General features: G+C 41.0%; 6 protein-coding genes and 4 long non-coding RNA genes across 35 annotated transcripts in view; 2 read left to right on the forward strand and 8 right to left on the reverse strand.

The window, feature by feature from the left end:
* Positions 1-43,020: 43,020 nt before the first annotated feature.
* LOC309620846 lies at positions 43,021-632,704 on the reverse strand. The gene is made up of 2 exons (XR_014239694.1): positions 631,859-632,704; positions 43,021-56,877 (listed from the first exon to the last, which is right to left on the reverse strand). It is a non-coding gene; the product is annotated as an uncharacterized lncRNA (long non-coding RNA).
* Positions 140,393-230,075, reverse strand: GUCY2F (guanylate cyclase 2F, retinal; the record flags this gene model as incomplete). The annotated part of the gene is made up of 19 exons (XM_082377796.1): positions 140,393-151,653; positions 151,743-151,831; positions 157,082-157,176; positions 160,200-160,298; positions 163,656-163,830; positions 167,038-167,230; positions 168,031-168,194; positions 170,408-170,556; positions 174,019-174,168; positions 179,109-179,265; positions 181,588-181,764; positions 192,600-192,689; positions 197,945-198,076; positions 202,081-202,177; positions 205,999-206,083; positions 207,466-207,820; positions 219,456-219,757; positions 229,078-229,828; positions 230,010-230,075. 19 exons carry the CDS (start codon positions 230,073-230,075, stop codon positions 151,566-151,568), a joined length of 3,414 nt encoding a protein of 1,137 aa, XP_082233922.1. The 3' UTR covers positions 140,393-151,565.
* NXT2 (nuclear transport factor 2 like export factor 2) lies at positions 254,755-261,136 on the forward strand. 5 transcript variants are annotated; one of them, XM_082377610.1, is made up of 5 exons: positions 254,755-254,983; positions 255,106-255,190; positions 256,162-256,248; positions 257,853-257,997; positions 258,892-261,136. In XM_082377610.1, the coding sequence occupies exons 2-5, from the start codon at positions 255,176-255,178 to the stop codon at positions 259,071-259,073; spliced, it is 429 nt and encodes a 142-aa protein (XP_082233736.1). In that variant the 5' UTR covers positions 254,755-254,983; positions 255,106-255,175; the 3' UTR covers positions 259,074-261,136. The 5 variants fall into 5 exon arrangements, with proteins under 5 accessions (XP_082233736.1, XP_082233735.1, XP_082233739.1 ...); XM_082377609.1 differs by lacking the exon at positions 254,755-254,983 and having other exon boundaries at positions 255,009-255,190; XM_082377613.1 differs by lacking the exons at positions 254,755-254,983; positions 255,106-255,190 and adding an exon at positions 255,306-255,408.
* Positions 309,296-310,779, reverse strand: KCNE5 (potassium voltage-gated channel subfamily E regulatory subunit 5). Its single transcript, XM_082377607.1, has one exon. It carries the CDS (start codon positions 310,639-310,641, stop codon positions 310,204-310,206), a length of 438 nt encoding a protein of 145 aa, XP_082233733.1. The 5' UTR covers positions 310,642-310,779; the 3' UTR covers positions 309,296-310,203.
* On the reverse strand, positions 325,947-407,132 carry ACSL4 (acyl-CoA synthetase long chain family member 4). Of its 5 annotated transcripts, none has more exons than XM_082377172.1 (16): positions 406,900-407,125; positions 380,125-380,177; positions 366,766-367,182; positions 366,344-366,521; positions 365,836-365,945; positions 365,580-365,718; positions 361,453-361,603; positions 361,180-361,303; positions 359,077-359,148; positions 352,576-352,715; positions 351,614-351,786; positions 344,390-344,464; positions 340,074-340,265; positions 338,381-338,495; positions 334,827-334,984; positions 325,947-328,836 (listed from the first exon to the last, which is right to left on the reverse strand). In XM_082377172.1, exons 3-16 carry the CDS (start codon positions 367,114-367,116, stop codon positions 328,679-328,681), a joined length of 2,136 nt encoding a protein of 711 aa, XP_082233298.1. In that variant the 5' UTR covers positions 367,117-367,182; positions 380,125-380,177; positions 406,900-407,125; the 3' UTR covers positions 325,947-328,678. The 5 variants fall into 5 exon arrangements, with proteins under 5 accessions (XP_082233298.1, XP_082233297.1, XP_082233300.1 ...); XM_082377171.1 differs by having other exon boundaries at positions 366,766-367,296; XM_082377174.1 differs by having other exon boundaries at positions 366,766-367,002; positions 406,900-407,122.
* Positions 587,265-605,478, reverse strand: LOC309620805. Of its 2 annotated transcripts, none has more exons than XR_014239649.1 (3): positions 601,861-605,478; positions 593,827-594,026; positions 587,265-589,208 (listed from the first exon to the last, which is right to left on the reverse strand). It is a non-coding gene; the product is annotated as an uncharacterized lncRNA (long non-coding RNA). The 2 variants fall into 2 exon arrangements; XR_014239650.1 differs by lacking the exon at positions 601,861-605,478 and adding an exon at positions 601,478-601,623.
* Positions 589,882-592,405, reverse strand: LOC309620817. Its single transcript, XR_014239665.1, has 2 exons — positions 591,777-592,405; positions 589,882-591,474 (listed from the first exon to the last, which is right to left on the reverse strand). It is a non-coding gene; the product is annotated as an uncharacterized lncRNA (long non-coding RNA).
* A 33,112-nt stretch (positions 632,705-665,816) lies between the features above and the next one.
* On the forward strand, positions 665,817-826,685 carry TMEM164 (transmembrane protein 164). Of its 17 annotated transcripts, none has more exons than XM_082377479.1 (8): positions 665,820-665,958; positions 666,681-666,764; positions 667,069-667,350; positions 738,344-738,393; positions 764,027-764,093; positions 793,243-793,321; positions 820,568-820,668; positions 822,294-826,685. In XM_082377479.1, the coding sequence occupies exons 3-8, from the start codon at positions 667,342-667,344 to the stop codon at positions 822,498-822,500; spliced, it is 513 nt and encodes a 170-aa protein (XP_082233605.1). In that variant the 5' UTR covers positions 665,820-665,958; positions 666,681-666,764; positions 667,069-667,341; the 3' UTR covers positions 822,501-826,685. The 17 variants fall into 17 exon arrangements, with proteins under 17 accessions (XP_082233610.1, XP_082233605.1, XP_082233606.1 ...); XM_082377480.1 differs by having other exon boundaries at positions 667,072-667,350; XM_082377481.1 differs by lacking the exon at positions 665,820-665,958 and adding an exon at positions 666,256-666,347.
* LOC309620850 lies at positions 767,653-785,035 on the reverse strand. The gene is made up of 2 exons (XR_014239698.1): positions 780,950-785,035; positions 767,653-780,894 (listed from the first exon to the last, which is right to left on the reverse strand). It is a non-coding gene; the product is annotated as an uncharacterized lncRNA (long non-coding RNA).
* Positions 826,686-840,742: 14,057 nt separating the features above from the next.
* AMMECR1 (AMMECR nuclear protein 1) overlaps positions 840,743-909,101 on the reverse strand; it is a 121,857-nt gene continuing 53,498 nt past the window's right edge. The window contains 5 exon segments of the mRNA XM_082377519.1: positions 840,743-845,152; positions 847,507-847,603; positions 848,999-849,089; positions 862,596-862,710; positions 897,921-898,031. Coding sequence (XP_082233645.1) covers positions 845,038-845,152; positions 847,507-847,603; positions 848,999-849,089; positions 862,596-862,710; positions 897,921-898,031 — 529 coding nt within the window. The 3' untranslated portion in view covers positions 840,743-845,037.

A 909,101-nucleotide genomic window follows, 5' to 3' on the forward strand; every position in this document is an offset into this window, starting at 1 on the left:
AAGAGAAAATTATATTCTTTCCTGCCTTCAATACCAATCACTGAAGTCTAGAGGCGTCAGCTGTCCTGTGTTCATCTCAATTCAAAGTTAGGGACCAAGAAGATTTCCGGGGAAAGGATGTTGGATTCTGGTTCTCCAGCTTTGATTATTATGCTGATCCAACCTGCTCCTGATTCTATGCCTTTACTGGTCAAGATTCTGAGTGTCAAGCATTATCTCACTCAAATACACAGTCACTTCTTTAACTCAGCCCCGAGGGCAGGCCACAGCTTCCAGGACATTGATATAGTGGCTCTCCATCTTTTTCAGTCTGTGGACCTCTTCCAGTGGTAAAAGCTCTGTGGACCACCTGCAACTCCAACTCTCCCTTGTCACAGGCACAAAAACAAAACCCAAACTTAAAACTAATGAGAAGGCTGGCACTACTTTAAATGAGACACCAATGAGATGATGTCTGGTTTAAATGTCATAAGCAAATTATTTACTCATGCCAGAAACCAAACTATAGGACTTGCCATACTGCACATGTTAACACATACAAGACATCAGTCTATGGACCTGCTCAGGATAACTTTTGGAGACAGCAATAGTCTCATTTGGAGTCTCCATTTTGGGAAGTATTGCTTTCCAAGAGTATTGCATGCTCATTTGATCATTTAGTAAATTCACTTATAAATTTTCTTTTCATAAATTTTCTTTTCTTCTTTTTTGGTAGAGAGACAGCAGGGAATAGTGGAAAGAACGCCGAATTTTCAATCAGACAGAACTGAATTTGAACTCCTTCTGTGTTCATTACTTGTCGTTAGCTTCAGCAAGTTCTCTCAACCTCTCTGAGCTTCCGTTGTGTCCTCTGTATAATGGATATATTTATTCCATAAGATAGCGGTGAAGGCTAACTAAAATAATGTACTTTATGTAGCTAGGCCATAACATATTCATGGCCCTCTATTCATTTCTTTCCTTCCTCTTCCTAGGCCACAAAACTAAAGTAAAATAAACCAAGAAGAAGCCAATACTTTATCAGTATCACGTTTATAAATTTTAGAGGAAGAATTTGTCCAACACCGGGATCTCCAGGCTCTTTTATCTCATCAATCCTTTCCGTCTTGAGCCTGGACCACATAGTACTTCACTGAATCCTCTCTCTTGATGCACAATTTCCATGCCCTCCACTTCTTGTTTTTCTGACCTAACTACTTGGCTAAAAACTCCAGTCTTGGATCATTCTAACTGCCTGCTTCTCAACTGCTACAACCAATAATACCATCTACTGAGGACACCACATGGTTGTGCTCATTGGTGTTGCAGCAAATTTGTGTTCTCCAGTCTCAGCTTTATGGCCCTGATCAGTGCCTTAGTCCAAGCCCCAGAGTGAAAATTACAAAACTTCCTACCCTGCCATATTTCCACTCCCTTTAGAAGCTTATTTGAACTCTTATTTCTTAGAGAAAATTGAGACTATTACAGATGGACTCTTTCTATTTCCCACACTTAAGATTATCTTTATCTGTACCCACTCTCATTTTCCTCCCTCTGGTGTCAGAACTTTTCCTTCTCCTGTCCAAGTTTAATATCTCCATCTGGCTCTGGTGCCTATCTCTTAATATTTCTTCAAGAACTTCATTAGCTATTCTCTCTCTCCTTTGTATCTTTAATACATCTTCCCCCTTTCCACTGACATATAAACAAGTCCAGGTTGCTCTGATGCTGAAAATTCAGTAACCCTCTCTGGACTCTGCATTCCTCTCAAGCTACTACCCTCTCTCTTCTCTTTTCTTCTTTCACAAGCTTCTTGAAAAGTGATCCGCTCCACTGTCTCCAGTTCCTTCCTAATTTCCCATCCTTTCACCAGACCATTATAAACTGCTATCTACCCCTAAATCTCCATTGAGACTGCTCTTGCAAAGGACACTAATGATCTCCTAACAGTCAGAGCCAATAGACTCTTCTGATTCTCATATTACTTAAGTACTCTGGGTGAATTTGGCACTGTTTAAGATTCCCTTCTTGAAACTCTGTCCTACTTTGACTCCTTAGGCACTACTTTTAATCCCACCTCTTTGAGTGTTCTCCCTCAGGCTCCTTTGCTGACTTCTCTTCCTCTGTCTGTTTTTTAATGGTAGTTTTCCCTAAAGAATCATCCGTGGCCTTTTATCTTCTTAATCTATAACATATACCTGAGCAAGTTATTTTCATGCTTTTGACTACCACCCATAGAATTATTAAATCTCTATCACGAGTCAGCTCTCTCTACTGTGTTTCAACTCCCTATTGGTCTTCTCCATCCAGCTGAATGTTCTACAGATACCTCAGATGTAATTCAAAGGTTAAGAAATGAACTCATCTTAAACCTATTCTACTCTAATATCTCTTAGAGAATGACAACACTAACCAACCAGTTATTCAAGTCATAAAACTAGATTTTCTCTTATATGTTTCTTTCTTCCCTACTTTCTACCCACAGTGTGCCAGTCATAGACTTGTTTGCCCTTGGATCCATTCCTTACTTACCTTTCTTTGCTCTGCTCTTTTTTGCAGAGGGGTTGATCACTGCAAGCTGTGTTTCCCATTTTTCCATGTTAGGAGGCTCTGATTGGAGTCAACCAATAGGAAACACCAATAGGAAATTGGAGGATGGGATAAAAGGAGAATCCAGTGGTTTTTGGCAGCAGCTGTGTCTCCTCCATGTCTTCAGCTAACACTAGACAAGCTTGCAATGATTCCAGCTTCCATGGTGTGACCTCTGCTCTTGGTCTCTGGTAACAACATCTCTTCTTGTTGTCCTTTCAGCCTTGGGAGTGTCAGGGGATTCCTGCTGTTGCTAATCTCTGTGTAGCTTCAACATCCCCTGTGTGTCATCTCAGTTCTTCCATCATCAATGTTACCAATTGTATTTAATTTCCTTTGTGTTAAATGCTTACAGTGGTTTTTATTTTCTTGTTTGAACCATGGATTAGTGCACCCATTCACCAAGCATTATAAATGCTGTCTACTTAATAGCCTTCATATCTATCTGTTCTCCCCAGTCTTACTGCTACTGTTTTAGTTCAGATTTTACTGCAATACTCTCCTAACTAGCCCCCCTTTTTTATTTATCCTCCATGTTATAGGCAGATTGATCTTTCTAAACAATAAATCTTATAATTTTACCACCCCATCTAAAACCCTCCAATATCTCCCTTGTAGAACTCTTTCCCAAATATCAGTCATTTGTACATTACCCTCATAATTTTTTGCCATATCTGTGTACCATCTGTACTATTATTTAGGTAATATTTTTCTTTAAATTTATTCATTTAAAAAAATTTTAGCTCTGCCCTGAGCAATTACATCTGTGAAATCAAGAGTTTGAAGGTCTAATATTTTTCTAATACACATTAAAATAAATACTATTAAAAATAACAACATAACCCATATACCACCTTAAACATCCCTCATATGTATAAGCATACTTTGGGACACACTGGCCTATAGGATCAAGCAAAAAGGTTTTATTGAAATTTATAAGGTCTTTTATGATCTGGCTCTTGAGCCTTACTTTCCCATCTTCTCCATGGGTCCCCACTCACACTCTCTGTTCTGGCCACCCTCTCCTGCCTGTAGTTCAAACTGATCACTTACTCCTTCATAATCCCCTCTATGCCATATAGAGACATATTTTTTTGCACATACCTATTTACATGTCTTTTTATCCCTACTAAACTGGTTTAAGAAACTCATTGCTGACTGTTGTCCATAGTCTATATGCCTATGTCATTCAGGAATACTAGATGATAGTGAGCCATTTTTTCCAAATATGTAAGGTCTTCTTAAACAAGAATAACATCAATTTTTTTTTCTGAAAAAGATGCTGTTTTTTTGTTATCAAGACAACAATGAATCATCACAGTAAAGCAGTATTTTACTCTTTCTAGTTTCATCTAACATATGGACTCACTTTGGTAAAATTTGTTAGACTACTAAGCATAGAAGTTGGACAGGAGAATAGAAATTATAGTTGGCACCCACATTAATTCCAATACTTCTTTTTGTTTTCAAAGTATAATAAAAGGACCCAAAGGATAAAAAGCTATGTTGCTTTTTTCTTATGCAGCAGTATGGCTTGAACTGACTTTCGACTTTTTGATTTTCTGCTGAGGGCAAGGCTTGAAGTAAAGAAGAAAAAGGGTCAAGTTGCAAGTTTTTACAAGCAGCATCACAAACTCATAGAGCTAGATGGTACCTCAGAGATAATCTAGTCTAACCTCCTCGCTTTACAGATAGGAAGTGAATAAGGTCAAGAGAAAGGGAAATTCCAGTCTAAGTGAGGATTCTTCGGCAGAGCTGGGAAAAATACTACCATTTGGAGCTATCTTATTTATAAGCATACAATTCACATATACAATTGCTTTGACTATTTGTGCCAGGAAAGAGAGACCAATGCGTAGTCCTGGCATCACTCACAATCCCCACAGAAGACAGCAGAGTGACCTGTGCCCACATTGATGATGCATTTCTTTTTTTAATCAAATATGATCTTCAGTCATTATCAGTTTTTCTTCAAACTAACCCTAGAGTAGTCTGGAGGTATCCCTGTTTCACAGATTGGAAATTAGAGCCCGGGAGCAAAAAATTGCTCTGGAAGACAAAAGCAGTCCTAGCACTGAAACTGCCTACATAGGTAGTTTTGGACTCCAGAACTATATATCTAGAGGCTATATTTCACACATCTGATATGATTCTGGAGTTTTAAAAATTTTGACCTCTCCTTTGCTCTTTTGATTCCTGATTTGTGGTCCAATCTTAGTGATGAAACTCCAGAAATATCAGGAAGAAACTAAGGCTATCTAATGAGCCAACACAGACTACTCTTTTAGATCCAGTGACTGATTATTATATTAGTAGATAATACCTCTTCCCCTTGTTTCCCACTCTCCATTTTCCTGCTCATTAGACAGGGATAAGAAAGGAAGTGAAACAAATCTCTACATTTACTTAATTGTCAAGAGCTCTGATAAAACTCGTGATTAGGAAAGAGGTTGAAATTAATGGATAAAAATGAACTGTAGGACTTACCTGTGGAATTACACTTAATCCATACTTTGCCTGCTCCCCATAACCCCAGTTAATTAAGAATTGACTGCACTGCATAATGTTCTTTTCTGACAGAGGTGTCTGTCATGAGAGGGTATTGTGTTACCTCTATATTTGTCAGCCGAGAAAACATTTCTTTAGGAAAACATTCAGTATAATAGAAGATAAGTACTAACGCAGCAGTAGGAGGACCGATCTTAATTTTAAATTATCTCCAGTGACTGAGTTTTGGAAAATAAAATAAATGGCAGTATTTACTTAGAATGACATCCATATGGGCAATTTTTCTGCCAGATATAAAATGAAAGTAGGCTTGGGGAATTTTACATACAGAAAACTGGTTTATTTGGGCTGTCTACAAGTTACCTTTTTTGGAGAAGTGGCTGAAAAATGTCCAGGATCCTTTCAGAACTGTACTAAGTAGATACCAGAATGGGAGTTCTCAAGATATGCCTCTGACCTGCCTCTACAAACAGAAGCTAGAAACTAGTGTTGATTTCCATTAGCAGACTCCTTCAGCTCGCAAACCCATTTCCTCACCTCAATGGCAACTCCCTTTTGAAGGACTGGGCGTTTTTAATAAACATCTCATTTGGAGTTTGTTTGCCAAGGCATGGCTAGACTTTCAAGTGTATTTTCTTAAGCCACTGCATTATTTCTCACTTCTCATGCCTAAAAACTAAGTTCGTAAGAAGATAAGTATTTCGAAGGACAGTCAAAGACAGTTGTGACTCCGACTCAAAGGGAAAGGTTAGCGAACTGAAGTTTTTTAACCATGTTAAAGAAATTTTGAATGAAGGCAGGTGGTAATGATGTACTGGAAAACATGGTAATAAAAGAGACAACAGAGCAGCGACGTCTAAAAACAAAGTCATGTGTTGTAGAACAGGAATAATTAAATCTTAAAATTAAGGAGGTATTTTGATGATTCAACTAAAATAGCAGAAGATCTTTTCTTAGCAAAGAAATGACGATAGTTGTCAGTAATCACTTAAAATAGTTAAGTGCAATCAGCAATGCCTTGGGGTGCCACTGGGTGCCAGTGCTAGGCCTAAGGCTTGGGTAGGAGAAAAGGAGAAATAGAAACAAAAAAAAGAAAAAGAAAAAGAAAACTAGTAAGACAGTTGAAAATAAAGGAAGATGAAAAAGAAAGAAAGAGAAATACATAAGGAAGGAATAGCCAGCAACAATTCCTCTGATATAATCTTATAGTAGCAGGACCATATATAATGAGTTAAATTTTTAAATATAGGCAGTAAAGTAAAAACGTTGTTGATAAAACTATTGTTTATAAAAAAAACTTAAGACTTCATATATTCTGGAAGTAAAACCCTTACCCATGAAATGCTTATATGCTTTCTCATTGTTTTCATTCCTTTAAGTAACTGTGGTTGTATACTAAAATTAGTTTCAGAATAGTTTGGTAGCTATAAACATTTTTTAACAGTTTGTCCATTCTCTAGCTCAGTGGTACTCAATACTAACATTTTTATGGTTGTCAGGATGGCATTCTGTTTTTCTGTTTTAAAAAATCTGGGTGTTGGTACATTGTATAAACCCATTCTTTAATAAGACTATTAAATACTTTAACAGATTGCCTATATTACAAGAAAAAAAACAAATCCTTTACATAAAATAGGTCATAGGAGTTATCTTAAAGAGTCCAAAGTTAATCGGCCTGCTCCCTAAGATTCATATGCTAAGATACATTCATTTTCCCAAGGCCTGAGAAAAGCAATGGTATCCTTCTAAACATTGATGTTGGCACAGCATATGCCACTATCATTGCTACCCCTGCTTATCAAAGTTCCCTGTATCTATGACATGGAGTGAAGCCATGGCTTGAATTTGTGGAGTTTTGGAGAACTCACTGCTCTTCAGCATCATGCATTGTTGAGTGAATGAAACAAATGGAATGAATAGTCTAGTGAGGGCATTGTTACATTAGTTGCAGAGCTGTGCTGTCTCCCTTAAGACAGTTTTGAAGAACTCTTAGATAACATATCATAGAGTATATAGAGTATGCTCTCTCTATGTATAGAGTTTATTGTCAAATCCTTCAAAGTTACTCCTTTCTAAAACTTTAGAAAATTTTAGCAAAGTAATATGGTTAAATGCTTGGCTAAAAAAATCAAACAGCACAGAAGGGCTTATATGGAAAAAAAGGCAATTCTCTCCTGCCCACCTTCAATGTGGTTCCCCAGTGAGAATCACTTTTAATTCTTTCAAACATTTAAATTTTTTTCTGGTATTATCTCCATATCTCTTAAGTAATATGTTTATTATTTCTTAATCGATTTTAGGCATTGTCTATTGACATCCTGCTCTGCTAGATAAGCATGTGGTGACTTTATGTAAGTCCCCGCCCAACTGTCTTTCTTCCTATGTAATTTAGAGCCCTATTCTCATTTCTACCGCTAGTTACCTCTGAAATGTTAACTATATTTAACATTTAAATGGACTAATGTTCCATCTCTGGTTCCATGTTTCTTGATTCCCCACTTTGTAAGATGAAGACATTAACACTCCCACTCTTTTTTCACTGTTCCTCATCATCCCCTACCTTTTAACCATTTTCAGTTATACCTTTATTTTTACATTGTTAAGATTGATAACATTTACATTCTGTTATGTAACCATATTTAAGTGTACTGTAATTAGTCAGATTGATTTATTGATACTAAAAGTTGAATACCAGCAGGCAGTCTTTATAAGATTATAACTATAGTTCTCACTGTATAGCCAAATTGTGTGCTGGAATAGTAATTGCTTCTCTACAGGAATGATGTTATGTTCCTGTGCCATTCAGTGGAGAATATTTTGAAGATCAAGTTCAAATAGATTCTCCTATTTTTATACTCTACCAATTGCCTTGATCGTATCCTCAAGTTGTTTTAAACATTCAATCATGCTATCAATGCCCCTCACTTTTTTTTGCTGGGTACTATTGGTATACCAAGGGCAGGGCGGTGGGAGCAGTCACCATGACTCAACAATCACTGCAACAATTGTTTAGAACTTAGACTAACAAAAGATATTTTTAGGGAGGAATATTTATCACTGATAATTTTTACAATTTCTGGTACATGGTGGTAACAAAAAGCTGACCAACTTTATTCAGTTTCATTATAGTTTTAAATTCTCTATTAAAATGCATTTTCTTATTGCCTACACCCAGAGAAAATGACTCTTACTGCCCTGGCCCTTGGTACACCAATGCTAGTGACAGCTCTCCCAGAATTCTTTTCTATCTTGTCTTCAAATATGAGCTGCTGCACAGTGACTGTCCTAGGACTTCTCTTTCTTACTATTCTGATTTAGATCTACTTTTTCTTAAATCCCATGACTTCCTTTTTCTTTGCGCTTTCATTTTGCTGTAACAATCTTTAAGTAATGCCTAAGAGAGGATGCCTAGGAGGTCAACTTTCTCAGTCTTTCCATATCTGAAAATGTCTTTATTCTATCATCTTACTTAGTTGATATATTTGTTTGCTTTAAAAGTCTAGGCTCAAAATAATTATACCTCAGAACTCTGTAGGTATTGTTCTATCATCTTCTAGCATCTAGTATTGATAAACTCTATGTCAATCTGATGCTTGTTAATTTGAGGGTAAACTTTTTTTTTTCCACTAGAAATTTTTAGGATCTTCTTTTTATCCTTAGTGTTTTGGAATTTCATGATGCTGGTTGTTGTTTTGGAGTTATCTTCAGTTCCATATATTCTATTTCCTCAAAGAATATTTTTTATTAATTTGGTTTTTTTCTTTCAGGTTAGAGATTTTCCTCAGTTGTCCTGTGGCTGGTGATTGATTATCCATCATAGTTATGAGTAGGAAAATAGGAAAGCTGACTAGGAGCTCAGTATACGAGAGCAGGGCTTATGGTCTGGCAGGATTTGCTTTGGGTGAGCAGGCAGTGAATTAGCTGGTATGCCAGGGAACTCTAAATGCCAGGATGAGGAAGATTTTTATTCTGAGACACCAACTCCCACACTAGCTCATTAGGTTCTTTCCAGGCAGTCTTTGCCTAGGGGAAAATACTTTTTTTCATGGCATTCTATGTGGGGGAATGGAAACGTGTAGGGTAGGAGGTCAACATTTCCCTATACAGAACTGCTCCATTCCCCCATTTTCAGCTCACTTCTCACTCCTACCCTAAAGTTTTCATGAAAAGATTGCCCAACTCCATCTACTCTAGCTCCCCTCCTAATGTTTTCTAGGCTGTGGCTTTCTTTTTTCTACTTTACCAGTTACCATCCTTTCATCTGCTTTTTCAGCTTCCAGAAATTTGTTTGAAGTCTTTTATCTACTGCAACACATTCCATTTCCCTTTGCATTCTCTCCTCCCCCAACAAGTAGTTTTTGAGCACTTAGAGGACTCCACACCAGGTACTATTCTATGCACTAAAGACAAGATGAAAAGAAAAAGTGAAAGAGACAGGTATTGAGGACACAATAGAGAAAAGACAAGCAGTCTAGTAAGAATAAACAAGGCAACAAATAAACAAGGTAATCTCAGAGAATATTAAGTTCTATGAAGCAAATAAACAGAGTAATATGATATAGAGATCTGGTGAGAGGCAGTGAAGCTGCTCAGAGAAGGTATCTCATTTGACCCTAAAATCATGGAATCCTAAATTGGGGAAGATAGTTCTAATTTGAGCAAATAGAATGATGAGAAGCATTAGGTCTGGGGAAGGCCACTTCAGAAAAATGAAACAGCCTTAAGGCAGGAAAGCAACTAGCAAATCCAAGGGACCAAAACAAATGACCAAATAAAGGGACCAAACAGGGGCATATCAATGAAGAAATAGGAGGACAGTAGGAGATGAGATTGGAGAGGGAAGCAGAGGGTCTTGAAACCATGGTAAGAAGTGTGTATTTTATTGTAAATGTAAAGGAAGACCACTGGGGGATTTTTCCCAGGAAAGGACACAATTGGCTTTTTGTTTTATATTTTCTTTTTGTCCTTCATGATTATTTTAGTGGAATTTTAATGTCAGAGGTAGGAGAGTGTAGTTGTCAAGAACATGGAATTTGGATCCAGATTACTGGCTCTGCTACTGACCATCCTTTATACCTTGGGCAAGATAGTTTGTCTCTCTATGTCTCAATTTTCTCATCTGTAAAATGGAAATAATAATGACACCTACCTGATGGAGAATTACTATAATTAAGGTATGTAAAGTACTTAGAACAGTGCCTGATACATAGTAAGCACTGTATAAGTGTTAGCTATTACTAATATTATTGTTATTATTATTGTATGGGGAGAATATAAATATGTGTAGTCAATCTACTTTCTTGAACAAGAAGCCAAAAGGTGTTGATTTGCTTAAATGGAATAGAGTTTTACAAAGAGCTAAAGAAAGACTCCAATTGTCTATTAGATGCCATTACATGTCACAGAAATTAAATAAAAAGATTTTTAAAATCATTTTCTTTTTTTCTATATCTTTATTTCATATATTCTTCAAAGTATAAATGGAGATTACTTTCTTTATTTGTTGGAAATCTTCCTTTTCTGTAGTTAAAGAAAGGTATAATGTTTGTTTAGCAATGTATAATATGCACTGTTTTTCAAAATAATACATATGCTTTTTAAAAATAAAATACTATAGTCTTACAATGAAAAACAACCATTCTCTGCCCAATTTATCCCTATTCCCCCTTCCTCAGTTTCAATGGCCTTTGACTTTTTAGCTGTTTACCACATAGCTTTAAATAATAGACTATTATTTTTAATATTTTGGTTTTAGATAGTACCTATTTACTTCCAGATATGGCACATGAGGATTTAATTATCAATCTCTAGTGCTACTTCAGGTCCACAATCCTCCTACTATAGTTATAGCATTCTTTTTAGTTAAATTGATAAACAGTGCTTGCATTATTTTTGATACTCAAATGTTTTTCACTTCAGAGTCAAGTTAAGCAATGGGGTGGGCCTTGCAGGACATTTGGTCCTGTCCAAAAAGTCCATAAGACATTGGTCCACACCAAAAGGTCCTTGATATTAGTTAGATCTTTTTCAAAACCATTTGGCATGGATGAAATATGCTCATGGATGTTTCGTATAGGACCTTTAAATGTGAACCAAGTGTCTTATAGACATCTGGGACAGGACCAAATACCTGCCAACCCATTTTCTATTTCTGGGATTCAGAAATTTTGCAATTACAAGACTTAGTGTGTGTGTGTGTGTGTGTGTGTATGTGTGTGTTTCTTTTTTATTTGCTACGCTGGGAACTTGATGGGCCCTTTCAATTTGGTGATTAGTGTCTTGCAGTTCTAGGAAGTTTTCTTGCAAGGTTTCTTAAATAATTTTCTCTCCTCTATTTCTCTGTTCTTTCTGGAACTCCTGTTATCTATTGTCAGGTTATCTGGATTTATCCTCTGATTTATTTATTATTTAAAAAAAAATTAATATTCATTAAAATTGACTTTTTTCTGATTTATTTTAGTGTTTCAATCTTTTGAAATCTATTGATAATTGTTTTAAGACCTAGCATATGATCTATTTTAGTCAGTACCATTTCACTTGTAAAAGTGTGTATTTTACAGTCACTGAGTATAATATTCTCTCAATGCCAATTTGATCAAGTTATCCAAATCTTCCATAATCTTAATAATATTGTTTCTTCTTGTTCTGTCACTTACTGTGAGAAGAGTTTTTAAAATCTTCATCTATGATTGTGGATTTGTTGAATTTTTCTTTCAGTTATGTAAATTTTTGTTGGTTCATTTTGAACCTATGTTATTGGGTGCACAAACCTTTAGTATTTTCACATCTTTCTGATGAATTAAACCTTTTGTCACTATGACACAACTCTATTTCTAGTAATACTCCTTTCCTTGAACACTACTTTATCTGACATTAATATAGCCACACAGTTTTCTTACAATTAGTGTTTGTATTGTATATCTTTTTTTATCTTTATATTTTCAATATGTTAATGTCCTTGTATTTAAAGTGTGTCTCTTTTAAATAGCATATATCTGGGTCTTTAGAAAACCAATCTGACAAATTCTGTCTTTTAATTGAACATTTTAAGCTATTCATATTAGATATAGTTACTGATATGGTTGGCTTTAAGTCTATCATATTGCTATTTGCTTTATAATTGAACCATTTGTACTTATTACTTTATCCCTTCTTTCCAGTCTTCTTTTTAATTAATCATGGATGTTAGTAATTTGATTTATGTCCTCTGTTGGCTTTTTATTTATACACATTTGAACCAGTTTTTTCTAGGTTGTCCTAGAGATTGCAATATAAAACTCTAATTTACCACAGTCCATTCTGAATTTCTATTCTATCACTTAACAAACAATGTAAAAAAACTTTTAACACTATAATTCCATTTTTAACCCATCTAGCCCTTGGTGCTATTATTCTCACATATGTTTCTTCTACATATATTATAAAGCCCACCACATATTATTTTTGCTTTAAACAGTTGATAATCTTCTAGAAGCATTAAAAATAATATTTTATATTAACTGATATATTAACCATTTCTGGCACTATTCATTCCTTCCTGTAGATTTAGGCTTCCACCTTTTTCCTTTTCCTTTCACCCTGAAAATTTTCCTTTTGTATTTCTTGTAGTAAAATTTGTTGGTAACAAATCTCTCAGCTGTTGTTTGTCTGAAAGTGTTTTTATTCCTCCTTCATTTTTTATTTGGTTATGTGGTCTGCAGCATTTTTAAATGCCCCTCTCCCACGATTCCTGGCCCCTGGTTATTCAATCAAACACTAATTTAAGTGCTGCTATGAAAGGATTTTGCAAATGTAATTAAAGTCTCAAATCGGTTGGTTTTAATATATCTGGGTGGGTCTGACCTAATAACATCAGCTCTTTTAAAACAGATTTTTCTCTGGCTGGTAGCAGAAGGGGAAATCAGAGATATTTGAACTGTGAGAGGAATTCAATGTGAGGGAGATTCTCTGTTGCTGAGATGTAAGGGGCCATGGGGTAAGGAACTGAAAGTGGCCTCTAGATGCTAAGAACAGTCTCTGGCAGATAATCAGAAAAAAAAGGGGGGGGGGTTTCAACTCTACAACATCAATGAACTGGATTCAGCTAACAATAAGTTTGGAAGCATATTTTCCCCCAGAACCTTGAGCTGAGAACTCAACCCGGCGGACACCTTGATTTCAGCCTTGTGATATCTTTAGTTGAGAACCCATTCATGCTATACTGGACTTCTGACCTACAGAAACTGTGAAGTAATAAATGGGTATTTATTGGCGTAAAGTTGTTCATATTATCCTTTTATTATCATTATAAAACCTGTGTAATCCATAGGGATATCTCCTCTTTCATTCCTAACATTGATAATTTACGTTTTCATTTTTTTTCTTGATATATCTTGCTTTGTGTGTCTTCATGCTGTTAATCTTTTCAAAAAAAACACAACTTTTGGCTTTGTTGATAATCTCTACTATTTGTTTCTATTTTACTGATTTCACATTTATTTTTATTATTTTTCTTGTACTTACTTGGGTTTAATTGGCTCTTATTTATCTGACTTCTTGGGATGGAAACACGAATTATTGATTCTATATCTTCTTTTCTAATACAGGCATTCAAAGTTATAAAATTTCCTCTAAGGGGTGCTTCAGCTGTATCAGGCAACATTTGATATATTGTTTTATTATGATTCATTTAAAAATATTTTCTGATCTCCCTTGTGATTTCATTTTGACCCATGAGATTTTTAGTAGTATGTTACATAGTTTCAAAATATTTGGGGACTCTGTATATATCTTATTGTTATTGATTTCTATTTTAATACCTGGGTAATTGGAGAATATACTCTGAATGATGTCAATCCTTAGACTGGGACTTGTTTTATGACCCAACATGTGATCTATATTGGTGAGTGTTGTTTACGAAATGTGTATTTTACTATTAATGGGTCTGATGTTACATAAATGTCAATTAGGTCAAATGGTTGATGATGTTGTTTAAGATTTTTCTCTACATGTTCTATCAATTACTGAGAAAATGTTGTTAAAGCCTTCCTGCTTGTAGAATTGTCTATCCTTTATTTTCTAATAATTTTTTCTTCATATATTTAGGGACTTTTCATCAGATGCAACACATTTAGGATTGTTATCTCTTCTTGATTAACTAAACCTTTTATCATTATGAAATGTCTCACTTTATTTCTAGTATATCTCCTCATCATGAGCTACCTTGTCTGATAGTAATATAGCCATAACATCTCTTTTATGCTTAGGGTTTGCATGGCATATCTTTTTCCATCCTTTCAATTTCAGCTTCCTTGTGTCTCCATGTTTAATATATGTATCAACTAAGAAACATATGGTGGGGTCTTACTTTATCATCAAATTTGACAGTCTTGTATTTTAATTGGGGTGTTTAGTCTATTTACAAAATAAAATTGATATTTTACATTGAAGTCTACCATCTTGGTGTTTGATTTTTATTTATGTCATCTGCTTTTTGTTTTTCAGTTCCCACTTTCCTAACCTTTTTGGGGTTAATCAAATCTGTTAAGTATTGACCTTGCCTGCACTTGCCCAGAGCCAGTGGTTCTCCATACACCTGGCATCCAGTGAGACAATGGAGCAGACATGGGCAGAACAGGGTGGCCAGGCTCAGACTGGGGCTGCTCCTTTTGGTGCTACTCCTACCCATGCAGATTTATTCAAGTCAAACAACTGTTGTAACCCTTTCAAGTAACTCCTCCCAGAACACCTTGGCTACCTCAAATTCAGTTAACCCCACCACCAAGGCAAGTGGCAGTGCTCTGCAGTCAACAGCCAGTCTCTTTGTGATCTTGTTCTGCCTTTTACATCTCTACTGTTAAGAGACTCAGGCCAAGAAATATCTATACTTCCTCATCTTCTAAACCCAATCCAAATGGCATCTAGACATCTAGTGTGACAAGGGAAAGACAGGTCTTCATTGAATCTGCTAATTCTACACTTTATTTTACTGATACATAAAATGTTGAGAATCTCAAATTTGATTGGTTTGAAGGGGATTTGAAGGGTTTGACTAGCTCATGAATTCCAATACTAAATCTGCTCTTGTTGCATCTACGAAATGAAGAGAGACTGCATCCGAAATTAGTTGAGATGATATCCTTAAATGTGGCTTAAGTAGCATGGACACATAAATCTCTACCTTGAAAGTGAGAATAGATTTTATTTTATCTAGAGATAAAGGATTGGATGTGGAATAGAGATTAAGTTTTCATTTGGTATATTAACCCTATAAGGTCATAAAACAGGTAATACAAAATGCTTCCATGATTGTACTTATGTATACATTAGCAGAACTTCCAGGTGTTACTGTAAATCCTCAATGCATGTTTCAGGAGTACTAATTTAATGCTGACATACTCTAGATAAAGTTTTATATTGTTAAGCTAGTGTTACTGTAAATCCTCAATGCATTGCTTCAGCAGTACTAATTTAATGCTGATATATTCTAGATAAAGTTTTATATTGTTAAGCTATCACTGTTCTCTTGGGAACTGAATTTTTCTTCTGAGGCTTTGAATTTGACATTGCATTTTACTTTTTATATAGTAATTGACATATACCTGGGCAATTATGGATTGGAATCTACCCCAAATCCAAGCAAAGTGAGTCAATTTTGCTTATATACTTATCAGCTGTTCTTATTTAACAAGAGCGCTAGATTCATTTAGCTAAACTGATAACAAAGAGTAGAAGTACATTGATCTCAATTAATTTCAAACTGCTTTTTACCTCTGCATATGTTGAATACTTTTTATGATTTTAAAAATGATGTGTTTTAAAGGTAAAATTGACAAATCATGAAATTAGAAAGGAAAATACGTGGAAGAGCCAAAATGTAAATCAATCATCTGGAATGTGAAGACTGGAAGCTTATTTACATTAAATTCAGAAAAACTTTTATACTCTTTCTGTAAATACTTTAAAAAAAATCTCTGTGAGTCAGAATAGCAACATTTTGAACACTTTCTGTTATCAGTCAAGATTGTTAGATAGTTAGAATCTGGTCCTAAGTGTAAAGTAGGCTTCATTTTGGAAAGTAAATCTTTTCACAACTGCCTTGATGCACAGAAATCTTCTTAAAAATAGACACTCCCTAAAGTCTTTTGTCCACATGATCACACGCTGACGCTTAGATGTTCCAGTATCTAATATGGCCACAGTAGTCTTGATAGTCAAAGTCATTTTTTCCATTTTTAGAAACCTACACAAAAACAACCATATCCAACAGATCTGAAACTACTGTGCATATGAATGAACATTCCCTTTTGTTTAATGCCCCAATGCCATACATCTATTTCGGATTGTATATTGTGTTTGCATATTTATGTTTTGATTCATAGTAACTTCTCATGTTATGGAATTGATTTGCATTAACACAAACTATAAATAAAGAAATGGCTGAAAGAGCAAACAAAATTATTTAGTATTTTATTTGTTTAGTTACTTACTTATTTAGTCAAGTATTTTAGTGTATTTTCCCACTGATATTTTAGTTATTCCTCTATCATTTTTATGATATTTTACTTTTATGCTATTTCATCTTTAATGATTATTCTAGAGATTATAATATATCTATACATCTATTAAACATTCAAAATATACTATATTACTTCATGAACTATTTAATAATTTTATAACAGTATATTTCCAATGACTACTCTCCTACCCTTTGGGTTCTTGTCGTATATTTCATTTTCACATATGCTGTATTCTACACATTCCTTTATTGTTAGGTTTACATTAAATAGCCAACAATCTTTAAAAAGATTTAATATGATAATAAATAAATAATAAATAAATAATGAATACATATAATAATGATAATAAGATTAATGTTTAAAAGGCAATTTATATTTATTCACAAATTTACTCTTTCTGCTGGTTTTTAATTTGTTCCTGCAGAACTGTTTCTATCTGATTACATTTCCCTTCAGCCCACTTAATTTCTTTCAGTATTTCTTATAGTACAGGTCTGTGGGAGATGAAATCTTTCAGCTTTGTCTGCCAAAAATATCTTTATTTCACTTCCATTTTTAAAGGATACTTTAAAATTCTGATTTTATTATTTTTGATAAGAAAGGAGATATCGTTCTTATTATTGTTTTCTTGTAAAAAATGCTGCTTCTTTCTCTGGCTGCTTTCAAGATTTTCTATTTACTTTGGTCTTTGGACTTTGACTATGATTTCCCTAAATGTGTTCTGTGTATTTCTCTTGTTTGAGGTTTGCTGAGCTTCTTGGATTTATGGGCGAGTATCTTTTATCAATTTTCAAAAAAATTTTGGTCATATCTCTTCAAACACTTTTTAATGCTTCATTCCCTCTATCCTTTCCCCCAGGACTCCAATTACATATATACTAGACCATTTGATATTGCCTTACAAGTCTCAGATGTTCTGTTCTGGTTTATTTCTTCATTCTTTTTTTTTGTTGTCTCTTTACTTTGATTTGTATAATTTCTATTGACCTGTCTTTGAGTCCACCAATCCCTTTTGTTATGTTCAGTCTTCTTTCATTCCAATGAATTCTCTATTTTAGATATTGCATTTTTTAGTTCTAGAATTTCCACCTTATTCTTTTTAGAGTTTCTTTTTATATGCTGAATTTTCACATCTGTTTACAGTTTTTCCCCATTTTCTCTAATTTTTAAACCATACTTACAATAACTATTTCAAACTATTTTTTTCACCTATTAATTCCAGCAGCTGAATGATTTCTAAGTCTCCTTCTAATGAATTTTGTTTTTAGCATTATAATTCACATTTTCTTGCCTCTTTACATGTATGTTAAATTTTTTTATTGTCTACTGGACATTGTGAATATGTTGTAGAGACTCTGGATTATGTTGTCTTCTTCCAAAAATTATTAAGTTTAGTGCTGGAAGGCAGTTACATTACTGGAGATTCATCTTGATCCTGTCAAGGCCTGATTTTAGGTTTTGCTGGGGAAGGGTGGGGGGACAATTTCTATTTTGCCTCTAGTCTTAAGGTGCAGCCCCTACTCCTGGTTTGTGGTTCCTACTCCTAAAGTGTGGTCTTTCTCAGGTTTCAAGTGAGCACTTGATATGTTCACCAAGGACTCTTCACTCTGGATGGGTCAGAACTCTAATATATTCTCAGCACTATATGAGTTCTGAAGTCTCTGTTGAGCTGAGGATTTGGCCAAGAACCTAATGGGTACTCCTACACAGATTTCTGTATCTCCTTTTCCAGTAACTGTCCCACAAATTTCAGTGAACTTAGCAACTCATAACTCTCTCTCTTCCCTTCACTCCATGAGACTGCTACTTTCTGCTTGAGCTCCACTTCCCTGCACTACCGTTTCGAAATTGCCCACAGGCAGAAAGCCAGGGAGTATATGGGCTTCAACTTGAGTGCTTTTCCTCTCTTGAGTGTAGGAAACCTGCATGTACACTATCAAATGCTTAAAAACTACTGTTTTATATATTTTGTAAGGGAGGCATCTGAGTGGTGTAAAGCCCTCTTGATAAGAAATTGGTCCATACCCACGTGAATCAGTGTCAAAGACATTTATAAAATTAGAACATTTTAACTGAAGTAAGCTGTGAAACAGATTTCTCAAGATATTCTGTGAGAATCTGGGATCTTTTAGGAAGTATCCAGTGTTACTCAATGTAGTTCTAGCTATTGCACCAATTCACTATGCCTTTTACTCTAAATGTTAGAAAAGCAAGAAATTGATCATTTTGTTGAGTCCTTGCAACAGTTACAAATGCATGACTTGTGAGACTACAGACACTCTGAGTGCACTGTGAACAAGGCACTTACTCCCACCCCCACTATTGCAGCTAACTTTAGGAGTCAAGCAACTCCCTGATACTCTTGCTAGCAGGAAAGTCTCAGTAAAATGTCCTTGCCCAAGTGAATCCAGCATCAAGAGGTGATACAACTGCAGATACCCATAAAAGTATTCTCATGAAGGGGTCTTCTAAATTAAGTACCTGTCGTGAATTAAATTGTCATCTTCTTTGGAATTTTTCAGTGTTTTGTAAAGACTCTGCATCTGATGATTCCAGGTATGCTAACCTATTCCAATCATATCGGAGGGCATTATTTCAAGACTTGGTTAATTAAATCAAACAAAAGAAACAGGAAAGTAAAACTTCTGTTGTTTCAGTGTCACTTTCTTAGGCATGTGGCATTAGCCCTACCCCTTCCCACCTACCTACAGCAAGAGGAGATACAGGAGAGTCCTCTTCCTTAAAATATCAAGATCTGTAAGCCTCCCTGGGGGCAACACAATCTTTACTGTGTTTTTCTTCCACAAGTCAATAATTTCTGAGTCACTTCATTGTTTACTGAGAAAAAATTATGTTTTGGTTTATCAGCATATGGAATCTTTCCAAATCAAGTTAAGAAATTATTGGCTTCTCTGTATGTGCTAGAATGGTGGGATAAACATCAGCTACCTCTTCGTATTTGGGCTTAGTCCCCACAAGTTAAATAGCACTGACATTGTCACTTGCTTGCAACTCAAGAGCAGTATTACCTGTATATAAGAATTCTGCATAAATTGTCAAAGCAACCCTATTGTAATAGAAATCAGGAAAGAACCACAACTAGCTCCATGACTATTTCTTTACTATTTGTATTATTCTCAGCTCTGTGATGATTGCTTTTCAAATCAAGAGGAGATACACTCCGTATCATCCCTAGGTAGACAACATTGAAATTCCTAGCTGAGTTTCTAGGACCATACCCATTGAATGCTGATAATATCAGCTGCCTGCCCCTGCAGATTCTAGGTTATGTTGAGTCACCTCCATCGGAAATTTTGATGCTGAAAGATCTCCCAGATTCAGCTCTTTCGGCTGATCAAATTGCATAATTAAGTGCAAGAGATCTCAGATTAGCCTGGGTGTTGAACTGGATCAGGAGGGGGTATTCATAAGGGAATACCCAAAGAATTTAAGACCTTCAAAGCTGTCAAGATGAGTTACCTGTCCATAAGGAACGCCTTGTATGGGGGAATTGTAGCGTTTTTTCTAGAAGGCAGCTTTCTTGTTATCTTGGCCATGCTAAATGTAGCATATCCGGGGTCTGTTTGCATGAAAGCCTCAGACAGAAGCTATTTCTGATGTCCCGGAATTGGTTCTGATATTTAAAAGACTGTAAAAGAGTATAGCCTGTGACAAGCTACTTGAAATAACCAATTAAAGGTATTTACTTTTCTACTGGGCAGAGGGGTGGGTGGTGAGAGGGAATGGAGACGCCGAGGGATCAGAAGACATATAAGAATCCATATTAATTTTGGAGAGCCACTCTAAAGTAATGATTTCTTCATTGAGCTAGGCTCCCTTTCAAAATGTCCCAAAGGGGTCACAGTACTGCCTCCAATCTCTGTTGTGCCAATTGTTTTCAATATATGGAGTAACAGGAACTACTATTTCTGACAACGTGGCATACACATTGAGATTTTTAAACGTGTTGAACTACTTAGAAGATTAAAGTAACTCCAGAAAATTTAGAAAACACAGAGAAGTTGAAAAAAGGAAAAAAAAAATGACCATAAATCCCTACCCTCATCCACCCTTAGAAAATAATTACCATTAATATGTTGGTGTATTTCTTTCCTATTTTTCTAATTCATTAAAAAGCATTAAACTAGTTTTTTAAAATTAAATAACTTTGTACATGGTAAAACACTTTCAAGCAACTCAGAAGTGTCTAAAATAAAAAGTAAAATGAATACCCTCATCTCTATCCCCCAGTTGCCCTTGAGTCCCACAGATAAAGACCCCACTTAGGTTTTTATTCTTCAGGTGGTTTCCAATTTAGTATTAGACAATATGTTTACGCTTCTATTTCTTGGTGTTTCAAACAGCATCTATTGGTTCATTTCAATTCAGCAGTTAATAGCATAGATCCTGAAGCCAGACTGCCTGGGTTTGAATCCTGGCTCTGCCACTTCCTGGCTCTGTGACCTTGAGCAAGTTCCTTAATCTCTCTGGGCCTCCATTTTCTCATCAGTAAAAATAGAGATAATAGTAGTACTTACTTCACAGTGTTTTTGTGAAGATCACATGAGTTGATACATGTAAGATGTTTAGATAGTGCTTAGGACATAGTCAGTGTTCAGTAAATGTAATTATTTTTATTATCTTGAAAGATGAAAATTCTATCACATTTTCATGGCTTCCTGTTTCCATTCTACTCCCCCATATTTGTTATATTATTTTTAAGATTTTAAAAATAGATTTCAATAATGAATTAAGTCTATATTTCTTATTTTAACTTTAGACTGTATCTGTTGATCCTAAAAGGTGAGATGTGAAAGATAATGAAATTAGCACCTTTTTATTTATCTCCACCTTCCTACCATTTCCCACTTCCTAACTTATACCTTTACTTTCATTTGACCAAGTTGGCTAATATTTCCATTCTGTTTTGAAATGATAAGTCTTTTGTGATTCTTTTAGGTCCCGCTACTCAAAGTGTGGTGCTTCTACCAATAGCCTTGGAATTTGGGACCCTGGGGGCTTGGTAGAAATGCATAATCTCAGGCCCTACCTCAGACTTGCAGGAACAAAATGTGCATTTTAACAAGATCCCCAGGTGGTTCACATGTGCATTAGAGTTTAGGATGACTGCTTTAGAGCAGTTGTTTTCTACTTGACTCCTTCCTATGTGATTCTAATATGCAAGCAGAGTTGAGAATCATTGGTTCATGGCTATCTGTTGTGGGGATCTAAAGTTACCTCAAACTCTCTTCAAAACCCAACACCTTTGGATCCTCTCCACTCCAGGCAGGTATTTTACTCTCTTTATAATGCAGATGCAGTTTTCAGGTTTAATCCTGGGGGCAGGTCTAAACTGGCAGCCACTGTTTGCCTTGAATGGCAGGGAGGGCCGTGGGTAGGTGGAGCAATTCTACTGGCCTAGCAGTTTTGAATGCAGTTCCTTAATTACACTGAAAATTACCCCGTGGCCCACTTATGCTCCTGTATTTCCTGAGTCTGAGCATGGCACTTCTTGGAGCTCTCTTGCTCCAAGAAGAAAATACTCTTACTACCCTAGTTTTACGTTGCAGTTTTCCCTTCTCTATTACCTCCATTAATCAGATCCCATTTGCTTTACATCTTTAAGGACTTCCTCAAACTTTTGGGCTATTGCTGGATGCCTTTCTTATTTTTTAGCCCTGTTATGGTTTAATTATTTTGAAAATGTGTTTTCTAGCATTTCAGTGAGACTATGGAACGGAAGAGAAGTAAATACATGTACTCAGTCCACCATTTTTTGCCAGAACGCCTTCCCCAGCTGCGTCTATGAAATCTGTTGTCTGAAGCATTCTCCAAACTGTCACCATCACACCTCAACACCCTCAAGCAGATAGTCATGATCCAGGAATCATGCAGACAACTAAGAATGCACTGAAGTGGATTATTCAGGGAGACTGGCTGATACTTGCTAGGTCTTTAATTGGTTCTTTTGTCATTTCGTATTCAATGTAGTGAGGCAAGCTTGTTGATTTACTAACTGTATGACATCTCCAGCCTTGCCCTGATTGTGTCCACTCAGACTTCGATGAGGACTTAAAAGTTTAAATTCCAGATGCCACTCTCTTTACACCTAGAACAACATACTAACAGATGGTATGCATTTAATGAATAATTGTTAGATGATGAATGAATGCGTGCCTGTGCCTACATAGCACTCATTTGCACCATGAGACTTTGTCTCTGCTAGTAGGTTAGAAGCTAACCCAAGGTGGGTTTCTGCTCTCTAATTTAGGCAACAGACCCTGGGTCATATGAGTCCAGAGACAGATGGGCAGGTGTGGCATTAACATAATGATCAATAGTAAAGATCTTCCTAGGGAGATTTGTCAACAGCCAAACCCTTGGACTCATCTCTGCCAGAGCCATCTGTTGATGATTTTTTTAGCTACACGTCTGGAAGACACATCATAACAACAAAATGAAGAAAGCAGTAATTCTCCTCTAGCTCCTGAGATGACCAAAATGGAGTCACCTGGAATTTCTACTCTTTTACTAGAAGAGCACATCAGCTGATATCCACAAGGGAGCTCCTTTGTCAGTTTAGAGGCGATATTTTAGATAAGGGAGGATGTGGGTTATGTATGCCAGGAGGCACTGTGCCAGGCAGTGCTTTTGTTCCCCAGACTAAGTTATGATTGCAGACTTGTAGGGATTGGTTGGTGTGGCAGTGGAATTAAAATACAGTCTTGTTACAGACCAGACAGGATTTTAGTCAGGCTTTGCTTTGTGTAATACAACCTGACACAGTAGAAACAATTGCCTGGAGGAAAACCTGTCCTCTAGCCCTCTGAGCCTATGTAGCAAACGGCAATATTCTAAAGGAATTCTGCTGTCTGTTGGATGATGTTGCCTTTGCTCAAAACACATGCTGACCACCTGTGTCCTACATTTATCCCTTGTTGCTACTTCAGCGCCCATACTAAGAATGTTTTCTTAAAGTCTTTCCCCTTCAACTTTCCCCTAGTTTAGTTACGTGGTTTACTTTCTGCCTTTTTTTCCACTGAGAGCCCTTGCTTCACACTCTTCCCCACCAAAAAGAGGAAACAAGAGTCTGTTGACAAAAGAAAGATAAGTGTTTTAAGGCGCTAAAGTTGAAAAAAAAAAAAAACCCAATACGTGGAGGAGTTGGGCTCCCTAAGCAGAAGGGACATTGTTAGAACAGAAAACACTCTGTCATTTTGCCGGAGCTATAGCATATGGTACTTGGCGGTATGACTGTCCATATCCTGGAATTTCTTATAGGAAATAGCTACACTTCAAGTGGAAATTTTGCAAGGGACAGGGCCCTAGAGGAAAAACAATCAAAAGGATATGTGAAAACAGAGGGAGAAAAAGAAATATAAAGAGAAGAGGGAGAAGCACAAAGATAGCAATTGTGATTGAGTTGATGGAAAGCTGTTTATGCATAGAAATAGGAAACAGGCTTGAAAGCTGTATTCCTTAATGTCCTACAATCCTAGCTCTGAAGAAGGTAATCAAAGACAGACTCATAAGAGCAAAGTAACTTCCTCAGTAACCCTATAGGAATCCTCAGTGAAAAGCCACTTGAATAGAATTCTGTTTCATTAGAAAAGCTTCAGATTCACTGTAAGATTTTTGGGGGGACCTCTGAATATCTACATATTCAATTATCACAGTATAATGGAAAATACATCAAATTTGTAATCAGATGATTTGGGTTAAATATTAGATCTGTCACTCACTAAATGTATGAGCTTGGGCATGTTAGCAAAACTTCCTGAGCCTTGGTTTTCAGATATATAATATTTATCTCAGAAATATTTTTGACATGTATCAAAGGAGATCATATGTGAAAAGCACCTGCTTAAAAATCATTTATCATTATTGTCATTATTTCAGGGCATAAGTTTTCAGTTTATTAAAACAAAAAATTACATTCCTCCAGGGTACTTTCAAGTACAGGTCAAGGTTACCAGGCCATCTATATGGCCTTTATTGTGTTAGTTTGCAAATTCAACCCTGTAGTATTTACTCCTTCATGGTATTTTTGTTACTACAAGAGATTCTTTTTGGATTTTGGAGATACACACTTCTTCTCTGCAGAGAGAAAAAATTGGTCAAGGGTGGACTTTCCCAAAATAACTTGTGGGAATCCTTTACCCTTAGTATTGCTAAGAATTCACATTCAAGAACAACCAATTTGCAAAATACCTATCGATGGTGGCCATGCAGTCTAAATAAACTCTAGTTGTTCAACGTTCTGAATAAAAAACTTGAGGAAGAAAAATATGGCTAGTTACTAATGAAATTTGACCATAGTTTATTAAAGTGAGAAGAACATGGTGTCCAGTTTGATATTTTCTTGTTTACACCTGTGTGCTGAGATCAGACCACAGATGCAGCAGGTTAGGTGGTTCTGAGAAGGGTAATGAATTTTAATATTGAATAACAGTACCTAGAATTTACAGAACACCTGATATTCGAGTACTTCTCAGACATCATCTCATTAATTTTCAAGCCCATCCTGTGAAGCAGATGTTGTTTTTGGTATACTAATGGGAAAAACAAGTATCCAAAAGGTCAAAAGACAGGGTAAAACAAGTTAAAGATACAGCTAAGGATTAGAATCCAGGCTGATTGACTTCCACTCTGTTCCTTTTATTACTTTTCAAAATGTCAGAGGTGATAACTTAAGTCAAAAAAATGTTGTTTCAACCACATCAAGTTAACAAGAGGATTGTCATTGGGATGTCTCAAATTTGGGCTTGTGTTTGTTTGTTCACAGATAGTCTGGTGCCTTCCATAGCATAAAATTAGAACTAAATCAAAGAGGTTTCACAGCTGGAATGACCAGAAAGTCCTTACTATAACTCTTTCCTAGGTGTGCTTCCCCAATTTTTTTCATTATTACATCTCTTCTAAATAAATACATCCATGCTCATATGTTCATGAAAGAAGAAAATATTAATTAGAAGGCTGAATGCCTAGCTTTTTATCTCTAGATCATCGATTTGGCCACAGTTCAATAAGCAGTATCTAAAATATTTATTTTTCCTATTTACTGTATTGTAGGTCTTTTCATTTCCCATGTGAAATAAGTTATTGGCCATGTCCCAATACAATTTTAATCAAGTTATATCCATCAAGTAAGCCACAATCACTAGCTGGTTCTTGTTAAATCTCTCAAAAACTAGTAGGCTCTGGTTCTAAGGAACCTGACATTGAAAGGGTTCTTGGAGTCTTAGTTGCTCTTTCCTCCCTTCAAAATTGTGCACTTATAAGCTGTCAGGAAACCTACCGGGGTTGTGTCAAAAGGCTAGGAAAATGATGGAGTAACTGTTTCCTAACTCCAAGATTAGAATATAATAACTCAGTTTTAGATACATTTATCTATTAGTAGATATTATGTGTGGAGAGTATGCTATTTTCTATATCCCATCTATTACAGAATAGTAATCAGGGATAGTTTTAAGATCTTCTGTTCTTGATAATAAAGATTAGAGTAAGGTGGTTTCATGTTTCAACAGTCTTGATTTTTTTCCCCAAAGTTAGTTAACAATGATAATGATTATCTCCACCTTCTTACTTATTAGCTTAAATCAGAAGGGAAAGTAGAGCAGGTGATGGGGGGGAGACGCAATGTCTTCAGTCATCATGCCATAAGTACCAGATTTTATTAAGGAAATGATAGAAATTTATTCATATCAATAAAGTACGTTGTAAGAATGGGATATGGAGTCTGTCATCTTTGGCTAGTAGAGTTTTCTCTTCTCTACCCAAGGATTTCTGGCATTTCTCAAATTGCTTATTTTGGTGGTGGGGGGGGGGAATCATGTGGTTTCCCTTTGCATTATGTTCACCATTCTAGTCTTCATATTCACCTAGGAATTTTTCCATTTTCATTATATCCAGGCTCATTCACAAACATAGACATTCCTCTAGTACTCTGGAGCCATTGAAAAGACAGGTAGCGAATCTCTGTTCTCACTAATATGCGGGTCAAGACATAGCATATTACATCATAAAGTTACCAAGGTTTAAGGGTTTTAAATTTAAAAACACAAAATCAGCCTTGTTATTTTCAGTTAAATAGCCCTTTATTGAGCCATTACATTGGGTCAAACACTATGCTAGATGTTGGGATACAAAGATGAAAAGACATAGTTGCTGTCCTAAAGATGCTTCCAAGCTGATGGGAGAAACAGACATGGAAACATATAACTTCTCAACCAATTTGGTAAGTGCAGAGATATGCAAAAGATGTTAGAAGAGCAGTCTCTTATTCCAGACAAGACTCTGTTATGAAACCCAATGTATTCTTCCAACATCTACCAAAAAGTAGCTTCTGATGTCCTGGGAGATTGTTTGTGCAAAACCTCTACTATCGTCCCTCAAATCACCACCCCCGCCGCCTCATGCCTCTGCTATTAGATGTTGCTATGTTTTGTCTGATAACTACAGTTTCCCTTCCTTTCATGCTAGCTTGAAAGACCAAATTTAAGGCTCAAGCCCTAATCTGGATATACCTATCTATTTCAGGGAGGAAGGTTATGTCTTTCTTATTTTTCATCCCTGTGAAGTAAGTGCATTTCATGGATGAGAAAACTGAGACTCAATGAGTAAGACTTTCCCAAAGTCACACAGCTCATAAGTGGCAGAGCAGGGCATTAAAACATGGGAGAATTCTTAACCCTAACACAAATGTTTCCCAAATTTTAGTCTTTTGAGTACCACTTTCATGATTTTGCCACATCTATGTTAACATCTATACTATCATTTACTTAATTTAAAAAGTTACTCCTTTTTAGAAACCTTAGTCTTATCCTAGGCAATAGAATCTGAGTAATCACAGTTTTCTAATGTTAGCCATATGTGTGTGTGTGTGTGTGTGTGTGTGTGTGTGTGTGTGTGTATACCCATAAAATAAAATAAATATGTAACTATTATCATAAAAATATTAGTTTATGTATGACCTAAAATCATCTCACATATCACAAATAGTATGCATGCCATTCTTTGGAAACAGTGCCCTACTCTATACTGTTTGTATATGTAGCTAATGTATCATAGCTACAAATTTGGTAGTGGATATATTGATTAAAACTTGGGTCATTAGGTGCTGTCTCTTTTTACCTCCTCCAGAAGAATAAATTAATTTACAGAACAATGAGGAGCATCTGAAGAAGTGGTTATGGCCCAGATACAAGAGAAGGTGAGAGCTGACTGATGGAGCTATAACCAGGGGAAAAAATATTTTAGTAAGAAGAAAACTTGGGCTAAGGAGAGAACAGACTTCACTAGTAATCAGTTAAGGGGAGGAAGCTTGGACCAAGACACTGAGAAAATTGACAGTATTGAGGGACTCGGAGTTATGTACCAGTGATTGTAATGTGTAGATAGGTAAAGCAATACAAGCTTCTTTCACTCCAGTGTTGTCATAACTCACTTTGAGGAAATGTGTGTGAAATCAGGGTCATCAGTGTTTCTGACACTATTGCCACTCCACTTGAGAGACCCCCAGACCCTCAGGTGCTGACAGCATGAGTGAAGAATAAGCAGTTAGCTAGCTGCCTGCCTGTTATAAGGGCCAAGAAAACAGTTTGTATGTGCGAGCAGGCCTGAGTTGTTATTATCTTTACCTCTCTGGGATAAGGCAATGATTATGGATATTAATGAGAAGTGTTTACTTGAGCCCTGGTGGACTGTACTCAGCTTAAACACGAGTTGTTGCTGCTGTTGTTTTCAATTTGTACCATTAACAGAAAACATTTAAGAAGAAACCATAAGATTAAGGATAAAACCAGAAGGCTTGTGGTGAAACCCAATAACGTAGTATCCCCATTTTGTTCTAATTGGTTTTAACTAGCAATCAAAGAGGCCAGATGGCCTCCCCTGGGAAGGAGAGCACTATATTTTAGGGAAATATATGCTTGTCCTTCTTCATGAATATTCGTACTCTTGTTCTTGCCAACATCATCATTTTTCATTTTATCTCTTCAATAGCAACTCAGATTTCATTTGCAGTCTTTAAAAAATATGACATGGGTACTAAAATATCAATCTGTGGAATTTTTTTTCATTAAGGTGCTAGTTTTGTTAACCTGCATTTTGGTGTACTTTTATAAATTGGGGAAAACATCCCTCTTTGGGATATATTCAGGACAATTTAGAAACAAACTACAGAAATTAGTTTAGAATAAGATAGCAAATTTGTTTTTGAAATCTGGAGTCATTTCCAGCAAAGAAATGAAGTAAGAGCTGATGAATTAAATGTTAGATGTGGAGCTCGTCAACAAGATAGGATTTGGGGGATCTGGGAAACCTTGAGAAGTGAGAGAGAAAGGCAGAGGAGTTTGTAGAATGAGAGTTACACCCAAACTGTCAAACTGAGTTGTAAGTTTCAATATGTATTTCTGTTCTTATGCTCAAAAAATGAGATTTATCTTTCCATCTTCTAGGATCTTCTCTATTTTCTTCCATTTGGTTTATGTTAAAAGCTAACTTTGCCACTATGCCATCATCCAGTCTATGTGTTCCTTCTAGTTTTTGCAAGTTTTTTCTATTACACATACTATGTTCTGTTCAAAACAGCTCAGATGAGATTTACTACTATTTACATGCCTAGGTCATAAGTACCAGACTCAAGAGAACATGAATCATATTGACTATCAATGTAAAATATCCTTTAAACATCAGCTCTTTCCAAGGCACCAAATAGGGCTACAGATAGGACTACAAAGAAACTGTAGTCCCTGGCTCTTAGCGCTTGCAATCAAGCTGGACAGAAAAGAAATCAATCCCTGAAGAGACAACTAGTAAACACTCTAAAATATAGTCTATGCTTTTTAAAAAATTTCAGACAAATACATCATAATTTAGCAAAATTATTTCTCAAAACTTCAAAGTTGTTCCTTTGGAGTTTACAAACTTATTCTGAAGTGGCTACCACTGTTCAAAATGACCTTTGGAAATCCTCTTTGATAATGCCTTCAGAGCCTGTGATCCATTCTTTGGAATTTCCTCAGGGGCCAAAGCCATTTCTACTGAGAAGATGAAAATTGATTTCAGGGAACAGTTAAGAGTCATTTGGAGCCAAGGGTGGTAAATAATAAAGCCAAACAAGCTGAGTAATGCCACTTTTGGGTTGAATTGAGGTGTGCCCACAAATCAATAAGGCTGGTTTTCTTGGATGGTTAGGAAAATGATTTTGAATGCAATTTATCTATATGAGTTCCCAAGGGTATTTTTTCCCCAATGTTGGTGTCATTGGAATAGGTAGACAGCCTCCAAGCCATCAACAGGAAGTTCTCAATCTGGATATTATGTCTTTTAGCAAATCGTGAGAGAGCGAGAGAGAGAAAGAGAGAGAGAGAGAGAGAATTTCCCCATAGAAACAATGTCGTAAGTGGTAGTTTGATCTCCAGACCGGATAACAAAAGCTTTAAAAAAATGTAAAGGGCTTCCCTGGTGGTGCAGTGGTTGAGAATCTGCCTGCTAATTCAGGGGACACGGGTTCGAGCCCTGGTCTGGGAGGATCCCACATGCCGCGGAGCAACTGGGCCCGTGAGCCACAACTACTGAGCCTACGCGTCTGGAGCCTGTGCTCCGCAACAAGAGAGGCCACAATAGTGAGAGGCCTGCGCACCGCGATGAAGAGTGGCCCCTGCTTGCCGCAACTAGAGAAAGCCCTAGCACAGAAACGAAGACCCAACATAGCAATCAATCAATCAATCAATCCATCTTTAAAAAATAAAAGTATAGCTGAAGAGAGTAATACTGCTCTTTTAATCACACCTAGTCAGGATTTGAAGCCTTATTTCTATGGGGATTTGGTGTTCAAGTTCTCCCAAAATTCTTGCAGCAGAATCTAAGATTCCCTTATTTTCATGATGACATGGCTAGGAAGATCAGGTAGTATTCCAGTTGAAGGAATAGTGATACATACTACAGGTACCATTAATTTGTTCACTCTGTGTTTATAAAACAGTCATTTCTCAAGGGTTTTTGAAATGGTTCTCTCCTTTTCAACTCCTCCTAGTTCTTGCTCTATCAATTATCCTCTCTCTTGTGTTTTCTCTGCAGACTTATTCAATTTTTTTCTATTGAAACAAACAGGCTTCCATCCAACTTGGTATCACCCCCCCTAGACTCCATGCCCTCTTTCTCCTCTCCTTGTTGTCCAACCTTTCCAAGAGAATAGTCCATTTCTGTCTCCAATTCTTCACTGCCCATATGATGCTCAGTTTGCTACAAGTTGACTTCTGTCCACAGAATCCAGATTAATAAATTGATGATTAGAAAACTTCCTGAAAAATCCCTTTCGTTTGGTATGGACAGAAGCCTGATTACAGGGTATTAAATATTGTGTGGGCAGTGAAGCATTGAAGGCACAGATACCCAAAACTTCATGTGAAATTTAGCAATGAAAAAGAGGGGCGCTGGTGGGGAGCTAGCTGAGATAGGGTGGCAAGTGGGTGGAGTGTGAGGGGGAAGACTCAAGCAATAGTTTTTGTTTAGATAAGAAAGACCTATATATGACTGCAGCCATATGGAAAAGAGTCAATGGAGAAGGAGAATTTGGAGATGTTAAAGAGATATATTCTAAACAGAGGGTTTGAGCTTAGGAAAATAGGGACACCTCTTTCTGTGGACTGAAGGGAAAGATAAGAGGATGAGCATGGCTTAAAAGGCAATTGGGAAGTGTATTAGTTAGGGTTCTCCAGAGAAAGAGAGCCAATAGGTGATATCTATCTATCTATCTATCTATCTATCTATCTATATCTATCTATCTATCAATCTATCATCTATCTATCTATTTCTCTCTATCTATCTATTAGATATACATATAGATAGATAGATATGGCTCTATATGTATACCTAATAAACATAAAGATATATATTTTATTTGGCTCATGTGATTATGGAGGCTGACAAGTCCCAAGATCCGCAAGGTAAGTCATCAAGCTCAAGGTCCACAAGAGCCAACGGCGTAGTTCCAGTTTGAGTCTGAAGACGTGAGAACCAGGAGAGCTGATGGCATAGTTCTAGTCTGAAGTCCATCAAGTTCATGACCCTGGAAGAGCTGATATTTCAGTTTGAGTGCAAATACAGGAAAAAGCCAGTGTTCCAGTTTGAGAGCTGTAAGGCAAGAGCAATTCTGTTTTACTCGAGAGAGGGTCAGACTTCTTGTTCTATTCAGGCCTTCAACTGAGTGGATGAAGACCACTCACATTAGGGTGGGCAATCTGTTTTACTCAGTTTACTGATTTAACATTAATCTCATCCAAAAACACCCTCACAGAAACACCCAGAATAATGTTTAACCGAATATCTGGTCATCCATGACTCAATCAAGTTGACACATAAAATTAACCATCACAGGAAGTTAACCTAAAAGAAGTTAAAGTAGAATACTTCAATTTCATCTGAAAGCTCCAATTCAAGGCCACATTTGGTAAGAAAGTTACAAATTGAATTTAGGGTGCAAAAGCCACAAAAGATAGTGGAGCACTAAGGCAAATCATTTTAAAATTATACTATGCAAATTTGTGTCTCTCCTCTTCATAGTTCTGAAAAATCTTCATTTTTAACCATGTCCCCCATCAGCTTACCTCAGTATCCAAGCCTGAACGTGGGCAGACCCACTCCTAAGAGGTGACGAGGTTGGCCATGGCTATTATTATTGCTTTTTCAACCTTGATGTTCTTGTAAATATTACAAATAACTGCTGGCATTTTTCTAAAAGATCTCCATAGTCAAGCTTCCATTCAGCAGGACTTAAGAGCCCATTTCAGAGATGTGGATGATTATGAATAATGTCACTCATTTTAAATAAAAATTAACCAGCAGACCATGTGACCCTAGTAATAGACTCACTGTTTACTGCTAAAATATTGCTGAGAATCTCTAGGAGCACCCGGACAAATGGAATGTTTTTACATTTTCCAACCTGATTCAGTCTGTAACTTGGTTTTGAAAATGCCATTCTTCATGTCATGAAAAGTCTTCTTCAAATAACTACTCATTGGAGTCCTTCTATATTCCAGGGCCATTTTTGACTACTGCTTTCAATATTAGTCATGGTTTCTAGTGTCAGCTGACTGTATATATTGCTGAGGTCATCCTTCATTATGGCTGCCTGCACATAACATTCTCTAGCATACTGTTATTGGGAGATGTGTGTGCATTTGAAAATAACAATTCAGAATGGGTTATCAAGTATGGAATTGGTAGTAATGCGGAAGCATATAGCAAATACAAACTGTTCTTCAATTTGAGCAATCATGTATGGATCAGTCACCAGGGGCCATGTTAACAGGACAGGACAATTCCTGAATATTTTGTGTAGTTTCCAGGCTGAGTCTGGCAAGTGTTACAGAGTCAGAGGGGGGTTGCAGCCAGAAAAAGACAACCATACTTTCCCCATTAACCCCAGGCCAAAGAGAGTACACCAATCTAAGCCTGTCTCCAAATTTTCTGTGCAAGTTCAGGATCAGAGGGGGCTCAGAACCTATAGAGAACACTTGTGAATTCTTTGTTTACGTGTTGGTGTTCCCAAGAGCACTCTTCTTGGTTTAACTTAAGTATTATAAATTGTAAAATCTTCCAAAGCCTTATGGCTTCTCTTTAACTAGATCAGTGTAACTTGGCACTTCACTGGACCCCAGTGTGGGACTTTTCATGGTTACTTGACCACTTACTTAAAGTTTCCCCATACCAAGATGGTATAGGCGGAACCTGTATGGGCCATCGATCATCTTATTTTTAATATTAAGCCAGCTTTGCTTTCAATTTCCGTTCCCGACTAACATTTTGCACAATGTCTGTTGCAAAAATATCTAATACAGTTCCAGAAAGTAACCAACACAGAAGTGAAGCTAAGATCACTAAAATATTTGGTCTTGGCTGTGTACTTCTTCATCAAAGCCTATAGAGTAATCTGTATCCAATTAATATCATTTAGATTTGGGTGTAAAGATCCCTAAGTGCTTCTATGTACCATGCTTTCTGAGTTCTCCACAAAAGGTATTCTTTGCAAACATCAAAGGGAGCAGTGATGAATGACATGCACCTAATGCATAAAATCCCACTCCCACATCTATTTGAAGGCAGCCTGCTTTTCTTTCATGAACCCACACTATATCAATCTGGACAATTCAGGCTGAAAACAACCACATGATGATCCAAAGTAATTCATATAAAAGCAGAAGCTTTTTGCCTAAATTACCTTGGTAATGGTACATGTATAAAGAGGGTGCTAGGGACATTTTGTTTAGGTGAAAGACAATTAGATCATCCAATTTTATTGACTTTATTAATGTCATTAGAAATAAGATGTGCTTAATTCTCAAAAATGATTAATCATCCTTTTCTTTTATCTGTAAGAGGCCAGTCTTCACATTTCAACTTCCTGGAAAGGTAGCTGAAATGTAGAGCTCAGAGGAAATGTTTAGATGAAGAAAATAACAGAGATAATAATTGTTGCTTCTGGAAAACAGGGTGCAAAATAGGGTGCTTCTCATGATGTCATAACAATATGGATGTGAGTCAACATTTTGTTATGTAAAACAGTGTAAGGACCACAAGTATGCTATCTAGAGCCAAATGCTTCCAAAACTTATGTGTTTTCAAGGGCCAAAGACTGAACCAAGGGCAATGTCCAAAACAAGAAAATAATAGTAAATTCATTAATTCATTTTTTTCACATATTGTATCTATTACCCCAGGGCAGTTGTTTAAGTGAAGCTTTCTACTCTGATCAACACTGTGAATATCTAAGAGTGTGAGTCTGATGTTTTGGTATAAAATACAAAATTGTGAAATACAAATATACTTGAATTTCTAACATCTTGCTGAACATCCCCACAATATTTTTCCAGACTCTAATACTCAATATATCCAAAAAGAAATTGGCAACCTGCCACTCTGCCCCCTCCTTCTTCCTACCCACTAGTTTTACCTTGTTATACTAAGTTCAGAGGAGCTCCGATTAGTTTATTAGAGCAGAATTCTTCTTTTTTGAAGATTTTACTAAGATTCCTGTTCCTGCAGATACCAGAAGAGAAATGTGGGAAGTATTACACACACAACATTCACCTCGGGATTTGTTTTGTTTGATTTCAGTGATTTGGAAGGCTAGGTTTGGGGTGTGTGTGTGTGTGTGTGTGTGTGTGTGTGTGTGGTATTTTGGTGGGGAGATGATGGAGAAATATTTTAAGAATGCCACAAGAAGAGTAATTGAGTGGAAATTTCTACTTGATGCCTGGAAAAATGAGGATTAAAGAGACTATCTACAGTTCAGTTTAATTTTCTTCTCCTAAACATAGTGCAGATAGTACAGGATCAGGTATTTTTATTATAGAAAGAGGCTATTACATGTACAGGTAAGGGGAGAAGTGTCTTTTTGTACAGAGTCATCATTGCAGAGAATTTGTATAGTCAGTTGATAAACAAAGCAATATTACAATGGGTCATCTACCCAGGCACAGGAATGGTCTGTTACACTGAATGTTTCCCCATAGCCACATTCTGCCTGTAGAAGTTTTTACTAAAAGAAATAAGGAATGACCTTACTTATTGAGAGCAACAGAATTGCTCATTATTCTTTTCTCCCATCACTTACCTATGCATATATCATCTTTTCTGTTTAAAGACAGCCCTCCAGTAGTATTGCTATAGAGCCTGGAGGAATTAAGAGATTGATTAAATGGCCTTAGCAAGCAGTACCTATATGCAGACTTCCATTTAGTTTGCAATTTTATAAAATGAACCAGGGTAGGCTTCTACAAGTTGAAATTGCCTTTTGCACAGGGATGGACTAGAAGAAGGTTCTGGGAACAAGAGTTAACAGCTGGATTTATGAATTAATCACTGATTTTCTCCATAAGTGAAAGAAAGCAGAAGAAATACTTTCAAAATCAGAGACATTTTAAGGCAGGATTTGAAAATGGGGAGGGAAGAAGCTAGTTAGATAGATGAACAAAGGTTTAGCAGAGGATCAGGATAATAGTCTTCTAAATAACAGTGACATCCCAAAATAACAAATGAGAATGGCAATGTGAATTTGTCCAGAGTGGCATCTCCTTGAGTCTATGATAGAACCAGCTTCTCCTGGGATCCTAGTGCTAGGACTTTCCATTGAAAAAATCAGAGGATGGTGAGTGACTTCAGCTCACAGCCCTGGACTGCATATGTCACATACTGAGCCAACCCTTGTAGGAGAAGAAGAAATAAGAGGTAGAAGCAAAGTGTTGTGACAGTGAGCTTGTCAGATAGAAACAATAAAGTGCCATTCTTGATAGCAAGCTATTTGGGAGTCAGAGGTCTGAAGAGGGATTGAGTAAGGTGGCCATGGTTACAAGAATGGAGGAAAATTTTAACAGAAACATTTTGAGCCATTTCAGAGAGAGAGAAGATGGGCTGGATATGAAGGAGAAAAAACACAATGGAGAAAAAAATGATAAAAATATAGATCATGGTTTCAGCTGTCTAGATGAAGAAAGAATGGAGGTTAAGGAAACTGTGAAAAAAGACATTTAGATTTTGCAATAGCTTAAATATTAATTTTGCCTTAATAGTGCTTTATTGGTCATAGAACAGGATGAGATTCTTTAGGATTCCTCACTCTCTCTCCTCATCCCAGGGACCATTTAGAGCACTGGTTCTGAACCTGGGGTCTATGGCTGCCCCCAAAGAGTCCATAAAGATAATTCAGAGGCCCTGAATTTGTAAGGGAAAAACTTATATCTTTATTTTCACTAATCTCTGATTGAAATGTAGCATTTTCTTTAATTATGAATGTAGGCAACACACTACCATCCCTATAATTTTTTAACCTTCCCTGTAATTTTTCTGCAGTAATAATCACAGATATTTGCATACTATACTAAAATTCTACCAGATATTTTAAAATAGTTTATATTTATCACTATTTTGAATTTATGGCATTTATTAGACTTATCACTATATCTTAATATTTAATACATTAATTTAAAAGTACATATGTTAATATATCATAAGTGCATGTTAATGTTTTGAAAACTATATTTCAACATAATTAGTTTCCTTTGGAATTCCGTATATTTAATTTTATCTATTTGAAGAGATTTTTAGAGGAGATCGAATTCTGGCATGACTGTGAGGAGCTCCACTGACCTTCTCCCCAGTAAAAATGGAGATTATATATTATATAAAATTATATTTATTTATATATATTTAAATTATATCTATATGATATAAAGATATAGATATCCCCATTTAAAGTCTCTGGAAATGGTCATAAGGGCAAACAAGAAATGAAGAATCAGCTATTCTAGAAAATCTATGGAAATTTTTTAAGAAAGTCTGGTATTTGAACCAAAACCACTCTCTCCCTCTGCCCTCTCAGTTCAATGAGGAGATTCCACTCCAGATTGCTACAGCCAAGAACACAGGGCTCCCTCTTCCCCCAGCTTCCAGCTGGTGGGCTTTCTTCCCAGGAGGAGCAAGATGTCAGTGTTTCTCATCCTGCTCCCAGCTGCCTGTTGCTGAGGCTAAGCCCTCAGCAGTGCAGTCAAGAGGTGGGGATTCCCTTCTTCTGTCTAACCCCCACTTGTGAAACAGTGGCTCTACCTTGGCTATGGTACACTGAAAATACTTGGGTCTCAAGAGCCCTTGCCCCAGTTCATGAGGTGGTGTTTCCATACCAGGAGAAACAAGCTAAGAGGACCTCAGATACTGCCACCCCACTTCACTGAGCACTGAGCTCCTAGAATGGGGGTGTCACTCAAAGAGAAACTTACCATCGTCCCCACCACTAGATCTAGAGCCTAGGCCCAGAGAGTTTCCTGGGATGGGGGAGAGAAAGGTAGAAGTAGACCGTTAAGCAGATAGCTCCTGTTTTAGGAACAGACTTTCTTTGCAACAGAACATGGAGAAGTGTAAACCTGAAAAAAAGAGTGGAGATTGTGGTGAAGGGAATTGGGAAGAGAATTTAAAATCTAATAATACAGTCTACACTATAGGTCAGCTAGTTTGCAGGAGAAATCAGGGTAATAAGCGAGCTGGAGGAACCCTCATGAAGTCAGAACAGATACCAAGTAGTGACCTCAGAAGTTATTCTGATTAGATTAGCTTGTAGAGGAATTCATGCTTCAGGGCATTGTAGTAGCTAATAGAGCAATCAGCAGGCAAAGAGTGGAGCTTAACAGCTGGGTGTGGTCAGGGAAAGAGTAAAAGAGAGCCCTACTCTACCACTATGATCACAGGGTGACGGTGGGCATACCCAAAGCTGTGATTCCTTGAAGAACAATATCAAAGACTGAACACTGTGTAATGGGGGGAATAGACTTCATTAAAATATCCAGTCAGTAACTAACCAAATAAACACGCAAATAACAACAACAAGCTCCGAAGGAGAGGGACCACTACCCACAGTTGCTATAATATTATCTAAAATGTCCAGTTTCCAACAAAAGATTATGAGGCGTGCAAATAAATAGGAAAATATGACCCTTGTACCAGAAAAAAGCAAGTGACAGAAATTGCCAGAGAGAGGGACCAGATGTCAATTTAACTGGAAAAGATTTCAAAGTAGCCATTGTATTGATAAACACATTTACAGAACTAAAGGAAAGCTTTCTTAAAGTAGTAAAGGAAGATATGGTGCCAATGTTGCATCAGATAGAGAATATCAATAAAGAAATCGAAATTTTAAAGAAGAACTAAATGGAAAGTCTGGAGTTGAAATGTAGAATAACTAACATAAAAACACATTCTTTAGAGGGGCTTAACAGTATATTTGAACTAGCAGAAGAAAGAATTTGTGAACTTGAATATACATCAATTGTGAGTATGCAAGCCAAAACACAGAGTGAAGAGTAAAGAAAAAAGAACAAAGTCTCAGAGAAACATGGGACACCATGAAGCACACTAACATATATGTAATGTGAATACCAGAAGGAGAGGAGAGAGAGAGAAAGAAGAAAAAAAATTGAAGATATTATGACTGAAAACGTCCCAAATTGATTGAACAAACAATAACCTATATATCCAGGAAGCTCAGTGAACTCCAAGCAGAATAGATTCAAAGAGACCCACAAGCAGACACATCATAGTAAAAATGATGAAAGTCAAAGACAAGGAGAAAATCTTGAAAGCAGCAAAAGAAAAAAGACACCTCACTTTCAAGGCAACCTCAATAAAATTAACCTGACTTCTTAGCAAAAACAATGGAGGCCAGAAGATGGTGGGATAACATTCAACTGCTTAAAGAAAAAATGGTCAATTAGGATTCTCATACCCAAAAAAATTCCCATATCATTCAATAATGAGGGTGAAATAAAGACTTTCCCAGATAAACAAAAACTGAGAGAATTTGTTGCTAGCAGAGCCATCTTAAAAGAATCCTATAGAAAGTTCTTTAGGCTGAAAGAGTGACCTCAGATGGTAATCCAAATCCAAATGGACAAAGAGCACCAGTAAAGGTAATTACATAATTATAAAAGACAAAATTAATGCACCTTTCTCCTTTCTTCTCATAACTGATTTAAAAAGCAATTGTTTAAACTAATATGTATATAATATATTGTTGGACCTATAACTTATAAAAATGTAATATTGTGTACTATATTTACCAATAACAGCACAATGGAGTTGGGTTGAAGAAAAGCTGTAATGTTCTAAAGAAATGACAATAGATGGTAAAGTAACAATTATAACAATGTATGGGTGAGTTTGCACCATTGATAGCCATTGATAGATGTAATATGTATAACAATAATGTCATAAGAAGGGAGAAAATGGAATAGAACCATATAGGAGTGAAATTTCTCTATATTACTAGAATTAAGATAGTATAAATGGGAAGCTGATTCTTAAAATTTGAGATGCAACAACTAAAAAAAAACACAAAAAATAAGTGAAACTATCATTTATGAAATTAAAATGCCACAGTAGAAAACATTCACTTAATGCAAAAGAAAGCAGTAAAGCAGGAATGGGGGGGGGGGGGAAGACATGAGACATATGGAAAACTAAACATTTGATGACAGACCTAAATCTAATGATATCAATAATAACATTAAGTGTGAACAGATTAAACAGTTCAATCAAAAGGCAGAGATTGTCAGAATGGATTTTTTAAAAATGATCCAAATATATGTTATCCACATTGGACATACTTTAGCTTCAAAGACAAAATAGATTGAAAATGAAAGGATGGAAAATGATATATCATGCAAATAGTAACCACAGGAAAACTAGGGTGACTATACTAATATCAAACGAAATAGATTTTAAACATAAAAATGTTACTAGAGATAAAGAGGGACATTTTATAATGACAGAAGTGTCAATCCATTAGGCAGATATAACAATTATAAACATATGTGCACCAAATAACAGAGCATCAAAATACATGAAGCAGAAACTAACAGAAATGAAGGGAAAAAAGGACTATTCAACAATAATGGTTAGACACTTCTATACCCCACTTTCAATAACGGATAGAACAACAAGACAGGAGATCAATGAGGAAATAGAAGACTTGAACAACACTATAAAGCACTTAGACCTAATAGATATCTATAGAACAATCCACTAAACAATAGCCTAAAATACATTTTTCTCACATGCACATGGAACAATCTCTAGGAAAGACCATTGCTAGGCTATTAAAAAAAAAAACTAAAGAAATTTTAAAGGGTAGAAGTATTATAAAATATGTTCTCTGACAACAATGGAATGGAATTAGAAGTCAGTAAAAGGAATTTGGGGAAATTCATACATATGTGGAAATCAGCAGCACACTCCTAAATAACCAGTCAGTCAAAGAAGAAATCAAAAGGGAAATCAGAAAACACTTCAACATGAATGAAAATAAAGACACAAGCTACTATAATTTATGGAATCAGATAAAGCAGTTCTTAGAGGGAAATTTATAGCTGTCGATGATACATTAAGAAAGAAAAAAGATCTCATAACAGTAACCTAATCCACCACCTTAAGGCACTGAGAAAAGTTAAGGAAACTAAACCAAAAGCAAGCAGGAGGAAAGAAATAGAAAGATTAGAGCAGAAATTAGTGAAAGAGAAAAAATAATAGAGAAAATGAATAAAACCAAAAGCTGGAAATATCAACAAATTTGACAAAACTTTAGCTAGTTTGACCAAGAGGAAAAAAAGAAGACTCTACTAAATCAGAAGTGAAAGAGGGGATATTATTACTGACCTTATGGAAATAAAATAGATTATAAAGGAATACTATGAACAATTTTATGCCAACAAATTGAGTCACTTAGCTGAAATAGACAAATTCCTAGAGAGACACAAACTACTGAAACTGACTCAAGAAAAAATAAACAACCTGAATAGACTTATAAGTAACACAAGTGAAGGAGATTGGTCAACAATCAAAAAGTACTTATAAAGGAAAGCCTAGGCCCAGATGGCTTCACCACTGAATTCTAGCAAACAAGACTGTTTTAACATTCAACAATCAATTAATGTAATACATCACATAGAGTTTAAAAATTGCACTATCATCTCAGTAGACACAGAAAAAGCATCTGATAAAATGCAACACCCTTTCATGATAAAAACAATAAACTAAGAATAGAAAGAAACCCTCAACCTGAGAAAGGGGATCTATGAAACCCCCACAGCTAACATCATACTTAATGGTGAAAGACTGCATGCCTTTCCTCCTAAGAACAGAAATAAGAATATCCACTCTACATCTATTGACAGATGATATGGTCTTGTATGTAGAAAATACTAGGAAATCCACTAAAAAATGTATTAAAACTAATAAATGAGTTGAGCAAGGTTGTAGGGTACCAGATTAATATACAAAAATCAGTATATTTCTATACACTTGCAATGAACAATCCAAAAATAAAAATAAGAAGACAATTCCATTCACAGCAGCATCAAATAGGAAAACTTACTTAGGAATAAATTTAACAGTAAAAGTGCAAAACTTAAACACTACCAGGTGTTGCTGAAAGAAATTACAGAAGTTCTAAGTAAATGGAAAAATACCCCATGTTTATGGATTGGAAGATTTAACATTTTAAATTCAGCAACACTCCCCAAAATGATACACAGATTCAAAGCAATCTCTAGCAGAATCCCAGCAGAATTCTTTGCAGAAATTGATAAGCTAATTCTAAAATCTGGCGAGAGATCCAGAATAACCAAAACTATCATGTTAAAGAATAAAGTAGGAGGACTCACAATTCCCAATTTCAAATTTTACTCCAAAGCATCAGTAATCAAGACAGTGTGGTACTGGCACAAGGATAGAAATATAGGTCAATGGAAAAAAGTTGAAAGTCCAAAAATAAACCCATACATTTACCGTCAACTGATTTTCAGCAAGGGTGCCAAACCATTCAATGAGGAACAAAAGTCTTTTCAACAAATCACTGGAACAACTAGATAGAAACACGTAAAATAATGAATTTAGATGCTAACCTCACACCATATACAAAAATTAACCCAAAAGGACCGAAGATTTAAACGTAAGAGGAAAAACTATAAAACACTTAGATGAAAACATAGGAGTAAATCTTCATGACCTTGGATTTGGCAAAGGATTTTTAGATATAACATCAAAAGCATGAACAAAAAAAAAGAAAAGAAAAAGAAATTAGACCTCACCAAAACTTAAAACTCTTATGTCAAAGGATACCATCGGGAAAGTGAAAAGACAACCCACAGGATGGAAGTCCAAAAAGCATGATAACAGCAGGGTGATACTTCCTCTGAAACCTGTAGAGTTTAATTCTTCTTTTCCTCTTCTAGATTCTGGTGTTTGCAAGCAATCCTTGGCATTCCATGGCTTGCATCACTTCAATCACTACCTCGGTCGTCACATAGCTGTTTTACCTCTGGGTATCCCATCATGTTCCCTCTGTACCTATGTCCAAATTTTCCTCTTACAAGGACACCAGTCATATTGGATTAGGGGCCCACCCTACTCCAGTATGACCTCTTCTTAACTAATTATATCTGCAATGATCCTATTTCCAAATAGGGTCACATTCTGAGGCACTGGGGGCTAGGATTTCCTTTTGGGGTCACAATTCAACCCATAACAATGTGGAAATCCATAATAGGGAAATTTATAAAGACAGAAAGTAGATTAGTCATTGCTTAGGGTTAGGGACAGGGGTGGAGGGATAGGGAGATGATAGCTAAAGGATATGGGGTTTCTTCTTGAGGTGGTAAAAATGTTCTGACGTCGACTATAGTAATGGATGCATATATCTGTGAATATACTATAAACCACTGATTTACAAATATAAAAGGGTGAATTGTACAGTATGTGAATTATATTTCAATAAAGCTGTTTTCTAAAAGAAAGGGAAAGAAAAGATTTTAAAGAAATTGTCCAGTAGGTTTCACCAAACTTCCCAAGGGGTCCATGGCACTTCAAAAATGGATAAGAACACCTAATTCAAAGCTACTTTAGCAAGTAAAATTTAGTCCCCTAAGGCTGTGCTGTGGCTGTATGATAGTCACCCATGTGGCTATTTATATTTGTATTTAAATTAAATTAAAAATACAGTTCCTCATTCACACTAGGTACATTTCAAGTGCTCAATAGCCACATGTGGCTAGTGGCTACTGAGTTGGATAGTGCAGATACAGGACATTTCCATCACTGCAGAAAGTTTTACTAAACAGAGATGCTATTGCTCCACTCTGCCCAGAACCGACTACCACCAAATTAGGTGAAAGGACCAAATGGATTTCTTACAAAGCTGACATCAGTATCAATCATAATGCACCACTGTGGGACTTCCCTGGTGACTCAGTGGTTAAGAATCTGCCTGCCAGTGCAGGGGACATGGGTTCGATCCCTGGTCCAGGAAGATCCCACATGCCGTGGAGCAACTAAGCCCGTGCGCCACAGCTACTGAGCCTGCACTCTAGAGCCCGCGAGCCACAATGACTAAGCCCATGTGCCACAACTCCTAAGCCCGCGCACCTAGAACCTGTGCTCTGCAACAAGAGAAGCCACCGCAATAAGAAGCCCATGAACGGCAACTAAGAGTAGCCCCCGCTCGCCACAACTAGAGAAAGCCCGCGCACAGCAACGAAGACCCAACGCAGCCAAAAATAAATAATATAAATAAATAAGTCTTCTAAAAAAAATAAAGCACCACTGTGTTCTTGAAACTTTACATATTTCATCCAATCCTCCAACAACCGCATGGTGGGATATTTCCCATGTATAAATGAATTTCTGGAGCCAAGTAGACTTTAAATTGGAGCTAAAACCTCCCAACGCTTCAAGAGGTGGGATCAGTCATTAGGGTTCATAAGAAAGGACTTGGAGAGAGACTGGTGAAGTCCGTCAACCCCAAATTAAAAGCTGCCAGGTATTTCAGATCAGGTGAAATAAGCTTGGTTGGAATATCTGAGGCTGGATGCAAATTAGAAGATGAATATAAAATGTCTTTAATAGGAGCATAAAGAACACAAGCTGATTAACAAAATTGCCCTGCTTTGTCTTTCCACTGTATTTGGATCACTCTCATATTGTTTGGTTTGCAACTATAGCTATAACAATAGCAGCAACTACAACAACAGCACAACTATACAATTAGCCAAGATTTAATGAAAAGGCTGTCACTGGCTTGTCTGACTGCCAGACTGTGATTTTAAACTTGTATCCTGGCTTTTAGAAACAAATGCATTTCGCACCCTGAAGCCATCTTGTAGACATATTTTCTAGCTCTCTTTTTCTTTTTTACACTGAAATGTGCTCCTTGACATACATTACAATTTATAAATATTGGAAACAGCCAAAATATGAAACTAAAGTTAGGAGCAAACTTGACAATGTAAAGAAACTGCATCATTACAAGCTTCCAACAAGAAATGTTTATAGTGCATTTATCATTGTCATTTGGCTAACACTGGACTCTTCATAGTAACAGATATTTTCCTGTGAAAAAGTAGCATGGGGATTTTTTTTAGCAGTTCTTTAGTTAATAACACAAATGCCTGTTCAGACAAGTCATGATGACCTTTAACAATGATTTACTACATGACTCAGAGATGGACCACCAATGAGAGTCAGGTGTTCTGTTATTGCCAAAACAATTTTCCATTTTACTCTTTTGTTCTTTTTAAAAAGAGAATAGGAAATGACATATTATGCTTTTTCCTACCTGCAAAATGTCATTTTGAATTTATGATTTGAAAGAGCTTTACTGATGAGCTAATTTATATCAAAGGTGCTTCTAATATTGCTTCACGTAATACCTTGGTCATAAAGAAGGTGTATAATGGAGTGATTCTCATCTATAAGAATGAAAATAAAGAAGGGACTGAATTCAGCATTTCTTTTCTGAACCTAATGTAAACCAAGCGTTTGAGCAAGTGTTCTTATTAATCTCCATTTCTCTAGATCTTGAAAAAATTCTTTGCAATAAAGTGTCTAAAGTCCACTAATCTTGAATGCACAGCTCAAGTTCTTCCATATGTCTACACCCGTGTACCCAAGACCTAGATCAGGAGTCAGCAAACTTTTTTGTAAAGGCCAGAGAGTAAATATTTTAGGCTTTGCAAGCCGTATGGTCTCTGTCACAACTACTCAACTTTGCCTTTGTAGCACAAAAGCAGCCTTAGACAATATGTAAACAAATGGGTATGGCTGTGTGCCAATAAATATTTATTTACGGACACTGAAATGTGAATTTCATATACTTTTCATGTGCCATGAAATATTCTTTTTAATATTTTCCCCAACCATTTAACATATAAAAATTCTCCAGCACCAAAGAAATCTTCCTCAAGCCCCTTCCTAGTTAATACCCTCCCTGCAGAGGTAACTGTCATTCTGACTTCTATTACCATTCATGAGATTTACCTGTTCTTGAACTTCATATAAATGGAATCATATAATACGTACTCTTTTGTGTCTGACTTCTTTCACTTATAATTCCTGTCTGTGGGATTCAGCTATGTGAAATATATCAGTAATTCATTTATTATTGCTGTGTAGTATTCTGCTGTAGGAATACATAATTAATTATGCATTATTTATTTATTTGTTCTACTCTGTGCACTTGAGTTGTTTCCAGTTTGAAGCTATTATGAATAAAGCTGCTATGAACATTCTTGTACACATTTTTTGATAGACATAAGCATTGATTTCTCTCTCTCTCTCTCTCTCTCTGTGTCTCTCTCTGTGTCTCTCTCTGTGTCTCTCTCTGTGTCTCTTTCTCTCTCTCTTTGTCTGTGTGCGTGTGAGAAAAATGGCTCCAAACTATTAGATGTGATTGGTGGTCAGAACCACTTACAGCGTCTGATTTGTGAGACCATGCAAGTCTCTCCTTTTTTTCATTCTTACATGAGATCTATTACAGCATCCAGTGTTAGATGGCAGTGGGAAGATTCCTGGCGGAATAGGTAAGATGGTGAATTCCCTGCTGAAGTGAACACCACTCCCACCAAGAGCATAGAGAAAATCCTAAGACTGCAATGGGTGCCAGGCACACAGACATTGAAAATGGGCTACATCTTGCCTTACATGGGGCATACACCCAGAAAGCACATAGCACGGCATGGCTGCGGAGGGATGTGAATGTCTGGCACCGGGGATCTGGAAAAATGCTGGTCAATTCATCATGTTGATCCCCTGTCAGCCCTGGCTTCAGCTTTGGCTCCCATACTCCCATAATTGTGATTCCCAAACAATTACATTTGCTAACTAAAATGGGAATAAAACATATTTTCTATAGTTAGATGAAAATATTTGCCTCTGAGCAGCAGATACTGCTGCGAGCAGTTTGCCTCTAAATAGGAGATGATAGTAAAATTTAATTTCCAAGTTATATGGAACACAAAAGAAACAAACATTGAAGGTTTCCAATGAGGAAGAAAAAATGGGAGTGATTTCTCTCTTCCCCGATCACCATGCTTTTCCTCGTTCTCTGTCTCAGTTTTTCTCCATCACTCTCAGTCTCTCTCTCACTCCCTCTCAAGCGTTTTTCTTTAGTCTCCCTTTCTGTGTATCTTTGTAGATCTGTCTCTCACTCTGCTTCTTTGTGTGTGCCTCTCCCAATTTCTCAGTCTCAATCTTACCCTCTCTCAGTTTCACTTTGTGTATGTGTGTCACTGTTTTTGTTTTGCCATCTTTCTCTGTCACTGTCACTCACTGTGTCTCTTTCTTGTTTCTTTGTGTAAGTGTGTGTATCTCTCTGTATATGTGTGTGTGCCAGTCTGTGTTTCTCTTTCTTTGTACCTCTGTGTGTGTGTGTCTTTGTGTCAGTATTGTGTCTTTGTGTGTGTCTCTTTCCATGGGTGTCTCTGTCTCTCTCTCATACCACACATACTCACTCACTCACACACACACATGCCCACAGGCCTGTCTCCTAGCCATAGAGAAAACAAAGCAAAGTATTCTGGAACATTGCACCTATTCAGAAAGAAGTTCAGCAAAATGGAAACCCCTAAATAAGAGTGGGAGCACCTTTCACCCTCATTCTGCTTGTTCACATCTCAAGACCAAAATGGTCTAAATGCAAATTCCTGTTGAGGTTTTGTCTGAGGCCACTCTTTTTAAATGAACCAGCAGGGTTAGCCTTAAATATTGGGTAAATATGAGGTTGCCTATAGAGTGTGATTTGAGGAAGCCCACACACGGCAAAATTTGCCACAGTGCTGTCATGCTATCTTTAGTGATTCATTTCATTTGTTTCACCATTGCCGTCTTCCCACTTTTCTCTTTGGAAATGCAAATATTCCTGGAAGATAGAATGCAATAAAGACATTCACAGTGAGATGTTAGCAGCTTGTGAGAGGCAAGAGAAGCTTCTGCTGGCCACCTGGGATGGTGTGTGAGTTCGTGCATATGTGCATGTGTGTTTCTTTTACTAGAGGTGCAAGGGGGTAGAAAATGGAGGTGAGGAAGATGAAAGAAAATTAGGAGTGGAATTAACACTCTTACTTGTTGAGGGAACTTGGCCAAGTCACGTAGTTTCTGTAGACCTCAGCTTCCCCAGTCAGCAAATGTGGGAGAAGATGTGGCGAGGGAGTAGACTAGGTTTCAGACTGCTCGATCCCTACTTTAATTAGAGACTCTCCCTTTTACGAGGTTCCTATGTTGGGCTTTCAAGCAAGATTTTGACTGAAGAAACTTGAAGAAAAGAAATTTGAAAAAAAAATCACTGGGTAACCTCTAAAGTCCCTCTCTACTCCGAACATCTCTGATTCCAGCCCTAAAGCACAAAGGTGTGGGACTACCTCCAGAAATTAGATATGCCTCATTTAAGAACATGTGTACTAAAAGGGATGCCAAATAGTTTCATTAGTCAGTAAGTCTTCAATTTGTATATTTGGCTACTTTTGATGTACTCTTTTAAAGTCTTTTAAATCACCCTTGGTCATTTTACAGACTTATTCATGCAGACTCGTAAGCAGAAATTTGTAAACAAAATTCCATTTTCTCTTTGATTTACACTTTAGTGTCAAAACTGAATATATCCATAGAAAATATTAGAACGTCAATATGAACAAAAACACACTTCGAACGCAGCCCAGCTTCCTTTTAAACCACGGAACATAGAAGCGAGTACTTTTCTGAAAAATATTGGTTTCTGTCTATATTACACTAAACTTGATTGTGCTACCATTAAAATATTGTGTTAATTGGGCATTTGGGGAGATAAAGGGAGGCTCTTGGACCTTTTTATCATCCTAAAGTCCCAAATAGAAGTCATCATATTCTCACCTCCAACAGTTCCTAGAAATTTGCAGGCAAAGGCTTTCCTTTTAACTTTGCCTTGAAAGTTGCCAGGTATGGATCACTATTTGAATCCAGTAGCCTCGTCCCATTCAGTACACTCTGTTAATAATGAATTCCTGTTGCTCCTTTCCAAGCAGCACTATTCACAATAGCCAAGACCTGGAAACACCCTAAATGCCCATCAACAGATGAATGGATAAAGATGTGGCACATATATACCGTGGAATACTACTCAACCACAAAAAAGAATGAAATTCTGCCATTTGCAGCAACATGAATGGGCCTGGAGGGTATTATGCTCAGTGAAGTAAGTCACACAGAAAAAAAACAAATATTCTGTTTGCATGAACTCCAAAGCACAAAACTTCAGACTAGTTTGAAGTAGACCCATGACCTTGTTCAGCAAATTTAGTGACTTTCAAACAAACTTAATCCCTTCAAATGTACTCCTAATGGTTTGTAAACAAAAGCTCCTCCCTTATCTCACTAGTTTTGGCCTACTGAAGAATTTCAAGGACCCCTTCCATGAATCCTTTGGGTTAAAGCTGAAGAATTTCACAACTGTAAGAAGTAGTCCTTGATTTATGGTTTTTAGAAAAAGTTGTAGTTTTATATCAATTGACTCCCCTAGCAGTGGAAGAAATGCTCATATTATGTTTCCATAGCGAGACATGGAATATCTACAGTCTGAATGCCAAAGAAGTCCTCTGAGACTGCAAGGTAAAGTATGGTGGAATGTCCATTTTTACCAGTTACCCACTTATCTCCACACTATCAGGGACAGAAGGTCAGGATGCATGGGAATTCAAGGACCCTGGCCTCCTAATGATTCAGAGAGAACTTTGTAGAATTCAGCCCATGTTTCTTCCCATTCCTGCTTAATTGTACAGGAAGAAATTATTGTTGAGCTATGAAAATGTAGGATGGCGGGAGGCTAGTTTGAATTGATGGGAAGCCTTGATTATAAGCTATTCAAAAAGAAAATAAGTATGGTTGTTTGCTTCCACACACAATAAAGTAAAATAGGCCAAAGAGGGCTTCCTAGTAGGACTTCCTCAAGGGAGCTGCTTCCAGAAATTGGTAAGAAATTTAGCTAATTAACTTAACAATTATACATAAACGAAGGGAGTGCTATTCAAGTATTGAACACTGCATGGAAAATTGGTGTTTTAAGGAATTTTACAAATCTTTGCAGGAAAATCTTGTTTACTATTGTAATTAGCTTAGCAAATTGGCTTCTTGCAGCATAAAAATAAAGTAGGCTGGTTCCTCAATTTTCACCAGTTCTAAATTAGTAGATTTCAAACTAAGGCCATTTGAGGTTTGGCTCTGCTTGTGTCCATTCAGTTCTTTCCCCTACACTTCCTCATCCTCACCCCTAACTAATAAGAACAGAACAGGAATTTTTTTTCATTGACAGTAACTCTTGCATAGATGAGAAGCAGAAAAATGAGTATTTTTGTTATTATTCACCATTATTCCTTTTGGAGAATTGGCTGAACAAAGCACTCTTCCTACAGGCCATGTGACATAAGAAAGGGGGTCTGAAATGCTGGACCCTTCTAATGAGATTGTACCTGTGTCTATGATGAAAGAGCTCTTTTCACAAACTAATTGTGTAAACAAGGGAAATATTAGCCTACTTCAGTGCGTAGACCTCAGCAGCAGCATTTGTGTCTCCAAACTGAATGTCCTAATTATAAACGAGCCACGCTTATTTGTCAAACCACTTACAGATCTCTGAGACATATAGCTTTGCCTTTTATCCTCTTGTCTTAGTCATTGGGATTACTTTATGTACTTGAAAGTAATGAGATTGCATTTTCTCCCCCCAAATATCCTATCACTCATACTTTTCATTTAAGGCAGACTGACCTTTCCCCCCAATTAGAACAAATTAGTGACGTTTTACTTCATCTCAAAACCACTGAGCCATTGTAAGAGCAGAGTCAATGGTGGGGCCCTAATGGGGCCTTGAAAGCTGAGCAGAAGAGAAAGAAACAGAGAGAGCAGGAGGAGTAAAGGAAGTGGGGATGGTGACAGAGGGCGGGGTGGTGGTGGTGCCAGTGGTTAGGAATCAAAGGAAAGGAAGGGGAAATGAGAGTGAGGTGGCCCAGAGACAAGGGAGAAAAGCCTAGGGAGGGCAGAGGGGGCAGGGCGTCGAGACTGAAAAAGGAGCAAGAAAGAATGAACAGGAGACAGGTGTGAGGTGCATTGAGCCTCCGAATGGGGGAAGTGGGGAGGGTGATGAGGCGGGTGCCCCATCTGCTTTTAACTGACTCCCTTGCTCCTTCTCTATACAGGAAAGAGTTCTCACTTGCTCGCTGGCATTCAGTCTTTTCCTCTGTCCCAGGGCCCTTTCTCTTTCATAATGATAGGAATACATTAGGATACAAAGGTAGATGAGTGACTGCCTAGGGCACAATGATGTTGTAAAAAGAGGTTGGCATCTGAGTCAGACAGTGTTATATTCAATTCACTGTGAGGCCTGGCAAGCCATCTAATCCCTCTGGACCTCACTCTCCTGAAGCAAAAAATATTATTCTTTAATATGTGGTTGGTACCAAATGAAATTTTGTGCAGGCAAGTGCCCAGCACAGGGTCTGGCACATAGTAAGGGCTCAATAGGTTAGCACTGCATCCTGGAACCAACTTTTACAAATATACAGAACCATTTGTGGCCCTTTGTACAGAGTAGGCAAACCAATTCGTGGTATCAATTGAGACAGTGAGGGAAGGTTTGCCTTTGCAGGATTTTTTTCTTGCCGAGCTTGTTACAGTTTCTGAAATCACATACTAGAGACCAGAGAGTCTAATGACTGGACAGTCATTCTTGTTATCTAAAGCACTCTTTGCAGACAGTGCTCTTTCAAGTCTAACCATCTTACAGGTGGCAACAAGAAAAGCCTTTATTTAATTTCTGCTTTGTGCCATATACTTTCAATCCCAATGCCGTGCTTCTTAAACAGTGGACACTTAACGCTTGGAGGAAGGGAAAGCAACAAGACAGACATGGCACATCTTAGAGCTTTCCGTTTTACTTCCAGGTTTAGGGGAAAGCAGTGAAGTAATTCAATTAATGCATAATTGAAAACATTATTATTACATTCAAACAAACACAAAAACACCGTGAAATAGAAAGAAATCTGAGTGCATTTTCAAGATGAAGCATGAACATGAAATTTGCAAGTTACTTTCCACCGAAACCACTTTGGGCTGTGCTCTCAGACCCTCTAGATCAATCTTGTAATAGTTAAGCTAACCTGCCATAAATAGACCCCAAATTAAAATGCCTCAGCCACAAGAGAACTCTATTCTTTGTTTAGTATAAGGTGAGTATTCCTGGTCAGCAGGTAGTTTAATTCCATGTGGTGATTCAGGACCCAGGCTGCCCCCAGCTCAGGATTCCATTATCTCCCAAGCCAATGTTTCTCAAATTTTAATGTGCGTTTGCATTAACTGTGGAGCTTGTTAAAACACAGATTGTGATTCTGCAGCTCTGGGGTGGGGGCTGAGATTCTGCATTTCTAATGAGCTCCTAGGGAATCAGATGCTAGTGATCTAAGGAATGCACTTTGAGAATAAGGCCATAGAGCAATGGTTATCAAATCTGACTGCACATTTCAATGGCCTGATGAACTTTTTAAAAATCAATTTTATTGACATCATTTATAAAAAAATAAACTGCACCTATTTAAAATATGCATTTCCACGAGTTTTTAAAAGTGTGTTTACCCATATGGTTACCATTATCAAGATACAGAGCATTTCCATCACCGCAAAAAGTGTTCTGGTGCCCCTTTACAGTCAATGCTCTCCACCCCCATTCCAGGCAACAACTGATGTGCTTTATATCATCATAGATTACTTTGAATTTTCTAGAATTTCACATTAATGGAGTCATACATTCCTGGATTCATTCACTTAGCATAACATTTTTGAGATTTATCCATGTCATTGTATGTATCAGTAATTTGTCCTTTTTTATTGCTGAGTAGTATTTCATTGTATGAATATACAACAATTTATTTATTTATTCACCTAATTGTGTACCACTTAAAATCATCTCCCTTAATAGTATTTAAGTGGTACACAATTACACAAGTCAAATTGTGTGTGTGTATCACATCATGTGTATAATGCATATGTATATATTTTATATTTATACATATACATGTATATATCTTATATGTGTGTATATATATGAAATAAATATATATATAGTAGCTTAAGATGAGGTGATTTTAAAAAGTAAGGTGATAATAAGAGATGTATTAGGTAAATAGTAAGTATTAGTGTTATGTTGCTGTGACAAAAATAAGAACATGACATGTGAATGGCTGAAGTTTGGAAAACTTTAATAATGGGAGGGTAGAACTTGGGGTCTCTAACAGTCATTAACACCTTAGGAGTAATGCGCTAAACAGTGAGCAGAAATGGAGGCCGTAACCCAGGAAAGTGGGGGGTTTGTGGGAGAACCTATACTGTGCCTAGTAAATCAAATGAATAAATAAAAATTGTATTAATTGACAGTGGAATGTCAGCTTTGCCTATCAAACCACAACAGTGGTGCCTAGGTGCCCAGCAATTACTCCAACAAAGTCTTCCTCTAGATTCAACCACAAGACATGATTTCTTATTGCCAAGGCTCAGACGTCATAAAGCCTATCACTCATTGAAGGGAAATTAGAGCTAACTGTTTCTGGAAAAGGAGTTTTCCCCCTGACTCAAATAAGCAAAGAGAATTTTTTTTGTCTATTTTACTACCTTAATTTTTTGGAGGGTGTTAGTTTAATTTGTTTTGACTTTGAATTGCTCATTTTATGTATTTGTATATTTTTTGGTCTGTTTTCTATGTGTGTGAAGCAACATGTTCTAGAACTTAGCAAGAAGCCAGTAGCAGCAGATGGGGTATTAAGTGGGAGACAGGATCGTCTCCATTGTTTTTAGCCTTTATTGCACCTGCCAAATCAAGATAGATGATGAGTATGGGTTCTGCCCGCCCCCCAAGCTAAAGCATCTATGATTCTGTTTCCTGGCCCTGTCATCCATCAACTTGATCGAAGTTGAGTAAGTCCAAAAGCTAAACGTGCCACAACTCTCATCTGACTGCCTTTAAATGGGCTGAGGGTAGGGTAAGGAGAGGACAAGTTGAGAGAGAAAGAAAAAAGGTTGGGAAGAAGAGGTAGAGAGGGTAGGTAGTTTTCGTCCAATTTTCTTAGATCACATCTGCATTTTAAACAGAAAAGGTCTCTTGCATACTAACTTAAAATCTTCATCTAATGTCAATACTGACATTTTCAATCTCTTTTTACATTTGTCATATTATTGGGAAGTGACTTGGTGTGTCTGTGGACTCTCTGGAATCCTATAAGAATAAGATCACACAGTACAATGGCAACCCATCTAGTACAACTTGTATTAAAGCTCCTTGATTTTGAGAAGTCTCATTATCAACCAAAGCACAATATTAGTCTGTCAGGAGGCAAGTTAGACTGTTGATTAGCAACACTATGCACCAGCCACTGCATACTTTTTCTGTGATCTTTGTTGTAACCCATCTGGGCTGTGGCTTGTTATGTGTTCTGCATCATGCCATTTATTCTTTTTACCTGGACTTGTGCCGTGGATTTTTAAATGATTTTGTACAGTGAAACAACACAAGTCCAGCCATAGGCCATCTGTACCAAAAACTATCATTATCTTTGCCTCATATTCTGCCAATCCCAGAAAAGAATACCAACATGGGTTATAGTAGCTACACCAATTGGATAGTAGAAACTAAATACTGAATATTCATTCGTAAATATTACTCATTATAGAGACTAGTGGGACAAATAGCTCTCTCTCTCTCTCTCACTCTATCTCTCCCTCTCTCCTCCTTTGAATTCTTTTTTTTTTGTATTTTTTTTAAACATCTTTACTGGAGTATAATTGCTTTACAATGGTGTGTTAGTTTCTGCTTTATAACAAAGTGAATCAGTTATACATATACATATGTCCCATATCTCTTCCCTCTTGCATCTCCCTCCCTCCCACCCTCCCTATCCCACCCCTCTAGGTGGTCACAAAGCACCGAGCTGATCTCCCTGTGCTATGCGGTTGCTTCCCACTAGCTATTTTACGTTTGGTAGTGTATATATGTCCATGCCACTCTCTCACTTTGTCACATCTTACCCTTCCCGATTCTTTAAATGAATACATTCAACACAGTCTACTGCAAACATTTAGTAGAAGGCAGTAGTATGAGAATAGCCGAGATATGAATTCCTTCCCATTTGGATAATTTTTATCTCGGAAAAAACTTTTGAAAATGCACAGAACTGATGTCTCAACACTGCTTTTTGGATGCAAAAGAATGGAAATTGAATGGCATGACCACATGACCTAGTTACTATATGACCTAGTTACTAAGGCAGTCAGGTGACTGAACTACTGAAGAGACTTTTTTCTCAAGACCTGAAAAGTAGAAATGAGGAGGAGGAAGAAATATTTGTTTACAGACACTGAACAACAGAAAGTACAGTATTATTGTTCCTGAGAGAAAAGAAACAAATGAAGTTAACCTTGGCTTTCTACCTAGAGGTAATTCTAGACCATGGTGCAGGGCAGGGGAACCCAAGTAGAGCATAGTGGTTTCACCAAGTTGAGGGCAGAGAGATCAATATTCAGGAAGACTGAGGTAGCCAGGGAGGAGGAAGCTACACAGAGAAAGAACTCTAGAAATCTGCCTAGAGGTCCCCTGGAATTTGTTACTAAGTAAAAAGCCCCGAACGCATTAGGCAGAACTCTATGAAGCTGGGCAATGAATGATCGGAGAACTGTGAGTAGAGTGAAAAAATTCTCAGAGTTCACACAGAGCTGGGAGATATGTAAGTTCCTACCAGCCAGAGTAAAGTGGCCTCATGTAGCAACCAGGGCTTCCAATTGGATAGTAGGGAGCTAGGAAGGGTCATGCCTTGCTAGTAAGACTAAATTAGCCAAGAGTAAAGATTATCCTACATCCATCTCACAAACGTAAAATAGGCCTTGAAAGGATCAAACTGATATGCAAGTAAGTCAACTGTCTCCCAGAACAATGTCCAACAGTCCTTAAAGGAAGACAAGAAAATCCAGCACTCAAAGGTGTAGCAATCAAATTCCATCCTCCAATAAAAATAATCATCAGACATGCAAATGGGAAATGGGACCCATAACTGGGGAAAAATCAGTCCATAGAAATAGACCCAGAAATGAAAGAGGTGATAGAATTATCAGAGAAGGCATGCAAAACAGCTATTATAAATATGCTCAGGGTTTAAAGGTATACATGAACACAGAGAAAGTAAATGGACTTATTAAAAAATAAACACATGGAAATTCTAGAGCTGAAAAATACAATATCTGAAAAATTCACTGAATGGAAGTGAAATCAGATTAGTTACTACAGAAAAAAATAGTCAACCTGAATAGATAATGACAGAAACTTTTCAAAATGAAGCACAGAAAGAATAAAGACTAAAATTAGTAAAGATGAGTTCATAGACAGTCAAGCTGAAGGAAAAGTCTAAGCAAATGGCACAGCGGCTTTGAATTTGAGGATGAGGTGTTTGGGGAATAGTCATATTTCAATGTGGTTAGAGCATAGAGAGTATGAAGGAAAATGCTGGAAAATGATGTTATAAAATTGGGTTCAGTCCTACCAAGGATCTCATATACTATGCTAAAAATTTTGAACCTTATCCTATGGATGATGGAAAACAATCTGAGCTTTTGAAGTGAGTGCTTGACATGCTAGGATTTGTGGTTTCGAAGGTCAATTTTGATGAATGATGATTTGCAAGCAGGAGATATCAAAGTCAGGGAGATAAATTGTGCAGCTTTTGTAGAAGTCAAAATGAAATAGGACAAGCACCTGAGCTTGGGCAGTAGATAAAAAGAAGAAGGACAATTCACAAAATTTTTAAGTAGAACTGACATTATTTGGTGCTAGGGTTTTGAGGAATACAGGAAGAGGGAGAATGAGGACGTTAATCAATATTTTCTTTTATTGAAGTATAGTTGATTTACATGTTGTGTTAATTTCTACTGTACAGCAAAGTGATTCAGTTTTGTATACATATATATGTATACATATATACATTCTTTTAAAAATATTCTTTCCCATTATGGTTTATCATAGGATACTGAATATAGTTCTCTGTGCTATACAACAGGACCTTGTTGTTTATCCATTCTATATATAAAAGCTTATATCTGCTAACCCCAACCTCCCACTCCATCCTTCCCCCAACTCCCTCCCCCTTGTCAACCACCAGTCTGTTCTCTATGTCCATGATTCTGTTTCTGTTTTATAGATAGGTTCATTTGTGTCATATTTTAGATTCCACATATAAGTGATATCATATCGTATTTGTCTTGCTCTTTCTGACGTACTTCACTTAGTATGATAATCTCTAGTTGCATCCATGTTGCTGCAAATGGCATTTCATTCTTTTTTATGGTCGAGTAGTATTCCACTGTATATATGTACCACATCTTCTTTTTTTTTTTTTTTTTTTATAGGAGCTTTTCTTTCTTTCTTTTTTTTTTTTTTGAGAGAATGTTTTGCTTATCTCTTTTAAATTTTATTTATTTATTTATTTATTTATGGCTGTGTTGGGTCTTCGTTTCTGTGTGAGGGCTTTCTCCAGTTGTGGCAAGTGGGGGCCACTCTTCATCGCAGTGCGCGGGCCTCTCACTATCGCGGCCTCTCTTGTTGAGGAGCACAGGCTCCAGACGCGCAGGCTCAGTAATTGTGGCTCACGGGCCCAGCTGCTCCGCGGCATGTGGGATCTTCCGGGACCAGGGCTCGAACCCGTGTGCCCTGCATTGGCAGGCGGATTCTTAACCACTGCGCCACCAGGGAAGCCCCCACATCTTCTTTATCCATTCATCTTCTGATGGTCATTTAGGTTGTTTCCAAGTCTTGGCTATTGTGAATAGTGCTGCTATGGAACACAGGGGTGCATGTATCCTTTTGAATTATAGTTCTGTCCAGATATATGCCCAGGAGTGGGATTGCTGGATCATATGGTAATTCTATTTTTAGTTTTCTGAGGAACCTCCATACTCTTTTCCACAGTGGCAAGAATGAGGATGTTAAAGAAGAGGAGAATCATTTCTAGGTTTCTGGCTTGAACAAATGGGAAAACGTTGATATCATTCATTGAGACAGAGAATGCTGTAGGAACATCAACGTGGGGGACACAGTTTTGGACATACCGAGTTGAAGTTGCCAAGTCAGAATTTATTCACTCCTAATTTCAGGCGTTGCATGTCAATAATAAATTTCTCCACTTAGAAAATCTCTTTCTGTAAAACTAAACTGTTGTTGCATATGACGTTATTTTTTAAAGTTTTAAGACTAAGAAGCTGCATTTAAAATGAAATTATAAAACAGATTTAATGAGGTTCCTTTTATATTTTCTCTTTCTCTTTTTTTGCCATAAGTTCCCCCAAGTTCCTGTACAAATAAGTATACTCAAAGCTATGTTCAAGTCAATCTCAAACTCTTTGTGTCCCAGCCCCAACCATACTAGCTCCAGAATTGTTATTATCATAAACCACTGCTTATAGCTTGAGGCCTGAGTTAGGGCCACAAGGGACCAGAGATCATCCTCTGCTGGGTCTGAAGCTGCTTGATGTCAGGCGGATAAATGGTAGAGGAAGTGCAGGGTACTGGGAGAGCACAAAGCAGGGAGACCTCATCTAGGCTGTGACTCAGGAAAGAGCCTCCCTGAAATCTGAAGAGTGAGTAGGATATAGTGTGGAGGCCTAGAGCTGAAAGAGCATGTGGTATGTTTAAGAAACTGAACAAAATTCAGGGCAATTGGAGTATAGAGAACTAAGAGATAATGGTGTGAGAGGAGAGTGGAGAGGTGTACAAGGTACAAAGCTTGGAAGGTAAGTCAAGAAGAAGACATCCCTCTTAGTGGTATAGAATGCAAGCACAACACTTTAAGTTATATATTATTGGGAATTTCCTGGTGGTCCAGTGGTTAGGACTCCACACTTTCACTGCCGAAGGCCCAGGTTCGATCCCTGGTCAGGGACTAAGATCCCACAACCCGCAAACTGCGTGACGTGGCCAAAATAATAATAATAATAATAAATTATATATTATTTTGGCCAATAATAAACCAAATACTGTTCTAAATGTTTTACAGATATTAGCTTATCCACACTCTCTCTTATTCCCCATATAAGAGATGAGGAAACTGAGGAATAGAGTAGTTAAGTAACTTGTCCAAGATCACACGGTGACAAAACTGAGACTCAAACCCAATATGTCTGGCTCCAGAGTTTGTGTTCCTAAACACTCTACAATACTGTCTTATGCCAATGTAATGTGCCTTCTTGGGACAAGTAAATAAGATTTTCTTTAGAATTGTTAGAGGTACTAATTCAGAAGTAAGAAAAATTTTCAGTATAGAGGCATTGGACTCCAGGACACTCCATGGATGGCAGAAGCCCAGGAAAATCCACCAAAAGGAAAAAAGGCATGCGTTCATGTGCATGCACACACACACACACACACACACACACACAAATTAAGTTTTGTTAAAAGATATGTTTGATTACTTCTGATTGTGGGAAGATGGAGTAGATTTACTTTCTCCTATTCCTTCCAATTAAGTATAAGTAAAACCCTGGACATTATGTATGAAACAAACAAGAGAAGACTTAAAATTAGAAGGAAGAAAGCACCCTGGCTAGGAAATTTGGGACCCAAGGAATGACATGGTGGTGAGTTCCCTGGGTTTTCTTATTGCTTCATATATCACAGACATGGAACTGAAAGAAACCTTCAACTAGAAAATGCCTACAGGTGGAAACAAAAAGGTCCCCACAAAAGCCTCCTCTCTCTAGCTCAATGGCTAAGAAAGGGACAGCCTAACAAGATAGAAAACATTTTAGATAATACCTGTTCTACTCCAGCTAAACATTACAGATGAAATGGTGGCCCCATGCCCATCCATGCTAGTAAAGGACATCCAAGCCTACTACTCCCTGGAGTCTGTAACCAGGCAGCACAACACCCTCACAGAGAGGCTGAAGTCAGAGAAGGCAAAATAAGGAGTTGGGACTTTCATCACTGCCAGCTTGTAACAAGGTCACACCTTCACCCGCCACAGTGTCAGTGCAGACTACATGGGGAACCTGAACTTCCACCCGCTTTAGCAGTAATGAGGCACTTCACCCCCTCCCGGTTTGTGGTGGTATCAGAGGAGGCCTAGTGGAGAGTAAGAGCTTTCACTACTAGCCAGCACTCATAAGGCCACTCCACCTCATGGTGTCATTAGATGCCACGTGGAGAACAGTAGTGAGGTACTCTTACCCCTCCCAAGCAGGGATATATCAGTAGTAGGGAGCTAAAAGTGCCACCACTACCCAAAAATAATGACACCTCACTTGAGTGTCAAAAAAGGCTGAGTAGGGTTGTGTATACATGGGGAATATAGCCAATATTTTATAATAACTTAAAAAATGGTTAAGATTGTAAATTTTAAGTTATGTATATTTTAACACAGTAAAAATTTAGAAAAAGAGAGCTTGAGTAGGGAATCTGGAATCTACCTCCTGCTGGCAGTAACAAGGTGCATTCCTCTTCTCTGCTAGGACAGAGTCAGAAGAAGCCAGCTAAAGCAAAATTAAATAAGATCCAGAACCTCATATAATAATACCCAAAATATCCAAGTTTCAATAAAAAATTACTCATCATACCAAGAACCAAGAAAATCTCAATCTGAATGAAATGCTTTCACAGGTGTTTGCATATGTCCAAGCTCATAAAGTGTCCACATTAAATATGCACAGTCCTTTGTAAGTTAATTATACCTCAATAAAGCTGTTTTTAAAAAGACAGTCAATAGGTTCCAACACCAAGATGACAGAAATATTAAAATTATCTGACAAATATTCAAATCAACCCCATAAAAATACTTCAGCACACAATTACTTACATGCTTGAAACAAATGAAAAACTCTTAGCAAGGAAATAGAAAGCCTCAGCAAGAAATAGAAGATATAAAGAAGAACCAAATTAAAATTTGAGAACTGAAAATTTCAATTACCAAAAACAAGAAAAAAACCCCATCATGGATAATTCCCAGCAGAAAGAATCAGTGAACCTGAAGAGAGAAAAATAGAAATTGCCCAATCTGACAACAGAGAGAAAATAGCCAGGGAAAAAAGTGAACAGTCTCAGATCTAGTAGTCATGCCATTGGTGTCTCAGAGGAGAGAATAAAGATGGCAAGATGGAAAAAGTAATCAAAAAAATAACTTTTGAAACTTGCCAAATTTGGCAAAAGATACAAAACTACACATTCAAGAAGTGAAACTTCCTCCCCAAAAAAAGAAATCCACAGCAAGACACATTATAGACAAACTTCTAAAAACTTAAAGACAAAAAAAAAAAAAAAAAAGCATCTTCCAGAAGATGGTAGCATAGCTTTTTTCAAGTGCTGAAAGAAAAGAACTGTCAATCCAGATTCCTGTACCTGGTAGAAATAACCTTCAGGAATGAAAGGGAAATTAAAACATTCTAAGATGAAGAAACACTAAGAGAATTTGTTGCCAGCAGCCCTACCTTAAAAGAATGGCGAAAAGAAGTTCTGTAAACAAAGACATAACAAGAAAAGAAGGAATTTTTCAACTTCAAAGATAAAAAAAAAGAAAAAGCAAAATTATGAGTAAATAAAGTTGGCTTTCCTTTTCATCTTGAGTTTTCTAATTATGTTTGCTGTTTGAAGCAAATATTATAACACTGTCTAATGTGGATATAAATTTGTACTCCAGTAACCCAAAGTAAGGCAGGGAAAAGAAAACACAGAAAGGAAAAACAGAGAGAACAAACAGAAAACACAAAGGAACTAGGCAGACATAAGCTCTAACAAATCAATAATTACATTAATCGTAAATAATCTAAGTACACCAATTAAAATAAAGTGGAAGAGTGAATTTAAAAACATGACCCAACCATATGTTGTCTACAGAAGACTCACATAAGTTAAAGCAATTTACGGAGGCTGAAAGTTGAAGGATGGAAAAAGATATATCATGCTAACATTAGTCAAAGAGGCAAGAATGGCTATATTAATATCAGATAAAGTAGACTTCAGATCAAATAAAATTACCAACGACAGAGACATTACAAATGATAAAAAGGGTCAATCCACCAGTAAGACATAGAAATCTTAAATGTATATGCACCAAGAAACAGAACTGCAAATTGTGTGAAACAAAAACTTACAGAACTAAAAGAAGAAATAGACAAATACAGAATTGTAGTTTGAGATTTTAGCACCCCTCTCTCAACAACTGATAGAATAACTAGACCAAAAATTAACAAAAACGTAGAAGAATTCAATGACAGGGCCTAATTGGCATTTATAGAGCATTGCATACAATAATAGCGGAATACACATTCTAAATACATATTCTTTTCAAGATCCCACAGAACATTTTCCAAACTAGACCATATCCTGGGCCATAAATCAAACCTTAACAAATCCGAAAGAATTGAAATCATTTAGAGTATGCTCACTGACCACAATGAAATCAAACTAGAAAATTAACAGGAAAATTTTCAAACACATGGAAACTGAAGAGCACACTTCTAAATAACCCATGAGTCAAAGAAGAAGCTTCAAGGGAAATTTAAAAATACATTAAACTGAATGAAATGGAAACAAATATATCCAAATCCGTGGGACATAGCTAAAGCAATTCTGAGAGGAGAATTTATAGCACTAAATGCTTATATTTGCCAAGAGGCAAAGTCTCAAATCAATAATATAAGTCCTACTTCAAGAACCTAGTAAAACAATAGCAAAATAAATACAAAGGAAGCAGAAGGAAGGAAATAATAAACATAAAAGCAGAAATCAATACAATTAAAAAAAAGATAGAGAAAAATCAATGAAACAAAGACCTGGTTCTTAGAAAAGATCAATAAAATTGACAAACCTCTAGCAAGACTGACAAAGAAAAAAGAGATAAAACACAACTTACCAATATAAGGAATGAAACAGGGTATATTGCCGTAGATGCTGCAGGCATCAAAGGGATAATAAGAGAATGCTACAAATAACCCTACACGCTTAGATGAAACAGATTATTCCTTAAAAAATATAAATTACCACAACTAGCTAAATATTAAATAGATACTTTAAATAGCCCTATAAACTATTAAATAAATGTAATTCCTAGTTTTAAGCTCTCAAAAAGGAATCTCCAGACCCAAATTGTTTCACTGGAGAATTCTACCAAACACTAAGAATTAATTCCAATTCTACACAATCTCTTGCAGAAAATAGAGGCTAATATTATGAAGCTATTGTTACCTCAATACCAAAACCAAACAAAGACAGTACAAAAAGGAAAACTAAAAATATTCCTCGTGACTATAGATGCAACAATCCTTAACAAAATGTTAAGAATAGAATTCAGCAATATATAATGAGAATTATACCCCATAACCAACTGGGATTTATTACAGGGATGCAAGGCTGGTTCATATTAGAAAATCAATCAGTGTAGTCTACTATATTAATAGGCTAAAGAAGAAAAACCACAGGATCATATCAATCTATGCAGAAAAAGAATTTGACTAAGTTCAACATTCATTCATGATAATGTCTCTCTGAAAAATAGGTATGAAAGGGAACTTCCTCAAAATAAAGAGCATGTAAAGAAAAGAAAAAAAAGAAAAAAAAAAACCTAGAGCTAATATTATACTGAATGGTGAAAGAATGACTGCTTTCCCCCTAAGATCAAGGCAAGGATGTGCATTCTCACTGCTTTTATTAAACATAATACTAGAAGTTCTAACAAGTGCAATAAAGCCAGAAAAGGATATAAATGGCATATGGATTAGACGAAATAAAACTTTTCCTTTTTGAAGATGACATGATGGTCTACCTAAAAATTCCCAAGGAGTCTACAAAAAATATCCTAGAACTAATAAGCAAGTTCAGCAAGATCACTGGATACAAGACAAACATACTAAAATCAATTATTAGAGTTTCTATATATTAGCAATGAACCTGAGGTCACCAAAATTAAAAATACAGTACCTTTTACAATTGCTCAAAAATGAAATATTTAGGTGTAAATCTAACAAATATGTATAGAACTTGTATACTGAAAGCTACAAAAAGCTGATGAAAGAATTCAAAGAAGATCTAAATAAATGGAGAGGCATGGTTTGTTCATGGACTGAAAGAGTCAACATAGTAAAGATGTCAATTCTCCCCAAATTAATATGCAGGTCTAATATAATTCCTCTTAAAATTCTAGCAAGATTTCTTGTAGATATAGACAAGATTATTCTAAATTTTATTTGGAAAAATAATAGAACTAGAACAGCTAAAGCAATTTTGGAAAATAAGAATAAAGTGGGAGGAATCACTTTACCCAATTTCAAGACTTACTATTAGCTACAGTAATCAAGATTGTGATATTGAAAGAGTGATAGAATGATGAAACATAGAATGATGGAACAGAATTGAGAATCCAGAAATAGACCCACAGAGATATGTCCAACTGATTATTGACAAAGATGCAAAATCAATTCAATGGAGGAAGGATCCTTTTCAACAAATGGTATTGGAGAGAGTAGGCATCCATAGAAAAAAGTCATAATAAAGAACCTTGACCTAAGTCTTAGGTCTCATACAAAAATTAACTCTAAATGGTTCATGGACTTAAATGTACCCTGCAAAACTACAAAACTATTTAGGAAAACACATAGAAGAAAATCTTCAGAATCTAGGGCTTGGCAAAGAGTTTGTAGACATGACACTAAAAGCACAACTCAGAAAAGGAAAATTAATAAATTGGGCCTCACCAAATTAAAAATATTTTACTCTGAGAAAGACCCTGTGAAGAGGATGAAAGGACAAGTCACTGACTGGGAGAAAATATTTGCAAACCAAATATCGAACAAAGGACTCATATGCAGAACATGTATCAAATTCTCTAAATTCAACAGTAAACAAATAAATAAATAATCCAATTAGAAAATTGGCAAAAAAATAACACATGAAGAAACATTTAACTGAAGAGGATATGCTGATGGGATATAAGCACATGAAAAGATGTTCAACATCATTAGTCATGAGGAACCTGCAAATTGAAACCGCAATAAGATATCAACTACAAACCCACAATAATGGCTAAAACAGAAAATAATGACAACACCAAATGTTGGTAAGGATGCAGAGAAATTGGACCACTCATACATTGCTGCTGTAAAGTGGTACAGCCACTTGGAAAACAGTTTGGCAATTTCTTAAAAACTAAACATGCAACTACTATGCAATCCAGCAATCATGTCCTTGGGCTTCTACTCCAGAGAAATGAAAACTTATATTCATACAAATTCTGTACACAAATGTTCATTGCAGATTTATTTGTAACAGCCCCAAACTGGAAATAACCCAGATGCCCTTCATTGAGGTGAATGGATAAACAAACTGTGGTACATCCCTGCCATGGAATACTATTCATCAATTAAAAAAAAAGAACAAACTAGTGATACATGCAACAACCTGAATGAGCCTCCAGAGGATTTTGCTCAGTGAAAAAAAGCAAATCCCAAAAGGTTACATACTGTAAGGTGCCATTTACATATTCTTGAAATGGCAAAATTATATGAATGGAGATTAATGGTTGCCAGGAGTTACGGAAGGGGGGGCAGGAGGGAACTGGGTGAGGCAATAAACGGGCAATATAAGAAATCCTAGTAGTGATAGATATACCTTGCATCTTGCCTGTATCAATGTCAATATCCTGCAATACTGTACTATAGTGTTGCAAGATATTACCATTAAAGAAAACTGGATAAAATGTACTTTGGATCACTCTGTATTATTTCTTATTGCTGCATGATAATCTACAATTATCTCAAAATAAAAATTTTAGTTAAAAGAGATATTTGAAGTATTAGGAATATCAAAATGTATCCATAAATACAACAAGTATTTTAAAATATGTTATTGCCATTGCTGCTCTGCCCTTGGGCACTCTGTAATCTTCAAGGTGATACCTCTTATTACTTTCTTTTGAAATTCTGAGTAGCTGATTAATCACTATTATAGGTCTCTTAATCTTCCTTATCTTTAGATTTTCAATTTCCTGAAAAACGGACACATGAGAGCAAAATTTTCTCTAGGGTGCAGCAACAGGGATCAGAACAACACTGCTTTGAAAGCTAAGTATAATGGAAAAAAGGCTGAACCTGGAGCTTAAGAAACTGCATCTAGTCCCAGTTGTCATAATTAGCAGGGTAATCTAGGAAAATCTGCCTATTATCTCTGAGTCGCAGCCCCCTCATCTGTAGGAGAATGATCTCTAAGGAACCCTTTAGCTCTGACATCCTAGGAAATCAAAGGGAGGCTGCCCTTGGGAAGAGAATTTTCCCACCTGGATCTAATTGGACTAGCTGTGTGAATGCCACTCCAGTTCTTAGATACCTGTAATGACTACCTTTTCTCCAGAAGTCACTGTGGATTTAGGGCCTGTTCTGTCTCCTGAAGATAGTGAGTCTGAAGTTGCAGATGTGATATTTTGTGTAAATGTAAGGGAAAAAAATCTCGGAAAAATCCCAGGAAAGACAGTGAGGTAAGATAATTTCATGCCAAGCAAATGTGTGGTTGACTGTGAGCTCTGAGCCAATCACAATGGGAAGTTCAACTTAGTGACACTGGGAAGAGACTAGGTGCCTTGAAGCAGCACCAAAAGAAAAGTTTTCTGTGTGCCAAGATCAAGACATGCCTACTGAGCGGTGACTTCAACCTGAAACTGCTGAAATTGGACTTAGGACCCCAACAGATAAGAATCCTGCTTCATCGGTGACCCAGGGAATAGAGAAGTAGGTGGTGTGTGTGCATGTGCCGGTGTGTGGGGAGGAAAACCAACAGGGCAGAATGATCATACAAAATATACTACAACAGTTTTCTAATTGACCTCCCCAGTCTCTCCTTACTTCAATTCATCTTCCACATTGCCATCAAATTCATTTCCTAAATCCCATATCAGATTGTCTCTTCTTGTTTAAAAGTTTTCAACAGCTTCTCACTACATTCAGAATAAAGTCTTAACTATCTAGCATGGCTTTTGGCACCTTCCCAGATTTGACTCCAACCTATCTGATCCAACCTTACGTGCAGTTATAGGTTTACCATGTATTACATACTACTCTCCAACCCAACCACATGCTATTCCACAAACAAATCTCTTGGCACTCCCGACCTATACTTTGTTGGCTTCACATATTTCTTCCCCTATTGCAAATTGCCAACCCCTTCCTGTATGAAGTCTTACTTGACCACTCCAGTTAATGTGCATTTCCTTCCTCTCCTGAACTCCTACAGTACTTTGCATCTACTTTGGAAGGAGAGGAATTAATCATCACAACTGGCTTCAAACACTATCTCATCTTACAAATTATTTCTCCCAGTCTCATTACTCCACAGTGAAATCTTTGTTTTGCTTGACTTTCCAAAGGAGTATTTATCTCCTCAAGCTATGAAGGAAAAGGCAGACTCTCATACTATTTTGCATGCTCCATAGTGGTACCAATGCTATGCACTTAAGAGGCCCTCAAGTTTTACTGATTTTACATTGATGACTAGCTGTTCAATGGGTCCCTTCCTCTCCATCCTCCTTAACTCATGCCCTCCTCATCTCTGTCAGGAACCACTGCAACAGCCTCTTCAGTGGTTTCTACTGGGATGATTTGGCTTCTTAAATGTGAGCAAGACCCATTCCTCCTCTCAAATAAACCCACCCATGGCTCCTCATCTCCTAAAGAAAATGTTCAAGGCCTTTAAGGTGGTATGAAAAGAAATCCCACCAGAGCTTTTTAAGAGCAGGGGCCATGTCTTTCTGCCCTGCAAACCGGTTCATCTGTACCATTTTTCTAGGTTCCACATATATGCGTTAATATACGATATTTGTTTTTCTCTTTCTGACTTACTTCACTCTGCATGACAGTCTCTAGATCCATCCACGTCTCTACAAATGACCCAATTTCGTTTCTGTTTATGGCTGAGTAATAGTCCATTGTATCTATGTGCCACATCTTCTTTATCCATTCATCTATCGATGGACACTTAGGTTGCTTCCATGTCCTGGCTGTTGTAAATAGAGGTGCAATGAACATTGTGGTACGTGACTCTTTTTGAATTATGGTTTTCTCAGGAACTTTAGAGAGTATAGTTTTAGAGATGTAGTTCAACCCTCTTGATTTACAAATGAGGAAAACTAGTCTCAGTGAGTTTAACACTAAGCCAGTGTTCATCTCAACCCTCTGTACTGCACTGAACTTTGGTTAAATAATACAATGGGTCTCCTAAAGTGGAATGTGATGCTTATTCTCTGAACAATTTTAAATACAGAAAGCATGAAGCCTATAGGGATGGAACTCACTGGTCTTGGTTAACTCCGGAAAATTTTACAACTTGGCCCAGCACAGTGTGAAAAAACAGTGGTATTTCCCTCCTTCTTAGTAAAGCTTTTTAAAGGCCCAGTGTCATTTTCCCCAAATAAACTTAACAGAATGCAATGGAGGGGAAAAAAAAGACCATGTTTAAAAAAAGTAGCAAAAAATGGCTTGAAATGTTAGATGCAGACTAGCTTCTACTCAAAGGGCACTTTACCCTGACACCTACGGTTATGTTGCACACAACAGGCCAAGTCAGGAGTTGGCTCTCTACTGGAACCCTGATACAGAGGTCTCATACCTGCTCGTGTTTTCCAGAATGCCTAGCTTTGTAAGAATCCCACTCCAAACATAATAGTAACTTTGCCCTCCTCCTTTCAGTCAAGAGATACCTCTCTAAATGTCAGGGAGTCTTCAGATACCTCCCTCCGAAAGAACCAGGAATATTTGAAAAGCAGCATACATTCTCTAAGGTGCTCAAGAGACAGGAGTAGCTTTAGCAGGAAAGGGATATTATTTTGCCTAGATACACTCATGCTTTAGTGGCCACCCTTCTTCCTAGGGATATCGTGACTGCAGAGACTCCTCAAGGTGAAAGTAACCAGTGACTTAACAATTTAGAAAGGTGTACGTATGTTGGGAAGAGGTGGAGACCGTGACGATAGGAAGGTGAGGACCCTTCAAGTGTCAAGAACTCATTGAAGAGATACACTTTCCTGTGTCCTCAAACTCATTTTATATGGTATCAAAAGACAGTTGTTTGATAAAGTCCAGGAAAAGACTTTCTGGATTTACCATACCTTTTCAACTTATTAACCTTCAAAAATGACGGGTTTCTTTCTTGCTTCAAACATTATCTGGGTGTGACACCACTTCCTCGTGACCTAAAAAATATGTGTCTTAAAGTGGTTGTGTAGAAGCAACTACTTTGGAACTTGAGTATTTATGAACAGGGCTTGGTGTTGTGATAAAATACAGCTTGTAACTAATTAAGTTATTCTGATATATATTGAATCATCTGCATAGAAACAACTGTGCTTTATGGTCATGTGGAGGCATACTTTAGGAAGTCAATGTAAATGACTAATTCCTCAAACTTCGACATATAGCCAGATGAAATGCCTAGTTTTTCTTTTTGTCCCTAGACTTTGGGCTGCGGTACCAGGCATTTCCAACCCCTTCGTATCCTCTCAGAACCCTTGGCCTCCCTCCCTGATTACTCTCTGATGTTCCTGTTCTGAACGATCAGCCCTGGGTACCTAAGGGACTCCTAGCAGCACAAATTCTGGGCCATCTGGTTCAGCCTGACTGGTGTGGGGACCACAGAAGGGTCGGAGAAGGCATGGCAGGGGAAGGGGGGGCTCCGCTGTGTATGTATGCGGCTAGGAAAACCCAGATAGGTGAGGAGGTAAAAACCCAGGTGGAGTTTTCAATGGACTCTGGATCCACAGAACCTTCATGTTTTGAGGCAGATTGAGAACAAGCATTCTGATCGGGCTGTCAGTTCAGGCAAGAGCCAGAAAAGCAGGAAAGCCTCCAGTTTCCCAGGCTCCTTGGCTCCCAGCAGTCTCAGGGAATAAGTAGACAGGCACTGTGTTAATCCCTGCCAGAGGCTTATTGACTCTAAAGGATGGCAAACCCACAGCTGATCAATCTTGTCTCTGATAAGGAGAATTGAGGAAAAGAGCAGAAGGGAACTGGAGCATAGAAAACAATCATTGCTTATTTCACACTTAGATGTTGGATGTTGTTTTGACCTATTTACCACTAGAGCCTTCTAAGGGCTGGGACCATGTCTTATTCCCACTTGTATCTGAAATCCCTACCACATGCTCCTGCCCAGTGCAGTGTCTCACACATTGTAGATCCTTAATAAATATTTTCAAACAAAATCTAAAGATGTATGGAACTGGACAGGGGAGTGGAGATAGAGGAAGTATTTGAGGTTCTATCTAGCACTGGAAAACATGGCTGGGTTGTGAACTTTACTTGTTATATTTTCCCAAAGGGAAAGACTTGCAGTGATTTGAGACCTTAAAAACACTGCCTACTAATGCTTGAGCTGTATGGGTAAGTATTTGAATTGAACTATGAAGGCTGTACAATTCTAGGTATAAATATCAACAATTTAGCTACTTTATTTTTTTTTGCTGTTTTTTCCTTTATCTTTCCAACAGATTTATTGAGATATAATTAACATACAATAAACTGCACACGTATAAATACATATATATATATCTTATATATATGTATATATATACATATATATGTGTATGTATATATATACACATATATATGTATATATGTGTATATATATATATCTTATATATATGTGTATATATATGTATTTAAACTGCACACGTTTAAATACATATATATATGTATATATATATATATATATATATATATATATATATATATATATATATATCTTCATGAGAGCATCACAACAATGAAGATAGCGAGCATACCCATCATCCGCAAAAGTTTTATCTTAATCCTTTGTAATTTCTCCTTCCTGCTCCTCCTGCCACAGGCAACCATTGATCTGCTTTCTGTCACTACAGATTAGTTTACATTTTCTAGAGTTTTACATAAAGAGAATCATACACTATGTACTCTTTTTGGTCTGCCTTCTTTCCACTAAGCATAATTATTTTCAGATTCAAATATGTTGTGGCATGTATCAATAGCTCATTCATTTTTATTGCTATGTTGTATTCCATTGTATAGATACATTAGAATTTGTTTTTCCATGTACCTGTTGAGGGACACTTAGGTTGTTACCAGGTTTTTGGTTATTACCAATAATGCTACTATAAGCATTCACATACAAGTCTTTGCATGAACATAGGCTTTCATTTCTCATGGGTAAATAGTCAGGAGAGAAATGACTAGGTCATTACATGTACACTTAACTTTTTAAGAAACTGCCAGATTGTTTTCCAAGCAGGTCGAAGCATTTTACATCCCCACCTGGAGTATATGAGAATTTCAGTTCCCACACACCCTTTCTAACACTTGCTAGAGTCATTTAAAAAATTTTTAACTATCCTAATATTGTGTAGTGGTATCTCACTGTGGATTTTTTTTTGCTTTTATTTATTTTTTTCTTAACATCTTTACTGGAGTATAATTGCTTTACAATGGTGTGTTAGTTTCTGCTTTATAACAAAGTGAATCACTTATACATATACATATATCTCCATATCTCTTCCCTCTTGTGTCTCCCTCCCTCCCACCCTCCCTATCCCACCCCTCTAGGTGGTCACAAAGCACCGAGCTGATCTCCCTGTGCTATGCAGCTGCCTCCCACTAGCTATCTATTTTACATTTGGTACTGTCTATATGTCCATGCCACTCTCTCACTTTGTCCCAGCTTACCCTTCCCCCTCCCCGTGTCTTCAAGTTCATTCTCTAGTAGGTCTGTGTCTTTATTCCCGTCTTGCCCCTAGATTCTTCATGACCATTTTTTTTTTTAGATTCCATATATATGTGTTAGCATACAGTATTTGTTTTTCTCTTTCTGGCTTACTTCACTCTATGACAGACCCTAGGTCCATCCACCTCACTACAAATAACTCAATTTCATTTCTTTTTATGGCTGAGTAATATTCCATTGCATATATGTGCCACATCTTCTTTATCCATTCATCTATCGATGGACACTTAGGTTGCTTCCATGTCCTGGCTATTGTAAATAGAGCTGCAATGAACATTGTAGTACAGGACTCTTTTTGAATTATGGTTTTCGCAGGGTATATGCCCATTAGTGGAATTGCTGGGTCGTATGGTAGTTCTAGTTTTAGTTTTTTAAGAAACCTCCATACTGTTCTCCATAGTGGCTGTATCAATTTACATTCCCACCAACAGTGCAAGAGGGTTCCCTTTTCTCCACACCCTCTCCAGCACTTATTGTTTGTAGATTTTTTGATGATGGACATTCTGATTGGTGTGAAATGATATTTCATTGTAGTTTTGATTTGCATTTCTCTAATGATTAATGATGTTGAGCATCCTTTCATGTGTTTGTTGGCAATCTGTATATCTTCTTTGGAGAAGTGTCTATTTAGGTCTTCTGCCCATTTTTGGATTGGGTTGTTTGTTTCTTTGATATTGAGCTGTATGAGCTGCTTGTAAATTTTGGAGATTAATCCTTTGTCAGTTGCTTCATTTGCAAATATTTTCTCCCATTCTGAGGGCTGTCTTTTGGTCTTGTTTATGGTTTCCTTTGCTGTGCAAAAGCTTTGAAGTTTCATTAGGTCCCATTTGTTTATTTTTGTTTTTATTTCCATTTCTCTGGGAGGTGGGTCAAAAAGGATCTTGCTGTGATTTATGTCATAGAGTGTTCTGCCTATGTTTTCCTCTAAGAGTTTGATAGCGTCTGGCCTTACATTTAGGTCTTTAATCCATTTTGAGTTTATTTTTGTGTATGGTGTTAGGGAGTGTTCTAATTTCATTCTTTTACATGTAGCTGTCCAGTTTTCCTAGCACCACTTATTGAAGAGGCTGTCTTTTCTCCACTGTATATGCTTGCCTCCTTTATCAAAGATAAGGTGACCATATGTGCATGGGTTTATCTCTGGGCTTTCTATCCTGTTTCATTGATTTATATTTCTGTTTTTGTGCCAGTACCATACTGTCTTGATTACTGTAGCTTTCTAGTATATTCTGAAGTCAGGGAGCCTGATTCTTCCAGCTCCGTTTTTCTTTCTCAAGATTGCTTTAGCTATTCGGGGTCTTTTGTGTTTCCATACAAATTGTGAAATTTTTTGTTCTAGTTCTGTGAAAAATGCCAGTGGTAGTTTGATAGGGATTGCATTGAATCTGTAGATTGCTTTGGGTAGTAGAGTCATTTTCACAATGTTGATACTTCCAATCCAAGAACATAGTATATCTCTCCATCTGTTTGTATCATCTTTAGTTTCTTTCATCAGTGTCTTACAGTTTTCTACATACAGGTCTTTTGTCTCCTTAGGTAGGTTTATTCCTAGGTATTTTATTCTTTTTGTTGCAATGGTAAATGGGAGTGTTTTCTTAATTTCACTTTCAGATTTTTCATCATTCGTGTATAGGAATGCAAGAGGTTTCTGTGCATTAATTTTCTATCCTGCTACTTTACCAAATTCATTGATTAGTTCTAGTAGTTTTCTGGTAGCATCTTTAGGATTTTCTATGTATAGTATCATGTCATCTGAAAGCAGTGACAGCTTTATTTCTTCTTTTCCCATTTGGATTCCTTTTATTTCTTTTTCTTCTCTGATTGCTGTGGCTAAAACTTCCAAAACTACATTGTCTTGTTCCTGATCTTAGTGGAAATGGTTTCAGTTTTTCACCATTGAGGACGATGTTGGCTGTGGGTTTGTCATATATGGCCTTTATTATGTTGAGGTAAGTTACCTCTATACCTACTTTCTGGAGGGTTTTTATCATAAATGGTGTTGAATTTTGTCAAAAGCTTTCTCTGCATCTATTGAGGTGATCATATGATTTTTCTCCTTCAATTGGTTAATATGGTGTATCACATTGATTGATTTGCATATATTGAAGAATCCTTGCATTCCTGGGATAAACCCCACTTGATCATGTTGTATGATCCTTTTAATGTGCTGTTGGATTCTGTTTGCTAGTATTTTGTTGAGGATTTTTTCATCTATGTTCAATAGTGATATTGCCCTGTAGTTTTCTTTCTTTGTGACATCTTTGTCTGGTTTTGGTATCACGGTGATGGTGGCCTCGTAGAATGAGCTTGGGAGTGTTCCTCCCTCTGCTATATTTTGGAAGAGTTTGAGAAGGATAGGTGTTAGCTCTTCTTGAAATGTTTGATAGAATTCGCCTGTGAAGCCATCTGGTCCTGGGCTTTTGTTTGTTGGAAGATTTTTAATCACAGTTTCAATTTCAGTGCTTGTGATTGGTCTGTTCATATTTTCTATTTCTTCCTGAATCAGTCTCGGAAGGTTGTGCCTTTCTAAGAATTTGTCCATTTCTTCCAGGTTGTCCATTTTATTGGCATATAGTTGCTTGTAGTAATCTCTCATGATCTTTTGTATTTCTGCAGTGTCAGTTGTTACTTCTCCTTTTTCATTTCTAATTCTATTGATTTGAGTCTTCTCCCTTTTTTTCCTGATGAGTCTGGCTAATGGTTTATCAATTTTGTTTATCTTCTCAAAGAACCAGCTTGTAGTTTTATTGATCTTTGCTATTGTTTCCTTCATTTCTTTTTCATTTATTTCTGATCTAATCTTTATGATTTCTTTCCTTCTACTACCTTTGGGGGTTTTTTGTTCTTCTTTCTCTAATTTATTTAGGTGTAAGGTTAGGTTGTTTATTTGAGATGTTTCCTGTTTCTTAAGGTAGGATTGTATCGCTATAAACTTCCCTCTTAGAACTGCTTTTCCTGTGTCCCGTAGGTTTTGGGTCATCGTGTTTTCATTATCATTTGTTTCTAGGTATTTCTTGATTTCCTCTTTTATTTCTTCAGTGATCTCTTGGTTATTAAGTAGTGTATTGTTTAGCCTCCATGTGTTTGTATTTTTTACAGATTTTTTCCTGTAATTTATATCTAGTCTCATAGCGTTGTGGTTGGAAAAGATACTTGACACAATTTCAATTTTCTTAAATTTACCAAGGCTTGATTTGTGACCCAAGATATGACCTATTCTGGAGAATGTTCCATGAGCACTTGAGAAGAAACTGTATTCTGTTGTTTTTGGATGGAATGTCCTATAAATATCTATTAAGTCCATCTTGTTTAATGTATCATTTAAAGCTTTTGTTTCCTTATTTATTTTCATTTTGGATGATCTATCTATTGGTGAAAGTGGGGTGTTAAAGTCCCCTACTATGATTCTGTTACTGTTGATTTCCCCTTTTATGGCTGCTAGTATTTGCCTTATGTATTGAGGTGCTCCTATGTTGGGTGCATAAATATTTACAATTGTTATATCTTCTTCTTGGATTCATCCCTTGATCATTATGTAGTGTCTTTCTTTGTCTCTTGTAATAGTCTTTGTTTTAAAGTCTATTTTGTCTGATATGAGAATTGCTACTCCAGCTTTCTTTTGATTTCCATTTGCATGAAATAACTTTTTCCATCCCCTTACTTTCAGTCTTTATGTGTCCCTAGGTCTGAAGTGGGTCTCTTGTAGACAGCATATATACAGGTCTTGTTTTTGTCTCCATTCTGCCAGTCTATGTCTTTTGGTTGAAGCATTTAATCCATTTACATTTAAGGTAATTATCGATATGTATGTTCCTATTACCGTTTTCTTAATTGTTTTGGGTTTGTTATTGTAGGTCGTTTCTTTCTCTTGTGTTTCCTGCCTAGAGAAGTTCCTTTCGCGTTTTTTGTAAAGCTGGTTTGGTGGTGCTGAACTCTCTCAGCTTTTGCTTGTCTGTAAAGCTTTTAATTTCTCCATTAAAACTGAATGAGATCCTTGCTGGGTAGAGTCATCTTGGTTGTAGGTTTTTCCCTTTCATCACTTTAAATATGTCCTGCCACTCCCTTGTGGCTTGCAGAGTTTCTGCTGAAAGATCAGCTGTTAACCTTATGGGGATTCCCTTGTGTGTTATTTGTTGTTTTTCCCTTGCTGCTTTTAATATTTTTTCTTTGTACTTAATTATTGATAGTTTGGTTAATATGTGTCTTGGCATGTTTCTCCTTGGATTTATCCTGTATGGGACTCTCTGTGCTTCCTGGACTTGATTAACTATTTCCTTTCCCATATTAGGGAAATTTTCAACTATAATCTCTTCAAATATTTTCTCAGTCCCTTTCTTTTTCTCTTCTTCTTCTGGGACCCCTATAATTCGAATGTTGGTGACTTTAATGTTGTCCCAGAGGTCTCTGAGACTGTCCTCAATTCTTTTCATTCTTTTTCCTTTATTCTGCTCTGCAGTAGTTATTTCCACTATTTTATCTTCCAGGTCATTTATCCGTTCTTCTGCCTCAGTTATTCTGCTATTGATCCCGTCTAGAGAATTTTAAATTTCATTTGTTGTGTTGTTCATCATTGTTTTTTTGCTCTTAGTTCTTCTAGGTCCTTGTTAAATGTTTCTTGTATTTTCTCCATTCTATTTCCAGGATTTTGGATCATCTTTACTCTCATTATTCTGAATTCTTTTTCAGGTAGATTGCTTATTTCCTCTTCATTTGTTAGGTCTGGTGGGTTTTTACATTGCTCTTTCATCTGCTGTGTTTCTTTGTCTTCTCATTTTGCTTATCTTACTGTGTTTGGGGTCTCCTTTCAGCAGGCTGCAGGTTCATTGTTCCTGTTGCTTTTGGTGCCTGCCCCCAGTGGCTAAGGTTGGTTCAGTGGGTTGTGTAGGCCTCCTGGTGGAGGGGACTAGTGCCTGTGTTCTGGTGGATGAGGCTGGATCTTGTCTTTCTTGTGGGCAGGTCCACGTCTGGTAGTGTGTTTTGGGGTGTCTGTGACCTTATTATGATTTTAGGCAGCCTCTCTGCTAATGGGTGGGGTTGTGTTGCTGTTTTGCTATTTGTTTGGCATAGGGTGTCTACCACTGTGGCTTTCTGGTCATTGAGTGTACCTGGGTCTTGGCATTGAGATGGAGATCTCTGGGAGAGCTCTTGCCAATTGATATTACTTGGATCCAGGATGTCTCTGGTGGACCAATGTCCTGCGCTTGGCTCTCCCACCTCAGAGGCACAGCCCTGACGCCTTGGTGGAGCACCAAGAGCTTGTCATCCACACGGCTCAGAATAAAAGGGAGAAAAAAAGAAAGAATGAAAAAGATAAAATAAAATAAAGTTATTAAAATGAAAAATAATTATTAAAAAAATTTTTTTAAATAATAAAATAAAATAGAAAGAAAGAAGAGAGCAACCAAACCAAAAAAACAAATCCACCAATGATAACAAGTGCTAAAAACTCTAGTAAGAGAAAAAAAAAAGAACAGACGGCACCCAAAACAAATGGTAAAAGCAAAGCTATACAGACAAAATCACACACGGAAGCATACACATACACACCCAGAGAAAGAGAAAAAGGGAAAAATATATATATATCATTGCTCCCAAAGTCCACCTCCTCAATTTGGGATGATTCGTTGTCTATTCAGGTATTCCACAGATGCAGGTACATCAAGTTGATTGTGGAGATTTAATCCGCTGCTCCTGAAGCTGCTGGGAGAGATTTCCCTTTCTCTTCTTTCTTCGCACAGCTCCCGGTGTTCAGCTTTGGATTTGGCCCTGCCTCTGCATGTAGGTCGCCTGAGGGTGTCTGTTCCCACTCAGACAGGACGGGGTTAAAGAAGCAGCTGATTAGGGGGCTCTGGCTGACTCACGCCAGGGGGAGGGAGGGGTACGGAATGCAGGGCGAGCCTGTGGCGGCAGAGGCCACCATGACGTTGCACCAGCCTGATGCGCGCTGTGCTTTCTCCCGGGGAAGTTGTCCCTGGATCACGGGACCCTGGCAGTGACGGGCTGCACAGGCTCCCGGGAGGGGAGGTGTGGATAGTGACCTGTGCTCGCACACAGGCTTCTTGGTGGCGGCAGCAGCAGCCTTAGCGTCTCATGCCCGTCTCTGGTGTCCGTGCTGACAGCCACGGCTCACGCCCGTCTCTGGAGCTCCTTTAAGTGGCACTCTTAATCCTCTCTCCTCGCGCACCAGGAAACAAAGAGGCAGGAAAAAGTCTCTTGCCTCTTCAGCAGCTCCAGACCTTTTCCCGGAATCCCTCCCAGCTAGCTGTGGTGCACTAGCCCCCTTCAGGCTGTGTTCACGCAGCCAACCCCAGTCCTCTCCCTGGGATCCGAACTCCGAAGCCCGAGCCTCAGCTCCCAGCCCCCGCCCGACCCGGCGGGTGAGCAGACAAGCCTCTTGGGCTGGTGAGTGCTGGTCGGCACTGATCCTCTGTGCGGGAATCTCTCCGCTTTGCCCTCCGCACCCCTGTGGCTGTGCTCTCCTCCGTGGCTCCGAAGCTCCCCCCTCCGCCACCCGCAGTCTCCGCCCGCAAAGGGGCTTCCTAGTGTGTGGAAACCTTTCCTCCTTCACAGCTCCCTCCCACTGGTGCAGGTCCCGTCCCTATTCTTTTGTCTCTGTTATTTCTTTTTCCTTTTGCCCTACCCAGGTATGTGGGGAGTTTCTTGCCTTTTGGGAGGTCTGAGGTCTTCTGCCAGCGTTCAGTAGGTGTTCTGAAGGAGTTGTTCCACATGTAGATGTATTTCTGATGTATTTGTGGGGAGGAAGGTGATCTCCACGTCTTACTCTTCCGCCATCTTGAAGTTCCTCCCCCTCACTGTGGTTTTAATTTGCATTTCCCTAATGACTAATTAAGATGACCATCCTTTCATGTGCTTATTTGCCATCGCATATCTTCTTTGGTGAAATGCTGTTCAGACCTTTACCCATTTTTTAATTGAGTCGTTCATTTTCTTATTGTTGAATTTTGAGGGTTCTTTATGTATTCTGGATACTAGTTGTTTATCAGATATATGCATTGCAAAGATTTTCTCCAAGTTGGTGGCTTGCGTTTTCATTCCCTTAACAGTGCCTTTCACAGAACAGATTTTTACTTTTAATTTTGATGGCATCCAATTTATCATTTTGTTCTTTTACAAATTGCTTTTGTGTCGTATCTAAGAAATATTTGCATAACCCCAGGACAGGGTGATTTTATACTATGTTGCCATCTAGGAGTCTTATTGATTTTGATTTTTACATTTAGGTCTATGATCAATTTTGAGTTAATTTTTGTATACGGTTCAAGACACGAATCAAAGCTCATATTTTTGCATTTGCATATCCAATTGTTATAGCAATATTTGTTGAAAATATTCTTACTTCAACAAATTGCTTTTGTTACTTTGTCAAAAATTTGTTGTCCACATATGTGTGTGTGTATTTCTGGACTCTCTATTCTGTTACTTTAATTTATTGTCCAACTTTATAAAAATACCACACTGTCCTGATTATAGTATCTTTATAATAAGTCTTGAAATCAGATAGTGGTAGTCTCCCAACTTTGTTCTTCTTTTTATAAGTTGTTTTAGCTATTCTAGGACCTTTGTATTTCCATATGAATTTGAGAATCAGCTTGCCAATTTCTACAGAAAAGACTTTGTAGGTTTCAGTTGAGGGTTATTGAATCTATAGATGAACTTGGGAAGGATTGACATCTTAACAATGTTGAGTCTTCTAACCTTGTGAACAAGTCTTTTTTTTTTCCATTTATTTAAGTCTTTCATTTCTCTCAGCAATGTTTTGTGGTTTTCAGAGTGCAGGTCTAGTCCATCTTTTTTCACCTTTATCACAAAGTATTTAAAATTTTTATGTTATTGTAAGTTGTATTTTTTTACACTTTAATTTTCTATTCACCACTGCTAACACATAGAAGTATAATTGATTTTTTGTATTGATTTTGTATCCTGAAACCTGGCTGAACTCATTTATGAGTGCTAATAGTTCATTTGTGAATTCCTTGGGATTTTTCTATATACAAAATCATGTCATCTGTGAATGAAAACAAAGTTACTTCTTCTATTCCAGTATGAATACATTTTTATTTTTCTTGTTTTGTTGCACTGAGCAGAACCTCTTTTCATTGTTAAGTGGAAGTGTTGAGAGCAAACATCCATGTCTTATTCCTTATCTTAAAGGTAAAATATTCTCTTTCACCATCAAGTATGCTATTAGCTTGCTTTATTTTTTATAGAAGCCATTTATCAAATTGAGAATGTTCCCTTCTATTCCTAGCTTACTGAGTGTTTTTATCATGAGTGTTTATTGGATCTTGTCAAATGATTTTTCTGTGTCGCTTGATTGTCATGTGATTTTTGTTCTGTGTCCTCTTATCATGGTGTAGTACACTGATTGATTTTAGTATGTTGACCCAACCTTGCATTCTTGGGATAAATCCCACTCGTCATGTTGTATAGTTACTTTAAATGTGTTGGATTTCATTTGTTAGTATTTTATTGAGGATATTTGCATCTATATTCATGAGGGATATTGGTCTATAGTTTGTTTTTTTTTTTCTGGTTTCTGTATAAAAGTAACAATAGACCCATTGAATAAGTTGAGATGTATTCCCTCCTCCTTTATTTTTTGGAAAAGTTTACGAGCAGTTGATATTAATTCTTTTTGAATATTTGATAGAATTCAGAAGCAAAGCAATCTAAGCCTGAAGTTTTCTTTCTGGGAAAGTTTTTAACTACAAATTCAATTTCTTTAATAATTATAAGGGTAATTGTGTTATCTGTTTATTTTTGATTAAGCTTTGTTAGGTTGTGTCCTTCAAAGAATTTATTCATTTTATCTAAGTTGTCAAATTTATTGGCGTAAAATTGTTAAAATATTCCCTTAATAGCTTTTTAATATCTGTATATTCTGTAGTGATGTTACTTCTCCCATCCCCAATATTGGTTATTTATTTCTTCTTTCATCTTTTCCTGATAAGACAGGCTAGAGCTTTCTTAGTTTCATTAATCTTGCAAAGAATCAGCTTTTAGTTACATTGCTTTTTCTCTATTTTGTTTTCTATTCCATTGATTTTTGTTTTGATACTTATTATTTTCTTTCTTTTGCTTACTTTGGCTTACTTTGCTCTTCCGTTTAGAAAAAAATCAGTGGTCATTGGCATAAGAACTTGTTTCTTTCTAATATAGACTTTTGGTGCTATAAATTTTACCATAAGTAGTGCTTTAGTGTCATCCCAGGATTTCTGAGATGTGTTTTCATTTTCATTCATTTAAAACATTTAAAATTTCCCTTAATTTTCTTCTTTTACCCAATAGTTATTTAAAAGTTTGTTATTTAGTTTCCAAATATTTGGGGGTATTTTGTAGAGGGCATTCTGTTATTGATTTCAAATTTAATTGCATTGTGGTAAAAAAAATACTTAGTATGACTTAAAACTTTTAAAATATATTGAGATTTGTGTTGTGGCCCAGAATATAGGGTATCTTGGTATATGTTCTGTGAACATTTACACTTGAAAAGAATCTGTATTCTGCTGCTGTTGGGTGCAGTATTCTATAAATGTTAATTAGGTCAAGTTGTTTGATTGTGTTGTTCAAGTCTACTATATTCTTTCTAATTTTCACTGTATTTATTCTATTAATTATTGAGAAGGATATTGAAATCTTAGACTATAATTGTAGATTTTTCTATTTCTTCTTGCAGTCCTATCATTTTTTTCTTCATGTTTTTTGAGTCTTTCTTTTTAAGGACATAAACATTAAGGATTATTATGTGTTCTTGATGGATAGACCTCTTCATCATTACGAGCTAGACTTCTTTATTTCTGGTAATTTTCACCCACTGTTTCTTCAAATATCTGCCCCCTCCCACCTTCTTCTGCAATTACATGTATATTAAGTAGTCCCACAAATCACTAATTTTTTTTGTATTTGATTTTTTAATTCTCTTTTCTCCCTGAGTTTTATTTTTATTAGTTTTCATTGTTATGTCTTCAGGTTCACCAATGTTTTCTTCTGCAATAGCTAATCTGCCATTATTCCATCCAGTATATTTTTCATCTCAGAAATGGTATCTTTCATCTCTAGAAATTTTATTTGGCATACTTTACTTATATATCTTTACTTATCTTTTTGAACTTCTGGTGTATAGTTATAGTAATGGAATAGTGTTAAAATAACTATTTTAATATTCTTGTCTGCTAATTCTAATATCTGTATCAGTTCTGGATTTACTCTGATTGGTTGTTTTTTTAATTATGGATTGTATTTCCCTGTTTCTTTGTTTGCCCAATCTGATAGTTATTTTATTGGATGTACAATGTTGTGAATTTTACCTTGTTTTGTGCTAGATATTTTCTTTCAGTTTTAATAAGGTGTAATTGACACATAACATTGTATATATATTTAAAATTACATATGCACAACATGATGATTTAACATATGTTTACTTTGTGAAATGATTACCACAGTCTGGTTAATTAACACGTCCATCACCTCACATGGTTGCCATTTTGTGTGGTTGTAGTTGCTGAGAACACTTAAGGTCTACTCTCTTGGCAAATTTCAAGTACACATCACAGTATTATTAACTATAGTCATGATGCTGTACATTAGATACCCAGAGCTTATTCAACTAATAAATCAAGCCTTGTACCCTTTGAACAGCATCTCCCCATCTCCAAGCTCTGGTAACCACCATTCTGCTTTCTGATTCTATGAGTTTGGCTTTTTTCTTTTAAGATTCCACGTATAAGTGAGATCATATGATATTTGTCTTTCTCTAGCATGCTGTCCTCTAGGCTCATCAATATTGTTGCAAATGGCAAGATTTTATTCTTTCTTGTGGCTGAGTAATATTCCATTTATATTTATCTTCTTTATCCATTCATTCATCAATAGACATATAGATTTTTTCCAAATCTTGGCTATTGTGAATAATGCTGAAATGTACGTGGGAGTGCAGATATCTCTTTGAGATACTGATTTAGTTTCCTTTAGATATATACCCAGAAGTGGGTTTGCTGGATCATATGGTATTTCTGTGCTTAAATTTTTAATGACCTCCATACTGTTTTCCATAACTGCTGTACCAGTTTACATTCCCACCAACAGTGTACAAGGGTCCCCTTTTCTACACATGCTCACCAACAGTTGTTGCTTGTTGCATTTTTGATAAAAGCCATCCTATCAGGTGTGAGGTGATATCTTATTGTGCATTTGATTTGCATTTTTCTGATGATTAATGATATTGAGAACCTTTTCATGTACCTGTTGGCCATTTGCATGCCTTCTTTGGAAACATATCTCTTTAAGTCCTTAGCCTATTTTTAATTGGATTATTATTATTATTATTATTTTGCTATTGAGTTCTGTAAGTTCCTTATATATTTTGGGTATTAATTCCTTATCAGATATATGGTTTGCAAATATTTTCTCTCATTCCATAGGTTGCCTATTCGTTTTGTTGATTGTCGCCTTGGCTGTACAGAAGCTTTTTAGTTTGACATAGTCCTATTTGTTTATTTTTGCTTTTATTGCTGGTGCTTTTGGTGTTTTCTTTGGGAAAATGTCTATGCAGATCTTCTGTCCATTTTTTTTTTAACATCTTTATTGGAGTATAATTGCTTTACAATGGTGTGTTAGTTTCTGCTTTGTAACAAAGTGAATCAGTTATACATATACATATGTTCCCATATCTTTTCCCTCTTGCATCTCCCTCCCTCCCACCCTCCCTATCCCACCCCCTAGGTGATCACAAAGCACCAAGCTAATCTCCCTGTGCTATGCGGCTACTTCCCACTAGCTATCTATTTTACGTTTGGTAGTGTATATATGTCCATGCCACTCTCTCACTTTATCCCAGCTTACCCTTCCCCCTCCCTGTATCCTCAAGTCCATTTTCTAGTAGGTCTGCATCTTTATTCCCGTCTTGCCCCTAGGTTCCTCATGACTATTTTTTTTTAGATTCCATATATATGTGTTAGCATATGGTATTTGTTTTTCTCTTTCTGTCCATTTTTTTAATCAGATTGGTTTTTTGTTATTGAGTTGTATGAGTTCTTTATACATTTTGGGTATTAGCCCCTTGTCATATATATGATATGCAATTATTTTCTCCCATTCAGTAGGTTGCCTTTTCATTTTGTTTATGGTTTCCTTTGCTGTGCAGAAGCTTTTTATTTTGATGTAGCCCCACTTGTTTATTTTTGCTTTTGTTGCTTTTGCTTTTGGTGTCGGATTCAAAAAATCATTGCCAAGATCTATGTCAAGGAATACACTGTCTATGTTTGCTTTAGGTGTTTTACAGTTTCAGGCCTTACATTCAAGCTTTTAATCTATTTTGAGTTAATTTTTGTATATGGTGTAAGGTAGCAGTCCCATTTCATTCTTTTGCATGTGGCTGTCCAATTTTCCCTACACCATTAATTGAAGAGACTATCCCTTTCCCCATTGTATATTCTTGGCTTCTTTGTCATAAAGTAATTGACCATATATTCATGGGTTTATTTCTGGGATCTCTATTCTATCTCATTGATTTATGTGTCTGTTTTTATGCCAATACTATGCTGTTTTAATTGCTATAGCTTTGCAATGTTGTTTGAAATCTGGGAGCATGATGCTTTCAGCATTGTTCTTCTTTCTCAAGATTGCTATGGCTACTCAGGGTATTTTGTGGTTCCATACAAATTTTAGGATTGTTCATTCTATTTCTGTGAAAAATACTATTGGAATTTTGATAAGGATTGCATTGAATCTGTATATTGCTTTGGGTAGTATGGGCAGTTTAACAATATTAATTCTTCCAATCCATTAGCATGAAATATCTTTCCATTTATTTGTGTCTTCTTCAATTTTTTAAATTAATGTCTTGTAGTTTTAACCTCTTGGTTAAATTTATTCCTAGGTATTTTATTCCTTTTGATGCAATTAAAGATGGAATTGTTTTCTTATTTTCTCGTTCTGATAGTTCATTATTAGTGTAAAGAAACACAATAGATTTTTTGTATTGATTTTGTATCCTGCAACTTTACTGAATTTGTTTATTAATTCTAACAGTTTTCTCATGAAGTCTTCAGGCTCTTCTGTACATAATATCATGTCATCTGCAAAGACTGAGTTTTACTTCTTCCTTTCCAATTTGCATGTCTTTTATTTCTTTTTCTTACCTTGTTGCTTTGGCTAGAACTTCCAATACTATGTTGAATAAAAGTGCTGAGAGTCTTGTCCCTGATCTTAGAAGAAAAGCTTTCAGCTTTTCATTGTTGAGTATGATTTTAGCTGTCAGCTTATCATATTTGGCCTTTATTATGTTGAGGTATGTTCCCTCTATACCTGCTTTGTTAGGAACTTTTATCATAAATGGATGTTGGACTTTGTCAAATACTTTTTCTGCATCTATTGAGATGATCATTTGATATTTATCCTTCTTTTCATTAATGTGAGGTATCACATTGGCTGATTTGTGATGTTGAACCATTCTTGCATCCCTGGAATAAATTTCCACTTGATCATGGCTTATGATCTTTTAATGTATTGTTGAATTCAGTTTGCTAATATTTTGTTGAGGGTTTTTGCATCTATATTCATCAGGGTTATTGGCTTATAATTTTCTTTTTGTGTGGCATCCTTATTTGGTTTTGCTATCAGGGTAATGCTGGCCTTGTAAAATGTGTTTGGAAGAGTTCCCCTTGTTCTATTTTTTGACAAAACATATTTTTTATTATATCACATCCTTTATTCTAGTGACACCAGAAGAGTTCATTTTCTCTGACAGTCACTAAGACAGCTTCACACAAGACATGCCATCAGTTTCTAAGCTCAGTATTGCCAGAATCAGGTGGAATGTCTGTCCGAAGTTTTTTCTTGATTTCCTTGGACTGTAGTAAGTATACAAAAATATTTGGTAAAAGAAGGAAGGAAGGATGGGAGGGGGGAGGGAGGGAGGGAGGAAAGAAAGAAAGGAAGGAAGAAAGAAAGAAAGAAAGGAAGGAAGAAAGAAAGAAAGAAAGAAAGAAAGAAAGAGAGAAAGAAAGAAAGAAAGAAGAGAGAGAGATAGAAAGAAAGAAAGAAAAGAAGGAAGGAAGGAAGGAAGGAAGGAAGGAAGGAAGGAGGAAGGAAAAATGGAGGGGGAGGAAAGGAGGGAGGAAGGATAGATATAGATATTGTCCTCAAGGAGATCTAAATCTAGTAGAGAAAATAAATAAAAGAACAAATCATTTTTAATATAATCTGGATGATGGATTAAGTCTAGAAAGATGAGTGTGAGTCAAATAAAAAAGGTAGGAAGTGGATTCTAGGCAGAGAACTTATCTTCAGTAAAGATGTGATGAAATATAATAGAAGCCTTGATGTTAACCAGTTATTTTATTATCCCTTCTTGCCAGTTCTCTTCCTTTGGCTTTTACCCCCTTTCCATCCAATTCTGCATCTAGGTCCCTTCAGGCTGAGCCATTACACAGCCTCCCCCGTCTTCAAGTCTCCTCCTGGAACTTCTGTCTCACCTTCCTCCAATGTAGGGTGCATAGGTCACTAAGAATCTTTCTGGAGTGTTTTGATTTTCTTCTCTTGCTCAGATAATTACCACTCATAGAAAGTCCAAACTTCGCTGTCAAAGCCCTCTATAAAAATCTCCCCCTTGTTAAACTTCCTTCAGTTCTTGCTACTGTCTGACTTGAAATCATTGTTCCAGCCAAGTAATCTTATTTCCTGAGTGAGTGAATATGACTTGCTCACACCTGTCTCTGAACTGTCCTACATGCCCGGAATCCCCTCTCTTCCCCTTCCCTCATCCATGAACACAACTCTGGCAGGAGATCAAACTGATGACTGAAATAGAGCCCATTGCAGTACGCAAAATGCAAGTTAGCTCCCTGCATATCTGAAACAGGCAGAACAACTTTGTTTGGGAACTTGGGTCTCCATTTACCAATTCTAGGCCAGTTCTGATCCTGAGGTCCCCTGAGGACTCCTGGGAGAGAGAACTCAAGCATTTCTGATCTCACGAAGTTAGGTTCAAGGTTCTGAGGCTGCCCCGAATAAAACTGTGAGATTATCAAGTTTGTCTGTAGAGATCCCACTAGCTTCACTGTCTTCTTTTATATTTTTCCTCTTTTAAATCCTCTAATCCAGAACTCACCATCATTCCCCTTCATCCTGGCAAAAAGAAAAGGGGATCCAATAATTTTATTCATATTACAGTGTTGAGATTGAATCTGCTACGTCTCACAGGAGGATGTCAGGGGTTAGAAGGAACCTCTACCTCTTACTGGCTATGTGATCTTGGGCAAAGAGCTTGATCACTCTGTGCCTCAGTTTCCTTATCTGTAAAAGGGGGATAATAAGAGTGCTTACATCATTGTTAGATATAATTATTATCTGTCAATCCCCAATAAGGCAACCCCGCTTAGTAGTTAGGCAGCCTATGCTTCAGTGCCTGCAATGATGGGAGCACTCTGCCTCCCAGGACAGCCCATTTCTCTTGCAATTAAAAAGCTGTATCAGAGAGAAGGGATAGTATTTGCAGGAGAGGAGTGGGTCCCTCTCAGATTTCTAGCATAAAGATAATCCCCACCATGGATTTTGTGAGGCTGCTTCATTCCTTCTGAGGTCAATACTTGCATAATCCTAATTGTTGTAGAATGTTTATCGTAATAATAATTCATCTATTGAGCACGTACTATGTGCAGGCATTGTGCTAAGTATTTTATATGCATTATCTAAATCCTTGAAATAAGCCTATTATTATTATTATATTAAAACTAAATTTTAGATAGTGCTTATTATGAGCCAGGCACTTTTCTAAGTGTTTTAATTATATTAATGAATTAAATTATATAACAACCCTAAAAAATAGATATTATTATTTGCTCACTTTACATGTGAGAAAACTGTGGCACTACGAAGTTAAGTAATTTTCTCCTATTCATACAGCTGATTAGTGACAGAGATAGATTTTGAACCCAAGCAGTCTGGCTCCAGAAATACTCCTTAACCACTAAGTCATACTGCACACCTTATGATGTGGCAATTCTAATCAACACGGTCTCAGAGAGTATAACAACTGCCAACATTCTCTTTTTGCTCCTGCCCTCACCCCAGCCTCCTATGGGGAAACTTTGCTTTGCTTTTCATGTTACCTCAACTGTCCTCTTAGGGATCATTCCCACCTTCCCATCTTTGCTAGTGATGAACAGTGTGGCATAAGACAAATTGCGTGACGTCTTTAATTCTCAGTTTCCTCCCCTACAAAATAGAAATTATATCCACCTAGCAGGATTGTTATTACTGTCTGCCCCAGCCCATACCAACCAACTCCAGTCAACCCACCCACACGTTATTCAGCTAGCAGCCAATAAAGCCAAAAACCAGCCCTCAGGGCCTTTTTCATGGCCATCACCTTGAACCCACTCACTTTGCTCCTACTCTGGCTCTTCATTCACTCTAAACTGGTTCTTATGGGTACTTGCCTCCTGATCTTGGCTCTGCACCCTGTGTCTGTCTTCACACGGATCTCCCAGACTTGACCATTTCAGTGCTTCCTAGGCAAAGATTAGCACTCACCTTATGGTTCTGCCTGTTCCTGGTTATTCCAGTTACGTCCAGCCAAGCCCCAGACCTAACTCCCAATGAGGCAACCCTGGGCCACTGCCAAGGGCCATCAGACTAAACCTCTGCTAGTACTTGTTGTGCAGCAACATGACAGATTTTCCCAGTTTACTACCATTGAGTTCCCATTCAGGATTTTTTTTTACACGTTGAATGCACCCTTAACCTAGTCACTGCAATGACAATTTTCATCCTTGCCACTTTCCTGCATTACTAAGCACCATCCCAACCATGTAAATTCCAAGCACTTGGGGAGAAAATTCAGATAGCAGATCCCATCCAGTTTTCTTCCCAATAAAAATAAACATTACCATATATTAAACATTTACTATATGCCAGGCACAATGCTAAATATTTTACATGCATACACTCACATAAGCTGTTCAACAACCTTATGTGACAAATATTATTACCCTCATTTTCCAGCTGTAGAAACTGAGGCAAAGAAAGGTTGAGTGACTCACCTAGGATTACACAGCCATCACATGGCAGAGCTGGGATTTGAGTTCAGGTCTACATCCCACACTTTTGACCGCTGAACACTATTGCCTCCCAATTTACATCACCTCCACCCTTCTAAGTGCTTGAAGACCTTGCTGGAACTATTTATAATTCAATAAACTGTGAACCATTTGACTTCTCTTTTCTACTCACCCTGCCCATGTAATGGGTAGGTGGCTTCCAGCACTCTTGAATAAGCCCAACCTACCCATATCTCTCCATATGGCCCCATGTCCTTCCATGACAACCAGGGACTGGGGAAAGAGGAGGTGCTGAAACTCTCAGCTCCACAGTGCTAGTTGCGGGAGCTGGTGCAAGAGGAAGGCTGTGGATTAGCAGAGTGCTGGTGGGAACCAGCCTCCTACCTCAAGAATGCTCTGGAGCAAGTCACAACTTCTCACTGGGCAAACCAGGAGAAGTCCCGGCTCCATGCCATTATACTGGGCCAACTCACCCACACACTACACAGCAGATGGCCAAAGAAAATGAGTCACAAACCTCAGGCCCTCATTCGAGGCAATTACCTTGAACCCTCTCACTTCTCTGCTGCCCTTGCTCTTCATTTCCTGCTCTGTTCCTTTGCATACTTGGCTTCAAACCTTTTTGGAACTATCTCTTATTTGTAGCCCTGCATTCACCCCTTAGGCTTGCCATGCTCAGCTTTTGACCCTCTCAATGCTCTCTAAGAACAGGCTTGCCCTCATCCTCCAGCTCTTGCTGATCTTTAGTCCTAGGTCACTACCTTGGCCAATTCGAGCTCCTGTCCCTGGAACCTCTACCCTGGCACTGGCTCACCTGACCAGCGCCCCAGCCCTCAAGGTGGTGAGGGGTTGGGAGAACAGAAAGGGGGATCAGAAAGTGATGAGAGATCAATGAGAAAGATGCCTAGCCAGTGCCCCTACCCTACTGTAAACGCCTCGTTCATGGTATACTAAACCCTAATCCTCTTTCACTATTTGGAAACTTCCTGTGGCCAAATCATTTTCCCACAAAATAGACATGATCCAGGAAACTGAGAATGCACACAGCTGCCATATTCTTTAGACTATAAATTAGAATACATGAACTGATGCTACGAATGTACTTATGACAACAACACACGGAATGTTTGAATTCATTACTGCCCTGGAAAATCTTTGATGTGCCATAACCATGCTTATATAGTATGATGGAAGGGTACTACATGTGCTTGTGTGCTCAAACACAATGCCTATTCCCTAGGAATTGACATGTTGACATATACCCTACCACACACGGCTCATTCCTTGTACTCTGGCCACACTCATCTGCCTTCAGTTCATCATATTTGCACCACTCCCTCCTGCAACAAGGTGTAAGCTATTTCCTTTTCTGGCAAGTTCTTTCTCTCTTCTTGAAATTAACTCTCCATCATTTTCCAGATCTTACCTCCATCATCACTTCTCTGCAGGTGTTTTCCCTGCCTTCCTCATTAATAGTATCATGATCTTACCCATTGGATCCATTGTAGCACTTATGACAATTGCAATTTTGCATTTATTTGTATAATGTGATTAATTTCTGCCTCCACCATTAGAATGAAAGTTCCATGAGAACAGGGACCATGTCTTCTTGTTCACCACTATAACCTTGGCACTTGGAATGGCCAACACCAAGCAGATGTGGGTTTTTGTTCGTTTGTTTAATTATGCAACAAATGAGTGGATTGAACTGCTCACCAACCAAGTCTTCCAAAGATCTTTGGCTAAGTGCATGAATCCCATGGGAGGAGAAGGAGGGTCCTGGAGTACATTTGGGCTGGTTTTCTCCAATCAACAAATTGGTACCTACAAGTTTAACAGGTGAGTAAAATGCAGGCTCTTAGCAAATGGGATATAGGCTATGTACCTTTCTAGAATAGAGAAATTGTGATAGGCAGGACACAGAGAGGTAAGCAACATGTCCAAGTTCACTTAGCTAGTAGATAGAAGAGCCAGGATTTAAACCCCAGCTATCTGGTTCCACTTGATTAATCTTGCTGAAACTCTATTTTCTCATCTGTAAAATGGGAGCAATCAATGGTGCTAGCTTGCAGAGTTATAAGAATTAAATGTGATAATGTATGGAAAGAACTTGCACATAATAAGTATTCATTGTATGGTACCTATTACTATTAGTTTCCTTGAAAGTGAAGGGAAGGCAGAGAATCTATATGCTAAGATGTGGAGAAATAGCTGTCCTTCCATAAAGACCTCACCCACACTTGTCTTGTTCCCCCCTCTCCCTTTTCCCTTCTCTGTCCTTCCTTTCTCTCTCTCTCTCTCCAACTATAATCTCCAGAAGAGATGTTTTTAGGGCTTAATAAAGGAAGAGAGGGGAGCAGATGGAGAGAGATCAGACTTACGAAGAAAGAGGCTGAAAAGAACATTAGAAGGAGGAAGAAACAGAAGAAAGGTAGGAGAGAAGGGACAACACATGTAAGATGGTTACATTTTTCCTCTACTAAATAAAAGTATGGCTGCACACAGCTTTACTACAGGACTTTCTTTTTCTTTTTAAAAAGGGATGGAGAAAGGGGGAGCATATAGACACGGGCTTGGAAGGGTACTGGCTAAAAGCCCAATTTAATTTGTGGTCAGCTCTGCCCTAAATTTTTTGGAAAGGACAAAAGGCCTAGAAAAATTGCTTCAACTTATGTAGCTTTGAAACACACACACACACACACACACACACACACACACACCATTGTTCAGTGCTGTCCCTTTAGCATTTCCCAGTCATGTCGTTCATATTTGTGTGTTTGTTGGTTGAGCGTGTCCCTGGCCCTCATAGAACAGGAGCCCCAGGAGTCAAGGGAATGTATCTTTTCCTCTGCAACCAAGTGCTTAATGTTTGCTGGGAATTGTGATGAAAGATGGATGAGGGGAATGGCTCTTCTGATGGTGGTAACACAGGCAGCTCCCCTTTCCCTACTGGGTTTGTTTAGCTACGCCTCAGATACCAGCATGCCTGGGCCTCTTAGAAGACAAGGACCCAATTGAATAGATCCCCTGGAAGTCCAAGGGGCAGAGTGCAGTAGGAGAAGTGATTTTGGGGAGATTGCTAGGCCAACTTGGCAGACTGGAGACTTGGGAAACCTCTGGGGTACATATCCAAACCAAACTTGTGAAATACTGGCTCATCCCCAGGTCCTCTGTTAGGGTCTTTGGGGAAAGTCCTAAATGAAAGCCAGTCAAGTTGAACATTACACTATTTATAATTATAAGGCAGGAAAAAAAAGACAGGAAAAAGGGGAGGGGAGACAGAAAGCAGGAACATAATTAAGGCTTGGCTAGCAACAACTTGGATACAGTATCATTGAAAGTAAAGCATGCTTCTATAAATCAATGAATGAAAGCTTTTTTTTAAAAAAATTTGTTAGCAAGAAAGAAAATGAATGTGCAAAAGGAACCATTGTAGTTCTTTGCATTTCATAAAATGAAAAAGATACTTGTATTCAAAGGGAAATGTGCCATGGAAACACATAAGAGATGAAATGCTGCAGGATCTTAATCATGAACATATGCAAAGCATTATTATACTTAGCATTTTTACAATTCTATATGAAATATAATTTAGTTGGGGAGGGTGGAGCGGGGGCAAGCATTTTACATCTGATGAGTCACCATAATGCTACTTCCCTATTCCTGCTTATGGTGAACTGACCGTCTTTACATCAGTAATATGCAGAGTTGTCTAAGATTAGGAACAAGACAGTGGTGCCCACTCTCACCATTCCTATTCAACATATTACTAGAAGTCTTAGCTAGAGCAATCAGGCAAGAAAAAAATAAAAAGGTAGTAGAATTGAAATGGAAGAAGTAAAATTATCTCTATTTGCAAGTGACATGATTTTATATATAGAAAATCCTAAAAGCTCAACCAAAACACTGTTAGATCTGATCAATGAATTCAGTAAATTTGCAGGATACAAAATTAACATACAAAAATCATCAGTATCATTTGTATATACTAATGACTTTCCTGAAAAAGAAATAAAGAAACTGATCCCATTTACAATAACATCAAAAAAACCTTAGGAATACATTTAAGGAGGTGAATGATCTCTACTCTGAAAACTGCAAGACCTTGATGAAAGAAATCGAAGAAGACATGAACAAATGGGAATGTGTCTTATGTTCATGGATTGGAAGAATTAATATTGTTAAAATGTCAATACTACCAAAATCTATCTATAGATCCAATGCAATCCATTGTTTACAGGAGTAGAAAAAAACACTCCTAAAATTTATATGGAGCCACAAAAGACTCATAGCCAAAGAAATCCTGATAAAGAAGAACAAAGCAGAAGACGTCACACTTCCTGATTTCAAGCTATACTATGAAGCTATAGTCATCAAAACAGTATGGTATTGGCCAATAGACCAATGGAACAGAATTGAGAGCCCAGAAATAAACCCAAACATATACAGTCAACTAGTATTTCACAAGGGAGCCAAGAACATGCAAAGGAGAAAAAACAGTCTCTTTAACAAATGGTGCTGGAATAACTAGTATTCAGAATGAAGCTGGTAATTATTAGAGAAATGCAAACCAAAACTACAGTGAGGTATCACCTCACACCAGTCAGAATGACCATCATTAAAAAGTCTACAAATAACAAATGCTGGCGAGGGTGTGGAGAAAAGGGAACTCTCCTACACTGCTGGTGGGAATGTAAATTGGTTCAGTGACTATGGAAAACAGTATGGAGTTTCCTCAAAAAACTAAAAATACAGTTGCCATATCATCCAGCAATCCCACTCCTGGACATATATCCAGACAAAACTATAATTCCAAAAGATCCATGCACCTCTATGTTCATAGCAGCACTGTTTACAATAGCCAAGACATGGAAACAACCTAAATGCCCATCAACAGATGAATGGATAAAGAAGATGTGGTATATATATACAATGGAATATTACTCAGCCGTAAAAAAGAATGAAATAATGCCATTGGCAGCTACATGGATGGAGCTAGAGATTATCATACTAAGCGAAGTAAGTCAGAAAGAGAAAGACAAATACCATATGATATCACTTATATGTGGAATCTAAAATATGACACAAATGAACTTATCTACAAAACAGAAACAGACTCACAGACATAGAGAACAGACTTGTGGTTGCCAAGGGGGAGGGGGACGGGAGAGGGTTGGATTGGGAGTTTGGGACTAGCAGATGCAAACTATTATATATAGAATGGATAAAAAACAAGGTCTTATTATATAGCACAGGGAACTATATTCAGTATCCTGTAATAAACCATAATGGAAAAGAATATATATATATGTATGACTCAATCCCTTTTCTATACACCAGAAACTAACACAACATTATAAATCGACTATACTTCAATAAAGAAAAGAAAGAAAAAGAATGAAGCTGGACCCATATCTTATACCTCTCGTAAATACTAACTCAAAATGGATTAAAGACTTGTATGTAAGACCTGAAATCACAAAACACCTAGAAGAAAACATTGGAATAAATCTCCTGTACATGAGTCTTGGTAATGATTTTTTGGATAGGATACCAAAAGCACTTACAACAAAATAAAAAGATAAGTAAGTGGGACTACCTCAAACTAAAAAGCCTCTGCACAGCAAAAGAAACCATCAATAAAATGAAAAGAAAACTTATGGAAAGGTAAAAATATTTGCAAACTCTATATCTGATAAGGAGTTAATATCCAAAATATATAAAGAACTCACACAACTCAATAGCAGACAAATAACCCATTTAAAAAATGGGCAAAGGACAGTAATAGACATTTCTCCAAAAAAGATATACAAAAGGCCAACAGGTATGTGGAAAGATGCTCAGCATCACTAGTCATTAGGGAAATGCAAATTAAAACCAAATTAAAAACTCACACTTGTTACAATGGTCATCATCAAAAAAAAGATGCTGGTGTGGATGTGGAAAAAAGGGAATCCTCTTGCACAGTTAGTGGGATTGTAAATTGGTACAGCCACTATGAAAAATAGTATGGAGGATCCTCAAAAAATTAAAAAAAGAACTATCATGTGATCCAGCAATTCCACTTCTGGAATATATCCAAAGGAAATGAAAACACAAACTCAAAAATATATCTGCACCCCCATATTTATGGCAGCATTATTTATAAGATACAGAAGCAACCTAAATACCCATGAATAGATGAATGAATAAAGAAGTTGTGATTTTAAAAAATATACAATGGAATATTACTTAGCCATAAAAAAGAATGAAATCTTACCATTTGCAACATGGACGGACCTTGAAGGCATTATACTAAATGAAGTAAGTCAGACAGAAAAAGACAAATACTATATGATCTCACTTACATGTGGAATCTTTTTAAAAAACTCATAGAAAAAGAGATCAGATTTGTGGTTACCAGAGACACAGGGGGAATTGGAGGAAGTGGTCAAAAAGTACAAACTTCTAGTTACAAAATAAATAAGTACTAGGGATGTAATGTACAATGTGATGACTATAGCTAACACTGCTGTATGATATATAGGAAAGTTAAGAGAGTAAGTCCTGAGTTCTCATGATAAGGAAAAAGTATTTTTTTCTTTTTTTCTTTCTTTCCTTTTTATTATATCTATATGAGAAGATAGATGTTAGCTGAACCTATTATGGTAATCATTTCACAATATACGTAAATCAAACCATCATGCTGTATGCCTTAAACTTATACAGTAATGTATGTCAATTATTTCTAAATGAAACTGGAAAAAAACAGACAAATAAAACAATGATTTTTAAACATTGGACAACAAGGATCCCTGAGAGAAGGGAAACAAATAAGGTGAGCCCTACAATTGCCCTAGCTTCCTTCTGGGAAAGAGTTTCCAGGACATAATGCAGGAAATGAGAAACCGGAAAGAGTCTGGTATTCTCACTAAGTTGAGGAGACAGGATGGAGGATTTGAGGAGGCCAAGGTGTTAGAATATGCAGGGCAGAGTAATAGAGAGGAGAAGTCTACACAGAGTAAGAGCTCTGGAGACACCCAGAAGCTTCCCTTTCCAGTTTTCCAGTGAGCTCTGATCATGTATTGTGAGGAAACTACGCTCAGACCATCAGAAAGGAGCAGGCAGACCAATTCTTGGAGCTCAAACAGAGCTGTTGAGAGTTCACATTCCCAAAAGCCAAAGTCAAGAAATGTCCTAATGCATGGGACATCAGATAAAGTACACAGGAGGATGTTATCTCAGTAGAGAGGACAAATTAGCCCCAGACCAAAATATTCTGGTAGCTTCTGGTATCACCTAAAAACTCTTAAAAGCAAACCTCAAACTGATCGAGCTGTTTCCAAGTATCTTAATTGTGTCTGAGATCAAGGCTTTCAAAAAAAAAAGGAATTAAAAAGTGTCCAGCACCCAACAATGTAAAATTCACAATGTCTGGCATCCAGTCAAAAAGTACCAGGCATGCAAAGGAGTGGGAAAATACAACTCATAATGAGGAGGAAAATCAATCAATATAAACTCCCAAAAATGCACAGATAAGAGAATTAGTAGACAAAGGTATTAAAACAGCTGTTGGTAAATGTCCTCTACATGTTCATTGCCTACCCACAAGATCATAAATACACTCTTTTTTTCACCCACATGGGGTGAACTTTTGTGTATCTGCAAAATAGAAGGCAAGATTCACTTTTTTTTTTTTTTTACACTATGTGGATATCCAATTGACATCATTAATTGACAAAGAACATTCTTCCCTTGCAATGCAGATGTAACCTCTGTCACAAATAAAGTGTTCATATATGAAACAAAAATTGTTTTCAGAAAGAAAATGAATATGCAAAAGGAAACATTGTAGTACTTAGCATTTCATAAAATGAAAAAGATACTTATATTCAAAGGGAAATGTGCCATGGAAATATACAAGAGGTGAGATGTTGCAGGATCTTAATCATAAACATATGCAAAGTTAGCATTGTCACACTCTGTATGAAGTCCTTGGAAATACCATTTAGTCAGGGGTGGGGGGCGGGCATTTTGCATCTGATGAGTCACCATAATGCTACTTCCCTATTCCTGCTTATGGTGAATTGACCATCTTTATATTAGTAGTATGCAGAACTATTGAACAAATGGAATTTCCTTTCTCACCATTGTAACCAGGGGAATGAAAATTATTCTCTTAGTAAAACGAGAGTTAGACTATTTGAGTTATGTTCTTACCTTCCTCCTCATCCTACTATAGAAGCTCAATAAGTCACTTCACCTCTCTGAATCTCAAACTCTCCATCAGTCATTTAAATTTAATGCATGTTACAGATGGTGCTGGCTTTTGTCAAAAGGGTATTTTCTCCCAACATGTGCCATGGTTGTAGCTCCAATACAATGATTTGGGAAGTCCTGAAGATCAATACAGATCTATGTTTCTAGCCCCTCTCCAAGAAATCTGTATGAGCTTAATGAAAGCTAGCCAATGGCTTCAAACAATGTGACTTCCTTTCCCTTTGAAGTCAGTAAGAATTTCTTGAGCATCTACCATATGCACAGGAAGCTGAAGTAGTACATGTAGAATTTGGAGACCACTAAACTTTCTGGAGAGCTCTCAGAATGGCCTCTTTACCCTCATGCACTGACCCCACTACCTCTTTCTGATTTCTTTAACCACTAGGACTCTGCTTAGTTCAGGGGAGCCAACAGACTCCCCAGCCCTTTCCTTCTATTCATGCCAGATGAATTTCAGCAGCAGCAGAACTCTGGATGAAAGAGGCCAACTGAGCCTAGAAGACTCAGAGTCCCTTTGAGCCTCTGGGAGATACCTGACTTTTGAAGCATCTATGACAAAGTGTTTTCTACCTATTACTCCAATCTCCAGGAGGGGAGAAAAAAGGCTAGAGGCAGGGAGTCCTGCTCCCTACACCCCCTTCACAGTGGCCCTTTGGGTGCAAAGAAAGGCATGGTTCTCCTAACCTTCCATAATCTGTAAGGAGGTAACTCCTGATACAAAAACACCACCTCACCCCTATCCCACAGCAGCCTAGTATGATGGGGAGTGGGAGAAGGAGGTCACTATTGAGAAAGGAGGAAGGGCTGCTGAGATAGGTGAGATTCCTTCTGTGCTGTCATCTTCTTTGCTTGGATTGCTATCAAAGCTCCACCCCGTGCTGGAGAAGTTTTTATAGACTATTAGACAGGGTAATAGGGAATAGTCTGGATACCAAGGAGAAGTAGAGAAATTCTATTGTAACAGGTCACCCACAGCCAAAACAAATTATTCCCTCCAACTCCACTGGGAACCAGAGCCCAAACCAGTGAGCAGCTACCAGGGCTCCCTGTGCAGCTCTGGAAAAACACACAAAGCATACAGCTGCTCACCAGTAACTGATGAGCTGATAATTAACACCGTGTATGTAGACTTTGGGCGCAATATGTGACTTGATTTGTGAAAACAATGTCTGCCAGCAGCCTCTTTGGTTCTGAGGGACACCAGCTGGGACTGGGATGGGGCCAGAGGCAAAGGAAGACTAAAGAAGACCACTGGCATCCTTGAAACCCAGTCAGGGGAGAAGTCAGGGAGAGGAAGGAATTCCTAGGAGAATGGGAGCAAGAGAGGAGACAAATAAGGGAGAGGAAAGAAGGGAAGGACAAAGGAGAAAAAGAAATAAGCAAAACATTTCTCAGAGGGCCCCAGACAAGGTCTTTGATGTCATGGAGATTGCCATCCCTCCAACCCTCCCACTCCCCACTCACATTCACTGCACCTTTATTCTTGTTCCTCCTACCCTACTCTCTCCCCATACTCATTTTTGGGGGTAACCAAACCCACATATCTACAAACAGAAAGACATGTCAAATCCTTTTTTGCTTAAAAGCTAGTTTTCACCTACCTTTTTAGTGGCTGACAAAGAGGCCACATTACAAGTAGCTCTCTTTTGCTGCCAAATCTCTTGCTGCCATGCTACTCTCTGTAACTGTGTCACTCAGTTCTCTTGGGTGAGCCAGGAAAGCTGAAGGGTTCCTTTTCTAAGAGTCTCCTCTGTGCTCATCTCCTAGTACAGCAGGGCTGACTGTCTTTGGTATCCTTCCACCTGTCCTTTCAGCACCATTGTCCTCCTTGATCCTGATTCCCTCTATCCAGCCTCCTGGCTCAAGATCCCTCTACTAGATTCCTTATCCTAATCCCTCAGGGACCTGCTTTCCCTTCTGCCAAAGAGCAAATGAACTCCACTGAAGGTGTTACATGTAGTTGGTGGCTTAATGTGTCACTCTTCCCTTGTATGACTGTTGCATTTTCATAAGGGTTAAACCAAAGGAATAGCCCTCATATGGCAGAATAATAAGCACGATGATAGATAAGGAAATTTGGGGACAGGAGACCTCCTTATTCTTCTTCTGCAAAAGGCTGATCTTGGACATGAGGATAGCACTATCAGGTCACCAGGGTTATTTCCCAAAGCTGAAACATTGCCCTGTGGTTTTCTTAAATTGGTTAGAGGGAAGAGAGGGCAGAGCCAATGGAGGTGAGTTTTACTTCTTGCCCTGTTGCTCAAATTCTCAAGAGCGCTTACCTTCAGGAGTTCAACATAATGGCTGTCTCCTGCCATGGGATCTACTCAGCTGAATAAATTTTCTAAAGCCGTATTAATGACAAGGCCAACAACAGAAAAGATAGATTATCTTGGACCCAGGGTTACTCCCCAGAGTCATGCATAAACCATGGTTATTTCCAAGCTATGCTCTTGATTCAACCCACAGACTAGCTGGGCAAAGCAAGGTGATTTGCAGGCTGATCAACATTCACAGAGATAAAGAGAGAGGACTCAAGTCAAGTCCACTCTGGTTTAGCCCTAGGCTAGTCATATTGGCCTGCCTCTGCACTTTTTGGCCACACATCTCCTGTGCCTCTTGTTCCACAGTTCTGAGCCAAGCCAGAAAGGCAAGTATATCACTTCTTCCAAGTGAGATGGCAGAGTTCCAAGTGCAGGAAGGAAGCAATCTTATCAGACCTCTGGCCCATTGATAAAACCACAGAAGGAAATCACTGAGTTTCAAATTCAGAAAGGAAAGTCTTGGATAAAACTAGGAATTAATTGCCTAGGGAGTGTCCACTTTAAAGTCATTTTTTCCACATCAATAAAAAAAGCTTTTTATCATAGCTAGGGTAATGGTCTTAGAGCCGAAGTGCTGTCTGCCTGTTTAGAGCTGTTTATAAGGTCTTCAGTAAAAACTAGTCCCTTCCACCTGTCCCCCCAAAATAGCCATTCTTTTCTCCACCCCACTTCCTTTTTTAGATCCATCAGGCCTTTTCCTAGAGGCACTGGGTTCTTCTCTCAGATACTCTCTGAGGATTCCCAGTACTTAATTTAGGTTTCACAACAGAGCAAACTACCAGATGAGGCAAGGAGACTGGCTGTACCACATATCAGAAGAAATTATGGAATTGCTTTCATGTAAATATGTTCATGCAAAGGATTATCTATTACCCATCTGAGTCTGTCTAGACTATATTACTCCATTTCAAGGTCCTTTTTAACACAAAACTTTGGGAATTCTCTGTAGTGTTTTGGTTTTGTTAGTTAGCTAGCTTGTTTGTTTTTGTATTCAATGATATTTGGCCTGGAGTAAAGGATGAGGTGGGTATACACTGAGGCCAGAGAGACTTTTCAGATAGACACACACTTGAAAGGAACTTTTGTGCTAAGCAATGATCTTTAGCCTTCCTTGCTAACTTAAGCTGAATTCCTAAGGGACAGTGGCCTAAAGGCCTTTTCAAGAATGAAGGATACAATAAAGAACTAAGTTTTTCCCAAGTTTGGGAAATAATGCAGTATAGCGAGTTATGTCTGTTTTATAAATTCATTTTTAAATAGTTTTATCGAGATAATTTACATACCATGCAAGTGACTCATTTAAGGTATACAATTCAGTGGCTTTTAGTATATATCCACAGAGTTGTACAACCATCAACACTATCTAATTCTAGAATATTTTCATCACCCCAAAAAGAAACTTTATATCCACTAGCAGTCATTCCCCATTCCCTCCAAATCCTTCTCGCTATCTTTGGGCAACCAACCATTAACCTATGTTCTGTCTCTCAGATTACCTATTCTGGACACTTCATATAAACGGATTCATACAATATTTTTAACAGCTTTATTGAGGTATAATTGATATACAAAGAACAACACATATTTAATATGTACAATTTAATGAGTTTGGACATAAGCAAACATCCGTGATGACGTCCCCACAATCAAGGTAATAGACATACCCAACAACTCCCAGAGTTTCCTTGTGTTCCTTTCGGTTTGTTTGTTTGTTTTTGTGTGTGTGTGGTAAGAACACTTAACATGAGATCAGCCCTCTTAACAAATTTTGAAGTGCACGATACCATATGGTTACTACAGCAGATCTCTAGAACTTATTCATTTAGCATACATAGCTGAAACTTTATACACAGTGAACAACAACTCTCCATTTCTCCACCATCCACCCCCTGGCAACCACTACTGTATTTTCTGCTTCTACAAGTTTGACTTTTGATATACCTCATATAAGTGGAATCATGCAGTATTTGTCCTTCTATGACTGGTTTATTTCATTTAGCCTAATGTCCTCCAGGTTCATTCACGTTGTCACAAGTGGCAGGATTTCCTTCTTTTTTAAGGCTGAATCATATTCATATATATATATATATATATATATATATATATATATATATATATATATATATATATACACACACACAAGTCCCTTAGTAAATTCACTTAAAAAATAAACTAGAGTTTTCCTGGATCACTGTTTTATTTCCCACATTTCTTCCCAACACCTAACATAGTTAGACAATCTGCCTCCTGCTATTTATTGCTTTTAGGCTGCTGCCTCCTTTTCAGGGACACACTAACACCTCTGGCCACCAGTGATTTTTTGCAATGGATGACAGGCCCTACTTTTGGTATCTTGAGGTCAAGCTTACCCAAGACACTGGACGTCTTCACTGTCCTCTCTGCTTGCCTACTAAAAACTGTTTACAATTCAACCTTGAACTGTAAACAAACAAACAAGAAAAAAATATATAGCACCCCCATTCCTCTACCCAAATGACTGAACAACTAAAGAAGAACATACCAACCTCCAGCTAAGCTGATGGCTGACACCACAATGGTTCTAGTTCCTCTCAGACATTAATCAAATCAGACATTTCAGCACCTTGAGTCACCTCATGAAAATATCTTGCCCTACTTTCATTGATATCTCTTCCACAAGATGGTATCTTCTTCAAAGAAAACAGGGAGCCATCCAGGGTGACCATCTAAACTATCAGTCTTAAATGAAAAGGTTTACAGGGGCTCAGCAGGTAATCTGATGAGTAAAGCTGCCCAAGTGTAGGATGTGCTGAAAGCTTTGGGAAACTGGAAAGCAAGTACCAGTATAATGTGTAACCTGGCTCCAGCTGACTTTGCCATGCAGGATTGAAGGTCCCATGTTGCCAGATATTTTTTTTTAAAAGAAGCTGGAAAGTGGAAATTTTATGTGAAAAATTTCTTTTTAAATACTGGCAATAAATTTGATATTTTAGAAAACACTGTGCAGGTCAAACAAAACATGTGTGCTGGCTGGATCTAAGAGCCCATGGGCCACCAGTTTACAATCTCTGTTCAAAACACTACTTAATTCTTCCTCCTACATTCCCTGTCATTGGCAGCACCTACCTAGGATCCCATTGCTGCCCACATTCTTAAGTCTTTGTCCTTCAGATTGTTAGCCTTTTATTAAAAAACACTTTTCTTCTAGCTCTTTCTTCTCTGTGTGCACACTCAGCTGCGTCCATCCTTAAAGAGTAACTTAATACACTAATGAAGAGTATGAACTTTCACTGGAGTCAGTGAAATCTGTGTTCAATCCTAGCTCTGCCAACTACTAGCTATGTATCTTTGGGCAAGTTACTTTACCTCTCTGAGCCTCAGTTTCCTCATCACTAAAATGGGTACCATAATATCTAGTTCACAGGCTTGTTCTGAAGCAATATATTTAAAGAACCTGGAACAAAATAGATGCTTAATGCACATTATGGGTCATCCTTCGTCCTTACTTTTTCACTAACATAATCTAACATTTAAAACATTGACACATTTAACTGCATCTCTTTTCCCACTTTTAACATCAACTTCTTGTAGCAGCACTGTTTATACTCACATTGTGAAATCCACAAGCCCCAGCATTTATCTGGACCCTGTACACTGTCATTTGAGACCCCTGATCCCAACCCTAAGCTCCATCCCAAACTATGTGTAATTTTCCCATACATTTTTTTCATTGTTAAATCTAAATGACAGTTGTTTGTTTTCATGCTTGTCAATCTCTCTGAAGCCTCTGATAGAACAAACCGCATATACCCTCCCAAGCTCTTTGTTTGTTTTTTGTTTTTTTTAAATTTTTATTAGAGTATAGTTGATTTATAACGTTGTGTTAGTTTCTGCTGTACAGCAAAGTGTATCCGTTATACATGCACATATAGCCACTTATTTTTAGATTATTTTCCCATATAGGTCATTACAGAGTATTGAGAAGAGTTCCCTGTGCTATACAGTAGGTCCTGATTAGTTATCTATTTTATATATAGTAATGTGTATTTGTCAATCCCAGTCTCCCAATTTATCCCCCCCCACTTTCCCCCCTGCCTATCAAGCTCTTTGAATGGGCTTCCAGGATAACAGTCATCAGGCATCTTGGACTACCCAATGATCTCTATCTATTCAATTTTGTATCATACAGCTCTCTTGCTTTTGTCTTTATCCCTTAAGACCTAGATGGAATTCATTTGGTCACATGGAGTCTATTTCACAAAGGGTAGAAAGTGTAGAAGAGTTTCATCTAACTCCATTTGCAAGCAAGCAAACTCTGGCAGGATGATATACCATCAACTCAAGATAAACATCAAAATGAAAAGAGGGTGTTATACCTGGGAGAAGATCCCAGAGGCCATATGGGTCTCTCCACTTTTAATTAAGATGGCTCCATTTACTATATTGGTATAGGTGGTCACCTCTCCAGCTTACCAAGTGATCATTAAAGGTGGTGGCTAGGAAGCCATGAGTCATATTCCAGTCTTCAGATCCCTCTTACATTGCAGCTAGTTATTTCCACTTTCTCTCTTAAAGGAATGGGTGCAGTTTGCACTTTTGGCTCTGAAGTCTAGACCAGAAGAGAATATTCAAAGGTATGTTGGTCTTCATTAAGAATCTAGACTCTCAAGATGTCTGCTTTGAAGAGGACAACACTGCGGGGATGTACAGTACTGGTATGTTTGTATCAAAAGAAGTCACATTCATCACTTTATGGTTACACCTCATGTGTGAAGGCACACCTGTTTCAGGTTCCCTGCAGGCACATCTCACTCCCACCTCTGAACTTTTTCCAAAGCAATATATTCTCCCTGGAATACTTTTCCTTCAGGCAGTCAAATGGTCTTTCCCATCATTTAAACAGCTTCTGAAATCCCATCAATCCTCCAGTCTTCTAAGATAGATTGGCCAACAGACAGGTTTTTTGGTTCAGCCTGGACATGAAATACACACAACTATTCTCCCTTCCCTGATCATGTACTTAGCCCTCATTGCCTCACCTATACTAAAGTACATTTACCTTCTCTTTACATTGGTAGAATTTGTTCTGGCCAAAGATTGAAGAGAGAGTAATGTCTGCTGCACAAACGAATAGCTCATAAATCTGAAACTCAGAATTCTACCCATAATGCTATTGTACAATCCATTAATTTAGTAGCTTAAGTAAAATCCTAGGTTTTGGTTACAGATATTAGGGTATAAAAGTGTTGACAGAGGCTAGGTCCCTGTTGTGAAATACAAATGCAAAATTTAAATGCATATATGTGAATTAGAATACAGTAACATGTACTAATATTTACTAATGATCTTGATGAAGGTAGAAGAACACAGTAAAAATTAATAATATATTACATCTAACAATATAGGTGAAGCTAGGACTCACATATTGATCATTGTTTTTTTTCTCTGTCATATACATTAAATAGAGAGTAGCAAAGTAGTTCAATGAGAAGTCTACTTTGTAGACCACCAAGTAAAATTAGGTCGTTAAACTGCTTTCTGAGAAAGTAGAAGTTAGAGGAGAAGAAGACAGGGAGGAGAGGTAGAGGTGATTTCTTGCGACCCCTACTCCACCACACCTCCAGCGTGATTCATGCCCTTCTCTGGAACCTAGCAGCCCTTACGTCAAGGGAATGCCTATGGCATCTTGCATCATCACAGATGGTTGTGAGGCTTGTTGAAAACAAAAGTGAGCACCAGAAGAACTGGGTGAATATCGGCATATTATGAGAATTGGGAAGAAAACATTAATTAATTATATGCTATATCTTGAGAGGCCCAGAAAGCCTGAAGGGTCCCATATTACTGTTTAACGCCTACCATTTGAGAGTTATTTATTTTTAACAAGTTCCCCTTCGAAATGTATATTTATTTGGGGAAATAAACACATTAAGCCAGATATCATTCACATCTTAAATCAAGTTAATTTAATCAGAATGCTTCCTCCCTACCAAATAGATGGTCTCCACTGTGGACAAAATGGGAGATTGGCTCCAGCCATTGGCAGAGAGAAGACTAATTTCAGAATGTAGGGGCACTGCTTAAGTGTGGGGAGGAATTCATGAATCTGTCCCCAGGCCCTCTTTTAAAATGCCAAAACTCGTGGGAAAAGATAACCAGCACAGTTTATCATTGGTCTATCTGATCTGCTTTACTCCTAACGGCAATGAGGAGGGCTTAGCGTAAAGACTGCAAGATGGAGAGGAGAGAGAGAGGAAAGAGATGATCTTTTTGTATCTGGTCCCCACATCCAACCTAAGTACTTCATGTGGTCAATGCTTGCTAATGGGCTGTTGACTTGAAATTAAGGAAAGGCAGAAGGAGGAAGGCAACAATTGTTTGTCCTTAATGCCTCCCTCCCATCAGTGACAATTTAAGTTCCAGCAGAATACTCCTGGAGGTTCCCAAGACTCTTTGGAACTTGAGAATATAGGTTCACCCGGTGGGACGGAGCCTTGGCACTCTTTAATATTAGAGGGGTGCCACAAAGCTGGCTGCAAAGCTGTGTCTGCAGCACAGGGAAAAGCCCCACCAGACACAGGACCTAATGGTGGACTTTCAGGTTCTATGACAGGCCAGTGTGAGAACAATTTCTAGGTGGAGAGGACTTCATGGTTATTCTAAGATCAAACCACAAAGGTAAGCACCTGCCTCTCAGTTTGTCTCTGGTGATTCTCCAACCTTTACATTCTTCCTTTTATATGCTAATCTGCTTCTCCAACACACAGGGGCCCAAATTTGAGCTCCCACTGAATGAGTTCACAGAGTCAAGGACTGACTGCCATCCCACCTGCTTCAGGTGTTCCTCCCCCTGATGTTAATGGGGTGAAAAGTCAGTAAGGTTGTAGACAATGAAGGAAAGGGAAGGAAGGAGCAGGAAGAGAAAAAAGGAAGCAGGAGAAAGGAAGCAGCTAATTGTGGCTAAGGAGCTATTTGTTCTAACACACACGCATACTGGCAAATCCATAAAAGAAGGAAACAACCAAACCACCTCCACTACCTGGACTACCTAAACAAGGATGAAATCAAGGCCAAAGAATTTAAGGTATTGCTGGAAATGGACAAGTCATGCTTAAGGTGGTCTTCACAGCCTAGTTTGAGATCATGAACTACAGAAAGCACAGCGATATACATTCATTCATGCAGATATGGCATATCTCCTTCATACACACATAGACTCTCACTCAGTATATGCATAGATACAGCTGCATACCAAGACTACTGCACTCATACAGATGCAGAGAGAGATACATTTCACCAAATACTGAAATATACATCTATATGCCCAGGTAAGTACATGGATACAAAGTCAGATACGGACACCTGGAAAATCTAAGCATGGAGATATACACAAGAATACACAACTGCAAATAAGATATCTATGTAAAATGGAATAGCTACTATTTATCAGGAGTCTACTATGTCCCCGGCACTTTACATATGTTGGCTCATTAATCCTCACAAACACTCCTCTGAGAGGGGTATTATTAATCCCATTTTACAATTGAGGAACTAAAACTTAGAGGAGATGGTAACTTGCCAAGAGTCAGGCAGTTAGTGTGGCTTATGGTAGAGCAGGAACTCAAACAAGGTCATGCTACCTGAAAGGCTGCAAGTCTCCAACACCCTTACGCTGCAGCCTCTCGTGACAGCTCAGAGACAACCACAAACAGACACACATCCATTTACAGGTACTCGTGCTCCCTGGCAAAGAATGTGATTAGCATACTTCAGGGTCTGTTATCATCGTAATCATTTGTTTGAACTAAACAATGTGGAATTCCTTTGGGTCATTAGTACCCGTCAGTAAATTATCATGTGTTTAAATTACCTCTGGAGTACTTAAATTTAAACACTCTAGCATCTTGGTCCAGGGCCAGCCAATATTTTAAAATAATAACACTATAATTAAAGCTTAGGGTAAGCTTAGGATCTCATTCAAGTTAACAAAAGATTACTCTTCACAGTAGAATTAAAAACAAGATTCTAATTAATTAATGTGCTAATTGTTCTTCCTTTCTGCAATCAGCATGGCAATTTCATCTGAGAAGACACTGCAAAACACGAACACAAAACCCCCAGCTGATGCCCTGGTTGGATGCATGGCCCAGGGAGCTGTCTCATCTCCTTGTGTTGTCCTGGGCAACTGTGGGCACTCTGTGATGTCCAACATGGGCCTAGAGTAGGGCCCTCAACTGTGAATCCACACCATCAAGTTTTAGAGAGCTTTATCTCCAGGATAGGGAAACTAGCTTTTCTAGCTTGCTCAAGACAGTCCAGTTTACTCCTATTGACTTGATTCGGCAAAGAGCACTCTAAAGAATGTCTTGATTTGCATGATAACTTATGTAGGGACCCTACTTCAGATCGTTCATGGAACCATGAATCTTTCTAGCAGGGGAGGAGAATAGGAAGTGCTGTAGACTATTGTCTTTCTCTTTGAGCCTCCTACTAGCATTGGTATTTGTGCCACAGTGTGGATTTCCTGTCACCACTCCCTACTTTGTGCAATAATAACCACATACAGCCCCAGTTTCTAGGGGCTTCCTTCTCCCCCAGCACAGCCCAAATTATAGTGTTTCCTGAGAACTAGAGCCTTTTCTTTCTTCATGGTACATATAAATTTTAGCACCCTGAAACTGTGGTGATGGTGCTAAGGAATGGGCATGGGTAGAGCCTTGAAAAAATAGTTCCTCAGTGCTTCACAGTTCTCTCTGGCCTGGAATTGGAAGATGACAAGCCGATGTAACATATAGACTCTTCAGAAGAAAGAAAAGATTTGGAGAAAATTCCTGGAGAAAAGTATTCAGGGGAAGAAGATTGGAAACGCTAAAGCAAAACACACGGGATGTGTCAACAGAGAGCAATCCTGCCTGAACAAGCAAGGAGTTGACTGCTCTCCTGGACTTTTTTCAAGTCTAACTTCTAAGGATTTTTCTCCTGAAGAGACTGAAAGGAGAACAATGGGGGTCAAACTGCAAAACATACAGCCAGCAAAAGCAAATCTTTTTCATGAGATCTTTGAAAGACAGTGAGAAACAGTAACAACTTAGATTCCTACAACTTCCTTTTGAAAAGCTTGCTCATGGCTCCAGCATTTTCTATCGAATTCTCTTGACATTTGTATAGCATAGGCATGCAGAAATAGAGGAACTTTCCCTAGGTCTCACAAGCCAGTGCCAGGGCCAGAATCAGAACTCATCTTTCCTGACTTCAAGCTTAGGAGAGTTTTATGTTTTAATTAAACTCTGTGCCTATGGTAAGTTTACATTAGTATAGTGGCTAAATAAAAGGACTCTTGAGCTTGCCAAGGTTTGAATCCTAGCTCTACCACGTATCAGCTGTGTGACATTGGGCAAGATCCTTCACCTCTCTGTGTCTCAGTTTCTTCATCTATAAAATGTGATAATAGTAGTACCTCCTTCAGAAGGTTGTTGGGAGGATTATATATTACATATGAAACCTGTAGAGCAAAGCTTGACACATAGCAAGCACTCAATAAATGTTAGCTGTTATATATAAGACAGGTTTGAGAAACCATTTGGGGTCCTTTACTAAGCAAGTGGTTGGATAGTCATACATAAATAAATCTGATAATATCCATCAAATGATCAACCCAGGTTTGGGGTAAGCAAAGTGGATCAGATTAACTGTGAGACCATCAATTTGATGATTGGTCTCTTGATACAATCAGAGTTTAGGCATTTCTGTCGAACCACATTTTTCTGAGCTCTTTAGGCACCAAGAAAGGAGTCTCCATTATCTGGATATGTCGCAGGTTCCTTTCTAGAGACTTGAACAGGAAGGGAGTCTTCTTTAAAAGGTTTTTGGGGACCCAGGAATGAAACTTACCCTGAGCTAAATTGTAGGGAAAAAAAAAAAAAAAAAAACATGTTGGGAGGAACATGATGTGACTGAGTTTTCCTCCTGGTGATTTAAAGTATATGATGTTTTACACTCAGTTCTAATGCTTCTTTCCCAAGGAGCAGGTTGGAGAGGCAGGACAGTGTATAAGCGCCACTCTCTCTCTCCTCCCCAATCCTTGCCAGAGAACCCAGGTCTGGCAGCTTTGGGCTGTGTGGGCCCATCGTAGATGCAGTTGGGTGGTGGGTGGTATGCTGGAGTGTGCTTGCACCGCCCTTAAGGGCCATTTGTGTTCATCGCTTTCCAACTCCACATTTAGTGACGTCATGCTGTTAGCTTGCAATCAATCATGGTGGGAGTATTTTCACCATGGAAATTGGCAAACACAACAAATCAGGGCTTCTTCCCCCCCACAGAGCCAGTTGTTAAGCATTTACCAGCACATCTCTGGGCAGGATTAACTGTCATTGCGTCAGATACAGCTCCCTTCTATGCTCAGGTAAGGTGGGGCCCTTTCAGCTCTTGGCAAGTGTCAAGAGCCTTTTACCAACTGAAGAGCTTCACTGGGCTAGGACTAGACTGCTTTGGTTCAATTTCTCATTTTAGGTTTGTTTGCTGTGGCTGTCCTAACAACATATTCCCAAGGGGCACTGGATTACCCAGCCTCCTCAAACATAAGAGGTCTCAGCCCATCAGAGAGGAATTTGAGGCCTAAGATGCTGGACACTGCTGTAAAGAGAAAATCCAAAGGAAGGTAAATCTAGGGAAACTGAATACAATGAAGGAACAGTAACTAGCCTGCTTTCAAGTTTCCAACCATCATTTTGGGGAGTGAGATCGATTCTATTATTAAAGAAAGAAGGGGATTGTACACAAAGCCAGGAACCAATTTGAAATTTAATGACCAAAACAGAGAGAATTGGGTTAAAGCCAATTTATAGAACCAATGAAACGGATGGAAGTTGAAACAATACAGGCACAGAACAAACAGGCTTTAGGCCACGTGTAAATCTAGGCAAATAAAAAACACATGGTGTAGTCTCAGCACACAGGCCTTGCTCTTTGCCTCTCCCTCCCCCATACTCCTTCCCTTAAACTTGGTCAGTGACATATTGATAGTACTGGAAGAACAGAAAGTTAGCTATTGATACTCTAAGGTCAACATCCAGTTCTATCTCTGGCACTCCCATAGAATCTTCAAGTATGAGTGCTAGAAGAATATTGTCTACTGTAGTCCCCTCTTGTAACAACTTTGGAAACTGAGGCCCAGAAAAGTGAATTTCCCAAAGTCTCCAAGCTAGTTAGTGGCAGATCTGAGCCAAAAGCTCAGGACAAGTATGTTCTTATAAGCCACAAGTCAAGTGTTTCTTAAGGGTTTCCTCTTGTAACTGTCCCTGTAAAGATGAAGTATGTTCTTATTAAGTTGGGAAGACCCTGATCTTCTGGTTATTGCTCCTAACTTTCCTATTATAGCCCAAAGTCTATAGTTCTTTTTCCAGATCACAGAAGTATATACAAATTGAACTCACATGCAGACCAGAAATCTTGGCTTTAAAAAATTATTGATAGCAAATGCTTGACACAAGAACATCTGTGAACAAGGTGAAATTCTATCCATGTGTAGGGGGAAAAGCATGGCTGGGGTGGCTTTTCTGTATTCATATAAGAAAAAACTTCTACCTCCTGGTGGTACTTTTTCTGTCTGAAAAAACAATATTGGTTCAAAATGACTGAGTACTTGAGATATAATTTACCTCTGGATGTAGAATTCTATTACTGAGGCCTTCCTCTTTGCTCTTCCATTTCCCAGTTGCCAAGGTAGTCCCAGTGACTACCTTGAGGTAGCAAATCCTTTTGTACAGAATACCAACATGTCTGCAGAAAGTTCCCCGAGGACATTTAAGGTCACTCCAACCATTTTGACTTATACAATCACTTTTTATACCAACTCACCATGATGCCACATTTCAGCAGTTAGCTGACCATTGTTATCCTTGGGATTCTTTGACTCTTGAGGATTTTCCTGGGTTTCAACATCACAGGGTCAACTTGCAGATATCAGTTTGCAATTCTACTGCTGTAAGGAAGGAGAAAAGGGAATAAAGAGCAATGAACAACTATGTGCGGACAAGCTACAGATTGCCTGCAGCCTGGAGAATCATACTCTTTCCACAAGACTCAGAACAAGGGAGAGTCCTGGATCTGCTGGAGGAGAAAGAGCTAACGTTTGTTGAAAGCCTTCCATGTGATAGGGAAGTTAACTTGGAGTCTTCCCCAAAATTCCATGCAGTACAAGAAAACTGAGGCTAATAGAGGTCAAGTTACTCAGGTAGAAAGCAGAACCAGAGTGAGACTCCAGGTCCTTTGGATTTCAAAGTTCATGATCTTTCCATAAGATCTGCCTCCATAAAGGGAGGGAGGAACATCTGAGCTGAGTCCTAACCAAACTCTTGTCACAGCGCTTCTTGAAGAAAGGGATCTTCCTCGCTGTGTTTATAGGCTCATTTGCTCAAGTCTGGGTTTGGCAGCTGCCAGCCTAGAAACGGCATCAAAGGCAGCGGGAGATGGAGGCATCAGCCCTCCAGGTGGAGAACCCAGGCTGAACCCCTTGGCCTTGCTTTGGAGCATTCCCACCTGCTAACCTTTTACCTAGGACATATGAATAGCTCCTTGCAGATCTGGCTGTCTTCACTGTACCTCTCTGACATAAAGACCATTTGCCCCAGAAAAAAATTCTAATTATTCAGGCAACAGAGTGGGCAGTCAAGTCTTGTGCAAACTCTTGCTCACACCTGTGGAAAGGGAAATAAGCAAAAAATCATTTCACCTGCCTGTGGGTTTCTTTGCTGAGAGCACCAAATCTTGGCATTCACTCATGCAACCTACAAATAACGAGTTCCTAATATGTGCCAATTATTGTGTTAATCTCAGGGGATATGAAGACAAATGGCATGCTCCCTTCCTTCAAGGAACTCCTAGCTCTTAGTAAAACTGCAAGCTCTGAGAGGCAGTCTGGTTTGATGGCCAATAGCATGGACCCTAGAATCCAACTGTCAGGCCTAAGTCCTGACTCTGCCACTTACTATTTGTGTAGCCTTGGGCAGGTGACTTTTAACTTTTCTGTTCCTCAGTTTCCTCATCTCTGAAGTAAGGGTCGGTAAGATTAGTTAGCCCACGTAAAGCCCTTATAACAACGCCCAACAATTGTAAATCCCCCATAAATATCTATTATCATTATCACTACAAGCCAAAGCAAATTCTTCCAAAGCCTGCCATGTCGGAATGAGTGTATTCAGTGAATGAGGTAACTTTAGCTATCTAGAAAAATCACTCTCAATGTGTGGATAGAAATAGAAGCCAGAGGTGGGGTGGGGACGTGGTGATCTTCAAATGAGAGTAAAATGTATCTTCTCATCCAGTTTATTTTGAGAATGTGTGCCAATTAAAAGCAGGTAGTACTATTGACATTTTATAAACAATTAATTACCCTAACAGCCTCAGATATGTGGAGAATTTCCTTAAAACAACACAGCTTGGGCTGGACACTTCCCTTCTGTGGGCCTTTATTTCTCCATCTGTGGGTTAAGAGGGTTTGAGTGAGTTGATTACTAAAGGCCTTTCAGGCTCTGACACTCAACATTTCTCCTATTCTCAGTGCTCAGTTGTTATTCCTGGAGAAATAAAACATAAAAGGTTTGTTGGAAAGTTCCTGAAAAGTTTATTAGAAAAATTTCCTGTTGTGATAAGGTATATGGCTAGGGAAGAAAATTCTGATATAGCAACCATTGATCACTGATCAAAATATATGATGTTATTATAATTATATACCAGAATCATATGCAGTAATGTAAAAATTTGAAGAAAGCTTAAATTAGATCATCTAGACCAGGGTTCTCAACCTTGACACTATTGATGTTTTAGGCCAATATTCTTTGCTTGCTCTGCCCATTAGATCCCAGTAGCAACCCCCATCCCCAGTTGTGACAACCAAAAATGTCTTCAGACATTGCCACATGTCCCCTGGGGATAGGATTGCCAGATTTAGAAAATGTACTTTATCTGGCAACACTACTTGGTGAGGGGGGCAAAGTTGTCCCCAGATGAGAACCATCAAAGTTCTAGCCTCTTGCTACTCAAAGTTCAGTATGGGCATCACTTTGGAACTTGTCAGAAAAGCAGAATCTCAGGCCTCAACCCAGACCTACTGAATCATAAAGGGCAGGTATTTTAATAACGTCCCCAAGTGATTTTGTATGCATATTAAAGTTTGAGAAACCCTGATTTAGTCTTAACCATGTATACATATATCTGACTTACTGGTGATGCTTTAAAAAACTATAGATACTCACCATGATATACTCTAATTCAGTAGGTCAGGGGTGGGTACAGCCCTAGAATTAGTATTTTTAATTCTCACTGGTGCTTCTGCCCAGTGAGTCTAAGATGCAGCAAGATTTAGGAAACATTAATCTAGTTAGTCCAACCCCCTCATTTCACAAATGAAGCTGAGGCCCAAATGAGGCAAGTGATTTTCTCAGGTCACAACTCAGTTGAAGAACCATTGTTAAGCCTCAGAATTAGACCCCGGGCCCACTGACTTCTCAACTAGTATTCCTCTTCTTTTCCACTACTTCTTCCACTGTCATTAATGTTGTCCGCCAAAAGTTGACTCTTCCCAAGAGAAGACAAAGGAAGCAGAAGTGTTGCAAAATCATTGTTCATCAATAGATGAATGAATAAAGAAATTGTAATGTGCGTGCACGCACGCACGCACACACACACACACACACACACACACACAGTGGAATATTACTTGGCCATAAAAATGAATGAAATTTTGCCCTTTGTAGCATGGACCTGGAGTGTATTGTGCTAGTAAAATAAGTCAGACAGAGAAAGACAAATACCATATGATTTCACTTATATGTGAAATCTACAAAACAAAACAAACAGAAACAGACTCATAGATACAGAGAACAAACCAGTGGTTGCCAGCGGGGAGTGGGGTAGGGGGGCAGATGAAGTAGGTGAAGAGGATTAAGAGGTAAAAACTTCCATTCATACAATTAATAAGCCATGAGGATGTAAGTTACAGCACAGGGAATATAGTCAATAATATTGCAACAACTTTGTATGGTGATGGATGGTAACTAGACTTATTGTTGTGATCATTTCAGAACATATAAAAATATTGAATCACTATGTTGTGCACCTAAAACTAATACAATATTGTATGTTAGTTTTAACCAACAAATTTTTTTTAATAATTAATAAAAAAGGTTTTTTAATTTTTAAAAAGCAAAATCAAATGGACTGTCACTACTCCAAAAATGTTAGGAGTTACTGGCCTTGAAGACAGATAGCACCCTGGTAGGAATGCTGATTCTGGTCCCTATCATCAGCTGTAAGAAACGTTGCAATTAAAAGCAGGCTGACCTAAGGGAAATCCATATCTCAACTCAGTTCAGCAGAGAATATTGCAGAGGCTAATAGATTCAGGTGCATTTTGAAATGAAATGAGCAAGCAGAGAACATCTTAAACAGTAATGACAATGAGCCTGGATTCTACTTTAGGTCAGTTACAGCACTGAAAATCCACATGACTGGCCAGCGCTACTAGCAGGCCACCATCCCTGAGAAGGAAACCCTCTACATCCCAAGGTGTATAAGTATACCTTCTGAGTGGGATATGTAGGCTTGGCACAAGGTACCATGGGAGCCAATAGTCATCAGAAGAATTTAGGAAACACCTCACTTCCCAGTTTGTATTAGAATACTCTAGGATGAATTAGAATAGAGCAGTCTCTTGCTGGCTATTGGGACTCCCAAAAGTCACTGAAATTGGTAAAAAAAAAAAAAAAAAAACCAGCACACACCGGTATGTTCTTGACTGAAGGCCAGGGCTGGAGAATATACTGCCTCCAGAAATCAGCTTGAATTCTAATATCTTCATATTCCAGAAAGAATGCAACATTCACTGATTAGAAGGAGAAATCTGGGAAGGGCAAGGCATGAAGCAATCTTTGCAGGCTGTGCAGCCCACTGTAATCCACATAGCCCAGGGCAGAAGCAGATGAAAAAATTAATGTGTTCATTTGACAACTTTCCCCACCAAAGGCTAGGTCCTGTAATTCATTTTTTAAGCCCCTAAGTTATTCATCAGCAAGTGCGAAGAGTGCCCAAGGGACACTGCTGGATCAAATTTACCTTTATAGTTAAAATGATTTGTTAGGATTTATGAGTAATGTCCTTAACACCAGTTGATTATTGGGTTGTCTTAGAAAAACAGGAAAAAAAGCTCGTTTCTAACAGCTTCTGCTTGCCAATTTCCCCACCTGGAATCAATCAAAAAGTCATGCACTGTTTTGAGTGCCTACTATGTTCCCTGTGCTGTGCTGGGCATGATAGAAAATATAGGGTACAAAAGATAGGATATCATCCTCATTCTTAAAGAACTTACAAATAAATTCTATACACAAAGGACAGTCACACATTAAGCTGCGCGCATTCAGAGGTCAGAAAAAGAAATGGAGTTACCTGAGAAGAAAGACTTCATGGAAAAGGTGGAACTGGAGTGAGACTGTATAGGAAGTTGTGCCTTTATGCCTTCCCACATCATAAACCATTTCTAAAGCAAGTAGTAATCTATATGAGATCATTGGTTTAAAATATAATGTCCAATCACCAATTTGGGATTTATTGATATATAGCTTTTTTCAAATGTTATGACATACATTCAACAAATATTTATTGGCCCCATTGTTCTAGGAGCTGAACATATACCAGTAAACAAGGCAAGAAAGTCCCTGCTTTCCTGAAGAGTCCATTCTAACTGAGGAAAGAGACAATAAGCATATATTCAAATAATTATGAAACAGGATGAGAAGATAGACAGTAACAGAGGGTCTGACTTTATATAGGGAGAGCCAGGGAAGATCCCTCTGAGGAGGTGACATCATTACAAAATCAGCACTAAAACTATTGTAGACACTATTAATAATACAGGCTATTATTAATAGTGTCTAAAAGAGACATTATTATATAGACATTATTATAGAGGAAGAGGCCAGGTGGATATCTGGGGGGCAAGTATAGACTTGCTTCCCTGGTCACTCTTGCCTTGTGTGGGCATCAGCAAGCCTTTGTAACATCCTGCTCCCAAACTATACCTGTTGCCATTCGAGATGGCTGATTCCATCTGCTCCACTAATCCAGTGCACCTGCTTCTGTGCTAAAAAAAAAAAAAATATTCCATCACTCCTTTGAGCTGATGGATTCTTGTTACCAGCAAACATACTGGAAATTTTGGTGGGAGTTGGGTGATCATTTTAACTAATGTCAACTTTAGAGTAATGCTAGAAGATGTAAGTGGCTTAGTTTTGACCCAGGCAGTTTCATAACCACTGGATTCTTTATTTCTGCCAATCATTTAATAATCAGAACTAAAACTATTTTAGACACTACTATTAATCCAACTGTATTATTAGACTGACAATTCCTTTTATGAAAACAACTGGAAAATGTTTCTTAAACTTAAACTCAAAAAAGCCTTCTAACTTCTGTTTTGATCTTGAGAGTTTATTTTTAAGAGCACATTATATGTACTTTATTCTGTGAGTCTTATGAAGGCTTCAGACCAAAAACAATAAAATTCTGGACTGACCTAAATGCCTTCCTTCCCCTCTGTCTCTCCAATTCTTTTCCATGCCAAATCCTCATAACTCCATGAAGGCTGCTCAACCAGCCTCATATAAGGTTTGCCTCCTCAATAGACTATCCCAAGATAGGGGCTACATCTTACACTTTGTGACACTCTACTGTACCTAACAGAATGCTTTGCCCTCAGGTACTTTATAAATACTTATTTTTTGATCAACTAAATGTAAGGACTAATTGAGGTAAGCTTGGACAGAAGTCATAGTGCTATAGAAACTCTTTCCATGTTCTTTGTTGGTAAATTCAGTGATACACTCTCTGATAACTCAAGTCCTAGGGATAAAGGGAATGACTGACCCCATCAAAAAGGGTAGCTTATTGGTCAGACACTGAGTCACTGTATGGTAATCTCTCTGCCCAGGAAACCAAGTCATCTCTTACATACACAGGTCACTGCAGAGACATTGACTTTCTCTCCTTCTGGGAAATGCAGAGGCACTCATTTGGGAAACGGAATAATCATTCCAATATCTTATCTCTAACACAGGATTCAGTGTATTCCTAACTGTTTGGATCAGTGTCTAGCATGACTTGGGCATTTCATATAGAGCTATTATTAATCATGAATGGAGAAAAACTTTCACTTAGGCTGATGGAAGAGGGTATAGAGGTTGATGGACAGTGGCAGGAGACGTTTTGAAAGAACAGATTAGGTAATTGATAGGCTATGTGGATAAGGCATATGTTAAGTGATATGCTTCTAATATGGGGCCTGGGAGAATGCTGACGTCTTCCTTTACCTTAAGCACTGCCATCAGTTGTCAACCCTAAAGCTAAAAGGCCAGCAGAGCATGCATCTCTTCTCAAGTTACTACCATCGCCTCCAACGTTGGCCTCCAAGAAGGCTGCATTTAATGACACCTCTTCCAGCCTTCTGTTTATTGGTTTGAAAGTTAAGCTTGTTTAGTTATCATTGATCTGTTGTGGGGTTGTCAGATGTGATTTATCAGTAGCTTGTTCATGGTGACCTTAAAAATACAACCATGTTATAGCAGACATGCCATTTTCTCAGTATCAGAGAAATGACTCAGTTGACCTAGTCATGCTCTTTTACCACTTCCTAAATGCATGGGGTGCTGAACCCTTTCTGTTTGCTTCTGTTTCATTAGAACTTGGTAACATATTAGCTATATATTAATTAGTCAACATTTAGCCTTGAAAGTTAATGTGAACATTTTAGTTAGTCAAAATATCCATAACCACATTTCTCCAACAGGTTGGTGTTTGCTGTGGAGTCCACTAGCCTCTTCTTACTCTTGGAGAAGGCTGGAGCTCACTTGAGGGTTGGAGGTTTATAATTTCTTTCCCTTCTGCAGATGTCCTCATGTTTGTAAGGGAAGGGAACCATGAGAAGTATGATCACTGACTAAATATCACCAGCATTGCCTCCTGTACCACGAACTTCTAGGTACCCTGGTCAAGGGTATTTACCCCTGACAATGTAGGGATCATGGAGAGACTCATGATCACACCATTAATTCTACACTGAAAAATGTGGATGGCCCTTCTGGAAAACCGCAGCCTGTTGATCATGGTGCTGCTCAAATCATCATCCCTACAAGCACTGATACCACCAAGGTTGTGGGCAAGGTCATTCCTGAGCTAAATGGGAATCTCATTGGCCTCTGTGTCTCTACCCCTAACATGTCTCTCATAGATCTGACCTGCATTCTGGAGAAAGCAGACAAATATGATGACATCAAGGAGGTGTTAATCAGGCATCGGGCAGCCCCTTGAAGGACATCCTGGCCTACACAGAGGATCACGCTGTTTCCTGTGAGTTTAACAGTGATACCTAGTCCTCTATCTTTGTTGCTTGGGCCAGCATGGCTCTCAGTGACCATGTTGTCAATCTCACTTACTGGTATGGCAATAAATTTTGCTATAGGAGCCACATTGTGGACTTCACGTTTCACATGGGCTCTACGGAGTAAGGTCCCTGAACCAGTACTCCCAACAATAGCACAAGAGGAAGAGAGAGGCCTTAGTTCTTGGGAGTCCTGTCTCACATCTACCCCTCAGTAGGCTGAGAATCTTCTTCCTCAACATGATTCCAATCCCATGTTCATTAGAAGAAGAATACCATCAATATAATACCCTATACCTGGCAAAGGAAAATATAGGATGGTTTGCTATGAGTAAAACTTTGAAGCCAACTGTCAGTCAAAAAGTATGAGGCATTGCAAATAATAGCTTTACTGCAGGCACCATTTGGACATGGAGTAGAAATGGGCCTTAACTCACGGCCTCTAGGCGTGGCTGTTCAGATCCTGTGGAATATATTGAGATACTTTCCTCTTTCCTTCTTTATGTCATTCTATGCCATATTTTTTTCCTCTACTGACCTATTCATAGGGGTTAAAGTTGGCTGTACATGTCTCTTTAGCCACTAGCACCCCTGCAGCTGTGACATCATGAGTGTCACCTTTTTTTTTTTTTTTTTAGTTATTTATTTTATTTATTTATTTTTGGCTGCGTTGGGTCTTTGTTGCTGCACGTGGGCTTTCTCTAGTTGCGGTGAGCAGGGGCTACTCTTCGCTGTGGTGTGAGGGCTTCTCATTGCGGTGGCTTCTCTTGTTGCGGCACAGGGGCTTCAGTAGCCGTGGCACACGGACTCAGTAGTTGTGGCTCGCGGGCTCTAGAGCGCAGGCTCGGTAGTTGTGGCTCCTGGGCTTAGCTGCTCTGCGGCATGTGGGATCTTCCCAGACCAGGGCTCGAACCCGTGTCCCCTACATTGGCAGGCAGATTCTTAACCACTACGCCACCAGGGAAGCCCATGAGTGTCACCTTTTAACCGAGGAGACCATAATATATGTCACAAGGTGCAAAACCTAGTTACTCTAACACACTTAATAGAGGCAATTGGCCCCTTGAGGCAGAGGGAGGATATTTCCCATGTGGACTCTCTATGCTATAGGGGAGGCTTTTTGCATGTGTGTGTATAGAGGCAGGGGACTTCCTGTGGGCTCCAAGGGTGGTCTTGAGGTCTGGGAACCCTCAGGTCATATTTCTGTCCATGGTTTTATTTGTGCATCCATTAAGAAGAGATCTGAGTATGACCTAAGAATAGCTGTTCCTCAGCCCCTCACCAGGCATTGGCTCTGTGGGAGGTCTATAGCCAAGCACAAAAACTCTTTCCCAAGATGGAGTTTAGGAGACCTTGTGAGTATAAAATGGGAGCCCAAAGAAATGTGGGTCTCATATTAGAGGTTTTGGAGTTAGTCACCCAGGCTATGGACTCTGTGGGTCATGAAGAAGATCCTTAAGTCCTCGAATAACTCCCCATTGAATTATGTCACCAGGCTCTATTTTTGGGGTTTAAGCATGTGCCTGTCTGTCTCTCTGTGTCTCTGTCTCTCTCTGTGTCTCTGTCTCTGTCTCTCTCTCTGTCTCTGTCTCTCTCTCTCTCTCGTGTTGGGGGAAATGCTCTTTTAAAAAAATATAGCTAGAACAAGAAGGGAGTAAGTGGGAGTGCTGGAAGCTTGGGAGAGAGCCAGAAAATGTAAGTTTGGGCTGATGAGGTCAAAACTACCAACTCTGGGAAGGGCTGGCTCAGAGCTTGTTTGCCTGCTCTCTGTACTCAGTGTGAGGGCTTAGGGCAGTGAGCATCTATCAAACCCAAGGAGGCATAGAACCACAGATGCCCTTATATTTGTCTCTTCAGGATGAAGTTGAAAATTTGTTGAGCAGGAAACAGCTTGGTGCATAGAAAGAAGTAATTTGGGACTCCTCTTACAGAAGAAGAAAAGACCTGGGTAAGCTATGGGCTCCTGCTGGCCTGAACTGCAAGTATCTTTGGGCTTTTAGCACTGTGAAAGGGGGGAGCTCCTGGCAGGGGAGTGAGGGAAGGGAGTGGAGATCATATGTTGTTAATTAGAAAAGAAGGAATGAGAAGAATGCCACGCTTTAGCTTAAGCTCTCCTTGTAGGTTGATGACAAGCCACATATAAAGTTTAAGATGGGTATTTTTGAACTCATCCTTCTGCCCCACTGGAGCAGCTCCAGCTGTATGGTAAAGAAACAGATGTGGCAAAAGAACAGGATGTTTCAGGCTTTGGGTTTCGAAGGGCCAAATAGAAGTGGAGATCTGGTCCTTTGGTCTTCTGAACACTGAAGGTTGAAGGGTTTGTGGCTCTCTGGGGCTGTATTTCTCAGCCTGAGTAAGGGCCCTGTTTTTTCAGGTGTAACTATAGGACAGGGAAAAAAAAAAGAGAGAAATCAGGTTGAGTAGGCCCTGTGAGGGGAGAATCTGGGCTTTCTCAGGTACAAAGGCAGAGATAAGTGGCCATTCCTGGGTCTGCCAAGAATCCTTGGGTAGCTCACTGAAATTGTCACTCAAGATTCCCAAATGGAACAATCTGCAAGTCTCCAAACAGAGAGAAGGTATTTCCCTGTACTGAAGGCTGCTAGATTCCTAGATCTCCTCTGGATAGAAGGAAGAGGGAAGACGCTTGACTGGGTATGCCTTTGCCTGGGGAGAATATAAGGAATTTTAATGACTTCCTGTGTAAAGTCTTCAGGGGCCTTGTGTAGCCAGTATAAACAGGAGGCATTTCAGTTGATTGGATTTATGTTTCTGAAATCAGGAAACAGGCCAACATGGGCCTCTGTTTAACTCCGTTCCATGGGATTTTAAGTTGGAATGCAAGGAGATGCCGCCTAAGATTTCATCCTATAATCAGTGGCTACTCTGTCTACTTGGTTTTTATCTCAGCTACTTAAAAATATGTATGTGTGTGGGTACGTATGTGTATATGTATATGTATTTACAAACTATCTATCAATCTATATAGTTGCCTCCATTCTCAGGGAGGTTGGGGGCTGTAAGAGGGTCTGGCTTCCATGGTTGGAATGACTGAGTCACATAAGGATCTCCTTCAAGCCTGAGACAATATTTCTGTAAGGTGCAGGAATTGGACCAAATGGTCTTGCACATCCATTTCAGAAAATCCCTTGTGTAAGAAGCACAAAGGGCATTCAGGAGATTCTCTACTCCACTTGCTAGCCAAATCTCTAGAGTTCAGGCCACTTTATCTCACACTCATTTCTACCTTGTCTTGTGCAAAGAATTTGACACTTAAAGTTAGCTCTGGATTCCATGTCGGGCTTTGCCACCAGCTAGCTGTATAAACTAAACAATTCACTAAATAATGAATTGATTGATTGAATGCTTACTTACTACGTCAGCCCTATGCTAAGTGCCTTACATAGATGATCACATTTCATCCTCACAATAACCCTAGGAGGTAGAAACTATTATTATCCTCAGTTCAGGAGGATATTGTTCCTCTGTTGAGAAAACTGAAGTTTAGCAATTAACTCAAGGTCAATAGCTAATCAGTGGAAAGTCCAAATTGGAATCCAGAACTATCTCCAAAGCCCATGCTCCTGAATACTATGGTAGACTTCTTCCACCCCCATACACACTGTACTCTTTGTGTCCTGGGTCCTTGTAAAATAGGAATAATACCTTGATTAATACCTTGTCTGCCTTTTTACAAGGATGTTTCCAGGATAAAATGAGAGGTTAGCTATTCCATTCCATGAACATTTATTGAGTGTTATGGGTGAGGTGTTGTTCTAGGGTTTGGGTATTCAAAAGTGAATAAGATGGGGTTCCTTCCCTCCAGGAGATTATTATCTGATACGAAACTGCCTTGAAAAACATAAAGCATTATACAAGTGCCAGTTTCCTATGGTATAGTTTTATTGCATGTACAGCGAAGGGAAACTAATAGCCATAGGTACAGAACAAGCTAGGGTAAAAATCCCACATGGCTTTCAGCTGCTCCCTACAAAACTTGGCAACTAGCTGTTGCCAATCCCCATTGAGAACGAAAGGAGAGGAAACAGGCAATAATTTGAAATATGACCATAATGTAATTTGACTGCTGCTTTTTCACAAGCATATCAGGACGTGCACATCCAAAAGAGTGGTGTTCCCTTCAGACTAGCACCTTGGGAGGCTAAATCCCTGTACATTTAGTGCAATGATGTTGCCATTGCTCAAAACGTTTTTTGGAACTCCTCTTTAGTAATTGAGTTCAGAGCCTGCGGCACATTCTTTGGAATATCCTCAGTGGTGATAAATCTTTGTCCTTTGAGGGTGGATTTGATTTTAGCGAACAGCCAAAAGTCACACAGAGCCAAGTCTCGAGAATAAGGTGGGTGATCAAGCTCAGTGATAGAGTTTTTCATTAAAAAACAACCCACTCCCTCTCTTCGCCATTCCTTTCCCCAACTTACTTCATTCTACCTGCCCCTCTCTCCCTCTCTCCTGCCCTTCCTTCCAAGTATAACTGTGAACCTTTAAGACCATTTTTCTTGCGTGGTTCATCACCTAGTGCAAACAGAGATTAAATGACTTCTGCCAAGGTCACAAGTTTAGGTAAGAAGTGAGCTAGGACTAAACCCTATGTCTCCTGCAAATCAAAGCATGAAAAACTGCAGCTAACAGAAAAACTTGATGATGACAAAGGGGTCTAATTAATGGAAATGGATGAGCACAGGACCATAGGCTCTCCATTGCTCAAGGTCTTTCCAAATCCCTCACAGAGAACATAAATATAATGCTGCTTGATGGCAGGAGGAATGCCCTGTGAATTGGTGCTTCTCTTCATGCAAATCCAACTGGGGATAAGCCAACATCTCTGAAAACTGACTTTCCAATAAGGTATAATTAGAAGGAGGTAAGAACTCTCTACTTCCTTATCCACTCTGGAAACAAAACAACAACAAGAAGACTAGAAAATCCAGGGCTGTCCCCGAGTAAGATTGTAAGGCAGGAAAATATGCATCCTTGGCAACCACTTTTCCAAATCTGTACCCTTCCCCCATCACTTTCTCCCTATTTCTCTATCCTCCAGTTAGGGAGGAGTATGTCTGATTAGTGCATTCACGCAAAGGGGTTACACAGATCATCTGTGTTTTCGAAAATGACATTGGAGCTGTGAATATCCCAAAGGAAGGGAGACCAGACTAAGCAGAGGCTCTTGATGTATCAATGAGGGGATACTTTTAGGCAAGGCAAGGGTATGCCAAATCACCCCAGTGAAACAATATCCACTACTCCTGTGCATGAAGTTATCCCTGGAGTGAGCTTTCTCATAGGCTGCTTTCCCTCAAGTGTTGGCCACTGCCTAAAGAGCTGGACTTTGAATCACAGAATTTCAGAGCTGCCGAAGCCCTTAGAGCAGAGGCTGTTCCCTCATTTTGAAAACTGGGGCCCAGGGTAGATGGGAAAAAAGAAGCATGGGGAAGAGTAGCCTGCTCCCAGATCACACAAGGAATTCATGGCTCCGCTGGGGCTAGAGCCCAGGCCCCTAGCTTCCCACCACACCAGAGATCTCTTCAGTAAACGCCTGACCTTTCCCGGGCCTCCTCTGGCCAGCAGTTGTTGGCAGAAATGCCCAGCTTCTCATTCAGTGTACCCTGAAGGCTTTTTGAAGTAGATCACGGTTCCCATGTTGGCTTCCTCTTGCTATTGATACAAGAAGCTCTTGTGTTTCTCAGGGGAGGAGGGAGTGAGAGAAACATCAGAATTCTGTGCCCTTTCCAGAGGTGCAACATCTCTCTTTTGAGGACAAGCAATCCCCTTGGGAACCCAGGTGCCTTGCTTTTGAGCCCAGGCAGACAGCATCCCTTCCTCAGCACCGTGAGTTTGTATTTGCTGTTGAATCCCCAAGCTGAACTATTGGAGAAAGTATTCCACCAGTTATGTTTCCATGGGGCCCAGAGCACATGGTCTTGATTAGAACGAGCAAGAGCACAGCAGATTTCCCCCTGTGATGGTCTGAAAGCAACTTGAAATCCATCCAATGTTGTTTGAGCAGCCAATGCCTGGCTTCCAGCTGCTGCTTGGTGAGTTTTCCAAGCTCAGGGAGATGATACCTGGAGGGGTAGCTGGAGGTGCTGAAGGCCAAGCTAGGGAGGAAGAGAACCACAGGAGGACTGTGGTTAGAAGAGTTCTAGGTTATGGCTCCCCCCCCACCCCTCTGTCCCAGCTCCAAACCCCAATACACCCAGGCAGAGCTGATCGCCAACCCGTCGCAGTATGGGGCTCGATGGTGAGTCTCACTGGATACTAGGTCAATTCCCACGTCCTATACAAAGTCTTCCCAAGCTCTTCTAGCTCAGCCGGAAGCTTCCATGCCCTCTCGGCTCTTTCAGCAAGAAGGAGGTTGCTGGCAATTCTCTCTCCACCACTATATCCAGTTTTTCAGTCTCCAGTGAGTATGTTAGCCTCTTCCTCCTCAGCTCTGTTGTGAGATTCCTGAGCTCAGAACCTGTCTCCTCCTTCTTTGCACAACCCATAGTGCCTCCCTCAGTGAAGGCGCCACAGGTGATTGACCGCAGAGGAGACTCTGGACAGAGCACAGAAGCGCGAACAGCCCTCTCAGCTTTTGCTGACCTTTTCCATCCAGGTTGCCACTCTGACCTGCACAGCTATGCTGGCCAGGAAGAAATGGAGGAGAGGCCGGCCTCTGCAGGAGCCACCGGACAGAAGGCAGGCGGAGGACAGGTGCGTGCTTTAGTGGGATGTGACAGTGAGGCCAAGCAAGTTGGGCACAGGGCATGGAGAACATTAAGAAGAGGAGCCTAATAGCCCTATTTTTATCTAGGGATGACCTTGCCTGGAGGAACATCTGTGGGAGAGGAGAAGACTCTAACTTCCTTAATCCTGATGTTTGCTATTCCAGATATGAGCCCTATAGCTCTTATTTGGGTACATCTGGGAGGCCAAGCTTTGCTTCCGTGGCTGTTTATGTGTGTGTGTATGGGAGGGGTGCTAGGGAGAGGAGGTTAGAAAAGCCCAGAACCTTGTGGATGTGTGGATGTGTGTGCATGTGTCTATATATTTGCACTTTCCTTTGTTTTTCACACTGTGTCCCAGCTTGGATGCTGCTAGACAAACTAATGCTTCTGTCACCCCTCCTCTGAAATGTCACTAACAGGTCCCAATCCACACAGCTTCCACCACCAATAAGATGGCATGAGAATAATAGTTGACTGCCACATGCTAAGTGGAAACACGTGGCCTATCATTCAAACAAGAATCCATATTTCCTCTAAGGTGCAGAGCATTAATAGAAAGGGAGCCCCAAGCTACGTGCAGAGAACTGAAAATAACCCCTCTACAGACAAGCTGGAGAAAGAAGCTGCTTTCTCGTTTGGTTTTCTTTAGTTGTGCCAGGAATCTCTGAAGTGCCCAGGAAACAAAGAAGTGCTCTGGCTCTTGAGGACTCCTGCAGGACTACTCAGAAATAGCGAGAGCGAAGACGGTTCTGAACATTTCTTGGGCGAGTGTCATACATCTCAGTGGGATCCCCTTGCTAGTTCTTGCTAGCCTGGCCTGTCATTCCCTCAGACTGAGGCTCTGAGCTGTCCAAACTGCACCCAGATTCTCTATTAAGCGGAGAGGGTGACCACATCCTGGAGGATTTCCTCCTTTGTGTACCCCATAGTGCCTCACCCAGGACAGCCGACTCATTACTACCTACGTCATCACCCACAAACCGAGAAGTAAGTAGCACAAGGAACAGAAGTCAACCAAAAGGGAGCACTTACAAACAATAATTAAGGGAATTTGTCAAGAAATTTAAAAAATAGGGGTGCTGTGGCATCTGTCTGGGGTGGTTTAAATGTGACTCTATTTCTCAAAGTCCCTTCTTACGCTATGACCTTGTCACCTCAATGCCCTCCTTCTTTTTTTTTTTAAAGACACCAATTGTACTTGAACATTTGTTTTTTTTTTAAATTTATTTATTCATTTTTGGCTGTGTTGGGTCTTCGTTTCTGTGCGAGGGCTTTCTCTAGTTGCGGCGAGTGGGGGCCACTCTTCATTGTGGCGCGTGGGCCTCTCACTATCGCGGCCTCTCTTGTTGCAGAGCACAGGCTCCAGACGCGCAGGCTCAGTAGTTGTGGCTCACGGGCCCAGTTGCTCCGCGGCACGTGGGATCTTCCCAGACCAGGGCTCGAACCCGTGTCCCCTGCATTGGCAGGCAGATTCTCAACCACTGCGCCACCAGGGAAGCCCAATGCCCTCCTTCTTAAAGACCCAGAGGAAACACAACTTTAATCCAAGAGGGGCAATGCCCTACATCTCATTGTCCGCTTTCCTTCAGGCCATTTTGCTTACTTGCTTATTTCAGACAACTTTCAGCCCGGATGGCTTTGTTGACAGCACTTGTAAAAGGTCGGAGGCAACATAAAGAGCAATTTCAAGTGTGTGCTGGGGGGTACACTGGCTTCAGGAATCCCTAGAGTTCGAGCCTATCTAAGTGGGTGGGTTGAGGGTGATTGGGATGGGGGGCACCTTTAGGTGGGTCTCTATAACTCTTCAGGAATCTTTTGTCTTTGGAAAGAAATAGACACACACTTATAGAGACATGAGCACCTGCACATGCACGCATGCGCACGCACACGCACACACAGCATTCTCAAACAGGCTGACTACTACAGGGAAGCCGAACAGAACTATGCCCTTATCATGGAGGGCAAGAGTTCAAGGAAGCCAAGTTTAAATTTTTCTAAAGAAAAGTTTTTAAATGATAGTACTAATTACAGGATTTTGGAACTCAAAGAGATCTAGAAGAAAAAAAAATCACATCTGTTCCAGCACCCCTGCCCTCAGGTCTTCGGAGAATGTGCTTATTTCATCTCTATCCATTGAAGATGTACCTGCTACTTCCTTTCGGTGACACCAGAAACAACACAGTTCCTCATAATGTAGGCCTTAAAGTCTCCCCTGCTGTACTGAGTGTAATGGATACTGGGTTGCTGGTGTCTGGTGTTTCTCCTGCAACCTTAACGAGGTATCAGAGCTCCACAAAGCTGCTGCCAGAGGAAAACTATGGCTGGGTCCAACGTGGAGCCAGATAGCAGTTTGGGCCAATAGGAAAAACAGTGGGACTTGAGAAATCCAGTGGTCCATGCCCGGGCTGGGGTGCTGAGTTGCATGAGGGAAATTATCTAAGCACTTCTGTACATCCACCTGGACTCTATTACTTCACATCTGCTACGCTTTCTTGGAATTGTCCTAAAGTCCTTTCGGGTATGTTTAGATATCAGGAGAAGGCACACTAGGGCAGGGAGGGCCTCGTGGTTCTTAAGTTCCTGCCGTAATTGCAGAGCTCTGAATTTACCAGGCACACACATTCTGGTTGTCTAGCTATGTGCAGATGTAATCTCAACACGGCTCATTGTCATGGCCCAGAAACACTCAGAGGCAAGGTTTGCTTCCTTTTATTTCACTTCATTTCCCCTTCGCCCCCCTTCCTAGCTCCCTCTCTCATTCTTTCATCCTTTCTTTATATTTCATTTCAGTACCTCTTTTAGGATCAGAAACTAAAGGCAGTTCTTGGAAGTCTTCACTGCATGACTGTGTGGCCACCTGACTTGTCAGGTCAGGGAAGCCCTGCTGTTCTTGCACTCTGCCCTCCGTTGCTCTGGCTCAGCTCGAGGCAGAGCACAGTGGCTGGCCTTGTGTACTTTGGCAAGGCAGCACTGTTGTAATAGGCCAGGATGAGGTTTTCCTCAAGCCACTCTACAGTCCCCTGGGAGACTGTGGATGGCCCAACCTAGCTGAGAATTCACTTCCTCTTCAGACTTCATCAAGAACTTGTAAAATCTTCAATGACTTCCATAGACATTGGAAGGAATACAGCTGCTGTCAGGCTCGGAATACTCACCAAGGGAGGCTTTCCAAAAAGGGAAGTTTTCCTAGGTTAATGAAAGGCAGTTAACTCAGCATCCTAGGGGAGAAGCTAAGCTGGGTGGAGGCAATTAGCCAGAATGGGTAATAGGCATTCCCCATTTCTACTGACAACAGCACGAAAGGAAATGCTCTTAAACTGTAGCATGTGGGCTTTAGGGGAACTTTAAAGCAACAGCCTGGATTGCTGGCAGGCAATGGCCCAGGCTTAGGGGAAGACATGGACAGCTGCCCCAGCGTAGATCTTTGGCAGTTCAGGGGCTAGATGTGCATACCTGGCATGGCATGTAGAGACCACTATCCAGTGTAACATTTGGGGCCTCTGAGCAAGAGGACAACCTGAATGGGTTGGGCCATGGTACCCAGCCAGATGAGACTTCTTTTTGTCTATTCTTAGGACATAAAACAGGAAAATTCCTTTCTTCTAAGGAAGATTTAAGGGAAAATACACTAAATGATCTGCTTTTAGCTCAAGGGGTTGCTGAATATCAGCATCTGCTCAACCAGGATGCGATTAACGTGTGAGCCTAATCTAAGATATTGTGAATGTTCTCTCCCAGCATTGCTCTGTCTTTCTGGATGGGGGAGCAGCTTCAGCAAGAGCTGAAGATAAGGTTTCTTCTTACCTGAAGCAGGAAGCTTAGAGGGCTAGGCATCCTCAGGTTGTTTTGATCTTCACAAACCCCCTGCACTGGCTCCCCAACCTGTGTTACTCCCATCCGTGTTGTCGTTCATCTATTCCCCCATGCGTGAGAGGCCAAACCATTTCCCCTGTCATCTCTTTCTTTACCTACTCTTTTGAGTATGCATATATTTCTAACTATATATGACTGATATATACATTAGTCAGGATAAGATCAGCCATGCGACAATAACAAATAGACTCTTACATCTCAGTGACTTGGCACAACTAAAGTTTATTTCATATGGACATAAAATCTGATGAGAGTCATCAGGGGCTCTCCTCCAACTTGGGCAACGTGGGGATCCAAGCTCTTTCCATCTCAACATGGGGCTCCAAGCTCTTTGCGGCAGGGGAAGAGAGGGCTGAAGGTTCCTGTGAAATATTTTAAGGGCCAGCCTAGGGAGTAGTTTACATCACTTCTTCCACATACCACTGACCAAAACACAGTCACATGGGTCCCATCTAACTGCAAGGAAGGGTGGGAGATGTAACCTTCCTGTGAGCCCAGAAAGAGGAAAATTAAACAGGACTTGGTGAACACATAGGATTGCCTCTGCCCGTGTTTATGTCTGTGGTTTTGTGCCTCCTTTTTCATCTTGGTGTTTGGCCCCTAGGGAAGTGCCTTACCTCCTAACCCACACACACAGAAGGATGGATGTAACTAGCTAGCTGTGGACATGAACCTTACCTCAAAGCTAACGTAATAGGTAGAGCATGGCATCACCATGGCCACAGTAACATATGAAACTAATCTGTGCCTCTTTCTCTAATGGTAAAGTGCAGATGTAATGCTTATCTTACAGTGCTGTCAGGATTAAAAATACCATATGCCGTATTTGAAAGTTGCTAAGAGAGTAGATCTTAAAAGTTCTCATCACAAGAAAAAGAAAATTCTGTAACTATGTATGGTGAGGGATGTTAACTAGACTTATTGTGGTGATCATTTCGTAATACATACAAATACTGAATCATTATGATTATGTTGTATACCTGAAACTGATATAATGTTGTATGTCAATTAAACCTCAATGTAAAATTAATTAATTAATTAATTTTTAAAACACCATACGCCAGACATAGGTAGGAAATAGATACCCTTTCAATCTTCACTTTGCCCTGGTGAAGATTCGTGATCCCCGAAGGGGTTCCAGAAGCTTTCAGTCTGGCTTCCCCAGGATGTAGTGAGGCCTAGAGCATCTTACAGTGAGCTCTTCTCTGATACGTAGGCTGAAGATGTCTCCCTGCCTGTCACTGTCAGCCTGGGTGTATATATTTCACCTCTCTGAAGAGACTGGCCTGTTTTCTGATAGGCATGCCTAGCTAGGGAGACTAGCCAGCTCTGCCCAGCAGGGCAGTAAGGGTTTCATTAAATAGCAATAGAGAGCTCCACAGAGCTGCTTTAAGGAATTGCAAGAACTACCATTTATTGAGTGCTACTTTATATGTATATTCTCATCTAATCTGTATAAACATCCTCCCAACTTTACAATTGTGGGAAACTGAAGCTCAGAGGGGTTAAGAAAATTGCCCAGAGATCATGCAACGAATAAGTGACAGAGCTGGGGTGAAAATTCAGGCATGTCAGTGCCCCTTGGTGGGAGTACAGAGTGAGGGGGAAAATAATGCTTGGAAGAGTGGACCCTTCTGCTTCAACCACATTTTTTCCTTCCTCTGCTCCAGCTCTTTCCTCTGTTTGAACTCCCCCTTTCTCTACTCCTTTTGGTCTTGATAGCACAGCTCCAGCAATATCTAATGGAGGACGGCAATTAGGTTTAGAAGCAGCCTCCGGATCATAGAGTCATGCACTCTAAAAGGGTTTCTGGACCAAAGGCAATCTTGTCTATCACAAATGGACAAATTGGCCTATTAGAGAAAAAGCATATAGCCAGAGAGCCATGGACAATTAGTGAAGTGACCTTGGGTTCTCAGCTAATAGACCCCAGCATGAAGCACTCTTTGGTGGTATAATGCACAGCAGTAGGGGAAACGCAGTCCTGAGCCGACCTTGCTGAACTGGTAATGGGGCAGGAGAAGAGTAAGAACAGGGTGAGGAAGCCTCCACGACCAATCCAGCAGGGACCAGATAATAAACTTGCTGGTAAAAGAGGGATGAGCTACCAGGAAAGACTCCATCAACCCCAAACAAAGCAGCGGCCATGGAATAAACAGAGACCAGCTTGGGCAAGGGGTGGGGTAGTGTGGGGAGGATGACAGAGTTAGATGGGCCTACAGACATGTCTAGTCCAACTCCCTCATTATCCCCGTGAGGAAATCAAGGCTAATGGAGAGGAGGGAATTTGCCAGAAATCACACAACTGACTAGTATTAGAACCAGGACTGGAATTTGAGTGTTTGGACGCTAAGTAGAAGTCTCTTTCACTCTATCAATACATGATGCAGGCAGCCAGTATTTGGAAAAGAGGGGGCCTCCTAAGTGTGTGTACATTTGGAGGGGTGGGTAAAAGACCATGCTGTGGGAAGTCTGCTTGTGCTACCTTGCTGTATCCAGGAACTATACCGGTTTGTTACTGGAAAACCCTCGATTTGTCTACCCATAGGACATTCCTGCTTTTAGCACACCCTCAAGCCCCAGAAGGATAGTGAAAAGAACCATCCTTCCATCTTCCTGCCTTTTTTGGCCCAGAACTTTCTTACCCTTCCTCATACCTGTCTGTTCTTCTGGAAAACTAACCAGTGTCACTCCAGACCAGCAAGTAGGTGCCTCCATAAGGCTGAGATTGTTAGCTCTCATATAGACCAGAACTGTCCAAAAGCCAATGTGTGGACCAGTTCTAGTCTATAACTGTGTTTCTACTGGTCTGTGTTGAAATTAAATGAATCGGGACAATGCAGGGTTTTTTTTTATGAGTTAAATTTACTCTAAATTTATTCTGTCCTTCCTACCTTTTTGGAGTGAAAGTGTCATTGATTAATGAAGTGGTGGAAATTTTTGCTTATAGAGGTTTATCTTTTTTAACAAAATAAAAGCTGACCACCCTATGCCATTCCCAAATTAAATGATTTGTACTCTTCTATGAAATTCTAAATTCTGGGGAGCACTGGTGTAAGCTACCCATCCTGTTTCCAATAATATATCTAGCCCCTCACTCGCCTCATTTTCTCTGCTTGCTGCTTATTTTCTCGACTTTGCTTCCTGCCCTGAAAGGGCAGATGCCAGGAACACAGCCAGTGTCAGGTATTAGTGACGCTAATGCTAATCACTGCTCTATCAAACGCTTAACGAGATGCCTCGGGGAAGGCACACACACCAGGCCTGTTTGTTAATGGAACTGAAGGTAGCCACAGTATTATTAATAAATTAATTGCCTCGTGATGTGAACCTCACACACCCTTAGGCTCATCTTCCTAGCAACTGGCAAGATTAAAAGAAATAATATGTTCCACCGGGGACACCCCAAAGGGGAATTTGATGATAGCAAAGGGTGCGGTTAGAAAGTTGCTCAGGGTTTTTACGACCATTATCATCCTCCCAGCTCAATGTTCTAGTCTGAATAAAAGTAATTTCTTCTCATGATAGAGCTGGGAAGGAAGACAAATACAAAGCTCCTAGAGGAATGGAAACCTGAAAGCTGCAAGGCAAGAGAAGGACCCTTTCTAATGACTCAGAGCCCTCTGATCTCTGATAGGCCAGTGGTAGCCACAGGAGGGGATGGATGACATGCCTGTGGTCTGATGAGACCATGTGCCTTGCTGTTCCCAGGTCTAGGGTAAAATTAGGGAGATTATATTATGTTTGACCCCTTCCAGCTCTGCCGTTCTGTGGATCTATACATTATCAGCTGCAAACTGCAGTGAGCTTTAGACCTTCTGATTAGACTAGGACCTACCTGAACAAGGCAACATATTTCTTAAAACAGTGAGTTTTCTAACCTCCTGAGCTTTACAGACCCTAAGCCCAACCCTACCGGGCTGCTTGGTGGCTATCCACATTGGAGAAAGAGGCGTCACTTCCCACTGTGCAGCACTTTGAATGTAAGATAGAACAGCTGAGATTCTTAACTTCCTCAGGTCCTTGGTGAAATGAAATGAACGAGTGAACGAGTGAACACTTAGAAGCAAGCTAAAAATCTGACTCTACTGAACACAGTTCTGAGAAGCAGACATCAGGGTGTGCAACTCTTGGCTTCCAGTAGTTCTTTCTCCCATTGCTGGGGTTTCTGTAGTCCTTATCACAGGTTAAGTACCTGACCTCCACCCTTTCCCTGCTTCTTCACTGGTGACCCAAAGAGGACAACAGCTTATGGCATCTGTGAGGCTGTGAGGAGGTGGCAGGGAAAAGTGCTTGACGGTGAAAGATTGGAGGGGGCTCTGAATGAAGGACTAAATGTAAAGGTCTTAGACATTCCGAACATCTCTGACGCACACATCTTCATCCCTTCCACAGTAAACTGGCTTGGTTAACCCCTAACCATGAACCCATCATGTATGTATGTCACTTTTCTTGGTTGCGTCTGAGGCTCTTCTACTAAGAGCTTTCCATTGACTAAGTTGACTAAGTTGACTAAAGCTTTTTGTTTCTGGGAGAGGGGCCAGAGCAGAGCAAGCAGCAGTGTAAGAGGCACCCATTTAAAAAATCCATGTTTCATCAATATTTCACCTTCACCAAGAAGACATCTTATCTCTCAGGCTGGCATGGATGTTTGGCTTCAACCACAACCCAGAGTTTGCAGGGTAAGCTAAGAATGCTCAGCCTAGGTTCTAGGCTGCTTCAGTACAACTTCCTGAGGTATAGGTGTCCCACGTATGTCTCAGCAAGCACCTCATTAATGGACAGCCAACTAGTTATCCAACACATGCATTGCCACCCACCAGCAGGGGTCTCAAAGAGCCATGCCATGCTACACAGGACTTTTTCACCTTCCCTAATTATCCTGTGGGCTGTAGCATCTGGCATTACCAGAATTCAAAATTGAATTTCCCTGGAAATTTTAATGATCTGCTTGAATTGCCTGAACATAGAGTATATAGAAAATTGTCTGGAACTAAACGTACCAAGCCACTTATGGCATTTACCCCTGGGGTGGAGATTGGGGGATTAAAGGGGATCTTTCCCATTCTAGTTTATACACGTTGGTATTGGTTGAAAATTTGTCAACAAGTATGTTTGTCTTTTGTGATTTAAAATATTTAAAGTAACTTAATCTGTGAATGTAATTTTGGTGCCAATTTAAACTGGTTGAAGAAGGAGGGCAGGCTTAGGCCATAAGACACCTGCGAGGGAGACGTGCCAAGAGTACTTAGATCCCTGAGCCAGGGATGGGTGTGGTCAGCTGGAAGCAAAGCAATGAGGGCCCCTCCCAGGCTGGGCAGGGGCTAGGAGTTGCAGTTGAGGGGCACTGATGGATTTGTTTCATCATCACCACCCTACTCCCACCACCCCCAGAAACAAAAGACCAAAGGGATGAGTGGCTGAGGCAGAGCTGGAATGGGGTGGGTTGTGAGCAGGGAAAATAAGGAAGTCTATTTCCTGTCCCCTTTCCACTATCTCAGAACCTACCCTTAAGTTATCTTAGACTCAGAGGCCTTAGGGATCAGAAAACTCTTTAGATGTTCCTTTTTCTCTTTTATTCACAAGGCAACCTCAGCTTTTACCCACTCTGTCCACTCCACCGCCTTCAAAATCTCTTGCAGCATGAAGTAGTAAGTCTCATTTGGGGTATTAGCTAATGGCTGTGCAGTCGATTCATTTGAAACTTTGGGGAAAAGCAGATTTGTTTTCGTACTTCATCAAAGTAACCATGCCAGCCTGCGATCCCTAAAGGCATGCCCAGGTGATGGATGGAAAATGAATAAGAATCTTTGTATGTACAGACTATAGCACCTTTCACATAAATTTAATTCAGAGACTTCATCAACAGCTTGTTGTTTAGCTGTATTGGATTTGGGCTTGGAGCCGGTGAATACCTGCCAGGACACCAAGATATCTGGTGACTTCTGATGACTTGTTCAGTGTATGTCCATGGCAAGCCAGAGGAGGGCAGAACAGGATGCCAGGAAAGAAGTCAACTGCTTACTTCCTTGCGCCTGGTTGTCCTAGGCCATTTGAAAGACTGATGATTGACCAAATCCTGAAGGATTAAGGGGCCTCCAGCCTGGCACATGAGGTGGCTGAACCAAATAGGTCATTGCTCTGAGTCCCTGTGTCAAATGTGCAGCTCATTCCCAGGACCAGTGCAAGTTTTGGCAAAGAGAATCAGTTTGGATTCTGGCTTCAGTTAGACTGGCCTTTTGGCCTTTAGGCACACTCTGCCAAGGAGTAAGGCTGGCCAGGCCCACTGACTAGTAGCTTATTTGCTTTTTGTCCCCTGGAACTTACCTTAGTTTAGGAATATAAGAAGACAACATGACAACTGCCAGAGGTTAAACAAGTGAAAATGGCTCCTTGCAGAAGACCTGACCTCAACAGTCTGAAGGGAAACATACACAAGTCTAGTACCCTCTGCTTTTCCAAGGACTTCCATCTATATCATTTCTTTTGAATCTCACAACATCCCCATGAACTAGGTAAAGAAGAATCAAATAGTCCCACTCCACCAGAGAGGAAACATGATTTGTCCCAGACCACAAGTTAATGACAGAGCTTGGACTATATCTGAGGTCTTCTGACTCCCAGAGTTATGTTCATTGGACTATGCCATATTATCTTATGTCATATTTTTCTTTTTTCCCCAAATGTTTATTGAACACCTACCACCTTCTAGGCACTATTCAAAGAACTGGGGATAGGGCAGTGAACAAAACAGTCTTTGTTCTCATGGAGCTTACATTCTAGTGGTGGGAGAGAATAAACAACTAAAAATAAAAGTATAATTTTTCAACTAAAAATAGAACTACCATATGACCCAGCAATCCCACTACTGGGCCTATACCCTGAGAAAACCATAATTCAAAAAGAGTCATGTACCAAAATGTTCATTGCAGCTCTATTTACAATAGCCAGGACATGGAAGCAACCTAAATGTCCATCATCGGATGAATGGATAAAGAAGATGTGGCACATATATACAATAGAATATTACTCAGCCATAAAAAGAAACGAAATGGAGTTATTTGTAGTGAGGTGGATGGAGTTAGAGTCTGTCATACAGAGTGAAGTAAGTCAGAAAGAGAAAAACAAATACAGTATGCTAACACATATATATGGAATCTAAGGGATTAAAAAAAAAACAAAAAAAAAAGGTCATGAAGAACCTAGTGGCAGGACGGGAATAAAGACACAGACCTACTAGAGAATGGACTTGAGGATATGGGGAGGGGGAAGGGTAAGATGTGACAAAGTGAGAGAGTGGCATGGACATATATACACTACCAAACGTAAAATAGATAGCTAGTGGGAAGCAACCGCATAGCGCAGGGAGATCAGCTCTGTGCTTTGTGACCGCCTGGGGGGGGTGGAATGGGGAGGGTGGGAGGGAGGGAGATGCAGGAGGGAGGAGATGTGGGAACATATGTATATGTATGACTGATTCACTTTGTTATAGAGCAGAAACTAACACACCATTGTAAAGCAATTATACTCCAATAAAGATGTTTAAAAAAAAAAGTATAATTTTTCAAGTGGTGTTGGATGCTATAAAAAAAAAAGATGAAGAAGAAAAGTATGATGGGTGCTATTTTTGATGAGGTAATCGTAGAAAGCGTTCTCCATTAAGGTCACATTTGAGTAGAGACCTGAAAAAAAAAGGAAAGAGCAAAGCATGTGGAGGTAAAGTCTTCCAGGCACAGGGAACAGCATGTGCAAAGACCCAGGCAAGAATATACACGGTATGTTTAAGAAACAGCCCTGTGTGTTCATATCTTATAGTGACATTCACATGCATCCTATTGTATTTGAAAGGAGACAATTCCACCTTATTCTATTGCTCATACTCTCTCAGAACGTGGGTGAGTTTAGGGGTAACGTGACACAGGGGTCTTGACCGAGTTGCTCAGTCAAAGCAGAGCTGAGCTCTCTAAACACAGAGTAGGGCTCTAACTCTAGGATCTCAGCGGCATCATCAGTCAAGGACTGAAACTGACTGGACTAACATGTATATCAATTAAATTCAGGTTTAATATTAAGATTATGTACTTTGAAGTTCGGTGTTAGTTTGGGTTCAGTCACTTCAGAAAATATACAGCATTGGTTCCAGTTTGAATAAATACACTGTTTGTTAAGAAAAGAAAAACAATAACAACAAACTTTGGTTCAGGTCACAGTTCAGTGAGAATATTTGGCTTCAGTTGGTGAAGTACGGCTTAGCAAATGAGTGTGGCTAGTGCTGGCATTTGGTTCCTGGTTTGGTTTCATCCAAATTCCAGTATTCAGTATCCATCAGAGGCCCCTTCTGTAAGCAAAGGTAGACCGTCTTGAAGCATTGATGGTTTTAGTGATATAAAACTTTTTAAAAATTTTGATTCAGTAGATTGTTTTTCTTCTGACTAATGCTTTAAAACAAAACCTCTCTAACAGGCTGAAATTTCAGTTAAGAGCAATGTGGTTTAATGGTTTGTGTTTGCTTATTTTGTTTCACATTCTGAAGGAACTCATTTCTACCTACCCAGCCAGGCAAAACACAGGGAGCACACACTCTACCTCTGCTTGCTGAATATGCTTGCCCCCCACCCTTATGTGTTCTCCAGTAGCTGCCTCATCCATCAAGTATCTGTCGAACCATGCCTCAAAGCTAGGAAACTGTTCCCTCAAGTGGGAAATAAATTCCTAGAATTCAGAATTCCAAATAGTCCACTGCCTTGCAAAGTCTGCAGTGAAAATGTTATTTTGGTCTCCTTGGATAATTTTGCCTCATTTGAGTATAGTAGAATGTGAATCTGGTTTTGATTCCACTTGCCACTTACCACCTTTGTGGCCTTGGGCATTTGTTTACCCCCTCTGAGCCTGTTTCTTCATTTGAACATTGGAGTTAATAATAGCACCTGCCTCCCAGGACTGTTGTGAGGATCGGGAGAGATCACGTATGTACAGTTTCTGTCACATAGTAGGTACACAGTGATAGTGATGATTTGATTATGATGAGATTTTCTGCTAAAAGGAATAGATTAGCAATTTCCTGATCTGCAAATGACAGGTTATCTGGCTCTTCAGAAAGCTAATGATGCCTGGACTTAATAGCCACAGTTGATGTTTACTCCAAGGTTGATGAGCTAAAGCGGAAATACGCTTTGGAAACGATTTATCTGGTTTGGCTGTTTCTGCAGACCTGATGAACAGAGTATTTTCCCAGATCTCTTTGCCATATGTGTCATCCTTGCATTGATTCCTTGGCTCAGAGATGGGATTGGAAAAGAAGCGGAAAAGAAACTCCAACTATTGCCCATTTGCCAGTACCTCTTTGACACTATGATAAAAGAAAAAAATGACTGGAGAAACTTCCAAGCACTTTCTCAGGGTCACCAGGCTGTATGAATATCCAGCTGATCTCACAGGATACAGATTAACCAATGAGTTACTTTAACGAGTAACACCTTGGACAGAATCTAGACAACTGCCTATTCCAAATTGTTCTATTGCAGTCAGGTAAGCGAATGGTATATTAGACCTCTGGGTAATAGTCTGTTTACTGGTTAATATTCAATATGTTAAATCATGCTTCTGGAAGTTAAGTTTATATTTATAAGGGAAAAGAAGGACAGGTCAGAACTGCAGTTCCATTGAAGTTACTGTCGCCACTGCCTACAACTGACTTTGAATACATTCAATTCTCTCTTTCCCAGGATAGATAATACCACTCTGGTGAGTGTCATAATTAAGTGAATTAGAACTCACTGGCATAAATACAAGGTGGAATTTCAAAATCAGGTAACCTAATATCATGAAGGCATTATTTTAACAAGTTAGTCTGAAAAACTGTTATGTGGGAGATCTGGCAGCTCTTAGCAGATTCTTGTTCTAGTTGTAACCTTTCACAGTCAGAAGATTTGGGTTAGTGGATTTGGAAACTAATTGGTTGATATGTGATTCTAAACTGATCCATAGATTGGCAAATTCAAGCCTCTCTCCCATGGGGGAGGAGAACACTGAATAAATACATTATTCACATAAGTATGATTTACTTCCTTGTAAGGTCTAAAGACTAAGTCCATTTAGAAAGTATAAGTCAGGAAATTCTTAAGAGTGTAGACTAAATAATCAAAAGTTGAGGCCTTTCCTTTCTACTGATGTGATATAACTAACCAACTGAGCTCGTCCAAGAAATAGTTTGTGTAGCTTTTTCAATCGGTGCCAAAGACGAAGGGAGAAAATGCAAGATCATGGAGCAGGCTAGAAATGATAGTGCCATATGAAGACCTAATTAATCACTAATGATTCGTCTGCTTCATAATGGAAAGGGGTCAGAATATATTGAAGTGAAGTGCAGAAGTTATTGAGGACACTTGGTGGCTTTTCAATAGTGGATATTTTGCCGACAGCTAGTGTTTGAATTTAACAGTAACTATGCACCTGAAACAAGGAGAAAGGAAGTACTAGTCCCAGCTCTGCCACTAACCAGCTGTGCAAACTAAGAGAGGGTACTTTCTTCTCTGGGAATAGTTTACCAGTCTGTGAAATAAGAAGTTGAACTAAATGATCTTTGAGGTCCCTTCCTCCTTTGAAGTTACATGAGTCTATTTATTGGCACCATGAAAAAAAAAAACAAGGTATGAAAACTGAATATTGGGGAGTCTGTAGGCGAGATATTTGGGTAGGTGATTAAGGATAGATATCATTTTCATCACCGTTAAGCTTGACCTGCTTTTTCATTAATACATGCCAGAGCCTTTGCTAAGTGCTTTAGACATTGTGCCAATACTGGTATGAAATCAGAATGCATATCCCATCTGGTATCAGCATCCCATGACTTACATGAAATAGCAAGGTTAGAGTGACTACTAAAGTGATTTACATTGTTTTTTTGTTTTTTTTTTTTAAGGAAAAGCACTTTTATTTATTTATTTATTTATTTATTTTGGGCTGTGTTGGGTCTTCGTTTCTGTGCGAGGGCTTTTCTCTTGTTGCGGCAAGTGGGGGCCGCTCTTCATCGCGGTGCGCGGGCCTCTCACTATCGCGGCCTCTCTTGTTGCGGAGCACAGGCTCCAGATGCGCAGGGTCAGTAGTTGTGGCTCACGGGGCTAGCTGCTCCGTGGCATGTGGGATCTTCCCAGATCAGGGCTCGAACCCGTGTCCCCTGCATTGGCAGGCAGATTCTCAACCACTGCGCCACCAGGGAAGCCCCTACATTGTTAATCTGGGAAGAATCTTGAAGAAATCTATACATAGTGTATACTTCTTTACCTTTCTAAAATGTACAGAAGCTGGCATTTCTTTAACTCTGTAGCCAGTGTTTTAGAGCCATAAATGAGAGGATGAAGATGTTTTCTCCACACCTTTACGGTGCTTTCAACTCAATTTTCTTTCTCTTAGCCAGAATCTTTGCCAATAGGGAAGTATGGTGCTCGCTTCGGCAGCACATATACTAAAAAAATAGGGAAGTATGACTGGTGCAATCAGTTACCAAAATATTTACATTTGGCTTTAGAATTTGGGGTTGGATTTTTGTTTGAAGAGGTGTTCCTAATGCTTGGGGATTTCATACCACAAGTCAAATATTGAAGCTGCACTACAAAGGGAAGACATAGGAAGCATTGGGAAGTTTAGCCAACTCCTCCTTTCTCCTTCTACATGCTGAAGATGACATCTCTTGGAATGACGTATACAACCAGTCCAAGAGGAACCCCAGCCTTTCCACCAGGCTTGGTACCTTTTCTCACCTCATCCACAAGAAGGTTTTGTGATAATCAGCTATTGTTTCCGAAGGTTTTTGTTTCCAACTCTTGTGGGAAAATCTATTCTATAAGTTAGAGTGAAAAACAAGAGAAATTGGGTTAATAACAAAAGAGAGTTAAAGTGAGTTATTCTGATGATCCATCTGTCCATAATGAGGAACTGACTAAATTTCCATGTCATGGTGTGATGGAGTGAAAAATTATTCATGTGTATATGTTAACAATCTTCTCCCTCTCCCAGTGCATCAAGGAGAAGTTGAGTTTTATTTTCTCGGATTCTCGCTATTCCAACCTCTCCCTCCTATGTTTAGCAAAATTGATCTTTGGCCTTTTGTTACACACAATCAAGAAGAGAGAGCAAGAATACATGAGAGGCAGGGGGAAAGGATTTAGGCTGCATTTCTAAACCAATATACATAATAAAGTGCTTGGAGAGAGGAAAATATTGAGAAAAGAGAATTGCTCTGCCTGGAGGTCCAGGGAAAGTTGGGAGTGGGGTGGATAAATTGAAGAGAGAGACACTGGAGACCTGTGGAATATGATGCAAAAAAAAAAAAAAACACAGGAGAGAAAGGGGAATTTAACGAGTTGTTCTGAATCTCCTTCATGGTTTTTGGTTAGCACAAGAATTTGAATTGTTTTGAAATTACTTTTGGTTGCTAGACTATGTCTTTGAATAAGACCTACTCTGATACTGGACAACGAGGGTCCTTACTCTATCAAAGCGTCATTAAGTTCACAGAATCATCTTTCTGTGAGGTTGAATGCCTTGCCCCTGTCGATATGCAATGACATTTCATAGCAGATCTCACAAATTGGCTTTTCCCAGTAGCTAACTACCAAAGCCCTGCCAGAGGCCTAGGCCCTGGTGAGATGCAGTCTGGTGGCAATAGCACTATCCCTCATCCCTGACATTTGGTTAGATATTGTAACTTTCCCCAGTGCTTTGACATCAATTTTCTCCTCTTCCATCCTCACGGCATCCCTACTGGGTAGGTAGGACCAGGATGCATATCTCTATTGTCCTTTGCCAGCAAGTAATTGGCAAAGACCACAAACCTTTAGGCTCCTAATCTCAATCCTCCTTGAGAGGCCCCTCAGAGAATTCAACAATGAATTGTCTGTGATCCAAAGGATCACTTGATACAGGAGACACTTGAGAACAGATAAGGATCGTGTCAACTGTCCATTCTTCTAGGTTCTCTGTTCTGGGTCTCCATATTGAGGCAGATCAACAGAAAGCAACTTACCTTAACCATAATACCTTAGTGTTCCAACAGAAAAAGGCTCTTACCGGCTTAAGATTTCACAGCTTACACACATCCCCTTTTTTCGAAGGGGAAGAAAAGACATTTCCATTTGAAGATTATGTCTGTATCTCTTGTAAAACCACATTGTCCATTATAATAAACACTACCTATTATACAAGGAATTACATGATAAATTCCTCTTAGAATTCAGTGGCAGGGAAAAAAAGCTGGGCAGATGAACTCACAGGCTTTTTTTTTTTTTTTTTTTCTCAACAGAGAACCATGTGACTCAATTTTGTTGTTTTCTTCCATTTTTACCTTAACTGCCAAGAAACTCAGAGTAAAACTTAGTGGTCAAAGACAGTGATTTATCATAGGGCTGTCTGAACTTTCTAGTTCTATTTCCTGTAATTTTTTCTTCTGTTTTTAATTTGAATTGATCTGTTTTTATATGTTCTTAAAATTTGAAAACTGCCTAAGTCTATTTTAAGTAGGCATGTTAGAGAATCATAGACCAAGAGACTCTCAAAGTAGGAAGAGATCTTAAAAGATCATTTATTGCAACCCCCCTACAATCCTAGAAATATCATCTACTCTCTCCCCACCACATGGCCATTCAGCCTCTATCTGAATACCCCTAATAACAGAGAACTCACTGTCTTTGAGACCCAAACATTCATTTTTGGACTGCTCTGATTTCTAGGAAATTCTTCCTTATATTGACCTTATGTCTCTAGCTTCCATCATTTGATTCAGATCCTGTCTCCTGAGACCACATAAAACAAAGTGAAATCCTGCTCTTCATTGTAGCCTTTCACATATATCAAGACAGCTATCATGTCCCCCACTTAGTTCTTTAGTCTCCACTTTTCTTGGCTAAGTATTATAATTCCTAAAATTGGCTCCTCTCAATGCCTTAAGAGAAAACCATAGTAAACAATAATTGGATTCTTTTCAATGCATGAATGGAGACCATTTTTGCTATCAAAAGACAGTGGCTATCAAGATAAAAAAAGATTAAGCAACAATGGCATAATAGAAATGTGACTTAATTTACCTCTTGGAAATTTTATGAGGGGAATATAAAAACACTACTGCTTTTCAAATGAAAAGCAAGATATTTAACCTCAACTTAATAAACACAACAAATACAAAATATATTTTTTTATAATGGTTAATTAAATTATATATATATATATATGTATAAATTTATATAGAGATACAGATAGAGAAGGGTGGTGAGAGATAGACAGATGGATGGAAACACCGGAAAAACATTAAATAAAAAAGGAAAAGAGATGAAAATGCACAGAGGAAAGATATACAGAGAGGCATAGAAACATTCATTTATTCATTCACCAAATATTTATTGAGTGCCTTTTATATATGTCAGACACTGTGCAGAGTACAAAGATGAATTGAACATGGTTCCTGCCATAAAGAAGCTTGTAACATTTGTTTTTTTTCCTCTGTAGAATGAAGTATAGTAGAGACAACAAGACAAATATACAAATAGCTAGAAAACAAGTTAATATTATATAACCATTAAAGAAGTATAGGTACAATTATTACAGGACTTCAGAAATAGGGACATATCACTAGTGGGAACAAGGAAGGCTTTTTGGAGAAAGTGATATTTGACTAGACTTTGAAGGATTGGCCTCCTATGGTGGTATTCAGAGGGAATTTCAGGTAGAGGGAAAAGCATGAATAAAGGCATGGACTCAGAAAAGGTCAGGAGAAAGAGCAAGCACTAGGTTTGGGCTAGAGCATAAACTGTAGAAAGAGGATAGAGAAGATTATAAGATCTGAGCTTTAATCCCAGAAAGGTACACTGAAATATAGATAGAGATATACACAGAGAGGGAAAAAATTTACTTCTCTGGAGTAACATAACCATCTTTTGACACCCTTTTGGAACACTGTCACTACAAACCATTAAAGTAGTGTTGCACTTTATAGGCATAAATAAGGATATTTCATGTTAATATTTGTCCTTTGGGGACAAGAGACCAAGTCAACCTAAGTCTGACCTATGAGACAGGTTCTGCAGACTCACAACCATCCCAGTGAATTTAATCTGACCCTAGATTGCTCCTGGACCAAGGGATACCCAAAAGAACAAGCAGGTCTTGCTTCTTAGTCACATCAAATATGTCCCAATTAAGTTAATATACTGCCACTTATAAAGAACCTACCTCCATCAGCTAGTCCCCTAGAGGATTCTAAGCATTTGCTTGGAGCGATTGCTTTTCCTTTGATCTCTCATTCCAGAAAAGCATGGTCATGAGAAATTCACCTGGGACTACTTCCCATGCTGGGCTCAATCACCCTGAAGTAGCTGGAGCCAGTGAGTGCAGGGGCAAAGTCCCTCCCTGGCCAGACTATTCCCACTGGGTACAGAACTGTACCCACAACTCAGATTTCATGGCTCTGGAGGAGAAAGGTGTTGTCAACAATAATAATCAGAATTGGTTCTTATCTCGCTTTGAAGTTTGCAGGCTTGGTTCTCCTCTGACTTCCCTCCCCATATACTGGAGCTCTTATTTGGATGATGGGCACAGTGAAAATGTTCCTAAGATGTCCTCTGAAGTCAGGCCTCTTCTCAGGTATTTCTGAGACTTTAATTCTATAAATAGGACTAAGACCATGTGCTTTCAACTCACAAATGAATCCATAAGGCTGGGCAGAATTCGAGGTTTGTTTTCCATCCACTTGGGCCAAATCAACTTAGGAACATGTATGGTTCTGGATGAGATCCTGTCTGCATGATAAAGGTGATGTAATGACCAAGGAATCTGCATTTTTTTTTCTCTCTCTCTCGACTGTGATGTCAATACAGTCACCTAGCTCAAAACACCCCAAACCAAAGTATTCCTGCCAAGCTTATGCCCATACGTACACTTAGGGGTCTTTCCCCAGGATCTCTAAGGAGTGTTCCTAAGGGTCAAGGGTTGTCCTTGGTAACTCAGACCTCTTTTTGACTTAGTAAGAGCAGTTCCTCTTTTACTAACTAGATGGTGACTTTAGGAAGATGGCTTCTCCTCTCTGGACCCTAATATACTTTTCCACATTTCAACACGGTTGATGGTCTCCAGGGCCCTGCCAGGTCTATAACTCTATGTGCACACATTCATTTGCTTGGAATTAGGTCACCTTTGAAAAATCTTTAGTGGCATCTGGAGCCACTCTAATTTGCAGTGAGCCAAAGTTAGCATATAGATTAATAGTCACCTCTGCTCTCAGTGCCTCTTTGAAAGAGATCCACTATTGCTTGTCCTGCAGCAAATCCAAACTGGAAAGGAGGTAAGATAACACAGTTTTTACAAACCACTCCAGAGAAACCCAAACAACATACAAATAACAGGTGTATTGTAGGTTTTTAAAAGGTACCTTGTGTCTATGTCTGTAGTCTACCTATCAGTCATCTTGAGCTGAGAAGACGGCATGGACCAGAGAAGGGGTAAGAGAGAATCGTATTGCACAGATTCCATTATTTTAATGGGCTAGGAGTAACCAGCCAGGTGGGAAATGTGCTTGATTAAGTCGACTAGCTTTGGCTGAAGAGGAGGCTAAAATAAAAGGGCCGATCCATTGTGGCCTTTTGTCTAATTAATGCTTACTTGATTCAACTGAGTTTTCAAGTTACATCCAATTGTTTGATGTCACATAGATGTGACCACCCAGTGTACGAAGTATTACCATTTGGCCGTTTGCCACCTCCCACTCCTTGCAAGTTGATTCCACTTGGCTTAAAGACAAGAATGTGATGAGATGAGTAGCTTGGTAATAAAGTTGTTTATACTAAGTCTAAGACAAGGTAGGCAGAATGGGAGTCCTTGGAACAACACTTTTTGGTAGAGTAGTTTTGTGTAGTAAACAAAGTTACAGATGAGGTAGATAGCCATCTACTATCTCCTGCTGCTTAGCTACATCGAGTGAAATAAGGAATAAGTGGATCACTGAAAGCTGCCCACAATCTAAACAGATTCAGCCTCCGCCACCAGAAATATAAGTAACACTGCCAGCAATAAAATAAAATAAAAGTAAAGTGGACTAATTTGAGAATCAGGCTGACTTCAGGTATTCTTTGGCTGGATGGATGTTATAATAACATGCAATAATCTATGAAGTGAGCCCAAACAGGAAGGATAAAATAGAATAAATGATCTAAAGGGATTTTGAGCGATTTCAATTTCCTTTGTGCCTTTCTGTGTTTTCTAAATTTTCTACAATGAACATGTATTGCTGTTGAGATCAGTAAGGAAAAAAAATCTAAAGAGATTTAAATAATCCCCCATGGGATGACCATTCTGTTACATTACGTTTGTAGAGTACAGTCAAACCTCAAGTAAGCAGAACCCAACTTGAAGTTCATCAGCATTTGGCTTTCTTTTTCCAGTAATCCATTTTGAGTAGAGGCAAATCACAAGAAAACAAGCAGATATAAGGGATGTGGTGAAACTGATTTAAATAGCTGTTTGAAAACCTTGTTTAAATTGTTTTCTAAATATTTTGTTTTGCACAAAGAATATAGTTTACTTAGGAAAACATCATTTTGAAAAAATCATTTTGGTCCCTCTTAACCACCAACTCAAGCTCCTGTGTTATTAGTGACAGATGAGTAGAGAAATATAAGAATCAGGCTATACTCCACTAAATAAATCAAATGGTACATGAAAGTAGAGAGTGTTTTTCTTCTCCATAAATAATTAAAACACTAAGGCAAATTGAAGAAAGCTTAGTTTTGGTCAACGCAGAAGGCCTTAATGGAAAAGAATCCAAGAAAGGATGGATGATTTTAGATAGAGGTTCATGATAGAATCAAGCAAAGGAAGATGTGATCATGACCAAGACAGGACTAGCAGGCCAGACAAGGTAGGCTTGGTTGGCATGCTAGACTAGAGAAATACCAAAGAGGGAACTAGGGGGTAGGATTCGATACAGAGCTAGCCATCACACTCAGTGGATCTTAATGGCTCACTAAAAGACTTTGGCTGGTCAGTGGTCACTTTACAGGGCCAGCCCAGGGGCTAGACAGTCCCTGGGGTTAAAGCACTACACGATGTCTGGGAGAATCCTAATCCATGGCACCTACAGCTGCAGCCTCATTCCCCCTACCTTGCCCCCCCAAAATCCTTCCATATTCATATAAGAGGGCAGTACCACCTCCTCTAGGAGAAGTAAAGTCATGTTTTAAGTTGGTACCTTTCTTTGAAACATCCCTCAGGCTTTGCCTCTTTCTAGAAGTCTTAAAAGTTCAGCTTTTGACTGAACCTGGCCACCAGTAGAAGATGATATTTCATGTCTCCTCCTCCACTGCCATGTCTAGAAAAAGGGATTAGAAACTCAGTTCGAGGAGATTGAAAGGCAACTTGAGCCTTTTCTGCATCCTCTTGAACAGCTTTAGTATAGTAAATAGACCACCCTGAGGCTGAGAGAAGTGAGCTTCTGTGAAGAGAGTAGTCCAAGGGCGCTTTGACTGAAGATTGAGGGAAAAATGCTGGGAAGAGCTTGTGACTCTAAGCTCAGATTCAGGGTGAGCTGATAATGGAAAAATTAAATATTAGTGAGAAAGGTATCAAATTATACCTTAGGCATTTCTTTCTTTAAAAAGGCTTGTTCTAAAAGAATTAACTGCTTTACTGGCTGATATGTTTGGGTTCAGCTGTTTTAATAAAGAGATTATTTTTTATAATAAAAGAGAGGAAAAGCTTGCTTAACTATTTTAAACATGCCTGTGACTTAAGCCTTATTGCTTCGGTCCATGTGACTGTGGCAATCCACTGCCAATAACCCCTTGAAAGTAGGAAAACTAAAAGAATAAAGTAAAAGCAAATGTTCAAAGGGATTTAGTTTAAGGGCAGGGGTAGGGGCTTGAAAAGCAGGGTGGACAGGGGAAGGGAGGGAAAGTACCAAACTGCAAGGGAATTGCTCGAGTCAATCTACGACCGCTATATCTTTTACCCTAACAATATCTCTTACATCTCTTCCGTCATGTTCCGATTGTGACCCTGAGGCCCAGTGAGATACTCACCTAGCAAGGACAATTCAACTGTGTTGCCTAGATTCTCCTTACTCAGACAAGAAAAGAGACCATGACAGTTTTGGAAAGCTTTTGAGTAATAAGCAATCAGAAAACAAAGGAACTTCTTCTTAGCCCTCAGTTATCCAAACAACACAGTTAACCAGACTCTTCTCCCCCTTCCTCTTCCCTATGCATTCCAGCCAACTGAGGTCACAGTGCACTGGGATTCAGATGTATGTTTGCTGGAAGATGTTTTTTCCTGGCACTAATCTCACAGTATCTGAGTTATAAATTGTGCTCATTAAATACTTTCTAGAGATTCAAACGAAATGAAAAAGAAAACAAAGTGCCTCCTACTTTTTTTTTCTGTGAAAATAGAGAGCTTCTTATCTTAGTCCAAATAGGGTCTGCTCTTTTAGAATGACTAAACTTGGAGGTGGTTCTCTGCCCTTCCTTAGGGTTCACATCCATGGTAGTATACATTCAAATGGCCTTTTGGTGATAGCTGTGTAGTGAGCGAAGCTTATTAAAGTTACTTCCCAGGGGCCCCCTTACAGTGGAATTAGGCTTGAATAACCCTCGACATTGGTCATCATCCTCAGAGGTATAGTCATTCGCTAATTTCTTGCCCAGGCAGAACAATTTGTTGAACAGGAGTGAGCTTTTCCATTGCCTCACCAAGAGAAGATGTCAATCTTGGAGCCCTTTGTTCCTGGGTGGGAGAAAGAGAAAACAGTAAGTACACCTTCTCCATCCTAGGCCTTTCACAGGATTTCAATATGAATGATTCCAAGCCCTGCAACATCATGCTACTCCACCAGCAGTTTGCAAATTGCTAAACTTTCCTGGGTCGTTGAACAAATAAACATTATTACATTTGTCAGGATTCCATACTTACAATTGCATAATGTTGCTATTTACAAGGTTTTTATAGATTTAACAAAAAAAGAGTAGGCACATTAATACATTGGTAATTCTCAACTTACTAATGAGATGTGTCCTAAACATTTATAAGTCAATGACTTGGAGTTTGGAATGCCTTGCTGCAGAGAAACTGTGTTACATATGCGGTGGTCAGGTTTCTAGGCCAGTACGCAAAGGCTGATTTAACCCCCATGAAGCAGAGTTATATTAGCGCTCTGGCTGAGGTCCTAGGTCCTGAGAGCACAAGGAAAAGCATTCTTTCTTCCCATTCTTTGGGTCCAAGGAAAACCCAAAGCAAAAGTTTTAAAGTAGAGGAATCTAAACTGACTTTTCCACCCTCATACTTGTTTCACCCTTCACACACCTCCTAGGGATCCATTGCTCGTGTCTTGTCCCAAGCCTTCCACTATAATCCTTCATTCTTCAAAAGGGCCAACTTCTTCATTTCTCCTAGTCCTGATGAAAATGAAACTTCCCAGTCTTCCTGAGCATCTAGCTCAGTTCACCTTCATTATGATATTAGTGATGAATTGCCCCTTACCCTCCAAAATGTATACCTATGGTTGGAAGAGGAGGCTTGTCAACCCCAAATGAACCCCAGTTGGTGAAATTTAAGGGAAAGTGACAACCTCTAGGAAGTTTTAGGGAGCGGTAGATATTGGAGGACAGGAGGAAGGAGCTACTAGGTAGACAGCAGGGCGCAGCCTGAAAGGCAAGCCCTGCAGTCACTTCGCCAAAGCTATACCCCCTTTCACAGCATCTTTCCTTCCTCCCTGTCTGACACCACAATGCTCTCTCAAGGTTTCAAGTGTCTCCTCAATGGCTCTCTTGGTAGCAGCAGTGCGTGTGAGGCATTCCTAGATCTTGTGGGTATTTTAGAAGTTGAGTCTATCTCACTAAGAGTCAGCCTGAAAATTCATAGAAAGTTGGAAACATTTTGGAATAGGTGGTGTTAGTCGGTGGCATCAACATAGGACATTTAATGAAAGGTAAGTGAGATGTCTGGGAGCTCTTGGATTTAGGTCAAGCTTTCTGAAATTTGTTAAGGGGGCTCTTTTTGAGGACTTTTGTGATTTGTACAGCCTGCCAAGGCCATTGTGGTCAATTAACACGCTGGTTAAAGCACAAGTGCTGATGAGGCCAGGATCAGAGGTCAAATCCACTTTGGGGCCAATTGGCTTCAATCTGTTTCACAGATGCACAGCCCACGGAATCTTGTCCTCTATCAAGGGGATCCAGATGAGTGAGTGTAAATGGCCTCAGCTATATCCATCTCCAGTGCTGGGAAAGTGCTACCAAACACACAGCCAATGACGGCGAGTCAGCTGCAGTGTTTTCTGCTGCAAACTCCAACACATTCTTAGGAATGGATAGGTTCTTGTGAGGTACCCCCAGTGCCTGTGCCGCCCTGCCAGAGGGAAAACCCTTCAAGAGCTTCCAAACCCTTTCCTGCTGTGAGAGAGAGACAGAGGCAGAGACAGAGACTGACTGTGTGCTGTGTGTCTTGGGTGTTTCCTTCCCCACAGGAAAGAATGTCTTGGAGATTGGATGAATGTGTGTCCCAGTTGATTATCTGCTTGTATTGGTTAGGAGGAAAGAACAGAGCCAGGTCCCAGGTGGCAGGGTGGCAGAGGATGGTGCAGGGGGCCACATGCTCAGTACAGAAGCTTTCTGAAGCATAAATGTTATGACACATAGAGGGTACCTGTGATAGTCACAGAAATGAGGATGCATTGGGTTTTCTTAGGAGAAAAGCAGTCATCGAGAGCTGACAAAGTCAACAAAGGCTAGTGGAAATATAGGAAGAATGTGGATGCCTTTGGTAGCTGCTGTTGGAATTGTGATTATTCTGGAACATGTTAAAAAGACAAGGGAGCAGGAGTGTGTGGAGATGCCCTAATGTTTACTTTAGAATTGTGTGATTTCCAAGGATATGTGGAGAGAGCAATGGGCCTGAGGGTCAGTGTCTCCATGAAAGAGAGAATAAGAAAGCAAGATAAAGAAGAGAAGAGATACTGCCAGGAGCCCAATAAAGCAATGGATTCCTCAGAGATAAATACATGGGGAGAATTCTTGATAATTAGGCTGTTGTTGCTGCTTCGGAATGATACCCTTCTAGTAGGGGAGGAGGGATGAGGGAAATTGTCCTGAATTCAAGCCAGGCAGTCAAGGAGTTGCCAGTCTTATTTTGGTTGGCAATACCAACCTCAGAAGCAATTGGGCGGGGCCTGCAGAGGAAATGACATAAGCATCCCCTCGAAGACGATCTTGCCAATAGATCCTGGGAAAAGGGGGTCGTTGCAATATTGCTGTGCGGCTTAAATAGAGGTGAGTCTCTAAAGACCAGAGGTGGCTCACCGTGAGGCCCAAGTGCTCGACAATGAGACAGATGGGTGCACCTGCCTGATAACTGGATAACAAGGCCAGCCTCATTAACATTCAAATACGTTATCAGTGAGGAGGCGAAGATCTCTCTAAGGCCGGGGCAGCTGACCTCCCTCAGATGCAGCTTGCTCTGCAATAGGCCTCCCCACAAGGTTTTTGCACAACTCAGTGGAGCTTGGAAATTCACCAACTCCATCACACTCTGCCAACAGAATGTAGGCTGAGACTGGCACCCATGCCAAAGGGAGCCCCAGCTTTGAATATTTGGCCAGTTCCTGGGCTCTGTTTTCCTGCTGGCCATTACCTTACGGCTTGTTTCTCACCAGCTGCTTTTCTGCTTTTCTTCTTTGGAAGGCTGCGATCTCCACTGGTTGCAGGCCATGGCCCACTTGCCTGCGGGGCAGGAGAGACGCAAAAATAGTTAACGAAGAGAGTGTGGCAGAGAGGGGCATGGGAAGATGCTAAGTGTGATCTCCACTTACCCATCTTTGCCCACTGGTGGAGGCACGGGAAGGGGCTTCATGAAGCCTTTTTTTCCAACCAGCCAGAATGTCTCTTCTGTGCCTTTGCCCTTATTATAGAAAATACGGAAAATCTTAAACGTGCTATAACCAGTTTTCCTAAAGAAGTCCTTCTGGTCAATAGGGTGCAAATATTCCGTTTGGCTCAGAAACTGCCTCTACTTTCCCCTTATCACCACTCCCTGGAGTCTTCCTTCCTACACGGCTTCTTTGCCGTATATACCTAAGGCTCAGACAAGCTCCATAAGCTGCCACAGCGGCCAGATGAAGAGCGAACAGCATTTCAAGCTGTCATCCAGATGTTTTGTCTACCCGCTGCCACGCAGCTCCATATTTGGGAATACGTGGATGTTTCGCTTCATAGCAACCAAACATCTGTACGTTCAATCAAAGATTCCGTTTGTCATTTTTGCCATGATCTTTTGGAATTAGGCAACCCATTGTCTTTTGTATCTAGAGTACATACGTTCAGAGTCCACCTCCATCCCCAACACTCCACCATCCAATGGCCCTCACAAAACCCAAAAAGGGAATAGAAATGGAAAGCACGCCATGCAACTTTGATCTTAAGCCCAGGGCATCCTGACTGCTTTGAGAAGTCTGCATTTCTGCAATGTTCTTTTCTTCCTGCCAAGGGAGTCTTACAGAGAGACACCCCAGGGAGGCCTCCACCTACAGCCCCATTAGTTGACTGTCAAGAACCACAGGTCTGAGAAGAAGAAGGGAATGTAAACTCAAGCTCATTGCCCCAGAGCCTGAGTGATGACCTCAGAAGAGCCAAATTTTCTGCCTCTGCCCTGTCCTCCCCTCTTTCCAATCAACCCTCCTCAACAATGTGGTTCTCTCTCCTCCTTTCAATTCTCTTTTCTCTGTCCTCTCATTTTCCCCAATCCGTAAGGAAAAAATGTGTTTACTAAGACTGAGAAAAGTAATGGGATGTGTTTCCAACTCATTAATCTGAAATATGGTCTCACTCTCGGCAGATCTCATTTGGAACAGTTCTAAATAGTTTAACTTAGAAATTCCAATTAGGTTTGCCCCCTTTAAATATCAAATCCATTATTCTCTATTTTACATCACATATATCCATCCCTTAACAATCACGACAACAACCATAATAATAATTAGCACATTTAATTGGAGAATCACAAAGCATTTTGCAAATATTTGGTTCAAGGCTCTGAACGAGCCCTCCATGAGGCAAGTAGGAAGAGAATACCACAACAGCCCAACATCCATGAACAGGCAACCAACCCACCGTAAACCTAAACCTCAAATAATTGGACTGTTTGGGGCCACTCTGTTTTCAGAAGACGTGAGCAACTTGAAAATATGCTCCCATCACTCATTCTTACATTTATTCCACCCTTGTTGTGTCAGGGCTGGGAATACAGAGATGGCTCTGTCCTTAAGGAGCTCACAGTGTAATTAAATAAAAACAATTATCAGGCCATGTCTTGGGCCCTAAACAGAAGCCCAACCTTTCTGCCTCCTCAGCTCTTTGTTTTCCTTACAGAACCTAGTACAGTGTCTCGTACAGAACAGGTGCTCAGTAAATAGACTGTTCCATTAACTGGCACTCTCATTCCTTGAGTACTTGGAATACTCAAGGTGTCATTGGACCGCATTTTGGTAAAACATACTCTCAAAACTTGACCCCGACCCCCAGCCATAGTTGACTGTTTCTCTTGAGCTCTAGGGGCTATCAGGACCGCATGCCAATCCCCAAGGGAGATTTGCAGATGCCAGGATTGTCTAGATCTTTTGGTGAGTCCTGGGACATACTGGCATGCCAAAACTAATGGTTGCAAAATAGGATGGAAGTGTTATGGACTCAGGCAAGCTTCCAAATCAAAGAGTATGCTGGGGAGCTCCAGGGGTTCTCTGAGGTTTTGGAGCCCATCCAGGAGAATTCTTAGAATCCTAGCTCTCTGTTTACCCACCTTACTTTCAAAAGTCTGCTGAAGGTGGGGTGGGGGGGAACAAGTATGCAACAACTGAAGCCTAAAGCGAACTCTCTGACTCAGTATCAATCCCTAGGCAGTCCCAGAGACCTCCCAAATAATAGCACCTTACTTTGGCCTGACACTTTTAAGATACTTTGGCACCTCCTGTCTTATTTAATCCTCACAAAAACTGTGGAAAGTAGGTTTATTATTAACCTCATTCTGCAAATGGGGTCCCTGAGGTTTATGGTGATAAAGTGACTTGTCAATAAGCAGGCATAGCTGGGACTTGAACCCAACCCTACTAGACTACAAATTTTATTTATTTATTTTTTACTATGACTTTGCTATATTTTATTGAGGTAGAATTGACATACAACATTATATTAGTTTCATGTGTACAACATAATGATTCGATATTTGTATATATTGTGAAATGATCACAACAAGAAGTCTAGTTAACATCTTAGACTCCAAATTTTAAGTGTTCTTCCCTCTACACCATAAAGCTTTTCCAACACACTGGAGTCAAGGGGCAGGTCTAGAGGCCAAAAAGCAACTGCAGGGAATTTTAAAGCTTGTGATTAATGATCTTCCTGATAATCACAGGTCAGAAGAGGCCTCCATGTTGAGAAATGGAAGCACAGAGAAGATGAAGTTACTTGTCCAATGTCACACATTGAGTCATTGATGGGACAAGAATTACAGACCAGACCTTCTGACCTTCATGACTCTGTCAATCCAACTCATTACTTCTTAGCTCAGTTGCTGGTGTGTAAATGTCCACCTCTGGCAAGGACAACAGAAACCAGCTAAGAACAACCATTTGGGAAAATCTTTTCACAATGTCAACCTACCTAAAAGGCCCTGATATATGTGATAAACCTAGATATATACAAAGTCTCAGCAAGGAGCTTCAAACTTGTTAGGAAAACAGTAACTGAAACAAGACTCATTCATGTAAGAGAAGAGGTAATGAGACGACTTATCGCCAGGCCATTAGGAGAAAAATATTGAAAAAAGCAGAAATGGCCAGTTAAGCACTGATGATTCTGTGCCAGTATAGTACAAGAGGAGGTTGGAGTGGGCAGGGGAACAGCTTCCCAGAGAGTATGAGCTTCTTGTCTCCAAATGTGTCCTCCTCTAAACTTCCTCATTTTGGTCTCTTTCTTTGTACCCCCCTCCCACCCAATTACTCAACTTCTCTGTGTTCTCCTCTCTCAGCCAATCCAATCCACATCTTTGATCCCACTAAAAGAAACAACTTAAAGCGTCATCACTCCAGTGAAGGAAATGGGATGGGGGGTAGAGGGGGGAAGAGTGTTGTTGTTACTGGATCCAAGCCTTGAGCTGAAGAGAAGAGGCTCTGATGGAGGAATTTTAAGCCTCAGCCAGCTGGAAGGAGAGGATGTTTTTGGCCATCAGCTTTGAAATCACACCTGGCTGGCCATCAAATGTAGTCCTTCTGACCCAGGCACTAGAGCGATTCTTGCTTTCCAGCAGCAGTTTGGATGGGGGAGGAGGGGGCGGGGGGTGATGGAAATGTTGAATCAGAATTTCTAAAGTGTGCTGGTGATGTGGTCTTATTGGGGATATATTGCATGCCCTCAAAGGACAAGGAATCTTCTGTCCCCAAGTCCCTACTAGGTAATAGCCAACACCTGCCTCTGGCGGGGAGGTAGAGGTACAGAGACAGAAAAGATCTCCCCTCCTCTCCCTTCCTTTCTGTGGGTCTTACTTCCTATCCTTATCCTTCTTTTCATTGGCCTTTCCTTTCCCCTGGGGCACCCTCTGTTCTTCTCTCTCAGTATCTCCCTCTCAATCTCTCTTCCTCAGGAGGCCCCTGCCACCCCAATAACCAAGGCCTGACATGGCCTTAGGGGAAGCCTCTCCCAGCCTCTTCCCCCAAATTCCCTGGGGTAAGGGAAACTGTGAAGTTGCAGAGGGCCCTTTTGAAGTAGTCCTGCTTTTGTATGTGAACCACCCAAAGATGTGATTGCTCTTGACTGGTATTTGGGGGGTAATAAAAACCATGGGGATGGGGGTATATTTTTCCTTTTCAGTTTCAAAAGTGGCACCTCTTCAGCTCTTAAATTCTCTCTTAAATGCGGGAATCTGTGTCTAGTAATACAGGCAGGCAAGTGTTTCAGGAAACCAAGCCACCTTTGTCCTCTTCTGCTGAGAAATGACCAAATATATAGAGGGATCACAAACGCCTTGGGTGATTTGATTCATTGCCTAAGTAATATCGTCACCCACATCCTATCTTTGCGTTCTCTGCAGAGGTGGGAAAGAAACCTCTGTCCCCTAATAAGTGACCCATCTCCCCTGCTAGAAGATATTAAGGATCTATTGGAAGGGACAAACTAGGACTAGCCATAAAGGGAATTAATTGATCAACTAGAACCAGGCCTTCCAATCTTTGACTTCTGAAATCCTTTTATATGTAAATTGCCACTATTTGGGGTAGGCATGCAAATGACAGAAACAAATTGTGCATCATTCAGTGCCCGGATTTTGCTTTGCCCAAGAATAATCACTGAGGAAATAATTTTCATGGACAATGGTATCATAGAAAGACTACTGAATGGGAAGTCAGGCTTCCTGGGTTATGGCTTGACTCTGCTATCAACTGACTATATGACCCTAATCAAATTACTTCACCTTTTTGGGCCTTGGCTCTTCATCTGAAAATGGAGTTAAATTATCCAATCTCTAGAGTCTCTTACAGCTGGGACAACCAGGGGCCCTGGGGTACCCAGAGGAAGATGAAAAGAATCCAGTGGAAATGGTGAAAAAAGAAAAAGGAATATTACTATAATCCTGAATCCCAGATCAAGTGATAGTCTTAACAGAGAAAAGGCACTATAAAATGTTTGTCTTTCATCAGAACTGACTGGTCCTTGGGGAAAGACATAAAGCCTCTCTGTAAACAGGGGGTCAGTGTTGTGGATGAAAAATCAGAAAGGAGAGCCACCAAGCAGATGGACAGAAAACCCAAACTCCCCAATACTGTAGCACTGCCACATACTAAATGAAATGGAAGTTAGAAAATGTAAATAATAGTGCCGCTCACTGAAATGCCAAATTCTGGGCAATTTTTTAAGAGAGAAAAATGCAACTCCTAGTCAGAAAAATGCAGAGGGATTTTAACGATCCTTCTCACTGTAGCCATATTTTAAAGGAATGAAAAGTGAGGCAAAAAGGAACAGTCTTTTGGGAACCAGAAATGGAGCTGGAAATTCTGCCCAAATTATAGTCAGACACCCAGGTAAACTCTTTCAGCAGACCATGACCTCTCCAGGAGCAGGTGTGTCCAAGTGGTTTGACTCAAAAAACAAAAGGACATTATACCTTGAGCTCTGTCCTTCCTCGAAGCTCCACTTCATAGCCTTCACTCAGGGTTCGAAGAATTATCACCGTGCTGTGACTGACGTGAATGCGATAAGCTGTAAAAGCAAGAGAGGCATGACTTTGGATCTTTTCAGGTAAAATCAGTGAGAAAAATATTAATGTAATAAATGCCCCCACTTCTAAATGAACTAGACCCTAAACAAAGTCCCTGAGAGGGAGAGAGAGAGAGAGAGAGCTTTAGTTAGAGTTTCACAGGAGGAGGGGAGGGAGATGGATGGCCTTCCTCACCAGGCCAAACACCAAATAAAACATTAGCTGTAGCACCTATCAGCCTCCTAGACACTATCTCAGATGAAAGACCATGCAGTAGAAAGGTGTTCATTCAACTTGAGGTTTGAGATGAAGAAAAAAGCAACCACTACTTTGCTCTCAGCTGAAGCGTGACCTCCTCTGAGGGAAGTTAAGCTTCAGCAGCCACTCTCACAGGCTGCTGCCGGGACTGAACCCCCAAGGTTTGCACATCCTACTTAAGAGGCAAAAGGGTGTCTCTTCCATATACATCCATCCAACTGTCTTTCAATATTGCTGAACTTAAAATAAAACATCAGTGAGAAATGTCCCAAGACCTCTGCCAACACTCTGTGGTGACTACATCTATAGCTGTCCTTTGGGTGTGTGCCTCTAGCTGTGTACACACATGAATGGATTATTTTCCAACTAATAATCCCAACTTGGGATGAGAGCTTTATATGAGGAACTATGACTAAAACTTCTTTTTAGAAATTAAGTGTAATTCTTTGGTGAAGAACAATCATTGAACTGAGGTAGGGTCCTTAGCTGTCCTGAAAACTGTCATCCTGTGAAGTAAGACCTTGTTCAAGTTGTGTTCAATAAAAGTCCAAGACAGTCTCACACACACTTGAGAAAGTAACTCTTTTAGAATCTGAGTAGCAAGTCATGGCTGAAAAGAACTGCAAGAAATTTCTGCTGTGTTCTACAATGACTTTCCTTCTCTTGACAGCTCAGTATTGTTTGTATCTTCCTCACTACCTCATGGTCACCCAAAACCTCTGCTCCAAAAAGCTTGTCCCATCCTTAAAATTCACCTAGTGTGTCCCTAGCCAGCCCTATGTGTGACATTCCACTAGCATCTTGTTGTGAGGGAACATTTCAGTAGAATAATCCTACTGATGGGGAACGCACAGCTCAATACGGAGAGATGGCTCATTCCAACCACCGTCCAGTTGTGTGGCAAGGAAGGTCACTCCAGGGCTGGGTTACTAGTCACTTCCGCCCCAGAATCAGTAGATTCAACTGAGCATAGAGGAGGTATTGATGAAATTGATTTTTTAAAAAAATAGACCTATGACACGTCCTAGTCTCATATCCAACATGAAGTTAGTCTACCTCTTTACAGATCTTCACTCAGGAGTGGCGCTTAATGTCGTGTTTCAGTCACACACTGCTGTGCATGATTCACTCCATTTTCTCCTTCCTAGCCGATCACTGGACAAGGTGCTGCCCGAATCTGAAAATTCACTTTCTGCTCTCAACTCTGTATTTCCAACGTGACATGTGTGGAGTGGGTTTCCCTGGTGAAGACCAGAATATGACTTCAGTGTTCTACAAGCTTACAGCAGTCCAGAGTACGGTGCCAAATCTGCATTGCGTTTCCATGATCAATTTCACTTCATCTTGGGTTGCACTTCCAGAGCAAAGTTATATGCGTGCAGCAGTTCCTGGATGACTCCTTCCATGGCCTCTGCCATATCTGTGGAGTTCGAAGACTTTCCCAGATGTCAGAAAATTTATTCTGACAACAGCTTCTAAGAAGTTCCATGCTGCCTCCTTAATCATGGCTGCACAGGCTAGATTGACTAAGACTGGAGCCATTGTGCAAGGCTGTTTCCACACATGAGTGATGAGGAGGGGGGTCAGACAGGGCACCACCTACTGTGATATAGGCCACCATCATCAGGGACTTGTTTACGTATATTGCTGAAGTTTGGGAAGAGCTTGTCTTGCTTAGTAGCTGCCAGAGCCAGGGCTGCTAAGGGCTTAAGTGGGTTTTTTTAAATGTAAAATCCATGAAAACTATATATAGAATCTATTGTGGTTCTTGATGCTTTTTTTATACTAGCTTGAACGAATCGCTTTGCTCAACCATAATATAGGTAAAGCACATTTTGATTCTGACATTGCCTTAATAGTAGCAGGAAATAACCAAGGAAGAGTTGCCAGCAGTGCACAAATGACATAATGGTTTGTACAGTTTTCTTCTCAAAGAAGTAGGGAGAAATGGTATCTTTGATACCATGCCTGTTTTGGTAGAAGCTAAGAGTTTTATATACAGGCAAGTTGAAATTAATTATTTCAGAATTCCAAGCTCCTTAGATTGAGGGATTATTGCTAGCTAAACTTGAGGGCGCTATTTGATGAAGCCAGAACTCCTGGGGTCGTAATGAGTTCAAAAAGAGGACTAGAGCAGCAAACAGCAGCTGGCTGGGAGACAGCTGGGTCTGGGTGTGTCTCCACAAACTAGCTGAAAAACTGAAAAATGTCAGTCCCTTACCTATTTCCTTTTTCAATATGACGCTCCCAAACCCACCGGGTTGGCCAATTTGTTCCTTTACCCAAAGGATTTTTTTGAGTTGTTTTGATCAAATTGTCTGGCTGTTTCAGCGTCACCTAGCTACAGCTTCACGTCTAGAACAACATCATGTTCAATCCAACATCACCCCCTGCTGGTTTGCCATTAGAGACCAAAATAATGTGTGTTAAATCTTCATCTTCTCAAGTTATCTTTGATTTTTCTTTGAAACATTAAAACATCTCTCTGCTCTCTTTCCCCTCTCTTTTTTAAGAAAATATTTATTTATTTATTTATTTATTTTTATTTGGCTGTGCCGGGTCTTAGTTGTGGCTTGGGCGGTTTTTAGTTGCGGCATGTGGGATCTAGTTCCCTGACCAGGGATCGAACCTGGGCCCCCTGCATTGGGAGCGCGGAGTCTTAATCACTGGACCACCAGGGAAGTCCCTCTTTCCCCTCTCTTGAGGAAGAATCACTTTGTCAGTAACAGGAGGTTACCATCCCATCCATCCCTCTAGAAGTACTCACGTAACCCTGTTGATTCCATCCGAGAAGCTGTGTTCACAGTGTCTCCAAATAAGCAGTATCTGGGCATGGTGAGGCCCACCACTCCAGCAGCAACCGGCCCTGTAGAGTAGCAGGCAATTGGGAGTATAGTCAACAGGTATGCATCCAATGCTAATAGAGGAACACTGCCAAGGGAAGGAATGCAGCTGCATAAAAGAATAAAGTTGCCACTAAATAGCTCTGGGCATCTGAAGGAAGTCTTAGAGTGAGTAATGAACTCTTTGCCCTACCAGAAAGCAAATTTATAACGATGAAGAAATGATTACCCTTCTGATTTATACCTTTGTTCCAAGTAACAGTTACACCCAAGATGCTTATATCTGTCAACAGGGACAAATAAGCATTAAACCCAATCAGAAAAGCCTGGGCAGGGATTCAGGATCCAAACATGTTTGTTGCAAGGGAAAAAATGTGACTCTTTCTTGTGCCTTAGGGTTGGAAGGAGGGATCTCATAGGGCTGTCTCCCAAATTGTGTCTATAAAGAGAATTATTGCTAAGACAGTTGGAAAATCTGAAAAGAAGTAGAGTTGACATTCAACCATTTGTGTTAGGTGCATGGAAGAGTAGTATATAAAGATAATCTGAGAATATTTTCTATTTGCCCTTAGAATGGTTTTTGTTCTTACATTTTAATACGATCATGTTAAGTGTTCAGAGAGTGAACATTACTTGAAAAAATCTCAGCAACCATACTGAAAACCTAGTTCAAGATGATCTAGACATTTCTCTACCTTCACCTTTCTGGTCTCTGTTCTGTTTCTATGTGAAAAGTGTTCAGCATTATCTTTTTGCTGTTTCCTGAATTAGAGAAAATAATTAAGTGTTTTTGCTTCAAAAAGTTCTTTCTGAACATTAATTTTTAAGAATAAAAGTAAATAAAAGTTATGTTTCTCATTTTAATTCATTTCTCACCCATTAAGAAGCATTCATTAAGCCCTGAGCTAGGCACCAAGGGGAATGAAAAGTGTAGCACATGGTCTCAGTTCTCCAGGAGTTTATAATCTAATTGAAGAGAAGAGACTACCAAACTGGAAGCAATTAAGCAAAAACCCAAGACAATGTATGGCTGAGGCAAGATAAATGGCACGGGCAAAAGTGCTCTAATAGTTTAGAAAATGGGGGAGGGGTTGCTTATTAAGACCTGGTTCAGTCAAAAATGGCCCAATGGAGAAGGCAAGATTTGATTTGGATCTTGATGGGGGGTAGGATTTGAGTAGGAGAAAAGGGACATAAATCAAAGGTTTGTGGTTGGGACTGAGCATGGAATTTTGGGAAGCTCTTAGAGAAAGCAGTCTGCTTAGTTCAGGTGCCTAAGGAGAAACTAGAGACAAGTTTGGCTATTGGGTTGTACAAGATGGCGGACCTTGAATCATTAGAGAATTTTGAGCAGGGAATTACATGATGAAAATCCTTTTTCTTTTTTTTTTTCTCAGGTCAGTGTATAGAACGCATCGAAAGGGGAGAAAGTAAAACCAGGGAAAACTGTTAAGTGTAATAGCAGTAATTCAAGCACAAGGTTGTAAGTACTGGAAAGGAGGTGATGATGGACGGAGGGCAAAAAGGAGTGATAAAAGAGAGACATTATCAAAGGAGAAGTGTTGACTGTCTGATTGACAACCATGAGGAAATTGGCATGGGCTTATGAGCTTACACTGGTTTGTGGGAAAAGATGACTTGAAGCTTTAGATATGCAGAATTTGAAGTAATGGTGAATCATCCAAGAAGAGATGTGCTGAGGGGGGTTGTTGATGTGAAACTGAAGCACAAATGGGAGAGGAAGGCTTTTCTTTAAAAGAAAAATACTGAAAACCTGCTATGTGCTAAGCATTCAGGATACAAAAATGAGTAAGATCTGGTTCCTGCCATCAAGGAGCTTACAGTCTAATGGAAGGACAGGCAAGCAAACACAGATACGGTGATGACTATGAGAAGGATGGATAGAAAGAAGCAAGAGTGGAAGCAAGAAGATGCTATTGCAGTGATCCAGGCAAGAGATGCTGGTGGCCTAGACTTAAGTAGTGAGAGTCAAGAAGAGAAAGACAGAATCAAGAAATACTGAAAAGGTAAAACATTTAAGACTTAGTCATTGGTTGAATGGTGAAGGTCAGGGTGAGGGAGGAGTCAAGGAGGGTGACACTCAAGACTAACTGGAATAACTAGGTGAATGGTGGTGACACCAACTGAAATAGAAAATAAGTACAGGAAGAGGAAGCTGATTATGTGGGAAGAAAATCACTCTGTTTTGGATCTGTTGAGTCTGAGGTCTGTGTGGAACATTCAAGTGGAAATGTCAGTAGAAAGTCTGATATATAGGGCTGAAGCTTAAGGGAGAAGACCGGTGCTGAAGTTGTAGAGTTGGAAGTCATCAGCACACAAGTGGTAGTTAAACCATAGACATGGATGAGATGATGCAGAAGAGCATATAAGGGGAGAGAAACAGTGGATGAAAGACAGAAACCTGAGGCATATCAATATTTAAGGGACAGATAAAGACAGAAGAGATTATCAGACAATGGTAGAAATGGAAGCCAGGTTGGAGTGGGTTGAGAAATGAATTCGAGGTCAGGACATACAGAGAGCAAGGAGATCACAGCTCAGAGCTTTGCAGAAAATGTGGGAGCAGTTAGAGAGCAGGGATTGCTAAGAGAGCCAGTAAATGAAATGGAGAAGAAGAATTCAGAGAGTGACAAGCAGGTCATAAAAGCCAACTGAGGGAGAATCGTCAAGAATATCAAATGCTGCAGAGATAAGGGCAGACTAGGACTGGGAAAAGTGGTAAGGGCTAAAGCCAGATTGCAAAGGGGCTAAAGAGGCAATGGATAGTGAAGAAATGGCATGATAAATGTCAATCATTCTTCTACAACATTTGGTAGGAAAGGGATGAAAATGATGGGAGAAGAAAAGGAACCTAGAAGAACAAAGCAAAGATAAAGAGGAGGGGAGTAAAGAGGGGAGCAAGAGGCTAGTAGGTGAGAGACCTGTGAAGATACCTGTGAATGTGAAGATAGGTGGAAAGGGTACAGTGAAGGGGAGTCCTGAAGACGTTCAAGCAAGTGAAGAGGCGTGTGGGAGAAAAATACTCCAGGAGTTGAGATTTTAACGAATTAAAGGAATTATCCTAAATACCACATGTGCAGGTTGGTCTTGTATCATAGTCAAACATGGAACTGTTGTCTCTAACAAGAAAGGTAGACTGGAAGGGTTTGGTACCTAGAACAAGGGCTGCTGCCCACTGGGGTAGGACAGGTGCTGGGAAGAGCGTAAACTTGGGGAGACATAAAGGAATGATGTAGCACTAGACACCTGGATAATCCAGCTGCCAATAATCAGGGGAGAGCTACCCTCTTCCTCCCGTTTCTAGCCTTCCCTTGAGGTGCATGGGAATGTCTTCTCTTGCTTTAGCTGCTGGTTGTTACCTGAGTGCAGGCCTATTCGAATCCGGACTGGCACCTCTGGCATGTGCCGCATCCTGAAGGTACCCACGGAGCTGAGGATATCTAGGGACATGTTTGCAATCTCGGCTGCATGCCTCATGCCATTCCTCTTTGGGAGGCCTGAGGCCACCATGTAAGCGTCTCCAATGGTCTCTACCTGGAAATCAGGGGAAATAGAATTAGCAAGTAAATAACGTGTGTGTGTGTGTGTGTGTGTGTGTGTGTTTTCACAGAGCTTAAAGGGTATGATGGAGGCCAAGTGTTCTTCTTGTAAAGTGAGGAAGCCAGAGAGAGGCTGTCAGTGCTTCACAGGCCTGCCTGTGCATTAGAATCACTTAAGGAGCGTCACTTAAAAAAATACTGATGTCCCGGTCCCATACCTGTAGATTCTGCAGCTACTTCTCAGGTTCCTGTCTGACCCTAGAGAATTATCAGGCTCCAAATAATTCATCCTAGGAGAAGGTGCTTTCCCAGCAAGCATTTCTCTAGGTGATTTCGGGTCTATAAGCTAGAACAGCCTTAAGGAAAGTATAGGGAAAAGGAAAGGAAGGAGGTGAAAGATTCTGTTCCTTCTGCTTTGCCTCGCTAATATGATGGAGTTAGTTTTGCAGTCTCCTTGTGTGTGAGAACTCAGTCTTTTCCCACCAGCTCCCTCCTCCTGTCCTAGTGCTACCTCTCAAAGATGCAGCAATACTAGCCCTCAACTGCTTTGCAGGGACAGTTAGAGCTGGACACCTGTAAATAAAGGCGAATGAATCTGTGCTCCTCATCTTCCCCACAGAAGTGTACTCACTCTTTTAGGTGATTAGCAAGGTGAAACTTTTCAAGTAAATCCAAAAGATAAGTAAGCTGAGGGGACTTCTATGAAATGTGCCTGTCAGACTCTGCTAGTACAAGTTTGGATCCAGTTAAAATCTATGTTCTCCTAAAGAACTGAACTCACAGAGTGCCATAGTTAAGAGCATGAAATTCTGAAGTCATACAGCCTCGTTTAGAATTGCAGATGCACCATTTACAACCTGTGTGGCTTTAGTCACGTAATTTAACCTCTCTGTGCTTCAGTATCCTTACCTGTAAAATAGGGATAATGACAGCACCTACCTCCTAGAATTTTCTAAGTACTAAATAATATACGTCAAAGCACTGAAAACCTGTCTGGTGGACAATAAGTGCAAGCCATTAGCACCACCGCCATCATTATCACCACATCATCATCGTCAAACTGACGTGTCTTGAAACAAGTCATAGGATTGTGCCTATGACTCAGCTCCAGAGAAAATTTCCTAATTGGCAATAGGCCCCTCATCATGACTTCCTATGTAGCCAATAACAGTGATCCTTTGCACCTATGGTACTTTGTACCTCAGGATGCTTCCACTCAGGGCCTCCTATACCTGGTGCAATTTGAGAAAAGGATCCCTGCTCTCAGATAAGCATGCCTACCTGCACGGAGGAAGGCAACAGTACAATGCAAATACTATATGGGAGGGAGAAACTCACTGGCTGGCCGTTATCATTGACTGGTGGTTGACGCTTCAGCTTTAATGAGTCGGTCATCCAGGAGCCCCCAGGAATATGGATGAGAAAGTTAGAAAGGCACGGAGCACGGCCACTGCTTGGCCTTGGTGTGGGACTGCTGGGGGGAATTGTGGGTTGTATAAACCAGCCTAAGGACACAGAAAGGGAAGAGGAGGTATATAGAAAGGGGTCTGGCTGAGATGGAGTGGTAGTAGGAGAACTGAAACTGAAAACCAATCACTAACTTCATAATTTTGTAGCAGCCTTCTTACTTCCATTTCAGATTATCAAGTGCCAGGGGAGGTGATTCCAATTTTACAGGGAAGGAAAATGAAAACACAAACGGTTTTGGTAACTCGCTGCTGGTTCAATTTTTATTTCCTTTGCACTGTGTTGTTTTTATTAAAAATGACTGAAAACTTAGATTCCATTTTTGGATGTATATAGCCCTACTCTGTCCTGAAAACAGCCCACTAGCTTCTTACTGCAGCCGTGAAGTATCAAAATACCTAACAACCTCATTCCCAAGACCCCCAACAATTGTCTGAACAGTATCAGCTGGATTGATTAAACCAGAGGCTGTGTTACTGCCCACACCGAGTCATCTTTGATTTTAGTTTCAACTGAATTAGCTTTCAGTGATTTGTTTTTCTCTTCAGGCTGCTCGAGTTCAACAAGTTAAGACAGGTAGTCTGATTCCATGGATTTTTCCTCCACCGTGGTTTCCATGTGTGCTTCTTGATTAGTTTGCAGCTCCTGCTGATTGACAGGTATGATGTCTGTTTCTGAGCCCTATTTAGGCAGCTTGGCCTAGCCCCGAGGCTCTCTACTTGACCTGAAAGGGCCCTGTCTAATCTGAGATAAACACACTGCCCTGTGTGTGATTTGAGAGTTGGAACATTTCAGACTACTGTGAAGGATCCAATGAATGGAGCTACTCATTCTCCAGCTCTACTTGGGTTCCTGGGACAGAGGAGCTGTCTAAACTGTGGGATGCCTGGGGCATCTTTCTCCATCAATAAAACTAGTAACCATGTTGCAGACGTGGAAATGTTCCTGTGTAGCTATGAGATTTTTAGTCATTTTCTGCCTAGAGACAGGACGACACATACAATCAAGGGTAAAGAAGCATGGCACTGAAATGAGTGAATGTAGTCATCTGTTCTGTACTCATCTTCTGCAACCTTTGAAAGGAAGAGTGGAAATTGACAGGCTGGAGGGGTGGGGGGAAGTGGAAGCAGTGGGTCGCAACCTCACAATTAATCACTTCCCAAGACCTCAGACCACTAGGTGGGCTTTAGGTTACCCTATAGCAATCCCAGAGAGCCTCAGGTCCAATAGCTCTTTGACATGTATAATGCCAGAGTTCCCTCCTGTATAAAAACGCTACCTAAAGGAGGAAACCAAGTTTTAACAGCATGTATTAGATGTACACAAACTTTACCAGGATGAACTCTGTCATAGTTATCAACTATGGGCCAGACACCAGTACTTTCTGTATCCCCTTCCGTGTCTGCACTGTGGGTACTTGGAAACTGAAGTGCAATAATACTTTTTGGCCCCAACCTCTTCTTAGTCCCAGTTCTGGAAAATAGCTCAAAAGAAATCTGACCGGCAATCTCTTGCCAGGTTGAGATTGTTGTTTTGGAAAGTGTGAAATTCTATGCATTCTATTTGGCCTTCATTTCCAATGGGAGACCAATGGAAGTAGTGTACTATTTACATTTTAATTCCTAAATAACAGCATTCAATACAATTGCATCCTTCCTTCCATTTTGGAGTACACATAGGTGAGCCTCAAATCAAAATTTCTCTCTGGAATATATTGCTCTGCTAAGTAACGTACCTTGTAGACATCATGACTGCCAATGATGGCATCAAAGAGTGTGTACAGGTCATTGAGAAGATCCACCACCTCGATGGGCTCACTCATGGCTGAGATGGTGGTGAAGCCCACAATGTCGCTGAAGTACAAGGTGACCAAGTCAAAGCCCTCAGGTTCAACCGTGCAGCCCTTCTTGAGGGATTCAGCAACTGATCTGAAAACAGACACAGCTGTTCCTCAGAGGACACAGGTCTCCCTCCAGGCCACACAAAACATCTGCTAGAACACAACTTTTCCAAAAATCACTACCAAGTAAGTGATAAGGAAGAAAATGTCACCTGGATGCAAACACTCATTCTTTCATTTATTTTACAAATAGATATTGAGTGCTTACCATGTGCCAGGCACTGTACCAGGTGCTGGAATGCAGCATTGAGCAGAGAGCCCTGATCTGTACCTTTGTGGAGTTTTTTTCAACTCTCTATCCTTCCTCAGTACCCCCCCCCGACCAACTCTACCCCACCTGAGGGGGAAATGTTCCCAGGCAGCTGCCTTTGCATGAGACTAGTTTCCCCAATTATCTCCTAGAAGATCATGTTACAACATGATAAGGTGCCTTGGAAATTTTGGAAATTGTAGCAACACATAAGGCTTTCACCTAAGGAAGGAAAAGCGTAGAAAAACAACCCTGCTACTTTCCTCTAGGAGCTAAAAAAACTGCCTCCTTTTAATTGGTCAACTTCCAGGCAAAGTCATGAAGTGACACATAGAAAAACCGAGGCATCAAAAACTTAAATGACTAGCATGACCCACAAGCAGTGGAAAATTAGGAAGTGTGCTCTGCTCCCTTGGCTTTCCAATTCTTCTTTGATTTGAAGGTGTGACTCAAACCTACTGGGAGTAGAGAGTGTACAGGACAGGGGGAGGGAGCAGTTAGTTGATGGGAAATTTTTTTCTATTTTTAATAGAACACATTGTTACAAGCATTCACACTCCTCAGGTGTTCACACATACGGTGGTAGCATCTGTGTTAGAAGCTTTTCCGTTTTCTGTTTTTCAATTTCCAGCTCTTCAGTCCGCTCCCGGATCAAATCTTCCAGGTTGCTAGAATATTGCTCCAGCATCCGAAGCATAGAGTCAATAATATTAGTCTTCTTCCCTTTATTGAAAGTTTTAAACTGGAAGTAAACAGAAAGAGGAGCCAAGGAATTCTTACTTCTTAAACTTAGAGATGATGGAACAGGACCCCCTTATCATAAATCCCTTCCTCTAAAATGAAAAGGCAGGAGAGGTGAACCCAAGTATAAATAGGAAAAGTCACTACCCACCCTTATTGTCACCCTGGCCCACTCACAGGGCTCTTTTTCCCTGAGTAGTTCTTCCCCTACCCTTCTGGTTCTTTCAAGTCTAAGCAAAGGTGCTCTCCAGGCAGGATCCTTCAGTTCTGAGATGCTAGCACATGAATAGTTAGCCACTTCAAAGGCAGCAGGATTTGGTCTTGAGCTCAGGCCAGTTGTGAGTGGGGTCAGGGGAAGAGGGCAGGGAGTGCTCTGTTACTCTTCTAGATCATCAACCTATAAAATCATCCTTATCTTCTAACGCTACCATGTTGCCAGTTCTTGGACAGTGGGAGGTTCTTTGACCTCTTAAATATGACCCAAGATCGACATGGTAAGATCTACCCCTATTTCTTACCATGGGGTCCAAGAATAATGGTGTCTCCTAGCACTTGGCCTTCATGTCAGTCAGGGTCATGTAAAAATTCAACTGGTCTTGCCCCTGGTCCTTTAGAGGTGGCTGCATGCCACAGATTTTCAATAAGCCCTCCTGGGACCCTGTTCATTTACAGAGACAAGGAGCTTGGCATAGCGTTGGAATCACGAGGGGTAACCCCTCCTTACTGCTGTATTCAGCATGCAAAATGCTGGGTTGACAACAAGGGAAGACTGGTGGTAATTTTGCTCAGCACATGCCTAGGAATCTGTCCCGATGAACCCTTTTATACAGCTGAGCCACACGTGCTCTGTGTAGCACTCAATGCCCCAAGGCTAACACTAGGAGTTTCCTTCTGAGCCTGGTCCACATCTACGTGTCCACCAAGGTCCTACAGGTAATCTCAGTAGCCAGCTCAGATGCTTTGGGCTCCCCCTCTTGCCTAACCCAGGGAGCCTCCCTCTCTTCCTCTTCCCATTTCAGTTTTATTAGCTGCAGGGAGTTGGGAGGCTACCCTTGTCTTTCAGACAGTCCAAACTTCCACTGAAGCATTTCAGTGAGGGCAGCTCCAAGCAATCTTGTTTGAAGGTCGTATGATGTGCACTCCTTCTATCTATCACCGGCTTCCCCGCTGCCTTCTGAAATAACATCTCTAGCATCAACACCAGGGCAAATGCTTTTTCTCCTGCCTCATGGTAAGTTTTCAGAAATTTGACCTTCATGGCCCTTTGCCTTTTCCATACTATTGAATACCTGTTTGAGTGTCCTCAAAAAACTCAGCCGGGCTAATGGAGGCATTGTTACCTGGGGACACGGATGACTTCATATTCAGGGCCCCTCAGGCTTTCAGTCCAAGTCTTTCTTTTTTCCGCCTCAGATACCTGCCACTCACAAAGCATCGCAGTGCTGTACCCTAGCCAGGCTCAAAAGCCTCTCCGCCAGAGCTGACACAGCACTGGCTCTCCCAGAGAGCACCCTGAGCTTCGGTATCCTGTAGTTTGAACAAATCCCTCAACAGCATGCTCCAACAGAGGAACCACACCCTAGCAGGGCTCCCTTAGCAGGGCTCTCTCTGTCTGCTCCTCATTTTCCCCTTTTAATCCCCAACTCTAGGGAAAGCGTCAACCTCTTTAGAAACTCAGTATCTTAAGGAGAGAGCTTATCACTTTTCGTGCACTCCATTGCCTCAAGTCGTTCCCTAGAAACCTAAGGAGCCCCCTGCTTTTGTACTCCGCATTTGCACTTCCTTCCATCTGGAACACCGTTTCAAACACCCCATATTTTCCCTGACCCTCCAAAAACAATCTGGCTTCACTTAAATGGGATACTCATCAGAGTTCTCTGGAATTTCCAAAGCAAAGGGGGCTCTACGAGGATCCCCGTCTAGTCCAGGATCCATCTATTCCATCTTCTAATGGCCTCAATGCCATTGTCTTGCAAGTGCCTAGTGGTTCAACTCCATCTTTGAAAGGTTAGTTAGATCGGATTGTGGATGGTCTGGAACAGAGGTTCAGATAAAGAGCACAAAAACCTATCCTTGTGCTCTTGGAGGATGTGCTGGGGATGCTCCAGCACCAAAGGCCTTCAAATAGCCAATTCCACAGTATGATGAGAACCCAAGGACTTCATTTTAGGTAGGCTTCTGGGCTGTGAGTGTTAAGATTCACGGAGTCCTTACCTGGTTAAATATTTCATCGAAAGTTGGTCGCTGTTCTGCAGCCTCAGCCCAGCACTGCTTCATCAGCTGGAGACATTCTGGAGGGGCGTGCTCAGGAGGAACCACTGGTCTGTAGACAGGAGGAGGCTTCTTAAGTCTTTCTATGATTTCTGTCCAGAAGCAAGAAGAAAAAGGTCTACAGACTGTGGGGAAAGCAGCAAGATTTGGCAAAGATAATTGAGTTTTAGCCAAGAATAGCGTTGGTCAGGAGAAATTACAAAAAGGCCATGTCTTTTGCTTTCTCCTTAGGTGGCCTGAATATAAACTGTATCTGAACAAAAGCTACATCAATCAATTGAGGAAGGACTGAGAAACTAATCAATTGAGCTATTGGTATCATTTAATCACACCTTTATTCTGCTTCTGCTAGATATTATTTATGTTTTCATTGAAGTATAGTTGATTTACAATGTGTTAATTTCTGGTGTATGGCAAAATGATTCAGTTTATATATATATATATATATATATGTATATATATATGTATATATATATACATATATGTATTCTTTTTCATATTCTTTTAAATTATGGTTTATTACAGGATATTTAATATAGTTCCCTGTGCTATATATTAGGACTTTGTTGTTTATCCATTGTTTCAATGATCTGGCTCCTTTCACCCACCCCCAAATCATCTAAGCCTCTCAATCCCTACAGTAGACCCAATTAGCCCCCGCTGAAGACCCAGGTCCAGCCCAGCTCCAGGCTATGGGTCCTGCCTGGCACCTAAGGTAAGGGAATTAAGAACTCCAGTAAAGGGACTTCCCTGGTGGTGCAGTGGTTAAGAATCCACCTGCCAACACAGGGCACATGGGTTCGATCCCTGGTCTGGGAAGATCCCACATGCCGTGGAGCAACTAAGCCCGTGCTCCACAACTACTGAGCCTGCACTCTAGAGCCCACGAGCCACAACTACTGAAGCCCGCATGCCTAGAGCCCACACTCCGCAACAAGAGAAGCCACCGCAATGAGAAGCCCGTGCACCGCAACGAAGAGTAGCCCCCACTCGCCGCAACTAGAGAAAACCCGCGCACAACAATGAGGACCAAACATAGCCAAAAATAAATTAAAAATAAATAAAAAAAAAAAACTCCGGTAAATAGTTCAGGGCCTCATTGGGATCCTTCTGACTGCTGGTACTTGAACCCCACTTTCAGTGGAACATTAACTGTGTAGCAGACTATGGGCTGAGCACTTTGCATGGTCTCTCTGCTTCCAGCCTCGCCTTCAACAAACCATTCTGAAAACATGGATTTGGCCATGTCACTTTTTTGCTTAAAATCCCTTCATGGATTTTTATTACCCACAGGATAAAATCCAAGCCCTGACTATCTCTTCAGCTTCTTTCTTTTTTTTTTTTTTTTTCGGTTGAAGAAAGATTTTACTGCACATGGAAGTTGGAGCTTCCATTTTCAAATTTAATGTTCCACATTTCTCAGAATAGCTTTATTATTTATCAATTTTTTACTGGTGTATAGTTGCTTCAGCCCATTTCTTATCCCTAGCCCCCTCTCCACACCCTTGACTTTAATATCCTCATCATGAACCAAACCTTGCTTGCACCACCAGTGTGCCTTTCCCACCCCTGCCTTGGCTGTAACACTCCAACAGTACTGCTTTATACCATTATAAGTGTCCCCTTGCCTCCATGAAAGAATTTCAGTTGTTGCCTCTGACTTCTCAGCTCCTTGTGACACCACACCTTCTGCTCTGTTAACCCAGGTTGGCCCATACCAGTAATGGTTTCTCCATCACATCTCTCACCCTGCCCCCAGTGCAATAGATTCCATGGAAGTCGACCCCTTGGAGTGCAACTGCCCCATCCAACTCTCTGGTAGAGGGAGTCCCTTTCTCAGAACACCAGCGAGTGACATAGGTCACCTCTCTGCTTAGGCCCAGCATGATTCATGTCCTCGAGGAGCTCACAGTTCAATTGGGAAGATAAACAATGACCAGCAATATATGTGCTCTAGCAGATATATGCACAGGAGAGCACAGAGGGGACACCTGACCCACGCTGAAAAGGTCAGAGAAGGTTTCCCAGTGGAGGTGACATGAGTTGGATGAGGCAAGGTGGGGAGAAGGTAGGGGCAACACGTGTGGAGGCACAGAGGTGGGAGAGACTGTGGTGATTTCAGGGCACTGCCAGTCACATGGCTTAGCTGGAGTATGGGGAGTGGCAGAAGATAAGCCTAGAGAGGTGGCTAGGGACCAGATTGTGAAGGGCCTTGTACCTCATGTGAGGAGACTGGGCTTCATTTAACTTGTGATGAGGAACTGTTGGGGGGTTTTAAGTAGAGGAGTGAACTAAAACTCTGAGTGGGGCAAAAGACAACTAAGTATTTTAGGTTTGATTTGGTTTGATTTTGCATTTTTTAAATCTTTTATTTCGAAATAAATTTAGACTTCCAGAAAAGTTGTAAAAATAGTACAATAATTGCCTATATATCCTTCACTCAGTTTCCCCCTAATGTTAGCAACTTATTATTTTTTTTCTTTTTTGACCATGCCGTGGGGCATGTGGGATCTTAATTCCCTAACCAGGGACTGAACCCGCACACCCTGCAGTGGAAGCACGGAGTCTTAACCACTGGACCACCAGGGTTGTCCCCGAATGTTAGCAACTTAAAAAACTGCAGTACAAAGGAAGTTAATATTGGTACAATACTATTACTAATCTATAATCTTTATTTGAATTTCATCAATTTCCCCCTAATGTCCTTTTTCTGTTTCACAATCCAATTCAAGATCCCATATCGTACTTAATTGTTATGTCTCAGTCTCCTCCAATCTGTGATGGTTCCTCATTCCTTCTCCGTCTTTCAGGACTTTGACACTTCTAATGAGTACTGGCCAGTTATTTTGCACAATGCCTCTCAGCTGGGGTGTGTCTGAAGTTTTCTCATGGTTAGATTGAGGTTATGCATTTTGGGGCTAGAATACCACCAGGGTGGTATTGAGACCTTCTCAGTGCATCATGGCAGGGGTACATGATGTTGATGTACCTTGATCACTTGGTTAAGGTGGTGTCTGCAGGATCCTCCACTAATAAACTCACTCTTTTTCCATTTGTAATTAGTAAATATCTAGTGATTTCATACTTTTAGAATACGTAAACATCCTGCTTCCCCTCAAATTTTGCCTGGTCGCCAAAGATTCTGATGGGAGATAAGGATGAAAGACTATGGCATGTCACAGGGAAAGAATGGGAGGACTTTGACATCCAGGAGCATCATTGAGGGGGCACTGAAATATCTGGCAGGGGGTGTCTCAAAGGAGTAGTAGGGGGCTGCTAAAAAAAAGGACTAACATAAGTCCTGTAGGCCCTTGGCTTATGTCACAGTTTGGAAAAGGACCAGCTTCTTGGGTGAGGGTTATTTCTTCCAAATGCCTAAAGCTGTCTGGCTCCAAGTCCCACCTGCACACAACAAGGGCTGCTTGCAGACCAGCCGGCAATTAGCACAAACACGGAATCGTGTTCACTCTTCTGGCAAATCGCAGCAGCCTGGGTTGGCCTGATGATCTGGGTCATGGTGGGCTCCTGGTACCCTTTCCTCACCTCCCGCTTACCTTTGGCAGGCAGATCCATCATGCAGAATGGGGTGCCCCGGACCATCACTTCTTGCATGATGATGGCAAAGCTATAGACGTCTCCTGCAAAAGAACGTAACCTGCTGCCCCTCGGGGCTCTCAACAGTTCAGGGGCCATCCACAGCAACTCTGAAAAGAAAGCATTGTGTAATGAATACAGGGAGGATTAACTGACAGCATTTGCAATGCCCTCGAGGGCTCCAAGGGTGCTGTTTCATTGACTGCTTTATATTTTTATTAAGACAGACTGGCATGCTAGTGCCTCCGCGCCCCCCCACCTCCCCCTGGAGTCTGAATTTATGAATCTAAGGAATTACTCTCAGAGAAAGCATACTACTTTCCCCACACCAGGACCACGCAGGCAGACAGAGCGGAGGTGTGGGGAAGGGCAGAGAAGCTCGAAATAAAAAAACTATCAGGTGCTGACTTTCTTGCTCTCCTGAGTCTGCAAGTAGCAGTTGGCAGGCTTCCAGGGAAAGGCGAGTGCACTGCCTGACTGGTTGCCATGGATTTGCTGTGTGCCGAGATCTATATGTGTCTGATAATTTGACTGTGCTGGGGCTCGAGGAGTCACAAGTTGCTTTCTCCAGGTCTTATCTAAGAGGATTAGAGGATCCCCAAGTCTCCTCTGTTCCTTGCAGAGCAAAAGGGTGCAGCAATTCCCTCAACTCAGTTCTGCAAATATTTATTGAGGATTTACTATGTACCAGGCACTGTGCTAGGGACAGGGGCAGTGTCAGAGGTGAATTAGACCTTGCCTTTGCCCTTGCAGAGTTCACAGACCAGTGGGCAAGCCACACACGTGAACCCCTAACTGCAATACAACAGAGACAGTGATGAGGGCCACTATATAGTGTAAGGAAATGAATCTATTAAAAGCCAATATTGAGCACCCACTGTGTGCTCTGCTGCATTTCAGACCCCAACAGGGAAAAAAAAGATATTATTTCTGCTTTCAGAGAGTTATGGCAGAGACTGAGAAATTTGGGGCGAGGGCCCCTTAAGCAATATATAAAGAAATACCAGTTAATAATATAAATTGAGTAGTCAAAAGTTGGAGGGAATGCTTCATATTGAACCATATGAAATTCCATTTCTGTAGATCAAAAATGGTTCAATATTGGCAATTCCATGAGGTTCAAGCTAACAAAAACACTGAGCTGATCAAATTAATCCAGGAAGGCTTCCCGGAAAAGTTAAATCTTAAAGGAGTTTGTTAAGAAGGTCAAGGATGCAGTTTCCTAGAGCCGACGACAGGGTAAGGGCTTTGCAGGGAGAAAGAACAGTATGTGCAAAAGAACAAGAGGTAGAAAGGAGCAAATTGCGGATGGGGGTGCTGGTAAGCAGATTAGCTTGGCTGAAGAGAAGGGCTCTGTTAAGGAATAATGAGAAATGAGAAATGGGGTTGATGAAGTGGGGGAGGGAGGGTGGCTGGAAGAATGAGGGCAGAAGGTGAGAGGCCCTGAGAGCCAAATGAAGGCATTTGGAGCGAATACAAAAGGCAGTAGGGGTGCTGGAGCTGGAGAGGGATTTTATGAAAGCCGTGTTCGGGAAGATTAATCTGGCAACCTGCACAAACTGGATTGAAGAAGGAGAGAGGCTGGAAGCAGGGAGACCGGCTAGGAAGTTATTACAGTAAGAGCCAGAGGCGAGGTGAAAGGGGCCTGAATGGGGGCAGGGGCGACAGCAGCAGGATGGGGAACGAGATACATAGGTAGGCTACAATGGACAGGGAAGGGGCAGGGCTGGGGATAGGCTCGATACGCTCTTCCGAGGGGAGAGAGGTGGAGTAAACAGCAGGTTGATGTCCAGATAGGGAGGCTGGAAAAGAGTGCCTCCTGAGGGTGAGGGTATCCCCAGCCTTTGTCCCCCAACTCGCCTGCCCCACCACCCCTGTGAGAGTCTCTGATACACTCACTATAGTGGTTTTGCCCTTCTATCTCCTCGCCTAGGAGAACTGACATTTGCAAATAAAGCCAAAAAGATTGAATAATACTTTAGTCAAGGGAATACGTTTCTGACCATGGGATTTCAGGCATACGGTTTTGGGGGGAGGGAAAATGGTATGCAGCTGCTTCTTCCTGGCGTCCTCTCTCCCTGCACATTTAAAAGCACAAGAAGGAAAAAAAAAAAGCACAAGAAGGGAAAAGAGGACATGACTCTCTGGTAAAAAGCTGGGTTATTAAATACAATCACTACCAAATAGTATTTTCAGAGAGCACTTACATGTATGTTGTTAATGGCTAAAATGAGGCTTTATCTGCACTATACTTATGTAATTGGGAGTGGGCAGTAATGAATACACTTACAACCTGCCCCCATTTCCCATTCCCACTCCAGAGCCAAGTAAGAGCCACTACCTACCATTAGACTTGAACTCTCAGGAAAAAAAAAAAACCTAGAAAAATCACTTTGGCTTGTTTTGTGTTTGCTGGAGCTACTACTAACTCTTGAGCCCTGCTATGGTGATAAAATCAACCTTGGAGAGCCAGTGTGGTGTGGTACAAGAGAACACAGGGTGGAAGTCAGGAGACCTGGATTCACAATCTCAACTCGGTCACTAATCAGCTCACCTTTCTGAACCTCAGTTTCCCCATCCGTAAAATGGAAATTGAGCCAGATGATCTCCAAGGGCCTTCCAATTATAAGATTCTATTAGCCCTGTCATCTAAGGTAGGGAGCAGCAAATTTGTTTATTTTATTTTATTTTATTTCATCCATTCATTGATTCAACAAACATTTACTCCACCAAGTATTGTGAAAGGCACCGAGGGAGGCAAACCGGTTTCTCACCTTCACAAAACTTACAGTTTGGGGAGGGAGAGAAGACAGCTAATTAAACATGTAATACCAACAAAATGTGGTATTACAACAAAGTTCAAAGCCTTAAAGGATCATAAAGAGGAGAATTTAGCCAAGCCTAAGGGGTCATGGAAAGTCTCTTGAATCAGTGGTATTTAAGTTGAGCCCTGTGGGAGGAGGAGAATTTAGCCAGACTCAGATGAGTGGGTAACAGAGTAGGAAGGGAAGAGTGTCCCAAGCAATGGGCACAGCATGTGTGAAGTTCTGGAAGTAAGAGAGAGCCTGGTGCAAATAAACAAGTGGAAGGCAGTCAGCATTGCTGGAGCATAGAGACAGAGGAGGGAGTGATTAAGCACAAGAGGTCCTCACGGCCCAGACCATGAAGGGCTTGTAAGCCACGTAAGAGAGTTTGAACTTTATCCTAAGAGCAATGGGAAGCCATTCAATGAATTTTGGCACAGTTGTAACATGATCAGATTTGCAGTTTAGGAAACTCCCTCTGGCTGCAGTGTGCGAAGAATGGATTGAGCATCCAGATTGCCCTTGCAATTTGGAGAATGGAATGAAACGTGAAGAGGGAGAAACAGGGAAAGAGACAGACACAGTCCACCAAAAAATAAAATAAAATAACATAAAAATAAAAAACACCCACTGCAGCTATCCTTTCCTCACTCTAAAACCAGCATTTCTTAAGTTTGAAAGTAGCCAACCTGTGAATTCAATGGAATTCTGGGAAGCTGGACATTGTGTTTTATCTTTGATAGATGAGTAATTTTGACAGGAAGCTAAGTACTTCCCACTCTACAGCTGTCGTCCCAACATCCTAGCGCTAACACCAGGCAACTACTCCAAGCTTTCAAATTGGGATTAGCCAAATAATAACCATACGACTAAGTCGTCAACAAGAACAGGTCCACAGGGAGAAATAGAGGAAGAGAGAGACAGAGACGGAGAGAGAGAGACAGAGAAACAGAGACACAGAGGAAGACAATAGCACATGTTTCTATTGTGATTACCGGGAGCTTCAAGTCCTTCAAAGCATGGATGGGCAGAGAAAGAGGAAATTGTCATTAAATGTTTTAATTTAGCTGGGTGTAGGAGCTAGTCTTCAGAAGATCTGAACTGAATTCCTGGAACTGCTTGCTGCTAAGTAGCTGCACGATTTGGGCAAATCTTGAGACTCAGGTGTCTCATCTGTTAAATGAGCAAGTTGGACCAGACGACTCCCTAAAATTTCGTATTCCACTAGCTTTGTAAAGCTCAAAGATGATGCCACTGATGACTGACTGGACTGTGTCTCTATCCGTGCATGTGTCTCTCTGTGTCCTCCACTCTTCATTTCTCCTATAAAGTCAGCAATTTTAAACTTATTACACCAAAGATCATTTTAAGAATATCAGTATATGTTGTCATTTTGCATCTCTCCCTCTCTGTGTCTCTTCCGGGTTGTCTGTTTCTCTGTGTTTTTGTGTCATTTCTCTTCTTCCCCCTTGCAACACCGGTTAAAACTTTTAATGTGCAAATTTCCTATATGTATTTAACCTTATTCATTTTCTCTCCTTCTTACTCTTTCTCTTTCTTCCTCCCTCCCTTCCATCAATTCATTCCCTCATAGTTCTCAATCACCCACTCCCAAGTCCCATCTCAGATTTCTATTTCTTTGATCTGTTATGACCTCTACAGGCATTGTTTGGTGTTGCCACGGGTGCACTAAATAGAAGACAAAAACACAAAGTGGACATTACAGGCATGCCTACTGATTTACTAGAAGGCCATAGTTCGGTCTGAAGCCATCCCACACAACCCACAGAGCATTTACTTGCTGGCGACCCCCCCTCCTTGCTTCTTTCTCTCTGACAGAGACAGTGAGTGAGGGTAGGCTCTAGTGACATCCCATTCCAGAATGGGCTTTGTGGGAGTCCAGCTACCAAATTACCTTCCATTCAATCTGACAAGTATTTATTGAGCACCTACTGTGTGCCTAGCGCTCAGCAAGTTCCTCCAGGGACACCTGGGGTCTCCACACAATATAACCTAATCCTGCCACAGCAGGAACTCAACATTATTGCACTGGCTTTGTTCAGAAGGCTTGGCTGCGCTGAGATTACAGCCTGCAGACTTCATTCAACTCCTTTGGCTTGGAAATGAGGCTGCTTTTCAACAAAAGTGGGGAGTTGAATCAGCCTGAGGCTTTAATTCAGGGCATGTTCTCATTTGAACTTTGGAGTTACCTTGTGTGCATCAGAAGGGTACAATACATCGCTTACCTTCCGCAGAAGGTTCCTCTTGGGAGAGTCTTAGCCTTTCCAAGATGTCATTAAAGCCATAATCTGTCACTTTGAGTACAAAACGCCCATCTACCACACAGTTCCGAGACTTCAGCCTCCCATGAGCAAACTCTCTGTGATGTAAGTACTTCATGCCCTGCAGATGATACAAACAGGATTTATTTAGCAACTTATTTAACTATTTTGTGCTTTTAGAGCCACTTTCTGAGATTGTTAATGGCATGAGCTATTATGGTCTAGAATTCAGCCTTTTTCTCTTACACACAGGCAAAGCAAAACTTTGACAACAAGAATCGTTTCCAGGTCCCTTCTAGCGCTAAAATTTTACGTTTTGATGAAGAATCATATCTTGTGGGCATAAAGAACTGTGTGTTATTGGAAGATTTATTGACATTTCAAACACAGGACAGATCTATACATATAAAATTGCCAAGAATTTGAAAATTCTGATATTCCCCCAAAAGGTCTAGCCAAACTCTCATCTACTACTGGCAGGAATGGAAATTGGTACAGCCTTTTGGGTGGGTAATTTGGAAATAGCTATCAAAATTTAAAGTATGCGTACCCTGTGACCTAGGGATACTACTTCTCCAAAGAAATGCTTGAACATGTGCACATACACAAGAATGCTCCTTGCAACTCTGCTTTATATTATATAATTGGATGTATAATAAATATCTATCAAGAAGGGATGTCCAAATTGTGGTACATCCAACCTATGGAATATTCTGCAACAATTAAAGATAATAAGATCGATTTGTATGTACTGATAGGGAACCATATCTAAGCCATAAAGTAAGTGAAAAGGAGTAAGTTGCAGAACTATGTGACAGTATGTATTTTAAACAACAAACAAAATCTATAATGTATGTAAATACACAAAAACTGAATTGCAAGGCTAATCACCAAATTGTCAACAGTGATTAATTTGGGGGGAAGATATGAAGGAGGATTGAATAATTGTCAGTATTTTCCCAATATATTTATATCACTTGATTTCTAAACTTAATTGAATGCATTATTTTTATAACTAGAAATGTCTTATTTTTATAATTTATATAAAATATATTAAAATTATATAAAATATATACAATTTATTTTTTATATATTTTTTAATTAAAAATAGACAATAAAAAAGAAAGCTGAAAGCAAGAAAGCTGATACTGACTGCTACAGTTTGCTTGGCAACCTTGTATGACATTCAAATGTGATCTACCAGGACTTTACCAGATGGGTTTAATCATTCACATATAAATACATCCATTTTCTAGTGCAGTCATCTCGGGACTGTTTATGCTGAGTCCTTTTAAGTATCTGGCTCTATTTTGCAGCCTGACACCCCTTTGTATTTGTATGCTTTACATCTTGCACCCTAGGAAATTCTGTAGTCCCCAGTACTTCCAAGCAGAGTCTATAGTGGGGGAGATTTCTCCCTAGCTGTCTAATGCTTGGGTTTCATTCATCACGGGTCTGAGAGGACTCATTTAGAGGACTCTCTCTTAACTCATGGGACTTTGCTTACAGAGTGAGTGGAAAGAGTGTTAGACTAGGAATTAGGAGATTCAGATTCTATTATTAGCTCTGCCACTTAATAGCCAGCTGGTAAATGTTTATTGAGTATCTACTATGTCTGGTAGACACTATATAACAAAAACCTCATTTAGTTTCTCTGAGCCTCTGTAAAAGGAGGATAATCACACTTCTTTTATGGAAAATTGGAATGAGATAATGTCTATAAAGCTACCTTGAAAAGAGTTAGGCCACAATACAAGGGTCAAGACTGTGATTAATATACAGGAAGCTCAATGACTATTTGCTATCCAAATCAGCCCACTACAAGTGCACATAGACACAATTTTCATATCACTCTAGGGAGTTCATGGACTCCACTGAAGCCCATCCAAGGACCCATCTGTGAACCCCGTTGGCTGTTAATAGTCCTTGCCTCTGAGAATGGAGGTGCTGCCTGATAGAACCAATGGTCTTTTGGCTTTCTGGTCATGCTGAGTTCCACATCTATACCTATGGTATAGACCTATGCAAAGACCCATCACCTAGTTCTAGACTGAACCACCTTTTAGAACGTGAAAGCCAGGAGATGGGGCTAAGCAGAACCTAAGAGCCTGGGAATGCGCACTTTCCCACAACCAGAAGGCAGAGAAATGGGATGGAAGAAAAGATTGCTTAAGGCAGAAGAGTGCTCAATAGCTATAGGAAGTAAAGACAAATCTGGCCCTCAAACGGGGTGGGGGGGGCAGGTGAGGAGCAAGCAAATTCTTTCTGTATCAGGACCTTATAACATATGGACAAAGGAGCTATGAGAAGAAGTGAGGGCAGACACAGGGAAGGAAGGTGGAGGAGTGAGAGCATCACAATGACCCAAGGAAAGTGAAACATCCCAAAATATTGAAGTTCTAATCTACAGGGAAAACCTTGGCTTTTCAGTCTTTCCATTAACCTTGATGAGATCCAGCAGGAGTGATGATTTAAACATCCAATCTAGTTTCACATCCTGATTTGTCAGTATGTCTTCCAGGCTCCTTCGGGAACAGAATTCTGTCACAATGGCAAACATCCCCGAATCATAGAAGAAGCCCACTAAAGGGTTAATATTCTCATGATGTAGGTCCTTCATCTGGAAACAGAGAGAGACAAGAGAGTCACAGCTGTTCTGTCTCAACTGGAGCTGGGGCCTTCTTCCTGATTCTTTAGGGACACTGTGGAGTGGAGCTCAGTGACCCAGGAATACTAAAGAGGTTAGTACAGTAAGAGGTGGAATAGATTGTCTTTCCGTGAATATTCATCTATGCAGCATCTATTAAAATAAATAGCTTACATAAACATCAGGCCAAAGCTTACAAAATTTGTTTCAGAAGAAACACTTCGAATTTTGACTACATTTTACCTTTGTATCCATTCATTTTTTCCACTAATGTGAGAAGCATTTAGTGTGTCTCAACAATGTCCAAGGCATTGGACTGCATGCTAGTGATATAGAGATAAATAAAATGAAATCAATATCTTGAAAGAGCTCACATTCAAAGAAGGGTGATAGACAAACAAACTGACAGCTGTATTTCCCTGTGAAATGGTTTCTTATGGGAGAACGGGATGCTGGTAGAGTTCAGATGGTAAGTACCTAATTCAGCCTGGGAGATCTGGCTTCCCTAAGGAGGTAATGTCTAGACCATCATGAAGCGCGAGTAAGAGCTGACCATGTGAAGGTGACACGGTGGGAGGGGTTGAGAGTGAGAGCATGTTATGCTGAGGAAATTGCAACAGGTTTAGGGTGGCCAGAACACAGTGCAAAGGAAAGAATATGAGATACAAGTCTGGAGAGATAGTCTTCCCTGGTGGCGCAGTGGTTAAGAATCCGCCTGCCAATGCAGGAGACATGGGTTCGAGCCCTGGTCCGGGAAGATTCCACATGCTGTGGAGCAACAAAGCCTGTGCGCCACAACTACTAAGCCTGCGCTCTAGAGCCCATGTGCCACAACTATTGAGCCCACGTGCCACAACTACTGAAACCCGTGCACCTAGAGCCTGTGCTCTGGAACAAGAGAAGCCACCGCAGTGAGAAGTCTGTGCACCGCAACAAAGAGTAGCCTCCGCTCGACACAACTAAAGAAAGCCCGTGTGCAGCAATGAAGACCCAACGCAGCCAAAAATAAATAAATAAATAAATTTATAAAAGGCTGGAGAGATAGGCAGGAGTCACATCCTGTGCAGCTTTGAGAACCGTGCTATAGAATTTGAAATTAATATTACGGTCACTCAATAATTGTTATCTATTATTATTACTTTTTAATGGGGGATGAGAGAGAAAAGGGCTCCATTATTGCTTCTAGATTTCTACTTGGATTCCAGGGTAGATGGCAGTGATATACATCAATATAAGAAATTCAGGGATGTTTTAGTAGTGGATATGTTGGTGCCCCACCCATATCCCCTTTACAGTGCATCCTGTAGCTGCTGTAAATGTTGGCTGATAACTCACAGTTGCTCCATTCTCTGGAAAATTGTCCTAGAGGCTAAGCCAAAGGGGAGCTATCTTACTTGAAAGGTTAGGGCCCACCCACAGACCTCAGCTAATGATTGACTGACTGGGAAAGGTACAAAAGTTCAACTCCCTCACCTCAAAGTGGAACTCATGGTATAACTTGTGCTCCAGTATTTCTCCCATAAAATCATACTGAAGTTAGTCTCAAGCTGAGATCACATACTTGCCGAGCTTTTACTTCTGCCTTATCCTGCATCCTCACTCCTTTTCTCTTGAGAGCATTCTCTCAATGAGTAATTTGAACAAGAATCTCCATCTCAGGCTCAGCTTTTAGAGAATCTGACCTAAGACAGTGGGAAAGCAAATTTTGGGTGATGGGGACAGCTGATTAATTCAGTTTGAGACATATTAAGAATGAGGTGCCTGTGGAACATCAAGGTGGAACTATTCCAAGGAGATAGTGTGTTCTAGATAAATAGACTTGGGAATTGTAAACATGTAAATGGTAGATGAAATTAATGGGAGTGAATGAGATAACCCAAGGGAAGCATATAAAATAAAAAGAAAAGGGGGGGGGATATCAACATTTAAAAGATGGGGAAAGGAAGAACATCCTGCGTAAAGACTTAGAAATGAGGCTAGAGAAGTGGAGGAAGGCTTATTTAGAACAACATTATGAACACCACAGGAAGAGTTTCAGGGAAGTGAGATAAATGCCAGAAGGAATTTCAGGAAAATGTGATAAATACTAGAGAGGTCAGGTAAGATGAAGACAACTACACCTAGACACATCATAATTAAACTCCTAAAATCTAAAGATAAACTTTTGCAGGCAGTCAGAGAATATACAAAAACCTCTTCATGATTTAAAAAAATGCACAGAAAATCAGAAGTCAAAGGGACATGTGTGAAAAAACCTTCAGGTAACATCAAACCCAATAGTAAAACATTAAATTCTTTTCCTCTAGAGTCAAGAGCAAGACAAGGATGTCTTCCTTCACCACTTCTACTCAATATTGTATAATAGCATCAAAACATTGATGAGAAAAGTTAAAGAAAACTTAAATAAATGAAGATCTATACCACATTAATGGACTGGAAGATTCAGTATTGTTAAGATGTCCATTCTTCCTAAATTGATTTATAAATTCATATAACCCCCTATGAAAAATTCCAGAAGGCTTTATTGAAGTAATGGACAAGTTTATTCAAGAACTTATTGAAAATTAAAATGAACTACCCTATCCAAAACAATCTTGAAAAAGAACAATTTGCGGGAGCTTACACCACTTAACTATAGGAGTTACTCTGGGGCTGTGATAATCAAGATAGTGTGATATTGGCAGTAGGGTACACTAATGAGTTAGTGAAATAGAGTAGAGAGTCTAAAAATATACCCACACATATATAGCCAGTTAATTTTTCACCAAGTTGAAAAGTTAATTAAGTGGAGAAAGGAAAGCCTTTTTAAAATAATTGTTACTGGAACACTGGATATCGCTATGGAAAAAAAAATTAACCATGACCACTATCTCAGTCCATACACAAAAACTAATTCAAAATGGATCATAATCCTAAATCTAAAATCTTGGAATTGGCAAAGATTTTCGAGCCACAAAATAAAATCATAAATTGGATTTCCTCAAAATTAAAAATTTTGCTCATCAAAACCATTAAATAAACAAGCCACAGACTGAGAAAAAATATTGTAAAACGTATATCTGACCAAAGGAAGGTTATATAAAGAATGTCTACATTTCAACAATTAAAAGGCAAAACTCTCAATTTTTTTAAATGGGCAAAAACGTGAACAGATAATTCACAAAAGAAGATATACAAATGAATTATAAACACATGAAAAGATGCTCAATAACATTAGTCATCAAGAAAATGCAAATTAAAACCACAATAAGATAACATTTTATACACCATAGAAAGGCAAATATCAAAAAGACAAATGTTGCTGAGAATTTAAAGCAACTGGAACGTTTGTACATTTCTGACAGGAGTGTAAAATATTGTAACCAATTTGGAGACCTGTTTGGATGTTTCATATAAAGTTACACGTACATCTACTCTATGACTCAGTTTGTCTATTCTTAAGCATTTACCGAAGAGAAGTGAAAATATATGTTCACAAAAATATCAATACTTGGACAAAAATGTTTATAGTTGCCTATGAAGAAATACTCAACATACTAATCATCAGAGAAATGCAAATCAAAATTACAATATGATATCATCTCCCACCCATTAGGGTGGTTACTATGAATTAAAAAAAAACAGATAATAACAAGTGTTGGCAAGGATGTGGAGAAATTAGAACTCTTGTGTACTGTTGGTAGGATTGTAAAATGATGCAACTGCTATGGAAAACAGTATGGAGGTTCCTCAAAAAATTAAAAATAGAACTACAATATGATCCAGAAGTTCCACTCCTGCGTATATATCCAAAGAATTGAAAGCAGGATCTCAGAGAGATATTTGCACACCCATATACATAGCAACCCAAATGTCCATCAAGAAATGAATGAATAACATAAAATGGAATATTACTCAGCCTTTAAAAGGAAAGAAATCTATTCACACTTTACCACATGGATGGACCTTGAAGACATTATGCTAAGTGAAATATGCCAGTCACAAAAAGACAAATACTATATTATTCCATTTATATAAGGTGTCTAAACTAGTCATATTCATGGAAACAGAAGGTAGAATGGTGGTTAACCCAGAATAGGGGGAGGGGAAAAAAGTGAGCTGCTATTTAATGGGTACAGAGTTTTATATTTGCAAATTGAAAAAGTTCTGGCGATGTGTTTAACAACAATGCAAGTATATTTAACACTGCTGAATTGTACATTTAAAAATAAAGATGGTAAATTTTATGTTATGTGTTTTTTCATAATTAAACAAATATTTATAGTTGTCTTATTCATAATGCCAAAAAACAGGAAACCCAGCCAAATGTTCATCAACAGGAAAATTATAAACAAATTGTGATATATTCATAAAATGAAATACTACTCAGAAATTTTTTTTAATGAACTGCTACTGATACCTGTAAAAACGTGGATTTAATCTTAAAAATACTATGTTGAGAGAAGAAAGTCAGGCACAAAAGAGTATATAGTCTATCATTCCACTTATATGAAATCCAAGAACAGAAAAAATATTAATTCATGATGATAGATATCAGAACAATGATTGTCTCTGGGATAAAAGAAATGACTGAGAAGGGAAACAAGAGAACTTTCTGGAGTAATAGACATATTCTGTATCTTGTTTTGGGGAGTGGTTACACAGATATATGCAATATATGCAATTATCAAAATTCACTGAACAGATAATTCATTCATCAAATTATACATAAATAAAAAATGTCTTTTCGAAACACAATGAGACATTATACTAAGTGAAATAAGCCAGTGACAAAAAGAGGTATCTAAAGTAGTCAAATTCATAGAAACAGAAAATAGAATAGTGGTTATCAGGCATTGAGGGTGAGCAGGGAAAAGGAGAGTTTTGTTTAATGGGTACAGAGTTACAGCTTTGCAAGAGAAAAGCTGTGACAATCTGTTGCCAAAAAATGTGAATATACTCAACACTTAGAGATGGTAATTTCTGTCATTTTATCATAATTTAAAATTTAAAAAACACAATGAGATACCCATAGAAACCCACTAGAATACTAAAACCAAAAAGACTGACAAGACTACATCATTGGTGATGATGTAAAGGGAGCTCTCATAATTTGCATGTAGGAAATTAAAATAGGAAAGGTTTGATAGTATCTTATAAAGTTAAACATATACTATACTTTAACATAGAAATTCCACTCTTAGGTATTTACCCAAGAGAAATTAAAATATGTGTCCATAAAAAGACATAAAAAGCATATTCATATCAGTTTTATTCACAATAGCCAAAATTGGAACCAGCCTAAATGCCCATCAGCAGGAAAATAGATAATTACATTGTGTTATATTCATGCAATTGACTACTACTCAGCAATGAAAAGAACAAGCTATTTATACACACGATAACACGAATGAATCAGTCAGTATGCTGTATGATTCCACTTGTATGAGGTTATAGGATAAGCAAAATTAATGCAAGATAGACCAAAAACCCAGAACAGTGGTTTTCTTTGGTTGGTGGGGGGCGGGGGGGAGGGCGCAATAATTTACTAATGAACACAAGGGAACTTTCTTGAGAGAAAGAAATGTTTTATATCAGGGGTCAGCAATCCTCTTCTGTACATGTAGTAAATACTTTAGGCTTTGCCAATCATGTATAGTTTCTGTTGCATAATCTTTGTTTTCTTTTTTTACAACCCTTAAAAAATGTAAAAAACATTCTTAGCTCCCAGGATGTAAAAAACAGGCCAGGATGTAAAAACTTTGCCAACCCCTATTCTATATCATAATAGAAGTCTAGATTATATGGGCATATCTCTTCATCAATATTATATATCTATGATATGAGCATTTCAATGTGTGTAATTGTACCTCAGAAATACAGAACTGCAAAATAACAACAACAATAATAACCAAGTTAGAGATGTGAGAAGTGGGTGGAGGTAGAGATGAAATAATAATGGTAGAATGTTGATAATTGTTGAAGTTGGGTGACAGGCATATGGAGTTTGTTTATATCATTCTGTTTATTTTGTATGTGTTTGTTATTTTCCATAATAAAAGTTTTTTAAAAGAAAAGAAAAACTTCCAGGATGTAGCTGAAGCAGTACTTAAAGGGAGTTTTCTAGCTTTAAGTGACTGTATTGGAAACTAAGAAAGGTTAAAATCAACTATAAAAACTTCCAGCTCAAAAAACTAGAAAAAGAACAACAAATTAGAAGGAAAGAAAGAATCAGAATACAAATCAATGAAATAGAAAGCAGACATACAATAGAGAAAAATCAACAAAGCCAAAAGTTGATTTCTGGAAAGGATTAATAAAATTGATAATCTTCCAGCAAAACTGATCAAGAAAGAGAAAACAGAAATTATCAATATCAGAAATGAAAATGGGAGCATCACTACAGATCCTAAGGCTACTTAAAAGATTGCATGAGCATATTATGTACAACTTTATGCCAGTAAGTTCAACAACATATATGGAATGGACAACTTCCTTTTAAGTCATAACTTACTGAAACAGGTATAAGAAGAAATAGAAAGTTTGAATAGTCCAATATCTATTCAAGAAATTGGATCTGTAATTTAAAATCTCCACACAAAGAGAAGAACAATAGGAATCTAATTAAAGAGATTCAAGCAGAGAACTGACAAGATCAGGTTTGATTTTGATTCAGATTGCAATGTGGAGAAAAGATTTGACAGTGGTAAAAGTGGATATGTGTAAAGACAATTGCCAGTGGTTGCCAGGGTTTAGGGGGAGGAAGGTGTGACTAGGCAGAGCATAGAGGATTTTTAGGGCATTGAAACTATTCTGTATGTTACTATAATGGTAGATACATCATTATGCATTTGTCAAAATGCATAGGATGTACTACCCTCTGAACCCTAATGTAAGCTATGGACTTTGGGTGATAATGATGTGTCAACGTGTGCTCATGGATTATAACAAATGTACCACTCTGGCTCAGGATGTTGATAATGGGGGAGGCTCAATTTTGCTGTGAACCTAAAACTGCTCTAAAAACTAAACTGTCTCTTTAAAAAAAAAAACAACAGACAATTGCAGTAGCTCTAGTGGGTGATGATGGTGGCTTGGACCAGGATGGTAACAGTAAGAATAGAGGAAGAGAATATTGGACTTTTAAGGAAAATGGAGAAGCTCTGAAATACAGGTTGTAGAAAGTGAATTAACTAATGAAGTATTATAATGGACTTAAAGGACAATTTTAAGGGACATTTTAAGATGGAAACAATATACCTTGTTGCACGACTTTCTGCCATAATACTCAGCTGTTCAGATGCAGGCACAAAGAAAGTTAAGAGTTAGGGTCATCCTGAATATGAGTTGTATAAGTGTGTCCAAAAAGACAGAAATAAGAATGTGTTCAAACGGTCAATTATGAAATCTAAGGTGGGCATGAAAGAAGATAAAGGAAGGGCTTGTGGGATGGGAGAAAGTAGAGGGCAGTAGACAGGAAGACCCGATGTAAAATATAGGCACAGTTGAAAGAAGAGAAGGCTATAGTCAGAGAGTGTGATGTTTGAATCTATGATTTTGGAAGTGAAGCATTTTCAGTAGCAATTATAGATAATGACAAACCCCAAGGTATAACGATAGTAGTGGATGGCCAAAGTGAAATGGAAGAGAAGATGATTAGAGATTATATGGCAAGGAACTAAATAGCCAAGGTATTAGAAGGTACAGGCAGTATGCCACTCAGTTCCAGATGATGGGAAAGAACATGAGACTGGGAGATACATACAGCCTGATTTTCCTGCATACACCTTTGCAGAAGTTGGGACCCTAAAAGATGTTGGAAGTCATCAGTCCTTTGGCCTTCTGACTCCAGCTGTTTCCCTTTAAGGAATATCTATCTGACTGTACACGACTCCCTTCTATAGCTGGCTCACCAAGATGTGTTTTCCAGTCTGACCCCTGATACTCAGTCCCAAAATTTTAAAATTATGAAGGCACATAGGAGTCAAAGCAGTGCTGCACTCACAGTGATAGCATCGTCAGATCCACTTCCTGCTTCAGAAAAGTACTAGAAAGGAATTAGGGCCTTTCACATGGTAAATTCTGGAAAATTGGCCTTCACCCTAGAATTGAGTTACTATCTGCACCTGACATAGTAACACAAGTTAGTAAGGGGACACAAAAAGATGTCATGAGGATAATGGGAGCCAGTTTTCTAACTGGCTGGAGAAAGGAGTTACAAATATGGAAAGGGAAAGGATAGAATGAACTCTGTGGTATTCAATTACAATTGGAGGTATTAGATGGATGATAGATAGATAGATATAAATGATAGATAATTGAATAAAATTAAAACCACTGGTATAAATGTATGAATAAATAAATAAACAGTAGAGAAGGTAAGGCTCCTTCTTACAATACAGAGCCAACAAATAAACATAGAAAGAATGCTAGAGTTAGAGAATCATCAATGGATGCTAAAATTAGTAGGTAAAAGTTTGATTAGAAAAACAGGATATTTATACAGACTCAAAGTATCTCTCTACAAATTATGTATTAATTACAATGAGGAAAAAAATAACAGTAGCTCTACAGTGGCAAAATCTGGTAGATACCACCTAAACCAAGTGATAAGAGTTAATATCACTAAAAATGGGACAATCAACATTATGTGCTTCCTAATACAAAGCACTGAAAAGAACACTGCATCACTTTCGTAGCATTCTGGCTGAAGATGCATAAACTAAATCTAACCATGAAGAACATGGAAAAAACCCAAATTGAGGGACCATCTACAAAATAACTCACCTGCATTCTTCAAATAATGTCAAGATAAAGAAAAACTACAGCAACAAAAAGCTGAGGCTCTGTTTCAGATTAAAGGCAACTAAAAAGACATGACAACCAACTACAATGTGTGAACTTGCATTGGAAACTGGCCCAGGGAAAAATTAGCTATAATGTATTATGACTAATGATAAAATTAAAATATGAGCAGTAGTTTAGATAATATTACTGTATCAATGCTAAATTTTCTGATTTTGATGATTATACCATAGTTATATACAAGAATGTCTTTGTTTTTAGGAAATAAACACTGAAGTATTTAGAGGTAAAATGGCATGATGTCTACACCTTACTCTCAAATGGTTGAGAAAAAAAGAATATATAGTCATCCCTCAGTATCCACTGGGGATTGATTCCAAACCCCTGAGGATACCAAAATCCATGGACGCTGAAGTCCCTTATATAAAATGATACAGCAGTACTTCCCTTGAATTCTCCCTTGAAGTGGTTGTAATATCTTCCTGATTCCCTTATATATATAATGATTTAAACAAAACCTTTGACATGTATTCATTTTGTATTTGTGCGAGCATCATGATTTTATCCTTTAAAAAAATGATAGTTAACACATAATATTGGTTGTTATCAAACAATGTAATAAATACTTGTCAACTTAAAAAAAAACAAAAATAAAATAAAATAGTACAGTGGGCCCTCCATATCCGTGGGTTCTGCACCTGCGGATTCAACCAGTCTGAAGTTGGTTAAATCAAAGGGTGCGGAACACATGGATTCTGAAGGCCGACTGTACATAAATTTATAAATAGAGAATGAAAAGCACTAGGCAAAATGTAAACAATTGCTGAATCTGGGTAGGATATACAGCAGTTCCTTGAATTATTCTTGCAGCTTTGCTGCAAGTTTGAAATTACGTCAAAATTTTAAATTACCCCAAAAAAGGTATCATGGACACACTCTACCTTGGGTCTTCTTATTTCCATACTTCTAGTTTATCAGCTCCCCCAGGTTTGGCCTTGTTTGGCTCCATACTTTGGATCTAGCTCTCTGTTTAGCATCCCAGATCATCAAACCAGTGTGGAACTGCTTATTCTAGCTCTGACCTTAGTCCCCCTTCTGGATTCATCTCTCATTATTTTTCCTTCAGCTCCAGGCATCAAAACCACATGTAAGGAAAATACCAAATCATAACATCTCATTCTGATCCATGGGGCACATTGGGTCCCTCATGGGCTGCACCTCTTCCATTTCCCCATTTCCCTTGTTTTCTCACTTGTACAGCAGTCTGGATGTAGCAGGTGTCTCATTCAAACCTATTGGATTGATTTGAACTTGCCTGATTCATAAATGTGAAGAAATATATCATTATCTTCTAGAAATCCCACTTTCATGAGTCTGAAGGAACCAGAGACAGTCTCCATAAATCTTTTATGAACTCAAAGTTCAAGGAGGAGCCAATTTTAAATGGTTTAAGAGGAAACATCATCACCTCTGCCTTATGTACAGACTGCTTCCTTAAACAAACTATCCAAGGACTTTTTAAATATAATTGGTGGGATTGGGAAATCACCAATTTTCTTATGTAAATAGAAATTACCAGATGACTTTTCCAGGCCTGGCAAACGGAGATTTTGAATGATTATGGGATATGTACTTAATAATATTCAGATACCTACCATTTTACAAAGAAGTTATATGTCAGGAAACCTGCAAGGTGCTTTACATGTATTATCTCAACCCTGGGAGGTAGACATTAATATACTCCTTTTACAAATAAGGAGAGTAAAGCTCAGGGAGTTTAGGTGACTTTCCCAAGTTAATGTATCTCTTAAGTGGTAGCACTGAGAAGTGAATCCTTCATGTCTTTCTGACTCCAGAGCCCATACTTTTGCCATTGCATCATACGGTCATAATGAGTCAGTAGCCACCCTATAGTTTCCCTGCACTGATCTGTTAAAGGATCTTCCTAACAGCTGGTATTAGTTACTTTGGAGAAAGGATTGGTGGTTTCGGTGGGAATATATATAAGAGAGGGTTTCTCATACCATTTCAAACATATCACTTGCACTTGATTTGATGGATTTAATGTCTCCAAAATCTCCAGAGGGGAACTTTTTCAGCCACACCCAATCACCCTAGAAAGAAAAGGTAAAGATTGTTGGTGAGCCTTAGTTGCCAGCAGCTTTAGAGCAATGTCCCTTCCACATGAAGAGTTTAGACCATCAACCGAAACAAGCGTTGTTCCTCCTCTCTCACCCTCCACCCCATGGACATTCTGTATTCGGAGCTAAAAAGGAGGTCACACAGAGAAGTTAAAGTTTAAAATTCCAATTAACTAAGGCAGGGAAACAATTGCAGGGATGCAGATGCCAGAAAAGGAATGATACTGCTCTCTGCAACGACTTCCTTAACTAACTGCAGAAAGTGCTGGGTCATTTCACTCATTCATAGCTAAGTGATGTAGCACCAGGTTTCCTGCGATTAATGGTGATGGTTAGTGGTTGCAATTCTCACTGCCTTGAGGCGTCTATGTCGAGAGATGTAGGGCAGGAGATGTAGTGCAGCAAATGTTTCCTGCATTTACCTTGATCCTTTTTTCTCCTGTGGGACAGGCCATTTTGGGGGCCTGTTATGCTTTAATCATAAACTGATTGGCTTAAACATCGATTAACCATTTTTTATTTGGATGTACAAATGTACTACCATAGTAATAGAGTAATCTAGACTCTTTCAGAAGTCTATTTCTGACTTTTTAAGCACAAAACAGCTATTTCTAAGGCTGCTGTCAAGTCAAAAACAACAATTATTTTACTGTCTTCACTTTAACACCAGTGCCTGATAGATAATTTTCTTCTACGTGCATAGCCTCAAGGATTCATCAGTCACCAAGCCCTGTTTAGTTTCTGTCCAACCCAAATCTGAAAAAAGCAATACATAGATTCCTTTTTCTCTGTGATAATAATAATAATGCCTTACATTTGCACAGCGCTCTCTCCTCTTCAAAGTGCTTTCACGTCTATTACCTATAGCCTGGAGATTCCATTTCAGGCTGCACCAATTTGTCATCAAGTAGAGATAATAAAGCAGAGAGCTCTGTACAGTCAAATTCCGAGAATAAGAGAGTGTAGCCACTCTCTTATTATGGAATATATCCAGCTGTGGCACTACATCTGGAGACCAGCCGGAGGCAAAGGCTAATAATGGGAGCTGCAGGCATCTGAGTTACTCGCTCAGATGTGTGTTAGAGGGTATCTTCTGGCCAAGGAGCTCAAAACCCTTTAACTAGGAAATGGCTTCTAGAGGGCTTCAGCAGCTGAACAAAACTGTGCCAGCCAGGCTCACGCCCACAAAATTCAGAAAGGAAGTCCAGGACCAGTGCCTGCCTGTAGCAGAATGGTCAAAGTACCAAAGGCAGCTTTCCTGGTCTCTTGCCCAGCAATTCCCTGAGTGTGACCCTAGACCAGTTACATCATAGTCACTTAGGAACTGGTTAGAAAGGCCCATTGTAAGGCCCCACAAAATCTAAAGGATTTTGCCCTTTAGAGGGATCAAAGGCTGAGGTTTAATCTGAAAGAATAAACTCTAACTGGGAATTTACAAAGTCAGCCCACGTGTGGGTTATACACTGATGTGTATATAGTAAAGCCTTCCCAGCACCTTTGCAATTATATTACTTGGACCACGGTCACCGTTAGCCTCTATGGCACCTTTGTGCTAATTAGCAAAGGGTGCTTTCCCTCAAGTAAAAAAATAATGTGAGAATATTATTTTGCAGCCTGTGGCAGCCCTGTGATGTTGGGCAGCTGTATATATCTGTGCAGGTACCACACTCTCGTTGACTCATACATCCTCCAGACACCAGGGAAAACACTGCACTAGCAGCTTCAGTATTCTGCGGACCACCAAGCCCTGCCTGCCAGGTAAGGCCTCTTTGTCAGGTCCGCCACCTCATTCCAGAACTAGGCTGAGAGGCCAGAATCTCTTTGCTCACTCCTGCACCACTCTCGTATAAGTTACTATATGTCTACAATGTGAATAGTACCGTCTTAGAAGTGGTTCCCTTGTGCCGTGTACAGCCTGAATATCAGTACTGGCAGCCCTGGCTCTGCCTATAGCCAGTGCCTAATACCTTCTTCCTGGAATCCGCCCTATTGCAGATATGGGTCCGCTTTTTCTCTCTTGCTTATTAACTTTTACAAGTAGTTAAGCAGAGCTTTATTTCCTCCCAAATCACCAAATTTGAGGGCTTCATATTTAAAGAAATTGAAGCCTGAAGAGATTAAATGACTTGTCCAAGGTCAGAAGGTTAGGTAGTAACAGAGCCAAGGTCTTCCATCTCCCACTTTGTTGCTCTTTCCTCCCATGGGCTTTCTTTGGTTTGGGGGATTTGTGTGTGTTTGTTTAAAGATTTAAACAATTCTCATGAACTTTATAAGCAAATGTTTATTAAGTCTGTGTGTATCCTACTTTATGAGTAATGAGGAAAAGGGAGGATATGGGCAGGTTTTATCTTTACCGAGCATGCACTATTTGTTTTGTTTTTTCTTTTAAGAGAAAGAATGATAAAATATTTCACTCATCATTCACTTTTTAATTAAGAGGAAGAAACATCAAACTCTATCCACTAAAGTTTTTAGAAGTAATTTAAAGTCCATCAGTTTTGCACTAAGGCCATGTTGTATTAGCTAAGAGTCAAGAGAATTAAGTCCTAGACCTGGCTTTGCCTCAAATTCAGGGGTGGTCTTAGGGTAGCTACCTCATTGGCCTGAGCCTCAGTTTCCTCACTGATAGAGCTGGACGACTTAGATGATTTCTAAGGTCCTTTTCAGCTTTGATGATCCGATTCTGTGATGAGAGAGAAAAGATGGTTGGTGCAAAGGAGAGGAGTGGAGAGAGAGCTATATGGGATATAGAAGGTGGGAAGATAGAAAAAAAGGCTCTGGAAAAGACAGTTGAATGGGGAGGGTGTGGGGGGGAGAGACAGAAGTGAGACAGAGAAAAACACAGGGAGAGGTTGAGAGACAGAAGGAGTCAGAGAATAAAGAGGGAGGATCAGGTCAGTGGGTTCTCTCTGAGTGTGTCAGGGTTGCACTACTGCCCACCTCACCCCTCTCCCCTAGACTGTGGCTATTAGAACAGATCCTGACACATCCCCATTGCATCAGCCAGTCATAGCTCTTTCTCCCCAGCAGTCTGCTCAGCTGGCTTTCCTTTTACATCTCACAGAGTATCTCTGAGATAAGGGCTGATTTTCCTGTACAGTTCCGAAGGCTATGCATCTGTGTGTCCCATCAAAGTGTGAATCTGTGTCAGTGTATACAATGTTATGGCATGTCCTAAAGAAGCCTGTCCTTTGTTATTAGGTATCTGCTACTCCAGGCACATTGTCTGGAACTTCCACACCTTCCAGTAAAAATTCTTATGAAAATTCGGTTTATTCTAAACAGAAACTAGATAATGAATCTTTAAAACACTCCTAATAGAGGGCTGTTTCAGAAGGCACACTGGACCTCTTTGTTTGGTCTGTTGATTCGATTGACTACCGCTCTCTCCTGGAGTCCTCTTTAGCTCTAGCTAGGCAGTTTTCTAGCTTCAACTGTCTCCCTTTGCACCCTGCCATCAGCCTAATCTTGACCTCATGGTGTGATATTATTCTCACTAACACCTTCCTTTTGTGCAGATAAAGTCCCCCTTTGGCCCACACAATTCAGAAACACCCATGATCTGACTGACCAACAACAGTCATTATGGGAACTAACTCAACTGTCTGCTTCCTTCCAAAATGAGGAAATATCTGACAAATTCTTAAAGGCCAATTACATACAGATGTTTATTTTCTCCCTTCTTAATTCTACACTATCACCTTCCAGCTCCACCAAATAAAACATACCACAATTAAACACATAAATTCTTCTGCAGAATCAGAGAATCATAGCATATCTGAGCCAGAAGAAGCCTTACTCTTAGTTCAGCAATTCTCAACCCTGGCTGCACATATAGGGGAACTTTTAAAAGAAATACCAATGCCTGGGCCCACCCCATACCAAATGAATCAGAGTTACTATGCCTGGGCATAGGTATTTTTTCGTTTCCCACAGAGATTCTAATGAACAGCCAAGATTAAGAATTTAGTTCAACCCCTCAATTTACAGATGAAAAACCAAGAGACTGCCTTAGGTATTGAGATTTACTTCAGAATCTTAGAGATGTCAATATATTTGTAAAGCCATCAGCTCCATTCCATTTGACATTCATAAGATTATCTTGAGATTATCTTGCCTTTGGTCTTTGAGAGAGTAGAACTGTCAATTCCCCAATACCTCAAGTTTACATTTGAATCAAATCTCCTCTTTGATTAAATTAAGTTCAAGGCAAGATCCAGAGGTTTCCTGCTCCAAATTTAAGTCAACACACTTCAGGTACACTGAGAAAATATATGCCACGCTAATCTTGGCGTTTTTATGTAGTTATAAATTATTTATCCAATGAAGGAGAGCATTCACTCGGAAAATCCAATGGTGGACAACCTAAAAACTCATTCTGGCCTGTTTTGGACTTTCTTTGTAGTTACTATTGAAGTTGAGAGTGTTTGCTGCTTTTGGGAGTATCTTCAAACAAAACAAGGAAACCATACTGGGAAGGCCTTACTTAGGAGGGACAGAAAGGCAGTCTAGTTTCCCTTTTACCCCCTGCTTAACTCTTTCCTGCTGAGAAGAAACAGTTCGTCTCTCCAACTGATTCAAGATTTGTTCTGGTTGCCAAATTCCAGTATCTTAGAACAAGGGGTTGGGGGTGGTCTCTTAAAGCTTGAAAGACAGAAATTTAAGTGAAATAAAAAGGATTTCTATTTTAGACATCAGAAGGTAACCTTTTACTGCAAGAGGAAGTACAGGCTGAGAAAAGGAAAGAAATGAATAATTTTTTAAAGATTTCAGTAATATCAGAGAATAACAGGTAAAGGAAGAACAAGCAGTATTTGAAGGGAAGAGCTTGCCCCAAGCCTTACTCTATATAAGCATGTCTCTAGACATCCCATCACAAACAGTTCACTCAGGAAGTCATCTCTTCTATTATTATATCTATGTCTTCTGGAATGAGTGACATGGTTAAGTGTTTGGGCCTCACGAACTTTTTTCCGCATTCATAGTAAATACATGGTGTTGAAAGATCAATGAAGTTGGAAGTAAGTAGATTAGTTGCCGAGGAAAATCATCGTCAAAAATGTCAATCAAACAAGTCTGTAAGGGGATAATGGACAAAAAAACTTATCAAAAGGAAAGACTTACCAAAAGCCTCAATATTTTGGCACAAAGACTAAGTAAGTCCTACGTCACTGCCTCATTTTAAAACCCAAGAAGGCAGCAGATTAGATAGCTGTTGGATATCCTACCTCATAAATCGCTATGTTGGAGTTTTCATAGGTAGCTGGAGTTAGGCTCCCTGAAGAAAAGGAGAGCCTTGGGGACCTTCCACTTTGGACCTCTGACGTGATCTGGAAGCTTACACTGGCACGACTTCCTCTCTGTGAAAGGATTAGAAAAGAAAGTTTATGAACAAAATTACCGTGATTAAGGACAGAGCATTGAGCTATGGTATAGACACTGTGCTTACATGGTATTTTTTTCTTCTTTAATTCCTAAGAGAGTAACTCTATGAGTTGAGCTCTATAAACATGAGATTGATTAATTTTTCCTATCCCCAGCAGTTTTTTATGCTAGGGTTCGTTCTGTGCTTCACCTCCGTATACCACAATTCACCTCCATATACCACAAAAGAAAGGCAAAGCTTTGCAGATATTTCCATCTCCTAGAGAAGATTAGAGCCGTGGATTTTGGGGGACAAGAAAGAACGCCTGTCATAATTTAATTTGGGACCCTCATTTTATAGACAAAAATGAGAAAAAGATGAGAATCTAACATTTTGAAAAAATCAATAGAAAAATTAGGACAGAATCCCACTGTTCTGGCTCTTAGGCCTAGCTCTTTATGTTATACCATCTTGAATGGCATCCTTTTTTGTGCAGGCAAGATTAATGGCAGAAGATATCTCAGAAAGCTATAAGATGGTAGAGAGCGAGAAGATCATCTGCCCATGATTTATATGTCTGATGTTTAAATAGGCCAAATTTTTTATTTCTTTATTTGTTAATTAGTACACATAAACCTGGTAAGAGAGGGCTAGGAAGTGTACAGTTGAATGACAAAAGGAAGGGTTATCTCCAATCTGTGTTAACTTTTAAAATTGAACATCTTCAACTGAACTTAATATCTTCAACTGAACCAGCAGACGTACTTCATATGAAGAAATAATAAGTCAACAAGTTCCTCATATCCTTCTCCACGTCTCTAAATATGCCTTTCTTAAAATTATAGCAATTCAGAGTTAGCAGTTACATTTGGTATTGTCTAGTCCATTCCCCACCACCAACTCCAACACTCTCATTTTACAATGAAGAAACAGAGACCTAGAGAGGGACTTAGGGACTGGAAGAGGAATGTAGATGTTATATTTCCGGTCTTGTGTTCTTTGTACCACATCATGCTTTGTTTCACTCTTGCTTGCCAATAAAAATTAATCTTAAGCAGTTTCACACACTCTGCCCTTAACAATCTTTGATAAACTGAAGATCACCAGTTGATTTAGCCCCGAGTTCAGTTCATTCTACCAAGACAAGACTATCACAAAGCTCCAAGGCAATAGTAAACTATACTTAGCTCCTAATGTGTTGAAGTCCCAACAGCTCAAGATTCAGACAAGATGGAAAACTTGACTCTTCACATAACCCTTGCATCAACCTGAACTCTCCTCAACAGAGCAAGGCCAGAGAGGAATCCACTTCCCTTTCATTCTTTATTTTCATATCTCAGCAGGAGCACCTAGATCTGTATATTGAGATATAAACCTCTCCATGAAGGGCAAAGGAGAGAGCAAGAGAATCTGCCAAAATCCACATATATTTGGGCTTCAGCTTCACTTTCTTCTAAAAACTTCCTTTCCTGACCTGACTTCTACTGACCTGCCAATTTTTCTAGACTGAATTAATTTTTTATTCACCAAGAGTTTACACTTTCAGACATTCCATTTGGATGGAATTCTTGGCTTGGCTTCTTGACTGATTAGACACAGCCAGCTGCAAGTTCGTGACTACACAGCAGTTAAGGAAAATATATGCTCCCCTTATCTTCTTCCATCAGAACCCATGATACAAGCCAAGTGCCAAAAAGGATCTGGAGGCCAACGGCTATGTTCTTCTAGGTAATGCCATCCCTTTCCACCTGGGCCAATATAGTAAAGAAAAAAGGAGAAGAAGAAGAAGAAGAAGGAGAAGAAGGAGAAGCAGCCCTGTAAGGCTATCTATCCCTGTTGCTATTCATTTTTATCACTCATATGGTGAGAAGTGGTGATGATTGTATTTTTTAACTCTCATTATGTCAGAATTTATGCACAAGTGAAAGAAAAGATCTATTATCATGAACAAGATTTTAAAACCTTAGGCACTTTGCTCATCTGAAGGTAGCACTATTCTGTTATTTATGGTGATTTTGTGAGAACTGGTATGAAACCCAAATATATTTTGTGTCTCAGTAGGAAAGAGAGAAGGCATAGGTGGAAGAGGTTTTATATTTACTGGACTACTGCAAGGCCTATAAAAAGGAGAGGCTAATTCAGTCCAAAATTGAGCTACGTTTATTGTTTTGACACTTTAGACCCAAAACATCTAGTTATATTGAATATGACAAATCCAGACAAATTCCACCACTTGAGTTCCAGTGTCCTCTGGTGGCTTCAAAAATAGAGACTAACATCAATAAGTTTTGATGGCATAAGGGCAGAATGTAGCTTTCAGCCACAGTGATCATTTTGGCATTCAGCAGTACATTTCCAGGAACATGATATCAGCCTTACAAAAGGATCTGGTGATTTAAACAAGTAAGAGCTAGGGCTGTAATTGAGACTTAAAGCAAACAGCTGAACTTTTCATTTGATTCCAGATGCACAGGGTATTATCATGTAAATCCACTCTCACCCAGCCAACTAGTTAAAACATACCTTTTAGTGTCACATTTAGGCAAGTGATCAGTTCTGTCACAGAGATAATTAATTCTCAGATCTGGTATGCTGGTGTAGCAAAAGTAAATAGCACATAAGAACAATGTGAGGTGTGGGAATCCTCTCCGTACACCCTGCCACCACCATACTAGAATTTGCAAAGACTAATGTCTTATTTTGACCACATATACTGGGCACAAAGAGGCACAGTCTCCTACTACTAGCTGCATTGGACAAAACTCTTCCCTACACATTTTCTTTTCCAAGCTCTTGTTTGTGCTGTTTTCTCTGCCTAGGAGGCCTATAGGGGTGAGGCAGGTAATATAAATTGATGAAATAAGTTGAGTATAAGACAATAGAGAGTGATGGGAAATGTGTCAAACTGCAGACACCGTTTTTGCAAATTCTTCCGAAAATGGTGACTACTGAAGAGTTTCAGCCAGTTGCCACAATGATGCCCAAAGCTGATAGATCTTCCAACCTATAAAGAACATCCAGAAATCCAGGTTTTTATGTATAATCTCACAATTGCAAAATTCTGGCTACAATTTTTTAAAACCATAAAGGTCAGACAAAAGTGGTTACCAGTTTGTGACCTGGGACCTAGACAAATCCTCTCCCGCCTTCTTTAAGACCCAGATTCGGTGCTGGGTCTCTAAGAAGCCTTCCTCCACTGATCTATCTCCTCTTAAGTTCTACCATATTTCTAGTGTCCTCTGTGCAATATGGCATCTACCGACTCGTGTGGTATGATTTGTCTCTCTGACTTGACTGTAATCTCCATGAAGGCAGGGACTACATGCCATCTCTTACAAAGCCTAGCCCAAGGCCAGGACATAGTGGCAGGCACTCAGTGAAAATAGCCAATTACAACACAATCACAATCAGAAGAGAACCCCTGGTGACACTTAACTTTCTTTCACTAGTTGATTCATTCACCACTTTTAAGAGCACCTATTACACTATCAGCACCACATCAGGTGCTATGGGCTAACGTTAAAACAGAAAAGATGTACCTCCACCCTTGAGGAACTAGCAATCACATGTTGAGTCCAAATGTACAAAAAAAGGGCTATATGAAGTCAAAGCCACACTATTGTTCAAAGTGCGCTGCATCACTTTCTCAAAACTAAGACAGCACTATCCAATAGAAATGTAACATGAGCCACATATGTACTTTTAAGTTTTCTAGTAGTCACATTAAAAAAACCTAAAAAGAAACAGGTGAGGTTAATTTTAGTAATATACTTTATTTAACCCAATATATCTAAAGTATTATCATTTTGACATGTCATTAACATTTTTTAAAATTTTAATGAGATATTTTACATTTATACTGTCTTCTAAGTCCAACGTGTATTTTACTCTTACAGCACATCTCAGTTCAGGCTAGCTACATGCCAAGTGCCCAATAGTCACTTGTGGCGTGTGGAGACCAGCTTGGGCCGTGCAGTAAGAGAAAGGGATGTTCCTTACCTTACTGCCAAAGTGGGGTTTGATAAACGTCACATCCTCCAAAGTCAGTAGAATTCTGTTGGGTCCTTTAATCAACTGGATTTTATTTATACGACGTCTGAAACAAGCATACAATCAGAAGGTCACAGGGGGCGGGATGTTTTGCAAACCAGGGGTAAATTTGCCCTATGATAGAAGTTAAAAATATATACAAGATAATTGAGAGAATAACCACACATAGATGTTTACCACAGTATCCACAGCAAAGAGAGAGAACAAGCCTGGTCCTCATAACTTGCAATGTTACAAAGAGAAAAGTGAAAATGCTATTAAAGAGGTATCAAAAGGGAGAGTGCTGCATGGGGATGGTATCTCAGACTAATAAAACAGTGATTCCACATCAAGGGTACATTCAAAACAACACCTCTGAATACTTTTAAAGAACTCAACACCTTTTGTCATATGCCATAGTATATAGTCTGATAATACCAAGGCCAAGAATCATTAATCTCCATTTTATAAATACAAAAAACACATTAAAGAAACAAAACAAAATTAAGCAAATTATGTGAGATCCCATAGCCTGAGGCAGAGCTGGGACTTGAATCCTTGGTGTCTGGCTGTGGGCCCAGATTTCTGCCCACAAGACCACTTGTCTTGCAAAGTTGCATCTATACGTTGCCAAAGCAACAGGTTGAAAAGTGGAAAAATTCAATCAGTTGGTTGCTTTGTCTACATGATTCCAAACAAGTGGGCTGACTGAGTTTTTTTCCTTTGACTGAATTGGTCTCTTGTTTAAAGAGTCTTGTCTCACAGTTTAAACCTGATTCTCTCCAAACATGCCCATTAATTTGCGGTGAATGCAATTATTTCTTACAAATCAATTACTAGACACATAGGAGTTTATGATGTCTACCCACACAGCCAGGTGGGTCCTCAGTTGAGCTAACTGAGCAACCTGAGGACCTGAAGGGAACCTTGGATTAGTCCGTGTGGTTGTTTTGTTCTGTTTTGTCTTGGGGGCTCTGATAGCTACAGTTTGGCTTCACTTTTTCCATAACCCCTTAATGGTCACCCTGTGGAATGTATTAAAGCCGACAGCCAGAATGGGGAAAACAACCACTGAATGAAAATGCTTTGTCAAGTTGCTCTAAGAAGTCTACAGTGTCACTGTAGCTTTAAGTACCAGCAACCCAGACAGTTTTTCTCAGTGATTCTACTGATTTGTAAACAAACAATTAATGTGTTTCTAATTGTCTGCCAACAAATATGTCCCTTATCACTGTGGGAGCTGCTGCCCTGCAGAGAAAATTAAAAGAGCCCTGTAGTGAATTCTTGGGTAGAGCACATGAATCTTTTGGCAAAGTAAAGCATCACTCCCTAACTTATCTATTTCATATGCGCAGTGAATTGTCTTAAAACAGGCACACCTGTAAAAATAATCATGCTACAGAATACACTCTAGTAGAAAAAAAACTGGACTCTCAATCCAGAGACCTGGGGTGTAGTGTAGATTCTGTCATTAATTAGCCAGATTACCTTGGATAAATAATTTAACCTCTTCATGCCCCAGTGTCCTCATCTATCTAGCCAGATAATAGTCCTTGCATTACTCGCTTTATAGAGTTGTTTTGAAAATCAAATGAGATAATATATGTGAAAGTGCTCCGAAAAGCGCGAAGCACTATGAAAGTATAAGAGCTCATTATTTTCATTATCATCATTAGTATTACAAAGCACGGGAGAGCTTTATAGAAAGGCGAGGCAATCTGGTTCAGAGTAGGGAGAAAGGAGGAGTTCAAAGAATCCTTTGTTTTGGGGTGGTTGGGTTCTTTGCACGTCTTTCTTTCGGAAGAAAAAAAAACTTAAACAATAAAAACACAGAGAAAAGGAAGGAACAGAGAGCCACTCTCCTGCAAGTAATCACCATCTATTACAGAAACTCATCAGCCGCTCAGCTCTTCTGATTGCAGCCGCGGTGGGCAGAGAGAGGGAGGAAGGCAGCAGAGAGAGGGCATCTTTTGTGCTTTGTTAACTGAAGAACCAAGGCCCAAGTGACTCTGGGAAATGATGTGCCTCTCTCCCATCTCTGAGTTTTCTGTGACCACTTGAAGTACCAATTGTCTCAAACTCATTTTCCTCTCCAATCATTTTCCTCTCCAGTCTTCTTTGCCCTTCAGCCCACAAGATCCAAACAAACCCCCCCCCCATGACTTTGTTTTCTTTTTTTCCTTCCCTTCCTGAGAATTGCAGGTTGGGCTCACTCTAAGCCCAAAAAACCAGTCAATTCCATGAGAAAGACCAGTGAGATCAGTCATTTGGGGGAGAGTGTGTGTGGGGGGGAATTGACAAATAAACAGCTAAGTGACTCCATTTTCCACCTTGCCATGGCATCTTTTGGCATTGCGGAGCCAGAGCCTATTACTCTTCAAATCTCCCTAGAGGGGGAAGATTTTGATTGGAGGGCATTTATTTTCACTAAGTATCTCATGATGTTAATTAAATACTTTATTCTTTGGCAGCAGCTAAAGACATTAAATTTCTGTTCTGAGCAGAGATATGTCACAGTCATAGAAATTGAAAGAAAAACTTCCTTTGAACTACACTATTGTCTTTATCAAGTGTGCTTTAACAATGCATAAGCTACCTACTATTTTGTGTGGCTTTATCAAGTTTCTAATACTGGGGAGATGGATAATAGTGGTTTTTCACAGCGATGCTAACATTCTAACACTAAGAGTAACACCTGTTATAGTTTCAATCCAGGATTTTGCAGACTCATTAGAACATCAGAGCTGGAAGGGCTCTTAAAGATCATCTAATCCAATTCCTTCATTTTACAAATGAGAAAATTCTGGCCAAGAGAGATTTAGTGTCTTGTCCAAATTTACACAGCTACTTAATACACTCTAGACATGTTTTTTCTTGGAATTTTCCAAAATAGCTCCACTCCATTCCCTACCAAGTTCTTGTCATATTGTTGTTAGGACCACCCACAAAGAGATAACAAAGGTGTGGTTTGCAGGGTGGAAAGGGTAAAGTGGGAGGGGTATGGCTGATTTCATTTTTCATTTTTCCCAAATCATCCTAATGTGGGGAGGATCCAACTGTTAAAATCCAAAGATTATAAGAAAGGGGTGTCATATTAAGCCATCTTCAGCCATTTATCCCTGATCCTGAATTAGTTCATCAGAGTAGTTGGTCATGTATTAAATGATCTGAGGGAGAAAAACAAGGACTTGATGATGTTGATGATCATCTAGGATAGCTTTTGTCCAAGGAAAAAGGACAGTAAAAACCTGGAATATGATACCCTGGGCAAAAGAGATTACTGTCAAAGTGAGGATCCTGGGCTCCCAACAATCAGCAGGAGAGTCCCACGTGCTTGGGAAGGAGATGAGATTTACTGTTTCTTGAGCACCTACTGTGAGTCAGGTATTGTTCTAGGTACAATACTTGCTTCAGTTTATTTAATCCCTGCTACGGTCCTGTGAATTAATACCATTATTCCCAAATCTTAGGTTCTAGCCAAAGTCTGCCTAATTCTTGGAACTTGTTAAAATATCCCAGTCCATACCTACCACTCCATACCATTTGAGGAAGGAAGTGGTTATAGGAGACTCTGCCAGTGGAAAAGGGAGCACAGCTAGGGAGTAGGCAGGCCCTAAAGTACTAGTTCTCTTATTTCACGATAGTGTTGAGAGCCAGATCTGCTCACAGGCGACAACACTGACAACACAGCTGAGGAAGTTATTCTTGGCATCATGAAAACACTTCACTCTAAATGGGGCCGCTAGGGATGGTAAATCACTACGGAAAAAAGAAAATCAGTGGGTCATGTAATGAGGCAATTGTACTGAAACATGACTTCCCAGAAATCAATATTAACAAGGCTATAATGGGCTTGTGTTTTTATATACAAAAAGAAAAAAAATGTACCTTATAAAGTAAGCAAATCCATTAATAGACAGCAGGGCTATAAGCAAGGCAAGGCAGACCATCACAGGGAAGGCAGGGTCGATGCCTGCAGAGAGGAAGAGGAGGGGGAAGAATGGCATCAGAAAGAGGCTGTAAATAAAGGGCACCACTGAGCGACTCCTCGTGCTTTCTGGTGACTCTAAAATCAAGCTACATCTACCTAACTTAATTCTATTTTTCTCCAGCACAGTCTGTCTTGTTGACTTTATGGACACAGAAAGCAATTTCACTGTTCTGAAGCAAAACCACTCACCACTCTGACAACAACAAATCACATGAATTAAGGCTGACCTGGGTGTTTCCTTGGAGAAAAAAAGTCCACGAATGGAAAACTTTGAGTACTTTAATTTAAGTTGGACAGCAATAGAGTTCTTGAGAATAAATATGTTATCTCACCTGCGAAGGGTATTATGTTGGCTTCATAAAATAAAAGACCTTTTTAATTCACCTGAGCCCATAGACCTCGTGAGTTATAGGTGAAAAACGTAACACTTGTCCTTCAAGGGTCAGTCTGGTTTTAATAATTAGTGTTTTCACTAGGATGTAAATTGTCCTCTGTAAAATCTACGTCTTTGGATAGATTACTAAGATTTCAGAGGGAAATATATGATGAGGCAAGTAAAGAGGTAGCTGGGTATGTCACGCTAAAACAAAGTAGAAGTTGAAGTCTATTTCAAATAGATGCATTTGGTTTTAGAAGGGTGTGGGGTACACTTGCATAGGAATAGTATAGATCCTTCCAAATTTCCCCTCTGGCTCTCAGAGATTGGATGGAGTTTCCCCTCTTCCACAAACTAGAGGGGTTCCATCAGTCAATCAAATGCAAGTATTCATGGGATGCCAACAGTGTTGGTTGGTTGGAAGGTATAAGAATTATTAGCTCTGGTCCCTGCCCTCAAGGAGCAGTCCATTTGGGAGGAAGAGACACAATCAATACACAAGAAACAACTGAAAAGCAATTTTGTGCTAAGCTGTGAGGTACAGACTTTTAGTTCAACGGGAGTTCAGAGAGGAGAGGGTGGAAAATGGTATTTCTGTGGTGGAACCTGATTGAAAGGATTTGGATACATCAAGGGAAGGACAGGTGAATTTTCTAGCAGGGGGAACAGTCACAGATCACAGCCTACAAAAGACCAAGAAAAAGCATCATGCCTTCCTCTTATTAGAAAAACCTCTTTGGGAGTGGGATCCTTTTAAAAACAGGTAGGGGGGGCTTTTAAATTGTGGATGGTTATTCAAGGCTACAAAGTACCTATCATGGTCCTTATTATTTTAAATTAACTATGTAGAGTGCCAAGATGTTTATGTCACCTAAATGCAAATGATTGATTCTATGAGTGTCCCAATATTAAAATATGCCTTCTCCTAAGAGGTTCCCTGTAACCCAAGCTGAGCCAAATTGACTACCATTGATTTTCCATTCCTTACCTCCTTGGCAGATCTTCCCTTCTGCAAACCAGCATTTTGCATCTGCTTGAGGGGGCCTGCCACCAGGGAAGTGAATTGGGGTCTCTCTGAATCGTAGCAGCTCTGTTTCCATGTCCACAGTGTAAGTACTGTGGAGTTCCCATTCTTTCCAGTTGGTGTCCAGGATTACATAGTCTGAAATTCCATTTCCATTTGAATCTGTCCTTATCAACTGGTTGAATCCATTGAACTGCATGTTTCTGGAATGCTGAACCAGACTGGCAGCACTGGCCCGTCCATTTTCTTTCATAGCATTATTCATGGCTTGTGCGATAAAGTAAATTGAATTGTAGATGGTTCCAAACAACGGTGAAACCTATTTTTAAAAATTACAATTATCTTGAGCCCTAGTCACCCTAGAGCAATCTCAGAGTGTATTCCAAGCCTGTGTTCATTATTAAGGGCTGCACGTCTGAGTGGAGGTGAGCTATGAAGACCCAGAGGAAAAAAAAAAAAAACAATTGTTTCTCAGGACTTGCTTGGTTTCTCCCCTGAATTTTTCTGTTTTTCTCCCCCAGGCCTTCACATCTTTAAATACATCAAATATGACAATTTTATGAGCAAACCAAGTCATACACAATATATTTTTATGCTCCTAAACTAAGATAGTGATTTAGAGTTATAAAGGGCACTAAAAAAAAAAAAAAGTATGAAATAGACAAGAGGCACGCAAAGGAAATTTACCAGGTTAATTACTAGTGCATTATGCATGGTAAAATCATTTGCTTGACACTACTAGAGTGGTAGGTGTATGTGGTAAGACTATAAATAATGTGTCTCCACAGTCCAGGTCTGTGTCCCGACTTAGTTCAAAATGGCTATTCTCCTAGACACGTGCTCCCCAGAGAAAGTGAACAAGTTCAAAATGGCTATTCTCCTAGACACGTGCTCCCCAGAGAAAGTGAACACTAGAAAACAGTTTTAAACATATACCCCAACTCATACACATGCAGACATGCACACTGACACACACACCCACAAATACAGAGCCAAATGTTTTTGTGTATGGAGAAAGTAGGTTTTAATCAAGAAATCCCATAATCTATTGCTGTGCAAAGTGGCAAAGCTTTGGTGAGAAGCCACTGTAAAGCAACAAGGCTGCTACAATGGACAGCATGACTCTTCTTCTCATATAAATATGGTAAAAGCAACAGCATTTGTGTCCTGTGTCTGATACCCTGCTCATTAACCTTGTAAGTTTATTTTTGGAACAAACCTTGTATCCTTTTTCCAAAAAGGTGGGGAAGAAGAGCAAATGATCCCTCCATGCTTCCTCCCACACTGGCCATGGCTTCGTGGCTTTTCACAACATTTCACTTCTAGGATGGAGTTCAAGAAAGCTATGGTCATGCCATTTTACTAAGCTTCGGGGAAAGCTGATACTTGCTACTTCAGTTTCACAAGGTCTAGAAAGCTATCCTCCTGTAACAATCTGCATCTGAATAAAAGGGTTTAAAATTGAGTGAATCATTTTTGTGCTAGAAATACAAGTCAAGATGCAGAGTGGTGTAGCAGCTAGCAAAACACTGCCATGCCTTGTAAATGTAGAGCAGAGGGTTTTCAACCCTGGCTGCACATTAGAACTACCTGAGGAATGTCAAAAATACTAATGCCAAACACAACCCAGCCAGCAAAATGAGACACTTTAGGTTAGGAACCCAGTAATCAGTATTATGAAAAGCTCCCCAGGGATTCTAATATTCATACAGGGTTCAAGACCAACAGTATAGAAGAAGACACACTGGCCTGGGGTCTTTTCCTAATGCCAGTATGTTGGGCGAGTTACTTATTCCCTCTCTCTGGACTTCAGTTTCTTACTCTCTAAAATGAGGATATAGAATCATGAATGTCTAAACCTTGGGAGTCATCTGGTCTAGCTATCTTACTTCCTAGATATGAAAGAGAGACCCAAAGGAGTTAAGTGATTTGTCAAGGTCGATTAGCAAACACTTGGTCCTGTCCAAGATAGTCATAAGATTTTGGTCCATGCCAAAATGTCCTTGAGATCTGGTCATATTTAGTCCTATCCAAAATGTCCATAAGACATTTGGTCCACACCAAAAGGTCCTGGAAATTTGGTCCTACCCAAAATGTCCTGGAGCATATTTGGTCCATGCCAAATGGTTTTGGAGAGGACCAAATATCAAGGACCTTTAGGCATGGACCAAATGTCTTATGGACCAAATGTTGATGGACGTTTTGGTCAAGACCAAATATCAAGGACTTTTTGGTGTGGACCAAATGTCTTATGGATATTTGGGACAGGATCAGATGTCCTGCAATGGTCATGGTCACTCACCTAGGCATAAAATCAGGACTAGAACCCAAGTCTCTTGGTTCTTAGTTTATTTTAGCATTCTTGATTGAAATAGATGTTCTCTGTGGTCTCTTCTAGTTCTAAGCTCCTGTGAAACTTCCCAAATCTTGATCTAGTCCAGGGAGCAAACTTAGCTTGCAGACTTTTTTGTTTGGCTTGTTTATAGTTTCTTCTTAATTTCTCTGATCTTTTAACATTGGCATGCCGCACAGCTCAGTCCTTGGTCCTCTTCTCTATCTACACTCACTCCCTTGGTGATCTCTTCTGCTCTCATGGCTTTCAGTACCACTCTATGCCATAAATGTCAGGTTTACACTTCCAGTTAAGACCTGTTTCCTAAATTCCAGAGTCATATAGTCAACTGCTTACTTGGTATCTCTACTTAAATATTAAGTTTCAGTGTACCCAAAATCAAACTCCTGATCTTTACCCCAAACCTTCATGCTCCATTTATGAGTCTTTCCCATTTTTGTTAAAAGCTACTCCATTCTTCCAGTTGTTCAGGCCAAAGACCTTGCCCCAGTAACAGAGCATCTAATAGCAGAGCAGAAATCAACATCTCAGTCTCCTGAGTTTTATTCCAATGATCTCCCTTCACCCTGCTTTAACACACACTATAGACATAGGCATGGTGAATGGATGACATGTGCTGCCACCAAGGCATCCACAGTTAGTTGCCTAGCACACACTGAGGTCCCTTCAGGGGTTTTTACTAACTCCCCCTCCTGACATTCTCAGATGATCCATTTAATGGTATTTAGGATTGCTGCAAGAGTCTGCCTGTTTTCTGGGGCTTTGGTAAGTTATGACAATAAGTGAAGGCCGGAAGGTAGAGTATAAAATCAATACTAGTAAAACAAATGAGTAAAATACCACAGGGCAGCAAGACCCTGAGAGCAGGGAGAATGCTAGTATTCTGTTTTGAAAGGCACAGAGCCTTCTGGGAAAGGGACTGCATCTAACCTACAACCAAAAGCAAAGATTTAAACTCTTAAAAACATCATCCTCACCTCTGAGCTGACCCATCGCACAGAGTTTTCAGCTGACCAGCCTATGCTGCCCTTGGTGCTCTCGGATTGACCCCTGTTAGAGCTGACTGACAGCAACTCCCCAAGATGAACGAAAGCTGAAGCTTGTTCTTCAGGGTTCTCCAGCCTCTACCACATACCACACACATACACACACATGCATGTGTACACACACACACATACACACACACATACACGCAGAGCCACAAAAGTATGGTAGGGGGACTTGAAGCTAGGAAAGAACATAGCTGTAGCAACAGCATTTGGTTGCAAAAGAGGGGCTGTCACTATGCCCCACTCTCGCTGTGAGGCCTTAGATTTGTGTTCTAGCTGGTTTGTGTTGCCGTTTTACCTGCTGTGCCTTTCAGCAATGGTAATTGCCCCTTCCCATAAGCCAAAGGCATACTCTGTTAGCGTTGGTAACAAAAGCTCTGTAGTTGCAACTGCTGCAAATAATGAGAAAAAGAAGAGACAGGGGATGGGACAAGGAAAGTAAGGACACTCTTTACAACCCTCTATCTTGGCTTCTGTCTATAGTTCTAAAGAAGCAAGACAGGATTGGCAAGACCTTCTGTCAGGCAGATGGCCTTGTTCTATCACAGGCCAGAATGGTGAAACCACTGATGACTCAGTCTATTGGTTTGGAGTGCTGTATAGACCTGAGCCTGAATGAATGAATGAACTGTGAATAAATGAATGATAATTGAAACTTATCTTTCATTGTTACTCAGTGACTTTAGCTAGCTCTACCCTAGGCTTTTTTGGAGCTTGTATTCAAGAGAACAAGGTCTGGGTCAGGAGCAAGTGATATTTGAATTTGTTCAGTTTAATGGTTCATGGTGTCATCAAGTTGACTATCATCAGTTCCGATTTACTGTGCTTAAAAGACACAAAACGGGTTTCCAAAGAATTTTGTCCTTAGAAGTATACATTAAAACACCTGGCTTGGAAAGCACCAGTTGAAGGACAAAATGGCAACATCACCTTTGAACAAAAAGCCAGGTGCATACAGAGACCAAGAAGCCAAAGGGTAATTGAATTCTTGTTATTAAAGGTGGTACCTCCAATAATGCATGATCTCAACCCTTGGACTTAGCCAAAAAATGTCTAATAGCCTAATCTGTTTGATATGATACTCATGAAGATAACACCCTTATTTTATATAGAATGCAGTACAAAGACAATTGTAGCCACTGTAAGCTGCAGGCAAGCTTTTCTGACAACATGTCTAGTGGGCCCCATCCTGGAATGTTCCAGTCCTAACCACATCGCCTTCGGCTTAGCATCCCCCTGCCAAGCACCCATATTTATGGTAATGGAAAACAATAGGTGTAGGAGCTTAAGGTCCCCCGGGCTGGCTGAGAAATCCAGAGGATTTCTTTTGCTTAGCCAAAGAAGGCCACATTTGGAAAAAATATCCAAAATGTGTGTTCTAGCAATATGCATTTGTAGCCAATAGAATTTCATTGAAAACAAGCATTGGGAATACAATGAAAGAGAAGAATGCAGGAACTAAAACCTTATTTCAGAAGTCTTTTTGTGCCAAAATATAAAGGTACAAAGTGATAATCCTTGCCCAATCATGCTGAGACCAAATTAGGAAGTTTTTCACTGATGTCCCACCCACCCCCCCAATCTCTCCATTCTGATTTATTTTTCTCTTTTCACAGGTCCTCATAAAGCCCTATCACCTCCTATATCAGAGGAAAACAATCCATTCAAATCAAATACCCATTCAAATCAAATACCCATTCAAATCAAAGTATTAGTCACTTAGCAATGTTACTTTGAGTAAAGCACTAGACATGGGACACGAGGTAATTTTTTTAAAAGGCTAATGTGTGGTTAAATGGTCAGGTTATATTACTCCAGGTAGTAGACTTGGGTTGGAATCCCAGCTCTGCCACTTGCCAGCTGTATGACCTTGGACAAGTTACCTTGAGCCTCAGTTTCATCATCCATAAAATGGAGTTGATAATACCTAATTTGTAGGCTTGGTCTGAGGATTCAATGGAATCATTTATGTAAACTACCTGGTGCAGAATAATCACTGACTACATGATAGCTGCTATTGTTTGCATTTAAGAAGAGGAACACAGGGCTCTGGTAATATCATCATGGAAGTTAGTGTTCAAGACCCTTGTCTCAGTCTTGAATTTGTCACAAATATGTAATAGAGTCCCAGTTTTGGACCCAGTGTCCTTAGCACCCTGATATGGTAAAACTGTTCCCCTTCACTGGAGGAAAGATCTTGCTTCTATTTTGTTTTCCATTATATCACCAACAGAGTGTTTAGGACATCTTAATAATAAAAATAACAACATTAACAATAATAATGAAAAACATTTATTGAGGAATCATTAGGTGTCAGGCAAGCTCTTTATGTGTATTAACTTATTTAATCCTCACAACAACTCTATGAGGTAGGTACTATTATTGTTCCCAACCTAAAAATAATGAAAAGAAGATACAGAGAGCTTAAGTAAATTTACAGCAGTCTGTCTTCAGAGCCCATGCTCTTAACTACCATGTTATATCTGAGCTTAATAAATAAATGCTAAGTTAATTCATGGACTGTCATTAAACCCACCAATAAAAGAATATCATATATACCTTTTGTAACTTCTTTTTTTCCTTTCATGACTTCCCGATTAAAGATAGCAAAATCAGGATTTTTTTCCTTCACCCTCTTCCTCCTCTCAAACATCACTCCCAAACAACAAGGAGAACAAGAAACAGAAACAATAAACCTCCATATCTAACGGCACTAGAAGACAAGTATAATCTTGACCACAGAATATGAAGATAGAAAGCTGCTACAGGAGTGGTAACTGGTTTAGCAGAGTGGAGGGTGATTAAATCTAAGTATCTGAAGAGGGGAATATTGGTAAGCAACAAGCAGATTTGCTCCCTGTGAATCCTGGGAAGGCTTAGGAATTAGAGGCGCTATGTACAGAAGTGGAGGTTAGGCAGAGCACGAAAAAAGGGATAGCTTTGAATGTCTGTGTAAGGAACAGTTAGACTTCTGCCATCCCACTTCTACGAAGGAGAACCAGCTCTCTGCAGGAAACAGGTTAAACTGATTCAGAGCAGCTCCAGAGCTGGGACACTTGACCCAAATGACAGTGAGAGTGAGGTGGGCCATAAAAAAAGAGTGATGAAGTTAAAGTCTTCATACTTAATGATGAGAATCCCAGCCTACTTCCCCCAACATGGCTCCTAGAATAGTGACAACCAGGATTACAACTCCCAGGAAGGAGATTGAAACACTCTTCTCTGAAGAAAGTGACTAGCTCAAGAGGCAAGATCTACAGGTATTGGGAAAAAAAAAAAAAAAAAAACAATAGCTCGCAAGCCAATTGCCCTATACTGAAGCCTACAGGTCAACATAACCACCATGTACATACACTTTCAAATCCTCCTTTTAAAGCTTCACTCTCAAAAACATACAGATAGCCAGGATCATCAGACATTTAAGGTAAACTTCCAAGATTAAATAGAAAGACCAAAACAAAGAAGCATGAAAAATTAGGAACTGAGGAAAACACAAAGAGCAGGAGAAAACTTCAAAGAAATTATAATGAATATCTTCAGAGAAATATAAGAAAATACCATATTCAAAAACAGGATGCTATAAAAATAGAATAATCAAACAATAAGAATCAATTCTTGGAAGTTAAAAATATGATAGCAAAAATTTTTTTTTAATCAGTAAAAGAGTCAGAACACAAAATTGAGGAATTCTTCCAGGAAGAAAAGCTAAAAACAAAGATATGGGTGATACAAGAGAACTAATAATACAATTAAAAAATCAACCCAGGCAATCTTATATCCAACTAATAATATTTTCAGAAAGAGCAAAGACAATGTTGTTGAGGAAATTATCAAAAAAAATAACATAAGAAAGTTTTCTAGGCAGAATGAGCTTCTAGATTGAAAGGTCCCACCAAATATACAGCATAATACATGTCAAAGACCCAGACATAATCATGAAATTTCATTACTTCAGGAATAAAGAGTTAACCTTAAAAGTTTCCAGGGGAGATAAGGAGGAGTGAAAACAGGTTGCTTCAAAGGATCAGGAATAAGGATGACGATGGAGTTCTCAACACCTATGGTGGATATAAGAAGACAATGTGCCATGTCTTCAAAGTGCTAACAGAAAATAATTTTTAACCTAGATTTATATATTTAATCAAACTATCAATCAATAATGAAGCTAGAATAAAGACTCTCAGTGCAAAATTTCAAAAGTTTACCTCCAGTATACCTTTTTCAGAAGCTACTAAAGGATGCGCTCAACGAAAATGAGAGAGTAAACAAGAAAATGGGAGTCATGAGAGTCATGAATAGTGAATCTGGCACAGAAGAAAGAGAAAGCGAATTTCCAGGGTGATGAAAAGAGAGATCCTACCATAACAGCTGTATAGCAGCCTTAGGAAACAACAAGTTTAGATTGGAATAGGAGGACAGAGAGCCTCAGGATAAACAAATGAAATTGATAGGGATTTAACAGATTTTACTGTGTATAAAATTGTTTTGAGAGGATTCTACAGCTTTATCAGACAGTACAGAAAGACTTAGAAATCCAAATTAAGGTAAACAAATTAAAAAATAAAGTAATTATTAACTCCAGTAAAAATCAAAAGTTATACTTGAAATGAATTATTACCATAGTATACCACATGCATCATCTATGAATGATATTTAGACAGGTATAATGTTAAAAACACAAAATATGAATTTAACTAAAAATTGTGACATAACTATATTGAGGGCCTGAAGGAGGGTAAGGAAGTATATAAGTGCTAACAATCCTCAACTATAATGGGAAGTCAACAAATAATGTCCAAAACTGAGTAATCAAGAAACCAGTAGCAGTATGGTATTTAGAAATATAAATACCACAATAAAGAACTAAAAGACATGAAAGTGGTTGTTCCTGGTGAAGAGTGGGAAGAAGGCCTAGGAACTGCTTTGTTGTTGATACAAAACGTTTTAGCATTTCTTGACTTTTAAAATCGTGTGCATGCATCACTTTGATAGTTTTTTGTTTTTTATAATTTTTGAATAGGCAAGTATATAAACTAAAAGAGGATGCAAAGCACTTCTATAAGCAATATAGCCTATATATAGAAATTTCAATGCCACTGGAAGTTATTGGGCAAGGGAGAAATACAGCCATCTTTCTCATACATTTGTTTACTCATTTACAATCTCTCTTTCATTAGAATTTAAGCCCCATAAGAGCAGGAACAAGTGATATGCTAGTAAATGTTGGCAACAGCTCTATGAAAAGGGAAAAAGACTCTTATTTGTAGCATTTACCAATTTCTGTGGTGTAAATACTCTCAATGCCTGATTCAAGCTACCAACATGATGCCACTGAACACAGTGTTTGGCAAAGAGGCACACAATTGGCTTTTATGAACTGGCTCCAACACACTACTGACAAAAATCCTGTCTTGTTTACTGTTCTATCTGAAGTTCAGCATAGTGCATGGCACGTGGCAGGTGCTTAATAAATAGTTGTTGATCTGTTGACTGAATAGGAAAAAACCACAGGAGCCAAGGGATAAGCAAACATTGAGCTACATAATTTGATCTGAGAAAATACCATTTGGAATTCTGAAAGTGAGATAATTTTGAAAGCTGGAACTATTGAACGATTCTGTGCCAGTAATCATAAAACTTCAAGAGAGTAGGAAGTTCAGGTCAGACTGTAACTTAGATGCTAGGTCACCATCAACCAATAAGGTCATCCTGGCCCCAAAAAGAAAAGGTGGAAAGGAAGTAGCTATAAGCCAGGCACTCTGCTAGTCACTTCACACATATTACTTTGTTTAATTTTCACAATAATCCTAGAAGCTGTAGATCACTAACCCACTTTACAGATGGTAAAATTGAGACTCAAAAATCTAAGTAATGTGCCCAAGGACACGCAGCTAGTAAGAGTGAGAGCTGAGATTTAAACCTGTCTAACTTATTATCATATGTTCTTTCTGCTATACTAGCTCCCTTCAAAAATACCTTTTAGCAAGGTAACTTAGGAAAAAAGGGGGTTTTGTTTATCAGAGATGTGAAAATAATTGTCTCACTCTTCTATCATTCTTTGGTTATGAAAGTAAAGCCAAGGCACCTGCAAAGTGGGGGTGGAAATGTATCCAAAAAAGCTTTTTTTTTTTTTAATAAGCTTTAGAGTCTTTGTTTTCACTCTCTCTATTTCCTTGTCTAAAGTAGAGTACAGGTTGCCTAGCAACCACACTAATGGCGTCTTTTTTTACCTTAATTACCGTATGTTTTCCACAAGCTCAAAGAGATTGGATCAAACATTAAGAGTAGAAGGTCTGAATTTTTTGTATCAAAATATCTGCTCATACATATGATACACACACACACACACACACACACACACACACACACACACACACCTTTCTATTTCCCTCAATCCTGTGATTAAAGTAAAAAGATGACTTAGTCTTGTAACTATGTGATGCCATATCATTGGATAAAAAGTACAAAAATTCACCATATGATTGCTTGCCTATAAATACACCAAACAACTGGTTTGAGCAATCATTCTTAGCAGTTTGAGGGATTCTTGCCTTTCTTGACCAAATCAATGAATTGTTTTCAATTAAACATGTGTGTGTCTCCTAAAAGAAAGATTTTTTACAAACATATCTGTGGCAATAAAGTTTAAATCCAACACTGTTAGTATCTCTGCTGGTCACTTTTTTTTTATTAGGACAAGGATCTGCAAAATCTTTGCTATCAATACTCAGGACAGAAAGAGATTAAGAAAACCTAAGTTTCATCTGAATCATTTATTCAGGTAGAGAGGCAGTGCACAGGATAAAGGAATAAATAGTATACAAAAAGGAGAAGATCATGGAGAATGTGAGTGTTAGGCACAACCACCAGCCTACCTGATAGCCTTCTTCCTTGCTAATGGAATCTCAATTTTTTGCACACTTTTCCAGCAGCCATAAGGTCAGTCACGATGGTCTCATTCCTCTTTCTAAATTATTAGTTTGGGTATGGGACACGATTGTGACCAGGAAAGTGTGGGGAGAAGTCTGCTTGAGGAGCATTTGGGCAAGATTTCCTCACTCTTAAAAAGAGACACAAGAGAGGGACATTCCCCATTTTTGTCTGTAGACAGTTGCACTTGGACATGATGTCTGGAACTGTGGCAGTCATCTTGGGACCAGGAGAAGAACCAGATCATGAGGGCAATCTAGCATGCTATGATTGTAAAGTGGAAAGATGAAAAGAACCTGGTTCACTGATAACATCACTGAGCAGCTGAATTAACTGACCCTAAAGCCCCCATATCTTCCAGTTTGGAAAATAAAACAATTACTTGGGCCATTTTGTGTTGAGCTGTCTCTTAGTTACAGCCAGAGCATTATAACTAATACATTGTAACTAATGTATTAGTTATAACAGAACATTATAACTAATACAATATGTTAGCAAATGCTAGAATTTTTAAACTTATTGATGGGCCATTCTGAAAATGACTGCCTTCTACATCTGGCCTCTAACTTATAAAAACCCCCTCTGTATTTTTTCTAATCTAACTATCTTTGGCCTTCCCATCTTCCTCTCATATTCCTTGTCTCTTTTGTATTTTTCCCTCTTTGTTTTTGTCTTTTGCCCATTTTTTGGTCCATTTCATTTTTGTCCATTCATTTCCTTGCTTTCATCCTGTCCCCACTGCTTTTCCTTCCACTAGCCCTCAAATGGCTGTGATTTGATCTGAAATATGTTTATACATATATTCATGTATACATACATAAATATTATTTCTTGTATATTATTAGGGAGGAATTCTTCCCCATTCCAAATGATTCCTTTCATATAGAGATAGCTCTACTAGCAAAAAACACCTGACCTCTTCAACCCCTTACTCATTCCTTCCCACAAAGGAGTGACTTAATCTGACTGGTTAGTTGGGAAGGAGAACTAAACAGATGTAGCCCAAGCCCTCCTAACTTCTTTCTCTCGGGAGTAAGCTCCACTATGCTCTTTCAGGCTGTACATTTTACAAAAGGCATGCCCTCACGGGGCAGAAATATAGGGGTCCAGCAATGCTGGTAACTAGATGGAGAAGTCTGATCAACCCTCAGATTCAATACTGGGAAACTCAAGTGCATATAGACAGAAGCCGCATTCTCCAGTACCAGCTTTATCAATAATAATGGTAATATCTTCCTATATACCAGCTCTCTTATTGTTGAATTGGTTCCAAACTTGGGTCAGAAACAAGATTTCTTTTTACTATGCCCCCTTGAACGGCACTAGTATATATTAAAGTTTTGTTTCCCTGTTCTTAAACACATTTTATTTCTTCTTCATGGCTGTATATGTTATCCTTGCAGGTTGCTTGAAGATAAAAACAAAAGCAAAAACAAAAAACTCCAATAATGTATCTTTGTTTTATAAATGTTTTCTGCAAACAAAAGGTGTTTTTAATTTGTGTGTGGTTGCCTGCTATTGACTGAGTTTCCTATGGAATAGAGGCACCTGATAGGAAAAATATTTACCTTCCTGATTTTTGAGGTTTTCTGTTCATGATTAACTTGTGAATCTGCACTTACTTGATCTGACTCCAGCTTCTCAGGAATTTCACCTCTAGCTGCTGCCTCCATAAAGGCTTGATAGAAGGTCTTTTCTTGGGACTCCACTGTAATGGTCAACACAGCATCATAGGCTTCCCGGAGTTTTGGATTGTTCCTTAGAACCTGGTAGGGGGTATGCTTATAAGGTAAACTGTAGAGCAGGGCATCATAGGGAACAAAGACATAGGTTCCATCAGTCATTTTCAGGTCGTGAGCCCATTCCAAGAGATGCGTCTGAGTCTCTCCCCCAATCAAGGTCGAATGCATACACATGATGATTACTGAAACCGACAAAGCAGGGAGGTTATGGTGGCAATATGTTAGTAAAATATAGTACCAAAAACTACAGATTGGGAGAAACAAATAATTGTATTATAACCAATTTTTAAATGATATCTATCTTATGTCTTTAAGATGAACAAGATGTTGAAACCCTGAGTTGAGGCTGAGGTATTTTCAGGGACGCTGATTAGGCAATAGGGAAAAATCAGACATGTCTACAGGCTGCAGAGCCTAGTACTAGACTGGAATAAACAAATATAGCAAGTGCGAGGTAGCATAATGAAGAGGCTTTGGAGTTGGAAAACCTAGGTTTATATCCTAACATCACCAGTTACTAGCTGTATACCCTTAGGTAAATTACTTAACCTCTCTCTGCCTCATTCATAAAATGGAGATAGTAAATATGTACTTCATGGGGTGGTAGTGATGACTGAAGGGGGAATACGTACAATGGGCTTAGCACACAGCGCTCAATAAATGGTAGCTATTATTATACCTAAGAATAAAAAGGCTAGAGGGAGAAGATGGGTGATATTCCCATAGCCACTGTTGCTTTTTATTGCCTACCTCCTACAGACATACATTCCAACAGATGTTGACCAACTGTTCCCACCCTTACCAAAGCCATTATAGACAATGAATGGCACTAACTCACACTCCGCTGTAAATGCTACTAATATTACAGGTGATATGTTCAATTTTTAAAAATCCAACTTCCCTATAACTGGAATTACTTTGCACTCACTTTAATTCTCCCTAGACTTATGAAACTATGTTGCTTGGCAAGGCTATGCTAGAATAGAGTGGATTAGTGGAGGCCACGGTTGAAGAATGGCAGCTAGATCATGAGAGTGAAAGTCTTATATCCAATTTCGCCCTTGGCATGCTAAATGAGTTTAGTTTAAGCCCACTTGTGCTTCAGTGCCCACATCTTTAAAATGTAGATTCCAATGCATTTCACAGGTACATTGAGTAGTTTAATTAGATAATGCCTGGCAAGTATTCTGAGCTCCTTGAAGAAAGGCAAAGACCCTAATGCCTTTGGTAAATATTAATTATACATGCTTACATGGAACCTTTAATCTCAGGAACTGAGTATGCTTAAACTACGTTCAATGACTGGTCTTTGGTATTTACGTATTGCTTCATCTATTTTCAAAAACCTTCTTTGCACTTGTTAGATACCCTCAGAAAATTTCCCCTTTGAGCCAGAGCTGGTACCCTTTATTTTTTAAGGTGTACCTAGTAAGTTATGAAGTTGATTTAGATACCAAACACACACACACACACACCATAACTTGAATTTTTAAATGACCATTATTAGCTCCTTCAATATAATTACCCTGAGAGGCTCTATATGTATTCTGATGCACAAAGTATTCCTTTGAATACTCTAGGGATATCTTTGGAGCTAGTTCTTGAGCCACACGAGGAATTCAACCTCCCTTGTTCATAATCACGCATTGTATGATGGGAAAATGGAGTGACAGAGAGGTCTAACAAGGCAATGATTGGATTTAGAAAGAGAGACTAGAACCCAAGGCCCCTAACTCCGTAAGTTTGGCTACACCATTAAACATGAATCACTTTGGTCAAATTAATTCAGTAACATGTCCATTGAGGGGAAACACTGAGTTTAGTCAGGTGCTTCGGGTAGCTGGTCAGTTCTTCCAACAGTATCTTTGGCAAGCGGGTCAGTATTGGGATCTTCTACAAAAACAGAGATTAGATTATGAGACCAAGGTTACCCAATAGAGGTAAAATTCATTTAATTAACTTAAAGGAATATTAAAATTACTTCCCTGGATGGAAAATATTAAATAGAACTAAGTGCTTTGTGTTGGTTGAAATACAGCAAATATTTTAACATATACTACGTGTATTGGGCGCTGTGGTGTGCCAGTCAGATGCAACCCTCAGGAATGAAGCATTCATTCTTCTAGCTGCTGGGAATGTTTGGAGATAATAGCCAATACCTCTCAGGGGATTGTCCTCAGCTGAGGAGAACCACCTCTCCCAAGGTTGCATCTCCTCCATAGTGTGTTGGAGCTGGCTTGTGCTGGTTCACAAGAGACTATGGTTAAATTTTCAGGGATATTATGAACTAGTAAATGTCATGTTGGTAGCTTGAAATTGGCCATGGTGGGTGTTATAACACCATGGAAATTAGCAAATGCTACAAATCAGGGCTTTCCCCTCCTCCCCCGATAAACTGGCTATTAAACAATTATTATCACATTGCACCCCTTTCTCTGTATCTGCCTGTACCCAATGACTGGTCAATATGGAGGCATAAAGACCAACACTCCTTAATTCTGGACAATACTGAAGGGCCACCCCAGCTCCAGAGCTCCCACTGGGACTGGCTGGGACCTTTGTTGTGACTGCATGACAGTTTAATTTTTCTCTTTTTCCAATCCTACTGCTGCCTCTCCGTCACAGGTGTTGTCCTTGAAAGCATTCTCCCAATAAGCTTCCTGCACACCGATCTCCATCTGCCATTCTTTTTACTAGGGTACCAACTTGTGACACTGGTTTAGAGCCCCACTGTACCCTAAACTGTCTTCTGTCATGGCAGTTACAAGATTCATTGCCCTTATTTATTTATGTCAGCCTCTACTATGAAACCATGAGTTCCTTGAAGTCAAAAACTATTTTATTTCTGTATCCTGGTACATATTATATACCCAATGAACAAGGAATGTTTGAAACAATTTCAGAAAGAAGTTTTGTCAAGACCTTACCCTCCCCTTAATTTTCCTTTCACTGGCCCACACAGAGGACATTTTGGGCAGAGTCAGAATTTTTATTACTGGAAAGACCCTTTGAGACCATCTAGCCTGTCTTACTCCCCCCATTATTTTACAGATGATGAAATGGAAGCCTCAAGAGGGAATGATCACAAGCTACTCTATTTTTTGCAAGGTAAGACTTTGCCATCGAACACGATTAAAACAGAAAGCATAAATACTGAATTCAAACAGCACCATCTTAATTTAATAGATTGAGTGCTTTGTCAATAGGGATTTGTAGATGCATCTGTTCTACATGATTATTTTACTAAATAGCTTTATTATCTCAAAATGACATTCATTAAAATGGGATTTTACCTGTAAGTTGTCAGGAAAGGATTAGCGGACAGAAACCTTAAATCCTTGACAAGACCTGGGTCAACAGGTGATCACTGAGTAATATTAATTTGTAAGTTTCCATCCTGATTGTTCACAGTCAAGCCACTCTATAGCCTAAACAAGGACCAGGAGATACATCCTCCTGAGATCCCATCTCACTAGGATATGATATTAGCACTTTCTCTGAGCCACCTGAGCTCCACTTGAGTTGTCTAGTAGCTATGTCTTCATACTGTGGTACCCACTATAGCAGGCTGCTCAGGACCCTCTCTTTCACCCTCAATGCTAGCAGCAGGAAATGTCTAACTCTAGGAGAAGCCAATTCCCAAGTCACTCAATTCCTACCTCTCTTCCTATATTGAAATACTCTATCCAATACTTCCTCGAGGTAGAGGAACTGTGTTTCTCCAAAAGCAAATTTTATTTCTCCCAGATTACTGGCTATGGAGCGCTTGGTGGAGGAACCTGAGCCCAGCTTCACACCTTGTGAGATGAAAATGGTTTCACTAGCTATTGCTGAAGAAGTTCTTAGAAGTCATATTCATGTTGTGAGCCCACAATACTGCTCCCAATCCACAGAAACCCTCCATTCTATTGTCCTTAATTTTCATTTTAATCCTTTTGTGACATTTCCTACCACCAGCCTTCATTTTAACCTATTCCGTGTTAACAAGTGTTGAGAGATGGGAGAGTAAGCAGGCCAGAGGAGGAGGGGGACATACAGTGTGATTTATCCCAGGTCTCACATTCCCCCAGGATTCAGCCCCATCTGGCCACACTCTGAAACAAGTAGATTCACGCCTTCCTCCCCTCAGTTCTCCCCCATGCACTCTATAAAATGGATACATAAAAAGAGGGTGGGAGGCTCTGGAATCTGCATGTTTCCCAACCACCGCCCAAAGTGTGATTCAGTACAGGAGGCCCTCAAACCACACTTTAAGAACACTGTAGTACACGATGTGTGGCTATTTCTATCGACTGAGGACACTGCACACATTTTTGGCCTTAAGTCCTGAGACCACCACTTACTTACCTGCCACCAGTGTCAAACTGGTCCAAGTAGCTCAGCATGGTGTCAGACACATATTACATTCAATGGCCATGCTGTCTGCATCAGATCGTGTTTCTTCATACCCAGTAAAACTGTTATTACAAGTACTTTTATTGCTGCCCAGCTTATGTTTTTAATATTTCTCCATACTTTGCAACGTATGTTTTCTTCAGCTTTTCCTAAACTGCTATGCAGGTAAGGGCTCTTAAACGCAGGAAGCCTAGATGTTTAGAGATTTCCTCCTGGGCTGGGTCTTCAATAATTCTATCATTACTGACAGTGGACCCATTCAAGAGAGCAAGTTGTCCTTTCACCATTTACATTTACTTACATTTATCTATACCAAACTGTGTACCAAATTCCCTATCAGCACTAAGGCTCTTGGCCATAGTATTACAGTATCACTATTCTTATTACTGGAGGAAAACTGGGGCGATACTTGTTACCTTGAGGCACTTAAAAGAATTTCATCAGTGGGCCCAAAAGTTAAGAGAGAAAAATGGAAGGGCTAAATTATACACCATGGGACACAGGATGTCAAGTGAGTATGCTTTAGGGGCGTCCCTCAAGTGGACAGGAGGCAGGAGAGCATAAGTCTTTCATTAAACCAGTGATGCTCAAAGTATGGTCTCTGGACCAGCAACATCAGCACCACCTTGAACTGGTTAGAAATGCAGATTCTGGTACCCTATCCCAGCCCTCCTGAGTCAGAAACTCTGGAGGAGGGACGCAAGCCCCCCAGGGGATTCCGATCATGCTTAGGTTTGAGAGGCACTGCTTTAGATCAACCTGAATACATATCCTAGTTTTCACACTCACTAGCTGTGTGACCTTAAGCAAGTTATTTAACCTCTCTCAGCCTCCAAAGTCTCATTGGTGAAGTGCATTAAATAGTAATTGGCCTTACTTTACAGGGAGGTTGCAAGAATTGAATGAGATGGTCCGTCCATATAAAACCCTTGCAAAATGACTGGCATATAATAAATTCTCAATAAATATTAGCTATTATCATTGCTATTATTATTATTGGGGGTTTTTTATGTCAAGAATCTTCAATAGATGGAAGAGGCCAGCCAGGTCTCTGACAATGAGGTAGTAATAAAGTATCTGATTTTGGAAGAACAGGAGAAGGACATTCTGACTGTGTCCTAGTTACCGAACATCATACTGTAATGAAACATTCCCAATTTGGAAGGATTTAAAGGAATCCCCAAATGGTTCAACAACCTTGTAAACCCAAATTGAAAGGATTTCACAATCAGCCAAGCATTGATAGGCAAAAAGGTGAGGAGAAGGGAGGAGGGCTCGAAATAGCCATTTGAAAAGTTCTCTAAAGAGCTTTTTAGTGGGGCCTCCTGCTAGTCTTTGTGAGAATTAGCAAAAGAACTTCTGGGAAATTGCAGTCCCCCAGGTGCTCTGCCTGGTGAGTGATGCTCTTTTGTGCCATTGGATCCAAATCTCCAACAGGACTCATGGTTTAAGGAGCAGAGAGTGAACTGAATTGTGGCCCTCATGCCCACTCAGCTAGATTCCCTTGGGCAGGGAAAACCACATACAGCAGCCCTGTCTGTAAGCTGAGGCCTTTGTCCTTGATTAATATCTCTCCTATATGACTTTGTCAGAAACAAAGATAATTGGTAGTTGCCTCTGAAGCGTAAAGGAAGTGAGCTGACAATCTGGGAGAGGCTGAATCCTGAATCCCCCCTTCTCTGGGACTTCATTTACCCCATTCTTTGGTGTTAATAATGCATACACCTACCTACTTGTTATGTGAGATTCACAGCTGTTGTAAAACTTGGAAGAAAATACCTTGCTCCTGGATAACCCTGAGGATTAAATGACATTATCTATATGCAAATACCTTGTAAACTGTAGAGAGCTGTTCACATGTAAAGTGGTATTATGGTTGCTTTCATTGTCTCAATGGCAGCCTCTAGTAACACCCCTGCTGTTTCCCTTTCCAAGAGCCCACAACCATTATTATTGTTATGATCATCTTTACTATTAAATTTTATCATTGTCTTGCTGTTGTGTAAGCAAAATCTAGACCAGTTTCTGAGAAAGACATTCCTTCTGACTCCAGTAATGTGCCAGTGATAATTGGAAACATAAATTTACAAGGAAGAGAAGTGGCATAGCAGCTCTACCCTCCCTCCCCACCACTATCTCTCACTGCCGCCACCACTGCCACTGCCACATGGGGCTTTGGTCACTGTTATCGTGAGTAGGTCAGACAAAACCAGTCTTCCAGCTATTTCCATTACTTCCAAATATTGCCAGTCCTCTCCAAAGGAAGGGATCCCTTTCCACTATATTTTTTACATCATAAAAGGTCCTTCTCTGAAGGTTTACTTGGGGGTCCACAGTGTTAAGAAGTAGCCTCATACCCAGCAAAATAAGGAAGAGGCCAGGCACTGCCTTCCTCAGCCCTTCTCAGCTGAGGTCACCACAAAAACCTTAGTGCTTTTTCAGTCCCAATAGTCAACAGCTAGGAATACTTTCACAGGCTCAGTCCTACCAGTTGAAAGGGGCTAGAAAATCAGCTAGAGATTTGATCGAGTAGATGCCGGATCTGGTGTATTGTAACCGTCCTCACTGCTCAGTTGGCCCAATCCATACTCATTAACTTCTAGCTCAGTTTCTCACCAGATCTCCCATTCTCTGATTGGACTGGAGATGTGCCCTGAACCCTAGGCCTCGCGGCTAAAGTCCTGATACTCTTATTTAAATTCATACTCTGAATCCTGCTTCTCATGCTCCTATTGGTTGGGGCACTAGTCTCAATGGATGATCAAGTGGACAACAGGCTTATCTTGCTTTAAGACTCACTCCCCTTCTGCAAGTCCTCCTGTCACATCCCATCCATCTCTTGGAGTGCCCTCAGATACCAAAAACTAGCTGTGCCAAGTGTGGGTACCACACACGCTTTTGGACAGTGCACACTCAGGTGCCCGAGGTCCCACTCAGGTCGCAGCTCAGCCAATGGCTCACTTTCCCTGCATCTGCCCCAACCTACCCACGTTCTGATTCATGACGCTGAGGTCCCAGCACGCCTCACCTGAGTCTGGCTATGTTTTGTCAGAAACCCGGGGCAAAATCTTGGAGAGGAGAGCTTTGTCTTCACTCCCTTTTATCTCCCTTTCTGAGTCCCTACTGCGTTTTCTGCTGCTTTTCTCCCTACCCAGGGTCTTTCTTTGCTGCATAACCACATACCTCCCTCTCTAGGCTTCCAGGCTCCTACCCCCTCACCCCCATCTTAAAATTTTCATTCCCTTAGCGAGCTGATCCACACTGCTATACAGAAAGCAATCTGATTAAACAAAGTCATATTAAGACAAAAAATTGTCTGGTAACTTAAAGTAGGGAACATTTATTTACATTTTCTTGAACTTGAAGCAGTGGTTCTTGACTCTGGCTACATTTTACAAGCACCTGGGAAGCTCTTTAAAATACCTTTGCTGGGGCCTCACCACAGACCATCAGAATGTCTGGAGGTGGTACTCTGGCCCCAATCATTTTGAAAAGATGTCCAGGTATTTCCAGTGTGCGGCCAGAGTAAGAACCATTGACCTAAAGGAATGAATCTCTAATAGTACGGCGATAATCTGTACATTTGCTACCTCCCTGCCTCAAAAGAATTGTGGGTGGTAAACACTCAATCCTAACTGCTCTCAGTCTGACAACCCAAAGAGCTTCAGGGCCTGGATTTATTTAACATTTCATGGTAGAGGCCAAAATGTCATTTCAAAGAGTATACTATTTAGAATGGGTGGGATGTGAAACACTCATGGAATGTAAACTTGCAGGAGACATTGGGCTTCATGAAGATTTGTAACATATTATAAAGTTATGATATTAAATATGTTAGCCTGTTTCTGGCATGATTCCTCCCTGGAAATGGTTTTATATCTTTAAAAATAATTCTGTGCTCTGCTTTGAAAGTATCAAGCTCTATTATGAAGTAATCAGAGCCACACTGATTGCTTAACATTTATAGGATCTTGTAGACTGGAGCTGGAAGCAGACTACTATAGTTCCTGGAACTAAAAATTCTTGCCCTCATCCTCCCATAATGATCATAATTAAGGTCCAATACTGGAGACACTTGAAACTTAAAATGGGCTTCTGGGTATAGGCCAGCCCTAAGCTGGACCATTCTCTAACAAGTCCATTGTTATGTTAAGGAAATGACTGGGACCAGGTCTAATCCTAGAAGTAATCAGTTTGACAAGTAGTTCCCACAGATCACTGCTACTTTCCAGAAAAAAGGTAAAGTGGAGATTAAAAACTTAGAATAGAAAAAAAATCAAAACCAAGTGTCACAAAGGCTTGCAGTATGTATATGTAAAAGACTTCCATCTGATTTAAGAGGGCCAGGAAGAGCCCTCCCCTTTCCCAAAATGCACCCAACTCGCCCTGGGTCAGTGGGTCAGTCCTTTGCTTTACACTTGGTTCATGGTCTCTGCAAGAATCATCTTTGAACATAAAACTTCTCTTGGGAGGGGAAAGGTTACAATTTAGGCAGGCTTCTCATTTTAATATGCTTTTATTTATCAGCTAGTTCCCTCCATATCGGCTCGTTGTGTGCTGCAGAGAGAGAAGCCCTGCTTTCAGGGAGTGGAAAGTGAGAAGGGGTGGGTGTGCATTTCTGAGTCCAGAGAAGACAGGTTCTAAGTGAGATGTGATGACACAAGGGCACTGGGCACCTATGAGGGAAAGTACCCAGAAGGGAATCAAAGGTAAATCTCCCTTCAGTGACTAGAACAGACAAAAATAGAGCTATAAGAACACCGCTTCTTGGCTGATCTGAAACTGCTGGGGTCCTAAGGGCATGGAGGGTGTGTGACCACAGTTGCTCTTGATGCTAATCTTCCCCCCCACCCCAGGTGCTGAGAGCCAGCACTGGCACCCAAGGGCATTGTAACCACAGAGGTCTTTGTACTTTTATTCAGTTCATAAAATAGGCTCTGTTGAAGCAGGATAGTCTTGGGGCCCGAGTGTGATTGAAAGGGGGCAAATGCATGAAGAACTGGAGAGTGATGTGCTATCCTAGGGTGTGAGGATAGGAAAATTTTGGACATTGTCATATCTTTTCACTGAAGCCACATCTAAAGCTGAGCCAGGAGAAGGCACTCACTGAGAATTCTGTCTGCCTGGCGAATCCGCTGTAGAGCTTTCTGGATGCTTTGGCTGTCTTGTCCTGTGGTCAGGACGACCCCTACAGATAGGCCGCGGCTCCGAAGAGCACTTGCAACTCGATGGGCTGTATGCACCCAAATGTCTTCATCTGAGGAAATGACTCCAGCGTGAGCCCACTGGAAATATTTCATGATGGTTACCAGCACCCGGATGGGAGAAGGGAGTGTCCGAGAAAAGGTCGGGTGGCTATTTTTATTGTCTAATTCATAATTCACACAGGCCCAAGAGAAAATCCCTTTGTCCCAGCTGTTTCCCAGGAGTGAGGCTGCCTCACAGTAGCCAGGGTTGGCCGGTCCAATAAATCCTGAGGCCATCTGGTGGTGGGAAATGAAACTGGATAGAGCCCTGGAAGCCTGGCAGTCTTCATTGAGAATCACGTATTCAAAAGAGTAACCCAGGTCAAACGATGGGTCCTTGTTGATCCGCTCAATGGCTAACCGAGCGGCAACCTCTGGCAGGGCCTTTGAGAACAACGGATCACAAGTCCAAGGGCCCACCACCCCTATCTTGTAGGGGGTTGCCCATACCTGCTGTGGGAGGGACGTAAGGGCCAGGAGGCACAAACACCACAGGAGCTTGAAGGATGCAAGGCCATGGTGCCCTCGCTGTCTTCCGGGAGCCGAAAACCAGAGCATAAGGTGAGAGAAAGGCCAGGGTCCCAAGAACAGAGCCGTCCTGCTTCCAGCAGGCTAATGAAGAAATACTGGAAGGTGAGGCAGCTGTCCCGAGATGGATACTGTTGTTTCCAAATGCCTGTCAATCAAAAGAAAAGGTATATTATTCACATTATTCCTGAAACTTCTGGAAATAACAGTTATGAAAGAATGGCCAAGGAATGGCAGTCCCTAACTAAAAGTTTCTCTCCCCTACCCTGACCAAAACTTCTCCTCTTCCTCTACTTCCTGTAATCCTTATCTCAGGAGACGGCGCCTCCATCTACCCTTCATCTACTTGCTCTGGTCAGAAACCTGGTAGTCAGCTGAGACTCTTCCTTCTTCTCTGTCCCTCATTCAATCCATCACCAAGTACTGTTGATTCAACTTCAATAATAGTTGCTCATCTCACAGTGTTGTAAGGATTACATGGATTAACATACAGCAAACACTTTTAACAGGGTTTGGCAGGTCATTAACTTTATATTTGTGATATTTTTATCATTATTATAGTTTCAAATATGTCCATTTTTCTCCACCACACTGCCCTCTTGGGGACAGGCACAGATGTAAATAGATAATGGCGAAGCAGAGTAAGAAGTGCTATGATTGAAGTAGCCCAGACAGAGGAAAACAGAGAGGATCACCCAAACCCAAATTTCAGGGGAGGAGAAGAGGGAGGAGGAGGGACGTCTCTCTGAGTTAAGTATTGAAAGAAAAGTTAGCCAGGTGAATGGGGTTGCAAGGGGGTTGTTGCTAAGAGCCTTCTAGGCAGAAGGAACGATACACAGTAAGGCCCAGAGGTTATAAAAGGAAAAGGATATATTAGATTCTCACAGTTCCAAGGCATTTGTTTTGCTCGGGTCTGTGATGTCAACCAAGGCAGGGGCCAGGTCACCAAGAGTCCTATATGCCATTCATAAGTTTTTAGATTTAATCCTGTAGATAATAGTTTTAAGCAGAGAAATGATATAATAAGATTTTCATTTTCTGAAGATTACTCAAGTAGCAGTGTGGAGAATGGGTTGAAAGGGGACAAGACTGGGGGCAGGGAGACCAGTTCGGAGGCTGTTGTAGTAATCCATATGAGAAATGATGGCAGACCAAGAGAGTGGTAGTAAAGACGTAGAAGAATGGAGATGAATTCCACCAAGATTAAAAACATCAAAGAGATTAAGAAAGTAAAGCCAATAATAACTTAGTGACTGACAAGATGTAGAAGGTAAGGGGGAAAAAGGAGGACTCCAAGATGATTTTGGGCTAGGCAACTGGTTAGAAAATGATATGTCTCTGAGATAGGGAACACTAAAGGAAGGGGTGGGAAATATAAAGTATTCTATTAGACACGTTGAACTGATGATGTCTGTAGAATATCCAAATAGCAAGATCCAGTTGACAATTTGACATACTGGATCTTGTAACAGAAAGCTGAGCCAGAGATATAAATTTGAATGTAATCAATTGATAGAGGGTAATTGAAGACATGGCAGTGTATAAGATCAACAAAAGAGAGTTGCAAAGTAGAGAAAGAAGTCAGAGGACAAAATCCTGAAAACCCACAACAATTAAAGGTCAGGCAGAGAGAAAGGAGGTTATAATGAAAACTTCCATGAAAAGTCCAGAGAAACAGCAAAATCCAGGAGACAGTGGTATCTTACAACACAAGGAAGATGACACTTTGAGGGTGAAGATTGTTTATCACATCTCACACTCCTTTGAGAAGTCAGGTGAGCTAAATATAGAAAGGTCTCTGTCCATTAGATTTGGATTCAGAGAGTAAGGCTGCAAGTGGAAGGACGCACAATGAGTCAAAAATGAATGGGGATGAATGAAGTGGAGTCAGTAAATGTGGAGGGCTCTTTCAAGATGATGCATGCAAAGCCTTTCTCCACTTGGCCCTTGTCTTTCTCTATACCCCCCATCTCCCTGTTCTCATCTGATGCTATAGTAAATTTTTTGCAGTTCTATAGACATATGTCACATAGTCTGCCAAGCATAGGATTTGGAAAGTGCCATTCCTTCTGCCTGGAATGTCCTCCTCCTTCCTCCCCTACTCCACTTCCAGATTCTCCTGATGAACTCTACCTTCAAGACCCAAATAAAGTGTTCCCTCCTCCGTGCAGCCTTAATTAACGCCCCCAGGTTGAGTTCATTGTTTTTCCACCTGTGCCTCATACTTATACCCATTAGGAAAGGCGTTCCTCTGATTTATAAACTGTCCCTATTTCTGGTCTGTGTTGTGACAAAGCTACCGAACTGTTTGCTATCTCTGTATTTACAGGACCTCATACTTTCAACTACAAGGGGTAGGTAACGAGGGCAACTCTCTATGGGGAACAGAGCCCACTGTACTGGGATTTCCTAAGGATCTTCTTCATCGCACTAATGCCTAGCCAACACATAGTAGGTACCAGATAAATGTTTGTGAAATGAATTAATAAAACACTAAAGTTGCTCCAAGGCCAAGAATAACCTCACTAGATATAATAAGAAGAATTAACTGCTTGGGGGAGATATTAATGAGGAAAATCCTTAGTGAATTTTTAATTCCAACCAAAGATCAAAATAATGGCATGGCTCTCTTCAGGGTTAATAATTGGCTCTTGTGTGACTGGGCTTGCCAGCAATAATTCTGTCTGGGCCGGGTCTGTTGGTTATCACCTTGACTTTCACCCCTAATTTTATGAGAAAGCCTGACTCTTCAAGAAACCAGTCAGGGGCACATCTGCTAGGTCTGCCAGACGTACCACAATAGTATGCCCCATCATTTGTACACAGGTTAAAATGGAGCACTACTCAGCCATAAAAAAAGAACAAAATAATGCCATCTGCAGCAACATGGATGCAACTAGAGGTTGTCATACTAAGCGAAGTAAGTCAGAAAGAAAAAGACAAATACCATATGATATCACTTATATGTGGAATCTAAAATATGGCACCAATGAACCTATCTGCAAAACAGAAACAGACTCACAGACATAGAGAACAGACTTGTGGTTGCCGAGGGGGAGGGGGATGGGGGAGGGAAGGACTGGGAGTTTGGGATTAGTAGATGAAAGCTATTATATATAGGATGGATAAACAACAAGGTCCTACTGTATAGCACAGGGAACTATATTCAGTCTCCTATGGTAAACCATAATGGAAAAGAATATAAAAAAAAGAATATCTATATGTGTATAACTGAGTCACTTTGCTGTACAGCAGACATTGGTACAACACTGTCAATCAACTATATTTCAATAAAAAATAAAAGAAAAGAAACTAATGATAGTAATAACTAAGTAAAATAAATAAATATAAATAAATAAATAAAATCGACTCGTCGCAGCCCTTTGAGGTAGATACTATTATTACCCTCATTTACAGATGATGAAACTGAGGCTCAGAAAGGGTAAGTAATTTGCCTGAAGGCACATAGTAGCAGGATGGGGATTTGTATCCCAGTTGATCAAGCACTGCCTGCCAACAGCCCCTAATCTATGAAGTCACTGAGACCATCCTTATTATACCTTCTATGCTACCCAGATAGAGCTTGAATGATTCATTGGTGGTTTTTTAAAAATCCCTTTGTTCCCCATGAAATAATAAATTAAGTAATGAGGGGGAGGGATGGAGTAAACTAGGAGGAGCAAACAGAAATTTATTATCCAACTAGAAGAAATTTGCCACCAGTGTTCCAGCCAAACCTGGGGACCCCTCACTGAGGGTGCAGTATTGCACAACTGGGGGTGCGGGCCTCCAATGACATTGTACTCTATATGAAGCTAATCCTAGTCTTTGAGAGCAGAAGTCTTGGGAGTACGACCTTTGGCACGTTAGTTCTGCTTCTTAACTGCTTCATCTGCAAGATGGAGGTAAATTTAATTTAACGCTTTTGAGGTAACGGATTAAATAAGATAGAATGCTGAGCACGCAGTTGTCCTTCAGTAAATACTAGTTCTTCCTTGCTGTTTGGAAAGAGGAGTGCTTTGGGAATGGGAAGGCCTGGATCTTGAACCCAGATCTGCCACTGACTCACCATGTGACACTGAAGATATTGTTCCCCCTTCTAGGTCTCTCTTTTTTCTCCCTCAGCTGAACTAGAGGATCTTCAAGTCCCTTTCTTCTCTGACGCACGTTGATCCTGGGGTTCTGTACTTCTTCCAAGCAGTGACTTTTCTAAACCTCTGTGCTATGAAACTGCTTTCTGAATTCATTCAACATTCCCTAGGCTCTGCTGTTCTAATTAGATTTTGCTGGAGTGGTTTGCACTTACTTCCATGTGGCAGATCCAGTTCCTGATCATTTTAAATTTTGGTCTAGAATCCTCTATCAAGTACCTACAATGTGAAGTGCCACCCCCATGCTGTAGTTATACTATACTGAAAATCTGGATTCCTACAACCATTCACTATCTTATCATTATGAGCAAGGATACATTGAGAACCTGGTCTGTGCTAGGCCCGTAGCTACAAAATAAAAAGTGGGGGACTATAGGGCCTGGCCAAGAAATCTTACCAGGAAAAGAAACTATGTACATCAGGAGGAAGAGAGCAATAATATCCACCTACATGGCTCATATGTAAAGTCAAATGTGTAAGTTCCCTGCTTGCTTTTGCTCACCATGGTATCTCCAGGGCCCTGCACAGTGCCTGAAACATAACAGGTACTCAGCAAGTGTTTGTTGAATAAATAGTGAAGAGGAGACATGGAACACAAGTGAAAGGTTTTATTACTAAGTTCTTGAACAGGCTTTTGTTTTAGGCCTTGCACACTGTTAACGGGAATGTAAAATGGTGTAGCAGCTATGGAAAACAGTATGGACATTCCTCGAAACATTAAGAATAGAACTACCATATAATCTAGTAATCCAACTTCTGGATATACATATCTAAAAGAATTGAAATCAGGCTCTCAAAGAGATATCTGCACTCCCATGTTCATTGCAGCATTATTCACGATAGCCAAGATATAGAAACAACATAAATGTCCGTCGATGGATGAATGGCAAAGAAAATGTGGTATATACATAAAATGGAATATTATTAAGCCTTTGAAAAGAAGAAAATCCTGCCATATGCAATTACATGGATGAACCTGGAGGATATTATGCTAAGTGAAAAAGCCAGGACAAATATTGTGTAATTCTGCTTATATGAGATGTCTAACGTAGTCAAATGCATTGAAGCAGAGAATAGAATAGTGGCTGCTGAGGGCTATGGAGAGAGGGAAATGGCAAGTTCAATGAGCATAGAGTTTTAGTTCAGCAAGCTGAAAAAGATCTAGAGATTTACTGTACAACAGAGTGCCTATAGTTAACAATATTGTATTTTGCACTTAAAAATTTGTTAAGAGGGCAAATCTCATGTTAAGTGTTCTTATCATAATAAAAAATTCAAATTCAAATTTTGCTCCTTTTGTGTAGCATTTTTCAAGCTTACACATTTACAGCATGGGTCCTTCCTCAAGCCACATGTCAGAGAGTACCTCTTGCTATTTGTCTAGGTTGTTGTTGCCCTTTGTTAAACAACTCCCAAGCTGAAGATTTGTCTCTCCATTCTTCCTGGGCTCTATTTCATGCATTGGGTGGTGTTTCTAACTCTGCTAGGACTCCCTTGAGAACCAGAAAGTTCTGTGTTGCTCTAAAATGTAGTCTTGATTCCTGATCCCAGGATTTTGCAGAAGGAAACTTAGTCTGAAAAAAGAAGTAAGGAGACAGAGAAGAGAGGAAGACGAAGGGAGGAAGGGAGGAAGGAAGGAAGGAAGGAAGGGAGGGAGGGAGGAAAGAAGGAAGGGAAAAAGGAAGGGAGAGTGAGGGAGGGAGGGAGGGGGGAGAGAGGATGCCCTAAGCCTTCTTTTTTCCTGCTGATTTGGGTTTAAAAACAAAATTATAAAGCTCTTGTGTAAAAGACACTGTCTTCGCAACAAGCCTGCTGAAGCCTTCTTTGGGATTAATGGGAAATGTGGACATAACTAAAAGTTTGAAGATATGAAATTTTGAAAATAGAATACTACTGACCCACAGCTCTTCTGGGGCCGTTGCCTAGGTAACTCAGGTCTGAACACCTGCATGGAATCGGGCTTCCATGGAAAGAAGCATAGGGATGCATCATTTTATTTCAGGTAGCTTTCACAATGTGATGCGAAGCCTGATTTCACAAGGGAAACGACTGTTCTTTAAACATGTACAAAGAAAGACTATGACAAATAGCTCTGAGGAAAATGGTTCCTTATCCTAGCTTGTCAAGCTGAGGACTTCTATGGATGATAGATCTTTGCAGTTACAGCCTGAATCAAGTTAACAGCTTGTGTAAGACAACATCAGGATGAAATAAAAAAGAATCACGAGGGAAACTAAATGAAAGCTTGGATGAGAGCCTTTGAGCCCAGATCTTTATTTAAAGTGCCTTGAAAGCTCTTTTTCCCCCTTTCTCTCATTCTTTCTTTCTCTCTTTCATTTTTTATTTTGTTTCTTTTTTTCCCGCCACATATTGTAGTAAAACTGATATATCTCAGTCAGAAGATTGAGCTCCCAAGTGGGCTATGTTTTTTCCCCACTACAATCTTTCTAATAAACAAGAGCTGTCAACTACTCACCGTGTAATTCACCGCTCAAATGTCTTCAATTTACCGTCTGCGCATGCAAATCTCTGGCATGGCTACCCCGTGTGTCCATTTCAGGGCATCCTCTATGCGTTCATAATCCTGCCAAGGACTCCAGTCTGTTGATAAATTCCATTAATGGGGTAAATAATTGAGAGGGAGAGTAAACCTTTTTTAAAATCATTCTTCAGCATCCCCGGCCCAAGACCAGGATTAGGATTTAGAGAGACGCTTCTAATCCTTTAAATTGATCCCACCTGTAGCAGAGTTAGTGCTGACCTAAATGCATTGACCCAGAGATTAACAAACAAGAGTCCTCTGGATAAATGCATCCTCCACGGACTACTGCCTACTTCTACCTTTCAAAGTTGGACTCACATACCCTCGGATTTTGCCTCTGTGTTCTTCCTTTTTCTCTTCTGTCCAATAATCACACATCACCCTTTTCCCAGGACGGCTTTAAATGCCAGAACATTCATCAGTTGTGATTCCAGTCCAGGATATGAAAGATGATCCAGGCTGACTCCCTGCAAAATTCGAAGTAGGTGAAGTTTGTCTCCTTCTGTTCTCCTTAAATGCCTTCACTGCCTTTCCTTCCAAGAGAGACCCTCATCTCCCTCCCCCCAACTCTGCACACACGCCCATACTTTAAATCTATCCCCTTCCCCTTAGCAATCCTCTTTGTCGCGAGCGTCATTCATTCAGGGACCTGTTCTGTATTCCTAAGGTGAGAGCTGAGGGGTTGGTGGCTAAAAATGATTTCTGTTAAATTATGGCTACCATATGGCAGACATTTAAAAAGCTAACAGCTTTATTGAGACATAATTCACATACCATAAAATTCACTCTTTTAAAGTGTACAATTTGGTGGGCTTTGATATATGTAATCACAAGGTTGTATAACCATCGCTACTATCCAATTCCAGAGCATTTTTATGACCTGCCACAAAGAAATCTTGTATCCATTTAGCTGTCATTTCCCTATTCTTCCCCTCCTCCCAGCCCTTGTCATCCACCAATCTACTTTCTGTCTCTATGGATTTGCCTATTCTGGACATTTCATATAAATGTCCATGTACAATACGTAGTCATCTGTGACTTAGCACAATGTTTTCAAAGGTCATGTATCTTGTAGCATGCATCACTACTTCATTCCTTTTTATGGCTGAATAATTTTCTGCTTTATTGCATATATCACATTTTGTTCATTCATTTATGAATGGATAGACATTTGGGTAATTTCCACTTTTTAGCTATTATGAATAATGCTTCTATGGACATTGTGTACAAGTTTTTGTGTGGACATACATTTTCAATTCTTTGGGGTATATACCTAAACGTGGAATTGCTGGGACATGTGATAACTCTATGTTTAGTTTTTTGAGGAATTGTCAAACTGTTTTCCAAAGAGGCGGTACCATTTTACATTCCCACCATCAATATACGAGAGTTCTTGTTTCTCCACCTGTTCTTTCCAATGGTCATTATTTGGCTGCCTTTTTTTAGTATGGTAGGCATTTTTACATGTACATTATCTCATTTTATATTCACAACAACCATGAAAGTAGCTATTATTCCCCCCATTTTGTAAATGAGGATACCAAGACTCAGATAAGTTAGGCAATAATAATATTTATTGAGTACTGATGATGTGGTAGGCATTCTTGGAATCCCTATATCTCCTTTAATCTGCACAATGATCCCATAAGGTGGATACTGTTTGAATTGCAGAAGTAAAGAGAGGTTAAAGTGACTGACCCAAAGTCACACAGCCACTAATCAGTGGAGCCAGAATTTAAGCCCAGACAGTCTGATTCTAAATAAGTGGTGGAGTCAGAATTCAAACCCAAGGTCATTTGGCTCCAACAAAGCCCATTCTTATCCTTGCCACATTTCACTAATGTTTCTCTTGTGCTATACGTCCAAGGCTGCTTGCATTTTAACAGGGGGTCCAGGAAATCCTGGTGACTACCCAAACGAAACAATCTCCAGTTGTGGAATGTTAGGTGACGTGATAGAAATATTCATGCAAGTGAGGGTCCTCTAGCCTTCTCTACCTATGGGGACAGCAGATTCTTCACAGGAGAGTTCTGATAAGGGCTAGGATGCTCAAGGGGCCACATTCAAGGAATGCTCCAAAATCCTGAAGAGACATGAGATTCCAAATTTATAGGTAGGAGTAGCTGGGAATTAACATATAAATAAAACTTCTAAAGTGATATTTTTTTATTGAGTTCCACAAACACTTGTCTCTCTCTATGTTAATAATTATAGCTAACAGTTATTGAAGGTTCACTCTGTGTTAGTCATTGCTCTATGGGCTTTACATGTACTAAATCGTTGAATCATCACAATAGTCCTATAGGATTTGTATTATTATCATCCACATTTTATAGATGAGGAAACGGAGGCAGAGAAAGGTCAAGTAACTTGCCCAAGGATACACAACTAGTATGTGGTGGAGCCAGATTGTGAAAACAAATGATCTAGCTTTAGAGTCAAGGTCCTTAACGACTGCCTCTTAAAAGAAATTGTAGGGCTTCCTTGGTGGCGCAGTGGTTGAGAATCCACCTGCCAATGCCGGGGACACGGGTTCGAGCCCTGCTCCGGGAGGATCCCACATGCTGCGGAGCAACTAAGCCCATGCACAACTACTAAGCCTGTGCTCTAGAGCCCGCGAGCCACAACTACTGGGCCCAAGTGCTGCAACTGCTGAAGCCTGTGTGCCTGGAGTCCGTGCTCTGCGGCAGGAGAGGCCACCGCGGTGAGGGGCCCGCGCACCGCGGCGAGGAGTGGCCCCCGCTCGCCACAACTAGAGAGGGCCCGCGCGCAGCAATGAAGACCCAACTCAGCCAAAAATAAATAAATTAATTAATTTAAAAAAAAAAAGAAATTGTAGGGTGGGACCATTGGATTTATCCATAGGCTCAAAAATACTCATTGGATCTCTAGACCTCAGTGACAGTGTAGATGATAAATGATAATGATTCAAAACCACTAGGGTTCCTTGTGAGTCTAAACATTTACAAAAACCTTAAGTTCATTCACGAGTACAATCTTAGGGATCATTCCTATGGACCTATTAGAATCGCTGTGTCAGAAACATCAGCTACACTGTCTGGTTAAATATTGTCCCTCAGGGGTCTTGTTGGAGAATATTAGTGGGATTCTACTGGATTTTATTGAAACTTATATCAGTTCCCATTCTATGTTCCCTATATCGAAGCCTAACAATTTATAGAATTCAAGCATCTCTGGATGATCTTTACTTCCTAAGGAGCCATGGAACAAGGATCCAAAATGGCACCCTCTCTCCCCACAAGACTGATTGTGAAGCCAGACACATGTGTCCAGGTTCCCTCTTAACTTTAGCTGCAAAGACAGAAACACAGCCCTTTAATATTTAATTTTTTTTTTTTACTACTAAACACTACAGGAAACCCCCAATTATATACATCATGGGAAAGTGGGAAAGGATTTCCATGACATTAGCCTGGGATCTATGTATTCTTTTTGAGACTGAGGCACAGGATGAATAATTCTGCGGGGCTGGGGCCTGGGCTATAAAAATAGGTCCAGAATGGTGTGTTCCTAGTTAATCATCCAGAACAAGGCTTGGACAAGTAGCTCCTTGCAGTCAGGAAGTCACGTGAGAACCTAGGGAACAAGGGAGGTGGGGGAAGATGACAGAGAGTGGGAGAGGAAAACTACAAGAAAGGATGTTAGACAAACGTCCACATTTTGCCACAAGGGCTGCCATGTCACATATAACCCTGCTGAAGATGAGGAGGAAAATAAAATTTAACAATTGTTGTGAGCTCTACATGCCAGTCACTGTGCTACAAGCATGAAAGGCACTCTCTCGTTTCAGTCATCACAAAAACTCTATGACGCATGTAATATTATTTTCTCCATCTTTGACAAATCAGGCTTAGACAGAGCAGGTACCTTGCAGGCTTAAGCCAGATTCAAAGCCAGATCTGCCTGATTCCAGTGCAAGCTCTGAAGTGCAATTTTCCACCTCTCTTTAAATGTTTCATATAAACCCTAACCCACTGAAAGTTCTTTTGTGAATTCAGTAGCAATAACAAAGTTCTCTCTGCTTATGATGCTCAACAAGATACATATTGGTTCTTAAAGGAAGGCTAGCTTTGGGCAGCAGGCAATATAATAATTACCACTTATTAAGCACCCCCCAACTAACACTATAAGTGTATTATTTCATTTATTTCTCTCAGAACCCTAAGATGTGGGAGACAATTCTTATCCTCACTTCAGAGATGGAGAAAAAGATAAGTCCAGAGAAGTTATGTGACTTGGCCAAGATCACATAGCTAGGAAATGGTGGAGTCAGGCCTCAAATTCAGGTAGCATGTCTCCAGGGCTGGGAGCTTAATAACTTTGCTATATTGCTCCAGGATACAGAGAAGCTATTAGAGGGTGTTTCATTTATCTATTTATTTATCCATCTATCTGTTTCTTTATGAGTCAGTGGCAGCTCCGCTTCTTGTGGTCTTCTCTCCAGGACCCAGCTGGTGCAGCGGCCTGTCTGGAATATGCCAGATAAAGGCAGTAGTGACCTTTTTCTTGCTGTGGACTCCTGGCAATTTTGTGAAGCTTACAGACCCTTCCCAGAATAATATTTTTAAATATGATAAAATTACATTAAACTATATTTAAGTACAATTGCCAAAAATGACATTATAAATGGGTTTATTTTTCTCCAGTTTTGAGAGGAAGGGTAGACTCCTGACCTAGTTTTCGGCCACATTCAGCCCAGAAATCTTGACCAGAAGGAAGCCCAGTGCTGCCCTCTAGTAGCCAGGTCCCAAACTGAAATTAAAGCTGAGACTGTAATGAACCCACACATAGCCACAGGATGTCACTATTATACAAGTATTCTCAAACTCCTCATTTTTTTTTTTAATTAAAGTGTTGCATGACTTGTAAACATATTTTAGAAAATGCAGAACAGTAAAAATCAGAAAAATTTTGGTTTTAATGAATACTGTATTTTTTTCTAAAAATCACAATCAAACCACACACACACAATTTTGTAAGCTCCTTTTTTTTTTTTTTAAGATCTTTATTGGAGTATAATTGCTTTACAATGGTGTGTTAGTTTCTGCTTTATAACAAAGTGAATCAGTTATACATATACATATGTCCCCATATCTCTTCCCTCTTGCATCTCCCTCCCTCCCACCCTCCCTATCCCACCCCTCTAGGTGGTCACAAAGCACCTAGCTGATCTCCCTGTGCTATGCGGCTGCTTCCCACTAGCTATCTATTTTACGTTTGGTAGTGTATATATGTCCATGCCACTCTCTCGCTTTGTCCCAGCTTACCCTTCCCCCTCCCCGTATCCTCAAGTCCATTCTCTAGTAGGTCTGTGTCTTTATTCCCGTCTTGCCCCTAGGTTCTTCATGACCTTTTTTCTTTTTTTTTTTAGATTCCATATATATGTGTTAGCATACGGTATTTGTTTTTCTCTTTCTGACTTACTTCACTCTGGAGAGTAAAGCTTAAAAGTTCTCAATACAAGAAAAAAAATTATGTAACTATATGAGGTGATGGATGTTAACTAGAATTATTGTGGTGATCATTTCTCAATATATACAAATATCATATCATTTTGTTGTACACCTGAAACTAACAGAAAGTTGCACGTCAATTATACCTCAATAAAAAGTTAATTTTTTTTAAACATCTTTATTGAAGTATAATTGCCTTACAATGGTGTGTTAGCTTCTGCTTTATAACAAAGTGAATCAGTTATACATATACAATATGTTCCCATTTCTCTTCCCTCATGCATCTCCCTCCCTCCCACCCTCCCCATCCCACCCCTCTAGGTGGTCACAAAGCACCGAGCTGATCTCCCTGTGCTATGCGGCTGCTTCCCACTAGTTATCTATTTTACATTTGGTAGTGTATATATGTCCATGACACTCTCTTATCCTGTCACATCTCACCCCACCCCCTCCCCATATCCTCAAGTCCATTCTCTAGTAGGTCTGTGTCTTTATTCCCGTCTTGCCACTAGGTTCTTCATGGCCTTTTTTTTTTTTGCTTTTTAGTAAAATGATGGTGAGATCAAAATGATACCCTCTAGGGTTCTGGCAAGGATTGAATGGATTACTGTACATAATGCACTTAGGACAATGCCTGGCATTTAGTAAAGACCATAAACACATTTGCTCTTCTTTTTGCAAACCTCCAAATCTTGGCATGCCCCAGAGCTTAGTCCAAGAGCCTCTTCTCTTTTCTAGCCGCACTTCCCTTATGACTCTAAGATTTCTTCCTCCTATGACACTTATTTTCCATTACCCTGTTTTGTTTTCATCAGGGTACAATCTGAAATTATTTTTTTTTATTGTTTTGTTCATGTATTTATAATCTGCCTCCCCCACTGGAATGTAAGCTTCAGGAAAGCAGGAGTTAGTCTTGTTCATTGCTGAATCCCTAGGGTCTAGAACAGTACCTGGCACAAAGTCGATGCTCAGTAAATATTTACTGAATGAGGGAATGAACTCATCCAGGAAAGTGGCAGATATAGAATTCAAACCCAGGTCTGACTGAGGCCAATGTCCATGCTCTTCGTCACCATGCTGCACACTATAATAGCCAGGAGACTAGGGAGGGGAGAGTGGATGGAAGAAACATTTAAGAGGTAAAATAGATGTAACAGCAACTGATTTGGTAGCAGTGGAGGTAGGAGTGGGACAGAGTTGTGAGTCAGATATGACTTTGAGATTGAGGCCTGGATGACACTGAGCTGTAGATTTGGGTGTCATCTGCTTACAGGAAATAGCTGAAATTATAGTAAATATCTACAATTAAGGGAATTGGAGAAGGAAAGGACAAGACAGAGAGAGGGAGGAAACAAGGAGAAGGGACATATTAGGGTCCCAATACGAAATGGATGACACATTCAAAATAGGAAAATTCAAGGAGGGTTTAATAAAGGGATTGTTTACAAAGATATAGGCAAGGGTGTAGCAAAACCACAAGGGATAACATTATATGTTGGAGCTGTTAAAACCCCTAGGTTGGAAGGAATGAGGGAAGTGATTACCAGAACTCAAAAAGATTCATGTAGAAGGACCACTCTGAAAAGAATTGTGACCTTTGGTAGATTGAAAGAACCAGCTCTAGGTGATCCTACATGAAGGAGCTGGGAGTAATAAATAGCCTAACCTCACTCCTCCATCTCTTTATGGTATCCTGCCATGGACTTCCAATGGACATATCTAACTAGAAATTAACTAAAGGACAGGGATCCTGTTGATGTAATCCATAAAGGTCAGCCTCCCAGGGATTAGAGCAGAGTGAAGAAAAGTAGAGGAGTGGATCTGGAGGAGCAAGTGGAAGCTATCCAACATAGTCCACTCCTCATGCCCCCCAGTATCCACTCATCATCCTTCATCTAGGTGAAGATTTTGTTTCACAAGCACAGGATCAGACAAAGTCCCACCAGCTACTGTATGACCACAGGGTGATGTGAATCCAGTCAAATTTCCACCTGAAACCTAAAACAATGGTCACCACTACTGCTCTTCACATAAGGTAGTGGGGATCAAAATAGGGTTAAAAAAAGTAACATAAAACATAGCAGCTGCAATCTCTGTTTTTTGTAGTTTGCTTAAGGTAATAATCAAAGCTGCCTTCTTCCACCACCCATTCTATATTCCCCTTTCCCTCTGCCAGCATCCAGGCTAGACCAGGTTCTTAAATTCATGGGAAAACCAAGTTCTTTTTGTCTATAGGATATGAGTTCGTTATGGTATTATCTATATTATTGGGTTGCTTCAGTTTCCATTTGTCCAATATAATTGGGCAAAGGAGTGTAATAAAAACTCAGTGAATCATCTGGGTTCCAAAAATAGTCCTCCTTTCTCCCATTGTGTGTCAGTCTCAAGTACTTGAGTCCCATCACATTCAATCCTGAATCCTGGGAGAGTACACCTCTGTCAATGTATTTGCCTTGACCAAACTTACATTTCCTTCCCTTTGATCTAATAAATTTAGAAAGTGGTAAATATATGAGTAAGCCAAAATAAACATTGAATGCATGAAACAATAATAATGTCTAATTTATAGGGTCAAAATATAGAACAAAAACTCTGGTCAATAAATACCTATAAGTCAGAACAGGGCAATCTGAGTTAAAGTGTTCTGTGGTCCTTGCATTGTTTGGGAGAATGGAAAATACATTGATTTACTTTAAACTTTATTAAATATGCTTGTTAACATTTCTAGGTAACCACTAAAAGAATAAAAACATAGCACAAAACTTCCAAATAGAAAAAGAAAAAGTAGTTGAGATAAACAGACACATTTTAAAATATCAATCCAAATGGAAGCAAGAAGTAAGGTAGTGGAAGAGAAACAAGAGTAGCAGGACAATGAGAAATATCAAGGTAAGAGGTTAGGATGTATAATTAAATCCAAATATATCAGTAGCCATAATGAACATAATAGACTAACCTCTTCAGTTGAAGTCAAAAGCTGGATGGGAAAAAAGACTTCCAATTACAGTAGTAAGGAAGTAGCTTTTAGCAGACTAACTTTCCCACTGGAAATAATTATAAAAATTACACAAAATACATATTTTTAAAAGTGCTTGGAGATGTTGACAAGCAAACAATACAAGCAGGACCTTATATGCTACACTCCTTAAATACGGGATGCACATATGGTTGAAACAAAACATACCAAAACTTATGGGATGCAGCAAAAGCAGAGCTACAACATGGATGAACCTCAGAAACATTATACTGAGTGAAAGAAGTCAGACACAAAAAGTCTTGTATAATATTATATGATTTTATTTATACGAAATATCCAGAATAGGTAAATCCATAGAGACAGAAAGCAGATTGGTGGTTACTTGGGGCTGGGAACAGGGGGAAATTAGGAGTAACTACTTAATGGGTACAAGGTTTCTTTTGGGAGTGATGAAAATGTTTTGAAATCTGATAGAAGTGGTGGTTGCACAACATCGTGAATATACTAAATGCCACTGAATTGTTCACTTTTCCCCTCAGCTTTATTGAGATATATTGACATATTACACTGCATAAGTTTACAGTGTACAATGTGATGACTCGATACAGGTGTATATTGTGAAATGTTTACCACAATAAGGTTAGCTAACACATCCTTTACTTCATGTAATTAGTATTTTGTTGTGGTGGTGCTGGTGGTGAAAACATTAAAGCTCTCCTCTCATAGCAACTTTTAAGAATATAATACAGTATTGTTAACACTAGTGACCATACTGCTCACTTTTAAATGGTTAATTTTATGTTAAAAGAATTTCACCTCAATAAAAAAGAGAGATTTTCAAATAAAAGTTGATTTTTTGCCAGCAGATGCACACTACAAGAAATATGAAAGGAGACACTTCAGGTGGAACGAAAATGATCACAGATGGAAGCATGAAACTTCAGGAAGGTGCAAAGAGCACGAACTGTTTAAAACAATGATAATAATGTCCTGTAGGGAGTTTTGTATTGTGATAAAATATACATAACGTAAAAATTAACTCACATAGGGTTTTTACATACATAGAAATGAAATATATAACAAAGATAGCACAAAGGATGAGAGGTCAATAAATGGAGTGAAACTGTTATATGGTTCTTACATGTTCAGCAGATGGTAAAAATACTAATTTAAGATGGACTGGAATAAGTCAAGGATGCATATTATAACCTGCAGGGTAACCACGAAAGGAATTATAAAAGAATATACAACTAAAAAGTAATAAAGGATAAAATAGGGTAATAAAAATATTTTAATAATAAAAAGGCAAGAAAGAAAAACTAAATAAAGAATAGATAGAACAGGGGCTTCCCTGGTGGCACAGTGGTTGAGAATCTGCCTGCCAGTGCAGGGGACACGGGTTCGAGCCCTGGTCTGGGAAGATCCCACATGCCGCGGAGCAACTGGGCCCGTGAGCCACAACTACTGAGCCTGCTCGTCTGGAGCCTGTGCTCCGCAACAAGAGAGGCCGCGACAGTGAGAGGCCCGTGCACCACGATGAGGAGCGGCCCCCACTTGCCACAACTAGAGAAAGCCCTTGCACAGCAACGAAGACCCAACACAGCCAAAAATAAATAAATAAATAAAATTAAATTTAAAAAAAAAAGGATAGGACAAATAAAAAACAAATAGTATGATGGTAGCTATAAGCCCAACTATCTTCAATAATTACTTTAAATGTAAATAGACTAAACACTTCAATTAAAATACAAAGATTATCAGACTGCTTTTTCTTTTATAGAAAAAATGCAACTACATGCTGCTTAAAAGAGACTCAGATTAAATAACAGATAAAGAAAAGTTAAAAGTAAAAAGGGTGGGAATATATACAATGCAAACACCAAAAGAGAAAGCCAAAGCAGTTGTATTTAATGAGGCCAGCAGAACACTGATACCAAAACCTAACAAGGATACAACAAGAAAGGAAAAATGCAGGCCAATATCTGTCATGAAGATAGATGCAAAAATCCTAAACAAAATATTAACAAAAGGAATCCAGCAATGTATGAAATGAATCATGACTAAGTGAGGTGTATCTCAATAATGAATCTTGCTTAAGTATTTGAAAGTCAACCAATGCAATTTATTATATTGACTGAATAAAGGAGAAAGCTACCAATACTTGCAGGACAGGTATTTGATAAAACTCAACACCTGATCATTATTTTAAGAAAAAAAACCATACACACCAAACTAGGAATAGAAAGGGACTTCTCTAAATCAGGGGCATTTTTAAAAAGCTAACGTATTATTTAATGATGAAATACTGAACTCTTTTCCCCTCAGATCAGTTTACTTGTCCATTCTCCCATTGATTGACATTTGTGTTGTTTCCATTTTGAAGTTGTTATAAATAACGAATGAACTACTGCTAAAATGCAAGAACTTGGATGCTCTCACATTAATGTTGAGTGAAAGAAGCCAGATGTTAAAGAGTACATGCTATATAAATCAATTTATATGAAGTTAAATAACTGAAAAAATGATCTATAATCATGAAAGTCATTACAGTGGTTACCTTTGGGGAATATTGACTGAGAGGGGACAGAAAGGAGCCTTCTGGGACACTGGAAATATTCTGTTTTTATGTAGCTAGTGGTTAGTTATATGGGCGGATACTTTTGTAAAATCCATTAAGCAGTACACTTAAACTTCATGAACATTACTGTAGGTAAATTATACATCATTTTAAAAGACAGATTATCAAGCCTAAAGAAAAAAATCCAGCTATATGCAATTTACAAAAGACACACCTCAACATAAGGACTCAAAAGGTTGAAAAGAAAATGATGAGAAAAAGTTTTGTCAAGCAAATACTAACAAAAATTTTTGTAGATCTATGTTGATATCAGGAAAACATATACTTAAAGGTAAAAAGAATAGAGAAAAATTGAGTGACTACATTAAGCCCCTAGCAACATTTTCTTTCCTTTCCTTTTTTCTGCGGCAGGGGGAGAACTTTTTGTTTTGTTTATTTTTACTGAATACATGGGAGCAGAAAAAATGTTGGAACTAGATGGGAGGGAGAAGGTAAGAAAAAAAACATAGGTGTTTAGTATGAAGGACACTTCTCAGATAGAGCCAAGTAAGATAAGAAAACTTGCAGATCTTAGTTTCTCATCTTGTTAATTAAACGTATGCCCCTGTCTGAAGCTTACATTATGATGTCTTGACAATGATAATTCACATTTTTCTAAGAAATTTTCAGACTGATTGAGCCAGAATGATAGTGGGACTTCCCAAAACCTGAGAGCTCAACCAATACAAAAGACTTATTGTACGTTTTGCTTCTGAAAATAATGACTTGAAGAAAAAGAAGTTTTCAGCAGAGTTGAAAGACTTGTTCTCTCCTGAAGATAAGACTTGTGACTATCTCATAAAGGAGGCAACTGAAAAGTAATGAGGTGAAAATGGATTATTCTCTCACTTCTATCATGACAGGAAGAAAAAGTTCCCTTTATAAGAAATTAGGTCACATCTTCACTTCCTTCAGAATGGATTCAGAATGGGGATAAAAAAGGATGAAATTTCATTTGGTCATTCACTTTTTACCACCTACTCCATGGAAGGTTTTTACTCAATACCAGTGGTATGAGTGAGTGTTTTTTTTTTTTTAATAAGGTTTATTTATTTATTTATTTATTTATTTTGGCTGTGTTGGGTCTTCGTTTCTGTGCGAGGGCTTTCTCTAGTTGTGGCAAGCGGGGGCCACTCTTCATTGCGGTGCGCGGGCCTCTCACTATCGCGGCCTCTCTTGTTGCGGAGAACAGGCTCCAGACACGCAGGCTCAGCAGTTGTGGCTCACGGGCCTAGTTGCTCCGTGGCATGTGGGATCTTCCCAGACCAGGGCTCGAACCCACGTCCTCTGCATTAGCAGGCAGACTCTCAACCACTGTGCCACCAGGGAAGCCCTGAGTGAGTGTTTAATGTATGAAAAACACATAAGGTTAGCCACAGGAACTTAACATCTTGTAAAGAATATAAATATATAAATAAAGGCAGACTTTTTATTATTTATTTATTTATTATTTATTATTAATGTCTTCAAAAAGATACGCATAAGGGCTATCTAGGCAGGGTTTCTGGAATGGCAGAGTGAAGACCTCTGTAAGTCCACCCCTCCATAAAAGCAATAAAAACACTAGCAAAAATTGTCAAAATTAATTTTTCAGAACTCTAGAAATTAAGCAAACACTTGCAATATCTGAGGAATACTTATTCAAGAAAACCTGCTGAACATCCATAAAGACAGCAGGGTTTGTAGTGTTATAACTTGACCTACTCGCCTATTCCCATACCCCTCTCTACAGCTCCACAGTAGTGAAAAGATAATCCACAGAATGAGAAAAAAATACTCGCAAATCGTATATATGATCAGGGACTTGTATCTAGAATACATAAAGATATTTAAAAGTCAATAATAAAAAGACAAATAACCTAATTTTTAAAATAGACAAAGGATCTGAATGTACAGATTCCAAAGAAGATATACTAATGACCAATAAGCTCATGAAAAGATGCTCAACATCATTAGGCGTCAGGGAGATGCAAATCAAAACCACAGTGAGATACCACTTCGAACTCACTAGGATGTCTATAATTAAAAAGATAGACAATAACAAGTGTTGGTGAGGATGTGGAGAAATTGGAACCTTCATGAGTTGCTGGCGGGATTGTAAAATGATTCAGCCACTGTGGAAAACAATCTGGCAGTTCCTTAAAACGTTAAACATATGTTTAAAAATGAGACAACAGGACCAAAATGGAGTTGCTTATGTTAAGCCTCATGTCACCAGACCAAGACTTAATTACAGTTTGGGCTCTCCCAAAAATGGAATATTATACCAATCAATCAAGAATCACTTGATCATCACTAGTTAGGTAATCTGCCTGATAGACCTCTACCATCCCCTAAAGGAAAGTAACCTTGCAATAACCAACTCGTTTTTCGGCCTAGTATAACTTCCTTATTCCTGCTCCCTTCCGACTATAAAAGTCTTTCATTTCATATAGCTCTTCGGAATTTGTTTCTATCTGCTAGATTGGATGCTGCACAATTCATGAATTGAATAAAGACAGCAAGATCTTCAAAATTTTACTCAGTTGAATTTAGTTTTCTAACATATAAATTACAATATGATCCAGAAAGTCCACTCCTAGGTATATACCCAAGAGAATTGAAAACATGTCCACACAAAATGTTTATGGAAAAATTATTCATAATATCCAAAAAATGGAAACCACCCAAATGCCCACTAACGGATTAATGAATAAATAAAATGTGTTATAGCCAAACAGTAGAATATTATTCTGCAATTAAAAGGAATGGCATGGACAGATATACACTACCAAACGTAAAATAGACAGCTAGTGAGAAGCAACCGCATAGCACAGGGAGATCAGCTTTGTGCTTTGTGACCACCTAGAGGGGTGGGATAGGGAGGGTGGGAGGGAGGGAGATGCAAGAGGGAAGAGATATGGGAACATATGTATATGTATAACTGATTCACTTTGTTATAAAGCAGAAACTAACACACCATTGTAAAGCAATTATACTCCAATAAAGATGTTAAAAAAAAAAAGGAATAGAGTACTGATACATGCTACAACATGGATGAACTTTGAAAACATTATGCTGAGACACAAAGAACCAAATATTGTATGATTCCATTTATACGAAATGTCCAGAATAGGCAAATCTATTGAAGTAAAAAGTACATTGGTGGTGCCAGGAGCTAGGGTGAAAGAGGAATGGGAAATGACTGCTAATGGGAAAGTGATTTCTTTTCAGGGCATTGAAAATGTTCTAAAATTTCATGGCAATGCTTGTACAATTCTGTGAATATACTAAAAGCCACCAAATTCTACACCTTAAATGGTCGATATGCATTGTATCTCGATAAAGTTGTTTTTAAAAGCACTATTTAATGTGAACAGGCCAAAGGTACCTGGCTAACTTAGTCGGTAGAGCAGGAGACTTAATGTGAACAGTCTGGTTGCCAGTTAGAGACCTGACAAGAAGAGACTGACTGCTCAGATCACTTCCCTGATTGGTCTAGACTAGTCCTTCTCAAGTCAAGAGCAAGGCGAAGGTTGAGATAGGGATATTGGTAACTCCAAAGAGGTTTATTTCCATTAGGTCTACACTTGACCAGGAGAAATGGCTGTACAGAATAGCCACAGCCATCCTAATCAACCCAATTTATTGCTCCTACAGTCTGCTATTCCAGACCCCCCAACCATCTCCTGAACTGTACTGATGCCTCTCAACACACCAAAATGTATCTAATCTGTCCCAACTCCGTACTCTCAAATAGGGGGCTGGCTGCATGATCTCTGCCGTGGGTAGGAAAATAATATTCCTCAAGCAGGGACTGTACACCAGGCACTGACTCATCTAATTCTCACAACAATGTTATGAAATATGTATTAATATTATTATTTCCATTTTATAGATTGGGAGACTGAGGTTAAGTAATTTGGCCAAGGTCACAGAGCTGCTCAGTGGCATGGCCAGGATCTAAACCCAACTGGTGCCAACAACAATTTACTTAACCAAGATGCCATTCTATGTTCCAAGAAAAGCCCTTTCACACCTTTCCTAATCACTCTCCCCACTTTTTGCACATGTGCAGTTATTTAGTGAAGACCAATTCTGTGTCTTATTCACCTGGTTCCCATTTGTCCCCCCAAACATAGTTTTCATATGGTTTAAATTCATTGCTCTGACCAACCAGAGCCCAACAGTGCGTTTTGTGTTTGTTACCAAACCAAACATGGGTCCATTTGCCTGACATGCAGCAAAGTCAATCTACTGACACCAGGTTGTGGTGAATGAAAGTACAGTGTTTACTGCAGGGTCAAGCAGGAATGGGTAGCTCATGCTCAAAAGACCTGAACTGCCTGATAGCTTTCAGGGAAGGGTTTTTAAAGGCAAGGTCAGGGAGAGGGTCTCAGGGTGCCTGATCATCTCATGGACGTTCTTCTGATTGGTTGGTGGTGAGGTAACTCGGTGGTATTTTGGAAGTCAACACCAACATCATCAAACTTCTGGTTTCAACTGGTCTGGGGTCTACATGTTGGTGGTCAGCAGTTAACTTCTTCTACCTGATGGGGGTTTTAGTATCTGCAAAACAACTCAGGATATTATCTATAGCCCCTAAGGGGGAACTAAAGGTCTTTGACTTTGTTTTATGGCTACATTCTTACTATTTTGTCTTATTTGACTGTTTTCCTTTGTTTCTTTACTTCTCTGATTAAATTTGCTCTTTAGAACACAGGGAAGGGGGACTTCCCTGGTGGTCCAGTGGTAAAGAATCCGCCTTCCAATGCAGGGGACGCAGATTCGATCCCTGGTTGGGGAACTAAGATCCCACATGCCGCAGGGCAACTAAGCCCATGTGCCACAAAGAGTGAGCTCGCACACCTCAACGAGAGAGCCTGCCTGCCGCAGACTACAGAGCCCATGCGCTCTGGAGCCCATGTACCACAACTACAGAGCCCACGTGCCCTGGAGCCCACACACCACAACTAGAGTGAGAAAACCTACATGCCACAACTAGAGAGAAGCCCACGTGCCGCAACTAAGACCTGATGCGGCCAAATAAATAAATAAATATTTTTAAAAAATAACTCAGGGAAGGCCTAGGATGCTAAAGCTTTTCTACAAACAAGAGGCAGGAGACATAGGATGTTCTGTCCCCAGGAAAGCCCCTCAGGGTCCTGCTTGGTTTCATGTTATCAGTTTACCCAACCTCCCATCCTTGTAGCACATCGATAAAAGTGCACAAAATTCTGTGCAAACATTCAGTGCAAAACTCTAAGCCTTCCCTTTACCTCTAGCTCAGTTGTCCCTTTTCAGTACTACCAACGCTTCTCTAGTCCCCAGCACTATTGCCCCACACCAATAGCCACTCCTCATAGCCAAAGGACAGGTCACATCTTCTGGGGTTCTGGGGACATGAAATGAGGGAAGGCTTCATGGAGGAGGCTGTACCTGCCCTGGTCCCTGAAAGGCAGTTGTAAATGGAAGGAATAAACATTCCAAAATAAGCATAGTATAAGCAAATGCATGAATAGCAAAGTGTCTAAGAACAAAGATTCCGGGATCAGACAGTTGTGAGTTAAAATCCCAGCTCCACTAGCTGCGTCATCTTGGCCAACTTACTTAACCTCTGTGAACTTCAGTTTAAATTCTTAAAAATGTAGATAATATTTCCCTCTCCAGGGGCTGTGAGGATTGAATGAAATCATAATAAATCCAGACACATTCTAAGCTCTCAATCAAGAAAGGCAATCACCTATAAAGCAGTAAACATGAGTCACTTTTGGTAAACAGTAGTTTAACAGCAATTAACTTTGCCAGTGTTGGTGAATAATGGGAGAGAAGTCTGGAAGGGTAAACTGAGACCAGATCAAGATAGGTATTTAGAAGATTAGGAGAATTTTGGAAAAATGAGAATAGAGCAATCAAAGTTTGTGTATAGAGGAGAGAGAGAAAGAGGGGAGTGAGAGAGAGAATTTCTTTAAAGAATGGGCAGAATTGGGCAAGTTACTTGGAACTCCTCTGTAATTCACTGTTTTGTTTATTGTCTATGACTCCCAATTACATTGTGAGCTTCATGAGGGTATAGATCCTGTCTATTTTGCTCACCACTGTATATCCAGAACCTTGCACAATGCCTGGCCCATAGTATGCTTTCAATAAATATTTGTTGAATGAAGGAATGAATTATGATGATGTGGGGGGAAGACACCAAAAAAAAATATTCCAAGAATTCAAGCATAGATGGCTGAAAGAATACAGAAGATTGGAAGTGCAGGGGAAATAATGCGTTTAAATTTTGGACTCCCCGAGTTTGAGAAGCCTGTAGTGCGTTCCAGTGTTCAGGCTTAGGGAAATTCAATACTTTGAATTGGAGCCCAGAGAAGAGGTGGAGGGCGGTGCTGGCGATGTATTGAAACTCAGTAGCAAACAAGTAGCGACTGAGACCGCCTCAGAGGAGTGAGGTTTTAAGCGGGAGACACCACCGGAAGTGACGCAAGTAAAAGGGGCGCAGAGCGGCACGTAGGGCATGCTGGGAAGTTGCGGCCGTTAGAACCGGACGAAGCGGAGGAGAGGCCGGAGAAACTTCAGTTTCAAGTATGAGAAAATTCATGAGGGACCAGCCTCAAGAAGACAGAGGAGGACTCCAGGAAAGGAGTGATCATGTTTCTGAGGAGCCACACACCAGCCACGGGTAATAAAGCCCTCGAGATATGGGATTTGTTGGGGACTTTGAGATGAGCGGTTTTGAAGGACGCTGGGGAGTGGCGTCCGGTTGTAGTGGTAGTTAAATTGCTTGAGCTTGAATCCCAGTTAGTTTGTGACCCTCAGCAGGTTACTTAATCACTCTGTGTCTTAACTGTATAACAGAGATGATTACCTCATAGCGTTATTGTAAGAAGTGAATACGGGACGGGGTTCAAATGCTTAGAAAAGTACCTTGCTTGCGGTCACCACTCGGTAAAGTTTTAAATATCTTTCGAGGGTGCGTCGTGGAAGGTGGTGAATGGCCCTAGAGACTAATCTTCATTTGAGGTCTGCAAGACCTTTCAGAATAGAACTAAACGAACCTTTTCCACAGAATAGTGCCAAATCAAAATAGTGAATGATTTTAGGACTACTACTGAGATGCTGGGGTTTAATTCGGTGAAGATTTTTCCAGAAGTTTCCAGGACTGTAAGCCGTTTGTCTGCCAGTCATGCGCAGTACGGTTGCACGCTTTTCCCCAAGCTCCACCCTTTTTTTCCGGTTAGCTACAGGTCAGGCAGGTCTCCTAGCGTTCCTCGCTGGCCCCACCTCCTGGAGCAAAGAAGTCTCCCCACTGGACGCCTTAAATAGGTCTTTTTTTGCAGTCCTTGGGCACGTTGGAGAAATGGATGCTTTTGTTAAAATTGTCCAGCTACAAAAGCGGAGTGTTTTTTTCTTCCAAACTAAGTTAATGAATATCAAATGAGTGAATACGTAAGGCGGATGGGAGGGTACGGTCGGAACTGAAGAGAATTGGACTTAAGGTTGGTACATCGGGGTGCTTTTAACAGCGGACCGAGTTGCTTCCGGGAGAGAATGGGCGGGCAGAGAATTCTGTGGGTTTGGCGGGTTTCTCTGTCTTCCTAACTATTTGATCATCCCGCAGCCAAGGGAGCAGGGCGCGACAGAGCGTAGCGAAGTCGTCAGTGCCGGAAAAGCCTTTTTTCTGCTGCCCAATGGCCATGCCCATGGTGAGTGCCCCGGCCGCGGCAGGGTGCCCGGCCGCGGGCGGCTGAGGGGAGGGGTTCTGGGGCGGGCTGGCTGCTGGTCACGTGGGCAAGCGGCGAATCAGGGTCCGGCCCGCCAGGCGCCGGGGGCGGGGCCCGCTCTCTGCAGCCCCTACAATCCCCCCGACCCCCCACCTCCAGGGCCGTGCAGTCGCTTTTCCGAGCCTGGAAAGGACCCTGAGGTGGGAACTAGCGAGAGTACGGAATGTTGGGGTCTGTTGCTTATGGCTTGTAATCTTTTCTCGATCTAAATAACTTGCAGTTGCCTGAGACAGAAAACGAAACTAGTTCTTAATTCAAGTAATAGGCTGGGCTGGTAAATGGCTGGGGAAGAAAGTACTTAATCTTCCTGAAGGAGAAAACCGCAACAGCATTTCTTTGCTTCAGTTTTAAAATCCTTTACAAACGCCGGTGAATTTTTACGTTATGTGAGGACGTTTCCTAAGTACCTAGCTTTTCAAACAAGTTCATTGAACTTACCCAAATTCTTTTCCCATTCAACTACTTTCGAATAACTTCTCGCTTGTTTCCTAATTTATTCAATGGCAATCCGCGCCCGCCCCCCGCCCCGTCTTTTTTTTTTTTTTTTAAGGTTAAGACCGCATAATTTTTATTAAGGTGAATGTTTTGTAAAATACTGGAAGCCTAAAGTACCAGTTGCCAAGCAAAGATTATAAATTTATATTTAAGGTAAGAAAAAAAGTGAAATTGACTAATCAAGGATGAATATGTTCTAAAGATAACGTCCTTAAAAATAATGAAAATTGGAAACTTGAGCCCTAACCTTAAAAATGTCCAAATTTATGTGGAAGAATGTGGACTGTGTATGGAGCTACAAAGTGATTGAAATAAATCATCAGCTTTTGTTGGTGATTTTGTGTTTGTGAGGGGTTGGAGGGGTGGTAATGTACACTTTAATGAAATTTTTCTTGTAGGATTTTAAAACTTATGTAGATCAGGCATGCAAAGCTGCTGAGGAATTTGTCAATATTTACTATGAGACAATGGACAAAAGAAGACGGGTGAGTGTTATAGACTACTACTCTTTATTAAATACCAGTTCTTTCTTTCTTCTTTTTTTTTTTCCTGAGCCAGCCATTCATCTGACTTGCATAAGTGATTGCTGTGTTCTTTAAAAGCACATTGCTTAAGGAAGGGTTGGTATGGCATTATGGAAATGTGGACTCTGGAATCATACCCCAGCTTTGTGTTTGCCAAGCTCTGTGACCTTGGGCAAGTTGCTAACCTCTCTTAACCTCATTTTATTTTTAGGGTGGTAAATGGGAATTAATTTAACTACTGCACTTATCATGGGACCCAACGTATATTTACTGAAATATGTTACATTTTCTTCCTTCCATTGTATAACCAATATGGTTAAAATAGTATTAATGCTAGTGAAGGGGGTCTGCATTACAGGGACTGTTCCCTGATTTGCCCCTTTAAATTCATATATTAATTGATAATTTTCAATTAAAGCACACAGCTGTAGCTGGCACTCACAAACAGAATCTGCATGGCTTGGATACTTTTAGTCTTCAGCAGAGCAAGTTCTGACTTCATCAGCTTTTTTCATTGTGATTTATCCCTGAGCCATATCTTCTAAGTAACTATTTCAGTATGTGCTCGAGAGTCTTGCCTAGGTCTCTTATCGGAATAAGACTATGTTTTAGAGAACTTTGTCTACGCTGTAGGTACAGAAGTTAGTATCTCTAAAAACTATTTTGTTGAGGTAGAAGATTAAAAAGTTCTTGATACTGACGTTTGATGACAAGGGACAGGGGCAAGCGATGTAACAATGGACGTTTATTGTGCCTTGGTGCCTTCAAAGACAAAGTAGCCCCCCCCCAAAAAAAAGGAAACATAGTTCATTTCCAGAGTCCAGATGTGTGTTGGCCCTTTAATCCAAGTTAAATTTTAGAGCTAAGCAAATGTGTCCTGTGACACACTAAATTCCTGTGACTGACTCCTGGGACTAAAACATTAACTCTTGAATTCTGCCTTATTTGAGCTTTAACTTACTTGACTTATCCAAGACTCTGCTTTAGCAAGTACTCCTGATTCTTTTGAACTAAATATGCTATTTCCATAGTGGTAAAAGGAACGAATGCTTCCTAACACATACAACATTAAATGGTTCAAACATTAAGTAACTCACATGTATATAAACACTAAGATTGAAGTGTACAGGTAGGGCCTGATTGACAAGTTTGTTAATTCACAGAATTAGAAAAGGGAGGGAGATTAAAGCTAGTTCGGGGCTGCATGGGCTTGAAACCTGTGATCATTTAATTTATTTTAATACAGAGAGCAAAACTTAAAAAAAAAACTCTCTTCCAGTTTGATACAGTTTTCTCAGTGTGGCTAAAGTGAAATATGAAAAAAAAGTATTTAGCTAGCTGCCTAGTTTATTAAAAGCAGGATAATGTCTATTTAAGGCCAACGTTATAAGGCACATACCTTGTTGACACTGTCTTCCCATGAGAAGGGGGCAAGGGAAGGAGAGATGGAGGAAGAACAATAAAAATGTTTAGATACTACCTGTAACCTTTCAAGCCATTTCTATAAAATACTTACCCAGAAACAAAAAACTTTCCCTTTTTTTTTCTTTTTTCTTTCTTTTTAGGCACTGACCAGGCTGTATCTGGACAAGGCCACTTTAATATGGAATGGAAATGTTATAACAGGGCTGGAAGCCCTAGCTAATTTTTTTGACACGTTGCCTTCTAGTGAGTTTCAGGTCAACATGCTAGATTGCCAGCCAGTTCATGGTAAGATCATGGTCTTTTAAGATACTTCCTTTGTTTTCCTTTAGTGAGCAGTAAACTTTAACACCAAAAGCAGCTAGCGACTTTCAGTGGTAGAAATAATTACTTTTTTGAGCAAATTAAATATGAAGAATTTAGCTGTCAAATCAAACTTTTGGTCTTCCTTTAGATGTATCTCTCTCCAGAGGACCACTAGTAGGTTTTGGTGGATTGAGTGATTATGGCTTAGTAAAAGTCATGTGACAAATTGAGCCTTAATATGATTTTTGTTAATGGAGAGGAACGACTATTTTCCCTAAGTAAATTGTTGCCTTCTGTACCTTGAAATGTCTCCAGAGAAAAATTATACCTTATCTCTGATTAATGTGTTTTATTATCTTACAACCTATTAAAATTTCACAGAAATTCACTCTGTTATGTGAAAGGATGACTTTGGGCAAGACAGAATTTGATTCAAGGTGGTAGATTGATGCAGTTTCTGAGATTAACCTCTAGGTGGGGTCCTAAGCATCTTAAGTAGTAGTTGAGTGTGATTATTTTTTTCCTTTATGGTTCTTGAAAAGAAAGCTTAAGAAGCAAAATACGACAAAACTCTTTTAGAAACCCAATGAAATATTAATAAATACAGCAACCAAATGGTCCTATTCTAGATATAAGCTTTTTATTTTTAAACTTTAGAGCACCCAAAATCTTTCTGGACTGAAAATAATGTTAGTATCTTTGAAATGATTATTGAGTTTTCTGGCTTTGGGTGCACATGCTCAAGATAATGTGCAAAGTAAAGAAAGTTTATGAAACTTTTTTTAGTGTTAAATTTTAGGCAGTGTAGTTTAAACCTGAACATCTGCTTACTTAGAGAGAGCATCCAACCTCTTCTCTTTTTTTGTGTGGGTGAAGAGCAAGCTACTCAGGCCCAGACTACAGTTCTCGTGGTGACCAGTGGAACTGTGAAGTTTGATGGAAACAGACAACACTACTTCAACCAGAGCTTCCTGCTGACCGCTCAGTCTACTCCTAACAATACCGTGTGGAAGATTGCAAGCGACTGCTTCCGTTTTCAAGATTGGGCTAGTAGTTAAAGGGGGCAAAAGTCCATTCTCTTCTGGTCCATTAGTTCCAGCAGTAGAAACTTATAAGAAATAGTTCATTGCATTGTAGAAGCACTAAAAACTAGTATGTGCTGAAACTAAATTTCTTTAATATTTTTTATTACTAGCAGCACCTTTTCTAGCAGCTGCCAGTTTAGATCATTGCCCTTAAGAGCTTTAATGAGCTTTAATGTTAGTTTTCTACATGCCTTATATACGTTTCACTAATGACATTCTTACAGTAACATTAAACCCATGGTCTCTGTACTAATATACTCACTGTGAGCCCAGTGTATTGCAAAAACGAACTCCTTTTATAGTACTGTCTATGGGATATCAGCACACTGTAACTCTCTGGGAGGAAGTGGAGTGTTTTTTTTGTTATTAGGTTAATTTTGTAGTACAGCATGTACCTATTTTTGGTAAACACTGGTAATGCAGTTTAAATATGAGGCTTTTTCAAATCAGTTCAGTGAACACATTACTAATTTAGGTTTACATAACTACTCTGACATACTAGAATGGCATGTAGAGATGTTCAGTAGTCTTTTTATGTTAAGTAATGTAGGTGTTTTTTTTTTATGTTGCCATGTTTTCTTAAGTGAATTAATCTACTAGAGAGGCGTAAAATGTTCTCGATTGATACCTGAGTGTTAGATAACACTCAGTGGCTTAAAAGCAAAACTTCTTAAGAAAGCTTTTTCTTGGCAGCTCTAGGTCTGTAACTTTAGATAGTGAATCGTAGTAGTACTAAGAGCTTTAATGGGAGAATGAGTAGTGAGAAGTGTAGAGATCCGAGGTTGGCCAAAAGCAAGGCGGGGTGGCCAAATGGTACACTTTTGGTACTTGTTTTCTACCTCCTAAAAATGTAGCCTAATTTTAGGATTTGAGTCATTAAAGTAATAAGTATCCTAACCAAATGGTCATGAAGGCCACTTTTGTTCTAAGAATTATTTTTAAAGGTTTTTCCAGTTCACCTCATACTCATCACTAGTATATGTCTCAGTTTATTCAAGAATTTATGGGGGTAAAATGTCAGCAATAAGCCTGACCCTGCAACAGGGTGTGACAGGAAAGTTGGAAACAAAGCCATCACTCCCTCTTTGGGACCCTTAACTTCTAAGTCTTCCATGTGAACTTCAGGCCAAAAGTCTCCTATGTACTACCCACCCCCAAAGTGAGTGATTTGTTCTCTGTGTTTACACTGTCAACTGCATGGTCTTTTTACTACTTAAAGTTAAAATTATTTAATCTCATGATTTGTTCTTTCACATGGCATTGAGCAGATAGATCTGTTATAAAACATGTTCCTATTATGTGTCTAACACTTTGTCTTTTTAGAGAAAACAGAGAACAGCAGATCTTCATAAGCCCATAAACTTCAAAAGAACCAATTGATTTATTTTATGTCTCAACATCTAAAGAGAAAGAAATCTAGCTTTGGTTTTTGGTTAAGCTTTAAATGTTTCTCCCTTCTTGAATTTATTGTTTTCATGTTTTTACACTAGGTGTGCCAGCTTTGTTTCTACATTGCAACTCAAAGTTAATGTTCCTTGTCATTTAATTTGAAAATTGGTGATTCATTTACTCTTGTCTCAAACTACACATTACATTTCTGATATATTAGCAAAATAGAATTAAGTAGGAGAAGGGGATGAAACTAAAATTTAGACCACACCTTCCTACCCTCTTTTAGTACTGACTAAAACTTACACATTATATTCTACTCAGAGTAAGTTTATTCTAATTTTGTATTGGCTTTTTAAAACCACAGCTTTAGCAGCAACAGTCATTGCCCAAATGTTGTCCTTTCCCTTAAGAGGAACAGTTTCAAGTAAAAGCTGCGTATAACAAGCAATAACTGAATTGAGTGGTTGTATACTGTTAATGAATTCACTGTTTTAAGACTTGTAAATTAATTGCTTTTTCCAAACTCTATATAACTTTTAAATGGCTGGAACTACTGTTATATGGACTAGACTGTATTTTTGACATGGACATATTTTTGTAACTTGAAAAAATTAAAATAAAATTTGTCCTGTAAGAGTTTTCTCAAGCCTGGTTTAAGGTCTCTTGATTTTTTTAAGGCTCCAGAACAGTTGGTTGTTCCTTTTTACAATGTAACGTTTTAAGAAAAATTTTAAGTTAGAATGTTGAAAACAATGGTTGACAACTTGGACTTTGTCTTTTCTCTAGTCTACCTCGTTCTTCCTCTTTTCCTACCAAATATTCACATTTCTGAGATCACCTGTTTGTTTGAAGTAACAGCGACGTTTTTGGTAAAATGTTGGAAATTTTAACCTTGAAAAACTAGCCAAAATACTATATCCAGAAGGCAGTGAAACCAAAAGTTCATTTTCAGAAAAAAAAATGGTCCCATTAACTTTAATTCTACATTAAAAATATGTCAACAGACACTTGAGGAGTGAGAAGAGGCAACAGCCTTTAAAATCAGCTCCTGTATTTCATCTCTTCAATGAGGCATGTATTTTTCACAATTTAATATCCCTGAAATTGGTGTATTTTAAACTGATGCTAAAGCATACTTTAATTGGCCTTTTTTTCTTTTCTCAGTGGTACGTAAAATACTGATGAGTCTTACAATTGATGGCATCTTAGATTGATGAAATACAGTAATGAATTTTGCCTAGATAAAAATGGTTAGGAATCTACTTACGTGTAAATTTGTAGGCATTAGTGGAAGTAAAAGACTGTAAGCTTAAGAGGCTAATGACTCATGACAAACTCTGTCCCCAAGTTATTTGCATTTCATGTCTAGCTCATAAGGCTGGAAGAGCTGCAGACCTTATTTAAGCATGTAAGTGCTTTGGTGAATTGGAATCAGCATTTTCCTAGTTTTTGGAAATTTCCTAGTAATGTATGTAGTGTGTCTAAAAAGATACTCCCAATGAGGTTAAAGGGTAAATGCAGTGTTTGGGAAAGGAGCAAGAAGTCAAATAAAAGCCAAGAAGGTACCGTGAGTTCTTTTTTCTGGAATGTTGCTGGATTGACATGCCCGAAATTACTAATGTAGGAAATTTGTTAGCAGAGGACTTCATTTGCTGATTTTTGTTATAATATGATTTAATATAGGATAGAAGAGATAAGCATGGATGTGCTTTAACATAACCTTACATATTTAGGGGGAGATGGTAGGGTATATTTAGCTTTTTTACTTAACAGTTGTCTCTACAATAAAAATATTTCATCAAAACACTTGCTACCAAACTCTGCTGTATTCTATTAAATATTTGCCCTTCTTTGTCAAATGCATCTTTCTGTACAAAAAATTGCTCGGTGACTATCAGTGGGCTCTATACATCAGTCTTGCTTCCTAGAGAAGCACTAAAAAACTGTAGAATATTGTTGGAATAATGTGTCAGATGGAGGGTCTTAGGATACAGACTACATCTGGGGTTGAAGTATATATACCCTCTAGATCAGTGGTTTTCAAAGTTTTGCTCTAACCCACAGTACGAAGCATAAAATGTCGCAGCCCAGTATACAAATACATGTACATATAACAAACTAATAAAAATCATATATCAAAAATAAAACTCATGCTTACTACTTGCAATGTGTTTCTACCATTTTCTACTTCATTTTATTAATTTTTAAAAATGCTGTTCATAGCCTGCTGAATTGATTTTTACAGCTTCCTAATAGATTGTACCAGCAGTTTGGAAAGCATGAAAATAGAGGAAGCATAATATTTTCACCATCACATTCTAGTGGGTGGGGCGGGTAGGGTCAGCTTCTAAAAAGTAGTGTCGTGTCAGTGATGTCACCTTGGCTTAGAAAAGATCAAAAAATTCCTCTCAGGCATGTCGTATTTGTGGAGGACCATGAAGGGCAGCCCTGTTTTCCTCCCATTCCTTATCTTGTACCCGAAGTTCAAAGCTAAGAAAGCAACTGTTTAGGCTAGTCTTTAGGCAGAATCTGGGAATAGGATGTGTGGCAATGAAGTTGAAACAGGAAGGAGGCTGCCCTCTTTCAGATGTGCAAGCAGAGAACTGAGAAGGCATTCCAGCAGAACCATTTTTGAACATGGTTTCATACCACGTGCACTGTATTTTAGCCTATTTTAAGTGAATTTCATATGTTTTTTTCTCTTTCCCTCCCTCCTTGGACACCCCAAACATCTGTATTCAACCCTCCCGGTAGGGAATCCCCTGGCGGTCCAGTGGTTAAGACTCCGAGCTTTCACTGCCGAGGGCATGGGTTCAATCCCTGGTCGGGGAACCAAGCTTCAGCAAGCCGCACAGCGTGGCCAAAAAAAAAAAAAAAAAAGGCTATGGTGGGCTCTAAGGTGTAAATCCTGGTCCTGGTCCCAAAGGAGACCTGTATTCTAAGGCTGTTGTGTCCCTGATGTTGCTTTGTGACCCTAGGTGAGTCACGCACTCTGGGCCTCTGTCTTCTGCTGTTGAATGGAGATTTGCCCCATCTGGCCCACCAGGAGGTTGTGAGGATCAAATAAGACAACAAATGGGAGAATATTTTGAAAAGTGCTAAGTGCTACACAAATACAATGGTTCTATTTTTTTTTTTTTTTTTTTTTGCTGAGCGATTGGCTTCTCCCTCTCCTGAAATTCTGTTTCTTTTAGGTTAAAATCAATTGATCCAGACTGCTGTCCACAACCAGACACTCATTTTAAATCTCGCCACTGCCTTTGCAGGACTTAACCAGCTCCACAAAAAGCCTAAGATTATATCGATACAGATATAGATGGCTTTAATAAAAAAAAAAAAACTGTAAAAGGAGATTCAGGGTATTAAAAAAAAAAAGGATAGCAATTCACAGATGTATTTTTGAGAGGTCTTTCTGTAAAGGGAAAAAAATGGGCCTGAACATTATTGATTCCAGTTCTCTTACTCAAGGGCAGGATATCAGCAAGAGGAATCTGCAACATTTACCAAGTGCAGGTGCTGCAGTCCGCCTCGGAGCCCCGAGCTGCCTGATGTGGCCAGCCTGCTCTTTTCCCCACCGTTTTGTGTCAATTCTGAAAGTGCCTTTGGGAACGATTTCTCTAATAAGCTCATCTGTCCATCAGTGGCACCCAAGACTCCCAGTGGTCCAGGTCCAACCTCATTCATTGGCTCTGGATGTGGCTTGTGCAAAAGGCAAGCCCGGGAGAAGGGACCAGAAGAGAAATTAGCTGGGGGGAGGTGGAGGGGCAGTTGGATAAATTTTGCCTTCCAAACAACTGACAGTAAAAGGGGAGGAAGTGGGAGAGAGAAACCAGAAAATTCAGCCTCCCTTGGATAGGAAATTTATAATCACTGCACGGCAGTTAAGGAAGCCCTTACATCTTAGAATGAGAACTGCAGCTAAAATATACATATATACATATGTATATGTGTGTGTATACACACACACACACACACACACACACACACACACATATATATATACTTACAAATCCCTGGGAGACCAGTGGCAAAACTAGTAATGGGGGGCCTCCTTCTTCCATGTGCCCCTTTCTCCCAATCTTCTGGGGCCCTACGTTGTTATGCTTCCCAAGATCCCCGCAGTTTCAAACTCTGGCCCAATCCTGCCATCCCCTCAAATCCCCCTTCCCATCCCATCCAAACTACTTGCCCTAAGAACCATTCTCACAGTCCCCACCCTCCGCTTTCAAGTTAAGTTTGTTAACTCATAAACTCACCATGGAGATGTTTGGCTTTTGTCTCTTGGGGTTGTATTTTGTCTGGAAGCAGCTGGAACAATACCATCACTCAAAGGAATGGCTTACTAATCTTGACTCTTCAGACATATATTTTGTGTGTGAGGGATGGGAGAAGTTTGATTTGAAGATCAGAGGGACTTCTGGTGCCCCTCAAACTATACTTTGCAGAAGTCGAACTCATATATATCATTTATCATGGAATATAAATTAACCCCGCATACAGCCACCCAAATAGCTTACTGATTATATGTTTTTTTGACTCCTGTTCACTGTGATAAATGGTTTTCATTCCACTACTGCTCTCTCACCTAGTTGTCAGTGGGCTGAGAACACTCCCAAACCCCATTTCTGCCCCATGCTGCTTATGAGACTGCAGAGGCCCTTTGGCAGTAGCCAAAGAAAACTCTAGAAGGTAGTTTGGTGTGAGCTAATGGGTCTGGACTCTACAGTCAAAGAGACCTGGAGGTGAATTGCAGACTTGCCAATTGCTAGTTGTGTGATCCTTCAGCAAGTTTCTAATCCTCCACCAGAGCCTCCGCTTCCTCATCTATAAAAGGGAGATAATAATACTTACATTGCAAGGTTATTGTGAGACCCGAATTAGATACAGCTGTATTGTGCCTGGTACACAGTAATAATATAGCCGACCATCATTAAGCACTTAAATGTGTCCAGCTATGCTGAGCACCTCACATGCATTATTATCTCATTTGACCTCAAATTAGCCTTATGAGATAAGTATTATTGTCATGACCATTTCGCAAATGAGGAAATTGAAGCTTGGAGAGATAGTCACTTGTCCAAGGCCACTCAGTGGCAAAGACAGACTCAGAACCAGGCCTTTATGATTCTTAACCATCATGATATCAGAATTACAGGCACTTCACCAACGGTAGCGATTGCTATAATTGCTGTGTTGTACATTCTTAGAGCCAAGCCTGAGGGAGACTTAGCTGCCCATACACTCGGTGTATATATGGCCCACTCATCATATGTCTTGTCAACATCTTATTCCTTACCTCCTGGATGGAAGGCTCCTAGAGCCAAAGGTAAACATGGAGAAGCATATTCACTATATATATCTCAATTGAGGGTGAAGCTTGGGCTAATATCTGGAGAGGAAAATACAGCAGTACAAGATGGGACCCCCTTTCACCCCCACTCCTTGTAAGGTAGAGGAAACCAGTCCAGGTTGCAAGCCCTGTCTTGGAAGTGTCACAAGGTGTTACCTCAAATTATCTAGGCTGATCTGCCTAGATAGGACCATGCTGGCTGTTTTCTTGGTGGTTAGAAAAGGTTAGAGGTTGTGGCAGCTAGGGACGTGTCTCAATTCACCCTCCAAGAAAGAATTTCCCGGGATTTCCCTGGTGGCGCAGTGGTTTAGAATCCGCCTGCCAGTGCAGGGGACGTGGGTTCGAGCCCTGGTTCGGGAAGATCCCACATACCGTGGAGCAACTAAGCCTGTGCGCCACAACTATTGAGCCTGCGCTCTAGAGCCCGTGAGCCACAGCTACTGAAGCCCGCGCGCCTAGAGCCAGTGCTCTGCAACAAGAGAAGCCACTGCAATGAGAAGCCCACGCACAGCAACGAAGAGTAGCCCCCGCTTGCTGCTACTAGAGAAAGCCCACGTGCAGCAACGAAGACCCAACGTGGCCAAAAATAAAATAATAATAATAATAAATAAATTTATTTTAAAAAAAAAGAGAATTTGCCTTTCAGCTGTGAGGAAGACAGTTACCTGACAGACCCCAGCTACAGTGCCTGCAGTATCTGGTGCAGTATTTGAGCTGAGGCCATGCTCTTCTGGGGCAGCCTCTAGCCAATGACCGAACACAGCAAGGTTGCTAAAGCCTGGCCATTTCAACCCTTTGCAGAACTTCTCTAATGGACTATCTTTCCTCTGCAGCTCTCCCCTAGATTGGCCGAGACTTTCAGATCCACATCACAGGCCTGCCCAACTCTGCTTTTTTCCTTCTTTCCTCTCACGAGGGTCAGATACATATCAATGTCTGGAGACTTCCCTGCCCAACGCTGTTTCCTCCCTCTTTATCTTTCACAAGTGTTAACCCCCAATAAACCTCTTTTATTCCTAACACCCTCTCAGCATCTGCTTCTTAGAGAACCCAATCTGACCCAGGGAGTTTTGTTGCCTCTCCTTTGCCGAACTGAAGCACTGATCAATCTTGAGAGTGAGTGTCTGGTGGCTTCTCAGGCAAATATCCTAGTAGCCTGCTTGACCGTTGCCATGGAAACTTCCACAGGCAAGGGGGAAAAAGAAGGAGACGAGGACTCATTGTAAAGCCCCACACCCAGCCTGTGGTGGGAGAGGCTCCGTAGCCACTTGGGCAGAAGGCTTGGGGTCCTGGCCAATCACATTTGGCCTTGTGAGGGTTGGAGTTGAAGAGGAGATGGAGAGATACTTAGGCTGCCCAGGCCTAGAATGCAGAGGCAGGGAGATAGAGGGGGGGGAGGAGAAGGCTGGGGATTGGGAGTGTATGGCCCAGATAGCATTGTTAGTATCTATCTATCCATCTATTTATCTACCTATCCATTTATCTATTTATCTATCGAGAGAACATAAGGAATTGGCTTACACAATTATGGAGGCTGAGAAGTCCCAAGGTCTGCAGTAGGCAAGCTGGAGCCCCAGGAGAGCCAACGGTATCGTTCCAGTCCAAATCAGAAAGTCTGAGAACCAGGAGAGCTCATGGTATAAGTTCCAGTCCAAAGGCCAGCAGGCTCAAGACCCTAGAAGAGCCAACATTTCAGTTTGAGTTCAAATGCAGGAAAAGGCCAATGTCCAGCTCAAAGAGTCAGGCAGGAGGAGTTCCCTCTCACTCAACGTTTTTGTCTTATTCAGGCCTTCAACTGATTGGATGATGCCCACCTACAGTAGGGAGGGCAATCTGGTCTACTAGTCTACCAGTTCAAATGTTAATCTCATCCAAAAGACCTTCACATACACACCCAGAATAATGTTTGACCAAATATAAGGGCACCACATGGCCTAGTAAAGTTGACATATAAAATTAACCATCACACCATCTTTTCTAAAAAAGCACTTCCCACATCACTCTCTATCACCCTTCACCACTTAATTTTGTTTCAGGGCATTTTTCACCACTGATACATTATATATCTCAGTTTTTACTCTTTGACTCCACTCATTGGAACGTAAGTTCCAAGAAGGCAGAGACTTTGTATATTTTGTTCACTGCTGAATCTCCAGAAGCTATTACAGTGCTTTGCATGTAGTAGCTTCTCACTAAGCAGTTGTTCAATAAATGAACAGTCAAGGTTAAGCATTAGTGAGTATGACGATTTATAGTGCTTGATCTGTGAACTGCCACTTCATGTCCTTTGCCTGTTTTTCCACTGAAGTTTTTTTTTCTTTTTCTTGTTGATTTTTATAGGAGTCCTTTAGAGAAAGTGGATATTAACCCTTTGTTACATGCGTGACAAATGTTTTCTCCTTTCTGTCACTTACCTTTTTACTTTGTTTATACCTTTGGCCATGCGGACGTTTTATGTTCTTTATCTGGTCAAACATGGTACTCTTTTCTTTTTATTTATTTATTTATTTATTTATTTATTTATTTATTTATTTATTTATTTATTTTTGGCTGTGTTGGGTCTTCTTTTCTGTGCGAGGGCTTTCTCCAGTTGCAGCAAGTGGGGGCCACTCTTCATCACGGTGCATGGGCCTCTCACTATCGCGGCCTCTCCTGTTGCGGAGCACAGGCTCCAGACGCGCAGGCTCAGCAGTTGTGGCTCACGGGCCTAGTTGCTCCGCGGCATGTGGGATCTTCCCAGACCAGGGCTCGAACCCGTGTCCCCTGCATTGGCAGGCAGATTCTCAACCACTGCACCACCAGGGAAGCCCCTCTTTTCTTTTTTAACTTCTGATGTTCATACTTAAGACAATATTCCCTACCCCCAAATTATAAATGTAGCCTCCCATATTTTCTTCAAGTGCTTATATAGGTTTGGGGATATCTGTTTTCCTTGGGCTTTTATAAAGTTTAGATTCATCTGATTTTTTAACACTGTTTTCACTAGGTATATGCTGTAAGGTAGAGATCTATTTTTGTATTCCTATTTTAGGAGAATGCATGTAAGGATCAAAGACATAACTGGGCAGCAAACACTGAGTTCATGATTCCCATAATGGACCTTCCTGACAATCTGTGCCCTGGGGAGAAGTGAGCTATCTTCACCCACCACCACTTTTTTCTGAAGTTAGGTTAGAAACCAAATGATTAGGAAGCAAAGGCACCAGTTTTCCTTCATTCTCCGACGATGCTGAAAAGCTTTGGAATACAACTCTGGACAGAGGAAGGGCAGATGTTTCATTAGCATAATATATGCTATCCACTCCCAAGTACCTGTCTTTCCCTTACACCTGTCCTCTGAGCTCCAGTCTCATATATTGAATTGTCTGATTGGCATCCCTTCTTGGGTGGATAATCACGATATCTAACTTATCATGTTCAAAATTAAACTCACCATCTCCTTACAAACCTGCCCCTCCCCTGTGCATGGTACCACTGTTGGCTTAGTTGCTCATTCAGAAACCTAGGAGTCCACCTTGACACCACTCTCACTTCCTACATTCAATCCACCATGAAGTCCCATCAGTTTCCCTCTATAACAGGCATCCCCAACCCCCGGGCCACAGACCGATACCGGTCCGTGGCCTGTTAGGAACTGGGCCACACAGCAGGAGGTGAGCGGTGGGCGAGTGAGCGAAGCTTCATCTGTATTTACAGCCGCTCCCCATCGCTCGCATTACCACCTAAGCTCCACCTCCTGTCAGATCAGCGGCGGCATTAGATTCTCATAGGAGCGCGAACCCTACTGTGAACTGCACATGTGAGGGATCTAGGTTGTGTGCTCCTTATGAGAATCTAATGCCTGATGATCTGAGGTGGAGCTGAGGCGGTGATGCTAGCGCTGGGGAGTGGCTGCAAATACCGATCATCATTAGCAGAGAGGTTTGCACAGAGACCATAATAAATCAGTTGTTTGCAGACTCATATCAAAACCCTATCAGTGAGTGGCAAGTGACAATTAAGCTGCATCTTACAGAGTAGACCGGACATAAGTAACACACTTCAGGTCTCACTGTCTCGTATCACCTCCAGATGGGACCATCTAGTTGCAGGAAAACAAGCTCAGGGCTCCCACTGATTCTGCATTATGGTGAGTAGTATAATTATTTCATTATATATTACAATGTAATAATAATAGAAATAAAGTGCACAATAGATGTAATGTGCTTGAAAAATTCCAAAACCATCCCCTGCCTCCGGTCTGTGGAAAAATTGTCTTCCACAAAACCGGTCCCTGGAACCAAAAAGGTTGGGGACCGCTGCTCTATAGAATGTATCTCAGAAACATATGTAGCTGATCCTCACTATTCACAGATTTCATATTTGTGGATTTGCCTACTTGCTAAAATGCATTTGTAACCCCCAACTTAATACTAGCATAGAACGGGGACTTCCCTGGTGGTCCAGTAGTAAAGAATCTGCCTTCCAATGCAGGGGACACGAGTTCGATCCCTGGTCAGGGAGCTAAGATCTCACATGCCGCAGGGCAACTAAACCCGCTCGCCACAACTACTGAGCTCGTGTGCCTCAATGAGAGAGCCCATGTGCCACAAACTACAGAAGCCATTCACCACAACTAGAGAGAGAAAACCCGCATGCCACAACTAGAGAGAAGCCCGTGCACCACAACGAAGAGCATGTGCCACAAGGAAAGACCCTGCATGCCTCAACTGAGATCCGACACAGCCAAAAAAATAAATAACTAAAATAAATAAAATATTTTTAAAAATACTAGCATAGAATGGTGAAATTGTAGTTCAATCAATGTGCACATTCCCAGCTGAGGTCAAACAAGGCAATGCTCTGCCTTCCTTTTTTAAGTTCTCATTCTGTAGACAAATGTCCTTTTCATGGTCTATTTTAGTGCCACATTTTTGTGCTTTTTGCTGATAATTTCTGTTTGAACTGGCCCCCAAGTGTAGTGCTGAAGTGCTTTCTAGTGTTGCTAAGTGCACGAAGGCTGTGATGTGCCTTTCAGAGAAAATACAGTGTTACGTAAGCTTTGTTCTGCCATGAGCTATAACTCATGTGCTGTTGGCCATGAGTTCAATGTGAATGAACCAATAATATAATATATGTTAAACGAGGTCTCTTTAAACAAAACACACACAAAGTTATGTATTCATCAGTTGACAAAAATGTTATGACCAAAGGCTTGCCGGAACCTAACCCTGCATTTCCTTTAGGAGCAAGAGTTCAATCTTTATTAATGCAGTGTTCATAGCAACTTTATAGAACATAACTATTATGAATAATGGGAATCAACTGTACTTTACTCAGTTTCCACAGCCTTCACCCTAGACCAAGCCACCATGCCACCATCTCTTGCCTGACCCGTTTCAGTATCTTCTAGAGTGGTATTCTTGCTTCTACTCTTGCCTCACTAGAGTCCACTCTACACACAGCAGCCAGAGTGATCTTCTGGAACAGAAAATCAGATTATATTACTTCCCCCACAAAACCATTGGTGGGGGGGTGACTTCCTGTTGCCCTTATAATAAAATCCAAATTCTTTGCCATGGCCTGCAAGGCCCTGCAAGATCTGGCCCCAACCTGTCTTTCCGTAATTATCCTCCTACCACTCTCCCTTTTACTCTGCTACAGCTGCTGGCCTTATTGCTCTTCCTTGAATATGCCAAGCTCATTCCTTCCTCAGGGCCTTTGCATTTTCTCCACCCTCTTCTTAAACCCTTCAGCCCGCAATCTGAATGGGTTGACTTCTCAAAGTTCAGAGCTTAGCTAAAATTGGCACCCCCTCAGAGAGGACTTCGCTGACCACTCTGGCTAAAGTATGCCCCCCAAGTATTCACGATCATACTACCCTGTTTCTTTCTTGATAAGAAATATCACACTTTGTGGTTACATATGTGTTAACTCATGTGACCCTGCTGTTGCACTCCATAACAACACTCCTGCCAGAGTGCTCAGTTCATGACTGTGAAGATTCTGCTCTTCCTCAGAGGCTTGAATACCCTCAGATCCCAGAGGATGATGAGATACTTTACTTTGGTGCTTTCATTAAGCTGCCTTCTGGCCAGCACCATGTTCACAACACATGGCCCCTAGAAGTCCCTCCTCTTTATCTCCCACTTGTCTTCATTTTTTACCACCTCCCCTCTCATTTCATCCTGAAGTTGCCTCTTGTGTTTAGAGTGGTCAGTTCCATTTATACCTCCCTCTTTAAGCTCTGTAGAAGGATAAATTTTTTTTGAGATAGGAACTTATATTTTTATTTTCTCCCTGTTTTCCTTATTTCCCTTCTCTCTTCATTTAAGCAAGTAATTGGCCCTGTTCTCCTTGACTCAGAGGAGGGATGTGTCAGAGTGCTTTCTCTGGCTCCCGGTGTTATGTTGGACTGCCAGGGCCATCACAATCTGCAACTTAGAACCTGCCTTTCAAGGTAGCTGCCTACACGTGAGGCCCTCACCTCACATCTAGCTCCTTCTGAAACAAGGCAATTTGGGCTTCCCCCTGAATGTAAAGAAATAGTGAGTGAAGCTGGTGTCATCTCTCTTGCTAGTATGAGGAGTAGGGATTCCACCAGCGTGTTGCCTAGGATCCTCTGGATCCCTCCTGAATGGGCTCCTTGGTGAGCAACATTTTCCACCGATTGCATCCAGTCTACTTGTCAACTTTTTCTTGGATATTCTTGATCATTTTGGTTCAAACAGCAACCCCTTAATTAGTTCTAGCATTTCTCCATCCCCCAAAACACTTCCCTCAGCACTCTGGGGCTTTCTTTCTTAGGCTATAATATCTACTTCCATTATCCATCTAAGGGATGGTATAGTACCCTACAAATGGACCATCCATTAGTGATAGTTCTTCTCATTCCCACGAGAAGAACTCTTATGTCTGGGGAGTAAACGCATATCTTCCCCACCAGCAAGGCTCCTTCTTTTCCTCCCACCACTGACTATTGCTCTAACACTACCCATTGATCTCTGTGCCAATCCTCCATCCCCATCCAATGGAACAATGATCAGTTTAGGATTAATTCATGGCTGACACTGTTATCATAGTCTTTCCAAGATAGTATCTGTGTGTAATATAAAGGGCATATTAGAATCCGAAAAAGTCTAAATCAGTCATTGACTAGTTGGTCCACTGGCATCATATATGCTTGCTTGCAGTCTGCCCACAACCTGAAATCTTTACGCCTCTGCAAATCAGTTGTACACAGACCCCAGTGTAACATGGCAGAAACTGATAGTTGATCCCCAATATATACTCTTCACTTATTTAAATAATAGAAACCTCAAGTTTTAGCTAGGTACTTGGCTTCCCAGCTGAAAACTACATTTCCCAACTTCCCTTGCAGCTAAGTTGAGGTCATGTGACTGGAGTAAAAGCAGAGGTGATACTGTAAGCTTCTGAGAAATACCTTTAAAGGGAAGGAACATATGGATACGATGGTAAGAGCTGGAGAAGCCATCTTAGATTATGAGATGGAAGCTGGGTATTAGAACATTTTACCTCCATTTCCCATTCCTCTGACTTTGTTATTGTCATCATGTACTTAAGTTATTTCTACATATTATTTTGAATTCTACAAGATATTATTTTTATTGTTTGATAAGTTGCTGTTTATTTAGATTTATCCTTTCCACTGCTATTCATTCCTTCCTGCATTCCTATGGTTTCATTTGGGATCATTTTGCTTCTACCAAAGAATGGCTTTTATTTCTTTTAGTGTGGCTCTGCTTGCAACAAGTTCTCTCAGGTTTTGTTTGTTTGGAAAAGTCTTCATTTTGCCTTCATTTTTGAATATATTTTTACCATGTATAGAAGTCAAGATTGGCAGTTATTTTCTTTCAGTACTACAGCCAGCACTTTGTCTTCTGGCTTTCATTATTTCTGTTGAGAAGTCAGCTAATAACTTATTGCTCCTTTGAACATAATGTCTCTTTTTTTCCCCTCTGGCTGGTTTTAAGATTTTCTCTTTAGTTTCGTTTTCAGAAATTTGAATATGATGTATCTAAGTGTGGCTTTCTATGTATACTTGGTGTTTGTAGTGCTCTTGAGTCTGTGGTTTTATATCTTTAAACAGTTTTGGAAAATTCTCAATCATTATCTCTTCAAATATTGCTTTTGCATCAGTTCCTCTCCCCCCACCCCCTCCTGGCACTTCAACTACACATGTGTTACACTTCTTCACCATGTTCTATATTTTTCAATCCTTTTCCTTCTGCTTTCCAAATTTCAACCTGAGTATTTCAACTGATCTGATCCTTAAGTTCATTCATCTCCTCTGTGTCCAATCTGCTATTAACCCATCAATTGATTTCTTGTTTTTATATATTGTATTTTTTAGTTCTAGAATAGCCATGTGATTCTTCTTTGTGGATCCTAGTTCTCTGGTGATGCTCTCCACATTGTCACCTGTTTTCTTAGACATAGTAATCACACTTATTTTCAAAGTCCATGTCAGACAACTCCCATGTCTGGGTCACTGAGTCTGTTTCTATTGTCTTCTTTTTCCTTTTGGTCCTGTTTCTCAGTATACCTGCTGATTTCTTATTCAAATCCTGGAAATTGTATATGAAAAGTTGTATACATAATTATGCTATCTTTCTCTAGAGAGGGTCACCCTCTCCTCTAATAGTCGCTGTGGGAGGACATAACTCATGTTAACTCAATCAGGGACTAAGCTGACTTGAGGCTGAGTCTCAGTGTTTGCAAGGCTCAGTCTTCCCCTGGTTCCCTCTCATTTGTATGGTGTAGCCCTTTAGTAACTTAGAGCTTGAAGGGTCTACTATGGCTCTCCCTCCTTGGCAAATACTGAACTTAAATGGTTTCCGCTTCAGTATCATGGAACTTCTGAAAACTCCAGTCTACATTTCAGTGGCTTTCTACTTAATTCCTTAGCTTCTTGGCCTCTGCAGCTCAGGAATTTGGCAAATATCTTGAGTCAAAAAAGCACTGAGTGACAGGCTAAGATGTGCTTCACCTCAGTCTGGGATATTGGTCCCTTGGCAGCTCCAAATCAATTTTTATCTCCTCAGCTCCATGAGGTTTCTGAAATCTCCGCTGCTTTTTCTGCTTTTTGACAGAGAACAAGGTCCAGATTCTAAATTTCTTGCCCGCACTGAGTCAACAAACTCCCTAAGAGTTAAAGCAGTGGCTTACCTCCCTGTGGTCTCCTTCTCTCCAAGATCTCAGATTCTCAAGTTCTGCCTTTCTGGCAGCTCTTTATGTCTTCAAATAGATGGCTTTTCCAAGTTCCTCTCATGTGTTGTTCTGCAACAAAATGTTCCATCATAGCTAGAGGCTGAGATCCCTAATTAATACATACAGATATAAAGCATTAATAAAAAGTTCTCTAATATGTTTCTGATGTATGACGGTCATCGTCCTAGAATGTTCGCTAAAATATCAAATGATCTGGGATGTTGTCCAGGGCTACTCTCTTTTCACACATCGCATATGCCACTTATGACAAACTAATTTTTCCTCTTAGTGCTTTGCTTCCCTTTCAACCTCTTTTCAGTCCTTAGCACAATAGAGGAATCTCCACATTTATAATTCTCTCAACTTTGTTCCTGGGCTCCTTTCTCCACGTAGCCTTTGATGAGATTTGTCAGAGACTTTCCCCTGGTATGTCCTGCTTTCTATGTGATGGTTGCCTTAGCACCCTTGGCAGGAGTGAAGAGACTAGAAGATACTGCCCCTGGTCAGTTGCTAAACCATACCTAGTCCATACCTGAAAGAGACGAGAGTTGGTTCCAATGAACTCGTGTATTAAAATCAGACCTGCTGGGTCTGAACACATCAGTACCCACCACTTCACTGATGCCCCACCTCCCTGTGTCCCATACTCCCCACCTTTGCCTTCTCCCTTGATCTTCAGGAACTCCAGGCTCCCCACAATTTACGCTAGGTATGGGAAACTCTGCACCCAGACTACAAGACCTAACCCTGTCTGGTCTTCTAAGTGACCATGAGCCAGATACTCTTCATAAAATAACCAAAATATAATAGCTATTTGAGACTCACTCTATAATAGTTCATCTTGGCATAAACTTTCCACCATTTCACTGCATCAGTAGTTCTCAACCCTGGCTGCACATTAGTATCATCCGTAGAGCTTTTAAAATACGTCAGTGGCAGGCCCCTTCTCGAAGATTCTGATTTAATTGGTCTGGAGGAAGCATCTTCACCTGTAGTCCCACTAGCCTTATGGAGAAAGACTGAAGTTGCAAGGTGAGAAATCTGGTGGGAAGAAGTTGGACTGCACCAGAAGAATTGAGCCGATTATTTCTTGGAACCCAGCTAGCTCCAGCCTGAGAGCCCCAAGCCTATTTATTCCCAGACCACTCTAAACATTCATTAACATTTTTCCAGCTTTAGGGAAGCATTCCCTCTCCTGCTACATGCAATTTGCTAACATATACATCCCCTTACTTCTTTGCCGGGGGGTGGGCAGTGCACAGGGGAGATGGCAAAATGATGAGCTTCCAGGCATTACCTCCTGACTTTCCAAATCTCATGAAGATTTTTCTGAATCTAATTCTTTTTGCATTTTTTTATTTTATATTGGAGCATAGTTGATTCACACTGTTATGTTAGTTTCAGGTGTACAGCAAAGTGATTTAGTTATATTCATATACTGTATCTATTCTTTTTCAGATTCTTTTCCCATATAGGTTATTACAGAGTGTTGAGTAGAGTTCCCTGTGCTATACTGTAAGTCCTTGTTAATTATCTATTTTACATATAGTAATGTGTATATGTTAATCCCAAACTCCTAATTTATCCCTCCCCCACCCCACCTTTCCCCCTTGTCAACCACAAGCCCACCCTCTAAGTCTGTGGGTCTGTTTCTGTTCTGTAAACAAGTTCACCTGCATCATTTTTTTAGTGAATCTATTTCTTTTCCATGCAGCTGCCAACACCTTAAAGTGCCACTCTACCATTAGTCCTGCCTGGCCTACGAGGAATGGGTGCAGCGCTCAAAGTTCTCGCAATCCTACCTTTTTTTTCTCTCAAAATTTTCAGCGTTCCCCCTTCCCACACTCCACATCCCTCTCTACCTTCCCAATTGGATGACAAAAACAGAAAAATGGAGGGAAGCACGTACTCCAAGTCCTCTTCATGAGCCCCAGGTTGGCTGGCAGACCCTGGCTGTACTCTGTTCCCTGGCACTGTTTTGATCCTCACCTGCTCACGTGATTCCATCCCACAGTCCCCCTCTCCAAATCTCCACAGAAAAATGGTAACAGTTCTCTAACCTTATCACATGTTTCTCCTCTCTCTGTAAGAGGGTCAAGAACTTACCATGCCTTTCTCAGCACTCTCCGCCCTGAGCAGCCAGAGGCTGTCTTTTACTCCCCATAATTCAATCCTCTTCCCCAGAAACTTTTTAAACCCCCATACGAATCCTGAGCTTTCCTCCTCTGGCATCATCTACCATAAACCCCATTGCTTGTCCCAACAAGTCAGCCCAAGGACCCAGCAGTGTGAGAAGAGCTAGATCCAGTGATAACGTCAGTTTGGCTCAGGAGAGCCAATTGTGCTCATCTCCTCCCAACTCCATGTTCAGTGATGTCACTTTGGTAACTTGAAATCAACCATGGCAGGAGTATTTACATCATAAAACCTGGAAAATGCAACAAACCAGTGCTTTTCTTCCCTTAAAGAGTCAGTTGTTAGACTTTTACTAACAACCAACAGAGCTTGGCCCTGATGCCCCCATCACTGTTTCTATTCAATACTGCACTGGAGGACTAAGTCTGTGAAGTGAAACAAGAAAAACAAATTAACAGTGTATGGAATTAACAGTGTATGAAAATTAACAGTGTATTTTCCTCCTTTCTGAAAAGGAAGAAACTAAGACATCATTATTTGTAGATTAATACAATCATCTTCTTACAAATCTACAAGTGATTATAAATGATAAGAGATTTAGCAAAGTGACCTACTATAAGATCAATATTCAAAAATCATCTGCATCTCTATATTAGCAACAAAGGGTTAGAAATTTTTCTAATAAAAAATACCATTTACAATAGCAATGAAAACTATAAGGCACTTGGAATTAAGTTTAACAAAAGATTGCAAGACCTAATCAAGAATATTATACAACTTTATAAAAAGACATGGAAGAAGCTCTAAATAAACAAAGATATGTACCACGTTCATAACTAGTCACACTCAATAATCATAAAGATAACAATTCCTCCCAAATTAATCTCTAGATTCAATGAAATTCCAATCAAAATTCCAACAGAAGTTTTCACTGAATTTGGCAACTGATTCTCAAATTTGTATAACAAAGTACCAAAAATAGCCAAAACAACTTCTAGAGAAGCAGAATAAGGTGGGGAGATTTGCTTGGACAAATATTGAGACTTATTAAAAAGCTATAGTAATTAAGACAATATGCTATTGTTCCAATTGACCAATGGAACTAAATGGGGGTTCAAAAATAGACCCACACGTAAATGGAAGTGTGATATATGAGAGAGGTGGCACTACAAATTATTGAGGAAGAAGTGAATGAAATAGTTACGCTAAATAATACAGATGGATCTTAGTAGCATTATGTTCAGGACGAAAGAAAGTCCAAGAAAAAGACTATATACAGGAGGATGTGATTTATATACCTAAAAAAATTCTTTAGGCATGCATAAATATGTAATAAAACTATTCTTTAAAGCAAGAGTAAGGAAAACATAGAATTCAGGATACTGGTTATCTCTGGGTCTAGGAAAAGAGTGGGATGGTATATATAGATATTAATTATTAATAATGTTCAATTTTTAGTTGGGTGGTGAATTAATGGGTATTTATTATATTGTTATGAATTTTAATACACATATATGTATATTTTAGTACACACGTAGTATACTTAAAGAGATAGAGGAAAATTAAGTGTGAGGAATAATTCGTATTTCAGTATGTACATACTTGGTTATGATATCACAAAGGAAATATTGAAGTATTCAGTTGTTTACACCTTTATGTTGAAGCAACAATGACCACAACACCAGACTGATAAAGATTTGTGGTATTGTCAACTCAAATATCATAACTGATCAGTGTTGTGGTTTTCCAAAATGGTAAATAATTCTTCACAAAGTTCCAAAGAAAACAAAGCACAGTTTTCTCTCAATTTGTGTAGTAGTAACAGCCTTGGAAAATTCAGTATATATCGAAGGCGTTTAAAAGCTCCTTTGTGTTTGTATTTCACATCGTGTTAGATTCTGGACTCGATAATTATAATCAGGTTTTGCACCCACTTGATTCTCCAGCAGAACGTTTGAAAGTCTTATGGGACAATGCTCTGCTGTGTGGGAATGTGCTGAGCATGACTAGAGTTAAGCATCCTCAGCCCTCATCCATTTAATGCTAATAATGTCCCACAACCATTGTGAGAACCAAAAACGCCCCTACAGATCTCTCAATTGCCCCCTAGGAGGAGCAGTATCACCAGAACCACTGCCCTCGTGGAAGTGGGTGAGGGTAGGAAACCACCAGCTTTTCCGTGACTTGGGCTCTTACTTGAATAAGCCAATTAGCTCATCAGAGAAGCTTCCACACCTGGCCATCAAGAAGTGATGTGAATAACCATTTTTTTTTTTAGATTCCATATATATGTGTTAGCATACGGTATTTGTTTTTCTCTTTCTGACTTACTTCACTCTGTATGACAGACTCTAGGTCCATCTCCCTAGGGGCAGGACAGGAATAAAGACGCAGACGTAGAGAATGGACTTGAGGACACTGGGAAGGGGAAGGGTAAGCTGGGACGAAGTGAGAGAGTGGCATGGACATATATACACTACCAAATGTAAAATAGACAGCTAGTGGGAAGCAGCCGCATAGCACAGCTCGGTGCTTTGTGACCACCTAGAGGGGTGGGATAGGGAGGGTGGGAGGGAGACGCAAGAGGGAGGAGATATGGGGATACATGTATATGTATAGCTGATTCACTTTGTTATAAAGCAGAAACTAACACACCATTGTAAAGCAATTGTACTCCAATAAAGATGTTAAATAAAATAAAATAAAAAGGTGATGTGAAGTGACAGAGTGTTTAGTTTGAAAGATAAAGTGGGCAGGGGCCGGAACAGAAGAAGGCAGAGAAAGAAGACTGAATGCAAGTTCCAGAAACTGGGAAAGTTAGTAAAGAGAGTTGCTGCAAATCTTCGATCTAACACTGTAAAGTGCATGTCCTATCTACCAGGACCACTTTAAGACCTAAGGGGACCTTAGGGGCACCTAATGGAGTGGAGAGGAAGAATCTGTACCTGTGTGGGAGTTGGGGGGTGCAGAATTTGATCCAGTCTGCATCAGGGGAAAATGGACCTCACCGTTACAGAACTTTACTAAACGTGTGGGGATGTTGTGCCCTGAGCAAAGGAAGCAATGAATCCAACATGTGTCTTTCCTGGCAATGCCCACGGATGACACCAGGAAGGACTCCACCAGCTTTACTCCCCCTTCACTCATATTTGCACAGGAGCCCCAGCTGTCCACTGACCTCAGCTTCGGGAAAGGGGGCAGGGTGAAGAAGGAAACAGGCTTAACAGATATGCAATTGAGCTGAAGCATAAGGTGGCCCAGAATAACCTAGCAAGACAAATAAAGCACTTGATATACAGGTGTGATGCCAGGAGTCAAGGACCGGAGATTGGGTCCAGCTGCGGAAACTGGGCATCCTGAGTCTGTCTAAGATAGCTGAGCATTGGAAGGGCACACAGTATGTGGTAGGGAAAAACAAGGATGACTGCCAACATATAAAGTCCAGCCTGGGGGCAGCCAGGAATGGGGGGAAGCAGCTGTCAAGGTGATATATTGTAATAATCATCTGACCATTAGGCAGCTGGAAGGGAGAGGTCAGGTGAATACACTATGAGGCCATGGTTACTGGATCACAAGAAATAAGTTATGTTATGTTAAAAGGAGAAATATGAATCTCTCTTGCAAACAAGATTAGGGGATGGGTTGTCAAGAAGGAAATTCATCCTTGTAGAATCCACAGTCTAGAGTGGAAGGCTTCCTCCCCACACATTAGAGTTCATTCAACCCCACCACTCACACAATCAAAAGACAATGAGTTGACATACTGTTTGGAGGGGTAAGTTGCAGAGCAATGTATAGGGTAAAATCTCATTTAAATATTTGACCTACCGTGGGGAAAACAAACACATGCACACATACACATTTGTAAGAATGTAGAGAAAGGTGTGAAAGGACATACACCAAACTCTTAACACTGGCTACTTTAGGGGGTGTGATTGGTGATGGGGATGGATAAAGAGGTCTATATTTTTCTTTACACACCTCTATATCACTTGACTTGTTCAACTATCATGTGAAGAAAAAAACTTTTTAATTAAATCTGGTAGATTTGAGCTTACCCCTCCCCTTTGCAAATTCAGCAGAAATTGGGCAAGGGAGGAAAGTCGTTGACATGCAACAAACACCGGAGGCAGCAGAGACATGGGACATGATCACTTCTGTAGGGAGGGGTGGGGCATGTTCCCGGAAAAGGGGAGGTAGGGACATGGGGGAAGAAAAGGGTAAAAGGGAGAGGACTTAAGGAGGGGATGAAGAAAGGGGTAAATCAGTGAAGGAAGGCCATCCTCTGGAGGCCTGGGGAGCTTCTGCATGTGATGCCGCCAAGGACCAAGGCAGTGAGGCCTTGTACCTTTGTAAAGGATTGAGGTAGCTAGGCTAAGGGCATAATGCCTGCCCTCATCCTCAACTTGTTATGGCTTTGGATCAATCACCTGAGCTCTGAGAACTGCTTAAACCTCCTTCAGGGTTCAAGGTATATGGTATACTTTAGAGAAAGGCAAATGTGGCAGCAGAAGAGGGAGCCAAAGAGGGAAATAGCTGCTTACTCCCCTCCATGGATATTGACAGCACCCTCACTGTGGACTGTGGGGTAGCAAGGAGTACCTACCTGCAAACGACTGTGGGCGACAGGGTTTCAAGGATTATCCACCTGTGGATGGCGATCCAGCTGGAGAGACAGTAAGGTCCATTTCCCCTACTCCCCCACCGGTGGTACCTAGAGACTCAGCTTGAGGGCCAGAAAACAGAAGGAACCACCACCCACATGCAGCTGTATCCCGAAGCAGACCAGATTCTTAAGGGCCTTCTGCATCATCAATGAAAGAATGATCTGTTTGGGTATGGTTCCAATGTTGTTTTTTGTTTTTGGAAATTATTAATGCCATGTATCAGCTCAACAATTCTCCCCAAGTGAAGGGGTTTCAGATTATCTGAGAGCATGGGGGAGTGCTTTTTAAAACCAGATACACTGGTTCCCAGCCCTAGGTGAGAATCCCTGCCTTTGTGAGCCATTGCTATCATAGGATTATGTCATAACACTCAGATGTGTCAGGACAGAAATGAATAAACGAAAAGGTGAGAATCGCTCTTCTAGTCCTATAGTTCTCAAAGTTTGATTCCCAGGCCAGCAGCATTGGCATCACCTGGGAACTAGGTAGAAATGCAAATTATTGGGCCCCACTGCAGACCATACTGAATCGGAAACCCTGGGGTGGGACCCAGCAATCTCTTTAACAAAACCTCCAGGTGATTCTGCTGCATGCTCAAGTTTGAGAATCACTGCTCTAGCCAAATTCAAAGTCTTTAAATATTATCACTCTCCTTGGCTGACCATTGATCTCCATACCCCCTGTAATAATGGAAACCATCAACCACCTCCTTTTGCTTAAATATCTCATCCTTCAGTTTTTCTGATTGCTCCTGTCTTTTATTTCTCCTTCAATGTCTCTTTTTCCTCTTCTCTTTCACAAAATGTGAATGTATGTCCAATGCTCAGCCATCTGCTGTTACATCCCTCCTTCTCCATTCTTCTCCCTTCATCCACAGTTATGATTTCAATGATCGTTTCTATGTTGATGCAGCTTGACATCTAAGTCCTCTATGACCAAATACCTACAGTCTAATACTAAACAGTATTTTCCACCAAGTGAATTATCTAGTCACTGCTTCAAATTCAATATGCCTAACCTTCCCCACTCTCCATGGTAGCCTCTCCAAACTAAAAAATCTCATGTTTACCTTTGATGGCTCCTTCTTCTCTCTTCTCACCCAATCCATTCAAACATCCTATTTAATGGTTCTTCACAATGTCTCCTGGATATGTCATTCTCTATTCCTTTCCCCTACCCAAGTCTAAATTCTCAACATCTCCCAATTGAACCTCCTAAAGACCTTCAAAACCATTTTCAGTCTCCCTTCCTTCAATCCTACCAAACTACTGTTCATAATAATATTGTTTGCATCATACTACCTCCCTGTTCAAAAATCTATTGATAGCTTCCTATTATTCACTGCTGCAAATCTAAATTTCTTTGTATGGTTTTAAGACCCAGCACAGGGACTTCCCTAGTGGTTCAGTGGTTAAGACTCTGTGCTTCCAACACAAGGGGCACGGGTTAGATCCTTGGTCGGGGAACTAAGATCCCACATGCTGAGTGGTGCGGTGTAGCCAAAAAAAAAAAGCCAGCACGGTAAGACCCAGTACAATCTGGCTTTTTTCTTCCCACCCACCATTCCCTCATTTAGTGAGCATGTCCATATTGTAGGTGCCATATTGTAGCAGGCACCTAAACGTTAGCCATGACTATGACAAGCAATCTCTCTGGACTATTCCTGGTTTTTCTTAATCAGCAGCCTCTTATCTCCCTGCATCTCCAGTCCCTGACCCTTTCTCAGTGTCTTCTTTCAGCTCCTTGGTTTTGATGAATTGGTCCAAATCTCCTCTCTGCCTTACTAGACTCAGCTCCCTACTTGACCCTTGGTTCTGTGTACTGCTCTGACTTCAACATCACTCTCCAACAACTTGGGGAAAGTTTGTTCCACCAGCATTGGTCCTAAGGAATCCTTCCAGCCATATGACTCATCCTCCATCTCCCACTCCTTTCCCATTAGAGGACCTTCTTGGACATTGTCTCTATATTAAACCTTCTATTCCAGTAAATCTGGCTACTCACTGAGCAGCCCACACACACACACTTGCACACACCACTCTCATCCTAAGGTGAGCTCTTCGATCTTTCTGTTCTTCTCATATCCTATCCATCTTTAAAGACCCATCATGTCCAACCTGCCTGAATTCCTCACACTCATAAGGTAGACTGGCTTGGGTACTAGCTGGCAGACCAGAGTCCGAGGTTGGGTTCCCAGGGGTCACAAAGGCAGGTATACTCTTCCAGGTTGCCCATATCAGGAGGAGAGAGAGAGAGAGTAGTAGGTCCAATCCAAGCCCAAGTCTTTGAAAGGGAGAAAAAATGTTAAGAACTAGTGAGACAAGACACAAACATCCAGTTCCAAGGACTAGAGCAGGGTCATAAATAAGACATTGATTTTCTTAACTGGATTGTTACATGTTGTAAATAAACAGCAGGTCAGAAAAAAAATGAAAGAATATCTTGGAGCAAGGGGAGTGGTGGAATATTTGCCAGGAAAATTGTTGGACATTCATGGCTCATTCTATAGGATGGCAGAAGCATGAAAATGACATGTTGGCTTAAAGGTTCAAGGTTGAGACAGATACCAGTTCCACATCCTTCTTGCCTTCCAGTTTATGGCGTAGAACTTCTTTTTCCCTGCCCACTGGAAGTTCTTTTGTACTTGCAGTCTGCATTTAATAGTCAGCATCTTTATTTTTTCATTCTGTCCCTCTCTCTAAATATCACTTCATTTTTTCTTTATAGTCTTAATAACTTTATTGGATTTTATTATAAAGCTAATGATAAATACAATTTATATGTACTAGATTTAAATAGAGGACATTTAAAAAAGTAACTGAAGATTAAATTATTGCCAACTTTAAACTTCAGTAGAGACATGATCGCTGCTGAAAACAAAATTAGTTTTCCAGAGGATGAACTGGAGAAATAACCCACAATATTAGAGCAAAAGCACAGGAAAATTGAAATTATGACTGAAAATATAAGAGAGAGATAGAGATAGAGATAGAAACATATCCAGAAAACCTCTTATATAAAAAATGAACAGGTATAAAAATGATAATCAAGAAAATGATAGAAGAAAACATCCCTGCACTTACAAATTCCACAGATAAAAAGAAAAATCTTACAAGCTTTCAGACAAAGAGGTTTCTTTTCATTTGATTTTGTATTTACCAAGGAAAGAAGCAGTCTATAATCAGAGCTCTCACCTTCCTCAGTGAAAGCAAAAAAAAAAAAAAAAATGATGGAATAATATCTATAGACAACTGAGAGAAGAGGACTATCGTTCAGTAATTTTATACTCATTCAAGATATTGTTCATCTGTGTGGGCAAAAGACATTCTCAGACACTCAAAGACAAAAAATTACTGAAGAAATTCCTCTAATCAAATTAGAATGAAATCAAAACAAAGATTTCAAGATAAGTAAAGATTTAGGGATTTAATGTCTAAGAAACAGTGGTTATAATATTTACAGCTAAGTATAAAAGCTGATGATAATATGACAGTGTAGTACGTGTTAAGTAAGAGTACTTGAAATGAAAAATACCGTGCACACACACACACACACACACACTCCAAGGAAAAATTTCTTATCTGAACTATAGCAATTACTGCCTAATTGGTCTCCTCACTTCCTGTTGAATTCTCTCTAATCAATTCATCTTGCAGTAGCCATTGATCTTTGTAAAATGTGTGGCAGAGTGAGGAGAACATGTTTATTATTAAATGTTGATATATCTAAAGGGAAAAATAGCTTAAATATGATTGTTAAAATAAGAATGTAACCACTAGCAAAATAGAGTTATATTTAGAGAATTTCTAAATTCCTTGGGGAAAGGGAAAGGGTAAAGAAAGATTTTTTTTAACTTGATAAATCTAGCTAAAGTAAGGAAAGAAGAAATGAAGAAACAACAAGTATAAAAACAAACCATGAGAGAAGAAATAGATCAAATATATTTGTTATCGCAATAAGTGAGGATGACTTAAATTATTCTTTCCTCAAAAAAATAAAAAGGACTCTCAGTTTTTGTTTTTTAAAAAAAAAGCAATGATATGGTATTTATAATGAATACTCCTGAAAAAAAATAACAAAGAAATACTAAATATAAAGCAAGAGGAAGACTGTATGAGATGAGTGCAAGCAAAAATAAAGCAATATTAAAATCAGATAAAGTGAAATTCGAAGCCAAAAGAATTAAACAGAACAAGAATATGTTCATTTAATGATAAAAGACACACAGAGAATTTATGTCATAAACTTCATGCACTAAACAATGTAGCAGTGAATACATAAGGAGAAAAACTGGAAACACAAGGACAACTTAATAGAAAGCCATAGTTATAGTGAGAAAATCTATATACTTCTTTAAATATTTAACAAATAAATTAGACAAAAAATAAGCAAGAATATATAGAATCTGAGTAAGACAATCAACAGTTCAATTTAATATAAAATCGAACCTTACAAAGAATACACATTCTTAATATATATCCATAGAACATTTCTAAAAATCAGTCATGTGCTTGGCTACAAAGAAAGTCTAATATATTTCAAAAGGGAGAAATGTATATGCTGCATTCTCTGACTAAAATAAAATAAAACAAGAAATTCACAAAAAAGATAACTCCAAAATTTAATATTTGGAGATGAAGAAATCCTCTTCTGAACAATCACTGGATCAAACTGGAAATCAAAATTGAAGTTACAGGGGGCTTCCCTGGTGGCGCAGTGGTTGAGAATCTGCCTGCTAATGCAGGGGACACGGGTTCGAGCCCTAGTCTGGGAAGATCCCACATGCCACGGAGCAAGTAAGCCTGTGAGCCACAACTACTGAGCCTGCGCATCTGGAGCCTTTGCTCTGCAACAAGAGAGGCCACGATAGTGAGAGGCCCGCGCACCGCGATGAAGAGTGGCCCCCACTTGCCGCAACTAGAGAAAGCCCTCGCACAGAAACGAAGACCCAACACAACCAAAACTAAATTAATTAATTAATTAATTAATTATTTTTTAAAAATTGAAGTTACAAGTTATCTAGAAATTATTTAAAGAAGAACACTTCATAAAAGGAAATCTGTAAGATGTGGCTAGAGTTAAACTTTGAGGAAAACTTATAGCCTCAAATATTTTTGTTATTAAAAAATAAGCATGAAAATAAATGAAGAATTTAACTTACAAATTAAAGAAAAAATAATAACATTAATTTAAAGAATGTGGAAAGAGAGAATTAATCAAGGCAGAAGCTAAAATTAAAGAAGTAGAAACTACTACCACTACACAGCCCCATCCATCCCCAACAGACACAAAGGAGAATGGATAAATAAAGCCAAATCAACAGACCTATAAAATAAACCACTTCCTTTAGCAACCTAATTTAAAAAAGAAAAAGGGTAAAGATTAAAATGTACTATTAGGGGGTTTCCCTGGTGGTGCAGTGGTTGAGAATCTGCCTGCTAATGCAGGGGACACGGGTTCGAGCCCTGGTCTGGGAGGATCCCGCATGCCGCGGAGCAACTGGGCCCGTGAGCCACAACTGCTGAGCCTGCGCGTCTGGAGCCTGTGCTCCGCAACAAGAGAGGCCGCAATAGTGAGAGGCCCGCGCACCGCGATGAAGAGTGGCCCCCGCTCGCCACAACTAGAGAAAGCCCTTGCACAGAAACGAAGACCCAACACAACCAAAAATCAATAAATAAATAAATAAATTTATTTTAAAAAAATGTACTATTAGGAATGAAAAATGAAATATAACCACTTAAATAAAACATTGACATATTTATAAGACAAAATTATAAGCAATTTTGTCAACAATGAAAATCTAAAGCAAATGAACAAATTTCTAGCAAGATATAGAATATCATAATTAACTCAAGAAGTGGTAGGAGATCTGAACAGACCAGTAATCATAGGGGAAAAAAGTAGGAAATTTCTGAGTTCTAGCTAACCTTCAGAAAACATTTCTGTTACTCAAACTGACCCAGATTTATAAAGAGCACCCCAATGTATTCTACACATAACCTTTTTTTTAAATTAATTTATTTATTTATTTTATGGCTGTGTTGGGTCTTCGTTTCTGTGCGAGGGCTGTCTCTAGTTCCGGCAAGCGGGGGCCAGTCTTCATCGCAGTGCACGGGCTTCTCTTGTTGCGGAGCACAGGCTCTAGAGCACAGGCTCAGTAGCTGTGGCTCACGGGCCCAGTTGCTCCACGGCACGTGGGATCTTCCCAGACCAGGGCTCGAACCTGTGTCCCCTGCATTGGCAGGCAGATTCTCAACCACTGCGCCACCAGGGAAGCCCCCACATAACCTTTTTAAAATGTGATGAAAGGATACAACAAAAACTATAGACCACTTTTACTTATGAATATAGATGCAAAATGTTTTAATAAAATATTAGCAAATAGATTCCAGAGTGGTAGTAAAAACCTAGTTCACTGTGATGAAGCAGGGTTTATACGAGGAATGCAAATATGGTTAAATTAAGCAATCTATCAATATAATTCATTACATACACAAATTAAAGGAGATGAGCGTTATATAATTGTTTCAAAAGGTAATGAAGAAGTATTTGATATAACTCAGCAGGCATGGATAATAATAAAACCTTTAAAAAAACAAACTTAGAAAGAAACCACCTCAATCTGATAGACTGTTTAGCAAACTCCAGTGAATACTGTAAGAAATACTTTTAGTAGAAAAGGTAACATCAAGCCTAGGCTGTTCCAAGCCTGTGTGAGAATGACCTCGGTCTCCCACAGAATTGAAACAGAAGAGTTAAGATAAATGGGAAATGTTGTGTTTGTCGTGGTAACTGTGTGGAACTGCCCCCAGCTTTGGCCATTTGTGACTTGCCTCAGGCCTACATGGCTAGAACTGAACATAAGAGTAGCGGACAGTGTTTTTCACTGAGAAAGAATGTCCTTTGGCTAGATAGCTGGGATCAAATTGTTAGACTGTTACCTTGTGCCACTCATAAAATAAATTCCAAATGGATTAAATATTTAAATTTTCAAACGAAAACCTTAGAAGAAAATTAAAAAGAATATATTTAGAACCGCAGGGTGGGAGAGGCCTTCTTGTGCAAGATAGGAAACTTAGAAGCCATAAAGATTGACAATTTTGACAACATAATTTAAAACTTGCTGTGGGGCAAAAGACGCAGTAAAATGTCCACTGAGAGAAAATATGTGCAATTAAATAAAAGAAAACATACTCATAACCTTATAATATAAAAGGAACAGATTTATAACCCTACAATATAAACATAAACACTATAATATAAATATAAACCCTATAATATAACCCTAAAATTTTCTATTGAAAAAGCTAACAACCTAAAAATTGTGGCAAATGTTGTGAAGAAGCAAAATCACAGAAGTAGAAATACAGATACCCAGCATGAGAAGTTTCCAACCTCATAGGTTGTCACGGATATAAAATATTATAAATGATGGGATAGCATTTTTTTTACCCTTCTGACTGACACCATTTTAAAATATTGATGGTATTCAGTACTGGCAAGAATATGGGCAAACAGCAACTCTCTTACACCTATCTTTAGTAGAAGAAGGTGTTGCTACAACCGTTTTAGAAGGTAATCAGAGAGCAACTCTCAAAAATTGTAAATGTGCAAACCTTTGATCTGGTAATACCTCATACAGAAATGTAACTTAATATGTTATTTTTACAAGTGACCAGAGACCTATGCCCAAGGATGTTCACTACAGTTGGCAGTGGCAAAATAAAGGAAAACAATCTGAAGGTCCATCAAAATCATAATGGTTGAGTAAGTTATAGGAATATTGAAAAGCTGAAATCACGCATGAGTGCTAGCTTTGTATCTGTCGGCCAGGAGAGCTGTTCATTATACATTGTTATTGTTTTTTTTAAAAGATGCAGAGTATGGAGCATAGTAAGATGCAATTTTTATTTTACAGTAGGTGGGGGAAGGGGCCATATATCCCTGGGCATTGAGCTGAACTCCTCTGAATTCGACCCAATGCAGTTCAAGCTACAACTGAACATTTGTATGGGAAACGTGCCCTTGTCTATCAAACCAAAATGCTTCATTTCTGCCACAAGATTGTGATATTGTGGGTATCTTGCTATATTTATTAAAGGAACATATAATAAGCCAGAAGTTTTCAAATAACGGAGAACATCTGCAATTTTGGTGAAGTCTTCGAGTCTAAAGAAAGTCTGTGTCAAAACTTAAACTAAGGTGTGTGTGTGGGGGGGGAAAGTGTTAAAGGACACACAACAAACTGTTAACACTGGTTGTACTCCAGAGATTGTATAGGAAGGGGAAGCTTTTTTCCCAATACATCTTCGAATTGTCTGAGAGCAAGCATGTAATCTAAAAAACACTTGGCAAAAAGAAATTCTGGAAGGCGAGAAAAAGAGAAAGCAAGACAGAAGCCAGCATGAAAGATGAAAGGAGAGAGAGAAAGGGAAAGAAGGAAAGAAAGAAAGAAAGAAAGAAAGAAAGAAAGAAAGAAAGAAAGAAAGAAAGAAAGAAAGAAAGAAAGAAGAAAGAAAGAAAGAAAGAAAGAAAAAGAGAGAGAGAAAGGAAGGAAAGAAGGAAGGAAGAGGAAGGAAGATAGAAAGAAAAAGAAAGAAAGAAGGAGGGAGGAAGGAAGGAAGGAAAAGAAAGAAGTGGATGGAAGAAAGAAAAGAAAAGGGAAAGAAAGGAGGGAGGGAGGGAGAGAGGAAAGAAAGGAGGGAGGGAGGGAGGAAAGAAGGAAAGACGAGCGGGCAAGGCGCGCAGAGGCAGGCGTGCGGGAGGACCGGTGCGCGGAGCCGAGCGGCGCTGGAGGTCAGCCGCAGCCTGGGAGCTGCTAATCCCCGCCCGTCTGGGGCCAGCTGCCTGCAGTGGCCTGGACCGGCGGGCGCTCCAGTAATGTGGGAAGAAGCGGGACCTCATAGAGTCATTTTCTGAAGGGAAGGAGAGCAAGCCTCTGAATGCAGGCAGATGCGAGCGGCTGCTGCCGAAAGCAGAGCGAAAAAGACAGGCAGGTGGAGTCCGGCCGCCGGTGCGCAGGAGCCGGGTCGCCGGAGACGCCCCCGTGGAAGCTCGAACTGCAGCACATCCTGCCACCCACCCCTTGAGCCATTAAGCACAGATACAGGAAGCACCTCTTGTCACAAGAGGGTGAGAATCTGGAGGAGGAGGTGAGGAAGCGCAGAGGATCACAGAGGACGGGAGCGGGACCGAGGCAGGCCGGCTATTCCCGCTCCGCTCCCCGCTGAGCCCTGCCCTTTGGAGGGGAGTCGTGGAAGGCTCCTCTCTCCGCGCCCCGGCCGCGGACAGGCCCTGGGGCCTGAGGATGGGAGGACGACTACTGGGAGATGACGACAGGGAGGCCTGACTCTGAGAAGCAAGAGCGTGGAGCCGGAGGCATCATTTAGGAACTGAGCCCCCTCATCCTGCCAACCCTGACCCTCCACGCTGAGGCCTTTCGCACAAGGCAAGAGGTCGAGCGCGCAGGCGCTGGATTCAAAGCCCAACTCTGCCACTTGCTAACTGTGACCTGGGGCGAGTTAGGTAACACCTCTGGGATTCAGTGTCTTATTTGTAAAACGAAGGCAATAATATTATTACCCATCCTCTAGGGTATTGAGGAAGGCGAGAAAGAGAGAGATTAAACATGATAACGCTTACGAAGTCTAGCTCCTGGGAAAATTTAAGTGCTCAATAAATCTTAGTTATTCTTAGAACATTAATTAATGTGTCATTTGTGGGCAGAGCCCTAGACCAGGTGCTGAGTCTTAATAGCCGCAGAGGCTCCTAGATTCCATCTCCTTCCACCATTTCCAACCCCTCCCCATCTCTTCTTCCTGCCCGCACCAGTGCCGGATCTAAAATTCTCTCTTGCCTTGGATCGTCTCCAGCTGTTTGCTCATTTTCCACCAGCTCGCTGTGGGCCCCCCGCACACATTCCCTTGGGGCACACCTTCACTTGGAGGGTGAAACACACACACACACACACACCCCAAGCCTCCTCTCTTCCAAATCCCTGTGGAACCGTGGGGAGCTGGACGGATTGGGGGGGGCAGTCTTAAGCTGCCAACAGACACCCAGAGAAGATTGAGAAAGGATACCGAGCCCCTCTTGTGAAGCCTTCGGGGTGCTCAAGGCGGCCAGCAAAGAGCAAACGCTTAAGGTTGGTTTTTTTTCATCAAGCATCTGCAGTTGCTGGATGTAACCCTAGCCTCCTTCCTCTGTGAAATGTGTGAATGTGCTCTCGTCAAGCATTCCGCGTATCGATTCTCTCACATTTCACTGACTTGATCCCTCTTGCCCCCATTAACCCCGCGTCATGGGCACTTGCTCTTTCAAATCCAACTCAACCCCACTGATGACCAAGTGCTATCATGGTTAACCAGCCATCCCGTGCTCCCCATCTCTGCTCAGAATATGCCATCCTGTAGACGAAAACGTGGGGTGTACGAAGGAAGCCAAGGATTATTTCTTTGAACCTTCGCCTGTTTTGCCAAAGTATAAATATGATGCTGCAGAATATGTCCAAATGTTCCCAAAATAGACCCAGTGCTGAGGCTGTGTTCATGCCTGGACATTCCCAGAACTGGTCTCGCTATCCAGCTTCAAGTCGCTATCTGCGCAAAAGGTGGTGAGGAATTCTCACTTGATGTGGTGCTGAATAGTCAATCCTTCGAGATTAGAAAAGCTTCTTGATTTAGGAGACATTTGTCATGGGAAGATCTCAGTCCCCTTTGGGGAATCTTCTTCCCTCAAGCCCCCACCCCCAGCCGCTTCTCAGGCAGGTTATAGGCAAGGCAAGGATGTCCCCGCGTTTGGTCAGCCTGGACCACTCTGGGCAACCGTAACTGTCCACATATTCCTTTCTTTTCTCCAAGTTGCACAAAGTAGACGTGCTTCTTTTTAGTTATTTATTGTCCACTGCCTCACCCTCATCATCACCACCTGCCATCATGCCTTTAGAATATACATCTTTATTAAGTTGGATTATGAAAGTTAAACATGATTATTATAATCATGGAAAAATTACAACACCACTATCTAACCGTGAGAAACACATCAGACAAGCCTAAATTGAGGGACATACTATAAAATAGTTGACCCCTGCTCCTCAAAACTATCAAGGTCATCAAAAACCAGGAAAGCCTGTGAAACTGTCAGAGCCCAGGGGAGCCAAAAATAAAAAGAGATAGGATAGCTAAATAAAATATGGTATCCTGGATGGCATACTGGAACAGAAAAAGGGCATTAGGGGAAAACTAGTAAAATATGAATAAAGTGTGGGCTTTGGTTAACAATAATGTATCAGTATCGGTTCATTAGTTATCACAAATATACCATAGTGATGTAAGATGTTAACAGTAGGGGAAACTGGGTGTGGAGATATACGAAAATTCTGTTCTACCTTTGCAATTTTTCTGTAAATTTGTGAATATTCTAACATTAACAGTTTATGTAAATATGTTCAATGTTACCAAAGGGGGTGGGTTGGAGATTGGGATGGGCATGAGGAAACTTCCTGGGGTGATGATAGCATTCTCTGTCTTGACAGACATTTGGGTTACACAGGCATATTCGTTTGTCACACATGTGGAATCATTTACTTAGATTTGTGCAATTCATTGCATATAAATTTTATCACAAAAGGAAAAACTGTAAATAAATATAAATCCAGTAAATAATATGCATGCTGAAGTATTTTGGGGAAAATGTGCTCATGTCAGCAACTTACTTTAAACGTAAACTGAATTTAGAATATATGATGGATTGAAGGGATGGATAGAGGGATAGGTAGTTGGAGAGATACATGTGACAAGGCAAGTAAAGTAAAATGTATGGCAGAAACTAGGCGTGAGAGAACAGGTGTTCACTGCACAAGTCTTTCTAATTTTCTGTACATTTAAATATTTTTCATGGTGCAATGCTGGGAAAAATTGCAGACAGACATTAAGTAGAAAGTCATTATAATCTCCCTCCCAGGAGTAACCACTGTTAAGTTTGTTGTGTATTCCTCCACATATTTTCCTACTATATACATATATTTTTAAAGGAGATACAGTTATACATATACTGTTCTGCACTATTTTCATTTAATCATTTATCTTGGGTTATTTCCAAGGCATTCTTTTTAATATGGCTGCATAATACTCTATCATATGTTACATAATTAATTTTCTTTTGAAGGAAATTTTAGTTCTGTACAAGGGTTTTTGTCTGTTGGCTTGTTTTTTAGTGTTACAATCTTCGAAGCAGTGGATATCATTACACATATATCTTTGTGTATTTGTGTGAGTCTATTTGTAGAATAAATTGGTAGAAATGGAATTCCCAGCTTAGAGATATTGTGCCAGCCTGCACTCCCACCAACACTAACTATTAATTATTTGTTTTAATTTTTGTAAATCTGATAGGTAAAAGTACAAGAAATTGTTGTTTGTTTAAATCTTAATTTTTTATTAGTGAGGCTGAACATCGTTTCTATGTTTATCACTCTTTGTAGTTCTTCTTCCATTAATTGCCTACTCATTCTTTTTGCCCATTTTTCTACTCTCTTTTTGATTTGTAAGAGCCCTTTGTGTAGTAAACCCATTGTAGTATGTGTTGCAAATGTTTTCTTTTTTTTAAATTTTCCCACAATTTATCTTTCAAGGTGTTCATGATGGAGCTGTTTTTCCTTTTCTTTGGTTTTACCAGTCTCCTTTCTTTCACATAACAACCCTTTGAGGTAGATAAGATAAAAGATAGAAAAAGGTCACGTTAGCTGTCGCACGGTCACACAGATGATGATGAAACGCTGCACTTGGACCCGGGCCTCTTCAGTCCTAGTCCAGGACCTTTTCCATGACCAAGAAAGAGCAGAAATAGTTACTTCCACTTGAGACAAGGGCAAACTTCTTTCTCCATGCTTGTTGCTAAGCGCTGCTGGAGAAATACACAACTGGGCAGCCTTTTACATACCATCCAGTCATGGCTACCAATCTCAACTGGGTCCTTCCTGCTGCCACACAATCTTTTTGCTTCCCTAATTAGCTTCTTCAAACCTCCTCCACAAGGTTGCCGTCTGCAAGAGAGCACTTGTTCTCTGTACCTCTGTGAGGTGGGCACTGACGTTGGTTGACAGTCCCAGGAGATGAACTTCACAAGTGCCACTGTATGCCCTGAGCACTGGCAGAATGTTCCCTGGGGAAAGCGTGTCTCTGATAAACCCCTGTTGATCCTGAACTTGGAGATCTCAAATAACCATAAGTCTGTCTTTAGGTCATTATGCACTCAAGTTTGAGGAGACGGTAACAGGAGAGACTTTTTTTTAATAAAAGCAAATTTCAAAGAGTGACTTGAGGCTGATGCAGATTGTGGGAAATTTTCTGCAACTCATCAAACCTCTGATCTTCATCCCTTGCCTCCGCCTTCTCTCATTTCATAGAGAGAATAGAAACTATGGGGTGGGAATGCTCAACTTCCTACCCCACCACTGCTAAATGGTCCAACCAGGTAGGTCCTCATTTAGTGCTCCCTCCCTCCTGTCACAAAGGGGAGAGGGGGTCCCACCCTTTGCCTTCCACTCCAGGTCCCGGCTCCAGCTCTTACCCCCTTCATTCCTGTGTCTTCACCTTCTCCCTGTCTACCGACCCTCCTCACAACATTGAAACATGCTCAAGCCTCTCCCTTCTTAATAGAAGCAAACATGAAATCCATTTTCAACCCTAGGTCCTCCTCCAACTTGTTCCTTATAACCACACAGCTGTAAAAGCCAAGACAGACCCAGCCTCGGAGTGGACGTGTCTGAGATGTTTGTGTGTGTGTTGCTATAAACCTGCTTTGAAGGTGAAGGACAAAATAATTGCTTCTGGTAGCAGAGGCGAGGCTGCTTTGGAGGGAGAAAATGGGTTTTTAGCTGGGCAGAGAGGAGGCTGACTTGGGAGAATGGTCGGGCTTCTGATCCCCTTCTGGCCCACTGAGCTGGCTTTAAGCCCCTCTGGTGAGAGGAGTGGCCAGAAACCAGCAGAGTCTTTGTAAGTGACTGTGTGAGCGCTGGGGCTCTGAGGCTGGGAGAACAATTCACTGGGGAATTGTTTATGAGACTCTAGGCAATAAGCAGGCCTGCCTTTGGGCACCACTAACCTAGCGTGGAAGAGAATTGGAGAAGGATGGTTTGTCCAACCCATAACTCAGCTCTCCAGTGGCTCACAGAGGAGCGTGGAATACCAGGCAGTTCCCTAGGTGTGGACACACATATGCCCCTGATGGCTACCCTCAGCCACAATAGCCAGTGTGGACAATGGGTTCTGGAGCAGAAGAAAAAGAGCAGGGTAGTGAGTACAGGTGACAGAACTGAGTACAGGCACATAGCAGGCATCTCTTTGGGGGATTCTCAGAAACAAGTGGGGGAGTTTCTGAGGGGGCCAACCTACTACCTGGAACAGCTGAGGGGTGGGGAAATATAAAAACTTGAGCATATCTCTAAATGTGACCCAGAGTCACAGGCTGGAGGTGCTGGGAAGCCCCTGAGTCACAGGGCCACGCTCAGCCACTCAGAGACTCTCCAAATGCAGAACTGACATTACATCCAGAGTCTAGGGCTCTACCTCTCCAAGACATCCTTTCTTCTTTCCCAAAAGGTGACCAGCACACGTTGAAGAGAGGACCCAGCAGCCTGTAGATGGACCTTTCTGCTCCCCAAAGGAGAGGTAGACTGCACATTGTATTTGGATTGGGCCTGGGCTTGGAGGAGAAACGCTGCTTTTCTCTAGCTAGATGAGAGCAGGCTTGTTTCACCAAAGCCTGGGACTCCCTTCTGATCAGCTGACAGGGCTCAGTGGCAGGGTTCCCTGAATCTGCTATAGAAAACTCTTGCCTCTACATCCCCCCCTTCCAGGCATCTTGCTTGAATTCCAGTTCTCTGCCAAAACAGAGTCCCACTTTAGGAAAGCTCTAGTCAGTGTCACCAGATCTGCACAAGCAGCAACTTCAGCCATGGGAAAGAGGTCTTTCCAACTGGAAACATCTCTGAGACTGACCTAGGCGAGAGGGCAGGAAGGGTTGTAATTGTGGGTGGTCACTCCAAAGACTCAAGGGAAAGGAGCAGAAGAACAATGACAAGGGAGGTAAAGAAACTGGGGTGGGGTTGAGAGGGAAAATGCCCAGAAGAAGCCTAACATCCCTGTCCATGTTAGTTGCTTTTAGATGGAAGCTTCTAGAAGCCACGGCCTACATGTTGCTCAAAGATCACTGGGTCAGCACTTGCTCTCTGTGTCTCTATGAGGTGGGCACTGATGTGAGTTGCCAGGCCCAGGAGATGAACTTCACAAGTGCCACTGTATGCCTTGAGCACTGGCAGAATGTTCCCTGGGGAAAGCGTGTCTCTGATAAACTCTTGTTGATCCTGAACTTGGAGATCTCAAATAACCATAAGTCTGTCTTTGGGTCATTATGCACTCAAGTTTGAGGAGAAGATAGCAGGAAAGATTTTTTTTTAATAAAAGCAAGTTTCGAAGAATGACTTTAGGTTGATGCAGATTCTGGAAATTTTTCTACAGCGTATAGAGATACAGACCTGAACAATAGATGCTTCTGACCTCTGAGATCTTGCAAGATCCTTAAGTGCATTCGGAATCCTGAAAGAAAAACTCAGTAATGTTTAGGAGAGTTTTGGCGTTACATGTATCCCATTGTATTGTCATGTTTTTGAAAACATTTGCATGGAGTTCGTGGAGATTTTCAAAGGAAAAAAAGAGAGACGGTGGGGAGAATTTCCCATGTTGCAAGTGGGCAAACCTCCTTAGATACCTAATGCCAAGAAGCTTTAGGTTTTATTTGCTTCCTCAGATGCTTAGAGAAACCAGGCCAGGAAACGGTCTGTGGTAAGTCACTTCCCCTTCAAAGCTCTGGTTCTCTACCTAGTCACTGTACAGAGAGGTAACGAGTTGAAGGGCCATCTGTCTTTAGCTGCTGTGGTTTGAGTTTAGCCTCTGCGACTTGACTTCAGTCTGAGGTGACCCCAAGAAGATGTTCCTATCGACAGCAATTGCTGACTCTAGTCTGGTCATCACTAATCTCAAAAACCTCGAGGAAGCTGGAGTCAGAAGTTTCCTGAATTCTCAAGATCACTGAACTAGATTCATTGACATTTATTGAGCGACAAATAACAATAGTTAATCATGTACTCACTCTCTCAGTGTGCATTTTACATGCATTGTCTCACTTTCTAACCCTATTATAACAGGTTGTTGTTATCATTATTATATTTATTTATATATATAATTCTCATTACTGTTATTATTATGAGGAAACTGAGGCTCCAAGAAGTTAAATCACTTACCCAAGGTCACCCAGCAAGTAAGTGGCAGAACGAGAAGTCTGATCTGTCTGCATGATCCAAGATGCTGTGCTGATTTCTTCCAAAACTTTATCCATCAGTTATCATTCCCTTTCACGTCATTTCCAACATTCCCAAAAGAATAGTCCATACCAGCTGCCTTCTGTTCCTACCACCATCTCACTCCTTAACCCTGTCCCTCTGGCTTTCCCTGTCCCCCACTAACTAGCCTAGCCATCTGGAAGGTGACCAGTGACAATCACCAGCAGATCAAATGGCCTCTTCTCAGCCCTTCAGCTGCAACACATCTGCAGGATCAGACACTCCTTCCTTCTTGAAACTTTCCTCTCCTTTGGCCTCTACAATTTCCCCAATTTCCTGTTACCTTCCTATCTCTTCTTCTCTGTCTTCTTCAGTGGATTCCTCTTATGCTTTTCTCTCCTCAGATGTAGATATTCCTTAAGGCTCTGCCTTCAGCCTTGCCTCTACCGTCCTGGATTCAAGTATTATCCCTCTGCAGACGAAATGACCCCTGCGAAAGGCAGCACAGTATAATGGCTGTGATCACTGACCCTAAAATCAGTCTGCTTGAGTTCCAATCCCTTCTACCCCTGTCACATGCTAGTAACTTTGGCAAATTACTCTGTACCTTGGTTTGCTCATCCGTAACATGAGGATTAATTGAGATCATGTATATAGAGTACTTGGACCAGTGTCTGACAAGTAGTGAGCCTCATGTGTTTGCTATTGTAGGGTCTGGACCCCCAGGCCCTAACTTTCACCTGTACTCCAGATTCACTCCAACTGGTTGCTTCATATCTGCCCCTGCAGGTCTCTAAGAAATTCAACATGTTCATAATTGGCCTTCATGTTTTCTTCATTTCTACCTGTGCAAGGTCTCACTTTTTATTTACTCACCTCTATTAGAGATCACCATTATCCTGATCAGCATGCCATCCAAACCTAATGAACTTGACCCATGCCTCTCACTCACCATCAATATTCCATCCATTACACAGCCCTGCCAGTTCTACCTTTTCGAATTCTCCAATCTGGGTGATGAAAATGTTTTGAAAGTGATAGTGTTGGTGGTTGCACACCACGTGGATGTACTAAATACTACTGAATTGTACACTTTAAAATGGTTCGAAGGGTGAATTTATGCTAAGTGTATTTTACCACAATTAAAAAAAAAATCTGTCTACGGCTCTCCACCTCCATAGCCACCACCATAGTCCAGGCCACTGCCATCTCCTCTGGAATACTGCCATAGCCTCCTAACTGGTCTTTCATGCTTCCACTTTAGCCTGCCCTCAGAGGTACTGATCTGGTAGGTCTGAGGGTAGAGCCTGGAATTCTGCCCTATTAACAAGCACCCCACAGACGGCTGACTAAAGTTTGGGAAGCACTACCTACAGGATGAAGTTCAAACTCCTTAGTCTGGCAAGATCCTTCATGACACTAATGTGTCTCTCTTCCCCTTTATTTTACTTTTTCCTATAGTTACTTTATATTTTGGCCAAAGATGATAATTGGCCATGAACTGAGGACTAGGGTTAGGAGAACCCTCTGAACTTCAAGAGAGGGAGAGCAAGAGGGAGAGAGAGAGGGAGAGGAAAGAAGGAAAGAGAGGGCTCTGGATTTAGATCTTAGCTTAAATCTTAGCTTCACCATTTACTAGCTCTATGACCCAAAGTAAGTTACTTAACCTTTCTGATCCCCAGTCTTCTTATTCGTTTTTTTAAAATGGTACTACACTGCAAGCTGGCTGTGAAGATTAAGTTAGATAACACATGCCAGGTGCAATGCTTTTGTAAAATAAAATGTGTTTTTAAACTTACAGGAAAAAAAAGAGAAATGAGACATGTTAAAAACATAGTTTTTCAACGAAAATCAGAGTTGTTCTATCAGTACTTATCCTAGTGTATGGTCCATATCCAGAGCTAAATCCTTTTTTTTTTTAAAGCTGGGGCTGGGATCAAGCACACCGGCAGAGAGCTTAACCTTGGCAAGGTGAGGGAGCACGTCTTCCTGAGAGCCGGAAGCGTCTGAGATGGCTATGTGGAGATGGCTCCAATGGAAGCCGAAGAAGCTCCTGTCAGTTGGCCTCAATCTTCTCAGTAATGAAGGAGGTGAAGTCATCTCCTGAGAATGAGGGGGAGGGCTGGGGCTGGGGGCTTGAGGAGAGGGCAGGAAGTTTGGAGCAGCTGCTGCAGGGAATGTGATAGGGAGCCAGCAAGCGAGGAATGAACGGATTGTTGAACAGCCAGAGGGGCCAGCTTAGGGTAGAGAGCATGCGCTGGCAGTGAACCCAATGAGCAGGGTTTCTCCAACAAGCCAAGAGTGGAAACACTCACCTTCCACTCAAGGGGTCACCCAGGGCTGCAGATTGGAAGGGCAAGAGGAGGATACGAGTTATGGTGGTGAAGGATTCTACAGTGGGCACAGGAACGGTGGAAACATCCACAAACCTGGGCTAAAAAGGAAGGCTCACTCATTCGTTCAACAGATATTTAACCACCACATGCTGTATAAATATTATACAGGTACCTGGGCATGGGAGATGTTGCAAAGAACCAGACACATAAAATCTCTGCCTTCAACATATATCTACATAAAGACTCGTAGACAAATGTTAATAGAAGCTTTGTCCAGCATTGTGAAAAACTGGAAAAAACCCAGATATCCTTCAACAGGTGAATGGATAAACAAACTGTGGTACATTTCTACAATTACTCAGTAATAAAGAGAAACAAACTCTTGATACATGCAACAACATGGGTGAATCTCAAAATCAGTATGCTGAGTAAAAGAAGTGCATACTGCAGGATTACATTTATATAGAATTCTAGAAAATACAAATTAATCAATAGCGACAAAAAGCAGATCATTGATGGTCTGGACCAGTAGGAAGAAGGCACAAAGAAAGGATCACATGGAAACTTTTAGTGGTAATGGGTATGTTCATTAATGTGATTTTGATGATGATTTCATAAGTGTATACATATGTCAAAATCAACCATGTTATGTGTTTTAAACGTGTGTGCTTTTTAATGTTAATTATACCTCAAAAAGTTACAAAAATAAACTTTAAATGTTTTAATTGACCTAAAAAAGCCCTGCTTTCATGGAACCTACAGCCTACATGGGAAAGATGGACAATAAACTATGATATTTTTAGACAGTGCTTTGTGCTGTGAAGTTAAAATAAATAGGGTAATGGAATAGAGAATAGCGTGGGGCAGAGAAAAAGGAGCAACTGCGTATAGGATGGTCAAGGAAGGCCTCTGGGGAAGTGATGTTTGAGCTGAGACTGAATGATAAGGAGGAAACAGCCTTGAGAAGATGTGGAGGAAGAATATTCCAGGCAGAGGAAACAGAACATGCAAAGGCTCTGAGGCAGGAATGAGCTTGATGTATTCAAGGAACAACAAGAAGACTAGTGTAACTTGAGTTTAGTGAGCAAGATGGAAGAGTATCAGAAGATGAGGTTTAGAGAGGTCAGCAAGGGTCAGATTGCATGGAGACTTGTAGACCAGGGGTCTCCAACCCCCGGGCCATGGACCGGTACCCCACCTCCCCACGTCCGTGGAAAAATTGTCTTCCACAAAACCAGTCCCTGGTGCCAAAAAGGTTGGAGATCGTTGTTGTAGACCACGATAAGGAGTTGAGATTGTATTCTAATTGGATGGGTCATCCAATGGAGGGCCTTAAGGAGAGACGGAACATGATCTGCTTTATGCTTTAATATTGCTCTTGCTGTTGTGTAAAGAACTGACTGCAGGAGGACCAGTTAGAAAGTGTTATATTAGTCCAGGTAAGAAATGATGGGGGTGTAGACTAGGGTGGTAGAAGAGAAGATCACGAGAAGTGGTCATATTTAGATTCCTTTTTGGAAGTAGAGTTGAAAGGACTTGGCTCCTAAATTGAATGTGGAATAGTGAGGGAAAGAACAGAATCAATATGACTCCTGTTTTGGCCTAAACATTTATAAAAACAGGGGGGGGGGAGAGATTAATGCATTAATGTCTTCCAGCTAACAACCACCAGGAACAAACCTGCAGTTGAACAAGTTAGCTGTATTACTCATGGCAGGAATGAAGAATTCACAGTATGGTGAACCATGGGTATCTAAGTAAGAAGTGTAAGAAATATTAGAAAAGACTTATTATTATTGGGTTGGAGCTTATGTTAGGTGTTTTTAGGGTGGGTCCAAGGAAGCAAGTGTTCACTCTAAGTTGGATGCGATTACGCAATGAGGCTAATTCTGTGATTGGGTATCTTAATAAATCTTATCCAAAATGAAGGAAAGCTAGAGCAAGACTAAAGCTGTGATGGGTAGAGAAGTAGCGGTCACTCAAATTGGCTGGGAGAAGAGGATGTTTGGTACTTTGTGAGTTTCACAGTAACCTTGTTTTTTGTCTGTACTTAGATAACATTATTAAACATTCTTGTTTTGTCTCATTCCATCGCAGTCACAGAAATATGTCTTGTCTTGTCTTGTCTGATGTGGGTGCTCTGTGAGATGATTACTGTCTGACAGGAGAATAACATGGCTTACATGTGAACAGCTTCTAACCAACAGTGAGGCCTAGATGCAAATGTCAGACCAGTTCCCAGATGGCAGGAAACTTTCTTTCTCAGGTGGAGGAGTAAATTTTGAGGGAAGGGACTCAAAAGCTCTGATTTGGGCATGTAAACTTTGAGACAGGTATAGATATCTAGGTAAAGATGTTAAGTAGGCAGTCAGATATGAAAGCCAGGAGCTCAGAGTAGTGGGTTTTAGGGATAAAAAAATATATATCATTGTAAAGATGGTATTCGTATATGAAGATGATATTTTGCATGTTGGGACTAGTCGACATCACCAAGGGAGAGAGAATAGATGAAAAAGAAAGGAAGTCCTAGAATAGAGCCCGGGGCAACTCAATATTGAGAGGTTGAGGAGATGACGAGAAACCAGCAAAGGAAAGACTAAAATGAAAAGGGGCTGGTGAAGAAGGAGGCAAACCAGGAGACTAAGGTGTTTTGGAAGTCAAGAAAAAAGTTTCAAGGAAGGAGTGATCGATTGCATTAAATGCTGCCAAGTGTCATAGAAAATGAGGGCTGAGAATTGAGCATTTGATTCAGCAGCATGCAGGTTCACTGGTGACTGTGACAAAGCAGTTTCATTGGTGTAGTATAGGTGACAACCCTGCTTGGGTTGGGGCAAGATTGGAAGCTACCATTACTGAACTTTTACCCTGAACCAGGCACTATGTTAAGTATTCAGTCTTCACAATTCTGGGAGGTAGGTATTATTTCTTCCATCCATTTTACAGATGGAGAAAGGAAGCTTAGAGAAAGTCAAGTAATGTTCCTGACACTACATAGCTGATGAAAGGCAGACGATAGATGTGTACCTAAGCAGTCTGGCTCTAGAGCCCATACCCTATGCACTACACTATCTTATTTTACTGGATGAAGGAGAAAGTCAAAAGATGGGGGCTTTTGAACTGACCAGCCCCCTGGACTTGCTAGAAGGAAAGCCCAATTCTCTGATGGTTAGTGTCAGTTACTTGGGGCCGGGATGGGGACTAACCCAGCTGATTCCAGACCAGCTTCCACCAAGCAGGGCTTGTCATTTGGCTGCCGCCTTGGCTTGGTACAGATGTATAGGGAGATGGCAGAAAAATAATACGAATTCCATCTTGACAGTTCTCCAGGGATCCATCCTAATATTTCTTTTCTCACTCACCTCAGCCATTCCTCTCTGGTGTCCTGTTTGTTAAGTTAGCCTTCCAGTGTAGAGAGACCTAACTGGGGAGCAGGCCAAGGGTTTCTCACCCTTCTGCCTGTCCTAGTTACCCCTATCCTCACCCCCATCCCACCCTCCACCCCAGAAGGCTCACCTGGAAATGCAGGTGCCCTCCTAGATGGCTAAAGTTTACAGTCTCCTGAACACCCCCAGAAGGAGTGGGGATAAAGAAAGAGCCAAAGTTCTGTCCTTGGGCTTACCACAATGATGTGACTGTCAGAGACGCCTTACCCAAATCAGATTTGAGAGTCCTAGGACAAATCCCCGTTGACATCTCTCTCTTTCATCCGGTGTCTGAAAGCCACCGTTAAAGATACACTCCTTGGATCATCGCTGGGATGAATAGCAGATTAGATTAAATGAATAAGATCATTAGACCCTGGCAGTAGGGAAGAAACAGTTTTGGAGGACTGAGAATGTCAAGGGGAAGCTTGGAACAGGAAGGGGGAAAATGAGATGAATCCCAATTCCATAGTTTTGCCGAGGGCTAGTCCTGACCACAGTGGCCCCCAGAGTAGTGGCCCCACAAGAAGAGGAGCAAAATTAATGTGCCCCCTTGTCTCCATTCTTTCTCCTCCAGGCTCGCGGGAGCTGCAACCCCTGCTAGATCATATCTAGATCCTAAAAAGAGCCAGGGGAAGGCCTCTTGTCCTTCCAGAGACCTGAAGTGTTTTCATGAACGGACATCTTGTGAGTCAGTTATGCGGGAATTCAGCGAATTCGTACTGAAATCCAGTCATCCATGGCCACCCTGGTCCTCCCCAGGGTTCTAAGAGCATCTGGCAGTAGGAGTAGGATGTGACTTGAGAAGTTGTGGGAAGTTCAGTACACCTGTCCCCCAGGGACCTTCCCCAGCGTTCATAGACATCTCCAGATAGCTCTCCTTCCAGAGTCCACTGAAATTCACAACTCAAGAGTCTTTCCTTGGGTTTCACCTTTACATCGCTCTGAGTGGTCTATTATAAAGTGTGAATACCCTAGAGGGGGAGTCATCTGAGCATTGATTAAGCCCTGCTGCTTCTATATAATTTAGCTGCTTGCATTTTTCTCTGACTTCAAGGGCACTGTGACAGAAACAATATGAATGCACTTAATGCTACTGAACTATATACTTTTAAAAATGGCTAAGATGGTGAATTTTATGTTATATGTAGTTTATCACAATTTTTTAAAATAAATAAATAAATTTATTTTAAAAAATGATTGGCTAGGTGGGACATCATTAACGTTTTTTTAAAACATCTTTATTGGAGTATAATTGCTTTACAATGGCGTGTTAGTTTCTGCTTTATAACAAAGTGAATCAGCTATACATATACATATATCCCCATATCTCCTCCCTCTTGTGTCTCCCTCCCTCCCACCCTCCCTATCCCACCCCTCTAGGTGGTCCCAGAGCACCGAGCTGATCTCCCTGTTCTATGCGGCTGCTTCCCAATAGCTACCTATTTTACATTTGGTAGTGTATATATGTCCATGCCACTCTCTCACTTCATCCCAGCTTACCCTTCCCCCTCCCCATGTCCTCAAGTCCATTCTCTACATCTGCGTCTTTATTCCTGTCCTGCCCCTAGGTTCTTCATAACCATTTTTTTTTAGATTCCATATATATGTGTTAGCATACGGTATTTGTTTTTCTCTTTCTGACTTACTTCACTCTGTATGACAGACTCTAGGTCCATCCACCTCACTACAAATAACTCAATTTCGTTTCTTTTTATGGCTGAGTAATATTCCATTGTATATATGTGCCACATCTTCTTTATCCATTCATCTGTCGATGGACACTTAGGTTGCTTCCATGTCCTGTCCTGGCTATTGTAAATAGAGCTGCAATGAATATTGTGGTACATGACTCTTTTTGAATTATGGTTTTCTCAGGGTATATGCCCAATAGTGGGATTGCTGGGTCGTATGGTAGTGCTATTTATAGTTTTTTAAGGAACCTCCATACTGTTCTCCATAGTGGCTGTATCAATTTACATTCGCACCAACAGTGCAAGAGGGTTCCCTTTTCTTTACATCCTCACCAACTCTTGTTATCTCATGTCTTTTTGATAATAGCCATTCTACCAGGTGTGAGGTGATATCTCATTGTTATTTTGATTTGCATTTCTCTGATGAGACTGGCAGATATAGAGAACAAACTAGTGATTACCAGTGGGGAGAGGGAAGGGGGGAGGGGCAGTATAGGGGTGGGGGAAAAAGGGGCTTATTATGGGATTATATGAAATCATGTGTGTGAAACTTTTGAAAATTGTAAAGCACTATAGAGTTGAAAGAATCTTTCGTTCAATTAAAAAAAAACACATCTGATGAGGGACTGGTGGGGTCACCTGGTCCCATGCTCTGAGATCTAGCAGAGAAAAAAAGAGTTGCCTTAGTCACATCGTTTGTCTTCCTGGATAGGCTGTAGTGTAGGTTAAGTAACAAAAGGGGCTGTGAAGCGACTTTCCAACCAACTTCTTCTCTCAAAGCCATTCTGATGGGTGGTTCAAGTTCATCTAGGCTTGGCTATTGACCGATCTAATCTATTCACCCTTGGGGGTCCTCGTTCATGCTCCTTCACAGAACATTCTAGATGCCCTTCTTCCTACCTCTCTCATGAAGCCCACAGCCTGTGATTCTTTCCCTTCATTCTCTTCTCTTATGCCCTCTCTCAATCCCTGACCCGTGTCTTCAGTGTCTAGACATCAGTTCTGGTGGAGCCCTGAAAGTACAGTATGTATTCTTTTTTTTTAAAAGGGCACTTGCAAGCCTACAGGTAAAGGGGAGCAGAGTAGGATGGTGAGACAGTTATGCACAGATTCCTAGTCATCCAAGATTCTGAGAATGGGGGGAAAAGGCTCAGAAATCTGGGAGCTAGTGGCCAAGTCACTGCAATCCTCTTCTTTATAAAATAAGAGTAGACTATGCAGTAGAGAATTTTCTCTTCCCCACTTTCCCTGCACTGCCCAAGGGCACTCTCCCAAGGAAGGAAAAGGAAAATATAAATGTAACACCTTATACTTCTATAGCTGCTGTACTTCTCCTTTCCCATATGTTATCTCGCTTGATCCTCAGATTCCCACAGCTGTGGAGACAGGCCCAGAGAGGTTAAGCAGCTCACCCTGAGAAACAAAGCTTGTTAAGTGGCAAAGCCAAGGCTGGACCCCAGTTCTCCTGATTCTCGTCTTATGCTCTCTCCACGACACCACAGTGCACTTGCTTTAGCCACCAGGCAAGACTGTTTGGAAAGCAGCCCGTTCCCTTTTCTCTTTGTTAATACAAATCATGTGCAGATCTTTGGTTTCTAAAGGATATGACAAATTGAAAAGGAGATGGTAGCTACAAACAAATGAAAGACCCCATTTATATCCCTCTAGGAAAGTGACTCGACAGCACAGAATTATGTCTGTAGTGGGAGAAAAGCTTCTGTTTATTTTTGCACCGTCGATGAGCACTTCCAGACATTGGAACTCAAAACATCTCCTAGCCCCACTTGGTTGAAAGCCTCAAGTTACAAGTAAGGAAGCGCGGGTCATCTTCTTCGTTACTATTATGGAGCAAAGATCTGAACCTGAACTGAAACGGGACCTGCTTACACAGAAGAAATAGACTGCTGGGGGAGGGAGTTGGAAAAAATTCACTCTAATTGATTAGAATCACATTAAGGAGAAGGCTAAAAATTTCCCAGTTTGTACTGTCAGCTCGCGCTATTCAGGAACACATTATTAAAACTGCAGGCTGGCCAGGCCTCTAGTTTTTCTTTCTTCTATCTCTTGCTGACCACAGTGTGATCACTTCAATGCTGTTGACACCCACACTGGTTGGTAGAGAGTCAAGTGTCCAAACTTCTGGGAAACTTCATTATCTGGGACACAGTTGCAACCCTGAAAGTGTTTGGGGAAAGTGGGCAGTCGAGCAAATCGCTCTCCCCAGACCAGCTCACTTTTCTCACTGGGAAAACTCTGTGGCTACTCTCACTACATGTGCTTAATGAGGAACGTCATCATCATAAAAAAGGTTAAAATGTGTTTAAAAGCAGGAATATTTTGGCAGTGGGATTTGTTTCCCACAGCTGGCACGTTCATGCTTATTATGGGCATTATCCCAACTGCTCCCAGCTGCCTTTTTTTGGGCAATATATATTTTTTAATGTCTATGAAAAATAGTACAGATGCTTACAAAATTTCAACACCTAAAGCAGTGAGGATGCTTCATTATCAAACAACCTCGTGTCCCCAGTTATGCCAGATCAATGAGGGACATTGTTGTACCAGAAATTCAAGGCTGAGGCCTGCCCTCCCCCACATGCCCCTGGCATGGCTGGGTATCTGTGCCCTCCCTCCGCATCCCACTCAGGCCTCCCTGCCTGGCCCTGAGATGGCTCTCACAGCATCACCTCTCTTCGTCTCGTTATCTTGGACCACTGCCCAATCCCTGGCCCACACCTGCAAGGAAAGGGGTCGACCTTAGGGCTGGAACTAGGACTGGAGAGGAGCCAATGGGGTAAGGCCAGTATATCTTCAAGGGGTGAATCCTGGGAATGAAAGTAAGTTCATTTAACTTATTAATAGCTCCAGTAAAATACCATATGGGCTGCAAGGTCAAAACCAATGCCTTGAATGAGGCTTCTGTATTATCAGTGCATTTTAAGTAACCCATAATATCTTTGTCCTGCTATTACTGAGAAACCAGTTGTCTTGAAGCAAGTTGGCTTAACGCTAAGAGGTGATTTTATGTGTGTTTGATGAGGCCCAAACAGCCACCATCAGATTTAAGCCCTAAGCAGGCAAGTTTCTGATGACCTTCAAAGAAGGAGAATAAATCAATAAGCATACACCTCTAAATTTACCCATCATTGGTTAAGACAGCTTAGTTCAAGCGTCTCCTCTCTGACTTAAGATTTACACTCTTTGGTGGCTTTTTCTCTTTTAATAAGCCGCTTCTTTGAGAGAGTTATGAAGGTGGCTTCTAAAAATTAACTTTGATAATAGCTAATAGTGATGGGTGTGAGAGGTTGTTTTAATTTAAAGTGTATCCTGAAAAACTGCAAGAGGTAAGTGGGAAATCCTTATTTAGCATTGTGATATTTGAAAGCGCTTCAGAATTAAGGGGAAAGGAGTGGAGAAGTAAGAAAGTAGTTATAACTTGGAAACACTTGAAAAAACAACCCATTTAGCCATACATAAACCCTTTTCTTCACGCACAGTGATATCTGTTGCATTGGAACTGGATATATAGATATAGGTAACAAAACAACCCAACTCCCCAATCTAAACATTATTTCCAAAAGCAAAAAGGGTTCCTTCTCTATATAGTACTGGGTCTCAAGGCTGGGATCTTTGAGAAAAGAGTCTCAGGTTATTGTTTAAACGACCTTTATTACCTGCCTCTGACATTCCCCAGGTTACAGAGCAGGAGACGACTGAGCCTCATGTTCCATGGATGAAGCAGACAGCTGCCATGACAACTGAATCGATATAGGAGAGGCATTGGGAAGTATTAGGGTGATACGCCCAGCAATGGTTCCCCATGGCAAAAGATGGCAGAGCTACTCAAAATTAGGCAAGTTACCTTCAGGACGACAACTGGATGCAAGAAAACCATACAGTTGGGGGTAATAGGTCTTCCCCACCCTCTGAGCCCCCCATCCCCCTCCAGTCCCATTAAGTCCATTCTATGCCACAGACTGGTCCTGGTGTCCTGCTAGCTCCCTGCTGACGGAGGAGGGAGGGAAAAGATGTCTGAGTTCTCTTCATTTTCTTTGTCTCTGTCCCTAAGGCAACAGGAAGCTGGAGCTGCCCCAGCCGGCCTGGCAGTGATGGCAAGCCCGTTGGCTCTGCAGAGTGAGCAGTCCCTGGCAGCCCCCGGAACAGCTGCCAGTTAGACGGCCCAGAGTTCGGATAGACTTCATTGCTTCAGTTCAATGCCAAGTGTTGGACGTGTTGGATTCAGTTCCCAGAGGGCTGGAGCGTGCTGTCAGGGCCGTCTGAAGACAAGAGAGCAGAGGCAGTTTAGTGCAGTGGGTTGTGCGGGGTCTGGGGGAGGCGGGGGAGAGGAGGGAGAGGCTGGCCCGGAGCGGGTAGGGTGGTGCTTCTTCCAGGGCCTTCCAGACAAGGTCTCCTGGCCTCTCAACGTTGTCCGGGCCTCAGGTGAGGAGAGCCCTGGAAGGGGAGGAGAGGAAAAGGCGGCAAGGCAGGCGGGTGCCGCGCCCAGGGAGGAGCGAGCTGAGGAGGGCGCGGGCGAGCCTGCGAGCTGGGGCGGCGGTTCTAGACCCCCTCGGCGCCCCGGGCGAGGGCCGGGGCGGGCAGCCCGGCGGGGGCGAGCTGGCGGCGGTCCTCGGCGGGCGATCCGGCGGCTGTCTCAGCGTCTGCGGCGGCCGGGGCGCCGCCCGGGAGCCACTCGTGCTGGGCGCAAGCCTGGGACGGCTCGTCCTTGGCCTCGACGAGCTTGCGGGAGCGGGTGTAGGCCAGGATGAGGCCTCCGGCCAGACAGGCGTAGAAGATCATGATGAGCAGGATGTAGAGATAGGCGTCGTTGCCCTTGGCGCTGGTCACCTCGCGGCCCACGAAGGGGTCGGGCACGACCCCCATGCCCATGCTCGGGCCGGGGCCGGCGCCCAGGCCGCTGGCGTTGCCCCGGTGGTGCAGCTCCAGCAGCAGGCGGCTCAGCAGGGTCCGCAGCCGCTGGCTCTCGCTGCAGTTCATAGCTGTCGGGGAGTGACACGGCGGCTCCAGATCGCTGCTGACCTTGCCCCCGGGCCGGGCCGAGGGGATGCGGGCGAGCGGCGGCGGCTGCACCCGGCTCCCGGGCGGGCGACGCAGTGGCTGGGGGACCCCGCCGCCCGGGCCTCCTTATCCCCTCACCCCGGCGCCTCCTCCCCTTCCCCACCACGCCCCCTCGGCCCGAGGCCGCCTCTTCCCAGGCTCCGGCTGTCTCGCCGCCCCGGGGAAAGGGGACAGCTGGTGGGGGGGAGGAGAAGGGGACGCGGGAGGGGGCGAGGCCGGGAGAGGGGCGGAGGGGGCGGGGGCGCGCGGAATGCGCGGGGCCCCGGGCGGCAGAGGCTGGCAGGGTGGCTCGCTGGGGCCAAGCGTGGACCCCGGGCTGCAGAAGAGAATTCCTTCCACGTTCTGGCCACCTGCCCTGCAGGCCCAGCTTTGGCCCAGATACAGCATCTGGCCCCCACGAGGCGGGCCCTGCACCGGGGTTCCATCAGCACTCACGAAACGTGGCAGCCTAGACCGCGGGTCCACATCTCAGGGCGGGTGACTACTCCCACAGACAAGAAGCCTGGTCTATCTTTCCAGCCCTCACTGCTTCCCCTGGACCGAGGTGAGCATCTTATTCAGAAGATGCTCAGGACAAATTTGGTGACTGAAGTGGAGTAGGACGCCCGGGGCTTCCAAAAGAGGTTTCTGATATTATACCAGCCTCCTGGGAAGCACCCCTGCTCTGATTTCCTATCACATTTTTAGAGGGGCCTCCACATCTTAGCGTGTGAGTGTACCATCCATGATATGACCCTGTTTCCCGTGGGCGGCAAGCCATCTTCCCAGAAATGCAACCAAGTTCTTCCATTAAAAGGAGCAGGGACATTTAAATGGCCCTTTGGCTACACTCCCTAGACGTCTCGGGATCTGAAAAGTGCCAGTTCTAGAGAATATGCTTACCTCCACATCCAATTAGCCAGATACTCAGCTCTGTGCCTCTCTGGGGCTTGGGAACAGGTCTAGGCCCTGCTGGCTCATGAGGCAGCCATTTTTTTCTCAGAGGGTATCTTCCTTTAGGGGAAAACAAGTCACTAAGACAGAAATAAATCCATAGTATGTCAAACTGGAAACAGACTGGGATTCACAAAGGGAAAGTGCTCAAAGCATTGATTTCTAGACAGCGAGTAGGAAAAAAAAAAATGAAGTAGTGCTGGTCAGGTCGGGTTGTATATGATTGCCAAGTAAGAACAGAAGGAATGAAACAAAGCTATATGCCTTTATGTATCCCTTGCAAACCAAGGTGCCTGTTCAAGACCATCCGGTCCAGGGACCATTCAATCTTCAGGGACCATGGGTTAAAAAAAGAAGGTTTTCTGATGCCTCTGCTTCAGTCACCCTTCAGTCCTCTGTCCACTCCGGGCTGTAGCCTTCTGTGTGTTGGAGTGAGGTTGGCACCAAACTATATCCAGGGTCTCAAACAGAGCCTTGCTTAACAGCCTCTGCATACATCTTAGAGACATTCCACGTGCCCCTGACCAATGGCTCCCTCCTAATCACCTTGCCTCAATGTCCTAGCCTCAGAGGGGCTCAGGGAAGAATTGTTCAAGGGAGTTGGCGTGACTAACGACAGAGGACACAGCTAGGCAATTCTCAAAGCAGTACCAACCTAGCGACAGGACTGTTAAGCTAAAAGACTCCCCTGATCTGTTAAAACATGCCCAGGATCTCTAGGGTTTTTTTTTTTGTTTGGGGCAGTGGGAGGAAGAAGCCCCTTCACTGTAGCATAAAAACAATCATTTAAACGTGTATTGTACTTTCAGCAGCCTTATGAACCAGTAGATTCAAATGGCGAAGCAGCAAAACTAGAATAATAAAGTTTGACCTTGTTCTATGTCATAACACGTGACTCTTGTCACATGGGCTGCCTCCATTTCCCCACCACTCCCTTCCCTGGAACCTTCTAGAGTCCAGCGCTTTCTGCCCAAACCACTCCCTGTAAGTAAGTTCACCAGCGGCCTCCCAGCCAAATTTAAGGGTCTCTGCTCAGTCTGCATCTTTGACCTCAAGGATGAATTTGATACCATCAACCACCCACACCTTCCTGTCCTACCCTTGGCTCTCATGGCCTTGCGTTCTCAAGTTTCTCTTCTTATCTCTCTGATGCATCACTCTCTGTCTCCTTTGCTGGCTCCTCTTCTTTCCTCCTCCCATTAACTGTTGGAATTCCCGAAGACTCAATCCTCAGCTATTCTCTCTTAACATCCATTTCCTTGGAAAGTGTCTCCTTACAGGCTTTCACCTACCACCTGGCATATATTTAGCCAAATTTGAATCTCTAGCTCTGATTCTTTCTTGGTAACATCTCTCAAATCCATCCGCTCCTTCCTTTCTGGTTTTATTGCCACAAGCTTAATCCAAGCTCTCGTTACCTCAGGTCAAATATGCAAACTGAGAGTCTCCTGGCAGATCACCCTGCCTACAGCCCCGTCCACCCCGCTATGGCTGGAATAATCCTCTGCCAACACCACTTCCATCCACTCACCCCTGTGTTCAGAGACCCAGAGTTGCTCCCCACTGCTTCTTTAATGGAGCCCAATCTTCTTTGGTGGACCTGAAGTCCTCACCACCAGGAGACACCGCCTTCTTCCTTTGCACTTGAAAAACAGCATATTCCTCGAGTTCCTCTCCAATACTCTGTGCCTTTCACCTTCCTCAAAATACACTCACAAAAGGAAGTCTTGCTTGATTCCCCTTATTTGTGCTCTCAGAGCCCCTACAATGCACCCCTCCTGATAGCGCCCCAATTCAGACTGCAGCATTCATTGCAGAAAATTTGGAAAACACAGAAAAACACCAATAAGAAAAGTCAACAATAGCGCACATGGGTGGCATATGGACACACACACACACACACACACACACACAGGCACTATACATCATTGTTTTGTAGCCTATTTTTTCACTTAACAAGATACTGGGAATTTTTCCCCATGTCAATTACTATTTTTTACAACATCATTTTACTACCTATACAGTATTCCAGACTATGGATCTGCTATTATGTATTTAAATTAGCTCTTATTGGAAGATTTCTGATTAATTTCCAGGTTCTCGCTATTAAAGATAATGTCTTAATGAACACATACAAGGCCAATTCTAATTCCATTAAAAGAAATAATTACCAGAGAGAAAGCAAATTAGAAATTTACAGAAGACTGCCTTAGGGAGCAAGAGATGTATAGAAGGGGGTGGAAACAGGAATGGAGACTAGTCATAAAATTTAAAAAGGCCCAACCCTCAGAAAAAAACAACAGGTGTGTGTGTGGGAGACTCTGGCTTTCTTTTCACTCAAGGAGCTGCTGGACATCCCTTCAATCCCAGCCCTGAATGGCTGAGATGCCAACCCCCTTTTCCTCCCCACACTTAATGAAAGTCCGAATCCATCAGACAAGGACTGAGTCTCATTCCTCCCCAGACTTCCAGCCCCTCTACACCTGTCCTATACCTGTCCCATCATCATCTGTTGATCTCTTGTCCCGAACTCACTTATTTCCTGAACGGTAATCAAGTGTGTTGACAAAGGGAAGTAATTTATAATCATGTATTTTAGACTTTCAAAAAGTCTTGGAAAAGGTTCTGTTCCATGCCAAGGTTGTTTTAAAAGTACAATGGAGGCGCCATGGGCTAGGAAATGCTTTCACCATTCCTTGAGACTGTGAATGCTTCCTGCCAATAGTACAGCTCCATGGAAGTTGGTTGAATTGAACTGAGTTGGGTTTGGCTAGTTGCCAAAGGACGGGCACAGATGGTAAGCACTGTTGGAGTCCAGGAGGTTGGCAAAGCCACAATGGGCTCTGAGGGAGGGGAGGAAAAAAGTCTTCGTGAAGCACCAACTACAGACCCAGAAAGGATCACTCATTCATCCATTCATTTATTCCACAAATACTTGTTGCATGTTACACTGTGCAAGGCACTGTGCTGGGTCCTGGAGACACATCAGTGAACAAGTCACACTGGTGAACTGTCTGTGGCTTTGATGGCTTACAGCCACTTCTTTGTGAACTGGGGAAAAGCAGGGAGTGCCAGGATCTGGAGTGGGATGAGCAGTGGGCATGAAATCCAGCGAGAATTCTGATTTGGAGAGAATTTTGACTCTGGATCCAAGTACTAGAGTCCAAAGCCTTGTTCAAAAAAGGAAGATCCCTTTTTATTCAAAAGAGGGAGGAGAATAAATGGGACAGTTCCTGGGTCCAACTGGGGCTTCTCAGTTGCTTCATGGGAATATATGCTATATTTGGGGTGGGGGGACTGGGGTTTGATAAAGATCGATATTTATGGGTTGGAATGGACCCCAGGGGCTTCGAGTGCCTACCTTAGAGATTTCTTGGCGGTCTTGCTGGGCTTGTGCTGGGGTCACCCTATATCAGGCCACATACTGGAGCATTAAATATAGTCCCTGATCTCATTTATCAAATGCCTAGCATGTGCTATTAATTAACCTTACAGCAACCCTATGAGGTGGGTAGGGTTGATATTAAAACTATTTAACAGGGACTTCCCTGGTGGCGCAGTGGTTAAGAATCTGCCTGCCAGGTCAGGGGACATGGGTTCGAGCCCTGGTCCAGGAAGATCTCACATGCTGCGGAGCAACTAAGCCCATGCGCCACAACTACTGAGCCCGTGAGCCACAACTACTGAGCCCATGTGCCACAACTACTGAAGCCCATGCGCCTAGAGCCCGTGCTCCCCAACAAGAGAAGCCACCACAGTGAGAAGCCCATGCACCACATCGAAGAGTAGCCCCCGCTCGCTGCAACTAGAGAAAGCCCGTGTGCTGCAACGAAGACCCAATGCAGCCAAAAATAAATAAATAAATTAATTAATTAATTTAAAAAAATCTATCTAACAGCCTTATGTCTTGGACACTGACCAATCAGAATGGACTAGCAAACAATCAGAATAGATGCTGGCTGTAAACAACCAGTATAGCCTTACAGACGCACAACATCATGGGGCAAAGAGGTAGGAGAGGGGCATAGACCAAATAGCTTCCCGTTTCCCAGAAGATGAAACCAAGATCTCATCTCCTTGGACTTCAGAGCTGTCCCAGGTCTTTCTGAACCCCCTTCCTCCCTGTGGATGCCTCCACTTCTCCCTATGTTCATAGCAGGTACGTGAAAAGATCCCTCACCTGCTGACTCCTCTAAAGCAATGATATCTACTGCAGCTGCCCCCTTCTCCCAGCAATTTTCTAAGGATGCCACTTGTTGACTCAAAATTCTTGAATGTGCCCCATCGGATTGACAAATTATCACCTTAGTGTGGACTTCAAGACTCTCTGTGCTCTGGCTTGAAGACACCTTCCAATCATACTTGCAGCAATAACTACCCACATGTCTCCAATACCAGAAACCTTTTCTTTTTTTTTACAAATTATTTTTTATTCAGATATAATTGACATGTAACACTGTGTAAATTTGAGGTGTCAAATGTGTTGATTTGGTACATGTGTATTGCAATATGATTACCACCGTAGCGTTAGCTAATGCCTATATCACTTCACATAATGATCATTTCTTTTTTGTGGGGAGAACTTTTAAGACACTCTTTCAACTAGATGAAATCTCACTGTCCTTAGCAACTCGACAGCATAGGATAACAGTGATATGTGTGCTTGTCAGATGGCCCCAACAATCCTTTTGAGGGCAAGGGCCGTATTCTTCCTCTTCGTATTCCTCACCTAGCCTGGAACAGTGCCTGGCATTATAGTAGCTGATCAGGAAATATTTACCTGGGTTTGAGGTCTGCCTTCCTCCAACGAAGGCTTTTAAGTTTGAAAAAAAATTGGCTCCATTCAGGATATGGAACTTTGTGGATACATTTTTTTCCAAAAATTTATGCAAATTTCAAACATACAGCGGAGTTGAAAGAATTTTCCAGTGGTGCCTTGTTACTAGCCAGATTCTACCGCTAATGTTTTCTGATACTGGCTTTATCCATCCCTCACCTATCCATCTGTCTGTCTATCCAGCGTCTTTTCTTTTTGAAGTTGCAGACATCAGTACACTTCACCCTTAAGCACCTTCCACATACCCATCCTTAACTAGAGTTCAATATTTGTTTATTATTCTTTTGTTTTCCTTTTGAAGTAACATATATGTTCGATGAAATACACAAACATTAATTGTATATTTGCTGAGTTTTGACAAATGTGACTGCGTAACTTATCCCCCTACTAAGATGTAGAACATTACCACCACTCAAGAAAGTTTCCTCTTGCCCCTTCCCAGGCGATCCCCTCCCTTCACCACTAGAGGCAACCACTGCTTTGATTTTTTTCCATCATTGATGAGTTTTGCCTGTTACAGAACTTCATATATATGAAATCATATAGTATGAAGTCTTTTGTATAAGACTTCTTTTACTCAGCCTGATGTTTTTGAGAATCATCCACGTTGTCGCATGTACCTGTAGTTTGTTCCTTTTTACTGCTGAGTAGTACTCCATTGTATGACAATACCAGTTTGTTTATTGATTATCCATTTATCCATTATCCATTCTCCTACTGATGGACACTTGGGTTGTTTCCAGTTTCTGTCTATTAAAAGTAAAGTTGCTATGAATGTTCTCAAACAAATCTTTTTGTAAACATATGTTTTCCTTTTTCTTGGGTAAATATCTAGGAGGAGAAATGCTGGGTCACAGGGAAGATGTAGTTTAGTTTTATAAGAAACTGCCAGACCTTTTCCCAAAGTGGTTGTATTTTTCTATACTCCCACCAGTAATGTATGAGGATTCCATTTGTTTGTGGTTACTTTTGCAGCTCTTTGCTTCAATCGCACACTTAACTTTGTCTTGTACACATGACATGCGTTTACTCTTATGATAGGGCCAACCCTGATTGTTTGTGGTTTATTACTTAAAGCTCCCCCCCATTTTCCTGACTAATAAATGCATAGCCAAACTCTAGATGGAGTTGCTAAAATGTGAGTCAACTCTATGAGATAATAGCTTTTCCTGAAAGCTTATGTGTGCCGAGCATTGTGTTAAGTACTTTATATGCATTATCTCACTTAATCCTTACAGGAACCCCATTATACAGATGAGGAAACTGAGGCCCAGAGAGGTTAACTTGCTCAAAGTCACATAGCTTGTAGGTGGTCGAGGCTTGAACCAGAGTCCGTAATCTATTACCATCATGCTATAATGCTGCTGCCTAAGGTCCTTTGTCCAGAGGCTAGCAGGAAAAAAAAAGAGCTTCTATGTTCCCTCATCTAACCCCCTTATTTTTCAGCTGAGGATACGAAGGTCCAGAGAGGAGAAAGGACTTGCCTGAAGTCCCCTATTAGTTAATGGCAGAGCCATCAGAATCCAAGTCTCCTGCCTCCCAGTCAGGAAATCTTTCCACTCCAGTGCACAGCCTCCTTCAATGCTTTGGGCAATTCGGATTTTATTTCTAGCTTTTTAGTGTATGACAAGAGTCTGAAAATCACTTTGAGATCTTTGAAAGAAGCCCGTGAATATAAGAGGGTGGAGTAAGGTCAACCTTCCCTTTGGGGCCAAAACATAAGGTCATAAATTAAATTGTCAAATTTGTGTCAATTCATACCTAAACGTTATCATGAAAAATGTTTCTCCCGCCCACTCAGTCTTCTCTGGAAAACAATGTGAAGACTTGGGGTATTCTGTGGGAAAGGAATGGGAAAGGAAGAAGCCGGAGGGCACTTTTCTCTTGGACTCCCACATCGCCATCTGGTGGAAGCCTTGCGTTTTTGTTTTTCTTCGTTTTTCTGCTCCCACGTTTGTTGCCCTTTTCTGTGCCACGCCCTGCGTTAGAAGCCGGGGATCCAGAAGAGACTTGCTTCCGGACGTAATGGAGCTAAAACTCTAGGGGGCGGGGGGGCTACCCAGACCCTTACAGCGCCATGTGGTAAAGGCCCTATTAGAGGCAAATAAGACAAACCTGCATTTTCGTTCTGGCTTGGCTACCTACCAGCTGTGTTACCTCGAGCAAAGTCACTTAACTTCTCTGTGCTCCGGTTTCCTCTTCTGTAAAATGGAAATAATAATAGAAAGCGCTCCCTGTAGGATTTTGTGGCAAGAACTGAATAAGATAATGCTGGGAAAGCACTTAGCAGAGTGCCTTGAATATATTAAATGTTCAAAAATGTCAGCAGTGGTTACTTCATTATTAACAATAAGCATACGGTGCTGTGAGGCCCAGAAGAGAGGCATTTAACTCAACCTCGGAGAGCTCAGAGAAGACGTCCCCGCGGATTTGACATCTGAGATGTTTTGAATAGGAAGTAGCCATTCGGACCCTTTCTCCACGTGGAAAGCAATATCCGCAACGTATGAATAAGGAAAACAACAGCGTTCACCTCCCCTCACCCCTGCATCACGAGGGACGGCACAGCATCTTTGCCTCGGGGGTGCCAGGGGTTTCAGTGAGGGCCTCTGAGCTGGAAGATGATGTGGGAACATTTAGGAATTATTGGAATCGGGACCCAGACCAAGTGAGAAATTGGTTCCCACAGTGGGTAGGCAAAGTTTGACTTGAAATTAGATGCTAAGAGAAAAATCAAGACCAGTTGTGTCAACTACCACGTGTTTGTTTTAATTTTGACTTTGTTTGGGGGCAATAATGCTTCAGTGGCTCTTTATTCATCCAACATTATGTTCAATAGGCATGATGGAGCATGCTCATTTCCCACTGCCTCAAAACATGAATAATTCTGGGCCCCTCAGCTGCTCTCGAAATTTTGCCTGGCACACGCCATGACCACATCTGATTCTGTTCATACTGTTTTTCCCTGCCAACGCTTAACCCTTCCACATTGTCCAAGTTTTACTCATCCTTCAAGGTCTAGACTTTCTCATTTGTTCATTCATTCATGAAATATTTTCTTTTTTAAATTAAGTTATAATTGACCTATAACATTAATTAGTTATAAGCGTACAACATAATGCTTCAATATTTGTATATATTGTGAAATGATCACCACAATAAGGCCAGTTAACATCCGTCACCATACAGAGTTAAAAATTTTTTTCTTGTGATGAGAACTTTTAAGATCTACTCCCTTAGCAACTTACAAATATGCAGTACAGTGTTATTAACTATAGTTACCATGCTGTACATTACATGCCCAGGACTTATTTATTTTATAACTGGAAGTTTGGACTTTTGACCCCCTTCACCCTTTTCTCCCACACACCTCCCAGCAACTACCAATGTTTTCTGTATCTATGAGCTTGCTTTTTTTTTTAATGTTAGATTCCACATATAAGTGAGATCATGCAGTATTTGTCTTTCTCTGTCTGACTTATTTCACCTATTCCATTGTATATATACACCACGTTTTCTTTATTCATTCATCCATTAATGGACATTTAGGTTGTTTCCATATCTTGGTTATCGTAAATAATACTGCAGTGAACATGGGGGTGCATATATCTTTTCAAGTCAATGTTTTCATTTTCTTCAGATAAACACCCAGAAGTGGAATTGCTTGATCACATGGTAGTTCTATTTTTAATTTTTTGAGCAACCCCCATACTGTTTTCCACACTGGCTGCACCAATTAACATTCCCACCCAACAGTGCACGCGGGTTCCCTTTTCTCCACACCCTCTCCAGCACTTGTTATTTCTTGTCTTCTTGATAATAGCCATCCTAACAGGTGTGAGGTGGTAGCTCATTGTGGTTTTGACTTGCATGAAATATTTTCTGAGAATGTACTATGTGCCAGGCACAGTGGCAGGCGCTAGAGATATAGCAGTGAACAAGACAGACACAATCTGTCTACCTTCCCAGAGCTGACAGTCTGTCTGAAACTACAGACATGAAGACAAAGCATTGTGACCATGTGTTACCAGGGCTTTCTCAGACGAGGGATATATCTAGAATAGTGCTTTCCAATTGTTTTCACCACATAGCACACATAGATAACATATATGACCCCCTAGGATAAATGGATAAGAAAGCAGCCTGCCAGGGAGCTCTGGCCACTACAAGGGCAGAGGGCATCAATACCTCAGGCACACCTAGCATCTCTGGGAGATCTCTGGTTGAGAATCTCAAGCTATGGCCCATGGCATTGCTGTTGCCCTCACCCCACTTTGTCCTTGCAGGCTGATGGGCACAGAAGGGAAGCTGCTGCAGATGAATACACACTCTTTGTTATTAGCTAGAAGTTGGTAAGAGTCACTCTTGCCTCTTCAGCACTAGGCTCGGACTGGAGGCTCCAAGGAAGCCTTCCCAGACAACTGAAGCCTAAAAGGATCTCTGTCTTTTCCAAATTCCTACATATTTAGAGTCTTCAGCTCACAGTTCAGCTTCTAATTCACCCCCATAGTCTGACATTGTATGCTGAGAGCATAAGACCATCTTTTGTCTCCTCTATAGCAATACCACATATGAGAGGGCTCAGAAGTACTTCTTAAGTGTCATGTTTCAAGACAAAAGAAATCTTATTGGAACTTAAGAGGGCCTTCAAATGGAAATGGCTTTGCTATCTAAGAAAAGTTCAGTGCCCAACCCATCTTTTAAAACTTCAGAGAGAAAATCCCAAAGCTGTAAGAGAATGAGGTCATCCAGCTCCAGGCCAGTTTGGAGTTCTTCTTCTCTGAGCGCAACCAAAGGCCAACCAAGATATCCCACAACCCCAGGAGATGGGGTCGAGAGAGCTATTGTTTATATCATGAGCAAAAGGGAAGAATTCACAAGCAAAGAGAGCCAAAGGGGCGTCTTGCAGAGAAAACAAAGACTCCTGCTGAAATGAAACAGAAGAGCCCACATCCTTTCCTTCACTGGGACTCCCTGAGAAAGGTTAATTCTCTCACCATCAAGAATCCTGATGGCTAATGAAATGCAGATCCAGTTTAGAAATGATGCAACCTCCAGGAAGGCTGGGGGGCAAATCTGACAAATTTTAACTCTTCTCTGTGCATTGCTTGCTCAAATAGTTCGTGATTCAGTCACTAGGCAGGAAACCTTCCTGATTTCCCTTTCTGGCTCCGTCTCTCTCCCACTCTTGGGAAGCTACATTGCTACTTTCCTATACTGATGCGTACAATTCACCATCCCAAACTGAACGTGGGCATTGGAATGCCTTATCCTAAGGAATGTCAAAGATACAGCTAAGGTAGAGCTGTTGACCATAAAGAAGAAAATATGTGCGGACATGTCTGTAATATATACATATGTATACATATATATATCTTGTTCTGAGCTTCTTATAACTCCACGAGCTAGAAAAAGCTGGGCACAAGAAGAAACACCTGACTTCAAAAGAATCATTTTCATAATTCTGCTTCAAAAGTCACTCTAAAGAGATACATGGATGGGTCAACGTATTCTCTCTTCTTTTCCCTTGTCCCTAGGAGTCTCTTGACTTTTTTTTATTATTGATTTCTCACAGCCCCAAGGCAAAAATATGAATTAGGTAAAGTTGATGTTTAGCACTGCCAAGCGGTCCCACCACTAGAGCCCATTTCTGATTCTTGATACCCTTAGGAGTGTCTTCCAAGAAAGTAAACTGGTTCTAGATCTCATTCTCTCAGAATCTCTCAGGTTTTCAAGTGTCAAAGGAAATAGCTAATCTATCAACACAAAAGAAAAATCAATCCCCTATCAACAGGAGAGGGTTAGGGGAACCAGCAGTTAACCAGGAGCCTCCTTCCTTGGTAACCTGTGAAGACTGCCCTCTCTTCTGTGAATTATTTTGTAGTTTAATCCTAAGGACAGGTGTTAATAAAGGAATTTACAGATCTAGCAAACAGGTCACTGTTGGCCAGTGAGAGAGGACGAGGCACAGGTACTGTTTTTTGTTTGTTTGGGTTTCGGTCGTTGTTATTGCTGTTAACCTTCCCATGTGATTCCTAAGTGCAGCCAGGGTGAAGAACAACTTGGAGGGATGAGCTTGGCAGATTGGAGAACACAAAAGTGAAAGAGAATGGAGTTAAGGTAAGACAGGTAAAGAGAGATCTTCTGATTCAGGGACTTGAATACCAAGCTGACATTTTGATTTGAATAAGAACAGCATCAACAAGGTGGTATTTTAAGAAGGTAAGTTTGGCAGATCTCTATACAAGATGGAGTATACTGCGTATACTGGCAGTGATGGAAAGAAAAGACTTGCCAAGAAACTAGTTAGGAGGTCGGTATAGCTCTTCTAGGTGAAAAGGGGTGAAGGTCTGATCTAGGGTGGTAATAGCGGGAAGAGAGTAAGAAATGAACTTTAGGCACATGATGTCATGTCTCTCAAAAACTAAGCCCAACTGAGACTGAAAGTGGGTGCAAACACTGAAATATACTGACATACTTCAGGTATTTTAAGTTCACCCAAGTTGTCTGTGTCCCTTACTTCACAGCTGCCTAGGTCTACTTCCTCCCAATCAAGCCCACAAAGATGCTTCTCATCAGATGAACCTTTCAGGTTCTCCCACACCCTTAATTAAACACACTTGTTCCAAAGACTGAACAGCTTGATGATTAGCACATGCTGGGCAGAATATGATGTACCTGATTGGTTCATCCTCTTCTCCTCCAACACACCCAAATACACCCAACTTTCAACTTCTCCTCTACACTATCAATCTTACCTGCTCATGCCAGACATGTCTGACCCTACCTACCCAGGATGCTCATGTAAACAAGATATGGGACATTTTCAACATGCCAGAAGATTCCTTCATGCCCCTTTCCAGGCAATACCACTCTCTTCAGAGAAAACCATTACCCTGGATTCTATCACCATAGGTCTGTTGTGCCTATTCTCGAACTTCATATAAATACAATCATAATGTACTGTGAATAGCTTCTTTCGTACATCATAATTATGTGAACATAATTTATCCATGTCTTTGCATGTAGCAGTTTACTCTTTTTACTTCTATGTAGCATTTCCTTGTATGGATATACCACAATTTCTTTGTCCATTCTCCTGTTGATGGACATTATAGTTGTTTCCAATTTGTGGGTCATTATGAATAGTGCTGACATGGGATCAACTTAGAGCAAAGCTTTTTTAACAAGCCCCATCCACACTGTTTTGGGAAATTTTCTTGAATTCTTGTAATCCCTTTTTTTTTTTTTTTGTTCTCTCTCTAGAACTTCTGTTATTCAAATGAGGAATCACTTGGGCTGATCCCTTAATATTCTTATCTTTTTGTTCCTATTTTTCATCTTTAAAAAAATACTGTTTGGAATTAGATAATGGTGATGGTCGTACAAAATCGTGAATATAATTGTCACCTAACTGTACACTCAAAAATGGCTAAAATGGCAAACTTTATTATATACATTTTACCACAATAAAAAACATTTGGCCCCTCCAAAAGTTCTACTTCCTGAGAGATTTCCTCTACTGGCTATTTCAACCTTTCTCTTGAATTTTTCATTTCAGCCATCATGTTCATAATTTCTAAGAGATGTTTTTATATTTTTTTGTTTTCTATATATTCCTTTTTTGCAGCCTTATGTTGTTTAATGGTAGTTTTAAAAGTTTTTTTTTAAAGCTTTCTTTATTTACCCTGCAGAACCAATTTACTCCAATTTGCTTTTTTCTCCTTGCTTTTATCTCTAGTCTTCCAAGGTTTGGTAATCCTTGCCTTCTCATTTAAGAAGAGAGTACTAGTACTGACTGGGAGGTCTAAGAGTGTGGTTGCCACTGAGGTAGAAGAGGTGGGAGTATGATGGCAGGGGATAGCTTTCTTTCATGGACATCGTAGGATAGCTTTCAACCTGTGCTTTCCAAACTGTGGCTTGCAGACTCTCTAAAGCCGTGCTGTCCAACATGGAAATGAAATTAAAACTTCAGTTCCTCAGTCACACTAACTACATCTCAAATGCTCAATGGCCACACGTGACTAGTGGTACTATAATGGATAGCACAGATATGAAACATTTCCAACCTCACAGGAGTTCCACTGGACGGCACTATCTTGTGGGGTCATGAAATCAGTTTAGAGGGTGACAACCAATATTTAAATAAATGAAATAGAAAGTCTCATTAGTATTGTTTTTTCACATAAACATTGTCATAAAATATTGTTTTATATACACATAAGCGTGTGTGCACAGCATCGTGGATCACAGTAAAAAAAATGAAAGCACTGCTTTAAATTTTATGTGCACAACTCTGATTTTTAAAGAGAGAGAACATGAGAGTAACAGAAACTCCTTGTACCTAGCAGAATCCTCACTTCTTCTGATGGCATCAGCCACAGCCTCATATCCCTATAGGAAACTTGGGACCTAGGGCATCATTAAAAAACAAACCAAAAATCACCTTGGGACAGCAAAATCACAATATGAAAGCTAGATGTGATGGGCCTTAGGGACAATTACACTCCCTATTTCTTCTGTCATTCATCTTTCCCTTTTTACAAAGAGCATCTTTTTTTGAAGTCCAGTCTTTCCCTTTCTTCCTTGTTTTTTTTTTCTTTCTTTTTTTCTTTCTTTTTTTCTTTCTTTCTCTCTCTCTCTCTCTCTCTCTCTCTCATACAGGAAGAAGAAACTAAAGCTAAGGGGGGTATTTTGAGATTTGTCCATGGCTACAAACCTAGTGATACAATGCCCAGGTCTCCTCACCTCTAAATCCAGAAGTTTTTCTTCAAAGTCTTCAGGGGCAAGCAATCCTTTAAGGCCCTGAGGTGCGAACCAATATGTTAAATAACTTGACTCATGAATGTTACCTGGATACAATGATAATGCTAACAGCTAACATATGTTTACTATGTTTTAAACACTTTATATGGATTAACTCATTTTTACCCTCACAACCATCCTCTGAAGTAGATCCTATTTTATCCAGCAACCCCATTTTTCAGGAAGGAGAAACGCAGTGGAGGGATGTTAATGAACTTGCCCAAAGTCACACAGCGAGTGAGTGGCAAAGCCAGGAAATAGATTGAGGCAATGGTTCCAGAGCTCTAATACCATTTTACATACACCGTTGTATAACTCAGATAAATTAATTTCTCCCTAAATTTTAATTAGCCTAAAGGTAACAGTTACCATTTATTAGCACGTACTAATAATCCACACAACATGACTATGTTGTGTCCCACAGTATCAGTGCTGCATAGGGACTCTACTCTATTAACTGTACGAAAGTAACAGCTTTGGGTGCAAATCCTCCAAACTAATAGATATGATTTATACAACCCAGGTTATCTGCTTAATGCAATTCTATAAACCTAGAGATGAATACTTCTGAAATATGTGTTTAAAAGTTTGGCTAATATTCGTCAAACTTGCAGATTTTATCTTGACGCATAATTAAGCACAAATTGGCTTGATAACGTGGGTGGATTTATTTCTTAAGATTTGAGTGCAAACTTAAAAACCAGAACAAACGAAGCTTTTCATCAAGGAAAACATGAAAACCTAAGTAACAATGCTGCAATCGTGCATTTTAACAGAAAGTAGAAATATGAATACATTCTAATTTGTAACTACATTTGAAAATTAAAATATTTCTCTCCAAATCCCAAATACCACACAATCTTTAATCTGTTCTCATCTTGTTACTCCAGAAACATCTGTCACATGCTATCAGGAAAATATAGGCAAGGATTATTAATCAGTCTTTATGACCAAAGAAACATTATTCTCCTTAACTTCTGACTTTTTGAATCATTCATGTGTATCTCAGTTCCAAAAAGTGACACAATTATACCTCTACTCCAGAAAAAAAAAAATCAATACGAATATCAAATATCAAGGAGGCAAGGTACTTTCATGTAATTAAAGCAAAAGTCACAAGTGTTCGACTTAGAAATGTACATAATTGTAGGAAAATTTTTAAGTACAACTTTATTTGATGGCTGACATGTAATAATAACAGTGAACAATTTAAACAGGTATAAAAATGTAGGATCAAAATCTTTACGCTCAAATACTTGAAAAGTCACTATGAATATGGAAAGATCTGTTTACATAAACACGTATATTTGTTGAGGAAAAATCAGGGGGTAGTGGCATCTCCCTGGTCCCTTAATAATATTTGGATTTTCGCAAAGAATTAGCAGCACCCAACCTTAAGTGTTAATTATGCGTTTCTAAAGGACCCATACAACAGATTAGTTGGCAGTGTTCTAGCTTTTGGGAGATGGGAGCGGGTGAGGGTTCAAATATCTGAGTACGCATGCACTCACACATTTAAAATCACCATTCCAAAAGGAGGGGACTCACCTACTGAAAAAGTCGAAGAACATCATCCTTAGAGGATCAACAGTGGGCCAGGAACAGTGGAAGCTGAATAGTAGTCTACTTGGTAAGAAGGATTTTTCACTCTTAGAAGGCAAGTTGGGAAGAATGAGAATACTCACATACACATAACTCAGGGAGACCTTGCTTCAAATTTTACACTGCAGAACACGGAACATTCTTTACAAAAACCTCCATTCTTGCTTATAATAACACCAGGTGATTTTTCCTTTTTACCATCATATACATAACATTTAAATATTTTCTTTATAAATATTCTAGAGCAAACAGAATGTGTTTTGTTGCAGTGGTGGCCCACATCTGTACAAAGCAATGTAAGCAACATATATATATAGGTATATATATATATATATATATATATATATATATAAAATGATTAAGAAAAAAGTGCAAAGAATAACAGTATTAAGAATTTTTGTTTTTTTTTTTTTTACAGTAATTATGGTTCAAGTGTGAATACCTATCAGGGATATATAATCCCAGATTTTAATTAAAGATTCAAAAAGAAGCCCACATACCAAGTTACTGCACAAGTATCAGTCCCTTAGTAACTTCCCTTCTCCCAAATCCAGCATTTCCAGTTTCTAAACTCTTCTCAAACAGAAAAAAAGTGGTAACAGTGTGTTCTTCCCTTTAAGTTTCCAAAACTCATCCAAGTTAATTAATCATTCATAGATTAAAACAAGACAGTAGGGAAGTCATTCATCATAACCGTCTTTTGCTAAAATTAAAGCAAAATGAAAGGCTTTTGGTAATACAAACAATTGATCAAGAATCAAATCAGCAACAGCAAACAGATCTTAAATTACAAGTGTGATTTAATACACTTTAAAATTAATCCCTGTTATCAGAGATAAGTTCAAAGTCTAAATCCTCTCCCAGGTTCAGTGCTGTGCAAGGGTTGGAATTTTAAATACTTATGATTTTATCACCTTTTCTAACAGAGAAAATGCTTCCTGTTAAAATTTGATTAACTTTCTATTATTTTAACTCTTGGTTTGTCTTATTTTGAACAAACAGAAACGCAATGTTCAGCATTTTTTAAGATGTACTTTTACTCTTAAGTCATTCAAATAATTACAGTTACTGATTTTACATCTCCAAGTTTCAAAAAAGCAGTTGAATTTCCCTTTAAATATATTACTAGATATTTTTTGGTGCATTTATATTGTTTTATTCTTACTTCAGGCACTGTAATTATTCACAATATTATAATGATTCTATGAGTAACCTACACAACAAGTATGAATGCTAAAATGGTTTCCAAGGTATTATTTGATTCTGTATATTATATTATGATTCAATACAAATGATTGGAAGAGAATTTTAAAGCCCTGCAGCACTTCTGCTTTGAGTAGTGTTAATATATTTTTTGGTCATGCTTAATATTTGATGCATCTTCTGAACTAGGAAGACAATAGACATCGGAAGTTGCAAATTTCCTCAAACTACATTCTACTCCAGCTCCAACTTATTTTGTTCAACATTAAATATTTTTTCTTTAATGAAACAAGTATATCTTAGGCTAATTTTTAAAAACAGAAATTTTGCTCTAAAATTAATAACACAGCTACAGGGAAATAACTTTTCAGTTTCAGCTTCACTAGAACTATGCAAAACTAAGTTAAAGTAGACTCAACAACTATTTTAATCACTTTGGGTTTTGTTTTTTTATTACCATGTTTTTAGAATGATACACTTTACATTCTAACAGACAGCTCAAACAAGGCTGAAAACTCCAGAACTGAAAAACCACCAGGCCACCTCCTGCACAACTGTAAGTAAGAGAGCAGCATTTTATTTGCCCCCATACATTCGCTCAATGTCTTTGAGGTAATGGTTCTTCAGTTCCTTCCTTTTCAGTTTGAAAGCATCAGTGACCAAACCAGTTTCAGGGGTCCAGGGCTCTGGGCTTAAGCGAACCTTGATTGGAGTTTCAAATCGCTCCAATTTCACTGAAATGAGAAAGGGGGGGGGGGTAGGAAAGAGGGAAAGGGAGGGAGAGAGGGGAAAGGAGGGGGAAGAGTGACGAGGGTTGGGAAAATGGGGGCGAGTAGGAGAGAGAGAAACAATAAAACATGAATTTTGCAGGATTCACCTAGATGATACAGGTGATGAGACAAACTTAATGGTATGTTATAGTTAATTAATGATACCACCACCTTACAATTTCATTTTGTATTTCTCAAAGTACACATCAATTGTTTCAGTTGGATGGTTTTGGACTATGCAGTATTTTTTCCTAATATATATGTAGACACCCTCCTCTTCAGAGTCTTTCTATCTGTTGCGCCCTCTGCCTGGGATGGCCTTCCCCACTGTAGTTGCATGGCTCGCCTTCCTACCTCATCCAGGTGTCTGTTCAAATGCCAGCGCCTCAGAGAGGACTCCCTTGACCACTCCTAACAAAACAGAAGTCCCTTTGTCTCTCTGTATCCTCTTATGCTATGTCTTCTTCAAAATACTTATGACCACCCCATATATTATATATTTATGTCACCTACTAGAATGTAAGCTCCATGAAAGCAGAAGCTTTGTTCTGTTCACTGCCATCCATAGGCTACACTGAGCCCTCAAGAAACATACATATTTATTCATTCATTCTACAGAAAATTAGCCTCTAGACAACTGTTCTTCATAAGCTATATTCAAATAAGAATCAAAAGGGGGGTTGTGGGTTTCATACTCTTAAATGATATAAGAATTGATGCAGCACATATTGGATTTGAGTTAAGACAACACAACACATGTTGAAAGAAATGTAAGAAAATGGTGAAAATAAGGACATAGAAGCAATCCATACAGTACTCAATAATTTTAAATTCAATAAATTATATTCAGTGAAGTTACTTATTATTAATACAAGGTCATCCTTAAAATTCTGAAGGCCTACTAACAGTAATGTTAATCTACAGATGAGCTTTATTTTATATGCAATTATTTAAAATAGCAATTTCGAAGAAGCAAACATCTGCATGTTTTAAAACTACTGCTAAACAGCCTAGGTAACTTGAGAAACAACTTGGTTTCAGTGATAAGCACAAAGAACTCAAATTCAATGAAGTTTTTGTTCTAAGGCTAGTCTGAGTTTTACGAACGCTTGAGTGAATTAGCGAGTTTCTCATTAAAATAAGAGAAAAATATAAAGCTGAGTGTGAAAAGTAATCTTTCAAATTACTTAGAACCAACTTCCTAAAAGTAATGCCTAAAAAGGTAATAAAGGAATATAAAACTTGTTCAAATTAACCATATCTACTCTGATGATAGATTATAGCTCAGTTATACAGAGGTGTCTGAAATAAGGTCACATTTGGATCTCAAGGGAATAGTTAAATTCTCAAATATTGATCTGGCTCCAAAACCTTTTATTTCATATTACTTTACCTACTTACATAGGTCGTATTCCAGAAACACTGACAACCATGGGACAAAGCAGGCACATTATTTCAATTGCACACAAGCAAATTAAGCATTTTTTTTTTAATGCTGCATTAGAGGTTTCATAGTTTTGGAAACTCCTAAACATTATCTAGAACCACAAGCTGTAGAGAGCAACGGGCAATCACACAGTTTCCTATAAATTAAATAAATTTATAAATTGCAAACAAGTGAAAAAGATTAGGGGAAGAAAAAAACAAAAACAATTTTACACGTGGCATTTTACCAGAATTACCTAGGACATTATGAAATGTGACCTGCAGGTGGTAGCAAATGTCAATTTTTCTAGCCAATGATAGTTGTCAAATCACCCCAAAACCATCATTTTGCATTCTTAGGATACTACCTATACCTTGCACTTATATTTAAAACATGAAGAGGCCTGCTATGAACGATGTATGATTTCAGGCAGATTTAACTGAATACAATCAAAACTATTTTATACTTTTTGGCCTAAGTCTCTGAAATTATAATTTGAAGCAAAAGGTTAGTAAAATAAATCTTCTGTGGCACAGACGAGCTTATGAGTTATTTAGATTTAGCTCATGATTAGTGTTCATTATCCAAATCATGAATTGTTTGATTTCACGCCTCAATCCAAGCACAGGAAAGTTATGTAGGCCTAGTGGGTCCTAGAATTTTATTCCATTTTCCAGCCTGAAAAACTTTCCCCACTGTTGCTTTTACACAGGTGAATATTCAATGACAAATTATTCAAGTCACATTCTGCTCCATTAGTACGTTCAGAGAGTGACTAAGAGTAACAGCCTATTGGCTGAAATACTTTTTAAAATACTACATTTAAAGAAAAAAATGAGGATTTGTATCAAAGAAAATTCTGGAAGCCTGATGATATTAACATTAAAAAGTGTGATATGTCAATAATACTATAATTAACAAAACCAACTTTAAGAAAAAAATTAAGCTACTGTCTTTGTGCTTATACAGTAACTTACTTTGCAGATTATGTTAATAGGTAACTGCTATTTAAGACTTTACAGTGACCAGAGTTAACTAGAAGAATGTTCTTCTTGGGGAAAATAGTTTTTCAACTTGAACTTGCTAACAAATGTTACAAACTATATTTTTTAACCAAAATGGAACCCAAGTAGTTAATTTAAAAAATAAATAATAGGGCTTCCCTGGTGGCGCAGTGGTTGAGAATCTGCCTGCTAATGCAGGGGACACGGGTTCGAGCCCTGGTCTGGGAAGATCCCACATGCCGCGGAGCAACTAGGCCCGTGAGCCACAACTACTGAGCCTGCGCGTCTGGAGGCTGTGCTCCGCAACAAGAGAGGCCGCGATAGTGAGAGGCCCGCACACCGCGATGAAGAGTGGCCCCCGCTTGCCGCAACTAGAGGAAGCCCTCGCACAGAAACGAAGACCCAACACAGCCAAAAAAATAAATAAATAAATAATAATTAAAGGTGCTAATAATTTGAAAAAATTTAAAAAAAAATAATAGTAGCCTAGTTAGGGAAATAGGTGTGCTCATGTATCTCTGACAGGAGTATAAACTAGTCCAGTTTTTCTGGGGGAAGACGGAGTTATTTGGCAACATAAGGGAAAAAAGCTTTTAAAATATACATTTTTCTTGACTCAGAAATTCCATTTCTAAGAATCCATATTAAGAAAATAATTACATAAGAAAATTAATTAGATTAAAACAAATATATTCTATTTGTTTACAGTGGAGGGAAAAAGTCTAACAATAAGGACTTAAGTGGACACTCCTATACTGGAATACTATTTAGCTTAAAAAAAATGGTAATTCAATTCTATATCTACTGACTTAGAAGAAAGTCGATGACGTTGGTAAGTTAAATATATATAACAGAACGTAATGTCACCACCCAAAGGTAACTACTATCAAGTGATTTTTACTTCCTCCTTTAAATTTTCTGTATTGTCCAGTACTTTATAATGAATATAGGTACCTGTAATCAGAAAAATGATATTTTCATTTCTTAGGAGGGAAAGCAATAGGTTAAAACTAGGTTAATAGCTTCCAATTAAACATGAAGAGTACACAGTTTCTCTCTGCTCCCCTGGAAAATAAACAGTTTAAAAATAACTTTTTAGGGTTTCCCTGGTGGCGCAGTGGTTGAGAATCTGCCTGCCAATGCAGGGGACACGGGTTCGAGCCCTGGTCTGGGAGGATCCCACATGCCGCAGAGCAACTGGGCCCATGAGCCACAACTGCTGAGCCTGCGCGTCTGGAGCCTGTGCTCTGCAACAAGAGAGGCTGCGATAGTGAGAGGCCCGTGCACCGCGATGAGGAGTGGCCCCCGATCGCCGCAACTAGAGAAAGCCCTCACACAGAAACGAAGACCCAACACAGCAAAAATAAATAAATAAATAAATAAATTTACAAAAATTTCCTACCAAAATTCTAAAAAATAATAATAATAATTTTTTAAATTAAAAAGGTATTAACCACAAAGAAAAAATAGAAATGAGAGAAAGAGGACACTGGGTGAGAAGGCCCAACGAAATCTTAGAAGACCAAAAGCAAACAGGCCAGCAGTAACTGACTGGGAGCCAAGAGAGCTAAAAGCTAACTGCCCACATCGAAGAACGCCAACAAGAGGCAAACCAATCTCCCGAGCCCGTAGACAGAAGCTGAGGGACAGAAGACAGAGATGAGGGGCATGCTGAAAACAGCAGGGCTGGCCCTCATCTGTTCAGAGGACAGTTCTCCCTCATCCTGCTCTTCCCCAACCAGGCTGGAGACAGATTTACCTTTTGGAAAAACTGAACTAGAGAGACTCTGGACTCGGGACACTTACAATAGAGGGAGGGAGTAAGGCTGAAAACCTAAGGGTTCAGTGAGGGGAAGACCTACCCACCCCAGCCCCAGCCCCCTTCCAGTGCCCTTTTTTTTTTTGGCTACCAGAATATTGGCAGTCATGCTAATATCCCCCAGGTAAGAGACTGCAGAAGTCTCCTCTGGAGAAGCGGAATGACTCAAGACACTAACATTTGAATAACTTTTCAGTGAAGCCCAGCAAGCTTTCCAAACAGCTTTTTAGAACCTCATTCTCAAATATGAATGGACAGACAAGGATCAGCAGATATATGCGAGGCTGACCAAAGCAAGCAGAAAGTGGAACTTGAAGGAAACAGAAACAATAACAGGAGAAGGAAACTTCATAAAAGGAATCCCTTCAACATCCTCAGAGGATGACTGCACCCATGAAAGAGCAACAGGATGCTATTAAAAGGACACTAAGAAAGCAGGAAAGAGCTCTTGAAAATTGAAATTCTGATTTTGGAAGTTGGAAGTTCAATAGACGGAGGCAATGATAAAGTTGAGGGATCTGCCAGAATATAAAACAAAAAGGACAAGATATAAAGAAGATGTGGCACATATATACAATGGAATATTACTCAGCCATAAAAGGAAACAAAATTGAGTTATTTGTAGTGAGGTGGCTGGACCTAGAGTCTGTCATACAGAGTGAAGTAAGTCAGAAAGAGAAAAACAAACACCGTATGCTAACGTATATATATGGAATTTTAAAAAGTGGTACAAATGAGCCTAGTGAGAGGGCAGGAATAAAGTCGCAGATGTAGAGAACAGACTTGAGGGCACAGGGTGGCAAGGGGAAGCTGGGACGAAGTGAGAGAGTAGCACTGACATATATACACTACCAAATGTAAAATGGATGGCTAGTGGGAAGCAGCCGCATAGCACAGGGAGATCAGCTCGGTGCTTTGTGACCACCTAGAAGGGTGGGATAGGGAGGGTGGGAGGGAGACACAAGAGGGAGGAGATATGGGGATATATGTATATGTATAACTGATTCACTTTGTTATAAAGCAGAAACTAACACACCATTGTAAAGCAATTATACTCCAATAAAGATGTAAAATAAATAAATAAATAAATTGCAATCCTCCCACCCCCAGCAAAAAAAAAAAAAAAAAAAGGACAAGATAGATTACAAAAGAAAAAGAAGATAATAAGATTAGAGGATGAAAGTAGAAGGTCAACAACCATATAAAAGTAGTCCCAGATAAAAACATGAACACAAAACGTAGAGGGGAAAAGCAATGAAAGAAAAGCAAACAAACAACAAAAGGTAAATGGAGATTTCCCAGAACCAAAGGGCAGAGATCTCTAGATTGAAAGGGCCCACACCAAGTAAGTATACGCAATGGTAAATGATAAAACATTCACACCAGGGCACATTAGTATGAACTATCAGAACAAAGATGGACCATTCCAAACACAGACTAGATGACCACCTAGCAGGGATGCTGTGACATGCAATAAGAACTAGTTAGGTTATTCTACCATATAACATTTAAAGATCCTTCCAACATGGAAATTCATTATGTATATTTAAGAGGCAGGTTTTTTAAAACACAACATAGTAAATCGACTATACTCCAATAAAAATTTAAAACAAACAAACCAAACAGACATCTTGAAGAGTCTAATGCACAGGACCTCATTAAATAATTTTTAGGGACATCAACAGATAAGCCATTTCTTACTTACTGGTATTTGCAGCTTCTCTAATCTCTTTCAGTATTTCAGCTTCCATGGCAGGGTCATTGCAGATATCAACCCAAGTGCCTTCCACCCCTTTCTGTTGTGCCAGAAGCGTCAACCTTTGCTGATTAGGAACCACAAAACTTATCACATAGGACTGGTCACTAAAAAATTAGAAAATAAAACAAACTAGAAACTAAAACATTAAGAACAATTATTCATAAATTATTCAAAGAAATAGTACACATAATTCTGAATATATATTTCTCTTATTTGTTACAGCTTCATTAAGAAGTAATAAAGCCCATAGTACTGCCATAAAGACAGACACATAGATAGCCCAATGATATAGAGAGTCCAGAATAAACCCCTGCATATATGGTTAAATGATCTTCAACAAGGGTTCCACGACCACTCAATGGGGAAAGGACAGTCTCTTCAACAAGTGGTATTAAAAGAATTGGATATCCATATACAAAGGAATGAAGTTGGACCCTTACCTTATAGCACATACAAAAATTAACTCAGAATAGATCAGAGACCTAAATCTGTAAGAGCTAAAATTATAAAATGCCTAGAAGAAAACATAGGGGAAAAGATTCATGACACTGGATTTGGCAATGCTTTCTTAGATATGACACCAAAAGCACAGGAAAAAACAGAAAAATAGATGAAGAGTACAACAAAAATGAAAAATGTTCTGTGTATCAAAGGTCACAACAGAGTCTAAAAAGGCAATCTATGGAACTGGATAAAATATCTGCAAATCATATGTCTGATAAGGGGTTTATATCTAGAATGTATAAAGAATTCCTACAACTCAACAACAAAAACAATAACAAAATAACCCCATTAAAAATGGGCAGGGGGCTTCCCTGGTGGCGCAGTGGTTGAGAATCTGCCTGCCAATGCAGGGGACACAGGTTCGAGCCCGGGTCTGGGAAGATCCCACATGCCGCGGAGCAACTAGGCCCATGAGCCACAACTACTGAGCCTGCGTGTCTGGAGCCTGTGCTCCGCAACAAGAGAGGCCGCGATAGTGAGAGGCCCGTGCACCGCGATGAAGAGTGGCCCCCACTTGCCACAACTAGAGAAAGCCCTCGCACAGAAACGAAGACCCAACACAGCCAAAAAAAAAAATTAATAAATAATAAATAAATTAAAAAAAAAACAAAACTGTAAGGAATTGGCTTAAAAAAAAAAAATGGGCAAAGACCTGAAACCATAAAACTCCTAGAAGGAAACATAGGGGGAAGAAGCTCTTTTGACATAGGTTGTGGCAATGACTTACTGAATTTGACACCAAAAGCAAAGGCAACAAAATCAAAACTAAACAAGTGGGAGTATATAAAACTAAAAAGCTTCTGCACAGCAAAGGAAACCATCAACAAAATGAAAAGGCAACCTACAAAATAGGAGAAAGTATTTGAAAATCATATATGATAAGGGGTTAATATCCAAAACACATAAAGAACTCATACTACTCAGTAGCAAAAAAAAAAATCAATTAAAATATGGACAGGGGAACTGAATAGACATTTCTCCAAAGAAGACATACAGATGGCCAGCGGGTACATGAAAAGGTGCTCAATATTACCAGTTATCAGGGAAATGCAAATCAAAACCACAACAAGATATCACCTCATACCTGTTAAAATGGCTATTATCAAAAAGCCAAGAAACAACAAGTTTTGGTGAGGATGTGAAGAAAAGGGAAGGGAACCCTTGTGCACTGTTGGTGGGAATGCAAAGTGGTGCAGGCACTATGGAAAACAGTATGGAGACTCCTCAAAAAATTAAAAATGGAACTACCATATGATCCAGCAATCCAACTTCTTGGTATAAATCCAAAGGAAATGAAAACAGGATATCAAGGAGGTATCTGGTCCATGTTCATTGCTGCATTAATCCATAATAGCCAAGATATAGAGACAACCAAGTGTCCATCAACAAATGAATGGATAAGGAAGATGTGGTGTATATGTTCAATGGAATATTACTGAGCCATGAGAAAGAGATTCTGCCATTTGCGATAAAATTGATGAACCTGGAAGGCATCATGCTAAGTGTACCAAACCAGACACAGAAAGACAAGAACTGCATGGTATTGCTTAAATGTGGAATCTTAAAAAAAAAAAAAAAAAGTCAAACTCATAGAAACAGAGAGTAGAAAAGTGGTCGCTAGGGGCTGGGGGTGGAGGCTGATAAAAGGGTACAAACTTTTAGCTATAAGATGAATAGGGTCTGATGATCTAATGTGTAACATGGTGATTACAGCTGATAACACTGTATTGTATAATCAAAAATAAGAGGGAAAAAAATTTTAATGAGCGAAGGACTTGATTAGACATTTCTCCAGAGGTGATATACAAACGGCCAAACAAGCAGATGAAAAGATGCTCAAACATCACTAATCCTTGGGGGCAAGATATCCCCTCAAACTCATTACCGTGACTACTATAAAAAAATTTTTTTAAAGTAGAAACAAATGTTACTGAGGATGTGGAGAAAGTAAAACCCTTGTACACTGTTGATGGGAAGGAAAAAAAATAGTGCTGCCATAATGGAAAGAGTATGGCAGTTCCTCAAAAAATAAAAATAGAACTACCATATGATCCAGCAATCCCACATCTGGGTATATATCCAAAAGAATTGAAAGCAGGATCTTCAAGAGATATTTGAATATCCATGTTCATAGCAGTATCATTCACAATAGTCAAGAGGTAGAAGCAACCCAAGTTGTCCATTGATGGATGAATGACTAAACAAAATGTGGTCTATACATACAACGGAATATTATTCAGCCTTAAAAAGGAAGGAAATTCTGACACATGATACAATGTAGATGAATCCTGAGGCGCATTCTGCTAAGTGAAATAGCCAGTCACAAAAAGACAAACACTGTATGATTCTATTTATTCAAGGTATCTAGAGGAGTCAAATTCACAGAAACAGAAAGTAGAATGGTGGTGGCCAGGGGCTGGGTGGGGGGAGGGGAAATGGGGAGTGGTTTAATGGATATTGAGTTTCATTTTTGCAAGTTGAAAAGTTCTGGAGATTGGTTGTACAACAGTGTGAATATACTTAACCCTAGTGAACTGTACACTTAGGATGCTTAAGATGGTAAATTTAGGTTTTGTGTTTTTTATAATTAAATTTTTTAAAGGGAGTAATAAAGCCCAGAAAAATAAACCATATTAACACATAAAGAAAGAAAACGGTTCAATCTCTCAGGTTTTTTAATTTAGAAAACTTGTACTAGCTGTGTTACCCTCTTGGGAAAATTACCTATGCTAAGTTTCAGTTGTTATGGATGTTAAATGAAATAACTGTTGTGGCATAGCTAAGTATTTAGCAAGACATAGTAGGTGGTCCAGTAAATAGTTAAAATGTCTGGATTATCTCAAATGACCTTTAAACTGTTGAATTCAAGAACTTTCATAAATTTATAACATTCCCCAACTCTGAAAGTTTGATGTTTCCCTTATGATTATATCCATTTTTTCCCCATTATCCTTTTACTGTAAGTATATGAAACACAAATGCAACTTTAAAATTACCTTTTGGCAAAAGCACAGATGTTGTCAATAAGCGGACAGTTCTTCAGTGCAGCTTCTACTTTCCCAAGAGATACATATTCCCCTGCTTGTAACTTCACCAGATCTTTCTTACGATCTGAAAGTCATGAAGCATGTTATGTTATCCATAGTACATTTATTAAGGTATGTCCAATTCTGATTTTCTTTCAGTCTCATCACCTTAATCTTTATTTATAAAGATACTTCTTTTAAAATCTTGTTATATCTAATGTTTGCCCATACACATCAGTTAAAAAGAAAATGTCTAGTTAAAGAAGTACTGGCTAAAATGTTATATCCTACACCAAAAGCTTTAATATCTTACTATAATGTTTAATATTATAATAATTTAACAGAAGGAACAAAGACTTTGGGGCATTAGATTTGAATGGTAGCTCTGCCCGTTACTAGCTATGTGATCCTAGACATGTCATTTGACCACTCCAACCCTCAAATTTTATCAGGGATAATGATGCCTACCTCATACTGGCATGTAGCACAATGTCTGACATACAGAACACAGTCAATAAATGTTAATTCCCCATTTTCCGGATTTGTCATTATCTTGTTAAAATGACAGTGCACTAATAACACGCTGGCATAGGATGGCACATCATCAGGTTGCCTTATATCCTTTGTGTGAGTGCTGACTTGCCTACCTATAGGCTGGGAACCCAGTCTACATGCCACCAGAGCCAGCCTTTGATTCCAGCACAATTAAGGATCAAGGGGAAAAAGGCGGTGGTGGTGTAGGTGGGGGAGTTACTGGTTCTAGACTGAGCCATGTTTCCTGGGAATTTCGCTGGCAGATCAAACTTCTAGGCGAAGAACCAATTTTCCCAGGAAATCTCTAACTATATTCAGGTCACATATGGGTCCAGAGACAGACTTAAATGGACCACTAGAGATAATGACTGAGGAAATTTTATGGCTTGAAAAGGATCTGAATGGGACCCAACAGAGTGGTCCTTATCGGCTAGTCAAATTTTTAACTTTTGCCTGATTAAAATGAGTAGTGTAAGGGCTATTTTGGAGTAGCTCTGAACTTAGTCTCTTTCAGTAGGCTCAATAAGGGCAGTGCCAAGCCAACTGACATTCTCAGAAGAACAGATTAATGTTGAGGACTGATATTATAATTTTCTAAGAGTCCAGGCTAGTTAGAATCATATAAATGGCCACTAGGGAAAATAACATGTCCACAATGCTTCCTGGGTGGGGAGGTAAATGGTGAGGAAGGCCTAGAATAGGTTATGTTACAGTAGATGGTTATACGGAACCAAATATATCAATAGTTGACCAAAAGAAAACAAAACAAAGAAACAAACAAAGAAAACCTCTTCTGAGCAATTTTTGTTTTCTCACTGCCAACTGCTATTTTCCTGCCCACCCTCCCTACTCCAATGCTGCTTCTGCTACCACTTAGTAAGGTGCAGGCACTGCCCTGCTCTAAACATTTTACATGTATCAACTCATTTAATCCTAACAAAACCCCTACCAGGTCAGTATTGCTGTCCCTATTTCACAGATGGAGAAGCGCAGACCGAAGTCAAATAACTTTTCTAAAGTTTAAGCCAATGGAATCATCAACCCTATTAATGACTTGACCAATATTACCTTTCATATATGTGGAAGTTGCAAAAACTAAAGAAAAGCACAAAAAAGAGAATACACTGACCGATAATCTGTAAACACCCATCGGGATGGAATTCTCCAATATCACCAGTGCAAAACCACCTTTGGCCATTTTCGTCCACAGAATAATCCTCAGCTGTTTTCTCTTCATTTTTAAAATATCCCATGGAGATATTCTGTCCACCGATTACGATTTCACCTCTGGGGTTTGGCTTGTCATGAACTGTATAACCACCTGGATGTCATAAAAGCAAATTAGTTATTGTTCTAAAACAAATTTACTTGTATTAATTCTTAAAGATCCTTTGCTACTATTGTTCCCCTGATCAAATTTTACTTCACTTTACGGTAGCATATTAGTTAATATTTCCCAGGATCATAAAATTTCACACTTAGAACATCATTAAAGCTTAGGGTTCACAGAGTTCTGTTAAGATAAAATCACCCCCAAGAAGGGTAACACTTGAAGTTGTTAGAAGTAAATTATTAATATGTTGATATCAAATGTGTTTCAGATATACTCTAAGGAGGCTTTAATCAAAGAGCATAGGTAGTTATAAATTTAAAACTATTCGATATTTCAGCATGACAAAACCCACTGTACATAAAACATTAAACTCATTCTTATTATATAAAGCAAAGGTTCTTTCATAGCAAGGAAAACTCCAAATATGGACCCACTCTCCAAAACTGACATTAAAGCCCAGTACCAGAAAAATCAGAAAAATAATAATTAAAGGCAAAATTCTCCTTACCAAGTTTTACAATATACCTTGTTTCTCTGATTCCACTGCTTAATAAATAACCCATTTAGTAAAGCAATTTTGATGCTGATGCCCAATATACATAGACACACACTCCCTATATTTTTTAAGATTTTCATTCTAAAATCGGAAAGGCATTACCACGGGAGAAAGGAGGACTTATTCCCAACATGTAAAACGCTTGGGAATAAAATTGGCCTTTCAGTGTGGTATTTAAAAAGGAACGGTTGTTTGCTCATAGAGCACCACAGTAATGCACATAATAAAAAGTCACATAGGACAAACACTTTTTGAAACTTCGAATTTATGTCAGACAAAGCCCATTCATTTTCTTGGGTTCAAACAACCTAAGGGATGTGTCCTACAAGGTAACTGGTCCTTTAAAGGGTGAGTCTATGGCTCTTTACACACAACAATATTGTACTATATTCATCAGACTTGTTTAGAGACTAAAACTTAACTATCCCACCCACTAAAAAGGCAATTATGTAATGTAATAGAGATGCTAAATATCGCTATGGCAGCGATCACATTACAACATTTAAATGTATCAAATTAACATGCTGTACACCTTAAATTTACACAATGTTGTATGTCAAATATACTAAATTGAAAAATAAAAGAGGGACTTCCCTGGTGGCTCAGTGGTTAAGAATCTGCCTGCCAACGCAGGGCACACAGGTTTGATCCCTGGTCCGGGAAGATCCCACATGCCGCAGAGCAACTAAGCCCGTGCACCACAGCTACTGAGCCTGCGAGCCACAACTACTGAGCCCGCGTGCCACAACTACCGAAGCCCTCGCGCCTAGAGCCTGTGCTTCGCAACAAGAGAAGCCACCGCAATGAGACGCCCGCGCACCGCAATGAAGGGTTGCCCCCTCTCGTTGCAACTAGAGAAAGCCCGCACGCAGCAACGAAGACCCAAAGCAGCCAAAAATGAATAAATAAATAAATAAATTTTTAAAAAATAAAAGAAAATCTTAAGCTTTTTAATTACTCTTCCTTTATCTGGCATGGCTAGGCTATTAATTATTTTGCAGTTAATGAATATGTTTAATATTTTTCACAATTTCATCATAGGAAGACTGCTTTACTTTTGCAGATTATCACCAGTGTCTGTAAAGCACAGGTTTCCTCTAAGTGGCTCGCCTTCTGCAGTTACTTATAAAAATTAAACTATACAAATAGCTGGACAATTGATTCTCAACTATAAAAATGTTTGCTGGGGGCGATTGGGATTGACATGTATACACTGATTTGTATAAAATTGATGACTAATAAGAACCTGCAGTATAAAAAAACAAACAAAAACAACAACTAATACTAAACTTTCTTTGGGTTATTTGTATGGAAATATGTTAATATAAATGTTTCAGACATTACATGAAATTTCTAAAAATCTTATATGTTCTGGTATAATGTTATAAGTCATAATTCTAGTTATTACTTTAAAATGTATATCTCAGAAATAACTAAATTTCCCTGTCAATTGCATTATTATGAACTTTCATCAAATCTTTAACCGTGGTCATTTTTAAGTCTTTTGGCATTTACAGACAGTTTTGGGTGTACTCTGATGCTTTTGCAAAAATGTTCCTATAAAAGGGTTTCATCTTCAAGGAATTCATGGAAAAGACTCTGACAAGTACTGGTTTCTGGTAACTGACTGTACTGCTGAACTGAATGAATAAGCATTTTCAGAAGTCTAATGGAAAACTGATGAACTCATAAAAGTGCTAACAAAAGATCAAGATGAAAAAAAATTAATTACATGGGACTGAGTGAACTGATGAGGATGATTATAATTTTTGTGACTTTCTGTTTGAATAAAAAAAAAATCCCACAAGGACTCAGAGGCAAAAAATATACAAATCAATCTTCACTGCAAAGTAAAGGACCTGTTACAGTGGAGGATTACTGGACTGAATGTCAATACTATGACATAGTATGAGTGTGTTTCGTGTTTGGTAATTGCAATCATTGTTGCTTTTGTTGTGGTCATCCATTTACAATGCTTGGTGTCAGTTTATTTATCTCTTGTAAAAATAAAATACAGTGTGTGTGTGTGAAAAAAAAAAAAAACAAAGCTGGAAAATTCCAAAATACTTGAAGGTTAAATGGTTCTATTCTAAGCAATACATGGATCTTGCTGTCTGTATGTGAACTGAATAACATACACAGTGACCAAGCAAAAAAAAAAAAAAAAAAAAAAGAAATACAAATTATCAGGTCTCCTCAGATCTACTGAATGAGTCTTTCTGGAGGCAGGGTCCAGGAATTTGTATTTTATCAGCTTTCTAGATGATTCTCATGCATGCTAAAGAGTAGGAACCACTCTTCTATATGCCAGGTTCTGTGAAAATCTGTCCCCATTGCTACATTCTCTGTGAGGTTGTAAGGCCATATGGATAAGATAGGGAGTAAAGAAGGTAGTTTTTGAAAAGCCAGTAAAAAACTACTTAATATTGTTTACATAATGCTGTTTGTTAACTTCCTCTTTTCACTTAGTTGTTTGGAATAGCAAATTTTCTAAGTGAGTTTAAGGTGCACTGGTGAATTAAATGCAAAACCTGGATTAAGGTTGAGATTTTCTTACTCCTTGTTCAGACCCAATCCATTCTTTTTATTTTCCTCCACAAGGTTCCCATTTGCCTCGTGAGTAATCCAGTGGAACTGTTTTTTCCTTACTAAACTTCAGGATGTACCAGGAGTCAGGTCCAGGAAAATGTCTTCAAAATAATTCTCTCCTTGGTATCTTTTCTGATATAAGATCTTGCCAAGAGCTTGTTCTCCACTGCAAAATCATATGGTGATTCACTGTTTACCAAAAGTTTGATTGAACCAAACCAGGGATGTGATTTAGGAGACAGCAAAGTATGGTAGAAAGTGCATCAGTTTTAGTGTCAAACAGTTCTAGGTGTGATTCATGGTCTGCCACTTACTAGCTATGCAATTAATGTCTCTGAATTTCAATTTCCTTGGCCATTGAATGTGCTGTGTGTTAAGTAATTCTTAATTCACTTGTTTGTCAGTCTATGGGTTTATTTGTATATGCCTATCTCACTACAAACAGCTGATGAAGTTAATGAAATAATTCACATCAAGTGTCTAGTCCTTTGCCTGGAACCTATAAGATATTTAATAAAAGTTAACTCTCTCTTTTAAAAAAAAAATGTTTGCTGGGGTCAAGCGCTAAGAAGTTGGGGTGTGTGTGTGTGTGTGTGTGATTAGTCACTCTATCCCCTGAAAATATGGGGTTTCATTTCCCAGCCCAAACCTACTCACTAGCAAAATCTAGCTTCAGAAGATAGGATATACATCCTTCTCCAAATCCAGGGAATGCCCTGCTAAGAATTTTTTCCTCTTTACCATCGAGTATTCCCAAGTTCAGAATCATCATGCCTAGATTCTAGAGATTTCCCTTTCCTCTTGGGAACCTAACAATGTTACTGAAGAAAAAGAAAGCACAGGGAACAAGCAACAGCAAAGACTCGCTACCGCAGACAACCTAATGCTTTTTAAAAATGGAAGTCTAGAGGCTCGTGGTAGTTTTTAGCATATCTAGAAACACTAGAGCTTGTCATAAAATGCTTACCTTCCTGCCAGTCTTTTAGCTTAATTTCACAGCAAATAAGAGGGGCTCCAACTCTGCCCGTAGTATAGTCAGTAACTATAAGGGAAAGAGCAACAAAGATATTAATTAGTGTAACACATTTCAGACTCCCACTAATGTGATTACAGGAATATTAAAGTTGGAGCCAGATTCTGAAAGATGACAAAAGAAGAGGCCATGGTGAGAGGAATGCAAAGCGTGACCATTTTTCAATAATTCAGCTTTATTATTTATTTATTTATTTATTTTTGGCCGCACCGCACAATGTGCGGGATCTTAGTTCCCTGACCAGGGATCGAACCCGTGCCTCCTGAAGTGGAAACATGGAGTCTTAACCACTGGACCGCCAGGGAAGTCCCTTCAGCTTCATTTTAACAGTGCAATTGATTTCAATGTTGGTACATCATTTTGGCTTCTCATGGCTACATTTCGGATAATCAAGTATAAAAATCTGTTAAGGGAGGAGAGCTGGCTCCACCATTACCTACATAGGATTCTGGTAAGACAGATTTTGATTGGAAGTCCTCCTCTACAACTCACTGACTGGATGTATAAATTGGACAAGTTACTTAACTTCTCTAAACCTCCATTTCCTCATCTATATAAAAGGGGATAATAACAGAACCCATTTCATATAGGGATATGCTGTGAGGGTTAAATGAGATGATTCGTGGACAGTGCTTAACACTTCTTGGCAAAAACCAAAGTGTTCAATAAATGTTAGCAGCTATTATCCAACATGATGATGATGATGATATTATCCTTTTGTAGTTTGTGATTATTGCTTGCAGTAATCAAGTATTTATGGACAACCTATTATGTACCTAGCATTATATTAAACATTGTGAGGAAAACACATTAAAGGTAAGGAGACACTGCCCTCAATGAGCTTACAAACAAACTACCTGGAGAGAAAAGCACGTGAAATAATTTAGAGCACTTTTAAATACTAAATTGAATGGTACTGATGGTGAGAACAATAGCACCTTGGAGATTAGAAAGATCAATGTAAGATGAAATGTCTGGGAAACACTTAATTGAAGAGTTGCACATGAGAAGATGGCTGTGACCAGATGGCAAAAAGGGCATTGCAAGAGAAGGGAACAGAAAATACAAGAGAGAGTAAGAAGACTGGCTTATTTGGAAACAAGAATCCTGGTGTGTACACAGGTGGCAAATAATGATGAAGAGGTACAATGGTGCCAGGTTAGAGACATCTTGAAAGCTACGTTCACCAGGTATGAAGCAGTGTTTGAGGTGGATGTGTCTAACAGAAGAATAGAGGATGAATCAGAAGTAATATAATAGAGGCAGACACAGCAGCTGAAAGGCTGTTACCACAGGGCAGTGTGAAGTAATAAAAGGTTAGATGCCAAAGGTGGCAGGCAGTGGAGGGAGCAATCCAATGAAAAAGTGGGAAGATCTGGTGAAAGTTAAAGATATTAAAAATAAACAATCAAATGACTTCAAAGCTAATGCCCTGAATGATTTTAAGGATGGTAATAACACTGTCAAACAATTTGGCAATGGAAAGATGGTTTTGGATAATGGCATTGACTTTGGACATAAGTTTAAAGTGAAAGTGAGATAGTAAAAAAATTACTATACCCCATTGTTTCACAACCTAGGGTGATTTGCCCCTTAAGGGATATTTGGTAACATCTAAAGATATAATTCATTGTCATATTATCTGGCAGCTATCTAGTGGCTAAACATCCTACAATGTGCAGGAGAGCTCACAACAATAAAGAATTATCTGGTTCAAAATTTCAGCAGTGCTGAAGTTGAGAAACCCTGCTATAGGCTGTTGAAAACAACAGAAAGCAAACAAGAAGTCAGGGCAGGAATACAGATTCGAGAGGGAGCACAAAAGTGATACCTTATTCCAAGAGTGCAGTTCTCCGAGGAAGTGATCATTTAGAGAAAGAAGATTACAAGACCAGGGTGACAGAACTTTCAGGACTGACAATGTGTCCTAAGTATTTACGAGGCTTAAAAATAAAGGGTACACATGACTCAACTACAAGTTTCTAAAACTAAAATATGTAGATTTTCATTGAATCTGATATTACTTAAGAGGTATAAAGTTACCATGGTTCCCAAAGGCAATGCAAATTGGCCTTACCAGTAGCAATTAACATAATTATTTGCCACATTAAAAATGCTTACCGAAAAAAACCACAGTTACAGAAAGATAGACAAGATGAAAAGGCAGAGGGCTATGTACCAGATGAAGGAACAAGAAAAAAACCCAGAAAAACAACTAAATGAAGTGGAGATAGGCAACCTTCCAGAAAAAGAATTCAGAATAATGATAGTGAAGATGATCCAGGACCTCGGAATAAGAATGGAGGCAAAGATTGAGAAGATGCAAGAAATGATTAACAAAGACCTAGAAGAATTAAAGAACAAACAAACAGAGATGACCAATACAATAACTGAAATGAAAACTACACTAGAAGGAATCAATAGCAGAATAACTGAGGCAGAAGAACGGATAAGTGACCTGGAAGACAGAATGGTGGAATTCACTGCTGTGGAACAGACTAAAGAAAAAAGAATGAAAAGAAATGAAGACAGCTTAAGAGTCCTCTGGGACAACATTAAATGCAACAACATTCGCATTATAGGGGTCCCAGAAGGTGAAGAGAGAGAGAAAGGACCAGAGAAAATATTTGAAGAGATTATAGTGGAAAACTTCCCTAACATGGGAAAGGAAATAGCCACCCAAGTCCAGGAAGCGCAGCGAGTCCCATACAGGATAAACCCAAGGAGAAACACGCCAAGACACATAGTAATCAAAGTGGCAAAAATTAAAGACAAAGAAAAATTATTGAAAGCAGCAAGGGAAAAATGACAAATAACATACAAGGGAACTCCCATAAGGTTAACAGCTGATTTCTCAGCAGAAACTCTGCAAGCCAGAAGGGAGTGGCATGATATACTTAAAGTGATGAAAGGGAAGAACCTACAACCAAGATTACTCTACCCGGCAAGGATCTCATTCAGATTTGATGGAGAAATCAAAAGCTTTACAGACAAGCAAAAGCTAAGAGAATTCAGCACCACCAAACCAGCTCTACAACAAATGCTAAAGGAATTTCTCTAAGTGGGAAACACAAGAGAAGAAAAGGACCTACAAAAACAAACCCAAAACACTTAAGAAAATGGTCATAGGAACATACATATCGATAATTACCTTAAATGTGAATGGATTAAATGCCCCAACCAAAAGACACAGACTGGCTGAATGGATACAAAAACAAGACCCATATATATGCTGTCTACAAGAGACCCACTTTAGACCTAGGGACACGTACAGACTGAAAGTGAGGGGATGGAAAAAGATATTCCATGCAAATGGAAATCAAAAGAAAGCTGGAGTAGCTATACTCATATCAGATAAAATAGACTTTAAAATAAAGAATGTTACAAGAGACAAGGAAGGACACTACATAATGATCAAGGGATCAATCCAAGAAGAAGATATAACAATTATAAATATATATGCACCCAACATAGGAGCACCTCAATACATAAGGCAACTGCTAACAGCTATAAAAGAGGAAATTGACAGCAACACAATCATAGTGGGAGACTTTAACACCTCACTTACATCAATGGACAGATCATCCAAAATGAAAATAAATAAGGAAACAGAAGCTTTAAATGACACAATAGACCAGATAGATTTAATTGATATATATAGGACATTCCATCCAAAAACAGCAGATTACACGTTCTTCTCAAGTGCGCACGGAACATTCTCCAGGATAGATCACATCTTGGGTCACAAATCAAGCCTCAGTAAATTTAAGAAAATTGAAATCATATCAAGCATCTTTTCTGACCACAACGCTATGAGATTAGAAATGAATTACAGGGAAAAAAACGTAAAAAAGACAAACACATGGAGGCTAAACAATACGTTACTAAATAACCAAGAGATGACTGAAGAAATCAAAGAGGAAATCAAAAAATACCTAGAGACAAATGACAATGAAAACACGACGACCCAAAACCTATGGGATGCAGCGAAAGCAGTTCTAAGAGGGAAGTTTATAGCTATACAAGCCTACCTAAAGAAACAAGAAAAATCTCAAGTAAACAATCTAACCTTACACCTAAAGAAACTAGAGAAAGAAGAACAAAAAAAGCCCCAAAGTTAGCAGAAGGAAAGAAATCGTAAAGATCAGAGAAGAAATAAATGAAATAGAAACAAAGAAAACAATAGCAAAGATCAATAAAACTAAAAGTTGGTTCTTTGAGAAGATAAACAAAATTGATAAGCCATTAGCCAGACTCATCAAGAAAAAGAGGGAGAGGACTCAAATCAATAAAATCAGAAATGAAAAAGGAGAAGTTACAACAGACACGGCACAAATACAAAGCATCCTAAGAGACTACTACAAGCAACTTTATGCCAATAAAATGGACAACCTGGAAGAAATGGACAAATTTTTAGAAAGGTATAACCTTCCAAGACTGAACCAGGAAGAAACAGAAAATATGAACAGACCAATCACAAGTAATGAAATTGAAACTGTGATTAAAAATCTTCCAACAAACAAAAGTCCAAGACCAGATGGCTTCACAGGTGAATTCTATCAAACATTTAGAGAAGAGCTAACACCTATCCTTCTCAAACTCCTCCAAAAAACTGCAGAGGAAGGAACACTCCCAAACTCATTCTATGAGGCCACCATCACCCTGATACCAAAACCAGACAAAGACACTACAAAAAAAGAAAATTACAGACCAATATCACTGATGAATATAGATGCAAAAATCCTCAACAAAATACTAGCAAACAGAATCCAACAACACATTAAAAGGATCATACACCACGATCAAGTGGGATTTATCCCAGGGATGCAAGGATTCTTCAATATACGCAAATCAATCAATGTGATACACCATATTAACAAATTGAAGAATAAACACCATATGATCATCTCAATAGATGCAGAAAAAGCTTTCAACAAAATTCAACACCCATTTATGATAAAAACTCTCCAGAAAGTGGGCATAGAGGGAACCTACCTCAACATAATAAAGGCCATATATGACAAACCCACAGCAAACATCATTCTCAATGGTGAAAAACTGAAAGCATTTCCTCTAAGATCAGGAACGAGACAAGGATGTCCACTCTCACCACTATTATTCAACATAGTTCTGGAAGTCCTAGCCACGGCAATCAGAGAAGAAAAAGAAATAAAAGGAATACAAATTGGAAAAGAAGAAGTAAAACTGTCACTGTTTGCGGATGACATGATACTATACATAGAGAATCCTAAAACTGCCACCAGAAAACTGCTAGAGCTAATTAATGAATATGGTAAAGTTGCAGGATACAAAATTAATGCACAGAAATCTCTTGCATTCCTATACACTAATGATGAAAAATCTGAAAGAGAAATTATGGAAACACTCCCATTTACCATTGCAACAAAAAGAATAAAATACCTAGGAATAAACCTACCTAGGGAGACAAAAGACCTGTATACAGAAAACTATAAGACACTGATGAAAGAAATTAAAGATGATACCAACAGATGGAGAGATATACCATGTTCTTGGATTGGAAGAAACAACATTGTGAAAATGACTATACTACCCAAAGCAATCTACAGATTCAATGCAATCCCTATCAAATTACCAATGGCATTTTTTACGGAGCTAGAACAAATCATCTTAAAATTTGTATGGAGACACAAAAGACCCCGAATAGCCAAAGCAGTCTTGAGGGAAAAAAATGGAGCTGGAGGAATCAGACTCCCTGACTTCAGACTATACTACAAAGCTACAGTAATCAAGACAATATGGTACTGGCACAAAAACAGAAACATAGATCAATGGAACAAGATAGAAAGCCCAGAGATTAACCCACGCACCTATGGTCAACTAATCTATGACAAAGGAGGCAAAGATATACAATGGAGAAAAGACAGTCTCTTCAATAAGTGGTGCTGGGAAAACTGGACACCTACATGTAAAAGAATGAAATTAGAATACTCCCTAACACCATACACAAAAATAAACTCAAAATGGATTAGAGACCTAAATGTAAGACTGGACACTATAAAACTCTTAGAGGAAAACATAGGAAGAACACTCTTTGACATAAATCACAGCAAGATCTTTTTTGATCCACCTCCTAGAGTAATGGAAATAAAAACAAAAATAAACAAATGGGACGTAATGAAACTTCAAAGCTTTTGCACAGCAAAGGAAACCATAAACAAGACGAAAAGACAACCCTCAGAATGGGAGAAAATATTTGCAAACGAATCAACGGACAAAGGATTAATCTCCAAAATATATAAACAGCTCATTCAGCTCAATATTAAAGAAACAAACACCCCAATCCAAAAATGGGCAGAAGACCTAAATAGACATTTCTCCAAAGAAGACATACAGACGGCCACGAAGCACATGAAAAGATGCTCAACATCACTAATTACTAGAGAAATGCAAATCAAAACTACAATGAGGTATCACCTCACTCCTGTTAGAATGAGCATCATCAGAAAATCAACAAACAACAAATGCTGGAGAGGGTGTGGAGAAAAGGGAACCCTCTTACACTGTTGGTGGGAATGTAAATTGATACAGCCACTATGGAGAACAATATGGAGGTTCCTTAAAAAACTAAAAATAGAATTACCATATGACCCAGCAATCCCACTACTGGGCATATACCCAGAGAAAACCGTAATTCAAAAAGACACATGCACCCGAATGTTCATTGCAGCACTATTTACAATAGCCAGGTCATGGAAGCAACCTAAATGCCCATCAACAGACGAATGGATAAAGAAGATGTGGTACATATATACAATGGAATATTACTCAGCCATAAAAAGGAACGAAATTGAGTCATTTGTTGAGAAGTGGATGGATCTAGAGACTGTCATACAGAGTGAAGTAAGTCAGAAAGAGAAAAACAAATATCGTATATTAATGCATGTATGTGGAACCTAGAAAAATGGTACAGATGAGCCGGTTTGCAGGGCAGAAGTTGAGACACAGATGTAGAGAATGGACATATGGACACCAAGGGGGGAAAACTGCAGTGGGGTGGGGATGGTGGTGTGCTGAATTGGGCGATTGGGATTGACATGTATACACTGATGTGTATAAAATTGATGCCTAATAAGAACCTGCAGTATAAAACAACAAACAAACAAAAAAAATGCTCACCTTCAGTAACTGTGCCAGCACCACACGATTCTGTCAGTCCATAACCCTGACCAACCGGGCAGCAGAAGCAGACATTCATGAATCGTTGTGTCTGCGGAGACAGGGGTGCTCCACCAGACAGCATCATACGGACATTCCCTCCTAGCAAAGCCTTCACCTTTTTAAACAGTATCCTTGATAAAAGGGGTGATAAATGATTTTAATATATGCACAGATTATTCTTGGTGACACACTAATTTATAGGCTCTGGAAAAGATTTCTCAACGTTGGTTGAACACCTATATTTCAGGACCATTGTGATAATGAGACGTGAACAAAGCAACAACTAGTAACACATTGAAAAAAATGCCAGAAAAACTCTTAAAAAGGCAAAAAGAAAAATGTATGGTGTCAGGAAACTACTTTGACACACAGTAAATGAAAGAAAAGGATGATGTCAAAGGAAAAAATGTAAAGTTACCTTTGGAACATTTAGTCATCTATCTTATTTCCCTTCCAATGAAAAATGCTTCCCCATCTCAACTCCCCAGCACCACATTTAAAATGACCGTTATATTCATACACTTAATATGCTATTTCATGAATACAATAAATCAGAAACCTTCACGCCAAATAAATCTTGAAAATCACTTTTTTGAGTTAGAAATGGCATTTTTTAAACTCAATTGTCTTGACACAAAAGTCTACTCTAGTTTTTCTTCATGAGACCAAATATTATAATTAAATCTTAAATATGTACTCAATTATTAACATTTGTTAATTTGCCAAGATCAGAGTTCAAGGTCCTCTGCTTGCTATACAACCAATGAGGCTTAGAAGTGAATAAAAGAGAAATTCAACGTTATGATCATGGTGGTGATGCTCAAACTAAATTAACTTGTCAGTTACTTACTCATCTTCCAGATGTAAAAACACAAAAAGATTTAAAGGCTCAAACTACAGAGTCTATGAGATATACTTACAGATTGCAAAGCGGTGCATCATACCCCTTTTTGATCTGTTCCAATTTGTAATCATACCCTATCTTGAACAGAGTTTTCTGGATATAATTCATCTCTTGGACTTTGCTCATAACATTCTTATAAATTCTATCCATGATTTCCTAAAAGGCAAGCAACATATTAAATAATCTGAAAAGAACTACACCAACACTGAGACAGTCTTAGTCGAAAATACCTTATTTACAATATCTTAGGTAAAAGTCTTTAGTAGAATGGAAATATTTATTATATTGTAGGATTAATTTCACTAACTTGTTCACTATTTCAAAAACACTAAGGACAAGTATACGGGTTTCTTCAGTTCTACACACTAAGTTTATCTAAAATTTTTTAAACATTGACTGGAGAATAAATAGTTCATTCACCTATCACATAAAGATAATTTTTTTTAATTCTTTTCTTCAAATATATTCACTTATTCTCAAATAGCACTAAAACATCCAACTATGTTGAATCTAATCCTGATGTTTTTCTTACTACTACCCTGTGACTCTTACAGCCTGGCAGAGAGTTTTACAGTTTCTTAAAATTCTTATGTCCCTATAATTTAGGCATGTCTATTCCATTTTAATAGAAGCTACGATAACAACAAAAAAAATAGGATTCTTGTTCACAGGTCCTTGGAAAATTAGAAGTAGGACTAGGTTTGGGATATACTGACTCCCAAGCTAATACATGCAAAACAGAAAACAAAAAAAACCCCAAACAAACCAATAAAAGCCCCAACTATCACTAAATGATGTTTTCTTGGCATTACTTAGCACAAATTAACAAGAGTTATTGCATAAAGCACACCTATTTATAAACACCTAGTTTTAAATATTTAAAATAGCAATTAATGTAAATTCAGTTGTGCTATAATGAATAACTCTATGGATGGCTCTTTCAATATTAGAACAGAGTCATTCACAAATGAGGACAGCAGAACCAGCCCTTGCATTATACTAAGTGAAATAAGTCAGACAGAAAAAGACAAATACTACGTGATCTCACTTACATGCAAAACCTAAAAAAGTTGAATTCATAGCAACAGAGAGTAAATTGGTGGTTGTCCGGGTCTAGGGGGCGGGGGAAATGGGGAGATGTTGGTCAAAGGGTACAAGCTTCCAGGTGAATAAGTCTAGAGATCTAATGTACAGCATGGTGACTACAGTTAACAAGACTGTATTGTATACTTGAAAGTTGGTAAAACAATAGATCTTAAATGTTCTCATCATAAACACACAAATAGTAACTATGCGAGGTGATAAATGTGTTGATTAACATTACTGTGGTAATCATTCCACAATACATATGTATATCAAATCATCACACTGTACACCTTAAACTGACACAATGCTATGTATCAATTATATGTCAGTACAGCTGGGGGGGGTGCATGGTACAATGTTGTTTTCTACATTTCCACAAAAGGTATCACTGTTGGATAACTGAAATCTTTGTTTATATCTGTGACTGAGAAATCCCAGAAGTTCCCTAAAATCATTTCAACATCCTATAACTATCCTGCTTTAAAAAGTGTATGGAAACCAGACAAAGATGTCACAAAGAAAGAAACCTACAGGCCAATATCACTGATGAACACAGATGCAAAACTCCTCAACAAAATACTAGCAAACAATCCAACAGCACATTAAAAGGATCATACACCATGATCAAGTGGGGTTTATCCCAGGAATGCAAGGATTCTTCACTATACAGAAATCAATCAATGTGATGCACCACATTAAGAAACTGAAGAAGAAAAACCATATGATCAACTCAATAGATGCAGAGAAAGCTTTCGACAAAATTCAACACCCATTTATGATAAAAACCCTCCAGAAAGCAGGCATAGAGGGAACCTACCTCAACATAATAAAGGTCATATATGACAAACCCACAGCCAACATCCTTCTCAATGGTGAAAAACTGAAACCATTGCCTCTAAGACCAGGAACAAGACAAGGGTGCCCACTCTCACCACTGTTATTCAACATAGTTTTGTAAGTTTTAGCCACAGCAATCAGAGAAGAAAAAGAAATAAAAGGAATCCAAATTGGAAAAGAAGAAGTAAAGCTGTCACTGTTTGCAGATGACATGATACTATACATAGAGAATCCTAAACATGCTACCAGAAAACTACTAGAGCTAATCAACGAATTTGGTAAAGTAGCAGGATATAAAATTAATGCACAGAAATCTCTTGCATTCCTATACACGAAGGATGAAAAATCTGAAAGAGAAATTAAGGAAACACTCCCATTTACCACTGCAACAAAAAGAATAAAATACCTAGGAATAAACCTACCTATGGAGACAAAAGACCTGTATGCAGAAAACTGTAAGACACTGATGAAAGAAATTAAAGATGATACAAACAGATGGAGACATATACCATGTTCTTGGATTGGAAGAATCAACATTGTGAAAATGACTATACTACCCAAAGCAATCTACAGATTCAGTGCAATCCCTATCAAACTACCAATGGCATTTTTCACAGAACTAGAACAAAAAATTTCACAATTTGTATGGAAACACAAAAGACCCCGAATAGCCAAAGGAATCTAGAGAAAGAAAAACGGAGCTGGAGGAATCAGGCTCCCAGACTTCAGACTATACTACAAGGCTACAGTCATCAAGAGAGTATGGTACTGGCACAAAAACAGAAATATAGATCAATGGAACAGGATAGAAAGCCCAGAAATAAACCCACGCACGTATGGTCACCTTATTTTTGATAAAAGAGGCAAGACTATACAATGGAGAAAAGACAGCCTCTTCAATAAGTGGTGCTGGGAAAACTGGACAGCTACATGTAAAAAATGAAATTAGAACACTCCCTAACACCATACACAAAAATAAACTCAAAATGGATTAAAGACCTAAATGTAAGGCCAGACGCTATCAAACTCTTAGAGGAAAACACAGGCAGAACACTCTATGACATAAATCACAGCAAGATCCTTTTTGACCCACCTCCTAGAGAAATGGAAATAAAAACAAAAATAAACAAATGGGACCTAATGAAACGTAAAAGCTTTTGCACAGCAAAGGAAACCATAAACAAGACCAAAAGACAGCCCTCAGAATGGGAGAAAATATTTGCAAATGAAGCAACTGACAAAGGATTAATCTCCAAAATTTACAAGCAGCTCATGCAGCTCAATATCAAAGAAACAAACAACCCAATCCAAAAATGGGCAGAAGACCTAAATAGACATTTCTCCAAAGAAGATATACAGATTGCCAACAAACACATGAAAGGATGCTCAACATCACTAATCATTAGAGAAATGCAAATCAAAACCACAATGAGGTATCACCTCACACCGGTCAGAATGGCCATCATCAAAAAATCTACAAACAATAAATGCTGGAGAGGGTTTGGAGAAAAGGGAACCCTCTTGCACTGTTGGTGGGAATGTAAATTGATACAGCCACTATGGAGAACAGTATGGAGGTTCCTTAAAAAACTAAAAATAGAACTACCATACGACCCAGCAATCCCACCAATGGGCATATACCCTGAGAAAACCATAATTCAAAAAGAGTCATGTACCACAGTGTTCATTGCAGCTCTATTTACAATAGCCAGGACATGGAAGCAACCTAAGTGTCCATCAACAGATGAATGGACAAAGAAGATTTGGTACATATATACAATGGAATATTACTCAGCCATAAAAAGAAATGAAATTGAGTTATTTGTAGTGAGGTGGATGGACCTAGAGTCTGTCATACAGAGTGAAGCAAGTCAGAAAGAGAAAAACAAACACCGTATGCTAACACATATACATGGAATCTAAAAAAAGAATGGTTATGAAGAACCTAGGGGCAGGACAGGAATAAAGACGCAGACATAGAGAATGGACTTGAGGACACAGGGAGGGGGAAGGGTAAGCTGGGATGAAGTGAGAGAGTGGTATGGACCTATATACACTACCAAATGTAAAACAGATAGCTAGTGGGAAGCAGCCGCACAGCACAGGGAGATCAGCTTGGTGCTCTGTGACCACCTGGAGGGGTGGGATAGGGAGGGTGGGAGGGAGATGCAAGAGGGAGGGGATATGGAGATATATGTATACATATAGCTGATTCACTTTGTTATACAGGAGAAACTAACACAACATTGTGAAGCAATTATACTCCAATAAAGATGTTAAAAAGAAAGTGTACGGTTTGCAAATGTCAAATCATGTTGTAAACCTGAAACTAATATAATATTATACATCAACTATATTTCAATTTAAAAAATCACCCCCAAAGGAAATAAATAAATTGTACCATGTGTACCCTACCAATAAATCATGTGTATGTCATTTTTCTTCAAAAAGTATGTTGGGTGGAAGAGAGCATATGGGAGTGAGACAGATGTGTGAGAACCACTTCCACCGCTCCTTCCAACGCTATATACCAATCACAGGCACAGAAAGGGCTTAATGAGTAAGGAACACAACACATTTGCAACAAGTTGGCAGGGTTTATTGTTAGCACATTCAGTCACCCTTTACCTCAACCTAACATTACATGACGTTCAGTGGAGTCACTGCTTATCAGCAGCGATTTACTCTGAATTCTCACACTGTGAACATGTGACCATTACAGTACTAAATGGATCTTTTATTCTGACTCAGGAAAGAAACAAACTCAGAAAATAGAATCTATCCAAAACAATTCTCAATAATAAGATTTTTGAAAGGCTTATTTACAGACGAGTGGGAGAAGCTAAGGGAGCCAATAAGGTTTGGTGAAGCATCAATGCACTAGCAACATAGGAGGCCATTGACTATCCCTAGGCCTGAAGAAATAAGAGGAGAGAAATATTACTGGAACCTGGTAGAGGATGGTAACCATGGGAAAGACCTGGTTAGAGCCAACAGGGAAGAGACTGTCCAATGAGCACCTGGCAACAAGTGCCAAAATTCGCAGCCCAGCAGGGAGAGGCAAAGGCAGTAAGTATGCAGACCTCTCTCCCTGCCCTCTGAACTTTCATGACTGCCAACAAGTGGCTAAGCCCCACCAGAAATCAGAAGGCAAGCAAGTCCTCCCGGTAATTCATCCACAGAATTTAGCCTCCCAAGACACAAAGTCAAGAAGAATGAACAATGGGTAATTAAAGGATACATGGCATATCAGCTAACTCCTGTTTATCTTTCAGGCCTAAATTCAGACATTACTTCCTAGACTCCTCGGCCCTTCCCCCTCCCTAATTATGTTCTCTGATACTGTTTCCTAGGAACTCCTGGGTAATAAACCCAACACACTGTTTCCCAAAACAAAACAACAAAGACAATCCTAAATAGACAGCCATAGTGGTTGAGAAGTCTCTGCGATCAGACTGATAAAAGAGTTCAAGCTTTAATGACCACCTATGGGCTCTGTGACCTTTGGCAAGTTTTTTTTTCTTTATAAAATGGGGATAACAGGACCCACCTAGCAGAGTCTTAGGGGGGATTAAGTGAGATGATCCATCTAAAGCACTTTAGCACAGTGTCTAGAACATACTTAAGTACTATGCTACCTATTATTAGCATTTTATTATGCTTTTAATCAGAAGCCTCTCCTTTTAGTTTGTAAACTTGCTGAATTCTACAGCACCTCTAAACAAAAAAGCAACTGCTACTCTGATCTGTTCTAATTCTTTGGTTATTTGGTAATTTTGTAATTAGAAGCTAAAAAAAATGTATCTTCCATCTGTAATTCTTAGAAAAAATTGGACTGAACACTTCATTGCGTAATCGCAGGCTTTCCGTGTGCAAAAACAATTCTTTGAAAGATACTGGGATAAGATGTAAAGTCTGATCATGATACAAGCAGTAGTGATACTCACACTGGAGTTTCCGAAGCCTAAAGCGCTAGAATATATTTGATTATACAAGTTGGAAACACTGTGTTAAATATCTCATAATTTATCATTATAAGGCTATAAAATGTAACATCTTATTTTTATAAAAGGCAATATTTCACATAAGGATTTTGAATATCTAGAATTCAACTTTTTTGTCTGGGAGTTCTCTCAAATGACAGTTTCCTTAGTCTTTCTTAGCCACCATAAGGGTCAGGAGGCTTGGATTCTAGAATCAGCTCTGCCATGAACCAGCTCTGCAACCTTGGATACACTGCCCCAGTTCTCTAGGATGGCCTAGGTTGCCTCATTTTTGAATCAAGTGATTAAACAAAATGATCTTTAGAGTGTATTCTACCTTTAAAATATTATGACCAATTCTCAGACTAGGTAATTTGAGCTAGGTCAGTTTCATCACTTAATTTTCAAGAATTGGCAAACCCTAACAGGCATACACTTCAGAAGTTTGCCATTTCATCTTTTCCCAGTGCTTAGCTAAGATTTTAAGACACACGTTTTGCCATAATTTCCCCAAAGTAAAATTATTTTAAAATGTAGAAAAATACCTAAGAGTGTTACTTTTTTAAAAGTCCAAGTGCAGGCAGTGAATGACATAGACATTCTGTACTCACCGGGACAGCTGCCATGAGCGAAGGCTTCAGTACAGTACAGTCTCCTTTGCTTCCCTTTTTAATTTTGCTGGACTAGAGTAAAGAAAAAGTAAATAGGATCAAGGAAAGAAACCTTCAGCAGAAAACGTTATAATTCAAGTATTAACAAGAGCAAAGACAGACATTTTTTTTTAACATCTTTATTGGAGTATAATTGCTTTACAATGGTGTATTAGTTTCTGCTTTATAACAAAGTGAATCAGTTATACATATACATATATCCCCATATCTCTTCCCTCTTGCTTCTCCCTCCCACCCTCCCTATCCCACCCCTCTAGGTGGTCACAAAGCACCGAGCTGATGTCCCTGTGCTATGTGGCTACTTCCCACTAGCTATCAATTTTACATTTGGTAGTGTATATATGTCCATGCCACTCTCTCACTTCGTCCCAGCTTACCCTTCCCCCTCCCCGTGTCCTCAAGTCCATTCTCTAGTAGGTCTGCGTCTTTATTCCCATCTTGCCCCTAGGTTCTTCATGGCCTTTTTTTTTTTTTAGATTCCATGTATATGTGTTAGCATACGGTATTTGTTTTTCTCCTTCTGACTTCACTCTGTATGACAGACTCTAGGTCCATCCACCTCACTACAAATAACTCAATTTCGTTTCTTTTTATGGCTGAGTAATATTCCATTGTATATATGTGGCACATCTTCTTTATCCATTCATCTATTGATGGACACTTAGGTTGCTTGCATGTCCTGGCTATTGTAAATAGAGCTGCAATGAATATTGTGGTACATGACTCTTTTTGAATTATGGTTTTCTCAGGATATATGCCCATTGGTGGGATTGCTGGGTCGTATGGTAGTTCTATTTTTAGTTTTTTAAGGAACCTCCATACTGTTCTCCATAGTGGCTGTATCAATTTACATTCTCACCAAGAGTGCAAGAGGGTTCCCTTTTCTCCACACCTTCTCCAGCATTTGTTGTTTGTAGATTTTTTGATGATGGCCATTCTGACCGGTGTGAGATGACATCTCATTGTAGTTTTGATTTGCATTTCTCTAATGATTAATGATGTTGAGCATTCTTTCACGTGTTTGTTAGCAATCTGTATATCTTCTTTGGAGAAATGTCTATTTAGGTCTTCTGCCCATTTTTGGATTGGGTTGTTTGTTTCTTTGCTATTGAGCTGTATGAGCCGCTTGTAAATTTTGGAGATTAATCCTTTGTCAGTTGCTTCATCTGCAAATATTTTCTCCCATTCTGAGGGTTGTCTTTTGGTCTTGTTTATGGTTTCCTTTGCTGTGCAAAAACTTTGAAGTTTCATTAGGTCCCATTTGTTTATTTTTGTTTTTATTTCCATTTCTCTAGGAGGTGGGTCAAAAAGGATCTTGCTGTGATTTATGTCATAGAGTGTTCTGCCTATGTTTTCCTCTAAGAGTTTGATAGTGTCTGGCCCTACATTTAGGGCAAAGACAGACATTTACACATGGAATTTGATCTCTACTGCTCTGTGAGTTATCTGTGCCAACTAACATAACCTACAAGTCTGAGGTATGAGTGCATTAGTGCTTTATGATGTAGATTATTTCTTCTAGCACATTTCAGCCTTTCTTAGAGGAGAAACTCTGATCCAGGATAAAAGAAAATGGGATATTTTGGTAAACTGAGCATTTTTATTAATAACATATCACACATAGCACAGACCATCCATTTTCAAACAAAAACAAAAAGCAAAAAACTTCAACTAAGGTAGATAAAGCAGTAAAACAAGCCTGAAGATAATTTTAACTTTCTTTGATTAGCCAAAAGGCAAAGCCACATCTCAAAGTCACCACTATGAACATCAACTAACATCATACAGAAATACTAATTTGATAACATTTTGGTTGATAGAATACTGAAGACAATGGAAGTAATTATTTGTCTCAGAATAACTTTAAAATATGTAGATAAAGCAATGCTAACAAATCCTCAAGGTTATTTACTGCAGCTGCATACTTTTGCAGCCAAGGAGAAAGTTTTAGCTGAATTAAAATATCTCATGTTTTAGTAATCTATCCTCAGCCAAACACTGTAACTTAATATGATCATGCCAATATACTGAAAAGCTTGTCACCTGGTCAGAGAGAGTAAGTGGAGAAGAATATCCAATCCTACAACCATAGGTAAAACAAGATATCTCTGCTGTCAGTTCTAGTACATGAGCCAAAGGCAGGTAGCCAATATATGTGTCCTTTGGTCTAAAACAAAGTAAGAGAAACATTTTAGCCATTCTTACAAAGACACTGTAACTTAGAAACATCAATGACCTTAGCGTTTTAATACAGACTAGAGAATGCCAAACATGAGCTCTGATTTCTAAGAAGAAAGTTGAATAATTCTCTCTTACCCCAGTCCAGGAATTCTCTCACACTGGCCTGTCATTCCAGCTATCAGATTGCTATGATGCATCATCACTCCCTTAGGTCGACCAGTAGAACCACTGGTATACATGACGATAGCCAAGTCCGAAGGAGTTGGTCTATTTGGAGGAACGCTTGCTAAATAAATGACAAAGCACCAAATTTTCTCTAGTTTACAAGTCAAATTGCTAAGCAAAGGTAAGATTTTTAGATTTTGCCGTAATGATAAACTATTTAAAACAGATACTCTCTACTGTTAATCACCAGGAAAATGGTTATCAAATTCTGGTTACCTGCAATGAGAATTTCAAACTCAATCTGGCCCACCTTCTGGATGTTTAGCCTAATCCCTGTCTGTTCATGCCTCTCTGCACAGTGCTGTTTACAGGGCCTTGTTGTGGAAAGATATCTAAGATTTGGAGAATCAGGAAGATAAGAGTATTTTGTGTGAGCTCCTCAAGCCTCCGTTTTCTCATCTCTAAAATGAGACAGTTGGACTAGATTATGGTTCGTAACCACTAGTGGGCATGAGAATCACCTGTGGAACTTAAATAAAATACTATCTCTGGACCCTAGTTCTGAAAATTCTGATTCTGTATGTGTGACATGGATCAAAGGCTCCACAGGTGACACTCATACACACTCCTGACTGAAAACCACTGGACTTGATTTTTTTCAAGTTTTTCAAAAAATAATTTTATTTTAAAATAATTGAACCATGGATATTGAATTAGAGAACCATTATACATGTAACATATTTTTATTAGATTCCAAGTAGCAAGTAAAATCCAAAGGATATCAAACCAAAACGATAATGCCTACTGGTTTGATTGTTGCTTCTTGAAATCTATACAGGAAATCATTGTTTAAAAGTATTGAAAGTGCAGTGAGATTAAAATTATAGCAGGAGATCCTTTCTCTCTGCTACACACACACCGACACACACACACACACACACACACACACACACATATGCTCACTCACTCCTGTAGTTAGAATACTTGGTATGTATCTGGATTGGGGATTCTTTTGCGTCTTCCAGAATTAGTGCTTTTTCCCCTATCAGGGCATACCATACTTTGATTCTTTTTAATCAAAATCAGACAGGAATTTTTGGAAACTAAGAAAAAGAGATAGTTTAAAGGGGTTTACAAGCCCTTCATTTCCTACCAAAGGTAATATCTAATCAGTTTCTAAACTTCGTTTCTTCTTGCCCTCTGTCTGCAGGTAGGAACGTTTAATCATCTTAAGGGTCCTGAGCCCCAGTGCCATCTCTGCTTACTGAATGATTGGGGGAGGGAAATAGAGAGGTCTTCCCAACAGATTACAGTCAGCCTTCTTGAGCAGGGATCTGCAGGCTTTCTTTGCAAAGGACCAGACAGTAAATATTTTAGGCTTGGAGGGTCATATGGTCTGTGCCAAAACTACCCAACTTTATTGCTGTAGGGTGAAAGGAAGCATAGGCAGTTGTTAAACAAATGGATGTGACTGTGTTCCAATCCAACTTCATTTAGAGAAACAGAGGCAGGCTGGAGCTTGTTAACCTGTCTGCTAGAGTTGTGCTTCTCAAACTATCTGCTGTGAGGACCCTTTTTTCCCCTAATAATTTACGGATGGGTGCATTTGTAAAATACAATAAAAATGAATTACTGGAATAACGAAGTTAAGAAGACATAACATAGAAGCTTAACATTTTTAGATGAAACAGGCAACAAATCACATTTCAATAAATATAATTAGAACAGTCATACACAGGGAAAAAGAATTAGAGAAACCGTAAATGTTCCTTGAAAGTATCTTTCAGCCTACTAATAAAGAGAACTGCTATTACAAGACTTAACGTTTTTTGTCATTCCACAATACTAACTAAACAAAAAGTTGAGTGAAATTTCAATTCCCCGTTTATTAAGTGCCTACATGCACACTCTAAACAAACACTGTGTATGTATATATATATGTGTGTGTCAATATTTTAAATTTTAACGTGACATGAATTTGCTTCCAGCTCTTAATCTATCTAGCCTAGGTTGGATGGGCAAGAGTGCTGCCCACAAGAGATAATGTATATCTAAACTGTTCATATAGCTTTTTAATAGCTTTACTGAGGTATAATTGATAATATAAAGAACTGAATATATTAATGTGCACAATTTGATGACTGAACGTAGACAAACATCCGTGATACAATCACCACAATCAGGGCAACAGGCGTGTCCCATCACTTCCCTAAGTTTCCTTGTGTTCCTTTGTTGTTGCTGTTGTTGTTGTTTTTGATTTGATCTTTAAGGCGACATCAACTCTAAGATTCTAACATGCTAAGTTTTAAACAGCACACTGGGGCTTCCACTTTCAACACAGTGTATTGTGCTAACCTAGTAATCTCCTTTCCTTTCTAGAATACACCAAAATAACCAAGAATCCCCAGGCATATGATCGCAATTAAATAAATAAAAGTTTAATAAGGTTGTTGGATTCTAAAAAATGAGTTTATACTCTGTATGATACTATAATGATGAAACATGTCAGTATACGTTTGTCCAAACCTGTAGGATGTGTAACACCAAGAGGAATCCCTAATGTAAACTATGGATTTGTGGTGATAATGATGTCAATGTAGGGTCATCAATTGTAACAAACATAGCACTCTGGGATGCTGATAATGGGGGACGCTGTGCACGTGTGTACCTTCCCCTCAGTTTTGCTGTGAACCTAAAACTGCTCTACAAAATAAACTTTGTTACAAATCAGTTTATAAAATGAATCACATTTCTATATACAAGTTAAAATAACCATTTTAAACGGTATGATTTAGTACTGAGATAACCAAAGATAAAGTTATACTTAAATGGGGTAATGTTAATGCTCCTTAAAGGTATCTACTGTCATAGTTTATAAATCAAGCAAACGGGGACTGCATCCTTCTTCTGATGACTGATGGAAGCGGCAGCAGTAGATATGTTAAGGTCTCCTCAGGCTAAGCACACCATGTGACACTTCACTTCCTGTCATCACCATAACAACTGTCTACTCAGGTGAAGTATCACCCCAAACATATGTGTCTTATTAACTGTAGAGATGAGTGGACTAGGTGGGACCTGTGGTCTATGATGCTCGGGCTCACACAAAATTATGAGGACCAATACCCCCCATAGTTTTGTGCCAACCAATCCCTACCAATCAGGACTTCCCAGTCAAGTTTACCGCGATCTTGCAGGGTCAACCTGGTGTTGAGAGATAATTCTCCATGGGTCTCTTGAGTTTCTGTACATCTTGCGAGCAGAGGCACTGACTGTTCCAGACTGTCTTTGCAAGGATGACTGCACAGTGAACAGCCTTGGAAGACAGAGAAAGTGCCTCCCTCCAGAGCAAAGAGCAGGCATGTGCACTGTCCAGTACGATAAAGATAATATCTCTCCCCAGAGCAAAGGGCAGGCATACTTATGCCTGTGATAAAAGACTCCGATTACTCATCTAGTAGAGTATCGTGATCTTCTCATTAAACATGAGAAAGAAAAATATTTCAGTGGAGTATTTCATTTGCTCAACCCTCTGTCCTGATGACCAACTGACATTTTGATATAAGACACACTTAACTTGTTTCAAATGAAACACCAACTACCATATCAGTGGTAGAATAATCCAAGTATGGTTTTGGCAAACAGCTCTGCATCCTCTGAGACATGATGAAAATCAGTAGCATTAAGCATTTAAAAAAAAGAAAAGTTTACTGAATGGAAGGCCTGAGATCTTTGCCTTACGTGAGTCCAGATTGGAAGGTTATAGTAGGTTTCTTTGAAAAAAGAAAAGTTTGGCAGCAACTGCCATAAGCCTCAACCATTTAGTCATATTTCAAATAGTGGTTACCCTTTTGAGGCGAAAGGGAGAGAAAAATCTTAGTCATATATGGTCTTGATAGTTTTTAAACATTTTTAAAGTTTTTTAAATCAGAGAACTTTGATTTTTTTTTTTAAATCAGAGCACTTTTTTTTTAAATCAGAGAACTGATTTAAATCAGAGAACTTTACAGCTTTCACTTGCATTACTGCTTTTCCTAACCTACTGGAATAACAAGCCTTGAAGAGATTAATCAATTTGTTTTAACTGCTTTACTTACAGTATTCTGGCTTGGATCCCAACTCTTCTACTGATTGCATGCTGTGAATCTTAAACCCTTCAGGGTATTCTGCCTTATTGATCGTCTTATTATCCACATAAATGATATGTTTAACACAGTTAATATCCAACAATGCATTCTGTTGAGCAGAAAGAAAATCCAGTTATTAAATATAGGTATGCAATAAACTCAATTCTTGAACATTCTCCTATGCTGTCAAACACCACCATGAATTAAAAGAAAATTTCATACTTACCTTAAGTTTACTCTCCAGAAGTTCGACACTAGTAATCAGATAGGTAGCCTCAGATTCATTTAACCCGTGAACTACAGCTTCTCTGCCAAGTGTGGCATATAAAGTCACAACTACATAATAAAAAATGAACACAAAAGTTAAATGATAAACATTTCTTAGATATACTATTTAAGTCAACTTTTAATGACAGATATACTCACAGATGCAAAGACATTTTATAATCTAATTGGATTTCATAGTCTCTGCTATTACCCTTCAACCTTGCCTCAAACTTCCTGGTGGTTACAAATCTTTCTCACAAATTTTCGGGATTCTAACTTTTTAAACCTAAAGAAACCCAGAAATACTGGAAGTGCCACAAACTGGGCAAAAATCATCAGTCAATTCAGTTTCTCAAGGCCAATAGGTTCTGGCTGAACACTTGCTTGGAAAACAAGAGGATCTCAGGACAATTTCACATGTAAGCAAAGCCCACTCTCTCTCCCCTCCAAAAACACCAGGCACTTACGAGGAAAGTTGTACTTAAAGCAGGTCTGTGCTGCGATCATCCATTCAGCCCTGGTCTCACAGAAAATGGCAATAGTGCTCTTTGGCTTCAGTCCCAAGGCAGCGAGTCCACTACCAAAGTTATTCACTCTGCAGTTCACTTCGAGATAGTTCATCCATTTATAATTCCCAAGAATTAACTGTTAAAGTGAGACATTCTGTAATATTAGCATAGGTACTCAAACAAGCAATTAACATACTATTCAAAGTGTAGAACTCTAAAAATACCCTCAAGTGAATATACACAGATGCTGTGAGCACCTTCCGAGAATTAGTTACGGGCACTATGATGGAATGCCAGCATGTTTTAAATGCACTTGATTTACAATCAAGTAAAGTGTACCTTCCCCTTTAAAAACAATAGGAAGCACAAAAATGCTTTACCTTCTTAAAAACCTTTCCATTTGGCTGCATTTCATTTTCTTCACTTAGGATTTCCCTGGTCCCCAGGCTGTCCTTCTTCCCAAACTTGGATACAGCATGATCGAATAATTTATCCAGGGTGTCTACTCCAGGGATGTGTATGACAGCTAGTGAGTCGAAGTGCGTGACAGAGCGATACGGACTTCCAGGTTTGTCTGAGGTGGGCTTAGCTTTTATTCTCTTTGCCATAGCGTTTTTCTTCTTGGCATTGGTAAGAAAATACCACGGAATAAATACAAGGGCACTGTATATTGTTATTAACAAGTGGATAGGCAGCAAAATAATGGTGAGCACATTTTGCTTAAGTTTCATAGTGGCAAGGCTTCTAAAATGGTGTTTATTTCTTGTTATTCTTTGGCTTCAGAAAGCCTGATTTTGCTGAAGAAGGCAATAATGGAAGCGGTAGTAAGAGTAGCAGAAGAGTCAAGGCAGTTCAATTTTAATGATACAGATAAGAGTTAGTAATCTTTGGAAGCCGACAATAAAGTACACCTGTAGGTGAAGACAGTGAACCAGGCAGAGATCAGGGAAAACAAAACAAAACAAAAACAAAACAAAAGAGTATTAACAAGTTGATAGACCATTGATTTAAATACTCAGGTCTTTATTAGTTTCTATAATTGATTTGATACAAGAAAGCGGAAATAACTGGTCTGAAAGACTGGCATTTTCCAGTTTGAATCATTACGGCCATAAATTTTAAATTTAATTTTTATAGGTTTTTAGGTATACTACACACCACTCTGTAAGTCAGTCGTGTAACACTTCTAGTGCCTATATGAGGGCAGGCATGTGGTATTTAAGTTTGGCTACACTTCGGGACAGTAGTGAATGCCAATATTGAGGTTTCTCATAAATATGTATATGTAAAACTGGATAGCTCTAAATAGGATTCGGTTTTGTATCCAAAAGAGAGAAAAAATCCACCAATTTCGGTTTATTTCTCAAAGATCAACCCAGAAATATTATTCTGAGGTCTTCTTTAAGATAATTTCTTGGTAATGCTATTATTCACTACCTCCTATCCCCCAAATTGGAGCAATACAATCATAAAATCATTTCCTACCTGCCCACTTTGTGCTCAAAATTGCACCAGTTGCCTGGGAGTGGGAGTATTAAGTCCACAGTAGTGTAAGTCCCGGCCCTTGCCCATTACGAGTTAACACTTGTGAGGCCATCAGCACACAAGATAGATCCAGTGTTTTTCAAACTTTGTTTGCAGGAGAAGGTGGCAGCGAAACCATTTCTTCAAATAAACACTCATGCAGACTTCCCATATATAGACTCTAAAGTGGAATTGCTCTGGCTGAAGCAGGGATTGGGGGTGCCCAGAGTCCCACCCTGGACTTCCTGGAACCCCACTCCCAAAGTGACCACTGGAGCCTTTCTGATGAAAAGCCTGTGGAAATACCTAAGTGCTACGGCGTGCAGTGCAAGCAATAAATGCGATAGCAGTTCAGAGCAAGTGCAAAATGGTCCACAGTTACTAGGGGAGGCTTTGTGGAGATTAGACTTAAGCTGGACCTTATGTCGGGGATCTGGAAACAAAGGAGAAAGAATGGAGGTCGTTCTGGGCTGGGGAACCACATGATAAAAGATAAAGAGGTAGAAATGAAAGGACTTTGGGAGAGGAGAGACTGCCAAAAATAAGGACACTCACCTGAGTGGGGCACAGAGTACTTGCTGGCTAAACAGGCCACAGTAGTACAGGGTCTGACAAATCAGGCAAAGTAGTTTTGATTTGATTTGACAGGAAACTGGAGGCCACTGCAGGTCAGAAAAAACAGTGCCAAATGGAAAGGAACTGCAGAAACGGCCTCAGGGAGAATAATGTCTCTCCAGCAGCCTGCCTTCAGCTGAGAAAGCTGTTTTGGAGAGTGGCAGTGTATTTCAACTACAAAAATTAAAATATTAGTTCACTTTGAGGAGACAAATTGAAGTGCATCCTTCTGCAACTCTTGTGGAAATGGACTACTGACCCCAAGAGAGTTGTGCGTTTTTACACCAACTACTATAAAATGGTAGCTTAATCCTTAATCCTGCCTCTGCTTTTGTTCATGTCCTTCAACTGAGTGTGGTGAAATGAGCAAGAAACTACAGGTGAAAAGACCTGGGTTTCAGACCCCATCTCTGTCACTGACTGGCTGTGTAACCTTGGGCAAAAAAATCTGTCTGAGCTTAGGATCTGACTAGATCAGTAGCCCTTAACTTCCTAGAGGTGATGCGCCCCTTTCAGAATCCAATGAGAACTATGAACCGAGTTCCCCTCAGAAAGATATGCAAAATGGTATACACAAATTCAGGGGATTCCTGAGTTCCCTGGAATCCATCCTTGAACACCAAAGGGTGACACCACCCTTACACTAAAAATTTCTGGCCTAGATGATTTCCTGGGGCCCTTCCAACTTTAATTTTATGATTTATTATACCTAGAAATTGCTTTCTCAGTCTCTTTGACAAGTCTAACAATCCTCTCCTCCATCAGACATTCCATGACTAACCAAATCCTTGATAATCTTTCCTTTTTCTAATTTCCCACATCACTTGAAATGTCTACCACTCATTCTGATCCTTGATTATACCATCATTTTTAAACATCTAAGCACCTAAGTATAGAGCACAGACCAGGAGTTCTCAACCCTATCAAACCCAACACCTCTTTGTTATAACAAATACTTTATAATATTCCTTTATACACCTTAAAGGACAGTCACAGATGATAGTCTCAGATGATAGTCTACCTACACACACAATTTTTTAAAATAATTCTTTCCTGGTAATATAAAGAAGTACTGAAAGGAAATCAATTCAAAATAAATACTTATTTCAATATGTAAATTATCAGGGACAATACAAGAAGTACCACCTCAGGCTCACCCTTGGGGCTGAAGAAGTAGAAGACAGCTTTTGAAGGGCTTACAATCTAGCTAGATTTAAACTGTATTGTATGTGTTCAGTCATTCATGTTGTTATATACACTTCATCTTTTAAACAGACTTGCCTTAAGTCTTGGAGGTAGGGAAACATCTACTTAACCTCATAGTACAGAGACACATACACATAAACACACACACACACACACACACACATAGAGCACACAAGGCTCAAAGAACATTCAGGTAAAGAGAAATCAGAGAGGTCATTTAGTCCAGAAGTTTTCTAATTCTTTCTGGTGGTACTGGGGGCAGGGGGCGAGGCATGGCTCATTCATTTGAATAAAATCTTATGTGGACGTGAAAACACAAGTACAGATAAAAGCAAAAGACAGAGTTGATTTGGTGGGGGCACACTGGAACCTCCATTTCAGCTGAATATTTGAGCCACTGATATTGTCTGATCTTTCATCTCAAAGAGAAGCAAATGTGTGACAGTACAAACTGTAACCAAGGCCTGTCCCCAAGTCTGGTGCTCTTTCAAGCTCTCCAGCCAGGCTCTGCCCAGTTCTGCCTATCATCTAAAAATCCTTCCTTATCAAAGGTTTTCCAGTGTTACATCCAGCCTATTGATAAATTCATTTAAAAAAAAAAAGATTTGAACACCTACTATGTGTAAGTTTTGAGCACTTAACACAAAGATGAGTAAAACATGCTCTCAATCCTTTATATGCACGTGTGCATGTACATATGTGTCCATATGTATGGTAGGGTGCAGGGAGATGAGTTCACAAATATATACAGTAGAATATGATAGATCCCATCAGAGAAACAAGAACAAAACGCTAAAGGTATTCAAAAGAGGGATGAGATTACATCCAGTTTTGGGGGGACAAAAAGAGGGAGGAAGGAGAACCATCCAGAAAGGTTTCACAAAATAGCACAGTATTTGGAGTCAGTATGGAGGATGGATATGTTTTCAAAAGGAGAGGACAAAGATTGGGAAATGAGGACAGTCCTCATGGACTGGGGAATGGATGGGGGCAGAACTGCAGGATGTATCCGAAAACAGCCAAGTAGAGTAGCAGACGCTCTCGAGCTTTCTGTGTAAAGTGCTGTTCCCCTTTTATGATCTAAGTCAATGGGAAAATTGAATTATCTCAGAGTCAGTGTTACTAGAACGCCACTATACTATAAGAGACACGTGTATGATGATTTGGCAACTCAAGATTAAGCACCCTGCTATTATATTAGGGGAAAATGAATTGTTCTCTAAAGAAGAGAAAGTCTGATATCCTGGGTGGTAAATGGACTAAACAAAGTTAGGAGGTCTGGCTTCTAACCTCAGCGTCTGCTCTTATGTGTGACTTCGGGTGAGATATATGACCTCTCACCTAAAAGCTCTGTACCAGTGGCACTGTGTGTAAAACAGGAATATCGCTTGTGTCGTCTACTCCATGGCACTGTTGGGAGAATCCTTCGTCGGATCCAGCTTCGATTTCATGAGCGTTAACAATCAGTTCCTGGAATACACTTTCGACCCGCTTGCATCTCTCCGTCTTCGTGGTACTCACTCGGCTAAACCACAACCTGGTTAAATCCTGTCCGCCACCTAATCTGCACTTGTCCCCATGCAGCTGAATTTGGCTGGAGAAACACCCAGCTGTGCTGAACGTCCCCCTTTAGATCCGTGATTGCTCCCGCAGGCTTGCTCTCCTGGGGTTACCCTTTGTTCTCTCTCTTCAGGCCACTGAGGCTCCTCCGCCATCCTCATTCTCAGCTGCTGACCTGGCTTCCCACTTGGCTGAGAAAACTAAAACCGTCTGAAGAGAACTTCCACAGACTCCCATCTACTCGGATCTGTGGCCACGTGCTCTCTTCTCTCCCGTGACTAGAGATGGACTAGTGATGCCCCTAGCTAAGGCCGACCCCTTCACCTGTGTGTGACACCCCTGTCTAGACCACAAAGACCTGGCTGCGCCACTCTACCGATTCTTCCCTCTCTCTCCTGCCTCATTAATTTTTCCGGCTCCACTGAATCGGTCCCATCGGCATCCTAACAGGCTATTATTTCTTTCATCTTAGAAACCACTCCCTCTCTTGTACCTTCTTCTCTGGCTACGGCCCCATTTCTTCTCCTTCTCTGTAGGAGAAGGAGAAGAGCTGTCTCTGTGCTCTGTCACCCACTTCCCTCCTCCTATTTCCTCTTGAACCCACTACGCTCGGGCTTTCCCCTCTACCACTCCACAAAATTGCTCTGATCAGGGTCACCGATGACTTCCATGTTGTCAGATCCCAAGGTCAATTAAAGCTCAGTCCTCATCCCCTTTGACCCACCACCAGCCTTTAGCCCCGTTGACCCCTCTTTTCCTGCTGGAAACTTCTTCACTTGGCTTCCAGGAGACCCCATTCTTCAGGTTTTCTTCCGCCTTCCCTGGTCATTCCTTCTCCATCTTCTTTGCTGCTTCTTCCTCATCTCCCTGACCTCTAAATGCTATAGTGCTCAGTCTTTGAACCTTTTCTTTATCTATGCTCACTCCCATGGTGATCTCATTTAGTCTCACAGCTTTAAATAGCATATATATGGTGATGACTCTCAAAATGTTCCCCCCTTAGCCTGGAGGTCTCCCTTAGGCACCTAGGTTTGTATATCCAACTGTTTCCTCAACAGATCCATTTAGATATCAGTTACATATTCAAATTTAATACATATGTTGAAAATTGAGCCACTGATCGTCCTCCCACAAACCTAGCACACCCAGTCTTGCCTGTTTCTGTAGTTCCAGTTGCTTTGACCAAAAGTCTTCCATGACCAGGTTCACTTTCACTCCCCTCTCTTTCTCACACATTCCACCCCCAATTCAACAGCAAATCCTACCAGCTCTACTTACAAAACAGATATCAAATTCAACTACTTCTCACCACCTCTACTGCTACCATCCTGGCTCAAGCCACTATCCTCGCTCACCTGGATAAATGCAATAGCCAATCTGATCTCCCTGCTTCCACCTTTATACTAAATTCTAAACTCAGCAGCCAGAGTGCTCTAGTTCAAGTGCAAGTTAGAGCATACCATTCCTCTGCCCAAAATCTTTCAAAGAATCCCCATATGACTCATTCAGAAATAGAGTCCTTACTCTGACCTAGGAGATGGGATCTGTCCTCCACCTCAAGTTTCCATCTTCATCTCCAACACTTTTCCCTGTCTCATTCTGCTACCGTCCCACTTGTTCCTTGCTGTTTCTGGGACACACCAAGCATGACCCTGCCTCAGGGCCCTTGTACATGCTATGCTCTCTGACTGGAATGTTCTTCTAAGATACCTGCACAGCTTATTCTCTCACCTTCCTTTTGTCTTTACTCAAATATCACCTTCTCAGTGAGGCCTTCTCTAGCCACTCCAAAATCAAACCCCAAGACCTCCTATCCTTTTCTCGCTTTATTATTCTCCTTAGTACTTGTAACTACTATGTCATATGCTTTATTTTTCATGTTTATTATGAATGCCCCCATTAGAACATAAAAGCTCCAAGAGGCAGAGAGTTTATTGTTTGCTGCTGAATCCTCCTACAACAGTACCTCTGTGTGTTAACTGTTCAATAAACTTGTTGACTGAAATAAGAATGGACATGGAGGGACTTTCCTGGTGGTCCAGAGGTTAAGAATCCGCCTGCCAACGCAGGGGACACGGGTTAGATCCCTGGTCCGGGAAGATCCCATATGCCGCAGGGCAACTAAGCCCGTGCACCACAACTACTGAGCCCACGTGCCACAACTACTGAAGCCCGAGCGCCTAGACCCTGTGCTCCGCAACAAGAGAAGCCACCGCAATGAGAAGCCTGTGCACTGCAATGAAGAGTAGCCCCCGCTCGCTGCAACTAGAGAAAGCCCGCGCGTAGCAATGAAGACCCAGCGCAGCCAAAAGAAAAAAAAAAAAGAATGGACATGGATTGCTCTGAAACTATAAAGTAAAAATGGACGTAAGTGCAATAGCCGGAAGACAACCAACCTTAGCCATCTTTTTAAAAAATCACTTGTCCATGCCAACACTCTAGGAAATGGTATACTCTTAAAGTCCCTGGTAATTAATTTGAACATGTGTTTAGTTGCTTGAGAGAAAATATGAAACTGGAAAAACTGCCTGTTACATGGAGGGAAAAGACAGTTGTTATAAAAGCAAGAGGGTTATAGAATTTTTACTATGTGCTTTTTCACGGATGCCTTTCAGAGAGGAATGCTGTCCTGCCATGTATGAAGAGAAATACTGCTGTCCCACCAGGAGGACATAAACTCTGAGTTGCGCTTCCTTGAAATCAAGTGATGCATTTGTATTTCAGCTGTAAAAGGGCAGGGCATCAGCTTCAGCCAGGGGATAGCTAATCATTCCTGTTGATGTTCGGCATTCTATATGAGAATCAGATTAATAATGACTTATTGAACCTGTACTAGGAGCTAGGCACTGTGCTCAGTCCTTTAGATACATTATTTCATTTAGTCCATCAGAAAACCCTTTTGAAGTAATACCCTGATGACATAGCTGATGATATAACAGTCTTAGACAGATCATTTGCCCAAGTTAACACAGCTAAGTAGGGATTTGGACCCAGGTCTATCTGATTTTAAAGTCCATACTTTTAGCTGTACTGTCTGTGACCTTGGTCATACTGGTATAATCTAAATGAGTGAGAGTGACAAACTTTGTATATGAAAAAAATCCTGATGACAACTTTAAGCACTGATCTGTCCTACAGCCTAAGGCATTTTTATAGGGGAAAAAGGCCCTTTAGGTGTCTAGTAAGTCCTAAAGTGTAAGTGAAAATCAGATACAATTTTTTTAATTTTGAGGTCAAGTTTAATGTTAAGTATTTCATTCCAGTTACTTCAAACGCTCTGAGATAGTTAGGTTAAACACAAAAAGCATTAGTAATACATTAAGCTCTAGTACACAAAGTAAACAAATACTACATACTGATTAAAGTCTGAATTTAAAAGAAATCATCTTTCCCAGCAGCATGTGACACAACACCCATTTAAGAATTAAAGAGAAAAACTAATAAACTGAAGTCAATGCCAAGACACTTTTTTTCAAAAGTTTTATAAAATAGACTAAACCAAGCAAGGATGCACACATCTACCAAGCTGAAACACGTGGTAGGGCAAATTAACTTCATCTGTCCTTGATATAATACCTTATGAAAACACAAAAAATATAAACTTGATAATCAATGATTAACTATGTCAGTGCTACTTTAAGAAATCACATTTTCAAATCACACATCACTTAAGGGTAATTTAAACACCAAATAAAGAGATAATTTGCCTTCTGAAAAGGATAAGCTGTATTCACTAAACTTTAAATCAGAAAATTATAAAAAATCCAAGAGATTAAACAGGTAAGCATACCGGTTGCACTTTAAAAGATCATACTTCTACATAGATATTACATCACCAAGACTTCTGTAAAGGGCTGGGGTGCTTTTTTTAAAAATCCTATTTTCTTTCACACACTATTAAAAAGCTCCAAATGATTTTAAAACATATAGGAGAAAGCTCATATACATGTTAAAGAAATTGGTTGCCTTTGGTTCATGAAATCAAACTTTACAGGAGCTACATTACAATATAATTAACTTTATATTTTAATATTAAAACTTTTAACATTAAAACACTTGTAGACAAATGACTTATTTAGCCATTTTCCTACAAAATGGCTAAATAAGTCACTACAACTCAGCTACCTGGCCACCGTGATGTGAAACTGTATCATGGTAGAAAACAAACAAAACAACTTCACTCTCCTCTTCAGTAGTAAATATACCTTATAAGTGAGATTAATAAAAGAACTCAAAGACTGATAAATCTGTTGAAGACTGAAATCTTACAGCCATTCAGTCAACTCTTGACACTAAACCTAAAACATTAAAATTAACATTTTAACATTAAAACTTTTTAAGTGTTAATATTTTAAGAAAATAAAAGTCATTAAGAGTAGCTAGCAGGATCTTTTGCTAGCAGGCAGTCTACAAGACTGAATAATCATGTGAAATATACATCCGTCTGTCCCTTGTAGGTCTCATCTGACTCAAAGTTAGTAAGCCAATATAATAAATATGAAATAGCTTATACAAGCAAACTTTTAACCCGGTATACAGTAATTATAATAAATACATTTGAAAACTGAAAAAAGCAAAACAAAAACACCTAGGGTGAATATATAGATGCTCTCTAACACCACATTGCACCTGTGCCTAGCTAGTTTGACTAGGAGTGTCTCACAACTATGACTGATCTTTGGGTGTGTCTCTAACAAGATTAACCAAACCCCTTTACTTCATCACCTGGACAGGTATTAACTCCTGAAGTCGCCATCCTGCTAGTCTCTTCCCACCTTTCCCCAGCAAAGAAAGCACCTCAGCTGCCATGTCGAAGATGCTCTTTCTTGTTCTAGCACGTGTTTCCTCCCATAACGCCTTAAGAACATCCTCAGCATTCATTCATCAGATAATGCTTTTTCTAGGTCATCGGATAGTATATAATTGGGACCCTACTCACATGTGTTAAAATGAGATCTAGTATGTTGAAATGAGATCTAGGAGCCCACGTTGTACTTCTGCACTTCACACACAGTGTGTATAATTACATATCTCTTCCTCATTTTAAGTGATCGCAACACATGATTTTTTTTTAACATCTTTATTGGAATATAATTGCTTCACAATGTTTTGTTAGTTTCTACTGTATGACAAAGTGAATCAGCTATATGTATACATATATCCCCATATCCCCTCCCTCTTGCGTCTCCCTCCCACCCTCCCTATCCCACCCCTCTAGGTGGTCACACAGCACGGAGCTAATCTCCCTGTGTGATGCAGCTGTTTCCCACTAGCTATCTATTTTACATTTGGTACTGTATATATGTCAATGCTACTCTCTCACTTCATCCCAGCTAGCTTTCCAAAGTTGAGAGTGGGCTGGATATAATTTAATCCAAAGCTTACATGTAAGGAATTTTGAGGATACATCATGCTAGAAGTGGCACCTACTGACAAAGCATGATGTTACAATCCAACTTTATCAGACATCATGAAAAAGGGGAGACAAACTAAGTTCTAGGAGTTATGTGTTTAGAGAGAAATATAAGGGTTCAGTGCTGTAGAAGGGAAGCAGCCAGCACAATGACAATTCCAGTGTTCTACAGCTGCTGCTAAAGAGGATCTGCTACAGGTCCCTGTAGACAAAACCCTGCTGCTACATTAGACGGCCCATCACGCATGGTGTAGACTTGAATTTTGTCTGTAAAGTCTTCCATTTACTGGATATTTTTTCTTTATGATCTTAACATTAGTTAATCAAAAACAACTGGGCTACAGATCTGACCTTTCAAATTAGCTCACAGTTACAAATGTGTTTCATCTGAGTGAGAAATATGCAGACTCTACTGTCATCTTACCTCTTTGTTACTCATCTGTCTTCTATCATCTTATCTACTAATTATAATAAAGTAATACAACTGTGGGCTGCCAACCATGAACTCAGGTTCAAATAAAAATCTGTAACCAGCAGTGATACTTCCCACGGGAGTACCTTTGTGTTATAGGGAGAATTTTGCAACTTACATCTTTTTTGGCCACATGCCCTATCTTCCACCTTTGCTAGAGGAGGGACCAGTTTAATAGGTTGGTTCTCTGCTAATGTTGTTTCCCAGTACTTCACACTGTTAAAAGTTATGCAGCAATGTAGTCTTAAACCATTTCTTACAAAATGGCTAAATAAGTCACTACGACTCAGCTACCTGGCCACCATGACGTGAAACTGTATCATGGTAGAAAACAAAACAAAACAAAACAAAAAAGCTTCACTCTGCGCTTCAGTAGTAAATATTCCTTATAAATGAGGTTAATAAAAGAACTCAAAGAGTGATAAATCTGTTGAAGACTGAAATCTTATAGCCATTCAGTCAACTCTTAAATATTAGTGTTGGTAAGAAAAGGGCACAGGTATTCCAAAGACAATGAAAAATTCAATACGTATTTTTAAATTAACATTATTATTAATTCAATATGTATTTAAATTAACATCATTATTAATTCAATATGTGTTTAAATTATTGACATTGCATTAGTGTGTGCCTGACATTTGAGAAATTAAAGAATTCTCAACTAAAGAAGGAAGCCACATGAAGTCAAACACAAGAAGCCATGGAAAAGTACTCCTAGAGGTAATGTCTCCATGTTAGGGATGGGTAATACTTTCCATTCTGTTCTCTCTTCACGTTCATTTGTTTACCTGGCCCATGCGAGCTTCACAAACGTGAGTGAGGCAAGGGAGATGAGGGAATTAGGTACTTCTGTTTTGAAGTGTATTTGGGGATAGCCAAGGCAGAGCTATGCCAATTGAAGAGGAGTCTCCAAAGTGTCTGTTGACTCCTGAACACAACTGGCCAGATGGTCTCGCTAAGGCTCCTGGCAAGTCCAGCTCTTCACCTTGGTAGTTTTTTCTGTTACACATCTAGATGGGCTGCAGGCCAACTACTATAAGTATTTATCTATGTGTGTAGGATGTGTGTGTGTGTGTGTGTGTGTGTGTGTGTGTGTATGTGTGTGTGTGTAGGGGTGGGGGGAGGGGGGGAGAGCGAGAGAGAGATAGAGAGAGAGAGAAAGAGAAAACAGACTCTCTGGATAAATAACTATAGAAGCCTGAATACTACAGCCCTCACAATTGCACTATGGTCTATTTCCCAAAGGAAACACTAAACTTATTGGTATCTTCTTTGTCAATCATGGGATAGTATGCTGCCTATGTAGCTGAATTCAGGGACAACTAATTCTGGCCTGCTGATGAAAATCTTTGGTCATATTCAAGATTTTTCTAATGCAGGCTGATCAGTAGACTTTAAGCCTTAGCTTTACAAGAACATTGAGTGTTTTGAATTAGCACATAAGAACTACTAGATCTTCTGTTTCAATTTCATACTCTATTATAATGAAAGCAATTCTCAGAAGACCAGAAATACAAGAGAGGCAGCACTGTATACAGGGCTTTGGTCCTAGCTCAGGAGCTTGCTGAGCTGCACTACCTGGAACAAATTAAATTACCTCCTGTCTCTTTCCTCATCTGTACAATGAGAAAGTTGGATTCAGATTTTAAGATATCATGGACCAATAAAAGTTTTAAAAACAAAGAAGGCAGCAATGACACAGCTGCCAATTTTTTTTTTTTTTTGGCCAGGTATGGACATAAAAACAAAAAACATAAACCTATCATTTACTATCACCATCATTTCATAAAATACAGAATGCGTCTAACTCCTCAAAATTAGGAGGATATATCTTATAATAAGAAGCAATCCTTTAAATGGAAAAAGTTTAGCTTTAAAAACCTCATGGCCTGGGGCTTCCCTGGTGGCGCAGTGGTTGAGACTCTGCCTGCCAATGCAGGGGACACGGGTTCGAGCCCTGGTCTGGGAAGATCCCACATGCCGCGGAGCAACTGGGCCCGTGAGCCACAACTACTGAGCCTGTGCGTCTGGAGCCTGTGCTCCGCAACAAGAGAGGCCGCGACAGTGAGAGGCCCGCGCACCGCGATGAAGAGTGGTCCCCACTTGCCGCAACTAGAGAAAGCCCTCGCACAGAAACGAAGACCCAACACAGCCAAGAATAAATTAATTAATTAATTAATTTTTTAAAAAATCTCATGGCCTGTTGTCTTATTTTCCTCACTTCACCATGGACCAGTAAAAACTCTTCACTGGCGAGGGCACGGTCTAAAGGTCAATGTTTGGGAACCCCTGGACTAGGTAATTTTCAAGGTCCAAGGCTCAAACACTAAAATTCTAACTTTAGGTGCTCTGTTGTATTTCTTTCATTCTATATTATAGTCTAGAGTAGGTGCCTCAGTGAAGGACAGTATAGATGCTTAGATTTTTGAAGATCAGAAATATATGTAAATCAGTTTGAGAAACAGTAACTAGAATAAGCTTCAATTTATTGGAGAAAATATACACTACTACAGATTCAACTTCATCAATATTAATGAACCATTCACTGGACACTTACACTTATTAAGCTCATTTTACAGATGAGGAAATTGAGGCAAAGGGAAGCTAAATAGCTTGTCAAAGACACACCGCCTCAGTAGCCAGAATTGGAACTCCAATCTGTGACTCCATTTTCTGGTAATACTCAAAAGAAAAAGATTGTATTTGGATTTTAAGTATCACTTCCCCTTTCATAAGTGAGTGACAGATAGTTTAAATTTTAGAAGTTGCCCAGAGTAAAAAGCTTTCCTATTTTACTTTTCCAAATATTGCCTTTTTAACACAAACATAAATACTGGCAGGGCTTTTCTAATACAAAGAGAGGAAAAATGCCTGTTAGTTTGGTCACTTAGTTTGCTCCAAAAGCCGACAAGATTGCAAATATAGAATTTTTAAAGGACAAATACTTACAGATTTCCTCTTTTTCTCTTAAGATGAACCCGTATATCTTTCGTGATTCCAATCTGCAATAAGAGACAACATTTATGTGTATAGTGACATGAGAAAAGATCCCCTTTAAAAAGAAACCTCGGACTTCCCTGGTGGCACAGTGGTTAAGAATCCACCTGCCAACCCAGGGGAAATGGGTTCAAGCCCTGGTCCGGGAAGATCCCTCATGCTGCAGAGCAACTAAGCCCGTGCACCACAACTACTGAGCCTGCGCTCTAGAGCCCGCAAGCCACAACTACTGAGCCCGCGTGCCACAACTACTGTAGCCCGTGCGCCCAGAGCCCATGTTCCGCAGCAAGAAAAGCCACCGCAATGAGAAGCCCATGCACCGCAACAAAGAGTAGCCCCCACTCGCCAAAACTAGAGAAAGCCGGCACACAGCAACGAAGACCCAATGCAGCCAAAAATAAAAATAAAAATAAATAAATAAATTTTTTAAAATAAATAACTAAATAAAAAGAAACCTCACGTGCTGTTTCACATTACCTGTGCATGATAAGCCAGGTACCAAAGGAAAAACAAGAAATGACTAAAAGTCGTGCTATTGGGATCTCACAAAAGTAACTGAGCCTGGCTCTAAGAAACAGTAATCAAAACTCTACAAGTGGGGTTTACCCCAGGAATGCAAGGATTCTTCAGTATACGCAAATCAATCAATGGGATACACCATATTAACAAATTGAAGGAGAAAAACCATATGATCATCTCAATAGATGCAGAAAAAGCTTCTGACAAAATTCAACACCGATTTATGATAAAAACCCTCCAGAAAGCAGGCATAGAGGGAACTTACCTCAACATAATAAAGGCCATATATCACAAACCCACAGCCAACATTGTTCTCAATGGTGAAAAACTGAAACCATTGCCTCTAAGATCAGGAACAAGACAAGGATGTCCACTCTCACCACTATTATTCAACATAGTTCTGGAAGTTTTAGCCACAGCAATCAGAAGAAAAAGAAATAAAAGGAATCCAAATCGGAAAAGAAGAAGTAAAGCTGTCACTGTTTGCAGATGACATGATACTATACATAGAGAATCCTAAACATGCTACCAGAAAACTGCTAGAGCTAATCAACGAATTTGGTAAAGTAGCAGGATACAAAATTAATGCACAGAAATCTCTTGCATTCCTATACACTAATGATGAAATATCTGAAAGAGAAATTAAGGAAACACTTCCATTTACCACTGCAACAAAAAGAATAAAATACCTAGGAATAAACCTACCTAAGGAGACAAAAGACCTGTATGCAGAAAACTATAAGACACTGATGAAAGAAATTAAAGATGATACAAACAGATGGAGAGATATACCGTGTTCTTGGATTGGAAGAATCAACATTGTGAAAATGACTATACTACCCAAAGCAATCTACAGATTCAGTGCAATCCCTATCAAACTACCAATGGCATTTTTCACAGAACTAGAACAAAAAATTTCACAATTTGTATGGAAACACAAAAGACCCCGAATAGCCAAAGCAATCTTGAGAAAGAAAAATGGAGCTGGAGAAATCAGGCTCCTGGACTTCAGACTATACTACAAAGCTACAGCCATCAAGACAGTATGGTACTGGCACAAAAACAGAAATATAGATCAATGGAACAGATAGAAAGCCCAGAGATAAACCCACGCACATATGGTCACCTTATTTTTGATAAAGGAGGCAAGAATATACAATGGAGAAAAGACAGCCTCTTCAATAAGTGATACTGGGAAAACTGGACAGCTACAAGTACCATTATATTTTAGAATGATGATAATCAATTTTAGCCAAACAGAAAATCCTTCATTTTACTCCTAAGTCAAAAATTATTCTTTTCAATGCTAGAAGAACATATAAATTGTATATCCATGACAACAATGAATATTTCTTTATGTAGTTAAATCTGCAGTATCCAGGGGTAAGTTCTTTGTTTCACTTTCTAAGTTTTGAAGCAATGTTTATTTATACTATACCCACTGTCTTTACCCTAGCTCAAAGACAGAGTCTAGTTTGAATGTGAGGAGAAATACTTCAACTCTAGCTAAGAATTCTATTATCACCCATTCTGTTACTTAACTTCTCCCCTTATAATTAGTATGGTAAATTATGTATATAAATTATATATATATACACACACACATATAGTTTTATCATTAGTATGGTTTTATATATATATGCACACATACACACACACACACAATTTCCATACCACACATACGTAAATTGTGTGTGTATAAAAATGACAAGTACCTAACCTACAATATAAGTACCAGACTTCACCTGGGACGGGAAGATAAGCTACATGCATAGAAATTCCACTCCTTACTTCCCAAGTTGCACACTTTCAGAACTGAAATAGGCTTTAAAATGAGAGTAATGAACTAGTCTCTAAAATCAAACTCTCCTCCCTCGCCCCTCCAAATGGACTAAAATAGGGTCTACTTTCTAGAACATTAGGAAAGCAACTTATATGCTTCCCTACACAGCAAAATTAAGAATTTCTTTCTAATCAGTATTGATTAGTTTTACTCTTAAGATGAATGTAAGAATAGTAGAAAACAAAAAAGAGTGCACTATCCCTATCCTTTTGATTACCTTGGATGAAACTAACAACAGTATCAAGAGGGAAAGGCACATTCTTTTTAAAAGCTCTCAATAGAACAACTGCATTTAAATAAGAATTTTTTAAAGCAACAAATATCAAAAATCTACTTGTAAGATCCACCTAAGATATAGCTTGACTATTAGGAAACAACCACTGGGGAAGAAAAGTTTTAATAGATGAAAATTGCTGTCACATTGAAAATTCTTGACTCAGGACCAGCAATCTTTTTTTTTTTTGCTTTTTTTTTTTTTTAATTTTTAAATTTTATTCTATTTTTTTATACAGCATGTACTTGTTAGTCATCAATTTTATACACATCAGTGTACGCATGTCAATCCCAATCATCCAATTCAGCACACCACCATCCCCATCCCCCACGGCTTTCCCGCCTTGGTGTCCATACGTTTGTTCTCTACATCTGGGTCTCAATTTCTGCCCTGCAAACCAGTTCATCTGTACCATTTTTCTAGGTTCCACATACATGCGTTAATATACGATATTTGTTTTTCTCTTTCTGACTTACTTCACTCTGTATGACAGTCTTTAGATCCATCCACGTCTCAACAAATGACTCAATTTCATTCATTTTTATGGCTGAGTAATATTCCATTGTATACATGTACCACATCTTCTTTATCCATTCGTCTGTCAGTGGGCATTTAGGTTGCTTCCATGACCTGGCTATTGTAAATAGTGCTGCAATGAACATTGGGGTTACATGTGTCTTTTTGAATTATGGTTTTCTCTGGGTATATGCCCAGTAGTGGGATTACTGGATCATATGGTAATTCTATTTTTAGTTTAAACTAAGGAACCTCCATACTGTTCTCCATAGTGGCTGTATCAATTTACATTGCCACCAACAGTGCAAGAGGGTTCCCTTTTCTCCACACCCTCTCCAGCATTTGTTGTTTGTAGATTTTCTGATGATGCCCATTCTAACTGGTGTGTAGTTTTGATTTGCATTTCTCTAATAATTAGTGATGTTGAGCAGTTTTTCATGTGCTTCTTGGGCATCTGTATGTCTTCTTTGGAGAAATGTCTATTTAGGTCTTCTGCCCATTTTTGCATTGCGTTGTTTGTTTAATATTGAGCTGCAAGAGCTGTTTATATATTTTGGAGATTAATCCTTTGTCCGTTGATTCGTTTGCAAATATTTTCTCCCATTCTGAGGGTTGTCTTTTCGTCTTGTCTATGGTTTCCTTTGCCGTGCAAAAGCTTTTAAGTTTGATTAGGTCACATTTGTTTATTTTTGCTTTTATTACCATTACTCTAGGAGGTGGATCAAAAAAGATCTTGCTGTGATTTATGTCAAAGAGTGTTCTTCCTATGTTTTCCTCTAAGAGTTTTATAGTGTCCAGTCTTACATTTAGGTCTCGAATCCATTTTGAGTTTATTTTTGTGTATGGTGTTAGGGAGTGTTCTAATTTTATTATTTTACATGTAGCTGTCCAGTTTTCCCAGCACCACTTATTGAAGAGGCTGTCTTTTCTCCATTGTATATCGTTGCCTCCTTTGTCACAGATTAGTTGACCATAGGTGCGTGGGTTTATCTCTGGGCTTTCTATCTTGTTCCATTGATCTATGTTTCTGTTTTTGTGCCAGTACCATTTTGTCCTGATTACTGTAGCGTTGTAGTATAGTCTGAAGTCGGGGAGGCAGATTCCGCCAGCTAGGTTTTTTTCCCTCAAGACTGCTTTGGCTATTTGGGGTCTTTGTGTCTCCGTACAAATTTTAAGATTTTTGCTCTAGTTCCATAAAACATGCCATTGGTAATTTGATAGGGATTGCATTGAATCTGTAGATTCCTCTGGGTAGTATAGTCATTTTCACAATATCGATTCTTCCAATGCAAGAACATGGTATATCTCTCCATCTGTTGGTATCATCTTTAATTTCTTTCATCAGTGTCTTATTGTTTTCTGCATACAGATCTTTTGCCTCCCTGGGTAGATTTATTCCTAGGTATTTTATTCTTTTTGTTGCAGTGGTAAATGGGAGTGTTTCCTTAATTCCTCTTTCAGATTTTTCATCATTCGTGTATAGGAATGCAAGAGATTTCTGTGCATTAATTTTGTATCCTGCTACTTTACCAAGTTCATTGATTAGCTCTACTAGTTTTCTGGTGGCATTTTTAGCATTCTCTATGTATAGTATCATGTCATCTGCAGACAGTGACAGTTTTCCTTCTTCTTTTCCAATTTGGATTCCTTTTATTTCTTTTTCTTCTCTGATTGCCATGGCTAGGACTTCCAAAACTATGTTGAATAATAGTGGTGAGAGTGGACATCCTTGTCTTGTTCCTGATCTTAGAGGAAATGCTTGCACTTTTTCACCATTGAGAATGATGTTTGCTGTGGGTTTGTCGTATACGGCCTTTATTATGTTGATGGAGGTTCCCTCTATGCCCACTTTCTGGAGAGTTTTTATCATAAATGGGTGTTGAATTTTGTCAAAAGCTTTTTATGTATCTATTGAGATGATCATATGGTTTTTTTTCTTCAATTTGGTAATATGGTGTATCACATTGATTGATTTGCGTATATTGAAGAATCCTTGCATCCCTGGGATAAATCCCACTTGATCATGGTGTATGATCCTTTTAATGTGTTGTTGTATTCTGTTTGCTAGTAGTTTGTTGAGGATTTTTGCACCTATATTCATCAGTGATATTGGTCTGTAATTTTCTTTTTCTGTAGTATCGTTGTCTGCTTTTGGTATCAGGGTGATGGTGGCCTCATAGAATGAGTTTGGGAGTGTTCCTTCCTCTGAAAGTTTTTGGAAGAGTTTGAGAAGGATGGGTGTTAGCTCTTCTCTAAATGTTTGATAGAATTCACCTGTGAAGCCATCTGGTCCTGGACTTTTGTTTGTTGGAAGATTTTCAATCACAGTTTCAATTTCATTACTTGTGATTGGTCTGTTCATATTTTCTATTTCTTCCTGGTTCAGTCTTGGAAGGTTATCCCTTTCTAAGAATTTGTCCATTTCTTCCAGGTTGTCCATTTTACTGGCATAGAGTTGCTTGTAGTAGTCTCTTAGGATGCTTTGTATTTCTGCGGTGTCTGTTGTAACTTCTCCTTTTTCATTTCTAATTTTATTGCTTTGAGTCCTCTCCCTCTGTCTCTTGATGAGTCTGGCTAATGGTTTATCAATTTTGTTTATCTTCTTAAGAACCAGCTTTTAGTTTTATTGATCTTTGCTATTGTTTTCTTTGTTTCTATTTCATTTATTTCTGCTTTGATCTTTATGATTTCTTTCCTTCTGCTAACTTTGGGTTTTGTTTGTTCTTCTTTCTCTACTTCCTTTAGGTGTAAGGTTAGATTGTTTATTTGAGATTTTTCTTGTTTCTTGAGGTAGGCTTGTATAGCTATAAACTTCCCTCTTAGAACTGCTTTTGCTGCATCCCATAGGTTTTGGATTGTCGTGTTTTCATTGTCATTTGTCTCTAGGTATTTTTTGATTTCCTCTTTGATTTCTTCAGTGATCTCTTGGTTATTTAGTAACGTTTTGTTTAGCCTCCATGTGTTTGTGTTTTTTACATTTTTTTTCCCTGTAATTCATTTCTAATCTCACAGCGTTGTGGTCAGAAAAGATGCTTGATATGATTTCAATTTTCTTAAATTTACTGAGGCTTGATTTGTGACCCAAGATGTGATCTATCCTGGAGAATGCTCCGTGTGCACTTGAGAAGAAAGTGTAATCTGCTGGTTTTGGATGGAATGTCCTATAAATATCAATTCAATCTATCTGGTCTATTGTGTCATTTAAAGCTTCTGTTTCCTTATTTATTTTCATTTTGGATGATCTGTCCATTGGTGTAAGTGAGGTGTAAAAGTCCCCCACTATTATTGTGTTGCTGTCGATTTCCTCTTTTATAGCTGTTAGCAGTTGCCTTATGTATTGAGGTGCTCCTATGTTGGGTGCATATATATTTATAATTGTTATGTCTTCTTCTTGGATTGATCCCTTGAGCATTATGTAGTGTCCTTCCTTGTCCCTTGTAACATTGTTTATTGTAAAGTCTATTTTATCTGATATGAGTATTGCTACTCCAGCTTTCTTATGATTTCCATTTGCATGGGATATCTTTTTCCATCCCCTCACTTTCAGTCTGTATGTGTCCCTAGGTCTGAAGTGGGTCTCTTGTAGACAGCATATAGATGGGTCTTGTTTTTGTATCCATTCAGCAAGCCTGTGTCTTTTGGTTGGAGCTTTTAATCCATTCACATTTAAGGTAATTATTGATATATATGTTCCTATGACCATTTTCTTAATTGTTTTGGGTTTGTTTTTGTAGGTCCTCTTGTTCTCTTGTGTTTCCCACTTAGAGAAGTTCCTTTAGCATTTGTTGTAGAGCTGGTTTGGTGGTGCTGAATTCTCTTAGCATTTGCTTGTCTGTAAAGCTTTTGATTTCTCCATCAAATCTGAATGAGATCCTTGCCAGGTAGAGTAATCTTGGTTGTAGGTTCTTCCCTTTCATCACTTTAAGTATATCATGCCACTCCCTTCTGGCTTGCAGAGTTTCTGCTGAGAAATCAGCTCTTAACCTTATGGGAGTTCCCTTGTATTTGTCATTTTTCCCTTGCTGTTTTCAATAATTTTTCTTTGTCTTTAATTTTTGCCAATTTGATTATTATGTGTCTCGGTATGTTTCTCCTTGGGTTTATCCTGTATGGGACTCGCTGCGCTTCCTGGACTTGGGTGGCTATTTCCTTTCCCATGTTAGGGAAGTTTTCGACTATAATCTCTTCCAATATTTTCTCTGGTCCTTTCTCTCTCTCTTCTCCTTCTGGGACCCCTATAATGCGAATGTTGTTGCGTTTAATGTTGTCCCAGAGGTCTCTTAGTTTGTTTTCATTTCTTTTCATTCTTTTTTCTTTATTCTGTTCCGCAGCAGTGAATTCCTCCCTTCTGTCTTCCAGGTCACTTATCCGTTCTTCTGCCTCAATTATTCTGCTATTGATTCCTTCTAGTGTAGTTTTCATTTCAGTTATTGTATTGTTCATCTGTTTGTTTGTTCTTTAATTCTTCTAGGTCATTGTTAAACATTTCTTGCATCTTCTCGATCTTTGCCTCCGTTCTTTTTCCGAGGTCCTGAATCATCTTCACTATCATTATTCTGAATTCTTTTTCTGGAAGGTTGCCTATCTCCACTTCATTTAGATGTTTTTCTGGGGTTTTATCTTGTTCCTTCATCTGGTACATAGCCCTCTGCCTTTTCATCTTGTCTGTCTTTCTGTGAATGTGGTTTTTGTTCCACAGGCTGCAGGATTGTAGTTCTTCTTGCTTCTGCTGTCTGCCCTCTAGGACCAGCAACCTTATGATACTGATTTTAGAAAATGTTTTGGACAAATCGATTGCATAATATCAAACATTGGACTTACCAAATCTCTTCCTTCCAAGTTTACTCAAGTAGTATGGTGATACATGGGTGATTCTGAATTCACAAGGCCTTTACTAAAATACTAAAGAACTGAATAATAGTTGAAAGAAGCATGTGTTACTTTAAGAGACCTTGACCAGGAATTACTGCTGTGTAATAAACCAAATGTTCCAAAATCCTGGACAATTTTTGCCAGAAGTTACATTTTGTTTTCAAAGCCATGACTCAATAAATATACGTACAGAAAGCACTAACATAATTAACAATAAGCACTCATGAAGCAATATTTTTTTATTAATTTTTATTGGAGTATAGTTGCTTTACAATGTTGTGTTAATTTCTGCTGTACAGTTCGTGAAGCAATAATTTTAGAAGAAAAGTATTAGCATTTTCCTCTACATTAAAGATGAGATTGATAAACTACTTGAAAAGGAAAAATATATTTTTAGAAACACAGACTCTTAGAGCTAAAATATGGCCTGTTTCAACAATTCTCAAAGTATCTGGGGCTGCCAGTTCGTTGTAGTACTACTGTTTATAATATTACATCCCCCACTTTCATTTCTGCCAGGAATAATTTTTATTTGCTGAAACAGACAGCAATGCACTGGGGATCCATCAAAAGTAGTTCCAATTAAGAATAAAGAAATTATTCATTGTTGCCAAATGTATACAGAAAGGCACTTTTTATCCTGTTGACAGAAGTGTAAATTGGTACAAGCTTTATAGAAAGCAATTTGGCAATAGGCATCCAGACGCTTGAAGTCACATATAACTCATGACTGAATAATTTCACTCTCTACTTCTACGAATATCCTAAGGAAATAGTCCGAGATGCACACACACACAAAAAATGTAGACAATAGTCACCATTGTGATATAAATAACAGAAAAACTAGAAACAACATCAAATGCCCAAAAGGAGATTGGTAAAATAATGATCTATCCTTATGATTGAATACTACACAGTCATCAAGTGCAGTGTTGTCAAAGATATTTAAGGATATGAGAAAACGGTCAAGATATATGAAGTGAAATTGGTTTAAGATGCAACTTAACCAAATATATGCAGGCTACAAGCTGAAATGTTAATCTCTGGGTTGTAGAATTATAGGTGATTTTTAGTTTTTTCCTTCTATTTTTCCCTACATTTTCTAAAACTTCTACAGTGAACATATTACTTTTATCACTCAATACATAAGTAGAAAATATAGCACCAGTCTCAACTAATTCTAGCGTGTGCCTGTGTATATACGTGTGTGTTGATAAGTGACAATGAGTATGGCCCTTAAGGCATTTGGCCCCACTCACGTGGTGAAGAGATGCTACAAAAGGAGCCAAAAGTTGACTTCAACCCCACTACGGAAAGAAGATTTGACACTTCTGTTTTTAAACTAGACTCAAAGTAAAATAAACTTCTTTCGCTCATGTAATATGATCTATGAAGCGAGATAAAATGAGTGGGTTTTTTTTCTTGCCATAACTACAATGTTAAATGTTTCCTAAAGCTAAGCATCCCTGTGGTACCCTCTGTCAAAATGTGGCTAACAAAAATTGACTACTACTGGCAAGTGAACAGACAATATCAAAGAGCCAGATAATCATGAGGGGTTCCATACAGATGGAAATACTGTATCAATAATTTCCTTAAAGCCCAGAGTTCCACTCACTTATCCTATTAAAACAAACAGGAACGCAAATGCCAGATGATACCAGCATAAGATTTAATAGGTATGAGAACAGTCATACTGGCACTCCTCTGCCCCATAAGGAAACCATTTTTCAGCTAACCAGATGAAGGTGTCATGGGCAAAAGGCACCAACTGGGTATCCCTTCTTTGCTTACCACACAGGTGATGAAAGGGACGGTGAAGGGAGGGGATTTCAGAAGTCAGCTCTCCATCAGTACCCACTTGTTTACAACCTGAACTCTGGGACCAACTACTCAGAACTTCAGAGGCTATCATCTTACCTAAGAATGTCTTGCTTCAGACGTTCCAATCAACTGTGGTATCAGCTTACTAATGTGTACTAGCTGACTTCAAAAAGCAGTAGGAGGCAGAAAAGGCTGAATCATTTCTTTCCCTCAAAGTTTTCATTTCAAAATGTTTCAGGCAACAGTAAAGTATCATTAAGTAATCTCACTTCCTGTAAGGCCCACACAGCTCTGTGTCCTGCAGTAACCTCGACAGGGCCTAGCAGCACTGAGTTCACAATGCCCCAAAATTCTAAAAGGAACACAGCTGCTACACATACAATTCCACTGCAATATACAATAATACATTTACTGGAAAATTAATGGTTTTACTCCAAAGTAAAGGGAAAGCTACCTGTGGCTGCTGGTTACCTCAATCGGGTTGAGCCAGTGCTTCTGAAGGGTAATCACATTTCCCAGCTTGCCTAGGTCTGTCCCCTGGTTTACACATGTTGTCCCAGAGTAATTCTTATCAGAGTGTCCCCCCGCCTTTTGGCAAAAACATCCCTAATGATGACCCTAGTAATAACCCTAACTCTGGTCGCACGGAGAACAAGGCAAGAATGTATAGCTACATCAGCAGAAGCCTACCTTCACTACTGGAAAGACACTTCCAAGTACTAAGTCCTGACTGAATCCACAGTCACATATAAATGGGAAAATAAATGAAACAACCAGCTTTGTGCCATTTAACACACACACACACACACACACACACACACACACAAACACACACACACAACTTTTTATTCCAAGTGTTTCAACGATAACAAATTAGAATCTTAAATAGTTTACATACAACTATTTATAACCCAACTTCTAAAATCTAGAATTAAATTTTAATTAATAATTTCAAACCGAAGTCAGTTCCTCATCTTACAAAGCACACACTTGTATATTAAGTACATAAAGGACAAATCAGATCTGTTGTAAGAAAATATCTCCACGAATAGGCTTTTAATTCATGTGACTTTTAAAGACTATAGTCCTATTTAAGAAGTTGTGTTTACCCTTTCACTAACTTAACCTAAATCAGAGAAAAGGATATTGCCAAATCAACTTTAGCAAGCAAACAAAAATTCTAGCCTTGCGGGGAATACATACCTTACACTCATTGTTTAAAAATATGACCAATTACAACTCTACAACCGTAGAGTTGCATATCAAATGAGGTATCTGATTCCCAATCAATGATAAAAGACTAAAGCAAACCCGAGACTTTCCGGGCTAACCCAGATGCTGTAAGCTTAAGGAATTTTTCACATTATTTATAAGCTCTAGTTCTTGGAAGAGGCTGTACCCAGTACAGCTTAACGTTCAGTTTTACTAAGAAAGATTTTATTTAACTTGGCCCTTAAAAAGACCACAGATGAACAGGATAAGGCGCTATGCTTCATCAAAGGGTAAAGGGGGGGGAGGAGCCGGGGAGGGGGGCAGGACAATGAAGCGCCAGTATCTATAACGCAGCGTCCTGCTGAGGTAGTTGTGAGCCAACGTGCTGGAGCCAGACGGCCTGGGTCCAGTTCCTGGCGCTACCACTTACTAGAATGGGGTGACCTCAGGCAAGTTCTGTGCCCTCTGTGCCTCATTTGCTACAACTCTAAAATGGAGGGAATACTACTCCTACCTGCCGGGACTGGTGTGAAACTTATAAATGAGTTGATCTCACAGCTCGAGCCATCACAAACTTCTTTTAGGTTCTCAAAAGCACGAAGCTTAATGTCTCACCTCTGCGTCTAGCACATCCTTTTCTCTCTGCCAAGAACATTCTCTTCTCCCTTTTCCTGGCTTCCTTTAGGTCTCAGTTTGAATGACGCTTCTAAAAAGCCTTCCTTGACCTCCCCGCTTTACGTCAGGTGCCTCTGCTGTTTCCTCTCCCAGCACAGCACCTAAAAGCGTTCAAGTTTCTGTTCCCTGGCTGGGCTGTAAGCTCTTTAAAGACAGAAGTCATCTCTGTCCCCATCGCTGCTATAATCCCCAGAACCTAGCACAGTCCAGGTACACAGTAGGTGCTTACTAAATAGTTCTTGACTGAAATAACAAGTCATGCTAAAGAGGAAGGAAACCAAAGAATGATTTCCCAGTTAAATCTTTCACTCTATGTGTGTATGCCTCCTCACATCTGAGATACATAGGCGTGCTTCCTCTCATACACTGACAAGCTTGAAATTAAACACAAGAGGGGCCACATTCTGGCAGAGTACAGATTTTACTCCCATTCTGGGTAGGAATCATGACTTCATAAGCAGAGCAAATAAGTCTGCTCAGTATGTTTACACGTATGATTTCATGTCTCATATTCCAAGGCCTTTACTTAAATAAGGATATCACAGCAAAATTATATGGCTAGTGTAGCGCTCTGATTCTTATCAGCTGGGCTAAATGAAACCCGTTACTGCAACTGGCACAGATGGAGAAAAGAAAAGGAAGATGAGACCATAAACATGGGAGAACAGGAAAGAAAGAAAAAAGTGAAAGTAGAGGTGAGAGCAACATCAGCTGCTCGTCTACAAGGTACCACTGGGTGGCACCAGTGCCCCTGGCTAGCCAATACAGATACAGAACCAGGAAGCAGAGCCGTCAGTCAGCCTGTATTTTCCAGAGCTTCGGCTGGATGATCAGAAGTCTATTTTCAACACGCTGATGGACAGATGCAATTCACCGGAGTTCAAGTTCTCTGCATATGTCATCAACATAGGCATAAGTCTTAAGGATGTTGTGTTTATCAGAGACACCTGGAAGGTGATTTGTCAACATTTTTGCCTGTTGAAATGTTTCAGAGTCAGCTCACCATTCTAAATGCAGAGATTCTCAGTAGAGTGAGAGGCCAGGGGTTCTCCGTGGAGTGAGAACGGAGGAAAGGGATCAGAATGACCTAGAAAGCTTTTTTAAACTATTAGGTTGAACCATATAAAATTGCCAAGAGTTGAAAAGCTGTTACATACAAAAATATAGCAATTTCAAATGGTTCAACCTAATGCACACATATTTAGAATCACTGGGTTAATGAGCCATTGTTACTGATAAGAGTGTCCTATTTCTCAGGTTTGTTGGGGGGGAAAACATTGAGAACACACGCATAGTTTGGCCTTAAATCATGAAGAATTAAGTGAACGAAGAAATGGAAACAAAATAACTAAGGACAGGGAATTCCCCGGCAGTCCAGTGGGTAGGACTTGGCACTTTCACTGCCGGGGGCCTGGGTTCAATCCCTGGTCAGGGAACTAAGATCCCTCAAGCCACTGGCATGGCCAAATAAATAAATAAATAAATAAGGATAGGGAATAGATTAAACTATATTAAAAATAGCAGACATGGGAAGATGTTCACAAAAAAAATTAAATGCTATATTAAGTGTAAAAAAGCAAATTACAAAACGGTATATAAAACACATTTTGTTTTTTAGGGGAATCCAAAAAGGTTTGGGGGATATGGAAGGATATATACTAAAAAATCTCAATAGTTGTCTCTGCGTAGGGGGACGACTCGTACTTTGTTTTTTTTATCCATACATGTTTTCTAAAATAAACATGTATAACAATTTTGGATCCTGGAACAGGAAAATAATTAAACACTTTGGTAGTAAAACTAGGGAAATCCAAATAAATTCTATAGTTTAGAGTATTGCACCAGTGTCTGTTATGTAAAATGTTAACATTAGGGGGAGCTGGGGAAAAATATCCAGGACCTCTGAACTATCTTTACAAATTCACTGTAAATCTAAAATTATTCCAAAATGAAACATTTATTTTAAAAAATAAGCCATGTATTAAGATCACATTTTTTAAATCCAGAAGAAAAAATCCATTTGGTTAAGAGATTCCTACATTTAAACAAGAATATGGTGGAATAAAACTTCTTTGGTAGAAAGAAGTCTTGGAAGAAGCTATGCCTTCTAGCATGACAACCGAAAGCTGTAAAGACTTAATGACATATGCAGTGGCTTTCATAATATGAAAGTGATGTTATCCTATTGGGCATAGGCTCACTGAAGCAGGAAACAAACGGTTGAGTCTCTATTTTCTTTGGTTTTGTAATCATCACTGCTGAAGACTAACCACCATAAGGACATTTGAGGGAAATAATTAAAAATAAGTATAGCCAGTAACCACCCTTTTCATCTGTAATATTTTTAAAAATTTAGTTTCCCAAATCCTGGGCAGCTACAGGTACATGCACATGCATTCATTCAAGAAAAATTCAATGAGCATTTACCAAGCCCACTCCTTCTGGAGCTTACTGTTCAACAGACAATATTTTAAGAGGACATGAGACTAACATAGAGAGCAGACATATACGTAGAATAGGAAAGGAGGCATACCCATGAGCCAACCCTCAACCCTATAATAATAGCCCAACCAGACTTTTTTAAAAAGTTAATAATAATAGCTACCCTCTGGGATTATCCAGTTATACCTGTTAATGCTTAGGTACCAGCTGGCTTGCTCAAAATGGATTTTTTAAAATTTCCTTTAAATATTGGGGCAAGGAAAATTATGCAAAGCCTGAAAATGAGGTTCTGAAAAGGAATAAAGGAAAGGACAATGCAGAGCTAAAAACACAAACAGAAAACTAAAAGGTCTGGATCAATTTCATCTGCAGACTACTATCCACCTGTTACAAACAGGTTATAACCTTCTGGTTCTAATCCTCCAGCAAGTGTAAAGTTTGGAATAGGTTAGTTCCGCTGCAGAACACACCCAAGGGAGGTTTCCTTACTCGTAGGTTTCCTTACTTGTAGGTTTCCTTACTTGAGTATTGACAGTGTGTCAATATAAGGCACTTTTGCAGAAGATGAGATCCAAAACAAGAATTTCAAAAACAGATTTAAAGAGAAGCACCAGTGTACTAAAAACTCCCCAGCAGAGCAGAAGTCTTTTTCCCATCTCAATGAGACACTGTTTAAGGAAGGGGAGTTATGTGTCCCCATAAAAAGGTCAGCCAAGAAACTTGCTATAACTTCCAACAGTGTTGATATTTCCGACCAGCAGATATCACCCATTTATCCCTAAAGCATTTAACTTCCGCTGTATCTACGATGGGTAATTTGCCTTTAAAACATCCCTTTGCAGTTATTTCTGTGAATAGTTAAGCGAAAATACATCATCTTTAAATTAGGTTATAATACAATCCTCCTGGAAGCATCTGCAAACAATGTGAGCAGCAGTAAAAGGTAAAGGCGGTTCGCTTCCTCATGTACTATACGGGGCAACCTGCTGCTTACTCTTCTTCAAAAGCAAAACTAAGGTCAACACAGAGGACGTTCTGAAAACAAACATTCTCTGTTAAGCATACATCTTGAGGCCTGATGGTTGTGTGACAGCAACAGGCCAGATTTTTAAAGAATAAGAAAAGGGATTAATCAGAATGCTTCCAGCACCTCGATCTTATGGTTTCCAGGGTTGCTATGCCTGAAAGTAGAAGAGAAAGGCATTGAGGTTCGGCGCCCGGTGCCAAGTCCAGGCAACATCCTGATCTTTCATCAGCAATGGGGTATTGCCGGTAAAAGCAAGAAAAAAAAAATTTTTTTTTTTAAAACAAGGTCTAGCAATCGCAGGACATGGCCCCAGATCTGGCCAAGTACCAAACTCAAATTCTAAAAGTTTAGCTCATTCCACAGAACAATTTTATGCAACCCAAATATGTAACTGTATGACTTTGAAACATCATTGATTTTCTTTCACACAAGAGGCAGAGGTCAGCAGCAGAGGCAACAAATCTAAGAATTGATTTTCCATCCTAAACAGACTCCTAATCACTCCTCTCAAAGCAGAAGAAACATTTTCTCATGATCTCATGACAAAATGTTATGACATCTAGAAGAGACCAGACAAATACAATGACCTTAGTGTCACATTAGCTAGGAATGATGCAAAATTAAAGAAATCAACTCTTGGTTGAAAAGCAATTCTTTCAGCCAAAATTAGCTGCTTCAAAATGAGTTGCTTGCATCTCATCGAAGTCATTAAAGTAACATATATGTGTTTCATAACAACAATCCTGTCTTTGGAAAAACAGAGTTTTGACTCACTTTTGCAGATTTCCACCGGAGACTGTGATAGTAGATTAAACACTGCAAGGCTTCTCAACACACTCTTAGCTTAGGAACCCAATAGGCTACAGCTGGTTTTTAAAATATGTCTCTAAAGAACAAACTGGAGTTGAGATTCCTAGTTTTCAAAACTCAAGGTACGCTCTGGCTAGAGACCATATGTTCATGGCCAACTCTCACTCCTTTGATCATGCCCTAGTATAGCACTGACCTCCTATTTCCTGTGGGCAGTGCCCTAAGCAACATGACCCTTCGATCAAAGGCAGGGAGGGAGGTGGTCAACAGTCTTCCTCAGTTGAGGACAGTTAGAAGCTAGATTGTATGGAAGCACTTTCTCCCTAAGAGGTTAAAAAAAAACCCTACAATCTTTAGGGTTAGGGGCTTTTTGAGAAAAAGATCAGCTGTCTGAAAGTTAAGTTAGGAACGACCCTCCCATTGCACCACATGTACTATATCACTGCAATCATAGGCCGATCACGCCACACAAACATTTCATATAACCAGATAACAACGGCTCAAATGCAGGGTACCACTGAGACAAGACAGAGATTGGGAAGCTATCTGAGCACTGGAATATTCTTCCCCCAAGAGCCAAGTAGAATATTCTTCTACCTTTGCAGAGCCCTTATGCTTACAGTGACTCCAGAATGACCCTACTGAGCTAGGATTCAAGTCAGCCGGCAGGGCAAGTACAAGTATCTTTTTAACCCTAATGAACACTTTGTACTTCTGGGGTTGATCACCCCTCATTCAATTCTACTCAGTCCTAAAAGAAAGGCGTAAAAGTGAGGTTGGGGGGCTTCCCTGGTGGCACAGTGGTTGGGAGTCCGCCTGCCAATGCAGGGGAAATGGGTTCGAGCCCTGGTGCAGGAAGGTCCCACATGCCGTGGAGCAACTAAGCCCCTGCGCCGCAACTACTGAAACCCACGTGCCTAGAGCCCGTGCTCCTCAGCAAGAGAAGCCACCGCAATGAGAAGCCCGTGCGCCGCAATGAAGAGTAGCCCCTGCTCGCCGAAACTAGAGAAAGCCCGCGCGCAGCAACAAAGACCCAATGCAGCCAAAAATAAATAAATAAATAATAATTAAAAAAAAAAAAAAGTGAGGTTGGGGAACTCCATTTCAAAACATGGATTTAAAAAGGAGGTGGGAGATTCACCAGGGAAGTTTCCATTTTGCAGTTGTCTTTTCTAAAATTACTTGCAAAGAAGTAAATTCTTTGGGGGATACTTCCTAAAGAAAGCTACTCCCTTACTAACAGTTTAATATTCAACAATCTCTTGGTGATCAAGAGAATATTAAAATTAATGTAAATATGTGCATAAATTAAAAACCTGCTTCCACATAAAAACCCGGGCCTTTATACTTGACACTAAAAACAAAATCTAAGCAAAGGAATCCAAAAATTTCTGGTGGAAAATCTGTGTTATATAATGTCCTTACGAGTTCATTCTGCTTAAAAATGTATAATGTATAACTATATTTGAATGAATATGCTAATACTGACATTCCTTTCTATTGGGGGAAATAAACACTACACAGCTTTCCATCTGCAGGTTGCTATAATCCACCAAACAGTGAGCCTGAACCATGACTCTTCTAGTTTCCAGAGTATGGAAACCACCTGCTTCACAGAAATTCTAACCTACTCCTGTAAGGAAGTGCCTGGGCACAAACGGAATCCCAAATATTTCACCAAAGGCTTTAAACCATCCTAAACTAACTTTGCACCAAATCCTGAAGGTCTCTGTGGTTCCAAGTACAAGAATACCATTATCCTAGGCTGCTTTTCTCTTTTCTGCTCTATTTGTCTGAAACACATTCATCTGACAGTTGTTTATGGCTAGTTCTGCCCAGTTCTACCCCTCAGTCAAGTGATGATTCTTCAATTAGTCTTTTAAGCTATGTCTCAAACTTAGTATCTTCAGTGGTCATGGGGAACATAGCATCTTTTACTTGGATGCATTCCATGAGATACTAGTGCTAGTTCTGTCTTCTCTTCTGTTTCCAAAGCCATAACTGAACTTTAAGCTCATTCAACCAAGTTCCTGTTTCCTGTCTGCGGGAAATGTTCAGCTTTCAGTTCATTTGAGAAGCAGAAATGACTAACGTATTCTGAGAATAACGAATGATCACCATCTCAGCGGGAGCAGCTCTGCCCATTTCTGCAGGCTTTCCCTGATGACTCATCACTCGGGTACCCCCAGGGGAGTGGTCCTTCAAAACCCTATCATTACTTTTTTTTGTAGTATTAAAATGCTTTAGGCACATATTGAAGGTAATAAACAGGATACCTAAGAGAAAACAGGTATTTCACCATGCCTTCCACTGCCTTAACTTCTTAACAACCACTAGAAGCCACCATAAATATTTCCAATACCTCTGTTAAAAGCCTCATCTCACATGTCCCTGTCATTAATCAAGCGAGAAATGGGAAACCTCTATTCTGACTCCCACATAAAATCTGCTAACTTCACAGCGCCTATGAAAGAAAAATCCTCTTGCTGTGAAATCAATTCCAGAAAGGCCAAAATGCACAAGATGCACAGCCTTGGAGAGCGGCGATGCTATTTCAATCGTCATAACAAAAATATGAGTAGCTATGCTGGGCCATCACATTAACACCATTGTCCACAAGGTAGAATCTTCTTTTATTAAATACTCTATTGAATTCATCATAAACTAAGGTCTTTTCACCTCTAAGTCCCACAGCATAAACCCAGAAAAGGTTATAATGAGCCTACGGCGGATGTGCTTAATAAATGCTTCTAGAGGACATGTGAGCAGAATACGTACATACTTGCCCAAATCAAACACAGTTCTCCTAATGTTCAATTTTATATACTATAGACTGAGTTACCATAGACAAAAATTCATGTTGCCACAGAGACCTAGATTTTCTTTACTTTTATAAGTTGTGAAAGAACACAACTAAGCCCACACATTTACCAAAAATTAGAGCGGTTGGTTTTTCTTTGAACCAAAATAACTGTTCAAGCTCAGTTTTAAAATCTTCATTAAAACCAAACTCCACCCAAAAGATTCCTAATGACATTTTAATACATTGCACTTATACATCATTACTAGTAACTACAATTTAAACAACATGTGCATAAATTCCAAACAGAACTGAACTGGTTTAACATTGAGGATTTTTTAATTCCTTGGTTATTTACTTTTGGTGGCCATGACTTTAAGATTATAGTTTGTCCTAGAAACCAGTTATTTTAAGTAGAACACTACATTTATATGGCACAGTGTTGTTCTTTTTCCCACTAAGATGTCTTTTTCACTTATTCAGAGTTACCGAACGTGAAAGATGCTCACAGTATACAGTCAAGTTAAAGGAAGCAAATTACAAATCGGTATGCACAGTAAGAACCCATTTTTGTAGAAAGAAGACACATATGTTTGCACACATACATGTGTGCACACGTGTGCATGCAAGCATCCATACATGTGTGTACACAAACGTGTCCCCAAAAGTTGACAATAGATCTCCCTGGGTATGGGATTATGGTGCTCTTATTCTTCTTTATACTCATATTTTCAGTGCAGAAAATTTAGATAATACAAATAGTACTTTAACAAAGGGAGAAAATTATTTTTAAAAACTACCTGAGTGCTCTCCAAATACAAGGCACTCACTCCATTTCAGAATCGCATTGTAATTATCCTCCAGTGTGTAATGTTGCATATGAGGAATCTGTATAATTACTATCAAAATAGTAATCATAAATTAAAATGCATTGTAGAATTGTATAGGGTAAAATGTATAAGTATCTCTATACTGCCTTCCTCTAACACCACTCCCTTTTGCCCTAGAGATAACCATTTGTGGTGCATATCAATCACACTTTTTTGTATTAACCATACGCATGGTAAGGTTTTGTTCTTTTAGATAAGTGGAATCATGGTATATGGACTGTTCTATAACTCCCTCCTCTGCCCTCCCCCACCTTTAACAACATATTTTGGAACTCCTATGTCAGTTTATATAGGTCTGAAGGGTTTCTTTCCTTTAATAGCCCCATGTTATTCCATAGAACAGCATGTCATTATTTAAATCATTCCCCTTCTGATGGACATTTAGGTTGCTGCCAAGTTTTCACTGTTATGACCAGTTTCACTGCATTGAAATCTTGTATGCATCTTTATACAAATGTGCAGATATTTCCTTAGAATAGCTTCCTACAGAATTGCTGGGTCAAAATATATGCATATTTTAAAAATGAGAGGATTTTGGTACTCTCTATCAAAAAGCTACACAATTTGCACTCTCATTAACAGTGTATGAGAGTGCCCATTTCTTTCAAAAAGTGGATATTATAGTTTTTGCCAATGTATTTGGTAAAAAAAAAAAAAAAAAAAGGTTTTCATTTCCCTAATTACTAGAATGAGTTTGAGTATCTTTTCTTTTTTAATCATCATTTCAATCTCTTCTTATGTGAAAGGCCAATTCATAACCCTGTGCCACTTTTTCTAACAGGTGCCTTTTTCTTATTGATCTGTAGGAGCTCTTTACATATCATAGATATTACACAGTAGAAACCTTTTTATCTAATGTTATTTGGAACACTTGATTAGCTAACTGAAAAGGTCAACTAAGGTGAACAGTCATAAGAAAATATGCACATGACAAACATTTCATTTTATCTTCATTTTATCAGTGGTAAATGTACACTCGTTCATCAAACTTTCGATAAAGGGCCAAGAAGCCAAGACCTTTCTTTAACTCCAGGCCCACAGACTGTAAGGAAATTTAATTTGAATTCTTAGATAATGTAGAACTTCAAAGAACTTAAAAGACACTTGCAAGGAACTATGAGTAGAGAACCCTTCAGATTTTTATATTTATTTTATACAAATCTTTTATCGTTGTCTTACCCACACCTAATTATACAGTAATAACTTGCTTTCATCAACTCTTTCCAAAGCATACCATATGTTTTGTTATAATAAACCTATCCCCCAGCTTCAACAATTATCTATACGTGCTGAATTTTATTTCTTTCACATCTCTATGCACTCCGTACCTCAACCCCCATATAATCTGAAGCAAATACCAGACATCATATCATTTCATATGTAACTTTTCAGTAAGAACTTCAATTCCCCACTACTCAGACTGTATCACATTATAAAACATGAAAATAAATTACATATTTACAAAAACAAGAACAACGAGCATATATAGGTTCAGTAATAAAAGCATCTGTTGTACTGGTGGGTCCACAAGCCTGGCTTACCTGAGACCAACCGACTAATAGCAAGTGTTCAGTGCACAGTGTATTTTACAAAAGAAATGAGTATCATTTAATATGGTGAGTCAGTTAAGTAGAAGTCAACAAAAGCTTCCACTGCATATGTAGAAGTTATTTTCCCCCAGTCTGTCATATGCCTTTTTAACTTTGTTATGGTGTCTTGTGCTTTCCAGAAATTTTAAAAATATATACTTAGATGTTTAAAATACATCCTTAATGTATCTTTGTGTATGATGTGAGGCTGAGATCCATTTCTTTCCAAATATACAGCCCACGGTGCTAACTCAATTTCCATTTTCAACATTACTTGTAGGTAGGACATTTAAAAGAACTAAAGTATGAACTTCTAACTTACGAAAGGAAGCTGTGCAAACAAAATAATAAACCAACAGTCTTAAGGTCAGCTTGATAGGCTCGAACTACTATGTATTTAAAGATCACAGAAGTTTGGGGAGCAGGAGCAACAGTACTGCCATACCTGGCTCCGTCATTACCACTCTGGCTCACAGCAGGCTCTCCAAAGGACATCGCAACTGGATAGGCCTGCTTCTGAATCTCACTATTTGCCATACTTGTAAATTGACATTCATACTGAAATACCCCACACTTGACGACAACAACAACAAAATCAACCTTCCCAACTCTCTATCCATTCCTTAATGCTGCTCCTAGACCACAGTGCCTTCAGACTTAAAGAAAATGAATACACTGTTCTGAACCACAATTTCCCATGGAAATATACCTAAAAGATACTAAAAGTCAAGGTAAAGTTTGTCAAATTTCCTTTATAACATAGAGACTCAATAATTTTTAAGGTTGCTTTATCTCTGGGCAAACTTTTTGGGTAAAATTTACCAGAGAGTAAATTGGCTTTTAGGGCCATAAGTTCTCTGTTTCAACTCTGACATTGTATTTTGAATGCAGCCAGACAATATATAAATGAGTGGATGTGCCTGTGTGCCAACAGAAGTTTATTCATAAAAACAGGTGGTGGGCAGGATTTGGCCACCAGCAGTATTTTACCAGCCCTTGTCTTATACCAATGATTGATCTTTTTCAAATCCACTACCCTGGCTATACACTTATTTGAGCAAATATGGTGACGCTGAAGGGACAAGTAATAATTTCAGTACCACCTTACAGAAATGAATACTCTAAAAATCGATCACTAAGCTCTTCCTGTAAGTTCTCATAATATGAGCACATATGTTTTTCAAAATATAACACTGTAAGTCACCTTAAAACTAATGCTTATTTTAAAAGATAATTAAAATGAACATTAAGTAGCTACTATAAAAGAAAAACATGCAGTCTAGACAGACAAATTCAACAGTCAGTCTATTCACTATTCTGAGTAGCAAAAGCCTACTAAATCTATCATCATATTCGCAACTTCACTACTTAAAATGCAGAAGCACACTTTCAAAGTACATTTAAATGAAAACACGACTTTTTTTCTTTGGACTACTTACCACAAATGTTGATTATAAACTATACAGTTTTGCCAAAATATTTTAAAATTAGAAAGTGAAACCAAAAATCTCCTTGGCATATGACGTGTCTACTTAATTTTAAAATATTAATTTTAATGTTTCATTTGACTGCCTGGTAAGGCAGAAATTATATTTTAAGGCACAAAAGGATGGCAGCCATTTTAATATAGTGAGAGCATGTATATGAGTATGTACACACACTGTAAGCCATCAGGACCACTAGTTCGAAGAATACATCTGAGCTCCAGGATTGCTCAAAGAAAAAAATATTCACACTGCTTACAGAAGTACTGGATGTTATACAGAACAACAAGGAATAAAATTAAATAACAAAGGTACATAAGACCCCTTGACACCAAAGGCATGATCCATAAAAGGAAAAATTGATAAACTGGACCTCATCAAAATTGAAGATTTTTGTTCTGCGAAACCTCCCTGTGAAGACGACGAAAAGGCAAGCTGCAGGATGGGAGAAGATATCTGCAAACCATCTAGCCAACAAAGCACTAGTATTAAGAATATATAAAGAACTCTCAGAACTCAACAGTAAAAAAAAAAAAAAAAATCCAAGTGTTAGCAAGGAGGAGCACCATTCACGCATTGCTGGGGCACGGGCGGGGGTATGTAAGATGGCACAGTCACTCTGGAAAGCAGTTCGGCAGTTCCTTATAAAACTAAACGTGCAACTACCATACGAACAGCAATTGCACTCTTGGGCAACTATCCTAGAGAAATGGAAATTTATGTTCATACAAAAACCAGTACACAATTGTTCATAGGAGCTTTATTCATAATAGGTTACAAAATACGGGAAATAGCCAGATGTCCTTCAATGGGTGAACGATTAAACTATAATACATCCACAGCATGGAATACAACTCAGGAATGAAAAGGAACTATTGATACAAGACACAGTCCCTGCATGAATCTCCAGGGAATTACACTGAGTGAAAAAAAGTCGATCTCAAAAGATTACATATCACATGATTTCATTTGTATACCATTCTTGAAATGACAAAATTATAGGCAAGGAAAACAGATCAGTCGTTGTCAGGGATCAGGGAGGGAGGGAGATGGCTGTGGCTATAAAAGGGCAACATAGAGACCTTTGGGGTGATGGAATTGTTCTGTATCTTGACTGTGGTGGTAGTCACACAAATTTACACATATGGTAACACTGCATAGAACTAAATACACACACGCAAGTGAGTGGATGTAAAACTGGAGATCTCTGAATCAGGTGGAGGGCCTGTATCTGTCTCAATTTCCTTGTGACATTATGCTACAGTTATGCCAGATGTTACCACTGGGGAAAATTAAAGGGGATTATTTTTATGATTGTATGAGAAGCTACAACTATCTTAAAATAAACAGTTAAAAGAGAAAGGAAGAAAAAGAATATATAAGACCAGCCAATAGCAGGAGTGGAAAAAATAAAGCTTTCATTTTTGCTAAAGTCTCAATAACTGAAAGTCAAGGAAAGAAAAAAAAAAAAAAAAGGAATGCCAAGAAGAGAGTCTACAGGCTACAATTAATACAATCATCTCCTCCTCCCCTGGGGAGCCTTAACTTCCCCAGGATTTTGCTTCTGTTCCTGATTTGACTGTTGTTAATAAAAATAAACTGACATAAAAACTGTCTCTCCAAAACTCCCACCATCATCACCTCCATCCTGGACTATAAAACTAAACCTTGCAGGGTAAGGATTGTCTTCTTAACCATCATATCCTAGTGGCCTGGCACAAAATACGTGACAGATGGAGGAACAAGATAAGCTGAATGAACGAACAAATGAATGAATGACTGAGATGCCTGCATAGTCTTTTCAAGCGCCTAGCCAATTACAGTTACAAGGCAGTATGTATACATTCCCGTACAAATTTCTTAAAAGCCCTGAATGTTTAAAAAAAAAAAAAGTGTGGTATGCACACCCTTCACTTGCAAGCCTAAGTTAGCAATAGCTGACTTTTGTAAAATGCTTCCCAATTTATAGACTTCCACATATAGTCATTCATTTGATAAGGATGAATTAAGAATTATGCATATATAGATTGGAACTAGTGTAAGCAGATCTTTCAGAAAAACGTTCTAAATAAGGATTTACCTTAGCTTATTTTAACTAAGGATTTACGGCACAGCCTTAACGCAAATTGTGATATATATATATATATATTTTTTTTTTTCAAATTGGGGGACTTATACGGATTATTCTGCCAACATCAAGACCCTCTGACAGATGCAAAAATGAAGAGAGGTAAAGCGACTTATTCAAGGTTATACCATCAGCTAGCACTGGAACTGGCACCTGAGCCTCTCCGGAGTCCCAATTCATTTCTCTTCTCACTGAATTGGGCAAGCCTCTCCTTTCTCCACCCATCCCACCCCTACCCAAAACACTCAAACAAAAATCGTAATCTGAATCGCTTATTTTTAAAATGGGGGTTTTAGGGGGAAAATTGAATTTATTCAAGATGTTACTTGTTGCATTACACCTTCTGTGGATTTTTAGGTGTCAAATTACTTCTCCTATCAGAACAATAAGGTACTTTATTCTGTGGTGCGAGCAGACTAACAGTTTAATGTTTCATCCTCCACCTAAATGGCAGAGAGGGTGTTAATTATTACAGGAATCTTACAAGTCTCACACTTCTTTTCAATCGAAAAGATGAGCTATATTACAATCCAAGGAAGAGGCCTCACACTATTAAAATCTTGACTGATATGCTCATTGACAGAACAGTCATTGGATCTCTGCTTACAGCCTTATGTATCAAGAGCAGTTAAAACTATTTGTTAGAGGCGACATAAAAGAAAAAGTAACGTGGCAAGCAACTACCGGGAAATGAGGATTTCATCAGGTTAAATCTCCGTTATGCTGCAACATGTTACTAAGCATGAGTTTAGAGGTCCTAGAATCAAAACACTAGAAGGAACCTTCGTTCAACATCCTCATTTTTGTAAATGAGGAAACTGAGGCGTTGATTAAACCATTAACCAATAAAGCAGACTGCTTACTTTTTCAAAGGGATTCATTTAAATGCCATTTCGCCCTTATTCTCCATCTCGCCGTTTCTTAGAGGGATGATTTTTTTTTTTTTAAGGTGAAAAGAACGATTAGAGCAAAGTCATTTCAAGAGGGTGAAAAAAAAATGCCTTTGAAGGAGGAGATGGCTGGAGTGAAGAGAAGAAATGACGTCTTATTTAAAATATGTAACCCCTTAATGGGGGTTAGGCAGTGAATCATATTCTCCTCGATTCTTCTCTGTGCTATTGACATCGACCACAGTTCTTTTCTGTAGGGCAATCGAATGAGAGGAAGAGGAAGTGAATACAGCTGATGCTAAATATACAGCACCCATGGAGAACAGGGATGTAGATAGGTAGAACAGGAAAAAATAAGAGCATGTTTCTGCTAGAAACCAGCCGTTTTTCTAACCTACCGAAAGATACGGAAGCTAAGAGGATATCGGAAGCTAGGGCATCCCACAGATTCGAAGGGCGGATGCTTCTAGGGCCAGAGAGATCCCCTAGCTCTCAGATATAGAGAGACTCGAAGGGGACAAAATGGAGTTGAGGTCCAGGAGCGCCCTAAAGGTCGTTTGGAGGTCTGGCGAGCCCCTGATGTGCTCATTTGGAAAGGGTCATGGCAAAGCCTAGTACCCCGATCGGGAAGATGCTTTTGGCTCTCGGAGGGCGGTGAGCGGCAGGAAGAGGCAGGCCAGGGTCTCGAGGACCCCAGACCTCAGCAAAGGAGATGATACCGGGACCTCGGGAATCTTCCTGGCCCCGGAGGAGGCGGGAGGGTAGAACGCCCGGGCTCCAGAAGAAAGCGAGCGGATTCCGGTAATGGAAACGTCCCCTCAACCTCCTCCGGGCTCAGGTGTGGGACGACAGCTTGGCCGGAGCGGGGGCCCCGGCACAGCGACAGGGCAGGGGTTGCCGGGGCAGGAGCCACGCCGGCCGGGGTTACTCACCGGAGGCGCTGCCTGCGGCGTCTCCGCAGCCGGCCAAAGCTCGACACGCGAGAGGCTGGTGGAAAGGAGCCGCGTGCCCGCTAGCGCTGGGGCGAGGAGGGGCGCGCCACGGAGGCCGGAGAAAAAGCCGCAGCGGCGCGCGCACACACGGAGGGCCGGCGGAGGAGAAGGCGGAGCGAGGCGCAGCGCGGCGCGGGCCCGGAAAAGACGCGCCCGGAGGGGCGGGCGGAGCGGGGGCGCGCGGTGGTGTGGCACAGCCGGCCGAATCGCCGGCGAAGGCGCGCTCGGCCCACCCACGCTCCCGCCTCCGCTCACCCCGACGTCAGCCGAAAAGGAGGGCCCGAGCGGGCCGCTAGCGGCGGGGCGGGGGGGTGTTCGGTGTGCTCCGGGGGAGCTGAGCCCGCTAACGGCTCCCCGCGGGCTCACCGCAGGGTCCAGCTCCAGTCCCCGGGGCCGGGTGATTGAGCGTGTTTTCGGGAGGTCCGGGCGCCTGATTTCAGCGAGGTGCAGAATGGACCCACTCCCGCACCTGCGCTCCCTTCCCAGGACTCCACCCCAGAATGAAAGTTCCCCTCGGGTCGTCTTCCAGCTGCCCTGTCAAGATATTCATCTTGGGACTTCACTGCTCTTCCTATAGAGAGAGATCTTAACGTTCTTTGCCTAAGACATCCTGCTTCTCCAAGCCCCAGCTAACGCCTCTCTTCCCTTTATCTCGCCTCTCACTGCGTTAAGACCCCATCCAGCCATCCCCACTTATGAAATATCACAAGAATGCAGGGTTTTCACTTAATGCCTTGCATTTCCACGATGGTATAATGGCAAAAGAGCTCATAACTGATAAGGAAATGTCACCGCAGCACTATGACATCTTACTGGCCCCGACTGTTGCTTCTGAGCCAGTCCTACAAATACTGTTCCTAAGAGATTCAAGAAATTGTTGTTAAAAATAAAATGCTGGCGAACTGTCTCGGGGTTTCAAAAGAGACAGACCATAATTGCAAATGAGCCACGACAAACTGCCAAGAATATATCACCAAAAGAAAGAAAATGCCAGTATGCTTCCAGTTGTCTGATGCATGATGGAGGGCCAGCTTCCTCTTCTTGCTAGGAATGGACATGTCATTTCACTTGCTGTTTTGTATTTTCCCATAGAATTACTGGAGGTAACAACGTGTGTTTGTGTGTGTGTGCGTGTGTGTGTGTGTGTCTGTGTGTGTGTGTGTGTGTGACCACCTCAGATTACAGGCTAGAGTTGTTCTTAGACTTTAGTATGCATCTGAATCATCTGGGGGTGATTGTTAAAATATGGATACCTGGATCTGAGAAGGGCTGAGAAATATGAATCTTTAATAAGCATCTCAGGTGACACTGTACGTGGTTGGAGGCCCACAGTTGGAGAGCATAGAGCTACAGCCTTTGTATGTTACTTCTTTGAAGTGGGATTACTCATCCAATTTACAACAGGCCCACCCACTTATGTATAATATGCCTATGAATTTTGCTATGGCAGTCACATAACTTCCTTTTTCGAGATTGACCTAGAAAGTTCAGGACTTCAAACAACAAGTTTAATTGTCATGTTTATTTACAAGATCTTGTTGTAATACCAGAAATAACTAATCATTTCTCAGCTATATAATTCACTGGGTACCTATAGTGACAGAGCACTGTCATGTACAGTAGGGTTAACACAAACGAAATCAAAGAAATGATCATCCCTGCCCTCAACAAACTTAGTGTCTAGTGGTGGAATTAAAACACAGACACAGAACAGACCCAGTGTAGCACATAAATCAGACCAAAATGAAAAAGAACACATAATGAAAGAGTACTCTTGTCAATTTCCTTTACTAGCAGTCACTGAGCCCAGACCTTTTCAATTAAGTAACTTCCTCTGAACACTGAGTCAGTCCTAGGTTACTGAAGTTCCTCCAACTTTACGAGGTATAAAGGGAAGAGCCTGAAGCTATCAGTTTTTGTTTGTATGTATGAATATGTCTACATATATACCTATGTATAAGGATGTCTGTAAATATAGATATAGAGGTACTTATCAGACAAGAAACTAGTTGAATTTTCAAGATCGTTATCACTTACACTATTCATTAATGCTGACGGTTCTGGCTACCTTTATCACCTACTGTACCCCACCTTTTCCTCTCCAGTTAACCACATCCCGGGTGAAGAGGATAAAAGAGCTACATCTCCAAAAAGGAAACCAAGTGTATCCACACTATTTCTAGCTGCTCTTTTTTCACTTTTTCAGGATCAAAATAAACCTTGCTTAATTTCTTGTCATCAGAAACCCTCCAGAACAACTACCCAGGAACAAAACATTCCCCCAGCCAACTGTCTGACATTTTAGAGAGAACATTTGCACCATTGTTTAGTAGTTTGGAAGACAGGGGATTATTATCCCTAGTTTACAAATAGAGAAACAGATGCAGGTTAAATGACTTGTCTAGTCATACAACTAACTAGTAGCAGAGCCTGGATTTCCTACCACAGTTCCCAAGACTCCTAGACCAGGGTGCCTGCCACTACATCAGGCTTCCTAGGTAATAAGTTTTGCCCAGAACTACTAGTCCAATTAGAAACAGAAGAGATAAACATGAAAATGGAGAAGAGTTAGGAAAATGTACAGTGCAATTGACAGATTCAAAATACAACATAAAAGACACCGAAAGCATGGAAATTAAACTGAAGGCAAACAGAATTTACCAAGACAGCTCTGTTAGCAGGTACTGATATATAGGCCTTGCCCATTTTACTCTCCTGTAACAAGAAGCTGAAACAGATAGCCAGGCCGCTCTTGGCATTAGTTATTTATGGAAGGGCAGAAAACAACTGTTCTTCATTGACTGTGTAACAAGCCTTTGCATGTTAAACATACTTCACATGTTTGTAAAATAATAATTTCCTTTTTGATCCCACGACAAGCAGCAGGACTTTATAATAATATTTGCATAGACAAATGATGTTATGCTTTGTCATTCATGAGACCTTTTTTTTTTCTCAGACCCAATAACCAAGCCAAATATTGTCTTCAATGGCATGTCTGAAACAACTGGTGAAATCAGAAACCTAGGCAGAAGATGCTCTCACTGTGAACATAAATAATAACCTAGGCTACTCCTTTCAAAAATGGCCAAAGCCACTGCAGCTAGATTTAATGTCATTTTTTGAGAAATGACTTTTTTATCTTTTCAAACAACCATTTCTTGTCATTCCAGTACATTTCACTGGCTTTTAAATTAATTGAAAAGCCAAAACAAATGGAAAGACATTGAACGCATCTGGATGGGAAAACACGGTATAGTAAAAACTCAGTTCTTCCCAAATTCATCTGTAAAGTCCAAATCAAAATCCCAGCAGGGTTTTAATGAAACTTGAATTTACTGTCTCTCATTAACTCATTCTTTCTCTTTTGAAAAACGAATTCCTATCCCCTCTAAATAAAATCCTCCACAATATCCTTGCAAATTGCTTTAGCAACCTTCCCAAAAAGAAAAAAAAAAAAAAGAACAAAATATTCATATTATCCATAAGACCAGAGGCAAATTCATGGGCGGTGGTAGTCATCAAGTCTGCAAAAAGTTACCTTTTGTATATTTTGCCCATTTTCTGTAGTTAATTCTAGCCCAGTAATGTTAGGGGAAAAGGTCATCAATATCATAACTCACCTTAAATCTCTATTTTCCTTTCCTTTTCACATACAAGAATATTTGATTTCATCACCCATTCTTAAAAGACAAGGCAAATTTTTAAATTTTTAAATGTCCCTTACTCAGAATCATTGACTACTAGAGTCAGGAGGCCACATAGAGTCAGAGTAGCAGGAGGAAAACTATTTGGGCTTTGGACTTGGACCACCCTAGACCGAGTTATATAACCTCTTCTGAGCCTCAGCCTCCTCATATGTAAGTTGAGGATAATAATGGTACCTCATGGGGCTTCCCTGGTGGCGCAGTGGTTGGGAATCCGCCTGCCAATGCAGGGGACACGGGTTCGAGCCCTGGTCTGGGAAGATCCCACATGCCGCGGAGCAACTAGGCCCGTGAGCCACAACTACTGAGCCAGCGCGTCTGGAGCCTGTGCTCTGCAACAAGAGAGGCCGCAATAGTGAGAGGCCCGCGCACCGCAATGAAGAGTGGCCCCTGCTCGCCGCAACTAGAGAAAGCCCTCGCACAGAAACGAAGACCCAACACAGCCAAAAATAAATAAATAAATAAATAAATAAATAAATAAATATTAAAAAAATAATAATAATAATGGTACCTCATTCATAAGGCTTTTCTGAGGGAGGGTTCAATGAAATCATGCTCCTAAGATGCCTGGCTTATGGCAAGCATGTAGAAAATGGTGCCTATTAATTACTAACTTTGACCTCCTCATTTCACAGGTGAGAAAAAAGGAAACTAGAACCAAAACTCGTATCCTTCCATTACACCACACCAATCTTTCTCCAGATTCTCCTATTTATTGAGTGACTTCTTTAAAGCCAAGGGCTAAATTCCTTTTGAAGTGGTCTACAACCACCACCTTCACTTTCATTCACTAAATCACTCTCTGACCTCCAAGCCAACCCCCATTCTTTTCAATCCTCTAAATGTACCCTTTCTAATGCCTTCTGTGAAATCCACAAGCCCCATCATTATACCTAGGTATTCACTCTGCTTAAACCTTCGAACACTCATTCAAAGCAATCTTTTTTCAAACTAAAATACTGTAAGAAATCTGTCTCCTTCATTTGGACCATATATGGCACCTGGTACAGGCCAAGTTATTGTTATTCAAATGGAAAATCTTTAGCAAGTGATTGGATAATGATGGCCACCAGTTATTGAATACCTAGTATGTGCCAGGCACTGCCCCAAACACATTACATGTATTATTTCATTTTACCCTCGCAATGAGCCCATGAGGTGGATGCTATTATTATTCCAGAGGAAATGTACATAGGACTGAATAAGTAATGTTTCACATGTCCATCTCATTATCACATAAACCCATCTAAGAGAGAAGCAAAGTCTCATTTTGGAATATCCTACTTCTATATTAGACCCAGGGAAAACCCTTCCTATAAAAAGACATTTAAAGCAAATACCTTGAAGGAGAATTCATAGATTTTGAAAGTCACTTTTAGCTATGATATGTATCTAATCCATCCATACAGGCAACTTTCAGAATCGGTGGCTAACCTCAACTTTCTGCAAGCTCGTTTCAATGGTATTTATGAAAGAGTTCAACAAATCTGATTTTATTGCCCCTGGGCAAAATTTAAGTATGGCAGTCTAGATCAGTTTATGAATCAGTTCCTGCCTGAGACTATGCTCTCTCTTTATTGAGCCATGGTGCAGATTAGGTCCTATATGAAGGTGGACAAACTCTTAGTAGCTGTACACCACTGTACATGGAATAATACATTTCTGAAAAGCTATTTACAAAGCAAATTTTCACGCAGCAAGCCCCGCTTTCCACTGATTGTCTCTTTATTATATATATACATTTTTTATTACAAACAAAGTGCGTGTTTACTTCTTTTGTTCAAATAGAAGTATATGAAGTAAAAGAATCTCTGATCCCTCTCCACAGACATAACTGTGAACAATCTGGTATATATCATTCTAAAAGTTTGCTGTGCACATATACAGGCACATATACTTATTTTTTCAAAATGAGATTATGCATATTGCTCTACAAATTGCTCTTATGCACTTAATAATATATCACAAACATTATTCCATGTCATTATGTTTGTATGTAGATAGATATCTAAAGAATTATACCTCATCCTTTTTTCACTGTTACACAGTATTCCATAGTATGGATATACCATAATGTATTAGTCATATACCTATTCGTGTACATTCAGGATTTTTCTCGAATTTTTCACAATACTCCAATTAATATCCCTATGCATATATCTCTGTGTATTTGTTCAAGCATTGCTATAGTGGAGCCCTATAAGTGGAAATGATGCTGGGTCAAAGAGTATGTGTGTTTTAAATTTTAAAAGATACTGTCAAATTGTCTTTTAAAAGGGTCAAACAGTCCTACTTAGAGTGCACAACAGTACCATTTTCCTTATATTCTTGAAAACATTGAATACTATCAATCTTTAAAAATCTTGCCAATCTGCTAGGAAAACAATGCCATCTCACTGTTGTTTAATTGGCTTTCATTAAAATGTTTGATAACTGTTTATATTTTTCTATAGAAGTAATAACTATTCATTATAGAAAATATGGAAAACACCAAAAATGCATAAAGAATGCTTTTTAAATCCACAATTCTGCAGCCCAGGGAGAACCACTGTTAATATTTTGATATATTTTTTATTAGTTTTTTCTTATGGATTTTTTTTCCAAAATTGGATATTGTGTGCTTTTTTCACTTGACATTTAATATGAGCTCTCCCCCATGTTACTAAAAATTATTTTAAAACAATGTTTAGGATTGCATAATATTTTAGCATATTGAAGTCATAATTTACTTAACTAGTCACCTATTCTTTGCCCGACATTTAGTTTGGGTCATAAATTTTTCCAATACTATAAATGATGTTCTGAGCATTCGTGAGCATAAATTTGTGTCTCCCTAATTATTTTGTTAGAATAGCTCCTAGATATAGACTTACTGAATCAAATGATACATTTCAAGATAATTGAATCATATCACCAAAACAGTTTTTCTCTGATTTTCAAAAGAAATTGAAAACAATAATTGTAGTAATAGTCCCATTTATCAATAAACCCCAATAAGAAAACAAATGCAAGTACTTATTTGCTGTAAAATCACAAAGGTAATTTTATTTTATTTTTTTAATAAATTTATTTATTTTTGGCTGTGTTGGGTCTTCGTTGCTGCACGCGGGCTTTCTCTAGTTGCGTCAAACGGGGGCTGCTCTTCGTTGTGGTGTGCAAGGTTCTCACTGCGGTGGCTTCTCTAGTTACAGAGCACGGGCTCTAGGTGCGCAGGCTTCAGTAGTTGTGGCACGTGCGCTCAGTAGTTGTGGCTCGCAGGCTCTAGAGGGCAGGCTCAGTAGTTGTGGCGCACAGGCTTAGTTGCTCCGCGGCATGTGGGATCTTCCCGGACCAGAGCTCGAACCCATGTCCCCTGCATTGGCAGGCAGATTCTTAACCACTGCGCCACCAGGGAAGCCCACACAAAGGTAATTTTAAATTAAATTAAATATAATGATTCTTGAAATAAGTCACCAACAAAATAAATAGTGTTTGGTTCAGCTTAGAGAGGTTGTTTGTTTTTTAAAAATTTATTTATTTTATTTATTTATTTTTGGCTGCATTGGGTCTTTGTTGCTGCGCACGGGCTTCCTCTAGTTGTGGCGACAGGAGGTTACTCTTCATTGAGGTGCGTGTGCTTCTCATTGCAGTGGCTTCTCTTGTTGCAGAGCATGGGCTCTAGGTGTGCGGACTTCAGTAGTTGTGGTGCGTGGGCTCAGTATTTGTGGCTTGTGGGCTCTAGAGCACAGGCTCAGTAGTTGTGGCGCACGGGCTTACGTTGCTCCGCGGCATGTGGGATCTTCCCGGAACAGGGAACAAACCCATGTCCCCTGCATTGGCAGGCGGATTCTTAACCATTGCGCCACCAGGGAAGTCCGAGAGAGGTTGTTTCTTTTGTGTAGAATTTGAGTTTGGGAAATTTTTTGGCAGGAGTACAATATTTTAACATTCTGCTGCAGAAGAAAAGTCAAGAAAGAGATAGCTTAATTGAACAGAACACACTAACCTTAAAAGTCCCTTTCAGCTTCAATCACACCTCCCTCTCCCACACCCCATATTCTACCCTGTTTCCCGGCATTTTGCAGAAGCTGCTGCTTTCTGGGAAATAAACAAGCTGACCTAGGGCTAAGAGAAAGACTAAATACAGAAACACAAGGAAAGCACTAATGCAAAGTACACCTGTGAATTAACAAAAAAGAAATAGCCAAGAAGTAATAAATATATGAAAAACAGGTCTTAAGATAATGCAGAACAGACCACTTTTCTGATAAAGTTCTGTGATCATAAATTTTGATAGAGCCTTTATCTTATCTAGTACATTTTTTTTAACATCTTTATTGGAGTGTAATTGCTTTACAATGTTGTGTTAGTTTCTGCTGTATAAAAAAGTGAATCAGCTATATGTATACATATATCTCGATATCCACTCCCTCTTGCATCTTCCTCCCACCCTCCCTATCCCACCCCTCTAGGTGGTCACAAAGCACTGAGCTGATCTCCCTGTGCTATGCAGCTGCTTCCTACTAGCTATCTATTTTACATTTGGTAGTGCATATATGTCAATGCTACTCTTTCACTTTGTCCCAGCTTACCCTTCCCCCTCCCCATGTCCTCAAGTCCATTCCCTACATCTGCATCTTTATTCCTGTCCTGCCCCTATGTTCAGCAGAACCTTTTTTTTTTTAGATTCCATATATATATGTGTTAGCATATGGTATTTTTCTCTTTCTGACTTACTTCACTCTGTATGACAGATTCTAGGTCCATCCACCTCACTACAAATAACTCAATTTCATTCCTTTTCATGGCTGAGTAATATTCCATTGTATATATGTGCCACATCTTCTTTACCCAGTCATCTGTTGATAGACACTTAGGTTGCTTCCATGTCCTGGCTATTGTAAATAGTGCTGCAATGAACACTGTAGTACATGTCTCCTTTTGAATTATGGTTTTCTAAGGGTATATGCCCAGTAGTGGGATTGCTGGGTCATATGGTAGTTCTATTTTTAGTTTTTTAAGGAATCTCCATACTGTTCTCCTTAGTGGCTTTATCAATTTACATTCCCACCAACAGTGCAAGAGGGTTCCCTTTTCTCCACACCCTCTCCAGCATTTATTGTTTGTAGATTTTTTGATGATGGCCATTCTGACCGGTGTGAGGTGATACCTCATTGTAGTTTTGATTTGCGTTTCTCTAATGATTAGTGATGTTGAGCATCTTTTCATGTGTTTGTTGGCAATCTGTATATCTTCTTTGGAGAAATGTCTATTTAGGTCTTCTGCCCACTTTTGGATTGGGTTGTTTGGTTTTTTGATATTGAGCTGCATGAGCTGCTTGTATATTTTGGAGATTAATCCTTTGTTAGTTGCTTCATTTGCAAATATTTTCTCCCATCCTGAGGGTTGTCTTTTCGTCTTGTTTATGGTTTCCTTTGCTGTGAAAAAGCTTTTACGTTTCATTAGGTCCCATTTGTTTATTTTTGTTTTTATTTCCATTTCTCTAGGAGGTGGGTCAAAAAGGATCTTGCTGTGATTTATGCCATAAAGGGTTCTGGCTATATTTTCCTCTAAGAGTTTTATAGTGTCTGGCCTTACATTTAAGTCTTTAATCCATTTTGAGTTTGTTTTTGTGTACAGTGTTAGGAAGTGTTCTAATTTCATTCTTTACGTGTAGCTGTCCAGTTTTCCCAGCACCACTTATTGAAGAGACTGTCTTTTCTCCATTGTATATCCTTGCCTCCTTTGTCAAAGATAAGGTGACCATATGTGCATGGGTTTATCTCTGGGCTTTCTATCCTGTTCCATTGATCTATATTTCTGTTTTTGTGCTGGTACCATACTATCTTGATTACTGTAGCTTTGTATATAGTCTGAAGTCAGGAAACCTGATACCTCCAGCTCCATTTTTCTTTCTCAAAATTGCTTTGGCTACTCAGGGTCTTTTGTGTTTCCATACAAGCTGTAAAATGGTTTGTTCTAGTTCTGTGAAAAATGCCCTTGGCAGCTTGATAGGGATTGCATTGAATCTGTACATGGCTTTGGGTAGTATAGTCATTTTCACAATATTGATTCTTCCAATCCAAGAACATGGTATATATCTCCATCTGTTTGTGTCATCTTTGATTTCTTTCATCAGTGTCTTATAGTTTTCTGCATACAGGTCTTTTGTCTCCTTAGGGAGGTTTATTCCTAGGTATTTTATTCTTTTTGTTGCAATGGTGAATAGGATAGTTTCCTTAATTTCTCTTTAAGATTTTTCATCATTAGTGTATAGGAATGCAAGAGATTTCTGTGCATTAATTTTGAATCCTGCTACTTTACCAAATTCATTGATTAGCTCTAGTAGTTTTCTGGTAGCATCTTAATGTGAGGAAACCTCTAAAATTGGAAATAAATACTAATGCAAAGACCACGTCAGCTTCTCTCATCTGAGATGACCAGCTTCAGCCTTTCCATTGGCTTTGTATATTAATCCCAAGATTATGAACATGCTGTACCTACATGTAACATAACCCTTCCCAGATAGATCGTAAGCTCTTGACTCTTCATCAGGGACTAAAGTTGTCAGTTTTACTCCCCTGGCAACGGCAGTGAAATGACCCAGAGCTCCCCAGGTCTTGTGCCACAAGGTCTGGAAGGAGGCTGTATGGGTGGCAGGGCAGAATCACCTTATCATTTAGTATAACCTTTTCCACAAGTGAAGGGGGTGGGGTCGTTTCAAAACCCAGTATCTTCCTGCAAAAAATAAAATGCATCATCAGATTAAGTGAAAGTCAAGGTATCTTCACTTGAGGTCACAGAACTTATGGAATTTAAGACTGGTGAAGTTCAGGAGGTGAGAAATGTTTTAGCCACTGACTAGGAAATAGTGTTATGTCCTGTCTGAGCCAGTTGCATTATGTTTGATAAACAAATATCTACGACACACATTGCAAAACGTAGATTAAGAAACCTCAGGGCAGAGGACAGATCATCACATGTAGAAAATACCGAGGCACTTAGCCAGTACACAAAGAGGAGCATGGCTTCAGAACTTGGAAGCCTGTGTCCCTAGGCCTTATTTTTTTTCTCCTTTTTAACTTATTCTGTTGATACATGTTTGAACTGAGGCAACAGTTTTAATTTTTATATATGCAAACATAGAAAAAGTATGCATTGCCTCTGAAATTTAACATAACACATGAACTTCTCAAATAGAATTTTAGAGCTGTAATGGACTTTAAGGATAATCTAGAGTCCAATCATTCATTTATTTACAAATGAGGAAACTGGGGCTTCAAGAGGTTAAGTAATTTATCCAAGTTTACAGAACTAGTTATTTCAGAACTGGGGACCGGAACACAAATCTCCTGACTGGGCTCAAAGCTCAACCTATTTTGCTACATTGCCTACCTCATGTCAATTTGCCAGACGTTTGATAATCTAACCATAAGCAAATTACCATAACCACATTTATTAAAGTGCCCTGTATTGCTCAGATTAAAAGAATAATCAGGAATATCATTTTAAAAAAACAGGAAAATATGGTTTGTTCTATTTATGTGGAATGTGTCTGAGAAAGCAAATGGAAATTTTGAGGGGAAAGGTGATTTCTTCTCCATTACCTAATTTGTTAAAGAAAAAAAGTAAACTCTTCCAATACATTTGTCGATTTTCTGCATGTGGTCAATCTACTCTACAAAGGTCCACTCCTTTGTAGAGGAGGTTGCAACCTTCTCTTTACCCAATGGATACATGGAGTTGGTGGTCAACTTGCCCCATCTATATGCCTTCCATATTTCCTGTCTGCCACTTTTATGACATTCCTGCTATGATACAGTTAAATGTAACTGTATCAGCAAATATTCAAGGCCAGTAAGACCTGATATCAGAAAGGAACTTTCCAGTGTTATGGAAAAGGTGATATTCTCAGGAGTTGAGGCCAGGAAGACATTTGGGGTATCTGCCAAATATAATTTTATAACACTAGCTCTCTCATTCCTGTTTGCTTCTGATCTTTCTATCTTCTGCACAGGATAAAAGAAACTGTAAAAGTTCAGAAATATTCCAAAGTCAGAAATAATCTGAAGATGGTGGAATAGAAGGACGTGAGCTCACTCCCTCTTGCGAGAGCACCAGAATCACAAATAACTGCTGAACAATCATCGACAGAAAGACACTGGAACCCACCAAAAAAGATACCCCACATCCAAAGACAAAGGAGAAGCCACAGTGAGATGGTAGGCGGGGGGGAATCACAATAAAATCAAATCCCATAACCGCTGGGTGGGTGACTCATGAACTGGAGAAAAATTATACCACAGAAGTCCACCTACTGGAGTGAAGGTTCTGAGCCCCACATCAGGCTTCCTCCCTGGGGGTCCAGCAATGGGAGGAGGAATTCCCAAAGAATCAGACTTAGAAGGCCAGTGGGATTTGATTGCAGGACTTCGACAGGTCTGGGGGAAACAGAGACTCCACTCTTGGAAGGCACACACAAAGTAATGTGTGCATTAGGACACAGGGGGAAGGAGCAGTGACCCCATAGAAGACTGAACCAGGCCTACCTGCTAGTGTTGGAGGGTCTCCTGCAGAGGCAGGGGGTGGCTGTGGCCCACCATGGGGACAAGGACATTGGCAGCAGAAGTTCTGGGAAGTACTCCTTGCTATTAGCCCTACCGGAGTCCGCCATTAGCCCTACCAAAGAGCCTGTAAGCTCCACTGCTGGGTCGCCTCAGGCCAAACAACCAAGAGGGAGGGAACTCTGCCCCACCCATCAGCAGACAAGTGGATCAAAGTTTTACTGAGCTCTGCCCACCAGAGCAACACCCAGCTCTACCCACCACCAATCCCTCCCATCAGGAAGCTTGCACAAGCCTCTCAGATAGCCTCATCCACCAGAGGGCCGACAGCAGAAGCAAGAAGAACTACAGTCCTGAAGCCTGAGGAACAAAAACCGCATTCAGAGAAAGACAGACAAAATGAAAAGGCAGAGGACTATGTACTAGATGAAAGAACAAGATAAGACCCCAGAAAAACAACTAAGTGAAGTGGAGATAGGCAACCTTCCAGAAAAATAATTTAGAATAATGATAGTGAAGATGATCCAGGACCTCGGAAAAAGAATGGAGGCAAATATCTAGAAGATGCAAGAAATATTTAACAAAGACCTAGAAGAATTAAAGAACAAACAAACAGAGATGAACAATACAATAACTGAAATGAAAACTACACTAGAAGGAATCAATAGCAGAATAACTGAGGCAGAAGAACGGATAAGTGACCTGGAAGAGAGAATGGTGGAATTCACCGCTGTGGAACAGAATAAAGAAGAAAGAATGAAAAGAAATGAAGACAGCCTAAGGGATCTTTACGACAACATTAAACACACCAACATTCACATTATAGAGGTCCCAGAAGGAGAATAGAGAGAGAAAGACCCGAGAAAATATTTGAAGAGATTATAGTTGAAAATTTCCCTAACATGGGAAACAAAATAGCCACCCAAGTCCAGGAATCACAGGGCGTCCCAGGCAGGATAAACCCAAGGAGAAACACACCGAGACACATAGTAATCAAAGACAAAAGATAAAGACAAAGAAAAATTATTAAAAGCAACAAGGGAAAAATGACAAATAACATACAATGGAACTCCCATAAGGTCAATAGCTGATTTCTCAGCAGAAACTCTACAGGTCAGAAGGGAGTGGCACGATATACTTAAAGTGATGAAAGGGAAGAACCTGCAACCAAGATTACTCTACCCAGCAAGGATCACATTCAGATTTGATGGAGAAATCAAAAGCTTTACAGACAAGCAAAAGCTAAGAGAATTCAGCACCACCAAACCAGCTCTACAACAAATGCTAAAGGAACTTCTCTAAGTGGGAAACACAAGAGAACAAGAGGACCTACAAAAACAAACCCCAAACAATTAAGAAAATGGTAATAGGAACATACATATCGATAAATACCTTAAATGTGAATGGATTAAATGTTCCAACCAAAAGACATAGGCTCGCTGAATGGCTACAAAAACAAGACCCATGTATATGCTGTCTACAAGAGACCCACTTCAGACCTTGGGACACATACAGACTGAAAGTGAAGGGATGGAAAAAGATTCCATGCAAATGGAAATCAAAAGTAAGCTGGAGTCGTAATACTCATATCAGATAAAATAGACTTTAAAATAAAGAATGTTACAAGAGACAAGGAAGGACACTACATAGTGATCAAGGGTTCAATCCAAGAAGAAGATATAACAATTATAAATATATATGCACCCAACATAGGAGCACCTCAATACATAAGTCAAATGCTAACAGCTATAAAAGAGGAAATTGACAGCAACACAATAACAGTGGAGAACTTTAACACCTCATTTACACCAATGGACAGATCATCCAGACAGAAAATTAATAAGAAAACACAAGCTTTAAATGACACAATAGACTAGATAGATTTAATTGATATTCATAGGACATTCCATCCAAGAACAGAAGATTACACTTTCTTCACAAGTGCGCATAGAACATCCTCCAGGATAGATCACATCTTGGGTCACAAATCAAGCTGTGGTAAATTTAAGAAAATTGAAATGATATCAAGCATCTTTTCTGACCACAACGCTATGAGATTAGAAATAAATTACAGGGAAAAAACATAAAAATCACAAACACGTGGAGGCTAAACAATACGTTACTAAATAACCAAGAGATCACTGAAGAAATCAAAGAGGAAACCAAAAAATACTGAGAGACAAATGACAACGAAAACACAACGATCCAAAACCTATGGGTTGTAGCAAAAGCAGTTTTAAGAGGGAAGTTTATAGCAATACAATCCTACCTCAAGAAACAAGAAAAATCTCAAATAAACAATTTAACATTACACCTAAAGGAAGTAGAGAAAGAAGAACAAACAAAACCCAAAGTTAGTAGAAGGAAAGAAATCATAAAGCTCAGAGCAGAAATAAATGAAATAGAAACAAAGAAAACAATAGCAAAGTTAAATAAAACTAAAAGCTGGTTCTTTGAGAAGATAAACAAAACTGATAAACCTTTAGCCAGACACATCAAGAAAAAGAGGGAGAGAATTCAAATCAATAACATTAGAAATGAAAAAGGAGAAGTTACAATGGACACCACAGAAATACAAAGCATCATAAGAGACGACTACAACCCACTCTATGCCAATAAAGTGGACAACCTGGAAGAAATGGACAAAATCTCAGAAAGGGATAACCTTCCAAGACTGAACCAGGAAGAAATAGAAAATATGAACAGACCAATCACAAGTAATGAGATTGAAACTGTGATTTAAAATCTTCCAACAAACAAAAGTCCAGGACCAGATGGCTTCACAGGTGAACTACATCAAACATTTAGAGAAGAGCTAACACCCATTCTTCTCAAACTCTTCCAAAAAACTGCAGAGGGAGGAACACTGCCAAACTCATTCTATGAGGCCACCATCACCCTGATACCAAAACAAAAGACACTACAAAAAAAGAAAATTACAGACCAATATCACTGATGAATATAGATGCAAAAATCCTCAACAAAATACTAGCAAACAGAATCCAACAACACATTAAAAGGATCATACACCATGATCAAGTGGGATTTAACCCAGGGATGCTAGGATTCTTCAATATATACAAATCAATTAATGTGATACACCATATCAACAAACTGAAGAATAAAAACCATATGATCATCTCAATAGATGTAGAAAAAGCTTTCGACAAAATTGAACACCCATTTATGATAAAAACTCTCCAGAAAGTGGGCATAGAGGGAACCTACCTCAACATAATAAAGGTCATATACGACAAACCCACAGCAAACATTATTCTCAATTGTGAAAAACTGAAAGCATTTCTCTAAGATCAGGAACAAGACAAGGATGTCCACTCTCACCACTATTATTCAACATAGTTTTGGAAGTCCTAGCCATGGCAATCAGAGAAGAGAAAGAAATAAAAGGAATCCAAACTGGAAAAGAAGAAGTAAAACTGTCACTGTTTGCAGATGATATGATACTATACATAGATAACCCTAAAGATGCCACCAGAAAACAACTAGAGCTAATCAATGAATTTGGTAAAGTAGCAGGATACAAAATTAATGCACAGAAATCTCTTGTATTCCTATACACTAACGATGAAAGATCAGAAAGAGAGATTAAGGAGACAATCCCATTCACCATTGCAACAAAAAGAATAAAATACCTAGGAATAAACCTCCCTAAGGAGACAAAAGACCTGTATGCAGAAAACTATAAGACACTGATGAAAGAAATCAAAGATGACACAAACAGATGGAGATATATACCATGTTCTTGGATTGGAAGAATCAATATTGTGAAAATGACTATTCTACCCAAAGCAATCTACAGATTCAACGCAATCCCTATCAAATTAACAATGGCATTTTTTACAGAACTAGGACAAAAAATTCTTAAAATTTGTATGGAGACACAAAAGACCCTGAGTAGCCAAAGCAACCCTGAGGAAAAAAAGAAAACAGAGCTGGAGGAATCAGACTCCCTGACTTCAGACTATACTACAAAGGTTACAGTAATCAAGACTATATGGTACTGGCACAGAAACAGAAATATAGATCAATGGAACAGGATAGAAAGCCCAGAGATAAACCCACGCACCTATGGTCAACTAATCTATGACAAAGGAGGCAAGGATATACAATGGAGAAAAGACAGTCTCTTCAATAAGTGGTGCTGGGAAAACTGGACAGCTACATGTAAAAGAATGAAATTAGAACCCTCCCTAACACCATACACAAAAATAAACTCAAAATGGATTCGAGACCTAAATGTAAGACCGGACACTATAAAACTCTTAGAGGAAAACATAGGAAGAACACTCTTTGACATAAATCACAGCAAGATCTTTTTTGACCTACCTCCTAGAGTAATGGAAATAAAAACAAACACAAACAAATGGGACCTAATGAAACTTAAAAGCTTTTGCACAGCAAAGGACACTATAAATAAGACAAAAAGACAACCCTCAGTGCTATGTATCACTCAGAGATGGTCCCTTACTGTCCTAGCTCATCAATGATACTCTCTTGAGTCTGGGGCAGGAAGACACAGTGGAATAATGTTTTAGAAACTAAAGCAGGAACTCAGGAAACAGCTTTAATAGCACTCCTTCCAGGAGCTCTGATAAAGCTAAGAGAGGACCCATTACTGTAGGTGCCAGGTGCTGGTACAATAATGGTATGAGTTAATGCATCAGGCAAGGCCACAGCCTAATGAGATCTTCTTTCACTCACCCATTGACAAATTGAGGCAGAGATCTGCTAGTTTATTCATTCATTCATTTACCTGTTATATGTATCACACCCTAATAAGTGCTAAGAAAGAGGCAACAGAAATTAACCCATATTCAGTATACAGATGGTGCCTAATAAACATTCTTTCACTTCCAGAAGCTTAAAATATTTTACAGAGATAAGATACTGGAAAGAGCTAAGTAAATATAAAAAGTACGATATCAAGGCAGTGTTGCACGATAGAAAGAACATAGGTTTCTACCAATATCAAAATGTATTATTTAAAGTTATTTCTTTATTACTTAAAGTTATAGGAATTAAAATTGTGTTATTCATGTAAGACTAGACAGATCAACGGTATAGAACAGAGAACAGTACCATAAATAACCATGTAAATGTAGATGAAAACAACAAAAAGATACCACTTTCAGCAACCATATTAAATGTTTGACAACACCACCTGCTGGTAAGAGTGGTGAGAAAAGGGAAATCTTATATAGAAAGTAGGACAAATTAAAATAGCTACTCTAGCAAAGCAATTTGGCAATATTATATAAACCCAAAAACACTCAAACCCTCTAATCCAACAGTTCAACTTCTAAGTATTTTTTCTACAGCAACTTTTACACAGTTTCTTACACAGAAACTCCGCCCAAAGAGACACATAAAAATATGCACAATGCATCACTGGGGAAAATGTAATGTCAATTAATCAAAGAATGGTGCTATGAAAAGAGAACCATAGATGTAGAATTTTAAACAAAACTTGGTCATTTACTAAGAATGGCATTGCAGGAAGGAAGGAGGGAATGCTTAATATCCAGAGGCTAGGCAAACACCATACCTCAGTTCCTTAACATGTCAAAAATCACAAACTTTCTTTAGTATATGGCACTTCCTGAAAAAGCCCTTCAAGAATTTTTTTGGGTTTTCAGAAGCCTTCTGACATACAGGTGGATCTCATGACACTCAGCAGGGAGGGGAGAGCAGACCTCATTATCACATGTCAGCAATCTTCAAAAGGTTATTAAAAAGATATGCTTGTAATACATGTTTGAAAGGGGATTAGAGTGTCTTTCCAATAAAACACAAGTACTTATCATTCTGTTAATGGGTAAGATTTATTTAATGAAGAAGATTTTTTTCATCAGTGGATGAATAAAATATGGTATATTTATTCAGTGTATTTATGTGAATGAAATTGATCTATATGTACCAGCATGCGGACAGATCTAAGTAAAATAAATGGCTGCAAAAAAAAAAAGACAACCCTCAGAATGGGAGAAAATATTTGCAAACAAATCAACAAAGGATTAATCTCCAAAATATATAAACAGCTCATGCAGTTCAATATTAAAAAAACAAACAACCCTAAACAGACATTTCTTCAAAGAAGACATACAGATGGCCAAGAGGCACATGAAAAGCTGCTCAACATCACTAATTATTAGAGAAATGCAAATCCAAACTACAGTGAGGCATCATCTCACACAGGTTAGAATGGGCATCACCAGGAAATCTACAAACAACAAATGCTGGAGAGGGTGTGGAGAAAAGGGAACCCTCTTGCACTGTTGATGGGAATGTAAATTGATAAAGCCACTCTGGAGAACATTATGGAGGTTCCTTAAAAAAACTAAAAAGAGAATTACCATATGACCCAGCAATCTCACTACTGGGCAAATACCCAGAGAAAACCATAATTCAAAAAGACACATGCACCCCAATGTTCATTGCAGCACTATTTACAATAGCCAGGTCATGGAAGCAACCTAAATGCCCATCGACAGACGAATGGATAAAGAAGTTGTGGTACATATATACAATGGAAAATTACTCAACCATAAAAAGGAACGAAACTGGGTCATTTGTAGAGACGTGGATGCACCTGGAGACTGTCATACAGAGTGAAGTAAGTCAGAAAGAGAAAAACAAATATCGTATATTAACGCATATATGTGGAATCTAGAAAAATGGTACAGATGAACTGGTTTGCAAGGCAGAAATAGAGACACAGATGTAGAGAACAAACGTATGGACACCAAGGGGGGAAAGAGGGGGGTGGGAGTGGTGGTGGTGGGATGAATTGGGAGTTTGGGATTGACGTATATACACTAATATGTATAAAATAGATAACTAACAAGAACCTGCTGTATAAAAAAACTAAATAAATAAAATTAAATTTAAAAAAAAGAAATAATCTACACTGAAAATGTACAATAAACACAGGACAAGATGCTCAGCCTCATCAGTCATTAAGGAAATGTAAATTGAAACCACAGTGAGACACCACATTCACTGAGAAGGCTATAAAAAAAGAAAAAGGAAAATAACAAGTATTGACAAGAATATGGAGAAATTGGAACCCTCCCACATTGTTAGTGGGAATGCAAAATGGTACAGCTGCAGAAAACAGTTCAGCAGTTCCTCAAAAATGTAAACACAGAATTACCATATAATCCAGTAATTCCACCCCTGGCATATACCCCAAATAACTGAAAACAGGTAATCAAACAAATACATGTACAACCCAATTTCCTAGTAACTTTATTCATGATAGCCAAAAAAAAATGGAAACACCCCAAAGATCCATCATTTTGTGAATGGATAAACAAAATGTGGTATAACCATAGAACCAAATATTATTTGGCCATAAAAACGAATGAAATACTCATATGTGTTACTACATGGATGAACCTTAAAGACAGCATGCCAAGTGAAAAAGGCCTGGCACAAAAGGTCACATAATGTATAATTCCATTTTTTTTTTTTTTTTTTGGCCGTGCCATGTGGCTTACGGGATCTTAGTTCCCCGACCAGGGATCAAACCCTGGCCCACGGCAGTGAAAGTGCTGAGTCCTAATCACTGCACCGCCAGGGAAGTCCCTATAATTCCATTTATATGAAATATCCAGAATAGATAAATCCATAGAGACAGAACGCGGAAAAGTGAATGTCAGAGGCTGAGGGTAGAGGAGACACTGCTTAATGGGGGCAGGGTTTTACTTTGAAGTTCTGGAAATGTTTTGGAACTAGATAGAGGTGGCGGTTGTACCACATTGTGAATGGGCTAAATGTCACTGAATTGTATAGTTTAAAATAGCTAATTTTATGCTGGGTGAATTTCACCTCAATAAGTTATTTATTAAAAATCTGCATTGAAAGAACAAAGCAAAAGATGATAAACTTTCTATTTTCAAAAGATCATGAACTGGAGCATCAAAGAAGACAGTAATATCTCAGTAATACCTCAACGCTGATAGTAATACTTCAGAAAATAAAACTGAGTAGACAACGTTCCCTGGGGGTAAAATCTATGTTCAGTGAGTTGTGAGGTATTTTTCTTGCTCACTTCTCTTGGCTTGTTTTCTAAGAGTGAATGTTTTCAATCTCTGCTTGGGATCCTAAGCCCTAAAACCTAACAGCTTCAGCATTGATGTTTTCACCTGTCCTCAAGGGTTTTTCCACTTCTCTTAAATGGGAAATAATCTAGGAATGAAATTTTAATTATTTTTAATTCAATTCCGAATTTGTAATTACTTGAATAAATTCTTCACTTATATGCAATACAACAAGCATAACTATTTTCTGATCTAATGAAATTTATATACCATGTAGTGTGCTCCTAAATGATGAAGACTTCAAACTACAAATAGTTCTTTTTAAATATTCTGAACTTGAAGTTTTACTCCCCAATTTTCATTTTTTTCTTAAGAGCCTACTGAAGCAAAAAAAAAAAAAAAAATTTCTTAGAAATTCGAATTTCCAGAAATTTAAAATCTTTACTCCAAACTCATTTATCTATCCATTTTGTCATTAAATAAATATTCATTTAACTCCGACTCTGTGCCAGACTGGGGGTGGGGCACACAGATACAAGCTAAACTAAAGAGACATGGTTCTTGCTCCTAGAGAGCTTGTATGTTAATGTAGAAGACAAACGAATAAGATAACTTCAGAAAGTGGTAAGTGCTATGGACAATATAAAACTGTGGGATCAAGAGTTTTGTGTGGCGGTATACTTTAGACAGGGTGATTAGGGAAAGCTTTACTGAGAAGGTGATGTCTGAGCTGAGATGGGGTTGATGAAAGGAAGCCAGCCATGCTTAAATCTTGGGGAAGCGTGGTTCAGGCAGAAGGATCATCAAATGCAAAGGTGGTACAGGCAGTCTGGGCTCGCACCTTTCACAGTTGGATGGATCAAGAGAACCAAGGGCAGAAAAGCATGGAAAGAAGACAGAAAGGTGGGGAGGGCCTGGTTTTTCAGAGTTTTATAGGCTAGCGTGAGAAGTTTGATTTTACTCAGATGCACCTATGCTCTGAAAATGTCTTTCAGCACCAGAAGTCATCTGGACAAAGAAGTAGCAGAAAGAGTTTGGTGAAACACACACACACAATTTTAAAAGGGCTCTACCAAGATAACTACACCTTTCTCTGGTTGTGAGAAATTAATTTGATCAAGTTGAAAGATTGTTTTCTTCCCCTCTAGTCCAGGGTTTCTCAACCTTGGCACTATTGGCATTTGGGGCTGGATAATTCTTTATTTGGGGAGCTGTCCTGTGCATTATACCATGTTTACCAGCATCCCTGGTCTCACTAGATGCCAGCACCACCCCTCCCCTGAGGTTGTGACTTCCTCCAAAACATCTGCAGATGTTTCCAAATGTTTTGCGGGATGCAAAATTGACCTTGGTTGAGTACCACCATTCTAGTACAAGGCAAGGAAGTGAAAAGGAGCACGTACAGAGGTAGACTTTGAAGGAAATGGCATCTTCTTTTTCATTTCACCTTCCCACCTCCAGGGTCATTCCAAAGCCTCTCTTGATTCCCAGAACTCATACACTGGTGCTAAGTAAATATTCAGTAAATTCACTCAGTGCACACTACCACTCTGTACTATTCAAAATTTTTCAATAGCAGGGTGATAGGTGGAGGATACCACTGGATTTGAATAGTCTGGGTAGCTGCCTCAACTTTCCGGCTCATTTTGAACAGTCTTAGAGAGATTAAATCTCCTACTTTATGTCTATATAGCACCAAAAGAATTATTCATTTTATGTATTCCAACAAAGTTCTCTGAAAATACAACTTTTATTCACTGACTTCAATTATGAAATTAGACCTGTATTTCCATATGCAATATCTAGCATAGTAGAACATCCAAGACTCTAAAGCAGGGTTTCTCAACCTTGGTGCTATTGACATTTGGGGTAAAACAACTCTTTGTTGTGGAGATCTGTCCTGTGCATTATAAGACCAGCAACCACTGTCTCTGCCCACTAGATGCCATAAGCACCCTACGTAGCCAGACTGTTATAAAAATCTAAATGTCTGTAATAAATATCCAGGATTCCATACAAATGTAAGTGAACAATGAATAAATAAATATGGGAGAAGAGACAGATCTCCTGTACAGAATTCCAAATAATTTACGTAGATACTCCCCCTTTGACAAGATGGAGCATACCTCACGCTGCAAGGGAGGGCTACACAAGCATGTGACTTGCTTCCAAAGAATAGAGTATGGGATGGGCGGGGCGGGAGGTGGATGGGAATAACTTTACACTGGAGAAACCTCACAAATACTATCTTCAACAGGTGGTCAAGATTAACACCATTAGTGATGTCATGTTGACAGCCTTACATATGATGTGATGAGAATGGCACTTCACCTCTATTGTCCTTCCCCTTAAAAACCCACAACGCCAGTCTAATCATGAGAATAACATCAGACAAATAACAATTGAGGAACACTCTACAAAATACCTGACCTGTACTCCTCAAAACTGTCAAGATCATCAAAAGCGAAGAAAATCTGAGAAACTGTCACTTAGAGAAAGCTAAGGAGATATGACAATTAATACAATGTGGTTTCCTGGATGGGATCCTGAAACAGAAAAAAGATACTAGGTAACAACTAAGGACTGAATAAGTTATGAACTTTAGTTAATAATAATGTTGCCCATATTGTTTCTTTGGTCATAACAAGTATCATACTAGTGTGAGATGTTAACAATAGGAGAAACTAACTAGAGGTATTCAGGAAATCTCTGTACTGTGTTTGCAACTTTTTTGTAACTCTAAAGCTATACTAAAGTTTAAAAGGCTTCTTTTTAAATGTCTGCAGACATTGCCAAACATCGCCTAGGGGGCAAAACCTCCCCTGATTGAGAAACAGAGCTCTAGGTCAATCTAACCATTTGCTTTTTCGTTATAGCACTTTCCATCCCTTGTAATATTTTACCAAGTCGAGATTCTTCTCTATGTTGTCAGCAACTCTTGATGTTCAAGAATTTTTCTTATAACTTTAAAATCTCCTGAGTCATGACCCATAGCTTCCAGAACTTTCCTCCTCTCCACTTTTGTCTGGCAATTCACAACATACCTATTGAAGTGGGGTTTACTGTCATTTCCCTCATGGGTAACAATATCTAACAAATCAAGTCTGTAAATTCTTCCATTTCAAGACATGAGGTAATTGTTCAACTATTTCTTTTTTATGGTTTGAAAATCTTCATAGTGCGATAACTAATTTAAAAGGGCTACTTGTGGAGTTTGGGTCTTTTGAACACGAGCCACTGGTTCTCCCTGCTTGGCCCTGCAATAAACCTTTCTCTGCTCAAAAAAAAGGGTGGGGGGAGTACTTGCATGTTTTCACTGTTGCAGTAACTGTAGTTCGAGAGTGATATTATCTTCATAATAAGGCTGGTTTTCCTGAAAAGATACCCCACTGAATTATGGAACAGAAGTCTTCTGCTTTAGATATAAAGTAGAATTAATTCAAGGCAAAGAGGTCTACCAAACTCAACGTCACCCGTCACTTTCCATAGCGTTTCATGATGAAAACCCATCTTAACTCATGGTTGTTCAGCCACAAATACTAATTAATCTCTGCACTCTTCTGGATCTAAAGAGGAAGGAACAAAAGAGTTTGACTCAATATTGAAACTAAACCTGAAAAAATGAAAGAGAGCAGTAAGAAAGAATGACAAAGACAGTCAAAACCTCTTTCAAGGTTGAATTCTCTTTCTGAAGTGGTGGTTCCTTTTATACCACTGTTTCCTTCCTCTGATATGCTCTTCCTATTTCCACCCAGGCCCTAATAGAAACATAGCCTATGTTTTTAATATATGTGTAAGAGACTATCTTGACTAGGCTGAAGCTAGTGCTAGAACTTTGTCTGAAAAAAATCAGCTGACACTTTCCCCTATTCCTTCCTTCACCTATTAGCATAATTCTGTATACATGGAGACCTTGTGGTTTGGCCTGAAGAAGGAGTGATAAGTTGGGTTTTTGTTTGTTGGGTTTTTTTTTTTTTTTGGTTTTTTTGCTGGGACACACAAAAGAAGAAAGAGAGAGCTTGAAAGAACAGAGGGAAAGGTAGAGTGTTGGTGCTCTGGCTAGCCCTTTGGATTCAAGGTTCAGTGTGGAAGACAGAGCCAAAAGCTGAAGAAACCATTTTCATGAAGGACCTCCTGTGATTCTAGGCTCAAATATTGCTGTTTAGGGCCAAATTGATAAAATCAATTGATAAAATTAGTATAAAGTTGGGTGAGGGTCCCAGATATCAATACCTCAAGGACTGAAAGCTCAGTGCTATTTGCATGAAGGGTATCAGCAGCAGAGGTAGTGATGAGGTGCCTTGTCTAGTAGGCTGGGCTATAAGAATATGAATGATACTGTTATAAACACATGCGGTAAACCCTCTTGCTGAGGATGGCTAGAAATAACTGGAGAGTCTTTGGAAGGGGGTTACATTCCTCTGTGAGCCTGCAGGGCCCTGCAGCTGATGAAATTTGGATAGCAGTGTTCATGTGATCTCATTTCACCCTCTGGAAAAGTCTGGCATATTTGTGTTAAATAATTCTTGTCTTCTAGGCCACGCTTCTAATAAAAACTGGGACTTCTTAAGCCTACCTCCATCATAGAAGACTGCTACTCCTCCAGGCCTAAGCCATCACTCCCCTCCCAGAGCTAAAGGAATTCTACTGCAGTTTCCACCGAGAGTCCTTCAAGCTATCTTATCTAATGTCATTAACTGGCTACAGTTCTTATCCTCTGTAAATTCCCAAGAGTTAGTCTTCCGCAGATAGTCTCTTAAGTCAACAAGGATTCTTCTTCTCCTTCAGAGGAATCATCTAGCTTTATCCCCCGTGGTAAGCTCTAAATATCCTTTTATAAACACTTCACACAGGGAGCCACTTGCTTCTTTCAGTCACCAATGTTTCTTTTTATGAAAGTAGATAGCTTCAAACCATTACTTTGCTGAAAATCCAGACTTTTACAACTCTTGGATAAATATAACACTATTTTGTTCCTTGTCTCATTTTCTTTGAACCGTTTACTTAATGTGGAATAACAGGCATTCATGCTCTTTGCATTGTGACAGATACAAAAAAAATTTCCATCAACACTAAGATTTCTAGAACATATTATCAACTGACAAAAGATTTAGCACAGATTTCTTGAACCCTAGTCACTTGTCTTATTGCTAAGATTCAGATGATGTCCATAAGATCCCATAATAATATGGTCAGTTATATTGTAGATATTGGTATCCTGACCATTCCCCTCAGTCACTAAGGATGTAAAAAAAAATTGTGTAGTAGGTCCATTTTTATCTTTGGTAGCCAAGACTAATAACCCAGCAAGGAATTTAGAAACTCATCTTTGGAGTAAGCTTCCAATCTTCTTCTCAATAAGCATGTAATTCATACAAGATCCAAGTGCTCCTGTAGTCTGAGTGTGTGCCATGGAAGATATTCACAAGATGACGTGCAAATAATCAAGGAAATAAATGCAAATACTACTGAGGTCATTTACTGGCTATATCAATGGAAACATTACATAACATCCTAAGATAATCATGGAGATAGACAACTAAAAACTAGTGACAAATCTTGCTATCTAGACGAAGCAGAAAATCAAAATTATAAAATCGATGTCTCAGGAGATTAAGGAGGCAAGAATAGTGTTAAAGCAATATCAATCTTTAGATCAATCCAAAGATCTTCAGAGTTGGGTCTAGGGTTTCTTTAATAACTATATCATCATTGTCTCTAAAATCAAATGAAAAACGAGGATCACCAAAAAAAGAGGTCTTAGAATGAAGCTAAGTGGAATTATACTAGGCCTGTTGCACGTTCTAACAGTTTCCACATAGCAGGTACAAGTTGGGTAACTATAGACAGGTAGTCCTTCTCCCCAGGAAAATGCCATAAAGTCGAAGTAAAGCAGAACTCTCAGGATTTTCCCATTACTGTAGAATTTCAGACATCCTCGGCAGATAATAATCAAGCAAGTCATCCACAAGCAGAAACTATGATAAAGTGCCTTCCACTGTACTAGGTGCCACGGGAGATATGAAAGAGACATAAGATATAATCTCTTATTGTGGAGACAAGACTTGAATACATAAACCAGAGGAAGCTATAAAACAAAACAAATGGGCTAAATGCCCTGGTACTGACTAGAAGTGTCAGAACAAGTGCAAAAAGGCCAAGGTAGTGGAAAGTTTTACCGAGAAGTTTGGATTTGAGGCAGACGGATCCTGAAGGAGGGCAAGAGAGGATAACAGAATTTCTGGATACCAATATCTACTTCCTTGGAAGAAGAAACAATATGAGTGATGGCGGAAGCTGGGAATGAACATGGCATGTCAAGGAGAGTCTGAAGACTGGCCTGATTGGAGCAGAAGATTCATGTTGGGAAGAGTTGAAAGGAAGTTTGGGAGAGACAGACTGCGAACGGGAATAGACTTTTAGAGCTGTGAACTGTGAAAGGCCACAGAAACGGCACCTAGGTCTCCTTACACACATGAGTGTAGAGGAAACTGCCTCACTTTTGAGACTCTTCAATCACTCTTCCACACATGGAAGACTCCACCAACAGTGGCATCTTTTAATAGTACAAGAGGCGGTGATTATGATGCAGAGATGGAGGCAAGTAATCATAAATAAGAATGGCTTAGGGTGCAGTCCCTGACTTCTGAGAGTTAACCATTATTGCTCCACCCATTGAGGTTGAAGTCCTTTTCTTACCAAAAAAAAAAAAAAACTTAACCCTTGCCTGGGGAGAATAATAGCTATTTGATCAGTTGTACAGTTAATATACAATGAAGTGCCTGTCATTCTAGCCTGCCAATATTTCAGCAAGCAACTCACTCTTTAACACAGATCAGATTACCTTTTTGTTTTTAAGGTTTTTATCTAAGCGTTGCAGAGATAACATCTACATTGAAAGGTGGCATTAAAAACATAACAGGAACTTCTGGTTTCCTGTCCAGCATGTAATGAGCTTGGAAGTCGGCACTCCATCCTGACAAAAAGTAAAAAGCTGAACAAACTGAAAAATCAACAGCTCTTCTTAGATCCACAGAAGAAGTGAGGTCACAGGGTAAAATGTTCCCTTAAAATTGGAGAGACAGACAGGCAGACACAGAGAATCACAGCTTATCTAAGCAGAAACCTCCAAAGGAACCAGTCTGGGTAGGAAAACCTGAATTGTAATTGATGAATTACTGGAGGCTTAGTGTGGACAAGTCTATGAGTTAAAAACTCAAGGGGAGACCCCACACTTTTGTGAGTTTTATCTCCTGGAGCTCTACCAGGTTCTTTTTTTTTTTTTTACTATTTTTTTTAACATTTTTTTAAACATTTTTATTGGAGTATAATTACTTTACAATTGTGTGTTAGTTTCTGCTGTATAACAAAGTGAATCAGCTATATGTATACGTATATCCCCATATCTCCTCCCTCTTGCATCTCCTTCCCACCCTCCCTATCCCACCCCTCTAGGTGGTCACAAAGCACCAAGCTGATCTCCCTGTGCTGTGCGGCTGCTTCCCACTAGCTATCTATTTTACATTTGTCTACCAGGTTCTTATAGTGAGGAAAAGAGGGGAATTCCCTCAGGCTTCTGGCAGGAGGAAGGGAAAAGTATCCATTTTCAAATAGGCCAGAGCAGTCTGTTTTTCTTAACAAGACTTATCCTCAAGAGAATCTATTTTACCAGAGCCTAACCTATTAGGGTTGTAGTGGAGCCTGACTTACTTGGAGGAAATGAAATTCTCAATTTTAGCTTACTCTAGCCTTCCACATGAGGAAAGAGAAATACCCACTCCAACTCCCTCCAGCCATTCTGTCCTTCCTAAGGTGAGAAGGGAGGACTGAGAAACACTGATGAATTTTATAGCCCAGGGGTACAGGCTCATTAAAAGACTGAGACCTAATCATAGGACTATAGAAAACTTTCTCTCCCCTCTACACATTACCAGCATATCACTAAAGGCCTATATACCGAAGATCTTTTCATTCAGTACAACATGACTTGCTTTCAACAAAAAATTATAAGGTATACTAAATGGCAAAAAAAAAAAAAAAAAATACAGCTTGAAGGGACAAAGCAAGCATCAGAACCAGACTCAGTATGGCAGGAATATTGGAATTATGATCATGAATTTAAAACAACTATGATTAATATGCTAAGGGCTCTAAAGAAAAAGTAAGCGATATGCAATATAAGCAGAGAGATGGAAATTCTAAAAAAAAGAATACAAAAGAAACACTAGACATCAAACATACTGTTACAGAAATGAAGAATGCCTTTGATGGCCTCATTAGTAGACTGGACACAGGTGAGGAAAGAATCTCTCAGCTTGAGGATATATCAATAGAAACCTCCAAAGCTAAAAAGCAAAATAAACCCAAAGCAAGCACAGGGAAGAAAACAATAAAAATTAGAGAGGAAATCAATGAAATTGAAAACAGGAAATCAATGGAGAAAATCAACAAAACCAAAATTTGGTTCTTTGAAAAGATCAATAAAATCAATAAGTCTCTTGCTAGGCTAATTAAGAAAAAAGAGAGATGACACAAATTGCTAGTATTAGAAATGAAATAGGTAACATCATTAAAGATCCTATAGACATTAAAAGGATAATAAAGGAATACTATGAACAATGCCATGCCCACATATTTCTTAACCTGGAATGGACCAATTCCTCGAAAGACACAATCTGCCAAAACTCACACAAAAAGAAATAGACAATCTGAATAGGCCCATATCTATTAAAGAAATTGAATCAATAATTAATAACCTTCTAAAACAGAAAGCACTAAGGCCAGATAGGTTCACTGGTGGGTTCTATCAAACATTTAAGGAAGAAATTATGCCAATTCTCTGCAATCTCTTTCAGAAGATAGAAAGAGAGGGAATATTTCCTAACACATTCTATGAAGCCAGCATTACCCTAATACCAAAACCAGACAAAGACATGACAAGAAAAGGAAACTACAGATCAATATCTCTCAGGAATATATAAGCAAAAATCATCAACAAAATATTAGCAAATCAAATCCAACAATGTATAAAAGGAATTCTATACCATGACCAAGTGGGATTAGTGAAAGAATAGACAAATAAATCAAAGGAACAGAGTAGAGAGCCTGGAAATAGACCCACAAAAATACATATATTCGACTGATCTTTGACAAAGGAGCAAAGGCAATACGATGGAGCAAAGATAATCCTGTCAACAAATGGTGCTTGAACAATTGGACATCCATATGCAAAAAAAAAAAATCTAGTTACACTTCCCACGAAAATTAACTGAAAATGATCATAGACCTAAATGTAAAATGCAAAACTATAAAACTCCTAGAAGATAACGTAGGAGAAAACTTAGATGACCTTGGGTATGGCAATGATTTTCTTAGGTACAACACCAAAGCCAGAATCAGGAAAGAAATAATTAATAAACTAGACTTCATTAAAATTAAAAGCTTCAGTTCTGTGAAACACAACACCAAGAGAATGTGAAGACAAACCACAGACTGGGAAAAAAATATTTGCAAAACAACATATCTGATAAAGAACTGTTGCTCAAAATATACAAAGAAGTCCTACAATTCAACAATATGAAAATGAACAACTCAATTTTAAAAATGGACAAAAGACCTGAACAGATACCTCACTAAAGAAGATATACAGATGGCAAATAAGCATAAGAAAAGATTCTCCACATCATATATCATTAAGGAAATGCAAATTAAACAACAATAAGATACCACCACACACCTATCAGAATGGCCGAAATTCAGAACACTGACAACAACAAATGCTGGTGAGGATGTAGATTCTGGTGGGAATGCAAAATGATACAGCCATTTTGGAAGCTAGTTTGACAGTTTCTTACAAAATTAAACATGCTCTTAATATATGGTAGAGCATTCACACACTTTGGTATTTATCCAAATGAGCTGAAAACTTACATCTACACAAAAACCTGCACATGAATGTTTATAGCAGCTTTATTCATAATTCCCCAAACCTGGAAGCAACCAAGATGTCCTTCAGTCGGTGAATGGATACATAAAGTGTGGTACATCCAGACAATCGAATCTTACTCAGCACTAAAAAGCAATCCAGGCATGAAAAGATATGGAAGAACTTTAAATGCATATTACTAAGTGAGAGAAGCTAATCTGAAAAGGCTACATACTGTGTGATTCCAACTACATGACACTCTGGAAAAGGCGAAATTATGGTTGCCATAAAAAGGTCTCTATAAAAAGAGGGGAGCCAGAGTGAATGTGGTGGTTACCAGGGAATAAGGGGGGGAGAGAGGGATGAATAGGCAGAACACAGGAATTTTAGGGCAGTGAAAATATTCTGTGTGATACTGTAATGGTGGATACATGTCATTATACGTTTGTCAAAACCCATAGAACATACAACACCAAGAGTGAACCCTAAGGTAAACTCTGGACTTTGGATGATTATAATGTGTCAGCGTAGGTTCATCGATTGTAACAAATGTACCACTCTGGTTCGGGGGAGGCCGTGCGTGCCTGGGCACAGAGAGTATATAGGAACTCTCTGTACTTTCAGCTCACTGTTGCTATGAGCCTAAAGTTGCTCTAAACAATAAAGTCTATTTAAAAGGGGAAAAACCACAATGGACAAAATGTTAAAAATTAAATTATTCTAATGGCACTAATAAGGTGGCATTCTTTTCAACGGTTTACATCAGAAATTCCAGTTGCAAAACTCTATGCCTTTTATTTCACTGGTATTTAAATTTATGGGAGCCCTAACTAGGCCTATTTTTTGCCATCCTTGAATCTACTGTTACAAAACATAAGTAACTATTTAAACTTGGGCATGGCCATGGAATCCAGCCAGTAGCTTTAAGGAATGTAAAAAACTGAAAAGGCCCAGTGTTTGTTCTCCAGGGAAAAAAGTACTGACCCAATGTACTTAAACATACTTAGTCATTCATTCAACAAATATTTATCAAGTGCCTACTATGTGCCAGGCATATAGTGTGTGCTAGGCTCTAGGAATACTGTGCTAAGTTCTTGCTCTCAAAGAGCTAACAATCTAGTGGAGAGACAGACAACAATCAAGTAATCACACTAACAGATGTCAAAAAGGAACTATAATAAGTGCTACAAAGGCTAGTACACAGTGCCCAGACACTTGATAACAGCTGGAGTTGACCTGCTTGGGGACTCAAAATGAGATCTAAAGGATGAATAAGAGGTGAGAAAGGAAGGAACAACAAAGAAATCCGGATATGCAAAGGCCCCATAGCAGGAGGGAGCATGGTGGCATGAAGAACTTAAAGACAAATGTGGCAGTAGGTGAGGAAAGTGTAGGGGTCTGTGATAAGGCTGGAGAAATAAGTACTTGCCAGGTCATGCAGGGCCTTGTAGGCTACATTAAGGAGTTTTCTTTGTGTTTATTTTAAGAGTGATGGGAAGCCATAAAGCTTTTAAGCATGAAGACAATATGGCATCCCTTATGCTAAGACCATTCTGGCTGCAATCAAGAGAACAAATTAGAGGGGAGCCAGAGTGAATGTGGGTAGATGAAGAGTTATTGCAGTAGTCTAGGAAAGAGGTGGTAGGATGGTGGTAATGGAGATCGAAAGAAGTGGATGGATTCTGGAGATTTTAGGAAGTAAAATAAGCAAAATTTGACCCCAGAAAAGCAGGTTTCAAAGTGGGGGAGGAGCAAAGAGGTATCAAAATATCCCTAAGTACCACTGGATAGAATGGTAGGGCAATCCACTGAGAGAGGGAAGGCTAGAAGAGGACCAGGTTGGGGAGCAAGTTGAGTTTGAGGGGGCATTGGGACATCCTAGAGGACCGGTCCAGTTAGGCATTTGGATATACCAGTCTGAGGTCAGATGAGAGGTCTGAGCTGGAAATATAAATTGGGGAACTCATGGGTGTGCATGTAGCAATTAAGCTGTGGATGTGGGTGAGTTTGCCCAGGGTGAGAGCATAGAGATGGGAGACGACTGAGGACTGGGCCGCAGGAAAAGTCAACATCTGTAATGATAAAGTAGCTGTGACAATATGTGGATTCTCTCTCCACTTCCGGAATTCAAAAATCCTGAATTCTTTCTTTCGCTTTGCCACTCAATCACTTGATAACGTTAAAAAAATAACTCTCCCCTCTTTAAATCAACATTCCATTTCTTGAAGGGGATTGTGCTATTTTTATGAGGGGGTACTTTTACTTTTTACCATATATCATTAGGAAGATGTTAGTAAATATACTGTTAATACTTCTCAGTAAAACTGGAAAAAAATATATATATATAGTGTAAATACTGTTAAGTTGAGAATATGATGGCAGAAGTTTAACTTGTTAAAGTAATGAGCCTTATTCATAGATGCGTGGGACTCAGAGAGAGCTGCTGTACTCTTCCAGAGTGGTTTCTGGCAGGGTGGGAAAAGGGTAGCCCCTGTACTACTGTGACCTTCAATATGGTTGGGTCCTACATACCCAACCTTTCTCTGAGTGTAGAGCTATGCTTTCAAATTCTATAGACTTCTGGTCAAAGACTGCTCTGGGAGAAAGAGAGACAGAGACAGAGACAGAGAGACAGAGAGGCAGAGAGAAATCCCTTGCCTTCTTACTCAACTCTATAGTGCATTTTTTTATGCCCTTGGGAGGTAGAAGGGAGGAACAAGCTAATAATTTGGTTGATTCAACATGCTGACCTCTGAGTCGAAAAGTTACTCAATAATCCTTTTAGCAGGCCATGCTAAAAGGATTATTGGGGGGGGGTGGTATTCAGAGTCAGGAGTCTCTCGCTCTAATACTGACTCATACACTAGGTTATCTTGGGGTAAACCATATCACCTCCCTCCGTTTCCATATCAGCAATATCACCTGTCCCCCCATCTCCTGGGGTTGTTATGAGAGTCTGATGAGACCACAGATCTGAAAGCATTTTGAAAATGTCAGGCATTATCATGCCAAAAATTAAGCCATCCACTGGGAACTAGTCTGTTTTGAATAAGACACAACTTCTTTGTTACACCATACAAGTATCAATTCCTGTTCTAATTGTTTTATTTCCAAACCATGTTTCCTTTGAAACTAAAGGTTTCTGAGCTATTGAGATATAAGCTGGCTGCTTTTACCTCTGCAACTAAATATAAAACTATCTAAATAAAACATTATTATATTAATCAATGGTCCAGTTTACAAATGGAAACTCTAAAAGAAAAAATGTAAAACCAAGATTAGTTTTTATCATAACATGACCTGAGCCCACTAGACCTTACATTATCTAGCTCCCAACTATCTCCTTGACCTCCCCATGTACTACTTCCCTCTTCGCTCACTCTGCTTTTGCCCTTTAGCAAAGGCCTCCATGCTATTCCTTGAACAACCCAAGCGCTGTCTTTCCCCATGGACTTTGCTTTGCTTCTAGTCATCCAATTCCCTCTGACATCCCTCATTTCATTCAGGTCTCAGTGGATCCTTAACTACCCTAACTGCCCTCCCTAAAGTAGTACATATCCCTAACACTGATCATCCATGTCTCTCTCTCTCACTCCCTCCTCTTAACTTGCTTTATTATTCTTCATAGGACTTATAACCACCTGACGTCTTGTGTTTGTTTTTCTGTTTTCCTCCCAACAAGTATGTAAGCTCCATGAGAGCAAGGGATTCTTGTCTGGTTTGTTTCACTGTTGTATCCTTATACTTAGAGCATATAGGTACACAATAAATAGCTGTTGAGCGGAAGAATGAAAGAACATATTCTTATCACTCCTCTGGCTGGCAAAGCCCTTCCTAACACAGCACCTCAAAACCATGAACTTAAGAAATCAGAATGGAATGCAAAGTAGCAGGATGCTTCCGCTGGGCACGATCATGTGGCTGGTTTTGCAAAAATGCGGAGAGGGGCATCAAGATCACACAGGGTATTTTGACCTAATCGAAGCCCTTAATGCCATCGACAGAACTGGGCTTCGGCAACTTTTGAATAAATCTGGCTGCCTCGAGAAGTCTAGCAGGTTCACAAGTTCCCTCTCACTAAAACAATATGGGCCTGTTAGTGGGAATTGGACATTTCATCTAGGTGTCCTTTAAGCTTGTTATCTTAGCAAATTAAGTGTGTTGGGGTCAGCTACAAGCTATACTTAGCATTAATTGTCAGGTTAGATTCACCAATAACCAAGTCCTGGAATACAACCAGGCTACTGGCATTGAAACAACTTGAATTCATCGAAACACAAACCAGAGAATAGAGGACACGAAACTTACTGCTGCCAATGCTGACCGCAAATGGTGCAGTTATCAACACAGAAGGCCAAGGCAAAGCTTTGTGCACAAACTGAAGCACAGTATGTCCCATCTGTTGGGGGGGGGGTGCGGGAATCTTAATTTTGTTGCAATTTGGGCATCTGCTCTGTAAATGATCTTGTGTCTGAGATCGTACGACCATTTTATGAGAGGAGGGGATAGTCAGAGTACATCACTGAACTAACCAGAGCCCGTAAGAACAATGAACAAGAAAAAAAAGAAAAGGAAAAAAAGAAAGGAAAAAAGGGCTAAGCATTGATTGTGGAGACAAAACTGTTTTGATGAAGTCCGTTCAATCATATCAGAAAATTTGAATGAAATGGGTTAGATTTTGTACTCATAATTCATTTAGTGAAATGTGTTCTCATTATTTTTAATATTTATAGAGTATGGCTTATTGATTCTGCACTATAGTTAATTAATTACTGTTTGCTCCCATCTTCCGTTTTGTTTACAAGGAAGAAACTAATCAAAGTATTGAGATATTTCTACTTCCACTCACATGCTCAGAGGTAGCCAGATCTCTAAGCAGTGAATCCAGTACTTGGAACTATATCCTCATCCACTGGCCATGACCTAGGATGAGGTGGATCTCCTAGTGGAGAATTCTTTGTTTTCATCCTCTTCCTCTTCAATGCCATCTCACTTCCAACTACAATAAAGACATTTATTGATTGACTTTTATGTGTCTGGCAGTCTGCCAAGCACTGGGATTTTTTTTTTTTTAAAACCTTTCCACATCTTACCTTCAAACCTCAAAACTCTGAGTGGTCCCTCTTGGAAACAACAGCACATGAACTGTCTTCATATTTAGAAATCAGAAACGGGGTGGCTTTTTTGGAGTGAAGGAATCAAATGGGAAGGATGGTAGAGTGGTTAAAAGCACAGATCTTGTGTGGAGTCAAAATCTTCCAAATCAAATTCTTGCTCAGGTACTTCCACAAGCTGTGTGATATTGGCATGCAGTGTAACCTCTCTGGGCCTTACTTGCCTCATCTGTAAAGCAGGAATAATAATAATAATCTATGCACCAAAGAGTTGTTGTGAGGAATATATGAGAAAATTCCATGTAAGGTGTTAAGAGCCTGGTTCATTGAAAGTGCTCAATAAATATTAGCTATCATCATGCAAGGTACTCAAAATTTGCAGGCTCAGTAGGGCCGACTTTGGCTACAAATCAAAGAACACCTTCTTTTGTGAAGATTGTGTGGAAAGACTATTAGTTGCCTAATATCCTTTTGTGTTAAGCCCTCACACACAGTGATCATTGTAAGTGTGTAACCAGGAAATCCAGCAATACATGGGAAGTTAAACTCAGATACTGGGCTTTCAAAAAGCCCGTACATTTCTGTAAGAAGGAGTTAGCAAACTTTCTCTGTAAAGGGCCAGATGGGAGTTATTTTAGGCTTCACAGGACAGTTTCTATTGCAACTACTTGACTCTGCTGCTGTGGGGCAGAAACAGTCATAGGCAATATGTAAAGGAATGGGCATAGCTGTGTTCCAATAAAACTTTATTTACAAAAACAGGCCATGGGCCAGATTTGGCCCATGGGTCATAGTTGGCCCACTCCTGCTCTAAATAGTTATCCTAGCCTATCAGGATTCTAATGGCCATTTCAGCTGAGTAACCACAGAACGCAAATAAATTGCAGAGGGGAATAGAGGGAGTGAGAAGAATTGAAGAAACTGGAGGATAAGCAGTGGCTCCTCCAATGTGCCTCCCCCATCCTACATGGTATTAGATGTCTTCCATGACAAGGGAACAGCATATTCCATTCATTCTCTCCTTCATTTCACAAGTAATGGTGAAACACTCACCAGGCCCCAGGCACTGTGCTGTGACCTCTAATGCTGAGTGAAAACAGACCAAGTCCCAGCCTTCATGTGACTTACAATCTCATCAGGTAGGAATAGGGACCAACATCAGTCCAATAACCACACAAATAAATGGAACCCCACAACTGTGCTGGGTCCTGCCCAAGCTTATAAGAGGAGGTTTGCTGTAGTCATGGAGCTCAAGGTGGGCTTTCCTGAGGAACATAAATCTAAAACTGGAGCTGGCACCTGACAAATGAGTGGTAATTAGGGAATAGAGTGGAAGAGCATTCCAAGCAAAGGGAACAGCATGGGCTCTTCGGTGGTAGAAAGTATGGTGTGGTCAAGGGATGAAAATAAGGTCACTGTGACTTGAGTCCAGAAAGCCAGGTGGAACGTGGTGGGAGAAGGAGTTGGGAAGGGAGGTAGAGGTCAGACCATGCAGAAACACCTAGAAGCAATCATTTATTTATTTATTCAGCAAATATTTACTGAACACTATGTTAGGCTCTGGATACTGTGGTGAAAAAAGGCAGACAATTAAACAAGCACACAAATAAATCTATAATAACAAAGTTCCACCTCTAGAATTTCGATGCCCCAAAACTCTGTCCAGTGGCCTGATACATTTTTTTTTAAATTACCTGGCCTGTTCCCAAGATGCAGTCCCAATTTAACCAAGTGCCCTGGTTAGAGCTATACATTGATATATTACTCACTCTATCCATTTCTTTTTGGAATCATGAATGGATTTGATATATCATCCCCAGGGCTCAGCGTGTGAAACACCGTGTATCTCTTTTCTGGGTGTGAGCTTCCAGACAGATGTGGTTCCCTTGGGCTGTTCATATTGACAAGTCTACGCAACTTGCCATTGACGATGTTATCATGGGCAAGACTGTGACAATCAATTAATCTGAGTATTTGACATATAAATCCAATTGTTTAAATCTGAGCTCTTTTTTTAAAAATTTGCCACCTGCTTCTCTTACATATTTATTCCTGTGGCAAACTCTATCAATATATTCTAGCTTACATTTTTAAATCCTTAGAAGAAACAGGGATCTATTCTAGGGAACTGCAAGCTTAACAAATGCTTTTTGATTTCTGATGACTGTGAAAACCTAACAAGACTTTTAAACAGTTTCAAAGTGACTTCATTACAATGATACTGTTTCACTCAACGCCTTGGCCTATTTTTCTATCAAAGAAGAAAATTAAAATGTCATGGAATGACTCCCTTTATATAAAGCTGGGCTGATTGCTATCCAGTACTTGACCCTGGAGCAGTTGTGATTCTCAAAGTATCGTTCACAGATGCTTGGGGGTTCCCATGACCCTTTGGGGGCACTGGAGAGGTCAAAATAGGATTTCCTTTTCCTGGAGTGTTGGCATTTGTGCTGATGGTGAAAAAGCAGTGGTGGGTAAAACTGCTTGTGCCTTAGTGTGAATCAAGGCAGAGGCATGAAACTATACTACTAGTCATTGTATTCTTTACCACCATCCACTTACAGAAAAAGACATGCCAGTTTGCTTAGGAATATCCTTGATGAAGCAGTAGAAATTAAAATTATTTTTCATTAAAATGTTATTTTTGTTGACATGTGATTCATTATTATTTTTATTTTTAAGCTAATAAATATTTTTAATTGTCTTAGTTTTAATTTCTAATTTGATCAACATGGATAGCTATCTTTAGGGTCCTCAATAATTTCTAAGAGTGTAAGAGGCTCTTCAGAACAAAATATTTGAAAACTGCTGCTCTCTTAACTTTCCAAGCATGACTCTCAACTAGGCAAATTTTCAATTATGGGTTGTACGCAGACTTTTCATATCTCCAGGTCTATCTCTTCTTCATGACTTCTCAAAAATAATGACTAAGGGCTCTAAATTAGCCTTCTAAAATTCCTTAAACATTCTCCTGTGTGTTCACCCAATTTGTTTTTCTTCACTCTCTCCTAGCATGGTGTTTTGGAAAGAGTGACCTGCATTTTCCAGAATATTGGTGTAGTGGGCAGTGGTAGTTGTGGTTCTTGTCTACCCCACACACTTGCCCATTGTTCTTTGCCTAGTAACATTATCTTCCCTTTAGTGAACCCTCTCCCCATTCCTTCTCTTCCTGGTGAAGCTGTCAATCAAGTGCTCCCCCTTTACCCTCAACTCTGCACTAGAAGAATGGGCACATGGTCCAGGCCCGGACCAACCATAGCACAGCATCTCCTGGGAAACGGTGATTGGCCGAAGGGATAGGGCACGTGACCTAGGCTAAGCAAATTGGAATCCTTACCCAAAATTGCCTGAAGTAAAGGTAGTCCTCACTTTGATCATGACTTTTTAAGGGCATATGATTGGGGCTACTACCCACAATCTTTCCCACCATATAAAGAGAGCCTGCATATAGAAGGAATCCAAGCAGAGACAAGAAGAAATAAAGATGATTAGAGAGACATTTCTGGTAACTTTGATTCCTTATTTCAATCTCTGAGGCCCTGGTTCCTGGCAACATTTTCTCCCTTCAATTCTGCCAGGTATCACAGAGTTATGAGAACAAATAAATCCACTTTTGTGCTCAAGTTACCTTTCCAGTTGAAAGAGTTTGGAATAGTACATTTGAGGAAGTTACTTAACCTTCTGACTTCAGTTTCTTTATGGGAATACCCACACCCTCACCTCACAGCTTGGGAGGATTTAATGAGACAATATTAAACACACTGAAAACGGTAAAGTATTAATCAAGTGTTAAGTGTAACAAGTATTCTCTCTCTCTACCCCAGAAGCAAGGTGGCTAGACTTCCTGCCCCAAAACTATATTTAGACCACTAAGTATACTCATCCCAAATCCTTGGGTCCAAGAATGGCTTAAGAGGTCCTTAAATTTCTTCTGGAAGTCAAGTAAGGTTTAGAAACCCTTTATAAGACAGTTATTGTATCTAGAAGTTTCATCCTGCACTTAGGGCAGCTCAAGAATTATGAGGACACCAGGAAAGCAGTGACTATTCAAGAATCTGATTGGAGGTCTGGATTGGATCTCAGAGGACTTCAGTAAGTCCAGAACAAAAAACCACTGAGTCTTCCTTCCTGAGAAGGTTCAGTCAGCCCCGAGTGAAGACCGGCTAGAGTCTTCAGAAGATTGTCACATGTTAACCAAAGAGGACTCCCACACAACTAAATGCCACTTAATCTGAAGCATAAATGAATGAACCAAAAAAAAAAAGAAAGCTCAAATGGTGGGAGGAACACAGTCAGGTGAATCATCTATGGCAGATGGAATTTGGGGTGTAGGTGGGGGCTACTGCCATGGGAACATTAGCGGCTTCTACAGTGTGCTTATTAGCTCTAGGTTACCAGTATATTTTAGCCCAGTGTTTTCTCACTGTGGCCCGGGCTATCCAAGGACTCCATTGGATCAGAACCAAGCTGTTCTCATTCACTAGTAACTACTTTATACTATGCCTTTTCAGAAAATGACAGAAGGAAACGTGAAGCCTCCTGGGGGGCAGTCTTTTGTTCTTTTTCGTCAAAAGATTGACTTCCTCTTAAATGACTCTTCTATTACTTCTCATTGTCTCCTTAACTGAATTTGAGTATGGGGCTACAGAGAGCTCCATTCTCCAGGCGAGGCTTCCCACCAGGAAGTGGATCATTTCAACGGGAGAGTAATTTTATTTCAATTGTTAAAATAGCAATCCTCCCCACTCATCTCTCGAAAAATTCAAGGACAGTGAGACAGGCATTTGCAGTTTATATTCCAGGTAAATATGTAGCATATTTACTCATTAGCTGAGAAACAAGAATGGCTTTTAATTTTGAAGGAGGATTTGATCATTAATATTCTTTGTATTGTTTTCAATTCTGCCAAGGACCTTCCAGATGGTCTTGTTTCTAGGGGGAAGTGTCTTACTCATCACTCAGCTTTCTTTTTATCAATAATATAACAATGCAATAACTCTCCTTCCCTTCTGGTAGTCCTTAGGCCCTCTTTCCTGCCGTTGGTGAGAATGCATGGGGTTTCAGAAGCATTAAATTCAGAGATGAACACAACATGCCTGTTGAAGGCCTGACTTTACAATATCATCACACCACACACACACCGGCCCTCAAATATCATTGAGCTTATTCCCTCTGTTAAAAAGCAAATTTAATCTCTGAGAACTTTGGTTCACCTGTCTTAGTAGGTAGTATTCCCTTTATAACCACACAGGAATCAACTCTGCAGTGCCTTAAAGTAAATTTGGACATGAAACTTGTAGCTTTACCGGACCAAACTGGAAAAAAAAAGTCGGTTCAGTTCTCCAGAGAGCAGGAAACTCGGCGGCCAGGTGAGGCCAGAGCCATGCTCGAAACAGTCCCCATGACCCAGATCACCACAGCTTTGGCCCTACAGACTGAACAGACCGGAACAGTGAGAGCAAATCAGACTTTCATTAGCTCTGCCTTTCTGAAAAGCATGTTTGTTTGATATGGGGAAACAACCAGTTAATGTTCTACGACACTCAGGTGTAGCTTTATTACTTTTTTTATACTTTATTACTTATTTATAACGAGGTAGATTTAGCTGGCACCGGAAAATTGCAGAATAGGAAGTTCCAAGGAAGGGGCGGAGCTTGGAAGAGCCGCTTCTCTGACAAGTAGAAATCTCTGTGTGACACTGTTACAAGGCCATTTGGCACACTTTGCTTCCTGACCCAAGTCAGTCAGGTACATTATAAGCTCCAGGGCACCCTCAGTTCACCCCGCCCCCAACTCCCGAGTTGTTCTACGTCCGTGCATGCCTTCCAGGTCTGCTTGTCTCATGGGAAGTAGAACCAATATTTTAGGAGAAAATATTAGGCAGCACTAACAAACATTGCAACTACTGCTGGAAACAGACACAGTGATCTTCTGAGGCCAGGGTAGACCTCTGACTATGACTGTTTACAGCTATTGATGACTATGATTTTGACTAGACTACTTCTCTAGAGCTTACCCAAGAGAGTCACATTTGCATCTCGAGGATGAACCAATGCAGATTTGAGACCTAGTCTTCAAGTCCCTTGATTCACACGCACAGATTCTGTCATCCTCTGGGCAAAAAAACCCCAGCAACACAAAGACCCAATTACCCCAATTATTAGAAGATAATAATTGACCCTCCCTTATGCCCTACCAAGTGAAGAAAGACTTACCTGGGTAATGAGTTTCTGAGAAGAGATTGAGAATGCTCTGCTCTGCCATTTCCAGGTCTTCTGTGTACGGGTTTTATTGTGGATTTCTCTTAGCTTACGGGAGAAAGCCTGAGCTTGTCTCCCTGAATCAGTGACTAAGTGGATGAGGATCCCTAATTCAGGGGTGGAGGGAGGTGTTAGAAAAACAGTTGAGGTCTCACATCCCAGCTGTGTCTTCCAGCCCAGTTTTCTAACTGATATTTTCACCTCCTATCTGACTCTGGTGTTTGTCTCAGTTGCTTTCAAATTAGGAAGAGGAAAAGGCGTGTTATTTATTGTTCTCCTAAAACCCAACAGAACAATGGGTAAATTTCTCAAGGAGAAGTAGAGAGGGATGATAACAACAGAAAGAAAACTCTCACAAACCTCATGAAGAAGCTCAAACTTCACTACCTTCCATTTTCCTTACTATAATAGTCTTCACGAAGATATGCTATTTAGTGCAGTGCTTCTCAAACTATCTATAGTGAAAGACCAGTCATGATGACCATGATGATAGTTTGATGCTGAGATGCTAAGTGTACTTCCAGGGGAAGGAGCTTGGCAGTGCCACTCTGCCTGCTCAGATGCGTTGCTGGCTGCAAAATAAACGCTGAACGCTATTTTTGCTTTTTGCCTTTTTTTTTTTTTTTGTGAAACTGAAAATCTTCTTTGGATTTCTTTCAGTTAGTGAAAACAGGTACTAAAGAAAAATTAACTTCCTCCCTCCTCAGGGACTATGCCCACATTTTAAAGAGCTGTTGACAATCCCACTACTGGTCATATACCCAGAGAAGACCATAACTCAAAAAGACACATGCACCCCATTGTTCATTGCAGCACTATTTACAATAGCCAGGTCATGGAAGCAACCTAAATGCCCATCGACAGACGAATGGATAAAGAAGATGTGGTACATATATACAGTGAAATATTAGCCATAAAAAGGGACGAAACTGGGTCATTTGTAGAGACATGGATGGACCTGGAGACTGTCATACAGAGTGAAGTAAGTCAGAAAGAGAAAAACAAATATCGTATATTAACGCATATATGTGGATTCTAGAAAAATGGTACAGATGAACCGGTTTGCAAGGCAGAAATAGAGACACAGATGTAGAGAGCAAACGTATGGACACCAAGGGGGGAAACCGGGGGCAGGGAGTGGGATGAATTGGGAGATTGGCATTGACATATATACACTAATATGTATAAAACACATAACTAATAAGAACCTGCCATATAAATAAATAATAAAATTTTAAAAATAAAGTGCGCATAGATTTACAGGGAGGAAAGGAATGGTTAGATAACTAACTGTTGACATAAACTAGTTTATTTTAAATGTATAGGTAAGAAATTAGGACATAAAGCTAGATAGTATTTGTCGGAGGGGAGGAATCTAGAAAAGTTGGAAACATAGGGTACAGTTACAGGAAGAATGAGTGAGGTGGGAGTCCCTGGAATGGGAGGCAAGGTCATCATTATGAATGCCCGAAGGACCTAGGAGCATGGTTACCATGCAATTTACTTACTGAACAACCAAAGCCAGGTTGATCCTGGGTCAAAACTAAGAACATGGGATGCTGACAATATCGAGGACCAGGACAAAAGCCCAGGACTGAAAAACAGAAGCTAAGGCTAGATAGCCAAGAAAACTAGGTACAAAACAGGCCGTGTCTGGTGAAGATCCCAGAAATGGAAGGTAACCGGGAAGCTTGAAGTCTGAAACCGGACAAGAAAGTTCAGCAGAGCCAGATGGTGGACAGAATGAGATGCTCAGACAAGAGTGAAAGTTTAGGAAAGTATAAAATTAGAATAGAGAGCAGTTCTGGAACACACTGAAAAGAATGGACTTGAAACTCAGGCAGAGGTTACAAGGGTTAGAAACCAGATTAGAAGTTTTGGTGTCAAAAATCAGAACAGAGGCAAGAAGTTCTGGCAACAGGTAAAAGGGATGAATAAGGGCTTGACACTGGTCCAGTTTGTCTGAGATTTGGAGCTTAATATCATTCCTGTTAAGGCAAGAACCAATCCCGGAAAGCTTCATCGAGACCCTGTAGGTGAGAGTCGCTGTTTGGAACTCCCCGGCTGAGATGTGAGTGTAAGGGCAAGACAAAGCATAGTTTTTGGCAGGAAGATTCAGGCACTTTGGTGCTGAGGAAACATGGAAAGGAAGGTGATTTTAAAAGCATAGGCTTTTAGTTATTTACTTCCACTGATTTTTAGACCTCTGTGTTTCTCACTTGGTGCTCCTAGTAAACATGAACCCCTCCAATTTTGCTGTCCTTCCTCCATTCATTCACCATTTCCCACCAGTGTCTGGACATACCAAGACAAGAGCCCATATGCATCTTATGTCTGTCTTAGACATTCTATGAGAAATGGTTTTGTAACTCTGCCTTAATAACCTGATAATTGTCATATATAATTTTTTTCTATTAAGCTTAGAGTGCTGTCAAAATGTGCAAGAGTGATTTAACAATTATTACTTCTAAGTGGTGTTTGTTTAAATTTTATATTGACTTTTAAAGATACTAGGAGGTTAAGTAAAATGATCTGCCTGACTGGGTCATTTAGACCCCACCTGCAGACTCATTCCCACCCTGATCACAGGGACCAAGGATGGTGGTCAAAGAGATTTAACGAGCTCTAGGCCAGTAGCTCTGGTGCCTCAGTAGTAAGCCAACTGTGGTATTACTCTATATTGGATTCCCCCTCCCCTGTCAGATGGGGGCCAGACAAAGTGTGGGACGAATCGGGTGACTGTAATGGAACCAGAACAGAGCACGATTTCACTGTGACTATAGTGTGAAAAGCCTGAGAGCACATCCAGGCTTTCCAGGTATCCTGGAGAGTGCCATGAACCAAAGCCAAGGCAGTTTGTATAACTACAGAAGCAGCATTCCAATAGGTTCAATAGAGAGCAAGAGCTAAAGTCTGGAATCCGACTAAGGGCAAAACAAAACAAAATAAATGCAAACAAATAGTAACAACAAACTAAGAAGTAAAAGAGAGTTGAGTGAATAAAATCAAACATGAAGAAATCCTAGAGACAAAGTGAGTACAGAAGCTTCCCATTTTTTTCACCTAATCGCAGCTCAGGCTTAAATGGATTGCTGTACAAGGTTCATATAAAGTGGCTCCAGTAGAAGAGTCTGGCTTCTTTGTACTCAGATTTTGATGATTAGATTCTTGCCTTGTTTCTTTTAACTTGGCCTTCATCTTGCTCCTTTATCTCTGCATATTTAATTTGGTCATCTCAGAATCGTAATTCCTCTAGACCTGGGGCCCTGTCATTCCTATCTGTCTGTCGTCTCTGCTTGAACTTCAATCTCCTCTACTTGTTTCCTGATACTCATATCCATCCCAGTGCTTTGGTTATAGCCAAATGCTTGTCTCAGTGAGCTCTTCCGGGCTACTGGGGGACACAACTGTAGTCCCTATTGAGAGCCCTCTGATGCCAGTGATCTGTTTACACAGTGCCTGTTGTTAGACTTTACCAATGTGCTGTACACTGGTCCAGATGTCCTCTCATTGCACAATAAATGCTTATTGAATTTAACTTCCTGGAAACTTCCCAGATTGCCTGCCCTGCCCCAGTGGGGTAAGGTTCAGGGGTTTCCAGGTGTCTGGTTTCGACAAAGATGGTTCAGCATTTGAGCTTGTTATCTGGTTGAAAATACCAGACATGTGACTATCCTTTTTTTCCAATTAAATAAATCATATTGTTATGTTATCTCAAAAATTGAATACACATAAGCATTGAAATCTAATGAAAGCTAGAAATTGTTATCAGTGGATGTTCTGTGTCATGTCTTTTCAAAATTAGGGCTTCAGATACATATCCACTGTACCTAGTATTTTTGCAGACACCACTTCACAACCCTATCTAGGTTATTGTTCCTCCAACCACATTTTACAGTATGAGAAAATGTAAAGGAGAAATATTAGTCAGCTTGTATCTTAGAAAATAAGTGTAATGATAGGAATGCCATTAACATCCACAAAAATATATTGAGCACCGGCTTTAGTGATTTGAGTACAGCTTTAGAGTATGCTGATATCTCTACTTCCTAAAGGGAGGAAAATGACTTTAGCTGCAACTTCATTAGATGGCTTTCTTTAAAGAGAGATACATATAGAAAGATATATCAAGATAAGCATGAGCATGGTTACAAAAATAAAATAGGAGACTTCCGCTTCTCGGAAGATGAAGTTGATATACTTTTCTCTATTTCTCCCACTAAGTACAACTGAAACTCCTGGATATTCTATATAAAATGAACATAAGAAGACTCTGAAAGGTCCAGAGAAGAAAGCAGACCAGCTAGGGACTTCAGAACCTAAAGAATTACACAGTGCTAATTTACCCTGATATTCCTTTTGCCTCACACATTCTAGACTTGGAGCTGAAGAAGCTGGCAACCCAGAAATGCCAACAGGCACAGAAAAAAGTGTCTAAGCAGTTAAGTCTGCTCTACTTAACCAAAGAACTGGGAAAGGGACAGCCTAGCAAGGCAGAAATTTTTCAAACAATACCACTCTACTCTAGCTAAACAACACAGAGAAGACTGTGACCCTCATTCCCACTCATGCCAGCAAATGCCAACTGGCAAGCCTAGACTTACCTCCTCACCAGACTGTAATGTCAGAGAAAGCCAAGTAGGGAGTCCAGACTTTCATCTTGGCTGGCCAGGAATAATCTCTCCTCCACCCCCAGTGGTGTCAATGGAGACTGTTGTGGGGAGCCAGAACATCCACCCTCATGTCGCAGTAGCAAGGAGCCCCCAACTCAGGTGCTGACAGAGGCCAAGTGGAGAACTGGGACATCTACTTCTACCTGAAATTAATGAAGGAGACCTACCCCTTGCCCTACTAGGAGGTTATCAGAGAAAGCCAGCAAAAACAGAAGGTTTAAAGGAGGTGTTGTGTCTCACGATATACTATGAATATGCCCAAGTTTTGATCTAAAATCGTGCATCTATCAAAAACCAGGATGATCTCAAACTGAATAAGAAAAAACAATCAATAGATGCCAACAATGAGGTGAAAAGAATGTTAGAATTATCTGACAAAGATCTTAAAGCAGCTATAGTAAAAAAAAAAATACTTCCACAAACAATTACAAATGCATTTGAAACAAATGAGAAAATAGAAAATCTCAGAAAAATAGAAGGCATAAAGAACTAAATAAACAAGTAGAAATTTTAGAGGGTAACAACACAATAATCAAGATAAAAAGCTCAGTGGATGTGTTCAACAGCAGAATGGAGGGGACAGAGAAAAGAATTCATGAACCAGAAGATCGAAAATAAGAATTTACCCGATCTGAATACCAGAGAGAAAATAAACTTAAAGGAAAAAGAACAGACACTCAGGGACCTATGAACCTATAACAAAAGATCTAACATTCATGCCATCAGAGTCCCAGAAAGAGAAGAGAAAATGGGCAAGGCTAAAAAAGTACTCAAGAAAAGCTGAAAATGTTCCAAATTTGGCAAGAGACATAAACCTACAGATCAGATTTAAGAAGCTGAACAGACCCTAAACAAAATAAACTGAAATGAAATCCACAGAAAGAAACATCATCATTAAATTTATAACTAAAAACAAGGGGAAAATCTTGAAAGCAGCCAGAGAAAAACACCTTGCCTATAAAGAAAAACAATTCGAATGACAACATATTTCTCATCAGAAACCATGAGGGCCAGAAGGAAGTAGCAAAATATTTTACATGTTTGAAAGCAAAGAATCGTCAACCTAGAATCCTATATCCTGGGAAAAATATCCTCGAGGAATGAAGGGGAATCAAGACGTTTTCAGATGTGGGAAAACTAAGAGAATCTGTTGCTAGCCAACCTACCCTAAAAGAATAGCTATCAGATATTCTATAAACAGAAAGGAAACGATAAAAGAAGGAATCTTGGTATATCAGGAAGGAAGAAGACAGCAAGCAAAAATAATATGGGTAAATACAATGGGCTTTCTTTGTCTTCTTGAGTTTTCTGAATTATACTTAATAAGTGAAACAAAAATTATTGCATTGTCTGATGTGGTTCTAAACGTATGTAGAGGAAGCACTTAAAACAATTATATTATAAACAGGGGAAGATAAAGAGATATAAAAGGAGGTGAGGTTTCTACACTTCACTCAGACTGGTAAAATAACCCTAGTAAGCCATGATAAGTTATGTACATATAATGTAAGACGTAGAACAACCACCAAATTTTCTTTTTCTTTTCTTTTGTGTGTGTGTGTGTGTGTGTGTGTGTGTGTGTGTGTATTTTCTTTTTCGTTTTGGTGTATTTTCAAAGTGATACACCACAAAACACTACAGATAATAAAAATGGAATTCTAATAAATGTTCAAGTAACCCACAAGAAGACAGGAAAATAAAACAGAAAGATGAAAAACAAAGAGAACAAACATAAAGCAATCAAAAAAATAAAACAAACCGGCATACTTAAGCCCTAACATATCACTAATTAAATATAAAGAGTCTAAATACACCAATTAAAAGACAGAGATTAGCAAAGTGGATTAAAAATATGACACAATGCTATGTTAGCTAAAAGAATCTCACTTCAAATATAACTGGAAGGGCTGGTTGAAAGTAAAAGAATGGGAAAAGTTACATCATGCAAACATTAATCAAGAGAAAGTAAGAATTGCTATAATAATAGATAAACTAGACTTAAGAGCAAAGAAAGTGATCAGAGTTCTACAGGAACATTATATAGTGATAATAGGGTCAGTCTCCAAGAAGGATAACAATCCTAAATGTTCATACACTAAAGATAGCTCCAAAATATGTGAAACAAAAACTGATAGAACTCAAAGAAGTAAAGAAAAGCTCAATTATAGTTGGAGACTTTAACACCCCTATCTCAACAGTTGATAGAACAACTAGAGAGGAAATCAGCAAGGATACAAAAGAGTTCAACACCATTAGCCAACAGGATCTAGCTGGCATATAGAAGACTCTTCACAACAACAGCAGAATACACATTCTTTTCAAGCACCCACAGAACATATAACAAGATATACTATATCCTGAGCCATAAAACAAGCGTCACTAAATCTAAAAGATCTGAAATCATACAGAAAGTGTTCTCCAATCACAGTGAAACAAAATAGAAATCAATAACAGGAAAATTTCCAAACACTTGGACACTAAACAACACACCTCTAAATCTATGAGACAAAGAGGAAGTCTAACTGAATGAAAATGAAAATACAATATACCGAAATCTGTGGAACATAGAAAGAAGTTTTGAGAGAGGTATTTATAGCACTAAATGCTTATATTTGAAAAGAGACAGAGTCTCAAATCAATAATCTGAGTTCCCACCTCCAGAACCTAGAAAAATAAAAACGAAATAAACACAAAGCAACCAGAAAGAAGGAAATAATAAAGTTAAGAGCAAAAAATTAATGAAAATTTTAAAAGAAAAACAACAAGAAAATCAATGAAACAAAGACCTGGTTCTTTGAAAAGATCAATAATGTTGACAAACTTCTAGCAAAACTGACAAAGAAAAAAGAAAGACAAAAGTCACCAATATCAGGAATGAAACAGAGGATATTACCACTGAGCTTGCAGACATCAAGGGATAATACGGGAAGACTACCAACAATTTTACACACATAAATTTGGCCACTAAGGTGAAATGGATGAATTCCTTAAAATACAAACTACCACAACTCATACAGATTAGAAAGGAAGAACTAAAACTGCCAATACGTGTAGAAGACATGATTGTCTACATAGAAAATCCCAAGGAGTCTGCAAAAACATCCTAGAACAAATAAATGAGTTCAGCAAGGTCACAGGATACATGGTAAGCATACAAAAATTCAACTGTATTTTATATACTAGCAATGAACACATGGACACCAAAATTGTATATACAATACTATTTATAATTGCTCAAGAAAAAAAGAAATCTTAGGTGTGAACCTAATGAAATATGTATAGGGAGGGCTTATATGCTAAAAACTCCACAATGCTGATAAAAGAAATAAAAGAAAATCTAAATAAATGGAGAGACATACTGTATTCCTGGATTGGAAGACTCAAAACTGTAAAGATGTTAGTTCTCTCCAAACTGATATATAGGTTTGATGAAATGCCTACCAAAATACCAGCAAGATTTTGTTTGTAGATAAAGACAAGATTCATCTAAAATTTATATGGAAAGGCAAAAGAACTAGAACAGGTGAAACAATTTTGAAAAACAAAAATAAAATGGGAGGAACCAGTCTGTCCAATTTCAAGACTTACTGTATTAGTTTCCTACTGCTGCTGGAACAAATTACCATAATTTAGTGGTTTTTAAACAACACAAATTTATTATTTTACAGTTCTCAAGGTTAGAAATCCTAAATCAATCTGGGGCTAAAGTCAAGGTGTCAGCAAAGCTGTGTTCTTTTTGGAGGCTTTAGGGGAGAATCCATTTCCATGCCTTTTCCAGTCGCCTACATTCTTTGGCTGGTGACCCCTTCCTCACAACAGCACTTACTCTCATTTCTGCTTCCATCATCAAATCTCCTCTCTCTGACTCTGATCTTCCTGCCTCCTTTGCAATTACATTGGGCCCACCTGAATAACCCAGAATAATCTCCCCATCTCAAGATCCTTAATTTCATCACATCTTCTAAGTCCCTTTTATCATGTAAGTAACAGTCACAGGTTGGGACATAAACATCTGTGAGGGGCCATTATTCAGCCCACCAGACTACAGTAATCAAGACTGTATGGTGAGGGATAGACACATAGATCAATGGAACAAAACAGAGAACCCCAAAATATGCCCAACTGATTTTTGACAAGGGTGCAAAAGTAATTCAACGGAGGAAAGATAGCCTTTTCAATAAACAGTGTTGGACAACTGGACATCCAAAAAAAGAAAAATGAACCTCAACCTAATGGACAACTGGACATCCAAAAAGAAAAAAAAAAAATGAACCTCAACCTAAGTCTCACACCTTACACAAAAGTTAACTCAAAATGGACCACAGACTTAAATTTAAAATATAAACCTACAAAACTTTTAGAAGAAAAAACATAGGAGAAAATCTTTGGGATCTAGGACTAAGCAGTTCTTAAACTTGACACCAAAAGCATGATTCATAAAAGGAAAAATTGTTAAGTTGAGCCTCATCAAAGCTAAAAACTTTTGCTCTGCAAAAGACCCTGTTAAGAGGATGAAAGACTAGTTACAGAGTGGGAGAAAATATATGCAAACCACATATCTGACAAGGACCTAGTATATAGGATATAGAAAGAATTCTCAAAACCAAAAAGTAAAAAAACAAAAAATCCGATTCAAAACTGGGCGAAACTCATGAACAGACTTCACCAAAGGGGATATACAGATGATAAATAAGCACATAAAAAGATGTTTAACATCCTTAGCCACTACGGAGATGCAAATTAAAATCTGAACGAGATATTACCACACACCTATCAGAATGCTTAAAATAAAAAATAGTGACAACATCAAATGCTGGTGAGGAAGTAGAGATCACTCATACATTGTTGATGGGAATGTCAAGTGGTAAAACCACTCTGGAAAACAGTTTGGCAGTTTCTTATAAAACTAAATATATAACTACCATATGACCCAGCAATTACACTCCTGGCATTTATTTCAGATAAATGAAGGCTTACGGTCACACAAAAATACGTAGATGAATGTTTATATCAGCTTTATTTATAGTAAGTCAAAACTGGAAACCACCCAGATGCCTTTCAACAGGTGAAATGTTAAACAAGTGGTAGTACATTCTTATTGTGGAATACTACTCAGGGATAAAAAGAAACAAGCTATCAATACACACAACCTGAATGAATCTCCAGAGACTCTGAATGAAAAAAGCTAATCCCAAAGGTTACATACTGTATGATTTCATTTATATCACATTATTGACATGACAAAAATTTTAGAAATGGGGAATAGCTTAGTGATTGCCAGAGATTAAGGAGTGGGTTGAAGGTAACATGAGGGTAATGGAACTGTTCTGTATCTTGACTATATCAGTGTCAATATCCTGCTTGTGATAGCTGCTATGGTTTTGCAAGATGTTACCATTGGGGGAAACTGGGTGGAGTACAAGAGATCTCTCTGTATTATTTCTTACAAGTGCATGTGAATCTAAAATGAACACTCAACACTAAAAGTTTTATTTAAAAATAAATACATGATAGTAAGAGATTAGAACCATAGGTAAAATAAGAATCCCTGAGTCTGTACTGAATTATATAAACAAACAAACAAATCTTAAAAAGAAAATAGTACTCAAAGGCTTAAAATGAAAACTGGTGATCTCTTTTCCGCCTCACCCCCCTTGTCACACTTCTCAAGGATAACCACTATCAACACTTTTTTTTTTTAAGTTTTTTTTAGCTATTAGAAGTTATTTTCATTACTCTGTAGACCTTTCTTCTCTTTTGCATTTTCTATGGTTCCTTCAGATGAAGACTGAAAGGGCTTTTTTTTTTTTTTTTAGAAATTCACGTTCTTTTATTTATTTATTTATGACTGTGTTGAGTCTTCGTTTCTGTGCGAGGACTTTCTCTAGTTGCGGCAAGTGGGGACCACTCTTCATCGCGGTGCGCGGGCCCCTCACCATCGCGGCCTCTCTTGTTGTGGAGCACAGGCTCCAGACGTGCAGGCTCAGTAATTGTGGCTCACGGGCCCAGTTGCTCCGCGGCATGTGGGATCTTCCCAGACCAGGGCTCGAACCCGTGTCCCCTGCATTGGCAGGCAGACTCTCAACCACTGCGCCACCAGGGAAGCCCACTATCAACACTTTTAACTGGGTTCTTCTTATATTTACCTACATATTTCTATATGTAATCTGTAAGCTTATATTGTCATTTCCTTATCAATTTTTTGCATTATCTATTGAATTCCTATTTTGATACATGAACATAGCTCCCATCCTCTCAATTCATTTTTGTTAAATCAGTGGTCAGTAGTTACATTATTACGATGGAAACACCTTGCATTGTTGAAGCAAGTAGATTCTATGATTGTGTTTCCTTTCTTGCATACCCTTTTGTTTTTCCTAGAGTTGCTAGAGGGTTTTTTCCCCATTTCCTTTGGTTCTATGTACCTATCAAAATGCTTCATTAGGCCAGTCAGATGTCTACCAAATTTTTTTCTGATCTCATATGTGTATCAGATAATTTAACAATTCCATTTCATTTATTGACAACTTCCTTCTCAGAGCTGGCTCTCTCCTCATTTGCCTGCTCTAAACTGAAATGACTGTTCCCTTGACCTGATGCACATTGTCATCCTGTGACTTCCCTCCACTACCTTACAGTGTTGATGTCATTGTTCACTGAACCCTATGTCTTCTTTTTTGTTTTATTACCTCATTTTGCTGCAGATCAGAGGGTGAATGAAAGGCAGACTTTTTAAGTCCTTCTATATCCTTGCATGGCTGAAAGTGACTGTAGTCTAACCTCACTGGGTATAGAGTTATAGGATGAAAATAATTTTCTCTCAGAGATTTGAAGGTATTGCTGCGTTGTCCCCAGGATTTAAGTATTGATGTTGTAAAGTTCCATGCTGTTCTGCTTTGTTCTTTGTATGAAAAAGAGTGAAATAGGTACCTATGCATAAACTGTAGCAATTTTAAAAGCATGGAGGGATAAATATGTACAAGTTTGTGCAAATAAATATGAAGACGAATGATCTCTTTTTAGAAAAATATAAATTACCAAAATAGACCTAAGAACAAATAGTGACATTTAAATAAACCAATAACCACTAACTAATTTGAATCACAACTAAAAATCTCCCCACCAAATATACCATAGACCCCAATTATTTTAGGTGTGGATTTTTACCATAGTTGTTTAAGATGGAAAGCTTGCAAAATTGTTCTCTGAATCTATTACAGTCTTGACACCAAAACCAGGTAAGAACACTACAAGAAAAATTATAGACCAAACATCCAAGTATAAATGTAAAAATCTAAAATAAAATTTTGGCAAGTTTATTTCAGCAGAGTATTAAAAAAAATCATGAGCAAGTAGGGTTCATTCCAAGAATTTAATAATGTTTCAACATAAAAACCAAGCAGCTTAATCACTACATTAACAGACAAAGGAGAAATATATGACCACTTCAACAGATGCAGAAAAAAATAGTTGATGAAATTCAGTATCTATTCATGATAAAAAAAAAAAAACAACTTCTGACACACTAAGAATGGAAGTGAACCTTGATTTAACCTGATACAGGATATCAATCCAGAACCTAAAGATAATATCATACTTAATCGTGAAACTTTAGAGGCCTTCTCATTAAAATCAGAAACAAGACAAGGATATCTGCTAAGGTTGTTTCTATTCCACACGGTGCTGGAAGTTCAAGGGACTACAATAAAATAAGCAAAAAAAAAAAAAAGAATTTTTTAAGAAAACAAGATTTAGAAAGGGTGATACACAACTGTTATTTGCAGATGATATTATTGGCTACATAGAAAAGCCAAGATAGCTACAGACAAGCAGAATTATAAAGAGAGTTTGACAAATGCTGGCTATAAGATCAACATACCAAAATTAGAAATAAAACAATAATATATTAAAAATTATAAGAAGAAAAGAAGTGTAGGACCTTTAATCAAGAAAATTATAAAACATTAGCAAAGTACATAAAGGAAGACCTTTAATAAATGGAAAAATATATCATGTTTATGGATGGGAAGTCTTAATATTATAAAGATGTCAATTTTCCCTGAAATGAATCAATAAATGCAGCACAGTTACAATAATAATCCTAACATGGGATGACAGAAGAGCCAAGAATAATCCTAACTCATACCACATACAAAACAAATTTCAGATGGATTAAAGAACTACATCTGAAAAGCAAACCTTTAAAACTTTTAGTAGAATGTACAGGACGATATTCTTATGATCTCAAGGTAGGGAAGGATTTCTTAAACCAAACACAGAAAGACCAAACCAAAAAGAAATTCTTGATACATTTTAATTAATCATATTGTAAAACTACTATACAACAAAATACATCAAAATATAAAAAGACAATTCACAAACTAAAGAAGATAACTGCAATGCATATAACTAAAAGGATTCAAATCCAGAATATATATCAATAAGTAAAGAAGAAAACAACCCCAAAGGGGCAGGGGAGGACAGACACATAAACAGTGACTCACAGAACGGGAAGCCTAAATAGACAACATGTGAAAAATGCTCATCCTCACTAGTCACCAGAGAAATGCAAAATGAAGCAACAAGATACCATTTAACACCCATCAGATTGACTAAAAATTAAAAAGAACTCAGCACCAAGTGTCAGTGGGGATATCGGGAAATGGAACTTCATACTCCACCAATAACAGTGAAACTTTGTAAAATTTCTTTGGAGCCTAATTTGGTGATACCTAGTAAAGTTAAAGATGTACGTCAACTAAGAGCTTGCAATTCCACTTCCTCATCTCTCATACTATGTAATTAGAGATCATCTAAAATTGATATATCAAGAAATTGAGTTAGATATAAGCAGATTCTATATCCCAGGGCTTCTCAAACTTTCACGTGTATACAAATTATCTATGATTCTTTTTAAAATGCAAGTTCTGATTCAGCAGGTCTGAGAAGAGGTCCAAGATTCAGCGTTTCTAAGAAGCTCCCTGGTGGTGCCCAAGTTGCTGATAGGAAAACTTTATTTTGAGTAACAAAGAGATAAAGCATAGGTTGCAAACTCAAAGGCCTACAAAGGCCAGGCAGGTGGGAAAGGTGTGAAGCTGATTAGATAGGGACTGCAATGAACTAGAGAGTATACCCTGAATAGAGAGGCAACTGCTATCCAGCTTAGGCTGCACAATGCAAGTTCAGAGGTTCCAATTTCTCAAGAGAGGGCTAGAAAATTGGTTTTATATGAAATCTTCCAATTTTTAAATGTTAACAACTATTTAGAGGGGAAAAGAAAACACTATATAAACTAAAAAAAAAATACATCTTTGGGCAAGGTATGACTTGCTGGCCTTCAGTGTGCAATCTCTGATCCAGAGTTAAGATTGTAACCAATAGAAAATATCAAACTGTTCAGAGGTTGCCTCTGGTATGTGGAGCTGGGATGGGGAGAGGAGAAGCTGAAGACTGCTGCTTCTTATCATAAGATCTTCTATACTGTTTGGTCTGTTCCTAGATGGGCATAGCTTTGACTTTTTAAAACTGCTTTTACATAAGACAGTTATGACTAAATTTACGGTTGTTCCATATTTGCCTTGCCCACCCTAGCTATGATTTAGTTCAAGCTTAATCAGGAACATATTGTCTAATTACGATGTTGCTCTTGTGGGAATCCAGTAACCTACTTTATAATGATCCTTCAATGATGTGATTTCAAGGAATACAACATAGTGACAAGTAAAGATGACCTGAAGTGTAAAATTAATTAAATTGCATCAACAGCCTTCCCTGGGGTCTTGTAATCAGCCAGTAGTTCAAAAAACGTAAAAAATCTAGGACCCCAAGGCTGGATCGCCACGGAGGTCATGCTGTCCACCATACCACCAAGTACTTGAACTCTATAGTTCCTTAACTTATATTGTTCTACATTCCTGACTTCTCCTTTAATATCACATAAGGTGTAGAATACCAGGTCCAGGTCTTAAAATATTTTTGATTCACAATAACAATGATATAGTATGAATAATGACAAAGATGATGCCTAACATTTTTTGTACATTTACAATGTGCCAGACATTGTGGCCAATACTTGATGTATATCATCTTATTCGATCCTAGGAAAACCAACTGATAGCTCCCTATAAATGACTTGTTAGTTACAAAAGGACAATATTAATGTTAGAGTGAAGAAACCTGATGGACATCACCTTAATCAAGTGATCAAAGTTAACACTACAAATACTGGGACAATCTGACACCATATGCCTGCTAATATGATGCACTGAGAAGGACACAACATAACTTCAGTGGTATTTTTGTCCAAAACACGTAATCTTAACTAAATCATCATAAAACAACAGACAGACCCAAACTGAGAGACATTCTGCAAAATAACCAGCCTGTACTTTTCAAATATGTCAATGTCATGAAACACAAATAGAAGCTGAGGAACTATTACGGATTAGAGGACATTAACAAAACATGACAGATGGATTTAGTGTATGATCCTGTTTTGGATCCTGAATTGGGAAAAGTAGCTAGAAAGGACAATATCCATAAAAATGACCAATTTGAATATGTACTATGGATAACAGCATTGCATCAATTTTAAATTTCCTGATTTAGATAAATGCACTGCGTTTAATGTAAAAGAATGTCTTTTACAATATGTGAGTTATATCTCAATAAAGCTACTTATTGAAAAAAAAAGACAATGTCTAAGGTTTAGGCTTTCTTCACTTCCCCATAGCTCATTCCTCACTTTCCCAGTTTTCTCAACCATGTCTGATTATGTACTTTCATTCTTACTTTCCAACTTCCCTCTTGAATTTGAAGAGAACCAGTATTGGAACATTCCATCCACAATTGGTTCAGTGATGGACACACGACCCATGTCAGGCCAATTTGTACCAGCAAGACTCCATTTAGGGACTTCCATTGCTCTACTGGGAAAGGGAACTCCACTGCTGGATTAGGCATTTTGAGATTGAAGGTACCAGGGGTCTCTAGGAAGAGCCTGAAAATGGAAACCAACCAAAGGGAAGTATCTCTGTTGCTCTTGGTGAAGTAATCTGCACTGTGGATTAAGCCATGTATGAAGTTGGCTCTAACCCTGAACTTATTAAGCTTATGGTAAGCTCTAAATTGCCTGTTTTGATTAAGCCAGTTTGGGCCTTTTTTTTTCTTTTTTGTCACTTGCAATGAAAGAATCCTAAAGGATATAGGCTGTTTTTCCTGGGTGCCAACTCCCTCAGGACATGATTTCAAATCATCACCCCTCACGGGACCCTGCCTGTCAGGCCTAAAATTATAGGTTCCTGCCTATCAAAGGAGGGATACCAGGCAGTTCCTAAACCACAACACGTGTAAATTGGATTCTCACATAACACACAAATAAATGGGCATCAAACAATTGTTACCCCATAACTGAAACTTTGGAAAGGAATTGGTGGTCATATAATGCAGAAGCATGATAAGTGGAATCAGGAGTTATTCTCTTCCTATCCAAAAGCCAGAGAGGTTATGCCGGTAAGGGAAGACGGGGCAAAGAGTGTGGAGGACTCAATAACCTGGAGAAAGGGTAAATAATTAGGTGGGCCTCTGATAATTAAACTAGCAGAATCCCCACACAAGGAATGCCATTAGCTGTCTCTGAGAGCCAACCAATTGAGTGTCTGTACATGTGTGACTTGAGGTTGGAAAACATGTAGAACTCCAATCAAGGTAGTCACCTCAGAGAGACCAAACTGGAAAATGACTGTAAATAAGTAACCTGAAACCCAAGTATATACTCCCCTGCACCTAGCCTCATGCTTGGCACATGGCAGTTCCAGTAAATATTTGTTGTATGAATGAATAAATCTATATGAACAAAAGGGTCAACACACCGGAGGGAAATCTATTGAGCCTGAAGTAGGCAGTCATCTTCCACGTGGCGTCCAGGGGACAGGGTATCTCAGGTAGATATATACGTAGTTAGGAACATGGATGTGGCTATGGATAGAGAAAATATAGGCAGAGACCTGGCTCTGTGTGCTTGGTTAATGTATATCCACCACTGGACTACAGACCCTCTCTCAGTGGGGGGACCCGACCTTGGACTCTACCGTGTTGAACAAGGTAAATTTTACTTATTGTGGCCTCTTGGCAGCCAGCCAGCTGGCTTTCATCTAGTGATAACCTCCGCATTTGTCATGAGCTAGGCTAGCCTTAGCACAGCGACTGCTTTAACCTATGCACGGATCAGTGAAAAATACAACCATTGCATCAGGGAAGATGTTTAAAAAGTGGAAACCATGATAGATCATCAGAGCGTGTAGTTTTTGCTGTGTGATTCCTCCTTCTACAATCTTACATTGGGAGCACTTCAAAGAGGACTGGGTGAGAATATTGCACAAAAATAACACTAGGCCTTTTGTGGCACCCAAGAGAAGGTCCAGTGGGCCTTGCCCCATCTCCATCAGGGACATCACGTTCACATAGACACTGCTACATCTCTCGTTCCAGATAGAAACACATTCCAGATTAAAAACAAAAACAAGTTTTCCATTTCTAAACCTACTAGTTCAATGCAAGGCCTTGCTTTGCTCTGTTGTGTGGTTACAATTTCTTATCAAAGGAAAACACAGGGGTCTCATTGTGTCCTCTGTGTCAGTCATAACTAGAGAAAGGGAGTTTGATCCCTCCTTGATTTATTCTTCCTTTTTTTTCTTTTTTGGTCGAAAGGTCAACAAAAAATATTTGCTCGGAGAGAAAGGATATTATGTAAATAATTAGCCCATTCCAAGATTATGTTGTACATATATATAGTAGAGTAGAAAGCTTAAAAAAGGACAGGAATTTACAGCGGGACTTCTTTGAGAAACAGGAACTGTCTCTATAGTTCTGCTTATCTAGAATACATGAAGAATGGATTATATTGGCTAGTGCAACGAGGCCCCCAGCCCGGACCTGGATTTTCAACGTGGCAAAGAATCAGAAACAAGTGAGGGAGAACTAAATGCTAATGCCATACTGAACTGAACAGAATCTCTTCTTCGTCAAATGATAAAAATGTTGTGCTACTGGATTATGTAGACTCTCTGGGTCCTTGGTGCGTACACTAATTCCTCCTCGTGGGAAACTCTAACAGAGCATTTCTGGGATAGCCAGATAAGAGTGTGCTCAGACGGGTACCCAGGGGCATCTGGTGAGGCTCGTTTTGATGATGCTTTCTTTCTCTGATTTTACAGGCTCAACCACAGCTTTCTCACCTGCGGTTTGGTCTCCTGAGGCTATCTGAAGCATCAAAGGGTAACAATACTAAAATCTATACCTGACCATTAACCAATGTCTCTATTCCCCTTAGGTGCAAATGGAAATAACTTTATGTTGTTGTTGTTCATGTTTTTCCAGTGTTGTCCTCTGCTTTCAAAGAAGACAGTGAAGGCTGATGAAGATTGAAAATCGTACCACCCATCAGTATTTTGAGGGCATCCAGGGTCGCTGATAGGTGTACTGTACCAGGAGTGGAGCCCTTCGTGGGAAGTTGTGGTGGATCTAGCGCCGCATCAGTGAGCCGCCTGCCGGTGAGAACAGGTGTCTGACACCCTTACCTTGTTCACCACCTCCTCAACCCACTCCACTCCTAAATGGTTTCAGGTAGCCTTGATTTAAGCCCCCAGGCCTGATGCTCGATTCTCTCCTTCCAGAAGGGACATTTTGCTAGCGTTGCCTCTAACTCACATTTCCCTTTTGGATTACTTCTGCTCTCTCTGTTTCAGGTCAACACTTTCACTGACCCAGAAACAAAAGCAAGGAAAAGCTGGAGGGGGAAAGAAACATGGAAGAAGACATTTTGGCTCCCATGGAGGCTCTGACGACACAGGAGAAGGACACAGACTCAGCAGGAGCCCCGCCTGCAGTTCAGACCGCACTTGAAGATGCTACACTTGCTGCAAGTAGTGGGGAAAATGTGGGGCAGGAAAGCATGGGTCCAAGAGAGAGTGATGAGATGGAAAAATTGTCTGATCTCAGTCTGTGTCTGAACGTGGAAGGTGAGGCCCCATGCCCACAGGCAGCTCCCAATCACGCTGCACGGCAGGAGGCTAACAGCAGGGGAAACGTGGGGAAGAAAAACAGCCGTAAAGGGAGGAATAGAAAGGAAAGGAAGATTGTGTATTTTCCTTGGCCTCTGACGCTGCAGACTCGGGCATCTTCTGCAGCCTCGGTTCTGGGTGACGCTTGTGTCATGTGGCCTCTGCCAAGTGAGAGTAGGGAAGTTAGTGTGGGGCATGCAGCCAGGGAGCAAAGGAGGAACAGTGAGATGGAAAAGACATCCGTTCTCACTCAGCCTTGGGAGGCACCGGCTGGTGCCCCGTTGCCAGCGGCAAGTCCAGCTCAGCCCTCTCCTGAGGGGGATTCTCTAGTGGCTAAGGGGGAGACAAAAGTAGGGCAGAAAAACAGCCGTAAAAGGAGAAATAAATACAAGAAGAAGATCATGGCTAGTCCCTGGCTTCTGACAGTACGGGTTTGGGCACCTTACCCAGACCCAGGTCCGTTACCAACGGCTTCTGCAGGGGCTTCAGAAGTTGCTGATGATGGAGTCGACGTGGGGCTTAGAAGCGGAAGTCCAAAGGATGAGAAGGATAAAACGTCGGTTGTTACTTCTTGTCAGAGTGCTCAGGGCCAGGACTCATTGAAGGAGGTTTCCTTTGCTAACGATGGGGGGAACGTAGGGAAGAAAAGCAGGCGTAAGAAGAGGAATGAAAAGAACAAAAGTGTCTTGTCTAGTCCTTGGCCCCTGACAGTCCAGGCTTGGGCATCATTCACAAACACAGGTCTGGTTCAGACTCGTTGGCAGGGCAAGTCTTCCAAGGCAAGTATAGGGATGAGTACGGGCCAGAAAAGCTGGCTTCCGTTGGAGAAGAGTAAGGAAGAAGCAAAGTCCGGTTTTCCTTGGGAAGGCGCCTCCTTCCCAGCAACAGCTCCGGGGCAGGCTTCATTTGAGGGGGCTCCTGCTCTGGAAGACCTACATTCCAAGCTGAGCCAAACCAGGAAGATGCCCAAGAGGGAAAATGAGGACCAAGTGCAGAGCAGTGCAGAGAAAAGCCTGGAACCCTCTCAGGGCTGTAGAGATGTAGAGAGATACTCAGGGGATCAGGATTTCTGGGAATGCACGGAGATGAATGTCGCTGGGCAAGCCGACTGTCGTGACCGCGGGGAGCTCTGCCCTCAAGAGAAGACGGAGGCTCTGACCCTGACCAGAGCCGACACCCACGTCTGTTCTTCAGTGGTGGGGACGCAGGGACAAGAGAGGGAAAGTGCTGAATCTGAGACAGGCTGGATGGAGAAACGGGAAGATGTTTAAGATGTAGGAGAGAAAAGAAAGGGAACTAAGGAGCTCTCTGGGCCTTGGAAGGGTGACCATCTGTCTCTGTTTGGGAGAGAGAAGGGTTTAAAATGCTACTCTGAGGAAGGAGAGGCTCGCTACACAAATGGTCAATTTTCTCCTGTTATACCATAATATTGCAATCACACTCTTGATGGGCGACCTCTCTCCTAAATAAGTTTTAAGTTTACAGGTGGTAGATGCTGTATAGTTGGCACATACAGGGTAACGTTTTAGAGAAGCAAACGTCCTTATTCTGTCTGTGCTCTTTCCCATAAGATTTTTCACATCCTTGGGAGAGGTCTGTTATTTATGGCTGACAAATGGTATTATGAGTCTAGAGTGTAAACCAATGGCAGAATGTGAACTGGATCCGGAGAACACTTTTCCTGACTGGAAAATGTTATTGTGTATTGTATATTAGACTGTAAATTGCCTTAATGGTTGCAGTGAGTTCCTGGACTGGCCAGTTTACAGTTGCTGAGAGCACAGACTCTAGAGTCACAATGCCTGGGTTCAAACCCCCGGTTTGCAACTCACTACCTGTGTTCCTCTGAGCAAGTCACTCCTCTCCTCTGGATCCCAGATTGTGCTTCTATCACCTGGTGATAATAATAGCACCTGCCTCGTAGAATTGCATGAGGATTAAATGAGTTAACACACTTGAAGCCTTTAGAAGAGTACTCTGCGTATAATAAGCCCTCAAACAGTGTCGCCTATTATTACTTTATCTTGCAGCACTAAATTTCATGGACGGGTCTGGCAACTGTAGCATTATGTGTCTTAAAAGTTATACGAATGGCAGTGCAGACGTAAGACAGAAGATGATGCCTCCACTTAAAATTGTGGTAACAACAATCCTTAAAGCCATGGAAAAATGCTATTTAAGGGGAAAACGGGCAGTAAAATGGTAGCTATCATTTTGAAGTAGTAGGATTTCAACCATGTCAAGAAAATGTGCAGCAATACAGGCCAGGAGAGAAATATGCTACTATGTTAATATTATGTTGCTGGATGGTGGGATCATGCATGGGGATGTTTTTCTGCTTCTTAATTCTTTTCTATAACTCCCAAATGTCTACATTACCATGTAATCAGCAAATGATCAAAATAAATTAATGAGGGGGAAGAAAAAGACTTCTCCACAGTGGACTTGGAGGAGAGTCACCTGACATGGGAGGTGCTGAAGGGACTGGACCTTCCCCAGTGAAGACTCCACGACCTGCAGCTGCTGGAAAAGAGGTCCAGGTGCCTTTGACTGTGGCCGAACAGAACACAGACAGCTACCCTACAGGGAAGGAGGGGAAGGACTTCTATTTTTCTCAAACAGCCTGTGGGAACAAGGGAGGGGTGCTTACTTTTCTGCTATAACCAACCATTGCCTGATTTGGCAGAGACTGTGCTGCTCTGGCTATATTATTGCTGCCGTCTGTCACGTTTGTTGAAAACTTATCTAGAAGCTTGGCTGGACAATGTAGCTGGGTAAAGGTTGAGAGTAAAAAGTAAATTTTTGATTTGGCCTTTTGTATAGCCTGGCTTTGGGGTCAATTTAGTTAAAATGATGTCCTGATGCATTCCCTGGCAACATTGAAGGGGTAGATATTCATGGAGGACTCGGGGGTGAGGGTCAAGTGCCCCTTTTATGTGTCCCAGATGCTGTAGCAGGGGTTTGGGAACTTTTAGAGAAGAACCTTCTTGAAGGTACAGGTGGGACTTTTCCGATGCCCCCTCATCTTCCTGCCCTGAGAGGTCCAGCTATACTCTGATCCCCCTTGAAGGGGACGGTAGTACCCCCAGTTGGTCACATGCCTTGCTGTAAAACCCATGGCCTTAACCAGAAGAGGGACTGCGTGTATGTGTGTGTTGGACAAGTGGCCGCATAGTCTTACTACCCCTCACTGTAATCTCAGGGGCGGGCTCTCTGATATACATCAAGGTTAGAATATAGGGAATGAAAGACTTCCAATGGAGCAGGGCTTTGGAAGGAAAAGAACAAAGGGCTCCATGCTTTCCCCCAGGTGAGTTTTCCCCTCCACTGTCTGCCACATTAGTGGGAAATTCAGCGCAGGAAAACTAAGCAGAGCAAGGGGAGGAACAGGGGAAAGGAATTGAGAAACTGGTTGCCCAGTTCTTGGTCTTGTTCAAGTTTAAAGCTATACAAGAGGGTAAAAGGGGTCTGAGGTTTCTTCATTGTCCAGCTCAGCTCACCTGGGTAAGAGACTCACAATGGATTTGAGGCAGAAGCCTATAACTATGAATAAAGACTGCGTTTACCTAATGTATTTCCTGTGTCACATTAATCTTGGGAAGCTTCAAGTACAACAGCAGGCAACTGACAAGAGTCTTGGTACAGTGTTGTGGAGGGAATCCAAGCATCTGAGAAACACAGCTAGCCTTGTGGCTGTCCTTTCTTTATCCTACTGTTGCCAAAGCTTGTACATAAAAGAGGTGGGAGCCGGGAGAACTGTTCTTTGACAAAGGCAACACGATGGAATCACTCATTATGGGATAAGATCTTGACCCTGAGCTTTGTAGTCCCAACACATTATTTCTGCCTATTTAAAATCTAAATCCTTCTGCCTGCCTTTCTTCCCTAAGAATTCTTGACATTTCTAGCCCTGTCTATCACTGCTCCCCAACAGGAACCATCTACTGCAACCAAGCTGGTCACCTTAGTGTCCCCCAAATACGCTATATGAGCATCCTCACCTGCAGCCTTTTTTCAAATTCTTGCCTACGCCTGGCCTGTCTTTCTCTCCTGGAACAGAGTCCCAGCTCCCATTTCAGAACACAAAACTCCACTAGGCCTTCCCCTCAGCTCACTGATGCTTTTTCATTGTTTTATCTGGGCCTTTCTTTTCACCTGAACCAAAGCTATTTACTCTGTTGCTTCAGGGGCTCAGTGAAGTTTTGTAACAGGAAATATTCCTGCAGGATATATATTGTTCTAAAACTCAGTCAGCCACTTGGGGGGGTCACTTCCTGTATACATCAAGTGGGCTGGGTTCACAAGGGACTATACTCTGATTTCACAGCTAGGTAAAGAAATTGCTGAACATCATTCATTTCCTACCAGTAAAATAAACGGGCTCCCTGGGGTGGGGATGGGGGAGCCCTGAGAAACTCAATAGCTCTTTCATGGGACCTGCCTTAAATAACAATCGTGCAGTACCCAGAGTTTATATAGTCCTTAGCTTCCAAGAGGTTCACAGTGGTCCTTAATATCAAAATATGCTGTCCGTAGTTCATGAACATGGCATCAATGACCCATTAGCAGTAGGATGTGGGTTTGGAGTTGTTTTGCCAGCAGGGGTGAGGCTGCACTCAATCTTTCAGTCTCTTACTCCTTGTGACCGAAGGCAGCTATTTTCCAGCCAGGGATGGGCCTTGGAAGGGAGTAAAGCTAAATGATCCACAAAGTCCCCTCCCCTGGCCCAGAGCTCTCACCATGTCAGCTCACCAGCCAGAAGTACTTCAGTCTCTCAAGGCTCTTGTGTTCTTCAATTACTCACATGACTCCAGGAGTGTGGGCTCTGGAGTCTGACCACCTGAATTCAAACCCTGACTCTTCTTACTAACTTGGATAAATTACCGAACCCTTCTATGCCTCAATTTCTTCAACTGTAAAACGAAACTAATAATAGTACCTACCTCTTAAGATTGTTGGGAGGATGAAGAGAGTTAATATGTGTCAAGTGCCTAGAGTAGTGCCTGGCATGTATTTAAGTCCTCAATTCATGTTGGCTATTCCTATTATTCATTCTTCCCCAATGAAGAAACCAAGAACTGAAGTATTTTGCCCTGCCGGCTTTGGTTTGCCCTACGACCTAGTGCCAAGTTCTTCATCTTCAACTGGTTATCAAACTAGATTCCTTGACAACCATGTGACAGCCCTCACCCCTTTCCCATCCTGATAACACTATTTAAGTTCTCTTTTGACACTGCCATGGGTGCGTCAAAGAAACTTCAAAGAAACATTGTTTCTGCCCTCAGTGAGCTCAACATTTACTTCTGAAGATGGGCCAAAAGGAAGGCAACTTTGGCAGCATACACACCCTATCACAGTGAGCACAGCCCAAACCCATTGGATCTAGGCACATGGAGGCCCAGCCCAAGGACATGTTTTTAACCCAAAGTTGGGAAAGCCACAAAAAAAGGTCTGGGCGGGGACTTCTCTGGTGGTCCAGTGGTAAAGAATCCGCCCCCCACTGCAGGGGACGCAGGTTCGAACCTTGGTTGGGGACCTAAGATCCCACATGCTGCAGGGCCACTAAGCCCGCATGCCACAAGAGTGCTGCAACTAGAGAGAAACCCGAGTAGACCGTGTGCTGTAACGTGAAGATCTCGCAAGCCTCAACAAAGATCCTGTGTGCCGCAACTAAGACCTGATGTAACCGAAAAAGTTAAGGAAAATAAGTAAATAAAATAAATAGTTTTTAAAAATTTGTTTAATAAATAAAAGATCTGGGTGATGTCTTATAAGACATTCCTGGTTTGGTTTCCTGACAAGGTGAGAAAAATCCACATCTGTTAATCACCCACAATTATGCTGGATACTGTGAGAATATCTATCTATCTATCTATCTATCTATCATCTATCTATCTACCTACCTATTTCTTATTTCAGCAGGGTACCAGATCCTTGAAGAGTTTCCAATCTAGCAAAAATCTTGAAACAATTTTTAAAATAATGCAACAAAAGGACAAATGTTGTATGATTGCACTTATATGAGGTACCTAGAATAGTCAAATTCATAGAGACAGAAAGTAATATAATGGCTACCAGGGGCTGGGGGTGCAGAATGGAGGTATGAAGTTTCAGTTTGGAATGATGTAAAAGTTCTGGAACTAGACAGTGGTGATGGTTGCACAACAACGTGAATGTACTTAATAATACAGAACTGTACATCTAAAAATCGTTAATATTATAGGTTTTAAGATATGTACATTTTACCAAATGAAAAAAAAAATGGTCTTCCCTGGTGGCGCAGTGGTTGAGAATCTGCCTGCCAATGCAGGGGACACGGGTTCGAGCCCTGGTCTGGGAAGATCCCACATGCCGCGGAGCGACTAGGCCCGTGAGCCACAACTACTGAGCCTGCGCGTCTGGAGCCTGTGCTCCGCAACAAGAGAGGCCGCGACAGTGAGAGGCCCGCGCACGGCGATGAAGAGTGGCCCCCGCTTGCCGCAACTAGAGAAAGCCCTCACACAGAAACGAAGACCCAACACAGCCATAAATAAATACATAAATAAATTAAAAAAAATAATAATGCAAGACTATAAAAAAAAAACTCACATGCTAAATTATGCAAACTATGCTGAAAGTTATTTCTGGTCATAATGTGTTCAGAATAAGGAAAACCGAAAGACGGCTGGAGTAGCTCAGGAAAGTTTTCTAGAAAAGGCAAGATATGAGCCAGGATTAGATGAAGGGGGACAATTTGGAAAAGGGGGAGTGAGAGGAAAATTGCTGGAGCAGAGGCCCAGAGATAGTGACGAGTATGGCCCCCAAAATGAGCACAGCCGCCCCACAGAAAGAGGTGTGTGTGCTTACCCAGCAGTGGGAACTGTGGCCGCTTGAGTGGGGTGGAGCCTGGCCACAGAGGGACTTGAAATGCAGGCAGACACTTGAATTGGAAGCTTTGGGCACTGGACATTCATTGTAGTGCTATATAATTTCATTTTTTACTACTGAAATCTGAGCAACATCTGCAGTCTACTTAAATATAAGGAGTCTGGTTTTGATAATATGTTATAATTATGTAAGATGTCACCATCGGGGGGGGAATTGGGGTGATGGGTATTAGAGACCTCTTGGCACTCTTTCTGCAACTTCTTGTGAGTCTATCATTATTTCAAAATCAAAAGTTAGAAAATGAATGTTCGAAAGATCAACGTGTCATCTGTGTCCGCGCTGATTTGAAAGGTGAAATGGACACAGGATGAGAAAAAGTTATTCCAAGCAGGTATTTCCTCACTTAAACATGGTTCATTCAGAAAAGAGGTTGGCCCTGGGTAAACAACACTTTCCTTTGGGCTGTTCAGTCAAGGAGAAAAATTTTTTGAGTTTGTTGAATTTTTGAGCCAAGTGCCGTGTTGCTGGATAAGGATGTTTGGTCTTGGGAATTTGGAGTTGAGACTTTCTAGTCAGCCATCTGGGGGTGAGTCAGGCTCTGACAGGGCAAACAGCCACCTGTTTATAAAGAAACTGTGAATGATTCATCTGCTCAGATGTTGAACCAGCTAAACTAGAGCCTATTCTCTAGGAAAACAATGGAAACACCTCTAAAGGTCTGTAGCCTATAGAGAAGGTGCTGGGCTTGGTACAATCTTCTACAGCAAGTGAGTGGGCATCTGGCTGTACAATATGCCCATCGAGCGACGCAGACTCAGAAGTCCATCATCCAAACATCATCTGCTTATCCAACCAAGCCCACTCAGCATCCAGAATCTACAGAAGAAAAAGCTGAATGCCAACAAGCAAAGTTCTCCCACTTTCCTTCCTTGTATTTCTTTTCAGAAAACAGCTGTTGGTTGGAGTGGATAGTGAGTGAAGGGACAGGAGCCGGAGGGCATCCTTCCAGATCGTCTCTTCTTAACCGGTAGCTAGCTGGCCCATCGTCCCTTTGCCCCCCTCCCCCAGCTGATTGGGACCTCAGATGAGCCACTTGGAGTAAATCTGGCCGGCTGGCTTCAGCTGGTTGCCTGGATACAAGCCAAAAGTGGAGTGGCAGGGTGATGAGAAGGAACTGGAATCTCTCTTCCCTGTTTTCGTCTTCCACTTGCTCTTCCTAAAGTTTACACCCTTCATCCCATTCGGTTTCCGGCTTCAGCATTCCTTTCTGGGGCACAGGCCTCTTGCTGCCGGTTGAGTTTGTTTTCGGCCCTGCACAGCGGCTGGCTTCCTTAATGTTTCCGAGGCAGCTCAATTATCTTGATTGTTTCAGTTTGGGCTCCCTAATTAAACCAGCTGGTCATGAATACACAGAGGATTTATCACTTAATAGCTGAACGGCTAGGTCACGAAGGAATAGGAGAGAAACAGTCAAGTGATTGTTAACCTTGCAGAAAATGTAACAAGGAGATGGCCATTTGCTTCCTGTTGTATGCTTTAAGGTTCCTGCCTGTGAAAGGATGGCTTGTGTTTTCCCTTTTTGGCCTTGGGGGTCGGAAGCACAGTTTGCGGTGAGGTAAGGGGCATGGCAGGGCCGACGGCAAGCAGAGGAGACTGGGATTTCTGAGAGCAAGCTGCGTACTTTTGGTTTTTGTGTATCTCCTCAGACTAGTATCCTACAAGGTTTGTTCTAAAGGTATTTGCATGATTTCCCGGGCAGGTATTTGCATTCACCTGGGTAGGTAGCTCCATTCCAGTCCTTCCCACCGCTCCTGTGTGGCTCTCGGGAGAGGATAGAGTGAGTTTGCCAAGGGGACTCAAAACTTTAATGCCTTGCTTCATCACATCCCAAACCCTGTTCCCATTTAGCTGGTGACTGATGAGGATCCTTGACCTTGACCTACACCAGTGCTCCAGCAAAGCAGAACAATTACCCCAAGGCCAGGCGATACACCAGGCCAACAAAGTCACTTTTAACTCTCAAATTGCGTGCTGCGGTTGGGAGTGAGGAAGAGGGGCTTTTGAGTACGGGAACCGCTTTAGCACCTCCTAGCAGTGGACCGTGTGATGTGCCCTGCTCGCAAGCCTGTGCTCTTTCTTCTGCGAACACACTGGGCTACAAAACCAGCCCTATGGTGAACCAGGGAGGTGTGCAGCCCCTTGGGGAAGAAGATGAGTGGGCATCGGAAAAGTCCCACCTATACCTTCAAGAAGGTTCTTCTCTAAAAGTTCCCAAACCCCTGCTACAGCATCTGGGACACATAAAAGGGGCACTTGACCCCACCCCACCCCCCGAGTCCTCCATGAATATCTACCCCTTCAATGTTGCCAGGGAATGCATCAGGACATCATTTTAACTAAACTGACCCCAAAGCCAGGCTATACAAAAGGCCAAATCAAAAATTTACTTTTTAATCTCAACCTTTACCCAGCTACATTGTGCAGCCAAGTTTCCAAGTAAGCTTTCAACAAACTTGGCAGACGGCAGCAATAATATAGCCAGAGCAGCACGTTCCCTGCCAAATCAGCCAACGGTTGGTGACAGCAGAAGAGTAAGCGCCCCTCTCCCATGTCAGGTGAATCTCCTCCAACACGTCCATCATGGAGAAGTCATCTTCCTCTCCTTCCCCTTCCCCTCCTCCTCCTCTTCTTCCTCCCTCTCCTTCTCCTTCTTCTTCCTTCTCCTCCTCGTCCTGTCCTCGTCCTTGTCCTCCTGCTTCTTCCTCTTCTTCTTCCCCTCACTAATTGATTTTAATTATCATCTGATTACATTGTAATGTAGAAATTGGGGAGTTATAGAAAAGAATTAAGAAGCAGAAAAACATCCTCTTGCATGATCCCATCATCCAGTAGTAACCAATATTAACATCGTAGCATATTTTTCTCCCGGCGTTTATTGCTGCACATTTTCTTGACATGGTCGAAAGTCTACCACTTCAAAATGATAGCTACCATTTTATCGTCTGCTTTCCCCCCTTAAGTAGCATTTTTCCGTGGCTTTAAGAATTTTTGTTATCACAATCTTAAATAGAGGCATCATCCTCTGTCTTACATATGCACTGCCCTTTGTACAACTTTGGGGAGAGTCATTCTTAATGCTTTGTCTTTCAGCACTAAATTTCACAGAAGAGTCTGGTGCTGTGGTATTATGTGTCCTAATAACCCCTGGGGTCTTTGTTGAGTGCCAAAGCTTACCTCCATCCTTTTGCTGAAGCTGAGAAAACCAGACCCCAAAAATTTTCCTGTCGAAGTCATGTTTAAAGTTGGAGCATCTTTAGGCGTGTGGCTTCCAAGTTCTTATGTGGCAATGCCTAATGTTGTCCATTCCATGCTTCTAACATGCAGCTCTGTTCCCTATATTATAGGATGTCCAGTTCATCCAGGTTTGCCTAGGGCTTTGTGTTCTAGCACCGAAAATCCTGTCTCTTAGGAACCACCTCAGTCCTGGACAGATCTGAACAGTGGGGAGACTGTCCCTATTTTAGCACTGAGAAGTCCTGAATCTCCAGAAACCCTTCACTCCCAGGCAAACATAAATAGTTGGTCATTCTCTATAAGATTCCATAAGGAATTGGCTGATGGCATTGCTTTTACCAGGGGTATTTGCATTTTAATAAGACGTCCTCCAAATCATGAATGAACAATCCAAAGGAATGAATGGCTAATAGTGGAATCACAGGTACTGGGAGAAGTTGGTGGGATAGCAACTTTCCTCCCTTCTCATGCCTTTCAGTTCTCATTCAGGTGACTGCATACTCTGCCAGCTCCTTCCAGCAGGCAACATACAGTGTTATATTACAGTGGTTGGGAGTCCTTATCCCCTAGGGCATGGTTCTCAAACTTGAGCTTAAATGAGTGTCACCCAGAGGGCTTGCTAAAAACATAGATTTCTGGGTCCCATCCCCAGAATTTCCCATTCAGGTGGTCTGGGGTAGGGCCAGGGATTTGCAGTTCTAAAGAGTTTCCCGGTGCTGCTGATGCTGGCGGTCCTGTGACCTTACTGAGAACCATGGTGTATATTAGTTAGTACCGTCTCTGCAGACCAACTGCATGAGTTAGAATCCTTGCTTTAATACCAATTGGTTTCACAACCTTAGCTACTTACATAACTCCTTGTGCCTCAGTTTCCTCATTGGTACAAGTGGAGGTAATAACAGGACCTCTTTCATTGGATTGTTGTGAGGTAATGAAACAGTGCCGGGCTATAGTAAGCTACGTATGTGTTTATTAGCATTACCCCCAAGCTCATAAGAACTGATATGCTATTCTTCTTCTTTAGACTTAAAGCAAGCTGCAGGCACTTTGCGCTCCGACAAGCATTCCTGCCATGCCCGACCCCTGGGTAGGGTTTGCAGCTGCCCTGGTTCTTCCAGATGCTGACTGCCCCTCTGGAGAAGTTTGGCTGAGCTAGCATTTAGTATTCTCTCTATCCCACCCTGCAGGCTTTTAGAGAGCTTCCAGAAAAGCTCTCCTGTTTGCCAGGAGAATGCCCATCAGTGTATCCACAAAGCAGCCCAAAGTATTTGAATAACACATGGCCCTATAAACTCCATAGACAAAGCCTTAGTTGTTGAGGAAGAAAGACCGCTTAGTTGGAATAGACACATGCGGACTTCCTTGTTTAAGGACGGATGAGTTTATAGCAGGATGCAAACATTCAGTGTGTGTGTGTATATATATATATATATATATATATTCCCTTTCTCCGTTAGGAGGGGTCATTTGGCCCATTGTCCAGCAAAGAGCAACCTTCCCCAGGACGAAGGGCACATTTCTCCTCTTCCCTGCAGGAAGCAGAGGTAAGCGATTGAGTTTCGTGAACACTGAGCCCCTTCCCTGACCTCCAGGGAAGATAAGCCTCTTTTCTGTTGCCATTGATTGGGAGTCCGGTTTTAAAAGAGCCCCTGAGGCTCTCCCTGGTGGGCCCTGAAGGGCTTTTGCTAGTGTCAGTGAAAGAAAGAGGTGGATCTGCAGGGGAAAACAGCCAGCCTGAGAGTACATGGTAGATTTTAAGGGAGCAGGCACCACTCAGAGGTGACAGATATTTGCCACTTAGAATTTGGGCCTGTGTTGTTGGATCTTAAGACTTTAAAAAAAAAAAAAAAGGGGCTTCCCTGGTGGCGCAGTGGTTGAGAGTCTGCCTGCCAATGCAGGGGACACGGGTTCGAGCCCTGGTCTGGGAAGATCCCACATGCCGCGGAGCAACTAAGCCCCGTGAGCCACAACTACTGAGCCTGCGCGTCTGGAGCCTGTGCTCCGCAACAAGAGAGGCCGCGATAGTGAGAGGCCCGCGCACCGCGATGAAGAGTGGCCCCCGCTTGCCGCAACTAGAGGAAGCCCTCACACAGAAACGAAGACCCAACACAGTCAAAACTAAATAAATAAATAAATTTTAAAAAAAAAATAATAAAAAAAAAAAAAAAAAAAAGAAGAAGCCCAAACTCCAGTTTTTAAAAGGAAGTCTCCTTTTTCTTTTTTTTTTGGCCACGCCACTTTTGGGATCTTAGCTCCCAGACCAGGGATTGAACCCTGGCCACAGCAGTGAAAGCGCTGAGTCCTAACCACTGGACCGACAGGGAATTTCTGAAATCTCCCGATTTTTAAATGTTGTTAACCAACTGAAATCTTAAAAAAAAAAAAAACATACCATGTAAGCCAAACAAATGCGTCCACAGCACATACTTGCTGCCAGCATATGACCTCCGCGTCATTATGAGAGAGAAGACACTAGGGCTTTTAGCACGGATGGCAAATGAGGTTAGCAGCAGGCAGGCAGGAGAGGCTCGGTGGGTGGAGAAAGGAGGAACAGGAGCCCTGGGTAGAGTCCTTGAACTGAGGGTGAGCACTGCCAGCTAGCTACCCAACCTTCAGCGGGTAAGAATAACAACTAATATTTATTGGACACACGCTGTGCCAGGCATTGTTCTGAAAGCTTGACTTGTATTATTTAATTCAATCATCACAATATCCCTGGGAGGTCGGTCTCATTATTAACCCCATTTTAGTTCACTTCACCTGCACCCCAGGCTCGCTCCAGCTGACTTCACGGACCAGGAGCTTTGCCCTGCCTGGACAAAGCACCCTACGAGCCAATGCACTACTGCTATGGGCGTTGGTTTTTTATTATTTCTTTCTTTCTTTCTTTCTTTCTTTCTTTCTTTCTTTCTTTCTTTCTTTCTTTCTTTCTTTCTTTATGGCTGAGTTGGGTCTTCGTTGCTGCGTGCGGGCTTTCTCTAGTTGCGGCCAGCGGGGGCTATTCTTCGTTGCGGTGCACAGGCCTCTCCCCGCGACTGCCTCCCGCCTCCCTCCACACCCCCCCACACCCCCCGGCCCTGCTGCCCGAGCATAGGCTCCAGGAGCGTGACCTTCAGTAGTTAGGTAGGTACCGTGTTGGTAGGAACCATGGATTTCATGCAGCAACACTACCCCAACCCTAAGAAACCTGGGAGTCCTGGCCAGGCATCATAGAGGAGCTCCCGAACCTGTTTGCTGGGGCCATGAGCTGAGCATGCCAGAGTTTAGACAGTGGGAAGTAGCTACATTATTCTAGTTTTATCTCCTGTTGTCTTAAAAACTAGTAGCAGAGCACCAAAGGAGTAACCAACAGAACAAATCAGCTTTGATGGGAGGCAGGGCATGGGCTCTCTATGCCTTTGAAAGCTACTTCTTACAGGAGATTGCAGGGAGGGATTTGCGGGGGGACTGGAGAAGAACATGAAGATACTGGGGACCCAGAGCCAAGAGGAGTGGAAAAGTAGGCTAGAAGGAGGCAAAGAGAAAGTTGGCCTGCTACATGACTTTTCTGAGGGCCAGTCTTGAATGGAGGTCATTAGCCTGGCTGCGAAAGAACCACAGAAGGAAATGGGGTTAGGAAATTCAATCAGTCCAAATGTTGGACTAGGGCCCCGGTCTCTTTGAACATTTTTTCCATTTCCTTTGCGTAACTGCAGCCACAGACGCGGGGAGGGGATTGTGAATCTGGCCTAAGGTCTTGGTTTATCATTATCTAAATATATATTTACCAAAGGCTTACCAAACAGGGTTTTTTTTTAAAAGTTCTGGGTGATGTCCTTTCTGGTATTTTCTTAGGGAAATCAGATTGTTGCTTCATCAAATGATGGGTTATTTATTGATGGAGAAAAGTAGCCAGCAAGACCATTTCCCCATATTGTTTAGTAACTTTTACACACACTCCTAAGTCATATTTATATACTGGCTTAGCACTAGTAATTACTAAACAACAGGAAATTCCTAAAAGGTTTCAGTATATATAAGGCATGGACATATATACACTACCAAATGTAAAATAGATAGCTAGTGGGAAGCAGCTGCATAGCACAGGGAGATCAGCTCGGTGCTTTGTGACCACCTAGAGGGGTGGGATAGGGAGGGTGGGAGGGAGGGAGACGCAAGAGGGAAGAGATATGGGGATATATGTATACGTATAGCTGATTCACTTTGTTATAAAGCAGAAACTAACACACCATTGTAAAGCAATTATACTCCAATAAAGATGTTAAAAAAAAAAGTTATCAAAACATTTTGGCTTAAAAAAAAAAACCTTTTGGCTAGAGAGTTTCATGTTCACTTTACAATGTCAAAGCTGAAGTTCATGGGTTTTCATCTCTCAACTACTGAATATGATTACTTTGGACCCACTAGTTAATTGGTCATTCGATAGCATCTATTGGGTACTCACTGTTGCCATCGTTGTGCCTAGTAACAATAGCTACCATTTACTGAGCACTTACTAACTGCCAAATATTGGGCTAAGTAGATTATCTTATTTAATCCTAATAACCACCCTACTCAGTTAGTGTTGCTACCTTCATTTTACAGATGAAGAAACTGAGACTTGGAGGAGTTTAGTAACTTGCCCAGGGCCATAATACAAGCCCAGGTCTCTCTGCCTCCAAAATCTGTGTCCTAAACTACAGTAACAACCACAACACCGTCAGTGACAATGATTGACTTTTATTGAATACTTTACATGCCAAACATAGCACTAAGTGTTATTTATGTGTCATCTCATTTAATCCTCAGAATGATTCTGTGAGCTCAGCACTATTACCATTAGCCCTATTTTGCATATGAAGGAAATGAGGCTCAAAATGTCAATCTTCCCCAAATCACACAGCTGGTAAGTGAAGGAACTATGATTCAAAATAGCTCCATGTGACCGCAGAGGCCAACTCAAAGGTCACCTCCTCCAGGAAGCTTTCCATAAACCCTCTAAAATGTTTTAGGTGTCTATGTACCAGGTTGTTGTGAGGACTGAATGGGTTAATAAAGCACAGCAGTATCTAGCAACCTAGCATTTTTATCATTATTATTGAAAGGAAATAAGACAATCCCATTCCTATCTTGAAGGAACAGTCTTACCTGCCAGTTAACCAAATATAGCAGAACGTAAGTGTGAAACCAGCATGATGACAATAATAGACTTGGATGCAAAATCCTGTTTCTGAAAACTTCCTGTCTCCTGTTTTTGACCTGAACTCCTTGGTGACTATAACAACTCTCTAGAAGCCTCCTAACAGGGGTCCACAGCAGATGTGGTTCATTTGTCCTGCACAGTGGTTTGTTGTTTGTTTTCATTTTTGACGTTAATATATTAAGGCACAGCATGCACACTCCAACTCACTGTGGGCACCACTGCTCTCTACTGTTTTAAACTCTCAACATCCCTGCTGAAGGCCTTTGAGTTGGAAACCTCTGCCCTAGTACCTCTACCCAGGGCCTTCATCAGGGACCGGCTGCCCTGGAAGAACTCTTGATTCTTCTTCGATCTGTAAGCATCAGCCTGAATGAAGGTGTGCCCCCCACCCACTCCCCCCACGTGGCACTGACCTCCTACTTCTTTCTCATCTCTTGCTGTTTCTGAGCTCCTGCTCCACACTCTGGCCATGCTGAACTTCAATCAGTTCCTCAAACAAATCGTGTTCTCTCTCAACTCCTGTCCTTAGCACTTGCTGTTCTCTCTGCTTGGAACATTCTTTTTTTTTTTTTTTTTTTTTTACACCAGTTATTATTTTTATTTATTTTTGCAGCTTGGAACATTCTTAACCCTACTTCACTAGGTTAATTCTTCCTCATCCTTCAGGTCTTTAACATAGAGATCACTTCATCCAGGAACCTTTTCCCAACACTTTAAGTAAATATTAAGGGCTCCTCCTCTGAACCCTCATAGCGCCCTATACTTTAGTAGCAGAGACTGGCTAGTTTTTCACTAGCCCTATTTCCTTACTGGACAAAGGGGAAGATTACATGTCCCAGGTCTCTCTTACCTTTGGATTGACTTGTAGTCACTCTCGAGTCTGGCCATAAATCACGCTATGTGATACTCCACGTGCTGTCTTTGCTTATTGGCTGCAGAATACGGAAGCTCCATTGACGGACCTGAGGAGGTCTATGGGATGGTGAAGCCATATGACAGAAAGAGCCTGGATCCTGAGTCCTTGAAAGACAGCTGCCTAGGAGAGCTGTTTGAACTGGATTGGCCTGTGACACGAATGACAAACTTTATTGTGTTGAACCACTGAGATGTGAGGGTTGTTTGTTACAGCAGCTAGAAATAATTACCTTGATTAATGTATCTTCCTTATGTCATAGTACATAAAACCCTGATAGTAACTGCCTATTTACTCGTCTTTACTAGTCATTAGAATGTAAGCTCCACCAAGGCAGGGAGTTCTGTCTGTTTTATTCTCTACTATATCTCTAGCATCTAGGGTGCCTGGCACTTGTTAATTACTCAATAAATATTTGTTGAATAAAAAAATGAATGAGCATCTTATTTCTTTTAAAACCCACTTTGAAAGAGTAGAAGGAGCCATACCATGCCGTCAGGGCCATCGCACTCAGTGCTGCCTGAGGGAGACGCTGCCTCGACCAAACACCAAGTGATGCATTCTAGATCACAGCTCTAGAACCAACCTTATGGGGATAATCCCATCATCCCTTACATTTCTGTTAACCGCAGCCATTGCCAGTCTAACCCTACCACCTCCCAGTCCCAAAACCTCTTGCCAAGGTCACTGAAGACTTCCACGTTACCACATCCAATAGGGTCCTTTTTGTCCTCATCTAACTTGATCTTCCAACAGTGTTCAGTACAGTTTACTACTCTCCTCCAACAGTCTCCTCTCTCAGCCTCTGTAACATTGTAAATTTAAAAAAAAATTCTCCTATATCTTTGACTGTTCCCTTTCAGTCTGTTTTGAAGCCTCCTCCTCTAGCTGATATCTGTTCCCATGGCATCTATAGGTTAATTTCTTCCATATTCGTATTCCCAACCCAAAGTCTCCTCTAAATGCTAGACTCACATCACCAACTGCCTGGAGATCTACTTGGAGTTCTCAGAGGCAATTCAAACTTCAGCTGTCCAAAATAGAATTCTCTATTAGTGTCCTCTTCCTACCCCTTCGGTATAACTGTTCCTTTCCATCTTTTCCATCTCATCAAAAGGAATCACCATCTACCAAGTTACTGAAGCCAGAAACTACTGAATCATTCTTGATTCTGCTATCTCCCTCACCTCTAACATCTAATCAGCAAGTTCTATAGTTTCTACATCCAAAGTGTACCATGTACCACTCTTCTTTATTTTCATGGCCAACACTTTAGTCTAAGCCAGTATTACTTCTTGCCTGTACTACTGTAATAAACTCTTAACTGATATCTAACTTATACTCTCCTTCCTTCTAGTCTAGTCTCCACACATGAGCCAGAATAATCTTTTAAAAGGGCTTTCCTTGCACTTTAAATGAAGTCCATACTCTTTCAATGGGCTACAAGTCTCTATGTAATCTGGCCTTTGCCTACTTCTCCCACCTCCTCTCAGATCACTTTCCTCCGATCCTAGTAGACATACTGTCTCCTTTCAGGTCTGTGAATAAGGCGAGCTCTTTCCTGTCTCAGGCCCCTAAAACATGCTAGGCCTTCTGCCTGGAAAACACTTTCTTTCCCTTACTCCTGGCTGTTCTTCACAAGGCTAACTCCTTAATAAAAATATCCCCACATACAAGTCCTCCTTCCCCGACCACAATTTCTAAGTATGCTCCCTCCTCATTCTCTACAACTGCTCTCCCATTTCCTTCACACACCTATCACAATTTGAAATTACATATTTATTGCTTATTTACTTGTTTTTTTTTTTTTTGCTGCGCTGGGTCTTCGTTGCTGCGCATGGGCTTTCTCTGGTTGCGGCGAGCGGGGGCTATTCTTTGTTGCGGTGCGTCGGCTTCTCAATGCCGTGGCTTCTCTTGTTCCGGAGCACGGTCTCTAGGCGTGTGGGCTTCAGTAGTTGTGGCACGCAGGCCCAGTACTTGTGGCTCGCAGGCTCTAGAGCGCGGGCTCAGTAGTTGTGGTGCACGGGCATAGTTGCACCACGACATGTGGATCTTCCTGGACCAGGGATCAGACCAGTGTCCCCTGCATTGGCAGGCAGATTCTTAATCACTAGACCACCAGAGAAGTCCCCCTTATTTACTTGTTGATTGTCTATTTTCCCCCATTGTGTCTTAACTTTATAAGGGCAAAGACAGCATCTGCTTTATTCTATCAATGTATTACATAGCACCTAGCACAGCGCTTGGCACATAGTAGTTACTCTATAATGTGTGTTGAATGAAATAGCAAGCATTTCCACCTAGCTTGTGGAATTTGAGGAGGATGGTGAGGTTGCCTCCAATCCCATTCTAAAAAAACACTCTCTCTCCATCCCATTCAACTTATAACAGCATGTGAAATCCCCATTTGAATCAATCCTTTGGGCTAAGGCACTAGTTGGCAAACTACAGCCCACTAGCCAAATCTGGCCCGCCACCTGTTTTTGTACGTCCAAACTGAGAATAGTTTTTACATTTTTACATGATTAAAAAAATTCAAAAGAAGAATACTATTTCATGACGTGAAAATTACATGAAATTCAATTTATTTACTTATTGGAACATAGCCACTCCAATTTGTTTATGAATTATCTATTGCTAATGTCATGCTACAATAGCAGTGTTGAATAGTGGCAGCAAAGACTATGTATGGCCCTCAAAGCCTAAAATATTGACTATTTGTCCCATTACAGAGAAAGTATGCCAACCCTTGGGCTAATGTATTGAATGATCCTATTAAGATGTGTTGCCTGAGAAAAGTAGCAGAGTGAGCCATTATCTATCTGCCATCAACACTCAAACTTGGATTTGTTGATTTGATCTGTTTCAGTCACCCAGAAGGGGCCTAGGAAAATGGGTTATAAATCAAGAGAAGTTTTGTTGGGGGAAGAGAGTAAGACAGGTCCAAAGCACGTACCCCTGACCTTCTCTGGGGAGAAGAGGTACATTTAAGTTGTCCCAAAATTCGAAGCCATGAGTGGGGACCAGGGAAAGGGGACAGTGGTGCTTCTGGGGGAGCCTGGTGAATGAACCATGAGGGGGGTGGCGTCTGTCCATGCACAGTGGGAGAGAGGAAAAAGAGTATCTTCTTGCCCACATCTCCTCCTCATTGCTTGATGCTTAAAGTGTCTGAGAGCCATAGAGAACGCATCCCAGCAGAAGCTAAGAACCTGCCGTAGAGTAGGTCAGGCTTCCCATTCAGTGGAAACTCATGGTTTCCATTGTGACGAACCTTGGGGGTGCCTGGTAACACTTGGGCTGGGGCACCATCCACCTGGGAGGGAGAGCTGGCCAGAGTCACTCCGAGGAGCACAGAGCGTCAGGAAAGCCTTGGGTCCCCGGAGGACCAGGGAAGGGATAAGACTGAATGTCAGCAGCACTTCATTCACTGTGTTGCTCTTTGCCCTCCTTCATACACATCCTCCAGACTTAGCTTTGTAATCACCAAGATCTGAAGCACCTCATCGCTATCAAGTCCTCTGTAACCGCTTTCCCCCGAACTCAAAACGTGACGGTTGGGATTGGGGCAGAGGTTTTCTACCCCTCTCCCAGCTTCTTTCTTACACCAAAGAGATGGCATGCTCCTGGGCCTCCAGAGGTTTTCTCAGGAGATTTCACTCATTTATTGGCTTAGGTGAGTATGCAACCACCCAGGCAATTGTCCTGCGTGCCCACACACTGACCCAGCTCCCTTTCCCTCCCCTACTGGGCAAATTATTCCTGCTTCTCAGCATGAGTCACCACATAAGAGCTACCACAAGGTCAGGGGCCCCAGCATGCTGTTTTTTACAAAGGGTGGGGAAACAGGAGGGAGGGAAAGAGAGTGGGTAGAAATGGGGAATGGAACAAAGCGAGTAGACCACAAACCAAAGGGGTAGTCTGGTCCTGGACTTCCTATTGGCATGGTGGGCCCTTTGATGTGTTAGGCAGCCTTCCTGTTGCTATTCAGTTTCACTTCCCTTGTTGTTTTTGTTTTTTTTTTTTTAAACATCTTTATTGCAGTATAATTGCTTTACATTGTTGTGTAAGTTTCTGCTGTATAACAAAGTGAATCAGTTATACGTATACATATATCCCCATATCCCCTCCCTCTTGCGTCTCCCTCCCACCCTCCCTATCCCACCCCTCTAGGTGGTCACAAAGCACTGAGCTGATCTCCCTGTGCTATGCGGCTGCTTCCTACTATTTTACATTTGGTGGTGTATATATGTCAATGCCACTCTCTCACTTGTCCCAGCTTACCCTTCCCCTTCCCTTGCTCTTTTGTTCTGTTTATTCCCTTGCAGATTAAGGAGTTTATTCTCTGCTACAGTGTTAGGGCCCAAGGGGATCGCCAAGGAGACTTAGGGAAAGAGCCCTATATGAACATTCTCATGGACCTAAATAGGTGGAGTGTAATCCTATGAAGTTAAAGGTACTGTTGGAACACCGAAAATGGTGTTGAAATCCAAGGGCAACGTAGAGAACTAGTGACCGTAGTAGGACAAGACAGGCTGGAAGAGCCCCTAACCCTGGTAATAATAAAAATATTAATGTTATTAAAACACTGTTTTAAAACATGCATACATATGTACATATATACACGTATAATGTGTTTAATATGGTCCTCACAACAACACAATGTTGTACACAAGGTACTGTAATTAATGCCATATCCCAAATGAGAAAACCAAGGGCTCTCAGGTGAAGCAATTGCCCCAAAGTCTCTAGGCTACTAAGACACAGAGCCAGAATTTGAGCCTAGGGACCTGGCCCTGGAGTCCATGCCCTTAACCACTAGATTGCCGCTCAGAGAAAGTCGAAGTGCTTAAATATAAATGACTATTTTGGCCCTTGATCTGAGAGAGTCCCATGATCAATCCTTTCCTTCCAGGGCAGACATTCTGACATGTAGCTCTGAGGAGAGGGAGGGAAGGAGAGAAGGAAGTAGAATATGAGATGCTCTGCACTGCCACTTGTCCCTTGCCCTACCTCTTCATACCTAGGCACATGCTTAGCTTTGGCTGGGATTGGCAGAGTCTCGTCTGGCAAAAGTCTTGGAGGCTGGTACTGCAGCTTTGAAAAGTTCTTGGAGTAAAAGCTTCACGCTGCTTATGTTTCTTTGTGTCCGTATCGTGGATTTGTTTGTTTGCTCCTTGCCACGCATCATTTCCTCTCATATAATAGGGTTTTATGGGGCCACTCACACTGTTGGAGGACAGTATACACATTTTGAACTTAGGAGGGAGGCCTTCTGGTAAGAGATCGCAAAGGAGGAAGTGACTCACAACTGAAATTTTTCAGCTGGTCAGAACATTCTGTCTCATGCATTCAACCACTGATAGAGTAAGGAAGGAGTCTATCATTCCCATCTTCACAAACAAAAGCTGCCTGGGGTAACTATCATGCTTTCCGCTGAAACAAAGTTCACCATCAGAAACTTTCTGGGGTTGACTCCTGGACATAATTGCAGCCATGCATGGGTGCCCAGAATTACATCATATGTTTAAGCTGTAATGAAGGACTGGACTAAATATTCAATGACAGCTCAGGTCCTGGAACATAGCCAGTCTACTTGTAAAGAAACAATAATCATCGAACAGAGCCTCTCCAGGATGGAAAATAGATGACTGTCCCATACTCACACAGCTGCCATATGCTAGATTGAAGTGGGACAACCTCAAGCAGGGTAGACAGAAGGATGCTATAAAGATGTACCAAGTCATGACTTTAAAACATAGACTGCAGTTGCTGGGGAACACTGCAACAGATGGAATACTAGGTATGCCACAAGTAGGACGAGGGCTTCTGCTCTTTCTAAGGATGGGCATTGAGAAGACCAGGGGACAAAGAGCTTCAAGCTGAAACTATAGACCAAGGACAACCTTTATATATGGAGTGTAGATGATACTAATCGTCATGGGCATAGATCTGCATGTGTAACTATATAGGCGTATAGTAGCAGCTTGAAAGACCTAACAGTGATCACTATAAAGAGTATTAGTGGTTAACATATGGAGTAATACAATTAAATTACTTAGAATTTGATGAAAATGCTTACCGACCACCAAATATAGACTTTGCTAACCTCAACAGAGGAAAGTGAAGAGGAACAGGGGAAAATAACAGATGGAAATGTTACGAACCAGCTATGATTTTCATTTCTTCAAGAAAAACTTGTGATCATCTTTAAAGAGAAGGAAATAAGACGAAAAGAGGGAAACTAAGAATGTGAAGCCAGGTTCTTTCAAAATGAAGGTTTGAAAAAAAAGTAATGACTTTTTAAAAAAATCTCCATCCACCTAAAATTTTCTGCAAAGAATTTTAGAGGTTTATTAACTATCTGACTAGGTCTTGTGTACCGGAGGTTTTTAACCGGGGGTTTAGAGGGCCTGTGAAACCCTTGAGATTATATGCAGAACTCTATGTGTTTATTTAAAGATGTGTGCATATTTTTCCTTAAAGAGGGATTTCCGCCCTTTTTTATATTGGCTGGGCAATCTTGACATTAGTTGGTATGATATATTTGCCTTTAACCATAACATATTTACCATCAGTATAATTAAGATACACATCTCTGACTTAATGGGAGAAGATATTTGCAAACGATATATCTGACAAGGGGTTAATATCAAAAAAATATAAAGAACTCATACAACTCAACATCAAAAACAAATAACCCAGAAAAAAGCAGGCAGAGGACCTGAAGAGATATTTTTCCAAAAAAGATACATAAATGGTCAACAGGCGCATGAAACGGTGCCCAACATCACTAATCAACAGGGAAATGCAAATCAAAACCACAGTGAGATATCACCTCACACCTGTTAGAATGGCTATTAGCAAAAAGACAGCAAATAACAAGTGTTGGTGAGGTGCAGAGAAAGTGAACCCTCATGCACTGTTGGTGGGAACATAAATTGGTGCGGCCACTATGGAAAACAGTTTGGAGATTCCTCAAAACATTAAAAATAGAACTACCATACAATCCAGCAATTCCACTTCTGGGTATTTATCTAAAGAAAACAAAAGCACTAATTTGAAAAGATACATGGACCCCAGTGTTCATAGCAGCATTATTTACAATAGCCAAGACATGGAAGCAGCATAAATGTGCCTCAGCAGATGAATGGATAAAGAAGATGTGGTACACACACACACACACACACACACACACACACACACACACACACAATGGAATATTAGCCATAAAACAGAATGAAATCTTGCCATTTGCAACAACATGTATGGACATAGAGGGTTTTATGCTCAGTGAAATAAGTCAGACAAAGACAAATACTGCATGATTTCACTTACATGTGGAACCTAAAAAGCAAAACAAATAAACAAAGAGAAAGAGTCATAGATACAGAGAACAAACAGGTGGTTGCCACAGAGGAGGAGGGTGGGAAGAGGAGAGCAATAGATGAGGGAGATTAAGGGGTACAAAGATAAATTACAAGATAAATCAGTCACAGGTATGAAATGTACAGTGTGGGGAATATAGTCAATAATTATGTAATATCTTCATATGGTGAGAGAAGACAACTAGACTTACTACCATGGTGATCACTTTGAAATGTATAGAAATACTGAAGCATTATATAGTGTTGTGGGTCAATTATACTTCAGAAACAAACCAACAAACAAACAAACTCATAGAAAAAGAGATGAGATTTGTGGCTACCAGAGGCGGGTGTGAGGGGAGGGGGAATTGGATGAAGGCGGTCAAATCGTACAAACTTCCAGTTATAAAATAAATAAGTACTAGGGATGTAATGTACCACATGATACATATAATTAACACCGCTGTATGTTATATATGAAAGTTGTTGAGAACAAATCCTGAGACCTCATCACGAAGAAAAAATGTTTTTCTGTTTCTTTAATGTTGTATCTACGTGAGACAATGGATGTTCACTAAACCCATTGTGGTAATAATTTCATAATGTATGTAAATCAAATCATTATGCTGTACACCTTAAACTTATACAGTGCTGTACGTCAATAAAACTGGAAGAGGGGCTTCCCTGGTGGCGCAGTGGTTAAGAATCTGCCTGCCAATGCAGGGGACACGGGTTCGAGCCCTGGTCCGGGACGATCCCACATGCCACGGAGCAACTAAGCCCGTGTGCCACAACTACTGAGCCTGCGCTCTAGAGCCCGCGAGCCACAACTACTGAGCCCGCATGCCACAACTACTGAAGCCCACGTGCCTAGAGCCTGTGCTCCACAGCAGGAGAGGCCACCGCAATGAGAAGCCTGCGCACGGCCACGAAGAGTAGCCCCCGCTCGCCGTTAACTAGAGAAAGCCCGTGCGCAGCAGTGAAGATCCAACGCAGCCAAAAACAAATAAATTTTTTAAAAAAAACTGGAAGAAAAAAAGATATACATTTCTGGACAGAATAGTACCCATGGAAAAAAAACATAGAAGATGTAGACTAAACAATTTCTAGAGTATTAGGCTGATATCTGGATCCTGTGGCTCAATAAGAATAATTTATCTCACTATATGGTTCCATATCATATATGGCTGGGGAAGAAAGAATATGAACCTACACCTAAAAACCACCTATTACGTGCCAGGCACCACCATACATTTATTGAGTCAACAAAAATGTATTGAGTGCCTACTATATTTACATATATATTTCCTTTCCTAAGCCCCACACGATGAGAATTATTTCCCATACTTTATGGATGAGGAATTGAAAGTTCAGAGAGGTTAATTGATTGCTCAAGGTCAAACAGGAAATGTTAGAGTGGGGATTTGAACCCTGGCCTTCTTGGACTCAAAGCCTGAGTTGCAACCCTTAATCCCATGTTACAAACAAAAATATTGAGGCCTAGAGAGTCAAAATGTTTGACTGAATGTCACAAGTAACAAAGCGATGGGAAGTACTCAGGGCTGCCTTAGGCTTCTGTTCTCTGAGTAAGACCATCTGAGGAGCCAGCACCTATGACCTGTCTCTGGGGCTCTGCCAATCACCCTGGCACTGCTCAGGTTGCCTTCTCCAAAGCAGCCATGCCCCTATGCTCTTGTTTTCAGCAGAACTGATGCTATTAGATTACAGGCTTCCCTGGGTGAGGTGACAAATGGCTTTTCCAACCTGCCAGCTGCCTGACTGAATCCTCCGAGGCAGACTTTCCTCACAGGGCGAACTCCAAAGAGTCAGCTATTGGTGACACTATTGTTTGACTTCACATTTTGGCCTACCACCAGCTTGTGGTGACGGAGTCTGACTTTTGGCTAGCCATGCCTGATTTGTAATTGATCAGTGTCTCCCCTTTAGCTGCCCTGCAGAAACTTTAGACAGTATTTGATATCTGTTTCTTAAATTAGCTGCTCTTTGTCCAAGTCACTCCTCCACACACCAGATCTGTTCAAGGATATTGGCCTTGAAGATCAAAGCTCCCATGACTTTCACTAGGACCCAGGAGCACTCACGCAGAGGAAATAGAAGAAAATGTTTCAGGGGCTCCCTGAGAATATAGGAGCTATAACCTGCTTCAGCGATCAGACAGAGCTGTTAGACCCAACTTCCAGAGGCTAATGGTGAAAGACTTGACACGGCAATCACATACTTTAGGATCAGAGTCATGTGCTCACACTCACACCCACAATTTTAATGTTTCCATGGCAACAGTGGAGGCACCAATGCTCTTCTGTCTCTTATATATTATAGCAGTCCCAATGCCCAGTGCTAGTTCTCTGCTTGTACAGTTCCCTGGAGTCTCCTGCCTCAGTTTTCCAAACAAGATTCCAGGAGAATGTAGAAAGGAACTCTTGGGACTTCCCTGGCGGTCCAGTGATTAAGACTCCACACTTCCACTGCGGGGGGGCGGGGGGCGTGGGCTCCATCCCCTGCCAGGGAACTAAGATCCCACATGCTTTTCTACTTCTTAATATGAAACCAAAAACGTGGGAGTTATTGAGCGACACCTACAGCTACTTTGCCCAGGGCCCTGTATCTCCAATCCTTGAGCTGCGAGAGGATTCTAAATCACAAGGAAAATAACCAAAAAGGCAGAAGTTAGACATTTCCTGGGCTGAGGACATTATTGGCACCCTTTGGAATGCCAGTGTTGATCAGTTACAATACCATTACCATCAGGATAAGAATACCCTGTTTACTGTAGCATATCCTTTCTGACGCTAAGATTTCTCAGAATCGCCCCTATATTTATGGAACCGCTGGGTATACTTCCTTGGAAGCCTGAACAACCCAAGTCCATCCTTTGCTAAATGACAACCTCGAAAAATCCAAGATTATCTATTTCTAGAAACCAATTCTACCAGAGGGGTTGTACTCTGGATGTGGTCAGTGCTTTTGGTTTTCCAATGGTAACAAACTCCAATCCCCTCTACCCCAGCCCCCATGGTTATGATGATTGCCCAGAGCACCTGGCTGACAAACTGCCGCTCCCCGTCGCTCGCATTACCACCTGAACCATCACTCACATTACTGCCTGAACCATCACTCGTATTACCGCCTGAAACTTCCCCACCCCACCTCCCACCCCCATCCGTGGAAAAATTGTCTTCCATAAAACCAGTCCCTGGTGCCAAAAAGGGTGGGGACTGCTGCTTTAGAGGATCCTTAATGCTACCTGTGGCTCAAACTAGTTAGGTCATTATCTTCAGAACCATGGCTAATTTAGAAAACTTTGCTAAGTCTCCTGACTCATATCTTTCTTGGTAGCTCTTTAGCAAATAATACTCATGGCGTGAAGCGTAGAAGCTCAGGTCCATGGGGCGGTCTAGGTACAAAAGAAGGCAAAGGATTCCTCCTGTTCATTATCCATCAGAGTCCAGAAACCATTCTCTTCTCTTTGTCCAGAACAATTAGCATCTATGCCAGGATATATCTTCATTGCCGTATCATCCCCAGTTCACTGTGGACCCACATACCCCTCCCCAGAAGGAAGTATGTTTATTCAAACTGAATGTGGCAAATAAACATGAAGAGGAGCCTTGGAAGCCAAAGAAAGGGAGGGGCTCTCACGAAGGTGTTGCAAGAAAGAGAGGTGGGGCTGGAGAGGATGGTCACGTCCCAGATCTCAGATGAGTCCCTGGGACGGCCACCAAGTGTGGGTTCTTGTTTTTGCGCAGGAAATAATTCAAGAGCGAGCCATAGCAAAGAGGAAAAAGGTTTACTCAGGGAGACACACAATCCACGGTGTGGGTCATCTGGTAAGGCAAGAGGCACCAGGGTATGAGGTTGTCAGTTTTTATAGGGGTGCGTAATTTCATAGGCTAATGAGTGGGAGGAGTGTTCCAGCTATTTTGGGGGAAGGGGTAGGGATTTCCAGGAATTGGGCCACCATGCACTTGTTGACCTTTATGGTCAGCCTTGGAACTGCCATGGCACCTGCGGGTGTGTCATTTAGCTTGATGACGTGTTACAATGAGCATATACTGAGGCTCAAGGTCTAGTAGAAGTCAACTTGTCTGCCATCTTGGACCTAGTTGGTTCTAATCAGTTTATGCTGTGTCCTCTGGCTATGTCATTCTTTTAAAGGTTGTGCCCTGCCCACTTCCTGTCTCAAAGGGGTCTCGTGGAACAAGGGTCGGGAGGACTCAGAGAATGGGGAGGGTGCCATAACCTAGCAGTCAACCTCAACCTAGCTACTAATTGTAATATATTCATGAGCACATCGATCTTTTTCTTTAACCTCCAGCTGGTGAAGTCTCCAGCTTCTTTGCCCGCCCCTCACTCCACCCTCACTCCACCCTCACCCCACCCCCACCCTCACTCCCATCCCATCAACCACCTGGTCTCTGCTGCAGGGTGGGAACTCCCAGAGCGCATAGGTCAGAGCAATCACCCCATTAGCCATACCCTTGGGACAGTTTGGGTCACTGCCCTTTCAGAAAGGCCTATCTAACAGAGGGGGAGGGGTTGGAAAAAGAGCTAGAGGAAACTGTAGAAAGAGATTAAGGGCACAGGAGGGGGGAAGGGCTGCCATATGGCAGAAAGGAGACCTGATTAAAAAGATTAGCTGCCCTTCAATCAGAAAGGCTGGGGTGGGGGAGATGCATTAGAAAGCTATAAAATCACAAAAAGCCTTGTGGAGTGAACAATGAATTCCAAAACAGACAAAAGGAAGAACCCCCTTCAAGTTTATGAGGTGAGTTTAAGCCAAATCAAGGGAAGTCTGATTTTACACAGTGGAGAGAAAATTTAGAGAATCCATTGCCATGAGAAATGGCACAAGCTGGCAATCATCCCCAAAAAGGCAAAGAAAGATGCACTCTTAACAAACTCACAGTGGATTATTACAGGAAAGGCAGTGACATCCAAGAGGCCAACCTCAGGCCTCCCTCAACCCATCCGTGAAAAGATAAGACCCCTGGACTGAAGAAGGGGGCTGGCCTAGCCTTTTCCATTCTTAGGTTCTTAGGCAATGTAATGAAGATCTGTTTGCATTCCCAACACCTTTGGTTTCTAGATCTTCCATCTGGAGAAGAATCAACCTACTGAAAACTGTACCTTCTACATGTCTTCTAAAGATTTTCCAAATAAAATTTTACAGTCTACCATGTTATAAATAACTTTGAACTTGGAGCCATAAACATAGTTATACAAACATCCTGGCCTAGGTCGTAAAAGTAATTAGTCTGAGCCCAAATGAAATCAGGCTCAAAGACCTACGAATCTGAGTACAAGTGGAAACCTTCAACACACTTCACTTTTGCTAAAGTGAAGGGAAGGATTGGGGCAATTACCTGGTTCTGTGGAAAACTCCAAAGGCAAATTTGAGCAAGGCTGACTCAGAGGATGAGCTGAGCTCCTCAGGAACTTGTCACTTCTACAGGTCACAGGGTGGTAAGTAGCAAATGGAAAGACAAAAGGAGAGACTTATTCTCACCTTGCCTCTCTGTCTCTGTCTCTCCGTCACACACACACATGCGTGCACGCACACACACACACACACACACACACACACGATGCTTAGCATGTGGGAATAATGCGAGCACGTATTCAGTGAGGGCCTGACTACTTACAGAATTCTACCTTGTCACAGATAATGCCAGAAATATGTCAGCCAGTCAACCGGATGGCACTCAAACTTCGGGGAAACCTCACGCAATTACAAGATGATTATCATGCTCTTTTAGGGTTGACTGCACTAGAACAACTTTTAGATGTTACAGAAGAATTTGAGTATTTTCCTGGGGAGCTTTTAGACTGGCTGAGACATTTTTTAATCACTTGAAGTTGCTGCCAAAGGAGACATTAAAAATGGATGGATAGTTTTGGGTGATTTTTAAGGAACTGGCAGGGAGCCTGTTGAAAGGGCAACTTTACTTTGCTCTTCAGATTTATTGCCAAAGGCAACGCCATTACCTTTGCTGGGGGCAAAAGCAGTTAGTTTCGGTGACTGAGCCCAAGCAAGCTATTAGGAACAGCGCCTGAACCTTGTTGCTGATGTCGGGGAGGAAGAAATTTTCCTCTACCTTCTAGGTTCTTCTGGCTGGTCTAAGAATTCAATTGACATGAGACAGATTAACGGGGGAAATTCAAACAAAATTTTAATAACATGTATATATGGGAGAGACCCAGAAAAGCTGAGTAACTCACCCAAATGGCAGACGTTCTCACCTTAAATACCCTTCTCAGCTAAAGAGGAAGTTGCGGGTGGGAAGAATCAGTTATGGGAAGTTACCAGGAAAAGCAGATTTATGTTAGTGCCTTCTCCATTGATAAGAATTTCTAGAAAGTTGGTGTTCCTACCCCCCCAGGTACAGAGAAGCAGTCACTCTTACAAATTGAGATTTCCCTTACAAATGTAAATGTTTCTTTCTTAAGGGCAAATCTTCCATGGTTTTCAGAGCACTTCCCATGTCTGCTTTTTCTCAGAAAGTAACCCACTTAAAACAATATGCCAGAGACGTATTTTAGGGTGACAAAATTTCTCTCCCTTACACTGAGAAAATAGGGTTTTTACGAAGAATTCCAGGGAGCCAAGAGGTTTCTGGGTAATATATAAATCACAGAAGAAAAAGCTACTTTTTCCAGGCCAAATGTTGCCTCTCCAGTGATGTAATAAGATCAATAGGCCATGAGGCCTTTGTCCTCTTCAAGTTGCTTTAGACTGTCCATTTAAAGACCTAATACTGTATTTATCAGAAACACTGTCTCTGTAGCCCTCAAGGAATGAGAAGGAGGAGGGAATCTCCACCCTTGGATCAGAGCTACTAAGGAGCTGCCCCCTAGATACTTTCTCTCTCTGGGAGAGAGTCCTGGCTCTTCATGAATGCCCCACGGACTTCTTGAAGCCAGCATTCTTCCCAGTGTAACTGAACAGGACCCTATGGGGCCTTCCTGGGACAGACCCTTCCCCCATATCTTCTGCTTCAGCTCCTCTCTGAAGTACCGAGATTATAGTATCCGATGCATATTTCTTGAGTATTTCAGATTCTAAAACCCTCACCGAATGGAAAAAATTAACTACTTGATGATCACGAGTATGGACCCCCAGATCTGGCGCCTAAGGATTGATAATGTTAACCCTTGTGACACCACCCTGTTACCTCACCATCAGCCAATCAGAGAATTATACACAAGCTGATCACGCACCCTGGGGGATACCCCCTCCCTCACCTGACCTTTAAAAATGCTTTGCTGAAACCCTTCAAGGAGTTTGGGGTTTTAGAGCATGAGCCACCTATTTTCCTTGTATTAGTGCCTTTACAATAAATGCTGCATTTTCCTTCACCACAACCTGGTGTCGGTAGATTGGCTTTACTGCGCATGTACAGTTTGGTTTGGTAACACCAGCACCTTGCATTACTAGGAAATCTGTATGCACCAGAAAGTGCACTTCTGTTAACTTCATGTCTTTATGTCTGCTGCTGACATCATCCTTATCCTCATCAGTAACACGGATCCTTAAATTAAAAAAAAAAATTATTACTCAGCCATAAAAAAGAACAAAATAATGCCATTTGCAGCAACATGGATGGGCCTAGAGATTGTCATATGAGTGAAGTAAGTCAGACACAGAAAGCCAAATATCATATGATATTGTTTATATGTGGAATCTTAAAAAAGGGTACAAATGAACTTATTTACAAAGCAAATAGAGTCACGGATGTAGAAAACAAACTTATGGTTACCAGGGGATAAGGGGGGTGGGAGGGATAAACTGGGAGACTGGGATTGACATATACACACTACTATATATAAAATAGATAACTAATAAGAACCTGCTGTATAGCACAGGGAACTCTAGTCAATACTCTGTAATGACCTATATGGGAAAAGAATCTAAAAAAAGAAAAAAGAGTGGAGATATATATATATATATATATATATATATGCATTGTATAACTGATTCACTGTGCTGTACACCTGAAGCTAACACAATGTTGTAAATCAACTATAGTCCAATAAAAAACTTTAAAAAATACATGTTATATATATTAGTTGTACAAAAATAGGCACACACACACACACACACACACAAGGTATATACACAAAAGCATAAAGAAGAAAATTCTAAGTAGCTGTACATTCACCCCTCCATGATTACCACCACGTACCATGCAGTGGTTTTAATTTTTCCAAAATTACCAGCTATGCCCTTCACACTTCCTTCTCCAGTGGGGTGGCAAGCACCCTAATGCCAGCTCGGTCTGATCCATGATATTGTATATTAACTTCTGGTCATGAAAACAGGCCCTTTCTGCTTCTTAAGGCTTAGTTCCATTTGTTTTGCAACTTTAATCTTCTATTTGATTCTAACTTCTTCCTCCTCACTCCCTCAGTGCTCCCTGTCCTGCCCCCTTTCTGGTGCTTACCCTTCTGGTGTGGGGGTTAGAACAAGAAAGAGAAACTAGTTGAGCACTGTGGATGCTACCACTTGATACCTCCCTTCAGCAAGTCTGCAGTTGGGTCGCTGCTGAGGAGCTGGGTGCTGAGCACACCCACCCCCAGGCACGGATGTCCCTGGCATCTTCCAACTGTTAATCCTTCTCTGCATTCCTCTGATGCATACGCCTCTTTACTCCACACTGCGTGTGTGTGTGTGTGTGTGTGTGTGTGTGTGTTGGGGGACCTGTAGCTCCCAATCCCTTCCAAGGCCCTGACTCCCATACCTCTTGGGAAAGAGAAATTCAAGGACAAGATATTTGCTCCCTCTTCACCTGGCAGTCCCATCATTCCTTGGATTCTAAAGGTCTTGACTCCTTTCCAGTGGCACTAGGCCTGGTCTACAAAGCAGGACCAGTGACTAAGCACATGTCTAAGCACTGTGGTTCTCTGAGGCCTCCCTCCAGTGGTGTGCTGGAACCAGCTAGCTCATCCCATCTCACAAAAATGGATTGCTAAATTTTCAGAAAACATGTTAGCCAGTTGACATCACATTGGTAGCTTGAAATTGGCCATGGTGGGAGTGTGTACACTCCAGAGATGCCACCAGTGGGCTGTTAAACATTTATCAGCATACCATTGCCTCTTTTCCACCAAGGGGAGGGGAGGTGGAGATGGGGAGAGTCTCTCACCATCACTGCAGTTCCTGAAAGGCAACCTCTGTTTTCCTTTCAATCCAACTCTAGGTGGGTAGAGGTGGCTGGCCTCAACAACTGGGGCTATTAGATTGTTTTTAATGGCTGCTTGCCATTTCATTGTATCATTGCAACATGATTTTTGTAATCATAAATCTTTGCTTTTGATGAAGTAAACCCTCAAAAAATGTTGGCTCTTATGATGATGATGACGATGATGATTTTTAAGTGGGGTGATCAGGCTCAGCACCGAGCAAGGGTAATACTAAACAGCCCCTCCCCCTTCCTCTTTCCCATCAACACCATTAATGCTGGCAGTCAGGCTTCTTACCCCACTCCGCCCCCGCCCCCTGGCAGGAAATCGAAAGGTTCCTTTCTGGGGAATTTGATTGGCCTAAGAGAAAAGACCCACAGACACTGACATAGAAATAAAATGTCCAGGTCCACCTAAGGCTGTAAGACCCACCAGTCAATTGCCGCAACACACACACACCAAAACACAAACACACACACACAGCTTTTCTGTTGCCTCACTCTGAAATACAATTGTATAGTTAAGGATAATCAAATACTGAAGATAAATCTTTAACGGTAAAAAGGAAACTAAAACAAACTTGAAAAAATAAACTGGGAAGAAATAAAAACAATGCAGGGAGCAGAAGAAGCCATATAATTGATATTCTCAGAGAAATACATGGATGCACTGTATACATGAAACATTCACTGACGCTAGAAAAAAAAGGAACATTCTGAGAACAAGAATGAGCTCTTGAAAATTCAAATTATTAGAGTAGAATTATGTTTAATTCAGTAGAAAGAACATACATTTAAAAAATCTAGAGCAGAAACAAGAAGAACTACAATCCTACAGCCTGTGGAACAGAAACCAAATTCACAGAAAGATAGACAAGATGAAAAGGCAGAGGGCTATGTACCAGATGAAGGAACAAGATAAAACCTCAGAAAAACAACTAAATGAAGTGGAGATAGGCAACCTTCCAGAAAAAGAATTCAAAATAATGATAGTGAAGATGATCCAGGACCTCGGAAATAGAACGGAGGCAAAGATCAAGAAGATGCAATAAATGTTTAACAAAGACCTAGAAGAATTAAAGAACAAACAAACAGAGATGAACAATACAATAACTGAAATGAAAACTACATTAGAAGGAATCAATAGCAGAATAACTGAGGCAGAAGAACGGATAAGTGACCCGGAAGACAGAATGGAGGAATTCACTGCTGTGGAACAGACTAAAGAAAAAAGAATGAAAAGAAATGAAGACAGCCTAAGAGACCTCTGGGACAACATTACACGCAACAACATTCGCATTATAGGAGTCCCAGAAGGAGAAGAGAGAGAGAAAGGACCAGAGAAAATATTGGAAGAGATTATAATCGAAAACTTCCCTAACATGGGAAAGGAAATAGCTACCCAAGTCCAGGAAATGCAGAGAGGCCCGTACAGGATAAACCCAAGGAGAAACATGCCAAGACACATAGCAATCAAATTGGCAAAAATTAAAGACAAAGAAAAATTATTGAAAGTAGCAAGGGAAAAACGACAAATACAAGGGAACTCCCATAAGGTTAAGAGCTGATTTCTCAGCAGAAACTCTACAAGCCAGAAGGGAGTGGCATGATATACTTAAAGTGATGAAAGGGAAGAACCTACAACCAAGATTACTCTACCCGGCAAGGATCTCATTCAGATTCGACAGAGAAATCAAAAGCTTTACAGACAAGCAAAAGCTAGGAGAATTCAGCACCACCAAACCAGCTCTACAACAAATGCTAAAGGAACTTCTCTAACTGGGAAACAGAAGAGAAGAAAAGGACCTACAAAAACAAACCCAAAACAATTAAGAAAATGGTCATAGGAACATACATATTGATAATTACCTTAAACGTGAATGGATTAAATGCTCCAACCAAAAGACACAGGCTTGCTGAATGGATACAAAAACAAGACCCATCTATATGCTGTCTACAAGAGACCCACTTCAGACCTAGGGACACATACAGACTGAAAGTGAGGGGATGGAAAAAGATATTCCATGCAAATGGAAATCAAAAGAAAGCTGGAGTACCAATACTCATATCAGATAAAATAGACTTTAACATAAAGAATGTTACAAGAGACAAGGAAGGACACTACATAATGATCAAGGGATCAATCCAAGAAGAAGATATAACAATTATAAATATATATGCACCCAACATAGGAGCACCTCAATACATAAGGCAACTGCTAACAGCTATAAAAGAGGAAATCGACAGCAACACAATAATAGTGGGGGACTTTTACACCTCACTTACACCAATGGACAGATCATCCAAAATGAAAATAAATAAGGAAACACAAGCTTTAAATGACACAATAGACCAGATAGATTTAATTGATATTTATAGGACATTCCATCCAAAACCAGCAGATTACACTTTCTTCTCAAGTGCGCACAGAACATTCTCCAGGATAGATCACATCTTGGGTCACAAATCAAGCCTCGGTAAATTTAAGAAAATTGAAATCATATCAAGCATCTTTTCTGACCACAACGCTATGAGATTAGAAATGAATTACAGGGAAAAAGACGTAAAAATCACAAACACATGGAGGCTAAACAATACGTTACTAAATAATCAAGAGATCACTGAAGAAATCAAAGAGGAAATCAAAAAATACCTAGAGACAAATGACAATGAAAACACGACAATCCAAAACCTATGGGATGCAACAAAAGCAGCTCTAAGAGGGAAGATTATACCTATACAAGCCTACCTCAAGAAACAAGAAAAATCTCAAACAAACAATCTAATGTTACACCTAAAGGAACTAGAGAAAGAAGAACAAACAAAACCCAAAGTTAGTAGAAGGAAAAAAATCATAAACATCAGAGCAGAAATAAATGAAATAGAAACAAAGAAAACAATAGCAAAGATCAATAAAACGAAAAGCTGGTTCTTTGAGAAGATAGACAAAATTGATAAGCCATTAGCCAGACTCATCAAGAAAATGAGGGAGAGGACTCAAAGCAATAAAATTAGAAATGAAAAAGGAGAAGTTACAACAGACACGGCGGAAATACAAAGCATCCTAAGAGACTACTACATGCAACTCTATGCCAATAAAACGGACAACCTAGAAGAAATGGACAAATTCTTAGAAAGGTATAACCCTCCAAGACGGAACCAGGAAGAAACAGAAAATATGAACAGACCAATCACAAGTAATGAAATTGAAACTGTGATTAAAAAACTTCCAACAAACAAAAGTCCAGGATCAGATGGCTTCACAGGTGAATTCTATCAAACGTTTAGAGAAGAGCTAACACCCATCCTTCTCAAACTCTTCCAAAAATTACAGAGGAAGGAACACTCTCAAACCCATTCTATGAGGCCACCATCACCCTGATACCAGGTGATACCAAAACCAGACAAAGATTCTACAAAAAAAGAAAATTACAGACCAATATCACTGATGAATATAGATGCAAAAATCCTCAACAAAATACTACCATACAGAATCCAACAACACATTAGAAGGATCATACACCATGAACAGATGGGATTTATCCCAGGGATGCAAGGATTCTGCAATATACGCAAATCAATCAATGTGATGCACCATATTAACGAATGGAAGAATAAAAACCATATGATCATCTCAATAGATGCAGAAAGAGATTTTGACAAAATTCAACACCTGTTTATGATAAAAACTCTCCAGAAAGTGGGCATAGAGGAAACGTCCCTCAACATAATAAAGGCCATATACAACAAACCCACAGCAAACATCATTCTCAATGGTGAAACACTGAAAGCATTTCCTCTAAGATCAGGAACAAGACAAGGATGTCCACTCTCACCACTATTATTCAACATAGTTTTGGAAGTCCTAGCCATGGCAATCAGAGAAGAAAAAGAAATAAAAGGAATCCAAATTGGAAAAGAAGAATTAAAACTGTCACTGTTTGCAGATGACATGATACTATACATAGAGAATCCTAAAGATGCAACCAGAAAACTACTAGGGCTAATCAATGAATCTGGTAAAATTGCAGGATACAAAATTAATGCACAGAAATCTCTTGCATTCCTATATACAAAGGATGAAAAATCTGAAAGAGAAATTAAGGAAACTCTCCCATTTACCATTGCAACAAAAAGAATGAAATACCTGGGAATAAACCTACCTAAGGAGACAAAAGACCTGTATGCAGAAAACTATAAGACACTGATGAAAGAAATTAAAGATGATACCAACAGATGGAGAGATATACCATGTTCTTGGATTGGAAGAATCAATATTGTGAAAATGACTATACTACCCAAAGCAATCTACAGATTCAATGCAATCCCTATCAAACTACCATTGGCATTTTTTACAGAACTAGAACAAAAAAATCTTATAATTTGTATGGAGACACAAAAGACCTCGAATAGCCAAAGCAGTCTTGAGGGAAAAAAGCAGAGCTGGAGGAATCAGACTCCTTGACTTCAGGCTATACTACAAATCTACAGTAATCAAGACAATATGGTACTGGCACAGAAACAGAAATATAGATCAATGGAACAAGATAGAAAGCCCAGAGATAAACCCACACACCTATGGTCAACTAATCTATGACAAAGGAGGCAAGGATATACAATGGAGAAAAGACAGTCTCTTCAATAAGTGGTGCTTGGAAAACTGGACAGCTACATGTAAAAGAATGAAATTAGAACACTCCCTAACACCATACACAAAAATAAACTCAAAATGGATTAGAGACCTAAATGTAAGACTGGACACTATAAAACTCTTAGAGGAAAGCAAAGGAAGAACACTCTTTGACATAAATCACAGCAAGATCTTTTTTGATCCACCTCCTAGAGTAATGGAAATGAAAACAAAAATAAACAAATGGGACCTAATGAAACTTCAAAGCTTTTGCACAGCAAAGGAAATCATAAACAAGACGAAAAGACAACCCTCAGAATGGGAGAAAATATTTGCAAATGAATCAGCGGACAAAGGATTAATCTCCAAAATATATAAATAGCTCATGCAGCTCAATATTAAAAAACAAACAGCCCTATCCAAAAATGGGCAGACGACCTAAATAGACATTTTTCTAAAGAAGACATACAGATGACCAAGAAGCACATGAAAAGGTGCTCAACATCACTAATTATTAGGGAAATGCAAATCAAAACTACAGTGAGGCATCACCTCACACCAGTTAGAATGGCCATCATCAGAAAATCTACAAACAACAAATGCTGGAGAGGGTGTGGAGAAAAGGGAACCCTCTTGCACTTTTGGTGGGAATGTAAACTGATACAGCCACTATGGAGAACAGTATGGAGGTTCCTTAAAAAACTAAAAATAGGGGGCTTCCCTGGTGGCGCAGTGGTTGAGAATCTGCCTGCCAATGCAGGGGACACGGGTTCGAGCCCTGGTCTGGGACGATCCCACATGCCGCGGAGCAACTGGGCCCGTGAGCCAGAACTACTGAGCCGGCGCGTCTGGAGCCTGTGCTCCGCAACAAGAGAGGCCCTGATAGTGAGAGGCCCACGCACCGCAATGAAGAGTGGCCCCCACTCGCCGCAACTAGAGAAAGCCCTCGCACAGAAACAAAGACCCAACACAGCTAAAAATAAATTTAAAAAAAAAACAACTAAAAATAGAATTACCATATGACCCAGCAATCCCACTACTGGGCATATACCCAGAGAAAACCATAATTCAAAAAGACACATGCACCCCAATATTCATTGCAGCACTATTTACAATTGCCAGGTCATGGAAGCAACCTAAATGCCCATCGACAGGCGAATGGATAAAGAAGATGTGGTACATATATACAATAGAATATTACTCAGCCATATAAAGGAATGAAATTGGGTCATTTGTTGAGACGTGGATGGATCTAGAGACTGTCATACAGAGTGAAGTAAGTCAGAAAGAGAAAAACAAATATCGTATATTAATGCATATATGTGGAAGCTAGAAAAATGGTACAGATGAACTGATTTGCAAGGCAGAGATTGAGACACGGAGAGAACAAACGTATGGACACCAAGGGGGGAAAGTGGCAGAGGGGTGGGCGTGGTGGTGTGATGAATTGGGCAATTGGGATTGACATATATACACTGATGTGTATAAAATTGATGACTACTAAGAACCTGCTGTATAAAAAAGTAAATAAAATAAAATTCAAAAGTTCAAAAAAAAGAAAAAAAGAGAACTTCTGGGGTAAAAAAATAAATAAATAAATAAAGTTAATATCTTTACCAAGAAAAAGAAAATCTCTAGAATGCAGAACAAAATGCCTGAGAGGTAGGAAATAAAGACAAGATAGAAGAATTAAAGAAACATTATCCATCAGGAGGTCTGAGAGAGAGAACAGAAAAAAATGGAGAGGAAATAATCAAACAATAAAGAAGTCTTTTCCTCAACCAACGGAAATGTGTTACCAAATTTAAGGGCTGACTAAGTATCCAGTACAATGCCTGTAAGACACATGCCAAGGCACATTGTCATAAAATTTCAGAATATGAGAGATAACCTCTCAAAAAAATTACTTCCCATGAACCCTTTTCGGGAAGCTATTGGAATAAGTGCATCACCAAGACAAGGGAGTGGTCAGAGGATGACATGGGATCCAGGAAACAAAGGGTTCAACATAAGAGACTGATGAAGAAAAGTCCCAGGATGAAGGTGAAAGGAAGACAGCCATGCTGTAGGATAGATACTGGTAGATGGAAGGCTCTGACAGGACGTCTCCAGAAAAAAAGATGGAACCATCAGATTATCTGATGTGTTGACCTTACTGAGAAGAGTTTTAGATCCTTTGAGGAAGTTTGGGGTTGGATTAGTAGTGATAACCACATAAAAAGTAAAACAGGACAGTTGTGTATATGTAACGAAGGGGAAGGGTTGCAAGATAGAACTAAATCATTATATTCCATATAGGAAGTGAATTGATAATGCTTAAAATTGAAAAATCAAGAAATAGTATTCTATCAACTGTAATTCAGGAATTTAAATAACAAAACAATGCCCCAAACCAACCAAGAGAAATGATAGTGGTTGCCTCTTAGAAGGGGGACACAGGAATTGGGAAGAGTAGGGATTGCTGTTTTTTCAATATTAGGACTATACTATCTGTTCAACTGTGTGCATGTATTGCTTTGATAATAATAGTAACTGCTGAGAAGGGTTTTTGTGGGCTTTAAATAATATAATGCAGATAAAGCTCTTAGTTTACTACTTGCAGTGTATGTGTTATTGAAAGTCCCTATTACGTAATAGGCACTAAAATTTTTTACAGTGCAAAGTTGTTATAACATTAGCTACAGAAAGCTGTAATCGGGAAGGTCAATCAGCCATATATTGTGTTCAATGTCATGTGATTCTTGGTCTTTCAGGCACTTTGGAATTTTAAGGTTCCTTCCTGTCTTCTATTCACACACAAAATGGAGAGCTTTACTTCCGTTATTCTCCTTCCTTTTAAGTCCATTTCCTTCACTGTTGGAAGCCAAGAAAGATATCTATGTTTTTGTCCCTCTGACATTTAGCCCCAGAAGTGAAGTGCACTACAGCAAAATAAATGATGTGAATTTGTTTTGTAGAGCACATGAGACCTTGATTCTTTAAAGTAAATGTCTCAGACGGGATGGAGTTTCCTCAAGCATTGCAAAGGTGCTGGTGCTTCTATCTTTGAGGCTGAACTGAAGACACTGGCTCTCCCTGATATCTGAGCCATCAAATCTCTGGACTCTCAGGCTAAGGGAATGGAATCTGAATGAATGGCTTCAGAGTATCCTATGATCTTCACATCTGGAAGTGTAGCTGGGGAAGTTTTTTTTTTTTTTCCCCCTGAGATTCCCCCCAACTTGAAAGCTTTTAACCCTGCTTTAGTTGTTGTTTATTTGTTTGGTTTTTTCCTTCTTCCTCCCATTTATTTGCACACTAGAACCATGGTTTGAGACAGTCTGATTGATTAAAGGGCTAGTCACACCATAGTCAGGATAACCTTTCTTATACTACAACCTAGTAGAAAGTTTGTAGAATAAAGACAGCGTATAGGTGGTGTGGTATCTGAAAAAAGCCCTGACTCTGGAGTCAGATGAACCTAGGTTTGTCTCAGTTTTATTATTTCACTGTCACCTTAAGCAAGTTACTTAACTTTTCTATGCCTCAGTTTTCTCAACTGGTAAATGGGGATAATAATAACATCCACTCTCTAAGATTCTCATGAGGGCTAAATAAGATACAGCATGTAAATCGCTTCATATAGTGCCTGGGGCATAGTAAGCACTGGGAAAATGCTAAGCAGCTGTCTATTCATCATGCCTCCTTGGGAAGTGATGAAAGTTCCTTTCCAACTGAGATATGGGAATCAAAAGGTACGAAATCAAACCTAGAGTTTCCACTTTATCATCCAAACTGGAAAGACACAAAATCTGAAGGAAGCCCAAGAATGATCAAAAATACTTTTTATTTCTCCAACCTGGTCAAAGCAAAACTGCTTTCATAAATTCATCGGTGGCTTCTCACTGCACCTCTGGCGCCCACTAGTGGCAAAATGCACAAAATGTCCCCAAATTTCTCTTGGTGCTTTTTTTTTTGAATTTTTGAATTTTATTTAATTTATTTTTTATACAGCAGGTTCTTATTAGTCATCCATTTTATACACATCAATGTATACATGTCAATCCCAAACTCCCAATTCATCACACCACCACACCTATCCCCAGCCGCTTCCTCCCTTGGTGTCCATACGTGTGTTCTCTACATCTGTGTCTCAATTCCTGCCTTGCAAACTGGTTCATCTGTACCATTTTTCTAGGTTCCACATACATGCGTTAATATACGATATTTGTTTTTCTCTTTCTGACTTACTTCACTCTGTATGACAATCTCTAGATCCATCCACGTCTCAACAAATGATCCAATTTCATTCCTTTTCATGGCAGAGTAATATTCCACTGTATATATGTACCACATCTTCTTTATCCATTCATCTGTCGATGGACACTTAGGTTGATTCCATGACCTGGCTATTGTAAGTAGTGCTGCAATGAACATTGGGGTGCATGTGTCTTTCTGAATTATGGTTTTCTCTGGGTATATGCCCAGTAGTGGGATTGCTGGGTCATATGGTAATTCTATTTTTAGTTTTTTAAGGAACCTCCATACTGTTCTCCATAGTGGCTGTATCAATTTACATGCCCACCAAAAGTGCAAGAGGGTTCCCTTTTCTCCACACCCTCTCCAGCATTTATTGTTTGTAAATTTTTTAATGATGGCCATTCTGACTGGTGTGCGGTGATGCCTCACTGTAGTTTTGATTTGCATTTCCCTAATAATTAGTGATGTTGAGCACCTTTTCATGTGCTTCTTGGTCATCTGTATGTCTTCTTTAGAAAAATGTCTATTTAGGTCGTCTGCCCATTTTTGGATTGGGTTGTTTGTTTTTTTAATATTGAGCTGCATGAGCTGTTTATATATTTTGGAGATTAATCCTTTGTTCATTCGTTTGCAAGTATTTTCTCCCATTCTGAGGGCTGGCTTTTCATCTTGTTTATGGTTTCCTTTGCTGTGCAAAAGCTTTGAAGTTTCATTAGGTCCCATTTGTTTATTTTTGTTTTTATTTCCATTACTCTAGGAGGTGGATCAAAAAAGACCTTGCTGTGATTGATGTCAAAGAGTGTTCTTCCTTTGCTTTCCTCTAAGAGTTTTATAGTGTCCAGTCTTACATTTAGGTCTCTAATCCATTTTGAGTTTATTTTTGTGTATGGTGTTAGGGAGTGTTCTAATTTCATTCTTTTACATGTAGCTGTCCAGTTTTCCCAGCACCACTATTGAAGAGACTGTCTTTTCTCCATTGTATATCCTTGCCTCCTTTGTCATAGATTAGTTGACCATAGGTGTGTGGGTTTATCTCTGGGCTTTCTATCTTGTTCCATTGATCTATATTTCTGTTTCTGTGCCAGTACCATATTGTCTTGATTACTGTAGATTTGTAGTATAGCCTGAAGTCAAGGAGTCTGATTCCTCCAGCTCTGCTTTTTTCCCTCAAGACTGCTTTGGCTATTCGAGGTCTTTTGTGTCTCCATACAAATTATAAGATTTTTTTGTTCTAGTTCTGTAAAAAATGTCATTGGTAATTTGATAGGGATTGCATTGAATCTGTAGATTGCTTTGGGTAGTATAGTCATTTTCACAGTATTGATTCTTCCAATCCAAGAGCATGGTATATCTCTCCATCTGTTGGTATCATCTTTAATTTCTTTCATCAGTGTCTTATAGTTTTCTGCATACAGGTCTTTTGTCTCCTTAGGTAGGTTTATTCCCAGGTATTTCATTCTTTTTGTTGCAATGGTAAATGGGAGAGTTTCCTTAATTTCTCTTTCAGATTTTTCATCCTTTGTATATAGGAATGCAAGAGATTTCTGTGCATTAATTTTGTATCCTGCAATTTTACCAGATTCATTGATTAGCCCTAGTAGTTTTCTGGTTGCATCTTTAGGATTCTCTATGTATAGTATCATGTCATCTGCAAACAATGACAGTTTTACTTCTTCTTTTCCAATTTGGATTCCTTTTATTTCTTTTTCTTCTCTGATTGCCATGGCTAGGACTTCCAAAGCTATATTGAATAATAGTGGTGAGAGTGGACATCCTTGTCTTGTTCCTGATCTTAGAGGAAATGCTTTCAGTGTTTTACCATTGAGAATGATGTTTGCTGTGGTTTTGTCATATATGGCCTTTATTATGTTGAGGGAGGTTCCCTCTATGCCCACTTTCTGGAGAGTTTTTATCATAAACAGGTGTTGAATTTTGTCAAAAGCTTTTTCTGCATCTATGAGATGATCATATGGTTTTTATTCTTCCATTCGTTAATATGGTGCATCACATTGATTGATTTGCGTATATTGAAGAATCCTTGCATCCCTGGGATAAATCCTGCTTGATCATGGTGTATGATCCTTTTAATGTGTTGTTGGATTCTGTACGGTAGTATTTTGTTGAGGATTTTTGCATCTATATTCATCAGTGATATTGGTCTGTAATTTTCTTTTTTTGTAGTATCTTTGTCTGGTTTTGGTATCACCTGGTATCAGGGTGATGGTGGCCTCATAGAATGGGTTTGAGAGTGTTCCTTCCTCTGCAATTTTTTGGAAGAGTTTGAGAAGGATGGGTGTTAGCTCTTCTCTAAACGTTTGATAGAATTCACCTGTGAAGCCATCTGATCCTGGACTTTTGTTTGTTGGAAGATTTTTAATCACAGTTTCAATTTCATTACTTGTGATTGGTCTGTTCATATTTTCTATTTCTTCCTGGTTCAGTCTTGGAAGGTTATACCTTCCTAAGAATTTGTCCATTTCTTCTAGGTTGCCCGTTTTATTGGCACAGAGTTGCTTGTAGTAGTCTCTTAGGATGCTTTGTATTTCTGCCGTGTCTGTTGTAACTTCTCCTTTTTCATTTCTAATTTTATTGCTTTGAGTCCTCTCCCTCTTTTTCTTGATGAGTCTGGCTAATGGCTTATCAATTTTGTCTATCTTCTCAAAGAACCAGCTTTTAGTTTTATTGATCTTTGCTATTGTTTTCTTTGTTTGTATTTCATTTATTTCTGCTCTGATGTTTATGATTTCTTTCCTTCTACTAACTTTGGGTTTTGTTTGTTCTTCTTTCTCTAGTTCCTTTAGGTGTAACATTAGATTGTTTGTTTGAGATTTTTCTTGTTTCTTGAGGTAGGCTTGTATAGCTATAAACTTCCTGCTTAGAGCTGCTTTTGTTGCATCCCATAGGTTTTGGATCGTCGTGTTTTCTTTGTCATTTGTCTCTAGGTATTTTTTGATTTCCTCTTTGATTTCTTCAGTGATCTCTTGATTATTTAGTAACACATTGTTTAGCCTCCATGTGTTTGTGTTTTTTACCTTTTTTTCCCCGTAGTTGATTTCTAATCTCATACCGTTGTGGTCAGAAAGAATGCTTGATATGATTTCAATTTTCTTAAATTTACTGAGGCTTGATTTGTGACCCAGATGTGATCTATCCTAGAGAATGTTCCATGTGCATTGAGAAGAAAGTGTAATCTGCTGTTTTTGGATGGAATGTCCTATAAATATCAATTAAATCTATCTGGTCTATTGTGTCATTTAAAGCTTGTGTTTCCTTATTTATTTTCTGTTTGGATGATCTGTCCATTGGTGTAAGTGAGCTGTAAAAGTCCCCCACTATTATTGTGTTGCTGTTGATTTCCTCTTTTATAGCTGTTAGCAGTTGCCTTATGTATTGAGGTGCTCCTATGTTGGGTGCATATATATTTATAATTGTTATATCTTCTTCTTGGATTGATCCTTTGATCATTATGTAGTGTCCTTCCTTGTCTCTTGTAACATTCTTTATGTTAAAGCCTATTTTATCTGATATGAGTATTGGTACTCCAGCTTTCTTTTGATTTCCATTTGCATGGAATATCTTTTTCCATCCCCTCACTTTCAGTCTGTATGTGTCCCTAGGTCTGAAGTGGGTCTCTTGTAGACAGCATATAGATGGGTCTTGTTTTTGTATCCATTCAGCAAGCCTGTGTCTTTTGGCTGGGGCATTTAATCCATTCACGTTTAAGGTAATTATCAATATGTATGTTCCTATGACCATTTTCTTAATTGTTTTGGGTTTGTTTTTGTAGGTCCTTTCCTTCTCATGTGTTTCGAACTTAGAGAAGTTCCTTTAGCATTTGTTGTAGAGCTGGTTTGGTGGTGCTGAATTCTCTTAGCATTTGCTTGTCTGTAAAGCTTTTGATTTCTCCATCAAATCTGAAGGAGATCCTTGCCGGGTAGAGTAATCTTGGTTGTAGGTTCTTCCCTTTCATCACTTTAAGCGTATCATGCCACTCCCTTCTGGTTTGTAGAGTTTCTGCTGAGAAATCAGCTCTTAACCTTATGGGAGTTCCCTTGTATGTTATTTGTCGTTTTTCCCTTGCTGCTTTCAATAGTTTTTCTTTGTCTTTAATTTTTGCCAATTTGATTGCTATGTGTCTTGGCATGTTTCTCCTTGGGTTTATCCTGTACGGGCCTCTCTGCATTTCCTGGACTTGGGTAGCTATTTCCTTTCCCATGTTAGGGAAGTTTTCGACTATAATCTCTTCAAATATTTTCTCTGGTCCTTTCTCTCTCTCTTCTCCTTCTGGGACACCTATAATGCAAATGTTGTTTATGTTTCATTTTGTCCCAGAGGTCTCTTAGGCTGTCTTCATTTCTTTTCATTCTTTTTTCTTTATTCTGTACTGCAACAGTGAATTTTGAAGGTAATGATTCAATATTTGAGCTCTAAATTTGAAGTGGGAGAGAAGTCTGTAAACTGTCGTTGTGGTGTTTTTTTTTAAACCACAACTCAATCACGTTGCCACATATTTTAAGTGTGTTTGTCCGTAAAACTCTTGTCTGTGAATACGTTTTAGACTGGGATTCTCTCTGCAGACAGAGATGAAAATACGGGATGAACCTAATAAAGAGCCGACTAGGTGCCAGTAGTTACAACCACAGAAAACACTAGGCTGCATCAGTAGGATCCACACAAGGGCTGTGAAACTCAGAGTGCAGATTGGCCCCCACAGCTCATGGATGACTCTGACGCAGAAAATAGCATTTTATATCCTGGGCTTAGGGACTTCTGAGAAAAGTCATTCAAAGCTGTATTAATTATTCAGCCAATTATTTTTGTATTTTATTTTAAAACTAAGTCACTTTGATGGACTCTAACTGAATGCTTGAGAAAGATTTCAAAGACGTCAAGACATTTTCAATTAAAAGACAATCACAAAACCTTCTAATTTGGATCACCAGGCAACATCCAGTCTGAGGAAAAAGGAAAGGACATTTCTGATTCCAGTGGCTTAAGTAATGTCTTGTGTCAAAGTTCTATGAAATTTTTAATCAAAAAGAACAACCCTCATGTTGCTTCAGTTATTTCTCTATTTCTTCCTTCTATTATTTTCCTTCTTTGTGTCTTTTCCTATATCTGTTGCCACTCCTTTTCCTACGCCTCCCGCAAACCAATTCAGCTTTATTTCACAAGAGGTGTGTTTAGGAATCAGATTCCAAGTTTCCTGAGACACGCCCCCACACACCATTTAATGAACATCATCACTAAATAGTGTATTCCAGAAAATATTACTAAATAACTAAAGTTGCCATGGCTTCAGAGCTTCTAGGAAGGGAGCCACCTTTCTTGGCTTAGCCTGTGAAATATGCTCCCAAGTGTGCCCGATTTTGCTTTCTCTTTGTCTGTTGGACAATGCAGCCTACACCATACTCACTACTGGTGCCACATTGCCTAAGACCTCAATCATCATGATCTTGTCTACATGTCTGCATATTTGTCAAGTGAATATAATGTACCCAGTAAACAGTGTCCTGTACCCATGGCTTGCTGAGCACAGAACACAGAGGGGGGCTTGAATGAGGCACAGAAGAAATGTTTTAGTAGTGGGGATCACCTGAGAAAACCTTCAACTAATGAGCTAACTTCTGTTACGGCAGTTTTTAGAACTGGTTTTGCCATTTAAAATATGAGCCTGCCAGGACTTCCCTGGTGGCGCAGTGGTTAAGAATCCACCTGCCAATGCAGGGGACACGGGTTCGATCCCTGGTCCAGGAAGATCCCACATGCCGCAGAGCAACTGAGCCCATGCGTCACAACTACTGAGCCTGCACTCTAGAGCCTGCGAGCCACAACTACTGAGCCCGTGTGCCACAACTACTGAAGCCCGCGCACCTAGAGCTCGTGCTCCGCAACAAGAGAAGCCACCGCAATGAGAAGCCCGCGCACCACAACGAAGAGTAGCCCCCGCTCGCAGCAACTAGAGAAAGCCCGTGCACAGCAAGGAAGACCCAACGCGGCCATAAACAAATAAATAAATAAATTTATAAAAAAATAAATAAATTTAAAAAATAAAATAAAATAAAATATGAGCCTGCCAAAGCCCTACCAAAATGTCCTGCTACTCTGCCTGCCATGGATCATAATGGTGACCAACACACTAAAAAAGGAAAAACCAACAAAGAGACAGATCCTAGGTCTCCCAAAATACAACTGGAGAAAAGCTAGAGGATACAAAGGCATAAAACTTGCCCATTGTAAAAATCTAAGCTTACTCATAAAAGATAACATCTTGAGCAGAAACTACGTCTTGGCTATGTCTTCTCAGTCTTGGGTATCTTCGCCCAGGGCCAGAAAAGTGCTCAAAACCAACTCCACTGAGTGTGGACAGATGATTTTGATTGACCCTCTCAGTTTAAGGGAAAGTAGCAGCTTCTGAAATGATTGTGAAATTCTGAGACCAGGTTCAGCCCATTTTGGGTTGAGGGGTTGCCCACTTCTAGGGAAGTGCTGAGGTCAGCACACTTTCCTAGCACTCCTGCAGCACTTCAATTGCTGTTTATAACAAGGGCAAGATCCTGAAGGGCTTTCTGAACTCTCAAAGAAAGAATCAGCCGTGCTTAGTAGAATTTTAATGTTAAATATATTTTATTGAATTCCTATTCTTTTTAAATTGGTAATTGTCAGACAGGAAGCAAGCATTTCCAAGCTTACAAATAGAGCTGGTTCCAAAAATGTAGTAAATAGTAATTTGGAATTCAAATCCCATTTTCCCAGGAGTCAATGACATAAATGATGATTTGGTTCCAAGTCCAGCCCACAAGAGCTTATTTAACCTTTAATGTCAGTGAAATGCTGAATCTTAGCCAAAGAATATAACAGAAATTGGTGGTAGCAAAACCACTAATTAAATGAAGCAGAAAGAAAATTGAATAATTATTTTGCGTTTTTTTCTCAAATGGTAATGCTTGAAGAACAGCAAGTCTAATTACAGGAGGATGAGGAAATAGGTGGAGATTTTTGTGGCAACTTATATGGGGAAGCTTCTGGGCTTTTTAAGGGGCTATGGTACTTGCCGGCCCTGGTGCCTTATTATGTTTTACTGTTAACCTTCCTCCAGGATTTCAGGGACTTCCCTGGTGGTCCAGTGGTTAGGACTCCGTGCTTCCACTGCAGGGGGACCCGGATTCGATCTCTGGTCAGGGAACTAAGAACCCACAAGTCCTGTGGCACAGCCAAGACAAACAAACAAACAAACAAAAACCCTTCCTCTAGGATTTTAGAGTGAAGTTCATGGTACCCAAGAATTGACCCAATTGCTTGTTAGAGCAGCTAAATGAGATGCATAAGTGAAGGTCCCTTGCACAGCACCAAGTCCAGAGCCTGGGCAGGTGGAAAGCAATTAATGAACACTGGGTGACTCTGAGCTATGGAGCAGATATGAAGTCTAGATTTGGGCGGCATTTCCCAAGAGGCGGTTCACAAACCCACAGTTTAACATCATTAAAGGCAGTAATGGCATCTTTTTTCAATTTCTATTTACAAAATCAATATTTAAAAGTGTTTCAAATTGTTCATTTAAAAAGAGAACAGTTTGATAACTTCTAGAGCATAGGTAGTGAGCCCACTTGGCAGTTAGTGGCTAGCCTGTTGGTTGGATCATTATGTGGTTTTTAAATTGGTTTTGTTGATAGTCATGTATTGTTCCACTTATGCCTACAGTGGATTGTTGGCTAATAGACAAGAAACTTAAGAAAGACTGCTGTTGAACTATAAGTGAATAAGGATGGTAAGAATGGCAGCAGTTTTGAAAATTTGTCCCTTATGGGCTGAACTGTGTTCCCTCCAAAGTCATATATTGAAGTCCGAACCCCCAGGACTTCAGAATGTAACTGTATTTAGAGATAGGTTCTTTTCAAGAAGTAATTGAGTTAAAATGAGGCCAATAATAGGGTAAGCCCTAATCCAGTATGACTGGGGTCCTTATATCAATAAAAAGAGGAGATTAGGACACAGAGGGAAGATCATCTGAAGACGCTGGTAGAAAATAACCATCTACAAACCAAGGACACAGGGCTCAGAAGAAATCAACCATGCCAACACCTTGATCCTGGACTTCTAGCCCTCAGAACTCTGACACATTACATTTCTATTGTTTAAGCCACCCAGTCTATGGCACTTTGTTATGACAGCCCTAGCCAGTTGATGCATTGTCTGAAGCTGCTCTTTACCAGATTCTTAAGTGACAGCCTCTAATCCAAAAAATTTACATGGTACATTAAGCTATCTCTCATGCTTCAAACATCAATCACAAAATTGAAAGTATAGTGACAATTACATACAACTTGGCTCTACATTTATTGGGGGGAAATTTAAACACATTTGCTATATTATTTATGTAGAAGGTGTGGAGAAATAGCAGCACCTTTTTCTAATGTCATCACTTAGAAACAAAATACTAAAATTATGTAAATAAGTGAATTTATTTTTATAGTACAAAATGTAAGAATTTCAAACATCACATGAAAGCAGTTTCTATTTTTTGATGCATTACACATAGTTAAATTGCTTTTGACATCTTAATATACATTCAGTCTCCAAACAAAACATACTGTAATGTTGTGTATAAATGCATTTCTCAATAAATCATGTTTTGAGAGGAGGTGACGCTGCCCACCTCAGAATTTAACTTCTCGTTTTCCATGAACGTTTCTCGGGTGGTTTCCAGCCCAAGGTCTGCTGCAGAAAGGCAGTTCCTAGGCAGAAGCCAGCCAATAGTTAGAAAATGTAAAATTTGGAGACCTTCAAGATGACAGAGGAATAAGACGTGGAGATCACCTTCCTCCCCACAAATACATCAGAAATACATCTACATGTGGAACTGCTCCTACAGAACACCTACTGAATGCTGGCCGAAGACCTCAGACTTCCCAAAAGGCAAGAAACTCCCCACGTACCTGGGTAGGGCAAAAGAAAAAACAGAGACAAAAGAATAGGGACGGGACCTGCACCTCTGGGATGGAGCTGTGAAGGAGGAAAAGCTTCCACACACTAGGAAGCCCCTTCACTGGCAGAGACAGGGGGTGGCAGGGGGGAAGCTTCGGAGCCATGGAAGAGAGTGCAGCAAAAGGGGTGCAGAGGGCAAAGCAGAGAGATTCCCGCACAGAGGGTCAGTGCCGACCAGCACTCAAGAGCCTGAGAGGCTTGTCTGCTCACCCGCTGGGATGGGTGAGGGCTGGGAGCTGAGGTTCCAGCTTCAGAGGTCAGATCCCAGGGAGAGGACTGGGGGTGGCTGCGTGAACACAACCTGAAGGGGGCTAGTGCGCCACAGCTAGCCGGGAGGGAGTCCGGGAAAAAGTCTGGAGCTGCTGAAGAGGCAAGAGACCATTGTTTCAGTGTGCACGAGGAGAGGGGATTCCTTCCCCGTGTGCCCACAGAAGGCAGAGCACCACCTAAGCAATCTCCAGAGACGGGCACAAGCCACAGCTATCAGCTCGTACCCCAGAGATGGGCATGAAATGCTAAGGCTGCTGCTGCCACCACCAAGAAGCCTGTGTGAAAGCGCAGGTCACTCTCCACATGCCCCCCTCCTCCAGGAACCTGTGCAGCCCACCACTGCCAGGGTCCTGTGATCCAGGGACAACTTCCCCAGGAGAACACATGGCGCTCCTCAGGCTGTTGTAGTGTTATGCTGGCAGCTGCAGGCTTGCCCCGCATTCCAATTTTGACTGCCATACCCCTCCCTCTCCCTGGCCTGAGTGAGCAAGAGAACCCTAATCAGCTGCTGCTTTAACCCCCTCCTGTTTGTGCAGGGAACAGACACCCTCAGGCGACCTACAGGCAGAGGCGTGTCCAAATCCAAAGCTGAACCCCAGGAGCTGTGCGAACAAAGAAGAGAAAGGGTAATCTCTCCCAGCAGCCTCAGGAGCAGCAGAGTAAATCTCCACAATCAACTTGATGTACCCTGCATCTGTGGAATACCTGAATAGACAATGAATGTTCCCAAAATTGAGGCGGTGGACTTTAGGAGCAACTGTAGACTTTAGGTTTGCTTTCTGCGTCTGATTTGTTTCTGGTTTTATGTTTATCTTAGTTTAGTTTTTAGTGCTTATTATCATTGGTGGATTTGTTTATTGGTTTGGTTGCTCTCCTCTTTTTTAAAAAATTTTTTATTGTTATTTTTATTTTAAAAAATTTTTTATTTATTTTATTTTTTATTTTTATTTTTTCCTTTTTCTCTTTTTGTGGGTGTGTATATGTATGCTTCTTTGTGTGATTTTGTCTGTTTAGGTTTGCTTTAACCATTTGTCCTAGGGTTCTGTCTGTTTTTTTTTTTTTTTCCTTTCTTCCTTTTCTTCTGAGCCGTGCTGCTGGCAGGGTCTTGGTGCTCCGGCCGGCAGTTGGGCCTGAGCCTCTGAGGTGGGAGAGCCGAGTCCAGGACATTGGACCACCAGAAACCTCCCACCCCATGTAATATCAATTGGTGAGAGCTCTCCCAGGTATCTTCGGCTCAACACTAAGACCCACCTCCACCCAATGGCCAACAAGCTCCAGTGCTGGAAGCCCCATGCCAAGCAACTAGCAGGAACACAACCCCACCCGTTAGCAGAGAGGCTACCTAAAGTCATCCTAAGTTCACAGACACTCCAAAACACACCGCTGGACATGGCCCTGCCACAAGAAGGACAAGATACAAGCCCCACCCACCAGAACACAGGCACCAGTCCCCTCCACCAGGAAGCCTACACAAGCCACTGAACCAACCTCACCCACTGGGGGCAGACACCAAAAATAATGGGAACTACGAACCTGCAGCCTGCGAAAAGGAGACCCAAACACAGTAAGTTAAACAAAATGAGAAGACAGAGAAATATGCAGCAGATGACGGAGCAAGGTAAAAACCCACCAGACCAAACAAATGAAGAGGAAATAGGCAGTCTACCTGAAAAAGAATTCAGAGTAATGATAGTAAAGATGGTCTAAAATCTTAGAAATAGAATGGAGAAAATACAAGAAATGTTTAACAAGGACCTAGACGATCTAAAGAGAAAAAAAACAATGATGAACAACACAATAAATGAAATTTAAAATTCTCTAGAAGGAATCAATAGCAGAATAACTGAAGCAGAAGAACGGATAAGTGACCTGGAAGATAAAATAGTGGAAATAACTGCCACAGAGTAGAATAAAGAAAAAAGAATGAAAAGAATTGAGGGCAGTCTCAGAGACCTCTGGGACAACATTAAAGGCACCAACATTCAAATTATTGGGGTCCCAGAAGAAGAAGAGAAAAAGAAAGGGGCTGAGAAAATATTTGAAGAGATGATAGTTGAAAACTTCCCTAACATGGGAAAGGAAATAGTCAAGTCCAGGAAGCGCAGAGAGTCCCATACAGGATAAATCCAAAGAGAAACACGCCAAGACACATATTAATCATACTATCATAAATTAAATACAAAGAGAAAATATTAAAAGCAGCAGGGGAAAAGCAACAAATAACATACGAAAGAAACCCTATAAGGTTTGTGACCACCTAGAGGGGTGGGATAGGTAGGGTGGGAGGGAGACGCAAGAGGGAGGGGATATGGGGATATATGTATACATATAGCTGATTCACTTTGTTATACAGCAGAAACTAACACAGCATTGTAAAGCAAGTATACTCCAATAAAGGTATTAAAAAAAAAGAAAATATAAAATTTAAAAGGGAGCCATTTATAATGCATTTTTTAAAAATCTAGGAATAATTTTAAAGGGGGGATGCGGGGACTTCCCTGGTGGTCCAGTGGGGACCCCTCCATGCTCCCAATGCAGGGGTCCCATGTTCGATCCCTGGTTGGGGAACTAGATGCTGCCTGCATACCGCAATTAAGAAGTCCGCATGCCACAACTAAAAGATCCCGCATGCCGCAACTAAGACCCAGCACAGCCAAAATAAATAAATAAATAAATATTTTTAAAATAAATAAAAATAAAACCTAAGCCCTAATACAGTAACCCCCTACACAAGAACCTTCAAGTTGCGAACTTTCAAAGATGTGAACACGCCCCTGTATGCCAGCTGCTGTACTGTACTGCTGTACTTTTCAAGGTGCTGTACTGTAAGATTAAAATTGTTTTCTTTATTTTAGAATAAATAAATCATGTTTTGTTTTACATACTTTAAATAGCATGTATCACTCAAGGTAAATCACTTTCCTATATTTTGAACAATATTAAATATTGCATTAAAATGTGCTTTAAAATATGATCTTTGTGGTAGGAAACCTCTGAGATGGCCCCCAATGATTCCTGCCTCCTGGTATTCAGGCCCTTGTGTAATCCACTCCCCTTGAGTGTGAGCTGTACCTAGCAACTTGCTTCTAACAGGGTATGGCAGACGTGATGGGATTTCACTTCCAAAATCAGGCTACAAAAATCTGGCTTTTGCTGGGCTTACTCTCGCTGCATTTCTCTCTCTGTCTCTCTGACTCTCTGTCTGTCTGTCTGTCTCTCTCCCTTGCTCACCCTGAAGGAAGCCAGCTTCCCTGTTGTGAGCTGTGAGTTGCCTTAAGAAGTGGTCCACATGGCAAGGAACTGATGTCTCTGGCCAACAGTCAGAAAGGAACTGAATCCTTCTAACAATCACATGAGTGAGTTTGGAAGCAGACCCTCCCCTTGCTGAGCCTTCAAAGGAGACCACAGGCCATGGCCAATGCCTTGATTGCAGCCTTGTGTGAGACCCTGAGCCAGAGGCAACCAACAAAGCCAGGCCCAGATTCCTAACCCACAGACACTGTGAAATAATTAATGTTGTTTTAGCTGCTAATTTGGGGATAATTTGTTTCAAAGCAATAAATAACTAATATAATCTTCAATAATATAATGATCAAAAATAAAAATATTTGGTGGGAGGGAGATGCAAGAGGGAGGAGATATGGGGATAGATGTATATGTATAGCTGATTCACTTTGTTATAAAGCAGAAACTAACACACCATTGTAAAGCAATTATACTCCAATAAAGATGTTTTAAAAAAATTTGTTGCTCAGAATCACTCTTTATTATATATTATCACAAGAATGAGAAAATATTTCAACAATTTCTGAAAGGGATTTAGGAGATTATATATTAACGTGAAAGGGGTATAGAAACGTAATGGATTAAGCAATGCCTTCCTTCTCTGGAGAATCTTTGGGTTGCCCTAGCCAGGAATGGTTACGAAGGGAGCCATCCTTTCCCCTAGGCCAGAGTTCCTGTGGGTGCTGATTAAAAACGCAGATTTCTGAGACCTATCAGGAACTACTAGATCAGAAGATCTTAGTGGGCTGGGGCCTATAAATCTGCATTTTTATCAAGTCCCACCCCACCAAGTGAATCCAATGTGCACTGAAATGTGAGAATTACTGTTGCTCAGACAGGCCTGGCTTCTTAAGCCTAGCTGTGCATCAGATTCATCTTGGGAGTTTATTCAACCCTGTGTTCTTCTCCAGAGCCTCTGAGGATGGGTCAAGGAATCTGTATTATTACCAATTCTGCCTAGTTAGTTCTGAAGCAATTTCCCAAGGACCAGCCTGGCTAGGCTAGTAAATGTCACTTCCTTGGCTCAGGCCACCCACCTGACCTGTCCTGACACACTCACTTGGAAAACAGTGCTTATACTAAGTATCCCAGATCTTATCGGTCCCTGAGGAACCCGCCCACACCTCGGTCACATGCACTAGGAAAGAGAACAAGAGCCTGGCTTTTGGGGAAAGGCCCCTGGGCTACAAGTGACAAAACTCAATGATGGCTGGGTGGGAGTAAAGCACATAAATGAATAGTCTACAAATCCCACCACAGTTCTGGAGGCACCCACAACTCGGGTCTCGTGAAGCACGGGAGAAAACAAGGACCCTGTTATAAACAGTATCTGGAAATCAGTGTTCTCAAGTGTGGCCTGATGAAGCACTGGTACCAGACAATTTGGCCTGTGTAGTAGTTGGCCACTGGTCTTTTCTTTCTCTACTGTATCTCAGTGAGCAGGCTGATGAGATCTGTGATAGCAACAAACTCAAGCAGCATTTCTGGACTCTTGTTCCAGTCAAGTCTTATGTTAAAGACTTATCATGCATCCATTCACTCAATACTCACAATAAACCTGTGAGCTGAGTACATCTATAGTCTCCATTTTATCCATGAGAAGACTAAGGTTCAGAGAGGTTGAGTAGCTTGCCCCCAGGTCACAAAGTTAGAAAGTGGCAGAACTTGAGCTCAAACACAAGTCAGTCTGACTCCAGAATTTGAGACCTTAAGCACTAGATTATTTGTATCTACAAGATGGTACCACTTGTCCCCTTTGGCTAAGGCCTTCACCACTGAGGTTAACAACAGCTAAAACTGGGGGGTGTTTTGCATATTCTAGCTTTAGGGTTTCCCAGGGTAGGGTAGGTGACCTCAGCTGGCTCTTAGCCCTCCTGTAAGCTCTGAAGTTCCTTTAGATAGGAATGGCTCATTCTCATAAATCTTGCCTCTTGGGCTGATTGTGGGGACAGGATAAAAGGCCCCAGAGTAGCCTCTCAACTCTCTTTGAGCCTGGGGGCTCAAAGGCCCTCATCACTGGACCTGCTCCTTGGTAGGCTGGCATTCTTGAGACCCCAAGCCATTCAAGTATAGTAGCAGCTGGCTTTGAGATAACCAAGAACTTGGGCTCTCTACCTCGGTTTACTATTTGTTCCAGGAACAAACTGAGACTCATAATTAGCTCTGATAGCAACTTGGGGGCGATGTCTGGCCATTACATAGGGTGCATAAAAAGCAGGATGGGGGAGAAGACGTTTTCTCTACAGCATCAGTGGACTAGTAACTCATCCCCTTTCAGGGTAAGAAACTGACTCTGGTGCCTCTCTCCTGGGCAGGGAAAGGAATAACTCCACTGGGCTTGGGGATCCTACCCCAGCTCTGGCCTGACCCGTGAGATCTTCCCTGTTGGTCAGGGCCACAGAACTAGTGCTGGGTGCCCTGGATACAAGGACCCTGCCCTGCTAGCCAGCCCTCAAGGGCTCCTTGGAAAACTGCTTCTGTGAACCAGGAGATCCAAGAGCCTGTAGGAGAATATTTCAGGAGTTCTGAGACCCTTACACCTGGGGAGCAACAGTGCCCACAGTAGTTCACTTCCTGGGCTCTGGAAGCGAGGGGGTACAGAAGATGGCTTTAACAGGGACTGGAGGAGAGGCCCCTCAGACTTATGGGATGCAACAGGTCAGATCTGCCCTGACCTGGGGGTTACCTGAGACTGCACCTACCCATAACTACCCTCTTCCTAGCTTCAGAAGAGAAAGCAGAGTTAGGTCCCACGGGTCTAGGGGACTGGCTGACTATATATAAAGCCCATGAAAGGCGAGGGGTTCTCAAGACTTGGAGTTAACCGGGGTCTGTCCTCTCCCTGACAAAGTTCTTAGCGATTGGCTTTGGGACCTCAGGGACTTAACAAAGAAATCATTGGGAGACTGAGGCCATCCTGGAAAGAGCATTCTGAAAATAAGATTAGGTCAAGTGTCATAGGTCAGGGTCAAGCATCAGAGGCTAAAATTAAGTCGGAGTTTCCTAGGGGCTCTTTGCAAACTTTGGGGCACCTCAGAGAGGATACAGCTCACTTCCTGACTGTTATCTTCAGTAGCAGGGTAGGCTAGCTTTCAGCGTTTGGGGGCCTGGGAGCTAATCCTCGGTTCTCTCACATTCTTCACACTTGATGTCCAGTTATTCACTGCCTAAAGCAGCTGGCAACAGACAGCCATGGTCCCCAAGTTGCTGTCAGAGCTAATGATGAGTCTCAGTTTGTTTTGGGGCAGCATTTCTGAGGGAACAGCCTAGGATGTACTGGCAGTAGCAACTCAGGGGATATCTGTGGCATTGGGGGTGGCGTGGGGAGGTGAACAGCTACTGTTCCCAGTGGTGGGATTTCCAGACTTTCTGGGTTGCCTTCAGATTGCATCCGGGGAGAGGACCCCAAGTAGGTGTACTGCTCCTAAAGGCAAGATAGGAGGCAGTGGGGAAGAGGCCTTGAGGTAGCTAGATCCTGTGCTAAACCCTAAGTAACCCGGTCCCAGTATTAGTTCCCAGTCCAGGACTTGGTTGAGAGCAAATACAGCAGACACTGAAGTGACAAAGAATGTGTGCATATGTGTGCGTGTGTACATGTGTATGCTTGTGTAAGCACATTACTAGTTTCTATGTCCCCAACTCAGGTGATGGTGACGATGGCAAATCTCAGTTAAAGCAACACCTTTCAATGGTATAAGAACAATATGGTACCTGCATTCAGAGTGTAACTGAAACTCTCGTGGCTAACTTGTTGCTACAGATTTATGGGATTATGGGATTTGGTTATGAGACCCACTAGGTCTAATTAAAGTTTTAGGGCTCCTAGGAGACCCACGGTGGTTCGCACAGACTGGATCTTTAAAAATGCCCTCGTGAATGTGCTTCTGGCTCCGCAGCACTGAAGGCTCAGTTGTTTGCACCGAACGCTCCAGCGGTCACTGTGTAGCCCTTGTATTTGTCCTTTCTGTCCCAAATCCCCGGTGGCTAATTTATTGGATTTCATTAGAAGACACTCCCCTACTAAATAACTCAAAGCTGAAGTGACTGTCCTTTCCGTGGCTCGCGGCCGCTGCGTGACATGAGTTCTGCGCACAGAGCACCTCCCTTCACTGGCGGGAGTGCAGCCCTGGAAAGGGGACACTGGTCCTGAGGGGAAGGGACAAGGTTTCTGGGAGGGGCTGGGAGAAAGGTGTCTTCCCACCCTGGGCCGGTGTCCTCCCCACGTCCCGCCCCTTTCGTGCTGGGGCTCACCTGGCTCTGTCCCCAGCCCTTGCCCTGGAGGAGTAAACGGGAGAAGAGACACTCCATCCAGTCCCACAGGGTCAGCTAATGCCACTTGAACCCCAGTGGTCTCTCAGCCCCATCTCCCACCCCGCTTCCTGCTGGACATGTCCACTCACACGTCGCACTGCTGTCCCAAACCCAACGGGTCCCAGCTGAACTTGTCACCCGTCCCCACTCATGCCCCTGCCAACTACTAGCTCCCATCTCAGCTAACAGCATCACCACGGGCCCGAGCTGGAAGCTCAGGGTCACTGTCACCTTTGCTCTCTCCTTGACCCTCCATGACACCCAGCCCCGTGGTGTCTGCCTGTTGACACGTCCCTGGACTGGTCCCCTGCTCTCTGCTCCCACTGCCACAGTCCTGGGCCAGAGCACTTGCCACTTCTTGTCAGGACCCTTGAGAGGGCCTCCCAACCAGTCCACCTGCTTCGAGCCTCTCCAAGAATTGTCTTCCTGGCCTGTCCCTCCTCCGCCTTCATAAAAACCTTCGGTAGCTCCCTCTCGCTCACAGAACAAAGTGCAAAACTCTCAGCCTGGCCAACAAAGCCTTGAACGAGCTGCTCCCAACCCCCTTCTCTGCCCCCTCTGCTGCTGCCAATCCCACACCCCACCAGCCATCGTCCCGCCTCCAGAACAGGCGCTGTCCTGCAGATACTGCTCCCTCTGCCCGGAACGCCCCTCCCGTCCCTCCACTGCCCCTCCTGGCAAAAGCCTCCATCCCTCACAATCCAGCTCAAACGTCCTTCATCTGAGAAGCCTGCCTAACTTCTCGGTACCAGGTCACTTACCATCAGTGGCCCCGTGGCGCTGCTACGTTCCTCGACCACAGCACCGTTGGACCGTGAGTGTTTATGTGCGCCCCAGTCCCTCCTGCTGGATGGGGAGGTCCCCAAAGGCTACTTGGGACCATACTGGGTTCTCATTTGCATTCTCAATGCCTAGCGCAATGCCTGATACATAGTAGGTACTCAGTAAGTGATTGTTATTTAATCTCTTCTTATTCTGCAATCCAGTCAAATATGCCAAACTAATCTGAAACACATGGTTTTAACCCTTTGCACGTGTCATTCCCCTCGTCTTGATTTCCCATTTCTTTCCTTTATTTTGTGTACATTGTCTCTTCAATTTCCATCTTAAGTCACCTCTTCCAGGAAGACTTTTCTAATGAGTTTCATCCAACTCTCCTCTTTTCTTTTGCTTGCCTTCCTCTGAGTTACAACCATGTAGTTGTAACTTCTACAGCAGTACCCACAACAGGGATTCTATCTACCAGAGCCCTGGGGAAATGCTCCCTTCCAAAATCACCTTCCCATGCAAATGGTGAGTCTTTAGGAGGGGAATTCCATCTCTAGATCTATGTCAGCTTTCATCAACATTGCTCTTTCCAGTCTGTAAACATTTCCCCTAAATGAGTAGTCTCTAACTCATGGACTCATGATTTAGGATCCCACAGAATAAAGTACATCTTCAGTCTCTACACTGTTCCTAAACCCCAGAAATGTTTAGTTGTTGTAAAGAAGAGTTACCCAACAGTACCTTAGAGGAAAACCTGTTCTTCTCACTCCTTCTAATGAACTAACACATGTATCACACAAGGAACTGGGTTAAGCGTGGTGGCAACATACAGAAAGATTTACAAAACAGAAATAGACTCACAGACATAGAAAACAGACGTATTGTTACCAAAGGGGAGCAGGAGATGGATAAATTAGGAGTTTGGGATTAACAGATACACACTACTATATATAAAATAGACAAACAACAAGGACCTACTGTATAGCACAGGGAACTATATTCAATATCTTGTAATAAACTACAATGGAAAAGAATCAGAAAAATAATATATATATATCTGAATCACTTTGCTGTACACCTGAAACTAACACAATGTTGTAAATCAACTATACTTCAATTTAAAAAAAAAAAAGAATAAGCCAGGGTCTTGACATTCAAGTTGGTGCGACTTCTTCACCAGGAACATCTATAGTATACTTCAATAAACGGCAGTTCAGTGGGTACTCTTTCAGAGGGCAGTATATAGTGATGTGGTTTAAAGCATGGGCTCAGGCATGAAATAGACATGGATTCACATCCTGCCTCTACAGCTTATGGCCCATGTAACATCAACACTGTCACTCCGTTTACTCATCTGTAGAATGGGGATAATAACAGCTCTTACTACATAGGGTGGTTGTAAAGATTACATGAGTAATTCTTGGCAGTCAGTGTTTTATAGATGTTAGTGATTAGGGCTTCCCTGGTGGTGCAGTGGTTAAGAATCCACCTGCCAATGCAGGGGACACGGGTTCAAGCCCTGGTCCAGGAAGATCCCACATGCCGTGGAGCAACTAAGCCCGTGCACCACAACTACTGAGCCCTCGTGCCACAACTACTGAAGCCCATGCGCCTAGAGCCCGAGCTCCGCAACAAGAGAAGCCACCACAATGAGAAGCCCGCACACCGCAACAAAGAGTAGCCCCCGCTCACCACAACCAGAGAAAGCCTGGGCGCAGCAATGAAGGCCCGAAGCATCCAAAAATAAATAAATAAAATAAATAAATTAAAAAAAAATGTTAGTGATTATTTTTTCCCCTCATTCTCCCCCCCATCTAAGAGCAATATCTTTCTCCTATTGTGTTAAGACACAGGGAATTCTGGAAGAAGTCAGGCCTGTGGAAGCTGGGAGCTCACAGAATAAAACTTGGGACACTGATTTGCCATAGGCCAAGAGAAGCAGTAGTGAGTGATCTAGAGGACCAGGATGCCTAAGGTAAAGGATCCCACACCCTTACAAATACCAAAATTTAAGAGGCCTACTGGAATAGCTGCAGAACATGATGGCAAGAAAAAACCATGTGACTGAGTCAGCTTGCTGGCCCAGTTTCACCTGCCCCCTCCTCTCCACCACCCCTCACCTGACTTTGGCAAGGTCCAATCTCAAGCACGCCTGGCCTGGAGGCAGCAGGTGGTAACAGTAACATTTAGCCAGAGTGAGTGTAGGACCACGAAACCAATGCACCTCTCTCCAGCAAAGCCAATTCCCAGATGTGCTCTTGGAAAAATGTAAGATTTGCTCACCACAAATTCTGCAAGTTTACATTGTAGGGGTGGATCTTCCAAACTTGCAACATTTTGAATAAACCTGAGTGGGAGAGTGAGTCCTGAGTTTACTTTGTAATCAGTAATCTCCGGACAGATTTTGTTCTTTCATTGCTCAAGTTCTATGCCTGAGTCAATAATGACTCCACTACTTGTTTCCTGTGGGGACTTTCAACGAACTTTGGGGTTTAGCAATCTTCATTCCAATGAGATCACATTGCCAGAGTGGCCACTGTCATTCAATAAGTGGAAAACAGCTGTTTCCAGGTGCTGGCCTGGCCAGGATTTAAAGTAGGGCTGTTGTTTGGTAAAAGGAAGTTGTGCCTAGATGACATGTAAAAAGTGTCAGTACTGGTGACTCATGGTATCCAAATAAAATACCACGCAAAAATCATAGCTTATGCACGTAGTAGTTGTCTTCATATAGTATTGGTCATAAGGCTAATTTGATGGCTGAAAATAAAAGCAGGTAGAAAACATATAACACCTATGTTAACTGATTTTATTCCTCATGCATTTTTTATATTCCATCTCCTCTTCCTCTGAAACAAACAAGTTCTTATCTCTCTCTTTTTTTTTTTAAAGTCTTTATTGAATTTGTTGCAATATTGCTTCTGTTTTATGTTTTGGTTTTTTGGCCATGAGGTATGTGGGATCTTAGCTCCCCGACCAGGGATCGAACCTGCACCCCCTTCATTGGAAGGCAAAGTCTTAACCACTGGACTGCCAGGAAAGTCCCTCTTATCTCTTTTAATTTAACATTTTATTATTGAAAATTTCAAATATACAAAAAAGAAACTAGTATTATGGGATTTTTTTAAATTTATTTATTTTTTAAATTTATTTTTGGCTGTGTTGGGTCTTCGTTGCTGCACACGGGCTTTCTCTAGTTGCAGCAAGCGGGGGCTACTCTTCATTGAGGTGTGCAGGCTTCTCATTGCGATGGCTTCTCTTGTTGCAGAGCACGGGCTCTAGGTAGGCAGGCTTCAGTAGTTGTGGCACGCAGGTTCAGTAGTTGTGGCTCAAGGGCTCTGGAGCACAGGCTCAGTAGTTGTGGCGCACGGGCTTATTTGCTCTGCGGCATGTGGGATCTTCCCGGACAAGGGCTCGAACCCATGTCCTCTGCATTGGCAGGTGGATTCTTAATAACTGCACCACCAGGGAAGCCTGAAACTAATATTATGAACTCCTAAGTACTCATCACCCATTTTTAACAATCGTTAACATTTCACCATTCGTGTTTTATCTAGTCAACCCTCTCCCTAAATTAAAAAAAAATTTTTTTGGAAGGCAAAAGTATTTTAAAGTAAATCTCAGACATTATGTCCTTTCACTCATAAAAAAATCAGTATGTATCTCTGACAGATTATGCTTTTTAGAAAAACATAATCACATTTCCAGTTATAGGTAAAATAACTTCTGGGGATGTAATGTACAGCATAGTGACTATACTTAACAATATAGTTGGCCCTCTGTATCCATGGATGTGGAACCCATGGATATGGAGGGCCAGCTGTAAGGACTTGAGTACCCATGGATTTTGGTATCTGAGGGGGTCTTGGAACCAATCTTCCATGGATTCCAAGGGACGACTGTACTTTATCGTATATTTGAAAGTTGCTAAGACACTAGATCTTAAAAATTCTCGTCACAAGAAAAAAAATTGTAACTATGTGATGTGATGGATGTTAACTAGACTTATTATGGTGATCATTTTGCAATACATACATATATCAAATCATTATGTTGTACATCTTAGGCTTCTGCAATGTTGTATGTCAATTACATCTCAATACTAGAATAGAAAACATAATCACAATATCATACCTAATACAATTAACAGTAATTTTCTAATATCAGTTAATACCTATCCAATTTCAATTTCCCCTGTTGACAAGCTGTGCTCCAGAAGAGACTTTTGAAATGAGGAATTGGAGGCTCTGAGATGTGGCATGCCTTGCCCGAGGTCATACAGCCAGTTAATGAAAGAGCCATGACTAGAACCTAGGTCTCTTGGTCCACTGTCCAGTGCTCTTTTTACCTTCTCTGTGGTTTTCTTCACTTTTTACTCTCCACTTACCACTGCTAATTGTCTTTCCTAACTTTCTCCACTTTCTGTCTGACAGGACAGTCACCAGTTTCTATTTGAGGGTGAAAAAAGCAACAATAAGAAATAAGATCATGATGTTAGAAATCATGGTTGCTGTACGTGTTCTCAACTGAAGATTTGGCAGCAAATCAATGCCAGAGCTGATTATTAACTAGCTTAGATGACTTTGGCAACCTCCTGTTCATACATCAAAGCCAATGACATTCCAGGGTTTCTGTCTGTACATGTTTCCTCCTCTTCTGAGCACATTGCTTCAGCATTCAGATACTTGGGAACTTAGTTAATACTTGCTGAGGATGCCAGCATTTCTTGAATCTGTGGCATACCCTGGCACATGCAAACAAGGGGAACATTGTAGGGAGCAGACCAAATGCACTACAGAGGTGCAGAGAGGATTAACAGCTAAAGCTCTAAGAGCAGCTGCCTATTAGGGCTTGCTGGAAAGTGGGCAGGTGGAATTGTCAAGGGAATGGTCCAAGAAAAACAGGACTGAACATGTCCTGCAGGAGTTCTGTGTTAAAGATCAGTATAGCTAGAGCCCAGGATCCGTGCTGGAGAATCTGTGAGATTATCAGTGGGCAGAGAGTGGACTGCCAGCTATGTCTGGCAGAGAAATTTGAATTTTTATGCTAACTCTAAACAAGCAAACAAGTAAATCAACAAATCACCGGCCAACCCGTGATCAAATAGTTAGAAATGTAAAATAAAGTCCTATTAGACCTTGGGTTTCTGTATCTTTTTTTGGACAAGTATCTCCATGAAACATTTACAAGATTTCAGCTTTTTGCCTCATCATGGTATTAACCTAAAAGAAATGCAGCTGCTGGAACCAAATCTGGACCAACTGCTTAGAAAACAGATCCACCAGGACACCTCCTCTGGAGCAGGCCATGGGGTGGGCTCCAGTCAGACTGGGGGATGACAGGTGAAATTTGGACAACACTTAGGTTCTTAGATTTTTGGTAGCAGCTGCAAATCACTGAATGTAGGTAAGGAAGGAGAAGGCAGGCTGACTCCCTAACTGGTTGGAACATGAAAATTAGACAGTAACAACTCAAAGTTATGTTCAAACAACCTTGCTATCCTACAGTTCAAAGCCAACCTGTTTCTCAGACCAGTCATTTCCACCATTGCCAGCGTAGTCCAGTCTGATTATAATGCGTAAACAGGGAGAAATAGACATTTAAGCCATTTACCACAAATGGTTGTTAGTCTAGTTCCTGCTGGAGTCCAGAACTCAAATTTCTTGATTCTTCATTCTTTCTACTATATAACGAGTAACCTCATTGTGCCTTAATTTCCTCATCTTTTAAGCGAGATAATGATAGTTCCTTCTTCATAGAATTTATGTAAGGCTTCAAAGAGTTAAAACATGTAAGCACTCAGGAAGTATAATTATTTATTCCCTCATTTATCCATTCACTTAACAAATATTTGTTTACTACCTACCATGTCCATACACAGGAAGGAGCTAGGCCCTATGGGATAATATAACAAAGTAAAGACATGTTCCTTCCTTCAAAAAACTTACAATCTTATGGGGAAGGCAAGACATACTTCATGAACCTGTGACACAATCTGCACTAAATGAGCAAAACAAAAAATATAGGTTATAAACGATCAGAAGTCATGACTTCTGGCTAAATTTTCTTCTTCTCTAAGACATACCAGGTTTCACCTCCTCTAGGAAGACTTCCTTCCTTGACACCTCTCTCTCTCCCACCCCTAAGCTCTGCTCCATCTCTCTCCTCAGTTTTCCCATAATATCCTAGGCATAATACTCTCATCCATGCTCCATACTACTGCGAATGGTGTTTCTCTGCCTCCCCCACTAGACTGTGTTTTAAGAGCCAAAACCATGGTTTATTCATCTCTGTATCCCTAATACATTGCACAATGTCTGGCACACAACTGATGGTCAACTCTGTTGAATGAATAAGAATTTGCTGTAGTGAAAAGTTTGCTGGAAAGAGAGCCATAAAACTTGGGTTCTGGGGAGGGTGGGAGGGAGACGCAAGAGGGAAGGGATATGGGGGTATATGTATACATATAGCTGATCCACTTTGTTATACAGCAGCAATAACACCACAATGTAAAACAATTATACTCCAATAAAGATGTTAAAAAAAAAAGAATGATAACAAAGGATGTGAGGAAATACAACCAGTAGATATGAGCCTCCCTCAGGAAGATGCTATGTGCTTCTTTTATAGACTGTTGTCCAGAACATGTATTTCAACCAGTGGCTATGTGAATACCAGTTACTAGAGTGGCCTTTCTCTACTGAGTGGCCTTGGGAGGTGTAATAGGGTCAGTTAGGCTGGTCAGGAGGGGTGTGACTTAAGAGTGTTTCCCTCTTCTATCAGATATCAGCTCTGGCATTAGCAAGAAACTGGTTTCAAATCCTAACCCTGCCACTTACTTGGTATGTGAATTTAGGCAGATAAGTTAACTGCTCTGAACTTTCATTTCATCATCTTTAAATTGAATTAGTAACACCTGCCCCATAAATATGTGGTAAGCATTAAATGTCAGAAATGGATATTCTATCAATATTTTTTAGTAGTGTGAAATTAAATGAGTAGCATTAACAAAGCACATACGACCCAGCAATCCCACTACTGGGCATATACCCTGAGAAAACCATAATTCAGAAAGAGTCATGTACCACAATGTTCATTGCAGCTCTATTTACAATAGCCAGGACATGGAAGCAACCTAAGTGTCCATCGACAGATGAATGGATGAAGATGTGGCACATATATACAATGGAATATTACTCATCCATAAAAAGAAACGAAATTGAGTTATTTGTAGTGAGGTGAATGGACCTAGAGACTATCATACAGAGTGAAGTAAGTCAGAAAGAGAAAAACAAATACCGTATGCTAACACGTATATATGGAATCTAAAAAAATGGTTCTGACGAACCTAGGGGCAGGACAGGAATAAAGACGTAGATGTAGAGAATGGACTTGAGGACACGGGGAGGGGGAAGGGTAAGCTGGGACGAAGTGAGAGAGTAGCATGGACATATATACACTACCAAATGTAAAATAGATAGTTAGTGGGAAGCAGCCGCATGGCACAGGGAGATCAGCTCAGTGCTTTGTGACCACATAGAGGGGTGGGATAGGGAGGGTGGGAGGGAGATGCAAGTGGGAGGGGATATGGGGATATATGTATATGTATAACTGATTCACTTTGTTATAAAGCAGAAACTAACACACCATTGTAAAGCAATTATACTCTAATAAAGATGTTAAAACAAACAAACAAACAAACAAATAAATAAATAAAATGGCAAATGTAAAAAATCTTGGGTTCTGGTCCCAGCCCTGCTACTAACCAAAGCTTTCTTGGCTTTAATTTCCTCATCTGTGATACCTGAGGGTTGAACCAAATGACCTTCAAGAGCATTTCTAGTCCTATTAGTCTAAAGTATTTCTTCATTTAGTGTCTTGGGATATCTGGGGGCTGAGCTATTACTGTACATCTCTTCCCTACATTGAATGTGGGTTGAAAGTTGTAGTGGAAACTCTATAGGCTCTCAGGGATTTTAGCTTTCTTTCCAAATTTCCTCGGGGCAGGGAGGCGTGGGAGGGCAAGGAGAGGGGTAATCTTTCTAGGGATGTTAGCAGGAAGAGGAGATACTAGAACAATAAACATATGTAGGGTTGCTTGTGGTGTATATTTCTTTTGAGCTATGTGAAAACATGACTCTATCTGTAACAACAATAACAACAAAAACAATGTGTATCTCCATATGACCTTATTTTCCGTCCCCTTTCTACAAAGGCCTCTCAGTGCCTTTCCTCTGTAGGCAGTTTCAGTTCAGTAGTTACCATGTTTCCCTTTTTAGGAAAGAAATGGGTAAGTATAGGAAGGTCATCCTTACCCAGGGAAACCACAAATCTGCCTTTGCTCCTCCCTCTTTTCTCTGCAACTTTCCTTCCTTTCTCATCTGTAATCCAACCTCTCTGGCTCAGCTTCTCACACACTTCAGTGCCCCAGCGTCCTCATTCCTGACCCTTTCACCCTTGGCCTCACGAACTAACTTTCATCCATTCAATGCATTTACCCATTCAGCAGCATTCATTAAGTACCTGCTTTTTATCAGGGCCCAGGGTCAAGGAATGGATCTCAGAAAGTTTCATAGAGAAGACATTTGAGCTGGGTTGTGAAGGAGAACAGGAGTTTGCTGGGGTGGGGCGAGGGATGAATAAGGGAGCATTATTCTGGGCAGAGGACCAGTATGTACAAAGTCAATGGGGCATAAAACTCATGACAAATATAGGGGCCCTATAAGTAATTCAGGATACCTATGGCATAGGGAGAGGGTCGGAAGTGATGTTGGAAAAATGAACAGAGGACAAATAACGAAGGGTCTTGTATGCCATGCGAAGGGTTTGGATTTTATCCAACAGGCTATAGGGAGCTATTGAAAGTTTTTAGGTAGGAGATTAAAAGTCAGATTTACATTTAGAAAAATCCATGGCAGTAGAATTAATTAAGAATTAATTAATTCCTTGGAGAGGAAGCCAACTGACAAGAGGAGGATTCGTCAGAACACTATCGCAATGTTCTCGGCAAGAGAGAAAGAGGCGTGAGCCAAGGCGGTAGCAATAGAGATGAATGGTGATGGACGACCCGGCACATGCGTGGGGTATTTAGGAGGTAGGTGACAAGACTTAGTAACTGATTAAATGAGAGAGATGAGGGAGGTTTCCGACTCTGTTGATCGTCTGGGTGGCAATGCTGTTTATAACAGAGGACACAGGAGAAATCAGGCATGAGGGAAAAGTAATGAGACACGTTTTGGACGTATTGGGTGCAAAGGGCCTCTTTCAAATTCTATTAGATAAACAGCACCTGAAGGAAAGGTGACCATCTTCCAAGTAGCTTAATGAGAAATTGCACGATTCCGTATGGGTCATAAAATTGAAGATTATGTTAATACCGATTACTTGATTTCTCAGTGAGAAGTCTATTGTATTAAGAAATCTTCATTAATTTAAAAAGCAATTTTAGAAACCGAAGCTTTTCTAAAACTGGAGTGCATACAAGAAGAAAAAAATACATTATCATGACCTTATTAAGTTTCTCCTGTGGAGTTTTTTAGCTGAGTTGCATGAAGTAAGTCGGCCAGCCCTTCACTCTTCATTACAAAGCCTTTTTTTCCCAAAGACATAGAGCCAACTCAATTAGCTATGGTGATAGAACGAAGTAATTGAAAAACCACAGACAATTCAAAACTCCATGGGCAACTCCCAAGAAAAATGTGGCCTCCCATAGTTCTTTGGAACCCTGAGTTGACCTCACTGGCAGATACAAATGGTCAGGCGGTGACCTTCTTGACAAGTTTATGTTCTAGAAAGTCTAAGTTTATAAGTAGGAGGTAAGAAAAAACAGTGCGAGGAAGTAATAACATAATAACAATGAAGCGTAAAATTAAGATGAAAAGACTGTTCATTGTTATTATCACACAGCTATTGATGAGAGTTGGATTATTTGAAAGAGCAAAGGGTGAAAACAAATAAAATAGTGCCTGAGTGACTAAGGAAACAAGGACAGATCCACATGTTGCTTTTTTGAGTTAAAACTAGATACAGTCATATGTTTTCCCATAGTCCAAAAGATCTCTAGAGAAGTCGAAAAAAAGGACAATTATTTATTTGTATTTCAGACCAAAATTCTAGAAGTTATATCTGATTTCTCATTTTCCCTTACACTTTACACTCACTAAATTAGTATGTCTTCATAGTTCTACCTACAAAATATGTTCTAAAGCTATCCACTTCTCTCCATCTTCTCTAAGTCCAGGTCACCATCACGTCTCGCTTGGACTCCTGCAGTGGCCTTCTAACTAGTGTTCCTGCCTCTACTCATAGCCCAGTTCACAAACTATTCTTCATCTGGCAGCCAGAGGAATCTTTGCAAAATTACAACCAGATTGTGTAATTTCCTTGCCTGAAACCCTCCAGTGCTTTCTCACTGTGTTTAGAAAAAAATCCAAATTCATTAAAATGGCTGGAAAAAAAACTATGCTATCTGGTCTCTACCTACTTCTCCACTTTATCTCTCATCACTCTCTTCCTCCGCTGCGGAAAAGCAGCCATATGGTCTTCTTTCTGTTCCTCAAACAAACCAAGCTCTCCCTACTCTTAGAACCTCTGCACCTGCCATTCTCTTTGCCTGAAACCATTTTTCCACACAAGCCATATGACTGACTCACCCATCACTCTTTTTTTCTTCTTTTTAAATGTTTTACTCTCACTTTGAAATGAGTAGCAAAGTATTGTTTCTCAAGCATTCATGATACAATTCTTATCTTTTTAAAAAACTGAGCTATAATTCATGTACCATAAAATTCAGCCATTTTGAAGTGTGCAATTCCATGGTTTGTAGTATAGTCACAGAGTTTTACAACCATCACCACTACCTAATTTTATACTATTTTCATCACCCCATAAAGAAACCCTGTACCCTTTAGCTATTATCTCCCATCAGCCATCTCCTTCCCAGCCCTAGGCAACAATTAATTTACTGTCTCCCTAAATTTGCCTATTCCGGACACGTCACATAAACAGAATCATATTATAAGTGGTTTTTTCTGACTGGCTTCTTTCAATTAGCATAAAAGCTTCAGAGTTCATTCATGTTATAAGAGTGCTTCAATCTTTCTTACGGTCAAACATTATTCCATTGTAGGAATAGACCACCTTTTGTCTGTCTATTCAGCAGTTGAAAGACATTGGGCACTTTCTACTTTTTGGCTATTATGAATAATGCTGCTGTGAATATCTGTGTATGAGTTTTTGTGTAGACATAAGTTTTCATTTCTATATATAGAGGATTTACATTGCCTAGTCATATGGCAACTCCATGTTTTGTTGACCTTCCCTGACCAATCCATCTAAAATAATCACCCCACCACCGTCACCGTCCTCCATCACTTTATCTCATTTTGTTTTCTACATAGGCTTTACCACTGCCTAAAGAAATGCTGTTTATTTTACTAGTGTACTTACTTGCCATCTGTCTCTCCCTACTAGAACATTAACTCTGTAGGGACGGGGACCTTGTCAGTCTTTCTCGCTGCTGTTCCCTCAGCACCTAGGACAAGGCACAAATGTTTGGGTTTTTTTCCCCACCACAGGGCCTATCCACAAATCTACGAATACGACTACTTTAGTGCTTTTCTATTCCCTTAACTCTTCTTTGGGAAAAGTAAAAACACCCATTTAAATTATAGAAAGAAGTGGCTATAGCAAAGAACGTGTGGACAATTTGACCTAGATTTGTACCTCCTACACCACCCCTCACCCCTGCCCTAAAAGTTGTAGAACCAAAGCCATATACCTTTAGTGGCAACTCCCTAAGATGGCAATAAATAGGAGTGTTGAAGGAAAGAAAACCCTGGTGAGTAAAATTGATAAGTGAGATGCTCAACATTGCAGAACTGTAAATTTAGGGTTTCTCCTTTGAAAAATGAGGTACTCTGTAAAATACCTGGATTTCCAATCCTTTTTTATTAAAACGTGTTTTGCACTATTTACATGTTTCTAAATTCTGGAAATCTTTCTAAAAGAGCAGTCTTAGTCTGTTTTATCTTTATCTGGGGAATGACAAAGAAGTTGTGTGATAACCTGGTTTGACCTTAATAATCAGTCATTTGCATAAAATAAATGGTACAAGTGTTGAGGAGAATGAAAGAGGGGATATTATCTGAGGGTTTTTTTTTCTCTTGGGTCTTAATAGGAAAATGAGATCAAGGTTTATATGCAAAATGTTTTCCTCACTCACTTCAATTTGCCCTCATGTGTCCCTGTTTGAGGGTGGAGACTTTTAAAAAATTGAGATGCAGAACTGAATAGGTGTAAATTTCAAGATGATAAATCATTAACATTTCAGAAGAAATCAGAGTTGCCTGTGTAACATTTTCTTATGCCTGCTAATACCTTCCCAAACAACTTTGCATTTCAGAAATGTTAAAAGATGCCTTTTAGGAAGTGTTTGTTGTTTGAAATTGCTGGTTGAATACTTTTAAGCCTTGAACAAGCAAGTATGAGGTACAACCTTGGGTAGAGACTAGAGGCCTGGCAGGGGGAGTATGGGCTGTTTTCTAGAGATTCCTTCAAGTTGAGTGATTCCACCAAGTCTAATCACCTCTTCAAAAGTTTCAAGTAGGCAGTCCCAAAGAGCAGAAGAAAAGTAATCACAGGTAAATATAAAGTAGATAAATATCTCACAAGAATTTCTATTCTAATGTATTCCTAGTGACTATAATAATACACAAAGCAGTGTGGAGCAAAACAAACAAATTGAAGAAGAATATACTCAGATCACTCTTCGCATGAAGTTTTGAAAAATGCAAAAGAAAACTACATACTGTTTATGGATGTATGCATATGTAGTAATGTAATTGAGCAGGACCCTATGGGGCCTTTCGAAGACAGAACCCTCCCCTTATCCTCTGCTGTAGCTCCTCTCTGAAGTACCCAGTTAATAGTATCTAATGTATATTTCCTGAGTTTTTCAGATGCTAAAAAGCACCACCAAATGGAAGAAATTAACGAATTGATTATCATGAGCACAGTAGCCCCCAGACTTTCTGGCACCTAAGGATTGATAATGTTAACACTTGTGACACCACCCTGTTACCTCACCATCAACCAATCAGAGAACTGTGCATGAGCAGATCACTTACCCTGGGACGCCCCTTCCTCACCTTGCCTTTAAAAACACTTTGCTGAAACCCTTTGGGGAGTTTGGGGTTTTGGGGGGCATGAGCCACCTGTTCTCCTTGCATGGCCCTGCAATAAACCTTTCTCTGCTCCAAACTCTGACGTTTAGGTTTGTTTGGCCTCACTGTGCGTTGGGCACAGGAACTTGCATTCGGTAGAAGTAAAAGTGCAAAAACTTGCCTGGGAATGAGAATCTCTATATTCAGGATCTCTGCAGATGAAGATGAGATTAGGAGAATACACAGAAGCTACACTTGTATCTGTCAGTTTTTTGGTAAATGTTATTGAAAGGTAACATATGTACAAAAAAAGAGCACAAAATAAAAGGGTGCTGAAACCGCATACCTCAGATGGGACTTGAACTAAGTTGCACCTCAGTTGGGGCCCAAACCCAGTTGCACCTCAGATGGGACTTGAACCCACAATCTCTGGATTAGGAGGGGACTCGAACCCAGTATCTCCCAGCTGAAACCACACACCTGGTCTCAGGACTTAATAAAGCTCAGGTTCATTACCTCTTGGTGCAGAAGGAATTCAGCGAGAGGCAAAGTGATAGGTAAGAAGTATTATAGATTTATTAATATCCTTGGTAAAGAGGTTGCAGGGAAATGGGGCATGAGAGGATGGTCACGTCCCAGGTCTCAGGTGAGTCCCTGGGACAGGCCACCAAGTGAGGGTCCTTGGCTTCGTGCAGGAAAGAATTCAGGAATGAGCCATAGTAAAGTGAAAGCAGAGATTCGCATTCCATAGGCAGAACGCAGTCCTTTTCAAAAGGTGAGAGCGGCCTTGGGGTGTAGGGGTGGTTAGTTTTATGGGCTGCGTAATTTCATAGGTTAACAAATAGGAGGATTATTCCAACTATTTTGGGGAAGGGGCGGTGATTTCCAGGAATTGGGCCATTGCCCACTTTTTGGCCTTGTATGCTTGGCCTCGGGGAACTGCCATCACGCCTGTGGGTGTATCATTTAGCATATGCTAATGTATACAATGAGCATATAATGAGGTGCAAGTCTACTGGAAATCGAATCTTCTGCCACCTTGGGCCTAGTTGGTTCTAACTGGTTTTTGTCATGTCCTCAATGGTTATGTCATTCTTTTAATGGTCGTGCCCTGCCCCCTTCCCTCCTGTCTCAGTAAATGTTCACAAAGTTAACATACCTGTGTAACCAGCTCTGTAGTTCTGATTCTTAAGTTGGGTGGTGGGTATGTGAGTGTTGGTTATATTATTTCTACTTTTTATATGCCAGAAATACTTGATTTAAAGGTTTTCTTTTTTGGGCTTCCCTGGTGGCTCAGTGGTTGAGAACCCGCCTGCCAATGCAGGGGATACGGTTTCGAGCCCTGGTCCAGGAAGATACCACATGCCGCGGAGCAACTAAGCCCGTGTGCCACAACTACTGAGCCTGCGCTCTAGAGCCTGTGAGCCACAACTACTGAGCCCACGTGCCACAACTACTGAAGCCCACATGCCTAGAGCCCGTGCTCCACAACAAGAGAAGCCACCGCAATGAGAAGGCTGTGCACCACAAGAAAGAGTAGTCCCCGCTCGCTGCAGCTAGAGAAAGCCTACGTGCAGCAATGAAGACCCAACGCAGCCAAAAATAAATAAATTAATTAATTAAAAAGAAAATAAAGGTTTTCTTTTTTAACTCCACAAGGGCCTCAAGTGGTTAGACAACTAATCCTGTACATTTCCTTCCAGTTGTAAAAGCCTATGGAAATCCAATCAAAATAGGATCTTAGGACAAAATAAATTAAAAACCATAATTGACATGTTATGTCATTTGTCATTTTATGTCATTTTAATGTATATAAGAATATCAAAATGTAAAGAATTGTAGTGACTTGTGTTAAAAAAAATTCAACCGTGGGACTTCTGTGGTGGCGCAGTGGTAACGAATCCGCCTGCCAATGCAGGGGACACGGGTTCGAGCCCTGGTCCGGGAAGATCCCACATGCCGCGGAGCAACTAAGCCCGTGTGCCACAGCTACTGAGCCCACGTGCCACAACTACTGAAGCCCACGCACCTAGAGCCCGTGCTCCGCAACAAGAGAAGCCACTGCAATGAGAAGCCCGTGCACCTCAATGAAGAGTAGCCCCCGCTCGCCGCAACTAGAGAAAGCCCGCGCACAGCAACGAAGACCCAACGCAGCCAAAAATAAATAAATAGAATTAATGAATTAAAAAAAATTCAACCGAGTTAACTTGAAGATCTGATTGGCTTTATTAGACATTTCATGAATCGGGCAGCATCCCACTTAGCAATTAGAAGGGGGCTTTGAGGGGTTGTCCAAAATGGAAAGTTTTTATAGGAAGAAGGATGGGGCAAGAGAGCTCTTAGCAAAAGAAAAGAAATGATTATTTTTAGGTCAGGACATCTTCTTTGGGGAGGAAGGGAAACCTCAAGGGTTTTATCATGCAGATTGCATCTTCTTCCTCTGGAGGAAGGAGGATGTAGAGGGCCCACATGGCAGATGACCTCATTGGTGCTGACCAGAAAACTCCAGACTGGTTGATTAAGATTACATTTCTACTGAAGATCCAAACTGCAATTAGATTAGGTATTAAATCTAAGATTTGTATCATGGGCTTTAGCACAAGTGATATCGTTTTGCACCTGTGGTTCTTCTCTTTAACGATTGGATCTGTAAGGAAGGAAAAATTTTCCTTCTCCCCTTTTAGGTCCTTTGGCTGGCCTAATAATTAAGTTGACATAAGACAGATTAACAGGAGAAAAACACAAACAAAAGTTTAATAACATGTATACATGGGAGAGACCTAGGAAAACTGAGTAACCCTCTGAAATAGTAGAAACCATTACCTTAAATACCATTTCAGCTAAAGACAAAAGATGTTGGAAATAGGGAGTCAGTTATGGGCAGTTACCAGGGCACAGTAAATTAGTGTAAGGTTGCTATGCAAATCTAAGTCCTTGCCTTCTTCAATGATTAGAGTTTCTTGAGATTGAGTCATCCCTCCCTTCCTGGTACAGCAGGGAGATACCCTTACAAGTGGAGATTTCCCTTACAAATGTAAATGTCTTTTACAAAGGGTAACTTTTAGTTGATTTTCAGAGCTTCTTCTATGTCTGCTCTTTCTTAAAACTAATCAGCCTAGAATAATCCTTATGCCAAAGGGACATATTTTGGGGTGACAAATTCTGCTCTGTTATAGTCCCACCTTTGAACCTTCCCCAAGAAATTTCACAATCCAGAAGCTAAATTGCTCCATCTCATTGAACCAGTCTCTTAGTCCTGAGAATAGGTCTGAAACTGTACAACTCAGATGGGACTTGAACCCACAGGCCAGGACTGAAACCCAGCCAGAACCCAGACTGGGACTTGAACCCACAGTTTTTTCAATGAGATCACAAACCTGATCTCAGGACTTAATGAAGCTCAGGTTCTTGATGTCTCATCGCAGAAAGAACTCAGTGAGAGGCAAAGTGATAGGTGAGAAGTGGATTTATTTAGAGAGAAACACGCTCCACAGACAGAGTGTGGGCCATCTCAGAAGGCGAGAGGCCTCGAAATAAGTCGTAGTTAGTTTTTATGGGTTGGGTAATTTCATAGGCTAATGAGTGGGAGGATTATTCTGACTATCTTGGGGAAGGGGTGGGGATTTCCAGGAATTGGGCCACCGCCCACTTTTTGGCCTTTTATGGTTATTCTTGGAACTGTCATGGCACTGGTGGGTGTGTCATTTAGTATGCTAATGTATTACAATGAGTGTATAATGAGGGTCATAGTCTACTGGAAGTTGCATCTTCTGCCATCTTGGACCTAGTTGGTTCTAACCAGTTTTTGTCATGTCCTCAACAGTTATGTCATTCTTTTAAAGGTTATGCCCTGCCCCCTTTCCTCCTGTTTCAGATCAATTCAATTAAACAGTTGCATCTCATTTCAGAAGGTGGCTGATGTAGCTGGACTCTTAATGTTAGGCCTATATCGTGTAAGAAATCAGGAGTTTAATAAGGCATTTCTGTGGAAACAAAAGAAAAACAAAGGTTAATGGTTGGAGCAAATTATAAACCTACTGCCTGAGTCCCGATAGCTGCTAGTCAAGAAGATTTCTAGTATTAGGCTCAAAGGATCTGTAGGGAGCAAAATTTGCCACCTCAAGATGTTTCTCTTTGGTATGAGGATAATTTAGGCTGATTAGTTTTAAGAAACAGAAGACTCCGGAAGTCTTTCTTTTTACCTCCCCCTTAGCTGCCTAAAAAATTTAGGTAAAAGTCTTGTTCTTGGAATAGAGCTATATAACCAGATATATCTGCAAAGAATATGGGCTAGATATGGTGAGCCTAGAGATTAGGATCCACTCTGTGTCCCATTGTCTTTGCATGGCCCAGCAAACATTTGTTTACCAAACATTCGCTTTTCCATCTCCATGTCAGTTTCCTTCTTCTCCTTTGAGGTCCCAAACCCCTATCCTCAACTTCCTCTTTTGTTCTTAACTGAAGATGCTTAACCCTCATTTAAGGTGAGGGTTTCAGCCATTTTGGTGAGTTACTCAGTTTTCCTGGGTCTCTCCTTTTTTATACCTGTTACTAAACTTTGGTTTGATTTTCTCCTGTTAATCTGTCTCATATCAATTTCTTAGACCAGCCAGAAGAACCTAGGAAGGTAGAGGAAAATTTCTTCCTCCCTGACACATCTTCAGATGGAGTGAGGGCAGGCAGTGGCAATCTGACAGATTTTCCTGCTTTGTTGTTTGAATGTCTCTGACGAGGTCATCAGGTAAACTTTCTAAGTGGCCCATACAGCACCAGGCATGGAGAAGATTGTCTAAACATGAGCTATTGTGGCAATTTTTCTGAAGTTTATATCAAATCTTCTAGCTCCAGTTTGCAGCTTAGTTATTAGTGATTTCAAGTCAAAAAGATAGGAGAAAATTGAAAGTGTGAGTTTGGAGAGTTGTAGCCAGACATGAAGACACTAAAAGAATTCAGGAAAATAAAACCTTGAAGACACTGAACAGTACTAGAATCTTTTCACAAAGGTATATGACTGAAACATAATTTTTCTGTCTAAAATTTCTACCCCCATTCCTACCAAATATAGCCAAATTAAACTAATTTGTTTGTAAAATAAGTCTAATTTCAACAAGCTTGGCAGAACTATTTACATAAATGCAGCAAGAATAGAGATTGATCATATAGGCTATTTTAAATCTGCTCTGCTGGAACTTTTTATGAGGAATCTCTAGATTGAACTTTTAATAGCCTCTTGAGGCTAAGAAGCCATGCCAAATACTTACCATCAGACTTTGCCTGCAATACCTATGGATCTGGGTGAATTCCTCTTTTCTGGAGGTCCCCCAAATATCCTAAGGTTCCTGCACCTGCCAGGAAGTGACCTTCTTTACTCACCTGGTTAGGCTATTGGGAACCATGTAAGCAAGGTACCAGGCCAATATTTCCAAGGGGCTTTATTGGCTCCATAAAGTCAACCTTAGTTTCTTTAAGCTGTCTGGTCATATCTGAGTCTAGGTATGTCTCTCTCAAATATGACATTATAGTCGAAGCCTTGGTAATATAACCAGTTTCCAATTGTGTCCTGTTACAAGGAGAGCAGATGCTTATTGAACTTATGCAAATAAATATACTTCCATGAAAATAAGAATACTCACTATGAGTTTCTGAATTCTGTAGGGATCAGGTAGGGAGAAAAAGATAAACGTTTTAATTCTGCTTACAAAAGTATAATCTACCAAATTGCTGTAAATCATAGTTAGCTTAAGAGGAAAGATTTCTTTATATCTGGAAAACAAAAGATTAAAGAACCAGCAATATTTCAAAACAAATTATAGAAAAATTATACTCATCCTCCTCAGTTCATTCAGTTCCATGTAATTAATTCTTGTTGATCATGGTCTTTCATTAGAAGTTTTATGAAGCCATCAATTTCCCCATTACAGTTCTGTAAATTCTTATCTAGTTCAATGGTCTGAAAATTTATCAGAAATCTGTATCCAGAGTTCTTTCTATGAGTCTTGTTGAAGATGAAGCACTTTTATAAAAGCATCAGAGTAAAACAATAACTGTAAATGACAACAGACTTAAAAATGACAATGGTTAATTAGAATTCATTACAATGCAATTGAAAAGGAAATTTGGTTATTTCCATAATATACAACAATCAAGATAAAACTAGAATTACAAATGATAACATTATACAAGGACATATTAGATTTTAAGAATTTCATACAATTTCTAGAACATTTCTATTAATAACATATACCTACACAAACATAATCAAAGAACGTTTAGCATCATTATTTGACAATGCTTCCCATGCAATTTAACATACCAAATAAGCTTAATTAGTTGAATATCTCTCTTTGAGATGTTTGAGGGGCCCTCTGAAAAATTCCAAAGTTAGCTAGAGGTCAAAAGCACTTCATTTAGAATTTGATTTGGGGAAGTTTGACAAAGATATCAAAAAGTGTGGACACTTGACTAAATAGGATCACAGATTATGAAATAATACTCAGTTATCTACTTAACCAAAGTGACAATAAAAGATTTCAAAGGCAAATACATAAGGTTACATAGTGGTGAGCAAAACCAATCAAAGACCTCATAAGGCACAGGAAATTATTTTCATAAAAAACAAAATATTTGCTTTCTAGGCAGATATTACTTAAAAGGAAAAGAAAAAAATCCTTTCATAGTATCTTATTATCAAGAGCTGACCAATTGTACAGAAAAATGGTGTCTTTTTAGCAGGTGAAAGACAATTAAGTGTTAGTTTTATATAAGTACACTACTGATTTTAAAGCTCATTTTTAAGTACACATACCATAATACATAATTATTATGCCTAAAAACTCTTATCCCACTTACATCTATCTAAATAATTTGCTCCCAACAATTATGTTTAGACTACTCACAAAAACTTCATGAGACATTAGACAAAGTCAGCAATCATCTCAAGCTAATTTTCTTGCTGACAAATTTTGTAACAGATAATATGAACTTATCTGTTGAATAAACCCAGGTGGAATAAAAGTTGCATGTCTGCATTACATTCCGTGTTGATAACTCTAAAGACATATCTATTTTAATTAAACCAACAAACTTAAACTAGCTTTAATTTACCAAAATTATCCTAGATCACATGAACTTGAAAAAGCATTCAAGTTAGTTTCTATATTTCTGAGAGTTTCAGAATACCCAATCCTTACAAGCACTTGCCTTCAAACCAACTAAATAGAGCTCTTTTACAAATTAATTTTGGTAATACCATTTAGAGGTAGAAAAAAATATCAAATATCTACAGAGTACATATATAGACACACACAAACATAGAGATAGACACAAGATTTTTCATTTGTCCATTTTCCAAATACTTCTCCCTCTTTTTTTTCTTTTGATAAGGAATATCTCCCTAAAGATTGCAGTTCAAAGAATGGCTCCTGGGCCCTAGAGAACATGTATGGGGAGAAAATCTACATCACAAATGTACAGAGAAAGTGTCCAAGTTTTCTCCAAGATGGAGTCTTGGGAGCATATTTCCCTATTATCAGAGATGTAGGATAATTACTATTTAGAATAATTTTTTTTCTTTTTCTTAAGTGCAATACAATTTTGTTTCCAACATCCCAATACCTAAAAGCATTTTGAGATGAATAAGGGAGGTTTGGGGCTTGGTAGCTCTTTGAATTGTCTTTAGGGCTACACCTCTAGCCTTGCAGAGATTTGCAAGACAAAGGCAGTTGCATCCAATTCCTCAAAGAATTGGGTTGCAACCTACATATCAAGGGGCTGACCCACCCATAAAAAACTCTGCTGCTGTCCAGGGGACATGAATTCTTTGGGTGGAGGTCCTGGACACATGCACAAAAGCCTGAATTTGACAGAGCCCCATGGCAGAGCCCTGGAAAGTAGGAGGAGTTATAAGGGACAGCAAAGCGAGCCTTACGACTCATCTCAGGTGCTTTTGCTAAACTCACTTTCTGGCCTTTCAAATTTTTCCAAATAGGGGTAAATAGAGCAGACTCATTTGGGGCCCTTTAACGTCGGAGGACTAGCAGGAGGTCTCTTTGGCCCTCCCAATCGTTGATAGTACTGTATTAAAACTTTTGTTTTAACCCCATCAATGTCTGTTTCATTTATTCCATTTCTTTTTTTATTTTTAATAAATTTATTTATTTATGGCTGTGTTGGGTCTTCGTTTCTGTGCGAGGGCTTTCTCTAGTTGCGGCAAGCCGGGACCACTCTTCATCGCGGTGCACGGGCCTTTCACTGTCACGGGCTCTCTTGTTGCGGAGCACAGGCTCCAGACGTGCAGGCTCAGTAGTTGTGGCTCACGGGCCTAGTTGCTCCACGGCATGTGGGATCTTCCCAGACCAGGTCTCGAACCCGTGTCCCCTGCATTGGCAGGCAGATTCTCAACCATTGCGCCACCAGGGAAGCCCTATCCCATTTCTTAATAACCATCTAAAGATTGCCACCCTGCTAGGAAGAGTCCTATGATCCTCTCCTCATTCCCTTCCCATTCTCTTATTAATTAACCCAATAAAGGGGTGCAACCCATGTTTCTGTCTGGTCAAATCTGGGGGGTCCCCAACCTGATGGTTGCCAAGCCAAGACACAAAATGAGACAAACAAGAAGGCAACAGCTGAAGGCAAATACCTTTCGTTGTCACAGGCAGTAAGAATTATGTAGTGCAAACGGTGTCTGTGGTTTCCCATGAGAACATGAGACACCTCCAGGCATAGACCCGCTAAACTGTGACACTAGGCAGCTGCTACTGGAATGGGACTTTTCCAGAACTAAAGAGACAAAGAAGGTTGAGAAAACAAAGTCCCCTTATGGACTGGGATCCCGTATGACAAACTCCCCTGAGAGCTGGCACATTTGGACAAGGAGCACTGCTTATCAGATCCACAGCCTACTGGGCTGCCTGCCAAATACATGCCGGTACACGCATCCTCTGGTTGGCAGTGACCAGAAAGAATAATCTTGCTGGTCATAAAACCAAGCTCTCAAGACATAGAGCAAGACAAATGACACAACAGAGAGAGAAAGACAAAGAAAAACAGTGACCATCTCTGAGAGGAAAAGGATCAAAGAAAAAAAAGAGTACTGGGCTTCCCTGGTGGCACAGTGGTTGAGAATCCACCTGCCAATGCAGGGGACACGGGTTCGAGCCCTGGTCCGGGAAGATCCCACGTGCCGTGGAGCAACTAGGCCCGTGAGCCACAACTACTGAGCCTGTGCTCTAGAGCCTGTAAGCCACAACTACTGAGCCCATGAGCCGCAACTACTGAAGCCCGCACGCCTATAGCAGGTGCTCCACAACAAGAGAAGCCATGGCAATGAGAAGCCCATGCACCGCAACGAAGAGTAGCCCCTGCTCGCCACAACTAGAGAAAGCCCGCACGCAGCAACGAAGACCCAGTGCAGCCAAAAATAAATAAATAAATAAATAAATAAAATTATAAACAAACAAACAAAAAACCAAGAGTACTCATTTAACAACTTTTTACCAGAGTCGCTGTGTCTAAGGAACTAGTTCCACAAGTATTCTCTCTTACTAATCTAAATTTTTTTTTGGTGGGGGGAGTAGGATTCTCATCACCCTCACTTCCATTAGACCCTGCAGGCAGAGATGTGGGAGACTGATGTGGTAAGAAATCCTACCTTCTGCAAACTTTTTGTCAAATGTCCCAGGATCTCTCGGCTGCAGCAACCTTGGAGTAGGTAGAGTTCATCCAGTGAAGTATCCTGCCAGCTATGGCAACTGTAGGGGAGGAAAATATTTCCTTCTCCTCTTCTAGGTTCTTTGCCTGGTCTAATAATTAAGTTGACATAAGACAGATTAACAGGAGAAAAACAAACAAAAGTTTAGTAACATGTATACATAGGAGACTCAGGAAAACTGAGTAACTCTCGGAAATGGCAGAAACCGTCACCTTACATACCATCTTCAGTGAAAGACCAAAGAAGGTGTTAGAAATAGGGAGTCGGGTATGGGCTGTTATCAGGAAAAGCACAGTAAACAAGTGTAAGGTTGTTATGCAAATTTGAGTCTTTGACTTCTATACAATGATAAGGGACTGTCATCACCTTCTTCCTGGTGCAGCAGGGAGATGCACTTACAAATGGAGATTTCCCTTATGAATGTAAATAGCTTTTACAAAGGGTAACTTCTACTTGTTTTTCAAAGCTTCTCCCACATCTGCTGTTTCTTAAAAATAATCCTTATGCCAGAGAGACATATTTTGGGGTGATAAATTCTGCTCTCCTACAGCTCCAGTGGGAAGGAATTTAATGTATATGAGGCCAATCCTTCCCTTCTCCTTCCACAACCACCTCCCAGTTCAACTCTGAATTCCCACATAGCTGATAGGGGGTTCTGTTGACTTTTGCCAGAGAATTCCCCGTCTCCTCCACTGACAGAAAGGATGACCACACTGGGAAAGGAGCTTGGGTCCATGGTTGTTTCAGCTTGGGTGCTACTGATGCTGCCCTCTGCTGGTGGAAGATTCAACTTGCAGCTGACCGGTTAAAGCATTTTTTTTCCTGCTATCAGTCTGGGCCATTTGCAATTTATAAACCCGGTGTGCATGTTGAAATCTGTTGTTTAGGACTTCCCTGGTGGCGCAGTGGTTAAGAATCCACCTGCCAATGCAGGGCACACGGGTTCAAGCCCTGGTCCGGGAAGATCCCACATGCTGCGGAGCAACTAAGCCCACAAGCCACAACTACTGAGCCCACGTGCCACAACTACTGAAGCCCACATGCCTAGAGCCCGTGCTCCACAACAAGAGAAGCCACCGCAATGAGAAGGCTGTGCACCGCAAGGAAGGGTAGTCCCCTCTCGCTGCAGCTAGAGAAAGCCTACGTGCAGCAATGAAGACCCAACGCAGCCAAAAATAAACAAACTAATTAATTAAAAAGAAAATAAAGGTTTTCTTTTTTAACTCCACAAGGGCCTCACGTGGTTAGACTACTAATCCTGTAAGTTTCCTTCCAGTTGTAAAAGCCTATGGAAATCCAATCAAAATAGGATCTTAGGAAAAAATAAGTTAAAAACCATAATTGACATAAGTTATGTCATTTGTCATTTTATGTCATTTTAATGTATATAAGAATATTAAAATGTAAAGAATTGTAGTGACTTGTGTTAAAAATAATTCAACCGTGGGGCTTCTGTGGTGGTGCAGTGGTAAAGAATCCGCCTGCCAATGCAGAGGACACAGGTTCAAGCCCTGGTCCGGGAAGATCCCACATGCCGCGGAGCAACTAAGCCCGTGCACCACAGCTACTGAGCCTGCGCTCTAGAGCCCGTGAGCCACAACTACTGAGCCCACGTGCCACAACTACTGAAGCCCGCACGCCTACAGCCCGTGCTCCGCAACAAAGAGAAGCCATCGCAATGAGAAGCCTGTGCAGAAGAGTGGTCCCTGCTCGCCGCAACTAGAGAAAGCCAGTGCACAGCAATGAAGACCCAACACAGCCAAAATAAATTAATTAATTTTAAAAAAATCTGTTGTTTATAGTTTGCCTGCATTTTCCTATAGACAAAAGCACTGTTTTACACAGTGGTTGAGCCCTCACCATCATCCCCCCAAATCCATAAAGTAATCAAAACCTACCCATGTTTCTATGGAAAATACTTTCAATGAGGGTCAAGTGTTCACCAAATTGTCTCGTATGTGCGAGGCACTGCAGGGGTACCAATGTGATTCAGAGTCCTTGCCTCTCAGATAGTTATCTTGTAAGAGGAGAGAAGACATTAACATGAGTAACTTTAAGAGAGAGACTATCTGAAGTATTGGAGGGGTACACACGGAGAAAAGTGAAGATCGAAAAGAGGAAGATACTACACCTCGGGCGGAGAAACCAAGGAAAGCTTTAAGAAAGCGTTGGAATTTGAGGTAAATAATGTCAGCAAAGAGGGTAGAGTATTTAAAGGAGATGGAACAACAGAAACAAAGGCATGGAAATAGGAATACGTGAGATGTGGCCTAGAAATGGCAAATAATCTCTCGTGTCGAGGCAGAGTATTAGGGGAGAATTCAGATATGTCACTTGAGGATCCCAGGCTCTCCTTAACAGCAGGAACAGTGACGACCTCCTTCTCCCACCCCCTGTTTGCCGTTGGACGATGACTCTTTTAGTTCAGGTGAGGCAGAGTGAGGGGCTGAAGATGGGGAGACCAGCAGGTTGAAGGTTGGGAGTAGCAGGGGAAAGGACTCAGGGATAGAGAATAGGCTTGTGGATCTGGAGGCAAAGGCCTGGGTGAGGGTTGGGAAATGAGCAAGAAATAGGAAACTAAGCCCAGAGTTGCCCCACTTTCTCCCATTCTGTCTCCCTTCCCCTGTGTCTTCTCCTCAACCCTGGCCAGCCCTGGAGGCTGACACTGAAACAGCCAGAGGGTGAGGGGAGAAACTTCAGTGATAGCAGGAATGGCAGAGTAGGATAGGGTTCTCTTTCCTCTCTCTCTGCCCCGTGACACTGCCATCTACTGCTGGGAGGGGTTGGGGGGATCTAGGGAGGAGAGTTGAGCAGCTGCAGTGGTTGAAAGGGATCTCCGCTTCATTCTTCTTCACCTGTTGGGAGTTGGTCTTTGTCACTGCTGGCCCTACCAGGCTCTAGGCCCTGGGCCTGCCACGAGGGACAAATGAAGAAGGAAGTGAGCATCTTCCAGGGTGACAGTTCCTGGGTGATAGGTATATGTGCTTAGTGATACGTACACATCAAAGAGGCTCCTGCCTCTTTCTTCTACTTAAGTGTAGAGGAAAATGTATTTCTAAGTTTGGAACATTCCCTGCGCAGTAAAAGAGAGCAGCCTACCATCACTTTAGATGCTAAGGGGGCATGAGTTTCAAACTCAGTTTGATAACGGTAATGATAACAATGAAATAGCCAGCATTTGTTGAGAGAATGCTTATAGTACAAGCGGTACAGATATAAGCCCTGAAGTCAAGCCAAGCTGAGTTTGAGTCTTAGCCCTGCCACTTAGTGGCTCAAGCACAGTGCTTGACACAGAGTAAGAACTCAGTAAATGTGAAATAAACATGAACCAATTAACCAATCAATTGATATTAGTAATTCATATTTATTAGTATCACAATGTATATTTGTGTTTACACACACATACAGTTCTATGAAGACATGTTATTATTATCCTCATCTTATAAATGAGGCAATTGAGGTCCCCTAAGGAATTGGTACAAGTTTACACAGCTACCAAGTGGCAGAACCTAAATTCAAAACCAACTTTCAATACAGAGTTTCTGTTGGGATGATGCAAAAGTTCTGGAAATGGATAGTAGCAATGGCTGCACAGCATTGTGAATATGCTTAATGTACTGAATTGTACATTTATGAATGATAATAATGGTAGATCTTATGTATATTTTACCACAGATTAAAAAAAAATACAGTTGTCAGAAGCTGGGTTCTTAACCACTGTGTTATATATACTGCCTCTCAATGAACATTAATTCAGTGCCTATTGTTCAAAAGGCCCTCCAATGTCGTACAACGAGCACTAAATTTTCAGTCAAAAGATCTCTGTTCAAATACCACATCTGCTCCTTACTCATCGTGTTATCAACGAGTGACTAAGACTTGTCTGGGTCGTTAGGCAGAAAGAGGAACCAAGTTTCTGGGCAAGCCCCCCTTCAAGGGTACCCATTAGTTGCAGACACACAGGTCTCCGGTTACGCTGCTGACTGACCTTGGGAAGAGGGGGTCCAGGCAGCTTTGAGCCCCAACGAGGCGGAAAATTAAGGTTTGAGCCAGTTTACCCATTCTTGCTTACTCCTTTCACCAGAGTGAAATGTGGCCACTACTGGGTGGGAACTTCTAAAAGGAAGTGAGACAGCTACTGATAGGGGAACTTGAGAAGGGCCTCCTTGGAAAGGGGAAGGAAGATGAGTTCATATTGAGATAGATCGTTTTCTGAGAGGCGGGGGGTAAAACTAGATAAAGCCAGTGTTTTCACACGCCACAGGAAACAAAGCCACACCACAAGCAATCCTGATAGCTACTTTTCCTGCAGAAGCGATCGCTTTTTTACCCAAGCTTCTTCGGAAAGAAAGCCAAAGTCCCCTTCAACCTCTTTGGTCCCTCCATGACTTTGCACCATACTCAGTGGAGAGAAGAAATACTCAGTAATAAGCTGAGTCCTCAGATACACCATGATGCTGTAAGATGAGATGACACGAGGGAAAATCCACCCTCCTTCCCATTCTCCAGACCACAACTCCCATGCCCTTAATTTCCCTAAAGCTATCACTAGACTCTCCAGGATGGAGAAATTTGACCAGCGGATGCTGCCCTCTATTGGAAAGTCAGGCCTCATCAGAGGCTGCACAGCTAGATTTGGCTTCTAGAAAACCTTTGTGTGTTAATGGTTTGAAGCCCATTATATATGTTCTTAGTAAGAACAATTCAGAACGCCAGGCTGCCCACTGAAGTGCATTTATCCTCCGAGAGGAGGACGTACAGAACACCAGGGCACAAGGCAGGGCAAGTCCGCTATCCCCTCTACACAGGAAAGTGTGTCCTATTACAGCCTGGAGGAGAAATACAGGATGCCTCGTGGTGATTTTCCCCAACACGGCCCGATTAACTAGGCTCAGTCTGTCCAGAGGAAAACAGGCATGTAACAACCCAGCAGCATTGGATGCCCCTGTTCTTATTTGCCTCTTTCAGCTCCTCTTCAGCAGTCTTCTTTGCAGGCACCTTGGTTCTCTGGAACCCAACTGACTCAGCATATTGGCTCCTGATACACCCCTCTGTCTCCTTCTGCTTCCACACCCCACTTTAGCCAGGTCCCTCCATCTGGATCTCAGCAAGCTCTCTCAAATTCTGTTAGTTTCCCCACAGCCTTACATACTCACCATCCACCCATCCCCTTAGACTGAGCTGACCTGCTCCCTAAGGCTGGGGATACCAGAGACCACCTATTACCCACTCAGAAGCAGTGCTTCAGTGCCAAGCAATGAGGTCGTGGAACTATTCCCACAATCAGCTTGACCTGTCCCCTCACCGCCACCTCAGAGATTAACAAGGGAACCCACTAGACTCAGATACAATTATGACCGGAAACGCTGGGTTCTAAGAGTCCTAAGGGAACACTGCAGAAATCATATTCCTTGTCTCCTCGTTGGCAGAAAAGCCATACAGTGGAATCTTTTTGTTGCAAACAGGAATATATCGGAATTTTGTCGGAATGATGTGGCCTATGCTAGAATTTTCCAGATTTCCAAACTGCTTTAAGAAACATTCTATGGCTCCGCTTGCTAAGGTATAATCAAGTCTGCAGGAAACCAGATTAGTTTTTGCTTCCTGAAGCAATAGGTGCCACAGTTGGGGCGAAATGAACTGGCAACCCAATTCTTCAAGGTCTCAAAGGGATCAATGTGCAATGAATTGCCCAGACCAGCTGAGCCCAAGAGCCCCTGGGAGTTAACAGATTCTACCTGAGTGTGAAGGCTGTCCCACATCTCCTGGGTACAGCAGATCCTCCCATGGGGGCACAAGGCAAGACGCAACTTATGTAGTTGGCTGACCCCTTTTGTCCACAGAGAAGCAACAACAGCAGGCAGGGCAGCTAAGCTTCTGCTAGGAATGGCAGCAGGGCATAAAGGTGCCAGGCTAAGGTGATGTGAGCCTGAAATTCAGCCTGTCCTCTCCTCACCGCACAGGGCTACATCCACCAAAAGGCTGACCTCTTTCTCTGATTTGTCTGCCCAAAGGGGTCATCTTTTTTCTAACCTTATTTTACAAATCTCCACGTTGCCTGAGATTTCTAATTTCTAAAGGTACCATAGAGGCTACTACCAGCCCTACACGATGGCCACGCAGTCAGCATGCACCCAACCCATGGGAGCGCCATCCCCATTTCTGAAAATGCACTTGTCTTATAGAAATAGCTCAGGGGGTATATATGGAAGGTGCTAAGGGGAAGAGAAAATGTCCAGGTCTTGCCCTACACCCTGAGTACACTCAGGAGCCTAGGGAAATCTCATGTTCCAAGACTTAGGCCAGCACCTCTGTTGCACATCTAACTGGAGCCCACTTTTGCATGAGTGGACACCACCAGTGGGGGCCCCTATTAAGGCACCTGTGTCCCTGAGCCTAAAATCCCAATTGGCAACAGTTGGCTAGAGCCAAGTGGAGGCAACCTCTTTGATATAGTCACATGCTGTCCAGTTAATTAAGGCTATTTCACTATTTTACCTGCCTGGCTCCTCTAGACGTTTGAGTTAGTCACTCCTGTGACACAGATAAGGAAGAATAAAGAAGGTAAAAGTGGCACCTTGCCCGGAGTACACACATAATCATGTGTGGCAGAGACTGCCCATCAAAATCTATTCTTCTTTTCCTCTATAATAATAGAAATGTAGCTGGGACATGGCTGCCCATCTAGGAATTCCCATTCCTAGCCCTAAACCTCTTTGCAGTTAGAGAGGTGGTATGGCTAAGTTTTCACCAATGGCATGTAAATAGCAGTGATGTGTGCTGCTTCCAGGCCTGGCCTATAAAACCTTACTAAGTGCTTCTCTGTTATCTTTCTCCTCCCATGAGCTGATACACACAGGTGCACCTGATCTGGCTGCAACTATCCTACTAAGGCCAAAGTTCAAGGGAGATGGAGAATTGAAACAGATTGAACCTGGGTCCCTGAATGACCACGTGGAGCAGAGTACCCTTGCATATTTGAACTACTCACTCTCATCGTTCTTTGAGAAAGAAATAAGTTTCTTTAAGCCACGGAACTATTGTTGGATCCTTTTGTTACAGCAGTCAAGACTTATCCTAATTAACAAAGTGATCAATGAAAGGATCTTTGTATGAATTACTGAACAGAGAAGTAGTCATCCAGCTAGAAAGCACTTTGGTGGATATCACTCAATCTGTCCTCAAATCAACCTGGACTAACCGACAGAACCCCTTCTGGGCCATTTGGGGAAAAAATGCCTAAGTGCGCAAGTGGGATTTCTTAAAAGACAAGCATTATGCCAAAGAAGGTCCTAGGCTTGGAAACTTCCAGGATGGTTAAGGTTGTCTGGCAATTCTTAGGTTTTCCAGAAACTATCCCAATGATTCATGCTCTGTTTCTCACCCAGAGAAATAACTCATCTCAAAAGAGGAAAGCTAATTGTCTGGTACCCAGTTACAGTATTCCAGCCTGCAAAAGGCCTACTCACTTATAACCCAATCTTGGTGAATCTCAACCCCGCCAGAATCTATACCCTCAAAATCAAAGCCTAATATATGTGCGTCCCGCCCAAAGAGGATTCAGGCATTGCGACTGCCACCTTTATGCCTATCTCCAGGAAGCTTGGTGTCAGTGTCGAAATGAGAGCCATTAGTGAGTGATCAACTCTCCCTTTGAGGTTCAGGAGCTCAGCCATCAGGAGCCCAACACCCCTGTCTTTAGATCACTCCATGCTAGGGAAGCCAAGGCAGACCCTAAAACTCAGCCCATGACAGAAGAGGTGAATCACCTTCAAGCAGTTTTATTTTTCTATCCCATACATAGCAAGAAGACCAAGCTACCGAGAAGACACTGTAGTTGAAAAGTTAAAATAACACAAACGGTCCAATTGGGCCCATTCTGGAAAATCCTCTGGACTGAGAACTTTATAGTCATCCACAGAGCTATGAGCTTTTGTCAGCCCTACCTCCAAAAATACCCTGAATCCATCCGCTTCTCTCCTTCTTCACTCAGTTCTAATCCAAGCTACCAGAATTTCTGGTACAAAGGTTGCAATAAAGAGAGAAATACTGGTCTACCACAATGGCCTCCTTACTGGTCTCCCTGCTCCCACACTTGCCTCCACACGGCAATCACAATGATTGGTTAGAATACAAATCAGTTCATGTGACTCCCCTCCTATGGCTTCCACTAAGGGTTCATCCACTAAGCTCCAGAAATACTGGCCTTTTTAAAAATTGAATTTTTTATTGAGATCCCTGCAGAATCACATGCAGTGGTAAAAATAATACAGAAAGATCCCTGCACACTCGGCCCAATTTCCCTCAATGGTAACATTGTGCAAAACTATAATATCACAACCAGGATATTGACACATTGATACAATCCACTAATATTATTAAGATTTCCCAGTTTTACTTGTATTCGTGTTTGTATGTGTATGCGTGTGTGTGTTCAGTTCCCTGTGAACACTCGTGTATCCACCCTCACAGTCAAGATACTGAACAGTAGTACCATTACTACAAGGATCCCTCGTGTGTTGCACTTTTATAACCACACTCATTTCCCTCTCCTACCCACCTCACTGATCCTGGGCAACCACTAATCTGTTCTCCAGTTCTCTAATTTTGTCATTTCAAAGACATTATATAGATGGAATCGTACAGTATGTCATTTTTGAGACTGGCTTTTTTCACTGAACATAATTTTCTGGAGATTCATCTAGACTGTTGCATGTATCCATAATTTGTTCCTTTTTATTGTTGAGTTGTATGCCATGATATGGATGTGCCTCAGTTTAACCATTCACCCATTGAAGGGCATCTGTGTTGTTTCTGAACATTCATGTACAGGTCCTATGTAAATATGTTTCCATTTCTATGGAATAAATGCTCAAAAGTACAATTGCTACGTCTTATTGTAAGGACATGTTTAATTTTTAAAGAAATTGCCGAATTGTTTTCCAGAGTGACTGCATCATTTTATACTCCCACCACAAATACAATAAAATCAAGACTCCTTCCATGGATTATTAGACCCTAATAACCTGGCCTCTGCTTAGCTCAGGCCTGGAAGTAGCACACATCACTTCCACTCGTATGTCATTGGTGAAAACTTAGTCATGCTGCCACTCCAATTGCAAAAGGGTTAAGGACTAGGAAAGGGAATTACTAGCTGGGCAGCCATGTTCCAGTGACAAATCTATTGTCTTAGAGGAAAAGGAATAGATTTTAATGAGCAGTCTCTGCCACATGTGACTAGGTTCCTTCACCTTTCCTTCTTTTAATTATCATCGTCCTCAGTATCAGAATGTGTTATACTTTTTAACTATCAAATATGATTTATAAAACTCATGAGGAAAATGACAATATGTTATATGTGTCCATATTTCTGCTCTAGCTGTTGTTTTTTTCTTCTTTCCTGGTGCTCCAGTATTCCTTCTTTTATAATTTTCTTACTGTTTAAAAAACTTCCTTTAGCCATAATTCAGGAGTGGGTCTGCTAGCGAACAATTCTCTTGGTTATCTTTTGTCTGAAATTGCTTTCATTTCTTCTTTATTCCTGAAGGATATTTTCGCAGGTATAGAATTTGCAGGTGACAGTTCTTTCCTGCCAGCCCTTGAAAAATGTGTCACTTCATTCCTGTCTTTGTGGTTTCCAATGAGAAATCTGATATAATTTGAATTGGCGTTCTCCTATAGGTAATGTATTGTTTTTTTTCTGGCTGCTCTCAAGGTTTCTTCTTTGCCTTTAGTTTCAAAAGTTTAATTATGATGTGTCTTGGCATGGATTTCTTTGGGTTTATCTTATCTGGGGTTTGCTCAGCTTCTTGAATCTGAAAGTTTGTATCTTTCACCAAATTTGAGGAGTCTTTAACCATTATTTTTTCAAATACTTTTTCAGCTCTGAAATGAGAAGATGAAAAGAACTTCTCCTCTCCTTCTGGGACTCTGATGATATGAATGTTCGATCTTTTGTTATTGTCCCACAGCTTCCTGAGGATCTCATTTTTTTTCAGTCTTTGTTATGTTATTCATAATGGGTAAATTCTGTTGATCTGTCCTCAAGTTCATTGATTCTATCCTCTGTCATCTCCACTCAACTATTGAGTCTATCCAGTGAGTTTTTCATTTCTGCTATGTACTTTCAGTTCTATAATTTCCATTTGACTTTTTGGTAACTTCTGCTTCTTTGCTACAGTTTTCTATTTTTTCATTTGTTTCAGGAGAATTTGCACTTTTGAAGCACTTTTATGATGGTTGCTTTAAAATCTTGGTCAGATAATTCCAATATCTGATTAATCTCAATATTGTTGTCAGGTAATTGTCTTTTCTAATTCCAGGTATGTTTTTCTGTTCTTAGTATGATAGGTGATTTTCAATGGCATCCGAACATTTTGCCTATTATATTAGGAGACTCTAGAGCCTATGTAAATCTTCTAGTTTGTCAGGCAATTACCCTGTTTAGGTTTAGCACACAGGTCCTAGCGTACTATTGTGGGCTGTGAGTCCAATGGTAGTTTAATTTTCAGAGTCTATGAAGTCAGCATCAGAAAGGTCCATTTGAGATAATAAGGTATCCACCCCATGAGCAGAGCAGCAGCAAGGAATCTAGGCATGTTGAAGCAGGTGAACAGGAACATCCAGGAAAGGAGAGTCAGGCAAGGACTAGCAAGAGAAAGACAGGCTTCTAGCCTTAGGAGTTGAGGCACAGGGCAGGGTAGGTATCAATAATAAGACAGGGACCCAGGTATCAGGTCTGGGCTTCAAAGTGTACTTATCTTAGGAACAAAGCCCAGGTACTGGAGACAGGGTGAAAAGTTAGCCTCTACGCAGCTAACTAAAGCTTCTTATCCAATGCCCCTCATCCAACAGCACTATTGGTCTGGGGCAGAAGCTATTAGTAGGCAGGAAGTATGAGAAGAGGAAGATTGTGTGTAAGGAGGGTCATAGTGACATGGGTTAAAAGGATGGACTCTAGAGCCAGAAAGCTCTATGTCTTGCTGTGTGGTCTTCAGCAAATTGCTGAGGCTCTCTGAGCCCCCATTTCTGCAAAGAAGGAGATAATAATAACACCGAGGGTAAGGATAGGACGAGATTTCTATGGAAAGAATTGAGCCCAGTGCCCAGCGCACGGTAAGCACCCAATTAATATGGACTAAATATCTTATCCCTTGCCTGACACTGACCTTGAATAATGCAAGCCCCTTCTCAGCAGCTCCCTAATTAGTGGCAATGAAAACAGAAGCCTTCATGGTTGCTTAGAAGTTACAAAATCTCATTCTAGGGAAAGTGCTCATTAATATTCTGACCACCTTTTCTTACAGACAGCATCAGAGGCTGAGAATTATCTAATGTGAACAAGTTAAAATAATGATTTCTGTAAGCATACACGGAGCCAGCTTTCAATTACTCACTCTAATGGACAAGATCAGAGTCATGTGTAATCCAAAACTGTGCCAGATCCAAAGTCATCTCTGTTTGGCTTGGAAATGGGCTGGATGCACTTCTTCTGCAGCACATTTGCCTTTTGGATTCTTTTCTGCTTTGGCTAATAATAAAATGAATTTACATTCTCTAAGCACACTAGCTGGCAGCAAGTGAAAGTGCACATAAATATTCCTGGGGAAAAGGGGAAGCTGAGATCATGGTATTAAATTTGTCTCAGTGAAGAGAAGATTTACTATACATTTTGCTCAGTGGTTCTCAAACTTTAGAAGAGATAAAAATCACATGGAGAACTTGTTAAAAATGCACAGTCACAGCCCCAACCCTTGAAATTTTGATTCAGTAGCTCTGGGGTGGGACTCAGAACTGTGCTTTTCTTTCTTGTTTATTGCAGTAAAAAATACAGAGCATTAAATTTACCATCTTAACACTTTTTTTTATGTGTACACTTATGTGTACATTTTTATGTGTACACTTCAGTAGTGTTGAATATATTCACATTGTTGTGCAATAGATCTCGAGAACTTTTTCATCTTGCAAAACTATAATTCAACACCCATTCAACATTAATTCCCCTCCTCTCCTTCCCCAGCCCTTGGCAACTACCTTTCTATTTTCTGTTTTTATAATTTTGACTAGTTTAGATACTTCATATGAGTGGAATCACACAACATTTGTCCTTTTGTGACTGACTATTTCACTTGGCATAATGTCCTCGAGTTTCATCCATGTTGTAGATATGACAGGATTTCCTTCCTTTTTAAGGCTGAATAATGTTCCTTTGTATGGATATACCACATTTTCTTTATCCACTCATCTGTTGATGGATGTGCTTTCCCAATAAACACCCTGGGTGATTGTTACAGCTGGACCTCATACCACACCTTGAGAATAATGACGTAGATCATAAACTTTAAGCCTGGAAAAGCCTTTATGTGAGGATCAGGTATCATGTGATCCTGATGTGATATTACAGGTGAGAAAGCTGAGGTCCAGGGAGGAAAACTGATCTGTTCAGTGTCACAAAACTAATGGTAGAATGGAGGTGGGACCTAGGTCTGCAGTTCCTCATATAATGTACCAGGCAAAGGCAATAATGGAGCCCCCTGAGGAAGAGTGGAGAGAGAGAGAAGGCCAGACAGAGGACAGAATCATGGAACTTGGGGTGTGTCCACAGTAGGTGGGGTGGGAAAGCACAACAAGAATAGAGAAAATGGATGAAATGAACTTCTTGAATCTTGGCTTTTCTCTTCAGAACCTTCTAGCCCAGCATTTCTCAAAAGACCATAAACCTGGGTCAATCTGGGCACTTGTTAAAAGTGTAGATCCCCAGACATTCTGATTTAGTGGATCTGAGTTAGGGCTCAAGTTTCTGTATTATTTCTTTTTTAAGTAGGCACCTAAGGTGATTCAGAATCAAATGAAAAAGCTGTTGAAAAATCACACTTGGAAAAACACTTGTCTCACCTTCTAAGCTCTTGAAGGTTTGCTGCCAAGATGTTTTAAAGAAATATTGAAGTCATTGATAACTCCAGATTCCCTTAGTCAATGACTTGGGGCCAAGGGTGGAGTCTGACAGCGCATCCACTGATGGGGTGGAGTGCTCTGTCTGGGTAGCAGAAGTATGGCATGCTGCTTAACGATGCAGGATTTAGAGCTGCACTGGTCTGGGTCCGAATCCTGTCTCTGCTACTTGCTAACTAAGTCATCTCAGGCAAGTTCTAAGTTCTTTTCCTCTCTGAGCCTCAGTCTGCTAATCCGCAAAGAAATTCACTTCATCCATTTTCCTCTATTCTTGCCTCGTAAGATTGTTTTGAAGGTGGTACATAAATAGCATTTAGTAACCACTCAGACGCAGCTTAAATTATTACTTTTTCAGGGTTGTTTGGATGGTTGATCCTTTGCTCAGGCTTAATCCTCTGAAGATTCTAAGGGAGCTAGAGTGACCAGCTGTACCCATTTGCCCAGCACTGAGAGGTTTCCCGGGACGCATGACTTTCAGTGCTAAAAACCAAGACAGTCCTGGGGAAATCGCAATGGTCAGTTACTCTAAAGGGAGACCTTTGTGAAACTCTTCAAGTACTTATTTATATACATTATTTTTACTGGTAAATAGTAAGCTATAAGCCTCAGAGGCTTTAGTAATTCAACCAGGAATAATTGCTGAAGGTTATTTGAGAGTCTACATATCTATTAGCTACTCTAGCTAAAATTTCTAACTTGGGCGACATGGAAAGAAGCTCATGGGAGGGAACACGTTTCTAGGCTCCCAGGAATTCCCTGTATCTGGAATGTGCCCAAGCTCTACTGTATATATTTCTTGATTAGGTGATATATTTCTTTTTGTAAACTTGCAGGCATATGTTAACAGGACTGGAGTAGTGTTACGATGCTATTTGGTAGCTCAATAAATGTTAGCGGGATGAATAACTACCAATCAAAATGTGTTGACTTGGGTGTTTTGCAGACTTGATTTATGAAATGCGGAGATACGATTTGAAAGTCATCCCCTTCTCAAACAGCAATTTCCTCCCTTGCACAGCACTAATTCTCTCTTAATGTGGCTTCCCAGAATAAAGGTCGGATACAAGGCAATCACATACATTGCCATAGTCAAAACGTCCTTGGGATGCCTGTAAAGTGCATTTGTGGAGTTTCTGAATTTCGCCATCAAGTTATCTGAGACGTGTATATGTAAACATAAACATGTACATATATATGAACACATACATATCATACATATTATATCTTTCAACAATGCCAAGCGAAAGTCATATATCACACGCAGCTATGTCCCAGGTTGGACTTGACTTTTGGTGTACACATATTTTCGTAGAATAGTGCTTTGCACCTGTTAGGGTGGTTGAGTGTTGAAACCGGCTTTTCCTTGAAAGATCCACTGTATTGTCTCAGACTAGAAGGATTATGATCCTCCATTCGCCACTAGATGGCCCATCATTAAAAAAAATCAACCCTTCATTCGGAAAAAGGTTTACTGAACAAGTTTCCCACAATCATTTGAGTACTGCCATCATGAATTTTAGCCATATCATAGCATACTACTATATATTTGTAAATATTTTTCCTTACACTGGCTTAATTTTTAACTTAAATGTACCTATTTTAGAAGTAAACTGGAAGATGAGGGGCAGAAAAAAGAGAGAGGTATATACATAAATGAAAAACACAACGACCCCAGAGAGAAAGAAAGAGCTGCGCCAGAGATTAATGGGAAGGGATAATGGGTCTGAAGCTGATGAATCAAGGGACCCAGATCAATAGACAGCAGAAAGATGGAGGGGGGCAGGTGAGAAAAATGGGATCTCAAAACTGAGAGGGAAAAGCTGGGCGAGAGATAGGAAGAGGAAGGCATAGAATCTGGGGGATGGGGAGGAACTGAGACCCATACAGAAAGGTTGGCATAAGAAGTTTATATAAGAGGAGGCTGCCGCTGAGTCAGGCAAGTCAGAGCCGAAAGAAAGGTGAAGCCTAAGAAACAGGTGGAAGAGTGGAGGCTCGGGGGCTGAGGAGCACGGTGACGTGTACCGGACCCTCTGGGCTGCCTACCTAGTTTCTATTCCCACTCCCCCGCCCCCATCGTCCTTCCTTTGGGGAACATTGGGAAACACTGTTCAGGAACGAAGCCCCAAATTGTGGCCCAGTAGACCACAAATTTACAGATGCCTTACCTACAAGCCTTGTGACCATGTGTGTTTGGGAATTCAGAATTGTTTGGATTTTAGAAAAGCGATACAGGTATGCACCCGACCTTAAGTAGCAAAACCAGTGTGGTCTGGCGCAACACCTCATAACCAAACATATTACTATTTCTGCAGGGAGAGAGTAGTGGGATTGGTCACACTTAGTGGGATACATGAAGATTGTGAAATAGCGTCAGGTCAGTCCAGGTTAGGTTTTGTTGCCAGAAGAATTTTGATGGGAAACTTTAAAAAAATTTTAAAAAGCCTCTTGACTTTTAGAGCCTTTTGGACGATGCAAACTGCTTATGTTTTAATTTTGAAGCTGGGTGATGGGTCCCTGGGTGTTTGCCATATTAATTTATACCTTTCTGTATGTCTGAAATATTAATTTGGGGGGGGGGACAAAAGTAGACTTTAATGCAAATAACATTTTATTAAAGTAAACCTCAAATTTCAAGAATTGGTATCATATCTTTTCTCTGATGGTAGTGCATTTAAATTAGACATTGATAACAGAAACGTAATTATAATTGATAGCATATCACAGCAATTGCCTTTTTCACTTAACGCATTAGACAGTTTTATCTATTAGTATGAATATAGCCATGGCATTCTTTAAAAATGATACATATTGGGCTTCCCTGGTGGCGCACTGGTTAAGAATCTGCCTGCCATTGCAAGGGACACGGGTTCGAGCCCTGCTCTGGGAAGATCCCACATGCCACGGAGCAACTAAGCCCGTGCGCCACAACTACTGAGCCTATGCTCAAGAGCCCGCAAGCCACAACTACTGAGCCCACGTGCCGCAATTACTGAAGCCTGCGTGCTTAGAGCCCGTGCTCCGCAACAAGAGAAGCCACCGCAATGAGAAGCCCACGCACTGCAACAAAGAGTAGCCCCCGCTCACCGCAACTAGAGAAAAGCCCGTGCAGCAACGAAGACCCAACGCAGCCAAAAGTAAAAACAAACAAATAAATAAATAAATGTATTTTTTTAAAAAAATGATACATATTAAGAAAGAGTATGCCATAGTTTAGCTTGTCCCTCTGTCACTCATTTGTTTTCTTTTTTTAAATTGAGGTACAGTTGATTTACAATATTATATGTTTCAGGTGTACAACATAGTGCTTCACAATTTTTAAATGAAATATTACTTTTAAAAGCCTTTGTATTACATAGGCTTGTGTCTGTTCTGAGAGGGCATGTAACACAGTACTAGGTTCATAGCAGGTTCACTAAATACTTGTTGAACTGAATCAACTTGACTTAGCCCCTCCCACACTATTGTTTGTTATCCCTGCCTTAGAGAAAGCAACAGATGCTCTGCTGGTTAGGGGCGTTAGTCTGGTTTTGAATACAAATAAGAAGCTGGAACAAGGGCTGGCCCTAGGAGGAATTCATTCATTCTTTTATTCAATAGTTCAACAAATATTTATTGAGGATCACTGTGAACCTAGCACCGTGTTAGAGGCTGAAAAGGCATGGGAGGCACCAGGCAAACTGTATTTCCTCTCCACTATTGAGAAATTCGGGGTCTGATAGAGGAGACGAGCTCTTCCCACCTTCCTGTGATTTAATGGGCTGGAGAGGCACCGAGGGCAATGAAAGCTCCAAGCAGATGTGCCCTCTGCCTGGCATATGGACACCTGCGCATGCCTGGAGATCTTAATAGAGGAGCTGGGATTACTGCAGTCCCCACGCTGCTACAATCTAAAATGGCAACCTGCTCTGTCGGCTCCCTTGAGGATTTGGGTCTTCATGAAATTAGATTTCTGAGGTTCCCAGAGCTTCCTCTGTACCCAAGAAGGAGAGCAAAGGAAGACCGTGGTCAAAGGCCTTCCAGTGCTCACTGAGTATCATCCTAGGCGGCCCCTAGGGCAATTTATTGTGGTCTCCTGGATGATATTCTAAAACATTCCCTGATCTGACACCCCCTGCTCTAGACAGACCTGCTCCAATAATTCACACAAGAAAATGCCCTCATAACTCGACATTCCTCAAAAAAGACTCTTCCTGAAGCCCAGAGGCTGCAGAAGTTCTCCAGTGACTGAGGACCTTGGTTTACATCTTCCTTGATCCTGGCCAAACTCAGCTCAGCCCGGGTCTTCTATACCGCGATGTGGGCCACTAGATTCTTACCTGGGGATGATAAAGAAGTTGACGTATGTGAAGTACTTAACACAGTACTAGGCACCTAATAAACGCTGTAGCCATGTACCTACCTCACAGCGTTGGTGTCAGGATTAAATCAGATTATCCATGTAAAGTGATTAGTACTCAATAAATGTTAGCTCCTATTATTTATTATTACCATCCTGGTCAAGGAGTACCCCAGTTCCAGTAAATTCCACCCAAGAATCTACATCTCTAAGAAGCTGACACCTGTGGGATCAAAGGTTCTGTTTGGGAAGAGGAACTGGTACTCAACACCAAGGTCTAGACATCCCATAATGGGTGCATTCGTAGCTTAGAGAAGGAGGCTAGGGCAGGGACCCCCCGACCCCACCCTATTCCAGTGATATGACTCTCACGAAGATCACCAATGACCTCTTTCTTGGTCAATTCAGTGGATCGTTTTCAACCCTTATCTTCTGTGACCTTTGTCTTTCAGCAAGCAGCACTGGCACTGTTGAGTCTTCCTTCTCTCCATGAGGTGTGGTGTCGGCTTATATGCCACCACACCCTTCAGGATTTCCTCCTTCTCTCTGGCCACTCCTTCTGACTCTCCTTTGCAGACACTTCTTCCTCTGGCCATCTCTTCACTGCTGGTGACCATCAGGGTTCTTTCCTAGGCAGCCTTCTCTTCTCACTAGACATATTTTCCCTTGGATAATCTTACCTACACCCATGCTTCAGTGACCCATATGCTGATGACTCCTAAATCTCTAGCCCAGATCACTCTTCTGAGCTCCACACCCATAGATCCGACTGCCAACTGGACATGTCCTCATGGATGTCTTACAAGAACCTCAAACTCCATGTGGTCCTAATTCAACTCACCATCCTCACCTCACCTCCACAAACAAAGAACCTTGCCCCTCCTCCTATGTTCCCTAGCTCCCTCTCTGTCATCACCTACATCTGATCCATGCGTAGATAGCTCTACTTCTAGAATATACCCCACATGAATCCATTGCTCTCCGTTTCCATTAGCACCACCCTAATCCAGGCCACTGTCATCTCTCACCTATAACAGCTTTCTAATGGGTCTCCTTCTCTCCTGCTTTTCTCCTTCTCCAGTCCATTCCCCACACCAAAGCTGGAAGGAGCGTTCTGAAACAGCAAAGATGATCACTTCATTCATCTGCTTAAAATCTTTCCACAACTCCTCAGAGTTTTTAGGTAATAATAATAATAGCTTGCATTTATATAGTACTTAATATGTGCCGGGCATTTCTCTGAGATATATATTGCCAACATCCAATGAAGAACCAAAGCCTAGCAACTATGTCAGTGAGCTTGAAACTGGATTATCCAGCCCCAGTCAAGCCTTGAGATGGCTGTCCCAGCCAACAGTTTAATAGCAACCTGAGCCCGAATTACCTACATGAATCACTCCCACAGTTCTGACCCTTAGAAACTATGTGAGATAATAAGTGTTTGTTGTTTTAAGCTGCCAAGTTTGGGGGAAATTTGTTACACAGGGATAGATAACTCATTTATCACTCTAGTATATGACCTCAAACTTTATTCTTTCATCATTCATTCAACCAACCAGTAACTATATAATGAGTACCGAATAGGAAAAATATGAGCACCAAATATGAAAACTCCTTCTTTGCCATGTTCCCTTACCTTTGTCTTTCCCCCATGACAGTGACATGAGTTTTCATGCTTTTGTGCTGCCCAAGCTGTCCTTTGCTTCTTTCTTAGCCTGGCCACCTGTCAGTCTTCCTCAAAGCTGTGTTCCTGTATTGCTCTCAGTCTGAGTTACATGCTTCCTTTTTGTGCTCTGTTAGCATTCTGTACACACCTCTCTCATCGCAATTACCTCTCCACAGTATAATAGACCCTTTCCTTGTCCAACCAAACTGAACCTTGAGGGAGAAACTATGTGTTACTCATCTGCACATCCCCAGTGCCTGCTTGAGGGTTTCTAGAATGAATGAACCAATGAGTGAATAAATGTAAGTTCTAGGGAGGGCAGGGATCTTTTCTTTGTTCACTGATGTATCCCAAATGCCTAGCACAGTGCCTAATACATAAGTAAGTGCTCAATAAGTATCTGTTGAATGTTGCAGAAGGTTTAATGAAGAAACAAATGAATGAATACAAAGCACACCGCCCTGTAACACATGAAAAGGTGCTCAACCCCACTCATAATAAGTGTAAATTAAAACTAAAGTTGCAAACTATTTCCTTCTTATTCAATTTACCAAAATCTGAATGTTTGACAACACTCCATTGTAAAGTAGTGGGGAAATGAGCGCTCTCATGCATTGCTGTTAGGGATACAAAATGGTCCAACCTCCAGAGAGGGCAACTGGGCAATATCTGTCAACATTTAAAAACATTTACCCTTCTGGGTATTTATCTTACAGGTAGACTTTAACACTTATGAAACAACTCATGCATAGGATTATTCCTTGTTCAGAATGGTGAAAGGTTAGAAACAACCTAAATGTCTACAGGGAACTGGATAAATAAACTGTGGTTCATCTGCACAATGTAGTATCGTGCACTTGTTTAAAAAGATGATTGAGGAAGCTATCTCTGTACTGATACTGAAGTACAATCAGCCCTCCATGTCTGTGGATACGGAACCCATGGATACAGAGGCCGACTGTACTACATCATTTTATATAAGGGACTTGAGCATCCCCAGATTTTGGTTTCTGCGTGGGGTCTTGGAACCAATTCCCTGTGGATACCAAGGGACAACTGTATCTTTACGATATATACTACAGCAAAGAAGGCAAAGTACAGAGAAGGCTATATAGTATGCTACCTGCATGGAAGAAAGGTGGAAAAGATGAAACACATACACATATTTGCACAAATATCAAAGGTTATACAAGAGGTGGATAAAAGTGGTTACCTATTACAGGCAAGAGGATTGGGCAAAGACTGGGGTAAGTTAAGCCAGGGTGGGAGGAAGACTTCTTAATGTATCTCTTTTAAACAGTTTTGAAATTTGAATCGTGTGAATGTACTTACTACCTATTTGAAAACATTAAATTGCCTGAAAAGCAGTCTCGCTTTCAGCTAGTTACACGTTGAAAGACACAAACTCATTCCCTGAAACATATTAATGTGCTTCTCCCACAGACACGTGCCTTCAAACAGGGACTCGAAACTGAAGCCAAAGAAATCCAACACGCATGGTGAAATTTCAGGCAGCAGCCCCGGTCCGCTGAGGAAGAGGGGAACGAGGAGCACCCCAGCCTGCCCCGCCGTCATATCCCCTACCGTGCCTTTGCACAGACCTTGCCTTTCCTAAGCGGAGCCTCTGTTCTCATCCCCTGCTCAACACCCTGCCGACACATTCAGGAAACAGAGAGCAGAAAGTAGGCTCCTAGAAACCAAGTCTAATACCAGGCTCCTGGCTGTATATCCGCAAATGTTAGCCTTGGGTAGCATAAATGAATTTCTTTTGCTAATGGAGAATCAAGGCTTTTTGAAGAAATGTATGCGGAATAAGAAATGTAGAAAGGTGCCCTTGGCTTTGCAGAAACAGAAAAAAAAAAGATAGGAAGAGAAAAACCTATAACCAGCCATTGACATCAAAGCCTGGGCAGTTTATTTGGTGCAAATTCTATGATCATGAATGTCTCAGAGCTGCAATTCTGTCTGATTACCCTGTGCTGTCAGGAGGGTGAAAAAACCCAAAAGATTAATGTTCTGTGTGGCAGGCTTGCAACTCTCAGCTTATCTCCCATGAATCAGGAGCTGTGCTGAGAGACTTCAAGAGACAGCGACACTTTATAATGATTTTTTTTTTTTTTTTTTTTTTTTTTGCAGAAAGAGACCTGTCAAGCCCAGATTCATTAGCTCTGCCACTGTTGGCTTCTTTGGTAGACAGGCCAAATCTCCCTGTGCACAACCCTGCCCCACCCTTCTCCAGTGGCTTTTGTGGCATCAGGTTATGTGGGAGAGGGTGGTATGTGTGTGTGAGGGCAGGGGACAAGGCTGACTTGGGTATGAGCTCTGGACTCCAACCTCTGTTAAAAGGCAGAAGCCTCAGGAACGGCTGTAAAGCTGTTTCAATGGGAGGCCAAGTTCAAGAGTTGCTTATAGCTCTTTCCCAAGGCACACGGAAAAGGTGGCCCATTTAAAACAAGAACAACTGTTCAGTTGATCTATCTATTTAAAACAAGAACAACTGTTCAGTTGATCTATCTATCTATCTAGCTAAACCTTTAAGCTATAGCACCTAGAATTTAAGTACAAATGTTGTAAATCTGCCCATTTAAATAGTAGTACCAGCCAAAATTTGCATGTAGAGCTATACTACATATAAGCTGTGTGACTCTGGAAAAGTTACTTAACCTCTCTGAGACTCTATGTATAAAATGAGGATAATAATATTATCTAACAAGGTGGTTGTGAAGATGAAATGAGATAAAGTTTTACATTATGTGCCACTATGGCAGATACCCAGGGTTCAGAAGTAAACTCCACCACTTATTAACCATGGGACTTTAGGTGAGTTCCCTAACCTCTCTAAACTTCAGTTTTCACATATCTAAAATGGAGACAATAATCTTCACAGCCCAATGAGTAAGTACCATGAAACACAGGTTAAGAACTTAGCACAGTGTCTGGCATAGTAATCATTCAAGAAATGAGAGCTAGTAGTAATGGTAGGAGTAGTAAGAGGTGGAGGAGGAGGAGGAGAAAGGGGGGGAAGAGGATAGAAATGTATATAAGAAGTACAGGAAGAGAGATTTGACTCAGACGTGAGAACGTAGTAGCTCTAAATTTTTTTCTTGAAGTATAGTTGATTTACGATGTTTCAGGTGTACAGCAATGTGACTCAGTTATACATATATACGTATATATTCTTTTGTAGATTATTATCCATTATAGGTTATTACAAGATATTGTATATAGTTCCCTGTGCTATACAGTAAATCCTTGTTGTCTATATTTTATATAGTAGTGTGCATCTGTTAATCCCAAATCCCTAATTTATCCCTTCTCCCCGCCTTTCCCCTTTGGTAACCATAAGCTTGTTCTCTACGGAGTGACTCTAAATTAAAAAAAAAATCATCTCACTCCTCCTCCCACCCCCACCACACACACATACACACACACACACACACACACACACACTTAAAAACTCTATATGACTCCAAACTGCTTAACAGCGCATACAAAGCCTTTTAAGATCTCTGTCCCCTTTATATTTTTCCAGCGTCATCGTCTTCCTGTCGCCTTCCTCTACGCTGCAGCTCAGAAAAGAAGTCCCATAGTTCTCATGCCCTGAACATGCAACACTATTTATACTGTTATTGTTATTATTGTTATTTGTTATTCATATGATTATTCAGACTATTTGTTGAGCACTTGCCATATGCTAAGTACCTTACATGTGTTATTCCCAGCGGACTTTCAGCTCCATGAGGAGCAAGGCCACCATCGCCATCGATCTACCCCTCTGCCCACACTGTCCAGCACAGTGCCTGGCACATGGGGGGTCCTCAATAAACGTTTCTTGATGCCTGAATGAATCTAACTCTCACAACAACTCTATCAGATGGGTGTAACTATTATCCCCATTTTATAGATAAGAAACCAAGGCTCAGCTACATTAAATAAAAGTTGTGGAGCTGAGACTCCAACCCAAGTTCATCTGACTCCACCGGCTCTGCTTGGAGCCACTCTCTTGCCCAACTCACTCTCCCCAATGTGCACCATTAATTTTCATGCCTTCGTTCCTCTTCTCCTGCTGCCTGCCCTGTCCTTTTCTCTTTGTCCATCCGATAAACTCATCCTTTAAGGCTCACTTTGTGTCATTCGTCTTTTATAATTACTCTACCTTTTATATTCTACTTTATTCTGATAATTATTTGAGATGGCTTTCATAATGTATAAAATGGGAAAAATACCAAGTAAGTGTTAAAATCATAGCCAAAAGAAAATTATAATTAGAAACGGAAACAAAAACCGAGGGAGGTGGGACTTCCCTGGTGGCGCAGTGGTTAAGAAACCGCCTGCCAATGCAGGGGACCCAGGTTCGAGCCCTGGTCCGGAAGGATCCCTGGTACCGTGGTGCCCCTAAGCCCGTGCGCCACAACTACTGAGCCTGCGCTCTAGAGCCCACATGCCACAACGACTGAGCCCGCGTGCCTAGAGCCTGTGCTCCGCAACAAGAGAAGCCACCGCAATGAGAAGCCCGTGCACCGCAATGAAGAGTAGCCCCTGCTCGCCACAACTAGAGAAAGCCCGTGCACAGCAACGAAGACCCAACGCAGCCAAAAATAAATAAATAACTATTAAAGCAAAAACAAAAACCCAGGGAGGCAAGATTCACCTAGAAAAAATGCTTGCTAAAAGAGTCTTCTGTTTCTGGAGAGGTGGGCCACAAATCTATTTCTAAGTTTGCTAGCAGCCAAGACAAGGATAGAAACCTGATTAGTTACAGGATTCATAGTTTCCAGAAGTTAAAAAAAAAATACCTGCCCCCTTCATTTTTAAAAGAAGCTCAGTTTTTTTCTGGGATTTGAGAGAAACATCCTCTGAGGATACTCAAAAAAGAAGATACTGTGAGATGTATTGGATGGAATTCTCCACAACACTCCTATGACGAATTTGATAGGAAACTGCTTATTTTAATATCCCTCTTTGCAAAACAATGGCTTCCTCTGAGAAATCTTTCCTGGCTACCACCCCCAACTTCTCAAGGCTGAAATAGGGCCCTTCTATGTTCCCATAGCATCTTGTCCTTCCTTTGATCCAATTACATTATAATTATTTAAATATCTATATTCTTCATCAGAGTGACAGCTTTTGGGGAACAGGTAGCATGCTTTGGTTACCCCCATACCTGTGCCTCAATTTCCTTATCTGTAAAATGGAGATAATACTTACCTCCTGGAGTTGTTATGATGAGGAAATGAGTTAATGCAAAATGCTTAGTGCAAAATGCTTAGAACAGTGCCTGGCCCCGGGTGAGCCCACAGATAAGCATTAGCTATTATTTTATCCTCAACAACTGCAATGCCAGGCACCAGACATTCAATCAATAAGCATTGGATGAATGCATAAATGGATCAATCCACGAGCTTGTGGATTCTCTTCGCCTAGAGAGCTCTCAAACTTTGGAAGAATACAATTAGTCTCTTTTTCTTTTTTTTTTTTTGGCTGCGTCGGGTCTTAGTTGCAGCACACGGGATTTTTGTTATGGCTCGCGGGCTCTTTGTTGCCACACGCAGCCTTCTTTCTAGTTGTGGCGCACGGTCTCCAGAGTGCGTGGGCTCAGTAGTTGTGGCGCATGAGTGTAGTTGCCCTGCGGCATGTGGGATCTTAGTTCCCCGACCAGGGCTCGAACCCACGTCCCCTGAATTGGAAGGTGGATTCTTAACCACTGGACCATCAGGGAAGTCCCGAAAACCATTTGTCTTAATTTGTTTACCCTCTTTAGGTCTTTATTCAAAGGTCACTTTTCAGTGAGGCTCTACCCTGACCCCACTATCTAAAATTACAACTCACCTCAAAACATTTCCTATACCCCCTTCCCTGCTTCATTTTTAGCACTTCACACTATCTAACATACTATATGTTTATTTATCATTTTTATTCCTGCCCTTCCCCAGTAGAATGTAAGCTCCATAAAGCCAGGGATGCTGTTTGTTTCTAGACAAGAATGTGGCAAAGAGTAGATGATCAATAAATATTGATTGAAAGCATAATTGTATGGAAATGAGGTAAAGTGGGTCTAGGATGAGACAAGCAAGGTGCCCAGGGCATATTTAAGGCAGCACTCATTCTCAAGACAGTGGGCCAAGCCTGCCTTTCCGTGACCTTGAGAAAGTGACACCTTACAGTTTCAGCCTAGGCACTTTGCTTACTCACCCCAGTACGAGTCCTGAAGCAGGGAATGGACCAGGTGAGCTAGTGGGGCCCCATCTAGTCCTGGGCAGTGGAATGCTGATAAATGCTTACCAACCAGCTCTTTGGCAGGGCGAGCTGTGATTTATAATGTTTGCCTGTCTCTGTGGTGTAAATATTCCCATAATGGCCCATTTCAAGCTATCAACGAGTTGTCTCTGAACACAGAGCAGGGAAACGTGCCCAAACCACACTTGTGAGCTGGTGCAAGGTGACTTCTGCATACCACTGGCCAGGATTCTCGGACCTTTACTAAATGCAACCAGGGCCAGCATGAACGATGGCAAAGAGAAATTAAAAACGATGGGTGGATCAGTATTACCCATCTCCACCACTAAAAAATTGTCCAGAAGTGCATAGCCTGAATGGAGGGCCAGTGGCATCACTTTCAAATTATGAGGGATGAAAGGAGCAAATCTAGCAAATCTATGAGCCAGTCCCTCTGCTAAGCACACAATCGGATAAAGTAGGTACTACTATTACCCCCATTATACAGATGAGGCCACTGAAGCATAAAGATGATAAATAGCAACTATTCTCCAATAAAATTTTTTTTAAAAAAGATGATAAATAACTTGGCCAAGGTGATACATGTAGCAAGAGGCAGAGCCAAGATTCAAAGAGAAGCTTGTTAGATTCCAAGGCCCATGTGTTTTCTCTGCATAGCATGATATGGTGCTATGGCTTCAGAATATGGTGAGATCTCCACAGGTATGTACTGAGAAGCTTCCGTAGGCCCAGGCATGTATCACAGGTGAATCCCCTTCTCCCCATCTGCACAAGCTTCCACTAGCGCCAGAGGACAGTGGTTGCAGCTGTCTCGTTTTCTATATTCAGTGACAAGCACAGTGCCTGGAGCATAGACCTTATTCAATAAATAATGTCTAAAGATGAAAGGAATAAAAAGAAGAAAGGAAGTAAACGGGGGAAAGGAAGGAATTTTTGTCCCATGGATACTATTTGTGTTTCTGAATTACTTGAGAAGACTTTAGGCAAGACATTTGCACAGATAGCCCCAGGCAAATTCCTCTTTCCAACCGCTACTAATTAGATGAAGTTAAAGCCTGCAGTGGAGTCCTTTATCTCTTTTGCCAGAGATTCACAGGAGCATGGAATTGGGGGGATGGATTCTGAGATTATCTTTACTGCAGATTTGCTTTCCTAACTGTTGTGGGCAAGGGTCAGTATTTTTTCGTGACCACTCCAGTGCGGGGGATTGGCAGGCAGCACCCAGGGATGTCACTGAGTGTCACAGGAATCGGGCACAGGCTTCACAATTGCCATGACTAATCCCTAGAGCAGGCAATTCTCCAGTGGATAATTGAATAGTGACTGAATTCCAGTTACTAGCTAAATTTCAGGATTCTTCCACTCGGGAGCTTTACCCAAACACCTTTTGTGAGATTTTTTAAAAAGATAAAGCACAGGGAGATCAGCTCGGTGCTTTGTGACCACCTAGACGGGTGGGATAGGGAGGGTGGGAGGGAGGGAGACGCAAGAGGGAGGAGATATGGGGATATATGTATACGTATAGCTGATTCACTTTGTTCTAAAGCAGAAACTAACACAAAAATGTAAAGCAATTATACTCCAATAAAGATGTTAAAAAAAAAAACCAAAAACAAACAAACAAAAAAGTTAAAGAAGTTATCTCTAGGTTGGTTTCTCTCTCCCTCTCTCTCTCCTTCTTATTCCTGAACATATAATCAGCGCCAGGCCAAAGGTCACCCAAACTTAAATATTCTGTTCTGATTCAATGCCTGGGGTCGTATATTGGGATGGCCTCCACGAGAGGAGGCCCGCAGACTGCATGCATCCCAAAAGATGTGTTTTGTTTGGCATGCTCAATATTTCAGGATTATTTTTTGGCAATTTGAAAATATTAAAAAAAAAACAAGGATATTTTGCATTTCAAAACATCAGCTGTTTTAGTTTCTCTGGAAAATGCAGAAGCTCTGCCAACTCTGACCTGTAGCCACGCAGGGCTGGAGCTGAGAAGCGGCTACCGTGTGTGAACAAAGCATGCGCCCCCTCTCTAATTCACCTCCGACCCACCACTTCCTCTTCTCCGCCAGGCACGGAGGCAGGCTGTCATTTGCAGTTTATCTCCCTTTGCACTGCTATTTTCATAATTCAGATGGGTATGTGCTCTCTAGTTTGCCACAAAGACTAGTGTACCACACCCACTAGATTTATTTCAGTTGCCTTCCAGGCTCCTGTAGTCACTAGGTCTGTGTCTCTGACCCCTACCCTAAGGGCACAAGGCTGGTCTTCCACATAGGCAGGGTCTGTAGCTGCCAGCACTGATCGGTGAGACAGATTGCCAACAGAAAGCCCCTATGCCTCAAAAATAGCTTTCCTGGGGCCTGCCTGTCTGAAATTCACACTGTCAGTCACTCCTTAGGTTAAAGAAAGTAGCCTTCCCCTTTCAAAAATGAAAACGTGTGCACTTGGGAGGGGCAATCCATTCTACTGGTTTCCGGGAACACGAAGGGGAGAGGGTCTGCGGCAGAAGGGCTTTGGAAGGAATTCAGAATTGCTAACATTGTCCAAGTTACTTAGCTAGTCTCCAGCAAAAGAGAGAGCGCACGGGAGCGAATGGGACCCAGAATAAGTAAACTTCGCTGAGAGTAGGCCAAGAAGAAGTGCTCAGCAGAGCCTGAGGGCACACCCAGGGCAGGCAGGCGCTGGTGACCCTGCGGGCGAAGGAGGGATGGGGAGTGCAGAAAAGCATCCGCCTATGGTGGCCAGTGGGCCCTTCAGAGAAAGAACGAATTCGTTCTTTAGAAAAGAGGGCTTGGTTGGCTGTAACTCACAGGTGGTGTGAAGGCTGGAGCTCTATAAACAGATCCTCTTGCAGTTACCAGAGGCTATTTTTGATCCTTGCAACATCATATGCCCGGCAGACAGTGCCCCTGTTGGAAAGCAGAGTCAAGCGACACAGCAATTGGCAGCTCCCCTAGGGAGAGGGCTTTCTGTTGGTTTTTTTCCGTTCCGGCACACTCTGCACTGCCCCTTCCCCCTTCCCATCCTGCAAGCCTGGCATGTACTAGCAACAATCCCTCCCCAGCTCCCTGAAGCCCTGGGCGGTCTGTGGAAAGTCGGGTGGGATCCAGTGGCCGGGCAGCTGCCCAAACTATCCGGTCCACCACTCCCCGCTCTGCCACTCCCAGCAGCAGCTGGGTGCCAGGACTCTCCTGCTTCCATCGCCTCTCCCCCCTCACAGGCCTCACTCACAGGCAGCTCTTTCATGCGTCTCTGACCTGGCCGTTCTCTCGGGGCTTCGAGTAGAAGGGGCTCAGCCATTCAGGGAAATGGCAGTTCTGAATACGTGGGGAGGGGGCTGGCCCAAGTTGGGGGGCTCATTAGTTTGGTGTTTGAGGAGCACCAACCAGAGGTCTGTGCAATCTGCATGGGGAGTGAGGAGGCAGTGGGGAAATGAGGGGAACGGATGCAGGTGGTAAGAGGGGATGGAAAAGTCGGGGGAAGGACTCTGCCTACCTTAACAGTTTACTCCACCTCTCCCCCTCTTACTGACCTCCAGCCCCGGCCATGTCCCCTGTGCCTCTTGGGGAGCCTTCCAACCTCCACTTGCAGGTGTTGTTCAGGGGCCCAGCTCTTTCCTCCAACTTGCCTCCTACTACCTGGGCCCAGGCTGCATCATGCTGATTTACAGCTTAGTCAGATGAGCGCTTAACACCCACCTCCCCTCAGCCTTGGCAGCTTACATTTCCATGATAGTGACAAGAAGGGTGGAAATACTTATTATCTATTTTATATTGAAGCCAATCCTCCCAGGGCCCACACTAGTCCTCTCCAGCAGAGGTAGGTACTTGGAGAGGATGCATGAACTTTTCAGGCCACTGGGAGTGCTTGGGAAGGGGTAATTTACTCAAGTCAACCCTTGGTTCCTCCTGTGATTTATCCACTTCACCGATTATCTGAGAATGATGCCTTTCTCTAAGTTGGTTTCCCCTGCCTTCCAGCTGGTTTCTGAGCTGTCCTCCCCGCCCCCCAACACCGCTCCCATGACAGCCTGTGGCTGTGTGCTTAAGGAATGCAAAGTTGAACATTTGCCTACGCAAATGGAAATACAGAGGAAAATTCGATGGGGAAAAGGGGCACATACAATCCTTTGATTCTTTCCTATGTCAGCCAGAAATGATTTGGGGCCTTCAATTAAATTCCCAAATTCCAACTGCACACCACGTGCAAAAGCCTTATGTTGGTAGCTAGAGAGGCAGTACTTTTCTTTGTCCTACGTGGCTTCTTTTTGTTTCTCAGCGGTCCCAGGGACAAAAGAGAGTTAAATATGCATGAAACGGATTGACCCATAATGCAAATTATACATCATCGTCAGCATCATGACAAAGATAGCTAACGCTTACAGAGAACTTACTATGTGCCAGGCACAGTTCAAAGGGCTTTACATGCATGGCCTGAATCATCACATTTCTGATTTGACATATTATTGACCCTGTTTTGGAGGAAAGGAAACTGAAATACAGAGACGTTCAGTGACATGCTTAAGGTCATGCAGCTGGTACCTGGGCAGACTTTATCCAGGCTCCACGGGCCTGACACCACACTATATCTCTCACTGCCACACATTCCGTTGTTTCTGTTTTCCATTGTTACAGAACCACCCTCAAACTTAATGGCCTAAAACAACCATCATTTTCCTTGCTTGTGATTCTGTGGGTCAGGAATCCCAACACAGTATGGATGACTTGTCTCTGTTCCATGATCTCCGGGGCCTCAGCTGGCATGACTCAAACAGCTGGGGACTGGTCAGGATGGCTTGACTGGGCTCCTGTGCCTGGGGCCTTGGTTCTCACTGTCTACTGGGACACTGGATTCTCCTCTACATGGCCTTTCCATGTGGCTAGCTTGGGCATCCTCACAGCATGGTGGTCTTAGAATAGTCAGACTTCTTACATGGTAGCTGGCTACCCCTGAGAAAATGCAGAGGCTTTTAGGCCTCTGAAAAAGCTAGACCAGGAACTGGGCACAGTATTACTTCTACCACATTCTACTAGTCAAATAAGACATGAGACCGAACCATCTCCAAGAGGAGAAAAAAGAGACTCCGCTCTGATGACTGGAGTGCCACACTGGTACATGGAAAGAAATAATCATAGTGGCCATCTTTGGAGACTACCATACTATTTATATACACACTATTTATATTATGTTTTATGTATACATGTTAATTCGTTACCTCATATGTTTGTATATATACACACACAAAAATTGATTTAAAAAGCCAAAAATTGCAGATATTTTGACCAATACTCTGCAACCATTGGCCCCATTTCAGGATGCTTAGTGAGTGTTGGAATTCATTCCCAGGCCTGGATTCTATCAAGTGTTTTAGTGCCTTTTCCAGTAGCTCAGCCAGCTCTCCCAGACCCCAGTGACTTAGAGGACCGTGATTCTAGGGTTGAGCCTGGGCCCTACTTGCATGAAATCGCTTGTTTCTTCTGAGACAGAAACCAGGGGGCTTCTCAAATAAGGTTCTATCCCAAGGCAGTAACCCCCTGGGACTCACACGGGAAAAACCAGCCAGCCTGGCAGACCTCATTGCTTTAAGTGAAGCTTCAGCCACTGAAGATTCCTGGCTGTGTGGTGCCAAGGGAAAATAATGGACCAAAGGAACTCAGGAAACATGAATGTGTAACCCTGGTTCTGCTTCTTTGCATGTGAGTAGGGGGCAGACATGAAGGAGGTAGCAGACGGTGTGGAAGCTATTTGTGCGTTATCATGTCACCTCACCGCCTAGCCTATGGACCCCAAATGGCCATGAATAAAGTGATACTTTATTGTCTCCCTTCCCCCAGAGGTGCTTTTGTTATCTCCTTTCCCCTCCTCAAAATAGGCAGGGCCTTTGGCATAAAGTGTCACTCCACTGCCATACCCAGCTTCTTCCCACTCTTAGCCTAGCTACTGATAGCTCATTCCTTCATTCAACATTTACTGAGGGTTAATATGTGCTAGGCACTGCCCTAGGCACTCAAGATACGGCAGTGAACACATCAGACCAAAATACGTGCCCTCAGGGAGTCTACGTTCCATTGAAATGAAACAGACAATAAACGAATAGGCAAAACACACAGCAAGTTAGCTGTTGAGTGTTATTAGAGAAAAATGAAACAGGAAAGGAAGGTAGAGATGCTGGGATGGTTTTTTTGGGAGGAGCGACAATTTGAAAGGCCTCTCTGAGAAAGTGACATCTGAGCAAAGACCAGAAAGAGGTGAGGGAGGGAATTACCTTGAGAATAGACTCCAGGAAGAAAAAGACAGAAGCAAAGAGAACAGTTAGGAGGCATGGCAGATTGGATTAGTGTTCTTAATTTTCCACTCCCTTACTGTTACAGAATCTTGATGCATCCCTTCGTCATGTGACTTTGCAGTACTTCCTTCTAGAACAAGTAGACTATATTTCACCACCACATTGTTGCTGAACATGGCCACATGACTTGCTATGTCCAGTGGAACGTCAGTGGACATGATGCTAGAAGAGATTTTAAATGTGCTTGCCTGATTTAGCTTGGCCTCTTGTACACCTGCCATCTGCTGTGAGGAGAACATGCCCCAGCTGGCTGCTGGTCCTAGAATAAAGAGATACATGGGGAGGATATGAACTTGACTCTCAGCCTGAAGCAGAGCCATTCCAGCCAACCCACAGACCACTGAGCAAGCAAAATAAATGTTGTAAGCAATTAACATTTGGGGGTTGTTTGGCAATATCATCATAGCAATAGCTGACTGATAGAGGAGGTCGTGCAATAATCCAGCTAAGAGATGACGATGCTTAAGACCAAGGTGATAGCAGTGAAGTTGATAGAAAATGATCAGATTCTGAAGACAGAACTGACAGTATTTGCTGATGAATTAGATGTGGGGTATGAAAGAGAAGCAGCGACAGAAAGAACATTCGAGGGCAACTCCAAACCATTTGGCTTGAGCAACTGGAAAGACAGAGTTATCATTTAATAAAATGGAAAAGGCTTAAGGTGGAGCAGGTTTTGGGGGGAGGGGGGATATCAGAAATTCAGCTTTGGACATAATGAGCTTGGCAGGCCTATTAGATAACTCATAGTTCAGCATTTCCCCACAGACTGTCCTAAGTTTTATACTTTGAAAGAATAACAATACCTCCATCTCCCTGAATTGTTTGGAAAGCTCCAAAGCCCCCCACACCCCCACCACTGGCCCTTCACTCCATTACCATACCTAGTGATGGTTTTGAGATTTTTGTATCGAAGGAGTTTAAAGAATGCAATCTGTTTAAAAGGGAGCTAGGGGGCTTTTCTTGATGCTGCCTTTGCATAAAAAGCACATGGTTTTCACTTGGCTTGTGTGCTACAAAGCAATGAAAAGATCAATTTTTTTCTGAAGATGGTTTTGTTTACATATTACATAAGCTTGAGAAAATATCACTTTTCTATATCAAATAATGCAAACCAGGAGGAAGTTCTTATGGCCAATCTCACATCACAAATTAGAATGAAACCTCCCAATAGCCAAGGACCACAGAGCACCATTGATAGGACGATCTACTTTGCTCCAAGGCGCTAGGTTGCTGAGAGTGCAGTGATTCAGCAGATTGTATTTCTGTCTGAATTTATTGTCACCCATGCCTGAGGGTATATTATACCTCCCCATCCAGTTCAACTCAGGAGTAGCCATGAGACTTGCTTTGGCCAATGAAATGTGAGTGGAAGTGACTATGCCACTTCCAAGCAGAAATTTTCAGAGCCCTAGCATGATAACAGTATGGTCTGTCTTCTCTCTGTTATGTGAACACCAATATCCCAGATAAGGGCCACTCTGTGAACCTGGGTCCCAGGGTGAAGATGCATGGAGCACAACCATTATCAACCCATGGCCAGCATGTAAAAATATGAGCAAGAAATACATCTTTGTCTTGGGGAGTCATTTGTTACTGCAGCATGACTTAGCCTAAACTGACTACTACTGAGTTGTAAATGGGACAGATGTGGTCATTGCCCTCACAGAACATACAAATCAATGAAGAAAGCAGTAAATAAGTAAGAAAAATAAGAGAAAGAGAAGGAAATTATTGCAAGAAATAGTATGTAGTGAAAATGACTACCTGGGTGTGTGTGTGTGTGTGTGTGTGTGTGTGTGTACCTACTTTACATAGGTAGTCAGGTAAGGTAGATTGCTGACCCTTGACCCACAGAGCAAAAAGCCAACTCTTCCTCTCTCTTTCTCTCTTCTCCATCTTCTCCCTTTTCCTCTTCTCTTATCATTCCCTACCATAAAGTCAAGTCTCATCTATCTCATCTTCCTCCCCATGATACTTTCTCCAGATTCTGTCTTTCTTTTCTTTCAATTCTCCACATTTCTGTACATAGGTATATGTGCGCATATGTGTACACTCACGTACACTTGCACACATGGAGACACACACCCAGAGGCAGTGCTTTGGAGACTGAACTTGATAATCATAACCCTGGGAGCCCTGCTTATCCTACCAGAATTGCTGCACTGCTTTAATTACAGCCATTATTCACAATACCTCACACATTTTCTGTCTTGTTGACAGTATTTGGGAAGCAGCAGCTGCTCCCTTACTTTCACATTGATTGCTACTGTTTTGCCTTGCAAAGGAATATTAAATATCACAGTTAAACACAAGTCTTCTTCAAGACAGCTTCTGCTCCCAGCCATTCAGATCCCATCTCTCTCATTCAGCTGAGTTCTGCAGAGCACTTTCAGATTGGTTCCTCGGCTCGAGTTACTTCAAAATGTCTGGCTTTGATTTGATTCCACCCTCCCCTCAAATCTCACAACATCTCTGCTGCCTCTGTGACGGTCTTACCCTCCAGTTTCTATTGGTCCATTTCAAGACGGCCTATCTTCTCCCAGGCCAACTCTCTGTGACTTTATTCATGCATTCCATGAGGCTTTTAAGGACTTTGGGAGAAATCCCTGACCCCCAACCCTAGCTCATAGCTCCTGAAATGACACGAATCGTAGTGCATTCCTTCACCTTAAAGCTTCCAGGTCAAGTGGTTTATACATTTTTTTAAAACATATCATGGACCCATTAAGTATCTGATCAGATGTATGACTGCTTTCCTTAGAAAAATGCACATACCCACAACATTTTACATACAATTTCAGAAGACTCTTGGATTTTCTAAAGTCCATTCACGCACCACCTGTCAAGGGGTACAAGAGTCCCAGGTGAGGTTAGTTGATGACAACACCAATCCCCCTGGGAAAGGTCAGCATCTATCGGTGGGAATGAGTATAACAGATTCGCTCCAGAGGCTTTAACAAAGAGGGTAACATAAGAATGCAGGCAAATGCCAGGACTTCCCTGGCGGTCCAGTGGTTAAGACTCTGTGCTTCCAATGCAGGGGGCGCAGGTTCCATCCCTGGTTGGGGAACTAGGATCCCACGTGCTGCGCAGCATGGCAAAAAAATTTTTAAAAAGGTTGCCTGACTTCAGTTCTGCCTTTCTCCAACTCTCTGCTTTCTGCCATCTGACCCACTCTCAGGCCCTTTCCTCACTACAGTCGTCTCTCAGAGGACCTGATGCCCAAGGGCAGCTCCCCAAAGCACGCAGGATGGACCACCAGGCCTGAGATTTGCCACATGTTTTGAAGTTCCAGGCCAGTTGACAAGGCTGGCCCAAGCACCAGCACTTTCCCTGAACCCATTCTTTTCATTTCTGAGATCTGTGAGAAGCATGTGCTTTCAATCCAAGGTTAGCCTGACAGTGTGGCAATGACGGCAGCGGACACTGGCCTCTAGAGTTTAACCTCTGAGCACTTAATTTACAGTTTTGGACTTCTCCTGGCCAGTGTCGGAAAGTTGCTGATTTTTCCCTGTGACTGGTAAGCTCTGACAAGCGGAAAAAGTAATGCAGATGGGAAATAATGTGCTTCCTGCCCTGGAAGGCATTCTAGGGTTTCCCTTGATTTTCATAAATAAACAGGCCGATCTGGGATAGAAGGGTGGATATACAGAATTGCAGCTAAGAGGCTGAACTGATTGAAAAAAATGGAAGGGTGCTTTTAGGGGACCCCACAAATATAAATGAGGTGTTAGGGGGCGTGAATATTGTGGCTGATTGGCTGAGAATGAGAGGCTGTGGTGGAAAGGCAGAGGATTTGGAGGACCCCTATCCTGCTATGAGCTGTGTAACCTTGGACAAGCCACTTTTCCAGCCTGAGAATCGCTTTCCTGGATGTCAGAATCTGGCAGACCTGTGGTCCTTTCATTTCTAACTCTGTCATGCACGTACTTCCTGAAACTTCTCACCAATCAAGTAAGTGGAGTGGCCTCCTGGTTCAGAATCCCCCCTTCTGTTAGGGAGAAATCTTGGTGAAGTAGTTAAGAGCACGGGATCAGGGAGCAGACTGTCTGGCTTTCCCACCCCTAGCTGTGTGACTTCGGGCAAATCCCTTATAACCTCTCTGAGCCTCAGTTTCCTCATCTGTAATATGGGAATGAGAGTGTCCCCTCATTCGCTTGTTGTGCGGGTTAAGTGAAATAATGTGCATTAAATACTTAGATCACTTTTTGGCACATGGTAAGCACTGAATATGTGCTAGTCATGATTATTTTTCCCTGAGGATGATCTTTTTTATACGTAAAGGTGGAACTCCCCACACACACCCCCAGTAGCCTGCCTCTGCTAAGGGACTCTGCCCTCCCGTCATAGCTGAATAAGTCTGAGACAGATCCTTGGCACAGATTGGATCAATGGAATTCTCTCTCCAGGAAACATGAACTGTGAAAACTGTGAATGGAGCAAGCCAGAGAGGACAAGATGTTGGAGTTGAGTCACTTTAATGGTAGCACTTTCGAGCAGACACTGAAGACAGGTTTTTTTTTGGCCCTTACAATGTCTTTTGTTTTCATGTGGATTACTAGTGAATATTTTAAAACAGGGAATGTCAAATAACAATCCACAATTCTGACTTTACTGGATCTGGTGTCACTGTGCCAAATTTTTACATGGCAACAACTGGCTAGAAGGAAGTAACAACTGCTCCAGATCACTATAGCTCACTTCAACCCTACTTGACCCCCCCGAATTTGTGATCCTTGCTCCTCAAGGTCATGCTACTGGCGTATCTTGGTTTCTGCTGTTCCTGGGCCTTGATTATTTCACTCTACCTTTGGTCCTGTGAAATACCCCAGAATCCCACAAAGCATTCCACTCAATACTTTGTACTCCCCTGAGCTACCTGGAGTGTCTGTTACTTGCAGCCAAAAGATAAAAGACTATCAGAATGGCTGGACTCCCATGGTAGAGCCTCTATTGTGACTGGTTCCAAAGAGCCAGCAAATTTCATGAAGCAGTCTTCAGACATTCTGATTTAGTTGCCTGATTGTCAAGGGTTGTAATCATGAATTTCTCTACCTGGCATTTCTATATACTAGTATCTAAGAGAACGTGTGTTCTGACCTGATTTTTCCAGACAGATCCAAATTCAAACATTTGGTTCTATTATTCCCAAAATTACAGTTGTATTTTTCAGATCATGTGTCCTAATCTGGGTGTTGAAAAATATACTCACCACCTACTTCAAATCCTAAGATATTTTTTTCATCATTTGAAGTAGCTCTGAAACATTTGGAGAGGGCATAATGAAACCACTTGAAATCAATTTTTAAATCTTTTAAAGCTCTATTTAAAAGTGGTTTTCAATAAACATCTTCCTGAACATGTATAATATTATGTTCTCTCTGCCTAGAATGCACTATTGTCCCTCTCCACATGTGAAAATGCTACTCAGGCTTCAAAGTTCATCTCAGAAGCTACCTTCTAGATAAAATTTCTCCCTCCCACCTAGGGAGACTATTCACTTCCACCGGTATGCTCCCGTAGCCCTTTATACACTTTGAATATAGCACTTAACACGTGGTATTACAAATATTGGTTTATTATCTGTCCCTCATACAGACAAGTGAGAGCTCTTGTTTGTGAGCTCCTTGAGGGTAAAAATCATGTCTTAGTCATCTTTGTATCCCCAGCATCCAACTCATGGTAGATGCATTGCCCACGTTTTCTGTACGTTGCTTGTTGTTGAATTAATTGAATTTAGACTAGAAAAAATTCCTGAGAAAGATGTTTCCATAGAGTTTACATACAGGTGGTAAACATGGATTACAAATACTGAATGACAATGAATAACAGGATATTCAGTGTCACCTACAAATGAAAACAAGAGGCATACAGCACAAATAACTGTTTTTTGGGGTTTTTTTTTTGCACTGTGCAGATAGATTAAAGGAAATGGCATAGCTATTAGGAAGAGATAGAAAAAATGTTAACATATCAAAAATAAATATATTTCCAAAATATAGAGTTCTATGAAAAATGTTAAATTTAAAAAAAAATGTTTTGTGGAAAAGTACATGTGCCTTCAACTGAGGGTGACCAGTTGAGAAAGTTATAGGTTACTAAAGCACATGAAAATAAAGGATGAACCAGAGATGGAGGCAGACTTGGGCAGAGCATAGAAGTTTTTATAAATACCTTCAGAATGGGAAAACTTAGCGCAGAAGAGGAATGGAGACATTCCTCCATTCTCCATGTCTCCATGGAGACATGGATAGTCTGAAAGACCAAGAGTGGAATCCTCTTTCCTGCAGGCTGGAAAATCAAAACTAAACACTAAATAGCTCTATGAACTGAAGCTGACTGAATAAACCAGATGAGGCTCTGAGAGAGGCATCTGTAAGCATCTAGAGACTTCATAATTGACCTTCTGTGGAGCCTCAGAACCCAGGACAGCTTTAGGAGAAATTGAACACATCAAGATGAAAAAATATGAGAAGCCAGAAGGTGAATCTAGAGTTAAATTAAGCTCTGCTGTACAAGTAAGGGAATGATAAACCCTTATATTAGATTATTTATTTTCCAGATCATAGCCCAAAATAAGATGCCAAAACTCTGTGATTGCAGAACCAGTGGGCTGGTGATCCCTGAAGACATATATTTGCATAAGTTGATACACATGGTGGAGATTTTTGGGGTGGAGGAGGCAGGAGCCTAAGGAGAGATGACGAGAATGGAGGAAATATTACTATATGAGTTATCTATCACTGCACAAAAAATTACCATAAACTTAGTGGCTAAAAGCAACACACATTTATTATCTTGCAGTTTCTGTGAATTGGGAATTTGGATATAGCTTAACTGGGTCCTTTGTTTCAGGGTCTTCCACAAGGCTGCAATCAAAGTGTCAGCCAGGGCTGGGGTCTCATTGGAAGGTTCGACTGGGTAAGGGTCTCGTTCCAAGTTCATGCGGTTGTTGGTGTGGTTGTGTTCTTCGTGGGTTGTTGGATTGAGAGCCTCAGTTCCCTTCTCACTGCTGACTAGAGGCCTCCCTCAATTCTTTGCCATCTGGGTCTCTCCAACAGGTTGCTTGCTTCATGGAAGCATGCAAACCATGAAGATACTAGAAAGAATCAACCAGCAAGACAGTTAAAATCTTATGTAACATAATCACAGAAGTGAATTCCCATCACCTTTTTCATATTCTATGGGTTAGAAGCAACTTTCTAAGCCAGCCTACACCCAAGGAGAGGGGATTATGCAAGGATATACCAGGAGATAGGGATTATTAAGGGCCATCTTAGAGTCTGTTCACTGAAGTTACTGGGTCTGTGCCCTAGTGGTTCCAAAGAGATTGGTTTTGAGTCCAATTAGAACCAGGTGCTGGAAAAGCTGTGTACTTGGTGTGATTCTCGGCATAAAGCATGCTCCTCCTGGCAGGTGACAAAGTGAGTCACAAAGTTGAGGAAAGACTAGCCTCCACCCCCCACCTCCTACCTCTCTGCTACAGACAACAGTGCCATTCAGCATGGCCATCAGCAGAGGACAGCTGTGCATGGTCCAGAGTGTTCTCATGGGGCCAGAAGCAATAATAAGGGGCTTTGATAAGGAAGCTAGAGTGAAAGGACATGAGAGGACATGTTTCTAAGAAGAAAGTGAAATGCTCAGGGAGACTCACAGAAGTAACTGGGGGAGTCTTCAGGAGAAGGCTGAGTTCCTCCCCATTCAAGTGACTCTGAGAGCCTGCATTTGGTGTCATCTGGGCAATGTTCATGTGATCTCTTGATCTTTCCTCTCAAACCATCTCTTCCTCCCACTTCCTTATTTCTGATATTAGTCATTCAGGCTCAAAACCTTGGAATAAACTTCAACTCACTTGTGCTTTCCTAGAGTCACTGCTGCCAGCCTATTGATAGTTCAGATTCTCAGTCTAATCTGGTACATCAGTTATCTCCTGTATCAGTTATAATATACGTTCAGCTGCAAGTAACAGAACGCCCAAAATGACAGTGGGTTAAACAAGGTAGGTATTTATTTCTTGTGAATGTACACATAGGAAGTCCAGAGTTAGTGAAGGCTCCACAATCATTGGCATCCAGAGTTCTTTCACCATGTAGTTCTGCATTTCTCAACACACAGCTTCCACACATGGGCCAATGACGTATCATGATTCAAGATGGCTGCTCCAGCGCCATCTGTCATGTCTGCATTCCTGCCAGGAGGAAGAAGGAAAGACAGAAGTATTCCCCTCTGAAGGATACTTCCTGAAAGTTGTATCCACCACCAAAACATAGATTATAGCCCACTGACCAGAGCTTAGTCACATAGCCACTTATAGCTCCAAGGGAGGTTGGAGATATAAAATTTATTCTGGCAGCCATATTCCCAGTTTAAAATTGTGTGCTCTTTATGAAGGAAGGAGAACTGATACTAGGGGACAAGTAGTATCAATCTCTGTCTTAGACCAGCAAAAGAACTGGTTCCAAACTTTATTAACTCTAATTTAAATCTAACTTTAGAGCTAGAAGTGGCACCTTATAGATTGTGTGGCACAACCTACATTTTACAGAAAAGGAAACTGTGAGATTAGAACCTGACAAATTCATCTTCCTAAAGTCTCTTACGATTGTTAAGAGGAACAAAGTATGGTGGAAAACCAGAGGCTGGGGAGTTAAGGAGGCTGAACTCATTTCAGCCATGCCATCAGCAAGTTGTGTCACATTGGATGAGTCATTTAATTCTCTCTTTGTCTTAATTATATTCTCTGTAAAATGAGAAGATTGGACTATATGTTACCTGGTAATCCTTCCAGTGTTATAATTGTGTATGATTCTATGATATTTTGTCATCTGACTGCCACCATTTTTTCATTGGTGGTCTATTGCCTGGTAAATTTAGATATTTGAGGCCCTCCATGATCAATCCCCAACCAGCCATTCCAAATATGTCCCCCATCCTCCTCTGCACACCACATACTCATTATTTCCTGAACACACCCCATGCTTTCCTTTTGTTGTTTTGCTGATGCTGTCCCCTATGTTTGTGAAATAGACTGCTTCACCAATCCCTGTCTTTGGCTGATAATAATCTTCCCGATGTGTCAAGGCCCATTTTTAGACAAATATATATATACATAAAATTAAGAACTTACTCTGGATTAGGGCTTGGTCTGAGAGATTTACATATATTAACTCATTTAATACTTAGAGTAAGCCTGGGAGATACATGTTATCATTATCATCCCCATTCTACAGAGGAGCAAACTAAAGCACAGGAAGTTAAGTAACTTTTCGTGGCACAAAGCATGTTTCATCTAATCAGTTTCATCTTCCTCTTCTTGGACATACATTTCCCATCTTCCCTTCTAATTAGGCTAAGACCACGTGACTGGCTTCTGACCAACATAATATGCACAGAAATGATGTAAGCCATTTCTAGGCCTGGCTCTTAAAAACATCTCATAAATCCCTCATGTCTTTTCTTCCCCTTCTGCAGCATCTTCAGAGGCCATATGTTGATATGGTGGTATTACAAGATGGCGGAGCCTCCATCATCCAAGGTCCCTTCTATCTTGACTATTCACTTGCCTCAAGGCACATAAGTGTTAAAGGCAAAGAAAGAATATGAAGTCAGGCCATGTGACTCCAGAGCTCACATTCTGAGCTATGGAATGCCTCTTCCTCCAACTTTTGTAACTTTTTCTATGGAATATTTCGAGCAGTTACAGAAGTTGAAAGAATAGTACAATGAACCCAATTTACCCGTCATCCAGATTAAGACATTATCAACTCAAGGCCAATCTTGTTTCCCTTAATGTTCCACTCCCTTGCTATCATTTTGAAGCAAATCCCAGTCATTATATCATTATATATATATATATAATTATATCAACTATAATTATTTCACTGTGTATCTCTGTAAGATAAGAACTCCTTAAAAAAATAACTATACCAGCATCTCACTAAAAACATTAACAGAAATTCCTTAATATCATTAAATATCCAGTGTACATATTATTAATTTGTGTGTTTTTTAAATAGTTTTTTTAAGCAAACTTTATTTATTTATTTATTTTTGGCCACACCGAACGGCATGTGGGATCTTAGCTCCCTGACCAGGGATCGAACCCATGCTCCCTGCAGTGGAATCGTGGAGCCCTAACCACTGGACAGCCAGGGAATTCCCTTTTTAAGTATTTTGAATCAGGAAAAATAAGATCTATACATTGTAATTGGTTGATGTCTCTTATTTTTCTTTTAACATTTCCCAAACTTCTTTCTTCCCCAGTTTTATTGAGATATAATTGATATATAACTTTGTGTACTTCACAAAATGAAAAGACAACCTATGGAATGGGAGAAAATATTTGAAAATCATATGTCTGATAAGGGGTTAATATCTAAAATATATAAAGAACTCATAGAACTCAATAGCAAAACAAAAAAAATCTGACTAAAAAATGGACAGAGGGGGCTTCCCTGGTGGCGCAGTGGTTGAGAATCTGCCTGCTAATGCAGGGGACACGGGTTCGAGCCCTGGTCTGGGAAGATCCCACATGCCGCGGAGCAACTAGGCCCGTGAGCCACAACTACTGAGCCTGCGCGTCTGGAGCCTGTGCTCCGCAACGACAGAGGCCGCGATAGTGAGAGGCCCATGCACCGCGATGAAGAGTGGCCCCCACTTGCCGCAACTAGAGAAAGCCCTCGCACAGAAACGAAGACCTAACACAACCATAAATAAAATACAATAAATTTAAAAAAATTGGACAGAGGAATTGAACAGATATGTTTCCAGAGAAGACATACAGATGGCCAACAGGTACGTGAAAAGGTGCTCAACATCATTAATCATCAGGGAAATGAAAATCAAAACCACAAGGAGATATCACCTCACACCTGTTAGGATGGCTATTAGCAAGACAAGAAATAACAAGTGTTGGTGAGGATGTGGAGGAAAGGGTATTCTTGTGCACTGTTGGTTGGAATGTAAATTGGTGCAGCCTATATGGAAAACAGTATGGACGTTTCTCAAAACATTAAAAATAGAACTACCAGGGACTTCCCTGGTGGCGCAGTGGTTAAGAATCCGCCTGCCAATGTAGGGGACTTGGGTTCAAGCCCTTTTCTGGGAAGATCCCACTTGCCGCAGAGCAACTAAGCCCGTGAGCCACAGCTACTGAGCCTGCGCTCTAGAGCCCGCGAGCCACAACTACTGAGCCCACGTGCCACAACTACTGAAGCCCGCGCACCTAGAGCCCGTGCTCCGCAACAAGAGAAGCCACCGCAGTGAGAAGTCCGCGCACCGCAACGAGGAGTAGCCCACGTTCACCGCAACTAAAGAAAGCCTGCACGCAGCAATGAAGACCCAACGTAGCCAAGAATAAATAAATAAATAAATAAATAAATAAAATAGAACTACCATATGTGGGACTTCCCTGGCTGTCCAGTGGTTAAGACTCCACCCTTCCATTGCAGGGGGCACATGGAGCGGCCAAAAAAAAAAAAAAAAAAAACTACCATATGATCCAGTAATTCCACTTCTGGGTATTTATCCCAAGAGAATGAAACTACTAACTTGAAAAGTTATATGCACCCTTGTGTTCATTGCAACATTATTTACAATAGGCAATGTATGAAAACAACCCAAATGTCCACTGATAGATGATATTTGATATATATATATATATATATATATATATATATATATATATAATGTTTTCATTATATATATACACACATACACATACCTAATGGAATTTGGCCAGAAAAAAGAATGAAATCTTTACATTTGTGACAAGATGGATGGACCTTGAGAGCATTATGTTAAGTGAAACAAGCCAGATGAAGAAAGAGAAATACCATATGACCTCTTTTATGTGGAATGTAAAAAAGCAAAACCAAAAACATTGTGTAAGTTTAAGGTGTACAACATGATGATTTGATACACATATATGTTGCAAAATGATCACCACAATAAAGTTAGCTAACACACCTATACTCTCTTGGCAACTTTCAAGTATATAATACATTATTGTTAACTATAGTCACCATGCTGTGTATTAGATCTCCAGAACTTATTTATTTTCTAACTAGGCGTTTGTACCCTTTGACCAGTATATCCCCTTTCCCCCCCTACCTCTTCACCCCTGGCATCCACCATTCTACTTTCCATTTCTACTAATTTGAGCTTTGTTTTTTTTTAGATTCCACATAGAGATGAGATCCTACAGAATTTGTCTATCTCTGTTTGACTTATTTCACTTAACATAATGCCCTCAAGGCCCATCCATGTTGTCACAAAAGAGAGGGTTTCCTTCTTTTTACGGCCCAATAATATTCCATTGTATATAAATGCACCACAATTTCTTTATCCATTTATCCATTGATGAACACTTAGGTTACTTCCATATCTTGACTATTGTGCATAATACTGCAATGAACATGGGGGTGCAGATATCTCTCTGAGAGAGTGATTTCATTTTCTGTGGATATATACCCAGAAGTGGGATTGCTGGATCAGATGGTAATTCTATTTTTAATTTTTTGAGGAACCTCCATACTGTTTTCCATAGTGGCTGAACCAATTTACTTTCCCACCAACAGTGTGCTAGGGTTTCCTTTCCTCCACATCCTAGCCAACACTTGTCTTCTTGATAATAGCCATTCAAACAGGTGTGTGGTGATATCTCACAATTATCTGATTTTCTCTATCTATGTTCAGCAGCTCAGGTGCAGGAATGGGGAAGATTACTTGAATTCACTTAAGACTGGAGGTTTTGCCTGAGCAGGTAACACAGAAAGACGATGGAACGAGCATTTGAGAGTACTTACTTGAGTATAATTGGAGTGATGAACAATGGCATATAAGCTGAGTAAGGAAAGAAATGAGGACAGGAAGGAGGCTGGTAGATTGAAGTGTGATACACACTGTGATGTACCACCCAGACTACCTTTCAACGAAGGTCTTGTTGCCTCAGTTGTTGGGAATGCCTTCAGCTGTGCTGCCAGGGCCTTCAAGGATTACTTCATAGCTGCAGAGAGATAGCTGCCTTACACAAAGAAGTCACACCCCTTCCCCAGTGGCCCACGTTCAATGACCGACCAAGACATGAATATAAATGCCTGGTCATCTTGGCCCAACTCAGAACAACACTTAAGGACCATGGTAGTTTCAGAATTTCCCTATGGGATTGACCAATACAGTCACTAGGCCTGTATTACATCCCAAATTCTGCCCAATTCTGCTTCTTTCTCCTCCTTTCTACAGGTATTAATCCCAAGGGCACTTCTTTTTTTTTTTAAAATCTTTATTGGAGTATAATTGCTTTACAATGGTGTGTTAGTTTCTGCTGTATAACAAAGTGAATCAGCTATACATATACCAATATCCCCATATCCCCTTCCTCTTGCGTCTCCCTCCCACCCTCCCTATCCCACCCCTCTAGGTGGTCGCAAAGCACAGAATTGATCTCCCTGTGCTATGTGGCTGCTTCCCACTAGCTATCCATTTTACATTTGGTAGTGTATATAAGTCCATGCCACTCTCTCACTTCGCCCCAGCTTACCCTTCCCCCTCCCTGTGTCCTCAAGTCCATTCTCTACGTCTGCGTCTTTATTCCTGTCCTGCCAAGGGCACTTCTTAATAAACATCTTGCACACTAAACTCCCTCTGAGAGTTTGCTTCCTGGGGAAACCAATCTGTGACATGGTGTCTGTGTATGGAGTCGCTGTACTGGGAGTAAATGAGATGAAAGGATGGAAGGGTGTGGTCATAGGGTGGAATGTCTTATGATTTCAGAGGTGGAACAATTCTGGATGATGACAAAGGATACGGGTGTGGCCAAGAGAGTAAGTGGCTAAAGTGGGATGAAAGGCAGGATCATTGAGGATGAGAAAGTCACATGCATGTGGAAGTCACCAAGACTTCACTAAGTCAATAGGTATTTACTTTATTAAAGATCTACTGTATTAGCTAGTTATTTCTGTGCAATAAATTACTCCCAAATCTAGAGGCTTAAAACCACAAACATTTGTTATCTCACATTGTCTGTGAATCAGGAATCTGAGTGTGGCTTAGTTAGATGTCTCTGTCTCAGCATCTCTCATCAGGCTGCAATCAAGGTGTTGACCAGGGCTACATCTCAAGGCTTGACTGGGGAAAAATCCACTTCCAATTCCCCTTCAAGCTCACTCAGATGTCTGCTGAGAGGCCTTGGGCCCTCTCTGGCTGTTGACCAGAGGTATCAGTTCCTTACTATGTGGGCCTTTCCATAGAGCAGCCCCCAACATGGCAGCTGGCTTCCCTCAGAGTCAGTAAGCAAAAGATTGAGAGGGCATTCAAGACAGAAGCCATAATCTTTTGTAATCTCATCTCTGAAGTGACATCTGTCACCTCTGCTTCTGGAAGGGGAGGGGATTACACAAGGGTGTGAATAAGAGGAGGTGAGGGTCATGGGAGCCATTTTAGAGGCTGCCTACCACACCTACTCTGTACAGGGCACTATTCTAAGTGCTCGAGATTCAGCAGTGAATTGAGGCAGACAAAAGCCTTTTTACTTAACACCTTCAAGTTGGCGGGAGACAGACAAAAACAAGTAAACAGACGATCATTTAAGAACACTGTATGTGCTAGGAAAATAATAAAATAGGATAATGTAGAAGAGAGCAAGTGGGTGGGGTGGAGGTAGGGGGTTATTTTTATATCGGGTGGCCATGGAATACCTCTCTGAAGTGACATTTCAGCTGTGAACTGGATGAATGAGAAGTAGTTATCCATGCAAAAATTTGGGAGAAAAACTTGCCAGGCAGAGGGAAAAGCAAATGTAAGGAACATTAGGGAATGAGCTTGGTGAGTTCACGTGGCTAGAGCAGAGTGAGAAAACCCAAGAAGAGAGAGCAGAAGTAGGTGGGAGCCAATCACGCAGGGCCTTGTAATCCATGCACGGTGAGAAATATGGACTTTATCCTAAGAGCAATGGGAAGCCACTGGAGGGTTTAGGCAAATGGGGGACACGATCAAATTTATTTATTTATTTATTTTAATTAATTAATTATTTATTTATTTTTGGCTGTGTTGGGTCTTCGTTTCTGTGTGAGGGCTTTCTCTAGTTGCGGCAAGTGGGGGCCACTCTTCATTGCGGTGCACGGGCCTCTCACTGTCGCGGCCTCTCTTGCTGCGGAACACAGGCTCCAGACGCGCAGGCTCAGTAGTTGTGGCTCACGGGCCTAGTTGCTTCGCGGCATGTGGGATCTTCCCAGACCAGGGCTCGAACCCGTGTCCCCTGCATCGGCAGGCAGATTCTCAACCACTGCGCCACCAAGGAAGCCCCAAATTTATTTTTTATTTTATTTTTTATTTATTTATTTTTTATTTATTTATTTTTTATTTATTTATTTTTGGCTGCGTTGGGTCTCCATTGCTGCACACGGGCTTTCTCTAGTTGTGGCGAGTGGGGGCTACTCGTTGCGGTGCGCGGGCTTCTCATTGCGGTGGCTTCTCTTGTGGAGCACCGGCTCTAGGCGCACGGACTTCGGTAGTTGTGGCATGTGGGCTCAGTAGTTGTGGCTCGCAGACTCTAGAGCGCAGGCTCAGTAGTTGTGGTGCACGGGCTTAGTTGCTCCGCGGCATGTGGGATCTTCCCGGACCCGGGAACAAACCCGTGTCCCCTGCATTGGCAGGCGGATTCTTAAACACTGCGCCACCAGCGAAGCCCCAATTTAGGTTTTAAAAAGATTTCTTTGCTGTAAGGAGAACATAGACTGAATTTTTGAAGGGCTGCATGGAGGTCCAGAGAGATGGCAGGACTTGGGATGGAGAGGAAGACGGAGAGGTAGGTGTCTGCGTATTCATTGAATGACGGGGACTTTAGCAGATGACCATGGTGCACAAGGGGGAAATGTGGTATTGCTGGCTTGAAGGACCTTCAAAGCAGTAGAGGTTTTGACCTGAGGGTGAAGGAGGAGTGGTCTGGAAGCAGCACTTCGGAACAAGGAGGACACCTACCCCACTCACAAGAGAGGCCCGCTCAGGAAGCCACGCATCAGTTAAGGCATCAGGAGTAAAGAACATTCGGTGAGGAGATCCATGCCTCAACCAAGTGGTGGGGAGCCCTTTTGTCATCTGGCGTCACTGAACCACAGCAAAGCTCATTCAGGCCCTTCTCTGATTTAGAGCGCCCGCATCTAATTCGAGTCAGAAAGAGACACTATAAATTCTGAGAATTCTGAGGTGAGTGTGAGCAAGATAAGCTGCTTTTTGAAAATAATTTAGGATTTAGGCTTCAGCCTTTGAAATTCCAGTTAAGTTATTAGTCACAAATCTTCAACTGCTCTTCATCCTTCAACCTACTGCTTCCTTCCAAATGACTCAGCTGGGACAGTCTGCCTAGGAAAACGTTATTTTCTGGCTTCCTATAGCAATGACCAGAGAAACAGCAGGCCAAGCTGCAAATAAGCAGGCCAAGAACCAGATCTGGCCCTGGGCTTGGAAGTTCTTTACCTTTCCCCTGGACCAGTGTTCCCGTCCCCCCTAAGAACCAATTTTTTTCCCCTAGTGGGTGATATCACTCCCGTTGAGAATGCATCCCCCTAATGCAAAGAAGCACCTCTGATGGTGAAGATTTTAGACACAAGGGCAGAGCCCATTATGAGACTTTTTAGAGTTGGGAGCTGGGAGGGGTTAGCCCCCCAACCCAAACCACATCAAGCAGGGAACATATGTCCGCTGCAGATAGAACCGTCACTGATACTTCATAAGTCAGCGGTCGAGTTTGGGAATCAGTCTTTTGCGCTTGTTTATTTATCCTTGGTTGGTTCCATTGGAACCCAATGGTTCTTCTTGGGACTGAGAGCTGAGTTGGGTTCCGGATGGCAGAGTAAACCCCATACCAAAGGGGACCACCTGGAAGTACATCATTGTTCCATGAAACAAACATCCATGTACTTCCGTAACAGGGAAGAGCTAAATCAGACTCCATGTTGGATCTGTTTCTTTGACTTTAACCTTTGCTTTTCGTTGCTTTTGTTATTATAATCGTACATAATGGCCTGACACAGGGAACCCTGCCCCTCTGCCTGAATGTTGAACTAAAGTGCCTTCGTTCAGCTCACAGGGAGACGATCTGACCCTGCCCACCTGTAAATGGCTGAAATTAACACATGCCCTCACCAAGGCTGGCCATTCCAGGAGATGTTTTGCAAGACTGATTGCCCTTTTTACTTTACTTCCTCACCGCCTCTCCCTCTCTATTTTGCCTTTTTACTTCACTTCCCTCTCTGATTCTATCAAAGAAACTGGCATCTAGACCCCGATAAGATGGTTCTTTTAAGGCACTAGTCCGCCATCTTCTCCATCTGCCGGCTTTCCGAATAAAGTCATATTCCTTGCCTCAACACCTCGTCTGCGATTTATTGGCCTGTCGTGTGGCGAGCAGAGCGAGCTTGGACTCAGTAACACTTCTCTTGCAGCAAGACCCGGCAATGGCTGTTCGGTGGAATCTTCCATCTTCCGTGTGCGTTCAAAGCAGCCTGCACATCCCTCCCTCCCCCTGCTGTGGTTCTTCCAGACATCTGACAGGAGGAGCACGTGCGGCCCTCCAGGTGGGCTGCCTTTCCCAGCTCCTCAAAGACTCCTTATTAGCTGGAAGGTAGCAGGGAGGGCTGGGGCAGGGAGGCCGCCCTGGAAAGTCAGACAGCTCCCCAGAGTTCAGCCTGTCTCTGAGCTGCATGGAGGGAGCTGGGGGTGCTACACCTGGGCAGTGGAGCTGGGGAGAGCGTGCCTCCCTGCCCCCGCCCTCTCCCGCTCTCAGGCTGCCGGAAGCTAGGCAGACTGCCATGGCCAGACGCTCTGTTATTACCCGGGCTTTGGTTCACCTGAGCCTCTCTTCCCGACTGAGCAGCAGCCGGCTGTCCACCTCAATTTCCAAGCCCATGTTTACAGTAGAGAGGGCTGAGATAGACTGTATCTATAAAGAGAATCATTGAAGAGCTCTTAGGCTGGACTACTCTATTTTCTCATCTCCCAAGGAGACCTGGCCTCCCAGCGTGCTCCCCGATACAGCCTGATCTGGGAATAAAACAAAATCGGTGAGTTCGCCTCATTTCTTGGAGATTCGCATGTGAGGTCCATGTGATGGCCCCCAGTGCCTTGCATCCCCCTGGGCTCACTGATTTCCCTCGGAGAAGACTCCCATGGGAACTGAAAGACCGCACCCCCCACCAGTCAACACAGGAAGGAATCCTCAGGCAGATTTCTTAACTCTGACTCAGTGGGTCCCACACTTTAGTATGTATCATAACCACCTGGAGAGCCGGATCAGGCAGAGGCCCCAGATTTTCTGGTTCAGTAGGTGTAGAGTGAGGTGTGGGCCCTGGGATTTCTAACAAGCTCCCGAGTAACACAGATACTCAGCTGTGCAGGGCTAGAGTTTGGGAAGTAGTGCTTTGGGAGCTCTTGGATGGGCTTCAGGAACTTCATTGACCCCCGGAACTCTATGCAAATTGTGTATTTGGTGCTTTCATCCAGATAGAGGCGCATACAATTAAAAGACACTGTTCTAAGAGAGTAGTCAGAACATACTAGATATTTCTTGGGAAGAAGCAGACATTGATCAACAAACGAGGCCATTGGGTCCCTGGGGGAGGCTGTCTACAGGAGGAGGAAGTACGAGGAGAATGGCCCTGGGGCCCCCAGTGACAACCAAGTAACTGTTTCCTCTTAGCACACTCTTCTGTGAAAAAATCAGATGCTAATCAAATCACCCTTACCCGTGGCCTGTTCCAGCAAGACTCAGGCCTCTACTAAAGCTTGCTTTGTACAGGAAGCACTTACTTCCCCCTTCACCAGCACCTTCTCCTCTTGGGGTAAGGATGTGTTTTGTTTGTACTTTAATTTAAAAAAAAAAAAAAATTATTTATTTATTTGGCTGTGCTGGGTATTAGTTGTGGCACACAGGATACCTGGGCCCCCTGCATTGGGAGTGTGGCGTCTTAGCCACTGGACCACCAGGGAAGTCCCTGTTGGTACTTTAATAAAAGAAAAGAGAAAGAGAGAGAAGGGGGAGGAGAGAGGGAGAAAGAGGGAGAAATATTGAAAAGGTCATTCTTTATCTACATATCAAAAAAGATAAAGAGTTCCAGGTGTGATTCTTCCTCTCTCTCTCTCTCTCTCTCTCTCTACACACACACACACACACACACAGTGGGATGCTATTATAATTGACTGACCACATGGTACAATTTGAGAGACCTCCGCACAAAAGTATCATTTTCCCCATCAGTCACTCCTCCTTTATAGCTTCATTTGAGTCTTGAATCATGAGGTTTTTCCTCTTTCAAATTTTCCTATCAGAATTCAGATATAGTCGTCCCTCAGTATCCAAGGGGGATTGGTTCCAGCACTCCTGTGGATAGCAAAATCTGCAGATACTCAAGTCCCTTGTATACAATTGCACAGTATTGCATATAACCTACGCATATGCTCCTGTGTACATCAAATCTTCTCTAGATTATTTATAATATCCAATACAATGTAAATGCTGTGTAAATAGTTGCCAGTGCATGGCAAATTCAGATTTTTCTTTTTGGAAATTTCTGGAATTTTTTTTCCGAATATTTTCAATCTGCATTTGGTTGAATAGGTGGATGCAGAAACTGTGGATACAGAGGGCCAACTGTACTCTAGTTGGGGACTGAGACTTCAACCAGGGGTTCTTAACCAGGATCCATGGATGTCCCTAGGCTGTGGGATGCTTTAGTGTGCATCAAAATTACCAGAATGAGTTTACATGCAAATTCCATGTCCCCACCCACTTGCAAAGAATCTAATTCCTTCACCCTAGAGAGGTGCGCAGAAGACTGTATTTTAAACAAGACTCTCAAGAGATTGCTATACAGGTTGTCCTTAGGCCACACTTCAAGAAACACTACTTTTCAGAAGGACTGTGAACTCCCTGAAAGTAAATGCAAAATCGTGGGTGTGTTATATGTGAGTATATTTCTGGGCATTGGGAACAGAGCTTTAATCAGATTCTGAAAGGCTCCTTGAATTGAAAAGGCAGATAATCACTAACCAGGAAATATTTTAGCAAGGAATAGCAACAATAGGATCCAGAATATAAGTGGTAGGGCAAGGAGGGAAGGAATGTCCCTAGAACGTATACAATATCGAAGCAGGAAAATCCTCAAAAAAAGTCACCTTGCTACCTGTTCTGACTGAGAAATGGGAGAAATCATACATATCACAACTAAAATGAAGGATCTTTAACCTGTGAAAAAAATATTTGCCATTTACATCCAAAGAGTTCATTTCCTTACTATATAAAGAACTGCTGCAAATTAATAAAGAAAAGACAGGGTATAATATTGTACACAGATTGGCTCAAGATGGCGGAGTAGAAGGACGTGCACTCACTACCTCTTGCAAGAGCACCGGAATCACAACTAACTGCTGAACAATCATCGACAGGAAGAAACTGGAACTCACCAAAAAAGATACCCCACATCCAAAGACAAAGGAGAAGCTGCAACGAGATGGTAGGAGGGGCGCAATCACAATAAAATCAAATCCCATAACTGCTGGGCGGGTGACTCACAAACTGGAGAACACTTATACCACAGAAGTCCACCCACTGGAGTGAAGGTTCTGATCCCCACGTCACGTCAGGCTTCCCAACCTGGGGGTCTGGCAACGGGAGGAGGAATTCACAGAGAATCAGACTTCGAAGGCTAGCGGGATTTGATTGCAGGACTTTGACAGGACTGGGGGAAACAGAGATTCCACACTTGGAGGGCACACACAAAGTAGTGTGTGCATCAGGACCCAAGGGGAAGGAGCAGTGACCCCATAAGAGACTGAACCAGACCTACCTGCTAGTGTTGGGGGGTCTCCTGCAGAGGCAGGGGGTGGCTCTGTCTCACTGTGAGGACAAGGACACTGGCAGCAGAAGTTCTGGGAAGTACTCCTTGGCGTGAGCCCTCCCAGAGTCCGCCATTATCCCCACCAAAGAGCCTGTAGCTTCCAGTGCTGGGTCACCTCAGGTCAAACAAACAACAGGGAGGGAACTCAGCCCCACCCATTAGCAGACAAGCAGACTAAAGTTTTACTGAGCTCTGCCCACCACCAGTCCCTCCCATCAGAAAGCTTGCACAAGCCTCTTAGATAGCCTCATCCACCAGAGGGCAGACAGCAGAAGCAAGAAGAACTACAATCCTGCAGCCTGTGGACTGAAAAAAACATTCACAGAAAGATACACAAAATGAGAAGGCAGAGGACTATGTACCAGATGAAGGAATAAGATAAAACCCCAGAAAAACAACTAAATGAAGTGTAGATAGGCAACCTTCCAGAAAAAGAATTCAGAATAATGATAGTGAAGATGATCCAGGACCTCAGAAAAAGAATGGAGACAAAGATCAAGAAGATGCATGAAATGTTTAACAGAGACCTAGAAGAATTAAAGAACAAACACCTAGAAGAATTAAAGAACAAAGAAACAGAGATGACCAATACAATAACTGAAATGAAAAATACACTACAAGGAATCAGTAGCAGAATAACTGAGGCAGAAGAACCTGGAATAAGAACCTGGATAAGTGACCTGGAAGGCAGAATGGTGGAATTCACTGCCATGGAACAGAATAAAGAAAAAAGAATGAAAAGAAATGAAGACAGCCTAAGAGACATCTGGGACAACATTAAATGCACCAACATTCGCATTATAGGGGTCCCAGAAGGAGAAGAGAGAGAGAAAGTACCCGAGAAAATATTGGAAGAGATTATACTCGAAAACTTCCCTAACATGGGAAAGGAAATAGCCACCCAAGTCCAGGAAGCGCAGAGAGTCCCAGGCAGGATAAACCAGAGGAGAAACATGCCAAGACACATAGTAATCAAATCGACAAAAATTAAAGACAAAGAAAAATTATTAAAAGCAACAAGGGAAAAACGACAAATAACATACATGGGAACTCCCAGAAGGTTAACAGCTGATTTCTCAGCAGAAACTCTACAAGCCAGAATGGAGTGGCACGATATATTTAAAGTGATGAAAGGTATGAACCTACAACCAAGATTACTCTACCTGGCAAGGATCTCATTCAATGGAGAAATCAAAATCTTTTCAGACAAGCAAAAGCTAAGAGAGCTCAGCACCACCAAACCAGCTCTACAACAAATGCTAAAGGAACTTCTCTAACTGGGAAACAGAAGAGAAGAAAAGGACCTACAAAAACAAACGCAAAACAATTAAGAAAATGGTCATAGGAACATACATATTGATAATTACCTTAAACGTGAATGGATTAAATGCTCCAGCCAAAAGACACAGACTGGCTGAATGGATACAAAAACAAGACCCATATATATGCTGTCTACAAGAGACCCACTTCAGACCTAGGGACACATACAGACTGAAAGTGAGGGGATGGAAAAAGATATTCCATGCAAATGGAAATCAAAAGAAAGCTGGAGTACCAATACTCATATCAGATAAAATAGGCTTTAAAATAAAGAATGTTACAAGAGACAAGGAAGGACACTACATAATGATCAAGGGATCAATCCAAGAAGAAGATATAACAATTATAAATATATATGCACCCAACATAGGAGCACCTCAATACATAAGGCAACTGCTAACAGCTATAAAAGAGGAAATCAACAGCAACACAATAATAGTGGGGGACTTTTACAGCTCACTTACACCAATGGACAGATCATCCAAACAGAAAATAAATAAGGAAACACAAGCTTTAAATGACACAATAGACCAGATAGATTTAATTGATATTTATAGGACATTCCATCCAAAAACAGCAGATTACACTTTCTTCTCAAGTGCACACTGAGCATTCTCCAGGATAGATCACATCTTGGGTCACAGATCAAGCCTCACTAAATTTAAGAAAAATGAAATGATATCAAGCATCTTTTCCGAACACAATGCTATGAGATTAGAAATAAATTACAGGAAAAAAAAACACCCACAAACACATGGAGGCTAAACAATATGCTATTAAATAACCAAGAGATCACTGAAGAAATCGAAGAGGAAATCAGGAAATACCTAGGGACAAATGACAGTGAAAACACAACGATCCAAAACCTATGGGATGCAGCAAAGGCAGTTCTAAGAGGGAAGTTTATAGCAATACAATCCTACCTCAAGAACAAGAAAAATCTCAAATAAATGATCTAACATTACACCTAAAGTAACTAGAGGAAGAAGAACAAACAAAACCCAAAGTTAGTAGAAGGAGAGAAATCATAAAGATCAGACCAGAAATAAATGAAATAGAAACAAAGAAAACAATAGCAAAGATCAATAAAACCAAAAGCTGGTTCTCTGAGAAGATAAACAACATTGATAAACCCTAAGCAAGACTCATCAAGAAAAAGAGGTAGAGGACTCAAATCAATAAAATTAGAAATGAAAAAGGAGAAGTTACAATGGGCACAGCAGGAATGTAAAGCATCATAAGAGACTACTACAAGCAACTCTATGCCAATAAAATGGACAACCTGGTAGAAAAGGACAAGTTCTTAGAAAGGTATAACCTTCCAAGACTGAACCAGGAAGAAATAGAAAATATGAACAGACCAATCACGAATAATGAAATTGAAACCAGAATTAAAAATCTTCCAACAGGGGGCTTCCCTGGTGGCACAGTGGTTGAGAGTCTGCCTGCCAATGTGGGGGACACGGGTTCGAGCACTGGTCTGGGAAGATCCCACATGCCGTGGAGCAACTGCGCCCGTGAGCCACGATTACTGAGCCTGTGCATCTGGATGGACTTAGAGACTGTCATACAGAGTGAAGTAAGTCAGAAAGGGAAAAACAAATATCGTATTAACGCATATATGTGGAATCTAGAAAAATGGTGCAGATGAACCAGTTTGCAGGGCAGAGATGGAGACACAGATGTAGAGAAGAGACGTGTGGACGCCAGGTGGGGAAAGCGGGGTGGGGGGGTTGATGATAGGAGGAATTGGGAGATTGGGATTGACATATATACACTAATATGTATGAAGTAGGTAGCTAATAAGAACCTGCTGTATAAAAAGAATAAATATAATATTATAGGAAATTGAAATAAATTTTAAAAATATTGTACATATATAATATTGTAACTGTAACTTATATAATATTGTACATCAACTATATTTCAATAAAAAATAATTTAAAAAGAAAAGGAAAGACCACTAAGCAAATAGAAAAATGGGCAACGGATGTGAACAGTTTACAGTAAAGGAAACACAAATGGCTCTTAAACATATGAAAAGTTTCCCATTGTCGCTCATAATAAGAGAAATGCAATTTAATATTGCAATGAGATCTCATTTTTCATCTATCAGATTGAAGGATATGAAAAAGTGTGACAATACACTGTGCTGGTGAGTGTGTAGATTGCAATATCTCTATGGAGGGCAATTTGGTGATATGTATAAAAGTTACAGATGCCCGCACCATTTGTTGGAGCCATTCCACTGTTAAGAATTTATCATACAAACATACTCCCACGTGTGTAAAGATCTTTCATTAGCAAAAGATTGTGGGAAAAAAAAAAAGTTTGCAGAAAACCTAAATATCTGTCAATAGGAGGTGGGTTAAATAATTCACAGCAATCGATACAAAGGAATAGTATGCAGCTATAAAATAGCTAGTCGTTTTACGTGCTTATGGAAAGCATCTTCAAGATGCATAGTTCTGTGAAAAAAGCAAGATGCTGAACAATGTGTATGATATGCTGCCATTTGTAAAAGTCTATGCCTATTTGCTTGTATTTATCTGGACTCTCTCCTGCAGAGTACATAAGGAACAGTTAACAGTGGTTAGACAAGACAGGGTTTGGGGGAAAAAAACTTCCTTTTTATTTATACTCTTTTGCATTTTTTGGATCATTTGCATGTATTTCTCATTAAAAATAAATAAAATGCTAAAAAATTGAAACTAAAGCAAGCAGGCAGACTGTGGTTGCAGTGGGAAGGGTGGGTTGGCAGAATGGGAGACTGGAGTGGAGATTCTCCCACTGAGAAGCATGGTCCCTTAGGAGGGAGGCTAGGCCACACCACCACAGCCTCTGGCTCACAACCTGGCATGCTGGAGGTGCTCGAAAATTTCGACAGGTGAATGGATGGGACACGTCATATTCCTCAGGGAGGCTGGGGTGTCAATAAGATTGAGAACCACTGGACCACAGACAGGAGACCTTTAAGAAAGGAGTTCCTCAACATCTTCTCTACACCTTAAAATCGACTTCACCTTCAAGGCCTGGTTCATAGGCTAACTCTTCCAAAGGGACTTCCATGCTCTCTGTCTCTGAGGCCCCAATCCCATCTCCTGTGGGTTAAAGCTCATTTCATTCCTCTGTGCTCCAACAGCATTTTCCTTAATCTGTTCTTCTAGGATGTATTTCAATCTGCTTTATGGTTTAGATACTAATTTGCAGATCAGCCTTAACCTTAGTGATTAAGACTCTCTCTTCCCCATCTCTGTCTGCACGCTTCAGTGCCGGCACAATGAATACAGATGGTCCACAGTAAAGGGAACGCAACCCTCCTTACGGGACACCCTGAGCAGGCATGTGCTCTAGACTATACTACAGGAGACAACAGCATGGTGGGTGATAATGGCCACAAATATAGGCCTTAACCGGGCCATCTTCCCAATGAGTCACTTGATTCACTCAGATGTCTGAAGGAATGTTTCTCACCAGCCAGCCAGGCACTAACAGACAGGACTCAGCAAATAGTCTGCATTGCTAGATATCATTTTCAATTCTCCAGACCTGCAGCAGAGCTGGTGCCCTTATGCTTCCCATTGCTCCTCCTATGCCCACAGCAGCCCTCATTAATCAAGCAGACTCACCTTCCCGTTCTCTGTAGATGTAGCCTCAAAATCCCCCTCAAAAGACAGCAGCTACCTACCAATCTGCTGGCATGGCTTATTTGCCATCACAGGTCTTGAGCATATTCAAACCTTCTGGGGCACAGCGCACTGCCAGCATGTCACAGAGCCCGCCCAGGGGCATGGAGACCCAGGGATATTCTAGGCCTGCAAGGGTTATGATCAAGCCACTTGTGAAACTCGAACACTGATGGGCAAGTCCACCGGCCCTGGTAGTGCTAAGCCCTGACTGGAGAGCAAGCTTGCTCTGCTGCTAATTTGGAGGCAGACAGACCTCAGTTAAGTGGAATCCAGTTCATCAGACCCTCAAGTCACTGAAAACCTCCCCATCGTCCTCCTTTCTTCTACTCCCCTCCCCAAACAAAAAGCACATTACACTTTCAGGAAGTAGAAGAAATAGAAAGAAAGTAAGCTCCTATCAGGATTCCTGTTTTAAAACAGCACTACCAGGACTTCCCTGGTGGCGCAGTGGTTAAAAATCTGCCTGCTAATGCAGGGGTTATGGGTTCGAGCTCTGGTCCGGGAAGATCCCACTTGCCGCGGAGCAACTAAGCCCGCGCGCCACATCTACTGAGCCCGTGTGCCACAGCTACTGAAGCCTGCGTGCCTAGAGCCCATGCTCTGCAACAAGAGAAGCCACCGCAATGAGAAGCCTGTGCAACACAACAAAGAGTAGCCCCCGCTCGCCGCAACTAGAGAAAGCCGGTGTGCAGCAACGAAGACCCAACACAGCCAAAAATAAATAAATAAATAAAAATGAAATTAAATAAAAATTAAAAAAATAAAAATAAAACAGCACTACCAGGGAATTCCCTGGCGGTCCAGTGGTTAGAACTCTGTGCTTTCACCGCCGAGGGCCCGGATTCAATCCCTGGTGGGGGAACTAAGATCCTGCAAGCCAGGAGGCACGGCCCCCCAGCAAAAAAAATTAAAGGTAAATAAATAAATAAAACAGCACTACCAGAATATGTCTCGAGGTCAGGCCACACTAGGCCTAATCCCCTGCATCCACCTCCAGCGTGATTTCCGCTTCCGTGTCTGGATAGTAACCAGAGGTGTTGACAATTATGACCTGTGAAACTGCAAGACACTCAACGCAAGAGGCTTAGGCAATGGTTGTCCATTCATGATCTCCAGCTTTCGCATTAGTTTAGATCAGGAGTCTGCAAACTACAGCCCAAAGGCCAAATCCAGCTCACCACCTGTTTTTATAAATAAAGTTTTATTGGAACATATCCTTGCTCATTCATTTACATATTGTCTATGGCTGCACTCACGCTACAATGGCAGAGTTGTAGAGCTGCGACAGAAGCTGTATGGCTCACAAAACCGAAAATATGTACTATCTGGCCATTTATAGAAAACGTTTGCAGACCCCTGGCTTAGACCACTCTTGGAGCTGGTCCTAAACCAGTGGGGGAGGCTTCCTCCTCCTCTTCTCTTCTCCTGCCTTCCCTCCACCGACCACCTCCGATACACACACACCAACACGCACGCGCACACACACTGCTGAAGGGAAGCCAGTACTGGCTGGGCAAAAGGAGCAGGAGTGTGGACAAGCAGACTTAAATGCTCTTCCTAAGCCTAGCCACCTCTACTTGGTACACAGAGCCAGAGAACTGAGGAAGTCTGCGTGTATATTTGTGTGGGTGGAGGTTAAAGTCAAGGTGAGAAAGCATTGTTGGAAATGGTGTCCTTATGCACATGTAACAGAGGGTACATGGTCTACAAGAATGTCACTAAATCTCAGGCTGAACTGGGAGAACCAGCCACCTGCTCCCTTCCAACCCAGAGCTTCCTTCAACTGTCTAGTCCCATTCTCACTTAGGGGATGGGGCTTGGGCTAAGGATGGTGTGGAATGGGACATACAGGCAGACTTTCTTTAAGCATCTCTTCTCTTCCCTTTCCTCTCTTTCCGGCCTCCTCTCTCTCTCTCTCTCTCTCTCTGTCTCTCTGTCTCTCTGTCTCTCTCTCTCTCTCTCTCTCTCTCTCTCTCTCTCTCTCTCTCTCAGCTAGTTTAGGCAGCAACACGGCGAAGGCAGCTATTATGAAAACACCAATTCAGGCATGATTTCTGGACCATAGATCAAAAGCTTAGCTAATAGTGGACACAGAATATTGATTTGTCGGTTTTTCTCTCTCCTTTCCATTGCTTTGGGTGGGTGATAGCCGATTTCTCCAAATCACCAATTTGGAAACTTCCTAAAAAGAGGAATGGAGATGGAATGGACTGAGGGCTGAAGACAGGGTGGTGATTTACACTCTGACTACATGGGACAACCAGATTATATTAAAACCAGGTCTATCCACAAATACCATATGATATCACTTATATGCGGAATCTAAAATATGACACAAATGAACTTATTTACAAAACAGAAACAGACTCACAGACATAGAAAACAAACTTATGGTTACCAAAGGGGAAGGTTGGGGAGGGATAAACTAGGAGTTTGGGATTAGCAAATACAAACTACTATATATAAAATGGATAAACAGCAAGGACCTACTACATAGCACAGGGAACTATATACAATATCTTGTAATAAACCATAATGGAAAAGAATATGAAAAAGAATATGTATGTATGTATAACTGAATCACTTTGCTGTACACCAGAAACTAATACAACATTGTAAATCAAGTTCAAATAAAAAATCAGGGGGCTTCCCTGGTGACGCAGTGGTTGAAAATCTGCCTGCCAATGCAGGGGACATGGGTTCGAGCCCTGGTCCGGGAGGATCCCACGTGCCGCGGAGCAACTAAGCCCGTTCGCCACAACTGCTGAGCCTGCGCTCTAGAGCCCGCAAGCCACAATGACTGAGCCTGCGTGCTGCAACTGCTGAAGCCCGCGTGCCTAGAGCCCGTGCTCCACAGCAAGAGAAGCCTCCACAATGAGAAGCCCGTGACCTGCAACATGGAGTGGCTCCTGCTCTCTACAGCTGGAGAGGGCCTGTGCGCAGCAATGAAGACCCAATGCAGCCAAAAATAAATAAATAAAATAAATAAATTTATTAAAAAAAATCAGGTCTATCCAATCAGTCTGTGGGCTTTGTAAAAGTCCATTAATATACAGATTGGAACAGGCAGCGGTCCTTGGATGATAACCACCGAATGGTCAGGCTGAACTGGGAACTTTGGCAAGAGTTTGCTCTGGTTCCTCAGGAAAACAGATCTAATCTTAATCAAAGAAGGCTGCTTGGAGGAAGTGATGATATAAAGGAGCTTTAAGGGAAAGGTTTGATAACCTGATTTTCATGAAGCAGAAAAAGATATCAAAGGGAAGGAATGGTCTGGTCCAGAGCTTAAAGAAAGCTTGGAGAACAGGAATGGGAAGGTCTGATGGTGTTCTTAGTCAGGAAGGATAGCAGAAATGAAACAGAAGCTAGGACCAGCTCTCTGGCCCTTGATTGCATTATATGATAGTAAAGGTCCTAAAGTCTGTCACCTCACTGAGTATGCCCTTGTTCTCTCCATTTTTCTGCCTGTCAAAGCCAGCTGTCAGAAATCAGAAATGGGGCTGTGATATGTTCATTCCAAGTGAAGTGTAAAGGGTTGGGAAGGCTGACTGTATTACCTCTTCCGGGGAGATTTGCATTTTGATAAAACCGATGGCTGTTAATAATGGGAATTCAGGTAGGAGCTACCCAGAAGTGTTATGGGGAGTGAAGAAGTTTCCTCCATCCCCTAAATTCACAGCAATATTGCTGGAGCTCTCTCTGCTTCTGATTCATCATCTCCACCATGGGCATTATAGCATTATTTGCTTCCTAGAGTTGTTCTGAGGATTAAATGAGATAATTAATGTATATAAAATATTTAACACAGTGCTTGGTACATCATAAGAACTCAACAGCTATTATATCTTTGTCTTGATTACACTGCCTACTCATAGTGCCAGCCCTGAAAAGAAAAACACATATTCTTACACTGGGTGCTGTCAGCCCTGTAATTATTATATGTAGATTGCACCTCCAACTGCGCAGTGAGCTAGAGAAGGTACAGAGAGGGAGCCTCCAATTTTCTTGGAGGCAGGGGCTGTTGCATAAGGGAATCCTAAACAGATTACCTCTTTTCAGTGGGAAAAGGTGATGAGGATGCCATCAAAACGTATAATTCAAGAACATCCCAAAAGCAAGTGTGGGAAGACAGTATAGTATAGAAGTTAAGGACTTGGGACTCTGCAGACTGATAGACCAGGGTTTGAATCCTAGCTCTGCCACTTATTAGCTTTGTGACCCTTAGGATGTCAGTGTGACAAAATGAAGACCAACCAAGTAAGAGCAAGCAAAGGCTATTTATTCTGAGCTTGCTACAACAAAAGAGCCAGTCACTGTCACTTAGGATTAGGCAGACAGTCAAGGGCAGGCAGAGGAGTGGGAAAGTTTCATAGTGGAAAAAGGAAAGGCTTTGGCTATGCCCTGATCGGAGGCTGTTGGCATGGGAACACTGTAGGCAGGCTAACTAGAAGTAGGGCATCCTGTGCGATTGACTAGAGGGGCATATTTGGCTTTCTTTGGTTGGTCCCAAGTTGGAAACTGGGATGAAACTTAGGGGAGCTGTCAATTACGAATCAGGTCCTGGCCATTTGGGGTTGATTGTTACAGGGATCAGTGTTTGGCTTCCTGGAATGTTACCAGAGGTAGCAATCTGACTTCGTGTGAGTCTGACCTAGCGGGCTGCCTTCCTGGGCTGGTTATTGTAGATAAGGAGATGGTTTCCTAGGCATTTGCTGCAGGTTGTGGGTCAGACTTTTATTTTTTTATACGGTATGGTCATTGTCTATTTGCATATTCTGTCTCTCATCACTTAACTTCTCCGAGCCTCAGTTTCCTCAATTTAAATGGGCTATTAAGACTTTGAATTTGAGGATTAAGTGAGATTTGTACATAAACGGTTTAGCGCCAAATCTGGAACGTAAGTGCCCAACACATGTTAGTCATTGTCTTATTGGCTAATTAACTAAATTCTGAAATAAGAGAATTTAGTGGAGTGGTACTCCTCAGAGTAGGAAGGGGGCAATGTTAGCAGGAAGAAAAGGAAGCCCTAGTGAACCCTACAAAGAGTATCAAACACATAATCGACCACAAGAGCAAGAGCTAACACATATTCATGCTTACTATGAGCCAGACACTATTCCAAGTAGGTTACAAACAATGGCTCATTTAATCCTCATAACCACCCCACGAGGTGGATACTACCAACATTGTCATCTTCATCTGAAAGAAGGAGGAAACTCTGGCACAGAGAAGTTAAGAAACTTGCCCAAGCTTACACAAGTACTGTGTAGGGCCAGGCAGCTTGGCAATAGTCTGGGCTTTTAACAGTTCTGCTGTTCTCACAATAGATTAGACATGCCGAAGTTAAAACAGCTTTAGGAAAGGACTGAATACAAATCTCAATGATTTCTCCATAGACTCAATGAAGGGTAACGATGGAGATACTTAAGGTGTTTAGGACATCCTTAGTCTTTGAGGGTGATGTCAATGGAGGGTATCTCACACATGCCCCTCCACACACCCCCATTCACCTGTTTTAAGTCTGACCTTGATCTCTGTTGGAAGCCACTTCCTCAGAAACTTTGGCTGATCCTCCAGAGTGCGTTACCCCCACTCCCATCCCTACTCCTTTCCCATACTTACCACAATTGACAAGGTGCGTAATTATTTCGTTCACATCTGTCTCCCACACTAGACTGAATGATTGAGTGGGTCTGTTTTGTATACCATTGGATCCCCATTCCCTAGCATAGGGTCACCAACCTATGGCCTGTGGGCCAAATCTAACCCAAAGTCTGTTGGTTTTGTTTTAATAAATTGAAATTGGCACATAGCCACACCATCTCCTTTACATACTATCTACGACTTCTTTCACATTAAAATGGCAGAGTTGAGTAGTTGCAAGGGATCACGTGGCCTGCAAAGCCTAAAAAAATATTTAGTATGTGGCCCTCCACAGCAAAATTTGCCAATCCCTGGCTAGCTCGTCGATACTCAACAGATATCTGTTTAATGGAGGGATATACTTATTATTTATTTATTTAACAAACGTTTGCATGGCACTTACTATAGTCAGACACCCTTCCAAGTGCTTTACGAATATTAACTCATTTATTCCTCATAACAACCCAGTAAGATAGGAGGCATTCTTATTCTCATTTTACAAAGGAAAACACTGGGAACCAGAGAGGTTCAGTATCTTGCCCCAAATTAAACAGGTTGTAGGTAGCCGGGCTAGGATTCAAAACTCAGGCTTTCAGGCTCCGAAACCCAGGCTATCTACGCCATGTTCATGGACCATGGGTGGGATCTAGTTTTTCTGGTGTTCCGATGAGAGAACTGCTGTACGGTTTTGAGAAGGGGAAGGATGTGGTCAAAGCAGCAAAAGGAGATAAAGTGGTCTTACTCCACGCAGCCCCTAGGACTTGGCTGATGACAAGGACATGCTAAAAAGGACAAATTAGCACAGCATCATTTGGCTCTCGCCATGGCTAACATAATCAAGCACGCATTCTCCAAAAGTGAGCTGGTGTAGTTATTGTCACCCTACCGGGGACTAGATAACACCATTGATTAAAGCTTCCAGAGCACCCTGAGGCTGAACCAGTTCGTTTTATTCTATCACATGTCCAAACACTCCACCTCTACCCCACTGTAGCCAACTATCTTCAAATGCACCCCACCATAGAACAAGGCGATAACAAATGATTGGTTTGGTGCAAATTCGTCCCCAATCCTGAGAAAACAAGAAGTGCATGAACTATATGGCTGTTGTATGAGATATTTCCTCTTCCTGTCTCCACACTGCCTGGGCTGTATGCCAGTTGTTAGTAGGAAGGGGCAGCAAATGCCCTCAGATGACGTTATAGCTCTAAGGTACAATGCTGGGCCACCAATAAGTCATTGCTGGTGGCTTGACTTCTTTGTGGTTTGCTCGAGGAAGTCAACTTGTTGACAAGACTTGGGAGACCTTGCTGCATGTGACTGAGGGTGAGGGGTTAGCAGAAGCAGCTAGTTAAGATAGAACAGTCTGAGAGAGACCAAGAAAGTCTGTTCTTCTCTTCCTGGTAGGACAAGCAGGATGCCAGGATTCTACATCCATGCTGGGGGCCTGGGCTGGGAACCAGGGTTGAGCTTCAGGTTAGACCCGCCTGGGGGCATCAGAGCTTGGAGCCAAAGGTGATCTGAAAGCCAGTGATCAAGGGAAAAGCTGAGCATTAAATCCCATCAGACAGTCCAACTGAAGTGCCAATCCCACGACCAAAGGGAGAGAATCTGGGCTCTTCAACGTTAGTGAGAAAACCAGGCACAGCAGACCAGCGCAAGAGGGATCTGGAATGTGAGTCAAAGGCAGGCCTATGGACATTCCCTGAGCTCTTGGGACAGTTGTAGAAACTTCTTATTGGGTGACTGGGCCTTGTCTTTGAGCAGGGATGACCCTCCTACCACCAGCAAAGAGAGGCAGTATAGTCAAGTGGTTAGGAGCACACTCTAGCAGCAGACTGCCTGAATGTACATCTCAACCATGCTGCCTGTTAGCTGTGTGGCCTGTGGCTAGTCACTTCACTTACTCCAGCCTTGGCTTCCATATCTGTGAAATAGAGCAAGGTTGAAAAAATTAGTAAGATAACATGGCAAGTGCTTAACACACATGAGCAATAAATGTTGCTTAATATTATTTTTAAAAGCACATCGATTTGGCTCAAAGTATCAACGTAAATCAATTCCAGGCAAAATCTACGTATTGCCCACACCCTGACTCCAAATCCACAAGCAGGTCTCCTCACTAGGAGGCAGGGGTCGCCCTACTGCTGCTGGCAGCAGAAGGGCAGGGCAAGTGAAATCACACTTTGATCTCATCTTTTGGAGGGGATTTTCTCTTTACCAACAACCGTTATTCCTCCAAATGAGCAAGTCCTGCCAGCCTGAAAGAGAAAAGCCACACAAACAAAAGTGCCGGAGACTTAATACTCTCCACTGTCAAGAAATATCAGGATTTCCCAAAGAAGGCTTGGTCACATCACTGGAAGATGTAGGAAAGTAGAAAGGTAAGGTATGGATTTGGAAGTCTTAGAATTTCATTGTGATGTGGGCCTGCTTGGTAGAGAAATCATTAATGAGAAGGCCCTTACTTACACTGCAGGCATCTTTGCTGTCCTTCCTGTTCTGCAAAGTGCTTAGCCCAGTGTTTTTTTAAATATATTTCACTCACCACTTACATCAGAATCTACAGGGGGGAACTAGCTAAAAAGGCAGGTTCTGAACCCCTGGAGTTCTGACTCATGAAGCTCAGCATTTTTAACTAGTTTTCAAGTGGATTGTTATTCTATTATGTAATTTTTGAACAGACAACACATTCATATGGCATAAAACTTTAAAAATATAAAAAATGTGTAGAGTGAAAGTGTCACTCCCATCCCTGTCCTCAGCTGCCCATTTCTGACCTTTACCCAGCCTCACCTGCCATACAAACCTAGGTAACCACTGCTATTCAAGTCTTAGAAATCCTTTCTGAGGTTCTTTATCAGATATCAAGCAAAAGAGGAAATACATTTTTCACTTGCCCCCCCGAAAAAGTTAGAATGCTTTACATACTGTTCTTTATCTTTAAAAAATATATATAGATTAAAAACAAGGTCTTACTGTATAGCACAGGGAACTATATTCAATATCTTGCAATAACCTATAATGACAAAGAACCTGAAAAAGAATATGTTTATATGTTCATATATATAACTGATTCACTTTGCTGTACACCAGAAACTAACACAACATTGTAAATCAACTATACTGCAATAAAAAAATAACATAAAATAAGCACATATATAACTTAAAGATCTTTCCATAACTGTCATAGAGTACTTCCTTACTAGTTTTCACAACTGTATACTATTCCATTATATGGATAGAGGAGACTTTATTTCACCAGTCACATTTTTTTTTTTTTCTGGCAGTGCCATGCTGCTTGCTGGATCTTAGTTCCCCAACCCGAGCCCTTGGCAGTGAAAGCACAGAGTCCTAACCACTGGACCACCGGGGAATTCCCTCACCAGTCACTTTTTGATGGACACTTGGGTTGTTTCCAATCCTCTGCTAACTAATACAATCAATGAATGTAATGAATTACCTTGTACATGCACCATTTTCAGATGTGAGATACATTTCCAAAACTAGAGTTGCTTCCCTGGCTGATTCCGATGCACACTGGAATTTAGGAACCACCGGCTTAGGGGTTGCTGATGTGATAGGACTCATTCACATTTGATTAAGCCTTTATGTTAGGACTCAGAGAACGGCAGAGCTGGAGGGACTCTTAGAGACCTTCTTCCTCATTTTACAGATGAGGAAATTGATTCTCAGATAGGGAAGGGACATGCTCATGGTTACACAGCATGCTGGTAGCAGAGCTGAAACAGGAACGCAGGTCTCCTCACTCACAGGCCGGTGTTCTGCTACCTGTGATTATCATCAACAAGCAAACGTGGAGCGCCCAGCAAGGTGTACGATGGTCTCTAGCTGCAGCAGATAGGGCACACGCGAGAAAGAAAATGCATCATAGCTGGTGTGAAACACCAGATCTGTGCGGTCTCGGAATGGCAGACTTTCAGACAATATCAGAATTAAGCAAACTGTTCTATAAGCTATTGTGAGCCACTGACCTCTTTCCACAGGATGGAGAAAGGCCAATGGTTCTCTATGCATCTAATTGAGTCCGAATTCTGGAAAAAGTAAAAGCTTTGGGTTTCTGTGCAGCTTCTTTAATGGGCTTGCTGGGGAAGGGAAGGTGTAGCTAGTGACTTGTTACTGAAGACCAAACTCCTAAGGGAGATGATCTGGGGTTGGTAAATCTCAATGGAGGTGCCATTCTTATTCTGTAGATCCATTTCACAATGTATAGAAAGCCTCTTTGAGAAAACCAAGATCTTCTAGAAGGAATAAGTGCCCTCTCAAAGTCCTCCTACCCCAGACTCTTTGCCCTACATTAGAGATTCATTTTTTTCAGTTATGGCCTCTATGAGATGCTTGCTGTCTCTGTCACCTCGTATCCATCACAAAGGTAAGGTGGGATGGTGTCAAAGCAAATCTTGTTGGGAATTCCCTGGTGGTCCAGTGGTTAGGACTCCACGCTTTCACTGCGGAGGGCTTGGGTTCAATCCCTGGTCAGGTAACTAAGATCCCACAAGCCGAGTGGCCAAAAAAAAAAAAAAAAAGGAAACCTTGTTAATCTTAAAGCCTTATAGATTCTTTTGTAGCAACTTCAACCTTGTTCTCACTATCTTAGCCAAATAAAGAAGATGCGTGTGTGTGCGTGCGCACGTGAGTGTGTTTAAAACCAGGCTAATCGTTTTGGGGGGGGGGGGTCTTACACAAAGTAGCAGAACAGTTTGTCTGTTGTCCTTATGTCTGATTTCAACATAAAAGGAGCAAATATCCTAGCTGAAGAGTTCAGACAGGCATCAGGGGAGCCTGGGATTTTGAACTGCAGGGGATGTATGCGCCAGTCAGAGAAGATGCCTTCTTTATCCCATTATCAGCCACTCTCCAGTTCTAATTTTGATGAGAACAAGACAGTCGTTAAGTGGAGTGCCCCTCACTTCACAGCTTAATGAACCATAGCTATAACATCCTCCCCTTTGTCTGGTCAGCAATCCCTTGTGTCTCCCGAGAGAGGGGAGTGGGAGAGAGGGCCTTCAGAAAGTAACAGGTAAAAGCAGCTGAAGGAAATTAAACTGTAAGTTTTTCAACTCTGAAACATCGATGACCTAATGGAACCGAGAGCCCAGAGCTTGGAGACCTTCACCCCGCCCCCATTCCCAAGCAAGAGGGTGAACTAGGATTTTGTCAGTCTCACGGTGTTTAGCCGAGACCTGCTTGACTGTTGAAATCATCTGACAGCCTTTCCCCAGGTCCTATATAGGCATTCTAGGACCGTAGGCCTCTCTTTCTCAAAGTAGAGTTCTTGGAACACATCTACGAGAATCATGTGGAAAGCTTGTGAAAAAACGCTTTGCCTTGGGGGCTTCTGTGTTGGTGAACATGTGGAGATTTGGGGAGAGTGGAGCTCTCTGAGAGGGCATGGAAGGTCCATGCCCTTTCCCCATACCTTGCCCTTTGCATCTCTTCCATGTTACTGTTCCTAAGTTATATTCGTTTGTAATAAACAGGTAATCTAGTTTAAAAAAAAAACAACTTCACCTCAGACCGCTGAATCAGAATCTCTGGTAGTAGGACCCAGGTATCTGCATTTTCCTCATGTTTACTGGTTAAATCTGTGATACCGTAAAAGACAACAACTGCTGCCCTTGCTATGAGGAGCCTTTGCTTAGGGGTTCCTACTCCTTCTGGTCAAACAGGTTTCAGTGTCATAATCACGTATAAACACCATGATAATGGCAGAGCATGTTAACTGAGCACATACTCTATGCCAGCCTCTGTGCTAAGTGCTTTGGACATTACTATTGCATATATAATCCTTGCAATTGCCAAGTGAGGCAAGGGATAGTATCTGTATCTCACAGATAAGAAGATTGAGGTTTAACACATGGAAGCAACCTAACTGTCCATCGACAGAGGAATGGATAAAGAAGATGTGGTATATATATATATACACATATACATACAATGGAATACTACTCAGCCATAAAAAAGCATGAAATGATGCCATTTGCAGCAACATGGATGGATCTAGAGATTATCATACTAAGTGAAGTAAGCCAGACAGAGAAAGACAAATACCGTATGATATCACTTATATGTGGAATCTAACATATGACACAAATGAACTTATCTATGAAACCAAAACAGACTCACAGAAGTAGAGAACAAACTTGTGGTTGCCAAAGGGAAGGGGGGGTGTGGGAGGGATGGATTGGGAGTTTGAGATTAGCAGATGCAAACTATTATATATATGTATAACTGAATCACTTCATTGTACACCAGAAACTAACACAACATTGTATATCAATTATACTTCAATAAAATAAATAAAAAAAATAAAATAACATTATGCCATTTCAAAAATGTTTTAAAAAAAAGAAGATCAAGGCTTGAAGAAGTGAAGGAAAAACAGCTAGTAAGTGGCAGAGCTGGGATTCGAACTGAAGTCTACCCATCTCCAAAGGCCATGATCTGAGCCTTTACTATATCCTGCCTCCAACAATCATTCTAATGCTGCCTCTTTGTAACATCATTTTGCCACCAGATCTTTTTTTCAAATCTTCTTTCTCTGTCGTCATGTACCATCTTTGGTGCTCACTCCTACTTGCTGAAGGTAAATCGGACTCCTTTGCTTACTTGACTTTTCAGCATTCTGGACACTTGATATTTGTTTGGGTTGATGCTCTGTTACAAAAGTGAGTGAATCCAGAGCCTGCTTTCCATGTAACAGTTGCTTGAGGTACACTCTAAACGCTTGTCATCCAACTGCCAACCCGGCCAACTCAATGTTTACTTCCGCGAAGTTTTCAAACTCCCACTTTTACAAAGTCAGTGCTGGATATCTGGTTGTGCATTTATGTTGATTCCCAGGAAAAAAGGCGATGAAAAAAATCATTATTATTTTAAAAAATGTGTGGCACTAATTTACAGTTCACCCCATCACTTCATAATACGTTGCTTTTATGAACCTCAGTCCACCTCAGTCCACCAGCAGGCTGGCCTTCAAGGGGCTGAAACAGACCTGCTTTTAGAAACTGGCCTATCTGGAAATGAGGGCAAGTTGACTTTGTTATTTTTAGAAAGTGCATTTGTTGTTGGCCTCTAATAATGCCAAGTACATAAATAAAGAGGAGAGCCTCCCTGGAAGGCAACAGATGGTAACCCCAATTAAATGGGGACTCTTTAACAAGTTCTTTCCTCCTCTCTGGGTCCCATCTGAAATAGCAAGGCCTTGGGTTAGATGACAGACAAAGGTCCTTCTATCTCTAATCATTTAGAGCAAAACACCCAAAGTAGCCAATCTTCCAGAACAATCTTCACATTAGTACTCCTATTAGTTACCTACATGCTCAACTTCTCTAATAAGAGACCCCAAAGTATTGTAGTTGAAACAAGACAGAAGTTTTTTTTTTCACTCACCTAAGAATCCAAGGAGGTGGTCCAGGGCTGACATGGAGGTTCGGAGCTGTTAAGGGCACAGGCTCCTTCTATCTTGTTTCTCCCCACCTTGTTAACCTTCCAGCTCATAGAGACAGAGCACCTGGACAGTGAAAGGCACATTTCATTCTTTCTTTCTTCCAGTTTTATTGAGATATAATTGACATACTGTGTAAGTTTAAGGTGTACAGCATAATGATTTGACATACATACATCATGAAATGATCATCACAATAAGTTTAGTAAGCATCTATCATCTCATATAGATACAAAATTAAAGAAATAGAAAAAATATTTTTCCTTGTGATGAGAACTCTTAGGATTTACCCTCTTAACAGTTTTCATATATAACACACAGCACTGTTATCTTTATCGTGTTGTACATTACATCCCTAGTACTTATCTTATAACAGGAAGTTTGTACCTTTCGACGGCCTTCATCCAATTCCCCCTCCCCCCCGACTTCCCTCTCCCCAACCCCGCCTCTGGTAACCACAGATCTCATCCCTTTTTCTGTTTGTTTGTTTGCTTGTGGTTTTTTTGTTTTTAATATTTATTTATTTATTTGGTTGCGCCGGGTCTTAGTTGTGGCAGGTGGGCTCCTTAGTTGTGGCATTCGAGCTCTCAGTTGCAGCATGCATGTGGGATCTAGTTCACATGATCCCAGGGATTGAACTCGGGCCCCCTGCATTGGGAGCGTGGAGTCTTATCCACTGCGCCACCAGGGAAGTCCCTGTTTGCTTGTTTTTTGAACTGTAATTGACCTACAACACTATGTTACATTTAGGTTGTGTCCATTTCTTAGCTATTGTAAATAGTGCTGCAATGAACATTGGAGTGCATGTATCTTTTCGAATTAGAGTTTTCTCTGGGAATATCCCCAGGAGTGGGATGCAGGATCATATGGTAACTCTATTTTTTTTTTTCACACGCTGCACAGCTTGGCTTGCGGGATCTTAGTTCCCTGACCAGGGATCGAATCAGTGCCCCTTGCAGTGGAAACGTGGAGTCTTAACCACTGGACTGCCAGGGAAGTCCCATGGTAACTCTATTTTTAGTTTTTTACGGAAACTCCATACTGTTCTCCATAGTGGCTGTAACAATTTACATTCCCACCAACAGTGCAAGAGGTTTCCCTTTTCTCCACGTCCTCTCCAGCATTTGGTATTTGTAGACTTTTTCATGACAGCCATTCTGACAGGTGTGAGGTGATACCTCATTGTAGTTTTGATTAAGCAAGAAGGTTCTTGATGAAAGGGGTAGGGCAAAGTCCTGTGGTCTGCTATGAAATGGGCCTTAGGCTAGCCTCAAGTGGACTTTGACTCCTGGAGGGACAGAATATCTGTTCTCCAAGCTGCTATCATCTGTAAAATCTGATCGAGCTGCTGGAGGGGGCCACCAACAACTTTGAATGAATTTCATCCTCCAGTTGAATTCAAACCATAGGCATTCTTTCCAGGGTATTGGTGAGAACTGGTTGCCATGTTCCTTTTTGGTCCATTTATTTGTATCAGCATACGCGTTATTTATCGGTACTGGGTATTATAAAGAGCATGGGTTTTGGTATCAGATCAGTGTGGCTTTGAGGAAATTGTAACCACTTTGTGCTTTAGTTTCTTCATTTGTTAAACTGCAGTAAAATCATCTAATTCAAGGGATGGCTGTGAGGTTTATGCGAGTCAGGAACTATGAAATTACCCAGAATATTCTGCATATTAGGCACTCAATACACATTCTATTTATTAACACCAACAATAACATGAATGATTCATTTATTAAGTGCCTATTGTGTATGTGCCAGGCACTGTGCTAGCTTCTACATAAACAGCTGTTCACGTGTACATGTTTTACTATCTGAGAACCACGGAAAACTTCTTTACAAATAGATGCTTAATTCTGGCTTTGTGAATGAATGTGGGCTACTTTTCTCACTTAATAGAAACTTGCTGAGTGTCTGGCAAAAGGCTTAGAGGGAGGGAGGGTGCCAGCAGAAAGTGAATCAATGGCCCTAATTTGGTGATGGTTTCCGTTTCCTTCTTTCTTCATTAAAACTCAATTTAATGAGTTTTCTCCACTTTTTTCATACTTTACCTGCCAACTCTGTCTGAGAACATCTGGTATCTCAGAACTGTAGATCTTGAAAGTCCTTAACATTCTCCCTCTCTGAATCATGCTACCTTTGAGACTAGTAGTAGTTTAAATGTCAGCCAGCCACTTACTGGCTATGTGACCTTGAATAAGTCACTTTCATCTTCTAAACTTCACTTTCTTCTTTTATGAAATGAGTATATTAACAAAACCCACTTCATAGGTTTGTTGTGCGAATTGAATGAGACAATGCATGCAAATTGTTTAACATGGTATCTGACACATAGTTATCAATACATGTTAACTATTTTCATTAATTCATTCATTCAATGGGTGTTTATTAAGTGCTAGAAATGAGCTTGGCACTGTGCTTTCCAAAATCTTCCAATTTCACTGGGAAACCAAGACAATATATAACCTGTGAGAACCCTCATATACTGTTGGTGGGAATTTAAGTTGGAAAACAGTATGGAGATTCCTCAAAAAATTAAAAATATAACTACCATACAATCCAGCAATTCCACTTCTGGTTATTCACCTGAAGAAAACAAAAACACTAATTCAAAAGGATATATGCATTCCTATGTTCATTGCAGCATTATTTACAGTAGCCAAATAAGGAAGCAACCTAAATGCCCATCAACAGATGGATAAAGAGAGGTGGTGTGTGTATATATATATATATGTATATATATATAATGGAATACTACTCAGCCATAAAAACATGAAATTTTGCCTTTTGGGACAACATAGATGGACCTTGAGGGTACTATGCTAAGTGAAATAAGTCAGACAGAGAAAGACAAATACCATATGATTTTACTCATATGTGGGATATATTAAAAAATAATAATAATAAATGAGCAAACCAAACTAAACAAAAGCAAACACATAGATACAGAGACCAGTGTGATGGTAACCAGTGGGGAAGGGGGGTGGGGGGAGGGCAAAATGGGTAAAGAAGGTCAACTGTATGGTGATGGATGGAAACTCAACTTTTGGTGGAAAGCATAGATATAGTGTATACAGAAGTAGAAATATAATGTTGTACAGATGAAATGTATACAATGTTATAAACCAACATTACCTTAATTTAAGAGAAAGATATAACCTATGAAATGTTAAATGAGAAGCTAAATGTGACCCATGACAAACAAAACAAGACAAGATCAGAGGGGACTTCCCTGGTGGTCTAATGCAGGGGACATGGGTGCAATCCCTGGTCCGGGAACTAAGATCCCACATGCTGTGGGACAACTAAGCCCATGTACCACAACTACTGCGCTCGTGCGCCTCAGCGAGAGAGCCCGTGTGCCGCAGACTACAGAGCCCACGTGCCCTGGAGCCCGTGTGCCACAACTAGAGAGAGAAAACCTGCATGCCACAACTAAAGAGAAGCCCAACTGCAACGAAGGTCCCGCATGCCGAAACTAAGACCCAACGCAGCCAAAAAGTAAAGAAAAAAATAAATTAAAAAAAATAAAGACAAGGTCAGAGGAGGAAGAGGTGATTGTGGCCCAGAGCAGTGTTTTTTAAACTTTCCTGACTTAAGTTTAATTTCCATCAAACCTTAGAGCTTTTTTATCAGGTCACAATTTGAAAACCAGTGGATGAGAGTGAATAAGACATGGTTATATAGAGGGGAAGGGACAGGTAGTAATGGAAGAACAGCAGGCTGGGACAGGTCGTGAAGGCCTTGATATGCTCAGACAGAGAATTTGGTCTTGACTGCTTTGGGGAAGGTCTAAATCCAGGGTCCCTTAGCCATCTTTCCCACTACCTAACAATGGCAAACAGCCACAACCACTCTGTCCACTCTCTATAAACCCAACCTTGTCTCTATTGACAAGAAAAAGGAAAAACAAAACTCAATGCCCACCCACCCAAGCTAGCCCTGTGGGAAGTGTCTTTGAAGATGAGATTGCAGTCCGGACATCTGGAGCAAACTAGCAGGCTCTATTTATTGTATAAAAATTGCTGAACATACTTTTCTTTTCCTTAACCCTAAGTAAAGCTATCCTAGGGTTTCATGTCAGTGGTTTTGAATTTTATTAAACAAAATAGGTATTTAGTTCCTGCTTGATTGAAGTTTGGTGGGCTTTCCAGAATTTTTTTCTCCATAACTCTCCTCTTTCTTCTCTGTTTTATCAGGGTCCTTGATTGTAAGTAGAAGAAACCAACTACAGGTAACCTAATCAAACAAAAAAACCAAAAAAAAATTTATTGAAAGGATGTTGGTGTGGCAGAGGGAGCTCCCCAAATCAAGAGGAGGTTAGAGGGCCAGGCTTGGAAGATTATATGAATCTTCTTCAATCTTCCAAGATGATAAGGGTTCCAGGAGCCACCAAGAAACACGCAACATTCTTCCAGCAGGAACAGTATGGCTGGGACACTGTGGGTGAGGCTAAGCATTGTCAAAACTACAGTGACGAGATACTAATCATCCCTGTCTTTTGGTCAGTTGCTCCAGATTCTTCATCCTAAGAATGGGGGGAGAGGGGGAGAAGATCTCTATTCTTCAACTTCTCTAGTTGAGGCAGGATACTTTGTACCAATATCTCCATCTTAGGAGATCTCCCTTCAAATAGGAAGAGAATGAATGGTGGTCAGCCAACAAGTAAGCTAACAAGCAAAGCAATTGTCTATAGCTTCTCCCACACAATGTTTTTCAAACTGCAGTTGGTAACACATTATTGAGTTGTGAGATTAATTTCGTGGATGTTGAATTACATTGACTGATTTTCAAATATTAGACAAGTCTTACATTTCTGAGATAAAGTCTAGCTGGTCATAATGTATTATCGTTTTTTCATATTATTGGACTCAAATTGCTAAAATTTGGTTTGGAATCTTTGCATCTAGGTTCATGAGGGATATTGTTCTGTAGCTTTCTTTCCTTGTACCAACTTTAGTAATGCTGTTCTCATAAAATAAGTTTAGAAGGTTTCCCTCCTCTTCAATATTCTGGAAGGGTTTGCGTAGAATGTATGTTATTTCTTCTTTAAATGTTTGGTAGAATTCGCCAGCAAAGCAATCTGGGCTTAGAATTTCCTTGTGGGAAGGGTTTTAACCACAAACTCAATTTCTTTAATAGATATAGTGCTATTCATGTTATCTATTTCTTCTTGAGTGAGTTTTCACAGAATGTGTCTTTCATCTAAGGTGTTGACTTTTTAGGAATAAAGTTGTTCATAACATTCCCTTACTTTCCTTTTATTATCTATATTGATGTCAACTCTTTCATTAATTAGTAATTTGTCTCAATTGGTAATTAATTGGTAATTTGGTGTTAGATCCAACTTTTGCCTGTGGATATCCAGTTTTCCTAGCAGCATTTATTGAAAAGACTGTCCTTTCCCCATTGATTGATCTTGGCAATAATCTTTTGACCATGTATGCGAGGATTTTTTGGGGGGAATCTCTCTATTCTATTCAATTGATCTCTATGTCTGTCTTATGGCAGTACCACACTGCTTTTGTTTTTGTTTTTTTGCCTTATGATTATGGACTAGAAATTGTTATGAACTTGGGTAAATATTTTGGAATAATTGCTGAAAAGTCTTTTAGTATCCTAACATTTTATATTTTTAGTACCACACTGTTTTGATTACTATAGCTTTGTAGTAAATTTTGAAATCAGGAACTGTGAGTCCTCTAACTTTGTTCCACTTTTTCAACATTGTTTTAGCTATTTGGGTCCCTTGAGATTCCATATGAATTTTAGGACTTTTAAAAAAAAATCTCTAGATCCTCTCTGGGTAGTATTGACATCTTAAGAATATTAAGCCTTCCAATCATGTTGGGAAAATTGGATAACACCATGTAAAGCAATGAAACTGGACCCACATTTTACACCATTCACAAAAATTAACTCAAGATGGATTAAAAACATAAATATAAGACCTGAAACTGTAAAATAACCAGAGAAAAAACATAGTGGAGACTTCCCCGGTGGTCCAGTGTTAAGACTCCACGCTTCCAATGCAGGGGGCACTGGTTCAATCGCTGGTCAGGGAAATGAGATCCCATATGCAGTGCAGCCATGCGGTGTGGCCAAAACAATAACAACAAAAAAACCATAGAGGAAAAGTTCCTTGACATTGGTTTGGCAATGACTTTTTTGGATATGACACCAAAAACATAGGCAAAAAAAGCAAAAATAAACAAGCGGTACCACATCAAAATAAAAATCTTCTGTGCAGCAAAAGAAACCATCAACAAAATGAAAAGGTACCTTACCAAATGGGAGAAAATATTTGCAAACCATATATCTGATAAGGGGTTAATATCTAAAATACATAAAGAACTCATACAACTCAATAGCAAAAAAACAAATAATCTGTTTAAAAATAGGCAAAGGGTGGCTTCCCTGGTGGCACAGTGGTTAAGAATCCGCCTGCCAATGCAGGGGACACAGGTTCGAGCCATGGTCCGGGAAGATCCCACATGCCGCAGAGCAACTAAGCCCGTGCGCCACAACTACTGACCCTGCGCTCTAGAGCCTGCGAGCCACAACTACTGAAGCCTGACCGCCTACAGCCCGTGCTCCGCAACAAAGAGTAGCCCCCGCTCACCGTAACTAGAGAAAGCCCACGCATATTAACGAAGACCCAACGCAGCCAAAAAAAAAAAAAAAATAGACAAAGGATCTGAACAGGCTATTTTCCAAAGAAGATATACAAATGGGCAACAGGTACACAAAAGTGTGCTCAACATTACTAATCATCAGAGAAATGCAAATCAAAACCACAATGAGATATCACCCCACACCTGTTAGAATGGTTATCATAAAAAAGATAAGAGATAACAAATATTGGTAAGGATGTGGAGAAAAGGGAACACTTTTACCCTGCTGGTGGGAATATAAATTGGTGCAGCCATTATGGAAAATAGTATGAAAGTTCCTCAAAAATTTAAAAATAGAACTACCAGATGATCCAGCAATCCCATTTCTGGGTACATATCCATAGGGAATAAAATTAATGTCTTGAAGAGATATCTGAACCCCATGTTCAATGCAGCATTATTCACAATAACCAAGATATGTAAACAACCTAAGTGTCCATCATCAGAGGAATGGATAAAGGTGTTATATATATCATAGATATATGAATATTATTCAGCCATAAAAGAAGGAAAAAGGAAATTCTGCCATTTGGGGCAACATGGATGAACCCAGAGAGCATTAGGCATACTACGTTAAATGAGTCACACAAAGGAAGAAAGACATACTGTATGATCTCACTTATATGTGAAATCTAAAAAAAGAAAAGAAAAGAAAGTCAAACTCAGAAACAGAGAGTAGAAAGGTGTTTGCCAGAGGTGGGGGATGGGGGAAATGGGGAGGTGTTGGTCAAAGGATACAAACTTTCAGTTATAAGATGAGTAAGTTTTGAGGATCTAATATTCAGCATAGTGACTATAGTTAATAATAATGTATGGTATACTTGATACTTGCTAAGAGAGTGGCTCTTAAAGCATTCTCACCAAATGGAAAAAAAAAAGTAACTATGTGAGGTGATGGATTTGTTAATTAACTTGAGTTTGTTAATCATTTCACAATGTGTACTTGTATCAGATCATCACATTGTACACTTTAAATATATACAAATTTATTTGTCAATTATACCTCAATCAGGCTGGAAAGGGGGAAGAAAAGAGTTGACACCTGGAGATTGGATCTGTTAAATCTCAGTGCCAACACTTGATAGAACCTTAGTAAATATTCCTGGAATGAAGGAAGGGATCCCCAGTGGTAGCTTGAGGACTCCAACATGTATTTGGTGACTGGATGGGGTTTCTTTCAAATGTGACCAAAAGGAATTTCTGAAAAGTTGCCAGCTATTCAAATGATCTGTAAGGTATCTCTCACTTTGAGAATTCCATGATTCCACATTTCAAGTGATGGAAATTGGACTTCTTATTTACACAATGCTGAGATTCTTCTTACCTAATGTGCTTTGACTTCCATGACTTCATGAAAGAGAGAACTTCATGAAAAGAGAATTGCTGCCTTGCAGGGAACAGGCAGAAAGTTTTCAATATTTCTTAGGGGAAATCTGCAAATGAGAAAAGAAAATGAAAAAAAAAGGCATTTCAGATACAGAAAAAAGAAAACATCCAAAAATGTTCAGTGAAGAGTTAATACAGTAGTTAACTATTCCCAAATTTAGGAAGCCCATTTTTTTCAAATAAATATCTGAAGAAAAAAAATATATTGTCTTCCAATCCATGAACACAGGATATGTTTCTATTTATGTTTTCTTCAATTTCTTTCAGCAATGTTTTAATTTTTGTTTTGTTTCTGTTTTTTTAATTGAGGTATAATTGACATATGACATTATATTAGTTTCAGATGTAATGAATTCAGTATTTGTATATTGTATTTTGTATATTTATATACATAATGTATACATATATACACATTTGTATACATAATGACAATATTTATGTAATGTATATTGTAAATTGTATATCTGTATACATAATGACTCAATATTTGTATACACTGTGAACTGATTACCACAATAAATCTAGTTACCAACTCTTGCCATACATAGTTACAAAATTCTTTTTTCTTGTGATGAGAAGCAATGTTTTGTTTTGAAAGATATTTTCACTTGGTGTGGAACCTAAGTTGACAATTTTTTTCAGTACATTAAAGATGTTCCTCTACTGTCTTCTCACTTGCAATGTTTCTCATGAGAAACCCGTTGTCTTCCTTATTTTTTGTTTTTCCATATACAACCTGTCTTTTTTTCCCTCTGGTTGTATTTAAGATTTTCTCTTTATCACTGGTTTTGAGCAATTTGATTATGATGTACCTTGGTGTAGTTATCTTTGTCTTTCTTGTGATTGAGGTTAGTAGAATTTTTGTATCTGTAGGCTTATAGTTTTAATCAAATTTGGAAAATTTGGGGCCATTATTTCTTCAAATGTTTTTTCTTTTCCCACATCTATTCTCCTTCACCTATCCAATTACATGTGTATTAGGCCACCTGAAGTAGTCCCACAGCTTATTGATGCACTGTCATTTTTTAAAAATTCCTTACTCTCTTTGTGTTTAATTTTGAATAGTTTCTAGTGCTGTGATAGTCAACTTCTAAAATGGCTCCCAATGATCCCCACTTCCTGCTTTTATGTTTTGGTGTAATCACTTCCCCTTGAGTGTGGGCTAGAACTAATGGTTTGCATTTAATGAATAGAATAAGGCAAAAGTGGTGGGATGTCTTCCCTAAGATTAAATTATAAAAGACTGACTTCTGTCTTGCTCTCACTCTCTCCTTCTGGCCCTTCTTGACAGACATACAATTATTATGTCTTCAAGTTTGCAAATTTTTTTCTTCTGCAGTGTCTGTTCTGCTATTAATTCCATTCAGTGTATTTTTCTAGTTTCTCATATATTTCCTTATATGAGTACAGACTCATTATTTCCCTTATAAATCAATGTGTTACAATCAGTTACTTTCATTGTTTATTCTAATGCACAAAATGTCCTACTTTGGCCAATGGGAGCCCCTTCCAGCTGGCTTATATTTCTTTTGACATGCCTCTATTATTTTTTTTTTTTTAGTACTTCATTGCCTTTTTTTTTTTATAAATTTCTTTCTTATTTTTTGGATGTGTTGGGTCTTCATTGCTGTGCATGGGCTTTCTCTAGTTGCGGCAAGCGGGGGTTACTCCTTGTTGCGGTGCACAGGTTTCTCATTGCGGTGGCTTCCCTTGTTGCAGAGCATGGGCTCTAGGTGCACAGGCTTCAGTAGTTGTGGCTCGCGGGCTTCAGTAGTCGTGGCTCACAGGATCTAGAGTGCAGGTTCAGTAATTGTGGTGCACGGGCTTAGTTACTCCGCAGCATGTGGGATCTTCCTGGACCAGGGCTCGAACCCGTGTCCCCTGCATTGGCAGGCAGATTCTTAACCACTGTGCCACCAGGGAAGTCCCTACTTCATTGCTTTTCAAAAGCACAATAAGATTTTTCAGGCTTATCTTGTTCTTTTCTTGCCACAGCTTTGGAATCAGCCATTTCTTGAAGGAGCCCCAGCTCTTTTACTGGAGAACGGTATTTAGAAGCCAAGATCTGTATGTGCACGGGTACACACACACACACACACACACACACACACTTATTTCTATATTTATTTCTATACCTAGCCATGTATATATTTACACTCTGTGTGGTAGGCTGAATATTGACCCCAGATATTCTGAATATGTTCCCTTACATTGTAAAAGGAAATTTGCTGATGTCATTAAGTTAAGGATCTTGAGATAAGGATATTTCTTGGATTATTTGGGTAGACCCAATGTAAGCACAAGTGTTTTTACAAGAGGGTGACAAAGGGAGATTTGACTACAGAAAAAGGAGATGTGATGATGGAACCAGAGGTCAGGGTGATGCACTTTGAAGATGGAAGAATGAGACCAAAGATCAAGGAATGTAGGCAGCCTCTAGAAGCTGAAAAAAGCAAGGAAACAGATTTTTCCCCTGAAGTCTCCCAAAGGAATGCAGCCCTGCTGACATCTTGATTTTAGACTTTTGACCTCCAGAGCTATAAGAGAATAAATCTATGTTGTTTTAAAGCCATTAAGTTTGTGGTAATTTGTTACAGCAGGACATTAATACACTCCGAGTTCATATCAATATGTCCAAGTCAAATCCAGTGCCACAAGATTCATTCTAGTCTTATCCTTTTCCTTGTTTTTTTTTTTTTTAAGAGCATTCAGATATCTAAGTGGACCTTCCCAGTTTTTAATGAAGACTTTTATTTTATTTTATTTTTTAAATTTTATTTATTTATTTATTTATTTATTTATTTATGGCTGTGTTGGATCTTCGTTTCTGTGCGAGGGCTTTCTCTAGTTGTGGCAAGCGGGGACCACTCTTCATCGCGGTGCGCGGGCCTCTCACTATCGCGGCCTCTCTTGTTGCGGAGCACAGGCTCCAGACGCACAGGCTCAGTTGTTGTGGCTCACGGGCCTAGTTGCTCAGCGGCACGTGGGAGCCTCCCAGACCAGAGCTCGAACCCGTGTCCCCTGCATTGGCAGGCAGATTCTCAACCACTGCGCCACCAGGGAAGCCCCTTTTCCTTGTTTTTAACTCCCTTCTCTGACTGTGAGAAACCTCACTCCCTTCATCTTTAATCTTCCTGTACATAGCCAAACACACTCTCTGCTATCACCATTTCTTTCTGCACAGATTCCCTTCTCATCCCACACATAACAATGTGGATGAATCTCACGTACATTATGTTGAACAAAAGAAATCAGATACCAAAGGATATAAATGGCTTGATTCCATTTAAATGGAGCTCAAGAACAGGACATAATGGTGATACAAGTCAGAATAATGTTACTTCTGGGGTTGGGGTGTAGGCTGGGAAGTGGCCTGAGGAATTATGGAAGTGTTCCGTGTCTCAATCCAGGCAGTGATTACACAAGTACATACACTCTTAAAAATTCATCAAGCTGTTCACTCATGATTAGGACATTTTTTTAAAAGCCAACCACCATGTTTCTTTTCAGAAGCATGTTTTGTTTATAGAAGGTGGATGTATTTTATTCCAGAGTCTTCCTGAAGATTTTGCAACATTCAAAACTCTAATCAATCAAGAATATTCTGAGAAAGTCTAATAGCAATCTCAGTTTACCAATTAGAGTCACAAATCATGTGGCAACGGTTAAGTACACTTTGAAATTCCCTCTACCCACCATCTTTAAAATTATGTCATCCTTAACAATTTTTTTTTTCACACACACACACTGTATTTTATTTTTACAAGAGATAAATAGACTGACACCAAGCATTGTACATGGATGACCACAACAAAAGCAACAATGATTGCAATTACCAAACATGAAACACACTCCTACTATGTCATAGTATTGACATTCAGTCCAGCAATCCTCCACTGTAACAGCTCCTTTACTTTGCAGTGAAAATTGATTTGTATATTCTTTGCCTCTGAGTCCTTGTGGGAATTTTTTTTTTAATTCAGACAGAAAGTCACAAAAATTATACTCATCCTCATCAGTTCACTCAGTCCCATGTAATTGATTTTTTTTTTCATCTTGATCTTTTGTTAGCACTTTTATGAGTTCATCAGTTTTTCATTAGAGTTCTGAAAATGCTTATTCATTCAGTTCAGCAGTACAGTCAGTTACCAGAAACCTGTACTTGTCAGAGTCTTTTCCATGAATTTCTTGAAGATGAAAGCCTTTTATAGGAACATATTTGCAAAAGCATCAGAGTACACCCAGAACTGTCTGTAAATGCCAAAAGACTTAAAAATGACCACTGTTAAAGATTTGATGAAAGTTCATAATAATGCAGTGACAAGAAAATTAGTTATTTCTGAGATATACATTTTAAAGTAATAACTAGGATTATTACTTATAACATTATACCAGAACATATAAGATTTTTAGAAATTTCATGTAATGTCTGAAACATTTATATTAACATATTTCCATACAAATACAAATATAAGATTTTTAGAAATTTCATATAATGTCTGAAACATTTATATTAACCTATTTCCATACATATTTCCATACAAATACAAACATAAGATTTTTAGAAATTTCATGTAATGTCTGAAATATTTATATTAACATATTTCCATACAAATAACCCAATGAAAAACAATTTTTATTTGGAGATTATATTACATAAAATTTTGCCCACAAGGTGAGACTTTATTAATGCTTTTATATTTTGCCACCTCAAATGTGTATAATTCAATGTTGAAAATGAGCAAAGAATTTTTTTTAACATCTTTATTGGAGTATAATTGCTTTACAGTGATGTGTTAGTTTCTGCTTTATAACAAAGTGAATCAGCTATATGTATACATATATCCCCATATCTCCTCCCTCTTGCATCTCCCTCCCACCCTCCCTATCCCACCCCTCAAGGCGGTCACAAAGCACTGAACTGATCTCCCTGTGCTCTGCGGCTGTTTCCCACTAGCTATCTATTTTACATTTGGTAGTGTATATATTTCCATGTCACTCTCTCACTTCGTCCCAGCTTACCCTTCCCCCTCCCCGTGTCCTCAAGTCCTTTCTCCACGTCTGTGTCTTTATTCCTGTCCTGCCCCTAGGTTCTTCAGAACCTTTTTTTTTTTTTTTAGATTTCATATATATGTGTTAGCATACAGTATTTGTTTTTCTCTTTCTGACTTACTTCACTCTGTATGACAGACTCTAGGTCCATCCACCTCACTACAGATAACTCAATTTCATTTCTTTTTATGGCTGAGTAATATTCCATTGTATATATGTGCCACATCTTTATCCATTCATCTATTGATGGACACTTAGGTTGCTTCCATGTCCTGGCTATTGTAAATAGAGCTGCAGTGAACATTGTGGCACATGACTCTTTTTGAATTATGGTTTTCTCAGGGTATATGCTCAGTAGTGGGAGTGCTGGGTCGTATGGTAGTTCTGTTTTTAGTTTTTTAAGGAACCTCCATACTGTTCTCCATAGTGGCTGTATCCATTTACACTCCCACCAACAGTGCAGGAGGGTTCCCTTTTCTCCACACCCTCTCCAGCATTTATTGTTTGTAGATTTTTTGATGATGGCCATTCTGGCTGGTATGAGGTGATACCTCATTGTAGTTTTGATTTGCATTTCTCTAATGATTAGTGATATTGAGCATCCTTTCATGTGTTTGTTGGCAATCTGTATCTCTTCTTTGGAGAAATGTCTATTTAGGTCTTCTGCCCATTTTTGGATTAGGTTGTTTGTTTTTTTGATATTGAGCTGTTTGTAAATTTTGGAGATTAATCCTTTGTCAGTTGCTTCGTTTGCAAATGTTTTCTCCCATTCTGAGGGTTGTCCCTTCGTCTTGTTTATGGTTTCCTTTGAGCAAAGAATTTGAATAAACATTTCTCCAAAGAAGATATACCAGTGGTAAATAAACACAAAAAAAAGGCGCTCAACATCACTAATCATTAGGGAAATACAAATCAAAACCATAATGAGATACCCCTTCACATTTACTAAGATGGTTATAATTAAAAAGACGGATAATAACAAGTTTTGATGAGGATGTAGAGAAATTGGAATCTTCATACTTGCTGGTGCGTATGTGCAGCCACTTGTATAACAACTCGGCAGTTCCTCAAAAAGCTAAATATAGAGTTACCATATGACCCAACGAGTCCACTCCTAGGTATGTACCAAGAGAACTGAAAATATATATCTACACAAAAACTTGTACATGAATGTCCATAGCAGTAGTATTCAAAATTGCCAAAAATTAGAAATAAACCAGATTTCCATCAATTTATGAATGGGCAAACAAAATGTGATATATCCATACAATGGAATATTATTTGGCCATAAAATGGAATGAAATACTGATTCACACTACAACATGGGTGAACCTTGAAAAACATTATGTTAAGTGAAAGAAGCCAGACATAATATATCACATATTGCATGGTTCCATTCATATGAAATATCCAGAATAGCCAAATCCATAGACACACCTCTGTATTTTTTTTGTCAAGAAAAATATGCATGTTTGAGATTTCCCATCAGCATTACCGATATACTTCATACTTTTCAACTGTGACATGGCAATCCATCATACAGCTCTATGGTAATTTATTTAATCAATTCTCTATTAATAAAAACATAGTTTCTCTCTGTGTGTGAGTGTATATTTTTGTGTACCTCTACAAATGTGAAGAGGTTATTGAGCAATCTGAACACAAGGGGACCAACATGAAATGTTTCCTTCTACATTTAATGTTTTTGATTAGCTCAAATCTCCTTCCCTTCCCTTAAATGCTATCACGTGGGCATCATCACTGGTTTTTCTAGCCAATTTTATATCACATCATGTTCAATCCAGCCTTGTCCTACTTGCAATCTTCAATCCCATTTCGGATTCAGAGCATGTTTTCCCGTGCCCCTCAGCTCAGGCATGTCCGGTGGCCAGCGGGTCTTGAACTCTGCCTGTCCTTCAGTCCTTCTCCCCTAATGCCTCTGACTTCTCCAGAATAGGGGCAGTGTGATGTGGTGATTAGAGGAAAGGGATATGGTGATATAGTGTTAGTGGGGCAGATTTGGCCTCTTCTGTCCTCTGTCTGATAGCCATCCAAGTGCCTCTCATGGGCTCTTACACGTGTCACCCCTCACAAGTGTAATAGTCTCCAGCTGGCTTCGCTCAGTTCCTACTTTTGCCTCCTGACCCTAATGGGTTTTTTTCCTAATTATTATTATTGTTATTGTTGTTGTTCATAGAATAGGAAATATTAGAGTGGATGAATGTAGAATGTCGAAGTATTATTTCACACAAATCTTGTGTCAGTGTGCGTGTATGGATGGATTACAGTGTAAAAAGTATGTGTGATCTAAGAAGTTGGGAAGCCATTCCTCTGAAAAGTTAATGTTGTGTGGTGGGAAGAGTAGAGCACTCAGGAGACCCAGTTTCTGTTCTGAGCCCTGCTCTGAGCTTGCTGGTGACCAGGAGCACCTGCCTGCTTCTCTCCGGACCTCATGCTCCTTTCCTAGCCAACGAGGGCATTGGACTCTCACGTTCCTTCCAGCTCTTCCTTGTTGCGACGACAGTAACAACTAACCCCTAGCAAACACTTACAGTGTGCCAGGCACTGATCTAAATACTTTCTGTGAGAACTTCCCTGGTGGTCCAGTGGTTAAGAATCCGCCTTCCAATACAGTGGATGCAGGTTCGATCCCTGGTCAGGGAACTAAGATTCCACATTCCGTGGAGCAACTAAGCCCGTGCACCACAACTACTGAGCCCACATGCCACAACTAAGAAGCCTCTGTGCCCAGCGGAAGATCCCTCGTGCCACAACTAAGACCCAACACAGCCATAAATAAATAAATAAATAGATAAATAAATAAATAAATATTAAAGAAAAACCTTTTTGTGCATCAAGTAATTGAATTCTCACCATAGTTCTGTGATGTATGTGATTTTATTATCATCCCTATTCACAAATGAGGAAACTGAGACCCAAAGAAGTAAAGTGGCAGAGCGGGAAGTTGGACCCAAGCTTGTTTGGCTCTAGAAGCCACATTCATAATCAGTACTGCTCCCAGTATCCATCTCTGAGTCAGTGGGGCTACACGGCCTTTCCGGCTCCTTTTGAAGGAGAGATGGCAGACTTCCCTGACCACTAACTCAGTGAGTTTCCAGGAAATTGGGGCTTAGTCACCCTTCTTTGCCGAGTTCACTTGGAGCACATAGCCTGGTGTGACATTCGCAGTGTTAGGTTCTGGCTTCCTCGGGTCCCTCCTACATTTCCTCTTATCTCATCAAGGGCATAGTTTTATAAACACCAGATTCCCTTTGTCCTCTCTTGTCAGTCTCTCCCATCAGTTCTCTCTCAAGAGAGCTCTCTGCTATCTCTTCCTTCCCAATATTAGTTTAATATTCTTCACATCCAAGGGCTTTCTATCCTGACAGATAAGAGAGAAATCAGTGTTGGGGTTTTTTTTTCATTATCTCTGGCCAATAATCAATATTAAATTTCCCCCTTTGGGCCATGCCATTCAAAACAAAGTCCAACACACATTCCATCTCTTGGTGAGTTCTAAGAATTACTAATAGGAACAGTGTGGAATCTGCTTGGTTTCCCGTCCCCAAAGCCCTCCTCTTTCCATAGTTCCCCCTGGAGCCACTTGAACCACAATCTATAGGCCCAGTGAGCTCTGCCCCATCTATGGGACCAATCTTGCCCTCCAGTGACTTAAGGGCCTCTAATTCAAAGCTCAAGTTCAAGACAAGTCCTGCCATAACACTGTGGTGATGACTTCTACCTTCGTCCTGAGTTCAAGCCTCCATTGTCTTTCTCTGTTCTGATTCTGGCCTATTGGTCTTGAGCTTCCGTTTGGGCCTTGATAATCCTCTGTAACTGGGAATCTGTTCTGTTCTTTCAAGTCCTTTTCCTCCCCCCTCAGAGGAATTGGAAGGCTCCAATGGCTGTGGCCTTGAAACCTTGTGACTTACTTCCCTGATGTTGCCTGCCCAGCTGCATCTCTGAATACCAGCTCCTTCTAGAGTTCCCAGTGCCCTGTTGAACACACCTGTCAGGAAATCCCAAGTCTTGGTAACTTGAAATTTTCTCCATATGCTGTAATTAGCCCTTCTGTCTAGACTGTTATATGAAAGGACAGGGGCCAAGTAGATGTTCTTATTTCCTTGAGAGACTGTGTTTACACTAAGACTTTGTTCAACGTGTGGTCCCTAGACCAGCAATACCAGCAGGGTCTCGGTACCCCAGGCCTACTAGGTGAGAACCTGCATTTTTAAAAAAGATTTGTCCTAGGGCTATCAGCTGATCCACTAGCAATAAATCAAGTCAATGAAACAACATTTAAGTCTTTTACTCATAGGATCATTTACTCCACTGGAGTTTAAGCGCCAGGAAGGGCAGAAAATCCATGTCTCTTGTTCACTGCTGTATTTCCAGTGTCTAGAACTGTGCTTGGCAGAGGGTAAGTGCTCAATAAATGCTGAAGGAATGAACAAATGAATGGATGAAAGGATGAATTTTTACCAACTAGGTGGCATTGGGAATGTTGCTTAAATTCTCTGAGCCTCATCATTTTATTCATCTGAAAATTGATTCATATCCCTACTTCCAGGTATGAGGATCAGGCATAAAAAGCAAGTGCAGAATTGTCAATATTTCTTCTGATACAAAAGGCTATTCTTCACTGAGATGTGGATCTGTTTTGTTTTGGGGTGAGCAGTTCTTTTCAGCTGCTTTGCCTAAGCATTATTGAGAACTTGTTCTATATGGAAGAGTCTTGGTAGAGAGATTCATTCTTCCAGTCACTCATTCATTTAGAAAATATTCATTGAGCTTTTGCATGAGGAACTCTGGTCTGAAGGGCCAGGTGTGAGGCCTCTGCATGCAGCATCCTGTGAGCCAGTGAAACTAGACTAAGCACAAAGGGGAAAAAAAGGTGACTAGCTCTCAGATGGCAGCTGCATCAGGACAGGAGAGAGCAACAATCACTGTGGGCTGCTTTTCCATCCATTGGTTCATAGCCAGAATTACAGAAGCACAAAACAAATCAGCTGAGACCTTCAAGATGGTGGAGAAGTAAGACGTGGAGATCACCTTCCTCCTCACAAATACATCAGAAATACATCTACATGTGGAACAACTCCTACAGAACACCTACTGAACGCTGGCAGAAGACCTCAGACCTCCCAAAAGGCAAGAAACTCCCCACGTACCTGGGTAGGGCAAAAGAAAAAAGAAAAGGTTTCCACACACTAGGAAGGCCCATTCGCGGGCAGAGACTGTGGGTGGCAGAGGGGAAGCTTCGGAGCCACGGAGGAGAGCGCAGCAACAGGGGTGCAGAGGGCAAAGCGGAGAGATCCCCACACAGAGGATCAGTGCCGACCAGCACTCACTACCCCGAGAGGCTTGTCTGCTCACCCACCTGGGCGGGCGGGGGCTGGGAGCTGAGGCTCCGGCTTCGGAGGTCGGATCCCAGGGAGAGGACTGGGGTTGGAAATCAAAAGAAGGCTGGAGTAGCAATTCTCATATCAGACAAAATAGACTTTAAAACAAAGACTATTACCAGAGACAAAGAAGGACACTACATAATGTGTTCACCAATGGACAGATCATCCAAAATGAAGATAAATAAGGAAACACAAGCTTTAAATGATACATTAAACAAGATGGACTTAATTGATATTTATAAGACATTCCATCCAAAAACAACAGAATACACTTTCTTCTCAAGTGCTCATGGAACATTCCCCAGGATAGATCATATCTTGGGTCACAAATCAAGCCTTGGTAAATTTAAGAAAATTGAAATCATATCAAGTATCTTTTCTGACCAGAACGCTACGAGACTAGATATCTATTACAGGAAAAAATCTGTAAAAAGTACAAACACATGGAGGCTAAACAATACACTACTTAATAACCAAGAGATCACTGAAGAAATCAAAGAGGAAATCAAAAAATACCTAGAAACAAATGACAATGAAAACACAATGACCCACAACCTATGGGATGCAGCAAAAGCAGTTCTAAGAGGGAAGTTTATAGCTATACAAGCCTACCTCAAGAAAGAAGAAAAATCTCAAATAAACAATCTAACCTTACACCTAAATGAACTAGAGAAAGAAGGACAAACAAAACCCAAAGTTAGCAGAAGGAAAGAAATCATAAAGATCAGAGCAGAAATAAATGAAAGAGAAACAAAGAAAACAATAGCAAAGATCAATAAAACGAAAAGCTGGTTCTTTGAGAAGATAAACAAAATTGATAAACCATTAGCCAGACTCATCAAGAAAAAAAGGGCGAAGACTCAAATCAATAGAATTAAAAATGAAAAAGGAGAAGTAACAACTGCAGAAATACAAAGGATCATGAGAGATTACTACAAGCAACTATATGCCAATAAAATGGACAACCTGGAAGAAATGGACAAATTCTTAGAAAAACACAACCTTCCGAGACTGAACTACGAAAAAATAGAAAATATAAACGGACCAATCACAAGCACTGAAATTGAGACTGTGATTAAAAATCTTCCAACAAACAAAAGCCCAGGACCAGATGGCTTCACAGGTGAATTATATCAAACATTTAGAGAAGAGCTAACACCTATCCTTCTCAAACACTTCCAAAATACAGCAGAGGGAGGAACACTCCCAAACTCATTCTATGAGGCCACCATCACCCTGATACCAAACCAGATAAAGATGCCACAAAGAAAGAAAACTACAGGCCAATATCACTGATGAACACAGATGCAAAAATCCTCAACAAAATACTAACAAACAGAATCCAACAGCTCATTAAAAGGATCATACGCCATGATCAAGTGGGGTTTACCCCAGGAATGCAAGGATTCTTCAATATATGCAAATCAATCAATGTGATACACCATATTAACAAACTGAAGGAGAAAAACCATATGATCATCTCAATACATGCAGAAAAAGCTTTCAACAAAATTCAACACCCATTTATGATAAAAACCCTCCAGAAAGTAGGCATAGAGGGAACTTTCCTCAACATAAAAAAGACCATGTATGACAAACCCACAGCCAACATCGTTCTCAATGGTGAAAAACTGAAACCATTTCTTCTAAGATGCGGAACAAAACAAGGTTGTCCGCTCTCATCACTATTATTCAACATAGTTTTGGAAGTTTTAGCCACAGCAATCAGAGGAGAAAAAGAAACAAAAGGAATCCAAATCGGAAAAGAAGAAGTAAAGCTGTCACCGTTTGCAGATGACATGATACTATACATAGAGAACCCTAAAGATGCTACCAGAAAACTACTAGAGCTAATCAATGAATTTAGTAAAGTAGCAGGATACAAAGTTAATGCACAGAATCTCTTGCATTCCTATACACAAATGATGAAAATCTGAAAGAGAAATTAAGGAAAACTCCCATTTACCATTGCAACAAAAAGAATAAAATACCCAGGAATAAACCTACCTAAGGAGAGAAAAGACTTGTATGAAGAAAACTGTAAAACACTGATGAAAGTAATTAAAGATGATACAAACAGATGGAGAGATATACCATGTTCTTGGATTGGAAGAATCAACATTGTGAAAATGACTATACAATCCAAAGCAATCTACAGATTCAATGCAATCCCTATCAAACTACCAATGGCATTTTTCACAGAACTAGATCAAAAAAATTTCACAATTTATATGGAAACACAAAAGACCCCGAATAGCCAAAGCAATCTTGAGAAAGAAACATTGAGCTGGAGGAATCAGGCTCCTGGACTTTAGACTATAGTACAAAGCTACAGTAATCAAGACAGTATGGCACTGGCACAAAAACAGAAATATAGATCAATGGAACAGGATAGAAAGCCCAGAGATAAACCCACGCACATATGGTCACCTTATTTTTGATAAAGGAGGCAAGAATATACAATGGAGAAAAGATAGCCTCTTCAATAAGTGGTGCTGGGAAAACTGGACAGCTACATGTAAAAGAATGAAATTAGAACACTCCCTAACACCATACACAAAAATTAACTCAAAATGGATTAAAGGCCTAAATGTAAGGCCAGACGCTATAAAACTCTTAGAGGAAAACATAGGCAGAACACTCTATGACATAAATCACAGCAAGATCCTTTTTGACCCGCCTCCTAGAGAAATGGAAATAAAACCAAAAATAAACAAATGGGACCTAATGAAACTTAAAAGCTTTTGCACAGCAAAGGAAACCATAAACAAGACAAAAAGACAACCCCCAGAATGGGAGAAAATATTTGCTAATGAAGCAACTGACAAAGGATTAATCTCCAAAATTTACAAGCAGCTCATGCAGCTCAATATCAAAAAAGCAAACAACCCAATCCAAAAATGGGCAGAAGACATTAATAGACATTTCTCCAAAGAAGAGATACAGATTGCCAACAAACACATGAAAGGATGCTCAATATCACTAATCATTAGAGAAATGCAAATCAAAACTATGATGAGGTATCACCTCATACCAGTCAGAATGGCCATCATCAAAAAATCTACAAACAATAAATGCTGGAGAGGGTGTGGAGAAAAGGGAACCCTCTTGCACTGTTGGTGGGAATGTAAATGGATACAGCCACTATGGAGAACAGTATGGAGGTTCCTTAAAAAACTAAAAATAGAACTACCATACGACCCAGCAATCCCACTACTGGGCATATACCCTGAGAAAACCATAATTCAAAAAGAGTCATATACCACAATGTTCCTTGCAGCTCTACTGACAATAGCCAGGATATGGAAGCAGCCTAAGTGTCCATTGACAGATGAATGGATAAAGAAGATGTGGCACAGATATACGATGGGATATTACTCAACCATAAAAAGAAACGAAATTGAGTTATTTGTAGTGAGGTGGATGGACCTAGAGACTGTCATAGAGAGTGAAGTAAGTCAGAAAGAGAAAAACAAATACTGTATGCTAACACATCTAAAAAAAATAAAGAAAGGTTCTGAAGCACCTAGGGTCAGGACAGGAATAAAGACGCAGACGTAGAGAATGGACTTGAGGACACGGGGAGGGGGAAGGATAAGCTGGGACGAAGTGAGAGAGTGGCATGGACATATATACACTACCAAGTGTAAATAGATAGATAGTGGGAAGCAGCCACATAGCACAGGGAGATCAGCTCGGTGCTTTGTGACCACCTAGAGAGGTGGGATAGGGAGGGTGTGAGGGAGATGCAAGAGGGAGGAGATATGGGGATATATGTGTACATATAGCTGATTCACTTTGTTATACAGCAGAAACTAACACACCATTGTAAAGCAATTATACTCCAATAAAGATGTTTAAAAAAGAAAAGAAAAAAAAAAGAAAATATTCATTGAATATTATGTGCCAGGCTTCATTCTAAGTGCTAATGAGTGGAGCAGTGGATAAAGCAAAGTCCTTGCTCCCAAGAAGTTTACATTGGGAAGAGACAGACATGAATCAAACAAAATTGTAATATAGCAGATGGTGATATTTGTTGAGACAAAGTGAGTAAGCATTCTCTGAGGAGATAGCATTTGTGCAGCGACCTGCAGGAAGCAAGGGGACAATCCATGTGGTTGTCCAGAGAGAGAGTTTTCCAGGCAGAGGGACAGCCAGTGCAATGGCCCAAAAGTGGGAACATGTGTGGCATGTTTAAGGAACAGCCAGGAGACCAGTGTGATTGGTGCAGAGGTTGAAAATAGTAAGAATGATGGGGTGGGAGGGAGGGGCGCTGAATCATGTAGGGCTTTATGGGGCATTATATGACCATTAGCTTTTACGCTGAGTGAAATTGGGAGCCATGGGAGAATATTCCATGAGGAATGACTTGATCTAACTTAAATTTTAAATGAGTCACTCCAGCTGCTGTGTTGAGTGAGAACAGACTTTAGGAGATTAAGGGTAGAAGCAAGGAGACGAGTGGAAAGCAATTTGCAGTAGTTCACGTGAGAGATGATGGTGGCCAGGGTCAGGGTGGTGGTGATTGAGGTGGCGAGACCTGGTCAGATTTTGAATAAAAGACTGATGTGTTTTGCAGATGTCTTGGGTATGGAATGTGGGAGAAAAAGGAGGAGTCAAGGATGATCCCAGGATTCTGACTTCAGCAATTGGAAGATTGGAGCTGCCATCAACAGAGATGGACAAGAATGGAGGAAAACCAGGTTTGTGGAGGAGGAATCAGGAATTCTCTTGGAACATGTTACATTTAAGATGCTTATTCGATCTCCAAGAGGGAATGTTGAGTAGACAGTTGGATAGATGCATCTGGAGTTGAGAGAAGTCTGAACTCAGATGCAAATTTGGAAATCTTCAATGTATCTATGGTAGTTAAAGCCATGGGATGGGATGTGTTTGCCTAGGGGCAGAGTATAGAGAAGGGAAATCTCCCGAGGTCTGAATTCTGGGGCACTCCAATGGTGCCAGGTCAGGATTGAGAGGAGAAATCAACAAAAGGCACTGAGTAGGAGTAGCCAGTGAGGTAGCTGTTGAGAGAATGGTCCCTGGAAGCCACGGAGAGAAAGTTTTTCAAGGAGGAGGGAGGGTTCATCTGTTTAGAATGCTGATGAAACGTCAAGCAAAATGAGGACTGAGAATTGACCATTTGATTTGACAACACAGAGGTTCATTTGTGACCTTGAGAGGAGCTATTTTGATGGAGTGATAGAGATAAACGTCTAATTGAAGATGATTCGAGAGAGAAGCAGAGAGGAATTAGAGACAGTGAATATAGACAGCTCTTTCAAGCAATTTTGTTGTAACAGGAAGAAGGGAGGTGGGACGGAAGCTGGAGAGGGATGTGGGGTGAATGGAGGACTTTAGTTGGTAGATACAGCAACATATAGAGAGGAAGATATTATTGATGCGAGAGGTGAGAATTCCTGGAGTGGTCTTCTTAAGCAGGTGAGAGATGAGTTTAAGGGCACGAGTGGAGCTAGTAAGGGAAGGAGCCAGGATTAACCAGCTGTCCCTTACTTCAGAGCCTCTTATACTCAACCATCATGCTACAGTGCTACTCAGACAACACCCATTAGATAGTGCCAGGCACTTGGCTCTGTTCTTTTCATCACATACTCAGGCAACTGCCTTATTTGGGATTCAAGCCACCATTTCGACTTGCCTTTGATAAGGGAAGGAATTAAATCTATGAAGCATGATAGCTTCAGCTTCTTTTCTGATTCCCTAAAAGCGCTCCCTTCCCCCTTCTGATTTCGTTTGTCACTACAGGAAGGAAAGGGACTCCATAAAAGAAGCCAGTCGACAGCTCCGTCTTATGTGTAATACTGGCCTAATGGGCAGAGAAGACCATTTCTCTCCCTTCCATTGTCCCTCTCTCATCCTCTACAGACCTCTAACGTTGCTCTCACTGGTGGTTATAGCAATCTAAGAAGCAATAGTCATTTTTGCAGGTGTTTTTTCACCTGCCCAGAGGAATAGGCAAGAATCCGGGCAGATGAGCATGTGGAGGGTGGGAAGCAGGGAAATGGCAGAGCAACTGTGCTTCTCTGTAGGGTTGGAGAATAGCCAAGGGAGTCCCCTTAACACAGGCAAGCTCCCCATCTTCCCTCCACTAGCCACAAGGCAGCCAGATTCAGATGTGTTACTCTGTGGGCTATTTGGGGTGGCTGGGATGTCTCACCCCAGAGATGGAAGCCAACCCAGAGCAGGAGGGGACAAAGATGAGAGATTGACGACGGTATCTGCTGAGTTTCCAAGTCAGGTGACACTACTTAAACATTTTTAGGATGAGTTTTAAAGTTAGTATGATTTTCTGGGCCAGGGGAAAAGGAGAGACAGAAAGAGACAGGGTAAGGAAGAGAAAGAAGATAAAAGTAAGAAGGGAGGAGCAGTGAAAGACCTTTGGAGGGGCGTCAGGAGGAATAGGAAGCGAAAACCCAGGCTTGTCCTGCTTAATGGTAGTTATTGGGCCCCTTTAGCCACAGGTGCTGGCTATAACAAAATAGCATTTCTGCCCTCCCTCCTCCTCCCAGCTTGCACAAACACACACTTCAATGTGAAGCTTATTTTTGTTTGTTTGTTTGTTTTATTTTATTTTATTTTTGGCTGTGTTGGGTCTTCATTGCTGCACACTGGCTTTCTCTAGTTGCGGTGAGCGGGGGCTACTCTTTGTTACAGTGCGCAGGCCTCTCATTGTGGTGGCTTCTCTTATTGTGGAGCATGGGCTCTAGGGTGCACGGGCTTCAGTAGTTGTGGCACGCGGGCTCAGTAGTTGTGGCTCGCGGGCTCTAGAGCGCAGTCTCAGTAGTTGTGGCGCACGGGCTTAGTTGCTCCGCGGCATGTGGGATCTTCCTGGACCAGGGCTCGAACCCGTGTCCCCTGCGTTGGCAGGCGGATTCGTAACCACTGCGCCACCAGGGAAGGCCCAATGTGAAGCTTATGACTTTGAATGTTTATATCAGAACAGGAAGAAAAACCAGAAGTCATTTTTCTGCTCTAAATCTAAGTTATTCCTCTCGTCCTCTTCCTAGGTGTGCAGGGCCTTTGATCCAATATAGTACCAACCATCTGCTTCTAAGAACCACTTGGCCGGTCGCCATTAACAACGCCATATATTAGGGACCTTGTGTAGTGCAGTTGCAGCACAGTATTATGTTATTTTTTTTTTAAAATCTAATCCTCTGCCTTTAGATGCTGGAAATGAGAACTAGTCAGATTCTAATCTCTCCAGGGATGTTTTCTTTCCAGGCAAGCCTGGTCTGTCTTCTATAGAAAACAGGATGAAATCCAATCTTTGGATGATGTGATGGGGATGGAAAGAGAGAGAGAGAGAAGGAGAGAGGCCGACAGGGCTGGGAGAGGCCCAAAGGACGCAAATGGCCCTAGAAGGCTGATAGATCCTTTTTTTTTTTTTTTTAAAGAATCACCATTTGGGGGATATCCCTTCTGTTTAGGGTTGACCTGACCATCCCAATCAGATGATGTGGCTGCTTCAGTTATTGCAGTGGACACAACTGAGGGGAAAACATCACGTTGAGGGTCAAAAAAGAGAATAAGCAACACCATGAGAAGTAGCTCATTCTTCTCTCTATATTTTTTGTTTTCGTTTTTCTTCTTTTACCTTTAATCAATTGAATATTAATAAGGTCATGCTTTCTGCACTCAGAATCAGAGTTTCTTTGATCTTTGAGGGAAACAGAAGTGCTTGGACCTGATTTTCCACTGATCTCTTTCTCTTAGGAACTCCAGACTAAATCCTATATATAAAGATCTTCTTTTCTTTGTTTTTTAAACGTTACACTTTATTTTGGGATAATTGCAGATTCACATGCAGTTGTAAGAAATGATACAGAGAGACCCTGGGTACCCTCTATCCAGTTATGTTTGCTTTTTTAAAAAAAACTTTATTGAGTTATGATTGACATACAAAAAAACTGTACATATTTAATGTATGCAACTTGATGAGTTTGGAGATAAGTATACACTTGTGAAATCATCACCACAATCAATGCCATAAATATAACCATCACCTCCAAAAGCTTCCTCCTACCCTCTTGATTTATTTATTTTTGGGGAGATAAGAACACAACATAAGACCTACCCTTTCTTTTTTAAATAAATTTATTATTTATTTATTTTTTGGCTGGGTTGGGTCTTTGTTGCTGTGCATGGGCTTTCTCTAGTTGTGGCGAGAGGGGGCCACTCTTTGTTGCAGTGCGCGGGCCTCTCATTGCGGCGGCTTCTCTTGTTGTAGAGCATGGACTCTAAGGTGCACGGGCTTCAGTAGTTGTGGTGCGTGGGCTCAGTAGTTGTGGCTCGTGGGCTCTAGAGCGCAGGCTCAGTAGTTGTGGCACACGGACTTAGTTGCTCCCCAGCATGTGGGATCTTCCCGGACCAGGGCTCGAACCCGTGTCCCCTGCATTGGCAGGCAGATTCTTAACCACTGCGCCACCAGGGAAGTCCCAAGACCTACCCTTTTGGCAAATGTTCACATATACAATACAGGCACTATGTATTAACTGTAGGCACTATGCTGTACTATATTCGTTTTTTAAAGTCCGATTAGATTTTTCTTTAGTGGATCCCTTCACTCTTCATCTGCATGATTATGTTCCTATAACATTGTGCTGTACACACCTCTGAAGAACCAGGAAATGCCAAGTCAGAAATGGCCCATTCCAAAGGGGAAAACAGAAAGCTTCCATCTGAGTCTCATGCAGTCACTGCATCTTATTATTCACCTGCCTTAATGACAAATTGTACTTTTCTCTACATATAGTTCCTGTAAATGTCTAAGCCAGAGTAAAGGAAATGTCAAATATGGAAAGGAAGAGAATCCATACTTGTGCTGTGGACTAATAGTGTATCATGAGTTGTACGGGTCACGTGCACGTCATGCTGAGTATTCCTTACAGGAGAAGGAGGGCATCTGGAGGTGAAATCTGGATGAAAGAATAGGTGGAGAGTTGATGAAGAGAAGGGATGGAGGAAAGGAGCACGAGATGGCCCTGAAGTTAAGGCTCTGCCACGAAGGGTAGCTCCAAATGGGAGAGGCTCTGGAAAGAGGCTGGGCTGCATGGGGATAAACTAAGAATCTGAGTATAAAACGTTCATTTTTGGAACCCCTGGTGTAGATAAGCGATTAGCATGCTAGGGGCCAATCCAAGGGCAAAATGGGGACTCCTGTCTCTTATTCCTTTGTTCTTTCTGGCTCTGTCTGTTTCCTTAGAAACAAATCCATCAGTATCCGGAGAACCCCATCCAAGAGGGAACTGCTCTGAAGATATTCAATCCCCAAGTGTTTTGAAAGCATATGCCAGTTATGCCAAATGAGTCCTTGAAAGAGCTAAATCACTTCCTGATTTGAAGCAACAAGTAAAAAGCCTACCCATCTTTAATGGTAGAAGGTATTACCAAGTGCTCAGAAGATTAAAATATTGTGATCATGAGGCTGAGGTCCTGGGCTCAAACCTTATGTGGCTCATTTGCATCTTGACTCCCCAGTTCCAAACAGTAGTGACTGTGCCCCTGTCCACAAATGAGTCCTCCAGACCTAGACGGTCATTTTGCAAGAACAAGCCACAGGTCCTATAAAACTCTGGGCAAGAGGCAGGGTGGTGTGGAGTGTAGCTGGTCAGGCTCTGCACTTAGACAGATCTGGCTTGCAAACTTGCCCTTCTTATTTCCTCCTTATTACCAGTGGAACCTTAAGCCAATTACTTATCCTCTCTCTCTCTCTAAGCCTTGGTTTCCCCACAGGGTTGTGATAATTTAGCACACAACTACTCAATAAATGATGGCTGTTACTATTTTTATTATCACCAATAGCGTTACAATTCTCAGGTGTAGATTGCGATCTAAGTGTAAATTTGGAAGTTGATTGCTACTGCCACACTTCCCCTCAAGAATTCTCAGAAGAGATGCAAATTCACTTGGCCCTGGTCATTGTTTAACCTGCTCCAAGAGAGGGTGCTATTATCAGTACCCCTTAGTAATTTCAAGTCAGATGAAATCAATCTCCTATCCTCAATCTGACTCCACTGCTGGAACAGTGACTCAAAGCTCTTGGGCCTGCCCACGAGGGATGGACAGAATAGCTTTATCTTCTCTGTAACAGGGAGGGAGGAGATAGTGCACTGACTGCTTATCTTACAGAATACCAGGTTAGGGTAGGGGATTGCATAGAGCTAGGATGAATGCAGCAACAGCTCTCAGAATCCCCTAGGGGTTGATGAGATTGCTTTCCAAAACTGCTTTTAGCATATTGATTTCTGACAGCTCTGCACTTCAGGAAAAGAACAACTACAAACTGCCAGCTTGCCCACATCTCCAAATCAATCGCACATGTACCAGATGCTTGATTTTCTTTCTTTCCTTTTTTCTTCCTCCCCTGCAGCAAAGTGTGTGGTTTCTAATAACACTCCTGCAATGTTGTGGTGGGACAGGATGTCAGTTTCACCTGAGGCTACGGAAGTAAAAGGGTATTTTAGTCCACAGAAAATCGGCCCACTTGACCAACTTGGGATAGATTTGATTTCTGCTTTAGGATTAAAACATGAATATCTGGAATTGAAAAAGGAGAAAATCCCTAATGCGAACAGTTATTGAGTGGCTTACTTACCAGACAGCATGTTAGTTACTTTCCATATGTATTACCTCATTGATCCTCACAACCAACCTGCAAGGTGGATACTTCGAATAGCATAACACATATGAGGAAAAAGGCTCTGAGAGGTTAAGTCACTTGCCTGGAGTTGACAAAGCTCATCAAGGAACGATGGCAAGGAATTGAACCCATGTCTCTCTGATTTCAAGCCTGATTTGTTTGTTTACTTGATTATTCAAATATTGATTCATGCAATAAAGTCAATACTTATTTTTATATTAATTTCAGCATCAGGGACTTAAAATATTTCTCGCACTATTCGACTTCTGCAAAAAAAAAGGGAAGTGCGTTTATGCATTCTAATATCCGAAATATACATTGTGAAATTTTAGCTGTAAAATACGTGTTTGTACATATTACCTCACACAGAGTGGCCCTCAATACATGTTTACTAAAAAGAATAATAACAGAGCTCGCCTGGCTGAGGGGTCGGCAGCCATTGTGCACTATGGATTCTAGTCTGAAGAGCCAGGTGTGAGGCCTCTGCCCCCGGCACCAAATGAGCGAGTGAAACTAGAAAACACAAAGGGAAAGAAAAGGGAGAATTCTTTGTAAAATGTGAAGAAGGAAAACTCCTTGATCCAACAGACTGGAAAACTAACTCAAAGAACACACTGAAGAAGATTTGAAGCCATGTGGCTGACAGGGTCTTGGTGGTCCGGCCTGGTGTCAGGCCTGAGCCTCTGAGTGGGAGAGCCGAGTTCAGCACACTGGACCACCAGAGACCTCCAAGATCCACGTAATGTCAATCGGCAAGAGCTCTTCCAGAGATCTCCGTCTCAACACTTAGACCCAGTTCCACTCAATGACCAGCAAGCTACAGTGCTGGACACCCTATGCCAAACAACTAGCAAGACAGGAACACAACCCCACCCATTAGCAGAGAGGCTGCCTAAAATCATACTAAGTTCACAGATACCCCAAAACACACCACTGGATGCATCCCTGACCTCCAGAAAGACAGGATCCAGCGTCATCCACCAGAACACAGGCACCAGTCCCCTTCACCAGGAAGCCTACACAACCCACTGAACAAACCTTACCCACTGGGGGCAAACATCAAAAACAATGGGAACTACGAACCAGCAGCCTGTGAAAAGGAGATCCCAAACACAGTAAGTTAAGGAAAATGAGAAGACAGAGAAATAAGCAGAAGAGGAAGGAACAAGGGAAAACCCCACCAGACCAAAAAATGAAGAGGAAATGGGCAGTCTACCTGAAAAAGAATTCAGAGCAATGATAGTAAAGATGATCCAAAATCTTGGAAATAGAATGGAAAGAATACAAGAAACGTTTAACAAGGACCTAGAAGAACTGAAGGGCAAACCAACAATGATGAATGACACAATAAATGAAATTAAAAATTCTCTAGAAGGAATCAGTAGCAGAATAACTGAAGCAGAAGAACGGATAAGTGGCCTGGAAAGTAAAAAAGTAGAAATAACTACCACAGAGCAGAATAAAGAAAAAAGAATGAAAATAATTGAGGACAGTCTCAGAGACCTCTGGGACAACATTAAACGCACCAACATTCGAATTATAGGGGTCGCAGAAGAAGAAGAGAAAAAGAGAGGGACTGAGAAAATATTTGAAGAGATTATAGTTGAAAACTTCCCTAATATGGGGAAGGAAATAGTCAATCAAGTCCAGGAAGGGCAAAGAGTTGCATATAGGATAAATCCAAGGAGAAACATGCCAAGACACATGTTAATCAAACTATCAAATATTAAATACAAAGAAAAAATATTAAAAGCAGCAAGGGAAAAACAACAAATAACATACAAGGGAATCCCCATAAGGTTAACAGCTGAACTTTCAGCAGAAAATCTGCAAGCCAGAAGGGAGTGGCAAGACATATTTTAAGTGATGAAAGGGAAAAACCTACAACCAAGACTACTCTACCCAGCAAGGATCTCAGATTCGACGGAGAAATTAAAACATTTAGAGATAAACAAAAGCTAAGAGAATTCAGCACCACCAAACCAGCTTTACAACAAGTGCTAAAAGAACTTCTCTAGGCAGGAAACACAAGAGAAGGAAAAGACCTACAATAACAAACCCAAAACAATTAAGAAAATGGTAATAAGAACATACATATCGATAATTACCTTAAATGTGAATGGATTAAATGCTCTAACCAAAAGACATAGACTGGCTGAATGGATACAAAAACAAGACTCATATATATGCTGTCTACAAGAGACCCACTTCAGACCTACGGACACATACAGACTGAAAGTGAGGAGATGGAAAAAGATATTCCATGCAAATGGAAATCAAAAGAAAGCTGGAGTAGCAATTCTCAGATCAGACAAAATAGACTTTAAAATAAAGACTATTACAAGAGACAAATAATGATCACAGGATCAAACCAAGAAGAAGATATAACAATTGTAAATATGTATGCACCCAACATACGAGCACCTCAATACATAAGGCAAATGCTAACACCCATAAAAGGGGAAATCGACAGTAACACAATCACAATAGGGGACTTTAACACCCCACTTTCACCAGTGGACAGATCAACCAAAATGAAAATAAATAAGGAAACATAAGCTTTAAACATAAGCTTTAAGCTTTAAAACAAAGCATTAAACAAGATGGACTTAATTGATATTTAAAGGACATTCCATCCAAAAACAACAGAAAACACTCTCTTCTTATGTGCTCATGAAACATTCTCTAGAATAAATCATATCTTGGGTCACAAATCAAGCCGTGGCAAATTTAAGAAAATTGAAATCGTATCAAGTATCTTTTCCGACCTCAACGCTATAAGACTAGATACCAATTATAGGAAAAAAAACTGTAAAAAATACAAACACATGGAGGCTAAACAATACATTACTTAATAAGCAAGAGAGCATTGAAGAAATCAAAGAGGAAATCAAAAAATACCTAGAAACAAATGACAATGAAAACACGACAACCCAAAACCTATGGGATGCAGCAAAAGCACTTCTAAGAGAGAAGTTTATAGCAATACAATCCTACCTCAAGAAACAAGAAACATCTCAAATAAACAACCTAACCTTGCACCTAAAGCAATTAGAGAAAGAAGAACAAAAAACCCCACAAAGTTAGCAGAAGGAAAGAAATCATAAAGATCAGATCAGAAATAAATGAAAAAGAAATGAAGGAAACGATAGCAAAGATCAATAAAACTAAAAGCTGGTTCTTTGAGAAGATAAACAAAATTGATTAACCATTAGCCAGACTCATCAAGAAAAAAAGGGAGAAGACTCAAATCAATAGAATTAGAAATGAAAAAGGGGAAGTAACAACTGACACTGCAGAAATACAAGGATCATGAGCGATTACTACAAGCAGCTATTTGCCAATAAAATGGACAAACTGGAAGAAATAGACAAATTCTTAGAAAATCACAACCTTCAGAGATTAAACCAGGAAGAAATAGAAAATATAAACAGACCAATCACAAGCACTGAAATTGAAACTGTGATTAAAAATCTTCCAACAAACAAACGCCCAGGACCAGATGGCTTCACAGGCGAATTCTATCAAATATTTAGAGAAGAGCTAACACCTATCCTTCTCAACTTCTTCCAAAATATAGCAGAGGGAGGAACACTCCCAAACTCATTCTACGAGGCCACCATCACACTGATACCAAAACCAAAGATGTTACAAAAAAAGAAAACTACAGGCCAATATCACTGATGAATATAGATGCAAAAATCCTCAACAAAATACTAGCAAGCAGAATCCATCAGCACATTAAAAGAATCATACATCATGATCAAGTGGGGTTTATCCCAGGAATGCAAGGATTCTTCAGGATACACAAATCAATCAATGTGATATACCGTATTAACAAATTGAAAGAGAAAACCATATGATCATCTCATTAGATGCAGAAAAAGCTTTCGACAAAATTCAACACCCATTTATGATAAAAACTCTCCAGAAAGCAGGCATAGAGGGGACTTACTTCAACATTATAAAGGCCATATATGACAAACTCACAGGCAACATTGTTTTCAATGGTGAAAAACTGAAACCATTTCCACTAAGATCAGGAACAAGACAAGGTTGCCCACACTCACCACTATTATTCAAAAGAGTTTTGGAAGTTTTAGCCACCGCTATCAGAGATGAAAAAGAAATAAAAGGAATCCAAATCAGAAAAAAAAAAGTAAAACTGTCACTGTTTGCAGATGACATGATATTATATAGAGAGAATCCTAAAGATGCTACCAGAAAACTACTAGAGCTGATCAATGAATTTGGTAAAGTAGCTGGATACAAAATTAATGCACAGAAATCTCTTGCCTTCCTATACACAAATGATGAAAAATCTGAAATTAAGGAAACACTCCCATTTACCATTGCAACAAAAAGAATAAAATACCCAGGAATAAACCTATCTAAGGAGACAAAAGACCTGTATGCAGAAAACTATAAAACACTGATGAAAGAAATTAAAGATGATACAGACAGATGGAGAGATATACCATGTTCTTGGATTGGAAGAATCAACATTGTGAAAATGACTTTACTACCCAAAGCAATCTACAGATTCAATGCAATCCCTATCAAACTACCAATGGCATTTTTCACAGAACTAGAACAAAAAATTTCACAATTTGTATGGAAACACAAAAGACCCTGACTAGCCAAAGCAATCTTGTGAAAGAAAAACGGAGCTGGAGGAATCAGGCTCCTGCACTTCAGACCATACTACAAAGCTACAGCAATCAAGACAGTATGGTACTGGCACAAAAACAGAAATATAGATCAATGGAACAGGATAGAAAGCCCAGAGATAAACCCATGCACCTAAGGTCAACTGATCTATGACAAAGGAGGCAAGGATATACGGTGGAGAAAAGACAGTCTCTTCAATAAGTGGTGCTGGGAAAACTGGACAGTTACACGTAAAAGAATGAAATTAGAACACTCCCTAACACCATACACAAAAATAAACTCAAAATGGATTAAAGACCTAAATGTTAGGCCAGGCACAATAAAACTCTTAGAGGAAAACATAGGCCAAACACTCTATGACATAAATCACAGCAAGATCCTTTTTGACCCACCTCCTAGAGAAATGGAAATAAAAACAAAAATATACAAATGGGACCTAATGAAACTTAAAAGCTTTTGCACAGCAACGGAAACCATAATAAGATGAAAAGACAACCCTCAGAATGGGAGAAAATATTTGCAAATGAATCAACGGTCAAGGTATTAATCTCCAAAATATGCAAGCAGCTCATGCAGCTCAATATCAAAAACAAAACAAAACAAAAACAACCCAATCCAAAAATGAGCAGAAGACCTAAATAGACATTTCTCCAAAGAAGAGATACAGATTGCTAACAAACACATGAAAGGATGTTCAACATCACTAATCATTAGAGAAATGCAAATCAAAACTACAATGAGATATCATCTCACACCGGCCAGAGTGGCCATCATCAAAAAATCTACAAACAATATATTCTGAAGAGGGTGTGGAGAAAAGAGAACCCTCTTGCACTGTTGGTGGGAATGTAAATTGATACAGCCACTATGGAGAACAGTATGGAGGTTCCTTAAGAAACTAAAATAGAACTACCATATGACCCAGCAATCCCACTACTGGGCATATACCCTGAGAAAACCATAATTCAAAAAGTTACATGTACCACAATGTTCATTGCAGCACTATTTACAACAGCCAGGACATGGAAGCAACCTAAGTGTCCACCGACAGATGAATGGATAAAGAAGATGTGGCACAGATATACAATGGAATATTACTCAGCCATAAAAAGAAACAAAATTGAGTTATTTGTAGTGAGGTGGATGGACCTAGAGTCTGTCATACAGAGTGAAGTAAGTCAGAAAGAGAAAAACAAAGACAATATATATGTATATGCTAACACATATATATGGAATCTAAAAAAAAAAAAAGGTTCTGAAGCACCTAGGGGCAGGACAGGAATAAAGATGCAGACTTTGATAATGGACTTGAGGACACAGGGAGGGGCAAGGGTAAGCTGAGATGAAATGAGAGAGTGGCATTGACATATATACACTACCAAATGTAAAATAGATAGCTAGTGGGAAGCAGCCGCACAGCACAGGGAGATCAACTCAGTGCTTTTTTACCACCTAGAGGGGTGGGATAGGGAGGGTGGGAGGGAAGCTCAAGAGGGAGAGGATATGGGGATATATGTATACGCACAGCTGATTCACTTTGTTATACAGCAGCAACTAACACAGCAATGTAAAGCAATTATACTCCAATAATGATGTTTAAAAAAAAAGAATGATAACAAAGGATGTGAGGAAATACAACCGGTGGGTATGAGCGTCCCTCAGGAAGATGCTGGGTCTGCCATCTTCCATGCACCTGGGACTAGCTTAGCCTGGAATGAATCAGCTTATGTCTCTATTCAATGGAGCAATTTCTTCTTTCCTGCATCGTGGCATAGAAAGAGACAAATGAGCTAGATAGTCAGGATTCCAAACTGCAGCCCATATTTTTAAGGCCTGTCTTTTCACACCAACATTCCTGATTTTTTTTAAGGACTATTAAAGCTAGAAGGGAATTTAGAGATGAGTGACTGAAATCCTTTCGGATTCCAAAAGAGAAAGTAGAGCCCCAAAGAAAGGGAGTGACTAGCCCAAGCTAATCAAATTCAACCCAGATTTCCTGGCTGCTAGTTCTCTCCTGTGCTTTGAACTATATGACATTTCTGCCAGCCAGCCTTTCCCAGACTGTGTCAAGGACAGAGCAAGCAACCCAAGTCCTGAAGAGTTCCCTGCTCTGCCCAGTATGCCACAGCAAGTTTTTGGCTCTGCCTGAGCCTGTGACATTTAACCACAGACCTTTCTTGGAACCCCTGGAAAAAAGACAACCACCTGACTGCTTCATGATTTAAATAGCCAAATAATGCCAAATTGAATTTCTGATGACACAGTGAGTGGTAACTTAGGACTACAAGCCAAGAAACCATTTCTCCACTGATAGCCGATTAAAGGAATTAAGGCAAAGTTTAAATTTGGAAGCTGGAGGAGTAATTTGTTAATCTTGAACTTTTTTTTTATTATTAAATTTTTATTTATTTATTTATTTATTTATGGCTGTGTTGGGTCTTCATTTCTGTGCGAGGGCTTTCTCTAGTTGCGGCAAGCGGGGGCCACTCTTCATCGCGGTGCACGGGCCTCTCATTATCACGGCCTCTCTTGTTGCGGAGCACAGGCTCCAGAAGCTCAGGCTCAGTAATTGTGGCTCACGGGCCCAGTTGCTCCGTGGCATGTGGGATCTTCCCAGACCAGGGCTCGAACCCGTGTCCCCTGCATTGGCAGGCAGATTCTTAACCACTGCGCCACCAGGTAAGCCCCTCCATATAAATTTTTATTTATTTATTTATTTATTTATTTATTTATTTATGGCTGTGTTGGGTCTTTGTTTCTACACGAGGGCTTTCTCTAGGTGCGGCAAGTGGGGGCCACTCTTCACTTGATCTTAGCCAAAAGGCCGAGAAGCGATGGGGGGCCACTCTACATCGCGGTGCGCGGGCTTCTCACTATCGCGGCCTCTCTTGTTGCGGAGCACAGGTTCCAGACGCGCAGGCTCAGTAATTGTGGCTCACGGGCCTAGTTGCTCCGTGGCATGTGGGATCGTCCCAGACCAGGGCTCGAACCCGTGTCCCCTGCGTTGGCAGGCAGATTCTCAACCACTGCGCCACCAGGGAAGCCCCCGAGCTTGAACTTTTTCTTCAGCTTGGCTTAAGCTTTCTAGATGATAAATAAAAGGTTTAATAATGTCAGTTCTGTTCAGTTAGTTTACCCCAAAGCAAAGACCTTTTTCATCTGTGCTGTTCCTGAAGTTTTTATTTATTTTCTTGGTATGTATCTGATATATGTACTTCTAACTGGCTTCCCTTGTAAAAGCATGACTTTCCCATTATTTAAGATTTAATGATGGTAATAATCTTTTGAATTTATAGATCAGCCATATTGCAGAGCACCTCAGGTGTATATTCTTTTTTTAATTAATTAATTAATTAATTAAGGCCATGCTGTGCTGCATGCAGGATCTTAGTTCCCTGACCAAAGATCAAGCCCTTGCCCCCCGCATTGGAAGCACAGTGTCTTAACCACGGGACCACCAGGGAAGTCCCCTCAGGTGTATATTCTTATTTGTCCTGTACATATACTTGTGAAACAAGGAGAGTTTGGAATTTGTACCTTTCTGCCAAATATGTGGAAACCAAAGGGTGAAGTCGGTTAGGTAGGAAGTCAAGGACCCAAGGCTAGAACCTGGATCGTTTTTGTCTCTGAACACAGTGTTTTTCTCAACTAGTGGGTCAGGTCTCTTATCAAGCGATCCAGTGGAGAGCAAGTGAAAATTGCTGCTAGAGGGATCAAAGTAGGTTAGAAGTTAGGGAGCCAAACAACAAAGCAAACAATCAAAGAAAAAAATCCATCAGATACTAAGGAACCATATCAAAAATTTAGCTTGATGTGTGGAGACTCCAGGAGACTTACAAATAAAGTCCAAAGGTCAAAGTTCAAGGTTATGGAAAGGAAAGCCTTAAAATAAAGCCAGGAAATAGAGTGCAAGGATTGTGATTCTCTGCCTCTCACAGCCCTGATGAAAGAACTCTGCACATTGTGAGAGTTGGAGTTATTGTTGCCTCATGCTGGAGACCCTGAACAGAGGGATAGTAAAACTGTGTCCATATGACTAAAACCATTCAAAATAGTTGTATTGTTTCTACCATGAGAAGAAGGGCTAGCACATAGAAATGGACTTAGAAAATCTAGAAATTTGGAATTACCTACAAAAATAAAGTAGCTGAACACAAGAGGCTGGCATTAGCTTGGGGTGGAAGGATGATGGCAGGAGAGGGAGAGTAGCTGTGTCCAATTTGTGTTATTTGGGGATCAGCCATGGCATTCTGGGCTCAGTTCTGATGGGGAGTAGAGGGGAATATAAGGACTTTATTAAACTTTCCTAAGGTGGGGTTGCATCAGAAATGCCCTCCCCACCTCCCACCAAATGTTAATTAATGTTCTTTGAGACCTTTCCAAAACTGGGAGGACTGGCAATCTTCCTGGGGCTCCTGGAGTCCAGAGGCCAATTTCTCTGTAGTACATACCTCTCTCTGACTCCAGGAAGCTGGCTTCTGCTGCTTCCCAGATTGTATGAGGTTAATGTGTCTTGAACAATTCAGTAGAAATACAACACGGGGGCCCCACTGTTAATATCAGCAGTGGGAACATGGCTGGGAACTATAGTGACAGGGGTAGAGAAGGGGCTTCCCAGTTACAACAGTTCCCAGCTTGGCAATGAAAGCCCTGAGCCCTGGTGGGTCCCAGGTGTAATTGGTTTGGCATCTCCTGTACTCTTAGTTTTTATTTCTTGACATAAGAAGTGATCTGATGAACCTCACAGACAGAAGGGTAAGCAAAATAAGCCAGATACAATAAAGTACATGTTTATGATTCTACTTATATGGCATTCAAGTTTAAGCAAAACTAATCTATGATGATAGAAATCAGAACAATGGTTGCCTCTGGGGGTGGGGATTGACTGGGTGTGGGACATCAAGATCTGAGTGGTGATTATAGGGGTGTATACATTTGTCAAACTCATGGAGCTGTACACTTAAGACTAATAATGCATCTTAGTGTATGTAAGTTAACTCTCAATAAAAAAAGAGAACATTTAAAAAGCAATGATCTCTTCATGGACAGCCAGCTCGTCTATCAAGAGTATTTGCCTTTGCTTCCCCAGTGACATGATCGGCTGCCAGGCAATAGTATATATGGGTTCAGGCTTTGGGGTGAACAGATCTAGGGTGAAATCCAGCTTTGACACTTATAGGCAGTATGACTTGAGCCTCTAGTTTCTCATCTGTAAAATGAGGATCATAATAATAGTACCTATCTCTTAGGTTTGTCTATCATGAGGCTTAAATGAGATACTGTATACCACTTACTGGTGTTTCATCAGCCTTAGTTAGACATTCTTGCTGTAGTGACCAGATGCATAGTAGTTCTCCACTTTAATTAAAAGAAAAAAAAGAAAAAAAAACATACTAAGGCCCTATTTCCAGAACTTCTGATTGCATTGGTCTGGGGTGGGCCCCCAGATTCAGTATTTTTAAAAAGCTACTCAGTTGATTCTTAAGTGTAGCTGTTACTGAACTCAAGTTCATGTGCACAATGCACAGTGAGGCCAAACAAACTGAAACATTGGGGTTTTGAGCAGAGAAAATTTATTGCAGGGCTAAGCAAGGAGAACAGGTGGCTCATGCTCAAAAAACCCAAACTCCTCAATGGCTTTTGGGGAGAAGTTTTTAATAGGCAAAATTTGAGGTGAGGACTGCAGGGTATGTGACTTTCTTCTGATTGGTTGGTGGTGAGGTAACAGGGCGGTGCTCCAGGAATCTCGTGCTCAGCCTGAAGTTACCATCCTCCACCTGGGTAGGGGCCTTAGTTCCTGCACAAGAGCTCAAAGATATTGTCATGTGTATCCCTTGGGGAGGAGCCAGGGTGTTGCACTATAGTTTCTTGATTGTTCCTCTTTAGTTTCTGCATCCCCTCCCTTCCCTGATTAGCAACTATTTAAATATGCCCTTTGGTATTCATGAAGGTCTAGGAGGCTGAAGGCTTTTTCCTGCAAACAAGAAACAGGGGACACGGAAAGGCTTCTGTACCTTGGAGAGCCCCACAGGGTCCTGCTTGGTTTCGTGGACAGAGCTGACAACCACTGGCCTAGATTCATTCACAACTCCAATTAAACACCACCACTTCCTCCATGAAGAAGTTCTTGGCAACTCCTGCTCTAGATGTTTTCTCTCTTCTCTGAAGTTTTTCCAAAACTGAGGTATAACTGGTATGTGGTAAAGTGCAAAACTCTCAAGTTTGGGGGTCTATGAATGTTCACATATGTGTGCACCCATGTAACAGCACACAGATCAAGAAACAAGCATTGCCTATGCTCTGGAAGACTTCCTTCACCTTCCCTGTCAGTGCCCCCCAAGAGGAACTGCTGTAGGAGAGGAAAAATAATGTTCCCTCTCCCCTTCTAGGTTCCTGTCTGAGACTCCCTTGCAATAAGACATCAACAGGAGAAAAACAAACAGACGTTTAATAACATGTATACCTCCTGTATATGTTTCTGGACTGAACTTTGGGTCTGCTCACCTGCTGCAAAGCCAATTTACTGACACCAGGTTGTGGTGAAGGAAAGTCCAGCTTTTATTGCAGGTGACAAGCAAGGAGTATGGGCGGCTCATGCTCAAAAGACCTGAACTCCCCTAAGGCTTTCAGGGAAGGGTTGCCTCAAAGGCAACATTTGAGGGGAGGGCTGCAGGGTGCATGACTTTCTTCTGATTGGTTGGTGATGAGATAACAGGGTGATGTTTCTGGAATCTTAATCATCAACCTTCTGGTTCCAACCAGTCTGGGGTCTATGTGCTTGTGTTCAGTAAGTAGTCACCATCCTCCACCTGGGTGGGTGGGTGTGTGTGTGTCTTAGTTCCTGCAGAAAACTCAAAGATACATGTCAGATTGTTATGTATATCTCTTGAGGAGGAACTAGGACTCTGTTTTATCACTGAACTATTGTCATTACTTTCCTTGTTTACCTGCTTTTTCTTTGTTTCTGCATTCCCTCACTGAAACCGAGCAGGACCCTTTGAGGCCCTCCTGGGTACAAATCCTTTCTGTGTCTCCCATTTCTTATTTGTTGGAAAAAGGCTTCAGCCTCTAGAACTTCCCTGAGTACCAAAGGGCAGGTTCAAACAGTTGTTAATCAGAGAAGTAAGGGAATGTATAAACAAAGGAGGAGCAATTAAGGAACAATAGTGCAGGGTCCTGGTTCCTCTTCAAGGAATATAAATAACAATATCTTTGCATTTCTTTGAGTTCTTCTGCAGGAACTAAGGTCCCCCGCCCAGGTGAAGGATGGTAACTTCAGGCTGAGAACAAGATTTTTGGAGCACCACCCTGTTACTTCACCACCAACCAATCAGAAGAAAGCCACACACCCTGCAGCCCTCACCCCAAATTTTGCCTATAAAAACTTCTCCCCAAGAATCTTCAGGGAGTTTGAGTTTTTTTGAGCACGAGCCACCTGTTCTCCTTGCTTGGCCTTGCAATAAACCTTTCTCTGCTCCAAACTCTGACATTTCTGTTTGTTTGGCCTCACTGTGTGCTGGGCACATGAACTTGTTAGTAACTGCTTGAGTCTGCTCTTTGGAACTCAGGGAAGGCCTAGGAGACTAAAGCCCTTTTCTACAAACAAGAAATGGGGACACGGAGGGACTTTTGTACTGGGGAGGGCCCCGCAGGGTCCTGCTCAATTTCAGTCCCCCCATGCCTTTGATACTCCTCAATCCTGAGGGGAACAGGGGCAGGACAGGAAAGGGAATAAAGTTTTGGATAGAAAGGATAATCATAAACTCAGCATGGAAACAGTTTTAGGGAGACTCGGTTTTGTATACAGTACATGGGAGAGGCCCAGGAAAACTGAGTAACTCCCTGAAATGGCACAAGCCACCACCTTAACTACCATCTTATAAAGACAAATGATGTTGAGGGTGGAGGGAGCCAGCTATTCAAGGTGAGTGACCAGGAAAACCACAGTAAACAAGGGTAAAGTTGTTATGCAGATTTAAATTGTAGCCTCCTCTGCTGGTAAGAGTTTCTAGAGAGCTTCTAGAGTTTTTTCTCTTCCTTGTACAGAGAGGGAGACACACTTAAAAATGGAGATTTCCCTTATAAATGTAAATATCTCTTACAAAAGGGTAAGTTCTCCTATGTCAGCTATTTCTTAAAAATAATCAGCCTACAATAATCCTTATGCCAACTAGGCATATTCTGGGGTGACAGATTCTGTTCCCCTTAACTGCTGTGAGTTTTGCCTGGTGTTGAACTACTGAATATGAAATATGCAAGATTTGCTCTGGTGGCAGCAGCTCTTACCTGCTTGGTTTGTATTTATACCTCCCTCCTGTATTGTTATCCAGCCTTCCTTGTTTGTTTGTCATGTCTCCCTAGCTAGATCTTAAGCTCCTTGAAGGCAGAGATGGCCTACAAGTCTAAGATATTCCTATGCAATATGTAATTTTGTAATAGAGTCTCAGTAAATATTTGTGGAATGAACGCTAGTGTTGAATGAATGAGGGGGGAAAAAGAAGCAGTAAGCAGATAGTCAGATCAAGACAAAGGCTTCTCTCTTCATTTTCCCCCATACACACAGTTTATTTTTACTGATAACATTTTGTATAATATGGGGATTGTGCATTGTTTTTTGCTTGTGGGCGATCATGCACGCATTTGACTTTCAGGTTAGATTGTGCGTAGAAGGACAGGAGTGGATTCAAAGAATATGACGTGCAGGAGGAGAAAGGGTCAGATGGCCAAGTCAATGAGCAAGCTTGCTCTGGTCCATACTGTTGAACCCCAAATTCTAGCCCTCACTCTGCTACAAACTTGTGTGATCTTAGGCAAGTCACTACACCTTTCTGAGCTGCTCATCCGTGGTATGACAGAGGTAATAATTTGACTCTTTGCATTCCATAGGAGGTCAGCTGAGTTTATAGCTGGGAAGGTACTTTGGACAAAAGAATTTAGGGTACTGTCTCAACAGGCAGAAAGGTGGCTAGGATCACCAAGCCAGTTAGATCAGGTTTCTGCCTTAAGGTTCAAACATGACTTGGATGAAAGGCAGCAAGGCTGAGTTCCTAGAATCATAGAATCTTAGAGCCGACAGGCATCTTAGAAACCATTCCAGTCCACCCCACTCATTTTACCTGAGTACACGGAGTCACGGAGAGATGACTTTCCCCAAGGTCCCAGTTCCCTTTTCACTGCGCTTCACGGTTCTACTTAAAAAACCAAGTTCAGGGTTTCCCTGGTGGCACAGTGGTTGAGAGTCTGCCTGCCAATGCAGGGGACACGGGTTCGAGCCCTGGTCTGGGAGGATCCCACATGCCGCGGAGCAACTGGGCCCGTGAGCCACAACTGCTGAGCCTGCGCGTCTGGAGCCTGTGCTCCGCAACAAGAGAGGCCGCGACGGTGAGAGGCCCGTGCACCGCGATGAAGAGTGGCCCCGCTCGCCGCAGCTAGAGAGGGCCCTTGCACGGAAGAGAAGACTGAACACAGCCAAGAATAAAAATAAATAAATAAACAAACAAATTTAAAAAAAATCACATTCTAAAGTATTTAAAAAAAAAAAAGAAACCAAGTTCATGTGCTCTTGTTACGGTTTGGAGACAAGAAGCCAATAGCCTGTTGTCCCAGCAAGGAAATGATCAGGACATTTGCCTGGAGCTTATGAGTTTCCAAAATCTGACCCACCATTTCAGCTCAGTCATTGTTTGCCTTTTACCTATGGGGACAACACTCCCCCAGTGTCTGTGCGTAGTGCCTACTACGTTTGCCACCCTGCTAGGTGCTGAGGGGGGTTTAGAAAAGATGAGGACCCATCCCTGCTGTCAAAGATCTGAGTGTGGGAGACAGAACTAACAATGAGAGAACAATGGGAGGCAGTATGTGATTCAGAATAAAATGACTAGTGCAGGCAATAGCTGCTGCTGAAGTTCGGAGGAGGGAGAGAGCTCTGGGAGCTGGAGGTGGGGGTAGGGAGAGTGCAGTTTCACGTGGGCTTTGAAGGCTGGGTAGGATTGTTTATGCAGGTGTAGGGGAGGGCGCTGAATGTGAGTGTGTCTGCACCCATGCAGGCCTGCCAGCGCAGATGCAGAACTGGATGAGGATAACTAACGGATAGCATTTATCGAGCACTTTTTATGCACCAGATACTACATAATGTGCTGCATAATTCAACTCATTTGAAATGTGCATAATCCTAGGAATTAGATAATAGATCACTGATGACCCTTCGGTTGAGAGATGGAAACTGAGGCACAGAGAGGTAAATTGCCCAAGGTGACATAGCAAGTAAATGGTATGATTAGAATTAGAATCCTGGTTGTCAAAACACTTGGCTATTCTACACTTGGCAAGAGAGGAATTTGTGCCTCAGGTGAGGAAGCTGGCCTGGCTACAGTCACTAAAGACAGTCATCTTGCAAACACAGGACCCTCTAGGCCAAATTCCCAAGGAAGTTCTGCATGGATTAATGAAGCCTTTTGCTGAGTGCTATAACCTCATTCTTACTTCCTTGAAGATAGGAACTTGAGGTCTCAGGCTGCAGTCATTGCCAGGAGCTCCACAGCTTTATCCTTAATGTTATGGTGCAGAGGATTTAACAAAACACCTACGGAGAGTGAATGAGTGAGCCGCTGAATCAATCCTTGTTTGTTGTTCTTTATTAATTAGCACTTGAAGAGCATCAGGCCTATGGTTGATGCTGTACAAAGCTTGGAATTAGACAAGGTTACCTGGCTCTGAGGTTACGTGGGGAAAACCAGACTTGGAAAGGATGGGAGGACAATGGCCTGATGATACAGTAGACTGTATTTTATGTTTTGAGTCTGGCTTGCAGCCAACACCAGAAAGTGTGTCCCAGGCGAGGTGCCTAACTGTGTTTTTCTGGATATTCTCTTTTTGAGTTTTCAATAAATATTAAACCAACACGAGGTAGATTCTTAAAAGGTCTTTTTCCCGTTTCCTTGCCCAAAGGAAAGCAAACCACAGTCTATGGGTAGGAAGCAGCAGGGAAGAGGGGGTCCTGTTTCAATCAGCAGCCCTTATCCAGTTCTGGGGCCCCTGCACACCCACACTGTCCTGGCAGGCCTTTCAGTGGCAGGACTCTCGGCCAAGCGGCCAAGCGCAGGTTGGGAAACAGCTGCTCCCTCACAGAGAGGGAGGAGGGAAAGAGGTCAGGGGAAGCTTCTTCTCCTCCAGCTAGAGTACGATTGAGCTCGAAGGCCTGGCAGGAGAAAGGGGAGACACAGGGCCTGGAGAGGGAGTGACAGCGGTGGGCTGTGTGGCCGGAGGTTAGAAGGAGAAACGCTGGAGCGGAGCAGGAGGGGGAAGGGCCGGGCAAAGTAGGAAAAGAAGCCTCATCCTAGTATTGGAGAGTAGGGCTGTGGCTAGAAAGGTGGGAGACGACGCCTTCCTGGCCCCGCTCGAGTCTGCTATTTCAGGGCGGACTGGAGGAGAGGCGAACAGTAGAAGGTCACACCCAGCAGACCCCCCCAAAACCAAGCTTGACCAGCTGCTCATCACTAGACAGGCTAGTCCATTCCCCCAGGAACTTAGCGAGGGCCGGCTAAGCGCCTACTAGGTGCCCGGTGTACAAAGAAATGCCCTGGAGAACCGGGTCGCAGGAGGTGGAGTGGGTGCAAACGGCTTCGCGAAGGAGGCGAATTCCGTAGACGGTGGTGCAAGAAGGTGGCCGTGCACGCGTGCAGGCTCGGCGAGTGAGAACGCGAGGCAGGCCGGGGAGGAGAGGAAGGAGGCGGGGATTGAGCCCGGGGGAGGGGGGGGAGGGAGACGCGCAAAGAGGGAGGGTGGGAGGTGTGAAGGGTGGGAGCGGCAGGGGGAAAGAGGGAGGCCGGAGAGGGGAGGAGGCGAGGCGGGGCGGCCGCAGCCCGAGGGTGGTGGGGGGGCCGAGGGGCCGAGCCGGACGGGAGGGGGAGGAGAGAGGGAGGGGAAGAAGGAGGAAGCAAGCGCGGCGGCTGCAGGGGGAGGAAGACGGGGAGGAGGAGCCGTGCGCGGCGGCCGCCGGGGGAGCCAAGTGCCGGGGCGCGGGGAGCGCGGGGATCCAAGCGGGCGCCCAGCCGGGGCCGCAGGCCGACTGCCGGTGAGTGGAGCCCCGAAGGGCGCGGCTATCAGTTCCTGGGGCCGGGAGGGAGGCGCGGGAAGATGCGGCGCCGGGATGGAGGGAGGGGGCCGGCCGGAGCCCAGCCCCCGGCTGGCCCGGCCTCCCGCCCGCCTTCCCTCCCTCTCTCCCTCCCTCCCTCCCGGCTTCCTCCCGCCGCTCCCGCGCGAGGCGGGCAGGTCCCGGGCGGGCCGCGGGCTGGGGGAGGTGCTGCCCGGAGGGCGGGCGTCTGAGCCGGGGGGTGGAGCTGGGGGCTCGGGGGTGTACCCGGGGGCGGGAGGCTGGACAGGGACGGCTCTAAATTGGCTCGGAGGGGCCAGTCGGCGGCGAAGTTGCTCGCTGGGGGCAGAGACGGCCACGCGGTTGCAGGAGTAAGCGATCCCCCTGTGGCGAGTGCGTGAGACGAGGAGTCCGGCGTCCCCGCCAGCCCCGTCGCCCTCCCCGCCTGCCCGGCCCCGCCAGCTCCCCTCCTGGCCTCCGCGTGTCCCCTCGCCGTCGCCCCCGGTTCGCTCCCGCCGCGCTGCCGGGTCCCCTCGGCCCTCTCCCTGACCCTCCCGGCCTCCGACTTCCCGTGACCCCTGCTTGCTTCGCCACTGCCCCTGTTCTCCTTTTCTTCCCTCGCTAGTTACCCCTCCCCGCCTCGTAAATTCCCGATGCAATTGCCTCTTTGAGACCTTTTTTTTTTTTCCTCTCCTTCCTTTTAGATTGGCCAACGGCTCGTTTCCACCCTGCCTCGTTGGTGGCCACTGGAGAAGCGCGGGGGGCTCCCCAGACAGCCGTGGGGACAAGTTAGAGCCAGCACTTTGCCCCGGGCCTCGCGTGTAGCTTCCCGTCCCCTGCTCTAGGTGCCCTGGTGTCCGGAGGGGGGTGCGGGTGCGGGGGTGTGCCCTCCGTACATGTCCCACCACCCGGGCCACCCTCTGGGCTTGTGTTCCATCTCGCTCTTGCTTCCTGCACGGTGGTCGAGGGGAACCACTTTGCATCATGTCCCGGTATAGCTACCAAAGTCTCCTGGACTGGCTCTATGGGGGCGTGGACCCCAGCTTTGCAGGCAATGGGGGCCCCGACTGTGCTGCCTTCCTCTCTTGGCAGCAGCGGCTGCTGGAAAGTGTGGTGGTCCTGACCCTGGCCCTGTTGGAGATCCTGGTGGCCCTGCGGTACATCCTGAGGCAGACGAAGGAGGACGGTAGGGGTGGCCGTGGCTGCCAGCCAGAGCAGGTGACCCAGCGGCCAGAGGAAGGCAAAGAGAGCCTGAGCAAGAATCTGCTCTTAGTAGCCCTGTGCCTGACCTTCGGGGTGGAGGTGGGCTTTAAGTTCGCCACCAAGACCGTCATCTACCTGCTCAACCCCTGTCACCTGGTCACCATGATGCATGTGAGTCTGTTGACTTCCCCCCACCCCACCCCGGGCAGCCTCAGCCATCAGAGTCATTTGTGTGCTCAGGACACTTGGCAGGGTAGAGCACCACCTCATCCCTGCGGGAAGTGGGACCCTCACAACTGATTTTCCAACGAGGCGCTTTGTGTGCGGATTTCAGATTTGGCTCTCTTCTACCTCTGCACAATGCGTGACGGGCACTAGGAAAGACGAGCACTCAGGCCGCGGCCCCTCCCCTCCCAGGCCTGCCCTGGTCTTTCACAAGCAGGAAGTCCAGCCCCAGCCAGGTGCCCTTTCTGAATCACCAGTGGGGGACCATGGCCCAGTCCCCCCATTACTGCTGCCACAGTTAATTTCCCAGAGGCCTGGTGACCTTCTTTCCTGGAGGTGGTCACATAAGGTTACTGGTCTCCACTGTCGTACTTTGGGGAAATCCTTTTACGGGTTTCTCTTAATGACTCTTTCATTTGGGAGTTTACGCTCTTAGGGTGAGGTCTGCCTTTGAGTTCTGAGGTGTTTGTTGGAGCAACACCAAGCTCCTACTAACTGCACTCTGAAGCCGACCCCAGGCAGACTCATCAACTTTCCTCTGTCCATGGTGAGAGGGTATTTATTTCCTGCAAACCTCTCCATCTTACCGCTCTTATTCTCTCTCCTGAGGTCACGGTCCAGGGGTGCCCAGACAGCTGATTTCTTTACCTCCCATTAGTGGCGCTAAGAAAAACAAATGAGATTGAAAAGGAAAGTTGCCAGATACATAAAAATAATCTGGGTGAGGACCAAGAGCGAGACTGTCTTTCTGTGCTCAGCCTGTGTAGAGAGATGTTCTAAAACTATAAAATCATGGAGGAGGAGGAAGAGGAGAAAGGGAAAAAAACTCCTTTTTAGATTTCAGGCTGTGGAAAACCTGGTGTGTTTTATCCAGGGACAGTTTTGAAACCTGTCATTAGCATCTTTATTGCTTTTATATTTGTAGAAGGTTATTCTCAGGAGCCTTGTGATAACCCTGTGTGGGGCAGGAGGTCGAGATGCTTATCTCCATTTTAAAGGCCCGGTGGAGCCCAGGGATGGGAGGTCACTGGCCTGCAGCCAAAAGATGAATTAGCTTTCCGGGTTGGAAAGGTAATCCACCCTCTTTGGGGTTGAGGAATGGCAGGGCAGTCTCTGGGGAGAGGCCGATGCTGATCGGCATGGCGCCGCCTACTTGTGGCTGGCATGCTTGCTAGCTCTGTGTTCTAGGTACTCCTTTGATGGCAGATTCCTGGCCTCAGTTTCCCAGCCTGTAAAATGTGAATGGCCACAAACCCCTTCCAGTCTTGCAGATGTGGCAAGGAGGTGAAGACAGCTTTGGAATAAAGCAGCTCTTATTGATGGGATGGCTATAAGCGTCCAGCAGGGTTGGAGTGGGTAGCATTTTCCAAAGAGGGCGTCTTGGGAAGTGATGCCATTCACAGGAAACCCAGGGCTCTCCCAGCTAGACCTTCTGTGTAAATTTGAGCCTGTCCTCTTTCTTTCTTTTTTTTTGATGAATGGGCTTTTTGTTAATGAAAGGAAACAACGCATCTCAGCCGCTGCTATGTGAGGCTCTTGGGACAGGAGAGCTTTTTTTTGGATGGCAGGTGGTGAGGGTCAGAGGGTGCCTTTTCTACAAAGGGGTCTTTAGGCCTCTGACAACCACATACGTAGAAGGTCAACAAAGAACTAAATTCAGCCTGACTGGGGCTGCTGCTGGTGTGATTACATCAAACCTGGCAGCACCATGTTTTTTTAAAAATAAAGTTATTTATTTATTTATTTATTTAGGGCGGTGTTGGGTCTTCGTTGCTGCGCGTGGGCTTTCCTCTAGTTGTGGCGAGCGGGGGCTACTCTTCGTTGTGGTGCGCGGGCTTCTCACTGCGGTGGCTTCTCTTGTTGTGGAGCATGGGCTCTAGGTGCGTGGGCTTCAGTAGTTGTGGCACGCGGGCTCAGTAGTTGTGGCTCGTGGGCTCTAGAGTGCAGGCTCAGTAGTTGTGGTGCACGGGCTTAGTTGCTCCACGGCATGTGGGATCTTCCCGGACCAGGTCTCGAACCCGTGTCCCCTGCATTGGCAGGCGAATTCTTAATCACTGTGCCACCAGGGAAGTCCAGCACCACGGTTTTTAGTGCAGAGGGTTTTAGAGGCTTTTAGAAGGCGCTGGAGACTTCGTTCTGGCATTAATTAGTTGTGTGACTTTGGGGAAAGTACTTTTCCTGGGTCTCAGTTCTCCCAGCTGCAAAACGAGGCAGAGTTGCATTCCTAGCTCTTGACAGCCTATGTTCTGTGATTCTTTTCTCCATAAGCAGAGGCCGGGGACGCCACAGAGAGCTATTCTAGAAATGCTTTTGGCCTCCTTTCCGATTTCAGGTGGCCTTGTTCATCTTCTCATCTTCGTTCATCTTTTGCTCCCTGTGTCTTCCCAGTAAAGTACACCTGACCAGGCCACCCTTAGGGACACACGTAGATGATGTTGGCTCTCGGGGCTGACAGCTGCAGAGAGATAGATGTTTGGGGAACTATGGACTGATTCCTGTTACTTGTGCTTTTGCTGTTGTCCTGTGATTAGCTTAAACTCCGAAGCTAGAGGGTGGGGACAAAGAACAGAGTCAGACTAAGGAATTCTTGAGCCAGAGCAGGATTGTCCTGCTTTGTCCTTTACTCCTAAGTCACTGCTTTGTGTCATTTAAATAGTAACTTCCGGCCTAGTGGGGGACTTAGCCTGTGATGAATCCAACATTCCATACCTTACCTGTGGCTCTTCCTGGGAAGCAGGGACGTATGGATTTTTAAAAGTTGATGTGAGTCCTTAAAAGAAATTTAACAACAGATGGTTGGAAACAATTTTCTGACTCGGTTACAGCAATGACTAATGATAGTAAGTATGGTTAGTAATACTTTACATTTATCTAGCTCTTAACTGTTTATAAGACACTTTCACATGCATTCTCTTCTTTAGGGTTACGCTAGATGAGCTTGAGCCTGGAGAGAGGTTGTTAAAATGTTTCCTGTGACTGTGTGTATTCCACGGGGGAGATGTTGAGTACAAAGAAATGCTTTGGCAAGTGAATTAGCTGAGTTAGGCCATATTATGGCAGTGAATTCTGTGGAGTTCAGAGGTCCCAATAAGGAAAGGGAGACATTAGCTGAAATGAAAGCGGGAGCTTAGCAGAGACATTTCTGATGTGTGTCTCTCAACAGGCCGACTCAATTATGGCTTTACAGAAAGGCCTTGTTCCTCAGAGCCAGTGTAAGTTTGTAACAAGGACAGTATTGCTTTAGGCCAGGAAATGGAAGAGTTGGAGGGAAAGTGGTTAGTCTCCTCATCTCCCATTTTTCAGTCTGTAAAATATTTATTTCCAAGGCCTCGTTACACAGACCCTCATCATAGCCATGCTGCCTTTGGGTGACCGCCAGCTTGAGAAGCATAAGGAAGGGCAGTTCTTGTATCTGAGTTCTGTTCTTGATTAATATTCCTGCTGTCTGGTTTCTTTTTGGCCTCATCTGATATCTCAAGGGCCCTGGAACTGGGGTCTGGCGGAGGTTTGTATGATTACAGCAGCACCTTCTCACATCTGAACTCAAGCCGGTGATGCTTGAGTGTTCTCGGGATCAGCAAGCGCCAGGATTAACGCACTGTTATTAAACCCCTTGCTGAATATCAGTGGTGTTTACCCATTACACCAGTAAGTATTTCTTCAAGTGTGGCTAGTCCCCTTGTGCATATTATTTTGGCAGGTATGGGTTACAGGGAATGAATTTACTGACTGATTATGCTGTTTACCAAAAAAATCACCCAGCAAGTTAGTAGCAGAGGTGGCTTTAGAACCGAGCTGCCACAGTGGGAATTGGGGCTTTAGCAGGAAGAGATTCTCATAGCTATTTAAGTCCGAAAATCTACAAGTTCTTAGCAGAAGAGTTAAAATGCCGGACAATTTGACTGATTGTGTCCATAAAGACTGGTGGCCTTTTATCTCCTTTGCATCCAGTTATATTGTCTCTGTCTTAGGAACTTAACGAAAAGATCAAATTTTGGATGTCTTGTCTAATTGTCCACTTCCGGTTGGTTCTGTATGTGTCTGTGTCAATATCTCCTGATTGGGCGCTGAACTGAGTGGGGCACACAGCATATGGTGTTTAACCCTCCGTGTCTCTGTGCATAAGGCAGGCTGGATCTCAGCTGGACATTTGCCAAATAATAATTGATGCTATTGACCCCGGAGCGCCAAGCCTCTGGTTTTTAGCCTGTAATACCTAGTGAGCCCCATCCTTTTTTTAGAGTTGCCATTGCTATTTTATTTTTCTGTCTTTACGATATATTAGAAGGCTGACTTCCACCAAATATGGCTAACCTGCTTTTGGCTCACTGTTTATTTTCCTACTTCTTCCCTCTTTGCTGAAAGCGTAGAATGGCACATATTCAAAATGGCCCTGAGCTTTTTGTGACACCTTTTGGAACTCACGGGATATACATGGGTGTATTCCATTTGCTCTGTGATGGATTTGTTTTAGAGAAAACATGATAGATTTGAGAGCTAGGCTTTTTGTCCCCCGCCTCCTTGACTTCAGACCAACCACACCTCCTCATCCCCATCTGTTGTCTGGAGCGCTGATAACTGCTCCTGCTTGCAATTGACGTCGGTGGGGAATGGGTACAATGAGGGATCCAGCCATCTGCTGACGGGTTATCAGATGGACCGTGTCCTGTGTCATCAGTCCAGGGGGACACAAGGGGATAATGTTTATATGGGCCTCAGCGGTGAGGCATGACATTCCTTTTTAGTTTGTTTTATTTTTCCCCCAAGGAAATTGCAGAGAATTTTTCCATCTTTCATAATTACAGTCTTTGGTGGGGGGTGCTGTCCATTATAAAGGGAAGTGGTGTGGATTGGTGGATTAAACAACCCACAGACAGCCCTGGGATTTAAAATTACGATGCTAGTTTTGCTCGTGGCTTGCTAGGGAACTTGAGCAAATTGTTTAACCTTTTCCTATCTCCATCTTCTTCGTGAAATGGGCCACATGGAAACAAAGCATTTTAATCCTCTGAATAACTCTGTGGTCACTTAAACAGAGATTCCAGGTACAGCTGGTCAGAGCTGGACGATGACCAATAGATTTTTACCTCCGGCTCAGAAACTGACAAACCTCAACACCTTTTCACCTTTCTTGATAGCTATTAGAATCCATTCCTCTAATCATTTCTGTTGCTTTTCTCTGGATCCTTGCCCGTGCCTGCATACCCTTCTCATGCACAACCTATAAAACTGGGTGCTGTGACCAGAGGTCCAGCCTACACCCAGCGGAGAGGAAAGCTTTCCTTCTCAGCCTTTTCTCACCATGCACTTGTTATTACAACCCAGCGTGGAGCTTGCTATTAAGTAACAGTATGTGGCTGGCTCCTACTCGGGGTGATCCACAGGATCCCTGGATTTTTGTCCCTTTGCCATAGATGTGTCTCCTTCATCGCTGTCTTCGTGGGGTCTGTCGTGAGTTCCTCCCCTCTGCAGATCCTCCTGAAGAGTCTCCTCTGTGAAACTTTCCAGTTGACCTTGACTCCACACTTATTCCACTCATTCCAGTAACAGCTTTTGTCCTCCTTTCCTGACCCTCTGAATATTCCTCAGACTATTTGGCTCTTTAACATATGCCTTTGTATACACGTAGGTAATTCAGTGAGTGTTCGACTGGGTTGCTTGTTTTTGCATGTTTGTTCATTCTCCACCATTAGCGTAAACACTTTTCTTTAAGGAAAGGAGTAGTGTCTTTTTTTTTTTTTCTTCCCTCTGTAACTCCCTGCAGAGCTTAATACAATACATGCACATTAATTTTTTAATGTGTGCCTGGATAATGCTGGCTGACTGACTGACTGTTTTCTTCCCCTTTTTCATTTTCCCTCTGGTGGTTCTGTCTGTGTTCCCTTGAGGTCTCCTGGGCACTGTTCCTATGTCTCCTGTACCCATTAAGAGAATCTCCTGTCTGTTTTTTGAAATAGCCAGAGGAGAGAGGTGGTTTTGCCTCCAGCTCACACATCTTTTGGTTCCATCACAAAGAGCTGGTTATTAGGAACTGCAGCCATTCTCTGCCCCAAGTATCTGCTCCCTTTCATTGCTGTGAGGAAATTACGCTGTTGGATCTTCGTCTGAAATCCCTTGGTTCGACATCTGGAAGTGTCTACTTTCTTCTTTTCCTTCTTTAATATCAGACACATTAAAAAAAACGTTATTAGTCTGGTGACTCACTTTCCATCTCTTTCTCTCCCCTTTTGTATTTCTCAGTAGGTAGCTCACTGTCATCATAGTCACTGAAACACCCTCTGCAAGAAGAGCCAGGCTTCTCAACTTCTGGTCTTTCATATCTTTTTTTTTACTTTATTTTTTTTTCAGCTTTGTGAGGTATAATTGACAAAGAAAATTGTAAGATATTTCAAGTGCACAACATGATGATTTGATGTACGTATACATTGTGAAAGGATTCCCCACCCCCCATGGAGATCCATGGTCTTTCATATCTTTTGTTAAGTTGAGAGCATCTTCTGCCAGTCACTGGATGAGTGGACCTGAGGAGACTATGGGTGTGGAGTGCAGTGCTTCTCGAACTTTCTTCGTGAAAAATTCCCTTGGAAGCTTGTTCTAATGCAGATGCCTGGCTCTCTACTCAGGGAGTCTGAGTAGGTCTAGGCCCTATAGGGTGAGGATGGGAATCTGCATTTATTACAAGCTCCCGAGTGATTCTGATGCTGGTGAGCATTGGACCCCACTTGGAGAGACATTATCTAGCGGCTAAAGTATGAGGTGGGATGTCGGTTCAAATGCTCCTCCTGACTGGTGTGAATCTGGTGGCCTTTGGGCGGGCGTTTAGTCTTCTGGTAGTACCTCAGTATTTGTGTGGATGTTAAATAATGTGGCTGAAATGAGAGGTTGAGGGCTCCGAGTTACTGTGAGGTGGATTTTAAGGTAGCTTTAGAGTTCCAGTGGCTTGTTGGGTCCCTAGGGGTTACGTCGGTGGAGGATTTCGGCCAGGCCTCCTTTGACACCTTCCAGCCCTTCTACACTCCCTTCCCATCCTTCCAGTGTCTGAGATTTTTGGGAACTAACGAGAGGAAATACTGACACAGAGTTATTGCATGCTAATTTTCTATGTGCAGGGCTTTTGTTTTAAATGCTCATGGGAATGTATTCATTCATGTATCCATTCAGCAAACATTTATCCAGTGCCTATTGTGTGTCAAACATTGTGCCAGGCACTGGAGATTCAAAGATAAATAAGAAACATTCTTTGCCTTCATGTTGCTCACAGTTGAGATGACACAGGCAAGAAAGAAGATCAACTAATTTACAACATGACATGTACGGTAACAGATTTGAACAAAGCATAGAGGACAGAGGGTCTTTTTTTTTTCCTAGTGCAATTAAGGAAAGCTTCCTAGAAGAGGTGACATTTGACTCACAAAGGAGGCATGTTAGCTCCTTGAGAGCAGGGGCCCTTGTTTTCTATTCTAGCGCCTCGGACAGGGCCTGCCACATAGTAGGTGCTCAGTAAACATGTGTGAATGAATGAGTAGGAAGGAAGGGGTGTTGCAGGAAGGAAGGGGATTCCAGGCATAGGAAACAATACATATAAAGGCCCAGAGTTGCTTCCTGTTTCACAGGAAAGCTTCTCAACTCTTACCTGGAGTCATTCAATTGTTATTATCAGGGGAAGATATTTTTTCATATTTCTCCCTTGGCAAACCAAGGAATGCTCTGTCATTTCTGGCCCGTTGATAAGACAGCTGCAGTTGCCTACGAATCCTTGATAGGGGGCTTGTGAGATAGAGAATTGTGTTCTCTGTGCTGTCCCAAGGAGGGCTCACACGGTCAAGGACAGACACACAGAACACTGATGAGAGTGAGCTGACATTAAATACAGGAAGTGAGATAGCAGGCATCCCACCTGTGACCAGAAGATGATTTTTAGCGGCTCATGGGGTGCTCGCTGTCCCCACGGATTCCACAGCAGAACTGATGAAATGTGATGCTATCCTACCTTTCTCTTTTCTGTTCTCTTCCCTGTTTCCAAGTCTTTCCCCCCGACTCACTCCATCCAGGTTTGCCTCTTTCCAGAGTGCTCAAAGCTCCGAATCAACCCCTTGTATTGATACATTTCAAAATACCCGTTTCGTCAGAGGAGGTCATATTGCCCAGGAAATCAGGAAGAAATCAGTTCCATTTAGGAGGTTCACACTGAAGTGCGAATGGCTCATAGACTCAACTGGGCTGGGGGAGGGCAGGAATTTTTAAAAGGGCCTCGTTACCCTTACTCTAAATGGTGGGGTGTGTCCCAGTGTTTTTGAGCAGGTGGCCTTTCCCGTGTTCCTTACCCAGTTTTTGGCCTCCCTCCTGCTCCACACCCCACCATCCCCCCGAGAACTGGGGTTATCAGTGTCTTGCTACCCTACTTGCTGGACCCCCAGGGTAAGTCTCCCTCCAGGGTGCTTGGATGCAGCAGATTTAAATCTGAAGGCCTGGGGAGGATTCCTCCTCTTCTGGGTATGGTCCTCTCTGTTTACTGAGCTCTTTCCCTGGGAAAGAGCTGCCAGCTAAATAGGGCATATGGCTTGCATGTCCGTCAGCGTATGGTGTGTCAAGGGACGCAGACCTGTTGCGAGCCCGAGATCCTGAAGGGGAGGGTTGGGGGGATCTCTCCGTTGGCTGTGCTTCCTTAACAGTAGCTGTTGGAGCAAATGCCAGAGGAGGAAGGGTAGGATGAGTCCGGTCCTGGGCCTGTGGCTCTGCGGGAATAGACGGGAGGTTAGAGAGGACTGGCCTGTTGGGCGGGAACAGTTCGAGCCGTGTCCTGTGGGCAGGTGTTTAGGTGGGTAGAAGAGCGAGAAGCGGGATTATCTGGAGGAGAAAGGAGGCATGAGCCCATTCTAATTCCATCCGGGTGCCTCCAGTCTCCCTGTCTCCATCGCACATCAGTGGTGGTGTAAACTCAGGGTGTATTTTGCCTGTGAATAGAATCGCCTTTGCCAGTCGACCAGCTGTGTTTGCAGAAAGACTCTGTGCTCAGCCTGTTGCTAGCAAAGAGACATTTCATTCAGGTGCTGATTAAATAAGGCACAGAGCCAGGTTGCACATTAAGGCCCTTAACTACGGCTCTGGGAGCCCCTGGGTAAACACTTATTAGATGTTCTGGGCAGAGTATTAGCAGAGGCTGCTGGACATGAGGTGCTTTCTTCAGAAATCAAGTTAGGGGAAATTGGCTAGGAGAGAAAGGGTCTAGAAAGGGTCTTGCTTCTCTTTTCCTAGACTTGTCAGGTCCAAGCTGCTGGCATGTACATGGAAGGGCTAGACAGGTTTCCTCATTGGCATTTACTTGTGAAGCTCTCACTGGGACCCAGTAGGTTTGGACTGGGACACAGCAAGGATCCTGGCTAAGTTAAGTAGGGCACTAGAAATGCCTCATTTTCCTAATGCAAACTCAGCTTAGTGGATTGAGCTTTTGGACCATATTTCCTGGGTATGTATTTGAGCTCCATCATCATGTGACCTTAAGCATGTTACTTAACTGTTATCAACTTCAGTTTCACTCATCTGTAAAATGGGAGTAATAATAGGACCTACCTAATAGGGCTGTTGCGAGGATTAAATGAAATAATTTAAATCAAGCATTTAGCAGAAGTTCTGGCTCATTGTCAGCACTCAATAAATGTGAGCAGTTTTTCATAGTACAGTTGGCCATCTGTAACCATGGGTTCTACTTCTGCAGATTCAACCAACTACAGATTGAAAATATTTAGGAAAAAAAAATTCCAGAAAGTTTGAAAACTCAAAACTTGAATTTGCTGTGCACTGGCGACTATTTACGTTTCTTTTACATTGTATTTCCAACTATTTACATAGCATTTACATTGTATTAGGTATTATAAGTCATCTAGAGATGATTTAAAGTGTGTAGGAGCATGTGCGAGGTTACATGCAAATACTACACCATTTTATACAAGGGACTTGAGCATCCACAGATTTCGGTATCCGTGGTGGGTCCTGGAACCAATCCCCTGCGGATAGCAAGGGACTATTGTAGTAGTAGCAGTACAATATATTTCAAGGCACACTGGGTAAAAGCCGACTCTAGGGTGGTAAAGGCCTGGGTTCAAATCCTACCACTAACTGTGTAGCCCTGGGCAAGTTACTTAACCTCTCCAACCCCTAGTTTCCACATTTGTAAAATGGAATAATAATTATACCTACCCTGCAGAGCTGTTTTAAGAATTAAATGAGAAAAAATGAGACAATACTAATAAAGCACTTAAGATAGTAGACAGTCAATAAATTTTTTGCTGTGATGTGATGTGTGATGATGATCACGAGCTTCGTTATCCTTATTATGGCTGCTGCTGCTGTGAGCTTGGATGCCTGATGCTGGCATAAGATGATAGAGATTAGATACAGGAAGGCAGCTTTAAGAATCTCACCCCCCCCCAAAAAAAAATCTCACCCAAGAGAAGCTTCCCTGGCATCTTTGTTTCATGTGGTAGGCACCCACATAATCTCTGCAGGGCAGGGTGGCTCGACTGTTGGAGGCCTAAGGACAGTTTTGTGGGGAATTTGGAAGTTACTGTAAATCACCCAGCCCTTTCTGAAGCATTTGGAGGATGGCTGTCATTGGTAGGAAGCTTGGCTTTCCAGGGACCTCTGGGCTTAATTACTGCTGCTCTTCATCAATGGGCTGGCTCTCTGGTGCCAGCTATCTTGAGATTGGTAGCCTAGGAAACCAACGAGTACATGACAGAAGTAGGAAAGGAGTGGTTTGGGGGTGGGCAGAGACAGGTGCGTGGATTTACTTTTTCCTTTTTCATTAATTTCTTTTGACCGAGGGGAGTGCAACTTGCTCAAGTGCCGCCTGTTCCCAGGGTTAAGAAATTATTGGAGGACAAAGGACTGCTCCCAGAGCTCCTAGGAGAAAGGCAGGTTAAAAGTAGACCAGTGCTTTGCCTGACATGTCAGCAAATGGACCAAAAAAAAAAGACAATTCAGTATCTCCCGGATATGGGAAACCTGTCTCAGTTTTGAAGGCCAGCTACTCTTTCAGAACTGGGACCTCAGCCACGAGTCACTAAAGGGAGGCCCCCTTTAATTAAGTGTAGCCTTCCAGGGCCAAGGCCTGGGTCATGTGATTTCACAGCCTTGGGGTTGGAGTGCCCTACCCCACCCAGCAAGGCCATTGGAAGACCCCCAGGCATGTTCCCAAGCATTGTGTGTAAATAGGCAGTTCCTTAGGTTAAGGTCATGTTTTAATAATGTAATAATCCTGGTTCCCTGGTTGGAGCTGGCTTGGAGGGCCTTCCTAAAACAAAGAGCAACCCTGAGAAATTAGGGGAGACTGTACCAAAGGGTCTCCTTCGTATCACCACTTGTTCCTTGTCGCTTTGCATTTGTCAAGAGTTTCCTTTTTTACGTCCCAGGCACTTGAGCGTGTGCGCCTGTTGTGTGCGCCTGTTGCCGCGCTTTATTCCCTGCGCCCTGCAGGAATGTTGCTCAGGGTCACGTGCATAAGTGCCTTATTATCTTCAGCACTTTTACACTTGGCCCCTTGGGCTGCCCCTGCTGCCGGCTGCTGCTTCACGTGGGCCTTTCTCCCCATTTCCCGGGCCCCCAGTCGCAGGAGGACTCTCAGGGCCCCCTGAGGAAAGGGCGCCCGGTTTTACCTTTGGATTTCCATTCCCCTCGCGGCCCCGCACTGGACTTTGCAGTTCAGCTGTCCTCAGCATAGCCCTGCAAGCTAGCACCAAGCCAAGGTCATGTTTTCCTGTTTGCTGGTGGGGTTTCTGGCCAGTGAGCAAAGAGAAACAGATTGACCCCCCCAGGCCTGTGGCTGTCCTCCCCCCCGGGCGGGGCTGTCGGCGGGGAGGGGTGCTGTCTTGGCCCTGGGAAGTCAGGGGTGACCTTTAGGCCGAGGCTGCTTTCGCTTCCTGGGGAAGAATGCAAAGCCCGCCGGGTCACAGGGTCTCCTGCCTGGCTGAGCTGTGTTTGCTCAGATGGACACACGTGGAAACCAGGCTGGGATCATCTTCCCAAGTTTCTTACTCCCCGCTTTGGGTCTGAACTGAAAAACAATTTGCAAAGTACATTGTGGTCCGCACCTGTTGTTGTTTTTTTAATCCCCCTTTCCACGGCCAGTTTGCAGCAAACTGAGGATTAAGCCGGGCTCCTCCCACTTACATTTTCTCTTTAGTTTCCCTTGGGGTTGGGTTCTCACTTTCCAGTCAGAACTGTCCATCGACATTAAGGACAGTTGGTGCCGCTGCTTATTTAGGGTCCTCCCTCACCCAGACCTTTTAAACACCATAAACCTGCAATAGGGTCAGATGGACAAAAAGGAGTTAAATTTAAGAGAAAGAGCTCGTTATAATTTTTGGTTATCTCTGTACACTTTGAAAGTTAGGAGTAGTAGTGATAATAATACTTGTAACATTTTGAGCATGTATTATATGCTCCAGGCACCGTGCTTAAGTCTGTTGCCTATATATTACCTAATTTGCAGCCTTCCACCAAAAGGTCATTTTTGTTTTATCTAATTCTTCTTTCTCTCGGTTCTAGCTGATTCCTCCTTTGGTCGACTTATAGATACTGGAGAAAATATTCGAGCAATACTTTCCTGGGTTGAAATGGCAGAGTGATGCCAGGTCAGAGCTGAAAAAAAATCTCAGAGATCATCTCCTCCCTCATTTTTCCAGATGAGCAAACTGAGACCCAGAGAGGTGAAGTGACTTGCCCAAAGTCACACAGCTCAACAGAAGCAGAGGTAGATCTCCTGACTCCCGGTTCACTGTCTCTCTCTAGTACCATACGTGGCCTCCTTCCACCCCTAACCATTCCAGCATAAAGGGAGATGGACTTTTGTTCTTGCCCACTAGTAGAGAAACAGAAATCACGTGTTTTTTGAGCATGATTGTCTTACAGCCTTGAAAGCGAGGATCTCACGGCTGTGGGCCACCTCTCTGCCTGACTGCTATAGCAACTGCTTTTTCAATGTGTTTTTCTGCCCTTGCTCCCTCTCTTCCACAGAGGAGCCAGGAGGCTCCACGGCAGGGGAGCAAAATCAGAAACTTTGGCAGAAGTGAGTGACAAAGGTCAAAGAGGAAAAAGGTCAAAGTAATCTGCCAACCCCGTGGGAGAGGTCAGTTCATCTCGGTAAACAATGTAGAGTAATAGAAAGAGCACAGGATTAAGTATTAGACACACCTGGGCCTTGGATGTAGGTTTCTGGTTGACAGAACCTAGTAGTTTTGGCTAATCAGGTAGCCTCTCTGTGCCTGATCTTCTTATATGATACAAAGTGTGGTAGTTAAGAGTTCAGCCTCTGGAGTCAGACTGGCCAGGTTCAAATCTTGGCTCTGCTGCTTTCTAGCTGTGTCGCTTTGGGTAAGTTACTTGACATCTCTGGGCCTGTTTTCCTTCTCTGTAAAATGGGGATAATAGTATCTACTTTGTGGTTTTCTTGTAAGAATTCAATACGTGGCTACATGTGAAGTATTTAGATCAGTGTCTGGTGCATAGCAAGTGTAGAGTAAATATGATAAATAAGAGTTATGGCTGTTGTATCTGTAAGATAGGGATGATCTTTGCCCTTCATACCTCACAGTCAAGTAAAATAAGATATGTTGAACGTGTCTTGTAACTAGAAAGCACTATGTAAATAGGAAAAATCATCTTTTGAGGGCATGAACATTCAAAGGATTATTAGCCCATTGTTTTTAGGATCAGATATTGGTGGATATTTCTTTGATGATCTGGCAAAACGAAGAATAGTAGGTTAATGTGTAGGGTTATATAAATGCTGGGGCCATAAAGCAATGTATGTCCTGCTTTTTCCCTCCTAGTGTACTTAAGAGTGCTTAAAAGCCAAGTAAAGTGGTTGGAGGATTTGGAGTGAAAAGCAAGGATTATGATACTTTTCCCTCATGGCCCCTATCTTAGTTAATGGCACTGCGGTCCATCAGTGACCCAGGTTAAATCCCTTGAAACCTTGACACATTTCGATTCCTCTCTTCCATCATCATAGTCTCTGAGTCATTTTGATTCCGTCTTCCATTATTTCTCCCATCTGTCTCTTCCTTTTCTTCTTTGATTTCTCTGCCCTAATTCGTCTGGTTGTTTATCATCATCATCATCATCACCACCATCTGGCTTATTAACAGCAGCTTCCTGACTGATCTTCCCTTCTCTAGGGGTCTTTCTGCTCTGTCCGTCCCTTACACTGCTGCCAGAAATGATACAAGGAAAATTCATGTTGGGTCCTGCCATTCCCTTGCTCAAAAGCCTTCAATAGCTCCCTATTGCCTTCGGCAAGGATAGCAGATATAGCTAGATAAATACACCTTACGGTGCCCCAGGCCAACCGTGCTAATCAAAACATGAGCATGCTTTCCCAACATGTGTCTCCATGTAAGTTCAGAATTGCCTTTAGCATAGTATTTTAGGCAGCAACTATCACTCAGTCAGAGAGTGGCAGATAAACCCTTTAGGGAAAGCCCAACTCCTTATGATAGGATTCAGGATCTTCTGTGATCTTCGTTTCAACCTTTTCCCCAGCTTTGTCCTCTAGTATTGTTTTTTTAATAAATTTATTTAGTTATTTATATTTTATTTTTGGCTGCATTGGGTCTTCATTGCTGCGCACAGGCTTTCTCTCATTGCGGCGAGCGGGGGCTACTCTTCGTTGTGGTGCACGGGCTACTCAGTGAGGTGGCTTCTCTTGTTGCGGAGCACGGGCTCTAGGCATGAGGGCTTCAGTAGTTGTGGCATGCAGGCTCAGTAGTTGTGGCTCGCGGGCTCTAGAGCACAGGCTCAGTAGTTGTGGCGCACAGGCTTAGTTGCTCCGCAGCATGTGGGATCTTCCCGGATCAGGGCTCGAACCCGTGTCCCCTGCATTGGCAGGCGGATTCTTAACCGCTGCGCCACCAGGGAAGTCCCTGTCCTCTATCTAGTATTGATACATTCTTTCATATGTGCTCTGATCCAGCCACATGTACCATGAACTTCCATGCTTCTTTGACTCTGAGTTTATACTTTGTTCATGTTATACTCTCAGCCAGAAATACTTTCTTTTCTCTTCCTGTTGAGATGCCAGTCATCATTCAAGGCTCAGCCTAAACATTCCCTCTTGTGAAGCTTTCTTCAAGCCTTCATGCCAGATTTAGCCATTCTTGTCTATTTTAGCATTTTATTCTGCCTTATATTACATAATTGTTTATGTCTCTCCCCCACTCCTTAGTGTGTGTGTTCCCTGAATGCAAGATCTGTGTTTTATTGATTTTTTTTTTCTATCCTGCACAGCATCTAGTACATACTAGACTCCTAATTTTTAAAGAAAATTTAATCGAGTCTAGTCCATTCCCTTTGTTTTTCGGATGAGGAAACGGAGGCTTAGAGGAAAAGGTCAGGTGTTCATTCGGGGATTTGTTGAGTCTCAGATGTTTGAGACGCCGAGGCTGGAGTGAACAGCAGGCAATTGAGATGTGGTTGGGCTGGCAACGTGACTTAGAGAAGATGGAGGGGCAGAAGATGCAAACATCATGCAAGCCAGGGGAGAGAAAGAAGAAAAGGATTCTGTGAAATGCCTACTTTTGTGGGCAGAAGAAAAGACTCAGTGAAGCAAAAGTGGAAAGACACCCAAGAGAGGAAGGAGTTTCATGAAGCAGGTCCTCTATTGTCATGTGAGGCAAAGAGGTTGAGACCAAGGAGGACTTGAGAAAAGGCACTTGGAATTGGTGAGTACAGGCCGGTCCTGTGGGCAGCCGTCCACCCATTTGTAAATAGTTACCTTAGAAATGTTTGTGTGTGAAGAGTTGTGTACACGGACGTTATGGCATCAGAGAAGATTGGGAAACAGCTCGCCAGTGGCAGAATGGTAAATCCAGCCAGTGGAGTATTGTGCAGCTTTTAAAAGGGAGGCTGATCTCTGTATTCCCTTTGAAAGATATTCACAGTATATTGTTAAAATTTAAAAAAAGAGACAAACTGCAGAACAGTATGTATGATAGGAACCCATTTCCTAAGAAAACAAACCACAGGCCCTTGTATATGTGCGTGTTTCTGAGCACGTTGTAAAAGCCTAGAAGAATGTGTAGCCAGTAGTGTTTACTCCTGAGTGATTAGGGAGAGGGGGGGGACACCCTCACTTTATACTTAACACTTTTCTGTATTGCTTGAATTTGGTGTGAGTACAAATTTCTTGAGTAATTAAGAAGAAATATTTTTGTAAAGAAAGAAAGGAGATGGTTGGCAGCCTGGGAGAGCAGTTTCAGTAGAAGAGAGTCAGCGGATGAAGGAAGCCGACTCAAGAGAGAAGATCTGGCAACTGAGAAAGCATCATGTGTTCGGGAGGCTGTGCCCACAGGGGCCTTGCTGCCTGTGTGGCTGGCGGGAGAGGAGCAGGGAGCACAGGGAGACGCTAGAGTTAAGGCAGCAACCCCATGGCCAGGAGGTTCAGCTGAACGGGGAGGGATCAAGTAGAAGAGTAGCAAGGTGGCCTAGAGGCAGGCAGAGGCTGATGAAGAAGGAATTAAACAAGCAAACCAAAGTGGGCATGTGTATATAAGGGGGGCAAGGGAGAGGATGGGGTCGGGGGAGAGACTGGCGGGGGGCCCAGCTGCAGTGGGAGCAGAGCACACTCATAGCTGTAAGGAAACATCCGCATGAGGCCAAGAGTAGCGCAGTTGAGAAAGGGACAAATTAAATATCAATTTTAGGAGTAGAGAAGCTTCCCCCCAAAGGATGAGATCTCAGGCCAGTTAAGCCTCCAGTAGAGTGCTTGGGGCAGAGGCTGGACTAGCTAATTGCCTTCTCTGACTAACCGAGGGTTAAGAAAGCCCCTCTTTAAGTTTTGCTGGCCAAAAATGTTTTGGCAGTGGCAGAGTTATCTTAATGGCTCAGAGAATAGTCTGGTGAGTGACCAAAATGGGATTTCTGTGGCTTTGCAGGCCTCCAAGTTGAGTTATCTGCTGGACCTGTCACTAAGCTTGGGATTAAAGGTGGAGATGGAGAAGGCAGAGGCCAGGAGTCCTCAACCCTGGCTGCACCTACAGTCATTAAGGAAGCTTTTAAAAATACCAATACCTGTTGCCCTAACCCCATTCTTATCTAATTGTATGGGCTGGGGGCCTGGACACCAGCAATTTTTCAGGCTCCTCAAGTGATTTTAGTATGCAACTAGGATTAGAAGCCACAAGTGTAGAAGACGAGATTAAATGTGTTCTGAGCCTAGACTGGCCCTCGGAAGTTTGTGTGTGTGTGTGTGTGTGTGTGTGTGTGTGTGTGTATTTAACACTATTTCAATACACGTATTTTGTCCTGTGTATTCCCAAAGCCTGTGGGTGCATCACTAGTAAAGCGCTCATCCCACTGTGTGCTAGTTAGTTGCTAGCCTATCAGGGGAGATCTAAGATCTAAGATGTAAAATTCAGGAGTTACTCAATAATAGTAACTGTGCTTACTGGGCCTCGCACTGGGTCAGGTTAACTGACTCACCCTGACTCATAAAGCTTATAGGACGAGTGCCAGCACTAGGCCCAGGTCTGCCCCTTTTGCAGTACAGAGCAGAGCGCCTGGCACCTACGTGTTCAATCATTGTCACGTGAAGTGACAAGGAGCTTTGATTTCTTGTGCAATGCTGCTTTTTATTAAAAGCCCGGGAATGGTAAAATCTGACATATTTGAAAAGTCTGGTGGGAGAGAGGCTTGCGAACTGCCTGGCATGTGAAAAGCTTATGATATGCCAGGCACTGTGCGGCGAATCTGTATCACTCAGCATCTATTATGCAATTACTCTGAGCCGAGCATCATACTTGGGACTGTGAGATACACAAGGAAAATCAGATACGGTTTCTGCTCCCCAGGGAGCTTATTATCAAGGCTCAGTTATAGTCTAATTACTGCATTTTTATGTGGAGAACTTACAACAGGAAAACGATAAGAGGTCAGAGGGCCTTTGAAGATCCTGTAATTCAAACCCTTCATTTTGCAGTGAGGGAAAGAAGCCCAGAGCGGGAAGCGACTTGCCCAAGGTCACACCACTTGGGACGGGGCAGAGCCGGGGCTGGCGTGCCGGCTGTCTCTCTTTGAGGTCCTTTTACAGTGTTCTGTTGATCAGTTGAAGGACAAGTGAACCGAATGGCCCATGTTAAAACTTTAACTAGAATTCCGCTTTGTGCTTTATGCTCCCAGCTTCCTTACGGTTGAGGGAGGGGAGTTGCATTTTAGTCTTTCTTAAAACCTTGCCTGGAGAGGGCCAGCACTGGTTACCACTGGAATTATAGCTCAGGCCCAAGAGGCCTTAAAGATGGCACATTTTCCCTTTACTGAAACAGCCACTGACTCTAACCCCTCTGTGTCTAATTATGGTACTTTTTCTACTCTTTCTAAGGGGCTTTCCCAAGCTTAGTAGGTTTATGCCTTTTCTGCCTCAGTCACTCCTTTGTGTGTGTGTGTGTGTGTGTGTGTGTGTGTGTGTGTGTGTGTGAAGCTTACCTTAGAGGAAGGAGGTGTTACGTACGGTCCTGAGAATTAGTGCAATGGGATGGGTTCCTAGTGGTGCCAGCATCAGGCTGTTTCTTTTAGCCCTGTTTCCTGCCAGTTCCCAAGTCCAAAATTCAGTTCCAAGTCTGGGGCTTTCTATGAAGAGTCAGGTGTAATTCAAGGTAGAGATTCTGGGTTGCTCTTCCCTGAGCCCCTTCCCCACACAGACAGGGTTCAGGGAGCTGACAGCTCGGCCTTCCGCTGTGTCAGGTTGTGGTAATAGTCACAACTAATATTGATTGAACACCCTGTGGGATCAATGCTGTTATTGGCATTTCTGTTTCACAGGTGAAGATAACAAGATTCAGAGAGGTTAGGTAACATGCCCAAGGTCATACAGCTAGAAAGTGGCCAAGCTGGTATGGACAGCTAGGTCCGCCTGACTCCAAGGCTGGTCTTGTTAACTATTAGGCTAGTAGAGTTTGTCATTTAAAGAGGTTACCAGTGACATTCTTCATATCGATGAAGAACTATCTGCCAATTTTCTGCAAGCCCATTTAAAGAACTAGTCAGACGGGAAGAGTCCCACGTAGTAGAGTTCTGTTTCACTGTGGGGCGGACTGTACTGGGAGACCTGCCAGTCACCAGCACTGCAGGGTCAAGTAAGTCACTTCCCATCTCTGGGATTCACTTTCCACATCTGTAAATGAGGGTTGGACCAGATGATGGGTAAGATCCCTCCCAGCTCATACATTTAATGACACTTGGGTTCATTTCTCACTTCCTGGCAGAATGGAAAAGTCAAGGAACTGGATGAGGGATAAAATGCATCAGAAGTGTGAAAGTGGGGAGAATCTCATAGTGCTCCCAGGAGCTTCCTGGATGGGTCAATTAACCTCAGATGGCTTTATCATGCTTTAGGCAGTTACACATTGGTTCTGGTTTTCCTCAGGAATTTATAAAGAAATAGTTTCTTTTCAGTTAGCTCCTTCCCCACATCAAAAATTACCAGCTTTCTTAAAGTGGCTGTTATTTAATTTCAGCCCTTTGTGGTCTCTGAAAGTATTTCTAAAGATCAAGTAAAGACTGAAAGGGTAACAGGGCACTTAAATCTGGGGTGCTCATATTTTATTGGTCTGGGTTAGAATTACTAGAATTTGTGTTCTGTTTTGCAAGAGGCCTTTGGGAGACGGTGGTTTCTAGAAGAGAAGCAATCTAAACGGCAGGTTGTACGTGCAACTTCTATCTCCCTTCAGAGTTTAAGAGCAGGTAGATCCGTAACTAGGTCTAGTGTAGTTGACCTTGCATTTATCTGTTTCGTCATCAAAAATCATCTTGTATTCAAGAACACTTAAGGTTAATAATCTATAAAACCTGTGTGATGCTGCAGTTAGAATGGTAACTTTGATCTTAAAAAGTATTTTTATGTTATCCTTGGGGTGTGTGGACATGTGTGTTCTTGAACCTGGGGGCTCTTATTTTGGATCGTACGGGTATATCAATCAACTTGCATCAGGCAGGGCCCTGAGGGGCTGCCCCCAAAGCCAGGCTCTGGTTTCCTCTTCTGCCCATTAAGATTAGGTACTGCCATTAGGAGGAACAAAATTATTTACTTGGGGACAGGAAGGGGAAGCCCTGACATACAGAAGGAGTTAGGGGCTTCCCTGGTGGCACAGTGGTTAAGAATCTGCCTGCCAGTGCAGGGGACACAGGTTCGAGCCCTGGTCCGGGAAGATCCCACATGCTGCAGAGCAACGAAGCCTGTGCGCCACAACCACAGAGCCTGCGAGCCACAACTACTGAGCCCACATGCCACAACTACTGAAGCCCGTGCACCTAGAGCCCGTGCTCTGCAGCAAGAGAAGCCACTGCAGTGAGAAGCCCGCGCAGGGTCAGTAGTTGTAGCGCACGGGCTTAGTTGCTCCGCGGCATGTGAGATCTTCTCAGACCAGGGCTTGAACCCATGTCCCCTGCATTGGCAGGTGGATTCTTAACCACTGTGCCACCAGGGAAGTCCCTTTCTGTGGGTTTTTAAAAAATATTGCTCAGTCATGCCACAAAATGGCAGCAGCATTTTATCTGCTGCCACTTTACATAAACACTAACTTGGATACCCTTCTGTTTTGCTGATTTTTCAGTCTTCTATTCACATAATGATTATTTGCATTCCCATTGGAATTGTGGTCTCTGGTCTCAGAAGGATAATTGAAATCCATAGCTTCATTCACATAGTACCCACTTCCCTCCTTTATTTCTTTCTCTTCTAGCTTGGTGCAGGGCTTTGCAGACAGATCTGGGTTTGAAGCTAATTTCTGTCACTCATGAGCTCTGTGCTTTAAGTAAGTCACCTAATCACTGTCTCATTTGTAAAAAGGGGCTAAGAATTCTATCTCATCAGGTTATAGAAAGAATTTAAATGAGTTAATATTGGTGAAGCCCTGAGAAGAGTGCATGGAACGTAATAGATGCTCAAAAAATATTAGTTACTGTCTATCCCCTTCCCCCCAAGAAGTGGAGCCAGTAACAAATAACAGCCTTTCTTCGAATATCTCCAGAAGCTCTCCTGGCATTAGTCTGCCCTAAGGGGCTGAGGTTTGCCTTATCTTTTGATGATGAAGAGTAACCAACCAGAACTCTGGATTTCAACCTCACAGGAAGCTTGAAGTTGTTGACTTTTGCTGCCAGTTAAAATAGTTGGGAAGATTGGGGTGGAAATCTCCAGAGAAAAAGTGTGTGTTTTTGCTAATTGCGCTGTAGACAGCAGGGTGTATGAGTAATGAGCTGTATGTTGCGTGTGGGAGTTCAGTGCCCAGCCTAAGGGACGACATGGGTGAGTTTCATTGGCTCCTATGACAGGTGGTTCCCTGATTTTTTACCCTTGAGATGTTTTGGAGTCCAATAGTTTGAACCTTGGGGCTCTTGATAACAGGCCTGTTAATTACTTCTTCACAGTGATAATAACAGCTTGCATTTATTTAGCTCTTACTTTGTTCCAGGCACCGGTCTAAGTGCTTTCCATGTATTAACTCATTTAATCCTCCCAAGAAGTCTAAAAGGTAGGGCACAGAACAGCTAAATACTGATAGCTTGCCAAAGTCTCACAGCTGGTGGTGGAGCTGGTTTTAGAAACTAGGCAGTCTGACACCAGAACCAGGGCCTTCACCAACTCTTCTGTAAAGTCTCTAGTGTTTTTTTTTTTTAATTTCTCTTTTTTAACTTAACACGTTGTAATTGTTAGTTGCTGGTGTCCAGAAATGCAGTTGATTTTTGCTCATTTTTTTGTAGCCAGCAACATTGCTGAATGCTTTTAAATTAATTATAATTAATTTATCTGAGGATTCTTTTGGGTTCTCTATGTTGGTAATCATAATCTACAACGAATGAGACTTTTGTCTCTTCCTTTGCAGTCATTTTATTTTTAATATCATTTTCTTGCCTTACCGTTCTGGTTAAGACCACTAGTATAATGTTCAAAAGAAGTGGCAATAGTAGGTACCCTTGTCTTTTCCCCTGTCTTAAAGGATATGCTTTCAGTGTTTCACTGGTAAGTATGGTGTTTGGTGTAAATCTTTTTGGCATCTTTTATCAGACAGTAGAAATTCCCTTCTATCCTGAGTTTGCTGAGTTGTTTTTTGTTAATCATGAATGGATGTTGCTTTTTATCAAAGGCTTTTTCTTCATCTATTGAGATGATCATATTGCTTTTGTTCTGTAATCTTTCAGTGTGGTAAATTATGTTGATTTTCTAATATTAAACCAGCTTTGCATTCCTGAAATTGGATGACCTCGATCATGATGCATTATCTTTCTTGTTCCTGGATATGGTTTGCTAGTATTTGATTTGGTGTTTTTACAACTACGTTCATGAATGAATATGGCTCTGGTTTTCGTTTCTCATACTGTCCCTGTCAGGTTTTGGTATTTATGCTAGCTTCATAAACTGGGTTGGGTAGTGCTTCCTCTTTTTTCTAAACTCTGGAATAGTTTGCTTGAGATTGGAGTTATTTGTTTCTTGAATGCTTGCTAGAACTTGCCAGTAAAACTATCAGGGCTTTGGTGTCTTCCTGTGGAAAGATTTTGGACTACTGATTCAGTTTCTTTCATGATGATAGGAATTTTCAAGTATTCTGTGTCTTCTTTAATTAGTGTTGGTAGTTTGTTTTTCTGAGAATGTGACCATTTTGCCTAAACTTTCATATTTATTGGTTAAAAATTGTTAATAGCCTCTTAACTATAAAAACTGCAGATATTAAAAAGATAACCCCCTTTTCATTCATAACATTACTTATTTTTGAAAAATCAATCTCAACAGAAATTTATAAGTTTTATTTACTATCTTGTAGGAAGCAATTTGGGCTTTGTCAGTCCTCTCTATAGTATGTTAGTCTTCTGTTTTGTTAATTTATGCTAATTTAAAAAATTGTTTTTTTAAACCAGTTTAAAATACTTTATATTTTCTTTGAGTTTTATCTCTTGTTCTTTTTCTAACTTAAGTCAGATGCTTAGCTCATTTATTTTCAGACTTTGACTATAAGCATTAAAGGCTAATAATTTTGAGCTACCTACTGCTTTAGCTAGATCCCACAGATTTTGGTATGTAGTATTTTGTTGTGTTGTTCAGTTCCAAGTATTTTATAATTTCCATTGTGATTTCTTAACCCATGGGATGTTTCAAAGGATTTTTAAAAATTTTTCTAAACATTTCTAAAGTTATTTTGTTGCTGATTTCTAACTTAATAACATTGTGATCAGGGAGTGTGGTCTCTGTGGTCTGGTTCTTTGAAATTTGATGAGACTTGCTTTGTGGCCCAGCATGAGGCCAGTGTCCACTAGATCAGCCTTGTTAATTTTGCTGCTCTTTGACAGCCTTACCCAATTTTTCATCTGCTTACTCTGTCAATTGTTGGGAGAGTTGTTAAAATTTACCACCACAAAGGTGGATTTATCTAGTTCTTCTTTTAGTTCTGTCAACTTTTACTTTATATATTTTGAAGCTATGTTATTAGGGGTAGTAAGTTACTTTTTACATTTCTTTGTTAGGTCCATTGACCAAATGTTCAATATAGGAGTTCCCATTGCAACTTAGCCTGTAGATAGATTAGTAAAGGTGACTTGGTGAAAGCAGAAGCATCCCTCTAGGTGGGCTGGGTAAATTAGATTTTGAGCTCCAGGGAAGAAAGACATTTAAATCAGAATTGCACCTTCCCAGTTATAGAATTAAATTCTTAAAGCAATTTGACTTTGCCAAACAAAATTAACACCCTCATATCCTCAAGTGCCAGAGGCTTTTTGTCATCATTAAAACAGTTTTGAAAGCTGTATTCCTTTTGGGTTGGGCGAGAGGTTGGGAAGGAGAGCTTTATTTCTCTTGGGACTTATAGACATTACTATTGGTTGGTCAGACAGTTTTCAGACCCTTAGGCATTCTGCTTCTTACTGCCTAGCGTTTTCAGTGGGACCTGGTTCAAATCCCGTTAACCTCTCTGCCTTTTAGTTTCAATGGTAATTATGTGGGTAGTACTCATTCTCCTTCCACTTGACAGGGGTGAGGTGTGCAGAAATTGAGATAATAGTTGCATAGGGATTCTAAATAATTAATCAGCTCCTCCGCTCACTCTGCAGAAAGAAAATCAAGTCTGTGGGAGACAAGCGCTCACGAGGACCAAGCAACAGAAATGATGGCAATGACTACACCTTTTATTAGATTTTCGAATAGAATCAGACCACATGAAGCTGGAAGTCATACAGAGAGACAAATTACATTTGGTCACATTTGGGTGGGAATAGAACTTTTCAGCTCCAGCTCCTGAGCCGGTGTGGTTCTGTGAAATCTCATTTTCAGGCTCTGTTAGGGCAGCCCCGTATTCCGATCGTATTTCTGAAATAAGCACTCTGAGCTGGTCCTCTTCACTAATGCCTCCTTCCCTCCCAGAGAGTTTCAAAGAAGGGGGAGCAGGTGAGCCAGTTAGGACCAACTTTCGTTATTATTATCTTTTGATTATAGAAGTAACATGATCATACATAAAAAAACCTTAAAAACATAGGAATGGATAAAGAAAAAAGGGAATTTCCTGGGAATCCATCTCCTCAACCCCGTTTTTTTCTTTTTAAAGACTTTGGCTAATGTCAAAGGATCACTCCTCCCTACCCTCTGGTCCTTTCCTTCCAATTTGCTTTTATTACTGAAGTTTAGTGCCAAAGAAATTTCAACCTAATTGCGGGGGCAGGGGGAAGGGGGGCTCTAGCTTCTACAGAATATGGCTGTATGAAACAAAGGCCAGGGCTTACGAACTGGATTTGGAAACACCACTTATTCACCCTTATTTAAAAATGGATAAACTGTAAGGCAGGGAATAAGATTTTAGGTACCCACATCCTGATCTAGCTGTGTTTATGTCTTAGGGGATGGGTGGGCAAGAGGTACAGTCCAAATTAGACCATTTCTGCGAAACTGCTTTGTAAACTAACGTGCTCTACAAATATGAGATTAGCATGAATGTTGTTGCTGACTCTGGGAGGGGCAGTCTTGTGTGTTTATCTAAACAGTTAATATGTGTCAGTGGGCCGTTGCACAAGCAACTAGCAAAATGGTGTCCTGTGCCTCAGTTGTTCCTTCTATTTGCAATTCCAAAGCTTATTTAATCGCCCTCAGCAGCTTAATATATACCTCATTAATAGGGTAGAGAAGCAGAACTTGGCCTTAGAGGAGAAAGATCAGAACAAGTGTAACTTACTACTGATGTGCACAGTTAAATAACCCACTCGATGTAGGGAGTTGAAGAAGCATATAAGAAAGCGTCACCTAGTGCTGCCTCAAATACAGTAAAGTGGGTGACAGCACTCTATAAACCGTAAAGCTGGGTAATAATGCAAAGGATTGTTGTCATCACGACTGGGGAGATTGGCTGTCACCCAGCGACTCTGATATGCTTCCAGGCAATTCCACAGGGGTCTCATAAGCCCCTTTCCTGTACAGGTGCTAGAAAGTGCCACAGAAATACAGGCTCCTGATGACTGTAAAAGCCAGGCAGCTAAATTTAATAAGACATTTGTCAAGAAGATGGCAGATAATGACCAATTTTTGGTAGACAGATAGTTGTCTGCAGAAATAAAGCCTGTATTGAACTGTTCTGGAGTGGGAAGAAGCATTGCTATGACAACAAATTACTTATATTTGATTTAGAAGAAGGAGAGCGGTGCAGCTTAATGGTTCAGAAAGCTCGTGAGAACAATTGTTGGCACCGGGTATATGTTAAAATGTGAAATGTTAAGTATGATCTGTTAAATAATTGATCACCTCAGTACATTCTGTATCCAATCTCTCTCATGAACCAATAAAATACAACATAATTCAATTTTTAAAAAACTGCTAGCAGAGTTACATGCAAATTGTTCTGTTTTATAAAGTACCCCAAATGAAATTCCCAACTTTAATTTGCTGAAATCCAAAAATTATCATGTGTTTAAAAGGGGGAAAAAAAAAACCAAACAACCAAAACCCAGAGACCTATTTACTGTGTTTTTATTGCATCCAGACCTGAAATTATGGTAGTTTGGAGTTTCTCATTCTGTAGATGATTAATCTTCTTTGTGATTGGTTGTGTGCTTATTTGCAAGGAAACTAGTCTTCAGACCATTACCATCCTTTCACTGTGTTCATTCCTGAGAGAATGTGTAAACAGTGGTTTGTATGAACTGGTTATTTGCAGTACATCTGGGGAAGTAGGCCTGAGGCAGGTGGTGAGGGCACAGAGAACCTGGAGAAAGCCTGTAGACAGGAGGCTTTCTCTTAGAGAGAAACAGGTCTTTCCTCTTTCTAAAGATAAAATCAGGTGGACCATATTCCCTGGAGATAGGATTTAGGGCCTTGGCCACATTCTAAGGGTGGGTAGATCTAGGGACTCCTTAAGGGCTCTTGAGACAGAAGATTCTAATGCTTTTTATTCTTTCCTTTTGTGCCTTTCCCTCCCCCTCCTCCCCCCCTTTACCCAATGTCATCTCCCTGTGTCCTTCTAGAAAAGAAAAGATAAGAAAAGTAAGAGACAGGAAAAAGCTTGGAAGTTGGAGGACTGACTTCATGAATACAGGATTACCACCCTGAACTTTCAAACTGTCTCTCCAGGCAAAAGTCACAAATTTGCATATGGCCTCCGCCTTTCTGTCTCGGAAAAAATTTGATTGGTCTTTACTACAGGGAAGAGACCATTTCGTAGGGTTTATTCAGAGGAGGAAGTTTGAAAACAATGACAAGCCACATCTTAAGTTAACCTTCCCCTTTAAATGAGGAGTGGCCCAGAGTCACAGCTGCTGATGAATCACAGACTTTGCCTGGCATACAGTTTAAATTCCATCCTCTTAAATGATCTGGTGTTCTGTGTTTTACTGGTGGACATCATGTCAGATCATGTCCTGTCCTCCTCAGAAACTTCTAGTGCTCCCAGTAACTTGTAGAATAAAATCTGAAGTTGTTGGCCTGTTCTTCTGGCCTTTCACAATGTGGAAATAGACATTTTAGAAAAAGATTGCAAATGTAATACCTACTCATTTTAGAAAATTTGGAAGATACAAGGGTTGGCAACCTTTTTATGTAAAGGGCCAGATAGTAAATAATTTTGTCTTTGTCACTACTACTCAACTCTGCCATTGTAGCACAGAATCAGCCACAGACATGACAATACAGAATAAACACGTGTGTTTGTGTTCCAATAAAACTATAGACAAGTCAGTCAGTGGGTCAGATTTGGTTTGTGGGCCATAGTTTGCTGAGCCCTGGTATGGAGAATAAAAATCGCCCATAATCTTGTTACCAGAGTGTTAACATTTTTGCTTAACTTTCCTCTTTCTACTCATATTGTTTTTTTAAAATTTAATTTAATTTATTTTTTATACAGCAGGTTCTTATTATCTGTTTCATACACTGTAGTGTATATATGTCAATCCCAATCTCCCAGTTCGTCCCACCCCACCTTCCCCCCTTGGTATCCATACGTTTGTTCTGTATGTCTGTGTCTCTATTTTGCTTTGCAAATATGTTCATCTGTATCATTTTTCTAGATCCCACATATAAGTGATATTATATGATATTTGTTTTTCTCGTTCTGACTTACTTCACTCTATATGACAGTCTCGAGTTCCATCCACGTATCTGCAAATGGCACAATTTTGTTCCTTTTTATGGCTGAGTAATATTCCATTGTATATATGTACCACAACTTCTTTATCCATTCATCTGTCGATGGGCATTTAGGTTGCTTCCATGACCTGGCTATTGTAAGTAGTGCTGCAATGAACATTGGGGTGCATGTGTCTTTTTGAATTATGGTTTTCTCTGGGTATATGCCTAGTGGTGGGATTGCTGGGTCATATGGTAATTCTATTTTTAGTTTTTTAAGGAACCTCCATACTGTTCTCCATAGTGGCTGTATCAATTCACATTCCCACCAACAGAGCAAGAGGGTTCCCTTTTCTCCACACCCTCTCCAGCATTTGTTGTCTGTAGATTTTCTGTTGATGCCCATTCTAACTGGTGTGAGGTGATACCTCATTGTAGTTTTGATTTGCATTTCTCTAATAATTAGTGATGTTGAGCAGCTTTTCATGTGCCTCTTGGCCATCTGTATGTCTTCTTTGGAGAAATGTCTATTTAGGTCTTCTGCCCATTTTTTGATTGGGTTGTTTGTTTTTTTGATATTGAGCTGCATGAGCTATTTATATATTTTGGAGATTAATCCCTTGTCCGTTGATTCGTTTGCAGATATTTTAACCATTCTGAGGGTTCTCTTTTCGTCTTGTTTATGGTTTCTTTTGCTGTGAAAAAGCTTTTAAGTTTCATTAGGTCCCATTTGTCTATTTTTGTTTTTATTTCCATTACTCTAGGAGGTGGGTCAAAAAATATCTTGCTGTGACTTATGTCAAAGAGTGTTCTTCCTATGCTTTCCTCTAAGAGTTTTATAGTGTCTGGACTTACATTTAGGTCTCTAATCCATTTTGAGTTTATTTTTGTGTATGGTGTTAGGGAGTGTTCTAATTTCATTCTTTTAAATGTAGCTGTCCAGTTTTCCCAGCACCACTTATTGAAGAGACTGTCTTTTCTCCATTGTATATCCTTGCCTCCTTTGTCATAGATTAGTTGACCTAGGTGCATGGGTTTATCTCTGGGCTTTCCATCCTCTTCCATAGATCTATATTTCTGTTTTAGTGCCAGTACCATATTGTCTTGATTACTGTAGCTTTGTAGTATAGTCAAAAGTAAGGGAGTCTGATTCCTCCAGTTCTGTTTTTTGTTTTTGTTTTGTTTTTTTCTCAAGATTGCTTTGGCTATTCGGGGTCTTTTGTGTCTCCATACAAATTTTAAGATTTTTTTATTCTAGTTCTGTAAAAAATGCCATTGGTAATTTGATAGGGATTGCATTGAATCTGTAGATTGCTTTGGGTGGCATAGTCATTTTCACAATATTGATTCTTGCAATCCAAGAACATAGTATATCTCTCTATCTGTTTGTGTCATCTTTGATTTCTTTCATCAGTGTCTTATAGTTTTCTGAGTAGAGACCTTTTACCTCCTTAGGTAAGGTTTATTCCTAGGTATTTTATTCTTTTTGTTGCAGTGGTGAATGGGATTGTTTCCTTAATTTCTCTTTCTGATTTTTCATCGTTAGTGTATAGGAATGCAAGAGATTTCTGTGCATTAATTTTGTGTCCTGCAACTTTACCAAATTCATTGATTAGCTCTAGTAGTTTTCCGTTGGCATCTTTAGGTTTATCTATGTATAGTATCATGTCATCTGCAAACAGTGACAGTTTTACTTCTTCTTTTCCAATTTGGATTCCTTTTTCTTCTCTGGTTGCCATGGCTAGGACTTCCAAAACTATGTTGAATAAGGTGGCGAGAGTGGACATCCTTGTCTAGTTCCTCATCTTAGAGGAAATGCTTTCAGTTTTTCACCATTGAGAATGATGTTTGCTGTGGGTTTTTCGTATTTGGCCTTTATTATGTTGAGGTAGGTTCCCTCTGTGCCCACTTTCTGGGGAGTTTTTATCATAAATGGGTGTTGAATTTTGTCCAAAGCCTTTTCTGCATCTATTGAGATGATCATATGGTTTTTATTCTTCAATTTGTTCATATGGTGTATCACGTTGATTGATTTGTGTATATTGAAGAATCCTTGCATCCCTGGGATAAATCCCATTAGATCATGGTGTATGATCCTTTTAATGTGTTGTTGGATTCTGTTTGCTAGTATTTTGTTGAGGATTTTTGCATCTATATTCATCAGTGATATTGGTCTGTAGCTTTCTTTTTTTGTAGTATCTTTGTCTGGTTTTGGTATCAGGGTGATGGTTGCCTCATAGAATGCATTTGGGAATGTTCCTTCCTCTACAATTTTTTGGAAGAGTTTGAGAAGGATGGGTGTTAGCTCTTCTCTAAATGTTTGATAGAATTCACCTGTGAAGCCATCTGGTCCTGGACTTTTGTTTGTTGGAAGATTTCTAATCACAGTTTTAATTTCACTACTTGTGATTGGTCTGTTCATATTTTCTATTTCTTCCTGGTTCAGTCTTGGAAGGTTATACCTTTCTAAGGATTTGTCCATTTCTTCCAGGTTGTCCATTTTATTGGCATAGAAGTTGCTTGTAGTAGTCGCTTATGATGCTTTGTATTTCTGCGGCGTCCATTGTAACTTCTCCTTTTTCATTTCTAATTTTATTGATTTGAGTCCTCTCCCTCTTTTCCTTGATGAGTCTGGCGGAAGGTTTATCAGTGTTGTTTATCTTCTCGAACCAGCTTTTGGTTTTATTGATCTTTGCTATTGTTTTCTTTGTTTCTATTTCATTTATTTCTGCTCTGATCTTTATGATTTCTTTCCTTCTCCTAACTTTGGGTTTTGTTTGTCCTTCTTACTCTAATTCCTTTAGGTGTAAGGTTAGATTGTTTATTTGAGATTTTTCTTGTTTCTTGAAGTTGGACTGTATTGCTATAAACTTCGCTCTTAGAACTGCTTTTGCTGCATCCCATAGGTTTTGGATCGTCGTGTTTTCATTGTAATTTGTCTCTAGGTATTTTTCTATTTCCTCTTTGATTTCTTCAGTGATCACTTGGTTATTTAGTAATGTATTCTTTAACCTCCAAGTGTTTGTGTTTTTTACGGTTTTTTTGCTCTAATTAATTTCTTTTTCTTTTTCTTTTTTAAAATAAATTTATTTATTTTATTTTATTTATTTATTTTCAGCTGCATTGGGTCTTCATTGCTGTGCATGGGCTTTCTCTAGTTGCGGTGAGTGGGGGCCCCTCCTCCTTGCAGTGCATGGGCTTCTCATTGCGGTGGCTTCTCTTGTTGTGGAGCATGGGCTCTAGGTGCACGGGCTTTCAGTAGTTGTGGCCCGCCGGCTCAGTAGTTGTGGCCCGCGGGCTCTAGGGTGCAGGCTCAGTTGTTGCGACGCATGGGCTTAGTTGCTTTGTGGCATGTGGGATCTTCCTGGACCAGGGCTCGAACCTGTGTCCCCTGCATTGGTAGGCAGATTCTTAACGACTGCACCACCCGGGAAGTCCCTCTGTAATTGATTTCTAATCTCATAGCGTTGTGGTCGGAAAAGATGCTTGATATCATTTCAATTTTAAGTTTACTGAGGCTTGATTTGTGACCCAAGATGTGATCTATACTGGAGAATGTTCCCTGTGCACTTGAGAAGAAAGTGTAATCTGCTGTTTTTGGATGGAATGTCCTATAAATATCAATTAAATCTATCTGGTCTATTGTGTCATTTAAAGCTTGTGTTTCCTTATTGTCTGTCTAGATGATCTGTCCATTGGTGTAAGTGAGGTGTTAAAGTCCCCCAGTATTACTGTGTTAATGTCGATTTCCTCTTTTATATCTGTTACCAGTTGCCTTAGGTACTGAGGTGCTCCTATGTTGGGTGCATACATATTTATAATTGTTATATCTTCTTCTTGGATTGATCCCTTGATCCTTATGTAGTGTCCTTCTTTGTCTTTTGTAATAGTCTTTATTTTAAAGTGTATTCTCTCTGATATGAGAATTGCTACTCCAGCTTTCTTTTGATTTCCATTTGCATGGAATATCTTTTTCCATCCCCTCACTTTCAGTCTGTATGTGTCCCTAGGTCTGAAGTGGGTCTCTTGTAGACAGCACATATAAGGGTCTTGTTTTTGTATCCATTCGGCGAGCCTGTGTCTTTTGGTTGGAGCATTTAATCCATTCATGTTTAAGGTAATTATCAATATGTATGTTCCTATGACCATTTTCTTAAGTGTTTTGGGTTTGTTTTTGTAGGTCCTTTTCTTCTCTTCTGTTTCCCAGTTAGAGAAGTTCCTTTAGCATTTGTTGTAGAGCTGGTATGGTAGTGCTGAATTCTCTTAGCTTTTGCTTGTCTGTAAAGCTTTTGATTTCTCCATCGATTCTGAATGAGATCTTTGCCGGGTAAAGTAATCTTGGTTGTAAAGTAATCTTCCCTTTCATCAGTTTAAGTATATCGTGCCACTCCCTTCTGGCTTGTAGAGTTTCTGCTGAGAAATCAGCTGTTAACCTTATGGGAGTTCCCTTGCATGTTATTTGTCGTTTTTTCCTTGTTGCTTTTAATAATTTTTCTTTGTCTTTAATTTTGTCAACTTGATTACTATGTGTCTCGGCATGTTTCTCCTTGGGTTTACCCTGCCTGGGACTCTCTATGCTTCCTGGACTTGGGTGGCTATTTCCTTTCCCATGTTAGGGAAGTTTTCTACTCTAATCTCTTCAAATATTTTCTCGGGTTCTTTCTCTCTCTCTTCTCCTTCTGGGACCCCTATAATGTGAATGTTGTTGCGTTTAATGTTGTCCCAGAGGTCTCTTAGGCTGTCTTCATTTCTTTTCATTCTTTTTTCTTTATTCTGTTCCACGGCAGTGAATTCCACCCTTCTGTCTTCTAGGTCACTTATCCATTCTTCTGCCTCAGTTATTCTGCTATTGATTCCTTCTAGTGTATTTTCCATTTCAGTTATTGTATTTTTCATCTCTGTTTGTTTGTTCTTTAACTCTTCTAGGTGTTTGTTAAACCTTTCTTACGTCTTCTGTATCTTTGCCTCCATTCTTTTTCTGAGGTCCTGGATCATGTTCCCTATCATTATTCTGAATTCTTTTTCTGGAAGTTTGCCTAGCTGCACTTCATTTAGTTGTTTTTCTGGGGTTTTATCTTGTTCATTCATCTGGTACAAAGTTCTCTGCCTTTTCATTTTGTCTATCTTTCTGTGAATGTGGTTTTCCTTCCACGGGCTGCAGACTTGTAGTTCTTCTTGCTTCTGCTGTCTGCCCTCTGCTGGATGAGGCTATCGACTCCTCATATTGTTTTACATGGTTGTGACTATGTTTTGTATACTACCAAACTTATACCCTGATTTTTTTTCACGTAACATTCTCATAAACATTTTCCATGTCATTTAAAACTTGTCAGAAATAGAATTCTTTTTTTTTTAGAAATATAATTCTTAATGGCTATATCATACTGCATTCTATAACTAGATCATAATTTACTTCATCATTTCCTATTATTTTCTTAGTTATAAATAACGTTGCAAAAAACTGCTTTGTGCATAAGTCTCTGTATTTCAGATTATTTTGTAGGCCATTTTCCTTCTTGTGGAATTGTTGGATCAGGGGGTGTGAATGTTTTTAAGGAGCTTAATATGGGCTTTTCAAAAAAAGTAGTACCCATTTACATTCCCACCAGCAGTGTCGAAGAGACCCCATTTCACCTTGTCCTTGCCAACAGATATTCTCACTAAAGCAAAACCTTTGTGAAAATGGAATCTAAGTTAATGTATTCTTTGATTATTAGGATGCTCAGGGAAAATTTCAAAGCATTGTTGATTAGCTGTCATATTTCTTCCTTTGCTCACTCGGCCATAAATGTACCCTGGGCCCTAACTCGCTCCCCCTTTTGCTTATGCAGTTTTCTCCTTTCATCCTCCGAGCTCCTTTTCAAAATTGTAGTCATCCTTTAGGGCCCAACCCAGATCTGAAATCATCTCCCTCTCCATGCAGTCCTCCCTTGTTCCTCCCATTCATTTGATCTCTCTGCCCCATAGTCCCTCTCTTACGGCCTTTATCCCTTTCTGCCTCCTTCTGTAGTTTTCTGTATATGGACTTTCTTCCCAGGGCAGGGACTGGGTCATGTGCTCTGTACTGGCTTCCAGAACCTAGCAAAGAGCTTAGGTTACAGAGGCCTGACTAGTCTATGAATGCTTTGTTGAAGGTTTCCTGAGGTCTGCTACATGTGACTTAAGAAAAAAAAAAAAAAAGGATGTTTTAATTACCTGTGATGTTTACAGAGCTGGTTGGGATCAGTAATAAGAAATAAGAATGTTTTCCTGGTTACTTAAGATGGGCTGTATCCCTAAGTCCTATGCATTCCTTTATGTTAAATCTGGATCCTCAAGTTTTCCAAGGGCTGGTAAGCAACAATTTTCACACACATTAGGCTACTCCTCTCTTGCATGTATAGTGTAGTACTGCACTATTGAATAGAAGTTTCCATGATGATGGAAATGTTTTATATTTGTACTCTCCAATATAGTAGCCACTAGCCAGGTGCAACTACTGTGCACTTGACACCTGGTTACTGCAACTGAGGAACTGATTTTTTCGTTTCATTTAATTTTTTTAATAAGATGTCTTTTAAAAATTTACTTATTTTTAAAATTTTATTTATTTTTGGCTGCTTTGGGTCTTTGTTGCTGTGTGTCGGCTTTCTCTAGTTGCGGTGAGCAGGGGCTACTCTTCGTTGCGGTGCATGGGCTTCTCATTGTGGTGGCTTCTCTTTAAGCAGAGCACAGGCTCTAGGCACGCAGGCTTCAGTAGTTGTGGCACGCGGGCTCAGTAGTTGTGGCTCACGGGCTCTAGAGCACAGGCTCAGTAGTTGTGGCACACAGGCTTAGTTGCATGTGGGATCTTCCCGGACCAGGGCTCAAACCCGTGTCCCCTGCAGGAAGATTCTTAACCACTGTGCCACCAGGGAAGTCCCTTATTTAATTTTAAGTACTTTAAATTGAAATAGCCACGGGTAATAGTGGCTACCATATTGGAAAGTGCAGGATCATACAAAATATTTAAAGGTACAGTCCCTTTTTTGTATGGCTAAGAGAAGCTCAGTGTTTATAGTAATCTAACGTAACCTTGATGTTGTGGCTGCCCAGAATTTTGGTGAGGCAGCCCAGATCCTGATAGAACTGTGGTGAGAGAAGAGGCTGTGAGTTTGGTTCAAAATGGAAACTGCCTCCAGTGGCAGATCTGTGTTGGGAGAGGAGGGAGATGGCGCCAGATTGGTATAGAGTGGAGGCAGAGCGCGACAGGCTGGAACATCCAGAGGAGACATGTGGACTTGATATGGTCGGTAATAGGGAGCCATTAACAATTCATGAGAAGAGGAGAGAGTGGTGTTGCAAGGTCGTCTCTGCCAGGGGCATGCAAGCTACTGGGAGAGGATGTGAGTTATTAGCTCCTCCTTTATTGGGTCGGGCTGGGCAGTAATGATTCACCAAAGCCCTCAAAACCCAGTCCCATCAGAAAACACAAATGATTTATTTTTGCATTAGCTTCCAGTTATTGTGTGCCTTCCTGTGGCTCAGATCCACGCCAGCATCGAGCGAGGAAGGCTCGGAGTTGGGAGGTGGGAGAGAAAGGCCGCCTGTGTGGTCCTGGTGCCTTGAAAGGTGTGTCTTGGATGGCTCCCTGAGCCTTCAAAACCTGGCAGCCACTCATTCTGTTCCCACTGGCCCACTTCCTTTAAGGACCAGTGGAAAATTTCTCATGTTTTTTTGTTAGAATATTTTGAATCTTATTGCTTCCCCCCCACCCTACTTTTCAGTTCGGTTGAACATTTGTGTTTCTTCCTTCTATCTGCTCCTTTTGCTCCCACCATGTCCCTGACTACTTTGCTTATATTTTTATAACCCTGTCCTGACTTTAGCACACAGGCTTGATGATTGGCTGGCATTGTTCTAAAGATCTGCCTCTGGACTCATTTTTAGGGAAAGGAAAACCACCATCAAAAGGACTCTGCCTCTTCACACTCCCCATTGTGCCCAGCTAAGGCACCTGCTCCCATTTGCCTCCCAACCTCCAGACACAGCTTGGCCCGGGGACACAGCCTAGCTCAGAAACACCCTCCCTTTAGGGAAAAGGTGATTTAGCAGAGTCAAACCCACAAGCCTGCAGAAACCATTGACCTGAGCAGGCCCTGGAGATGTCTGACAGTTAAATCTCCATGTGTCAGCAGGCCTTGCTACTGAGACCAGAGTGCCCTGTCCACGTCATTCACGCAAACAGGGGCTAGTTGCTGTGAGTAAAGGTGGTCTGCGTGCGCCTCAGCTCATCTCCTGCTCTCAAGATACAGCTAGAATAACTGTGAGTAGCACTCGCCTCGGCAGAGGAAAGCAGCTTCCTCATAGTTGCCCGATTAAAGGAAAGAGTTGAGCTACACAATGTAAGATTGTTGCCAAGATCAATGGTCTTTTAATGGTTTCTGTCCTGATCATGGAGGTGGTATAGTTTACGAGTGAAGAGCATGGATTCTTGTAACACGCATTTACTGAGAATGTGCTGTTTGCCAAGTAATTCTGCTTGGTACTAGCATCTGACACTAGTGGGTTAGAATTTGGGTTCTGCCAGTTGTTAGCTATTTGAGCTTAGGTGAGTTTAACTTCTTTGAACTTCAGTTTACCTGCCTGTAAAATGGGAGTAATAATGCTTATTACCTTGTATGGTTGTTGTAAGGATTAGAGAGTATCTGTACAGTACAGTTCCTGGGACCTAGTAAGGACTCAATAAAAGGTAACTGTTGTTATTATTAAGGGGTCCATTTCAGTTTGTAATAACCTCAAGGTTAAGCCTGTTGATCCAACGTCCTTCCTCCTCATCCTTCAGCATCCTGGCTTTTGCCTTTCTGAAGCTACATACTCAGAATAAGAGACATTGGGTGTGGTGGATTTAATAAGATTTTCTTGATGGAAAGATGGTTCCTAGGTACCAGATGACTGAGCTGGGGAAAGCTCTCGAGTTGCCTTCTCTAAGGAAACCTAAGGTAATTGCCACCTGTCTGAGAGATTTCTGCCCTGTCTGAAGGCCAGGGGGCAGGATATTGATGACAGCGCCTCCTCCTGGCCTTTTCAAGAGTAAGTGCAGAAAGTAGAGGCCACTTTCCCAGGAAGTTGAATGGGTGGGTGGATAGGGGATATTGTTTTTGAGTCAGGGACACCTTTTGTTCCGTACTTGAGTGGTCATGGTCTCGCCACCTTAGGATGCTCTGTTGGTTTGGCTTTAAGGAAAGCTTTCCAGTTGACCTCTTAATCTTCAGAAATAACACCGGAAGTCACTTAGGCTATCACCTTCCATAGAAAACTACGCAGAGTTGTGTTCTAGGGGTTCAGTGGGTCTAGATTTTGGTTTTCTGTACTATCTGGGCCAAACTTTCTGAGAGTGATACACATGGTGTGTGGATGAGGGGCCAGGTGTGCTTCAGAGGGTGAGGGTTGTGTAATAGTAACATTGAAATCCCTCAGCAAGAGTGAGGGGTCGTCCACATCTACTGCCCTAACGGGGGACCCTAGCGAACAGGCACAGGACTAGATCATTGCCACCAGCTCGGAGATATATTCACAGATATCAAAATTAAATGTTAGGAGGACGTCCCTCTAAGAACTACAAATGTTCTCTCCTTCAAATTTATTCATCTCTGTTGCTGTCTCTTTTGTAAGAATGAGAAAAAACTGCTTGTGATACAAATCTTTATGTTAAGTCCTGCTTCACGTGCAGAGGGGCAGCTTGCAAAAGTAAGGACTTCCACAGATACCCATTTAGAAAAAATCCTTTGGTGATGTGAATTATAGCCTTTGAATTTCTTGGTTGTGAAATCTTGATTTTTAATGTATTGGGTTTGCTTCAAGAAGTTTGCCTATGCTGTAGGCTACAACCTCCTTTTAGTGAAATGGCGAGGTATGTCCCCTTTATAAAATACTCAGGGAAATGGAACCATGTCATGGTCCCCGTTGATCTAGGTCCCTAGAGACTTAAGACCTCAGAGCTGTAACTGCACCTCTGTTAGTTCTGTTAGAATGTGACTTCCCAGCAGCCTTTATCTGTCTGTATTTTAAGGAGTTGTCTACAGTCACTTCATGATGACAGAATACAGGGTAATATAATTAAAAAGAAAAGAAAAAGAACAGAATGAAGCCTCTACTTCTTTCTGCTGGTCTTTGCCTTCTCTTGTTTCACTGAACCTCCCTCCCTGTACGCTCAGCCATCCTCTGAGGTTACCTACTGGCTGGGCTCATAACCACGTTGCCTCTGAGGCTAGTGGACATGCCCAAACACTGATATTTGGGTCCTAACTTTCAGCTCGATTTAAAGAGTTGCTACTGTTGAATGTCATCTTTTTTTCCTGGATCCTTATGGTAAAGTTTGACCCTTTGGATAAAACACCTAGGTGAGCAATGGATTAAATGGGAAATCTTTCCATGAAACAAATTCATTTAATGGTATTACCTTGCATGACAGGTGGTAACTAGACTTATCGTGCTGATCCTTTTGTGATGTATCAAAATATCGAATCACTATGTTGTCAATGGAAACTAACGTAATATTGTAAGTCAGTTGTACTTCAATTTAAAAAAAGTAGTATTACCTTGTAAATAAGTAACAAACATGAACAACTTCCATCTTCACCCCTGCTAGCCATACAGCCTGAATGGGAAAGTTGATCAGTTTTTTGTTTCTTCAGTTTTGATTTTACTTGAAGTAAGTTATCAAAATCAGACACATCCCTGATTGTCCAGAAGTCCGCAAAATATTTGTTGCAAATTGATCTAATAAACCAATTTGGTTGTCTACAGTTATTCGATTCTATTTTGGTGGGTATCCTTCATCTTCAATAGTTAGAGGTAGGTGAGGGCTATAAAGGTTTCCTCCCTGCAACCTGTATATTACAGTGAAAGCAATTCAGATCAAATTCTACCAAACAAACATTTATTAATAATCAGGCACAAAAAAGTCATACAGCCTGATCTGTATGCCCAGAGACATTCCATCTCTTATTGTTGCCAAGCACTGTCTTGTGTGAAAAGTTCACTGCAGGTAGATGTGACAATAGTCTAGCTATAGGATTCAGCTTGCCTTCTAATTAAAGGGCACATCCAAATCCTCCATTAAGTGTCTGAACATAAGATTTGTTGGGACTCCTGAGCCTACTGTGTCATTCCCAAGAGGCGAAGGTCATTGGGCCAGCCGAGTCTTATATCCAATTTATGCAAGGGTGGGAGTGCCTGAATAGTTCTAACTGATCCACTTGTCTTGAACACCAAGGAGTTCCCTAATGAAATAACAATTCTAGTATCCATTGCTCTAATTAACAAACCATTTGAAGATTTCATAGCTGAAACATTTGAGTGTGGCTTTTTATCCATTAAAAAAATTAAGGTGCGTTTTACATACAGTAAAATTCACCCTTTTTAGGATAGAGTTCTACGAGTTTTGACAAATATATACCATAATCGAGATAGAGAATGCTTTCTTCACCCCCCCAAAAAAAATTCCCTTATGACTTGCTTGTGAGATTAAAAAAAGCTTTATTGAGGTATAATTTACGTACCATACTGTTCACCCATTTTAAGTGTATAGTTAATGATTTTTGGTATGCTACATTATTAATTTTTTGAATTGTGGTAAATATATATATATAATGAAATTTGCCATTTTAACCATTTTTAAGTGCACAGTTCAGTGGCACTAATTATGTTCACAATGTTCTGCAACCATTACCACTATTTCCAAAACGTTTTCATCACTCCGAATATAAGCTCTGTACCCATTAGGCATTAAGCAGTAACTCCCTATTTTCCCCTCCCCCAGGCCCTAGGAACCACTGTTCTATTTTCTGTCTCTATGAATATGCCTATCTAGCTCCCTCATATAAGTGGAATCATATAATATTTGTCCTTTTGTGTCTGGCTTATTTTGTGTCTTTTGTGTCTTTTGTGTCTTATGCTATTTTGTGTCTGGTGTTTTTAAGGTTCACCCATGTTGTAACACGTGTCATTCCTTTTTAAGGCTGAATGATAGGGACTTCCCTGGCGGTCCAGTGGTTAAGACTCCGTGCTTCCACTGCAGAGGGCATGGGTTCAATCCCTGATCCCTGGTCAGGGAACTAAGATCCCACATGCCACGCTGTGCCCCCCCCGCCCCTGCCAAAAAAAGGCTGAATAATATTCTATTTTATAGATACACCACATTTTGTTTATTCATCTGTCTTTGGACACTTGGGTTGTTTTCCTTTGGCTATTGTGAATAATGCTGTGATGAACAAGTATCTGTTTAGTCTCTGTTTTCAATTCTTTGGGGTATGTACCTAGGAGTGGAATTGCTGGGTCACATGGTAATTCTGTGTTTAGCTTTTTGAGGAACTGCAGAACTGTTCCACAGCAGATGAGCCATTTTACATTCCCACCAGTAACGCACGAGGGTTCCAATTTCTCCACATTCTTGCCAGCACTTATTTCCTTTTAAAAAATTATAGCCATCCTAGTAGGCATGAAGTGGTATCTCACTGTGGTTTTGTGTTGCATTTTCCTAATAACTAATGTTGTGCTCATTGGCCATTTGTATATCTTCTTTGGAGAAATGTCTGTTCAAGTCCTTTGCCCATTTTTTTAAACTGGATAGTATGTCTTTTTGTTGTTGAGTTCTTGACTGTGGGCTTTGATGAGAGATTTCAGTTGCTAACTAATCACCCCTGGAGTGTGTATTCTCAGTTAGGGTTCTTCAGACGTTAACAGTGGTGTACTGATAAACATTGAAAGCCCTGATTTATAGCATTTGCCAATTCGTGTGGTCCATTTCAAATTACCAGTCTGTCCTCACTAAAGTAACAAAGGCATTGTGAAGGGATGCACAGAATCGACTCTTGCTAGCCAGTGCGGTTGGGTTTCCAGCACAGCACTAAATGTTAATTAACTGCCCTACAGTGTAGAAAACTAATATACACATACATATCACAGTGTCTATGCTGAAAGTATTTTAAATTAAATTGCAGATATTATAACTAAAATTAAATGAAATAGATTTTCAAATAACAACTCTTTAGGAATAGCTACTATTTGTTGAGCTCATCATATGCTAGACATGTTCCAAGTGTTTGATGCATATTATCAGTCAACAGAGGAGGAAGCTTAAAGCAAGTTCAGAGTAGGCTGAGACTTGAACCTGGACTCCAGAGCCACTGCATTTGACCTCTGTTTACACCGCCTTCTGTCCCATTCATGGAATTTACTTACTGAGTGTTGACTCCCATAAACAGAGTGAATGAATTGCTTTCTTCTAACCTCAGAGACCCTTCTGTGTTACTCTTTTGCCTTCAGCCTCTCCAAAACCTACAAATTAGAGGTGAAAACCAAAGCCATGTCGGTACTACCTATCAATGAACTGTAGAGGGTTAAAAATATCCTTTTCCTGATTGCAAAAAAACCTCCCAAGTTTTGTAAGAAAAATGTCAAAAAGAGAAAGTGAAAATCCTCCATAATCCCATCTATCAGAGATAATTATTAACAGCTTGCATTTATTCTCTCAGATCTTTTATCTTTTTCTGTACTTTTTTTTTAAACAAAACTGGGATGATTCCTTACAATCTGAATTTTTTCTCATCGGACAGTAGAGTTGAATGCCAGTGCATGTAGCACAACTTCATTCCTTTTAATAGCTACATAATGTCTCTGGTGAGAAAGAAGCGTAAGGGAATTTGAAGGGCTGTTTTGAAGAAGGGATAATAGGTGGCACATGGGACAAAAAGGTTGATAACCACTGTTGGGTACCAGAAACAGAGCACCATTCTGTCTGCTCCCTCCTCCAGAGCTACCATAACTTACTTACCTGGAGTGATAAGATACAAATCAATTAATGTTGTTAAGAGTTCCAGGAAAACTCTTCAATAAACTAAGCGACTCGGGGATAAATGTGAGATAAGACTACGTATGAAAATCTTCACAAGTCTTTAGGGCTTTGCAGCTCTGGTCTTAGAAACCCTATTTGGAATCTTTTTCTTCAACTCCAGTAGGACCTGCTCTGAATTTGAGAAACATTGTTTTCAAAGCAACACAGACTTTTAATTTCTCTTCATCTCCTGCTCATTTTTCAAGATGGCCACCACCAGATTTTCTCGTTCTGACCTGTTGGTTCTCTGACATTCTCCATGGTTGTTAGTGTTTTTGTTTTCTCCTTGGTCCACGCACTTGTCACTAGCAAAGCTCCTATTGACTTTAGCAGGCGTGGCATTTATGATTTTTGCAACTGGGAATTCATGGGAAGAAAGAAGGTTATGGAGGGGAAGGTTTAGCCTGGAAGTAGTAGAAGTGTCTGACAGCCATTATTAGGTGGCTGTCAAAATAGAATGCTTTACTCTCTGGCACGTATCACTCCAGGGAATGAAATAATCCAAGAATGATAAGCTCTCAGTTGCCATCTGTCGGTTTGTGATGCTGCTTGCTTGTTCTAGTTAACATTGAACACTGACTTCACATGCCACTTGGAGAAACTTCGAGGAAGATAAGATGATCGTAGGGTGTAAAGCAAGCTGACAGAAGGCCTGTCAAGAGAGATGGGCTAAAGGCCAGAGGTATCCGTTTATCAGGATTTGTCTATCTCCTGCTTTCTTCTCTTTCTCTTTCTCTTTGTCTCAAGGAGCTGGCAGCATGCTGTTTTTTCCCTTTAATACAACATATTTGCATTCTTTTACCAGTTTAAAGAGGTTAGTTTATAGTAGAGGTGGAGGGCTAAGAGGTCTGTGTTGGGGTCAGATGCTATTTTTTTTCTTAATTACAAAGGTAAAAATATGGGTGTTTGAAGCTCCTGAATGGACATGTCATTAACTTTCAAATTACACGTGAAACCTCAGGTTTGTGCATATGTATTTTACAGTGCCTTCTGGTCCAAACTGCTTCATGCCAGCTGTGCTGGGGGGCAGTAGCCATGAACTGTGCCAGAGACCCTGCCTCCCTGGCTTAGGTTGATTGGACTGGGAGTGGCCCCCTGTCCCCAAAACAGCCCGTTGATCACCTGGTGAGCAGTATGGGCTTGATAAGATGAGCTGGGCCATTCATTTTCCTCTCCTAGGAAATTAGAATTGGGAAGCTGAGAGACTAAATAAGACAGTTTGCAGCCGGGACAAGAGCCAAAAGATGATGGGGAGGCGAGCAGTCATGTCAGGCCAAGTCCAAGCTGGTGCTATGAGGAGACAGAAGCCATGAGGAAACAGAGAAGCTAGTAAGAGAGAAGGAGAGATGCCCTGAGAGACAGAGTAGCTGTTCCTTATAACCACCTTGAACCCAGAGCCACCTTCCAGTTCTCCTGAGGCCAAGCTTTATCCCGCACTAGGATTCTCATGGGATACCTGTTTCCTTACCATAAACCTCCCTTTTGTTGAGCCAGTTTGAATAGGACTGTTTTCTTTCAATAAAAATTGTCAGTCCAACACTTGTCTTTCGATTTCTTGATAATAGCAAGAAAAAATAAGGTAAGTGTTGGTGAAGATGTAGAGAAATCAGAACCCTTGTACACTGTTGAGAGGAATGCAAAATGGTGCAGCTGCTATGGAAAACAGTATGGAGATTCCTCAAAAATAGAACTACCATATGATCAGTAGTTCCACTTCTGGGTATTTAGCCGAAGGAATTGAAATCAGAAAATCAAAGAGATATTAGCACTCCAGCGTTCATTGTAGCACTATTCGCAATAGCCAAGATGTAGGAACAATCCAAATGCCATCCAAGGATGGATGAATGGATAAAGAAAATGTATATATATGCACAGTGGAATATTATTCAGCCTTAAGAAGGAGGAAATCCTGTCATATGCTATGACATGGATGAACCTTGAGGATATTATGGTAAGTGAAATAAGCCAGTCACAGAAGGACAAATACTGCATGATTCCACTTATATGAGGTATTTAAATAGTCAACTTCATAGAATCAGAGTAGAATGAAGGTTGCTAGAAGCTGGGAGGGAAGGGTTACCAGGGGCTGGGAAATTGCTAATCAATGGGCCTAAAGTTTCAATTATACAAGATGAACAAGTTCCAGAGATCTGCTGTATGGCATGGTGCCTATAGTTAACAGTACTTTATCATACACTTACAAATTTGTTTAGAGGGTAGATCTCATGTTAAGTGTTCTTATCACAATAAAATAAAATAAATTGTCAGACCAGATCTAGGTCCACAGTTGTAGACTTTGGGGCTCGATTGACAACAGTCGGTTAACAATTAGGGTTAACATGAAGTGTTGAAGACTCTTCTGGGTATTATGGGGGAATAGTGAAAAAACACAGATATCTGATTATTTCTCTCAGGCTCAATGCCGACATTATGGGCTTTAAATCTGTGTTCCTGGCAAACAGAGTGAAAAGAGGCAGGGATTCTGACTGTTCATTTAACACCTCACAGCTCTCAACCAACAGGGGGCCTTCTTTATCCTATTTAACCTCTCAGTAGAATATTTGCCTTCCATTTATTCCTCTTTCCAGTCAACTCTTGATTATTCATGTAATCGGGGAGAACATTAATGGGAGTAATAGAAGACTTCCCACCTTGGCCTCTCTTCTCTGCCACAGCAGCATTAAGTTCCAAAAATGGAAACCAACCATCAGGAGAGGTAAGGAGGCTGTCTCTCTGTTGAGTTCCTTTTCTGGTGCCAGTAGGAGATTGCTGGAAAGCCAATGCCATCTGCTTGGATTAAAGTAAAAATACAGGATTTGGAAAAACTAAAATACAGTTGGGGGCAAGTTGACCAGGATGCCGTTCTTTCTCTTGCATCTATTTCACCCTCTGTCAGTGCCTCACGTCAGATCACCCAGCTTTCTGATTGGCAACTGATATTCTCAGTTCAAGGTTTGGGACTCAGCCAGCTAAAATTTCCACAGTGGAGTTTCCCAAGGTTTGGTTCTTGAGCCATTTGCCTCAGAGTTACCTTGGGTGTTTCTTAAAAATGTTGATTCCTGGGCCGGGTGTTTCTTAAAAATGTTGATTCCTGGGCCCTACCCCAGACCTAGTGAGTCCAGGTAAGGGGGAGAGGAATTGACCTGGGAACATGAATTTTACTCCACTCCTCTCCAGGTGATATTTATGCATACTGAACTTTGAGAATGACTACTCTATAAAATGACCTGAGGGGATTTGGAGGGTAGTTCTGGAAAATTACCACCACTTCCATTTCCCTCACTGTTAGTAGACCAAGTGAGTGGGTGGGGAAAATGGGGCATCCCTGGTGTCAGAGAGTATTTTTCTGAGTGCAAATAGATAGGGATTCTCTACTGAAATGAAAGTGAGGAAAAATGGAGACTCCACCATGCCAAACTAGATGGCGCTTAGCATTCAAATATTTGTTGAATTACTGCCTGGATAATTGACAGTTGACTGGGCAGGGACACAGGAATGTTGTGTATAAGTTACAGACTTGGTTTGCATCTATGTTTCCTTCTAAAGAGACCACCTTCTTCTCCATTTCTGCATTGTCTTTATCTAGAATGAAAGTAGCTGGTCATCTCCAACATATTTGGGGTTTTGTGGTCATTTAAATAGATAAGTAGATACTACATGGTGCCACTCAATGGCTGTACCTAAATATAACCCTACTAATCAAAATGAGGATATTGTGTTTATTTTAAGACAGTGGTTGTAGGGTTCAGTCTTTTTTTTCAAACACTGGCTCCATGGAGGAAAGCAAGATCCTGTGTTGCATTGCTTTCCAAGCATTCCGCAACAACTGTTGAATGGGTTTTGTTCCAAAAGTTTCTTTGGAAATCTATTTAGAATTCAGATTGCATTTTCCCATGGACACAATATTCCTGGGGGTCTGGTTCCCAGACCAGCTGGCAAAAGCCTATTTAATCTGAAATGGAATGGAAGTGCAGTTCCTCAGCCCCTAACCAGGATTCCTAACAGTGTTCTTATGGGAAAAAAAGCACCAGAGTTTCAGACCTGTGATCCTCGTTACACATCTGAGTTTCACTCTCTGAGCAGAATCAGAGAGTTGGAGGGAACTTGTTGGAGGGAACAATTCAAACTCCTTCACATGGCTTCCTAGACCTTGTGTGATCTGGCTTCTTTTCACCTCTCCAGCATCGTTTCTTACGGGTTTCCCCTGGCACTCTATATTATCTAGGCAAAAGGAGCTACTTTGAGTTCCCTGAACGTGTCTTTGTAACCTCTGGGCCATTGAAGCCTTTACCCATTGCTATTCCCTCTGCCAGCAACCTCCTTCCCTGCTGCCCAGTTGGTGACTCTGTTACAGGCTCTCAAAACTCTGATCATAGGTTTTATTATGCTGTGATTTGTGTGTTTTATGTCACTTCTCTTTCCTCTTGCCAGACTAAATGCTCCACAAAAGCCAAGACCATGTCTGTGTTAACTCGCTGTTGTTTCCCCAGCACTTAGCATGGTGTCTGGCAGGAGGTAGGTTCTTCATAATACGGCAAGTGAATGAATGATTTAGCCCAGGGGTTCTCAACATGTTCGTAGCTGCTGTACACATGATGGTCTTCGTGAATTCCCAACCGCTGTATCTGTGACTCATCTCTGCTTTCCGACTCAAGAAAAGCATATGAAAGCATCTACATCTGCTGCAATTTCTCCTCATAACGTGGCAAAAAAGCATTTTGCAAGTGAGAAAGAGTGAGCTATCGGGATAAGATAAAAATGAATAGATGTGTAAATAATTTGCAAACTTCAGTCCTCTAACTATTATTCATCATAAATCACTTGCCTCACCTCTCTCGCCTGATGAGACCTACCCATGGGCTGCTACATGGTTCTGAGAAGCACAAATCTGGTCCAGTCCTGATGTGGGCTTTGAGATTTAGAAAGGACAAGTCTTTTGCCCGAGTCCATACTTCAGTGAACAGCTGTTCTGGGAATACAATCTAAGGCTTTTGACTCCCAGGCCATTGTACTTTCTTCCAGAGGTGTACGTTCTATAAATAAAGTCAGCGTGCATTGAAAACAACTTAATCCTTCCGTGGATATTCAAGGCAGTCTCAGATCACTTGACCGGGGTCACTGCAGGTGATAGATTGAGGGCAACAGGAGGGTGAAGTAATGCAAAAAGTACATTCTCTCATTTAGGTTTGGTTCATCAATGCAAGGCCTGGGGGGAGAGCACAGGGAGTGCAGCTAACCCAAGGCACTGCTTACGGAATTGAGACTTAGCAGATGGCTCTTCATTATGCTAGGATTCCACATCTGCACGGAGTGTAGAGCGTGACTGAATGCTCAGTGGGTATTTCTTGATTATGCGATTTACAGAAATCACTCCTCTGGTGTGATGATAATACCAGTTAGAATTTTTTATACCATTGAACATTTAATTGGTAAGCATGTGGTTTGATAAATAAGGTGGTGGCTGTTGTTACTATTATTACTTTTCAGGAGCTCCTATAGAGTTAGGAGGAGCCTTTCTGCCATTGGGTTTGGGACCCTGCGTCAGCTATTAAAAAGTACATGGGGACCTTAAATACCTGTTGCTTAATGTTATTTGTATTTCTGGTTATGAGTCTTGTGTGTTTCTTCTGCTCACAACAGAATCTGCCATAGGACTGAATGAAAGGAGACAGCCTAATGGGTCACACTAAGTAAACTTTACCTAAGTAAAGTTCACAGGCGTTTAGGAGAAGCGCCGATCCGCTGGTCCCTGGAGAGGAAGGGAAAGCAGGGCTTTTCCAGGTGTAAGCCTGTGACCCAAGGTTGGATTCTTGTGGAAGGTATGTGGTTGGCTGGAGAGGACAGCATAGCTCACTTCTCACCTGCCTTTCTGTAGGGCACACTCCACGGGTCTCATATCAGGCTGGGTATTTCTCCCTGTGGTGAAGAAGACAGGCCACCCAAAGTCCTCGGAGACTGGTAGGCCAATAGCGTAATGAGTGAGAATGGAAAACACCATTCCCTACTCCCCTTTAAGAAAAGGTAACCTATGGTTTTGTAGTCCTTCAAACTGCCAGTACTTGGCTCCATCCCAGTTTTTGCTTCCATGCCACTTCTTTAATGTCACTGAATAAACTCCCGTCTGTCTGTCTGTCTGGATTGAGGGCAACAGAATGAACCTAGAAGGGCTATCCTGGAAGCCACACACCACCAAATTCAGGGCTGTTTGCATCTGCCTCAGTTTTTCCTTGTAATGTGACAAAAAGCATTTTGGTTCAGAGTAACAATGCAAAGCTTCCTGGAGTGAAGCAAATGTGAAAAGTGTAATTTGAGGCAGTTCTCAGAAAAGAGCCTCTTCTGGTAAATAAAGGCTCCTTTTCCTTATTCTTTCTTTTTTTTTTTTTTTCATTTATGCCTTATCACATTTTGTCCAATTTCAGCTCATCGCAGGCTGAATTTTCCTTTTGATGTCGGCTTTCCAGAATAGTCCTCGACTGTAAAAACGGAACAAAAAGGCCAACTTCTTGGCTTTCAATTTGCAGCATCCCCAGCCCTTTCATCTATCTCAGTGCTCCTCTAGTTGGGAACAAAACCCAAGCTCCAGGGTCAGAACACATATGGAGGAAGAGCGCTTTTTCAAACTCCAAGCCCACGCAGATTTCATGTTTCATTGTCATACTGCTTTGCGGTACAGGGTCAGCTGCGGGTAGGGAAGCTAGAGAGGGCTTGGAGGAAAAAAACTGGTTCGCCAAAACAGACATTCCCATTTTGGGGGTCGGAAGTTCAATTCTGAAGAAAGCGTGTTCTTAAGGGATTCATTTGCTAATCCAGGGCTGCTTTCCATCTTGAGGGCATGTGTGTCAAGGTACCCAGCCCGGAAGATGAAGCAGGAGTTTGATGTGCTGGCGTTCGGGCGCTCGTTCAGACACTGTGCCTTTTGTTCTCTAGTTTCCTGTCCATTCTTCAGTGTCTACTTTTCCTCTTCTGCTACCTTTGGTTGCACATCACAGAAGACCTATGTCTTTTGTGCTCCTAGCTTGTTGTCTTGGTTACAGACTTCTTTGGCCTGCCTTTTTTTTTTTTTTTTGAGGGGAATATACTGCTTAAAGAAGAGTTTTAAAAATAGCAACTGAGGGCTCTTTCTCAAAGGATACTGGGGTATTCAGCAGTGGGTAGAACTAGGGTTTGCAAACCTGGTTGTAGTTTGAAATTGCCCGGAATGCTCTAAAATACTGCTGCCCAGGCCCCAGGCTCAACCAATTGAGTCAGGATTTGGGGGAATGGGCCCCAGGTATTGGGATTTTATTTTAAATTAACTGGCTAGGTGATTCTAATGTGCATTCAGCATTTAGAGCCATTGAGGTGTTTTTTTTTATTGAAGTATAACTGATTTCCAGTGTTTCAGGTGTACAGCAAAGTGATTCAGTTATACATATGTACGTATTTTTCAGATTCTTTTCCATTATAGGTTATTACAAGATATTGAATGTAGTTCCTTGTGTTATATAGTAGATCCTTGTTGGTTATCTATTTTATATATAGTAGTGTATACATTTTAATCCCAAACTCCTAATTTACTCCTCTCTTGCCCATTCCCCTTTGGTAACCATAAGTTTGTTTTCTATGTCTGTGCATCTATTTCTGTGTTGTAAATAAGTTCATTTGTATCATTAGAACCATTGAGTTTTTTTTTTAATAGATCTTTATTGGAGTATAATTACTTCACAATACTGTGTTAGTTTCTGTTGTACAACAAAGTGAATCAGTCATATGCATACGTAGGTCCCCATATCCCCTCCCTCTTGAGCCTCCCTCACAGAACCATTGAGTTTTAACAGCAAAGCCAAACAGTTGGGTTCCGAGCTGTTTGAGACAGGTGAGGAAAATATGATCAACCTTTTTGTACCTTAGTTTTTCCTGCCTAGAAGATGCAGCCAGTAAAGCTTGAGGACCTACAGAGTCTCACTGTGACTGCCCTGTCATTGCTGTCACATACAAAAGAGTGGCACCTTCCCTTCAAAAAAAAATATCCAAGTATCCAGCTGGCTTGGTGTCTGGGCCGTAACAGTGGCTTGAGGCAGTCTCGGGGATTAAAATAAATCTTCCAGTGCTTGAAGAAGGAGCTTATCTATGGGGAGGCACAGCAATTTTACTTTCCCCAGTACACTTTGGACAGAGCTTTCCGGGTTTTTGAATCTGTCCCAACTTCTAGCTGACTCCCTTCTCATACTCCAGAAAGTTAACAGAGTCGGGCCCAATATTTTTATTCTTTGTGAAATTTCCTTTTTAATTGTTTTTCTAACATAGAGGCAATGCCAAGCCTATGATCCAAACCTGAAACATTACAAGAATATGACATGTAGCAAATGAAAGTCCCCTACAAGTCTGTCTCTCACCATCAGTGTGTTTTTCCTTCAGATTTTATGTTTGATTGGTTGTTACTGAAAAACTCAAACAATTTGAAAGGAATAGAAGGGCATGTATAATTCTCTCCAACCCCTTACCCCTAATCTGTTATTTTTTTCTCCCCAGAAACAAACCAGCATTACCAGTTTCTTGGAAATCTTGAGAGGCATTCTATGCATAAACAAGGCTTGAATATTTTAAAGTGACTTTTTGATTAGGTAATCACATCTATCCACCTACAAGAGACATCTGTTTGTTTCATTTATTCGTTCAACAAGTATCTGAGCATCTTGAATGTTCCAGGCATTACGTCAGCTTCTGGATCTCTAATAAGGACCAGCGCCCAGCCACTGCCCTCCAGGAGCTTACAGTCTAGCAGGGAAGATTGACATTTAACAAAGACACAGCTACTGTCAAATGAGAAATGGTGATGAGTGTTGTGAAGGAAAAGAATGGAGTTTACATGTGTCACTTCCAAAACAGTGGTTGGTAGAGTCCCCTTCCCCAATTTTCTAACATGGAGGTGTGGATGGGAGATTGGAGGCAAAGACATAAACTGCAACCTTTATTCTTGCCAGCAGTTTTCTTTCCTGCCAGAATTTTCATCCGACAAAATGGCCTGCTGAGAGTTGGGGTAATGATCTACCAGCCAGCTTTGTACTTGGTTGACAGAGTGCTGGCAGTACGCTAGATCAGACCCTTGTCAGACAGACTGAACTTCTTGCAGACAGGAACTATGTCCTGCATCTCTGTGTGTGCCCAGAACGCCAGCAAGGACAAACTGATGCAGGCACTAGGCAATAGGTCCTTTTATCATGTTTTCATTTTATACCTTAGCAGCACTTCAAGAGGTAGGTGTTCTTATTCCCATTTTTAAAGATGAGAAAACTGAGGCTTAATGAGGCAGGTTTGTGTGTGTTTGTATGTATGTATGTGTATACATATATATATAGCTCCCTTCTTTAAAAATACTCCTGTTCCCCTCCCCTACCCCAATTCCATGACCATAGTCATAAAGCTTCTCGGTGGCAGAGCTCTGCAAACATTTGCTGGCTCACGTGGCTGTGACCCTGACACAGTTGGTTCCCTTCCTGCAGGGAACTGGATACCATCCATCCCTCCCACGGGTTGGCCCAGGCTCTGTTCCTTCAGAGTTGTCTGGAAGAGTTTTAAGACAACCAGGTTATCTATCCTGTTCTAAATATTTTTCTGGGATTGAGGTCAAGGTAGCAGCATGATCCTGTCCTAAATGGGCCAGAGGAGGAGGACACCCGTGGCTCCCCAAAAGGTCATGCCTCTCTGTACTCACTGCCCCTCTTCCCTCCTCTTCCAGCTTGTGTCTTGGGCTGGGCTGTAGCCAGGGAACAGAGTCACACTTGCACAGGTTTCCTGGGGAGCGTTTCTGTGTCTGACCCTATGTTAGGGACTATGGGGCGTGGAGGCAGAGGAAGCTTCTCAAAAGACAAATGGGGGAGACAAAAGGTAGTATTGGCTACAAACACGTCTTTGCAATCAGACAGTTCTGTGTTCAAGGCCTGACTTACTTAGTCGTGTGACCTTAGGCAAGTTACTTAACCTTTCCTTAGCTCAGTTTCCTCATATGTAAACGGAGGTGAGTTGGGGTGGGGAATAGCACTTATCTCTTAGGATTGCTATGAGGAATACATGAATGTAGTGCCAGGCACCTAGTGAAGCACTCAATAAAGAATAGTTGCTGCTGTTATTATTATTATTATTAACATTAATCTCATCATCATCACTACTACTGCTGTTATTATTTACAACAGTAAGGAGCGGTAAGTGTATAGTAGCAATACATGCAGATGGCGTTCAGAAAAGGAATGATCAATTGGGGGAGTGTTATCCAGGAACTGTCCGGAGGAGGTAGAAGAAGTGGAATGAAATATGCCGGGTAGAGCAAATATGAAAGTAGGAGGCCGAGCTGAACTGGAGTGGGGACGAAAAGGAACAAACCCAACATCTGGCATATTTGGACCCTGTTACTAGCTCACCTGTCTTCACAGCCCATCTTTCCAGCCGTTTGTGGCTCCCCATAGGAGTCCTACATTACTGCTTGCGGTTTAGATGTGGTGGTCAGAGGGGGGACTTGTTGCTGGCTGCTCTGGCTGGGACTTAGAATGTGTCTGTGCCATAGTAGAGTTGACATGGGTCCTAACTCTGCAACTTGGTTGGTGGGTTCAAAGCCTAATTTTGATCAGCTTGCCTAGGGATGTTGGTTTCACACTCCCAACCTTACAAAAGACTGCTTGATTAACCACAAGGCGGATATGAATGGATCAATGATGGGAGAGAGATCTGTATAGACACATAACACTTGTGTCTATGTCAGGTCATACCTTTCCTGATAGCAAGATTCCTGAAGCCAAATTAAACAGGGGCTTATTTAATAACCTAAAATCAGAACCTAACGGAATTGAATGGTCTTATGAAAGAGACCATGTAGGTATATCACACCTTTGTATTGACAAGAACATGGGTCCTTTTCTCTCTCCACTGCTGGAAAAAACGTCAATGACGGTTTTTCTCTTGGATGTTTCTGTTTTCTATTTCCATGCAAACACTGTGTGTGTTAAGACCATGTTATTCTCCTGAGTTTCTTTTTCATCTTCTTCATAAGATTTGGAAAATACCCACTTCTCAACCGCAATATAGTTAGAGTGATTTCTTCTCATTGAGTGCTCTTTTTGGCTTTGTTTCCAAATTCTGATGTTTCCAAGCAGGGCCGCCACGAATGGCTATGCACTGCACAACCCTAGGAGAGGGTGCCATTCACATAGACTATAAATGAATGGCGCCACTAGGGTTGTGCAGTGCACAACCTACACAACTATACTCGGCGGCCCTGGCATAATGTAATGTCAGTTTTCTTCATCTTGAGCAGTTTCTGGGAGAGGTAGAGACTAGCAGTTTGGAACCATTCTCAGGGACTTATTAAGGGGGGTGGGACTTGAAGCTGTGAGCTGCTGTTGTAGCTAGGAAAGGAAGAGAGAAGTGCAGTTATGGCTTTGAGAGGATTATCATCTGGCAGTGGGAACCATCATATGGGAGGACTACTTATGTTCATTCTTTTAGTAAATAAAATTTTGAGGCCCTCATAGAGGGTTGAAGAACAGGAAGGATTTGCATAGGAAGGAGCATTTGAACTGGGCCTTGTAAGAGAAGCAGAGTATAAACATGTAAAGATGAATTATGAGGAGAGTTCCAGGGGAAAGGACTAGCAAGAGGAAAGACAAAGATAGGAAACTGCATGGCGTATATGGGTAATGGTAAATAATTCAGTTTGGTTCGTGAAAAAGGGTAGTGAGCGATAATGCTGGTGGGGAAGATCAAATGATGATGGGGGAGGGGAGGGAATTGGATGCCAAATTAAAGAGTTTGGACTTTATTCAACAGGCAATAAGGAGCCATCTGAAATTTGCTTTTTAAAATAGTTTATTGAGATATAATTCATTACCGTACAATTCACCCACTTAAAGTGTTCAATCGGTGGTTTTTAGTGTATTCACAGGTATGTGTAGCCATGACCACAGTCAGTTTAGAACATTTTCATCACCTGAGAAAGAAGCTCCATGCCATTTAGCTAACATTCCCCTACCTGTCCTCCCATCCGCCCAGCTCTAAGCACTGACTGCTCTGCTTTCTGCTTCTATAGACTTGCCTATTCTGGACATTTCAGGAATGGAGTCATATAATATATAGTCTATTTTGACTGACTTCTTTTACTTAGTATAATGTTTTTAAGGTTCGTTCATGTCATAGTGTGTACAAGAACTTCATCCCTTTTTATGGCCAAATAATATTCCATTGTATAGGTATACCACTTTTGTTTATCCATTCGTCCATTGATGAGTATTTGGGTTGTTGCCACCTTCTGGCTATTATGAATAATGCTGCTATGAACATCCATGTATAAGTTTTTATGAGCATTTCTCTTGGATATATACATAGGACTGGAATTACTGGGTCATATGATAACTCTGTGTTAACTTTTTGAGGAACTGCCAAACTGTTTTCCCATATTGCAGCACCATTTTACATCCCTACTAGCAGTGTATGAGGTTCCCAATTTCTCCGCATCATCATGAATACTTGAGATTGTCATTTTATTTTAGCCTTGCTTGTGGGTGTGAAGTGGTATCTCACTGTATATTTGATTTGCATTTCCCAGTGACTAGTGATATGAGGTACCTTTTCATGTGCGTATTGGCCATTCATATGTCTTTTTGGAAAAAATGTCTATTCAAATCCTTAGCCCACTTTTTAACTATCATCTTTTTATTATTGAGTTTTGAGAGCCACTTATGTATTCTGCATGCTAGACCCGTATCAGAGACAAGATTTGCAAAAATTTTTTCCCATTCTTTGGGTTGTCTTTTTACTTTCTTGATAATATACTTTGAGGCACAAAATATTTTAATTTTCATGAAGTCCAGTTTACCTATATTTTCTTTTGTTGCTCATGCTTTTGGTGTCACATCTAAGAATCCATTGCCAAATTGGGATCATGAAGATTTACCATTATGTTTACTTTTAAGAGTTTTATACTTTTTGCTTTTATATTTAGGTCTTTGATTCATTTTGAGTTAATTTCTGAACACAATTGTGAGGTAGGGGTCCAAATGTCATTCTTATACATGTGGAAATCCAGTTGTCCCAGCACCACTTTTTTTTTTAACTGGGATATAGTTGTTTTACAATGTTGTGTTAGTTTCTACTGTACAGTGGAGTTCCCTATTATACAGCAGGTTCTTATTAGTTATCTATTTTATACATAGTAGTGTATATGTGTCAATCCCAATCTCCCAGTTCATCCTGCCCCCCCCTTTTCCCCCCTTGGTGTCCATATATCTGTGTTGCTATTTCTGCCTTGCAAACTGGTTCATCTGTACCATTTTTCCAGATTCCACATATATGCATTAATATACGATATTTGTTTTTCTCTTTCTGACTTACTTCACTCTGTATGACAGTCTCTAGGTCCATCCACGTCTCTACAAATGACCCAATTTCGTTCCTTTTTATGGCTGAGTAATACTCCATTGTGTAGATGTACCACATCTTCTTTATCCATTCGTCTGTCGATGGACATTTAGGTTGCTTCCATGACCTGGCTATTATAAATAGTGCTGCAATGAACGTTGGGGTGCATGTGTCTTTTTGAATTATGGTTTTCTCTGGGTATATGCCCAGTAGTGGGATTGCTGGGTCATATGGTAATTCTATTTTTAGTTTTTTAAGGAACCTCCATACTGTTCTCCATAGTGGCTGTATCAATTTACATTCCCACCAACAGTGCAAGAGGGTTCCCTTTTCTCCACACCCTCTCCAGCATTTGTTGTTTGTAGATTTTCTGATGATGCCCATTCTAACTGGTGTGAGGTGATACCTCACTGTAGTTTTGACTTGCATTTCTCTAATGATTAGTGATGTTGAGCAGCTTTTCATGTGCTTCTTGGCCATCTGCATGTCTTCTTTGGAGAAATGTCTATTTAGGTCTTCTGCCCATTTTTTGATTGGGTTGTTTGTTTTTTTGATGTTGAGCTGCATGAGCTGTTTGGAGATTAATCCCTTGTCCGTTGATTCATTTGCAAATATTTTAACCATTCTGAGGGTTCTCTTTTCGTCTTGTTTATGGTTTCTTTTGCTGTGAAAAAGCTTTGAAGTTTCATTAGGTCCCATTTGTTTACTTTTGTTTTTATTTCCGTTACTCTAGGAGGTGGGTCAAAAAAGATCTTGACGTGATTTATGTCAAAGAGTGTTCTTTCTATGTTTTCCTCTAAGAGTTTTATAGTGTCCGGTCTTACATTTAGGTCTTTAATCCATTTTGAGTTTATTTTTGTGTATGGTGTTAGGGAGTGTTCTAATTTCATTCTTTTGCATGTAGCTGTCCAGTTTTCCCAGTACCACTTATTGAAGATACTGTCTTTTCTCCATTGTATATCCTTGCCTCCTTTGTCATAGATTAGTTGACCATAGGTGCATGGGTTTATCTCTGGGCTTTCCATCCTCTTCCATTGATCTATATTTCTGTTTCTGCACCAGTACCATATTCTCTTGATTACTGTAGCTTTGTAGTATAGTCAGAAGTAAGGGAGTCTGATTCCTCCAGGTCCGTTTTTTGTTTTTGTTTTGTTTTTGTTTTCTTCTTTTCTCAAGATTCCTTTGGCTATTCAGGATCTTTTGTGTCGCCATACAAATGTTAAGATTTTTTATTCTAGTTCCGTAAAAAATGCCATTGGTAATTTGATAGGGATTGCATTGAATATGTAGACTGCTTTGGGTAGCATAGTCATTTTCACAATATTGATTCTTCCAATCCAAGAACATGGTATATCTCTCCATCTGTTTGTGTCACCTTTGATTTCTTTCATCAGTGTCTTATAGTTTTCTGAGTAGAGGTCTTGTACCTCCTTAGGTAGGTTTATTCCTAGGTATTTTATTCTTTTTGTTGCAGTGGTGAATGGGATTGTTTCCTTAATTTCTCTTTCTGATTTTTCATCGTTAGTGTATAGGAATGCAAGAGATTTCTGTGCATTAATTTTGTGTCCTGCAACTTTACCAAATTCATTGATTAGCTCTAGTAGTTTTCTGGTGGCATCTTTAGGATTATCTATGTATAACATCATGTCATCTGCAAACAGTGACAGTTTTACTTCTTTTCCAATTTGTATTCCTTTTATTTCTTTTTCTTCTCTGGTTGCCGTGGCTAGGACCTCCAAAACTATGTTGAATAAAGTGGCGAGAGTGGACATCCTTGTCTAATTCCTGATCTTAGAGGAAACGCATTCAGTTTTTCACCATTGAGAATGATGTTTGCTTTAGGTTTGTCGTATATGGCCTTTATTATGTTGAGGTAGGTTCCCTCTATGCCCACTTTCTGGAGAGTTTTTGTCATAAATGGGTGTTGAATTTTGTCCAAAGCTTTTTCTGCACCTATTGAATTGATCATATGGTTTTTATTCTTCCATTTGTTCATATGGTGTATCACATTGATTGATTTGCATATATTGAAGAATCCTTGCATCCCTGGGATAAATCCCACTTGATCATGGTGTATGATCCTTTTAATGTGTTGTTGGATTCTGTTTGCTAGTATTTTGTTGAGAATTTTTGCATCTATATTCATCAGTGATATTGGTCTGTAGTTTTCTTTTTTTGTAGTATCTTTGTCTGGTTTTGGTATCAGGGTGATGGTGGCCTCATAGAATGAGTTTGGCAGTGTTCCTTCCTCTGCAATTTTTTGCAAGAGTTTGAGAAGGATGGGTGTTAGCTCTTCTCTAAATGTTTGATAGAATTCACCTGTGAAGCCATCTGGTCCTGGACTTTTGTTTGTTGGAAGATTTCTAATCACAGTTTTAATTTCATTACTTGTGATTGGTCTGTTTCTATTTTCTATTTCTTCCTGGTTCAGTCTTGGAAGGTTATACCTTTCTAAGAATTTGTCCATTTCTTCCAGGTTGTCCATTTTATTGGCATAGAGTTGCTTGTAGTAGTCGCTTATGAGGCTTTGTATTTCTGCCATGTCCATTGTAACTTCTCCTTTTTCATTTCTAATTTTATTGATTTGAGTCCTCTCCCTGTTTTTCTTGATGAGTCTGGCTGAAGATTTATCAATTTTGTTTATCTTCTCAAAGAACCAGCTTTTAGTGTTATTGACCTTTGCTATTGTTTTCTTTGTTTCTATTTATTTCTGCTCTGATCTTTATGATTTCTTTCCTTCTCCTAACTTTGGGTTTTGTGTGTTCTTCTTTCTCTGGTTCCTTTAGGTGTAAGTTTAGATTGTTTATTTGATATTTTTCTTGTTTCTTGAAGTTGGACTGCATTGCTATAAACTTACCTCTTAGAACTGCTTTTGCTGCATCCCATAGGTTTTGGATCGTCGTGTTTTCGTTGTCATTTGTCTCTAGGTATTTCTTCATTTCCTCTTCAAATTCTTCGTTGATCTCTTGGTTATTTAGTAACGTATTGTTTAGCCTCCATGTGTTTGTGTTTTTTACATTTTTTTCCCTATAATTTATGCCTAATCTCATAGCGTTGTGGTCAGAAAAGATTCTTGATATGATTTCAATTTTCTTAAGTTTACCGAGGCTTGATTTGTGACCCAAGATGTGATCTATACTGGTGAATGTTCCATGCGCACTTGAGAAGAAAGTGTAATCTGCTGTTTTCGGATAGAATGTCCTATAAATATCAATTAAATATATGAGATATATTGTGTCATTTAATGGTTGTGTTTCCTTATTAAGCTTCTGTCTGGATGATCTGTCCATTGGTATAAGTGAGGTGTTAAAGTCCCCCATTATTATTGTGTTACTGTTGATTTCCTCTTTTATAGCTGTTAGCATTTGCCTTATGTACTGAGGTGCTCCTATGTTGGGTGCATATATATTTATGATTGTTATAACTTCTTGAATTTACCCCTTGATCATTATGTAGTATCCTTCCTTGTCTCTTGTAACATTCTTTATTTTAAAGTCTATTTTATCTGATATGAGTATTGCTACTCCAGCTTTCTTTTGATTTCCATTTGCATGGAATATCTTTTTCCATCCCCTCACTTTCAGTCTGTATGTGTCCCTAGGTCTGAAGTGGGTCTCTGGTAGACAGCATATATTCGGGTCTTGTTTTTGTATCCATTCAACCAGTCTGTGTCTCTTGGTTGGAGCGTTTAATCCATTCACATTTAAGGTAATTATCGATATGTATGTTCCTATTACCATTTTCTTAATTGTTTTGGGGTTGTTTTTGTAGGACCTTTTCTTCTCTTGTGTTTCCCACTTAGAGAAGTTCCTTTAGCATCTGTTATAGAGCTGGTTTGGTGGTGCTGAATTCTCTTAGCTTTTGCTTGTTTGTAAAGCTTTTGATTTCTCTGTCGAATCTGAATGAGATCCTTGCCGGGTAGAGTATTCCTCGTTGTAGGTTCTTCCCTTTCATCACTTTAAATATATCATGCTACTCCCTTCTGGCCTGCAGAGTTTCTGCTGAGAAATCAGCTGTTAACCTTATGGGAGTTCCCTTGTATGTTATTTGTCGTTTTCCCCTTCTTGCTTTTAATAATTTTTCTTTGTCTTTAATTTTTGTCAATTTGATTACTATGTGTCTCGGCGTGTTTCTCCTTGGGTTTATCCTGCCTGGGACTCTCTGCACTTCCTGGACTTGGGTGGCTATTTCCTTTCCCATGTTAGGGAAGTTTCGGACTCTAATCTCTTCAAATATTTTGTCGGGTCCTTTCTGTCTCTCTTCTCCTTCTGCGACCTGTATAATGCGAATGTTGGTGCGTTTAATGTTGTCCCAGAGGTCTCTTAGTTTGTCTTTATTTCTTTTCATTCTTTTTTCTTTATTCTGTTCCACAGCAGTGGTTTCCATCATACCGTCTTCCAGGTCACTTATCTGTTCTCCTGCCTCAGTTATTCTGCTATTGATTCCTTCTAGTGTATTTTTCATTTTAGTTATTGTATTGTTCATCTCTGTTTGTTTGTTTTTTAATTCTTCTAGATCTTTGTTAAACGTTTCTTGCATCTTCTCGATCTTTGCCTCCATTCTTTTTCCAAAGTCCTGGATCATCTTCACTGTCATTATTTCTGAATTATTTTTCCGGAAGGTTACCTATCTCCACTTCATTTAGTTGTTTTTCTGGGGTTTTATCTTGTTCCTTCATCTGGGATATTGTCATCTACCTTTTCATTTTGTCTATGTTTCTGTGAATGTGGTTTTCATTCCTCAGGCTGCAAGATTGTAGTTCTTCTTGCTTCTGCTGTCTACCCTCTGGTGGATGAGGCTATCTACGAGGTTTCACACCGTTTGTTGAAGAGACATTTTTTTCATTGAATGGTTTTGGTCCCCTTGTTGAAAATCAGTTGGGAGGGTTTATTTTTGGACTTCGAATTCTTTCCATTAGCCTATATGCCTATCCTTATGCCAGCACCACTTTGTCTTTATTACTGTTGCTTTGTAGTAAGTTTTGAAATCTGGCAGTGTGGGTCTTCCTACTTCTTCTTTTCAAGATTTTTCTGGCTCTTTGGGGTACCTTGCAATTCCGTATGAACTTTAGAATTATTAGATTGCCAGTTTGTATAAAGACATCTGTTGGATTTTGAAAAAATTTTTATTTATTTATTAATTTATTTATGTCTGCGTTGGGTCTTTGTTGCTGTGCACGGGCTTTCTCTAGTTGCGGCAAGTGGGGGCTACTCTTGGTTGCGGAGCGTGGGCTTCTCATTGCAGTGGCTTCTCTTGTTGCGGAGCACGGGCCCTAGGCATGCGGGCTTAAGTAGTTGTGGTGCACGGGCTTAGTTGCTCCATGGCATGTGGGATCTTCCCGGCCCATGGCTCGAACCCATGTCCCGTGCATTGGTAGGCGGATTATTAACCACTGTGCCACCAGGGAAGTCCCCATCAGTTGGATGTTGAAAGGGATTGTGTTGAATCTATCGTCCAGAATTTGTGAGTTGTATAACATGATCAGAGCTCTGTTTTAAGAAGAGGAACCTGGCAGTACCGTATGAACTAGAGTGAAGAAGGGAAGACACTGAAGACCTTGAGATCACATTGGAAACTGTTATAGTAGTTGAAGAAAATGAGAGGGAGTGAACTAGGAAAAGATAATGAGGGTGGATTTGAGATATACGAAAAGGTTAAATGTCAAGATGACAGGACTTGGGGACTGACTACATATGGGGCCTGAGAAAGAGGGGCGGCATCGAAGATAGCTCTGAGGCTTGAAGATAGGCTAATTGATTGGATAACAGTGCTGTTTTTTAAAACTTTATTTTATTTTTATTAAAATTTTTTTATTGAAGTGTAGTTGATTTGCAATGTTTTGTTAGTTTCCGTTGTACAACAAAGTGATTCACTTATATATATATATATATATATATATATATATATATATATATATATATATTCAGATTCTGTTCCATTATAGGTTATTACAAGATGTTGAATATAGTTCCCTGTGCTATACAGTAGGACCTTGTTGTTTATCTATTTTATATATAGTAGTTTGCAAAAACTTTGTATTTTAAAATGATTTTCAATTTATAGAAGAGTTGTAAAGATACTACAGAGAATTTCTATATACCCTTCCTTCAACTTCCCCTTGTGTTAACATCTTGTATAACCATGGTAAAATCCTGAAAACTGAGAAATTAGCATTGGTGCTTGAACTAAACTATAGACTTATTCCGATTTCACCAGTTTTTCCACACACGTCCTTTGTCTGTTCCAGGATCCAGTCCAGGATCCCACATTGCATTTGGTTGTTAGGTCTTCTTAGTCTCCTCCATCCATGACAATTCCTTAGTCTCTGTCTTTTATTACCTTGTCAGTATTGAAGAGTAATGGTCAGTTACTTTGTAAAGTGTTCCTTATTTGGACTTTACTTGACTTTGTTTTTCATGATTAGATTTGAGTAATTTTGGCAAAAATACCACAGAAGTGATGTCCTCCCCTTCTTGGTGCATCATACCAGGGGGTACATGATGATATATGTTATTTCTGGTGATGTTAACCTTGGTCATTTGCCAGACTTTTCCACTGTAAAGTTACTATTTTTCCTTTGTAATTAACAAGTACTTTCCATGCAAAAATGATCATCTTTCACTACTAATCAGCATCTATCAATGGTTCTTGCCTACAATTATTGCTGCAGTGTTTGCCAAATGTTAATTTTGCTTCCCTCATGCCTTCTGCCTTTATCAGTTGGAATTCTATTGTTGGAAGAGCTGTCCCTTCTCTCCCATTTTTTGAGGGAGCAGTTAAGCGAGGGAAGAGGTTAGGGAAAGAAGACGGCAAGTTCAGATTTAGGCATGGTAGGCATGAGATACCTGTATAACATACAGATGGAAATATCCAGAAAGCATTTGTTATCTGCATCAAACAACAGTTGAGTTTAAGATGTTGGAGGCAAGCACTATTATTATTTTCTATTTTAGAATGTAGAAACTGAAGTTCAGGGTGAAAACCTGAGGCATAGTGGGAAATAAAACTGGCAAGGCAGCTGAGGGCCACATTGTCTAGAGCCTTAATTACCCGACAGATGACTTTGGACTTTTTTCAGTGACTCACCAGTGCCAATTTAAAATTTGCCAGGAGGGAACAATTGATAATCAGATCCTAGCTCTAGATAGCACTGTGTGCAGCCATAGGGAGCCATTTAATATCCCAAATTAAATAAAATCTAAGTACCTAATGAGTTGTATAGGCCATTGGGAAAAAAGAGGTGTTACCTGGAGTTATTGGAGAAGGCTTTGTGCGGGAACTAGAACTTGCTATGGGCCTGGATGGAATTTGCAGTGAGCGGAGAACAGAAAGGGCATCCAAGAAGGATGATGCTATCAATAGCTCATACTTATTTTATTCCTTACAGTGTGCCAGGCACTGAGCTAAGTGCTTCAAGCATTTAATCTTCACCTCTACCCTATGAGATAGTACTAATGTAATTCTCATCTGACGGACGAGGAAACTGAGCCTCGAGAGTTTAAGGATTCTCTCCTTGTAGGCAGCTGGACAAGGGAAGCCAAGTAATATACTAGCACATTATAGTACAAGCATGGAAATAGAACAGGTGTAGTTAGATGAATTGGAAGTTTAATCTAAGCTCTTGCTGATGTAGCTCACAGTAGGGAAGGATTTTCTTTTGAGATCAGAATAATTATAGCTACTATGTATTGAGTGCTAGCTATGTGCTAGACATTGTGCCAAGTGCTTTGCTTGCTTTATCTCATTTGATCCTCTCCAAAACCTCGTGAGACATAGGTGCTATTTTTATCCCTATTTTAGAGATGAAAATTCCTCCAGTCTCTTGTCCAAGGTTACAGTGCTGGTGGGTGGCAGAGCCAGCATGTGGACCCAAGTCTGTCTTAACTCTAAAGCCCATAGTCTTAACCACTTAGCAATGCTCCCTATCCTGCTTCCATTCTCTTAATAGGGATGAATTTGGCAATGGGACCAGAAAACTTGATGTGTTTAGGCTAAGGTTCTCTGGTCCCTGGATAGTGCTTGCATGTGGACACTGCCAAGTATATATGCCTTTGTGACTCTCCTTTTTCTATACCGCAGCTGTTGGCCAACCCCGTTCTTTCTTTGGGTATAATTCAAACAGGTTAGAATGTGGTCTTCCAAGTCTGGGAACATTCTGGCTTTAAAATGAATTTGCAGTCTTTTAAGTCTATCGTACGTTGATTTTTGAAGCCTGAGAGTTTGTTAGTAGGTACTCCAATTTCCCTTTTGTCTAAATTCTTGAGAGAAGGCTCTTTGTCAGCTCCTTATACTGACAAAAATGGTAATTTCTCAGAAACAGGTAAACAGAAGGAATTAATGGGAGGATCGAGGAAATGATGCTTTCCTTTGTTATTTGAAGGGTAAGAAAGAGGTAGCTAAAAGAAGAAAGATGAGAAGGCCATTCTGGAAGAGTGAGTAGGATTAGCAGTGATACAATTTCTTGATTTGGAGATATAAAATTTTAAAATATTATGAAAACAATCGGGGACTCTTTTTTTAATCCCAGGGTTGTAAAAGACTCAAAGCATGGCATCAAAGATAGAAGCCATCAAGGAAATAACAAGTATATCTGATTACATAAAGATATAAAAACTTCCATACGAAACTACCGTAACCAGAGCTACGACAATGGCAACATGGGAAAAATATTTGCAGTAAATGTCAAATAGTCTGTATTCAATGTCATTAAAATGTAAATAGCTCTTATAACCCGATAAGAAGAAGAACATACTAGTTGAAAAATAGGCAAGGCCACAGATGGTCACATCCCCAAAGAAGAAATATGGCTGGCCAAAAAACATGTTAGAAAATAGTTTAATATTTCTGGTAATCTGAGACATGCAAATTAAAGCAGTAAAGAGTGTGTGTATGTGTGTGTGCGTGTGTGTGTTGTAGTGGAGGAAAATTAATTTTCCTTCTACCGTTCTAAATTCTTGGCTGAGATCCCCCTGTAATAAAAGACAGAATAACAAGAGGAAAACAAACAGACATTTAATAACTTGTATACCTCCTGTGTTCATGGGAGAGACCCAGGAAAACTGAGTAACTGTGTCAAAGGGCCCAAGCCACCACCTCAAATATCATCTGCAGCTAAAGACAAAAGGGTGGAGGGAGCCAGTTCCTGAAGGTGACCAGGAAAAAGCACAGTAAACAAGGGTAAGGTTGTTATGCAGATTTAAGTTGCCGCCTTTTCTATTGATAAGAGTCTCTAGAGATTCAGTCATCCTTCACTTGTACAGAGTGAGAGACACCCTTACAAATGGAGATTTCCTTTATAAATGTAAATGTCTCTTACAGAAAGAGTCTTGTATACTTGATTTTCAGGGCTTCTCTTGTATCTGCTTTTTTTTTTTTTTTTAACCAGCTCAAAATAGTCCTTATGCCAAAGAGACGTATTTGGGGGTGGCAAATTCTGCTCCCCTTCAGTGTTTTGCCTTTGAAAAAGTGATAATGACCTATTGGCCAGGCTGTAGCAGAAACACATTGTCATATGTTGCTGGCGGGAGTATAAATTCAAAGACATTTTCTGGAAGGCAGTTTAGAATTATCGGTTAAAAGCCTTAAAATGTATATTCCCTTTGAAGACCTAGAAATTCTTATTCTACAAACGGAGGCTAAATAGAGAAGGCTCTGAAAATTTAGACATAACTTACGTGTGCGACAGGAGGAGACTGGTTGAGTAAATTGTTGCATATCCATATAATTGAATAAAATGAAGCTATTAGAAAATGAGATTGTAGAAGCATATTTATGACATGGTGTACACTCAGGATGCAGTTTGGGACAATGCATGAGGCCACCACGCTGGAGAGATGGACAGGGTCTGGAGTAGAGAAAGCCTTGCCTGCCATGCTAAGGAACTTGAGCTTTTCCTGTAGTTACTGGCCAGCCATGAAGGGATTTTAAAGGGTAGATCAGAGCTGCATTTTAGACAGATCCCTCTTGCAGCAATGTGTCTGGAGGCAAGAGGCCAGTGAAAATTATTTCAGTGGTCCAGGGAGAGAGAAGATGAGGACCCGAGAGTATAAACATTGGTGAACAGAGCCTAGGACAGACTTTGGGCAGCCCAAGGAATGGATCTTTGTTATGGTGGGTAATGTTTGTAAGCACTTCTCTTTAGGAACCCCCAAATAGTTGGGTGCCCTCATAGGCGGTGGAGCCAAGAGAATTGGAGCTGCAAGGGCTGGGCCTCGGAAGATTGTGTTGCAGGCCAAACACAACTCTCCTGTCCCTCTCTCACTCTCTTTCCCTTTCATTTCGTTTTCCCATCCCTCTTCACTGCTTAACCTGGCTAGCCCCTCAATTAGGATGGTCTTGGTGACTGGCCGTCCTTCCCAACTACATTTCTCATAGTATTGCCGCTTCCTCCTGTGAACAAAAATGATCTTCTTTCCGCGTTATGACCATGGGGGTTTACTGAATCTAATGTTAGGGTGGAGCAGAATTTGGCAGGGAGCTGGATATTGATGCCAGTGAACTTGGGGCTGATATGACTGTGGAACAGAAACAGGAACAGGAGTGGGTCAAGTGATGCTGAGAGCTTGGGTAGGGAAGGTGGGAACCTGGAACCAGAGTGGTTCAGAGGTAGAGGATGAACTGGAACAGCTGCTGGTGCCTAGATTAGGTGCTTAGGAAGAAGCTGAATTTTCGAGTTTCTGGGCAAGATGCTAGAGAACCACTCTCTCCTGGGGAAGCTGAGAGCGTGTGTTTTTTGAATGGAACCTGAAGGTTTTTCCAGGCAAAACCAGCCAAACAAGAGTCCAGTTTTGTAAGGATTCAGGAACTGCCAGCACCCAGCAGATCTGGGAATGAAGCAGGTTGGAGCTAAGATGAACCTGTCTTTAGAGACTGCTGGACTCTGAAATCCATCTGCGTAAATATAATTTGCTGCCCAGGCAGGTTTGTGTTTTGAGATGTCTCGCCTTGTAAGGAGTAGATTTTTGTGTGGTGGAACAGGTGTGGGGCTCCTGGGGTGGCACCATGTGTTCTGTTGGGGGGTCAAGGGGCAGGGCTAGAGTCTAAAGAAGAGAAGCCCCCGTGAGGCTGGGACCATGTCAGGTGTGAGGTGGAAAGTGTGTTGATTTGGGAGTTACGGGACCTGGGTTCTTGCCAGAAACCTTGTCAGAAACTTCCCCCTGGGTTTCTCCATCTGTAAAATGGGATTTCATAGCAAGGCCCTGCTTACCTCCCAGGCGATGGGTAAGTGGAAGTGCTTTGTAGCGTTCCTCTGTGTGCTCCCTGCCCATGCCCTTTTCTTCAGGTACCTAGCCGGGCAGATGGCAGCATGAACACAAAGTACCAAGTCGGTGCTGGGATGTGCTCAGATGCCTTCTCATCTTCCCGCCGTCCTTGTTTGTACTTCCAAGTGTCCTCTCTTCCCACCCTATTTGCAGCTTAAGGGATAGTTTAGCTTTCCGTCTGCTAGGCTGAAACAAACGCCAACAAAATTTGGAGGCAGTTGGCAGCCAATCAAAGAAGAGAGCAGGGATATTCGGGCCAAGGCTGGGGACCTTTGGGCCTCTGAATTAACATGTTATCTTCACTCCTGTCCTTTGGTTAATGGTGATTATGGATGTGGCTCCAGCATGACAAAGCAGAGAGGTTTAGTGTCATAAATCTATGAAGTTGCCAGAGGAGACTGTGAGTTTACTGGAAAAGGAATAGGATGGAGTTGGGATCCTTTTTCATATAAATTAAAAAAACTTTTTTTTTTAAAATTTTGTTTATTTTTGACTGTGTTGGGTCTTCGTTGCTGAGCGCGGGCTTTCTCTAGTTGTGGCGAGCTGGGGCTACTCTTTGTTGCGGTGCACGGGCTTCTCATTGCGGTGGCTTCTTGTTGCGGAACACAGGCTCTAGGCGCGCAGGCTTCAGTAGTTGTGGCACACGGGCTCAGTAGTTGTGGTGTACGGGCTTAGTTGCTCTGCGGCATGTGGGATCTTCCTGGACCAGGGCTCGAACCCATGTCCCCTGCATTGGCAGGCGGATTCTTATTTTTTTAATTAATTAATTAATTTTAAATTTTTGGCTGCGTTGGGTCTTTGTTGCTGCACGCGGGCTTTCTCTGGTTGCGGTGAGCGGGGGCTACTCTTCGTTGTGCGCGGGCTTCTCATTGCGGTGGCTTCTCTTGTTGTGGAGCATGGGCTCTAGGTGCGCAGGCTTCAGTAGTTGTGGCTCGCGGGCTCTAGAGCGCAGGCTCAGTAGTTGTGGCACACGGGCTTAGTTGCTCCGTGGCATGTGCGATCTTCCCGGACCAGGGCTCGAACCCGTGTCCCCTGCATTGGCAGGCGGATTCTTAACCACTGCGGCAGGCAGATTCTTAACCACTACGCCACCAGGGAAGTCCCTGGGATCATTTTTCAAATCTCCTTTTTTGATGTGTCTACATGTATCTACTTTAAAGGTTGCTTGAAAAAGATACCCTCTATCCTGGTGTTGGGAATAGACAGGCAAGACGAGGAAGGCCAACGTGCTGGTTGGAAATGACATGGCCGCAGGAAAGTAACTGTTGGAAAACTCAGTTACAGTCAAGACTAGCTGAGCTACCTGAAGAGAAATCAGATCCATGAGTGAGTTGGGACTGGAGGCTTGCTTTCTTCAGTAGGTTTCTGGGCCTCTGGCATAGGGCTGTCGTGGATCAGAACCAGCCAAATGGAGTAGTTACAGGGAAATCGGCCCCCAAGAATCTGCTTATCTCCTCTTGGCTGTGGGTATAGAAAAGTAAGAGTTAACAGTGGGGCCCAGTGTCGCATTTTTGCTTCTCTGTTTTAGCATGTTGGAAGTATCTGGGGTATTCCAGAAGCTCAGGAAGACTGCTGGCATGGCTCTTAGGTGACTCCAGAAGTATTCTTTCCAAGGTGGTTAGGGGCCCCTGTCTGCTTTCTATATACTGTAGCTTCTGAATGTAGCCTTTGATGGGCCTGATACTGGGTAACTATGCACAGCCTCCAACTTGGTCCCTTGCCTAAGGTTAGTAACTTTACTGCTGGGTCAGTGGTAAAGAATACCAGCTTTGTTTCTTTCTTGGACTGCTCCTGACAGGTGGGGTTGAGGAGTGGGGTTAAGTTCATGTTTGGATGATTGAAATTCCAAGTTGACAATCCTTATCCCAAACCATTAAGGTCAGATGTATTTCATAAGTCTGAATTTTTTGGATTTTAGAAAGACAATACAGTGAACGTGTTTTTTTGTTTTTGTTTTTTGGCTGTGTTGGGTCTTCGTTGCTGCGCACAGGCTTTCTCTAGTTGCGGCGAGCTGGGGCTACTCTCCGTTACGGTGCGTGGGCTTCTCATTGCGGTGGCTTCTCTTGTTGAGGAGCTCGGGCTCTAGGTGCACGGGCTTCAGTAGTTGTGGCACGTGGGCTCAGTAGTTGTGGCTCGCGGGATCTAGAGCGCAGGCTCAGTAGTTGTGGCGCATGGGCTTAGTTGCTCCGCGGCATGTGGGATCTTCCTGGACCAGGGCTTGAACCCGCGTCCCCTGCACTGGCAGGCAGATTCTCAACCACTGCACCACCAGGGAAGCCCCAGTGAACGTGTTTTACAGACACTCCCGGTGGGGTCTGGGACAGCATCCCGTATTCAAAATACATTCTTTTTGTGGAAAATGTATGAATACTCACCATAAATGGAATAAAGTCTGTAAGTAGCCTCAGCTCAGTTCAAGTCATATCTGCTACCAAATTAGTTTTGAAAAAAAAAAAACAAACAAAAAACAGACTTTTGGTTTTTAGAGCTTTTGGATTTGGCGACTGCAGATAAAGGATTGTGGACCTGCAATTGTCATTGGTTTTGCACTTTTAATCTAATTGATCCACAGGGGAAAGGCCTGTTCTCGATGGATATTTTCTTGGTGGGGTTCTCTGATGAAGTATTGTGTGGGTAATGGACTCCTGGCCGTGTTCCTTTCAAGACCCTTTTTCTTTTCCATTCTTTCTCTTCTTCGTGGCAGGGATTCAAGCAGGTGTCTCTACTTATAGTGATTTTCCTTATAGTACCCTTTCCTCTTAAGTGTAGATTCTGAGAGAACTGAAGGACAGAATATAAAGAATATACTCGTGACAAAGCCAAAGTAGCCCATAATGCAGATAATGTCTGCTCATAAATGCTCACCACAAGAGAGGGACACATATCAGTGATTTTGTGAATCCTCACCATTAAGTCACCGTAGGTAAAGTAACTCCATAAACATGAGTTTCATCCTTTTGTCAATCCTTCGTCCTGCTGAATGTCTTTTTTTTTTTTTTTTTTTTTTGCTGAATGTCTTTGATCAAACCTTCAGCACATCTGGCTGCCTGGAGTGTTTGAATCTCCTGGGGCATTTGTTAAAATGCGCAGATTCCTGGAACCCCAAACTTCTGGAATCAGCATTCCTAATGGGGGGAGCCCAGGAATTTGCACATTTTATAAGTGCTCTCTGCAGGGCTTTCCTTGTCCCTCTTGAGAACCAGTGCTTTGGTGCAGTCAGACTGCCACGGCTGTAGGTTTTTGAAGGCTGTAACCCAGGCCTAGTTCAAACCAAGTAGCATGGAACTGATGGTCTCTTAGAAGGGCCAGGTTCTTTTTGTTTGGTTTGAGCAGGGAGACTAGAAGGGGACCCACTTAGTCATGCTTCGAAACAAACCAATCAAATGTGAGGGAGGAAAATAATAATAATAGAAGAGAAACAACGGAAGTTTAATAACATGTATACCTCCTGTATACATGAGGGAGACCCAGGAAAACTGACTAACTCCCTGAAATGGCCCAAGCCACCACCTTAAATACCATCTCCAGCCAAAGATAAAAGAAAGATGTTGAGTGTTGGTTGGTGGGTAGGGGTGGAGGAGAAGGCCAGTTCCTGGAGGTGACCAGGAAAAGCACAGTGAACAAGGGTAAGGTTGTTAGGCAGATTTAGGGCCTTGCCTTCTCCATTGTTGAGAGTTTCTAGAGATTTAGAGTCTTCCTTCTTTTCCTAAAGGGAGACACCTTAACAAATGGAGATTTTCCTTATAAATGTAGATGTCTCTTACAGAAGGGTAACTTCTACACAGTTTTCAGAGCTTTTCCTATGTCTGTTGTTTCTTAAAAACAATCAGCCTAAAGTAATCCTTATGCCAAAGAAACAAACTTTGGGGTAGTAAATTCTGCTCCCCTTCAAAGTCAAAGGGAGGTTAAGAGCCTGGGGGGTGGCAATATTGATAGGATCGCCAGATAAAATACAGGCTGTCCAGTTAAATTTGAATTTCAGATAAACAATGAATAATGTTTTAGTATATGTATGTTCCATACACTATTCAGGATATACTTATACTAAAACATTGTTCATTGTTTATTTGAAATTCAAATTTAACTTGGCATCCTGTATTTTTCTTTCTAAATCTGGCAAAGCTAGGTATTGATTAACCCACCTTCCCCCATGGGAGGCAAACCAGATGGCATTTGTGTATTTGTCCTATCTCAGAATCCATTTTTACTTGTCCTAGGTTAAAAGCTTGTCATACTGGCTACTCGTGTCATGCTGAACTTGAAGAATTGAAAAATTGAGTCTTCTAGAGGTTAAGAGGAAGTGTTTTAGAGGCTGAAATGGCTTAAGAAAAGCTCTCCCCATCTCCTACCTCTCCACCAATTACTTCTTCCGCTCTCCATCCATCTCTTTCCCTCTCACCCCGACCTACCCCTTCCCCATCACACACACACACACACAGCCGGAGCAGACAGGCACACATAGATGCATGTGCAAACACAAACATGTTTGGAACACCACTTGCTTGTCTTTTAAAGTCTTTTATGTTACATTTTCTGTGTAAGAGTTTGTTTATTAATTATTATTATTATTATTATTAAAATAACACTGTCTCACTGTGTCCAGCATTTCTCTTGATAACCATACTTAATTTTTTTCCATTGCAGATCTTTCTCTGCAATTATTAATTATTAATATTATTAATATTAATTAATTATTATTATTATTATTAAAATAACACTGTCTCACTGTGTCCAGCATTTCTCTTGATAACCATACTTAATTTTTAAAAATTTATTATTATTATTATTATTAAAATAACACTGTTTCACTGTGTCCAGCATTTCTCTTGATAACCATACTTAATTTTTTTTCCATTGCAGATCTTTCTCCTGGCCTGCCCTCCATGTCCGGGAGCTGTCGTCGTCTTCAAGTAAGGGGAGATTGTTTTTCTGTTGCCATTGCTGAACTGCTTTGTCTGTTTGATAACAAAGGATGATGAACACATTGCTTGTGACCACCTTGAACCTGCACTGCTTTGTGTCTGGGCTTCCCAAGGGACAAAAGTCTTCAAGGGTCCAGTGAAACAGGCGAATGTTGTATGTGGAGATTTGGCCTTTGTGCTTTTGTCAAGCCCTGACAGATCCTTTTTAGCGATTCTTTGTGGTGGTGTTTTATGGCCAAGACATTCCCCCCTTGGAAGATGGCCGCCCTCGTAAAGTTTCTCTTGAGTATGTTGGGGACCAGACAGCTCCCCTCCTTTAGCGAATCTTTGTACTGTGGTCCTGCTGCTCTACTGAGGATACTTTGAAGGACCTTGTTTTGTGTTTTTATGTGTTTTTTTTGTTGTTAAAGTGCAAATTAAAGTGAGGAGAGAAAAATATCACCTTATTACAAGTCCTGACTTTCTTTAAAATAGAAAGCATCAGATCCATTAAAGTGTATTGCAGGCAAATCATGTTTGTCTGAAGGCAAGTTTGCTTAAATGAAATTCTCAAGAGTCCCGGAAGCCTCATTTTAACCACGAGTTGTGACCACCTCATTTATCAAACCTTTTATTAGAGTTGCTAATGAGAAGCTAAATCGACCCAATTAATTTTGTCTCTTTCCCCCTTCTCTGGCCCCCATTTTGGAGCTGTTTCTGAGCAGGGAAATGGCTGCAAGCCAGAGAGAGGGGGCAAAAAGTAAAGAGCCCAGCAGATCCTTAGATAATTGAGAGTGGTGTAAATGGCTTTCTGATTTAGTTAAGTCGTTAAAGTGTTAGGTAGGGGAAAATATACCCTATTTGCTGCTTCAGATAGCTCCTTGGAATAGCCACTTAGTCTCTTGCCTAAGGTGAATAACTTTCTGCTGGATGAGGGGTAATGGATCCTGATTTCATAAGCTCTTACTTGGACAGCTCCTAAGCGGAAGGTGTATTTAACCCTGTTTGCCCCCCTTGATTTCCCAAAATGGGCTCAGTTTTTCAGTGTAATGTTTTAAAAGTAACATTTATTGGTTTTATTTCATTATTATGAGAGTAACAGTTCTCATTATAGAAAATGCAGAAACATAAAGAAGAAAATAAACACCACCCCTAATCCTACCAAGAGATTATTTTGGTTATTGCCTCTCTTTTTTTCTTTTTTTTAATTTTAACAAGCAGAGACCACATTTAGTTTTTTTACTGTATCTTTTCTAAATTTAATTCAATTTATGTGTGTTTGTACATATAAAATACATAAATATAACTGCTGGATTTATTTTTTTATAGTGGTCCTTTTTACCCTGTCCTTTTCCTTGTTTAGTTTGTCCCTTGCCTCTACCTTTCCACATCATCCCTGTATATTACCAAACCAGTATGTATCCTTCCATATTTTTCTCCATGCTCACAGGTATACACACACACACACACACACACACACACACACACACACACACACACACGGGTTTTGGAATGTTTTGTTGTTTTTGTTAATTGTTTTACAAAAATAGAATTTTATATATACTTTAACACATCCTACTTTTTTCATCTCATGAAAATCTATCAAAGCCTCTTCGTACGGCTCTTATTCTTTTAAAAGAATGGAAAATATTTCATGGATGCACAATTTATTTAGCTATTCCCCTACTAATGAACATTTACATTCTTTCCAGATTTCGGCCACTACAGTCAATGCTGAATTAAACATCATTGTGCTTATGCCCTTATATACTGGTGCTTTCAATTTATACACACAGACACAAATGTTTATATATAAATAAATATTTGTTACCATATTGATTTACAAAAACAGGCTGTTATAATTCACTTTTCCCTTTTATATGTAACATATGAGATTATTCTTTGTTTCACATCCCTACCAGCATAAGGTTTTATGGTTCTTTTATAATTCTGACAACTTAATGGATGTATTTCCTTGGCTACTAATGCATTTTGGTTTTGTCTCTCTCTCTCTCTCTCTCTTTTTTTTTTGGTCCAATTGGATTTTCTCTTTGAATTATCTGTTCATATTATCTGCCCATTTCCTAGGGGTTATTTATATTTTTCTTAACCTGTAAGGCCTCTTTGTATATTTTGGATATTGGCCCTTGGTCTACCATCTTTATTATAGATATCTTTCCCAAATCTGTATGTATTAACTTTACTGATGGTATATTTTTCCACATAATTTTTTTCATATCCAAATATGATTATTTTCTTATAGCTTCTGGGTTCCCAGTCTTTTTTTTTTTATAAGTAATTTAAATTTATTTATTATTATTTATTTATGGCTGTGTTGGGTCTTCGTTTCTGTGCGAGGGCTTTCTCTAGTTGCGGCAAGCGGGGGCCGCTCTTCATCGCGGTGCGCGGGCCTTTCACCATCGCGGCCTCTCTTGTTGCGGAGCACAGGCTCCAGACGCGCAGGCTCAGCAGCTGTGGCTCACGGGCCTAGTTGCTCCGCGGCATGTGGGATCTTCCCAGACCAGGGCTCGAACCCGTGTCCCCTGCACCGGCAGGCAGATTCTCAACCACTGCGCCACCAGGGAAGCCCTACTTAACCTTTTAATAGAAATGTAAAAAGTGCCACCAGGGAAGCCCCCACCTCAGTCTTTGTTAAGATTGTTTTCTCAAAGATGGATAACCAGTGACAGTAGCATAATATGTTAAATAATCCTTACTCTCCCCTGTGAACTGAACTGCTATCTTTGTCATCAAACTTTTTATATATGAGAATCCATTTATGGATTCTCTGTTCTGTTTCATCTGTGTGTCTATTTGTGTACCTAAATCATGTTGATTGGATTACATTAGATTAAATAATATTTTTCTTGGCTTTTCTTTTGTACACATTTTAATATCACTTATTCAGCCCTCCCAACCCCACCCTATTGGGATTCTAATTAGAATTGCATTAAATTTATATTTCAGTTTTGTAAGAATTGATTTTTTAAAACCTATAGCTCTTTTTGTCTAAGAAATGGCATTTCTTTCCATCTGCTCAGATCTTGTTTTATGCCTTTCTTGCTACATTTATTCTTAAAGAATTAAGAACTTTTTTGTTCATTATGAGTGGAATACTATCCTCCTTTCCATTCCTAAATGCCTCTTGCTAGAATAGAAAAAGTTTATTAATTTTAAAAATAGTTTTTATATCTAGCTATCTTACCTAATGTTTTGTTAGTTCTGGTAACTTTTATTTTAGTTTTATCTTTTCTTTCCAATGGTTATATCATTTATTTCATTTTCTTCTGTTTTGCTAGAAACTCAAAGACAGCATTAAATAAAAATGATGCTGGTGGGCCACTCTGTCTATAACTAATTTCAAATAGAAATGGCGTTTCTCCATATTTGCTGTTGGTATTTGTCAAATAGTCTATTATATTTAAATAGTTTCCACATTTACTTGGAGATATTTTAAACGGAAATGGTTCTGTATTTTATCAAATGCTTTTTCAATGTTTTTGATCCTTTTTTTAATTTAAGTTTTTGATATAGTGAATTATGCCATTAGATTTTCTGGTTTTGAACTACTCTTACATTGCTGAAATAATGTAATAATATTACTATTTGTAATATATTATTGGATTCTATTTGTCAATCTTTTATTTAGAACCTGGTCTTAGTATTGATAAGTGAGATTGGAGTCATTTTTTTTTTAATTTATTTTATTTTTTTAAATTTTTGGCTGCGTTGGGTCTTCGTTGCTGCGTGCGGGCTTTCTCTAGTTGTGGCCAGTGGGGGCTACTCTTCGTTGCAGTGTGCGGACTTCTCATTGTGGTGGCTTCTCTTGTTGCGGAGCACGGGCTCTAGGTGCGCAGGCTTCAGTAGTTGTGGCTCACAGGCTCTAGAGCGCGGGCTCAGTCGTTGTAGTACACAGGCTTAGTTGCTCCGCGGCATGTGGGATCTTCCCGGACCAGGGATTGAACCCGTGTCCCCTGCATTGGCAGGCGGATTCTTAACCACTGCACCACCAGGGAAGTCCCTGGAGTCATTTTTTATTGGATTCTTTTCATCAAGTTTAAGGATTAAAATTATGTAAATTATGTAAAATGAACTGCAGAATTTTCCTTCTTATTCTCTGGCCTGGAATACTTTAACTGTCCTTAGAAATTGTGTGTGTGTTTTTTTAAGGTCAGATAAAACTCAACTGTGAAGCCCAAATATGATGTCTCAATGTCTTTTTCAGTTGGTAGATCCTTAATTACCTTTCCAATGTTTTATATGGTAGTTCATCTATTCAAATCTTTTTGGGTCAATTTTGGTCATTTGTATTTTGCTAGGAAAATATCTATTTCTTCTAAGTTTTCAAAAATGTTGCCATGAATTTAGTTGAGCATATGCTACCCTCTTATTTTATAATTTTAAAAGACTATCTCCTCATTGTAGTCATGTTTTCTTTCTTGGGCTTAACCTTGTCTGGTTTTGTGTTCTCTCTCTTATATTTTAGTCAGGTTAGTAAGCACTTTTATCTATTTTTGGTTGCTTTATAGAACCTGGTTTTGCATATATTTATCCTTTTTACCTTATTTTATTTGTGTGTGTGTGTGTGTGTATATATATATACACTTAATTTTCAACTTTTTATCTTTATTGATTTCCTTTTCCTGTTTTTTCCTAATCTCTCAAGATTTATATAATTTATTTCTTTACTTTTTGTCTTCTTTAATTATAGTTTTCTATTCTACTTTGTTCACTTGATATCCCAGATTTTCCCCCATTTTATCATGAACTCACATTGTCTACAAAATTTTTAAATTAAATTTTGTATTTTGAGATAAATATATAAAATATTGTATAATAAATATATCATTATAATTTAGAAACACTTGTAAGAAAAATACAGAGAGATCCCATGTACCCTTTAACTAGTTTCCTCCAGTTGTAAACTACTACAAAACTGTGGTACGATATCACAGCCATACAGTCAAGACAAAGAATAGTTTCATCACCATGAGGATCTCTCCTGTTGCCCTTTTAGAGCCACGTCCACTACCCTCCCACCTGTGCCCTGTCCCTGACCCCTGGCAACTCATCTGTTCTCCACGTCTATAAATTTGTCATTTCAAGAATGTCAATATAAATGGAATCATACAGTATGTCACCTTTGGGATTGCCTTTTTTAAAAAAAAAATTTAGTTGAAAATCAGTGTTTTAGAAAGTAGACAGCTCTTAAAAGAATTACTCCATGTTACATTAGTATAGCTCTGTTTACTGTTTTCAAAGTACTTTGTCTTAAACGATCTTATCTAATCCTTCAAATAATGTTATGAGATAAGGAATACATTATATCCACACGACAGATAAAGCAGTTGGGGACAAGAGATTTTAAATAACTTGGCTAAAATTACACAGTGGCAGAGTCAGGATTGGCTTTCTTCCTTTTCCTGCTAATGCTCATAATCAGGTTTACTGTGTGTCTAGTCAAGGCGGGAAGCATTTAACATGAATTATCTAATTTAATCCTTCCAACAAACCTATGTGGGAGGTACAGATAGTATATCCTCAGTTAGATCAAGATAACAGGCTCTGAAAGTTTATGTGATTTAAGTGGCATGTAAGTGGTATAGGTGAGATTTGATCCAATGTCTCTCTGACTGCAGAGCCAGTGCTCCTAATCATTGCCTTATGTTGCTGAAGTGAATGTTTTCCGCTCTTCTGGTACTATTGAAAGGGTTAAAAACCATGACAACATCCTATTTAAAATTTCATAAATTTCAGTGTACACAGACAGGCACTGCTGTGGGTTCATTGACTAGCGCTGTCTTACCCACCTCTTGTTTTTTCTTTTGGCCCTTTGCTGTGCCAGCCACATATGAGTTTGTCTGCTTCCCAGCTAAGCAGGGGCTGGCATGCTCTTCATGGAGGGATGCCCAGTCACTGCAGGAAAGGACTATGGTGCGCCATGCTGGGCAAGGGCTGGCAGTTCTCTTTAGGGTGGGGAAGGGGCGGGACTGTCCACAGGGTTCCCACGCTGCACTTGATAATTGGGAATGACGGTTCCCCAGTGTTCTGGCTGGGTCCCAGAGTGCTTCATTTATGTGGCCCACAGTTGACATGTGACTTGCTAAGTCTGCTGCTGTAACTGGCTGCCTAAAGGAAAAGCATGCATCTAGAACGTGGAGCTAAGATTGGAAGGGGTTTCTACCTGGTCCACCACTGCAGCAACTTGGGCATATGGTGCTCTTTTGACCTCCAACTCCTAGAATTCCGTCCTGGCAGCGTTTAGACTCTTATCCCCCCCTCCCGTTCCTGGCTCCTCCGCGCTGTGGATGCTCAGATAGCAGCACCAGACTTGCTCGTTGTGTTGTGTCTGTACAGGCAGTGGTGTTGTGTATCTCTGAGTCTGAGCCATTTCCTTTGTATTCATTTGGCTGTTTTGAGTGGTTCTCATCTGAAGAGCTATCTACCATCTTCAATATCCAAGCCACAGAATTCTTTCTGTCACTCAGGTTTGAGTAAAACCAATATATCCTTAAGAGAACATTCTGTGCTTACTGTCCTGCTACTAGTTTCAAAAAAAGGTACCTGTCTCAGTTACCTTTAGGGAAAATACCCCGTCACATAATATGAACTAGCCTGCCTCTTGGGTTCTTAATAAATAAGATTCCCTTTTGCAACCCAAGGGAAAGGAAAGAGGGCAGGTACACCCCAGCTCCCCGCCACGTCTCACTGGTTGCTTTTCTTTTCCTTTCTCCTTGCCCTTTTCCTCAGTTTTTTTTTCCCTTCAAATTTCATTATAGAAAATTCCAAATGTATACATACTATGCTTTATTACTCATTATGTATTTTAATTTGTGAATTGTCACTTCTGTGTTCTCAGTTTTTTTATGTAAAGGTGTTTCTCCTCTTGATGATCTGCATGAGTTGTCCCCGTATAAAGAATATTAATCCTTTATCACCTTTGCAGTAAATGTTTTCCCCAGACTGCCTTCTAACTTGTTGATGATGCTTTTGATGTATATTTTACATTTTTATCGGTCACGGTGATTGGTTTCTGCACCACCTTCAGACCATGATAATTTCTTCCAGTGCTTTTGTGCTTGAAGACTTTTAGCATTCTAACATCAGATAGACAATCTAGTTTTTTAATGTTTTGTAAATATTTAGCTGTCAGTTTATCTAAAATTCATTTTGTACATAGTATGAGGTAGGGATAAAACATTTTTCCCCGAATTGTCATTTATTTGAGCACTCTTTGTTGATTAACTATTCCCCTATGATTATTGCTGTCACATTTTTATCAAGCATAAATTCTTATATATGCTAGCATAGGGGAGCAAAATTTGCCACCCCCAAAATGTGTCTCTTTGGCATGAGGATTAATTTCGGCTGATTATTTTTAAGAGACAGAAGACTCAGGAAGTCTTTCTTTTTACCTCCCCGTTAGCTGCCTAAAGAATTTAGATAAAGGGCCTATTTCTGAAATCGAGCTATCACCAGAGATGTCTGCCGAGTATGGGCTAGGCGTGGCAGGGGAAGCTGTAGGCAGACTCTAGAGATCAGAGTCCTCGCAAACATTTGTTTACCAAACATTTGTTTTCCCATCTTACCCTCAACTTTGAAGTCCCACGTATCTACTCCCCGCATCCTCTTTTGTCTTTAGCTGAAGATGGTATTTAAGCTGAGGGTTCCAGCCATTTTGGCAAGTTTCTCAGTTCTCCTGGCTCTCTCCCATGTATACATGTTATTAAACTTTTGTATGATTTTCTCCTGTTAGTCTGTCTCACGTCAGTTGAATTCTTAGACCATCCAGAAGAACCTAGTAGGGCAGAGGAAAATTTCTTCCTCCTTGACACTAGGGTTTATTTGGGTGGTTTGTTATACTATCCCATCGATGTCTCTGTTGAGTTTGCCACCAATTTCAGACTCTTGTATTTGTAACAGCCAGCAGGCCAGATTTCTCTTCACCATTCTTCCCAGACTGTTCCTTTACTCACACTTTTTTCATAGCTAGTCTGAACCATTTTTTCCTTCCAAATGAACTTAAAATGTTTTTGTCAGACTCTTCCTCCAAATACTGTTATTTTGATTGGAATGACTAAATCTAAAATTTCATTAATGTCATTACCATAATGAGTCTCTCTATCCAGGAAAAGACATATGGTAGATTTCTTAATTTATTCTAGGGGGTGTGTGTGGATTGTGTATCCTGCAGATTTCTCATCAACGTCATTCCTGGACAGTTTGTAGTTTATGGTATCATTTATTTATTATATTTTCAAACTAATTATTACTGGTACATAGGAAAGATTTTGATTTTTTTAATATGATTATTTTATATTTGGCCACCATGCTTAACTCTTCTAGTAGTTTTTCAGTTGCTTCACTTGGATTATTTTGGAAATTAATAGTATCAACTCCCATATGATAACTTTATCTCCCTTCAAAGAGCAAAACTTTTTTCAAGCCTGATTGTATTAGCTAGAACTTCCAGGACAATGTTAAATAATAGTAGTACTGGCAGGAATTCTTGCCTTCTTTCTGATTTTAGTGGAAATGTTCCTAGCGTTTTCTCTATTGACTCTCATGTTGGTTGTTGGTTAAGATTAAACATCCTTTATAATGTTAAAGAATTTATTCTTAAATTATCAACCCCCCCCCTTTTAAAATCAGGAATGGTTGCTGAATTTAGCTAATGCTTTTTGAGAATCTGTTGAGAGGTTCATTTGGGTTTTCTCCTTTGACCTCCCCATTTGGTGCGTTACATTAATAGATTTCCTAATAACAACCTTTGTTGGATTTCTAAGGTCAGCTTTCCTTTTCCTCCACATACTTGGGAGAGGTTCAGATTTGACCACCATACTACGAATTTGATAGATTCTGCTCTTCGCCATCTCCAGTGTGAAATTTAATTCTGCTGCTACAATATTTCTTTGTAATTCTTCCTCAGTTTGCTGAGCTTTCTCTTCACTCCAGTTTGGTGTCTTTCCTTCTCAATATGTTTTTATTCCAGTGGCTTTCTACACCTGTTTCACAGAGTCCATGTTTTCTTGTATTCTCTTGAGGATGCCATTTTCTAAAATATTTCTTCTGGTTCAGACACTAAATGTAGACTTTTGTGCTTCCTCCAAGTCTTCAGAATGATACGCATTTCCCTTCTGCTGCTAGAGGTTTTCATAGGAAGCATGCTGTCTTTGGGGGTATGTTTATGCATAGTAGAAGGAGGATTTATTTATTCTTTGTTAAAGACACAGGGTATGTGGATTTCATTTGAGTATCCTCATATTCTCTTTGGTATTGGTTAGAACCCCTTCTCAGCTCCACTCCTGGTGGCCAGGTTGATGCACAGAGCTTCCAACCCATTTCCCAGTGTCTAGCAGCTTCATCTGGTGGGTTCTGCTGGACCCATATGGAATCGCTTAATCCTACTACTAGATTCTCTGATACGCTGAACATATAAAGTATGTGAAAAGCTACAGCCTCCAACATGCATTGGTCCCTGAGTTTTACTTGTGAAGTCTCCCACTCCCAGAATGCAGTGTGGCAGTACCAAAGCCATCACTTCAGCCCTTTGGTTTATGGGAGGAGTCTCCAAACGGATATAGACCAGCTTTGGGAATTGTTGGTTTCCCTTGCAGACAGTAGCCCTGTAGTGGAGGCGTGGCTGTCCAGTTTGCTGGTTGCTAGATGAACTCTGCATTGCTAAGCCGTGAGGCTGACCGTGGTGTAAGGACTCACTGTTTTACTATCTTGTTTCAGGTTTCTGCTGCACGAATTGGCCCCAGGTTGTTGTTTTTCTCATTTCAGCCTTAGGTTTACTGTTAATGGAGATTTCTTCCAGATTATTGTTAACAGGATGACCATCAGTCTAAGTTTTCAGTAATTTGGGGGAGTTTTCTCATTTTCTGTATCTTGATAGGTATTTTAGTGGAAAGCTGGGAGAGGCTGTGTTAGTGGCGGTTAAGCAAATGCTATTTTAAACTAGAAATCCAGTGTGTGTGTACGTATGTATAAATGTGTGTGTGTGTATATATAAATATATATATATATGTATTTTAATTTCTGGCCGTGCTGCGCAGCTTGCGGGATCTTAGTTCCCCGACCAGGGACCAAACCCACACCCTTGGCAGTGAAAGCGCAGAGTCCTAACTACTGGACTGCGAAGGAATTCCCTATATTTTGGTTTAGAGCAGTGGTCGGCAACCTTTTTCTATGAAGGGCCAGATAATAAATGTTCTAGATGTCGTAGGCGATATGATCTGTGTTTTAACTACGTACCTGTTGCTGTAGCATGAAAGCAGCATAGACAATACTGTATGTATACACATGAGTTTGGCTGTGTTCCAATAAAACTTTTCAAAAACAGGAGGACCGGTCGAAAAAGTTCTGGAGACGGATGACAGTGATGGTTGCACAACACTGTGAAGGTACTTAACGCCACTGAACTATATACTTAAAAACGGTTAAGATGTTAAATTTTATATTATGTGTGTTTTACCACGCAAATCACCCCCCCTCTCCCGACCCAAACGTAACAGGAGGACCATATTTTGCTGACCCTGCGTTTAGAGCCATTCGATCTAGCACACAGAAAGAGAGGAGGAGGGAATAGGAAATTCCATGTGTACAATAAGACAGGGACTTTGCCCAAAGCTCAAAGGCGGTGAGACAGATTTCTCGAGTATTTAAAAGGAGTATCATAGTTGGAGTGGGGTGGGGTTCTGGAAAGCTGCAGTTCATCCTGGTGATATCATCCCATGCTCTTTAGGGATAGAGATACCCAGAGTTTATAGCCACACTTTCTGGCATAACGATCGGAGCAGGGATTTTCTCCTCTCTCCCGAGGCTTGGGGAACCTCTGCAGCTGTCACAAGTGTTCGTATCAGATGCAGCTGAAAAGCCAGCCGGTTCTTCCTTCTTGGCGACTGGTGATGCTTCCTGTAGATGATCTGGTCTCTTCCCAAGGCTAGAAACTCCTAGTGTTTTGGTTATTAACCACAACAGGTTCACTGGCTAAAAAGGAAGAGCCGCTAGTCTGAGTCAGCTGTTGCTGCACCTCCTTGCCAAGATTCTTGTGCCATTAGGATTTGCTTGTCAGCTGGAGACCTGGGCCCTTCACCTCTGGAAACAATGCTGCTCTCAGGACCCCAGGCCACATTTCTCTCAGTGGTGTGGAAAACGTTCTCCAACTTCCCAGCTCTAGCCTTGGCAGCCCTCAGCGTTTCTAAGACCTGGAAAGAGCCTAAAGTCTAACCGTGGCCTCCCATCTCCCTGGGGGAAGCAGGTCTCTGGTGTGTTTAATGCTGTTCTTAGAAAAGAGTTAGCATATCCAGATCCATTTATATGATCGTGCCCCATCTGAAGCTGAAGTCGGAGGAAATCTAGGAGCTCTCTATTGCAGCTGAAAGGCGGGGCTGGTGCTGAAGGGCCACCAGTCATGTGAACTGCAGGCATGGCCAGGAGCAGCCTTGGGCAGCGCTGGGTAGTTCGGAGTTTCGTGCTCTCTGTTGGAAGGAAGATGGCATCATCACTTGGTAGCGAGCGCTCACTCCCCCTTCCCTGTCTCCGTGGATCCCGCCACCACAGAGGGCTCTGAGTGCCAATAGCCTCTTAGCAGCCAGGATGCCGAAGAGCAAGCTGAAAACTGTCTTTAGAAAAGGATGGAATTCTTGGTTTCACAAGGGCCTAGGAACCTCTTAGAGAAGCCAGCCTTTTGGGACGTTCCTCTCTCTGAGCTGGGGTATTTTGAAGGAATAGATGGAGGAAAAGGGAGTGACTAGCTTTGGGTTGTGATCAGCCAGCTTAGCTGTCTTGTGAGCACCCATGGCAGAGAACTCTTCCCCTGCCCCACCCCAGGTAAGAAAATCGCATAGCCCAGAGCTGGTTTACGTCCTCTGCCTCAGGAAGTGTAGGGTACGGGGACCCCCACCTCCCAACGCTGAACCCCTTAAATCTGCTTATTTTCATGTACCCATGGAGGGGAGTGGACCTGTGATGCAAGCAGGATTATTTGGTCATGAGTGTCTGCTGACTCAATCTGGAGAGGCTTTTGAAGGAGATGAGATGAAATTTCATCTGTGCTACAGAGAGCAGGGGTGCATTGCTGGATGGAAAGAGGTCTGGAGGCCGGGTGTGAGCCAAGGTAGGTGAGGGAAGCATGGGGGTGTGTGAGGGCAATTAGGACAGCCTGACATGTGATCTTGGCATTGCAAGATTGATGCCCTGTTGGCCTTGGGGCCACATGATATTATGAGAGTTCAATAGCCCCATGACCCTCCCTTTTTCTAGATCCCATTTATTATACACTCAGATTTTTAAACAGCAGTATTCTCCCCAGGGAGACTCATATCTCTAGGACTGCCCTGAGTTCATGAGGTGGGCTCTGGCTGAAGCTGTTGTGTCTTAATGGTTTCACCATCTCAGCACCCCCTTTCCTAGTGCTCAACAGACCAGCTGCTCTGGAAGCCCCAAAGGAGCAGCCTTTTGGCATCTTCACCTCAGAGGCAGCTGCTTTTTGGTCTAGCTTTGGACTCATTACTGAAAAGGGTGTTTGGGAGACTGCCTCTGACCTGAGCAGCTTTATTAAGACTGTTCTTGGCACGGGAGAGGAAGCCGTACATATGAATGCTGTAGATTTCAAAGGGAAAGATACTGGGAACCTAAAATCCGTAGTAAATAAACAGCAATTCAAGGACACCAATTTCCTTTCTGATACGGAAGCTGCTCTGGTGTCTGCGGTCCTCTGAGCCACTGCCAGCTTGCTGCCTGCAACCATACGTATTCTCCCTTAATGCACAGAAGAGGGAAGAAGCTTTCAGATTGTTCACAGGTCTCCCGTCCCCTTCCATACACAGCAGAAGCAGCCTTTCTCCCCACGTGTACATATTCAATTTTGTTCTCTCCTGGGAATTTTTGACTTCTACAGTCTTGGCCCACAGTTTCTTTCTTTTTTTAAAAAAAAACCATTTATTTATTTTTGGCTGTGTTGGGTCTTCGTTGCTGCACGCGGGCTTTCTCTAGTTGCGGCGAGTGGCTACTCTTCGTTGCGGTGTGCGAGCTTCTCATTGCGGTGGTTTCTCTTGTTGTGGAGCATGGGCCCCAGAGTGCACGGGCTTCAGTAGTTGCAACACGCGGGCTCAGTAGTTGTGGCACCTGGGCTTAGTTGCACCGTGGCATGCGGGATCTTCCCAGACCAGGGCTTGAACCCGTGTCCCCTGCATTGGCAGGCAGATTCTTAACCACTGCGCCACCAGGGAAGTCCCTGGCCCACAGATTCTGATTCAGTATTTTCATCTCCCCAAATTCTCTCCTGGAAGTCTCTCTGAAGGTTTTTGGAGCAGGGACTGCTTTTGTTTTTTTTCTCTCTCGTTGGGCTGTTCTGCTTTCAACATGTGCTTGAATGTACGCAATTTCCCGGTAAAAGCAAGGCCGGAGATACAGATGACTTTTCCCGTCTGGGGAAGCATGAAAAGGAGTTCTCAGCAGAGGAGCGGGGACTGATCATTTTGGGCCTCTTTGTACTTTGTCAGCACACCTAATCCTTTTGGAAGCCAAGTGCAGAATCTACTGTGCTAATTATTGGGCAAAAGTAATTCCAGGAGGGAAAAACAGTACAGGATAATAGATAAGGTTTGGGTAAGCTGTGTAGGAGCTGTTCAGTGGGTAATGAAAAAGTAGGGGGAATTCCCTGGCGGTCTAGTAGTTAGGATTCTGCGCTTCCACTGCTGGGGGCACGGATTCAGTCTCAGGTCGGGGAACTAAGATACTGCATGCCGCACGGTGCGGCCAAAAAAAAAAAGAGAGAGAGAGAGAGAAAGAAAAAGGAAAAAAAAAAAAGAAAAGAAAAAAATAGACGTTTCATTCTCATTATAAAAGTAATCCCGTCACTATAAGGAAAACATCAAGTGTTACAGAACAATAAAGAATAAGAATAACTGATAATTCCTCGGTTAATATGTTGGTATAATTTCCTCCCAGTCTTCTGTGTATATATGCCCATTATGAAAAACAAAATTGGGATTATTTTAGACATGCTACTTTGTAATATAGTAAAAGTTAATATGCTATGATTGTTTCCCAGTGTCATTAAATATTCTTCTAAACATGATTTCTAATGACTGCATAGTATTTCATCATTTGAGTGGACATAATATGTATTTAAACCGTGCCCTGTTATTCGACATTTGGTTTCTTGGATAGATATGATTTGTGGAATCTTGAAGACAGCGGTGGAAGTAGATGGCTTTAGGTTATATAGTTCTGCTATTTCTTAAGCCTTCGGAGCAAGGCTTAAATCTTAGCATCTATTTCCTCATTTGTCAAAGAAGCCTATGAATAGTAACTACTTCTTTGGTGGTGACAATTAGATGAGAGATGATCCTAACATAGACTAAGTAATCAATAGGTGTTAATAATATATAGAATTACCCTTGTCCTGACGCTTCACCATCTGTGTACTAACTTAACTGTTAGAATTAGGATCCCAGGGAAGGAAAATTGCTTTCATGCAGATAAGTAGAATTTCAGAATGAAAACTGCCTTCGGATAAGTAACCCTTTTCATTAGTTGAGCACTTTCCAGATGGGGCCTTTGGCCAACTTCATGAAATTCACAGGAAGAAAGGTTTTGGAGCCTCTGCAGTTGTGTAGCCCCATTTGGTCCAGAACAAGGAAGTGGGAAACCGCCAGTTGCAACCAGGAAGTTTATCTTCGTGCCCACAGGCAAAGCCAGCCAAGCCTTCCTGTTATACTTGTTTGGTTTTCTTTACTTGTTTTTTATTTTCCAACTTTTATTCTGAAATTTTTCAAACATATGGAAAGGTGAACAGGGCAGTACACCAAGCACGGCTATGACCTCCACCTAGATTCAGCGGTTTTTGGCACGCTTTCTGATAAGTGAGTTAAAAGATGTAGGATCCTAACTGCATTCCCTGCTACATGACAGGCTTGTGCTGTGGGGCCTCACACAGCGGGCAAAACGTATATACTCTGAGACCAAGGGCTTACGGAAACAGAAGTTCAGAGTGGAAGAACCCTAGGCTCTGGGATGATAGAAATGTATCTATTGTTTTTATAATACAAATAACAGAAAGCAAATCTTAACGTAGCTCCTGGCTGAAGGGAAAAATGTCGAGCCAGACTTCAATCAACATGACAATGTATAAATAACTTCTAATATATTCATATAATTGAAAAATATACAGCAGTGAAAAACAGACTAAGTGTGTTAACATGGCCAATTAGAAGAAGCCATGTTGAATGAAACGTAATTTGCAGAAGGGGATGGATATGCACACACACACACACACACACACACACACACACACACAGTATATCATTTATCATTTATTTAATGGGATAGACGTGAAACAACAATGTATATGGTTTGTGGATATATACAAATGTAATAATGTATAAAAACATAGGAAGGACTCCAACTCCTTCAGAATAAAGGCTCCATCTGGTTAGGGGGTAGAGGAGATGAATGGTATTCAGGAAGGTTACACGGAACTTCAACTAAATCAGTAATGTTCAAATTTATTAAAGTGGGATGCTGGATGCAGAGGTTCTTTTTATATTATTTTTATACTTTTCTGTATGTTGGAAAATTTTAGTGTTAAAACTAGAGGGAAAAAGCACTATTTAAAAGGCTTAGAGTCTAGGATCACTTATTTTGTAGGTGTAAAAGCTGAGGCTGGGAGAGTTGAGTGTTTTGCTTCTCATATATTTTTGAATTTTATTTAATTATCATACAGTAGAGTTGACTTTTTGGCGTACAGTTCTATGAGATCTTTTTTCATTTTTTTATTATGATAAAATACACTTAACATAAAATGTAACATCTTAACCATTTTTAAAGTGTACGGTTCGGTGGCGTTAAGTACACTTATGTTGCCGTGCAACCATTGCCACCATCCATCTCCAGAACTCTTTTCATTTTGCAAAAACTGAAACTCTGGGCTTCCCTGGTGGCGCAGTGGTTGAGAATCTGCCTGCCAATGCAGGGGACACGGGTTCGAGCCCTGGTCCAGGAAGATCCCACATGCCGCGGAGCAACTAGGCCCGTGAGCCACAACTACTGAGCCTGCGCGTCTGGAGCCTGTGCTCCGCAACAAGAGAGGCCGCGATAGTGAGAGGCCCGCGCACCGCGATGAAGAGTGGCCCCCGCTTGCCGCAACTAGAGAAAGCCCTCGCACAGAAACGAAGACCCAACACAGCCATAAATAAATAAATAAAATTAAAAAAAAAAACAAAAAAAAAAAACTGAAACTCTGTACCCATTAAGCAATAAATCCCATTACCTCCTATCCCCAGTCCCTGGCAACCAGCATTTCTGTCTTTACGATTTTGACTACTCTAGATAGGTACCTCATACAAGTGGAATCATACAGTATTTGTTCTTTTGTGACTGGCTTATTTCACTTAGCAAAATGTCCTCAAGGTTCATCCATGTTGTAGCATGTGTCAGAATGTCTAAGGCAGAATGATATTTCATTGTATGTATATAGCATATTTTGTTTATCCATTCACCTGTTGATGGACACTTGGGTTGCGTCCATGTTTTAGCTATTGTAAATAATGCTGCTATGAACATCAGTGTACAAATATCCCATAGAACCCCTGCTTTCAATTCTTTTGGGTATATGCCCAGAATTGGAATTGCTGGATCATATAGTAATTCTATTTTTAATTTTTTGAAGAACTGCCATACTGTTTTACACAGCAGCTGTACCATTTTACATTCCCACCAACAGTGTATAAGAGTTCCAGTTTGTCCATATCTTTGCCAACATTTGTTGTTTTCTGTTTTTGATAGTAGCCATTCTAGTGGTGTGAGATAGTATCTTATTACGATTTTGATTTCCATTTCATTTTCTACTTTCCCTTGTGATTTCTTCTTTGATCCATTGATTGTTTAAGAATGTATTTAATTTTCACAAATTTGTGAATTTTCCCATTTTTCAGTTGACCCTTGAACAACATGGGTTTGTACTGCATGGGTCCACTTATACACGGATCTTTTTCAATAAATACTACAGTACTTACTATACAATCTGCGTTTGGTTAAATCTGTGAACATGGAACTTTGGATATGGAGGGCCAACTATAGAGTTATATGCAGATTTCCGCTGCTTGGGGTATTGGTGCTCCTAAAACACCCCCCGCCCATGTTGTTCAAGGGTCAACTGTACTTCTGTTAATGATTTCTAACTTCATCCTGTTATGGTTAGAGAAGATATTTTGTGTAATATCTATCTTTTAACATCTGTTGAAGCTTAGTTTGCCACCTAACATATGGTCTATCTGGGAAATGTCCCAAATGCACTTGAGAGAATGTGAATTTTGTTGTTGTTGGGTAAAGTGTTCTCTATATGTTTGTTAGATCTAGTTGGTTTATTGTGCTGTTCAAGTCCTCAAATTTCTTGCTTTTCTTCTGTCTGACTGTTCTGTTACTGAGAGTAGAGTATTGAAGTCTCCAACTATTATTGTAGAACTGTCTATTTCTCCCATCAACTTGGTCATTTTTTCTTCATATATTTTGATGGTCTGTTATCAGGTACCAACATGTTTATAATTGTCATATCTTCTTGCTGTATTGAACCTTTTATTAGTAAATAATTTTCTTCTTCGTCTTATAAACTCTTTTTATTTGGGCAGACATTTATTTATTTATTTATAAATTTTTATTTATTTATTTTTTGGCTGCGTTGGGTCTTCGTTGCAGCACGCAGGCTTTCTCTAGTTGTGGCAAGTGGGGGCTACTCTTTGTTGCAGTGTGCGGGCTTCTCATTGCGGTGGCTGCTCTTGTTGTGGAGCATGGGCTCTAGGTGCACGGGCTTCAGTAGTTGCAACACGCAGGCTCAGTAGTTATGGTGTGCAGGCCCTAGAGCATGCGGGCTTCAGTAGTTGTGGTGCGTGGGCTCTAGAGTGCAGGCTCAGTAGTTGTGGCACATGGGCTTAGTTGCTCCGTGGCATGTGGGATGTTCCCAGACCAGAGATCAAACCTGTGTCCCCTGCATTGGCAGGCGGATTGTTAACCACTGTGCCACCAGGGAAGTCCTGTAAACTCTTTTGGTTGATAGTTTATTTTGTCTGATATTAGTATAGCCACCTCTGCTCTCTTGGTTACCATTTGCATGGAATATCTTTTTCTGTCCTTTCACTTTCAATCTATTTCTGTCTTTGGATCTAAAGTGCGTCTCTTGTAGACAGCATACAGTTGGATCATATTTTTTTTTAATCCTTTCTGCCAATCTCTGTCTTTTGATTGGAGAGTTTAATCCATTTACCTTTAAAGTTAGTACTGATAAGCAGGGGCTTCTGTCATTTTGCTATTTGTTTTCTATATGCTTTATAACTTTCTGTCACTCATTTCCTGCATTACTGTCCTCTTTTGTGTTTAGCTGATTTTTTTTGGTAGTGTAACAATTTAATACTCTAATCATTTCTTTTCGCATATATTCTCCAACAATTTTCTTGGTGGTTATCATGGGGATTACACTTAGCATCCTAAAGTTATAACATTTTACATTGAATTTATTAGCTCAATTTCAGTAATATACAAAAACTCTGCTCCTTTACAGTTGCATCCCCACCCCTTTCAGTTAGTGATGTCACAAAGTTATATCTTTATACATGTATGCCCCCAAACTTAATCTATTTAAATGCATTAGTCTCTTAAATTATGTAGAAAACAAAATGTGGAATTACAAACCAAAGTTACAGTAACACTAGCTTTTAGACTAATAATTGTGTTTTTAAAAATGTATTAATCTCTTAAATCATGTAGACAATATTAGAGTTACAAACTGCTGTTACACTAGTACTTGCTTTTATAATTGCCCATGTATTTTCCTTTACTGAGATCTTTATTTCTTCATACAGCTTTGGGTTACTGTCTGGTGTTCTTTCATTTCAACCTGCAGGACTCCCTTTAGCATTTCTTGCAGGGCAGGTCAAGTCATAACAAACTCCCTCAGTTTTTGCTTTTCTGGAAATGTCTTAATTGCTCTCTCAATTTTGAAGGATAGTTTTGTTGGATATAGGATTCTTGGTTGACAGGCCCCCCACACACACCTGTTTAGCACTTTGAATATGTATCTGCCCATTGCCCCACTGCCTTCTGGCCTCCAAATCTGATGAAAAATCAAATTACTCTATCAGTGTGGGTCTATTTCTGGACTATTCTGTTTCGTCGTTTGATGTCTTTTCTTGGCCAGATTGTTTTGCTTGCTATAATTTTATATAGTAAGGCTTACAGTCAGGTAGTGTGATTCTTTCATCTACCTTCTACTTTTTCAAAATTATTTTAGCTATTCTTTCTTTGCCCTTTCATATACATTTTAGAGTCAGTTTGCCTGTATCTACAAAATATCCTGCTGAGATTTTGATCAGAATTGCATTGAATCTATAGATAATTTTGGGAGGAATTGACATCTATCTTCCTTATGATGAACCCTTTAATCCTTGAACATGGTATGTCTTTTTATTTGTTAGATCTCTGCTTTCTTTAATCAGCCTTTTGCAGTTCTCAGTGTACAGATTCTGTACATATATTGTTAGATTTATACCTAAGTATTTCAGTTTTGGGGAAGATAATATAAGTAGTATATATTTTAAAAAATTTGGTTTCCAGTTTTACACTGCTATTGTGTAGAAATGTTATTGATGTTTGTGTGTTGACCTTGCAATCCTGCAACCCTGCTAAAATCATATTAGTTTTAGGAACTTTTCTGTTGATTCCTTGGGATTTTCTACAAATATAATAATTCTTTGCAAACAGAGATAGTATTATTTCTTCCTTTCCAATCTCTGTTATTTTTGTTACCTTATTTCACTGGCTAAGACTACTGGCATGGTGTTGAATTGGAGTGCTGAGAGTGGGCACCCTCGTCTTGATCCTGATGTTAATGGGGAGAGCATTCGGTATCATTAAGTATGATTTTGGGCATAGTATTTTTTAGATGTCCTTTATCAGGTTGAGGAAGTTCCCTCCTATTGCTAGTTTGTTGGTATTTTTGTTATCATAAATAGATGTTGAATTTTGACATGCCTTTTCTGTATCAATTGATATGATCATATACTTTTTTATTCTTTACACTGTTAATTTGGTAGAATTCATTAATTGAATTTCAGATACTGAGTCAACCTTTCATTACCAGGACAAACCCCACTTAGTCATAGAGTAGTGTTCTTTTTATATTGCTGCATTAGATTTGCTAACATTTTATTGAGAATTTTAGGGTCTGTGTTCATGAGGGATATTAGTTTAGTTTTAGTTTTCCTCCTCCTCCTCCTCTTCCTCCTCCTCCTCCCACCTCCCCTCCCCCTGCCCCACAGTTTTTGTATCTGGGTAATAATAGCCTCATAAAATGAGTTGAGAAATGCTTGCTTCTGTTGTATTTTCTGGACCAGGTTGTATAAATACTTGGTAGAATTGATCACTGAAGCCATCTGAGTCTTATTCAGAAGAGTTTTGACTACAGATTCTTTTTTATTGAGATATAATTGACATATAACATTATATTACTTTCAGGTATATAACATAATGATTTGATATTTGTATATATTGTGAAATGATCACCACAATAAGTCTGGTTAATATCCATCACCACAGATAGTTGCATATTTTTTTCTTATGATGAGAATTTTTAAGATGGTTAATATCCATCACCACAGATAGTTGCATATTTTTTCTTATGATGAGAATTTTTAAGATATGCCCTCTTAGCAACTTTCAAATAATACAGTACAGTACCTATTGTCACCACACTGTACATTACATCCCCATGACTTATTTCTTTTATAACTGGAAGTTTGTACCTTTTGACCACCTTCACCCATTTCACCCACCCCCAACCCCCTGCCCTCTGGCAACCACCAGTCTGTTCTTCGAATCTATGAGTTCGTTGTTTTGTTTATTTGTTTGTTTTAGATTCTACATATAATTGAGATCATGCAGTAATTTGTCTTTCTGTTTTTGACTTACCTCACTCAGCATGATCCCCTCAAGGTCCATCCATGTTGTCACAAATGGCAAGGTTTGGACTGTGCAGGTTATCTATTTCATCTTTGGTGAGTTTTAGTGGTTTGTGGTTTTAGAGGAAATTCTCCATTTTTTCTAAGTTGTTGAATTATGTGCATAGAAGTATTCATAGTATATCCTTATTATCCTTTTAATTCCTGAGGGGCTGTAGTGATATCCCTTCTTTCCTTCCTGATATTGATAACTTTTGCATTCTCTCTTTTTATCCATGTCATTCTGCCTAGTGGTTTCTCAATTATATTGCCTTTTTCAAAGGCATCCTTTTTGTTTCATTGATTTTTCTCTATTGTTTTTGTTTTTACTTTCATTGATTTCTGCTCTTTATTATTTCACTCTTTCTGCTTGCTTTGGGTTTATTTTGCTCTTCTTTTTTTTGGATTCTTAAGGTGGAATCTTGGGTTACTGCTTTGAGACCATACTTTTTTCTTAATATAAGAATTTCATGTTATAAGCATCTCACCCATTTTGGCATATCGTATTTTAATTTTTGTCCAGTTCAAAATATTTTATAATTTCCTTTGAGAATTTCGTTCCATGAATCTTCCTTTCCAGGCACTCAGAGAACTTTATCTGTTCCATGTCTTTTGATTCTTGGTTATAATCAAGTGCTAAATTCAAATATGTCATCTGATGAGGGTTTTTTAATAGCTTCATTTGTCATTGTGAATAATAATGTGATATTCATTTACCTTGCTTTATTAAGGATTATAATAGTTATCATGTATTGAGTTCTTACTATGTCCTAGGCACTATGTTGATCACTTTACATGGTCTTACCTCATTAAATTCTCTCAGCAACTCTTTTAGTTGGTACTGTTATTAGCCCCATTTTATTATTGAGGAGACAGAATCACATATTTTTTTCTTTATTTTTGAAAATTTTATTATTTATTTATTTATTTGGCCATGCCGTGGGGCATGCAGGATCTTAGTTCCCCGACCAGGGATCGAACCCGTGCCCCCTGCAGTGGAAGCGCAGAGTCTTAACCACTGGACCACCAGGGAAGTCTCTGAATCACATATTTTAAGTGATTTGTCCAGAGTCAACTCAGCCAGTAAGTGGTAGAGCTGGGATTTGAACGTAGGTTTGATTCCAAACCAAGTTCTTAACCATTATACTACATTTCCTCTAGTTATTTTATTTCTTGGCTTCTCAATAAGATTGTCAGCTTCTTGAAGGCAAATACTAGGTCTTAATTATATTGATCTCCTTTTCTCTATAGCGCCAGAGACGATATTAGACACACACTAATGGACTAATGTGTGTGGACTAAATTTAATGAAATTAACTGACCTGAAAGAGAATCAAACCCATAACACTTGCCATATTGCCCCAGGTTGTTACCAACTAAGGTAACTTAGTACAGTATCCTACACAGAAACAAAAAAAGCTGACAGAATATTTGTGACAGTGGTAATGGCCAAGTGTTCTAGCCGGCAAGAAGAAGATTTATAAGTGTGACTAACTGACCTGGGGTCCATCTCCAAGCTCTACTCTTTGGTTCTGGCCTTCAGTCTGTCCTTTTGCTCTCTCTCGATCTCCTTCTCACACTTCGAATTTTTAAAACAGTTTGACTTTCCTCCATGGTTCGTGAACCTTCTCCCCTTTTAATATGAGGCTTTTAGGTGAGCTCTTCACCATTTATTTAAGAAACATGTATCTGAGTCTTACTGTATGCCATGTACTTTTTAAAGCACTCTATACATATCAACTCCTTATAATAATTCTGTGAGTTGGAACTCTTATTATTCCCAGTGTGCAGATGAGGGAACTCTCACTGGATTTTCTAGTGGCTCATTTTCTATTTCCAATACCCAATAGAAATCTGAGTGGCAGGCTGGAGGTGGTATAAAGCAAAAGCAAAAGCCTTTGCCCCTGATGTGGTCAGTCATTTACCTGTTGGGCTGTGCCCTGGGTCTGTAGAGGACAGTGCAGCTGTGTAATTGGGGCAGTTTTGCAACAGAACACACTAGGGGTTCTGTCGCTCTTAGACATGACCTTCCCTGCCCCATGGGCATCCCAGAACCTTTTTTCCTACCTGGTCTGTTGTCTGACACACACACACACACGCACGCACGCAACATGTGTAATGTTCATATCATGGATTTGAAGTGCAGGGTACAGCAGCAAAAACACGGTCTTGAAACTTGGTGAGTGTGACTTCTCCGTCTGCCACTTATTTATTATCTGTTTGATCTTGGGCAAGTCACTTAATCACTTAGTGCTTTGGTTTTTTCAGCTGTGAAATTGAAAATGATACTGATTATAATAAAAACTGTGAGGATTAAATGAGATGATGCATTTGAATACTTAGTCCAGTGATTGGCACATGAAAGTTGCTCAATATATGTTAGATATTTTTTATAATTAGTGATATGCAAGACCCTTTTATATATTAAGGATAATTCACCCTTCGGCCTATATGTAGCTTGTGGAACTGAATTTTGAGGACCCAGAACAAGGCTTGTCTTTATCTAGGAATTTATTGGTTATTTTGAATCTTGATGTTGGCTTTTATCTTCTTTATCTCTGACCTTCCATGAGCCTTTGGGATCAGTTCCATTATCCTCAAGATTTAACTTTTGTTGCCCAAATATCTACTTGGCCTTGTGTAAATGCCAGCATTCTTTTAAGGTCAGTGGCAAAGCCTGGCACTAGAGTTCAGCTTTACCTCGACTACCAGTGAGATGTTTCCTCTCCCAGGGTGAGTGTTTCTGCTGTGGCTGTCGCTTAGGAGGGTCCAGGGGCAGAGTTAGGCCACACGTTACTTCACCCCAGCCCTGGAATGGCTGTTAATGAGCCCTGCTCCAGACATTGAGTCTCGAGCCAGAGTTTTCAACAGTCAGTTTCTGAGAGCATGGGGTGCCCCCTAGAAGGATGCTGTCGTAAAAGCATGGTAGTCTGGCCAATCCGGGGAGGCAGGAGGGACATTGCATTGGTGTGCCTCCTCCGTTTCATGGACAAGCTAAGCCCTGTTAAACCGTAGGACTGCTGGGCTGGCATGGCCTAAGAACCGTCTCCCGACAGTCATCCCCTGAGAGCTTATTAAGCCTGGAGCAGGTAATGAAGGGGGTGGTAAGAGAGACCCCTGAAACCAAAAGGAAGGAAAACGGAGCATCTGTGACTCTGTACCTGAGGTCATATTTGCAATGGAGGAAGGGAGGCAGGCTCTGGTACAAGACAGTGAGAGGGGTCTGCAGTCAGATAAACCTGGGTTTGCATTGTGGCTCTACTGTCCTCTGTGTGGCACTGACAAAGTCACTTCACTTTTCTGAGCCTGGTTTCCTCATCCGCAAAATGCAAACAATAATTGTACCCATCTCATAAGATTGCTGTAAAAATTCGGCGAGAGAATTTACTTAAAGCAGCTAATTTGATACTTGGCTGGAATATGTCAAGTGCACATCATCACCATCACCACAGCATTGGTAACAACAAGCAGCAGAAAGAAACAAACAGCAGCCTTGGGGCTTGTGTGCTGTTCCCCTGGGGCTCCTTATAACATTGTCTCTTAGTCTTAGGCACACGTCTGTGAGCGCCAAGAGAAGAGCTTAAGTTCTTCTAGGTCCCAGTCAGGACATAACAGAGATCCTGGTATCACGAGTCTGCTGTGAGTGTGTGTGTGAGAGAGCGCGAGAGTGAGCTTGAGGTCCGGAAGCCACGTTGACTCAGCGATGGTTGTACGTGACCCGTCAAATTAGCTTTTCTCCAGGAGGAACAGACTGTCGTTCTTTGCTTCTCCCTCAGTAGTAAAGGACCACTTGCCTGGATGAAGGAAGCTGCTTAAATCCATCCCCACAGCTCGCACAAGCAGAATTTGTTCCTGACTTGCTTGTTCTTGAGCAAGTCAGGAACCCCCTTAACAAAGGGTTCCTAGTGTGGGTTTTAACAAGTCTGGAATTGGGAAACGGTATCCCTACCCGGAGACCCGTGGTTTTCTTGTCTCTGTCTCTTTTTTCTTTTGTGTTTTGCTTTTAAATCAAAGAACCCAGTATGTAAAATACATGAAAGAAAGTTTGGAAGGCTGCCACTTCTGCCCTCCCCACCTCCCGCAGCAGCCCCTGAAGGTGTTTCTAAGAAGGTGGGAGAGCGCATTTGCAGACGCTGCAGTTGGCTCCCTGGGTTGTATTAGCTAGCCTTTTTATGCCCAGGTCTCTGTCTGGGGAGAAGCCTTGGGCATGGCTGTGGAAATAAGCAGCCTTGCTCTAAGAAACAGGTCTCTACTGTAATAACACAGTAGTGTAATAACACCTGGCTCCCGCAGTTTCCCTTTGTAATGCTGCCTGAGCCGCAGCAGTTGGAGCTGAGATTGGGACTGACCACATGTTTAGGGAACCCAGAGCTCATCATGCAATGAAGTGCTGCAACCAAAGCGTGTTCACAAAGTGGTTGGGGGATTTTGAGGTGGCGGTGGCGCTCTTCAGAATATTTCAGTTAATGCAAAATACGCTGCTTTTCATTTATTTATGCGTGTGTGCCAACTCCAGTGCCGTTTTTACACAGAGAGCCACTTGTTTACATGCTCTCCCATCTGGCATGGCATAACCTGACACAGTTTTGTCTGCCTCTGCATCAGAGTCAGGGTGTGACCTGCACTTTATCTCTTTTCCTCTCCAGGCTACAGATGCACATGTTGAATGGAGCTCTTCTTGCCCTGCTGTTTCCTGTGGTAAATACGCGGCTGGTAAGTAACCTCTTCTAGGAACATACCAGCAACATACAAAACGGTACTTGCTTGCTCATGTGCCCGTGTGAGTTTTAATTTTTTTTAATTTTTTTTTATTCAAGTATAATTGATTTACGATATTATATCAGTTTCAGGTGTACAATGTAGTGATTCAATATTTTTATAGATTAATCTCCATTTAAAGTTATTATGAAAGATTGGCTATATTCTCTGTGCTGTGCAGTGTATCCTTATAGCTTATTTATTTTATACATAGTAGTTTCTACCCCTTACCCCTCCATGTAAGTTTTTTAATATCTACACATTCAGTGTCGAGGTTTGATGCAGCCCTGTTTGGATGCAGTAGCGCTTGTTGGGGGCGAGAGTATTGTGTGGAACTCTAGGGCTTTAATAAGGGTTTAGGCCAGAACCAGAACAGACCCAAAAAGCCTACAGAGGCTCTTGGAAGGGTTTGGTGAAGAGAAAGGGGGCCCCACCCATTCGACAGAGGCTTCTAGGTGTTCTAAGGTCTGCTTTGCCAAAGGCCCCTTTGGGCAAGAACTGGATTTCTTCCCTGTTCCTCCAAACCCACAGGGCAGTCTGGCCCACACGTTCCGCCAGTGGCTAGCAGGTAGAATCCCACTGTGGCAGGTGGGTGGGTGATGAACCAGTGCAGAGGGAAGCAGAAGCTATAGGAGTGGCTGGGCCCTGTCCTCAGACTCCCATATGTGGGGCTGCAGAGGGATTAGCGGGCTGGGTTAGAAAGCTCAGGGAAAGAAATCACCTGTGAAATCCTTCCTTCTGCTTTCTGTTTTCATGACTTAAATTTGCCTCACGCGTTAAGATCATAGTTTAAATCTCATAATGATAACCCTTCCTCTTTGGGTAGCATTTTATAGTTTACAAGGTCTTTTCAAATAACAATTGTGTAACGTAGATATTAAGCTGGGTGAGGGCGAGTATTATGGCCTCTTGTTATAGAAGAAGAAACTGACGTTCAGGGAGTCACACAAATTCTAAGTGGCAGAGTTGGGAGTGGAGACTAAGCCTCAGATCCTACAACCACAGCTACACTTCACTCTCTCTGAGGATTTAGTCACTCCCTCTCCACAAATACTCATGTATACCCTTATGATTGTTATACTTTTCTAGGTGCATATTATATATACGTCAGTAGAAATTCCTCCCTCCCTTCCTTCCTTTCCTTCCTTCCTTCCTTCCCTCCCTCCCTTTCCCTCTCTGCCCTTCTTCCCCTCTCTGATGGCAGATTTGCTATTATATTTGTTATGACACCTAATACTTTCCAAATAAATGTCAGGCTATAGCCAGCCAGCTTATCAAGAATGTCCAAGTAACTTTCCTTAACATTGAAACTTCTTTGATGAGTTCTCTCTTAACTAGCGATTCCAATCACTCTGGTAAATAATCTTGGTCCTCTTTTTCTAAAATGAAGCTGATAAAAGCTCACGGTGGTGGCTCCATTTGCATATGTCTTGACAATTGGCTTTGGTCTTGGTCTGGTTATTTTAAGTGGTTGGGACCCCTCCTGGGTTACCCTGGCTTTCCAGACTTTTTGCTTTGCAACCCCTTATTTGAACTCAGATTGACTTAAAATAAGACACAGGAAGGTAGGCAACTCTTTAAGCCTGATGATCCAATTAGGCAGGAAGTCAGCTTTTGACTTCTCTTTTGCCCTTCCTTCCTTCCTTCTTGGCCCTTGATCTTTTTAATCCTTGTTTTCCTAATTAGCTATAATGAGGAAACAAGGAAAGTAGAATGAACTAATTGGTGTGTATACCAGTAACACAGACATACATACACTCACATATATAAAGACAGAGAGTGAGGGAGTTGGAGGAAGTTGCCACAGTCAGCTAAAGGATTTGGGTCATCAGTGAATTTCCATGTGCTGTAGTACTCTGTCCTGTGCCTCATTGGCACTGAGGTTTGCAGACCAGCTAGAGAATACCCAGATCCAAGTTCCTCCTGGTTCTTCATCTTAGAAGCTGACACCTTAGAAGAAGGAACGTGTATTCCAATGGCCCATATTACAAGTAAGTGCCCTTTGCCTCCAGGATTTCAGAGTAGGTCTCTTTCTGGCTTCAGATGAAGTGTCTCAAGGGCGATTTCCCTTTTGTTTCTTGGAGGGAAGGAGGGGAAATGCATCATGGAACTATTATTAGATCAGCAGAGAGCTGAAAGCTTGTCTGGTCTAATCTTCTAGAGGGGGAACTTAGATGGATAAATGACTTGCCTAAAAAGCCAAGGTGGGCGCCCCTCGAACCCAGGTCTCCTGACTCAGACTTCAGAGCCCTTTTCCTGTTGTCTGATTGAAATTCAGTGTGAGTTTGAATACTAGTGAGTCAAGATGCTGGAGATGCTGCTTAGCTTCTCTCCATCTAAAAGAGTTGGGTCATAGGCTTCTTTGATAAGTTGATGAGGACCATAGAGCCTCTTCCCAGATGCGCAGAGACAAGTTTGCGTACAATTTCAGGGGGGACACAGACTGCCACCTCCTGCCCCGTTCGCCCATAAGCCCATCCATGGATCCCATGGTAAGATCCCCCCAGCCCAAGCTGTCAGTAGTCCATGGCTTGGAGAATAGATGAGCTGCCTATTTTGTGAGCTCCTTGTTAATAGCCAGTGGCTTTTTGGTCTGATGGTGATGGGGTTCCTTATCTATGCCTGGGACTTTGCAAAGAATATCATCCATGCCAGGCTAAACCACCTTCTGTAAAGTGCAAGCCAAGAGGTGCGGGGTGGGGGTTAAGTAGGGTGCCCATGGAACTTGGTTGCATATTAGCTTTTCAGTTGTGGCTCTTACCTTGCAAAGCTGCTGGTCTGGTCCTCAGAATGAGGCACTGGACCCAAGCTGCATCCCCAGACCTGTGCCTTTTGCCCTGAAATGCCCATGACAGTTTCTTATAAATGCGATGTGTTCTGAGCAAGGGAGATTGGAAACAGAAAAGAAACTTAAGACCCTGTATCAGCCCCCTTCTCAGACCAGAGACTCTAGCCTGGCCAGTATTTATGTTTGCAGCCATCTGTCTTCTACTAGAATAATAAGGAGAAGAAGAATAATGATTCTTTTCATCAAGCGCCTTTCTTCTTCAAGGCTCAAAGCCTCAAGTATATTATTATCTCATTATCAAAATTGCCCATTATTGTGTATCCATGTTGATCTGTTACATTAGTTCCTTTTTTCCTCCTTTACCACCCTTCCCCTTTTACCCAGTTCTTTTTCTCTGTTAGATGGTTCTCCTGAATGTTCCTAACTCTCAGACTGAGTGGAAGAGGTTAGTAATGATTTTTTCATTACTGGGGTGACTACTCCCCATCCACAGTCATTATCTCAATGTTCTTGGGATGTAACTGCCGCCGGCACACCTTGTACCCATGTGGGCTTCTGCGAAAACTTGGCTGTCACCAATGCAAATCGGCTGTCACTCTGCTGATTGGCATATTGAAACATGCTAATTGACCTAGAAAAGTTATTTCTGTGAGTGGCAAATTGAGCTATTTTAAAAAGTTATAGTTTGGGTTTTGGACCTGAACTTGGGACAGAATGTCCCTTTGCTTTCTTTTTTTTTTTTTTTTTTTTTTGCATTTTTGAAACAGAAAAATTGTACATTACAAATACAAGAAATTTTCGGATAATTTTGAGGTTTTTTTTTTTTTTAAAGTAATGTGACCAATAAGTTAATGTAATTTTTAGCTATTTGATTTCTTTTTCTTATTTAAGCTCAAAGAAGTAAAACTATAATTCCCTTTGCTTTCTTAAGAGTACTTAAAATAGAAAAAGCTTGTTTTCAAAAGAGGCCTTAGCTTTCTGAAGAATTGATTTGGGCAAAATTGCGCCTCAACCTTCTACAAAGACCAGCGTGTTTCTGATCAGATGAATGCCAAGTGTGCAGGAATGTGGAAGGTGTTGAGAAGGCCTGGGCTTCCACCAAATTCTAGGGACTACCCTAGAATATGTCTAATTACTGCCTGTACTTCAAGATTAACCTTTGAGAGTCTTACATCCTCCGTGAATCCAGCCCAGCCATACCAGTCAATCCAGATTTTTATTGAGCACTTTTCTGTGTTAAGTATTGTGCCGTATGCTGCAGGAGATGCAAAAGCAACCAGAATACATTCCTGGCCTTCAAGGCACTTGCAGTTTAGTTAGAAAGATGAGGCATAAATGCCTGAGAAGTGATGGCAATGTTAGAGTCAAAATGGTGAAAAAGGAACATTGCAAGGCAATTCAGGCTCAATCGCTAAATTGCAGTTGTTCCGACCTCTAAGAAAATGGGAAGAGGATTAATATTAGCAGCATTTTTTGAGCACCTACCATGTGCCAGGCAGTTTATGGATGTTCTTATTTAATTCTCACAAGAACCCGATTTTACCTATGAGGAAACTGAAGCTCAAAGAAGCTAAATGACTTGCTCAGGGTTACATGGTTTGTAGGTACTAAAGCTAAACCCGAGGACTTTGCACTCTAATGCATTGTCTCCTGGAGAGGTCGTTGGATGTAGTGGTCCAGAAAGGCTTCATGAGAAGTAAAGCCTGAACCAAACCTTGAAGCGCTATTAGAATGTGCATGCAAATTGCAGAGGAAGGAGGTAGTTCAACCAAAGGAATGCCAGGGCCAGAGGCATGGAGGTAGGAACCAGTAAACTCCTCATTGAGAGTCTGAAGAAGAGGATAGAGAGTCATGAACTCCAGTTCGTATATATAGACTTTGCCCCTTATTTGCCAATCACCAGAAGACATCCTGTGACACCGCTTCTGTCACATCTTTTAGCCCTTGTAGTGTTTAGATTTTATGTGTATTTCTTTTTTTTTTAAACATCTTTATTGGAGTATAATTGCTTTACAATGGTGTGTTAGTTTCTGCTTTATAACAAAGCGAATCAGTTATACATATACATATGTTCCCATATCTCTTCCCTCTTGCATCTCCCTCCCTCCCACCCTCCCTATCCCACCCCTCTAGGTGGTCTATGTGTATTTCTTATCTTTTCCACCACTACTAAGAATTCTTGCAAGTAGATGGGACTTTGCAACCGCAAAAGCTTTCACAAATACAAATATGTCACCCTAGTGTAGTTGTTAAAAGTATGGACTCAGGGATCAGATTCTGTAGGTTCATACCCTGGCTGTGCTACTCATATGTGTGTGTGTGTGTGTGTGTGTGTGTGTGTGTGTGTGTGTGTGTGTGTGTGTGTGTGTAAGAGAGAGGGAGGGAGGAAGGGAACTTGGCCAAGTTACTTAACTTGAATGGGCTTCTGCGCTCTCATCTATGATATGGGGGTGATAATAGTGCCTCCCTCCTAAAGCTGTTCCAAGGATTAAATCAGTTAATATGTGTAAAGCATGTAGCACAGCACCTGGCAGATAGGAAGCCCTCAAGCAGCATTAGTTGTTAATTATTAGTCTTTGATCGTCACAGAAACCCTGCGAGGTGGGTATTAGTGTTACTGAGCCAGGCTCATTTGCCTGATGCGCAGCAAGCCAAACGCTGAGATGCTGAGGTTTGCCACAGAGAAAAATTTATTCATGAGGCAGCCAAGCAAGGAGAACAAATCTCAAATCCACCTCCCCCAGGGCGAGGGGCTCAGGATATTTATGGGACAAGGAAGCAGGGTGGTCTGAGGCCTGGGGTAAAATGATTGGTGGCAAGAAGAAGGTGAAGTAATCCGTGTTCTGTGCGAGTGTATCTGAGTTACATGCTTCTTCATGGACTGCATGTTCAGAAAAATGGTGACCTTAGCATGATCTGAGGGTGGAGTTTTTGGCCCTCTGATATCAAAAGGTTATCCATCAGACACTCTCAGGCCCAGTTGAATGGTTGGTGGTCTCGACCAGTTTGAATTGGGCAAGACTAGTTCCACGTTCCTGAAAAACAACTTAACACCTCTGTAGGGGGTGGTTAAAGGAGTCCTGTGATATAATCTGTAAGCTTCATGCAGCTTGGAGGGTATACAATTTGTAAGAACAGTTAAGGCGAGCTTGGTCGGTGAAGGCAGGTTACAGGATATTATTTATTAAGCAAGTTATGGTTTAAGGAATCTAACTGATGACTGCCCTCGGTTTCATTAGTGTCTCCATTTTACAGACTAAGCCTTAGAAAGTTTAAATAACTTGCCCAGGGACACACAGGAATTGACAGAACTGGCCTGAGAACTTCTGTCTTTCTGATGCCAAAGCTCATGGGCTTCCTTCCTCCTCTTCCCTAATTGTTTAGATTGATTTTCAAGTATTAAGCCAAGTCAAGTCTTTGCAGAAATTTTATACAATATCCATTAGAGATTTGGAGGATTGATTTATACTTTCAAGATTTTTTTTTTCTGCAAAAATAATGTACGCTCCTTGAAAAACCATTTAAACAGATGAGTATAAAGAGAAAGCCAAACCTTTTAACCCCATCAACTTTCAATCCTGTCCCCCCATGGGTAAGTTGTATTAAAGGTTTGTATACGTTGCTACATTTTTCTTTTGTGGTATCTGTCCCCTGCAGGGCACCCAGCACGTGGTAGGTATCCACAGAGAGTGTAAGTGAATTAGTCAATCAACTCGAACCTCTGTCTTGCTCAGAGAAATTCCAGGGATCTTTCACACACGTGTCCAGGTTAAAATCTTAGGTATGAAGACAGAGGGACGATAGATGATATTTTTCCCAGGTGAATTATTTCTTAAACCACTTAAGATAATGATGTTTTCCTGATTACAGCAAAAGACATATGTACTGAAGAAAATTTGTGAAATACAGAAAAGTAGAAATAAAAAAATAATCACCACCAATGCAAAAGTGGTTGTTTTCAGCGTATTAACAAGAAAAAAGAAACACCACAAAGCGTGAGGCTTTTGTGCCTCTGCCGTTACAATTGTATAAATATTTTCTTTACAGAAGTAATATATTCATAATGGAAAAAAAAGAAAATACAGAAAAACACCAAAATAGAACAGAAAACATTGAGCAGTAACAACTGTTCACATTGTTTGCAGCGTATTCTCAAGGTCTTCTCCTCTCTGCCTAGTTGTCAAGAGTTAGCATAATGTAGTGGTCAAGTTGCTGGCCCTGGAGGCATTCTGTCCTTGCTTTTGTGGCTGGCTCCTCTGCCTTTATTCATGTGACCTTGGGTAAGTTACAAACCTCTGTGATCTCATTTTCTTATCTGTAGATTGGTGCTCAGATGAATTGAGATATGTGGGGTAAGCACTTAGCCCGGTGTCCGGCACATAGTAAGTGTTTAGTAAGTATCAGATGCTGTCGTTGTTACTACTATTCCTAACATTATCTTAGAAATCGAGGTGTGTTCCTATTGGCATGTGCTATTTGATGTTAGCCTTCAGGGCCTTGGCCCAAGCTTCCTGGTTGGGTGATGGTGAAGTGAAGGGGGCTTTGTTTCAGAATTAGCCTTGCCGAGTGAGATTAAAATTCCCTGGCAGGATTTCTTTTCCACATTGACTAATAGCGCCTTTGCTTTTTTTTTTTTTTTTTGCATTTGTTTCCCAGACAGCCTGTTTGATTAAGGAACTGGCCAGCTCTCTCTCCTCCCTCATGACAGGTGAATTAGGCCCACTCCTGGTGTTTCCTCCCATTTGAATGAAACATCGAGACCTTTGGGTTTGTCAGTGACGCCCAAGCCCCCCAACCCATGGGGAAGGTGGCAGCCGTGAATGAGAATGGCAGACAGTAGCGTCTGCCTCCAGAGCTTAGTAGTTCTTTGCCTTGGTTCTATTCCTAAAAAGCGATTAGAAGGCACAGCCTCTGGCTCGTCCAACCAACACTTCTCGCTCAACCTTGAGCCACTCCCCCAAGCAGTGTTTCTTTATGCAGTAAAAGCCGTAGCTAGTGGGCGAGTTCACTCTCTCCGGTCTGTGGACCAGTGGTTCTCAGCCGTGGCTGTACCGTAAAATCACCAGAGCCAATTTCAAGACGTAAGGCTTTTCAAAAAGCACCCCAGGCAATTCCAGTGTGCAGCTGGGGCAGCGCTGCTCGGTGCTCTGTCCCACTCCCACACTGCTGCTGACTGGGATTTGGGGCTCTGACCAAGTTCATTTCACCTCATCAAGCATCAGTTTCCCCATGTGTCAAATGGGCTTAGTGACATCTGCTCTCTCTACCTCACAGATATGTTATGGAAGAAAAGATAGCAGACAACAAAAGATAACAAAGAAGAATTAGCAATGAGCTTTGAACACTTAAAAGCACTCCACAAATGAATCCTTGCCTATTTCTTTCTCCCTTTAATCATTTTTTTGAGGGGGGTTTAATTGAGATATAATTTACAAAATACAAATTTATCCTTTTAAAGTGTACAATTCAATGTTTGATTTAGTGTATTACAGAGTTGTCAACCATTACCACTATTTAATTTTAGAATATTTTCATCATTCCCCCAAAAAGCATTAGTGACATCTCTCTGCTCTCCCCTCCCTAGACCCTGGCAACCACTAATCTCCTTTCTCTCTCTCAACCACTGATCTCCTGTTCTGGACATCACACGTAAATGGAATCACATAATATGTATCCTCTTCTGACTGACTTATTTCACTTAGCATAAAGTTTTCAAGTGCATCCAGGTTGTTGCATATATCAGTACTTCATTCCTTTTTATGGCTGAATAATATTCCTTTGTACAATCTATCACATTTTTAAAAGATTGGAGTATAGATGATTTACAGTGTTGTGCTAGCTTCAAGTGTACAGTACAGTGCTTCAGTTTTTCGGATTCTTTTCCCTTATCGGTCATTACAAAATGTCAAGTGTAGTTCTTTGTGCTGTACTGTAGGTCCTGTTGGTTATCTCACATTTTGTTTATCTATTCATCCACTGATGGACATTTGGGTTGTTTCCACCTTTTGGCTATTGTGAATAGTGCTGCTGTCAATATTTGTGTAAATGTATCTGTTTGACTGCTTTGGGGTATATACCTAGAAGTGGAATTGTTGGGTCATACGGTAACTCCATGTTTAACCTTTTGAGGAACTGCCAAACTATTTCCCAAAGCAGCTGTCCTCCCAGCCTCCCTTTATGTCCCACGCACCTAGGACCTTGAGTAAAGTGACTGGAGACTTGAAGACAGACTGAAGGTTTATAAGTCCAAGGGGAGGGTGGTCACTTCTGAGTCCCAGTACTGCACTGGTACCAGTTGAGGAAACTTTGATGGTAGGAGCAGGTCAGAGGAGCTGACCCAGCAAAGAAGTTTGGGGCAGGGAAAATCTTAAGTCAGGAGGTTCTAAAATGCAGTGGATAGTGTGAGTATAATTCTATAGATCTGTAATTTTATATTAAAGAAAATGGAGACATATGTAAAAGTAGAAAAAGAAAACTATCCGAGTGCATCCATTACCCAGTTTCAACAATTATCAACTCATAGCCAATGTTTTTTTAATCAATACGCCTTATTCTACCTCAAACTGCTTCCCCCCCCATCCTCCCACCACTCACTCTTATACCTGGATGATTTTAAAGGAAGTTTCATGTAATTTTAACTATAGGTATTTCATTATACATCTTTAAAATATAAGGACATATATATATAATCACAATTCCATTATCATATCTATAATCGTTATCAGTAATTCCTTAATATTATCAAATACCCAGTCAGCAGAGCACAGGTTCCAGTCTTGCTTGCACAACATCAATAGCCCTTCTCTGAGCCTGTTTCATATTGTAAAATGAGGACTATCATAATAATTCCTAAATCTTCAATAAGGTAATGCATGTAAAGTGCTTACCACAATGCCTGATGCACAATAGTAAGTGCTCAAAACTCACCAGTCCAGAGCCACAGCTGCATTATCTGGCCCTTACCCCCCTGGAAGCAATATTCCTCTGCCTTAATCATCCCAGGACCGGGTACCAGGCAACCAGAGACCACGCCTATAGCTTAGAGCCTGCTGTAATTATTCAAACTAACCAGTCCTAACTTGTTACCCTGCCCTGCCTTGCCTGTCCTGCAGAAATGCAGAAACTAATAAAGGCCATGGCCTAGGCTCTCCCCTCGCTCCTGTCCCTTTGCCTCCTGACCAACACTGGTGCTTCCCCATGTGGCTCTGCGTGGCATGGGTGCCTCCTATTTCTGACCTATGAGTATGATAAACTTTGTTTTCCTGAAAACAAAATAGTGCTCAATAAAGTTTAGCTAAGATTATTATTTATTAATAATGTAAAATACCTGAGTTGCTAATAAGGTACCTTTAAGAATGGTTTTGGCTTAGAATCAAGAAGCAGATTTGGGGCCTTGCCAACAGATTTTTTTTGGGGGGAAAAAAAAAACCCCAAACCAAAAGGTAGCTGAAAAAGCTACAGAACACTGGCATATATAGTTTATTCCCCCTGAGATTTCCGTTCATGGTGGTAGAAGCATGTGCATATTAAAGAGAGAGGAGAGCGGGCTGGGACGTAGGGTGCCAGCTTTGGAACAGGTTCAGGGCAGGGAAGGGCACTGCCAGCAAGAGGTGAGCGAGGTCCTCAGATTCCTTGCTCAAGAAATGAAGCCCCAAGTAACCTGGGCGGTCATGGGCTTAAAGCTCCACCTTGTGGGGACTGGTGCCCGAGCTACCCTGCGTCTGTGCCTGAGGTCTGGGAATGGAAGGCATCGTCATCCTGCTGGGTTGCCCTTAGAATCATTCCCCTGCTTCTGGGGCGGGCTTGCTCTCTGCTGCCTGTTCCAGGCATCAGCTGACAGCTTTTTAATAAAAATGGAACCCAAAGGAGGGACGATAAGGTATCTGATTTTAACCCAAAGCGAGAGAACACCAGATGTTTCATTCTGTCTGAAGGTTCGAGGGAGGAAAAGCAATTAGCAGCTGCTCCTGATTTAGCAACAGACACCTGCTAAATGCAAATCTGTAAAACCGGTCAGGCTTGGCACCAGAAGCGCATACGCTGCTTCTCAGGCGTTTCTGGGAATTGTAAATTATGTTGGCCCAAAATAGGCGGGGGTGGGGAGATATAGAGGGGGGCTCTAAAGAAGCGGAACATGTCCATATAGACCAAGGAGTATGGTTTTTTTTAAGATGACAGCCACTTAGAAATGGCTATTTGGAGGGTGAATGGAGAGGAAGAGAAGACCATGAATCTTCCAGAAGCTGCCTGGTCCCTCCCTGCTTCCGGTCTGACTCACAGGCTGCCCTCTGTGGGGACCGTCCCATGGGAGCAGAGGTCCGGCTGACGGGAGGGTGGGGGGAATGCTGCTTCCCTCTATGCAGCAAATGCAGATCCCTGCTGATCCAGAGCCCACCCCTCGCCTCCTCCGAGGGCAGTGAGTCTCCAAGCAGGAGAAACCCTCAACTCTCAGATCTACGGCAGCTCCCTGCCCTGTGACAGGTACAGACTGTTGGCTCCAGGAGCCACCAGGACATCTTTGGCCGGGAAAGGGGTTTATCCGCAGCCTTCTGATTTCCAGGATTCGTTTCCAAGTAGCCATGAATACTGCTCTCCGCTTCCATTTTCCTGAGGCACGCTGAAACGCGACCAGTGGATACTGTAATTGATGAAGAGGGCTTTAGGGATGTGTGTGTGCGTGCGCACGTGTAGCTGATGACCCAGAGGGCTAATTTGTAGGTGATCTAGACTGTGTCAGAAGAATTGGGCCACTCCCATTTGGGTGTCGTACCACATTCACCGTATGTAGCTGCTGTTTCCTGCTCTCCAAGCTAGGCCACAAGTCAGCTGCAACTTGAGCCAAAGGGATAGGCCCTGTTCTGTTTCCAGTTCTTGAGCAAAGGGATGGCGACTTGCTCTGCGGAGCAGAGACCAGGGGGATTGCTGTTGGCAGACGCAGGGCCAGAGCTGTCCATTGTAAAATACGGCCTGGAACTTTATCCTGGCAGGCTGCTTTCATGTGGTTGAAGACTAAACTCTTAGTTCCAAAGGTGGAACCAGAGAAGCTTCTTTTTCCTTTAACTGAGTAGGCCCTTAGGCAAGAAGCGTCCTTCCAGATGTGTTTCAGTTTTACTTCCCCTGCCCTGCAATGCCAGTGCAGGAGGGGAGAAGGACCAGGGAGGCAAGGGTAGCGGGAGAGCTAGAATCCCCACTCTCCAGCCAGAACTGGGGGAGTACCCACCTCCTCTGGTCACGGGCTGGACAGCGTTCCCATCAGTCAGCTCCAATACGTGGAATAACCACGGCACAAATGCGTGTCCTGTGACAACAGGCTGACCTAGAGAGAGACGCAGGGACCCCGTCTATGGTGGCATTCGCGAGGTGCACTCATGGCGCTTATTGAAGCAGCCAGGGATTACTGGGCTACATGTACAAGTCATCCACCCATGACACTCTTTGAATAGTTCAAACTAGCTTGTGTGTCACAATTCAGATGACCTCTCAGCGCAGAATTACTTATTCTCCTTTAGAACCTAAGACCTATAGGCCTCAACTCATCGGAGGAATAATTTTGATCCCTGGTGACCAAAGGGAGCTGTCTCATCCCGAGGTGGTATTTTCTTGGAGGGTCCAGGCCTTCCATAAGGAGTTTGTTTCTCCAGGGACCCTGCTGATGCAGGGGGTTGGGTAGGGCGTGAGCCTCCACTCATCCCAAACTCCAGCACCCAGAGGAGAGTCTGCTTCTCAGCACAGATGTGACTGCTGGATGTCACTTGGTCTGCCACCATTTGATACAGGTTGTAAACTCCAGGTTGGAGCATTTTGTCTTTTTTCTTTCCCTTCAGTCTAGCCTTTTGGGGGGATTTGTTGGATATTTTCCCTTTACTAGTTTAGAAGTTATACACGCTATTTCAGCTATTGTTTTTTTTAATGTTTATCCTACCAATGTTAACATAAATATCCAGATCTAGAGTCAGTCAGACTTTTTCTCTCAAATAAGACAAGGATCTTACAACATTTTTTTGGTCATAGTTTTACTGAGTTTATTCACATAACATAAAATTCACTCATTTAAAGTGTAGAATGTAAAGTTTTTTAGTATATTCACAGAGTCGTGCAACCATCACTACAATTAATTTTTAGAACATTTTTATCAACCCCAAAAGGAAAGTGTAACTGCTTAGCTATCACCTCTCTGTCCCCTTACAGCGCCCCCCAACCCCTGCCCGCCCCCAGCCCTAAGTAACAACTGATCTAATATCTATCTCTATAGATTGGCCTGTTCTGGACATTCCCTATTAATGGAATCATAAAATATTTGTCCTTCTGTGTCTGGCTTCTTTCACTTAGCATAATTTAAAAAAAATTTTTATTGGAGCATAGTTGATTTACAGTGTTGTGTTAGTTTCAGGTGTACAGCAAAGTGAATCAGTTATACATATACATATATCATTAGCATAATGTTTTGAAGATTCATCCATGTTGTAGCATCTATTAATATTCCATTTCTTTATATTGGCTAATAAAATTCAATTGTATGGATATACCATATTTTTTTTTATCCGTTCACCTGTTGGTAGACATTTGGATTGTTTCCACTTTATGGCTGTTGTGAATAATGCTGCTATGGACCTTGATGTGTCACTTTTTGTGTAGACATGTTTTTGTTTTTGTTTTACTCTTGGGTATATCCATAGGAGTGTATATGCTGAGAAATGGGGTTACAACCTGATTCTTTTGCATGTGGACCTTATAATATTTTAACTCTGTTCATCACCCTCAACTTATATGCTTATGTTGTCATGTATTTTAATTCTGTATTATTTTAGCTTTTCTTTTAAAAATAATACAAAACATTATTATTTTATGAAAAAAATGTTCATTTAGATTTACCTACATAATTACCACTTTCTTTGCTCATTATTTTGTATTGTGTCTCGGGCTTTCCATTTGACATTAGTTTGCCTTTGCTGGAATTATATCCTTTAAAATGCCCTTTAGAGATGATCTGCTGATGACAAACCCTCTTAGTTTTTCTTTGCCTAAAAATGTTTGTATTCCTTCTTCATTCTTGAAAGATATTTTCACTGGATATAAAATTCTTGGTTCATAATTATTTTTCTCCCAGCACAGTGAAGATGTAATTTTACTATATTCTGTCTTCCACTGTTGCCTTGAAAAGTCATTAGTCAGTCTTAACTTTCACTCCTTGGAAAGTAATCTGTTTTCTTTCTGATTGGTTTTAAGATCTTCTCTTTGTCTTTGGCATTCTGCAGTTTTAGTAGGATTTGTTTCAATGTTTATTTGTTTTGGCTTATTCTGTTTGAGAGTCTGTGGGTACATGTCCTTCTTCAGGTTTCTGAACATTCTTAGCTATTATGCCTTCAGGTATTTTGTCTGTCTCCTCTTCTTCTTCTAGGACTATGTTTAGAGTTATGTTAGTTCATCTTACTCTGTTTTCCACACCTCTTAATCCTTTTTGTTCCTATCTTCCACTTCTTTGTCTACTATGTTGCATTTTGGATAATTTCGTCAGCTCTATATTCCACTTATCTCTTTAGCTGTCTAATCAGTAACTAAACATATCAGTTAAAACTATCAATAGAGTTTTTAATTTCAATTATTTTTCCCTTTTCCAAACCTAAACATAGTCTATAACTATTCTGAGGTCCTTAAAGCTCTGTTTTCACTGGCTCTTGGCTTATTTACTTGTGTGTTTAGGTTTTGTTTTAAATATTACTGTTGTTATTGTTCTTTTATTGTACATTGCTTATTTTCTTTAAAATGTTATTTGTGGGAATTTTTTGAGTCCTGGATTTCTCTAGAGAGGATTTGTCTTTGTTCTTGCCAGGCACTTGAGGGCTACCAGTCTGGAATCATGCTAAATAAAATTCTCAACCTAACATTTTTGGATTACCCAAGTAGTATAAATTTAGACTGCAAACCCACACGAGGGCTGGCTTCTGGTTCCAAGATTTTAGTGGAACTAACTAGTTTCTCCCTCTACTACCCCAACTCATCGTTAAGATTTGAGACTGGATTTTCCTTACCATTCTAGGGGTGGGGTAATTTGTGTTTCCAGTACACCTTTACACTGAAGTGTGGCTTTTTGGGGTCATAGATCTCTTTAAGTACTAACTAGCTTTTGTTATTACCAGAAATGGAAGTCCTGGTCTTGTTTCCCAACCCTCTTATGTCTGTGTCCTTCCTGTTGGGGGCAGTCAGGAGGATGTTCTAATTCTATTCATTGGTTTGGCCATCTATCTGTTCTCAGTGCTCTCCTGAAATATCTCTATATAAGTTGATAAATACCTACTATATGTCTGTCTAGTATTGTACTAAGTTCTATGAGGTATCTGGTAGCTATTTAACCTGTCACATAGCTAATAAAACATTAATATTAGAGGTCGTGAGCCCTTGGGGCACTGATTTAAACCATCTTTTGATTTCTGAGCCCTTCTAAACCCTAGAAATCAGCATTTAGAGTGAGGTGGGTATAAGTGCATGAAGGCAGGGACCGTTTGTATCTTGTTCATAATAGTTGACACATAATAGGTGCTTAATATATATTTGTTGATTGATTGATTGAATGAATGAATATGTTGGTGTCTGGGAGGTCATGGAGGTAGATTCCAGTGTTGACTAGTTCCCTTGGCAGTACAGTTAGAAGATTCCAGGTCTGGGTTCGCATAGTGGGGATGGAAGAGAGAGGATAATATTTCAGTAGCAGGGGATCAAACCATCATGGATTTGAGTCATTTGTAAATCAGGGGTTTCCTCTGTACTGTAAAGGGCCTCAGCACATATCAGGGTACTATAATGTAGGTCAGTGGGTAGGAACATGGACTCTGGAGTCAGATTGCCTGGCTTATATCCAGGCTCTGTAACTAACCTTGGGCCACTTATTAATCTCTCTGTGTCTTAATTCCTTCATGCAAAAAAAGGGGATTATAGCATTTATCTTATAGAGTTGTTTTTTGTTTGTTTGTTTGTTTGTTTAAATTTATTTATTTATTTATGGCTGCGTTGGGTCTTTATTGCTGCGCGCAGGCTTTCTCTAGTTGCGGCGAGCGGGGGCCACTCTTCGTTGCGGTGCGCGGGCTTCTCATTGCGGTGGCTCCTCTTGTTGAGGAGCTCGGGCTCTAGGTGCACGGGCTTCAGTAGTTGCGGCACGTGGGCTCAGTAGTTGTGGCTAGTGGGCTCTAGAGCGCAGGCTCAGTAGTTGTGGCGCACGGGCTTAGTTGCTCCACGGCATGTGGGATCTTCCCGGACCAGGGCTCGAACCCGTGTCCCCTGCATTGGCAGGTGGATTCTTAACCACTGCGCCACCAGGGAAGTCCCTATAGAGTTGTTTGAAGTGTTAGTTAATACAAGTACTTAGGACAATGCCTAGCCGAGAAGTGCTATGTACCAGCAATTATTAATGATTATTATTGTCTTTATTGTTGTTTTGAACACTAGTCACATCATTATTCTTGTCAGTACATTTTCCTGGGAACTGCCTGTCATTTCTGGGAGAAAATATTCTAATCTCACACCTACCATTTAGACTTCTGGAGGCTGACCTACTGTAGTATTTCCCCAAGTGTAAGTTAAACACTCCTGCATCCAGATTACCTTAGGGAGCCATGTTAAAATATAGAATGCTGGGACCCATCCTAGTAGGTCGAAAGGATTCTTTCTCTAAAAATTAGTGACGAAAATAAAGATTCTGCACACTCTCTGTGTGTTGGATTAGCCAGGAGCTGCTGTGAGTCAAGTTTATCACCCTTCAGTGCTCGTAGAAAACCTGGGAGCAGGCTTGGAGACTGGGAAGAGATTGAGAATGGGAGAGTTAAACAGAAGAGAAGAAAAGAAGTAGAAAGAGAAGTGAGCAGAGTCTACTCATGTCAGGAGGTTGTCAAATACCATCTTTTGGCCTCTTCTCAAGGGTCATGCCTCAAGGGGACATGTGACATTTGCCTTCCCTTGATTTAGGGATTCCTGAACCTGGCTCCAGCTTGTAGCTTGTAGCCTGGTGTTGGAGACAACAGGGTAGGGAGGCCTGGCGCACTGGTTGCCTTCAAGCAAGGGCCCCCAAGGAGTAGAAGATTAACCAGACTCCATGGTTGGTTGGTTGAGGGAAGTGGGCTGGCTACTGAGTGCCCTTGAGCTGTTTTGACTGGGCTAAGAGCCAAATCTCAGATGTGTTTGTCTCTCCCTTTGCTCTAGTGCTAGTGTGGGGTTGGCCTTATTTCAAGCCATCTGATGCTCAGGTCCTTTGAAGGCGCTAAAATCGAGCCAGATGGCATCACAGACTGCTTGGGCTGATGAGGGGCTGGAAGTTTAGTACCTTTCCTCTCGTCCCTTCCACTCTACATGGCTCACATTTTCTGTGTGGATCTGTAACCCAAGGCCGAGGAGAATGAGGCCTTGGTCCTGTCAGTGGTGCAAAAGGCCCTCATGGGGCCCCTTGTCACACACCCTGAGCAGGGAGGCCAGCCCTGGCTCAGTCATTCCGCAGGTGTGGTTTGGCCTCCACACATAAGCTGACTGTCTTTTGACTTGCAGCTGCCCTGGTTCCTCTGTAGGTCTTTTGAACAATCTCTGTCATTACCCTTTCCCCTGAGTTCTGTGGAGAGAGCCATACAAATATTTACTTTCCCTCCTTGAGTAAAAAGTCAAATAACGTGTTCAGGGCTGGACTTCTGTGTCCTGAAGTACCTTCTGTGTACTCAAAGCTTCTTTCCTTTTTCCACATGAAATTCGAGCTTTGGCTCAGTCTGAAGAAGTAGTAAATCTGGATTTGGTGACTTCGGAGCCCCCTGGGGTCTTGGATGGCTAGTGCCTATATGGTGGTAGCTGGGTGTAGGGTCAGGCCTTCAGGCTTCATAGTAGACCCTATTTCTGTTCCATCAGGGGAACAGCCTGGTGTTTTGATATATAATAGACAACAGTGGTTAAGATTATGCATCCTGGAGCCAGGTTGCCTGGGTTCACATTCTGGCTCAGCCTTGAGACCTTGGGCAAGTTATTTAATGAAACCCCTACCGCTCTTTCTTTTTAAACAGACCTTTGGTGCAAAGGTCTGTTTAAATCATAAATCATATTTATAATTCTCGATTCATAGCAAGTTTCAACATTGGTCCATTCATGGCATGCTTTAATTTTATTCATGAGTACGTTTATTTATTCATGGAGAGTATTATAAACAACTATGAACTCAACCCAACAACTAGCCACGTTGATAATAACTTACAGACGTAAGCCTATGTGCTTCCCCCATCCTGCTGCCTACCTCCATGCCCACCACTGTGAACCACTAGCCTGAATTTTGGCTATTATTCCTTTTCTCTTTTTAAAAGTAATCTTATCCCTCTTCTCATGTACACAGAAAAAAAATATATAGATAATATACATTATATATAATAAAATATGTAATATTTTATATATGTAAAACAGTCCTAAATAAGGTATTATATAATTGTAGTTGCTTTTTGATCCTTATAAAAAGGGTATTATGTTGTATGTAGTCATCTGGGATTTGCCTATTTTATTCAACATTATATTTGTAAGATGCATCCCTATTATTGAGTATAAATGTAGTTACATTTTCACTGTGGTGTAACATTCCATCGTAGAAACATACCACAGTGTCTTTCTCCATTCCCTTTGAGATGGACATTTGGCTGTTGCCAGTATCTTGCTATTACAAGAAACCGATCTGTCCTCAATTTCCTCATCTTAAAATTGGGGAATAAAAATAGGAGCTACCTCATAAGTATGTGATGAAGATGAAAGGCGTTAATACTTGTGAAGTGCTTAAAACAGTGCCTGGCTCATAGCACACGTTTGGCCAGTGTATTCGTTTCCTCGGGCTGCCATCTCCAATACCACAGACTGAGAAGCTTAAACAGCAGAAACATTTCTTCACAGTTTTGGAGGCTGCAAGTCTAAGGTCAAGGTTTCAGCAGTGTTACTTTCTTCTGAGGGCCTCCCTCTTCGGTTCTAACCTCCTCTTCTTATAAAGACACCAGTCAGACTGGATTAGGGCCCACCCATATAACCTTATTTTATCTTAATTACCTCTGTAAAGGATCTCCAAAGAGTCAAGTTCTGAGGTACCGGGGGTTGCCTATTACTATTATTATCATCATTATTATTATTTGGTCAGAAGCCCAGAGTTTTCTTCCCTGCCTTTTCAGAAATGACTTTTGATACCAGCAACAGTACTAAAGAATGGCACTTTGTGGTTTCCCAGGATGATAGGCAGCGGCTCCTAAGTCTGTTAGAGGTGAGAGGAGAGGAGCTAGGAGGTTTCATTGTCACCTTGGTTAAAGGAAACTAACCAAGCAAAGTGAGGCCTTGCAGGCGAGCCAGTGGCTGACTGACCCGAAATTGCCACTCAGTAAAGTTCTGTGGACTTGCCAGGCCTGGGCTGCTGTACCAGGAAATACACTTACACAAGTAACTGCACCACCAGAGCAAACAACGTCTTTCACGGGCTCAGAATATTTTGTTTGATATTAGGGAGCTAGCAGCCACAACTCTGTTCTCCTGCTCTCCCTCTGGAAGGCTCTGAGCACCGAGGAGGAAGTCAGGAGTAGCCCTGATAGGATTTGGTTTCCAAAAGGAAGGAGCAGCTCCCCCGAGCCAGTTGCCCACCCTTCCCTCTCTCCACATCGGACCTTGAGTGTAAGATGGAATTCCATGTGCCCGGTAGGACTGTGGGCATCTGTCTGTACTGGGGGTTGGGAGTGGGCTCACAAGGGAAGATACAGTGAGAACAAGGGACTTGGGAGGGGGTCTGTAATGTGCTCAGATTAAAAACTAGAAAAAATTCACACGAATCATCCGTAATAGCTTACTGCATCCTCTTGGTTAAGGATGTCTGCAGTACAGAGATAAGAAGAATATAACATGAAAGTTCTCCTCCACCCACTCCCCAGAGATAATCGCTGCTAAGGTGTACATTCCTCTTGTGACCTTTTTTTTTTTTGACTTTTAAACTTTCAGCTACATGATTAGTAAATTAATGCATTAATTTGTCATAAAAATCCAACTATACAAATACATAGAATCCAAGTCTAAGTCTCCCCTTCCCTATCCCGACCTGTCCTCCCCAGCCCTCTTCCCCCACCCAGTTTGGTAAATATCATTCCAGTCCTTTTTCTATGCATTTATAGTCATCTAAAAGTACAAAGACTAATTTGTCCTTTTTATTCTACAAAAAGGATCATGCTGTGTTCGATACAGATTTGTTCTGTTTTACCTACAAATGGTTGTACCTCCTTTTTTGTAAATGGTTGCAGAGTTAATCTTCCAGAGTGTTTTTTGATGACTCTCCTGCCAGTGGACATTCAGTTAGCTTTTTTGTTATTAGATATTATTTTGTTATTACAAATAATGTTGCAGTGAGTATCTTTATGCATACAGCTTTGTTCATACATGCAAGTGTCTCTGTTGGTATAAATTTCTAGAAGTGAACTTAGTGAGTCAAAGTGAACGGGTATTTAACATTTTTTATAAATATTGACAAATTGTGCTCCAAAATGATTGCACCACCTAAGTGTCTATAGACAGATGAATGGATAAAGAAGATGTGGCACGTATATACAATGGAATATTACTCAGCCATAAAAAGAAACGAAATTGAGTTATTTGTAGTGAGATGGATGGACCTAGAGACTGTCATACAGAGTGAAGTAAGTCAGAAAGAGAAAAACAAATACTGTATGCTAGCACATATATATAGAATCTTAATAAAAAAATCGTTCTGCAGAACCTAGGGGCAGGACAGGAATAAAGACGCAGACGTAGAGAATGGAGTTGAGGACACGGGGAGGGGGAAGGGTAAGCTGGGACGAAGTGAGAGAGTGTCATGGACATATATACACTACCAAATGTAAAATAGATAGCTAGTGGGAAGCAGCCGCATAGCACAGGGAGATCAGCTCGGTGCTTTTTGACCAACTAGAGGGGTGGGATAGGGAGGGTGGGAGGGAGACGCAAGAGGGAGGAGATATGAGGATATATGTATATGTATAGCTGATTCACTTTGTTATAAAGCAGGAATTAACACACCATTGTAAAGCAATTATACTCCAATAACAATGTTAAAAAAACCCCAAAAAACAAAAACAAAAACAAACAAAAAAAACAAAATGATTGCACCTTGTTTTTTCTTCCAGTTAATTATACCTTAAGATTTTGCCATATTAGTTCATATAGATTTACCTTCTTTAAATTTATTTACATTTTAAAAACTTCCCAACTTCTTATAAAAATTTTCAAACATCCCGAAGAGTTGAATTAAGGGTATAGTGAACGATGACTGTATACCCTCAAGCTAGATTCAACAATTACTGTTTTTCCCTATTCACTTTCTTTCTTTCTTTCTCTGTGTAAGTTTGCTGAATCATTTCCCCTCAAATTGCAGACATCTTGACACTTCAGCTCTAAATACTTGGTCCTACAGCTCCTAGGGAAAGGAACATTCTCTTGTATATCCACAATACCGTAATCACACTCAAGATAATTATCAACAATTCTCTAATACTGTCTTCTTTATCTAATAATCTGTTTATATTCAAATTTTCCCAATTATCCCAGGAATGTGTTTTTTAAGTTTTTTTTTTTTTTTTTTAAATCAGGATCCAGTCAGGTTTCAAGATTGCTTTTGTTCTCTCTCTTCAGGTTTTGTTTATTCACTTTTTAAAATCTAGGAGCAGGTCCCCCACCCTCTCATTCATGACATTGACATTTTGGTGAATCCAGGCCAGTTGTTTTGCAGAATGTTCCACATTCGGGATTTGTCTGTTTGCCATGGCACCTTGTTGTTTTTCATGGCAGCATGGTATTCTGTTCTGTGAATGTATCGTGGTTGAGTTTTAGGTTGAGGGCATTCCTTTTGTGGTTCCTCTAACAAGTGGTATTTAGTCCCAAAGAGTTTGAGGTACCAGTAGCCACAGTAGAAGTCTGTGGTCAGTTAATGAAGATAAAGTGTTCCAAAGCCAAACTTGGTTGGCAGGAGAATTACCGAAGGCTGCATCCTTTCCCCTTGAAGGGAGATAGATTATTGTTTTAGTCTGTTCAGATTCCTATAACAAAATACCATAAACTGTGTGGCTTATACACCTCAGAAATCGATTTCTCACACTTCTGGAGGCTGGAAGTCTGATCAGGGTACCAGCAGGGTCAAGTGCAGACCCTTTTCCGGGTCACAGGGCAGGAGGGGCTAGGGAGCTCTCTGAGGCCTCCGATTTCATCAGGACCTAATCTCCTCCTAAAGGCTCCACCTCCTAATACCATCCCATAGGACATGAATTTGAGGGAGACACAAGCATTCAGACCATAGCAATAATCTGTTTTGATTCTCTGATTTCTTTGGAGAGGCTGCAGTCTGGGGCTCAGCTGAGAGCAGGGTCCTGTCTTTGTGACCACCCATCCTCACTTTGCACTTCATCAGCAGCCGTGGACCCTTTTGGTAACACAAGTCCCCAGCTGGCTAGGGGAAGCTCCTGGGTTGTGAACTTCCCCCGCTCCCCGCACACCCCTCCCTCGTGCAGCTGTTCTCACTTCAGCTCGTCCTTCCCTCCTCATTTCCTGGAGCCCAAGGCTAACGCTTCTCTCTGTGCTCTGGCTCCCAGCCTTCCTGTCTGCTTCAGGACCTCTCACCATCCGGTGCCTCCTCCCCCTCTTGCTTCTTCAGCCTCCCTCTCCCCACTGGCTCCTTCCCTCCATCTATAACTATGTTCAGGTCTCTCCCAATTCTATCAATACTCCCCTTGAGCTACGACTTCCATCCCTCGCCATCCATTCACTCTTGAAAGAGTACCATGGACAGGGGTCTGCAAAGTGGGCTGCATAAGGTGTTCTGTTTGGGTGCATAAAGAGAATATCAGCATTTCTAGGCCTTTTAGAATTTCATCCATTTACTTTTCTCTGTTTGCATTTCATACACATGTATATCATTTGCCTTTCAACTCTTCTCATCTTCTCCAGCCTCCTTGAGATCCAGACCCACATTCCCACTGATTTATGGGCATCTCTGCGAGGTTCTCACACTGGGCTCACAAACTCAGCCCGGTCTCAGCTTTTCTTATGCTCCTCGTCCTCCAACCTGCTTCCTTGACTGTCGGCCCCAACTTAGGGAGGAGTCCCAACATCCCACCAGCCACCTAGGCCATCAGCCTGCGGGTCATCTTTGACCTGTCCTCTTACTCCTGCTTACCGCCCCCACCCCCACCCCCACCCCCCCGCGTCTGTGTCAATTACTCAGTCCTGGTGATTCAACTTCCTTACGTTCTCTCAAACCTGCCCATCCTCTGTTCTCTCGCTGCCTCTGCCTTCAAGCTCGATTTAGACATTTCTATTCCCAGTCCCTGACACACAGCCACCAGCTGGAGCTCTGCACAACTGTACATCGTACAGGACCGTCCCTACTGTTAAGGAAAAATCAAACCAAATCCAGTGCTTGATATACAGGTCCTTCCATGCTCTTTTGCTGTGCTGATGTTATCCCTTTATCTGTTAGCTTTCTCAACCAGACTATGAGCTCTTGTAGGGCAGGGACTGTGTCTTCATCACTGCCGTGTACCCAGAGCCAGACACATTACCTGCCACCTAGGAGTGTCTCAATAAATGATTTTTTTTTAATTGGTTGGCCGAGAGTAAGAATGAGACTGTCATGGGTGAGAAGAGGAGAGCAGTATTGATACTCCTTTGAGAAATAAAGAAGTCTCCAGGAGAAACTCTCTCTTAGAGATGGGCCAAAAGAATGGATTGAGCTGGGAAGCTAAAGTTATCCTAGTAGTTGTCTGCTAAAATAGTGATTGTGACTTAGGGCTGTGGGCAGGCCCAGGTGCCACCATCTCTTGCTGGAGTCTCTTGCTAGGGCAGAATAGTCAGGTGAAATGAGGTCCAGCTTTTGACCCAGAGAGACCTGGCATTAGTCTTGATGGCTGGAGTTGAAATCCTGGCTTTACCACTCACTGGCTGCATTGACGTTGAAGAGGAGGATTATAATAACAGCTAGCATTTATTGAGTACATATCATATGCCAGCACGGGGCCAGGAACTCTACACAAATTATTTCACCTAATTTCATCACAACTTGATGAGATAGCTTCTATTATCATTCCCACTTTACAAATGAGCCAACCGAAGCTCAGCAAGATTGTGATTTGCCCAAAGTTGCATAGCGACTAAATGATGGAGCTAGAATTTCAGTCTTAACAGCCTGACTCTAGGCTGGAGATATTCATTTGGGAGTCATCAGTATATAGATGATATTTAGAGCCAGGAGCCTGAATAAGATTATCTAGTGAGTGAGAGTAGATAGAAAAGAAAGCCAAGGACTTGGTTCTGGGCCCCTCCAATATGTAGAGGAATTAGGAACATGGAGGTCATTGGTAACCTCAATCAAAGCTATTTCGGGGGTTGGGGTGTGGTAGGTATGAAAATTTGATTGGAGTGGATGGAAGGATAATTCAGAGGAGAAGAAATGCTGGCAGTGAGGAGAGAAAAACCATTTGAGGAGTTTCTCTATAAAGGGAAGCAGAGATATGGGGGTGATAGCTGGAGGGTGCAGTGAGATCAAGAATTTTTGTCTCTTAGGAAGGGTGGGAGGGAGACGCAAGAGGGAGGAGATATGGGGATATGTGTATATGTATAGCTGATTCACTTTGTTATACAGCAGAAACTAACATACCATTATAAAGCAATTATACTCCAATAAAGATGTTTAAAAAAAAGAATTTTTGTCTCTAGATGAACAACTTTGTAGCTTGTTTTTTGATGGGAATGATCCAGAAAAAGGGGACAAATTGCTGGTGGTGTGTCCCCGAGTAGACGAGAAAGGATAGGATCTAGTGCAGGAATGGGGACTAGCCTTAGCCAGCAGCATGGATGGGGACGGTGCAGGGGGGAGGGCGATGTGGAGGTGGGAGCTCGTTGATGTTCTCTTCCAGTTGCCTCCTTTTCCCCAATGAACTAGAAAGCCATGCCACCAGCCAAGAGGGAGGATGGGGGAACGTTTGAGGAACACAGGAGAAGTTGTGAAACAGTGATAGGAATTGTCCAGGAGAGAGGAGAGTGAATGGATTTGAATGTAGTCGGATTATAAGGTCGCATTAAGGGCCCGCTCAAAGTTTGCAGTCATGAATTTCAAGGGTTAACAGCATAGCTTTACGTTTTTCTCCAGCCGTGCTTACTTGCATGGTAGAGGCACAGAAAAGGGTTGAGAATGTATGGAAGGGAGTGATGGGCAAGTATAGAAGTGAGGACATGAGGTAGGTGAGGGCCAGCAAAACAGTGGAGGATCAGGAGATGTGGGTCCTAGTGAAGGGGAAGAATTATTAGTCGGGATATGAGGGGCGCGGAGTGATTGGGTAGATAGGAGGTGGTGGTTGGAGAGTGGGGTGCATGACAGAGTTTATGGAAGGGTTGGAGGTGTTGGCAGTGACAGGTATGACCATGGGGATAAAGGGCTGAGGTGAGATGGAGGTGAGACCCTCGAGGGGAATGGAGTTCAAGGCATTAGAAACCAGTGTGTGCTAAATATTGAAAACACGGGAATTTTGACAAAGGCATGTTGGACGGCAGTGACAGGGAGGGTCCAGAGTTGAGAGTAGTGGGTGGGAGAGACTGACGACATGAGGTTCAGATCAGGGCAGTGGTTAGGAAGGAGACAGCATTGAGGGGCAGACAGGACCCCTCCTGGCCCAGGGGTACAAGGTGACATGGGAGGGAAAGCACCCACCACTTGAGAGGGCTGTAGGGATAGCTGTGTCCTCAGAGGGGCGACCAGATTTTCATCAAAGTAAGAAGGTCAAAGGACCGCTCAGAGAAGAGTTTAAAGATGGAGGGGATTTTGCAAATGATAGTGGGTTCCAGAGGATAGAGGGGAAGCGTTTCAAGCGTTGGGGAGCAGTGGGAGGTGGTCTCAGATTCGGGCTTGTAGAGAGCTATATGGAGGTTAGAGCTCAGGTGTTGGGCGGTGACCTGGGAGTCTTGGGCTTCTGATGGTAACGGAAGTACCCAGGGACATACGGCACACTGGGATGGGCGGTCTTCACGGCAGAGTGTGGTGGTGTGGCTGTCAGAGGGCGGACGGTCGGTAGGAAGGAGGTCAGGGATCTCGCCATGGATGGAACCCGTGTGCTTCATATTTCGGGCAGTCCGATTCCAGAGGCCTGGAGAACTTTGCCAGTCTACTCTATTGATTCTGAAAAAAGATGTTGACTTGGACGTGAGAAGGAAGTTATGACTTATGTAGCTTAAAATGTTTTCATTGCCTTTGGCTTTCAATTGCAGTGATGTAGGACTTTCTGTCTAAAGCCTCGGGAATCCCCCAGCTGAAAAGGAGCCCAGATATGTACATTAGACTCGAATTCCAGATGTGCGTTCTGGAGGGCAGAGATGAATTAGCCAAGTGGAACTTCTTCTGGGGGAAGTAAGACACTTTACAGATAGTGTTTATGAAACGGGTATCTTGGAATAATTAAGTGAGATAGGACACATGAAAGTATTTAACACAATGCGTGGTACATAAGTACTTTCTAAATATTCTTTGTTATTAAATGTCCACTGGTAGGTTCGTGCTCGCGTTCAGCTCCCTTCCTCCTGCCACTTGTGTGGTTTTCTTAGGTTGCCCTCCTTCTCTTTCATCCCTTTCCCTTCCTCTCCCTGGCCTTAGCCGTCAGCGGTGCCCACACCTAGTTGAACACTCTCTGTATCCTTCTGAGGTAGAGAACTCTTGGAATAGGGGGAGGGGCCGCCCTCAGAGGAAAGACGCTGCTGATGGGGCCGGTCTCCTGGCCACCCCAGCTGAGATCTGTGACCGAGGTGTCTCCAGAGCCCCGGTGGGAGCTGAGAGACCTGTATTGCAGGCCGAGCTTGGCCACTGTGAGGGCGGGGATCACGTGAACGGGGAGGGACCGGGCCCAGCCCCCAGGTGGAGGGCAATTGCTGATCCTGCTGTTGCTAATGAGCTTCTATTACCACTCCCCTTGTTAACAGGGCCTCAGCTCCACTGCGCATCTCCCCTGCGCATCTCCCAGGTGTCAGGCGTTTGTGGGAGGGAAGGAGCGGGGCACGGGGTAAGGGAGTGTACAAGCTAAGAGTATAAACTCTAGAGCCGGACTCCTTGGGTTTGAATCCTGGCTCTGTCACCCGATGAGGCGTGTGCCCCTGGGTAAGTTATCTCACTTCTCTGTGCCTCAATTTCTCACCTCTAAAGTGGAGTTAATGGGAACAGTACAGGTGAATTAATAGGTGAACTGATAGTTAACAAAGCGCTTAATAGTTCCTGGCATGCAATAAGGATTCTACAAATGTTTGTTTTAGTAAAAATTTTTTTTAAATGTTTTTACAGCAATCTTATAACAGCATAACTATTTTAATTTTACTGGTGCCAAAACTGGGATGGAGAGGTTCAGTGACTTGCCCGAGGCCACGGGGATATTCACTGGCAGAATCAAATCTAGAATAGGAATTTGGCAGCCTCGAAAGTCCTTGCTTGCGGCCGCAATGCTGAACTGCCTCCCGGGACCTGCCTGGTGGGGAGTTTGCTTTCTAGAAGGGCTGTGAGGGAAGGGAAAGCAAGTGGGCACCGTGAGTCTAGGTGGGTAAATAGTGGCTGGCGTCTGAGACTTCAGCAAGGGGGATACCGCTTGGGGACCTGGCTGGGACCCGGGCGAGCCCAGTTCTCTGCTCCCTGCGGTGGGAGAGCAGCCTGGGTCCCCAGGCCCTGTTTCAGGGAGAGGTCTAGTCCCTTAGGCGCCAGAGAGCTGAGCCTTCCCGAGACCTTTGCCTTCTTGCCTGCCTTCTGTGTGACCGCAGTCCAGTCAGTTAATTTAAGATAGTAGAGTGATCCCAGACCACGTTACTCTGAGGGTCCCTGTGGACCTCTCAGGCCTCCAAAGTTACCTCCTGCTGGGGGTTACCTCCACTGTGAAACCCCATGACCCTTTAAAGCTATTATTCCAGCGAGGTCTACAGAGACCGCTTGGAACCTCATTTCTCTTTCTGGGATTTTACATTTCCTTCTGTGAGCATAAAATAATAGTCGAGCATCATCTGGGTCCTTGGGAAATTTTCCTTCTGCGTGGGTTTTTATTTTCAAGAGCCAGACCGGTGACTCTGTCCAGGGTCTGCAGTCATCTCAGCTCCCATTCTGGGAGCTCTGCCATCTTTCGGTTTGGGCCCTTGGGTTCCTGGGTGTGGGGAGCCCAGAACTGGGTCCTCTCATGAGCTCACAGGTTTGGTTCTGTGCTCGTCCTGTTGGACACAGTGAGGCAGCTGACCCTTGCCCTGGGTGTCCTTGTTTCTCTGGGCCTCCCCTTGGCCGGGGTGGGGGGAGGTGTGTGGGCGTGCGTGTGTGTATCTGTGTGTGTGTGTCTGTGTAGGGCTGTGTAAGCCCCGGAGGCCAGGCCTCTTGCCAGCGGCTGCAGTTCTTTTCCCAAAATTGAGTTAGCCGCTCAGCTGTTTCCACTCTCCACCCACTGCCAAGCGCTGCAGCACGGTCCCCGTGCCAGGTTGAAAGCGCACTCTGCTTTGGTAATTTAGAGCTTCCATTTTGAGAGAGATGGGAAACAGGAGTGAATGAGTGGGCACGTTGGATGGAAGGAGGGTGGGGACATTCTTTTTGGCAAGCCACGCCAGAACTGGCCCAGCTGCTTGGTCTTCACCCAAAATTAGGGCTAACCCTGGACTGACCCCAAGTATCCAGTGGAGAAACTCTTTATTCTTGGATCTAGACCTAACCAGACCTGGCAATCAATATTTTTTAATCTGCAAAATGGGAATAATAAATCCTACCCCATATGGTCTTCATGTCAAATGAGAAATAAGCTTTTAAGTAGGCCATCAGCTACTCACCAGGAGCAGGAAGTGACGCAAGCTTGTGTTTCTCCAAGTATTTTTCTGCAGAACACTAAGTGCTATTTTTTTTTGCAAAGGCACTGGCTAAATAAGTTTGGGCCACACCGGATAAACAGTGTTAAGCAGCCTTCTTCTTTGCACAGACCCCACAGGTCCTTAATCTACCACTAATATACATGGTGAATCTCCAAGGGGATAGATTGTAGGTAACATTTCTTAAATTTTTCGCCAAACTTTCTCAGTGGAGCAGTTTTCAAATACCGTCTCTGCAAAATACACTTTGGAAGATGCCAGCGTAGGTCATAGGCATATTCATTTCATTCTTTTTTCTCTAATTGCGAAGGGAGTTGAACTGGTTGAAGTGCATGGGGTTGCTAAGATGTGGGTCCTTGGGAGCGAGGGCGTTCAACTTCAGAATCTGTTGGAATGAGTGCTTCCTGCTCTGAAACACCTCTCTCTCTCCTGTCCTTACAGCTCCCCTTTGAACTGGAGATTTACTACATTCAGCATGTTATGCTCTACGTGGTACCCATCTACCTGCTCTGGAAAGGAGGTAAGGCCAGCAAGCCCCGCCCCTGTGCCATCCCGACACCTAGCCTCACCCTTCCGTTTGGGGCCCTCACAACCTCTTGGGTGCCTATCAGGATCTTGAGGTGCTGCCTGGCCGGGTCTCTGCAGACACCAGGCAGTGGGAAAACGGGCACGGATGAGGCCCACAAAGAGCCTGCTGGCTTTCCAGAACCATCCTTTGTGTGGGTGAGCTCGGTGCCACTGACGGCCTGTCCTAGGGCCGGGGCCTCGGGCTCTTCGTCCGTGGTGGCGTTGGGTTTTCACAGAGCCTCACGCACTCTGTCACTCGCTTCTGCTTGTGCCTTCTCCCGGCCTCAGTGTGCAGCATAGGGTAGAAGAAGAGAAGGACCTTGTGCTTTTCTCATTATACCCATCCTCTCAGAACTAAAAAAGGTATCGAAAGGGGCAAGAAGTCCAGAAACTGGGATTATGGGATTGAGGGAAGAGGCAGGTGAAAGAGCAGTGGCCTTCATGGAAAACAAAGCATCGAAAATCTTCATTTGATCATGAGGGGAGAGATCGCCAACCTGGTCAGGAAGCTGATCTCTTTGTGACCTCACAATGACCCTTAAATGATCCCCTCCCTCTATTATGTAGTAGACAAACGAGAAGGGGAGACTGGCTGTGAGAGCCCCCTTCTCGAAGTTCTGACCTTCCCGGAAGGTCCTGTACCTGGAAATCATCCTCTTTTAGTCATAGCCACCAGCCTCTCTGTCTTGGTTGCTGGGACTTTTCTGGGAGACCAACCTCACCCCAGGCAGCAAGGGTTTCATTTCTATCACATGAAGCCACATGGACCCTAAAACCCACTGGGAGATCGTTTGGAAGTTGTGCTTCCTCTAACTCAGGAATTCTAGCAAATCTTAAGAACTCCTGGCACGAGGGAGCCTCAAGGACCAGTCAACCGGGGGACATGCTGGAGGATGCGAACTGTTGCTCTCCATGGAGTCTACTTACAGTCAAGGGTCCCTGGTTTCTGTCAGTTAGGACTCTTCTTAGGACCTGTCTCTAAATATTCTTTGAAGCTGTCTTTACCCTGTATAGCCACTTGGGGTCTCACACTGTCAAAGAGCACTTCCTTTTAATTTGCACTAAACACACTCTTTTTCCCCACTGAGCTTTAAGAGAGGTCTGACGTTCCAATATCTAGGTGACCTGGGCCATGTCTCAGGTCTGTCCCCTGTGGCACAGGAAATAGCTTCCTAATAATATGTTAAGTCTCAGAGATACACTCATTCTGAAGGGAACCAAGCAGGAAGCTGTCCCAGGTCTCCAGGGCCCCACCACTCATGGTTCCTGGTTTCTGAGGTGTGGGATGCAAGTTCTGGCCAAATGTGCATGGCTATTAGTTAAACCTGTTTGTGCTCTGAGGTGCCATAAAAGTCTGTCAGTTGGCCGAGCCAGAGTGGTCTGACACGGAAAATACCCAGTAGCCTCTACGTCCCCCGCCTCTTCAAAAAATCCCACCATCTGGGAGGCTACACTTTCTAGAAGTGACTGATTCCACTGCAGCCTTCTGTTGAATCTGTTGCTGCACTGTTTGGGGGAACTGAGCTAATAAGGAAATAGGGATTCCAAAGTCTTAGTTCCAGTTTACTTACTTGTTTACTGTGAGTGAGTCTTTCGCCTCTCCTCTGGTGCCTGGCCTTGAAAAGAGGTTGTAATAGTAGTAACAGTAATGGCAACCACAGTGTAACTATCAATGCCTACTTTTTATTGAGCGTTTTCTGTGCAGGATACTGTGCTAGGCATGTTTGGTGTATGTTCCCATCACAACTAACCCGGTGAAAAATCCTCCTTCTACAGAGGAAAAAAAAAAAAAAATCAAGGCTCGGGAAGGTTAGGTACCTTGCCCCGCAGCTTGGATTCAAAGCCTGGCCTTGATTCTCTCACACACCATGTTGTCCTAAAAGACAGATGTGTGTCTCCTGACCACATCAGGCTGGGAATCAGCCCTCCAGCCCGCCCTGCTTCAGCCAGTCACTCAACACAGACAGGCGCACCTCATTTTATTGCACTTTGCTTTATCGTGTTTTTTTTTTTTTTTTTACAAATTAAAGGTTTGTGGCAACCCTGCATTGTCAGAGGATGGTTAGCATTTTTTAGCAATAAAGTATTTTCTAATGAAGGTATGTACTTTGTTTTTTTAGCCATAATGCTATTGCACACTTAATAGACTACAGTATAATGTAAACGTAACTTTGATATGTGCTGGGAAACCAAAAAATGCATGCGGCTCACTTTATTGCGCTATTCGCTTTATGGCCGTGGTCTGCAACCAAACCCGCAGTAACCCCGAGGTGTGCCGGGATTTGTTCAACACCTACTATGTGCAGAGCATTTGTGCTAGGGAATCAGAGACGAACCAGAAAGGCCCAGTCCTTCCACAGGGAGTCCCTGTCTGAGAGAGAAGACAGACAGGTGTAATACAGCGTGACAAGTGCAGCTGTGAGAGCATGATAGGATTTCTGAAGCCTTGTTCGCCTTCCCTACTTTACCATTTCTGGGCTCTTGTGTGCTCTTGGCTTCCTTTCTGGCTCTTTGCTGTCATCTGCTGTTCACCTGGGGGAAATTATGAGCACATAGAGGAAAAAAAAAATCTGGGTTTCCTGAGGTTGGTTTTACCTTCACGTGAGCCTTGGATGTAGGCCTTGCAGAGGGGGCGTGCATCTGGAGTGAACAGTGGGAAGAGTATTCCCTGAAAACCAAAAAGCTGAGAGTTTGGGGCTTCCCTTCCCTAATAAAAGTCTTGTAATTTTCCAGAAATAGCTGGCTCAGGAGTTTTTACCCAAGGCCAGACAGCTGTCCTTTAGGTACCACCCATGCCCGGGAACCCTGTTTCCCTGAAAGGCAAGGTCCTGCTTCTCCTGTGGTTTGGGGGTGTCTGGGGGGTGCTGAGTGGGAATCTCATCCCCCCCTCGTTTCTGCAGCCCTTCGGCACCACCATAGTAAACGTGACCTCCCCTGTCCACACTGCTCTGTTCTTCCTCCAGCCGGGCTCTTTATTTCTCTTTCCTTTCCTCCCAACTCTGACTTTGGCCGTGTGCAACCCCACCCTTACCCCCAGCTCTTCACAGCACACAAAGTCCTCCCAGCTCTTGCCTGAAACTCCCTCTAACGGAGGCTGTTCTCTCCGCTTGGCCCTGTGTGCCGCGCGGCTCTCCACTGTCTCTTCCAGACCACTATTTCGTCTCTGCCTTCTGTGACAGTGCTTTCTCCTCTACCATCCTCTCTTTTTCACTACCACCACCACCTAAACCGCTTGGTCACTTCTCCCACATTCCGCCATGCCTTTGGCCCATGGCTCTCTCACTATTTTCATTACAACTCTAGCCAGCATCCTGAGAGCCTTCTGGTGAGGACCACTCATCCCACCCCCAGCTTCTCAAGGTTTGGGCTTCTCAATTGCAGTGACTTCTGCCTCCCCTTTAGCCACCTGGCCCTTGCTTTCCACTAAAACTCTTCTATCTGAGATCATAAGCCTTTAGGTCCTTTTCTTTGACCCAAATATCTACTCCTTTCAACCTCCCCTTTTCCCTAGTAGGACATAACTTTGAGTGACTCTTGTGCCGCTATGACCAACTACTGGAACCTTCCCTTCACCAGCTCCTGAGAGTGTCTCACTCCCTTGTCCCTTCCACTGGGATTAGTGTCTAATCCCAGTGTCCAGTCTTGGTCTACTGAGAAAATCTCTCCGGTCATTCGGATTTGGGCCGCAGAAATCCCATGGTCTCTGTTATAATTGTGCTCTCAGCACCATCGCTCGCTTGTTTTCTATCTTTCACCGGCTCCTCCACACACAGCCCTCAGAAGTCATATGCCAGAGCTTTACCGCCCTCCCCAAACTTCCTATCCAGTCTATTCAAACTTCCAGTCCTCTCCACTTTCAGTAGATGTTCTCCCAACAAATGACTGGGGAAATAGAGACTTTCCGGTGGGAGTTTTCCCTCAACTACGTCTCTCCACTCGATGAGCTTCTTTAACCCCGCCCATCCTTAGGTTCCTCCCTCCCGTCTTGTTTATCTGGATTTTCAATGCTTCACTACTGGCTTTTCGGTCTTCCCTATTCTAAAAAACTTTAACTCCACACAACTCCATCCTTCATCCTCCCTGTCAGCTAAGCATCTTTAAAAAATAGTCCAAACAATATTTCCTGAATTTCAGTTCTTTGGACATCATAATTGTTGCCTTATTCATTGTAATCACCTGTATTATTATGTATGTAATATTTGATCTGTTGCTTTTTCTTTTCCTAAAATATATTTGTTTCTAAGAGAAGCCTTATACTCTGTGAAATCCTGGATTCAGTACACTGGTTATCTATTTTAATACACCTTAAATATGTAACTTCTAAATTAAAAACAAGATGTTTATCTGTTTACTACTTGAAATCACCTCATGAATTCAGGACATAACTTTTTTTTTTAACATCTTTATTGGAGTATAATTGCTTTACAATGGTGTGTTAGTTTCTGCTTTATAACAAAGTGAATCAGCTATACATATACATACATCCCCGTATCTCCTCCCTCTTGCATCTCCCTCCCACCCTCCCTATCCCACCCCTCTAGGTGGTCACAGAGCACCGAGCTGATCTCCCTGTGCTATGCGGCTGCTTCCCACTAGCTATCAGTTTTACGTTTGGTAGTGTATATATGTCCATGCCACTCTCTCACTTTGTAGGACATAACTTTGAGTGACTCTTGTCTGCATCTGATGAGCCCTCTTTTTACTTACGTTTCATTCATCAGAATGTTGCCGTCTGATGTCCACCCACACTGCCCACCTCTTCGTGGAAACAGCACTTCTAAAGATTACCAACGACTGTGTGACCAAATCTAATGGCCGTCTCTCAGGCTTCATCCTGCCCACACTCTTTGCTACGTTGGACATTGTTGAACACTCCTTTTTGGAATGTTCTACTCTCAGGGCTTCCAACATTCCCCCCGCTCCCAGCTTGCCCACCTCACCGACCATGCCTTTCCAAGTCTCCTGCAGGAGTTTTCTTTCCTCTGTCCTCCGAGATGTTGATCTCCCCCAGAGTTCTGTTCTGGCCTCACCTCTCGCTCTGCTATTCCCGGCATGGTCTCATGTGCTTACACAATTTAGCCACCAGTCTGTGCAGTGATGGCCACCACATCGCCCTCTGCAGCCCGGAATCTTAGGAGATTCCTTTTCATGTTATTAACTCAAGCATCTCCACCTGAATATCTCAAGCATACTCAAGATATGCTTGATGCTCAAGATATCATATCAAGATAGTCAAGATATCATAAGCTCATCTTGTCTGTGCACACTCATTATCTTCCCCATCAGCTCTGCTTCTCTTCCTGTGGCTTTTGACAGATAGCACCACCAGTCACCCCAGGTAGAACCTGGGAATCATCCCTACCCTCGCATCTATTTCATCCGTTCATCTAACACATACGTCTTCATCTGTTTGGGCTGCCATAGCCAGATAGTACTGACTGGGTAGCTTTTAAACAACAGAAATTTATTGCTCACAGTTCTGGAGGCTGGGAAGTCTGAGATCAAGTCACCATCATGGTCACCTTCTTGTGAGGCCCCTCTTCCTGGTTCCTAGCTGGCTCCTTCTCACTGTGCCCTCACGTGGTGGACGGGATGAGGGATCCCTCTACAGTGTCTTTTATAAGGGCACTAATCCCATTCATGAGGGCTTCACCCTCATGGCCTAAGCACCTCCCAAAGTCCCCACCTCCTAATACGTTCACAATGGGGGTTAGAATTTTACCACATGAATTTTGGGGGACACAAACTTTCAAACCATAGCGACATATTTACACGTGCCCTCTTTCTGCCAGCCTCTGCGCTGGCCATTGGGGGGCCCTGATGAGTGAAAATCAGATCCCACCCCTTCCCTCATAGAATTCATAATGTAGTGGGGGGAGCCAGATGTGAATTCAGTAATCACACAAATGGACGTATAGTTAGAACTGAGCTAAGTACTCTGAAGGAAAGGAACATGCTTTTATGAGAGCCTAGAACAAAACAAGCTGACTTAGTATGGAAGTTCTGGGGAGAGTTCCCTGAGGAAGTGACATTTCTACTGAGATCTCAAGGATGAGTAGGAGTTTACTAGGTAAGTGTAGGATTAAGGGAGGTGAACCCTTGTAACTGGACAAAATGGCAGATACGCCAGCACCTCAGCAGGAGGGAGAACCGGAGGGAGGGCAGATGACCCTGGGCCTGAGGGGCAGATATGGAGGGCTTTGTGGTCAGGGGTTTGGCCTTTATTCTAAGAGCTGTAGAAAGCCAGTGAAAGTTTTAAGAAGGGGCATAGCATCAGCTTGTTTTTCCTATTGATTCTTTTCTTGTGTAATTCATTTATATAGCTCTGTATCTAAGATACAGAAAGCCATTGTGTGAAAAAACACCTTCCCACCCCTTCCCCCATTCACAGCAACAAGTCCACAGGTTACCACCATTGTTGTTTTTTGCATATCCTCCCAGAATTTCTCTTTTTTTGTATATATAAGTAAGTTTTAAAAATATTTTATTTTCTTCTTAACACACACATCCCCAAATAGCATACCACACAACTGTTTTGTTGCTGTTACTATTTTGCTTAGCACTGTGTCTTAAAGAGCTTTCCAAGTAAGCCCATAGGAAGCTTTCTCATTCACAGCAGCATGTGTTCTGTTGGGTGGATGATAAAATACAGGGTAATATAAATGGCAGCACTTTATGTAGCACTGTGACGTGCCATTGTTTCAAGCTCTTCCCATACATTAACTCATTGAATCCCCACCACAATCCTCTCAGGTAGGTGTTACTGTTATCTCCGTTTTACAGATGAGGAAACTGATGCTCAGATAGTAAGTAGCCGAACCAGGATTTGAACTCGGTGGTGCAGCTTTTAGACACAACACAAGACTACAACACTCTACTGTAATTTATTTATCCCATCTCCTCTTGATAGACATTTAGGTTGTTTCCAACCTCTCACTAAAATAAATAACACTGCACTGAACGACCTTGAACCTATGCCATTTTGCAGGTGTGCAAGTGTGTCTAAAGGATAAATCCCCCTAAGTGGAATTGCTGAATCAAAGAGTATATGCATTTGTAAATTTGATGGATATTTCCAAACCCAGAAAAGTTAGACCAATTTAAATGCTCCTTGGCAATGTGGAAGAGTGTCTGTTTCCACACAGCCTCACCAAAAGAGGCTTTTGGCTTATTTCCAACCTTTCCACTTTTTGCCCATCTGATGGGTAAAACTAATGGTTTATTGATCTAGTTTTAATTTGAATTTCTCTTACTTTGAGTGAGGCTGAGCCTCTTTTTACATGTTTAAATTGGCGTTCGATTTCCTTGTCCTTGAATTATGTGTTCCTCTCATGTGCTCATTCTTCTCATTGTTGTTTTTTTTTCTTTTACAAAATTAAATCCTGGGAGCGCTTTATAAATAGGAGTTGGCCCTTTGTGTTTCGACCTGCAGATATCTTCCCCACTTTTGTCATTTGTTTTGTAACTTTGCTGATGATTTATTTTTGCCAGGTAGGATGTTTACATTTCCATGTAATGTATCTATTATTTTATGGCTTCCGAATTTTGAGTCATGGGTAGAAGGCCCTTCCCTACTCCAACGTCATAAAAAAATATATCCCATATTTTCTTCTGCTGTGTTAGTAGTTCCATTTATTTTTTTTTATTATTATTTTTTACCTTTAAGTCTTTTATCCACTTGGAATTTATCCTGGTATTAAAGGGACCAGCTTTATTTCCAGATGGTCTCTCATTTGTCCCAACACTGTTTATCAAATAGTCCGGCCTGATCAGATCTGCTTGTGGAAAAGATCGTGCCGGTGCTGTGTACAGAGATCACCATGTTCTCCTACTTTTACCTCCTAGATGGTTCTCACGGCCATCCCCTTCCTGCCGTCTCTAGGACCACAACCTTGGGCTGAGCTACCATGGCAGTTGGCTCTGTGTGATCTCCCTGCCCCCAGCCTCCCCCGCTCCTCCTAACAGCCCTTCAGTCCTGGCAACTCCCAAAGCTGTTTCTAAAGCCCGCATTGGCTCATAGCACTTCCCTGTTCGGAAACCTTCAGTGATCCCCCCTTGTCCCCAGAGCACCATACTCCCAGGGGCGCAAAAGACCCTGTGTGCCCTGGCCCTGCCCCTTTCCCTTCGTGTTCCTCCTTTCCTTGTTCTCTGCACTCTGGTGATACCCAAATCCTTAGGGTCCCCTGAGTTTACTGTACAACTTTCATGGCTCTGTGCCCTTGAAAATGCCATGACTTCTGGCAGGAATACCCATCTCTAGCTTGTTGGCCAGGAAAGCATGCCTTCTTCAAAACTCACCTCCGCAGTCACCTTCTCCAGGCAGCCCTCCAAAACTATTCTGTGGCTGAACTTGTCACACTGCAGTGCAGGTGTCTGTTTACATGCCCGTCACTCTAAGGACAGGAATTTTTCTTTCGTTCTCGATATCTCAGGGATGAATGAATAACTATATATCCACACACTACGCATTGCACATATCCTGTTATACATCTTACAAGCTAACATTTATTGTGCGCTTTCCATGAACTGGGCACTGGGTAAGAGTTTTACAAGATGATCTTGATCTCACTGAATCTGCACAAAGTTCACTAAGACTTACGGGGTCCATGACGTTGGATGTGGGGGAAAAAAATCACGTTTTCACTTGCATTAACTCCAACTGAAATACAGCATTTCCTTCAGTTCTGAATCGCAGACAGCAGCCCACAGTTGCATTTGCAGTACTTGGCATGTTGTCGTTAATATAAATCACAGATATTTTCTACTGATTACAGCTGCTACAGATAATCTTGAAAAATCATTTTCACTTCATCATCACCTCAATATTTAAAGACATTTATTATTTAAAAGTATTTTACTAACTGTATTTTGATAGTATTATTTTCTTTTATAACCCTGTATCTTTTATTTTAGATATTTATATTTAAAATACAGTTACTTAATATATAAACATAATATATTTAATATGTAATATATTTTATATATTTATATTTTAAAAGCTTTATTCTGAGAGAGGGCCCCAAACAGCCCAAGGGATCCAAGGTACCCAAAGGTTAGGCACCCCTGCACTAGAGTTTAAACTGGCATTTCAAACCAGGCAGGCAGGCGTTATGACCACACTGCATGTAGTTGCTGGATTTGACAGACTGTGGGTTCGAATCCTGGTTCTGGCGCTTGGGCTGGTGCCTTCATCTCTCTGTGTCTGTTTTCTCGTTTGTAAAATGAGGATTAGTAGGTGTGTTGTGAGGGGTCAGGGAGCTCATATATGTAGAGTATACAGAACAGTGCCTGACGCGTGGTAAGTGCTGTGTATTGTTGTTCTTATTATTAACCACTTAAACTGCCTCTCGTTAATTTCGCATCTGTCTTCCAACTAGACCGTGGGCTCTTGGGGTCAGGGTTGTACCTTGCTGACTTCTAAAGCCACAGGCTTGCAGATACGAAGTGCATGTTTGTCAGTGGATTTAACACTGCTGACACCCCTCCTCTTAGATGCCCGTTTCTCCTTTGAGCCCCACGACGCCCCTGTCTCCAGGTTCTTCTCCTTCTCTGGCTGTTTCTCCTTGGGCTCCTCTCTGCCCTGCCTGCCCCAGAAATCCTGGCATTCCCCATCTATAGATGCAGGCCCGAGAAACACCACAGGTACTTTAGGTTAAACATCTGCAATCAGCTTCCTCAATTCCGTGCTCCTCCTTCCATCCAACCTGCTCTTCTTCCTCTTCCTCTATTTCTTATCTTAGTGGCTCCACCAACCATCCAGTGCCAAAATCCAAGGCAGCTTCCTGGACCCCTTCCTCTGCCTCATCCCCTATACCAATCGGCCCAGAAGTTCTGAGGATCCAGATTCTCAAAATGCTGGCCAGTTTGGCCCCCACGCCCCTGTCCTAGTCCGGGCTCTCAGCCTCCATTGCTGGGACTAGTACTTTGATTCTTCTCTCATCTCCCTGCCCCCTGATTGCCCCTACCTCCCACCCAGTCTCTCCTGCATCCAGTCTCCAAAATACCTTTCTAAAGAAAGCAAAGCTGATCAGAATTCACTCCACTGCTTAAAATTCCCATGCAGGATGAAGACCAAACTCCTTTACGTGGCATTCAAGACTGTTCACAATCTGACCCTTGCCTTTCTCTTTGACCCCATTTCCCATCACTTAAGAGTTCAACTCCCATTACTTTTACCTTCGAAGTCATATCTGCACCCCCCTCTCCCCTGCCCAATACACAAACCAGCTTCTCTACTCGGACCTGGCAAGCTCAGCGTCCTCCTCTACAAGTTAGCTCAAAGGTGCTACGTCCTCTCTGGATCTGTGTCTGACTTTCCTAGGCAGCCTAAGGCACATTTTCCTGGAAGTTCCTTATACTTTTTATATTCCATATCTAATTGTTTATCTGTGCTTTGCCACTAGGTGGCAGTCTCGTCTTTTCATCTTTTCAGGAGATGAAGCTGTATTGGGTTGGCCAAAAGGTGTGTTCAGGTTTCGTTCGGGTTTTTCCATAACGTCTTAGGGGAAAACCCGAACGAACTTTTTGGCGGACCCAGTAGAATTAAAATCGTATTTTATTGTAATTTAAATTAATAATAAATCATTAAATTAATAGTGTTTATTATAATTAAGATGCTGTAGGAGCAAGGGAGAGGATGAAGTCTTCTGAGGCCACACGAGTTTGGTCTGGGTAGCCGTGGGCGGAGGGATTAGCTGCCCATAGTGCATAAGGAGCACAGAAGGAAGGAGCATATTTTAAGGAGGAAGGTGATTTTACTTGAGTTTAAGGCAATTCTAGGCTCTCCAGGTTGAGATGTCCAGGAGGCCATTGAATGGAATATTCTGGAGCTGTTCAGGGGAGTCTGGGCTAGAGGCTGACTTCGATATCTTTGGTATAAAGGTGATGGATATAAACATGGGAATGATGAGATGATCCAGGGTAACTGTGTAGGTGGGGAGGAAACAGAACTTTGAAAAAGGCCTTGTGGGACATGAACCTGTAAATAATAGACGGGAAGAAGAAGGTAAGGAAATTGTAGGAATGGTCAGAGCAACAGAGGAGTGGCTAGTTGTTCTGGAAGCGAAGGCACTAGAAATTGTCATCAAAGGACTAGTGATCCGGAGTGCCACATTGTTTCAGAGGGCTCCAGGAAAGTGAGGTCATTGGAGATGTGGGGATGGGGCAGAAGCACTTAAGGGCATTAAGGAAGGAGGGGTGAAGGGCCTTGCAGAGTCGAGGGAGGGGTTTCTCTCCCCTGCTTTCCCCTCTTCCCCCTCCCTCTCTGCCCATGGCTTGGGGCACGTTCAGGTGCTAAGATGAAGGCCGGTCATGAGAGGGCACGTTGAAGGCACTGGGAGAAAGGGGAGTGGATGAGTTAGGTGATGACAACCGCTGAGAATGAAAGGGCTTGATGGTAGACTGAGAAGGATAGTGACAAGAGGAGTAAGTGCTGTGGGAAATGAGAGAAGGAGGTAAGTCTAGACTGTCCCAGTGCTGTCCAGTGGAATGTTCTGTGATGCCAGAGGTATTCTATATCCGCTCTGTTCATCGTGGCAGCCATGAGCTCCAGCCATGGAGCTCCGAGGCACTAGGACTGGGGAATTTCGAATTTAACTTGAAGGAACTTGAATTGCAGTTGAAATAGCTGCTGCTATGTTGGACGGCGTAGCTCTTCTTCAACCTTCTGGTTGGTGGCCAGCACTGAGGGGACCCCTCCTGAAACAGATTTCCTTGCATTCTTCCAGTACTGGTCTGTCCGGTTACCCCATTTTCTCCTGGAGGGCTCAGCAGCCTTGAGTGCAGAAGCAGAACATCTGGCTTGAGGGATCCATTCAAGGTTGGGGCTTTGGAAGTAAGGTCAGTGGTGTTGAAGATCCAGAAGGCAAGGGATGTTCGGGGCAGAGTTTTGGTAACCATGCCTTTGGGTTTCCGACCAAGGGTGGGTCACCCAAGGAACAGTAAGAATGAGAAACAGAGTGCCGCTTTCATGTTAGCTGAGCAGGCACCCAGGACCTCAGTGTAGGCAGGGCTGGGCTAGAGCTTGCAGGTTTGGTCTGGACACCTAAGTGAGCTTCCTGCTCCGGATCCTAAGAATCTAAGGTGGCCAGATCTGTAGAACAGGCCTCAACTTATTTCCCACCCAGTCAAAGGAGCTGAGAAGCTAGGGTAGAGAGGAAGGTGAACAGGCCTGGGTGCCCAGAGAGACAGGTTCTTCTGAGATGTGCATGATGAAAAGTACGTGCTGCCCATTATGAAGCTAGACTACCTGCTTTCAAATCTTGGTTCTGTCGCTTAGTAGCTGTGTGACCTTGGCTAAGTTCCTTAACCTCTCTGTGCTTCAGTCTCCTCATCTGTAAAATAAGAATAATAGTACAGGTGACTCTTGAACAACGCAGAGGTTAGGGGTGCCGATGCCCTGCACAGTCAAATGTATAACTTTTGACTCCCCCCCATACTTTAACTGCTAATTGCCTGCTGTTGACCAGAAGCCTTACCGATAACGTAAACACTCTATTAACACATATTTTGTATGTTATATATGTGATATACTGTATTCTTACAATAAAGTAAGCTAGAGAAGAGAAAATGTTATTAAGAAAATCATCAGGGAAGAGAAAATACATTTACAGTGCGTATATACGTACTTATTGAACAAATCCACATATAAGTGGATCTGCACAGTTCAAACCCGTGTTGTTTCAGGTTCAGCTGTACTTCCTCAAAGGGTTGTAATGCGCATTAAATGTCTTAATGTATGTAAAGCGCTTCTAAGAGTGCCTGCCCCTTAGTTCGCACTATATAAGTTTGCTGTTGCTAGTATGGTTTCTTCTTGCTAATGTGTCAGGACTCAGCCTACAAACCTATGAAACGTGGTGTGCGCGGTTTCTTCTCACGTTAGCAAGCTAGGGGATGAGCTAGTAAGTGGGGAGGTAGAAGTGTGGGGCGGGAGGGATGAAGAGTGCCCTATGCCCACCAGGGAAGAAATCCTTGGGGGAAGGAAAGGGGCACCAAGGGGTCGGAGGTCACGAGGAAGTCCACGGGCACGTGCACGGTAGGAATGAGGATGTGAAAGCTGAAACTCTGGGCAGCTGTGGTCAGATGCTCCTGTCTGAGGTGGGGCAGTTGGCGGTGCTGACCGAAGCCAGTTGTGGGGAGTGAGGTTTAGTAGAGGTGCAGATCGGCAGAGTCGACGAGGTTCACCGGACCATGAGGTTAGGGTGCTGGCAGTGGCGCCCGCATGGATGTTGAAATCACCCAGGATGCTGGCAGCAAAAGGCCTAATGTGGAAAAGGAAGACTGCGAGCCCAGTGAGACTGACCTGGGATGAATCTGATAGTGACCTGGAGGACAACGGGCGACAGTGTTGAGGGAGAGAAGCTGAAGCTTGAAAGAAGGAGAAAAGAGAAAACATCTAGAAGCAATAATGGGGGCTTAGAGGACCTCCCCACCCTCAACCCCCTACCCACCCCCCCAAAAAAAGCTTGCTGTGAGAAAGAATAGTCCCTGCTCAGAACAGCCAGAGGGAGAAGAAGTGTCCTCAGAGGAGGGCCAGGTCTCCTTAGGGTGAGGAGGTGGAAGGGCCATTCCGTGCAAGGGCGGCGGGCACAGAGGGATTTGTTGCTGGTAGGGTCGCCATCGTGGGTTTCCATGGGTTTCCAGCGGGACGGCTTGGACGGCAGCCAACTTGAGGACCTGCAGGGCTGGTGGTGCAACTCCCCACTCTGGGAACTCCCTTTTCTCCATCCCTGTGGGGTCTTTTTGGTTGGTTTTTATTTAAGCACGGTTTCTTAACCTGGGGTCCACAAATAGGAATTAAGGGGTCCATTAACTTGGATGAGAAAAATAATCACATGTTTGTTTTCACTAGCCTCTAGCAGAAACGCAGCACATGAATGTAGGTATGAGCCATGCCTGCGGATCTGTTGTCAGTAGCAATCGCAGATGGCTTCCTATCACGTTACAGCCGTGGCAGACAGCTCAGAATACTGTTTATGCTCATCGCCGCTTTGAAATTACGGTAGTTGCCTAGCTCTTATTATTAAACACATTAATAAAGAAACGTAAGTACTATATTACAAATCTGTTTAAATATTTTGATAACCGTGTTTTAACGTCATTGGCTTCATTTATAACCCTTTGCCTCTTATTTTATGCATATAAAACCTTGTTCTGAGAAGGGATTCACCAGTGTCCTCATGTTTCCTGAGGGGTCCCTGCCAGGCACAGGAAAGCTAACAAGCCCCACCTCCAGGCTGCTTGGAAACCCCTTTAGGTTCCACTAGAGGGCGCTCTTGTTTCAGACTTGGAGAACAGTGGACTTTCAGGCTTGACCCAGGTGACAAGGTTGTTTTGAAGTCCAAGCAAATCATATGTCCTTTGGGGACACCTCAGGAAACTGGGGTGTAAGAACCCCAGTGTTGTTTGATCCGGGCAAGCCACTTCTCTCTTGAGTGGGCTTTACACTTACCTCCTGCAGGATGCGGGCTGGGACACAGCCCCCGTGCTAGCTTCTAGGACAGTTAAAGCCAGAGCACTTCGGCCTGTGATGTCCCCAAGTTTTCATACCGACCTCAGTTCCAGGTGGTGCCCCCTGTTTCTCTCCCACCCAGTGTTAACCCACTGCCCCACTTGTCTGTCTAGCTTTAGGATGCTGGGAAGGTTCTCTTTCACTGGCTTCCCAGTTCCACTTTGCTGGGCAGGCGAGGGGCAGGAGAAAGGATAAGGGACTCAGGTAGATTCTGAAGGCTCCTGATGGGTTAGGGGGTTAGAGGGAAAAGCTGGGGAGTTTGAGAAATTGGCCCAGGGCTGATCCCTGAGAAATTGGCCCAGGGCTGATCCCTGTGCAGGAGGGTGGGTAGGTGAGTTTCTGAAGACTGTGGGATTTTCGCTGCTGAAGAGGAAGTATTTGGAGCTCAGGAGTGCTTTGTGGGAGCAGGGAATTAATTCAAGTATTTCCTGCCTTAATTTTATCAGCTTCCAGGAGATACTGCTCCTCATGCCAGACCGTGGCCCCTGTACCGGTAGCTTTCCCCGGACCTCTTGGTACCTCTTGCAACTCCAGAGTTCCCCCTAAGGCAGTGTGGTTGGAGGACCTAGCATCGATCACCTGAGGTGCTTGTTACTAAGATGGAAATTCCGGGGTCCACCCAGATCTCCTGGATTCTAGTCTCTGGTGCAGGGCCCAGGGATCTACATTTTCCATAGGTTCTCTAGGGCAACGGTTCTCAAAGTCTGGTCCTTGGACCAGCGGCAGCAGCCTAACCAGGGAACCTGTTAGAAACGCAAATTCTCAGATTCCTGATTCTAAGCCCCCCTCAGACCTACTGAATCAGAAACTCTTGGGTGGGACCCAGCAAAGATGCCTTTTAACAAGCCCTCCAGGGGATTCTGATGCCAGCTCACGCTTGAGAGCCACCCCCCAGGGGATTCTGATACAGACTGAAGGTTTAGCCTCATTGCCTCAAATGATCCAAGAGCTGGCTCCCCCTTGCTGAAAGCTCACCAGAGACCCAGCAAGTACTAACTGTAGAACGTGTGTGAGGCACGGGGCGGGTATGTTTAGTAGCACTTTTCCCTAGAGTATCTCTGTGCTCCTTTAGCTTTTCTATCCCTACGATGCTCCTGCAAGGAGCAGAGAGCCTGAGAATTCCCTGCCAGCAGGACTCTGACGCTTAGAGGGGTTTTGATCCACACAGGTGGTCACACAGCAACTTGAGAAGAGCAGAAGCTGGGACCTGGGTCTCTGGACTCCAGTGCTTGTTGGCTAGGCCAGGTCCACCTCTTGGAGTCTTTGCTAGCTCAGGGTCCTCACTCTGTGTGCTTTTGGCAGAGGGCTGGCTCTCTGATCCTCATGGATGAAGGTGGGTCTTTACGTTGCCTTAGCTGTAGGCTGGGTGGCCCAGTCGGCCTCCACTAGGCAGTTTGAGGGTGAAGCCTGGCCTGAGTGGGCTCTCCAGCCCCTCAGGATAGAAGGTCAACCAGGTGGACCTTCCACATGGACACCCAACTTGGGACAGCCTTGTACATTAAGCAGACTAGAGGGTACAGTTCACTTGATCCAATGCCTGGCTGAAAAGCAGCCTGACTTGGGCCTGCACTCAACAGCTGAGGATGGGAAATCACACATCTGTGGTCGTGTTGGGCTTGCACCACCCAGAGCTCTGTCTTCCGGGTAAATGAGGGTGTCTCATTTAGAGGGCATCAAAGATGGGATGGCATTGTTGTCGGGAACTAGACTTGTCATTCTCCCCCAGTACCCAAACCTGCACCTTCTCCAATGCTCCCCATCCCACTGAGTGGTACCACCACTCACTCATTACCCAGGCCAGAAATCTTAAGATAACCATTGGCTCTTCACCACTCCCACCACATCTAGTCAATCTGATCTCCTGATCATTTCTCAAATTCATTCCTACTACTCCTATTTTATTTAGTTCACGTCGGATCATCCCTGACTTGGCCTATTACAATAGCCTCAACACTGGTCTCCCTGCCTCTAGTCTTGCCCTATTTCAATCAGCAGCCAGATGGGGAGCTCTATCCCTTACAATGTAAAGTGTGGTCTGAGGACCAGCAGCACCTGGGAGCTAGTTAGAAATGCAGACGCTCCGGCCCCCACCCCACACGTACTGCATCAGAACCCACCTTTTAACAAGATCTCAAGATGATTTGTAAAGTCCAAAATATCTAATGTTGCAAACAGGATTCTTAAAGAACTGGCCCTGGTCTCTTGTTTATCCCTTTCTCCCACATGATAGTCCACTGCTACTGAACTGTATAAAGTTCTCGAACATACTGGGCTGCTCACTTCATCCTTTTAGCAAATAAGTATTGAACCCCTCCTTTGTGTCAGGCACTTGCTGGGGATAAGCAGCGAGTAAAGTGGATACGTATTTTTGCTTTCATGGAGCTTTCATTCTTTTGTGGCAAGAGACAGTAAAGAAATAAGTACATAGAAATAAGTAAAATATATAGTAAGTCAGATGATGTTAAGTGTATAAAGGAAGAGAAAAAGCATGGTAACGGGTATTAGTGTTGCTGAATGGATGGAGAGAGTAAAGGAAGGCCTCACTGAGAATGTGACATCTGAGCGAAGGCTTGCCGGCTTCTGGATATCTGGGGGAAGAATATGCCAAGCAGAGAAAATAACGAGTGTAAAGACCCTGAGACAGAAGTGTTTCTAGAATATTCTAGCAATAGCAAGTATGTCAGTGTGTCTAGAGCCATGTGAAGGAAGGGGAAAGTGGTAGCAGATGAGGTCAGAGAGGTGATATAGGTGAGGGGCAGATCATACATAGGGCCTCATAGACCATTGTAAGGACTTGACATTTTCTTTTTAGGGAGATGGGAGGCCATTGGAGGCTTTTGAGTGGAGGACTGACATGACCTGAGTTAATCTTTCAAGGGATCACCCAGTTGCTATGCTGAAATTAGACTCTATGGGCACAGGATAGAAATAGGGACACCTATAAGTAATGTTTGCAATAAAAGAGGAAGGAGATGCTAGTGGCTTGGGCTTGGGTACTAACAGTAGCGGCAGAGAAATGCCATTGGATTCTGGATACATGCTGAAGGCACAGCCAACAGGATTTGCTGATGGATCAGATGTGGGATGTGACAGAGAGGAGTCAGGGATGACTCTAAGGTTTTTGACCTTAGTAACTTAAATGAATTACCATTTATTGAGATAAGGAAGACTAGGAGAAGGGGTTTTGTGCTTGTTTATTGCTTTTTTGGAGGGTCGGGGGAGGAAGTGCTCTTTCAGTTATCTAATGTTGTATAACATCCCCAAAACTCAGTAGCTTAAAACAATGACTTATTATTTTTCACAGTTGTGTCAGTTGACTGGGTCATTCTTTGTCATGGACTGAATGTTTGTCTCCTCCCCTGAAATTCCTATGTTGAAGTCCTAACCACCACCACCACCCCCCCATGTGATGATGTTTGGAGGTGGGCTCTTTGGAATGTAATTAGGGTTGGATGAGGTCATGGGGGTGGGGCTTTCGTGAATGGGGTTAGTGCCCTTATAAGAAGAGGCCATAGAGTTCCCTAGCCCCTTCTACCATGTGAGAACATGGCAAAAAGATGTCTGTCTATGGACAAGGACGTGGGTTCTCACCCAACACCAAATCTACCAATGCCTTGATCTTGGACTTCCCAGCCTCCAGAACTGTGAGAAATAAGTTTCTGTTGTTTAAGCCACCCAGCTTATGGTATTTTGTTATGGCTGCCTGAGGTGACTAAGACATTTTTTTTTTCTACTTACTGGTCCTGCTTGGGTTCAACTGGGACAGCTGGGATAACTGGGCCTCTCTATCCACAAGGCCTTTCATGGCATGGGGGTCTCAGGGCAGCATTCCAAGAGGGCAAGCCCCAATTCATAAGAGATTATGAAGCCTCTGATTGCATCTTTTTGATGAAGTCCCATTGACCAAAGCAAGTTCCCTGGCTGAGCCAGATGGGCCACATGGCCAAATCATCGTGGGAGAGGAATACATAAGGGTGTGGATACTGGGAAGGTGTGATTCACTGGGAGCCAGTACTGTAACAATCTACCATAGGAGCCAAAATCAAAAGCTGGGTTTAAGAATGAGATGCCCGCTTAGATATCCAAGTGCAGATATTGAGTAGACTGTGAGCTATGTGAGCCTGGAGTTCAAGGCAGAGGTCCAGGCTGAGATGTAAATGTTGGAGTCATCAGCACGCAGATTGTGTTAAAGCCATGAGATTGGTTGAAATCACCTAGGGAATGAAAGTATTTAGAGAAGAGAAAAGCTCTGCGTTCTGCAACCTGATCCTCTCCATCATTTAGAGGTCAAGGAGATGAGGAGGAAGCAGTAAAGGAGACCGAGAAGAAGCAGGCTGTGAGGCAGGAGGAGAACTAAGACAGCGGCATCCCGGAAGCCAAGTGAAGAATGTTTCAAGACAGAAAGGGTGCATAAGATGAGGCCTGGGAATTGGCCACTGGATTTAGCAATGAAAAGGTTATTTGTGACCTTGATGGGAGCTGTTTTGGTGGAGGGAGGAGTGGGGAGGTAGGCACGGAAGCCTGATTAGCTCGTGTTGAGAGAGAATGGGAAGAGAGGAATTGTAGACAGCGGAATATAGACAAGTGCTGTCCAATAAAAACATGTAAGCCACATATGTAATTTCAAATGTCCTGGTAGTCACACTAAAAAAAAGGTAAAAGAAATGGGTGAAATTAATTTTAATAATATATCTGATATTTAACCCACTATATTTAAAATATTGTCACCTCCAAATAATTAGTATAAAATTATTACCGGGATATTTTACATCCTTTGAAATACAGTAGTGTGGTTTACACTAGTAGCACATCTCAATGTTAAACAGCCACGTACGGAAGTGGCTACCATATTAGGCAGGGCAGGTATAGACATTTCTCTCAAGGAGTTTTGCTGTGAAGATGAGCAGAGGATGAGGAGCTTGCAGGGGCGAAGTGAGGTCAAGTGTGTGTGTGTTTGTTTTAGAATGGGAGCTGTTACAGTATGTTTAGTTTATATGCTAACGGGAGTAATCCAGTAGAGAAGAAGAACTCGTCGATGTAAGAGAAAGAGGAAAGCGTTTCTGGAGTGATATTGAGTAGGTGAGAGTGGATGGGATTGGGATACAAAAGGGAAGGCCTGCCTTGGCCGGGGTCCTGGGCAGTTCATCCATGGGAACAGGGTGAAGGCAGAGCACATTGGGCACTGATGCAGATAAGTGGTTAGATGTGATCATGAGAGCTCCTGGAAGTTTTTGATTCCTTTTTTCTCAGTGAAATAGGAATCAGGGTCATCATCTGAGAGTGAGGATGGGATAGAAGTGTTGAAGATCTGAGAAGACAGAAGACAATATTAAATTGTGGCCTGAGAGAGTGAACGGGCTGGGGAAGTGTAATGACTGTCTGGGAACATGAAAGATGCACTTGAGGTTTGTGATCACGAATCTGATGTGAGAACAGTCAGCGCGGATGTTTTTCTCCAGCCGTGTTCAACTGTGTAGGTGCAAGCAAGGCGGGGGAGGAGGTTGGGACTTAACCAGGGCTGGGGTTTTTTCAAGATGAGTACGGGGATAATGAGAAATGCCATGAAGTCAAAGGTGTATGCCAGGGATAATTCGAGTGATGGGCCATGGAATTGAAGGAGAGAAGAGGGAGCCATGAGGGACAGCAAAAAGGATGGGGGGACCAATGGATCACAGATTCCGGGGGGGGGGCATAGAAGTGTTGGGGTCAGGGTTAGAGGGGGTCAGCTGGAAAGATAGAAGTGGTGGGTGAAGAGGGAATGCTTGACTTAACGAGGGGCTGCAGATATTCATAGTTATAAGGTCTCAGGCGCAAGCTTGAGAATGACTGGCTGAAGTGAGACGGGGACAAAGTCATTGAGGAGAAGAGGCCAGGGAGCTGAGAGGCCAGGGTACTGGAGGGTTCATGTTAGGCATATGTTGAAAAGATCTAGAGATACGATGGGGGTAATTTTGGAGAGAAAGGTACAGAGCCAGGTACTAATATCCCTGAGGAATATTAAGGACCATGACCCATAGTCTGTAGACAACTGTGAAACGGAAGGGTAGTGGGTTGGAAATAGCAATGCAAAGAAAGAAGTTCCCTACTCTCCCTATATGGGCCCAGGGGGAAAAAAAAACCAGTGACTGCTTCAGAGGGCTAGAGATGAAGCAGGCTCCTTGTGGGGAGAGGTAGGTCAGGGAAGAGAATAAAGGATGAAGGGGACATTCAGAGAAGTGATCGAAACATTGGGAATTTGGCTAATGATTTCTCTGTGACTTTGCATATCCTGTTCCCTTTTCCTGGCATTCCCTTCCTTACCTTGTGCACCTGGAAAGCTTTTCTTCAGTTGTTTACAACCCAGCTCCTGCATCACTACTTTCCTGAAATTGCTACAGCAAAGATCACCAGTGACCAGCATGTTGCCAAACGCAGTGGAAGTATTTGTCTTTACTGCACCTCTACAGAGAAGCGTGTTCCCAGTGGAGTTTTCCATGGATGGGAATGTTCTTCCTCCGCCCTGTCCAATATGGTAGCCACTAGCTGTGTGTGGTTATCGAGCGCTTGAAATGTGATGGGCTACTGAGGGACCAGATTTCTAATTTTATTTCAGCTTAACCCATTTAAATGTAAATTGCCACGTGTGGCTCGTGGCAGTCTTTAATCTTGTCTTCTCATGGATCTTCTTTCTCCTGGCAACTGTTGCTGTTTTCCAGGCTCTGTCCTTGGTCCTTTAATCTCATTCTGTGGACTCTTTCTTCCGTGTTGATCTTATCCGTACCCCAAGCTCTGTTTCTGGGACATCTCCCTCTTCTGAGCTCTAGACCTGGACTTGCACAGCCTATTGGAGACGTCCGTGTGGGTATCCTATAGGCATTCAGTGTCAGCACGCCACCAACCTAAACTCTTCTCTCCCCTGAATCGAATCCTCTCAGTCACTGAACTCAGACCTGGGAGTCACCCTAGGTGCCTCCTCTGTGTCCTACGAATTGCCAGGTCATCCATCTCTGCAGCAGCATCCGAACTGGTCTTCAACCTTATCCCTCTCCTGTCCATCACCCACACTGCTGCCAGAGCAGTCGAGCTAGCTGAAACAGAAACCTGACCTTGCACTCCCCTGTTTCAAACCTCTCAATGGCTTCTCGTTGTGAAGAGGATAAAGGCCAAGGTCCCGGGCACGGCGGACAAGGCTCTTCATGACCTGAGCCGGTCTCTCCAGCTTCATCTCTTGGCACGTGTCCCCTCCCACTTGATGCTCCAGTTACACAGACCTGCTTGGGATTACATGCAAATGGCATGCTGTTTCACGCCTCCACACCTTTTCCCAGGCTGTACCCTGCTGCCCGGAATGTCCTTTCCTTCCTTTAAGCTCCTGCTCCCATCTCCTTCTTGTTCTTCAAAACTCACCCAAACTGTCATGTTCTTCAGCTCCCCTTCCTCAGTGTCTCCATTACTTAGTGCCCTTACCTTATCACACCATCTCGCTGCTCGCGGGTAAGCTGCAGGGTAGTTCTGAAGGGCAGGGCCTGTCTTGGCCTCCGTATCCCCACTGTCTAGCATGGAGTTTGCCCAGCGTGCAGCCAGTCCGTGTTGAATGAATGGCTAATATGTAAAAGTGAATGAGTTGAAGGGAGCAGGAAGAAGATTGGAGAATAGGATGTCGTCCTGCCCCATCTCATCTCCTTGGTGTAAGCCCTTCCCGGGTGGGATTAGAGGATGAGAGAAAGGGCCCTTGGGAGAGCCCTCTGGGGGTCGGTCTTGGCTGCTGGTGGCACAGTTGATGTCTCTCCCAGCACTCATAAAACTTCCTTCTGGCAGAAATCAATTTCAGAAAAAGCTATTATCTCGGTTTCCCCCTACCTTTAGAGCTGAAATGCTTCTATCCTCCTGGGGTAGAAGATGCTAGCAGAAAATGTCACATTTATTTTTTTCTTAAAGTAAAAAAGAAAAAAAGTTTTATGTGTTTAATTTTTCTGGAAGTGCTTAAGTTTCTATTTTCTCTTAAAAGAAAACTGGTTTTTCACTGAGATTTTCCCAAGGGCCACATCCAGGTATATAAAAAAAGAATGATGTGCGTTTGCATACAATTTGCATAGATCTGTGTAGAATGGGTCATCTATTCTCATGGTGCTTTCTTTTGTTTTCTTTATTTTTTCAAAGAGATTGAATATTTGATCACCTTTGCAATGAAAAGAACCAACAGCAGTGAAAAGGCAGAGGAAACCACAAAGTCCCCCTTCACAGAAAAAGATCACCTCTTTACGAGATTCCTTTTCGTCTTCCAGTCTTCTATGAGATTTTGGATGGCTGTGGTTGCCATGATAAAAATAGCAGCTGCCATCTGTATGCCAGGCTAGCTGCTGTATTTACTTTTTTTATATCTCTTATTCCACTCAGCAGCCCCGAGAGATAGACGTTGCTACAGGAAACAGGCTTAGAGGGGTGGCACAGTTTGCTCAAGGTCACCCCTCTAGGCAGTGACAGAGGCAGGACTCAAACCCAAGGCTGTCTGACCCCAAGGCCTTTGTTTTAAACCACTAAGCTGTATTTTCCATCACTGATGTACCGTTTGGTGTTCTGTCATTTACACCTGCCATCACGAGCCAGGGACTTTGCCACACAGGTATATAGTTTGTCTGGTTGTTATTTGAATGGCAGTGGACTGTTGCATAATACTGAGGTACCAGAGTTTACTTAACTTATCTCCCCAATTGGTTTGTTTCCAGTGTTTCAATAGAGTAGGTAGCGCAGGTGTAAATATCTTTGTTCAAATAAGGGCCATGTGTTGGGTGTTTGAGGTATTCGAGGGTAGTCCTCAAAGTAGCATTGTTGAGCCAAAGGGTTATAGTTTTATAGATGCTCCAGAAAGTCTGTCCCATTCATTTCCCAAGCAGTGATGATTTTTTGAGTGCCTACCGTGCATCCGGTGCTGGAGGTGAAGAGGTGATTCAGAAACGGCCCCTCCCTCAGAGAACTAATTGTCTTGACGTGGGACGGGTGATGTAACACAGAATGAATGGTCCTGAGGTTGCAGTGAGAGCACTGAGAAACGTGCCCCTTGGCAGTGCCTGAGCGTTCCTTTCCCCCCATATAGAGGGCAGGACAGGCTTTAGGGGAGGGCGGGGGAGGGCTGCTGAGGTCTGGCTGAGGATACTTCCCCCTCTGGTCCTATTTTCCCCCTGCAGCCTCCACCAGGCCCATGGGGTCTGTCACTACTGCCCAGCTGCCACCAGGGGGAGCCAAGCAGAGGCTGGAGGGAAGGGACACCTGGGGAAACCTGCTCAGGACTCTAAGCACCTGTCGGTCCTCCAGGTCCCCTCTTCCCCTTTACGTCCCCAGCAGTCAGGGTGGCAACATGGTACCCAATTCCCACTCATCCAGCAGACAGGAAAGTGCACACAGTGTAAGCGCATTCCAAGTTCTGTGCTAGATATCTGCTAGGAACACAGGAACGAATCCCACGCAGTCCTCGACCCGAGGCACTCGTCTAGACGGGTAGGTAGACAAAGAGCTGGTACAACGTGGTGTGATGGAGGTCTGTGACAAGTGGCAGCGGGGGCATTGAGCAGTGAGTCCTTTGGCATTGTGTCTGAGAGCCCAGTGCTCTGCTGTTGACTTCGGCTGTGGCACTGCCCATCTCCCAGCCTCGGTTTGTCCATCTACAAAGTGGACGGATGAGTCCAATCCCTGCAAAGGGCCTTCTGACTCAGATGTGCGGTGAGCCTGCCTCTTGTTCACAGAGCAAGCCTGAGCTTCTCCCCCAGAAGACCCAGGGGGGCTTCAGTCACCCCCATCTCACTCCTCTCCTTCCCTCTGCACTCCCCACCATGGTGTTCCTTGTTGTTCTGCCTCTGGCCTTCTTCCTCACTCGGTCTGCATATGCTCCTGTGACTTCAGTTACTGTCCTGTGCTGATGACACCTATATATGGGCGCTCGGCCCCGTCCTTCTCAGTGCGTTTGTGATTCATATAATAATGAAAATAATCAGCATTTCTTAGATCCCCGATATGGCACTCCAATCATGGCTTAAATGATCCTATCTACCCAACGACCTTGTGAAGTAGGCGGCGGCACCCCATTCTGCAGATGAGTGAAACTGAGTTCAAGAGATACTGAGGCTTGCCCAAGGCCCTGAGGTCGATAAGCGACAGGAGCCAGGATTTGAGAACCTGCGTCTGCCCGGCTCCAGTGCCCACACTGTCACCCGTCACGCTGTATTTCCCAGAGTGCCGGCAGCCACCTAAGAGACAATTCTACTTGGATATTTCACGGACACCTCAACTTCAACATGTCTAAAATTGGCCTCCTTTCTCCACCTTCTGTCCCAAATCTGCCTTTTCCTCTCTTCTCCATCTCAGTAAATGGCACCATCCACCCAGAGATGCCCAACTAGAACCCGGGGCCACCGCCATTATCTTCAAAGCTATCCATCCTCCTCTGTCATCGGGTTCCTGAAGCAGTCTCCGTCTCGATCCCCCACCTCGACTCTCTCTGCTCCAGCCCACACCCCACACCCCAGCCAGGGTGATCTTTCTCAAGCACACGTCTGATCACATCACTTTCCCGCTTCAGACCCCTCTGCCGCTTTCTGTGGCTCTGCGGCAGAGCTCGAAGCTGGCCACCAATGGGCTGAAAGCCATCCAAGAAGACATGTTTTGTGTGGTCCGTTGAGCGTTCTTAAAACAATTTGAATTATTTGCCAACGTTTAAAAATCAGGAATTTCCATATGAAAGTTCCCATTTCTGGCTTCGCTTGCAAAAGTGAAAACACTGGCAACTCTGGGCCCGCGTCCCCATAGGGCAATGATTGGGTGGAACTGAGTGGTGGCTGGCCTCTTCAGAGGGGCCTGGGCTTTCCAGTTGGCCCGTCTCCAGCATCCCTGTTGTCTGGTCACTCCCCTGCTCCCAGTTACCTGCCTGCCTGAGGCTTGAGGCATCTAGGGTCATGACCCTGCGGCACAAGATGAAGCCCAAAGCCCTCAGCCTGACTCCTGAGGTGCTACGTGGCCCAGCTTGGAGCAGCCTAGCCCTGCCAACCTCTGAGTCCTCTTCCTGCTCACTGCCCCATCACACTGTCCCCTGTGGTCTCAGCTCTTCCCCGTAGTTCTGTGAATTGGCTCGCTCCCACGGATGTCTGCCTTCCTGCAGCCTGCTGCTCTGGAATGCCTAGGCCCCTCTTTTAGCCCCATTTGTCCTTTAAGACTCTGCTCGGTGCCCCCTCCACCAGAAATCATCAGTCTTCCCCCCCACCCGCCAAGCTGAGTTCCGTCCTCCCATAATACGTGGCACAGACCTGGGTCATCACACCCATCGTACCGGTTCTCATTGTTAGCAGCTTGTCTGCCTCCTCTGCCGGATTGTGCTTCTGAGGCTGCAGGGAGCCCGTCTTCTTTATGTTCCTATCCCCAAAGTTTGGCACAGGGCTTGGAATATAATAGGTGCCTAATAACTGGTGAATGAGTGGATGAATCTGTGAAAGACTGACTTGGGAAAACACTACTGCAGGATGTCCTGTTGCCGCCTACTTGCTTGAGGTGGAGGGTTCCAGGTTCCTTCCATTCCGGAGCACCCCCCATTGATGCATGCACCCATAGCATCCTATAAGCCACACCCCTGCTCTGCACGGTCTAGAATGCATCCAAACCTACTGGGATGGGAGTTCCTGAGTGACGATAGAGGGAAAATACATCATTCTTGCTGTTCCAAGGGGAGAGAGTTGTCTAATGGTTGGGAAATGGCACAACAACTGGATATGGCACATTCTTTAGTTACTTGAATGATAATAACGATGCGGTGACGACAGTACCTGACACGCATTGAACACTTTGATTACCAGATCCCGTACTGAGAGTTCTCAATACACTCTTCCCTTTACTCCTCACAACAACTCTCAGAAGTAGCCCCATTTTACACACAAGTAAGCTGAGGTTCAGGGAGTTGAAACAACTTTTCCAGGGTCACACACAGCCAGTAAGTGGTAGAATCCAGGTTTGAAACCAAATCTGTGTGACATCAAAGTTAACATTCTCAACCACCACGCCATACTTCCTCAATGACGTTTCACTTTAGAAACATGAGGGAATGATTAAAATAAATGTGGAAATGAAGGCTATACAATTATATATACAGTAAGATTCCAATTAGTAATCAAGAGAAGAAAGAAAAGAAACTCCCAAGGCATACAGCAAGCAAGGAGACACACCCACGTGCTAGCAGTGGTCACATTCAGCTAGTAGAGCGCTGGGGGTGTTTTTCTTTGTTTCCTCCATCTCATTTCTACCTTTTAACATTTTCTAAGTTTCCTTTGGTGAGCATGTGCAGTCATCTCTCAGTGTCCGAGGGGGACTGGTTCCAGGACCCCTGCGGGTACCAAAATCCGAGGCTGCTCAAGCCCCTTACATAAAGCGGTGTAGTACAGTCGGCCGTCCGGATCCGCGGATTCCGCATCCTCAAGTTCAACTAGCCATGGACCGATCCGGTTAGTGGAACCCGTGGATGTGGAACCCGCAGATACAGAGGGCCAACTGTATTACTTTTATAATAACAGTGAAAAAAAAAAAATCCCTCTTTGTAATGGCCCCAGCATTACGTGGCAGAACAGACTTTGGAAGGGGTGATAGGAGTACCCGCAGCGCCCGCACCCTGGTGGGACAAGGGAGGAGAAGTGGGTCACCAAACGTGCTGTCTCACTGTCTCCACTTTTCCTCCAGGTGCTTATACCCCGGAGCCCCTCAGCAGTTTCCGGTGGGCCCTTCTCTCGACTGGCCTCATGTTCTTTTATCACTTCAGCGTCTTGCAGATCCTGGGCCTGGTGAGTTTGGTTCTATCCCCTTCTATCCCTTCTGTTTGGCGTTCTTCATAAATCTTGATAATCCTGGTTGGCGCTGGTGTATCGTTTTGTTTTGAAAATACAAGATGCCAAAGGCCAGGCTGTCAGAGTGTTGTGTCTGGGCTGCTGATTTACGATCCACAGCCTTGGCATCTCCAAAGAGATTTCTGAATCCTTCAGTAATGACTGTTTCTTTCATCCCTGGGGAGGCAAGGAGGCCCTCCACTCACGGCCGCTTGGATCGGAGATAGAGAGCTGCACTGGCAAGTGGTTTGCTGTGGACCCCATGCGAGGCAGGATGCTAGCCCTGGCCCTGGGCCTGGGGGAGGCTTCTGACCTTGGGTCCATTCTGGGTCTACTACCGGGCCCTGAGCTGTGTGTCCAGTGAAAGCGTGGTGTCGGGTGACCCCCGTGGCATTCTGGGATGTTCAGTGGTCGAGTTATCCAGAGCCCAGGATTGCTGAGTGCGTGGGCGGTGTGTCTAGTGGTGGCGAAGTGAGTAGCAAGAGCTTGGGGCTGGGGCTGGGGTCAGGAGACCCAAGTTCAAGTCCTGGCCTTGCCACTGCTCTGGGTGAGTCACCTCATTCTCAAGTGCAGTGCGCTCTCCACCCTCCGTGACACGGCACAAGCCCGCAACCCCGACCCTGAGAGGTGGTGAGGACGTGTCATTAAGGAGAACGTGCTTGAAGGGCTTTGGAAGGCAGGGGCCGTGGCCATCCTCGAGGCTGGAGCGGCATGCCGGGTTTTGTGTGCGAGCGGCACTAATGTAGCGTTAGCCGCGTGGACCTGGCAGGACTAGGGCGTGTAACCGATGTCACCAGCGCCTTTGTTGAAGCACTCAGTCATTTTGTCTTCCCCATCCCGGCGTGTTGCTCTGCTCTGGTTGGCCTGGGGGCTGCTTTGAGCTCCTTGCCAATAGCATGAATGCTTCCTGTGCTGTAGGGAGGGAGCAGTGTGACCTTCACACCTGCTCTCCACTGGGACTCCTCGATTCCAGAGGAGTCAGCGTGCTCGTGTCACCATACATACCGTGCTCGGTCTCACCTCTGGGCCTCCTACAAGGAAGGCTCCGTTCACTCCATTCCTCGCCATGACCCCCATCCATCCTTCATGAGTCCATTCAGGTGTCACTGCCCTCGTGAAATCTTCTCCGAGAACTCAGCCCCCACCCTGTACACCCCTCAGATCCCATGGTGGGCAAGAGCTGGTGAGCAACGTCTGCTTTGAGGTCACACGTGGTAGACCGATCACCCCACCTTGATGCAGGCAGGGGCCGTGCCGCAGACTGCCTTTATCCCGTGACACCCCTCCGGGTCTAGGCCCCTAGTAAATGCTTAGGAATGGCAGCGGGCACTGGGCCCAAGCGGAAGGCAAGACTGAGCAGAACCGACCAGCTTTTCCACTGGACGGCCTCCCCCGTCACCTCCAAAGGGCTCTAGCCTTGACCCACTCCGAAAACCTAGGGGAGAAAGACCCCACTATGAACAGGTGGGGATTGGTCAATCCCTCCTTGTCTAGTCCCCATTAGGTAGACACGGCTGAGCTGGCAGAAGCCAGAGAAAGCCTAAGGATGGTGAACGCTCACTCTACCTCCCTTGTCCCTGCAGGTCACCGAAGTGAATTTGAACAACATGCTGTGTCCGGCCATCTCAGACCCATTCTACGGCCCCTGGTATCGCATCTGGGCCTCGGGACACCAGACTCTCATGACCATGACCCACGGGAAGCTGGTCATCCTGTTCTCATACATGGCTGGGCCCTTGTGTAAATATCTGCTGGATTTGCTCCGGCTTCCAGCCAAGAAAATAGACTGAAGGTGCTTGTGTTTTTTTGTTTTGTTTTGTTTTGGGGTTTTTTCTTTTCTTCTGCCCCTGAGGAAACAAGTCCTGACTTGACTTGGAGGACACCCAGTTCTTGATGACATCATGGGAGAGGGCAGGAGGACGTTTGGTGTGTTTCTTTTTCCTTCCTCTCTGTCCCTTTCTTCCACCACTCTTCCTTCCCCGGCTCTTCCCCCAGGACGGCTCCTGGAGCCTGGGCTGTAGTCCTGGAGCCTGAGCGGTAGTGTTGGAGCCTGGGCGGTAGTCCTGGAGCCTGAGCGGTAGTGCTGGAGCCTGGGCTGTAGTGCTGGAGCCTGGGCGGTAGTGCTGGAGCATGGGCTGTAGTGCTGAGGGCCGCACGTTTCCTCCTTCCCTTTACCGCTCTCTCCCTGCTCCTCATGGCCTTAAATGGCGAGGCAGTAGTCAGTGGCTTTCACTCTGCTTGTTGCTGCTTTAACAACATCTGGTTGAGGAGAAAGGGAACAACAAGCAGTAGTTCTTTTGGCATCGAAGCGATGAGATTGGGCTGTGTTTCATTTCTCCACTGCCAGGGACCTCCAGGCTTATGCTGGGGTCCCCTTTTGTCTCCAGCACAGCCCTCACCATAAGGGGACTGAGGCCTTGTTTCTATACCAGCGGCAAGCCGAGAGCCAAGGGATTTCCCAGCTCATGGCCAAAAGAGAACTGGCCAGATTCTTCCCACTGGTGTCCCATGACTCAAAGCAAGCAGCCAGCCAGCCACTCCCTCCAGAATGCTGCCAGAGGTGGGAGGTGTGGGGCGCTACCCAGCCCAGGGGCTAGATTCCACTCTTGCAATGGCAAATCCAAAGTGCACAAGGTTGAAATGTCCACAGCTAATGCTAGGCAGGACCTGGGGTAAATTCTGCTTGAGAGCTGAGAACTGACCCATATCCCAATCAGAAGTGAGCGTAGACATTAGTCAACAGCAGTGGTAACTTGAGAAAACTGTGATTTGAGTCATATGCTTGCTTTTAGTTTAATGTTGATAATAGATGACATTTTAATTTTGAGTGCCCCTTAAATGTTCTCTCTCTCTTTTTTAAAGGCAGCTTCAGGGAAGGATGAGCTAGAGTTGGGTGTTTTGGCTTTGGGGGTTTTGTGTATTCGCTTGTCCATTTGCTTTTGGATGTTTGAGTTCGGAGAATCCTTGCATTAGGGCCTGTCTCTGGAGGGACACCTGTCGATCCGTTTCGTGGTTTTACAGCATGTATCGGCATCCTAGGTTTGGGAATATACAGATCCTGCAGTGCTGTTTCCCTAGGGCCAGGTGTCGTCACTGCGGCCAGACTCAGAGCTGAATTGTTTAGCGTGGGGGGCATCACATGCTCCCCACCCCGAAAGCCCACGTCTGGGTTGAAAGGGAGGTACCAAAAAAATCAGGTCCCCATGGGTGGAGGTTCAAGTGCTCTGAAAGGGAGACCTTTTGTTGCAAGGCAGCCTCAGTCATACGTGGACCTCAAGAAGGGAGGTGGTGCCATTTGCTGGCTCTTTGTTGGCTCTTACTAAGAATAGATTACTTAATAACAGAAAAGATATTTCTGTGACCTCCTCTGATGGGCCCCCCTCCCTCTCCCACTCTAGGCAACCCGGTTGCCCTGGGCCCATTCAATATTTCAGGTGTTACTGTAGCAGACCTAGATTGAGTTTCAGTGACTCAGTGGTCATGATTTTAGCAAGTGGACTTACAGGAGGCAGCAGGGTGGGGAAGAGTCTCTCCTAGCAAGGCGAGGCCCAGGGAAGCAATCACGGCGGGGCCCATCCCTTTGCAGAGGTACGCTGGCAGTGAGGTCATCAATCCCCAGGGTGTGTGGGGTTGCAGGAAGGGGGGACACCGAATGCTCTGGCTCCCCGTGAGCTCCTCAAGATGCGTAACCTTCATTTTCTGCCATCTTTGAGGGTTTGGCCGAATTTTTCTTAGTGCCTCTCAGCCCTGGGTTGCCCTCCGGAAGAGGCAGCTCTTGAGGGGCTGGATTCGCCCCGCCCACGGGCTGCATGTAGGCGTGGCTGATGAGGCAAGACCTCAGTGCCCCTTGGCCTCTTTGCAAAAGGAAAGGGGCTCTCTTCCTCCCTGTCTCCGTGGCCTGGTGCGGGGTGCCAGTCAGCTCGAGCTTCCCTTGCTCTGGCGTGCCTCTAAAAGTTCGCCACGCTGGCTGGCACTTTTCTGCTGCTTAGCGGGAAAGAAGAAAGTGGAAGCTATGTGCCTGGCTTGGCCAGGCCAGAGGCAGGTGCACCTGTCCGGGGGAGGGGGATGAGAAGGGGAGACGCAGGGCTTCTGGGGGCCAGGTTGGCTCAGAAACATGTGGGGGGAAGGAACAGAGAGCAAGTCCCGTCCACAGGTTCCACAGGGCGTCGTGGCCTGTATTTGAGGTGTTGGGAAGCAGCAGGCGTCTGAATTGGTCTCTACCTGACTCTTACCTTGGGCCAGGCCCATGCGGAGAGGTTACCTGGCCATACCCTCGGCGGCCTGCCTTGGAGAGTGGCCCCTGCAGCAGTGGGCCCGGGCCGCCCAGCACGTCCCCTGGGCTTTCCTGTCAGCGCCAAGGAGCTTCCCCAGCCATCCTGGCCAAGTTTCCATGTGCCATTTGCCAGCATGTGAGAGCTCCGTGTGTGTCTGTGGAAGTGGACAGTTTCTTTTAAAATGGCCCCGGGAAGGGAAAGGAGTGTTCCCTCCAGCCCCCAGGTAGCCTTGGCTAAGGATTGGCCCAGTGAGATCAGGGTGTACAGATGGTCATGCCTGCTTGTAGGCCCCCATCTCTTCTCCATTCCCCGTGGTATTTGCTTCTGTACACCAAAGATGATCTGGCCCATCTTCTTCCCGGAGGCCCAGTGATGTGGTCCTCTGTCAGCTTGCGAGGAAGCCACAGCTTCTGTCCCCCGAAGTCAACCTTCTCTCTTTCTCCTGGGACCTCTCAGCATTCGCAGAAGCTGCTTGCAGCGTGGCCAGGATGTGTGCGGCGTCGGGGCCCTTTCCCGTCTGGTACCTCACGTGCAGCTCTCAGATCATCCCTTCGGCCGCAGCCTCCATCGGGGTTTTGCTGTTAGCGCTTGTTGATACTTCAGTGTTTAGTGGAGCGGGCACAGCTGCCCACGGAGAGCAGGTTGTCAGCACATCTCTGCGCGCTGGTGTTGGGGGGAGGCTGGCAGAAGACCCTTCCTCCCCCTCCCTTGGCCAAAAAAAAAGACTTCCATGGATTTGTACGTGTTGATCCCGAGTCATCTGAAGGGGAGATGGGGAGGCGGGCGAGGGGAGAAGAAGGGCCAGTGTGGCCCCTACAAGACAAGATACCGGTGCTGGTTTTGGTAAATCGGGAGCCAGGCATAAGGGAGGTTGTCTGTCCCGCAGGCCCTCGCCTGCTCCTTGGACTACCGGGAAGGGGCGTCGTCGCTGCACGCCCTGCCCCGCCCTCTGGGGTGGGGGGTGGGTAGGGTCCATGAGAGGGAGCAAACCTTCCTCTTCTGTATATAGAGTGAGCCACTTGTGCTCAGGAAAACCTAGTCGCTTGTTGCTGCTCTTGTGACATTTTTGTACACTGGTTTGCTACTCGTGGCACGAAACAAACACAACAAAAGAAGTCATTTCAGGCCGAGCTGTTGTTTTGGAAACCTGCTTTCTTTCAGTGTCAGTGTTGTGTTGTATTTGGATGAATTCTTCATTTCTATTGGTGTTACTGTGATAGAGTTAGATAGTCCGACTTGTAATTCTTTCTGCCGGGAAATTGGCAGTGCCTCTGTCGTCGCCCCGACCCCGGTCCTCCCTCATTCCCAGGGTGGGATTGCTATGCGCTGGGCACACCCCTCCCTGGCGCCCGCCCCCGCAGTGGCTGCCTTTAGAACCGGTCTTTGTGACCCCCCTAAACAGCTGCAGGATGAGTATTTTTGCCAAGCTGGGTCTTGGGTGCTCTGTGCCCCTACCAGTTTGCTCGCCTCTTGGGGCATTTTGTAATGTTTTCTCTGTTTTGTAAAACCTTTGGATTGTACCACAGTGGTTTCTGCAGTCACCTTCGGAAATAAATGGTCATTAATTTGTGTACTTAGCATTCTGAATTTTAGTCTGAAGTGTTTCTGTTGTTGAAGATCCTTGAATGAAAAGGAGCCCTCACCGTGGGACTCACTGTTAAATGTTTCCTTCATTTACTGCTATTAAAAGGTTTATGAGAACCCAGGAGTCTTGGCCTTGCTTCCCAGAACCCTCTCAGAAGGGCTTCTGCTTTGACAAGTAGACAAAAGGGGCCGATGGTCGTCCGGGCCGTGGAGGACCACCAAGGGGCAGCTCTACCCTGGAAGTCGCGTGGCCGGACGTGCGGCCTCGCATCCATCCCCCCGCGCTGCTGCCTGCTTCCACCAGTGTTGCCAGGGACCGAGCAGGCCTTGTGCCCTTGGCAGGGCTTGTCTGCTGGGGGCATCTGCTGGGCTCGCGGGGCCCCACGTGTGCTGGGCCAGGCTGGAGGACTGAGCTAGAGGTGGCAGCTCTAAAACCAGACGTGATCAGCCTCCCTCATCCTAAGTTTCCCGAGAGCGGGCTCTGTTCAGCAGAGGTGCGAGGCTGACACAGGTCAGACCGTCCCGTGTGGAGGTAACCCTGCCCCTGGGGAACAGTTGGACCCGGCTGTCCAGGGCTCCCCACCGAGCAGCCCGTGGTGACTGTGATCAGCCCAGCCCGCCTTTACACCAGACGGGGGCCCTACTCAGACTTTCGCCGCTGTGGCTGCTTCTAGAAGGGACACAGCTAGCCATGGCGGTCCCCAGCGCAGGTGGATTTCCTCATTGGCCAGTAGTTGGGCGCCCAGGCCATCGGAGAGGCTGGGTCCTGCCATCCTGGGCCACAAAACCACCAGCTTGGGCAAGTCACTCGTTTGCTTGTGACCCCAGCTTCTCCATCAGTAAAGCTATAGCTACAGCCGTGTGCCAGGCATGGTGTTAGGTCCCTCCACATGCATTACAGGATGTAATCCCCTCAAGAACACGGTGAGCTGATTGCTTATGCTGTCCCTGTGGAACAGGCAGAAACTGGGAAAGCTGAGGCTCAGATCTAATCAATCAACGGAGGAGCTGGCCTGGGAAGCCAGTTTGGTGAGGCTCCAGAGCCTCGGTGCCCAGCACTCTCCCCTTGACTCTGCTGCCTGTCTGGGGTGCTGGCATGACCGGGCAGACCCTCGCCCAGGGCCCCCAGGCCTGAGGGGAACGGGAGGAGAACCGGGCAGTGAGGTGGAAGGCGAGAGAGAGAAGGGTGGGCCCCATGACTGCCGAGGCAGGAGGTCAAGCCCATCTTTTCTTCTGCTGCCAGCAAACCTGACCCTGGTGAGCCTCAGAGCCCAGCAGAGCTGAAAGGCCTACAAGTAAACGGGCTGGGGCTACAAGGGGCCCGGCAAAGGCTGGCCCTGCGGGGAGAGGCTGCCGGAAGGAGGTGAGGCAAGTTGGTCCCGTGGCCTTTCTGTGTGTCTCCCATTTCAGAAAGAGCTAAACACCCATGACCTAGGCCACGGCCCCCTGTCCCCTGGGCTCGTGCATCTGCCCCTGCTGAAGGTCTCTGCTCCAGTCTGTACCCTCTACTGCAGGCAACAGTTTCCAGTGGAGATCTGACTGCCTCACTCCCCCGGGGGCTTGTAAACATCTCAGCTTCATCTCCTCGCCTCTGCGTCCCACAAAGACCCGTCCATAGCAGACCCTTTGCTCCAGCCATATTGAGCTCCATTTGTTCATGCCCTGCCATTTCCCGCTTCTTTGCCTTATTTTTCGCGCTGTTTTCTCAGCTACCCCGCTCTCCCTGCTTGTCTGGAGGTCTCAGCTCAAGTGTCAGCTCCCGCACGCGGTCTTCCCTGAGCCCCAGTATGCATTAGGTACCCCTCCACTCGGCTCCTACTGTCCCCGGTGCTCACTCCGGGGCCCCCATTTGTCTCCTAGGAAGTCATCAGGGCGCTGTCTCCCTCTGTAGATGTTGAGCTCTTTGAGGGCAGAGAGGGGTCTGATGCATCCTTTAGCCCCTGGCCCAGGACCCGGTCCTTAGAAGGTGTTCGGTGAGCGATGCTCTTATCCCAGAATCTTGCAAAATGGTGGGAGGCCACACAAGCTGTCGCCCATCCCCTGAGTTCTCCTGCATGGGGCCCCGTGCCTTTGATGGCCTGGGCACCTCGAGCTCCAGCCGGTGGGCCTCCGTCCTCCTTCTCTGCGGGACCCTGGGTAGCCGGGATCCAGGGTGAGGAGGCGTGTGGTGAGGAAAGAGAACAGAGACAGACAGCATCTGTTCCGCCTGACCCTTCCCTAGACCTCTGGGCGGGGTGTGGGTGAGGCAGCCAACCGCTTTTCTGCATCCCTGGTAGCTGTTTATCCCCTCCAGGGTCCCCCTTCCGCTCCCCGGGGCACACAGGCAGAGTTGGTGTTTACGTGGCAAAAGCCCCGCCAGCCCATGGAATGTGTCACCTACCCCTCTGGGGCGCAGGGAGCAGCTGATGGTTACAACCTGATCCCCCAGCGAGTTTTCCCCTGGCCCTAGTTTGCCAAGGCCAGTGCGGGGACAGAGATCCACAGATGTCCGGCTGACAAATGCAGTGGCTTACTCAAAGGCCATGTGGTTTACTAACCTTGGCAACCAGTAAGGCCGGCCTAGTCCAAAGTCAAGGACTCTCTGTTACTGCCTGTACCTGCCTCTGTCCCAGTCAGCGTTCGCCTAGCGTCTGGAGTGCATATCTGGGGTGTCTGAGCTGTGCGGCGGAGGGGCTGAAGCGTCTCCCAGGAAGGCAGTAGCGAAGGCTACTCCTGTTGCTGATGGATGACCCAAAGGGCTCTGCCCTGCACAGCTGGCTTCCTAGCTTAAGTGGGGCTCTGCCTGCATCGCGGCCGGCCGGTGGCCTCGGAGTCTCACTACACAGCAGGTCATAGCAAGGAGGGTAGATGCTTCCTTAACAAAGCTCTGATAGGCGACAGAGCCAATAGCGTGGGCCGCGTCGGTTTGCTCCTTTCCAACGACCCATCCCCAGCTGTACCACTGCTCCAGCCGCTGGTTCTCCCTGGTCTCCCCGCCGCCTTTCCCCTCCCCCTTCCCTCTCCATCTGTACTGTCCCTTCAGCTGCTCCTTCCCTAGTCGCCAAGAGTCCCCAGTCTCCTTACATTTTTAGAAAGACCCTGGGCTCTCCAGTTTTTCTCCCTCTGAGAATGGAGGGGCCTCCCTCAGATTTCCAGAGTGTTGGAGATGACAGGATGCCGCTGATACAGGGGCTTGTAAATTTTCCTGCGTATTAGGATCACCCAGGGAGCTTTACAAAGACTCTCGATGCCCAGGCCTCACCCCAGCTCATAATTCAAAGCAAACTTCTTGTTTGATTTTGTTTTGACTTTAAGCTTCCAGGTTGGAAGTCATCTCTTTGACCTGCCCATCTACACCAAGTGCCGTCTTTTAATGAAAATTTTAAGACATACCCAAAGGTATGAAGAATAATATCTAAGTCCAGCTTCGAAAAAAGGACATTACCAAGAGAGTTGAAGCCCCCTTACTCCAGATTGTTCCTCAGAGCTTCAGGGAGTCTGGGGAGGTGTCTGAGGGGCCACCTCAGGATGAGGGATGGGTGGAGGCAGAGTGGGTGAGGTCCCGGCCTTTCCCCTTGCTTCACCCAAAACAACTCCAGTTTTATTCCACTTTGTACACTGAGGTTCTGTAAATAGTTTCATTGGGAAAAGGGTTTAAAAGCCACTTAATTCCACCCTCACTAGTCTGTCTCTACCCTCTCTGAGACAGTGGTCGTCCTGTAGTCGTTGGAAAAGCCTTGCGGTAGGACTCAGCAGATGGGGCCCGTGGTCCCAGCTCTCCGTCCGCTCTTAGGTCCCAGGTGTGCTTGACAAAGTCAGACCTCTCTGAACTCCGGGGCAGTGGGAGACATCCAGTGAGATAAATGGGTGTGAGAGGGCTTTATAAACTGCGAAGTCCTATCTAATGTAAGGGGGTCCTATTTCCAGAGAGTGTGGTTACTAGGCTTGTTCTCCGAGCACAGGAGTTGGTCGGGGTTTTGACTACACTCACACACTGCGCCTTCCTGTGCCCTGTGCGGTTGAGGTGTGTGAGAGAGGTGCTAACCTCAGATTTAAGGCATTTTTTTCTGTATTTCATTGACTCTAAGACACTTTTTAAAAAAGATTTTAATATCTCCAAATGTGGATAGCGAGGGAGGGAGAGAGACGCAAGAGGGAGGAGATATGGGGATGTACGTATATGTATAGCTGATTCACTTTGTTCTAAAGCAGAAACTAACACACCACTGTAAAGCAATTCCAATAAAGATGTTAAAAAAAAAAAATCTCCAAATTTGAGATGCACCTTACTAGGCTAGTCAGTGGCATGACAATTTAACCGGCAACTTTTTTTTTCTTTTTCAGCAGTACATAAAATAGCAGACATCTTCCAACCTGAGGTGTCTTAGAGTCACTGAAGGGCCGTCACTGTTAACTTTGGTTCTTCCTCTTCTCCACGAGAGTCACCCTCCTGGTAGAGAAGAGCCATTCGAAAAAGCTTCTAAACTTTTAGCATGTAGTCTCCTTCTAACACTCCGTCCTCTCTTTCTTCCCTGCCGGCATCCACCCAGGCCAGGCAAGCTTTCTGCTTCCTGACCAGAGGGAGCCCCCTTTGTTGGGCTGTCTCTTGGGGCAGATGTCCCGTGGGACGTGAGAGAAAGGAGGCGAGTGCACCTGCGCAGGGAAGCCCACCGTGCCAACTGACAGGGAGCCACACAAGCCAGGCCAGCCGCCCCCGGCAGCTCTGGTTTCTTTATTTCCCAACCAGAGCCTGGCCAGAAGGCTTAGCCTGCTGCCCTCGGGAGCTCCCAGGGCTGCTCGTTGCCAGAGATGAGCTGGTAGGGCTGGGGCAGGGGAAGGGAGCGCAGCCTGTCCTGAGCTCCCTGGGTTGATGTAAGCGGCTGTCTGGCCCACGCAGAGGGAGACGATGACTTCCTCACCTCCTCCAACAAGGTGGAAGAAGGGTTAGGCGGTGGGCCTTTCGGGGAAAAGCAGCACCTAGGGTAGCCTAAGCCATGGACATTCATTGCGGTTGGAAATTGCCACCAACCTTCCCTCAAGTCGTGGCAGCCACTCTAATTAAGCTCGGCCCTTGTCGCCTTGAGGCCAGGCTCTTCCAGAAGGGGAAGGAGTGTCTGCAGTGAGATCCAGGGATACTTGGGCACAGGAAGCAGTTTTGGGACATTCCCATCCCGCACCGCCCCCCGAGGGAGCTTAGCAAGACATGATCAGCCCGGATTACAGCCGCCCTCATGTAACTGGGTTAAAGTGTTGGCCTACTTAGGCCCCTCCTGCAGTGGCCTCCTTCAAAGCTGATGAGGCCGATTAGGGGGCTATTTCTGAGCCCTAGTTGTGTACCCAGAAGCCTGGGGTCAGTCCTCCTGTGACAAGAAAGACAACAACTAAGGCTGGACAGCCAAGGGCAGAGTCTGCCCTGCCCGCGGGAGAGCAGTGCTGTCAGACCTCATGTGTCCTTGGAAAAGAAAGAGCCCAGTAACGTCAAGTCTAAGTCCCTGGATTTTGAACTTCAAAGACCAAGCCAACCAATTTTCGGGGAAAGACCTCGTCCTATGTTTTTGCCATCTTCAGCCCTAGAGAGAGATGGCGGATAGGCAAAACGAAGTCTTCAGTCATAGTCACTAGCCTCTACTTCGTAGGTTCTATGCATTTGAGGGAGATTGCTATCTAACCTGAGCCTCAGTTTGCTCATCTATAAAATGGCAATAATAATAATAAATATAATAACTACTTCATAGAGCGGGTGTGAAGAGTGACTAGATAAGACACTTGGCACAGTGCCTGGCACACTGTAAGCACTACTTCCATAAATGTTAGATGCCATCATTACTACCATTTCCACCACTACTGCCACCACCATTGTCACCATCATCTTCATCTTCATTAAGACAGCAGAGTGAATGATGGAAAGCTGTCTCTGGAGCCTGAAAAACACAGTCTGAATCCTGGCTCTGCCACCTTGTAGCTAGGTGGCCTTGGGTAACTGATAACTTCTTTGATCTAGAGTCTGTAAAATCAAAAATTCATAAGGCTGTTGAAAAGTGTATAACCTGGTCCTTTTTGTGCAGTAAGCACTCCATAAATATTGGCTATTATAATTGTTAAAAAGGGGTTATCAAGATCAGTGGTTACCAGGAGGAGTTGGGGGGAGAGATGAATATGTGAAGCACAGAGGATTTTTAGGACAGTGAAACTACTCTGTATGATACTATAATGGTAGATACATTTCATTAGACATTTGTCAAAACCCATAGAATGTACGGCATCAAGAGTGAACCCTAATGTAAACTCTGGACTTTGGTATCAATGTAGGTTCGTCAGTTGCAACCGATGTACCACCCTGGTGCGGGATGCTGATAGTAGGAGAGGCTGTGTGTGTGTGAGGCGGAGGAGGTGGGGCAGGCAGTATATGGGTGTTCTCTGTACTTTCTGCTCAACTTTGCTGTGAACCTAAAACTGCTCTAAAATTATAGTCTATTTAAAAGGAAAAGAAAAAGTTGATCAAACTAGATTGTTATAAATTTAGGATGTTAACTCTATCCCCATGGTGACCACTAAGAAAATAAAAGATACAGAAAAGGAAATGAAGAGGGAATCAACATGGTACACTAGAAAATAGTCCATCAAACACAAATGAAAGCTGTACTAGAGGAATTGAGGAAAAAAAGAGATATGACATGTAGAAAACAAATAGCACAACAGCAGGAAAAAAATTCTTCATTATCAGTAATCACTTTACATGTAAATGGGTTAAACTCACCAATTACAAGACAGATACTGGCAAAATGGATTTTAAAAAGACATGATCTAACTATATGCTGCTTACAGGAGACTCAATTTAGACCCAGAGACAAATAAAATTGATAAAAGGATCAGTTCATCAAGAAGCTATAACAGTTATATACATATACACACCAAACAACAGAGCTCCATAAGATATGAAGGAAACATTGACAGAATTGAAAAGAGAAACAGGCAGTTCTACAATAATAGGTGGAGACTTCTATATCCCACTTTAAATAACGGATAAAGCACTTAGACAATACATATGTAAGAAACAGAAGACTTGAACAACACTATAAACCAGTTAGACCTAAAAGACATATACAGAGTACTCTACCCAACAAGAGCAGAACGCACATTCTTCTCAAGTGTACCTGGAACATTCTCCAGGAGAGATCATATTTTAGGCCATAAAACAATTATCACTAAGTTTTTAAAGATTGGAATTAAACAAACTATCTTCTTTGACCAAATGGAATAAAGCTAGAAATCAAAAACAGAAGGAAAACTGATAATATTGCAAATATGTGGAAATCGAACAACACACTTAACCAATGGGCTAAAGAAGAAATCACTAGGGAGATTAGAAAATGCTTTGGGATGAATGAAAAGGGAAATACAATGTACCATTTAAAAATTTTTTCTGCATATATTTCTTGCAATATGCTTTTTTTATTTTTTAATTTTTATTGGAGTATAGTGGATTTACGATGTTGTGTTAGTTTCTGCTGTACAGCAAAGTGAATTAGTTATACATATCCACTGTTTCCTAGATTCTGTTCCCATGTAGGTCATTACAGAGTATTGAGTAGAGTTCCCTTACAGTAGGTTCTTATTAGTTATCTATTTTATATATAGTAGTGCTTATATGTCAGTCCCAATCTCCCCAACGTACCAAACCTTTGGGATACAGTGAGAGCAGTGGTCAGAGTTAAGTTTATAGCTTTAAACACCTGTATTAAAAAGGAATCTCTGAAATCAACATCCTAACTAACTTTACACCTTGAGGAACTAGAAAAAGGAACAAACTACACCTAAAGCCAACAGAAGGAAAGAAATTATAATGGTTAGAGCAGAGTTAAATGAAATAGAGAATAGAAAAAAAAAATAGAATCAATGAAACCAATAGTTGGTTCTTTAAAAAGATCAACAAAATTGACAAATCTTTAGCCAGACTCATTAAGAAAAAACAGACACAACTAAAATTGGAAATGAAAGCAAGGATGTTACCACCAACCTTACAAAGATTTAAAGGATTATAAGAGAATACTATAAGCAGTTGTATGCCAACAAATTAGTCTTGATGAAATGGAAAAGTTCCTAGAAACATGGAAATTACCAAAACTGACTCAAGAAGAAATAGAAAACATGAACAGATCTAGAACAAGTAAAGAGATGATTGAATCAGTAATCAAAAACCTCCCAACTTAAAAAAAAAGAAAAAAGAAAAAAAAAAACCAGGCCTCATTGGTGAATTCTACCAGACATTTAAAGTTTTAACACTAATCCTATACAAACTCTTTCAAAAAATAGAAGAGGAAGGAACACTTCCTGACACATTCTATAAGGCCAACATTACCCTGATACCAAAGCAAGCAAAGATACCACAAGAAAACCACAGACCAGTACCCTTATGAATACAGACACAAAAGTCCTCAACAAAATACCAGCAAACCAAATCCAATGACACATTGAGAGGATTATACACCATGACCAAGCGGGATTTACCCCAGGAATGCAAGGGTGGTTCAACATAAGAAAATCAACCATTGGAGTACACCACCATGTAGGAAAATTAACTCAAAATAGACCAACAACCTAAACATAAGGGCTAAAATTGTTAGAAGAAAACATAGGGATAAATCTTCATGACATAGGATTTGGCAATGGATTCATAGATTTGTCACCAAAAACATTAGCAACAAAATTAAAATTAATTAAATTAAAAATAAATTGGACTTTATAAAAAATTTTGTCCACCAAAGGGCACTATCAAGAATGTGAAAAAGACAACCTACAAAATGGGAGAAAATATTTTCAAATCATATATCCTATAAGGGTTTAATATCCTGAATATATGAAGAACTCTTAAAGCTTAAAGACAACACAATTACAAATTGGGCAAAGGACTCGAATAGACATTTCTCCAAAGAAGATATACAAATGACCAATAAGCACATGAAAAGGTGTTCAACATCACTGGTCATTAAGGAAATGCAAATCAAAACCACAATGATATACTACTTCATACCCACTAGAGTGGCTGTAATCAAAAAGACAGATAATAACAGGTATTGGTGAGGATGTGGAGAAATTGGAACCTTCATACCGGTGGGAATGTAAAATGGTACAGCCACTGTGGAAAACAGTTTGACTGTTTCTCAAAAAGCTTAACGTAGAATTACCATATGACCTGGCGATTCCATCCTTAAGTATCTGCCCAAGAGAAATGAAAACATATGTCCACACAGAAACTTAGACACACATGTTTGTAGCAGCTTTATTTGTCAGAGCCAAATGATTGAAACAGCCCAAGTGTCCATCAGTGGACGAATGGATAAACAAATTGTGGTCTGTACATACAATGAGATATTATTCAGCCATCAAAAGAAACGAAGTACTGAAACATGCAACAACTTGGATTAACCTCGAAAACGTTATGCTAAGTAAAAGAAGACAGTGACAAAAGGTCACACGTTGTATGACTCCATTTATATGATATGTCCAGAATAAGCAAATTCAGAGAGACAGAAGATTAGAGGTTACTTAGGTGATGGCCAAAGGAGAATGGGGAGTGACCTCTTAATAGAGATGGAGCGTTTTATGGAGTGATGAATAAATTTTAAAACTAGAGAGAGCAGGTGGTTGCGCAACGTTGCGAATACACTAAATACCACTGAACTGTGTGCTTTCAAGTGGTTAATTGTGTCATGTGGATTTCACCGCAATTAAAAAAAAGTCAACAAAAGGAGGTGAAAAGAAAGGAATTTCTTTTTAACTCTCAAGTGCCCTGTGCACCCTGCTCACAGGACTCACTGGGTAACCTTCCCAAGAGCAAATGTGTTGCCTGCACTTTCCCAGCCTAGGGCTGATCATTAGCAATTTCTATTTGATCTTCTCCAAGGCCACAGATTCTTCTGGAGTGGTGCAAACCCAAAGGGGGGAGGAGGGGCCCAACGTACCCTGCAGGAGCAATCCCAGCCTATTTGAACAACTGGATTAACCCCGTGTTCCTCTTCTCAACCCCATGATTCATGAGCACCACGGACCACATAGGCTAGGCACTGAGGGGCATGGCTTCATGTACAGAGGTCACTATGGCCACCCACCACTGTCCCCCACCACAATTCTGGGAAAGGGGCCATTGCTGAGGCCTGTGCCAGCAGGGCGGCAATATCTCCATGCAGAGTTCCTGGAATTCATGTGAATGTTTGAAGTAGAGAAAGTTTAGGGAAATGTTTGCGTTACTCACACTAGTACTGTCCTTCAAACAAGATGGGGGTTTTCCGCTCTTTCCAATCCAAGACCCCCTTTCTACCCTGCCAGGCTGTGTGCGAGTGGGGACTTTGATTGCCCCATCCATCTGTCTGGCCAGCCCCTGTCTCCTGTGCTGATGCACACAAATCCACTTACACATGTTGACACATATGCTAACGTTGGATCATTCCAGAATATCGTGGAGATGGAAATGCTAGTTTGATGAAAAGTGACGATAGCAACTCCTAGTTTCAAATCTGCCTGGTGTTCAGGCAATGACTGCGACTCTCCGCAGCTTCCTGTCAGTTAAAATGTGATTTAAACATTCTATTGTGTACCAGTCGTGTTTCCTGTTTTATAATATCCAAATTTAATATTGCCTTCCTGCCCTTTCTGTGTAGCGGGTGATTCAGAAAGTGACTCTGATTTCCCTCTCTGGGTGGGTTACCCTCACTATCTTATCTCCCCTCCTGCCCCATGAATGGGTTTTTCCATTAGTCAGCATACTATAAACTTTCTTCAGGCCTCAGGGCAGCCTCGTAGAGCAAACAGCGTAGTCTCTCTCTGTGCTGTTCTCTCTCTCCTGGTCATGGAAAGGGCCTGATACCTTTCAGAGGGCAGATCTGCGGTAAAAAACAAAACTTTGAGCCACCAAATGCCACTCTGCATGTACACAGACCTGTTTCTTATACGGTCATGTATTGATAATTTCTCTCCCGACCACCGTGGCATTCCCGCTAGGGAGCAAGATCGCCTCATTGTGGGAACAAATCCTCTCCTCCGCTCAAGCAGCCATGACCGTGCCCGGTTTCTGGGTGGTCTCTGCTGCTAACACGTTGGAGGGCCAAAGAAATGCCATTTCCCAACAGGGCCGCTACAACTCTGCTCATTAGTGCCACTCTGAGGTGGGAGCCATTTAAGGGAAACACCATAAATCCAGCCCAGTGTCACCTGGGCCCCAGTCTGAATGACTTTTGCCAGCTAGACCAAACTTGTATGCCACTCACAACTCTTAGCTCAGAGTGAACTGTTAATTTGTCTTACAAAATGGTACTGTCTTTATTCTGAAACCAAGCACGGTGCCATGCCTCTGGGGGGACAGGCACTCAGTAAATATTGATGGATCACGTTGAGCCTGACATTTGGGAGGAAAAGGCCAGATGGAAAAGGAGATGAAATGATGCTTTGCCAAAGGCTCTCGAAATAACTGGGCACGTTGGGGCGGCAGCAGTGGTTTTCAGGTTGTCCCGCGGGACCCGGCATTCTGTTGGAACTGATCGAAGTTTCCATAAACATTTGATTCAAAAAACTTGTGTGTGTTTAAATGTATAATATTTAAACACTGTAATAAAAACTGGAAAAAAAAAAAACCCAAAACACCTAACCAAAACATCTAATGTGTTACATTCAGAATGGCAATTGAAGACCACCCAGTGGGTCAGCAGGAACCATCAAGTTGGTACATTCTGTTCAAACCTCAGGCGTGATGCTTCTCTTGCCTGAAAACTTCTTGCAGGCCTCCATCGTCAGGCCTGGTTCAGAAGGTTGTGACTGCACCGGGGTTTTATAATTTAGGCCAATATGTACTCACTTTCATAAAACTATACGAAAAGATACCACCTCTTTCTCTTTGCAAATCAGGACCTTCTTGCTGCTGTACAGCCAAAACAATACAGAAATCAGTGGAGCGCTGAGACTATAACTACACCTGTCATCTGTCACCCCAATTACAAATTTTTATAGTCACCCAGACAGCCCCGTCGTTCTCATTAACTTTATAGGTAACTGGTATGCATTCGTACTTTGTAACAGTGAAATACTGTTTTTAATCTCGTACTTGTAACCTAATGAGGTGCCAGCTAAGATTCTGATCAAAAAGCAAAGAGGTTCTTCCAGCATGGAGGGAGACTAAAGGCTAAACAAATTACCAGCCCCTTGTGACTTGGCTGCATCCTTTTAGAGTGGGAGCAGGAGCTCAAGGACGCCAGGGCAGTTGTGAGCCCTGCGCCAGCGCGCGCTCCAGACTTAGTGCATCCTACATCTAACCTCTGTCGAGCTAATGCGATCATCCGTCATGATGGAAATCTGCAAGTGCAGGTCAGTGTTTGTTTATATAACGCGTATGCCCTCACCAGCCCTCTGGGTGGGTCCACTGAAACCATTTGAGATACATAGTCCATCTACTCGGAACATACTATATTAAGGGTCATTTTAAACATGGTTATAACCAAGTTCTTGGGATGAAGAGGTGGACTGGCTTGGGCCCTAAGGCAGTTTTTTTCCGATTCTTGAAAAGATTTCTTCCAACAGGCAGGGGGTTCGGAACAGGGGATTGTACCATGTGCTAAAGGGATCAAGGAAGGCCGCTGAATATAGTAGCCAAAGCAGTATACCCAGGGCCTGCCTCAGTTGCATCCTCCCATTCAGCTATTCCTCTGGCCGGTGAAAAGCCTGGGCAGACAGATGGGAAGCCATCAGAGCTTGGTCCAAACTCACACTGGTCTCGGCTCATGCGGTCAGAGCTGCAGGAAGTGGGAGAAGCCATCCTCTGAATGGCAGTCATTCACTGGGCGCTCCTGACTGGCAGCTCTGAGACCAGGTGTGGTTTCCTCACAGCCGACTTCCTCCCAGCTCACAGTGATGGTACTCCTTGGATATGACAGTATTTTCCATCAACAGAGAGGAGCTGCCGCCCACTCACACAGTCACACTTGCCCTCTGAAGCAGTGGAGCAATTTAAAAGGTGCCCAGTGGGGCATGAAGTCTAAAGAGGAACTGCTGAAACTCTGGGGAGAATTTAGGTAGGTGGAGTGTGAATTCCTGAAGTTGAAATCTGTCCAGACCACTGAGTTAACCACTAATGCTATAAAAAGAGAATGCTGTGGGCTCATTAAATTACTTCATTCTACCTGAACCTATTAATATCGTCTACATATTAAAAAATCCTGTGTACCATTAAACATGAATGATGAAACTGGCCCTGAGCAGATGGCTGCCTTAATGGAGCTCTATTCCAAACCACAATCGTCCTCTAGAGCCGAGATGGCTGTTTTTAGCCACTGTGATTGACGTGAGCACGTGTCATCAAATTCACACGGGGAGTGGGGTTTTGGGGCAATGTAACAGAAAATTGTCCTGCATATATTCATTAGCAATTAATCCTGAAATATGCATGATGAAACTGAGACAGCAAATGATTTAGAAAGAGCCAGAGGTATGTCAGCAATGTCCCTGACGGCCTTTCCATAGAGGAAGAGATAAGGCAACAGCTGATAGAGGTAGCACACCGAGCGATCCCGTGCTTGGAGCAGGCTCCCATCTGGCCCTTGGAAGGCAGTAGCACTAGTTGCCTTGCCCGATACTCAAGACGTTTTCCCCAAGCTCAAGTGGCGAATAGGGTTCATCTCATACCACTCTGGAACTGGAAAACTGGAAATACGTTTATGTGTGTGATGTGCCCAGTGTGTGTTATGAGTGAGTGTGGACAAGCTCCGAGCGGCCACATCTTGGGCATGTTCAGTTTCTGTCCTGTACTGAGAAAATGGCAAAGAAAGCCTTGATGGCAGAAGAAAGCCTTCCCACCTCACCAGATGATTGTGCTGGATGACTGGGCTTAAGTATAGCCATGCCGCCACTGGAATTCAAGTCTGCTGCTGGCCTCAGATCCGTGGCCAGGGTAGGGTGCCCAATAAAGGCCAGAGACTACTGTATCGCCAGGCCAGGATTCACGGCTGAGTAAAAGAATGACAGGTAAATCGTACGGTAGGGAGCAACTGTAAGCAGATGAGGTTTCCCAAGTGCCAGTTTGGAAAGAAATCCGTATCAGTTCCTAAGTATATTATTTCAAAGGCTTCAACTGTTAGCTTTTAGTAAGAAGTACCCACGAGCCCCGAATCCTCTGATGAGGCCGGTTAAAGAAAGACACCAGAAATGGTAACTCAGTTTTAACATTTTATTGGGTAAATGATTTTAAAGGTAATAACTAACAATAGTGTCAAAACTACTACAATATCTTTCCACAGCCATACCTTACAGACCCACATAAACCTTCCCATTTTTCTTTTTCTTCATTTGTAATATTTTAAAGCCATACATGTCATATAAAATGCCCATTTCCAATAGTTTCTTCAAACTATTAAGCAATTAAATGTGGAAGGAAGGAGGATCTAGTTATACTTGAAGGGGTTTCAGGTAATCTGTGATGTCTTACTGTAATCAAAAAACAGGGTACTAAGAAAGGGAGGAGGAGAAGAGCTACTCCAGGTAGCTTTGCTCATTACGAGTCTCAACCACTGCATCACCAAGAACTTATTATGCTGGTGACCGATTCAAAGTAATTTGGGGGAACATATAAAACACTAAAATAACTTAGAAACTCGATCCAAATATTTCAAAAGTAATCAACTTTCATATACAAAAACAGTCAGAGGTGGTTACAAAAGTTTGTTTTCTCAGTGCGTCTATGTACCAGCGCAGTTACTGGGTCCAGAGCAAAATAAAAGGTTTATTTTCTTCTGAAACAGTAATAAAAAACAAGGAAAACATATCTTTGTATATAAAGGATCAATGCTGGTCTTAAGAATAATGTAATCAGAAACCCTTAAATCGAGAGGCACACAACGGGTTTCTGCTTTTATAAAATAAAAGGAAAGTCACCAGTTTATTTAAATGGAGGAGGTGCTCACACCCCTCAAACTTAATTCAATTTAACATCACTAGCAAAAATCACTTAGAAACTGTACAAAAATAAAAAAGTTAACACATTTAATCCTGCAAGGTTTTGTAAGGACTGGAAGGCAGGCTTTTGGAGCAGCATTTGGGCATGGCTGGGGGCTTCTTTGGTTTGATCTAACACACACAAGAGATGGAGCCTATTCCAGATGACAGTTTCGGATTTCCTGCACATTTGAAGACATGAACAGAGGCCAGTATACAAACTTCCGGTGTGCTGCACACTGGGGCTGTATGCTCTGGACTGAAACTCTTATAACTGCTTTAAGTGGGGCGGGGGGTAAAGAGCAAGCCTTGCACTTCCTCCATCAATCACACCGGAGACTGGAGCGGGCAGGGCAGTAGCACATTTTCTCGTGCAGTCAGAAGGCCACTTAATGGGGGGGAGGAGGAGGGGCAATTGTTCTTCTAGAATCTGGTACCTGGCTGACCTTGTTTAAGAACAAGAAAACCCTTCCAGAAATGGAAGCCTTTTGCTACATACCAAAGTAAAATACGTACTATTTTCCAAGAGGAAAAAAATACCCAGTTGCATCTGAAAACGGAAAACATAAATGGAACTAATTAACATTTAAAAGGGGGGCTATGTAAACTTTGTGCTACTCAAATGAAGTTCAAGTATTACTTCTGAGCTGTTTAGAGATCGCTGAACTTACACAATATTCTGGTGACAAGAGTGCAATTCACATTTGTGTTTCTGCACAAATAAACCACAACTGGCTAGAACACAACCTGTGCAGTCAGAATCTTCGTCTGAGTTAAAAACACATGCTACATATTTCAACATGTTCAAAGTTAATTCAAACTACATATTTAACAGCTTTGTAATATACGACAAAGGTGAAAGGGTCTAGCATTTGTTTGAAGCACACCATTACAAGTTTGTATAACACCCTTTACACTACAAAGTCTTTTAGTCAACAGCTACTTAGACACACAAATGCACTGTGCATTAATTTGAACACAAAAGGAGACAAAACTATCCTTTTCCCCCAAGCCACGGTGGGAAATATTGCTGACCTCGTCCTCTGAAGCCTGCAGGATGGTTATTTCTTCAGTATAACATTATTACACTGGTAAGAAAATCTGTATAACATCTGCATATATCAAGAATTTTTAAAAATCTGATATGATTTTAGAGTCCGCATGACCAGTCACGTGACCTGCTCAAGATTGATTAGCACCGTTAAATACATAAACACACACATATGTATGTATTGTAAGTATACACACACACGTATGGAATAGATCTTTTCTTTAAAAACAAAAAAACTTCTAACCATGAGCTCACCCAGGACAAGGAGCCTGTTGAACTGATGAGATGATAGATAAGATGGATCAATATTGGTCTATTTTGTCTCTCTTCGGTTTGCTTGTTTTATTTACTTTTTTTTTTTTTTTCTTGCAGCAGACAATATCTATCATTCAGCTTGTGCTCAGTTTCCCTATAAGGGCAAGAAAAAATTTCCATCAGGTAGCCACTTGTTTTTATACTGAAAGACTAATCTGCTCCAGAATGCTCCCAAGTAGAAATGAAAGGACTCAAAATCCCTTTCTAAAGCCCAGCAGCTAGCTTTCTCTGACTAATCTCTAGGTTCAGTGGAACTGGCTACCGAGATTCCATTTCAGGCTAACAATTGGCTTCTTGGTTAAGGCATCACGACTGAAAATGGTTATTCCAACAACAGATGCTGCGGACGAAGGAATACCAACAAACTTCTGAAAACTCTCATCAAAAACAAAAGCAGTTTGCTTTGCCATAAGGACAAGCAGAAGGAATTCAGCCGATTAATCTCACAAACTAGAAAAGGGTTTTCAAATTCTGAACTAGCAGTCTGTCACTTGTCACAGCAACTGCATGTATAAGCTATGCCATCTTGATATTCCATGACATCTCATAGTTTTAGACTATATATTCTGCACCACACTTATATTCATCACTTGAAGTATTTGTTTCCTGTTTGAAAAATATTTTGCGCACACACACACACACACACACACACACACACATATATATATACATACTACCATAAAACGAAGGTAATCTTTCTCCAGAATCATCTGTCATTTTTCCTGGGGATATACATACAGACCTCCCGTTGACATTAGGAAGTTCTCTGCATATGCATCATGGGAAGACTAGCCCTGCAAATGAGCTGGGCTCTAACAACTATATCGTATCTAAATGCCAACTCCGTTTTTACAGGGGTAACATAACATCTTATCGATATAGTAAATGTGTTTCTATCAAAAGTATGTAGTGCAGAAAGAGATTCAAGCAATTTTATAGTATTTCTAAAACTCCAGTATTGTCCCCATGACAAACATGTCTGAAATCACGACATGTATTAACTTTTGTTTCACTAGATTATCTTTACTATTTCTTTAAATGGTAGCTAAAATTGTCTCTGGCCAATCATGACTTATTGAAAGCTAAAGCTAACAAATTTAAATTAATATATAATAGACACATGTCTCTTTTTGGTTATTTGCTCAAAATAAATTTTTCAGCTTAAAAAAATACTTAAGAGTAAGCAATTTGTCTAATCTGTTGTTTCACATATAGAAATAAAATTTTTAAGAATATTTCTCTAAATTGCCTTTCTTCTAACCCCTCTTAATTCCACTTAATTATATTCTTCTCAAAGGCACTAAATTCTGTATCTGCTCTCTTCCTGATATTTGCTGCTCTTCAAAATAATTTCTGTAGCATATTTCAAAGGTAGCTTGTACTTTCTTAAAACAGTGTTTTAGTTTGTAAGTTGATTCTATAAAGTGATGAGGCAGTTTTTCCTGTGATAACCAGCACAATAGGCATAAATGATTTCTCACTCTCTGTGACAAGTCCTATCACGGACCTTCGAATGTTCTACACTAGAGCAAAAGTTCATCTATTCTAACCATGGGAAAAACATATACTTAAACAGAGAAGACCCACATACTAAGCTCTCATAACAAAATGAATTTTAGACAAATTCAAGAGTAATATACAAATACCTGAATCTGGTATGAATTACTCCCAAACACAGCTATCAAAAATTACCTATCTTACTGAGGAAAATGAAAGAAACACCTCAATGAAATCCTTAGAAACTGCACGATTTCTTCCATCCACAGTCAACACAAGGAAGGAAGAGAAGAAAGAAAGAAAGAAAGAAGACAGGAAGGAAGGCAAGAAGGACAGAAAGACAAACCTGACTGAGATAGCAAAGCAAAATTCCATATAATATTGTAAGGAAAGAAAACCCCAAAATTCATATATGCTGCAAAAAAAAAAAAAAAAAAAAAGATCTAAAATAATAAAACAGGATCATCTTAATAAATGCCATTTTCCTACCCGTTACCATGATGATCTTAACTGACGATGTCGAAGCTTCACCATGGCAACGGAAACTATCATCATAAAATGGTACAGTAAAAGAGATAGCTAGACCAAGAAGGGGTAGGGTCTCCTGGGAAGAGGTCTGCAGAGAGGCCCAGTGACTGGTTGTGTGGCTCAGTGTCAGGAATAATGGTTGTATGGCGGAAGGGGATGCCCAATGCCATTTTGGAAATGATGATGCTGGCGATGAGCAAGGTAGTCAGCATAGCTCAAGGTCATCTTTTCACTACGGTACCTGAAAGAAAGTTAGGGAAGAGACAAAGTTAACATCACGAAATAGGTGACGTGTGAATGTCAGAGCTAGGAGGGACCCTTAGAGATAATTTTCTAGATCAGGAAACAGAGGCCTAGAGAGAAGAAGTGAGTTGCCCACTGTCACACAGCTAATAAGCGGCAAAGCTGAGATCAGAACCCAGGAATCCAGAGTCTGAGTCCGGTGCTCTTTGCACTCTACTACTCCTTGTTTAAATTGTTCTAGAAATTGTATTGCCCCCTCAGCTCCGGTTTGCTAACAGGAAAGAACGGAGGAAAGCCAGCCTATTACTGTCATGTATGCATTTCATTCACTTGACTACTTTTTCTTCCGGGATCTTCCGTTGCTTCCTCTTTAACCATTCCTTTCCTTCTGTCCACACGTCTCAGGTCTTGCCATTAAGGGAAAACAGTAGCAACAAAAAACTTGTCTTGATCGTGGTATCTCAATCCTCTTTCCCCCCATCTTCAGGTTTCTTTTCATTGCCACACTTCTCAGAAGAGTAACGTGTATTTTCTACCTTCGATCCCTCATCTCACACCGCTCCTCGGCCCTGTGCCTCTTGGCTTCTACTGCCGCGCTTCTGCAGAAACTGCTCTTTCAGAAGCCACCCCTCATCCCGCCTGACCTCTCCATTAGGATACCACGCACCACTCCCTTTTGGAAGCTCTTTTGTGCCTTGTGTTCTACAGCTCCGTACTCGCTTGGTTCTCCCCCTGCCTCTCGGACTGCTCCTTATCTCTCTGGCTACTCATCCTACCCTCGCCTTGTAGGAGTTGCCTACATTTCTACCTTCAGTTCTTCTGCCCCTACGCTCTGTCCCAGCTCAGTGAACTCTTGCCTCACAGCTTCAACTATGTCCTCTTTACAGATGATCCCAAATCACCATCTCTAGCCATGAGCTCTACACACGTACATTTTCAGTGACCTATTGGACATTTCTATACAGATAGCCTAGGAAGCACTTCAAATCCAGAATCAATACGTTAATGTAACTCTCCCCAGTGTGGTCCCTCTCTTGGTGAAAGGGACTGCCTTGGTCCCTTTTATTGAGATGAAAGCCTTGACTTGCTCCTCTTCCCTACTTCCGAATGATGACTAAGTCCTTTCATTTTTCCCACAATATTTTCTTTTCCTTCCTTTCTTCCCATCCCACTGCCACAGCTCGTGTTAAGGCTCCCATTTTACCTTCTTTGGATTGCTGCCACAGATTCTTAGATAATAACAGTGTCTCCTAATTATTTTTCCTGTTTCCAATTCTAATCTTACACTTCCCCAAACCCATCTGTTCAGAACCCTTCAATGGCTACCAATTGCCTATAGCATCAGGTTTAAACTTCTTACTCTCTACCTTCTGGGCCGTATTTTCCCCAGTGACCACCTCCTCTATGTACACTGAGAGACCAACCAAATCAGACTATTGCAGATTCCTTAGAACTTGCCCCATACTTCGCCACCTGCATGCCTTGACTCACCAAGTTCTCTTTAAGTTAATCCCTTTCCTCCCCCACTTTCCACCTGTCAAGTATTCTACTCATTCTTCAAGCCCAGCCTCACATCTACCTCCTCTTTGAAATTTTCTGTTATCCTCAACCCCCTCCTGGAATTCCTCTTTCCCTACTCTATGATCTCATATCATCTATCACATTCTGCTGTATATTAATAATTATTTTTGTACATGCCCTTCTATTCTCCTAGAATATGAACTCAGAGAGAGCAGCAATGCAGGCATTTTCAAATTTGTAACTCCTCAGAGCTGAGAATAGTCCATTTTTAGACTATAGGCATTCAATGTGGTTTTGTGGAATTAAAAGAAATGGAAACAGCAACCCATTTTCCCAAAATGTTTGATATTTTCCTTTTTAAATAAGTACCCCTATGAGCCCATGCAGAAATTCATTTAGCATTTGTGAGTCTAGCTCAATTGTGTTTTTCAGCAAGCTTTCTATCACTGCCAAAAGTCTAAGGTGAAATTCAAATTTGAGGACTGCTTATCGGGATCCTGGGGTTCTGCTAAGCAATGTCAAAAGCTGGCCAATTTCTAATTCAGGCAACTTTCTTCAATAATGTAGTCTAAAGGCTCAGAGGGCTTGCTTTAACAAAGCCAGAGTAAGCCCACAGAGCTACGATGCGAAGGATGGGCTCATACATCATATGGGCTTTACTGCCAAGCAGAGTTCATTGTATTCACCCTCAGTACAGCCCTGCCATTCATTTCCACTCTGTTTCAGAAAAGAGAAGCAAGTGTAGTTAGAGAGACCAAAGAAATCAAAAGGTTATAGGTATACGCATCAAAATGTACTGGTCAGCCTTGCACTAGGAAATGCCTTCTGTACCTGGTCAGTTTTATGGTTTTCCTGAATTCATTAGTAATCGGAGCTTTGTATCCTCCTTTCCTCAGTAAGGAGTCTATGGTCTGAATATGGTCCCATCCTGTGGAGAGCAGACCAGATAAAATACCAGTCAAGCACATGTAACAACCACCTTTGGTTAAATACAAAATGACTTTGTAGAGGTCAGCTATCACTGTCACCGACCCCTTTGGTCCTAAAAACAGTCACACAGAAGAGCTAAGATTTCATCCTGCACAGAAGCAGGGACACCATGGCACACCTTAAATTCTAGCTATCCCTGCTGGCTAGCAACATTGGCTTCTTTATCTCAACCGCATTCGAAGGCAAGGAGCCTGAGAGGCTGGCAGTAACTGCTCGGTCGTGTCTCAGTAACAAGCCACAAACATTGTACTCTCCTCTAACGGTGACATCTTTAAAAGGGAAGGAAAAGCCTCATTGAGCCAACTCAGTAGTACTTAGGACTCCCACACTAACTCATGGTAATCGCCATTTCTAACCGTATCTTCTGCAGGCTATCAAGTGCATCTGTGTGCAGCATTCAAAGGCATTTTTATGGGTTCTGACACGGGATGCACACTCATACCCGAGGCCCTCGACCTCTTATGTATGTTTTACAGAGTCAGTGGAACTACAGAATTAAGAAATTTTCGAAAGCAACCCAAATAAATCTGCAGATAGCTGCTTTAAAGACTAACGCTCTCATTTGGGGGTTTAATGATATTAAATTTTGTAGTTATATATCATACTTATATGAAACAGATATGGGAAAACCAAATTACCAATGCTTTCTGATGAGAAGAAAAGCTCCATGAGATAAAGAAGAGGTATTCATTTCAACTAACATGAAACTATAATTTAGTAGTGGCTAGAAAGGACAAGATACTACAGAGTGAAACGTTATTTTGTGTTATACTGGTAGTTCATAAAGGTTTGTGCTATATCTGTAAAATCAAAAAACGTTTGTTGATTAGGAACATATAAAACACTAATAGTTCATGTATTCTCAATGCTCCTTTTCTTCATGGGAAACTTACAATCTTAATAGTAGCAGAAGGAGTAATGGCAACCACCTAAGAAGGAAACATTTGATACTGACAATGAACGGTGTGGCTGATCGTCAAACTAAAGGCTTGTTTATGCCACAAGGCTACAGCCCAGTGGAATATGGGGAAATGGCACTTAAAATTCATAGCAAACCATTGCCTAAAATAAAGCCCAACTTTTACAAATCTATGCTTTTTTTGAAAGTATACTTTTATATGTTTTTGCTGCCAAACTTCAGTGCAGAGATTCAATTTCTGTGTAATTCACCGATTTCATACAGACATTGCAGTGGCAGCGATGGAAGAGTCATTTCTTATAATCTGACAGTGATCAATTACCAGATATAACTGCAAGGTCAGATAACGCATTTCAATTTGTATATTTGTTTAAATTCTTCACTAGATCATATGAAATAAAGTACAACAGTGACCTTGCTCCTTTGCAACCTCCGGTAGGTAGGTGGCGGTGCGTTTTGATCCTTTTTCATTGATGAATTCTATTCTAATGCCATGTACACCCACCTGAAAGAAAGTGGCAGTTTTATTAGTACAGTCTTCTTCATAGAAACAGAAAGAAAAAGTTATAATTTAACTTTCAGAGAATGCAGTTCTTCCTTTCCCCTTGCTTTTGGAAGGGCATATCTGTTTTCTCTTTCCGAAACACTAACTTTGAGGATTGAAGGCCGTTATGATGGCCACGGAGACTTGAAAACACTGATTTTTGCATGTGCCCAGCATGCACCGGGCTATGCTATTCTGTTTGGAACCAGGGCCACCATTCTGAGGCTGTGTGTAGAATAAGACAATCGATGATGGCAAGAGTCCTGCCCCCACCCCCAAATTGTGGCTCATGACAATAAGGAACTAGACCAAGGGAACCGACTTCAGAGAGGTAGCAAGCAACCATCCTGCTTTCAGGAATAATCACCATTTCAGATTGAGTTCCAAAACTTCTGGGACTGCTGGCTCTCTTCCCAAACTGTCTAGTCTCTTTGAAACCTTGAATTATATGTAGATAAACAAACACAGATAAGACTGAAAAAAATCTAACAATCAGATCCTGCATCGTCACCCATTACGGTATTTCTAAAAAAATGTATTATGGCTTAAAGCGTGCCGGTGGCAAACCCTCACTGTCTATCTACAACACTGCTGCCAAATCTGAGAGCAATAAAGATTTCAAATGACTTTGGGGCAGGGCATTTTTACATAGTTTCATATATACTAACCCAGAGACCACTATAACTTTATTATGTGAAAGACAAACTTTTGATGGTACCCTAAAAAAGGTGGTCTCCTAAGTAAGTGTGGGTAATTTCTTGCTAATGTTTTAAGAAAGTAATGTACTTTTTCTTTGATCAGCATTCAGTCAAAAGGAATCTGTCCTTTCCCGTCATGTCTTACATAGAATAGTGTTTAGTGCTAAAGATCACAAAAAGTTCTTGTCTTCTTTATATACGCTGATAATAAAAATGACATTTCAAACGAATAACAACTCCATTCTGCTCTCCCAAATCTATGGTTGCTTTAGATCAAGGGTTCCCAGGTGGAGTTTAAGGTTGTCCAAGGTCCAGGAGGGAAGATGTTAAGACCAGGTAAACATTTTTACCGGAGAAAGGGGCTTCTTTTCAGAGCAGGTGGCTATATCCATTCATCTGTATGGAGGTAAAGGTCTAGAAGAGGAAAAGGGGTCCATGAAAACTTCTTTTGCTTCTTCTGCACTTAGCCTGAAATTTCCCAGTTTTTCAGGGAATAAGAAGTGCTCTGGAAAATCCATTTTATTTTTTCCCCAGGTCTTCACATATCCATCCATTAGAGTCTGTCAGATCTTCTGAGCAGTTGATGTTTTTTTATTAAAGCCTATCTCTGTGGCTATTTCTTCTATCTAATATCAGTATTCTTATGAATATCCTTCTGCTGAAAATGCAATCAGGGCAGCTGTTTAAAAACTAACACAGTAAGGCCTCTCATACCCTGTGGGAAATGACTGTGGACAGCTGAGAAGAAATATGAGTGCTTAGCTATCAGGCATTTCCAGGATAAAGGACATCTACTAATCTCCCTAGTGCCTGACACGTTATGGAGACAATGACAGATTTGCAACAGTTTCTGTATACTGACTTTCTGATCAGTGACTTTGAATTTTTTTCCTTCAACAATATTAGATCCTTCATAATTTGTTTTTAAAAACATACGGCATAAATAATTTATGCTCCCATCATTCACGGAGGTGAATTCTGCGACTTCAACTCAATGTATCAAAAATCTGTCATGTTAAAATTGAAAAGAATTTTGGTGTTTATTAAGGTGTCTCATCAAAACTGTGAAAGGAAGACTGTTTCCCTATCTGGGAGATGAGAATGTTAGACTCAATCAGTGCTGTTTAATTGGTATGGGGTCGGGGTGTGGGCTGCGAAGGTTATCAGAACTTCCGGTTTCCTACTTCAGCAAGTATAGTTTGTAAAAAGAGTAAGTCCCCAGGTGATCTTTATTCCGGGTTAACTAGATAACCTCTAATAATCAGTCTAGCTCTGACAAACTGTGGCTAAGTATTGGGGGGGGGGGGGAAAGTGATTTACGCAAATTGGAGGTGATTTAGACATAAATCCTTTCTTCATAGGAGTACATTCTGTGCTATTCAACAAAAATGACAGAGATTTTGAAGCCTAGTAATTTAAAAATGAAAAGAGGTAAGACCAATTGCATGGTATGCAAATAATATCTTAATAAAGATATATGCATATGAAGAGGTTAAGACCAAACTGGAAGGACATGTTGACCAAAATAAAAATTACTCATGGCTAAAATTGATTTACTGTTGTATTTTGAGAAGGCCCCCCCATCAAATTTGACATGAAAGAAATTACCCAAATTCCCCCATTTTGAATTAGTACCACATTTACAATTTTTTATTCTTTTCTGTGTTCCTACGATTCTGAACAATCAAAAGCCCTGTAAATTGAACTGTAGGTATGGTGATTTTCAAGTGATTCCTTTGTGAGAAATAACTTATTTCATAGGTCAAAAATATACTCCACAGAGATATAAAGCCAAAGCCAGAGTGACTCATTTTTTTTTTCAACTAGTGGAATCAGGAGAATGGTAATAATGTTCTGAACAGAATCAAAGTATAATAGCCTTTTATCAGCTGTTGAGCAACAGCATCTTGCTCCCAGAACCACAGACGCCACCAAGTAGTCATACTGCGCAATCAAAACAGGAGAGTGGAAAATGGCCTGCTGTGGAGACACTGACCCAATCTGGCCAACCTGTGGAAATCACTGGCTTTGCAAATTAAGTCATCTCCACTGAAATGAGCACCAAAACGAATTCTGTACTGTTGGAGGGAGGCATCTGTCACAGCTGCAACTCCAGAATGGAACCCTCGTGTGTAATAATTGAATCCTCCCTTCAACAGACTGGAGAATCCTTCGGGCCAGCAGCGTCCCAAGAGACAAAGGCTCTAGCTGCAGTGATCAGCTAGATAAGAGATCAGCTAACCAGGGCTCTGGGATTCCTTGAAGCAAACTTGCTAGAAAACTCTATCGCAGTAACTTTCCATTTCTCAGGATGGATAAGGAGTTAGCATATGGGAAAACTATGTCACCAAACACCCCTAACCACCACTGCCCGAAGTACAGCCAGGTGAGCAAAAGCTGGAGACGTGCAAATCTAGCCTTATCGGAGTCTTCAGGTCATTTTCAAAATTATTAGAAGGTCTGGGGAGAAAAATGCTTTCAAGGTCCATCAGCTGTGATAATGTCCTTTTAATCAAGACTGTACTTTTGCTAAGCAAAGCTATAAATCAACTCGAATGGTAGCAAATTAAATGTAGGACTTATAGATAAGAGGATATGGAATTAAACAGAGCTGTATCTGTGTGTGCTGTGAGCGAACATTAAGAGCAGTTCAACAGATTCCTATTTCATGTTAAAAAGAAAGCCATATTTATTCCGAACCTTTCCAAAGCAAGTGATTTTTATTAATGCTATTTATACAATCTTTTGTTTTTAACATCACCCAGAATGATTAAATATCAAGATTAATGTTAGGACCCTAAAATATATCTTGATTATTCTGGAGTTGATTATTCAGTGTGGGGATTATGCATCCCCAACTCCCCCTGGCCTCGGCCTCATCCTCTTTCCTCCCTTGTCCATCTCTCTATTTGTTCACCGCTCTATCAGAGAGCATGTGGGCACAGGGAAAAGAGATACACGCAAATTAATCAATTTTGCTACATAGTAAAAAGGTTTGGTAGGAGAAGAGATTATAAATAATGGCTAAAATGAAGCTTCTAGACTGTCTGCAGATTTCATTTATCCTCGTTATCTGGTCCCTTGTTAGAAACGTGGCTTCATTTAAAACTATTACCCCCTAATGCAGTGACTCTCAACACAGGAACATTAAAAATAAGTGCCCTCTCCCTCCTCATTATAATACATAGTCCATATTATGCTCTGCTCAATTGCACAAAGTTTAAAACACCCTAGTCTGTCTATAAGGCAAGTGTTAGTCCTATAATCCACTAGCAGCACTACAAAAGGGTCTCGCTTTTACTTGTGAGCCTAATCAGCAAGCCAACAATCTGGATATGCTGAAACATGAAAAAGTCATCTGGCTAAAAGCATCAGTGAGTGTAAACTGTGCTCTGGTTAAGTGGAGTAGGCTCCATGCAAGCCTTGGGCCATTTGGGTCCCCAGTTACCTCCACGGTCCTGACCCTCAAAGCTGAATCTGCCCCTGATCACATCCCGGCCAATAAAACCAATTTACTTCCTCAGGTTCATCCTGTCTTAGCAATGTCACCGTTAGTCCCACCCGTCCCCATTTTCAGAACCAAATGTTGGGTTTCCCTGTAACGGTATGGCCATAGCTCACCCCACTGATTTTCAGTGGGTTCACCTTGAATAAAATAAAAAATATCAGGAGATCAAAGAATCGAAGGTTTGTCTGACATGGCTTTGTTGCTGATCTCATTTGGCAAAACGGGCTTTGCAATTAACAAAGCAGCCAGTTGCTGGTCATTCATGAAAGACTGACCTGCCAGGCTCAGTATGGCAGTTCCATTGAATTGAATGGAAGGACTCTGTTTCTAAGGAGAGGACACCCCCTAACTTCCAGAGGCTGGCATCATAGGAGACACACACGCTCCCTCACAAAACAGCCCGTGGTACCACGGACAGAAACAAACACTGCATTGGACAACCTATGGGTCTGACCCAGAGTCTGGTGTTTCTAATATTTGTAGGAGGACAAAGCCACAAGTGATATTTTTGCCTGAAAGCACAAAACCCATAACGCAGCACCTTCAACTCATTCACTCATAGCCCCACAGTACCTTTTGCCCCATCCCCAGCTCAGACTTCTGCAGACTGACTCTTCCTCTTCCCAATGAAAGCAAATTCCACATAAAAGAAGAAAATACTCCAAACTTGGGTCTCCACCAAGAATAGTTCTTATTTGAGCAAGAAAAATTAGCATTTTCATCATAAAGGCTGATGACAATTTGCACAGATCATAATGAAACACTTCCCCCAATCCTGATAATGTCGACTACACAAAAATAATGTTGTCTACGTACTGATTGTCCAGATCTGCCCATCAAATCCTCAAAGTTGTGATTCCTCAACGCTTTAATCCACCCATCAACTTCAGAAGTTAAGTCTGAAGTTTTGAAAGTGCCCATCTGATTAACAATTAACACTTAACAATTAACAATGGTTAACAATTAACACTTCAGAATCTGGCCAAATAATAAATTTTAAAAACAGTGTTGCTGCAATTCAGGGGTTTTTTCTCAGTAATTTTTACTTTTGTAAACCTTAAAAATTATAAACATGGATTTTTTTTGTTTATAAAAATAGTACATGCATATTACCAAAAAAAAAAAAATCCCTTTTGAAAAGTATAAAGGAGAAAATAAAGATGACGTGTAATCCTAGTACCGGCTAGAGACAACTCTTGCCTTCGTGACTTAAAAAATAATCTTCTCTTGAACCAAATGAGATGTCGCCAAGGACTATATTGTTAGGCTGTTTTTATCCATTATCTGACCAGTTCCTGTAGCTGTACTTGCTTTCAAATCTCCTTCAAGTGAGACGCTCTTAAAAGCAGAAGAAATACTACAAAAATAAATCAAAAAGGGTAATTGACTGCAAAACCATCACTTGGGCACAAGTAACCTTTTAATATATTCTACTATAAAAACTCCACTTCACCATCTACCTCAGCTGAGGTTTGTTTTTTTTTCCCCCCTGTTGTTATTTTGTGAAAACAACTGCAAAGGTCTCCTTGACCAAAATACATATAAGCTGGTCTTCTCTAAAATCCCTGCAAATCAGACACCTTTAGCTTAGAAATTAGTTTGGTCTCCATGGACCAATTCTTGGCTTTTGCAGAGCTTACCAAAAGACCAATTAGTGCCAATTTTGATTCATGTAGGAGATGTAGGAGACTTAGGCATCTTGTCTATCAGGAACATAAGGCTGCCAATTTATTTCACAAAGGCCACTGAACAACAATCTGAAAACTTGTATTTTAACTAATAGACGTGCAACTCTAAAATACCTGGACTAGCTAATAATCATCCCCATGAACTTTGAAAGAATTAGTTAAGATTTTAAAATAAAGCATGGCTAATGAAGAGGTGCTCTGAAAAGCTATGAAGCCAAACATGTTTATATATCATTTGCAGTGAAAGAAACTGTTCTTACTCTAAGGTTTTGCAGGGAACAAGAGACAGCTCAGAATGCAATTAAGGAAAAAAAAGAAAACCTATTCTCTGTAATGATTAATTATAATGAGCATTCCTTAAAAATTGAACATCCTGAAGCTTTCCAAGGAAAGTTCAGGCAACACAGGTGACCTTTAAATAAAAAGCCTGCTTTTTGTCAAAAGTTAGAAAAGTGCATTCCTACCATTTTTTAAAAGGGAATGAGGAAGGGGGTGACTTTACAGACAAGGAAACTAAAGTAATAAAATTTTCTTAAAACCTAGAGATGTGAGTTAGTTTGCTTTTCAAAGGCTGGGGGAAAAAAATACCTCTTGCAAGTGTACCCAATATAAAAATAATGTTTGCCTGATAAGAAACTGAGAAAAATCTTATACACATTACAACTGTACATTGAGTATCTGACTCAATACGGTGTTACTCAGTCTACAAGAGATTTGTTCCTAAAAAGTTCCATATGGGTTGAGCTTATGTAAATGAATTAATCTTCAAGTCATGAGGAGGATAGTAAAGAAACCCTATAGTGTGTCCTTCTGCAAAGGAAAATATCTATTTGTAAAGTGAATAATCACTCCCTAATATGTTTGCTTAATTTAGATTTATACATATAATGTTGACTTAGAGGACGATGCAGTAATATAATAGAAGCATATATGGTTTAGAATAGAGTATTTTTCTTCCTGAAGAAAATCCTTTTGTGAAAAAGAAATCTAGAATGTAAAATTTTAAAAACTGGACTATCTTTTACTTTGTTTCCTACATTTAAGTTGGCAATGGCCATTTTAAAAGTTAGGGACCTCTTATGACTTCTAAATGGCTAGCAGTGATTGATTCCCTGGAAGTAAAACGAAACAAGCCATTTTTAAAACGGGAGTCACAGCGTCACACTGTGTCAGCATCCAGAGAAACCTTAGGAATTATCTAGTCCAACTTTTCCAGCTTCCTGGTGAGGAAACGGAGATCCAGAAAGGTCACCAAGCTGGGTAGTGGCCGTTAGGAAGAGAACCCGAGTCCCCTCATTCCCACAATTCAGTACTCTCTTTTTATCAAATGCCAGGGATACACACACAGAGTCAAACTGTACAGGAAAGAGTAGACTGGAATGCAACTACTAGGGAAAGGGCTGGAAGAATTTATGGATTTGGGGGAAGAAGCAGGAAAACGTTCCCACCACCAAACAACACACTGGGAGGGAAGCAGGAAGCGACTGGAGGAGGCCTGAGAATGGACTACAGCAGCCCATTTCACTAAGAGTATCAATAGCCAATGGAAATTTTTATGCATTAAATCACCTTCTAGAAGTCACTTTACTTTGTTCGGCTTGCTTCCTCACTAGGCTTCTGATACATTGAATTGTTGATTCACAGCAAATTCTTTCTAGATGGCCAGGAAGCGTGAAGCATTCCTTTCCCAATGTTCCACAGCACTTGAAAAAACATTTAAAGTAGAGCATCAGGACAAAGACTAAATTACCATAATGATAGTGACATCTTATACAACAACCTCAAGGTCCCTGAGAAAATACTGTGAAAAACATTTTCTTGGATATATGAAGCCTATGTATTTTTTTAAAGAGGCAGAAATCTTCAGTTAGAAGAGAAGGAAAACATAGTGTATATCACAGTTGGGAAAAAATAACCAAGGGTTGGGGGTTGACAGAACATGTACCACTAGAAGTCATTTCACTTGGTGACTTTGTGAGTCATGCTAATCATCTGTGTATGAATGGGAACACTGTTTTCAGTGGAACATTAAGAGGATCTAGAAAAAGGTAAACCTTTAAGTGGGGAGAGAGGGTGAAAAGAAGAACATGAACTTCTAAAATATATGCGAGATAATGATGGCAGCTGATTTATTCATCTCATCTGTTTACTCATGAAGGTTGCTACAAAAGCTCCCTATTATTAACTGCAACTGACCACGTCAGAAATCAGCTGTGATCATTCAAGAGGTGTGCTTTGGAGGCTGCTTTCAAAGTGAAGTGCAGCTCTCTGAGTACCAGCAGTCCAGCAAGCTTGGGTGCTTTAGGGACAGAGTGAGACTAGGGGCTTGAGGTCTAGCTTTATAGTCTGGGGACAGATTTTTGGCGTCACATAAGGATCATGCTGGCCAGCCCCACCCAGCATGGGTTTATTCCATGTAAGTGTTGGGTGCTATAAAGGAACCGTCTGCCTTAGGACCACAAGTGACAGCTGTATACACAGGTGAGATCTCAGTGATTTGGGGAGCTAGATATAGCAAAAAGTACCTTACGGTTTGTGAAAATGTCAGTAATCTATTGAAATATGATCTGAAGGTCTACTTCAGAATACAAAAAATATTTCTTCCTCATACCTTCAAAATGATCTTGTCTCTAAAGCGGAGATAAAAGATGCCTGACGACAATTTATAAAATATTTTGACGTCTGTCAGCAAATTGCTACATCGGTTCCCCACAGGATCACTGGTAGCATACTTGCTATACAAGTTCTTCTACAAACAAAAAGCTTATTCATTTATATCTCCCTGAAAATGAGCAGCTAGTAGATGACACACCTAGAATCATCCCACGAGTCAAAACTCCAGGGATTGTGATGTCATTGGTTTTATCTTCTTTCAGATCTTTAAAAGGAAGCATGGCTCCCAAATAGTGTAACTATACAAGTTCTAGGCTCTGTATCATTTTAGAGGACTCCAACATGCTGCATGAGCTCTTCTTTCTTTCTAAAATGCCACGTCTGTCAGCCATGCTGCCATTCAGAATTAAGAGAGTGTTGTCGATTGAAGAACACAGAACAATGGTGATAAGTTTCTGTGTTCAAACACAAGGCAGATCACTTCAGATTTCTCCCTAGGGGAGCAATTTTCCTCATTTAACAATCATTTTAGTCTTGTAGGTAGATATTTCTACTTATCAGCAATGAATTTTTTTCCCCAGTTCAATCACTCCTCATTCTTCTCATGCCTACCAGGGCAATAAGTAGATCATGATGCGGGCAATGATAAAAGGGAGGGACCACTGTTCCAATTGGTCTTTACAGCCTTTTGTGGCTGGCTTTGTTGTTTTTAATGACTACCCAGGTTCCTTGAGAGGCTACCTACAGACACTCATTTTAAATGTATAATTACTACGTTGAGGAAATATAACAGATGGAAGCATTACTGATCATTCTGTCAATTCAATAGTGACTTGAAATTAATTACATCCACTTGTGAAACCATTTATCAAACATTCTTCACATTATCAAATAGAAGCATTCTAGCCTCTAAAACAAAGTCTGATGTAGATCCTATTTTCCTACTAACTGCCATCATAAAATTAGAGACATGTTACCAGAAGACAGCTCCCAAACAGGCTGAGTTAAAAACCTTGGGTGGAGAGTAACTGCCAGCCCTGTGGCAGTTCACTTGTCATTTGAAAATTAGGTGTCTATTACCACTGGTCACATCCCTCATCCTCATGACCACAGGGATGTCTTTCTTGTTGCTGAAGTTACCTAACTCTACCCTTGGGGACTTCTAGACTTTGCCCTCTCCCTGCATTGATCTGGGCATTTTTGTCCCTTTAATTAGGAATTCTACTGCAGTAACACGCTGCACCGGTGGGGGTCAACTCTCAAACTGTACTTCCACCAGAAAAGCCCTATGTTAGAGGCTTCTGCTCATATGAAACATACTCATTACCAATCCTTGACTTAAAAATTCTCTATTGAAATTCTGTAATCATCTCCTGTTTCCCTCTCTGGCATAAACATGTATAGCACCTTGCATTTCCTGTTAAAACGAGACACTTATGGTGAAAAGTATATTTCATTCTTGGAAGAAAAGGTGTACCTATTTGACAGTGTGAAATTTCTCAAAGTGAAACGTATACCTTCATAATATAGACTGACACCTCATAAAGGAAATCCACAATATAAATAATTAACTTATATACAAAGGTAAACCATAAACGAAGACTTCCCCATAGTCCTCTTTTTAATAGTGACTGTAAATTTAATATGATCTCAGTTACATAAACAAATATGCAGTTTTATTGATACAAAGACACAGAAAAAGAAGAGAAATAATTCCAAACTATTAACAGTGGTTATCTCAGAATGGTGTGACTGCAAATGGCTTGCATTTCTTTCTTTATATTTTTTGAATTTTTAAAGTTTTCTTCTTCTTAGAATTACTATATTATTATGGACAGTAGGTTTAAATACATACATATATATGCATATGTGCCTCTTTATTGTGGTAAAATACACATAACATAAAATTTACCATTTTAACCGCTTTAAAGTGTACAATTCAGTGGCATTAAGTACATTCACAATGTTATACAACCATCACTACTATCCAGTTCCAGAACATTATCATCACCCCCAATGGAAACCCTGTACCCATTAAGCAGTCACTTCCCATTCGCCCTGGCAACCACTAATCTGCTGTCTATCTTTATGGATTTGCCTACTCTGGATATTTCATATAAATAGAATCATACAGTATGTGGCCTTTGTGTCTGGCTCTTTTCACTTAGCATAATGTTTTCAAGGCTCATTCCTGTTGTAGCATGTATCAGTACTTCATTTCTTTTTATGAATAATACTCAATTGAATAATACTCAATTGTATGGCTATAATGCATTTTGTTTATCCAGTCATCTGTTGATAGACATTTGGGTTGTTTCCACCTTTTGGCTATTGTGAATAGTGCTGTTATGAACATTCATGTGTAAGTTTTTGTTTCAACATCTGTTTTCATTTCTTTGGGGTATATACCTAGGAGAGGAATGTTATTGACATATGCTTTTTTAAAAATGTCTTTAATTTTACTTTGGCATTCTGTGTTTAAAGTAGCAATGCTTTTTCAGAATTATTAAGGATAACCCTAATAATATCATTCTTATAATAATACCATTCCATTTTCAATCACTGATTATGGTACATTTTTTTTTAAAGGCCAAATCACGTTCTTTTCAAAAATGTAATTTTCATCCTTACTCTTTGGGAACAAATTTCTTTTATGCTAAATACTTTAAACTATGATGAACTAACTGAAAAGGACAGTCTTTTCCTCTTAGCATAGCCATTCTAGCAGTACCTACATCACTTTCAAATGCTTATATATTAAAAGTGCAAAAATATATGTATTTTGTTGTTGTTGTTTCTTTAAAAGAAGAGCATCACTAAATAGACATCAATGTTTAAACCTTAAGGGATGTATTAAATATACAATACCAAGTAGAAGCATACAGAATCTTCCAGAAATTCAAACTGGCAGATGGTGATCAGAGAGGATAAATACACCCTCAAAGAGTACACAGTACCAATTCTTAGAGTTCTACCTCCCACCCTCCCAACAGAAAGATGATACGTCTCATGAACATAAAAGCCCAATAATATCAAGGTTCATTTTAGCTGTAGACAGTACTTGATGTGGGCTAAAGAAGATGATGGTGTGCTTACCCACACCTATTTAACAACTTTCCCCAGAACACATGCACACACGTTTATGCAATAAACATTCATGTACATGCCACACATGCACACTTAGGCACACACGAATGCACGCCCTCCCCCCAGAACCGTACTTCCAACTCAGTGGCTGCAAGTAAGGGAAGAAGTGTTTTTGTAGCTCAATCATCCCTTAGGTGTCAGGCTTTTTCTGTTATCACTCCCATCCCCACCAATACACACACAGCACCCTGCAATTCAGAAAGCAGGAATAAAATTCTAGCTGGAGAAGAGGGAGTAGTCCCCTTAAAACAGTCAAAGAACCACCCAAACTGTAATATTTGTTAATAAGTAAGGGATATGATTTGGGACCATTTAAAAGTGAAGTACTGGGAATATTTCTATAATATCGGTGGACTTCTCTTTACGAAAAATTCAAATAGGAACAATAAAACCTATAGAAAACAATCAGTTAGGAAATTTTAATCCCATAAAAGATTTTACACACTCCAACTTTCCCAGGATCAACACTATCAACAAATTTTATTTTTTCCTTTAGAAAAAAATCTTAAGATGCTTTCGTATTCTAATAATGCTCCCAAAAAACCCTACCACAAAATGCAGAAAGGAACTCTTTCATCCTACTCTCTGCAGAATTTTTTAAATAGCTCTGGCATAAAAACAATGTTTATATCACAGAGATTTTTTTTCAATGAAGATTACGAACTTTATAAATGTCTTTTTCTCTGTGTGGAAAAACTGAATCGCAGTGGAGTAAGTTGTCCAAAGTCTCACAAGGAATGAGGGGAAAGCCAAAAATGAAATTAACTGTCAAGAAAGTGGTCTGTCCACAAAGCAAAATATCTCAGTTATCATGGGGGACAGTCATTCTAAAAAGGCAGTAGAATTAAACATGTTATATCATGATGATACAGTCATGTCATTTATGAGTGTGTGTACACACAAGAATGCCCTGTATATCACTGAATTCCCATTGTTTAATTCTTATAGCACTTACTTCTTCGTGCTTGTGTATACTCCTTTTCTCTGCTATTAGACTCTAAGATGTTTATGGCAGGGACCAAATCTTAACACTTTTGTACATGTAGCACATGCCTTGAATACAGTAAGCAGTCAGGTAACATGGGTATGTTTGCGTGTAAAATTTCATAGACATACACTCAACTAACTCCCCCCAACCACCAAAACAAATCATGGTGAGAACTTTGAACTTCCTTAACAACTCAACCCCACATACTAACGAAGAACAAAAATATGATCAATATAGGCTACTCTGATAATCCCAACGCACAGAGACACCCTAGATATATACCCTTACCTGTTAGTGTGTGTAAATACACAGATTAAGGTAGCCAAGAATGAATTAGCATGGTTTACCTGTAGTTAACCAACACCCTGTTATTATCCATGAGCTGATTTCCCCAACTGGTGTATTATCCTAACCCTTTTGCTCCTTGTTTCTGTGATGTATCCTCTGACCACCTTAACTGCTTGATGGCAGTCAAGCCAGAGTGCATTGGAATGGAAATAAGAGGAGAAATAAATTCCAATCAGTCCTGCCTACTACTTGTTAACAGCTTTTATGAGGTGCTGTAGTGAAGTAATAGGATAAAAATGAAGAGCAAATTCAGTTTGGGGGATTAAAACAACACAGGGTACTTTGCCTTTAAAAAAAAAAAGAAAGAAAAACTCCTTCGCTCACAATCTCATTGATCAGCTGTGAGGTTTATCCAAGTTACTCTCCACCTCCATTACAATAGGAAATGGGCTGAAAGAGTTATTTTCTGGGCCTAATTTTTAAACAATTACTCAGGAGTTACTTTCATTTTTCTTTAAAAATTCTCTATAGCCTTACCTCCCAGTCCAAATAATCACAGACGTCTTCGAAGTTAGTGAGCAGAGACACTGAGCAGAACAGCCGCGGCAGCTCGTCCCTTGTCATTGGGGGAAAACGGCTATCTTTAAGGGCACTGTTGAAAACAAAGCAAATATTAAAGCAATCACTAGATATGGGAGTTCTTAGTTTCAAAGGCAGGCAATCATTTGAAAAAGGTATGAGATTAAAAAAAAAATCTCAGGTGAGAAAGGTGCCCAAATCTTCAAGTGTATTCACAGGCTCCAAAGATTTTAGAAGTCGTTATTTTTGTTCATTCAGTAGATTGTGTTTACTAGCCAATCCTGTGACCAATTCAGTTGTAAAGAGTGAATGATCAATTACATTTCCTGTACAGTTATTTCCTTGTATGTTTCCCTGTTACTTATAGAACCTGACAATGTTTTATTTTACTTTTGAGGAGAATAAAAACCAGAGTAGTGGAAACTCGTGGGAAGACTTCTGGATCTAGCACTGTTGGAAAAAATATATACATATTTCACGTTGTTAAAAAAAAAGGTTCGTACTAGGTTGGCCAGTTACCATAGAACAGCATATAAAGAGTCAAAAAAAGATAATTTTATTTTCTTCAAGCAAAAGAAATCAAAGAAAATGAAAATAATCATGCAAATTACACACTAAAAATACAAGGATTTCAGGCCCCCTATAAAGGATAATTCAAGATATGACTCAAAAATTGTGAAACTTCAGGAAATAGGGCTAATCTTAGGAAATAAAATTATGATTAGGAGACCATTAATCACATCAATGGATTTCTGAGTACATCAAGTCTGACTGGACCCTGTAATCAAGGGTAGTGTACCACAGTGCCTAACTCTAGAAAAACCCAACTGTAAAGGACAAAAACGTTGGAAGATCGTAATTCTTCCTACAACAGTAGAATAGACAATGTAGAAAATACAGTAGAAAATACAAAGACACACACACACCACACACACACACACACACCACACACACACACACACACACACACCACACACACACACACACACACACACACAGGCACTGTGTGTTCCTTGTACTTTTAAAAGAAACCACTTCCTGGTCAAGAAAACAAACACACCTCTGATTACACACTATATTAATGGCACTGCTGGCATTTGCGCCGTCGCTCTCCAAATGTCCTATAAAGTAGAGCCAGGCTTAGAAAATGTTTTCACAGATTAATCCTTAGAGGTTAAAAACTTAGAGCCTACAAACTGCTTGGGTCATAACAAAGTTCCATGACCTTTGGAAATAATTCCTTTTTCAGTGAGCTCCTCATTGTTGGATTTTCTTTTTTCCATCCCTTCCTTCGCATTCAGAAACTCACTCACTCTATTGTACAAATATACCCCTATGTTTGTAAGTATTTTCAATTCATTTTGGTGCTCATTCTATCCTGCTATACAGAGGAAAATGCTTACAGAAAGATAGAGATGTTATATATAAAGCATACATGTTTTTCCCCATTCGAGGAGCCAAGATTAACCAAGAAAATCAGGAAATCTGTGATAATTCATACTCTGAGAACAGCACTTCACTACTTTATAATTTAACAACATAAATTTCCTATGGCTTGGCTTCTTTTATTTTCCAACTGGCAAATAAAGTTTTAAAAAATATTCTCAAGTTCTCATTCAAAGCCAAGATAAAGACATATATGGTGTGTGTGTAACGTCCCCCCAGCCCCAGACCTGCCACAGGAGAGAAGTTCTAAAATACAGACCAGAAGAATCCCATGCATAAAAACCCAAAGGCCAGTCACACTTTCAGTTTTCCTTGTGAAAAGCAAAAGAGGGGAAAAGAACCTTATACATTAGAATAACATAAAATATAATTTTTAGGGTTATAGATTTTTATTGTGGTAATATACATAACATAAAAATTACCGTTTTAACCATTTTTAAGTGTACATTCCTATGGGATTAAATACATTCACATTGTTGTACAACCACCATCACCAACCATCTCCAGAACGTTTTTTATCTTGCCCAACTGCAACACGGTACCCATTACACACCAGCTCCCCATTCCTCCCTCCTCCCAGCCCTTGGCAAAAATGTTGTAATTTAAATACACTTTTATGATTTCAAATAATTATAGTAATATAGTCGCAAATGTTTTTCATATATAACAGCTTTATTGACATATAATTCACATACCATAAAATTCACCCTTTTAATGTACACAGTTCAATGGTTTTTAGTATATTCAGAATTGTACAATCATTACCCCATCCAATTTTAAAACATTTCATCACACCAAAAAGAAACCCTATACCCATTAGGAGTCAGTCCCTATTCTCCCCTCCCCCCAGCTCCTGGCAAGCACTAATCTCCTTTCTGTCTCTATGGATTTGCCTGTTCTGGACATTTTATGTAAGTGGAGTCATACAATATGTGGCCATTTGGGTCTGGCTTCTTTCACTTAGGATAATGTTTCTGAGATTTTATCCATGTTGTAGCATGTATCAGTACTTAATCCTTTTTTAATATATTTTTTTCTGTTTGATAAATTTGACATGTTACATTTTATAAAAGTACATCATCTTTTTAATTACCCAATAGTATTCAAGTCTATGGATATATCACATTCTGTTATCCATTTATCTGTTGAAGGACATTTGAGTTATTTCCACTTTTGGGCTACTATGAAGAATGCTGCTATGAACATTCATGTATGAGTTTTTGTGTGGACAATAATGTTTTCATTTCTCTTGGGTAGATACCTAGGAGTGGAATTGCTGGGTCATGTGGTAATTCTATGTTTAACTTTTTTTTTTTTTTAAATGGGAATTATTTATTTATTTATTTATTTAGTTTTGGCTGTGTTGGGTCTTCGTTTCTGTGTGAGGGCTTTCTCTAGTTGCGGCAAGCGGGGGCCACTCTTCATCGCGGTGCGCGGGCCTCTCACTATCGCGGCCTCTCTTGTTGCGGAGCACAGGCTCCAGACGCGCAGGCTCAGTAATTGTGGCTCACGGGCCTAGTTGCTCCACGGCATGTGGGATCTTCCCAGACCAGGGCTCGAAGCCGTATCCCCTGAATTGGCAGGCAGAGTCTCAACCACTGCGCCACCAGGGAAGCCCTATGTTTAACTTTTTGAGGAACCATCAAACAGTTTCCCATAGTAGCTGTACCATTCTACATTCCCCCCAGCAATGTACGAGGGTTCCAATTTCCCTACATCCTTGCCAACACCTGTTACTGTCTGGTTTTTTCATTATAGTGCTAGGCCTCCTTTAATGAAAAGGTTTTTGTATCTAGCTCTAGCTTTTACATTAAAAAAATACACATGTTGAAGTTGCCATGCAGTTAATTTCTCAACACTTTGAGGCAAGTTATTATTTTGTTTATTTCCTAGCAAACCAGTGAAAGGTATATTTTAGCTCAGTGCAATTCAAACTATTTCAAATCAATGAAATTTTCAAGTACCTAAAATGTAACTGAGGATCAGGCTAGCAAGCTTTCCTCGTGATATGGAGCTGGTTGCTCAATCATTTGGGGCTTTTAAAAAAAGAATGTTTAGAACAAAGAGTGAGTGGGAGAGGGCTAGTGTGGCTAATAACATAAATAACAATCATGCCTCGCCATACCAACACTCAAATGTTTTAACTTCAAAACTCTGAAATAGTGAAGGTACATTAATCATGATGGAAACGGTCTGATTTTACAGAAACACTCATTCAAACAAGACTTTTAATTCTTGCATTTTTCATCAACTCTAAGTAACTTTTCATTAAATTCATGAATACAGACAAATTCTAAAAGGCAGGAAGCCCTCAATATCTCTAAATGCAAATTCCTAGGGAAAAGAACTAGCAATGAAAGCCTAGCAAGGATTTAAGGGATTATAAGAAAAAGATGAAAAATGTGGCTGGAGACTGACCTCAGAGCTGCTAGGCTGGTGTGGATGGCTGATAAACAAGAGGATTCAGCTTCTCTCAGCCCCGTTCTCTTTAGTATATAGAATATGTGATGTGGAAGCTGAGCCTTTAGAGAGGCTATGCTGTCTGGAGTCAGGCAGTGACTTGCTCAAAGTGACCCAGCTAGTTAGTGACACAGGTAGGGGTACAACCCAGATTCTCTGACTCAAGTCCGCAATTCTTTCTAGTATCTGTACCTTAGTTGCCACCTTTGACTGGTTTATGGGTTTTTTTTTAATTTTAAAATGAAATGCTTGCTTTACTAGGCAATTCTGATCTCATACCTGCAGTGCCTCTGCCTAAAGAAGATAAATAATAATTTAATAGCATTCATTAGTAGCCGAAGGGTAGATAGAGCTAGACTTCCTGTCTACTGGAAATCTGCAGGAGCAAAAAGGACTTTAAAATATTAATATTGTCCATGGAAAGCATTTTATACCAAAGTAGTGTCTGCCAATTTAAATTCTAGGCAGTCTAAGGAACTGACAAAGAAAGAGATCTTGTAATAAACTCGTATGAAGTTCTCTTTGCTACAATAGGAAGCCATTTTCTAGTGTTTAAATATTGCTAGGAAAAAAAAGAACACTTATGTACAAAAACCTGCGGGCTGCTCCATCACCCATATGATGGATGGCTAAGGTTTAAACAACAGTTTAATTCAATACCAAATTCAAATATATTCAATTCAAATTGGCATCCTCCCAAGAATATATTTCACCTAATTGAGAAGCAGCATTAACATCTGTCAAAGTTAATATCTAATGTTAAATAGCACTTTAATGAAAATGAACATTAAAAAAAGGAATTAGCTATCAAAGAATCAAAGGGTTTGTGACAGTACCTGGAAACTATGAGGGAAAAAAAACAGCTGAAAAGAGACAAAGCCTTAGATATTGTAAGGCTCATCACAAACAATATAGCATGCAACAGAAATTATTTAAGAATCTAGCCAGCTAGCCATTCACTCACTCATCCATTCATTCCTTTGCTTTCTAAAACACTGATGACCTTAATTGGTTAAACAGTGGAAAGTTACCAAACTGCCGAAGGGCTTCATAATTACAGGCAATCATTTTTCAGGACAAGGAAGTAATTAAAACTAAAATTAAAAATCCCTGTTTGGATAGGTGAAGAAAAGCAAATCAAGCATACATTAGTCTAAAATTAAGACCAAAAAACCCCCAAAAAACAGCTTTTTCACGAGGGGTTTCAATCATCTGGAAATTCTGCCATTCCTCATGTGACAGGTCTGAATTCCAGGAACTTAGAATACTAGAATCCTAAGCCCAAATCTGAAAAGTTATCTATATCCTCTCTTTCACATTAAGTAGCAATGTTAGCTTCCCACCGTTAAAAAAATAATAGACACAAAACAAAATGCAAAAAAGTTAAGTGACTGTTCATCAAACCTAAGGGTAGAGAGGAGCAACAAAGGACATGGTCATGATTAAGGAGGGAGGAAGGGAACCTTATTCTGGTGAGAGCTGTGACCCAAAAAAGGGAAATTTTCCATTGTAAGCCATATGTAAAGTGTTACTTAATTGGGAGATGTTTTTCCCCTTTGGAGTACTGAGTACAACCTACCTGCTGCTTGATGAACATTGACATTAAAATTTGTTCATTGTAATATATATTTTTAAACATGATATGATGGGTAATTAACAGGGAATAGAGGAAAGAACTAAGGCATGGAACAAAAGGAAGAGAAAGTAGGAAGGTGGGAAAGAAAAAGAAAAAGGAAATATATGCAAGGAAAGATGGATAGGGAGAGAAAACAAGAAGCAGGAAAAGGAAGTGGGAAGCAAAGAAACTTAAACAAATAGAGACACACAAAGGGGCAGAGAGAGAACACAAGGAAGGAAGAGTGGAAGGGTAAGAGGGAGAGGGAAATCCAGTGGGATGGGTGCTGGAGGTTTTCATATATGTTATTTGGCTCCTATCCTACAGGATTGCCTTAGGCTTTAGAGTGTTATCACCTATTGCCCTCCCATTGGCTTAAAGTTCTTGAATTGCTCTAATCTCGAATTCTTAAAAGCCTCTACTCTCTGAGATGGCTACAGCTGCCCAGCAGGAGGGAAAAATACTCTGTGGGCTGCATGCTCTGATGACTAGAGCAATATTGTCAAGAATCTGCCTCCTAGCCACAAGTTCCTCACCTTTAAATTAGGAGACGAGGTTGTGAATTTGATTTAGTGGAGTGGAACTACAACTGGAAAATACAAGATACATGAAGAAACATACGGCTAAATGTCTGGCGTATATGGTGGGTATTCCTCATCTCCCTCCATGTAACATCAACATAATGCTTTCCCTGCAGACTTTCTGGATTTACTTGATACGGTTTTTAGAAACGAACTGCTAGAAACTGGTTTTTGTTTTAATTATTTTTCTGACAAAATCTTTTAAAATATATTCTACCAGAGTGTAATGGACATAATGAGTCAGGTTCATCTTTAAGACTCAATATGACTTGGGTCATTCATTACGGTACTGAAACAGTGCTCTCAATATAGTCTTGGCAATAAAAAAAAAATCTGTGGGTATGGAAAACAGATTAACAGTATGACCACCAGCAAGTTCCATCTTGGGAAATCTGAAAGCGTGAGATAGTCTCTACTTTTAAGAGAATGTAACACAAAAATAACCTGTCATAGACTTTCAAAGTTTCTAGGGATCTTGTCTCTGTGTTCTCTAAGTTAGGATACTATAAAACTGAACTACCTCTCGAATTGGATTAAATGTAAATTTTATTGCCTTTCTCGTAGAATCTAGAAAAACTTCCACAACCCTGAACAAGTATTATTTCCCCAGGGCCATCAAAAGCACTTCTCCAAGGTGTAATAACTGTGACTTACTGCCAATAAATGTAGCTCCTAAAAATGAAAACTTGAAGTCATCATTAATACATGAGCCTTATTTCACAGTCCTATAGAACACAGCACAGGAGAATGAATGGCTAAGAGCTTGGATTCTAGAGTCAGACATAACTACATTTGGATCCTGGCTCCATTGCACACTAACTGTGTGACATCTGGGCAAGTCTCTTAACCTGTGCCAGCCTCCATGTCCTCATCTATAAAATGGGGATAATACTAGTACCTTCCTCACAGAGCTACTGTGGCAAGTGGACAAAATAATAATACCTGCAGAAGTGCCTTACATACACCAGGTGCTCAATAAGTAGTGGCTGTCAAAGAACTTTGGTCCTCGGCATATTTGTTAAGTTTATGCCCACAGGGCTGCCTCCATATCATGGTTCTGGTGAAAAGAATGGAGCCCCAGGACTAAGATTGACCATTCAACCTTATGATGAGAAGGTCTAAGCAAGTTATCTGCTCTAGAAATTTACTGTGACCATCTAAAGGGCATAATGGCTACCCTTTCAGGTTCTGGTGTTTCTGAGAAGCCTTCATTTCATTTTCTTTCATTTTCAAAATATTTATTAAGGCTATATGCCTTTTATTAAGTGAAGAGCCACAGAGGATATAAGAATAGTAGATTACAAAATAATATATGAATATGTGTAAAAGACTTCGACAGGAAGGCTGAGAGGAATGGTCAGACAAGGTTTAGCGTCTTTCCTGGAAGGATCTGTTTTACACTCTCTGCTACTGGTTTACTTGTTACCAAGTGACCCAGAATTGCAAGTAAATTTACAGAAATTAAATGTATACACATTTTTTTTTCTAGTAAGAAATCTACTACATCAAGCGAGGTACTTCTTCATCAAAAATTTCCATTATCCTGCAGCCATGCATTCACATGTTGCTTTGTAATGTAACTCTTAGATTTCCTGAGCTAGGTTTTAAAAAATCTCCAGGGCAGGGATTGGCTTTTTTACTTCCATACAAAAAAAAATGTTTACCGAGAGATGTAGTTCCCTGAACGGTACTCAATTAGCCTTCAATGGATTTAGATATGTTATTCTCTATCCTACTGGATATGCTCCAGCAAAGGCCTTAGGAAAAACAAAACAAAACAAAAATACTCTCTAAGCAGCAGACAGAGAATGAGAGCTGAGAAGCTCCACGCTTTCCTCATCTAACCCAATGGTCTCCAAACTGTTCTGACTGAGCATTCTTATCAGCAGAAGTCTGAGCACACATCCTCAATATGTATATTTATTTATAAAATACATACGTGTACTACTGTCATGTATAGCTAATATATCCAAAGCATAGTATAGACTTAAATAAGTTTTGTTGTTAAAAAAACAGTGGGTATAAATACATATTTCAAATAATGTTCTTGATAATTTCCTTCTTATTTGGGGGCTGACATCTTGTCAGGTCTGATTAGATTATCTTCATTTTTACTTGATGACTTGGCCGACCAAGTTACAAGGCGACTTGCAGGAGAAGTGGCAGCTAGCTCCACCTTTTTCTTGTCCTTGCCTTGTGCTTGTAGTATGACTATTATCGTCACTCCATTGTTCCTTTGCAGGAATCTTAAGCCACTTGTCCATCCTGAGTGGCTTTATCTAGCTTTAGCTAACCTATGCACAATGGTCAAATGGTTTAAGAAGATTCCTGCAAAGAAGCCACAAGTTGAAAATAATACTACTTCAGTACTTTCTTATATTTTAGATAAAAAGATCATAAATAGAATTTCTAATCTTTTCTTCCTGCCCCACAGTGGATCATCTGGGTGCACCCCTCTTAGGAGACTGCTAATCTAAAGCTCTTAATCAAGTTCTAAGAAACTGGTCCTCCTAATATACTTAGACATGACACTATGAGCAAAAAGAGCTTTAAATACAAAAGAGCCAATATCTATGGAGCGCCTGCCGTGAGCCCGGTGTTAGACATGTATTATCTTGTTGAGTCCTCAAGACAACCCCATTTTGTAGATGAGGAAACCGAGGTTCACTGAGTTCAGTGAGATTAAGCAACTTGCCCAAGGTCACAAAAACAGGTAAGAGAGTTGACATTTGAACTCTAGGCTGCCTGCCCCTATGGCCCATTCTCTTTTCACAGCACCGCTTCTAGAATGTTAGCAAATCAACTTCAGTATATGCACATTCAGTCAGTTTTAAGGAATTTTCCCCCCAATTAATGCTTCTCCTGGGGTTTAACTGGATGCTTTAGGTTATAAGTGTGGGCAAGTTCTGCAACGGAGATAAATGGTACTTTTTTAGTGAAAGTTTTGGCTTGTTTTTGTTCTCTTCTTTCTCCATTTTGATCTTGGTGACTCAGAGCTGCTGTCATTGAAAAACATCTGTTTTATCTAAATTTAATAAGCCCTATTAGTGGGACACTAAGCCTTCCCTTATTCTGAAGCCTTTCCACAATTTGAAATTTAATCTACTGGAAGTCATAATAGCGTTACCAAAGTACTAGTTTCGGACATATCTAGGCTGGCGGGCCTGTTTCTGATTTTTAACTTTGCTTTTCCAACGTGAATGAATAAGCCCTCTCATACTCACCACAAGAGTCATGCAATTTTTTTTCCTTCCCTCTTTCCATGGTAATCAAATCTATAAATTAAACTCTGTAAACTGCAAAACATATGGTGTCACTCTAACTTGTGTGCCGTGTGTGAAGGTGGCTTGGTCTTACCCACGGGTTTACTGTCCTTTCTTAAACTCTTGTCAGTTCTAGATGGTGCAGGCCTGCTGAGAGCTAGCATGCTGGTTCTTATTGTGGGGGCTGTCTCTGATTTTCTCAGATGTCTCTGACAGGGGACTAAAGGTAACAAAGGAAAAGGGTTAAGTCAGTCTTGAAGATGAGGTCCAAAATCAACTTATCAACTCGGTCCTGCTGAGGAAGGGGGAGCGAAGGACTCCAGTCCTCTCCACTGCCTCAACCGAGATGTTTTTCATCTTTATTTTCCTTCTCTTCTTCCCCTCCCCCACCTTCTGGATGTTTTCCTCCTTTTCTTCCTCTTCTTACTCTACCAAGGAAAGGAAGAAAGAATTGTAAAATGTCACAAGAAGGAGATGAAAGAGAAGAACGGGGCTGGTGGGGAGGGATGGGAACATTAAGTAAGGCAGCTGCCATTGGGTCAAGATGACCCATTCCATTCCGTACTGGTTTTAATGTTCTATTTCAGCCTTCGGGAAGTAGATGAGTGATGGTGACAGAGGAAGGTACACAATCCACTGCCTGTTTCTTTCTGGGGTTTTAAGGATACCCTTGAAGAGCAGAAGGATGGAGGTTGGGATGAAAAGTCAAGGGCCTCACCCCCAGAAGCCTAGCTGCTTAACCACACAACGGTTACAGAATCAGTTTCTTTGATCTGTGTAATTTCCAACGACGTATATCTCTACAATGAAGCATAACTACACGCCTGTTTTTAAGGCCTCTGTAACTTTCCTTACATTCGTTTAAATGGAACTACCTTAATTTTTATCACTATGTGGTATCTTTAGGGGAAAGTTTCCTTTAAATCATTCATATCACCTTTGTTTTATATGATTCTTCATGGAATTTCTAAAGGGTCTTCACATCTTCTATCCTGACGCTCAAAACAGCCTCATGAAGTTGACAAGCTAATGCTACATTATATTAGAAACCACAATAGGTGTTCCTCCAAGAACAAGACCCCCTATAGTCACAGAGTCACGAAATGTCAGAGCTACAAGCACTTAGAGACCATCTAGTCCACACCCTTCACTTGACATCTGGGGGAACTGGAGCAGAAAGTGACGTGCCCAAAGTCACACAGCTACTGAGCAGTGGAGTCGGGACTCATCTGCTGCATCTCCCGACTTCCCTTGTCCCCCATCCACTCATCTTTCCTGTATTCTTTCACATGTTTGTTGACCAACTCTGTTCTAATCCAATAATACTCTACCAGGGATGTACGGAGTAGGAAGAAGAAAATGATGCCAAAGGCACCGGGGAATAGCTAGAACAATAAAGCAGTGAGCTTCCCAACACTGCCAGGCCCCTGGGACTTGCCAGCATGCTGAAGTCACGCAGAACCTACAAACTGAGCAGATAAGGGTGAGGGAGCAGCAGAGCACAAATGCTGTGCTGTGAGGGCAGCGAACGCAGTCATCACTACTGCCCTCCTCTGCGTTTCTAATCCATTCCCTCCTCACCTCTCTTTATAGTAGGTGTTGCTCTCTCCTTGTTGTGCTTTCCCCTTGTTCTTTTCGCCCTTGCAGTCTGGGCCATCCATTCTGGCCCGTCATTTCTCCCTAGCTGCTGAGCTACATAGAAGAATCGCACAACAGAAAAGTTATACATTTTTAAAATAAGATATTTAATTCCCTTTTATCAAGCTCTCGCAACTAGAGAATCTGTCCTTGTTGTAAATGCCACACTATGTTCTGATTGTGTGTATATAAATATGTCAGACTATAAGCTCGTCAGGGCAAGGTAACCTCAATGCCCATTTTCCAGTAAATAGCACACCACCATGCAAGGATCCGGCACAGGAGAAATATGTCGTTCTTCATGTATTGCTAAAGCCCTCGGACTTTAATCCAATCTACCTTCCTGTCTCTTAACTTGGAAAAGATTTTTACTTTATTCCTTTCAACAAATGTTTAAAGTGAGGCTGGTCGAAGAGAAAAGGATATTTTAACGCTTCATCTCTTGCTTGGTTTATATCTTGATAAATCTAATTTTCAAAGGCAAAGAAAAATTTCACATGTATAGTTTCCCATTCTATTACCATTAAAAATTACATAATTCTCCCATTGAAGAGGTCCTACTTTGATTTTGTTTCCATGAGACAAGCACATGGGGTAATGAAATATGTTGGAAAAGCTTCACAATATGCTGTTGAAATAACAACAATTGCTGATTCTGTACTGCAGTACATATTAGGAAAACCACAATAGATACTAAAAGGAAACTGCATCATTTGGGGATGGAAAAAATGCAATGGATAAAAGCCATGCAATTTAAATTACAGTCATGTGACAATAGCTCTGTCCCCCACAGCAGCAAAACTTGCAGTGAATAAGTGGCAGTCCTAATGATTACTGATGGAAGAGAATATCTATGACCGTGAACTAATTAATGCAGCAAATATTTATTGAGTGCTTGCTATATGCCAAGTACAAGTCTACACATAGGGGCATAGTCTGTTCAACTGCAGTCCTGTGGAACACCTTCCCCCATAGAAGTTTCACTATGGTACAACTGGCGTTTACATGAGCAACTCAGAGTACCTAATGATAAGTACAAGTCTCAAACTAAGTCATGTGTTAGAGACATTAAAAAGAGAGAGAGAGAGAGAGAAAGAGAACGGCACTTAAACTCACAGTGCCGTACTACTTTTAACTTTATGGATACTAGGCTACGTATAGAGAATCTACTAGGCTAAGAAAAACCCTACAGAAACTCAAAAACTAGGTTTTTGACTACTTACACCTATGCGTGTGTTATATGTATAATTTCATTGGACCGTCAGCTCCTTGAGTGTGATGATGATGATGTGCCCACTTCTGCCCACCACTGTATACCCGGTGCCCAGCATGCAGTAGCTAGTGAGTCAATATTTAATGAGTGAAAGAAAGAATATAGGAAGGTAGTCTCACATCACTGCATATTTAATAAACATCTATTGGCAATATAATAAACATTAAATGGCCCCACTGGTTATAGTTTATTAAACAGTCAACATTCCCCTATACTCTAAATAATATCCTTTTATCCATCAACTTAAAAACTGTCCACTAAAGTGTGTTTTCCTCTGTTTAGTATCTATTAAATGCTGTTCATTTAGAAGGTGGTAACTGGTGTTTTGAGTCTTTAGTTAGATTACCGTGCATTCACAGTGCAGCACAGTTTGGCGACATTTTTCAATCTAGAACTCATAGACTGCTATAAATAGATAATAATCTACTTCCATGATAGAGTTACAGAGTTGCTTTGATCTCACAGGCCTTCCCTCCCCCCCACACCCCACCCCACCCCCCGCAGAAAACACAGATGCTTTGCAACCTGGAAGAGCTCAGTGGCCTCTTATGTTTGTGCAGTGATTATTACTACTGTTTTGCTGTAGTTTGGAACATATAGGGACCCATATTACTCATCTATTTTTTTATGCCTTTCACACCTTCTTATAAAGGAACATCTTATGAACTGGATGAATCACAAGTCAGCAAGGGCAGGCATAGAAAAAAGAAGCACAAGATAACAGTCTCTCTAAATGAACATGGGTCTAAAAGAAATCAGATGTCAGTTCACAAATTAAAAAAAAATCCTCTGCCTACTCTTCCGGTTCTCTGTGGGATTTCAGGTGAGTAAGCGTCTAAGGGGGAAAGGGGACTTGTTGGAAATCAACCCTCAGAGGCAATGAGAATGATCTAGAGGGAGAAGAGCTGACTCTGGAGAAGATGGGTGGACCTGTGATGCCCCTCTGGTGGGGCTGGCAGAACACTCGTCAACTGAGACATTCTGACAACCCACCGGGCTGATGGGGGTTAAAGAATTAGTACGCACCAGCACAGATTCCCTCAATCACATTAGACTTTAACATTCCCAGGTCTGGTTTGCCTTTTACAAGAAATAATGGTTTAGAATGCTGCTCAGAGCCTGCTCCACAAATCTGAGAGGCCAAGTTGTAGCACCTCATTTTCCTTTGCTCTCCCTCCCCCATGTAACTAAAAGCCACTTCTTAGACTTTGGTAAACAAAGTGAAGGAAACTGAGAGAGTATTTTCTGTGGACTTAACTTTCCTGGAAATAATTATCAGTGATGGAAAACAAACTCTTCGTAGCAGAATAAAACGTCATTAATTTGAGCTCCACTAATTCAAAATCTGTGCTAATTCAAACAGACCTAGGCTGACAGGAAAAGAAGGGTCTGCTCCGCTAAGCAAATCAACTTTGTAATTAAGGTTGGAAGAGAAGTACAGGACTGGCTGAAAGAGAAACTATTTTCAGAACTTTAGAATTAACCATCTGCGTGCACTGTAACATCATAATTACACATTTGTGTGTGTGTGTGTGTATATATGAAAAAGCAGATCTCTGGAAGACTTCTATTTAATAACACTCAGCCCATTTGGAGTTACCTGTGTCACTAAATCAAGCAGAACTATTTTTAAAAGAAATATTGCATTCATTCTTTATTGATCATTCTGGACTTCCTGCAATTATTTTGAATTTGGGAGCTCTGACTTCTACTTTGGTGTTGCTAGGCTACTCGCCTACAGTTGTGGTCACGGTCAAAGACCTCTGAGTACAAGTCTTCACGGGAGATCACTAGTCACTGAATCAGAAATATGGCCCAAGCCTCCTGACTGAGTTCAATCACTTCCTTACTGTCTGACCTAAAGAAGTCACCAACTTTTAATACCTTGGGTTACATCTAGCTATAAAACAGGGGGGAGAGAGAACAACAACAACAAAAAGAAGCCTTATATCCCTTAGATTAGAGGACTACACACCAGAACAAACAAAATCAAAGGGAAAGCAACAAAGTCCTTGGGAAACCTAAATACTCAGTCATTATGAAACAAATATCAAATGAAAGTCCAACAAAGTAGCATCACTCTCCAAAGGAAGTACTCCTGAGGCTGTTACTCTTCACACCTCCATACTGGCTCTAACTTCACTAGCACAGGGCAGACTTCCAGCTCCCTCTGTGAACATGGCTCACTGCCTGAGAGGCCTGGTTACCTTGTCACAAGTTTAGGTATGACCACTCTAATAATATTGTAAGCTCCCGGATTCCTACCAGTTTCCCTTAAGCACAAGACACGCAGAACTAGCACATCATGGGTGGCTACACTACTAATTTCGCTTGGGTTGAGGTGATAAGACTCCCTCTTTTCATATACAGAACTGTAAATCAGAGCAGTAGGATTTTTTTTTTAAAAAAAGGTGCCCAAATTTCTAGTTTCTATAGAGACTCTGAAAATACCAGAACCACGAAATGTGTTTGCTTAAGAAAATTTGGGACACTAAAATTGATAGGTGTCCCACAAGAATACTGAATAAAATAATCATAGGTCAATGTTCCAACAAAAGTGAAATGCTAGCCAGTAAATTTTATAGGGAAAAATGTTCTTTGAAATGGTTTTGGGCAAGAAAGTCTATACTCTCTTTTTTTAAAAAAAATTTATTTTATATTAGAGTATAGTTGATTTACAATGTTGTGTTAGTTTTAGGTGTACAGCAAAGTGATTCAGTTATACATATATATATATCCATTCTTTCTCAGATTCTTTTCCCATATAGGTTATTACAGAATACTGAGTAGAGTTCCCTGTGCTATACAGTAGGTCCTTGTTGATTATCTATTTTTTATATAGTAGCCTGTGTATGTTAATCCCAAACTCCTAATTTACATACTCTCTTTTAAAACACAGGTCTCTTAATGCAAATCAAAACTACAATGAGGTTTCACCTCACTCTGGTCAGAAGGGCCATCATTAAAAAGTCTACAAATAACAAATGCTGGAGAGGGTGTGGAGAAAAGGGAACCCTCCTACACTGCTGGTGGGAATGTAAATTGGTGCAGCTACTATGGAAAATAGTATGGAGGTTCCTTTAAAAAGTAAAAATAGAGTTGCCATATGATCCTGCAATCCCACTCCTGGGCGTATATCCAGAGAAAACTGTAATTTGAAAAGATACATGCACCCCAATGTTCATAGCAGCACTATTTACAATAGCCAAGACATGGAAGCAACCTAAATGTCCATCGACAGAGGAATGGATAAAGAAGATGTGGTATATATATATATACAATGGAATACTACTCAGCCATAAAAAAGAATGAAATAATGCCATTTGCAGCAACATGGATGGCCCTAGAGATTATCATACTAAGTAAGTCAGACAGAGGAAGATAAATATCATATGATATCACTTATATGTGGAATCTAAAAAAATGATACAAATGAACTTATTTACAAAACAGAAACAGACTCACAGACATAGAAAACAAACTTGTGGTTACCAAAGGGGAAAGGGGATGGGGAGGGATAAATTAGGAGTTTGGGATTAGCAAATACAAACTACTATATATGAAATAAACAACAAGGTCCTACTGTATAGCACAGGGAACTATATTCAATATCCTGTAATAAACCATAATGGAAAAGAATATGAAGAAGAATATGTATATATATGTACAAGTGAATCACTCTGCTGTACACCAGAAACTAACACAACATTGTAAATCAACTATACTTCAATTTAAACAAAAAACAAACGATCAAACAAACAAAAAACCATAGGTCTCTTTATCTACTGGGTTGATCATCTGTGTCAATCTCTGTATCAGTGTTAAAATGAGAGCTATGAGAGGGTCCACAGTCTCAAAATCATCTACAACTGGACACCATAAGCTTGTGACTCTTTTTTTTTCTATTTATAAAATCAATTTATTCATATATAGGTTTTTTTTGTAACATCTTTATTGGAGTATAATTGCTTTACATTGTTGTGTTAGTTTCTGCTGTATAACAAAGTGAATCAGCTATACGTATACCTATATCCCCATATCCTCTCCCTCTTGAGCCTCCCTCCCACCCTCCCTATCCCACCCCTCTAGGTGGTCACAAAGCACCAAGCTGATCTCCCTGTGCTATGCGGCTGCTTCCCACTAGCTATCGATTTCACATTTCGTAGTGTATATATGTCCATGCCACTCCCTCGCTTCGTCCCAGCTTGCCCTTCCCCCTCCCCGTGTCCTCAAGTCCATTCTCTACGTCTGCGTCTTTATTCCTGTCCTGCCCCTAGGTTCTTCAGAACCATTTTTTTTTTCAGATGAGAATTTTACTTTTGAAATTATGCCTGGTATAGGCAAATATTTAAGGTGGTCAGCAAACACAAGACACAAGCCAACTGCTGGGCCGAGTGTGAGGTAGCTCCGAGTTGTTCCGGTCTGGGAGGGTTTTTCTGTGGAAGATCATAGAAGGCATAATCCATACCCAGATAAAACTAAGCACTGGCGATTAATTTTCTAAAGAAATATTAAGAAACAAATGTAGTCATAATACAGATTGGACACTTGTCTAATATTGTTTCACTACTTAATGCTGGACTATTACAATGCATTAGCATTAAAATAAATGTTTGCAATCTTTTATTTGAAGATGGTTCTTTGAACCATGTATACAACAGCAACCATCCTGTGATTTTCACTACATTTCAGGGCTTCTCTTCCTTTTGGAAAATACAAGTCGACATTTGTACCTAAGGAACCATCTAAATAATCTTGTGGGATTAGCTGTTCATGCTCACTGTACTACACGAACACTGCTCAAAACTCAGTGACCCTGGCTGATACCTGGAAATGTTATTTTCTTTGTTAATGGAAATTACTGCAATAGGGGCTGGATTCATTGACTCCAGGAAACTGCCCCCATAGGCAGCTTTGACAGTCTAGGCCAGTCGAGGAAGCCGAAGTGTCACAGGGCACTCCTACACATACGGCAGAGGACCCCTTGGATAGAATTACACCAGTCTAAGAGTTTCAGAGTTAGGACATCAGTCAGCTACAATATAAAAACAATTCTTCTAAATTGGAATCATGTTCACAAAACATCTGGCAAGTTCCCCAAAGGAGAAAAGATTACCCAGAAGTATTGCTAAATAGATGGAAGAGAAGATGCTGACTTTTATCATAATACAAAATTCAGTCAGTTTCCATCATCCTAGACAAATTAACAGATGTGCTGTTTACCTTTAAGGAAGCCTGGAATCTATTTTAATTCAGCATTGAAACCCAGACATTCTTAGGTAATAAGTACAGATATTTAAATTCCCTAACAACCATCCAGTGTTTACAAACATTTATTTCTTTATAGATTTCTCATCCACAAAATGTATATTTAGTTAGAAAAGGAATTTTGAGGGTTTAGTTGTACATTAACAAATGTTTCAACATCAATGTTTTTTCAAGCAAGTGTAGCCTATAAAAATTATCTTTTATTTTCTGAGTTTTGCTTTGTGGCATGGGCTAAAAGAAAATAATGATATCAAGGATCTTGTTCCTCTATTTTCCTTATTATGCCTTTATATAAAATAATATATTAAATAATAATACTATCCGATAAAATAATATATATATTTTTTTAAGTGAAGGAGATTAAGAAGTATCAATACAAACTTCCAGTTGCAAAATAAATGAGTCACGGGAATGAAATGTACAGTGTGGGGAATATAGTCAATAATTACCTAATATCTTTGCATGGTGACAGGTGGTAACTAGAGTTATCACGGTGATCATTTTGAAATGTATAGAAATATCAAATCACTATGTTGTGCAACAGGAACTAACACACTGTTGTACGACAACTGTACTTCAAAAACAAACTCATAGGGAAGGAGATGAGATTTGTGGCTACCAGAGGTGGGGGTGAGGGGAGGGGGAATTGGATGAAGGCAGTCAAAGGCAAAAACTTCCAGTTATAAGATAAATAAGGACCAGGGATGTAATGTACAACATGATAAAGATAATTAGCACTGCTGTATGTTATATATGAAAGTTGTTAAGAGAGTAAATCCTAAGAGTTCTCGTCACAAGGAAAAACTTTTGTTTCTTTTTCTTTTCCTTTTATCTGTATGAGACGATGGATGCTCACTAAACTTACTGTGGTCACCATTTCATGATATGTGTAAGTCAAGTCATGATGCTGCACACCTTAAACTTAAAAAGTGCTGTATGGCGGGGCTTCTCTGGTGGCGCAGTGGTTGAGAATCTGCCTGCTAATGCAGGGGACACGGGTTCGAGCCCTGGTCTGGGAAGATCCCACATGCCGCGGAGCAACTAGGCCCGTGAGCCACAACTACTGAGCCTGTGCGTCTGGAGCCTGTGCTCCGCAACAAGAGAGGCCGCGAGAGTGAGAGGCCCGCGCACCACAATGAAGAGTGGCCCCCGCTTGCCGCAACTAGAGAAAGCCCTCGCACAGAAATGAAGACCCAACAGAGCCAAAAATAAATAAATTTAAAAAAAAAGTGCTGTATGGCAATTATACCTCAGCAAAACTGGAGGAAAACAGAAGTGAAATAAGACAATAATACATTAAAGAGGATACGTCACTCTCACTACCGTTGAAAGGAAACAATTTTCAATAAAATTTTAATTTAAAAAATCTTCAAGGCTGAAATTCAGAAAAAAAAGATAACCTAAGATTAAAGCCAAAATTACTTTGACATTAAAAATGACTCTTCTACAAGCAATGTGTCAAACATGTACCTCTTCCCGTGTTGCCTATCACTTGTAACTGTGCCATCTCCCCGTCACATAAGAAAGAACCTTTGGAGCCATCGTCAACTCTTCCCTTTACCTTACTCCCCACATACAGTCTCATCTTGTTCTATAACTACCATGTCTCTGTTATAAGTCTCTTTACATCCTTCCTGCTACTAATCTAATTCAGGCCTGTAGCATCTCTCATTTGGAATATTTAAAATTAGCCTCTGCACTGTTCTGTCTCTCATCTCTATCCTTTTCACTCCATCCGATGTACAAGCAGCCGGAGTCATCCCTAATGATCTTCTTACTCTGCTGAAAATCTTTCAACGGCAATTTAATGCCATTAGAAAAAAAAAAAAAATCCAGCCCCAGTCTATCATTTTCTCTCCCACTGTTCTCACTGGAGCTCAAGCCACACAGGGTTACTTACTGCTCTCCCCCAAACAACATACACTGTTCTGCCTCCTTGCATTTGGCTCAGGAAGTTTTTTGGACACATAATGCATACCCTCTCCACATCCTCACTTTTAAATGTTGAAATGGAGTCTTAAATGTCCACAGAGGTTCAGCTTAAATGTCAGTTCTTCTGTAAAACCTTCTACAGTCTGTCCAACCACAGCTAATTCCTCTAACTTCCAGTAGTGTTGTTTATACATCTAAATAGCACTTATACTTTCTTCCTCATCGTTCTTTTGTGTGTCCATCCATCTCTCTTACAAGACTACAAGCTCATGGAGGGTAGATATCATGCATTGTTCATCTTTGTAGCTCCACAGTACCTGGTACAGTATCATGCTGAGTTAAGTGCTCAATAAATGTGGAATTGAACTGAATAAACCTTATTTCAGCCTGGTGTAATTGAGAAGCAAGACTGTCAGGATTTATAATAAATTCTATCTTTAACTACAGCTGTGCTGTTATAATTGCTGCTTATTTAGAGAAAATACTGAATGCATCTTTCAATCAAGCTTTGAAACTACAGTAACTATTCTAAGTTTGAATTACCTTATTAAGAAAATAAGTAGAACAGTAAGAACACTGAAATCTGTAGTAAAATAACGCCAATGAAGAAAGACCTTTTACTGTAGATTCAGCTGTACAAGTTCAACCAGTAAACCACAAAGGCAGTCTTTTTTTTTTTTTTTTTTACCCAGAATATAAAAAGGGCAATATTAAGCATTGCCCTTAATAGCATGAAAACTAGCGAAGAGACACTGGGTACAGCCTGAGTTCTTAATCAGTAAACTGCTCCTTGCTGCAGCTGGATTTGGATCTTCTCCCACTGAAGGGCTGAGTAGATTTGATCCCACTTAATTTCCAAGTCTGACAAAATCACAACTTGGAAGTGGCCTGACTACTGGCAATTGTTAAGCACAGTAAATCCCTTCTTCCACAACTCCCTCAGACATCCTGCATTCACAACTTTTTTTTATACCAGATGTTTTGTTGAAATTAACACATTCCTATCAAATGCATATCGAAAGGACTTCTTTTTTTCCACTGCATTCTATTTAATCCCCAAACTGTTTATTTGTTACACAGACAAGTATTGCATAGTATTTATTGCAGGGGGAATGACAAGGAAAGTCGGGCTCACAGTAGGGTAGGATCCACTCCCTGAGCGAATATTCCCACAGATAATCACAAACGAGAGGCCTTGAGGCATCTCTCAAGGGGACTTTTTTGAACTTGCTAATAAATACAATGATCAAAATGTTGTCGCAATCCCTAGCCCAAATCTTCTTCATTGGGAAAGAGGGGGTGAAGTACTGTTTTGTTTGTTGAATTCGAGTTTTATTTCTATGTCAACACAGCCTTTCTGTGTGGTTTCATCCATTAACAGATTCAAGCATAGTTAACTAGACACTAATAAATGGCACAACGTGAAGACATTACCTGGGATTGCTCACCTCAAACTTTGATCCCCCCAAGGTGTCTGGCCATCACAGAAAGATCATTTCTGACAAACCATCACCCACTAACCCAAGCCTTTTTAAGACTAGGAAGTACATGTAAAACTTCCCAGAAATGGCCATCTCCGAGGACTTTAAAAAAATACCTGGACAGTAGTGCCACTGTGAATAAAATGTCCCTCGTGAAACAATTCTAATAATCAGCCTTGGGGCACCAAATGCTTATAAGTTGCAATTGTGCACTACAGGTAATATATAGGATGTTAAATATCACTCTCATTTCCTTTCTTCAGGCTATTTCTGTTTCTCATTCATCACATTTGTAGAATTAGTATATATAGGCTTTGCCATGGAAGCACATGTTAAACTTTTATTTCAGTTGTTTCACTTTATAATAGCAAACCTTAGCAGCTGCAACTAGGATACTGAAATATTCTGTCAACCTTGAAAAGCCTCTCATAAGAACTGTGTTCCCGTCCTTCATTAAATGACAACTGATGCAACTGTAAAGCAAATAAGGTGTTAAAAAAACTCCTTGACTTAAAATTATAAATAGAAAACAAAATACAGATATGTCTCACCTTAGGTTATATCTAGGTTCCTAAAAATGAAAGTAAATTACTTTTGTAAAATAATTTTATTGTCCTATGGTTTACGTGTTCAGAGATGGTTTAATCTTCATCTCCTGCTTCCCTTGCATAGGGTCCTAACATTTTCTTTAATTACCTTACGCACCTAAGTAAACAATTATTTCAGTATACTAAGGGAACTCTCTTATTCAAACATTTATTTTGATCTATGCCTAATCCCCCACAGCTACTTAAGGGGTGCAAAGATGTGAAAAATTTAGCCCAGGTCCTCAAGGGACTATCCATCTAGGTAGGGAAGACAATCATGTAAGAAACTAAGGACACTGCAAGGCAAGATAAAGCAAGTGCTGTAACAGAGGCACCAAGCAGTGTGTAATGAGCACACCAAAAAAAGCAGCAGTAACTCTGGGGGTTTGGGGAAAACCCTGGGTGAATCCTTTGGGAAACAGAAGATGGAATCTGCAACGTGAAACTCGACAGCCATGGGCGTTTACTAATTTATTTGCTTTGAAATTTTTCAATTTTCTTTCTGGAAGGTTTTCTTAGTCTTGAACTTAAAATGGGATACACCTAAGGCAAGAGACAGAACAGCAGCAATCAACTCTGACATTAAACAATTCCACAGAATTTCTGCTCTACCAGGCCCCCATCACCCTTTCCTCCCACCTCTTTGGCCTATGACGTAAGCCTACAAATGACACTTAAGTGCCTTGTTTAGCCTCACTGGCATCCCAAAGACTAAATATGTTACTAATTTCTGGGCTAGCATCCCCAAGCCATTTGCTGGTTTCTCCTCCACTGCATCATTAATTTGCCATGTTGCCATGATTGAGTCTCTGGTATGTGGGACCTTGAATATGTGAAATGACTTCTTATACTGGCAAAATTCTTGAAAGCCTATTAAGAAACATGTGACGTGGACAATGTACCAACCAACACTGCTATTAAGTTTACAATAATTAACAGGCAGTATATGAATATAAATTTTGAAAGGTATTTTCCTGTCAGATTTTAAAATAACTCTCCTGAAAATAGACTTCCAACGATGTATTACTTGCTTTAGACAAAGAAAAATTTTTAAATGGATCAGGGGCAAAAACAGAAGATATTCACAAAGCCTATGGTTCTAAAGTTTTTATTACCATTCACCTCAAAATTTAAAAAAGATAACGCACCCATAAAAGACTTGCATACGATTTTTAAAAATACATTAAAAAAATCTTCCCTGTCTTCCAAATACTCAGATCCCTGAATCCCAGCTGCAGTAAGAGAGAGACAAAAACTGGATCGTTTTATTTTTTTAAACCCTATGATTGTAAGAAATCTAAGTTTGGTAAAACCGACATAGTCCATGACCAAATACATACAATTCTTTCCTGAAATTCCTTTTTTGTTACTATAAGAAAAATGTCCGTCATGGATATATTTGTCCTCCATTTATATAGCTGTTTCTTGTTTTATAAGTTGCCCTAAGGAACTTCAAGTTGTAAAAATGAAAACTAAGGCAATAAATTTGGCCTGAATCACCTAGATATTTGGAATATGTTTCCTTAATTATAATTTCCAAGGAACAGACTGATTTCCGATCCCCGAAATGACGTCTCCCTTTTGACTGACTGTTGAGAAGAGCAGAGCCCCTGAAAAGTCACAGTAGATTTCAGTGGGTTATGCCTGACTAGAAACCTAAAGGCTGAACTAGTATTCCATGGAAACTTGCTGATATTAAATGCAAAAATTGCACAGAGAGAAATCAAAGCTTGGGAAGTGTGTATCCCTGAGAGACTGATCAATTCTGATGAGACTATGGGAGTTCAGAACACCAAACTGGACTGACAGGATAGCTGTGAAGAAAAAAGGCACATGAGGGAGACATTGCACCGCAGGATTCTAAAAGGAAAGAGAACTCAGGAGAAGTTGAGTAAGACTGGAATGAACAGGCTGAGGGTGTACGGGAGATTTCTGGATTCCTGAGTTAAGAAACTGAGTCCCCGAATGAAAAGTTATTCAATGTTTGTTTGTTTTTCCTGTGAGCTGAGACCAGGGGATACCAGTTGAGTTAGCAGAACAAATAGCTGTAAGAAGCTTTCATGGGAGAAGCGGGAGCGATGTTACTGGAGGGGAACAGTATAGCAATGTGGTTGGGAACACAGACTTTGACAGAATCAGGTTCAAATTCAGGTACTGTCATGTAAATATTAGCTGTCATTCAGCAAGTCACTCAACCTCTCTAAGCCCTGGTTTTCCCTAACTGTAATATAAGTGAAATACCTTCAACTTCACGCAGTTGTTGAAAAGATTAAATGAGGTAACTTACATAAAATACTTAGGACAGGTCCAGCACACCCACAAAAATAGAAGTTATTATTGTGCTTAGGAAATATAACTAGTAGTATGTTGGAGGCATGTTTGGAAAAAAAATGGAAATCTAAGACACGAGTAAACTTCATATATATATGAGTTTGTGTGTGTGTGTGTGTGTGTGTGTGTGTGTGTGTGTGTGTGTGTGTGTGTGTGTGTGTATGTTTTGCTTTGGGCTTCTCAATACACATATCCTATTACACCTGTAGTTTTGGTTGAATAGCTCCAAGGGCATTCTTCACTTTACGGAAATATGCCAAAAACTTGACCCAAGGCAGATAACTTGACGGTGAGATGTTACATTACAAAATGATTATTTTATTACAGGGTGCCTTGAAACTGTATGCTTCTTAACATAAAACTAAAATAAATAAATTTACATACTTTTATGGATCCCTTCTATTGTGGAAATTGTAGTGACAGTCTCCCTGGTGATGTCAGAGGACCTGTGTTCTAATCCAACACAATTTTGTGTGATGAGTTGTTGGGGGTACTAAAAGTTCTAGTGCCAGTTCTATCTCAGAATCTGTGGACTCTCTGGCCCAGACAATTCCAGAAGTCTAATGTAGGCAGTGAGAGAAGATGCGGTGGCAGCAGCTTCAAAGGTTTCAATAAGGGGCCAGTTAAAATTGTTATGAGTGGGTGGATGGGAGTCAGTTGTAAAGCTGTGTATCTTACCACTCCTAAACTTCTAAAGACTCAGCCATTACTCAGAGGGCAAGTTTAACCACTGCTGGTTAATGTGGCTTTCTATAAAGGATAAAGTGCTAAATACAGGCAATCTTTGACTTCTGGCACTTCAACTACAGCTATGTGGTAACTGGAGCTGTGGCGGTGGGTTTAGAGGTGTTTGAGAATGAAATGACTACTTAACTGGTAGTGAGTTCCAAGTCAGTGGAGAGATTCAGATAGAAGCTAGATGCTCATTTCTTGGGAGACTTTAAGAGAGATTAAAGTACCTGATAGGGGTTGGACTAAGATGACTTCTAAGGATGTCTTCCAGCTATATGGTTCCATGGTGAACATCAATTCAATCACTTATAGCACTTATAACAAGAGATTGACCTTACGTTAACCTGCTTTCTAAAGTGTACTGGGTACACTGTCCCCTGGCTCAGTCTAACTCCAAGTGGCCTTAAACTACCCCTCTCACTACCAATCAGCATCGGCAACTCCTACCAGTTCAAGCACACTGGCAGCAAGAGAAGGTGACAAACCTAAGCTAACAGAAGCAGACAGAAAGGGAAAAGAGTAAAAATGGTTCTCAGGATCGAGGAAAGTTGCTACAAAGTCATGAGCCTGGTTTCTGTTGACTTGCTTTGATGTGGCTTGCTAAACTACTGCTGAGAGCAATTTCAAAAGGGAGAGACAAACATGTAAAGCTAATCATTACAATCCAATATATTAAGTGTTATAATAGAGGCCCGAACAAAGTGCTACGAGAACATAGAGACGGACCAGCTTTGCTGGGGAGTGTCTAGGAAATCTCACAGAGGAAGTAATGAGCAAGCTGAGTCTTGAAGGATGAGTAGGAGTTGACTGGCTGGAAATGGAGAGAGGTGTGGTTGGCAGAGAAAAAAAAATGTTCAAAGCCAGAGAGACACAAAAGACTACATTTGGGAAGTGGCGAATAACTGTGCATGGCTGGAGTGTGAGGTTCGGGCCTCTGATGCTGTGCTTTTTAAGAAGGATGGGATAGGAGATGGGGGGAGAGGCAGGGGCAGACAAAGATGGTGGCACTTTAGAACATTAACTTTATTCTGAGTGAAATACAGGCTCTGGAATGACTCTAATTTTACTCTAGACAAGATGGGTAGACAGAGGGGGAGGCTTCTTGTCTCGAGTATAAGGATTAACAATAACTGAGGAGAGTTTAGTCACGCCAGTGGGTATGTCTGTGCCCATTTTGGCTGATGGGGTAAGTGAGCTGCTCTGAGCAGTAACAAAAGCTATGAAGAGGATGATGCAACAGCATGGGAGGGCACAGATGCTTAGACAGTAGACACACACCTTAGTGAGCTGATATATGAGGCACAGGAACATCTCAATACACCAGAGATGACAACCTTAAAAGGCAGCCTTTTCAAAAAATGTCTTTTAAAAAGAGCAATTACATTTTATAACATGTCTTTATAACCTTATGAATTTAACAGTCATCCTTTCACCACTGAAGTGCTTAGGAGTTGCTTTAGCTGAAATCCACTGTTATCTGGGATGACTCCCATCCCTAGCCACTACTCTTTATTAGAGGTGGAAATTCAGGAAAAAGGAACTAATACACAATTTCTCCAGGCTGCTCTGAGGCCAGGGATCCAACCAGAGATCTCCCCTTTTGTCCACAGCATTTTCAGGCCTGTTGAAACCCAACCTGTGTTCTCAGTCCCACCGCTACTCCAAAGAGCTCTTTTTCCAATGTCACACTGGTTCTCTTCAGAGAGCTTGTGGAAAGAAACTAACATTTTTAACATTCTCTTTTTTTTCGTTGAGATTCAAAGCAATTATTATTAGACTTACTATTAACTACTTCTGAGACAGCTCAGTTTGGGGTACTCCAAATGTAGCATGTCTCATATGCTGAGACAATGCTGAGGTTTGGGGTGTGGTACTGGATCATCCACATGCTCTTACCTGAGGCCCCTTGTAATCCACTGCCCAGGGTCTAGGGTGCAGGCTGTGAGTCAGAGCAAAACAAAGTGAAGTGGTCCAAATGGGGATTGAACCTGTGACCTCATTAGCAGTGGAAGTCTAACCACAGCGTATGGTTATTTACTGCTCTTCATAATATTGCAATGCAGCTCCACTCATTTCAAAGGCTTAGCAGCCTTCTCCCTACCTAGGTAAGCAAATCAATCCCCCTTAGCCAAAGAGCAACAGAAGGCCATCTTAGAAGAATCTGGCTTAGGTTTAAAGCAGCCTGAAGAATTTAAGAGAGATCCTCTTTCCTCCCATCTTTAGTGAAGTGGTAACCTTTTAAATCAGCTTTGTGGAACATACAAGGCAGTCCTGAAAGTAGCCGGGTATAGGAACGGGAAGTTGAGTTCTGGGCAATCCCTTTAATTAAAGCTTCTGAAGGGGGCTTCCCTGGTGGCGCAGTGGTTGAGAATCTGCCTGCCAATGCAGGGGACACGGGTTGGAGCCCTGGTCTGGGAGGATCCCACATGCCGCGGAGCAACTGGGCCCGTGAGCCACAACTACTGAGCCTGCGCATCTGGAGCCTGTGCTCTGCAACAAGAGAGGCTGCGACAGTGAGAGGCCCGCGCACCGCGATGAAGAGTGGCCCCCACTCGCCGCAACTAGAGAAAGCCCTCGCACAGAAACGAAGACCCAACACAGCCAAAAATAAATAAATAAATAAATAAATAAAATTTAAAAAAAAAGAAAATAAACTTGTTTAAAAAAAAAAAGCTTCTGAAGGATTTATTTTATGGCTTTTTCTGATCTTCTCTTTCACTACTAGAAAGGACACAAGAGTTGGCACTTCAATGTATAAATGTTAAAAATGAGGCTTAAATATGGGACATAACCTGCTAATCTAATTTGAATGATGAAGCCTATACTTCCGATATATTTATTTACAAGATAGCTTCGTGAGCTGAAGTAAAACTGTAAAACTAATAGAAAAGTTTTCTGAACATGAGACCAACTGTAAATCTATACTTTATGAATCTAATGTATTCTCTTCACTTTTAAATTTTAAACATACTAAAAATGTACATTTGATATTAACAATAATTAGAGCTACATTCTCAATAGAAGGTGTTAAATACCAATTTTCACCTTTAAAAATCCTTAGCACCTATGAAATTCTTATTCCAGTAGAACTTTTTTTAAGTTACCATTTGTCCATGTCTACTTTATTTGTTATATAGTATGGGTGTTTTAATTTATTTTGTTAAGAAGAAGCAGCTCAGAAAATGTAGCTCTTTAGAACAAGACATATTGAATGTTTGCTCTTTATTTAAAAAGAGAGAGACTGTAAAAAAAATCTGGAAATTGTTTCTAAGACAAATATATTTATAATGCAAGATAAAGGGCTAACAATAAGTGTTTAGGCTTTAAAGAACACCAAATTGTTATCAATAATGAAAAGGAAATGTTTTCCAAAGTCTACTACTTTGGATATCCACATATGAGGTAGTTGAAAGTTTGGGGGAAGGGCAAAGATCACAGAGGAGGGCTGTTTCTTTTGCCTTTTAAGGAAATCTTTTAAAAAGCATTTGCTCATGCTCATAAAATAATAGCTGAAAATTTAATATTAAATTGCTGCACAAAAACCTCAACATTCAATTATTTTAGAGTACTCAAATTACTAGCAACATTGTCCCCTAGAGCGGTAAGAGTATATTACTTGCATGCTATTCTAGAATGAACAGTCGCCTTGAGCATACATTGGTGTGAGCATCTTATTCTTCCAGAACACTAACATACAAATCTGTTCTCTTGTTCGTTCAGGCCCTAATGACTCAAATACTTCAGACATTTATAAGTAGACCCAATATTTATTTTTTAAATGTTCAGACAAAAGTAAATATATTGTTAAATGCCTATGGTATGATTTTAGACCACATCTAATATGATAATAATTTCATACAATATTTGTGTTCTAACTTATCTTTACCACTTCATCCTTCATCCGAAAAAATGAAGAATATCTCAAGCAATGATTCTCAGGAAAGGAGGGAGATATCAGTTTACTGGACTGACACAAAATATGAATTTATTTTAATGGGACAAGAGGAAAGTAGAATCTAAACTGTTAACTTTTAATTTTCTTAATTTGCCAAGCATCAGGCTATAATCCAACTGGTTCTAGATATTCTTTGGTGAAGAGTATGTGTGTGGGTACTCTGTTTCTGAGGTTTTATTTTTTTCCATAGCAAGTTCATTCCGCCTCCCTTCAAAATATGTGTTAGTAAAATCTCTCAAAACACCCAATACCTTGTATGTGGTCACTTTGATAATAATAATTTACACACATCCCTGTAATCTGGACTTTTTTTTTGTCCATGTAGGATAAAAACAAACCAAAAAGTGGTATAAAGTGTTCTGCTTTTACTCAAAGTGAAGTAGGGATGGACCAAATAAAATAATTTCATAAATTGCTTTAAATACATTTCTGCTTTTATTACAGATATAGAATATCTGTTCATCCATTATCACCGCCTCTGACTTTTTGGCAAAAGTCACTTTCTACCTAGGACTGTAATTATTTATATAGATTATCTCTCCTACTACATTATAAACTCCTAAGGCAAAATTTAGACTAGATTTACAGGATGAACTGTTTAAACATAATTAAAGGGAGAAAGAGCAAAGGGGTAAGGTTTAGAGTTAGATGTAAGAATAGGGTCAATTTCCTGTAGTTTACCCTCTCCTTGTGAAACACAGAAACCAAGAGCTCTGACGGGGCAAATACCCATTATCAGCTTCTCTCACACCTTCACCTTTTTCAGATGGCTTTTTCTGATTTTCTACCCAAAGGCATTGTGCCTGTGGCTCTTAATCAAAGCAGCACAGGGATTCCAAGTAGAGACTCTGAAGATCTGAAAGATGTGATAAGGAATTAGAATCTGATATACTCACTACACTTAATTTCTGTGGCAGTAGGTGCTATATGAATTCAGATAATTCTCTGTAACTCAGGAGTCATCACCCATACCGGGAATGGTTCTTGCTCTTTGGTTTCTCCTGGCCAGTTTTTGGCCACATCTCTGCACATTAGCACAACCACGGGATAATGAAGGAGTGCATTAAGCTAGCGGCTAAGATCAAGATTCCAGGACTCCACAGATTATATTTAGCTGTGCTATTCTATGGATAATTTCGAGTAAAAGGCATGTAACAATCTAGGTTCCAAACTACACCTCAACTTAAATGCTTATGAAATCTGACAAACACTTAATTTCTCATTTGGTAATTTATACACTGAAACTAACAAATTAGGTATACCTTTTAGGACTCAAGCCATGCCACCTTTTGTAAAAGGCAACAAAATGTAGATTGTAAATTAAGATAATTAATTTTGCATAGTGTTTTTGATAGGTCTAATTTCTCTCTCCAAAAAGCATATTTTAGCCAGGAGCCTTGCCACAGACACTTGCCAAAAATAGTCTGGCCTTAACATCTCCAGAATGAGCTTCGCTGACAATAGTGTACAGTCAGAAGTGACTCATGTACAGCTTTTCTTTTCATAAGAAAAATCAATCTGGCTGATATTACCATGAGGAGTGGGGGGAGCTTGCTTAAACTAATTATTCACAGGGAGCCAAGTCTAGTTACCGAAAATAATCAAGAAAAACAATGATCACAAAATAGTCCGCCCTGAGGGGGAAAATATAATTATGCTGCTTTCAGTGGTTTTAAACTCATACTACTTTAGAAAAATGCCAGATTACAACACCAAAATATAAAAGCAAACTTGGTTTACAATGAATCTAGTTACCCAAAAGTACCCAATCTAGCCAGGACCCTTGAAAGTAATAAAGTAGGTCTGTTAGCTATTTGCAGTATCCCAAAAAGCCTAATAGTAAGTGAACATGTGTAACATGTAAACAAACAATCATCTTCTCTCTCTCATCCCACCCCCCCAACACACACACCCTTACCTCACTCTCACACACACAAAAAAACACATCACCTTTTATGTGGTCACCCTATTCCCTAGAAAGAACAAACCTCCCTTGCTATTTTCTCAGAATTAAGCAGTGCAACAAAGTGGCATAGTTCTGAATCAAGCTCCAGACACTGCCTGCACCTGCATAATTATTTCACTGCCAAGATGTCTAAGAACAACCAAGTAAAGGAGAAGAAAGGAAAGACAGTCTTTTAAGCGTGATGATAGGCTGTATTCCTGTTTGATGAAATAAGAACACATCTATTAATCACTTACATATTCTAGAAAAATTACTATCAACTTGAATTTACATAAAGAAATAGACCTACACTTCACTGGATAATTATTAACCAAGATTTTAAGGAATTTTCTTTGACTGAGATGTTTGTGTTCATCTATATTAATTGTAATTCTCCTCTTTATAAAACTATATAATCTAAGTACTAAAAAAGAGGAAACAAATTTGTCTTTGCTTTCTAACAGGTAAAAGCCACTAATGCAACTAGCTTGATAAGTACTAGAAATTATTCTTTTTCAAGTGGGACAAAGAATATTTCTACCTTGAAGTTTTGACCACTAATAAATACACTAATCTGTGAACTTTAATTTCACCATGGATAAACTTCTATCAATAATTCTGAGCTCTCCATCCTGCTTCTTATTTGCTATAATCTTTCCTGCTTTTACTCAGGTCAAGGAAATAATAGTCTATTTAATAGTTCAACGTTGTAATTCTCACAAAGTTTTCCTGCTGCCTACACAGAAACTATGTATTTTTACAATTGGGAGAAATCCTCAGCCTACTTATAAGGTCTTATTCCAGTCTACAATAAATCAAAATTTCAATTAGGAGAACATAAAACTTGACTATGACAAGTATTTTAATTTTAAAACAGTATATTTATACATAAAAACTTAATCCAGGATAGGCATTTCATTTAAAAAGTACCTGGTCATTTTTTACATTTAGGTTTTAGAGATTAAGGGACCACAAACAAACTAGATCATTATTCTCTATAAAATGGTTAGCTTTTTAAAAGAAGAAAGGGTACTCATACGGATTTTTGCGTGCCCATGTTCATAGTAGCATTATGTGCAATAGTCAAAAAGTAGAAGCCACCCAAGTTTCCATGCATGGATGAATGGACAAACAAAATGTGGTAGATACATACAATGGAATATTATTCAGCCTTAAAAAGGAAGGAAATTCTAACACATGCTACAACATGGATGCACCTTGAAGACACTATGCCAAATGAAATGAGCCAGTCACAAAAGGACAAGTACTGTATGATTCCACTTATGTGAAGTACCTAGGAGAGTCAAATTCATAGAGACAAAGTAGAATGATGGCTGTCAGGGGCTGGGGGAAGGGGAAATGGGGAGTCAGTGTTTAGTGGGTACAGAGTTTCGGTTGGAGAAGATGAAAAAGTTCTGGAGATTTATGGTGGATGGTTGCACATCAATGTGAATGTACTGAACGCCACAGAATTATACACTTAAAATTGGTTAAAGTGGTAAATGTTATGTTATGCATACTTTACAATAAAAAATAAAGAGTATAGCTGAGTAACATTATGAAAACTGAATAATAATCTATCTAGTCACAGATGAAGACAGTGAGTAACCAGATATCCTAATGTTTTTTAAAAAGACACCTATACCTGATGAGTCTTTAATTTCACTGTTTATTTTTTGTTTTGCTCTCTCCTTCCCTTTTATCCCAAATACCCTAAGTTCATTTGATTCCATTTATAAGTTTCATGATTTATAGGTTTTAAGACCAGACTCCAAGAATCACCAACTATTATGTTCAGAAGAATTGTATTCCTCTTGAAGTCTAATCCATTATTTACATGTAGCCAAAGAACGCAATTTCATACCATACAGTAGTACATTTTTGTAATAAGCATTATCCTTTTCTACAGTATTAATCCAAGTCAATTTTCTTTTGACTAGTCTATGCAACCCTGAGTTATATACTTTTTATGATTCCATCTATGGATTTTCTGGAATTTAAAATAATGTTCTAAAATTTCAGTCTTAACTGCTAACTAGAATTTTTGAAGAATTATTGACCCATGATTAAACAATTTATAGGAACCTGCTTTCAAGTTCATTATTTTCACCATGAAGCTACAAAACATATATTCTCAGAAAATTTTATTTTATCTTATCTTAAATGTAGTAGTTAAGAGCTTGGACTTTGCAGTCAGATGGCCTGGGTTTGAATCCTGTTTCTACCACTTACTAGATGTGTGAGTGGGTGTATTATTTAAATTCTCTAAATCTCAGTTTCCTCATTTTTAAAATGTGGATATTAATACCTAAGAGTTGTTGTGAGGACCATGCATATAAATTAATACCACTAATAACAACAGCATGTAGAAATGATAAGTACCCTATGGGACTGAAAAACATTATATTGCAACTTTTTAAAATGATGCCACAGTTTTGACTCTAAAATGAATCCAGAAAAAAGAGCAACTGTATATTTTAAGACTTGTTTTCTTTGTTCGTCTCTTCCAAATAACTTCATTCTTATTATCATATTAAGCAAAAGAAATGAAACCAAACAAAAATGAGAAGACCAGGTACATATATGTGTATATACACACACAAACACACATCTCTCTCTAATGTGCTGTATACAATTTCAGGAAATTGTATAGAAAGATGGGGAAAAAAGCTGAAAAGTAAACAGGAAGAGCCATAGACTACACCTGTATATGTACAAATACAAATACAAATGTAGGCAAATTTCTAAGTCCAACTATTTGAATGATTCATTCCGAATCATATTATTGTCAGAAAAAATATACTATAATTCTTCTGGTAACTGCCCTAGGAGACAGATTCACAAGTCCAGAAAAATTGGATATTTTCATCCCTTTTTATCAATGTAGGCAAAAGAATTTCATATTTTCTTTAAGTAAAAACAAATTGCTACTATAGCTACTACTACTAAGGATTTCTAAAGTATATAATATTTGATACTGGGATTTCTGCCACAATTTCACTTGAAAGTACAAAGGTTTTCTATACTATCAATTCAGGCTCCCCAACTATAAAGAAAAATGGAAATTTTATAACATACTTCTGTTTCTGAAAATGTGTTCCTTGGAGCACTAATGGCATAAGACACGAGGGTGGGAGGATAAAAGGGTTCTGTAGTCAAAAAAGTCTGGGAAATGCTGCATTCTGTATCCCTCAGAGATTCACCACACCATTAACATAAAAGGTTCTGAGAAACCCTGCAGTGAGCAGAGCTGTTTAAATTTGTTTCACTCGTGTTCCCAAAATTTATTTGGCCATAGAATTCTTTTTTCAAGCAATACCAAGGAACTGGTATTCCTCATAACAACTTATTTTAGGAAATATATAATAAATTGCCTTTGATTAGCTATTTAAAATGTAATTTCATATGCACCTGTCCTGGCAGAATTTGCTAAAGTCCCAAAATGAGTCCATGGTATTTCGTGTCAGCGAAAAAAAATCTAACATGCCTAGACTTATAACTGTACTATCTTTAGTAAGTTGTAGTTATTTCCAGAATGTGTGTTTCAACCCCCTTTCTGCCTAATTATTATTTAATCAAGTCCAAACACCCCATTTCTAATACCTGTGAAAATCTAAGAATGAACATGACCCTCCAAGCCTTTCCTTTTCTTTCTGGGCTTCAGTGTAAGCTAAGAAAATCCTGTAGCTGTGAGCTACATCTTCAAATATAAGAATACTAAACTCAGTTGCCAGCATTTTATTAACTGGTGCTATGAGAAGCATTTATGCAATTCTATAGTAAAATAATGAATCTTCCACAACATTAATCCTGAAGCAAAGTAGTGACTGATTATTACTTCATTCCCCTGACATCTCCCTAATACTCCTATTAAGTATAGAGAACAAAGTACTATAATTACTACTTTATCTATTGGAGATTGAGCAACTTGCCACAAGTACCAATAGTCAGCAGGGACCAATTTCTTGTTGGACAGACACTGTGCATATTACAACTATAGAAACTGTATCAGATAATCACCCTGAAATATGAACAAAAACAGGAAATTCCTTTGCTAATAGCTTATTATTTAAGGAATTTTCTTCTTTTGAAATAATTTTGGAACACAATTTGTTAGAAATCTAAACTTGAACCAAAAAAATCTGATGGCATGCTAGATAGCTTTTTGTGAGTTCAGAAATTAAGAACAAAGTCTTAACAACTGTAATGAGGCATTCATTACTTTGTCCTTGTGTTGGATGAAACAAAATAAGTAAGCTGCAATTAATTCTGGGTAAAGTGTGAATGTGAATGATTATGCTGCCAGGCTGTTGCATCACTTTCTTCTTAGGTTCTCCCTTCAATTCCAAAAGTACATAAAAGTGTAACAAAATGTGTGAGATGGAATAGACATCAACAATTTTTTAAAGCCTAACAAAGACGACACAATGACTATTATTATGGAAATAACACATTTAAGTAACCCATAGATATTTGGTCATTGATTTTCAAGTTATACAAAATAAGATGGCCACTGAAAGAAAAAAAAAACTCTTTAAGACATCTATGGCAGAATACATGTAATCACAGTATTTTCTGTTATGATAATATATATCAATAACATTTTATCAGAGACAAGGCAAATGGTCGAAGAGAAGAAAAAAGTCTGACATGAAAGGAGTCAAGAATGCTGACAGTTCAGGAAAGGAAAAGGAGTTAAAGTATCAGGTTCAAGTTTCGTAAGGTTTTTCTTTTTTTTTTAATGTAGAAGCAGAGGTAACAAAAATTGGTCTTCACCTGGTAAGTGTGTACTCCCTGAGTCCTGAATGCAAATTCATGGCAGAAAAAGTACCTATGCATCCACGCAATCTTTTGTCTCGACCAATCTTCCATGTTACAAACAGTGGGCTGTAATGGAAGATAAAAATAGGGTAAATCAATCAATTCAATTAAAAGAAGTATTTGTTGAATATTTACTATATCAAGGTTAGGTGCCTGAGCTATAAAGACCAGAAGACAGGCCCTCGGGGGCTTAGCATCTAGCCCAGTAGGACTGCGTTTAGCAACAATTATAGCTATGCTGTATTGAATGTATTCTATATGTTAGAAAGCCCAATAAATGGTTTTAACAGATTATCTATGTTAATCCTCATCAACAACTCTAGGAGGCTGATACTATTACTAACATTCCTATCTTACAGATGAGGCAGTCCCACAGTTAATACATCATGAAGTAGGAACTCAAACCTGGCCAATCCTGACTACAGAGCCATTACTATACCTCATTCCTCATTTAAACCTCAAGTCACTGATTGATTCCTAAGTCTAGTCTAGAAAATCAGGGGAAAAAATAAACAGATTTGATAAATACTTACTGAATGTATGGGGGGTGGTGTGCAAAGCACTGTGAAAGGTGCTACTGGAGATACACAGTTGCCTAAAACATAGTCTTTGCTCTCTGGGAGCCAGTACAGGAGGAGGGCATGTTCACAGCTAACTAACGTACAGGAGGAGGGCATGTTCACAGCTAACTAACACAAGGCAAAAGGAAGTAAGTGCTATAAGCCATGTCCAAAATGCCATAAATTAAGCTACTGGGATAGGAGAAAATTTCAGTGAGTTTGATCATCTTCAGCTTGGCCTAGAAGAACGAGTAGGGTTTGGAGAGGTGAAGGACAACAGCAAATATTAACAAAGTAATACTCTGAAACCAGAAAGTTTATTTTAATTTTCAGATAAAATTATTGCCAATAAATACAATCATCAAACATCAAAATATCAATTATAATAAAATGGCAACAAGAAAATAATTTAGTTGTTTTGACTGTTGTTGTTTTAAGAGGGTAATATAGTTTTAAATGAAGTTTAATACAATAGATGTTTGGATTCTGCAGCAAAGCACTGATAGTCTCAATTAATGGTTAAGTTTAAAAGCAATTCGTTTCTAAACAGAAGCAACTTTGTCAGATTTTATGAAATTAATTTATACATTTTAGGACATTTTGTAAAAAGATTAATACCCTACAGTTGGGGATGGTTCCTGTTAATATGAGTATTCACAGTATTATTGGTAAAATATAATACATTTCTGCTTTCTAAAAATTAAAATTTGGGGGGATATACCGTATGTCATATATCTCTTATAATATGCTGTTAAGTTGGAGAACACATTCTTTATTTAAAGTACTCTCTAATCAGTCATCAGCAGTTGGGGAAAAAGTTCAAGTACTTCGATCACCCACCTCGGACATTTAAATTATGCTGTGTTCTGACAAGTAACCACAATGGCAGACAGGTTCCCAAATAAATAATGCAAACCAGGGAGCAGTACTAAGAATTACCTCCTTCCAAGAGCCAAATGCCCAGAGGCATTGAAAAAGATGACTAAGTACAAGGCCAAGTTTTGTCAATGTTAGTATTCACATGCTGGATGACCTACACTAAAGGCCCTAAAATAAAAAGCAAAAGGTAAATTCCAGGGTTTTTTTGTTTTTGTTTTTGTTTTGCTTTCTACATCATATATACTATCTTATAACTTGAGACAGGATTCTAATGCTCCAGATGAAATTTTTCTCTAATTGCTCTTGACTAGTAGTTGATCAGGAAGATAAGTATTAGATGGGATCACTTTCTCACCAATTCTTCTATTACTCATACAAATACTAGTATCCTAAAATTCACACACGTTATCTTTAAAGATGAATTTCACCTCTTCATTTTTCACCTTCTAATTTGGTAGAGTCAACGTCAGCAACCAGTAAATGGACAGTAAGAGGTCAATCCTCTCCCATAGCAATGCCTATACAAAAGAGCTGTGTGTAAGACAGGTCCCTTGGCAGATTCAGAACAAAGTGAATCATACTGTAACATATATATAACATGTCTTTAAAATACCATTGATGGTTTCTCAATAACACAGAACTAAGTTGTATATTCTCTTCCTCAGTGACTTGAGTGGAAACCTAAAAGTATGAGTGAATTCATTTCCTATCAAAAACATGAAAGTCATTTACAAGTACTTTACCTTCAATCCTCTTGTTTATCCCACTAAAATAGATATGTACGCCATTCTTACTATAATCCTGTCTATTCAAGCAAACATTCAAAATTTGTAGAGTAAATAAAAAAAGAACACCATTAAACACTACACTATGAAATGTGTTGGAGGGCATTCAAACACATAGTGGGAGAAATTATACACAGTTTCTTATTAGGCTATGCTATGACTGATGAAGGAATGATTCACTCAGAGGGTAGGGTGCTAGAGGATAAGCTGCATTTTGCCAGGCACTCCATAATAAGATGTAAAAGTACACAACACTTTCAGGGACCAGGAAGTAGTCTGCCAGTCTTGATAACTTGTTATTGTCTCTTCCAGATTTAACATTCTATGAATTTTAGGCACTGTTGAGTATATGTTCTCAAGAGCCCTCATAAGAGGTAGAGCAGATACAGAATCATCTGTACTCTCCCTGTTCCTTACCTGCCCCAGGAAACATCCTCTTTGGGGGTTGGTATTGCAGGGAAGTATCTGTGTCAAAGATGGGAGGGATTGCTACTTGACAACCCCACTGTGTTTAGGACAGATGCCTGAAGATGGAAGAAATCAGACTTTTAGTAGACAGAATAAAACTATTCCTTCAAAATCTGGGACTCTAATTTTTCATTTGCAAATGCCCATCCAATGTCTTTTATAAAGAACATGTATATGGAAATTTAAAAAAAAAAACAAAATATCTAAAGGCAATATTTAATGGGGAAAAGAACTTGGGAAGTTAAGCATTTTAAAGTAGACTGAAACAGAATAAACACCACGGAGCATGAGAGATTGTATCTTGTGTGTGATAACTACTTTACACAGGGCAATGATTATGGGAACATTCAATACATATCATCTAAACATAGCAACAAAAGTTTTTCTTTTCCCAACACACAGAGGGAAGAAATAGGCAATTTCATTCTTAAATGTGTTATTAAAACATGTATGAGTTCCCAAAAGGACATAAGACATCAGCATAATCAGAGACAGATCAAAGTAGAAAAAGGGATTTGAGCCTGTTGAGAGGAGCTGCTTACTCAATGACAAGGAAATAAGGAAAACAGTTCATAGTAAGACAAAAAGTGAATGTTTTTGGAAAATACTTTTACCGTATGGTTTGAGGCCACCTATATATATTGAAGAAATACTACAAACCAGAAGGGGCTCAAAATGAAATGAAATATTAATGGAAGTGTTTATCTGAAGGTAACCAGACATAGCTTTTTAAGGAATTTTCCCACTTCTGAACAGTTTGTGCCACTATGTTCTGAGAAGTGTTTGGAGGAAAGTAAACTCTCTCCATTTTTCCAAGTCTGTAGACAGGAACAGGAAATAACCACCTAATCTAGGTAAATCTTCCCTGCCAACTGGCAGCCAGTACTATCAGGTCAATAGTAGCTCTCAGGGGAAATGTAGCTACGCGGAATCAGCAAAAGTCCAGAAAAGCAATGTAAATCTGAGCAGGATACTCCCCAGTCTAAGCTGCATGCCACTTCCTATGCCCCTCTTCTGAGACTATTCTATTGATGCAGACCAGGAAAGATTAGAAATATGTTTGTGGGAGAGGGGTACAACTCTGAAAAAGGTGTATTTACTTAATTTTTTAACCATAAATCCTATCTCCCCTGACATACCAAGGCAAATACAGGTTAAAAATACCCTTAGACATTAGCAAGCCCCTACTCCGGCAATTTGCTCTTCTTTAGAATGAGATTTGTAGGCGGTAACATTAACAACACAATGTCAATCCCCACCAATATACTAATTACTGTAACAGGGGTATTCAACAAGGTTATTTATATTGTAGGTAGATACAGGAAAAGAGAGAAGTCCTCTAGCTTCGTTCTTTTCTTCTGCCATCAAATAATGGTCGCTTTTCAACTGAACTCAGGTTCCTCACCAACTTAGTTCAAAAAATCCAACTGTATTACTCATAACATCCAACTCAATACCATAATTCCACAGTATCTAGAAGCTCAGAGAAACACAGAAATGGCAGAGACTTCCCTCCACGACCAGGTTAAAACCTTTCATGTCCTATTTCAACACAAACAAGCTATATATCTCATTTCCAGACTATATAAACAACTGATTCAATTTGTGAAAATATACTCAATTATGGTTAAATCCTATATTAGTCTGCTCGAGCTGCCATAACAAAATACCACAGACAAGGTGGTTTAAACAACAGAAATTAATTTTCTCACAGTTCTGGAGGATAGGAAGTCGGAGATAAAGGTTCCAGTAGGGTTCTGTTTCTGAGAGCTCTCTTCCTGGCTTGTAGATGGCTGCTTAGTCTTCGCATGGCCTTTCCTCTGAGCTTCAGAAGGAGAGCGAGCATCCACGTGAGCTCTCTAGTATCTCTTAAAAGGACACTAATCCTATTGTGTCACGGCCCCATCCTTATGACCTCATTTAACCTTAATTATCTCATTATAGGCCCTATCTCCAAATACAGTCACATTAGGGGTTAGGGTTTCAACATATGAATTTTGTGGAGACACAATTCAGTCCATAGCAAATTGCTAACAAAAACTTTAGCACATAGTTCAAAGTTTATGTAATAAGGTATCTAAGGTTATTAGCTGAAAGAGCTTTTAAGAGATTAAAAGAAGAGACTCTATTTCCTCTTCATTTTACAGGAGAAAACAAAAAGCTATCTAGGCATAGTGTAGGGTCAACTGGTTAGTGTTAGAACCTGGCTAGTTCTCCAAAATTTCTCACTACTGATTTAATTTTTTAATTAAAATTGTGAGTAGCAAACCTAGATGTCTTCTAAAATAACAGTGAATAGGAATACCCCATGAATACTACACAGTACCACCTAGGTGAGCCTAAGCACAAATCTCCTTTTCCTCCTCCTCCTCTTCTCAGGAGGGGAAAGAGAAATTAGTTGAGAAGATAACAGGACAAACTGGAAACACTGGATCGGCCTAGAAACACTAGACCCAGTTTGCAAGCTTCTATACCATTCCCATTAGAAGCCCATACCAAAATCTGACATTTTATCTTTGATGGACTCCAAACACCCTTTCTCACTCCCGTGCAACCTTCATTTTTTCCTATTGCTTAGCCAGCCTTCATCAAACTCAGGTGTTCTAATATCTACAAATTTCCACCAAATCAAAATTCCCATTTACTATTGGTTAACAACTATTTAGCTAGGTACCGATCTGATTGTTTAAGTAATTCGTATTATTTAATGAGGCTTTTGAATGAATGAATGAATCATTAATGAATGAATGATGCTTAAGTCTTTCAGATAATTTGAAATTCAAATTGATAGGAAGCCCTGAAAGGAGAGGAATAGAAGGAGGTATATGGTTGCGGGGTGGGAAGAGAAGGTAAGGTTCCAAAACATTTAACACTTTCTCATCTACACCAATCCTTTACTGCAGGTAAGGAAAATACACTATATCACCATTACAGCCTTATATACCACACTCCTCCCTCCAACCTTTGTAACTAGCCTGTATCCCATGGGGCTCAGGAAAATAAGGAGACACTCCTTAAACAGACAGCATGGGTTAGTACAGAAGACCACAAACACCTGAAAGTGGGAATCAGGAATTACTAATCTTTCACTACTTTTCTCTGCCTGGTGTTCCCAGAAATTCTATCATAGCAGCGTTATATTCATATATATTATATATATAATGCTAATTTAACTAGCAAATGCCAGAGGGAGAGAGGCAGTCTAAAAGTCTTACAGATGATTGGGAAGGTTGAGTGTGTGTGTGTCTTGTAAATCAAGGGTAATCACCACCGACACACAAACAGCCAAATCACAAGCATACTTTAAAGGATTACCTTGATTCTGCCAATTTTTGAACTGAAAGAACCATTTCTTCCTTTTAGCAAGACCAAATCAACAATTTTCAGTAAACTAAAAAAAAAAATCAGTCTCAGGCTTGATAAATTGAGATAGTCTCATTATTATTTTCATTTTTAAAGTCCCAAATTAGATGAGAACGGCAGTGCATTGGGAAAAAAAATACTACATTTGCACATATTTTCTCTTATTAGTTTACACTGCAGTGTGTATTAAATTTAATATCTGGTAGCATTTGAAGGATGAAATAGCTATGTGCTTTCTTCTGATAATAGGAACAAATCATAAATCTTTATTATCTGAAAATCTAACTCATAAAATAAATTTTAAATGACAAATTGCTATAGATTTCCAAAATGAAATAATTTCTATTTGGAATTCCTATTCTGAAACCATTTGTTCAAAGAGCTTTAAAGTTTGAGACTCAGCCTTAACTATGAAAAGAATTAATTATTTTAATATAAAACAGACCAGGCCAAAAAAGATGACCTTGTGCTGAAGTCCTAAGATTTCTGAACTCAATATAAGCAAAAGTAAGAGAACTAGGGGAACTAGATCCAGGGGTTTTAGAATGAATGGTGATTGATACAGTCAACTTTTACTTTTTTTATGCCATTAAAAACTTCTGTGGAACTGTGTTTTGGTACTTCCATTTAATCATTTATATGCCGGATGGTCAGGGAATTCATAACACTTAAAACAAAACAATGAAAACAACTAAGGATTTTGTTGTTGTTTTGGTTTGGTTTAGGTTTGTCCCTATATCTTACCTCCCCAGCTAATGATCCATCTTCTACCATCCCGTTGTAGGAAATAAATATGCTGATTGATTTAAACACTAATATAAAAACAGGACTTCCCTGGTGGCTCAGTGGTTAAGAATCCGCCTGCCAATGCAGGGGACACGGGTTCGATCCCTGGTCCGGGAAGATCCCATGTGCTGCAGAGCAACTAAGCCTGCGTGCCACAACTCCTGAAGCCCGCGTGCCTAGAGCCCGTGCTCCGCAATGGGAAGCCACCGCGATGAGAAGCCCATGCACCACAACGAAGAGTAGCCCCCGCTCGCCGCAACTAGAGAAAGCCCACGTGCAGTAACGAAGACCCAACGCAGCCAAAAATCAATAAATTAATTAAAAAATAGAAATAAAAGTTACATTTTAAAAAAAATAATATAAAAACAGCTGGAAAGTTATTCAGCTTCTTCATTCTAGATTTTTATCTTGTTTCCCATTCCAAGGAGATCTCATGTAATGTGCCAGCTTCATAAGTAAGACCAGCAATAAAACTGTGATGTATTTGTTTTTCACATGTTTTCTGAGTTTAGAAAGGTAACTGTTGATTTTAAGGTCCTTGTATTGGATTACTTGCTCCTTTGAGAGAAAGGAGCTGGATAGACTCAGCTTTGCAGCAGGAATTTGGCAAGCCTTTCTCATTTTAGGGGGAAGAAGAAACACAGGATCTAGGGACAAAGTACTCAACTGAGACCAGTTGTATCAGGGCAACTTATGTTGCCTTTGCTTTCTTTCTTCCTCCTTCTCTTTTACCTTTCAGAAAACACTTCAACCTCTCAAGAACCTCTATCATGAAATATCCAAGAGATTATGATTTTTTTAAACATGGAATTGACATCCTCACCTCCAAAGTGCTTCTTTTAAAAAATCAACTTTATTAAAGTATATTTTACATACAATAAAAGCAGCCTTTTAAGTGTAAAATTCAATGAATTTTGATAAACGTGTATATACAGGTAACCTAAACCACAATCAAGGTATAGAACATTTCCATCACCCCAGAGAGTTCCCTTGTGTCTCTTTGCAATCAATCCCCCTCCCCACACTCCTGCACTATGGCAAACACTGACCTGCTTTTGGTCACTATAGCTTTGCCTTTTCTAGAACTTCGTGTAAATGGAATCATCCAATATGCAGTCTTTTCGTGTGTAGCTTCTTTTGCTTAGAACAATGCTTTTGATGTTCATTCATGTTGTTTGGTCCTTTTTATTTTTGAGTAATATTCCACTGAGTGGATATATCACAATTTGTCTATCTACTCACTCGCTGATGGATATTTGGGTTGCTTCCAGTTTGGGGCTATTATAAATAAAGCTGCTGTGATAATATTTGCATTCAAGTTTTTGTGTGAACATAACTTTTCATTCCTCTTCGGTAATTACCTACAAAGAGGACTGCTGAGCCATGAGTAAGCATATGCTTAACTTTATAAGAAACTGCCAAACGATTTTCTAATTGGCTGTACTAATTTCCAGTGGCTGTACCAATTACCTTATACGAGTATTGTATGAGTGTGCCAGTGGCTCCACAGCCTCACCAATACTCGGTATTGTCTTTTTTTTTTTAATTCAAGTTAACGTGTAGGGATATCTCACTGTGGTTTTAATTTGTAGCTCTCTGATAACTAATGATACTGAGCAACTCTTCAAGTGCTTAATATTCATTCACATATCTTCTCTTGGGAAGTGATTGTTCAACTCATTTACTCATTTTTTTAATTGGATTGTTTTTCTTCTTTTTATTGAGCTGTAGGTTTTTAAAAATATATTCTGGAAACCAATCTATCACATATATGTATTGCAAATATAGTTTTCTAGCCTGTGTTTTGCCTTTTCATTTTCTTAATGGTATCTTTTGAAGAGCATATGTTCTTAATTTTGATGAAGTTTATCAATTTTTCTCTTCTGGTTCATTTTTTTAATTAATTAATTAATTTATTTATTTATGGCTGTGTTGGGTCTTCGTTTCTGTGCGAGGGCTTTCTCTAGTTGTGGCAAGCGGGGGCCACTCTTCATCGCGGTGCGCGGGCCTCTCACTATCGCGGCCTCTCTTGTTGTGGAGCACAGGCTCCAGACGCGCAGGCTCAGTAATTGTGGCTCACGGGCCCAGTTGCTCCGTGGCATGTGGGATCTTCCCAGACCAGGGCTCGATCCCGTGTCCCCTGCATTGGCAGGCAGATTCTCAACCACTGCGCCACCAGGGAAGCCCTGGTTCATGTTTTTGTGTCCAATAAAAGAAATCTTTATCCAAAGGTCATGAAGATTTTCTCCTATTCTCTTCCAGGAGTTTTATAATTTTAGCTTCTACATTTAGGTTTATGATCCATTGTGAATTACTTTTTGTATACACTGTAAGGCAAATATTGACGTTCATTTTTTTATTTGGTGATGGATTTTTGTGTATATGTACGTAAGGAACATTGGTCTATGGTTTTTTCTTCTAATATCTTTGTCAGTTTTTGGTATCATGGCGATGTCAGCCTCATAGAATGAGTTGGGAAGAATTCTATCCTCTCTTTTCTACAAGGTTGGTTTGTTTCTTAAATATTTGATAAAATTCATCATTGAAGTCATTGGAGCCTAGATTTTAATTATGGGATGGTTTTTAATTACAAATTTAATTTCTTTAATAGATATAAAGCTATTCAGACTTTTTTAGTTCTTTTTGAGTCAATTTTGGTAATCTGTGTTTTTCAAGGAATTCTTCCATTTCATCTGACTTGTAGAATTTATTGGCATAAAGTTATTCATAATATTCCCCTATTATCCTTTTCATGTCTGTAGGATCCGTAGTGATAGCCATTCTTTCCTTCCTGATACTGGTAAGTTGTATTAATTTGTATCTTTTCTCTTTTTTGTCTTTATCAATCTAGCTATAGGTTTATCAATTGTATTAATCTTTTCAAAGAGCTGGCTATTGGTTTCATTGATTTTTCTCTATTGTTAGTTTTCTATTTTATTGGTTTCTACTCTTCTAATATTTTATTCCTCTTATTTGGGGTTTAATTTGCTCTTCATTTTCTTGCTCCTTAGGTTGGAATCTTAGACTACTGATTTTTAGATCTTCCTTATTTTAAAGCTATAAATTTCCCTCTAAGCACTGTTAGTTGCATCCTACAAGTTTTTTTTTAATTAATTATTTATTTATTTTTGGCTGCGTTGGGTCTTCATTGCTGCGTGTGGGCTTTCTCTAGTTGCAGCAAGCCAGAGCTACTCTTCGTTGTGGTGAGCGGGCTTCTCATTGCGGTGGCTTCTCTTGTTGCGGAGCACGGGCTCTAGGTGCGTGGGCTTCAGGAGTTGTGGCACACAGGCTTAGTTGCTCTGCAGCACGTGGGATCTTACCGGACCAGGGATTGAACCCGTGTCCCCTGCATTGGCAGGCGGATTCTTAACCATTGCACCACCAGGGAAGTCACGCATCCTACAAGCTTTAATACGCTGTGTTTTCATTATCATTCAGTTCAAATATTTCCTAATTTCCCTTATAATTTCTTCTTTGACCATGGTTTATTTAGAGGTATACTGTGTAATTTCCTAATATTTAAGAATTTTCCAGATAGCTTTTTGTTACTGATTTCTAATTTAATTCCATTTTGATCAGAGAACATACTCTGTATTATTTCAATTGTTTTGAATGTATTGAGGTTTGTGTTATGGCCCAGAATGTGGTCTTAGCCAATGTAGTATGTGAATTTGAAAAGAAGATATATTCTGGTAGTGTTAGGTCCAGTGTTTTATAAATATCAGTTAGTTACAGTTGGTTGGTAGTGTTGGTCAGATTTTCTATCTTCTCACTGACTTTTCTACTTATTCTATCAGTTACTGAGTTAACAGTGTTGAAATAGCCAATTCTAATTGTGGTTTTGTCTATTTATCCATTCAGTTATATCTGTTTTTTTTTTTTCCTTATGTGTTTTGAGGCTCTGTTAGGAGCATACACTTTTAGGATTGCTGCTTTTTTGATGAATTGACCACTTCATCATCATGAAATGTGCCCCCTGCCCCAAAGTCTAACTTCTCTCACAATAACATAGTCACTCCAGCTTTGTCATGATTAGTGCTTGCATGATGTATCTTTTTCCATCTTTTTATTTTTAACCTATCTGTGTCTTTATTCTTAAAGTAGGTTTCTTACAGACAGTAGTACATAGTTGGGTCTTGCATTTTCATGCAGTCTTTTCTTTTAATTGGACTATTTAGACTACTTATATTTACTGTAACTTTCATATTGCTGTGTTCTTTATATTTGATATTTGTTTTCTGTTTCCCATCTGTTCTCTGCTCCTCTTTTTCTGTCTTCTTTTGGATTAAATGAGT

This window comes from Balaenoptera borealis (assembly GCF_965194805.1).
Source record: "Balaenoptera borealis genome assembly, chromosome: X".
Lineage (NCBI taxonomy): Eukaryota > Metazoa > Chordata > Mammalia > Artiodactyla > Balaenopteridae > Balaenoptera > Balaenoptera borealis.

Bases quoted from the DNA above. Each gene is read 5' to 3' on its own strand.
- ACSL4 (XM_082377172.1), bottom strand. From the start codon at position 367,116: ATGAAACTTAAGCAAAATGTGCTCACCATTATTTTGCTGCCTATCCAC. The intron at 359,149-361,179 runs GTGACAAGCTTT...TCTTTACTCTAG, and splicing joins CACTTACTCTCTCTGACCAG to TCCAGCAAAATTAAAAAGGG. The intron at 351,787-352,575 runs GTAAGTATATCT...CCTTTTATCAAG, and splicing joins GATGCACCGCTTTGCAATCT to GATACTGTTTAAAAAGGTGA.
- NXT2 (XM_082377610.1), top strand. The intron at 256,249-257,852 runs GTGAGTGTTATA...CTTTCTTTTTAG, and splicing joins CAATGGACAAAAGAAGACGG to GCACTGACCAGGCTGTATCT. The intron at 257,998-258,891 runs GTAAGATCATGG...GTGTGGGTGAAG, and splicing joins AGATTGCCAGCCAGTTCATG to AGCAAGCTACTCAGGCCCAG.
- TMEM164 (XM_082377485.1), top strand. From the start codon at position 666,961: ATGTCCCGGTATAGCTACCAAAGTCTCCTGGACTGGCTCTATGGGGGC. The intron at 667,351-738,343 runs GTGAGTCTGTTG...TTTCCATTGCAG, and splicing joins ACCTGGTCACCATGATGCAT to ATCTTTCTCCTGGCCTGCCC. The intron at 793,322-820,567 runs GTAAGGCCAGCA...CTTTTCCTCCAG, and splicing joins CTACCTGCTCTGGAAAGGAG to GTGCTTATACCCCGGAGCCC.
- KCNE5 (XM_082377607.1), bottom strand. From the start codon at position 310,641: ATGAACTGCAGCGAGAGCCAGCGGCTGCGGACCCTGCTGAGCCGCCTG.